We start from the raw sequence: 1,153,433 nt of genomic DNA on the forward strand, positions 1-1,153,433 counted from the left end.
CCCTGAGTGACCAGACCTATTGGGATCCAGGAAGTGGGCGGGCAAAGCCCGCCCACTGCTAAAGGATCCTCCCCAGCCTAAGGGGGGGGTCCACAGGACCTGGAGACCAAAAAATTACAGGGGACAACTAATAAAAGAACAGGGACAGGAGTGAGGTCAAAGGGTCAAACGAAGCGAACCAGACGGGGACACCGAGCAGAGAACCCCGGACAGCGCCCACAGCTCCTCGAAGGCGTCAAGGGAGCCAGTGGATGCCGCCCAGAGGAACTCTGCCCGGATACGTGAAAGAACGGAGGACCTGAAATACACCCCACAGTCACAGGAAACTCCATCGGTCAACCTCCTCACTCTGGTTTTATAGATGGCCAGTTTTGCTAGGGCCAGAAGGAGGTTGACCAGGAGGTCCCGCGACTTTGTGGGGCGATGGATAGGGAGTGCATAAATAAAAAGGTGAGGGGAAAAGTGCAACCAAAATCTTAACAAAATATCCGTGAGGAGCCGGAATAGGGGCTGCAGCCTGGCGCACTCCAGGTAAACATGCGCCAGGGTCTCCCTCACGCCGCAAAAGGGGCAGGTGTCTGGGATAGGGGTAAACCGCGCCAAGTACACGCCCGTGCTCACGGCTCCATGAAGGAGTCGCCAACTGATGTCCCCGGTGGGCTTTGGGATCAGAGCAGAATAAAGGCTGGCCCACCGGGGCTCCTCACCCTCCAGAGGTGGCAGAAGGTCCCGCCACTTCGTATCGGGGTGGGACGCGAGGGTGAGGACATGAAGAACATGGAGCACGAGCGTGTATAGATGTTTCCTTGGCGCGGTCCGGAACAGAACCGGCTGCAGATGGTGCAGCCGGCTCATGGCGAATGGACGGGGAGGGGGCCGGTTGGGTCCATGGGGCAGGGGACCGATAAAGTCTGGAGGGCTCGGAGTAGAGGGTGGGCGGGACGTGCCCTCTCGCAGGACCCGGTCGAGATAGTCCCGAGCAGCGGGCGGCAAAGCAGCCCTCACCTCCTGAAGTACGCGCCGGGGAGTACAAGGTCTGGAGAGCCCCATGCGCTGAGCGAGCGTCAGGGGATCCAGCCAGTCTCCCCGGTCGTAGTCCAGGAGGTCTCCGACTTTGGTGACTTCTGCTAGGACCAACCTCTGGCGCACCATGGGGGACTCCGCCACCTGCACACGAAGCTGGGGGTTGTATAGCAGGGGCTCCGCGAGGAGATCTGCCCCCACGGTGGCCGCCACAGACCTGGTCACTGAAAACAGTTTCCAGGTCCTGGTAGAAGACCGGCAGCTCGGAGAGGCCTCACGGAAGACCTCTCGGATGGAGACAAAGGAGCTGCCGGTCATATCTGAGCCCTCGGAAGCGGCGCAGGAAGGCGTGCGCCAATACGCTCCATGCCGGACTACCTGCACCATAAAGGAGCCTCTGCAGGGCCTGGAGGCGGAAGACGTGGATCTGAGCCTGCAGACACTTCAGGCCCTGCCCTCCCTCCTCCAGGGGTAGATGGAGAACCCCCGCAGAGACCCAGTGCAGTCCTGACCAAAAGAACTCCAGAATCAACGTCCGGAGGGTGGTCAGGAAGCCCGGGGCCGGGACCAGGGTGTTGAGCCGGCACCAGAGCATGGACAGGACTAGTTGATTGAGCACCAGTGCTCTCCCTCGAAGGGAGAGACACCGGAGTAGTCCTGTCCATTTCCGGAGCCGCTCCGACACTCTGCCCTCTAAACCTAGCCAGTTCTCCGGCGGAGACGGATGCGTGGCAGAAAGGTAAACGCCGAGATAGAGCAGCGGACCCGCGCTCCACCGGATGGCCTGAAGCGCGGGTGGGAGGGAGCTCGCCTGCCACCCGTCCCCTACCACCAGGCCAGAGCTCTTGACCCAATTAACCCGGGCGGAGGAGGCCGCCGAATAGATGGTCTGGCAAGCCTCCACCCGCACCAGGTCCCCCGGGTCCTGGACCACGAGGAGCACGTCGTCAGCGTACGCCGACAGGACCAGCCGCAGCTCCGGCTCCCGCAGCACCAACCCCGCCAACCTCCTACGGAGGAGACAGAGGAAGGGCTCGATCGCCAGAGCATACAGCTGGCCCGAGAGGGGGCACCCTTGACGTACTCCTCGCCCAAAGCTGACCGGTTCGGTCAGGGTCCAGTTGAGCCTGACCAAACACTCTGCGGAGGCGTACAGCACCTGGAGAAAACCCACAAACTGGGGCCTGAAGCCAAACGCTCGCAGAGTGCCCAGGAGATACCCGTGGTCCTCCCTGTCTAACGCCTTCTCCTGATCCAGGGACAGGAGGGCGAATGACAGACCATCCCTACACCCGAGTTCCAAGAGGTCCCGGACCAGATACAAGTGGTCGAAGATGGTGCGGCCCGGGACGGTGTAGGTCTGGTCTGGGTGGATCACGTCCACCAACACTGACCCTAGCCGCAGTGAGATGGCCTTTGCTACAATTTTATAGTCCGTGCTGAGGAGCGAGATGGGACGCCAATTCCGTAAATCGCGGAGGTCCCCCTTCTTCGGCAATAAGGTCAGCACGGCTCGCCTGCACGAAAGAGGGAGGACCCCGCCCTGCAAGGACTCGGCCCAGACGGTGACAAGGTCCGCGCCGAGGACGTCCCAAAACACGCGGTAGAACTCCACGGTCAGCCCGTCCATGCCTGGAGATTTATTGGTGGGCATGCGGCGGAGGGCTTCCGAGAACTCGGCCAGAGTGAGAGGCAGCTCCAGCCGGTCTCGGTCGCCCGCGCTGACCGTCGGGAGTTCATCCCAGAGCATTCTGCAAGCGTTAGGATCGGTCGGATCCGGGGAGAAAAGGCCTGCATAGAAGGCCGTGGCCCTCCTGCACATTTCCGCCGGATCCGTGAGGGGGGTGCCGTCCTCTGCTAGAAGGCAGGTGACGTGCTTTTTAGCCCCCGTCTTTTTCTCCAAGGCGTAGAAGAAGCGGGAACCGCGATCCATCTCCCGAAGGAGGCGGATGCGGGATCGAACAAAGGCACCTCGGGCCCGATGGTCCTCGAGGGTCCGCAGCTCTTCCCGCTTCTCCCGGCACGCTCCGCAGAGGGATGGATCACTGGGGCTGGCAGCCAGACGCCTCTCCAGCTCTAAGACCTCCCGTTCCAACTGCCCTATCACTGCATCCCTCCGTCGGCTGGCGCCCCGGGTGTAATCACGGCAGAAGAGCCGGGCGCGCACCTTCCCCAGGTCCCACCACCGTCGCGCCGAGGGAAAGGCACGCTGCTGCCCTCGCCAGGCTAGCCAGAACTCCCGGAAGGACATCACGAAGCCCACATCCTCCAACAAGCTATTATTAAAGTGCCAATAGGCCGGCCCCGGCCTCTCTGCGCAGAGAGAGGCTGTCACGGTGGCTAGATGGTGATCTGAAAAAGGGGCCGGCCGAATGCTGGAGGAGTGGGCCCAGGAAAGATGGAAGCGTGACATATAGATGCGGTCCAACCGGGAGTGGTACGACCGATTGACCTCCACCCGGACAAAAGTGAATGTCGAAACGTCATCCGGGTGGTGGTCGCGCCAGACGTCCACCAGGGAGTGATGTTCGACGATCTCCCGGAGGACGTCCGCGGTGGCCTGGTGCTGCTCGGTCCCCGAGCGGTCCCGTTCCTCAAGGGTGGCGTTAAAGTCCCCACCTAGGACCAGGCACTCGCGAGGATCCAAGGTGCCGAGGAAGGCGGACGCCTGCTGATAAAAACACAACCTCTCCGGGCCCAATGTCGGGGCGTAAACGTTGACGAGATTAACTACAAGCCCCTCCATGCGGACCCGGAGGTGCAGCAGGCGGCCCGGCACAGCCTCGGTGACCCCCAGCACCTCGGGCCGTAGGTCGGGGGAGAACAGGGTCGCCACTCCAGCCGTACGAACTGTGAGGTGGCTAAAATAGACCCTGTCCCCCCACTCCAGCCGCCAGCTAGCTTCAGCGGCCGGATCCTTATGGGTCTCCTGCAGGAAAATCACAGAGTACCCCCCCCTCCCGAAGGAAGGAGAGCACTTGCCTCCTGCGGAGACCCATCCTACAGCCCCGGGTGTTTAATGTTGCGAAGATGATCGGTGCTATGAGGAGGGCTGGGGGGGGATCCTCGCTAGCAAAGACACCCACGGCATCCGTCGGGCCGCGCAACAATCCATGACCTACCCCATAAGCGATTAAGGAGTCACGGAAGAGGCGGACCCGTTGGTAGGCCGCGGCGGCCTGCCTCCCGGTCCTCTTACCCTCCCCCATGAGGACCCTCGCGGCCCGGAGGATCTGATGGAAATCCCCCCATCGCTGGAATGCAAGCTGTACCTTGTTGCGGGAGCCACGGACGTCCTCAAGGAAGTCCCGTAGCTCCTCTCTCAGCGTATGGGGGGGTGGGGTTATTGATCTATGGCTATCCCCCAGCGGGGCCCCTGTCACAGCCCCGTGGCCCACCGAGATGGGCAAGCAGGGGGCAGACCCTCGACGTGGTGTCCGATGGGCTGGCGCCACGTGGCTCGCCTCAGACCCTGGCTCAATGGGGGGGCGGCGGAGGGAAAATAGCAGCCCCTGGTAGGTCGGGACAGAGAAAAACAAAGGCCGCTCCTTGGGGGTTATCCTCTGGGATATGGAAGGAGACAACCCCAGGGGCGGCAATAGCATCATGGGAAGTGGAGGGGACAGGGACGGTGACAAGGGCAGGGTCGGAGTCAGGAATAGGGACAGGGGAAGGGGCGATAATGGGATCGGGGGCCTCAGCAGCCAGGCCACTGGGTGGAGAGGGTGGCACCCCACAAAGGGGCTCAGGGATTTGCAGGGAGGGAGGTGGGCCCTTGGCGATGCCGGACTCGTGCTCCAAGGCAGATGGTAAGGCCACGGCATCCGTAGGTGGAGAATCAACGATGGGGCCCCCACCCGAAAAGGAGGTCGGCTGTCCCTCAGCCATGAGGGAGTCCCCTGGTGACTCGGGTCCCGGTTGCGTGGCACTGGCCGTCGCCTTAAGAGGCTCGGCGGCCGCTAGCAGGGTGCCATCTGCAGCTGGGATGGTAGAAGAGTCCAGGGGCTCCTCGGAGGCGGGAGTGGAAGCAGTGGGTAAGGGGATGGAATACGGGGAAAGAGGGCCGAGGCGAGGTCGCTCAGTTCGAGGCCCGCTGGCAGAGGGTCGTCCTCCCCCTGGGTAACCGGGGTCAGACCCAGGGCCTCGATCTTCTCATAAATGGAAGGGAGATCACCTTCCACCACCCCAGGGCTCTCCCCTCCTGCACCCGAAGCGACGCTCGCCTTGGTGCGTGCAGGGGCTTCAGATTGTAAGGGGGCGAGAGGGGCTCCATCAGGGGTTTCCATAGGAAGGGACACCAGAGGGGGGGTAGTGATTTCCTCCGATGCTGCCACGTCTTCCCTAGCCGGCAATGGTGGACAAAACCCACCCGGGGGCAAAGCGGAAGGCTCAGCATCGGTTCCCCCCTTCCCGGTCTTCCGGGGGGCTACCGCATCAGATGGAAGGAGCGGAGCTCGAGCCTTCTGCTTGCCCCGCTTCCCCTGTGCTAAGGACCAGCCCTCCATGGCATCATCTGGGGGCTGGCTAACAGGAGTTGGGTCAGGGAGCAAGAGCGAAGGCTTAGGGACTTGGGGAGGCAATGGTGGGGCAGCATGTAGGAGGGAGGATTCTCTCTGGGGCATGCCCTCTTCTATGCCCGGCGATATCCCTACCTCACCCTCCTCCACAGGCCCCGCCAGATCGCAGGCGGCAGAGGCGGGGCCTTCTCGCTCGTCTGGGCGCACTGGGGGAGATACCCCTTGGGCCCGAGCGGGAGCATTGGTGGACCGGAAAGGAGGAGGGGCGGCTTTGGGCGCCGGGCAGCTAGGGGCGCCAGCGATGACGGGGCCGGCGCCCTGCCGGGACTCGGGGGTCCCGGATGTCCCTCCGTGCCGGGCCAAAGGGCAGTCCCTCCGGACGTGTTCCATTGCCCGGCAGATGTAGCACCGGGCCTCCCCCGTTGAATAATGTACCCGGTAGCGGGCCCCCTGGTAGGGGACCAAGAAGGACCCCTCGAGCGCCTCACTGTCACGTGCCGTCGGCGGCAGTTGTAACTGTACCTGCCGGCGGAAGGAGAGGACGTGACGGAGGGCGGGGTCTTTACAACCCAATGGGAGAGGGCTGACCACAGAGATCGGCCTCCCCAGGGTAGAGAGGGCGGGTAACAAGGCAGCATTTGGAAGGAAGGGAGGGACAGAAGTCAGGACCAGTCGGGCGCCCAGGTCTTCTAACGGCTCCAGGGGGACATACACACCCCCCACTGCCAGGCCCTTCTCCACCGCCTCCTGGGCAGCGGCCTCCGATGCTAGGAAGAAGACGACCTTTCCGTACATCTTGGAGGCTGCCACAATGGCCGTGGGCCCCACCACCCTCGCCAACGCCCGCACGTAGGTCTCCACGTGGGGCGAGGCAGGTACCAGGAGGCAACGGACGCCGTGCTTCCTGGTCAAGGTGGGGAAGGGGCCCCGGCCGCTATAGATGGTAGCAGAGGCGGTGGATGGGGGAGATGACGTAGCGGCAGGCGGGGGGGCCGCCGCCACCTGGGCGTATGCCCTGGGAGCTGGGGGTGGGACACCCATAGAGCTGGTGGAGGGAACAGCAGGGAGGGACGCCGCGGCTTGTTGCGGGGCCGCGGCAGTGGGGGCACCCCCTGCTATGGAGGGCCTGGCTTTTTTAGCGGGGCCTTTACCCTTCTTTGTGCCCTGGCCCTTCCTGCCGACTGGGGGGACTCCCCCAGAGTCAGAGGGGGCAAGGGACATGGCAGCAGCGGAGTTCACCTCGGTACCCACCGCTGCCGGCGCTCCTGCAGGGGTGGTAGTAGGTGGCTCAGCAGCGGCGGTTGAGGTAGAGGCTAGAGGGGGGATGATGGTGGGGCGGGTGGAGGAGGGGCAGTAGGGTCTGCCCGAGGGGTCTCACTCTCCTCGTCCCCTGCCATAATGAGGACTGGGGGAGAGCAAACACTGGAGGGGGGGTAGGGAAAGGGGAAGCAGGTCGACCACTCCTCCCCGCTAGGCTGTAGGCAGGGGAGGAGGGCGCCAAAAAAAGTGGGGGGTGGATGGGGGGGGCTATCAAGGGCTAGGGGTCAGTCACCGACTCAGGGAAGGTTTCCGGCTCCTCTTGTTGCACCAAGGAAGAGAGGATATAACAGCATTGGGGGGGGGGGGTGCAGTGAGATAGATCAAACTAAAACGGAGAGGGACACAAGCGCATAGGAGGGGACATGGGCGTACGAGGGGAGGCGCTAATCAGGGCAAGGGGACCGCAGGGGGAAGGGAACAACCAGGCGGGAAAAGGGGCAGAGGAACCATGGGGCTAGCTTCGGAGGTTGGGGCAGGTCAAACAAAGGCTGCAGAGGGAAAGGGCGGGGCAGGCAAACAAACTGGAGCTAGTGAGGGGCTGGGGCAAGGGGGAGGGGCAAAAAGCAGCAAGGGGCAAATGGGTAGGCAGCAGGGGCAAAGCTGGGGGCTTGTTGCAGGGGGGAGGGAGTCAGTCAAAAGGGGGGTACGTGCACCCACGTGCGCTTGCAACAAAAAAGAAAGTCCTTGCAAGCTGGCTGCTGCGTCAGGCCCAATGGTGGCAACAGGGTGTGGCAAGCCTTGGGGAGCAGCTGAGTCCCAGAGGTAGGAGCCCAAGGCAGATGGTGAATAGCCAGTGGGGGTGGTGGAGGGGGCAACGATGATGGTGGTGGTGGGGACAGGGGGGGGGGGGACACAGATGGATCAGGGGGCAGGCTCCACGTCACACCCCCTGTGTCGCCACAAACACAGTCTAGATCCTCACCACAAGAGCACAGTTCAAAAGTTACTCAGTCCGGGAGGGCCCCCTCCACAGTGGTCTGTAGAATTCCTACGCGCTCCCCCACTGGCAGATGGTCCTCTTCCTCTCCTCAGGGCTCCAACAGCTCCCCAGCAGCAAATGCAGCAGCTCCAGGCGGCAGTCTAGTGGCCAGCAGGAAGGACCCTTCTTAGGTGGAGATGGTGGTGGCATCCTCAGCAGCAGGAGCAATGGTTGGGGTCTCTCCCTCCCCTCCTCTGGGGAGTGGGCCAGCAGCCCCCCCCCCCAAGGGGCTGTAGCTGGAGCAGTAGCACCCAAGGGTGTGGGTGGGTCTAGCAGCTAGTCAGCCAGCAAGCAGGTAGCAGAGAAGAAGAAGAAGAAGGAGGAGGAGGAGGAGGAGCAGCCTTCTCCCTCCCTCCAGGACAGAGGGCTACAGGAGAGTGATCTATGATTCCCAGGTCAGACAGGGTTTCTGTTCCCTGAGTGACCAGAGCAGGGGCTGCACTAGAGTAATCAGGAACCTGCTAGAACCAGTTAAGGCAGGCAGGCTAATTAGGACACCTGGAGCCAATTAAGAAGAAGCTGCTAGAATCAATTAAGGCAGGCTAATCAGGGCACCTGTGTTTTAAAAAGGAGCTCACTTCAGTTTGTGGTGTGTGTGTGAGGAGCTGGGAGTAAGAGGTGTAACTCTTACTCCCAGAGTTACAGCAGAGTGAGAGGGTGTGCTGCTGGAGAACTGAGGAGCACAAGCGTTATCAGACCCCAGGAGGAAGGTCCTGTGGTGAGAATAAGGAAGGTGTTTGGAGGAGGCCATGGGGAAGTAGCCCAGGGAGTTGTAGCTGTTACAGGAGGCACTATAAACAGCTGCAGTCCACAGGGCCCTGGGCTGGAACCCGGAATAGAGGGTGGGCCCAGGTTCCCCCCAAACCTCCCAATTGACCTGGAATGTAGGTTCTTTCAGAGGGGAAGGTCTCTGGGCTGTTCCCCAACCCACATGGTGAATCTCTGAGGCAAGAAAATCCGCCAATAAGGGCAGGAACCACCAAGATAGAGGAGGAACTTTGTCACAGTAGCAACTCTGGAAGTGAAACGTCGGCTGCCAACAGCTGCTGCCATTAGAGTCCCTGGGCTGGAACCCAGAGTAGAGGGCAGGCCTGGGTTCCCCCCCAACCCGCCACCACAGAAACACCTCCTGGGAGGGGAAGACAGGCCTCTGTCAGCACAGGAGGCTAAACTGTTCTGGAATAAGCCCATAGGGACAACAGAGACTGTGGGAATTCTCTCACCAACCTCCTTGCTGTCTTATGATGAAAAGGGCTCAGTAGAATGTAACTCTGGCCTTAGAGAGAGAAGGGCTACATGGAGGGTTGCAGTGAGCCTCTGAGGCTAGCATAAGCCACCTGGAAGCACGGGGCCCACAGGGACAGGGTCGGAGCTCTGCCACAGTACCTATCTCCCTCCAGCTCAAATCTGCATATTTTGTTGCTACTTCATATTCTATTAGTGCTTAAAGAGCCAACACTGCTATGGGAAAAGGTACTGGATTCTATTCTGCCCTAACACATGTTAACTATGGTATGTCTATGCTATAGGCACATTCTTAAATATCTTTCTAAAAGAATGCTATAGCACAAACAGATTTTATGGGCTTGAGGCAGAAGTTGTCTGTGACAAATAGAAGGCCAAACTAGAAGATCACAATGATCTATTTTGGCCTTAAAATCTCCAAATCTCTGAAATACCTTCTTTAATTGGGGTCCAGTTCAAGAGTACAACATCCTATATATCTAGGTTGTTTTTACTGCTCATTATCAAGGGATCTGAGCACATCCCAACAAAACTTTACCCCCCTCCTCCCAATCACAATAGGCTAATGGTTTAACTATCTCATCTTTCTCCCTATTTTCCCCCAAGTCAGTAGGGGCAGTTTTTAAAAAATGTTAAAGCACTACAAGAGTTGTAGCATTGTAATGTAAACTCTTGCTACAGTGACAAAAAGGTTGTTTCCCACCATTGCCATAGCAAATCTACCTCCTTAGTAGCGAGGTTATCCTAAGTTTTAGGTGAATACCAGGCCTAAGTTCTGATCTAGAGGTATACACACAGCACCCTCTAAGGAGTTAGCTGATATTGCCTGGAGAATTACTTTTTGTAATAATAATGTACTCTGACAGTTCCCCCCAGGAACAATGAAGCGATCAATCTACAGACTGAAGCCCATAAGAGCGGGAGATGGCCCTGTACGTGGACAGGCCCTAGGCTTTGGAACTCATTACCAGAGGAGATTGGAATAACCACTAATCTCACTCCCTTCAAAACAAAGTGTAAAACTCAGTTCTTCAATTTAGCTCTCCCACGGACATCTCAAAACAACAGAGAGGAGAAGGAAGAAAGAGGCAAAGAAAGAGAGAAGAGTATGAGGGAAGGAAAGAGAAAAGAATGAAGAATTTTTTTAAAAAAATTGCCCCTACTGACTTGGGGAAAATAGGGAGAAAGATGAGATAGTTAAACCATTAGCCTATTGTGATTTTTTTCTAATATTCTGTTGGGAAGTGCTCAAATCCCATGATAATGAGCAGTAAAAAGAATCTAGATATATGGGGTGTACTCTTGAATTGGACCCCAGAGATTTGGAGATTTTAAGGCCAAAAGAGATTATTGTAATCTTCTAGTTTGGCCTTCTATATAGCACAGACCAAGTAGCACCAGCTAATGTCTGCCTCAAGCCCATAACTTCTGTTTGCACTATAGCATACTTTTTAGAAAAGAAATTTAAGAATGTGCCTCACTTTAATCACAGTTAGTCTCATCTTGTTTCAATGGGACCTATATGTTGAAAGTTAAGCATGTGTTTAAGCATCTTGGCTGAACTGAGATCTTATATCTTAAAAACACCTTCCCAATACACCTCTACCCCAATATAACGCTGTCCTTGGGAGCCAAAAAATCTTACCGCGTTATGGGTGAAACCGTGTTATATCGAACTTGCTTTGATCTGCCGGAATGCGCAGCCCCATCCCCCCGGAGCACTGCTTTACCGCGTTATATTTGAATTCGTGTTATATCGTGTCACGTTATATTGGGGTAGAGGTATACCTCTTCTGGATTGGGGAGACGATGCACAACAAGAACAAAAACAGCTTCACTTTCAGATTCTCAATTGTGTCAGTAAGTCAGTTTCAATAAACACACCCAAAACAATGAAAAAATATTTCTATCAATAACTGAAATTTACAGATAAGGCAAAGTAAGAAAAACAATAACATTTAAACATTTACTACACATACCAGTAGTCAACCATCTGTCTTATGAGGCCTTAGTAGGGCTAAAGTCTTTCCAACCCTTCCCCAAGACAACCCTCCTTTGGAGAGAAGGTGACATGACCAGGATGATGGCAGTCAGACCTAGTGGTCAGAGCAGGAGTTGGAAGTCAGGTACCAGCAGGTCAGAGTCCACAACAGGTCAGAGGGAAAACTGAGGTTCAGGTATCATTAGGCAGGCAGGGTCAGGTTACCAGGAGACTGGGGTCAGGCACCAGGTTACAGACAGCAATCAAAGAGCACAGTCAAGGACAAACCAGGGTCAGAAGCTGGAACCTAAGGTTTACTACAAGCAGGGTCTGGAGCAGAAGCAGGAAGACAGTCTGTTGTTGCACGAACAGCACCCTTTCATGGCTTCCTGGTTTAAATACTGGAACTGGTCAACAGTTGGCTTCAAGGGGCCACCACTCAGGTCCTGCTGGCTGGTGCTTCCTGCCAAGCACAGCCTCACAGGGTCCTCCAGTGGCAATGTGAAGGTAGCAGCAGCCCAGAACCGCCAAGTTCCAGCCCTGTAGGGCCACACAGAAGATCCTATCCGTTTGCTGGATCAGAAAGAAGACCCTGAGCCAACTCAAGCTCATCTTTTTATACCAAAAGCCCTGCCTTTGTCTCTAGTCCCTGGAAAACCAATGTTGGACCTAAGTGCAAACTGCTCCAGGAGGGCAATACCTCTCCAGAATTGTTCAGTCTCAGTGACTCACCTTAATCATCCCCCTCCCCATTCTTAGTTCCTGTAACAGCTGTGATAATCCTCCCCTTTGGAGAAGAACACAATTATATATGAACCATTCATAAATTTAATACAATGGCCCCCAAAGACAGTGCAGAGGATTGCAATATCTGCCTTCACTAATTTACGGCAACAAAATATTCATCACATAGTGGCTGAATTTGTGGCTCCCAATAAAGTCAATGGCAAAAGTCCATTGCTTTCAACATGGACCGAATTTCATCCGGTGTGTTAAGTAGAGCCTCCCTTACCTTCTATTTCATTTATACAGAACTTATCTGACAAAGTCATGAATTGGAATCTCATTTAGGGAGAATTGTTTGTATGTTCAAACCATCTGGACTATCAGAATTCCCTGAAAATGGCATGTGGTTATATAATTATTTATGGACTGTATCTCAACGTGCAGTGGGGAGGCCAATTAAGATTTGAACAAATAACCTAAGTTTTGCCATTTCCTAACTTCTGAGTGCTAGATTTTGCAACCTTAATTTTCTTTTAATGTAGATTTTTGGATGAAATACTATATATGAATTAATGGGGTCTAGAACCCTCTTCATTTGAAATCCCCTGATAGTGTCTAGCTAGAACCAGTTCACACACCCTTATGAGTTCAAATTATAATAATAATAAAACTACAAGGGAACATGTTACTATGTTGTTATACAATTTTTGAAACTGGCACTTTGCAATTTTTTTTTGCAGCTGCATTAAAAATGATCACTAACAAACTAGAGTACATTTGAATCCTTCTTGAGATTTGCAACTTGAAGTGGAATTAATTGATCAATCATTGCCTTTTTCCATGGATCTAAAAGTTGTCTGTCCTTTGAAAATCTTAAATTTAATTGAAAGTACTATATTTTGCAATTGTTTACTTCATAAAAGGAAGTCCTTTATGCCTCTGACTATCTTTTAGGAAACAGATAACACATAGAGGGTATACTGAATAATGTAATATATGTAACACTGTAATTAAACTTAGTTAATTTATTATTTTATTTTAATAATGCACTTCCTTTCAAATGTTTGACCACATTGGAGATAAGATCTCCTACTATACTGATAGGCAGATGTAGATACATATGTATAGATATCTATTTTTAAGGCTGGAATTGAAGTCTCTGACAGGATAAAAGCTTTTTCCTTAGGGATTGCAGTGTTGAGAATGATTCTGCACATGTCAGACAGCAATCCCAGAAGTGAGTCTTTTATCCTGTCAAGTAGACTGTAGCATGGAAGTTTACAGTATGCTGGGCTGGTCAGCCATAAACACTGTATACAAGTTGGATTTAGATCACATCAGTTGATATCAATTTACTTCCAGAAAGCAAGACATCAAGCAGAAAGCAAAGACACAGAGATGGTCTTTTGAACAACTTGAAATAGTCAGTATAGGATGAAATAGGATTGTAAATGTATTTGCATGCACATGTAATGAAGGGGTTTATTCAGGAGGAATACTCAGCATCTTTCTTTGCTACAGAAGCCACAACTATTTACTGACAAGATTTTGGCACTGAGATTTGCAAAAGAAACAGTATAGGGTCAACTCATTTTAGGGTGTTTCTTGTGGCATGGTTGTCAGCCACATAAATAATGCTCCTTGTTACTGTCTCATTCTCTCTTCAAGTCAAAATGATCAAACCAGGCCTGGGTGGTTAAAGAAAATATCTTTAAAATATTAACAGTAGCCCTGCTCTAGAACCAATTAACTGAATAACTGGTGTGAAGCTTCCCAATCACTAACTCACTGGAAACTTTGAACCCAGGTCAAATTCCAGAAAATTTGTTTTTTACATCGTTTTTAGTCTTTTCCATACCATGGTGAGAAGGGAATTATTTAATTGAAGTTTAAGTAACTTTTTCCTGTTTTATTCTGACTCTTTTTTGCAATTATGGAGTAGATTTGAGTCTCGATACTGCATAATAAAATCAGTAGAACCACTTAGCATAATAACTTTTACATATTAATGCTCTCATTAATCTCTCCCCCATCTTGTTTGTAGGATCATGAAGTGAGGTTTGCCCCACAGCTCTGGAATAGGCAGGAGTGAAAATTAAAGCTACGAGTCTGACCCGACATTTCCACTGCTGCTTCCAGAATGCCAGTATTTCAGTTCTAAGGTAGACATTCTATCACTGGAAATTCACAGAAAGAGGCTGCATAAAGCACTCATTAATATTAGGCAATGACATTCCTGCATACCATAGAGAATGTACTAGATAAAAAAATGTTTCCACCTGTCTCTATGACACTCTAAAGTCTATTTTTTAACTTATGAAGAACAAATTAAATCAATAACAGCTAAATTTATTATTGTTGTTGTTTTTTATTATTATAGTAATACACTTACGACCGAGGCCTTATTTTGCTTGGCATTGCACAAACACAATCTTTGGGGACTGATAAGCACCTCCAACACAAAGTAGACTAGTGGACTGGAGAATCACCCCCTTTTTGAATAAGAGATTTTTTGCTTTGTCTGGATATTTACTAGCTTTATTCTGCTAATTTTCATTATATATTTAGTCTGAGTGTAATCCATTGGAATAGGTCCTACGAGATAAATCCCATGATGGAATGCAATCAGGAGGGTCAGCTAGCTCAGCAAAAACTATTTATACTTGGTTTCAAAGAGCATTGTAGCATCTTAGTTGACCTCTCTGTTCCTACTGAAAAAATATGGGGGGTGAGGAGGAATTTTTTACCCCACAGCTGTTTGACTGTGGTAAGTAATGATCCGTACATTATTACCTTCTTAAAAGCCCAGTATAAGGAATAGTCTCATTTATATTTTATATTTTGGATCTCATAATTATTTCTGAGGTTTAGAAGGAAAAATTTCCCTGAGATTAGAGTTGTCTTGTTCCATAAGGAATGAAATCTTAGTTTCCATTTATTCCTAGAATAAGCCTATTCCATCCTACTATGATCTTCTCCACATAGTTAAAATGGTCTTCTATTATTTTGTGTTTTATCTTATATAATAATTATATTGGGGGGGAAATCTGAGATCAGAATTCTGTTGTAGTTCATCAGATATCAAGTGGGTCAGAGTCTGATGGGGCAAGCTAAAGGAAAATTTATGGGCCTGATTCTCAGTTATGCCATTCTGCATTTGGGACAGAGACACTCTTTGTACTCTGCGCAGGGACCTACCTGGTCCCGGGTGTAAATTAGTATAGCTGCTCCATCTTATGCTCTTCTTCCCACAGCCCCTTATGAACCCTGGGACACAGAGAGTAGCCATAATGTGGTGAACTCCAACCACACCCCCAACATGTCCTCTTCCCTAAACCAGGGCTGGGAGTAATACCTGTGTAAAATATAAGAGCGGCCATACTGGGTCAGACCAAAAGTCCATCTAGCCCAGTATCCTGTCTTCTGACAGTGGCCAATGCCAGGTGCCACAGAGGGAATGAACAGAACAGTGATCCATCCCCTGTTGCCCATTCCCAGCTTCTGGAAAACAGAGGCTTGGGACACCATCCCCGTCTATCCTGGCCACTGATGGACCTATCCTCCATGAATCTATCTAGTTGTTATTTGAACCCTGTTATAGTCTTGGCCTTCACAACATCCTCTGGAAAAGAGTTCCACAGGTTGACTGTGCATTGTGTGAAAAAATATTTCCTTTTGTTTGTTTTAAACCTGCTGCCTATTAATTTCATTTGGTGACCCCGAGTTCTTGTGTTATGAGAAGGAGTAAATAACACTTCCTTATTTACTTTCTCCACACCAGTCATGATTTTATAGACCTCAGTCAGATCCCCGCTTTAGTCATCCCTTTTCCATGCTGAAAAGTCCCAGTCTTATTAATTTCTCCTCATACGGAAGCAGTTCCATACCACTAATTATTTTCCAATTCCAATATATCTTTTTTGAGATGGGGCGACACATGAGAACACAGTATTCAAGATGTGGGAGTACCATGCATTTATATAGGGGAAATATGATATTTTTTTTGTTTTATTAGCTATCTCTTTCTTAATGATTCCCAACGTTCTGTTTGCTTTTTTGACTCCCGCTGCACATTGAGTGGATATTTTCAGAGAACTATCCACAATGACTCCAAGATCTTTCTTGAGTGGTAACAGCTAATTTAGACCCCATCATTTTTTTTATTATAGTTGGGATTATGTTTTCCAATTACTTTGCATTTATCAACATTGAATTTCGTCTGCCATTTTATTGCCCAGGCACCCAGTTTTGAGAGATCCCTTTGTAGCTCTTGGCAGTGTGCCTGGGACTTAACTACCTTGAGAAGTTTTGTATCATCTGCAAATTTTGCCACCTTACTGCTTACCCCTTTTTCAAGATCATTTATAAATATGTTGAATAGGACTGGTCCCAGTACAAACCCGTGGTGGACACCACTATTTACCTCTCTCCATTCTGAAAACTGACCATTTATTCCTACCCTTTGTTTCCTATCTCTTAACCAGTTGCCAATCCATGAGAGGACCTTCTCTCTTATCCCATAACAGCTTACTGTGCTTAAAAGCCTTTGTTGAGGGACCTTGTCAAAGGCTTTCTGAAAATCTAAGTACACTATATCCACTGGGACCCCCTTGTCCACATGCTTGTTGACCCCCTCAAAGAATTCTAGTAGATTGGTAAGGCATGCTTTTCCTTTACAAAAAACATGTTGACTCTTCTACAACAAATTATGTTCATCTATGTGTCTGACAATTTTGTTCTTTACTATAGTTTCAACCAGTTTGCCTGGTACTGAAGTCAGGCTTACCTGCCTGTAATTGCTGGGATCACCTCTGAGGCCCTTTTTAAAAAATGGCGTCACATTAGCTATCCTCCAGTCATTTGGTACAGAAGCTGATTTAAATGATAGGTTACAGACTACAGTTAGTAGTTCTGTAATTTCACATTTGAGTTCCTTCAGAACTCTTGGGTGAGTATCATCTGGTCCTGGTGACTTATTACTGCTTAGTTTATCATTTTGTTCCAAAATCTTTTCTAATGACACCTCAATCTGGGACAGTTCCTCAGAACTGTCACCTAAAAAGAATGGCTCAGGTTTGGAATCTCCCTCACATCCTCAGCTGTGAAGACAGATGCAAAGAAATCATTTAGTTTCTCCGCAATGGCCTTATTGTCCTTGAGTGCCCCTTTAGCATCTTGATTGTCCAGTGGCGCTGCTGCTTGTTATGTACTTAAAAATTTTTTTGCTATTACTGTTTGAGTCTTTGGCTAGCTGTTCTTCAAATTCTTTTTTGGCCTTCCTAATTATATTTTTATACTTACTTCAGAACCATTATGTCCATTCTACACTGGCTGGTGAGACACAATAGGTGTTCTCAGAAGCTACTGCCACCCACTTTATGGCCCTTTTATCTTGCCCATGGTGTCAATGGGCCATGGTATAACTGAGTTTTGGATGCTATGAGTTGAAACTTGCTTTAGGACTTTTCCAGCTGCTAGGCAGGTTTTTCCTGCAACAGAGGAGGATGGCCTTTAGTGACTTACCACTCTCTGTGAGTAGATGCAGGCAGCAGGTGCCATGTCAGCTCATAATCTGTAGATGTGCAGTCACTTGTATGGAGCCACCTATACCTACAATAGTGAACTTGTTTCTACCAAAAGTGCTGTTTTCTTGAACTGTTGCAATACAGGTTAGAATTAGGTCAGTTAAACTGCACCAGGAATGTGCATTAAATCTGTCTCGTAGTTTCATCAAAAACTACACTAACTAAGTAAGTGTGTAAGGGCTTGTCTATACTTACCGCGCTGGTTCGGCGGCAGGCAATCGAACTTCTGGGTTCGATTTATCGCGTCTAGTCTGGACGCGATAAATTGAACTCAGAAGTGCTCCCCGTCGACTCCGGTAATCCTGCTCGCCGCGAGGAGTACGCGGAGTCGACGGGGGAGCCTGCCTGCCGGGTCTGGACGGCGGTAAGTTCGAACTAAGGTACGTCGACTTCAGCTACGTTATTCACGTAGCTGAAGTTGCGTACCTTAGTTCGATTTGGGGGTTTAGTGTAGACCAAGCCTTAGTGAAACTTTTTGAGGCTAAGCTTTGGTGACTATAAATAAAAGAGAGAAAAAGAAAACTGAATGAGAAGTACATCTCATGCTGGCTTTAAGCCTAAGACTAATGAAGGGAAAGAAGAATGTGCCTGTGTGACCAATAATTCAAAAGAGGCAACCCTAATTTAGCCCAAAGCAGTGGAATATGAACAGCAGATTATGTTTACAACCAAAGAACAAATGGTAGCTTAGTGATGTGTTATGTTGTCTTCATTATTCAGGAAGATGATTTTAATAAAAGCCATATAATCAATGTGTCGGACTGCAGAGTGCAGAAACAAAAACAGAAGGGCACGGAAGAGGAGGACAGAATGAGTGCAGGGCTAATGGCAGAGACAGCTCAGAATATAGGATTCAACTCCTGTCAGGTATTCTGCTTCAAAGAATTATAGGTGGATAACATGAGCACAGCTCTGGATCATGACTGGCTGAAGAAAAATATCTAGTAACAATCCATTACAAGAGAAGAAGTGACTAATGCTGACTCAGCAGTGCTGTTCTAGTGGGATAAGAAAAGAAGTATGTGAAGTTAATTGTTTATATGAATAGCACATAAGTGAAAAAATGGAACTAAAGAGCACTTAACTTATTCTTGTTCCTTCATTCTGAGCAAAAATAGCAGCTGGGCTTATGGCTATGAGCATTTAACCAGAGACAGAAGCTAACAGCTATTTTGCCCCTCCAGAGACTCTTACAATAATGCTGTGAGCTGAAAGGATGTCTTCCTACTGTGCACATTCTAGAGCCACACTTTGCACAATCAGCTGTCATCAGATGCTTTAGTCACAGTGAATATCAAACACATTGATGGGGGTTATTCAAGCAGCAATTTTTTATGATATTCTATTGGTAAATTCACATATAGTACAGTATACTGTCAATATGTAGGATCATATGATGCCAATAATTTAAGGATTTCAGCTTTCTTCTATAACAAATGACCATAATAGGAGAATTTACATATCTCAAAGGTTTCATAGCCAAACAAGCAGTCAGTACATGCTGTTGCTTTTTAAGACTGAAGTTCAATTCCTACACTAGCTAATTGGTTCCAGTTTGAATTAAAACAATTTTAGGTAGCAATGGATGTGCAGTGGAACTAGTCTGCAGAGCAGTTGATACCAAGTGTAGGTGGAAAAAAAAAAGAAGTAAGAAACAGAGCTATCTAATACTGCTGGGTTAGTCACAACATGCACTTCTGAATCAATAGCTGCCATTGATGGGGCTCTGCTGGAGAGAAGTTTGCCGCAGTGTTTTAGCGTACCATTACCAATTGGTTTTAGTGATGACACTGGTGATGAGAAGATAAAATATAGAGTGAAACTAGGCTAGTGTGAGAGAGGTAACCAAATAATGCAAGGGGATTAGAAAACTGTATTCATATACAGTCCATTGCATCCACAATATGAAATCCTCTGCAGCCTAAACACCAATTTCAATAGCACAGATTTGCTTCTTAAACAACTACATTTCCACAGAGCTATATCCATTTTTTAAAGTTCAGTAATATTTTCTGAGGATGGGATACATAAAGGTATTTAGGCACTTAATTTCACTGAATGGAAGTAAGACACCTAATTAACTTTGTGAATTCCACTCTGTTTAATAACATAATAGCAGCAAAACCTATATACAGAACAATAACACACTATGAAAAGAAAACACCATATATGTATATATTATATATACCTCCATATTCATATGTCTGCATCTCTAATCTACATAATTAGTTTAATCATATGCTCAGTTCCTTTCATCCACAAAAGACACAAACAATTTTATAAACATATACAAAGTCTGGGTTTATTCCTGCCTCTGCTTCCCTGAGCTATGCTTTCCGTGTGTGGATAGGTCAGTGTGCATGTGAAGTATTCCTAACGCTAAGACTATTGAAAAGTCATGAGTCAGGCCTCCCAAAATCATACAATCTTAAAAATAATCGATTATTGGCTCTTTTATTTGCCATTTGATTTTTGAGCAAGTAGGCATCATAGTTTCAAGCTTTACTTTGCAACTATAAGGGTGAGAAACATACTTTCTTTTTTTAATGAATACTGAAATGATCATGCAATTAGCTCACTCCACCAGCTGGGGCTTTAATAAAAAAACATTCAATATTATGAGACTCATGACAAAACCACTGTAAGCAATGTGTGTGTGTGTGTGTGTATGAAAGAGAGAGAGGAGGGAGTGGAGTCAAAATCACTACATAGTGAGCTTCACATACCTTTGGTGATACCTGGCAAGAGAATTGCTGCTGCTCTGACAAATAATAAATAGCAGCTATGGGATATAGGGTGCCTAACTTTGCACAATACCCTGAACACCATACTGCCTGGATGTTATGGAGTGCTTTCTGCAACAGAGACAGAATCTCTTTCCTAGTGTTCTCAAATACTACATTACAATTCTGCTTTGCCAATGTTTGGATATGCTGGGTTAATGGATTCATAGATTTTTTTTTAAGACCAGAAGGAACCATTAGATCATCGCCTCTGACCTCTTGAATAACACAGACCTCAGAACTGCCCAGAATTAATTTCTGTTTAAACTAGAACATATCTTTTAGAAAAACATCTAATATTGATTTAAAAATCCCCAGTGATGGAGAATCCACCATAACCCTGGGCAAGTTGTTCCAGCAGTAATTACCCTCACTGTTAAAAATTTAAACCTTATTTCCAGTCTAAATTTGTCTTGCTTAGTTTTCCAAGCATTGGATCATGTTACACGTTTGTCTGCTAATTTGAAGAACCCTCTGTTGTCAAATTTCTGGAGATACTTATAGATTGTGATCTGCCCCAAAGATATTTATAAGTGACCCTTTAACCTGCTCTTTGATAAGCTAAATGATTGAGCTCCATGAGTCTCTCATTATAAGGCATGCTTTTCAGTCTTTTAATCATTCTCATGGCTCTTCTCTGAATCCTCTCCAATTTATCAACATCCCTCTTGAATTGTTGACACCAGAATTGGACAGAGTATTCCTATAGTGATCACATCACTGCCAAACACAATATAACTTCTCTACTCCACTCAATATTACCCTATTTATACAGCTGGTAAATACATTAGCCACAGTATTGCACTGGGAACTCATGTTCAGCTGATGATCCACCATGACCCACGTGGTCTTCATAGTCTCTGCTTCCCACGGTACAGTCCACCAGCCAGTAAGTATGGCCTGATTTCCTTGTTCCTAAATGTATGACTTTGTTTGGTCATATTGAAACATATATTGTTTGCTTGTACCCAGCTTACTAAGCCACCCCAGATCACTCATTATCAGTGACCTGTCTTCATCATTACTTACCCATTCTCTCAATCTTTGTGTAATCTGCAAACATTATCAGTAATGATTTTATGTTTTCTTCCACATCTTTGATAAAAATGTTAAATAGGATAGGGTGCAGAACTGATGGGAATGGAGTGAAAAGCTCCCTTGCCCTTATCTCCCAAAATATATGCGTGTGACACAGGGCAGGCTCTGGCTCTATATTTTCAGGAACTGCCAACTCAGTCTTGCCAGTGAAATACAGCCATCGCTATGGCAGAATGTGACCGCATTTTAACAATGCACAGAAATACTACACAACATTTCTGGAGAAAAAAACATGTAGGAAAAATGCTTTCTCATTTTAATATACAATGCCTGTTTTATATGCACCAAAGAGATTTTCTTTGTTGGAGGGAATCATCCTAGATTAGTTAAATTCAAACTGTTTCTGCCAAAAAAAATTCTCCTTCGTTTTTCAATAAATTCAAGAGGACAAATTCACGGTGCATTTTTTCAGTGGCTTATTTCCCACAATTTCTGAAAGAAAACAGTGAGAAATGGAGTAGCTTTTCTACAATGTGATCAATAAATTATCTGTCAAAACAAATTCTCTTTCAGATGTTTCACAAAAGCCCTAGTTAAAGGAATTACAAAGCATTCTGGCTTAAATGTTTATTTAAAAAAAAACGTTGCAAAGCAAACTGAAGGCTTCATACAATAGTAAAACTTACATCTCAGAGAGGGCCTTGTGAGGTGGCCAGAGAAAAGACATTGACTGGTTTCAGACAGAGAATCTTCTCTCTTTATATCATTATAATCTATCTCTTTAGAAGCCCTCGTCTCTATTAACCTCTCTTATTGTAAATCAGGATCTCACACAGGTGAGAAAGGAAAGAATATGAATGCCTCAAAATACCACTGATATGTTAAGGAAAAAGGCAATGGATGATTTAGAAATCAACTGCAGCCATCCTAGTCATGGACCAGGACAAAGTGCTCATAGACTCATAGACTTTAAGGTCAGAAGGGACCATTATGATCATCTGGTCTGACCCCCTGCATGCTGCAGGCCACAAAACCGTCCCTACCCTTCCCTTGACTCTGCTGATGAAGTCCCCAAATCCTGTGTCTTGGTGACTTCAATTGGCAGAGAACCCTCCTGCTAGCAATCCCTGCCCCATGCTGCGGATAAAGGCGAAAAACCTCCAGGGCCTCAGCCAATCTACCCTGGAGGAAAATTCCTTCCCGACCCCAAATATGGCGATCAGTAAAACCCCGAGCATGTAGGCAAGAGTCTCCAGCCTGACCCTTGTTAGCCATTATACTATTTACCTGCCATAGCACGGTATTCCTTTGGCTAAAATAATGTTTTTCCATTAAATCATTCCCTCCATAAACTTATCTAGCTTAATCTTAAAACCAGACAGGTCCTTTGCCCCCACCATTTCCCTCGGAAGGCCGTTCCAATATTTCACCCCTCTGACGGTCAGAAACCTTTGTCTAATTTCAAGCCTAAATTTCCCCACTGCCAGTTTATATCCATTCGTTCTCGTGTCCACATTATTACTAAGCTGGAATAATTCCTCTCCCTCCCTGGTATTTATCCCTCTGATATATTTAAAGAGAGCAATCATATCCCCCCTCAGCCTTCGTTTTGTCAGACTAAACAACCCGAGCCCCTCTAGTCTCCTTTCATACGACAGGTTTTCCATTCCTCTGATCATCCTAGTGGCCCTTCTCTGCACCCGTTCCAATTTGAGTTCATCTTTTTTAAACATGGGAGACCAGAACTGCACACAGTACTCCAAATGAGGTCTCACCAGCGCCTTGTACAACGGAAGCAGCACCTCCTTATCCCTACTAGATATACCTCGCCTAATGCATCCCAAGACCGCATTGGCTTTTTTCACCGCCACGTCACATTGTCGACTCATAGTCATCCTCTGGTCTACAAGAACCCCTAGGTCCTTCTCCTCTTCCGTTACTTCTAACCAATGCGTCCCCAGCTTGTAACTAAAATTGTTGTTAGTCATCCCTAAATGCATCACCTTACACTTTTCACTATTAAATTTCATCCTATTTCTGATACTCCAATTCACAAGCTCATTCAAGTCTCCCTGCAGAATATCCCTATCCTCCTGCAAATTGGCAACGCCTCCCACCTTCGTATCATCCGCAAACTTTATCAGTCCACTCCTGCAATCGGTTCCGAGGTCAGTTATAAATAGATTAAATAAAATGGGTCCCAAAACCGAACCCTGAGGAACTCCACTGGTAACCTCCCTCCAACCTGACAGTTCACCCTTCAATATGACCCGCTGCATTCTGCCCATTAACCAATTCCTTATCCACCTCTGGATTTTCATATTGATCCCCATCTTTTCTAGCTTAACCAATAATTCCTCATGGGGTACAGTATCAAACGCTTTACTGAAATCCAGGTATATTAGGTCCACCGCATTTCCCTTATCTAATAAGTCCGTTACTTTCTCGAAGAAGGAGATCAGATTCGTTTGGCACGATCTGCCCTTCGTAAAACCATGTTGTAATTTATCGCACTTGCCATTAACCTCAAGGTCCTCAACTAGTTTCTCTTTCAGAATTTTCTCCAGCACCTTGCACACTACAGATGTTAAACTAACAGGCCTGTAGTTACCCGGATCACTTTTTTTCCTTTTCTTGAAAATAGGAACCACATTAGCTATTCTCCAGTCTAACGGAACCACCCCCGAGTTTACAGATTCATTAAATATTATCGCTAATGGGCCTGCTATTTCTCGCGCTAATTCCTTCAATATTCTCGGATGAAGATCGTCCGGTCCTCCCGACTTAGCCCCATTAAGGCGTTCGAGCTTTGTTTCTACCTCGGATACGGTAATCCCCCATTCTGTTTGCCCCTCTGTCACGGTGCTAGTATCCCTAATACCTTCATTGGCCTCATTAAACACCGATGCAAAATATTCGTTAAGATATTGCGCCATGCCTAGATTATCTTTAATCTCCTCTCCGGCTATAGTCTTCAGCGGTCCTACTTCTTTCTTCCTTTGCTTTCTTCCTATTTATATGGCTGTAAAACCTCTTACTATTGCTTTTAATTCCCCTCGCTAGGTCCAACTCTACATGGCTTTTGGCCTTTCTCACTCTATCTCTACATTCTCTGACTTCACTAAGGTAAGTTTCCTTACTGATCCCTCCCCTCTTCCACTCTTTGTATGCTTTCTGTTTCTTCCTAATCGCCCCTTTGAGTCGGTCGCTCATCCAGCTCGGTCTAAAGTGCTGTACAAACAAAGAAGGAAAAGACAGAACTTCCCCCAAAGAACTTACAAAGTATAAGAGACGAGGCAACAGATGGATACAGCTGACAATGAGACAAAACAAGACAGAGAGAGGGTGGGAAAAGGGATAGAACACACAAGGAGAGTGAACAATGGGATGGTAACAAATGTCCATGTTAGTTCCATGATTTATTTATTTTGGATGGGTTTACTTAGCAAGGGATCAGCTAAATGGAAAGAAAGGGGAAGAGAAAGGGAGTGTGGGGGACAGGGGCAGAGAAGTAGGTGTGGTGTGAAGCTGAGATGAAGTGACTGTCAAGGGAGGAAGAGGACTGGAGCAAACAGCCAGTCCTCACAGGACAGAGAAAGTCTGAGTCTGTTCAGTTTTTACTGGAATGTGCAGATATCCCTGCTTTTGCTACTCCTGTTCCTAGCTGCTGGAGTGGCAAGTAGGAGGGGAGGTACCGCCTGGGCCCAGGGGCCTCCAAAGTATATGCGGGGAACCTCCCATGCACAGTTCTGGGTCCAGGAGAAAGGTGTGGGGAGAAGTGGCCCCAAGTGGGCTCCATTTTACCCTCTCCCTCCAGTGCATCAGTCCCTACTTTGGGTGCCTCTGAGCCTACTCACTGGAGTCTCTGGCAGGCTGCTCTTCCCAGTATCATCCCTCTATAACAGGGAATTAGTGAGCAAGATAATGCTGCTAATGCTAATTCTTTCTGAGGCATACCAGAAGGTAGGATGAGCTCTCTCATACAAGATTCCACCAGGTCTTCTTCAGTCACCTCTCCTGTTCAAAGTATATTTATGTCTATCAAGGCAGTTGGTGAGGTGATGAGAGCTATGGAACATCCAATGTCCAGCTGACACCCAGCTCTATGTATCATCATACCGATAATTTGCCTCAGATCGTTTATTTTGCAATGGCAAATCCCAATTTTATCCCAACAATTTCAAATATGAAATGGGCTATTTAGATCTTTTATCAGGGGACCTCACAGGACAAGAATGACCCAAACCAATCCAAAGCATTTTCTTCTTACATCTGACTCACGTCTCATGGAATTTTTTCCTGCCATTTAAACAAAATCAGGTCAATTTATTCACTATTTTTACATTAGAAAATATGTGCCCAATTTTAAGGGAATCTGGGCAACAGGGAGGCTCAATTTTAATATTCTTTGCAGCCTATTGGACTCATTTCTCTATTCCTATTGCATCAGTGTAACTTTCATAGTTGCATTACTTGCAACTGTGCCATCAGCAGCATTCACAGCCATGGTGCAGCTGAAAATCCTGAGATTTTGTAGGCAGCTCTGAGAACTTGAGAAATCTCACAAAATCTGTCTTGGGCCAAAAGCCTGAGGTAAGGTAAAGATGTTTGGAACAGGTATAACTATGATAAAATAGGAAAAATCATGAAGATTTAGATTTTGTTTTCCAGTTTATCAAAAGGTGTCTCTCTCTTCATTTCCAGCTTCAATTTCTTCACAATTTTCCACTGTCTATCTGACTGCTGATGTAACGTTTCATTTGTGATGGTTGCCCTTGTATGAGGCCCACATCAATTTTGCTCTGTTAATAGCTGAACATGATTCTATGCATGTAGACTCTCTTTTTTTATCTCCTATGGAAACTAATCGCTTTATTCTGCCCAGTCGCCTGAAGACCTCTAATGAGAGTTTTGCCTAAGTAAGAACTGAAGAATCAAGCCCTGAGCAGAGCCTGAAAGAATTGGCCCAGGACCTGCATAGATGATCTGTGGCTTTTGAATTTACAGTAAGTTTTCATCAGTCCAGTACAAAGTGCTGGTGCCAGGCTGTCTATGTGTTTTAAATAAATAAATAATGCTGATTTTAATATTTGCCATATATCTACATTTTTAATTTTGTTCATGTGCATGCATAGACAACAGTAATATCTTTGGCCAGCTGCATAAATAGATACATAATTTTCAGTGCCACATGACACTTCTGTTCTTGTTCACATGGTCCCTGCACAGTGTGCTAGAAATGCAGCCCTTAATATTTTGTAGCATCCATATTTTAATTTGGCTACTTTTGACTTCAGAATAGATGCAAACAATAATGGGCACCAACTTTAGTGAAAAAAGAAAGTCAGAAACATATACAAGATTTTCTGAGTCTTTTTTACTTACACCATTTAATTTACAAAGTAAAATTAAAAAATAACTTTATAAATTCAGATAATTCTGTTTCTTTTTCTGGCATGAGGAGAAGTTTTATTTTGTTAAATTATTTAGGTGGTACATTTTATTAGTTTCAGAATCTTTCTTATGGGACAGAGCCTAAGCTGTAAATTGCCATAGCTTTATTGGTTTCAGCTGAGCTAAGTTAACTTATACCAGCTGAGGAACTGGCACATTATATATTTTTTTAACAAATCAATTCTGGTGATTGGCTGAAAACAGCTTGTATATCTATTATCTTGAACATCTTTATCGTCATCTTAAAAATAAATGAGGGAAAATTGAATTATTTTCCTTATTCAGTGTATGATATAAAACAGTGTGCCATATTGAAAATTAAAGTGTTATGTAATTGCATATAAGAGATCATTTCTAAAATATTTTATATGATTACAAAAGCTTATTATCTTTGACAATGTTTTTGTAAAAGCTGTGAAAAACTACAGATTACATCTAAAAATTATATTTCTACATTTTAACAACTACACTAGTATTGTTTTACAACTACAATACAACTGTATCTGCTTTTTGTGACTAGATCGTTTTATGCATATAAATATTGCTATGATGGAGGTTGGAGATAGAAGCTGGCAGGCATGGTAGATGCCCTTCATTCAGGATAAATGTAAACAGTTAAGCTTCTTTTTCAGTAGGATAGCGGAAACAACAGGAGCCACTACCCACAACACAGGCCACATCCCAGGCCACTGAAAAACTGATCTTTGTGGGTATGGGTTTGGCTAGGGCGTGAATACAGAGAAGGGGGGCAGGGTCAGCAGCAAGCTGAGTGGATCAGAAAAGTGAGACGAGAGCCAGAGAAGCTCTTGGAATGTGGCCTAACAAAAAAACTAAGAGCGACACCTTTTTGGACAGAGTGCTACCTGGAAAGGCAAGCTTGGCACTATGATCAGGGAAACTGCTTCCAGTTTAACACCTCTGTGTTCAGGGAAACAGGACTTTATGAACATTCTTTGTAAGTAAACAGCACTACATCAAAGGAACATGTGACTAAATAAAATAAATAAATAGAGATATCCTATCTCCTAGAACGGACCTTGAAAGGTCATTGAGTTCAGCCCCCTGCCTTCACTAGCAGGACCAAGTACCAATTTTGCCCCAGATCCCTAGGTGGCCCCCTCAAGGATTGAGCTCACAACCCTGGGTTTAGGAGGGCAATGCTCAAACCACTGAGCTATCCCTCCCTCCTAAATGCTATCATCAGTTTCTCCTCCTAATGGAAACAACCCACAAGGCCCTGAATATTGGTTCAGGCTAAAAAGGGGTAAACAATACATAAAGAAGTGAAGTCATTTTTACATGAAAATCAATATTTTTGCATACATTGGCCAAAGCATTCAAAAAGCTATTGTAAGATCACACCAGTAAAGGGGCTCTTACAGCCAAGATTGGATAAAGTTATAAGCACTATATGCACATGCCTAGGACCTTAGCTCTTCGAGTCATGGGATCAGGTCATAAATATCATAACCTAGGTCTTGAACCCAGGCCTAGGAGTCTTTAGATAACCACTCCATACTAGCCCTCACCCAATGTCTACTGAAGCCTACTGGCCTGAGAAGCTTGTAGAACTATAGCCTCAGCCAAGGCACCACCCATGGGAGCCCTAATTGGAGGATTGCCAGGCTCCACTGAGTGGTCCAACCATGCTATTTAAGCCAGAAGGAGGCACAGGAATTTGGTTTGAGCAAGAATGTGAGTTATGTTCTGGCTACAGTGGAGCCTGCTTCTTGAATCCAGCTCTGCTCTTTCCCTTTTTTCTGTTCCCAGTGGGGTCCTGCTCCATACTTGATCCTTATCTCTCCTCTCCTCTCCTCCAGTACCTGCCCTTACACCTTGCTGCCAATCATCAGTTACCAGTCCTGGCTCTGACCCCAGCCTCTAATATCTGACCCTGACTCAGGCTTCACCCTGGGCTTTGGCATCTGACGTTGGCTCTGATAGAATCACAGGAGTAGAAGGGACCTCCAGAGGTTTTCTATCTCAGTCTCCTGCACTCAAGGCAGGACTAATTAATATCTAGACCATCCCTGACAGGCATTTGTCTAGCCTGATCTTAAAGATCTCCACTGATGGAGATTCTACAGCTGATCTTCAGCTTCAATTCCTGGTTCTGGCTCTGGTAGCTAAATCTGGTAATTGGCATTTGACACTTGGACTGACCCTTGGCTTTGTCGTCCCCCCAATGCCTGTTCCACCCACTAGACCTGATTCCTGCGCTGCCTACCAGGCCAGACTGCCTATATCCTGCTCCATAACAAGTTTCATTTTTTAAAAATGTTTTAGTTCTCACTGTTGTGAAGAAAAGATTGAAAATGTACCTGGTGCGGTGATATCTGCCTCACTCTGCAGACATGTTGACAAAATAACTGAAGTCTGAACGGTCTTATTAATCTAAATGGAGTATTATCTCTGTTTTACTAAGGTAGCTGTATGACTCCCATTACCACAGTATCTGAGTGCCTCATAATCTTTAATGTAGTTATTCTCACAACAACCCTGTGAGGTAGGGAAGTAGTATTCCCATTTTATAGAAAGGGAACTGAAGCACTGACTTAAGTACTTGCTGAGCATCATGCATGATGTCTGTGGCAGAGCAGAAAGTTAACACTGGGTTTCCCAAGTCCTAGACTTAGTACCTTAATCACTGGAACATCCTTCTTCTCCCAGACTCACTGGTTTGCGGAGAGGCACTGACGTGGCTACCATACAGGTCTCTGTGAAAGGAGAAGAGTGCTGTCCAGACCACCCACTCAAACAGATATATCTCAGCTGATGAGGGAAGTACTAGCAAATCCTCTTCTGAAATTCCTGCCTCTCTGGGGTGGGGGAGAGAGACTATAAGGGGACTATAACCTTTGTTAGGTGATAGTGACCATTACACATACGTATTAGCTCAGTCCATTTTATAGAAGAAGCTTTCCCATAGCATCTCATCTGAAAGAATTAAAAGCTTCCCTTTCATTTACTATCTTTTAGGAAAGGAAATATTTCTTCACACAATGCACAGTCAACCTGTGGAACTCTTTGACAGAGGATGTTGTGAAGACCAAGACTATAACAGGGTTCAAAAAAGAACTAGATAAGTTCATGGAGGATAGGTCTATCAATGGCTATTAGCCAACATGGGAAGGGATGGTGTCTCTAGCCTCTGTTTGCCAGAGGCTGGGAATGGGCGACAGGGAATGGATCACTTGATGATTACCTGTTCTGTTCATTCCCTCTGTGGCACTTGGCATTGGCCACTGGGGGAAGACAGGATACTGGGCTAGATGGACCTTCGGTCTGACCCAGTATGGCCATTCTTATGTTCTTTTACTTACATGAGATGCAGACATCAATATAATTCTTAATATCACATTTTTAAAGGTAGTAATTTATAGATAGGCACAGCAGAAGCAAAATGGCCACCTCGTTGCTAAAATACTTTTCCAGGAATACCATGAATTAGTTGAGGGTTCACATTCCTTTAGCAAATACAGGTATAAAAGCTTGAGCCTCTGGCCATGCAAAGATGGGCTCCTATTGCAAAGAAGTTACCCAGGGAGAGCATCATTATCAGTGGTCATCCTGGGAAACAATCTACTTCAACAACAACATGATAAGGTACCTTTGTGACAGTCATTACTACACTGTAATTACTCCAAATAAATACAATCACAACTGTTCTCTTCCCCAATAATAACTCCTTTGAAAAGTTCCTTTAATATTCAAACATCTATAAAAGTAAAAGAGTTAAAAATATCCCTCTTTTCTCTTTATACTTCTCATGGAGTGGTAAGACCTTCTGTAATGAGGTGTTCATGCCACACCAGCCCTAACAAGGTTAAGGTGGCTCAGAAGGGGTCAATTAACCTTATAGGTCACACCTGAGGAAGAGAAGCTTGATTGATAGGCACTAATTGAAGATGAAATCCAGCCTGCTCCTGCTGGGCTTATATAAAGCCAGGAAGTTTGGAACATAGAGTCTACAACTCTGTTCTGCACAGAGAGAAGTGGATAGGAGGAAATGTAGGATGGGGATCAAAGCAAAACCCCTTAGATCCTGTCTCGGAAAGAAGGGGTTTCTCCAGAGGATTTGTGGGAAAGACAGGATACAAAAGGCAGAGTTGTACTGAAGAAGTTATGATAACAGTTAAACTAAGTTAGAAGACTGTGATTTGGCCCCAGTATCTATCACCTTGTAGAATAAAATCCTTCACACCCCCACCCAGCACCCCAGGTAAATAAAACTTAACCCAAGCATAAGATACAAACACAGAGTTATTTATTTGGGAAAAGTGAACACACTTAAGGGGGAGAAACAATAAACAGAGCAAAACAGCATAGTGGTGGGAACTGGTTGGGCCTGAAGCCCAATGCCGAACTAACCCTTAGCAAACTATGGGCATCCCTAAATAGTCCTCTTTATACTTGAAGGATGATGGTGATGACCGGCAAGTGGACAGCAGACAGTTGACTGGGAACCTAGTCCCTGCAGTGGTTGTCGAGCTTCGGACCTTCTACTGCTTCAAGATGGAGTTTGCAGGAGGAACACAGAACCTTGCTGAGATGGAGCAGATAGTATGGCTCAGGATCCTCCTGGATGGTTTGTAGGTAAGTGATGCTGATGATGTTGACTCTCGAAGTGCGTGCAAAGTAGTGGGTTTACATATATAACCTCTATGGCATGAAAGTTCTGTAGAGAAGGGCTATTGTGACTGTGTAAGCAGGAGGGCCTGGATTCCCTTACCAGTCACTGGGAAAGTGGCACAGACTGGGAATTACAGAAGAGTGCTTCAGACCTCACATGGGCAGATGGCCTTATAGATTCATAGATTCTAGGACTGGAAGGGACCTCGAGAGGTCATCGAGTCCAGTCCCCTGCCCGCATGGCAGGACCAAATACTGTCTAGACCATCCCTGATAGACATTTATCTAACCTACTCTTAAATATCTCCAGAGATGGAGATTCCACAACCTCCCTAGGCAATTTATTCCAGTGTTTAACCACCCTGACAGTTAGGAACTTTTTCCTAATGTCCAACCTAGACCTCCCTTGCTGCAGTTTAAACCCATTGCTTCTTGTTCTATCCTTAGAGGCTAAGGTGAACAAGTTTTCCCCCTCCTCCTTATGACACCCTTTTAAATACCTGAAAACTGCTATCATGTCACCTCTCAGTCTTCTCTTTTCCAAACTAAACAAACCCAATTCTTTCAGCCTTCCTTCATAGGTCATGTTCTCAAGACCTTTAATCATTCTTGTTGCTCTTCTCTGGACCCTTTCCAATTTCTCCACATCTTTTTTGAAATGCGGTGCCCAGAACTGCACACAATACTCCAGCTGAGGCCTAACCAGAGCAGAGTAGAGTGGAAGAATGACTTCTCGTGTCTTGCTCACAACACACCTGTTAATACGTCCCAGAATCATGTCTGCTTTTTTTTGCAACAGCATCACACTGTTGACTCATATTTAGCTTGTGGTCCACTATAACCCCTAGATCCCTTTCTGCTGTACTCCTTCCTAGGCAGTCTCTTCCCATTCTGTATGTGTGAAACTGATTTTTTCTTCCTAAGTGGAGCACTTTGCATTTGTCTTTGTTAAACTTCATCCTGTTTACCTCAGCCCATTTCTCCAATTTGTCCAGATCATTTTGAATTATGACCCTGTCCTCCAAAGCAGTTGCAATCCCTCCCAGTTTGGTATCATCCGCAAACTTAATAAGCATACTTTCTATGCCAATATCTAAGTTGTTGATGAAGATATTGAACAGAGCTGGTCCCAAAACAGACCCCTGCGGTACCCCACTTGTTATGCCTTTCCAGCAGGATTGGGAACCATTAATAACAACTCTCTGAGTACGGTTATCCAGCCAGTTATGCACCCACCTTATAGTAGCCCCATCTAAATTGTATTTGCCTAGTTTATCAATAAGAATATCATGCGAGACCGTATCAAATGCCTTACTAAAGTCTAGGTATACCACATCCACAGCTTCACCCTTATCCACAAGGCTCGTTATCCTATCAAAGAAAGCTATCAGATTGGTTTGACATGATTTGTTCTTCACAAATCCATGCTGGCTGTTCCCTATCACCTTACCACCTTCCAAGTGTTTTCAGATGATTTCCTTAATTACTTGCTCCATTATCTTCTCTGGCACAGAAGTTAAACTAACTGGTCTGTAGTTTCCTGGGTTGTTTTTATTTCCCTTTTTATAGATGGGCACTATATTTGCTCTTTTCCAGTCTTCTGGAATCTCTCCCATCTCCCATGATTTTCCAAAGATAATAGCTAGAGGCTCAGATACCTCCTCTATTAGCTCCTTGAGTATTCTAGGATGCATTTCATCAGGCCCTGGTGACTTGCAGGCATCTAACTTTTCTAAGTGATTTTTAATTTGTTCTTTTTTTTTATTTTATCTGCTAAACCTACCCCCTTCCCATTAGCATTCACTATGTTAGGCATTCCTTCAGACTTCTCGGTGAAGACCAAAACAAAGAAGTCATTAAGCATCTCTGCCATTTCCAAGGTTCCTGTTACTGTTTCTCCCTCTTCACTAAGCAGTGGGCCTACCATGTCTTTGGTCTTCCTCTTGAATATGAATATGTGCCTTGTGGGACATTGTTACATTGGAAGGGGAAAACTATATATAGTGACCACGGCAGAGGGCTGAGTTCTGGAGAATGAGAAGGGCTGCTGGGGGGAGTACACAATGTAAGGGGGGCTAGGCCCACTGAGAGCTGATTTTCCCACTACTACCACCACCACTCCAGACCTAAAGGTGAGTGAACTCCATTACACCTTCATGTTTCAAAATTCCTTCAGCTCATACCCAAATAGAACAAAAATTCTGCTGGTCACCAACAAAAATAGAATTACACATACATATCAATTCATAGAGGCATTCTATATGGGTAGAGACTTGTGCTTCTCTCTACATACACCTTTGCCACCCCATCCAGTCCCCTTCAAAGGACAATAAAAAATGCCCTGCTAGTTGATTAGAGGCTGCTATTCTCACAACAGTGTTCAATGCACAGTATGTAATGCAGTATGTGCAGAGAGCTGAAACTGGATAGTTCCAGTCTGGGGAGACAGGGATCCAGCATGGACATATTCAAGATTACTCCCTCTCCCTGTAGCTTTCAGCTAGGGTGGACAATCGTGGTTGCCTCCAAGCCTCCTCTGCTTTTGGGCTGGGTTAGAGAGGCTGGGGAGAGAGATGATGGAAGTGATAATACCAGCTCTGGCACTTCCTCTGATGCCTAACAGCTGTGGAGAGGAGACAGGAGGTCTGCTCAGCAACTCTAGGCTCAGTCAGCAAGGGAGACCAAAGAGCGCTTTCGTCCTAAAACCAAGCCACCTCCTCACGTGCCTGAACCAGGCAAGGGGAGAGGTAACAGACCTCAGTCAGCCCCCTCTCCATGGGAAGAAAGGTACTTATGTTCATAGAGGCCTTGCTCCTCTGGGGAGAGAGGCAAAGGAGGGAAACAGCCAGTGGCCAAGTAAGGGGCCTGCAAAGAACCCCTGGCATGGAAAGAGGGATTGGGGCATGGTTGGTGGCAAAGAGTTCCTAGGAGTCAACCAGACAGAGATTCTGATGTGCTCCACTGTTGCAGTCTGTCAGTGCTATGGCTTCACCAATATTTTAAGACTTGGGTTAGGATCCTGGGAGACTGGCCCATTCAGGATATTCATAGGGTGATATTTTAATATTTTAAAATTGGACTCTTAGCTGAGGGAATCAGCTGAAAGGTTCTTAGCACATGGAAAACTAAATCTTACTGAAAGATGAGAAGGTGTAAGTGCAAATCAAGGTGCTAGTGCCGCAGTTTCTCTCAGTTCCTGAGGACTGAAAAACAACACTTTTTAATTGCAGAAGAGAATTGGGTGGCTTAAACTATTAACGTTCTTCTACTTCCTTTTCCATAGGTATCAGAGTTAAAATCAGTTTTAAAAGCAGAAAAAATATAATGGGTTGGAAATAGCATATTCTGGCTTGCTATTAACTATACTGCTAGAAGTAAAGATGAAATCTATTAGCCCACTCACATAATATATACAAGTGTTTTTTATAATATTATAATATGGTGAAGAGAAATCAGAATATGCAGAGGAACATAACAAAATGAACACTGTTTAATCTTGGGCTCTCTCTTATACCTGAGTTTGATCGTTTCTGATTTTAATTATCTTGCAAAGAATTACCTCTGGTTTTGATGATTTTGAAAAATATTATGGCTTTAGAATAGATTTAATATCTCCTTAGATGATATTTCTTCCTGTGATAGGGAGAAACATGAAGACAAAGAATAGGAGGAAAGTTGCTTTTACTGATCACATTATGAGTGTTTCAAGTAACGTTAAAATTTTACTGTACACAACTCTGAAAATCCTGTTATAGTAAAATCAAGCACTGAAATTTTCAGTGTCCAACTTTAATTTTAAAAATTCAGTTTATACAGAACATAAAAATGTGAAATGAATTGTATTAATGCATCTACATGTTCTTTTTACAAATCAGTATGCATTTTAGGATTCAAAGATTAAGGGAAACTCGTTATGATCCCTAGTGGACATCTCTGCACTTCCTACAGTCATCACCAATTTAAGCATAATTTGTTTTCGTTGTCTAAAAGAGGTGCCAGGATTAAGACCTGATCCTGCAAACCCTTACTCAGATGAGTATCACTCATTTGGAAAGGATATATATATATATATATATATATTAGGACTGTCGATTAATCACAATTAACTCATGTGATTAATTCAAAAAATTAATCAAGATTAAAAAATTGTGAGTGATCACATTTTTAATTGCATTGTTAAACAATAGAACACCATTTCAAATTCATTAAATATTTTTGGATGTTTGACTACATTTTCAAATATATTGATTTCAATTACAGCACAGAATACAAAGTGCACAGTGCTTACTTTATATTTAATTACAAATATTTGCACAGTAAAAATGAGAAACTAAAGAAACCATATTTTTAAATTCACCTCATACAAGTATTAGACTGCAATTGTAACCCCCACACCTCCTGGGTGTGGTGTTCTGTCCCATCTGGTGGCACCAAGACCACTTAGAGAGATAAAATGAGTCTGCTCTACAGCCTTAGCTAACAACCAGCTGGCTTTTAGCTCATGCAGTAGAGGCTTATGCACAGAGCTCCCTGGTTCGATCCTGCCTGTCGACAACCAGGGTCTGTCAGTGTTACACAATCTCTTTATTGTGAAAGTGCAACATACAAATGTAGATTGTTTGTTTGTTTGTTTGTTTGTTACATAACTGCATTCAAAAACAAAACACTTACAATGTCACCAGAAAGTGAGAACAGGTGTTTCCATGGGACTTTTGTAGCCAGCATTGCAAGGTATTTATTTGCCAGATATGATAAACATTCATATGCCCCTTCATGCTTTGGTCACCATTCCAGAGGACATGCTTCCATGCTGCTGATGCTCATTTTTAAAAAAATGTATTAATTAAATTTGTGACTGAACTCCTTTGGGGAGATCTGTATGCCTCTGGCTCTTTTTTTACCTGCATTCTGCCCTATATTTCATGTTATAGCAGTCTCAGATGATGACTCAGCACATGTTCATTTTAAGAACACTTTCACTGCTGATTTGACAAAACACAAAAAAAGTACCAATGTGAGATTTCTAAAGATAGCTACAGCACTCAGTCCAAGGTTTAAGAATCTGAAGTGCCTTCCAAAATCTGTGGAGCATGCTTTCAGAAGTTTTAAAAGAGCAACACTCCAATGTGGAAACTACAGAACCCGAACCACCAAAAAAGAGAATCAACCTTCTGCTGGTGCATCAAATGATGAAAATGAACATGCATCAATCCACACTGCCTTGGATTGTTATCGAGCAGAACCAATCATCAGCATGGACGCATGTCCTCTGGAATTAGGGTGACCAGATGTCTTGATTTTATAGGGACAGTCACGATATTTGGGGCTGTTTCTTACATAGGCTCCTATTACCCCCACCCCCATCCCAATTTTTCACACTTGCTCTCTGGTCACCCTATCTGGAATGGTGGTTGAATAATGAAGGAACATATGAATCTTTAGCACATCTGGCACGTAAATATCTTGTGATGCCGGCTACAACAGTGCCATGCGAACACCTGTTCTCACTTTCAGGTGACATTGTGAACAAGAAGTGGGCAGCATTATCTCCTACAAATATAAAAACTTGTTTTGAGTGATTGGCTGAACAACGAATAGGACTGAGTGGACTTGCAGGCTCTAAAGTTTTACATTGTTTTATTTTTGATTGCAATTATTTTTTGTACATAATTCTACATTTGTAAGTTCAACTTTCGTAATAGAGATTGCACTACAGCACTTGTATTAGATTAATTGAAAAATACTATTTATTTTGTTTTTTACAGTGCAAATATTTGTAATAAAAAATAAATATAAAGTGAGCACTGTACACTTTGTATTCTGTTATAATTGAAATCAATATATTTGAAAATGTGAAAAACACCCAAAAATATTTAAATAAATGTTGTTCTATTGTTTAACAGTGTGATTCATTTTTTTAATTGCATGACAGCCCTAATATATATTTCATATTTATTTGTATGTTCATAATAAAGGTTAACCAAACTTTGAACAGTTGAATTTACTGGCCTATATATCACAGAGAGACAGAGAAGGAATATGGAGTGATGTCATTCTCCATCCCATTAGCACTTTCCTCTTCAGTTATCTTTCATTGTGCACGGGGGATAAAAGGCACCAGTATTAAGGAAGCAGTGTCTGTGCACCAAGGGACCAGCACTTGAAAGACTCGTCACACTATTGCTACCATATTGTGCCTAGAAGCTGAGGCTGCAGGGCCAGGAGGACCCATCATGCACCAATGCTAGGCACAAAGATACTGTCCATCCTCTTCAGCCATTTGTTGACCTCCTGCACACAAGACCCTTCCTCCCCACATAGGCCCTGCTCAACAGCTTATGCATCCTTGGCTCATGCTGTCTCTGGGTGCCTTTCAACATGCCTGCAAGCCATCGTGCCCCCTGTAACCTAGCCTACCTCCCTCACTCACCAAGGGTGTGCTCAGAGCACAGCAGGTGAGTCAAGGATAAGGTCAACTGGAAAACTTTAATGGAAATGAAATTTTGTATAAAAATAACAAACGTATCCAGACATGTTTGTTCTTGATCTGTGTCCAAATTGTGCATGAAGTTGGGGTGCGGGGTAGGCTGGGAGCCTCAAAAAATCAAAACAAAAAAACCCATCCCTCATGGAGCTGAGTAGTTCCATTGGTTAATCTGATTTTCACCAAGGTTTTGATGCATAAAGGGGAATAATGTTTGTTGTTCCTAGGGGATAGTGCACTAGACTGGAACTCCAGCTACTTAGGTTCTATTCCTGACTCTGCTGCATGACCTTGGGCAAATCACTTCACATTCTTGTGCCTCAGTTTCCCTGTGGGAAAATGTTTTCCTCTTTTTGCAAAGGGTTTGAGAGGTCCAACACAAAGCTGTTTATTTTCATTATATACGGATATTCTCAAAACATGCTGCAAGCTCAGTACTTGCTTAAGTGCTTTGCTGAAAAGGGGCCTAAGGTCCTGATAGAAAGCCCATTAAAGTCAGTGAAAAGACTCCAATTAATTTCTGTGGACTCTGGATCAGCACCCAAGTTTGAGTCTTAACACCTCATTAAGTCTGGAGTTCCTACTAATGCCTCAATATTACATCTGTAGACTGTAATACATGAAAGGGATTGGGAACAAATGTGAAACTGTGTGGGTCAATATATAAACCTGCCTTTCTTCAGTATATATTTATGTAGAGCTGATAGATTATTGTTCATCTACTTACAGTGCTTTAAGTGTTCTGGGCACTTTACAGAACAAATAGAAAGATGTGTTCTTGGCCCTTGAGGCACTTACAGTCTAATGTTAAATGTGACACAATGAGTAGAATAACAAACAGGGAGGGGTGGAGAGTAGGAAAAGAATTACTGCAATCAGATCATGTGATTGCTTGGTTTAGGCAAATGGACATCTCAGTATTTTAATTACAAGTTTCATTTTTATGGCTTTTTAAATAGCTTTGTTCCAATGGGCAAAAAGATGACTTATGCGAGTAAGGCAATGCAGGCTTGTCTCCTTGGAAAAGAAGTGGTGCAGGTCAGGATTGCAGAGAAGTCAACTGTATGGTGAGTGCCATTATTATTCCTGGATTTAGTGTGCATTATCAGGACTAGTGCTCTTTTTTCCTTAAAAATGAATGGCTACAAATACCAAACTATCTGTCACAGATAACCTTATCCTAACACACTTCATATTTAAACCTGGGCGGATCACTCATAAAAAAGTAAATAAAGGGCCAGGTGCTGTTAAGTTTTTGAAGAAAGCTGAATTTCAATAAATTAACTCCTCTGTTTTCTTCTTTGATCATAAAAACTCTACTTTTCTAATCAGTGCTATTGATTATCTACTTTCTCTTACTTCTGAGCGACAAGCAAGAGCCTGTGAAAACCTATTACAATATAATAAAAACAATCTTCATTGTTCTATTTTTACTGCTTGTGAAAGGTGTTGGCTTGGCAACCCTGAAGAGTGAAGTCCTCTCTCTACTATTAATTGACACGTATAGCATGGACTGTGACACTGCAGTTTTCCTCCTATTGCCACATGAAAGTAAGGGAAATCCTTGCCTGTAGTTCAGCCCTCTGAAACTGGCATCTAGTTCTAGTTGAGGCAATGACGTGATTTAGGCATTTACCCTCTCAGCGTTGGATTGAAACTACCAGTGTATTTCAGTTACACCTCCAAACAGATCACTATTCTAGATTAGAATTGAACTGATGACCTAATGATTCTATATCCTGTTAAAACCCTTTGAACAAGCGAATACCCCTATGCTATATGCTTTAATGATCATTAGCTAGAAGCTGAAAATAGTTTCTGTGTGTGAACATTTGTCTGCCTTAAGGTGTTTAAGAAATTCTTAGAATGATTAAGAATCTGAGAGGAACAGAGAAACTGCATAGTGTTTCCTTTATAAATGTTACAGCAGAGTATCTCACAGAGATTAAGCAAAATGGCTTCATTCCAAACTTCATTGCTTAGTGCTGGAGGGAGATACTTTTGTTCTAAAACTCGATTATGCCCTCAGATATGTGTAGCACTGAAGAGAGGAATAATTTATGCATTTGAAGGGCTAGCAGCAGCCTCCATGATGAACTGTTGTTCCTCAGGGATACTGCAAGAAGTGGTGTATTGTGCCAGATACACATAATGCATCTGCTCTGAAAGATTTCCCAAACTAAGGAATGGACTTGAACAAAAGTTACTGTTTCTTCCTAAACACAAATTATTTATATGTAGTATCTAACACGCATACAAGGGGAGAATTTCTTGAGTGTAAGTTATTCTGGACCTTCGAGGAATAAACAATGCGTATGAGCCTCTGAGAGAAGATAATGTTGTTCCATGTGATTTTACATATATTTCAACAAATTCAGAGATCCAAATGGAAAAACTCTAGCATTTAGGGACATAAGTGCTGTAGTGAGAATTGCTCATTTCTATATGTAAATATTTTTCCATCTGACAGATGTAAGATGTTTTGATTGAATTTATCCGTAGATTATTTTTAAAGCAAGTTACCAACATAACATAGAAATATTACTCTTTCAGAAATAGAAAGCACTCATACAAAATAAAGTTTTGTCAGACTGCAGCATATGAAATGCCTGATAGTGAAGTGTAAGAAATATCCAACTGTGTCTTGTTGGTTGTGGTATACCATAGGTCAGACAGCATGTCACAACCAAAACATTAAAATGTTACAATCCTGTTTCACTGGTAGGTAGGCTACAAAATTCTGCCATCTATACTAAAAAAATGATGCATTATGTAGTGTTGACAAACTGTGGTGTTGGACTATAGGTGCTGCCTCTATTATGGGCTTCTTACCAGAAAGGAGAAAGTTGGTTATTTTTAGAGGAAGGTGGAGGAAAGATTTTTATTTTAAATTGGATTTTTTAATTTAAATTAAACCTTTCTTTTTGAAAATAACCTTATTTAAAATTAAAAATGAAATTATGATATCTGATATTGAGGCCTAAATTTACAATAATATATTAAAATTTAAATATAATAAATTCAAGCAGTACATGTTTGCTGCTGAAGTTTTAAAGAAAGTCAAAACCACTGAACTGGTGGAAGTCATTAGCTAAGCAACTAGAACCAGAATTTGTTGATGCGCTAAACCAGCGGGTTGACAGCAGTAGCCTCTTCTGCAAGTGCAGAGAGAATATATTTTTTTTCATTTTGGTTTATTCAAATAGTTCAGTTCAATGACAAATTCATTCAAAGTTCATAAGTGGATTGGGAATTGAAAAAAGCAGGAAAGCTTGTTTTCTTTTTCCAATCTATGAATAAAAATTAGTTGTAAGAAGATGAGATCTACTAGTTCTAACATCTTGAAGGATCTGGTAACCAGAAACAATTGGTTGAGTTCACTAACTATAGAAAATACTTTCTTCATTTAATAAATCAGTTTTTATCAATAGCATGTTTTAATAATTTTTTTCTTATATTCATGTTTAAGATAGTTTTATTTAATTAACAAAAGAAATTTTAAAATGCTGTTTTTGTGCATTTGTAATTGAATTTCAATTTCCATCTAAATGCAACTTGACACAAACCATGAGTAAAAAATTAATCATCTAGCAAATAATTAATTCTTTACCATTTCCTAACATAAAAATGAAGAATCTGAATACATGTATATAAATAGTGTTTCTTTCTGGTTACTAAAGAAGCACCAAGTTTAGTGTAAAGGCTATATTTAGTTGAAATGCAAATCAACATGTTTTAATGCTTACTAACCAATCAAAATCAATCTTTCTTAATGAAATTATCTTTGAAGTACAAATGCAAAACAAAATTAAAATCAAGCATTTAAATCAGGATATCCTGCTTGCTAATTTAAATCATGATTAAAAATGGAGATTTATATAACTTTGATTTAAATCAATTCACCCTGCTTGTTACAGTCAGGATATAAGAAATGAAATAAGAGCTATTACCTTCAGTCTCTGCTTGACACCTCCTCTGGTTTTTGAGCTTTCCTCCTTCTCTAGATAACTGCTTTCTTCACCATGTCAGCAACACCTCTTGAGCACTGGTTTCCTATGTCCATACTGTTGTCTGAACACTTGAGGACAGTACCCTGCCTCCACTCAAACATTTCTGAATCTAGAGGTGCTTTTTCTTTCTCTCCAAAAATGGCTTAGAATAATTATCCCAAAGCAAACCAGGAATCCCAAAATTATCTTGCATATAACAAGATTTACCTAAGAAACTAGCAAACACAGAGATAATCAGAGTAAATCAAAGGTAAGCAGTGTAAGCTAAAGTGTAGCTAATGTTTTTTAATCAACTGTTGGAGGACTTCCTATATATGTTCATGTATATAAAATACAGGATATGAAATATGCATGATCACTCTTGTTGGCCAACTTGATTTGACTCTGTAGTTTCAGCCAATTTTTTTGTTTGAATATATAATGGAAATCATGGAGATCTATGCACCAATGTTCTGAGATATGTGCGCTAAATAAATAGTGAAGAATCTTATTCTGGTTTGAGTCTGGTGCCTGATCCACCTCCCACTGAAGTTAATGGAAAGACTCCCATCGACTTCAGTGGGAACTAAGGTTACTGCCTATCCAGGCTTCCCATGATCATTCCTTTTTTTGAGGTATTTGCTCTGCTCAGTGCACGCTGCCAGTTGTCCAGTTTAATGGGCTCAGGATGATTCTGGAATCAGATGTCACTTTTTTTGTACCTCAGAGGAGGTAACCCTCGTGGGAGCTGAATTGTAGATGTAAAAATAAGTAAAAGAACCATATGTAGGTATATGCATGTCTTACACATTCACTATATTCCCCCAAAAGATGGAAACTACTGTTTACTGATCATTTCCCCAAGAGGGCAGTGTACAGTGCCAGTTTTGCTGCACTCACTCTTGTGGTGAGGGATGCACCTGCTTTTTGGCAGTACACATTTTGTAGAACATAGAGAACAGAATGAAGCTCTTACAATATATTGATCTCTGTAGCAATCAATACAGCACTATTTGTAAAATGCACTAATAACATAATGCATGTGTACAAAATGTTTATTTAAAAAAAATTAAATATTGCAAGCATGCCATTAGAGAGTGAGACATCTAACCAAACATTAGTTTGTGAGAAAGTGTACTCCTGACTCTTGAGGTATTATGAATTTTATAATCATTACTACGAATGTATAACTTTGCATGCCACCTTCCTGAGATTAAAAAAGACAAGGTCCCTGTCTTCAAAAGCTATAGTCCAAATGTCATTATTGTAAAAAAAAAAATAATAATAATTCTTGATAAAATAGGCTCAGGGTGACCAATCGAGTAAATGCCCAGTTTATCTCCAAGAGAAATGATCTAATCCGTGCTCCAGAAAATCCTAATGTGGGGTAGGATTTCTTAACCATAATTTACTGAATTTAATATAATTAATTATAAACGAAGGTTTGAAGTTATTCAACCTAATTATTTATTTGTGGTTACCTATAATTTTTTTCAGAGTATTGATTGGAGATCAGTAAACAGTGTTCATAGGAAGCTATAAATATCCAGGAATCCATGTACAATACATTGTGTAATAAGGAAAAAAAGTTTGAGTACCTTATATTCTCGAACAACCGACATGTTGCACTTTACAGAACTGAAGATGTGAATGGTGTTTGTTTAAAAAACCAAGCTCCTAATACATAGTAACACAAGGTAGAGTATAGTAATATTTTTCACTTAGTACTCTTTGATACCTCCCCATTTAAAAAATGGTGAAACCGCGGCATGAACATAGCTGTGGTTTTCTCGTGTCTAAGATCACACAGAAGATCATTATTAGAGCAGTTTCCATGTCTGCTGACCCCTAGTCACATTCCCTATCCATTGGACTGTTTGACTCCCTTTATAAACACTTGAATTACTGAATTAATCTTAGTGCAAGGATACATCTTGCTTCACAGAAAGGGATGGCATTATTTCTGCTTGCTATTTAAAAATAATATATTCCAAAGCCTGTGCTACATAACCATGTTTTGACTCTGACTAACACAATCCTTGCTATGTTTTGTAGCTTAATTTGAAAGCTAGACATTAATATTTTATAATTTTTTTCAGAATTGGAAGATGCCTATTAACATACAGCATAGCACACAGAGGATTATACTTAGGAATAAAAATGAACCTGAACCTCAAACTGTATTAAGCATGCCCCCACCTAAAATGGCTAGATCAGAAAGAATTCAGAAATGAACCACCTTCCTTCTTGCCAGGTTTGAAATAGGCCCTATATAGGGGATGTAGCAGGTGACCATTTGCAAGTAGTCATCTGGAGAGTTGTAGGGAGGTGTGAACATATGGAGAGTACCTAGCAAAGAGTACACAATGCAGTTTTCATAAGCTAACACTGTCACCAAAGATTTGGATTTTGAGGCTAGGAAAAGGGGAGGAAAAAAAAGATGGGGGATGATATTGTTGAATGGAAGAAAGGAAAAGGGAAACCCAAAAGTTTGGATAAGCATTTGACCTTATCCAAAACAAATGTCCAAACCTTCTGAAGTTTATTCATCACTAATTCAATCAAAACTTTGTCATTACTTTCTAGGCAATTTCTTGTCAGTCTGTCTTATTGTATTACTCATGCTGCAGTACGCAGGGAAATGTAAAATCTTCCAGAATGGCAGGAATGGAAAAGACAAACTCTAGGCTACACACTGAGATATTGTGCACCTGTATTCTGTAATTTTTTTTAGAATTAGCATTGTACTTGTATGCTATTCCAATTCAGGAGACTACAAATGGATAAAATGTCTATAAATGCACCATCTTTATTGGCTTATATAAAAAGTAAACCTGTGGCTAATTGCGGGAAAGTCAGCACTAGTCTCATTCTCTAGAAAACTTCTTTGCCACCTCATCTGTCAAACCAAATGGTAAGCACAATCGAAACAACCTTCAGGAACCAACTTAATTACTTAGCTCCTCTTTGCTCTATTTCTCTTAATAAATTTCCCCATCCATTTAATGGGGATGAAAATTTCTATTTCACAGGAGAATTCTGAAGATAAATCAATTGGTGTTTGTGAAACACACAGGTATACCATGAAAAATGCTTTAGAAAAGCCTATGAGGAAATTAATTCAATATTCAGTTCAGGGTTTGGATGACGTGCAGTAAATAAAGCATGGGGCCACCCATTAAATGGTGAGGATGAAAAAAGGTATTGACTAGCCGAGTCATTCTTTTCATTATAAGAGGCAGAGCTCCTGTAGAAAGAACATAGACACTAATTACATAATCACATACTATTACAATGAATATTCACAAGAAGGCAGAATTAAGATTTCAGGAGAAACCTTCAAGTGTGCATTTCCTAACACTTGACTGACTTTGCAACCTACATAACTTTATTTTAAGATAGTTTTGGTATGTAATATCAAACTAAAACTTACTTTAAATATCCATTCAAGGGACCATTTTTATCAGATGTTTTATATAGTCTAATAAAGGTAGACTAGAATTATATTTGATAATTTTAGGAATTTGATATTTTAGGAATGTCTTTTAAGAGAGGAAGTGACCTAGTTAAGACAGGTCTCTTGCCCAATTTCAGTCTAAAGAATAAATAGTTATGTGCAAATTTTATCAAAGCAAAGATAACTTCAAATGACTATTTCTATAGGTCATACAGTAACTTGTTTAGTGTCCAGTTTTCCAGTCCTCTATTTAGACATACCTTTCATTCACCTTATCTTTGCAAATTGCAGTTCTATTTTGATTAAGTATATATCCAGATTAATTGTGAATGTACCATAAAGTCACACACAGTCTGTTCTAAGTGTCCTTTGCCTGTTTTTGCCTCATCTCTATAGTTGATTCTAGAAGATATGGGCTATGCCCCATAGTTGGAATGTGGCCCAGCCACCTGAGTTTCACGTTATGTTGACCTTGAAGAACAGCAGACTGAAAAATAAGCCCTTATTGAAGTAAAATATATTATATGCTTGGAACTATTAAATATGTCTATGATGAAAAAACTGCATAGATCTTCAAGAAAATGAAGTGTATATATATAACTGTAGAATATGTACAATAGGAGAGGGCAATAGTACAAGAATATGCCTGTTCAGAATCTAATTTAAAAAGAAGGCCCCAAAAAGATTGAAAGTAGGAAAACAGAAATCATATGGACAGTCTTATTTTTAAAAACCTGCAAGTGGCAGTCAGAGTGCAGGGGAAAAAATGAGTTTGATCAAATCAAGATCCTGGTGGGGAGGAATTTGAATTTTTTTTTAAATCTAATTTTGATTCTATTTACAGCTTAATGTCCCATGAGAACCTCAGCACACTGAATCCTTTAGAAAAAGAAAGGAAATTACTAGAGTAATAAACGAAGAGGTATTGTTCTGCTAAAACTACTGTCCATTTCATATTAAAAATAAGATCAACAATTATACAAAAACATGCATTTTACCAATAAAATCAAGTGAACGGTATCAGCCCCTGTGTTGAAATTTGCAAGCAATTTTTTTTAAAATGTGAAGGAAATAGCAGTAGCTCTGCTGTGACATTCAATACATTTGCTTATTTAAAGATCTCCCCTACATGGGGTAAAATATCCAGCGAGGAAACTGCAAGGAGGTCCTTGTATCCTAAATGATCCAGCGTGATTATATCTGCTCGCAATTTCCGAATGATAAAAAAGGGACAAATACATTAAAATGCCGGCAGGCTAATGCACAGAGTGGATGGGGAGAGCAGGCTTTAAGACCCAGGGGTTGTATTTGTCGAGAAAGGAAATGTTGCTTTTTGACAGATGAGAGAAATCCCCCTCAGTGTTGGCCATGAGAGGAGAGAAGTGAAGTCAGTCACCTGGTGGTGAAGGACAGTAAAACAGGAAAGAAGGTGGAAAAAAATCTCTTTTCCTCCTTTCTCTCTCTTTTCTGCAAAGAGATCCACCTCCTATTTTCCTCTAAACTCTTTTAGCATAACCTTCAAAGGAGACCATTCCCTACAGACTTTATTATCTTTATTTTTTATTGAGAAAATACCTTTAGCAGCAAAACATTTTGGAGTCTATGCAGGACTTTGGGGGGGTGGGGGTATCTTTCCGGTGAAATTGATCATTGCTAATGTCTTGGGCTCATAGGTGCTAAATTAGCTACCAGAATAACGGAGACAGGCTTTCATGATACACTCTTCTCTTCAATTTGAACACATTTGCCTGAAATTTGCTGCAGGATGCTGTCCAGTGAAGCAGTTTTTTTCCTTGGGATGCAGCAATTCGCTGGTTTCTAAGCTTATTGCAGACGAAGAAGTAATCTTAAACTGAGTGGATTTTTTTGAGGGGGGGGGGGGGCTTCTCTCCTCCTTTCATTGACACGGGATTTACCGGGGAAAGATCACCTGTCGCTATAATCCGTAAAGGAGTAAAAAAGTGAATTGTTATTTTATTTATTTATTTTTAACCGGTGGAGGAGGCGTGATCACGGAGAATGAGACTGAGGGGAGCTGCCAGGGTTTGGAGGACAAGGCTGAGTTTAGGCTGGAAACTGAGAGTCTAGATTTTTGTTTTGTTTTGTTTTTAATTTTGGCACAACTTCCTTGGTTCGCCTCCCTCCGTGTCCGTTAGTTTCATTCTATGGACAGATCCACAAACCTGGACATTGAGGAGCTCAAGGTACGTGATGCTCCGGGTGTTTTATTCTCTCCTCCCCTCTCCTGCCTTGCTTCTGGCTCTGCTAGAGGAGTTGGAGGCGCTTCGGGTGCCGGTGAGTGGGGATGGGGAGAGTGGGAATGGAGGCACACAGCAGTCCTTTGAGAAAGGGGGGGGGGAATCAGATTGTACAGTCGGGCTCCGCTTCTTCCCCTCTGCCTTGATAATAATAGCCCCTGTCCTCTCGTCAGTTACATCAGCACTTTGGGCACAGAGACAGAGCGCAGTGTGTCCATTAATCTCACCCTGGGAAGCAGCAGCAGATTTTCCCAGCGGCTGCTGATTTTCCGGTAGAAGTTCGCTCTAAAGGCCCCCTCCCTCTCCCAGCCTGGGCATCTCCGGCTAAAATCTTTATTTTTAGATATGCAAGCACCCTATAAAGCATGCCTTGGAGCGGTAGGGTGGCTTGCGCCTTTTCTGCTAGATTTTGATCTTCGTGATCCCGTGGTTTCCCCAATCGCAGATCCTACACTGTGTCTATCAAAAAGATTTAGCCAAAAACACCAAAAACCGAGCTATAGAGACACATAGGGCTCTGGGAAGAGCTCAGGAAAACGAAACCACAAAGCGTGGAGGACACGGAGGAGGCTTGGCTGGGATGCAGATTGCAGAAGTAGTGAATGCTTAACAAAGCATTAGCTCGGTGGCCTTTTCGAGCAGCACAACTTTACATGAGGACTGTGTCGTGTCAAGATTTTGCTCCCCATCCCATTTTGCTCCCTCGCTGTTGGAGAACATGCCTGAGATCCCAGCATGCCCCTTAGAACCAGTGAAGCTCTGCCTTCGCCTGCGGTTGGGATCAGCCCCCCGCCCTCCGAGAGAGCAGAACGGGGGTGACATAAACAGGGGGACAGGAGCGAAATCTGGGGTGAGGTGGAAGATGAGCGAGGGAGAGGAGAAAAATAATGGAAAAAACAATCAAAAGCAGGAAATAGAGGGACAAAAAACGGGAGAGGTTTCGGGGCTCTTCAGAGGTCTTCTCCCTGGGGTGTGTAGTGGGGATGTGGAGGTTAAAGAGAAGACAGCCTGAGAGAAAATGGGGAAGGGCAGGAGAGGGACCACCATACCATTAGGTAGATTTAAACACCATTGCACAGTTAGGGAAACAATAGCGGGGGAGAGTGGGGTCCCCCCGCTTCACTTAATCTAGCAACATCCCGAAAGCTAAACTGCGGAGTTCGCCCCTCATTTAGTAGCGAGGTTCAACTCTGCCAAGTATCGAAGAGCTTCTGTGGGCATCTTTGCCTTAAGACTCGCCGAATCTGAACGTACTTGTGAATATTTTCTCTCTCTCCAAGCCTTGCTTGTAACAATATAAAAACCCTCCTAAAAGACAAACACAACATGTTGTTGTTTTAAGTGCCAGGCTTCATGACTGCTAAACTGGTGAAACACACGCCTGTTTGAAAGTCACTGAGCAGTAGGTAGTAGAGCGCATTTTTCCCTGAACCGAGCCTGCTAAGAGGGACCCTTTGGTGAACCATCTGCCTTCTCAGCCTTTTCAGGAGTTTAGTTAGAGCTCAGTTTAATTTTAGGACAATGGTAGAAGACACGGGATGAGCCATGCAGTCAAGTCCCTGTGGGAAAGTTCAGTTTAAAGTGATTGAAAAAGCGCCTCTGGATATTGTATGAATCCTAAAAATGGGTCGCACTTCGTGGGAATTGCTACTGCTTGGAGACTGCCAGATGTTTCACCACTGCAAGGGTGTTCTTCTGGCAATCTACTTTGCAATTAAGGCCAGTGTTGCAGGGATTATACAGTGGGCAACCTTGAGAAAAGCAGTATGGATGGAAGGTGATCCCCAGTGTTACTTTCCGTTGGTTGGTTTAAAGAGATCATCAGCAGTTTTGGGAAAAATTCCCCTTCCCATTCTTCCACAAGAATAAGATATGCAAAAACACTGTCTCCCTGAAGCTGATACCCCTAGAGTTGCGATACCTATTTTCACTTAGCCTCCTTGGCACTCCTTCCATGCTTTCCCCACTCTCAGGCTCATTGGTTCATTTTACTTGTCTGAACAACTTTAGTAAAAAGCTTGTGGTGGGGAAGGCTCTCAAACTTTAAGTGATGCACTAAGCAGTGGAAAGATCCTTTTGCCTAGAGCATGGGATTTGTTGCTGTGCATGAATTACCAGTGGGGGGGAGGGGTTCATATGGGGGTGGCTAGTAATCCAAATTCAGCCCTGATGTAACTACACTAAAGTCAGTGGGATGGATTTTCCCCAGTGAGATAGATCCTCTCTCCTGCTATGCTCCCTTTAGTACCACTCCAGTGATGCAAAGGAGGCTTAAAAGATTTCATGGACATCTTGGGATTCCCCTGCGTCAGCCATTGTTCCACCAGTCCAGAGATGTAGACAAAGCTCTATTGAACTCCAACAATTCCTATCTGAGTAAACTGTCTCCATTGTAGCCAGACAGAGTAAAGAGCAGCCCTGATGCTGCTCTAAGTTAAGCAAAGGCTGAATTAATTCCTTTCCAGCTTTGGGATCAGGGAGGACCAAAGGTGGCATAAACTATCTTTGTGGTTCCAGCTCATCTCCCTCAGGTCCAGGCTGAACCCAACCAAAGGATCTAGCTCCATATGTTTAGACATCAGCCAACTGTGCTCTCTGGAGCTCTAGCAATCTCCTCTGAGGTGTTACTCTGAGGGCTGACATAGAATCATAGAATATCAGGGTTGGAAGGGACCTCAGGAGATCAAATGTGTTCCTAATCCAAGACCTTGCAACTACTTTTCCCAGGAAATTTAGAAATAGGGGGGGACAGTGGTTTAATGCAAGATAGCAGATTTTTATTTTAGCACCAAGTTTATTTTATCTAGTACTGTATATAAAATGAATTTAGGAAATCACAAAACTAAACTCTGATTAATACTATACATCAGGTGTGCTTGTGGTGGTGGTAATGTAGTTGCCATACATTATACAACAGATAAAGATTCTGATAAACTGAGGTCAGACACTGAATGTCAATTTGAAATATGTATGCTCTTGATTATGATTGCTATGAATTCTGTATCCATTTAGAAAGGTCAGTTTTTGTGCAAAACTGAACCAAAATTTGTGTGCAAGACCTGCTAATGAGGATAGGTATGACTTTCACTTTATTAGTCTGTGCACGAATTCCTGATGAAACAGATCAGTACTGGGGAGAGAGAGAGAGTACTCATCCAGAGATTTTTGGACTGCTCTGCTTTTCCTTTTGATCTGTCTCATCTTCTGTCTCAGATGGCATCTGTGAACTTTCCTCTGACTTTTAATTCACAACCCTGTGGTATTTTCTTTTAAAGTAGTTCCATCACAAAAATGAACTCAATTATGGTTATTTTCTTTGAATGTTTGCACTGCATCCTTAGTTTTAGTGTTTTGAGCTGTTTCTATTATTTAAAGTGTGTGTAGATATGTATATAGATATGTCTAACTAACATATACAGTACATACAGGTAGTGTATATGTGAGCATATATTTCTATAGGTCTTTGGCTCGTATGTAGTAATATATGTATGTTATTCCTCTGTATACATTAACTCTTACACATCAAGAACTGATGTTAAACTATTTGTTTTACTTCACATGAAAATAGTGTAGTTTGGATTTATAAACAGTACAGAGGCTTTCAAGTTTCCTGGATTACAATAATTTGTTTGTCACCTTAACACTAAATAGCTAGTTACAGATTTTGTCCTTCACATTTTTCTGGCTGTTTGGTATACAGCTCTTACAGCATATTTTACAACCTTTCCTCTTATGTTAATTTAGTCATCAGAATGTGTCTACGCACTCGGATAATAGGGATAGCATTTTATACAGTCCATAAAGCATCCTTGATATTTTTCTAAAAGAAAGTTGCCTAGTAAATTTAAAGTATTGTAAAAGTGGTATTGTTTACATACTGTAATAACTTGTTTTCAATCCAGTGCTTTCTACCTGAAGTTGCTGTTTGTATGCTAAATTAGAATTTCCCATTAGAATCCCAAAATGTTTATTTCTAGAAATGTGTTTGTTGGTCTTGTGATTATTGCCACTTAATATGAAAGAACCATTAAAATACAGTACACTATGTCTGAATCACATTGAAAACCTATCCACGCCATTTGACAATAATTATCCTTCAAGTCTGTTATAGTTTCATATTTCCAGGTGAAATAAAAATACCAAACTTAACTGTATGAAACTGGACAAAGATGATGATCTGTGATGATAATACCATCCAGTGCATAATAGATTCTTCATTAGGAAAATACTTCATATGTCATGAAGAAACTGAGACAAAGAATCCAAAAGAATTTGAACAAGAGGTTGATTCAACAATATTGTGGTTTTAAACTACACAGTCTTTTAGATCACTTCACAATTTAAATCAAACAGGAAAGCTAAAACTCAGAACAATTCTGAATTTTTTTTAATAAGATAGAGCCAAGGAAAGTCATGCTTAGTATGGTGTAGGAGGATTTTTGATGAGTGTAAGTAGGTGGTTATATTTCTGTTATAAATTAGTCATTCCATAATGAAAAATAGTACTCTCTAACAAATGACATATTTTTAGCACACTCTACTCCATTTATTCATTCTTCTGCTTAAGAGAAGGACATCTTCATGTGGCTACTGAGTTATGTCTTCTCTTGTGAACAGCTCTTTCTTCCCCCTCTATTCCAACCCCCCTGGCTCCCCATCTCTTAGGCAGGGTCTATCATCAACAGTAGATAAAGGCACTTAACTTTTGAAGTCCACATTCAGAAAATGTAGTCTTGAAACTATTCCTAATTAAAGGTTGAGTTGAAATGGTTTTAAAGTACTAGGCATATTATTTCTCTTCTTGTCCCCTCTGTGGGGGTTCCCCTCAGTCTCCAAATACTTCTAGAAATTGGATATTTGGTCAGTGAGGCTGGAAAGAAATATATGCATAGTATATAATGTCATATGACCCAGAAAAAAAGGTCAAGACAACAGCAATGCTCCCAGTACACATTTTGGAAATCACTGGTCCACTGTCATTACTAAGAAGCTGCAATAGCATCTAGCTATGCATGTCTGCAATATACATTACAGCTTTGCTGAGCTCCATATTTTTCCAGTTGAAAATATATCAATACCTGAAACTCTAGTTAAAAGGAAAACAGCTCTCACTTCCTCTCGTTTTCAGTACATGTTCAGTTCTCATCTAATGATGCATCATATACATATTTTGCATGATTTTTAAAAAAAGGATTTATAAGGTCAGTAGTATTATTTTTGAAGTTCTTCTGCAATAGAAGAGATTGCCTAGGGTGACCAGATAGCAAGTATGAAAAATCGGGACGGGGGTGGGGGTAAAAGGCTTCTATATAAGAAAAAGCCTCAAATATCAGGACTATCTCTATAAAATCGGAACATCTGGTCACCCTAAGATTGCCTTGAGACAATCTCTTAAACTATTGTGTTTACAAGTAGAATTGGCTTATTTCTTACAGAGCTAAAATTCAGACTTATGGAGAATCCATTTCCCACCCTATATCCTTTCAATGATCAGATTGCCTAGGGAATGAGTGTATTTTGGGATTCAAGTATTATTTTGCTTGGCACAGCCCTTGACCTTTTTGAAGGTTAGTGTTGCCTATACTAGCTGCCAGTGGTGCCAGGAACAAGGTTATCTGGGAAGCATTATGTCACACGTGTTATGAACAAGGCTCTGCCTCCTGTGAAAACCTTGCACTAGGTGCAATTTTATGTGAATCTGTGTCTCACAGAGCTATTTCTAAATCCAAGAGGAAACCTACTGTCCCAAGGACAAATAAGGATTCAAAACATGAAAAAGGCATTAAGTTACAAGTAGTTACCATAAAACTACTTTTCTCTCTTTGAAGTTGACGTGTCAAAGTCTTTCCGTAGTTAATAATTGTATTTTATTTTTTATTCTTTTAATTTAAAAGAAATCTGAAGGCAACTGGTTACAAATAATATATTTTGTCTTTACTTTCATTTCTGGTAGTCTGGAAGAAAGTTTGAAGCTTAGGTTTTCAAAGACCTATCAATCATTCTGTTGTGTCTCCAATCATTCCAGACATATTCAATGGTATTCTAGTATGGTGTTGTAGGGCCGCAGGCTGGAATTACTTTGCAGTCCAAGAATGAAAGATTAGTATTTATCTACTAAGTCATCAAATCTTTAAGATATAACATCTTAGAGCAAGTAAACTCCTTATTACATACACACAACAGTTTTTTGTGAAGAAGGGAACTGTACAATAACAACAAGGAGTCTGATGGCACCTTAAAGACTAACAGATTTATTTGGGCATAAGCTTTCGTGGATAAAAACCTCACTTCTTCGGATGCATAGAGTGAAAGTTACAGATGCAGGCATTATATACTGACACATGGAGAGCAGGGAGTTACTTCGCAAGTGGAGAACCAGTGTTGACAGGGCCAATTCAATCAGGGTGGATGTAGTCCACTCCCAATAATAGATGAGGAGGTGTCAATTCCAGGAGGGGAAAAGCTGCTTCTGTAATGAGCCAGCCACTCCCAGTCCTATTCAAGCCCAGATTAATGGTGTTGAATTTGCAAATGAATTTTAGTTCTGCTGTTTCTCTTTGAAGACTGTTTCTGAAGTTTTTTTGCTCAATGATAGTGACTTTTAAATCTGTAATAGAATGACCAGGGAGATTTGAAGTGTTCACTTACTGGCTTATGTATGTTACCATTCCTGATGTCCGATTTGTGTCCATTTATTCTTTTGCGGAGGGACTGTCCGGTTTGGCCAATGTACATGGCAGAGGGGCATTGCTGGCACATGATGGCATATATAACATTAGTGGATGTGCAGGTGAATGAGCCCTTGATGGTGTGGCTGATGTGGTTGGGTCCTCTGATGGTGTCGCCAGAGTAGACATGGGGACAGAGTAGGCAATGAGGTTTGCTACAGGGATTGGTTCCTGGGTTGGTGTTTCTGTGGTGTGGTGTGTAGTTGCTGGTGAGTATTTGCTTCAGGTTGGGGGGTTGTCTGTAAGCAAGAACTGGCCTGCCTCCCAAGGTCTGTGACAGTGAGGGATCATTTTCCAGGATAGGTTGTAGATCGTGGATAATGCGCTGGAGAGGTTTTAGCTGGCGGCTGTATGTGATGGCCAGTGGTGTTCTGTTATTGTCTTTGTTGGGCCTGTCCTGTAGTAGGTGATTTCTGGGTACTTGCTCTGTCAATCTGTTTCCTCACTTCCCCAGGTGGGTATTGTAGTTTTACGAATGCTTGATAAAGATCTTGTAGGTGTTTGTCTCTGTCTGAGGGGTTGGAGCAAATTCGGTTGTGTCTTAGGGCTTGGCTGTAGACAATGGATCGTGTGATGTGTCTTGGATGGAAGCTGGAGGCATGTAGGTACGTATAGCAGTCAGTAGGTTTCCGGTATAGGGTGGTGTTTATGTGACCATCACTTATTTGCACTATAGTGTCCAGGAAGTGGATCTCTTGTGTGGACTGGTCCAGGCTGAGGTTGATGGTGGGGTGGAAATTGTTGAAGTCCAGGTGGAATTCTTCAAAGGCCTCCTTTCCATGGGTCCATATGATGAAGATGTCATCAATGTAGCGCAAGTAGAGGAGGGGCACTAGGGGACGAGAGCTGAGGAAGCGTTGTTCTAAGTCAGCCATAAAAATGTTGACATACTGTGGGGCCATGCGGGTACCCATAGCAGTGCCACTGACTTGAAGGTATAAGTTGTCCCCAAATCTGAAGTGGTTGTGGGCGAGGACAAAGTCACAAAGCTCAGCCACCAGGCTTGCTGTGGCCTCATCAGGGATACTGTTCCTGACAGCTTGTAGTCCATCCTCATGTGGAATATTGGTGCAAAGTGCTTCTACATCCATGGTGGCCAGGATGGTGTTTTCAGGAAGAACACCAATGCATTGTAATTTCCTCAGGAAGTTGGTGGTGTCTCGAAAATAGCTGAGAGTGCTAGTAGCGTAGGGTCTGAGGAGAGAGTCCAAATAGCCAGATAATCCTGCTGTAAGAGTGCCAGTGCCTGAGATGATGGGGCGTCCAGGGTTTCCGGGTTTATGGATCTTGGGTAGCAGATAGAATACCCCTGGTCAGGGTTCTGGGGGTGTGTCCATGTAGATTTGTTCCCGTACTGTAGCTGGGAATTTCTTGAGCAGATGGTGTAGTTTCTTTTGGTATTCCTCAGTGGGATCAGAGGATAGTGGCCTGTAGAATGTGGTCTTGGAGAGTTGCCTGGCAGCCTCCTGTTCATAATCCGACCTGTTCATTATGACTACAGCACTTCCTTTGTCAGCCCCTTTGATGATAATGTCAGAGTTGTTTCTGAGGCTGTGGATGGCATTGCGTTCTGTACGGCTGAGGTTATGGGACAAGTGATGTTGTTTGTCCACTATTTCAGCCTGTGCACGTCTGCGGAAGCACTTTATGTAGAGGTCCAGGAACAGGAGGCTGCCTGGCAACTCTCCAAAACTTTTAAAAAGAAGAAGCTTCATCTGGGCATCAGCTTTTTCATCTTTGTAACAGGATAATATTTCCCTGTATTACAGAGGTATTGTGAGATTTAACTCCTTCATGTGTGTAAAGAAAATTTAATGCTCTGTTGGAACAGTACTAAATAAGTGCAAAATATTCTTATATTGTTCTTAAAGAAAACCTGAGTTCATCTTTAAATTAGCAGCACTAAAATAAACAACTTTTTGTTAATATAGTACAGTCATACCAACAGTGACACATCACCAGGACTTCTAAAAATCAGTGCCACAAGCAGTAGATTACCCCAGGCAGAAAAGTCTGGCCCTTTGCCATCTTATTTTGTTTCATCAGTCCTCCTTCAGTTCATCCATGCATCAAGGTGCAGAATTAATAGGCTCCACATTCCTACTCCTCACAACTTTGAGGACAGACAAATGATTAACTAAAGCTTGCACTGCTGAAAAATCATTTAGAGGGATACTTTATTTCCAGTCCACAAGTAGGAAATAATGTACATTTAATAAATGTACATGTATAAAGAGAAAGATCATGCAGAAACAGTACCATGTAGTAAACATACAATTTTGACTTTGTACTTTGTAAACAGAGTGTGTGTTGTTGTATAATTGAGTATAAAAATGCACTAGATGGGGTTGCTCCATTAGGCATGTCTGCATCTTTAAGGCTCCATGTATTTCGGATTCGTATGTGAAAATATTTTGCATGCATCCTAGTTTTTATGGTGACTTTAGTTTACAAATACTAATGTACAAATGGTTAGGAATTTTGAGTAGGAATCAAAGAAAGAAAAACTAAAATTCACATTGAATGCAGTTTGACATATAGCAGCACAGCAACTTTTTGTTGGATAATTTTTATTCACTGAAATCTTTATGTGCATTGCCCCTAAAAGTTACTGCTTAAAGAGCACAATTATATTGTGTGCAAAACAATTGCTGATAAAAGTATTGTAGTACATTGGTAACTATAACTGACATAAAGAGGCCTTTCTATAAGGTGCCAAATAGCTGATGACAATACAGATAGAGAACCTATTCTAGAAAGATGTTCAGGATCACTGAAAGTATCTCTCCAGCTAAGGCCAGACCCAGAAGCAGAAGAGGCTTGCCCTGCCTGTTAACTCATCACTTCCCCAAACATTGGCTCAACTTAAAGGCAACAAAATAGCAATTTGTTCTATGTATGCTGGTAGTTCACAATCAGAACTAAACCAGTCAAATCAATAGGAGTTTTGATGCCTGATAAATTGATAGGACTCTATACTTAGAGCAACAGAGATGACAAAAGGTACAAACCAATTTAAAATGCCAAGTTACCAGCTGCTTCACGCATAATCAAGGATGAGTGGGACTCACTTGAAGTGAGCCACACAGTTGGGGGCGCTGATCACTGCCTTGCCTCCAGTGGCATTTGATTTCAGTCACTGCACTGGGAAAGGGTGTCTAGTGTTAATCCTTAAGCATAATGTAAATCAATAGTAAACACCAATCTCTTTTGGTCACTGTAGTTAAAACCGTGTTCGGTCCTTAGGACTCCTGATTCAGCAAAGTGCTTAAGAGCATGCTTGACTCATTTCAATGGGGCTTAGTCATGTGATTAAATGCTTTGTTGAATCAGGTCACTGATTAAAAGCCCCAACATATACAGTTGAAATGAACAAGCGGGGGGGGGGAGGGGTAAGATGTGTTGCTACCAATCTCTATGTGTGAGATAGATTGTCATTGTGGAAGTGCAAAATGGAGGTTCTGGATTTGTAATATATTTATCCTGAGGTGGATTGTGCAGCTCCTGTATATTTAGGTGTTATGTGATAACCACAGCATTTCTAGCAAAAAATAAGTAGGTGAATGGAAACCATCATAAAGAAGATAGGTTTAGATAGGATTATGGTGGGGATAATAGGGGTAGTGAATCATCCTTGCCACAAAATGAAGAGTCTTGTAAGAGGTTTACCAAAGTTAACTAAGGTGAAAGTCAGTCACTTAATGAAGAATTTCTGGGCTCATTTATTTCCAAGTTAGTTTACTCAATGTAAAAAGTAGTCCTGAGTGGTTATAGACCAATAGGTGCCCCTCTCCCATCCCTCAACACAAATGAACTCTCAAAACAAAACCGTGAAACTGAACACCTTCTAACTTTGGGAAAGTTCAGGCCATACATAAATAATACATTTGTGACTTAGGGCATGGCTACACTTGCAGATGTAGGGCACTGTGAGTTAAACCCGCCTTCGTAGAGCGCAGTAGGGAAAGCGCTGCAGTCTGTCCACACTGACAGCTGCAAGCACACTGGCGTGGCCACATTTGCACTTGCAGCGGCATTGGGAATGGTGCATTATTGGCAGCTATCCCAGCATGCAAATGACTGTAACATGCTTTTCAAATGGGGGGTGGGGTGGAGTGTGACAGGGAGTATGTTGTGTGTATGTTGGGTGAGAAAGAGTGGGTTTTTGGGGTGCTGAGAGTGTGTCAGCATGCTGTCTTGTAAGTTCAGACCCCCTTTCCCCCCTGCCTCTCTCTCATTTACTGTTTGCTTTTTCTCGGAGCTGATAAGCAGCCGGCTTCTCCAAAACAGAGCTTTGAAAGGGCATTTCCGCATTCCTGCAGCTGATTTCACAAAAATGACAAGAGTGGCCACTTGACTTAAGGGGATTATGGGACATTTCCGGAGGCTGATCACAACGCAGTAACGCAACACCTTGTTCACACTGGCATCGCGGCGCTCCAGCGGGGGTGCAACAAACATTATTCCACTCACTGAGGTGGAGTACCAGCAGCGCTGTAGCTGCGGAGCCAGAGCGCTCTATGTGCCTTGCCAGTGTGGACGGGGAGTGAGGTAGGACGCCCGGAGCTGCTTTATTGCGCTGTAACTCGCAAATGTATCCAAGGCCTTAGGTCCCTCTTAGTTCTGAGTGCCTGATTAGTTACCAACATATAATAAAATACTTATTGATTACCTTATTCAGAGTTCCCAATTTTTCATCTAGACCATCCTACCTTATATTTGATAAAAGGTTAATCTTAGCTAGTTCTGACATAATCCCCCTCCCTGAATTTGCTAATATTTTGAGACACAAGTAGGCCCCAGAAAACTGCATTGTGAATTATTTTTTAAAATATATTACTTGTTATGTATGTTTTCTATTAACCATAAATATTTAAATCTTCCTAAATATAATGTATTGTTCTTCAAGCTTTCCATTGACCAATAAGAGTACCAAACAGGGTCACATGTTATTAGCTGATGGGAAATTATATGTAGGCGTGTCTTGGTATTGGTGATAAGTTTCTTTTGGTCTTAGAGAATGACATTTACTATTTCAAAGCTAACTCCATTTTAGATATATCGCTGAAATAGTCTCCATACCATTTCCCAGTGAATTCAGCAGTCAAGCAGATATAAAAAGAATGCAAAAAAATTGTCTCTCACGTAAACTCATGTTCCCACTTAATCTTAATGCAGCAAAAATTATCCTATTTCAGTGTGTTTTATTTGATTTTCAAGAAAAGTTGTGAAAAGAGTACCATTTTTCAAATGAGCAATAAGCCAACTGGATTCAGAGTGTTAACCGTGTTAGTCTGTATCAGCAAAAACACTGAGGGGTCCTTGTAGCACCTTGGAGACTAACAAATTTATTTGGGCATAAGCTTTTGTGAGCTAGAACCCACTTCATTGGATGCATGAAGTGAAAAATACAGGAGCAGGTATAAATACATGAAAGGATGGGGGTTGCTTTACCAAGTGTGAGATCAGTCTAACGAGATAAATCAACAGCAGGATACCAATGGAGGAAAAATAACTTTTGAAGTGGTAAGAGAGTGGTCCATTACAGACAGTTGACAAGAAGGTGTGGTAACAGTAGGGAGAAATTAGTATTGGGGAAATTAAGTTTGTAATGACCCAACCACTCCCAGTCTTTATTCAGGCCTAATCTGATGTATTCAGTTTGCAAATTAATTCCAGTTCTGCAGCTTCATGTTGGAGTCTGTTTTTGAAGTTTTTTGGTTGAAGAATTGCCACTTTTAGGTCTGTTATTGAGTGACCAGAGAGACTGAAGTGTTCTCCTACTGGTTGTTGAATGTTATGATTCCTGATGTCAGATTTGTGTCCATTTATTCTTTTGCATAGAGACTGTCCGGTTTGGCCAATGTACATGGCAGAGGGGCATTGCTGGCACATGATGGCATATATCACATTGGTAGATATGCAGGTGAATGAGCCCCGGATGGTATGGCTGATGTGGTTAGGTCCTATGATGGTGTCCCTTGAATGGATATGTGGACAGAGTTGGCACCGGGGTTTGTTGCCGGGTTTGGTACTGGGTTGGTGTTTTTGTTGTGTGGTGTGTAGTTGCTGGTGAGTATTTGCTTTAGGTTGGGGCGCTGTCTGTAGGCGAGGACTGGCCTGTCTCCCAAGGTCTGTGAGAGTGAGAGATCGTCCTTCAGGATAGGTTTTAGTTGGGGGCTGTAGGTGACGGCTAGTGGCAACTGGTGTCTCCTATATTCACAGTACGAGCATCAGCCTTCTCCTTTCTGTAAGCTTATTTTTTCAGGGAGTTTTGGTGCTATTTTTAGAGCTGATCTTACAGCTTGCTTTCTTTTTCCCCCAACTCATTATGAGGCACAAGTGAATATGTGATTGGAAAATGATCTATTTGCCCAGCACAGACCTCTGACTAGTTAAGCTCCGTATTTCATTCAGTATTAATTTAGATGAGGCAGATAATATTCACTGTTCATGTAAATATGTCATCTACTCAGTCTACCGAGACTACTTGCACTATTGCTTAATAGAATTATGGGAATATGAGCAGTGTCACTGTGTCCCATGGTAAAATTTCCATCATACAGCTGACAGTCATAATACAAAAGGCACTCTTTGCCAAGGTGCTGTCTGTCTTATTGAACTTGGACTTTTCTGGGCCTTGATCAATGAATAGTGTCTGTGAGGCAGTAAACAGCAGCATAATAAACAGAACAAGGAGTTACGGCCTAGGAGAGCTGAACTGAAGTCGAGCTCATGATGTCTCTGGGATTATAGAGTATATTGACTGAAATGTATTGTAGTTGAGGGCATATGCTGTTGCATCAGAATTACAACACTAGTGTTTTGTAATAGACACACACACAGCTTTAGAACAGTCAAGTGGAATCTAAAGTTTTAAAGTCTGAAGGATCATCTGAGTGGCTCAAAGTGGAACATTGCATTTAAAAAACAGCCAATTATAAACTGAGCTTCAGACAAAGTAACTAAAACAAGCTGGTCCTCTAGTCAGCCAGACTATAAATCATGCTGACACTTCATTTTTTCTCTCTCGTGAGTATGACATCGAGACACCCTAATTATTGATAGATGAAGCAGTGATTGCATTAGTATAGATTTTAGTAACGCTTATTAAATACAATATGCTCAGTTGTCGGCGCTTTGCACCAATATTACAATTTGTATTGCTAAGGAGAGGAGTATGTGTGTTAATGATGAGAAAAGGTTAGTTTATTTTTCACAATACAGGGTACACAACCAAAGTCACTATTAGGAAGATCTATAGAAGCTTCTCAAAGTTAATTTGTAGAATTCTTTTGTGGTATAGAAGGTGACTGAAGGAGGAGAATCAGAGACTCCCAGAAGTCAAATTATGAGTTTGCTATTAACATATATAATTATCTTCGGTGCTGCTATGATAGTGTAAGAATGAAGTATTATCACTGAGCTGATACGTTATATGCATTACTTTCAGTTCTATGTTTGGGGCCCAATCCTGCATTGTTTGTGCACTGCAAGTGCCCATGGAGGTCAATGGATTGGGCTCTCTCCCTTAGCATTCACTCTTCTATATTCTACTGGATATCATCTTAGCCACAGCCAAGCCTCTTCTACTAAACAGATATACTATTCTCTACCGTCTAACGTCAAATTGCTTTTTTTGTTACCACAACTTTTAATAAAGAGCTAGCGGAAGTAACAGAGGCTAGCAATTTTGGAGATGGACCAGTAGTGCTGATAGCTTAAGTCTGTTCTTAAATCTATTTATTTATTTTCTTTTTTGTCTTTCTGTGGTGCTGCATATTTTACTTAAAATAAAAATTCAGCTCAAATGCATCATTCTCAAACTATATCTATGATTTAGTATGTAAATAATACAATTTATTTAAATTTTAAACTATAGAGATTTTTTGCAATTTTATTAAATTGCAAAGAGTTCTTTATGTAGCCATAAGAGACCACATTCCCCATACTCAAATGAGTTGTTGAAGCTGAAGTCAATGAATGTGGAAAACGATGAAGCAGAAGGGAGACAGTATAGCGGAAAAAAACAACTTATAGAACATAAAAATAACTCTGAATCCATTATGTTACCTTGCATGTTTCGCTTAGTTGGCTTTTGGGCCCCCTCAGCTTGTAAATTAAACATATTGGGCTTGATCCTCTGGTGTGTTCCAATGATGCAGAGCAGTTTAACCAACCACCTAAATGTTCCTTCTGTATCAGGGAATCATTTGGTGACATAGAAACAGTAGTGGCTTCCACAGTAACTCTTCTCCCTGCCCCCGGCATAGGAATGTGGCTGGGGTGTCCCTACACCCTGACAATCCCCACCTGGCAAAATGGCCCCTTGGGGCCGTGGGTAACTGGGCATACGTCTTGAGAGTTCTCCAATTTATACTGGGGGCTGGGCCAAGCCCCCATCTGGCTCTACAGATTGAGGGAATCATAAAGTTGATCTAAAAGTACCTTTGCTCCTTTTTCTCCAGTTCTGTACATCTCAGCCAGGCTGTCAGCTGTGCATCAGTTAGTATATTACCACAACATTTCTCCCTAGGAGTCTGGCATGCGACGGATTATGGGCATATGTTTGGACTAACTGCTTGCTTGCTTCAGAAGTTTAGAGTGGTTGTATTTTTCTAATTGGTAGATATGTTTTAGAATTACTTAAATATGTTCTTCTAATCCTTGTAACCTACAAAAAACCGGGAAAGTTTCATTATAAACGCAACATGTTGTACATGAAAAAACGAGATACCTATTTCTGTCTCATAAAAAGCCCCAATCCCCCTACATTTCCACAAATGGACATGAGCTTTTTTTTGTATTTGACACCAGAAAATGTAGAGCAAAATCTTTTTGCGTTGAGAGAGAATTAATCTGTACACAAAATCAGATTAGAACTGTAACCTTAAACTGTAAAAATGGAGCAAGGAAACAGAAACTTTTTAAACAATCAGTTATTTCTTCACACAACAATTACTTCTGCTGTCAGCAGGAATAACATTTACTACTATTTTAATCAAATATATTCTTCTAAAATAGTGTGAGCTGCAAGTAAATGAGACCATACCTTCTAAGGACCCCATCTCCTCCCACTCCAGAATTAGAGATTTATGTCCTAAACACAATGCTCAGAAGCAGCTGAAAAATATTGATTAGACCTAAGAGGAGCCTGTACACTATACATAGGAAATCCTGCTTATCTCCTTTATAAACTGGTGGCATCACCCACAATAGTCCCAATTCAGCTTCATTTGTACAACTCTTATTGAGCCCAGTGGGAGATTATATATGAATGAAAGCTGAACTGGGCCCAATGGGTATGATTTCACACCCATGTAACACAGATTTCAGTAGAGCTAATCTTTTTATACTGGTGTAAGTGATATCAGAATTGAGCCCAGTGTATAACACAGAGGAATCCCATTTTCTCTAAACAAGACATCTTCTGTTCATATTGTCTTAGGGTCTCTACTTTTTTGTGTGTGTGTGGGGGGAATCCACAAATTAGTCGTCTGCCCTCTTGTATTTCTTGCATGTGTCTATTTTAAAATACCGAGGAGTCAATTGAATACAACCCTTCTATTTTTGAGAAAAAAGTACCACTTGGAAATTGTAATGGATCCCTCATGTACAAGCTATGACAGAAGTTCAAAATACAGTTTGCTTTTATTGATGCCTTCATCTGAAAAACAAACAAAAGAAACCCCAAAGTTGTAACTTTTCACAAGCCAGGGCTAAGAATGAGAGGCTAGTACTGTGCGCCACATATAAATCAGGTGATACTAACAGATTTTCAATACTTACAGTTAATAATATCATTAGTAGCTCCTGAAAGAGCCTTGGCTGCCTAAAGGCAACTTAATTTTAAATACTGAGAGAAGTCAATCAGTATGTGCCTAAAAATATGCACTTGGGGATGTGGTTTGCATAAATTACAGCCTTGTTTTTCAGTATACCCAATGAGGCTCTTTGCCTCTAGTTCCTGGGAGGAGGAAGAACAAGGGATGCTGGGGGGAAAGAAAGGGTACAAGGGACATTCCCTCCTCTTTCACTCCTTTGAAAAGAGACCAGTCATTATTGCCAGCTTCCTATTCTAGTTTTAAGGTGTCTCATAGGTGATTGCAATGACTCATTGAAGAAAGAAAAGGTAAATGACAGCTTCACCATGTAAATTGGCTTTGGCATGTATGGTGAAGTCATAGGCAGACTAATTTTCCCATTTTTGCACTCTACATTGTCAGAGCTCATAGGCTTCTAACATTTAAAATGGCCAAGGGTAAAGTGGAAAGGAAAAAAATATATATTGATGTTCGTGAAATCATCTAGGTGCTTTCAGGTGTTGTACTCTGAGTAAATGGATATTTTTGACAAAGTGCCAACAATTTTGGCAAGGGTATGCTGAGGAATAAATCTAAGGAATTTATTTGACTGTTGTGGGCTTTAAATGTATTTTCATTTGTGTTTGAAGAAACCCAAACAGCCTTGGAGATGCAGTAAATAATCATCTGCACTTGTTCTTTGTTTGCAATGCAAGGTAATAAATAAATAATAAAATAAATAAAATAAACTCATATTACCTCAGATGTCATGATCAATTTCATTATTCGAGGTAATGTACACATAGATCTGTAGAGAATGCATTTTTAAGCCAGGACAATAAGGATAACTGAAAAGGTATCACTAATCTCTTGGTCAGTTTTTATTCTCCTAAAGAAAAGAACATTGTATCATTTGAACACTGTGTGGAAAAAAGATGCTTTTAGTTATTCTTTGAAACCTCAAAAAAGTATATTAAAGAGCCTGATTTGTAGGTGTGATTTAGAATGTACATACTTTAAGAAACCTGTTGTTTTATCTGGGGGCTTACATTCTCAAACCTGAAGTTGGTCTAACTGAAAAGCCAAACAAAAGTCCATTACTAATTGTTATTACTTGGCCTGATCACTCCAGCCCATGGAAATACCATTGCGGAAGAGAACAGATAGAGCCAGGAAAGACCACAAGATCTCCTTCGGTGAGTTTCTTCAATTCTTCCATCTGTGGAATGGGTTTCCTCTCCCTACAGAAGCAGCAGAATAGCTGGTCTTCAGTACCAGTGGATCTTGGATTTCCTGGAGTAACAAAGCCATCCACGATGAAGACCATTCATCTCTGAGTTGGCTTCTGGACTGCCTGCCTCTTTCCTTGGCCTCTGCCAGTGTAGTATCTAGGATTACTCCAGTCAGCCGTTGATCTTAAAAGTTAATACAACATGATTCTGTACTATTTTTTTAGGGGATTTAGCGTTTGCTGTTGGGAGAGATGACTGCCTCCCATCCCACTGCATGGAGGGCAAGATTCAGACAGGGTCTCTGCTCCATGCTCACATGTAAGGGGGAAATGACTCCAAGCTAGGCGCTTTACAAACATGTTAGAAGAGAGGATCCTGCCTTGAAGAGCTTACACTTGTCGTGGAAAAAGTCACCCACGCATTGATTTTAGTTCACAGACTCAAGCCTGAGGCCAGTTTATTGCAATACATACCAACGTGTTGGGGGTTGCAGTCAGAAACCACACCCCTGATCACAGCTCGCAGGCTGCTTTTATTCGTACAAACCGCAAACACAGTACAAATTATACGTCATTTACGAAGAAAAAAGAATTGGGGTCTGTTCCCTTTCTCGGTACCCTCCTCATTATTTTTCCAAGAATTGGGTGCATATTGGGTGGGGGGGCTTCTCGAGAAGTCTGATGCAGTCAAAACTTGGCACCAGCTAGGGTACATTCTCGGAAGAGTGCATGGTACCTTCCGGGGCGTTATGGTCAGTGTATCGGGGAGTGGTTGACAGGATGCCCAAAGAAGGAGCGTGATTAGTCAAGTATCAGAGGGGTAGCCGTGTTAGTCTGAATCTGTAAAAAGCAACAGAGGGTCCTGTGGCACCTTTAAGACTAACAGAAGTATTGGGAGCATAAGCTTTCGTGGGTAAGAACCTCACTTCTTTAGATGCAAGTAATGGAAATCTCCAGAGGCAGGAATAAATCAGTATGGAGATAACGAGGTTAGTTCAATCAGGGAGGGTGAGGTACTCTGCTAGCAGTTGAGGTGTGAACACCAAGGGAGGAGAAACTGCTTCTGTAGTTGGATAGCCATTCACAGTCTTTGTTTAATCCTGACCTGATGGTGTCAAATTTGCAAATGAACTGGAGCTCAGCAGTTTCTCTTTGGAGTCTGGTCCTGAAGTTTTTTTGCTGTAAGATGGCTACCTTTACATCTGCTATTGTGTGGCCAGGGAGGGTGAAGTGTTCTCCTACAGGTTTTTGTATATTTGATATATATGTTGGTGTTCACACCTCTGTTGCTTTTTACGTGATTAGTCAGTTTGCATTTAGCTAGAAATTTGGGGAGGTCACAGAGCACCCAGGAGAGAACCATGATTGTCTACCTTGCATTTAGCTGGAATCACGGGGGGAGAGGGGGGTCACAGATCACCCAAAGGAGAAGCTGCATTTAGTCAGTTTACATTCAGCTAAAGTTACCTATTGCTTCACACAAGTGGTTATTATATTTTATCAGCCGTGAACATATTTCATTAGTGCTGCTCCTGGGGTTTTTTATTCTTTCCCTCCTTGCCCCCTCCTCTCCCCCCCCCCCCCCCGGTCATGACCCTTGACTGAGTTGGGCAGGAGGCTGTGTCACTTAGCCTAGTTCAGGCTTGTGGCCTGCAGGGCGGGCCTATATGATGAGTCTTCGCCGATATTCTGATCGGTGCAAGAGAGGCCAGCCAGGCCTATTCCCCCCCACACTCTACATGGATGAAAAGAGAAGTAGGCTGGGGTGCAGTACAAGATATTTTTTCTCTTCCTATTGTTCCTTTTTTGTAATCTTTATTTTGCACTTGACTATTTTGTCCACTGTAAGTTCTCTTTTTTGCCATTTTAGTTTTCCAATTCATGTCCATTTACCTTTTGACAGTCAGTTGGTAGCCCTTGCTATTTTTGTTGAACCTATGTCTGAGTTTTTTTCTGTATTTTTAACTGTCTTTTATTTTGTAACCCTTTTCTAATATGTGTACGTATATGCATCTATAACTATAATGCTTATATATATATATGCATTTATCTGCTTAATTATTTCCTATATGTAGGTTTTTTTAAACTTTATTATTTTTATATCGGATTTGTTTATTTTATCCCTCGTAGTATTGAGATATTCACCTCTACTTGTTTCGGATCCAATCTTGTGTACGCTCATCGGAACAGTGTCATTATTTTAAGTGACATGCATGGGAAATTAAGATCTATTGGTGAATATGAAACTTTAAGATTTGATATAGATATATAAGATAAACCAGTAGAAATAGACTGAATAAATCCTTAGAGTAGAAGGAATATTAATACATGTGGATGGAAGAAGAAGAATTGGAATTATGCATTTTGCATTTGCCATTTTAGTGTGACCTTATAACTGTCTATTCCGCTTTTATTCTGTACACATAACTGTCATTAATGACAATGAAAGTTCATCATGTGGAATGAGGGCAATATATGGGCCTAATTACTGTAACTGTCTGACAAAGTGCATTGCATAGTGAAGAGAAAAACAACAAATGACAAGTAACAAAAAATTATAAGACCTTCCCAATATTGGGCCAGGACTCCCCTTCCCTTGGTAATACCCGTGGAAGTTAATCTCCTTAAGGAATCATTGAGATTCCCCACCCCACAAAAAAAATAATAATTTTGTCTTGGGGCAGGGTCTGTCCACTGCAGGAAAGGATATGGGAGCTGTCCCCAAACACTGCAGTCCTTATAGCGGATGACTATCCAGTATTGTAAACCCAGGTCTGTGGGACCCAGGCTTGTGGACCTGAAGTTTACAAGCCCACGCTTGAGCATCCCCACTGCATTTTAAACCTGTCCTGTAATTGCTAGACCAGGACAAAAAAGTTAGAGCCAGCCCTGCAAGTCACGTCTACAATAGTGTGTGCAGTATGGATGTCTTAGCACAGCTGAGACATCCATACTGCACACACTATTGCAGACATTGTGACTTGCAGGGCTAGCTCCAGCTTTTTTGCCGCCTCCAGACTGGGAGTTGGTGCAGAAAAGAGCCACAGAAAAGATTTGAGGGATGTAGAAAATGCCTTATAGTGAGAGATTTCAAGACCTCAATATGTTTAGTTTATCAACAAAGATTGAGAGGTGACTTGATTACGGTGTTGAAGTACCTTCATGAGGAGGAAATACCAGGGCTAAATACTAAAGGGCTCTTTAATCTTTCAGAGAAAGGCAAAAGCCAGAAAAATTCAAATGAGAAATTAGGCACAGATTTCTAAGAGTGAGGGTGATTAACTGTTGGAACAAATAGTCAAGGGAAGTGGTGGATTCTCTTGGAGTCTTCAAATCAAGACTGGGTGCCTTTCTAGAAGATATGCTGTAATCAAAAATTATACTTTAGTCAACACACAAGTTATTGGGCTCACTACAGGAGTAAATGGGAGGAAATTAATGGCTTCTGATATACAGGAGATCAGACAAGATGATATAATGCTTCCTTCTGGCCTTAAACTCTATGAATCTATAATAATTATAAGGTCTGACTCTAAATAGTAACTTATGGTTACATGAAAAGCTGTGGGAAGTGCATGGCCCCATGTTCAAAAGCCTGTGTGTGTAGTTAGCTGACAGTCTCACCCTTTATTGGCACATGTTTTGGGTCAAGTTGCATATTTATCTCATTTTTCAAAAAAGGTTTTGCTTTTTGCAAGTAATGTGGCCTTCCCAAACTCATATCAGTTTAGGGAACCTCAAAATCACCTGTGTATATTTGGAATATACATACAGCCATATATGAATTTTGGATCTAATCCTGCATTCTTTGTGCTTCTAAAATTCCCATTGACTTCAACTGAAAAGTTAGATGGACAAGGAATGCAAGAGCAAAATTCATAGTGGACTACTTTATCAAAAATACATCATTGCTTGCATTTAAAAAAAAATGGGTCTCCTAGAATCAAATGAAATAAATATTTTCAAATGTGATAAGTATTCTAGTCAGAAATACAGAGAACACTATTTTCTGCTTGAAAACATTTTCTAGGACTTGCCACATATTTCTCAATAAAAAATACAATGCACTATAGTGATTTATTCATTCATTTATTGTGTGAAGCATTGAACTAACCTAAAGTAAAACAGTGATCTCAGGAACACAGGTGAGCATTCCTTTGTATTTTTACAAATGGGAATTTGTCTTCCAGTGATCTGGTAAGACTCTGTTTTCTTCTAACAAAACAAAGACTTTAAACTATAGTAACTGCTAACCCCTGCAGTATAGCTATTGTTAGGCTTCAGTTAAATGTAGGTGCTAATATCTCCGCCTTGTCTGGAGGGGCATATGAGACTGATTTTGGGACATATTTATTTGAATCAGTCTGTTTACTTTGCCATTTCCCCTACTTTTCCAGCATATTGAATTCCATAGTTACTTATGGGCCTGGAGAATTATTGAAGGCCACTGAAATCCAGAACCCATGGATTTTTCTCAGCCTCTTAAATTATGGTAAATGACCTTTATTAAACACATTTAAAAATTAAAATTTTAATAATGTTGAATTATTAATTTTTTATCTGAGTAATATTAAAACATATTTTATACTTTATTGATTGAGGCAAATCTAAATTTAAAAATCAGCAGCAGTGGTACTATATTGTCTATTAGACCCATATTGTAAGATTTTTGTAATTTTGGGTAAAAAAATTGCTTGTATATCTTCTGGTGGAAAATATTTAAAATAAAATAGCTTTATTCTTAATTATATCAGTTACTATAGACATTTCACTAATGATAAAATTCAAAAGAAAGAATTGTTATACAAGCCAGCCTTAATTTTTCATAGAGAAGAGAGATCTGACCATATCATTTTTTTAGTTTGTCACTTCAATGTAGGTCTTATCTAAAACCAAATAATGACATGTATCCAGTCACTTTGTAAGAGATACGCAGTTCGCTTTTAAAGGCAGAATCCTGTAATTCTTTTTCAGTCCTTCATCAGTAAAATAGGAGTGCAGGATTTGGTACAAAGAATTTAGGAAATAAGGGTTTGATCCCAAAGGGTACTAAATACCTGCAATTGCCATTAACTTAAAGGGGACCTACTTCCTCTTTAGACAGCTGGGGATCTGTTATCTAGGGTACATTACTGCTCTTGGCCAAATTCCTGAAGCCAGTAGAGGAAGGATAACGTGTCAAGTGCATATCTATGGATATTCCCCAATTATGTTTCTTTTGGCTACTTTAACTGTTTGTATTCCCAGAAATTTCAGTTAATCACTTTTTCCTAAGCATTTGAAATGTAGCATTGTTGCATTTAGAGTAGGCCACTTTTACATTTTATAAACTTTGATGTTTCATCAACATTGGTAATGTTATTCACACAGACTAGTTCTAACTAATAGTCACCAGTTTGCCTTATTCTTTAATACTGAATTTGACCCATATCTGAACACATTAGGTTTTACTGGACAAAAAAGAAATGTAAAAGGTTATTTTGACAGAGGGATGTGTACATTCACAGAACCACAATACTCAGTTAAAACTGAACAATCAACTCTATAAATGCATCTTTTTCTTTTTCTTCTTGAAATGTAGGGATTTCCACTTTAATAGTTTTCTGAAATAAGCACATGGTGATGTCCATGACTTTTATATCCAGCACAATGTAAAATTCCTTCCCTCTTACAGGCTTTTGGTGCTATCTCACAACACAAGTATATGATTAATTAATCTTTTTTTACCAAAGAAATTTTACTTCAGTACTGTACATATCTTCCAAATCCATTGTCTCACTTTCAAAGAAAACCAGATTAAGACATTTAGTGTTGTCTAGCATTAGGTTATAAGTTGCATTTTTCCTCTATATTAAAGTAACCTGATCCATTAATCCTTATGCAAAATGTAAATGTTTATATTCAACAATTATGACCAAGTATCTCACAATATAATCTGATTTATTATTCAATTAAATTTAGCCTTTTATATTTCTTGTTATATAGAAACTGGCACTGCTTTTAAATCAAGACATAGGTTCTTGAAGATGCCACTAGGGAAAAATAACACTTTCTGTATTGGTTATAAAGCTGTAAGTAAATGTTGTTCCCTTAATAGAAATCTGAGGTTTTTATCTATTGTTTTGTGTGATGTACCTATTGTATATTTTTTTCATATACAGTTGTTTTATTGACAGTTAGATTAAGTGCCATTTCACACACCAGTATCCAAATCTTATAGTTAATGTAATCATGTTTGCATTGTGCACCAAGAAGATAGAGCTGGAACAGAAATGAAAATCTAGACAGAGAAATAGGAAAAAATGTACACAATGTTTGTAATGCCATAGAGAGTCAGGAGAGAAGCATATAAAATTGAAAAAGGGTGAGGCATTTTTTCACTTCAAATTGCGAGTGGTTCTCCTAGAGAAGTAGAGATAAAGCGAAACTGTCAGTTTAAAAAGTGTCCTTTATATTATAATGAGACCTATTTGGGATTCCTCATTGAGACAAACCTTCCATGGAAACTAGTTTTAATCTCAGTTACAGTAGAGGAAAATTCTTCACTGGTGGGACTCTGAATTTACACTATTGCAAATGAGAGCAGAATTTGATGCAGTAAAAATTTTGTCCAAATAAAGAATGCAGAATAAGGGTCTCATTCTACAAAGTGATGTGCTACCTTAGCTCCCATTGACTTAAACTACAGTTGACATATTTAACTCATAAGAAATGTTCAGCACAAATGTTCAGGATTGGTAGGTTTATAAATGGGACTTTCTCACCTACGTGAACTGTCTGATATTGTCTTTACCAATAGGGTGAATACTTAAATTGCCACCTAACCTTCCATACCGCATTGGAAAAAGCTTATTCAGGGACACGGTTTCTTCTCCATCTCTTGAGTCTCTTTAAATCCAGATTGGATAGTTCTCTCTCTTTTTAAATATGCCCTAGCTCAACACATATGAGCTTAATGCAGGAATTGCTGGGTGAAATTCTTGGTCTATGTTCTGCAGGAGGACAGACTAAATGATCATAATAGATCTTTCTGGCTTTAAAAACTGTTAAGCTATTTATCTATTGTCAGAAACTGAAAAGCTTTAGATTCTCCCTACCATCCCCAATCCACTCAGTTTCTAACTTTTATCACTCCTTCCTATACATCTCTAAACCTACCCATCCAAAATCTTCATCCAAGCCCTATGTCCCATCTTGACTACTTCATCTTCCTTTCTGGCCTTGAGAAATGTAACCTTGCCCTCCTCAAGTCAATTCAAAACATGTTTATTAAGAACATTGCTTTGGCTTGCTGCTTTGACTACATCACACCACTCTGCATTTCTCTCCTGCATCAAAAACAAGGTACTTGTTGTACCTTTAAATCAATATGCCATCAAGCAGTTGACTCATGCCTGCTATATGAATGAGTCAAACACCTTTGCACTGTTTCCTATGCTGCTCCTTTTACCTCTATAAAAATTGGTAAGGGCACTGCAGTATCTTCTTTCAAGTCCCCCCCTTAATTTACCTCTGACATAATACCTATAAAACACAGAGCTAAGCAGGTAGAACACTGTAATAATCATTTCACTGCTACCTTGTTGACCCTATCTCTCTGTTTCTTCTCTGTGCTTTTTATAGCCATTACAGCACTACCAGGGGGCTGTGGCTATAAGGTATAAGAACCAGAGAAATCGAGGCCAAAAGTCTCAGGCCAAAAGTCACACCATTCTGCCCACCATTCTTATCAATATTGCTACAAAATCCAAATCGCAGATGATTTGAATTTATTTCTATCAGCCAAATTATTTCTCACATGAAAAGTGTCTTGAAAGCACCAATGTATCTGAGTGGCTTGAAAAAAATTAGAGCACAAATTGAATCATCTAATCTTTTACTGTGGGGCAGAATAATTTCTTCCAACACTCCATTGCAATGTTGCCTGATTTAATTCCATTTTAAATACAGGTTATAAATGTTCCTTTTGCAAGAAAAAAAATGGAGAATGCACTTTCAAATTTGACAATTCAGTATGCTCAAAATTCTTAGTTTATGATTTTTGAGCAAAGACATCTGAAGTAGGGTGAACATACAGGCTCAGATTATCCTTTGTAATGCATAGTGTGGAGGAGAGTGCAGAAGAAATACCAGTGCCAAGAATGCAAGGATGTAAGAGAGGGGATTCAAAGCATATATGGTGTATCTCATTCTCCCACCACTGGCATGACAATGGTATGCAGGAGTTGCAACAGCCAGCATACTTCCTTTTGTAACTGGTGGGTCACAGAGTAAAACACTGCAGAAGCTATAATGGTTCTCTTAGAGAGCTGAGGAGAAGTGCATAGTCATAAACTGGGAAATCAATGGCACATGATCACTCACTTGGGTTTTCTCTCTCTGACTACCAAGGGTGGGAGAGATGGTTGCATATAATGAGTGCCACTGTTGTGGATGTGGATACATGAGGTTGGGCCAAAATTCTCTATACATAATTGGCCACTGCATTTTAAAGGCCATACTCCCTATTCCTTCCATGAGGCTGTTTATCCCATAAGGGACAATGCATTGAGTCTGCACCCTTTCATATATATTTTCCCCTTGTGCAGCAGAAGATGCTCTGCAGCTAAAAGTTATCTTTCTTTGACCTAGGACATTTGCTTAAACCAGTGGTAATGATCTGAGGGGTTATGCAGAGTTACAGATGCTGCAGAAAGCCTTAGAATGTGTTTTGCTCTGAATCAGACTTGACATGTTCAACGGAGAAACATTTTTCGTTATAAGTGGCTCATTATCATGAGCTCTCTGCTTCCTTTGGCCACTTAAGTGTGATTCACTAGGTAGTTTAAAATCTGATCAGCTGCTGTGTTGTTGTTTTTTCTTCTTGTTCCAAGAACAGACTGGTGTATTCTCCTTCTGCAGTTGCAGATATTAAACCAGGCTTTGATATCCTGTGTCCAACTTACAGACTAGAGTCTGGGTATTTTTTGTAAGAAATATTTTCTCCTCTATTGGAGGTAACTCCACATTTTTATAATCTCCTAGGCTCTTTTAGGTGACCTATAATTCTGTCTTCTACCTTGTCTAATTGGAAGCATAACCCAGGATCCTGGCCAAGTAGAGCCCATTTTCACAAATTCATGACAGGGATGAACTTCCTAAGTATCATGGAGGCATCAGTAGTGACTCTGTAGTTGAGTTTTTCATTAAAGTAGGAATAAGACCCCTGTGTTCCAAAGTTTGGTGACGGAATTTAGACCCGGTCTACACTGGGGGGTTGGGGGGGAGGGATCGATCTAAGTTACGCAACTTCAGCTATGTGAATAACATAGCTGAAGTTGACGTACTTGGATCGACTTACCGTGGTGTCTTCACCACGGTGAGTTGACTGCTGCCACTCCCCCGTCGACTCTGCCTGTGCCTGTCACTGAGCAGGAGTACAGGAGTCGACGGGAGAGGGCTTGGGGGTCGATTTATTGCGTCTAGTCTAGACCTGATAAATTGATCCCCGCTGGATCGATCGCTGCCCGCCAATCGGGCCGGTCGTGAAGACATACCTTTAGTTCCTAAATTTACTACTGTTACTGTTCAGAGTACAATTGGATTTTCTGTGACATTATTTGGATAAAATAGTTACTAAATCAGTTTTGAAATTTATCCCTGACAGGCTTGCTGTTTTTTGTTTTTATTTTTTTCGGCGGTGGAAGAGGTACCTGTTGTTAAATAATCACCACAGTCACCACAAACTCTGAACTGCATAAACATACACACCTCATCATTAATCAAGGGGGGCGGGATAGCTCAGTGGTTTGAGCAGTGGCCTGTTAAACCCAGGGTTGTGAGCTCAATCCTTGAGGGGGCCATTTAGGGATCTGGGGCAAAAATCTGTCTGGGGATTGGTCCTGCTTTGAGCAGTTGGACTAGATGACCTCCTGAGGTCCCTTCCAACCCTGATATTCTATGACTCAAACACAGGGTGTGCTGGCAATTTTAAAACCCAACAGAAAAATACTTTTCATAATCTCCATATTTGTCAATCATTTTGATTTACACCAAGAAAAGCCATTTGATATCTCAATGCTCTTCTGTCCCTGGTTCCCAGTGCCTCATGCTACAAAGCTTCCTGACCCTGGAGAGGCAAGTTTGACAGCAGTGAACCTTGCTTTGAAGCTAACATACACCTTGGTTCTCTGGCTCCCTGCTCTTCTGCAAGTCCTCAGCTCAGTCCTTAGCTGTTACCTGACTGGCTAATCTGTCTCCAGGCAGGTCATCTAGACAGACAGCCTTAGATTTGTGAATGCTTTTGCCTGTGTATGTGATTCTACAATAGGGTCTAAACTCATTCCAAATCCTTGACTGACATCCTGTTGGGTTATTAGAATATCAGGAGCCTCACACCAAAAGACGAACAAGGCAGGTATTCTGTGACCATCCCTGAGCAGTTTGGATTTGGTGTCAAACAGTTCACTGACTGTATAACGCATGAAGAGTTGTGGAGTTTCTATGGCCCACAGAGACAAAGCAGAATATACTTTTTAGAAACCATAATTCCAAAGGAAAGGAACATAGTTTTCTTTTGGTATTTATCCAGAAAAGCAAAGTGTAGAATTAAAATGACTGATGTGATTAACTTTTTGAGGTTCTCTGTCCAAATCTAGAAATTATTTCTGTAAATGTTTACTAACTCAAGCCAAGAATATTAATAGGAAGAAATGAATACCATCCATTTTCTCCATGGGGATGTGTATTAAATATTAGAGATGAACAAACTGTTTTTTGCCTAATTTAGAAACCATGTATATACCATGTGTTTGTACAGTGCTTAGCACAGTGGATCCTGGTCAAGACTGGAGCTCCTTGGCACTATGGTAATACAAATAAATAGTAGGTTTGAGAGTGACTTTCAGTGGGTTCGCATTCACTTAGGGAATAGAGAAAATAGAAGGGATATAGAGAGAAAAAAACAGATGAAAAATAAATAACTGTCACAGGTGCAAGCTATATATCTCACTGAAGGGGGTGTGGGAAGTCTTTGTCTGGCTTCAGTGATAGCATGAGATTCTCAGTAGTCAGGAACATATTTTCAAAAATTCAGTAATCCGGGGGGAGGGAAGGGAGGGTGGAAAAAATGTATAGTGATTTAAATTTGAGGTGGGGAAAAAAGCTTCATGATCTTAAACTAGTTTAGTGAATCCTTTGGAGCCAAAGTATAAGTTGCAAGGTTCACAAACCCCTAAATTTCCCATCCATATTAAACATACATTAAATGGCCAGCCAATTAAAAATTGTCCACTCTGGCACTATTTGTTGTTAATGTAGGTACTTCTAGTTCATCAGCTGAATTTTAAGTCAGTAACATTATTGGCAAAGGAGGACAAAAAGCTTTTTAGTTAGATTGCTTACATGTAATATATTAACTCTTGGATTTGGCAGTTGACTTAGATTATTACTATTTTCAGCGTGCGATACAATTAGTTTTCTGTGTCTAATGGTACTGAAACCTGAGTTGTGTGTACTTACATATTTTTTGCTTCATATGGCCATTTGTGGGACAATTCATTATCATGCCTTTTGTTTGTTTAGACATCCCTATTCTAAATCTATGTGGACAGAAAATGTCTTCTTATGAGATATGTTAAGAGCATTGACCTAAGTTTTCAAAAGTGACTAGGATTGCAAAGTGCTTCTATTTCTCGGTTCCCAACTTGAGAAATTCTAAAGGAGCTAGATTTTCATGGGATGGGTGCCCATCTTAAATTGGGTACTCCAAAATTGTGGTATCCCAAATAAAGTCATTCAAAGAACTCAGACTCTAACTTGCTCTCACTGAAGTCCAATCAAAACTTCTAACGTCTTCAATGGGAGCAGGGTTGTCCCCTAAATTGATATAATATTGGGTTCAGGGTTCCTTCTTAGACAGTAGTAACTTGGGGATTAAAGACTTTATAAGCTTGTACTTATTGAGCTTCTTGCTCTTTCTTCCATCATAGCGCTGGAAGGCTGAGTTTGGCCTCCAAAACCTGCAGATACCTCTGAAATCTTCATGGACCATACTGGAATCAGTGGAGACCCTTTGCATAGAAGCCCTGTGACTAAGAACTACCTCCTTGTCCTTCAACCCATCAGTAGCACAGTTTTAAATGCATTGATGCTGCCAGAGGTGGCTTGACTGCTGCTTTCCCCCTGCATGAATAGTTTGACACATTAATGCTTAGGTATCCAACTGGGTGAAATGACAGCTGTGTGAAGAGGAATTTTGAGGAAATGGTATGTATCTGAGATGAAAAATCTTACTTCAGAAGGGTTCAAACAGCTGCAGGGCCATAGATTAATAGCATATATGGCCAGAAGGGAGCATTAGATCATCTAGTCTGACCGTCTGAGTATCACAGGCCATAGAATTTCGTTCAGTTACCCTGTATTGAGCCCAATACCTTGTATTTTACTGACACAACCTTGCAGAAAGGCATCCAGTCTTGATCTGAAAACATCAAGCAATGGAGAATCCACCACTTCCCTTGATAGTTTGGTCCAATAGTTCATCATCCTTACTGTTAACATTTCTAATTTGATTTTGTTTGGCTTCAGCTTCCAGCCATTTGTTCTTGTTATGGCTTTTTCTGCTAGATCTCTTTAGTTTCTGGTATTTTCTCCATGTGAAGGTATCTCTCTACAGTGTGATCAAGTCACTTCTCAGTTTACTTTTTGATAAAGAGCTCCATCTGTTTATTTTAGGACTCTCTTTGTAAGGCATTTCCCCCAGCCCTCTAATAATTTTTGTGGCTCTTTTGTGTCCCATCTCCAATTTTTCAACATCATTTTTTTTTTAAATGTGGACACCAGTGCTAGATGTAGTATTCCAATATCAGTCTCACTAAGGCTTATAAAGAACTAAATCACCTCCCTGCAAACTGCTTTCCTGTTTATACATCCAAGGATCATATTAATCTCTTTTTGCCACAACATCAGCTGGGAGCTCATATTAAGTTGCTTGCCCACTATGGCCCTTAAATCCTTTTCAGAGTCACTGCTTCTCAGGATACAGTCCTCCATTCTGTAGGTATGGCCTGCAGCCCTTGTTCCTAGATGTATAACATTACATTTATCTGTATTAAATTTAATTTAATACTCTTGCTCTGCACCTCTGACTCCCCACCCATTGTTTATAGTGCAGAATAGGCTTGCATAGCCAAGCACAATAAGGAGGTCATTAATAGATAACAGCTGGGCTATAAATTGTCAAGTGGCTTCCTTTGATGTTGCATGAAAAGTAAGAACTGCTTAGGTAGTCAGCAGATAGCTACCTACTTGCTCAGCTTCTGAACCACATGGCAAAAGCAATAATTTAGAACTCAGAGTTTTTACAACTAAAGATATGTCTACACTTTGACCTGAGGGTGTGATTCCCAGTTCATGGAGACATACCTAAGAGGACTGGTTGACTAATGGGCAAGAGTTGCAGAACATAGACTTGGTAATTCTCATTGTATTGACTGAGATAAACAAAACGCTATTCCTGAAAAGCCTTTGCTACTTTTTCAGAGAATAACTGTGGCCTTCTCCTGGGGGGGGAGGGGGGAGGGGCGGGGGAAGGGAAGGGAGAATGTTAACATCCCAGATAAGACAAGGTAGTTTGCAGTTATTGAATCAGTTAGGAGGTCAAGTTGAAGACTGGGGTGGAGTGTAGGGTATGTAGTGAAAACTATAAAATGACTTGTCTCTACTAGGATTTTACGTTGTGTTTGTTACCTGGAGGTAGTTAACTTTAAACATGCCTTTCTTCCTTTGTGAAGAAATAGCCTACAAGTCTAACATGGGCTAGAATTAGAACATTATCAATAAACAAGTTGCGCCTCCAGAGTACAGGAGACAGTTCCATTGTCTGGCATTAACTTCTAGATGAGAAAAGCCTGACTACAATCTGACCTGCACACAACTAAATGCATAACTTGTTTATTCAATCTCCAACAATAAGCTGTTAGTGCACACAATTTTATTGTGTATGAGCTATAGCATGCTGCTGGATGGTTATTCTTTTCTCAATTGTTCTGAATTATTGCAATAGGCTTTTTTTGTATTTAAATCAAAATAAACAAACAATAAAAACTATAATCCAGTCACTACTAGACACCAGGAAGGGGGAGAGAAGCACTCTTCGTGTTTCTTTTTTTAAATTCTGGGGAGATGATTATATACTCCATTGATAAGTGCCATATAAAAACTTAAACAGAATCCAGACTTTCCCGAATGCTTGAATAACAGGAAAATACAACGCTACCTAGGACAACAATGAGAAACTAAAAGGTTGAGATGCAGAAATATGAGCCTCAATAGAAAACAAGAAATTGAATATATACAAATACAGTAAATATATACTGCAGCTTACTCAGTAATGCAGATTCTGAATAGCTCAAATTTATATGTACCTCTGTTTTTCATAGCATTTCTGAAAAGATGAAAATGTGAATTTTCACTGTTCATAATGAATTTGCATTCTTTCATTCTAAATCTTTGCAGCATACCATCACATTTATCATTCATCCATCTGTTTAGCTGCCTTTACTATAATATCTTATTTGCTAGAATAATTGCAGATATTGAAAACTGTATGATTTAATAGTATTATGAAGAAACTGTATTATTGCTGCATATGCATATATAGAATATGCTGCATATGGCAATATATAGATATATAAAAGTATAAAATCGTACTTCCATTTTTAACCTCCTTGGTGGTATGTGACTGCATCTTGCCACATGAATGACATACTTGGGGCCCATTGAAATCAATGGGATATTTTCCTTTGGGTACAATGGGTGCTGGATCCAGCCTTTACAGGGTCAGATATTATATAATTGTCCTGTATTTACAATTTAAGTGCTTTTTTCCCTCTGCAAATACAAATGGATGTTTAAGCTGCTCATATCAGGAACTGTGTTCTTGGTTTTGGTATCAAATTTGGATCCTGACCGATGTGATTTCTGTCCTCTTTTCCTCTCATCTTTATCAGGAGGACTATGTGCCCCTGCAAGTTTTAAGGTCAATATTGCAGTCTATTGAGGATTATTGAGACAGATTTCCTCAAAGTATATTGTTCTAACTTGAACAGTAAAATATATATAAAATTGGAATATCTTAAGTTACCAACTACCAATATTTACTGTATCTTTATTTGGTGGGAAGTAGCACTTCTAAATTTGTATTCCTACCCCCCAAAAGTTGATCAAATTATCCCCTGAAATTGCTCATAAAAATGGAAGGAGAAACTTTTTAAAAGGAAAAAAAAACCTGTTTTTCTTTACTAACTGTATTATTGGATCCTAGTAAATATGCTGCAAGATTTCTGCAGGTAATGTAGAAATGTTGCCTTCTAGGGAGAAGGTAGCTGATTATAGAATTATGTCAGAAATAAGAAATGATGACCACAGTAATTACTGTACAGTATCCTGCTGGTATCTCAGTTTAAATCAATGTCTGGCTCATGGACATTATTTCCCATCATACTGATAGAAGTAAGGAATTGAATTTTGTCCTTTGTGAAGCATAGGACAGATTTTTAAATGCTTTGCCTAGCTTGGAAGAAGTTTATTAAAAATTCTAGCACATACTACTAACTCCAAGGACTCCTTCCCATGTACTTCATGTAGAAAAGGTTCATATCAGGAGATACATTTGGTTTGAAGGGGATCTCCAATTGGCACTGCTTGGTTATAGGATTATTGTAAAAGGGATAATGTGGTTGAACTGTTGATGGCTAAATTAAGGAACTGCAAAAAGAAAATTAAATTTAGAAATAAAACTGATAATTATAAAAGAATTCATACAAAGAAACACAGGGTATTTAAAAACCATTATTATGGAGAGGGCTAAGTGCATTAATTGGCTACATTTTTAACTAGCTTTAGATAGGACTATTTATTTTATTCAAAAGGAAATCATCCCGCTGCTCACTACACTTGAACTTACACTGCTACAGTACTTGAAATACAACAGATCCTGTTCTTAAGGCATTATAGTAGAAAAGTAATCATAGCTTCCCACAAAATATCTGCATAAAATCCACAATATGTAAAGTATCTGTGTAAATTTAAAATCATAGTTAGCTGAACACTGTGCAATTGACGGCATTAGGGTCCATGATATCTGATACAAATATTTGAAATCAGAGGGCTTGACTGATTCAGGCTTATTCAAGTTTTAGGCATTATGAATGTTTGTGGTCTTTGTTCATAATTGTACATTTATTGGCTCAGTGGTCTCTGATAATTTATAATTGCTAATTGCTAACCAGGTGGCATAGGATTGTAATGAACCACTTTGTTCAGTGAAGCAAGTACTTTTCAAATAGGGCTGCCTTTTTACATTTTTCTTTGATGCCTTTATAAAAAGTCAAAAACGACTACTGTACTTTGTTTTTTATGCTGTCCTTTTAATGGTTAATATATTTTCCATGACACTGCTTAGGAAGTACCATGCACATAAATGTATTTTAAATTAAGTCTCTGTGAATCAAAAATAAAAAATAATAAAAAAACCCCATGAATGGTTCCTAAAAGTTTTCCTTAGAACCAAAACCTTGGATCCAAGTTCTCCCACACCTTGGAAATGTTCAGAAGCAGATTCTCAGTTATTTCCCAGGCTTGCAGTGACACTAAACTATATTATATTTTATATTATAACATAGCTGAACCATGGAGGGAAGTTTGGATCTGGATTTACAACCAGATTCTGTTTTTTTTTTTTTGTGGTTCTGATTTACCTCTATTTCCTAATCTTTACAAAAGTTAAAAACCGAATTAGGTGACTACTCATACAAGCAATGGGTACTGAGTGGAGAAAAAGAACAACACTGCTGTTCATAGAAACAGTATAGTCTGTCTTATTGTAACTTAAATTCTGTTCAGATCTCATGGTGCACTTCAGCTCTAATGTTCTGCTACTCCTACATGACAGACTTCATGCTAATATCTATAGAAGTTGCTTATATAGCTAGAGAATTGATGGAAGATCTGCAGTACAGCAATAAGCAGAATTTTGTTTCCTAACATCCATGTGAAATGGCTGAGTTCCCATCCACCTTTCAACATATTGTGTACATGTACAGACACAGTTTTCCTTTATTCTTAATTTAAAACCAAACAAAACAGTTAGAGTTTGCTTCTGTGCTGGCTGTATTTATGATTTTTCTGCAAGATCTCACCTCAGGCTCCTCTTTTGCCTTTAAGACTTCCAATCTTGTATCATCCTGAATTGGACCTTGTTTAACTGCTAGATCAGTGAGCAAAATAGCCCTGCCTATTTGTGCAGGGTCCTAGAATCTAAATTCTATAACAGACCTCATCCAGAAAACACTACCGGGCATAATGCTTGTAATCAAGAATGGTCCCATTGAAGTCAATGGTGCTGGGACCCAATGGAAATGAATGAAACTACTCACAGTAGTGAGCACTATTTCTGGTAATGTTTTCAGGATTGGCTACTAACAGAAGGCTTACTGTTTCCTAATCCTTCTATTAACTAGTAGGGGGATGAAGGAAGGGGAAGATGGGGCAGAACCATGGTCCCATCTCTACTCCAGTCCTTTTGGAGAGCTTGCATCCCCTGATGAAAAAGGAGAGAGATCTCTGCTTGGCAACAGAGGGAGGTATGTGAGAGAGTTTAGAAAACTCTCAGGGTGCATTGATTGGTCTACTTTTAAGTAGGTAGATCTGGTGTGGGTTTCTACTAGCTTTGCTTATCACCTATACCAGCACTACATCTTTTTAGAGTTTTAATTAAAATGTACTACAATAAACAGCGGAGTTATAGTAAAGCAATATCAAATATTGTCCTGAAGTGAAGAGTATGATCATATAGATAGATAGATATATAGAGAGAGACCCCGCCCAACAAATTTACAGTCCATTTTGGTCAATTTCATGGCCACAGGATTTAAAATTTTTCATGATTTCAGCTATTTAAATCTAAAATGTCACAGTCTTTTAATTGTAGGTGTCCTGACCCAAAAAGCAGTTGTGGGGGGAGGGGGGGCACAAGGTCATTGTAGGGGGGATTGCAGTACTGTTATCCTTACTTCTGCTCTGTTGCTGGCAGCGCTGTCTTCAGAGCTGGGCAGCTGGAGAGTGGAGGCTGCTGGCTGGGAGTCCAGCTCTGATAGCAGAACTGCCACCAGCAGCAGTGCAGAAGTAAGGATGGCATGGTATGGTATTGCCACCTTTAGTTCTGCACTGCTGCTGGCAGGGCACCCCCTTCAGAGCCAGCCGCTCAGCGAAAAAGTGCTGCTCTCCACCCACCCAGCTCTGAAGGCAGCACATTGGCTCTATCCTAATTAGAGTTCCTAGTTACATATTAGCATGCTCATAGACTCATAGACTCTCAGGTCAGAAGGGACCATTATGATCATCTAGTCTGACCTCCCGCATGATGCGGGCCACAAAAGCTGACCCACCCACTCTTGGAAGAATTCTCTCCCTTGACTCAGCTGTTGAAGTCCCCAAATCATGATTTAAAGACTTCAAATCGTTGAGAATCCTCCAGCAAGCAACCCCTGCCCCATGCTGCGGAGGAAGGCGAAAAACCTCCAGGGCCTCTGCCAATCTACCCTGGAGGAAAATTCCTTCCCGACCCCAAATATGGCGATCAGCTGAACCCTGAGCATGCAGGCAAGATTCTCTAGCCAGACCCTCTGGAAAAAGTTCTCTGTAGTAACTTTTAATATCCCATCATTGACCATTGTTACTAATTACCAGCGATGGCACGTTATTGACCTATTGACTAAAATCACTTTATCCCATCAAACCATCCCCTCCATAAACTTATCAAGCTTAATCTTAAAGCCAGAGAGGTCTTTCGCCCCTAATGTTTCCCTCGGAAGGCTGTTCCAAAACATCACCCCTCTGATGGTTAGAAACCTTCGTCTAATTTCAAGCCTAAACTTCCCGACAGCCAGTTTATATCCATTTGTTCTCGTGTCTACATTAGTGCTGAAGAGAATTAGGCAGTTTGAACACAATGGAGTCTCACAAAAGACACAGTATGTAATTGATATTTGCTACTTAAGTTAGGGTTGAAAATAAAAATTAATCAGCACTGCAAGAGAAGAGAGGTAGTTCAGCTTTGTTTAAGCAGACAGTTTCTTCATCTTTTTACCTTATTTCCATACATAAAATACAATATTGTCACAGTGTGCTCCCTCCTCTACCTCAGGTGCTGTACTGCCTGGACTGTTTGCGTGGTCTTATTCACAGCATAGAGTCCATTTCTTTCCCTCATGAGTACCTTTAATCTTTAGATCCCAGCATTGCAGAACATAGCACAGGCATGTGTCAGGAGGAGCCTGGAACCCAGCTTTCTCTACTGTACCTAGCTCTCTGAGTTCCCCCTCCTCCTGTTTCTTCCCCAATTATGTATCTTCCCCATATTGAACTAATTACTTCATTAGCCCAACCATTGCCCCCAAAGGTCAAGAATTTTCACCATTACAGGTTAATTGATTCCAATTAAGCCCATTCACTTCTCCTGTAAGCAATTACTTAAGTGAACAGAGTGTTACAGCTAGCACTCTACCCCTTTAGTTCATTTGAGAGCTTTAATTGCCCCCCTGGGGGGATGTTCTTCCTCCCCATCTGAGCCCTACCCTCCTTCATAGAATCATAGGACTGGAAGAGACCTCCAGAGGTCCCAGTCCTCTGCACTCATGGCAGGACTAAGTATTATCTAGACCATCCCTGACGGGTGTTTGTCTAACCATTGATGGAGATTCCCCAACCCATGTAAGCAATTTATTCCAGTGCTTAACCACCCTAACAGGAAGTTTTTCCTAATGTCTAACCTAAATCTCCCTTGCTGCAATTTAAACCCATTGCTTCTTGTCCTATCCTCAGAGATTAAGAATAAGAATTTTTCTCCCTCCTTCTTGTAACAACCTTTTATGTACTTCAAAATGGTTATCCTATACCTCTCAGTCTTCTCTTTTCCAGATTCAACAAACCCAATCTTCCCTCATAGATCACGTTTTCTAGACATTTAATCATTTTTGTTGCTCTTCCCCAGACTTTCTCCAATTTGTCCACAACTTTCCTAAAAGGTGGTGCCAAGAACTGGACAGAATACTCCAGTTGAGGTCTAATCAGCGCAGAGTAGAGCGGAAGAATTATTTTTCGTGTCTTGCTTACAACACTCCTGCTAATACATCCCAGAATGAGATTTGCTTTTTTTCCCAACAGTGTTACACTGTTTACTCATATTTAGCTTGTGGTCCACTATGACCCCCAGATCCCTTTCTGCAGTACTCCTTCCTAGGCAGTCATTTCCCATTTTGTATGTGTGCAGCTGATTATTCCTTCCTAAGTGGAGTACTTTGCATTTGTCCTTATTGAATTTCATCCTATTTACTTCAGACCATTTCTCCAGTTTTTTCAGATCATTTTGAATTATAATCCTATCCTCCAAAACACTTGCAACTCCTCTCAGGTTGGTATTATTCACACACTTTATAAGCATAGTCTCTACGCCATTATCTAAATAACTGATGAAGATATTGAACAGAACCGGACCCAGAACCGATCCCTGCAGGACCCCACTCATTATGCCCTTTCAGGATGACTGTGAACCATTGATAACTACACTCTGGGAATGATTTTCCAACCAGTTATGTATCCACCTTATAATAAATCCATCTAGGTTGCATTTCCCTAGTTTGTTTATGAGATGGTCATGAGAGACAGTATCAAAAGCTTTACTAAAGTCAAGATATACCATGTTTACCGCTTTCCCTCTATCCACAAGGCTTGTTACGCTGTCAAAGAAAGCTATCAGGAAGGTTTGACACGATTTGTTTTTGACAAATCCATGCTGACTGTTACTTATCACCTTATTAGCTTCTAGATGTTTGCAAATTGATTGCTTAATTATTTGCTCCATTATCTTTCCAGGTACAGAAGTTAAGCTAACTGGTTTGTAATTCCCCTGGTTGTCCTTATTTCCCTTTTTATAGATTGGCACTATATTTGCCCTTTTCCAGGCTTCTGGAATCTCTCCTGTCTTCAATGATTTTTCAAAGATAATCGCTAATGGCTCAGATATCTCCTCAGTCAGCTCCTTGAGTATTCTAGGATGCATTTCATCAGGCCCAGGTGACTTGAAGACATCTAACTTGTCTAAGTAATTTTTAACATGTTCTTTCCCTATTTTAGCCTTTGATCCTACCTCATTTTCACTGGCATTCACTATGTTAGACATCCAATCACCACCAAACTTCTTGGTGAAAACTAAAACAAAGAAGTCATTAAGCACTCTGTCATTTCCACCTTTTCTGTTATTTCCCCTCCCCTCCATTGAGTAACAGGCCTACCCTGTCCTTGGTCTTCCTCTTGCTTCTAATGTATTTGTAGAATGTTTTCTTGTGACCCTTTATGCCTCTAGCTAGTTTGATCTCTTTTTGTGCCTTGGCCTTTCTAATTTTGTCCCTACATACTTGTGTTATTTGTTTATATTCATCCTTTGTAATTTGACCTAGTTTCCACTTTTTGTAGGACTCTTTTTTAATTTTTAGATTATTGAAGATCTCCTGGTTAAGCCAGGGTGGTCTCTTGACATACTTCTGATCTTTCCTATGCAGTGGGATAGTTTTCTCTTGTGCCCTAAATAATGTCTTTCTGAAAAACTGCCAACTGTCTTCATTTGCTTTTCCCCTTAGACTTGCTTCTCATGGGATCTTACCTACCAACTCCCTGAGTTTGCTAAAGTCTGCCTTCTTGAAATCCATTGTCTTCATTTTGCTGCTCTCCCTCCTACCATTCCTTAGACTCATGAACTCTACCATTTCATGATCACATTCACCTAATCTGCCTTTGACTTTCCAATTCTCAAACAGTTCCTCCCTATTTGTGAAAATCAAATCTAGAACAGCCTCTCCCCTAGTAGCTTTCTCCACCTTCTGAAATAAAAAATTGTCTCCAGTACATTCCAAGAACTTGTTGGATAATCTGTGCCCTGCTGTGTTATTTTGCCAACAGATGTCTGGGTAGTTGAAGTTCCCCATCACCACCATGCAGCTCCTCAAACTTCTCCTCCCCCACCCTTTCTGGGGTGGGGTTGGAGCTCCTTTCTTGGAAAGTCCACTTCCACACACTCCTCTGTTAACTTTACAGCAGCCTCCAGTGACTCCAGCTTGTGCCTTCAGTTCCAAACTTTCACAGTGTTGGGAAGACTCTTTGTGAATTGCTCCAGAATAATTGAGTCCATTATGGCCTCTGTGTCCTGTTTTTTTCTGGCCTCTGTTTTTTTTTTCTGATTGCCACAGTCTGATAGTTTTGTGTGAATTCCTGGGGATGCATCCCACTATTCCATCTGGTTGCCCTAAATTGTTGGTGGTGTTTCTCTGCCAGCAGGCCCACTTTATCCAAAGCAGGGGCCTTCGGTGTGTTATAGTCCTTGTCTTGGTGCTTGCGTAGAGTCATATAAGCCACCTGGTCCTCACCGCTCAGGTAAGGGTCTAGTTGCACCACCCATACTCCTTTGTCCCATCCAGCACTCATAGCCACCTGCTGAAACATTATCAGAAGAGTGTCAGGGTCATACCCTGGGGCCATCTTACATAGTCCCAGGCATACCACCCAATGCCCAGGTCCCTCATTGGCACTCACCAGTCTCCAAGAGCTGCTGATATACCTGGGAATGTTCCTTGCTGAACTGCTGTAAGACCCCTTACTATTTTGCCTGTCAGCCCAGAAGTGTTTGTCTCTCTGCTTGCTGGGACTTCTGCATCTCTTGTTGCTGTTCAATAAGCCACCACAGCATCTCATCCATCATGCGTGGATCCCCTATCCTAGTGCAGTTTTCCACTCAAGACTACTACTCTAGACTGGAAGGGTTAAGATTCTGAACAAGACCACATGTCTCACAGGGTGCTTCCTCAGGTACCTGGTGTACCATGTTGCCTGGCCCGTTTGCATGGTCTCTCATTCACAACATACACACTGTCTTTTTCTCCAATGTGTACATTTAATATTTTGATTCCAAACACTGCAGAACACAGCACAGGCATGTGTCAGGAGAAGCCTACCACCCAGTTTTCTCTACCACACCCGGCTTGCTTTCTGAGCTTATTTCTTGTTGCTGCAAATTATATATCTTCCCCTTATTGAACTAATATCTTCATTAGCCCAACCACTGCCCCAAGTATCAACAATCCCCACCACTACAGGTTAGTTGATTCCAGCTAAGCCTGTAATCTTCTCCATTATGCAATTATTTAAGTGACTAAGGTACTACAGCTAGCACTCTGTCATAAATACATACAAAGACAAGGTGGGGTGAGGTAATATCTTTTATTGGATATGTTAATTACTTATGCTAAACAATCTATTCCAACTTGTATTTAGCTGTGATACTCTGAATACGTTTCCCAGACCTGAAGAAGAGCTCTGTGTAAGCTTGAACGTTTGTCTCTTTCCCCAACAGAAGATGGTCCGGGAAAAGATATTACCCCAAACATCTTGTGTCTCCAATATCCTGGGACTGAGACAGTTACAACAACACTGCATACATAAATACATGTGATCATTCTATACTATTTCCATATGTACATATGGCTTATACATGTTTACATACAATGTATGTTACAAGAATATTTTGTATTACATGCAAAAAAGTGTTCTGAAGGCTGCAAAGTCCTGAACTGAAATATAAGGAAATGTCTGTGCAACCTTAATTTGGCCACCTGGAGCATATGCACTCAGATAGTCTTTAATTACATGATCAGGGCCGTATATAGCATGCAGGTCTAATGTGTAGTAGCAAAGCATAACCCATGAGACAGAAAAATCTATTCTACTGCTTAGAAAGAAAATTATTCCTTGGGCAAGGAGTCTCTGGTTTTGGGTTCAAATTTTTGAAATCAGTGCTTTTTATGGATAGGATTCCTTGATGGTTCATGCCATTTTCTTGTAGACGCTCAGGTTATGTTATAGATTGTTATGTCAAGAAGCTATCTTGCTTGGCTATTTCGTTTGTCCTGGCAATAAGTACAAATCTCTCTAAAGTTTTATATGAATGATAACTTTGAAATTCATATTTTTGTTGCTGTCTTTTCTGTGAATATAGGAACTGCTGTTATATTGTGATAGTTTTCCCCAGGCAAAATTTTAAGTGCAAAGTCTGTTGATATGCTGATGATTCACATAATGAAGCTTCATATTTGTGCATATATAAAATGCACAGCTATAATATGCTGCTTGTTTCCTTTTTTAAAAAAAGTATGGATTAATATTTAAAATCTGTAAAACAAATGTTTGTGATTTTGTAAGTGAGTTAAATATATTCTGGCAACTTAGCTATCTTTTAGTTCAGTGCTAATGTTTTAAGGGTGAACTGGTTCTAGAGAATGGAAAACTTATTGTAAAAAAAGTGGCTCCATGATTGTTTATCATTATTATTAACTTGTATTTCAGTAGCTCCCAAATCATTGTAGGTGTTGTGTACAGATATAGGAAGATCCAGTCTTTGCTCTGATGAGGTCATAAGAAGGGCAAGGCAGAGATAACAGTTGGGGAACAGGTATTAAAAACAATCAGCTTAAAAAGTAAATCAGCTGTTGCCAACTATGTCTCACTTATGGTCATAATGAAGGGAAACATGAGGGGGGAAAAATCAGGAGTCCTTGAAAAAAATAAAGAAAAAATGGTATTTTAAGTTTTATAAGAATGTTAATTTAAGCCTCAAAATTCTAATGGCCACTTAATAAGAAATAAACACTGCTTGGTAAGCTTCCTTTGAGGCAAAATGGCTTATAACTGAAATCCACCAGTTTTAGATACTAGTGTAGACCGGACACCTAACTCAAACTAAGCTTCTGAAACTAAGGTGGGTTCTTAAGACTGGAGTAAGCTGCTCAAGCTAGGATTAACTCCTGAGGTGACCTAATGTCCCAGGCTGAAGCAATCTCCTTGAAACACGCCTCACTCCATTGTGGAATGAGCTCCTTAGAACTCTCAGTATTCTGAGCTCCAAAACCATACAGATGTCAGGTCTAGAAACCAGCTTTGTAGTCTGTTTACCTTGTAGCCCTACACCTGACATGTTCTGACCAATTAGCACCTTCCACCTGATCCAAAATGAAGTCTCCCCCAGCTGAAAAGAAAATTCCAGGAACATGTTGCCCCAAGGTAAAAATACCTAACTCACTTTTCTTTCAAGATAAGGGCAATTAAAAGGAAGAACAAGAAAACAATCCTTCAGTGTAGACCCTACCGTTTGTTTCTCTTTTCCTATCTTTCCTTAGGACTCATAAAGGAATTTTAATACAAATAACATAGACTGCCCATTTACCCTTTCACAACCCCCGTGGACAACACATTATGATGGCCTGCTCCATCACAGTGCACTTCTACCTGGTCATTAATACTTGAGTTCTGAGCATGGGATCTCCTTTCCTCCCTTTAAAATGCCATAAATTTTATGGCCCATATCATGCAATTCATTTTTTTTTAATCAGAGCTATCCCTAGACTTCAATGGCTCTAAACATCACATTAAAATCAGTTGATAGCCAGTGCAGATCATGGACCACATGTGTATTGTGGTCTCTTCCTGAAACACTATTTAGCAAGCAAGCAGCTGCATTTATACTAATGGTGGTTTCTGAATGTGTGTCTGGAAACTGTACTGTTTTGTTGAGCCCTTTCCAAAACTAGTCAGCTTCCTTATTTAGCAATCTAATCAATTTCAGCAACACAGGCAGTATCTTGACCTCTGATATGAAACAAATATTGACCTTTATCTAGAAAAGATATCTACTGCCAGACTGGCTGACTTCTCAATGCATGGAAACATGATTGTGTAATAGATCATATCTAGTCTTAAATAAGATGCATTAATTCTAGCTTGCCTCAGTGGACCAGTATTAGCGCATGTGCACACACACACACACACACACACGCAAAATCCTCCTGTACAGTGATACACAAAATGATGTGCCGCCAATTCATAGGTCTCCCTATGGCATGATTCAAGACCCAGGAAAGGCTGTTTTACACGAAGCCCCTATAGAGTACTTGAGATATATCATGTTAACGAGCTTGGTTAACAGATAATCATTTATGAAGAGAGATTATAACACTGCTAGTCAGAGGATTGAAACTTAATTCCTCAAGAAAATCATGAAATGTTATTTTATTGTTTGAGTCTCAACAGTGTGCATACACTGTACAAGACACAACGCAGACATTCCTTTTCTGGGTTGTTTAGAGTATAAAACAACAAAGATGAAGATATGTACTGAAGACCAGAAGGATTCACTTTTAGATTTTTTTTACTATATATGCATCACTTGGTGTGGGCAGAGTAGAAGAAAGTCTTAAGACGGAACTTGAATCCAGAGAGGGAGGTGATGGGAGTGAAATATTTGCATATGGAACCACATGGGAAAGGGCACAAGTGGGAGGAGATGAATAAGGCACTTATGTGATACTGATTGTCACGCTGAAGTAGTCAAAGCCTTATGGTAAGAAATTAGATCAGAGAAGTAGGCTGGAACAGATTTGTAGGTGCGACAATAAGTATAAACTTTGTTAAGGAGAAGGAGGAGTCAGTGGAGGGATTTAAAGGGTGATGGTGGTTCAGTGGTGGGCAGCAAAGCACAATATTTGTTGAGCTATTAGGCTTAACATGTTACACAATCTAATATTACTGTAAGAGGTAAAGAGAAATAAAACTTAGATTTATAGTATATTTACCTTGTTGGACATCTTTCAATTTAACAATTTTAAATCTTTTATACTAACTATTTAATATACGTATTAGATTAAATGTCAAAGGTATTTATAAAGCTGAGGAGTTGGATAAGGATATAACTAATGGCAAGCAAAAGAGAAATGGAGGTGGGTTACTGTTACGCACCTCCAGGACAGGAGGAGAGTGAGAATGAAAAATTACTAAACGAACTGTAGAGGAGTTGGAAACTACAGGATATTTCATGAAACCTTCTGGGTGATGAATACAGCTGAACATGCATGGGTCACCAAAAAGCTTATTAAATTATGTAGAGGACACAATTTCATTGTCAAGAAAGCCAAGAATTAATGGTGTTTTATATGAATAATTCTCATTTCAGATATACTGAAGTATGTAGAGCCATCTTTCTTTGCCTTTTAAAGAGGGAAATCTTGTATTGGGTAAAATGTAAGGGCCTGTGGGGTACAGGAGATCAGATTAGATGATTTAATGGTCCCGTTTGACTTTATCTCAAAAAAAATTCCTTCCTATTGGTATGGTTGGGATGCAGCTCCTCTAGAACTTAATCTCTGACTAGATTCTGAGTTTAAGTCAAACGGGGTACTTGGTGCAAATGATCTCTTGAATTGATCATATTATGAAAAAAATAAGGCCTAATTTTTAAAGTGACAAGTGATTTGGGGTATCTTCATTTGAGGATACCTTAAAAGGATCCTGATTGTTAGAGGGTGGGGGGTGAGCACCTCTGAAAAATCAGATCCTTTATGGTATCCCCAGCTGAGCAACCAAATCACTGCTCAGTTTTGAAGATGTTTGTCAAGCGAATAAAAATATCCCCCACATTGAAGGTACTTGATTTCACAAAATCCAAATTTAGAGAACTAAAAAATTCAGGCAGGACACATTAAAGCATATGAGCCTAGAGCATATTTAAATATTCCATAACACACTTACCAATGCACTGAAAAAAGGGAAATGCAAAGGGAAAGAAACAGCAAATGTGACAGGGAGGGTTTGCATCATAGAAAAGAGAAGGATAAAAAAAAAATTGTTAGATCAATGTAGGAGGATTTGTTCCAATGGTATTCTGTTCAAAGATCTTACAGCAAAATAAATAAATAAATAAATAAATACATCCTGGATTGGACAAGAAGCAAGAATAGGACACCAGAATATACAGAAGCTTGTAAAGAAAATATAAGCGCAGCAAACCAGAATGGGGAGCTAATACTTGCTAAAAGAGAAGGACATTTACAAGGACATTTGGATGAAATGAAATGCAAGAGAAAATAGCCCCATTAATAAATGAAGAGGGGAGACCAAACTAGTAATGTTGCTGGAATTGCAGAACTACTGAACTGCTTTTTAACTCCATATTCCTTAACAAGAAACAGAAACCAAAAGGATTTAGGACAACTAAGAAGAAATGAAGACCATGTCAAGACAGCTTTTGATTTAAAAGAAACTGTTAAGACAATACTTGGGAGAAACTGAATATACAAATCAGCAATTCTGGTCATTATGCACCACTGAACTGCCTGCAGTTATTTCTGAAAATGGAGTACTGAGGAGGCACCCAGTGGAATAAAATATGTTACTGATCAAAAGCATGATCCTAGCAATTATAGTAATGTCCAAGAATTCTAACTTCAGGTCTGAGTAAAATATTGAAACAAATATTGCATCTATTAACATCCAAAGATGACTGACCAATAAATAGAGGAATATAAAGCATAAATAATGCCAAACATGATTATTTTTAAAACATCATAATTAAAAATTTAAGCTGACAAGGGGAATGCAGTAGATGTAACATATCTGGACTCTAAAGTATTTGTTATATCAGGACTTCAATAAAGCAATGACCAACAAGGTTTCACTTGAATAATTAATTTAAATCGGCTTGGATGTCAGCACCGTCTCCTGGATTGAAAACTGCCTGAAGGAGCATAAATAAAAGGTAATGATAAACAGCAGTGTTCATTGAGTTGTGAAGCAAAGGAGTTGGGTGTAATAGGATGTCACTGAGATCTGTTTTAGGTCTGATCTTTTTTAACATCTTAATTAATGATGAGAAAATGAGGTAAACAGCATGTTAATGAGTTTCACAGCTAATACTAAACTGGGAGGTGTGACAAACATCAGAGAGGTCAGATAAATAATTCAAAGGGACTAAAGTTAGAAATGGAGACAACCTAGGGTTACCATTCGTCCGGATTTACCCGGACATGTCCTCCTTTTTCTGCTAAAAATAGCGTCCGGGGGGAATTTGTAAAGCACTCACAATGTCCGGGATTTCCCCCTCCCCCGGCAGAGCAGAGCAGAGCGAGCGGCTGGGAGGGCTGCAGGAAAGTCCCGGGCTGGACTCCGGAGCAGCTTCCTCCTCCCACCCTGCATTCTGAGCCTGCAGCTCCTCCTCCTGCAGCCCGGTCCGGCAGCACCGTGCAGGGCCAGGGACCGGGTTTTGTTGTGCTGGGGAGCACAGCCACGTGTCCGGCTGGCACAGAGCCCAACACCCTGTTCTGAGCAGCAGGGTAAGGGGGCCAGGGAGGTTCTGGAGGGGGCAGTCAAGAAACGGGGGGGGGGCTTTTTGGGGGGAGTGGAGAAAGTTTTGGGCAGTCAGGGTACAGGTAGGGGGTAGGGTCCTGGGGGGCAGTTGGGGGGGGTCTTAGGAGGGGGCAGTTAGGGGACAAGGAACAGGGAGTCTTAGGTAGGGGGTGGGGTTCTGGAGGGCAGTTAGGAGCAGGGGTCCCAGGAGGGGGCAGTCAGGGGACAGGGAGCAGAGGGGTTTAGATGGGCTGGGAGTTCTGGGGGGGAGCTGTCAGGGGGCAGGAGTGGGGAGAGGGATCGGAGCAGTCAGGGGACAGGGAGCAGAGGGGTTTAGATGGGTTGGGAGTTCTGGGGGGGGGGCTGTCAGGGGGTGGGGAGTGGTTGGATGGGGCGTGGGAGTCCCAGGGGTCTGTCTGGGGGTGGGGGTGTGGATAAGGGTTGGAGCAGTCAGGGGACAAGAGGCAAGGAGGCTTAGATAGGGAGTGGAGTCCTGGGGGGCAGTTAGGGGCAGGGGTCCCAGGAGGGGGCAGTCAGGGGACAAGGAACGGGGGGAGGGTTGGGGGTTCTGGGGGGGCGGGAAGTGGGAGGGGCAGGGGCGGGGCTAGGGCGGGGCTCCTCCCGTCCTCTTTTTTGCTTGTTGAAATATGGTAACCCTAAGACAACCTGTATTCAACCTGGGAAAACATTAAACTGAAACATCTGGGGGAAAATAACTACAATCACAGATAATTACGGCTTACTTAGGCCTTAGAAACTTAGCCCTATTGTTGTGTTCCTGAGAAGCCTCTTGTGCACCAATCCCATTCAACAGGCCATGGTGTAATGGGATGGCAATCCCTATACTCTCCTGAGCTCAGGGATTGCAGTAGTGCCTGCTTTAAACATTAAGCTGATTTAGGCCTTGGCTACACTTGCAGCTGTACAGCGCTGTGACGTAAACCTGTCTTCGTACAGCTGAGTAGGGAAAAGCGCTGGACTCTGTCCACACTGACAGCTGCCAGCACAGTGGCGTGGCCACACTTGCAACATTTGCAGCTGTGTTGGGAGCGGTGCATTATGGGCAGCTATCCCAGCATTCATGTGGCTGCAACATGCTTTTCAAAATGGGAGGGGGTGGGGTGGATTGTGACAGGGAGTGTGGGGGGAGAGAGAGTGCTTTTTGGAGCATGTCAGCTCTCTATTTTGCAAGTTCCGAACTCCCAGCCCCCTGCTCATTCATTTACTCACTCAAAGCAAGCTGCAAACTGTTTGCTTTTCTCTGTGGTAGGAGCTTTGAAACCAGCACTTCCGCATTCCTGCAGCCGGTCACAACAATGGAGAGGATTGGCCACTTGACAAGGTGATTAGTACAGGGCTGCAAGCATTTACACTCACACCCGTGAGTTGTAGCCACTCCGCTGCAGCTGTTATTCCTCTCGGAGATGTTGAGTACCTGCAGCAGTGTACCCAGGGATATACAGCGCTGTAAGTGCCCTGCTAGTGTGGACAGGGAGTGAGTTACAGCGCTGGGGGAAGCTTTGCAACGCTGTAACTTCCAAGTGTAGCCAAGGCCTTAGAATCCTCCCCTTGAGTGTGAAGTGGGGGAGTGACAGCATGTCCAAATCTCCTCCTGGCTTTCTTTTCAGTGACTTACTATGTGGATCCAACAGTCTCTGCTTACAGGGTTTGCAATTGTGAGCTTTTTGCATGTCCTGTGACAGAGTAGGAAGCTTCTTATTCACCACCACAGGGGCAGATCAGTGTCCCTTATAACATATTCCTTGATGAGACAAATATAATGATGGCAATCCCCCTTAAAGGACTTAGTGCTATACATTCCATCAGGCAGAGAAGAGACTATTCTGTTTCAGGCAGTCACTTGTGAGAAATGCAGACCTTGCAAACTCTTGTGAGTAAATCCAACATTTTCAAGGAATGCAGCGTGGTTTGGCTCCCCTCTGCTGCTATCAGGGAGTGCAGATTTTACCCCCTGTGCTGGTGGGGCACTGCTCTCCAGGAGATTCACATCAGAGAAAGGGCAGGGTGATGTTTACATCAATATTCTCCTCCGAGGTTGCCTGTACAGAAAAGCAGCTTTAGGTTGTGGCTCCATAGGAGCCCCAGCAATTGAGGCTGATAATGCTATCTCCCTGGCCACACACCACTTCCTTACTTCCTGGTACCTTTCCTTCTTGTCAACATCAGCAACTTTTGGACTCTGCATCCAGGTGCATTTGCCACTGATGGAGGGCTCTGCACCCTAGATTATACCAGCATAAATCACTGAAACCAGGGTTGAATCTAGTCCAAAATATCAAAATAGGGGCAATCAGGAGAGAGAAAAAGAGAATGGTGGGTGATCACTTGAAAAGAATGTTCTATCTGTGGATAAAGCTTAATGGGTTTTCAGGATCAAACTGAACTCATGTAGTTCCATCTACTGTCAGGGCTTCATTTCTCTGAAGAATGAACCTGACAGCTGATTTTTAATATAAAAATTGCTTATGATCTAATTTTGAAAGAAAAGAGATTTTACAAATTTGAGTGGGTATACCAATTGGCTCCTGGACATTATTTTGGACTTGCTGTTCTGGAGAATAAATCCTTCTGTTTAATGTTGTTTCAGATAAGCAATACTCAACTGTGTGTTTATTATCTGAAAGCCTCAGAAGCAGCAGGAGAGGGAGGAATTACAAGTTTAGTTATAGTCCTGAGTTGATAGGATTTAAATGAAAAAAATATGAATATTTGCACATCTTTTTAATTGTTTTAAATAAAAACAATGTACAAAAAAGGGATGGGAAGGGATTTCTTTCTTTAGAAATGCAATATTAGCATATTTTTCCATAATCTTTGCTGCTATTTTTACGTGTGTCTATTGTAAGATGTGATTAATTAATGCAATATTTTGTGCTATTGACCAAGATGTTTCTAAGCGTGACTGGCAATATCAGCTGAGCGGTGGATTTCAGGACTGGATCTGTCATTTCTGTCAACAGTTGTATGATTGTGAAAGGGAGATGATCATGATGAGGTCAATCAATAAAGAAGACAGAAATAAAATACAGCACTGGATCTCTTAGTTATAGTCTATATTGGCCAATGGGAGCTGCAGGAAGCGGCACGGGCTGAGGGACGTACTGGCCGCCGCTTCCAGCAGCTCCCTTTGGCCTGGAGCAGTGAACTGCGGCCGGTGGGAGCCGCGATCGGCCGGACCTGCGGACGCGGCAGGTAAACAAACCGGCCCGGCCCGCCAGGGGCTTTCCCTACACAAGTGGCATCCCAAGTTTTGGAAACACTGGGCTAGGGTGTCAAATTTTATTGTCAAATTCCACATGCAATTTCCATGCTTCTGTATTTTAAATGTTAATCTATTCTACTGTTGAACTAGCTGATAATGCTAAATCCTGCTTCTGCCCTATAAATTTTAAAATAGGCAACATTTTGACCTTTTTAACATTGTTGGGTCTCTGAAGTACTGTTTTATTGTGTTTAGAATCCTGTACTCATTATGTTGAACAGGTGAAAACTCACAATTGTCTGATTTAATGACTCCCAATGTCTTGTTCAGATCTGATGATAATCATAGCCATTTTCTCAGAGTGGCATTGATTCCCAGTACCATTTATCAAGTGTATGAGTGGGGAAGGTATCAGTTAGTTCAGACCTGGGACAGTTTGGTCTTAGGTAAACAGTCTGGGTTATTCTTGAACAAAAGTATTTGTATTGCCAAAATGGAAAGCACCTTGAATTATATATTTGGTGTCTAAAGTTACATATAAGCAATGCTGCAGTTTAGAACTTCTACAAGCATTGTAAATCTATACTGAGATATCTAAACAAACAGATGCCTGATTTTTTCAGAGATACTGAGTACCCACAATTCAAAGTGAAGTAAGGTGAAGCACATCTAGAAATCAAATCTTTTAAAGTATTTTAGGTGCTTATCTTTTGGCACCCGCATCTAATAATTTTGTCCATATTTTTATTTCCACTGCACCCAATCTCTTCTTGACTAAGGCTTGAAAATGTTAATGGTTGCTTTTGTGCATAGTCTGTCTGTCGCAATATTGTTTTAGACAAACAAGTGAAATACCTCTCCCCCTTTTTTTCAATTTTAGAGAAAATAAGGGAGGTTTCTCCTTATTCTTAAACCTGCTTGAAAGTGGGATTTAAGATCAATGTACTGTGAGTAGTCAGTGAAGGAATATTATTCACAAAGAAATTAACTATAACTGACATTGAAGCTCTGCTAAATTTCATAGGTTGGTGTTTTCTTATTAAATTATTCGGCTGGTGCCTTTACTCTGTGTAACTTGTACTACCAAACTTACAGTTCAATAAGTCTTTGTCATTTTTTTACCCAGGAGACATATGATGCATAACATTTCAGCTCAGGGAATTTTAACCACCTGATCACAAATAAGTCATCTGTGTGCTGACACTGCTCCCTGCATCTGCTGGAGTAGCATCAGATATCCAGAGGAGGGCACTTGTGGCCCTCCAGTCAGTATGTTCAACTAAAGCACTGTAACTATACTGCAAACTTAGTTTTAGGGGAAAAGAGACTTTAGAGAGCCTTATCTAAATTGAGCCAAAGTACTACTAAGCAATCATGGGCTATACATGATATCAGCAAGGAGATTAGCTTGCAGGTTCCTGCAATTAATTGGCATATTTGTCACACGAATTGCTATAAAAATAGAGAAACAGACATCTTTTGAAGGCTTTCAGAGCTGCAGCTGTTGGCTTCACAAGTCTACTACTTGTACTGTGAAGGCCAAAAGCATTCCTGTTCAAAATTCAGGCCAACCTATTAGAGTTGGTAAATATTTAGAAAATAACTTGTCCAGTCCCCTAAATGTTTTAATAAGATACTGAATCTTTTTTGACAAGGTGACTTTGTTTTCTTCATGTGTTTGTGAAAATGCAAACAGAAGAATTATGGAATGTCACCTTTTATTTAACATACTGGTAATTCTATAGCCATAGACTCAGATAAAAAGCCAGATTAAATATAAAAATGAAAACCAAGCTGCTTGAGAAATTGTTTAACTGTTAGTTTGTCTTAAAAGTGAGTTATTTAGCCAGTGAAACCAAGCAGCCTTCAACTGAAAAATATAGATACAGTGTCTTCTGAGGAAAATAATTATTAATCAATGTACATTATGTGAAATGCAACAAACAAATGAGTTCCTGCCCTGACATTTTATATATTCTAAAGGTGCAAACAAATTTGGTGAAATAGTCCATTCTGAGACACCACTAGAACTGGTCTGCTCAACAGCACAAATGCGTGATGTATAGTAAATTGGAAATTATATATATGCAGACTAAAAAGAACTAGAGATTAGAAAAGTGAACCTTCATTTTAAGCTTTTTCTCAAACAATGTAAGCATTAGAGCAGGAAGAGCATTCTCAAGATATCTACCTTATGAACAATTAAATTCCATTGTATCCAATATGTGAAATAAATTTGCTCCCAGAAATTTTTCCCACTTAACTAGATATTCCTTATTAATAACATCCATGAAAGTCCCTCAATTGAAGAGCTTAGACCTTGCACATCTGTGCAAAAGGCTTCTCCAGGGATCACTGAAGCTTTAACACCTCTTCTCACTGCTTTACAGAAATTAAGAGGACCCAATCTTTTCAAACAAAGGTAAAGCTGAAAGGGACCTTAATAAGTCATCAAGTGCAGTCCTCTGTGCTGAGATAGGACCAAACAAATCTTGTCAGGTGTTTGTCCAACCTGTTCTTTAAAATATTCAATGATGGGGATTGCACTACCTCCCTTGGAAGCCTATGCCAGGATTTAACTATCCTTATTGTTAAAAAGATTTTTCCTAATATCTAACCTAAATCTCCCTTGCTGCAGATTAAGCCCATTACCTCTTGTCCTAGCTCCACAATCTTCATGTTTATAACATCTCTTAACAGATTTGAAGACTATGATCTGGTTTCCCCTCCACTCAGCCTTCTTTTTTCAAGACTAAGCATGCCCAGTTTTTTAACCTTTCCTCATAGGTCAGGTTTTCTAAATCTCTTATAACTTTTGTTGCTATTCTCTGGACTCTCTCCAGTTTGTCCACATCTTTCCTGAAGTGTGGCACCAAGAACCGCACACAGTTCTCCAGCTGAGGCCTCACCAGTGCCAAATAGAGCAGGACAATTACGTCCCATGTCTTCCATATGACACACTTGTTAGTACATCCCAGAATTATATTAGCCTTTTTTCGCAACTGCATTCCGTAGCTGACTCATTCAATTTGTGATCCAGTATAACCCCTGATTGCTTTCAGCAGTACTACCACCTAGCCAGTTATTCTTCCTTGTGTAATTGTGCATTTTATTTTTCCTTCCTACGTGTAGTACTTTGCACTTGTCTCTATAGAGCTTTATCTTGTGATTTCAGACCACTTCTCCAATTTGTTAAGGTTGTTTTAATTTTAATCCTGTCTTCCAGAGTGCTTGCAACCCCTTCCAGCTCGGTGTCATCCACAAATTTTATAAGCATATGCTCCACGCCAATGAAAATATTGAATAGTACTGGACCCAGGATAACCTTTCTGAGATTCTACAAGATACAGCCCCACCAGTTTGACAGTGAACCATTGATAACTACTCTTTGAGTTCAGTCTTCAATCAATTTTTCACCCACCATATAGTAATTTCATCTAGATCACACTTCCCTAGTTTGCTTATGAGAATGTCATGTGGAACTGGGTTAAAAGACGGACTAAAATCAAGATATATCATGTCTACTGCTTCTTTCCTATCCACTAGGCAAGCAACCCTGTCAAAGAAGAAAATTAGATTTTTTTGGCATGTTTTGTTCTTGACAAATCTATTACTTATAAACCTGTTAATCTCTAGGTGCTTACAAACTGATGAGATTTAGTACTTTGTATAACACAGAATAAATTGTATTTTGTTAATTTTGGGGTGCAGTGTGTTTATTAGAAATGCATTCGTTGCATGCACTATATACATGGAGATGTTGGAATGCTGCTGTCAAAATAATAAACTAAACTATTCAGATATTTGTTTCCTTTCCATCAGTAAATGTCGTTTTTTGGGGAATTTTTTGTTAAGTAATTAACAGACTATTAGTACTATAGTTTCCCTAAAATATTTGAATGTATTAGAAAATAGAATAAAACTAACTACAATTTGTAAAGTAATATTTGAGCACAAACAAATTTATTCCAACTAGCCCTCTATACCACAATATTCACCAATGCTTCAATAACTTCTTGTTAAGTAAAGTTGATGACCTACATTGTGATGTCAGGGTCACCTTTCCTAAATCAGAAAAAAAGCTGCAGAGTAACATTATTCTACATCCAGTTACAAAACTGATCTCCTAATTTCCTTTTCCCTTCTAAAATTGTTATGCTTTTCAGTTTGCATTGGTATGATAAAGACAAATGGGATTTTTTTTTAATTAACAGCCATCTTTATACAGTATCTGTGGTTGAGATGATTCCAAATGTAGGGCATTGGTATGCATCCTCAACAGTGAATAAGAACAACTAATTTAAAAAAAAAACACATGCATTATGTTAAAATCCATCAGTAATGGTGAAAAATGATTTACAGGGAATATTACCAATACCGGAGAATAGAGAGCAAATTAAAAACTAGAAGATCTTCAGCTGATTATTGTAGATTATTGTAGCTCCACTGAAGTGAATGCGGAGCCCTGCTAATATTCACCAGCTGAATTTCTAATTCCTGAGGTTCAAATTCTGAAATTAGTTCTAGACAAGCAGAATTTGGCCCATCGGGATTCTGGAGAACATAAACATGTATAAAGTATAATGATAAAGTTACAGGAAAGGAGTTCTGAAAGTTTAAGAACTCAGGCATATGTTTAAAAAGATAGTCTTAATATGGAACCAATATTCTGCTCTAATAATAGTACATGCTATCTTTTAGATTAGTAAAGAATATTTTCCTGACTGTGAAAAGAAGTTATACTGTTTGTAGTATACTTTAAGACCCATGAAAGGAACCAATCTATAGTCTATAAAATATCTCAGATTTCTCCAATATAGGTCTGCTGTTCCACCAAATCTTACTCAACCTCCTGTTCTCTCTCAAATATTATTATTATCATTATTTAATAATATTGTATACAGCATAAAGTCTAAAGTCCCATAATTTATATTGGGCATATTCTGGCTGCACTGGCTCAGACACCTCATCCTTGATGACATTTTGCTACACCAGAATGGCAGGTACAGATTTATCCTAGATAAAATAATAGGCCAGATTTTCAAAAGTGCAAACACAAAAGGTGAAATCCTCACTCAATTAAAGTCAATGGGAGTTTTGCCACTAACTTCAGTGGGGCTAGTATTTCACCCAAACCATGTGTATATTCTCTGCGTGTAAACACAAATATAGGTATGGACATGAGCAAATCAGGGACTGGACATGCACATCAAAATGGAAATCAAATGTGTTTTGTGCTATAAACCTGTGAAAATCTAGTTTAGTATATTTTTGAAAATGCAAATGATTTGAAGATATTAGCAGGAGTACACAATATAATTAAGTTGGTAGTCCCTTTACTACTCTGGCAATGAAACTTCTTCACGGAAGTGGAGGTCTCAGAGTGCTAAATTCAGTGGGACTCTTTACATGATTAATGGCTACTGGATTAGGTCCTTTTTTGCACTTTAGCTAAAGAATTGTAACATTGATTATGTGTTTATTCTCGATGTTGTTGAAAAATGTTAAATAACTCAAGAAGATTATAAAGAAAAAGAATGGTCTTGTAATTAATAAAAGTTTTCCATTCAAAAAAGGATATTAGTTAATCTTGTGTCATTTAAAAGAAAGCAAACATTTAAAATGTTATAGAAGCTCTTTCCAGCTGAAAATACTAACCAAAACATCATTTATTCTTCAAGATGTTCTTAGAGACATTCATTACGGTAGTAACAATTACATGACTGACTTCGTGGGATAAGCATGAGTTTGGTTCTTGGCGATGTGTATAACGAACAGAGCGGGTACTAATTATTATAACCCATAGTTCTGGATATTCTTCAGCTTGTTAGATGAATTTCTTTTACTGGAAAATTGCTTTCTTCAGCACAGGAACTTTTTGTTGTTGTTGATCCAAAAGATAGTCAAAACAAATTAAACAGCATCCAAAGAATACTTACTGAGTCTGTAGCTAAAGGAATTTTCCTTTTATTAAAATGAAAACAGAAATTTTACCAAAATATTAACATAACCATACAATATATGTAACTCATAATCTGTCTCTATAATCTATATTGCATAACACACACAGTCACACACACAAAACCCATTGTACAGATCCATTGCCAGTGGCTATAAAAAATATAACATGTAATTTTGGTCCAAATTACTTTTTCCTGTTCCTAAAATTGCTTATGCTCTTTATGTCAAATTCAAGCAATAGAATAATTAAGTAAATTATGTTTAATCCCTCTGGAGGGGACACAGCCAATGGAGTTTCTGTAACAAATCTGAGTCATTATTTATAAAGCTTGCAAATAAAGAACAAACAACTCAATGTCAAAAAATACTCTATTTTAAAATGAATGTAATTGTTGCTCATTAGAGACATGTACAAAATGTAATGAGGAAGTCATGTGAATTAGTTACATACAAAGTAAACATTCTTCAAATCAATACATGCTGTGCCATCTGGAATGAAACATGTCATTTGCCATCTTCTTAGCATAATTTTGTGGTATAATTTCAGTATTAACATTTTCTTCTTTGAGGTAGAAGTCTTCTAACTTCTCCTCCGTACGCACTGTCACTAGTTACTCCTGTCTCTGACAAGGATGTTTTTCCCTCTCCACATCCCACCCTATAACTCCTCCTGTCTTTTGATCTCCTCTGTCATTCCCATCTACCCTCTTTTCCTCCTAATCCTGCTTCACAAGTTTGTTTCCTTCAATTCAGACACAAAACTGACCATGTTTTCCACTGTCCTTGAGAAAAAAATCTCTCATCCTTAACACTTTGTATCTCCCTCCTATCCTTCCCCTCTAAACTCTCCCAGAGAGTGGCCTGTTCTTCCACCTAGAATGCCTCTCATTTAATTATCTCTTTGACCCACTACCCACCGACCTTTTCAAACTGGCTTTCACTCCACCAAAATAGGTGTCACCAAACTCACTTTTGAATGAATAGTAAGTCTAGCTATGGCTTCTTCACCATCGTGTTCCTTGACCTGTCTTTGGTTCTTGACACTATTGATGACTACACCTTCTCTTCTGTATGTCCAAGGCACCATTCTCTTTTGCTTCTCCACTCACCTCTGTGACTGGAATCCCTTTTCTCTCTTCTACTAATCTAGTAGTTTGGGAATAAAGGTTCCCTCGTGGCTGCATAATGCAAGTAGAGGAATTTTACCTGGAATCCAATATAAAGCTTGGATTTCTTAACTTTGAGCTCAGGTATTGCTTCAGAAAGTTATAACAATCTTTGTTCTGTTAAATGTCCTTTTGGCCAAGCAGGTTAATGTTGTGTGGTTGTCTAGCTTTCTCAATGTGAAATGTAAGGGTAAATGATGTTCCCTTTATCACACCATTAAGTATTCTGGATATAAATGCCTAGTTAATATACACATTCCTTTGTCTTCAGGCGAGTATCTATTTGTTACATAAAGCACATAACTCTTCCACAGCAACTCTCTGGGTTATGAAGGTGACATACTGGCTGATTGTTTTGTGTGTTCTGTGAATGATAGCAAATCGAGTATTCATTTTTATTAGCTGTTTCTAGAGGCAAAATGTATGGATTTGATTTGAGAATGCTGAACAGTTTGAGTAGGTGTGAATCATAATGGCATTCCCTTGGCCTTTGGTGTGGAGTAGGGTTGGATTTAAAAAATACACTGCTTTATCTTTTTTTTTTTCTTTTAATATTTCTTCCCAAGTTTCAGATATCAAGATAATTATTTTTGGTTGGCATGTAAGAAGTGTATAACGAAATTTGGCCCACAGTTTTGGAGCACAGCCAGATGATATTTTACCATACAACTGAAAAAAAAACAAAAAAAAAACCTTGTACAAATGACTATCCAAAAAATTCTGTTTAGAGAAGGCTTACCCTACATGACATCTCCAGTTTTAATTCAATTATCTCACTGTCTCTTTTCAGTACATATGCTGATAAGGTTCAGGAATCCATTATCCTGCAGAGATAATAGTTTTAAACTAAGGATTGTGTGGTATGTTGCCTTGAGACATACACAGTATCAGTTACCATATATTTAAAGATGAAAACATGATATAATAACCAATGCACTATCTTGTCAAAATGGAATAAATTTAAAACTAGATTTCTAATTTATCTGAATGCAGTTATATACTTTGAGTGCCAAACATGATTATTTTCATTACATATCAATGTAGAGATAAAGATGTCAGACTGGTAAAGAAGAACCATCAAATTATCCAATCATAACATTTTTGTGATGGATTCCAAACTGAACGTATACTACTTCAGTGTTTTATGGCAAATCCTAATGCAAATGTAAACTGTGATGCCAACATTTTCAATCTTGGGTACCTAAAGTTAGTCATTTAAATCCATGTTTAAGCACCTAAATAAGGCCATATCTACACTTATCAATAGATTGGCCTGCTGCAATCTATGCAGCGGTGATGATTTAGTGCAGGGATCTGAAATTCAAATGACCACGAGGGCCACATGAGGACTAGTACATTGACCCGAGGGCCGCATCACTGACACACACTCCCTGCTGCCCCCGGCCCTGCCCCCACTCCACCCCTTCCATGAGGCCCCGCCCCTGCCCTGTCTCTTCCTCCCTTCCAACCGTTTCCCCAAAGTCCCCACCCCAACTCTGCCCCCTCCCTGCCCCTATTCCAACCCCTTCCCCAAATCCCCACCCCTGCCCCGCCTCTTCTCTGCCTCCTCCCCTGAGCACGCAGCTCCCCACTCCTCCCCCCTCCCTCCTGGAAAGTGCCAAGCACTGCCAAACAGCTGTTTGGCGGTGGGACGTGTCTGGAGGTAGGCAGAGGAGCGGGGACACGGCATGCTGGGGGGGGGAGGGGGAAGGTGGGGGCAGGAGCTTGGTGGCCGCAGGAAATAATTTGGATGGGGGGTGGCTTGTGGAGCTTGGCGGGCTGCAGCAAATAACCCCACAGGGCACATGCGGCCCGCGGGCTGTGTGTTTGAGACCCCTGATTTAACGGGTCTGGTGACATCGATCACAGAGCATGCTCTAGTCAACTCTGGTACTCCACCTCCCCAAGAAGAGTAAGGGAAGTTGGTGGGAGAGCAGCTCTTGATGACATACTGCAGTATAGACACCACGGTAAGCTGACCTAAGCTACGTCGACTTAAGTTACGTTATTCACGTAACTGAAGTAACGTAATGAGGGTCGTCTTGCCGCAGTAGTGTAGACCAGCCCTAAGTGACCTCATTTTCAAAAGTGTTTGAGCCCTTGCAGCTTCCACTGCATTCAGTAGAAAATTCTACCCTAGCTTTAGGCACTCATTTTTTAGAAATCTAGGACTTCAAATGATGCACTGTAAATAGAATGTATTCCATCTTTTAATAGAAGAAGCCTGTAAACAAGAAATTTCAATCCAGTACACTACACAAAAAAATGAAAAAGAAATAAAATTTCGTAGTGATACTTCTTAATCGATGATAACTTGAAATATATTATTGACAAACATAGCAGGGAATATAAAGGCAACATTATAATGTAATTAACATGTTTCATACTCATGCTGTTTGTGGCATTCATAGGTTGTGTCTGCCTTGACATCAAGATGAGGGCCATGATAAGTCAACATTTTTCAAAATTCAAAATGAAAAATTGCCTCATTTCCAGAGGCATAGTCCTGGAAACTCCCCCTGAAGTTAACATCAATGTAGCTTTTCAAGTACCTCTGAGAGTGCGGGGGAAGAGATGGCTCACAGAAATATACAAAAATCCCACAGGATTGAAATTGACAGCATGTAACCCTGGTTGATAAGACTACCTGCAAATTACCCAGTCACAACAAAGATTACATTTATATTCTACAGTTACAATTGTTAATATTTGGGGTGTATGTTCACACTGAAAAGCTGCTTACTGCTCTTAATAGAAAAGAGTGCATTAGTAGAAGTTGAACAAAGTTGGTGACTCAAGATGATTCTTGTTCTCACGTTATTAATATTACATACATATCTAACAATTCCTTATGTATATCACAATAGGTTTAAAACTAACTCTTCAGAATTAGAATGGTTTCCTGTAGTTAAGCTTTAGTCTAATGATTTTATAGCCTTTCTCTAGCCTATATACTTGTTCAAGTGTTTTTTTTTCTTGAAATAAAGAAAACAAAAACAAAAAAAGTTAATCAAATAGAGCCAAATTGTTCAGACTGCAGGAGCCTTTTGGCAGTTTGATTTTTTTTTTTTTATTCAAGCATACATTTTTTACTTCAGGTGAGACCAAAAATGCCAGGGACCTTGGTTGGTCAATTATGTTTATTTAAATATTGCTTATCCATGCTCACCACTAGATGATGCAAGAGCACTTCAAATATCACCATTAAACATACCCTGTGGGATGTTTATTAACAAGAATTGTATGCATAAATGTGAAACTACTTGTTTACATTCTGGAGTTGATCAGGAATCATTACAAATATAGGTAGAAAAGAGCTTCTTTATCAATCAGTGTACTAGTATGAAAAAATACTTTATTCCTTATTCATTGTATACAGAAATATTTCTTCAATATGTGGTAAATAAGATCAAATAGCTACCACAGTCCATTCCAGAGGTGTCTGCATATCAGTGGTGAGTGAAGTAATTCCTGCATGCAAGTTATTTTCACTATGCCTGGATGAATCACTCAACAATAAGCATGACACATCATTTGGAGTCTTAGTTTTATGTATTTACTAATAGTAATATTTATTGTATGATGCAATAATATACAGTCTATCTCTCTCCCTGTGTCACACAGCTTGTGGCAATCCATGGAATGGATGCTAAATCCCCCTCATTATAATGTGGGGGAGGGGCAGGATGTCTTCTACAGTATAAGGATCTGGGGTTCTGGAATGCTCTCTGATCTCTGGACTGAAATATCCTGGATTTGCTGGCTTTCAGGGTGTGGGGCAGAATTTATTTGTTTCACCTTTCCTTTGAGGAGAATTAGCGGAGAGTCAAGGATTAACAAATGTGCTGGGGTGTTAATTGTATTTAGAGCTGCTGCACGGTAGACGGAGTGAGATGATTTAACTTTATATTTGACTTGTTACTTTAAGTAATTGGCAAGGTGCTGTGAGTGCTTTTTCATGCTTCTAAATAGATGTCTTTTTTTTATCATTGTCATATAATACTAGCATACATATTTATAGCACTGTCTATTCTGAAAGGGTCTAAAATATGTTACCAACATTTTTTTCCCCATTGCTCTGTGCAAGTGAAGAAGAAGAACAAGATAGGCAGGATGGAATTGTTCCAGCTGCATATATGGTGCAGGAGTCATGCTGCAGAGACTTGGGGTACTCAAGGCTGTCTGGTATTAGAAGAACAAACTGCTGCATGTATTTTTGCCTTTTTAAAAAAGGAGCAGTAGGGACTCCTAAGAACTATACCTCATGTTCCACACTGCAGTATAGTTGTTCAGGGGTTAGTAATGCCTCCTGCCAGGCTATGTTTCTTTGAGCCCAGGATGTGCCTCGGTGTTGAAAATGGGCCCATCTCCTAATGCTTTGCTGTGTGCTAAGTAGGTACTTGTCCCATTGCTATGTAGCTGTACTTCCCCTCAGTATGCCCGCAAAATAGGGAGCATCTGGTCCTTTATATACAGTACAGAAATCACTTCATCCACTGCTAAAATGTCATCACCTTTGGGATGACTGCAGTTTAAGAGTACATAGAATTGCTGTATAAAAACAAAGGCTCTCAAGAAGAATGGAATGATCAATTTGGGAAAATGTAGAAAAGCTGAATGTAATTACCCAACCTTAAATTTTAGCCACAATACCAAGACAAACACCCCAACCTTCAAAATAACAATGGAACTATTAAAGACCATAGGTAGTCAGGATCTCTTTTCAGAGACTAATCTGAAAGACAATACCTCCACCTGCACACACTCCTTAACACCCTGATTAGTCATTGTTTTATGCTGTCCCAGAAGGGAGAGGAATACCTGTTAAATCTCTCCCAGGGGATGAGAAATCTTTCATCCAAGTACTATCCAGACCTACCTCTGTTTAGTGTGCAAGATCAGATGGGAGTTAGAATTGCTGCAGACAGTTACCACAGCAGTTAGGTAAAAAAAGTAATTGTTTACTACATAATTAACGAATGCCAACATGTTAATATGTCCCTGGTACAAGATGTCTCACATGGTGCATATATGTTTGAATTTGAAGAATGCTTCAGCAGAAGTCATGTTTCAAGTTCTATCAATATCACAGTTGGGCAACCTTGGAAATGTCAGTAAGATTGGTTAAGGACTACATTTTCAAAAGGCCAGCCTCTCTTTTGTGGGCGTATTTGAATAGTAGGCATAAATCTCCATAACTGTGGCTTCTAACAGTTAAAAGCACAAGTACAGCAGCTTGCACCAAGATTTTATTGTGTAAGCAAAAAAAAATTGACACAAATTTTACAGGTGCAAATTATACTCATGGAAACAATGGCCAGAATTCAAGTCTTTTGAAAATATTTACCTTAAACATATAAAACCCCCTAAATACTGTTGTGTGACCATTACAGGATAAAACTATAGCAGGTGAGCCTTAAATATCAGCAAATTAAGTGTTAGGACCCCACTCTTGTGCAGCTTGCATAAGATGTGAAGTCTGCAAAAGTTGACCAGTGCAGTTTATAGGAACAGGGCCAAAGGAGCTTAAAAAAACAAAGAAACAGTTCATTGCAGCCACTTCCATCCTCTTCCAGCAGGAAAAATGTCCCAATCATTTTTTTCCTTCTGACTTCTTTCTAGGTGTGTGGAGCCCCATTGAGCCATAGATATCATAAATCGAGCCCTGTCATGGATAACATTTCATGATCTGTCCAATTAATTTCTTGAGCTATGGTTGGATCAGCAATTCTGGAATTATCTAGATTCCTCAGTTATTTGACCTCTTTCACTCCAGTTTCATACTTGAGTGTAGCACAAAGATTATTCTGGTATCATTGGTCAATCAGTGTATAATAGTCTACTGGCAGGTGACAAACCCAGGCTTATGCTTTTTACTTCTTTTGGCTTCCTTGGATACAACTGACTACTGAAGTGTTGCTGACATGCCCGTAAACCTTGGTAGGTATAAATGGAATTGCCTTTGATTAACACTGTTAATCTTGCCATGAGAAGAGTAAGTGGGTGTAGTAATGGGCACTTACCCTTATACCTTGAAGGATTTAACATGCAAGGTGTCAATTCTGCTATCCTTTCTGGTCAATATGTATGAGGCGAATAGGAAAGATGAAGGGATAGCCTGAGGTGTAGAGAGGCATGTGAAACCTTTACTTTGCCATTTCCTGGCTTTGGGCTTACCCAGGTGTCTTTAATGTTCTATTATATAACGTAAAGAAGGGAACAAAAAAAATCCACTGTGATCACACAGATTTGCAACATTGATTTTGCAAATGTAAATCCCATAATCTGGAATTCCTGGGCTAGACACCACTGGAACACTCTGTTCCAAATACTTTTGGAGGCCTGCAGGAGGGAGCCCTTCTCCTGCTCACTTAGGTGCTCCCTGAGGGAAAGGTCCCATTTTTTTGCACCCTAGAAAGTTCTCAAGAAAGAGCCCTTACCTTGCTCACCTTAATAGCTCTGCAGCTGGGAAATCTGAAAGGCAAAGGTAAGCAAAACAGTAGTTCAGATATTGAAATTTCAGTAACGTTTTTCCACAAAAGAATCAGCAATGTATTTTTTTTAATGTTGGAGGTGATCTTACTCACATTGTCTAATGATGAATTGTCAAATTACAAGGTGAATATTTCTGTCCTTTTTGTAATCTGCATAAATAAGTGCCAATCATTACAAAAAACATCCAAAGAAAACATCCCTTGCATTATACTTTTGTTTGAAAATTAGCAGGCCCATTAATAAATCACTACTTATTTGTTGCAGTTTATCACAGCATATAAAAAGGAGCCCATCTGCTGTTCACCAAAACCAACTGATGCTTCCAGAAATCTCCTGGAAACCTCCAACCCTCATGCAACCAGCAACCCTCCATCTTCCTCATAAACAATCACCTCCAGCAGGCCCCAACCTCTTCAGCCATCCAGGCAAATATAATAGCTTTGCAGCATGCCCTGAAGCAAACCTTTTCATTTTGCAGATTTTCAATTTGAAAATACAATGGTTATGGAACAATAAAGAACTCTGTTTTTTTCCCTGAACATTTTGTAACACACATACAAAAGTAAATACATAATAACTAAGTGCTCTAGAGTTGGTGGTCTCACTATACAGACGCTCTCCGACTTACGCAAGCATTCTGTTCCGGAACGCTACGCGTAAGTCAAATTTTGTGTAAGTCGGAAACGTATACCTGACAATTACGCCTCTCCTTTCCCCCCACAAAAAAAAGCTTACAGAACTTATGAACCCTTTTCCGTAAATCCAGATTTCCGTAAATGGGGTTTGCGTAACCTGGGGAGCGTCTGTACAGATATAATCAGGTAGTGTATTGGTTTGTAGGGAAAGATAAAGATTTAATACATCAAATACATAACCAATCTTTTTCCATTCTTTCCTAGCTTTAGGCGTGAAACCATTTAAAACAATCAATACATCTATTTAGAATGCAGAAGGTAAAGAGCCCACAGGCCTAGAGATATTTGAAAGTGTCAGTTTTAAAATTATGCACACATAGGTTTTGATATGAAAATTCTAAATCAAGTTTTATGAAAGTTAAATTTCAGTATATGAATTTCCTCCATGATGTATGAACTTCCTTCAGTATAATTTTCTAAATGTAATAATCACAGAGATAACAGTGGGAACTTCTTTAGTCTGAATCCAGCTATTTTCTATTTGGATAATCTTTTTTGTCAGGGGCACTAAATGGGAAAAAAGAGAATAGAGTTGCTATGAATGTATTAAGGCTATTAGAGAGGGAACAGGAAGATGTGAGTGAGCGTAAGGGACAAGTGATTAAACTAAAATGAAGGGTGGGAGAAGAAGGATTTTCTGATAAGGATAGAATGGAAGTATTTGACAGGGACACAAAAGGAGACATATTACTAACGACAGAGCTAGTTGAGAATGAAATTGAGCTGGAATCATAAGCTAAAAATATACTGACCTAGTTTCTTTCATGCATGTAAATATTCTAATAGAAATTAAAGGGAGGCTTTTCAATGTGCCAATTTTTAACAAAATTCTACTACTTTTGGAAACCTTTGTCATCTAAGACTTATTTTGTCTAGCTTAATAAAATTTGTGCTGCTGTTTTCCCAGGCGGTGCTGTATTTTTGGAACAACATATGATTTTAAAAAGGTTGAGTACTAAAGGGTGAATGAGAAAATGCATGTCAGAGAAAGGTATCAGATTATAATTTATTTCACAGTGTAATTTTCCAACAGACTGCCTTCTAGTCAAACAGAAGTGAATTGTGTGAAAATGTCTGCTTTGTAATTTAGAAAGCCCATGTCAAGAGCAAGATCTCAGGTTTTTCTCAGCAAAATGTACTTGACTTCATTTGGAGTCTACCCATCCAGCTTTCCAAATCCAGAAGTACAGCAGCAGGCAGGGGCGGCTCTATGTATTTTGCCGCCCCAAGCACAGCAGTCAGGCAGCCTTCGGCGGCGTGCCTGCAGAAGGTCCGCTGGTCCCGCGCCTTCGGCATACCCACCGCCAAATTGCCACCAAAACCGCGGGACCGGCAGACCTCCCGCAGGCATTCCATGGAAGGCAGCCTGAGTGCCGCTCTTATGGCGACCGGGAGGCCGCCCCCCGCAGCTTGCCACCCAAGGCACGCGCTTGATGCTCTGGTGCCTGGAGCCGCCCCTGGCAGCAGGTATATTATTATTAGTATTTATTAAAAGATGTATCTGTAAAACTCTTTGGAGGTGATCTGCAGACCTGTCACATGGGAGTCATGTCTTGACATGTTATGGAAAGTATTCCTTTGAGTAGGGTCTTCCCAATCTTGTTCTGTTAATGTTTAGTTTTGCTATATGCAGAACTGGTAGTACGTTCTATAGCTAAAGTATGAAACTGGCAGACCAGGTGCCAGTTAATGACAAGGCCCCTAGGCCTCATTGGACCCTGACAAATACATAGCTGGAAACCAGTCTGGCTTACTGGGCTAGTATAGTTAAAATAAACATTATTGTTATAAGAATGTGTTTAGTGTTTAGACTTTATGAAATGCTTGTAGGATGCTGCATGTAGTAATCTCATTTATAACATCTGTACCCCATGTTGTAAGGTTATATTGAGTTTTTGCATTGTAAGCCTCTGTAACTTTATAATTCACCAAACAGGAAAGGATCATTAATTAATGTAGAAATGGTACCTTCCTACAAATGTGTTAGGTCCTGCCCACCAAGAAGTGTTAGGGGGAAAGATTACATTTTGGAAACACATATTGTCTCAGATGTTCAGCTACTCATAGCTCTCACAAAGGAAACTCATAGTTAATATTTCTATATGGCTTAATATATATTTTCCTTCTATAATATGGTTACACAATAGGCTCAGACATTTCACAGGTTAAAGTTTTAAAATGTTTTATTTTCTATGGAACAAATCCTAGTCCAAATGAACTCAGTGACAACAAGAATCCTATTGATTTGAATAAGAGCAGCACTTTACTCGACAGGATTTTTTTTTCTTTTGTAACCTACTGGATAGAAACCTCAGGTTTGTAAAGAACCCCCTAAATTACTAGGAGTCCAGCTACTATCTGCTGTTTTCTGAGTGAGAGTGAATGTTACTATGACATCTTGCTGGAGACAGGTGGAATTGGTGCAAGTGACTTGGCTATTGATCGTGGGTAAAGAAAGGAATTGATAAATCTGTACTCGCAACAAATGTCATTGAGAACATTGAGGGTCTTCAGATGACACAAATGAATCAAAATGACTGTAGAGTAAAAGATACCATCACAATTGCCTAAGGAAGGCTTTGGCAAAGTAGGCAATTATTTCTCAAAAGTCATGTCTGTGCCTTGCCAAAGCCAATCATGCTCTCATGTTGCTAAAGGACTCATGTCAGGTTACAGCTGCACATTTTTGAAATGCTTGAGGAAAGAGTGGGCAGTGCTATTAAATCTGTTTCTATGACAAATGACTCGCTTGGATAATGCATGGAAGGTGCTGCAGTTGAAGTAGAGAATCATCCTGTTGCTCATGTATAAGGAAGTATACTATTTTTTTCATCCAGCAAGTTAATTCAGCATGTTTCAAAAACAGTTCAGATTCTCCTATGATCATTAGAATATAATGAAACCTTTCAGGAAGACTCTTAGCAGCATTGATTACTTATATATAGTGTAAACAGGTGTTAAGTAATCACCCTCCACAAATCCTCACCCCGAGTTCTGCCAGTCTACTTCATTTTCTTTGTTCAAGACTCCTGCTATCTTAGTGCCAAACTGACAAATTTTTTTACGACTAAACTTGTTTTCACTTTGCAACATACTCCCTAACTGAAATTAGGTCTCCAGAAATTAAACCATTAATGCATTAGTCCATTGTGCCATCTTACCCTATAGACAACTTTGTTTATAAAGAAATACCCACTTAACCCACAGGTTAAAAAAAAAAAAGTTAAAAATTCTTGATAAATGTACAGTGATTTCCTTGGTTTGTGGGGAAATCATGAGCTAATTCTAACTCTAACACTTATGAGTTAAGGGAACTGAGTTGTTGAAAATGTTGAGGCCTTCCAAATGATGGTGCTGGGGCAGTCGGGGAGGATTAGTGGTCTCACAAAGCTTAAGATGTAGTTGTAGTTTACTGTTAATGGATTCATTGTATGATACATCAGGAAGCATTGGCAGCAGAAAAGCTGAAACCCAGCAGTAATGATATATTGGAATCAACTTTGAAAATTTTATAATTCATTAATTTGAGTCGTAATCACTTTGGCTGTCACAATGTGGGTGAAGACGTTATCTGATTCTTTTCCATTATGCTGGGTCTTGGACAGTATTCAGGTAAATCAGAAGCATAGGTATGGGTTGATTCCCCTCCCCTCCACTTCTGGGAAAGGCACCTCTGGGTGCCATACTGTTTAGTGGAACTGTCCTAGCTCTCAATGTGTCTGACTGCTGCGTTTGATTAGTTCAGTGTACTGAATTATTATCTGGGAATTAAGCAAGGCAGTGAATGGCTGCTTGAAAAGTCTTGATTTTTACAGGAATCAGCTTAGTTTAGGAAGGACTGAAGCTTTCAACCTAGTTGGTGATTTTTGTTGTACATACAGACTTTCAGTTTACTGGAAAAAGATAACATTTTGTTTCATTTGTCAGCTATTCATTTACAATGTAATGACTACTGCAGGGAAGAACTTGAAACTTAGAGCTATGGCTAGGTACATTTTGCTGATAACACACTTGCACTGAATAGGTAGAAAACAAAACACATTTAAGTTGCCAGCTGATGAGCATCTTTGGCTGAATTAGTTCTGTTTAGCAGAGGAGAAGAGTTTTGGCTAAACATGAGAACATCAGCTCTCTGTTTACCAAAAAGCCTTAAGGGTTATTATGCCTTTGCTGCTTGCAAACAGCATTAATATGAAATAGTACTTACTCTTAATTGGCTCAGTTGTGAACCCTCCAGTGCACCCATGCAGGGGAGTAAGTGGAGGTAAGGAGGCTCCTTACTAACCTAGATAGGCTTCACCCACGTAGTGGGCGCCTGTGCAGGGATGAGAAAGCAGCCACCACTGGGCTGCTATTCCGCCATTCTATGCAGGTGAGAGGCTGGAGCCCAATTCACCAGCCAGGGCACCAGAGCCAATACAGAGGGGGAAGTAATCTACTGAGGAAAAGAACTGGCACAGATGACATCCCCTCAAGCTCGCACCTGAGCAAGGGAGAATCAGGAAAAAGGTTGTGTGGTTTTGAGTGTCACACAGTCGTGTCCCTGATCTATTCGCGGGACAATCACAATTACTCAATCACAATCCAGCTCACTGAAAGTACTAAGACAAGTATGTATAAAGGTTCCTTATTTCCAGGGACTTGCAACACAGTGTAAGGAAATGAACATTAGAATATAGAAGTTTTCTATATATAGAAACCTGCAAGCTCACATTTTGTAATGGATGAATGAAAAATGATAATGTGACTTAGGTTTTGTACCTTTTGAGAATACACCAAGACCATTTCCATTCATTCTTTTAATGTTCCAATGGAATCAGTTATTTAAAAAAAAAAACCAATTTCCTTTCGTTGTTTGCAGCATTGTGCTAAGCAATGAGAATCTCTTAAAAGTGAAATTGCATAAAAACTGACAAGGGCGAAACTGAGCATGTTTAAGTCAATTGTATTTGAAGGTCACACCATCCAGATGAGTCAGCAATGTCCAAGTTGACTACTTTAACGCACACACTCACTCAACGCTATTGGCTTTGCTGACAGTCCTGCCCCACAGGAGGTAAATTTATCTTCATTGTCCACACTGAGAGAAATGCAAAATAAATAAGGTATTGACATTTTTTGTTTTAGTAATCTAGGGTTATTAATTCTAAATTATTGTAGGTAAGGGCAGTTACTTACAGTAAATAATATATTTATATTAACCATTAGCAAATGTTCTGAATTGTTTTAATTTGTTTACTGTATATGTATTCACAAAAGCTTATTTCACTTTTGAGAAGTTATAATTTAAGATCCAATGGACTTGGGTCAAATATTTTTTCATGGATGTGCTGTAAACAAGATTTGCTTTAACTTCCCTCTGCATTTTTGAGATGTATGTATTGCAGTGAGTGTCCTACTGACCAAGGAAGGAAATAAATGGCAAAAGAACCATCCAATATCTTAGTATCTTCCAGGGATACTATGCTCTTCTTCAGATAACAAAATAATTACTGGTTGCCCCTAATGTTAGTTGTTTCCAATGTTTAGATTTTCTGTCCATAACTTGTTGAACATGTTGACAGTTAAGGCTTCAGCTTAACTAAAATATACTAGTAAATCCAAACATCAAATGATAGGTAGCACAACAAAAAGAAAGAACCGACACTTGGAGTAGCAACTCCAACACAATTCTGAATGAAATAAAACTTGTGTACATCTGTCACTTATCTAATACTCAAGTACATCACTAGCATATTTCAACTCAAAAAATTCCTAATAAAATGTATTGTAACATGATTTTGAAAAACCCAAAAAATTACATGTTCACATTTTAAGGGGGGGAATAAACCATTTTGTTTGTTCACTTATAAGACCAGAGGCTGATCAACTGTTAAAAAATTAAGTGACACAGCACTGAACTCTTTACTTTCATTGAAGTTATGACCATGTCTCCATCAGAACAATCTCACCAAAGCCTTGAAAAATGTAGCACTAAAAGCACGTATTTGTCATACATGACAGCCAGCAATTTGCAAGCAGTTTCTAAATGACATTTTGCATATTAAAGCTCTAGTCTGTCATTTAGGGTTCCCCTTTGCTGCACATTACACCAGAACAGCTTCAAGCAGGTCTGTGCAAAGTATTTTAAATATTTTGTCCTACTTAATGAAAGCAATTCTAATATACAATTCCAATATATAATATTCGAATATAATTCTAATCTAGCCAAAAGGCCGAGAAGCAATCTTTTTAATCAAACAATCTTCTTTTTAATCACACTATTAGAAGCTTTTGGATTGAGCTGTTTGTTCCAACAAAACACACTACCTATAAGACACGATTGTTTATTCTACAAGTGTGTACTACTTTATTTATGATGCAAGACAACAAATAATTCCTGTTTTCTGTTAAATGTCTGCAGTTTTAGCTAAATTTTAGACATAAATGACTACATTTGTAGTATAAGAAATGCAGTAGGTATTCTACAGCTGGTACAATGATTCCTTAGCATCATAAGTATCCAGATGCTTACATGGAAACAGCTTTTTTAAGGCTCCTCTCTTGCCATTTTGAAGCAAATGAATATTCATGTTCTTTATGTAAATGTGGTTTCTCCCATCTTTTCACTGCATGACATAATTGTACTGTATATAACCATACACAATCTGTTCTTTTCCAAGTACATGTCTTTTACTGATGAGATTAGATGATTTGGAAATATTTCAATAGAGGAAAATATATTAATACACCTATATAATTTCTGAAGAGTAGGCAATTGAACTGAGGTTACTGCTACTCATTGGCTACAAACTGCACAAAGTGTATGCTAAAAATTATATTGTACTTATTGCCCTGCTATCTTCACTCCTGCCCAATTGCTTGTTTTCATCCATCTGTTATGTATTGTCTCTTAGATTGTACAATATGGGGGACCTGGTTCAGTCTGTTTTTACAGTGCATTGCACAATGGGATTCCAACCTGATTGAGGCCCTCAAGTATTAAGACATTTAAATGATAAATACTAATAATTAAAATAACTACCCTGAGAACTTTTGAAATACTTGAACTTATGTCCACAATCAAAATGTAGATTACAGTTAGATATCTGATTGGAGTGTGTATTAGTTGACACAATCTTACTGTAACTATTGTTTTAGAAGCAAGCTTAACACATCCAGCTTATTGTTCACCTTGCATTGTATTTTAGCTTTTTAAAATTGATGCTACAACACAACTTGTAATAATCAGGTACTTAAGCACCTACTATCTCCTGAATCTAATATTTGTTTTAGAATTAGTTTATGAAAGCTTTTATTGTAAGAAAAAGTGATGGAATTTTGAAGATGCACTTTCTTAATTCACAGTGTGTCTAAAATAAGAGTGTTGAATATATACCATGATGAAGGCTACCTTTAGATTTTTATTTAGGGTCTGTGGGCTGAGACTACAAAAATCAGAGCTACATCCTATCCTTTTTGCCACTGTGGAACTTCCACTGATGTCAATGGCAAAGACAGCAAGTAGAATATGATTATTTGGTAGTAAGTTAAAGTTAATTTGCCAGTTACCTATTGCATTCAGCATCAGTCAGTAGACACGATAATTCAGTCCACTGTTTGGATCATCACTATTTCTGCACTTTGTCTCTCCAGTTAGCTCCTTTCCTGTGTTGGTCATTTGTCTTTGCCCTCTTTCCCCATATTTGGATCTCCAGTCAATTCTCTATTTCTCCTGTCACATTTCTCTCTTCAGTTAATACTTTTCTCTTTCATACCTTTGTCTTTTCTATAATTCCTGCCCCAATCCTGTTTTACTGCTTTTTAGTCATTCTACATATTGGTGCTTTTTGGCACTATGCTTTTGGTCTCTACAAAGCAGCAAAAATGTCTCACACAAGGAACGAGCAGAAGGGACAAGATTATTTTTCCTCAAGGCCCTTTCCATGTGCAAAGTGTGTCTAAATTGAAAGAAAGAGGAACTCATTGGGAGTAGCCAGTTCAACACTGTGAAATTGGCTCTATATATTCTACTTAAGGAGTGTGCATGCCTAGGAATTATTCGATCATGCAATGGGATCATGGTGGATAGGGTTGGCTCCATGGGAGGAGGACTTGAAAAATTGTTGTCCTGACTTATACAAAACTGCTAAAGATACCTCTGGAATAAGGCTAGCTCAGAGATAAATTTGGGTTGATTAGTGTTGGATGAGTGTCCTTAAAGATTGTTGTGGAAGCAGAGCCCAATTCAAAAAGGACAAACAATGGGGTGAGAAGTTGGTAAATCCTTTCTATTTGGTGTGTACATCCATGACACTTATTTGTGTGGGAGGAGTGAGGGGCAAAGTTGTAGCAGGACAAGTAACCACAGGAGGATATAGGATAAAATGCTCCGTCTCACACTTATTTACACCCAGGTTGCTTTTCTCGCAACAATCCTGCCCTTGAAACACTGAGGGATGTGATTCATTATTACCCAAATCTTGTGTAGTCATTTCCACCAGTGCAAAATGGATACAAAACACTATAAAATCAGAATGGGGCAATATTTTATATCTACTTTGTACTGGTGGAAATGACCACACGTTTAAGATACTCATTTTGACATTGTAATGTGTAAATTACACCATCATTTACTTTACCCTGGTAATGTTTTTGTGTTTTATATATGTTTCCATGACAATAAAATGACCACCTTTTGTATTCTTAATATGTTGTCAACAGTCAGCAGAGCACAAGTCACTCCATTCATGCCACTATGCAGTCAAAAACAACAAGGAGTCTGGTGGCACCTTAAAGACTAACAGATTTATTTGGGCATAAGCTTTCGTGAGTAAAAACCTCACTTCTTCGGATGCATCCGAAGAAGTGAGGTTTTTACTCACGAAAGCTTATGCCCAAATAAATCTGTAAGTCTTTAAGGTGCCACCAGACTCCTTGTTGTTTTTGTAGATACAGACTAACACAGCTACCCCCTGATACTATGCAGTCAGTAACTTGGTTCAGTTGCAACAGAGGAAGCTTAGACCACCTACTGTTGATGATAGAGGAAGTTGTCCAGATTCCCTTTCAGATAATTTGCATATCCCAGGGCAATTTTTATTTTAATGTACCAGTCTCTTAATCAAACTTGTAGCCAGGGGTGAAAGTAAGTCCAGTGACTTACCGGTACGCTGGGGCCAGCTCTGACCCCCGGAAGGGGCGGGGCCTAGGGCAGAAGGGGCGTGGTTGAGGGAGTCAGAGCCAGCCCCAGCCCACTCTGTAAGGTAAGTGCCCCCCCCCCCCCGGATAGCAGCAGCAGCCCGGGGCTCTGGGGGCTATTTAATGGGCCCAGGGCTCCCCTGCTTCTATCACCCGGCCCTGTAAATAGCCGCAGGAGCCCTGAGGAAGCGGCGGGGCTCCCGCGGCTATTTAAAAGACCAGGGCAGCAGAGGCAGCTGGAGCCCCCGGGCCCCTTTAAATAGCCCCTGGACCCCCCCGCTACCCCTGGGATCTGGGTGCTATTTAAAGGGCCCGCAGCTCCCCTGCTTCTACCACCCTGGCTCTTTAAATAGCCGCCGGAGCCCTGGACTAGTGGCGGTGGGGCTCCGGCGGCTATTTAAAGGGCCAGGGTGGTAGAAGCATTGGGAGCCCCGAACTTTTTAATAGCCCCCAGAGCCCCACAGCCCTATCCCAGGGCTCCAGCAGTGGGGCTCTGATGGCAATTTAAAGGGCCTGGGGCTCAAGCCCCTGCTGGGAGCCCCAGGCCCTTTAAATTGCCTCCTGGGGAAGCTGGGCTGCCCCGGTATGGCAAACTGGCTCTTGCCGGTACGCCGTACCAGCTTACTTTCACCTCTGCTTGTTGCTCTTGAATAGTTACTCCATTGTGGCAGTCAGGGAAAAGCTACATAACTTCCTCAAAATTACCTCTAAAATGTGTTTGTAATGAAGAAAAAGTAAGAAAAGTCAGTAAAAAAGACAAAATATTAATCATATAAATAGTATATCTTGTGCATATGTATTGAAGGAGCATTTTATGTAACTATTACAATGTACTGTAAAAGTTCAGAAGTTATTTAGATTAAAATTTGAGGCTGAATCCTGTTTTAGTTTATAACTATTTGATTATGCACGCTTCTGTGGTAGTATCTGGGTGACTTATTTACAAGGCAGTATTATCCCCATTCCGGGGTATGTAGTGAGATTTAGGAATTTGATAGTAAATAAATGGCACACCCCAGGAGTTCCTAGCAAGTATTTATTTGTTGTGCTTGAAGTAATAATAAAAAGTTTAGCAGTGAACTAGAAAAGTAAGAAGTTAAATTATACTTTGTGGTCTGGCTAGAGAGCAACAATAAATTTTAAATGGCTTCCCATTTTCAGTTCATTTTTCATATGTGACTATCCACAGACCTTTTTAGTTATAATATAAAGTTACAGAACAAACTGACATTGGCTGGTGGGTGTTCCTGAACATATCCAGGATATGATAGCAAAACACCCCCCAGTGTAGGGTTTCTATTAAGGATACACAATATAACACAAGAATTAGGGGTCACCAAATGAAATTAATAGGCAGCAGGTTTAAAACAAATAAAAGGAAATATTTCTTCAAACAATGCACAGTCAACCTCAGGAGCTCCTTGCCAGAGGACGTTGTGAAGGCCAAGACCATAACAGGGTTCAAAAAGGAACTAGATAAATTCATGGAGGATAGGTCCATCAATGGCTATTAGCCAGAATGGGCAGGAATGGTGTTCCTAGCCTCTGTTTGCCAGAAGCTGGGAATGAGTGACAGGGGATGGATCACTTGATGATTACCTGTTCTGTTCATTCCTTCTGGGGCACCTGGCACTGGCCACTGTCGGAAGACAGGATACTGGGTTAGATGGACCTTTGGACTGACCCAGTAGGGCCGTTCTTATGGTCGAGGGGTAGCAGAGATATGGCAGGGCCACACCATGCAACACTGCAGATATTCTGTGCAGTTCTGTGATCCATAAGGCATCCTGAGGAGAATGCTGTAACTTTGGCAGACCCTCAGGGCTACCTAAGCTATGCTGGGGGCTGTTCTAGTTGTTCTCCACCCCGCCCCTCTGAACAGCTCAAGATCAGCCCCTCTGTACTCAGGACTGTAAATCAGCAATGATTATTGTTCTCCCTCCAGCTCCGCTGAGCCCCAACATAAATATATTTCAAAAACTTCTCCTCCTTCGCTTTCTGCTCTCCCCCACACCTTTTTTTTTTTTTTTGCTCTGCTTGGCTGCCTCTCCCTTTTCATTCCCCCTTTACTGCCGTCTCCTTATTGCAAAATTATTTTCTTCCCATTAAATTGAATTTTAAATCTGGATGCAGTAAGTAGATCAGTGGAACTAGTTTCCTAACTGCAAGGTCTACAGTAAGGCAACTGTAGTGAGAAAGACTGCACTTTGAAGTAAAAGATTAACATAGCAAAGCACAGAAACACCTTACTGCCATGTGTGTATATGGAGATGAAACCTAGCTGTGTCAAGGAGTTTTGGGACATCTGATAATGACAATGTTTTGGACTTAGAGGGAAATCAGATATTTAAGTGCATCAAATTTTCCTCCAAGCTCAAAGGGTTATCAGGATTTATTAAAGTTCTTAAAGATCTAACTTCGCAAGGTGGGAATAATATGGTCTCACACATATTTAAAAAACGAAATGAGAAAACTTTGAGTTCTGAACATATTAGAAATAGGTTTGTACCTGCAACCCAAGCACTTGTTCTTTTCTGTTCAGAAAGGAACAGTTCCAGAACTTGATGAAGGTTTTCCTAGAATAACTTTTCCTTTAACTGGTCAGATCCCAGGTGGTTTCTATTAAGGATATACAAATTTTGTAGGAAAATGTTCACAGAATTTCCCCCCAAACTCTCAACTCCAGGCTTGAAATCCTTAAGAATACCAGAGTTGATCAGCAATCTTTTCTGGTCACTAGAACATCACCATTCCTTCAAGCAAATTGTCTCAACTATGAGTAGGAGCCTGAATCACTAATGTGCTGTTTATTGAACTGTGCCTGCATACCTGTGTTCTGAGCCTCATTAAATAATCTTGTGAAAACTAAATTATCAATCAACTCAGATCAGAACAATGTGCCCTTTGTCCAAGGAGTAGACACAAAAGACCAGCTATCTCCCAAGGACTTCAGCATCCAAGATATAATGTTTATGATTAGCTGCTTGTCAATCTGGAATTTTTGTTACATCTGTGATTCCTAAATGTAAAATGGGGCACTGCAGTGCAAGAATTTCCTTCCTCTACCTCAGTCAATAGCATAGAAAAAATACTTTAATGAATCCTACTACTTAACCTCAGGTGAGAGTGAATACTTGAGAGTACTGCAGAGACCTGAGGATAGCTAAATGTTTGGTAGTGGATATATCGCCCAAACTTGTAATAGAAAATTTATTTTTAAATGTCACCTGTGGGTGTATAATTTATAATTTATGTGTGAGGACAGAAGAGATATAATGGTTATGAATCCTGCTCCTAATGTCTTCTAAATATATATACATCTGAGAAAAAACATGCTTTGCATCCTAAACTGCGCCTGTGTTAATTGCTGTATCCAAAAAAGGCTGTGCAATGCTACATACAGACTGGTTACATTTGCTTTTTTTCCCCCTAGCATATCATACTTGATTATTATGCATGCAAATAAGAAATGTTTCTAAAAATCTACATAGAGGAAACACCGGAGTCTCCATCTGCTCTCACCCTGGAACAGGAATAGATGGTAGAGCTGGAGCTTATGTGGGGTAGTGCTCAGAGATGCAGCCCAGTGGCAGTGTTTAAGCTGACACATCTTTTCTTTTAAGGCCTCGGCTCAAAGCAGTTCCTGCGGCATCCTCTGAACTAGTGTCCTGGTTGCACAACCCAACCTGACGTCAGGGCTGGAGCATAGGTGGCCTGGCCTAGGGGTTAGTGTCAGGTGCAGGTGGAGGGCCCAGGAATCATGAGCCAACTACCAGGAATCAGGCGGGGTTGGAATGCCAGAAGATCAGGATCAAGCGACAAAACAGACGACAGGTGTCCTGTGTCAGGCTGGCTTAGAATCAGAAGGCAGGAGACCAGCAGTCCATTGTAGAGTGAAATCCAGTTGTAAAGACAATTTCCTGTTTCCTCTTCTGGCTTAAATAGGGGCTGCAACCTAATCAGAAGCCCTGGAGATTGCCCAATCAGCACGTTGGGATGGGGCTTGTGCTGCAGTTGTGCTTCTTGGATCCCAGTCCCAGTAGTTGTCTGTGAGCTGTTGGGTGGAGGATCAGCGTGTGCTGACTTTCAGGAACTCCACAGACTTGTGTTCAAGAGCCACAGGGCCTGACACCTGCCTCCTGTTCTTGTCTGATAATAGCAGGAAAGAAACAGGGCCCTACGGTACATTCATCTTTCAAATATTCATCTTTCAAATATTACCTAAGTGCAAATTTCTCTTTTTGCAGATGGGGGAAGCTAGTGGTAGAGGGAGAAGGATAATTTTCAAAATTAAATTTAAACGGAATAAATCTGCTCTGAATCAGGAGGCCCAGCATTATTCAGATATGAAGAGGAGTCAGGGAATTGGGAGGAGCTGGTTGAGGAACAGAAAAAAAATGTGAAGGCAGACATGGTCTTCTGGATAACGAATTCGGAGGGCAGCAGCAAATCAGAATACAGAAAAGATGTGAATTTGCTATATACACACACATACCGCCAATTCAAAACACCGACTTGTTGCTCCATTAGTCCCTGTTTTCTAGGCATCTGTATTTTCTCACTTTTATGCATTTTGTTCACCATTTATGAGCTTATTGCTACTCCCCTTGGCCTAACAATGTTGTTGGAATGCACAGGAAGGGAGCAGCAGACTGTGCTACACAGAGCTGTGGCTTTTGTTTGCATACACTTGGACCACTTGGCACTTTGCTGTGAAATCTGAAAATGCGTATGCATCCACTTTATGCAGGGATGCTGGAGTGAGAGTACGATTGCTAGAACTGCACAATTTGCAGAAAATAATCTTTTATGCCCTTTTTACAGGTTTATCTGTATACTTAAACTCAGATATGCAGGAGTTATCCCTTTATAAAAACAAAGCAACAAAACAGAGCTAAGCTTCTTAAAGTCAGTTTTTATTTGGCACAAAGCAATTGCTCCTACTATCAGGAGAAATAAAATGTCTGACTTGTGGAAATCCTAAATAATATAGTGTATTCTTCAAAAAGGCAGCATAAATTACATAAAATGAGACCACACCTCCTAATAAGCCATCCTTCCCATTTGGTAGTGCAGATGCTTAAGCAATAAGTACATTGCTAAGTAGATATTACTCTGCGTAATATTCAGTGTTGCACAACATTTACAATAAACATTAAACCTAAATTTTTTCCATAACTCAGGGTAAAACCTGTTTACTTCCTTTAGAAAATAGAAAATGAGTGTTTATCAGACAAATAACTTGAAGATACATTTTGATAGCAGTGTTTAGACCAATTCAGAATTATATGATGCATACTATTAAGACTGCCTTTCAGAATGTTAAGATAAGACTGGTAGCCTTGTTAGAAAAGTACTTTTTATCAATAATTTCTATGATGGAGATACTGTGGGGATATTTGATTCTGAAACAGGAACTATATTAATAACTTCTCACTTGACATACTTTGTTTATATACACTTATAAGTGAATTTTTATATATACTGAAGACATATTTTTTACAAGTAGGCATTGAACAGTAGACTAATGTTTTCAAAACCACTTTTCTCCTGCAATGGGGTAGAAGAAAAAGCTTACAATAATGCAGCTAAAAGGAGGAAAACAGGAAAACAAGGTTTTGTTTATACTTGCAAAGCAGAGCACATACATTCAACATTGTTTCCTTAACAGCTCAGGGCAAAAGATAACTTTAATTCAATATAGGGCCCAACTTTTACCTCACTTCCACTGTGATAGCATTGAGTTACACTGGATTTACAGTATAAATGAGATTGGAATCAGGATAATAGTTAATACTATTTTTTTCATTTCTCTACAAACATCAAAAACACTGAAGCTTTGGAGAAATTGGAGATCTCTTTTATAGGTGGTTTCCTTGATTAGGAAAGTAAACAAGATTGCTTAATGCAAGTCCACCCTGTATTTAATTTTCTTTAATTGATTATATGTGATTCATGTTGACTGAACATGACTTAGTTAATATCTTGAAAAAAGTTAGTGATGTTCATAGTCTTTTGTTCTTTTCAGAAGCTTTAGGGTTTTGTTATTTCTGTCTTAGTTGAAAATACTGGGTTTGCTGTGGTCCCAAGTACCCCCTGGAAGAACCTAGAAAACTCTAAGGGCTTTGCTACCTGTTTATTGGTTGAGATAAATGGTAAAGGGCCTGATTCAGATCTGATACAGTTCTATCTGCTGACACCAGCTCTGAATTTAGCTCACATTTTTTGTTGTGATACAGTACTTCCAACTTAGTACTAAATTACATATAACTGTCAATAGGTGACATGAAGTTTAGAAGGGAATTGAAGCAGGAGCCTAGGTATTAATATAATCCAAGTATCCAAGCATCATAAAAAGTTGAGCTTTTAAGAGTCCATAGAGCAGGAGGAATGAGAAGTGGGTCTGTTAAAGGACATGCCTTTGGAACTTTAGCATTCACGAAGGAATTGTCAATATGATCCATGAGGAGTATTAAAAATCCTAAAGTCCTGTTTCAGTTTTAGCAATAATGAACCCAAAAGAATAGATAATGGAGTTGTTGGCATGCAGCTTACTTTTTCTTGGAGGTTATGTTGTGTGTAAGGTTTTTGTTTGTTTTTCAGGGATGTTGGCCAGGACAGGAAATAGGAATAGTGAATATTGTTCCAAATGTTTATACACAAAGTGTTCTACAAGAGAAAGCAGGGTTTGCCTTCCCCTTTACTCCTGCAGAGCTGCCTGTAGCTATCCCTGATGGGTCTACAAATCTATGCAATTTTTTTTTTAAAAAGATACCTGTCTTGCAGCGTGGAGGTGCAGAAGTCAGGGGGTTGGTGGTGGACAAGGAGGTGTGAACAGAAGGCTTGGGACATTTGTGGAAGAAAAGAAAGTGTCCACTTCTCCTTGTTTCTTTCTTCAACCAAGCAACACCTTATTTTTAATTCATTCCTGTAATTCATAGCCATAAAGTTTAAGGCCACAAGGGACCACTAGGTCATCTAGTCTGACCATCTGCCTATCACAAGCTACACACACCATCCACACACTATAGCCAACAACCATAATTAGACCAAAACTCACAGGAGAGTAGATTATGTACCAGGCAGAGAATAGGAGGGACCCAGGTACACCAATTCCTGAGGCCCTTGCAATGTCAAGGCATTGAATTTAGAGGTGTATACCTAGGGCTTGTCTTCACTACCGGAGTAACTCGACCTAAGTTGCACTATTCTAGCTACGTGAATAACGTAGCCGGAGTCAAAGTACCTTAGGTTGACTTACACCGGTGTCTTCACTGTGCTGCGTTGACAGGAGATGCGTCTGGTCAACTTACCTTACTCTTCTTTGAGAGTTGGAGTACTGGAGTTGACTGGAGACCGCTCTGCTGTTGATTTAGTTGGTCTTCACTAGACCCACTAAATTGCCTGATGCATCAATTGCAGCAGCATTGATCTCTCTGGTTGTGAAGACAAGCCCCCAGATAAGCCTGGCAAGTGACCCACACACCACAGAGGAAGGTGAAAATCCCCCAAGGTCACTGCCAATCTGATTTGAGCTAAAATTCCTTCCCAACCTCACATATGGCAATCAGTTAGATCCTAAGCATAAGCGCAAGAACCAGCCACCCAAGCACCTGTGAGAGACAATGCTTAGTGACATTTCAGAGCCCTAGCCCACACCATCCAATGTTCCATCTCCAGTCATGGCCAAGCCTGAAGTTAAAGAGGTAGGAGATTAGACAAACCCAAACAGAATACATTTGGGTGGGGATCCTTTCAGGACCCCTGCAAGTGGCTCACTGAAACCCTAAAGCATGAGCTTTTATGAACTTGAGATAAACTGAAAGTGAGCCCCAGGGCTGCTGAGCCCTATCCCTACCATCACAAGCAACTCCATCATACAATCACACTTACAAATTTTGTCCAGCTCTCTTAAAACTAATTAAGTGGCTTACCCCATAGCTTGCATTGCATGGCTGATCCAAAATGTCTGGATGGTTAGAAACCTTCTAATTTCCATTCTGAATTTGTTCCTGGCTAATTTATACCCATTTGTTCTTGTGCCGACATTGTCCTTTCACTTAAATCCCTCTTCTTCCTCCCTGGTATTTATCCCCCTGATACATTTCTAGAGAGCAATCATATCCCCCTTCAGCCTTCTTTTTGCTAGGCTAAACAAGCTCTTCCAGTCTTCTCTCATAAGACAGGCCCTCCATTCCCCTGATCATGCCAGTAGCTCTTCTTTGCACCTATTCCAGTTTAACTTAATCTTGCCTGAACGTGGATGACCAGAATTGTACCTACTATTCCAAGGGAAGTCTTACCAGTGCCTTGTACAATGGCATTAATGCTTCTCTATCTCTGCTGGAAATTCCTTGTCTAATACATCCTAGAAATGTATTTGCCTTTTTCACCGTTGCATCACATTGGTGGCTCATGGGCATCCTGTGATCAGCCCACACATCCAGGAGTCTCTCCTCCTCTGTTACTCCCAACTGATAAGCCCTCAACCTTCTAGCAAAAATTCTTATTACACCCTAAGTGCATAGCCTTGCACTATGTACTATTGAATTTCACCCTATTTCTGGCACTCCAGTCTTCAGGGTCATCCAGCTCTTCCTGTATAATATTCTGATTCTCCTCTGTATTGACAATGCCTGCCAATGTTGTATTATCAGTAAACTTCATTAACACACTCCTGTGCCAACATCATTAATAAAAATATTGATTAAGAATGGTCCCAAAATGATCCCTGAGGAGCTTCCCTAATAATCTCCCTTCAGTCCAATAGTCTCCTTTCAGCACAGCCCATTGCCTTCTCCGCCTTTAGCCAGTTCTTTATCCACTTTACAATTCTTGTACTAATCCCCATCTTCTCTAATTTAACTAAAATTTCCCATGTGTACTAAGTCAAATGCTTTACTGAAGTATATTAAATCTTCCCTTATTTAAAAAATCCATTATTTTCTCAAAGAAGGAAAACAGATTATTCCAGCATGATCTGTCTTTGGTAACCCATGTTGCATTACATCCCCTTTACCATTCACTTACATGAATTTCATTATTCTTTCCTTCACAATTTGTTCCAAAGCCTTGAATAGTATTGAGTTCAGACTAACAGGTCTTTAATTGCCCAGATCACTTTTATCCCCCTTTCATAAGTATTAGTATGGGTCACATTCTGGGGTGCAATCCAGACCAATGAAGGTTTATCACTGCCGGTGCTATAGTCATATGTGCTTCAAATGGCTCTGCTTCTGTGGTTCTCTTGGCTGGATGCTCCCACCATACAACCCTGCACTGAGTGTTTGTGGGTTAAGCAGCTGTGATCAAGCAATTGCAATTCTAACAGCCTGCTTGTTACAGCCACACTCTGGTTACACCTTACAAAACAACCCTAACACACTCCCAGTCCCAAATTTTCACAAAACCGCGTGCTCTGCAATGTCCAGTCTTCTCCTTGACCTTGCAAAGAGAGTGAAGGTTCGTTTGTTCCTTTAAAGATACAATATCCAGTGTATATATATACTCCTGAAGATTATCCCCCAGAGTAAAGTTCATCTGAGCTGTGAGGAAGATGACATGGAATCTCCTTGTGAAGGACGTTCCACACTGAATTCTTCCACTGCTAGTGTTTGCTAAAATGCAAATGTATCTGTTTCCTGCAATCTCCTCCCCTGCTAACTTGATGATGCTGTTTACCTTCGATGTAATTTGCTACTCCTGGAGGGAATTCTGAGCAGAAAAATTAAAAATTGTGCACACAATATTTTAAAATTCTGCATATTTTATTTGTCAAAATCACAGTAATAATCATGCCAGTTTCATTATTTTGCTAATTTATTTCATAATATTTGTCAGCAACAAAACAAAACAAAAAAATCCCCAAGGAGTAGAGAGTTAAAGAAACCCCTACAACAACCCAATTTCTGTTTCTCTACCCCCTGTCTCCCTGCCACGGGGCAGACACCAGCACCCCCTCACCCATCAAGAACCCAGCTGGGCAACCAGACACTCGCACCCCCTCCCTCCCAGAGCCCAGCAAGGGGGACAGATACCCACATCCCCAGAGCCCAGCCACAGGGCGTCCCCCAGCCCAGACACTTGCACTCCCTCCCTGACAGAGCCCAGGTATCCAGAGGGAGGAACAGCCTGAGGCTAGTCCCAGGCTTCTATGGAGTTTCCTGCACACTGTCTCCTTTCTTCCTAATGTGCCAGGACAGCAGCTGCCAGGAACCTCCCAGCTCCTTCTTCTCCTCCTCTCCCCCCATCAGTGTCTTCTATTTGCAAGTTGGGGAGCTGGGCTCTGCTGGGTCCACCAGCCATTTGTGGTTGCCAGCAGCTCTGCAGAGCCAATTTTACAGGAAAAAAGGAAATTCAGCACAGAACATTAATTCTTCACAAATTCTGCATTGTGCAGTGGTGCAGAATTCTCACAGGAGTAATTTGCATTTCCATTGTCTCTTAATGTACCTGGAGGTGCCTTGCAGGTGGCAGAACTACATTCCTTTGTCTAGGGTAGAGAAAGTTAGCCCTGCCAGGCAGACACACAATTTCCAATGTTTATAATTTTGAATTTGTTCTCCATATATTCACCACACAATTATAAATTATCATTATGTGATTAGCTTTCTATAGATTTCTTACATGACTGATTTTAGATACAGATTATGACATTAGTGAGTTGGGGTACACTGAACTGGTCAGGCCAACTGAAACTCATTCCCAGATACCAGTGAGGCCCTTGCCCTCTTGCACAGGGATGCAGTTAGGGTCACACTATTACACAAGCTATTCTCCAGTCATATGGTGCAACCCCTGAATAGATGGATGTATTAAAAATCCTTGCTACCAGACTAGAAATCTCATATGCCAGTTCTTTCAGTATTCTGGGTTTGAAATTATCCTGTACCGCTGATTTCAATGTATTAAACCCTTTATGTATTTCTTCCACCTCAGATGTGTTATTTCCATGTATAGACGCTAATTTCCATAAGCCATACTGCCTTCATGTGCATGTTCCATATTATTGTCTTTACTGAAAACTAAGGCAAAGTATTCATTTAGCTTTTGGGCCCAACCTAGATAATCTTTAATCTTCTTCCCATCCTCACTCCATAGCAGCCCAACCTCATCCTTCCTTATGCTCTCTTTATTTATATAACTAATGCTCCTCTTACTAATTTTAATTTCCGTGGCAAATGCTAATTCAAATGGACTTTTAGCAATTCCTACAGTTTCTAACCTCCAATATATAGCTCTCTTTGCTGATCAACTCCTTTTTCATTCCCTACAGGCTCTCTGCTTACTCCTAATAACCTTTTTGAGGTGGCTATTCATTCAATTCAGTCTGGAGCCTTTCCTACACAATTTTTCCCTTGCAGGTGTCATGTCTCTGTCTATGATTCCCAAATCTACCTTTGAGTCCCTATCACCAACTTCTTGCCTTTGTTCCTTTTTGCATGCCCAACTACTATCTCAAGCTTCAGTAGAATTACAGCAAAGATGATTTGACATAAAATGTACCAAGAGTGAATTTAGTATTTTCTTCCCAAGTCCTCCCTTCCCTTTTCACAGCACCAGAATCCTTCCTATCCTACTAGCTCATAGCCTGGGGTTCTCTTTATCTCAAGTGTCTCCTTCCCTCCCCATATTCATGCCTTTATCAAATTTTAAATAATGGTCCAGTTCTTCAATGCAGCTATGCTGATTTATACCAGCTGGCTCAATATTTGTAACGCACTTTGAACATGAAAAGGGCTAAACAAGTGCTAAGTATTTTTACTTATTGTCTCTTCATCCTCTATGATATCTCTAAAATGTACCCTTTCCTTATGATTTCCAAGGCCAAACTTATTCCATGTTCTGGTCCAATGGTTCTTAACCTTTTTCTATCTCACTGCAGAATTCACCAGCAGGTCCTTGACAAGATCCATATACAACTGCAATCTAGCTACTGTAAGCTCCTTTCACCACTCCATCAATACTGCAGTTTCTTTTTCTCTTGAGTCTCCAATCTTTCCCTCTTCTGGATGCCTCTGGAAAAGCAGCATCAAAATTATATCTTCCTTTCACATTCTGATCACGTTTCTCATGCCATCTTGAATCCCTGCACTGGGTTCCTATTGTCTTCAGCATAATGTTAATGATTCTCCTGTGCATCTTCAAATTTCCAACTCCACATCATCATAGACACTGGCCTTTTTCCCCACTGTTTTCATTCCCTTTGTACCTTCTTTCTCACCTCACCTGGCATCTGGAACAGGCTTCTATTTAATGTAAAACAAGTTACCTTAAGCCACCTTTCTCTCTGAAACCATCTGTTCTGAGGTGCATTCTGAGGAGATAATGGTAATTATATAATGTTGTTCAATTGTGAAGGAAGTTCTGTAAACAATTGATGATGTTACATAAATTTTTATTATTAATAAAAATGAATAGTCACCTTTGTGACACCGTACCCCATATTCTTCATAGTGATATTAGTATGATATAATTATATCATAATTACAATTAGGGCTGTCAAGCGATTAAAAAAATTAATTGTGATTAATCACACTGTTAATAATAGAATACCATTTATTTAAATTTTTTGGATGTTTTCTACATTTTCAAATATATTGATTTCAATTACAACACAGAATACAAAGTGTACAGTACTCACTTTATACTTATTTTTGATTACAATTGTTTCCATTGTAAAAAACAAAAGAAATACTATTTTTCAGTTCCCCCATTACAAGTACTGTAGTGTAATCTCTCTTTATTGTGAAAATTGAACTTACAAAAAAACCTGCATTCAAAAATAAAACAATATAAAATTTTAGAGCCTGCAAGTCCACTCAGTCCTACTTCTTGTTCAGTCAATCGCTCAGAGAAACAACTTTGTTTACATTTGCAGGAGATAATGCTACCTACTTCTTGTTTACAATGTAACCTGAAAGTGAGAACAGGCGTTCGCATGGCACTGTTGTAATCGGCATCACAAGATATTTACATGTCAGATGCACTAAAGATTTATATGTCTCTTGATGCTTCAACCACCATTCTAGGGGACATGCATCCATGCTGATGATGGGTTCTGCTCAACAATCCAAAGCAGTGTGGACCAACACATGTTCATTTTCATTATCTGAGTCAGATGCCACCAGCAGAAGGTTGATTTTCTTTTTTGGTGAGTCAGGTTCTGTAGTTTCCGCGTTGGAGTGTTGCTCTGAAAGCATGCTCTACACCTCATCCCTCTAAGATTTTGAAAGGCACTACAGATTCTTAGACCTTGGGTCGAGTGCTGTAGCATCTTTAGAAATCTCACATTGGTACCTTTTTATGTGTTTTGTGAAATCTGCAGCGAAAGTGTTCTTAAAATGAACATGTGTTGGGTCGTCATCTGAGACTGCTATAACATGAAATATATGGCAGAATGTGGGTAAAACAGAGCAGGGAACATTCAATTCTCCCCCAATGAGTTCAGTCACAAATGTAATTAACACATTTTTTTTAATGATCATCAGCATGGAAGCATGTCCTCTGGAATGGTTGCTGAAGTATGAAGAGGCATACAAATGTTTTACATATCTGGCACATAAATACCTTGTAATGCCAGCTACAATAGTGCCATGCAAATGCCTCTTCTCACTTTCTGGTGACATTGTAAATTAGATGAGGGCAGCATTATCTCCTGTAAATGTAAACAAACTTGTTTGTCTTAGCGATTGGCTGAACAAGATGTAGGACTGAGTGGACTTATAGGCTCTGAAGTTTTACATTGTTTTCTTTTTGAGTGCAGTTATGTAACAAAACAATTCTACATTTGTAAGTTGTACTTTTACAACAAAGAGATTGCATTACAGTTGAGGTGATTTGAGAAATACTATTTCTTTTGTTTATCATTTTTACAGTGCAAATATTTGTAATAAAAATAATATACACTTTGACTTAAATTAAAACACAGAATATATAATATATAATTATAAAAATGTAGGAAAAACATCCAAAAATAGTTAATAAATTGCAATTGGTATTCTGTGGTTTAACAGTGTGATTAAAACTGCAATTAATCGTGATTAATTTTTGAGTTAATTGCGTGAGTTAACTGTGATTAATTGACAATCCTAATTATAATATATTTTTATGCAAGATAAGGCATGTGAGATAGCATTGAAAAGGTTCTGATTTGATGAATATGATTATCCTATTTGTATGCATGTATCATTTTGTATCTGAAGTTAGCAATATTGACTATGTATCTGTATTTCAAATGTGTTAATACTGGGGAACACCCAATAGATAAGATGCTTTCAGCCTAGACAGTGGGTGGGGAAGGGCCATTAGTAAGAACAATAGCCCTTAGGAGAAGCTTATCTGCCACCTGGGAAGCCTTCCTGAGGATGCCGCAGACAGACTCCACATAATGGCTGCTGTGACACTACAGGGTCATGTGACCACAGTCACCTGGATTTGGACTCCATCTTGGGATGTCAGTATTTTTTCACTGACTGGCGTGGGAACCAAGCTGTGAAACATAGTGCTCCCACCATATGCAAAATCTATATAAGGCAGCGGAGTGACATCATCCGGGGTTCTTCACTGACTCCCCACCCAAGAAGACTCGTGGAAACACCTAAGGATCAAATACTGAACTGGGGGAAGTACTGGACCCAGGCTAAACAGATTTTTAGCCTGTGAATGGAACACCTGGGGATTCCAAGCTGTAAGCAAGTGCAGCTTGCCCCTTCAGAATCTGTAGCCTTATTGTATCATCACTTCGGTTATGAATAGCAGATTCTCACCCTATCTATTTAGTATATTAAGCTTAGTTTGCATTTTTAGTTTATTTGCTAGGTAATCTGCTTTGATCTGTTTACTAAAATAAATAATAAAGTGAGAAAAATAATATGATAGCTCTTTCTACAACAGCTGTTCAGAGAGTGTTCTTGATCCCACTTGATCTGAAGAAGTATATATAGAAAAATATTAAGTCAGGAAAGAAGGAAACTAGATAAGTCTTTTCAAGACGTATAAAGAATAATGCATGACCCTGATAACATAGTCATCTTGCAACTTAATAATATATTTAGGATTGATTGATCTCCTAATATTTCCCTTTGTGTCTAATTTTTGAAAGTTATAGAAAAAATTGATTTTTTGTTAATATAAATTTACTTTTTCTTTGCTTTGGTCTAAGATGGATCAAAAAATTCAGATCAATCAGTTCTGACCTTAAATTAATAGCAATGCCAGAGTCCAAGACTGTTTAACATGTAATTGCATAAAAAAAAAACTATGTATGTGATTTCATGTTACATTAAAGAATAATTTTAAAAAATGTAAATGCTGCATAAACTCCCCCAATGTTATTCCTTAGGAGTTTGCCAGCAACGCCTCATTTTGCTGTTTTGTTACTTTATGTGATGTTGCATAATTTGGTTTAGTTTTAAAGCAATCACATTTCAGATTGAAAACATGAACATGCTATCATAAAAATATTGCTAGTTTATATGAAATTGTCACTGTAGTTAAGACTGGCTTTCCATTTTACGTCTGATATGGGATCCACCTTTAGCATTCCCCCAACATTTCTGTTCAGCTCCCACAATGGCATGTGTGGTCTGTGCTCAATACACATTTTCTTAAATGAATCTGAGATTATTTGAGTTATTTTTTAAGATATGTACCTTCAACAACAAAAAAGTGGTGTGCTTGCATTGTGAATTCTTGCAATTTCTTTTTGGCCATATGTTGGCTGCAAATCATATTGTCCAAGAAACTTTAACTGAGGTTATTTTTGTGAAATGCAGCACACAAGACCAGGTTGAAGACAGTAAAGAGTTCTAGAGAGGTGAATCAGGAATGTTGGCTGCCATATCAGAAAACTACAAATTTCCTAAAGATTTGTTGGCCTGTATGAGATGATTAGGGGAAAGAACAGATTAAAGAATATTTAGATAAATTGAATGTATTCAAAGAGGCAGGGGCTGATAAAATTCAATGTAGGATACTTAAGGAACTAGCTGAAACAATGTTGGAACCCTTAGCAATTATCTCAGAGAACTTATGGAGGACTGGTGAGGTCCCAGAGGACTGGAGAAGGGCAAACATAGTACCTGACTTTTAGAAAGGGGAACAAAGAGGACCTGGGAAATTGTAGACCACTTAGCCTAACTTCAATACCTGGCAATGTACTGGAACAAGTTAAACAATCAATTTGTAAGTACCTAGAGGATAATAGGGTTATAAGGAATAGCCAGCATGGATTTATCAAGAACAAATCATGCCAAATAAACCTAATTTCCTTCTTTGACAGGGTTGCTGGCTTGACGGATGGTGGGATGAAGTAGATGTGATATATCTTGATTTTCATCAGGCTTCTGACACAATGCCACATGACATTCTCATAAGCAAACTAGGGAAATGTGTTTAGAAGAAATTACTATATGGTGGGTGCGCAAATGGTTGAAAAACTGTACTCAGAGTAGTTATCAGTGGCTCACTGGCACACCGGGAGGGTGTATTTAATGAGGTCAGTCCTGGGGCACTTAATATTTAATATTTGCATTAATGATTTTTATAATGGAGTATGCTTATAAAATTTGCAGATGAAACCAAGGTGGGAGGGATTGCAAGCACTTTGAATGACAGGATTAGAATTCAAAATGACCTTAACAAATTGGAGAACTAGTCTGATTTCAGCAAGGTGAAATTCAATAAAGACAAGTGAAAAATGCTTCACTTAGGAAGGAAAAATCAAATGCACAACTACAAAATGGGGAATAACTAGCTAGGCTGTAGTACTTGAAGAGGTTCTGGTGGCTACAGTAGATCACAAATTGAATATGAGTAAGCTATGTGATGCAGTTATGAAAGGCTAATATCATTCTGGGGTGTATTAACAGAAATCTTGTTAGAAAGACATGGGCAGTTATTGTTCCGCTCTACTCAGCACTGGTGAGACCTGAGCTGGAGTACTGTCTCAAATTCTGGGCACTAAATTTTAGGAAAGAGATATGAACAAATTGAAGAGAGTCCAGAGCAGAGCAACAAAACTGATAAAAGGTTTAGAAAACCTGACTGGTGAAGAAAGGTTTAAAAAACAACCTGGGCATGTTTAGCCTTGAGCAAAGAACATGATAAGTCTTCAGATATGTTAAAGGCTGTTATAAAGAGGACTGACCAATTATTCTCCATGTCCACTGAAGGTAGGACAAGAAGTAATGGACTAAATCAGCAGCAAGGAGATTAAGGTTAGATATTAGGAAAACAGTTTTAAACTATAAGGATAGTTAAGCTCTGGAATCAGCTTTCAAGGGAAGTTATGGAATCCCCATCTCGGGAGGATTTTAAGAACAGGTTAGACAAACACTTGTCAGTGATGGTCTAGGTTTATTTGGTCCTGCCTCAGCTCAGGGGGCTGGACTTGATGACTTCTTGAGGTCCCTTCCAGCCATACATTTCTAGGATTCTTACGGTATGTCTACACTGCAAGTGAAAGTGTGATCGAAGCATGGGTAGATTCAGTCTAGCTAGCATGAATAACACTAGCAGTGTACACATGGCAGCGCGGTCTTCAGAGTCAGCTGGCCGCTCCACTGTAACCCTCCAGGGAGCCTGGGTATGTAACCTAGTTGCTAGTCTGCGGTGAATCCTGTGCCACTATGTCTTCATTATTTTTGCTCCTTGAACTTCTTACCTGGTGCCCAAGACCTTGAGTTACTGGTTCAACTTTGGTGATTTGGTTGGGCTACAGGGCATTAGGTGCTTAATGTATTGACTCAACTTTAGGTGATTGGAGTGCAACAAGAAAGTTCCATAACTACCATTGGTGATACACAGGAGAGGAGCTCCTCTCCTGAGGAGGAGTGTGGGAGAGTGTGTGCTGGTCAGTACAGGAGTTTGTTGAAGTGGACTTGAAGACTTGGTCCGTTTGGACAAGGAAGGATAACTAGAAACATTATCATTGTTGGGATGACCTGAGTTATGCTTTTCCATTATTTAAAAAGATTTGGTTTCTTAAGTTTAACCTTAATTCTGAATATCTTGGTTTACAAGTACTCTCTCTCTACAGCTATAATCTTCTTGTAATTTTTTTAACCCTGAAGTTACAGATATGTTCTTGCAACCTTAACTCTATCTTAAAGAAGGTTCTCAGCAGTATATAATAAGCCCAACTTCTTTGTAGCTTCTCCATCCAGGGCTGTTTGCTCAGCTCAGGATAAAGCAGCTTGGTCTTAGATAGCATGATCTGAACATTCCCTATACTGATAATAGAGAATACTCTATTGCTGAGGTAACTTTATTTATCTAAGATAACTGAAAATATAAGTGCTCCACCATATACTGAAAGGCAGGCAGCATGTCCTAGTAACAGTGACTAGCTGTTTCTAACTAGATTCAGGAATATGGTATGTTCCAAAACCTGGCCCATAATTACCAGGATTAAACATTTGCATATTGCATTAATGTGGCATAGGTATTTCTAATATGCATTAAGGCATCTTAAACTGGGTATTCTTTTTTTTTTCTGGAAATGTATTAAAACTGATGACTGAAAACAATAATCCTGATAAGGTATTATATTTGCTAATGCAATTACGTTTTTAAGCATTAATCCTTTTAGGTTTCCAGTCATGCTGAAAACCGGTTAATAATACTTCATGTTTTGACTATTTGGTCAGGGACAGGACTGAGGAGTTAAATGTGGAAGGTAAAGCCCAGGATACTTGATAGTTTGTGTGTTCATGAAATAACTGAAGACCAAAGAATAGGTCATTAATGCCTATATTGTAAAATTTTTATTTAAAAAAAAAGTTTAAATAACTATGATTAAAGGCCGGTTTTCTTCTTAGCTTACAATTTTACTAGCAGCTTTAAAATGTTTAAAGTGAATTGAATACCCATGAAAAAGTGCCATAGTAGCAGCCATGGAGCTGTAGGCCTTTATCCATAGAACAACTATAGCATGAGAAACAGTAACACAAGTTGACCTGTGCTGTCCTGACATCATTTCTCTTTTTTCTTCTGGAGTGATATTTATGGGGCAAGAGGAGTGAGGGGTTGAGAGGCTGATACAGCTGTCTATTCAGAGACTTATCCGGCACATGTTTAATTCAATTGTAATCTTTCCATTTATTTAATGGGCCTTTAATCTTTAGCCTCCCTATTGTTAAGAGAGCTAACTGCGCTGTGAACATCTCTCCATTAAGAGTTGAAGTGATAGACCAGAATTGTCTGATTAATACAAAGTGATTCACAAATATTTTCACAGTAAAACACATGAATTCAGTTTAGTGTTAGTGGGGTCAGACTCTGCTCTCTTCCCAAGTTTTCAGATGGCCACTGAATATTGATAACATGTTCACGAATTTTGGCACAAATATTATTCATTCTAATATTGGGAGCTGAGCAGTGTTTGCTATTTGTCATTCATGATTATTACTCTCCTAATCAATCAGCAGAAATAAATAACATATAACACAGGTGACCAGCAAAATAAATAGCAAGTAAGTAGTCAGTGACCAGTTAACCAACAACCCACAAACTAATATTTGCTTGAACAAAAACTATTTATTGAATATTTATGAGTAATTAATACATTATATCAGAGGGGTAGCCGTGTTAGTCTGAATCTGTAAAAAGCAACAGAGGGTCCTGTGGCACCTTTGAAACTAACAGAAGACTAACTTCTTGCATCTGAAGAAGTGAGGTTCTTACCCACGAAAGCTTATGCTCCCAGTACTTCTGTTAGTCTCAAAGGTGCCACAGGACCCTCTGTTGCTTTTTACAGGACCCTCTGTTGCTTAATACATTATAGAAACCAGGACTGGTTTGCAAATGATTCATGAATGATAAAAAGGGTTAAATTCAAACTGAGTATTATTCCTAATGAAAACTCTGAGCAGCTCGAAGTGAGACCATCAATTTGTTTCAAGTCCCTTCATTTCATGTAGGTCATTGGCCAGCAACCAGATAGTTATGACTTTGTACTCAGCTGAGTTAGATTTAAACAGGTCACCTACAGATGAAAAGACGTGTATATCATCACCAATCCCAACTGTCATCCATTTCCCCAGCTCTTCTTAGAATTTTTGTTTGTCATCATTCTGAATATTTTAATTGTTCTTTTAGGAACTTTTTAATCACTCAGAAAGTTTCATTAACAGGATACTTATATATAAAGTGCCAATATGTCCCTCCAGTGCACTAAATGAGGAAGGGGTCCTGAGGAAAAAATAGTTTGCCACTATGTAATTAGAGAGCATATCATAATATTTAAACAAGGAGGCTGCTTTAAGATAGGCCAGACAAACTTGATTATGTCATTTCCTAAATTGTGACCATTTTCTTTGCTTTTAATGTTCTTTTAATGGAACTTTTTATGTATAATTATATATAAAGTGCTAAGTTCTCTGCACTATACAAGATGCAAAGACATAGCCCCTGCACAAAGAAATCCAAATAATGGGCATTGCATGTAAATAACATCCATAAACTTCATGAAATATTAAGTAAAACTTCATAAAAGATGGCTACTATATATTATTCATTTATTGTAACCACATTTTCCATCTCTCATTCACATGGATTTCATTGTTGAGTATAAAAACAACTTAAGGACCCTAATGGAGGTTTCTTTCCTTGTTTGAAAATATATAATTCACTCATGTGCATTGGGACAGCATAAAGCATATGTCCCACATAAGTGTGATTTAAGTGGTTTTGTAGGCTTCTAATCTAATTCTTTTTTGCACATTTGGAAGCTGAAAATCCAATCATTATATCCAAATAGCTAAATAAGGTAGTTCCCTAGCTTGTGAAAAGGTGTTTAAATATTCTTTCAAATCTTCAATCAATAAATTAGTGTTTTTCATCTAATACATTTTCAGGTGTTTTTTTTTTTTTATTTCTTTGATGGTTGGGGGGTAGTTCTAGTTGTTGATTGAGGGGTGCTGGTAGTGTTAAAGGGTGCAGATTTAAAGTTACCAGAGAGACTTTACATTTCATCTTAAAAGCCTCTGTGCACATTGAGGCAAGCATAAATAAACCGTGCACAATTCCATCCTCGTCAGTCAAGAAAGAAAACTTACTTAATTATCCTTGCCCACATAATGGAAAGTTCTCTTTCTGGCCATCTGGCATGCAACCGCCTCAGTGTCTTTCGCTGTGCAGCCTTTCCCTGAACACTTGATAGACTTGAATCCTGGTTGTTCAGGACAGTATATAAAGATACTAAACCCTTCTCACAAGAAAAACACTTGTGTGCTTGGAACTGTATGCCAAGTCTGTCACATGCTTTAGCTGCAAGCCATGTCTGTTATACCTGGTACTGATTTTCAACAGCCTCAGATGTATCACAGTGCATCAATGCAGGGCAGCCTATTTCATCAGAATCAGAGCAGACTATAGGTAATTTTCTTTTATAGTATTAGCAAATTAAAATTCTTGCAATGTTTTTGGACACCATACCATAACAGTAATTTGCTTTATGCTATATCTAAGCATATTTTAGACTGTGCAATAGATAAGTTATTTAAGGTTCATTTCCATGTTTGTTTAAACCTCATTTATTACTCATTTACTATATCCATGTCCCCTGGATGTTTTTACTCCTCATTAGCCACAGATAACTCCATTAAGCTTTGACCAACATTGGAAAGGAAGAATCTAGATGGTGAATGTTCAGTGTGTGCCACCGTACAGTGACACTTAAACAGATTAAAATTACTGAGGCATTCAGTAATGACAGTTTTATGCCAGAAGGTTATATTTGCTGGTTCATTATAGTTAAAATTATGCAAAACTAAATTGGAAGCACCTTAACCTGTACCCTCTTCTCAGTGTGATAAACATTTAACCCACACAGAGAAGCTCTTAAGATAAAAAGGCTGTGCTTTTAAAAGTACAAGAATTATAAACTTTAGTCACCAATTTTCTAAAATCTTTTTAAAATCCAAATCAGACTATAAACTAACATGTTGTACTCTTATGTCTCTCTGGCTAATTGCCTTTCTAATACTTTACCAGGTGGCAAATAAAATAGTTGGCATTTTAATTTAAATTAAATTACTTTTACATTTAAACGTATTATGTAATTGTTTAGCAGGCAGCTAAAACTGATATCTTACAAAGTACTTGGCCTGCAAAATTCTGAAAGCTTGAATAAAATCTTTCAAAAACAACGAGGAGTCCGGTGACACCTTAGAGGCTAACAGATTTTTTTGGGCATAAGCTTTCGTGGGTAAAAAACCACTTCTTCAGATGCACCCCTTTGATAAATAAAATCTTTCATTATTTAATGTTCTCATCTGTATGTTGCATTACCAATGAGGGCTGACTTTCTGAACCCTTAGTCTGCTGTAAATGTTTGCCAGGGAGAAAAGTGGGATCAAGGGAACAGAAGGAACAGGGAAACAGAGGGTATGTCCAGACTACCCGCCGAATCGGCGGGTAGTAATCGATCTATCAGGGATCGATATATTGCATCTTGTCTAGACGTGATATATTGATCCCCAAACACGCTCCCTTTCGATTCTGGATCTCTACCAGGGTGAGCGGCAGTAGCGGAGTCAACGGGGGAGCCGCGGCCGTCGATCCCGCACCATGAGGACCCGAGGTAAGTTGAAATAAGATATGTCAACTTCAGCTACGCTATTCCCGTAGCTGAAGTTGCGTATCTTACATTGACCCCTCCCTCCAGTGTAGACCAGCCCAGAGGGAAATTAAAAAGCAAAATAAAAATTATAGTATTGTGACATTCAGTATGATGTCATGACTTACATAAAGTAGCAGTCTTGGACTTAAGATCCCATTCATCTATATAATAAATGTGGACGTCTCTGCTATGACAAGGAAGTCTGGTACTGCCACACCAAATGGCCTATCTGTTAGGACTGAGATAGGAAAATGTCCAAAACTAATTCAACAGGAGAAACTGAGGTATGTGTACATTTGGATGCACCAAAGTGCTGTGTTGTCACTCCCCTATGTGGATGCTGTGGGCAGGAACTGAGAGTTCTCAAGTTCACACAAATGTAGTCCAAAGAGGAGTCCATTAATGCAAATAAGAACCTTTTCCCCAATGAGCTAGCATGAGTATAAATAGTAGTTTTGTCATGGCAGCACAGGCAGCGATGGAGACATGGCTTTAGCTGTGCCAAGTACAAACCCACCTGAAACCACTAGCATGAGTATGTGTACATGAGCAGGGAGATCAGACCCCTCACTCATAGTGTAGACATAACCTAGATCTTTCAGACTCTGTTTACTTAAGTAAATTTTCATACTGAAATTCAGCCATATTTTTAACATAGCTATAAAAATATGGCTCATCTTTTCAAAGCTACACACAAATTGCATGCATAGACCTGGGCACTCCTAGTTTACACAGAGAAATACCCACCATGCTAGGTTTTATGTGTATGCGCTATTGCGTACCTAATTTTTAAAAACCTGGCCGACGATCTCATGGCACAGTGTTTGTGAAAAGTAAATGCCATTTAAGCATATAATCAGCTGTGTGGGAACCGGCAAAAAAAGCAATTTTTAGATTACATTAGTATTAAGCTTTAATAAGTAGAACTTGCATGAAAGTTTGGTTTCTAATTGGTTGGTGTTAGAAGCATGAATCACCCCTGTTGCTGGTTTAAATAAAGTCAAGCTGGGACTCCTGATCTGGAGTGCTAAAGTTATGGTTGGCTGAAGAAAGCAAGGCAGTAGAGAAAAACAATCCCTGTGTATATTCAAGATTAGTTAAATTAGAGGACTAGAACAGCACATAGCATTCTGTCCTATTCAGACTAGCAGATGAGATTTAAACTAGGAGCAGATAAGGAATCAATTAAGACTTATGTTCTTTTGTTCATGCCCAGGACACCTATATGCAGAAATCAAAAGAAAATAATTATTCTAAGATATTTCAACAGCTGAAATTAGAGCAGGCCTCAAAATATGGAGTCTTCCTACTTAATTTTCTTTACAAAACAGGAATTTTGAAAATAGCTAACCTTTAAGTGGTAAAGACTCTTCTGTCATCAATTATATGAACCATAAATGTAATTCCATTATAATGGATGTAATGTAGCAACTCCAGTAATTGCATTACCATGAAGAAATTTTAGCCTTGAAATATTTAAAAGCTAATTACGGAATGCCACAGAGAATAAACTGGAATTCTTTCTGTTGTGGTAATATCTGAATGACCACTAACTATGCCTTCTGTAAAGATGCTTATGTAAATGATAAATCTAAATATTTCTATTTAAATCCCAACATAATTTTTGCATACTGCCCACCTGCACCCCTACTGGCGCAACCTTGCCTACTGTCATTTAGCAGGGATGGCCCCCAAGGGAAGGTCAAAAATTGTTTCCACTGTTAGCATTGACCTGTTGTGAGGTCAGTTGTGGTGAAGTTGCACTTACCTGTTCTGCCATGGAGCTCCTCTTCTGGTAGACTTTCTGGGGAAGACACTGTGGAGGGAGGGTCTTTGTCAGCAGATATGAGTGCAAACCCAGGAATACATCAGGCTCCTAATTTTGAAAGAGAAACACACAAAAGTATGAATCTGCTTAGCCGTGTGCAATTCTAAGATGGGGTGATAATAGACTGCTACACTTAGAGTTTGAAGAAAAAAAGCTGCATATTCAGAATCTGATCCTTTTTCTACAGTGATTTAAATTAGAAAACAGCCCCATATAATAACTTCAGAGGAAGTTTGAGCTTTTAAACAAATATTACCTTTATTCACTTCAAATTCAACAGGCAGAAAGAAATATGTTACAATGTAAATGCATTCTGGACATGTACTCTACTTTAAACAAGGACTAAAATACATGTTTATTCTGCACCTTTATTTTCCCTTTAGGAGTTAATTAAAGGAAGATGGCATTTCAACACAATGATCAATATCTGAAAGCTCTGGAATGCTCAGCTCTGGTGTGGCTACATATATCAGAACTGACCCATAGGGTTTTCTTTTGCCCTGCCAGTATCAAGTTGTTGGGGGCTGTGTAGATACATTGCACCAGTTGCAGAAGGCCTTCTGTCTGCCCTGGACAGAGGCAGGTAGAATGCTCTCATGGGTTCTGGGGCAACTTCACTTAGAAGTAGTTCTTGTATCTCTTTCTAGAAGTGCAGCGTGCACGTTCCCATCATCATCCTCAGATCAAAAACTGGTCTATAAGAAGGTAGATCCTTGCCCATGCCTTGATCCCTGCCCCATGGAATACTGTGCCACAAACAGTGCAATTACTCCTCTGCATCTTGAACCTGTGGAAGCAGAGAAAGAACTGACAGGAAGAGGATTGCAATGCATGACAGTTTGTTAGCAAGAGTCAGGCTAACTGTAACCCTAATAACGTGAGATTTGTAGAAATGAGGAATGTGTGAGGCGAGTGGGAAAGAACTGTGTGAGAAGTTGTTGTGACCTTGTGTAGATAATATGGAATGTAGACTAAGAGTCTACATTAGTGAGCAAAACAAGGTATCAGAATGATCTATGTATAAACAAAATGCAGCTGTTGCTCACTATTGTCTGTAACAAAAGGTATAAATGCTTGCTGTAATTGTTTACCTGTTGAGAGACCTGTTTAGCTCTCTCCCTCTATGCAATTGATAGAGAGAAAATAAAGTATCTGACTTGCTGTACCCAAACAAAAAGTGAGAACTCTGTTATTCTCCTATAAACCAAAGATATAGAACCACCAATATTCTTTCTGTCTCTATGAAAGAGGGTTCCCTTTCACCTCCTCTTCTGTATACACACACAGGGGCAGCCAGAATCAGTTATACATAGTGTTTCAATTTGGCTACAGAGGATATCTGTTTCATTTTATAATTCTGATGTTACTAATTGATTCAGATGTGGTTAATTTCTTTTAGAAGAACAAATGAATGGACAGCAGAGTCACAATTAAAACTATCCTAATCTATTTTTATTTACATATAAGCTACAATTTTTGCACGCAGACTTGGGACAGAATGGATTTCAACAGAGAAACTACAGAACCCAAAACTAGATTGCACACAGAGGCTAACACTTGTCTTCTCACCATGTGTCCTTGATGCAGTCCATTTGGTCTTTCTCCACACAGCTCAGTTTCTTTTTTCTTGTAATCTTTAGCTTTCAATGCAGAAGACCCACAAGATCTCATTTAAGACAATACGAATTTTGCAAGTGACTTCAAAGGGGACAGGAATAGGCCCTTTGTTGTAACAGCCCCAAACACATTAAGACTCTTCAGTCTATTAATTTTCTTCTTTTTCTTGTTGTTTTATGGGCTATTTTGTGGTGTCAGACACTGCATGTCTAATGAGAGCCCATGTGAAGTATCTAGCTCCTAGAGTCAGAATTTCAAGTTAGGGTTACTTTGTCACCTTAAGAGAGTCTATTTAGGAGCCTATTTATCTCCCTTAAATGTTTATGGCATTGTAAATGACCTCTTCCCTTAAATAACCGTATAGTACATCCACATTCACAAGGACATGCTACTTTTGCCAGTTGAAGAATATAATTCACTAAAGACTTTATTTGTACACTATGTTTATATTAGCTGCAAAACATAAATTAATATACCATAAGGTTGTACAGTTAGGCACTCAGTTGTGAATGCCAAAAATTAAGAGTGAATGTTCAACTGTGCCTCTTTGCCATTATGCATATGCATTACTATACAATGTTTAATTGTGTGGATACATACTAAGGGGGTAAACCAATATAATATCCCTTTTTACAAATTTCCAGCTTGAATACACATACATCAAGCCTAACATGATCATATGCTTGCAGATTGCATCGTAATATACATGTGTAATGGGGCTGATTTTAGGTTGTCCATTTGAGTGTTTACCTGTGACACTTACTATTTAATGTAACATGGAAGATTTTTTTAATTTAATTTCCTAAAGTTTTAATGGATTAAAGAAACATCATAACAAATAGGCAACAACCGAATAAGAGCCTGACAATGCTTACTATTCCCATTAATAAACTGAAATACTAAAACCGACTAACTGGTGCATAGAAACCAGATTTGTTAGTGTCAGTTTAAAATTTCAGTTTTAGACTGCGTTTCTATGCCAGTGCATTTGATACGCTTCTGAGGGCCTGTTCCTAAGCCCACTGAAGTCTGTGAAAATGTCCCTTTGATTGCACAGCCCTGGATCAGGCCCTAGGTGTGTAATTCAAGAAATCATCTATGCCTCCTGCCCCTTGGCAAAACCTCCAACTTTATTGTTGTCGCCTCAGATTCTGCACTTTGTGTATTTATTTGTAACTAGAACAAAAAATCAATCTAAGGTCTTACAGTTCTAAACATCTTAAAAGAATCTAAGGCTTTAATTCTGTTTAAATAGCTTACACTGCTTAAATAGCAGAGGACTGTTTTCTGTTGAAAGTACAATATTAAAAAAGAAAAGAAAAGTAGGGCTAGATCCTAAACTGAGATCCATTTAGACACAGGCATGCCCGGGAGCTTCCACAGTCAGCCTGCTGCCCAGACTGAAGGGGGGAGAGAACCTCCCTTCCCCAGTCTTTGTGATTCAGAGGGAATATCAAGTGGAATGTAAGAAAAGCTTGAGCCCTGTGGGAAAAACAGTGTAAAATACTACAGACTAAGGATATGATCCAAAGCCCATTGAAATCAGTAGGAGTCTTTCTGTTGACTTCAGTGGGCTTTAGGTCAGGTCCTAGCATGCTGTACATTTTTTGCTGCTTTTGCCTCCATGATCCGGGTATCCCTTGAGAAGGGTTTGTGGGACAGCAAGTGTGGTGTTCAGTTATCAGTAAGTGCCTAAGGAGCTTTGCAAGAACTCTGTTTTAGTCCGTGTTTGGTTCCAATTGGCTGTGCATAAGAGCTTCACAGTACCTCACCCAGACACTCTGACTGGGACGCTCAGCCCTTAAAGGGACACAGACCCAAATACCAGCAATAAAAGAATCCCAGGGACAACACAGATTCTACTGTTTTTGCTGTTTTCCCCCAAATACTCCCTGTCAAGCAAAGATGGATCATGGAAAACATTTATACCAAAGGTGAGAAGCTCAGAAAATTGTGTGTGAGGAAAATAAGGTTTTAGAATGCAAAGTTTATGAAAACCATTAAAAGAGGACTCCTTTAATATCTGGAAAATATCAATAGTATGAATTATACCCCACCGTCCCCTCAATAAACAAATCCGTTTTCACACTAACATGGTTTGTGTTTAAAACTGGCCAGTATATTTGTGAATTATTTGTATTCCACAAAACAGAACAGATTTAATCTTGGGTCTTTAGATTGTGACCACCTTCACTATTCTTTTCCTTCAAAGAGCTGTGCTGCTCTGGATTTTGCTCTTGTTCCATTAAACAGATTTAATGTAGCAGTGATATACAGGTACTGTGAAAAAGCACTTAACTGCTGTAGTGAGATATCATTTTCAATGAGACAAAGAAATACAAATGTAAAAGGATACAATGTATTCTGTGACAAAGATACAATGTAAAGCAGCCAGCTGCACAGACTTATCTGTCTTGCTGTTAAGAGTTTCCAAAATGTATTGGAAATCCAGGATCTCTGAGTGTTAAGATAGAACAGCAGATAAATGTAACTAGCAAGAGTGCTCTAATAGGTGGTATTTGGACCCCAATATGGACTCCACAATAGAGATGGGTGATATTATTTTTGGCCAAAAATGCTGATTCAGGGTGACCAAAACTATTTGCAAATTCAAATACATTTTGGATAATAGCTTTGGTCAAAAAACAAACAAAAAAACAAAACAAAACAAAATCCATGCACACATAAATGTCAAAATGGTTCATTTTGGCAATTCCAAGATGAGACATTTCAACTTTTCATTTCAGAAAGACATTGTTTTTGAATTTCCCTAAATTTTAATTTAAAAAAATGTTTAAAAAAACCTGAAAATGAAACAGAAACCTGAAATCTGAAAGAGTTTGGTCTTTTTTCTTCCAAGAAAGTTGAAAAAAATGTTTGTTATATTAAAAAAATCCCAAATACCATTTGGGGAGGGGGGAAGGGAGGGGATGAGGATTGGCCACTGAACTGAAAAATCAGCTATTTGCCCATCACTGCTTCATTATATTGATGTGTTTGACACTCATTATGGAAATATATGCAGTGATCACTATGAAAAAGGTCAAAGTTAAACAACAGTTACCTCATAATAGTGTACATCTGAGATACCACAGCTGTTTCCTATTCTAAGTATAAGAAAATACACTTGTGTCTCAGGCAGCACTGCATGCCAACTGTTGTCATTTTTAGATTAAGAAAAAAAAGAAGAAAATAAACTATGTGAGAGAACAAAATGTGTGTGTGTGTGTCTTTTGCAACAGCTTTCAGCCTCTCTGAGAACTAAACTGCTGCTGTCTCTCAACACAGGCAAAGTTATTAACAATATAACAGCCTGATTCAAAGCCTATGAAAATCAACTAGAATCTTCAGTGGATGCTGGATCAGACCCTAAATAAACAGTATGCAGAAAACAAAGGCATTATGGTTTAATGGCTAAATATACAAATTGGTAATTGTTGGCTTTTAATAATGACCACTGTAGGTAACTTCTATACAGCACAGATATTAGCACTGGATGCTGTGATGTTTTGTTTTGAAAAGGTGATAAGGAGAAAAGTTTGAAAAGATCAGTGAATACTAGGAAAGAATGCTAAGCACCACAGCACAACACATGTTTGCATTTCTCTGAAACTAATATAATTTCACTTTGTGCTTAAATTGACATAGTAAAGAAGAATAAACTACCAGATCTAGAAGGATATTTGCTATGAGCAGTAGATTTAGTGAATGTGAACTGAAATTTAGTTGGGCTTTAGTCTGTCACATCATGGCTAGTTTGCAAAGGTCAAAAATTCTATGTAAATTGCTTGCACCAGATGCCAATTTTTTTTCTTTAAATTTTGTCAGAAAAGATGAGAATCATTAAACTGTGTAACATGCTAGATTGTGTCAAACTCCTAATGTGTTTTTTTAAAATCACCCTAGAAATATGTCTTCAGTGGCACCTGTTCTGAATAAAAACAATCCCACCAAATCTGAATACAGAGAAAAGAAGAAAAAAGAAACTTGTAAACATAAGCAAAGCCTTTGCTTTCTTGGACAAATTAACAACTTTTTCACTAAATACCTAAAAATTATGATATAGGGACCTGTAAAATAAGAATAGATGTAGCAGTAGGATTATGTTGCCTATCGCTGTCAGGATGGAGACAAATACATGTTTCAGATATAGTTTAATTTGTAACCTGTAAAATGTCCTGTTTTGAGAAAAAGGGGCTGTGATGGGGTGTCCACCCCATACAAGGTGTGAAGGGGTTAAGGTCACTAGGTGGGCCAATTAACTGCACAGGCTGCACCTGAAGGAGGAGCCAGGGAGCAGGGATTAATAAAACAAGGCTCAGCTGGCCAGAAAAAGGAGGGGGCTGTATAAAGGCCAGAAGCTGAGAGCAGATATGGGACAAGGGTAGTGTGGTGGGCTGGCAAATGGGGAGAAGAAGAAGAAGAAGAAGAAGAAGAAGAAGAAGAAGAAGAAGAAGAAGAAGAAGAAGAAGAAGAAGAAGAAGAAGAAGAAGAAGAAGAAGAAGAAGAAGAAGAAGAAGAAGAAGAAGAAAAAGAAAAGCTGTATGGTGCAGACCTTGGTTGCTGATTAGGTGGTTCCTGAGCTAGATCCTGTAGTAAAGAGTTGACCTGGGTTCCCTTATCAGCCACTGGGAAGTGGCACAGACCAAGTAGTGGGAAGTAGATTTCCCCCACAAAAGACTGTGATATTCTGTTTTGCTGAGCTGGTATGCTGTTAAAACTGCATCACCAATTCACAATAGGTGATTCTTGTAGAGCTACATTATAGCAGGAATACTTTTGAAATTGCTTGAGGAATAGGTAATTGACAGTAAGGTGTACTGCTGGGAAAATGGAAAGCCAAAGGTTATAGTATAGGCCCCAGAGTAAATGAAAACTATAGACCAAGTATGTCATAGAGCCTGAAGTGGCTGAGACAAATGAAATCAGTGGGAGCTAGGTGACTTTGGAAACCCACCTTGAGGCCTAAAAACCTTTAAAAGTCTGGCCCCAAGTGCCTGATCCAATCTGGGTTACATAATGTCTGAGTACAACACTTGACTCTTCTGCAGATTTTTTGTATGACCAGGTAAGTCATTTAATTGCTTTCTGTGCCACCATTTCTCCTGTAAAATAGAAGTCGTTTCCTATCTGAAAGGGTTGTTTTAAAAATAAATTGTCATGTTTGTCAGAGGTTCAGATTCTACAGTGATAGATAGACCATATAATTATCTAGACATCAGATGTAGTATCTATTCATCTGCCTTCCCTACCAAAGAAGACTGCATGTGGAAATGTCAATCTTCAGTGTAAAGAGAACAAAAGACCTACTTCATTGGGGGAGCAGGCCTACAACTGACTTTTTATGAAAAAGTAACTAGAGTGGGAGGCAGAATAACTTACTGTACAGTATTACAGCATATCACTACTTTTTCTGCCCCAAGAGATTCATACACTAAGCTGCTTTCATTTCTTACCATTCTTCCCTCACCCCCTGCATTTCTTTGCTTGAAAACTGGAAGGTGCTTTTACAATCTTTGCAGGTTGAAGATATTGGGTAATATAGGGATTTGGTAACAGAACTCAAATGTGGAAACAGCTTAGCAACATTCTTCAGAAAGATGTCTGGGCATATCTGACTAGCAAACTCAAATGCATTTTTGTTTTGAGTAACCATAGTGGAGTTAAAGCTTATGAAAGCATTAATTTTGCTACACGGCTCAAGAGAGAAGACTATTAGCTGAACAACTTTTTCATTATGATACTATTAATGTAATAGTCTCTTACAAGCTTAAAAATAGTCATTTTCCCTATCGTTTTCTTTAAAAGGCTGCTCATTTGACTTTTTTTAAAAGAGTGCTAAAGTAAAAAACACTTCCTTGATTATATTACTATTAATAATCATGTTTATTGTGGTTGAGCCTAAGGGCTGACCAAAAATAGGGCCCCGTTGTGCTAGGCAGTGTACAGACAGAGTAGTTGATAGACCCTGCCCTGAAGAGCTTACAGTCTAGCCCAGGGGTTGGCAACCTGTGGCACATGCGCCAAAGGCGGCATGCAAGCTGATTTTTAGTGGCACTCTGCTGCCAGCTGGGGTCCCAGCTGCCGGCCCTGCTCAGCCCGCTGCTGGCCTGGATGGGCAGAACCCTGGGCCGGCAGCGGACTGAGCGGGACCAGCAGCCGAGACCACGCCTGGCAGAGGCCAGTGGACAGAACCCCAGACCCTGCCAGCCGGGGTCCCAAATGCTGGCCCTACTCAGCCCGCTGATGGTCTGGGGTTCCATCCATGGGGCCCCTGTAAATGCAAAATGTATTACTGGCACGCGAAATCTTAAACTAATGAAGACTTGGCACAGCACTTCTCAAAAGTTGCCAACCCCTGGATAGCCACAACAGACACGGGGTGAGGAGAGGGAAGTCATAAACAGAGTTGAACAATATAATGGCAGCAAACAGTATTAGCTCCATGATTTCTTTTTGGGGGGACAGGGAGTATTGAGGATGGGATAAGCACATTTTTCCCATTTAGAATGGAGAGAGAGATTGGAGGAAAGGAGGGAAGGTGGAGAAGAGGGTAAGAGGGGCAGGTGTGGAGTGAAACTAAGATGCAGAGACTGAGGGAGCAGGACAGGGAGGATTGGAACAGCCAGCCAATCAGCACAGGTAAGTGAAAGTTGGTCAAATCTGTAGAGTTCTCAGAAAATGCGAAGGTCTTTGTTTGGGGCAGTTGCAGAAGCAGCCAAGTAGTCTGGAGTCTGTGGTTAGTTCCTCCCAGCTCTGTTTTTCCTCTAGAGCACAAAGCAGACATCAGCTGGGTTTTAGTTTCCTCAGAGTCAGAGGGGATCTTTCCTGCAGTCCAGGGGATGGTGTGGGCCCAGCTGTGTCCCACTTTAATTACTGCCCCTCAGTGCAATGCACCGTGGCTTAGCTATTTCAGCTGCTTCTGCAGCTGCTCCTACCAGCTAGACTCTCTGGCTTGTTGATGGATGCTGTTGCTTTTGGAATATTTCATGTTTCTTATGTTTTGTGGAAATTACTTTTGAAATTTTCTGCAGCCGTGTATGACTGTGCATCAATATAGTTTGGGGCAAAATCTTTAAACATCTAAGATTTAGGAGCTTAAATTCCATTTTCAGAAGTGACTTAGGCATTTATGTATCTTGCTTATGCACACCTATACACCCAGTGTACAGGTCATACTGATGCCACTTCTTTCTTTACCTGCTTGGAGATGTTTTAATAAAATACAAACAAAAAGAAATTGGAGTGGTGGAAAACTGCTTGCAGGGTGGCAAGGACTGTAAACCAAGCTACTTTCTCTTAGTTATCAGACCTCCCATCACACATCTGAGTATAGATTTAACTTTTCCTTACTGTAGCTAGTCTAATAATTTTGTTCATGTGTGTGTATATTAAAAAAAGCTAAAATTCACAATATTTACCATTTTGATTAGCACTATTGCTCATGTTCCTAGCCCTGATTGGAAGACCTATTTGATACGTGGCTAAATTGCTGAGTTCTGCAAATTACTAGCCAGAAAAAGCCTATCAAGGCCTTGGTACTAAGCCTTTGAGGGCATGTGGGCAGCTGCCATTAATACTGTAGAGTAGCTCATAATGGAGGCTACACGTAGTGATTATTCTTCCCCTTAGAACAGCATGATGCTTGAGCTGTTCTAAACTGGGGAGCAGGACTTAAACTTTCTTCCAGACTCACTGACTATCTTCACTGAGGGGAACAGTGAATCTACCTGGCCTAAGCTATAGGATACAGGTAACTGCAGAAAGATTGAACTGATACTAGATAAAATGTTGGCAAATGCTTAAGCACGAACTTGCCTGGACAACACATGTGAAGAGACAACCACGATTTCTAATGATTAGAGAATAATTGACATATTGATAAGACCTTTTCTATCGGCCTGTGGCTAGCTACACCCAGTGAACAGCATCAGCACAGAAGGCCTCTATGCCAAGCACAGAAGCCAGCTCTGCACTCCCATCTCCAGTCCCCAGTGAAGGGATGGGGCAGGACCAGGCCAGAGGTGGGAAGAGGCAGATAAAGGGCAGCAGTTGTGCCCCCAGGCAGTTCCCCACTAGTGCAAGCCTTTATAGGGATTACTACTTCTGGAAATGCAAGTTAGGACCAGGGCTTTGGAATGGAGCCTGGAGCTGGAGCAGTGGAGCAGCTCCGGAGCAGTGGAGCTGCGGGTTTTTGCCTGGAGCTGGAGCGGAGCCAGAGCACAGCTCCAAAGCCATAGTTAGGACAAACCTTCCATGCGCTCAGAGCTGTACCAACCCTTTCAGCCAAGTAACAGAGGGGTAGCCATGTTAGTCTGGATCTGTAAAAAGCAACAGAGTCCTGTGGCACCTTTAAGACTAACAGATGTATTGAAGCATAAGCTTTTGTGGGTGAATACCCACTTCATCAGATGCATGCCAAGGATCAGGAAGATGCAAACTGGCTCACCTCAGTCACTGTACTGCCAGGGATGAATTTCCCTGTCTGTGATCTAGAACTGAACACTATCAAAGTGAAGTTTTGGTTCCATCCCATGTCTTATGTTAATGGGTTTCCAAATAAAATGATTCTAAAAATCTGTTGTGGAGGAGATTCTATGCTTCTCTGTGGAATCTTGTTGGTTAAATAGATTCCTCAAAGTAGAAACTAGCTTTTAAAAAAAATTTAAAATTCAACTAGGAGGTATTTTCCAGCACAAAATAAAATCCCAGATGTCTAGAGATCAGTGAAGTCTGCTTAGTGATCTCCTCTAGCCATCTTAATCCAAACACCACAGACCAACTGTCTTGTTCTACCGTGAGTCTAGAAGAGTCCAGAGATGATTATATTGTAAACAGCCACATAAGAGATATAGGACATTATACAATTCTGAAGAAAAATATCTTTTAACAAAAAAGAGTGAATCACCTCATGTAGCTTTCAGTAATGTTTTTGACAGCCTTCTCACAATTAAGGATCAATGTATAGGGTGCCTGATAGGGCATTAGGGTCAACATTTTCCACCAACAATAATGGAAGCTGAGTGTGCAAATTCTTAGGGACTTCACCACAAATGCACCTTGTCTAGCTTCTGAACTAAGTTATATGCACTACCAGGTTAAGCTGGATATCCGACTAGTTCCAGAGGGGCTTTTGTCAATATACCTAGAACACATCCTTTAAAGCTTATTTCATATGCTCTCTAATAGGGTGGATTCTGCTTCCTTTGGAAGTCTGACCTATAGCTGGTGGTTTTATCTAATCTCCTATGTTTTCTGGATCACAACTACATGCAGGCAAACCTGTTAGTGGAAATTCAACTTTATAGAAAAATGTTCACTATAGTGAACATTCTTACTATGAGGTCTGATAGTGCTCTTCAACTTTTATTTTCTATCAGCAGCATAAAAAACACTAAGTAGAAATATTTTGAAGAGTGGAAGCAAAATGACAAGCTCTCAATTCTGTTAATATATAAATATTTTCAGAGTAACTTACTAAATTGATCTTGAATTGACTTTTTGATCACAACTACTGTTCTGTAAAATTTCTGGTCATGTTCTATTTTTTTATATCTTATGCTTGAAATTAGTAGTAATTTCCATGACACTTTTTGAAGACATTTTCACTAACACAATCTGGGTGATATATATATTTTTCAATTCTTCTACATATTTTGGGGTTTTGTTTAGTGCTTTTATATTTTCCCCATACTGTCAACCATATTTTGTAATTTTGAATTCTGAAGGGAAGACAGAGGGATAGAGCAACATATCTAGATAAACAAGCATTTATATTGTACATATGCATCCCAGATGTAGTGGAGACAGAAGTGCTCTAGAGCATAATCTGGATGCATGTTCCTGCAGAAGTGACATGGTCCTCTGTAATTGAGGAGTTGACTTTAAATGGCAGTATTCAGCAACTAGAAGTTTCTTACTGAAATCCTAGATGGTCTGGGAAAGATGACAAGTAGTAGTCTGCCTCACAGTGAAGCAGAGTGCAGCCAACAAAGCTTCTGCAGTTTTTTTTTTTTTTTAAAACCAGCTCATAGCAAGCACACACAATGTAAGTGTTCCTTTAAAGAAAATGGGGCAAAATCAATTTTGCTCACAATCCTGATGGGTTAGGCTCAGCCAATCAGAAAACTGGAACACACAAGTTGTGTTCAATTGTAACCAACCAAGCCAAATACAAAAAAATATGAACTGCAACTTTTTAAGTTATCCAAATAGCCAAAATGTTCACATAGATTACTCATCCATAAATCCTGGACCCATTGAAATCAATGGGAATTTTGAGATAGATTTCAGTGGGGTCAGAATTTCACCCCTAACTTTTAAAGTTTCTTCCATTTCATGAGCTTGAAAATAAGCAACTTTTGTTTAAAAACATTTTGGTTATGAATGTTTCATGTCTATTAGCAATATGTTTCTTTAATCACCATATTGTAGCATGCCTTTGAAGGACTGACATAATTTTTAAATGCTCATTTAATCATGTTGCTCATAAGCTATCTTCACTCCTGAACAATTAAGGTGAGCATATTTAACTGCAGTCTCGAGTATATATTACAACCTTGGTTTGCCATAAACAGTTCACCTGTCTGAGTTAGTCATGTGATTTCTAATAGTTTTTGTTCTGTTGCTCTCCTAGTTGGTAAACAGCTGTTGTAAAATGGAAGAACAACAGTAGAGGACAAGAGAAGCTCCAGCTTATTTAGCGAAGAAAATACCCTTGTTTTCATTCCTATACAATGAGACTTAAATTTTGGTTACTTTTCAGGCCCACAGGATTGCCTGGAAACTTAGGATTTTTATGGCTGCAGGTGCAGCTGTGGGAAACTCGCCACAGAGTAAGAAAGATTAGAAAAATGAGTTCTGGGCAGTCAGATGGCAAAATATCCTTACGCCATTTATGATAGTTTTGGAGATATTACAATTACTTCACAAGTAATGCAGCCTTTGGGGCACATTTGCTTAACCTTTAAATGCTTTTTTTCCCTTTCCTGTGAAGCATCAGGCAAAGACCTCTGCTGGAGACCAGTTTGAGAGACTGATGGTCTGATCTCAAATGGTAAATAATATATTACTATGCTTTTCAATTGTATAAGCCTTGTGCAAAACAAACACATACTGAAGCAATGATGGCATAAAAATAAAGTAAAATGAACAACATTTGACCACAGTTTAGCAAAACATCAGACTGCACATCAGAAGGTTAGCTATAAAAACAAGGTGGTATTCATTTTGTGAAGAATTGTGGTTTTCTACCCCTTATGGTGTATATAATTACATAAAACATAGCAAAACATGCACTATTGATAAAATAAATAAAATAGGCTTAGGCAAAATATGAGCCAGAAAATCATAAAGAGAAGCTGTACATAAACAGGGTTGGAAGCTAGTAATGTTCAGTCATATGTTGACTGTGGGCATGTAACATGGATTGTAAGTAGGGCTGGTCAGTAATCTTCTAGACAATGTTGATTTAATCAAAACCAAACCTTGTGGGAACAGACCAGTTCCAATTAAACTTTCATTGTAAAATCTTAAATCCAGGATTAATTTTATGCTCAAAACAAAGAGCAAAAGAGAGCTTTCTCAGGCCCAGGACAAAATTGTGGAGTAAAGGGGGAGTGGGAGAGACCAATGAACATCAAAATAGCCAACAGCCTGGTAGTCAGGTCAATCACCTAGGATACGTATGCTCAAGTCCATGGCCTGAATACTTTAATGACACGGGTACTGGCTTTTCTGGGGTTTCAGTCTCCTGCTGGAGTTGTTCTACTTCTCTATAAATTAAACACTAGGGCAGAGAGCAAGAGAGAATGACACTGTATGGCAGGGTCTATTACTGTGTCTGAAGTGGGACCCTTGTCTTGTTGGGGCCTCTAGGCACCAATGTAATACAAATAATAGTTTTAAAGTGGCTAGACTTTCACAACTTTGACAGCTCATCTTTAAAATGTTATGAGATCCTATTCTTCCACAGAATCTATGGTGAACGTCAGACCACATGTATCTCATGTCAGTGAGTGTCTGCTTACATATTAGCTTAAAACAAACTGAACAACCATAATAGTTTCTAAGATTTAAAGTAGGGCTGTCAATTAATTGTAGTTAAATCTCAATTAATTCAAATTAATCATAATTAAAAATTAATTGTGATTAATCACATTGTTAAATGAGAGACTACCAAATGAAATTTATTAAATATTTTTGGATTTTTTTCTACATTTTCAAATATATTGATTTCAGTTACAATGCAGAACATCAAGTGTACACTGCTCGCTTTATATTTTTGATTACAAATATTTGCACAGTACAAACGAACAAAAGAAATAGTATTTTTCAATTCACCTCATACAAGTACTATAGTGCAATTTATGGTGAGAGTGCAACTTACATAATAAAAAAAAATATATTTGTAACTGTGCTCAAAACAAATCAATGCAAAACTTTAGGGCCTACAAGTCCACTCAGTCCTATTTCTTGTTCTGCCAATCACTAAGATAAACAAGTTTGTTTACATTTATGGGAGAAAGTGCTGCCCACTTATTATTTACAATGTCACCAGAAAGTGAGAACAGGTGTTCGCATGGGACTTTTGTAGCTGGCATTGCAGGGTATTTATGTGCCAGATATGCTAAACATTCATATACCCCTTCATGCTTTAGCCACCATTCAGAGGACATGCTTCCATGCTGATGCTTGTGTGTGTTTTTTTTTTTTTTTTTTAAGAATGCGTTAATTAAATTTGTCTGAACTCCTTGGGGGAGAATTATGTCTCCGGCTCTATTTTATTGCATTCTGCCACATATTTAATGTTACAGTAGTCTCGGATGATGGCCCAGCAAATGTTCTTCATTTTAAATACACTTGCACTGCAGATTTGGCAAAATGCAAAGAAGGTACCAATGTGAGATTTCTAAAGATCGCTACAGCACTTGACCCAAGGTTTAAGAATCTGAAGTGCCTTTCAAAATCTGAGAGGGATAAGGTGTAGAGCATGCTTTCAGAAGTCTTAAAGCAACACTCTGAGGTGGAAACTACAGAACTGAACCATCAAAAAAGAAAATCAACCTTCTGCTGGTGACATCTGACTCGCATAATGAAAATGAATGTGTGTTGGTCTGCACTGCTTTGGGTTGTTGAGCAGAAACTGTTATCAGCCTGGACATGTCTTCTGGAATGGTGGATGAAGCATGAAGGGACACATGAATCTTTAGTGCATCTGGCATGTAAATACCTTGCAACGCCAGCTACAACAGTGCCATGCAAACACCTGGTCTCACTTTCAGGTGACATTGTGAACAAGAAGCAGGCAGCATGATCTCCTGCAAATGTAAACAAACTTGTTTATCTGAGTGATTGGCTGAACAAGAAATAGGACAGAGTGGGCTTGTAGGCTCTAAAGTTTGACATTTTGTTTTTTAATGCAGTTTTTTGTACATAATTCTACATTTGTAAGTTCAACTTTCATGATAAAGAGATTGCACTATAATGCTAGTATTGGGTCAATTGAAAAATACCATGCTCTTTGTATTGTTGAAATCAATATATTTGAAAAGGTAGAAAACATCCAAAAATATTTAAATGGTATTCTATTATTATTTAACAGTGTGATTAATCACAATCTTTTTAAATTGCTCGACAACCCTAATTTAAAGACCATTTGCCATTTTGGATATTGTATGTTACTACTTCCTCAGATTCTATTTAGAATGCCCCATTTTTTTTGGAATGTGTAAAAGTCACTTGTTTGAAATAATTTGTAGTTTGTTATATGACTATATATCATGGTATAAGTGTTTTGGCTTAGTGTTTTTTATTCTCTTCTCCATAACTATCTATATTGTATTGGTAGATATTTTGAAAAGTGATTTACTACTCACTTTGCTGTCATCCTCTCATGCCTGTTATAGCAAATACAATGCAAATATCAGGAATACATTTCTTACTAATATTGCCATTTCAATACTTAAACAAAATCCTATTTGTCCTTTAACTGATTAGTCCTATTTCTGACATCTCAGTCTTATAATTTTCAATCCCAGCCAACTTCTCTAATATCTACCTGCCATGTCTAGCTGTGTTTGTTTTCCCTAAATTATTGACTAGACTCGAACATCATTTTAGGGTTCATGAAAATGATGGCTCTTAGGAGAAATATTTTGCGTAGAGAGAAATTCCCATAAAACTCTGGCCAATCTATTTAACTGTAAGTGCATCATTCTTGCTATTCAACTGCTATGTTTCCACTCAGCAGAGAATGACAGCTTGATGCCAAATTGTTAAACATTTTGGAAGTTTGTGAAACAAACAGCAGTCTGTTAGGAATGGATAGAGAAGACTAAATTCTTTTCACATGGTACTAACACAGTCTTAAATTCAAACCTCCGGAGGTGCAAGGTGAGAACATGATTGGTTTATGTAACCTTATTCCTCTGTAGTTGTATTCTTTTGTCAGGATTGGTTAGTTGCAAGACTGTAAAAGTGGGTAACGGATGGCTGAATCAAAACTCACCCTCCCATGAAACCATCAGAAGCTAAATAACAGCCAAATACAATCTAACCTTACTCTGATTTATTTAATAATAGATTTCCAGTTTAATGTTCTCAATACTAACCTTAGCTCTGCACACATCTTGGACCTAAAATAGACTCTTAAAAGGTGTGATTGTATGGAGCTGTGTTTAATGCTGAGTCTTGTAGTCTTGGGTTTCTGCCTCAAAGAAGTCACTTAATAAAGGTAAACCATTTAAAGGATCTATTACTAGTTTGAAATAGAATAGTTCAATTTCCTTGATAGCTTTTTAGAATGGATTTCTGATTCATGAATAGAGCTTCAGGATAACATCTGATGTCAGTGAACTTAAACTTTAAAAACACACCTGTACACTTGTTTCATCTGGATGTCAGTGGTCTATTGTTGCCTGTTGCAACGACCTCATCCTTTGGGGGTGGATCCAGTGACGTTGTGGGCATTCTAGACTGAAACAAGGGCAGTTGCTCACGTCCCTAGATAACTGACCAGTTCCTTGGAATATTGGTATCTGTGCAGTGAAATTGTTTGTGGTTTTTTTGACCGACTCGTTTTAATTTCCAAGGCTTTTAACATTTCTCTCTTATACAAGATATTCATTTAGGCATTTATATAAATCAGAGCCATGATCAAACAGAACCAAATATCTTACTAGACCCGAGCTTGGCAATGTCCTGTTGTACCCAGCATGCTATTTTACCTTCAGCCTCAGGCAAAGAGGTGTGCTCTAGCCCCTATGTTCATTAGTGTCTCTTTAGAGCAGGGGTAGGCAACCTATGGCACTCGTGCCGAAGGCGGCACACAAGCTGATTTTCAATGGCACTCACACTGCCTGGGTCCTGGCCACCAGTCCAGGGGGCTCGGCATTTTAATTTAATTTTAAATGAAGTTTCTTAAACATTTTAAAAACCTTATTTACTTTAATATATAACTAAACTATTGTATGTATAGACTTATAGAAAGATCTTCTAAAAATGTTAAAATTTATTACTGGCACGCAAAACCTTAAATTAGAGTGAATAAATGAAGACTCTGCACACCACTTCTGAAAGGTTGCCAACCCCTGCTTTAGAGGCTTGCCCACTCTGCCCCCTCCCCATCTTATTCAGGTGTAAGCTGTCTTAGCTTATCCTCTGAGTGTGTTTCTTCCCACTTAAGCTTGTCTGTTCTCCTTTGAGAAGTCTGATCTGGGATATAAGTGAATGGCTTCAGGTATTGTTGTATAAGAACTCTCAATCAGAAATTTGACTGCTATCTCTATAGGACACTAGAGCTGTCTCACAGAGAGCAGACAACCCCTGGAGTTGCAAATAAACATTTTCAGAATTGGAAACTGAAATATTTCAGTTTTTTATTAAGACTATATGGGATCTTGTATTAACACCTAGTTTTGCTTGGTGTTATGGATTCATATAGAATAAATCTTCAGAAAAACCCTGTTAAACTTTCGTTACAAAATTGGTAAACTTCATGATCATCCCCACTAGAACAAAAAGCTTCCCCCTCAGGTGCCTTTTATTCAGTCGGGATTTGGCACGAAGGGCCTGCCCTGAACGCTCAACTTTTCAGGAAATGGACAGCTGGCTCTTTCCCAAGCTCTTCAGAGACTTGCTAGCTTCTCCAACATCAACTTCACTTTATCTTGGTGCCAGGTACTGGCCTACCTGTCCTACCTTTATGAAGCAGCGGGTCTCAGAAATACTCCTCTAGTCCTACTACTTATCAAGGCAATTTGTTATATAGTATTTATTGTATTGAATCTCTAGTTTCACTGAAGTAAATGGGGAAAGCCCGATAGTGCTCCCTGGTGCTATAACCCTACACTTGAGTAAAGTGCTTTGGTAATTACCAGGGGCAAGGCCACAGGATCGTTTCCTGCTCACGCTGCTGAGGAAATGGCAGTGTGTGGGGGGGACGGAGTGTTGACCATTTCTCAAGTGCTTAGAAGATGGCCAGTTGATTGCCCCTGAAAATATTGGAAAGTTGGAGACTAGAAAGCTTTATCAATGAGTCTCAAGAAGACACCTACCCTAAACATAAAGGGAAGAACTAGAGTGCTGTTCAGTGTTGGGCAGTTGAAGTGATGAGGGTGAAGGGAGGGGTCCTGGATTACCTCAAATCTTTGAGATTTGGAATTGCATTGAAATTTTGTTTGAGGTGTGTGTATTTTTTGTTTCAATATGAACAGTTTGCACAGACCTACTGTGATAGACCCAGACCAGTTGGGAACAGCAGAGTAGCAGAAGGAAGATATACTGGCCACTGGATAAGAAGTTTGCTGTTCCCTGAGTGACCAGAGCAGGGGGCTGCTCCAGGCTAATAGACCACCTGACTCCAATTAAACTGCTAAGAGTCAGGTGAGGCAGTTAAGCACCTGTCTCTAATTAAGGCCCCTCTGATGCTATAAAAGGGCTCACTCCAGTCAAGCCAGGGGGAGCTAGAGGAGAGGAAGTGTGTGTGAGGAACTGGGAGCAAGAGGTGTGCAAGAAGCTGAGAGTGAGTAGGCGTACTCCTGGAGGACGGAGAAGTACAAGCGTTATCAGACATCAGGAGGAAGGTCCGGTGGTGAGGACAAAGAAGGTGTTGGGAGGAGGCCATGGGGAAGTAGCCCAGGGATGTAGGTGTCGTGCAACTGTACCAGGAGGCACTCTAAACAGCTGCAGTCCACAGGGCCCTGGGCTGGAACCCGGAGTAGAGGGCGGGCCCAGGTTTCCCCCCATATCTCCCAACTCCTGATCAAAAACAGGAGGAATTGACCTGGACTATAGCTTCTGCCAGAGGGGAAGGTCTCTGGACTGTTTCCTGACCTACAGGGTGAATCTGTGAAGGGAGCAAATCTGCCAATAAAAGCAGGACCCACCAAGGTAGAGGAGGAACTTTGTCACACTACCTACTAATCTGTTTAATTAGCTAGGTACTTACAGTTCTCACCAACATAGTATCTGAGTACTTCTTGTGAAGAACTGGGTTTTGAGTATTTTACCATTAGTAGAACATAAACTTTTATTGAACATGCCACATAGCACCAGATTGATTTAGCTCAAGTCTTTAAATCATGATTTGAACTCAGCTAGAGGTGTTAGGTCTATTACAGGAGTGGGTGAGTGAGATTCTGCAGCCTGCAGTGTACAGGAGGTCAGACTAGATTATCATGATTGTCTCTTCTGGCCTTAGTCTCTAAGATCTTCTGACCAGTACCATGAATACACTGCTGGTATAAAATCCAGCAGAAAAAATAATAAAGTGACATATTTTACCACAATTTAAATCATGTTATGTTTTGTCACTTTTACATTTTTGTGAGCCAAACATCACACACTCACTGTGATATGCATTTTGTGATAAATGTGACTAAACATCACTTGGATCAGATACTAGCTGTGCAAGTGGGCAGGGACCACTTAACTACCAGTTTGGCAGGTAAACATATGTCTGGGTCTGCAAATAACAGTGTGGTTGTTGCACAGTGGCAGAGCCTTTATAGCATATATGCCTAGCCTAATTACTAGATGTTCAAAAACCATGCAACTAACAAAGATGTCTAATAAATATTTCACATTCACTGTCACAGAACTATATATGCACATAAAAGTGGAAATATTATTTTAAATGCCATCAAACACTAGCTCAACAATAAAAAGAGCAGTCAAAGTAAAATGGCCCATAAGACTTCTTTAAAAAGAAAAAAAAAACATGTAATGTAGCATATCTGGCTAGCATCAAAAGAACCAAATCTGTGCTGTAATTCTCTTCCAACTGAGTGAAAAGCTGTCAGGAATCCATCTAGCAACATAAGATGTAAGCAGATGAAGAAAGTGCTATGCTTATTTACTGACTCAAGTCTATACAAATCATATACAACATACTAATCTTCCATAGTAACTGAGAGATCAAGCATTTTCTTTCAGATATTGAACATATGTCTTGGCTTCTTTTGAATATTGCTTTCTGATCAACTAAAAGACTTAACTTCTCTTGCACACACAGCTTGCCTCAAATATTTACACAATCACTTACTCTGCCAGTCAGAAGTACCAAATTATCCAGCTAGACCTTGATTCAATGAATTACTTCAAGCGTGTGTCTAATTTTAAGCATGTACGTAGTCCTGTTAAAGTCAATGGAATGAAGCATGACTTAGACACATAATTAAATACACTGCTGAAATGGACCCTTTAGTAAAGAATGGTGCAACAAAATGTCCATTCCTAACAGGAGTCCCTGGACAGCCTAGAAAGAAAACCAGACATATCTGATTAGTTTAAATGTCAAAGAAATGCATGTCAATTGTGATTCTAAGTAAAATCCTACTTAAGTCATCTTGTGTTAATGGGGTCTGATGAAGGTATATTGGGTTCCACTCTAGGCTTTGGAGAGAGTGTGCTGTAGGGGGCACAGACTCTTTTGCCCCTTCTTTCCAAGTTTGACCTCTTTCTGCCCCATTCATGTCCATGCCTCTTCCCCACCCCAGCTCCACATACCAGTCCCAGTCTCCACTAATCAGGTTTCTCATCCCAGTCTCCTTACCCTGCAAGTCCCAATCTCCCCTTGCTCCTCATCTGACCTCAGTCTCCCTCCACTTCCTTCCCTGGCCCCTAGTCCTAGGCTCTAGCCAATCAAACTAACTCCCACCCCCATATCTCCCAGTCCCTCTCTCCTCTTCTAGCTGCCAGTACCAATTTGCTTCTTGTCCTAGTATGATCCTCCTGCCTTCCCCAGTGAATCCATCTAACCTCCTCTCTATTCAAATCAGATTGATTACTCCTTCATATTGCCTGGGCCTGGTAGGGGGGTAATTGAGAACACAGGAGTGTCAGGCTCCCTGCTCTCCGTTTCAGTGCCAGACCCAGCTAGGGTGACCAGATTGCAAGAGTGAAATATCAGGACACATTGGGTGAGCAGGGAGGATGACACGACAGACACAGGTACACAGCCCCGACTAGAGCCATGAGAGGGCGCACACAGCCCTAGGAAGCTGCAAGAGGGGTTGAACGGCCCCTGCTGCAGCGAACACCACAAGCCCTGGGGCAAGGACTCATGGCCCCAGCTCTAGCCCCCAGCAGAAGCCACAGGACCAGGGGCACAAGACTCCGGCTCCAGCCCCCGGCTGAAGCCACAGGACAGAGGTGCAGGATCCTGGTTTCAAAGCCAGATCCAGTTGCAGGGCAGGGGAGCGTTCTAGCTCTGGTTCCAGCCACGGTCACAGAGGGGAGGCCCCCAATCCTGCCTTCAGCCCCAGCTTCAGCCACTGCCAGCTGAAGGAAACTACGTCACAGAGGTCTGCAATCAGTGAGTGTAAATTATAGACTTAGTCGTAATACTTATTTAAACATGCAGATTTATTTGTACACTAAACAAACAACAAGATAAAGGGCCGGGTTTTTTATTCATTCAATAAATTAACTTCCCAATTTGCAGACCTCTTAGATATGCCAGAAGTCTAGTACTTCTTGGATGACTTTACCATAGTCATGACTTGCTTCTGGGCAATCACGAAGCTGTAGAAGTCCTTGCAATTCACCTGGAAATTCCTTTTGACAAGGGTTTCACTCCACATCAAGTCTATGCTGCTTCGATTCTGGACATCAGTCCGTGCACCTCTCATGATTGAAAATACACGCTCTGAGTATGCGTTGCTTACTGGTATACTGAGCACGTGTGACACCAGCTTTGTCATGTTCAGGAATTCAGTGCTACTGTCCTTGTTTCTCAGCACTTGAGACCAGAGTTCCCCAACTGAATAGTTTCCAGGCTCCAACTTGGAGTTGATGTCTGTGATGATACAGTATTCATAATAGAGCTGATCAAAATCCACTGTTTTCTGAAGGTTTTCAGCTGTCACGGCCGCAGACAGATCCTTGTATTCAAATACCCTATTAACTTTGATGTTCAAGCACTGGGTATTGAACAAGTAACCAGTTGTTGAAAAATCAAACCATTTCTCCAAATATAGGATCGACACATCATAAAATTTCATGAAGTCTTTCTGGAGGCATGCAGCAGTGACAGGCAGCATCTCAGTTAATGCATTTTCAACTTTGGAGCCAAAGAATTTGTCATTTTTCCGTTGCTGAAGTTTAATTCTCAGCGTATTCATTATGGCATACACTTCGCAAACTGTCATACTCTCATTTTCCAAACAGCGCACAGTATCGTTGAAGATTTCAGGACATTCTGGAGGAAAAACAGACTAACTTCAACTTTGCTAGGTCCCTCACTTTGTTCACCATTTTCCCTGTCCGAGAACAGCATCCATAGAAATTTTGGGCACTTCTCACTGCCCAGAGAAACAAAAAGTAACACTTAACAGCCTGCCACATATTTACAATCCCATTTGCAGCTGGGCAAAGATTCAACCAGCGCATCGGAACATGGTGCAGTAAAGTGGCATACTCCATATCCACAAAGTCAAACATATCCTTCAATGCTGCTACTCTCTTAGCAGAACTGCTAAAATGATTGAATGTCTTAATCACCAGAGTCTCAATGTCAACTTGTAGGGTATTGCTAGCATGTTTCACGGCATTGTGCACAACATGGGCAGGGCAGTTTACTGGCAAGATATTTTCATTTTGTTTTTTTAAATTCTGGTACACTGTCGCTTTCCATAATTCAAGTTTGCATTATCAATACAGTAGGCAGACACTTTGTTTAGGTCTAGTTTGTGTGTCGCAAGTTTTTCAAGTAATGTGTTGCTTATTGCCTCTGCAGTCTCTTTGCTTCGCTCATAGAAGTCTAACAGTTTATCTTGGACCCCATGTTCAAGTGTCCAGTATCTCAGTGATAAGGGGAAAGTTTTCACATTGCCCTTGTTAGATGCATCAGTGGCAACTGAGAAATAGGGACCATCTGGCTTGCTGAGGTCTTTTAAAAATTCTGTTGAGAGCGGTGAGCACATTTTTGATCAATGCCTCCACTTTAGTCCGGCCACAGCTGACGTGCTTCGCAATCGTTGAATCTGGATACAAGGTAGGCGCCAGTTTAAGTTCACAGTCACATGAGCGATAGGAGTGTTGATGGATTTGAGTGTGTGGTAAACTTGAGTTAGCTCAGGAACGATAATCCTTGTTATTGAAGGATTCATTTGGCTTGCTGAAAAAATGTGAGACCGGGGTATTGCTCTTGTGAGTCTGGGTGTTTTTGTCCATGATTTTTTGATTCAGCATGTTGCTTAACATCAGGCTCACCGCCATGGCAAATGCTAAATTCCTTCCTGCATACTTTACAAAAGGCTTTTGAATCACACTCATAGGATTTCCGAATCCAGGTGTAAGTGGCTTCCCATTCTGTCCTGTATCTTTTTTGTTTTCTGTTAGTTGGCTCCTCCCTTGCCGTTGCCATTTCGGGTGGGGGTTTTGGCTGAAGACCATTAGCCACTGAAAAGAACTGCGCAGTCTCTGTGCTTCTTATGTGTTATGTGCCCACTGTAGTTTGTCCTACGGTATGGACTGTGGTTCAGAACTGTAAACTACATATCCCTACCGTAAATTTGCGTTACACCGGAAAACAACCTGAAAAACCAAAATTGCCAGTAGATAACCAATGACAATCGGGTTTAATGGGACATTCCCAATAAACTAATTTTCTATTTCACTATCAAATATTAAATTTCACCTGAATATCGGGACAAATAGTGTCCCGATTGTACATTGAGCAGATGTACGCTGCCAGGTGCAATCCCTGCTTGCTAATGTGGGCAAGTGAACTGGGCAGCAGCTTAGCAGTGCTCAGCCCCGGCCTGCCCTGGGTAGAATCAGCATGTGCAGAGGCAGATGCCTCCTTTCCTTGTCTCTGCCATGAGCAAGGTGGACCAGTCTGCACACGCTCTGCTGGGGAGGAGGATGAAGCCTCTGACGCTTACCTCGGGGACCTGCCAGCCGCTTCCTGGGAGCCGCTTCAAGTAAGTACTGCTGGGACCCACCCCTGCATTCCCTACCCCTGCCTTCAGTTGAGGAGGTGATCAGCAGGAAGGGCGGGGCTGGCCAGGGGCAATGGAGCATGCATGGAATGGCCAGAGGTGCACTGGTCCGCCTGGCCCTGTGCTACCAGCATGCTACCATCCTGTTGGGGGTGGACCCATGCTGCGCCACAAGGCTCCCCTTCCCAGTGCCCCCTGGATCCATTATGCCTTGCACGCCCTGAACCCACTATGCCTAGAGCTCCTCAACAACAAATGCACAGTGTTGTGCACACCACCACCCCTACCCAGTGCCCCCATAGCCCCACCACAGCTGCCCAGCACCCCACACAGAACCCCCCACTTGCTAGTTTCCCAATACACACAGATTTCCCCTCCCTCCCAGTGCCCTTCCCCACAACCCCACCACCACAACTACACGATGCCCCACACAGACCCTCACTGCCCAGTGCCCTGACACACACAGATCGCCCCCACTGCCTAGCACCCCAAAACATACAAACCTCTCCCACTGCCCAGCGCCCTCCACACCCTCACTGACCAGCACCCCCCACACACACCTCCTAGATACTCACCATCACACCCTGCCCCCTTCCCTGGCTGCATTCACCGGCCCTGCCCTGCTGGGAGGTCTCTGGTTCCTAGGGTGAGAGCGGCAAGGGGAGTCTTCAGATTCTCCACGTGCTGCGCCCACCACAAGCACGAGCTCCATGGCTGGTGGCTCCCATTGGCCAGGAAAGGCACCAATGGGAGCTGCTGGAGCCACAAAGTGGGGCTTGCAGGCGCTGTCAGCATACAGAGGCCCCCCCCCCCAAGAGCCAGAGGTGGGGAGTCCCAGGGGCGCTTGCCTGGGGCAGCTCCCGTCCCGGGAAGCATACAGCAGGCAGGTCCCTCTGGCTCCTAGGATCGCGGGTCGGGTCAAGGGGGGGGCTCTCTGCCCGTTGCCAGCGCCTACAAGCCCCGCCCCTGCAGCACGCGGCAGAGAACTCGCCCCCTCTGTGCCTAGGGCTGCACTGCAGGCTCCTGCCAGTGGGCAGGTGCCGGGAGCTGCCTCAGGAAGAAGTGGTGAGCGGCGCCGGTGGCAGCCTACGGTCCTTCTCCGCCAGATGGTCCCAATATCAGGACAAAATGTGTCCTGACCGATGTAAGGTTGGGACACAGGACAAGTCCCCTAAAATCAGAACTGTCCCAATAATATCAGGACGTCTGGCCACCTTAGACCCAGCACTCCCACAGCAGACTAGAGCTGCAATTATAGGAAAAGTCTTGCTCAGCCCTGGATTGTAGTATGTCCAGTACAGACAGATTCTTTGGGGAATGTAGCTGCTAAAACAGAAGAAGTCTTTGAGCATCGCCTGTGATATTTTTTAAAAAGGCTTATCACTTGTCCAAATTTGGGAGATTTTCACAGGCCAAAGGTCAGATCCCTGATACAAAGAATACTCCTTTACTGAATTTTACTTTCCTGCTCCAAAGCATGCGTGGGCTAAAATGGTTCAAAAATTTACCAGAATTTTTTGACATTAGCATACCAACATTTTCTCGTACTTTCATTCTCAGAAATGGCTGAATCTTTCTGGCTGAAATCTGCGCCCCCCCCTTTCCCTCCCCCTCCAAAAAAGCCTGAGGTAGATAACTGGTGTAGAAAATTTCAGCCCAAATGGTTAAAGCCTACCTAGTTTCCTGCCAGGTCATGCTACCACTTCTCTAGCAGCTTGCCTGGTGAGCTGACTGGACTCCCAGCAGCCCACAAGGGAGCCTGGGAGCCCAATGACCTTCGTTCCCAGGCAGCCTGCCTTGGAGACTGCCAGAGAGCTGGAACCTCCACTCCATAGCAGCATGCCTGGACAGCTCATCAGGTTACATATGCATATCTCTTTACTCATAAATAAAAGTAGCTGTTCACTCTTATACAAAGATAATGATTCTATCTACTGTAATGTTACTTTTAGCGCTCCTTTGCTTAGAACTGAGCTTCTGTTAACAGTATACGTCTCACTTTCAAGGTTCCATGTTTTAGTGACTCGGAGTCATATTTTACTAAAACCTAGCTGGAAAGCGACCAGCTTGAATGCAGTGATTCTAATCCCTAATTATTTAATATGTTGTTGGTAATAGAGAAGATGTTTACAGAATTCAGTCCCCGATCCTGCAAAAACTTGCTCATACACTTAACTGTACATACAGCGAATAATTTCATTGACCAAAATGGACTACTTGCATTAACTTTGTGCAATCAAGTGTTTTAATCTGTGCATGATTGGAGCCAAAGTCCCTAAGCAGCAGTCAAGCTCTGAAAACTTTACCAAGTGTGGCTATGAACAACAAAATGTCTAAAGGCAAAATGTGATAAATCCCTGAATATTTTTATAGTGTCACAGTTATGTCATCTCCCACTGGATAAAAAGTTGGGATCACATAGACTCTTGCCTTTGGGATCACTTGAAATATTCTCAGTTCTCTCTCTGATTACAATATGGTCTTTTCAGCTTTTATTCTAGTCTGGATTTGTATCTGTTTATTTATTTTAGGAGAAAGCCCCCCTGATCACCTGTTAGAGTGTTAGAGTCCCTACATGATTCCAGAAACTCCTTTGTTCTGCCTCCTTGCTAAAACCAGAAGTTCCAGCTCCACAACTACAAGTTGTGGGAAACCTCAAACAACCTTCTAATTTTGTGTGTAAAGTGTTTTTTTTTTTTTTTTTTTTTTTTTGCAGATGAACATGGGTTATAAAATATAACACATTTACAGTGAAATCGGAAGGTTTTTTGAGACCCCTGCTTTCAATCTTTGAGGCCCTCATCCTGCAGCTCTTTGCACAGAATGTGTGGCACTAGGGGCAGGCATCTTCCTCTTTGGAACAAGCTGCAGGACTGGGGCCTAAGTGGGCACTTCCAGTGCTATTGACAATATCCAGGCACGTTTTAGTAGCTGATATTTGGCTTCTCCCTGGTTACCAACAAAACAAAGATCAAATTAACACAAAGAAAAGACCAAAAAAAAAGGTGCATATGATTCTACAGATGGCTAGTCATTTTCAGTGACTGCCAAAGTTATGGGAACATTTATCTTGCTATCTAACCTGAATTTTTTTTTAAAAGTTCATTTTAAATTTTTTCCCCTGGAACTAGTTTAAAAATCTTTTAGTCAACTTCTGAAGAGTGACAAAGAATTCATGAAGCAAGCTGCAGTTATCCTTCCACTTCCATACCCCATGAACATGCAGCCAGGGACTATTTAAATGTCATGTTTACCATTTAATATTACAGAGAAAGAAAAGAGGAATAAAATAAATGGGAGGGGCAGCAGAGTGTGTGTGTGAGGGGGAGAATATGGGGGATAAAAGAGAGGAGGACAACCAATTATAAAGTTCTCCTGGAACTATTTTTCTTGGTAGATGGAAGAAAAAATCTCTTCCTAAAGATACATTTTCTTGTTGGTGGGGATGGAGGAGAGGGGAATATTTAATGACAAATTATCAGTATCATGTCTGGAAATTTTTAAAATGTGTACAGACTTACTGCATGTATCATACATACTTTCACTATGTATGCTTACCAAGTAACTGCTGCTTACTTGGGTAAAGCAAAAACAATAACCCATGGGCTATATAGGGGAGAGGCAAAGTCAGTGAAATTCTCCTTGTCAGTTTCCTCAACTTTTCTATTGTGGAGAAGAGCAGGATTTGCTCTCATGTGGAAGAATTAGAGTTGGCCTGCAAAGCCCCGTAATGGGGTTTACAGACCCCACACTAAGGTTAAGAGTAAAGGAGCAGTATTAGGCTAAGAAGTCTCCGCCCTGCAGCAGCTGTAAAGAATGCTTCAAATGGCAGATCTACTTAGAAAGGATTCTGACAGTCAAGCAGGGTGTATTTTGGGAGGATTAATACACTTAAATTGAGGGGGTTGGGGATGGAGCTAATCTCCACTCCAGAATACTGAAAGAACTAGCACATGAAATTGCAAATCTGGTGGCAAATATTTTAAACAAGTCTATCAAATTGGACTTGGTACCAGATGACTGGAAAATAGCAAAAGCAGTGACTGTATCTAAGAAAGATGGGGTGCGAAGTGATCCAGGCAGCTATGGATCAGTTAGTCTGGACTCAATAGTGTGCAAGATTTTAGAACAAATTTTTAAGGAAGGAATAAAGACATGGAAGCAAACAGAAAATGGGATAAAATGCAGCATGGGTTTACCAAAGTTAAATTATGCTAAACTAACCTTATATCTTGCTTTGATAGCATATATTTTAAAGATAGAGGAAATGCTAGATCTAATCTATCTGGACTTCAATAAAACACTTGATATGGTATCACATGAGTAATTATTATTTAGGGTGAAGAAGATGGGGATTAGTGCAAGAACTGTAAGGTGAGTAAGAAACTGAGTAAAGAGGAGATAACAATGGGTTGTGTTGAAAAGAGAATTGTGGGGCTGAAGGGAACTTACTAAAGTTTCTCAAACGTTGGTCTTGGGACCAATCATATGTTCATTAATGACCTTTGCATAAAAAGGAGCATGCTAGTGAAATTTGATGATGATGAACACAGGAGCATCAGAATATTGTACTGGAAGAAATGAATGACCTTTAGTACGGAAGTAATAGGAATGGGATGATTTGTAATAGTACAAAGTGCAAGGTAATGCATCTAGGGTCTAATAAGAATTTCTGCCATAAACTGGAAAATCATAGCAGTTGAAAACAATAGAGGAGGAACAAAATTAAAAGAAGGTTTCTAACTATCGGAGGAATGAGGTTCTGGAACAACCTCCAACAAGAGTAATGGGGGGTGGGGAAAACAGCCTAGCTAGTTTTAAGATTGAGCTTGATAAAGTTAAGAATGAGATTACATGATGGGGTTGCCTCTGATAGAAGCGACTGGCCTCACTGACCTAGGAGGTCTCTTCCAGTCCTATGTCCATATGGATATCTGGAAGCCAGGGACACTTAGGGTTACATGCTGCTTTCATCAACAGAACTCTAGCAGGCAAAAGAACAAAGAAGCAGGACACAGCATTAGCTATAGATCAAAGCATGTAGCTTGCTTAAAAGGCAGTATATAGAGGTGTATATAGTAATATAACCATTACATGCGCCTCTATCCTCTATATACCAGTAATTATTTGCTGTTCATTTTTAAATTAGTGTCTTAGATTTCACAGTTTACCTCTCACCTTTACATCAATGTTAACATTTGATGATGACATTTAGCTCATTGCTGTCAATGTGTTGAATTTTGCACCATATGGTCTGTAATTCATGGGTGGGTTTTTTTCCTCCTGGGCAGATCCTTCTGTATATATGCTTAGTGTTTTAAGCTTAGATTTTTGGAAACCAATACAAATGTTATATAAAAATAAAATGAATTTAAGCCTAGAACATTCAGCACTAAATGTAAAATTCTTAACACACCCCTACCTCTGACATACTTCAGTATACTATAGAATCTTGAGAAATATTCTACACAACCTGGATCACACTTAAGGTACACACTGCATCTGGGAGTGAGCCTCCCAGCCCGGGGCCACAGACTCAGGCTTGCACTCTAAAAATAAATATGTAGGCCTTGCGACTCAGGTCGGAGCTTGGACTCTGAAGCTTTGGGGAAGCGGGGTCTGTGAGACCCAGGGAAGCCCAGCCACAATGTCAAAGCACCATCTATGCAGCTATTTTTAGTGCTAGCATGAATCTGTAAGAGCAGTGAAGCAGGGCTGGCTCCAGGCACCAGCGCAGCAAGCAGGTGCTTGGGGTGACCAATGGAAAGGGGCGGCATGTCCAGCTCTTCAGTGGTGGGTCCCTCAGTCCCTCTCGGAGGGAAGGACCCGCTGCCGAATTGCCGCTGAAGAATGAAGCGACGGGGTAGAGCCGCCGCCGATCATTTGGGGCGGCAAAAATGCTGGAGCCGGCCCTGCAGTGAAGGCATGCCCTGAGAGGCCAAAAATCTGTTTAAACATTTAAACCCGTATCTATTACCTTTAATGTTATTGATTATGGTACTTTATATAAGTTCATCCCCACTGGGGCAAATTCAGCCCATATGGACTTTTTTCACAACTACTTTGGTTTCAGTACTGTTCAAACTTCTAATTCTATCACACTGACTTTTTATCCCAGTGTAACTACATTATAATCAGTGAATATACTTGATTTACACTGTAAGTAAAAGAAGAATCAGGCCTATAGCCTCCTACAGTAGGGATGTAAACAAAATAAAATTCATTAATATTTGTCAGTTTTATAGGCACTACATTGTTAAAACCTAATCATGCTTTTCAAGCAAGAGAATCTGAGTTCTCTCTCTCTGCTGTCACTTTAAACTTCCATGTGCTTGGTAGGGTGCAGCATAGTGACAACCCACAAGTTCAGGAGTTAATGACATTTATTGTAGAATTATTTAGTTCAGCGTCTGTGAACAGCCATTTTAACTCCATAGGCCTCATCAGAATGAATCATATATTCTGCAGTGGAAAAACAAATTGTTTCATTCAGTGATTGTTCTTTTGCAGGATCAAATCTGAGTCTAGCAATTCTCTTAATATAAAAGGAAACTATGTTTATCCAACTGTATGTGCTACCAGTTTACTCTGTAAAGTGTTGCAGGTTGCCAGTTGGTGCAGGCAATGAAAGGTAATAATAACAATTAATAAATAGTTAACTATTATACTAGTACCAGTAAAGATTCTGAATCAGCAACATTTTAGAAGATTTCAGAACTGTAGCTCAGTTAAAGACTGTGATACACTATATATTTAGCCAGACCTTTGAAACATCACTAGATTTATTTGCAGTGAGAATCAATACAGAGAAGAAACATTTTTAGCTGCTCTCGCTTTTTTAGAATATGGTCTTGTGCCAAGTATCCAAGTTCTTATTTGAATGTAAATGTCATTCCTGAATGCACTAAAAATCATCACCTTAGACAGAATCTAGCAATTTTGCAAAATAGCATGTAGCACAATATTCCATTACACATACCCCCCCCCCCCCCCAAATTGTCTGATTTCACCTTGTACTGTGCAATACAAGTAGGTACCAATAAGGGGCCAGCTGGGTTACATCAATGTAGATCCCATTGGCTTCACTACACCAATGCCAGTTTACATCAACTGAGGATCTGTCCTAAGGATAATTTTGACTATCATTCAGCAGATATTTTCAGATCTCTATACAATGCTACAAAATCGACTAGAAATAATAATAGCAAGGAGTAGCATGAAATTATACTCTTTGCTTACAAGCAAAAGGTCAAATACTCTCTTAATTGATATACATAAATACTAGTAGTACTGATGGGAATAATATAAATGTAATTAAGGGAGTATACACCAAATAAACTAAAGATAAATGGGTTTATTTGATGACATTACTAATTTATTGTGTTGCTTCATTTTCCTGACCTGTTGTGTAATGTTGCTGTCTGGTATTGAACAGCTGCTACATTTCAACCCAGAGACTGGGGATTGCAATGAGTCTGGGGTAAAATGTTTGCATGTTGGTGGCCATATCATTTTCTCCATTAGGCTTAGAGGGTATGTCACCAAATTATTGCCTGGTGGGCCATGAAGGACCTGACCACCACAGAAATAATAATAATTAATAAAAAAGCTGGGAGAGAAGGGAGCCTGAGATAAAGTAGTCATACATATCAAAGGTATATCAATACTTTATCATAATCTACATCCGAAGATCTGGTTTACACAGGGGTTTAGTCCATACTAAGTTAAGATAGGTTTCAGAGTAGCAGCCGTGTTAGTCTGTATCCGCAAAAAGAAGAACAGGAGTACTTGTGGCACCTTAGAGACTAACAAATTTATTAGAGCATAAGCTTTCGTGGACTACAGCCCACTTCTTCGGATGCATATAGAATGGAACATATATTGAGGAGATATATATACACACATACAGAGAGCATAAACAGGTGGGAGTTGTCTTACCAACTCTGAGAGGCCAATTAATTAAGAGAAAAAAAACTTTTGAAGTGATAATCAAGCTAGCCCAGTACAGACAGTTTGATAAGAAGTGTGAGAATACTTACAAGGGGAGATAGATTCAATGTTTGAGAGCTGCTGAGCTAGAATTGATATGCAAACTAGACACAATCAACTCCAGTTTGAATAAGGACTGGGAATGGCTGAGCCATTACAAACATTGAATCTATCTCCCCTTGTAAGTATTCTCACACTTCTTATCAAACTGTCTGTACTGGGCTAGCTTGATTATCACTTCAAAAGTTTTTTTTCTCTTAATTAATTGGCCTCTCAGAGTTGGTAAGACAACTCCCACCTGTTTATGCTCTCTGTATGTGTGTATATATATCTCCTCAATATATGTTCCATTCTATATGCATCCGAAGAAGTGGGCTGTAGTCCACGAAAGCTTATGCTCTAATAAATTTGTTAGTCTCTAAGGTGCCACAAGTACTCCTGTTCTTCTTTTTAAGTTAAGATAGTGCTGCTTGAAAATGTCTGTGTACATGACACAGACCCTTAAAACACCCTAACTCCCTACTTGGTGTGAATTCTCTTTCAACAAATACTAAGTGCGAATTGAGTTAGCACAGACTATTGTTCATGTGCACACAATGCTAATGCACAATGCTTTGGAAGTCCTCCAACTGCTATACCACGCTGTTTTGCAGGTATCCGTGACAGACCTGCCTATTTTTTTTGTGTGCCCTCCATTGCTCTGGGATCGATTGGCTGAATATCCCCACCTCCATTTAAAAACTGGTGCAGACTTAAGATGGGCCCATTTGCTCCGGATTCAAATATATCGGCAATACAGTGATATTTCTGCAGCAGCCTTCCAACAGATGCCACAAGTAGTCATTTGGAGCTGTGGTGCGATCCTTGACTTCCTCACCATCTGGGGAGAAGTGATGGTGCAAGCAGCTCTTGTGACCAGCCATTGCAATAAGAAATATTTCAAGGATATTGCACAGCAGATGGCCGAGAAGGGTCATAGCCAGGACCCCTTCCCATGCTGTATAAAGAGTAAACAACTAAGAAATGTATGAAAAACGAGGGATGACAGAAAATCCAGTAGTGTCCATTTCACTTCCTCATTTTGAGGCGGTGGACAGGATTTGTTGCCAGCACATAACTGCAGAACCCAGTGCCCTTGTGGACAGTGGTACCATTGCTGCTGCCATCAACAACCTCTGAGGACAAGCAAGAGGCAGAGGAGGATAAGGATGTGGACTACAGGGGAGAAATTATCCCCAAGTAAACGGGATCCCTTTGGAACCTGGGACACTAAGGGCAGACATGTAGGAAGCCAACCTGATTCCAAGCTCAGGACACAGGAGTAAGATCTTATCATTCCTATCAAGAGTACCTCAGCATGTACATATCTATCTTTACAATTTACAGTATTATTATTCTGTACTACTATGCAAAGTTCTGTGCCTGGTGCCCATGGCGGCTGCCATTTTTGGTGGATGTGAGTTAGGAGCCTTTCTGAATCTCTAGCCCCTCCAACCCTTGTCAAACACTGTGTCTGCCTCCTGCTTCTTTCTGCCTCTGAAATGTTTTAAAAATTGCAGTTGGACCAGATGGGCAATAGGCTTTTAGCTTCAACTGAAGTTCTGCTTATCAGCTGTTTACAAACCCATGCCACAGTGGTCACATTGAATCATAGAAATGTAGGGCTGGAAAGGATGTCTAAGTCATCAAATCCAGCCCCCTGCGCTGTGTCAGGACCAAGAAAGCATACACAATTCCTGACAGGTGTTTGTCCAACCTGTTCTTAACAATGTTCAACAACGGGGATTCCACAGCCTCCCTTGCAAGTCTATTCCAGAGCTTAACTTTAGTTACATTTTCACAGCTAGAACTTTTTCCTTATATCTAAACTAAATCTGCCTTGCTGCCAATTAATCCCATTACTTCTTGTCTTACCTTCAGTGGACATGGAGAACAATTGATCACACTCCTCTTTATAATATATTTGAAGACTGTCCTTGGCTCCCCCCGCAGTCTCCGATTCTCAGACTAAACATGCCCAGTTGTTTTAACCTTCCTCACTGGTCAGATTTTCTAAACCTTTTAAATGTTTTGATGCCCTCCTCTGGACTCTCTCCAATTTTTCCATATCTTTCCCAAAGTGTGGCACCCAGAACTTGGACATAGTAGTCCAGTTGAGGCCTCACCAGTGCTGGGTTGAGTGGAACAATTACTTCCTGTGTTTCACATATGACACTCCTTTTAATAGCTAGAGTGATATTAGACTTTTTCACAGCTGCCACTTATTGTTGACTCATTCAACTTGTGATGCACTATAAGTCCCAGACCTCTTTCAGCAGTCCTAGTACCACCTAGCCAGTTATGCCCCATTTTGTATTTGTACATTTCCCCAGTTCTCCAGTATTCCTCACATAAAGACCCCCAAAGTTTCCTGCAGTGATTGGGGGGCCAGTCTCCTTACAGCATACCCAAACTCTGCAAGTAGAACACCCCTTTTATTTCAGGGTTTCCTGGTCTCACCTGTTTTTCATCATCGACCACATCTGTGTCCACTTATCCCCTCTTCTGTCCCCCTCACTCTTGGAATCACTGTTTTTAGCCATTTTCTCTCTTGCTGCATTTTTTGGAAGCCGAGAGAAAGTATTACTCTTTAGATAAAGCACCAAATAATATTTTCTTTCCACTAATTAGTCACTACATATAATTCTTTGGTGTTGTAATCTTAGAACAATAATTTTGTTTCATCTCTAGTCTAGAAACATCTCTGAAGCATCACCCAATACATTTTTCCCTTCTCCAAAGGGACTAATCACTCAGTTGTACAATTCTAATTGTTTTGGCCAAGAAATGAGTGTTTGTAGAGACAAAATGGACTTTTCTTGAAAGATGGAGAATGTCATTCAAGCTCAGTAAATAGTCTGATGAATTATTTGGTGGATGATTTTCACCTCTTTCCTGTTTGCACAATGTCCATTAAGAGATCAGTTTGTTCATTATTCAAAATTATTTGACAAAAGGTTTTGCAAATTTTCTTTTCTCTATAGCTTGCCATTTCCACTTCAAATTGTTAGATTGCATTGCTTATTATTAATCACATAAGGCACATCATGTCTTGTCTGTTCTGTGACTAGATGAGTATAACACAGTAAGTTAAGTAGTGGGAGGGATGGGGGGGGGCAAGAGGAACTAGTATGTGACTTATGTAATCAGTTTCTTAGTACACATGTTTGTGGTAAGCAAATTTAAATTGACCTTCTCCTGAGTATTTGGTTGTATTAGATGAACAATTAGATTTCCATGATCATTTGTAAAATTAAATCAGATAAATGTTCTGAGAAAGTGAACATAAAAAGGGCAGGAACATTGCCAAAGTGAATTCATTTAAAAATTCAAATAGATATTCACATAAACTGCCAAGCTTGGAGTGTAATTCTGTACCTTTTTGGATTACCTTGCGGTTAGATGACAAAATGGGGCTGACAGGAAGGCAGTAGAATGCTGACAGTAGAGAAATTCTGGTCCTCCCTAAAGTATGGAACAGGAACAAAATAGATTAGAAATTTCTATGCAGCTACTTGATGCAGCGTGCAGCTGGGAGAAGGGAGTTGCTTCTAATCTCTGTCTGAAATCCTGCTAGTGAAGGGAATATGTTTAGCGCTGAGGTGCTCTCTATATAGCCAACTTTATGTCCACTCCTGTCATGTGTGATGTAGCCAAAGTGGTCAATTTAATGAAGTGAGGCTGTACGAAGTCTTCATGATTTGGCACAGGATGATCTGTTTTTGATGGTCACCGGATAGTTTTCAGAGATGGTTAGTGATGGTGCAGTGTAAGTGCTGTTATTATCGGTATGCAGGGAGTGCATCATAGCAAGCAAGGATTTAGGTGGAACAAAGGAATCAGGTGTTATGATTTTTGAGCAAGGTGTTTTTACTTGAGGTCCCCCTTTTTTTTTTTTTGTAAGGGCAACAAGGGAATCTCATTTGCCATTAAATAAACAAACAACTGCAGTGTGCTTCCTACTATACAGATTACATTTTACGGTATTATTATTATTATCCTGTGGCATATAGTGATATCTCTGTGAATGTTTTAATATAACAGCATCAGTGATATGATGTGGGTATGTGTTGGTTGGGGGGAATGATGGGTTGCAAAGGACTGTTGCTTGGGAGACACACATTCTTGATTCTAGCATCAGTAACACCCCTTCATTCACGTGAGGGCTGAAGAACCTCTTTCTGAGTGTATACAATGTCTGGAGTGGAAAAGATGGAGTGGCTGAATTCATGCACATGTGCCCATTTAGAACCTGATCCAGTACCCATTTAATTCAATGGGAACCTTTCTATTGGCTTTTAATGGGTTTTGGATCAGGAGCTAGAGCAAAATGCCCTGTTTATCCGGACAGTTTCTCCAGCCTCCAGAGGAAATCTTGCTGTTCTGGTATTTCAGTACAATCTATATTTTGTCATTGGTAGATCACAGTGGAGAAGTCAATTTTGCACATCACATATTTGTCCTGCAGTCAGAATCTTTTACCCTTTTTTGGACAGAAATCTGACTGCTAACCAGGAGCAGCTTCAAAAGCATCTATTGGCATGTAAAATTTTGTATCTTAAGCATTTGTTACCTGCTAGAGGAGGTTCAACACATCTCTAGCAAGTAGCATTTTGTTAGCAATCTTATGTTACCTTAAACACAAGGAAAGTGTTCAGTAGCTGTCAGCTTGGTAAAAGTGGATGTTTTTATCTACTGTGCATGTAACTGAAGGACTCCCCCAGCCCCACCCCACTGTCTGTGTGCATGGTATTTCTACTATCCTTCATTTACTGTTAGTCCACTTTCCAGTCTCACCATGGATTCAGGTCACACTACATGTTTAGTGAACTGTCATTGTATTTATGTGCTGATGACAATGTGGTAAAGATATGAGGTGAGTGTAGTTTTTCTGTCTGAGGAGCTAATGAGGAGAGTGTGAACTAGAGTCTGCTCTAGACCCCTTTTGTCTTGGTTCCAATGTGACTATTCCTCCTGCCTTTATCTATGCTCAGGTTAGGGCAGCTCTAGTGCTGCTTTATTTTATACTTCCCCTTATGGCGGCTTTTTGCCACAGCAACATAACTATTTTTGTCCAAGCATCCAGTTCATACTCATTTTCTTTTTGAGCACACCACCTTTACATGTCTCTATTGGCACTTCTGTTTTGTGGCACAACTAGACTTGTGCAAAATAAATATTGCTTTTCTTCATATGCTATGCTCTCCTCCCTTGTATATCCCTCTCTCATCATTGCCTTCTGCACATCTCTCCATTGACTCACAGCACAGGAGAGGATCTGGCTCATAATCTTCCTGACTGTATAAATTTCTTTTGCTGCTGGATGGAAAAAAAATCCTGGATGGCAAAACATATTGAAATGATGCCTAGTTTTATGATAGCTTCTGTTAAAAAAGGAAGTAAATTACTGTAAACTCATAACACCACTTAAAATTCATTTTATGACTCATCAATCCCAAAGTCTTAATAGATAAAAATAACAGAGGTTGAAATTGAAAAGTGAAGAAAATTTAGCTGCAGTCATTGAGACTTTCCTTATGCCTTATCCTCCTATTTTACTGCACAGAACTTTAGTTCTTTTTTTCCCCTCCCCCAGCAGGCATGGATGTTCAAGGACAATTTCCTTTTTAACTTTATCTGTGAAAAGCAAACATTATCTCGGTTGCTAGGAGACAACTATTTGTTTCTCTAATGAGAGATCACTTTACCTGGTTTTGGTAAGTTGCTCCAGTTATATATTTTTGCTGTTACATTTATTATCCAGAGATTTAAAACATGTATAGGCTTTTGTGTAACCTTACAAATCCATAACTTTAAGCTTAAAGAAAACAACAATTTTTAACAAGAATTTCAGTAACTGTTAATTGTTCAGACTTGTTTACTTTTTTAGATCTATGCACAAAGAACATTTCAGTCAGATGATGGTGTGTTTTGGGAAAAAATCAAGAAAGATGGATATGTGTCTTTGTATTGTTACTTTACTTCATGCATGAGCAACCCCACAAACCTGAGGCATGCATGTGTTTTATTTCCTTTGATATACTTCTGTATCAAAGATCATAATGTAGGAACCAACCATATGGGAGATTGAGGTTTAAGACTTGCATCTAGTCTCTTATTCCTTGGGCTCTGTACAGTGTGCTAAGCTCCTGGATAAGTGATGAATGCCTGTCTAATTAAATATTGTCCAGAGTTAAAAAGATCGGCTGGTGGACTGTGAATCTCATCTTGTCCTTTTCAGGCAGGAGGGTTGTCAGACCATGTTTTACTGAGGTTGCATTTGAATGTGTATTTTATTAAAAGGGCTTAAAAGAGAATATTTAGGATCTGCAGTTCTCTTTTAGGAACATGGAAAAATCCTCGCCCCTAACCAGAATGTAGCAAGGGACTTTGCATTCCTTTAGTGCTATGTTTTGATATTCTGTTTGCATGTTTAACCCTATTGGTTCAAGGCAAGCACTCTATTTTTACTTTTTATTCTTTTGTTTTACTAACTGGTTTTGTAGTACTTCAGCAAATGATTTGTTATAGCTGCAAGCATATCAATTTTGATGTATCAGTACATCTTATGGTATGCTTGTAAAACCACCTGTCACATTCAAGAAGGGATGTCAGTGCTATAAGACTAGCTACCTCTGGTTTTGCATGATAATCAAAAGATGTGTTAACTGCCAGCATTGCCAGATCAAAGTAATCTAAAAACGGACCCTTTATATCGGATACCGGTATGAATAATATAGCTATGCATTACAGATGCCAGGGTTTTTGAAGATTTTCAAAGTATATAACATACAGTTGCACATCTTTCATCTATTGTTCATAATGGGACAGGTAACAGATGGTACTTGGTCTATGAAGCTTTTTATGTTCATTACATGAGACATTACTAGCTTCGTAAAATTATCTCACTTTTGTTTGCTCAATCTTGCTGACTAATTACCTCATTTCGTAATAAAGTTCAAAACTTTATAATTATCACCCTGATGATTTCCTGCTGATGGGCCAGAACTGCAGCTGATGTAAATCAGTGTAGCTTCATTTGCCTTACTTTGCTTTGCTATTACTTATATATTTTGCTTTGGTTCTTGCAAATAGCATTCTATTAAATTTACAATAGTGTATCATATTGTACACAGAAATTCATCAGACTAGATGGTTTTGTAGTTAGGTGGCCAAATACAATAACTGGTCTTACATTGCCACTGAATGAAGTCAATGAAAAAACACCTACTTTGACCCTATATGTTCCACTTAAAGTGGCATAACTTTGGTAATGGAGATGTGAGGATCCACAGTGCTTGACCGTGGGTTTGGTAATCCCTGAGTAACTGCCGCATCCACACCACCACCCAACAGCTCTTGCAGAGTACTTGTCAATGGGCTGAGAGTCTTGTGGGACCAAGCACCACAGGATGTACTGCCCACTAACTGGCAGTGCTCTCAGGGTCCCTGATTGGTCCAGGAATACTACTTAAGCCTGGAAGGGACATCTAGAAGTTGTCTGCACCTAAATGCATCCCAGCTGACTGCTTCACAGACCATGCTCCTTTGTGCTGCCCTGGTTCCTGACTTCCTGACCCTGGTTCTGACCCTCAGCCCTGGATTCCAGTTCTGGCTCTCACCCTCAGCACTGGCCCTACCCACTAGCCCTGACTTTGGCTCCACCTATTAGTTCTGACTGCCTACACCCTGGCCACGACAGAGGCTTTGAAGCACCCTTTCTAAATAGTCAATACCTGAAATACAATGTTAAAACAGGAATAAACTCTTACTTCTGGTAGCAAAAAATACTGGATTCAGTATGGATGTTGTGTGCCAGCTACAATATATTAATATTTATTATTTTTATAGTGTCTGCAGGTACGCTTGGAGCTTCACATGCATAACACAAGGCAGGTCTGTCTGAAGAGCTTGTGGTCTTAAAGAACTGGGAGGGCCATATGAAAAAGGGCCATGTTATTCCATAGAAATAAAGTGATAGTTGAAGTTTGGTTCCTCTTGTAAGATTGACAGATTTTTGTTAACTTAAAAAGACATTGGTTTACTCCAGCAGATGTTTTGTATTTGTGGCAGCATGGTGGCATTTTGTTTAGTAAATTGCAAAGATAAACAAGGTGGCTGAGGTACCCAATAAAAGAGATTCTCTCACCCACCTTCTCTTTCTAATGTCCTGGGATCAACACTGCTAGAACAACAGCCAATAGGAAGATAAACAAAACATGGAACATAATAAATGTTTTCTCTTCTGTAGAGCTTGAGGGTTTGTGGAGCGGAGCAGTGTAGTGTAAAAGTTTTGGGTAATATCTTTTTCAATAGGCCCATGATCCTTATAGTGGTGTCTACGGTCCATGTTTTGAAACCAGATAAAACAGTAGCGTGCAGCCCTAGATTAAAGAATTTTGGTCCTGTGCACTATGGAAATTGGTCCTCCAAACACTGCCACTCAAATTTGGCCTGATCACCTAAACCTTTGATTTATGTGTTCCCAATTAGTAATTTTTTTTTTAATGGAGATATCCCATCTCCTAGAACTGGAAGGGACCTTGAAAGGTCATCAAGTCCAGCCCCCTGCCTTCACTAGCAGGACCAAGTACTGATTTTTGCCCCAGATCCCTAAGTGGCCCCCACTAGGATTGAACTCACAACCCTGGGTTTAGCAGGCCAATGCTCAAAGCACTGGGACTAAAACCACACTGGATTTTTTAAGGTTCAAGCATCTAGGGCAGTTACAGAGAATTTAATTTAGTGGTGGTATGTGAATGACTCAGTAAGTGATACAATTTAAAACTTTGCTTCACTAACTTTTATATTAAATAAACAAGCATTACAATATAAAAGGCTGCATTTATACTCGTGTTCTAAGATGAAATTAATGAGCATAAAATGAAGAGAATGTGTATAATTCTATTTCTAATGGTGCTTTGATAGTGGATGGGCATACCTAATCTAAAATTAACATGCGACCATTTTATAATCAATTTTATAAATTGATTAATCAGCATTAAATCCACCTTTTTTACCAGGATTAAATATTTTTTACTTTGTCACAGGATATTTAACACTAAGTATTGTGTTAATTAATGTCTGCATAAATGCTATACCAATAACTATCAATATAGACAGCATTTTCCAAAACGTTAACATTTTATCTAAAATATTAATTTATATCTAACTTGCCTCTGAATTGTCTCACTTTACTTTACTCATATTTGACAAGGCCTCACTCAGCAACCCCTGGCTCAGCTCTCTACTCCCATCCCAGGCTAGGGCAGCTCCAGAGATCTGGCTGGCCAGTAGGTCTCATCACCTGTCCTGCACTCCCTCGGTGTAGGCTAAACCACACAAGGTTGCAGTTTCACTCACTAAAATTTGTATTGGCCACCCCTCCTGAGATGGGGGTTCTGTTCAAGTGCAGATTGGTTAATTCGGGCCTGGCCGTGTGTATATATAGTCAGACCCTTGTGTTTACTGACTACGCAGAGCATCTATTATTTGGACCCCATTGTACCTGTGTGGTTCCTTCATACTAAGTTTGTTGTGTAAATAGCAAAAGTCACAACAGCTGGGATGAGAAAATAAGAGGCAAAACAGTAGAGGAATCTCCTGATAGGAATTACCAGCACAAGTGTTCAAAAAAGGATAGTCATGTCTAGTGTTTGTAGTAGCAAACTGTGAGTCAAAAGAAATACAGCTGACTTGCTCTGTGACCTTGGGCAAGTGTCTGTACTTCAGTTCAGTCATTTGTGAATAACACTGCTCTACAGCCAAAATGCTTCTGAAATAAATGTAGTCAAACTTTACTAATTCTGGGTCACTGAGAACGAAAATGATGCTTACAATTGTTGATTGGCTCTAGTTTTCAAGATATGCTATTGGGTCAGTATATACGACCCTTGACTTGGGAATGGCGGAGGATAAGTGAGTTATAAAGGGAAGGGATTTAAATTTAAACCAGAAATGACTAAAATACATCTTTGACTGGATCTATGAATAAATCTATGACTGGGTTTGGACAGTACTTGCTTTTTAGGCAAAACAATGAATGATGCAATCTGAAGCTGGTATTGCATCATACATAATATGAATTGCATCATGTTATTCCTAGAAGTCATGGATGATGCAATCATAATGAAGCTTACATCACTCTGCTGAACAAATTGCCCTATATCAGCTCTAGAAATCATACAGTGTCGTGCTCTCTTATTTGTCAGTGTTTTTGCAAAGGGACACATTTCTGTTTAGCCAAAGTAAGCAGAGATGCCTCGTGCTTGTGTGAACAGTGCAGATAACTTCTGCTATGTTTGTGGTGAAGTGACTTTTGCATCACAAAAGCGCAGTATAACCACTATGGTTAAGAAAGCCTATCACCTTTATTTTGGCTGCAAAATTGGAGATCAGGACAAGAGGTGGGCCCCACACATATGCTGCAACACTTGTGCAACAAATCTTCGCCAGTAGTTGAGCAGGAAAAGGAAATCTATGCCTTTTGCAGTGCCAATGATTTGGAGAGAGCCAACAGATCATACCAGCAATTGTTACTTCTGCATGGTGCTGCCAGATGGGAAAGGTGTGTCAAAGAAGAAAAAGTGGACTGTGCATTATCCAAACATTCCATCAGCTATACACCCAGTACCCCACGGAGAAGGACTGCAGGTTCCTGATGCACCAGAATCATTCTCACTTGAGTCAGACGAGGAAGAGGAAGAGGATGAAACTTCTGGTCCTGAACCATCAATGTCACAGGACCCACATTTTCTCCCATCCTCCTCCTCTAAACCATACCTCATAACACAAGGTGAACTGAATGACCTGGTCAGGGATTTGGAACTACCCAAGAGTAAGGAAGAGCTGTTGGGCTCCAGACTACAGCAGTGGAATCTCCTGGCAGGTGATGTTAGGGTTTCCATGTTCCGTGACCGTCAAAAGGATCTTGTCCCATTCTACTTCATGTAGCCTGCAACGATATCGATGGTGTGATGGCAGCCCTCAACATAATTCACGATCCAGATGAGTGGAGACTGTTCATTGATTCATCGAAGACGAGTCTTAAAGCTGTTTTACTGCATAATGGCAATGTTTTGCCATCAATTCCAGTTGGTCATGCAGTCCATATGAAGGAAACCTATGACAACATGAAATAACTTTTGAGGTGCATAAACTATGACCTACATCAGTGGCAGCTTTGTGGCGATTTGAAGGTTGTTGCTCTCTTGCTTGGTCTGCAGATTGGATACACAAAGTACTGCTGTTTTCTCTGCGAATGGGCTAGTCGTGCAAGAGATTCCCACTACATCAAGAAAGATTGGCCCCTCCGACAGTCATTGGAGCCTGGGAGGAAAAGTGTTCAGCATCCACCACTTGTCGAATCAAGGAAGATTTTGTTACCACCCTTACACATCAAGCTGGGTGTGAGGAAGAACTTTGTCAAGGCCATTGACAAAACACAAGCAGCTTTCAAGTACCTCGGTGGAAAATTTCCAAGGTTAAGTGAAGCTAAGATAAAGGAAGGTGCCTTTGTTGGTACTCAGATTCGTGAACTTCTTTGAGATGACGCATTTGACCATGCACTGCGTGGCAAGGAAAAGACGGCATGGAAAGCCTTCCAGTTAGTGGCAATACATTTTCTCGGAAACAACAAGGCAGACAACTACAGGTTGTTGGTGGAAAGCCTCCTCAAGGCATACAAAAGCCTTGGTTGCAACATGTCACTAAAGATACATTTTTTTGCATTCTCATCTAGATTTTTTTCCACCGAACTGCGGAGCAGTGAGCGATGAGCACGGCGAGCGATTTCACCAGGACATTGCAACAATGGAGAAACGCTATCAGGGCAAATGGAGCCCATCAATGCTTGCAGACTATTGCTGGACAGTGACAAGAAATGCTCCATTTAATGAATACAAGAGACAAGCCAAGAAGCGCCGAGTAGACACTGAATAGGACTAAACTATGTACATAATAGTTTTTTGCCTTTTCTTTCATAATCAATTTTATTTATATAACCCTTTTGCTGATTTTTAAAGGGTTACATAAACAGGACAAGTGAAATATTATCATGTAAAGCAACCATAAACACATGAAAAGACCTAGGTTTACAATTTATGATTAAAACTCTACTATCTACACAATATACATCGACATAAAATGTAAAAACTTAAATATCTTAGAAACAGTAGCTAATCAGTTGTTTTAATTGTCATATTTGAATTCAGCACATCAAAATACATAATAAATAGCACATTTTATCTCTGAAGCAGACGACTTCTCAAAAATTGTAGACCAGTGTAATAGTAATCTTACTGAGCTCCCAGTTCAGCAACATTCTTATGCTTAAAGGAAAGTATGTACTTATGACTAATCCCATTGACTTCAAAAAGGCACACACAAAAGTACAGTCCTGAATCAGGATCTGGGTGCTGAGAGGTTCTGAGTGCCTTTGACACTTTGCAGGATCAGGCTCTATTCTACTGTCTTTTTTTCCTGCTGTTTCTGCTTTAATTTCTCTCTCTTTCTGGTGTGCTGGAGGTCAACAATCACCTCAGCAGATATATGAACATATATCTGTCCCACCACATTGAGGATTGACTTCTATTCCTCAGCACCCATTCATAACCCTGAGGTGTGATTAATTAGACCATTTAATACTAACATGCACAGACATTTTCTTTTTTGTTTTTATTTAAAAATAAAATAAGAAAATTAAAATTAAATCAGAGCAGTGTTACTGTTAAATATTTAATTGCTAAAAGACAGGGAAAGAAAAAAATTGGATTCTCAATGTAGCATTAATTCACTCATATTTTGCATATTTTATATTGACCTCTTCTTGAGCATATCTCAGGGCTATTACCCAATCTTCAACCTTGATGATCTGTACTGCTTTTGAAACTGTTGATCATTCTCTCCATCTCCAAATCCTGTACTTCCTTTGCATTCTTGATGTTATCCTCTACTGTTGCTCCTCCTATTTCTCCACCTATTCATTTAGTGTCCCACTCAGTGAATCCTCCTTTCTCCCACTCTCTGGGGGCCTTACAGGACTCCATCCTTGGCCCAATCCATTTCTCCCTCTGTACCATTGATCATCCACTCTCATAGGTTCAACTACTGGGCTTGTACTAACATTTTGCAGATCCACCTTGCCATTCATGACTTATATTAAATCTCTTGTATCAGCTTCTCTCTGACATTTTCTTCTGGATGTCCTGCTGGCAGCTTACACTTAATATGGCCAAAATGAATTTCTGATCTTTCCTACCAAATATTCCTGTTTCCCATCAATCTTGGTCACTGGACAACTCTGTGCTCAGACCCATAGGTTGACCTCTTGCTCAGACCCATAGGTTGGAGACATCACTGATGCTTCTCTGGTTCACACATCCATGCAGAGTCCAAACATTAACACCATTTTCCAGTATATCATTTTGAATATCAAATATTTCCTTAGTATTGACCCAGATAATACCTTTTATTCAGACCTTCATCATTTCCTGTCTTGACTGCTGTGACTTTCTCCTCCTTGGAATCCTTGAAAAACACATTGCTCCCCTATGATCCACTCAAAATGCAATATTGACATCATCTTTGCATATAACTCTGTCCATGTTATCCCCTGTATGAATCCTTCTACTGGCTCTCCATTTTTTACTGAATCATATTTAAGAATCCTGTTCTCATCTTCAGGGCTCTTCACAATTTCCCCTCACCTTACTTAACTGCCATTGTCTCATATTTCTGCCAAATATGCCAGCTGTAAAAGCCCATTTGTCTGCTTATCCCACAAATATCTGTGCTTTCCTCCATGCTACCCTTTATATAAGGATATCCTTCCCTGAATTAAACCACAAGACCACCGCCTTTTTATCTCTCAAAACTCACTTTGCTATGCTGTAATCAGCCAACCAATGATGGTTAGGTTGCAAAACAGTCAGAGAATGTGATTTTACTGATTTAATTTCAAAGATTTCAGGAGATTTGGAACTATCAAGTGCACAATTGTGATGCTATATAACCGCTTGAACTTATGTTCACAACTCTTGTCTTCCCTTTTCCCTTCCCTCCTCTTATTTGTTTGTCATTTTCTTGTATCTTGTTTCAAATTGTGAGGTAAATTCTTCACAGCAGGGACTGTTGCCTGTATGTTCCTATGGCACAGAATGTAGTAGAACTTTGATCCAAAACAGGCCCTTCTGGTGCCACCACAGTACAAAAAATGTCAATGGGTTGTATTCTGATCTCACTTTGATCAATATAAATCTGAAATAACTCAACAGGGGGTTGATTTTGTCTGTGTATGTGTTCAAATGCATATCATTCTATGGCATTTAGAAAAGTGGCTTTCTCTCAGTGATTTAGTAATTCTTTGTTTTGATGAAGAGATTTCAAGTACATACTCTAGATAACCCCTGATTTTGTTTACCTTGTCTCTTTAAGCAGCATCCTTTATTGCATCTGATGGAAAAGTTAACAGCTGTGGAAAAATAGCGCTTATAATGTTTTATTTCCCAAGAAGATGTTTGTTGTATTTATCACAAGAAGGATGTAATTTGTTATGAAGAAATAGTCCGTGGGTCTGAATAAAAGGCTTAACACTGCATCCAAAATTCCCTCATTATCTTTGGTAGGAAACTGGAAATATTATATTGTTTATAGACAGCTGTTGTCCAATTTTATTCCAAATTATTGCTTACGTCTCAAGTATCTATGCTTGTACATTTTGTACAGCAGCTCCTGGTTATGCATTTGTCAAAGGTACAGTACTGTACCTGGGTTGAATATCTTAGACTTCAGTTGATTAAAAAGATGTCATGCCACACAAAAGAAGGAATAAACTGGGAGATGTTTCTTTTCTTCCTGTTTTGAAAGGAATTGGCACGACAACCATAGTGTTTAATAGCATAATTCTTGGAAGTATAATGATGCGTTACATTTCAGTGGTTCAGAAAATAATAGAACGCTGATGCTGCTGATTAACACCGTCTCATATTAACAACATCTAATTAACTTTCATTTGAAGCTTTTCAGCTGGATTATATGATCTTTGCATAAATTTCAGCTCAATAAAAATGGGGCCTGTGTGTTATTCTTTTTTGCCCTTTAATTTCTATTAGTAGTAATAAATATGTTTGCTGAGAGGGGGTGCTTATTTTGTATAATATCCTGGTGCCATCACTTGCCTGGTTTTTTTTGTGTGTGTTTTTTGTTTTTATTCAGATGTGCTAATAGGAGGTTTGGCATAAAAGTAGCTGGCAGCTTGCATTTTTATTGGGAAGGTTTCAGCAATTCGTTAGTATAACCCAAAACAGATGTAAAGGATTTGCTAAATATTAGAACAAGAATAAATTTTTTACCACACTCTAAATCGAAATATGGTAATGGAACACAGAGCTAAACAGCTTCATTAGAACAGTGAAACACTGAAACACATCAGTCTCTAGATTGCAGTTATGCAAAAGTAGGTTCCCTAGCATGACAGTTTTGAACATGTGGAAATATTTGCACTTGTAATGCATTTTCTTATTAAACATATACTTAAAGTTAATGGGAATTGTGCTTACTTTGATAGGAGAATATTACTTTGCATATACCAGAAAGCACAAGATTTTTGTGGTTTGGGAGGAGGTATTTTGTACGGATTTTTTCTTAACACTTTTCTGTGTTTTGGTTCTGCTCAGTGCTTTATGATGTGTGTGGGTCTAATTTTCTAATTTTGGTTAGAAGAACCAAAAGAAAATTGATTCAAGAAAAATATAGTTCGTGCATTTGGAATTTAACTTTATGAATATAGAAGACTGAGGATTTGTTTAATTTGTATAAACAAATTTTTATCCTCTGTTTGGGACTTTTCCCCTACATAATTATCCATGGGCTTTTACTATATTAGACGGTGCTTGTGTGTGCCAGTCTATAGCGGTACAAGTGATGAATTACAGAAAGATCACAAATATGACAAAATACACCCTAGCTGTGAAATTTTGGCACTATGGAAGTCAATGACAAAATTCTCATTGATTTCAATAGTAACAAGATTTCACCCCGAGTTTGCAGGTAATTGTCCATAGAAGGGTTGATTGAATATTGATAGGTAAGATGCTTGACCATCTGCACTTCAAGCAAAGTTCTGTCCTCAGTTATATGGTGGATCTTGACTACTTACATATGCAAAGCTATTAGCATGATCAATAAAAGGGAAAGCTACACGTGTAGAAAGAGAGGACACTGGAGCTGAGATCTGCCCTGGGGATCAGAGAGCAGAATTTTGCTTTATGCAACCATACTAATGGCTAATGACTTCTATTCTTCACTTCAATGGCTTAAGGGAGAGCAATAAAAACTTCTGACACATCCCATTTCTTCAATCTGTAGATCACATCCATCTATTTAAAAAAAAAATTAGTATGTTTCTTTAATCAAGTGTTTGAGGCAGCATATGCTAAGATCAGTGGGCTAAATGAGTTACTATGCTTAAAACTTTTCACATACAATTTTGGGGACTACTTTATCACAGAGACCTGTCACACGTAGCCAGGCCATATGTTAAATTGCATCTTAACACATCAGTGTCTTTTTAACAAATTGTTATACATAACAGACTGAGTCTTCTTGGCTATACGTACTCACTGAAACAACAAGGAGTCCGGTGGCACCTTAAAAACTAACAGATTTATTTGGGCATAAGCTTTCGTGGGAAAAAAACCTCGCTTCTTCAGTTGCATCTGAAGAAGTGGTTTTTTACCCATGAAAGCTTATGCCCAAATAAATCTGTTAGTCTTTAAGGTGCCACCAGACTCCTTGTTGTTTTTGTGGATTCAGACTAACACAGCTACCTCCTGATACTTACTCACTGAGTAATCCCACCAATTTCAAGATGAGTACTTGCCTGACAAAGCAGCTCAGGATTTGTTCCCGAATCTGTCTGATTGTAACAAACTAGGAAAAGTAGATGCTGGCAATGATATTGAGGAGAAGGTGGATAGAATATTACAGACCAAGCCTTGATATTTTTTGTTTTGAATAACCTGTATCATTACAGTTAGTCTGACTATATGTCATTGTAACAGCTCTGCTGTTCCTCTGCAATAGGTGGCCCAGTGGTGGCAAGAAAACTCATTTAGGAAGTATTTTAAAGAGAGAATGAAGGAAGGAAGAGAAGGATAAAATTGAGATGAAAAATGGAATGCAAAGGAAAACAAGGTATAAGGTGAAAATTCTACAGAAAGAAAAGCTACAACATAAGGAAATGGAATAGAAAGTAAGGGGGGTGGGATGAAGAGGAAGAAAGACAAAATTTAAACCATGATAAATCACTTTAACTACAAGTTCTACGAGGAAAGTATCATCCTGAAGATATTTTCAGCAAGGTCTTTTGAGATTCACTAATTCCTCAGCAATGTCAATTCAGGTGTATCTTAGTACCATTGTCGAAATAAAATAAATGGTATTCTTAACTTTATTGTCACTCAAAAGGGAAAAAAAGATTACATTTCTATATTTTGTAAAAATGATTGATGTAGCATAAAGTTCAAAATAAACACTTTCCTTGACAGCCTACCTTTTGGTGTTTTTAGAGAAAAGTATGCATTTGATTAGGAAAGGAATATAGTTTTATAGTAGAACATATAGAAGAACATATAGAACAGGCTATCATTGATTAATACAAAATTCCTGTACAGTAAAAATGTTTTCCTTACAAAAATAATCTAATTACAGTATAACTTTTTTTATTGCCTTAGACTAATAGTATTCTTCAGTAAGAATGAATTGCTGAGTTGCAAAAATCACATCAATTATTTAATCTATAAACATTGGACTAGGAAGATATTAAAAGTATGGAAATAGGTGTCTATCACACTATAAAAGAAATATGAATGATGCCATAGATCCATGTTGTTAAATATAAATTTGACACAAATGCACAGTTGATTCAAGATACAAAGTAACTGTCCTAGCTGATTCCACTGTCTGATATGGTGGATAAATGTCACACTTGTCATCCTGATTTTAAGGCAATATTCCACATTTTACCTTGGAATTATAATTCACTCAGCTATTACTATTTCCATCCCCTTTAACTTCTAAGTATTTCAGTTCTCTAGGCCATGACATGCTCAACAAGTCCTTTCTTTGGGATAAGAATCAGGACCATCAGTGTTGAGACCCCAAAACTCCTACCCTGAGCTTGCATTTAAGGACAGCGAGGGTTAAGCTCTCTAACAGCTACTGTAATTGTCTCAGCCATAGAAATGTCAATAGATATGAATAAATTATTCCCTTTTCCCATCTGTAGATTAACCTCAAAATCCACCTGTGCAAGGTCTGCCATTATCTGCCTACAGTCCAGAGACTGTTCTCATGGTTGGTGTTCTTTGATGATGATAATAAGAGGCCAACAAGGCTACAATACCACTGTAAACAGAGTATAATGATGGCATTTAAATATTGAGTGTTCCCACTGGAATAGCATTTCCACATTTCCTTAGAAAATTTAGTTGTACCCTTCCTTGTCCATAGGAAACTTTTTTTGGAAGAGTTACCAGGCCTTAGAATTGTTCACTTCTCTTTATAGCCAGAAGAAAATCCTCTGCTTGGAATACAGCCTTACACCCACCTTTTCTCAAATGCAAACTGGACATCTTTTCCATTGTTCCTTCAGGTACTGACTTGCTTGACAACTATGTGGTATGATCTAACGTAATGACCAATAGTTAGTTTTGTCATGATGTAAAGTTGGACTTCCCATGGTTTTGACCTACTTTCCTGCCTGTCCGTATAATCTGGAGAGGCTGCACATCTTTTTATCTTTTTTTTTTCAGCTACTTTTTCATACTATTTTATACCCCCAGTCATTTTCCTTTTATCTTCTTTCTCCCTCCCTTCACTACTGCATTTCTGGCACATTGTAGTCTTTTCCCTTCCAGTTGCTAGAGTGCTAACTACCTTATCAAGTGGTCCATTCTCTGTGGAAGACCTATGGCATCAACTGCAATTGGGGATGTAATTGAAGCTTTTCAGTCTTGTCCCTCTGTGGTCCATTTTACCATTACGCTGTAGTGATGATTTAGTAGCCATTGCAGCTACATCAGCCCCTCGACCTGCCATTCTTTGGGCATTATTCTGCACCAAAGGAAGTTGGAAGTGTAAATCTTTTACTACCTTCCCTAAAATAGAGTGAGCAGTCAAGGCAGCATTTTGAGTCTCTGCACAGTGCAAAAGAAAGTGTTAAGTGAAAGAAATCTATTATTTCATAGCAGCTGTAATTATCACTCTCCAGATCTGGTTTTCTTTCATAATTCTTATGGAGAAAATGCATGGTACCATCTACTGGAACCTCCAATATTGCATTATAACTATTTAATATATTATCTTCTTTCATTGTCAGTTATTGTATGGTAGAAATACTGATCATCATTTCCCTAGAGCTCACTACAAATTCCATCTACAGTTCACTATAGTTGCCATGAACACAGTAAAACAAATGCATTACGCAGAGTACAACTTTAATGTTACAGTTAATCAATGGACAGTTTGGGATCTATTTTCCACTCGGTTTGGATGGAAAATTGTCTCTTGAATGATTGTAGATATGTGAATTCAGTGTATCCTTTAAAAAAAATTGTGGGGCATTAATAGTACTTTGAAGATGGAGTGAGGGAAATATGTCAGGTGCCACTTTAAATGGAGGTGCTACAGAATCTCTTTCCTATAAACAATTGTGCAGATGCTGTGTAAACTTGCTGCTTTAGTTAAACATACTATACATGACAAAGGCAATAATTTTTACATTTCCCTGTGTGTGCTGTTAACAGTAACAGTTTCTGTGTATTTACTGCCTGGAGCCACAAGATTTATATTTTACTGAATAATATCCACCCCACTGGGTGAAAAGTTCTGCTTCCTAATTTAAACTTCATGCAAAGAAAATTCCTATGAGTTCAGAATGAATGTAAAGTAATATGTTTACAGAATGGTTAGGCAATAGTTTAAATTTATTTTTCCCTTCTGAAATCACTCTCAATGTAGACTTGTGTTCAGCCACAGGGAAATTAAGTTTCACTTGCTCTGTCCTTTCTGAAATGGGCATTCACTGAAATAGATCAAAGCTGGAAGCATAGATTAACTCAGCCTAGGAAATGGCTACATCTTTTGTTACTGTTAGTTTGTAGTTCTATACATTTCAGCAGCTTAAGCTGCAAAGTTTAATCCAAATTCAAACTGTTTGTACATAGTATTTATGGATTTTTTCTTCCATAATCTATCTTTGTTTGTTTTTCCCTCTGCCTATGTGTTATCCCATCCCCAAATCAGGTTTATTCTTTCTGACCCCATGTTTCTCACAGCATCTCCCAAGTGGAATACAAACCCACTATTGGTGCTCAAATTAAACTTTTGACCCACAAAGTGTGTTTACCCATGTCTTGGAATTTGGTTCAGTCATGGCCCTTAACTGCACATTATGTTTCATTAGGCAGTTGAGAATGCTACAAAAGGTTCATAATCAATACTAGAGATTAATTTAAATTAAAAATCTGGTATCTAAACACCCCTAACATCTTGCCAGCCTAGCTTTTGGAGCAATGGGAGTTGTAATTGGTCTCTTTTAGATAGAAAAAAGCTTTTTGCTTACTTACCCTCTAAAGTTTAAAATATGGCAACATTTCACTACCTCTAACTAGTTTTGTAAATCCTGATCTTTTGGGGCAAGGAGACCAGATTATTGAAATACAAGATGTGGCCAATCTAAAGTCTCAGGTGGTAGAATCAAAGACAAGATTCAGACTAGCAGAAAAATCAAGAGACAAAATTATGTAGAAATTTAATAGAGAAAGAAGAAATATATCTTGAAGTAATAAATACATACGTAGTCACATTTAGCACAGGGTTGTAAGCTGACTAATGAGAAAATGTTAGATAAAGTGGATTTTATGTTGAGAGAAAGCTGCCCCAAAGAATCCAAGGATTTTCCCAGGTCCAGGGGGATCTTGGGGATGATAAAAAGTCTGCATAATCTATCTCTGCACCACCTGAACCTGATCATTTTTGTGAGCATGTCACGAGCAAAAGTGTGCAGTGCAGAATTCAGAGCACCCTGACATATGCTTCTCCAATGCAGCTTCTGGTGTGGGCTTAGAACAACCCTGACTGAGAGAGAAGAAAGTTGACTTAGTGTTCAGCTGTGCCAACTGTAGGACAGAGGCCTAGAGCTCTGTAGAAAGAATGGTATGGGGCCTGAATTTAAAAGATGATAAAATGGCACTAACATTTTATTTGAGTGGCAGCTAGGAAGAGTGGGATGGAATGTCTCATGACCACAATCATCAGAGAAGGAGAAGTTGGTAGGATGTCCTAAACAACTCCACTAATTTTGAAGTTGCTAGGGTCTAATATGCAAAGCTGACTATCAGATGGAGGTTTCATTGAGTACAGGCATAAACTCAGCATGCCACTATTTGTTGTAAAATATAGTATCTGAAGAGACATAAGTGAGAAGGTGTTGAAACTGATTGGATCTTTATGCCCAGCGGTGAGGACATAAAGAGGAGGAATAGACAAATTTAAGAATATCTGAACACTGGAGATTCTTGACGAATGAGGAGTTCTATTCCTGCTGGAAATTTTGCAGAGCAGGAATGGCATAGGACACAAGCTGGAATATGGTCTGATAAAGAAACAAATGTAATTTTGATTGCATATGGATGAGAAATGAATGAGAAATTATTCTTCAGAAGAATAAACAAGCAGTACGGCAGAGATGATGATTTTGATTTTGCTGTAAACTTGCAGCTGTATAGCACTTCTTATCTAGAAAGAGCCCCAAGCACGCTACAAACTTAAATTGATATACAAACTATACAGACAGCATTTAATATTTTGCTGGATTAAAAAAAAAATTCTATTGACTGACTTCAGTGGGAAAAAGATTTGGCCCTTTCAGAGCAAACTATGCCCCCTCTCTTCTCCCTCCCCTTCCAAATACTTTAAATTCTGAGGCAAAAGTTTTCCAGCTAATATTCTTAAAAATGCTACAGTCAAATAAATACTGTTTCATTGAATTTTCTTTTTTTATATTGCTTATTTGAAGTGCCTCCCAACAGGAGAAGCAAGGAACCATTTATCACTCATTCATATGCTAATCAATTCAGGAAAATCTTCTAAATGTATTTGAAATTAAACTGGGATAAAATGCAGTTGAAATTGGAAGAGTTCTCTCTCTCTCTCCCTCCCTCCCCCCCTTAATAGGAAATTGGTTACTATAATGCAAACTCAAACCTGGAACATTAAATGGTGCTTTGAAAAGATTTTATACTGCTGGTTTGTGCATAAGAGTTAATATCCCTTTTGATTTGGCCTTTAAACAAATAATTCTGTTAATAAAGTTTGTGTGGCGCTCTGCAAAATTAAACTATTTTATTTTATGTATATTTTTTTATTTCATTTATTTAGGCTTTTTGCCATTTTGCTTTGGATGCAATGAAATGTGATTTTTTTTTTCTTTTATACATGGTGAAGAGTGAATATTATGGGACAAAGGATAGTAGGCAATGACATTAGATAATTCTTATTTATTTTATTGTTAGCACTTGTAGCAAAGCCTATAGTTAAGGTTGCCACCAGTGCCCACCAACAATAGTAGGGCTGCTGGTAGGAAGCTGCCTTCTCCCTCCTACCACATACCTACCCTGTTGATGATTACATTTTCAAAGTGAAAAATTGAGACTTTGGGGGTGTCACAGAGAAGCATTTTGGTGGCAGATAATGGAGATGGGAGGGGAGGATTTTCAGAATAAAAACCTGACACCTGACAGAACAGGGGGTGGGAGAAATGCTCTGTGACCCTTTCACTGTTCTTTACAAATTTTTTACTTTCATTTACCAGTTGAGTCCATTCCCCCTCTGCACATAGTTCCATAAATCCATTCCATCCCTGTCTCCATCCCAATTCAGAATCTCCCCAAATCCCCTCATCTCTCTCTAACCAGTATCTATCTGCTCAATACATCCCCCAGCCCACATACCATGCCCCAAAATAAAGCTAAAATTCTTGAGCCCTGTATGAGGAGAGTGAATTTCACCCTCAAAGAACAACATCAACACAAACTTATTAATAACATGTATTAAAATGCCATGTGAAATCTGTGTCCAGCTAATCATTCTAAACATTAGTATTTTCTACGTGTAAAGGTTCTGTTGAAGTAAGAGGCTTTTCATTACCTATAATATTTTTGTGATTTGTTTGTATAAAAGTCTGAAGAACCAATTTGGAAGTTTTGTTTGTTTGTAAATATCAAGATGACAGATTTATCTGAACAAACTCATAAATAGGCCATTTAAAGAGTAGAATATTCCCCACTGTATTTCAGCTTGTTTGACTTGCAGATGTCAGTGTAGTCTATTGGGGAAGCTATTCTTGTGACATGTTTTCATAACTAGTTTTCACAGAAACCTTTTGTATGCTATTCTGTCTGTGACTATATTTAAATTTATGCATAGGCAAACCAATAAAACATCTAAAGTCTATCTGCTGAATCCATTTTCTTACATTCATTTGCATTTTAGGAAAAACTAAAGATTTTTTTAAAGCAAGTTGATTTTTAAATGCATAATTAATACATCCAGAAAAATGAACTATTCTGAAAACATCTTATAATAGTTATTACCATTACTTACAATTATGATGTTCTATTAGACAAATGTCCTTTACCAGTTCTATGATCAACAGTGACAAAACTAGGGTTACCATATTTTGTGCCTCCAAAAGGAGGACACTCCACGGGGCCCCAGCCCCGCCCCGGCCCCGCCCCAACTCCGCCCCTTCCCCAAAGTCTCCGCCCCCTCCCCTGCTTCCCGCGAACATTTGATTCGCGGGAAGCCTGAAGCAGGTAAGGGGGGGTGTGACCGGTCCCCGGCCCCGCACTGCCGGCCCGTCCCCTGAGTCCCCGGCCCGGCCCCGCACCACCGGCCCGAGCCCCGGGCCTGGCCTGTCCCGTCCCCCGAGCCCCCGGCCCATCCCCCGAACCCCCAGCACCGCTCCGCTGGCCCGGCACCTCTCCGCCGGCCCATCCCCCCGGCCCCGCCCCGCACCACTCCGCCAGCCCGGCCCCCGAGCCGCCGGCCCGGCCCCCGAGCCCCCGTCCCGTCCCCCGAGCCCCCGGCCCGGCCCGTCCCCCGAGCCCCCGGCACCGCTCCGCTGGCCTGGCACTGCTCCGCCGGCCCATCCCCCGAGCCCCCGGCCCCACCCCGCCCCGCTCTGCCGGCCCGGCCCCCGAGCCCCCGGCACCACTCCGCCGGCCCATCCCCCGAGCCCCCGGCCCCGCCCTGCCCCGCTCTGCCGGCCCGGCCCCCGAGCCCCCGGCCCGGCACCGCTCCGCCGGCCCGGCCCCCCAGCCCGGCCCGGCACCGCTCCGCCGGCCCATCCCCCGAGCCCCCGAGCCCCCGGCCCGGCACCGCACCGCCGGCCCAGCCCGATTTTCCCGGACATGATTTTCCTTCAAGAAGAAGGGAGAGGGGAGAATAAACCTACGGTCCCTACAGGGACAAAAAATTGCTTTTCATATGCAATTTTTGGCATATTTTACTACTGCTTTACTGTGTTTAAAGAATCTTATTCCTGTAGTGCCAGTCAAAACATATAAGGATGTTGGTGCTCATTTTCATATTATATTATATGTTTATACATACAAAATGTGTCTGATGTACTTTACGCACTCTCACCAATTCAGTTCAGTCCATGCATTTACGTACATTTTGGCAAAGATCAAGTTATTAGTTTAATAACTAAAACGTCGTCTTTTGGAGAAAGTCTCAATATTTATTTAATCTCAAACTACTATGATGGGTTTTACTTTTTCTAAAAAAAAAATCTGCCTCATTTAAACTTTCCTTACTAATTTCAGCTTCAAATGCTAACACCAGCCGATCAAAAGCAAATTTTCTTCATGTTAGTTAGTAAAAAGATGTGTTGAAATCCTGCATAATAATCTGATAGTTAGCAAACATGGAAACCAGCTGCTTCATGCATATGATATTTGCAGCACATCTTTACCATCAGAAAAATACACTCTATTAAAGTCTCTAAGTTAACATAACATGATATGATACAAAGTATATGTCAGTGACTTCTAGCTGAGAAAAAGATTAGCATATCTCCTACTGGTCTGGCCTGCAAATGATGTTTTTCTTTAGCTCACCTGGTAGAATTGCTATTGCTGCCTGTGGTTCATGATTAGGCTGACTTGATTCTTGGCTTCATTGATATGAAAGTCACACATTTTGAATTAAGCAATGGGACAGAGAACTATGCTGATTAACTATTAAGTCTTATTTGTGTGTTGACCACCAGTTGGCTAACCCAGCATGTGATGGGAACACTAGAAATGTTAGTCATGTTGGAGCATGCCCACTCAGCAGCAAATCTGCACCTGAGAACGTTGTCTGACTGAAGCATCCACAATTACTTTTTCATTAGCAACAGGGGACTTGGTAGAAACCTTCTTGTAACTCACAATACAATTGTATGGCATATATCCAAGAAAATGTCACATGTATGGTCCCTAACATACCACTAAGATGCCATTGCCAATAGTACTTCCCAGACTAACTGCTACCATTTGTAGTGCTCACAAGGTAAGGACGACTTAGCTCAATAAAATACAAGAAAAATCACGTGTTACAGATCGGGGTCCAATTCTGCTTCTGTTTTGAGTTTCCTTTTGGACCTCCTTGTCTGTAGTCTGGTGGGAGATTATCTCTCTCTCTCTCTACTGACCAGACCTGGAGTTTTTCATTACTAAAGATTTATGCTGTTCAGTAGAATCCTAATGGCAAAAAGATGTGGCAATTTAGTTTGAAACCAAAATGCAGAAATTAATGAGTTTCTTACTTGAGTGACATCCAGTATACAATTCTTTGACATCAACTTATAGATCCCAGAGATACATGATAGGCAACTACTTCTTGTCTACAAGTTTCTTGCCTGTAGAGGCTCACAGGGTTCGGTATTGTCACCTACCTTGTTTAACATAAAATCATAGAAATGTAGGACTGGAAGGGACCTCGAGAGGTCATCTAGTCCGGCATCCTGTGCTGAGGCAAGACCAAATATATCCCAGATATCCATGTAAGAAAATTAGGGGAAAGTTTAAGATGCTGCAATCTATAATGCCACACATACAAGGATTTCTCATTCTACATATGTTTTCTCTTCCATGACACAATATGATCTCTCAGATATCTAAATGTTTAAGTCAGCTGAGATTATAGATGAAGGGTAGCTGGTTTAATATGTCTATTGGAAAGATAGATAAGAATAATCTATAGGAATCTTAGAAGATATATATTTGATTTTTTAAATAAGTCTAAGCAGAGAGAGCCCCTTGAAAGAGCTGAAGTAATCTGCGGCCCTATGGTGCAGTAGTTAGAGTATAGGACTGTGAATTAGTAGCCATTAGTTCTACTGCAACTTTAATATAGTCTTTCTGTTGGTAAGTTACTTAATTGCCCACTATATTACTCCTCCCCTTATTATCACATCTATAAAATTAAATGTCACTTTCTGAATTATTTAGAAGGACTTCAGTGAGATGTGCTATGTGAGTAAAAATACCATATTCATTTCACTAAATAGGAGAGTTCTGTGTTAATAAGAAAGCATTGAGAAATATCCAAAATTTTTAATCAAGTTTAGCTTGTCACAAAATGAAATGACTAAGTAATTTACGTGATCAAATAACTTTCCCCACATTTTGCCTGCATATCTATACTTGAGTATTGTACAGATTCTACTCTCCTTCTACCCATGGGTATTCAAAATGACAAAGGTAAATTCTGTCAAGACAGGGCAGGTTAGTAAACCAATTAGGAATTCTTAAAATGAGTCATTAATCCAGGTCTTCATGAAAACTAGGAAGCTTTGGTCACCAATTGCCCACGGAGGTAAACAATGCATGCATGAGTGGAGTTGTGGATTTATTCTAGTATCCATTTCAGGCAGATATTTAGAATCAACTGACTATCACTTCTGTGCTGTAGCATTTTTCTGTGCAGCTTGAGGATGCTTTTAGTCATGTTGCCGTGGAATAAGGCATGCAACATAAATTCAGGGCAGCTGAATACAAACACTTGATGTGACCCAGAGCTGAAATCACACCTACAGACACCTTATCCAGAATGGACTTCAACCAGCCCAAGTTAATCAGATCCAAATGTGAATGGGCAGATACAAGTGGAATAAATGAGTGTTCCCAGTGTCTGTGAACCAGCATGTGACTATCTTGATGGCTGATCACCCTTACTATTTGTGTACAGTTTTGATACATATCTGTATGTACTATCCACCTATTTTACAGGTCGAGTTCCTTGGCTGTGAATCAGTATGCCTAAGCAAAACAGCTGCACTTTTCACCTGGCCTGGGTCTTGGCTGACCTTGCTTACTTTTTACCTTCTCATAGAAAAGGCTGATTAGATTGCTCATAGAATGCCCCAGTGCCTCCTAAAATTAGGAGAGGGAGAGTACAATAGGACAAAATGAAGAGCTGTTTTGATAGCATGATCATCATTCGCAACAAACTGCTAGAATAATTGTAATGGACTAGCCATAAAGGAAACCATGTATGAGTGTAATTGAATCCTTTAACGAAGGGACATAGACAGTATCTTTATTCTGGTGAAGAATAGGGGTCATTGTATTTTTGTGCCAGCTCCCTGTACATAAACAATAAATCATTCTGTAAGGTTCACAAGGTTTATGACTTCCTAGATGGGTTGGTGAAAGAATACATTCTTCCATAAACTCGGTACACTGGATACTGGCAAACACCTTAGAAAATAAAGAACTATGTGACCCTCCAGCATTTATCACTGCTTTTGTCTGTTTTAGTTACAGTTAACCAAATATACACAGTTCCACCTTTTATGAGAAAAAATACTTTTTGTGTTTCCTTTGTTACCCAGCAATGACTTTTCTACAGTATGAATAACTAAAGTAATTCAGGGAAAAGTATATAGAGAAAACTGTACATATAACAGGTATATATTATAGCAGTATGTCCCTCCCCGTAGCAATGTCTCTATGGAAATCCCTTTTTGCATGTTGTACCCTTTTACTTTATTCATGCACAGCTTCATTTTATGCAGTCAGCAAAGTTAATGTATGATGGGGGGTGAACCTGATTCTATCTCTGGGCCAGATCCTCAGCCAATGTAAATGGGCATAGCTCCATTATCTAATTAAGCAAAGACAAATGCAACAGCTTAACTTTGTGAAACCTCTGTGTTTCTTTTTTGTATGCGTGTAGCTGATTTTTACCAGTGGAGCCTGTGGCCTGTTGTTTTGAGATCTCAACTATGAAAAGAGAGAATCCGGGAGACATTCTCAAAGTCAAGCTGGGCTGCATTGCACTTCCTTTTTCTTTATTTAATTGGTACTATGGAGCACAAATTCTTTATGGAGTTTAGCAATGCTATCAAAGGGAATTACAGCACTTATCCATAATTGTGGTATAAAGCCGTCTTAATAAAATCAAGCTAAATATATGGGTAATGACCCTACTGTGATTTATACTTTAACAAATATTCATAGTTATGAAGGTTAATGGCCTGCTAACACTTGAAGTGAAGCTCTTTATTCACAGGCAGAAAATAAGTAAAATAAAAACTATGGGGCCCATAGGGAAATTCTCATCCCTCAAGACATAATGTGTAAGACAAGGAACATAAAAAGAAAGAAAATGAATACTCTAATAAAAGGAACTTACATTATCAAATGCTTAACAGATAATACAACCATAAAATTAAACTGACTATGCAACAGTTAATATGGAACCTGTAATTGTGGCGAAATTATCAAAACAGATTGAAATAAGAGACTAGTAACTCTACGTATGAACAGGAAAAATATGGTGACAAGGAATATTGCTGCATTCAGAGGCAAGGATCCTCAATGCATTCTGAAGCTTTAGATAAGAATCTAAACATTTTGATCTGCTGATTAATGATCACTGTCATAACTATAAAGGGAAGGGTAATAGCTGTCCTGTGTACAGTACTATAAAACCCCTCCTGGCCAGAGACTCCAAAATCCTTTTCCCTGTAAAGGGTTAAAAAGCTCAGGTAACCTGGCTGGCATCTGACCTAAAGGACCAATAAGGGGACAAGATACTTTCAAATCTTGGGGGGGGGGGGGGGGGAAGGCTGTTGTTTGTGTTCTTTGTTTGGGAGTGTGTTCGTTCTCGGGACTGAGAGGGACCAGACATCAATCCAGGTTCTCCACATCTTTCTAAACAAGTCTCTCCTATTTCAAACTTGTAAGTAAATAGCCAGGCAAGGCGTGTTAGTTTTCCTTTGTTTTCTCAACTTGTAAATGTACCTTTTACTAGAGTGTTTATCTTTGTTTGCTGTACTTTGAACCTAAGACTAGAGGGGAGTCCTCTGAGCTCTTTAAGTTTGATTACCCTGTAAGGTTAATTTCCATACTGATTTTACAGAGATGATTTTTACCTTTTTCTTTAATTAAAAGCCTTCTTTTTAAGAACCTGATTGATTTTTCCTTGTTTTAAGATCCAAGGGGTTTGGATCTTGATTCACCAGGAGTTGGTGGGAGGAAGGAGGGGGGATGGTTAATTTCTCCCTGTTGTAGATCCCAGGGGGGTTGGAACTGTATTCACCAGGAGTTGGTGGGAGGAAGGAGGGGGAATGGTTAATTTCTCCTTGTTTTAAGATCCAAGGGGTTTGGATTTGTATTCACCAGGGATTTGGTGAAGGTTTTTCAAGGTTTCCCAGGAATGGAATCCATTGAAATGGTGGCAGCCGAACCAGAGCTAAGCTGGTAGTTAAGCTTAGAAGTTTTCATGCAGGCCCCTACATTTGTACCCTAAAGTTCAAAGTGGGGATCCAGCCTTGACAATCACAATTTCTTCAGTTTAGAAGATCATTCTTTTTCAGTATGACATATAATATTTTGTCAGTTAAAGGATTTAAACTTGGATTGGATGGATGGGGGGTGAGTGATGAAATAAGACACACCTTTGAGCTCAAGGGCATGTCATGTGACCATGGGAAAGAGTCAGTTCTTCTAAACACTAAACAAAAGCTTTATTAGAATAAGGCACATAATGTTATCCGTAAGCCTATGCTATCTCTGCTTCTATTTCGAGCTTCTGAAAGGAACCTTTCCCAGTCCCATCCTGCCTCTCTTTCTTCTACCATTTTAATGAAACAGTATGCAAATTCAGTGCAAGGAAGTGGCAACCAGCATTTACCACCTACTGATGGCCCTGTTTTGTGGCCTACTTGAAAGGAACATGCAATGGACAGATGAGCGCCACACAACAAAACTAGAATTGATTGACTTTAATTGGCACATTGGATATGTTGGCTAGCATCTGAGTTGGCAAGAAGACTCTTGTCTCACCCCTACAGGTGTCCTCTCTGGCCTTAGTTACTCTCGGCTTTCCAACTAAAACTTCTCACTACTGCTACCACTGGTAGCAACATCAGGAACAGGTAAGTGCACACAATGCATTTTTAACAATTGTGTTGTCTTGACCTGCACTAGTATACTTTAATACAAATGGTCATCTGTACCATTTCCCCCCCCCCCCCCCCCGAGAAACTAGTTTCAGAAGCTGTATGATATGTGGACAGAGTGCCCAATGTGTCTTGTGTGTGAAAGATGGAGTCTCACTGTATAATGAAAGAAGACATAGTTCAATAAAACAAGGATTAAAACTATTTGAAAAGCTTGGGGTTCCGTTTTTTTCTGTAGTTCTCACTTTCAAATTCATTTCATTCTCAGCCTTTATAGCTTTTATTTTCTTTGTTTCTAAGTTACATGACTTTTTTGGCAGCAGTCAATCCAAATGAGAATTTATTGCAATAACTGTGTGAGCTCTGTAATGAAAGGTTGTGATAGATTTGTGATGGGTTGATTAGTTTGGTAGTAATCAGTTAAAATGGACATTACCTTCAGGGAATAGGGGCCAACTGCAGCTAATTAATCCGCCTGCCTAAGCACTGTATTGCATGGTACTTGTTGGTTGCTGTTGTTAGGAACAGTAGAATCATTTAAAGTCCTGCTGCTAATGGAGAAAAAAAATACACAGGTCTTACTTTATGGCTGCTAAGTGACAGCCCACATCAGGGGTGATACCAATATGTAGCAGCAGGAATCCTGAGATCTTCTGGTTTACTATGCTAAAATGCTTCTGCATGCTGTTAGAGTACATGCTGGCGTGAGCTCTGTCATACTGTTGTAAGGTTCAACATGTGCTTTTTGCTGAGCTGGCCTAAGGTACATTGGCTAGTACAAGGACTATGAGCACACCCTGTCAAATGAGTATAATGCTGATGCTCCTGGACTTGGAAGGTCCATCTCAATACTGCCCTGTACTTTCTGTAGTCATTTACATTAATGGAAAATGCTATCATTTTGATTTGGTAGTGTTTCATATCCACTTTGTGCTCACTTTATATTGGGGTTAATGACTGCACAAGCAGCAGCATAATGATGAATTGGGTCCTAAATCCTTGTACCCATGGAGAGCAAAGTTTGGATTATACGATCCATTGCCTACAGCCAAGCCCTAAGGTACAACGAATTTGCTCCAACCCCTCAGACAGAGACAAACACCTACAAGATCTTTATCAAGCATTCGTAAAACTACAATACCCACCTGGGGAAGTGAGGAAACAGATTGACAGAGCAAGACGAGTACCCAGAAATCACCTACTACAGGACAGGCCTAACAAGGACAATAACAGAACACCACTGGCCATCACATACAGCCCCCAGCTAAAACCTCTCCAGCGCATTATCCACGATCTACAACCTATCTGAAAATGATCCCTCACTCTCACAGACCTTGGGAGGCAGGCCAGTCCTCGCTTACAGACAACCTCCCAACCTGAAGCAAATACTCACCAGCAACTACACACCACACCACAGAAACACCAACCCAGGAACCAATCCCTGTAGCAAACCTCGTTGCCTACTCTGTCCCCATATCTACTCTGGCGACACCATCAGAGGACCCAATCACATCAGCCATACCATCAAGGGCTCATTCACCTGCACATCCACTAATGTTATATATGCCATCATGTGCCAGCAATGCCCCTCTGCCATGTACATTGGCCAAACCGGACAGTCCCTCCGCAAAAGAATAAATGGACACAATTCAGACTTCAGGAATGGTAACATACATAAGCTAGTAAGTGAACACTTCAATCTCCCTGGTCATTCTATTACAGATTTAAAAGTCATTATCATTGAGCAAAAAAACTTCAGAAACAGACTTCAAAGAGAAACAGCAGAACTAAAATTCAGTTGCAAATTTAACACCATTAATCTGGGCTTGAATAGGGACTGGGAGTGGCTGGCTCATTACAGAAGCAGCTTTTCCTCTCCTGGAATTGACACCTCCTCATCTATTATTGGGAGTGGACTACCTCCACCCTGATTGAATTGGCCCTGTCAACACTGGTTCTCCACTTGCGAAGTAACTCCCTGCTCTCCATGTGTCAGTATATAATGCCTGCATCTGTAACTTTCACTCTATGCATCTGAAGAAGTGAGGTTTTTACCCACGAAAGCTTATGCCCAAATAAATCTGTTAGTTGTTAAGATGCCACCAGACTCCTTGTTGTTTTTGTAGATACAGACTAACACGGCTACCCCCTGATGTTTGGATTTTGGTTGCCCTCTGGACTAGGGTGCAAGGCAGGTAGGTTCAGGAGGCTCTTTGGGCCTTTTTGTTGTTGTTGCACCCATGCAGGATTGTCATAACTATAAAGGGAAGGGTAACAGCTGTCCTGTGTACAGTACTTTAAAATTCCTCCTGGCCAGAGACTCCAAAATCCTTTTCCCTGTAAAGGGTTAAGAAGCTCAGGTAACCTGGCTGGCATCTGACCCAAAGGACCAATAAGGGGACAAGATACTTTCAAATCTTCGGGGGCGGGAAGGCTTTTGTTCGTGCTCTTTGTTTGGGTTGTTCGTTCGCTTTTGGGACTGAGAGGGACCAGACATCAATCCAGGTTCTCCCCATCTTTCTAAACAAGTCTCTCCTATTTCAAACTTGTAAGTAAATAGCCAGGCAAGGCGTGTTAGTTTTCCTTTGTTTTCTCAACTTGTAAATGTACCTTTTACTAGAGTGTTTATCTTTGTTTGCTGTACTTTGAACCTAAGACTAGAGGGGAGTCCTCTGAGCTCTTTAAGTTTGATTACCCTGTAAAGTTATTTTCCATACTGATTTTACAGAGATGGTTTTTACCTTTTTCTTTAATTAAAAACCTTCTTTTTAAGAACCTGATTGATTTTTCCTTGTTTTAGATCCATTCACCAGGAGTTGGTGGGAGGCAGGAGGGGAATGGTTAATTTCTCCTTGTTTTAAGATCCAAGGGGTTTGGATCTGTATTCAGCAGGGAATTGGTGAAAGGTTTCTCAAGGCTTCCCAGGGAAGGAAATCCATTGGGATGGTGGCAGCGGACCAGACCTAAGCTGGTAGTTAAGCTTAGAAGTCTTCATGCAGGCCCCCACATTTTGTACCCTAAAGTTCAAAGTGGGGATACCGCCTTGACAAGGTTCAACTGCAATATACCCCCAACCTCCCACAATGTCATTTGCTAACAGTTAAGGTTCCTAAGTGCAGTTCTAAAGAACATGCACCTCTACACACATCGCAAAAATATGACAGCCAGCATCAACTGTCTTTAATTTTATGGCACCAATTGCATAGAGAATTGAGCATTATCCTCAAAACAAACTACAACTTTATTTTTGAAATAATTGGCTTCTTAACATAAGAATGGCCATATTGGGTCAGACCAAAGGTCCATCTAGCCCAGTATCCTGTCTTCTTTCAGAGGCCAATGCCAGATGAGGGAATGAACAGAACAGGTACTTATCAAATGATCCATTCCCTGTCGCTCATTCCCAGCTTCTGGCAAACAGAGGTTAGGGATACCATCCCTGCCCATTCTGGCTAATAGCCATTGATGGACCTATCTTCCACTAATTTATCTAGTTCTATTTGAACCCTGTTATAGTCTTGGACTTCACAATATCTTCTGGCAAAGAATTCCACAGGTTGACTGTGCATTGTGTGAAGAATGCTTGGTTCATGGAGTTGAGCAAAATGAGGGGAAAATCCCCCAAAAGCCCTAGTATCCTGTTTATTTCTCAAGTTAAGAATATCACAATGCCATATCACCTGCTCCGTCAGGTGTGTGTCCTGCTGGGCATTAAGAACCGTGCACCATCCGCAGATGGACAGACTCATTGAGTGCTTTGACAGAACTTTAAAGGACATGCTGAGGAAGTTCCCGCCACAAGAATTATGGCAGTGGGACCAGCTGATCCCACTGTTGTTGCTAGCTATCCAAGAGGTACCCCAGTCATCCACCAAATTCTCTTTCCTTGAACTCCTGTATGGCCCGAAATCCTGCAGGGTACTGGATCTAATGAGAGAGATCTGGGAACACACCCCATCAGCCTCAGAGCTTCTACAATATGTTCTACGATTGCAGGACTGACTTGCTCAGGCTGGGGCCCTCGTGCAGGAGAATCTCCAGACGGCCCAAGGGACCCAGAAGTGATACTATAACCAGGGGGCTCGGGATCGAAACTTTGATCCCAGCGACGAAGTGCTCCTTCTCCCCTCGGAAGAGTCAAAACTCCTCATCCGATGGCAGAGACCTTACAAATGGTTCGGTGAGTTGCGCTGGTCACATACGAAATCGACAAACCAGACCAAAGAAGGAAAAAGCAGGTTTATCATGTGAACCTTTCAAGCCCTGGCATGCCCATGAAGGACTCCTGGTCACCCTTCATCCTACTAAGCTAGCCTTAGGTCCCCAGATCTCTGACATGGCCAAGACTGAGTAGCCCCAACTGGGGGACATCCTCTCAACAGAATAACAGAAACAGGCTTGTTGACTGTAGAATGAGTTACATATGACTTTCACTGTGCTCCCAGGCCAAACTAATGTCATACAGCACATCATCCAGATGAACCATGGGGAGGTGGTTTGAGAGACCACTCGCCCGCTCCCATGACAGACACAGGAAATCATCAAAAAAGGAAGTCCAAGTGATGATGAAGCTGGGAGTTGTAGAGCGATTGCAGAGTGAAAGGCATAGTCCCGTCGTGCTGGTTCTGAAGCCCAATGGGACCCTCTGATTTTGCACAGATTTTCAAAGGGTAAATGCAATCTCAAAATTCGATGCATATCCGATGCCCAGAATCAATGAGCTCCTTGATCGTCTCGGGACAGTCAAATATATCACGACACTTGACCTTACAAAAGGGTACTGGCAGATCTCCTTGGACCTGAGCTCCAGGGAGAAAACCGCATTTGCCACCCCAAGCAGGTTATATCATTTCACTCGGATGCCCTTTGTCCTCCATTGAGCTCAGGTAACCTTCCAGCACCTGATGGACTGCCTCCTGAATTCCCATATAGAGTATGTAATGGCCTACTTGGACAATGTAATGATCTACTGCCATCAGTGGGATGAACATTTAAATCAGGTGGCGTTGTCTTCTGGATCCTACGAGGGGCCAGACTCACTGACAATCCCCCAAAATGTCAAATCAGCTGGCAAGAGACTACATACCTGGGATATACACTTGGCTGAGGTCTCATCCTCCCCTTCATAGGGAAGGCCCTGGTGCTACAGGCCTGCCTGTCTCCAATGACAAAGCAACAAGTACGACAGTTCCTAGGCCTGGCTGGGTACTACTGATGGTTCGTGCCCCAATTTGCATTGATCACGGTACCCTTCATGGCACAGCCCCCGCTGAGTATGCTGGTCGACTGAGTGCGAAAATGCCATCCAGAACCTTAAGAAAAGTCTATGCCGGGAGCCCGTCTTATTCAGCCCTGACTTGAAACAGGAGTTTCTGGTGCAGACAGGTGCTTCGGAGGTGAGGCTTGGGGCAGTTCTCTCCCAGGAGGTAGACAGAGAAGAGGATCCTATCTTCTATCTTAGCCACAAGCTCTTCCCCCGCAATTGTAAGTATTCCGTCATCGAGAAGGAGGCCCTTGCCATCAAGTGGGCGATCAACACACTCAGACATTATTTTCTGAAATGAATAGAGCTACGCTTACTTTAAAACAGATGAGAATTTAGCCTAAAAATATTTCCACATATTTGAATTCTTGGCTTCTGAGATACGATTACTTAGTATGCATCGCCCAAGAGTATATTGAGATATTCCAAGGCTTATTGGTGATGTGTAAGATGCTTATAGCCATCAGGAATCTTAAAGATTTATTGACTAGGTGGTGGCTTTCTTGGGAATTTTGAATAAGTCTCTTTTCCTTTTCAAGTCTAGAGAAAATATTTTTCAGAGGACATTTGCTAACTACTTGGTCAGTAATCCATGTCTTCCACAGGGTTCATGAATATGGCAGCTAGCTAGCTTTTTTGGTAGATATTTTCATGTAATTAACATCCTCAGGCACCAACTTGTGAAAGTAAATTTCCTATTGTTGGCAAACTAGGACAAGGCCCCGGAGCAGCACAGAAAAACTAATATTAAATCATGAATGCATAATTAAAAATGTTTCAAGAATCAGTTCTACAAATAATTATTCAGGCAGGTCGAAAGTATATGACAGATATGGCAGTAACTCAGGATTTATTAATGGTACCTCTGTCTAATGCTGTTAGAATTATAGACTCATAGAATATTAGGGTTGGAAGAGACCTCAGGAGGTCATCTAGTCCAATCCCCTGCTCAAAGCAGAACCAACACCAACTAAATCATCCCAGCCAGGGCTTTGTCAAGTCGGGCCTTAAATACCTCTAAGGATGGAGATTCCACCACCTCCCTAGGTAACCCATTCCGTTATCTCATCATTGTTGTCTTCGCATTTTTTAAAAATAGAAAACTACATTTTGTGTGTGTGTATGTATACACACACAATGTTTTGTACACGTAAAACATCAATAGTACACTTATGTGGGAGCAGACATAACTTTCCAACAGCTGTCGAAGAATAACAAAACTACTATGCACTTAAATCAAAACCCAAATACACCTGGAAATTATAAAGTAGGGATAATGTCATCTCTTTAAACATGCAGTTCTAATTGTTAACCTTTCCAAACTCTAATAGCATTTATTTAAATATTTGAATGTAGAGGTCTGCAGGTACCTCAAGCCCAACCCCGTGCCCTTCATGTACTGGAAGCAAATTAGTTCCTTGGATGAAGAGAGAAGGTTTGTTCCTTTTTAAGATGTCTTTTGTATCATGGTAAAACTGGACAAAGTCCGTTCTCATCTTCTATTTGAGCTTCTGTGTATTCCTATTACCAAACACGTCATGTCTTGTAGAGCTATTCTTTCCTGAAGTCTCGGCGCTGAAACCATAGCTACTGGTAGCAGCTGATCATACATTTCATTTTTTCCTAACATCCGTCTCCTACCAACTTCATTTTCTTCCTAAATTAATTGCATTAGACCCTCCATCCACTTTGGTTTCATTCCACTTCCTCAGCAATTACTTTACATCTCACTTGAACTTTAAATTGGTACTCTACACTTACTATTTTCTAGCTTCTTTAAATCAAAATCGTAGATCATGAATGTTCCCTTAGTCCTCTCCTTTCAAGACCTTTCTATCATTCAACTATCTCCCCTTAAGGCAAATTACTTCTTATGTACCCTAATGTGCTAAGATTTTGTATTTACAGTAGACAAGCATGCCTGTGCTAAGTGGCTGTGTGGACTCTGGCTATCATGCATGAAAAAAATCCATTGTGCCTTTTGATCTACTCCCATTTCAAAGTGGGGTAGATCAAAGTGCTCTACAGAATTTTTCATGCACAGTAGCAGGGTCTGTACAGTCAGGCTAACACCCTGTAGATTTATATCCCTGCTTGCTGCATGCTAACTGTTTATATAGTTAAGCTCTCAGTCTGCTGATTTTGATAAATGGTATTTCAGGTTTTTAGATTAATTTCCTAATTCCCTTCTTCTATTGCTTGGAGTCTTCCTTCCTTCCTTTCAGGATATTGTTTTTCTGTTTTGATACTCAGTGTCACATCTTTCATGTTATTTAGGAACAACGTAAACCCCACCTCCTCTTTTTAAAATGTACAAATTTTCATTTTAAATATCGAGCAATAGAGTGTTAATATACTCACAGGTTGGAGATGGGTCTTCTTTTGGAATTATTTACAATGAAATTTATAAACCATAAACCATACAAGGAATTAAAGTTTACAGACCATAAATCTAAGGTATGATGGAATCATTAAGGGTGCCAGAGTCAGGCTATTACTTTCCATGAGGATTCCAATAGGAGTCCTGTTGAAGTCAGCTGGACGAGGGTACTAGTTGAGTGCTGTAAAGGAGTCAGACTTGGGCCCTACAGGGATCCATATGGCACTAATTGTCAATAAATATATTGTGATACAATAGTCATCATGAACAGGACTTGAAAAATGTACCAGAGTAAGCATAGCCATCATGAAACATAACTTCATCTCCACACACCATGCTATTTAAAGGAAAACATCCCTCTTAGTTCTGTTTTACCTCCTTTTTATTCCTGGCTTCCATCCCCATTTTCTTTAATTTCCTCCTTCAGCATGGTGTTTTCAACCAGGGTTGTTTTCAATGCCTGTTTCCTCTCTTCTTTCTTGCTCACTTTTATCCTTTATCTCTTTCCCCACCCTCGACAATATGTTCTTTACCCTATATTCTCTTTCTCTTATTTATTCCCCAACTCTCTCTCACTATCTCTTTTCTGTCATGCAAATACCTTACTTCTCTCTTCTAAATTACCATATTGTTCTCTTCCTCCCACCCATCCTCATGCACACTCCTCCTTCCACTTCCATGATCTAGCATCAGAGTCTTAATAGTTAGAGGACTTTATTTCCAGAAAGCTAAATTAAGAGAAGGGTCCTCACTGTTCCAGGCTAACACCCAGCTGAAAATCCAGCTTCAATCTCTATCAAACTCGGCTGCTGGGCAGTGCAAGAGTGCAAACCTTCTAAGTGATTTTAATTTAAATCAGTGAAATGCTTTCTTCTAAAGTGTGCAGGCAGACTGTCCCAAGTCTTGGCCCTTTTCATTGCTGCTACTCTCTACTATCCACAAGGTTTTGAAATTGACCAAAGCAACCAAGTTAATTTCACATGTGGTATTCCAAAGAGAGTATTGTTCCTGGATCCTTCCTAAGGGTTCCAACTATTGAAGTTCAAATTTGTCTAAGTGTAAAGTCTCCCCCTAGGCCAATCAATCTCATTTTAGTAGGAAGAGGAGAGCATTTGCCAATTTATACTCTTCCACACCAACTTCTTCTTCTTCTGTCCCTTGAATCTCCTGGGAACTAAGAAGGAGGTTGTGGTACATGATAGGTCATCCATCCTCTGTACTTTTGAGTCATTGCACTCTGTAAATAGCTGCAGTGCCTACATCTGGTGGTGATAATTCTTTCCAAAGTAGCCACATGTGAAATTGACTTGGTTGCTTTGGTCAATTTCAAAACCTTGTGGATAGTAGAGAGTAGCAGCAATGAAAAGGGCCAAGACTTGGGACAGTCTGCCTGCACACTTTAGAAGAAAGCATTTCACTGATTTAAATTCAAATCACTTAGAAGGTTTTTCTTGCTACTGAAGGGTCTAGAAACTTTTTTTTTTAAGTCAAAGCATAGATTCTTCACAAGTTAATGGCAACTTACCCAGGAAAGAGCCCTACTTGTGCTAGGCCATTGAGGTTAAAAAAAAAATCTGCACTCAGTTGGAGTGCTAACATATCAGAAGTAATGTCTCTTCTCTACTATAGAATTGATCATTCGTAGTATGTTTTTTTTTGTTCCTAACCATTATTACAAAACCATTTTCTTTTTTGTTTTTCCAATATCAAATATCTCTGTGCTTCTTAGGTGCTGTATTAGTTTGTTTATCTTATCATTCCTAGTTTGGAATTCTAAGGCTTTGTTCTTTCTCTCAAAAGAATTCAATGAACTTCAGTAGTTGTGAAAATAAGTCTGATAATACTCTCCAGGGGAATGATAAGTACAGGCAGATATTCAGCATGTTTCCCATCTTGAATCTCTCTCAAATCAGCATCCTTTTTGCTCCTGTCCTGAGAATTTCCTAGGTGAAGAATACCATATATGCCCTAGGTTTTTTGAATTGGGACCACAATCAAGATTAGCTTGTGATTCCCCACACATTTCACTTGGGACCACTCCGTTTTCAGTACAGGCATCCTCTCTTCTTTTTCCCCCTCTTCAAAAAATAAATCAACTCCCTCCATATCTAGTGTTTCATTTCACAGCTACCAGACAAGATGAATTTGCAAGGATTTTCTACTAAAAAATTGTTGACATATGAAATAGGATCTTTGCATTCAACCTCTTTTTAGGTTAATTTTATTCACTCTTTTTTGCCTGCAAGTGTCTGTTTAATGTGGAGGGAGTGGATCAAGAGAAGAAATCTTTATTTATAGAGGAAACAACTAATTAAACCATGGAATAGAAACCACAAAACAAACTCAGCACTTGCTACTGACTGTCCTGTAGCTCCTTATCTGATCATGACTATTAATGTTAATTCTTCTCAGTTATGCATTTCCTATTGCCTTTTAAAAGCACCGGCTTTCTAAGAACCTATTACACTCTACTTTCTCTTTTCTGTAACTGTCTTAAATTGTTTCACCTCATCCATGCTACTAAACCTCTCCTCCTCCAGGGACTTGATGATATGCTGTTACCAAGTGATGTCAGATTGTTGTTGCATCTTGTTCTTTAATCTTGATTTTTTTTTAAACCCTGCATTAAATCATACATTGGTTTTTGACATCTGACTCTCTTGGTTTAATTCTTATCCTATTTATACAATTATAGAATTGTAGGACTGGATATCTAGTCCAATTCCCTGCAATCCTGGCAGGACTATGTATTCTCTAGATCAACCCTCAGTGTTTGTTTAGCCTGCTCTTAAAAATCTTCAATGATGGGGATTCCACAACAATTCCCTACCAATTTATTCCAGTGCTTAACCACCCTGACAGTTAGGAAGTATTTCCTAATGTCCAACCTAAATTTCCCTTGATGCAATTTAAGCCAATTGCGTCTTGTCCTATCCTCAGAGGTTAAGGAGAACAATTTTTCTCCCTCCTCCTCCTAACAACCTTTTATGTACTTGCAAACTGTTATGTCCCCCTGTCTTATCTTCTCCAATCTTCCCTCATTGGTCATGTTTTCTAGACCTTTAATCCTTTCTTTTGCTCTTTTCTGGACTTTCTCCAATTTGACCCCATCTTTCCTAAAATGTGGTGCCCAGAATTGGACACAATTCTCCAGTTGAGGCCTAATCAATGCGGAGTAGAGTGGAAGAATTACTTCTCGTGTCTTGCTTACAACACTCCTGCTAATACATCCCAGAATTATGTTTGCTTTTTTGCAACAGTGTTACATTGTTCACTCATATTTAGCTTGTGATCCACTATGACCCCCAGATCCCTTTCTTCAGTACTCTTTCCTAGGCAGTCATTTCCCATTTTGTATGTGTGTAACTCATTGTTCCTTCCTAATTGGAGTACTTTGCATTTGTCCTTATTGAATTTCATCCTGTTTACTTCAGACCATACCCCCAGCAGCCAGTGACAGAGCCTTCTCCTCCTCCTCCTCCAATTTTTCATCCAATTGGCAGTGGATGCAGTTCTAGACCCAGATCTCTGATTAAGTTAAAGTTTTCTTTCTACTTTCAGCTTGTTCAATGTTAACTATCACTTCCATCATGATGAAATGATGGGTGATTACCCATTTTGTGTTATGTGCAACATGTATTACCTGCCTCTGGCCAGATGGGATATTTGTGCATGTGGTGCAAGCAATTCAGAGACAGAGTACGGGCTCTGGGTGCCAGAGTGTCTGAATTGGAGGAGCAAAGAAAGACAGAAGTACATAGAGGAGAATTTTAAGGACATAGTGGAGCATCCCCACCTGCTGTCCAATAGACACTGTGTTGTTAAGGAGGATGAAAGTATTGGGACAAGACAGCATAAAACTGGAGTAGATGATGGAGAAATTGTCTCATAGTTGGGAGCCACCTTCCAGATTATTGTGTTGTTGACCGGTTCTTTTTCCCGCTACCCAGAATGCACAGATTCACAGACTCTTGAAATGAAGAACTATATTGTTTATTTTAGGTTTCAGTGAGCAATCAGTCCAGTGAGCAATCAGGGTTAAATGCAAACTCTCATATATTCAGGTGCTTGCCTTAAACACATTATACAGTATATAATAACTTCATAACAAATGCTGTTCTGCCTAACACTAAGATTAGTTTGCTGACTAAGTTGTTTACCTGATTGAACTGTTGACCCAGTTGTTCACCTGATCAGGTTGCTGACTCTGCTTTTCACCTGGCAGTTCTTTCCTTGCCAGACAAACAGGCATCTTTTGCTGTGTCCCACCATCTAAAATATATATTCTACATATCATATTCTACTGTCATGATATCCTCTTGCACAGAGGATATCCCTCTGGGGGGATAATCCCAGTTATTAGGAAGAGTCAGGCAATAGTAGTAGGAGATTTGATTATTAGAAGCATAGTTAGGTTTGTGATGACTGGAAGAACCACATGGTGAATTGCCTGCCAGCCAGATGCAAAGGTAGTGGATCTCATGAGACGTCTATATAGTCTCATAGGTAGGGCTGGGAAGGAGCCAGTGATCATGGTACATGTGCATGATAATAAGATAGGGAAAGGTAGGAGAGAGGGCCTGGAGGCCAAATCTTGACTGCTAAGAGATTAAAGTTTGGGACTACTATGGTAGTATTCTCTTAAATGCTTCCAGTTCCTCAAGAAAGACAAACTGGGCCAGAAAGACAAGCAGAACTGCAAAGTCTCAATGAATGGATGTAGCTATGATGTAGGGAATAGGGATTATGGTTTATTAGGAACTGCGGAACGAGTAACCTGTAAAGGAGGAATGGGATCAACCTTAACTAAAATGGAACCAGATTGCTGAATATAAAATTAAAAAGGTTGTAGAGGTAATTTTAAACTAAGGGCTGGGTGGAGGGGAGGGGAAGCTGGAGGTGCAGAGGATCACATGCTTCAGGCAGAGACATTCTGTGGGGAGGAATTTATTAAACAGGGAAACTATATCCTAGTATAGAGGATAGGAAAAAAGTTGATCAAGTACAGGTACGATCTAGTTAGGAGCACTCAAATGTAAAAGAATCTCCTTAAAACATAACACATGAAGGCACACAACAAAATACTGACAAAATGTACAACATAATGAAATGCTTATATACAACTACTAGAGGTTTAAATACTAAGGTGGGTGAACTAGAGTGCCTAGCATTAAATGAGGATATTGATATAATAGGCACTGTGGAAACTTGGCAGAATGAGGATAATTAATAGTACACAGTAATACCAGGGTATAAAATATATAGGAATGACAGAGTAGGGTCATGCTGGTGGGGGAATGGCACTATATATATGAACATGAGAGAGAGAACATGAACACACCAAATACTGTAAACATCTTAAATGAATAAAATTATACTATAGAATCTCTATGGATATAAATTCCATGCTTGAATAATAAGACTATGGCAGTAAAACTATACTACCAACTACCTGACCAGGATGGCGACAGTGAAATGCTATGGGAGATTAAAGAGGCTCAAAAGCAAAAATGCAATAATAGGTGTCTTCAACTATCCTCTTATTGACTGGATAAATATCACCTCAGAGCATGATGCAGAGAAAATTTCTAGACAAAAAATGCATGCTTCTTGAAGCAGCTAGTTATGAAACCTACAAGGAGAGAGGCAAGTCTTGATTTAGTCCTAAGTGGAGCACAGGGTCTGGTCCAAGACATAACTATAGCAGAACCACCTGGGAATAGTGACTATTATATAAATTAAAATTAGCATCCTTGAGTGGGGGAAATCTATGTATTAAAAACCCCACAACAATAGCATGTAACTTAAAAAGGGAAACTACACAAGAATGAAGATTCTAGTTAGTCCAAGGGTAAAATACCTACAAGCAGAATGGACACTACTTAAAAACACCATAAGAGAGACTCAGACTAAATGTATATGATTGCTCTCTATAAATATATCAGAGGGATAAATACCAGGGAGGGAGAGGAATTATTTAAGCTCAGTACCAATGTGGACACAAGAACATATGGATATAAACTGGCTATCAGGAAGTTTAGACTTGAAATTAGATGAAGGTTTCTAACCATCAGAGGAGTGAAGTTCTGGAACAGCTTTCCAAGGGGAGCAGTGGGGGCAAAAGACAAATCTGGCTTCAAGATTAAGCTAGATAAGTTTATGGAGGGGATGGTATGATGGGATAGCCTAATTTTGGCAATTAATTGATCTTTGATTATTAGCGGTAAAATATGCCCAAGAGCCTGTGATGGGATGTTAGATGGGGTGGGAATCTGAGTTACTACAGATAATTCTTTCCTCGGTGTCTGGCTGGTGAGTCTTGCCCACGTGCTCAGGGTTTAGCTGATTGCCATATCTGGGGTTGGGAAGGAATTTTTCTCCAGGGCAGATTGGCAGAGGCCCTGGGGAGTTTCTGCCTTCCTCTGCAGCGTGGGGCACGAGTCACTTGCTGGAGGTTTCTCTGCACCGATTTGAGGACTTCAGTAGCTCAGACATAGGTTAGGGGTTTGTTACAGAAGTGGGTGGGTGAGATTCTGTGCCTTGCGTTGTGCAGGAGGTCAGACTAGACGATCATGAGGGTCTGACCTTTCTGACCTTAAAGTCTATGACTCTATGTATACCACAAATTAAAAAAAAGATAGCAGGAAGACCAAAAAATGCCACCATGGTTAAACAGCAGAGTAATGGAGGCCATTAGAAGCAAAAAGGCATTCTTTACAATTTGGAAATCAAACCCTAATGCAGAAAATAGGAAGGTGCACAAACTCAGGCAGGTTAGGTGCAGAAGTATAAGGTGGCAGGCCAAGAAAGACTTTGAGAAGCAACTTGCTCAAAATGCAAAAATTAATAAACAACATTTTTAAGTACATCAGAAGCAGGAAAACTGCCAAATAGGCAGTGGGTCCAATAAGAGAGAAAAGTATTAAAGGACCAGTCGAGGAAGACAAAGTCATTGCAGAGAAACTAAATGAATTCTTTGCATCAGGCAGAGGATGTGGGGGAGATACCCACATCAGAGCTATTCTTTTTGGGTGACAAACCTGAAGTATCAGAGGAGTAGCCGTGTTAGTCTGGATCTGTAAAAAGCAGAGTCCTGTGGCACCTTTTAAGACTAACAGATGAATCGGGGCATAAGCTTTCGTGGGTGAATACCCACTTTGTCAGACGCAGATCTGAAGTATTGTCACAAACTGAAGTGTCAATAGAGGAGGATTTAGAACAAATTGGTAAACTAAATAGTAATAAGTCACCAGAACCAGATGGTATTCACCCAAGAGTTCGGAAGGAACTCAAATATGAAATTGCAGAACTACTAACTGAAGTATGTAACCTAGCACTGAAATCAGCCTCTGGCCCAGATGACTGGACAGTAGGTAACATAATGCTGATTTTTAAAAAGGACTCCAAAGGCAATGTTGGCAATTACAGATGGATGAGCCTAAATTCAGTAGCAAGCAAATGTGTTCAAACTATAGTGAAGAACACAATTATCAGACAGATAAACATGATTTGTTGGGAAATTCAACATTGGTAAGACATGATGTTCTTTAACAAAAGCAATCTACTAGAATTCTTTGTGCTAGTCAACAAGCATAGGCGAAGGGTGATACAGTCATTATAGTGTAGTTGGATTTTCAGAAAGCCATTGCAAGGTCCCTCACTGAAGGCTCTTAAGGAAATAAAGTAGCTATGGGATAAGAGGGAAGGTCCTCTCATGGAACAGCAACTGATTGAAAGATAGGAATCAAGGGAGAGAAGTGAACAGTGGGGTCCCCCAAGAATCTGTACATGGAACTGTGCTTTTCAACATATTAAAGATCTGGAAAGGAGGCTGAAAAATCAAGTGACAAAGTTTGCAGACAATGCAAAATTATTCAGGATAATAGAGTCCAATGGAGATGGGAGGAGTTAGCGGGATCTCACAAAATTGGATGACTGGGCAACAAAATGGCAGATGGAATTTAACACCAATAAGAGTATAAAATAATATAAACTGAAAAGAGTAATCCCAAGTATACATAAAAATTATGGGGTCTAAATTGCCTATTACACATCCAAGAAAAAAATCTTGGAGTGACCATTGATAGTTCTCTGAAAACTTCCACTCAAGGCGCAGTCGTGGTCCAAAAAGCTAAGTAAGTTAGGATCTATTAGGAAAGGGATAGAAAATAAGACAAAATATCATAATGCAATTATATAAATCCATGGTGCACCCACACCTTGAATACTGTATCTACTACTGCCCACCTCATCTTAAAAGAAGACGTGGCAGAACTGGAAAAAGTTCAGACAAGGGCAATAAAGATGATCAAGCGTATGGAACAGGTTCCATGGAATGAGAGACTAAAAGAAGATTTGGGCTTTTGAACCTACAAAAAAGATGCCTAAGGGAGAATATGATAGAGGTCTATAAAATCATGAATGGAAAAAGTGAACAGAGAGGTGGTGTTTACCCTTTCACACAATACAAAAACAAAAGGTTACCTGATGAAAATAATAGATAGCAGTTTTAATACAAACAAGCGGAAGTTATTTTTCATAGAACACACAACTAACCTGTTGAATTTGTTGCCAGAGGATGTTATAAAGGTCAAAAGTATAACTGGGTTCAACAGACAATTGGATATGTTCATGGAGAATATGTCCATGAATGGCTATTAGCCAAGATGGTCAGGGATGAAACCTCATGCTCAGGGAGAGTCAGCAATGAAAAACTGAGGTGGATCACACCACAATTGGCCTTCTGTATACTCCCCCTGAAGCTCTGGTACTGGTCACTGTCTGAGATGGAATATTGGACAAGATGGACCATGGTCTGACCCAATGTGGCAGCTCTTCTGATTTTATTATACCAATTTTCCTATTCCACTTGATTCTTTTGAACCTTTTTTTTTTTCTTGTTAGCCTTTGGATTTTCCCCAATTTTCCTCTGTTTAAACATTTGCAGATCTAAAGTTCTTTCACTAGGTAACAAGTGCATTTTTGAACACTGCTCTGTTAACTGTTTGGCTACAGATTTTTTTCAGCTATTACATAATGCAGAATTGTAAGCATTTCACACTTGGTTTGTTTTCAATTCAACTGATTACTGTTTCTGTAATTAACTGATTGGTTCATTATCTTTAATCCTTCAACAGAAACTTTAAATATTCACCTATATCCCTTCACTTTTAAATCCCATTACTTTTTTTAAAAAAGCCTTTTTCCCTACTTGATTTACATGGGTAATGGATGCTACAGATAAGTATGTATTTTTAAAGCAAGTAAAGAAGTCCCTTATTTTATTAGTCCTACTGTGAGAAATCAGCTTCTAAATTCTTTAATCTAATGCAAACTATAACAGGCTCATATCACCACATAATGCCTTTTGCCTTAGCCGTCCATCCTTTACATATCCTTATTGTCTTTTTACTTTACTAACTGTAGGATGTCTTTGCTGTCACCCTTCTACTATTATGAGGATAAGAATATCAAAAGTTCATACATCTCACCTGTAACAAGTTTCAGCTTGACAGAAATGTTGGTCCTCCAGTAAATCACGTAGCAATGTGTCACTCATTTTTTAAATATTATATACAGCACCAGTAGTTCTCATATTGTACTTCATTCTATATAATACTTTGTAGCAAAGAGATTCTACAGTGGACAAAGTCTCTAAACCCAACCTGCCAGGCATTTTTCCAGGTAGCAGCTACAAGTGTTTTGATTTTGTTCTAGTGTCGGGTCGTTCCTGTGAGCCCCCTCATGGCTTGAAGTCATGCTGCAGTCCTCTTGCCATCAATTTTCCCTCTCTTCAGGGATCTTCAACTAAACTCACAACAGACCAATCTCACAGGCTCTTCCAGCAAGGCTTTATTTATTTTACAAAATAACAAATCAAAAATGAAAAGTAGCATTAGGTAGTTACCCTGCTGACCTTACTCTCTGCCCTCAGGGATATCTCTGTTGGGATTCCCTCTGAGATCTTTTCTACTCGGTTTATCCAGAACACCTTATCCAGTTCCGGGAGAACAATTCATCCAGTTCTCTGGGATTAAAAAAACAAACAAACAAAAAAACCCAACACATTTCAGTTCCAGGTTTTGTCACTCAGATATCTTTACTTGGCATACAGCAAAGCTACAGTGGGTTAATCGGACTCAATTGTAGGGGGTGGGTATAGTTACACAGAAAACTCTCTTCCTTTACATACATTTACACATTAAATTGTATCACATATTTTGGGATTGGCTTGGTTACTTTGCAGGAACTAATACCTGTGCAGCATGTTCTGGCCACATACAACCTGATCTTTACATTCCAGGTTTATCTTGTTCATTGTAGCACCAGGGTGTTTCTGCTTATATTAGCTAGCACAGACATCCTGACTCCAGCATACAGCTTGTTAAGCCCCTATTTACAATTTACCCTTCCATTTGCCTCCCCAATCATGCCCAAGAAGAAATGAGGCCAGATACTTATGTCTAACCAGGCCTACAATCTCCTCCAAAGCTACTGCTGGGCTTCCTGCTTCTGCAGTTCCTACAACTCTCTCAGCACCCCTTGTTTCCATTCTCTGCTACCTTTTATAGGAAATCAGGTGATCCCTGTTCAGGTGTACCTCCTTAGTAATCTTGGTTGTCTGGATCCAGGCCTCTGGCCCTTAGAGAGGTAAGCCACCCTGTTAATGTTCTCCAGCTTTTTTATTCTAAAGACTTTTAAAAATAGTACCATCGATCCTTGATAGTCCATGGACGGATGAAAACCACTGCTATATACTAAGAAAAATATCCACATTATCTCTCTCATCTTTAAATGTATTGATTTTTGTATAGCAGGAATCATAAACAAAAATTAATCTCTCTCTCTCTCTCTCTCTCTCTCTCTCTCTCTATATATATATATCACCCCTTTTTATCTGAGTGTCCACTCAAGGTACAAGGCCCTGAGGGTGTTCCAGTTGGGAGTGGAAATTGATGGGGGAGTCAGGCACTTCCTGTGATGCATTCTTGTTCAGATCCAAGGAATGTACAAAGTTTGTAGGAAGAACCAAAAACAAAAATATAGTTTCTTTGCTCATCGGCCCAAGCATCTTTTGTCAGTACCAGACTCAGAAGCTCCCTCTAAAACTTTCAGGGTTGTACACTGTTCTTCTCCAGGCTCTCTCTGTCTCTCTCTCAGTAGATCTTGCCTCGGTTTCTCTGTTCATGTGTCTCTCTGTGTGCGCTCAATTTCTGTCTGCATTTCCGATTGACACACAGAAGCACACCTGGTCAAGCAATAGACAGTTGAACCTTCCACACATGTTGCTAGTTACTGGGCCGACTCCACTATGCCTTGTTTTAGATGGGGCTCTTTAACTGTTAAAGTTATCTTAACGGAAGGGCATGTTCACTCCCATCGGTTTCAAAGAGGTTTTAACACAAACCATAAAAATACAAAATTATTATTAAAATTGTCTACCTGTATCTATGTATTTACAGACCCATATTGAACACATACATAATACTGAGTGAATAGCAATGACCATATTTTGTGCTATATTGTATTATCAGGAATAAATTATACTCCTCAGCAAATTGTTCTTCCATCACTACTATTCTTTTAATATCTGTTCATTTATGTAATACCGCTGCATGGCATCAGCAAGTTTACAGATGTGACAGGCAAAAAAGATTGCTGGTTAGAGCACATTTATGTAAATATGGAAGATGTGGTTATGTCATTTACTAAAATTCTGGCAGATTTGTCAGGGTGATACATGCAAGGAATGAGAAGGCAGTTCTCATAACTTTTCAAATGATCACTTTCAGTATTTGCATTTCAAATAGGATGTTTTCGGGGATTTTAAAAATACTCTTTGTTCTTACATTGACAGAGAGCAAAATAAAATAGAGACGTTCTAATTTTATTAAGTTTTTCTGTGTCCCTACATTTAAATAGCTTCATTTCATTCAATTAAATCTAGCAGAAGATTAGATCATAATATGGAATAATTTATTTATTTTTATTTTTTTTCTAAATTGAGAACAATGTTAAAATCTTAGTTATTTGAGAAATAAAACAAACCTGCTCATCTACTATGATTACTTTCCTCACATATTTCAAGAAGCAGAAGTTGTTCATGCTGACATGTGCTGCACATTAGAGTCCCAGGCATATGCACTGGCAAAGCCAAAAAGTTGCCCTTACTCTAGAATGGTAAACAAACTATTCAAATTTCCTTATGAAATAAATGAAAAGGCAATTCAATATCTTGCTTTTTTAGAGGGTATCCCCTGGGGGACTCTTTAAATAAAAATGAACTTCACTGAAATACTAACAATCTCCTGAGTTAGCATTCATAATCCATAAACCCAAGTGCTTTGGGGGGACCAGAATATAATGCACTCTATCACATCAAGGCTTGTCTATCACTACGTATAAGCTAATTTTGTTTTTAAATTTCATTCCATTGTAATTGTTCATTAGGGGCTAGACTGTTGGACTGCGCACCTGCACAGGGGAGTAAAAACACCTTTACGCTGCTGTGCAGGCTACCTGGACTCGGTAAAGCAATGCATGCCTCCCAGCCTATATACTACCCCATCTTCGTGTTGTTCCCAAAGTAAAAACTAGCTCTTGCTTTGTCTGTAGTATCTTCTGCGTGGTTTTAATGAGGGAAAAACAAACCAAAAAACCTCACAAGCTCTTTCACATCTTAGCATACGCTTTTCTGAAGAAAATCCCATTATGGGTTTCCCTGATTTTAAAAATTCCACCACATTCTCCAAGCTGAAGGGTGAAGGAAATAGGAAGTGTTATTGAAAGATATATATATTAACTGATTTTACAACACAACACACATTAACTGTACTTCAATTTACAGTGTGTACCAAGAGTTATTGATCTTCAAGGTGTAATAGTGAATTTAAATTTGCTTTCCATGGTAATATCTATTAATGCTAAAATGTCTTGATACTGTACTAACATCTATTATTGGTAGTCAAATCCATCACTTACTTCCTTAGAAGAGAAATGTGTAACCATTTCTTCAATATCAGGGGGTAGCTGTGTTAGTCTATATCTACAAAAACAACAAGGAGTCTGGTGGCACCAAATCTGTTAGTCTTTAAGGTGCCACCAGACTCCTTGTCATTTCTTCAGTGCGTTTATTTGAGATTATCTTTGGAAATGTTACCGTAAACTGAATAGATGAATGAAAAATGTGCATTTGTTAAATGAAATCCAGGCCCTCATAGATATAATAGTGGTCACTGTCATGACATGCACCATCATCAAGCAGGAAAATAATCCAAAGCACAGCAGTGCAATGGCAAATGAATCACCCAGATGGCAGTAATGACAAATGTAGGGCTAAACATAAGGGCTAAGATTTACCTTTCTTAGGAGTGTGATGGAGAAGGCTGTGGTGAGACAGCTTAATTCTGTATCCCAAGGTTACACTAGTGTCGCTGGTTGGTGATCTCTCCCTTGCGCTGTGTTGAAGTAATGTGCCCACGCTGATTCTGTTGGATCTGGCAGCACTGACTAGCAGGTTTGGTTGACCTATCCACAGATCTGAGTAGGAATAGATGGCATCACTTTTGAGTGGTTCCATTCTTTTTCTGTCTGGGTGATCTCAGCAGGTGATTTGGGGATAATTACTCAACTAAGATGAGGGATTTCTGTGGCAAGGTTCTATTCTGTCACCCTTCAGGCTCAACAAATATGTAAGGTCAGTGGGGGGTGGGATTATAGTGAAATGATGATGGCTGGGATGTTATGTTTGTGTCAATGACACATCTCGATAGTTACACATACAAAAAAAGCTTATTTTCACTGGCACAGGAAGGTTATAAACTCAGGGTCTGTTCTCACTAAAGTCAGTGGGACGGATTCTCCTATGGGTTTGCAGGATCAGGCCCATTGCTATGTAATTAAAACTGAAGAATTGTGCGGTATTTGAAAAAAATATATATTTTGGAAGTAGATATGGAAATGAAGTAATTCATAACCCTTTGTTTTGCTCCTCATTCATGATTGCTGAGTCTGTTTAAAATTCTTTAAGGCATCCAAATTTCATGTTTGACTGATTTAATAAGGCTGGATTTATCATGTATAGGGATCAGTGCAAATATTTAATAAATATAGACTTAATTCCACAAACCCTTATTCACACAAGTATCCTCCACTTACATGAGCAGTCCGAATAGGACCACTTGCATTAATAAGGACTAGAAGCAAGAGGAAGGGTTTCCAGGATCATGTCCTATTCTATTTTTTGTCTCATTATATGCTTACAATAAATTTCAGTAATATACTACTGCATCATTAAGATTTCAAATTGCACATAATGCTTTGTTTTTATAGTTTCAACATATAAAAATTTAAAATGTCATTAGAAAAGTCATAAAATTCATGTCATCATTATACATATGGTTCCCTCTCACAGGGAATTCCTGAGAGAGGATGGCTGAGCAGAAAAGAAGTTTCTCTCCCAACCCAGCACAATGGAAGGGAGACATCTTTTCCTTGGGCACTTGAAACCATGTGGCATCCTCCCTCCACCTGCAAAGTAGACTTGGCCCTCACTGTAGTTCTTTTCCCAGGCAGAGCGTGAAGCTGGCAAAGCAGCTGCAGAAACAACTAGAGCAAGGATTAATGGACATTAATAACAATTTCTTACAGCTTTGACTGGACTTTCTCTGATCAGTACTGAATGACTGTTTGCTCAACCTCTTTCCAATATTTACATTACAGTCTGTTCATCACAGTTTCATTCCACACCTGTCCTTCATATGCTCTCTTTACTCCTTTCCCTTGTCTTGATTTTCCATTTAGCAAAGGCTTTCCTAATGATACTTGCCCCTGTCTCCCCCCATCACTTCATGTGGAACAAATATGACTGTCTGGAAGGACTACATCTCCTATGATGCACTGCAGACATTGGGCTACTAGGATGCACTGTGGCAGTTCAACAAGAGGAGAAACCACAGTGCATCATGAGAGATGTATTCCAGGCAAAGACCATGTCCCATAGGGTGGAATGGTTGCATGAGGCACCTGCTATACAACTACCACTGGGTACTGTAGTAGCTCAGATGGGTACAAATTAATGATGAGCTGACCCCAAATGTTTTGATTTGGTTCAATATATCAAAATGTCTTTATCTGGCCTGGCCCAAACCAAAATGGCATCTTTCCATTCTATTTTACTGATGAAAATTAGACGTTTTCAGTTTTTTCAGAAAACACATTTTCAGTCAAAAATATCTTTTTAATAGACAATTCCTAACCAGCTCTAGTCTGGGGGCACAGAGGGACTTCAGGGAATGCAGGATTTGTTTTGTCTAAGTCATCCACGACAGATGGCTATCCAGCCTCCTTTTGAAAGCCTCCAGCAAAGAAGCTTCCACAACCTCCTTAGGCAGTCTGTTCCACTGACCTACTGTTCATACAGTTAGGAATTTTTTTCCTGAGATTTAATCTAAATTTGCTATGCTGTAGTTTGACCACATTGCCTCTTGTCCTACCCTCTGTGGCAAGAGAGAACAGTTTTTTCCCCATATTTCTATGGCTGCCTTTCAAGTATTTGAAGACCGCTATCATGTCCCCCCTTAAGCCCTTCATTTCCAAACTACACATACCCAGTTCCTTCAGCCTTTGCTCATATGACTTGCATTCCATCTCTTTGATCATCTTGATCGCTCACCTCTGGATACTAAAAGGAGCAGCCTAGGTAACAAAATGGAGAAATTGGAGCTCTTGGTCCGAGAATTGAAACCGGATATTGAAGGAATAACTGAAACGTGGTGGAACGGCAGTCACGACTGGAATACAGGTATGGAAGGGTATGCGCTGTTTAGGAAAGACCGGAACAAAGGTAAAGGTGTGGGGGGGTGGCACTGTATGTCAATAATGAGATAAGCTGTAAAGAAATAATAGTTGATGGAATAGATAACACGGAGTCCATCTGGGCAATACTCACACTGGGTAAAAGAACTACTAGAGCCTCTCCAGGGATAGTGCTTGGGGTGTGCTATAGACCGCCGGGATCGACCCAAGATATGGATAAAGAACTATTTAATGTGTTTAGGGAAGTAAATACTAATAGGAACTGTGTAGTTATGGGGGACTTTAACTTCCCGGATATAGATTGGGGAACAAACGCTAGTAGCAATAATAGGGCTCAGATGTTCCTAGATGTGCTTGCTGATCAATTCCTTCATCAAGTGGTAGCTGAACCAACGAGGGGGGACGCCATTTTGGATTTGATTTTGGTGAGTAGTGAGGACCTCATTGAGGAAGTGGTTGCAGGGGACAACTTGGGCTCCAGTGATCATGAGCTAATTCGGTTTAAACTAAATGTAAGGAGTAACAGAATTAAATCAAAGACTAATTTTAAAAAGGCTAATTTTAACAAATTAAGAGGACTGGTAAGGGAAGTGGATTGGGCAAACGTATTAATGGATCTAAAGGCAGATGATGCCTGGGATTACTTTAAGTTAAAGCTGCATGAGCTGTCGGAGGCCTGTATCCCGAAAAAGGAAAAAAGATTAGTAAGCAAGAGATTTAGACCGAGCTGGATGAGCGACCATCTCAAAGGGGCGATTAGGAAAAAACAGAAAGCATACAAAGAGTGGAAGAGGGGAGAGATCAGTAAGGAAACTTACCTTAGTGAAGTCAGAGCATGTAGAGATAGAGTGAGAAAGGCCAAAAGCCGTGTAGAGTTGGACCTTGCGAGGGGAATTACAAGCAATAGTAAGAGATTTTACAGCCATATAAATAGGAAGAAAGCAAAGAAAGAAGAAGTGGGACCGCTGAAGACTATAGCTGGAGAGGAGATTAAGGATAATCTAGGCATGGCACAATATCTCAATGAATATTTTGCATCGGTGTTTAATGAGGCCAATGAAGGGATTAGGAATACAAGCAGCGTGACAGAGGGGGATACAGGAGGGGGGATTACCGTATCCGAGGTAGAAACCAAACTTGAACACCTTAATGGGGCTAAATCAGGCGGACCGGATGATCTTCATCTGAGAATATTGAAGGAATTGACGCGGGAAATAGCAGGCCCCTTAGCGATAATTTTTAATGAATCTGTAAACTTGGGGGTGGTTCCGTTAGACTGGAGAATAGCTAATGTGGTTCCTATTTTCAAGAAAGGGAAAAAAAGTGACCCGGGTAACTACAGGCCTGTTAGTTTAACATCTGTAGTGTGCAAGGTCCTGGAGAAAATTCTGAAAGAGAAAGTAGTTGAGGACCTTGAGGTTAATGGCAATTGCGACAAATTACAACATGGTTTTACGAAGGGCAGATCGTGCCAAACCAATCTGATCTCCTTCTTCGAGAAAGTAACGGACTTATTAGATAAGGGAAATGCGGTGGACCTAATATACCTTGATTTCAGTAAAGCGTTTGATACTGTACCACATGAGGAATTATTGGTTAAACTGGAAAAGATGGGGATCGATATGAAAATCCAGAGGTGGATAAGGAACTGGTTAATGGGGAGAATGCAGTGGGTCGTATTGAAGGGTGAACTGTCAGGTTGGAGGGAGGTCACCAGTGGAGTTCCTCAAGGTTCGGTTTTGGGACCCATTTTATTTAATCTATTTATTACTGACCTCGGAACCGATTGTAGGAGTGGGCTGATAAAGTTTGCGGATGACACAAAGCTGGGAGGCGTTGCCAATTCGGAGGAGGATAGGGATATTCTGCAGGGAGACTTGAATGACCTTGTGAATTGGAGTATCAGACATAGGATGAAATTTAATAGTGAAAAGTGTAAGGTGATGCATTTATGGATGACTAACTACAATTTTAGTTACAAGCTGGGGGCGCATCGGTTAGAAGTAACCGAGGAGGAGAAAGACCTCGGGGTCCTTGTAGACCGCAGGATGACTATGAGTCGACAATGTGACGTGGCAGTGAAAAAAGCCAATGCGGTCTTGGGATGCATTAGGCGAGGTATATCTAGTAGGGATAAGGAGGTGCTGCTTCCGTTGTATAAGGCGCTGGTGAGACCTCATTTGGAGTACTGTGTGCAGTTCTGGTCTCCCATGTTTAAAAAAGATGAACTCAAACTGGAACGGGTACAGAGAAGGGCCACTAGGATGATCAGAGGAATGGAAAACCTGTCGTATGAAAGGAGACTAGAGGAGCTCGGGTTGTTTAGTCTGACCAAACGAAGGCTGAGGGGGGATATGCTTGCTCTCTTTAAATATATCAGAGGGATAAATACCAGGGAGGGAGAGGAATTATTCCAGCTCAGTACTAATGTGGACACGAGAACAAATGGATATAAACTGGCCATGGGGAAGTTTAGGCTTGAAATTAGACGAAGGTTTCTGACCGTCAGAGGGGTGAAATATTGGAACGGCCTTCCGAGGGAAATGGTGGGGGCAAAGGACCTGTCTGGTTTTAAGATTAAGCTAGATAAGTTTATGGAGGGAATGATTTAATGGAAAAACATTATTTTAGCCAAAGGAATACCGTGCTATGGCAGGTAAATAGTATAATGGCTAACAAGGGTCAGGCTGGAGACTCTTGCCTACATGCTCGGGGTTTTACTGATCGCCATATTTGGGGTCGGGAAGGAATTTTCCTCCAGGGTAGATTGGCAGAGGCCCTGGAGGTTTTTCGCCTTCCTCCGCAGCATGGGGCAGGGATCGCTAGCAGGAGGATTCTCTGCCAATTGAAGTCTCTAAGCCACAGGATTTGGGGACTTCAACAGCAGAGTCAAGGGAAAGGGTAGGGATGGCTTTGTGGCCTGCAGCATGCAGGGGGTCAGACCAGATGATCATAATGGTCCCTTCTGACCTTAAACTCTATGAGTCTGAGTCTATGAGTCTTTCCAGTTTTGCTACATCCTTTCTATATATTGGTGATCAAAACTGGACACAGAACTCCAGCGGAAGCCTAACCAGTGCTGAGTAGAACAGTACTATCGCCTACTGTGACTTGCATGCTATGCCTCTGTGAATGCAACATAAAATTGCATTTGCTTTTTTTGCAACAGCATCACATTGCTGACTCATGTTGAGGTTGTGATCCACCACAACTCTCAGATCCTTCTCAACAGGGCTGCTGCCAAGCCAGTTATCTCCCATTCTGTATTTGTGCATTTGGTGTTTACTCTCTAAATGTAGCACGTTACATTTGTGATTTCATTTTGTTGTCTATAGCCCAGTTCTCCAGTTTCTAATACACAAATCTCAAGTAGCAAATAGTGAATAATCAGCACTGCCAAAAATTGTTTGCCGTCAAACAATATAGTTAAAATGTATTGAATATTTTCACATACATAATAAAAAAACACCCTGCTTTTTGATTTTCCATAAGCAAAGATGCTAAGTTTGCTAAACAAATTGTTCATTATTTTTTTATTATTATTTTATTTTATTTATTATGTATTGCTCCTATTTGTTCATGGTATTACAGTAGTGCCCACAAGCCTATTCAGGTATTAAGGTCTCTTTGTATAGCACCCAGCATATAATTAAGAATAGCTCCTGTCCAAAAATAATAATAATAAAAAAATCTAAGTTATGAAGAGGGAGATGAAACAAATAAATATGGGAGGATAATAGAACAGTTACACGAGGATTTATTCAGCTCTAGCTATAAGGATCTTTGCCTTTTTAAAATGTCATAAATCTGCTAAGTGGCCTTTATTAAGAAGCGATCTGTTAGCTCCACTATATTTTGAAGGGAGTCCATATTAATGAGAGCGAAGAATTATTAATACTTAGGATAATAGAGCAGAATTAATTTGAAGAATTGTTCTTGTTTTTATTAGTTACTAATATCGCAAAAGCAGGGTGTTAAATGCTTAAAGTTACGGACAGAGATAAGTGAACAATTGTTTTTTTTCCTAATTAAAAAAGAAATCACACATTGTTTTGAGTTCATCCAAAACAACAATTATTTGTTTTTTCTCATTGATCAAAAAACAGAAAAAATGTTTTTACCCTTTTGTTAAACATAGCAACATTTTAAAATGAAAAATATTGAAATGAAAAGTCAAAACATTTCAATTTGAAAATGTTGACACAAAATGTTTCCAGTTTCTTGGGATTTGCTTTTTTTCCGCTTTTTTTGGTTGAAACAATTGGCTGAAATCTATCTGAATCTAACAGTTTTTTCAGCTAAATAAATTATTTGTCCCCCTCCCCCTCAAAAAATTAAAGAAATGACCAGCACTAGTAATGGAATATCATGTACTCAACTGAAGCATCTTGTGGAGTGAGCTGGCCTAGTCATTTAACTCAGGATGGCCCACCTCACAGTGTACAAAGTAAACAAAAGATTCTTTCATTGACTCAAACTAAAAGGTACGGTCAGAGGGACTTGCTTCCTCCCCTCCCCATAATTCTTTCCTATTCAAAGTGGAAGCATAAATACATCCATTCCCCCCAGGGTTTCAAACTCTATTGCAACTTGTTGGAGAAAATGCAAGATTTTTTTTTTTATTCCTTCAGCCTGAATGTATAAATTATTGAGTTAATCCATGGTCTTAGGTCTTATTTATTATTCCTTCCATGTATTCTATAACAACCTCTTCTTTGATTTTACTCTTTGTAGCCATCATGCTGATTGAACAGCAGTTTTGTTTTCTTGGAAATAAATGTGTTCTGCTGAAAAGGGCTCTAGTTGTTAAAGTGCAAGAATTACAACAAGGCAGTTGTTGTAATTGTTCAATTAAAAAAGTCCTCATTACATGATAAAAAAATCTAGTACATGCTGGAAATAAATTTACTACCAAGGATTCCAGAATGGGATATTTAAATATTTTTGTATACTTTCATGAATTTAAATTGTCACTTGCTTTTTCTGTCAGCTGAAGCAGAAATTATCCACCTGATAAAATTTAAACATCCATGTGATTTTAGAGTTAGACTTAGTATGAACATTAGCACTTTGCTAAACAGTCTGACATGGAAAAGTGCAGGGTTGATCTTATCTGGAGACCTATGGCACATTTATTTTCAATAAACATTTTTAACAATGAAACCCTTAAATATTGGGAAAATGCTTGACAATTTCATGATATAGAAATTCCTTTGATTATATTTTATTTTTAGCTCCATGCACAGTTTGTTAGTTGGTCCTCACTTGTGAGCTGATCTAATGTGCATTGGCACTTGCAGCTGTAGTAAATGCATACACAAATCTGGGTATATGATTGCACACACATTATTGCAAATTAAAAATCTGGTCCTTAGCTATCAGTTATCACTTTCAGTGTGCGTACAGATATTCACCAGTCTACTCTATTAGCGGAAATTGCTAGAGGGCCTTTTACAAAGTGAGAACTGCACAGCAGTATTGAATAGGAAATACAGAATTAAGAATCTCTCAAGGCCTAAGGACTTTGTCCTCAGCAGTTGCTTAATGTAGCTTAAATTGTATAATGGGGGCGAGAGAGGGAATCCATTTTGTGTAATAAAAATGAAACAAGTGTTTATTTTTCTTGTTAATGTTTATTGCAGTATTGGTGTGGTTTTGGTATTACACATTCATTTAAATATTAATGTAAGCATCTGCTCAGCTCCATGTAAGAAATGTTATGTGAGGCAACAAGGAGGTGAGGTACTTTCTTTCTGTTATTGCAGTGATCCCATGTTCCCTCAGGGAGATAGGGGTAAAGGAAGGAGCGGACTTTTAGAAAGAAGAGAGTGACAGGAATTTATCAAAATGGTATGAATGGCATAAAGTAACTTTGATGTTAAAACAAAAATGCAAACTCAGAATTAATAAAGATGAAAATTTTATCAAGTAGGAAAATATAAAATTTTCTGTCCCAAAAAACTGTTGGGGTAGAAGTGCTGCATTCAGGAGCTTGTCTTTCTAAAATAGGTAAAGTTCTAAAGTTTTATTTCATGTCAGGCCACCTCTGCTTCTGGCTCCTGATTGGGAGCAAGACAAAGAATATGCTGTATGAAGGCTGTTCATGAGTCCTGAAGTTTCAGATCTGAATTAGGAGTCATGTGAGCCTGTTAAATAATGGATTCAGTAGCTAAAGATTTTGAAACCTTTACAACATGTTTTGAGTGGAAGCAGAAGTGTGGCAGATACAGTGAAAGAAAAAACAACAACAGTGAGTTGGGCATTATGGGAGAAAGCTAACAGCCAAGGAGAAAAAGAAAACAACATTTTTCTAAGGAGTCAGAAAATTCAGGGAGGGGATTTAAAACTGTCAAAAAATGAAAACAAATTGGAGAAGTTAATACATTTGCTACTTGTCATGGGATATTCTCTTTTTTTTTTATTCCCTTCCCCAAGAGGATGCAGAAAGGTGGGTTTGTTAGCTGTTAGGTAGCTAATGTAAGAAGCAGGCAATAGTTAATGCAGTTAAGTATAGTCGGCACTACTAAAGGGGATATACATGAAAAATAAAGAGTTAGCTCCCCAAATCAAAATAGCTACTACTACTGATATGACAGCAGTTCATGTTGAATGAGAAATGTGGATAACCTAACCAAGTAGTGATAAGACACTAATTATGTTTTAGATCCATAAATGAAACAAGGCATGTCACTGGTATCATTCCTGTGAAATATAATTGCAAAGAGAAACAAAGCTTTTTCAATGTCAGTAACATGAAAAGGGGGAAAAGAAACCCTTTCAGATTTTCATCCAAATGGCACTCAGAGGCCCCAAACTTTATCTAGAGAGGAATTAAATATTCCTTCCTTGCACCACAAAATAAACTTCCACTTACTATTTCAAACAGATTTGAAAGCACAGAAGAATGAGGATAATGAAGTGAAAGAAGGAAAGGCATAGGGTGTAATGAGAACCTATTTTCCAGATTCATGTTACACTGGTCTGTTTGGGTCCCACTGAAATCTGTAACAAACTCTGACCTACTTCAGTAACAGATTTGAGGAATAAGGGCTCTAACTATTAGATTATCAAAGAGATATAGTGAACAGGATTACATAAATACTCTAAATTTGTGTACAATTTAAGACTATATAAATCTTAAATCTGAAGGCACAATAGATCTGTTCATATTCATATACAACACGATAATAGAATCATAGGATGGGAAGAGGCCTCAAGAGCTCACCTAGTCGAGTGCCCTGCAATCATGGCAGGACTATATTATCTAGAATATTCCTGACAGGTGTTTGTCTAACCTGCTCTTAAAAATCTCCAGTGATGGAGATTCCACAACCTCCCTAGGCAATTGATTCCAGTGCTTACTCACCCTGACAAGTAGGAAGCTTTTCCTAATGTCCAACTGAAACCTCCCTTGCTGCAATTTAACCCCGTTGCTGCTGGTCCTATCCTCAGAGGTTTAAAAGAACAATTTTTCTCCCTCCTCCTTGTAACAACCTTTTATGTACTTGAAAATTGTTATCATGACCACTCTGTCTTCTCTTTTTCGGACTAAACCAACCCAATTTTTTTCAATCTTCCCTCATAGGTCATGGTTTTCTAGACCTTTAATCATTTTTGTTGCTCTTCTTTGCAATTTTTTTTTCCAATTTGTCCATATCATTCCTGAAATATGGTGTCCAGAACTGGACACAATACTCCAGTTGAGGCCTAATCAGCGCAGAGTAGAGCGGAAGAATTACTTCTCGTGTCTTACTTACAACACTCCTGCTAATACATCCCAGAATGATGTTTGCTTTTTTTGCAACAGTGTCACACTGTTGACTCATATTTAGCTTATGGTCCACTATAACCCCCAGATCCCTTTCCACAGTATTCTTTCCTAGGCAGTCATTTCCCATTTTGCATGTGTGCAACTGATTGTTCCTTCCTAAAAGGAGTACTTTGCATTTTTCTTTATTGAATTTCATCCTATTTATTTCAGACCATTTCTCCAGTTTGTTCAGATCATTTTGAATTTTAATCCTATCCTTCAAAGCACTTGCAACCCCTCCCAGCTTGGTATCATTCACAAACTTTATAAGTGTACTCTCTATACCACTATCTAAATTATTGATGAAGATATTGAACACAACTGGACCCAGCACTGATCCCTGCAGGACCCCACATATTATGTTATTCCAGCATGACTGTGAACCACTGATAACTACTCTCTGGGAACGGTTTTTCAACCAGTTTTGCACCCACCTTATAGGAGCTCCAGCTAGGTTGCATTTCCCTAGTTTGTTTATGAGAAGGTCATGTGAGACAGTATCAAAAGCTTTACTAAAGTCAAGATATATCTCGTCTGCCGTTTCCCGCCATCCACAAAGCATGTTACCCTGTCAAAGAAAGCTATCGGGTTGGCGTGACATGATTTGTTCTTGACAAATCCATGTTGCCTGTCACTTATCACCTTATTATCTTCTAGATGTTTGCAAATTGCTTAATTATTTGCTCCATTATCTTTCCGGGTACAGAAGTTAATCTGACTGGTCTGTAATAAGGACTGGCCCCCGAGTTGTCCTTATTTCCCTTTTTATCAATTGGCACTATATTTGCCCTTTTCAGGTCATCTGGAATCTATCCCATCTTCCATGACTTTTCAAAGATGATCACTAATGGCTCAGATATCTCCTCAGTGAGTACCTTGAGTATTCTAGGATGCATTTCATCTCGCCCTGGTGACTTGAAGACATCTAACTTGTCTAAGTAATTTTTAACTTGTTCTTTTCCTATTTTAGCCTCTGATCCTACCTCATTTTCACTGACATTCACTATGTTAGATGTACAATCACTACCAACCTTTGTGGTGAAAACTGAAACAAAGAAGTGATTAAGCACCTTTGCCATTGCCACATTTTCTGTTATTATTTTGCCTCCCGCCCCCATTGACTAACAGGCCTACCCTGTCCTTGGTCTTCCTCTTGTTTCTAATGTATTTGTAGAATGTTTTCTTGTTATCCTTTATGTCTCTAGCTAGTTTGATCTCGTTTTGTGCCTTGGCCTTTCTGATTGTGTTCCTTCATACTTGTGTTATTTGTTTATATTCATCCTTTGTAATTTGACCTAGTTTCCACTTTTTATAGGACTCTGTTTTGATTTTTAGATCATTTGATTTTTAGATCATCCTAGTTAAGCCAGGGTGGTTTCATGCCATACCTTCTATCTTTCCGATGCAGTAGGATAGTTTACTCTTGTGCCCTAAATAATGTCTCTTTGAAAAATTGCCAGCTTTCTTCAATTGTTTTTCCCCTTAGACTTGCTTGCCATGGGATCTTACCTACCAACTCCCTGAGTTTGCTAAAGTCTGCCTTATTGAAATCCATTGACTTTATTTTGCTGTTCTCCCTCCTACCATTCCTTAGAATCATGAACTCTACCATTTCATGATCACTTTCACCCAAACTGCCTTCCATTTTCAAATTCTCAACCAGTTCCTCCCTATTTGTCAAAATCAAATCTAGAACAGCCTCTCCCCTAGTAGCTTTCTCCACTTCTGAAATAAAAAATTGTCTCCAGTACATTCCAAGAACTTGTTGGATAATCTGTGCCGTACTGTGTTATTTTCGCAACAGATGTCCCCCATCACCACCAAGTCCTGTGCTTTGGACAATTTTGTTAGTAGTTTAAAAAAAGCCTCATCCACCTCTTCTTCCTGGTTAAGTGATCTGTAGTAGACCCTACCATGACATCACCCGTGTTTTTTACCCTTTTTATCCTTACCCAGAGACTTTCAACAAGTCTGTCTCCTATTTCCATCTCATCCTCAGTCCAAGTGTATACATTTTTAATATAAAAGGCAACACCTCTTCCTTTTTTTCCTGCCTGTCCTTCCTGATCAAGCACTACTCTTCTTCTATACCAATATTCCAGCCATGCGTATTAGCCCACCAAGTCTCTGTGATGCCAACTATGTCACAGTTGTGTTTATTTACTAGCATTTCAAGTTCTTCCTGCCTATTCCCCATACTTCTTGCATTAGTATACAGTCATCTAAAATACTGATTTGATTCTCCCCCCCAGTTCTGTCTTGTCTTTCTTTTATCCCTGCTATAACAGCCCATGCTCCCCCCAAATTCCAACCCTTCTCCCATGTCTCCATGTTTTTGACTTACCTGTGGGCTTTGGTCACCTGCCTCCCTTTAAATCTAGTTTAAAGCCCTCCTCACTGGGTTAGCCAGTCTGTATCCAAATATGCTCTTCTCCTTCCCTGATAGGTGGACCCCATTTCTGCTTAGCAGTCCTTCTTCCTGGAACAGCATCCTATGGTCAAGGAAGCCGAAGCCATATTGTTGACACCTTTATGTCTACCTCTTTCTTTAATAAACACAATAGAAGATGTTTACAGTTTTTATTAGAATGTGAACATTGTGTGAAAACAGCTGTTCCTCCTGTATTTCTCAACCATTGTTGGTTTTGATGTTCCAACAATAAAATGTATACCCGTGTTTTTCAGTTTAAGCTATAATCAGTACAACAGATCCTCCTGGGAGGAAAATTGAATTAATTTAACCACTGTAAGTGTTACAAACCTGCAAATTATGAACTGAAAATGAAACCTGAATTAAATCATACACATGTATCCTATTTCATTAGCTGTGGTTTCCTTCTTCTTCGGGGAGGGAATATTGCAGTTCCTACTGGTTTCAGTTACTCTTACCAGCCCACTAACTTTTAGTCCTTGCTACATAATGCTTCTTAGCTGTGTAAAAACATCTTCTTTAGGTTGCTATAATTATCCTCCTCTGCACAGGATTTGACCAGTAAGGCAAGTTTCTTTGACCAGATAAGCTTAAAGGAGGCTAACTATGCACTTTGCTTCTGGAACAGCTATATTGACCTTATGTTCTTTCTGTGTGACTGATAGAAAAAGGCTTCAGTTGATGATGGTCTTGTTCTCTCAATGTCCAGCTGTGACAGCCATAGTTAGCTACAGGCTAAATCAAAGCCTAGAGAAACATAAGCTGTGTAGCTTCTGAAATCCTCTAATTTTGCAATATCTACCAGTGATACTATAGTTGTTGCAGCAGATTCTAGGCATCTACAAACCTCCAGCATGCTGTCAAATTTCTAAAGGTGTTATATTTTGTGTGTGTGTGTGTGTGTGTACACACACACAAAAGCAATAGGGTTGCTGCATCAAATGTTGCCTGCTGGGAAGTGATACTTATGACTTGTCCAACCTTTAGGTTTTTGCTCACTAGTCAGAGGCTGAAAGAAACATAAACTGCATTCTATTTTTTTCTTCACTAGTCTCAAGAAGTTAGTAGTACGCATAAGAACTTAATTCAGCTCAGATTTCTTTTCACCATCATTCTTCCAGCAGTATTTTCCCCCTTTATCATAATTACCTGGGTGTTGCAATGATACAGTTTGGTGGGGAAAAAAGGCAAATGCACCACAGTTTAAAATCCAAACTAATGAGCATCTTTGCTTGAAATTCGAAGGGTTGAAAGTACTGCCAAATTATTGTTTAGAATGTAATGGAGATCTGGTTAGATGAACTACAAATGAGTCTCAAGAATGGCCAAAGTTTAAAGATGAAAACTTTGTCAAAATGTTCCATAGGAAAAAATAATGGGTGTCTTAATGGGATACTGTAAGGAAGAGTTTAAGGGCTGCTAAACAGGATTGGGGCAATTTATAAATCAAATTTCTCTGTGTTGGAAGTCTGCACAGCCAGTGGAATCGAACACCATACAAACTTTTTAAAAATAGGGATTGAGATGTGACATGTACACTTCATATTGAAAGCATAACACACTTCATGCAAAACTTTCAGCTATTTGTTGGAAAATGTGGGGTATGATGCTAAGCTCCTTTTTAAAATGTAGAACTGAAAATGTGATCTTCTTTGTCTCTGATGTCCTATGGATGTTCCAGTTTTATTGTACCCTGATGTCTACAGTGGCACGCATGAATGCCTAATTTCAATATTTCAGTATTTATTAATTATATAATTCCATTGCTTATAAGATCCTTTATAGCTTCCTTATTATAAAATTGATAATTAGGTTCTAAGTTGATCTGTTCCAGTCATTTGGTTAACGTTATCTCCAGATACATACATCTTGTGTCATATTTTTAATTCTGGGTCTGACTCTAAAGAAGAAATCTGACCTCCTTTGTCGTGGAGGGCTCAAATAATCTAAATGCAAACCTATTTGTCTCATTTGTGCAGGATTTTAAGTGTAACTTCTGTGAAAATACTAAAGAAGTAAAGGGCAAAATTCATTCCTTGTTCAACTCCGTTGACTGAAAACAACAGAAGCCACAGCAGGGAGGGGGACAGAATAATTGACCAGAGTAGCCCTGTAGCTTCTAGAACAGGAAAGAAAGGTAAATAAACCACATACTAATAGTCCATAATTCCTCTTTAGTTAAGCTGACCTGGGTCCCTAAGAATTCTTTCATCGACCTAGCTACTGCCTCTTGGGAGGGTGGCTTACCTATGCTAGTGGTGCCCCAACTTTTCCTGTCATGGTCCCCCCCTTAGTAGTAATGGAATCTCTATGTGCCCTTGCTCCATTGCTGCACAACCAAGGCTTCCTCCGCAGCAGAGCTTGGGCTGAAGGCAGAGCTATGGACAGAATGGAGATGGGGGAGCAGCTGGGGCTAGAGGTGGAGCTGGGGTTGGGACCACAGCAGATTGGGGGTGGAGCAGGGAGCGGGATGGAACTGCAGCTGGTGATGGAGTTGGTCTGGGGGCAGAGAGAGGCTTGGCGGTGTTGCTTCCCCAACCCCTAGGGGGCAGGCATGGGCCCCACCATGTGCCCCCCAAATGTTCCTCAGGGGGTGCACCCCACACTTTAGGGACCACTGACCTACGCTGATGGGAGCATAGGTAATTTCTACACTGAAGTGCTACAGTGGCACAGCTATGCCACTTTAGCATTTTAATTGTAGACAGTCCTTATACTGTATGCTTTCTTGGCATGTCTCATTGGAAAGACAGTAATTCCAACAGCATAATGTCCCTGAACACACTGCAGAGTTATTGATTTAGTATCACTGAAGATGGAAATCTTCCCACCAAATTATCAACACTATGGTACTGCATCCCCATGGAATTTTTCTTGGCAAGGTTCCAGTCCTGCTTTATCTTATGGCCTTATATGCCTTTGTGTCATGTTGGTACTGGTACAAAATAACATATCACAATATATTTTGAAATAATTATTTAATGTAGATCCTTTTAACGCATATCAACATATAAGTTGCAATTTCCAATTATATAACCTGAAGAAGAGTAAAATGATCATAATAAAGGTAAAATGAGTTTCAAGTAACATCAAGTCTTTGCTATTTCTTATTGTAAGGATGTTTTTTGCTGTTGCATTTGAAAAGTTAAAGGAAGCTTGGAATATTCAGAATGCCTGAGAGTTTTATCCTGGCATTGTATTCAGAAGGATCAGTTTGAACACCTTCTAAATGTATTGATCAGGTCTGAACCTCCTTGTGTAAAAGTTGCTGAGAAATCGCAAATCTGTCATGTATATTGTTAGTTCACACTTTCAATCTAGAGCAGGGGTCGGCCACCTTTCAGAAGTGGTGTGCTGAGTCTTCATTTATTCACACTAATTTAAGGTTTCGAGTGCCAGTAATACATTTTAATATTTTAGGTCTCTTTCTATAAGTCTATAATATATAACTAAACTATTGTTGTATGTAAAGTAAATAAGGTTGTTAAAATATTTAAGAAACTTCATTTAAAATTAAATTAAAATGCAAAGCCCCATGGACCACAGGCCAGGACCCAGGCAGTGTGAGTGCCACTGAAAATCAGCTCACGAGCTGCCTTTGGCATGCGTGCTATAGGTTGCCTACCCCGATCTATAGGGTCAGTTCTAAAACTCAGTATTCATTTTCATGTTTTAAAAATTGAAAATTCCTGTTTGGTGGTATTAATGAGTGGTGTTAATGGATGTCCTATGAACTGCCTGGGCAAGCTGAACAATCTTAATTTCTCACTAAAAGTAAGCCTGCCTGAATGAGTAGCAGCATTTTAATTCCTGTGGTGTTCCCTAGTGGGATCTGCTTATCTCTAATTTAGCCAGCCCCCAAAAGACTGAAGCTGACTAAAGTTCTATTTGGATTAAAGCTGTAAAAACAGAAATTAAGAGGATTGAAACACTTTTTTAGCTTGGTTCCATGTTAATTTGACAACTTGGCTGGTAAAGAGAGTCAGAGGATACAAGTCTACAGAGGAATACAAAACAAAGTTGAGTAAATCTTAAAGTAAACAATCAGAAGCTTACTATGACTTTGCAACATCAAATAGAATAGGCTCACTCTGGTTTTGTAGTTTGCATTATACAGTAGACTGCAAATCTATAGGGCTAATTCCATATCTATAATAAGCCCTGAGAGCTGCAGAGGGACGGAGACTGATCTATTGGACTGAGTATGGAACTGGGAGTTGAGTTGTGATATGGTCAATACACCATCATACCCAGAGAACATGGAGCAAACCCTTCAGTAGCACTCAATATAAGACTCAAGTGACAAGCAAGGAAAGTACATGTTCTTTGGAGATTCTGTTTGAAACAGTGACATGGGAATCTTCTGCCTTCTCTGATTCATCTGTGACAGATATTGCAATGACATGCAATATCTGTGGGAACCATATCGTAGTAAGTTTATGTATCACTGTGGGCCAAGGTTTGTATGTTACACCAGCATGAAGGGTTATCATGGCTCATCCAGGACCCACAAACTGTGTGCATGTGGGGATCTTTGCGGGGTGGGGGGATGGATTGATTCAGGTGAATTACTCAGGTTGTAATAACCTCCAGAGAGGTACCATCAACTGGGGATGGTTCAAGCTGAGTTTTCCAGTGACCAACAGCAAAAGAATGGGCTTTTGATATCAAAAGGCTGTGTTTAATCTTACTAAGGGCCTTCCTTCTTATCCAGCAAATGGACAGGATCTTTTGTTCAAGAAGGGCCCCAACCCTGGCGGAAGGATTGGAAAGACTTTGGCCTACTAGGGCCCCATAGTACTGATGGGTGACCTCTGGTAAGCCTTCAGCATGCATATAGGAACTATTGTTGATTTTTATTATGTTCTCTCTGTAAAGCTTTTACCGTAACATTAAATGTACTTGCCCATGGAGGGTGTTGGTAATTGGTATATATTGCTATAGCCCCTGAAGATAGAGTTAATCATAGGTGCTGGACCCCAGTCTGACCTGCTGGGAAATCACAGTCAGGTACAGAGGGACTGCAAACTAAGCCCCTGGTCTAAAAGGATAGAGATGCATGTCTCAGCCACAAAAGAAGTGACAGCTGGGAGGCATAAAATCTTAAGTGAGTGCCCTCAAAAATACTCTGTCTCTCTCTGTGTGTGTGTGTGTGTGTGTGTGTGTGTGTGTCAAATGTCTAATTAACCCTGAAAATGTGACATCATCCTTCACATCTTCCAAGATCTGTGTATCCTCTGTGTACAGATTTCCCAAGTACAGGGGGGGTTCAGCTGCTTCAGTGCAACCTTTCCCCACATCTAGAACCTGTAGAGGCTTCTCTGCAAGTTCAGGCTCTATGTTTGGGGAGAGGGTGAAGACCAGGCTGCTAGGTGAAGGAATGGATGATGTGGAAGAGGGACTAGATGGATACCTATTGTTGCCATCTTTGGTTCCAAAGGTTCCCTTGCTGTCCCAGGCTGTATTATCTTTTCTGTAGAGCTTCCTCATTGTGCCTCCTGGTCAGGTGGACAGTTCCTGCGCTCAGGCCATGCTTCCAAGGAGTGGTGGGGTTAGGGGCTGCTGGGAAACATAGAATGTCCATTCAGAGGGTCCTGGCCTGCCATGGAGCCCCTGTAAACATCGGATTTTTTGGGAGAGTGAGCTGGTATGAGGGATTGTGGATCACAAACTTGGGTCACTCACACCCCAGATAGTCCTCAGACTGCAACCACCACCAAGCAGCTTGCTGATTCCAGCAGGAAGTGTGGGATGGTGGACCCTCCCTCACCAGAGACACTGCTCACAAAGCTCCTGATTGGAGGAGATGTCTGGCCTCTCTGATGGGATAAGGCTTGCTATTTAAACCAGAAGAAACCACAGAAAGTTGTCTGAGCAACTAGGTAGGTCCCTGGTAGGCTGCCTGCTACATTGGACCCTACCTTCTCACCTGACACCTGAGCCCTTTGCTGCCCTGCCTTGTTCCAGATGTATTGGAAAGAAAAATAGCAATGTTTACTGCAGATATATTTTTAGAATACCTGATTATCTAGGGAAGCCCCAAAACAGTAAGTTTTGAACCTTTCAAGGAATAGTTCACAATCAGTTTAGGCTTAAAATTTACCTTCATATTCTAGTATTTTTTAAATTTGTCATTGCTCTCAGATTAAATGTAAAAAAAATGTTTGTGTGACTCTACAATATTTTACACTGTTGCAGAGCCAATCAATCAACATAGTAAGCAGACATAAACTGTGTTTTAGAGATGTGCTGCCATCATTTTATGGTACTGACGGCTGCACAGAAGAGATCAAGTCATGTTGACCTCTCGCTTTCAAAAACTGATAAAAAGGAATCCGTGTCTGCCTAGACAACAGTGGTATGAGGGTGCAAGTTATTCTTATATATTCTAAGAGGATGTTTAAAAGAATGTTGAATGGAAAATAAAGAAACTAAAAACAGTGAATGAAAATTGTTTTGGAAAGAACTTCATACTGTGTCTTTTAGGAAATCATTCCTTTAAATATACTATTCTCGGATTTTTCATCTTTCCATGATGTACCATATCAAGTTACAATTAATCACATTGGCACAATTACAGTTAAACCTATGACACAGACTATCACCGTTTATCCTAAATAAATCAGTCAGCTACTAAGTGTAAAGTACGTGTTCCGAGGTTGTTGTTTTTAATAGTAGGAAAGGGCTTCAGAGATAAAAATATTTTAAATTTCTCTTTGTATTCATAGCAAACTCTAATACTCACAGTTTCCCCCTGAGATGTAGAATATTCATTAACCTTTATGGGTAGCACATCATTCCCATAGATACTTTTTGTCCTGTGTTGATGCCTGAATTTGGCATTTCACCATGTGATTATTCACCATGAAATGTCATGCTCATTAGTAGAGGTACAGCCCAGAGTCAGAATTCGTAAATGAAGGCAGAGAACCTGTAAATTTGGATTAAATGTCCATGTCCAAATGACTCTGATGAAAGAGAATTTCAGTACAATTGTATAACAAATTTGTCATGACCAAGGCCCTAGTCAGATGTTGGACAAAATGGCTGCAACAAAAGATCTTTGGCAAGATTACATGGATCCACTGTTGTAAATACAAGTCTAAAAATACAGGTCAGAGATGGCTAATTTTAGTGCAGGGATTTCTAAACCACGTGTGCTTAATAATGACACAGGAGCAAATTTAAGGATAAGAGTCCAGGGAGCAAATTTACTGTGGCCTCCCTATTAGTAGGGCCCACAGTGAGTTTTCACTGAGACATCTGCAAGGAAAATAATATGGCCTCTTCACTGGCTGTGGTCTCATTCTCTCATTCTCTCCATTCCCCCCCCCCCCCTCAACTTCATTCAGTACACTGTAGCCAAAGTTATCTTCCTTGATCACTATTCTGGTCATTTCAATTCACCTATTCAAGCCCTTCTGCCCCACTGGATTGCTGTTAAACTCTCACCTTTGCTTCAAGGCTCTGTGTAGTGTCACAATTCCCCGTATTTCATCTGTTGGCCTATACTATACTCCCTAGGAACTATTTACTTATTTTTTATTTAGGTAAATGTTCCCATCTATTAATCTGCCTCCATTATATTCTCACATCATCCTTTCTCCATCACACCAAATACCCTCTCTCTGCTCCTTCCTAAAATTCACTTTTTTCTTTTAAGTTGCAGATTGGGAAGGGAGCGTTGCAAGGCAAAAGAGAGGCAGCCTTCCCTACAAGGAACTCTCTACTAATTTTTCTTGGCTTCCTGGAGTGCCAGGATACCTAGAAGCAGTGGAGGACTATAGGGACTCTTGGATGTGAGGCTTTGAGTATGAGAGACAGGGTGAATAAAATGAGCTGAAGCTGTGGGCTGGCTAGGAAGAAGCCCAAGCAGTAATGTAAAAGATCAAATTGCTATAGAACTTAGAGCAACCATTAACTCATGTACATTAATTATATTTCCATTACCAAGGGAAAACATAATATACCATTCTTAACAAATTTTGTTCTTTCCAGTTTGTTTATGTGAACTTCCACTCTCCCTATAAAGTTGATAAATGATGATCTGGGAAGAGATTTGCTCGGTAGCACTTCTTGGGCAAATTTTCCTGGTGGATCTTTGGAGCACACTACCATATATCTTAACTAATGAATCTGATAGAAAGTCTGACAGTCCAATCAAGAAAGTGCTCCTGATTAGAAAGAATATGAAATTTAATTGTATAAATATGAATACAAATATGAAGCTCAATATATAAAGATTTTGCCTTTGAAAGAAAATAAGACAAGTTAAACATCTTGCACTTATTTAAGAAATGAAATGATATATTATCATATATTATCATCCAATAATCCATACAAATTCTGGGGATATGGAAATTTGATTCTTCTCCATTATTATGGCTCACTGGAGTGCAGCCTTTCAGACACCAGCTAGCCAATTCTATCTGTGGATGCCCTCTCCTCAGTTTAAAGATGGGTATGCCATCACATTTCATTGAGAGGTAAATGACAGAAATAATTGCCTCTCCAGAGCATATGCCAATCAGCACTTCCAGCTGTGTGGCATCTATACCTATTCTTCCCTCTACACCTGTAGCAATGTTCCTCTTCCTGTGTGCTAAGCAATCTCACACTCTTTCAAATCTCTCCACAAAGCTCACTTTCTCTGGCTAGCCTTTCACTGTTAATCTTAACTCCTGAGGTGTTCTACTCATGCTCTCAGGACTGGCTGTACTATGCTGGAACTGGCTGCACCAGCAGAGATAGGGTTGAAAACAAAATGGAACTATCAAGATTTAATAAATATAAATAAACATAGAAATATATCACATTTTAATTATTTTAAAACCATCTTCCTATGCCCAACCCCTTAATACATATGCATCATTCTCTGTTTCTTGCTGCTGCACAACTGTAATACTGAGGTCAGGAACTGCTCTTTTTCTGCATCCCCTATGGTGCAGGACACCCAAAAGGAATGGGTAGGAACTGGGTTACTAACCAATGGCCAGCAGAGATGTGTGAGCCTGCAGAGGGATACTACGTCTTCTGCAGGATAGTGGCAATAGACATGCACAGAAGTGGGAGTGGCAAATGGAATTTTGGGAAACAGAATTCCATCCCAATCTCACGGTGGAGTGGGTGGCTTTACACAACTCTCAATGCAGGATGGTCCCTTAGTGGCACCTTTGTAGCCAGAATAAAGTGGGTAAGCACTGATATAAGGAGGCTTGAGGCCTGGCACTGGTATCCACACCATTCTATCCTTTTTTTCTCCATATAATTTCCATTCCATACCTCTTTGTTGTATAGAAAGTGTTTTGTTTCAGTAACTCTGCTTTTAAGCACATAGTTCACAGACGAATCTTCGTAATTATCCTCTTCCACCATTGTAGAGATGGTGTACGCCAGTTCAGCAGCAGCAGCATGCCCATTCCCCTGCTCAGGATGGGAATGTATGACCAGAGTGCTTTGCTATGCTCTACCACCATTCCACCAGGGTATCTCAAGGATTTCAGATACAGTAACTCCTCACTTAAATCGTCCTGGTTAACATTGTTTCGTTCTTACATTGCTGATCAATTAGAGAACATGCTTGTTTAAAGTTGGGCAATGCTCCCTTGTAACATTGTTTGGCAGCTTCCTGCTTTGTCCACTGCTTGCAGGAAGAGCAGCCTGTTGCAGCTAGATGGTGGGGGCTTGGAACCAGGGTGGACCAGCAGCCCCCCTATCAGCTCCCCTCTCCCCTAAGTTCCCTGTGCGGCAGCCACCCAGCAGGCTATCAATTGCCAGCATTCCGCTGTTCCTCCCCCCACTGCCATGTGCTGCTCCTGCCCTCTGCCTTGGAGCTGCTCCCCAGAGCTTCACAATCATCATTGCTGTGTACAGTATTAAATTGTTTGTTTAAAACGTACTGTGTGTGTGTGTGTGTGTGTGTGTGTGTGTGTATATATATATATATATATATATTGTTTTTTGTCTGGTGAAAAAATTTTCCCTGGAAGCTAACCCCCCCATTTACATTAATTCTTATGGGGAAGTTGGATTCACTTAACATCATTTCGCTTAAAGTCGCATTTTTCAGGAACATAACTACAACGTTAAGCAAGGAGTTACTGTATAGCATTGGGACAGGTAAGTACAGTTGTGGTCTGCTCTCAAGTTTCTTTGAGAGAGATTTTACAAATGTGGGCTATCTTTTTTAGCTATAGTGAATGGAAAAAAAGTAATTTCCATGGCAACCTCATTTACAGCATGATAAATAGGCAGCAGTACATTGAAAATCTAGACGTGCTGGTTAAAGTGTAATCATAAAATGGACAGAAGGTTCATAGTTTTTCACCAGAATAAATTTTAGTGGTTTTGCTTAATTTTTGAGTTATACAAGAAAATCGCCTTCCAGTCTTTTCAAAATTCAGTACAGCTTTCTGAACAGAAGTATATGTAAGAAGCAAGTGGAATGACTGGAATGCCTTAAGGGCTGACGATTCTCCTTAATGGGAGTGTTATACCACACTTCAGTGTTTATTTTTTGCATAGAGTACTTTATGTGTGCACTAGTTGTATGCTCTGTCAATATATACTAATTGAAACCTGTACCTGATCTATACATAGACAAACAAGCATGATGCACTGTATGACTCTTTGATATTTTGCTCCCATATACCAATTCTCTATCATATATGCATTGAAGGTTATTCTGCTGTGGGTTACATATGTGCAAACATAGTGGGGCAAATTTGCTCTTAAACTAGTGTTCACAGTGGAATAACTCCAGATTTTGAGTGTAACTGATAGCAAAAATTAGCCCATTGTCTTCAGTGGGATTTGCACCAGTGTAATTAACACCACAACTATGGCATGCTGAGAATTGGCTGCATGGAACTGATGGATGAATTTGATTCAGTTCTGAAAATACTGAAGGTACTATGGGAAAGCTGAAAAATCACATAGAGCTACAAATAGACTTTGTTTCCATTTAAAATCTTTGCTTTTTCAGTGTGCAAACACTTCTTTCTGTACCTTGCTCAAACATTTTCCTTGCGCATTATAATGGCAGGACTCAGTGTGTCTGAGTATAGCCCTGTAAAGACTTGAAGACATATTAATACGTATACTTTCTTTAGATATATATCTCCTGTTGCAAGGGCTCTTTAGATAGTATTTCTAATCTGTTCCTTATCCTTTTCTTTTTCTCTTTAAAGCCTACCTTTGTTGTTGTTTTGTTGTTTGCGGCTGTTCTGTTAAGGCACAAGCCTGTGAACTGAAAATATCATACCCTTGGTGAAAAGTCAAATAACTAGCTATAGCTTGTAGTAAGCTTTAACAAAATACTGATTTCTTTTTCAGGACATTATCCTTTTTGGTATGAATGGTGCACCTTTAAAGACACATAAACAGCCTAGGAAATGGGGAGTCATGAATTTTTCCCACAGTACTAAAGATAAGATCTATAACTTATTAGAGAAGGAGCTAGATGTTAATTGTTAAGGCATTATGTTCTTGTCTGGTACAGCAAATGTATTATTTTCCTTCTCTTATCTTCACTTCTCTCGCATGTTTTATTTATGTCAGTTTTAGATATGCTACCTTTTTGTGTCAAGGTTAAGGACATAAGTAGTTCAGTCTCATGACAGTTGACCTTCCTTTTTGTGTGGGCACTTTGGATTTCCCAGTGTAATATTTTAATTGAAATGGCATTGATGGTTGAGCTCTGGGCTCAATCTATTTAGGTTAACAAAGAGATGGTTAAGAAGTGACTCGATTACAGTCTACAAATACCTACATTGGGAACAAATATTTAATAATGGGCTCTTCAATCTAACAGAGACAGGAATAGTATGATCCAGTGGCTGGAAGTTGAAGCTAGAGAAATTTAGAGTAATTAACCAGTGCTTTACTCAGGATCATGGTAGATGCCCCATCAAAGACAACTTTTAAATCAAGATAGAGTATTTTTCTAAAAGATCTTTGCTAGGAATTATTTTTGGGGAAGGTCTATGGGGCAGTGCTATACAGGAGGTCAGGCTAGAGATGATCACAATGGTCCTTTTGGCTTTAGAATCTATGGACTAGGTCAGCACTGATGAGCTTATAAATTCTGTTACTTTTGTAAATGTTTGTAGGACATGCTCATTCTCTGCCTCTTGCTGCATGTAACTTGTTTGATAATCAGTTACCAGAAATATTCAACCCAAATCCTATAATTTTAAACAGCAGGTTCCAGCTGAGACAATACAAAAGGAGCATGTGTATAATTCATATCAAAGGCCCTTTCCATCTTCTCTTACTATTGGCATTACTCCCAATTTTAAGATTGTGCTCCCTGAGTAGACTTTGGCTGATTGAAAGATACGCTCTACCAGAGATGTGACACACATGCTCAGGATGACCAGACATTATGCTGTAACTTGTGAATCCCGAGACCTCTTTGCTGAATCAGTACATTGTATTTGGGTTTTCTTAAATTTTTGATACCTGAAGATACCTTAGCTTCTCTTCTGATGATGCATGCAAATCATAAGATCTTTTTGACCCATGATGTGTTGTAAGTGTACTGTGCTACTGAAGTTTGATTTCTCCATTTTTTTTCTACTTAAACTGAACCCAAACCCAAACCCAAAATCTGGATCCGAACTCCTTTGAATTTGGGGTAAGTTTACATTCACAGCTCAGGTTTTCTGCTAGTCCCTACTTCAGTAAGGGCCATGTTTTGTCTAACAAACACCTTTCATTTTGTATTTTCATTATAATATCTATTAAACCAAGAGCTTTAGAAATAGAAAAGGAATTGATGAAAACCTGTAAACAAAATTGAAATTATTCTGGCATGAAATCCAAACAGAAAGCAGTCATAATTATAGTAACTATAAAAATCTCCAGACATACTAAACCTGCTAAATGTGTGTGTTGAGGAATATTATTCCTGTACTGATACTTTTTAAAATTTGCTGATTCTAATTTTGCAGTGATGCTGTTTTAAATTACAGTTAGAATTGTTTTCTAGTATCCTAGCCCTCAAAATTCTCAAAGACTATTGATAAGAGGGGAAGACTGGTGGATGAATCCGGAAAAATATGTGTATGTAGCAGATGAAAAATTGTATCTAGGCACAGAACTATTACTGTGCTTGAGTATATTTATATTTTATGAACACTTAGCTTTTCTTTATCTGTGAATTTTATGTAAAATTGCTCATCTGTTAACATATCTGATATTTCTGCAGTTACTTAATAATTGCTTTATTAGCAGCTTTTGTAGTCAAATTTTAAAAAGGTTAGGTTTGGCTTTGTCTATATGAAATTGGGTTGGATATCTCCTGATAAACTCAGAAGGCTTCCATTACTCACAGATTCCAGTAAACCCGGAAGAAAATGTGAAATAACCTTTCTCAAGGTTTTGCTGTACTTCCAGTTCCAGTTGATCTCTGGAAGTGCAGAGTTATTTGATGATGAAAATCACAGGGAAAAAGTTAACCTGATTTTTCAAATGTCACAATGTGTTTACCTTTATTTTAAATTTTGCAGAAACATCTGAGTGGAGTTTTGATTTTCTCTGAACCATTTCATCCTTCTGTAGTTTTCAACTTATTTTGCCTCCTTTGTTAAATATGTTTTAAGTGCACATGAAGACATCAAGCTGAATAAGAGGTGCATGACTTAAATTCTTGCACAGATACAATTTTTCCAGTTGTTGAAAATGTTCATAAAATCAGTTCAGTTCTTCCACTTGGTAGCCCCAGATATCTGAAGGTTTCTCTTTTATCATTATATTGATGCTTAGTTGAACTTTACATCTTTTCAATGATGTGTTGAATTTGAAATGAACCTTGATACAGCACTGGAGCATAAGCCTTGACCATTTCAACTGCAGACTTGTTGGAGTAAATAATTGGTTGAAAGTTTATCCATGCAATATGAGTTCACTATACAAGTCTATATAATACCAATAAGAATCTTTTTATACATGTAACGCTGCTTGGGATTAAGTTAATCCATCATTAGTACAGTATGCTAACAGTGTGTTTTATAGCACTTTGATTGTAATAAGCATGTTACTCTTGTCTCTTTATTCCTCCATTGGTGTTTTTCTTTTTTGATGCTGTACTTAGTGTTGGCTTCTGTCTGGGAGGTTGGAGTCAGAAGTTCTGCAGAACATTTAACTGTGGAAAATGTAACTGTGTCTGTCTTTCACCTGTTTTACCCAGGAAAAAGTGTTCAAAAAGCAAACTCTCCCTGCACTGCAAGGTTTGAAGGGCATTATTAAATAATCAATTAGCCTTGAGGATCCTCCTAGTTTAGCAAAGCTTTTGAAGAACTGAAGCCAAATGCCCTAGAAGTAAAAACACTTCTTACTCATTGATATCAGACTCTTTGATTGCACCCCATAGTTTTAGTATAAAAAGTGTTTAATGATTTTTATAAAGAGATATTACGGTGTCTTTATTTTAGAGTCAGCTTGATTTTTAGAAGCAATGAGCATCCACAACTCCTAATGAAGTCAGCAGGAACTGCGAGGATTTTGTAGCTCTGGAAATCAGTCTCTAATCCTTTAGTGAAAATATTTTACATAGCAAACATATTTAAAACAGATACATGCAACTGTATAATTTGTCAGATTCTGATAAAGAGGTAGTTACCCAAAAGTCTGCACACAGCAGACTGAGTTAAGTGGTGTAATAATGGAACATATTAATCCCTCATAAAAGATTCAGAGAAACTACCACAGGGATAAATCTGGCTCAATATGTTTTGTGGAACATATAGAAATACACAGAGTAGCAGAAAATATATTCTCTGCATGAGAAGTTACAATATATTTAGAAATAGATAGCTTAGGAGGAAATTTCGCTGGGATTCTTCCATTCAAACAAATCACTTTGAAGTACCTGCATTTCTGTACCTGTGTTTAACAGATTCTATGCAATTCTTCTTATTTATTCTTTTTTTTAAAGTCTGCACGTTCACTCTGAAAATGGCTATGTAAAAAGGCACTTTCTTAATCAACAGTTCTGCCATCTTTGTGTGTTCAGAGTCATAACTGCTGACTGTCAGGACAAAAATTAGCTTTTACTGCTTTTCACTCCTATTAGCCCTATAGAGCCAATGCAGCTAGAGAAAGGAAGCAGTTCCTTCCTGTGAACTAATAGTACCATTTACTACGTTCCTCTAGGAAAACACATTGAAGGAGTTGCGCTGTTGTCTCTGAGGGTAAAATTTGAAGACACTAGGATTTCACAGCTGTAACTGTGGACCCAATTTGGCCTGCAAAGCTTTTATTACTGGTTGTGATGTGCTTTTCTTTCAGATCTCAGGGTGAGCATGCAGGCAATTACTTCTCTGTTGAGCACATTTGGCAAAGAATTCAGTGACAAGAAATAAGCATGGAACCCATGAAGACACTTTAGATTTTTTTTACCGAATAGAATCACACTTGCAGCACTGACAGTGTGCTTAGCACTGTACAAATATTAATACAGCATATATATGTGTGTGTGTGTATATATACACACTATATACATGTCTTTCAAATTGCAAGATGTTTGTTTTATATAGTAATTTATATATAATATATATATATATAAACAAACATCTTGCAATTTGAAAGACATGTATATAGGAGATAGGAAATCCAGAGAACCATATATTTTTAATTGTTATGAAATCATGTTTTGATGGCATCACAGAAAAAGGGAATAAAGGAGAGGGGATGCTGGCTTGGCAAACTGGAATTGATCATTTATTCCATGCATAGAAGGCCGCATGTGAAAAGGTACAGAGATGAGTGGTAGAAAGAAATACTAGCACAGCATAATCAAAAATGAAAGCATAGTATTTAAAAATCTACTTAAGTCAGATTTGCACAAAACAGGTTCAGAAAAATAATAATAGTAAAGCATTCACTTTATCATCTTTAAATCCTTCCTTAAAACCCCACTTTGGGTGATGTCTGCCAGTTCTTTGTGTTTGTCATTGGTCAGGCAGGTAGTGAGCCGAGACCTTTGCCTTTCTGCCTAACTATTTTTTTTATTAGATTTTATATGCATCATCCTAACCCATTCCCAGTTTGTTTTATCAACCTGTTGTGTCCTCTCTGATACGTAAACTCTCTGGAGTAGGGACTGACTGTCTGTGCCTTATTATTGCCTGAAGTATTTCTATAATCCCTATCTGCACAGCAGTTAAAAAGTTAAAAACATTACTTTACTCCTGCTGTCAGTTTAAAAAGCAATGGAGCAAAAAATGTAGATAAGACTTTTGCTTCCTGTCCTAAATGTCAGCTTTTTATTTTATTCTGTGTATTTACGGAACTAAAAAGCCGGCACATACGTTTTGAGTTAGTTAGAACTTAGCAGAAAGATGCTACGGTCAATTTTTTACATGGCTCAATTCTGAGACTGTTACCTAGAGACACATTTCAGAAATCATCCTCAGTCTTGTTTTAGGACCATGCAAAAAACTCTCCAAGTTCCTGGCATAAATCAATCTGATAGGAATGTTATCACAAAAAAACAGATTATAAGGGAGCACATGCTGATATTCCTGCAAGCACTAAAGCCTTCCCACCAAGCACAAACCCCTTAGTCTTGGTTGCAAGATAAAAAATGATATTAATACTTTACGTAGACTGGTCGAGTTTTGCAATATTGATATATGTGAATTTGCCCCAGGTGGGAATTTGCCAGTTTCACAGAGAAATGTTTCCTTTTTCATAGTGGAATGAGGTTTTGTGAAAAATTTGATGTAAAAAATGAAAAATGTTTTGCTGGTTTTGCACTTGTACCAAGGGGCTTTTTCTCTGATTTTATTGGCAGTTCATATTTTACACAGCTCCAATCCAATGCGAGACTGCATTGCCTTTCTTCTTAAAGGGACAGGAGCTTAATATTCTTGACATTTCCTCTGGCAGCGCACTAGCATAAATTTTAGACTTGAAGTAATAGTATCCTCTGAAAGAAGAGAGGCAGTTCCCAACACATCAGCTGTATCTCTTGGGTATGTGGGTTGGGGAGAGTTCAGGAAAGAACAAGAATAGCTGTGGAAAGATGAGCACAATCAGATAGATTTTTCAGCTCCATAGTAACCACGTATAATCATTCTGACAAGTGGTTCAAAAGAGTTTAGGAAATGTAACTATCATCTGGGTAATTAGATAAAATGAATACAGAAGGAAAAAAAGTGAGGGCTCATTTTAATCAGAACTGACAATGGGATCCTCTCATGAAAATATCTGTGGCTTCTTATCAACCATTCCGACCTAGTGGCAGGCAGATCCAGACCAACATGGCCTGAGAGGAAATGTGGAATTGCCTACAGGGAGCACCAGTTTCTTAGGCCTCTGCTCCCACCCTAGGCAGGAGACTCCTGCTGCGCTCTTTTACTCCAAAAGTCTCCCAGTGTTCTTATCTTTTCCATCTTCCTATTTTTTTAAGGAAATGTCTCACTCTTAGCAATAAATGAGAAAAACTACAGGACAGTGGCTTGCACTGTTGCTCTGTTTGCACAGCAGTAGTACTGGCTCTGGTGGTAGCTTGACTTTTACTCACCATGTCTGTAACAGTAATTTTTTTGTTTTCTGAATAGTACGTTTTTTCAGATCATATTATTGGCATGTCACCTACCATGTCATATAAAGTATGATAAGCTACTAGGACATTGCAAAGGAGGATAAAGATAATATTTCTAACAGGGGTCCCCATTCTACCTTTGGGGCAGGGAAATACTGTGTTGGAACTCATCAGGGACAATGTAAGATTGCACCATGGTCCTTGTACATCAGCATAGCTGTCATAACTCCCTCTAAGGAATACTTCCAAGAGGAGGAATTCCCTTTGCCTGGCACACAGCCAACCCTGATGATAGTGTCAGAAGGGGCATTCCATAGGGTGGACTTGTGCCTTGGTTATTCTTCACCACTGCAATGATTGTGTGATCCCTGCAGCCACTGAATTGGAGGAGGTGCAAACTGCTTCTCAGGGGTCCCTAGGCTGGCAGCTGTGCCAGTGCAGGAATGAATTGGGCCCATTGAGTTTCCTACTCAACTGATGGGGTTGTCTTCCTTTGTTTTGTTGCCCAGCCTCACTGGATACTGCTGGACCCTGGAGAGCTATTCTACTGGGATTATCTGGCTCAAGGTTTTCGGAATAAAATTCATGAGAGGATTCCTGCAGAAAAATGTAATTCCTTCATTGAGGAGGGTTTTTTATTATTATTATTTCCATGAGACAAATTTCCCATTTGACTGGAACAAATTACGTAGCTCTTATTTTATAATACAGATGGAGGAAACTCCAGGGCCATCATCCAGGGTGGAATTCAATTCCCATCTTTTCTATTATGCAAATGTTAAACAGAGATATTACCCTCTTTGGGACTGGCTGCACATACTGAATCTAGCTGCAGTACAGTACAAATGAAACGGCTAATACATTTTCTGTAGGATTTCTGGGAGGAGAAATTAGAATCTTTTTAGAAAATACAACATCCTTAAAATGGCACATCATTACCCAAAAGTGCAGTCATAACTAATACTAATATATATTATACATGGGGAAATCTCACTCTTTCCCCTCATTCTCACTTTTTATTTTTAATACTTTAAGACAAAATTGTACAATTTACTACATATAAGATGTGGATTTCTGACACATTATTTTCTGCAACCAAAGTCTGGAAATACATTAGTGGGTCACGACAGTACTTACTGGAATCTCTTACAAAACCTGTACAATATTGTATTATACATTCTTTAAGTATATGTATGTGGGGGAAATGATGCTGATTTTAATCCAGGATTCTTGAAGCAGCCCACTCATCAGCAGAAGTGCTGATAACACAGCGTGCATAACTTAGTTAAATAAAGCCTCCTAGGTGCTAGCTGAAGAAAAAAAAAATAGGCATATGGTTGTAAATACATGGCTATGATTTTGTGAGAATGGATCTTTTAAAATCTAAATAAATTAAAAAAAAAACCAAAACCAACAACAACTCTCCAATCCATAATACAAATCTTTGATGTTTCCCAAATATCAGCAATTTCCAGAGAGTGATATCAGGCCCATAGAGTGGATTCATAAATATTCTATTTGAACACTTAAATATCTAAACCTTTGCACTCTTGATTGTGTTTCCTTACTCTTGTCTCACTATATCCAGTTGCATTAATCTAGCTATTTTAACCATCTACTCACCCAACTTGCCTATTTTAATTTTATCAATCAGAAAAAAGTGAGTTTGTAATGGGACTAAACCTTCAGTGAAGTGCTCTCTTGTACATTTGTACTTGGTTTCCAGAACGATTACGAAAACACCTTAAGTATATTTTATTTTTTCATCCAAAATATGGCATATCATCTGAATTTGCAGGTATAGAATTTCCTTCCCTGATTGTGGAAAACTTGCTTTTATTTGCATTTTTTGTTGATAAAGGAACATTTTCCAATCCCTTCTCTGGATTCCAATGATGTCTGCTTGAGTTTGATCAACACAGATACAGCCAGTGGCATAGGGCTTATACTGATTCTGTGCTGAACTTGAATCATTACTACTAATGTTAAATCCAAGATATTAAACTACTCACTGTTTATATAGCTTGGGTTTTTATTATTTTTTTTCTTAGTGAAGGATAGAGATCTCTTTTATGAAATAAAGACTAGTGGAATTGAGTGATTATGGGAGACTTTAACTTCCCAGCTATTGATTGGAGGACAAATACTACTAATAATAGTAGGACCCAAATTTTCCTGGATGTGATAGCTGACAGATTTCTTCACAAAATAGTCACCGAACCTACAAGAGGTGATGCTATTTTAGATTTGGTACTGGTGACTGGTGAGCACTTCATAGAAAAACTGTTTGTAGGGATCAACCTTGGTTCAAGTGATCATGAGCTAAATAAGTTGAGTAAATGTTTAAATGGAAGTTTAAACTAAATAGAAGGATAAACAAAAATAGATCTGCAATTAGGGCCCTTGATTTCAAAAGGGCAAACTTTAAAAAATTAAGGAAAGTAGTTAGGGAAGCGGACTGCAATGAAGGACTCAAGGATCTAAATGTGGAGGAGGGTTGGAATTACTTTGTCAAAGTTGCAGAAACTATCTGAAGCCAGAATCCCAAGCCAGGGGAAAAAATCATAGGGAAAGGTTGCAGACCAAGCTGGATGAACAGGTTATTAAGGGAACACCTACAAGAAATGGAAGATGAGCTGGATCAGTAAGGAAAGCTACTTCTTAGAGGTCAGAAAGTGTAGGGAAATAGCAACAGAGAGTCCTGTGCATCCGACGAAGTGGGCATTCACCCACGAAAGCTTATGCTCCAATACATCTGTTAGTCTTAAAGGTGCCACAGGACACTCTGTTGCTTTTTACAGATCCAGACTAACACGGCTACTCCTCTGATACTGTAGGGAAATAGTGAGAACTACCAAAAACTAAGCAGAGTTGGACCTTGCAAAAGAAATTAAAACCAATAGTAAAAGGTTCTCTAGCCATATAAATAACAAGAAAACAAAGAAGTGGGAGCCCCAAGCCAGCCCAGGCCATGCCGGGCCAGGCCAAGCCACGCAGCCGGCCTCAGCCATGCCGAGCCAAGCTGTCGGCCCCAGCCAGCCTCCCCCGTGCTACTGCACAGCCGAGTGAGCCGCCTGACTCACCCACTCACCGCTGGCTCGCTGGGTTCCTCTTCACTCCCCTATGCCCCAGGAGGAGGGATGCAGGGAGCAGCAGCAGGCAGGCAGCAGCAGATGGTGGGGGACTCGGGGAAGGGGCAGGGCCACCACGGCCCAGGTGTACAGCGGTGGGTCAGCAGCCTATTATACACGCTGCCCATGTATATGAAGTAGAAATTACCATATCCAAGGTGGAAGTCAAACATCTTAAAGAGAATAAATCGGGGAAAGGGGTGAATAATCTTCATCCAAGTATATTGAAGGAACTGGCACATGAAATTGTAAGACCCATAGCAAGGATTTTTAATGAATCTGTGAACTCGGGGGTTGTACTCTTTGACTGCGGATTGTTTATATAGTACCTATTTTTAATAAATGGGGGGAAAAAGTAATTCAGGAAAGTTCAGGCCTGTAAATTTGACCTCAATTCTATGCAGGGTCTTGGAAGACATTTTGAAAGAGAAAGTAGTTAAGGAAATGGAGGTAAATGGTAATTGGGATAAAATACAACATGATTTTACAAAAGATAGATTGTGCCAAACCAATTTGAACTTCTTTTTAGACAAAGGAAATACAGTAGATCTAGTCTACCTGGATTTCAGTAAGGCATTTGATACAATTCCACATGGGAAATTATTAGTTAAATTGGAGGAGATAGGGATTAATATGAGAACTAAAAGGTGGATAAGGAACTGGTTAAATGGGAGACTACAATGAGTCATACTGAAAGGTGAACTGTCAGGCTGGAGGGAGGTTACTAGTGGAGATCCTCAGGGATCAGTCTTAGGGCCAATCTTATTTAAAATATTTATTAATGACCTTGACACAAAAAGGTGGTGTGTGCAAATAAAATTTGTGGATGACACAGATTTGGGAAGTGTTGCCAATATGGAGGAGGACCAGAATATCATACAAGAAGATCTGGATGACTGAAAGCTGGAGTAATAGAAATGGGATAAAATGTAATAGTCCAAAGTGCAAGGTCATGCACTTAGGGATTAACAACAATAAGAATTTTTGCTATAAGCTGGAGATATATCTGTTGGAAACAACAGAGGAGGAGAAAGACCTGGGTGTATTGCTTGATTACAGGATGACTATGTGATGCAGCTGTGAAAAAGGCTAATGCAGTCTTAGGATGCATAAGGCAAGGTATTTCCAGTAGAGATAGGGAAGTATTAGTACCATTATAAAAGGCACTAGTGAGACCTCATCTGGAATACTGTGTGCAGTTCTGGTTTCCCATGTTGAAGAAAGATAAAATTCAAACTGGAACAGGTGCAGAGAAGGGCTACTAGGATGATACAAGGAATGGAAAACCTACCTTATGAGAGGAAACTCAAAAAGCTTATCTTGTTTAGTCTGACCAAAAGAAGGCTCAGTGGAAATATGATTTCTCTCTATAAAATACATCAGAGGGATAAATATCAGGGAGAGGGAGGAGTTGTTTAAGTTAAGCACCAATGTTGACACAAGAACAAATGGATATAAACTGACCATCAACAAGTTTCATCTTGAAATTAGATGAAGGTTCCGAATCCTCAGAAGAATGAAGTTTTCCAAGGGGATCAGTCGGGGCAAAAAACCTAACTGGCTTTAAGACTGAGCTTGATAAGTTTATGGAGGGGATGGTACAATGAGACTGCCTACAATGGCTTGTTGCTGATCTGCAACTGCTAGTAGCAAATATCCCTAGTGGGGGAGGGCTCTGAGTTACTTCAGAAAATTCTTTCCCGGGGTCTGCCTTTTGGGTCTTACCAAAATGTTCAAGGTCCAACTGATCACCCTATTTGGGGTCAGGAAGGAATTTCCCCTTAGCTCTGATTGGCAGAGACCTTGGTTTTTCTTTTCTTTTTCTTTTTGTCTTCTTCTGCAGCATGGGGCAGGGTCACTTGCTAGCCTAAACTTGAATAAATGGTAGATTCTCTATAATTTGAAGTCTTTAAACCATGATTTGAGGACTTCACTAACTCAGCCAAAGCTTATGGGTCTATTACAGGAGTGAGTGAGCAAGGTTCTGTAACCTGCAATGTTCAGGAGGTCAGACTAGATGATCATGATGGTCCTTTCTGGCCTTAAAGTCTGAGTTGTTGATAAGGACTTGGCAATCTTTGTCATATACTTTAAACTCTGCTCTGAGCATGATTAGTCAATATGGTGGTAAAAACACCAGTGGCTGGTCTGTGCTAGAGCTCCCACATGACTGGTGGGAGAATGTAAGAAAAATGTTAGAATGGAGAAGGCCTTAGTAATGTAAAATGCAACCTAATGTGTTATGTTAAATTGTTTTAGGCTGATGTGTTCACAGAGCAATAATGAATCTTCTGATATTCATCTAGTATTGGAGTTTAGATGCCTTATTAAAACAAACTTGGGATAGTTCATTTAACCTTCCTACAAATCTATATAAATTCTTGCAGGTAAAAACTGACAGCCAAGTCTGAAGTTTAACAAGATATTGGCATGTCTGAAGTTATGCCATTCCTTGAGTTCTGGAAGACTGCCCAACAGTGCCTAATATATTTTAAATAGTTACATAACATGGACCACATTCTAACCTCTTTTATGCCAGATGCCGCTATCATTAAATATTATGGATCAGATTATACAATACCTGAGATGAGAACTTGCCTTGTTATTGGTTTGAAGGGACATTCTTCCATCAACACTGAGAATAGCCCTTATCCCTGTCACTTGCTACTTGGTAAGTTTTCAGAATGCCATACGAGCCCCTTTTTTGCATAAACAGGCTATAAAATATTGACATCAGCATCTAACCTGGAAGTCTGATCTCTAATCTATCCCAATCAGGGAATCCCCATTGGATTCAGGTGTAGTGACAGGGAGCCTTATAATTCCCTTTATTTAATTTAGCTCTTAACATTAGGAGAATCAAATCTGGTCTATGGAACATAAAGCCTTCCTTTATAACAATGATATATTGTAATTTCTTATTGACATTTAAAGATCTCTGCCTGAATTTCTGTCCTTGGTTGAAATGTTGAAGCTAATTCAGAGGTTTTGCATATGTCAAGAAGTAGCATTTTTAGTGTTTCTGAATGTTTTTCAATACACCATTCAGGATTTAGTGTAGTGAGAATAGAGCAGCCTGGGAATTTTTTGAGTAAACGTCTTTTTGACACAAAATGCTGATTCATCAAAGCCAAAAGTTTTCACAGGAAAGGGGTGGTTTCAGAAAACTTTTTGACTCAAAAATATTTTGAAACATAGTTTTGAAATTGTCAATATGTTTCATTCTGAATTTTTAATGCAAAAAATTAAGTTTTCTGGTTCAAAATTACTTTGTTTTAAAAAATAAGCTATTTAGAGTAAAAAAAAATTGAAATTGAAACAAAATGTTTCAGTTGACATCATTTTTAAAAAATATTTTTGGTTCACAAAATTTTTGAAGATTTTGACTTTTTTTATTCCAATTCAGGATGGGCAAATCTTCAAAATCTCAGATTGTCACGGGACAGGAAGTCCTCTCCTGCCCAGCTGTAGTCCAAGCACCTTCCATGACTATTCAGTCCAGAGTAACGTTAAGCAATTACATTTAATTGCTCTGCAATCTGGAGAGTCAGGGAGAACTACAATCTCTGTCTGCATCCAGGAATCTCAGCATTCCCTTTATATTCATTACAGCAGAGTCCTGTGCCCAGCTCTCTCTCAGGGGTAGGAGGGTCTCTACAAAAAGGTGTAAGGGCTCTTGACTAATAAGATCATGAGAAGGTGCTTTAGGGAGGAAATCACTTTATGGATCTCACACCAGAGGTTTCCACCACATTATCCATCCCCTAGTCTGACATCATCTTAGCTCTGCAGTGGCTCTGGCTGCTGCTGCCCACATGGTCCCATTGGTCCTTTGGAGCCATGCTACCAGGAACTCCTCACAAGTGTTGCTATTCCTGCATCCCCTGGAAAGGAAATGACTGAAAAGACCATATGGCATTAAACTGTATTACAGTTTCTGCCTAAACTCTTTAAGGCCAGGGAAACAAGTCAATCCCCCACCCTATCCTGTCTCCACTTCTCTCCAACCACACATGGTTTCCAGGGTGGTCAGGGCAGTGGGAGAGCAAATGTTCTTTTGGCTGGGGGAGATCTTCATGTGGAAGTTCCCTCCTCCCCCCTCCCTCTCCATGTGAACATCTCCACCCCTTGATTGAATGTTTAACGGCTAAGTGGGAGGGACAGACAAGAAGGTTTGGCGGTAACAACAAGTAAAAGGAATTAACACGGGAAGCAACATTCTTCAAAAAACCTTTACGGAATTAGAAGTGATTTTTCCCTGTTTGTTTGACACTGGACTGAGCCTTTTCTCACTCACCTGATTATGTTGCACCATTATTTTATGCATATGGAAGTACAGCAGCTGGAAGAAACATAAAGCCTAACATATAAATCCCTTGACTAAAGCATTAAAAGTCAGCTCAACTGTTGGTTTGCTATAGCTGTAACACAAGCCAACAAGGTTCGTTTGTTTCATGTTGCTGTGGAATCCATGCATTCTTCCAGATCTTTGACTTTTCCTATAAAACCCACAGCACTCCACCGACTCATCTGCATGAGAAAGCAAAGTGTGATATTGTATCCTGCTTCCATCATATTCCAAGTACCAGAAATAACTATACTCTGGGATGTTTCTTTCCTTGCCATTCTTTGTTACCCTTTACATGTACCTTATTGGGTAATCTCCATGGGTGTTTTTGCCTAGCTACATGTACATAGCTCCCTAGTGTAAATGGGAGTTAAGCATTTGCAGTAAAAGGAGAATAGACAATGATTGAGCTCTACATTAGTGATTGGTGAACCACCAGATGTTCACAGAGTGAATTTTATTTGAATAAACACATAATATTTTGTTTCCACTTATTAAGTGTGCAAAATTGGGCTAGAAATCCCCCACATGTACAGTGTTCAGAAATTACTCTTTGGAGTCTGGTGGTTCTTATAATGAGATATGCACAGTCCAGACTGGAGACATAGTACCAGTCCCATAACTTAGACAAGTAACAAATAAGGATAAAAATGTATTTGCATCTCTGTAATTTTAAGGGGAATTTTTCAAAGAAATAGAGGTGAGTTCGGCCTATTGAAAGTCATTAGGGGTTGGGCACCTACTCTCTCGTGCCTTAGAAAATATTAAATAATCTTAAATGTCAACTATCCCCACCTGCCCTTCTGCATTGCATAATTATCTCAGTATTTCAGAGACTCCAAAAAGTTTCAATTCAAGTTAGTTTCTAAAGGTTAATGAATATTTAGAGAGTGGAGTCTTATTAAATCCAGATAGATTCTCCCATCCTTTTGTAACATCGTGCCATCATCCTATCCTAATGTATGTCATGCAAGAAGGATTTTTTTTTTCAGTTGATAAGATTTATTTTGCTTTAGCTAATAACAAGGCTTCATTTTCCATCAATACATATCCAGTTGTTAGTTGGAATAAGCACAATGATGGAAAATGAGACCCGTTTAAAAGTACTGCCTGGTTGATAATCCCATTTGCAGTCTCTCCTCCAGAGGATAAGAAAATCACAATTTACTCAAAGACTTAAAGGTTAAATTGCATTTTTCATCTTAGTGGGCTCAGATTTTCCCATTTTGGTGTGACATCATCTTTATTTTTCCTCTAAGGCTTGATAATCTCCAGACACAGGCCAGTGCAGTTAAGACTGAGCTCAGGAGAATGAGGAAAATGATTTTGTTTGAAAACAATATTTTATTTACAATAGAAGAAATGCATGCCTCTTGTATTGAGTGTGAGCTGCAGAAATCTGTGAAATTACAACCAAACATTCAAGCCTATTCTCTTTCTTCTGGCATTCTTTAAAAGCCTGTCTGGGAATTTAAGACAAGTGCCCCTGTGAGATCAATAACCGCTCCCTTAGGGAATGTAAAAACTGACAGCATCATCAATGTGAAAGGCCTCGATAGCTTCAGAGACAATGAAGACATGTTCATTGTGACCTGAAGCAAAGACTCTCAACAAGTGAACCTTGGAGAATCATTGTCCATTTCTTTTGGAAACTGTCACCAAAGGGACACTGATGTGTTCTTTTTCAATGTAATGAAAAATGAAAGTTATTCTTTTCCTTTGAGGCTATATCATTGACGGTCAATTACCTTTTCAAGAATGGAAATTAAATTTTCAAAGATGAACGCATATACTTCAAAAGACAACTGAGGGGAGTGATAAGGGAAATTCATTTCATTAAAGGTGGCCAATAGTTTATTAAATAAATTCCTGCAGTCGCTTCGCCTTTGAAACAGAGATACATCTGGACATATTGTTTTTAATATAATGAAATCTGTATGCGATGAACAGTGTGAATTTCTCACATCTCCCTTTATGCATGCATTACTTCTCTCTTTTAATAACTTTGATTCTATTCATTTAGGAACTGTGTGAAACCTCAAAGCATACCGAGCTTGAATTTGGCTTCATTCTGAAATACCACTCTGATTTTAAAGCTGCTCTCTCCTTACTCTAAGTTTCACGCAATCCTGTTTGTAAACATTACGTTCTTTAAAAGATTATACCCTATAATCAGACAGAAAACTCATCCAAGTTTTCTATCTGTCACTGTTTATGATGAAACCATGTGTCATGCGGCTTTGTACTCACTGCTAGGGGTGCCTACTACCTGGGGATTAGATCCACTCAGGTCTGATACCTCCTTCTGCTGCACACTGCATGCCCTGCCATTTTTCCTCTCGCTCCCTTTGACTCAGGGTACTCTGTCTTCGTGGCTTGGCCCTCCAGCCAGGTCTTTATAGTCTCCCCTTCTGGGGTATCAGAGTCTTTCCATACTAACAGTCCCAAATAGTCTTCTCATACACTGTCCTGATGGTTTATGCCACTTTGTTACCCACACAATTTAGGGCTCCTATTCCCTACTCTCCCTACGCCTGGGGTTCCAATGTCCCAGTATGGGTTAGTGGGACTTTTTCCCAGTGAAAGAGCCTTCACACAGTGAATATTCTTAAACATATCCATGTATTTATTAACCAAATAATCAGCAGAATACGCATACAAAGCATCTAATGCTCACCACTCCCAATAAAGCAGATGGATGTCTCCTGACATCATATCTGGGCCTCTGGTTTCTGCAAAATATGGTTGTGCAGGGGTTAAGAGTTCTGGCAGCTTTGGTCTTCAGCTGTTTCCTGGAGTTCCAGTGAGCTTTCTTTTGATCCTCATTATATAGTTGAAATGCGTTTTTTTTCTTATCTGTGCCTTAAACAATCATTTTACTTAAAGCATGACTATACAATAAATTTACACACTTATGACCCTTAATGAGCTAAAACAATTTTCTTGGCAACAGCAAAACCTTATAATTTCTACTTATCAGCAAAAGCATCTTTTAACAAGAAATGCACACAGGCACTCAGTAAGAAACTTGCAAGATTAGCTTGTCCATACTCCTCCTATTCCCATGAATCTGTGATTTCACTGCATCTCTTCCTGTTAGTAATGCTGCAGCTGCAGCAGGTATTTTTTCTATCTGCTCCGGATGAATTTTCCTGACTCTATAATTTTTGTTTCCAACATATGGTAGCTGAGCATACAAGATGGCTGAGGGTTATGCTAACTCCATACACAAGATGGCTGTGATTCATGTCAAGTCCAGGCCTCTCATTACAACTCCCCCGGTGGCTGGTAGGGGAACCCAGGCCTGTTCACTACTCAGCTTCCAGTCCAGGGACTCTATATTTGGCAACTGTGGTCTGCTTTCCCTCAGACCCTGCTGCTCTTTCCCTGGACTCCTTCCTACAGCTTCTGGCTTCCCACCCTGCTTCCTGGTTCTACCAACTCAAACTCCTACTCCCAGGGAGTGACTACAAACTACTCCTTCTAGCCCCTTTTTGTTGCCAGCTTCCTGGCTTTAGTCTACCCCCATTTGTTCCTTCTCTGCTGGGCACTGTCATCATTCAGGGAATTACTTAGGCCATTTCATTCCCTTCAACTGTGGCTTAGCTCATTAGCTGGCCCCTTCTCAGCCTCATTAACCCTTCCCAGGCTGGTGTTGGGTGATCCCCATCACACCATGCATGATGTTATAGTTGTCACAGTATCCCAATAATATAATATAGCTACCACAGACCAGCGGGGGGAAAAAACCATAGATCAGTGCCTGCCTACCTACCAATACAAAATAAACACTGCCTACCGTCCAATAAAAAAACAAACAAAAACAAATTCTGTTTTTGATGTGGGTTATGTCAGCTAGGTGTTGTCCATTGCTACTCAGAGTAAAGCCAACTCTCTCCTGTATTGTAAGTCTGGCTTTTTATCACATTTTGATTACATGGGATTCATTTTTACTCAATGTCCTGGAAAAGAACAGAATTATGTGCTGTGACCAAATACATTGCTTCAACTATGAAGAGCATGCAAGAAGACTAGATATCATCAGTGCTCTTAGCTATTGTTACATGTAATCAGCTCACTTTTGTTGAAATCACTGGCAAATACAGTATCTGATTGCAAACATTCTGTCCCTTTAATTTGTAGTTTTTCCTCAAGCTTGCATTATTTGCCTGGTCTCATTGAAGTCTTCTTAGGCTGGTGAATGTCACTGCCTTTGAATTCTGCTTTGATTCACTGGATGTGATGAATGTTTCATGAATTCTCAGTACAAGCCATTTTATGGCTTGCTATACCTATTATTAGGTGTTTTTTGTTTTCTTTTTTTATATACAAATGTGACTTCTGGACTAAACACAGTGAAATCCAATTCTGCATATTGGAAACCTGCATGTCATAACTTTAGGCATTGGTCTTGTAACAAAAGCTGATGCAGGAATAATTAAAATTGATGCAGTACAGTATGTCTTTCCTTTGTTATGTTTTTTATTATAGTGCAATACTGAAATATAATTCATTTACAATTCATGAAATACAAATAATAATGCAATATACCCCACAAATGCTTTCTACTCTTCACCCCCTCACATTGTATTTATCCTTATGTCATGTGTGAAATGTTTTTCTGCAAATGCTCCAATGCTGCTGTGATTTATCAAGTGCTAATTATTTCAAAGTGCTATGCCAAGAAAGCAAAATCTGTGCTTTTTAGTTTATTAAGAGACTTCTGATTATCTTGGGCTCCAAAAGAGTAAATATTTTTCCTTAAGGAATTCAATATATTTGAACTTGTTGCCAGTACTCGTCACAGTATACTCTGGGCACAGTCCTCAGGACCAGTGTTGGGTTGCTAAAGCTGCTTTCTGTAGCCAGCAAAGACGTGTGTTCTTAAGCAGTAGACAACAGACATTTAGTTATTGGGATCAAATTTAAACTTGTTGTAATTTAATGGAACTTTCATACACTTAGATGGGACTAACCTGCTTATGCTACAGTAGAATTTGACTTTTAGTCTAGAATGAGAACTTGGATTGTCACAAGACTCTTACTGGACCAGAAGGAGAATAGTGCTTGCCAGTCAAGCTCTGAAAAACCTGAGAGGCAAGTAGGTTGAGTGCAGAAGGCAACATTGGAGCAAGCAAGTTATGATTTTTAAAGCAATGATGACTGAGGACAAAATAAGGAGGACTCCTCTGGAGAAGTAGTGGAACAGAATACCAAGTTGCCATAAGAGACTGAGGGTTGCTGTGGAACAGGATTGACCTATAGCTGAGGACCACAACATAGACATGCTTAACAGCTTAAAGGATTATCTCTGAGCAAGAACGCCAGGGGCTGGGAAATTCATTGTAATTTACAGGGAGGCTTATCTGAGAACATTGATCAGATCAAGCTGGGCTTATAATGAAGAACCAGTGCTGGGGACATACTGCTGCAGCAGCACTACCTTTACAAAGAGCTGGCATAGCATCAGAGAGTAGGTGGACCAGCACAGTGCTGCTATGACTTTGTGAATAACATTCACATTTTTTAAAGCACTATTAAAAAGAGAGTTCAGAAAAGATTTGGGAGGAATGAGATGTAGGAGAATAAGGGAGATGAAAATAAGCTAATAAAGACAAATATTTTTACTGTCATGATTCTAAGTGTACAATGACTTCCTAAACTCCCTTTAATTTGCGTAACAGCCATTGTAAAGCACAGGCACAAGATAAACACTGGAAAGCAAAGCTAAATACCAGATGGATTTTTCATCCTGTTCCAACCTCCACCTCATCAAATATGGGAAAGTGGGGGAGAGGAAAGAAGTGAATATGGACTGAACCATTAAACAAGGCTTTTAATTTTCCATCTCAAAATTATTCTTCCTTTTCTTTCCTCTTTTTTCAAGTAAAGTTAAGCCTCCAAGAAAACTTGGCATACACAGGCGCTGACTTCCCCTCTACCCCGATGGTGCTCGACCCCCTTTGACCCAGACCCCACCCCCACTCCACCTCTTCCCCCAAGTCCCCGCCCCTGCCCTGCCTCTTCCCCGCTTCTTTCTGCCTCCTCCCCCGACCATGCCCCATCTCTGCTCTTCCCCCTCCCTCCCAGAGCCAACCTGCATGCCATGAAACATCTGTTTGCAGTGGGCGGGAGGTGCTGGAAGGGAGGGGAGGAGTGATCAGCAGGGCAATGAGCTGCGCCAGCAGGGTGACCAGATGTCCCGATTTTATAGGGACAGTCCCGATTTTTGGGTCTTTTTCTTATATAGGCTCCTATTACCTCCCACCCCCGTCCCAATTTTTCACACTTGCTGTCTGGTCACCCTAAGTTGCAGAGAGGCACTGGGGGGGGGCAAAGGGGGAGCTTGGTTGCCGGTGGGTGCTAAGCACCCACTAATTTTTCTCTGTGGGTGCTCCAGTCCTGGAGCACCCACAGAGTCAGTGCCTATGTTGTCATATTTGTTTTTTGACCTACATTCTCTGCACATCTCACTGGTCTCAGTTCTGCCTCCAGGTATTTAGCTACACCCCCCTTTGAGTTGTGTGACATACTCTTCACTTCCTCACCCTCATGTCCCACCCTGACACCCAGTAGCAGGACCTTCTACTGCCTGTGGAGGGTGAGGACCCCTGTTGTGCCAGTCTGTATTCCATCCTGGTCTCATAGCCCACCGGGGATACTAATTGATGGCTCCTTCATGGAGCCATGAGTATGGGCATGTATCTTGCGTATTTCACCCCACACACATACACTTGCCCCTTTTGTAGCATTTGGGAGACCCTGGCACACATTTCCATTGAGTGTGCCAGGTTTCAACCACTTTTATGGCTCCTGCAGAACTTTCTCCTTAGGTTCTGGCTGCACTTTTCCCCACACCTCCTGATTTACACTCACCCCACCCATGGCCCCACGAAATTGCGAGACCTCCTCCTCCTGTCTCTGACCCAGGTGGCTGTCCATCCTACTAGGAGGAGGCTGTTGGATGGGTAGGTGCTCTCCGATTGTGGGGCCTATTTCCGCTCCTCCCTCAGGTCATGTCTCTGGGCAGAATTCCTCTGGGCCATGTCCACTGGCATGCCTGGATGCCGTCGAGGAGCATTGGGTACTGCCCAGGGTTCTCTGCTAGGTGTTCTCCTCTGGCTCCCTGCTTCTGACCCTATGAACTCACTCCTGTCCCTGTATTTCATTAGTTGTCCCCCGACCTCTTGTGAGCCCTGTGGCTCCTTCCCTTAGGCTGGGGGAGAGGCCTTTAGATGTGGGTGGGCTCACGCCCTCTCTCTTCCCCCCCCCCCCCGAACTCAATAGGTACAACCCCCTTTGACCTAGATTATTACTGTCTTTAGTGAGCAGAATAGGGGAGTAAGAGGAAGTAAGGTCCATCTTCCTTCCTTTCCTGGTCTTGCTCAGATTGTGACTCTGGCAATAGGGAGGAAAGCAGGAGCTCCCAGGCTGCCACTTCCACTGTGAGCAAGAGGGTGGAAAAGGGAGATGCATAAGAGAACCCCTGGCTTGACCTACCCATATTAGGTATCCAGGAAAATGTTCAGTGTGGAGAATGCTGAACCATGAAAAAGGGTGAAGAAATGTACTCCCTTCCCAGAGCAAGAGGGATCTGGGAGGAATTCTGACTGAGTCACAGTTCATCCTCTGCTCACTGGGGCAGTGAAGCTATGTGCTCTCTCTGACCCAGGGTAGCTTGTAAAGTTACAGTGTGTCCCAGTGTCTGAGGTGGGAGCATATACTGTAGTGTATATAATGGCAGAATTAGGCCCTTTGCCTTTAAGCTGTACCCTACCTAAAAGTTTACAGAATAGCCTCTGAACTCCTCTTTGTCTGAGCACTGCTTTCTTTTGGCTCTTGATAAATACAAGGTGATAGGCATTTGAGAGCCATCTGGCATAACTGAAAGATGTGCTTCTCCATCTGCAACACCAACAATTGGTGCATTTCATGCTAAATAAGTAGGTAATTTATTATCCGAATGTTCAAGTCTTTGAAGACATCACTTGTTGTTTAGCTAATTAAAATCAAGTTCATAATTTTCACTCTGTTTCCATTTGTTTTGTAACAATTCATTCAAGTAATTGACAAGTGTCACTAATATAGAAATAAGCTCCTGACATGGTTCTGGAGTAAAAAAGGAAATAGTTGTAAACATAGTCAATTTGCTTGATGAGACATTACAATTTTATTTATTAGTAAGGGCTTGTCTACATTACCCGCTGGATCAACAGGCAGCGATCGATCCAGTGGGGGTCGATTTATTGCGTCTAGCGCTCTCCCCGTCAACTTCGATACTCCACCAGGGCGAGAGGCACAGACAGAGTCGATGGGAGAGCGTCAGCCGTCGACTTACTGCAGTGAAGACATCGCGGTAAGCAGATCTAAGTACGTCGACTTCAGCTACGTTAGTTACATAGCTGAAGTTACGTAACTTAGATCCACGCCTGCCTCCCTCAAGTGTAGACCAGGCCTAAACTTGTGCAGTGAACTTTTGAATACTGAACTACTAGTCATTCAGTACATTTATAATGGTGAAGTGGTATATAGGGGTAAGACAAACGTTGTGTGAGTGAGCTAGACCTGGAAAGTGGTCTTTCCATTTACACATTTTGTCCTCCAAATACAAATCCTAGGAGCTTATAGTTTTATATCAAAATGTTTGGAGTATATGTTTGTAAACTCTGTGGGGTTTGGTTTGCATGGATTACCCGAATTGAACCATATATGTTTGACTCTCAGGGGTTAAATTACACCTACTGGTTTACTGCTGATTGTTCAGAACTTGAACTAGGGGAACTTCCCACCTACTCTTACTATTTTGAAATTTCTGCTTCCAGACTTGACCAGAAATAAGATATAGAGGCACGTGAGATTGATGACAAATTAAACTAAATTTTGAATGTCAAACATATGGAGCGAGTTTGGTTCAGGAGAAGGGGGAAGATTCAGGTCCATTTCTATTTTAGCAGGGTTCAGGCTTTAATTTGAATAATTATGATCAAATATTTTTTTCTCCTGTATATAACCAAGCTTGTGTATACATTTTTGGATTAGTTCCATGGTGTACTGTATACTGCTTAGCATTTCCCTTCTAATATGTTTTTGATGTCAGATTTGAGCTGGCTCACAACAAATTTCATTTAAAGTGACAACATTTTTAGTGTCTCCTCTAAAAAATATTTGGTTAAGTTTTCCTCAAGCTAGAACAGAATTTTGGGGTGAGGATAATTTAATTTTACCCAGACTACTCCTAACTTTGAAATGAATAAACAGAGTTGCTGAATCAAAACTAACAATAACCAAATGATATTTTAATGGGAGTTCCATGCATGGTGGGCTTGATGGGTCAGTTACTTAATACCAAACCTATGTGAATCTGTTTGATTATACGGAGTCAGATATCTGGCTAGCATTTACTTTTTTCTTAAATGAGGACAACTTTCTTGTTTGTTTAGGGGTCAATTTTGGCAAAAATATTGAGAAAAAAACATATTTTGGCCATCTTGTCTGAAAGCAAATTTTTTTTCATTTTTTCCTTTAATTTTGTTTGTGTGAAAACCAAAACCAATTTTCGCAGATGGAACTTTACTATTTTGGCTTCTGACTACAGCTTTACTGAGTCAACCATATTCCCTGTCTCTTTTATGGGGGCAATAAGAGTAGGGATTGTATTGTTCTTGTCCCACCATCCATTTCCTCCTTATTTCACCAACAACCTCTCTTCCTATATTCCTGCTCTGTTCTTTGGCTTTCCCCTCTAATCCTTCACCTTACTATTATACCACAATATTTTGTCTGCCAAATTGGTTCAGTATTTTGGCTGAATGGATGGTTGTGCACTTACTGTTTGAATATTTTACATATTAATATGATGAAGAATTTGCCTACAGTTATTCATCAGTTTCCTCTCACCTGGGTACTTGTCACCTCAGGATGGGATGCAGAGATAAAATTTCTAGATACCATTAATCACTGCTTCTTGGTGCAGTGAGTCCTGGAAGCCACAAGGGGAGAGGCAATTCTTGATATTGTCCTAAGTGGCATATAGTATCTGGTTCAAAAGATGTATAGTTAAATCTCTCAGTAATAGAAACCATGTTATAATTAAATTTAACTTCCTTGGGGGGATACCAAAGAAACACACCACAGTAGCATTTGACCTCAAAAAGAGGAACTACACAAAATAAGGAAGCTAATTAAACAGAAAGTAAAAACCATCACAAAAGTTAAATGCCTGAAAACTGCATGGACACATTTTAAAAACACTGTAACTGAGGCTCAAATTAAATGAATTCCCTCATATTAAACAAACAAACAAACAAACAAAAAACAGTAAGAGGACCAGAAATTTTCACCATGGCTAAACAGCACAGTAATGAAGGCTGTTGATGCAAAAAGGCATCATTTAAAAATTGAAAGTCAAATCCTACTGAGGAAAATAGGAAGGAACATAAATGCTGGCAAATCAAGTGTAAAAGTATAATTAGGCAGGCCAAAAAAAGAATTTGAAGAGCAACTAACAAAAGACACAAAAATCAGCAGAGGGGGGGGGGGAAAGCAAATACATCAGAAGCAGGAATCCTACTAAACAGTCAATGGGGCCACTGGACAATTGAGGTGCTAACTGAGCACTCAAGGAAGACAAGGCTGTTGCAGAGAAGCTGGTGAGGGAAGTTCCCACATCTTAGTCATTCTTTCTGGGTGACAAATCAAAGGAACGGTCCCAGACTGAGGTGTCAATAGAGGAGGTTTGGAAAAAATTGATAAATTAAACAGTAATAAGTAACCAAGACCAGATGGAATTCACTGATGAAATTGCAAAACTATTAACTATGATATGTAACCTATTGCTTAAATCTGCCTCCATGCCAGATGACTGGAGGATAGCTAATGTACCACCAATTTAAAAAAAAAAAAGCCCAAGAGATGATCCTGGCAATTACAGGCCAGTAACCCTAACTTTAGTACCAGGCAAATTGGTTGAAACTATCAGACATATATTGGGGAAGAATCAACATGGCTTTTGTAAAGGGAAATCATGTTTCACCAATCTATTAGAATTCTTTGAGGAGGTCAAAAATATGTTGACAAGGGTGATCCAGTGGATATAGTATACTTGGACTTCAGAAAGTCTTTGACAAGTTCCCTCACCAAAGGCTCTTAAGTAAAGTAAGCAGTCATGTGATATATGTGGAGATTTTCTCATGGATCAGTAACTAAAGACAGAAAACAAAAGGTAGAAAAATGCTCAGTTTTCACAATAATGAGAAGTAAATAGGGGAGTGAACCAAGAATCTCTACTGGGACAAGTGTTGTTCAACATATTCACACTTTATCTGGAAAAAAAGGGGTAAACAGAGAGGTGGCAAAGTTTGCATCTGATACCAAATTATTCAAAATAATTAAGTCAAATGCTGATTGTGAAGCATTATAGAGGGCTCTCACAAGACTGGGTGACTGGATCACAAAATGGCAGATAAAATTCAGTGTTGATAAACACAAAGTGATGCACATTACATACAAAATGATGGAGTATAAATTAGCTGTTTTCACTCCAGAAAGAGATCTTGGAGAGATTGTGGACAGTTCTCTGAAAACATCTGCTCAATATGTAGCAGTGGTCAAAAAAGCTAACAGAATTTTAGGAACCATAGGAAATGGATAGCCAATAAGACAATAAATCAGGGCTTTAGAGCGGAGCCCAGAGCTGGAGTGCAGAGCAGCTCTGGAGCAGTGGAGCTGCAGGTTTTTGCCTGGAGCTGGAGCAGAGCCGTAGCACAGCTCCAAAGCCCTGCAATAAATATCATATACATCTATGGTATGCCTATACCTTGAATACTGTGTACAATTCTGGTCACCTCATCTCAAAAAAGATATATGAATTGGAAAAAAAATACAGAGAAGGGCAATAAAATGATTAGGGTTAAGGTTAAGATTCTATCTGAGGAAAGATTAAAAAGACTGGGACTGTTCAGCTTAGAAAAGAGTTGATTGGGGAAGATATGATAGAGGTCTATAAAATCATGACTGGTGTGGAGAAAGTGAATAAGGAAATGTCATTTACTCCTTCACATAACACAAGGACCAGGGGTCACCCTATGAAATTAATAGGCAACAGGTTTAAAACAAACATACAGAGGTACTTCTTCACACAACACAGTCAAGCTGTGGAACTTCTTCTCATGGGATGCTGTGAAGGCCAAAAGTATAAGTGAGTTAAAAAAAGAATTAGATAAATTCATGAAGGGTAGGTCCATCAATGGCTATTACCCAAGATGATCAGGGGTGCAAACCCATGCTCTGGGTCTCCCTAAACCTGTGACTGCCAGAAGCTGGTACTGGATGACAGGGTATAGATCCCGCAGTAACTGCCCTCATCTGTTCATTCCCTCTGAAGCATCTGTGTTAGAAGACTGTATACTGGGCTAGATGGGCCATTGGCCTGACACAGTAAATCCAAAAGAGCCTTTGGTTTCAGATGCAAAGTACATAGGAAGATGGGACAATGTCCATCCCACTAGAACCAATAGACTTTTCATTCATATGTTTTTCCTATTGACATATCCCTTAAAGCTTCTGTCGTGAGCTCGTCAGGAAAATTCCAACAAAACATGTTTTACAGTGGTAATTTGTTGATGCATCAAAATGAAAATGTTTCATGGAAATTGTTCAGTTTCAACTAACTACTGAAGAATTCCCCAGTGGGGAGATGTGATTGCTTTCTAGCCTCTCCATGCGGCAAGAGCAGTGCAAAGGGGCTGACTACAGCCCAGAATTGGGCAGAATTAATGGTTGAAGAAAATACTCTCTCTTCACTTTCACATTCCAAGTTGAGTTTTCCAGTCTAACAGTTAAGAGGGGAAAAAAATTGTAAACCAATCACATTTGATCTGGAAATCATTGTGAAGCAATAACACAGAACCCAACAATGTCATGGTTACAGGCAAATTTCAGAGAAGGGCAGCACTTTAAATCTCAGTGAATTTGGTCTCTATCTCTCTTCCATTATTTTTCTTTTTTCTTCTTATATTGCAAGGTGTCGTTCTCATTACTGGCTTTTTTACTCTTATGACTTCTCCTTGTAGGTCTTTATCTGAACAATCCTGTGATATAGTTCTGTATATGTGAATTCCTGAATATTTTTTCTTATAGTCCAGCTAGTTTCTTTTGGCATACTGTAATACCATCAAACATCAATACTGCAGACCATGCAAACCTATGTCCTAAACAATCAGAAAGCACTGAATTCAAGCCATATCAAAAATATAATCAGATATGTCTTTATCTGATTATTTAGATTTAAAAAGCATACCTAGAAGAATGCCTCTCCTGGACCATAGGCACCCTTGCAGTCACTTAAAAATAGAATTAAGTAAGTGCTCCTCTCATTATTGAATGCAATGAACTCCAACTTTTGAATAACATGTCTCAGTCTAGGATTAAAATTTACCAAAAATCTGGGGATCAGGGATGTCTCAGATGTTTGAGTTGTATGTTGAAGACTATATTTCTTTAAATGCCAAGAGTTTAATCCACAATATGGTTATTGGTGACAGATTCTGCAGTCATTAGAGTGAAACTCCCCTTGTCATTTAGTTAAAATACTTAGTATATTTCCTGACAGTTAACAAGATATTTCACAGTGTTCAGTGCAATTAAACTAGCTTATTGGCCAATGACATGTATGGTTTGGGTTTTAGACCTAGTTTTGTATTTGTATTTATATTTAGCATGTCCCCCCTTCCCATCATCCTCTACAGATTCACTTTTAAACTGAAGTCAACATTTTTGAAATAAAGTTTTTTAAAAGGGGGGTTGGTTGCCACCTTCATGTGCGTTTTGTGCAGGGCCAGCCCTGGAACCACCTCTATGTTAGTTTTCATAACTCCTGTTGTGTTGTGCTGTGCTGTAGTGTGTTGAATCGCCTGAGTAACTCAACATGGAATCCAAATCTGTTTAAGGTTTGTCAGTCTGCCTACACACTGGTGTCTATTGGAAGGATTGTCATTGTGACTCTCAATCAATGTGTGTTATCATATTGCCTTTCATTAGCTTTCTCCTACAGAGGAACTAAGCCCTGAGGAGTGGAAGAGGAGGGAACTGGGCAGGAGAGACGGAGAGGAAGAGGAACAAGAAGATGGGGGAGATAAAAGCAGAGGAAATTAAATCTTTTTTGTTCTTTTTTTGGTGAAGTCACACCGCTAACAAACATAGTTTTTGTGTTTGCCAATTAAACATTAGTTTATGGCTGTTTTGGAAGAAGAACTTTGTCCTCTGACACATTTTCTTCATGAAAAATGCAATTAAAATATGATCTACAAGGATTTGCTGGTAGAAAAGGCTAGAGAGCAATTATGTCACAAACCCTATTCAGCACAGCCTCCTGGACAATTGACTTGCAGGACCAAGTATCATTATGCCTAATTATACTATAAGGCATGACAGTGTGGCTGACTATAATAAGACAATCTTCACTCCTGGGGCACTGAGATGTGCCTCTGTAGAGTGCTAAAAAGGCAGGTTGTGGAGAACATTGTCCTTTGTAACTAGAAGATGAAATTTAAAGTACTGAATAGCAGCTTCAGCTGAAAGGTGTGATTTTCATAGTGCACTGCATGCAAATAAACCTCCCTTCAGAAATCTTAACCAATAAGAATCCTTTCTTACTTCCTGCACTGTCTGCCATAATTATTATTGAATTGTGCTCCCCCATGGTAATGTTACATGATTTACATCAGACCTAAATCACAGCTACAAAACAGACTACTGCATGTCATAGCTTAACAACCTTCAAGAGCTTTCTTCCCTGCTTATAACTAAGGTCCTTTTCCTAGTCATAGATAAGCAGAGAACAAAACACTTTAAATAAAGAGTTTTTTCCCCCCTTTAAAAGGAAATTAGTAGAATTGGTTGGAAAACCTTTTTTCCGCTGAAAATTTTGAATTTTTGGCAATTATTTGAAAACAAAAATATTTTGGACTCCTCTTTTGTTGAGGAGAGGTGATGTGTCATGACAGTCTCATATCCACAGACTTTTTCTTATGTGTGATGAAGAGAATAATAAATCAGTTAGTTTTTCATATGTTGCCAGATACCAGAATACTCCAAGGTATGCTAGAGCAAGTCAGAAAACTTCTGACTACATTTTTTTATCAGAAATTGCTGATTTGTCAAAATTGAGAAGTTTCGTGGAGATGGCTACATTTTGATAAAGTTCTGACAGAACCCTGCCTGCCAGGAAGGTTTTGAAACTGGTTTCCTGCCAGCTCATCCAGTCAGCTCCTCAGCAGCCTACCTGGTTGGCTGATGGAAAGCCTGGAAGCCCTTAGAACATCACCACCCAGGCCTCCAGGCTTATGGGTCCTTGGCAGCTTGCCTGGTGAGCACACATGGACCCAGGAGTCTGGAGATTGGTAGCTCCAGGGAAGCCTACCATGCAGAGTGCCTTGGAGCCAGGGACCTTGTTCCCTTTTATGGAGAATTTTGAGATTTTTTTTTTGTATTCATTCAAAATTGGAATGAACCCAGATTTCAAAATATTAAAATCTTCCACAAAATGGAATTACCTTTCTTCACCCATCTGTAACCCATATGCTGCTTTTCAATAGTGATATTGTCTTCAGTGGAACTACTAATGAAGTCATCTACTATTCAACATGAGCAAGAGTGGCGGTATCTGCCCCTTTGTGGAACCAATGGTTTTATTAGTACCATATGGTCTCATGTTGGCACATATTAGTGCAGTGTATTGTAGTGGAAATACCATTTGTAGGTATTGCAGAACTCAGGGAAGATGTAGAAACATAGCTTTAAAGGGACCACTCCTGAAGTCCTTACTCAACCATTACTCAGGCAAAGTCCTACTGATTCCAGTATGAATTTTGCCTGAATAGAGCCCCCTAGGTATGGGCATGTCAGAAACTTTGATAGGCCTAATGGACAAAGCCATGGCAGTCAGGTCTAGGGGTTGGAGCCACAGGTCAGAGCCAGAATCAGGAGTCCAGAGCAGGGTTGGAGCGAGGCCAAAGAGCGAGCAAGGCTGGAACAGGACTAGGAACAGGGTTGGAGCAAGAGCATGGCTGGGGCAGGCTAAGGCTTGGGGAGTCTGTTGCCACTGTCAGGCAGGAAAGAATTCCAAGCCCTGGACTGATGTTGAGCAGACGGAGCTGCTGTTCCTCATATGAAACTTATATACCTGCCCTGAGAGTAGGGTGACCAGATGTCTCAGGGACAGTCACAATTTTTGAATCTTTTTCTTATATAGGCTTCTATTACCCCCCGCCCCCTGTCCCGATTTTTCACATTTGCTGTCTGGTCACCCTACCTGAGAGTCACCAGACCAGTTCCTGGCTTGTGGATTGGCTGGAGCCTAGCACAGAAGTGACTCATCACCTTTCGGGACCCTAGATTTGCTCTGGAACAATACCTGCAGTGTAAAAAATGAAATTGTTTTAGCACATGTTGTTATCTTAAGGTTTTTCTTTCTGTTCAATGATACAATGTTTCTTTTCTGGAAACTCTCTTCAGAGCAGGGGCTGTCTTTTATTTCCAGTTTTGATGTTGAAAAATATATAAAACCAGACATTTCACATAATTTTGGTGCTTGTATTTGACCATATTCATTTTTCAGCTAGGCATGGGTCCACTCAAAGTTGAGTAGAGGTTTATACCATAGAGTTTAATGACTCTTTAATGACTCTTTTGACAGACATGTTCTGAGTGTAAAATTTGTAATGAAGCCTTGAAAAGAGGTGAATTTTAGCTCTCCTGGTGAAAAATATGCACAGCTATGGTTACAATAATATTCTGATTTTTTTTCAGTACAGTCTCCCTCCATAACAACATTACAAAAGTGACGGAATTGTTATTAAAGACAAGTTAATTTTCAAATATACATGTAACTGCATTAATTTTCAGACAGCTAGTAAATCAGGTAGGGCCGTCTTTTTAATTTTGCTTTTGCAACTTGTTGCTCAGCTCCATAATATTGAGTTCACCATTGTGGTCTGATTTTCTCTGGATGAAGTCAAAGGCCTGGTCCACACTAACCCCCCACTTCGAACTAAGGTACTTCGAATTCAGCTACGTTATTAACGTAGCTGAATTCGAAGTACCTTAGTTCGAACTTACCGCGGATCCAGACGCAGCAGGCAGGCTCCCCCGTCAATGCCACGTACTCCTCTCGCCGAGCTGGAGTACCGGCGTCGACGGCGAGCACTTCCGGGATCGATCCCAGAAGATCGATTGCTTACCGCTGGACCCGGAGGTAAGTGTAGACCTACCCAAAGTATTGTTTTTTGGGAAGTAATGTTAAGATAATTACCATCATCGCCTCTTATTCTTTCATTGAACAATATGCAGATTTTCAACCGTTTTCTTAAATGGATTTTGAGAACTTTGAGTTTTCTGTTGGATCTATATTCTTTTTTAACATATTGATATGTCAAGATATGTTAATTATTTGTTTTTATGTTTGGTAAATTGTCTTGATGCATGAAACCGAGCAGAAATGATTAAACAAATGGTACAGTATGTAGTGATATAAAATAACAAAACATGATTGTTACTTAAAAATACTTGCAAAATATCTTGTTGAGGTACATGAAGAAAACTGTATTGCTTTGTACTTGTATCCTGTGTGCGCAGATTGCCTTATCTCTAATCACCACCACTGGTCCTAATAGGAGGTGGCCTTCTTAGAACTCCAACAATGTATCAGGTGCATTGTAATTTGGCAGCAACCTTCATAGAGTCCCTTTGCATTTCAAAATCACTGCTGTGTTACTGAGCAAATTCTGCCTGTCAGAACCAAAAGGGAAAAAATTCTCTATGGGCTTCTGTGATAATGCAGATACAACCCATGCCATATGTTTCCATTCAGTATTTTTGATAACTTTTCAGAGTTGGCTTCAGTTAGTCTGTGTTGATAAAAAGACTCAGTGGTTAGCAGGGGTGTCTTGAGATTGAGAGGCCAGGAGTTCACTCTCCAACCAGAGCTTATTTTAAGCTGAGCGAAGTATTAAATGAGTGTATTCTGGCAAGCCAAATTCTGTCTGGGAGCAAGAAAAACATGTGCTGATAGTTCTTATCGCTTTGTTCATTTCTAACTTATATGGTTGCTGTTAAGCCTAAGGGGAAGGTGGTCATTGTCTGGCTTGATCAGACCTGAAATCTGAGCAATCAGTTGATCCTAAAGTACAGCCCATTTGATAGAAATGAAATCCATCTCTTCAGTAGCATTTCCTTTTGGTTATTTTTAACAAACACAGTATGTTAGCAGCTCTCCAGTGCATTTCATTCTCCAGTTATATACAAATATAAATCAATAGATGTATCTTAGAATAGAAGCCTCCCTGGAATGGTGAGAAGTGTTTTTAATCTAACAAGTTATTAAAAACAATCTCTCCTTTGTGTTCCAATGTAACCATACCATTTTTGTAAGGTGTTGGATGTGTGAGGCAGTTTAATAAAAACACAGGCATAGTTAAAAGGTTGTACTTTCGGCCTGTTTTTTAAAGAAATCCACAAATTGAAATGAATGCCACTGTCATAATGTTGGGCTTCTGATCTGTTAATTTATATTACAGGGTCAGGCAATAATGATGCAGCAGCAAATATAAACCAGTAAAATAGCTCTATAGACTATTCTTGGTAACTATAACAAGCTTTTCTTAATACCATGTGACAGAAGATTAATCCGAGTTATTTGACTTCAAGGCTTGAATGTATATGACTTAACTATGATGCCAACCCCTTACATCTATACAACTAGATTTACTTTGAATTTCTATTTTTTCTCCTGATATTTTATCTTTCTGATTCAGCTACTGGTGCCCAGATAATCCTACAGATCCAAACACTGTCATGTTAGAAGCGATTTATGATGGATGATGATGCATGGGGCAAATTCTTAAAAGGTTAACGCAAACTGCTTTGGTGACTAGAATATTATTTAATCTGTTATATTCCATCTTTTCATGATAAATCTGTGCCTTGTTATCAGGACGTGAGAGAATCACCAAGTCACCTGCTCCTCAGATCAGAAGGTGATTGTGGCTTTGAGTAGATATTAAGCAGCCACAGCACTGCCTGGTCAGAAAGAGCAAGTGTACTAGCCTTTTTACCTCAAAAGCGCCTTGGTTCTATTCCACCATAGGTCTCAACACACATGAGTTTGGTCTTGATCTGTTCCCAGAGGACATCACTGCACTTCACAACTAAAATACTTTGTCACATAATGTGTCACAGTTCAGCACAATTATTAGTGTCTGCTCAGAAGGATCCAGAACTGGAGTAGCCAAAACAAAGCAGGTGAGCCTTAAAGTGCAACTTGGAGCTGTGGATGGAAGCTTGTGTGACATCCGCATGCATTATGTCTAGTTGTAGACAAGAATGTTCATTTCTACTTTCTAGAATTAAGTTGTAGTTGTTTTTTTAAAAAAACTCAGTTTGGCAATTTATTTAAATAGTAATATCGAGTTAAAATCATGGTAAAATGAAGGCAAGGCCTCCCTGAGTAAAAAGAAACACATGGTGGTGCAGCTACCATCATTCTTTTATTTCTTTGAATAATTGATGTGTGAATAGGCTGTATCCACTGAAGAAAGAACAAATAAGTACATCTGATGGGAGATACTGTGGTTTCAGAGGTATAAAAACAAACCTACGCTACAGTCAAATCAGCCCATGATTAGACCTAAAGGTCATGACCTGAAGTGAGAGAACCATTTTTTTAATTTTATTTTAAATTGACTATCTCAGATAAATACATTCCATTTTTAGGGCCCATTTGGAGGCACAAGGTCAGTAGGGGGAATGAATCAAATCCACAAAGTGTGAAATGATATAGGTTGGCCTTGGTAAAAGAATTTTGGCAGGATCTTTAGCTGCAGCCAATCACTGCTCAGAACAGCTGAAGACGGGGTGCACTTGTACCCTTAGCATTCCCTTCCACCAATTCCTGGGGCTGTCTGTCTGCTAAAATGTCCTCTCGTGTAAAATAGAGTGGCCTTTAGGCCATCGCTACATGTAGAGACAATATATCTCACCTAAGTATCAAATTAAAATAGTAGACTTTTAAAAAAACATAGTATAGTGCTGTGGCCAAAAGGGCTAATGTGATCCTTGAATGCATAAACAAGGGGAATTCAAGTAGGATTACAGAGGTGATTTTACCTTTGTATTTGCCACAGGTGCGACCACTATTGGATTATGGTGTTCATCTTAGTACCCAAAATTCAAGAAGGATGTTGATATTTCAATACTATGAAGTCAGTAAGGTCTGAGGTCACACATTGGATAGTGAGGAGAAAACAAAATATTCAGTAACTGTTCATTCAATGAGCAATATCCATCCCGTGCACAGAATAAGGCCAGGGGTTCTGTGGGGGGGGGGGAAAGTGTGTGTTCATGTAAGTAATGACTATCATAAAACATATGAAGGGGGGGGGGAGGGATTAAGGTTACACAAGCATCCTTTATTCTGGCATTTCCTAACTTTTGAATGCTTGGCTTTGAAATGTGAATAATGTTCTTTTGGTATAGTATTTTGTGTGTAAATTCCTTGGATTTTTATTAAGCAAACTGAAAGAAAAATCCAAATTCCATCATGTGGAATCATATTGATTCACACATGGGTCTTCAGCAAGGTTAGAATTTTTGATCCACTATACAGACCTTTACCAATTGATTGAACAGAGTATATGATAGCAGTAGTAGGTTGTCATCCTCTGTGTGCTAGCAACTACAGGGAAATAAGGCACATATTTTGTCAGTGGGTTTCACAGCCATTTTCTGATAGAAGAGAAATGTTGAGAATCCCTTGTTCCATTCCAGGATCTAAGGGAAGTGTGATCTAGTATTCACAGACCATTCTGCCCATTCTTCAAACTAAGCCTCTTTTTTGCCCCTCCCCCCAATTGCTTTCATCCCAGTCTCCCTCCCCATCTTTAGCTGACAATATATTCAATTCTGCTCCTGGGCCCAGTCCCTCAGCCTCAACTCCCTCCAGCTTCCTGTCCCATTACCTCCCTCCCTGTCAGCTCCAGAACCCAGTTCTCTGCTCAATTCCACATCTCAGTCTCAGAATATCCAAAAATATCCACTGGTTCCTCATCCCAGTCCTCCAACTCAATTCCACCTTCTAGAACCTACTACCACACTCTAACTCCTCATCACAGTCCCTCACCCTCATCTGGCTCCTCATTCCTGCCCCCCCTCCCATTGGCTCCACATCACAGTTCCAGTTCTCCATTCCTTCCCTTCCCCTAGCTCCTTGACTCAATCCGCTCATGACCTCCATGGCTCTAGATCCAAGTCCCTCCCATTTGGGTCCATGTCCCCATTCCTTGGCTTACCCTCTGATTACAGTTCCCACTCCTTGTACCAACTGTACCACCCCACCTCTACTCAGTTCCTCCTCCCACTCCCCTACTCTCCCCCTACCCCCAACCCCCCTTCCTCATCCCTTATCCAAGATCTTAAAATGGAACCTGTCAGGCAACATTAATTATAGGCAGCACTGTCTATGCCATCTATAATATAGATATTTGCAATTACTGTATTGTAAATCTTCTGGTAGGAGGACTTTATTTTATAAATGGAATTCACTGCTGCAAAGCCTTTAACACAACTTAAGCACTTATGGTGAGATTCTGTAGGGAAGATGGAGGAGGGGAGGTGGTATAGGAATTGGTCAGGGGAAGTGCCATAAGATCAGGGACACCGTGTAGGAGGTACAGAGGGATTGCAGCTACATTCCAATTTCTAGTCTGGAGTAATGGCTGAAGAGGCTATTTCTTCTCTGAAGATTCAGCCCTGTCTAACCTTATAGGGCAGACCCATGTTATTACATTCACAGTGGTGCTGTACTGGCCTATGTGCTGGGAGGGATTTCTAGTGGGATAGCCCATGATTCTTAGAGGTGCATGCAACTGGGCTTTTCTATCAATTCATTCTCAGGGTGTTCTCAGTCTCTCTTTTCCCTCCGCCATCCCAGCATGGAGCTGCTGTTTGTGGCAGTGACATGAAAACAATACTTGATATAAATAACTTCCTAGTTTATTAATGCAAACATTTCTGAAGGTGAAAGCCAACAGCAAGAACTTTTAATGAGAACATCATTGTGATTTGCAGGCTGAATTCCTTAAAGCAATGCATAGTGTACCCGACTGACTTCTCTGCTTTTTCCATTTCTTTCTTTTCTAATAAACATAAGTGTCATTTTGGGACTATACTGATTTCACACCACAGCTTTACCATAAAGCTGGTCTCACCTTCTGGCCAACTGGCAGCACAGGAGGAGGATTTTTTGGATGGCATCTTTGGAAGTGCAGCAGAAACTGAGCAGGCAAATGTGGGGTTAAAACATTGATCCCGTGTAGGTAATGTCAGTACAGAAGGACATAGACAAGAAAATACATTCCAGATGGAATTGTGGGATCGCATCAGAGGTCTAGCAGCACCCTGGCTTGACTAGCCTGAGTTCTTATTGCAAAGAAGGCAGGTTGTCAGCCCAGACTGAAGTGAATCTAAACTCAAACCTATACAATTTTGGGGTCTTTTTCTTATATAGGCTCCTATTACCCCCCTGTCCTGATTTTTCAGACTTGCTGTCTGGTCACCCTATTTAAACCTGACTCTAACTTTCCAATACATCTTCTGCAGCTTTGTTCTCATTTGATGGTCTTTCTTTCACCCTCCCTACCTTGCAGACTCTGACAGTAGTTTTCAGATACTTCTATAAAAGGATCTGTCCCATGTAATTGTGAGCTCATTTCCTGATACATTGTACATACACTATTAGCCCACTTAAAAAATGCTAGGTTATTCACAATTATTATTCTAAGTTTCCTGTAGGTATTTTTTGCACATCTGTAGTTAGGCCAACCTCTCTTTCAAAAATATCAATTAATTGGGTCATTCTGGCATAATCTCTCTCTGGTTGTTCCAATTAATGGATGCTGCATTGTGTGATTTTTCTTTTTCACCCCTCTGAGAGCACACTAAAAAGAGGAAACTAATTTGATTTTTAGTGTGGGTTTTACATGACTTCTTTGAACTTCAAATTAGCTTCTGACAGTTCTTTGCATTTCTTGATCTCAGGGCTAAAAAAATAAAGCATGCTGACTTTTCAGCCAATTCTGGGCCATATTAATTGAAGCAAGTTCAGAATTGTGTAACTTATACCCTACCTGTACAGTAATGCCCTTTGTACCCCAAGAGAGCACCACCCCACCCCTAGTAACCACCATCTTTTTGTGAAGAGTCTGTCAGAGGGGGACAACTTTAACTTCCAGAGAAAGCTACATAAGGAGGTGCCTGGGCAGAAGCCAATGCTGCTTTAACACTGAATAAATGCCCTGCACAACTGTCCTGGCTATACTACCTTCCCAGCCAATGCTGGCTATTTCTTGCATTGCACTGATTCTTTGATTCCGCTCTCCAATGCAAGGGGAAGTTGTGGCTGCTTTTCATTTCCACAATATGCTGACTGGCAGATCTGTCACAGCATGAGCCTTCTGCCAGGATTTCTGCCAGTGGAAACAATTTTAGAACCTAGACGATAATGCAACATAATGAGTGTTTATATCAAACTTTACAAAACAGTAGCTCCAAAATAATACCCCCAAACACCCCTTTCATCTTCATCCATTTCAGTGTTACATATCCCACATCAGCACACTCCAATCCTGCCATCTAGAATCCATACCTTAAACAGCAATATTTTAACTGATTAGCAAAGAGCTTCTGACTCACGAATTTGCGCAAATCAGTGCTACAAGGGAGTTATGGTCATGCTTAACATGAGAGAAATGTGTGAGTCTCTTTGACCATAGCTACTAGATATAGTGGAATGCTTTGACTGAGAACCCAGAATATTCCCATGCTTTGCAATGTGCATCTTGCTATTTAAATGAATCTCCTCATTTAGGAGAGCATTCATATTCAGGACAGAACTTAAAGCATGTGCATATTGCCCATTTAAGTGCAATAGGACTTGAGCATATGCTTAACGATAAGCATAAATTTAAGTGGTCTTCTTCACCAGGACCTTTTTATTTTATTGCTTGTAACTTCACTGAAGAGGTTCTTCATTTAAGATAGTGTCAAACTCGGGGGTGGAGGGAATTGTTCTATGTTTTCTCTGACAATTACTTATTTTTCACTATCTAAAATCTGTCTCTGCAGTATCCAGTATGTGGTCTACCTTTCTGCTACTAGCAACTTGCATCTCTGCTGCTGTTTTATAAACAATGTGGGCAGTAACTAAACTCCCCATAGAGCTTCTCTAGGGAGATCAAACATACAGATGTGATTTCTGAACAATGACCAGTGTGAGAGAGCTAACCATTCTGACACTGACCAGTATTTAAAACAAAGAAAAATGATGCTTTGGAATAGATATTTGCTATGTAAATAAATGTGGCTAATTTTTGAAGTATGTGATTTACCTCTCAGAGTAAATACTCTATATATTTTCAATATACTGCAGTATATTATATAATGAAATAATGTCTTTTCATACAACTGATGTTGGAGACCAGAAGGTCTTTCAATATGAGACCCATCTTGATATTTATTGAGACATATTTATCGTTACTTATTTGCAACCTCATACTCTTTCACTACCCAGTACTTTATTTGTCCCATAGTCACATGGATGGAACCAGCTGTGATTATAATAAGAGCTGATTATAAACTTCACCCAAAATTAGAACCAAATGCATTAAACTTTCAGTTGCAATTTATTTTAAAACAATATTTCCCTAAACCTGATTTTCACTGGAAGCAGGAATTTCCAAATGCCATGAGAGTATTTTCATGAATATTAGTACTTCTAAGCCGAAAGCAGACAATGTAGATCCGAGATTATTTTTATATGTTAAACAATTTGGAATCTGCTGAAAGGTTATTTATTGGTTTATAATTATTTGTGAAGCAGCAGGAGGTGTTTAATTCAGATTCATCTGGAGAGGTGGACAAGAGTTTGGATTCTTATTTTATTTATAGTGGTTATGCATTCCTACTGTCTTCCTTCTGAGTTTTGAATTCTGAATTAGATGACCTTTGTGAGCACTCTGGGGTGGTGACAAACTTTTAAGGAGACAACATTTTAAGTGTCAGCTACTGGAGAGAATATTATTATTTTTCCTTGTTTTATGCAAGCCAGTTATATTTATCATACTTTTTCTATACTTATATTTCACAGCTATTGTATCATTGCTCAGAGGTTTTAATGTATTCCATGAAACTATAGTTCTTAGTCTTTCTGTGAAATAGAGGTCACAATTCTAGGCTACTTGAAGCAAAACTTGGCCTTAAACCAAGCAGAAACCACCACTTGGGAATTCACGGTAGCTAACCTATTGTTTGAAAGGCGGAAGTTCTTTTAAAATGCAAGGACTTAGGATAGGGATACTTTTGGACTACAAATGACTTCCTTTCGTCTTAGAAAGAAGAGCCAGAATCTGGCATAAGCTCTGTAGTGTTTTGATGGAAACCTTGTCACCTGATTGGGGATTTTTACTTTGATTGCAATAAGAGAACCAAAAGAATGCCACCATGCCTAAACACTAGAGTAATAGAGGTTGTTACAGGCAAAAAAGCATCCTTTAAAATGTAGAAGTTAGATCCTATTGAGGATAATAGGATAACAAACTCTGGCAGGTTAAGTGTAAAAGTAATAGAAGGGAGGCGAAGGAAAAATTTGATAAGCAACTTGCTAAGGACACAAAAACTAAAAGTAAGGTGTTTTTTTTTTTAAGTACATCAGAAGCAGAAAACATGACCAATAGACAGTGGGGCCACTAGATGACAAAACTGTTGAAAGAACACTCAAGCAAACAAGGCTATTGCAGAGAAGCTAAATGAACTCTTCGCCTCACTCTTAACTACAGAGGATGTGGGGGAGATATTCACATCTCCCAGTCCTTTTGGGTGAAAAATCTGAAGTAGTGTCCCACACTGATGTGTCGGTAGAAGAGGTTTTGGAACAAATTGATAAATTGAACAACAGTAAGTCACCAGGACCAGAGGGCATTCACCCAAGAGTTCTGAAGGAATGCAAATATGAAATTGCAGAACTACTAATTGTAGTATCTAACCTATCGCTGAAACAAGCCTCTGTACCAGATGACTGGAAGATAGGTAATGTAACGCTGATTTTTAAAATGGACTCCAGAGGCAATCCTGGCAATTACAGGCTGGTAAACCTAATTCAGTACCAGGCAAATTGATATAAACTATAGTGAAGAATAAAATTATCAAACATAGATAAACATAGGTTTTGGGGGGCAGAAACAACATGGCTTTTGTAAAGGGAAGTCTGCTAGAAATCTTTGAGTGTGTCAAGAAGCACAATCCAGTTAATATAGCAAACTTGGATTTTCAGAAAACCTTTGACAAAAGCTTACCAAAGGCTCTGAAGGAGATTCTGTAGTACAGTTTCTTTCATTTAATTTTTTTACCTTATTTGACTCTATCATTTCTTTAACATATCCCACCCCCCACTCCCAGTGTGACCTACTCTGTCATCTATGTATATTTTGTACCCTGGTATTACTGTGTCCCATTGATTATCCTCATTCCACCAACTTTCCTCTATGCTATTATATCAATATCCTCATTTAATGCCAGACACTCTAGTTCAACTATCTTAGCGTTTAGACTTCAAGCATTTATATATAAACATTTGTATATTTTGTTAATATTTAGACTTCATATGTTATGTTTAAATGGAACTCTTTTATCTGACTGTTCCTTGCTAGCGCCTACCTCTACTTTACCAACTGCTTTCCTATACTCTTTACTAGGATATTATATTTCCTAAGTTAGCTTGTTTATTTTGATTCACACAACAACAAATAGACTGAGCACCTACCCATGATTCTAGGCACCCACCACTTGCCACCTTCATAATTCTACTCCTTCACCAAAAGCCAGGAAGAATAAATGGACTTTACAGCATTATCAAGAGAATTGGTGTACTCTTGATAAAGGGGAATGCAGGGCTGCTGGAACAATTTGTATAGTGGGGGTGCTGCGAGCCATTGAACCAAATCGTAAACCTTGTGTATGATGGAAACCACTTCAAACCAGGGGGTGTGGCAGAACTCCCAGCACCCTTAGTTCCAGCACCTATGGGGGAATGAGTTCTGGAGTTCAGGGCAGCCTCACAGAACATGACTGGCCAAAAGCCCTCTGTCAAGGCTGGATCCCCACTTTGAACTTTAGGGTACAAATGTAGGGGCCTGCATGAAAAACTTCTAAGCTTAACTACCAGCTTAGCTCTGGTTCGGCTGCCACCATTTCAATGGATTCCCTTCCTGGGAAGCCTTGAAAAACCTTCACCAAATCCCTGGTGAAAACAAATCCAAACCCCTTGGATCTTAAAACAAGGGGAAATTAACCATTCCCCTCCTTCCTCCCACCAACTCCTGGTGAATCAGTTCCAACCCCCCTGGGATCTACAACAGGGAGAAATTAACCATCCCCCCTCCTTCCTCCCACCAACTCCTGGTGAATCAAGTTCCAACCCCCCTGGGATCTACAACAGGGAGAAATTAACCATCCCCCCTCCTTCCTCCCACCAACTCCTGGTGAATCAAGATCCAAACCCCTTTGGATCTAAAACAAGGAAAAATCAATCAGGTTCTTAAAAAGAAGGTTTTTAATTAAAGAAAAAGGTAAAAATCATCTCTGTAAAATCAGTATGGAAATTAACCTTACAGGGTAATCAAACTTAAAGAGCTCAGAGGACTCCCCTCTAGTCTCAGGTTCAAAGTACAGCAAACAAAGATAAACACTCTAGTAAAAGGTACATTTACAAGCTGAGAAAAACAAAGGAAAACTAACATGCCTTGCCTGGCTATTTACTTAAAGTTTGAAATAGGAGAGACTTGTTTAGAAAGATGTGGAGAACCTGTATTGATGTCTGGTCCCTCTCAGTCCCGAGAACGAACACACTCCCAAACAGAGAACACAAACAAAAGCCTTCCCCCTCCCAAGATTTGAACGTATCTTGTCCCCTTATTGGTCCTTTAGGTCAGATGCCAGCCAGGTTACCTGAGCTTCTTAACCCTTTACAGGGAAAAGGATTTTGGAGTCTCTGGCCAGGAGGGGTTTTATAGTACTGTACACAGGACAGCTGTTACCCTTCCCTTTATAGTTATGACACCCTCTCTCTCCTATATTGAGAGAGTTCCAGCTCTGCTGACCACAAAGTAGGTAATATGGCACAGGGAAAAAAGGGATGTGTCAAGTAGAAAAGTCTAAGGTCATTTAGGGCTTTATAGGTCAAAAACAAACACTTAGGCAGCTAGAGCAGATCATATGTTTTAACCCATGTATTATGTGATCATAATTTGATATATTTTAACAGGCAGGCTGCTAAAACTCTGCACCAACTTGAGTTTCTGGCTGGATTTAAGATGTTATTGCAGGATGTTTAAAAGCAGAAATCCTTTGCTACATCCTCCTCCTGTATTTCAATACTCCCTGAAATGGAAAGAAAACATAATAAGGCTATTGAACTTAGGAACAAAAAATTGTTTTTGCCTGAAACCTAGTATGAGTTGTCAATGCCCCAGCAAAATGTTTTCAAAAGTTTGGCAGAAGTCCACTGGGAGTTCTTTTCATCAGAAGTGAGTAAAAAAACAAACATTTTGTGGGTTTAGGTCAATATTTGCTCACATCAGGTGGAAAAAAGCCTAAATAGCTTTGCCTGAAACTCTGTGCTGGAATTCCTCACAGACAACTATTTCCTTTGACTTTCTTTAAAGTTCGAAAAGCAATTGCAAAACTAGGCGCATAGATATCAAGGTACATCAGGTAACTGAAACTTCTACAGAGACAGCTCATGGGAGAAAATTGGTCCAGTTACTTGAATGAATTATCACTTACTGCATAACATATTTCTGTATTGAGATAACTAGTCTAAATTCCCTCCTCCCAAACTCAAAGAACTCCCAAGTTAAATGAAGTATAATCTGGGGGAGGGCTGAATAAATTGTTGGATTCAAAAGTCTTGCAATGATATCTCAGCTGTGCTCTTGCCTCTCTACTGCTGCTCCCTCGTCCCATTGCCTGCAAGAGCTCCTAACTTGATGTCCTCCCCTGATTTTCAGCACTCCTCACTCCTACCCTCCTCTGCCAAAGAGAAAAAGAAGTATGGAATTTTCACTTCTCTGTCCACGTAACCTTTACTCTGACCTTGTACCAATATCCATATTCTACCTCCCCATCAACAACTTTTTTGCATCTAAACTTCATCCTGCCATAACCCAATACATCTTCAACATTTCCACAAAACTTCAACTCTCAGGTTGTAAATACAGATCTAAAAACATTACATATAAGTCATCCACTCAAACATAAGGCTTCCTCTGCATTAATTGCCAACATATGAACATCAAGAAATATTGACAACTTACCTTCGAAATATTACTGAACAATATTGTAATGATCAGTATAGATAGCTCTTCCACCAATAAATGGTGCTATATTTTTGTCTTGGAGTTAAGTTATGTTATATCTGATGGGGGGATGGAGGAGGACTGGTGGGAAATTAAGTCCTGCCTGTGTCTGTGGGAGTTGTTAACTTGCAGTATTCCAATAAATCCTTTGAATTCTATAAAAGAGTATTACAATATCACCATCAATTCTTTACTCCACTTTGTTCAATATATTCAAAACAAACATGATTAGCACTTATATAGCCGTGTATGCATTCACGATTTCATATTTACATATTCACTATATCATCACTTATTAACCCACAAAAGACCTGTAAGGTAGATAAATAGTAGTATCTTCATTTTAGAGACTGGGAAACTCAAACAGATGAAGTAACTTGTCCAAGGCCACACAAGTGAAAGAGCTGGAATTAGAATGTAGAATTTACTGACTCTATACCCTGTGCTTCAGACCAGGCTGCTTCTGGACATCTCAGTCTGTCCCATTCATTTCTCCAAAGTATATTTAAATGTTTTTTCACCTTCTGATACAACTCAGATTTGTCATAGACTCTTAGGTCCTTTGGAAAGACAGTTATGATGAATATAATATACAACATATCTTTGACACTTGTATCTATGGGTAAATAATACACGTATGAGGAGAAGGAAGAGAAGATGGAGTCAGAGTTAAGGTTGTCTATGGAGCCTTAATTATAAATGGCCAGATTGAAATATTTAAAATTTTTTAGCTTTAACTTAAAATTTTCCAACACACAAATGTAGAGGGGGGAGAAGGGGTTAAAGTGGAGCTGGGGTTTTTTGGCTACTTTGTTTCTCCAAACACTTGCATCCTCTGCTCCCAGTGCCCTATTCATATGCATATACTTACTGTGATCTCATAAAGGGAAATACCCATGTCCTCTCTCTGTTTGTACAGCACTTCTGATTATAAATTTATTTATTTATTGAGCACAAAGTTTGTCTGGAAATTAAGGGCAACAGGAATATATATTTTGAGATAGTTAATCACACAACACTTATTATTATTAATGAAGGGCATGAAGAAATATTCTTATAGGACACATTTTCTTAGCAGTTTCAATGTCTGAGGGTTTGTCAAGTGCCATGCTACTTTCAAACTTCAATAAGCTTGCCAGATAATTGTGGGAGTTACATTAAATGAGCATGACTCACTTAGAACTATGACAATAAGAGATACTGCTAAGTTAAATTGTTAAATCTCTTGTAAGATAAACTATATATCCTGATAGGTAGTGTGAGCATGCAGGAGCGATTTATTGACACTGCCTTTTCGTCTCTAGTCACGTATTTATACTGTAATGGTTATTAATTTCACAATTTTTCTCTTGCTTTGGCTGTAGCTTTTGGATACTGCTCTGTCTTGCAACAAGCTGAATTTTACCAATTTCAAACCTTGATGCTCCTTAATTTATTAAAACTGGAAATTCAAAATGAATGAAGGCCTTGAAGTAACTTCACTAGCAAAACAAATTGAAATCTTTTCTGAGTCATTTTCAGTTTTTTTGCCTCTTAGCCTTGGTGCTGCTGTCCAAAAACATTAAAATGTCTCTGTTTGACATTTTATTTGACTAGAACTCTAGTATATTCAATCAGATAAGCTAAAACCAGTCTATGTTATACAGTGATTGCATGCGTAGGCATCTAAAAAATGTAGTGAAGAAATTGTATGTTTATATCAGTCAGTGTCTAGCCTGTCTGAAAACAGTATGTTGTATTAAGAAAGAGAGAAGACGTTGGCTACACTGGTGGCGGCTTCCAGTTGATCTAGTTCTGTCTTTTCCAGGACTTTTTTTTGGGGGGTGATCTGATAATACTTTGCGGCCCCAAATGCATCGCCTATTTTGATATGCTAAACATCAGAACTTTTTTCTCCTACAACACTTGAAAATACCTTGTTCACTTTCCTTTGAATGAATCTCCATTTCATTTATTTTCTGATTTTATTCCTCCCACTCACAACTCTCCATATTCTCTTGTCTCTGGCTTTCCCTCCACATCTGAATATAATTCAGTTCCCATCCTGCCTCCCTGGTATTCTAATCTCTCCGTGGCCTTAAATGCTATCTCTGATTTCATATCCACCTATGCTCCTGCCTCTTCATTGTCATCTAACTTTCTGTTTCACCCTGATTTTCAGTAATTTTGCAGCCTTGCTTGACTGAAAAACTCTCTTCCCTCCACACCAGAAAGCCATTTTTCCCTTAAAACTTGAATGAAAACCTTCTTGTTTGCTTTGACTTATGATTCATTCCAAGTTTTTCTCTTCCTTAATTAAGGCATCCCTCCTTCCTACTGTATTCCACTTACATATTACAGCATCCTTCTAGTTTCCTTGCTACGTTGTGGTGCAGACAGGAGCAAGGCCACAGCCAGAATTAATGGGACCAAGAACAAAACATTGAGCAGAGCCAACCACCAGCAGCCCTGAGATCATTCTCTATGGCCCTGTCCCTTCCTCCCAAAGTGTTCATTTCCCCCTTGCCTCTACCTCCCACGCATGTTTGTATTCTTCCTCTTATGCACCCACCTTTCTCCTCCACCTCACGTTGTGAAGAAACCTTTGGGGGCTTGTGGTCCTGTTGAGGAGCTACTGCATGGGCGGTGCATGAGCCCCCCTTCAGGGAGGCTAGCCACTCTGCCCCCTGCCCACGGCTGAAGGAGCTCTGGCCAAACTGCCCCGGGCCGCCAGCCACCCCCAGCACCAGCCCAGCACCTGACCCAGCAACGGGCTGCTGGCCACCCCCAGCTTCGGACCCAGTGCCGGGCTGCTGGCCTCTGGCCAGAGCTGCACTCCCACCAGCTGGGGCACTGGCTTGGGGGAGAGGGTGGGATATGGGCGGGGCCACGACTTGGTTTAGGGGAGATTTAGCCTCCCCTGGCCTATTATACCCGCTGCCCATGAGCTGCTGCCTGCAGGAGCTGTGGGATTTTAAAAGGGAGCCCACAATAGCAGTGATTGCTAGCTGTGCAGGGAGCAAATCAGCCTTCCTGCTGCAGCAGCTGTTCTATTCTGTATAGGTTCTTTCACCACACTCATCACTGTAGTATTTGAGTGCCTTCCAGTCATTCATTAAGTGGCATAAGTAACATCTGGCATGCGTGGTTTATGGTTTCTCTCATCCTGTCCTGCGGGAGAATTGTATGTGCATTGGAATGGTTTTATTTGGTGAAGATTTTTCTTTTGTTGGTTTATATGTTTCTTCTGTGCACACTGCTCTGTATTTACCTTAGAGAAGACAGGTTAAAGAAGTGCAGGGTACTTGGAGCGGAAGTTGGTGATGTTTGGATAAGTCCATAGTTCCAGTGGGAATTCATCCCACAGTGTCAGACACACCCCCAGGAAAGTTCTATCTTCCAAACAGACTCTAATTGTAGATAGGTTTCAGTGGTAGCCATGTTAATCTGTATCAGCAAAAAAAATGAGGAGTCCTTGTGGCACTTTAGAGACTAACAAATTTATTTGGGCATAAGCTTTTGTGGGCTAGAACCGACTTCATCAGATTGGGTTCTAGCCCATGAAAGTTTATGCCCAAATAAATTTGTTAGTCTCTAAGGTGCCACAAGGACTCCTTGTTCTAATTGTAGAAAGTTCCATTGGGCCAGAGGAGCAGAGTTGTTGACCATGGTCTTTTAGATAACCTGGGTGCAGGCCATTGAGTCCCTTGACCATAAGGATTGAAACCTAGAACTTGATTTGAAATCCTGTGGGAAGCTAGGATAGCATTATATTGCATTTTGTATAGAGTCCCACCCCCATTTTACTCTTTTGCCCAATCAAAGGTTTATTAAGGCAGAAAGCAGCAACATGAATAATAGAGTGTGTAATAGATGCAGATTAAATTGATTTGTGCTGTAATTTACTGCAAGTATACTTAGAAATGGTCACTCATTTATTTTAATTAAATAGATACAGAACAATATCCTTTCTGCAAACTGTTATGACAGAAATGAAATTAACTCTCTAATAGCAACCTTATGGGGCGATGAATTGACATTTCATTTTGATTTGTTTGTGAGTCACAACAATAGATTTTCAATTTTAATACAAGATTTAGAATAAATAAAGGAAGCACAGCTTCCATTCACTAAAAAAGAGAAGCTTTTCAATAAAAGTGTTAAAATTATTCAATTATTGAGGGATGACAGGGAGTACTGAAATACTACATATAGAGCCAGATTCCATGTTTGGCTCTGGTTGCTTTATACCATTCTGACACAAAGTAGCCATAAACACAATGTAACTGACCAGTTATACCAGGCTTACAGATGCCTTGCTTCATTCATTGGAGCAATGCAAAGCAGTCAAATGTAATGGTGAATCTGGTTCATAAAGTAGAAACCATAGTAGGAGGTAACGGTGTATGGATATATAAAGCCAACTTTCCAAGCCTCCTGAGGTCTGATGAAGAACCACAAACACTGAAAATTTACAACTGGCACTTGTATATTTAGACTTCTAGCAAAACAATTCAATTTTGCCACATTAATGTGCGGATATTTGTTGCTAACAAGTGACAGCTGTCCAGAAGAGCATTAACTTACTATCAGTTTTCTCTACTTTAATTTTCCAAGATAACCAAAGTATTATGTACCCTATCCTATCTCCAGACCATACCACCTAACTTTTGAAGTTTGTAGTTACTTTATTGCTTTTCTTCCTGGGACCATTTTGTGTTGTAAGTTGATATGGTGTATAACACAGGTCATCTCAGGAGATCCATATGTATATCTCCTTTACTCATCACAGACAAATGAGTGACTGCTGTGGTAACCGCAAGATATGGTAACTCTTCTCTACAGATTCAAGTTCCGTACATGGAGAGAAGTTAGGGCCTGTTTGAGTCAGGCATGGCTATTAAGCAGGACTGGGTTGAAGGATAGCTGTATTTCCCTCCCTACCAGTCCATCAGATTACAGGGCCACAAAATGCCACACCTGCCATGTGTACCTAGAGGAAGGATTCTCTGAAAATTTATCCTTTGGGGCCTGCTGTGCCTCATTGCCTTTCTTCCTCCATGCTCGCTGCTCATCACAGACAAATGAGTGACTGCTGTGGTAACCGCAAGATATGGTAACTCTTCTCTACAGATTCAAGTTCCGTACATGGAGAGAAGTTAGGGCCTGTTTGAGTCAGGCATGGCTATTAAGCAGGACTGGGTTGAAGGATAGCTGTATTTCCCTCCCTACCAGTCCATCAGATTACAGGGCCACAAAATGCCACACCTGCCATGTGTACCTAGAGGAAGGATTCTCTGAAAATTTATCCTTTGGGGCCTGCTGTGCCTCATTGCCTTTCTTCCTCCATGCTCGCTGCTCATTCTGTGGGTTTCCAGCCAACATGGAGCTGTCAGTAGTGTACAGGATGAGGGGAAAGAGAGCAGGGATGCCACCTCTGAGGTACAAAATATCAGGACATCCAGGATGGTCCAGAACCCATAAAACTGGACAGCTGGTAGTATGTACCGAGCACACTTACAGATTTCCCAGGAGAGCTACCTCAGGAAAGAATGGTTCTCAGATAACATGGACAGATGGCAATGCTAGAAGAAGGCAACTGGCTGCGCCAGTTCTAGTGGTGCACAGCTGAAGAACTGAGCAGAGTCATAAAGGGAAGAGGCAAGGGCTCAGAGTTGGACTGAAGTGAGCAGAGGATGCAACTGCCAACCATTAGGCAAGGGCAGAATAGTGAGGGGTTAACATGAGTGAGTAAACTCAAATTCTTTTGATACGGCTGCTCCAGGCTCCATAATGCTTTTCCTATCCACCATAAAACAACAAGGACTTGGGCTCCCTCTCCCCAAATAAAAACTCTGATAATTAACTATAGAAAGCTAGATATATTAGTCACCTCTTTACAAAAATATCAATTTCCAATTAACTTTCAATAAAGAACTTGACAAAAAAACACATCAATGGCTATGATTCTCCACTGCCTTGCCCCTTATAGCCTGCAGTGTGGGTACAGAGACCTCTGAACCTCTGTCTTCTGGTGCATCTTTCTAAACTATGCATCATTTCTACATCTCTGCAGAACAACAAAGAATGCTCCATTACAGTATCCACTCTGTTTTTGCTATCTAGACTTTTTTTTCCCTTTTACCTGACTCAGTTCAGAATAAAACAGAGAGAACGTACAATATTATATAATTCATCTGACTGGCTTACAATAAGAAACAAAAAAATATATAACTTGTTTAAAAAAAACCCTCACAAATTGTGTGAATTATTCAAGTCATTTACATGCAGCCAAAATTTACAGAAATGTGTTATACTCATTGCATTATCAGTGTGTCAGGAATTGTGCTTTTGTAAATAGAAAATAAATACTAGCTTGGCATTTAAATAAATGAACTATTTTCAATGACAATCAACATTGTAAAACGGGTGAATGGTTTGGAACTATACTGTATACTCATTACTATATTTTACATATTCCACATAAATCATAAATACTTCAGTTTCAGGGGTAATGTATTGGTGTACTGTTAGCAAGGTATGATGCTTAACATGGCTTATTTATGGTGATAAGAATTCAATAGATTCTGACAGCATTTATTTGTGTTACACTAACTGTAAATTCTGGATTATTCTGGCCTTTAGATTCTAGCAAGCTTTCCTCAGCTCTTGCCTTTTATGGGTTGATAATTTGGTACTGTGATGTTTAGTAGAGTTTTGTTCCTGATTTGGGGAAAATGCTGCTGTTTTAAAATCTAAATTATGTAATGATGAGTATGGTGTGGCCTTACACATGCTTCTAATACTCATTATAGTTAGACTGATGTGTGATGGGAAGCTGAAAGAATGATTCTTCCAAATTATACACACTTAGGTTCCTTCATTATTGAAGAGAAGAGAGAAGGAGACAAAGAACTGAAAGCAGAAGTTATGGGCTTTTAACAGCAGACTTTAATTTTCTCTAGTCACATTGATGCCAAGTTGTTGTGTGTATGCACAGTCATGGTTGCAAACATTGCAGCCAGACATTTAATGACCTCAGTGGCAGTATTTTTGCACAGTTTGAGCTGCAAAATATTTGATCACATACATTGTGCATCTAATTTGAATAATTGTTAATTCCAAATTCCCGGCCCGGGCTTTTGAGAACTCAGAAGTTCAGTGTCCTGTAATACACAATATTTCTTATCTCTATCGAATGCTTTTATAATACCTGTCTCTCATTTTCTGATCCCACTCAACTTAATCACTCACAAACAATTTAAGGGCAGTTTAGGTTGGACATTAGGAAAAACTTTCTGTCAGCGTGGTTAAGCACTGGAATAAACTGCCTAGGGAAGTTGTAGAATCTCCATCATAAGAGATTTTTAAGAGCAGGTTAGACAAACACCTGTCAGGGATGGTCTAGATAATACTTAGTCCTGCCTTGAATGCAGGGGACTTGATGACCTCTGAAAGTCCCTTCCAGTTCTATGCCTGAGTACTTGGTCACAGTTGCGGAAGCCATGGTCAGTTACCCTTTCTGGTCTTGTTTATGTAGCTACTTTATTGCCAGCTCTCAGGCCAGAGATTTTGGAAACCAGTAAAGCAGTTCCTGCCATTACTAAATTATTAACTATATCCAATATAGAATAATATTTACTGTAGCAATCCAAGTGTGAAAACCACCTCCTAGTAAACAGCCAGACTGTGGGCAGAGGAGTGAGCCTGGAAGTCTGATGACAGAGAGAGTAGCTTATCCTATTCTTCAGTAACAGACTCTTGTGAGTTATAGTCTTGCCAGGTTCTCTCCCACCCACGCCTTCTCTCCACTGGCATATCCATGCTGGCTATTGATATGGATGAGCTGTCTTGCCCATTAGTCTCTAGCTCATTCCTGTGGTGATCTTTTTGGTAGCTACAGTGCCAATATCTTCACTCTGTCCCCATCAGCAGCTCAGCTCACCTTTCTTCCATAGAGGTTGAAAAGGTCTTGTTCCCTGATACCTCTAAACAGGGACCATGCAGATGATGAATGGATTCTTCTGTTGGCCCTGTCACTCTTTCCCCTGCCCTTCCTCTTTGTTCTCCTTCCCTCTGTCCTGTTCTCTCATTCACTGCATTGATTCCTACCTTCTTCCTTCACTTATCCACAAACAAAATTCTAACATGGCTGCTATGCTATTTCTGCTTCTGCCCAAATACATTTTGTATTATAACTACATTATTTTTGACAACAAGCCCCAAATTCATTCTCTCTTCCATGTTCATATGAACAAAATTGTGCTTTTCACAATTCTACAAGCAAATACAAGAGGGAGGGTATTATGGCAAAGTGAAATTAAATTTGTTGAAATATTCACAAGTCACCCAGTTCTAGTTCTGTCAGAGGTATAAAAATGACCCTGTTTATATACTGTGTACCCTATTCCATTGCCTATGGTAAAAGTGTTCTTCCCACCACTACTCAATTTCCTTTTTCCTCTTAGAGTTACTAACTTCTATTCAGGTCTTGTCTGAGATCTCTTCAGCCCAATTTCTAGATTTGCAGAGTTTCGGATAGGTAACATGTCACATTTGTGGGTGCAGAGTTGAACCAAATTTCCTTTCCTCATTAGTAGGATAGTTCCATAGAATAACAATGTCACTGAAATATTACTGACACAGACCACCTGCTCACTTCGCTCAGTTGAGTTTCATGAAACTTTCTAAACTCTTGGAATTATTTTAGAACAATTTTTGTCTTGTCTTCTCCTCATATCCCTTCCCAAGTAGCCTGGATTTCAGCACCAGAAGCCACACTTTCCTGTCTTGTCTGTTTATTATAGAATCATAGAATCATAGAATATCAGAGTTGGAAGGGACCTCAAGAGGTCATCTAGTCCAACCCCCTGCTCAAAGCAGGACCAATTCCCAACTAAATCATCCAAGCCAGGGCTTTGTCAAGCCGGGCCTTAAAAACCTCCAAGGAAGGAGACTCCACCACCTCCCTAGGTAACGCATTCCAGTGCTTCACCACCCTCCTAGTGAAATAGTGTTTCCTAATATCCAACCTGGACTTCCCGCACTGCAACTTGAGACCATTGCTCCTTGTTCTGTCATCTGCCACCACTAAGAACAGCCGAGCTCCGTCCTCTTTGGAACCCCCCTTCAGGTAGTTGAAGGCTGCTATCAAATCCCCCCTCATTCTTCTCTTCTGGAGACTAAACAATCCCAGTTCCCTCAGCCTCTCCTCATAAGTCATATGCTCCAGACCCCTAATCATTTTCGTTGCCCTCCACTGGACTCTTCCCAATTTTTCCACATCCTTCTTGTAGTGTGGGGCCCAAAACTGGACACAGTATTCCAGATGAGGCCTTACCAATGTCGACTAAAGGGAAACAATCACGTTCCTCGATCTGCTGGCAATGCCCCTACTTATACAGCCCAAAATGCCGTTAGCCTTCTTGGCAACAAGAGCACACTGTTGACTCATATCCAGCTTCTCGTCCACTGTGACCCCTAGGTCTTTTTCTGCAGAACTGCTACCTAGCCATTCGGTCCCTAGTCTGTAGCAGTGCATGGGATTCTTCCGTCCTAAGTGATGGACTCTGCACTTGTCCTTGTTGAACCTCATCAGGTTTTTTTTGGCCCAATCCTCTAATTTGTCTAGGTCCCTCTATATCCGATCCCTACCCTCTAGTGTATCTACCACCCCTCCTAGTTTAGTGTCATCTGCAAACTTGCTGAGAGTGCAGTCCACACCATCCTCCAGATCATTAATAAGATATTAAACAAAACCGGCCCCAGGACCGACCCTTGGGGCACTCCGCTTGAAACCGGCTGCCAACTAGACATGGAGCCATTGATCACTACCCGTTGAGCCCGACGATCTAGCCAGCTTTCTATCCACCTTACAGTCCATTCATCCAGCCCATACTTCTTTAACTTGGCGGCAAGAATACTGTGGTAAACCGTATCAAAAGCTTTGCTAAAGTCAAGGAATAACACATCCACTGCTTTCCCCTCATCCACAGAGCCACTTATCTCATCATAGAAGGCAATTAGGTTAGTCAGGCAAGACTTCCCCTTGGTGAATCCATGCTGACTGTTCCTGATCACTTTCCTCTCCTCGAAGTGTTTCATAATTGATTCCTTGAGGACCTGCTCCATGATTTTTCCAGGGACTGAGGTGAGGCTGACTGGCCTGTAGTTCCCCGGATCCTCCTCCTTCCCTTTTTTAAAGATGGGCACTACATTAGCCTTTTTCCAGTCATCCGGGACCTCCCCCAATCGCCATGAGTTTTCAAAAATAATGGCTAATGGCTCTGCAAACTCATCCGCCAACTCCTTTAGCACCCTCGGATGAAGCGCATCCGACCCCATGGACTTGTGCTCGTCCAGTTTTTCTAAATAGTCCCGAACCACTTCTTTCGCCACAGAGGGCTGGTCACCTTCTCCCCATATTGTGCTGCCCAGTGCAGCAGTCTGGGAGCTGACCTTGTTCGTGAAGACAGAGGCAAAAAAAGCATTGAGTACATTAGCTTTTTCCACATCCTTGTTCACTAGGTTGCCTCCCTCATTCAATAAGGGGCCCACACTTTCCTTGACTTTCTTCTTGTTGCTAACATACCTGAAGAAACCCTTCTTGTTACTCTTAACATCTCTTGCTAGCTGCAACTCCAAGTGTGATTTGGCCTTCCTGATTTCACTCCTGCATGCCTGAGCAATATTTTTATACTCCTCCCTGGTCATTTGTCCAATCTTCCACTTCTTGTAAGCTTCTTTTTTTGTGTTTAAGATCAGCAAGGATTTCACTGTTTAGCCAAGCTGGTCACCTGCCATATTTACTATTCTTTCTACACATCGGGATGGTTTGTTCCTGCAACCGCAATAAGGATTCTTTAAAATACAGCCAGCTCTCCTGGACCCCTTTGCCCTTCATGTTATTCTCCCAGGGGATCCTGCCCAGCTGTTCCCTGAGGGAGTCAAAGTCTGCTTTTCTGAAGTCCAGGGTCCGTATTCTGCTGCTCTCCTTTCTTCCTTGTGTCAGGATCCTGAACTCAACCATCTCATGGTCACTGACTCCCAGGTTCCCATCCACTTTTGCTTCCCCTACTAATTCTTCCCTGTTTGTGAGCAGCAGGTCAAGAAAAGCTCTGCCCCTAGTTGGTTCCTCCAGCACTTGCACCAGGAAATTGTCCCCTACACTTTCCAAAAACGTCCTGAATTGTCTGTGCACCGCTGTATTGCTCTCCCAGCAGATATCAGGGTGATTAAAGTCTCCCATGAGAACCAGGGCCTCCGATCTAGCAACTTCTGCTAGTTGCCAGAAGAAAGCCTCGTCCACCTCATCCCCCTGGTCTGGTGGTCTATAGCAGACTCCAACCACGACATCACCCTTGTTGCTCACACTTCTCAACTTTATCCAGAGACTCTCAGGTTTTTCTGCAGTTTCATACCGGAGCTCTGAGTAGTCATACTCCTCTCTTACATACAACGCAACTCCCCCACCTTTTCTGCCCTGCCTGTCCTTCCTGAACAGTTTATATCCATCCATGACAGTACTCCAGTCATGTGAGTTATCCCACCAAGTCTCTGTTATTCCAATCACATCATAGTTCCCTGACTGTGCCAGGACTTCCAGTTCTCCCGGCTTGTTCCCAGGCTTCTTGCATTTGTGTATAGGCACTTAAGATAACTCATCGATCGTCCCTCTTTCTCAGCATGAGACAGGAGTCCTCCCCTCTTGTGCTCTCCTGCTTGTGCTTCCTCCCAGGATCCCATTTCCCCACTTACCTCTGTGTAACTCAGTGGAGCTCCTGGTGTGAGTAAAAGTCAGAAGGGCTTGGAAAGCTCAACAATTGCTTCTCCAATGATGGCTCAGGTTGTCAATTTTTAATAAAGGTGCTCACAATACTAGAATTTGTTTTTGAAATAATTGTTTAAGATGGCACACTTGCTACCTTGCTGAGAACTTTTCAGCTAAGTTGCAGCCCAATCTGCATTAAAGCAGTCATAGCAGCTAATGAAAACAGGACAGCAGAAAGAGGATATATGTTAGCTGGTATCACAGAATGATATCTGTGCCTATAAATATCTGAGCTTTAAATACAAATCATCATGGCTGCTTTATTCAGTGCTATAATTCGTAATTTGGTGTTATCATTCAGGGAGAGAACAGAAGGTTCTAGAATATGCAATGAGGGAGAGGACAGAGCAAGCATGGGAGAACCTGGGACTGTTAATAATACTGTGTTGAAAGTATTAGAGATAGGGATGCCTGGAAACAATGCCTCTAAATCATAGTAAGTAGAGGTTTTTTTCCACCCCCCAGGTGTTAACCTTTTACAGCAGAGAAACTGGATTTGCATGGAAATACACTGTAGTTACCATATGAGGAACTCAGTCTTCAGATTGGTTTGGTTTGAATAAAGTTTAAGGTTATACAGTAATCATTATATACTGTAAACCAGGGCCCAAGAGCAGCATAAAAAGAGGAGACAGGAAAGCATGGCCTCTGGTGTGGAAATGCAAGCTGCTTGGGGAGGGATGTGAGAAGATGGGACAAAAATTGTGCTAAAAATAATGCTAAAATCTTTCCAAGAGTTTTCAGAGTTTCACTAACCTGAAACCATGAGGGTCTTTTCATCTTTGGGGGTGGGGGGGGGGAGGGGCAGTGTGCTAAATATTAGGGACCAAATTGATTCCTGCCATAAGCAGCTGTGACTTATTGTGTAAGCAGGTACAAATTCACAGAATTGCACCTATTTGCCCCATTTGCAGAATATAACCACCATTTCAGATCCTGGCCTGATTTTGTTTAAACCTACAGGTACTCTGCTGAGTGTCTACTAATATTTGCCGCTGTTGTAAACAATAGCTGGGATTCAGCAAGGATGATATAATTTTCAAGATAAGTTTATTATGATTCATATAGATGAGTGTTAGGCTTGGGGGTTATAAATGATCCTTTGGACTGTTTTGTTTTGTTTTCAGATCATTCTGATTAGAGGATTGAATATGAAACTCATATTTTACTAGACAGATCCAGAGAGTTCTGGTGCACTGGCTGTCTAGCAAATATTACAATTTTATGACCTTAAGTGAATCAACCAAAGACTATGATAACCCACCTCAATCCAATGCTTATTCCTTATTGGTTGGCAACTGCATTTTAATACAGCAGAAAGCACAAATGGCATATTTTTTTCAGACTGAAATTACATCATTATTTACATGTTATCATTTTGATATCTTCTCCTAGAAGTAATAAGTTTAAACCTGTGCTGTGCATTCTAATAATAATGGTAGCACTCTGTAAGGGAACCCATTTGCATTATTGTAATGCAAAGCACAGCTTTGAGTTCATTATTGTTTAATTTTAAAACAGAATGTCCTGAAGAGCTCTAATTTTCTAGTAGTTCAGAACTGTTCATTGGAACCTATCACTGCAGCTTCACAGGGATTACTAATGGTTGGACCTAAAAGCCAGAGTAATCATATACATAAAATTCTGCTAAACTGCAGTGAACTGCAAATACTGCCACATATGTTGAATTGTATTCAAAGTTAGCATGTTTGCTTTAAGCCTTAGAGGGCATGGGTACCTAGAATCTGGAAGCGAGCCTCCCAGCCCTGGAGGACAAACTTGCACTATTGGGCCAAACATAGCTGTGTAAACATTGCAATTCAGGCTAGAGCTCTGGCTCTCAACCCACCCCTCTCAACCCACCCCTTTCTCAGGGTTCTAATCAGACTGTTTACATAGTACATGGGGAAGGGGAAACTGCAATACAAAAGGCAACTTATTTATTTATTTAGGGCCACCACTACTTTCATTTCAGCTCTAGTAGCATTAAAAGATTATTGCAAATCGCACAACAGCTTTCAGAATAAGCTGCCCGTTACATCTGAATTTCCCCATTCTTTCAAGTGTGGCCTAGAGGGAGCTATAATCCATTGGCCTACAAGGGATATTGAGGAAGGAAACAAGTTCACGTTTCCTTTGTATGGACCAAATAAAGAAAGCTCTGCAAATAGCAGAATTTTCATTTCACTTGGCAATTCCAAACTTAAAAAAAAAAATCATTTTGGGTCAAACAAAAAAAGATTTTTTTCAAAATGTTTGTCAAATTGAAAAGTCAAAAATAATAATTTGACGTCAAACAAATGTTTTATTCCACTTGAAACATTCTATTTCAATTTCAAACATTTTGAATTTAATAAAATGAAAGCTAATTTGAAATACATTTTTCAGCATGAAATGACTTTTTAAACATTTCATTTTGAATAAAATGTTTCAACCTTTTCTTGGATTTTTTCTTCAAACAAAAACATTTAATGAATTCAAGTTGGTTATGCCAAAATGTTTTGGTTTGATTAATCTGCATTTTTTTCACAGAAAACCCTTTTGACTGAAAGGTTTAACCCAGCTTAAACAATTACTGAAATGGGGTCAAGGAAATATGCCCCCTTTATTGTTTGTTTCAAGGAGTCCCCAACCTTTAACCTTTGAAGTCATTCAGTCTGTTTAACCATCGTAGACATTTTGGCTCATGATTTATTAAAGGTACAAGAACCATATATGTTCCCCAATTAAGAACTAAATTTTATCCATTATATCTAGTCAACTTGCATGGGTGTACTAAGGGTAAAAGTTGGCCTAACATGTAAAATGCCTCTATCACAATTTGAAATTCTTTAAATTGGATTCTTTAAAAAATCCAAAACAAAAGAAACCAAACACTTTGTTTAATTTTTCTACTTTAAGCTTGAAAAAGTAAAGTCCCTTAATGACCTGCCTTTCTGGGTGTGGTATATTACTAGTGTCCATGAAATGAAATATTGTTCAATATAGTGGTGTCTGCCAACATTTTTTATCTATTCCATATCTATTCCAATATTTTTTATGAAGAGAATTTCAGTAAGAAGTCGTTAACAAATCTTCATTTCTAAGAACATGCTAATGAATGAAACATTAAGAATGACCTTGTGTTTTTAATTTCATATAATTAAATGGAGATTTATTGGAAAGAGAAAATAACATAACAGCGCTGATCCCTGGAAGAAGCAAGTCCAATGTTTTAACAGAAATTCTCAAGAATGTGCATCAGGTTTTCCTAAAACTGTTCACAGTATTAGAACTTCTAGTCCTACGGTGTCCCTGAAAATGCAGACCGCTGATGGCTGTGTGATCTTTCATGTCTTTTTAGTGTGTGTATATTTATTTATTTATTTATTTTGGATAACTAAATAGCCAGAGACACCATAGTATCTGAGCACCTCAAAATCTTTTATGTATTTATTTTTACAATACCCTGGTGAGTTAGGGAAATACTACTATCCCTATTTTTGTGATGGGAATTGAGGCACAAAGAATCTAAGGCCTTGGCTACACTTGGCAATTCACAGCGCTGCCGCAGCAGCGCTGCCATGGCGCTGTGAAGCGTGAGTGTAGTTGCGCTGCGAGAGCTCTCTCGCAGCACTGTATGTACTCCACCTCTCCGAGGGGAGTAGGTTGCAGCGCTGCGAGCGAGTGTGCAGCGCTGCAGGCGCTGATTACACTGGCGCTTTACAGCACTGCACTCGCTGCGCTTGGGCTGGGGCGTGTTTTCACACCCCTGAGCGCAGCAAGTTGCAGCGCTGTACAACGCCAGTGTAGCCAAGGCCTAAGCGACTTGCAGAAGGTCACATTGGAAGCCTGGAGCAGAGGAGGGACTTGAACCCAAGGGTAGTGTGCTAACTACTGGGCCAGCCTTCCTCTCACATTAATGTGCAGCACATGCTATTTCATCTCTGAAATAGGGTATCATGATTATCTTTATTTATACTTAAAATGTGCATTGCTTGCAAAGGGTTTCAGAATTATGATTCTCTCTCTCTGTATATAAATATATATATATATTAGCACCAGGGTTGAGAAAATGAATAGAATGAAATAACAAATGATAGACATTAAACTGGAATTAGAAAGAAAGAGATTGTGCCTAGAAATAAGATGGTTGAACAGTCTTGACATTTCAAAACATTTTCTACTATACGCTCTTTGAATTGCCACACATGCTTAATATTAGGCCTTAGTCTCTTCTATGTTAAGTTAGTTTTGATAAGAAGTATTTGTATAATTCATGTGCTTATCTAAAGGTACTAGGATAGTTACTAATATTTTGTAAATATCTTCAGTATGTTATCCAGTTATGATAGTTTGGAATTGGATACAGAGAATGTATTTCTCTCTAAGGGAAAAGACTGAAAGATACAGTAGGGTTACACAAATACTAAATATTGCTAATTATGTTTCATGCAGCATTTTGGGCAAGTTTGTGTCACTATTTGTACAGTTGTATTTGGCAGTGGTGAAACATGCCGCTGCCTCACCTCTCCATCCTCCTCACCTGGAACAGCTTCCCCTCCTTCACCACATAAACTTCAAGCTTCCTGTCCTCTCTTTCCAGTCTCTTCACAGCTTTATATCTCTCTGCTCATCTGAGCCTCTTATGCCTCCTCTACTCTGCCAAAGATGCCACCGTAATTCATCCGTGTCTGAGCTTGTCACAAATATCCTTTTTCTACCCCACCCCTTCTGTATGGACTATACAATAACTGATCTATAAAAGCCACTCCCCTCTCTTCCTTTAATTCCCATGTCAAGACCTACCTTTGTGATGATGCCCATAAGAAATAGTGAGGACTAGGTCCAGAGACAGATGGGGTAATTCACACCATGTCTATTTACTATAACTGTTCAAAATGCAAAAGTATTTATGTACACATTTGTTTGTATGCCTCCCTCTGTTATCTCACTCCTCACATTGCACTACATGGGTCTTCTCACAGAGCGCAGAGTTAATCACGTGCTTATGTCTTCGTAGAATTGGAGACTAAGATTGTAATCCCCTGGGCCAGGAACCATGTACTTAATATGTGATTGTATAGCACCCAGGAAAATGAGGTTGCAATCTCAGTTGAGATTCTGGGTGCTGTCATATGAATATTAAATGGTACTGTAGGCTGGTTTGGTTTTAGACGTTTTTTTTTTTAATTGATGATCTGCCAATATTCCATTGGCACTTTCATTATATTATACAGGACAAAACCACCTGCTGAACAAATAGTTCTATGTGATTATTGTCGTTTGTGTTATTTAAAAAGCAAACTACTTTGTTTATGCAAAAAATAAACAAACAAAAAACACACCCTTACATTAAACCAGACAGGTTTTCAAAATGCTTGCCAGGAAGTGCTAAAGTTAAGGTTGCCTAGACAACCTTAATTTCATCTCTTTGTATGTATTCATGACAATAGTCTTTAATTACATATTCAATGCAATTAACTTCAGTTTTTAATTGCATTCAGTAGATAGTGCATAATGAGTGAGGTGCAGACACTGTATGGTGATAAAAATAATTCAACAGCTGACTCATTTGCTGACCAGATTCTTGTTTGCAGAAACTGTAGTACGTGAGCATTGTTCTTTTAAAAAAAAAAAAGTCACTAACTGTTATGGGGTTTGTATACCCCACTAGCATGGAAACGGATATGGAGCTGCTTTGGGCTGGAGCAGACTCATTCTGCCCCACCTGCAAATCATGCCAGGATTGGAGGAGGAATTAAAAAGTGGGAACTCCACTCAGATTGGGGGGGAACCCTGGGAAGGGAGCAGATGGTTGAGCTTCTGCAGCCCTGGAGAGAGGACTGACAGCCTACAGAGCCCCTGCCTTCCCCCTGAGTTCAAGGGGGAAATAACTGAGGCTTGCACTGGAACCCAGCAAATTCTGAATTTGACATTGTTGTTCCCAGGGTCCCTCTGAAATAAGAGAGGCCAATATCCTGGAGGGAGCTGCATACCTTTCCTTTGCTTAACCCTTTTGCTCATTGTGGGCTGTTAGGTGGCATCACTGGGGACACAGAGGGGGACGAGACAATCAGGAGGCCCCTGCTGGAAGGTGAGTGGCAGCCTGCTAGAAAGATTCCCTTTAGCACCTGCTGGGATAGACGTGGAATAATTGGATGCACGTGTGTACACTCCCCACATAGCCTAAAGGGGGCACCGTACCATGGACAGATTTGAGACACTGCCTCGTATTGTTTGTCGGTTTTGTCTAAATAGGGTGTAAAGTCCTTGAGATAACACCTGTCTCTTTGTGTATGTACAGCCCTCAGCATAATGACAGCCTGATCATGATGGGAGCTTCTGGGCATAAAAGGAATGTAAAATAATAACAATTCTCAATTCAAGGTACTTTAGGATGTGTGTAAATTTAAGCCTTTCAGTATTCCAATAGGCATCAGTGAGAGTGGGACCACAAAAATGTGTAAATTTAAGCCTTTCAGTATTCCAATAGGCATCAGTGGGAGTGGGACCACAAAAATGTTTAAACTTACACATGTTTAAGAACCTTGATGACTCAGTAAATGTTATAAAAGAGTGTAACACAAAAAATTTACACAAAGGGTCAGATGTAGGTTGCACATGGAATTTCGATGTTAGCATTTCCTGATGACTGAGTTCTTCATTTAGCGAGCAATTTACTGTTACCATAGTTTATGGTTTGGAATATATATACAATAATTATTCCAAACCAATATATATGTATATATTCTACATGCCAATTTACATTTAAATTGGCTACAATGAATAAAATAAATTATATGCAAAATACATAAATAAATTATATGCAAGAACAGAATAATTAAATAAATTAACAAATTATGGAAATGTTCAGTTAACTGAATGAAAGTTATATAAATGACCACATTAAGTAAATTAGATATTGACCAGTGATGGCTGGGTTGGTCAAGTATTTCAGCCCTAATCTGTGTTGTAATGGAAAATAGAAGCATAAAGTGCTAAGCAAACTAAATATATAAAACCAAAAAAAAAAAATAAAGTGGACTTAAAGGGTGGAAATGGCAGACCTAATATTAAATCCTGGCCAGACTCTAGGAGCTAAAACCCTAGTACACGAAAATGTCTATCACTGATGACCTCTATTTCTTTGGTCAACTGCTTTTGACAGAGTAATCTGTTATGTAAAGCACGTGCTGCTTCACTTCCAGTCCAATTAGGTTAAAATTCATAAAAATCTTCTTTATTATGCCAGTCTCACTATAACTAAGTGACTAAAGGCCAGACACTACCTCTCTTTCTAATAAAGAGCCCGTATAACATGTTATTTTAGTCTTCTTGGCTGCTTAGACATTGCATATCAGAGAGATAAGTGGGTGAGATAATCTCTTTCACCAAACTTCTGTTGGTGAGAGAGACAAACTTTTGATCTTACACAGAGCTCTTCATCAGGTCATTGCCTATGTCTGATATCTCAGATTAACTAATCCCATTTTATATGGTTGTATTATTTCATATGGATTAAGAATCCAGCCATAGTGGGTTTACAAACATTTTACTTAAAACATAATGCTCTGTTTGAACTGTAGCAAAGACATAATTTTTAAAAAAGCTGTCCTTTCCCTCATGGATAGATGTCAATACATTTTGTAAAATAAGGTCATATACATTTATGAAACAAGAACAGATTTTTCAGCTTCTCCTCAAATAAGAATTATTATCTTGATTCACCTAGTAAATCTGTCAAATGAAAACATATATATCAAACACTATTAATATGGAATTAAGATCTGAAGTGAAATCAGGCAGTTACCTTGTATCTATTCCCTTCTCTCAAGCCCCAGTCAAGTTCCTGGTATATTAGTACTATTCTTGTAAGCAACAGGCCAGATGATGTTTATTTTTCAGATCCAAGGTCCTATAATGAGATTTTGAGTGAAAAGGAAAAACATATTATTCCCCAGTGTTTGAGCAAAACAGCAACCATACCTCCCCAAAAAATAATCCAAACCAAAAAACTTTAAATTCTTATGCTATTAATTTTTTGTGGGTGAAGGAGAATTTTACCCAGTTGGCCTACCAAGACAAATAACAATTTTCTCAGTGATTGGTATTCTAAAAGGTTCACAAATGCACATATTTGCTGGCGGTGGTATCACCAGGGCAAACTAGGGACTATCAACCTGAATCCTTACTCTATTACACCAGTCAATAAAATACACAAACCTACGTTCAAGTGATTGAGACATAATTTGATTTTTGTACAAACAGAATATAATCCCAACCAGGTATGCGTGGAGAAAAAAAAAATTCTGAGAATCTCTCTTATGCCTTTATTATTAACTTCTAACAAATCCTTGAACATTGGGGAAGCTCCAGATGATTGGAAAAAAGTAAACGGTGCACCAATATTTTAAAAGGTTATATGGGATGACCCAGATAACTATAAACCGTCAGACTGCAACTGATCCCAGGCAAACTCATGGAAAGGCTCATATGGGATGCAATCAGCAAAGGATGGTAGCATAACTAATGCCAGTCAACATGGTGTTAGGGAAAATAGGTCTTGTGAAACAAATATGATATCATTTTTATGAGATTCTAAGTTTGGCTGATACATGTAGCTGTTGTCGGTGACTGGAACTTGGGCACTCATGCCAAGTAGGAGTTAGGAATCAGAGCTCAAGGGCAGAGCCAGAGTCCAGGTGCCAGAGCCAAGGATCAGTGCTAATGTCAGAGGTCAGGAATCAGAAGCAAAGGTCAGTACCATGTTACTTGGAGTGGGCCAAGACAGGGAAAGAGTAGGAACAAAGCTATAAGCAAGCAGATACTAGCATGCAATAGACAGAAGCATGGAATAGACAGATCCTATGAGAAGACACTGAAGTGCTGCTGGGCTTGAGCTGATCAGCTGCACTCATTAGGTTGCCTGGAGACTGACTCTGCTCAGGCCCTGCTTCCAGACTGACTCCGCTGCAAGCCCCAATTCCTGACCGCTGTGTTGATATAATGTACTTGGACTTATGTAAGGCAGTTGACTTAGACCTGTATAACATTCTGAATAAAAAGACTAGCATGATACAAAATCAATGTAGCCCATATTGAATGGATTAAAATTGGTTAACAGAGATCTCAAGAAGTAATTGTAAATGGTGAATCATCCTACTGAGATGTTTAACTTTCCAGTGGGGTCCATCAAGGACCAGTTTTTGACCCAGTGTTTGTCAATGGTTCTATTAATGATCTGTCTGGAAGAAAATATAAAATAATTACAGTAAAAGTTGAAAGCGACAGACAAATAGTTGTGGAGGTAAATAATTATGGTAAGAGGTCAGTGATACAGACCAAACTGGATCATTTGGTAGTGTGGGCTCCATTTGTACCATGCTTAACACAATGGGGTCTCTGTCCATGATTGAGGCTCCTAAGCCCTATGATAATACTTGAATACTGTGTCCAGTTCTGATGTCCACATTTCAAAAAAGATATTGCAAAAATGGAAAGGATTCAGAAAATTACAAGAATGGCAGCTCTGGAAAACCTGCCTTACAAGGAAAGAATTTAGAAGCTCCATCTATTTAATTTATCAAAGAGAAAGTTAAAGGAATGATTTTGATCAGTCTTAAGAGTACATGGCGAGGAGATTTCCGATAGTAGATACACGTAGTTCTTTTTTCTAGCAAACAAAGGCATAATGAGATATAATGGTTGTAAACAGAAACTAGACAAATTCAGACTAGAAAGAAGGTGCATTTTTTTAACATTTAGAGTAATTAACCAAAAATAAAATTTACCTAGAGATAACTTACCTTTTGTTTTTTTTAAATCAAGACTTGGGACCTCAAACAGAAGTTAGGGGCTTGTTATGCAGAAAACAGACCAGATGATCCTTTCTGACCTTAAATTATATGAAGAAAAAGAAGGGAGAAAATCTACTAATAAAAACAAACAACCCCCCACCTCCAAACAAACAAACAAACAAACAAAAAAGAAAAAGCACCAACAAAAGAATCCCCATTGTACTGGAGGGTGGAGTGAGATGCTACAGATCTAAATCAGTTGCTTTTTACTAGATTGTAAACCTGTTAATATTGGCATTTAATACTTTTTCATTGTCAGGAGGAGAAAATAGGACAATATCAGGCATGTTACATGTTTCTGATATTTGGAAATGCTAAGAGAAAGAGAGAGACATGGTGGGTGATGTAATATATTTTACTGGATCAAATTCTGTTGATGAGAGACAAGCTTTTGGGTTTACAAAGAGCTCATCGGGTCTTCTTCAGAGCTCTGTGAAAGCTCGAAAGCTTGTCTCTCTCACCAGCAGAAGCTGGTCCAATAGAAAATATTACCTCACCCACCTTGTGTCTCTAATATTCTGGGACCAAAATGGCTATAGCAACACTACATACAACACTGTAATACTCATCCTTCTTGTAGAATTGTGGTTTGGTGGTATATGCTGACAAGTAATTGGGCTAATGACAATGAAAAGGAGTGATTAATCCTTAATAACATTAAGGACCCTTATTACTTAATCCTCAATAACATAATAACTATTTATAGATGTGTGATGAGAGATTCATTGTATGTAAGAAGATCAGTAGTGAGTGATGAAGGATTCTATGCAGTGGCTAGACACTACTGTTCATTTCCAGACTTTAACAGGTTGTTTTCTGAAGTTGCAAATTTTTTATTTTTAAAGAAGTTTAAATTTGGGGGGTTTATTAGTTGGATTCCCTTAAAATACACTTGCAGGTTCCTTTATAATGAAGTTCCTTTTCTGTTTGTGACATAACCTTTCATTCCTGAAGTCAGCTGTGGAATTCCCTCTTAAGAGCAGATTCCTTTCCCAAGCAAGCTTAGGTAAAGAAACTGGCATGTGATATGTGCACTGCAAATGGATCATCAGCGGCCCATATACAGGGCAATTATAACTATCTGAAACATTGTTTCAGCTTGTATAGGTTAACAAGCAAGTATATAGATTTTAAGAGTATGAATTGCTTTGCATTTGTTTCTCATAAAATGAATTGTACACTTACAACTAAGTAATGATATTAATCTTCCTCACAGCAGACTCAGCAGTATTTAGTGCCCAGTTACCCCCTTCTCTGTTCATCTCTGCAATTGATTGTTAGACTAGAACAAGTAGTATACTATTAGCATTTCAATTCTTATGAGTGATAAGATATCATTTATCTTCTTAACAGCTTGTTCAGTGGAAAAGATGGGACAATGCAATGGACATATGATGTTACAGAATGCCTTGAAATGTGTGTTATGACTTCCATCACTCACTGACTCATTGTTAAATTGCTTGGCTGTAATGTGGAAAACCTTCTGTACATGAGATGGTGATCTTTAGTTTTCCATTACCAAATGTCAGCTTGCTTTCAGTTAAGTGACCAGCCCGGTAACCTCTTTCAGGGTTATATTCTTTTCTGTTGCCAGTTATTTCTGATGAGTAAATAAAATATTAGGTGTTTCATAGCAAATTTGTAATGATGATAATAACTAAGGGTGGGTAAGTAAATTTTGTGCCTATGCTGGTAAATTCCTTTGACAATTTTACATGATTGTAATACCCCAATCTCTTAGGCTTTTATATTGTGCTAAGGACACAGCAACTCTGCAGTGCTCATTCTAAAATATTGTATCACAGTGACATTAATTATGTGCCCAAACTCAGAACTTCTATGAGAAAACAATGGGCAAAATCTTCAGACTTGTGTAGCTAAAGTTGGGTATTTAAATATGGACTTACATGCCCAAATTTAGCCATCCCAATTTGAAAATTTAAAATCAATTTCTTTTTAATTTTATCTGTTTAGGAAAATATGTGGATGTGCCCGTGCATTTCAATAAACTCCATGAGCAATGTGTTTAAAAAAAACCAATGAGCATCATTCTCTTTTCTCTTCATGTTAAAGATATGTAGTAACTTTGTGGAATCACTGCAGCCAAGTTACAGTAGGAATGGTTCATATAATGGGAAATACTTGTTGGCTGTCGAGAGTGAAAATAGAGGTGTACAATTACTGCTGTGCTGGACTGTTTGTTCTAAACAGAATACACAAACACCTAATATTTAGTTTAACACTTCCAAGGATGAGTGAAGCTAAAGTGATTTTTAAATTGTACTGAAACTACCTGTTTGGCGATGACCTCAAGTTTAATATCTCATTGAAAGGAATAACATCTTTAACAAGGCTGCACAGCCTTCTATTGTTACACTGTAGCACCAGCACTGGGTATGAGTTGAACTACATTAGGGGATTTGACACCACCCTTTTTGACCTACACTTGAAAGTGAAACCAATTGACTAGTAATACATACACTTATCACTTGACTTTCTTTATTAGTTCACTTAAGTAGATCATGAGCTATTGTGGGGAAAAAAGTTTAAATATAAGACATTACTGAATTTTTATATTTGCAGTGTTGTAGGTGTGTTGGTCCCAAGATAGTAAAGATAAAAGATGGGTAATATCTCTTATTGATGTGAAATTGGTCCAATCCAAGATATTATTTCATCCACCTGGTCTCTCTGAAGTTTTATGTGGAATTTTTCAACCTGTAAAAATTTGGGGTCAATGACAGCATGAGACTAGTTGGTATTGAATTGCTCCCGCCTTTGAAGAGAGAAAATTAGTGTGGTAATATTAAATGTTATCAGTGAGGAGAACATTATACTTTCCAAGGTTAATTTTGTCACAGACTTCTCATTTTGAATGACAGTAACACTGTAAATATCATAAAACTTTCTTGCGAAATTTTCAATAGATGCACAATAAAAGTGGTCTCTCAATAAAAGCTAGCAAACACAGTGAACCGCCATGTAAAATAAATAGACAGAGGGTATATCCGCAAGGCAACTAGACACCCATGGTTGGCCTATGTCACCTGAATCAGGCTTGTAGGGCTTGGACTGCGGGGCTGTTTCATTTCTGTGTACACATCTGGGTTTGTGTTGAAACCGGGCTCAAGAGCCCTGTGAGATAGGAGGGTCCTAGAGCCCAATCTCCAGTCTGAGCCCAGAAGTTTACACAGCAATTAAACAACTGCACAGACTGAGCCCCACAAGTCCAAGTCAGCCGCAGGTGTCTAGTTGCTGTGTAGACATACCCTTAAATACAAGTAAATGTATAAATATTTGTTATTCACTTGCTGTATTGGGAAGGCTAAACACTGGTAGATATGCAGATCTACTGTCAGAATGACATTAGTATTAGAGCTGGGAGAATAATGGATGGTTGATTTGCTGGCAATTTAAAACATTGGAAAAGTTTTTTGTTTTGGGTCAAACCAAACCCCAAAATTTTCAAGACGTTTCAGCAAATTGAAAAATTAAAAAAACTTTGGGTTGACATGAAACATTTCATTTTAACATTACCAAAATGTTTCATTTAGATTTTCAGGCATTTTGACAAAAGCAAAGGAAAGGACAATTAAGTTCATAGAACAATTGGAGGAGGCAGTGTCTCTCTTATGACTTTTAGCCCAGCATTTAAGGCACTTACTTGAGGTGTGGGAGACCCAAATTCAATTCTCCTCTCTGCCTCATATGGAAAGGGGTTTATACCTGAGGCTGCAACTTTGCAGCTATGGGCTATTCTACCATTGTTATTCATCGTGGCAATTCATAGTCCTTCATGATGAAAATAGATAGTCATTGGTCCAGGAAAAGAGTGAAATGACTGTATATCCTGTATATCGTTAGGGCACTCACATAGGATGTGTGAGAGAACCAAGTTGTAAGTCCCTTTTCCAATGATTATTTATTTATAAAAAGTGGAATAGCTTGAGGAGGAGAGATTCAGATAGCCCCATCTCAGAACATCCCAAAATCCAATAGCGAGGGCATTCCTGCATCGAGGAAAACCACAGTTAAAGTTTCTTCTCCACATCAGACAGAGAGGAGAAATTAAAGGCAGGTGTCCCACAGCCCAGGTAAGATTAAAACTTAAAAGATAGGTAGGTGGTACCTCATCCAACTGTTTTGTGACTCTAGTCCTCCTTTCCTTTGTTTTGTCTAAATGCCTGAAAGACAAAAAAATTCCTTTTTCATATTGAAATGAAATGTTTTGTTTCAACATTACCAAAATGTTTTGATTTTTTCAGTTTAATTGAAACTATTCAGTGAACTTGACATAAATTCATAATAGTTTTGGTCAACCGGATATTGCATTTTTCGATGAATAAACTGTCGGAAAAATTTCACACACCTCTAGTTACTATGCAATAACAAAGGTCCGGAAACAATGTGAAACATTCAACAGTCCCTACCCTGGGTAGAGATGGTTCTCAAGTCTTCCTCTACTGCCTGAAAAATTCTAAGATGCCCACACTCCTCTAGTAGTTTGTCCTTTTATAGTGTGACTAGTGCAGATAGCATTTAGCAATCCTTTGCAAATGAATCTGCACTCACTCCATTTTGTGCAGGAGTTCCCTATGCCCAGGGAGAGGGATGTGTTGGTGGATGTTTGATTATGCAGATATTCTTGTTCTTTTCTTCATAGCAAGCCACACTGGCTGTAATGCTATCTCAGTCCTGTTCTCATTCTTGTTGTTGTTTGTTTTTCATTGTATCTTTCATAAGAAGAATAAGGTTGTTAGCATGGAGGAGAACACTGTGCTATGGCCAGAGGAAAATCAAGAGTGATTATTGTCTATTGAGATGTGATTGGAGACATAACAGCAGGATGTTCTTCAAGAATTTTGCTGAGCTTAGGATATGAGAGAGGGAATAATAAGATAGTGTCAGGATCAGTGGAGCGTTTTATAATGCATGGGTGGACAGTGCTAAATTTAGGGGAGGGGTAAGGTACAAGAATTCTTGATAATCACAATATAGGAGCAAGAACAGGGAGACCAGGCCAATAGGGAGAAGAAAGGATGTTTTCTTAAGACTAAGCAACAAAGAGTTCTGTGGCACCTTATAGACTAACAGATGTATTGGAGCATAAGCTTTCTTGGGTGAATATTCACTTTGTCAGACGCAAGCTTATGCTCCAATACATCTGTTAGTCTATAAGGTGCCACAGGACTCTTTGTTGCTTTTTACAGATCCAGACTAACATGGCTACCCCTCTGATTCTTAAGAATAAGTAATGTCAATTTTTTTCCTGGGGGAACAACATAAAGAAGAAACTGTCAGTGGGGAGGAATGAATGGAAGTCTTGGGGAAAAGAAGATACTGTTATAGAGGTATCTGTATAGTGTCCAAGATATCCAGATCTCCGGGTGAACCTGGGCATTGTCCTACTGATTTTTGAGATACTGATTTGTGAATTTAAGGGTCTGTAGACCCAAGTAAACTTTGCAGTACGGGTGTGACAGATATACCTTCTCTGTTCCATTTAAATATTTTGTATACGTCCACTTATAATTATAGTTTTGTATTCTGTACCAATCCTTACATTCAGCACAGTGACCATGGTTGCACCAGAAATTAACAATAACCAGAAAGATGCATTTTTGAGAGTTTTAAGTTGAACTGGATTGATCTCATTAATGCAGAGTTACTTAATATAAAGGGTCTAAATCTTTGATAGTGGAATCTATGTTAAATTAACTGAACAATTCTGTTTTCTGAACTATTGTACTGTACGTTCAATTATTTCCAAGTATCATTTCTGGGGTAAAAATATAAACATTCAGTTTTATATTTCAATTCTTTTTTTCAAATGCATCTTGACAGTATGTAATTGCATTCTGAACAGTTTGAAAGAGTGGGGTATGACTATATCAAGTCATTGAAGCAAAGCTGCTCAGCATAAATTTACATGTGAAAAACTTATATCATTCATCCTAATATTTAATTCTTCATTTTTCCCTCACAACTGTTGAAAACTTACATAGCTGGTTGGAGACAATGTAAGCAGAGTTAATCCCAAAATGAAGGTCATGGCTTTCTTACTTATAACTTAAAAATGAGAAGAATGAGATGTCACAACTGATTGGTGATGTATAGAGCCATTTACCTCTAGGTCATTATTGTGACTTCAACCTGGGTCAGAAACGGCTGAAAAATCATTACCATCTGATAAGAATTTTCTGACGTGTGTGAAATAAATTGATGATTTCAGCCCAGTTCGCTGTCTGGACAGGTGCCCACATCACAATTGTCACTAATTTGCCTTCCTGTTGGTAATCTCAGCAGTAAGACCAAAAACCAAATTAGCATAAGGAATTAACTCTGCTCTGCATCTAAAATGTGTTCCTCTGGATCAGGGTTGATAATGAAAATCTGGTTTAAAAATATTTTAATAAATTGACAGACACTAGACAGAGTACCACCAGTAACCTAATGAAGATCTACCCCAGCATTCTTGCTTTGGGGTGTGTGTCTTGTCCTATTTAGATTGTAAGTTTTTCAAGGTGCGGGGAACATGACTTCCCAAAGTGGAAGACTGGGAGTGGAGGGGGGAGTAAATGACAGAACAGGAGGCATATGGCTTTAACAAAACACAGAGTCATAATCTTAGAGTTTAAGGTCAGAAGGGACCACCAGATCTTCTAGTCTGATGTCATGTATATCACTGGCCACCAGCACCACCCAGCACCCACACACTAAACCCAACAACCCAAATTAGACCGAAGTACTACAGTCCTCTTCAAAAAGAATTACATTAATGCAAACTAGGAATTTTTTTGTTTGTGCCCACAACATCCATGGGGGGGAGTTACAATGCAGCACTTTGGTGTGCACTGCTATTCACAACCCCATATTCCAAAAAGCAGGGGGAGTCTAGACATAACCTAAGACTGTTGTGGGAGCCTTGATTTTAAACTTCATGGGCCATGAATTTTAAAAATGGAAGCCTAAAGTTAGGTTAATAAATTCAAATTCAGGTTCCTTAATGAAGGAGGAGCTGTTTGCATAATGGGACCCCAATCCTTATTGGGGACTCTCAGTGCTATTGTAATATACATATTAAATAGTAATAATAGCATAATATTAATGGTCACTTATTTTTTATTGGTTCAGTATTGTATTCAATAATGCAGCCTTTAACATACATAAATAAAAGATTATTATTGTTCTCCTAGTAGACTGAACACATTGCTTTTTCTTTGCTCCTTGTTTAAGGTGTCTATATGAAAAAGATGCAGCCTAGAGGTTTGAACACACACTTCAGATTTCGGAATGCTGCTTTCTAATCCCATCTCTTACCGTGACTCCTTTGTGATCCATGCCCTTGGACAAATTACCTAACCTCTTTATGCATCTGGCTCTCTGTGTATAAAATCACTGTTGTTGTGAGGATTCAATAGATATTTGTAAAGCCCTTTGAAGATGCAGAGTCCTATCTAAGTGCTAACTTCAATGTAATGAGCACTCTTGATACAGTTGGAAGGACACTGTTTTCTAATGTTATCCATGTATAATCAGTATTTTTCTAACAGTAATTAGTAACAAATATTTATACAATGCTATCCATTCATACAGCACTTTGCAAACATCGATAGGACATGTTCCCTGCCTTGAAAAACTTATGATCTAAATAAGACAAGATGAACAATCCAATATCAGTGGTGAAGAAAAAGGGAAGTTGATGTATACTTAGGACTGCTCACCACATTTAATCTTTACTAATTAAATTCCAAATTTACCAAGATGGATAAACTGCTAGCTTATTATCAGAAAAATGTCTGTCTTTTCTTCTCCAGTATTATAAGAAGTCATAAAGATTTGTATCTTTTCATGGCTCTGTGTTCTCGGATAAAAGCAGAAGATGCTAAAGTCCCATTCCAGAAAGGTGCTGAGAGCCACTGATTTCAGGAACAAGCCCTAGATTAGGAGGTAATGTCAGTGCTTAATTTGTAATGAAATAGGTGCTGACGCTCATGCAATTTTTCACATTCATAACTAATGCAGCAAGCCCAGAGGTTCTGAGGTGATGAACTGTCAAGCCTAGAGTGCTAGGGCTCAGCCCTGGCAAACCCTGGCACAAATTAACCACTGGGTAATGTACAGTATGAAAAACTACAAAAGACCTTATGCTAGGAAGGAAGATGACCTTACATTTTTTTTGACAAAGACGCTACAATAATTATGCACAGTGCTTCATTTTCATTAATGTTTGGGGACATGTATCAAGAGTGGTTCACCAGAGACATGTAAGTGTGGACTTCTGGAGATCATCACGTTCAAACATTAGATTCTCTAGCAATCTGCATTCAATGTTTGTTTTGTTTTAAAAAGGCGGGGAGGCAGTGAAAATAAAATAGTATGTATGGTGAATATGCCATCTTTCAGTTACTTATATAACATTTATGGTAAAAATAAAAATTCTTCAAAAATTGTCAAAGGCTCTTGTCCTTATAGAGAAGAAAGTCCGTGGCAAGTTTGAATTTTAAAATCAAACCCATTTTGGATCTACCAGAGCACAAAATAGCATCTTCAGTCTTTGAAAGGTACACACATTTATTATATGCTCATGTTAATTTAAAACGGACTCAAGCTATTTTGTGAAAATTTTAAAAAACGATTCAACACCTCTGGTTGGAGAAAAAAGATGAGAAACTGAAACCAGAAAGGAAATTTTTGGGGGGGGACAAGTTATTAAGGAGTGAAAATAGGGTTTACAATGGGATGGTTTCAACTTAGATTTAAAGGTTTTGTGATATCCCTTTCTGCTACTGGCCTTAAACTCTTAGGAAGATAAGCTCTTAAATTACATTTTTAAACAGCTGTATACAATATATTTTCTGAGGATTTAATACACTATCTTCTGATTTTTGGAAATGCATTACTAGGTCACCTGGAAGGTAATATATTTTCTTGCATAATTGTATTTCTTCCTCTCCCAACCTGCTTATGAGAACACAAGAATGACCATACTGGGTCAGACCAAACATCCATCTAGCCCAATATCTTGTCTTCCAACAGTGGCCAGTGCCAGGTGCTTCAGAGGGAATTAACAGAACAGGTAATCAAGTGATCCATCCCCTGTCACCCATTCCCAGCTTCTGGAGAACAGAAGCTAGAGACACCATCCCTGCCCATCCTGGCTAATAGTCATTGATGGACATATCCTCCAGGAACTTATCTAGTTCTTTTTTGAACCCTGTTATAGTCTTGGCCTTCACAACATCTTCTGGCAAAGAGTTCCATAGGTTGACTGTGCGTTGTATGAAGAAATATTTCTTTTTTGTCTGCTACCTATTAATTTCATTTGGCGACCCCTAGTTCTTGTGTTATGAGGAGTAAATAACACTTCCGTATTTAATTTCTCCATGCCTGCAATGATTTTATAGACTCTATCATATCCCCCTTGGTTGTCTCTTTTCCAAGCTGATAAGTCCCAGTCTTATTAATCTCTCCTCATATGGAAGCTGTTCCTTACCCCTAATAATTTTTGTTGCCATTTTCTGTACCTTTTCCAATTCCAATATATCTTTTTTGAGATGGGGTGACCACATCTGCACAGAGTATTCAAAATGTGGGCGTACCATGGATTTATATAGAGGCAATATATTTTCTACTTAATATCTATCCCTTTCCTAATGATTCCCAGCATTCTGTTTGCTTTTTTGAGTGTCACTGCACATTGAGTGGATGTTTTCAGAGAACTATCCATAATGATGCCAAGATCTCTTGAGTGGTAACAGCTAATTTAGATCCCATCATTTTATATGTGTAGTTGGGATTATGTTTTCCAATGTGCATTACTTTGCATTTATCACCATTGAATTTCATCTGCTATTTTGTTGCCAAGTCACCCAATTTTGTGAGGTTCCTTTGTTACTCTTCATGGTCTGCTTTGGACTTAACTATCTTGAGTAGTTTTGTATCATCTGCAAATGTTGCCTCCTCGCTCTTTACCCCCTGTTTTCCAGATAATTTATTAATATGTTGGACAGTTCTGGACATGGTTTTATATCCTGGTGTGTGTAAGTGAGGTATAATATCAGAATATAAATGGTGACTATGGATCTTTTTTCATAATGTTTAGGAAAAACTATATGAAGGGCTTCACTATGTTAGTGGTTATTGTAAACTGGTTATATTTTTTTGTATGTAGAAGTTACTGAACTGATATCTACATGTTTGTACAGATGTATTTTAGTTTATATATATATAAAATTTAATTTCAGTACATGTCCCAAGCACATGTGGGAGCAAGGAACATGTTGGTGGCTGTCCTCCTACCTCACTTATCTAGTTTTCCACTCTGTCACGCCATAAAACATACTTTTAGTGAATTTTGAGATAATTGCAATTTTATGTTTGCTGCTTAATAGTTTTATGTGGACTAGATATTTTACTTCCATGCAGGTATTGTTTTTTATTTAGTATTTTTAAGTAAATCATGGTTCTCTTTTCAAGAGGATATAAAGTGAATTTTAAAAAATGGTTTCCCACCAATGGAGGTGGCCCTTCCAGCCCCCCAGGAATGAGCTCCCAGGGAATGAGGGGGGAGTAGCCTGTTATGTTACATAGGATACACAGAGAGGAGCTACACCAAACTTTCCTACTTCGTACACCATCTAATTAACTCTAGAGTTGCCAACTTTCTAATCGCACAAAACTGAACTGAGCTGAACACCCTTGCCCTGTCCAGCAGCTTCGCCAAGGCCCAGTCCCTGACCCCCAGTCACTGCATCACCCCTCCCTCTGTCACTCACTTTCCCCCACCCTAATTCACTTTCGCTGTGGTATGGGTTGGGGTGCAGGAGTGGGTGAGGGCTCTGGGGTGGGTCAGAAATGAGGGGTTCAGGGCATGGGAGGTGGCTCCAGGCTGGGGAGGAGGTTGGGGCATAGAAGGGGTTGTGGGGTATGGGCTCTGGGAGGGAGTTTGGGTGCGGGCTTGGGTTAGGGTGCAGGAGGGGTATGGGATGCGGGCTCTGGGAGGGAGTTTGGGTGTGGGAGGGGGCTCAGGGCTATGGCAGGAGGTTGGGGTGCGGGGTCCATCTGGGCAGCGCTTACCTCAGGTGGCTCCCAGTCCATGGCACAGTTGGGCTAATGCAGGCTCCCTGCCTGCCCTGACTCTGTGTGGCTCCTAGGCGCAGGGGCATCCAGGCAGCTCTGTGCAGTGCACGCTGCTGCGCCCCCCGCAGCTCCCATTGGCCATGATTCCCAGGCAATGGGAGCTGCGCAGCAGGTGATCGGGGCGGGGGCAGAACATGAAGCTTCCCTGATAGCCCCTGTGCCTAGCCACTTCTGGGAGCTGCGGGGAGCCAGGGCAGGCAGGAAGGTTGCCTTAGCACCGCTGCACTGCTGACCAGACTTTTAATGGCCCAGTGGTGCTGACAGGAGCCACCAAGGTCCCTTTTCAACTGGCATTCCGGTCTAAAACCGGATGCCTGGCAACACCTCCACCAGCATTGTGAAAAAAGGGGCATGTCAGAGGCAGGAGAGGCCAGAATAGGGGAAAAGGCAGAGCTCACCCCATCCTTGGCTGCCATGTGTTTCTTGGAGATTCTATAATAATTGATTTGGAAGTTTTCAAAACAACAGAGAATCAGACCTGGTGGATTCAAGGATGAATGAATTTAATCTGTGTATTATCCCATACAGGGCTGGTCTTAGACCAAATGGCGCCCCAGGTGAGGAGCACCCACCCCCCAATTTGTTAAATTTTGAATACCTTATTCTTTATTGCATTTATAGCCCATTTCATGACTTTGATGCATAATTTGCATGCATGATTTATCCCTGTCATTTAAGATGACAAATTTGCTAACAACAAAAACAGCTCCCCGAGCCCAGTGGCCGCCAAGCCCAGCACCCCAGGTGGTCGCTTGGGTTGCCTGTCCCTAAATTCGGCCCTGATCCTATAACACTATAAAGATCACAGAAAGTTTATAGGGAGGTTTCTAACTCCCTACAAAGGGAGAATGAGCATGGAGTCTTTTAAATATATTATCATTTTCTTTTAGGGATGTGTGGAGGTAATTTGGGAACTGATCAGAATAACAACATATTAAAAAATTGTATCAGCATAAGAGGCTCTTATGAAAAATCAACTGTCAACTTTTGTTGGTTGCATTATAATGCTACATATCTCATTTGTTTCATTCTGGGTTTATGCCATACTGGGATTTGTTGGTTTTCTTTAGAACGAAAATGATGCTTTGTCAAATACTTTGCAGCAGCTCCATTTCCCAAAGGTTTGATGGGGTTGTCATCCTTTCCACTTGAACAAAATATCTATAATTACATACTGTAATTTTGTGGCTACTTGAATTCACACTGATTCTAATTAGATGTAATGACGCTAATTGCTGTGTGAAAGTGGACAACAAACTGTGAGGGGAAAAAAGGCAATAATTTAACGAGATAACACCTAGGCAGTAGAGTGTAGGGATGGGCAAACTCTGTTCTTCATTTTGGACCCCCTCGAATGTCATGGACTTGAGCTCCAACCATTTGCATTGTACTTAAGAGACTATAGAGTTTCCTTTGAAGTAGCAATACTTACCAGATGAAGATCAGCCAAATGTGTCTGTCCCAAGCTAGCTCCCAGTAGAAACAGGGAGAGGGAAAGTGGAGCACTATTTGGGTTCCCACATGCTGTAAATCTGCAAGAATGGAGCTTGTGGCATGAAGGAAACCCACAGACTGCTTTCCTTCCTCCTGTATCCTTAGCCCCTTGTTGCTCCAAGTGGAAATCTCCCCTTCAACCTCAACTTGATTCAGTTACAGGAATAAAAAGTTTGCACTTCATATCTTGCAAAATAGCCCCAGAGGTTCACAGACCCCCCAAACTTTGCTATTTCACCCATCTTTTGATGTGTTTTAGGGGTTCTAGTTCTGGCTTTGACACTGACCTTCCATTTAACATTCGACATATCGTTTCACCCCACTTGCACCTCAGTTTCCCCGTTGGAAAATGAAGGTAATAATGTGCTGCTTGCTTGTGTCACAAGGTGGTGTGAAGTTTAATCAATCATTATCTGCAGAGCTTTTTGACATCCAGCTATGGAAGGCAATATAAGTGCTAAATATTATTCTGTCAATTAGGTCTAGACATTGAAGGATTATACCACACTTGTGAAGTTCTTGCTTTTTGTATCAAATACTAATATTTTTCCAAATGTACTTTTTGTTGTGTAGGTTATATTGACTAACAATATATGTGTGCACAACACAATCCTTTAAACAGACAAGAAGTTTGGTACTCTGGCAGGCATTTGTAAAAGGGAAGGTTAGTGCATCTCTGTCCAAAATAATAATAATAACTAACTGTGTTTCCTTCTTTTAAAGAGAGGTACGTCCTCTTGGTTGCTAATATCGGTGGGTTATTTGGAAGAGCAGATATATGCAACCCTCCCCATAACACATCTTTATCAAGCAACAATCCTTCAGTCATATTCTTTAATAACAGGTTATGAATTATTTATTATACAGTGCCACCTAATGTTTTCCTGCTCGATTTACTTTTCCTGTACTAAATGACTATGTGCCTCTTACACTTCTCATTATGGCCAGACAGTTGGCTGGAACCTAAAAACTATAAATATTACAAATGTTTTTGTGCCCAAGGTTCATATATTTTGCAGACAATTATATCTGCATGCCCAAGTGCTATGATTTGTTTACCTTAATACATAAACCTTCAGTATGGAATACACCTACAATGGAAAATAGTTTCCATTACAGCAGCTAAAGTTCGAAATAAATATTCTGGACCAGAGTCTCCTGTGCAGCTGATCTGGATGGAGCAAAGGTCAGGGATGTATGTGCTCATTTAAAACTCACCTATCCTACCTCCTGATTCTGCTTTATGAAGGACTGGTCTCCCTGAGCTGCTTCAGCTGGCCCTTCAGGGGCCAGAGGTATCTTAACCATGACTCTGATTCTGACCACATCTCCTTTTTCCTGATACACCAGAAGCAGGGAAACTGAGTGGTATAAGAGCACCTACATAAGCTGCTGCAGAATCCCCTATGTGCTGGGCTGATCTTCTCTAGTTTTAAAGGCTTCGCAAACAGACTGGGGTTCTGGAGCAAAGCAGTACCATCACCGGAGAGAATCTAGCCCTCTAATAGATGCAGGGTGAGTTTGTTTTGTGCATATTTGTTTGTGCTCAAAAATCTTCTGTTACTTTGAAAGATATTTGTAGCTAATACGGTGATGACTGTAGCAATCAAGAAATGTTAGTGCTTTAGGGTGAGATTCTGACTCAGGCTGCATACCCATAAGAGTAAGAGAGAATAATAACATCCTACTACTTTTCTCCCGGGGGTAACCCGACTTTAATCAGCTGCACACCCTTTTGCCTTCCCCTGGGTGATGTCTCAGTTGCACTAGGGAGCACCAGGGATATTAAACTACTGCTGGTGTAGGTGATCAGTAAATTATTCCTCCCTTGGGGCAAATAGAGAGCAGAAGGGGAATTGTCTCTGTGAACCACAGTTCCCTCTTTGGCACAGCAGTGTGCTGCTTATTAAGTGTTGTGTCCTACAAATAGTCTAGTCTTTTTATGCTTTAGTGTATGTGGGGCGGGAGGAGGAGACACTGCCCTCCCATATGTTCTGTACTGCGTTATGAACTCCTTTTATTTTTTTTAATCACAATGTACCGTTGCTTTGACAGAATGGATTACCTCCTCTGGTGGTTTGGAAATGTCCCACCCCATGCAGTTAATCATTTTTGACATATTCCTCTTTGATATTTTAATGTGCCCTTAAACCAGTGGTTGACTTACGGTCCGGCATCATTTACAATGTATACCAATATTTGTTATAACATTCTAGTGGCTTTATTCAAGATGAGTTGACAGACTTCCAAGACCTGGTAGCTCTGACCTGATTCATAAGTGATTAATTGGCCTTCAGTGCTTGTGAGCTGTAACTGTGTCACAAAGGCTATAGATCTGTCACTTTGATACACAAGGTAATCAAGTTCTGTAATAGACTCTCCATGCATGTTAATAACTTAGTAAATCTAAGCAAGAAATCATAAAAGATGGTTTACACAGCTGTACTGCAGAATAACTGGGTCAGAGTTTTCATAAAAAACACAGCAAATCTTTCTGCCTTAGGGTTTTGAAATAGAAACAAGACCCGGCTGAAGCTATAGCTCAGCCGTCAGTGCTCAATTGTTATGAATATCTTCCACACTGGGAACTAAATAGAAGAAATAAATTTAGAATAAAATATGAGGAAATTAATGAATGAAGCTACACAATTCTAAATGATAATAGAATGTAACTACGATACTTTGCATTTGTTTCAAATATATACATTTTATTTAGGAAAATGAGTCATTCCTTCATGAAATGCATATGTAGGAATAAAACACATCTTTTGACTTCACATTTATCAATATTTGGTTGAAATGTCAGTCATGAGAAGGATAAAGCTAAACTTCAAGCGAAGCAGTAGCTTTGTACTTCCTGTGCTATGCACTGTACTAGAAGCAGACTCCTGAATTTTGATAAGTCATTTGTGAATACAAATTATTTCCAACAATTTCACTACCTGTCTAAAATGTCATGTTAGATGAAAGCAATTAAATGAAAGGGAATATATATGTAGATTGCAAAATTATGCCCTGACTTTTACCATGTGGGAGTCATATTACGTGAAAAAGAAAAACCGATGTCATGTAGGGGTGTGAATATGGCTTATAGAGAGTGGATGTGTATGCTAAAACACAAAAGTGTCCTTTCTACTGTTCACACTGTGTCTTCAAATCCCAAATTTACATTTGATTATTCTTTATTCATTAAAATACTCTTTGGTTAGATACCCTTATGTTTTCACGGTATAAGCTCAAAGTAGTAAAGGGAAAGAGCTCCGCACTTCAGCTGTGTGTTTGCCCATCATTCCTCTCCTTCGCCAAACAATCAGTTTATTTTATTTCTTTTAGTACTAGTACATTCACAGTAACTGATCAGTCAAATTGGCCCTCAAGGGATTTTTATTATTGATTTTATTTAGTCTTAAAACCCCAGTCTATAATGGTGGGACTCTTGCACAACACATAATTAGCCTGTGAATCTCATTGATACAAGTTATTATTGGGGCCAAGACCTTAGTAGGATTACAAAGGATTAGCCACATGCATAATGAGATCCTCCACATAGTTATATTAGCCAGGATTTTAAAAAAAGCTAAGGAGTTTTTAAGCAGGGGAAACAGACATTGTTAGGGGGCAAAGGTAGGATGACCAGATGAGGGAAAGGAAAAATTGGGACACATGGGGGGGGGAGTAGCGCAAAAAAAAAGCCAAGTCAGTCCCTGCCAGCAGAGCAAAAAAAAAAAAAAAGAAAAGAAAAGTGCTGCCGGCAGATATCGGGACAATTTGCGTCCTGACCCAAGATCGGTCGGGACACGGGACACACCCCAAAATATCGGGACGATCCCAATTTTATCGGGACATCTGGTCATCCTAGGCAAAGGGGACTGATTTCCAAGTAAACATTGAGTTAAATAGGGAAAAATTGGATAAACAATGGTTACTGGTGGGAGACATGCATCCACAAACTAATTTTTGGGTGCTACAAAGTCCTAACCTTTTGGCTTCTTGATTTGCAGAAACCAGAAATCTTAAGGCGAAATCCAGCTCCTTTCAGCAAAGATGTCTTGGAAGGGTAAACCAGTTTCTAGGGTTAGCAGGAAAAAACAGTCAGTAAATTCTGCAAAAGGAGGCTTGAGGGGACTACAAATCTCAGCAGAGATTCTCTTCTTTGAGTCCCTCCCAGTGTGGCCCCTGTATGCTGCGAGAACAGCATACAGAATTATAAAGGAAATCCTAGTGGTCAGGGAAGGATTTCTCCAGCACCAGGGCTGCTTAGGATTAATTTAAGCAGCCCTTATTTCAGAGGCAGGAAAGGGCAAGTTGGCAGTAAGAAGGTGGTCCCCACAGTGCTCAGCTCTGAGGAGACAATGGGCTGCTGCAGAGCAGCCAATAGGCAGCTATGGAAAGGCCAGCATAAATTAAAGTTGCCAGCTGCTCTGATTTACACTGGGGGCCATTGTGGCCCAGAATCTGGGCAGTTAAAGGTGGCTTAAGTCCACTTTCCTTCTCTCCCCTTGGCTGAATGTTGTGTGTTGTAGTCCTTGGAGCCCAGCACAGAAACTCTCCCTGTCCCCAGTCTTCTGAACATTCACAAGCATACATGCTCTTTGTAAGTTTACTCGCATTCCCTAAGATACTTTGGGAGCCAATAACTCCCATATTTCCTTATTTAGACCTCATTTATGCATTTTAAACTCATAACTAAAAATCTTATCAAAGGCCCATAACTCTACTAAACTATAGTTTTCACAATACTTTCTGAAATACACAACCATATTTTTTAATAATTATGAAAGTGTTCTTCTCTTAGAAATTCTTGGTATCCAGATGAATGATTCTCTCTCAGGAATAGACTAAATAAAGGAGCTGACAAATAACAAAGCCAATTAGCCCAGATACCTAATCGTCCATTTGGATTAATGTCTCTGCAGCTCAATTTGTTTGGTACCATTTTCATTAACAACAAATAGTAAGTGTGGTTTTATGTGAAAGTCAATATTTAGCACAGCTAAAAACAAACAGTAGAGTAAAAATGGCTTTTAAGAGACAACTAATTGCTTGAAATATCACATTATACCCTCTAGTCAGAGAGGTGATCTGATAAACTTATGTCTCAGCTCTGCACATCTTTGCATACAGAACTCTAATAGAAATCGATATTATTTCTGCACATGGATTTGGGCCCTTATATTGTAACAAGGGACAGGAATGAATAATAATTTACTATTATTTAATGTGTGGGGAAATAGACTGATTAGAGAGGACACTACATGGTTAGACTTCAGTAAAGAAGAGTTTGAATAATTATTGGGTAGAGGAAACCTAGAAAGATAGTAGGGGAAAGTGACACAATCAAATTAAAAATCATACCGCTTTATGCATTCTTAACTTACTGCAGTGGATGCACTTACAAAGTTAATTCCAATGTAAGAGGTATTACTTACTGGTTCCAATGATATTCCTCATTTAAAATATAGGGAATATTGCTGCAGCTGGTTATACTCTGAAATCAGAATAAACCTTTTGTTATATTTTAACAAGTAACATGTAGGAATTTCATACTTGAAAGATTGAAGAAACATTTATTTTTTATTTTTGTTTGTTTTCTTTATGTAGTTAGTATCACTTTGTGAAAAGTCAACTCTACATTTTTCTGTCTGATCCGTCAGCTAATTTTGCCTGTTTGTGTGGGCCATTCACAAAGCAAACATATAAAAAAAAAACAGGAAAAATTGATTTTTTAAACAAATTGGCAGTATAGAATGTGACGTGTTTTAATTGACTAGATTTCGGGTTGATGGTGGTTTTGTACTTACTTTGCATAGGTAAGGTGTAAGGCAGTGGAAAATCAGATCCATTCGGTAAGCAAAGTATTATTCCTATTTTATAAATTGGTACGACAGTGCACAAGGTCTGATGTTGAGTTTGTGGCAGAGCAGTAGAAGAACCCAGGAATCTTGACCAGCAGAGTTCTGCTCAAGCCACTAGCCCACATTCTGTATAATCACACTGTGTGTAATTTTACTGTCTTGGATTTAAGCAATAAGATTTTATGAATGGCAGTAGATTTGTTCTTGTCAAATATAAATATTTTTGCACAAAATCAGACATGCAGAAGTGTGGAACAGACTTTCATGCCTAATGTGATGCTGCTTTATGTGGTCATGTGAAAGTTTTGATTATAAATTGTTTATGGTAATTATGCAATAGCAATCAAGTCTAAACTGTGACATTAGTCATTCTGTTACTTTGCATAATCACCTTGATAGGAAAGTTGCACTATACCATAAAGATTTTATTTTTGCTTTGGGATATAGTGTAAATGCTTTTTAGGCCCACATCTGCTGTCCTTACTCAAGTAAAACTCCCTTTCACTTTAATTAGTTTTGCCTGAGCAGCAATTGCAAGATCTGCCCATTTATATTTTAATAACTTTCTTGCAGGAGATGGATGCCCCATATTCTCTCCTGGTAACTGGCTATCAGGCAGCTTGAGTCTAAAACACTTGCTTCTTCTCTCTATACATGAAACGAAAATGCAGACAGTTGCTTGCCCAAAAAGTTTACAGTCTACATGTAGAGCTTGTTGAAACACTTTTGACAAAAACTTTTTTCTTTCGAAAAATGCTGCTTTGTGAAAATCAGAACATTTAACTAAAATTTCTTTGTTTTAACTAACATGTTTCTCTGGTCCAGAATGGAATTGGTGGTGTGAGAGAGATTATGACACTCACCTGGGATGTGGCAGAGACCAGTTCAGACCCTTATTCTGTGTGATACATACCAGGGACTTAAACGTAGATCTTCTACATCCTAGGCAACTGCCCTAACTACTGGGTTACAGAGTCAGTCTCTCACTCTTAGGAAACATTTCCTTATTTATACAAAGTGAAACAGATTCAACTGGAGAGATCACATGAGACCACACCCCTATAGTCCAGTGATTAGGACATTAGGATGTGAAGGAGCCAAGTTCAAGTTTGTGGCCCATTCAGGTGGAGCAGGGACTTGTACCTTGGTCTCCCACATCCTAAGTGTATACCCTTACCACTGGGGTGAGTTGCTTGTTTTTCATGAAAAAATGTGGAAAGGTTTCATTTTTGTTCTACCTTTGAACACCTATTTTTCAAAACCTAATTTTTTCTCCACAAAATGGAATTGTTGTTTTCCAGCCAACCCTATCTAAAAGGGGATACAGAGAAGACAGGATACTATGGGAAACTCAGGAGAGGGTATAAAGGGGGTAGATATTAATTGATTTTATAAAAGAAAACAAAACAAAACCCACCCACCGTACTTACTCCTTAGTTCTAAAAATGGCTTTCCTTCTGATTTCTTTCACTCCTTAAACGTGGCAGAATGGATGGTATAGCAATGTGATACAGCACAGTGTGACAAATAAAATGTGATACTTGACTTTAGTCTCAGGTTGTACCTCTACCCAGAGCTGGTTATAATTCCTAGGAAGGCAGCATGCTTCATTAGCAACCGAGACTACACATCACACCTAGTTCTAATCTCCACTTCATTTTACAGAAGAATTCAAAGTCCTGCTTCTGTTTTACAAGTACTGGGACCTAGATAAGTCTCCCTTATCCTCCATAGTCACCAGTTAAACTCCACAAACACAATTCAACTGGATACACCCAGGTTTGGAGTGGCTGATACTGGGAACAAAGTCAACTCACTGATGAGGGTGTGGCTGAGGAACTTCTTTCCAGAAGACATGTCAGCCCAATGATGTTTAGGTAAAGGTGTAAAACACCCCTTTTTGATTATAGCTTCTCCCAGAATTATTGCTCTGGGAGGAGGAGGGAGGGAATAAATAAATAACTTCACCATTTATGGTTATATAGCTAAACACATCTATCTTGGAATAATGGATAAAGGAAAAACACCTTTTAGTCGTGGGATTTTGTAGTCTTTAATTCTGTCCAGCATTTAGACCCTATTACAACAAAATACTTCCAGCATACACTTAACCATAAGTATGTGAGTAGTCCCATTGAAAGCCTGTGCTCAAGCGCATTGCTGTATTGGGATTTAAATACCATGTTGATGGGCATTATATAAAACTTAGGTAGAAAATGTGACAGAATATGTGTGTACAATATATTTTAAAGTCTTTCCTGAGATTTTACTCTCTCCCCCCCCCCACCAAATAGTAACTGTTACTATTGCTTTTAATAGTAAAATGTTCTGCCATCTGCATACTTTTTGTTACTAGTTAATGCAAAATGAACTTTATTACACCCTGAACCAACTGTTTTTCAATGTTATTATACAGTGGGTGATGCACATTAAGTCATTGACTTAGCGAGAGCTTCTGTATATCTTTAAATCAGCCGGTGAGTTCTTCTACAGAAATGACAGCTGACCCTAAGTATAAGTATATCTCCTGAGAGTAGAAATCCTTCTGTGAGTACTGTTTTGTCTCAATTTTGTTCATGATTTAAAGAGGGAAATAAGAGGCATAATAAGTCTGAAACATCCCATTAGATGTAAGACCAAATGCACAAAAAAGTGTGATTCTTTTCTTTCTCTTAAATCCAATTGAGAAACAATTCACATTCAATAACGCTGGCAGATTTCATACGTAGAAAAGAAATGCAATTTTAATTTAGCCTATAATTAAACAGAAGCGCCTGTTATTAACCATGTCAGTCTGATTGCTTTTCTGACTGCAGTTTTCAATTAGGCATAATCTGTTCTATTCATGTGCCAAGGAGGGGAGGTGGGGAAGATTTTTGTTAGCAAATTATGAACTTGAGCAGGCACTTACAAGAAAACACATCTTGCAGGGCTATTTGAATTTGTATTAAAGAGATTTTTATAGATTTAAATAAATGTAGCTAACTTGATTAAAGGTGCACTCCCTGAAATATCATGTTCACAGTGCTTTATACTTCTGTTTTATATTTGATAATAGTTTATTAACTTCTCATCATATGGATATTTAAAAAATATTGTAGTGCTTGCCTTCTCCCGTGTTTAATGCTTTTTAATAAATAATTCTAAATGGGAAGCCATTCTATAACACTAAACACCAAAATACCCCCCAGTGGGAAAGTGAAGTTTATTTTAAAAGGAAGAGGAAGAAGCTTTTTAGCATCTGTAAAACATTCTTTTCATTTCACAAAATAAAAACAACCTTTACTGTGTTCAAAGAAGGTAGATCATAATACCTTGGACTTATACCATCCCTTTCTCTTTTGTTTATGGATGGGAGGATAGACTGGAGAATCCTTGTCTGAAAAGCCAGGAAGGGGAATGTGAAGTCTCTGTATCTCAGAGCCTCATAGACTGTAAGGCCAGAAGGGACCATCATGGTCATCTAGTCTGACCTCCTGCACATTGCAGGCCACAGACCCTCCTGTAATAGATCTTCTACCTTCATGTTTCCCTTCCCTTCACTAATATCTCTTCAGAGTTGGGACTGCATGCGGTGCAGTGGGAGGGGCAGGTGAGTTTTTCATATATTGTTGGCCTGGTCATGCTGCAGGTATTCCTCATTATGGCTTGAGTCAGTATTACTGGTCATACCTTCTATCATGCCTTCAAAGGAAGACTCCAGGGGAAGTAGGCAATGGAACCTTGCCATCAAGCATACTAATTAGAGACTAAGGGCTTGGTTCACTGTTGCACTGTTTCCCAGGTGCTGGCACTGTCACAGCTAGGAGGTCATAAAGCCAGTGGACATGACAACAAGGAGTGGACTGGAGGAAGGGAGTATGGGAGCACAGAGTCTCACTATGGGTATCTGAGCAAGGACCTCAGGATTTGACCCTATGACAGAAATTTCTCTCCTTCTCCCTCCAACCCAAAATCTTTCTACTTTTATTTTAGTTAAAGAAAGGTTGAATGGGAATTTTAAACCAGCTTCTTACTGAAGTCAGGGGGCTTCTCCAGGAGCAGCTAAACACTGCACCTGGGCTGCTGGTTTGCCTGTGTAGCATGTTACTTCTTTGAAATGACTTCTTAGAGAAATCAATCCTTCCCCCCACCTACCCGCCCCCCCCCCCCAGAAACCTTGCCACAGTGATCAGAAACACCTGAGAGGCATCTTTTTTACCCTCACCCCAAAGTATCAAGCTTTCTAAGCAGCAAATGGATTTGTGGACCACCACCTACATTCAACTCACTTGTTCTTGGAAAGACTAAAATGTACACTATTGTGAAAAGTACAATATTCCCCCAACAGTTTTTGTGACAGCTACCTGAAATGGTTGTTGGGTGTCACACTGCTACTGAAAGAGAAGCAGGGCTCCTCTAGAGTAAGAGGGGGAGAAAAATGACACACGATTCTATGTAATCTTAAAAGGAAGAAAGTCTTTGGAAAAAATATTATCAACTATATTCAGATTAGTAGGGAAAATGCTTTTAGGACCTTCACCCTAGTGTGTTCTCTTATCCTTCTTCAAACTGTTTTTCATGGTACATTGATACATTGCATACCCCTCTTAGCAAAAACTTTTTAAATATTTAAAATTCAAAATTAATGAACTGTAATAACAATAAGCCCTGTCTGGGTGTGCACTACTAAACTTCTTCCCCAGACTGTTGAATCCACTTGGCCCTTGGATTCTGGTATCCGAGAACACCCAGCACACCCACCCCTAGCTTATCGTAATTCATTGCTCTATTGCATTGCTTGCAGCTTGTGAAAGAAATAGGGGCACAAAGGAACTGTAGGGAGCCATGCCACCTGAACTCACAGTACTGTCTCTTCTTAGATTATTACAGTCTGTTGCACTCAAAAGATTACAGTTCCATCCTTCCTGTAAGACTAGAAATCACAATGGCACAAGTGACAACACTTTCCCCCCCCCCCCCCCCCCCCAGATATCCTTGTACAGCAAAGAGCTTCTTCGCTTTTGCTAGTGAAGGGAGGTATGAGTGACCTTTCAGCACTGATTTGCCCTACCTTTCTAGAACATGAGATAAAACTTGCAGGAGTCCATTGGAAAGAGCATAGGACTGGAGAGAAGCTTTATAATCTTTGTTGAGATAAAATAGAAGGAACACATAGGAATAGAGACATTACATATTTTGAGAGGTGTCCAGCTCTCTTGAGTGGCTCATGACCATGAGTGCCTACCTCAGGTCAGATTGTCAAAAACAGGACAGACACCACAAACAGGGGGTATATTCTATAATTAGATCTCACCAAGCCAGTAACAAATGTGAACTCCTGGATCACTATAACAGTTTTATGATGGAGTCAGAGACAGTCCCCTTAGACTCTTCAGTCCGTCTTGCCACCCCACACAAGCTGGACTTAATGATGATTGGTCACTTACACCAAAAATCACAAAATATTCAGATTGCTTCCAGTCCCAAAAGACCAGTCGCTTACCCCAGATCAATTGGTACCCTAGATCTCACACCACAGACAACGGCTGTAGCCAATCCTATAAACTATCTAGAGGTTTATTAACTAGGAAAAAAGAAATAAGAGTTATTTACAGGTTAAAGCAAGAAAACATATATACACAAATGAGTGGCAATCTAAATCCTAAGAGTGACATAACTGTAGTTATCTCTCAATTCAAGATGTCTCTCATGGCAAACCCAGGGATAATCCCAGTTGATCACTCACTTCAATTTAGAGTCTCTGGCCCTGTGAGAGTTCAAACAGCAAAGAGATAAAAAATCTTTATGTCAACTATTTGTATTTCCCTCTTCCAGCATTCAAACCCATGGGACAAGGTTCTATGCATGTACTTCTTCATGGGTGGAAGAGCTAATTAACAATGGCTACACTGGTGCTGTACAGCGCTGCAACTTCCTGTGCTCAGGGGTGTGAAAAAACACTCCCCTGAGCGCAGCGAGTACAGCGCTGTAAAGCTCCAGTGTAATCAGTGCCTGCTCGCTCACAGCGCTGCAAGCTACTCCCCTCAGAGAAGTGGCGTTCATACAGCACTGCGAGAGCTCTCTCGCAGCACTGGGAGCGCGACTACACTCGCGGCAGAGCTGCAAAGTCCCGAGTGTAGCCAAGGCCTTTGTCTTATAGTTGCCCACTTAATTTTTGATAGTCCATCTGGATGGGTGTGGTGGACGATTCTTGTCCCTGGGTTCACAAGTTCAGAGCAAGCATTTTCAAAGTTATAAAGCAAAATGTACATATTTCCTTATAGCATGGAATACAGATATTACAAGTGAGTTTTTTGCATGCAGCAACTTACATGCATTTCATTGAGTCTAAATACTAAATACATTCTTATGAGCCTAATACCTGTTTTGAACAAAAATAAGATACAAAAAATAAGGTGAGCTGGCTTGGTTTCCAGCTATGAGTTTATTGGTTCTTAGCTAATGCCTGCAGCCTTGGCAGAGTTGGCACTTAGTTTACCAGCATCACATAGGAATAGGGGAGACACCACACATTTTGAGATATGTCACTCTAGACTTCAACAAAATAAGTCTCCATGTCTGATAAAGTAAATTAGTAATTTAAATGCAACTGCTAGGCTCTGATCCATGCCTGGAACTCCTTGGTGCTACCACAGTACAAATAATAACGTCATACAAAGTTTAGTTGAGACATGCTGAATGAAAGTAAGGAAATTCAAGTTCCTGCAGCACCCTTAATTCTATCCCTTACCCATTTACATTACAGTAGAGACTTATGCTCAGAACTTCAAGCCCTTAACCCACTTAGTTTAAGCTTGTGATTTAGGGAATGTTTACGTAGGGACAAAAGACCTTCGGCTGGCCTGGGTCAGCTGACTCAGGCTGCAGAGCTAAAAATGGCTGTGTAGCATTCTGGCTTGGGCTGGAGCCCAAGCTCTGAGACCAAGCACCCTTGCAGGGTTCCAGAGCTCGGGCATGAGCCTGAATGGCTACTCAGACATTTTTCAGCCCTGGAGCCCAAGCCCTGACATAGGCCAGCCGTAGGTTTTTTTATCCCTGTGTAGAAGTACTCTTATTAATCACAAACTGTGTTTCATTAATAATAAATGCTGCAGGAGGCAGACTGCTCTAGAGAAGAGATCTTTATAAAACATGCTGAGTGATGCATCAGTTTGTACTAAAATCTTTTGGGGGCACTAAGGACGAGGCTAGACTTAAATTGTCTCTAGTGGCTTGTGGTCTCATCATAATACCACTACAGGGTAGCCATCAGTATACAGGTGGACCTGCTTTACCCCAGATACCAAGCCAAAGGTTTTTTTTTTTTTTCCGTATATGTGCATACACTTGTTCAGTTTCTCACTGAGCTCTCCTTCCAGACATCTGGCACTCTTGAACACATTCCCACAATTTTTAAGATTGTTCCCATTGTTCATGAGAACAATTCTCAGCCTCCATATGCTGCACATATGAAGTGCTATACCCCCATCAGACCTATAGACTGAATAGCTTTAGTCACCATTACCATAATCTTCAACCGGTTTCTTTTCTTGTTTTACAGGTTTGTTAATGTGAGAGTGCATTTTTCTGCTGGCTGCCTTGTGCTATCATTGTACATTTCTATAGAGCAGCTACTCTGTATAATGATCATGGCTGGATGACTGTGAATTGCCACTGTGAATAGTCAGTGGGCCAGAGTATGAGTGGGAAAATAAATCTATAGCCTGGTGGTGAGAGCTCCATGTTCAAGTCCCTGCTCTAATAATTATTTATACAAAGTGGAACAGCTTCACCAGGACAGACTGAGAAAGTCCCACGCCTCACTTGGGTCTCCTGCAATATTGGAGACCCAAGTTCAAATTCTTTCCCCACATCAGAGAGAAGATGACTTGAACCTGGTTTTCCCATATTCTAGCAAAGGCCCTAACCACTGGGCTACAAGTTATAAGGAAGGCAGCAGTAGCAGCACTCCCACTAGCTCCTCTTCTGGTTATTGTGTGAAGATAGCCCTTTAAAACTGTCCCCCAAAAAATGTTTTGGGTCTAACAACATACATAGTTTGATCTGAAAGAATTTTTTTTCAATTTGGTGATTTCCCCCCCCCCCCATTTTTGGATTTGGTTCAACTTAAATGTATTTTTTTTCTTTTTTTGGAACTGCCAGAGCACTGAAAGAAATCAATTATTTGCCGAGCTTTAGCGAAGAGTGGAGCTAAGGCTAAGGATGGATTTAGTTGAAGTTACTTTTGGTGACAAAGTCAAACCTCAGAAAGGGGAGTAACTTTTGACTTTATACATGTAGTATGTTGTTGAGACAGGGTGAGGACTCTACCAGTTTACACTGTAAAGGAGTCAGGTCAGAAGATTAGTACCTGAAAGATTATCATCTTGCACCATGTATTGCCTTCTCAATATTTACTACCATGTGTAAAGAAGAAAGGCATAATATCTTATTCTTAAAGTGCTCTGAAAAAGTCTGGTGGGAGGTTATTATGATCTGGGATCAACAACTTTGTTAAGGCAAATGTCCCTCAGTGACCAGATGGATTTTTTTGTTGGGTCTGTGAACTTACGTTTCCCCATCCCACTTTAGCACTGAATTCTCAACACAGCTGCAGGAATAAAGAACATTCTCTTTAGTCTTTGACAAGTTACAGTACTTAACCTCTTGTCTGTTTTCCTGCTTCTCAGTAGGTGGATCGTTGGAAGCAACTGTGTTTGCTTCTCCAGCACTTCTAGTTCAAGTTGAAATTTGTCCTTGTTTTTAAAATGATTAGCTCTGATCTCCCTCGAGTACCCTTGTTGCTTCCTGCGCTCCTCATTGCTCCCTGTCTTTCTGTCCACGCAGTCTCTCCATTGCTGGTCTGAGGCTTTTTCTCCAACTCTTGCCATAACCTGGGAGTCATTCTGCATTTCTCCTGCTCATCAACGCTCCACTGGTTTTCAATTCTCCTCTGTAACAATCTCTTCTACCCTCTCTCACACACTTTCTGTGATATCCTAGGAGCTTTTTAAAAAATCCTTACACAACAGTAAAGAACAGTTGACTTACCATTTACCTCTCTGAGTAGACTACTGGACTGTTCACTGCTGCACTTGGGTTCTCACTGAGGTGTAAACTCACTGTAACTCTAGAAATATCTAGGGATGAGAGGGGGGAATATCCCTGCTGGATAGAGCGGGTTGCTGGTCAAAAATAAAGAGATTAGGACTGTGACCTAGCTTTGAGGAATGGCTACAACTTTCTCCCTCTTCTCCTCAAGGTTACGGGTCCTGGGTTCACCTATAAGGATGCCTGGGGCCTCCACCTAAGTAAACCCCTCCAAGTACAGAAAGCACAGAGGGGTTGTCCTTTGGGAAAATATTTCACCCCAATCTCATATAGAGGAGTGTCAGTCAGAGCACATAAATATAGAATAGCTATTACAAGTTCCAGAGTAATCAAAGTGGGGCTTCATTAGTTATGGGGAGCTCAGGATAGGGGACAAAAAAACAATATATAAATTCTACCCCTCCCAGCATATACAGCCATATCCTGTGGTCCCTCCCAGCACCTGCATAGACAAATAGAGAGTTTAGGCTCAGCCTTTGATCGGTGGTGCAGTGCTGAAATTGGTGGCCAGCTTAAAACACAATATCAAAATAAACTAATAGGTGGTACGATCATCCTGGTCTGGATTCAAATGTGCCATTAGGCTGGCTCTCACCTCAGCTTCCTGTATTTCTGGTCTCTGCTGAGATGACACTGCCCAATGTCCCAGAAATCCGAAAGGACTCAAATTCTTCCCTTACATAGGTCCTCACTGTGACGCTTCTCCCTCTTCTCCACTACAAATACAGCCAAAACCAAAAAAAATTGTCTCTGAGTTTTGACTTATGACTGGTTTTGGTAGTGTTGCTAGCCAGCTCCGTTTCTAGCCTGAACCCTAGACAATCTGGGAAAAGGATCCTGAGCCTCTGTAGCCATTGTTGCTGTAGTCCAGGGTGAGCCCCCAAGAGGCTCAGTGTGGTATTTGAGGCACACCCTCTCTAAATGGGCTGCAAAAATTTAAAGTCCAGCTTTACTGGAATACCTTTAGTTTTTTCCTCTATTTAAACTGTTTCCATGTTGCTCCTGCTAATTTCCACCAATTACCTAGATCCTTTGGGATAGAATGCTTCCCTGCAACATAGCCTTCTTCCCAACCACTTGTCTATGTACCACAAATCCAGAGCACTTTACAATATTTTCAGAATCAAAAATAACTCTAACCTGTAAACATTTTTTTAAGTAGCCATGGCCTCACAATTGGAGACAGCTTGCAATGTTGCCAGTGGTGTGCTAGAGAGTCCCAGAAAGATTCTTGCAGACAGGATTGTTTTCTGAAGCAAGAAAAAAATTAACTCTGTTAAGTTTAGTGCCAACCATTTACTGCATTGGCATTGATTTTTGACATGCAGGGGATAAAATACTGACTTGCCACTTGTATGAAGAAGTGACAGAACGCTTCCAAATACATTCAGACCCATTTCAGACAAAATGCTACTTGAACCTTTTTTTTAAAATGGATTTAACTTTAGCCTGTATTTAACCTGATTAACATCTCTTTCTGGCATGAATAAGAGATATTAAGAAGTACATTTTTCTTTTGGCAGTTGGCAAACCATATCATAGAAGCTGCAGAAAACTCATCTCCATTCTCTGCCTGTCCTAGTCATCTTTAAATCATGACTCATACTCTACAAAATGAGATAGCTCGGATTTATTTCAGTGTTCTCATGATAGCCACATGTACAATCACAGAAATTGAAGATTTTGGCCTTTTGGGGCATGTTAAAAGATATGTAAATCTTATTCACACCTCAGCCGTAGTGCCTGGGTGGGAATTTAAATTTCCAAACACAACAAAAGCAGCACAGTTATGAACTGCAAAGGGATTTATATGTTGCTTTTTTATAAATGACCCCTTTTAACTTCTTCTTAGCTGAATTTAAAATATTACTTGGCAAATATTTTATCCCTACTGTGATCACTTAACTATCAGTTAAAAGTTGCTCTTTAAAATGTTGCTGCAGTTGTGTTTTTTTATTTTCATTTACACCAACTGAATGTACACAGAATATTTAATCTTTGTCACACTGGTAACATTGATTCTTCACACAAATACTTGTAAAAAAATTGCTTGACACAAGAATATGAATTACTTCAGGAAATGTTGTTATGCATCAGTGGATGAATATTCAATGCTTTTTCACATTTGTAAATAGGAAGTGGAGGAGTATTCTCATATTTTATTTGTATTCAAACAACTGCTATTCTGAAAAAAAATTATTTGATCAACTACTAAAAACAGAGAGCCCTGAGCAGCAGATACCTTCTGTTTTATCTTGTTTAGGCATTGGTGTTTCCCTAATTTATTATCTTCTCAAAGATAATCAACAATTTTTATGTATGTATTTATTTATTGGAAGCTCTGCCTGGGATTCTCTCAAGCACAAAATTGTTTAAAGTTATTATTTAGTATTCATGCAAATACTAAAAAGGGGCATTGACACATTTGTATTAGTGTAATATCATTAAATACATAAGAAAGGAACTGAAATCCTTTCCAGCAAATATAATTGAGTGCTTTTGACAAAAATAAATTAACACTTTATGCAAAGTTTTAAAATGTATTCTATTACCAAGCTATTTCTTTATAGGTAAGCCTCCAACGTTGTGTACATACATCATGCAGTTAATGTCTAAATACCAGTAATTGTGCCACAGAATTGCCCAACAATTGATCACAAGTGTAAAACTGGAGTCCAGTTTGAGGCACTTTCAAATTGTTGCCATATAGGGCTCAGTCCTGTTATTTGACATGTAGTTATGTCATGTGCATCACCAATTTCCTTGTAAACCCAACTATGACATTATATATATCTGTACCCTTGACTAGTGTTAGATCTAGAGCCCATCAGAGAAACTTCAATGGAATCATATTCTATCAGAATAGGCCGTTATGTTGTAATGCTGTTTGATTTCATGAGAATTCAGAAGAAAACTGGGAAATAAGTTCTGACGATGTTGAACTGTCTTGGTTCTTTATTTTTAGAAGAAATCTTAGCATGTGTTTGATTTTGTATTATAATAAAAGTCTAAACCAAAATGAAATGTTTCAATTGATCCCAAATGATTTTTTTAATGTTCCTTCACAGAGAATTAAGACATTTTCAGTATTCACTCCAATTTTGAATAAAGACATATTTTGAAAACTCAAAAAACCTTTAAGAAACAGAACTTCTGTCCTTTTTACAGTTTTATTTAGAACATTTAATATTCTGAATGCTGAATATTTGAAACAAAACATACAGTATGAAGTTATCCAGGACAGCAGAGCTGTAGCATCGTTAAGTTTGTAATTATACACAGTAAAAATCAAACTCAAATCTTTTGTCTAACTGGCAAAATCCTATAATCAATTATTTAAGATACAAAAGTGTGCATTTGCATTGTATTTACTCCATTAATTAGCGAAATTTTATAGAAACTGCTGTGCATGAACATTTTTGATGAGAATTACACCTGTGCAGAACTCATTTAATATTTTCACAGATGAATCATCTGGTAGTCTGAATGCAGAAGGTTTATTACATTATGAGTCAGATGCATAAACTTTAGGTTCATGCTTCATAACCTGTGAAATATCAATATGGCAACAATTTATTCTGGTCAACCACTGAAACACGTTGGATATTATTTAATAGCATTTTGATCAGAAAATAGATACTCTCATATTTATTTTGCAGGCAATACTGTATGAACAGGAGATGGCAAAGCCCATATGTGGGCAGGCAAAGCCCTGGGCTTGTGGTCAGGAGTCACACCAAGGGGTAAGATGGAGTTGCAGCCAGAAGTCAGAGCTGAAGTTAATAACTAGGGTCAGGATCTGGGAGCAGAAACAAGGAGTGGGAACAAGGTAAGGAGGCAGGAACGTGATCTTAGAGGTTGGGATCATCAACAGGCCTAGCAACTAGTTGCTCAGACAAGTGGTGTGGTAGGGAACAGGAAGCTTTGGTCACCTCCAAGCATAGTCAGCAGTTGGCTGCTAGTCAGCTGATCCATCTGAGTCAGCGGATGTAGCCCTTGTTTGCGGTATCATCTGCAGTTTCCATATGTAGCCTTCCAGCGCAGAAGTGCAAAGAATAAGGCTCCTGCTCAGCAACCCCACTGCCTAGGTTGGAGACAGGAGATACAGAGCATCAGCATGTAAACTGTACAAGTACACAGGGATTAAAACTAAGTCCTTTCTTTTCAAAACCTGGCTTATAAAAATTAGAACAAAAGTTGAATTAAAATGGCAATTTACAAAGAAAGATGATAGTGCAAGCACATGTTGGACAAACTAATGTCCAATTTACTGCTGGGATAACATAGTACAGTTATTTAAGATAAATATACTAAGACTATGTAAGATTAATTAACAGTACAATTTACAAACAAAATTGTCTGAATCTTAATATACATTCCCAGACACCAACTGCAATAAGATGGAGTTAGGGCTGAGAGAATACTTGTCAGTAATTTAAGGCAAAATACATTTCAGGTATGTCATGATTATCTCAAAACTGAGCATTATCTACCAGGAAATTCAGAATGAAAGTTAAACTTGAAAGAAATCCAGACATATTAATGTAGAAAATGTACAACTAAGACAGCCAAACAGCCTTAACTCTGTCCTGTTGTGATACTATTCAATAACCATATAATTATGATTAAGGCATTTTAAGTGGTTGTGGTTTGGAGAGATTAGATTTTTAAAATATCTTTTTGTTTGTTTGTTTGTTTGTTTTTCCACATATCACTAGAGTAGCGTAAGAGAAGAGAAAGCTTTTTGTGCATCCTGTGAGGTCCTCTCAAAATCTGGCCCTTATTTTTAAAACCACTCTGAGGGATTGATCCTGCACACTTTATTCAGGCCAGATCCTATGTTCTCCAGAGGGTCAGAGTAAAGACTGTATGTTCAAGCTCCAATGTGCCTCATAAAACATAAACTTTTCCAAAATATTACAGTTTAGGAGATGTATTTCTCCCAATTAGTCAACTTGACTAAAATGTACATCGTTTTATATCCAATCATCAGTGGCTATAAAGTCTTTTACATCAGCTCAACTGTGTAAAATTATTTTTCCTGAACTTAAATTTGTATTAAGGGGGTACAATAAAACTTCTGATGAACTGAACAGCTGCAGTAAAAAGCTTGATAAGAAGTAAAAAAAAAAAAAAAAAAAAAAATAAAACCAACATTTTAGGGCCAGGGGAATTTTCATTGAACTTTAAAGGCTTACCCATCACAAATAAGAGATCCCAACTATAATTAAATACTGTGGGAAGAGATAAAGGGGATCTTTTAATATGCACATGAGGAGATGAAACAGAACTTGGGGAGAAACACTTAGCATAGAGGGAAAACTGTCTAGAAATGCCACCCACCTGCTTCAGCGGTTGGGGGAACTTGATGGGGCCCATGGTGAAAGGGAGCAGTCCCAGAAGCAAGGGAGGGAGACACATGCTGAGGGACAACAGGTAGCTCCTACCATGTGTTGAGAGGTTAGGTTAGTATGGTCAGCAATGCTTTCAAGTCAGGTTTGGTGGGGAGCTGCAGACCCAGCCCATGTGGACAAGTCTAGAAAGAAAGTGAATAGGGAGGTCACTGGGATATTCCTGGAGACAAAGGGTTCAGTGATACAATGTAGGCACATCTGTTACAATCTGCCTGAGTTTTTCAGGGATGATGGCTTATATCTGTCCGATGGAGGTGCTGACATATGGCTATGAAAGGTGATGGAATAGTTTGGGAAGAAGTTTTGATATCAGGCATTATAGTTGGGTGAGGTGGAACCAAGCTATTTACTGGCACCCCTTGTAGCTGGCTTTCAGTGCAGTTAAAATGATACAATGAACAGTTCCCAGAGGTAAAAGGCTAGGATTTTGGTGACGGGCCTTGGGCTCATGTGACAGGCCTTTGCAGACCTAAGTCAGATCTTGTGGCCATCGCAGGCTGAGGTCCCCACATTCTGCGCTCTCTGTTACCCCTCACAAACGGAGGGGACTAGGACTTGGAGTGAGCTAAATCCTGAGGTAGGCTGAGTTGAGCCTACCCTGAGTTACAGATTATATGGTAAGAGCCCTGTAACTTCCACACTGGAACTAATTAAATGCCTGGTACAGGAGAGTATGGGCGTTGGGTGAGTAGCTCCCCTGCCCTGTGTTAAAGTTTAATAAAAGTTGTGGCCTGCCGCTTAACTCTATGCATGTGTCTGTCCTCATTTCACTGTCGAATCTGCATCAAGCTATTGAGTTGAGCTTTTCAGAAGTCAGGACTAGTGCATGTGCCAGGTCTCACACTGTAAGGAAGATTTTAAAACAACGGTGTATTATTAGCAGGCTATTGTGACAGTGAAAGCTATGTTTGTATCTTTTTATAGTTTATTGCTTAACATTTCTATAAAGTGTTATATATCTGCATGGCTTTTTGTTACCCTTTCTTTGAAGAGCTTACAACATAGGCTTGGAAGGATTCAATTTTTATTGGTAAATGTTAGAAAACACCGATTTCACCTTACACAAACAAACCGATGAAAAAACATTTCCATCAATAATAATAGAAATTTACAGATAGGCAAAATAAGAAAATGCTCCTTGAGAACTTATAAGAGTTTGATTTAAGGATATTAACTTTGTATATTTTTAAATGTTATGTTGACAATTTGCATTTTAATGGTTATACTACTTTAACTTTCTGAATTGCAATATCTACTGTCATTAAATAATTGTCAATAAATGTCTGACCTGCCCTTCACATTGTGTGACCTGCCCTATAATTCCCCATAGTTGTAAACATTTAAATTGATTAAAAATGGAAAAAAAATACTTAAAAAAATAAACATTGATATTATAAAAAAAATTGAATTCTGCCAATCCTAAATGTAGTACATAAATAAACTGCATTTATTTTGCATCTTTTTCCTCTCCTATACTGTACCGCTAATCCATCTCTTTCCAGTACTCCAGTTGAAATAGCTCAACATCTGTCAAAGATGCTTTTTCTTAAAAACAAACAACAAGAACAAAAAAGCCTCCCTCCCACCCTCCTCCACTCCCTCAGTGAGGCTCATATAAAATTAAGTATGACTGATTTTACTTAGATTATAAGATCTTTGGGACAGAGACCATTTTTATTCTGTGTTTGTACAGTGCCTGACACAATGGGGACCTGGACTACTACTTGTGGCTCTTAGGTGCTGTTGTAATACAAATAAATAAATAATAATTAATAATATACTGTTTTGAACTCCAGGAGCAGAACAACTTTGCCCTGCAGCAGTGACATTTTATGGTCCAATATTTTTTGATTTACTAGGCCAAAAGGATGTACTGTTATCTATTGGATACCAGGGCTTCCAGGCTTTCCAAAGATCCATTTCAACCACAGCTGTTCTTGAGATACTAGACTTTAAAATTGTGACACACAGGTTATATGAAATGCAATTATTTTAAATGTTTAAAGACTCTTAAAGGCAATTATAGTCACATTTATTTCATTACTTGGCCTGTACTTTTTGACCCATGGCACTACTACATGTGCTTAAATCAACTGTTTGTGCCACATTGCAGGCAAGCAAAGGAGTACTGTCACAGAGATTTCAATATTTGATGCAGCACAGCAACTAATTTAATGTGCCTTTTGTGGTAACTAAGACAACCTGTCTTTCCATGCAGTTGAATATAAAATTTACAACTACATTTTTTTTAATAAAAATTTCCACATTTTCTAAAATAGCATAAGCAAAATATGGAGAGGTGTGATATACACAAGTGAAATTCACCCCTGTGCAGAAGGCCAATACAAGACCCAGGAACAACTTAAGCGCCTGTTGAGCAGTGCATAAGCCTCATGCTTCTCTCTTGCTCAAGGGTAAATTTCAACCCTCGTAACAATGTGGCCATCCCAGACTGGTGACAATTTTATACCACACCATATTATCACATTGTATACCATTTGTATTATGGAGGGGTTGGACATGGTTCTATAGTTAGGATGTATTGAGAATTGCATTTACAGTGTGGCTGAAATACAGTACCTCTGTATTATACTTAAATGATTGAATTTTGGCACAATAGCTTTTCATAGAAAAACTGGATTTTCTTTATATTTCTTTAGTAAAATACTAACTTTGGCTGAAGAAACATTTAAAAATGCTTCCTTTTTGAAATGTTGCCTTGATTTTTCTCATATATTTTTAGCTTCCTCTGGCTAAACAATAATGGTTGTCACAAACTTCAAATTTCACAGGCTCACCTCAGACATAAAAACGTCTGAAATAGACTATATAGCTTTTCAATTTATGCAGGATAACCACATTGAGCTATGCTGAGATTAGCCAATGATACTGTTAAATTCCATAAACTACTTCTATTTTTGGATGTTGCCAGACTGCTTTCTTCCAGATACATACCTCACCGGCATATTGAGGAGACAGGGTTGCAGACTAGACAAAAGAGGATAAAGGGAGATGAGCCCTGGAGAGAGATGGGACTTGGGGTTGTGGATAAGCCTCACTTTTTCCTCATGCTTCTTGCCCACATCCTCGCTCATCCTTCGTGGGCCCTCAGGTCCTCCCTTCCTCCATACACCTTCTATATGTCAGCTCATGAGTGGCTCCCTTTGATGAGTATGAGTGGGACTGATGGAAAAAGGGATAAATGAGGATATGGGGGAGGCAGGCAGAGTGCCTGAGATTTTGGGAAGCAAGGAGTAGGGGATTAAAAGCATATGCTGGGGGGATGTTAGGACCAAGATATTGATGTCTGGGGGACTGGGGTCTGTGCATAGTCCAGTAGCAGCACAGTCCAAGACCTTTTCATGAAGCCATCCCTTCTGTAGCCCATTTGACATTTTTCCTTGGTAACAGTTCATATGAATAATACTTGTAATATGTGAAATCATCCTTTTCTAATCATGCCACTTATTTGGAAACAAAGGTTGCATATTTTGTGAGGAGATATAGGAAGGAGTCATCTGGTATGGGTGGTTCATTTAGGTGAGGTATTCTGGAGAAGGCAGAATCATAGTTGTAGGATGTGAGGGCTTAACTAGACAATTCCTGGCTATTTTTTATAGCGATGTTTGTGGTACAGGAGCTTAAGACACCTAAACCTTTGTAATGACCCTTTTGTTTGGGGAAATACATATTTGTGTGAGCACAGGGCTGAATTCTCCAGGCCGAGTAAAGACAATCAAGGAGTCTGTTGCAACTCCCCAATCCTGCACACCCCAACCCCAGCATAAGTTAGAGATGCTCTAATTTACAACAAAGGTGTAAGGCTCCTAAAGGTATGCCTGCACTGCACAGTAAGACTGGGCTCTGGCCCAAGTTCCCCTTCCATCCACACACAAATCAGACTGAGTCAGACGTGCAAGCACTCAGGACCCAGGTCCTAGGACCCTGCTCTGGTGGTGGTGGTGGGGGGGGAGAGAGAGAGGGGTTGCAGTTAATCTTAAATCTGGTATTTCCTAACTTTTGAGTGCTTGACTTCTCAACCTTAATTATGTTATTTTAACAAAGTTTATTTATGTGTAATATAGATACATTCACAACAAGTTCCCATATGGTCAATGCTGAGCTGCATGCAGTGCTTAAATACTTCATTGCTTCGTAATTATAGAACCTCTGAAATATCTTGTATTTGAGAGATGGACATCAGTCATCTTGAGTGCTTCTTGAACTCCTTTGATACCCACTTCAGCTATCTCCAATGCGTCCACAGTTCTACATTCTTTTTAATTTTCTCCAAACTCTCATACCTCAAGTCACAGCTCTTTATTGCTGCTATGTGTTGCTCAGGCCTCTTTACTATTTTAAGGTCATCCAAATATGTGTAACATTATGTTCTTTCATCCGGCTCTGATTATGTGCTGTCAGCTAAAACATTTTCATTGTCCAAATGACTGTCCTGATCATCCAAATATTTTCCAAGACTTCCTTGATTCTCCTCCAGCCCACTCTGCTATTTCTTTATCCCCATTTATCCCTCAGTGACATTACACAGCCCACAAGCCACCTGACAAACTCTCTCATTGACACCCTATCTTTAATACTTCTACCCCGCATAAACCCATCCATTACCTCCCTTTGTTACTCTCTCAAGTCTTCCTCTCTACCCCTCCTCCACTAAGAAAAGTCAATGTGAAGAGCTTCAAAATATAAATATTAATGATGGGGGTGAAAGGGGAGAGAACAGGTGCAATATACTGCTGTATACATCAGTCAATGTTATCATTTCACCCTCCGACTTCCCAAGTGAAAATTTTCTGGCATTTCCTGGGCTAATACTTCCTCAGCTTTTGAAAGCTCATCATCCATGATATGTCTGCTCAGCTATCTCCCTATTCAGCCCACCACCAGTGGCCAAGTACATAAGTATTTCTGTGGCTTCATGAACACACCATTATGCTGCAGAATTTTTATTGCTTTGATTGCTTTGTTATTAGCTGATCCTTCTTTTCCCTTACAGAGGAAATGTAGCATGTATTGAGAAAGGAATAAAATAATGCTCAGTGGAAGCAAAGATGATTGGAAAGGTAAAAGTAATATAGTACATTACTATGTTCATAGCATAGGTGAGGCATCAGAGTGTAAATTTAGTATCTTTCTTACCAAAAATTAGAGATTATATTAGTCCAGCGAGTTCAGGGTTGTTCTAGAGACAGTAATTAGCTGGAGGTGACTGACTACACTGCTCTTAAAGCACTTCATACAGTTTTAAGGCTAGCCGTACTTTGGAGCATGCATGCTCCTGAGGATATTTGAAGTAGCATGGTACTGGGTAAGAAGGGAGATTGGTGTAAAAAGCTGCACAGGCAAGTGCATTCCTCTTGCCTGCACGCTGTAGGCAGTGTGATATTTCCTGAGCTGTACTCAATCTATATATTTTTTAATAAAAATTAAAAACTGACACAAGGAGATTGGAAGGACACTATGAAGGGGGAAAAGGAATACATTTAATGTGTATTAAAGATCAACTTTATTTAATCTGAGGCTACAAACACTATTATGAATTATTCAGAGTTGCATGGTGTCTGTGACAGAGTGCTAGGCAAGAACACCTGAGCCAGACCTCTCCTCACAGCAGCTCAAATCAAACAATACAGAAAAGCTGATTAAACAGAGCTGTGCCTAATTTGTGAGTGGAGGAGAGCTGGAAGGCTAATTAAGCCATTAGGCAGAGGCTACAAATAGGCACAAGAGGCACTAGACGTGATAGGGAGATTGCCCTTCTCTGCTTTGCTTGTTGCAGGCTTCTCAGGACTGTTGGAGCAGAGATGTATGAAGGTGATGGGGACACATATTGTAAATAAATTATACAAGATGTTTTACCAGAACAAGGGTCTCTGAGTTGTCTGTGGACTAGAGCAGAGGTAGGAGCCAGAGGGCCCTATTACAGTATCACTAGTATTGTTTGGGTACCTTAACTTTTCATTTTTCATACTTTAACATGTTTCCATTCCATACGGCTAAATGCAGTGTTTACATTCCATACGGCTAAATGTAGTATTGCGTCTGATGAAGTGGGCATTCACCCACGAAAGCTTATGCTCCAATACTTCTGTTAGTCTTAAAGGTGCCACAGGACCCTCTGTTGCTTTTTACAGATTCAGACTAACACGGCTACCCCTCTGATACTTTAACATGTTTGAATATCTTTTTTAATTGAACCTAGCTTTGAATTTTCTGGGTTTGCAATGCTTAGTTTGGAGATAATTACAACATTGTGATAATGTGTTGGGTTTGTTTTACCTTAAATTACACATACAATCTCTCAAACTTAACTCCATCTTAATGTAGATTTTTTTTTTTTTTCTTCTGGGAATTCTCTAGAAACTAAACCAGAATAGATGTGTGTTCCTGCAAGAATCTGCAATCCAAACACATTGGAGGGGTCTCTTTACTAGTGGTTACACTCATATAATCCAAAGTCGCTGAAATATTGCTTGATTTCTTCCATTTGTTCAAAATTTTGTAGAACTTTTCACCTTAATGTGGTGCTCAGATACCAGTGTGATAAGAATCCGAAATGGGACAAAATAGAGCCAGATTTGGTAACCTTCAAGAATTACAGCCAAACTGGCCTTTTCTCTCAGGCTTTTTCAGGCAATGTAGAAAAAGTTAGGTGGAGGCTGTAAGGCAGATCAGATTTTAGTAGTTTTATGTGAGGTATTTATATTTGATTAAGGTCTGTGTTTTGGCTGTATGTAATATACCTAGATTTTTTGCAAGGGTGTGTGAAATTTAAACAAAAACAATAATAAGCAAAGTCCAAATCTTAGCCCTGGTTTGACCTCCAGTCCAAAGACTAAAGCTACGTCCTCACTACGCAGGGCGGGAGAGGGAGGGGGTCGATTTAATATATGCAAATTAAGCTACGCGAATAGCATAGCTGAATTAGACATATCGGAGCCGACTTACCCCGCTGTGAGGACGGCGGCGCAAATTGACCTCTGTGGCTCCCCCATCGACGGCGCTTACTCCTACCTCCCCTGGTGGAGTACAAGCGTCGATTCGGGGATCAAATGTCGCGTCCCGACGAGACGCGACAATTCGATCCCCGAGAGATCAATTTCTACCCGCCGATTCAGGTGGGTAGTGTAGACATAACCTAAGCCTTAGCCTAAATCTAACCTGGATTTGAACATAACCTGTTAGCTCAGTCTACTTTGTGCCTAATTCACTGATTTGGTCACTTGATCTTAATTTCCTCCATTTTCAAAGACTTCATCAAGGCAATTTGATTGAAGGTAAGTAATATTCAAAATGTTTATTTAAAATCCCACATTACTTGATTGAGCTCTTCAACCACCTTTGCATGTTGATATGACTGTTCTTGGCAAAAAGTGGCATACCACTAACTAATCTAGGGCAGTTTATTTTATTTTTTAAGGTATCTCTGTATTTGTCATTAATATTGTTTATAATAGATATCTTTTAGTAGAACTCAGGCTTGACAAAATAACCTTGTCATGCTCCTTTGTGACTGGCTATCAATGCCACAATGCATTTAGATACTGTTTCATACTGTAAATTTATCTCTATTTACTTTGCTCTGACTTTCTGATCTGCATCTGCTTTCATGATTGCTGATCCTGTCATTGTGTCAAAATCTTTTCATGGTACACAAATATTAAACACAGTACTTGTTCATCTTCCCATTCTCTGCTTCAGAGCCCGAAGATAGTTCAGAATAGAGACTTTTCAAAATGTTGCTTGTTTCTTAGTGTTGATTGAAACTCCAAGTCCGTCTCCAGAAGAGAGAAAATATGTAAGACCTATTGGTAGATAAGTCTTCTCTTTCTATAGCTTTTAAGGTTCCTTTGGTCTTTTGGTGTAACAGTTTCATGGTAGTTGTTGCATCCCTGGGGTGCTGTGCGTCCCTCAGGCAGAGGTTGAAAAGTTATGTACGTTCTTCTCCTTCTCCTTTTTTACTATATAACTGCAAAAAAAAAAAATCTCCTGGGATCTTTTCTTTTTCTGAAAGTTGAATGTGTGCTCCATTTTGGGCTTGAGGATTTTAAAAAGTCTTTTTAAAAATAAATTCTGCAATTATGTACCAAAACTGTACAACTGAAAGAGCAGTCAGAAACTGAACACTATAGGAATGAGGCTATATCTCAGGGTATCGTATATTATTTTTTGAACTATTTCTGTCTCTGATTCATGAGTGACCTTAACACTAAGGACAGAGACCAAGGAAACCAATATAGGTGGTTTTATCATTAAGACAAGGGCTGAAGATCAAGAGACCTGCTTGTGCCTCAGGCTTTCTGTATAATGTTGGCTAAGTCTCTACATGAGATTCTTCACCTATAAAGTAAGGATTACACTGCTAAGTGCCTGTTTTGCTCCTATGTGGTTGGTGGAACTCAGGTGTTAGCTACACCAGCAGACAGTGCAGCTTGCCAATTCAGTAGACCTCGATGTCATTCATGAAGAAAGAGGATAGGCTCAGTTTGGTGAAGGCGCTCAACCAGGTTTATTGTCAAAGTGCAGTCCTAGTACCCTGTCCCAACAGTAACAGCACACTAACCCTTGTATGCCCACAACAAGGTACCAGCTCAATTAATATAACAAAGCTGTCCCCTAGGCCAAGCAAATATGCCCCTCCTGTGGCTATTCTTTTTACACATTGCTACAAACAAGTTATGTATTGTACCCTCTAGTTAGAACAAAACATTCTCCTCCATTATCCGGCCATCCAATCCTTATCTTTACAAAGGGTTGGTGTGTTCTTGTACCATGTTCTTTGGACTGTGTTTACACAGTTACTTAAGAAGTCTGAATGTTCTTGTACAGAGCCGGCTCCATGTTTTTTGCTGGTCCAAGCAACCCCCCCAAAAAAGTCAGAGTGCTGCTGCCAAAGTGCGCCCCTCCTCCTCCCCCCCCAAAAGACCGGAGTGTTGCCTCCAAAGAGCCGCACCAAGAACATGCTTGGAACGCTGGTGCCTAGAGCTGGCCCTGTTCTTGTACCATCCTCTTCCATCAGGAATGTGCTTACTTGATTACCTGATACCTAGATGTTCCAACAAAGCCTACTTTGATTCACAGCCTTTGGCTTAGACTGTTAGCCATGCCTAGGGCTTCAGTAAGGCTTACAGATATTTCCCATAATCTTCAGATAGATGGTGCAATGTAAGTGTAAATTATTATATACCATATGGAAGGAAAATAGTACTTAAATGAAATAGGTCAGACATTGCAGCATTCCTTTTCATTTAAATGAAACAACAAAAACAAAACATACATATGGAATGGAATTGTAGGTGATTTCCAGAAATGATCTGTTTGTAGATAAATTCTCACCTAACATCCCAATATCAGCTGAGAAGTAACTGAATTGAAACAAATCATGGTAAGCTAGAATGGCTTAGTTGTTGCAGTAGACACTTCCTTTTGATTGCATCTAATTTGCTACCTGTTAACACTTTCAATTTTTACATTAATAAACTAATCTACTTCGCAAAGCAATGACTGTCAGTGTGGTATAAATAGCTAGCAAGGGAGATGATTCAGGTGTTGCAGAATGGAACTGAGCTGGGAACATTGCCTTACTTGCTTTTTAGAATAGTACTGTATTTTTGCCAACCTCCTATCACAGGAGTGCTGACACTGATGCATTTCTAGTACTTATTGATTTGGATGGAACAAGAGGCCATTGGGAACATATCTATAGATAGAATCCAGTGTTTCTAAAAGTAAGACTCAGTCTATGTGCCTAGTGTGATGTTGCACCCCATAATACTTTATAGAAATATGCTTGAGTGTAAATGTGACATAACTGGAATATGTTTTATGCTAGATATGTCATGTAACATATCTTTGCAAAGGTTATGATCTACTGAATATATTCATCCTATTTGTATACATGTATCATTTTTTATATCTGAAGTTATGAGTGTTGGCTCTATGCTTGTATTTAAAGTGTTTGCTGTAGGAAGCACATAAGGCAGATTTGGTCAACATAATGTGAAGGGGTTATTCAAGTAATTGGGAGTACTTAACTAACAATGGATGTTGGGAGACACCAATCCACATCTGAGCTTTCCTGGGAACATTCAAACTAACATGTAAACAAAAACCTGAATCATCCATAAACATGTGACTTAACCCAGGTGGCTAGAAACTCCGTCTTGTGGCTGTGATGTTGCACAAGAGAGAATATAAAAGGCCCTGGAAACACCTCCATTTGTCTTCAGCTGGCTCAAAAGATAGCCTCTCCACCTCCAAAGAGATGCCTGAAAGAAACTGGAACAAAGGACAGTAACTATGGGGGTGTGAGTGATTGATTGCTGGACCAAGACTAGGAAAGAGTCTAGTCTGTCAAAGTAGCTTATTGGAACATCTCTGAGGGTGAGATTTACCTGCATTTAGTTTCCTACTGTATTAGTCTGACTTGTGTATTTTGTTTTATTTTGCTTGGTAATTTACTTTATTTGGAACCACTGTCGGAGAAACAGTTCTCACTCTTTTTTTGGGGTGCAGCAAATCAGATACTTAAATCTTACTTCGTATACTTTTTGCTTATTAATTGACCCAGAGCAAATAATTAATACCTGGCGGAGCTGTGCATATCTTTCTGTCAGTGTTATAGAGAGTGAAGAATTTGACTTTACCCTGTATAAGCTTTATACAGAGTAAAACGGATTTATTTGGGGGTTTGGATCCCATTGGGAATTGGGTATCTGGGTGCTAGAGACAGGAGCACTTTCTAAGCTGTTTTAAGTCTGCAGCTTTTGGGGGATGTGGTTCAGACATGGGTCTGAGTTTGCAGCAGGCTAGCATGTCTGGCTCAACAAGACAGGGTACTGAAGTCATAAGCTGCCAGGGAAAACAGGCTCAGAAGTAGTCTCAGCACATCAGGTGGCAGTCCCAAGGGGGTTTCTGTGACCCAACCCGTCACACCTAGATTTTCCATGAAAAGTGTGTTCCACTGAAAATGGAGAACTGTTGACCACTGGGAAAAGCTCATGAGTGCAGGAACCACATTCTCTGTTATGCTCAGGAGAATTTGGGTACAGTGTGGTAATGGGGCTTGCCAAGGAACTATTTCTGGGGCCACTCCAGAATCCACTCTTCTATCATATAACATGGATTCAGTTATATTCACCATTGAATAGAAAGATAAAGCACTAATGAGTAGAAATAACCATTGTAGCAAAACTTAGCCGTTTATAAATATGAAACCACTGGTATATAACAAATATTTAAATTTAAACCTTACATCATTACAAATATTTACTTTGTCACTATAGCAAAGAAAAGTAAACTTGCAGATCCCTTTTGTGAAGAAGAGGTGTATATTAGCACTCAGCTTCCAAAGCTATGACAGCACCTCTGGGTGAGCTAGAGAATGGTCCTGGTATCACGGAAAATTTTCCTGGCTTCTATACTACCCCAGTGAAAGTAGATAGCAAAAGAATGAGTCCCTGTCTGATCTTGAGGACTCTTCTTTCTCTCACATGTTTGTAACCCTGATAAGGCTGGGCCCAGGATCCCCGGGAGGCTTAATCTCCCAGTTTCATCAGTGGTCTCTCAGGACGGAGGCTAGGGTATTCCCACTCTGGAGTACTCTCTCCTCACTGGCCACTTCTCTGACTCCAATCCCTACTATTGAGTTTAAACCACATACAATTTATTAAACAACTGTAAACTAGGGGAAAAACTGAAAAGGTTAAATGATCAAGGAACCTGCATTATAGGTATGGGGAATATTGTAAACAATAGTCTCCTAGGCCTCCTTTCCAGCACCTGGATACTCTCCGGTCTTATCCATGGTATCACACCTGCTCTGTGGGTGGCTACACACCTTCAGTCTCTAGGTGGTTGGACCTGTATCCCCAGTATCAGCCCTCAATTTGTATGTATAATTGGGATGATGTTTTCCAATGTGCATGACTTTGCATTTATCAACACTGAATTTTCTGTCATTTTGTTGTCCAGTTGTCATGTTTTGTGAGATCCCTTTATAATTTTTAGTCTGCTTTGGACTTAACTATCTTGAAGAACTTTGTATTGTCTGCTAACTTTGCCCACCTCATTATTTACCCCATTTACCAGATCATTTATGAATATGTTGAACAACACTGGTCCCAATTCAGATCCTTGGGGGACCCCACTATTTAGCTCTCTCCACTGTGAAAAGTGGCTATTTATTCCTATTCCTTGTTCTTTGAACCAGTTACTGATCCATGAGGGGATCTTCCCTCTTTTCCCGTGACTGCCTACTTTGCTTATAGCCTTTGGTGAGGGACCTTGTGCACCTGGACTTTCAGAAAGCCTTTGACTATGTCCACTGGATCACCCTTGTCCACGTATTTGTTGACATCCTCAAGAATTATAATTGAGACATGATTTCCCGTTACAAAAGTTGTTGACTCTTCCACAACATAGTGTTCATGTATGTGTCTAATTCTATTCTTTACTGTAGTTTCAACCAATTTGCCTGGTACTGAAGTTAGGCTTATTGGCCTGCAGTTGCCAGGATCAGATCTAGAGCCTTTTTTAAAAAATGAAATAATATTAGCTATCCTCCAGTCATCTGGTACACAGGGTGATTCAAGCAATAGGTTACATACCACAGTTAGGAGTTCTGTAATTTCATATGAGTTCCTTCAGAACTCTTGGTAAATACAATCTGTTCCTTGTGACTATTACTGTTAAATTAAACAGTAATTGATAAATTAATTTCTTTCAAAACTTCATCTACTGAGAACTTCATCTGGGGCAGTTCCTCAGATTTGTCTCATAAAAAGAATGGCTCAGGACTGGGGATCTCCCTCTCATCCTCTGCAGTGAAGATCGATGCAAAGAATGCATTTAGCTTCTCTTCAATGGTCTTATCTTCCTTGAGTGCTCCTTTAGCACCTTCATCATCCAATGGCTCCACTGATTGTTTCACGGGCTTGATACTCCTGATGTACTTAAAACTTATTTTGCTGTGAGTTTTTGTTTTGCTAGTAATTTAAATTATGTTTTGGTCTGCCTAATTATACTTTACACTTGACTTGCCAGAGTTTATGCTCCTTTCTATTTTCCTCAGTGGTATTTACCTTCCAGTTTTTAAAGGATGTATTTTTGTATCTTATCACCTCTTTTTACTATGTTTAGCCATGATGGCATTTTTGGTCCTTACTGTTTTTATTATTTTTATTTATTTATTATTAGGGTATTCATTTTGGTTTTTAAAAATCCATGCAACTTGCAGGCATTTCACTCTTGTGACTGTTTCATTTAATTTCCATTTAACTAGCTTCCTCATTTTTTGTGGTGTTCCCCTTTTTGAAGTTAAATGCTAGTGTGGTGGCTTTCTTTGGTATAACTCCCATTCCAAAGATGTTACTTCCTTATGTAATTAAATTTATTTGTAGACCATTTGGGGAGGCCATGTTATGCCTTCACCTGGTGCTGACAGAATGGGCCCTGTGCCACTAGCTATTCACATAGCAAAAATCTAGGGTTGGCCCCAACTGAGTTAATAAAGATAAACTGTTTGGTACCAATATTCAGGAGTACAGGGCACTATTGTTTCTTTTCGCTAAATGAACTTTTCACTGGTCAAATTTGAGAATTTTATTCTCCAAATATGGCACTGAATTAAGGCTTGTCTACACAAACACTTCATTCACAGCAAGATGGGGTGTAAATCTATCCCATGCTAGTCCCCCATATGTCTACATGGTCACTACTGCTGTGAACTAAGTGTCATAGAGCAGTTTAATCTATGCTGCTTTGAAAAAGGAATAGATTAAAGCACATTAGCAAACTTTTTAGTGCACAACAGTACATTTCACTTAGTGCGTGGCAGGCTAGTGTGGGGTGGATTTACACCCCAGCTTGCCACCAACAACGTATTTTTGGAGACCAGCCCTGAGACTTGCTATTTTTCCGAGCTACTGATTTTGAAATTTGGGGTCGCTATACCTAGCGGTCAGGCAAGTTGAAGTGCAGTCCAGACCAGTGGTCAGAGTTCACACACGAGGTCTGATAACCAGGAACTCTAATTCAAGTGGAAGATGCAGCAAGGCAGGGTCCAAGCAGCACCTAGCAGGCAATAGCTTGTTGTTCATAGGAGGCCAGAAAGGAAGCAGGAAGTTAATAGGTGGTCACCAGCCAATCAGGGTCAAGACTGTGTGGCCAATCAGGGAGCAGGTCATGGAACACTGGAACCTGGCCTACCCGTCTGTGAATTGCCTTGTAATAGGATGAGCTGATGTGGTGTGATGGCCAAAGCTGCTTCCCAAGAACCCAGCTGACCTGGGTTTGAGACTAGGGTTTGACAAGGGTCCTGACAGGTGTAACCTTGCTGGTGGCTACTCTGTATTCTTTGGTTCACATTGACTCAGATTTGAATATCTAAAGAGTCTCTTACAGTACTGTGCCACATATACAAGTCATTTCTTTTTCTTGATTTCCCATTTTTGCTATACTATATTTCATGTATGAGTCCTTGTTCAATTTTACTTTTAAAAATTATCCTTTTTAGCCATACCTTTTTATTCTTTTATATCATTTCTGATCTCTCCCTTAACCTTTTTTCTATTTGTGTATTAATATGTATGTTATTTAAAGAGGAAACTTTTGCTTCATGGATATGTTTTTCTAAGTGCAATAGGAATTTAGTGACCATTTTAAATGGCTCTGGAAAAGCATGAACATGTGGCTAGAAAGGTGTTAGACCCAACTTGTTTTTGTTTTGCTTTCTCTTTGCTTGTTCAATACAAGTTTTATATATTCGGGTCTTGATTCTGCTCTCCCTAAGTAGGCCACGCTCCTGTTGAAATGAACAAACTGGGGCTTTGGAGTCGGTAAAGTTTGTTTGTTTGTTTTGTTTTTGTTTTTTAATCCTTTCTCATCCCTTTTCATGTCTCGTCTTGCTAAATTACTCATATATTCTTTAGTATTTTGATTCTCTCATATTTTGCGTTGTCCTTCTGTGGTGTGCTTTCTTTTACAATCAAAATAACAAAGTTGACAATGTTATCTACAGCCTCAAGAACTTGAAAGATTTCAGCTCCTTGTACCACAGTAGAAATTTCAGTTTCAGGTCATGATTCTGTAGTTTGCAAGTGCTGTGGGATTTTTCATATTCCCATTTACATCCAATTATATCCAAATCTTTGTATGTCCAGCGGATGGTTATTACACTTAGTGAGATAAGGAAACAGTGATAAAAAAAAATCAAGTAAAACCCTCTTTTAAATCATGTACACTATATACTATGATTTTTTTTTTCTTTGCTATAGTAGCTTATATTGATGTATTGAAAACCAATGGAATGTGAGCCTGCTCTCTGTACTTTTGAATAACTGCATGCTTTGTTGTAAAGCAATCTTTCCTTTTTACAGAGTTAAAGCCCAAGTATTGATTTTTCTTTTTCCCTCTTAAGATCTAAAAATCAACTGTAAGGTATCCAAGACACCAATCTGTTTACTGCTATCACTATTAAGCTTTTGCATTTGTCTGTGTTTTGCATACTCCTAGCTAATAATCATTTCCAAACTTTAGTGGGATTTAAAGCACTGATGGTTTGACTAATTAATGAAATCTATTTCATTCCATGTCTGTCTTTGCACATTTTTCTCTAATGAAGACCATGAAGTCACTTTCTGACTGATAAATGCACAACTTTAGTGCTATCTATCGTGTTTTGATTTTTTTTACTTGGAATATCATTTAATTTCTGCACCTTTTTCCACCCTAGTTATTTTATTGAATCAACCATAATCCTTTGGAGATTCTCAGTCCATTACATTTTGTGCATATACAGTAACTTAACTTGAACTTAATATTTGGGGGGAAGATTCTATCTCACAGCTGTTCTACACCAATGCAAGTCCACTGACTTCAAAAAAAGTTATTTCTGGTATACACCAGGGTATAGATCAGAATTGGACACAGTTGTTCAGTTGATTTTTTTTTTTTAAATAGAAGTACCAATTTTAATATTGTTTGTGAACTCTTCAGTTGAGTGATTATTATTAATTATTATTATTTATTATTTTGGTATTTGAAGGCTGAGTATAATCAGAGTGGAAACAGGTTGCTGTCAAAGAAAACTAATGAGACTTGGTGGGATTATTTAAACTGGGAGCTTGGAAAAAAGATGCTGAGGGGCATTCAATTTGGACACATCTGTAAAGGAAAGCAATAATACAAAGGTATCTGTCTAGTAAAGAACAAAACAAACTAGAACAGAACTGAAGGTTGAGATCATATGGCTAAATGATGGAAAATACAGGGTGTCAGAATAAAGTATTTTAAATCAAACTAGGCTCCTGGACGAAGATAAAAACTATAGGTGTCTGTTTCAGCGCAAGATGTTTTAAAAGAAAACAGATATGAACTAGAAATCCTGGCAACGGAAGAGGACCTTGACATAACAGGCATTACTGAAACATGATTGAATGATTAAAAAATTGGGATGCTGTATTACCTCTCTCTAAACCTTTAGATAAAGGACAGAGTAGGTTCATGCATAGGTGGTTCAGTAATGTTATACTGTTCCCAAAATAACCTATGGGATCTACACAGCTAACATTTATAACATGGAAATGCAACTTTAGTGGATTTAATAGTGAAAGATTGTAAACTTTGGCATATAAAAGGTAAGATGGAAAATGGAAGGGCTAAAATGTTTTGAGAGAAAATAGCCAAAGAAATAATATTTTAAGTGTTTCTGCAGTAGAGACACATCCAAAGATCCCTTGTTCCCCTGGACTACCACGGAGTAAAGACTGCAATTGTGGAGGATAAAGACACTGCAGAGAAGCTAAATGAGGGCTTTTCATCATTATTCCCCATGGCGGATATTGGGGAGATGTGTTTATTGGTTGTACTCTTTTCAGACAATGAAGATGAGTTGGTAAAAAAAGGCAGAACAAAAAAATAATAAATTAAAGGTCATCTGGTGTAACAGATCAGACAGTACATATCAAAGAGTTCTGAAGAACTTAAGTGTGAATTGGCTGAGCTACTAACAAAGCTATGTAGTCTCATTAAAATTGGTTACGATACCAAAAGATCAGAGGGGAGCACATGTTGTACCTAAGTGTGTAGAGGAATGTCAACACTGCAAGTGAAGGCGTAATTGGAGATCTATCTGTGCTAGCCTTAATCTAGATAGCACAGGTCACAATAGTAGTGAAGATGTGGTGGCATGGTCTTCAGCACAGGCTAGCCACCCGACTACTAGCTCACTTGGGAATGTACTCAGGTACTCAAGTTGCTACTATTGTTACCTGTGCTTGCTAGATTAAAACTAGCACAGGTATGCCTACCCATGTTATAATTATACCTTCATTTTCAGTGTAGACACAAAAAGGCATTAGGAGCAATCCTTAGAATTACAGATCAGTGAGCCTTACTTTAGTATCAAAAAATGGGTTGAAACAGTATTAAAACATAATCAGGGAACAGATGAACATATGATATGATAAAGACAAACTGACATGATTTTGTAAAAGAAATCATGCCTCTAATTCACAAGAATTTTGTGAACATGGCAGCAATCTAGAGTCTGAAGGAGAACCAAAATATATATCCTATATAAAAAATCATTTTGATTAAACCCCTCATGAGTGACTCTTAAGGAACCTAAGTCACATCTTTTCTGAATACCATTCAGCTATGTCTTCTACACTCGGATTTGCCTTTAACAAACATTTATTACATTGCATGCAAAGGAAATCATCATCTCACAGCATTAGAATGGAATTTTAGCTCACAGCTGTATCTTTGGTGGGCTCTCCCTCAAAGGCTCCCATGCCAATTTGATAGTATTTAGTGACCTCTTGTTTGGGATGCAAACTTAAAGTGCATTTCTGACACAAGAGGTTTTAATTCCTCGCTTGAGTATTACCAGCAGCAGAACATCTCAAGGCTAGTGCTGGTCAGATGTATCAGCATCAGGAACAGACTATGGAGGCACTCTTATGAGAAATCAGGAACTGAAATATTTCTAGCTTCTATAGGCTGATCTATCAGATAGAAAACACTCTGCACAAGGACAGGCATTGTCAGGGTATACAGTTCAAATATGGAATTTCTTTATGCTTGTAGTTGAGAGTAAATTTCAAATGTGCTTTTATTGAAATGTTGCCCACATATTAGTCTGCATCACTTTATTCCTTTCATTCATAAGAGGGAGAAAGTACAGTTCTCCAGTTGAAGTGTTTTGCATAGGCAGAAAAAAAAATGTAGGTTTCTAAGTTTGTGAGTTAGCTGTTTAATGTGAACATACCTGCACTTCAGTGATAATTTTCTGAGCTCTGTTTTTGGCGTGTGTATGTGGTGGTGTGTGTGGTGTTTTTTTTTTTTTAAGTTAGAACAGAGTTTGGGCATATAAATGAGCTGAAGTTTCTTTTCTACCTTAAGTTATGGCTGGCAACATTTCCTATAAAAAGAACATTACTAAAATTAAATAATTACACGTGCATAGGTGAGCTACAAAACATTTCCTAAGTGATAACAGAATGAGAGCAGATTGAGTATTAGCACAACCTTGACTTTATTGACCAATGGTTCAACTTCATCTCCCTCTTAAATAAAACATGAACCAAATTTAAGAATGAGGGTCCCAAAACAATCCAGATATATAGCTTCTGGTTGAATTCTGTGCCAAATACACCCAACCGTTAGGCTTTCTGATCTCCCTATGATTGATATTACATCCTTTCATGCATTATCTGGAAGTTGGAATGTAGCCTGGCCTCCAAAAAATTGGTAGTTTGGATGCTAATGCAGCCTTGGAGAAATTAGATTTTCTATAAAGCTTTAGTAGCATTGAAGATAAATACAGAGGGTAATAAGCAGCATAATGATCTTAGAATGTGAAGCTTCATCCTATCTAATGTCCCAGAAGACTAATGTAATTTCAGAGGAAAAAGGTACTAAGATGCATCATTTATCTTTCTCTCCCATGCCTGTGCTATCAACTGAGATGTAGTACATTAACATGTGAATGGAATTTTTTGTCAATCAAGAGAGAGATAAAGAGGGATAGCTTTGAAGACATACAAGGAAACAGAGGTATGTAGACTCAGTTATGTTACAGAGTGAAACACATTTAATATATTAAAACCTTTGAGTTTGAATTACAAATAGAAAGCTGAAAACACATTTCTTATTTACTATATTCCAATCGTACTGACTTTTTTCATATCCTTTTACTTTATGAATTACCATTTTATATAGGTCAGTTTAGGAACAAAATTGCAGAGTTCTGAGGTTATTATAGTATACAAAAATCTTAAGTCTTTATGGAGTCATTTTGAAAATTTTAAATATTTACATCTGTGATGTCATTTCAAAGTTAATTGAATTCTGGCATTACCCTAATTAAAGAATTTAAGGGCTTTGTGTTTTTTTTATCCTATCAAGTTTACTGTATTTCTGGAAGCAAATATTTATGGAATTCTTATTTATTGACCTGTCACTCTCAACATTCTGCATAAACTGCACAAATCTATTCCCTTTTTAGTCGTATTATTTTAAGTTAAATATCACAAAACCCAATATGCAGCACTCATCAGGGGAAATGGTGGAACTTACTTTCCACAGAGTTTGTCTTTACAATGGTGGTTTCCTAAATTTTATCAGACGTACTTTATAGGTTCTACATACTGAAAGATCAGATACCAAAAATGTAACAGCAAAATTGGTCAAGATATGTTCATCTCTTTAAAGAATGGGCAAGCTTAGATCTATAGTATAGTCATTAAGAAGTAAAACCTTAAAAAAAAAAAAAAAGCTGTTAAGAGTGTGACTGAGTCAACCTGAGTTTTCATTCTTGCGCTATTACAATCTCAAGAAGGATACAATAACCATATATTTTCAGTTCAAGCAGCTCATGTTCAGATTTAAGAAAGTATAAGGAAGAATTCATAGTGTTTCAGCATTAAGCTTTAACTCTTATCTGAAGATTGCCTGGCTAACTACCTGAACATTAGTCTGCAAAACTGATCTGGAAATCTTGAGTCAGTCAGTTCCTAGAATATACCAGATTCTTCTATTTCCAGTGAAAGACAATAGACAATAGTTGCACATGTGGATTCCTGCTAAAATACTGCAAAGTGGGTGGGGAAGATAAATAATGAGAAATTGTTATATTCTTTGGGACCTCAAAGAATTGATACAGTGGTAGAGTGCATATAGCAAGATAAAATCTTGCTGTTCCTACTGCTAGTAAGAGGTGAGTTGAAAAGTTATTTAATAAAATTAAAAGTTTAAATCAATTAGTGAATACACTTTGGCAGGGGTTGTAGGCAGTAAAATGGAAGTGTTTATCTTATTACTGTGTCATAATATTTTCCGATTTTCATGATGTTATATTATGGTACTATAAATCTAATTCAGTAAAGTAACTACTGGTATTTTCCTTTTTAGTGGCAATACTATAAAGAAGTGGATAACATCACCTGCTAACGTAGTTCAGTGAATGAAACTCCTCCTCCCATTAGTTTATATTTTAGACTAAGAAGGAACTGGAACAAGAGAGAACACACTTCAGGCACAGGGCTATTCACTACACTAGGAGTATTGTAACTTCACTGTTAATACTGGAGCACTTAGAAACCCTAGTCATGGACCAGGACCCCATTGTGTTAGGCACAGTACAAATACAGAACAAATAAACTCCTGTCCCAAAGAGCTTACAGTCTAAGTTATAGATCATGATTTATACATATAGACACAGCTAAGTGGGGGAGTAAAGTAAATTATGGCTGTATCTACATAGCAATGTAAGCATAGGGTAAATGGGACTCTAGTTAGCTGACTGTGTCAGGGAAACCTGGGCTAGAGCATCTACATTACATTTTAATCCTAGATTAAGAATTTTCTGACCCATGCTTCGGCATCCACCCTGCAGTGCATGGACTCAAGTCAAAGTAACCATATCCCAGAGTGCCTAGTGCCCTCCCCCCAATGTTGACATTCTAGCCCTAGGAACATGTTGCACAGTGGGAAAACTCTGTCTACCCTCTTTCCTAACTGGGGTGGTGCTATTGATGGGACTTGGGTGCCCATAAAGAGCACCTGAGTACATGAACAGCATAATTAGCTCCTCTTGTGACTGTCTCAGGAGAATGACTGCAGTTTGAGAAGGCCTTACATTGAACTGCCATCTGCTCTGAGAATTGGGCTCTCCAGATTTAGGCTGAGTCATATTGGAAGGGAAATACCCACATGCACCAGAGGATAATTAGGACATCAGTCTCCAGGGCTGTCAAAGTATTAAAATGAAACTTTGCAATTCTTAAGGGGCTGTTCAGTGAAGGTGTGTTTAGTTTTGTCTGTTTTGAAGTTTGACATAAAATGAAGGTATCGGATGAGACACACACCCCAGCCTGGCTGCTGCTAGCTGGGGAGAGATGAAATGCATTCCCAGGGCTTGGAGCGCAGTGTGCTCCAGCGATCCCTTATTCCTGCCCCTGTTGCACCTCAGGAGGCAGAGATGAGGGATTTTCAGTAGGCTTCAGGGAAGCTTTGTGGCTAGCTCCCTCTCTCTGCCCTAACTGTGTATGAGGCCTGGGTGTACCTGCACACACAGGCCCAGGGAGAGCAGTGGGAGCCCAGGAGCAGAGCAGGGGCCAAGCACTGCCCTGCAGGGAAGGGAAGCAGTCAGGGGAGGGATGACTCCTGCCTATCAACTTTTTGCTCCCTACTCCAGGCAAGCTCCATGCAGAAGCAAGGGGGATCTGGAGCCATCATTGTGGGAGCAGCAGGAAGGAGGAGTGTGCTCAGTCAGACAGTAATGGTGGTTCTGGCACATTGCACTGGCTGCCTGAGGCATTGCTCCTCTGCTGCCATGAACTGTGGGCTACAGTTGAAGGACTTCCAGGACCTGAGTTAAGCTGGGGCCACGTGCGCGCACACAGGAAACCAATGGGGCTACGTCCCAACTTAACACAGGCTCACATCCTCCAGCCCTGCAGGGTCCTAGAATCCTGGATCCAAGTCCTAGTTTAGCAAATTTGCAGTGTGGATGCAAAGGGGAGGGGTTGGCTTGCCCCTGGGCTTAAATTGGTGTGTAGACATACCCACTGACAATATTAGTCATGATTTCATATAAGTAGCCTTTCTGCTATCAAGAGTTTCATAGGCATCATGGCAAGGAAAGTATTGAGGAGGGCTTTGAAGGTGGATGGTTATGGGCATTGGTCTTACAACTGTGGGGGGCAGCATGGGAGAAAGCACAAAGGTATCTGAAAATTCCACAAGTGAACAGTGGAGGTTGACATAATGGGCCAATCAGAGGCCAATCAGAGGCAAGCATTGACAGCAAATAAAAGATAAGGGGCTCTCATTCTTGAGTCTCAAACATGCTGTATCAGCCAACCACGTTTTGGGTGGCCTGATCTAAAGGCCATCAAAGTCAATAGTCCCCTTCACTTCAATGGGTCTTGGATAAGGTGGTTAGTGCAGTAGTCTGTTTCGCTTGCAGATGCTTTTATGGCTTTGTCCACAGTTGAATGAAAAAGAAAATCCCAATTTCAGGCCTTGGTGGGTAAAAGCAAAGATATAGGAAATTTTACAATTCTCATGTATGCTTTTGGGGTTTGCTTGCAGAGCTCCCTTCCCCCCTCCTCTTCCCCCCCCCCTTTAAGTTCATGCAACCCAAATATCTCCAAACAAAACTTAATCAAAACCACCAAGTGTTGCCAGTTCTAGGGTTATAAAACCATGTGGAACCCTTAGTTTTACAAAGTTTTTACCTTAAACCCAGAACTTGGTCTAAGCTTTTTGAACAATTTGCAAAGTTTGAACAATTTGGAAATGTTTGAATGAATCTTGCTCAAGTTTGGGGTTTTAATAAAAGGCTTGCACAGCTCTAGACCAAAGCCTTTAATATTTGTCTATAGCCATGGGGGCAAATCTGAAGAAGTGCTGAACTTCTTGTCCAAAGAATTTACAGCTGCTCAACTCCAATCAGGATTTTTCTTCACATAATGAATGTTGTTCTGCCAAAAATGAAGTAGGTTTGTAGACTAGAGTTACCTGCTGCTAAGTGGTGGTGTATCCAAATGCAGTCACCTCTGTTCTGGCTATTAGATGCATTTTTCCATTCGCTTTCATGTCTGAAGTTTAGTGAAGGAAAGATGTACCAATTTGGCTAGAAATGACCCAGACAATTAAAAACAATAGTTATTTGGGGAATCATCATTAGTTTGAAAACAAGGGAAACATTACTGAGAATTCATATCAAACTCTGCCCAGGAGGAAGAGCATTTCTGTTTCTGGGGATTGCTACAATAAGGGTTTTTTCTTTTGTTCATGTAGGTAAATTGGACCAAAACCTAGTTCAGTTGTGACCATCTTATTAATTTCTATATACTCCTAGGAAACTGAAGGAAATGGTTTAAGAAAGTCCATTTAGAAGTGATGTACTTAAAACGTGTCTGTACTGTCTATTGATTCTTCAGCTATATCTACCCTGCAGTTGGGAGTGGAGACACACACTCACCCTGCTTTAGCTAGAGCACCAAAAATAGCAGCACAGCTAGAATAGCATGGGCTTGCAGCCTGACTATGCACCCAGAGGTGGTTTGTATTCAGCTAGCCCTAGCTGCCACCCATGCTATCCTGGCTACTCCGCTATTTTTAACATGCTAGCATGGGTACATGTCTGTTTACACATGCTGGAAAGCATACTCCCAGCTGCAGTGAAGACACAGTATTTGAGACAATTCTCTTTGTTTACAGCAGGGTGAGTCCTGTATAAGAGGATGAACCATAGCCCATTGAAATCAGAGAGCAACTTTCGATTTATAGCAGTGGCCTTTGGATCAGGCCATAACTCCTTTAAATTCAATAACCCCACTCCAAATGTATAGCTGAAAACAGAATCTGATCCTTTTTACACTTTGTAAACTGCAAAAAAAGCTAAAATTCATAATACACCAGTGGGACAAATTCACAAAAGCTTTAAGAGGAAATGTATGGGATTAATGAATCACTAAAGTACATACTCTGTTAGGAAACGAGACTGTGTAGTTTCTCATGATAAACTGCAGGAAAATATTAAGTGAAAAATAAAGCCTTTCAGGAACTGGGTTTTAAGAATGCTATTAGCATCTTACCATCATGTGAATACAGGACAAGAAACAGTAACAGTTAAGATATTAAGTATGATGCATTAAATATCTCTTCCTGAGAAGTCCCTAGGCCTTAGAGAATCATTGCTAGTTAATGTCACACAATGGGACTGTTAATGGACTTCTGAAATGTTATTGAGCAAAATGCCATTTAATTGCACAAGGAAATAGCAAACTGTAAAAATGTTCAGCTTCATAACAAGAAATCTTTTTTTAAGAAAATAAAGATTTTTTTTTTAATTTTATTTTAAGTATGAAGCACATGCCAGCTAGATTATGTGTCTTCAATGAGAATAAACGGACATGCAAGTCCCTCCCTCTCCCCAGTGCAGGTGCAGTCTTAATTGAGATGTACTGATATACCAAAATGAAATGAACTATCTTACTGGATTTAAATGAATGTGCTGTTAAAATATGTGCAGGCATGTTCTTATAGAATTAACTAGTCTCAAGTGTTGGTTTTAATTTGTCATATTGCTCAAAACATCCATTAAGAGTCTGTGTGAAATACAGAAATTATTGGGAGCTCTTTTTTCTAAATTTATTTTTCTTGCATTCAAGATAAACCAAATGAGGAACAATTACAGGAGAATCAATGTACCACTGCCTATCATGCTAACTAATTTTGTCTCATTGTTTCCTTCTACTTCTGTCTGTATCTACCTCTTGTATTGTACTTAGATTTTAATTTCTTTGTTCTGGGTTTGTACAGAGCCTAGCACAATGGAGGCCTGGCTGTTGACTTTGGCTCCAAGGCTATATGGTAGTACAAATAAATAATGTTATCAGATAATACAAGTAAAACACTGTGGTTTAAAAAAAAAAAAAAAAAAAACTTTGTAGCCATGAACAATTGTGTTTTACAAATTAATACTTAACAAACATCTATATTATATATTCTATAACAAAACAATAACATTGTAAATGATAAATCTGTGCCTCCTATTCATCTAACTGCCAAATACTTAAACCGTTTGGGGTGACTGATATGAATACAACTCTATAGCTAGAAATTGAGTATGATTTAAAAAAAATGGTGGCCTAATTCTGCTTACACTGAAGTCAAGGGAAGTTTTACCACAGGCTTCAGTAGAAGCAGAGAGAGGTCAAAACAACTGTTGAAAAATGCACCGTAAAGTGGTGGTTGGTCAATCAATTTATCAGTTAATAAAGTTCTTGAGTATTTATAGATGCATGTGTCACAAGGTCCACTCACTGCTAGTGGCACCGCCTGCAGGCCATCCTGAGGATTAGCTCCAGCCAGATGTTGAGCCCTCTCCTGGCAGCGTCTCTTCTGTTATCCTCTTGCCCTGCGGACCCCTCTTGCTCCAGGAACTGCAACCTCCACTTCACGACTGAGGCCTCCAGCTGGGTCACCATGTATGTTCCCACTTCCTGGGTATCAATGTCCCTCTTGACAGCTGGGCTCAGGCAGTCTTCCTACTCACTGCTCCACCAGTGCAAATTTATCAGTAGCCAATAAGGGGACCTGGGCCCACCCTTTATTCCAAGTCCCTGTTTAGGGGCCCCTCTCATCGCCAGCCAAGGTTTGACCTACCCCTTACCTCACTGCTTTTCCCCATAGCTATGCTTGCCTCTCTGCCTCTTCCCTTTGGGGCTTGCCAAAGGAGTGACTGAAGACTTCTTCCCTCCAGCGCCAGCTTCCTGGCTTATATAGGCCCCAGATGTTCCCATCTTAAATCCCTGCTTCCTGTCTCCTTCTCCAGGTTCAGCCTGGGCACTTAATTGGCCCGCTTAACCATCTCAACCCGTCCAGGCCTTGTGTGGGGCAAACACGATCACAGCATGTTGGTATTGATCCAGTGTGTAAGCATATTCTGTCTCTCTAGATCATTGCTGGGCCGCCTGTGGGCCACAGGCGGCTCATCAGGGTAATCTGATTGCAGGCTGTGAGACATTTTGCTGACATTGACCATCCACAGGCATGCCCCCCCCCCCCTCCCCGCAGCTCCCAGTGGCCGCAGTTTGCCATTCCTGGCAAATGGGAGCTACGGGAATCAGTGGCCAGCATATCCCTGCGGCCTGCAGCTCCTATTGATCAGGAATGGTGAACCGCGGCCACTGGGAGCTGCAGGGGACAGTGCCTATGAACAGTCAACATTAGCAAAATGTCTTGTGGCCCACAATCTGATTACCCTGATGGGCTGCATGTGGCCCGCAGATGCTTATATGGCCCCATCACCAGAGTATCTATGCTTCCTACACACATTAATGAATTTAGCCTCAAAATGCCCCAGTGAAGTAGGAAAGTATTATTCCTATTTCACAGATGGGGACTGAGACACAAAGCAATTAAGTGATTTATCCAAGGTCACATTGGAAATCCATGAATTAAAAACTTGTACTGGGTTTCAGGAAACCCGGATCCAGTACCTCATCCAGAAAATCATCCTACCTGATTAAGAGGAGGATTTTTAAGAACTTTAGTCTATGTAAAACTTTGCAGTATACACTTGCAAGTGTTTCTCAAATTACTCTACAAATTCTAAAAATTGGAGCATATTTTGATTAGGCCACACTGTTTCTTTCTCCTAATTGGTTCTTCCCCAGCTATGGAGTGTAAGGTGGCTAACTTTACATAAACATAGGAATCCTGAGACAGTAAATTAAATTTAAGTCAGAGAAGTTCAAAATTTAATAGTTATTATCTGGAAAAGGTCTCCAAAGGTTGACAGTCCTTCGGCAGCCCATCTTTTAAAGTTAATATCTTCCTGTCCTGAAGGAAAATCTGATAGATGAATGCCTGGAAATTGTGATTTTTTTTCTTCCCTTCAATACGGGCAGAGTGGTCCCTAAGAAAAGGAGATGTTCAGTTTCCTGAAGGAGAAAAGTATCTTCGGCTTCAGTCACATTGGAAAGAATAAAAGCAGAGTTTCTTTCCATGCCATGTAAAAGTGAAGAATATTTTATGTAGTTCTTCTTTCTAAAAAGTATTTAGAAACTCTGATAAGACATGTAGTGAAGGACATTGATCAATGTTTATCAGGTTGTCAGCAAACATAATTGCAAGTTATGCCATCCTTTTGAAGTCTTTATGTAAGAGAGAGTAAAGGAGCTGCAGACTGACCTTTTTTATTAGTAGAGTTGAGTTAATTTTGTATCCCCAGGTATTTGAATACTTCTGACACACTGTAGGTATGGAAAAGTAATTAGTGTCTCACTGAATGGGTGACTAAGTGCATTATTGCTTCTGGCTTGGTCGTAGTTGCACAAACAACAGATATGTATGTGGGCCTCTAAGATTTCTATTGAATGGAGGCTTGCATTCCACTGAGGAAAAAATAGATTGTCAGCTGTGGAAAAAAGAAATGTTATATTGTTGATCACAGACTATGATGCCCTGCGTCTCTGTGGAATCTGATAACTACTGCAAGCAGTTAAAAAAATAGAGAAAAGGAACAAAGTGACAAAGGATGCATTTGCCTTGAGTGACACTTTAAGGAAAAAGGCTCTGATCAAGACACATTAAAATAAGACTGTGCATATAGTTCTTGTTAAACTGATGTTCAAAATTCAGTTTCTCCAGTACTACAAAAAGATTGTTCCAATGAACCTTATCAAACCCCTTCTGTGCCTCTAATGATAGAAGGCTGCTTTCATTCAGTTGTTTAACATGATGATGGTTTCTTTTTTTGCTGAATATTTATGCTTCTCCCTGGATTAAAGTCAGATTGGTTAGTGTGAATTAGGCTAGATATAATCAGTTTGCTAAGACATTTGCAAGTGTATTATTATCATGATGTTGATCAGGCTTCTGGATTTTTATCTTTTTCTCCTGAGTACAGTTATACAGGAATCCAAATATTGAACAATTTTTCCTGATCAATAGAGACTGAACATTGGCAGCACTAGAAGCTTCTGAAAAAAGATTTATAAGGTTTACTGTTAAAGCCATCCAATCCTGGAAACATGTCATTTGAAATGTCCCTTACAGCATTTTGAACTTCCTCAGTTAAAATCTATACTTCACACTGTACTCTCTGGTCTTTGGTAATCTGTAGGATTTTTCAGTTCTCAAACAAACACACAAAACTGCCTGTGTATTTGTGTTTGTAGAAAGAGTTCCTGAAGGTGCATAAAGTTCTTTTTTTCTTTTAAAAAAATCTTGTTGCCTGTCTAATTTTATTTCATTATAGTTGTAGGTATAACTGTCAGATTGGGATATTTTGGAGCTCATACAGCTGATTTTATTTCCAAAATTTTAAAATTTCGGGTAAATGAGGCAGCTGCTTGTCCCCTAGATGAGATACCTTCAAGTGGCAAGTGAATTTCTCTAGCTTCATGGGAAGCACAGTGATCAGCTGAAAGAGGATTTTAGTTTCTTTTCTAAGATCACACATTCTCTCTTTTGTGTTTGTCATATAGGTAATAGTCAATCGACTAGCATATTGCCTCCCACAAAACCTGTGGTGAATCGGTCTGATGCTTATTTATTTCAAAATAGTCTATAAATGTTCATTAATAAATTGAACACACAAATGCTTCTCTTTTCAGCATAGGAGAGAGAAATTTCCATCTTGAGGTAATGTCTTGAACATACTATTTTTCAAGACACACATCCATTTGTGCACCTATTTTAGGGCTTGTCTACATAAGAATTTATTCCGGAATATATACTCCGGATTAACTACTTGGGTGGGCACACTTATTCTGGAATAAGCGTGTCCACAAAGGGAGTTAATCAGGAGCAGCTATGCTTAAAATTTAAATCCTACCTTAATCCAAATTAATTTTTCTGTGTAAACAGGCCATAGGAGTGAAAGATTTTTAGCTGTTTCAGCTTTATCATAGAAGATTAGGCTTGGAAGAGACCTCAGGAGCTCACCTAGTCCAACTCTCAGCTCAAAGCAGGACCAGCCCCAACTATATCATCCCAGCCAGGGCTTTGTCAAACCGGGCCTTAAAAACCTCGAAGGATGGAGATTCCACCATCTCCCTAGGTAACCCAGTGCTTCACCACCCTCCCAGTGAAATAAATTTCCCTAATATCCAACCTAGACCTCCCTCACTACATCTTGAGATCATTGCTGCTTATTCTGCCATCTGCCACCACTGAGAACAGCCTAGCTCCATACTCTTTGGAACCCACATTCATGTAGTTGAAGGCTGCTCTCAAATCCCTCCTCACTCTTTTCTTCTGCAGACTAAATAAGCCCAGTTCCCTCAGCCTCTCCTCATAAGTCATGTGCCCCAGCCCCCGAATCATTTTCGTTGTCCTCCGTGGGACTCTCTCCAATTTGTCCACATCCTTTCTGTAGTGGGGGCCCCAAAATTGGACACAATATTCCAGATGTGGCCTCACCAGTGTCGAATAGAGGAGAATAATCACTTCCCTCGATCTGCTGGCAATGCTCCTACTAATGCAGCCCAGTATGCCGTTAGCCTTCTTAGCAACAAGGGCACACTTACTCATATCCAGCTCCTCGTCCACTGTAATCCCCAGGTCCTTTTCTGCCAAACTGCTGCTTAGCCTGTCAATCCCCAGCCTGTAGCAGTGTATGGGATTCTTCCATCCTAAGTGCAAGACTCTGCACTTGTCCTTGTTGAACCTCATCAGATTTCTTTTGGCTCCATCCTCCAATTTGTCTAGGTCACTCTGGACCCTATCCCTACACCCTGGAGTATCTACCTCTTCCCCACAGCTTAGTGTCATCCATGAACTTGCTGAGAGTATGATCCATCCCATCATCCAGATCATTAATGAAGATGTTGGGGGTGGAGGGAAACAGCCCCAGGGGGCACTCTGCTTGATATTGGCTGCCAACTAGACATCGAGCTGTTGATCACTACATGTTGAGCCCAATACCAGGTAAGAAATCACAACATTTGGAGTGGAAAATGAAGTCCTTAAGTAATTTGTGTTTAGAAGCTTCCAGGCATTGACTAAGCAGTGTTCCATGAGGACGGAACTTAGATTTTTTTTTTTTTTTTTTTAGTCTAGAAATTTGTAGACTTTTTTCAAAGTGGAGGTTTAATGCTACATTAAGTCTACTTCAGGAGAGAGTTTTCTGTTTGGAAGGTAGGAGTAATTGGTAAATACGTCTGATAGAAAATTAAGAAATTCATCATGACCGAACTATATATACCCCAGGTAGTAAGTTTATTGCAAGATATTTGTGGGAGAAAGCAAGAGGAGACATCATTTCTCATTTGCAATGACTGTTACTACAAAGGGCAAGGCTTAATGTATTAACATAGTTACTCCCCTTTTTGTAGCATAGAAGGCAGAAAATACTTGACCCAACCATTTCCCTCCTCCTCTCCCTCCCCCAATTTAGTATCTTCACAGATATCTACTTAGATATGTTTCCTGGTTAGGGAATATCCACCATTTATTTCATTTAAAAAGGAGAGGATTTTCATAGGTTTTAGTGGATGGGTAATGTCTTTTCTACAGTATGTACAGAATTCTTAAAACTACAGAAGAGATGGGAAATCACATTATATTTAATGTCTGTAACAAAACAATTTTTGTCTAAATAGGCTACTCTCTCTCTAATGTTACTGTGATGTACCCTCCACTGATGAACTATTGAAAAAGCAATCGGTTGCAGACTGAATAATTAAATAAAATATCTATATTTAACATGTCTCAAACACAGCAAAACCTATTCGAATACCCTGCTAAGGGCAAAATGAATAGACTGATTATTAAATCATCATGGTTAAAACTAGAACAAAGATCCAGTCATCAGAGTTATCATGGAACCAATAATTACCCAGGCAGTAATGCTTTCCTATTGGATTCTGTTAAGTATAATTAATCTAAGCAAGATGACATAGATGGTATACTCTCTCCTCTTACTGGATCCTAATTGTAAGAGATGGATCTCCTTTCAAGAGCTATGAATTTTATTGATATTAATTTAGACCATTCAATGCTTCATTTTAATTATATCGACTGAACCTTGTAAATTGGATGTGTGAGTGAGGGTAGGAACTGAAGTTGTAACCCTGGGTAGCAGACTTAGATGTAAGTATCAGTAGTTGGGACCCTGAAGAAAGAAAAGGTATTGTAACTCTACTGAGGGTATTGGATCTAGTTTCAGGAAAATAATAGAAATAGTTTTCCCCTAAATTAAACTATAGACTGCTTTCAGTCGTGAACTCCAAAGGTTGATTGTCATTACATTCTAAATTATGATGCTGCTCATTGATTAACGCATTATTGTAGAAACTAAGCACATACCATAAACTAGTAAAAAAACATTTTTAAATATTTTTCATTTGGCAAATAGAACTGCCATGTTAAATGCCAGCATTGCTTTCTCTCTCTCACACACACACACACTCTCTCTCTCTCTCTCTAAGATTATTTCTTTTCAGTTCAGTTTTTTCTGCTCTTGTGTCTATGAAATCCTTAGTGCTTCTACAAGATGGTTAAACATAAAGATTTGTGCTCCTTTAAGATCTTCAGGGTTGCTGAATGTAGGATAATATACCTAATGCTTTGCTATCTGAGAAGTTGCTTTACTATATTGAATGCAGTTCTGTCACTGGAAAAGTGATAGTTTCTGCCTCTTTGAGTAAAATCTCTTTGCCATGGCAGTCTTTAAAATGGATTGCTTGTATTTAAAGTTATGTAGGGAGAAAATTACAGGGTGGAAGTGAAGGCCACCTTTTGTAGGTATATTTGGCACCCTATGAGTTCTCTATTTTTAATCTATTCTCTTTTGCTAGTAGTTTAGAGATCTGTACAGGAAAAAATGCATTAAAGTGGGGCACTCTACTTTAGGGAGAACCATAAGTTGTATATATCCGATGATGGTTTTCTACGAGTTGCAGACAAGTATTCAATATTGTATGAACTTAGCAGCTGCTGCTACTCTTAAGTCTCAGCAGCCACTTGATCTTGAAATCTGTCTAGCCTTTCAGTTATTTGGGGCAAATCAGATTCTCAGCTGATTTAAGTTGTCATACCTCTATTGACTTCAATAGAACTATGATAGTTTGTACAAGCTGAGAATCTGCCTTCAGTGATTTTTGAAAACGTACTCTCTAATTTGCTGTGGTCAAACTTTAGGTAATATTTTGTATGATCCTGATGGTCAGAGTGCCAGGTTTTGCAGACTGCACAGTTCTGCTATTGTGAATATCTTTCTTATTTTGGAGCTACCAGTTTTCATGTCAATTTTTAAATTTTCTCTCCTAGTGCTCAGAAAGGATTCCATAGAAGTCTGGGAATCTAATTCTGTGATATAATCAGTTGTGGAACCAAATTTAGATTCTAGATGTTCTAAATCATTGGTTTTCAACCTTTTTTCATTTGTGGACCCATAAAGGTCCCATAAAGGTGCACAGACCTCTTGGGAAATCTTAGACATCGTCTACGTTTGAAAATGATGGTTGAAAACCACTGTTTTAAATGAATAAATCTAAGGCTGTGTGTCAGCTACTCTGAGTCTGCAGAGAACCCATGCACATTTGCTGTGGCAATTATTTCCACACTGGAAGTTCACAGGTGACACAGAGAAGAGATGTGAACAGGTGCTTTACCCAACCTGCTCCAATGCACATTCCACTTACTGTGTAGCATCAAAATCCACACTCCTTTCCTGGGGTTTGTCTTTATTAACAAAGAAACCAGTAAGCGTAATGTTTACTAGGACTGCTCAACTCCAGACACAACCCTGTTCATCTCAGACTTGCCTTTTTTACTCTTGAATTCGCTTTACCACTCTAACATCTAGGTGGGGGTTAAAGAACATCCTGCCTCAATGAATCTACTTACCCCTTTTCCAGCAGGATCTACTCCTAATAAGTGAGTGGTTTCTGGCAAACACTGGCAGCCTGATCTAGGATTCACAAAGTTACAAACTACTGTGGGGGAGGGCAGTGGGCCAGTATCTGGCTTCAAGCTGTTCACAAGCTACCTTGGCCCTGCTCAACAAGTTGGAGCAAATAATGCTTTCCGTTAGCTCCACTATGTTGCAAGACAATTGCAGCTAAGCAAAGTTGTTTTACATCAGCTCAGTGACTATAGGCATAGATGTTTTAGACAATCTTTGGATGAGAGGGAGCGTTGCAGCATCCCATGAATCAAGTTGGCACTAAGGAGCTTTTTTTACAGTGCAAATTGATATATCTTGGCAGATACTCAAACATTGACTGCCTCATCCACATAGCAAGGATCTTCCCATATGGGAGGGACTCTAGAGGAAATAATTCAGACAGGAAGTGATGAATGTATCTGTATGTTCTTGTGTCTCTGAGAAAAAAGGGTTAATGTGACCACACTGGAAGCAGTGGCAGCAGGTGAGCTGCCTCTATCCTCTCTTCCAGGAAGAAAAATACATGATTTGATGAACTAGTGCTTGGTGTAATTTTCCAGAGATGGTGACTGTGGCAACCCGTGAACTAAGACTGGGAATTCATGTGACAGTACTCATTGCTATGAGTGCAAACAGAAACAAGAGAGAAGGGGCAAGGGTAAAGAGGGGATATGAGAATGGGTAGCTCTCCCTGGTTAGCTAGAAGGGAGCACAGTGACATGAAGTCCCACACCTAACTGGGATTTTGACCAGCCTCTCCTTCAAAAAAATTGATTTGGTCACCACCAGATGTGAACAGCTGGGACAAGGCTGCTGGTCTTGAGATCCCCATATACCGCTGGACACATTCTGAGGGCACAGGTTTGCAAAAAGGGGCTGTCCATTTTCTGTGGGATGTGGGATTTTGATGGGGCCTGGACGTGTGTGTGTGTGTGTGTGTGAGAGAGAGAGAACACAAAATAAAAGGGAGAGAGAACATGGACAAACACGGAACCCCGCCCTCCTCCGAAAAGAATGCAGCTGGGAGATGGAACAAAAATTCAATAAACAAGGGAAGAGCAGAAGACCAGATATGACACATGGCAAGAGAAAAAACATGTTTCTTTGCCTATGTGCTCTTATGTATATTACTACCTGCATAGACTCCAGTTAGGATCAGGCCCCACTGCATTAGGTGCGCTGCAGACATGGTGAGATTCTCAAAAAGCTCAAAATCTAAATAGTCGTAGCGGTATTCCTCAAGTAAGTGATATTTTTTTTTAAACATGTTGATTTTGTTGACTTGGTCTTTTACCTTTTCAGGAGTATGTAAACAACAGTTTTGCCTAGAACACCAACCTACCCAAGGCAAGCACTGCTCATGCTTTGTTTGTTTGTTCAGAACTAATTCCTATATGCATTACCTTTTGCACCAACTAGTCTTACTATCCTATTTGCTCCTACCTTCCTTATTTGTGGCCAGTGTCTTTTAGTTTTGAACCCCTTAGAAATATAAATAACGAAGTCAATAAAGATCCTTTCATTTTATTTATTTATTTATTTATTTCAATGGTCTATGCAGCAATTTAAATTGACCCATATTTTATCCATTTTTTCCTTTCCTTTTTGTCTGGTGATTAATGCCACAATCCTTGGTGTCTAATCTTTGTACATTTTGTTTTTTGTTCAAATAGTACCTAATAACTGAAGTCCATAGAAAGAAGTTTGGGATTTCTTTTGGATTTTAGTGACAATGCTAACATTGGATGGCTAAGGATTATTTGAATGTATTCTGATACTCCAATAAAAGGGAAGCATGAGGCACCAGAATAACTTTTGCAATTGAACCCAGCACTCTTAGCAATTTCATTAGTTCTAATTATAGCTAATTTATTTAAATTCCCATGAAAATAACTTAATAGTCTGGAAACTATTATTGTGCTTAGTTAATTACTTTTTAGTAAAAATGAGCAACTGGGGGCCAGTGTAATAGTGCAGCAAACAAATACATTAGTCACTTAGACTTGCTATTGCCGAAAACAATGGCCTGAGTCTCAGTACTGCTGGTCCAGTGACTAATTAGTTCTTTCAGCTAAGGAATAAAATCATGTTTTGGAACCTTTATGCTGGCATTTCCTCTCTGGGAGGAAGAATATAAAGATCAACCAAGGACACCTCAGTTTAGAAAAAGCAAAATAGGGGTTGGATGTGCTGGCAAAACAGGGTTTGGATCCTACAGTTTGACTGATCGTGTGAGTAAGAGTTGTTAAAACCAATGAGTCTTACTGAATCTGGGATTTGTGTAAAACCATCTTAACTGAAGGCAAAGTGATCTCTTGGATGAGTAAGGGTTTGCAGGAATGGCAACAGGAAAGTCTAGTAAGTACTCTCTGCTTTCATCAGTAGATTTTTATCCTGAAAGAGGATATAGGGGGCTCATTGGCATGAGGTTCACTTGATTAGTAGAGGGAAGTTTGGGGGCGGGAAATGAAGTGACCTTTTCATACAATAAGAAATGATATCTTGCAGGGGGAGTAAAAGTGACTCTTATTAAGTAGCATTTTTAAAAGTGATTAACTATTTTTTTGCATTTTGTCAGTTGTCACTAATTACCTGTAAGAACCTTGAAAATCCAGTAGCACTTCCTTTCCCATTGGTCTAATTCTGTTTTACTTGGAAAAAACTGGTTTCCCCTTTCCCTATCCTACTAATTATACTGAGGAGTGCAAGCTAAGGGCCTCAATTTAGAAACGTTACTCCCATGAGTAGCCCTTAAGCCTGCTCGTAAGTAAAGGCAACCTATAAGGTGATGTGCAAACTGACCAGCTGGGGAAGGAAAAATAAGTGTCTGCTACAGAGCACTTCACATCACCTAGCTTTAGTTCCAAAAACAAAACTCACCTCAAAGTACTGGGTAATAAGTAGAGCTAGGCAATGTTTTTCAGGTGGATAGTTTAATTGAAAGACTGGTTTGGTTGACTCAAAACTATTCAGGAATTTGACATTAATTCATTGGATAGTTTCTCACACATCCCCCTTTTTCCCCCCTCCCCCAAACTGGGGAACTTTGGCATAATTCAAAATATGGAAAAGGGGATAGCACCCTTATAACCATTTAGCCCAGTGGCTAGAGCACTCACCTGGGATGTGGGAGACAAAATCAGTTCCCTGATTTGGGGAAGGGATTTGAAGTGCAATGACTAGTCATTGTAATTATAAATGACTATGAATTGCCACTATGGATGACAATAGTTATTGTGCCAGGCAAGGGGAGAGAGAGTGACTCTAAAGCTCTCCTGGGTCTCAGTTGATAGGGCACTCACCTATCAACTGAGACCCAAGTTCCTTCTCCAAATTATCTGAAGAGGAGACCTTGAAGATCTGTTCCAGAATATCTCATAATGCGGTGACTATGAAACTCTCCTGAAATGTGGCAGACACTAGTTCATAAATCATTCTTCAGTCAAGCAGAGGAGGGAATGAAACCCAGGTCTCCCACATCCCAGTTGAGTGCTCTAACCACTGGGCTAAAAGTTAAGGAAGACAGCACTGCCTCTTTCTCCAAGTTCTTTTTTGGGGTCAGGGACAATTAAATGAATTCATGTCAAATTCATAATAGCATCGAGTTGACCAAAAGTACTAGTTTGGGAAAAAAACGTTGTCCAAAAAGTGTCCTTTTCTGAGTAAGAGGTGAGTCTGTTTAAATATAAAGGAAATTCCAAATTGATAAATTCTGTGCTAACTACCTGATGATGCTCTTTAAAATTAAAATTAACTGGTTTAGGACAAAGGATATGGTTGGAGGGGCTGATTCTGCTCTGTAACACCATTCTAGTTGAGTAGCTATTGAACTGAATATAGTATTTACTGGTGTGTAAGGAAAATTAACGTCCGCTGCTCAATCTCAATACATTCTGATTGTCTCCTACAAGGTGCTAAGCCCCAAAATAAGCAGGAATATTTGAATCTACGTAGTAGGAAAGAGTTACTTCAGTTAGTTAAACTCCCCACAGACTGTTTAAAAAGAATGATAGAAGCTGTCCATCAGGACTTTGGCAAAACAATGTGTCTTATCCTAGTGTTAAATAAATGCTCTACCAAGGGCAAAATACTGGAAAAGTGGCTGAAACATCCTACAGGTAAAACCGTACAGTAGAAAGCAGACAGATATGCTTTCATCTTGTCACCTAACAGTAATCAAGAAGAGGAAAGTTATCTCCTTTAGTCTTTCACATCAGAAAATGGAGCTGCTCTTTGGCCTATGTGCTAATTGACTGCCATGCAGTAATTGGATGGAAGATTGAGATTGAACACCTGGGACTAGCTCTTTTCTCTTTTCTTCTCCCCATCAGTTATGATAATGTGGAGGCTTCTTTGTCCAATATTCTCTAACTTTGAAATGATCTGTCTGAATATTTTTACATTTTTCTTCCAAAACCATTACCTAAGTGTCAGGCAATATAAACCAGACTCTAGGTATTACAATTGTCTCAGTGAGTTACAAGTAGTCTGGCATCAGAGTCTATTTATGTCCCCCAAAGCTGCTTTTAGCTTTTGAGTTGAAATATATTTTCATTTCTATATTTCTCAAATAGTGAGGGTTGCTAGGTTGGGGCTCTTGTCTGGTTGTTTGTTAAAGTTCATTAAATTTCTATATGGCCATTGCTAAGCTATCCCAACATGAGGGAAACCAGGGATGGGTATTTCACAATTAACTATTTTTAACTCAGAACATCATTTTAAAAGTTTTTTTTTTATTTTGCTAAATTTAAGAGATTGGTTAAGCAATAAAGGAAGTATACAAGTAATACATAGCACATGCACTAAATAGGTTGAATAGATTGAAGTGAACAGAAAATGTGTTATCAAAATAAACATCCATATTTATGTAATTTCAGATCCAGTATTTATTTATGTGGATAAAAATATGAAAAGGATCAGAAATGTTAAACAGGTCAGTTTCTAAAAAAAACCCATCAAACTTAGATAATGACTCATTGCCAATCTCCGCCATTACTCAGTTAGTTGACTCTGCTCATACACCTTGTTAGCGAAGAGCCTGTGTAAATGGATAGCCTTGTTGTCTGAACTTTTGGGCAAACAGGGAACAATGTCCAGAGATGAACACCCCTCAATGAAAACACAGTTGGCCCAAGTGCCCCCAGTACTATAAATGGCCACCATATAGGAGAGAGGGCTTCAGGGCTGCCCTGCAAGCGGTGCCTCAATTCTGTTTCCACTCTTGGTTCCTCAATAAATTCAAAAAGAGTCTTGTACAACTCCTGTAGGAAGACCCGCCCCCCCCTTTAGGATCGGGTTTATTAACTTAAAATTCAAAAATAAATACTGGTTTTCCCTCCAGTATTAAATTGGGCACTGCTCCAAAATCCACAGGTGTCTCAGGTCTTTCTTTTCTAGAAGGTTACTCTTGGCCCTTTCTAGCTAGGGCAACTTCTCTGGTCTTAGGGTCTTCCCTGCAGGAGCCTTTCTCACTCAGCACTCTAGCTACAGTTTCCTGAGCTCCCCCCTGGCTTCCTGCTGCCCTTTAGAGGGCAACAGCTGATCTCTCAGGTGTGCCTCTTTAGCAATAGTAATCAGGGGCAAGCCCCACCCTGTTAGCAACAGATGTGTACATAACAATATCTTGTTTTTAACTGCAAGTGCAGGGAGGAGAAGCAACCGCATAGGACCTCTGTACATATCCTATTCAGTGTAACAGACAGTGAGAGGAAAGAAAGTAGAAGCAGACAGCTGTTTAGGCAAAGAAAATCGATAACCATGTATGTAAGACAGCTCTACAAGGATACCCAACTGATGTTTATTTTATAATTCGCTTTAAAAAAAAAAAACTTTAGCTCTGCACATTGTTGGCCTATGTTAACGAATCTTCTTCTTCTTTGCCTTGTCCTCCCTCGCCTGCTCTTTCTCATTTAGTACTGGGTTTGACTAGCATAGACACACTCCTAAGCACTGGGTATTATGTAAACTATACCCATCCCAGGAAAATCCCTAAAAGTCATTGTGCCTCAGACATCCCTTTTGGGCGCAAGTACTTCGTGTTTCCCCTTTTGCTTGGGGAGGGGGAGGGAGTGAGGGGAAGAGAGGGGAAGCAATTTGCTCCTAGACTCTACTAGCAAATAATTACAATTCCCTCCCATTCCTGCACTGATGGGTGTGTTGGCTCTACCCATTACCCAACACTCCCCTCCCCTCTATTCCAGGATGCATCTGCTGACCCCGCATATCTGGCTGTGTGGTCCAAGCAGCCAAATCCGGATAATAGTATTATTTCCCTTTACTCCCCTGCACTGTCATGTCAAGTCAGAGTGCAGCCCTTAGTGCAAAAGCTACTCTGAGCACCTGAAATCACAGATTATTTCACTTTTTTTTGTGCATGTGCAAAGTTGAGCTCAGGCTTTGACCTCTGTTATTGCTAATTCAGCTGCTTTGTCATTGATTTATCCGAGTCTCATATTTGTCTCAGTGACTGGTTCTTTTTTCCTTGTTAGAGAGGACAATATCCAGAATCATCTCATCTTGGTTGCCTTTTGACTTTTTTCTGATTTAAGAATTGGTTTTCAGTACATTTCAGAAATGAGATGATTGGTGTTTTTGCAGCAAACTCTGGTATTCAAAGTCCAAGAATAAGAAGCTCTGGAAGCTTGTCACTGTTTAGCTGCTTTATCAGTTTCTTTGCCGTGGTTTGGAGGTCTTCATTTACTGTATTTAAATAAGCTTAGAAAGCTTTTTTTTATTATTTTTTTATTTTTTAGCAGCTGTGCAGTACCACTCATCATAAGTGCTAAACAACCTCTGGCCACATTTCTTATTTGGGTGTGTTGTTCCCATTATTATCACTAAAGAAAGGAGTTTCATAGGTCCCTGGACTTTGAAAAGCTCTACAGAGCAAGAAAAGCACAAAGAAATAGTTGGTATATCCTGAATGTCACTGTTAATATACAGGGAGAAAAGGTGGGGCTGTCTGTTTTGCTTGTTTAAACACTAACCCGATGTATAAATGAAACTGATTACTCTAAATGAGGTAATTCTGGTAACACAAAATACATTACATTTATAAAGACCAATGAAATAAAATGAGTCATCAAAAACAATTCAGACACCAGACTGTAGATAAATAATTTGTAGTGAATTTTCATTTATTAACTCTGAGCACTACTTCAAGCAATTATAAAGCATTATTACAATTGTTTTAAACTTATAAACATGCTCTATAGAGAGTTGCACATCAATGCAAAATACTTTGTTAATCAATCAAATTATGTATTATAAAAAAAAACTACAACAAAAAAGCCTGCTTAATATATTTTGGCTGAATTTTTTTGAAACTACCAAAATCAGAAAAAAGTATAGTTTAAAACATAAATAATTGGCCAGATTGTGGCCTAATAATGGTCCCAGGTAGGGAATTAAGGAGGCAGAAAGAGTCCCCCTTATACCTGTGTGACACATGATGCAGGTAGCTGGAACAGCACTGAAGACTGTCTCATCTGACTTTAAGAATGAGATGGTGATTCTGTGTGTGCTCTTGTGGCGAAGTCATAATTTCACCCCATACTAATGTATTAATAATTCTAAGTCTTTGCAATTCTACTTCAGCCAAGGATGTCAAAATGCTTTAGAAATTCATGAAGTAAGCCTCACAACACATCTGTATTACCCTGTTTTAGAGATGAAGAAACTGAGACACAAGGAGGTTAAGATGAAAATTTTCACAAGGATTTACCCAGTGTTACACAGGTATGATGTGGCAGAGACCGATCCCAACACCTTGTAGACCTGGTGCTCAAACGATGTCATCTTATTTTCCTTTGCTATCAAAACAAGCAAAACTCATCCACATGGCAAGGGCTCAAATTTTTTTTTTTTTTTTTAGAGAGAGAGAGAGAGAGAGAGGGTGTAAGCCTCCTTTTAGTGGTTTGCATGCAACTTCTCTCCTGGAATCGGCTGAATGTCTGGGCTAGTAAGGCATCCTGCAAAACATCTTTTTGGCTGATTTAGATTTTAGAGAGCATTCAGATTTTAACATTACAACTCTTAGTTGCCACTGCATCCTTAATTCAGTTTTAATCAGACATTTCCCTTGGTCCAAGATCAGTCTACAAATCCTCTTTTTGTCTCATCAGGAGTTGTCTGATAGGTGAGACATTTTACTATGGAGAAACATTTGCAAAATCTTGTTTTTGTTTCTTTTGGAGGGCTTGTTTGCTGTTTTTTGCCACCACCCTACCCCACTAAGAGTGTGTGTGTGTGTGTGTGTGTGTGTGTGTGCTTGTTTTTATTTATTTATTTATTTTATTCAAAGAGCAACTTGGCACTTGTATCGTGGCTTATGTTTTCCAAGTGTTGGAAAATACTCATTAATTTACTATTGTAGAGCAAGGTTATGCCTGGTTCCTTTGCAGGTGCACAAAGATGGGGAAGAGGCACAAAAAGGCATAAGGATCAGAGGGCTAGACACAGTAAAAGTCCTTGAACTCAGAATGCACAAGGACTACAGGCAATTGCTGTCTAACTTGGGTAGTGAGGTACAGGCTGCAGGAAAAGCAGATATGAACAAGTGTGGCAGATAGAGGATACTTCCTAGGCCTGGTTGAAAATCTTCTGTCAAACTTTTTTGACAGAAAATTGTGTTTCTGACTAAATGAAAATTCTTACAGAAGGTATCTGGTTTCCTGGACAATTTTTTTTGTAGGAAAAAAAACAATGAAAATATATATTCGGTTTTTAAATGTTTGGATTTTCTGTTGAAAATTTAGGAGAGGTGTATTCTCATTTTAATAAAAATGTTCTATAGGAAGAAAACGTTCTGATTTTCTTTGTGCAATTTCAAGTGAAAAGCAACATTGCGATCATTGCACTGTTTGCAGCATGGAGTTTGTGGCCTAACAGCAATGAAGTGGGTTTTAGCCCACGAAAGCTTGTGCCCAAATAAATTTGTTGGTCTCTAAGGTGCCACAAGTACTCCTTGTTCTTTTTGCTGATACAGACTAACACGGCTGCTACTCTGAAATCTGTAAGAGTTGTGACTGTAAGTGGCAGGTTGGCATGAGTTACTGTAGAAATATTAAGTATAGTAATTTAGGGCCATGCACAGGTTGAATTGTCACTGACAACTGGAAATGCTGTGCATACCTGGCTTGGAATATCAGGCTCTTGGTCAGCAAATGTTCAGTGGCTTTATGTGAGAATCTGAGACTGTGTGCACATTTTAGTAAATAAATAAACCTCACCTCCCTCAAATATTATGTCACCAAGAACTTGAGTTTCCACTGGGTTATTAAAATCTCTATCCATGTTGAAAACTTCAGAATACTTCTTCAGTACATAATGTTTCTATAACTGTATTTCAGAGACTGTTTGCTTTGGTGGGGAAATACATTCTTCAAAGACTGACTTACAGTCAAAATGAGTTGGGGCATTTGCTTCCTGGACCTTTTTTAAAAAAATCCTAATTTTAAAGATTTTCACATAATTATGGATGAGGGATTTTGATATAACTTGAGAGATTCTTCCTTTGCTGATTAGTATGTATAGTACTCTGGGGGTTTTCTCCTTCAAAGCAGACCTGCCTTAGATCTTTAATCTAGCTTTTTTTCATTATCAGCCATTCGCCTGAGCTTCTTTACTTAGCAACAGTCCATCAATAGCTACTGTATAGGAAGGATGCGGTCAGGCAATATACAAGGGTTTAATGGTACCACACTATTTTCCTATTCTTGTTTTGTTCATGGACATCTTTAGGTGTCTTCATGATCTCAATGAAGCTCCCTTCAACTATGTTGCTTACCTTGGAGTTTGCTTTGGCCCACCACTGCTTGGCTTTGTCTTTGCCCTCTGTAGTCTTTCATATTCTGAACTGCCGCCAAGCATTTCGAATCGGTTCTGCTCATTCACCAAAATACCACCTCTGTGCAGGCCAGAGTAGCTCCCTAAAGTTTGTAATAGTTATTTTTAAGCATTTTAAAGTGTAAACAATACATATATATATCTGAGCTCTCTAGGGAGAAATGGAAACTGTCACTTAACATGAATGACCTGGTACATAGATCAAAAGAGTAAGGAAAACAAGAGAAAATTGCTGGGAAATAGAATGTAAATTGTGTGTAATTTATTTATTATCCAGAACTTCAATGATTTTGAAGGAGCTCTAATCCTGATAGGTATTTGTTACAAGGTGTAAAAGTGTTCTGGCACGTTAGAGGTTCTTGTCTATCACATGACTGATCTGGGCAGGGTTATAAAAGGAAAAGGGTGGATGTGTCCTCTCTTCTTCCAGCTGGCAAGACCTTGATTGGTGGTTATCCGGTAGCTTGAGTTGGTTTGGTCTGGGTTTAGGGTTTTGATTTTGGAAGTAGTCAGCCCTAAGAAAGGCATGTGAAGTGATCAGTAGTGGGGACTTTCATTTTTATTTTTCCAGCTATTGGTAAGAGAAAGGGGTGAGATACAATGTGCTATGGGTGAGAGGACTACGTACAGGATCAAATCCTGGGAACAGAGCTTTGAGTATATGGGGTGTGCACTGAATAGGCTTAATGAGAGAGGAAGCAATTCTTTCTTTGGACAATAGAGTGGAAGAACCCCCTATTTTTCAACAAACTGAAGTGGGACACTTAGGGAATATTTACACTGCAGTTAGACACTCACGGCTGGCCAATGCCAGCTGACTCGGACTTGCAGGGCTCAGGCTGTGGGGCTGTCTAATTGCAGTGTAGACTGTCAGGCTTGGGCTGCAGCCTGAGTTCTGGGACCCTCCGACCTCAGAGGATCGTAGAGCTTGGGCTCCAGACCAAGCCAGAATCTCTACACCGCAACTAAACAGCCCCTGAGCCCAAGCCCAATGAGCCCAAGTCAGTTAGCATGAGCCACCTGTGGGTTTTTAATTGCAGTGTAGACATAGCATCAGTCTTAACCATTACTGAATGGCAACCTCTTTGAGAGATGGAAGGAATCTTGTAGCATCAAAATATGGCATTTTATTCAGACTTGTACTGGGAAGGTCATAGTGGTATAATAGTAATCTAGTCTTTTTTTTAAAATTGGAGAGGCTAGTTTTATCACCATATCTGACTTTATTCTGTTTCAGAAAAAGAGCAAATGTGTTAAGACAGCTGTCAACACTCCTGTCTTTATTTGATTCAATAGTAAATATTGGCTTTTTAGCATCTATAAATAAAACCTGGCCTTACAATGTGCTTGCAAATTACCTTTGAAGACTCTATTTCATCTTTGATGGAAATGACATAAAGTCCAGTGCAGTCAGTGGAGTTTTGCTTACTTATATTAGGCATGAAGTGTGATCCTGAGTATGTAAGTTACCCAACAGGTGATACTCAGCCTATTCTGATTAGAATGTAAACACTGAGTCCTGGGCTATGCCATGGTCTCTTGCAATGCATTTCAATCTAGAGTGACCCAGATTGAAAAAATAAGACTGTCAAGTGAAAACAGCCACAGAATATCTGTCATGAACAGTGATTGATTATCAGCCTTGGAAAAGCCTGGTGAAGAATACAGAACGTATTTGTTGTTCAGGATGGCATAAGCTAATTAAACTATTTATACAGTACATGGCATTACACTGTAGTGAAGAAGTGATATTTCATACTTGATTCTGTTTTATGTCTACCTTTGTTTAGAAACATACTGTACCTATATAGAATTTAATCAGTTTATCATGGGGAAAGAGTTGGTTTGAAGCAAAAAAAATTCAAAAAAAAATTAATTTCCAAATGTTTCAACATTTCAAAAAGGAAGTTCCATTTATGTTGAAATGAATTTAAAAAAATTAAGTTCTCATATTAAAGTGTATTAAAAAAGGTCAAACTCAAAACAAAACATTCTGATGGACCCAATCTGATTTTCTTCTCAGATTTTCAATTTGCAATAATTCTTGACGTTTTGAACTTTGTCCCAATTTGGGAATGAGAGAACTTTTCAATATCTGAAAAATTCTCATGGTCCACCTCTACTGAGGCCAGTGATCTTAACCTAAGATCCGAATATTTATTTAAAAAAAAAAAGTCAAAGCATGATAGAACCTAAAATTAAGATTTAAAGAAGCCCAAAGAGGAATTGTCCAGGCAGCATATGGCTGGACAGAGCTGGATGAAAACAGACATCATTATCAATGGGTAAATGATCCAAAGAAAGGCTGACTGAAGAACATATGCTATAGCTGCTATCACCGGCCTTAGACCAAATGGTGCCCCAGGTGGGGGCATCTTTGGCGCTTGCCTCCCCTTCCATTTGTTAAACTTTTAAATACCTTATTTTTATTGCATTTGTAGCCTGTTTCATGATGTTGCACAATTTGCATGCATGATTTATCCCTGTCATATAAGATGATAGATTTACAGATTCTAGCATTCAAATTTATCTTTATTTATGCCATATATAAGTAAATATGATATACCTGAAACATGTTACTTCAAACATTCTATTTTCCCTTTTGTCACTTACAACAAATACAGCACCCCAAGCCCAGTGCCCCTCAAGCCCTGCACTCTAGGCAGTTGCTTGCCCCTAATTCCTGCCATGGCTGTCAGTGACATAGATACTATATTTGAAATCTAAACAAACCTAGTTAATGAATGAAGCCAACAGAAAACCATTTAGAATTCCTAACAATCCCACCCATTTTTGGCTTGAGCCATTGCCCCTTTCCTTGCTGATGCTGTATGGATAAATTGCTGTACATTTTACTGATTTATCTAATGTTATTTTTATTGCCTGATTTTCCCACACAGTAAAGTCTGCCTCTTCATTGCTGTATACTGTACAATATTCAAAACACAATGTTATTACTTTGTGCACCCAGGTGCCTGCATTTTAAATATACACTCCAGTATATACACTTGGCACAAAGTCACTTACACACTACTGTGTGGTACCTGTTTTGTATATCATTTGTGTGGACATGGTGTACAAGATACCCAAGGAAATTCATATTACAATCTACTGGAGAAGGCTACAGGGATTCTTCTGTTGCTTAAATAAGGGGAGGGAATATAGACAGTGAACCTCATAAATCCTTGAGCTTTCTATGCCTTCCTCATAGGGCATGAATGCTGGATGTTTCTCTGTGTACTTTGCTATGTACCACTTGTTATCTTAAATGTAGTGTCTGGCTTATTTGAGGGATTCTGGCTCTGGTCCTCAGCATATGAACACTGACTTCACTAGAAAACAGAGATACCATAGAAGGAAATAGCGATGTTTGATTGAAAGCCAAAAAAAATAAGAAAACAACCTGCATATCCTATTGGATAGAAATGAATAAATACATTGATGAAAGACCCCATCTCACTGCTTATGGAAAAAGCATACATGGCTAGTAGGATTTTCCAAACAGGTACACAGTGCATTGTTCACAGGCACTCTGCCACACATTGCAAATGCAAAGCAGTATTTTATTTTCATTCTAATTATTTCCATGTGTATAGATGTAGGAAAGCAGCTATGGCATTTTACAAACTGAGGATTCCAATACAATAATGAACAGCTTGTTATCAACTGGCAGTTGTTCTGCCTTAGCTTGCAATTCCTAGTCTCATTCAGCCAGCTGAGAATCTTTTTTGTTAAATGTAAGTACCTCTTAGTCTTCTGCTGCTTCAATAATGTGTTACTCCCTAAAGTTACCATCTCTGAAATTTAATTATCTGTTAATTAAATCACACAGGAGTTTGTTAGATTAAACAGGAGCCTATGTTCCTAAAAGGTATGCTGTAATTTAAAAAAAAAATGGGTCAGATGAGATGCAGTATTAAACAAGAGTGAACGTAGCAATGAAAGTCATTAAGTATGTATGTAAATGTTTGGTAGAGTGTGGTATAACCTTGTTAACAGACCACATATGTATCAAACCTGCAATAAAACCAGTATTTCCTGAAACACAGCTCTCCTCTGAGAGCCCCAAAGCACTAGGAGGAACAAATTAGCATACCAAAATCCTACAAAATTCCACGATGGAATATCACCATCTGAAGTAGATTTACTTTTTCACCGAAATTGGTAAATTAAATGCATTTGCAATTTTCTCCTTTTTTCCTTTTCAGATACAGCTGCCTTAAAATCTATCAAATCCTAGCTACTTAGTGGAGTTTTTTCCATTGGATTGCCCTGTTATTGATCCATGAAATGGTACAGTCACATATATCAAAGTGACTAGGCACTCTTTTGCTTAGACAATGCTGCAAGCACCTCACCAATACCATGAACCTTTTACTTCTCAACGGAGGAGCTGAGTCCATTTAGGAAATATGTCTGGCATAGCAAATCAATATGCTGCAATAGTAGTTATTTTCATCTATAAAGATTTTTTTTTATTATGAAGCCTTAAAGTATACATAGACTGATAGTCTCAACTAGCCTGCATAATAGGAAGGCATAGACATAATGGAGCTGAAGTGCTGTGACTTTTAATAGATACTGTTATGTAATCTAAGGATCTCAATGAACTAAAAAAGTGAGGAAGAGGAGGGAGACCAAAGAGGTCAACAATCCAACTAAAATTCCCAGTTAGTCAATGTTGCTAAGGTAAGCGAAACCAGAAGGGTTTATTCAGTAATGAGTGAGAAACAGGCCAACTGCATGCATTATTGTCATGCATAAATAGCTTCTGACTTTTACAGTAGTCTAGGACTGGATATCAGATAAATTCAAAATAATAGAAAGGCAGGATGAGTGGCATGAGATAAAGCAAAGAATTAATCCAGTCTTGGGTTGTATAGAATTGTGAATGTGTTGGAATATGATGGCCTTCTTTACCAACAATAAAGAAAGTTGAATGAATCTGCATTTGTAATAATGTGAAATTATTGTTCTGAGAGAGACTGATCTCTGGAGAGGTGGGGCATGAATGTTAGTGAGGTTTGATATTTAAGAGATTAACTCTTCCCAAAATGTATTGTGACAGATGGAATACAGCCTGTTTTATGGGGATTGTACTTGCTGCATCAATATTGATCATTTTAATATTTTTTTCTACCACTGCTTCTAAAAGGAAAATTTCTATTTTTATTTAAGTGAAACACTGATAACTACTCCCTGGGAATGGTTTTCCAACCAATTGTATACCCACCTTATAGTAGCTCCATCTAGATTGTATTTCCGTAGTTTGAGGAGGTCATGCAAGACCGTATCAAAAGCCTTACTAATGTCAAGATATACCGCATCTATCGCTTCCCCCTGCTCCCCCCCAGCCACGAGGCTTGTTACCCTGTAAAGACAGCTGTTAGGTTGATTTGACACAATTTGTTCTTGACAAATCCATTCTGACTGTTACTTATTATCTTCTAGGTATTTGGCAATAGATTGCTTAATTATTTGCACCATTATCTTTCCAGGTACTAAAGTTAAGATGACTGGTCTGTAATTCTGCAGGTTGTCCTTATTCCCCTTTTTCTAGATTGGCACTAAATTTGCCCTTTTCCAGTACTCTGGAATCTTTCCCATCTTCCATGATTTTTCAAAGATAATCAATATTGGCTCAGATATCTCCTCAGTCAGCTCCTTGAGTATTCTAGGATGTATTTCATCAAGCCCTGGAGACTTGATCTAACTCGTCTAAGTAACTTTTAACTTGTTCTTTCCCTATTTTAGCTTCTGATCCTACCTCATTTTCACTGGCATTTACTATGTTAGATGTCCAATCCCTACTAAACTTTTTGCTGAAAACTGAAACAAACAAAAGTCATTTAGCACTTTTGCCATTTCCACCTTTTCTGTTATTGTTTCCCCCCCTCTTTGAGTAATGGGCCTACCATGTCCTTGGTCGTCTTCTTGCTTCTAATGTATTCATAGACTGTTTTCTTGCTATCCTTTATGTCTCTAGTTGAATCTCATTTTGTGCCTTAGCCTTTCTAAATTTTCCCTACATACTTGTCTGATTTGTTTATATTCATCCTTTGTATTTTGACCTAGTTTCCACTTTTTGTAAGACTTTCTTTTGAGTGTCAGATGATTGAAGATCTCTTGGTTAAGCTGAGGTGGTCTCTTGCCATGCTTATCTTTCCTACACAGTGGGATAGTTTGCTCCTGTGCCCTTAATAATGTGTCTCTGAAAAACTGCCAAATCTTTGTCCCTGTTTTTCCATGGTTTTTCTCTTCTACAGGAGTACCTTATTTCCACTAGTCTTGCCTCTGATTTTTCTTTGACTAGAAAGCTTTTCTCACCATCTTCATCCCAGTTAATTCCAGGTCTCTGATCAGGCAGAAAGTGCTACTTGAGTGCCCCTTAGCTGCAAATTATATTCTGGACTTGATTTCTTTCACCTTAAGTCCTGTTGACCTCACCTTATTTTACAAGTACTCCAGTTGAAACCAGTGGGGTCTTATGTCTCAACATGATTGAAGATGGCAGAGTCAGGTCCTCTTAGAATAGGAGAGATATATTTTAAAGAGACAGAAATGCTGGAGGTCTAGTATAGTTTCAGAACCAATGTGCAATGTCAGAAACAATGACATGAATTCTGATCAGTTAACCAATGTAAATCTCACCAATTTTTTTAAAAATTGTTAATCAGATAATGTATCATCTTTATCCCCAGTTTTAAGCTTACTCTTGGCCATACTTTAAGTGTCAGTTTTGTCTACACTTTTCAGATGTCACCAGCCCCCACTTGAAGAACAGATGAGCAGTTTTAAACTTTTTTTATTGGAAACATGCAAATATTTTTATTCAAAACAAATTTAGATAATTTCAATGTTAAGGTATCGTAGAGAAATGTCTTTAAGTGTTCCCAGCACTGTCAAGAAACCAGCACTATAGACATGCCAATATTAATGCATCTTTTTTCTGTCCACCTCATGAGCATTAAAGTAATTATACAATACCTGTCTTCCTACTCATTTCATTATCTCCCATTTTGAAATTCATCCAAAGGCTTGAATGTAATCTTAAAGATTTCATAAGTTTCTATTTCCATAAAATATAATCAAACTGTATGACATCTGATCAGAATAAGATATTTTAGGATTAGGAAATAAATGTAATGTGTAATCACAGGGTCCTGCGTAATTCATAGCCATTCACAGACAAAATGCCATATTTAAATTATACCACAATTTTGACAAAAATGACTGCATTCAGTAGAGAAAATTAAAAGCTAACGCTTAAATCTCTTAATTCATTCCACTGGAGTTCTTTGTATTCTTTTTTAAATGAAACCAAACTTGCGTGGAAGACCATGAAAAGCTTATTTTAACCTGATCGTGGGATGGTATTGACTAGAACTGAGCCTCAAAAAGTTGTGGCTCAAATAATAAATTGAGTTCATGCTACTTTTGTGAATATTTTCACAAATGAGTTTACTGAGAAGAATTTGCAGAAACAGCAAATTTGAAGTGAATATTTATGGAAAATTCACCCAGAGATTTAGCAACAAACACATTTTTATAAATGAAATGAATCATAAATTACATAACAAAATATAACCGCTCCCAAAATTATCTTTAGTCTCTGGAAAATTCAGAACTCCCCTGTATGAGACTACAATGCCTAAACTGAACTTCACTGAAGCTAATGAAAAGGCTCACATTAACTTCAATTGTCAGTGGACTTTGAATCAGTGTCATAATCTCAAGGAAGTGGACCAAATTCGATTTAATCACGCATTCGCTATTTTCATGATTTATTTCTTTCCAAGTTTTTTAAAAAGGCATCACATCTTTTACAGATGAACTTTTCCTTTTCCTATGTGGCTTGTTTATAAAAATTAAATTTTGGATTTATTTATCATACCTTGAAGTCCACTTGTGGCTGAAACTGTTGTCTCTACTATAATTACAAGTGACACCTAGCATGACTATGCCTAAAAAAAATTAAAGTTTTCTCTACTTTGTTTTTCAAGTTTATCTCATTCATGTGATAGAACTTTCTGTACAGTGAGGTTACTGTTTCTTCTGTGTGCCCAGTAAGTTAGCAAGTTTCTCTTTTTGCTGAAGACCTCTTCTGACTAAGGGTATATTTTCATTAGCGCTAGAGGAGTAATTTCCAGCTCAGATTGATATACCCACACTAGAAGCGGAAGTGTAGCCAGGGCAGCACAAGAAGTGGGACGGACTAGCTATGGAAGTACATATCTTGGTGGCTATCTTGTCCTGCTGCTTGCACCTCTGTGGCTACACTTCTCTTTTTAGTCTGCTAGCTTGATTAGACTTAGCACTGGTATGTCTACTTGAGCTTGAAATTCTCTTCTATATCGATTTTTATACCATGCTCATTACTGTATTATCAGAGTGCCTTCCAGTAGTGTATTAAGCAGTGTCACTAACATCTGTCTTGTGTGTTCTCTCATCCTCTCTCCAGATAGCCAGAGGGAGGAGCATCTTGTTTGGATGGTGTGGTTGTTTTTGTTTTAATGTGACTATACCTACTGCTATGTGTTAGAGAATGCAAGATCAAAGAAATGTGCTTTGCACTTGGAACAGAAAGTGAAAGTTTGTGATGATCCTTAGCTCTTGGGGGAGTTCATTCCACAGTTTTAGGAACTTGGAAAATCACGGGAACCCACAAAGCCTGCATTCAGTGCCTAGGATTTCTATATAATGAGTGGGGATAGACAGATGCTTCAGACTGTGATCCACAAAACACAGCACTCTAGGTAGCTCCACTCCTAAGCTAGCAGATGCCAGTGAAAGGGATGTGTCTTTTTCAATCTCTCATGTTGAAGTTGTTCCATTTCATATAAATACTTAAACAGCTATTGGAGCACAGGGACTGGACCCGACCCAGGGGAGTACCTTCAACTATTAGGTTATAGATTTCAGAGTAGCAGCTGTGTTAGTCTGTATCCGCAAAAAGAACAGGAGTACTTGTGGCACCTTAGAGACTAACAAATTTATTAGAGCATAAGCTTTCGTGGACTACAGCCCACTTCTTCGGATGCATATAGAGTGGAATAAATATTGAGGAGATATATATACACACATACAGAGAGCATAAACAGGTGGGAGTTGTCTTACCAACTCTGAGAGGCCAATTAAGTAAGAGAAAAAAAAACTTTTGAAGTGATAGTCAAGATAGCCCAGTACAGACAGTTTGATATGAAGTGTGAGAATACTTACAAGGGGAGATAGATTCAATGTTTGTAATGGCTCAGCCATTCCCAGTCCTTATTCAATCCTGAGTTGATTGTGTCTAGTTGCATATCAATTCCAGCTCAGTAGTCTCTCGTTGGAGTCTGTTTTTGAAGTTTTTCTGTTGTAATATAGCCACCCGCAGGTCTGTCATTGAATGACCAGACAGGTTAAAGTGTTCTCCCACTGGTTTTTGAGTATTATGATTCCTGATGTCAGATTTGTGTCCGTTAATTCTTTTGCGTAGAGACTGTCCGGTTTGACCAATGTACATGGCAGGGGGCATTGCTGGCACATGATGGCATATATCACATTGGTAGATGTGCAGGTGAACGAGCCCCTGATGGTATGGCTGATGTGATTAGGTCCTATGATGATGTCACTTGAATAGATATGTGGACAGAGTTGGCATCGGGCTTTGTTACAAGGATAGGTTCCTGGGTCAGTGGTTTTGTTCAGTGATGTGTGGTTGCTGGTGAGTATTTGCTTTAGGTTGGGGGGTTGTCTGTAAGCGAGGACAGGTCTGTCTCCCAAGATCTGTGAGAGTAAAGGATCATCTTTCAGGATAGGTTGTAGATCTCTGATGATGCGCTGGAGAGGTTTTAGTTGGGGGCTGAAGGTGACAGCTAGTGGTGTTCTGTTATTAGGTTATAGGGTCATTCTCACCCTGTCTTAGTGAGTATTCAAGTATTTAAACAAAGTGGAACAGCTTCAACAGGAGTGACTGAGGGAGCCGCACATCAGAATATTCCATGCTTCAGTGGTTAGAGCACCCTTCTGTTCATATCCTTTCTCCCAATTGGAGAGAGTGGAAAATTGAACATGGGGATTCCACATCCTGGGTGAGTGCCCTAACCACTGGGCTAAAAGTTGTAAGGGAGCCACCGCTACCACTACTGACTCCTTCTACAGATTTTGCATAGGCCCTTATTCAGTAGGTATGCTCAGTGCATACCTACCAGATTAGGCCTGATAGGCACCTTCACCTGGTTTGAAGATCCTGCTGTGGTTTACACATGTAGACATCTGGATGCCTAGAGTGAGGTTTTGTGTGCATACACAGTGGCAGAAATTTAGGTGCCTAGAGGACTCATATGGTGAACATTTAGGTGCCAAGGGATTTTAGTCACCTACTGGATGAGTTAACAACCAAGCATGGGTTTTGAGGATCTTGGTAGCATGTAAATTTTGGACTTGGGCACCTAAGTCCCCAGTGTTGGTACCTAGGTTCTTTTGTGGATCTGGGTCTAAGTCACTTGCCCATAGTCACACAGGAGGTCTGTGGCAATACAGAAATTGAACCCAAATCTCTCACGTTCCAAACTAGGGCCCTAACCATTGGACTACCTTTCCTCTGCTCTTCTGTTGATGTTTGTAATCACAAAGAAAAGCATTTATAAAATATATTTTAAAGATTTAAAATTTAAGTCTCAGTATGATCTTATTGAGTATTCTTTCAGAAAATGGAACTTTTAATAATCAATTTGATAGTGTCCCTTTTAAAGTGCCTGTCACTACACAAAATGTGGTTTCATTTGCAGTGGTCTGTACCTTGTTGTTGCAAATTTCTGATCACAAGAAAAAAGTACTACAGCTTTCCCTTCATCTCATTTGTCCAAACCACATGCATCCTCTTCAGTGACCTTTCCCACCCCCCACCCACCCCTTGAACCATGTTGCTGTCTGCCATCTCAGATTCTTAGATAGAAAAATGAAGTAAATATAATCTAAAGTAATTAGATTAGTATTAATTACCAATTAATAATTATATTTAACTGTGTTCAGATATTACCTAAATTGTGCTGGGCACTGCCCAGAAAATGTTTCAGTTCAGAAGAAAAGCAGCATATGAAAGGGGGGTGGGGAGTATTCAATCAAAATAAATATACTTATTATATATAGTATGTACACTTTTGTGCAAATAAATAAAATGCCAATTAAATCCAACTGCTCCTTAACCTGTCCTTTATAAATTGGTTTGTTTCTTTTGTTTTGCTTGATGCTACAAAGATAGATTCTAACCTCTATTATGTGGCTTGTATTGTCATATAAGACCAAATAAAATCTGTTTTTGTTGATGCCAATATAGTAGCAGATCTTTTGGAGATGAATAATATGCCATCTAACAAAAATTCTAAGTAGGCTCACTCTGGTTCAAGTTCTCTCCACCTTAACATAGTTTTGTAATGGAATATTTCATGGAATATGCCTTATGAAATCAGTATGTTCTATGGAACATAGCACATGAATAGATAGCCTCGTGCTGAGAGATCCTAATTCTAGAGTGGATAATTTAGTAGTGTAAATATCAAGTTTAATCTGCATTTCCAAGATTAGATTTCAATCTTAGTGAAATACTCATTGTTCCAAGGTAGATACACTGAGTGCTATTACTACATCAGGATCATTCAGATGCCTTAAAATTGAGGTCCTGTCTATTTCGCATGGGCAGTAAAGCAGGAAACTTTTGCAGGAGAACAGTCGCCCCTTCTGTCTAGAAAAAAATCTTCCCCTCACTGTTGTATGTTTTTCTTTAAACCATTCTGCATAACCCTGGAAGTGGCTGCATTTCAGTAAACTAGTGGTCCCTATATGCATACATTTCATAAAATGCTTTGTGATCCTTTGGGATGAAAGACATTCTCCAAATATTAAAGTAAAATGTTAATTGATGGTTACCATCAACCTTCCTCTTGCTCTACCACCAAATGAGAGCCAGTCATGTGACCCCAGCACCACTTCCATTGCCCAATGGGAGTGGTGGTAGGTGGGACATGCCCAGAATCTGGGGCCAGACTCAGCATATGATTTCCCTCTGGCCCTCCACACCCTGCAGTACAAGTAAGGGGTGGGGAAAAAGGGGGAAGAGAGAATCAGCAGCCTCCTGCTGATGATGATGAAGAGGAGGGAAGGAATGGGGAAGGGAAGGAGAGGAGAAAAGAGGAATGGGGTGTACCTCACTTAGTTTCCAGGAGCTGAGATGTCTTTCCCCGTTCCCCTATCTCAGAGGGTGTTTCCACTGCTGCCATCCCCATCAAAGCCATACCTCAACTATTAAAGTGATCATTTGTTATACTGCCATAAATACAACCTTGAGTTAGTGATTTAAAAAAAAATGTAATTTACTTTTCGAATAGTCCTGTCTACTAAATAAGATGTATTGGTAATGCCATTAATCAAAAAGTATTGTATATTTAACATAAAATACAGCAGGGGGATCTATATCCTGTGGACAAAATGCAACATTTTAATTTTGTACTCATTGAGTATTCTATATATGTAGTTGGAGCAGGGAAGAGAATGTTAGGCAATGTTCTGTATAACTATATACTCCCCTTCTTTCTGCACCTCAGTTTAACTCTTTGTTGAACTACAGGCCAGTGTTCTGTCTTTTCTGAAGGCATTAGAGAATTAAACTTCAGAGCTATTGTATGCAAAACCCTGATAAATGCATGTTAATTCCTAGTCAGTTTTCAGAGTACTGTACACTTTCTTAATTAAGCAATATGAAATGCACACAATACACATTGTAAATAGTAAAACATAAATATTTGGAATACTATGAACAGCTTTTAAACAAAAGCTATTAGACAATAAATCTACTAGTGTTCCTTATACAGACTCCTCCCCCCCCTTGTTGCTGTTACAAACATTCAGATATAAGGTTTCAACACAACAATTTTCTATACTTTAGCACAGACATCAAAACACAATGCTTCTGATCCTCTCGGAGGTGATTTTTGTAGTGTGAGCATACTATGGAGTGTGTGTCCCCTCCCCCCCCCCCCCCCGGGATTCTTCAAAGCTTGAGAAATGGCAGCCTCTTGGTCCTTGCAAACACTTCATAACTCCATCAGCAAATAGTCTGGGGATCTCCACAGCCAGCAGCCCTTGGGTTAATAGTTGATTGGTCCTCTCAGTTGCTGGTGAAACAGAAATCTGTACCCTGTATCTAAAGTGGGAGAGGGATTGAGATCAGTATATGAAATATCCATTCCCTGGATCTCTAAGGTTCTCACTGTATAAGGCATTATTTCATTTCCATAAGCCCAACCAACGGCTTGTCTACACTGCCCTGCAATTCAGATTACTGCACACTGCTGTTCACACACATGTAACGTGCGGCACTGTAACTCCCCCAGGTGGACACTTTAGGAGCAAACTAAATGGTTCTTAGTTCATATTAATGTATTCCAGTAGGAACTGATTTTTCAGAAAATGAGGAATTATATAATTTAAAAATAGATGGTTTCCTTATGAAAGCTGAGAATTTATTTTAAAGTACCTGGGATGTTATATTTAGCAAAATAACAATTAAACACTTGCAGAGCATATATATGTAATGTAATGGATTGCAGTTGTTACAGCAGGAGTTTGACTATTACATGGGAAGTGTGTATGCAACATAAATATGTAACCAGGGAGACACTTTTCATAGAACTAATTGAGCAGTATCCGAATAAGGCAATAACTGTGGAGACTTAATTTTGGCAGCTGGTTTTCAAATGCTATAACACAGCTTTTATTCCAGTTCCTGAAGTAATTATACTCAATTGCTATTTGAAAGGGGATTTCCAGTAGCAAAAACTTCATATGCCCTAATGGTGGGTGGCATCTGAATATCTTGTGTTTGACATATTATTGTTACAATCTTTTTCACTCATGTATTGAGAAAAGAAAACCTAAGATGAACTCCTGGCCCCATTTGAAGTCCGTGGGAGTTTGCCATTGATTTCACCCCTAGTACTGAAGTTAGCATATCCAGAGAAGATTTTTTTTGTAATAAACAGTAAATGGTAGTAGTCAAATGGATAACTAAACAAACAGGTTTACATGATAGATGATTGTTGTTGTTTTAACTGTGCCATTTGGTTATGTTGTGCCCAGGTGTCTCAGAAGCTGTAAGGTAGAGGCTTTGCCATTTTAGAAGCAAAAGTACCACTGCATCCTTAGCTAAAACAACCACTACCACCACAACCTAGCTACCAGCAAAATAAGGCTGAAATGATCAAAGCAGTGTAGATAACTCATCGTAAAAGGCTTTTGATTGTGACATTTTCTCCAGATTTTCATAAAGGATATACAGTTGGTAAGAATGCACAACAAACTTTACTCCTTATTTCATATTTTGAGATCTAGTTGGGCAACCTAAATTCAAGCTTTTTTAGATCAATGTTAGTCAGTTCTGTAGACTTCACTACTTAGTCTTCAACGGAGTCACTATCTTCTCTGAAAACTCCATCCACTCAGCTCCTGGGTTGTTGACCATTTTGTCATAGCTTGATGTACACCTATTTAATCACAGAAATGAATTTGAAGCAGTAATTTTTCTTTAGGGGATTCACATTCATGCAGCTGGCACTAACCAAGTGACCATTTAAGCAAAACAAACTGCTATGCCCACCTTCTTTTCCTTGATGCCCTCTGTATCTGTTCCGCATTTTCCAACAAAATTGGTGTAATACAGCAGATGGGGATTCTCTTTAATTGTGCTTCTGTTGTATTAATGGTTATCGATTGCCTAGATCTGGAAGAACTGAGTAATTACACAGTTGAACAATATAAATAAGAGCAGGTGCAACTGTAAATAGTCCCTGATTAACATTTTCATTTTAAATGTTATAACAGATTTCTGTAGGCAAATTACTCCCACTGGTAAGGTGTACTTTTTTATAATATAATTCACTATATCTAGTACTTAATTATGCCAGCAATAACAAAGACCCTTACTGTGCCAAAAATCTCAAAATATATTGGTCCTTACTATCAAAATAACTGCAGTAAAACAAATGAATTGTTGTTGGAAACCTTCCTTGTGGAGCACAAATGTAAATTATAGCTTTCAATGCTATGCTTGTTTGTCATGTATGATATTAAAAAAGGAAGGTTGACATAGAGGGATAAATCCCAGTGTTGAATGTAAATATAATACTGTGCTTAATGCATATAGCTTTCAACATGAAGCATTGTTACATGCCCTCTATGGTATGGAAATTCTAAATGAAATAAAATAGCTTAATGTTCTAGTTTGGAAGACTGCTAAAGGACAAGGGTTAAGAGTTGTCTAGATTGCATGCAATGAAACATGGTATTTTTTGCAAATTAAGAAGAAATTGTGATTTATTATATGAGAGCTGGGGTGAATAAACATGGAGCACCTTTATTCAGGAAATTAAGTAACAAAATAAATGGTAAATTAGAGCATTCGGTGTTGCCATTGTTCCAGGACTAAATATTACTACTGTTTCTGGAAGCTAGTCTGGAGGAGTCTCTGGAAATCAGGGAAGATCAGGCTTCAGAATCTTACTCAGACATGAAAAATCTGGAGGAGTTGTGATGCAAGAGTTGAGGGAAAGAGCTATACAGAAAGAAGATAGGAACAATTTAGAGAGCGGAGGAAATCCAGTGGAGTTGTAGAGGGACTGATGAAAGCATTGATATGAGAAGCAAGAGCAAGGAGGCAAGGGGCACAACTGAAGCTGAAAGAGATCTATTGAAGAAATCCTTTGTTTATAGAGAAGGAGGAATTTATTGATGGCTTCAGAAGTGGCAAGAAGAGGAGACAAAGAAAGAGATTTGAGAATGGACCAAAGAGAGGCAGTAGGCTTTCAGGCCACATTGAAGTTGTTGTGCATTTATTTAATCTTCAGAAGAATGCAGCCATCTCAAAGCACTTAAAAGAAGTTTATAGGTACTGTAAGTATGAAATCAAGTCAGGAACAGATAGCACTAATCTCCAGTGCTCTTGGTGGTAGTTTATGATTAAATCTGAGTCTTATCCCTTAAAAAAGAATGGTTGAAATGGTCAGCTGGCCTTTACAATAGGGTGTGAGTTTTGAGGAACACCATCTCCAGATGTCAGCAGTTAAAGTAGAATTCATGAAGGTGAATCATGTGCTAAAGTAAATTAGTGGTACAAAATTATGGGTATTAGTGTTACATGTATTAAGTGCTGACAACGTGTAAAGACAAACTGTTCAGCTGATACTGTAGAGATGGGGGGGAACAAGAGTGTTAAGCCAAAAAGGATGAAGTTGGAGTAATTATGATGTGGTGATCACCAAATGGATGGTATAGAGGGAAGTTTTGAGAGAGATGTCTAGATATAGATTTGTGAGGAAAGAAACATTCAGAGGTGGGCACAGTCTGGGTTTGTGTGGATAATGACAGAAGTTGGATGAAATTTTGAGTACCTCTGGGAGCTGCTGGTGCAGTGTTCCCCTCCTGAAGTATGACTTAGAGAGCCACAGGACAGCTTGTCCAACATAGCATTTATTGTTAGGAAAGGTGGGGCTTCCCAGAGAGCTCAAATGGATGAGAAATCTATATCAAACAACAGCTGCAATGGCCAGTTGCTAGATCCACCACTGTTGTTCCAAAGGGATTTCAAACTGGGTACAGCTTGGGTTGGTGAGGGACATGGAGGAATCAAAGATTCCCAAGTTGCAAGTCAAGAACGAGAGAGAGGAATAGGACTGTAAGAATGCAAACTGTTAAAGAGCCAGGGAAAGGCTACTATTGTAGACTTAACAAATGTATGTGGAGAATGGAAAATACGGGATCACACATTCAGGAAGAAATTGTTGCTGTTGCTGTGGATAGTAAAAAAAAAAAACCTACTCCCCATCTGTCTTTCTATGGAAGTTGGTTAAAGAGAACAAAAAAACCCAAATAAGTTTTGGAATAGTTTGGTGGGATCACTCCATTTCCCAACACTTACCCCTGTGCCATCCATCTGTAGCCCTCTTTCTCATAGGCTTCACTTAAGTGATTTCTACAATTGTGAAATTGCTGGGCAGATGTCCATCTAGAACTGCCCAATGCTACTTACTATGCCTGTAGTCAAGTAGTGGACAGCAATGTAAAGTAGTTCTTCAGCACTTCAGAGCCTCTCATCCACTGTTTGCCTGGAAATTTTGGATCCTGAGCTCAGTTCTTTAGTGTATCTCTGGCATGGTGTCAAGGCTGTATCCCCACTTTGAACTTTAGGGTACAAATGTAGGGGCCTGCATGAAAACTTCTAAGCTTAACTATCAGCTTAGCTTTGGTCCCGCTGCCACCATTCCCAATGGATTCCCTTCCTGGGAAGCCTTGAGAAACCTTCACCAATTCCCTGGTGAATACAGATCCAAACCCCTTGGATCTTAAAACAAGGAGAAATTAACCATTCCCCTCCTTCCTCCCACCAACTCCTGGTGAATACAGATCCAACCCCCTTGGATCTAAAACAAGGAAAAATCAATCAGGTTCTTAAAAAGAAGGCTTTTAATTAAAGAAAAAGATAAAAATCATCTCTGTAAAATCAGTATGGAAAATAACCTTACAGGGTAATCAAACTTAAAGAGCTCAGAGGACTCCCCTCTAGTCTTAGGTTCAAAGTACAGCAAACAAAGGTAAACACTCTAGTAAAAGGTACATTTACAGGTTGAGAAAACAAAGGAAAACTAAGACGCCTTGCCTGGCTATTTACTTACAAGTTTGAAATAGGAGAGATTTGTTTAGAAAGATGTGGAGAACCTGGATTGATGTCTGGTCCCTCTCAGTCCCGAGAGCGAACGCACTCACAAACAAAGATCACAAACAAAAGCCTTCCCCCCCCCCAAGATTTGAAAGTATCTTGTCCCCTTATTGGTCCTTTGGTCAGATGCCAGCCAGGTTACCTGAGCTTCTTAACCCTTTACAGGGAAAAGGATTTTGGAGTCTCTGGCCAGGAGGGATTTTATAGTACTGTACACAGGACAGCTGTTACCCTTCCCTTCATAGTTATGACACATGGTTACAAAGCTGAATTTTTTGAAAGTCAGAGGAAAAGGAGGAGACACTAGCTAAAGGGTGACCTCTCTGGGGTGAATGGGATACTTAAACTGAGTATCTGAGAGAGACTAGAAATCACAGTAGATACATAGTGTGTGAGAAGTAAAGAATATGGACACTAAAATTTCCAGTGAAAAGACTAGGAAAAATAGCTGAGTGGTAAATAATGAATGAAAAATAGTTAATGGGTGGAAGTAGCTAATAGACTAATAAAGTTGAAGAGTAGTGGAAGGAGAAAGAGGTACTCGAAGGCAGAGCAGATATAGTGGAGACACATTAAATTCACACATATTTAAGCCTTAGAGAAAGCTGTACTGCTCTGGGCATTACTTAATGTATCATCTAAAGTCCTTTCCACATGAGAATGGTATTTCATTTGTAACTTTCAACTTTTAGACGTGCAGGATGAGAATGGAGCCAAATCTGCAGTCATAGATAGGATCAACACAAATAAAGGAAAGCATCACAAGAATAATCAAAACCTGGCACTCGCTGATTTTTTTTAGTGTCTTGGGTTTTGTTTTGTTTTTTTACTTGTTATATTTTGGTTTTCCCTAACTTTTGTGTGTCCAGATGCAGGAATTCTGCAATTTTACATCATTATGAATTATAATGTTTCTTTAATTTTGTCAAGAATTTTTAGTCATGTTTTTGGTTTTGATGGAAACAAGCATATTACTACAAAATCAAATATAATATATATAGTATTCTGAATAGTAGCTTTGTTTTCATGAAAACAAATACCACTATAAAATTGTTTACAAAACTGAATGTATGAGCATGTACTGTAAATTCTATAAATTCATATCCGTCTCCAGGACTATAGTTTTAGGTACTATAGAAAAGCTTGTATATAAAGTAGCAACATAGGATATCATTTCTTCGTACTGCAGTGTATAATTTTCAAAAATGTTCAGTGTTGGCCTAACAAAGCTTTCTTTAAAGCTCCTACTCATGAATAGGCAGAACTAGGATTTCAGGATGTAACACTGTAAACTGTCTTAAGTTCAGAATAAGGTGCAATTGTATAGGTGGTTCCAAGCACTAATTAACTGAAATAGTTAAAGAATTGCAATTTACCTATTAAAATAGGGAAGCAAGATTTTGTGCACCCAAAATTACACTTTTGTCTTAATTAAAATAAAGTCCCACTCCTTCAGTGGGAAAAGTTAAGTATGCAGATAAGTCTTTTTGCAGGATGGGGTCTTATGTGTTCCTGCTGGATCAACAACATATCCAAAAGATCAGATTTTCAGAAAATCAAAGGAAATGGTTTTGTCCTCTGGGTTATTAACATAATTGTCTCCTATTAGCTTTATGCTCATTTGGTTTAATTAGACAACTTCTAATAGCTCTTTTCCATGAATTCAAACAAGCCCTGGCTTCTGTAGCCAAAGTGAAATCAGCAATAGGTGAAAACCAATTTTTACCAAAGTGAAATTTAAAATATTAATTACATAAAGAATAACTAAAGTTTAAACTCTTTAGCTAGTATAGTTTTTCAGCCATAGATCTCTGAAACAACTTTTTCTTCTGAGTGACTGGAAAAAAACCTGCCTGTTTCTTATGCCTTAATAAAGGATAAAGATATTTTGTTTCTCATTGTGCTCAGTACATATGAGAATTTGTTTCCAAAGTGATTTCAAATTCAGATCACTCCTTAGTAATTTGATTTGTTGAAAAAGAGGTCATAATATCAAATTGTTTTATCTATTGTAAATCATAGTTACACATGCCAATGCTCTGATTAAATTTGGATGTGCAATTAGATGTTTAATGTTCACTATGCCATTGTACACTTAAATATATGACCACGAGAACAGGCCCACCCAGGTTAGTTAGTGCACACTTGTTTAGGCATGCAGTTGTTTCTATGTGACATACCCAGTGTAAGTGCAATTATAAACCTGTTTATATGTACCTGTCTTTTTTTTTTTTTTTTAATATATGTAACTTGCAAAACTGCTGCATCTTCTGAAAAGTTTAACCAAATTTCTGGTCAAACAGTCCTTGAACACACACAACTCCCCCAGGTTTCAGGATTAGATGTTTAAAATATACCATCCACTGTAAAAATTGTAACAATGGGCTTCTCCAAAAATGTTCCACCCCAACTGTTTGATACATGTGATGTTCCATAATAAAATATTTTTTTTTGGATTGCAATATATATTTTTCAGTCTGTACTCTTCAACACAATCTACAATTCATCAATCTTTCTACGTCCTGGTCCTCTCAGCTCACCATGACTCACTTTCCCAGGTACCTCTTGGAGGTTCCTGTTAGTTCCCTTATCTGCAGGGCCGGCTCCAGGCACCAGCTTAACAAGCAGGTGCTTGGGGTGACCAAGGGAGAGGGGCGGTACCTGCGGCAATTCAGGGGCGGCAGGTCCCTCACTCCCTCTAGGAGCGAAGGACCTGCCGCTGAACTGCCGCCACCGATCACTGCTTTTTTTTTTTTTCTTTTCCAATTGCCACCGCCGATCCTGATCGCGGCTTTTTTTTTTTTTTTTTTTTTTGCTTGGGGCGGCATCTTCTGGGTGCTTGGCAGAAGATGCTGTACTACGACTGCTAGCCATCATCGTCAAGACGGTTCAATAGGACTGCCAGCAGAACTGAGTCTCCAGGAGACAAAACATGTCTGCCCAGGTGCCTCTGATTGAACTCACTGAGGAATACAATGATGATGGATACCAGTCATACTGCACCGTCTACTGCCAAAAGGCAATTCGCTGCTGCTGTGTAGCAATGCAGTACCATGTCTGCCAGCACCCAGATGACATATGGTGACGGTGAGCTGAGCTGAGCGGGCTCCATGCTTGCCGTGGTATGTTGTCTGCACAGGTAACCCAGGTAAAAAGGCATGAATCGATTGTCTGCCGTTGCTGTGATGGAGGGGGAGGGGCCTGACGACATGTACCCAGAACCCCCCGCAACACTGTTTTTGCATCATTCAGGCATTGGGATCTCAACCCAGAATTCCAATGGGCGGCGGAGACTGCAGGATCTGTGGGATAGCTACCCACAGTGCAACGCTCCAGAAGTTGAGGCTAGCCTCAGTACTGTGGACGCGGTCCGCCGACTTAATGCACTTAGAGCATTTTATGTGGGGACACACACAATCGACTGTATAAAACCGATTTCCATAAAACCGGCTTCTATAAATTCGATCTAATTTCATAGTGTAGACATACCCTGAGTTTGATGCCTAGGTGCCCTATACAATGAATGGGAGAGACAGGTACCTCAGATGAGTCCAAAAAAGCCAGTGTGCTGGGCAGGGAGCCACTTATGGTAGGCAATGGGAGATGCCAATGAGAGGGGTTGGGGTGTCTGTCTTTGCTAGCAATCCACAATTGGGAACCTCTCCCCAAGAGTCAGGCAAAGGTTATGTCTTGTGAGAGTGACTTAGGCAGGCAGCTAATGTCATACAAAAGGACTGGAGGAGGTGGTGCCCATCCTGCAACTTTTAGCCCAGGGCTTAGAACACCCACAGAGGAAGGAAGGATTTGAGCAGGGGTCTCACATCTCTCAGAAGGAGATGACTCTAACCACTGAGCCATAAGATATTCTGATGTAGGCAGCGCTCACGTCATGTCAGAGTACTGTTATGGCACATATTTTAGGAGCAGGAACACTAATACAGTACTTTTGCCAGTCCCAGGCAAAGCAGTTCCGTTCCTTCCCTGGCTGTAATGCTGGGCCCAGGCAGGGGGTGCTTGGGAGCAGGTCACCTGGGGATGCTGTCGCTGGGGCCATGTAGGGTAACATATCGGGGGGGGGGGGGGCGGGCAGGCAGAGCCACCTGGTGTCTGGGGTGCAGCTACAGCAGGAGTTGGGTGATGTTGGGGCTGGATAGAGAGGCCACACAGATAGTGAATCCCCTAGTGGGAAGCAGGAGCCAGGCATAGGTGGGTGGGGGATGCAGGAAAAGCATCTGTGGGGAGTCACCATTGCTCACCTGGGCCTCCTCCAGGTGCCCCACTGCCCCTATCTTCCTCCCAGATACCTCATTACTGTCTGATCCTTAGGACTCCAGCATAGGATGTGGGGCTCCCTCAGTACCCCTGTCATTACAACAGGGGGACTGGATCCTGGGTCTCCCACTTCTAGTTGGGTACCCTAACCACTGGATTAGTCATTCTCACTCTCATTCTCTCCCAATACTCTTTAAGTAGTTATTCACAGTGGAAGAGCTTCAACAAGAGAAACTGAGGGAACCCCATATCAGAATATCTCTTGAGAGGTGGAAGAACCTCTTTGAATGCTTTCTCCCACTCAGGTAGAGGGGGATAATTGAAGCTGGGTCTCCTACATCCCAGCTGAGTGTTCCAATCACTGGGCTGCAAGTTATAAGGTGGTCACCACCAACACCACCTTCTTTCAGACAGATTTTTCATGGGACCTGATCCAATAGGTGGCCTGTGAGCACGCCTTTTAGATCAGGCTCCCAATGTGAGATAGACAGGTGAACTGCTGTTTTCCCCAGTTTGTGAATCACACTGAGATTTATGATCCAGGAGCACAGAGTGAGGCAGCAGTGAATATGCTCAGAAGCAGAAACTTAGGTGCCGAGGTACCTTTTTCCCTCTGAAAATTTAGACACCGAGTGAGGTCAGGTGGCTACATGGTTTGATGGGAGTTTTTTGTGGATCACAATGGAACCTAAAATTGGTACATAAGTGCCTAAACCCAAGACTTAGGAATGTAAATTGTTTTGACTGTAGTCCTGGGTCCCTTATGGTTAATGTCACATGGTAACACTGGTCCTATAAGAGGGAAAAGGGCAGTGCACCTCTGACTGCTTAGCTGATCCACTTGAGCTTAAAAGAGGGCACCACGGCCCTAAAGGGGTGAAACTGAAATGGTTAGGGGAGTGAGTCAGGTTGCCAAAGCCCAGGTGGGGTCTCTGATGGAAACTGTAGATTGGGGGAAGGCTGAAGATGGAAGAGCAGCAGAGGGGTGGAAAGGGGTGATGGATGGCAGTGGAGAGGCTTACCTATTGATCCTACATGGTGAAGAGCTGGGGCCAAGGAGACAGTGGAAATGGCCTGCCTGTCTGAGATGAGGGGTTAATTGACATGGGGTGGTTGTGGATACTTTCTGGGTGAGGATGAAGTCCCAGGAGAGAGGCTGGGGGTTGTGGTTCCTATGGGGATGAGTGGGATTGCAGTCCATCTGGTGGGGCTGAGGTGTCTGTCCTGGTAAAGGGACCAGAGAGGACTGACAAAGAGCCCAGGTGGGGTGAAAGATGTTGGAGTGTTGTGTGTGGAAGGACTAGAAGGCTTGGGATTTTAACGTCTATGTGCATTGGGCTATTAAAAAAGGACTGTGTTTAGGACTTCTGTTGTGGATTATCTGCACTGTATTAGTAATAAATGGACCCTGAGGAGGTTATTTAGGGAGTCAAGAAAGCTTGCATGAAGGAACTGGGGACAGTGAAGGTGGGAAACTGAAGTGGACATGCCTGTTCTGCCACAGTCTGTTGCTGGAGAGTACTCCAGGTGAGGCTGCCCCATGACAGTTATTTAGATGGACAGGCTTCCCTTGACTATTGGGACTTCCACTAGGTAGACTCTGGTGTAGGCATGTTTCTACTGAATGGTTGGGAAGTCAGGGTAAAACAGATTATACTGAGCTCAAAGCTGCAGGCATAAGGATTTGGGGGAGTTTGAGGTAATTTGTTTGGGGTTTTTTTGGTGGGGGGAGAAACCTTCAACTTCTGATTAATTTCTCATCATAAATATGTGGAAGTTTCTCTAACTTCCTAATTGCCTGTTGCAGAAGTGGAGCCCAGCTGAATTTTCCTTCCAATCTGAGCAATCTGTTCATTGGTTTATATTTTCAAAGTTGTCTTTGCAAGGAAGACCTTGATTTTTCTTAAAATAAATAAATAAACAAAATAAAAATTTAAAAAAGGCTGCCGTGACTACTTTTTGTGAATCCCAAAGGCCTGCCAGTTCTGGCCACAAAAGGTTTGTGCAATTCCCAAAGCTCTCAAGAGCCTCTCCAGCAATTCAGGAGTGATGCTGCATAAAACAAATCTGAGGGAATAAATCAGCTGATGAATGAAAGACAAAAATCACTGTTTAGTAAGATGTTATGATTAGAGATCCTAAAATTTGTGGTGTCTTTTCTTTGAAAAATAACTTCCACAATGTGTATCTTATTATGTGGTTGAGTATAAATATAAATTTTTTCTTGATTTGTGTTTTAAATGTATTTTACATCTTGGGCGAAATCAGAGTCTGACAAAAGCATGGTGTGAGTAAAATACAAGCAGAATTTAAATGTTTGCAGTAATAAATCCAAGTAATGTAATCCACTCACCTGAAGAATTAAAAAATGCCACACTCTGTATAATACACATCACATCACCAAGTGGCATCATTTCCCCCCCTCTGCTCGTACACCTAGTTTTAGTGTCCTCCATCTCTGCATTTAGATCTTTCCTTCAACTCACCCCTTTCACACTGTCTGCCATTACTAATTGTCATAGTTCAGGCAGGTGCACCTGTATTTTCCTCCTCATGATCCAGCAAGGGCACCCACTCTCTTAGGCCTCTAGCTCCTCAGCTGTCCTCTCTCTCCCTCCCAACTGGGGTATTTCCAGGCTTCACAGTTCCCTGCCTACACTGGGAATCCCTCAAAAGGCAGACTGATTCAACAGGCCTGCTTTGCCTTCTATTCAGAGTTGGTGAGCTACGTATGCAGTCATATACTTAGACTGTAAGCTCTTTGGCCAGAGACTGTCCTCATTTTGTGTTCGGTGCATAGCACAGTGGGGTCCTGATCCATGATTGGGGATTCTAAGTACTAGTGCAGTACAAATAATAATTATGCTGGTTTTATTATTCATGTATAAAATATAACCACCACCAACAAAACCCACATAACAACCCAGAACCTAAGGAAACAAGTAAGCATTCAGGGGTGGGGGTGGGGGGGAGAGAGTGCTATTTGCAGATTCAAAATAAATTTGTCAGTGTAAGCCATTTTGATGGTCAAATTCAAGGCCCTGTATAACTACAGCAAGAGTCACAAAGACTTATTATGAGATGCCTAATTTTAGGTCTGTTCAAAGGATTCATTTTCGTTCCTAAGGAAACAATGTTCAAGAAACTCAAGGAGTCACAGTGAGACTTGACTTGCAGTCTTATGTTAAGGTTTTAATGCTAAGGCTGAGATAGAAATGCTATTACATTTGTGCCACTCCATCAGACTTCTAGCATAGGACCACAATTTTCAGAGAGCGTCTCAACTTTCCTTAGCTTTTACATTTGGCAATTTCTTTTATATGGATAAACTTGTCTCTGTCATTTGTTTCTCTTTAGCAGGGCTGGCTCCAGCTTTTTTGCCGCCCCAAGCAGCAAAAAAAAAAGAGAGAGCCCTGATCGGCGGCAACTCAGCCGCGCCGCTAAATTCTTCAGCGGCAGTTCGGCAGTGGGTCCTTCACTCCGAGAGGGACTGAGGGACCCACTGCCAAAGACCCAGACATTCCACCCCAAGCACCTGCTTCCTTCACTGGTGCATGGAGCCGGCCCTACTCTTTAGTAATACATCATGCAGTATATTACCTTTTTAGTAACGAATCATATGTGGCTAAAATTGTCTGTTTTCTGTGGTCTTCATATTTTATTCCTTAACTAGGAATATTTAAATTTTGTGTGCCAGCATTTATTACAACTGTTGTCATTCTCCAGATCCATCCTGCATTTTTTTTAAGGAAAAAGTCAGTTCTCAATTAAATGTTATTCCTAGAATGCTTCATCTCAAAGACTAACATTTAATTTTTAACTTCCATTATTTTAGTTCTAATTTTATCTTGCCGGAAAAAAAGGAGAAGAATTCAAAGGTTCCTCAACAGAGAAGAGTTAAATCATCTTTTTTTCCCTTCCCCTCCAATAGAATTGCTACTTGTATATTATTATTTTGCTATTCTTTTAGAATTGGATTGTTGTAAAAGGATATACCACCATGTAAGGCTAGAGAGGAACCTTCCTGGACCAGCACTACTGTTCCAAATATTCCTCTAAAATATGAGACAGGAAATGTAATCTCAGGGACGCAGTTGAGGGTTTACCAAGAAGCCTACACTGCTGGTGATCCTACCTTGGGGCCGGAATCCAGATTACCATAAGCAGGGTGGGCTGGAACTCTTCGTCCTGACTGAGGAAGGATCAGGCTCCTCCTCCAACAAGTCTGTCTTTTTCTCAGGAAAGTAAAGCAAGCTGGAAAATGTAGTCCAGCAGGCAGACATGGTACTAGTCCTAGACTGGGGAAAGGCATTCTGGGAAACCAGTAATGTGTATATATAAACCCTACTTTCTACAGATGAAGAAATCTCTGGAGTGAGTCAGATTATGCTGTTGGTCTCTCCTGGAAGTGAAATGCAAGTAAACAATCTTTCTGATTTTTTTTTGTTTATTTTGATATTTTGTAATGATTATGGGGCAGGCGCAACGGAGGAATGTTTGAATTATTAATCCATAGGCGCTGTAGGCGCTCAATGAAATATAGAATGAATAAATCACTTTTAGGAGCTAAGATGTCATTTTTGTTGCAGGAGTTCTATTTTTCTTTTAAAGCTAGAGAGAGAGAAGGTCATGATCTCCCATAAAGAGGGGTTTGTTGAAATAAAACCTAGCAAGGAAATCTTTCTTTTAGCAGGTCATCTATTCCTAGGATGATTTAAAAACCTTTAGCAAGAGACAAAGGGAATGCAAAATACAATGGTGGACTGAAGTTCGTTCCCCCCCTTTTCTTCCCCCTCCCCCTCCACCCCCACCCCCCCCGGTGAATGAAGAGCTTTTCTAAACTCAAAAATGTGAATGGAGTTCTTATCATGCCAGTCACAGATTTTCTACACCATGCACAACTAAAAAACTGTCCAAGGTTGGGAGTAACTTTTCTTTATAGAAGGGAGGTGATGTATAGGGACACCCTTTAAAGGGTCTCCATCAATTTAAATATCACATCTGTCTGAAAATTTTGTCCTTATTGTACAAGTACCGTAAAGATTGGTATAACTAAAAATACTAAAAACGCTTTTTCATTACACATTTGGCAGTCAGTTTCACTGTTTTGTTCATGAGGCACATTAGAACTGGTTGAAAAATGGTATTCTGATGTCTGAAGACTGCGTGGCAGGGAACCATTGGCTTTTTTCTATGTCCTCTTTAGTTGTATGAATCAATGATAGTTACAGGACCCTCACTTCCAAAGAATGGTGATCTGTCATGAAAAGAAGTATAGAGTGCTTTGATGGGGATGCTGTACCCCAGCAAGGGGTAGAAAAGGTTAATCAATGTCCTAGAAAGAGGAGCCCTCAGGATGTAACAAGACTATGTGAAACCTGTTAGTCATGGAAGGAGGAGTAGATTGTTAAACTTGTTAAAAGAGCTTCTGAAAGGAGTATTGGGTACTTTTATGCCTTGGTGAGCCTCACTTGATGTGGGGTGGCCCCTATGGCCAGGGCCCAGTGGGCTTCAGCAAAGGCTACATTTGGACTTATTGAAATGAGTAAGTGGTTAGGACTATGGCTTCTTCTTTAAGAAAGATGTTCCTCTAATAAGAGCTCAGGACAAGCCAAAACACAAAGTGTGTGGACATACGCTTAATTATGATTTGTGTATGTTATCTGTAGCTCTGTCCATCTCCATTTCCTCCAAATTAAGCTACTATCTGCTGCTACTTTTTATTTTTATAAAGATTCACTAATTAAAACTACTGTGGAATGAACTATATTTTTCCATCTAGTAGTTCAGTGAATACACTGGAAAGCAATATATAATTTACTTTCTAAATCCTTGTGATTTAACATTTTCTGCATTTGAAATGACTCATTCAGAGTGATACCTCCAAGCATTTAGTGACAGTAACTGAACTATGAATCAAGATTTTAAAATTTGAAAGATCTACTGTTATTTTTATACTATATGTAACTCTATCTTGCTTAATTCATGGGGTTTGCTTTTACATAATTTCAAATGCCTCTGCATATTGCTGCATGTCTAAACTGATATCTAGCATTTATAAATCCACTAAAATGCAAATATAATTCTGTTAGGAGCAGGCTCCTCATGGTGGTAGTTTTGACAGTGATGTATTTTAGAATTACCTAGTCCATCCCAGTTATTTCATAAAATAATGGTAGGCAAAGGGAGTTTGTAACCTTAGTTCATTAGGCAACAAAACAATGAATTAAGAAAATAGAATTTCACATTGCTCAACAGCATGTAGGTTTTGATTAATAGTTTAAATAGTTTTGAATTTCAAAATAAGTATAAAAGTCCCCACATATCCTCGAACATGCAGAAGTCACCCCTTGACACAGAGCTATACTCCAGAATATAAGCTCTCATTTAAAAATTTTTCGTAGGCCTTGGCTACACTTGAGAGTTACAGCGCAATAAAGCCGCCCACAGCACTGTAACTCACTCCCCGTCCACACTGGCAAGGCACATACAGCGCTGTATCTCCGTGGCTACAGCGCTGCAGGTACTCCACCTCCCCGAGAGGATTAACAGCTGGTGTGGAGTGGCTGAGACACTGGTGCTGCAGTGTAAATGGGGAGTAACCTTATTACGCAGTGATTGACCTCCGGAAACTCCCCATAGTCCTTTTAAGTGAAGCTTCCTCTCTTGTTCCTCTCCTTGTTTTGTTGTGAACTCCGGACACTCCGGGAGCTGCTTATCAAAAAAACAAACACAGCTACTGTTTGCTTTGAATGAGTAGAGGCAGGCAGGGGGGCTCCTTTGGAACGCCCACAGCTAATGTTTGCTTGAAGAGAGAGGTGGCGCATGGAGGGGAGTGGGGGGATCCGTTTCAGTGAGCGGCTGCTTATCTGGTCTGTGAGAGGAAAAAAAACAAACAGCTGCTGTTTGCTTTCAGTGAGTGAGACGGGTGGAGGAGGAAGGGGGTCGGAACTTGCAAGGCAGGGTGCTGACACAGTGTCCGCACTCCAAAAATCCCCTCTCTCTCCCCATGTTCCCTGTCACACTCCACCCCACCCCTTTTGAAAAGCACATTGCAGCCACTTGAACGCTGGGATAGCTGCCATAATGCACCGCTCCCAGTGCCGCTGTAAATGTGGCCACGACAATACGCTGGCAGCTGTCAGTGTGGACAGACTGCAGTGCTTTCCCTACTCAGCTGTATGAAGACAGGTTTAACAAACAGTGCTGTACAGCTGCAAGTGTAGCCATACCCTTAGTCCTTATGGTTTTGAAGAAAACTTTCCAGACATGAGTCAGCTGTGACTGAAGTGGTGCTGTCTGGCCTGAAACAATAGTTCAGGATGGTATAACTGCCCTATTCATCTCCATGAGGTGTTGACATGAAGACCCAATGATAACTTCTCAACTTTTGTGCACTATTTCAGTACTGACCACTTCACTACAATACAATGTTTTTTTTGCTAATGTATTTATCCATTATTTTGGAATGCAGTGACAGATACTCGGATGGATGCACTTAGTTGTTTAGTGGGGCAACTAGGATATCAAAGCACTGCCCCTTCTCAGATTGTAACCTCCACTTCTGCCCACAATGGGAAGAAGGTGTAATACTCTCCCAGTGGCAAAAACCTTAACTGACTCCTTCTGTGCCTAAAACCTGGATTGCCTCTTCCACCTTCAGAAGAGCCAAAAGCACCACAGCACTGCTACCAATACTTCCAACTCTGTTTCCTAGCACAGTCTAGCTATACTTAGTCAGTACAACTTTTTTCTTTTTAGGATATGGGCAGTGTGGGGCAGCATAAATGAGTTCCTCTTAATATCACAGTAACAGAAGTGAGTGTTAATCTAGTGAATTAAGTATGAAAATAACTCTTTCAGTCTTTATTTTTGTGCAGCATTTCTGCCCTGCTGCTCTAAAGAACTAGTGAAGTTACTGGGGCCATGGTTCAGCTTTTATGTCCAGTATGTCACAGAGTACACCGGGCACTAGACATAGGACTTGCAGAAATTACTTTCTTTATGCTGAGAGAATAATCTTTTTGACTGCAGTATTATTGTGGGACAAGGAGTTGTCATTCAGTAGGACCTGAAATCTTCTGTTTTACCAGCCTACATAATTAGATAATAGTAAGAATAATTGTTTGATCTGGTGGATATAGCATAAATCTCTGATTAGAAACAGATGTGTACACAGTTAGAGCCATGATGGCTGACTCTTGTGTTGCAGAAAAAAAGAACAGAAACATAGTAACACAAGATTCAACATAACCCACTGCTTAAGAAACAATACTTGCAAATTCACATAAACGTTCAATATTCCGCTCAGTATATTCAGATATATCACATCTATCGTCCCCATCCCCTCACTCACCAAAATGGGCACAACACCCAGATGTACTTGTAACTGGGCCTTGGGTTATTCCCCCCGCACAAACCAAGTCTTTGGTAGCTTGCATTTTCTTTCTGAATAGTGTCTGCCAATATTTCAACACTTACCTTAGAAGGGGGTGTTTGCAGCAAAGTCTGACTTAGGTGATGTAGGTTGTTCAGGACACTTGCTTTCCAGTCTACATTATTGGTTATTGTTTCAAGCTGGGGCACTGATGTCGAAACAACTGGCAGCAGGGGAATTTTACTTCTTTTGTCAGCCATGGAAATACCCCTGAATCTCACAACTGATCAATGTGGCTGTGCCAAAAACTATTGCGTGCCATTTGTAGAGTATAGGACAAGGGACCTTTCTGCACACTAACTGGGTCCCCAATAATCATGTGCCATCATTGTTTGACCCACTTTTAGCTGGTCCCTCTCATCATAGCTTGCCTTATTTGATGACTTCTGACTTCTAGACCTAGATTTGGCTTTAAGTCCAAGCATGATCCGAGACTTCAGCCAATAAACAGTGTTGCAGGTGTTTAATTCATCGTGCCATGCATTTCAGTATGCTAGCAAGAAGCATGCTAGCTGCTGATGGAATGACTCCTTCTTATCTGTCATGTATTGTAGGGCTTGCTTAAAGTTTGTACCAACCATTCAGCCAAGCCATTTGTGGCTGGGTGGTATGGTACCAAGGTGATATATCTAATACCATTTTAATTCATGAACTTCCAACATTTCTAAACTAAAGAGTTGTTCTGGCAGTCTAGTTCTTGCAAACAAACTTAAGTTTTTCTACTGTCCATGCAGCTGTGGTGGTTTTCATGCAAAAATCTTCCGGACATTTGGGATGGGTATCTGCCACTACTAGATATAGCATTCCCAAAAATGGTCCTGCAAAATCAATATGCAGATGTTGCTAGGGAGTTGATGGCCAGTCTGAAAGGTACAATAGTACTGGCTTAGGCACATGCTATTATCTTTCGGCATCCCAAACTTTCCTTAGCAAGCTGTTCTCTTTGATGATCAATGCCTGGCCACCATACAAAACTTCTGGCTACTGTCTTCATTTTTACTACCCCTAGGTGTTCCTCTAAGACTCTTGTGTGCAGTTTACTAGGTATAATATGATACATCCTTGATATATGGTAAGCTCACCTCTGTATGTGTAAAAGCATGCCAGATCAGGACTGTCAGTATATTTCCAGGCCTTCAGAATGGCTTCATAAACCTGAGCTAGTGTGTAATCCCTCTTGGTTTTTTGCTTGATCAAACTAAGTCACTGGGGCATCCTCAATTTGACACAAGGTGATACATTCAATAGATTTAGGGTATTTCTACACTACGAAACTAGGTCGAATTTATAGAAGGTGGTTTTTTAGAAATTGTTTTTATACAGTCAATTGTGTGTCCCCACACAAAATACTCTAAGTGCATTAAGTCGGCGGATTGCGTCCACAGTAGCAAGGCTAGCATCGCCTTCTGGAGCATTGCACTGTGGGTAGCTATCCCGCAGTATCCGCCGCCCATTGGAATTCTGGGTTGAGATCCCAATGCCTGTGGGGCAAAATAGTGTCGCGTTTGGTTCTGGGTACATGTAGTCAGGCCCCACCCTCCCTCCATGAAAGTAACGGCAGACAATCATTTTGCGCCTTTTTTCCTGTGTTACCTGTGCAGACGACATACCACAGCAAGCATGGAGCCCGCTCAGCTCACCGTCACCGTACTTCTCCTGGGTGCTGGCAGACATGGTACTGTATTGCTACATAGCAGCAGCTCATTGCCTTTTGGCAGCAGACGGTGCATTACGATTGGTAGCTGTCATCATCATACTCCTGGGTGCTCTTTTAGCTGACCTCGGTGAGGTCGGTCAGGGGCGCCTGGGCAGACGTGGGAGTGACTCAGCCAGGTCATTTCCTTTTCAAGTTTCGTCTCCTAGAAACTCAGTCCTGCCAGCAGTCGTACTGCACCATCTTCTGGTAAGAATCCAGGAGGTGACGATGGCTAGCAATCATAATGCAGCATTTTCTGCCGAGCACCCAGGAGATGACGATGGCTAGCAGTCATACTGCACCAACTGCTGCCAGCCTAAGATGTATAGGATAGATGGAGTGGATCAAAACAAGAAATAGACCAGATTTGTTTTGTATTCATTTGCTCCCCCGCCCTCCTTCCCTCCGTGAAATCAACGGCCTGCTAAACCCAGGGTTTTGAGTTCAATCCTTGAGGGGGCCAATCTGTGTGACAGTTGTTGATGCAAAGTCACCCCACTTTGTTGATTTTAATTCCCTGTAAGCCATGTCGTCAGTCGCCCCTCCCTCCGTCACAGCCATGGCAGACAATCGTTTCGCGCCTCTTTTCAGCACAGGTGCCATAGCACTGTGAACATGGAGCCCGCTCAGATCACCACAGCAATTATGAGCACTGTAAACACCACGTGCATTATCCAGCAGGATATGCAGAACCAGAACCTGCAAAAGTGAAACCAGGCAAGGAGGCGACGGCAGCGCGGTGACGAGAGTGAGGACATGAACATAGACTCCTCACAAAGTACGGGTCCCGGCAATGTGCACATCATGGTGTTAATTGGGCAGGTTCGTGGCGTGGAACGCCGATTCTGGGCCCGGGAAACAAGCACAGGCTGGGCAATGTAATCGTTAAACACGCTTGCTTTTAAACTATGTATAATAGTTACAAAGGTACACTCACCAGAGGCCCCTTCTCCGCCTTCAGTGTCTGGGAGCCCTCCTTGGGTGGGTTTGGGGGGGTACTGGCTCCAGGTCCACGGTGAGAAATAGATCCTGGCTGTTGGGGAAAAAAGTTTCTCCGCTTCCTTGCTGTGAGCTATCTCCAACCTCCTCATCTTCCTTGTCCCCAAAACCCGCTTCCGTGTTGCGTTCTACTCCATTGACTGAGTCAAAGCACCGGGTTGGGGGTGGCTGCACCCCCTAGAATGGCATGCAGATCATCATAGAAGCGGCATGTTTGGGGCTGTGACCCGGAGCGGCCGTTTACCCCTCTGGTTTTTTGGTAGGTTTGCCTGAGCTCCTTAATTTTCACGTGGCACTGCTGCGAGTCCCTCTTATAGCCTCTGTCCTTCATGGCCTTGGAGATCCCTTCCCCCCCCCCCCCAAGTGTTTTGGCATTTAGTTTACTAGAACGGAGTTCAGCTAGCACGGATTCATCTCCCCATACAGCAATCAGATCCCATAGCTCCCATTCGGTCCATGCTGGAGCTCTTTTGCAATTCTGGGACTCCATGGTCACCTCTGCTGATGAGCTCTGCATGGTCAACTGTGATGATCAGCTTGCCATGCTGGTCAAACAGGAAATGAAAGTCAAAAGTTCGCGGGACTTTTCCTGTCTACCTGGCCAGTGCATCTGAGTTGAGAGCGCTTTCCAGAGCGGTCACAATGGAGCACTCTGGGATAGCTCCCGGACGCCAACACCATCGAATTGCGTCCACACTACCCCAAATTTGACCCAGCAAGGCCGATTACTCAACCTGTGATGAGGGGATTAGCGTTGAAAAGAAATCAATTTTAAGATCCCTTTAAGTCGAAAAAAAGGGCTTCGTCGTGTGGACGGGTGCAGGGTTAAATCGAAGTAATGCTACTAAATTTGACCTAAAATCGTAGTGTAGACCAGCCCTTAGTCTCTATTACAAGTTGCCCTTCAGCTAGCATAGGTAGGGGAAAGAGCATATGCTCCTGTTCTTTTAAATTTGATGTCATAGATGTAACCAGCTTGGAAGAGAGCCCAGAGTTGCATACATGCTGCTGTTGTCACAGAAACTCCCTTTCTCCGGTAAAGTGGTTGCTGGTCAGTGATAAGTGTGAATTTCCTCACACTCAGTACCAGACTTAAAACCTCCTTGTCTATTTGTGCAGAGTTATGTTCTGCCACTGAGAGAGATCAGGAGGCAAATGCTATTGGTCTCACTGCCATCTGCCATGCTGTGTGATAGAACTGCGAGGAAGCATCACATGCTAAATTTATGAGCAAGGAATGATTAAGGTGTGTAAGCACATTGTCTGATGTGGGCAACTGTTCTGCTTCTGGTAAAGTGTTTTTTGTTTTTTTTCCCCTTCTCCCGCTCCCCTCCCCCCACTCACCTGACCTACCCACTTTTGACCATACTGCAGTGAACAGTTCAGTGAATGCAATACAGTTACTAGGTTTAGTAAAAATTATCTATAGTAATCAACAAATTCAAGAAATAATCTAAAATTGCAACACATCCTATGGCAGTGGATTTTGCAGTACTGCTATAATCATCTCCTGAGAATTATGTAGGCCTTTTGCATTAATAACATGTCCAGCTATTGAGTCCTTGGAAAAAAGTCTCATTTTACATGCTTGGCTATAACCCGTATTCTTGTAGACATTCTAATATCCTTTACGACATTTCCAGATGTTCTTCCTCATTTCCATTGGTCACCAAAATGTCCTCCAAATAACAATGTGTTCTCAGAATACCTTGCAAAACGTGGCCCATTGCCATAGAGCAGCAGCTGAAGCTATATCAAATGTTAGCATGTTTTACTGGTACAGACTCATTTGTATGTTGATTGCAGGGTATGACTTAGATTCTTCTTCAACTTCCATCTGTAGGTAGCCCTGCGACAATTCAATTTTGCGTAATTGTTGCCCCCCCCACCTGCTGCTGTAACAAAAATGTCTTCAGTTCGAGGTGGGGGTACATTTCAACTTTCAGCAAAGGGTTTATGGTCACCTTAAAATCTCCACACACCCTTACCGCATCACTTTTTTTTTTTAATTCAATTGGAATAATAGGTGTTCTCCACTCGCTCCGGGCCACGGTCAAAAGTATACTCTCTTCCAAATGTTCCAGTTCAGCGTCTGCCTTTGAGTAGATACTGTTAACTTTGCAAAACTTGGGCTGCACCTCCACAGCTGGGATTATTTTAGCCTTCCTGTGTTTGAGTTCCTATATCCTCCTTGAATACTCGAGTGCCTGACTTAGTATGCTTCCAGCTGTTGTTCAACTGTTGTAATAGGGTCTACTGCAAGTGACTGCAGCATCTTTATAGATTTCCAGTGCAGAGGAAAATGTGTAACCATTCATGGCCCCACTGGCTCATCCCTATGAACGACATAAAAGTCTAATCAGTGCTTACTGTTATATTCAGTATTCACTTGCATCACTACAATTGGCACTATCTTTTCTCCTGTACATGATTTAGCCACATCAGTGTCTGTTTGATATTTTTAAAAAAATTTCTCGTATTCCAAACAGCAAATAACAGACACTGCAGATCATGTATCCAATTCCATTTTTTATCATTTTTTCCACCACCTAGGGTGTCAACCAAATTGCTGGCTTGACATTTTTGCTCACACTGTATATATCTAGGCTGGCTTCTCCACTCTTGCATTCTGTCACTACTGCCTCTGTCCACAGAGTGTAAATTGATATTTCTTTTTCTAGACCCTGATTGGCCTCTTCCTGATTTTGCTTAGTGTGACAAACTGCTTGGATATGACCTTTTTATTACAGCTTCTGAAATATGCATCTTTAAATTGACAATCAGAAGGCTCATGGAACCCTTTTTGCACAACAATACCATGTCTATCTGCTGAGTGGACCAGCTTTTGCCTTGGGTTACTGATAGTAGATGCATTTCTACATCTGTTTTAGCTCCGGTATGCAATTCTGTTGCATCACTTGACGCAGTGTCCATTGCTACTCCAATTTCTACTGTGTGCTTAAAAGTAAGATTTTCTTTAGTTAAGAGCTTCTTCTATGTGCTTTTATTAAGCAATTCACACATAAGTCTGTCTCTTAGGGCCTTGCTAAGCTCATCCTTAAAAGCACTGTATTCTGATAATCTTTTTAACTCTGTTGCAAAGAAGGAAATAGATTCACCTTCAAGTTGATTCTTCTTATGAAACATGAAGCTGTCTGCTATAATTGGGCCTGGGTGCGAAGTGCTCTTGAACAATTTGCACCATCTCTTTAAATATTTTTCTTGCTGGCTTCTCTGGGGTCATCAGACTGCATAGGAAACTCTGCTTTTCCCCCATCACACTTGGTAATGCTGTTATGTGGTTTTCTGGGGGAATCTCATTCACTTCAAAATACTGCTCTAGTCTGTCTCTATATATGTGGGCTACTCCTCTATAGCACTTTGAAGGTCTCCATTGTTACAGTATAGGCTGCCACTTCACCTTGCTGTTGTTAGTTTAGTAGTTTGGAGTAGTCACTTTTAGCAGACATCTCTCCTTTCTCCCTTAATCTATCAATGTTGTAGACTGTCTTGCTACTCTGGTGCATAGAAGGTTCTTTGAATCCTTTTCTCCAATTGTAGTGTATGGTGGATATAGCACAAGTCCCTGAAACAGACTTGTACATATGGTTGGAACCATGATGGCTGCCTCTTATATTGCAGAGAGAAGGAAGAAAAATATAGTAGGCACTATATAACCGATTCAACATAAGCAACTGCTTAAGAAACTATTACTACAAATTCACTTAAACAGATCCAGCACTGCTCAATACATTCCAATAAATCACAGTAATGTGCATGTGTATTTACCTTCAAATTTAGGCGTTGGAGTTTTTTACATATGGTTTAAGATAACACACGTCGTGTAGCATCGCTCTGTCTACTAATGTATGGATCTCCATACTATCCCTAATGGTAGACGCTTCTAAAGATCAGGTAACAAAGTAAAATAGTCATTGTTTTTGAGGTGTCAATGGGAAAATTAGTCATACTCCATTATAGGGAAAGGATTCTTTAATGAATGCACACTGGGTGGGCTTCAGAGTTGCCAAATATCATGATGATAGATGGATTTTATTAAAGCCCTAGCTCCTACAAGCATGTGATTGTGAGAAAATGTCCTTTTTTCATTATAAAAGAGGTAAATTTCTTGCCATCAAACTGACAAACGAAATCCTGCAAATGTGAAGTGAGTTACACAAAAAGCTCAAAAAGAGGATAATAAAAATACTTAATTTATTTTTTGTAATAATCGCATAGATTTTATTTTTTGTGTGGCTTGAGTGACTTTAAAAAAAATAATGCTTGGCCTTGGCAATACTGTGTTAAGAATCTTTACATGCCTAGGATATGATGAAGGCAGAATTCCTTCCTTCTTAATTAGGTCAGCTATAGCGTAGGAGGGCTGTCAAATATAGGATAAACAATTGTTTGCATAGCATAGAATCATAGAAGATTAGGCTTGGAAGAGACCTCAGGAGGTCATCTAGTCCAACCCCCTGCTCAAAGCGGTACCAACTTCAACTAAATCATCCCACCCAGGGCTTTGTCAAGCTGGGCCATACCCTCTAAGGATGGAGATTCCATCACCTCCCTAGGTAACCCATTCCAATGCTTCACCATCCTCCTAGTGAAAGATTTTTCCTAATATCCAACCTAGACCTCCCGCACTGTAACTTGAAACCATTGCTTCTTGTTCTGTCATCTGACACCAGCCTAGCTCCATCCTCTTTGGAACCCCCCTTCAGGTAGTTGAAGGCTGCTCTCAAATCCTCCCATACTCTTCTCTTCTGCAGACTAACTAAGATCAGTTCCCTCAGTTTCTCCTTGTAAGTCATGTGCCCCAGCTCCCTAATTTCCGTTGCCCTCTCCAATTTGTCCACATCCTTTCGGGGGGGGGGGGGGGAGGGGGGCGGGCAAAACTGGACACAGTATTCCAAATGTGGCCCCACCAGTGCCGAATATAGGGGAATAATCACTTGCATTGATCTGCTGGTAGTACTTCTACTAGGGCAGCCCAATATGCTGTTAGCCTTCTTGGCAACAACATTGTTGACTCATATCCAGCTTCTAGTACACTGTAATCCCCAGGTCCTTTTCTGCAGAACTGCTGTTTACCCAGCCAGCCAGCTTGTATCAGTGCATGGGATTCTTCCTTCCTACGTGCAGGGCTCTGCACTTATCCTTGTTGAACCTCATCAGATTTCTTTTGACCCAATCCTCCAATTTGTCTAGGTCACTCTGGCCCCTATCCCTACTGCCCAGCGTATCTACCTCTTCCCCCAGCTTAGTAGTTCATGGATCTAAGTAAATACTTTAAAGTGACTGAAAGTACATCCATATAAATTACTCACTATATTGTTTTTAGGCTAATATAATTTAAATGAACAATTCGTTCATGAACATGTTTATAATTATATCTGACCAAGTCTCAGAAGTAGGTAGCTGTTTTTTATGCGCTTGGTAAACTATGCTGTAGCTATTGTCCTGGTAAATTGATTTTCGAAATAGTATAGTTGCTGAAAGAGGTGACCCTTTTCTAAGCTCAAATAGAGGGCATTTAATTATTTTTACATTAGAACTAAGATTCTGCAATACTAAGCAAACAGTGTCTAGTATATTCTGTAGCACTCCCATATTGGATTTATTATTAATAATCTTAGAGTATATTTCCATGGAACATGCAAAGCTAGTATTATCTGAACAAACTCAATAGCTGACACCACCGGAATCCTTATAATACCAGCCAGATGATGCTAGACTTAATTTATAACGAGTGCTATAGCAGAGTGATTAAACACAGCCCTTTTCTGCTCTTTTTAAAGCCAGACACTGATACCTCTAATTCAATTCTCTGTCTACAGTGGGCTTTGAAAGTAAAAATATATAATCCTTGTCCCTCTACAAGCAGTGTAACTTTATGTATTTGTTCTCTGTAGAGTGCATGTTGATATTTTAGGTTTATCTAAAGGAAAATTCAGCAGATAAACTCAACAGTTTTGTGTTATATGTTGCAATGTTGGAAAGTAATTCATACAATGTATTTCTGATTCTATTTCTGTGGGATGGAATGTATGTAAAGTAAAAATGGCTGTAAAGGATTGTTATCACAAACCACCACAAAAGTACGCCGAAAAAAAGAAAAGAAACCCTTACATTAGTTCATAGCAAAGGCCACATATTAAAGGCCTGACTCGATCATTCTCAAATCCTATGCTGTTATAGAATTATTAAACTGAAAAGCCATCAGGTATGTTTGTTGCCTCCAAAACTGTTCTTTCTACCTATATGGGCATATGTTAAGCATCAAATCCTTATTTACAGGGATATCTTGAAGTGATCAAAGTGTTCTGCTCTCTGAGTTCTTCCTGAATAAAGACTAAGAAAGGGGAAAGAAGGCCTATATACCTCTCTTCACACTTTATGAAAAGAAGCCAAAGATTGAAATAATGCAGAGTATGAACTTTTATCCACTCTCTAGTCATGTCACAGGAGCTATAATGCATATTGGTCAAGGCCATGTGGGAAAAGGGCAGAGTTTTGGGAAGAGGCACTTAGTGTGCAACTTAGTAAGCACAAAACAGTGTAAATTACAAAAACCAAGAAGAGCAGTAATTCCCTCTCTGTGGTTCTAACAGATCATGGGAGTGGGGCTGGTGGCTGCCACTCAATGTCAGCACTCGTACAAGCAATGCTACCAGCGGGTGTGGGTGCAGAAGTGCATACACGCAGAGACTTCACTTAAGATTAATTGGATCTGCCCTTAGTATTCCAACAGATCATGTGGCTGCATTGTAAATCATATCAATCATTGCTATGGCCCCTTCTGGCTCTGCACAACTATTGGTCTGGCAGAGGGAATGACACAGCAGATGGATCTGTCAGGCGGCTGCCGCTTTCTTCCCATGCTGTTTTAGGCATGAAGTAGAGCATATGGCCTTACATGATGTCCGCATCAACACAGAGAGAATACAGAAAAGCTTTGGGGGATGCAAATGTTCCTTGTGCAGCCAGGCTAGGGCCCTGATTTTACTCTACTGCTACAAGGCAGATCAGAGCCAAGCATGCATGATCTTGCCAAGAAAAAAAGTATTGCCAGTCTACTGTTTCCTCTCTAGCTATCACTTTGGGACCACTTGCATATGTGCTGATGTTGATAGTAGCTCAGGCTAACAAACTGATGATTCGCTACAGTATTGATAGTACAAATGGCATTGACTGAAGTTTGAAGCCAACACAAGACTTCTGTTACCATTCAGATACAGAAAGCAGAGATACAGACATGCACATTGGCATCATGGACGCTTCTTTCTTTAAAAGCAGTACTAGGATGCATACCAAAGTCGTGATTATCAACATGTGATGGATTCTCTTTTGGGGGATATTTCACTAAGGAATAGAATACATGTTGATTAGAGTAAGTGCTCTTCTAATTTCCCAGTAGATTGGCTGATAAGATCTCCCAACAAGGTGTTTCCCTTATTAAGAAACATAAAGTGAGAGGATACATTTTACTTCAGAAATTACATCTGTCTCTGCTTTTGATTTTGAAAGCCCGTTAAAAGCTTAACATACTGTATTCTGTTCTATATAGGTTCTTATCTCACTCATTACTACAGTATCTGAATGCTTTCCTGTAGCCTATTATACAACATAACTAATATTTTTCACATTTGGTTTGTTCTCTCTTCCTAAACCTCTTTCCAGGGGAAGAATTGTATGTGCAGTGTAGGGTTTTGGTACATTTTTTTTTTTAATGTGCACTCTGTGGATATGTTAAAGAAGGCAAAGTCAAAGTGCAGCTTCCCTTGGAATAGAAGGTGATGAGACTTCTGATGGTCCTTAGCTTCTGTAAGAGTACATTCCCCAGTCTTGACCAGTCCCCAGGAAAGCTTTGTATCCCCCACACTAACTTTACCCTATTGTAGAAATTTCCATTGTGCCTGAGGAGAGGAGTCATTAACCATGGTCCTCCTCCCAGAGTTTTAGGCAATGTGTTCGGTAGCCATGGTCCAGGCCATTGAGTGCCTTGAAAGTAAGGACAGAGACCTTCAGCTTGACCTAATATTCTATAGGAAGCCAGTGTAGAGAGGGAAGAACAGGTCTGATGTATGTGCAGTACCTTCTTTGTATACCAGCAGAGCACATACCTAGGGCCTTCACTCAAATCCTCTCCAAGGGTCCAACTGATAAAATGTCAGACTGGATGGAATCCATGTCTCCGCTCTTGAGGGAAAGTTATAGTTGTAGAAAACTCTACGTGGCTGCCTCAGATGAGGTCCTTTCTCATTTTCTTGCGCTTGAGCTGCTCGGGTGTCAATGGCTGCAAAGCCTGGTAATACTTCTCTGCTAGGGCCAGAATTTGTCCTTAGTTTGAAAATGGCTATTATACCACTGTGACATACTAGGGTACAATCCAGACTGAGCAGATGTCACCTCTGCTCTCTAAGCTGGGGTCCTCTTTACACTGCTTTGCTGCTGTAGCCTCCAGCCTGGACTGCTCCAACATGTAAGTCACTCACAACTATGTCTCTGTGTGTGTGTGCTGCAGCCAGCCACACCAGGGCCCTTACCAACCTTGGTTATATAGCAGGGTGACCTCAACCAATTCCAGTCTTATATTTTCCCTGAAAATGTACATCCTGTACTGCTCACCCCTCTCCTGGACAATAAAAATTTATAAAAAGTCTGTTTTGTTTTAGTAGAAATAATATACACATAACTTGCCACCCCAAATGGAGTTTTTTAGACACTTCAATTAAAAGACACTGGATTAGATAAAATGCTAAAACAAATTTATTAACTACAAAGATTTTAAGTGAGTCCAAGTAATGAGGCATAAAAGTCAGAAATGGTTACAAGTAAAATAACGATACAACTCAACTCGTGCCTAGCTTAACAAACTATGCTAAATTCAAATCAAAGGTTTTTCACCACATGCTCTCAGGAGTCTTATGGACCAAACTTCTTAGGTGAGGACCCTTCCCCACATCCAACGCTGCTTCCTTTGTCCTTCAGGTACCATGAATGTAGTGGACAGGGAGAGAAATAATGGTGCCTTGGGGTGTTTGTCCTTTCCTTTCCCTCTTGAAAAAAACATTTCCAGCTGGGTACCAGGAGACAAGAAGTCTATATGGAAGGATGTTCCTGTTGCTTTTCCTAATCGTTTGGGGTTTCCTTTGTCTCTTCTTCCTGCTTGATGACTGTTTACTGCTTAAATACAAATTTAAAAAAGCACACATTTCTTTGAGACAGATTTATTTGCCAACCTCAGTTTGGAACATGTGTTAACACTATACGGTGGAATCTTGTAACTTCACATACAGTGGTCCCACATATCTTTTATCAGGCCATAACTTGATTTGCTGGTCATTAATCAGATGATACCTCATAAAACATACTTTGTACAAGTATTATATTATTTTAAGGTGTGAACACCCGGGAACATTTTGTTATACCCACCAACTAATTACTAAAACATACTTCCTAAGGTTTAACACCATATGAGTGATAGACATACATGTCTCTATTTTTACATATTTCTTAATCTTCATTAATGTTTATTACAAATATAGTTAACCTTCCATAATTACTTAAATTACAATAGTTTTATATCTTATTATCTTGCTTTTATCTAATAGTGTCTGCCCCTAAGCACTGTCTGTACAGTAATGTATGACTATTTTATTAATATTGAAACATGCTTTATGATGAACACTTAAAGCAATTCTTGGTACCTGAATGCTCTGAGTCTAGTCCAGTACTGTCTGCTGCTTTCATCAGAGTATATTTCACTGCCTATTGAAGACTTATTTTATTATCAATACCCCTATTATTCAAGAAGACCCTTATTTTTCATTTTGTCTTTATGGCGAGAACCCAGCTCTGAAGCTGCTACTTTATAAATTGTGACATGATTTCATCTCTGTATCTACATAAGACACCATGGGCTAGATTCACAAAGAAACTTAGGTGTGGTGAGGCTGAGTGTCACCATGTCCAATTTCTAGGTGCCTAGAATATCATTGGGAGTCTGAACGCCTGAGTTCAGCATCTACGCTCCCCAAACAATGAATGGGGAGAAACAGGTGCCTCAGAATGGGATTCATTCAGGGGTGAAAGTAACTTAAAGGACTTACCGGTACTCTGGAGCCCTTAGGAGGGGGCAGGGCCTCAATCGGAAGGGGCAGGTCTTTAAATCCCTGGGCACTTTAAATCAAGATTTAAAGGGGCTGGGGCTGTGGTAGCAGCAGCTGGGAGCCCCGGGCCCTTTAAATCACCCTCGGGGCTACCAGCTGCAGAGGCGGCTGGGAGCCCCGGGGGTGATTTAAAGGGCCCGGGGTTCCAGCTACTGCTACCACAGTGGAGCCCGGGCACTTTAAATCTCTGTTGGAGGGGGCCTCTGCCTCTGGCAGAGCTTTAAAGTGCCCAGGGCTCCACTGCAGTAGCAGCAGGCATGAGCCCCTGGTCCTTTAACTCACCACCAGAGCCCCGCCGCCGCTACCCCGGGGCTCTGGCAGTGCAGCACAGGTGGCGATTTAAAGAGCCCCAGAAGGTAGCGGCAGTGGGAGCCCCGAGCCCTTTAAATCGCCACCCGAGCCGCGCTGCCAGAGCCCCGGGGTAGCAGTGGCAGCCAGGTGCTCGGGCGGTGATTTAAAGGGCCCGGGGCTCCAGCTGTGGCTACCACCCCAGGCCCTTTAAATCGTCCCCAGAGTCCTGCTGCCAGAGCCCTGGGGTAGCCCCTGCCCCAGGGCTCCGGGGACGATTTAAAGGGCCCGGGGCGGTAGCAGCTACCGGAGTCCCAGACCTTTTTAAATAGTCCCAGAGCCCTGCTGCTGGAGCCCTGGGGAGGTGGCGGTGGGGCTCTGGCGGCGATTTAAAGGGCCAGGGGCTACCCCAGGGCTCTGGCAGCAGGGCTCCGGGGACGATTTAAAGGGCCCAGGGCAGTAGCTGCGGCAGGTGCCCCCGGGCCCTTTAAATCGCTGCCCAAGCCCCACAACCACTTTCCCAAGGCTCTGGCAGCAGGGCTCTGGTGGCAATTTAAAGGGCCCAGGGCTCCAGCCTCTGCGGGAGTGCCAGGCCCTTTAAATTGCCACCAGGGGAAGCTGATCCACCCCTGTATGGCACACCGGCTTGCTTTCACCTCTGGATTCACTTAAATTAGCCCCTCTATTGGAAGTGGGGGGCCTAAACCTGGGCTTCAGAGGAGTACCTCTCTCACCTGGAAACCCCCTCCTAGTGTTAGATACCTACACTGTTTAAAAAAAAAACTAGGGAAGGATGAGCAGGAGCTTCCTTATAGCTCTTAGGCCAGTGGTTGGGGTACTCAACTGTGATGTGAGAACCCCCCAGTTCATGTTCCCTCACTACCTCTCATGTTGATGCGCTAGCCACTAGGCTATGGGATATCTTGATGTGAGGGCTCCCTCAGTGTCTCTTGTTGCACTGTAAACAAATAATGAAAGAATAGTAGGGCCAAAGAGAGCAAGCATTACAACTACTGTGGTGGGCAACCTGCAGCCCGTGGGCTGCACGTGGCCCATCAGGGTAATCCACTGGCAGGCTGCGAGACTGGTTTTTTTACATTGGCCGCCCGCAGCTCCCAGTGGCCAGGAACGGCGAACCACCTGACAGACCGCAAGTTGCCCTCCACTGCTTTAAGTCTTTTTGTTCTGAACATATGCATTTCAGGTTCCAAGGGGTGAGAAGTCACTTCCTAGGTTTGTACAGGACTAGAACATTCATATATCTTGTCATTTTCCTTTGGAACATTCCAACATTAGCCTGTGAGAGTAACTCCCTACATGTTGCTATGGTGTAAAACTCTTGTATACACTGATCCTGACAGTTTTCCTATTTTCTAAAGCCAAAGCTAACTTCAGCTAATACAGGGTGTTATGGGATACTTGACATAGAATAGAATTGTCAGGAGAGTATAATAACTTCCCAAAACTTATGTTAGGAATAATATTAATATATGTTCAGCTTACGCTAATTAAAAATCCTTCTTAGCCACTCTTGGAAAGGATATTTCATCACTGTAAAATGTAAATATATCATTCTGATTCTTATGGAATACAGAACAGAAACATTTAGTGAATACTTCTGCATCATGATTGACAATTCTACCATCCTTATTAAGTATCACACCTGTACCATTGTTAGAATTTTGTTTGATATTATATTTAAATAATTTTAAATGTAATATCTTTTTGTAAACCTAATGGTTATTTTTTTATTACTGATACTTTTAGCTTCCCTTTTCAGTTGCCTGCAACATCTGTCTGCTGACTTGCAATCTTTGCTATGAGTTTCTCCATATTTTCATGTATTTCTTTTACTTTATGAGAGTAGATTTTTTTTGTTTTTTGGCTGTGAGGTTCATCTAATAAAACATTCATAAATTCCCAATTATTATTATTTTGTTTAAATATTTCCTCCCACTCAGTTTTGCTCATAATTGTTTGTTTTCATCTTTGGGAAATGGGTCTTTTAAAAGTGTGTGTGTGTATATTTATTTATTTATTTATTTATTTATTTATTTATTACTGGACAGCACATAATTAACTTCAGTTGCTATCACTTGCACCATCCATTTTTTAGTTCCATGAGCTGTTCATTTTTATTGGACAGAATAGAAGTCTAACATAGAATTACCTGGAACTGGTTTCAAATGATTGAATCATTTACTTCAGAGCAGAACCCTGAAGTGTTAGTTATAGAAAAAGTAGTAGATGTTAGAACATTTTAAAATGATTGAATCCTGATTATCCACATTTTAACTCTCATGCTTCCTTGCGATATACACATGTAGCTCCCAGTAAAATGTGTATTTTGTTTCCTGTTTCTTCTCTTCATCCATATTTCTCCCATTCTAGCTAGATGGGCTAGGGTTGATCTATAACAGTGGGGTACTGAATACTACCTCATCTAAAGGGTTCTTAGACCAAAGGTATTTTTAGGTTTGCTTGTGGTTCTCACAAAACATTAATAGCAGTCATATAATTTTGCCCTCACTACTGAACTTGTAGGAGCAATCCTACTGCCACTATTTCAAGAGTGGGGAGAAAACTTTTAGTCGTGACTGATCAAAACCTATGGAAGTTCAGTAGAAAAATGTTTGGATCAGGCGCGCTTTTTTTTTTTTTTTTTTTATGATCCCGGCTACTATTGTATTTCTTGAGGGATTTTTCAACAGCAAATGGCATCTGGCACTGAGGACAAAAGCATATGATCAGTAGTATTTTAAAGCTACGATAATGGATAGAGCCAAATGGTCAGTTCTCAACTTTTGTGAAATGAAACTTCTTGAAGTTTCAACTGGAAAAAAGGTGGGAAATGAACTGCTAAAAGAAGCACATCCCACTCTCTCTGTAAAAATGTTATTTGGAGAAAGTTAGCAAGACAGCAGGAGTTTAGCGGATGGTTTTAAAATCCATCTACATTTAAGAAGTTCACCGCTATTAAATTCCCTCCTACTGTACAGAAAAGTGCCACTTGGAAAATGCTTTCAGGACAGCAGGAGCTAGAGTATGTATTAGCCCATCTACTGTAAGTTTAAAATGTTGGACACACAATTCTTAACCACTATATGTAGAAATAGAAGTTGAAAAATGTCTTTAGATCAGCAGTAGTTATGCGAGTTAAAATAAAAGTACAGGTAGCTTCCTTCTGGCCACTTCTGCACACCCTGGTTCCTCTTGAAAAGAATAAAGTGGGGATTGATAAGAAATGTGTAGCAGCCCTTGGCTAAGAAGATGTTTTGAGTTAACTTTTCAACTTCTAGATTTGCACCAGAGAGACCCACTGCACTCTAGGGGAATCCCCTTTTTGAAGAGGGCAGGGTCTATTTCGACCCCTACCTGCCTTTTGGAATTATATTGGGAGGGCCAGCTTTTAGTTTGATACTGAAACTATATTGGAACCCGGTGGATAGAAGGTGCTGAGTGGAAATGCTGAATCAGAACATGCCCCAGCCACCCTGGCTAACATTCTAACATAGACCATCACCTTCAGCCATCCACATTTTAAATCATCATAGAATCATAGAATATCAGGGTTTGAAGGGACCTCAGGAGGTCATCTAGTCCAACCCCCTGCTCAAAGCAGGACCAATCCCCAATCTGTTATGGTGACCTATGAAATATTACTTGAAAAATGTGCTCTCATTTGAAATCCAGTAAGCCAAATTTGCCATTTTACTTAACTCCAGTGACTTTAATTGGATGAGAATAACGAGAAAAATAAAGTAATAGCAAAAATTAATCAAATTAGCACAATGAATGGATCTGTTCACAAGCTACAACCAGCTCCACTGAATCCTTACTTTGCATCTCCAAACAATTTCATCTGAAGTGCTTGTAATTGGCAAGATTTTTGAATTTTGCCAGTACAGACTATCCAGACTTTAAAGGTACAGTCAATAGACAGTACCCACAGTTTAAAGTTCTACACAACCACATTTCTCCTCTTCATTGTGAAGTTAGAAATTTAGTATGTAATACTAGTCCCACTGTAGTTAATGAGAGTTTTACCATTTACTTCAGTGGGGTCAAGATTCCCCCCCCCCCATCCAGTTTTTCTGGAGTTCTACAATATTGTTGTGGTATGAAGTGCCTTTCAGGAAGCTCATCCAGTTCCTCATGTATGTTTTAAGATCCATTTTCTATAATAGTATTTTCATCTTGAGATTATATCTGTATTCATGTTATTTTTGGAAAGGTCAGCAGGTCGGAATGGGGGAGAAGATCAGCTTTAAAATATGATGGTTCCCTACAAGTCCCCTAGTATAAGGGAAGCTGCAGACATATCTCACAATGTTAACCACTTCTCTTGGCATGCATACATTGGTCCCTTGGCACTAGTTTATGTTGGCTGAAGCTGTGTAAACCAGAGAGCCTCATATTGACTTCACTGAAGATTATATTCCCATCCCAACCCATGGCTTTGTGGTGCCTATGTTTAAACATAAATGAATATTACACTGTACGAATTGTTGCCCAATTAAGCTGACATTCCATTCTGTGAAAGTATGGGAAAAGATTATTGAAAAGCTTCTGCATGGAATAGTTGACATTTGGAAGGCTCAGTATGGATTAACACCAGCGATCAGCACAACTGATACTATATTTGCACTATGAATCTTCATGGAGAAGCTCAGAGAAAAGAGACCGCAACTGGGCATGGTCTATGTGGACCTGGAGAAGGCGTATCAACAGAACTAGTTTGGTGGCGTATTTGACAGAGGTATGCAAGATGTCCTTCTGATCCACTGACAATTTAGCCAAATCTAAATGGGGCTACAGTAGAGAATTCCCACTAAATGTTGGCCTGCACTGGGGTTAGCCTTCACTGCTTTTGTGTTTGTGGTTATCATGTATGTGATAAGTGAGGATATATAAAACCTTCAAACATGCTGTTCTCTGACTTAGTGATATATGTGGAAGACTGGGGCACCCTCAAACCAAATTTGAACAGTGGTAACATAGTTTTGAACAAGCTGGAATTAGTGAATGTTGGTAAGACCTAGGCTATGATAACAGAGAGTAGGCTCCATAATACAGGATATCACAAGCTGAGATATTGGAAGAGTGAAAGAAATATCTAGGATCAGCGGTTGCTGACAATGGTGCCCTTCTGAGTGATGCCCAGCATCACACTAAAGCTGTTGGGTGCATACGGTGGGAGCTGACTCCAATTGTTTGTGATGAAAGATGCCAATAATGGCTTATTTAAAAAAAATAGTGTGTATAAAATTGCAGGTTGACCCATCCAAATGTACAGAACAGAGTCTTGGCCAGTCATTAGGAAAGAAATCAGTATGCTCTCCACCAGGGAAAGATGATGTTGAGATGATCAAATGGTTGGACGCTCCCTGAGGGGAAATGAAATGAGGCAGGAAAGGGCCTAATGCAGATGGCTCCAATTGAAGTTGAGGGAGGCTACGTTGGTATGGGCACATCCAGTGGAGACATGGGAGCTATATTGGGAGGATGGCTCTTGTAGTGACTGTGGATGGAAGACAACCCAGGGGGAGATCAAGGCCTCGGTATATGGTCCGAATATCAGCAGACCTGAGGCCAATCTGCAGGAAAGCATGGTGTTTGAGTTTTGGAAGAAGGCTATAAAAGTCTCCACCACCGAATAAGAAAGGGACAAGAATGATGAAGAACCCCTACAGTGTATTAATGGCTTACGTTTTTTTAACCTATCTCTGTAGTTGCATATCTAATCAGTTTGGGGTACAACACTTCTGTGTTTTGGTAATTTGGAAACAAAAAGCTTTGGTACCTTTGAACACTCCAATTAAAATATACTGTTTTTGGAATGAAAATGATGTTCCTAAAAGGTGCTGGTTTCATAGTTCTGAATACTAGTGACTTCTTTTTGTCTGAATAACAGGTCTATCAAGGGGAACAGTTATGCAAGTTTCCCAAATAATCATGCTAATATACTTCCATCATCAGCTTTGAGCTATTGATATAGGTTAGCTATGCAAGCATGTATTCCCATTCTCTTCCTCCCTGTCCCCTTTTCTTCTATTGTCTGTTATAGCCACTTATTGTGCTCTTGATTTAGATTAGATTGTATGTTCTTTGAAGTAACTACTCTGTCATCTTATATGTTTGTACAACATCTATTACAATTACCAAAATACATGTAACTTATAATGGCCTGGAAGAACCACTTGTGGAAATAAGTTCAGCCCATATATCTGAATTCTGGGCTTCTTTGCTCAGAGACCCAAAAGAGTAGTGATTTATTTTTATTATTACTATGTGGAATCTTGCCCATTTAAAAATGTGTTAGGAACTAGACCACATTCAATCCGAAGTGATTTATAGGCAAAAGGCACCATGTTCCATTACTATTCCAGTAAACACTTACTTAGTATAATTACCACTGATAAGTAATTCTGTTGACCAGGAAATAATTGTTATTCAGTATATGCAGTACTTTATTGGCTTTTCATATTTTTTCCCCACTATATCTTAAACAAGGTATTTTAAAGATTTTTTCAGATTTCTTCAGTTTAAAAGGACAAAAGCTAGGGCTGATAAAATTGTTTTGCTCTATTAAAGGCATAATCAGTGCCATAACAAACTGAACAAAGGAGCCAAGATTGGAAACAGTTTTACTGCTGTACCAAAATACCTGCATGAAAAGTGTGTGTGTGTGTGTGTTTTTAACTGGAATACACCATATTATAAAATGTATTGGCATTAAACTAAATTATACTTATAGTCTTGAAAGGGAATCGGTTACCTAACTTTTTATTGTAAAGTTAATTAATGCTGGCAGTCAATGTTTTTGTTTATTTGTGTACTACAAACAGTGCACTCATTGCTATACAGTACAGAAAAAGGCAAGAAGCTTACATTCTAAAATTCTTTGTGTAGACCTATACGGCCACATTCTACCACCTATACCCTTCCAATGTGTATATACATACACACACTCCTCCCACTCCTATCCTGCTGTCTGCAGCAGGATGGAGCAGCAACACAATTGCTCTGCATGTGCTATTCGAGCTCTGAAAGTCCCCAGTGCTCTTGTGTTCCTGCTCAGCAATGCAGTATTGGCCAATGGATCCATTGGTTTCCCCTGTTTTCCTCACCCTGCTCTTGTCTGCTACCAAACAGTGTTGCACAGGAAGCCCCTCTTAGCAGGCACCTCAAATCATGTTCATTTGTGCGGTGCAGCTGCACTGGTATAACTTGCCTCTGTGTAGGAGGCAGCAGAATTTGGCCCATAATGGACTAAGTAATCAGCAGATGTATTTCTGCACAGTATCATAATTATTTTAACTAAACCTCTTCTTTGCCTACCAATATTCATTTCATTGGAAGATAGGCTATGCAGTGGTATTATGTTTTTAAGGAAGGATTTGAGGGAGCCGCAGCAAGAGAGCAAGTGAGTTCCAGTAGGGGAAGAAAGTAGAACAATGAAGGTGATAATGGAAAAGTAAGTGTTTTGTTTGTTTTTTAGTGGCAGGGAGGTTTGGGTGAAGCAGAGAAAAGGAGAGGGAAAGCAAGTTGAAATGAGAGCAGAGATGAAGGCAGGAATAGACATTTAGAGTACAAACGTAATTGAAAGAGAAAGGAGAAGACAAAATAGGAGAGATAAGACACTGCTAACAAAGTTCCAACAAAGATTGCTAGTTTCACCCTGTTGATGAACTGTTTGGGTTTCTTAGGAGAGCCTATTGATTTCCAGCCCAAATGAACAAATTGGTTTGGATAAGTCTGGGAAAGAATCTGAAAAGCATGCAAACTTGAATGTCTTGATCACCCCTCTTTAGTTGAGTTACTGAGCTTGCTTAGTGATGGCTGGAAAGGAATTTGAAATGAGGCCTTGAAAGGTGATGAGCTCTAGTGTGAATCCGTTTTCCTGCCTATTTGCAAGTCCTTTTGTCCATCATGTAATCTTGAAAGTTGAAGTTTTCAGAAATAATAAAAAAATGCCTTGATTAGATATTGTGATTATGGTATACTACTACATAATGTGTCTCTTTGGTATAAAGGATACTCTGAGATTTACTAAACACAGTACACTGTACGAAAAGGCAAATTTTGTCTCCTCTCTTGCTGTTTCAGAAGGCTCCAGACACAGTCTGCATGACTGTGGGTATGGCCATGTTTAGGGAACCTGCATAGGTGACTTCGATCCCTGGGTGATGCAGAACAGGGATTGATGGGCAAAATGGTGCCAGCACATAGATTGTTATGTGGCTCCACTGGTTGTTGGCATCCATGAAACAGGGATGCAGAACAGAAGGGACTTGGGCTCTACAACCACCTTGCATCCTGGAAGCCTGAGAGGAATGTCCTTTCTCTACACTTCAACCTTCATGAAATCCACCCAGTGCAATGCCTGGCTACTCCATCTTGTCATAGGGTGGGTGGGGAAGCATTTAGCCCTAAAATACAGAGTTACAGAAAAGTCATCTGAAACTGATTACCTCCTAAACTAGATTGTTGGCAATTAGTATTATTAATTTATAGCCTGTAAATTTATTTTGTAATTAAGTACACTGAAAAACGTGGATCATAATATTTCAAATAGGTAAAGGAACCAAACAGTGAATGAAGAGCTGCCAGCTTTTAATTATGCAAATGAGGAGCAGTGTGGAAGAACAATGTAGTAATCTTTCTGTGCTTGGAATTGCAAATCTTTCTCTGTGCTTGTGTTCAGAACAAACAAAGCTAGGTTTTTATGTATACTTTGGTTTAGGTACTTGTAGTGAGTGAGCCTGGTGGATCAGAAATGCCGCTAATGTTAAAGTCTCTGAGCTTTATACAAAGCGAGTATATAGTGTGGGCTTAGTCCAAATAATAAGCACTGAAATATTTCTGCCAATATATTTCCTAGAGAGGGCTCACATTATTTTATGTTGTGGTACTATTGCTCCCTGGCGCTATAGGCAATGGAGGTCTTTGGCAGCTCTCACAATTTATCCTCATCTCTTTCTGTTATGTACATATTTTTCCCATTAATGGTAATTCACATTATATTGCATTGCCCAAGAAAATTTTCTATTAATATTTCATGACTTATTACTTGATATTTTATTAACTGTTTTCATTTTTATAGTTTTCTGTTTCTGTTGTGGATCCTAAGTGGATTTCTGAACAGTGACTCTTCTGTCCCACATCTGGTGGATCATTGTAGACCAGGTATTCCAATACCCTATTAGCTCTGGGGTCGCCACTTTCTCTTTTTCCCCATGTGTAGTCACCAGCTTGGTGCCTTTGCCCTTGGCAAGGTGCCTGGCACTCTGGCATTGTCAGCAATGGGACTCCATCCATGGATTGATGAGCAAGGAGCTCTAAAAGAGCAAGCTGAGTTGTTCTGTTCCCATGTCACCTTCAAAATGTGTCTTAGTTTGAGTGATTATGCAAAGTGATGGTACTCTTACATCTTGAATACTGCATGCAATTCTTGTCACCCCATCAAAAAAATACATTAGAATTGGAAAAGGTACAGAGAATGGCAACAGAAATGATTAAGGATATGGAACAGTTTCCGATTGAGGAGATATTAAAAAGACTGACTTATCAGCTTGGAAAAGAGATGACTAAGGAGGGATATGGTAGAGGTCTATAAACTCATGAATTATGTGGAGAAAGTTAATAAGGAAGTGCTATTTACTGTTTCACATAACACAAGAATCAGGGGTCACCCAATGAAATTAATAGGCAGTGGGCTTAAAACAACCAAAAGGAAGTAATTCTTCACACAGTGCACATTAAATCTGTGGGACTTGTGGCCAGGGGAAATTGTGAATGCTAAAACTACAATGGGGTTCAAAAAAGAATTAGATAAGTACAAGGAGGATATGTGCATCAAAGGCTATTAGCCAAGATGGTCAGGGTTGCAACTCCTCGCTCTGGGTGTCCCTTGCCTCTGCTTGCTGGAAGCTAGGAATGGGTCACAGGGAATGGATCACTGAATGATTGCCTCTTCTGTTCATTCCCTCTGAAGTACCTGGCATTGGTCGTTGGAAGACAGAATACTGGGCTAGATGGACTATTGGTCTCAGCCAGCATGGCCAGTCTTGAGCTTCTGGCTGGAAGTACATTTTCAAAATGTGTATAAAACTGAATAACAATATGATGACAATGGAACTAGACAGTAAATGAGCTGCATATGGTTTATGGGACTGTACAGGAAATAAGCAGAGAGTTGTCATCAAGGCAAATGCTAATTGAGGTGCACAAGCCAAGCAAACCAAGTTGTGCTCTGGGGAGTTTTCTAGGCACTGGGGAAGAGAAGTAAGCTCCCTCTTTGCATGCCCCCAGACATGCTACAATGGACTTTGTAACACCTGAGCGTACCCACCCATGTACATATATTTGTGTGTGTGGCGGTAGTAGGGAGACAGCCAGTGGATCTGTGCAGTTGTGAATGCTTCCTACTGCTAACTCTTCTCCTCCACAACCTTGCACCTTGCTGAGCAGTGTCCTCCCATGGAGCCAGCACAGGGGTGAAGATCCACTCTGCACGGGGTCCCAGAATTTAGCCTTCTACCCCTAGCCTGGAACTAAGGTGACCAGACAGCAAGTGTGAAAAATCAGGACCGGGGTGGGGGGTAATAGGACCCTATATAAGAAAAAGACCGAAAAATCGGGACTGTCCCTATAAAGTCGGGACATCTGGTCACCCTACCTGGAACCTTATTTGTTCTGCTACATTGTGAGTGGTATGGAGGATCCTCAGAGGGCAGAATTTTCTCCAATGAATATTTTGCAAACTCTTTGTTTGTTTTTAGGTATTAGGGAGGAACTATGGTGGTACATATTCTAGCATGTCATATGGAAATTAAAGGCTAATGCTAATAATTGTAGAGAAGAAAAAGCTTGCTAATATAGCCTATCCATAGGCACTGTGATGGGGTGAGATCTGCCAGAACTTGGAAATATTACTCCTGACAGGCAGTGTTCACAAACATATCATCAAAATGTAAACAACACAATGACCTTTATTTTTGCAATGTCATTTCCAGAGATGCCACTTCTTGGGTAGTGACAGAATACAGCTAATGACAGGTGAACCTCAAAAAGATGGTTTTGTTTGTTTCATGAATATCCAAAAAGCTTAGATTAAATACACAAGTCTGGATGCCTGTCTAAAAAATGAACTGCTTTGGCCTACTCCACTAGACTGGAAATACCATGAAAGCTTTATTATATATTTTCGCTCCTCTTGTCTTGCCTAGAAACAGTTGCATGAAAATAGGAAAGGAAAGTTTTTCCAATTTCTTTCAACCTTTAAGGTAAGTGAATTCTGGGTCATTTTAAGTTTTAGGCAAAAGTTTGGGGTAATTCTTAATTTATATAAACCTCGTTTTCCTACCCTTAGTTTGTAATTGATGCAGTAATAATAAATTGCTCTATTCAAGTTTCAGTGGCTAGCAGGAGGACATGTAATTTAAGAGAAGTATAAAATGGTAAATAAAAGATTATAGTCTCTAAAAAATTAACGAGGCATGATAGCAATACAAATTCAACCTATAAAGAAAAGGAGAACTTGTTTTAAAAATATGTGGAAGTAAATGTCTATTGTATACAGTAAGAAATGCATCAAAAGAAACCACAGACTTAGGATCAAATGGAAAACTGTTTGGGGGAAAATTTGAAATAGTGCATTTATAAAACCTTGATTTATACTTATTTAAGCAAGTATAATCTAATGCATGATTCGCACGCTGTAGTTCGAAAAGTAAAAGTGTTTGTTGAAAATATTCTGAATTCTACAACTTGTAACTTCAGTAATATAGCTCTCTTACTTTTCAAACTTTCCTAAATTGTTTTCTTTTTAGTCAGAAAAGCTGTTAATCCATACTTCTTCAAATCTGTGTATATTTAGGATTCAACTCCGTTTACTCAATTATCTTATAAATGAACAAGAATAAATTCTTTCTGAACTAGTAGAAAGAAAAAGTGGCACTGTATGTGATTGGAAAGGTAACTTCCCCGTCCCCTGCCATTTTAATTCCAGTAAGGTTTCACATTAGATTTCTCCTGGCCTTTGAGTGGTCAAAGAAACTTAATTCCTTTTTGGAATAGAAATGAGTTGACATTCTTTCCAGAATGCTTTTTCCTAATCTCTCTTAATTTAGTATGGTTCTGTCTCGCCTCTGCCTTGCACCTTGTCTAGTTGTATATGCCAATACAAAGTGGGTGTAAACCACTACCAGATCAGAATATTTTACATTGATTTCCTACAGGTGCAAATGATTATGCAAGGTACAAGATGCTAGACAATTTGACCATCTACTCCTGTAGTTCTTTTTGAGCTTGAATAAAGATGGATTAAAGACCAAAAGCAGCAGTGCTGCTTAATTACAATCAGCTTTACTTTCAGAACTCTTACCAAATAAAGCACAGGGTTTAAAGTTTCCTGCAAAACTGATTCTTTGGCTTAACGTTGCACAGACACACTTTTCCTTGTTGCACTAGACGACTATGGGTGCCTTAACTTCACACAGGATGCACTAATCTCGTCACATTATGGCACTCATTTATCCAGGTGGCTAGATGCCTGGTAAAAAACAATGTTCAGCTGCAATTGTTCAGAGTGGAGAATTCAAAGTGATCTCAGAAACAACCAGAGTACGTGAAAAGAAACACTGAAAGACGATCTTTATAACAATGCAGCCATGTATATGTCAGTGAGTAATCCACCCAAGTCCTGGGTTGGTGTACAGTAGTTATTTACCTGAATACCTGCATTTATGTCCCACATCATAGCCGTGACCTGAGCGCCTCTCATTGATGTATTGTATTCTCTTCAGAACCCTGGGAAGGGGTTGGGGCCATATCATCTTATTTTACACTTTGAAATTGAGTCATTGTGGGGGGGGGGTGAAATCTGAGCCTCCATTAAGCCAAGGGGAGTTTTGCCATTGACATCAATGGGGCCAGGAATGAACCCAGAGAGATTTTGACTAATGCAAGGTCACACAGGTAGTCTGTAACAGAGCTGGGATGTATGAGCATTTCCTGAGTAGCCACAAGATCCTTCTTTCTCCCTTCACATCCTAAATTACATGGCTTATTTTAATAAACTAATTAGTTTAATTTTTTTACCACTTTGGCCACAACAGACCCTATAAGCTCCATGCCATAAAAATATAGCCATTCTTAATATACTGTTCCAAAAATTAGTACTTCAATAGTAGCAAGCGACAAAAAGTGGGAGACCTACTTACTAAAGGGTGGAGACTAGGGAAAAAACATTTTATAGTTGTATTTGTAGGGACTGATCTAAACCCATAAAAATAAATTGAAAGACTCCCACTGATTTCCGAGGACTTTGGACGTGGTTCATATTCTTGAACAATATTAAAGAGACTTCTTAAGAGTACTGAATATAGGGTCAAAATGTTCACATTTCAGTATTGTTTTTCTAGTTTTTCTTCATCCAGTGTTGGACATTGTAAAAATATACAGTATTACACAAATAAAGTAGTAGAATGAAGCAGTTTATTAACCACTTTTTATACTGAGGTTTAAAAACAAGACAGTAACGGATAAGTAATTATGCAAAATGTACCTATTGTGTGCAATATTATGTACTTGATGCATGTGTGAAACTTGAGTTAACATTAACTCAAGCTATATGTGCAGCACATTGAAGGGAGAATAGGCTGTTTTATTGTGAGTTCTCTTGTGTGACTGTTATTTTATATACCGTGCACTGCACAGCTGTTGACCTTTTTCCATCAGCATTTCTTGTAGTGCATTAACTAAATAGCCAAATAAATTTAAAAACATATTTTCTGTCTCAACTATCTTTCGCCATTGTAAAATAGCGAAAGATAGTTGAGACAGAAAATGTTTTTAAATTTATCCCCATAAAAAGTGATAATACAACAATTAGCACATTAGTGTGTGCATGTATACATGTATAATTTAATTTGTTTACTATACAAGGTGCTTATATCATTTCCCATCAATGGTATTTGTGCTGCACTTTGCTTTGTACTACTTGATTCTTCAATGCATACTGGGAATATGCCTTGTTTAAAGGTTCATTCAACATAATAGCATAATGTAGTCTTAATTTTTACTTCAGTTGTTTATGAATATGACCTGGTTCATGAATGAGAACTATGTGGAATACACCACCACCAAAACATATTCTGTTAAGTTTGTTAAAAAGTATATAAGCATTTGCTCCTATTCTTCAAAGGAATTGGAGCCCAGAATTCCTTGCTGTGGACAACATTAAACTGCTCTGCACAGTCTCTGCTGTCTTGATAAATCTTTCATGCTTTAGAATAATGTTTGCATCTGTTTCCATGTTCTTTCTTTCTCCCATCTGTTCTATACATATAATTTATCTTTATAGAGCTTTCCCCCCCTCTAATTGCTACACTCTTTCAATCTGCTGTATTTACTTTTTCATTTAACTGCATTTACTGCCCTTCTGTTACTAGAGGCCTTCTTCATCAAATATTTCATGTATCAAACCAGTTTGAATCCATTAAGGGCCTGACTCCTTCCACAGTCAAGTTTCATTAAAGTAAATAGCATGTTACTTCTACCAGCCTTCCTTGGGATTTTTGTGGGGAGCAGCTTTCATTTACAAACGGGCTTGTACAGAAACTGCTGAAGTGATGCATTGTATACTGTAATCCTGATCAACTGCCTACTCTGTCAGCACAACCCACTTATGGCCTCTTAAAGCTCCCTGGTATGAAAGTGACTGACCTGGGGGCTATTGTACTTAGCACTGTGCGTTCACTGCCACATGCCTGTGTCAAAGGATATTATTAGCACAAAAATGAACTTGACACTTCAGCTTTCCAAGATATCTTCTTTGGGATTTCTTGGCAGGACAAGTTCATTTGAAAGTGTTACAGGATATTATATCTCCTTAATTTTTCATACAACTCTTGCCATGTCAAGCTATATAAATTGGTTTTTTTGCTTTTGTCTACAAGGTCTCAGAGCTAGTCCTGAATTATTTATATTGGCAGCCATCAACACAATCTGATAGAAACAGTTGTGTTAATACTAAGCTCTGGACAGACAGGTTGAGTCTGGTAATTGGAAAGAGGAATTTGCCATGTTGATAGCTCATGCAGCCATGAAGAAACACACATGCTGTATTGTACAGAATACTGATACATTTGCAAGAAAGAGGTCAGCTTTGATTTGTCATTTAGGATTGTCAGCAGAATTCCAGGGGGTGAAATGCTATAGGACTGGAAAGATTAAGTGTAAAATTGTTTTTATTTTATTCACATTCTTAAAGTTTCATGAAATACATTTACAGTGAATGTTATACGTTCTACCTCTCTGCTCCTTCTGTGAGGCTGGTTAGCAGCAGCAGGCTTGTTCTTGAGCTACCACTGCCAAGGCACTGGCACTACTTAGAAGCTGGCTGGTGCAGCATTGGTGATTGTGCTATGATTGCCTGTTGCTGTGGCAGGGCAGCAGCTGTGAAAATGAAAAGAGATATAATGGGTGAATAATTAGCTCTTCTTTGGTTTCTTGAGTAGAGTACAGCATTGCTTAGGTCAGAGCTCTTTGGGGGAGAAGACTTCCTATCCTTGGCCATGCAATGTACCTTGTGTTCACCTTCTGCTCCAGCATAGTGACAGTAGATGGTAATCGAGCAGAAGTTAAGAAGTGAAGCTGCGGCCCCCTCTAATGGAGACTTGAGTTCCTCAGTGGACAAGTTGCACTTAGATGTGCTGACCAGGAGCAATGGTCAAAGAAGTCCTTCAAAGCAAGATTCTTGGACATCATTTAGGAAGGCTTTGAGTGAGAGGAGGAAGCTGTTGAAGCAGCAAGTGGAAAAAAGAATCATCCAGTACTGGAGAGACTACTAGCCTTTTATATATGCAGAGGAGAACTTGGGTTTGGATTTGAAGGATCCTTTAGTTCTCATCTAACGTTGTTTTAAATATGCAGGCAAATACCAAGTGTTAGAAACATAATGTGGAGATATTCCCCAATTGTTAGTGTCGTTATTGGGATGCGCAATGTGCTACCAATAAAGACTGTGGATGCTTGTAAATAAAACAGTTTTTTGCCTGCTTCTCTCAAATTTGCATTCTTGAATTTCTCATCTGTTTGAAGCTAAGCTGAAGTGTAAGCTTTTTTATGAAAAAGTACAGCACAGATTAATTTTTTAAAGCTCATTTGTTAGTTCTAAGACCCAAAACAACTTTAAGACTATTAAAGAAAGATATAAAACTACTAGGGCTGTCGATTAATCGCAGTTAACTCATGCAATTAACTCAAAATTAACAGTGATTAAAAAAATTAATCACGTTTAATCACATCGGTAAACAATAGAATACCAATTGAAATGTGTTAAATATTTTTGTATGTTTTTCTACACTTTCAAAAATATTTATTACAACACAGAATACAAAGTGTACAGTGCTTACTTTATTTTTATTACAAATATTTACACTGTAAAAATGATAAAAGGATTAGTATTTTTCAAGTCACCTTATACAAGTACTGTAGACTCATAGACTCATAGATTTTAAGGTCAGAAGGGACCATTGTGATCATCTAGTCTGACCTCCTGCCCATTGCAGGCCACAGAACTTTACCCACCCTGTAATAGACCTGTAACCTCTGGCTGAGTTATTGAAGTCCTCAAATCATGGTTTAAAGACTTCAAGGTACAGAGAATCCACCATTTACATTAGTTTAAACCTGCAAGTAACCCATGCCTCATGCTGCAGAGGAAGGTGAAAAAACCTCCAGGTGTCTGCCAATCTGACCGGGGGGGAAAATTCCTTCCTGACCTCAAATATGGTGATCAAGTGGCCATTGTAATATAAATCAATAATACCCCAGCTACTTTTTCTACTTTTATAGTGGAGAGAAAAAAAAAGCAAGGAACTGGAAAGTGAGAGTCTGAATTTGCACTCATACGTAGAACAGGTGGAGGGGAGGGTGTGTGAAAAGAGAGAGAGAGAGAATGCACGCATGCGTGAGTTAACATAATAGAAGAAAGGTCAGAGCCTTCTCAGCCCAAGCTGTGCAGGAGTCCATGAATACAAGTTACTTCTATTAATAAATAGCAAAAATCAACAGTGAAGCCCCATATTTAGAGGTAAAAAACCCCTTTCCTGCTAGCATAACTATCAGGACCTGTTGTGTTTACCCAAACACTAGTGCAATCTCTTTATCATGAAAGTGTAACTTACAAATGTAGATTTTTTTGTTGTTGTTGTTATGTAACTTTAGCGCCCTCGTGACCGAGATGGAGTCTGCTCTGCAGGCAGCTCTGGCCAAGAGAAGGCGTGCGCGGGAATGCAGCAGGAGAAATTCCTTCCACCCCAGGGGCACCTGTTCCAAACCCCCCAAAGTGAACACACACACCCACAGGAAAAGTACAGTGGATATAACAAGGGAAATATTTATTTACAGACGGATGAGAGGAGAAAAACAACAAGGGGAAATATAGGGGGAGCAGTAAGACAGGGCTGCATCCAAGCGAAGGCCCCACAGGCCCACTGGTAGCACAGTCTGGAAGGGCAGACACTGAGCAATGTGTGTCTGCACACAGAGTTCAGAAGTCCTGAGCAAAGTTCCAGTCCAGTGATGAGTCTTGGGTTCTCCTGGTGGTCTTCGGCACCAGTGAACTTTCCCCCAGCAAACCCCTCCAGTGCCCTCTTCTGCCGCTCTCTGCAAAGCCACACAGAGCGACCACCTCCCCACTTAACTAGCTAGCAACCTCCCTCCTTGTCCCCAATGCAGAGTCACAAGCCCCAGTACTCACAGCCCCATGCAGCTCTGGGCAGCAGTGATACTGGGTCCAGCTCCGGCCTGTCCTTCTCGGGCAATTTCTCCCTGGCACAGTGCTCCTCCTAGCTCCTGTCCTGGGGTGTCCCCGATCGGCCCTGTCCTTCCGAGGCTTCAGGCAGGTTCTCTGCTGCTTCACTTTTTTCCAGGGCCTGCAGGATGCCTCTCCCTCTCCCTGGAGCTCCAGCGCTGCCCCCTGGACTTTCCCTCCTTTTTTCTTACTCTCCCCCTCCCCCTTAGGAAAAAGATTTAAAGGGCCATGCTCTCTAAACCCCAAAGGGGTTACAGTTACATTACTGCACTCAAAAACAAAACAGTGTAAAACTTGAGAGTCTACAAATCCACTCAGTCCTACTTCTTGTTCAGCCAACTGCTAAGACAAATAAGTTTGTTTACATTTATGGGAGATACCTCTGACTGCTTCTTATTTATAATGTCACCTGAAAGTGAAAACAGGCATTCACATGGCACTTTTGCCAGATATGCTAAACATTCATATACCTCTTCATGCTTCGGCCACCATTCCAGAGAACATGCTTCCATGCTGATGATGCTCGTTTAAAAAAAAAAAAGTGTTAATTAAATTTGTGACTGAACTCCTTGGGGGAGAATTGTATGTCTCCTATTGTGTTTTACCCACATTTTGCCATATATTTCATGTTATAGCAGTCTCAGATGATGACTCTGAACATCTTCATTTTAAGAACACTTACACAACAGATTTGACAAAGCACAAAGAAGGTACCAACATGAGATTTCTAAGGATAGATACAGCACTTGACCGAAAGTTTAAGAATCTGAAGTGCCTTTCCAAAATCTGAGAGGGACGAGATGTGGATCATGCTTTCAGATGTCTTAAAAGAATAACACTCTGAGGCGGAAACTAGAGAACTGAACCACCAAAAAAGAAAATCAACCTTCTGCTGGTGGCATGTGACTCACGATGATGAAAATGAACATGCGTCGGTCCCCTCTGCTTTGGATTGTTATCAAGCAGAACCCATCATCAGCATGGATGCATGTCTTCTGAAATGGTGGTTGAAGCATGAAGGGACATATGAATCTTTAGCGCATCTGGCACGTAAATACCTTGCGATGCTGGCTACAACAGTGTCATGCGAACACCTGTTCTCACTTTCAGGTGACATTGTTTACAATTTGCAGGAGATATTGCTGCCCACGTCTTGTTTACAAACTTGTTTGTCTGAGTGATTGGCTAAAGTAGGACTGAGTAGACTTGTAGGTTCTAAAGTTTTACATTGTTTTGTTTTTGAGTGCAGTAATGTAAGAAGGAAAAATCTACATTTAAAAGTTACACTTTCACGATAAAGGGATTGCACTACAGTACTTGTATGAGGTGACTTGAAAAATAGTATTTCTTTGGTTTTTTACAGTGCAACTATTTGTAATACAAAATAAATATAAAGTAACCACCGTACACTTTGTATTCTGTTGTAATTAAAATCAATGTATTTGAAAATGTAGAAAACACCCAAAAATATTTAAATAAATGGTAGTCTATTATTTAACCATGCGGTTAATCACGACTAACTTTTTTTAATCACTTGACAGCCCTAAAAACTACTTTTACCTGGGAAATTATTGAAAGACACACTCCATGCAGGATTTTCTATTAATATGAATCTTTCAAAATTTAAGTCTCTCTCTCTCTCTCTCTCTCTCTCTCTCTCTCTCTCATTCAAATATGCAGCTTGTTTTTAGATTTTAAAATATCACCTCATCAGGTAGAATGATAGTAACTGTCTTCTATTAAGCCAAATTTAAGTAGCTAACTTATTTTTTTAAAGCGGGGGGGGGAGGGGCAGGATTTTAGGGAATCTGTAGTGAACATAGTGTCATGGAATTAATCCTATAAAGAAAACTTAAATGGCTGGTTAGCATTTTTTTACAAGTAAGTAAATAAATTAAGCAAGGGATATGTGAAAGATCATATTCTCAAGTACCTTAGAGTATGTCTACACTGCAATTAGACATCTGTGGCTGGCCTATGCCAGATGACTCAGGCTCGCAGGGCTCAGGCTAAGGGGCTGTTTAATTGCAGTGTAGCTGTTCGGGTGTGGTCTGCAAACTGGGCTCTAGGAACCTATGGGAGGGTCCCAGAGCTCAGCCTGCAGCCCAAGCCCAAATGTCTATACCACAATTAAACAGCCCCTGAGCCCAAATCATCTGGCATGGGGCAGCCACAGATGTCTAATTGCAATGTAGACATAGCCATAATGTTGCAGAAGTTATATCAGGAGTCACCACAGAGGCACCTGTATATTTTCTAAAGCAAGGTATTCTGACTGGGAATTAACTACTGAAAGGAGCACTGTAGAGATCTGAAAGCAATGGGATTGTTTTCTTTTCAGCTACTGACACTCATCAGGCTTGCTTGTTGTTTCAAAATGACATAAACCAAAAACTCCAAGCAAACCTCCAAGTTTTTCCCCTATCGGCAGTAGTTGTGGTATAATCCAAGGCCCCAAATAATGGGAATCTTTCTAGTGCTAAAGAGCACACATACGGCATTGGCAATAGAGCTCAAGAATTTCATCTCAGGCTGCTGATTCTCTGAGAAAAGCTGTAACAATCTCCCTTAACATAAGGTGAGTGAGAAGACACAGTAGCCATTCGATATCAGGACACCAATTCATTACATTAGCCAGGATGGGCAGGGACGGTTTCCTTAGCCTCTGTTTGCCAGAATCTGGGAATGGGTGACAGGGGATGGATCACTTGGTGATTACCTGTTCTGCTCATTCCCTCTGTAGCACCTGGCATTGGCTACCGTTGGAAGACAGGATACTGGGCTAGATGGAGCTTTGGTCTGACCCAGTATGGCCGTTCTTGTATTGGAAGACACCCTATGCATTTGAATTCTTCTGTGGAGGGTTTGTGGCCTATAACACTCCTCAACTTCTGCTTCATAATTTAGGGATTAGGTGTTTAATCCCATTCCCTAGTATCTGTCTATGGGGTGGGGAGGAGGCATCAGCTATTCATTGGTAACTCTCTCAATATTGTATTGGAGCCATTGCAATGCTTAAGGTTGAGTTCTGTTTTACACTTAAAGCAGGAGTTTACCTTTTTATTTTGTGTGAAAAATGAAGTGCATCTGTCCTAAATTTTCAACAATTTGAGTAAAGTTTGAATTTTGAGAAGCTTCTATAAAACGCTTTAGTTACTTTCCAAATCCTACTCAAACATTGGCCCACTAAAAAAGTTTACATGTGAAATCTGATGACTTTCCATGTCCAGCTGACACTAAAGCAACAGATGTAGAAATTTAAAAAATATGTCTACAATAATGGTTGGCTTGCTAAGTTTATGTGACTATTTGATTAATTAGCAAAACAAAAATCAAAAAACATTATTTGACACAACTGAATCCTAACATGTTCCAGTTATTCTACAGAGTACAAGATTTATAACTACAAGGATTCTCTCTGAACTAATAGCTGCTGATTTGTCAAGGACCAGGACCCTCAGGCCTTGAACATTTAGTCAGTCCTGTACTTTGCTGAGCAATTCTACTATGGCAAAGATCCTAGTCATTGTAGTTGTTGCTTTTGTTGAAGATGAAGACTTGTCTGAACTGGTTAAAGAGTTTCATGAACAGAATGTTCAACAAAGTACTCATTTGCTTTTGTTGAATATTCTGATAACTGTTAAATTGTTCAGCTGGCTCAAGAACTGCATCCTCTCCTCTGAGACAGTAGAAATTTTGAAATATAAAATATTTTCATCAAATTGCTTTTTATTTCAAAAAATGATTTTAAAGATATTTTTGAAAAAAAAAAGTTTTTTAGCATAAAGGCCATTTATGAAAAGTGACTTTCATTTGAAAAATGTCAACCTGTTCCTGAATCAGCTGAATGGTAGAGCTGAGCTCTTGAACAAGTTGAATACTTCAATGAAGAACAGAATCTCCATCATAGCAATTTCTCCTTTCCTGCAGAACAGGATCTTGGCAGACCTTGTTGACAGTTGGGGTTGAACAACCCATACTAGGTGTGTCTCTTTGGGATAGAGGCAGATTGACAACCATGGCTCCCTACAGATCTTGAGAAATGAAAGGGAACTAATCATTCCTCCTCCTGAATACATGGCAAAAGAGGGAAAAGATACAGGTCACCAGGCGTTCTACAGGAGAATTTTAAAAGTAATGGGATTTGTTGGCTAGGAAAGAGCAGCTGTGAGAAGATGGAAGGAAGGAGATTTTTTATTTCCAATTATGCAAACCCATAAGGTGGGGCCAAGTTTGCAATTGTTTTGTTGAACCTGGCTGAAGTTTCTTGTTGACAATGAAACCGAACAGTAGGTGCATTTCTCCCAGGTGGTAACTATTACAAAAAAATCATCAAATACTGTCAGTCACTTGAAGTTTTGACTTGTTCAAGAGAGAGAGAGAAAGCTCTGACAGTTGAGACACAATTCTAATAAGAACTGGTTGTCAGTTATCCAGGCCCTCTGTGGAGTCTCATTGATGTGGAAGTACATATGAATAGATGATTTTTTTAGGTATTTGTTTTAGTGACCGCTGGATGCCCCAGTTACTGGAGATTTCCAGTAGGACTAATACTTTTTTGAACATACATCTGACAATCAAATGCCATTTCTGACATTCTTAGAATAACATACACGTATGAATAAATACAACAGGCCACTTGAAAGTGTTTTTATTTTAGCTATTCTTTAGAATTGAAATAATGCTCATTTGCAATTTCATTTTTTCTAACAATTTCATAGTTCTCAATATATAGTTACTATTAATTACAAATGCATCAATTAACTTTAATTTTTGCCATTAGAAATATATTACTTATCCTTGGAAAAATATAAACTAAGGCTGCTGAAATATTATCTTCTGCTACATACATGGTGATTATGTATCAAATATTAAATAGAAAGAAGCAGTAATAAATTGCATATAACTAAATGCTTATGTAGGCTGCAAATTATTAAAATTTTAATTTTTCAAATTCAAAATCTTCATAGTAAATTGTGCCTGTGATCTGCATCTATGTTCTCCATGTCACTGAACATTCTCAAATGGCAAATTGCTTGGCAGAGCTACCTGGAATTACCTTGCAAAAGCAGTGAGATATGGAAGATGGACCGAGTTCTCCTTTTGCCATTCTGTGAGATCACTCGATCATGGAATGCACTGTTTATGGAGATGTTTCCAAAGCAGACACCAGTGCCTGGGATACTTTTAAAAATGCTGTCCCCAAACATACAGTCTTTAATAATGCATACCTGATTTCTTGAAGCACAGTTTCTTTCATATATGATCTGATTACTAGTGTGAATTCATCATTGTTGTCTGTTGGCTTTCAGTATGATCTGTTCAGCAAATGCTTAGAAGTCTATTATATCATCAGAACAGTTTGCACCAAAATTAAATGGATCCATCACTCATGAAACCATACATCCTTGTTCTGTATTCAGATGACTGAAGTATAAAGAACTAAAAAGCAGAAATATTGGCATCGTAGTGCTTAAGTTTCTTTTCAAAGTACACATAGTTCATAGGATAATGGGGATGCAGGATCCATGTGCATTATTTTCTCAGATTAATTCTTCAAATAGCTCAAGTATACCAACAACCTCTGTAATGGGATTTAGTGATGTATTATTGGATTTCTCACTCATTACCATGCAACTCAAAGTCCCATTTAAAAATATATATATATTTTTCTTTCGCACTTCTCTCTGGTCCTCTTCTTAATTCATTCACTCTCCCAGAATGGGAGTGATGGACATTTTGCCATAAATTCGCAGAACAAACTGAGATACTTATCTCAAACTTAAATAGTGGCAAACCCACGGTTACTGTGAAAATATAAATTGTGGGGAGAAGAGGAGCCGCATGGTGTTCCAGAATTTCCTGCAGTGTGAATAACCACACATTGGCCATGCTTTTCAGGTAAGTGTTTCACAGTCTATGTTGCATAACTGAAAACACAGCAGCATCTGGCCTTTTCGGTAGAACAATTGGTTCATCGTGAAAGTCTCTCTCCATCAAAAGTTAGGCAGTTTTAACTGAGAACCACTGTAGGGTCTAACTTTTCTTCCCTGACTCTTATCAGGGATTTACAAATGAATCTCCAGATACTCATTTATAGCATCTGTGACTCTGAGAACATTTTCATTGTTATTTTGCCATGTACTCTTTTACAAACAGATTGAAACTTGAAGACACTAAAACACAACAACTAACTTTCTAAATAACATTCAATCAAAACAGTGATTTGTTTTCTGTAATCTTTCCTTCATAGTCTCTCAAATGGTAAAAAAACATACTTTAAATTAATGTGTTATTGGAAGTAATAGTAGTCTGTTCATAAACAGTGTTTGAATTTAGCCACCATGCTAGATTTAAACCATTTAAATTTGAAATTTATTGTCATGACATGAATTTTTAGAATGCTCAGCAAAACATTCAAAGATTATTTTTGAAATTCAGTAATCTCATATAAATACAGAAGGTTATAGAAAGAAGGCAAGTTTCAACATCTATTTAATTGTTGCAGCCTAACCTGAGTAGCAATTAGCTATGTAACATCTTGAGCTCACCCTTAATGATTGGTATATTCTACTGTACGTGTTTCATTATGTGCATTTTGACACTGAAGAGTTTGAGACAATTACATAAGACCTTTGTATACAGTACTTCCATCATATTCATAATAGCCATGAACAAAAGCCTTAAATCTAAATGGATTGTTATCCTATTTTTTTAAGTTAATAGGACTAACAATAAAATTGCTGAGAATTCAGCAGAGACCTAGAATTTTGGAGATTTAGGCCATGTGCAAGATTAATTTAGAGGGGGGTGAGTAAAAAAGAGATTGTAGTGGATTGTGGGGCATGTTTCCCTGTTGCACAAATTGTCCTTATATTTCAGTCCTCCTAATAAAGTGTACAATATTGTATAGCATGCAAGCGTAAGATTTAGCTTTTCAGTGTGTGCTGACGAGACACTAATCTGTAAAACTGTGAGGGAGAAAGGGGTTTGAAAACACTCAGCTTGTCATTGGACAGACCTTATGAGCTGGGGTTTGCTGTTGCACGTTGAGAACAGAAGGCATAGGTGAAATACTGACCTTATTGAAATCAATGGCACAATTCTCATTGGCTTCAGGGGGCCGGGATTTCATCACATATCTTTATAACTAACTCAGTGGAGTTCAAGGTTCCCATAGGGAAAGTCAGTCCCAACCCCAAATGATACGTAATATGCTTGCTTCTGCCACATTGCTCTCTATGCTTGGCAGAATGCAAAATTAAGTAACACATTCCCATATATTTGCCACTGTATTTGCACAGTACCTTTGTGTCCAAGACCTAAACAATACAAAGACGAGCTGTTGCTGCTAAGAGTCATGTTAGCTAACATGCAGATTCCATTTGGAATCTGGCAAGCCTATGCAAATTTAACTTTTAAATCTTAACATTCAAAGACCCCCTGCCACCCCCAACACCCAGCTCTCCCTTGCCCCCCCCCCCCCCCCCCATATTCCCATTACTCTCCTGACAATCATTCTCCCACTTTATGGAACACTAAAAAAGTTCCAATGGCTTCTTTCAATGATCAAAAGGAGGAATGGTGGTTCAGGCTCAATTCTTAGCCAAAATGTAACTGAACTACTCATTTTTCTTGAGGCAGCACATTTATTTTTAGTCCCAGCTGGATTACCATGAAAAAGCCCTTTTTTAGTGCCCATTGAATTGGATTCAAGCTGAAACATGAAATGAAGAAAACATTATCTGAACACTTCAGAATGGTTCTAAAAATAGCGGAAGAAGAATTTTTAAATCTGAACAAATTTGCCCACTTGTGAACTGTCTATTATGAGTTTATGTATATGAATGAACATGCACACTGTCTTCCTATAAAACATTCAGAGATGTGTTATTCCAAAGGACAGGATTTTTTTCCATTTAAAATGGTCAAGAGGGTCCTGGTTGGTTGGTTTTAAACCAGGGGATCCACAATTCCTTGCTATGTTATAATCAGACTCTTCTAATTTGGCTCAGATCAGTAGCTCAAAGAGCTCTTTAACCTTGAGTTTCCCTTCCTTACCTTTGCCTATCATCTAATGGACTATGAATGTTAAAGATGACATTTTAACTGAGAGCTTCTACAAGACACATAAGATGCTCCTTGGACCATTTTCCTAGTAAATTGCTCGTTTCCTGAACTGGTATTCTTTTTGTCCTTTGTTCCTATGATTGCAGTAGCACTTTCATAATGAAGGATCCTGTCAGATTCTCCATTCCACACTTAGTTTTGGGGAGGTTAATGACTCTGCTGTTCTAATTCAAATTAGGCTGGAACTTCATGTTGAAGAACCCTTTGCCTACATACTTACACTTTATTCAATGATCTACAACCTATCCTGGAAAACAATCCCTCACTCTCACAGACCTTAGGAGGCAGGCCAATCCTCACTTACAGACAGCCCTCCAACTTGAAGCAAATACTCACCAACAACTACCCACCACACCACAGAAACACTAACCCAGGAACCAATTCCTGTAACAAACCCTGTTGCCAACTCTGTGTCCATATCTACTCTAGCGACACCATCATAGGACCCAACCACATGAGCCACACCATCAGGGGCTCATTCATCTGCACATCTAATAATGTGATATATGCCATCATGTGCCAGCAAGGCCCCTCTGCCATGTACATTGGCCAAACCGGATAGTCTCTATGTAAAAGAATAAATGGACACACATCAGACATCAGGAATGGTAACATACAAAAGCCAGTAGGAGAACACTTCAATCTCCCTGGACGTTCTATAACACATTTAAAAGTAGCCATCCTTCAACAAAAAAACTTCAAAAACAGACTTCAAAGAGAAACTGCAGAGCTACAATTCATTTGAAAATTTAACACCATTACTTTGGCCTTGAATAGGAACTGGGAGTGGATGGCTAACTACAAAAGCAATTTTCCTTCTTTTGTAGGGTGACCAGATCACCAAAGACAAATATCGGGACGCGGGGGGGGGGGGGGGGGTGATGTGGTGGGGGGGGCGTGGGGGGGGGTGACGTGGGGGGGGCGTGGCGGGGGGCGGGGCAAAAAAAAAAAAAAAAAAAAAACTTCCTCCGCAAGTGCTGGAGGGAGGCCCGGGAGACTCAGGGGAAGCGCGGGGCCGGGGTGAGTAACAGTCCGGCCTGGCCCTGAGCAGGCAGGACTCAGTCGGGCGGTAGGGAGAGGAGGGGGGCGGCCCGCGGGGCCAGGAGGCGGCTGTTCTCCCCCCCCGGGCAGCGGGACTCGGGAGCAGCCGCTGCTGCAGCTCCCACTGCCGCGGGGGCAGGAAGCGGCCATGGCGCTTGGCGCCCGCGGCTCTGGCGCCCCCGAAGCCCCCGAGCCCGGGCCTGCTGCGGGAACCCAGCAGCGCGCACGCTGCGCCCAGCCCCTGGCCAGTGTCTGGGCTGCTGCCCAGCTGGTGCTATCCTGCGGCGGCCCCGGAGTGGGGGCAGCAGGCCCCAGCCCCCCCGTCCCGCAGGGGAACGAACGGGGCTGGGCGGCCGATGCCTCCACCCCGGGGCCGCCGCGGGATAGCACCAGCTGGGCAGCCCAGACGTGCCTAGCCAGGGGCTGGGCCCAGCGTACGCGCTGCTGCAGGCCCCGGCTCGGGAGGTTCGGGGGCGCCAGAGCCGCCGAGCGCCATGGCCGCTTCCTCCCCCGTCGCCTGGCCCCGCGGGTCGCCCCCCTCCTCTCCCACCACCCAACTGAGTCCTGCCTGCACTGGGCCAGGCCGGACTGTTACTCACCCCGGCCCCGCGCTGCCTCTGAGTCTCCCGGGCCTCCCTCCAGCGCTTGTGGAGGGAGGGGGAATGGTGAGCCCGGGGAAGAGGCGGGGATTCGGGGAGGGAGCCAATCGGGGGAGGAGGGGGCGGAGTCGGGGCGGGGGGGGGGGGCGCGAGCACTTCCGGGCTCGAGGCTCGGGGCATTTCCTTGTTTGTCCGGTTGTCCCGACCGCATGTCGGTCGGGACGCGGGACAAACAAGGGAATATCGGGACGGTCCCGATAAAATCGGGACGTCTGGTCACCCTATTCTTTTGCTATTGACACCACTCATCAGTTATTGGGAGTGGACCACATCCACCCTGATTGAATTGGCCCTGTCAACACTGGTTCTCCAGTTGTAAGGTAACTTCCCTTCTCTTCATGTGTTAGTATATTTACACCTGCATCTCTAACTTTCACTCCATGCATCTGAAGAAGTATTGTTTGTTTGTTTTTTTAACCGACGAAAGCTTACGCCCAAATAAATCCCGTAGCCTTTAAGGTGCCACCAGACTCCTCATTGTTTTTGTGGATACAGACTATCATGGCTACCCCTCTGCAACTTGATTTGAATGAGTTTGGCTAGTTTGATTTTTAAAAAAATCTCGCCACATTTAAGCCTTTTCTGTCCTGCAGTCAAATATGAATTAACTGAAATCTGAGAAATGAAATGTTGCAAATAGATTCCTTCTCTGTTGTCCGAGACAATGTAATGACAATGAAAATGTTTTGCTCTTTTATTTTCCATAACAATATAGAAGATTTTTCAAAGGCAGAAATTACTTCCAACTCCCATTGACTTTCAATGGGTGTTGGGCCTCTAACAGTCCTCTTCCCTTTGAAAATCTCCTCCCCAAACTAATTTTTTGGAAAGTATTTTAAACATAATTTAAACAAGGAAAGGAAATATATTAAAAACTAATGGTGCCAATTGGGCCCTGATTCTTCTAAGATTTACATATGCTTAACTGTACGCACACGTTCAGTGGGGTCCATACAACTATTTGCAGTGTGTAAAATTCAGTTCATTTGTAAATATTTACAGGATCAGGGCCTGATTTTATTTTTTTAATTGCCCTAGATATTATAGGGATCTCTGAATAGTGCAGGACCTTAATCTAGAGTATAAAGGGTATGCAATAAGAGGCTATTTTGTCTTAATTTTATTTAATGTAGGCTTACATCAAATTGTTGAGGAGGTTATACTGCAAGTTTTGGGGGGCAGAGGAATTGTGTTTCTGTGAGATTCTTTCTGTTTTATTGGGGCAGTGGGTGGTGTCCAGGTCTGCATGCCAACCTATGATTTTTCCCTTTGGGAACAAAATATTCAAATTTTTTCTTCATACTTTTTAATTTTTGTCCCCTTCAAATTTCTCTCTCCTATCCTAGAATGTGTAAACATTCATTTATCATCTAGTCCTCTATGCAAGACTGCTCTTAGAAAAATAATAATTGACGTAGATGATTTTCTTATTGATTGTTACATTGAGTCACTGTTTCACTTGTTTTATCTTTTATTGTCTTCACTATTTGGGATATTTATATTCTGAGTGCTTTCATAATGAGAACAGTTGGCTTGCATCTGGGTGTCAACTATTGCATTAATAATATTTTTCTCTGTCTAGCTGATCATGATTATTCTGTTTCCTTAAATGGATTTGTAGCTTTTAGGAAATTGGATAGGAGTTGATACTTGACCTCATCCGCTACTAATAGAAATAATTTCATTGGGCATGTTAAGTCATGTCATTTATTTTTCTGGTTTTGGAGACAACTGACATTGAAATGTTGGCAATTTTTATATTTAGTTAAATTATCCACTACCAAGTATTGGATAGTTTGCAATTATATTCAAGGAGGGGGAACTGATTAACATTGCTAGCAAAGAAATTACAATTATTTTAGGCTTTAGCAAATAGTATTTTTCAGCTTGTACATGATTAAGAAACTTGATGGATTTTTTTCATTGCTGAGTATGGATGTGATGTTCATTTTATTGAAAATCTTCCTGTCTTTTAAATCTTGCATCTATAAAGTCAAAAATATGAGGAATCTAATCTGGAATCCTCATTTTTCACTTGACAATGCTATGTTTTTATAATTAAATATCTAAGCCTAAGTGACCTCCAACTTGTGTGAAAACCTAGTGAAGAGATGTAACTATATCCTGTGGTTAGACTGAACTTTTCATTTTTTTCCTCAAAGAGGCAAATATTTGTATTGACACAGGGATTTTGGGAAATACCTATTAGCATTAGTGGGTTTATACACCTACATCTTAAATCCTAAGGACACCCCAAAAGCTGGTTTTCATTGTCATCCAGAATGAGTTGTAGGTTTCTGATAGTCACCTATAGCTTATTTTAGTTCTCTGTATAGTCAGTGTGATTATGCCATTTCTTGCCAGATGTTAGTCTTCCTTATGTATGTTTTGTTGCTAATTTATGACTGCTGATTGTGCTTTTAAATCCTGATATGTCCCCTTATCTTAGGACAAATAGCCTTCACATGAAATTAAAGGTTGCTTCTAAAACCACCTTACTCCCATAATTAATCATAATCTGTCTTTTTTTTAAAGTTTCTTTCTATCATCTATACTTGCTAAATGTTTCTACAATAGCCTATTAATATTTTTCCAAGTATTATGGAATGTAATTACTTGAAGAATTCTTTGTATGTTATGGATGTGTTATAGTGTAGGACCTGATTCAGGAATGCTTTTTAGTCCAGTTGTCTTAAATGCTTAATACCCATAGATCTTAACGCTCAGTACATACTTAAATACTGCTCTGAAGAGGGATGCTTTTTTGACTCAGAACTGTAGTTAGTTGCCAGATAGAGTGGATATTGATTAGCACATTCGAGTCTCCATAATACTGAAGATACATCTATAGCAACTAATGAAACCTGGACATTTTCTCCAATAATAGAAATCCAATTGTTGTCTCTTTAACAATAAAACAATTTAAAAGCTGAAGCTGTCCCTTAAAATATTCTCTTTCCAATACTGTTAAATCCAAATCATCATGGATCATTCTAATGCTATTCTAACAAAGAAAATGCATATCTATGATTTAAAAGAGCATAAATATATTATTTATAGAGTAGTATGTTCATCTCATAGTAATGGCCACTTAAAGTTCTTTTGATAGGTTTGCTTACATATACACAGTAATTGCTCTAAGCTTTGGAGAGATCTGAATGCTTTTATTCAATTTAGCAAAGAAACAAAGACGTGCATTCAACATTTGTTGGCGGAGGAAGAAGGAAATATTTCTGTGGCAGGTTGTTGCAAAAAATGCTGGCAATTTCAAACTGCTCAAAAATTTTGAATAATATACTAAGTACCGGTGGAGGTGAAATAGTTGGTACAAGTGAGGTGGTCAAAAGTGCATGATAAATGCAGTTTATTACATTGCTTTGTAATTCATATTACCACCACACATACGTATGTGTGTGTGTGAGAATATATAGGAATTGGTATGAATACTTATAAAGGGAGGTTGGGTTCTTCTCAGGATCTACTTTTATGGATTCCCTGCCGTCAGATGCTATATGAGCTCTAGTGACTCACTGTGGAAGGTGCAGCCCATTTAACATGCCCTAGATATAAGGGTGGTGGAATGGGCTCTCTATAGAAGAAGCTAGGGTTTGGGCTGAGCAGTTCAAAGATTAAAACAACCAAAATGAGGGAGAATGTTTGTGCTGGACTTTAGTTTGTTTAATTTGTGTTAACATGTTAATCAAAGAAAAACTCTGGGAAAGTGAGGAGGGTGAGTTTGCAGCAGGCACACAGAGAAGTTAGATAAAAACATGGATTCTCTCGCTGGAAGGTTGTTCTGAATTCTATGAAATAAAATTTAAAAAGATACAAATGAACCCAAAAACAGAGAGAGAAAACAGGTTGCTCCCTAAGGCAGTGGGGAACTGCTCACCCCACCTTGTTTTAAGGTCAAATATCATGTCACATTTTAATCCTCTTTTTTATAGTTTGGCTTCCCTGACTGTTGCACTATAAGACATATTTTCCAATTCTTTAAACTTTCTCGTGGCCCTTCCTTCTCTGAACCCTTTCCAAGAAGGATGTTGATAAACTGAAGTATGGATACCCAAACTGGACAGAGTATTGCAGCAGCAGTCACACCAGTACCAAATACAGAGAACTTCTCTCTTTTTACTTGCTATTCCCCCATTTATATATCCAGGAATTGCATTGGCCCTTCTGGCCACAGAATCTCACGGGGGGCTAATGTCAGCTGATTATCCATAGTAACCTCTAACTCTTTTTCAGAGTCACTGCTTGCCAAGATAGGCCCATCTCTTGCAAGTATGGCCTACAGATCTTGTTCTTAGTTACACACTTTAATACAGCGAAACATAGTCGTGTTGTTTGCTTGAATGTGGCTTTCTAAGCTATCCAGATCTCAGTCTATCAATGACTGGTCCTCTTCATTATTTACCTACCTCCTTAATCTTTGTATCATCTGCAAACTTTATTGGTAATGGTTTTGTTTTATTTTTCAGGTCATTGATAAAAACATCAAATAGTGTAGGGCCAAGAACCCTTGTGGGATCCAATAGAAGCAAACCTGTTTGACACTGATTCCCTATTTACAATTGCATTTTGAGACCGGTCAGCAAATATTAAGCTATTTCATGTGTGCCATGTTAATTTTGTATTATTCTAGTTTCTTAATCAAAATGAACAGTCAAAGTCAAATGTCTTACAGAAGCGTAAGGGATTGTCTATATGGCCCTGCTGTCTGGCCTATGGGGGTGTAAGCTGCAGTACCTGCTAAAGTGTTGTGCTGTAACTGCCCTGGGTAGTCCCTGCTAGCACGAACTATAAAATACCTAATTCATGTCCACATTGTCCAATGGAAAGTAGATTCCACTGAAACCTTCTGCACTACACCACATTATCATACTAGTATCCCTTTTGAAGATGGTTTATGAATCGTCCCAAGAAATTATTTTCCATTTATTTTTCACTATCTTAATCTCTAAATATTTTGGGAAAACATTATATAATCATGTTCAGATCTAAAACTTCAGTTGTTAATAGTTGTTCCTTTCTGTAGTAGATTTAATATCTTCATTGGCAGAGAAAGCAGTTTAGTCTCCTAGCTGATGTTCAATATCTAGATCTGCCCAGGTTTGAATAGACTCGAATTACTATGCAAATTAGACACAATTAACTTAGGCCTAAACAGTGACTGGGAATGGTTGGGTCATTACACTAATTGAATTTTTTTCCCCCCATGTTAAGTTCTCCTCACACCTTCTATGGGTCATCTCGATTATAACTTCAAAGTTTTTTCTTCTGCTGCTACTGATATCTCATCTCAATTGATTGGCCTCTTACAATTGGTATGTGTACTTCCACCTTTTCATGTTCTCTGTATGTATAAATATCTTCTGTCTGTGTGTTCCACTCTATGCATCTGAAGAAGTGAGCTGCAGCCCACGAAAGCTTATGCTGAAATAAATTTGTTAGTCTCTAAGGTACCACAAAAACAACAAGGAGTCTGGTGGCACCTTAAAGACTAACAGATTTATTTGGGCATAAGCTTTCGTGAGTTAAAACCTCACTTCTTCGGATGCATAGAGTGAAAGTTACAGATGCAGGCATTATATACTGACACATGGAGAGCAGGGAGTTACTTCACAAGTGGAGAACCAGTGTTGACTCCATGTGTCAGTATATAATGCCTGCATCTGTAACTTTCACTCTATGCATCCGAAGAAGTGAGGTTTTAACTCACGAAAGCTAAGGTACCACAAGTACTCCTGTTCTTTTTTTGGTTCACCACTCTATCTCCTAGTCTGCTACTGATAAAGACAAGTTTGTTGAAGTCTAGTGGACAGTGAGTGCTAATTCACATTTGATTTTTATAGCTTGGATCTTCATCGGCCACAGCTTACCAACATGGTGCTCAGATTAATAGTTTTACTTATTTTTATCTGTTTTCCAGTAAATAGCAGTGTTCAGGAGGAGAGGGCTGTGTATGAGTGTGGTTAGCTGACTTCTTAGCAGCATGCCATGTGTCCATTCGTAACTTCTGTTAAGATCAAAATCAAAATATGAAGAGGTTATCCAGCTATGTGAACATGAATTTAAAATGGCTGAACTATAGTGACACCTCTATTATACTGGGAATCCTTTCATTGTAAGAGTAATTCATGTAGGGTGAAATTTACCCCATAGAGAAACAGCACAAGTTAGGGCTTCAAAATACGGTTTTAATGGGTATCCAATGGTGAACTGTGGCATGGGGTGAATTTTGCCCATAGTGCACGTGCTTAAATGGGTATTTGAACATGCTTGGTAGTTGATTCTTGCTGAAGGTCTCAATCAGAATTTAGCTCCCTGCCTGTTAACTTAGAGACAGGGCTCAAATTTTAATACATTTCCCTCTTAACTTTATTCTGTCGCATATCCATTTAGTCTAATGGATGGCAATAATTCCTAATACTGTCCCAAATAAGTAGAGAGTTAATGTGGAGTGCCAAGGATCTATGGTGATTTTTTTTTTTATGGAAGTGCTGATGAACAGTGGTGAAATTTTAAACTCTGGCCTTTTACAGAAGTTTTTAAAATGATGATTTAAAAAGAAATACACACATAATGCATTGAATATAATATTTCCTCTTGATGTTTTATTCAGTTGAGTTTTGTATTAAATTTAGTCTCAAGATTTTTTTAAAAATTCACTGTTTTTACAAAAGGAACACCTAGTTAATTGGGAACCAATTCGTTTAGTTTGGGAAAGAGAAGACTGAGAGGTGACATGATAGCAGTTTTCAGGTATCTAAAAGGGTGTCATAAGGAGAAGGGAGAAAACTTGTTCGCCTTAGCCTCTAAGGATAGAACAAGAAGCAATGGGCTTAAACTGCAGCAAGGGAGGTTTAGGTTGGAAAAAGTTCCTAACTGTCAGGGTGGTTAAGCACGGGAATAAACTGCCTAGGGAGGTTGTGGAATCTCCATCTCTGGAGATATTTAAGAGTAGGTTAGATAAATGTCTATCAGGAATGGTCTAGACAGTATTTGGTCCTGCCATGAGGGCAGGGGACTGGACTTGATGACCTCCCGAGGTCCCTTCCAGTCCTAGAATCTATGAATCTATGACAGGTTTCAGAGTAGCAGCCGTGTTAGTCTGTATCCGCAAAGAGAACAGGAGTACTTGTGGCACCTTAGAGACTAACAAATTTATTAGAGCATAAGCTTTCGTGGACTACAGCCCACTTCTTTGGATGCATCCGAAGAAGTGGGCTGTAGTCCACGAAAGCTTATGCTCTAATAAATTTATTAGTCTCTAAGGTGCCACAAGTACTCCTGTTCTTTTTATGAATCTATGAATCACTTGTCCATTATAGTGTAATTTTTTTAGCTTTCACTACTGTATTCAAGAACTATAATCTCTCTCTCCTCTCTTCTCCTTCATACCAGGAACCCATTCCTTCTATATAACTCCAGACTCCAAATTTAATCTACTGCCTTTCCCCCCCTAACACTTAGCCTCCCACTGTGAAGAGAACCAAGATAAAAGGCAAACTCTTGAGTTTTTGTAGTGGGAGCTGCAGCGGTTAGGTGCACATATAGGGGCACCTACATGAATGTATTGGGAGAGGAGGGGAGCAAGGTTTTTATAACACAGGGCAGGATTTGGCCTAAATGGTTTGTTTGAAAATGGTTTCCCTTATGGACATCTCAGAGAACATTAATAATAATAAACTGATAGTCATTTGTATTTTTTGCAAAGTGTTCAGATCGCTAATTTGCATAAAAGAGGAGGTAGGAAAAATAATCAGTTACTTTAATTTTTGCTTTCAAGAACACCTCGTAGCATCTAACTGCATACACTATGTTACATCTGTCTGATGCAGCATGAACATGGGGCATAAATTAAAACAGTGTGTCATAACTAATGCTGACAAGTCATTTGGTTATCAAATACAATGCAACATAATTCAGGCAGTGATCTGGTTAGGGAAATATACCGCCACTCCTGTCCAAATCTGCAAATGAATAGAAAAGGCTAATGCAAACAGCAAGACCTAACATCCAGAATTTATGGAACCTTAATGATATAAAAACAGTGTAATCGCTACATACAAACCCTATTCTATTCTGGAATCCCCTTTCAAAACAATACAGAAAAACAGTCAAATTTAACAGTAGCTCTTAGAAAGCATACAGCCATATCATGGCTCACAATTAAGATACGTCTGGACAAAATATAAAAAAATATGAGCTGTGGAATAAATCATTGCACAAATCCTACAAACTCAGGAATGGTTTAAAAAAAAAAGATGGATCTTAGACAATCTATTACTCTTGACATATAAAAGAACAAAAATTGACACATGCAAACTCACCCCTAAATTATAACAGCATTCAGTGATTCTGACCTTGGGAAATAAGACTCTACTAGGCATTTTAAATGCCTACTCAGTTATAATGATATAATATCACTCTCTAAAAATAGACGCTTATCTGTCTTGTCTGCCCACTTCTTTCTGATTTATTGACTTTCTATTACTAGTAAAAGGAGGGACTGTTAAGTTCCTTGTGTTCTTTCTGTTTATGTAACTTATTGTGTAATTGCATATATGTTCTATTGACCTAACCATTTATTCAGTTCTGTAACTGTCCCTTTTGAACACAAACGGGTATTTAACAGAAAAATCTAGTGTTTCAAAGCAGTCAGGGTGTTTCTGATTAAAAGCTAGTATCACTTTTATTACACTGTCTACAATTTTTGAGAAGTCGTCTGCTTCAGAGATAAAATGTGCTATTTATTATGCATTTTGATGTGCTGAATTCAAATATGACAATTAAAACAACTGATTGGCTACTGTTTCTAAGATATTTAAGTTTTTACATTTTATGTCGATGTATATTGTGTAGATAGTAGAGTTTTAATCATAAATTGTAAACCTAGGTTTTTTCATGTGTTTATGGTTGCATTACATGATAATATTTCACCTGTCCTGTTTATGTAACTGTTTAAAAATCAGCAAAGGGTTATATAAATAAAATGTATTATGAAACAAAAGGCAAAAAACTATTATGTACATAGTTTAGTCCTATTCAGTGTCGACTCGGCGCTTCTTGGCTTGTCTCTTGTATTCATTAAATGGAGCATCTCTTGTCACTGTCCAGCAATAGTCTGCAAGCATTGATGGGCTCCATTTGCCCTGATAGCGTTTCTCCATTGTTGCAATGTCCTGGTGAAATCGCTCGCCGTGCTCGTCCCTCACTGCTCCGCAGTTCGGTGGAAAAAAATCTAGATGAGAGTGCAAAAAAATGTATCTTTAGTGACATGTTGCAACCAAGGCTTTTGTATGCCTTGAGGAGGCTTTCCACCAACAACCTGTAGTTGTCTGCCTTGTTGTTTCCGAGAAAATGTATTGCCACTAACTGGAAGGCTTTCCATGCCGTCTTTTCCTTGCCACGCAGTGCATGGTCAAATGCATCATCTCAAAGAAGTTCACGAATCTGAGTACCAACAAAGGCACCTTCCTTTATCTTAGCTTCACTTAACCTTGGAAATTTTCCACGGAGGTACTTGAAAGCTGCTGGTGTTTTGTCAATGGCCTTGACAAAGTTCTTCCTCACACCCAGCTTGATGTGTAAGGGTGGTAACAAAATCTTCCTTGATTCGACAAGTGGTGGATGCTGAACACTTTTCCTCCCAGGCTCCAATGACTGTCGGAGGGGCCAATCTTTCTTGATGTAGTGGGAATCTCTTGCACGACTAGCCCATTCGCAGAGAAAACAGCAGTACTTTGTGTATCCAGTCTGCAGACCAAGCAAGAGAGCAACAACCTTCAAATCGCCACAAAGCTGCCACTGATGTTGGTCATCATTTATGCACCTCAAAAGTTGTTTCATGTTGTCATAGGTTTCCTTCATATGGACTGCATGACCAACTGGAATTGGTGGCAAAACATTGCCATTATGCAGTAAAACAGCTTTAAGACTCGTCTTCGATGAATCAGTGAACAGTCTCCACTCATCTGGAACGTGAACGATGTTGAGGGCTGCCATCACACCATCGATGTTGTTGCAGGCTACAAGATCACCTTCCATGAAGAAGAATGGGACAAGATCCTTTTGATGGTCACAGAACATGGAAACCCTAATATCACCTGCCAGGAGATTCCACTGCTGTAGTCTGGAGCCCAACAGCTCTGCCTTACACTTGGATAGTTCCAAATCCCTGACAAGGTCATTCAGCTCCCCTTGTGTTATGAGGTGTGGTTCAGAGGAGGACGATGGGAGAAAATGTGGGTCCTGTGACATTGATGGTTCAGGACCAGAAGTTTCATCCTAAAAAAAAGTAAAAAAAAAATTAATGGAGATATCCTATCTCTTAGAACTGGAAAGGACCTTGAAAGGTCATTGAGTCCAGCCCCCTGCCTTCACTAGCAGGACCAAGTACTAATTTTGCCCCAGATCCCTAAGTGGCCCCTTCAAGGACTGAACTCACAACCCTGGGTTTAGCAGGCCAATGTTCAAACTACTGAACTATCCCTCCCCTTCCTTTCCTTGTCTGACTCAAGTGAGAATGATTCTGGTGCATCAGGAACCGGCAGTCCTTCTCCATCAGGTACTGGGCGTATAGCTGATGGAATGTTTGGATAATGCACAGTCCACTTTTTCTTCTTTGACACACCTTTCCCAACTGGAGGCACCATGCAGAAGTAACAATTGCTGGTATGATCTGTTGGTTCTCTCCAAATCATTGGCACTGCAAAAGGCATAGATTTCCTTTTCCTGTTCAACCACTGGCGAAGATTTGTTGCACAAGTGTTGCAGCATATGTCTGGGGCCCACTTCTTGTCCTGATCTCCAATTTTGCAGCCAAAATAAAGGTGATAGGCTTTCTTAACCATAGTGGTTATACTGCGCTTTTGTGATGCAAAAGTCACTTCACCACAAACGTAGCAGAAGTTATCTGCACTGTTCACACAAGTACGAGGCATCTCTGCTCACTTTGGCTAAACAGAAATGTGTCCCTTTGCAAAATCAAATACTGACAAATAAGAGAGCACGACACTGTATGATTTCTAGAGCTGATATAGGGCAATTTGGTCAGCAGAGTGATTTAAGCTTTGTTATGATTGCATCATCCATGACTTCTAGGAATAACATGATGCAATTCATATCATGTATGATGCAATACCAGCTTCAGATTGCATCATTCATTGTTTTGCCTAAAAAGCAAGTACTGTCCAAACCCAGTCATAGATTTATTCATAGATCCAGTCAAAGATGTATTTTAGTTATTTCTGGTTTAAATTGAGATCCCTTCCCTTTATAACTCACTTATCCTCCGCTATTCCCAAGTCAAGGGTCGTATATACTGACCCAATAGCATATCTTGAAAACTAGAGCCAATCAACAATTTTAAGCATCATTTTTGTTCTCAGTGACCCAGAATTAGTAAAGTTTGACTACATTTATTTCAGAAGCATTTTGGCTGTAGAGCAGTGTTATCAGATAAATGGAGTGAAGTTGCACCCCTGATTTAGTATCTGAACTATCTCTGATCTGAGAAGTGAAGTGTCCATATGTACCAGAAAGAAAAATGCTTTTGAAATGTGTGACTCCATTGTGCAACCAAATTTTCATGACGGGAGCAGGACTGACTTCAGTGGAGCTACCCAGGGGCACAGTCAATTGCAGAATCAGGGTATTCTTCCTTTCTCTTACACTGCTGCAGAGTATGCGAAGAACTTGGATACCCGGTCATAAGGACGGTACGAGAACCGGTGTAGAATAGGATGGTCTGGAAATAGAGAGCATTTTAATTTTTTAAAAATCATCCCTCATTGTTAAAATTTGTATCTAATGCTTCATGCTTTTGCATTCCTTAATGCAGAATAACTTTTAAATTAATGCAGAGACACTTTTATATTAAGCTAAATGCAGCACAATGCTGTTTAGATTTTTTCTCATAAACTTGTATTCTTGGTAATGCCCATGTACCACATATTTGAAAGATCCAGAGAATAATGGAACCTATTTTATTTTATGCCCAACAGCATATAAAATTTAATTAATAATTCAGTTTTATTTTAAAATAGCCTAAATTCAATTTAGCTCAGTAACATTTTTCTTCACTAGCCTTTTATTTTCTCACTGGAGGATAAAATAAACTCAGATGAACATAAGTGACATTCTATTATTACAAAAATAGGGGTTTTTTTGTCAGAATAGAGAACTACTTCCCTCCTATAAATAATAAATTTGATAAATGTGATACTTTTATGAAGGCCCGATCCTGCAATGTGGAAGTTGAGATAACATCATGGAGGATCACGTTCTCATAAACACTTGCAGCTGGTGCCCAAATGGTGGGGCTGGGGCTGGGGCTGGCAATTAGATTCTTACTCCCAGATTGTTTCTAAAAAAATATTTGTACCAAATAAAATCAGTCAGCCAGCTAATTAATTCGGGGCTCTTCTACCTCCTCCAATCAATACATTCTGCCCCTCCTTTCCCTTAGCTCCTCTGCTGTAACTCCTAAAACTGCTCCTGAAAATGAACAGGCAACCCACCTCTGCAGTGCTCCCTGGGGACTCCTACACCAGCCACCAACTGTAAGCCAGGGGAAGGTGGGGGATGGAGGGAAGATTTGGTGTATATTAGGGCTGTTGCAGCCCTAACTTTCACTGGTTCCAGGTCACTCTGAATCAGGAAGCTGCAACTGCTACATGTGGACCTCCCCTCCTCTCCATCCAAGCTCAGAAAGAACCCTTGGACCTGGTTTTCTTAAGTGCTGGGCACCTAAAATTTTAATTGAAGTCTGTGGCAGCTGTGGGTGTCCAGGCTAAAGGCATCAAAAATTGGGCACCCAGAAAGTGAGGCACACAGAATAAGAGGGCATTTCTGAGCATGTAGATATTACTACAAGGGTGTCTGAGAGAATCCTCTAAATAGTTTAGGAAGTGCTTTGGGGACCTTATGGAGAGACAGTCCTATGGTAAATACAAGATATTAGTAGCTTTAATTTTCTGATCAATTTTGTGCAAAATGTGAGTGTTTAACACTGACAATTTTGAATAAAATTAGCTACAGAACTTATGCAACAATTATAGTAATTCAATAAGAATGTGGTTACTGTACATGTAGTTCAGTATTTGAGATCAGCAGCAAGAAGGGTTGCCAGCTCTGGAGAATTGGCCTGGACTCTTCAGGAATTAAAGATTAATCTTTAATTAGATTATGTCATCTGATTAAATCTCCAGGAATACATCCAACCAAAACTGGCAATCCTAGCAGCAAGCCATTGGCCATGAGCACTGAATAAATATCTAAGCTAACAAACAAGTGCAGTCAGCTAAGACTGTGATATTACTTGTATAATCATTGTGTTGGGAGATTCTACTATGAATTAGAAACATACTGAGGATGTAGCGGGCCACAAATAACAAACTGGCCTGCTTTGGAAACTTTCATGTTGGACATGCTTTTTTCAGAAAACATACCTTTAACACTGATTTTAAAAACTGCCGTGGTTTCACTAACTAATGTGAAACAAACATTTGTGGCACAGACCAGATTTGAAAGTCCTTAGAAACTGTTTCCTCATACTGTGGTGTTTCAAATGAGACTATAGAAGTGGTATTTGTCAGTTTTTGTTGCACTGTAACCTGGGATTTAGAGGATTTCAGAAATATTTTTGGAATCTTATTGTACACTGTAATAATCACAACAGTGTAGTGCTCCAAAAGCAAATTCTAGAGCAGCATAAATATCTGCACCATTCTCACTGTCTGTAAGCAAAGGCAGCCGCACAGTACTTGGTTATTCCTTTTAAATTCACAACACCTTTCTGTCAGTCAGTGGAAACATTCTGAAGGCATGGTTCTGTGTCTCTTGTAACAGGAACAGCTTTTCTTTTGTTTGTAGCCAGAACAGATTCCCTCTTCCCAGAAATAAACTACCTTTGTTTCTCTCCAGTATCATTATTGGGATTTTATAGCCACACATGACACTCCTTATGATACAATAGTTGAAATATAAATGTAGTGCATTTTTTTGTTGGAGGAACATATATGGTAGAATGATTAGTGCGGGTGTTCTACTATTTATAACTGTGCAGTTGTGTTTTGTGTTCTGGAAGCTGTTCACCCCATCCCACCCCAGCCCTCCCCTCCCCTTCCCTTTATTGGTGAGGATTCTACAGGTTAAGATCAATATTGCTGTCTGACAATTTGATCAGTCGCTTTATTGCATTACCCAGTATATTTTGCTGGAGCTCACAGCTTGAATAGCTAATTGAAATTGGCTGTCAATTTGTGCACCACTCGAGTGGTGCACTGTGTATAGCTTCAGCTGAATCTGCATGCCTATAAAATGTACAATATCTTCATGTTGCATTGGTATTGACATAATGGCTATTTGGAAAAGGGTTATTTTGAATCAGGAGATGTACATTATTTGCTGTGTTTTGTTAAGATAATCAGCCTAATAAAACAGAAAACTGGAATCCTCTTATTCCAAGTTTAGGTAGCTGTGACAACACACTTAGGTTTAACATCTTAGCAAGTCTTTCACTCTTCAGTTGAAAGGAAGCGTCTGCCACCAACAGCATTATTAGCATTCATAAATTAGAATTAAGGCATGAAATATCTTTGTATAGATATTTATATTTGTTTTGACCATTTTATGAACAAAGCTCAAGCATGAAACCTTGACTAACAAACCTTGTCTAAAATCTTCCTTAGAAAGGAATTTACAGGCATTGAAAAAGCTTACTCATATGTTCGGAGAGAATAAAATTCCTAAATGACAAAATGTCACCATCTTGGCATAGAACTAGTCCTCATCTCAGAAGTCACCTCAGAAAAATGATGGTTGCTGACCTAGTGATGTAAACTGGCCCATTAGAAACTGAAATAAAGTTTTGCAATGAATTTCCTTTAAGACAAATTCTACCTTCAGTTGTACACACCCAGCTCCCCTTGAAACCGTGTTTAACTCTCATGGGTCTCATGAGATTGTATCCACAGCAGCTTGGTTACTATAGCAGGAATGACCACTTCTTTCCAAACTCAGAGCATGAGGAGAGGGCAGAGCATAGAATTTATATTCCAACACAATTTGCCTCTCCATCACTGAAGAGCAGTATTTCTATATTTTCTGACACCGCATCAGTAGAACTTGATTTCAAATTCTCACTATTTCAGCAAAAGATATATAGTCATTCAAGGTAAATAATCATAGAATCATAGGGTTAGAAGGGACTGAAAGGGTCATCTAATCTAACCCCCTGTTGAGATGGAGGATCTGTTGTCTAAACCATCCAAGACAGATGGCTTTTCAGCCTCTTTTTGAAAACCTCAGGGAAGGAGCTTCCACAGTTTTCCCTAGGCAGTTTCTTCCAATGTCCTACTGTTTTTACAGTTAGGAAGTTTTTCCTAATATTTAATCTAAATCTGATATGCTGTAGTTTTAATCCACTGCTTCTTGCCCTGCCCTCTCTGATAAGAGACATTTTTCTCCATCTTTTTGATGGCAGCCTTTCAAGTATTTGAAGACTGCTGTCATGTCCCCCCCTTAATCTCTTCTCCAAACTAAACATACCCAGTTCCTTCAGCCTTTGCTCATATGGCTTGCATTCCATCGCTTTGATCATCTTTGTCATTTGCATCTGGAACAAATCTAAGGAATTCTAAGATAGTGAACACCTGCTTTCATGAGATGTGAAAAAGCGCTCTGTATAAGCACAACAGAAGTTAGTACAATAAAGTTAGTTTCCTCACCCACCCAGTCTTTTAATGTAAATATTTTATATCCTCTTGTTGCATTTCTTGCTACGTCCTTCTCTTTAGTATGTCAGTTATACCAGCTAAGCTTCCTCAGAAGTGATGTGCAAATTACATATCACTAAGTGTAATTGAGTCTAAGGGCTTGTCTAAATGAACACTTTAGTTTGCCACAAGCAAGGATGCAAATCTACAGTAGCCTGCTGCAGACAAGTGTCCATATGGACCCTGCTGCTGCACACAAACTTCTATAGAATGCTTTGAAACAGGAGTAGATTAAAGTGCACTTGAAAACTTTTGGTGTACAGTGGGAGGGTCTGCAGAGACACTTGGTGTGCAGCAGGTTAAGTGCAAGATTCATTTACACTCCAGCTTGCTGTGAACGAAATAGTTGTATAGACAAGTTCTAAGATGGTGTAAAGTAAATACAGAAGTGGCCAGAATGAGGTGAGCAAGACTTTTGCTGGGTGAAATTCATCCCAGTGAAGAAGGCTTGCAAAAGGCATGTGCACTAAAATGTCTCTTGTGATAGGAAAGGGTCAGATTTTGGCAGTTCCGTGCTCTTGGTAGCCTAAGACGGTTTCAAATTTAATATCCAATATAGTAAAAAAAAAACCTACTTCATAAATAAGAGAATCAAGGTACAGTTACCATGGGACTTGGGAATGACCGTGACAATTCAAGACTTTTCTACTCTTAAAACAATTTTATGTTCATGTAACTGCTTACCTCAACTGAGTTACACCAGCATAAAACTAGCATAAAGGTACAGAATCAATCCCCCTTGACTTCTGTATGTTTAAATCCTCAAATATAATGCTGCGTTAACATATTTACTGCCTAGATTTTTAATTACTGTAGCAGTCAGAATATCAATTGCTGACAATTATTTATAATCATATAAATGTCAGGAGTATTATTTTAGAACAATAGCAATAAACTCAGTGCTGGAGATAATAAATTTCATTTTAGTTTCCTTAGATCCTTTAAATTCCCTTGCTGTGTTTCAAGACTCATAATTCCAAAAGGATTGATAATACTCTCTTTCAGGCTTTACCCTTAAGCTAAAATGAAAGGAAATAAATTCCTATCCAGTCATAGAATACTGAAGATATTGCAACTGCAGTTCACACACAACACTAAGCTTTATAGATCTAAAAATGATCAGTGCAATATTCACATTCTGACACAGGACCGGCATTGTGCTTTAAGAAAATGGTGTATTGCAAAACACACACTTGCAGATGCATAATATTTACCTGTTGCAATTATCTGGCCCAGATATGCCAACACATTGATACATTTTCCTAGAAAATGTGCAGAAGCCAGGGCTCTGGAGAATATATATGTGGTGGGGGTTGTTATGCGTGGGGGTCTGGGGTGGCAGCAGAGTGTATTGCTGGGGTTGGGGGACAGGTTGGGTGGTCTGGGACAGGCAGAAGGAAGATTCTGGCATTTAGCCACAGCTATGGGTAAGCCACACCATCCCAAAAAGGCTGGGGGAAGGATTATGCTTTGTCATGTACTTGGTGCACATGGAACTGTGCAAGCTCTACCATCCTATAGCTCCAGCCATCTCCACCAACCAATCTGTAGAGTGAGGTCATGGCCTCTTGCTTCATTCCACCCCCCACCCTCACTCCTTTGGAGAGATGGGCATCCCCCCCAGAGGTGTAAAAGAATAAGCAGTACTGTGATCCCTTAAGCTAGGGACCCATGGGTGGAGATGCAGAAGACTACTTGCACTCACTTGTGTATTCACATTGAGTACTAGGGATAATGTGGCTGTTCGCTCTTTCAATCTTTCTTCATAGATCAGTCTTTCCACATTCATATTTATTTCTTTTTTTTCTGAACTCCATCCAACTTTCCTACATCTTTCTAGTAATGAGGTACCAGACATGCAGTAATCTGGGGCTGTTTTCCCAGAACCATATAGACAGGGAATTTTGCTTGTCCAGTCAGTGATGTAATGCCTTTCAATATGCTGTTGAATATTTTTCACTGTCACATCCCCTGCACACTCCTGCCTCACTTGCTGACCACTAACACTCCTACCTCCCTTTCAAAATTACTTCTTTACAGTGATGGTCCTCCCATTGAATAACTGATTGTCTTTTTTAATTTTCTTGCAGATGGATTTGCTGGTATTTTACAAGGCAAATATTTGTTTTTAAAGTATGTTTGTGTATTTGTAGCCTTAAGGTCCCTTTGTATCTTTTTTTCTCAATTGTATTTGTGGAATTAATTAATGTGAAATTTACTCCTTCTCTCAGCCCTTTAATGAAAAACTGAAATAAAATCATACCCAGCACTTCACCATCCATCAGATATGTCTTCCACCAATTCAATATAATGTTTCTTATTACTATCCTTCAGTCAGCTTTACATCTATGTGACAGTGTTCATAGCCAATCTAACATGAATCATTTTTGTAATACAATTGAGGCAGAATATGACATGCTTATAGCCATGCTGCTTATTGTTCATTTTTCCATTTGTTCACTTCATATTTGTTCTATTATCTGACTAGGGATTGAAATTACACTTAGAAATAGAGCTGGGAGAATGATTTATGTTGAATTATTTGAATTTTACCTCTTATACTGATCACAAATTATCTGTGAACACATCTTGATTTTGTTGGCAGACAATTCTCAAAGAAAAAGATTAAAGAATTACTTGATAATTATTTACCTCATTATACTCCCCATTTCTTAATCAGTGGTTCAATAAATTTGGTATTTAATTCATTTAACTCCCTAGGTTGCATATTCTCCAGACTTGATTTGTATTTGTTCACATTTTTAAGCATTCTCTTACCTGTCTTCGCAATAGCTATATTACATGGTCTTTCAAGGCTATAATTTGGAGAAAAGCAGGTAGTAGGAAAGATACCAAATACATTACCCATTTGAACTTATATAATCATATAAGATATTTGGGGTGTGTGTGTGTGTGTGTGTGTGTGTGTGTATATATATATATATACACACATGCATGTATAAATAGGTCATGGTATAAATATCTAGATAGAAAATCCATGCCATGGCTATCACACTGCTGAGTCACAATGCTTTTTTGTTGCCTCCTACCACCCCTTTCCCTGCATTCATATGTTGTGTACATGTCTGATGTTGTTTAGACTGAAGCTGTCTTGTTTTTATTAATCTACAAAGCTCTACTAGCACACTGATGATATGAAACTAATATTGAGTTTAGGAAAGCAATATAGGTTAAATTAAAAGTGATCTTTCACTGGGTTTTGAATAACTTTGATCTGTTTTTAAAGTAATTCATTCTATTCTATATATTCTTATACCTCATGCATCACTGTAGTATCTGAGAACCTTCCAGTAGTGCATTAAACAAGGTGACTAACCCCTGCCACATGTTTGCTCTTCCATCCTATCTCCAGGGGAAGAAATGTGCAATGGAGAGTTCTGGATTTTTTAAAAATACGTAAGTGTAAATACACAAGCACATGCATGTGTGCATACTGATAGAACTATATATTGATGATGTTAAAGAAGGGAAGATCAAAGAAATGAATCATGCACTTAGAGTAGAAGATGCTGAGGCTTGTGTTAGTCCTTAGTTCCTGTGGGAGTTCATTCCACAGTCTTGGGCCAGCTCTTGAGAAAGCTCTGTATCCTGCTTTACCTTTATTGTAGAGTTCCATTGTGCCAGATGAGCAGAATTCTCACCCATGGTCTTCATCTAAAAGCTTTAGCTGATCTTTTAAATACTCTGGGCCGAGGCCCATGAGCATCTTGAAGCTGAGGACTCAGAGCTTGAACTTGATTTGATATTCAATGGGAAGCCAGTGTAATGAGCAGAGTGGAGGTCTGATGTGTTCACAGTAGCCAGTGTTGCGGAGGAGACTTACTGCAGCGTTCTGTACCAGTAGGAGTTTTCCTAAGTGCTAAAGTCTTCATGCCCAGGTGTGTTGCATTGCAGTAGGACAGTCAAGGGGTGATACACTTGATCCTTGATTTAAAAAGAAGCTATTTAATATTTAGTTGTGCAGAAAATTTATTATTGGAAAATGCATGTGGTTTATAAAAGTGTGATAAAGGAATGTTTTAAATATGTAGAAACTGCGTTATTGCAAATTGACTTCATGTATTGATACTGTAAGAAAAAGGACCTGATACTTCTGAACATTTAAAATTAGAACTTTGTTTTAATAAATTAGGTTTATTTTATTAAAAATTGGGTGAAAGTCATAAACTGTAGTACAACCAAGTACAGAAACAGATATTAAAAGCCATGTACAAAAATATATATTAAAATGTTTATCAGCTTAAGTAAAATGCCAGGTTCTCATAAATTATACAGTGGAAGATTGGTTCTTCCATATTAAATTATTTTTTCCAGAAGTTAATTTGGAGATTGTATACAATTCAGGACCATTATTTCCTTTAAAAGAGAGTCATAAATGGGTATATCCCAGGCAAGTAATATAGGATATTAAGCTTACAAGTTTTCTATACTGCAGGATGTAGTTTGCCCATAGAGTGTTAAAAATTTTAGATGAGATAATGAAAGCATTATGTTTAAAGATTCAAAATCCAGATAAATCTAGCTAACAGACATTTTCTTCTATGTTGAACACTGAGAACTTATCAGACAAGCTCAGTTCAGTTGTTCGTATCTCAGATTTTCATCGAAGTTGAAATAAGCCGGTGTCCTCTTAGCATAGTAATTGCTCAGAAAAATGGTCTGTTTCAGTGAAGGTATCTGCAAACTTTAAAAATGAGCCAAATTAGAAAAGAGATGGAATTGGTCAACTAAGTTAAATCTTTTGCGTAAAATCTTGGCCCTACTGAAGTTATTGGGAGTTCTGCCATTGACTTCAATAGAACCAATCCTTCAGCCTTTTTATTTTATTTTATTTTATTTTATTTTGGGGAATAGGAGGAAAAATTCTGGGCAAAACTTACCTCTGCTGAGCCAAAAAAGTTCCATGAATTCCCTAGGCTGTGTAGAAATGAGAGTTGCTCCCTATTCTGAAGTGCATGTAGCTAGTGGCCATTCAGCTTCAGGCCCAGGCTAGAGACTGAGAGGAGCCTCTTTTCTCCCAGCTTGATCACAAAAGTTTCTTGTGTCTGTGTGGGGCAAAAAGGGATAGGATGTATCTCCCTTTTTCAATATCTTCTGGGTATAAAAGAGGTGGCTTCCATCCACTGATCACAGACTGCAGGGGACCTCTCTCCATCAAACTGTGTCCTGCTTCCACTTTTTTTCAGATCAGGGAGAGCACAATATGCATAGCCTGAGGCTCATTTAAGCTTCTACTCTAGGTGAAGAATAGTTAGAGTAGAACCTGCACCTGTGTTAAATTGTTAAGGGATTCAGTGAGTCGCCCATGCCAAGAGCTTGGTTCCCACACATGGTGATTGTTCAGCTATACTGAAAGAAGGAGAGGAAAGACATTACATATGGTTTTAATCAGTCCACAACTTGATTAGATATCTGGGACTACCCAGCAGATAAGTGTACAGTGTAGGTAACCCCAAGTTCATTCAATAACTTTTTGGGGGGCTTCTGCCACCCTCTCCTCTTCTTCCATCCAGGTCCCCCAGCCAACCCGTTGCTGGGACCTTACCATCCACCCCCCTTGTAGGAGGGTTAAAGTGGGCTATAAGAAAGAGGTGTGTGCACCCTGCCATAGCAGTCATAGGAGTCCCCACCTCCTCCTTCTCCTCCACCCCCACCCCCACTCCTTTAACCAACACCTCCTTTAAGTCCTTTACCAAGCCATTTATCCTGTCACTGCATACCTTCCCAATGAAGTATCTACACCGGACATCTGTCCATTTATATAATGAATTGCGACATCTAGCCTACCTCTCTTCATGAGACTCTTGAACAGAGCCCTCCTTAAGCTGCTGTGGGAAAGGCAAAAAAAACCCAAATCCACCAGGGCCAATCTGGAGGGAAGGGAAAAATTCCTTTCCAGCCCCACTAAAAAGGGGCGGCTAGCGCAATGCCCACAGCAGGTCTTAACCAAACCAAATCGTACAGATACAGAAAATTTGTTAGTCTCTAAGGTGCCACAAGTACTCCTGTTCTTATTTTAACCAAACCTGGTATTTCATCACTTAAAGGGGAGGGATGGTGCTCCCTTAGCCTACTCCATGTGAAAGGAGGCTTCACCGCATGGGCTGCCTCTTTAAAACAGTGTGCCTCTTGTCCCCTTTTGCAGCAGTCTGCCTCTCTCTCGCCTCCCTAGCCATAAAGCACTATTCTCTTTCTTCAGCCAGCCAAATTCCCCCTTCTCTCTTCTCCCCCCGCCCATGACTTGAGGAGGTCATAGACAGTAAAGATGTAAAATGACCAGCTGAGCCTTTCTAACTCTCTGGCAGGAGTTCAGGGAATGAGTGGACTTTCTGTGGCTTTCTACCGTCAGGCTCAACTTTCAACTTAGTGTTTGTTGTTTCCTCAGAGTCACAATTGCCAGGCCAGTTCTGAGAAGGCAGCTGGCTGCAAGTCCTCTCTTATCAAGGGCAGGGTTTGAGACCTGCATTGGACCTCTCTGTTTCTTTCTGTTGTACAGCAAGATTTTTGTTTCCTGGCGGGTCCTTTTTGAAGACTTAATTCTATAGACTATTTCTCTCTAAGAAGTAGTGGGTTCTTCTTTTTATACGCTAGCCTTTTGCACCATTGTTTGGCAAATTTATTACCTAGGCACAGTTGTTGTTTCCTTTCCTATTTAACAAAGTAAGAGGGCTTTTAAAGGCTTCCCAGTTAGTCAAGGCAAAGATGCTATTCTGGGAACTTTTTGATCCAAGAAGCCCATATTTGGCATGCTCAGTACCTTGCCTACTTCTCCTCCAGTTCTTGGGGAGGAGAAACAATAAAGTAAAATATTCCTGGTATCCATGCAGAGGAACCTGAGGAGGTTGACTGGAAGAGCATCTCTGGAGGACAGTGAATAGCATTTGGTACAAATAAGGGAAACAAACAAAAGATCAGAGAAAATGAAAGTCTGAAGACAAAAGGGGACCATAAAGGCATGGAGAAAACACAATTAGGGATTTGTTAATACAGAGTTAAATGAAAAATGATGAGTGAAAGTTTTAATGCACTTAAGCAGGGGTGCTGGACCAATTTGTATAGTGGGAGTGCTGAGAGCCATTGAACTAAACTGTAAACCCTATATATGATGCCAACTACTTCAAGCCTAGGGCTGAGGCAGCATGCCCAGTTCCAGCACCTATGTGCCTACGTGACTTAGGATCCTCAGCACCTACATCAGTTTTGAAAATGGAACTTAGGCTCAAGTATCTTTTGAAAATCAGTTTTAGGCTCCTAAGTCACTTTGGGTGCTTTTGACAATTTTAACTCTTGAATTTATTTTTTGAAAGAACATGCAAAAAAGTTAAGGATGAAAAGTTTAAAGAAATAGAAATGTGGAAACACTTAAGGTTCAAGGAGTACTGCGAACAGGTTAGAACAGTCAGAAAGATTACTACAGTGAGATTTACATAACACAAGCAAGAGGATACCATTCCACATTCCCTTGGCAACACACGTGCAAGATCACAGATAGCAATTGTCAACTTAAGTTTTTATAAATACCAGTTTACATTCATCACAATGCTAAGGTCAGTTTGTAAGAGATAATTAAATCTTTATGTACATGACTGCTACAAAGGCTAGCATGAAATGCACAATGAGACATTGATTACAGGATTAAAAATTTCATGGCCTGTGTATAAAAATAAATATTTCATTACTGTGAAGCCACATCTGTTAATTATGAAAATCTATACATCACAAAAAGCATTGCATCCATCAATAGCAAGGAGAAAGAAGAAGCTTCATTCTAGGGAGAAAAAGAACAGATGATTAGAGAATCATACCCATGTATCATATAAAATTAAAAAATGAAAATTTTGAATGTGGATTCCTAGTGGTTACACAAACAACTCAAACTGTTCTCTCTGAGTTTATGATGTAACCTGAATCCACTTAATAGATTTATAGCCTCATAATACACAATTGCACATTCTGTATTTATTTTCTGTACGTAATTGTTGATCTAACTATAGCCTGCATGGGAAAAAGTAGTATTTTCAGGGTACTTTAAATATACTACACATACTTAAAACTTTAGTACAACTACAGTAGCTCAAACCAGAATGTTAGCATTTTTCCTGCTGCAATGTATACCTTATTGGTGGTGGTGGGGGGGGGGGTTTACAAATTATATAGCTCTCAAATCAGTTCAGGGACTCATTGTGCAAGGTGCTATAAAAAGAAAGGTTGAGATGCAGCATTTTTTTATTCCTGTTATGTGAACAGATTTTCCTGTGATTAAAAAATTCTGACCTTTTGAGCTCCTATACTACAAAGCACTCAACTGAAGTGAGTTGGGGCTCTTTTTGAAAGCAGGTGTTGGCTCACACGTAGTACCTTCCAGGATCTGGACCTTCATTTGCATGATATTATTAAAACATAACCTGCCTTATGAAAAGTGGTATTATAAATTTCAATTTGGATGGTTCCAGAATGCTCCCCAACTTTAATAATCTACTTCTGAAAGTGCAGATAAATCTTTGTCATGCTGTATTTGAGGTAGTCATTGACAGAGATCACTGTCAAATTAAAGGCTCAATTCTGAATGCCTCCTGCAAGGTGTTGTCTTCAACACTTATTAGCATCACAGGAGATACATAGCAACATACAAAATTAAGCCCTGAATTGGAACATAAATATCATTCCCTCCTCATACTAGACTCCAGTGGCTCAATCTGTTTAGTTTTTTAAAAAATGCACTATGCTGGAGTTCAGACTAGATGATCTCAGTGGTCCTTTCTGGACTTAGAATCTATACTAGGCAATTAAAGGTTTTTAATTGATGAAAATGTACCTGGGAGATACAGAAAGTGAATTGGTATTGGAGACTGAGACGGAGGCGGTACTGCATTGTTTCTGTAATCCTATTGCATCTGAGTTTCTTTGTATAATGGTAGATATATATATCTACCATTATACAGAGAAACTGTATAGTGTATATTCTCAGGATAGAGTGACTCCCTCTTTAAAAATTTCAATATTTTTTGAACAGTTACCATTAGTGTGACCAGATGTCTTGATTTTATAGGGACAGTTCCAATTTTTGGGTCTTTTTCTTATACAGGTTCTTATTACCTCCGTCCCGATTTTTCACATTTGCAGTCTGGTCACCCTAGTTACCATATTGTGGTATGTGAAATGCCATTCTTATTTCATATTGTAACTGTAGTATCTCAGAACAGAGTATGGCATACATTGACTTTGTAGTGATTGGACAGGCTCAGGCTTTCTGCTGTGGTATCAGACTAGTAAGTGTTTGCAGGTATTGGTTCAGATTGACTTTGTCCAACAAGAGACTGTAACTAAGAAAAGAAGAGTTATCTTTAAAAGATAAAGACCAGATTATCAGCTAGTGTAAATTTCCCTAGCTCCACTGAAGTTGATGGAGCCACACCAGTTTACAGCAATTGGGGATGTGTCCCTGTAAGGGACTGTCATTTGGGGCCTTCATTTAGAAATCTGATTACACTGGTAATTTAGCTGAGAAGTGCATGTTTTACTTGGGAAGCAGTAATTTTGGGTCACTTTATTATGCAGCATGAGTGTTACATAACAAAGTGATATCACTTGATCTAATTCTTAGTACAGGAATTCAAACTGATTTATGTATACTTCTCTCCTTTGAAAAAATCAAAGCAGCTAGGAACAGTGAACTTTCTAGTCTCACTACTACCATTAATCACTACATGCCAAGTTCTTCCCTGATGTAACACTCCTGATGTAACTTATAGCTTACACCAGGGCTAAATTTGGCCTTTATCTATAAGATCTTCTGATTACTCAACCACTGCTGGTATTTACATAAGCTGAAGAAATTGCTTCATCAGAGCACCTGATTTGTCTTGTCACCTTTTATATCAACGTCTCTTACTTTGGTGTAGTATTTTCACTTACCTGGTGAGGCGGGGGGGGAGAGCCCTGAGGGGACAGTGTCAGGTGGGGAGTTTGATTAGACCTGGAGCCAGCTACTCTGAGGTAAGAAAGCTGAGACAAGCTGTAGAAATGCATTAAAAGTGGGATCTTGGTGTCTGTCCCAGGATGCTATAGTTCCTGCACAAACACAAAGGCCATCCCAATCCTTGCCCCACGTCATTAACAGTCTAATATGAAACACAATGCAACTGGTGAGTGTGACAAGCTAGAAAAGTCCCTTCTCTCCTGTCTTCCACTCTGTATCAACCATACAGGTGTGAGCAATTGGAAGATTGTAATATTTTAGCACCTATGTATTTATAAATAATAAAAAATATCTTAGTTTTCCTCATTATTTGTTCTTCTATTTTCACTTAAAATGTTCCTTCCTTCTATGCTATTTTCACTCTTATTTTTCATGGTTTTTGATCTCTCCTCCTCATACCCAGTTCTCTTGTTTCTCCAGTTTCCTTCAAATGCTCCTCCAAGTTCATGCATGTGTAACCCAGGCTTACTCAGTGTTGCTGGACTTGTTTTTGAGTCTGCTTTTGCCTTTGAGTTAACTGAGGTGGGTCTTTTAGTTCAGACTTTTAAATCCAGAGGTCCTGTCTTAGACGCTTGGCCAACAAGCCAGGGGATGGTGGGGCAGCATTACACATGCACCAGCTCAGGGGAAACACCATGCATAAGTTTACTTAGCTCATGCACCAGCCCCCATTGCCCATTCTGTTCCCGTTGACCTGAGGGAAGGGGTCTTTGGATTTCCTCTCTCTCCTCTGCCTGTGCACTGAGTGACTGCACAATCTCTTCCACTGTGCTCTGAGGTTTCAGACTTTAACTGAGGCAGTCATTAATTCTGTAAACAAGGGGAATAAAAAGACAGAACATGGTCTTCTTCCTTACCACCGTCCCATACTGCTTAGTTCTCTTCTCTCTCCCTACCCCCTTCCTCCTGTAGTCCCCCTGGGCTCTCCCACCTTGTTTCCAGGTCATTTCCCTCCTTTCTTGATGTCCTCTTTCCCCAAACCAATGGGTTCTCACTGCTTTTATCCTCATCCAGATCTCACCTACCCCCAACTCTAAATTGGGTTTCTCTAAATTCTTCCCCTTGAGGAGTCTGCCATTCTTAACTCTACTTTCCCTCCTGAATCCTATTCTAGAACTATTCTCATGGCAACACTGCTCAATTAGTCATGTTGCCAAGGCCTTCCCTGGCTGCAACTTTCACCAGAAGCCTCCTGAAAGAGGGGAATTCAGCATAAAAGAAAATACCGCCACACTTCTGCCCCTGAAGTGGAAAATTATCCTTTTGCTTGTGGATCCGAAGAGGCATGATTTCTCTCCCTCCCCCCCCCCGACCATTTTTTATTTTAATTTTGCATTGTGCATAAAGATATGTTGATAGGGCACAATATGTTTGAAGGATGATTATTAAAGAAAAGTCTGGCAAGTCACACCCTCTAACTGAAAGCCATTGCTTTGCTTTAATTTCTTGAATTTCTTGCTGCTTCTACTGAGTTTTTAAATTCCTTAGAAAACCAGAATCAATTAAATTGAAACACACTGGATATTTTTGGTCTTAAACTTTCTTTAAGATTTTAATGTATTGAGGCAGATGGTATGAGACAAAGCATAGAGATGACTAAGCTTTTGTGTTCAAAGAGTTTTGCATGTACAGGAAAAACATGGAATTATTCTGGTTATTAAAAGTGTAACTTAGAAAAACAGATAACTATGAAACTTCAAGTTTGCAAAGTATTTGAGTCCCTGCATTTAAGAGTATAACTCAATGAAGTACAGAGCATTATTGTTCAGTAACTTTTCAATGCATTGAATCTCCATCTTCAGTGGGAAAAAAAAATTATGATCCTGTAATTATCACATGATTCATTCTCGTGAGTATGCCATGAATTTGACTGTATGACAAACATAATGAAATATGTTAAATACACAGCAGCAGTAAATGTTCCCTATAAGTTATAATGCTAAGAGCAAGCAACATCTAGCTTATGTCCATTTTTACTATTTAGTCTCTTTCCTTCTGATGTGATAACTTTTATTGGAAAACAATATTTAAGGTAGAAGCATTTATTGTCTTCTCATGTAGACAGTTGTTCCAATAACTATTTAGTAGTGCTGGCATCACAGGGAGAAAACTGTATATCTCATCTGCTTGTCCTGCCTGTGGCTGTAATGAAGTCTCTGTAGTAATCTAATTGTATCGACTTAGCAGGAAAGTGGAATTCTAATTGACAACATAAAGCCTAGCAAATTGCACTATCACAAGAGACATGCTGACTTAAGCCCAGTTGACACTGATGTGAAAAGTATTTTTCTGTGGCTAAGAAGAAAATTCAGATGCAGTTCAATAACTTCCAAACATGTAAATTATCCAGTCAACTTAGTAGACTGTTTTTAGGTGGGATCTTTAACTCCAGTCTTGCATTCCTTCCATACTTGCATCCCTTGTGATTATTTTAAAAGGAGTTTGGGGTATTCCAGGACTGTAGGGGATGATCCTGGTTTCTAAGCAGAAGTGAGAAAAGCAATTCAAGGCCCATGAATTGCTTTTCTCACTTCTGCTTAGAGAGTGATATCTGTTCCTCCACTTTTGCACGTGGAGAGGACTGAGATCCAGCCCTTTTGGGTGGGGAGAAGTACCCTGCTTTGGGTGAGCTGGAGAAGATTTTATATTGTGAATCCTAACTGATATCTTATTAATCACTGATATGGACACATTTTAAAATCTAAATTACATATATAATAAAATCTCACCCCCACCCCTATCTGAAGCATGGAAAGAGTGTAGGAAAGGGGAAACCCATGATGTTATAGAGTTGTAGCTCAGCCATGAAAAAGCTATTCCTCATCCCTGTGGCAAGCTTACATCAGCTCCTGCTGCTGGTACTTAAGGAACATTGAGCTGACATCTGGATCCTGACCCAATAGCCATAGCTAAGGAATGCAAACAAGCTAAAGATCTCCATCAGCACTGATTCAAGCAACAGTCTCACTTTTCTGTTTTAATTTTTAAGAAAACAATGGAACAAAGCAGCTCCTATAGAATATCTAAGTAACATTTTCTTGCTTTCCTTTCCAGATAGAAATCATGATAAAATAAGCTCAGAACACAAGCAATGTATATAACTGCTTATCTGATATGTGGTAAGGTTTAGGACAGAAAGAAGGTCAGAGGAAAAATTGATTAAAATAAGTTAATATTTTGTTTGACAAAGCTTGAGATCTGCTTTAAACTGAAATTGCATTTATAGCCTTTTGACTGAGAATTCCTCTAAGTCGGTGATTCTCTGGGCCAATGATGTTGCTAGATAGAAAAGCCATCATATGAGAGAGAAATTATAGAGCATCCCTTACTATTTGCTCAAAAGGTCTCCTGGGAGCTTGAAAAACAAATTATGTTTTCATTATTCATCTGGCCTCCTGACTGAAGCTCTTTGGCAAAACACAGCGTTCAGGGTTCAGGAAATGTAGAGGTCAGGCTAAAAGCTAGAATGTCAAGGTGAAAGGCTACATAACGCCCAAGCCTGCAGTTCAAGGAAACCAGTCTAAGCCCCAAACTAAACTCAATAGAATGAATGACAAGTCATCCTTGGTCCCAAAACAAAGGTGATATATCTCCTTCTGCAAACCCTGAAAGGACCAAATTCTCCAAATGCACACTTTGTCGTGAAATCGATCCCCATTGAAATCAGTGACAAAGCAACCATTGACTTCAATAGTGTCATGATAGTTAATTTTTTCAATACTCTTTATGATATGAGTCAATTTTGAAAATGCCTTTTTTCCTAGTAGGTATAGTAGATGCACTTTTAAAAATTAAATTTGGTCTGAAATAATTGACTGGTTGCATAGATATTCCCTCCCTTTAAAATAGGGAATTCCACTATAACCAGATGTTGAAATGTTCAAGCCAGATGAAAGTTTTAAGACCACTTATGTTGTTTATTATTTGTATTCCATAGCACCTAGTCATGGACCAAGACCCCACTGTGCTAAATGCTGAAACACAATAAAATGAGTACCTCTCCGAAGAGCTTTCAATTTGAGTATAAGACAAGAGACAATAGATGGATACAGATCGATGGGGAAGTAACAGGAAACAATGGGACCATATTGGTCAATATGAAAGGTAGTGGTAATGGCACACCAGGAGCCTAACTTGTCAAGTTTATTGTAGGCATCATGGCAAAGGAGAAATTTAAGGAGGATTTGAAAGAGAACAATTACACTGAGTGAGTGTCATTTTCCCCTTAAATTATGAAAAGAAAAACCCATGAGCTCTGAAAAATTCAGGTTTTTCATATTTATTTTGCTTTGCTTCCTGACTTTTCACAAGCATGCATTGATTTGCTTGCATTTTTAAATACTCTTGTGATGTTATCTATTTTCTATAATAACACTTGGATTCCCTACTGTTTTGGGGGGATGTTTATGTGCCTGAATAATTCCAAAATATTAATAAGAAATTCACTTGCTTACTGGTGTGAATAAGAGAATTGGACTGCTACGAGGTTGATATGCAAGAAAAAGTAATTCTGAAATATACATGCACCAGTCAACTATTAGAAAACATCAGGAGTATGGTCTCTATCTTCGCTGAAGGACCCTCAGATACTAGAAGCAGCAGATGCATAGTCTGAGAGATAGGAGCGATTTTGGGGAGTGTGCATGCACCATCTGTCAGAACAGAGGTTTTGTGGAGTTTCTCTGTCCAACAGAACATGGACATCTGCTACTCACCTCTACTTGGTGTTGCCCTCACAGGCCAAAGATGCAAATGTGGCAAAGGCTACTGCAAACTGAGGGATTTCTCCTCTTCAACCCTTGTAGAGTTCCCATCTACCAAACCTGGCTAACTGGACTTAGAATAGGAAAGAGACTGTGGCCCTCAAGAATGAAATGGCTCTAAGAGAGAAGATAGAGGATATAGAACTTCATTATTCATAGGAGATCCAACCTTTGACACAATGTATAGGAGATAACTAGTCAGAAGATTTTGCTAAGTTGCTGCCAGTGCTTGCAAATCTTGAAGTATATGGGAAAGAGCCCATTTAAACTTCCCAGAAGTCCGAGACATAGAAAGGGAAGCAGTTCAAACCCAATTTCCTCCATAGGACTCTCATGTAGCAGAGCTTTAAATGCCATACACTACAGTGTGTGGAGCAGCATTTGCAGAGTTTATGTGGAAGAGCAGTCTCTGTCCCATTGCACAGTGGGGATTTGGGGAAGAGTTGGTAAATCCACTGCTAGGTTAATCCACCAAATTCCCTCCCCCCCACACACACACCTTGTAATAGACAAGTGGCATGGAGGCTACCCTAGCTGATGTCTGTTGGCAAGGAATTGCATGGGGAGAAGGATCCCTTCTACCACAGCGTCAGAAGAACACCCTAGGTCTCAGCCTGTTTCCACTATGCAGTGGGGCATTTGCACTATGCAGTGGGGCAGGAATTTGACCTTAGGTAGTTCACAGCTCTTCATTGTTTCAGGCTGACAGTACAAAAGCATTATGGTAGTACACAGGAGTGAGAAAATGCAACTAGTTAGAAAATTGCTATAATCAAAGTTAAACAGTAAAGTCCAATTTCATTACCAAACTGAGTGCAATGAAAAAGTAAACAATACCACTAATAAAGAATAATTTTGATTTAAATATTTGAGCATTTTAAATAATCCACAATGGGGATTACACTCAGTACTAAGCTCTATGCCCTGTAGTAAGGCATTGTAGTATCAGACCATTAACCTGCTGCAAGTAAAATAGTGTTTTTCTATATCGATAATATAATTTAAATATAGTGTACCTTTTAATAAGGACAGGGCATGTATGAGCTAACACTTTTTATTCTTACCAACAGAATGTCAATACCAATTCCCTTGTGCTTAGGTCTAATTAGTCTTTATATATAATATAAAATGTGTGGTTAAAGTCTGTTTTTGATGATACCAAGGGAAGCTATTTTCCCTTCCTGTATTTAATTGTTTAAGAAAGCAATGTTCACTACCCTCTCAATCTAGTGCTGCCTGTTCTGTCATAGGTGATAGTCACTGGCCAGTATTATGATCCTGATTACCAGAAATTATATTAACATTCTAGAAGTTCCTTAGAGAAGTCTAAGCCCTTGGGTGACAAAGGAAACATAAGTTAGCATGCACTACGCAAACTGGAAGTGACTGCAAGAGCTTTGCATATAGCTGTTTCATTTAAAATCTTTCTGAGTAAATTAATTTATGTTGCATGTAAAGCCTTTTACAAGAGATACAAGAGTAAGGCTAGCCACTGATTATACCATTAATAATTCTCTTCATATAACCCACCCCACCAAAAAAAAATTCATTTTTGATCTTATCCAATAATGATTTCAGACAGTTTAGAATGTATATATTTTATGCTTTACAGTCTTCAGCGTAAGAAATTATTGTTGTGCTATGCAGCATCTACTGCTGTGTGAGACACACGTTACACTACACATGGTAGATTGCCAGCTAAAGACTGTAAAGAAAACCTAAAGTAATATTTCATCTGTATGGGTTTTTTTTTAATGTCACATGTTGTACAAATTGGAAAAAGAGTGAGTAACTTGCTGACATGTTGCACACAAAAGAGAGCTGCCCACAGCCTGGGCTGCCTGGCTAGAGGGCATGTTACTGTCAGGGTGAGTGAGGAAAGCCAGCTGGTTCTGGTAAATTACCTGTCTAATGTCCTGAAAGCATTCTGCTGAGCTGCTATGGCTGGTTAAGAGCAGATTGTTTTTGCTTTTCTCTTTCACACTAAATGCCGATGTGGGCACGTTCATCTTAGTAGCTATATTTTCTCTTCTTGGTTCATTGTCTGCTTTGGTAGACAAAACCACACAAAAATCTGTTCCATTACAGGTCACCTGATTGCTTGGAGGTCCCTTGTCAGCCTATATCATTGTTTGGTTTGACTACTGTCATATTTTATATATGCTTTTTATTCCTTTATAACATTTTTCATTCAGTGCTTGAATAAAGAGAGATTACTTGAAGGTCACTGAGATTAAATCTTAAATGCTCAATATCTGTAAGCAGCGTACTGTGGTTTGTTAAAATCCTAATAATACAGGTAGCAAAACTCACTCAATTTTTGCATATCTATTTTATTATCTCTATAGGCGTATGTGGCATACTTAATTTGATTTGCAAGATTAGGTTCTGAATTATCACAGCTTGTGAAAGTAGCAAATATGGGTGTGGAAATAGATTTTTACTTGATAATGGATTTCAAAAAATCATTTGTGGATTAAAGTAAACATTTTGAAGCTTACATGTGTTTTAAAGATATTGATTATCCTGTATGAGGCCTAAAAGCGTCAATAAAGCTAGCTAGTGATTTTAGAAGACTCAGTAAATACTCTGCAAATTATTAGACATTTAGTAAATGTACTACAATGGAATTCTGCAATGATACCCATTAATATTGCAAATGTTCCACTAGACAAAAAGGTAAAAACAAAATACTGAGTTGGCACAAAATGGTCACACTGAATCAACAAATTCTTCCCTTGTGATATAACCGTTATTAAAAGTGATGATATAGGTATATTTTTTCCACCTATGTTGAGGATATGTCTATACTTAGTTCTTGTCATTAAAAGTTCACAATCCCTAAAATTCCTCCTTCAATTCTATCAGAAAGTTTTTTTTTTAAGTTTTAAACAGAAACCTATTAAACAATAATTCTGTACTTTATAAAAAAGAAATGCATACAAGTTTAAATGTCAGAACATCTGAAGGTAAAGGTTTAAAAAGTTTGATAGTCAGAAAATAAGGCCATTGTACGGCAATCTCAAAACCTTAAGTCTGGAAATAGTTGTGGTTTCAAAACCAACCTGAACTCTGCTCCTTTTTGCTTTCAGGGACTTTATCTGTTAGTGAACAATAATTTGTCTCCCCTAAAGTAGGAGTATGAGACCTTGGTTAATAATTCGGAGCAGGAAAGGTATAGATTAATTAAGTCACTGGAAAAGTTGAAAGAAGAACTCATGGGCTGCTGGTTTGTAGTTCAGTGCATCTTCAGCTAGGCTGCAGGAATATTCTTTTTGGAAGAGTCTGTGTCCATCTCTGTCTCCGTCTCATAATCTCTTCTTCTCTACTTCCCTCACTCCTAGCTACCTGCTCTCAGAGCTGTGGAGTGGAGGGAAAAACTGGAGTAGCAGAGAAAGTCCCTGTCCCAGCAGTAATCATCATAAGTGGAGGGAAGGCTGGATGAAACTGGAGTACTGCATCCAGTTTTGGTCCCCCCACTACAGAAGGGATGTGGACAAATTGGAGAGAGTCCAGTGGAGGGCAACGAAAATGATTAGGGGACTGGGGCACATGATTTACAAGGAGAGGCTGAGGGAACTGGGATTATTTAGTCTGGAGAAAAGAAGAGTGAGGGGGGATTTGATAGCAGCCTTCAACTACCTGAAGGGGAGTTCCAAAGAGGATAGAGCTAGGCTGTTCTCGGTGGTGGCAGATGATAGAACAAGAAGCAATAGTCTCAAGTTGCAGTGGGGGAGGCATAGGTGCCGACTCTGTGGGTGCTCGGAGGCTGGAGCACCCACAGGGAAAAGTAGGTGCTCTGCACCCACCGGCAGCCAAGCTCCCCGCCCCACCTCGCCTCAGTCTCCTCCCCTGAGCGCGCTGCATCCCCGCTCCTCCCCCCTCCCTCCCAGTGCTTGCCGTTGCCTAACAGCTATAGCAAGCTTTAGGAGGGAGTGGGGAGGAGTGGGAACGTGGCGTGCTCAGGGGAAGAGGTGGGGTCTGGGCGTGGATTTGAGGAAGGAGTTGAATAGAGGCAGGGAGGGGTTGGAGTTGGGGCGGGGACTTTGGAGAAGGGATTGGGAGGGGGCGAGGCGGGGTGGAGTCAGGGCAGGGCTAGGGAGAGAGGGTAGTCGAGCACCCACTGGCGCCATTAGAAGTCGGCGTCTATAGGGGGAGGTCTAGGTTGGATATTAGGAAACACTATTTCACTAGGAGGGTGGTGAAGCACTGGAATGAGTTACCTAGGTAGAATCTCCATTATTAGAAGTTTTTAAGGCTTGACAAAGCCTTGGCTGGGATGATTTAGTTGGTGTTGGTCTGCTTTGAGCAGGGGATTGGACTAGATGACCTCCTGAGGTCTCTTTAACCCTAATATTCGATGAAACAGGAAGCAGCAGGTGAACTGCCAAAATTTTGCTGTTGAGGGCTATGTATGTCTTAATGGGTCCTCTGCAGTGACTGGCCCCCACCACCATAGTTTGAGCTTCACACTGCCAGCTGCGGAATCAGGAATCCAAGTACAGGGATCTCATCCCCACATCACAGGGTATTACATTTGAAACTTTTTCCTTTTTCCCTGTCCTCTCCCATTCTTTAAAACAACAAAAAGGCCGCTTTATATAACCTGAGCACTGTTTAAAAAAAATAGTATTTTTCAATTCACCTCATACAAGTCCACTCAGTCCTACTTCTTGTTCAGCCAATCACTAAGATGTTTATTTACATTAACTGGAGATAATGATGTCCACTTCTTGTTTACAGTGTTGCCTGAAAGTGAGAACAGGCGTTCAGATGGCACAGTTGTAGATGGTGTTACAAGGCATTGATGTGCCAGGTATGCTAAACATTCATGTGCCCCTTCCTGTTTCGACTTGTAGGCTCTAAAGTTTTACATTGTTTTGTTTTGAGTGTAGTTATGTAAAAACAAAGTAATTCTACATTTGTAAGTTGCACTTTAACAATATAAAGATTGCACTACAGTTTGAGGTGAATTGAAAAATACTATTTTTTATCTTTTTACAGTGCAAATATTTGTAATAAAATAACATAAAGCGAGCACTGTACATTTTTATTGTGTTGTAATTGAAATCCATATATTTGAAAATATAGAAAAACATCAAAATATTAATTTTAAATGTTATTCTGTTTCAGTTTAATACTTCAATTTGTTACAACTATTTTAATCTCATGATTAATTGCGATTTTTAAAAAATAATTGGACAGCCATTTTTATTATACACCCTTTGGGGCCCTTTCTGAATTTATTTGCCATCTTCGTAGTAACTCAATAGTACAACCTATTTTACTGTTAAATTGAATCCCAAAATCTCCTTAAATGTCATTTTCATTCATCAATCTGTATCCACAACTTGCCTTCTGATTTTTTACGTATTCCAAATTCATCAGATTGCTTATTACAAATCTATTGACCATTTCATAGAACACTGCCCTAATATATTTAATTATCTTTATTACACCATTAATGTTCATAAGGTCTCAGCAGAGAAATAAAAATGAAGTCCCTTTTTGGAAGAATTGACAGTCTAAGCTCCGATCCTACAATTGGATCAGTGAGGCACCCTTTAGTGGGACTCTGCAGGGTTGTAAAGTCTACCTGCACTCATCTGATTGCAGGATCAGGATCTACGTTAAGCCTTCTGAAGATGGTCTGCTAGGTAAGGCATTTCTAAGTTTGCTGTGCAAGCCAAAATTTTATTTTTTGTGGAAACTGCATTTTCTGTCAAAAATAACTTCAATGGAAGATTTCCAAGCAGCTGTAATTGAAACATTACTTTTAGAGGCATAAAAGATTCCAAAGGAATACCAAAGTATTATGTTACGGTGCAGAGCCAAGGAAGAGGAAGTATTTAAATCATAGAATCATAAAATATCAGGGTTGGAAGGGACCTCAGGAGGTCAACTAGTCCAACCCCCTGCTCAAAGCAGGACTAATTCCCAACTAAATCATCCCAGCCAGGGCTTTGTCAAGCCTAACCTTAAAAACCTCTAAGGAAGGAGATTTCACCACCTCCCTAGGTAACCCATTCCAGTGCTTCAGCACCCTCCTAGTGAAAAAGTTTTTCCTAATATCCAACCTAAACCTCCCCAACTGCAACTTGAGACCATTACTCCTTGTTCTGTCATCAGGTACCACTGAGAACAGTCTAGATCCATCCTCTTTGGACCCCCCTTTCAGGTAGTTGAAAGCAGCTATCAAATCCCCCCTCATTCTTCTCTTCTGCAGACTAAACAATCCCAGTTCCCTCAGCTTCTCCTCATAAGTCATATGCTCCAGCCCCCTAATCATTTTTGTTGCCCTCCGCTGGACTCTTCCCAATTTTTCCACATCCTTCTTGTAGTGCGGGGCCCAAAACTGGACACAGTACTCCAGATGAGGCCTCACCAATGTCGAATAGAGTAGAATGATCACGTCCCTCGATCTGCTGACAATGCCCCTACTTATACAGCCCAAAATGCCATTAGCCTTCTTGGCAACAAGGGCACACTATTGACTCATATCCAGCTTCTTGTCCACTGTAACCCCTAGGTCCTTTTCTGCAGAACTGCTTCTGCCATTCGGTCCCTAGTCTGTAACAGTACATGGGATTCTTCTGTCCTAAGTGCAGGACTCTGGACTTGTCCTTGTTGAATCTCATCAGGTTTCTTTTGGCCCAGTCCTCTAATTTGTCTAATCAGGATCTGGACAAGTTTTGAGTACAGGTTTGGGGGTGAAACCCAGACTCTGTTTCAACTGTGCTCAGACTGTGTGAGCTCTTCTCATGATATTTTGGCTCAAAAAGGTAGGAGTCTTGAATGATCAATAAATAAATCCATTTCCCTCCACTCCCTATTTTCCCCCGCCCCCCAAAAAACCAACAACACAAAAATCACTTTCTCACTTGAAATGATAAAAATAAAAATGTATACGGAAAGCTGTCCATCCTATGATCTGAATGAGGCAGGAATCCTGACTTGGGGGCAGGAGGGGGAAGAGGATGTGATAAGTAATTAACAACTGTGTTATAATCCATATACACAAGAGGAGGCCAAATCAAGATTTTATGGACAACCTGAGTTCCAACAGTGCCTAATTTTTGAGAGCTTGACTTTACAACCTTAAATCTTTTAACCTAGCTCTATTGTGATAATATATATTTGCAGGTCACAAGGTAAAGAGTGAGGGATGGGGAGAGTGCACCCAAATAATTCAAGGATGAGTCAGGAATTGTTATGATTATGACTCAGTAAATATACAGGAATTCAGCAGCTGGAAAGAATATGGTTGACTAATCCTTTGTGAAGAAGGGAAAAACTACAGCTGCCTACCCCTCGATTCATGGATTGTCAGGAAAATAAGGCTGGCCACAGCTGTGGTAAATTATGTCATCCGGCCAGGGCATAAGAGGAACGTGCTTTGAGGCCTCTTAGCTAACCTGCACTAGGAAGTTCTCTAGGTGTTGAGAGAAGTGTGTTAGTTGAAGGAACCCCCATTGGTGAAGTTTGACTATAAGAAGCAATCATGTGATTAAGACCAAGGGGCAAAGGGAAGCTCTCCTTGCTCTTTAAAAGAAAAGAAAAAACAAAGCAAAACAAAAATCGTCTCAATCCTTCATGATTGTGAGACTTATGTTTTTCAGAACTCTTTATAACATGCATAATTCTGTCGCTTACCTGTTTTGTTACAATTGTATATATGCCTTCTAACATTCACTGCTGTGATACATACATTTTAAGGTGATTTGGAAGTGAAGAACTTGCAGCAACTGTGAAAGAATAGGAGTTAAAGAAAAGACAGGCTTTCACTGACTAAACTTCTCCATAACAGGTTCACAAAGTGAATCAAATTCCAAGTCACCATTGGAGTCTCTGCCTTTCACAATGCTGGAGGAAGAAGTTGTGATTGTAATGTCACACAATTAATATCTCTGCTCATAAGAAGTGATGGGTAAACCTCAGTGTTTTGAGTTGGATAAGTATCCACTTATTCAGCAGCTTATCCAAATGTGTTTGGTCTTGAACTCATGAGAACAGACTTGCTAGTGAAATTTGAGACTTGTTTGATCCTTCAAGCAGATCTACGTTGGTTCTTACTTTTGTGTGGATCAGTTCACCCATCTTTACTCATAAGATATCTTAAAAGTTGCCCTGTTAATTGTACCAGGAAATGAACATTGTTTTTAAATGTAAAATTAGTAATTTTCTCTGATGTATTTTGTTATGGGTTGGATGAATGGATCTACCTACACATTCACTCAATGGCTTACCCTTTTTTTATTCCTGTAAAGTTCAAAATCTATAATCTCATCATTTTATGGTCACATTAGAAATAGTATTTTTAGAACACAAATTGCCTTCATTTAATTTTAAGTCGCATATAAAAACTGAGGCATTTTTCTGTTGAAAGAGAGAGGCAAGTTTGAACATTGAATAGGATCATAAATGACAGAAAAAAATAGAGGATGTAAAAATGGAAGAAGATTTCTGTATTTACTTCTACAGTTATTAAAGCAAAAGATTAGAAGTTAATGTAGTGAATGCATGTGCCCTGACATTCTGAGTCAGTTTCCTAAATTGGCATATGTTGAGAATAATTTTAGTCTAAAATGTAGACTAAAATTATTCTAATACAAAATTTGTGTTTTGTAATTTTTTTTATGTCCAGTCTACTGCTTGGGCTAAGTGAATTATCTGTTTTTGTTGACCATGTCTTTGTATTTTCCCTTTTATATAGTTATGAAGAATCAAAACCACTCAGACTGGCAGTAAAAATGATAGACATTCTTTGATAGGGCAGGGTTTTGGGGTTTTTTTGCGCTATTATTGGTAGAGGGAGTTTGGGATGTGGGGGAGGGGTAACCTTTACATGAACAGCTCTGACACCTCATTGATTTGTAATAGAACCTTGACTCCTGGGACATATATGGGATCTAAAGACTATGCCTTTTGGTAGACTAGTGACAATCCATTTTGATTTGGTAGTGTTATAAAGGTTTAAAGTATGGTCTTTGTGTAACCCACACACCACCTGAATGTGGTGTTCTGTCCCCTCTAATGGCACCGAGACCACTTAAAGAGAGAGATTAATGAGTCTTCTCCCCAAACCTTAGCTAACAGCCATATGGCTTTTAGCTCATGCATTTGCCTCCAGAGGTCCCAGATTTGATCCTGTCCACTGATGACCAGGGTCTGTTGGCGTTACAAGTGGGGGCTCGTCCGGGATTTCAACTGGGAAGTCTTGGAAGCTTGGGACACGCTTCTTCAGCTAGGGGAAGTATGTAACCCACATACCTCTGGTGTGGTGTTCTGTCCCATATAGTGGCACCAAGACCACTTATAGTTTAATGAGTCTGCTATACAGCCTTAGCTAAGAGGCATATGACTTTTAGCTCATGCAGTAGAAGCTCATGCATTTAGCTTCACAGGTTCCAGGTTCAATCCTACCTCATTCACCATGTATTGTCCAACCTGAGCACTGAATGATGGAAGGGTCCTGAAGAAAAATTCTGAACAAATAATTAAACACTATAGTAACTCTTATGCCAAAAGGGACAGACTTAAGGTTGCCTGGGAAAGTTTGGCACTTATTGACTGAGTGATTTATTTTGTAACCTTGATGTTCTTAAAATGCATGCTTTTCTATGGAATACAATATATGTAAGATGATGCATACTGTGACAGACCCAGACCAGTGGGGTACAGGCGTCTGGTAGAGGGCAAATATACTGGTCACTGGATGAGTAGTTTTCTGTTCCCTGAGTGACCAGAGCAGGGGCTGCATTAGAGTAATCAGGAAGCTTCTAGAGTCAATTAAGGCAGGCTAATCAGGGCATCTGGGTTTTAAAAAGGAGCTCACTTCAGTTTCTGGTGTGAGTGTGAGGAGCTGGGAGCAAGAGGCGCAAGGAGCTGAGAGTGAGAGGGTGTGCTGCTGGAGGACTGAGGAGCACAAGTGTTATCAGACACCAGGAGGAAGGTCCTGTGGTGAGAATAAGGAAGGTGTTTGGAGGAGGCCATGGGGAAGTAGCCCAGGGAGTTGTAGCTGTCATGCAGCTATTACAGGAGGCACTATAGACAGCTGTAGTCCACAGGGCTCTGGATTGTAACCCGGAGTAGAGGGCGGGCCTGGGTTCCCCCCAAACCTCCCAATTGACCTGGACTGTGGGTTCTCCCAGAGGGGAAGGTCTCTGGGCTGTTCCCCAACCCACATGGTGAATCTCTGAGGCAAGAAAATCCGCCAATAAGCGCAGGACCCACCAAGATAGAGGAGGAACTTTGTCACAATACCTGATAAAACAGTGAGAATGTCACTTGTAAAATTTTGTTCTAAGCCAAAGCATGACACTATTTTTCTTTTTCCATATGAATGACTTACCTTTCAAAAATGACTTTCTGTGACACACTCATCTATGAAGAAGCCAATAAAACTGTATTTGAGCCAAGCACATATGGTCTATTTTCTTTTCTACATTTTTTTTCCTCCTAGTTTCCCATATTTTCCACATACTACTGAAACTTGTAGCCTGACTTAGTTATAATCACATCTGTTCCTCCATTAGTCACTTTATAATCCATGATAATAAGAAAAAGAATGCTTTATATCAAAGAGCAGCAAATAGCTAAAAATCACATGGGTACTAAAAGCCTAGCTCAAACAAATTGGTATAGTTGAATTTGGCTCAATGCATTTTTTTTTCTTTAACACAGTTCAGTGGCTGTAATATGATGTTTTTGGAAACCTATTCAGATAATCTTCATAGAATAAAATCTATCAAATGATGATTTTTCATTTTCTTACATTTATTTTGTCTCCCCCCCCGCCCCCAGATGACACGAGAACAGTATATACTGGCAACACAGCAGAATAGCCTGCCAAGGATTGAAAATCCGCAACTTTATCCAGTGGGAATTTATGGATGGCGAAAGAGGTGCTTATACTTCTTTGTCCTTCTGCTGTTGGTTACCATGATTGTTAACTTAGCAATGACAATATGGATTTTGAAGGTTATGAATTTCACAGTGGTAAGTACCACCATGGTTTTACATCTCTTGATCTTCATGTTAATAGCTTGTCCTTTTTTCAGTGCACATTCATTTATTCTTTAATGTGAAAGTTATTTTTAATGAGAGATTCTACTAAACTATCAGCATACACATTGCACATACACTATGGAACATTATAGATGAATTGCTTAATTAAAAATGGAAGGTTATAATTTTTTGGTTTGTTTATTGATACTGGAAATTAGGAAAAATGACTTGTCAGTTTACATCATGTGAATCTGGAGAATGGGCATTTTAACAACTAATTGGCTTTATTATTCATGTTAATATGTCAAGGTGGTGGTTGTTTTTTTTTTTATGGATCATCTCACTCTACTGTATTACAACATATCACTCTACTGTAGGAAGACTTAGTGACTTCCTTGTCTCTGTAAATCTATGGAACTGCTTATGTATATATAAATATTTTAAATGTGTTTACAGACTTTGCTTGAGATGATGCAACATTCTTATTCAGATGATAAGCCAAATTCAGGGGATGCTAAAGGATATTTAAATCAGTTATAAAGATGTATTTAAAATGCATAAGAATTCCTCTGCTTGTCTTGATGATACATTGTACCATACTGAAGCCAGGGCAGAAAAGGCCATACTGGTGAAATATTCGAAACAAAAACCTTTGTTCCTGGGACTTATTTGGCTTTCAGGACTACAGCCTACCACAGAACTACCTAATTTAGAATTTTAAGTATTGGAAAACTAAAATACCTTAATTACAGCTGTACAAAAATGAAATGTCAAAACACTGTTCTTTCTATGCCTAATGTAAAATGATCAGTGGAACTGGAGTCATGAGTCATAGGGGGCATGTTCCTTGGAGGAACCGCTGTTGATGGGAAACCAAGGGAACGGGGAAGGAGGGGAATTATGTTGGAAGCCACTCAGCCAGTTGGACACAGGGTTTATAAAGTTCCAGTTGTTCAATTCTTTGCAAATAAAATCTGGTGGCAAAGTCTGATCAGGGAGCAGCTGGCAGAATGAGTCATGTAACTTGGTCTGGATTTTGCAGACACAAACCTAGTCCAGTGATGTGCCTGGTGGAAGGAGGAGTTTGAGCTGTACACAGACCTGGCCATGCAGGAGGACAGCAACAACAGGAAATTAAAACTATTAGTTTACCTTATTGGGGAACAAGGCAGAGAGATCTGCACCGCTGTGAACCACACTGCCTCAAGCCCCCCAGCAATCTTAGGAGCCCCAGGGACTTATTGCTCCCCAAAGCAGGACAAAACTGTGGAGTGACACAGGCTTTTCACTAGAGAACATTCTAAAGTGGAGGGATAGACTCCACGTTACTGCCTTACAAACACTAGCTGCTACATGCAATGTTTGAGTCTTGACAGACTCCCTAATTTGGGACAGGATAGTCTGTGGCACTTGGGATCATCCTCTCTAGGAGCACCTGCTCTGGGAAGGCAATCTCACATTAAACAGATGCTTAGGCATGTGGCATGTAGTGGAAGCCTTGAGGGGAAAGATGAAATCCCTAGAAAGTGCATCACATCCCCAGAACTACATGTGGGGTGAGGCAACAGGAAAGGAAAGCAGTTGGCTTCCATAAACATAGCAAGATGTTTTTCCTGTGTGAGACATCATGAGCAGGTAAAGGAGAAGGTGCCCCAAAGTAGGACAGCATTACAAGGAATGTGGCAAGGTTGAACCATCTTGTGCAAGAGGGGAGATATGATTGCTCTCTTTAAATATATCAGAGGGATAGATACCATGGAGGGAGAGAAATTATTTAAGCTCAGTACCAATGTGGACACAAGAACAAATGGATATAAACTGGCCATCAGGAAATTTAGACTTGAAATTAGATGAAGGTTTCTAACCATCAGAGGAGTGAAGTTCTGGAATAGCCTTCCAAGGGGAGCAGTGGAGGCAAAAGACATATCTGGCTTCAAGACTAAGCTTGATACGTTTGTGGAGGGGATGGTATGATAGGATCGCCTAATTTTGGCAATTAATTGATCTTTGACTGTTACCGGTAAATATGCCCAATGACCTGTGATGGGACACTAGATAGGGTGGGATCTGAGTTACTACAGAGAATTATTTCCTGGGTGTCTGGCTGGTGAGTCTCTCCCACATGCTCAGGGTTTAGCTGATTGCCATATCTGGGGTCGGGAAGGAATTTTCCTCCAGGGCAGATTGGCAGAGGCCCTTGGTTTTTTTCACCTTCCTCTGCAGTGTGGGGCATGGGTCACTTGCTGGAGGATTCTCTGCACCTTGAAGTCTTTAAACCACAAGTTGAGGACTTCAATAGCTCAGACATAGATCAGGGGTTTGTTACAGGAGTGGGTGGGTGAGATCCTGTGGCCTGTGTTGTGCAGGAGGTCAGACTAGATGATCATATGGTCCTTTCTGACCTTAAAGTCTATGGGCAGAGGAAGGTCTTGGAAAGATTGTCAGATTTGTACAAGAGGGGGATGGCACATCAGACAGCGGTGGTAACATGGTGAGACTCTCCTGGGCTCTGAGAGAATATCAGTTCAAGCTGTCAGGACAAGAAAGTAACAAGGGATGGTACCATCCTCCATGCATGGAACCATATTAATAGGAACTCGCCTTTTGTGATTTCAGCTGAATACTGAGGCCTCCTGCACAGTGATTTCTTGGGATGAGTTGGACTTGAACACACCCATTACAAAGAGCAGTCACAATGTAAAATGAGAACACAGTGGAACCCAAAGGAAAATGTGACCTCATAGTAACTAATCTGAGAAGTAACAGATGGTACCAACTGAAGTTTGCGGTGGTGGATGGTAAGCACCCCAGACCTCACTTGGGAATACAGCCATACAAATCATGGATCCGATCCGGTAGTAAATATGCAAACAGAGAGACTATGGCACTATGTAGTCCAGTGGGCCAAGGAGTTCAAAAATGTGTAGCCCAGGAGTATTATAGGGCCTCTAGAGGATAGTGCAGCCTAGTGGTGGTAAAGATGTCATCAGGTATGTTGTTCATCTGCATAGACCCAAAGCCACTGAAACCGGCATTGAAAATATCACTGCCCACAATAGATGAAATCTTGCTAGAACTTTCCTAATCCAGAATCTGTATGGTCTGTGATGTAATGAATGGGTTTTGACCCATAAGCCTGGTTAAAGAGTCAGTATGCTGACTACCTGTGCAACATTATTTGGTCGCGACAGATAGCTATGCATGCTGATGAATATAAGCCCAGTGCCAGAGGTGTTCCAGAGAAGACTCATCAAGTGCTGTAAGAAAAAAATTGCAGATGATATCCTCATTGTAGGTGAAAGAAGCCATGATACAGAAGCTGAATGAGACCCATGACAGGAAATGACAAGTTTTTCTACAGCGATGCAGGGACAGGAACATAAAACTGAATGCAGATAAAATGTGACTCAAACAGCATGAGGTGACATACATTGAACATCTGCTCACATCAGAGGGATGGAGAGCTGATCCCATCAAAATGAAGACAATCAGACATTCCAGCTCTAGCAGATCTGAAAGGGGTACATAGGTGCTGGAATTACGGGTGCTGAGTGTACTGCACCCCCTGGCTTCAAGTGGTTTTCATCATATACAGGATTTACAGTTTGGTTCAATGGCTCTCAGCACCCCTTATACAATTTGTTCCAGCACTCCTGAAGGGGTACAGCACTTTATAGGAATGATATATTTTCTGTCCACACTTCTCTGCAATAGAGGAACCCATATGTCAGCTCCTGTACAAGTGTCTGTCAGCTCACAAGGCAGGATGTTGAGAGGGACTGGGCAGGTCCCTAACAGTAACCATTTGACATGCTGAAACAAATGATAATGGATGCCCCTGTCCTGAAGTACTACCAGCCAGGAGAGACACTGCCACTCCAGTGTGATGCATCAGAGGATTGGGTGTCGCTCTTTTGCAGAAGCAGCCAGCAGACCCCTGTCAGAGACTGAACAAAATAGAAAAAGAGCTTCTGGCTATGATTTTGGAGTGGGGGTGGGTTCCATCAGTACACCTATAGCCAATAATAGTGCAGTAAGCTTAGACACCCCTAGAAACAATATAGAAAAAATGTCAAAGCCCCTTCTTGCAACATATGTTGGTGCAGCTCCAACACTACCAGGGAGATCAGATGTTGTATCCATATGTACCCAGCATCAGCGAGCTGGAGGAAGGGGATCAGGACATTGAATCCATGCTGCACTGTCTCCTGGTCTCAACACTGAAGCTGATGGAAATCAGAGGCTATGGAAAAGCCCAATTGCAAGCAGACAAAAGAATGATAAGAGTAGGATGGCCAGAAGACAAAAGCCAAGGTTCTGGTAGGAGCAGAACCATATTTTCAAATTAAAGATTAGTTGAGTGTTCAGGATAGAATCATATTTTGAGGACAGGAAGTTGTCTCCACCTCATTCCATAAGCATGTTGTGCAAAACATGCAGGCCTCACACCTTGGCATTGACAGCTGTCTTAGACAGGCTTGAGAGTATATTTACCAGCCAGGAATGAATACACATCTCTGCTCCTTGATACCAGGGTGTGATGCCTGCTGGTCATGTGATAACCACCAGCAGAAAGAGACTGTTACCACATGATCTGCCCACCAATGAATGGAGGCCTGCTGCAACCAGAAGGATGGAGAATCCACCAAGAGGAGATGGCCAACAATCCATGAAAGCAGGCAATATTGTATAGCAGGTTAGCAAAGAACCTACTGACCCCAAAGACGAATGCTCCTCACAACTCATAAGCCTACTCCTTCTGGTTTCTCTCTGTTGGCTAGATCCTCACAGGAGGAACTGGCTCTAGAGCCTCTGTCATTCACCTGTTGAGAAGACCAAACTATCTCAAAAACTATGCAACCACATGAGTCTATAGTAAAGATGAAACTCCAGCTTAGCTGTGTGCTAAAAACCTCTGGCAGAAGAGACAGAACCTGGAGTCTGGGTATCAATTATTTGTTTTTAATTTTATATTAAAATGTTTGTAAAACAGGGACGATATATCCTGGTCAGTGAAACTGAAGTGTCACAGGAGGAATAGGGAATGCAGGGAGTTAGGTTAAAGGACAACTCAGCCACATGGAGAGAGAAGTCCACAGGCTTTAATAAAGTTCCTCTTGTTTAACTTACCTTGCATTCAGCTTCACTCTTTGGGAATAAAACATCTAGAAGCTTTACTGGAAAGTTAATAATTTGTAATAGAATATAGAATCAAATCTCACATTTAGTGTGCAATGGAAATCTATCTGTTTCAGTGCTTCTGCTTACTATTTAGCAGATTGAAGCCTTTGGTTTAGTAGTTTTAGCAGTATGCATGTGGCTAATATAATTAAATGAATGGGAGCTTAATGATTTCACTAAGATAACATCTGAAGTGTAATACACTTTATACCTAAATGCAGTCTTTCATGACTATGCTGGATATTGTAGTTCAAAAATCACTTAGTTAATGTGGATTTTTAACAGTCCTGAAATATTACAAATCCAATTAGATTATATTTAGTTGACACATGTGAATTCATCTTTAATCCTCCTGTTAAGAGTAAAAATAATTTTATATTTTTCACCAGTCCTTACTCTTGTATTCAAGTAATCAATTGTTAATAGCATAAGAAGAAAAAAAATCACCCCACCATGACATTAAAAAGCAGAAAATAATGTGCAATTTGTGCAGGTAACGTTACTGATCTACCAGCATTATATTTCACTTTCATTATTGAATTTGCTGTCCCATAAATGCAAACTCATATCTGTTAACATTTCTTATTTGAACAAGCTGGATGTGTTATTGTTATCAAAAGATTCTGTACCAAGGTAGACTGGAAAGATCATTTTATTTTATGGTGGTTCCATTAGTATATCATTTTTACCAGCATTTGTATATAGTACATCATTGTTGACACTGGATTATTAACCTTTATTCTTCACATGGTGGATGTGTAATAGCTTTGTTTGGTGATATATATTATTTTGGGACTGATTAGTTTCTCACTCCAAACATTTATATATATTCATGACATATCATCTGGTTAGCCTGTTACAGAAAACAGGGTTTATAGATGTAAATCTTGACTGTGGTTTATGATCTTCTAATTCTGAATGACTGTTCCTTCTCAAATTTGTATATTTTATAGTTTGCAAATATTTTTATTAACAGTGTGTTAGTCGTAGTATTTCAAATGCAGTGATAATACATAATTTAAGAAATATCATAAATCTTAATATCGCACTTATCCATGTGATGAGAGCTTGACAGGGAATGGGTTCCTATCAGTAAAGAATCTGGTTGAACACTGTGTTCACAGTTAAACCCCCACATGAAATCCCTTTGTATCAAACACTGTGAAGTCGGTGACAGAAAATCCTCCCAAAAAATTGTTGAGAACATTCTAATTTGTAAATCTGAAAAAAAATCTATTCTATTCATGGGCAGTCATGAGCAAAATAAGACTACATTTTTCAGATAAATTATATGTTCTGACATGTTAGCTCAGCACTATTAGCTCCAATCTTGTCTATTTAAATTTTCTAGCATATTAGTATTTCGCTGGTTTTGGAGGGGTAGCCATGTTAGTCCGTCTCAGGAAAAACAGCGAGGAGTCCTTGTGGCACCTTAGAGACTAACACATTTATTTGGGCATAAGCTTTCATGGGCTATAACCCACTTCATCGGATGCACGGAGTGAAAAAAAGTAGGCAGGTATAAATATACAGCACATGAAAAGATGAGAGTTGCCTTACCAAGTGGGGGGTTAGTGCTAACAAAGCCAATTCAAATAGGGTGGATGTGGCCCATTCCCAACAGTTGACAAGAAGGTGTGAGTATCAACAGAGGCAAAATTATTTTTTGTAGTTACCCAGCCACTCCCAGTCTTTATTCAGGCCTAATTTGATGGTGTCAAGTTTGCAAATTAATTCCAGTTCTGAAGTTTCTCATTGAAGTCTGTTTTTGAAGTTTTTTGTTGAAGCATGCTATATTTAAGTCTGTTATTAAGTGTTCGGGGAGATTGAAGTGCTCTCCCACTGGTTTTTGATTGACTTAGTTCTTTTTAAAGCATCTTTTAAATGACCAAGTTAATGTATACATGTAATTTTTATTAATATTGATGAAAAATATGCCTGTGCATCAATGTAACCAAAATTTGCTGGATGATTTTCAAGGTTAAAAAAATAAACAGTTGTAATGGTAAAATCCATGCTGGCTAGACTTTAACGGGCATAGCAGAAGTAGCTATGATGTTAAACTAAGAATGGGACATGATTTATTCATGTTGACTTAAGCTTAAGATCTAAAGAATTACATATGCGTCTGTTGAGAGGAATGAGAATTGAGGAATTGACTTGGAGATCTGATTACCAAACTGGAACACGTAGCTGAGTTAACATACATATTAGTGTTGTTTAGGTACAATGTATACACTATATAATCTATGGTTTGTTAAAAGCAGAAATTAATCCCTTTCTTTGTCTAGATAAACAACTTTGAACTTTTCAAAGTTTAAATTGTGACATATCTGCCTCTGAGTTTCTTTACAATTACTTTTTTAGAAGACAGTGAGTGACCAACACATAGTAATAATTACTGGGTCAGAAATACAGCAATGTTGGCTTTGAATTAACAAGTCACCTCCCATTTTTAAAAGAATAATGTAACCGTGTGTGTGTGCATGTAAATCTGTTACAGTTCTGTGTTGGAACATCTCTTTAGCTAAAGCTGTAGCAGCTTGTGCTTTTAGCTCTGGAGGTCCCCACGTCAATTCCTTGTGTTGGCAGAGACAGTGGCTGTCACACTAAGTTGAAGCTTAGATCCTGCCAGGAAAGGCCTCTAAGGAAATGAAAGAAGAGCTATAAAAAGTCTCAGATAAAGGGACAAAGCTGGAGAAAAGCTGACCAAAGAAAGTAAAGGGTCCTTCCTATATAACTGAAGGCATTCACAGAAAAGTAGGAATACTCTTTTTTTTTAAAGTATGTGTACTGCTATAATTATGAATATATTATCTGGATACTATCCTGTAGATATTTCCTGATTTTGAATTATATAGTACATATGTATTTTAAGTGTTGGTGATAGTGAAAAACATTTAGCCTATTTTTACATTTTCACGTCTTTATAGCAGATCTCTCATAACATTGAGACTTAGCTTTTCCATTTTAATTTTAATATTGAAATTGCCCTTCATTCCATGTTGCAGTCTTGATGATTGTGTAACATCTTCAAGTGATGACCTTCAAAACCTAAGAGGAGCTGTGTTTTAGTACAATGTGTTCTTCTTAGACAGTCTGGAACTTTCAGAAATGTTAACATTGTAGCTGACCTAGAGAAATTATGGATACCATCATCTTTGGTGATATTTTTGCTCTAAACTTGTCACAGTTTAATGGATTCTAGTGAGTGCTCCCCTGGGCTACCCACTAGGACTGCTGTGAAGGGAATCCAAGCTCTGTGCTGTGAATCCCCTGGGAGAAGGTAAACAGCAGTCTGAAACCTCAGCAGTCTGCAACATCATTCCTTCCTTGGTCCCTCTAGCACATTTTCTGGACACTGATTCTCAGTCTGTTGCAACTTCTCAGAAATGAGTCTCCTCAGCACATCTGCCCTCTGCCTTAGGACCAGGAGTCCACCCAAAAGGTGCGAACCTTCTAGTTACAATGTAACTCTCTCAAGAGCGCACACTAGCCATGACACAGTCAATACATACACTCACGCTCTCACTCACACTCTCTCTTTGTACAGTCTAACATCTTTATGCTCTTTTATCCTTATCATGTAAAGCACAAGAGAGTACAGATCAAACAAAACAAACATCTGAAAATACAATGCTCCTCACTTGCTATCTCAATGTTCCATTGTGAGACCTGGGGGAAACAAGTGGGTCCCGGGGTGTCCCTTACCTCATGCAGGCTGTTACAGGGTAGCTGGTGTCTATCCTTCATGGAGCCTCTTCCTAGCTTCAGTTTTGATACTTGATAATAGTTTCATTCAATATTGTCACATCTATATGTTAAAGAATATATATATACAGCATAACACACTATCTAAAACATGAAATTTACTTAATCTCCCTTCAGAGCCCATTAATAGGGCTTTGTGGAGGAAAATGAACTATAAGGAGGGAGAACAAGCCATAGGGCTTCAGTGTAATTCCTGCACTAATGTTTCACCAGCCAGTAGTCCAAGAGCTCTTGTGTGGGTTTCCGAGCCCTTTGGATCAGCATAAAGAGACAACCACTACCCCGCCCTCCACCTTCTTCTAACACTCTCCCTTATCAGGTTCTGCCTTCCAGCCTCTGCCCATGTTTCCCATGGGGTTTATGTGGTATAATGTGCCTTGGGTGTGCTTTTCTCAAGGAGTGAATTTCACCCTACTACTCTGAATCTACCAAAAAATAAGCCCAAAGAATTTGTTGGAATACATTTTAAAGTGTGTTGAGGATTTATGTGTATAAATATGCATCACATAATGCAACTTCCTTCTAAATCCATCAGTCATGTCCTAGGATCACGATGATCTGCAGCAACTTATAATAGCGGTAGTACAAATGTATACAGCTTCAGGCCTTAGGCTCTCTGGTAGGACTATCCACAAGAGTTTCAGTACAGTCGGTCAGAAATGTTTAGGCAAAACAGTGGGTTTTTTTGTTTGGGTTTTTTGGGTTGGGGCGGGGGGCAGTTCTCAGAAAATGCTGATTCATATACCCAAAACATTTCCCACAAAAAGTGTGATTTTTGACAAAACACTTGCTGGGAAGGTTTCTTAGTTCCAGAATAAATTTCTGCTGTTAATGAACGGGAAGGATGGTCACCTCATTATAGTCAATAGTCCACTGGTTATGGCACACACCTAAGCTGCAGGAGACATTTGATAACTAGATTCAAGTCCCCACTCTGCCTGATTCGGAGTTAAGATTTGAGCCCAGGTCTTCAACAAGCCAAGTGAATGCTCTAACCACAAGGCTATTGGCTATACTCTGCGCTGGGTGGCTCTCAATTTCCTGTGATGGAGCTATTCCATTTTGTATAATTAAATTACCAGAGCAGAGGGATTCCCCCACTCCAGATCAGTGTCATAACCACTGGGCAATAGTCAGTCTCTCCCTATTTTGATGAATATTTAATTATTTATGCAAAGTGGAACAGCTCTAACAGAAGATCCTGAGAGAGACCTACCCCAAAGTAGCCAGTAGCCTGATGGTTGAGGCAGGTATATGGGTTGGGGGAGATCAGGGTTTAAGTCTCTTATCTGAATCAGGCAGAGCTATGATTTCAACCCTAGTTCTCCCTTATCTCCTCCATCTCGGGTGAGTGCCATAACACTGGCACCACCTCTCTCTCACACACATTCTTTATGAAAATGTTTTAAAGTCCTTTGTTTCATCCCAAAGAGGAGTGGGAATTGTTTTGATATTGTTGAAATTCTTGCAGGACAGCAAAACTGTTTCCTACTCCGCCCTAGTTGACAGTTGTGCAACCACCAAATGTTTTCACATTGGCCAGCAGCTAGCTCCTGTGGGGGTGATGTTTGCCTATGCACTTTCAATCTTGTCTCAATTCCAACCAGAGTTCAAGAAGCGAAAGGCTTTGTCTATTTTACTAATAGTTCCCCCCCATAATCTAATTTTCAGATATTCCATTCCCATCTCTGCAGTTATTTGCAGTTTACAATAAAACATTGGCAATTTTTGACTGCTGTGATGAGGACAGTGTTTGCTTGCATGGTGGAGCTTTAACTCTTATTCATTGCAGTAGTCATGCCTATAGCAAGAACAAAAGGTATCATCATTTGTGAAGAGATGTTTAATGTTTACCAACTTCTGCCATGTTATCTTCACACATTCATACTATTACTTTCAGCCCCTTCATCATTATGGAGTTGCACAACTTGAAGTGTAACTAAATGTTAAAAAGTGAAGCAATATGTTTTTTTTTATTTTATTTTTTTATGGGTGATGTTTTGATAAAGTATCATGGATGCTGTTAGCATGCAGAATCCTCCAGAAATGCTGGATACCTTACCAAGCCAGCCAAGCAATAAAGACTGTTTTAGCCATTGCAATATAAGGGGACTCAGATTTTTTGGGGTCCCAGTCCAGTAAGGGATTAGGTTACTGTTTGTCTAATAACCCTGGGTGTCTAGTGGTTCTGCATCTTTGGTCCAGAGCTCTGACCCTAGGAGCCCACAAGCCTCACCCTGGCTTTGCCCAACCTGCTTACCTCTTGCAGGCTGAGCTTTAATACCGTTCCAGCCTTGAATTTTCCCCCAAATCCAACCTCTCTCACTGGACCCTCACAGAGGAAGTGTTAGGTTCACTGCCTTTACAGAAACAGTAAAACACTTCAACCTGTCAGCTTTCTAGTAGCACACACTTTTTACTGAACTTACACAGCACGGATGATTTATAATGAAAACCAAACAAGTTAGTTAACTACAGAGCATGGATTAACTGGTATCTAGTAAAAGAGATAAAGGTTACAAGCAAATAAAAGTGGAAAATATACATCTAATCGTTTAAAACTTAATCTAGCAAGATAGTCATTTGTTCAAGATGGTTTCTCTCCCTCAGTCTTCTTTCCAGCCTTTTGCTGGTCAGCCTGGCTATGACCCATCCAAGATCAAATCACTTGGTTTCTTTGTCTCCTAAAGTGAAGGATAAAGATGGAGTCTCTCTCCCTTTATATCCCTAAAGAGATGCTTTTTTCTTACAAGCTAGGAAGGATTACTGCAGATTCACTTTCCTGCGTCTCTCTGGGGTGCAGGAGCCATGTTAATTCTCTGTTCTCGAGTTCCAATCAGGATAACCCTTGCCAGATTAGCTTGATGGCTTTCTTTACTGCTAATATATAAATTGAGGTAAACCCATATTCCTTTGTCTAAAACAGACCTATTTATCATATTTACCTAGACTAGGCTGTCTGCTCTTAATCATGTTCTAGTAATATCATACAGAGGAAATTAATAACTTTGCATATAATATTAACACATGCATTTTGCAATTGTATTAATAACCAACACGTTGTTAGCTTTCATATACCTCACAAATCATATTTTCTGCAAATATTATTGCAGTAGTATATAAGGTGTGAAAACAGGGATGTGTAAAGTCAGACTCCACCAAACAATTAAAAAAGGCGCTAAAGCAGAGTTCATTAAAAATCCCTCTGCAGTCCTATTCAGCATTTTCATGATTGAAACAGGCCAAGTAAAACCTTGTGCAGCAAGGAAAGCTATTTTTAATTGAACATAAATCTAGCTGCAAGCATAAAATGAGGATAAACAGCTTTTTTGATTTTCCTGGCTGGGATATTTTCCTTCATATTCACAATTGAACATACACTGGTTGTTGGCTGCCAAGACTTAAGTCTATCTATTTGGACAGCATGATGCCAATTTACCAGTTGATTGGATGCTTGCCCTAGGACATACATGCCAACTAGGCATAGGTTTAAATGGGCACCATGCATAATAATTCAGATGCACTTAACTTTTGCAATAATGCTATCCTCAAGTCTTTCACTCAGGCACTTGCATCAGCATCCTGTGCCTACACTTCAACACATCTGAGGATGTTTGTATGTCAAGCATAATACCTCAGTAGTAGAGGAAATGATCTCATGCTATCAGTCATTTATAGCAACCAACAATTATTTTCAGTGTAAGGCAACAGCTAGTTTGCGTTGTGGTTTCAAAATATAGGTTCTAGCCTATGGATGTACCTTATAGCTCTCAACTAAATACCATCTGGAGACAAATTGGGCTCATTGGATTCACTCCTTTGCAGTTCAAAGATCAGGTTGCGTACTTGTCTTGAGGAACAGGGAACTTGCCAAAAGAATTCTGTATGAAAAACATCTTTTCATGTGTGCCTAAGAGAACAAAATACTCCACATTTGTTGGTCCTGCTTCTCTGTTTAAGGAACAGTTCAAGATAATATTTGACCTGCAGCCTAGTGCTGGGAGATACTCTAAAGGTTTGGTTTAGATAGGCATCCAGCTTTTAGATGTATATCTTAATAATCCGAACAGTTATAATTCTACAAAATTTTACTGGAAGTCTCACAAGAACAAGATTTTCTGAGAGATTCCTGGTACTTTTTTTCCCTTTGAGTCAGAAAACACGAGAACATAGTCTCTGTTGTGATGTACTGGAGTTTATGCCAGAAAGTGCAGAGGATTACAAAAGCATCATTAAATGCTCTTTTCAGGTTGCTGATAGGTTCATTCAATTTACCAATGAGCTAAAGATTTGCAATATAATCCCAATCAAGAGTCTACACTACCAGAAGTTGCAATCTCCACTTGTGACATTGCTTCTATCCAGTATTTGTTGCTCAGTTGTAAAGGCATTCTACTCATGTAAATTTAGTTTGTAAGCTCTTTAGGGCAGAAGCTGTATTCCTATATGATTATACAGTGGTCAGTACAGTGCACCTTGATCCTGACTAAAGCCTGATGGCTATTTTTAGTAGTAAATAATGGGGGGGGAGAGAGAGAGAGAGAGGTAGGACAATGTTGTATAAAAGGAGTTGTTTCTAAATAGAATGCATCACAAAAATCTTTGAAAAGCACCAAATGCTTTTTCGGTTTCTCAGTGGCTGGAACTGGATTCACATTTGGTGCTGTTTACTGTTCAGCATTAGGAAAATCCTTCATCATTTCTTCAAAGTATCAGCCTTCAGTTCATTTTACTGGTATAGAACTAGAAGCAATTGTGTTCAGTGCTTTAATCAAAAGCTTGACTATGGTAGCAAATCACCTCTGAATTACCAATGCATAAGTAATTAATTTTCTTGCAAAAATAAAATGTACTACTGTCTTGTTTTTCTCCACATGTATCACAGTCTTAGGGGGAGCATCTCTGCTTCAGATGTAACATTGTTTTGACCACCCAGATCTATTTATTTTGTGTTTGATCCAGTAATCTCTGTATCATCAATTCTGCTGGTTTGATGGCTTGTCTGGGTGATAGACAGCATCTCAATCTGTGTTAGCTCAACTCGTTTCTAAATAAGGAACATGATCAAATAGTTCAGGAGGAATAGTGGCATTACTTAATAGAAACATCAAAAGTCTTCAATATGCATATGTTAAATGCCAGATAATCAGTCCAAATCATTCATAATTTTCAAAGTTACTGGGGATGTGCTGACCACTACTCAAAAATAATGTAGATGGTTGGCAAACAAAGGCTATTCTTTATGAAAGAAGTACTTCTCTATTGGTGACTGTACTTTTACTAAAGAGTGTATTTTTATCCACTCGAAAAGCATAAGTTTCATAGCTCATTCACTTACCAACAAGTGCTCTCTTTTAGATTGTAAATGGTTCCTTATGCACATATACAAAGCTTGATGTCCCAACAGTGGTGACTGTTTAGACTCAAGAAAACACAATGACTTAAAACTGATACACCTGCCCTCACTAGTGAGATGTTTCTGAAAAATCAGAATATTGATTAAGGGAAAACTATATCTTTAACTTTTATCAGTTTCGTTTATAGTACTCCAACCCCAGTTATATCTAACATGGAGGTAAGCAGCCTCACACACTATGACAAATCAGTTGGCTTTATGCAAGGTTCCAACACTTGCTAATAGGAAGGGTCAGTAGAAGAACTTTGCTACACTGTTAAACTCAACAATTCATTCCAAGCTGTCATTTGTATTTCCTGATCCTCTTTATTACCTTTTGTCTCAGAGTCCAAACCCTAGCGATGGTGGTGAATGTTCTGTGAAGCTGCTGTTGCTCTCTGGTTGGTTTGGAGTAAAATGATCAAGAATGAACGGATTTACATATTTATGTGTCTATAGTACAGAGTAGTTCTTCTCAAATACAACTTTATTAATGTAATGAACAAAAGCTTTCTCGTAGACTTGCTTTTTCTGTTTTTTGTCTGTAGAATCTCCCTAGATAGTTCTGTACCTCTTTTCCTGCACTTGAAGGAGCAAAGCATGTTTCCCTTGTATTTTGGTCAGTGCCGAGTATGTCTAGATTCATTTGTGATGGTTACTGCACATAGCCCTTGTCAGGGTTCCCTCCCCACTCTGAACTCTGGGGTACAGATGTGGGGACCCGCATGAAAGACCCCCTAAGCTTATATTCTACCAGCTTAGGTTAAAAACTTCCCCAAGGCACAAATTCCTTGCCCTGGAATGGTATTGCTGCCACCACGAAGTGAGTTAAACAAAGATTCAGGAAAAGGACCACTTGAAGTTCCTGTTTCCCTAAAATATTCCTCCAAGCCCCTTAACCCCCTTTCCTGGGGAGGCTTGAGAATAATATACCAACCAAATAGGTAACCAAGGTGAGCACAGACCAGATCCTTGGGTTTTTAGGACACTAAAAACCCAATCAGTTTCTTTAGAAAAGAACTTTATTATAAAGAAAAAAAGTAAGAAGCACCTCTGTAAAATCAGGATGGAAGGTAATTTTACAGGGTAATAAGATTTAAAACACAGAGGATTCACCTCTAGGCAAAACTTTAAAGTTACAAAAAAACAGGAATAAACCTCCCTCTTAGCATAGGAAAAATTCACAAGCTGAAACAAAAGGTAATCTAACACATTTCCTTGCTATTACTTACTATTTCTGTAATATTAGATGTATCATTTCAGTAGGAGCAGGATTACTTGCTTGGTCTCTCTCTCTGTCTGAGACATAGTTTGGAACACATTGCAGAACATAGTTATTATACTTTGCTTTAAATAGTGCATGGAATATTTCTTCTATCTGTATTCCTGTAGCAAAGCCATCAGCCCAGTCCTGTTCCAATAGAAGCTAATAGCAGTATTTATATTGACTTCAGAGGGAGCAAGATCAAGTTGCATGTGATCTACCCCTGTATACTCTCATATGATGTATTTACATTCCTGAGTCAGTACGGTTGCAAGCCCTGAAAGACACAGCATACACCAGTGCATCCACGTAACTGAGACATTAGGAAGCCTATGTATATTATACTGGAAAGACATAAAACAAGCCTATGTATATTATACTGGAAAAACACATTTAAAAAGACCAGTGTTTATAAAGACGTTATTATACACATCTATTTTCCATATTTAAAATAATTGTATGTTGTTCTCGTTTGGCCACATATAAATCTAAAACCAAAATGGAAGGTCTCATTTTTCTGACTTTAGACTAATCTTTAGAAATATACATGCAGCTCTGTTTAACTTCAGTGGGAACCATGATCATAAGCATCTAAGGAGATAATTAGTCCTATTTTTACTTTGCACTACAGAGTTGAAGTATCTGGAAAATTGGTGAATAATTTTAGCAAGTACACCTCTACCCCGATATAACGTGACCCGATATAACACGAATTTGGATATAACGCGGTAAAGCAGTGCTCCAGTGGGGCAGGGCTGCACACTCCAGCGGATCAAAGCAAGTTCAATATAACGTGGTTTCACCTATAACGCGGTAAGATTTTTTTGGCTCCCAAGGACAGCGTTATATAGGGGTAGAGGTGTATCTGAGAATATAGCTTAAATGTGATTAGCAGTCTATGGAATGAATTTAAGACGTGCTTTGTAAAATTTGATTGACACAATATCTGAAGAATTCAAACGTTTTCTTTTTGGTTGCAAGGAATAAGAAAGTATGTGTGTGTGTGGGGGGGGGGGTGCACACGCACGCATGCAATTAAGGACTGTTTCTCCCAAAAGATTGTTTGCATGAGGACCGAAATGTTTATGCAAACATTCCATATGGGCATAGGGATGTGCCCATTCAAAGAAGCTTGCAGGATTAGGGCCTAAGGTATGTCAAATACCTTGTAATAGGATGTGCGTGTCATTTTTGAAAACATGATGTCCAAGTGTAACCCACTGATGAAGTGTGTATTACAAGTATCCCTTTGTGCCTAATCTGCAGAGGATACAAATCAGTTACAGCCTTAGCTAGAGAGACTTGGCTCTTTAGCTCCAGCAGTAGCAACTGATGGTTTTAGCTCTAGAAATCCCCAGTTCAATCCATGATGTTTTGGCCAAGACAGTGGCCTTTGCACAAAATTTGAGGAAGTTACAAATGTAAGACACCTCTTCTAAAATTCAGTGGAAATTCTGTCAGTATTTTTCATTAAACAAAGCATGGAAAGGAGATAAAAATCAAAATATTCATAGTATTGGCTCAAAAGGGAACAGTAATTTCAGATAGTGCTGTGAGGCTGATGAGAAGGAAGTTGACATACATGAGGGATAAATTTGATAAATGGAGTTCAGTGTTCATCACAAAAAGCACCTCCAAACCATTAAAGCATTTGAGTGAGTAAGCAGTATTCACAAGAAGTCCTATTCTGAGCCAGTAAATCATTGTGTATATTAAACTTTGGCAAATATCTCATAAAACATTCTTCAAATATTTGCATGAATAAAAAAATGACTTAACATTAGTTCTGTCCTTGACCTTTCTTTATGTTCCTTTTCTATTAGTATTTTAGAAAATACGCTTACTGGCAGGAATGTTTGTGGAAACAGTGATTTAAAGGAATATTGGATAATTTTGAGGTCTTAAATGTGAATGCTCAACCCTGAAAACAAATGCTAATAGTTACACTTGTCCTACTGGGGAACAGAAACAATACCATCTTACTCAGTTAACCAGTCACAATTAACCACAAAGCTTGAATAGTAAACTGTTCAAAATTCCCTGGGTCCTCTTCTCTCCATAACGCACCCCCCCCCCTCCCCCGCCCCACTCCTTTGTAAAGAAAGGTACTTGGTTTCCCCTTCTCCAGTCCTCTGGGGCCTCGCCTGTCCTCCATGAGCTCTTGAAGATAATCTCTAAATAGTTCTGAAGTTGTTTCAATTAGTTCCTTGGGTACCTAGGGTGCATTTTATCAGGTTCATTCAAGTCGGGCCCTGCTGACTTGAATACATCTAATTTATCTAAATATTCCTTAACATGTTCTTTCCCTATTTTGGCTTGTGTCCCTTGCGGCTTGTTAATGTTAAATTGCATTAAGTATCTGGTCAGATTTTACTTTTTCACGGAAAATTGAAGCAAAATAGGTATTAAACAACTTAGCCTTCTTGATGTCATTGGTTATTAGAACTTTATTTTATCTCCCTTGCTAGGTGTAACTCATTTTGTGCCTTAGCCTTTATGATTTCATCTCTACATGCTTCTGCTTTTCTTTTTACTCATCCATATCAATTTGTCAGTGTTTCAACTTTTTATAGGATTCCTTTTTTGATTTTCATCTTATTAAAGAGTTCCAGATGGAGCCATAGTGGCATCTTACTATTTTTCCTATCTTTCTCTTTCATCAGGATAGTTTGCAGTTGTGCCTATAATATTATCTCTTTGAGAAACTGCTAGCTCTCCTGAACTGCTTTTTCGTTTAGATTTTTCTTCCCAGGGGACTTTACCTACAAGTTCTCTGACTTTGTTAAAGGCTGCAGGTTTTTTTTCAGTCCATTGTCCTTCTGAAGCTGTTCTCGCTCCCCACTTTCCTCATAGTCATGAAATAAGTCATCTCATTATCACTGTCACCCAAATTGCCTTCAAATTTGCAACCAATTCTTCCCTGCTAGTTAGAATTAAGTCTAAAGTGGCTGCCCGCCTAGTTATTTTCTCCACCTTCTGAAACAATAAGTTGTCCCAAATACTTTCCAACTGGTGCTGGTGCCAGGCCGTTTTCCTCCCGTTGCAGGTTCTTCCTCAGATTGCCTGCAAGTTAAGTGGGGGTGGGTGGGAGGGGGAGACTCTGCCTCTCTGCCTTCCTCTTTTGGTGAACTCCCTTAGTCTCCCAGCTGCCTTCATCTCATGGACTATAAGGTCAGAAGTGACCATTATGATCATCTAGTCTGACCTCCTGACCAACACAGGCCACAGCATCTCACCCACCCACTCCTGTAACAAACCCCTATCCTATGCCTGAGTTCTTGAAGTCCTCAAATCGTGGTTTAAAGACCTCAAAGTGCAGAGAATCCTCCAGCAAGTGAACCGTGCCCCACGCTGCAGAGGAAAGCGAAAAACCTCCAGGGCCTCTGCCAATCTGCCCTGGGGGAAAATTCCTTCCCAACCCCAAATATGGCGATCAGTTTATGTACAGGCGTGACTACCTGCCCTTTCCTGGTTACTATACGCGGCCAGTCCGCATCCACATCCAGTAGTTAAAATAAATAAATAAATAAACTAATAATTTAAATTGAAATTTCATCCATTAATAAGTATTTATTATATAGTTAAAACCATTCTATTGAAGGGCAGATATTAAATAACACTAAATATGTTAATGTTCAAAACAATATTAAAAATTTGAAAATTTAGAGCATGGAAACCAAAATAGCTAAAATTTAGTTTTGGCAAGATACACGGAATGGAAACTCCGGGATCTTTACCTGTCACTGAATATAGCCATCATACCAATAGTGGAATATAAAACAAGTCTACATATACTCTCCTTAAAATTTTTACTTCTGTCCATTCCCAATAATTGTAACAAATCATTATTACCTTCACTCCACTTGCCACGCGCCCCAAGCACAAAACCAAAGAAGTGGATATTTTTACCTCCCGTTAAGTTTTTAATTTCTTCCTCTAACTCAAGATAATAAGCCACCTTCTCACTGTGGGCTTGTTCCAAACTTCCGGCATTATCCTCCCATCGCACTGTAACATCAACCACCACTGCTGTATCTCCTTTTATAAATATAATATCCGGCTTTCTTAACTCACCCTTACTATTTCTCAAATGGGGCTCTATCATTGCCTTCCACCCTAATTTACCAACCTTATCCACAACTGCAGACACTACTCTTTTATGCCTTTTTATCCTAGCATTCTTAGTCTTATAACATTGTCCTGAGATATGGGGAACAGTCTCCCGCACTTTACCGCACCATCTACAAAGAGCATTCACACCTCCTCTTCCTCTTGCTAATGTCTCCCTAGTAGGATAAATATTTGCCCTAAGCTGCAATGCTGCGATATACGCTGACGATTTAACTTTACTAGAGTTTCTAAAAATCGAATTACTAATTAAATCATTTTTAAAATATTTTATCCCTATTCCCTGACATCTCAGTTCCGACCATCTTAAAAATTCCTCTTCCCTCCATTTCTTGGGATGAAATGTTACTGCACTAAATGACAATATTTTATCCACAAGATTTTCTCCTGCATATAGATAAGATAGGTCCATCCAATCATCTCTCGAGACAATATGTCTCCTCCATTTACGAATTAACATATTTGGGATTTGCACACTAAACTTAGTGAGAGCTAAACCACCATCCCTACCTCTAGAATAAAATATCCCATCTGTGGTACACTGAGGTAAATGTAAAATCTCTTTAACTATTTTTCTAACTAACACATCAAGATCGTCTAAAAGATTAAAAGGGGGTTCTATTAAAAGAAGATTATAAAATAGCTTCGGTAAGATGTATGTCTGTAAAATTAATATTTTTTGGGCCGGTTTTAATGGGGCCTTAATTAAATTCTCACTCCAATCTTTCAATTTTTCTTTAAGTACCGGTCCCCCTACACCTATCCAGGGATCTATTCTAGCCCCTAAATATTTTTCAAAATCCCCTGGTTGAACATATTCAATCTTCTCTGACCCTATCTGCCAATTATCCTTAGGATTAACTACATAGGTTTTATGTTTAGTTAAAATATGAAAGCCTTTCGTTTTCTTCACATTAACAGAGAGATTAGTATTTTTACAAAACTCCTCTAAGATACCCAAATTTTTGATCATTCCTTTATATGAGCTACTTAAAATTGCCACATCATCGGCAAAAGCCAATGACGTGACACTATTACCCTTAACATAAAAAACACTTCCTTCTACTTCTAATCTAGTTTAAAGGGGATCCATAGCAATATTAAACAAAATTGGGGACAATGGGTCACCCTGCTTGACCCCCCTCCTAATTAAAATAGACTCAGTAGCTTCATCACCCACCCATACCCTAGTTGTGCAATTATCATAAAGGTCCCTAATAATATCTATAAAATGTTCATCTATACCAAATCTTCTCAACCCGGCTATTATATGTCCGTGTCCCACAGAATCAAATGCTTTAGCCAGATCTACGAACACTATTGCAATTTCATTCCCATTTCGTTTAGCCCCTTTAATCAAATTATCTAATATAGCAATATTTTCCTCACACCCAGGGGCGGATATAAACCCTTTTTGTCTACTACATATCTTAACTGTTTCCACCAGTCTTTTTGCTAATATTTTGGTATAGATTCTAATCCAAACTGACCCAATTGTCAATGGTCTCCAAGATGTTAACTTCTTCATTTCCTCCTCATCTTGTGTCTTTGGTATTAAAATCGTTCTATTTTTCTTAAATTCATCTGGTACCTGTCTATTTAGAAACCATATATTAAAAATTTTTGTAAGTATTAAGGAGTCTAAATTAAAAATATCCCACAAATTGCTCACTTTTACTTTATCTGGGCCAGGAGCACTATCTTTTCTTATTTCTGTTAAAGCTATTCTAATCTCATCCACAGAGATCGGACTCATTAATATATCATTATCCGCATTCTCTGTGGATGATGGCCACCCTATCATATTACCATGTCCAATTGTTCCCAAAATATTTACATAGTATTCCTCAATTTCTTTCATAGGGATAGCACACTTAGCCTTATCTGGCTCTCCCATTATAATGCGAGTCAATCTTCTTCTATCCTTATCAAATAATTGTTGATAGAATTTATACTTAGCTTTCTTTGTAGCATATCTCCTAATTGCATTAAATTGCTTCCTTCTCCCCTCCTTTCTAATCTTCCCTTTTCCTTTATTCCTCAACTCTATTTGACTTTCATTTCTAGGGTCCTGTCCCTCTACTAATGAATAACATAATTTTTCCAACATTGCCCATCCGAGAGCTTTTGTTAAATCCTCCTTTAATAATCCTTCAATTTCCCCTAAACTATTTATTATTTCTCTTCCCTCCCTACTTTGTTTTCCCCGTTTACATATTTTCTCCACTAAATCCACTTCTGGATGTCCTTTTAGTGGGAAAAATCTCTCGCGGGGGCGGAATTTCTAATATATTTACTCTAATGTCCTCTACCTCAGTCACTTCCTCCCTATCTCCTGTTACCACTAACTTCTTCTTTGCTAATTCTCGTCTTTTATCTGATATTTGTTTATTCGTTTTGGTCCTCATCTCGCTCTCAATACATTTATTTATATTCCTTTTCCCAATATATTTCCTTTCCAACTGTATAAGCTGCGCAACCTCATCTTTAGTCCATATACGAGATCTAGTCGATCCCTCTTTGATCTTACTTTTAGCAGCCATATCTTCTTTTCTTTGCTCATTCCTCACAGCAGGGTGTCTATGTCTACAGTGTTGGCTCAATCCAGATCTAGTATGAAAACCAAGCCCACAGACCGAGTACATATGGCTCTTCATTGGGGTATCCGCCTTCTTGGGTATGCACTTGGGGTAGTGGCAAGCTATATTATGATATTGAGAAGATTTTCCACATTTACTACATACAACTCGTATGGCTTTACTTTTATGAACCACATTAATGTGTTTGGCCCATTTACCAAATGTTGGTAATATCTGGGGACATATTGGACAATTAAAACTATCAACGGGATACTCTAAATAAAAAACCCCATCCTTCCACGAACTACTTTCTAATATATTTATATTACTACCAATACTGTTAAGATCCTTATTATGATCCCTATTAAAATCAGTACTTGATTCCCTAACATATGGATCATCAAATGTACTTAAATACTTAAAATCTGGATTAAAACTGTCCATAGTTAAATCATTAAAAGTGTCCCTTGTAAAAACCATCGGTAAGATAGATAAAATCTCCTCACCATGATCATCACAAACATTCTCCTCTACCTCCTCTCCATGCTCCACTGGGAGGACTTGATTCTCACTCTCATTCTCATGAGACTTCATTATAGTCCTCACCATTTTATCCATTGGTCCAGCGACCCTGATCACACCCCTAATATATTTAACACTGTCAGCCGGGGCATCAAAGCCAACAGCGGGGGCGTTATTAACCCGGTCCAGCGCCAATCCGGTATAAAAATATAAATTACTTTTTTCCATAGCTAAAAGATTTACCCTTCTCAGGGGGAAATTAACCCTTTCCAGGGGGGAACTAACCCGCACCTGGGGGAAACTTACCCTTTCCAGGGGGAAACTAACCCGTGCCTGGGGGAGACTACCCTTACCAGGGGGAATCTAACCCTTACCAGGGGGAGTCAACCCGTACCTGGGGGAGGCTACCCTTACCAGGGGGGCATCCATGTGGCACCATATGGGGCTGCCCAACCCCGTCCCACACCCCACTGAATGTGGGATGTGGGTTCGTCCTCCGCAATCCGCCTGGCTATCCAAGCCAGTTACCGACTCTCACCACGAGGAGGTAGCGGTTGGACTTGCAATCCAGAGGCTTTCCTCAAAGAGGGGTCCCAAACAGCATAATGTCGAGCTCTAATGGGCGTGTGAGAAAAGGCTCAGATCTTGGTAGGGGTTGCCCCTATTGACCGGGCTCACGCCCACCCCCACCTCACCGATAACCCATTCTCTCACTACCCTCAGGCAATGTTTCCGTCCAAGCCCGACAGCTGAGAGGGTCCAGAGACTCATGGAGAGCCATTAAGAGAGCCAAGACTCTCTTGAGCATGTGGGCAAGACTCACCAGCCAGCACCCAGGAAAGAATTCTCGGTAGTAACTCAGATCCCACCCCATCTGGATGTGGAATGTGGCAAAATCACCAAATATTTCAAAAAGGATTAAAATGGCAATAAGAATTCTTTCATCACGTATATGAATTAAATATTTCTATGGACTTCATGGAAACTCTGACTAAAGCTCCATTTTATCCCATGGGTCTGGCAGTTGGCATTTGCTGTGAATGCTTGAAGCTTGTATGTTTCTACACAGCTAGAGACTATAAAAAGTAAAAACAAGTAAACCAACAAAACCAGAATATGAATGATGTTTCTTGAGACAACACAGAAACACAGAAATTGCTGAAGCATCATAGAGCACAAGCCAACATGATTACACAAGTCAAAAGCCTCAGATTGTAAAGTTGGCCAACTTTTCCTGAAAAAATAGTCTAATGCATCTTCCCTGGTCACTTGTGAAGTGAAGAAAGAAAAAATAACTTTCATTGCAGTTGGCAATGTGTTGCAGGCTAGTTCCGTGACATCAGAGTTCTTCATGCTAATAAAACACCCAAGCGTGCATTATCCCTCAAACTGTGTAGTGCAAATTTCCTTTTTTCTTTGCCCTCTAGTTAAACACAATGAATTATTTTAGTTAGTTGGGGTTTATTGCACCTAAGAGAAAATAAATCCGGTCTTTTTTCAGTGACATTCATAATAATGAAATATGTATTTTTTATGTTGCACAGAATTGTCTTTTTAATTGTTCCTCCTTTTCTCTAGTACAAGTGGATAAGTTGTTTTTGTATGTAATACATACTAGAAAATTACTAATAAAGTATTCCAGAACCAAAAGACTTCATTAGAGAAACAAGATACTATACTCCTCTATGACATTATTTGCAAAACTCAGCCACTTAAAAGTAACAAACTGCCCACATAATGTTTTTTTAATCAAGTCCAAAGAAATGCATATTTTATTGCCACACAGCTTTATGCTTAACCAATTAATTACTATTACTACTAATAACAATTCCTGGCTCTTGTATAATGTTTTTCATCAGTAAATTTCCACAAGTAGTTTTATTTTGAGTTTGGTTTCTCAGAGTATGTCTACACAGCCAGTGGCAGCAAGCAACTCCATCCCCCACCTGGGTCAACCAACTTGGGTTAGTGGAGCTTGCAATAGCACACTAAAAAAAGCTGTATAGGCAGAGCTTTGAACTTGTCTCGGACTGGAGCTCAGGCTTTGAAGCCCACCTGTGACACTCCCCTCTGGTGTTATCCAGACCGGTGATCTGCTAGGTCACTCCAATCCTTAACTCTGGGAACCAGCCTTACCGTGCTCTGCTGTGAGAACCCCCACTCCTGGGCTGTCCAGGCACAGCCTCTGGAATGCAAGCTACTCCTTGTATTGTGCAACCGAATGACACCTGCCAATACTTCCGATCCCAGACAGCCCTAGGAACCTCTGTCTTGCAGTGTCCAGTTATGCCTGCTGGACACTGCAAGCTTATACAGAATCATGGAGGATTAGGGTTGGAAGAGACCTCAGGAGGTCATTTAGTCCAATCCCCTGCTCAAAGCAGGACCAACACTAACTAAATCATCCCAGCCAGGGCTTTGTCAAGCCTGGCCTTAAAAACTTCTAAGAATGGAGATTCTAACACCTCCCTAGGTAACCCATTCCAGTGCTTCACACCCTCCTAGAGAAATAGTGTTTCCTAATATCCAACCTCCCCCACTGCAAGTTGAGAACATTGCTCCTTGTTCTGTCATCTGCCACCACTGAGAACACCGAGCTCCATCCTCTTTGGAACCTCCCTTCAGGTAGTTGAAAGCTGCTATCAAATTCCCTCCCCCCCCACACACACACACCACACACACACACACACACACACACAATCTTGTTTTCTGCAAACTAAACAAGCCCAGTTCCCTCAGCCTCTCCTCGTAAGTCATGTGCCCCAGTCCCCTGATCATTTTTTGTTGCCCTCCACTGGACTGTCTCCAATTTGTCCACATCCTTTCTGTAGTGGGGATTCCAAAACTGGATGCAGTACTCCAGATGTGGCCTCACTAATGCTGAATAGAGGGGAATAATCATGTCCCTCGATCTGCTGGCAAAGGCAGCCCAATATGCCGTTAGCCTTCTTGGCAACAAGGGCACACTGCTGATTTGTATTCAGCTTCTCATCCACTGTAATCCCAGGTCCTTTTCTGCAGAACTGCTGCTTAGCCAGTTGGTCCCCAGCCTGTAGCGGTGCATGGGATTCTTTTGTCCTATGTGCAGGAGTCTGCACTTGTCCTTGTTGAACTTCATCAGATTTCTTTTGTCCCAATCGTCCAATTTGTCTACATCACTCTGGAACCTATCCCCTACCCTCCAGTGTATCTATCTCTCCCCCCCCAGCTTAGTGTCCTCTGCGAACTTGCTGAGGGTGCAATCCAGCCCATCATCCAGATCATTAATAAAGATGTTGAACAAAACCAGCCCCAGGACCGACCCCTGAGGCACTCCGCTTGATACAGGTTGCCAACTAGACATCGAGCCATTGATCACTACCCATTGACAGTCTAGCCTGCTTTCTATCCACCTTATAGTCCATTCAGCCAATCCATATTCTTTTAACTTGCTGGCAAGAATACTGTGGGAGACCGTATCAAAAGCTTTGCTAAAGTCAAGATGTATCACATCCACCGCTTTCCCCATATCCACAGAGCCAGTTTTCTCATCATAGAAGGCAATCAAGTTGGTCAGGCATGACTTGCCCCTGGTGAATCCATGTAGACTGTTCCTGATCACCTTCCTCTCCTCCAAGTGCTTCAGAATGGTTTCCTTGAGGACCCGCTCCATGATTTTTCCAGGGACTGATGAGAGGCTGATTGGTCTGTAGTTCCCTGGGTTCTCCTTCTTTCCTTTTTAAAAGATGGGTGCTATATTTGCCTTTCTCCAATCGTTCAGAACCTTCCCCAATCACCACGAGTTTTCAGAGATAATGGCCAATGGCTCTGTAGTCACATCAGCCAATTCCCTCAGCACCCTCGGATGCAGTAGATCTGGACCCATGGACTTGCACATGTCCAGCTTTTCTAAATAGTCCTTAACTTGTTCTTTCACCACTGAGGGCTGCTCACCACCTCCCCATACTGTGTTGCCCAGGACAGCAGTGTGGGGGCTGACCTTGTCTGTGAAGACTGAGGCAAAGAAAGCATTGAGTACTTCAGCTTTTTCCACATCATCTGTCACTAGGTTGCCTCCTCCATTCATTAAGGGTCCCACACTTTCCCTGACCTTTTTATTGTTGCTAACATACCTGTAGAAACCCTTCTTGTTACCCTTCACATCCCTTGATAGCTGCAACTTCAGTTGTGTTTTGGCCTTCCTGATTACACCCCTGCATGCTCAAGTAATATTTCTATACTCCTCCCTAGTCATCTGTCCAAGTTTCCACTTCTTGTAAACTTCCTTTTTGTATTTAAGCTCACCGAAGATTACACTGTTAAGCCAAGCTGGTCACCTGCCATATTTGCTATTCTTTCTGCACATTGGGATGGTTTGTTCCTGAGCCCTCAATAAGACTTTTTTAAAATACAGCCAGCTTTCCTGGACTCCTTTTCCCCCTCATATTAGCCTCCCAGGGGATCCTGCCCATCAGTTCCCTAAGGGAGTCAAAGTCTGCTTTTCTGAAGTACCAGGCTTGTTATCCCTAGGGGAGTCTCTGACATGCTTCAAACCAAATGCACTGCTTTAGGTAGAGTAAACAAACAGATTTATTAACTACAAAGATAGATTTTAAGTGATTATAAGTCTAAGCATAACAAGTCAGATTTGGTCAAATGAAATAAAAGCAAAACACATTCTAAGCTGACCTTAACACTTTCAATGCCGTTACAAACTTAGATGCTTCTCACCACAGGCTGTCTGGTTGCTCTTCAGCCAGGCTCTCCCCTTTGATCAGCACTTCAGTCACTTGGTGTGGTGTCAGTAGATGTAAGTGGAAGAGAGAGGAAGAGGATGGCAAATGTCTCTCCCTTTTATCATGTTCTTTATTCCCTCTTGGCTTTGTCCCACCCCCTTCAGAATCAAGTGAGCATTACCTCATCGCAGTCCAAAACTGACCAAAGGAAGGGGGTGACTCACTCAAGAGTCCAACAAATCCTTTGTTGTTGCCTAGGCCAGTGTCCTTTGTTCTTGTGAGTCTGGGCTGGGTTTGTCCCATACATGCCCTGATGAGATGTGAACTGCCCCTCTGTTCTTGGAGAGTTTTTGCCTGGGTTTGCTTTAAGCCATGAGGACACATTCTCAGCCTCATAACTATATACATAAAATTACAGCCTATAACATTACTATAACTAACGATAATGCTCAGTAGATCATGAGCTTTCCGAAGACACCCGACATGACAAACTTTGCATTAGATACCACACAATCATATTATAAGGATGAACATGAGGGAACACCCAGCACCCCCGAGGTACAGAACATTACACCACATCCCTCCTTATTCTTCAGAGTCTGAGCTCCAGTCCAAGCTGCAACTTCAAACACTGTCTACATAGCTGTTTTTTAGAGTGGTAGAATGAGCTCTGCTAACCCAAGTCTGTTCACCTGTGCTTGGAGGCTTGCCACTGACGGCTGTGTAGACATACCCTAAGAGACCGGCTTGGCTAGTGACACATTGCCCCTTACTATGATCTAGAAGGACAGAGTCATCAATAAAGAGAAAAGTGATTACAGCACCATTTCAAGAGCATCCCAGGGAAAGAACTGTGGCTCTGAAACCCGTAATTTCTTTCCTGTTTCCACCATGCTTTTGAGGGATAATAATTTGCTGCTGACTTACACCCATGATGCTGGCCTGGCTCTGTAGGCTTGTACATTGCAGTGGCAGAACTAGTGCTCTACTCATTTCCTGAACAGCTGCTTTACGGGGGGCAGCAAGTACAGCTGATGCATAGTCATAGTTTGTGATTCTGTGCCCAGACTAAAGGGCTGAGCTGTCCACACAGGCATCTGGAGCAGGAAAGTCTTACTTTTGGCCTGTCCACCCATGCAGAAGTATAGAGACAGTTTTGCCCTAAATATTTCATTTTAACTTTTACTGCTGTGGGGCGGGGGGGGGGGGAGGGATATTAGCATTCATCTATTTATCAAGAGGCAATAACATTATAGGTAAAGTATATCTGGTTTTTTTTAAGAATAATTTAAATTTAGTTTAAAAACAAACACTTATAACCTAATCAATTTAAGATGAATTATGCCTGCATATGGGCTTGCATTTGAGGCTGGTGTGTGTGGTTTCTTCAGAAGGGTTTGTACAGCATGTTTATATTTTAAAATTACTACTAAGACTATTTGGAGTCATAGTAAGGTGGTTGTGTTGTAGTGAAATATGTATGTCTTGATGCTTGATTTAAAATGCTTGGTTTTTGTATGTGGGCAGTTTAAACTTTTGATGTCCTTAATTTTTCACTATCTTGCTTTAGGTGTTTTGAGGTTTGTAAATGATTTGAGGAGGCAATAAGTATTTTATCACCACATAGCAACTGGTTTGGGGAGTTGTTTGGCTGTATAATTTTCCAGGGTGTAGCTTTTTCGTTTGTTTCATGTAAGAAAAAATAAAATACCTGTTAAAAATAATTTTAAAAAGTTAATAAAAGCAAGAAGTGTCTTGAAATTATTAAATTAAAGGTATGAATGGAATGGACCAAGCTAAAAGTGAATGAAAATCAACAACCATATTCCAACAATAGCCTCAAAATTTTTGAGGAAAGATCCTATCAGATAAAATGCTACTACCTTTCCAGAATGAGTAAAATTTTCACATACTTAGAAATCATTTTGATTGCAAGAACAAATAACCTGTAACTTCCATTCCATTCGGGTGTTTTCTTCTTCAGTTCCTGTGCTTATAGATGGTCTTACTGCCAGTCCAATGTTGTTGTTGTTGTTGTTGTTTTAATGTAGCTATGGTAATGTTATCTTTTCCCCAAGGGCGAATGTCACACTTATCATTGTGAGGTCTACTTGGCTACCTCCTGCACAGTAAAAATTTAGCAGTTTGTATTTTTGACAATTGACAGATAGGTTCAGATGATTGACCAGAGTGGGAGAGGGCAGCAAGAGAGAGAAGCCAAATCTACATATTGAGTTGTCTACTTTATTGTAAAATGCTGGGAAAAAAATAAAAACCTTAAATTTTACAGCACCGATTCTCTTCATACAATTTATAGATGATAAAAGACTACATTAAATTCATACATCTCCTCCTCCCCCTTCCCTGCCCCCACTGGTTATAGTGAAGAACTCTCAAAAAAGGAACCCTGAATGAGTGTGTGGGACATCCTAAAATGTGTGCAGAGGGGATCTTCTGCATATAGAGGTTGGGTTATCAACAATTTCTACTTAATCTTCATCTGACCCACACAGAGGCCTCTCTCCAGAGTGAGGGGAAGTGTCGGTGATCCACATGTACCATCCCCCTGCACCCCAATCTCACAGAGATGCAAAAAAGGCTAAATAACCTCAGGCTGTATTTTTTTTTTCTGGTGCTGTGGAACATCTCCCCCCATACCCGTTTTAAGGGGATTCACGGACCAGCACACAGCTGGAGAAGCCCTTGTTATCCTGGTTCTACTGGGGGCTGTCTCCATGGGGGACTCTGACTAGGTTATGAAGGAGAGCTACAGGGCCCAGGAATACAGAAACACAGCATCCATGGGAGAATCCCTCTAGGTCTGCAGGTTGTGTAAGGCTATACCTTTTACTCATTATGTTGTGGGAGGCAAATCTTGTACACATGCTGCTTAAAATAATCTGGGCAAACTTCTCCCCAACCCCTACCCTTGTGTTTTACTGCAGGAGTGTAGTCTATTTTATAATAGCCTCCATGGAGAAATAAATATCCCGTAATGAAATGGTTATCTGAGTTTTTGACTAAATGTCAAAAGACTATTGTACTCCTCTTGTAAGATTTAATAAAGCTATAATCTCCAGTTCACTCAAGTTTAATAAACCATTTACTTTCAAGAAAATAAAATTGGATAACAGATGAAGATTTTTATTAAAGGGAAAAAAGACCATGAATGCCATTTCTAATGGGAAATATTTATGGATTTCTGATTCATGGTGTGTGTGAACAAAAAACGACTTCAGATGCCCTAAGGTCCAGGTTAGAATTGAATCACTTATGTAAAGCAACTGTACAGTGAAACATGTAATGAGATTTTTTTTTTATTGAAGCTGTTTAAAGAATGTTTCTTAACTTTTTGCCTTATTTCCAAAGGTGAAAATCAGTATGAATTATGGCATATTCAGATTAATAACAGTATAATCTCATCAGAAATAGTCTCACCAACTGTTAGTATACACTCACAAGGAATTTAAAAAAGTCAAATTGAGTAATCAAGGCACATAAATATTTCACAATATTATGCCCTACTTGTTTGAAATATTACTCAAGCATACAATTTCAGAGTTTGATAATAAGCATATAATGTGCAACTGTTTATTAACAGAAATAAAAAGATCTTCTCAAATATTAATTGCTATCGCATGTAGTGCATTTAATTAGTAACAGAGAAACTTCTGAGAAATTCTCTATTGAAGACCTGATAACTACATTAGAAAACAGAATATTTATCAACATGTAGTGTGCTCTGCTGAAAATGATAAGAATTTTATACAGGAACATTTGATTATGTGTTTCTAATTGAGGAAGGGGGGAAATGTGTGTTGAGTAGTTCATGGAGTTGACATTTCTGGTTCCTTCATACGGTGCATTTTGGTTTTTGTGTTGAAGATAGGCATGGCTGAATATGGGCAAATTCTAGTTTCAAGTTTGCAGCAACTATCTTGTTTTTTACAAAAATGAATTAGACAAATTTTGACATTTTTTTATTGTGTAAAAATGTTAGCTCTGTGGTTCTTGCATTTGTCACTTTTTGGAGTCACTGAGTATCAATTGATGATTACCTGTTCTGTTCATTCTCTCTGAAGCACTTGGCATTGGCCACTGTCAGAAGACAGGATACTGGGCTAGATGGACCTTTGGTCTGATCCAGTATGGCAGTCCTTCTGTTGTTATATAGCAGTGTTAATTGGATTGTAAACTATTTGGGAGCTGGACCGTCATTTCATTTGGTTTATGTAGTGTCTGATGCAATTAAGCCCCAATCCCTGATGAAAAGTAAATACATGGTGAAAACATCTGGAGACCAACAAGTGTTGGATCATCCAGAACTGCAGCACAAGTCTCTGGCAAACACCATCCTGTTTCCTGTGCAATATCTGTGCATAAGCAATGTGTTTGTGTGCTGAAAGAAGGGTCAGATACTTTAGTTCCAGATCACAATTTAGCTTGGGAGAAATTTTGTTTTTCCTATGTAGAAAAGAGAAATACCTCACAAAATTATTCAGTAACCTGCTGAGTATCAGTGTAGCACAGCAGGACAGAGCTAAATTGAAATCTTATCAAACTAAATATTGGATTTGGAGACAAAAATCAAAACTATCAGCAATGCCAGTATGGTTTAATTTACAGATCATGTCCAAGCTTGAGTCATTGAATGGTCCAAACATTTCAAGATAAATTCTAGATATTAACATTGATGGATTAAAACAATACTGAAGGTGTGAGAGCTGCTAAATTATAGGTGCTGTTGACTAGATATTTTCTGTTTGGGTTTTGAAATATTTTATTTTTCCATTCAACTTTTTAAACTTTAGTTTCTCATGTTTGTTTTACTAAGTTCTGGAACTGATTTAAGTTACGATTTTACATAAAATACCTGTGCTGAAAAGCACCCAACTCATCCATTATTTCCACCTGAGCCATTGGCTGTGGCTCTGGATGATCAGTTTTTGGTCTCCAGGTAGCTTGTTACAGTAATGTGGATCTAGCATTTGTCAAGCTGTACATGATACAGTTGTTAGGATATTATGACTTTGGATATATTATTTTTTACAGTCATGTCAACCTTACAAGATCAACAGATTTTTTTTCAAGCAAAGGAGAGTTTTTCACTCAATAACCCTGACTGAAGTAACAGGTAGTATACATGATCTGTCAGATTACTAGAACTATCTACATTTTTCTTTACATACCTTTATTAAAGTTATATGGTTACACTTATTCTATGTGCCTCACAGTTCTTTAAAGGAATTGTGAATAAAATTAGTGATGGGCAACATTAAACAGTTTGTGGGTCTGGTTTGGAATTTCGGATTTCTAGTCAAATTTTATCTAAACAGTTTGAAACTCTGGAGTTTGCAAGATTTTGAGGGAGAGGCATTCTGAAGGGAGAGGCAGTATTTCCTGCTTCTGTATTGGCTTTCAGATATGCTGCAAGAATAATGCTTCTCAAGATATTTAACACTTGTTGGTTCCAGATCAGAAAGGAAATGTAAGTGCAATGACTTCTCAGTTCAAAAACAAACCATGTTGTCCTAACTCAAATATCTTGAACGTCAGAGATTTAGTTTAGGTTCATTTGATGTGTTAGGTGAAGGTTTCAGGTCTGATTTCTCAACTGGTTCACTTATCTCTAAATACAATACTGAATACATTTTCTTCACAAAGGGTTAAAGGTATCAGTAAGTAACTTGTTGGAGGCTCTCTACTGATAATAGATGCATTGGCTTCAATGGGACTATTCATATGCTTACACTTAGAACTATGCTTAACTACCTTGCTCAATTGGGGCCTGAGCGAGAGAACAAGTTTTTATTGTCAGAATGGATAGAATTTAATTAAACAAAACAATATTAAACTTAATTACATTTATATCAAGAAATAGGGTTTTGTTGTGTCCAAATTGACTGTTCCTGATATTTTAAAGTCATTATGTTCATTAGATCAGGACTCTGGAATACTATGAAATGATAGCATGGTAAGACTGTAGTATTTGGTGTTTGGGAGTGTATAGAATTGCCTTTGTACTGTAGCTCTTTATGATCTGATAAGTAAATAAGTAAGTTGACTATTTGATCTGCATGCTGTCCTTTTGGATTGACTATTACGACTCCCTTCTGTGTAGACTCCCCAGGCAGCATATCCAGAATAGTGAAACCTCATACTTCCATACACATGTGCTGTCACTCCCAGCCTCATTTCTATTCTTCACAAATCACATCTCTGCTTTCTCCCCATTCATGTAGGGGCAGAACACTAAGGCTAGGCCATCCCAACTCCCATGTGTGTTACTGTTCTGTATGTGTGGAGGAGAACAGGTGGCACTACTCCCTCTGTATGTGAGTGGGTGAGGAATAGGCAGAGGAGGAATGAGCCCTGGTTCTACCTCCACCCCTGTGTAACAGCGTGTAGAGGTGAGCCAACACAGGTTGCCTGGGTAAATGGATACCTTTTATTATTTCCATTTACTTTCTGAATTATAATGTTTTCCTTGTGCTGTGCCTGTGGTGACGCAGCCATGTGCTGTCTAGAGCTGATCAGGAACTTTGACAAAACATTTTTTTTTTTTTTTTTGCTGAAAATGCCCATTTATCAAAACCTAAACTGTTCACAGGAACAGGCTGGTTCTGATTAATTTCCTGACTTGAATGTTGGGGGAAAAAACTTTTAGAATTGTAATAACATCCTGTCAAAATATTTGAAACATTTTTTTAATCTACTTTCCTTTTTAAAATTTAACTATAGGGTAAATTAAGTTGTTTTTTTTAAAGGTTAAAGGCAAAAGCAAAATAAATCGTTTCAAAATTGTCAAAACAAAGCATTTTGATTCAAACGTTTTTTTTTTTTTTGGTTTCTTGGTTTAAGAAATGTTTAAGATTTTACTTTTCACCCTGATTCAGAATAGAAAACTTTTTTTGAAATCTAATATATGGTGGGCACTACCAAAAAAACAAATACATATTTTCAGAAGGGAAAAAGAAAATTGTAAAGTTTCCACATAGTTAGCATTAACCCTCATTAAATACCAGTGTGTTTCTTGTAAACTGAATAAATACATTTTGAGATTACAATTTTTTTTCAAATGCTACATGTTGAACATTTTATCAAGTGTCTACTTTTTTCTTCATGTCTTTTTATCTGTCCAATGAAGATGCTAACATCACAGAATTTGAAACATGGATACACTGTGACTTGGCCCATGGCAGGTGCAGTATTCAAATTCAGAAAGAGTAAAATGTTAATGAAATTTGCCATTATTTGAAAACTAGAAACAGTTCTTTGTAATAGAAGCTGTACCAGGAATGGCAATTTCCTGCAATATCCTGAACAAACATTGTTGAATTAAGTTAAACTTTATTGAATTAAGTTTAATATCTCTGGAGTCCATTGTGTTAAAGGAATGGTTTATGTATCCTTATGAACCAGGATTGTGTATATTTCAATAGGGGTATTTAGGCAAATTCACTCAGGTTTTAACACCTCCGGAGAAGCACCACCATCTCCAGAGACCAGCATGTACTTGTTCAAATGGGTACTCCAGAGACCGATGCACATGAATGATTTTGAATAAGTAGCCTAAGTTTAAACTAATGTAGAGCCTTCTTTCTGATCCAAGAAACAGACAAGACTTTCTATCTAATGGGGACCCAATCCTTCCTGGGAAGGTTTGGAAGGAGTTGGCCCAGTCTGTGTGCTTGTTCTGAGCTAATAGTTGTTATGAATGTGTGGCCACAGAAAACAACCCTTGGTGGGGTTTGAAGCTGCTGTTGGAGTCAGGGAATTCTCTGGTAAGACTGTTAGTTTTTTTTTTCTTTTCTTTTCTTGTTTTAATGTGTTTCCTCTCTAATGCCTTAAGAACAAATCTCTTACCACTTAGAAAGAGCTGCGTGGTAACGTAACTGTGGCAATTACACTGTGTACCATCTTTGAGGAGAAAGTAAAGCAGGCCTGCTTAGGCAGTTTGACATTGCTGCACAGCCTGGAAATACCCCAGTCAGGACAGAGAGACAAACACAAGTTTCTACCCAAGAGAGAGAACACTGCTGAGAAGCCAGAAGCCCAAGAATGGGTGATGGTGCTAGACCAGGAAGGGGGAATACAGGTGCAGATCCCCCTGAACAGTGACAGAAGCAGATGATGAAAAGAAGCAGCTGAATTCAATCAGTGGCCAAAGCAAAGATACTGGGATGATGTACTGTGTGTACACTATGTGATCTAGTTGACAGATGATTTCCTTAAGCCTTACAAACATCCTGAAAATACGTTGCTTGTAGACAGATTCTTTCCATAAGAGTTTCAAAACTACTAAGACAAAATAAATGTTTTCTGGCGATTATTGGGGGGTGGGGGGCATCTTAGCTCATTCCTTTAATTTAATAACCTGGTGACCCTGCTTTTCTTTGCATTTGATAAAAATAACGGGAGAGATTTTTCAAAGGCAAAGATTGCATTTCCTTCCCATTTCCTTTCAATATGAGTTAGGTACCTAATTTACATCTTTGAAAAATCTCCCCTGATGTGCATATTTTTGTTATTGGGGCATTTTAAGAGTGGTTTTCAACTATTCATTTCCAAGTTTTGAAGTATTTTGCCTTTGTAAACCATTTGATATCTAAATACCTCATTGTCTATCTGAATTTTTAAATTTTGTTTTTAGTTTTGGATCCCTATTAATATGAGCACCACACCATTCTAGATATGAATTTAGTATCAAGCTTATGTTAATTCATTTTCTGAAAATATCCAAAAACATTTTTAAAAAAGTGCTTGCTTCTGACTTGAAAATTACAATGTATTGAAAGCATAAGGGATTTAGCATTTGAGGGAACCATTTAAATTTCATTAATGGAAGGTGTATTTTTCCAAACGTTCCAACACTCTGCTGTTACCCATTAGATTCATGGGTCAGTATTAACCCCCCTCCCCTCTCCCCAAAAAAGTCAGATATGCCAGTAAACCAGCAATCTGCCAGGAAATATCAAATTGTCCCAAGTGCATGAGCCATCAATGCTGTTCAGATCCTAAAATAATGAGATGAGAGCATGATCTGAACTCTAAAATGTTTTTATATAACATTACAGACATTGCCTTTAACAGGAAGTACTGTTTCCTAGAGTAGAATAATAATTCAAAGGAGTTTTGTGAGTGTTAATTAATTAATGTCTATACTGTGCTTTGAATATGTAAAGTTGTCATAAACATACAGTTAAGGGTTAATTCCCCTTTTACCTGTAAAGGATTAAGAAGCTCACATAACCTAGCTGACACCTCACCAGAAGGACCAATAGGGGGACAAGATACTTTAAAATCTGAAAGGGGGAAAAAGTCTTTTGTCTGTGCTGTGTGACTATTTAGAGAAGGAATGTGTTAGACTACTTTTATTTTCTTGTTTGTGGGTTCTTTTCCAAATAAGAGGGAAGATAAATTTGGGTTCTTTGTGTAACTTTAAAGTTTTGCCCAGAGGGAAACCCTCTGTGTTTTGAATCTGATTGTCTGTGATAATGATTATCTTTCATTATAATCTTACAGAGGTACTCCTGTCACCTTTTTTTCTTTAATTAAATTTCTTCTTATAAGAACCTGATTGATTTTTCATTGTTTTAAGATCCAACGGTTTTGGATCTGTGTTCACCAGGACTAACTGGTGAGGGGGATTCTCAAGTCTACTCAGGAAAAGGGACGTAGAGGTTTGGGGGAGGAATCATTCTCAAGTCCGCCCAGGAAAGGGGGTTAGGGACTTGGGAGATATTTGGGGGAAGGCAGAGTTCCAAGTGGCTTTCCCTAAATATTTGGTTAATGCTTGGTGGTGGCAGCGTACTGTTAACCTAAGCTGGTAAAAATAAACGTAGGGGGTCTTTCATGAGGGTCCCCACATCTGTACCCTAAAGTTCAGAGTGGGGAGGGAACCTTGACAAAGGTGTTACACAAATGGTGAGTGGTGGTGGTGTTATAACTGAACTAGAGAGATTTTTTGTGTGTGTCATTTGACGATGAAAGAACACAGCATGAATTGAGAATGAGGATATGTGACTGCTCAGTGGAACAACAAATCACTAGCTGGCTATGGCATTTTTGCTTACAAGGGCCTGATTCTGATCTCACATCTCTAACTCCCCCTAATTTAAGCAGGATGAGATCAGAATCAGGCCCATGGGGTGTAAAACATCTAGGGTTTGCAGGATTCAGGCACTAAAGACAGATTTTAAACACAGACAAAAGCTAATAACCCAAGAATTGAACAATGTGGGTTGTATTATATCCTGATTTGACTTTAGGAAATAAGAATTTATCCTTTTCAGAGATTTTACGCATTGGAATGATTAAACATTTATTTATATCTGCTACCTGAGTTTGATGTTTTCATGAGACCTGCTACTTTCAAAGGAAAGCTTTCTTGATCTAGAACATTGCAATTAACTGGTTATTTCTACTTTCAGTCTTTTTCCCATTTATTAAATTGCAAATACAATATTTAGTATTGTTTGTAGGCATGTGCTTTTATTAAAAAAGAAAATATCTTTCACTATTAAAAAAAAATCCTAAACCTAGGAGAAATCCATTACACTATGTTGGCCGGAGGCTACGGGTATTCTAATTCAATATATATTTTCCTTCATTCTGAGAATGTCTTTTGGTATCTAGGATAACTTTTTAATTATAATTTGAGTGGACATACGAAGGAATACAATGGAGAATACATTGCTAATAAAGTAAAGGACACAATTTGACAAATTGTGGAGTGACAGCTAAATATATATCAATTAAATTCTTCCCAAATTCAAGATCGTGGCTCCTCCCTTCTTCTTAACAAAGAAGCAGGTAGGGACTTCCCAGTTTTCAAAATCTATCTAGAATTCCTTTGGTCCCAATATGTGTCATTTACATTTATAATAAAATATAAATATTCTAAAATCAGGTATTATATTGCCTGAAATCTTGAATGAAGACTTAGCTTAAATTGACTTTGATAAGGAAGATTGTGTAGACTGACATCTGTTTGAAAGACAGTAAACAAACGCTAAGAATCAGTTATGTGCTGGACTGGAAGAGAAGTATGTATTAGGATACTGGAAACATCCGTGTTGGGTCCCATAAAATGTAATGTCCTTATTAATAGCCTGAGAGATGGTTTAACAACACATGGCATTTGCAGATAAAATTAAACTGGGAGAAAATTATACACAGCATAATAAAAGGACTTGGAGAGCTTAGAAATATAGACAGGAAATGACAAAATGAGTTTCATCTTGAAAATTTTGGGGAAAATGAAAACAGCTACTCAATGAGAGAGAAACTTAAGAAGTGGTCTTGTTGAAAGAAATCGCAGGGTGGTAGTGAACAGCAAATTAGATATTAATACTCTGTGTGATATGACCACTATAAGGCCAATGCAATTTAGGGCAGCATATGCAAAGGAATTGGATTGTGGAGTAGGAAGGTAATCTTTTCTGTACAGCTCTGGTGAGGCCATACTTTGAATATCGTGTTTGGTTCTAGGCACCAAATGCTGAAAAGACAATGGAGAATAAAATAAATATATATACATGATCATGAGCTGGCTGATGGAATTAATTGAGGAAACAATATTAAGACCTAAGGCCTCAGTCCTAAAAATACTTATAATGTGACAGATGCTAGTCTGCCTAATGTTGACTAATGCACTACCAGAAGTGGCTCAGATACTACAGTGATGAATGTTGTATATGAATTTATATGGAGTAGAATAGAATAGCAGAACTACTCCTGTACATGACAATGGGACTATTCATGTGTAAAGCTTGGCATCTACATGTTTGACGTATGGGGGCCTAAATATTTATAGCTTGGTTTGGTAAAGATTAAAGGGAATATAATAGTTAATATTCATGTTTGAAGGGGTAAATAATGGGTTCCGTTTAGATCATTAAATAATGAGATGTCAAATAGTTAAGCTCAGTTGGGTTTATTAAAGTAGATTGTTCTAACCAAAAAAAGATCAGCACAATATAGAAAAGCTGTACTCACCAATACAAGGCTCAATGGTTGCTAGCTTAGACTGGTTTCATAGGTTTTTATGGACTAGTTATTTATTACTTTCTACAAGTTGAAGTTAATTGCATAGTGAATATTATCCAGTCACCAGCAAATGTCATATTCCATTATGCCCTACGTTTCCAGCATAACAATTTAACCGACTTAACAACAAAGCTCAGTGAGTTTAAAAAAAAATGTCTGCACCAATTATTTCATTTTGTCTTTTGTGGCTTGGAACATTTTATGCATTGTCCAGTGATATGTTAATATCACATTGTGGTTACGCACAGGCAAGGGGAATCATGTTCCCTCCTATATTTCCAGTCTATTTGCCCTTTCGTGTGGTTTTAGTTACAATTTTATTAGCCAATCACAAGAATAAAAACAACCTTAAAATGTGTTTTGAAATTGGATCATGCTTGTCGATATATTTTCACTCTATAAGCAATATAAAATCCACCAACTAGTAATTCTTCTTTGTCTCTCTTAGCATAGCTTTCACAAGTCCTTATAATACTCTCATTTGCTAACAGTTTCTTACCATAGCTACGAGGGATACCTGGAGTTATAGGCCCATATGGTAACACAGTGTTTGAACATCAAGAAAAGAAAGGACTTACTTAACATGGTAAAGAGGTTGTAGTGAGAAGCAGTATAGTGAAATTAAGAAAAGGGGGGAAATATGCTTATTAGAAAAAAGCTTCCTGAGAAAAAGATCTGTCTGTGAAATAATACCCCAAAGTAAGCAAACCAAGCTCCATTGTTTGGGCCACTTAAAGCTAAAGTGGAGAGAGCACTAGAGAATATATTGCAAGGAAGAATCCTGGAGGAAAGATTGTTTTGGGTTTAAGGCAGGGTTTGGTTTCCAGTTGAGCTGGCAGGGAAACCATTTTCCTATCCAATGAACAATTGAGATTTTTCTTCATTTGGATGAAACCAGGCTTCCTCTCCTCCACTAAACAGAGAGAGATCAGCATAGCCAATAGTCCAGTGCTTAGGGCACATATTGGATTTGGAAAAGGGACTTGAACATGTTTCCCACATTCCACTTGAGAACCTTAACCCCCAGGCTATTGGTTGTTCTGGGGTGGATCTCTCTCAATCTCTCTTGTTGGATCTGTTCTGCTTTGTATAACTAATTACACTGTTCTACAGCCAAAATGCTTCTGAAATAAATGTAGTCAAACTTTACTAATTCTGGGTCACTGAGAGCGAAAATGATGCTTAAAATTGTTGATTGGCTCTAGTTTTCAAGATATGCTATTGGGTCAGTATATATGACCCTTGACTTGGGAATGGCGGAGGATAAGTGAGTTATAAAGGAAAGAGATCTCAATTTAAACCAGAAATGACTAAAATACATCTTTGACTGAATCTATGAATAAATCTATGACTGGGTTTGGACAGTACTTGCTTTTTAGGCAAAACAATGAATGATGCAATCTGAAGCTGGTATTGCGTCATACATGATATGAATTGCATCATGTTATTCCTAGAAGTCATGGATGATGCAATCATAACGAAGCTTACATCACTCTGCTGAACAAATTGCCTTATATCAGTTCTAGAAATCATACAGTGTTGTGCTCTCCTATTTGTCAGGGTTTGATTTTGCAAAGGGACACATTTCTGTTTAGCCAAAGTGAGCAGAGATGCCTCGTACTTGTGTGAACACTGCAGATAACTTCTGCTATGTTTGTGGTGAAGTGACTTTTGCATCACAAAAGCGCAGTATAACCACTATGGTTAAGAAAGTCAATCACCTTTATTTTGGCTGCAAAATTGGAGATCAGGACACTTGTGCAAACAATCTTCACCAGTGGTTGAACAGGAAAAGGAAATCTATGCCTTTTGCAGTGCCAATGATTTGGAGACAACCAACAGATCATACCAGCAATTGTTACTTCTGCATGGTGCCTCCAGTTGGGAAAGGTGTGTCAAAGAAGAAAAAGTGGACTGTGCATTATCCAAACATTCCATCAGCTATACGCCCAGTACCCCACAGAGAAGGACTGCCGGTGACTGCTGCACCAGAATCATTCTCACTTGAGTCAGACGAGGAAGAGGAAGAGGATGAAACTTCTGGTCCTGAACCATCAATGTTACAGGACCCACATTTTCTCCCATCCTCCTCCTCTGAACCACACCTCATAACACAAGGTAAACTGAATGACCTTGTCAGGGATTTGGAACTACCCAAGAGTAAGGCAGAGCTGTTGGGCTCCAGACTACAGCAGTGGAATCTCCTGGCAGGTGATATTAGAGTTTCCATGTTTAGTGACCGTCAAAAGGATCTTGTCCCATTCTTCTTTATGAAAGGTGATCTTGTAGCCTGCAATGACATCGATGGTGTGATGGCAGCCCTCAATATCGTTCACGATCCAGATGAGTGGAGACTGTTCATTGATTCATCGAAGACGAGTCTTAAAGCTGTTTTACTGCATAATGGCAATGTTTTGCCACCAATTCCAGTTGGTCATGCAGTCCATATGAAGGAAACCTATGACAACATGAAACAACTTTTGAGGTGCATAAACTATGACCAACATCAGTGGCAGCTTTGTGGCGATTTGAAGGTTGTTGCTCTCTTGCTTGGTCTGCAGACTGGATACACAAAGTACTGCTGTTTTCTCTGCGAATGGGATAGTCGTGCAAGAGATTCCCACTACATCAAGAAAGACTGGCCACTCCGACAGTCATTGGAGCCTGGGAGGAAAAGTGTTCAGCATCCACCACTTGTCGAATCAAGGAAAATTTTGTTACCACCCTTACACATCAAGCTGGGTCTGATGAAGAACTTTGTCAAGGCCATTGACAAAACACAAGCAGCTTTCAAGTACCTCCGTGGAAAATTTCCAAGGTTAAGTGAAGCTAAGATAAAGGAAGCTGTCTTTGTTGGTCCTCAGATTCATGAACTTTTTTGAGATGATGCATTTGACCATGCACCTCGTGGCAAGGAAAAGATGGCATGGAAAGCCTTCCAGTTAGTGGCAATAAATTTTCTCGGAAACAACAAGGCAGACAACTACAGGTTGTTGGTGGAAAACCTCCTGAAGGCATACAAAAGCCTTGGTTGCAACATGTCACTAAAGATACATTTTTTGCACTCTCATCTAGATTTTTTTCCACCCAACTGTGGAGCAGTGAGCGACGAGCACAGCGAGAGATTTCACCAGGACATTGCAATAATGGAGAAACACTATCAGGGCAAATGGAGCCCATCAATGCTTGCAGACTATTGCTGGACAGTGACAAGAGATGCTCCATTTAATGAATACAAGAGACAAGCCAAGAAGCGCCAAGTAGACACTGAATAGGACTAAACTATGTACATAATAGTTTAGTGCCTTTTGTTTCATAATCAATTTTATTTATATAACCCTTTTGCTGATTTTTAAAGTGTTACATAAACAGGACAGATGAACTATTATCATGTAAAGCAACCATAAACACATGAAAAGACCTAGGTTTACAATTTATGATTAAAACTCTACTATCTACACAATATACATAGACATAAAATGTAAAAACTTAAATATCTTAGAAACAGTAGCCAATCAGTTGTTTTAATTGTCATATTTGAATTCATCACATCAAAATACAAAATAAATAGCACATTTTATCTCTGAAGTAGACGACTTCTCAAAAATTGTAGACCAGTGTTATTCATTGGGTCAGAGAGAGAGAGAGAGAGAGAGAGACTGACTATGTATCCTGGTGATTATAGCACTACATGGGATATGGTATACCCCAGTTGAAGTCCCTACATCTCTGACAAAAAAGTGTTCTATCGAAAAATACCCAACTGGCGCTAGTTTCCAGTACAAATACAGATCTGTTTAAACAGTCTTATTTGGCTGTCTGCAAATGCTAATGCTTAATGATTTCACAATGGTGTTGAGGATAAATCCACTGATGTATGTAAGGTGCTTTAATGTTGGCATAATGAACTCCATATAAGTACATAGATTGCTAGAATTCTCTAGGATTCTAGTCCACTGGGGAAGTGGATTAGATAATCCCACAAATCATTTCCATTTCCGCTATCTATTGTTGCATGACAACTCAGAAGCAATGATCCACTGAATGGAAAAAAAATATATATTGGAAATGTCTTGATTATTATATACTCAAGGAGTACTAATTTTAAAAAATGTGTAAATGTTTCTTTTAATAACTCTCCTGTTTTTTTTGGCCATTGCCCTTGCACAAAGTTTTAAAAAGTTCAAACAGAGGATGTTTGCTCAGGGGTGAAATGGAGGCAAAGGTTAATTCTGGTTGTTCAGAGTAAATGGTGTAATTTGGATTTAAAAATCAATGAGCGTTGGTTGGTTTGCAACAGGTACTTGAGGGTTAGTTGTATTGAATGTTCTTATAGCATCACACAACAAAAATAAAATACCTAAACTGTACATGCATAACTTTTTAATTACATGTCTGAATGTATCATTGGCTGTAATTAAATAGGTTTAGTGAGGGAGCAAAAGGAAAAAGCTGTTTTTTATATTTTATACATTAATTATGAAGTCATCAGTTGATGCTTTTTAAAAAAAATGCATGTTAATTTTTGTACATCAGGGCTTAATTCTGAATTGTTAGGTGGTTGAAGATAGATACATTTTGAGTAGGATCTCTATTTTTTTTAAAGCACCTGCCATCTTGGCTCTTCACTCAATCCTAACAATTATTATTTCTTGTCTATGGTTTTGGAAAGGAAACAACAAGAGGAACAGGAAAGTACACGAGGAAAACCCACATAGGGGATGAGCAATAGAAATACGGTGGGGGGGGGAAGTGATAGAAAAGAAGTAATTAAAGAGAAGTCAAGAGCCCGATTGTACTTATTATTCTGTCTTAATTTAGGGTTTAGTCTCATAATCACATAAGTCTGTGAGTGATTTTATGCACACAAGTAGCCCGACTGAAATGTTCATAGGGTGGGCCATTAGAAAGGTTCCGTTTTTCTTACTGAATATAATGGTTCATTGCACCTTTGTGATATATGACTGAACTCACTGGAAATAACTTCATAACTCTGGTCAAACTGGTTCAAGTTTCTCCACAAGAGCTGCTTACTTGAACTGGTTTTATTGTCAGTTATAAAGAAAAGTTATTGTGTGAATTTCAGGTTAAAAAATCTAAACATTTATTAAAAAAATCAATATCATATTTTTGTGTTCTTAATTTGAGCCTTTGGAGCTGGTAATAGTGCTATAGCCTTTATGTATGTTATTGGAGAAACATGAAGGGTATGGTGCATCAGATTTTATTATTTAAATGTTTAACTATTTATTGAAATATTTTAACTTGCTGTGTGTGCCTTGAGTACCTTGAAGATGTCCCTTTATTACTCTACCAACTAATGAATGCCTATAAATTTTATGTTCATTTAGAAATGCATTTGGCCTCAAATCACAGCTATCTTAGAGCAAGACAAATGCATCTTACTGACAGATCAGGGCAGAGTTTATTGGATCTGACAACCCTGTGTTCTTTGCAGGGAAAATTTCATGAAAAGTTAAGAACAGATGCTGAACAATATGGCACATCTAATTTCATGCTGCTCATGCATGCTAGCCTCTAGCATTCTTGATGAGGTCAGAAGATTAGTGAAATTTCAGATGTCAGGAACAGTGGCCATGTAGGTATATGGCTCAAATCAGGTGTACTAAAGCAAAGTAGGTAAGGGCTTCTCCCATGTGTCTTACTTGCCCTTCAGCATATGTCTGTATGACCATCTGTAAAAGAACCTAAGCTCAACAGAGCACAGTTGAAATTATACTTGTTGCATAATTTTGCTGCTTTCTAAGATACAGTCTCTGTATTTGATATCTTTCCTTTTACATTTCTTGTTGGGTTTTACTCCATGTATTTTTAATCTGCCTTTAGCTAACTCCACATCTTACTCCTTCTCATAACACAAGAACTAGGGGTCACCAAATGAAATTAATAGGCAGCAGGTTTAACACAAACAAAAGGAAGTATTTCTTCACACAATGCACAGTCAACCTGTGGAACTCTTTACCAGAGGATGTTGTGAAGACCAAGATCATATCAGGGTTCAAAAAAGAACTAGATAAATTCATGGAGGATAGGTCCATCAACAGCTATTAGCCTGGATGGGCAGGGTGGTATCCCTAGCCTCTGTTTGCCAGAATTTGGAAATGGGTGACAGGAGATGGATCACTTGATGATTGCCTGTTCGTTTCCTCTGGGATACCTGGCGTAGGATGTTGGGCTGGATGGACGTTTGGTCTGACCCAGTATGGCCGTTCTTATGGATTCATCATGGATAGCTCAATAAATTGTCTCTTTAATGTGCAGCTACAGTTAAATAAAATATGCTGCTTTGGTGCATTATGAATGGTAAAAAAAATAAAAAAATCTGCATTCATGTCATTCACTTCACCTTAAGGAAGCTGTAACAAAGATGAATAAGAGAAGGGCAGCAAAGGTGGCTACAGGCACAGAAAGAATTGCATATGATAAGAGATTACAAAAGGTAGGATTATTTATCCTTGGAAGGCTGAAAAAAGTTAGAAGGGCCTTGATTGGGTTAAAAGTATTAAGGGCATAGTTTAAACTGCTCACCTTTTTCTTTACAAAAGGATAAGGATATCCTTATGTAATTAAAAGGAAATAAATTTGGAATAACCAAAAAAGAAATACTGTTTTATACAGCACCTGGTCACCAAATAAAACTCACTACTGTAGAAAGCCAAATCATGTGCTATCTGATATTTTTTTCAAAGATCGCTAATTTCCTGACTGCTGACCCCATTTGTGGCTAGTCACTTTAAAATGATAAAAGTAATCTGGTGGTGTGCTTTCAAAAGTAAGCTGATTACCTTTGAGGGACTGGAGAGAATTACTTCCTCCATTTATTGTATTGCACAATTGCCTACATAAGTCTCCACTGAAATGTTGTCTTTTGCCCAGTAAATGTTACCATGGAGGTGTTCTGTATGTAATAACTTTATGTGCAGATAGTAACAGTATTGCTATATTGAGCATTCAAAAATGACTCAGGTCGCAAAAAATTATGACATTAAAATACATTTTGAGGGTTTTATATGTGCCTGCTGACTTTTGAGCCTCTAGGGTTCATTTTTTCAGGGTTATCTCTGCAACAATAAGGGCTAGTAACTTTATTTCAATGAAAGCTGATGGAATCACAAGATTCCAGGTACTGGAGCTTTAAGAAAAATACCCAGCATCTTAAGACTTGTGACAATATCAGGAAAGTTGTGGTAATCTCACAAGATATTACTAACACTATAGATGTCTTATTAGGAAATGGGAGGGGGAGATCTTCACTTTCTTCTGAATCATCAGATATTGGCCAATGTCAGAGGCCAAGATAACAGAACATATGTACCAGTGGCCTGATCCAGTATGGAAAAACTTATCTTCCTAAAACATGTTCCAATTTCCTTTGATCTTGCTGGAGCTCAGAGTAGAATCTTGGTCTTGGACATGATTGTAAAGTGTCAGTGCTTTAAACTACTCCAAGTTATACATGGAATATGATGCTTAGAACTTAGCCTATATTGGACCAATGTACTTTCTGCATATTGTTGTCCTAAAATCAAACCAGCCAGTGGTGAGGAGCTGCCAGGTGCAGAAAGACTTTGGCAGGAAACCTTGATACCAAGATGATTAAAGATCCCTGGGAGAATTGCCAAGAGCAGAGTTCTGAGTGTTTTATATTTCAAAGCTTTGATGTACCTGAAGGGTAGGCCATGTTGGAAGCGGATGCTGATTGTTGATAACTTGAAGGAAAACTGGAATAGTGTTACTGTGGGCCATAAGGAGGTGTTGCAGAGGCTGACTTTGGCACAATGCATTGTACTTGTGGTTTGTTTGTTTTGTTTAAGCAGGATGTAAACCTAATTATATGAGTGATTTCAAAATTCAAGAAATTGAGCTAACTCATTACTATATTCTCCCTTCAAATACTGTAGCAACTGGTGCTGCCAGCAACAAAAATTTCCAGACTTTAAATGGGGGTTATAAGAAAACATAATTTGTTAGTCACAGCATCTATTTAAAGTGAAACAGATTTGTATTTCTCCTTTGGATCATGCACCGATCTGGACCCCCAGTGAGCCAAAGACTCCCTAGGTTATCTAGCAGAACAGGGTGAGAACATTTAGCGCTGATCAAATATAAGCAGCCCTTCTTTCCTTCAAACAAGCCACGTGCACAGCCATTGTGCTTCCATTGTTGGCAATCTAAAAAAATTGTCAAGTTTGATTCCACAGCTATACTTTTTTGAGTGTCAGATAGTGACTTACTCTGACAGGCCTTTTTTCCCTGAGTAAATCTATCCATAACTCTGTTTAGCAGTACTAGGTATTAAACTCACATAGGGAAAAAAGATTGCAATGAGAGAATGCAAAATTGTAGTAGTGAGGAGAGTAGAAAGAATGGAATATAGGATTGAAAGAGTCCTCGTAGAATCACTGTGGCCACCTGTATTCTGGTCTGGAAACCATTTTTCTTAGGTAATCAGGGAATCAATGTATTGAAGTGATACATGAAGAAATTAAACTGTGACTAAGGGCTTTCAGAACCCTTTGAGAACTCAAAGCAGTGGTAACTGAACTGTTTCTCTCCCGGCAGTTTCAAGAATAAATCAATGGAGGCACAGCTTCTCCGTCTGATAAATGATTGATACAAACAAGAGTGCTTTCACCTGAAAGGTCTCAAGCAGGCGTGTGTACACACACATGCGCACACACGTACGTACGTACATGCACGCTCTGTAGCACTACGTTCAGAGCATTCCAAACATTTATATTTACCCAAAAATGTCTGAAATGGTTTTGAGGAATCAACTGCCAGGATTCTGGGGGCCCTCCTTCCATCTAGCTGCTGAAGAACTTAAGTGTCAGATCCTTGCCCTCCCAAAAAGCTTCCTTGTATAGCTCCAAACCACACTTTGTAACTAAACTTATAATAAATTTTCTCCAGACAAAGCACATGACTCATAATAGCCCCTAATAGGCTAACAATTTTCCTAGCAACAGACAATTCATTATTTTCCTTATCAGCAAAGCATTTCTACTCATAACAATAACATGTATATATCAGAGGCACCCAAAACTAGCATCAGATGTCCAAATATTCCTTCAATTTTAGACTAGCGGAATTGCAAACATGCAGCTGCACATCTTGCTGCTCAGGGCCTAAGATAATTATTTCTAGCTATGCAGTGTTTGGTTTTCAGCTAGTCATGGCTGAACACACAAGATGGCTGACTGCAATATTGCCAAATTCTGGGTTACAAAACAATGTGAAAACATTTAATGGTGCTAGATGTCTTGAAATATTAATATATGTTTACAATTACTTGGTAAACTGCAGAGAAATGGCAATCTGAGAACCTGTATTACTTGGCTCAGACAGATTACAGCATGAAAAGGTCGACAACTTTCAAGGATAAACTCCCTTCAAAATACCCAAGTCTGAATCTGTGCTTTTGAGTCATATTTCTATCTATTGGCTGTTATTATTTAATGTCTAATAGACAAGCATTTTATCTCTTTGTGTGAGACGAGTGGGTGTAGGCTAACCCAGGAAGATAATAAATAAATTAATGGAGATATCCCATGTCCTAGAACTGGAAGTGACCTTGAAAGGTCATTGAGTCCAGCCCCCTGCCTTCACTAGCAGGACCAAGTACTGATTTTGCCCCAGATCCCCAAGTGGCCCCCTCAAGGATTGAACTCACAACCCTGGGTTTAGCAGGCCAATGCTCAAACCACTGAGCTATCCGTTCCCCCCTGACATAATGGCAGCATGAACTCTGAGTTGTCGGGTGTGTTTGGTTACTTTACCAAGAGATCATTTTAAACTCTATGCAATTATGCAGAGCACAGTCTAGGATGTACAATATCAGAGAACTGAATAATCTTTGAAAACTCGTGGTGATCGGGGGAGGTCCCAAATGATTGGGAAAGGCAAATATAGTGCCCATCTTTAAAAAAGGGAAGAAGTAGAATCCAGGGAACTACAGACTGGTCAGCTTCACCTCAGTTCCTCGAAAAATCATGGAGCGGGTCCTCAAGGAATCCATTTTGAAGCACTTGGAGGAGAGGAGGGTGATCAGGAACAGTCAACATGGATTCACCAAGGGCGAGTCATGCTTGACCAACCTGATTGCCTTCTATGATGAGATAACTGGCTCTGTGGATATGGGGAAAGCAGTGGATGTGATATACCTTGACTTTAGCAAAGCTTTTGATACGGTCTCCCACAGTAATCTTGCCAGTAAGTTAAATATGTATGGATTGGATGAATGGACTATGAGGTGGATAGAAATCTGGCTAGATCGTCATGCTCAATGGATAGTAATCAATGGCTCAAAGTCTAGTTGGCAGTCGGTATTAAGCGAAGTGTCCCAGGAGGTGGTCCTGGGGCCGGGTTTGTTCAACATCTTCATTAATGATCTGGATGATGTGATGGATTGCACCCTCAGCAACTTTGTGGATGACACTAAGCTGGGGGGAGAGTAGATACACTGGAGGGTAGGGATAGGGTCCAGAGTGACCTAGACAAATTGGATGATTGGGGCAAAAGAAATCTGATGAGGTTCAGAAAGGACAAGTGCAGAGTCCTGCACTTAGGACAGAAGAATCCCATGCACTGCTACAGGCAGGGGACCGACTGGCTAAACAGCAGTTCTGCAGAAAAGGACCTGGGGATTACAGTGGACTAGAAGCTGGATATTAGTCAACAGTGTGCCCTTGTTACCAAGAAGGCTTATGGCATATTGGGCTGCATTAGTAAGAGCATTGCTAGCAGATTGAGGGAAGTGATTATTCCTCTTTATTTGGCACTGGTGAGGTCACATCTGGAATATTGCATCAGGTTTTGTGATCCTCCCCCCCCCCCCCACTACAGAAAGGATTTGGACAAACTGGAGAGTCCAGCAGTGGTCAACAAAAATGATTAGGGGGCTGGTGCACATGACTTATGAGGAGAGGCTGAAGGGATAGGGCTTATTTAGTCTGCAGAAGAGAAGAGTGAGGGGGGATTTGATAGCAGCCTTCAACTACCTGAAGGGGGGTTCCGAAGAGAATGGAGCTCGGCTGCTCTCAGTGGTGGCAGATGACAGAACAAGGAGTAATGGTTTCAAGTTGCAGTGAGGGAGGTCTAGGTTGGATATTAGGAAAAACTATTTCACTAGGAGGGTGGTGAAGCACTGGAATGGGTTATCTAGGGAGATGATGGAATCTCCATCCTTAGAGGTTTTTAAAGCCTGGCTTGACAAAGCCCTGGCTGGGATGATTTAGTTGGGGTTGGTCCTGCTTTGAGTAGCGGGTTGAACTAGATGACCTCCTGAGGTCTCTTCCAACCCTAATCTTCTATGATTTTATGAATCTTAATTCCACAATATTTTCCACCAGGGTTTGTAACATCTCTGTACTTATTTCTGCATAGAAATTCCTCATTGTGGATCCTCAACCTGTAATGGGCTCTGCTCTTTCTAATGAGATTTTATTACCTGGAAGATTGTTTTTGTAGTTTTTAGTCATTGCTTTTTCAATTAATCTGCATGTAGTGACTCTCAGTTCATGACTGTAATCCTCTATAAACTCAAAATTAGGGGAAAGTTACTAGTAATTTTTAGTATTTAGCCAAAAACTCCTGGTATAATCTGAGTTTACTTTTTCTGTTTGCATCATATTTCCAACCAATCCTCAATGCACCTGCATTCTGAAACATAATCATGAAATAGTCTATACGTATACTGTGGCACAAAACCCACTAATTTTCTACATTCTGTTCTTGTTTGGAAGGTGATGTGACTTTATTTTCTTCAAGTGCGCAATACTGCCGCTAACTGCTGTATGTTGGTTTTCAGAAGATAGCAATTCATGTTTCAGTTCCATTTGTCTTTTGCTATATTTAAGACTGTTACTTGTACTATCTATTACAACAATCAGAATCTTTCTTCTGCGGACTGCCCAGAGCTACAAAAGGATCTCTCAAAACTGGGTGACTGGGCAACAAAATGGCAGATGAAATTCAATGTTGATAAATGCAAAATAATACAAATTGGAAAACATCCCAACTATACATATAAAATGATGGGTTTCAGAGTAGCAGCCATGTTAGTCTGTATCCGCAAAAAGAACAGGAGTACTTGTGGCACCTTAGAGACTAACACATTTATTAGAGCATAAGCTTTGGTGGACTACATCCGAAGAAGTGGGCTGTAGTCCATGAAAGCTTATGCTCTAATAAATTTGTTAGTCTCTAAGGTGCCACAAGTACTCCTGTTCTTTTTATAAAATGATGGTGTCTAGAGTGGCTGTTACCACCCAAGAAAGAGATCTTGGAGTCAGTGTATAGTTCTCTGAAAACATCCACTCAATGTGCAGCAGTAGTCAAAAAAGCAAACAGAATGTTGGGAATCATTAAGAAAGGGATAGATAATAAGACAGAAAATATTATATTGCCTCTATATAAATCTGTGGTACGCCCACATCTTAAATACTGCATCCAGATGTGGGCACCCCATCTCAAAAAAGATATATCGGAATTGGAAAAGGTTCAGAAAAGAGCAACAAAAATTATTAGGGGTATGGAGGAGAGATTAATAAGACTGGGACTTTTCAGTTTGGAGAAGAGAAGACTAAGGGGGGATATGATAGAGGTCTGGCATGGAGAAAGTAAATAAGGAAGTGTTATTTACTCCTTCTTATAACTCAAGAACTAGGGGTCACCAAATGAAATTAATAGGCAGAAGGTCCAAAACAAAAAAGTGTTTTTTCACACAACACTGTCAACCTGTGGAACTCCTTGCCAGATGATGTTGTGAAGGCCAAGACTATAACAGGGTTCAAAAAAGAACTAGATTAGTTCCTGGAGGATAGGTCCATCAATAGCTATTAGCCAGGATGGACAGGGATGGTGTGCCTAACCCAGGGGTCGCAACCTTTGCGGGAAGCCACGGCCAGCACATCCCTGTGGCCCACACCACTTCCCGCAGCTCCCACTGGCTGGGAATGGCTAACTGCGGATGCTGGAAGCTGCAGGGGGTCGTGCCTGCGGATGGTCAAGGTAAACAAAATGTCTCGTGGCCCTAGGGTGACCAGATCGCAAGAGTGAAATATCAGGACACATTGGGCGAGCGGGGGGGGGGGGCAGACGATGATGACAGACACAGGTGCACACAGCCATGAGGGGGGGCCCTAGCAAGCTGCGAGAGGGGTTGTACGGCCCTGCTGCAGCCCGCACCACAAGACACAGGGCAAGGACTCATGGCCCCAGCTCCAGCCCCCAGTAGAAGCCATGGGGCCAGGGGCACAGGGCTCCGGCTCCAGCCCCCGCCTGAAGCTGCAGGACAGGGGCGCAGGATCCTGGTTGCAAAGTCAGATCCAGTTGCAGGCCAGGGGAGTGACGGGTCCCGGTTCTAGCCGCAGTCACAGAGGGGAGGCCCCCAGTTCTGCCTTCAGCCCCAGCTTCAGCCACTGACAGCTGAAGCAAACTACATCACAAAGGTCTGGAATCAGAGAGTCTAAATTATAGACTTAATCATAATACATATTTAAACAAACAGATTTATTTGAACACTAAACAAAGAACAGGGGTAAAGGGCCGGGTTTTTTATTCAGTCAATACATCAACTTCCCAATTTGCATCTCTCTCAGATATGCCAGAAATCTAGTACTTTTTGGCTGACTTTGCCATAGCCATAACTTGCTTCTGGGCAATCACAAAGCTGTAGAAGTCCTTGCAACTCATCTGGAAATTCATTTTGACAAGGGTTTCACTCCGCACCAAGTCTATGCTGCTTCGATTCCGGACATCAGTCCATGCACCTTTCATGATTGAAAATGCACACTCAGAGTATGCATTGCTTACGGGTATACTGAGCACGTATGACACCAGCTTTGCCATGTTCGGGAATTCAGTGCTACTGTCCTTGTTTCTCAGCAGTTGAGACCAGAGTTCCCCAACTGAATAGTTTCCAGGCTCCAACTTGGAGTTGATGTCTTTGATGATACAGTACTCATCATAGAGCTGATCAAGATCCACTGTTTTCTGAAGGTTTACAGCTGTCACGGCTGCAGACAGATCCTTGAATTCGAATACCCTATTAACTTTGATGTTCAAGCACTGGGTATTGAACAAGTAGCCAGCTGTTGAAAAATCAAACCATTTCTCCAAATATAGGATCGACACATTGTAAAAGTTCAGGAAGTCTTTCTGGAGACATGCAGCTGTGACAGGCAGCATCTCAGTTAATGCACTTTCAACTTTGGAGCCAAAGAATTTGTCATTTTTCCGTTGCTGAAGTTTAATTCTCAGAGAATTCATTATGGCATACAGTTCACATGCTGTTATACTCTCATTTTCCAAACAGAGCACAGTATCATTGAAGATTTTCAGGACATTCTGGAGGAAAAACAGATGAACCTCAACTTTGCTAGGCCCCTCACCTTGTTCACCATTTTCCCTGTCCGAGAACAGCATCCATAGAAATTTTGGGCACTTCTCACTGCCTAGAGAAACAAAGTAGGACTTAACAGCCTGCCACGTATTTACAAGCCTGTTTACAGCTGGGAAAAGATTCAACCAGCGTGTCGGAACATGGCGCAGTAAAGTGGCATACTCCATATCCACAAAGTCAAACATATCCTTCAGTGCTGCTACTCTCTTAGCAGAACTGCTGAAATGATTGAACATCTTAATCACCAGAGTCTCAATGTCAACTTGTAGGGTATTGCTACCATGTTTCACGGCATTGTGCACAATATGGGCAGGGCAGTTTGCTGGCAAGATATTTTCATTTTGTTTTTTTAAATTCTGGTACACTGAATGTCGCTTTCCATAATTCACATTTGCATTATCAGCACAGTAGGAAGACACTTTGTTTAGGTCTAGTTTGTGTGTCGCAAGTTTTTCAAGTAACGTGTTGCTTATTGCCTCTGCGGTCTTTTCGCTTTGCTCATAGAAGTCTAACAGTTTATTTTGGACCCCATGTTCAGGTGTCCAGTATCTCAGTGATAAGGGGAAAGTTTTCACATTGCCCTTGTTAGATGCGTCTGTGGCAACTGAGAAATAGGGACCATCTGGCTTGCGGAGGTCTTTTAAAAATTCGGTTGAGAGCGGTGACAGCACATTTTTGAGCAATGCCTCCGCTTTAGTCCGGCCACAGCTGATATGCTTTGCAATCATTGAATCTGGATAGAAGGTAGGTGTCAGTTTAAGTTCACAGTCACACGAGCGATAGGAGTGTTGATGGACTACTGTGTGGTAAACTTGAGTTAGCTCAACAGTGATAACCTTGTTATTGAAGGATTCATTTGGCTTGCTGAAAAAATGTGAGACCATGGTATTGCTCTTGTGAGTCTGGGTGTTTTGTCCATGATTTTTTGATTCAGCATGATGCTTAACATCAGACTCACCGCCATGGCAAATGGTAAATTCCTTCCTGCATGTTTTACAAAAGGCTTTTGAATCACACACATAGGATTTCCGAATCCAGGTGTAAGTGGCTTCCCATTCTGTCCTGTATCTGCACTGTCTCTTTTGTTTTTTGGTAGTTGGCTCCTCCCTTGCCGTTGCCATTTCAGGTGGGGTTTTCGGCTGAAGACCGTTAGCCAGATAGCTAGCCACTGAAAAGGACTGCGCAGTCTCTGTGCTTCTTACGTGTTCTTACGTGCCCACTGTAGTTTGTCCTACGGTATGCACTGTGGTTCAGAACTGTACACTACCGTAAATTTGCGTTACACCGGAAAACAACCTGAAAAACCAAAAATGCTAGTAGATAACCAATCACAATCAGGTTTAATGGGACATTCCCAATCAATTAATTTTCTATTTCACTACCAAATGTAAAATTTTACCTGAATATCGGGACAATGGCATCCCGAATGTACATCAAGCAGATGCCTGCTTCAATATACAGTATTATATTTTGTTGCACCTGTTGTGACAAAGTGGGAATGTTCTTAATGTTTTCTCTGAATACTGTGTGGGTGCCTCAGTTTCCCATGCAAGGTGCCAATGGAAGGTGTTGGGGACAAAGAGATCAGATGGCCTCCTTGTCCGGAAGAGACACACAGGCCAGAGGAGGGAGTGTCAGTTTGGAGCTGGCTGGGGAAATGGGGAGAGGCCCAGAACTTGGGTCTGGGCTTTCCACCCCCCCACCCCCCCACAAAGATGGACCTGACTGAGGGGTCCTGTTTTCTGTACCTACAAGCTCTGTTTTAGACCGTGTTCCTGTCGTCTAATAAACCTTCTGTTTTACTGGCTGGCTGAGAGTCACGTCTGACTGCAGAGTTGGAGTGCAGGGACCTCTGGCTGCCCCAGGACCTGCCTGGGCGGACCCGCTGCGGGAAGCGCATGGTGTGGAAGGGGATGCTGAATGCTCCGAGGTCAGACCCAGGAAGGTGTAAGCTTCTTGCCCTGGAGACAGTATGCTCAGAGAGAGGAGGCTCCCCCAGAGTCCTGATTGGCTTTGAAGGAGTGGTTCCAAAGCATCCCAGCATCCTCTTCCACACCATGCGCTTCCTGGAAGTCCGCACAGGCACTGACACTCCCTGCTCTGGCCTTTGTCTCTTTTCCAGGCATTAGGAGGCCACCTGATCTCTTTGTTCTCCAACAACTTCAGTTGGCATCTTGCAGGAGAGCGGCCCAGGCCATCGGTTGCCCGGAGGCAGGGTTTTGGCCATTCTCTGTGCAGCTGGCATCACACTGGCCCTCTAGGGCTTTACAACAATCATACCCCCTTATCCCAACATCTGGATCCTTAAGAACTGCATAGGGGAAACTGAGGCACCCACACAGTATTCAGAGAAAACATTAAGAACATTCCCACTTTGTAACACCTGTATATAACTAGTTATATACTTTAAAGGGTGTAAAATAATCAAGTATTGTGCTAAACACAATGATACTCCAAACGGACCACCAACTTTAAGTTGCATGTTTTTCCCCTCAGATAAGGGCTCTGGGGTGGGCTGGGGTGTGGCCACCCCCCAAATCCTGCCGCCCTAGGCGACCGCCTAGTGGAAGCGCCGGCCCTGCATGTGTGGCCTCCCCTGCTCCTGCCCCTCACCATAGCCTCACTGGGGATGGGGCTGCCCCTTGCCCAGTGTGGGGCAGGAGTGGGGACTGCAGGGTGGTGGCTGTGGTGCGGGGGGGGTGTCACAAAATTCACCCAAGCCCCAGCTGCTCAGGACTAGGAAGCCCCCCTCCCCCATCTCCCCTCTGGTGGGTGGGTGGGTGCTGGGGTGGAGGGGGCTGCCATCACATGTGGCTTCCTTCCTCCCCTGCTGCAGCCTGTTGCCCCTCACTGGGGGTGGGGGGTGGGGATGCTCCTTGCCCAACGTTGAGCAGGAGTGGGGGCTGAGGGGGTGGTGGGTGGATCACAGGGTCAAACACTCACCAAAGCCCCAGCAGCTGCTCAGGTGAGTGAGATCCACTCCAGATGTCCGTCTCCTGGCAAGAAGTCCCCTTGGCGTCTCCTCCAGGTGGTTGCCGGGGGAGGGGAGGGGGGCTGCCAAACACATGTGTGCCTCCTCCCCCATCCCCCCTTCCCTCTCCCCCTCCTGCTGCTCTTGTGTGATAGCCCTTAGGCAGAAGCAGCCGCAGCCAACAGCAAAGCAGAAGCAAGCAAGGGAGAGGCACTGGGCTCTTTTCTTTCAGGCAGGGAAGCTCTGGGGTGGGGGAAAGGACTTGGGGGGTGGCCTACAGGGGCCGGGGCCCGCTCCAGGCAGGGCCAAGGGAGAAACCCAGCTCCAAATAATATTGGTGGAGCACAGCCCCCAGCCTTGAATATTCCTGGTGCTCGGGCACCACGAGCCCATATAACCTGCCGCCCCTGCCCCCAAGCGGGGCAGATTGGCAAGAGCAAGAGAGGTAAGGGCTGGGCTCACCCCGTTTCCTAAAGCCTTGCAGCCCCCAGCTGGGAGGTAGCGGGGGTGTCCCCTAGCCCACCCCGCTCCCTTCTCCGCAGCTGTTCAGAATCGGAGTCACTTCGCCCACTCCCTCCCTGGGAGTCCCCCCTTTGGCCTCCAGGTTTCACACCTGCTTGGCCATTCCTCCACTGGGTAGCCATGCAAAATTTAGGGGAAACTGAGGCACACAGGATTCATTGAAAACTTGAGAACATTTGTCACAACTTGAGCCTCCCTCCCCCCAACCCTGCTGGACAGTCGCCCTCGTTAGCTTATTTCTTTCCTCCCCTATTTTTTATTTTATTTTCACCCCCCCTCCCAATCACTCAATGTCCCCACCCCCCACTGGCACCTTCCTCCACAAGAGAGGAGCTGCTTCCCAGCGGGCTGGGGGGGTGTAGGTACTACTATGCTTAGCCCCCTCTGAAAGAATGTGGCTCCCTGCCCCCATGCTCACCAGGCCAGCGGCCCCCTGCATCAGCAGAGCAGAACAGCGACTCTACAAAAGCCCCCCCAGCACCCCACGCTCTTGCTGCCTCCCGGCAGATCCCCCCCCACACACACACATACAGCCAACTAGCCACAGCAAAAGCAGCCGGAGTAAGTTGATTGCTTACCACGAGGCTGGAGCAGCAGCATGCAGCAAGCAAACATCCAGCAGGCAGAGGCAGGTCCCGCTCTGGCTCCTAGCCTGGAGGGTCGCGTGGCTAGGGGTCGGGTCAAGTCGAGGCAAGCACGGGAACTCAGTCTCTCTGCGTCTACAAGCCACGCCCCCCCAGCATGCAGCCCCAGCCGTGCTGTGGAAAATTCCTCCCTGCTGCCTCACTCTGTGTGCCTGGGGCTGCTGCTGGATTCTTTAGGTTCCTGCCGGCCGGCAGGCGGACACCAGCTGAGAGCTCAGCTGTGCAGCGCTGCCCCAGGGCCGGGGAAGAACACGTGGGTGGCGCCGGCTTGCCGCGGGCCCCGGATATCGGGACAAACTGCCGTCCCGACCAAGGTAAGGTCGGGACGCGGGACAAGTCCCCTAAAATCGGGACTGTCCCGTCAAAATCGGGACGTCTGGTCACCCTACGTGGCCCGCCAGCAGATTACCCTGATGGGCCATGTGCTGAAGGTTTCCGACCCCTGCCCTAGCCTCTGTTTGCCAGAAGCTGAGAATGAGCGACAGGGGATGGATCACTTGATGATTACTTGTTCTGTTCATTCCTTCTGGGGCACCTGGCACTGGCCACTGTCAGAAGACAAAATACTGGACTAGATGGGCTTTTGGTCTGACTCCATGTGGCTGTTCATATGTTCTTTCAGTCACAAAAGGAATATTTCTCTTGGAATTGTTGTTTTTACTATTCTTGATTATTATGTATTATGGTATCACAGCCCTCCCACCTCCACCACCAGAAAAACAAATTTTGGGCCCAGTGTGCTAGGTATTATATGTATATGCAAGAAGAGGACAAATTATAATCTTAGAAGTATTACCACCTTTATATTAAAGTTAGGGAACTGAAGCTAATTGGAGCGTTGCATAACCTTCTACTCATACATAAGGACTTACCAAATTCACAATCCATTTTGGTCAATTTCATGGTCATGGGATTTTAAAAATTGTAAATTTCATGATTTCAATATTTAATTCTGAAATTTCATGCTGTTGTACTGTACGGGTCCTGACCCCAAAAGAGGGTTGTGGAGGTGGGGTCACAACGTTACCATAGGGGGGTTGCAGTATTGTCACCCTTACTTCTGCTGGTGGTGGCAGTGCTGCCTTCACCTGGCTGCTGGCCAGGAGCCAAGTTCTGAAGGCACCGCTGCCAGCAGCAGCCCAGAAGTAAGGATGGTATGGTATGGTATTGCTACCCTTACTTCTGCGCTGCTGCCTTCAGAGCTGGTTCCTCAGCCAGCAGCCGCCACTTTCCGGCTGCCCAGCCTGAAGGCAGCACAGAAGAAAAGATGGCAATACCACAGCACCCCCACAATAACCATGCAACCCCCCCACAATCCTCTTTTGGGTCAGGACCCCCACTTTGAGAAATGCTGGTCTGCCCTGTGACATAGTATAGGGTAAAAGTACACCAAAGACCAGATTTCATGGGAGACCAGATTTCATGGTCCGTAATGCATTTTTCACGGCCGTGAATTTGGTAGGGCCCTGGTCATAAGGCATATACCCTAAAATAAAACCGTCTCCTTGCTAGCATGTTCCCAAATAGGCCGATCTAAATAGGATTACTTCTTTTATCACATTTTCATGGACATATACGTATCATTCGTCTGTGTCCACAGAATGGGGCTGTTGAATTGTGATGTAGACATTCCAGCTTGTGCTGGCACCCAGGCTCTTGGACCCTTCAAGGTAGGAGGGTCCCAGACCTCTGGCTGCAGCGAGCCAAAATGTCTACACTGCAATTAAGCAGCCCCTGAGCCTGAGACAGTCCAGATGCATGTGTCTAATTGCAGTGTAGACATATCCTATTTGGCCACTCTCCTGGGCATTGGTGCTGTCTGGTCACAATCCCATTCATATACACCAGAAATTCCAAGCATGACTTCAGTATGTAAGGGAATATGGATCGTCTTGTAATTAAAACCCAGGGTTGTTTGTCAAGAGATTCTTAGATTCTTTTTCCAACTTTACTACATAGACTTTTTTGGGTAAGTCGCATAGACTCCTAACTCGGCTCCTATTGGAGTCTGAAGGTATTTCTAAACTGCAGACACCCCTGGCTGGTAAGTACCAACTGACTCAGACTAGGGGGCTGTTTAATTGCAGTGTAGGGCTCTGGCTGCAGCCCAAACTATGGCATCCTCCTACCTTGCAGGTCCAAGAGCCCTGGCTCCAGCCTGAGCCCAAACATCTACACTGCAATTAAAAATCCCCTTAGCTCAAGCCCAAGATGGCTGGCATGGGCCAGCTGCAGGTTTTTAATTGCAGTCTGGACATACCTTCAGTCTTTCCGTTCACTTCAATGGGAGTTGAGTCAGGTACTGAATCACTTACGACCTCTGAAATTAAGAGAGCTGATTTTTAATCTCCGGTTATACACCAGGTTTAAAGCAATACTGACTTCAATGATGTTGCTTCTGAATTACCTCACTCTAACTTGTGTCAGCATTAGTTCCAAGATGTGTCAGTGAGATATTTAGATGAGTGTTTTGCAGGCTAGCTTGATTTATTACAGTAACAAATTTAAAAAGTAAGAATTTATTTGAAGTTGAATGTTTTTAATTAAGCTAAAGTATTTGCATTTACAATAATTTATTAAAGCTTGTATTTATCACAGTGGCTAGTGAATGGTAAATAACCCATATGCAAATGAACACTGTAAAATTCAAATGAAAAAATAATCTCATGTATGAGAATGAATTGAGAGAAAAGAGCTTAAAAAATTCTAGAAATAAGATAAGGCCATTTTGCCCATTTGTTTTCCTCACTTCTATTTTCCTAAGACTGCACATAAGCCTTATTCTGTGTACAAAATAACAAAATTAAAAGCTTTTTAATATAAGCAGAAACTTGTAGCTACTGTTAAGAAGATTAAAGAAGATTTTTAAAATTTGTGGGAGACTGTGACAAAGTGCATTTTTGAAAAGCAGGCCAACAAAGTTTTGCATTTGAAATGAAATTCTAAAACTGTTCAACATCATCAATGTATCAGAGGGGTAGCTGTGTTAGTCTGAATCTGTAAAAAGCAACAGAGGGTCCTGTGGCACCTTTGAGACTAACAGAAGTATTGGGAGCATAAGCTTTCGTGGGTAAGAACCTCACTTCATCAAGACCTCTTGCATCTGAAGAAGTGAGGTTCTTACCCACGAAAGCTTATGCTCCCAATACTTCTGTTAGTCTCAAAGGTGCCACAGGACCCTCTGTTGCTTTTTACATCATCAATGTGTTTATCTTCTAGAATGAACTAGGAGTAGTTCTGAATCTACAAACTCTCACTAACATCTCACGTTAAAAATTCCTTCAGCTTTTTCAGCCAAGCCTGTAATAAATCTATAGTTTGTGTTTTGTAGAAACTATTCTTTATTTGACCTTGTTCTTGCTTTCTTATTCTGAAATTGTGAGGTGTTATTTATTGAACAATATTTCTATGCATCTGCTAAGGAGTCCTTTAACCTCAGGTCAGAAAAACAAGCACCCAAATGCAATCTTCTGTCTGCAGCTTTTACAAGATGGAAGAATTTTTACAACACTACCTACCTACTTGCTGTTATTTACAGGATATACTTGTCAAGAAATGCTATTTTGGAGTAAATCTTGAGAACACATACATTATTCAATATTTAACTGTCAGGAATAGCATACCTCTTATTTACCCACTTTGCTAGTGCAAAGGTGTCATTAAAACATGATGATTTTTAAGTGCTAAAGTTCTAGAGGAACGTGAGCAATTCAGTAGACACAATAGATACCTCTAATGCTGTACTAGATACGTTTTAGCCCATACATTATTGTATACTAATACTGCTTTGTACTTGTTAGCTCTTTCATCCAAAGATTTTAAAACACTTCTGCCTATTTTAATAGATGAGGAAGCTATTATTAGGAAAGTCAATATTTCTTAGTCTTTCTCAGAGCTGAGACTCAAACCTGGGTTTCTTGAGTGTCACTGCTGTTCTCTAATCAATGAGTTATGCAACCTTTCTGATATACTGATCACATAGAACTGTTTTTAGCCTCTATGTGATTTTGAAGAGATCTGTGCTAATGCAACTATATTTTTTTCTCATTGTTTATTGATGTTTACCAGTTCAGCTCATGTCTTTACCTATTTATTTTCTTCAGTATCCTCAAAGTAGTGTATTAATTGCTTAAAGTCATATACCCTGAGAGCTGTGATCCTGTTTAATTTCACAAACAAACCCAAGTTAGTCTGGGTTACCTGAGGAAAAGCAAAATTAGGAAGTAAAATGTGCTGAGCATTCAGTAGGTGGAACTCTTTCCTTTGGCTAGGTGTTGAATGCTTCTGGAGATATTGGGGTTTTGTATAAGAGTGAAAGCAGAAGTCCTGATTTCCTATGGTAATTAAGATCCTAAGGCACTTTTTATAAGAATTGGAGTGATAAGCTTTGTTTTTGCTGAATTGCAAATCAGGAAATTCTATTCTGCTTAATTTAGGATCAGATTTTTAAAAGTATTTAAGCACCTCATTCATTTGAAAATTAGATATGGATGCCTAGTAAGATTTTTCAAAGGCTCGAGGGTGCCTAGCTCTCAATTAGAGTTAAGCAGCTAGGCACTTTTGAAAATCCTACTAGGCCCCTATCTGCACTAGAAGTACCTAAATTCCTTAAAATAGGAAGGGTCAGGTTTTTAAGGATGTTACACAGAGTTGCTGTGTTGCTAACAGTTGCCAGATTCCCATCAGAAGTAGCTGCATTCTGGGGTACATCTACGCTGCAATGTAAGGTGTAATTGTAGCACAGGTAGGCATAGATTTAAAGGCTACCTTTAATCTAGCTAGTGTGAGTAATAGCAGTGGAGATATGGCAGAATGGGCTAGCACAGTCTGGCAAATAGCCCATGCTGAAGCCCACACTGCAGTTCAGTATAACTATTCACAGGTATAGCTTTGCAGGATTGGGGCCATACTTCTAAGCTTTTGGGTCAATCAAGCTGTTAGTTTATACGTTCTTTTTTTGTTTGTAAAGCACCATTCACATTTATGGTACTATATTAAAAACTAATAAATGGAACTTGATGAAATGTGAGGAAGATTGTACAAAATAGAAAGGCAGCTATGATGAAATATTGGGATCCCCTCACCTGTCGCCTGCTGCACAAATTCTCCAGAGAGAGGGAGCATTTACAAGCAGCACTGGGGACAAGTCTGAGAACAGCAGCTCAGTGTTACATGTTCTTTCTCCCATGAATTAGTTAATACTTCTTGAAACAGTATTAAGTCCCTCTCTCTAGCCATGATCCATACCCACTGAAGTAAAGGAGAATGTTTCCAATGGACTTTGGATCAGAGGTTATAGCCTCAGTTTAGGATCATAGCCGGAGTTCAGCTACAGACCATCAACTCATGGCAGCTCAGCAAGAAAGCTGGTTGTGCTGCAAGCAATGGGTGGGAGGACCTTGCGTGGGGAATACTAAGACACTCCCCTTCATATGTCTGTCTAGGAATCTTAAGTCCTTGCAGGTCCTAAACTTTGCTCACTTGAAATGACTCCCTGTGTTCCATCCACTTTGCAGGATGGATACAGGATGTTAGTCTGCAAACCACTCTCAGCAGCTAGACAACTCTCAGATAAATGCTTTCCTTCTGTTTAATTTTTATGCAGAGAGACTTGGAGGCCCTAACTTCTAGAAGGAATCTGATTGGCTGATGGAGTTACATAGGCCAGGATACAGTAACTATAAATTATAAAAAAAAAAGCATACATTTTATAAAACTACTTCAAGATGAGCATTTATATGAGCTTTTCATATTTACTCAGTGGTTGAATGCATTTGTTTGGAGGCCTGCATACCTCACATTGTATCATGGTGTATGAGTAGTCATTGGATGTGCAGACAGTTGTATGCACTATTACTTCAGTCAGTCTCAGTTTCATTAAAATACAGTCATGTTATGTTGGTTTTGGTGTCTAAAATAGGATTGTTCAACCAACCAACATGCTACAATAACTCTCCGTATTTTATTGTAAGAAAACCTAGTATAACACACAAACTTAACAAATAGAGGCAAGCAAATACAGTAGTCATCAAATCTAATGTGACTGGATCTTCCAGGGCAGGGTTGCTTGGATTGGGGTGGCAGGCTTTTGTGAGGTTGGAAGAAGAGTAGAAGAGACAGTATGACCACTCCTCCCATTATAAATTCTATGCATTTATCTCACTTTTTCCTCTAGGCTCATCTGTCTCTTTATGGTTCAATCTTCTCTCTCATATTTCTCTCAAGAAACTCAGTCTGTGTCTTTCTTAGCAAAAATAGGATTCATAATTCTCCATCAGTAATAGGAATGGCAAAGGCTCTAGTGTAGATATGGCTCAGGCATTTTATAATTGTGTTATCTAAAGCTAAGCATGACAGTGACTGTTTGACAGAGGAATTGTCCTACCACAATCAAATCAAATGATAGAAAACTGAATGTTTTCTCTGCGCTAGATGAGACTACCAAGATAAATGAGAGATTTTGCACCACCTACAGACTGGTAATCAGTTCAGGAAATTCATATAATAGCTTGAGATTAGTGAGAAATTCCTTGGGCAACAAAATGTAGATTCTTTAATTTCATTTCTTCCTTTCTGAAATTAGGCAGTACAAGTGCAATCTGTTTGGGAACAAGTTGTGATGTGACTACACATGCCTAAATAATTAAGTGCATGATGGAGTGGTACACTGGGTTCCTTCTAAACTGTGCTGATATATTTCAATGCTAATGAGTAACATTTTGTGTCTGCTGACCTACTGAGGAATTACTCAAAATTTTAATCAAGAAAATTATTCTTTCAAATTAGACACTTCTGAATAATTACCAACAAGTTTATTAAAGTATTTTTCATACCCTTGTCAGATAACAAAAAGTAGTTTAAATTATTTTTACAGAAGATTCGGGCTCTTGTTACTCAGGTCAAAAAAGTACAAACGGTTGCACTTTAAAGGGTTATACATTATTTTAAATATTCAGTTGTTCCCACGATGACACTACTAAAATTCATAATCTGTCAGTCACAAAAAGGAGAAAATGTTACTTTTCTCAAATCATGGGTCAACATTTCCTTAAACAAAGATGTTTGAATAGTGTCCCAATCTACAAGAACTATAAAAGTACTCAATATGTACAATTTTAAATAGAATATAAGTATGAAATGTAAGGATCCAAACCTACAAGGTGCTGAGAGTTCTGCAAAGCACTTTGTAGTCCCCACTGACTGCTAACTACTAACTTTGTACTCCCCTTCTTCTAGGTAAAAGGTTGAGATATATTAATGTGTGAAAGAGAGAATCCACATGTATGCACACTTGTATATTTGTGTTTGCATAAAAATGTTTTGGAAAATATCTTCCTCTGACTTGATGACCTTCATCGATCGGTCTTTCAGCCCTTGTATAGATGAAGCTGATCACAACACGTCTTCCATTCTTCTCGTATCCTGGCCTTCCTTCATGTGCGGCCATGTCTTTTCACGATAAAATCTTCCCATCTCTTTTGAGTTGGCCGAGTGGTCGTTTCAGTTCCCATGGGTACCACTTGGCGACAGCAGTAGTCCATCAACTATAGCCTCACTATATGCCCAGCCCATCACATTTTACTATGCCTCCTCTCAACAACGACATCCTGCACTCCAATCTGGTGTCTGATCACTGGGAACTCCGTTGCAGATTGTAATTCCCAGAATTCTTCTTTCCATTGCCCTCTCTGTGACAGACAGTTGCTGCTTCTTTGTCTTCATCAGTGCCCATGTTTCACTGCCATACAACATTGCTGGCAGTACTGTTGAGTTGAAGAGGCTGACGCATGTTGCCTTGTTGATTTTTCCTTGGAGGACATCCTTGATAGAACTGAATGTGCACCATCCTGCTTTCTTTCTTCACGAGAGTTCACCTTCCTGATTGTGGCACATGTTAATTTCTTGGCCCAAATAGACACATTGCTCAACTACTATTTTTCCTCCCTTGATTGTTATTTTTGACAAGGTATCAAACCGCATAAATTTTGTTTTGGAGCAGTTAATTTTCAGTCCAACTTGATTGCTTTTTGTGTTGAGTTCTCGCAGCATTTTCTGTAGTTTGATAGTATTTTCGGAGATCAACACAATATTGTCTGTGAATCTGATGGTTTAACTGCTCTCCATTGATGATGATTCCACCCTTCCAATTCATCTGCCTCATTACCATTTCGTGGCAGGCTTTCAAGAGTTTCGATGAAACCGTGTCACCTTGTTTCACACCTTTAACTGGGTTGCGAAAGGGGATATCAAATAAAGTTGTATCTGTAGTGCAGTCAGAATTTGCTACCTTTAATAGTTTGATATAGTTTGTGTCAATGCCCTGCTCTGTAAGATCACTGCATTTATTTCTACACTGTTGAATGCTTTTTCATAGTCGACAAAGGCAATACATAAAGGGAATTTGTATTCCCTTGAGCATTCCAATAGCTGGTTTATAGTGAAAATATGGTCCATTGTACTGAAATTCCTTCGAAAGCCTGCCTGCTCTCTCGGCTCTCTCGTCCAGACTCTGAGAGACTCGTTTTGTTGTTAACTGTGAGAGCAGGCATATTGGATGATAGTTCTTTAGATCTTCACGATTGCCCTTCTTGTACAGAAGAATGGTGTTGGACTCCTTCCAGCTAGATGGTATCTTCTGCATTTCCAAGTAATGGTTAAACCTCTGAGCAAGGGTTTTCTAGAGGTCTTGGCCTCCAGCTCTTATCTTTCAATGGTCAGTCCATCTGTACCTGGGGCTTTTCCTTCCTTCATTTGATGAACTGCATGTTGAACTTCGCTGACAAGAACTGGGAATACATGCTCATTGGTCTGTTGAAGTGTTGGTACTGGCACATTTATCTGAGACGCAAAAAGTTCAGTGTAGAAATCTTTGACAGAACAGGGATGGAAGCATTCTGCAATTACGGATTTTTTTTTTATCCCTGTTCTTCAGTGCCATTAATGTTGACCTGTATAGTGTCAATTCCCTTTTGCATTTTTTGAGGCTTCTGAGATCTTCAGCCATCTTTAAGAGCCTTTCATTTTGGTACTTCTCAAAGTCTTCCTTTAGTTGTCGTCTTATCAACTTGCAGATGAGGGAGTACTCAAATTTGTCACCATCATTTCACTTCATATTCCTCCACCTCTCTAGCAAGTTCTGTGTTTCCTCCGAGATTCTTCCCTTCACTCTTTTCGGTCTGTCTTTCTTGGCTAATTTCTTGCATTGTCTCAATTTATCAGTGAAGTTTTTATAATCCTCATCACAGTTATCTATAAGACTCGAATATGCCTTGGAAGTGTTCACTTTCAAGATTGCCTCGTAAATATTTTTGACCACTGTCTCTGATTTGCCATCTGTAGCGTTTTCTCTCCACCTTTTGGTTGAAGTTGAGCCGTGCTCTAAGCAAGCGATGGTCACTACTGGAGTTAAATGATGGTATTACTGAGATGTCTTTTACAATGTGCCACTTATTGATCAGAATATAGTCAATCTAGTTCTTGTTCTTTGCATGGGGTGCGATCCATGTCCACCTCTTGGCCATCTTCTTAAACCAGGTGTTACCAATGAACTTTTCTTTAATCTCCGCCAGAGTTGCCAGTCATTCTCCTTATGGATTCTGTTAGCTGACGCCATGCCTTCCAATACACTTTTCACCTTCTTTCTCTTTTCCAACTTTGGCATTAAAATCTCCCATTGCGATCATATATGTGGATTTTTGAGCGAGGGTTTCCTCAAGCTCCTGATAGAATTCTTCCACATCATCATCTTCACTTATGCATGTGGGAGCATAGATCTGAATAATCTTGAAGGTGCTGCTCTTGTTCAGTTGGAGGTGTAGCACTCTGATGTGTGATGACTTGAATTTGCAGGAGATGATTTTTGAAAACCATTCCTTGTTGATGATTAAGCCAATTCCTCCAACGGTTCTCACACCTTCTTTTCCCAACATGATGGTACTTTCATCTCTCCACTTCACTTCCATCTCCTTTCTTCATCATGTTTCACAGAGACCAAGGATTCACAAGCTGTCCTTGTCTTCTCCTCCATTATATGGTTGATTGAATAGTCTCTTGTAATTTCCTGCAGTTATTGGTGCACACTGAGAGGGCAGTCCTTTTTCTGGCCTCTGAAATTCTTAACAGCCTTTTATCAACTGAACTCACCACCACCATCACAGGAAGGATCGAGGAGCACACAAGGAGTTGGGGCCTGTTTATTCATGTTGTGTTAGCCTCTGACTAAAAGTATTTTACTTCAGAAATAACCACTTTTTCATCAATCAAGGAATAGAGGTGCATTATTTTCACTACATCTGAGCATATCCAGATATGGCTCTCAACCTTTCAGGACTACTGTACCCCTTTCAAGAGTCTGTTTTGTCTTGTGTACCCCAAGTTTCACCTCACTTAAAAACTACTTGCTTACATAATCAGACACAAATACAGATATGTCACAGCATGCTATTACTGAAAAATTGCTTACTTTCTCATTTTTTGCCATATAATTATAAAATAAATCAATTGGAATATAAATATTGTATTTACGTTTCAGTGTATAGTATATAGAAAGGGATAAACAAGTCATTGTATGAAATTTAGTTTGTGCTGACTTCACTAGTGTTTTTTATGTAGCCTGTTGTAAAATTAGGCAAATATCTAGATGAGTCGATGTACCCCCTAGAAGATGTCTGCATATCCCCAGGGGTACATGTACCCCTGTTTGAGAACCACTGCAATAAAAGATACTAGCTCACCCACTCTCTCTTTCTTTCCTTAAGATATTCAATTTCAAATACTTCTTTTTTTTAGATATTTATTTTGGTCAGTGGGGTCTAAGACAGACCAGATATAGATAGATGCATTTTTATTTAGAAACACCCACATGTACAGCCTCATGGGTTTTCTGCAGCATGACATATGACGTTTTCTGATGTGACACATGATCTTGGTTTAGGTGTCTGTTGCCTATTGTGCCATTTTGTTTTTAATTTGGTCATTTTTGGAAACTAAGTCTTATTTAATGAGACAAAACATACGTGTATGTGTGTGTGTGTGCGTGTGTGTGTAAGAGAGAGAGAGAGAGATGTGGTTATCCTCCACTTCAATTTAGGTACAACGTAGTCCCATGAGCAGTCAGTGATGTATCAAGCATGGTCAGGGGACTGAACTGAAGTCTCTAGTGGGTGTCCGGAAGGAGTGGAAAAGGAGTCTATTTTGTAGGAGGTAGTAGGATCAGATCTGTGTGTATCTAAGTATGGATGGCTGCAGTGGTTGTAGGAGAAGGGAGATATCAGGAATCTGACCCGGAGAGGATCCTGCTCAGCTCTGAGTCTGTTAGGCATTGATTATGGAAGCCAGACAGGGATTTAGTCTGGAGCCTAAGAGCAACAAAATCTGGTAGCATAAGTTATAGATTCCTTGCTACCATATTGCATTATGATACACCAACAGAAACCTATCCACACAAATATATATTGTAGTGCTATCTCTCATAACAAATTACTGGATTCTTTGCACATGATGATAGGTTTTAATGTTTTGTCTAAACATTACAAAGCCAGTTCCATGTAGATTTCTAGAACTTTGTTTCTGAAGCTTTGCCAAAACTCATTTTGAACTCAAAAATATACATCCCTCTGGAATTTTCACTTGTATTTTCTCCATGAAAGATATTAATGAATAGACGTTCTCTTTCAGGTAATGTGTAATTGTAGTTCTGTCTTGTTACTAGACTCCTGTCTTTAAGTTAAGTGGAGGCAGGCAGGAGAAGGGGAGAGGACTTTAATTATAGACCAAATCCTTTTACTCACTCAACAATGCAGTGGGAGTTTTGCTTCCTTAAGGCCTGAACAAGGACTGTAAGATTTTACCCCAAAACTTGGCTATAGCTCTAGATTTGCTCTTTTTCAGTTTTGCAGACTATAAATTTTGTTGCAATTCTTTTCTAGTACTGAAGCATTAATCTCAAATTAAATAATCATAAAGAATGATGCAAAACGCAGGAAAATAATCAGTGCCTTAGAGGCAACTAATGCTGTTGTCCGTGTTAGGCAGATCTCTACAGCCACCATGACAGTATTGCAGCCAAAGAAAGATGTGTCTTTTCAGTAACATTGTCTCTAACTTCCTCTTCACACCCTGAATGTCTGATAATCCATCTCTCATGTGGCACCTGGCATGATTAATTGAAAGTTGTGCACTTGAAACCCAACAAAAAACTTGATAGCCTACATGGGTGAAAAGCATTTTCAATTAGTGGCATCTGCTGTGCCTGAGCAACAGCTCACTGGAAAATGTAATGCCATTCAGCTAATGAATACATGCTTCATATCTGAAAATTATTCATCTTTTGTTGCAGTGGTTGTCACCTTCCTTCCCCCAGCTTCATGCATGGCATGGGGAATCTATCTAATACTTAAAACAGGAGAATGGGATTCAGGAGTCATGGGGTGAAATCTTATCCCAATGACTTCAGTGTAGCCAGGATTTTGCCCATGGGGTTTATTCTTCATTGGCTCATTGTGTGAAGGTGGACAAGTTAATTACAACGGGTCTTTGCAAAGGCTTCGAGGCTCACTGAAATCAGTGAGAATAGTGTTTGCTCTGAACATCTGAAAACTAGACACATTTATTTTTCTGTGCCTCAGTTTAGCCATCAGTAAAATGGTTATAGTAATACTTTCCTTACAGAAAGATTCTGAGGTTTAAACATTGAGAGCCTCAGCTGAAATGTGCTCTGTAAGTGCAAAATGTCACAAACAGCAAGTGGTTAAATGACAGCTGCATGATGAAAAATATTAATCCCCTTGAACTCACAACTCACAAACCTTAACTGTTGTGATGATATACAAGAGAGCCTCATCAGTAGAGATGAATGAATTTTTTTGGATGAATCTTTTTATGCAGATTTGGGTTGACAAATATTTCATGAATTCACATTGGATTTCCCAAATTGTTTTGGTTGAAACAAAATTCTGAAAAATTGAAACATTTTGTTTTGACACTTTTGAAATGAAATGTTTCAAATTATTTTTTGTTTAGAATTTAACTTCAATTAGTTTTCCTTTTTTTTTTTTTCTCCTTTCTTTTTTTTAAACTCTCTGAAATTAAATGCTTTCTCTCAGGCAGAACAAAACCAAAACATTTCCCTTGACCAGAAACTTTTAATTATTTGGATTTGGCCACTGAACTGAAAAATCAGTTATTTGCGGGGAGAATTATGTGCTTACTGTAACATTTTGTTTAATTTGGAGGATTTATTTTCAAATGTACACATTGCTATGTTTTTTGATACAAGGAGTTAACACTTAACAAGTAAAGAATATGATTAGTATAAATTTTACTCAGAAGTAAACGCTCACTCTTCACATACAGAAAATATAGACTGAGATTTCCTTACAACTTGAACATGCTCAGAATAGCTCTCAAACCCCATGAGACAATGCTTAAAAGAATAGTGCTGCTTTCATGAAACCACATCGTCTTTACACATGAGAACTATAAATGGCAGATGATATTTTAGAAATAGACTGCTTTGAAAGGGCATGCTTCCAATGCCATTAAAGAAGAATAGTGTTTGAAACATATGAAATTCACCCCTGGAAATGTTTACTATTAGAATGGTAGATTTAGTATGCTTTTGAGGTTTTAAATAAATGGTCATTTTAATGAGGAAATATAAACTGTAATTTTTACTATACAATACACACACACTGTATGCTTAAATATTTCAAGTGCTGTTATGATTTTTATAGATTGGGGACAATTCTTGTAATTACATCTGATAATTTACGGGCCCTTTGACAAATCAAGATTTTGTCATTCTCCATATGCATTAAACTTGGAACTCTTCCTGAAATGTCTTGATGATCTGTTGATGAAATCTGCCAAGCATTCATAAATTGTATACGAATATTAATCAAAATTCATCAGGCTATAAATTCCAATGCAATTGGATTACTATCTGTATTCTATTAAGTCAAACTAAGCAATATTTTTATTTTGCTTAAACTTCAAATACTTATTTTCCACTGGCAACTTTTATTTAATTATTCCTTAATTTTTCATCTAGGACTGAAGAGGGGGGTAGGTTATATTTTTTGTACATGTGTCTGTATCGCATATTATGTATTGTATACTAATTGGACCTTGAGTTTATCATCTAGGTCTTTATACCAGTGTATCTCTGACTTCAGTGTAGTTCCTTCTTTTCATACCAGTGTAACTAAAAGGAGATTCAGGTCAATAGTCTCTCTGTATGCTTTGGGAATTTTATTAATATAGCAGAGATTAAATTAATGAATTACTGACCACCAAAGCATTCTTCTCCACGGGGCAGTGCTTTCTACCATATTTTAAAATATAGTTCTGTGGCACCTTGACAGCAGCAAATGACTCAAACTCTCCAACTCCACTTGATAGACTACATTTTCTCATCATATTAGTGTTCCCCTGCCCCCTCAAAGGCAATTTCAGGCCTAAATCAAAGCCCTGGACAGATGTTTTGTTCATTCCTGATTGTAATGGAAGTATAGTCAAAGGGGAAATAATCACCTATACACTCTCAGAAGAGTTAATTACTTTCAGGAGCAAATTGGCCCCCTGGTTATGAACATGACAGTACACCTATTGTAATAATCAGGAAGCAGAACATCAGGTTTTCAGAGCAATAGCACTCAAACATAAGCAAGGATGTGGATGTTTAATTTAAATACTAGTTTTGCAATCTGCTTTAAAAGTCTGTTTTCTGTTTGTGATCTCCAGCTACTCCTAGCTGAATCAGACTTTGAGGATGTTGACATATGGAAAGCTATACTGTGGGTGTAGAGTGTCAGAGATTTAGAGTTGCTAAACACATGAGATTAAACTTCATGTACAGAAGAATCGTTGGTTCCTGTTCAATTCCATGACAGCTAAGCCTTGGAAGTCCTGCTCAGGCTTTTAGGACAAAGTGGCATAAAATTGATATAATGTTGTTGTGAATAAAACATGAAGCACCTTCTCAGCTCCCTCTTATAGGTTTATTTTATTGGCAATGAGATGTACAGCAACATGAATCCTACATCTAGGAGACTGTATCATATTCACAAGTAGCAAAAGACCTTGTGGGTTTTTTTTTTTCCTAATACAACTTTGGAGTATATAAATTATTTCACTTAAATTGTTCAAACACTGTTAATATGTATAATATTTGATACAGTAAAAGTAGATACTATACAAATGCAGAAAACTGTTGCTTTCTCTTGTGAATTTTATTGGTAGTCCTGCAACTTTTGGTGTTTTCCTTAAAGTACTAACTGCTGGAATCACTCTTACATAAGAATATTATTTCATTAAAAAAAAAAAAAAGTTTCTAACCTTTGTAGTTGCAGAGAAAACTTGAAATGTGAATCAAGTACACACTAAAGTCTGAAAGCTCAAAAGTCCAATAAAAATAACCCAACATTTATTTATTTTATTTAATATCATAATTGGCTTAAAAATCTGTGTTTTTTCTGGGGGGTGGGCAGGATGGGGAAGAGGAGGAGACGCATGATTTTTTGACCACTTGGGGTAGGCATGTTTTGGGAATTGGCTGCCTTAGTTTATTAATAAGATACTGTTCTGCATCAAGTCTACATATAAAATTATGCTGGAACTTTTATTTATATAATATATATTCTTGGCCTGGGGTAAAGGAGGGGCAGGGATGGAGTCTCAGGGACCAGTGAATGTCAGTTTTTAAGATTAACCAAACAGCTCTTTCAAAGCATAGTACATTTACAATATTTAAAGACAAAAGTATACAGAGAAAACATGAAAGAAAAAAATGATCGAAATGCATACTTAAATGTTACCAGTAACCCTCATCAGTCCTGTGGAAATACTGGCAGGTTCCAGTTCATCCAATCCTTCCATAGAGGGTGGCTTTCCCTTAGACAAAAGTCATGTCAGTTTGTTGAAACAAAAAGAAGGCCCCTGTGTCAGTTCAAACTGGCTTTTTATACCCAAACTCCTGCTTTGTCTACCAGCATCCTGAAAAATACAACCAGTCGCTGTCCCTTTACCCAGCCCTTTGAGGCTTGGCCCACTGAGGATCTGCATAACCAGATTTGGGATTTTGCAGGGAACACGACCTCCTCTCCATCCTCCCCCCCGCAAGTGTGGAACGAACACACACACACACAGGGCTGTGAATGTATGAATCTGTATCATCTGGCCCATCTCAATATCATGTTGTTTGAAGTTTTCATGCATTGAAGCCCGGCTCAAACATACAAATAACATTTATAATGTTAAATACAGTAGGTTTTCTGTATGCCTGTGTTCATCATATCTGTCACAAATAATACTTAAAAAACATAAACCTAACATAAAATGTCAATTGCTTATAACCAATCTAATAACAAACCTTGCTAACAGTTAGTATAAGGTACCCTTCACTGTCGCCTGGACCTCCAGGGCTCCCCTGATACTTCAACACTAGTGCTGTCAGAAATTGGCTAGTTCAGTTGTTCTGATTTTAAAAGTCCTATGCAAGATTAAAGATGAGGACAGAACTGGAAGATTAAAGTAACTTAGTTCAAGCAAGTATAGCTATGGAAGCAATATAAAAAGAACAAAATTATTAATGTGTCTTAGCAAGAAACTTCTGAAACTGAATACATTTCAGTAATTTGTTTCTATATTTTTCCTCTCTAGATGTTTAATTTTCTTGGATGAGTCATTTTTTTCATACAAACTTGAAGTGGAGGACTAGGTTAGAGATGAAAGCAGGTATTTAATGTAGTCTATTTTTATACCGCTTTTCTATCTGATAACCTGGTGCAACATTTTAGATTACAAATGGGTGTCCTGGGGAAGCCCATCAGTATTATGTTTTAATAGCTGAGCTTACAGAGCACAACTGAATGGATCATGGATCATAACTGCACTTTAAATAGTGGTCTACATGCCAATGAATTCTCAGAAAGCTAACAAAAATTGTGGAGTAACCGATTTGTTATAATGATAAAATGATAGTCTTATGCATGAGTTCCATTAGAATTGTACAATAAATCCTAAGAACTACAGATGTATCATAAGGTTCTAGGTGAGCGGTCCATGTAGTTAATGATGGTGGACACCATAAAATTAGTACAGTCTGTATTCAGAATACAAAGAGATCATGTTAAGTGAATAGTTTAGTCACATCTTAAAACTGGTTACTACTTTAGTTTTAAATACCTAAAAACAGAAGTCTATCAATTATACATTAAAAGGGCTGATAATGGATATTCTTTGGTAATGTCTCTTCAAGATGACTAATACTTACAGGAGTTTAGAAGAATTATCTGGTGTTGCTCAGAAGAGTTTGGGGTAAAATAAGAACTTGCCCCAAATACTCCAACAAAATTTGAATCCATCCCAACTGGAAAATTTATGGGGCTTGGTTACGATCTTTTTTCACTTGAAAACCTCAGCCCATACTCTGGTTTTCATCTGAAATAGTAATCTAATGAGGGAGGTTATTCTTGATGTATTTCTAACCCAGTTAAAAGCAAGGATGTACTAGTAATCTCACATGAAGGTCTATTTTTCAGAGATTTCCAGACCAAAGGTTCTGAAAAGGTCAATTGAGCCTCAGATGAGGATCTGAACTTTTGGACACTTATCCCAAGTGAACCAGCAAGCCTTTAATGCTTGCCTATTAGTAATTTCTGGCAGTTCCCATATATCAGATAATGGGGAAGGAAAATACTGTGGAACAGCAGTTGCAAACCTTTCTAGCAGTAATATGAAAAAATAATTTCTGTAAGTGTAACTGACGATATTTAGAATATAAAAAAGATGTGAATAACTTAACAGTATGTAAGAACTCCTGATGTTGAAGGTGAGAAATAGGATAATTAATTATTATTAATGATCTGGAGGATGGTGTGGACTGCACTCTCAGCAAGTTTGCAGATGACACTAAACTAGGAGGCGTGGTAGATACACTAGAGGGTAGGGATCGGATACAGAGGGACCTAGACAAATTAGAGGATTGGGCAGAAAAAAACCTGATGAGGTTCAACAAGGACAAGTGCAGAGTCCTGCACTTAGGACGGAAGAATCCCATGCACTGCTACAGACTAGGGACCGAATGGCTAGGTAGCAGTTCTGCTGAAAAGGACCTAGGGGTCACAGTGGACGAGAAGCTGGATATGAGTCAACAGTGTGCTCTTGTTGCCAAGAAGGCTAACGGCATTTTGGGCTGTATAAGTAGGGGCATTGCCAGCAGATTGAGGAACGTGATCGTTCCCCTTTATTCGACATTGGTGAGGCCTCATCTGGAATACTGTGTCCAGTTTTGGGCCCCACACTACAAGAAGGATGTGGAAAAATTGGAAAGAGTCCAGCGGAGGGCAACAAAAATGATTAGGGGTCTGGAGCACATGACTTATGAGGAGAGGCTGAGAGAACTGGGATTGTTTAGTCTCCAGAAGAGAAGAATGAGGGGGGATTTGATAGCAGCCTTCAACTACCTGAAGGGGGGTTCCAAAGAGGATGGAGCTCGGCTGTTCTCAGTGGTGGCAGATGACAGAACAAGGAGCAATGGTCTCAAGTTGCGGTGGGGGAGGTCCAGGTTGGATATCAGGAAAAACTATTTCACTAGGAGGGTGGTGAAACACTGGAATGCGTTACCTAGGGAGGTGGTGGAGTCTCCTTCCTTGGAGGTTTTTAAGGCCCGGCTTGACAAAGCCCTGGCTGGGATGATTTAGCTGGGAATTGGTCCTGCTTTGAGCAGGGGGTTGGACTAGATGACCTCTTGAGGTCCCTTCCAACTCTGATATTCTATGATTCTATGATTCTATGATTCTATGATAATAAACGTATCTGATGCATTTTACCATTTATTAATTATCAATTGTGAAGCACAGGAGTGTGGTCACTGGTATCCGATCCTTACTTTGAAGTTTCATCTTTGAAATACAGCCCTGAAGATGGATAACAGTGAGCCAGGATGCTATGAGAGAGTCTGGTTGTATATATTGTGACAGGGTCAGGCCAGATGGATACAGGAGAGTGTTAGAAGGCAGATATTAGTCCCAGATTAAGTAGATCCCTTTTCCCTGGGTAAGGTAACAGGGGCAGTTCTAGAACAAGCAGGAACTTGCTGGAACCAATTAAGGCAGGCAGGCTAATTAGGACACCTGGAGCCAATTGCAAAGAAACTGCTAGATTCAATTAGGACAGGCTGGCTAATCAGGACACCTGAGTTTAAAGGAGGAGCTGGGAGCAAGAGGCACTAGGAGCTGAGGGTGGGAAGGCGTATTGCTGGAGGATTGAAGAGTACAAGCATTATTAGACACCAGGAGAAAGGTCCTGTGGTGAGGATAAAGAAGGTGTTGGGAGGAGGCCATGGGGAAGTAGCCCAGGGAGTTGTAGCTGACGTGCAGCTGTTCCAGGAGGCACTATAGACCGCTGCAGTCCACAGGGCCCTGAGCTGGAATCTGGAGTAGAGGGCGGGCCTGGGTTCCCCCCAAACCTGCCAACTCCTGATCAGACACAGGAGGAATTGACCTGAACTATGGGCTCTACAAGAGGGGAAGGTCTCTGGGCTGTTCCCTGACCCACATGATGAATCTCTGAGGCAAACAAATCGGCCAATAAGCACAGGACTCACCAAGATAGAGGAGGAACTTTGTCACAATATATTTTTAACTGACCCTTTCTGTGAAAGATGGCTTTCTCTTTAGACATTTTGTTTCCATACTGCACAAGATTTATTTTAGATTATTTTAGAGACACCCACCTTGTTTCTCTAATAGCCTGGGACCAACACTGTATATGTTATTATTTTAAGCTATTAAGTCAGGTGAATTATAAATTCAATTAGAAAATATTTCCTTTGGTTTTAAAAAAATCAGACATACCATACTACTTGAACAACTCCACAATCAGAAAACTTGGAGTGACTTGTCTTGTATTGAAGTGAAAATGTACTTTCAGCTTATTCTTTACTGAGTAGGTAATGATCGTATTTCAGGGCAAACTTTGTGTGGTGAAGGCAGTTGTGAGGAATTCTTTGTAAATGGATTTCCAATTAGCTGTTAAGGTGACACCACATTCAATAACATTACACTGAGGAAATTAATTCTAAATCATCGCCACATTTAAAAAAAAAATGGTTAATGGCCATTTTAATAAGGTACTTTGTGTTTAACACATACATGTATAAATAATATGCAGGTGTGATTAAGCTTTAAAACAGCTTGTATCCCACACTGTGGAAATGGCTTAAAGAATTTTATTAGTATTCTAGTCTATATTTGCCTTGTGATGTCTCCTTAGAGGCATCTGAGAAATAGAACATTCACAGTTATAAAAATATGTATTACAAAACCTCCTTCCAAGATTGGTTGAGGAGGAATAAGGCGGGAGAGACTTCCTAGCTGTCTCATCCCCAACGTATTTATCTTTATCCATACAGCTTCTGTAGATGCGTTTGAACTGCAGTTGAATTGTATGCCAGTCCCCCTTAAGTAGGTCATCCAGTTCTTCCTTGAGGCTGTCTTCTCTGCCATCCATGCACTGGAGCTCAATCATTGGCAATCCCTCAAAGTCTAGGATGATCTCTTTCACGGGTTTTATTTTTCATGGGTCCGTTGGTGACTGAGGAGTCCGATCCTTGAGCCACAGGCTCATTAGCAGACATTGCAGGTGGTATTGGAAGACAGGGTTGGGCCTGAATAGCAGTTGTCTTTCCTTTCTTTTCTGGCATTTTTCTGTGAGCAAGGCAATTTTCCTCAAAAGTGGACATTCCATCCCTGACAAGTCTTCACCAGTTATCCCTATCCTGGGGTGCTGTCTCTGAGTGTGTAGTGTCGATGCCACATCTCTTGATGTGTATCTTTAAAGGGTTTCTTTTGGCCTCCCCATTTCCTTTCTCCTTTCGTGAGTTGGGTGTACAGCAGTTGTTTTGGTAAGCATATATCAGGCATGTGCACAGAGTGCCCGCTCCACCTCACCTGGTGCTGAATAATCAGAACCTCAACACTTTAGATGTTGGCCTCTGTGAGGACACTGACATTGGTACAACAATCCTCCCACTTTATGTAGAGGATCTTCTGAAGAAAGTGCTGGTGCTGGCATTCCAGGTTTTTCAGGTGTTTTCTATAGGCTACCCAAGTCTCTCATAGAGGAGAGTTGGGATTACCACCATTTTATAAACTAGAAGTCTAGTATGTGTTCTGATGTTGTGATTGTTGAACACCCAGTGAGACAGTCTATCAAAGGCAAGGCTGGCACAGCAGATTCTGTGCTGAATCTTGACATTTATGTTTGCCCTCTGTGAGAGATGGCAAAGTATTATACATTTTCCAGTTCTTCTTTGTCAATGTAGATGTTCAGAGTTAGCTCTAGGCTTTTGTAAGCTTCAGAGAAGCAATTAAGAGCTGTTTGAAGATCCTCCTTTGAGTGTGCAACTACAGCACAATCATCTGCATACTGGACTTCGGTTATTGTTGCCGATATTACTTTAGTTCTGGCACATAGACTAGAAATGTTGAAGAGATTGCCATCAATCCGACATTGGATGCCAGTGCCCTGTGGTAGATGGTCTTGGGTTAATGTTTTTATAGATGCAAAGAAAATGGAGAAAAGGGTGGGTGCCAGTACACAACCTTGTTTTACACCAGTTCAGATGACAAAGGACTCAGAGGTAGAGCCAGGAGGAGGCACAGGATGGAGGCAGTCATCTTGTGGAGAAGTCTTACAATGGTGATAAATTTGCTTGGGCCGTCAAACTTTGACATGACTTTCCACAGAGCTGCACGGTTGACAGTCGAAGGCTTTGGTCAGATCGATAAAGGCCATACACAGTTCCTGGTGGTAGTGGTGACATTTTTCCTGGATTTACTTGGCTGCAAAAATCATGTTGGTGGTGCCTCATGATGGTCTGAAGCCGCACTGGGACTCTGGAAGTACTTCCTCTGCAAGAGGGAGCAGGCGATTCAGTAAGATTCTAGCAAGAATCCTCCCAGCGATGGAGAGGAAGGCAGTGCCTTGATAATTGCCACAGTTGGCCCTGTCTCCCTTTTTGAAAAAGGTGACGATGTAAGCATTATGTAAATCAGCAAGGATTTCTTTGGTGTGCCAGATTTTGAGGAGCAGCAAATGGGGCTTGTTAGTCAGTGTTTCTCCCCCAACTTTCAGTACTTCAGCTGGTATGCCATCAGGACCTGGTGCTTTATTGTTTTTCATTTGTTTAATTGCTTTGCAGACCTCCTCAGGTGTTGGTGGGTTGGCAAGTTTCACAGATTGGGTGCTGAGGGATGGAGTTGATAGTGTTGTCAGTCACAATCAATTCTCAATTTAGAAGCTTTTGGTAGCGTTCCTTCCAGTGTTCTTTGATGGATTCATTATCTTTAAGAAGGGTACAACCATCTTCAGATCTGAGTTGTGAGGCCACATGAGCTTGGTCTGTACAGCGTCTTTGTCTCACAAAAACAAATCCTCATGTCTATCAGCGAATGTTTGGATTTCTTTTGCTTTGTCCTCCCACCATTTGTTTTTGATTTCTTGGATCCTCCTTTGACCTTCAGTTTTGAGCTAATGGAAAGAGCTCTGCTTTTGACTGGATAGTGTTTGGTTTTGCCAGTTGCAGAAAGCTTTTCTCTTCTGGTCCAAAAGGGCTTTAATCTCAGTGGTGGTGTTGTCAAACTGGTCCTGATGATGGCGGTAGTAAGGCCAATGGATTCCTCGCAAGCCTCATGGATGGTCTGTGTTAGGGCTTCCCAGTCTTCTTTGACACCTGTGTTGTCATTTCCAGGTGTGCATATGGTCAGTTCTTCCCTGAGGAGAGCTTGGAAGTTCTCTTGGTGCACTAAGGATTGAAGTCTTTGGATGTTGTGGTGTTGTCTGTGTGATTTGGATTGCTTTCTATGTTTTGGTGCAATGCTTTCATTTGCGTGCTTGTGAATAGTTCAATGTGGGGGAGCTGTTGCTCACCAGCAGCCACATAAATCTTGGCGAAAGAGTCACCTGTGTCCAGTCTCAAGGAGGGTCCAAGAGGACCCTTCATTATAGCCTTCTTCCACCTTTTCAGCAGTTGAGAGGAGATCTTGTTTCTTCTGCCTGTTCTTCCGTTGATGTCTTGTACTGGTTTGTGTTGGACTGCACTTTGTCTGGTATCTCGCCTTCAACCTTACCACCATAGGTGACCCTACCAGGAGTACAGATGCCCTGACGGTATCATTTTTAGGGTCTTAAGTATATGCAAGCTTCTGCACCACGTCTTGGTGGAAGCCATGGAACTCAGTATGATATACTTGAATCTAAATTACTTTCCGTCATTGAATTTCTGAATTAGAAAATAAACTGGGATCAGTTGGGATCTGCCAAAACTACGAAGTTATAATTCTAGAATAGGGAAAGTTCTTATCAAGGAGAACTCACTATTATATTCTAAGATTGAAATGCTGGAAAATAACATTGAGTATTGAACATAAGTGTTGCTAGAAACTCTGGAATGGGTTGATCTACAGACTATCAGATCTTCACTATTGAAAGTAATACTTGATAGTAAAAAATTGATCTTCCCCCATGTTTTATTATTACTAGTACTGAGCTCTAATGTTCCTCTTCTCATCCATAGACCTCAGAGCACTTTACAAAGGTCGGCATCACTATTCCCACTGTACAGGATGGGGGAAACAGGAAGGTTAAGCGACTTGCCAAAGGTCGTACTGCAGGCCAGTGGCAGAGCCACTAATCAGTTGTCTGAATCCTGCTCTAGTGACTAAACACAGACTAAACAAACAGTGCTTCATACTAGAGCTGGCTGGGAATTTTTTGACAGTTTGTTGTTGTTGGGGAGAAATGTTAGTTTGTCAATAACCAAAACTTTTCATGGGAAAAGGTGGGTTTGGGAAAACTTTGAAATTGTCAGAAGTTTCATTTTCACCTTTTCTAAATGTAAAATTTTGCTTTTCCAGATTGAAATGGTGTTCTGTTTTGAAATGTAAGCTAATTATAGTGGGACAACAGGCAAAAGCGAATGAAAATGTTTTGAGATTAATTAAAGGTGTTTATTAACCAGAACTTTTTTTTTTTTTTTGGTTTGTGAAATTTTAGATTTTCACTTTTTCTGATTGGGAGAGAATTTTTTTCTATTCTATACATCAGTAATGTTTGTAGGTTAGAAAGATGGTTTCCCGCTCAGCTCTTCCTCATACCACTGAATAATAATAATAATAATAATAAATCTGAAGTACTCTAGATTAATATTCCCAAACATGCATTTTACCAGGCCACTACTGTAGTACTTTTTAATAGGATAAGACCCTATTAGCCAACCAGCAAACCATCTATGTTTATCGGGCGTTTGCTTCAGGATGAAGCACATAGGGTACAGTCAATAGGGTCTGTGACTTGTGTGCTGGGTTCCCCAGGGTGCAAGCTGGAATGGGGGTATGGCTGAGCCCTCTGGCTTATCATCGTGTGATGTTGTGACACATTGTAAATGTCTCCAGGTACTGCACTTACATAGACATCCACAGGCAGAGACACACCCAACTGAGTTACAGGAATGCTTTTGACAGCTACTCATGAACCAGCAATAGAGAGGGCTCCTGCCAACTCCCTCAGCCTAGGACCCCAACTGTACCATCCTGCCCTGGTCAGAAGCTTGGCCAGTGTAAGTTTATTACCCGCAGTTACAAAGGAAAGTGGATATTCACCAGCCCTTGAAACCTGAGCAGATTTCCCAAGCACTCCCACCAAAATGTATTGTTTTAGGCAAAATATAGACAGATGTACTAACTACAGAAAGATAGATAGATTTTAAGTGATTATAAGTATTAAGTGTACAGATACAAATTGGTTTGTATAAAATTCGTCTGAGTTCTATAAACTAGACAGGATTTGAATCAAGCAGTGTCTCACCCTGATAGATAATACAAGCAGGTTACAGATCTTCCATACACAGGCTGGGACTTTCCTTCATCCTAAAACCACCTCCCCATTCAGCCTTTGTCCTCCAGATGTGTTTCCAGGTGTTGAGTTGTAGGGGGAAGAGAGGCCAAGTGATGTCACTTTCCCTCTCTTAGTTTCTTCCAGCTTTCTGGGAAGAGTGTTTGCTATGACAGTCTCCATTATCTACATGCTATCTCTGAGAAGTCTTCATTGTATACAGTTCCTGGGATAGTCCTTGGGAGTATGGATTCCTTTAATGGGCCATCAGCAGTGTCTGGCTCCTCCATTATTGCACCTGAAATGTTCCCAACCTTTCAACATATTTAAGTAACATACACATAGCAAAACTTTATAACTTCCCATCCAAGGATAGCACATATAATCCAACAGGATACTAATGTTCAACAGATCAAGATTTTTACAGTGATACCTCACATCAAATATTTTTGTGCAAGACGTATCATAATTATAGGCCAGTGGTGAATATAGGGGTTCCAGGGTGCTGCTTTGAAGCACAGTGTTCCACAACTTGTCAATCAACTTGTCATGAGTAGAATGGGTTTTAGACTTGGAAAAACTCCACCCAACCAGATTGAAGGCAGTAATAATCACATTTCAAATATGTAAATAGAATACTGCTTTACTGTTCCCTTTTGTGGGTTATTTTGCTGCTATAGTGTCCTTGTCCGTTTCCATAGCAGTGAACGCACATAACTGACTTAATGAATATAAGCTATTTTTTACACAAGGTAAATGAACAGAATATACATTGCTGGCAGAATTCAAATCCTCACCATGTCTGAAAATGAACAGCACCCACAGTTTTTTGGTAATGAGTTGCACTGATTGGTTTTTATTGCAACCAGACCTGACCTTTTCAAACCTATCTGCATTTCATGGTGACACATTAGAGAGATTAAAACGTTGTTCTAGGGGGAAAAAAGACCGTGATAAGAGAATGCAAAAATACTGTATTGTCTAATAATGTTAGTGAATTTCTAGTGGGCATTTGAAGAATTGTTTTTTTTTTAGTGTGAATTGGAAAGTAAAGTAGTTTCACGTTAGTATTTAAAAATATTATCATTATACGAAATCGAATGAGAGAGAGAGAATTTTGCAGTGTTATTAGTATAATAATCTAGGGCTTGGTTCTGCCTGGTGTGTATATGGTGAGGGAAGAGGGATTATGTGCATGCATGCACAAATAAATAACTTCCCCCTCCTGTCCCTGTGTTCCCCTTATAGAGCTTATATAAGGGCAGATAGAATTCTAATCCCTGTTCTTTCCTTACTCCTCTGTGGAGCACAACACATCTCAAGGAGGCAGAGAATGGTGGGAAAAAGATGGTCTTGTGGCTTGCCTTGGAAGCAAGCTACCTGAAGCCTCTGCACAAGAGATGTGGTAAAGCACTCTCTCAGTGAATCAGAATGCTTCCTGGTGTTCCCTCTGTCATTGTGCTTCTACATAGTTCTTACTAAGGGCTATACCAAAGTATGTAATCCAGTCATTAATTAGGATAATATCACAAAGTGGATTTTAAACTGTAGATTCAGGTACTAGCTAAACCTTAAATATATTGGAGCCTTACCTCAATTACACAGGTGTGCATCCAGGCATCACAAACTCAGGGTGTCCTTTCCTACATATTACAAAAAAACTACCTACTGTGACAGACCCAGACCAGTGGGGTACAGGAGTCTGGTAGAGGGCAAATATACTGGTCACTAGATGAGTAGTTTTCTATTCTCTGAGTGACCAGAGCAGGGGCTGTACTAGAGTAATCAGGAACCTGCTAGAACCAGTTAAGGCAGGCAGGCTAATTAGGACACCTGGAGCCAATTAAGAAGAAGCTGCTAGAATCAATTAAGGTAGGCTAATCAGGGCACCTGGATTTTAAAAAGGAGCTCACTTCAGTTTGTGGTGCGAGTGTGAGGAGCTGGGAGCAAGAGGTGCAAGGAGCTGAGAGGGTGTGCTGCTGGAGGACTGAGGAGCACAAGTGTTATCAGACACCAGGAGGAAGGTCCTGTGGTGAGAATAAGGAAGGTGTTTGGAGGAGGCCATGGGGAAGTAGCCCAGGGAGTTGTAGCTGTCATGCAGCTGTTACAGGAGGCACTATAGACAGCTGCAGTCCACAGGGCCCTAGGCTGGAACCCGGAGTAGAGGGCGGGCCTGGGTTCCCCCTAAACCTCCCAGTTGACCTGGACTGTGGGTTCTTCCAGAGGGGAAGGTCTCTGGGCTGTTCCCCAACCCACATGGTGAATCTCTGAGGCAAAAAATCCGCCAATAAGTGCAGGACCCACCAAGATAGAGGAGGAACTTTGTCACACTACCTTCAGAGAGCTTTAAGGTTGCCAAGTCAAGCACTCAACAGTTAGGAAATGCCAGAATTCAGGAGCCAGTGCAATCCTTGGTTGGTCCCCTTCTGCATAACCAGGATGATACAGATTTTATTTCCATGATCACATCTTATTTCTCCATAGGACCCTTACATCATTCAATAAATAGGGTGGTGATCAGTGAAGGGGGGAGCTGTTTAACTTTGCCCTCATAATTCAAAGTTTAGCCTCATGTCTTATTTACTGCACACCTTCCAAACAAGGACATTTTCTCATAGGTGTATTTATGGCACTAATTGGTCTTATATAAAGCATCATACAAACAGCAAGAATTACAGGGGGTGAATTTTTATGTCCTGTGATATACTGGAGAGCTAAGTAATGTATTATTATGGTCCCTTCTGGTCTTACAAGCTAAACTTGTTAACAACAAGAGCAAGTAAAACTTCACCACATCCCTGCAAACTGCTCTGCCAGCCGCTTAGCAATATAGCTTCAGGCTCCCCCACTATTTAACACAGCACTCAGTGATCTCAGCTCTTAATAACTTTAGCTCTTTTGTGATTTCAGCTCATAGTAAGGGAGCCCCAGTACTGTTGCACCATTGGCCCAAAGTGAATTCATCTCAGCAGCCTGTAACTAGATTCCTAATGGAATCAAAGTTAGCTCTGACATTCAACAGTGGAGAGAGGAGATGGTGCAATTGGTGTTTTGAGCTCTCAAAGGGGACCCATACCATCAGGTACAAATACCTGTCCCCGTCCTCTCTCAATTCACTGGGTTGTGGAACCCATGTCCCTTGTCTAGCGAGTGCTACTTAGGTGATGGTGAGACACTCTGTCATAAAACAGTTTCATTGTCCTTGATTCACATAATCAGGGTAACAACACTTTATTCCTCCTGCCCCAATAACAGAGAAACTGGGGATCCCACCCCATCCAAAGTAACCACTATCAGTTGCTGTTGTCTCATGCCAGGCGGGTGGGTGTGCCTATGCAAACAAGATCAGCCCCTGGAGTTCTTTTCCACACTCGGCATAATTCACCACCAGATGTCAGGGTAGAGCTCATCCTGACTCTGCTTACATATTAATCTATCTTAAAAATACCCCTGTTAGGTAAAGAGATTCTTCAGGTATTAATAATCGCAATTTCCAAATGGAGAAAAGAAAGGCGTTTTTGCTCAGTGTTTAATAGTGTGTGTGAAGTAACTTAAGCTAGTGAGTGACTTTCAGACACAACATAAGGTCAAGTTAGCCGGCTTCAGCTTTGTCATGTAATTTAATATAACACAAAATATAGCAAAAGCTTAACTGTTCCAGTAAAGATGCTTCTGATTTGCTCTCTCTCACACACAAACACTGTTGAGAGTAAGGGAGGGTGAGTGGATCACAGATGCAATGTTCTAGATTGATCCTGCCTGTACTTCGTCATTGCTATAAATTGAAGGTGAAATGTTTATGGTTTTGTGCAATACACAGTATCCAAATCCTTTTTGCCTAGTGGTGCCTTCAAAGACAAGCTGACTAGTCCATTGCCACTGCAATTTAGAGAGAGATGGCTCAGCTCATTTTAGAGCATGTAATGTGAAGAGACAAATGCTTTTATATCTATAGTACCTCAGGCAAAAGTGTTTCCAGTACATCCTCTCATGCCCCAAATTTTGCACTTTGTGCCTGAGAACTTGATCTTCCAATATATTTACAGATTGCATCAGGAAAGGTGACACTGAGTTGTGACGCCTGCCTGCCTGCTGTCCTCAAGGCTTATTATGCTCACAATTTTTTGCTTTATGCATCTCATTTCTGTGACAACATTCTGCTCTATTTTGAGGTTATGAATCCAAGAGCTCAAGGTTATGTTGTTGTTTTTTCTCAACTTACCTTTCAAAGCAGATGTTAGTTCATTTGTATCCCTTTGAGGGCCTAAACTGCCCCAGGTGTCTTTCCTGTGATAGTGAACAAGGTGTATTTTACAGTTTTGGTTCACAATTCTTTCCATAGTAAGGCTAGTGGGCTAGATCCAATTCAGCAAAAACAAAATGTCAAAGATGAGAAGAAAAAGTATTGAACTAAAGCTATGGAGAAGAGAGAGGGTAAGATTAAAATTAAGGAGAAGAATAAAAAAGTTAAGTATGAACAAAATAAAAGGCCAGTCCGAGGGGAAAGAGAAGGTCAAACCTGAAGCCATAAGGAAGAAAAAGGCCAAGGGTAAAAATGTTCTAAACTGCTTAAATCCCATTTTCTAAAATGACTTCCACAGTTAGGAATCTGTGTCACTGGAAGTCAGTGGGACTTAAGTTTCTATGTCATTCAGGAGTGTTTGAGAATTTTATTCCAAGACCACAGTGTCCAGAGTCCTCAAAGGATGGTGGGGGGAGGGGGAGTAACTGGCTTGATGGACTCAGAGTACCACCTGACACTAGTGCATGAGCTGCTCTAGGAGGCAGAGTTGGAACCCACAAGAGGTCTTGGCCATATCCTTTATCCATAATTCCCCTACAGGTGTGTGTCTAACTAATAGTTGGGGTATCACACACATTATTGTAGATATAGTACCTAGAGTCCCCAAATAAGGCGAGAACCCCACGGCTGTATAAACATGTAGTAAAAACAGTCACTGCCCTGGAGAAATTTACAAACTAAACAGACAAGATAGGTGAATGGCAGTTGGAAGGGGAAGGAATGCCATACACAACACAGCGATGTGCAGGAGTTGTCGAGATAGGTCTGGATGGTCTCAGCTCTTTTAAATTCATTTCATTATGTCTTCTTACTTCTATAGATAATATCACTGGTGAGGATGGAAGGTGAAAAAGATGAGTTAATAAGAGTAGGGGTAGGGGAAGGAAGGAAATATTAAGAGGGAAAGGAAGAGAGAATGGAGGGATATAGAGAAGTCAGAGTGTGGCTGCAGCAGATAAATTATGAGGGAGGAGGATGGGAAGAAAGTTGGATCCAATTATGGTGCAGAAAGGAGAAAAAATTCAGAGTCAAAGCAGAAGAAAATAGAGTTCAGTTATGACATTTGTGTTGGAAGGCTGCTGTGCTTGGTGTTGCCTCCACTTTTGCTGGGGGAGTTGGTGGTAGTCTCCCAGGTCAAACTCCACCTGGAGAGATTCCTCATCTCTAAAAACCATTTTTAACCTCCTGATAGTCTTGGATAATGAAGGACTCAGCATATGGATTCAGAGCTATTGACCATGATGTTGGCAGCATGGAGGTAAGGTTCTTTGGCAATTCCAGGAATCATTGGGGAAGTGAGTGTCTCCTGCTCTAGCAGAAAGGTAGAATGGGCCAGTTAGGAAATCACTACTAAGTTTTTGTAAAGCACTCTAAGATCCTAATTCTTACAGTGCTTTTGAAGGTAAGTATTCTAATGGGTGGGTAAAAAGTGCAAAGATTAGCTGATTTATGTAACACGAAGTCAATGGCTCAGTTGGGAAAATAACCCTGGAGTCCAAATTCCTTCTAGATTTCTTATGTAACTGCTATGCAACACTCCTCTCTGGCTGGCAATCTGGAAGTGCTAACACTTATAATAGTTGCTTCAGGCTAAAGCATCTGGCCAGTAGCTGAAACTAAGGCCTTGTTTACATTGGGGTTTCAGTTGCTGGTTTAGCTGCATTAATGTAACTCCCTAGTGTAGACTCAATTTGCATTGGTGGTGTTCACTTGGTTTTATTTGTCTGGACATGAAGCACTAGTGTAAGTTGTGCCTACACTAAACAGTTGCATAGTGCAACTACAATAGTGGCTGAAATCCCAGTGTACACAAGGGTTAAATCCAGGTAACTATTGTCTAGAACACATAGATGAAACACTTTAAATATGTCACAGCAAACCATACGTGGTTCAGACTTCAGGATGAATAAAAAGTTCTTGTGTTAATGTTGGATGAACACAAATGGGTAGAACAAATGTTTAATCTGGAATGAATGAACCTAATGGAACTAATTTTGTCATCATACAAACACTGAATGCAGCAAATCATTTGCTGTATCAACCTACTGAGAGTCATCAGTCTACAACGAGGTCACTAAAGATCAAATAAAATATTCAGGACTGTAACTGTATAACATTAGCCTTTGTTTGAACTGAACAAATCCTGGCTGACTCCGGGATCACTTTGTATATAAGCTGACAATTCAGCTATGTATCCTAGTAACTCTTTTTATCAAAATTAATGGAACAAACATAAATTTCATTCTCTCAACAACTTGTACATCACTAAAGACTAGTGAAGGAGTCTGACACAAAATATATATTTTTTCATGAGTTTGGTCTTTGGAATTAAAATACAACACACATTTAATGAGGAATTTTCGTTAAGTACTGGCTAGTCACTGGCAATAAGGGACCATATGTATTGTTACTGTGTATAGATAATTCTCTGCAATTTTTCATATTGATTGAGACATTATAAATTTGAGCTGGCTGAAAGCTTAAAAATAAATAAATCTAGACTATCACTCTGCTCTGATGTTTCTCTATCTTGCTTTTAACAAATGTCTTTGATATAGAATATGCAAACAATTCTGACAAGCTACTTGTATAGCCAGTTCATTTCCCCCCTTTTTTGTGATTCATATCAGTTTTAAATCTGACATAGTAAAAGGTTAATGTAATGTTAGAGTATTGGCTGATAAATTATTAACTGACATTCTGTTTTATCAATTCACATTTTTCAAATCTTATGCAAATGAATGTGGCAGTTAAGCATGGACAAAACATAGGTGTTGCAGTTATGGTATGAGCGAGAGTTAGGGGATATAGAGATCTACCTGTTTACAGTTGACTAAAAGTACGCTAATGTTTGCATAGTGGAACACACAATGAACCACTTTTTAGCACTTTAGTTGGGTAGGCAGAACGTTTTACCCACAACACCTCCAAGCCTTTCAGTTGCAGCTACCTTGTGAAAGCTTGCAGAATCTGTTCATCCTATTTCTGTATAATACTTTAGAATATCAGGGTTGGAAGGGACCTCAGGAGATCCTGTAGTCCCACCCCCTGCTCAAAGCAGGACCAATCCCCAGACAGATTTTTGCCCCAGATCCCTAAATGGTCCCCTTGTTAGTTTAATTGATGCATACAACATCTAATCTGTATTTAAGTCTTCTCACATAGTTAAGTATACAGAGTACTTAAATCCACATAGACTGACATGTCATGGGTAAGTGACAGTAAAGGGTTTACCCTGACCTCCCTTCTAGGCAATCACAACAAAAAGAGAGGTCTTTTGGCTACTGCCTAGAAGGAAAGCCAGGGCATAGAATGTTGCACAAGACCCCAGTGAAATGAAGTGGCCTGGGAACCTTGCAGAAAAGACTTGGCAAAGATTGTTCATAGCTTGTCCTATTATAATGGTTAGGCTAATTAAATGATGGCTTTTTTCTTCCAGAGGAATAGGTTTTTCTTTCATTAGTGGCATGCTAAGATGGAAGTGCCATATTTTCTTGAAAATGATGCAGTAAAAAATAGCTTGCCATGACAGCGCTCAGGGGGTATTTTACCATTTCATATTGCTTGCGGTGAGAAATTACACATAAGCATTAAAAAAATAAGTGAACTGGAGAAGGAAATTGAAAATGAGTTTAGCCCAAATATTTGTGCTGAATCCTGCTCCAGTCACTGCTCTCCTTAGGCAGTGGGGAAGCATTCAGCATGGAATTTGACTTAACTTTTAAAAAATGTTTTGACTATATGAAATACTCATGGTATTTCCTAGATTGTCCTCTTTTTATAGAGCCCAGTATGTGCTATGCACTTTCCAAACACTTAAGGATGGTCAGTGTTGTGAAGAGTTCATGATCTAAGGTACACACTAGAATACCTGGCAATGGATGGGCTTCCAACATGTATATAGTCTTATCTGTTTTCTCCATAGTATTACAATACAGTATTCTGTGACATCAAACACCATGCATTGCATGGCTTATAATAACACTCCTGCATTTTGTGACTTCACATTCTAGAATATTTTTAGTGAGCCAAGAAATAATTAGTTGAAACTTTATTTCTATGCAGAATACTTGCCACAGCCTAGGGTCAGTGAAGCTTTTACACAATATATGCATAACTCAATCCATTTTTGCTGTGTGCCATATTTTTTTTAAAGTGATCAATTTTTTTTAAACGTAATCAGCAGCTTAGGTTCATTTTATTGCAGTTTTTGTATGAGGATTCTTGTTGCTTTTATCTTTGTCTATCCTTTATAGTCACTACACAGCTCCTAAAAATCACTGCATGTAATGCATGTAACTATTTCATACATACACTAATATGTTCTTCACCCACAGTGATTTTACACAAATATCAGCTCTGATCTTATTTGACTATTAAACTCTGTATAAACAGGTGTATTTCTTCAAAATCAACTGACAGAAGGCTATTCCAGAATGCTGGGGGAGTTTATGTGGTTAACACACTTTATTATGAATTCATCAGGTGTTTGCAGTGATACTTGTCAAACTGAATTAATTTCATAGTGATATGGATGCTACAAGTGTATTCGAAGGAATTCTACTGTAATTAAACATTTGTAAGTAGACATTAAAATGACATTCTGTTATTTTAACAGTGCATTGTTAGCACTTCACAATTAAATCCCATTACTTTAAATATCTACATTTTAATTTATAATTGAGCCAAATACATTTATTTATAACCATTGCTATGACGGTGTTTTATTGAATAATAAAACAGGCAGTGTGAAGGTTTAATAGCATCCTGGCAGCCTCTTTGCATTTTGCTTTTCTTTCTAAAATTAAATAATTTGAATAGGCCACAAGTTAAGTTGTTCAAACTGTTTGGTTAATGCATACACACAATTACCAGGCAAAACATGGGTAACTAGGTGCACAAATGTCCATAATTAGTCATTTGCTCATGCAGTTTCCCATTTGCTAGTACACCTTGTGCGTGCAGTTATTTACCTAATTGATACAGCTAATCAAAAAAGGTGAAAACTTATGATTTTTTTCAAAAAGTCAAACTTTGACATTTGAAAATTTTCAACCACCTTATAGTTAGTCAAAAAAACAGGCAGAAGACTCTGAAAACTTCAACGCTTTTTCTGATTCCCCTCCCCACAAATTTTGACAAGCTTTAACTTGTTTAAAACTCAAGCCAAATGTTTTGTGTTTAAAAAAAACTAAATATACACTTCAACTTTAGTGATTATTAAACAGTGTGTAACAATGTAAACAGCTATAAAACATAATATGCCAGATATATTCTGTTACACTTAACTCTATAAATATCTCTTAATGTCCACCACTTGGCACTGAGGGTACACAGTCTGGGGGCTTGCCAAGATAACGCAATTAGGAAAAATGTTTCCCACCCAATTCTATCTTGTGTATGTTTGAGATTTCCAAAATCTTCCCATTCTGCATCTTGAGGAAACCTCCCCCCCTTCTTTCCCATTATCTTTCATTGGGGATATAAGTACATACTTAAGATTTTTCCTGAACAGAGCCCTTAATGATATTTCCCACCAAAACATTTCTCTATCTTCCTTTTATACAAGTGCTTAATTTTAAGCATATGACTATATCTGTTGAAGAAAGTAGCTTTAATGGGAATTCTCACATGCTTAAAGTTCAGCATTTGCTTAGGTGTTTTGCTGGACTAGGGCCAGAAGTCCTTCTTTGAGGCCTTGATCCTAAGGTAAAGTACAAATTACTTTCACGTCTGAAATTTGTGAGGGTGGAATAAAGGAAGATAGAGAAATGTTTTGGTGGGAAAAATCATAAAGGCCCCAGTTCAGGAAAAATCTGAAGTGCATGCTGAAGTACGGCCAGAATACTCAGAACCTTGTATTACTGAGCCCCAAATTATTTCAGACATTTCCAATTAATTTACCAGTGCCCTGCTGAAAGCGAAGTGCCCATGTATAAAATCTGATCTGAATATTGTACAGTTAAGATCAGAAAGCCTCTTAAAAAATGTTATCCATTCGGTTATACATTATTTCACTGTTTTATACATCCCCTTAAGAATCCTGTGTGTACATTTAATGAATCTCTGAAATCAAGGTATTTCTCTAATCTTACAGGACATTTTCATTTTTAGCGTTCTATTTAGCAGAAGAAGAAAAGCTGGAACAACTGTAAGGTCAGATGGATCCAACTTTTGTACATGGCCACACTATTCAGTGGGGAATTTTAACATCGATCTCAGAAAACATTAACTATTTCCATACAGGGCATACTGACCTGAGAGAAAATTTCTATAATGTTCAGTTTTTATTCTCATGGACAAATCTGTCAGAGTCAGACCAAACATTTTTCTGTGGTCAAATATTGATTGGCTAAAGCTGTGTTCAAAAATTTCAACATTAATTCACTTACAGTTTGGATTATCTCCTGGATTGCCTCCTGATTTCCTTCTAGTTCTTTATACCAAGGTTGCCAAATCTTTCATTGTTATGTTTGCTTTACACAGTTCAGATAAATAACAAGAAGTACTTGTGGCACCTTAGAGACTAACAAATTTATTTGGGCAAAGTTCAGCTAGTTAAGGAATTAATTTGTTTCTACTGTTTGAGCCCATGCAGAAATGAAGTAAAAACAGACCAGGAAGGAACAAACCTTGGTTCTATAAAGATCTTGGATTCCCTTTCACATTCTTCAGATAACACTGGTCTACAATTTTTGAGAAGTCGTCTGCTTCAGAGATAAAATGTGCTATTTATTATGTATTTTGATGTGCTGAATTCAAATATGACAAAACAACTGGCTACTGTTTCTAAGATATTTAAGTTTTTACATTTTATGGCTATGTATATTGTGTAGATAGTAGAGTTTTAATCATAAATTGTAAACCTAGGTCTTGTCTTGTGTTTATGGTTGCTTTACATGATATTTCACCTGTCCTGTTTATGTAACACTTTAAAAACCAGCAAAAGGGTTATATAAATAAAATGTATTATGAAACAAAAGGGGCAAACTATTATGTACATAATTTAGTCCTATTCAGTGTCTACTCGGTGTCTACTCGGTGCTTCTTGGCTTGTCTCTTGTATTCATTAAATGGAGCATCTCTTGTCACTGTCCAGCAATAGTCTGCAAGCATTGATGGGCTCCATTTGCCCCGATAGCGTTTCTCCATTGTTGCAGTGTCCTGGTGAAATCGCTCACCGTGCTCGTCGCTCACTGCTCCGCAGTTCGGTGGAAAAAAATCTAGATGAGAGTGCAAAAAATGTATCGTTAGTGACGTGTTGCAACCAAGGCTTTTGTATGCCTTGAGGAGGTTTTCCACCAACAACCTGTAGTTGTCTGTCTTGTTGTTTCCGTAAAATTTATTGCCACTAACTGGAAGGCTTTCCATGCCGTTTTTTCCTTGCCACACAGTGCATGGTCAAATGCATCATCTCAAAGAAGTTCACGAATCTGAGGACCAACAAAGACACCTTCCTTTATCTTAGCTTCACTTAACCTTGGAAATTTTCCACGGAGGTACTTGAAAGCTACTTGTGTTTTGTTAGTGGCCTTGACAAAGTCCTTCATCAGACCCAGCTTGATGTGTAAGGGTGGTAACAAAATCTTCCTTGATTCAACAAGTGGTGGATGCTGAACACTTTTCCTCCCAGGATCCAATGACTGTCGGAGTGGCCAATCTTTCTTGATGTAGTGGGAATCTCTTGCACGACTAGCCCATTCGCAGAGAAAACAGCAGTACTTTGTGTATCCAGTCTGCAGACCAAGCAAGAGAGCAACAACCTTCAAATAGCCACAAAGCTGCCACTGATGTTGGTCATAGTTTATGCACCTCAAAAGTTGTTTCATGTTGTCATAGGTTTCCTTCATGTGGACTGCATGACCAACTGGAATTGGTGGCAAAACATTGCCATTATGCAGTAAAACAGCTTAAGACTTGTCTTCGATGAATCAATGAACCGTCTCCACTCATCTGGATCGTGAACGATGTTGAGGGCTGCCATCACACCATCGATGTTGTTGCAGGCTACAAGATCACCTTCCATGCAGAAGAATGGGACAGGATCCTTTTGACGGTCACGGAACATGGAAACCCTAACATCACCTGCCAGGAGATTCCACTGCTGTAGTCTGGAGCCCAACAGCTCTGCCTTACTCTTGGGTAGTTCCAAATCCCTGACAAGGTCAATCAGTTCACCTTGTGTTATGAGGTGTGGTTCAGAGGAGGAGGATGGGAGAAAATGTGGGTCCTGTGACATTGATGGTTCAGGACCAGAAGTTTCATCCTCTTCCTCTTCCTCATCTGACTCAAGTGAGAATGATTCTGGTGCAACAGGAACCGGCAGTCCTTCTCTGTGGGGTACTGGGCGTATAGCTGATGTAATGTTTGGATAATGCACAGTCCACTTTTTCTTCTTTGACACACCTTTCCCAACTGGAGGCACCATGCAGAAGTAACAATTGCTGCTATGATCTGTTGGCTCTCTCCAAATCATTGGCACTGCAAAAGGCATAGATTTCCTTTTCCTGTTCAACCACTGGCGAAGATTTGTTGCACAAGTGTTGCAGCATATGTGTGGGGCCCACCTCTTGTCCTGATCTCCAATTTTGCAGCCAAAATAAAGGTGATAGGCTTTCTTAACCATAGTGGTTATACTGCGCTTTTGTGATGCAAAAGTCACTTCACCACAAACATAGCAGAAGTTATCTGCAGTGTTCACACAAGTACGAGGCATCTCTGCTCACTTGGGCTAAACAGAAATGTGTCCCTTTGCAAAATCAAATACTGACAAATAAGAGAGCACGACACTGTATGATTTCTAGAGCTGATATAGGGCAATTTGGTCAGCAGAGTGATGTAAGCTTCGTCATGATGATTGCATCATCCATGACTTCTAGGAATAACATGATGCAATTCATATCATGTATGACGCAATACCAGCTTCAGATTGCATCATTCATTGTTTTGCCTAAAAAGCAAGTACTGTCCAAACCCAGTCATAGATTTATTCATAGATCCAGTCAAAGATGTATTTTAGTCATTTCTGGTTTAAATTGAGATCCCTTCCCTTTATAACTCACTTATCCTCTGCCATTCCCAAGTCAAGGATCGTATATACTGACCCAGTAGCATACCTTGAAAACTAGGGCCAATCAACAATTTTAAGCATCATTTTCGTTCTCTGTGACCCAGAATTAATAAAGTTTGACTACATTTATTTCAGAAGCATTTTGGCTGTCGAGCAGTGTAATACCTGCACATGGTAACTCTCCTACTTTTTCCCCAACCTGTAGACTTTCCTCTGAGGGCTGGACTGGTGGGCAGTAAAGGCCAGTATATAGTTAAGAGGTTACGTAACTATCTCCCCATTAGTCTCTTTTCCTCTTACCCAACTCCAGTTTGTCATGCCTTCCTTTCGTCCCAATCTCAAAAATCACTCTGTCATTCTCTTCTAACCTGTCCCTTCAATCTCTTGCTCCTAGGTTCTTGTACTGTGTACATCAACATGGTATCTAAGTTTTTTTTTATGAAGAATCTAATAGTCTTATTGCCTTGTCTCTATTATACTCACATCTTCGCTCCCTCCTTCCACTCATCTTCTATGAACTTGCTATCGGTCCCTTTATATAAGATACATCTACACTAACCCTACGTGCTGCTACCAGCAGTGTGATGTATAGTTACATGCCCCAGTGAAAAGCAGGCTGCAGTGTAGCTACACCTGTCAATGAAAGGGTCTGGCAGGAGGGAGACATCAGGGGAAGACTCTGGCAGGTCTCCCCTGGCAGAGTCTTTCCCTGCTGCTGGAGTCTTTAACTGTATTGGGGAAAATAGGAAAGACTCCAGTAGTGGGGAAGCAGATGGAGCCTTTCCCTGCTGTCTCTCTCTACTGGAGCCTTTCCCTGCTTTTCCATGGCCATGGGCACACTCTGGCATGGGGAGGCAGTGGGATACTACGCAGCTAAAAGTAGCAGTGTAGATGGGGTGTGTGCACCAGTTGGGCCTGCAGAGAGCTATGTAAGGTATATGCTTTACACTGCTATTTATACACTGCATGACCCTCTAGCATAGGTATGTAATTTACATACTGCTGTAAGGAGTGTGCAATAGAGACGTACCCATAATCTTACTAATATTTTTTGTTTAAAAACCCTTCTCTTTTGTCACTCCTATAATTTAGAACAGACTCAGTTATCTGTCTCATCAGTTTTTCATCTTCTCCAAAATCTCTTTTCTCCCTTCTCAGCAACTCTTAATTTCAGCCTTCCTCTATTTGCTCTTAGTTAAGAGATTTGTGATATTTGTCTAAAGCATTACTGGGGACAGTTACTGTGAAGGATGCTATCTAGCTATTCATTTCTGAAGGGGGAGACTGTATTAGTTAAAAGTTGCCCAAAGTCAACAAATGTTTTGCAAGTGCTCCATTAAGGTTCACAATACTGTTTTGCAGATGCCAAAATTACAGATGACACAGAAAATGTCCACACTTTACTGAATCATGAATGATTTTTGAGAGTTGACAACAAACATACTGATCTAGTTCTGAAAATTCATTCTACATTTTTCTGTTGAAGATGACAAAACACCCAGCCTGTATCAATTCTGGGCTCCAAGTTTAAACATGATATTCAAACATTAGACAATATATAGAGGAGGGCAGCAAGGTTTATTTGGGGATTAGGATTGTTTTATAAGGCAAAGTTGGTGGAACTGACTGTTCATTCTGAAAATGAAGTTAATTAAAAGCTCCCTACTCACACAGCTTATAGTTATGTGAAGCTAACAAACAAGAACCTGTTCAAGCTCCATGAAGAGGAAATGTAATGGGCATAATACATTATTAGGGTTCTCATTTACGGAAGAACAGATTTAAATTAGGAATTTTGTTTTCTTACAACCATTTAAAAAAAATGGCCAGATATTTGTTTTCTTACAAAACTAGCTTGGTGGTAGAATTGAGAAGTGCACTTTTTTTTAAGCAAGGAGGGAGATTTGATTAACATGTATAATGCTAATGACAAGGTACAAATATTATACTATGCACTATCTAAAGAACCTCACGCTAACAGGAACATTAGATATGCCGTCCTGGATCAGATTAGTGGTCCGTCTTGTCAGTACCTTGTCAGTGACAGTGGCCAGGACCAGGTGTTTCAGAGGAAAATGTAAGAAACCCAATAGCAAGCAGTTATGGGGAAAGAAAAGTTTCCTCCTAACTCCCAATGTTAGAAGCTGGCTTATGCCCTGAAACATGAGGGGCCACTAGGTCTTGCATATCCCTTCCATACTGACCCCCTACCTTTTGCAGGATCATCACCCAGTACTTTTTTAAAGCTTGTAAGTTTTACTGTTTGAGGAGCTTTCCTGTATTACATATCTATGGGCTCATTACTTTCTCTACTCCTCTTGGTGCTAAAATAAACAAAATCAGACTTCATGTTGTGTAATCCTGAGCTGTTCAATTTTAAAAACATAGTGGGAGAACAATTATTGATGAGTGACCTATGCACTGAGTTATTGGCTATTCTGAAGTGGGCTGGTCTTTTTTTCAAAGTCTGTTTGGTCCTAGTACTGAATAGAGAAATCTGAGATTTGAAAGTTTTATTTTGTTTTAGGGCAGTCAGATCTATTGATATCCAAAAATCAGATGGAACAAGGCCAGAATAATCCTCATAACTCTTTAGTGTTTGGGGAAATTTTGACTGTCAGACCTACTGCACATGTCCAGTCAGCCTCCTCTCCATCTTCCATCTTATCTGGACATATAATCCCAAAATCACAGGCAGATACTGCACCCAGCCCAGGAGTTGTCATGACTTGACTACATGCTTCACTTGAAACATGTTGGCCTAGCATTTAGCTCTCTTATGCTCCACATTGGAGCAATAGCTGTGTCACTCTCTGGTTTAGTCATGCCATGTCTTCTCACACCCAATGATATCCAAGTTCCTCAAAAGGCTTCTATATATTTATCTACCAGTTAAAAGCTCCAATTCCCACATGGGCTCTCAACATCTTCCTCCTAAAGCTCAGAAAATCTGAGTGGATCATGTGATATATTTCCTTCCATTGATCAGATGACTCACTAACTTCACTCTACGACAGCATAAGCAACTTCTTGTACCTACTTCAGGAATGTGCCAATATCTGAGATCTGCAAGCAGGAACATTGAATAATCCACTGACCTTTGTCAAACATTATGACCTTGACTTAGCAACTTGATCAGGTGCCAAGTTTGTGAGAGCAGTGCTTCAATCATAATTTGACTAATGCATCTGAAACATCTCATTTCCGTCATAGGATACTGCTTGCCAATCACCTATAATGGGATCCACATACGAAGAAAGAACAGTTATTTCCATACAGCAACTGTTTCTTCGTGATGCCTTACTCAGTGCGGATCCCATGGCCTGGCTTCCATTCCTACTTTGAGCGCTCAGCAACATGAGCTTCAAATTGTGAGGTAGCTGAGGGACGGTTGCAGCTGCTCTGCCCTTTGTGCCCTCACACAGGAGTGCAAGGAGCTCAGGGGACATACACAACCCCACTTGACCCTGTTGTTCAAAAAGACTCAGATCTCATCTTCATGAGGCATGTGCTCACCTATGGTGGAATCCACACTGACTACAATATCTCATAGAACCACAGTTATTGTAGGGTAAGTAACTTATCTTTTTCAAATGACTTATCCTAAACAGTCTTGTTCTTTAAAAATACTTTGGATCGATTCTGCTTTTCAGATTATTTTAGATTTTGTTTTCCTCTCACACTCACCCTGCCTGATACGTGTGTGTGTGTTAAATATAGCTGTTTTGTATATTTTCTGGCAAAAGGTTTTTGATTCAACTTTTCTGTGACTTTGACACCTGTGAGATGACGTGTGAGCTGAGGACAGCCTTATATAACTTATTGTTAAAAATCAATTTCCCTGTTTTACAATATACAACTCAGTTGTGATGAGTTCTGTAGTATTAACCAAGAAAATCACTTTATGAAGTAATAAAGTCAGTTTCTTCTAAGTCTCTTTGGGTAAATTTTATATCATTTTTATATTTGAAAAGAGGAAGAATGCTTATTTTAAAGTATCTGCAAAATAAGGGAATAGCTATTGTGGCTATATTCTAAAATCTTTTGTACAACATTGGTTTTTTCCTTCAAGAATGAAGTTGATTAGTATAGACACAAAAAAAAGAAAACTAAGCCCCTGTCATTGTTAGCACAGCTAAACTATACCAAGCAGCTTAATGAGCTTTAAGTTGACAGCATAATATGCCAAACCTAAACATTATTAGAACTGATATGGAGAACCAAATTCCAACTGTGCAGGCTAGTCTGTAGAGGGCTGTAGCTGTGATGACAAAGTAGTGGGTGCACTAAGCTCATTTTGGAAAAAAAAGTTGTATGACTTGATTACCTTTTTCACGTGCCGTTCCATTTTAATGCTGATGTGGACCAGACTTTGGAAAACATTTTTCAAGTGTGCTGCTGTGGCAAATTACTTCACTGGTGTAACACACTAGAGAATCACCAATCTCTATGAAGACAGTGATCAGGTGCAATATGCCATAGGTTACCCGTTGATTTTGCTTACTGGAATTTTAATGTATGTGGAACATCAGAATTATTGGTAGAACTCTGAAAAATATTCACTGAATTTCAAAACCACTTGATCTGATCCTGAGATAGGAGGTTCAACTCATTCAGACCTCCGCCCATGATCACAAAAATGTCTTTAACACAAGAGTATTGGAAGCTACTTTAGGAACCATTCCTAAATTTCAGAATGAAGGAAAATTTTAAATCCTTAGTGAAACTGACTACTGCCTGTATGCATTTAAGCCATTGAAAGCCACCACTCTACTTAGGAGGACAAAATAATCTCAAGATGGATATCCGTACACTGAGCATCATGATGTTGACAACAGAGCTTAGAATGTCTGGAAGCTCAAATTATATTAAGGGATTGCATAAAATAATGCAAGGAAGCTCTATGAATTACCAAGTAGCTTCAATACCTATATACCAGACCCACTCATTGGGATTCAGACACAGAAACTACAGATCTTCAGCCATTTTCAGTCACATGAAAGAAGGTAATTGTGCCCAGTTTGTCAATACATTTAGAAACAAATTCTAGAAAGAATGGTGACTTTCAATAGTTTAAATACACACAGTAGATAGGTCTCTATCTACTCAGTATGACTGAGACCAGGACTTGAACCTGTGTGTCTCATATCCCAGGTGCGTGCCTTAACAATGAGGCTATTGTGGGATTGGGACGAAGGGGGTGGTATGCTCTCATTTTAACCAGAAATTCCATCATGACTTGAGAAACATTTCCTGATGAAAGTTTGATCAAAACTGGGACATGCCTGAAAAAAGGTTGGGTTTCAACAAAATAGCATTTTAAAAAAACATTGCCAAAATTCCTGACCACCTCTGGTTACACCAGATATCAGACTAGATGATCATAACAATCCCTTTAAATTATGAAATATTAAACTTATATTTTGTAGGTAGCACCAGTTTTACCTTTTTCATTTCCAGAGTTTTTAATATAAAAATGTAGCACAGCTGTGGACTTCTACAAATCTTAAAAAAAAAAAAAACCATCAAACAGTGATGCAATTTGGGGGATAGTTTAAACCCACTACACATACAATGAAAGTTACTTGAAATATTAGCGTGTATTATTTTTCAGTTTTAACATCAAACAAAGTTTTAAAGTCTTAAAATGTTTAGTATGCCTTGCTCTTTATCTCATTGCATTTAATACGTATTATAGCATTATTTAATTATGTATATTTTTCAACACATTATCATAATCCAAATCCACTACAAAGAAAATTCTTCAAGTAAGCTAGTCACATGTACATTTACAAATATTAATACTGGAGATAAGACACTGGTTTAAGCAAACTTTAGGTACCTTAGAAAGCTACAGTGTTTGGAAGTCTCGAGTTATTTGGGTAGAGCTTAATTGTGAACCACCTTACATTGCCATGCACGAGGGTAGCAGCACTGGGTGGATTGAACCTTCTGCAGGTGTGCTACTTCCCCTACCATTCATGTGGGCAAGTAGGGGTGAGGAGTGGCGGGAGCCTGGGCTCCACCCCACCCAATTTGCCACGCAGTGCAGCCTAGCTGGCGCACTGCAGGAAGCAATCTGGGCCACATATAGAAACCAGGTACCAGAGTGTGGCTGTTAAATTCTAGTGCACACCCTGTCCCTGAGGCAGTGCAGGAACATACTGCCCCTTATGGAGAGCTTGTGGCAAAACCATAATCGTGTCCATAATTTACAATCTGTGACAGTAATAACTGGGTTTTGCTGCTGAAGAGCACTCTTTACCAAGTACCTTCTGCTAAAGAGGTGGTTGTGTCAAGGAGCTAGCTGCATGCTGTTTTCCACATTGTGTATCAGTGAATAATCACACAGCATGCCTGTGAATATTCATAACAGCACCATTTTCTGTCTGCTTTTAGATGATGCCAATGTGACACTGAAGGAGAATAAATGAAAAACTCTGTTAAGTCCTTAATAAAAAACTAGGCTTACGACATGTGAGTGATTACGTTTCCCTTTATTTTCCTCTAAAACCACTGCAACAAGCCCTTGCTGTGTATCCTGAAGTTCCAATTAGATTAAAAGAGAAGGCTGTTGTCTCTGGATGTTTTCAGAATTCAGTACCAGACTTTACTATTAGTCTGTTCATCCCTGACTATGGCATCTAAATATGATAAACATTTGAAAAGCAAAGTTAAATATGACTACTGTATGATTCCTGGACCTAGAACTCGGTATTAATAGAATAGGACCAATAGAGTAGCCTATTACATGGAAATTTTGCACTTTGGTTGTTTTTGGTGATTGATTACAACTTACATATTGATTACTTTTCATGCTATTTGCAATGAGAATACTAACAGCAACAGAAAGGCAGATGACATATTGAGTGCTGTAGTTTACCTTTGCTCTTTTATTTAGGGCAGCCTTTAAGTTCTAAGGCATTAGTATCTGATGTGTGATTTGAATACTAAAAATAGCTATTGATAGCTTAACAGGGAGCCCCTAGCAGCTAGCACTTTTAAAGTATTCAGTAATTCATCTGAAAATTATTGCATTTTGGAGATGCTTATGCCAAACGTTGAAGTCTGTGCTTTTGCATATGGAAAGCCATTTTCTGACTGACAGACCTACTACCGATGAAATTGGTACAAGTGGTTAATTTCAGTTAGGCTTGCCTTCTGATATAGAAAAGTGACTGTTGTGCAGTCCTTTGCATCCTAGTTAATGTGCCCCAGCTTTACAGCCGATACCAGCGGTCACTGACAAGATGCGTTTGGCAGCAATAGACTCCAGATGGTGAACTCAGAAATCTGTCTTTTTGCAGCAGCATCTGGATCTGTGCTGGCATTCTCATTGATCTCTATTTAGCCCCCTGTGCTCATTTTTCTATTTGAAATTGTCATGGCTATTAAACTGCCTATGGAGATGGTTCTTTTTGGAAGTCGTTTTCTTTTCAGTCACAATTTGTTCACTCATCGTTCTTTCTATCTATCTTCTTCACAACATTTAAAAAAGTGAGGCAGAAGTGGTAAAATATGAAACATATTTTTATTGGTACAAATTATGTTTCAAATGGGGGACATCTGCTCTAGAAGGATTACATTTAAAATAATTCCACTTATTGCCCTAACAGACTGGGCTAATAACACAGGGTATGGTTGCTCTTTCCTTATTAAAAACCTGGGGACTAAGGGGAAGAAAAACTCTGCAGTATTCCCCATATTGTCTGTCTGTTGTTCCATACAGAACAGGCCCTGGGACGTCAGTGGAGCCAGGATTTCCCCCCAAATCTTTCTGACAACTCAGAAAACAGATTAATAAGTTAACAAAGCTAAATTGAGTTCCTCAGGTTCCCAGTTCCAGGGCACCCCCTGTGACAGTAGCTGAGTGTTGCTGAGTTGGAGCTCTGAATTCCTAAGTCTTTGAATTATGAAGCAATCTTTCCCATGCCTCTGTCTACATTATGTAGAAGTAGCTGACTTGTTTATATGTATCCCTGGAGTGTTACTTTATAATTAACTGCAGAGGAAGTCAAAGCACAAATATCTTTGTTTCTGAACCTATTATAACTTTTATAGCTTCATTTATCAGCTAAAAACTTCTCACTTTTAAGTGTGATTTGCCTGTGAATCCTGTCTTTGACAACAGCTCTCTGAAAAACTGCAAAACATTTCAATTAATAAACATGGCAAACTCTAATCCAACAGTTTTTGCCTATTGAAAGCTCATTATATTTGTGCATCCTAAAAAGATAGAAAAATAGTTCATGTTAATATTACACTTCAAAGTAAATTATCTGAGGCCCTCATTCTATGTATTGTGCTGACTCAAATGTCCCTTGAGTCAGCACAACGCAAGAGAAAAAAGGAGCTTTCATTTTCCCACAAGATTATATCTTAGTCTTATACCGACCATTAGAGATTCCTTAAAATTATTGCAAATTAATAGAGAGGGCTTGTATAAATTGATACTGAAATAACATTAAATGCTTCATAGACTTCAGAAAACCAGAGTAAAAATATAGCTATTTAAAAGTAAATAAGTCCCTGGAGATAGTATTTTATGGCCACTACTAATCTGAAGAATTAACCTAAAACACAGAATCATATGGAATAGCTGCTTTATATTCTTTAATAGGCTAACGCAGTGTTATTTAAGACACAGTTTTCATGAAATGACCCACTTTTATATTAATGGCTTCCTGCCACATATAATTGATGGCATGCTTTCCCAGATATCTATGTGGTGTTCTTGCTTAGCATTTATTCAAAGCAAGAGGAAATAATGCACAATTTGCATACTTATTTTGGGTAATACTCATGGAAACTATGAAAAGGAGAAAACCGAAAATGCATAAAAGTTGCCTTTTCCTATTATAATATTTCAAGATCTTCAAGAAATTGACTAACTTTCTATAGTTCCCTAAGGAGGTGCTAGTTTAAGGACTGCAAGACTGTCCCATTTTTTTTTAAATAGTCCTCTGACTTCAATGGAAATTTCAGATAGGATTGAGACCCTAAAAGACAAATTCCCAACATGACATTAATTACCAAGGTTGCATTTCTGAGTACGTGAGTGACCATAGTTATATTCCATTTTAAACAGGCAGCATTTATGAAAGCATAAGAGATATTTAAGAGGGAACCATGCAAAATGCTCCAGGTGGTCCAAAGGTGGCCCCATCTTTCACCCTTCCCTGCAATGGAATGAAATGCTGAGATGGTTGCAGACACAAAGGTAGCTTCCCGCAGCTCCCATTGGCTGGGAATGGTGAACCGCGGCCACTGGGAGCTGCGAGCGGCCATACCTGAGGACGGTCGATGTAAACGAACAGCCTTGCGGCCTGGCAGTGAATTACCCTGGTGGGCTACAGGTTGTCGACCACTGCCCTAGACCCTAAGAACATCTACTTTTTTTTACCTGGACTAATCAAAAAAGAGAAACGGAGGAGGTGTCACTGGTGACATGCAATTACCAAAAATAGCACAGAGCCTTCTTTCATATGTAGGTATGGCTACACAACAAAGAAAAACCCACTGCTGGCCTGTGCCAGCCTACTCAGGCTCATGGGGCTTGGGCTGCAGGGCTGTTTCTTTGCTGTGTAGACTTCTGAGCTCAGGCTGGAGTCCAAGCTCTTGGACCCACAGAGGCCACCCCTGAGGCAGACTCTGTGATAAAGGACAAATGTGTGAATATGCCATGAAGTTTGATAGTGTCCTTCAAAAAGAAACCCACCCACATATTTTAGAATGTGTGTGTTCATGAACTCCATTTTTCAGGCTTAATTTCCCCCCCTAATTCATCACTTTTAAACTTTTTTTTCTTTTGATTTTTAAATGTTAAGAAGGAGACACTTCTAGGATCAGATTGCAAGAATGCACTCAATACATAATGTGGTATAATGGCATGTACTTCTCACATCTTGCAACTTCACAATCCCTTTACAGCATTTCCCAATTTCAGCCAGTCAGCACACAAAGGCTTCTACTGTATCCCATATATTATGTGTATTTGTTTTTTCCCAAGAAAAACTGAAGGTAGTCCTCAATTAGATCATATATTTCGGATCCGAGAAAGCAAATGTTCTAGTGCTGGAAGTAATTGTTCTGTAAATACTTAAGTAACATTAATATGACTTGGCAATAGAAAACCAGTGCAATTGTTTTATATTATCATAGAATCATAGAATCCTAGAATATCAGAGTTGGAAGGGACCTCAAGAGGTCATCTAGTCCAACCCCCTGCTCAAAGCAGGACCAATTCCCAGCTAAATCATCCCAGCCAGGGCTTTGTCAAGCTGGGCCTTAAAAACCTCCAAGGAAGGAGACTCCACCACCTCCCTAGGTAACGCATTCCAGTGTTTCACCACCCTCCTAGTGAAATAGTTTTTCCTGATATCCAACCTGGACCTCCCCCACCGCAACTTGAGACCATTGCTCCTTGTTCTGTCCTCTGCCACCACTGAGAACAGCCGAGCTCCATCCTCTTTGGAACTCCCCTTCAGGTAGTTGAAGGCTGCTATCAAATCCCCCCTCATTCTTCTCTTCTGGAGACTAAACAATCCCAGTTCTCTCAGCCTCTCCTCATAAGTCATGTGCTCCAGACCCCTAATCATTTTTGTTGCCCTCCGCTGGACTCTTTCCAATTTTTCCACATCCTTCTTGTAGTGTGGGGCCCAAAACTGGACACAGTATTCCAGATGAGGCCTCACCAATGTCGAATAAAGGGGAACGATCACGTTCCTCGATCTGCTGGCAATGCCCCTACTTATACAGCCCAAAATGCCGTTAGCCTTCTTGGCAACAAGAGCACACTGTTGACTCATATCCAGCTTCTCGTCCACTGTGACCCCTAGGTCCTTTTCAGCAGAACTGCTACCTAGCCATTCGGTCCCTAGTCTGTAGCAGTGCATGGGATTCTTCCGTCCTAAGTGCAGGACTCTGCACTTGTCCTTGTTGAACCTCATCAGTTTTTTTTCTGCCCAATCCTCTAATTTGTCTAGGTCCCTCTGTATCCGATCCCTACCCTCTAGTGTATCTACCACGCCTCCTAGTTTAGTGTCATCTGCAAACTTGCTGAGAGTGCAGTCCACACCATCCTCCAGATCATTAATAAAGATATTAAACAAAACCGGCCCCAGGACCGACCCTTGGGGCACTCCACTTGAAACCGGCTGCCAACTAGACATGGAGCCATTGATCACTACCCGTTGAGCCCGACGATCTAGCCAGCTTTCTATCCACCTTACAGTCCATTCATCCAGCCCATACTTCTTTAACTTGGTGGCAAGAATACTGTGGGAGACAGTATCAAAAGCTTTGCTAAAGTCAAGAAATAACACATCCACTGCTTTCCCCTCATCCACAGAGCCAGTTATCTCATCATAGAAGGCAATTAGGTTAGTCAGGCACGACTTCCCCTTCGTGAATCCATGCTGACTGTTCCTGATCACTTTCCTTTCCTCTAAATGTTTCATAATTGATTCCTTGAGGACCTGCTCCATAATTTTTCCAGGGACTGAGGTGAGGCTGACTGGCCTGTAGTTCCCCGGATCCTCCTTCTTCCCTTTTTTAAAGATGGGCACTACATTAGCCTTTTTCCAGTCATCTGGGACCTCCCCCGATCGCCATGAGTTTTATGAAGCATTCCTAAAGAGTTGCTAATAAAGCCATGCATTTATGATCATACAGAGCAACACCATTCCTTTATTGATCATTAGAATAAACTCTACATATAAATATTGTAGATACTACACAATGCACTGATCACAAAATACCCCTAGACAATGGTGAGCTGGAGCCGGTTCGCAAGAACCGGTTGCTACATTTGCCGGGTGGGCAAACTCCGGTCCGCAGGCCACATCCGGCCCACGAGACCGTCTTGTCTGGCCCGCCTGAGTTCCCAGGTGGGGAGGCTCCCCTGCCCCCCCCCCCCTTGCAGAGCCACAGTGCACCGTGCCGCCGGCACCAGCGCTCTGGGCACCTCTGCAGCTCCTGCCACTTTGAGCAGTATGGTAAGGGGACCGGGGCTGGGAGGAGAAGTTGGATAAGGGGCAGGGAGCGGTAGGAGGGGGCAAAGGTTCTGGGGGGACGGTCAGGGGACCAGGAATGGGGGAGTTGGGTAGGCGTGCGAGTTCCATGGGTCTGTCGGGGTGGTGGTGGATGGGGTCGGGGCAGTCAGGGGACAGGGAGCGGGGCGAGTTGGGTAGGGGGTGGAGTCCTGGAGGGCAGTTAAGGTGGGAAGTCTCGGGAGGGGGGTGGTCAGGGGACAAGGAGCTGGGTGTTGATGGGTTGCGGGTTCTGAGGGGGGCAGTTGGGGGCAGGAAGTGGGTTGGGGTTGGATAGGTGGGGGGGGGAGACAGGAATGTGGGGCTTGTACTCACCACGCGGTTTCCTACCGGGTCTTCGGCAACACTTTGGCGGCGGGGTGGGGGGTCTTCACTTGCTCCGGGTGAAGGACACACCACCGAAATGCTGCCGAAAACCCAGAGCGAGTGAAGGGGCCCGCCGCTGCAGCCAAAGTGCCACCAAGGACCCAGTAGGGAACTGGTTATTAGGATTTTGGGAGCTCATCACTGCCCCTAGACAGACTAAGAGTCAGAAAAAAGGAAAGGTAACAGTTAAATTAAATATTGAGAAAGGAAAACAAAGTCCAGGCAACTGTATTTCTATCTCTACTTCAAGAGCACAATTAATCAGACTTCTCTGTATTGCACTTTAAATCCCAGAAAAGAAACACTTCACCAAACACAAGAATGACCTCCATTTTCAACTTTGTTTCTTCTTTAACACAGTACACACTTGCTGTTCCGACTTGAAAGGAATTCAGCATTTCTTTGTAGCATATTTGCAATATATTGTTGCCTTGTAAATTTTAGCCATTTAGACAGGCTTCATCAGCAGAACTTTTATAGTTAGGCAAAAAAGGGATTAAGCAACTTTTCAGTCAGACAAGAACATAGGTAACAGCTGAATGTGAAATTCATTTTCGTTTCTCCATCCTGCATTGTGAAGGCTTTCCTCTGTCAATTAAGTAGTTTGCTGTGATTTCAGCACATACAAATATGCCTTGCTTAAAATGTGTATGTACAACTTTTGTCAGTGAGGTCATTCATTTGCATTCACTGGTTGTCCAGTTTAACTGGGGTGGGGGAATTTTGGCAAAAACACTGAACAAAGTGCAATCATTTTAATTATCTGTGAGGCTTGTTTGAAACAAAGTCTCAGCCCTTTATTTTTTCCAAGAAAATGAGTGGATTATCCTAAGAGCCATGTTTGTATTGATTTTGTTTTTCTACTGATGCTTAAACCTTTTTTATTTAACTTTTGTGTCATAATAGAATAATACACACAGAAATGGAGCTCAGCTGTTTAAAATTCTTAGAGGGGTACAGAACCTATTTAGAATGAATATCCATAGCTGCTGGTATTTAAAAACCTCTTCCAAAGGAGTTATCAGCATTAACAGGATTCACTTCCTACTATGTTTAAATTAAATTCAGCATCACAGAAATTCTGGTGGTAAAAGTAACCATGTTGCAAAGATTTCTGTATGTCTGAAGATGGGGATTCATACAAAATATTTTGCTACAAACATTGGTTTTAGACGATTAGGGGTTTTCTCTGTTTCCAATCATAGAATCTGACCTCCTGTCACTATAGAAAACAGTCAGTTACAGAGATTTCACCTGGAAATACATAGGTATTTTGATTTTATTCACTTGCTATGGATACAGTTACTAGCCAGTAAATTATCTGCAATATTTGTTAGAAACCCTGTGTGTGTGTGTGTATATATATATATAGAGATCTAAAAGTAGTTTGCACCTGATTTAAATGTACGTGGGGGACATAACCAAATAACTATTGACTGAGGAGAAAACAAGAATAATTAATATGAAAGGGAAGCTAGAATGGCATGAAACTATTTAAATGTATGAGAAGTCTCTCAATGAGTTGTGCTGACTAAAATGTCAATACAGATTTTAGTAGTTTTGAATCTGAATAGGCAGTTTGAACCAGTTTTTTTTCCCCCACGTACCGAAGAGGACAAACTAAAGTTTGATCTGATAGCCATCTCTGTTTTAACAGCTCCTCTGTGATTCAGTGCACAATTGGGGCCTTAAATGGTAAAAATTAATAACTTACCTGACTGCAACATTTTACCTTATTGTAGTGGGACAAATCCTTTTCCTGCTTTGTCATATTAGCATTATAAAATCAGCATATACTTTCTACCACTGTTGATATAGTCACCTGACTTTGCTGTTTTTAGTAAATATGCCAGATTTTTGCCCTGTATAATTCTATTGCTGTCAACAGGATTGCCTAGGTAACTGAACGGAGGGCTTGTCTACCCTTACATTTTATAGTGCTCTAACTTGCTGGCTCAGGCCTTGGCTACACTGGCAATTCACAGCGCTGCACTTGCTGCGCTCAGAGGTGTGAAAAAACGCCCCCCCTGAGCGCAGCGAGTGCAGCGCTGTAAAGCGCCAGTGTAATCAGCGCATGCAGCGCTGCACGCTCTCTCGCAGCACTGCAAGCTATTCCCCTCGGAGAGGTGGAGTACTTCCAGTACTGCAAGAGAGCTCTCACACCGCTGGCGGCAGCGCTGTGAATCCGCAAGTGTAGCCAAGGCCTCAGGGATGTGAAAAATCATCCCCCTGAGCGCAGCAAGTCTGAGTGCTTTAAAGTGCTAGTGTAGACTGGCTCCAGGCACTGGGAGCTATGCTCCCAGCACTCAGAGCTAATCCCCTCATGGAGGTGAATTACCAGGAGTGCTGAGAGAGCTCTCTCCCAGTGCCTGCGCGTGACCACATTTGCAGTGCTTTGAAGTTTCCAGTGTAGACATACCCTGAGACTTTAGCCACAGTTTAGGCTTGGCTACACTTGCAAGTTAGAGCTGGGGCTCCTTTAATGTGCTCTAACTCCCGATGTGTTCACTGTATAGAGCGCCTGGACTCTGCAGCTGGAGCACTCCTGGTAATCCCCCTCCACGAAAACCATAACGTTTGCTGTGCCCCAGCTGAAATGCCCGGGCATCAGTGTGAACGAGGTGTTGCATTACTGCGCTGTGATTGACCTCTGGAAATGTGCCATAATCCCCTGAGGTCAAGTGGCCACTCTTGTCATTGTTTTGGAATCGGCTGCAGGAATCCCCTTTCAAAGCTCCGTTTCTGACAGGCAGCATGCTTATTTGTTCTGGAACAAAGCAACCATTACTGTGGAATGCTGCTTGGGGGTGTGTGTGTGTGTGTGTGAGGTTGGGGGGGGGGGAGTCTGCTGATGTCTGAACTTACAAGACAGCATGCTGACACACTCTCAGCACCCCAAAAACCCACTCTCTCCCCCCCACATACACACAACACACACTCTGTCACACTTCACCCCATCCACCCCATTTGAAAAGCTATCACAATGCACTGCTCTTTGTGGCATTGCAAGAGGTGCTAATGTGGCCACGCCAGTGCGTTTGCAGCTGACAGTGTAAACACAGGGCAGCATTTTCCCTGCTGCGGTCTCCGAAGGCTTGTTTAACTCCGAGCGCTCTACATCTGCAAGTGTAGCCAGGCCCTTTTTCATCTTGTAGCGCTTCAGTGTAGACACTATGCTGATGGGAGGGGGTTCTCCTGTCAGCATTAGATAATTCATGTCTCTAAAAGGCAGTAGATAGGTTGACAGAATTCTTCTGTTGACCTAGTGCTATCTACCACGGGAATTAGGTTGGAATAGCTACCTCTCGCAAGGCTGTGGATTTTTCACACTCCTGAGAGATGGAGATATGCTGATGTAAGTTCCCAGTGTAGACCATCCCACCGAAAGATAGAAGGAGCAGAAAGTGAGAGACAGCCTGAACTAGCAGCTGGTAGCACAACCCTGCAGAAAAAACCCTAGTGTGCTTTTTTTTTTTGGAGGGGAGGGGGATGACTGGCTGAAAAACGTTTGATGTGAGCAAGGAAACTGTTTCCTGTTATTTGAAACAGGTCTTTGAAAACAAACAAGGTTCCATCAAAGATATCAGACTCTATTATCAATTTATCCTCCCAACTGGAATAACCTATGACTTTGGCTAGCAGTTCAGATCAAAAGGGGTAACACCATTTTCCCCCTTTTGCGCTAAGTTCAATAGCCATAACACAAGAAATTATAAAGGTAGTTCTAGGTATACAAGGAGAACAGAAGGGAGGCTGTTGCATTGCCCTTTTGTTGATAAGGAGTTGATTTGAGGTCTCTGTTCTGAGTCATCTTCCTATTGGAAGAAAAATTGCTGAAAGGCATTTTCTATGGGAATTTATTTGTGTACAAAATAGACACGTTTACCTGTTTATAAAGCTACACACTGGCAATTACATTTGCTGAGGTCTGTGACAAGAAACGGCTTCCTTCTCTCACTCTTCCTCAATTCTTTTAGCTTGTTGTTTGCTCTCTTGTCTGTGTCCTGTGAAACCTTTTAGCTCAAAATCACTAGCCTCTGACAGCACAGAGTTTCTGTTCCCAGAAGTAAGCAAGGGCTAGTTTGCTGGGCACGATTAGTAAGCCTTCTTTTGTGTACTGTTCTTCAAACACAGCCCTTAGGCAGGCTTGAGATTGGATCTGGCTACTCTCCTAGTCCCCTTCCAATAAATTCAGTGCACTGTGTGGGTTAAACACTGACTATCCAGGTATGGTAGTTGTAGCTAGCCCTCAAAGCATCTGTAATAGGGTGTCCAATACAAGACCTGAAGGGGTTAAGGTGGCTAGGTGGGCCAAATAACTGCCTAGGCTCCACCTGGAGAAGGAGGCCTAATTAGAGATGAAGCTCAGCTGCGCAGGAACAGAAGGTACCTGTATAAAGCTCAGTAGTGGGGGAGAGGGGGTACAGAGATAGCGAGGCAGGATGCAATCATCTCAGGGTAAGGGAAAGCAAGGTAGGTAGCAGTCCAGGGATGCAGCTGGAAGGTTTTGGACTGTACAGACTTTGACTTCTTGTGGTAGGGTCCCTGGGCTGGAATCTAGTGCAGAGGGTGGGCCTGGGTTCTCCACCCATCACTGAGGAAGTGTCACCATTAAGAGGCAGTGAGAGGGAAGACTGGCTAGGACAGAGGGTTCTGAGACACTTTGCTACATGCATTCCTCACCCTCCCACCCAAAGGGGAAAAATTCAGTGACCTGGACCAAGCCACAAAGCAGGAATAGCTAAGTTCCAAGAGAGGGAGACAGATGGATGGAATGACCAACCACAGGAAGGGGCATCAGACTGGCAGAGCTAATCCCCAGATGTGGCTAGAAGAAGAATCTCCAGCAGCAAGTAAAGCACATCCTGTGACAGGGTTCTTTGGGGGCAGGCCCTCTATTACTTCTCCATTTCAGTGGAGACTTGCAAATTGAGTATTTATATTCTTATTTATAAACTGTTAAGTCAGTAAGCTGTGAATATTGATTACTGTACAAAACTTGATAATTTCAGTTACTCCTGTAACCCTTGTCCCTTCCCTCTGTATATCTTGTCCATCTGGTGTATCTTACATAAGCCAAAATTGTGGGCACTATGAAGGAGAGACTATATACCTGTCATCTGTACAGACTTATCACAATGAGGTTCTGATCCTTGGTTGGGTCCTTAGGGCACTACTATAACAAAAATAAATGATTCATAGGTTATTATAAGCAGAGCTGGGCAAAAATTTTCAGCTGAATAGTTAATTCACTAAAAATTTTGGTTGACCTGTAACTATTCACATTCATTGAATAGTGTCAGCCAAAACAAACAAAGTGTCCCTTATGAGCTTTAGCCGAGTAGTTCGAGCATTCAACTGGGAGGTGAGAGGCGTGGGTTAAATTCCCTGTTCCAATGGCTATTTAATTATTTATACAGAGTAGAGCAGCTTCAACAGGAGAGACTGAAATAGACTTGCCTCAGAATAGCCCATCCTTGCAATTTGGGAGACCCAAATAGTTAAAATCCCTTCTCTACACTAGGAGGAATTTAGCCTACATCTTCCACATCTTAGTTGAGTGCCATAACCACTAGGTTGCAGATTGTAAGGGAGGATGCTATCACCACTTCCTCTTTTGCCAAATTTCTTTTGCAGCTTTTGGATTTGGCTTGACTTGATTTTTGGAACTGTCAGTGAACCAAAAATTTCAGTTACTCACCAACCTCTAATTATATGTCCAGAAGGGATGATTGTGATCTTGTAGTCTGACCTCCTACATAACAAAGGTCATAGGAGTTCCTGAATTAGTTTTATCTAGAGAATCTCTTTTAGGAAAGCATCCCATCTTGATTTAAAATTTTCCAGTGGTGGAGAATCCACCCCAATTCTTGGTAATCACCCTCACTGTTAAATATTTGCCCTTTATTTATAGTCTGAATTTGCCTAGCTTAAATTTAAAAGTCTCTTCAATCTAGCAGATACAATAAGATTCAATGGCTGGAAGTTTGTTTCCTATTTATGGACTGTAATCAAGTCAACTCTTCAATATTGCAGCTGGGTGGAATTTTTTAAGTGAATAGTAAATTTGCATTAAAATAGTTTTGGTGCCCTCCAAAATACATTTGAATATGAATCAAATTCTGCAAATAGTTTTGGGGTAAAAAACAAAACCCAAACACACACGCACGCACGCACACCAAACTTACACCCTGAAAACAAATTTTGGAAATGTCACAACCTTTTATTTTGAAAATGTTGAAATGAACCATTTCATATCTACATTTTCCAATTGAATTGTCAATTTGAATCAAAGTTTCATTTAGAAACATTTTGTTTTGACCATTTTTTCTGCCCGGTGTTTCATTTTGGTGGGGCAGGGAGAATCAGTTTTGGTTCCAAACTAAGTATTTTTGCTTCAGCCAGCTATTGCTCCAGTTCTAATTACGGAGGTAATATAACTCCTCTACTCCATTTTTACATCCAAGGATCATGCCTGCCTTTCTGGCAGTGTCACATTGAGAGAACATGTTAAGATGACTATCCATCATGGCCCCAAAGCCTTTTTTGGAGGCGCTCCTTACCAGAATAAAAGGTTTCAGAGTAGCAGCCGTGTTAGTCTGTATCCGCAAAAAGAAGAACAGGAGGACAGGAGGACTTGTGGCACCTTAGAGACTAACAAATTTATTAGAGCATAAGCTTTCGTGTGGGCTGTAGTCCACGAAAGCTTATGCTCTAATAAATTTGTTAGTCTCTAAGGTGCCACAAGTCCTCCTGTTCTTCTTCTTACCAGAATAGAATCTCCCAATCTGTAAGTATAGCCTATATTCTTTGTTCCTAAATGGATAACTTTATATTTGGCCATATTAATGCACATTATTTGTTTGAGCAATCCAGATAGCTATATGTCAATGACCTGTCCTGGGTATTATTTACCACTCCCCCAATCTATTTTCTGCAAATTTTTATCAGTGATTGTGTCTTTTTCTAGGTCATTGACAAAGATTTTAAATAGATTAGGGCCAAGAGCTGACCCCTGCAGGGCCCCACCAGAAACAGACCTGTTCAGTGATGATATATTTCAAAATATAGTAATATATCAGCCAGTTTTTAATCCATTTAATATGTGTCACAGGGTGCACTCAGTGCTGGTGGTGCCTCCTCCTGGCCATCCTTGGAATTAACTCAACCATGCTCTGGGTTTTCCAGCCCAAGCTCCCTTCTTTCAGGAAGTGACTGCAGACTGCTCCCCTGTACCTCTTTCTGCTCTCAGCTACTGGGCTTTATACAGGCCCCTCCTGTTCCTACCCAACTGAGCCTCATTTAATCAACCCCTGCTCCCTGGCTTCTCTTCCTGGTGCAGCTTTGGGAGTTAATTGGCCTACCTGGCCACCTTAACCCTTTCCAGCCTTGTGTGTGGTGGACATTCCATCACAATGTGCTATGTTTATTTTGTGTCATTCTAGTTTTTTAATCAAAATGGTGTACAGTACCAAGGCAAATGCTTCACAGAAGTCTATTACATGAACACTATTACCTTTTATCAATCAAACTTGTAATCTCAAAAAAAAAATCAAATCAGTCTGACAGGATCTATTTTCCATAAATTCATGTTGATTGGCATTAATTGTATTAAGTTCTTTAATAGTATCCTGTGTCAATCATTCCATTGTTTTGCCCAGGATCTATGACAGTTATCTGGGTTGTCCCATATATCTTTAGCTTTCTTACAGTCTTCCTGAACTTCTGCAGTGTTCCAAGACTTAGTGAAAATCAGTGTTAACGGTCTAGACAGGTCCTCAACTAACTCTTTAAATAACCTCCCAAGTTAGCGGTGCTTATTACTAACACTAGACATGTTAAATTAACTGCTGTTTAACATCCTTCTGAGCTACCGTTGGCATCTATCATCATCAAATGATATGAATACATCATCTTCCTTTTCCCAAATATAAAAGACATTTATCTAATGTTTCTGCCTTTTCTGCATTATTAATGAATATTCTACCATTTACAATGGATTGTTAAGATTCCTTTTGTTCGTAATAGCCTTTAAAAAACAAACAAACCCTCCTTATTAGCCTTACCTCTGCTGGCCATGATGTCTCCTTGTGTCCTTTGGCTTACTGCATTAATTTTGCTGTAATTCCTAACTTTGGACTTTTATTCACTATCATATATGTGTGTGTATGGGGAAGAAAGGGACATTTGATAGTACTGAATAAAAGTGTGTGTATATATATATAGTTGCTTTTACTTTCTCTCTCATGCAGGCTGGTTTCTTAACCAGTGTGGCCTTCTTCCTAGATTCTGAGATTTTTGAGCATCTAGTAAAATATTCTTAAACAGTTCCCAATTATCATTCACACTGTTGTTAATATTCTTTCTTCCAACTGATTTGGCTCATTGTATTCATTTTTATGAAACTGCCATGTTAAAGTAGTAAGTATGCTATTACTGGTATGGACTTCATTCTATTTGCACTTTCTGTTTGCACATCACAAGTGTAGTCAAGTCATGATCACTTGTACCCAAACTACCACAATATTTTTAGTTCTGTGATCAGTTGCTCTTAATTGGTCAAGATGAGATCTAAGATAGAGTTCCTTCATGTTGGATGCAACACTGAGTAGGAAGTTGTCATTTCTAATTTTCTAAATCGTGACAGTGTTTTAGTACTGGCAACATGAAATCTCCATCATATGTCACTCAAATTGAAATCCCCCATGATAATTCATAGAATCATAGAATCTCAGGGTTGGAAGGGACCTCAGGAGGTCATCTAGTCCAACTCCCTGCTCAAAGCAGGACCAATCCCCAACTAAATCATCCCAGCCAGGGCTTTGTCAAGCCTGACCTTAAAAACCTCTAAGGAAGGAGATTCCACCACCTCCCTAAGTAACCCATTCCAGTGCTTCACCACCCTCCCAGTGAAATTTTTTCCCTAATAGCCAATCTAAACCTCCCCCACCGCAAATTTAGACCATTACTCCTTTTTCTGTCCTCTGGCACCACTGAGAGCAGTGTAGATCCATCCTCTTTGGAACCTCCATTCAGGTAGTGGAAAGTAGCTATCAAATCCCCCCTCATTCTTCTCTTCTACAGACTAAATTATCCCAGCGCTCTCAGCCTCTCCTCATTAGTCATTTGCTCCAACCCTAATCTAATCATTTTTGTTGCCCTCCGCTGGACTCTTTCCAGTTTTTCCACATCCTTCTTGTAGTGTGGGGCCCAAAACTGGACAGATGAGGCCTCACCAATGCCAAATAGAGGGGAATGATCAAGTCTCTCAATCTGCTGGCAATGCTTCTACTTATATACCTCAAAATGTTGCTAGTCTTCTTGGCAACAAGAGCACACTGTTGAACCATATCCATCTTCTCGTCCACTGTAACCCCTAGGTTCTTTTCTGCAGAACTGCTGCCTAGCCACTCGGTCCCTAGTCTGCAGCAGTGCATGGGATTCTTCTGTCCTAAGTGCAGGACTCTGCACTTATCCTTGTTGAACCTCATTTCTTTTGCCCCAATCCTCCAATTTGCCTACATCAGTATGGAACCTATCCCCTACCCTCCAGTGTATCTATCTCTCTCCCTAGCTTAGTGTCATCTGCAAACTTGCTGAAGGTGCAATCCAGCCCATCATCCAGATCATTAATAAAGATGTTGAACAAAACTGGCCCCAGGACTGACCCTTGGGGCATTCCGCTTGATACTGGCTGACAACTAGACATGGAGCCATTGATCACTACCCATGGAGCCCGATCTAGCCAGCTTTCTGTCCATGTTGTAGTCCATTCATCCAGCTCATACTACTTTAACTTGCTGGCAAGAACACTGTGGGAGACAGTATCAAAAGCTTTGTTAAGTCAAGGAATAACACGTCCACTGCTTTCCCCTCATCTACAGAGCCAGTTATCTCATCATAGAAGGCAATTAGGTTAGTCAGGCATGACTTGCCCTTGGTGAATCCAGGCTGACTGTTCCTGATCACTTTCCTCTCCTCTAAGTGCTTCAAAATTGATTCCTTGAGGACCTGCTCTGATTTTTCCAGGGACTGAGGTGAGGATGACTGGCTTGTAGTTTCCCAGATCCTCCTTCTTCCCTTTTTTTAAAGATGGGCAGTACATTAGCCTTTTTCCAGTCATCTGGGACCTCCCCCGATCGCCATGGCCAATGGCTCTGCAATCATATCCACCACTCCTTTAGCACCCTTGGATGCAGTGCATCCGGCCCCATGGACTTGTGCTCATCCAGCTTTTCTAAATAGTCCTGAACCACTTCTTTCTCCACAGAGGGCTGGTCATGTCCTCCCCATACTGTGCTGCCCAGTGCAGTAGTCTGTGAGATGACCTTCTTCGTGAAGACAGAGGCCAAAAAAGCATTGAGTACATTAGCTTTTTCCAAATCCTCTGTCACTAGTTTGCCTCCTCAATTCAGTAAGGGGCCCACACTTTCCCTGGCCACCTTCTTGTTGCTAACATACCTATAGAAACCGTTCTTGTTACTCTTAACATATCTTGCTTGCTGCAACTCCAAATGTGATTTGGCCTTCCTGATTTCATTCTGGCATGCCTGAGCAATATTTTTATACTCCTCCCTGGTCATTTGTCCAATCTTCCACTTCTTGTAAGCTTCTTTTTTGTGTTTAAGATCAGCCAGGATTTCACTGTTAAGCCAAGCTGGTTGCTTGCCATATTTACTATTCTTGCTACACATCGGGATGGTTTATTCCTGCAACCTCAATAAGGATGTTTTTTTTTAAATAGAGCCAGCTCTCCTTGACTCCTTTCCCCCTCATGTTATTCTCCGAGGGGTTCCTACCCATTTGTTCCCTGAGGGAGTCATAGTCTGCTTTTCTGAAGTCCAGGGTCCGTATTCTGCTGTTCTCCTTTCTTCCTTATATCAGGACCCTGAACTCGACCATCTCATGGTCACTGCCTCCCAGGTTCCCATCCACTTTTGCTTCCCCTACTAATTCTTCCCTGTTTGTGAGCAGCAGGTCAAGAAGAGCTCTGCCCCTAGTTAGTTCTTCCAGCACTTGCACCAGGAAATTGTTCCCTACACTTTCCAAAAACTTCCTGGATTGTCTGTGCACTGCTGTATTGTTCTCCCAGCAGATATCGGGGTGATTGAAGTCCCCCATGAGATCCAGGGCCTGTGATCTAGTAACTGCTGTTAGTTGCCTGAAGAAAGCCTTGTCCACTTCATCCCCCCGGTCTGGTGGTCTATAGCGGACTCCCACCACAACATCGTGATTAGACAGTCTCTACCTGGGCCTTTTTCCTTCCATATGGAGGATGGACGAGAACACCACTTGTGCCTCAAACTCCTTTATCCTTCTTCCCAGAGCCATGTAGTCTGCAGTGATCTTGGCAGTATCATTGGTGTGCACATGGAGAAGCAGGAAGGGGTAGTGATCCAAGGGATTGAGGAGTCTCATCAGTCTCTCCATCACATCGTGAATCCTAGCTCTTGGCAAGCAACACACTTCTCAGTTTTCCCAGTCGAGATGGCAGATAGAGGACTCAGTCTTCCTTAGGAAGGAATCCCTGACCACCACCACCCGCCTCTTTCGCTTGGAAGTGGTGGTCATGGAACCCCCATCCCTAGGACAGTGCATCTCATGCCTTCCAAACAGTGGAGTCTCCTCCTGCTCCCTTCCCTCAGATGTATCGTCTAGTCCACTCTGTATTAGTACCAGTGGAGAGAACATGGAAACAGTTGCTCACCTGTTTCTGCATTGCTGGTACATGGATGCGCCTCTTTCTTCTTCGGGGGTCACATGCTGCCAAGCTTCTTCACTGTCCTTCTGTCCCCACTGCGCAGCCTGCTCTAATGCTTCCGACTGTTGTGCCCGCAGAAGCATATCCTGACATCTGTCCAGGAAATGGTCATTTTCTCTTATGCAACACAGGGTTGCTATTTGTTTCTCCTGTCTTTGAACCTTCTTTTCCAATATGGAGACCAGCTTGCACTTTGTACAAAGTCGCCTCTGTCCTGTGGAAGAAAGACAAACATGGCACATCCTGTGCAGGTCACAACAGCTGATTGCTCATCATCTATATTACCTTCCTTCTAAGAGCTGCCTCAGCTTTTGCCATAACTACTCAGAGAAGCCTAAGCCTGCAAGATGAATGCCTCGGGGGGCTCTCTCCAGTCAAACTCCCTCTGTTCACCGCTCAGCTGGTTTGCAACTGGCTGCCTTTTTATAACAATCAAGCCCACCTGGAACAAAGCACTCCCAATTCATACTTTTCAAACAATCAAGCACACTGTATTGAGGTTGCAGGAACAAACCATCCCGATGTGTAGAAAGAATAGTAAATATGGCAGGCGACCAGCTTGGCTAAACAGTGAAATCCTTGCTGATCTTAAACGCAAAAAAGAAGCTTACAAGAAGTGGAAGACTGGACAAATGACCAGGGAGGAGTATAAAAATATTGCTCAGGCATGCAGGAGTGAAATCAGGAAGGCCAAATCACACTTGGAGTTGCAGTTAGCAAGAGATGTTAAGAGTAACAAGAAGGGTTTCTACAGGTATGTTAGCAAGAAGAAGAAAATCAAGGAAAGTGTGGGCCCCTTACTGAACGAGGGAGGCAACCTAGTGACCGAGGATGTGGAAAAAGCTAATGTACTCAATGATTTTTTTGCCTCTGTCTTCACGCACAAGGTCAGCTCCCAGATTGCTGCACTGGGTAGTACAGCATGGGGAGAAGGTGATCAGCTCTCTGTGGAGAAAGAAGTGGTTCGGGACTATTTAGAAAAACTGGACGTGCACAAGTCCATGGGGCCGGATGCGCTACATCCGAGGGTGCTAAAGGAGTTGGCGGGTGAGATTGCAGAGCCATTAGCCATTATTTTTGAAAACTCATGGCGATCAGGGGAGGTCCCAGATGACTGGAAAAAGGCTAATGTAGTGCCCATCTTTAAAAAAGGGAAGAAGGAGGATCCGGGGAACTACAGGCCAGTCAGCCTCACCTCAGTCCCTGGACAAATCATGGAGCAGGTCCTCAAGGAATCAATTATGAAACATTTAGAGGAGAGGAAAGTGATCAGAAACAGTCAGCATAGATTCACGAAGGGGAAGTCGTGCCTGACTAACCTAATTGCCTTCTATGATGAGATAACTGGCTCTGTGGATGAGGGGAAAGCAGTGGATGTGTTATTCCTTGACTTTAGCAAAGCTTTTGATACGGTCTCCCACAGTATTCTTGCCACCAAGTTAAAGAAGTATGGGCTGGATGAATGGACTGTAAGGTGGATAGAAAGCTGGCTAGATCGTCGGGCTCAACGGGTAGTGATCAATGGCTCCATGTCTAGTAGGCAGCCGGTTTCAAGCGGAGTGCCCCAAGGGTCGGTCCTGGGGCCGGTTTTGTTTAATATCTTTATTAATGAGCTGGAGGATGGTGTGGACTGCACTCTCAGCAAGTTTGCAGATGACACTAAACTAGGAGGCGTGGTAGATACACTAGAGGGTAGAGATCGGATACAGAGAGACCTAGACAAATTAGAGGATTGGGCCGAAAAAAACCTGATGAGGTTCAACAAGGACAAGTGCAGAGTGCTGCACTTAGGACGGAATAATCCCCTGCACTGCTACAGACTAGGGACCGAATGGCTAGGTAGCAGTTCTGCAGAAAAGGACCTAGGCGTCACAGTGGACGAGAAGCTGGATATGAGTCAACAGTGTGCTCTTGTTGCCAAGAAGGCTAACGGCATTTTGGGCTGTATAAGTAGGGGCATTGCCAGCAGATCGAGGAACGTGATCGTTCCCCTTTATTCGACATTGGTGAGGCCTCATCTGTGTCCAGTTTTGGTCCCCACACTACAAGAAGGATGTAGAAAAATTGGAAAGAATCCAACGGAGGGCAACAAAAATGATTAGGGGTCTGGAGCACATGACTTATAAGGAGAGGCTGAGGAAACTGGGATTGTTTAGTCTCCAGAAGAGAAGAATGAGGGGGGATTTGATAGCAGCCTTCAACTACCTGAAGGGGGGTTCCAAAGAGGATGGAGCTCGGCTGTTCTCAGTGGTGGCAGATGACAGAACAAGGAGCAATGGTCTCAAGTTGCAGTGGGGGAGGTCCAGGTTGGATATCAGGAAAAACTATTTCACTAGGAGGGTGGTGAAACACTGGAATGCGTTACCTAGGGAGGTGGTGGAGTCTCCTTCCTTGGAGGTTTTTAAGGCCCGGCTTGACAAAGCCCTGGCTGGGATGATTTAGCTGGGAATTGGTCCTGCTTTGAGCAGGGGGTTGGACTAGATGACCTCTTGAGGTCCCTTCCAACTCTGATATTCTATGACTGTCCCAACAACAGACACTGATACTCACCAACACAGCCCCCCAATGCTGCACTTAGCGTACCTCCTCTCGGATAGATCTATGCATTATAGAAAGGTACCTAAAGAGACAGTCATTCTGTTTTCTAGTGTGATTTAGTGGTCTATAGCAGACATCAACTTGTACCCCATCTTCTATTTTATCTGTTTAGAACATAATCCATAAGCATTAAAGATCATTTGCTTCCAAGTTGTCAGTGACTTGGAAACAAGACATGCCATTTTTGACATTGAATGTCACTCCTCCCTCCTCTATTGCCCACTCAATCCTTTCTAAATAGTTTACAACCATTGATTTTTACATTCCACTTAGAGCTGCAATTAGAGCACAATTTCATTTTGTGGCAGCTTTCAAGGTTTCAAAACTTATTTTTGTCACTCATTTGGAATTAAAACAAAACCTTTCAAGTTCTTTTGCAAATGTGTATCCATCATGTTCTCCCCTGTAGCTTGCAGGCAAAGGCCCTAGGTTGGGATGTGATAGATGCAGATTCAAGTTTCTGCTGTGCCTAGTTCAAACAGAGCTGTTTTTTTTTTTGTTTTTTTGTTTTTTTTGTTTTTTAAACTCCCATCCCTTCACATCAGATTGACCAGGGATTTGAACCTGGGTTTCCCATATGGAGCTGGCCTGGGATAACTACCCAGCTATTTTGTGCATGCTCTTGTATTGTATTGGTCTCTTTCTTCTCTGTACCCCTACCCCAAAACCTTCCTGTAATGATATTGGGGTTCATTAAATAACAAACCTATGAATGAGAAAGGAATAAAACTTTAATAAAACAAACCGAAGAGCATCTCTGGTGAACTGCTTCACAGAGCCATGTGCCTCCAGAGCACATCTCCAAATACCCACACTCACAATACAGTCCCTGATGAGGGAGCATCTCCAAATAACAATCTTTCATAAACGTCTCTACACTTCCCAATGAGAGTTTTGTGGAAATTGATGTCTCTGCAAAACTCTTCAACTTCAGTGAAGTTGCTAAAAATGCTAAAAATTTTGCTAAAAATTAATTTAAGCAAAAATGTTCCGACCAGCTCTAGCTTCAGTCATGTAAGTCTTCCCACCAGACAGCATGCATTTTATTAACACCTTTTCCATAGCAATATATTCTCATTTTAATACACAGACAATTAATAAGCTGGGTTTCGAGGTGCATTTTGTTACCAAAATGGCCTTAACACACTAGTGAGTCAGGCATAAGATTCTTTTTCTAGTTGTACCAGCCAGATTAATTTTGTTTCACCTGAGATTGATTCCAAAATTTAATATTTGAAATATTCAGCACATTAGCAAACTTTAAGAAGGACCTAGTGTACATGTCCAAAATCCATCCATGTTCTTCCTCGGACTGAATTTTGGGATATGGAAAACAGAAATGTCAAAATCCTTAGCTAAAGTGGTCTTTGTTGGTTTGTCTCTGTGTATATAAATAAACCCATGAACAAGCAAGATTCCAATATAAGCAACTGGAAAAAAAATCTAAAATCTTGGTTTGTGGATACTTCATGAGCTGTTCATTGAAAATATTATTTGAAATTCAATCTGTTAATTTTAATTGGATACCTATGTCACATGGTACATTTCTGATACCTGGTTGGATGATTGCTATAGTTACCACAAGCATGTCATGGACTCTGGAGTAAAAAGGGACATGATTCATGCAAGCACAAAGGGGAGATGAGGTTCTCCACAAGAACATCTCTATAAGAGTTTGAGAATTCCTGTCTTGTAGAATTAAATAAAAAAAACCCTAACTTTTATATGTAACAGGGAATTGTATTCCTTCTACACAGTGGTGCAAAAAATATAGAAAGAATAGAATTCTATTAAATTATGTAAAACCTTAATAAATTTCTAGAGTCCTAATGGTATTTCATCCTAATTAAATTCTACAGGACTTCTTCATAAGAGTTAATTGCCTTGCAGTATTAATCACTGAAAGAACACACTGAGGGTACAAAGGCTATTATATTTATTGAAAATAACGAAGGAATATTTGTGGAATAACTTTTCTTCAATACTTGCTCAACTCATAGGAAACAAAGAGTAGGAATAAATGGTCAGTTTTCAGCATGGAGAGAGGAAAATAGTGGTGTCCCCCAGGGATCCGTACTTGGTCCAGTCCTATTTAACATTCATAAACAATCTGGAAAAAGGGGTAAACAGTGAGGTGGCAAAATTTGCAGATGATAGAAAACTACTCAAGATAGTTAAGTCCCAGGCAGACAGTGAAGAGCTACAAAAGGATCTCACAAAACTGGGTGACTGGGCAACAATATGGCGGATGAAATTCAATGTTGATAAATGCAAAGTACTGCACATTGGAAAACATCCTAACTATACTGTGACAGGTTGGGACTCACCACCTGGCGCCTCCTACTGATTGTCTCTGAGAATTAGCTCTGTCCAGTGGAGCGCCCCCTCCTGGTGGTTTCCCATCCGCACTTAGGACGGAAGAATCCCATGCACTGCTACAGACTAGGGACTGAATGGCTAGGTAGCAGTTCTGCAGAAAAGGACCTAGGGGTCACAGTGGATGAGAAGCTGGATATGAGTCAACAGTGTGCTCTTGTTGCCAAGAAGGCTAACGGCATTTTGGGCTGTATAAGTAGGGGCATTGCCAGCAGATCGAGGAACGTGATCGTTCCCCTTTATTTGACATTGGTGAGGCCTCATCTGGAATACTGTAGCCCCCTCTAACTTGGGGGTTGGGCAGATACCCCACTACATATACATATACAATGATGGGGTCTAAATTAGCTGTTACCACTCAAGAAAGAGATCTTGGCGTCATTGTGGATAGTTCTCTGAAATCATCCACTCAGTGTGCAGCGGCAGTCAAGAAAGCGAACAGAATGTTGGGAATCATCAAGAAAGGGATAGATAATAAGACAGAAAACATCATATTACCTCTATATAAATCCATTGCACACCCACACTTTGAATACTGCTTGCAGATGTGGTCGCCCCATCTCAAAAAAGATATATTGGAATTGGAAAAGGGCAACAAAAATGATTAGGGGTAAGAACAGCTTCCGTATGAGAAGAGATTAATAAGACTGGGACTTTTCAGCTTGGAAAAGAGGCAACTAAGGGCGGATATATATGATAGAGGTCTATAAATCATGAGTGATATAGAGAAAGTAAATAAGGAAGTGTTATTTACTCTTTCTCATAATACAAGAACGAGGGGCCACCAAATTAAATTAAATAGGTAGGAGGTTTAAAACAAACACAAGAAAGTATTTTTTTCATGCAACGCACTGTCAACCTCTGGAACTCCTTGCCAAAGGATGTTGTGAAGGCCAATACTATAACGAGGTTCAAAAGGGAGCTAGATAGATTCATGGAGGATAGGTTGATCAATAGCAATTAGCCAGGATGGGCAGGAATGGTGTCCCTAGCTCTGTTTGCCAGAAACTGGAATTCGGTGACAGGGCATGGGTCACTTGATGATAACTTGTCTGTTCATTCCCTTTGGGGGTACCTGCCATTGGCCACTGTCATAGGACAGGATACTGGGCTTGATGGACCTTTGGTATGACCCAGTATGGCAGTTCTTACGTTCTTACGTCTAGAAATCAGGCTGGAACAAATTATTTCTCTTATCTTAAACTGCCTTGGGCCCTGATCCAGTATTATGATCCACGCAGACAGACTGCTGAACCCTCATAGAACTGCTTTGATCTCCGTAATCCCACACTGCTCACAAAGCAGGATCAGGGCCTCAGTTCATATAACACTAATTTGAAATTTACATTAGAATTTGGAAGTTACAAAATTCATCTACTTGAGATTCAAGCAAAATGAAGTTTTTAAATTCTCTTTTGCCTGTCTCTGTGTTTCCAGTATCTGTAAAACAGATTAAATCTGCTAAAAAAATAATTTTCTCCGGAGTACCATTGGTGGGATTAAGCTTTACATATTTGCAGCCTTTGTCTCTGACTTTGATCTTTACCTCGTCCTCTTGGCTTCAAGCCTTGTGTGTGTGTGTGTGTTCTCTGGTCATCTTTAATGTTAATTTTCTGTTTTCCTGGTCTATCTTGTCAGTTGTTTTCTGTAAATCCTCCTTGTTCAATGCTATGCAGTCAATATTGTCTGCAAATCAAAGTTTTCACTGTTTTCTCACATAACATGCCTCCTCCTATTTCGTTGCTTACAGTAACAAGTATAGCACCTTCCAGTACCAAGTTGAACAAATCTGGCAATAGTGTGAATCCTTGTCTCACTCTCCTGTGGTTGTCCTGAACCATTCTGTCAGTTTCTTCTTATTTACCACGCTGCACCCATCAAGTTGCTCTCGATGTTTTCTATCAGTTTGATCATTTTCTCAGGGCTGGTATACATTCTGAAAACATGCCATAACTTTTTCTGCCAAAATGTTATCAAAAACTTGTTTGAAATCTAAAGTTGTTGTAGCAGGTTCAGTTGTATTCTGGAATAGTTCTCCAATGTGAGTCTTATCACAAATAGCTGGTCTATTGTACTTCACCTGGTGTAAATCTGGCCTATGACTCTGCAAGTCCTGCTTCGACATGCCTCTTTAGTCTCCTCTGCAATGTCTTGGTGAATGCTTTCCCTGGCACATCCAATATGCTGATTCCTCTGCAGTTCTTGCACTCACTCATGTCTCCTTTGTTATAGACTTGTATTATCATTGCTTTCCCCTAGTCACTCATCACTTGCTTTTGTTTGTAAATCTTATTGAATAGTTTATGCATTACCTTTACCACCTATTTGCAAAATGTCTGTGGTTTGTTGTCACTTCCTGGATCTTTTTCTTTTTCAAACTTTTTATCGAGACCTTTACTATTTCCTCTGAGAATTCCGGAATCTGCTCTCCATCAGCTTCTCCAGGACTAATTCATCAATGTGTGCTGCACATTGTACAGCTCTTCAAAGTATTCTATGTATCACTTATTCTTTGCTTGTTTGTCCTCAATTATTTCCTCTTGCTTCTCTTTCACTGCTGATATTTTCAACTCCATGTGTCCCACTAAGTTCTCTTAACTTGCAATATAAGCCTCCTTTCTCTTCATCTTGTCTTCTGTATCTTTACATTGTTTGCTTATCCAGCTGTTTCTCTTTGCTTTCTGTTTTATCTGTCTTGTCAACCATCTTACTCAGTTCTTAATCTTGCATCTTCTTTTTTTATTCTCCTTCAGCTGCCTGTCTCTTAGCTGCAGCACTTTATCTGTTATCTGCTTTGTAGCCCAACACTTGTTCAGCCACTCTCTCAATGCCATTATTTTCAATCTTCCATTTCTCTTCAACTTTCATTTCTTCCTTCACCAGGGACTTGATGGTTTTCTGCATAGCTTCTTTGTATTCTTTCCTGATGTCTGGTCTTTTCAGTTTATCCGGGTGAGATCTTCATTCTTGACACTTTTTTAGTCACTCTGTCTCAACCTCATTGACTTCAGCAATAACTCATGATCTGATCCAATATCAGCCACAAATGGTCTACATAACAACACATTTGTTTTCCATCTTCAGTTCACAGACACAAAAGTCTATCATGTTCATTTGCCCATCAGGTGATATTCATGTCTACTTCCTCTATGGTTTTCTTTGTTGCAATAGCATGTTTGTTATCACCAGGTTGTTACTTAGGCAGAAGTTCAGTTTAGGCAAAGCTAGAGGTGACTAGTTACAACTGCATATCTTGATCTAAGCAAACAGTCTTCTGCCAGCAAGTGTTGTGAGGCTGCTTCTAGTGTCCTGTTCAGTAACATTTTTTAGATCTCATTGTATTATGCAACTCATGATCAGTGTTTCACAACTTCCTCTAAAAGTTCCTTTTTGTCCTTGACTTCTCTTCCGTGTTTATATTGTTTATCAGATTTTGTTGTTGAGGTGTTAAGTTGTCATTATCATCTGACTTCTAATCAAACATCTTTGTAACATTGCATTTGTAATATCCTATATTGTAATTGTGAACAAAATTTAGCATTGAGACAGGATTTCAACATAATTGCATTTCTACCAATCCCCATTGTGAATTCCAGTTTATCCAGTGTTTAAATGATGAGACTTAATTGTTCCCCCAAATTGAAGGAAATACCTTCCAAATTCAGTATTTCTTTCAGATGTCCTTTTGGTCTAGTCACTGAAAGCTGTTTCACTAGAATACCCAATTAACAGCATCTACAGTAGGTATTGTCTGGTATCTTCTCAGAACAACAGTCATATCCCAGCTGTGACTGGCTCTTTTGCCTAAGTTTTATTAGTATGTTAATATCCCCTTCATCTCAGGCAGCTTCTTTGTTTTCAGACTGAATGGTCACATTAACATATTTCTTTCAGCCATAAGGTTAAATTTGTTATTCTTCTGCAATTTATATCAGCAATCAATTTTAGATTATCATACTAGATCAGGGTGGATAAACTTTTTGGCCTGAGGGCCGCATCTGGGTATAGAAATTGTATGGCGGGCCATGAATGCTCACGAAATTGGGATTGGGGTGTGGGAGGGGGTGAGGACTCTGGCTGGGTGTGTGGGCTCTGGGGTGATAATGAGAGGTTTAGGGTATAGGAGGGTGCTGGAATCAAGGGGTTCGGAGGGTGGGAGAGGGATCAGGGCTGGGGCAGGGGGTTGGGGCACGGGGGCTGGGGGGAGTGGCTCACAGGTGCAGGCTCTGGATGGTGCTTACCTCAAGCGGCTCATGGAAGCAGTGGCATGTCCCTCCCTCCACCTCCTATGCAGAGATGCAGCCAGGCGGCTCTGCTGTGCATTGCTGTGTCCCCAGGCACCACCCCTGCAGCTCTCATTGCCTGTGATTTCCAGCCAATGGGAGCTCTGGGGGCAGCACTTAGGGTGGGGGCAGTGTGTGGAGTGGAGCCCCCTGGCTGCCCCTACACATTAGAGCTGGAGGAGGGGCCATGCCGCTGTTTCTGGGAGCCTCGCATAGTGGCCCCCGACCCCGGTCCCCAACTGGAGCACTAGAGCGGGGCAAGCCCCAGACCCTGCTCCCCAGCGGGAGCTTGAGGGCCGGATTGAAGTGGCTGGTAGGCCGCATCTGGCTCATGGGCCGTAGTTTGCCCATCCCTGTACTCAGGGGCGGATTTACCATGAAACATACTGTGCCCTGGCACGGGGCCCCCTAATGACGGGGCCCCCGGGCTGAGCACTCAGGCAGCCCAATCCATGGTGAGGACTGTGGGGGCAGAAGCTGTAGGGGGCAGGAGAGCAGGGAGGGAGAGCAGGGAGGGGAGGCTCAGGGGAGCGGACAGGAGGTATGGGTGGTGACGAGTGCTGCGAACGTGGGACGGAGGATGCAGGAGGAGTACAGGGCGTCCGTGCAGCCGGCCGGAGAGAAGCGGCACTTTGAAGGGGAAACCAGTGCTTCTCTCCGGCTGTGTGGCTGCCCCCTGTTCCTCCAGAGTCTTCCGGCCCACGTTCCTGCCACTCACTGCTGCCTGGTGATCGGTGGCTGGGCACAGCCCACGCGGCGGGCGGGGGTGTGTGGCCTGGGGATGGGGCTGGCTGCTGGAACTGGCACAGAGCCCACAGGAGGGGGTGCCGACCAGGGCAGGCAAGCAGAGGTGAGCGTGCGGAGGCAGCAGGGCACTCAGATGGCCGCTAATGGAACTGTGCCCCACCCTCACCTTCAGGTGGGTGTTCAGTACTGTTCTCGTTCACCCCTGCTAGTGCAGCCCAAGAAAGCAGAATGCAGCTCTTCATGCAGGTAAATGTTTGAACATAAGAAAATACCTAATGTGGGAAGGACACAACAAAAGTCATTGATTCCATCCTTGGCAGTGCAGAACAGGGGCTGCTGGCTCCACAGCCTGACCTATTTGGAGTTTCTCCAGAGAACAGAGTGCATCCTTCCTACGACTAAACTGATTGTCTTAGGGCTTGTCTGCACTGGCACTTTACAGCGCTGCAACTTTCTCGCTCACGGGGGTGAAAAAGACCCCCCTGAGCGCAGGAAGTTTCAGCACTGTAAAGCTCCAGTGTAGACAGTGCACCAGTGCTGGTAGCTATGCCCCTCGTGGGTTTTTTAGAGCACTGGGAGAGCTTTCTCCCAGCGCTCTGCCGCGACTACACAAGCTGTAGTTTTGCTAGAAACAATTGAAAGTGCTTCTTTACAAAATATTACTTATGATGATTTAATTGATGATTTTGTGTGTGTGTAAAAAAAAAAAAAAAGCTATCTGAATAATTTTTTTTTTAATTGAATGTTTCTTCAGAGGAAGTTAACTTTTATTTTTCCATTCATGCATCATCTATACTTTATTTTTACACATTTTTCATGTTAGCATAATGCAAATACAAGCTTTCATCTAGACCAGAAGTTCTCAAACTGTGGTCTGAGAACTCCATTCAGGTGGATCGAGGAAAGGTTATTGTGGGTTTTTTTATAAAGCGCTCTTATCCAAAGCACTTTACAATAGGTAGCTAACGGTACAAACAATATTTGGAAAGATCATTAAGTGGTCCGCTGAGACCCTCAGCACTTTTCAAGTGGTCTGTGGGGAAAAAAAAGTTAGATTACAAAAACAATCAAGGTACCTCACTTTATTTTCCTTTACTTCCTATTACTTATAGGAGGAGGAGGAAGGGGAAAAAATGAAAAACGGTGGTGGGGGAGATAAAAGAGAGTGTTTTTTTTTTCTTGGCTGGGTCCCGTGAGGGGGCCCCAAAAATGAAGCTCAGCAGAGGGCCCCACTAACTCTAAATCCGCTACTTCCTGTACTACATTCATAGTGGAAAACAGAGGAATGATTGATAGGGGATCTCAGTTTCTATTCCTGACTGCCATGGATTTTCTGTGAGCTAGGTCAAATCATTTAGGGCCAGACTGTGCTTGCTGCTTTGTAAAGAATAAAAAATTCCAGTCCTTGTGTTCCCTCAAGTGGGAAAAATACTAGTTGTATTACTTGCAACCTAGATGTGGTTCAGATACAGACTGCATCACACAGAGGAAATTGATTAGAACTGAAATTTACTGGAAAAATTATTCGAAATAGCTAATTCCGTATAAACCCCTGTGTGAAACTACTTCTTTTGGAATAAGAGTCCCTCCTCCCTCCACACCCAATTTAACTTAATCCATTTCCAAGTGGATTAAACTATATAAGATTTTTTTTTTCTGGTTCCAGAAAGCTATGTGGGTACACTTTCCAAGTATCGACATGTCCTAAGCCCCTTTGTAAATTCCAGTAATATATATTTTAAAACATATGTTCTACTGTGGAAACCTAATTCTTGTTTTACTTATCTTTGGGCCCTCCCTTGAAGTAGTGATTAACTCTGTTGAAATCAGTGATGTAAAACCAGGGTAACTGAGATCAGATTCAAGTCCTTCTAGCTTTTATTTTCTCCCCATGCTTTTTGTTCATTTATGCATGCACAGTACTCTTTTTTTCAAAGCACTGTGTCTATCAGTTCAGTATTGAAATTCTATTTAAAAATTCAGCTCTGGAAATGCTATGCAATTTTGATGGGTCTTACTTTCAGCAAAAGAAAATGTTATTTACTAGCAGGTTTAGCATGACAGAAAGCAAACTGTTAAATCCCTGAATCCTGAGGGTTAATGGTATTAATTTGGCTGTGGGGCCACAGTAATGCATGCTATCTTTTTGTACCATATGAAAGGAAATCTCTTATTTTATTTATTTTTAAATCTGAATGAAATTGCAGATGAAATATTAGTCTATTATAGCCTTTGGTAGAAATGTTTTCAAATGAATCTTTTACATGTCTTCCAGTTCAGTGTTATAAACTGCGGTGGAAGTGAATTATATTTTTGTACTGCCTGGGCCTGTCCTGATGCGCGCGCGCGCGCACACACACACACACACAAATGTGATTATTAAAAAAAAAAAAGCTATTTTAATAGGGCTGTCAATTAATCACAGTTAACTCATGCAATTAACTCAAAAAATTAATTGTGATTAATCGCACTTATAACAATAGAATATCAATTGAAATTTATTAAATATTTTTGGATGTTTTTCTATATTTTCAATATTAATTTCAATAACAACACAGAATATAAAGTGCACAGTGCTCACTTTATATTATTTTTATTACAAATATATGCACTGTAAAAATGGTTTTAAAAAATAGTATTTTTCAGTTCACCTCATACGAGTACTGAAGTGCAATCTCTTTATTGTGAAAGTGTAACTTACGAATGCAGATTTTTTTTTTTGGTTACATAACTGCACTCAAAAACAAAACAGTGTAAAACTTTAGCACCTACAAGTCCACTCAGTCCTACTTCTTCTTCTGTCGATAGCTAAGATAAACAAGTTTGTTTAAATTGATGGGAGATATTGCTGTTTGCTTCTTATTTACAATGTCATCTGAAAGCGAGAACAGGCATTCACCATGGCACTTTTGTAGCCGGCGTTGCAAGGTATTTACATGCCAGATATGCTAAACATTCATATGCCCCTTCATGCTTTGGCCACCATTCCAGAGGACATGCTTCCATGCTGATGAAGCTCATTACAAAAATAATGCGTCAATTACATTTGTGACTGTACTCCTTGGGGGGAGAATTGTATGTCTCCTGTTCTCTTTTACCGGCATTCTGCATATATTTCATGTTATAGCAGTCTAGGGTTATGACCCAGCACATGTTTGTTTTAAGAACACTTTCACTACAGATTTAACAAAATGCAAAGAAGGTACCGATGTGAGATGTCTAAAAATAGCTACAGGACTCAACCCCAGGTTTAAGAATCTGAAGTGCCATCCAAAATCTGAGGTGCGAGGTGTGGAGCATGCTTTCAGAAGTCTTAAAAGAGCAACACTCCGATGCGGAAACTACAGAACCGGAACAACCAAAAAAGAAAATCAACCTTCTGCTGGTGGCATCGGACTCAGATGATGAAAATGAACATGCATCAGTCTGCACTGCTTTGGATCATTATCAAACAGAATCCATGGAATGGTGGTTGAAGCATGAAAGGACGTATTAATCTTTAGCGCATCTGAAACATAAATATCTTGCAACGCCAGCTACAACAGTGCCATGAGAATACCTGTTCTCACTTTTAGGTGACATTGTAAACAAGAAGCAGGCAGCATTATCTCCTGCAAATTGTAACCAACCTTGTTTGTCTGAGTGATTGACTCACCAAGAAGTAGGACTGAGTGGACTAGCAGGATCTAAAGTTTAACATTGTTTTTTTTAATGCAGTTTTTTGTACATAATTCTACATTTGTAAGTTCAACATTCATGATAGAGATTGCACTACAGTACTTGTATGAGGTGAATTGAAAAATATTTTTAAAGTGCAAATATTTGTAATAAAAAAATAATATAAAGTGAGCACTGTGCACTTTGTATTCTGTTGTAATTGAAATTAATATATCTGAAAATGTAGTAAGCATCCAATTTTTTAAAAATAAATGGTATTCTATTGTTTAACAGCGTGATTAATTGCGATTAATTTTTTAATCTTGCGATTAATTGTGATTTTTTTTAATTGCTTGACAGCCCTAATTTTTAACTCGTTTTGGTCAATGGAAGAAAAATTTGCGAAGGGGAAAACTTCAGCAATAGTCTGGAATAAAATTTGTTTTATATCTTGCTCCTACAAATATCCGACATTGTACCAATGGAAATGTAAAATGTTTCAATAAGGACTGAGTAATTCAGGATTGTAGTCTTATAACAACATGAAGAGTTGGTAAAACTGTCTGACCAATTACGTTTGTTGGCTGATTAGAAGAAGGTGGAGTTCTTAAGGGGTTAAAAGGCAATGACTCAGTGTGGTTACTAGCTATAGATAGCTGGTTGGGGTGAGCCTCTTGGACGTGTGTGTGTGTGTTGTATTTTGACCTACATCAGCTGCTATTAAGTTTGACTGCACATAATAATTTAAATTGCACACTGGACAATTACCTGTAATTAAACCCTGGTACTACTTCCATGGCTGATTTGATTTTTAAAACTGTTTGGTTAGCTAAGGCAAAGCCTCTGGTAGGGCTAGAAAGAACCCCCTGAAACTACATAAGCAATAGTAGATGACCAGTGTAAGGTGTTATATACTTCTATTTATTTCATGAGAACTTTGTCCACTCCCGCTCCCGTTTTTTATTCCAATAGTATTTCTTAAATGGAAGCGGAGCTTGGTAGCTGTGGAGAAAAGCTTCTGAATGTTTGAGTGCTGCTGAAGTTAGGCAAAATGAATTTAGTATTTCCATCTTCCATGAATGGACAGGGTGGAACCGAAACTGTGAAGAATCCAAAATTGTCCAACAGGAGGGGGGAGAGGAGAGAGAGAGATTATATTTTGTAGTTATAAGGAAGCATAGTGAGGAATGCGATTTGTTTGAAAGCTATAGAAGTGGATGGATGAGTAGTCAGTCAATTTTATTAAATTGACTGATATGTCTGTGTATGGTTTTTTGTTTTGTACTCACAGTGTAAAACAGCAACATCCATATAAATTAAAGTATCAGTCAGAACATAAAAGTACTCATTGACACACTGCTAGAAGGGCAAAAATTACCACCAATTTGATTACTAGAAAATATTGAGAAAAAACAAACACATTATTTTTTTGAGCTGCTGATAAAAATTCATTTTACACTCGAGGTAAAATCCAGCATGCTCTTAGAAGCTGGACAATTTTACAATCCCAAAGATGAGGTGGATCTTTGAACACTCCAGATTTACATGGACAAAAACTAAGGGCATGTCTATGCTTAAGATGCTACAGAAGCACCACTGTAACACATCAGCATAGACACTATCTGCACTGATGGGAGGGGTTCTAGCTAGATGAATGGGAAAACTCTTCTGTCAACCTAATGCTGTCTACATAAGAATTTAGGTTAGCTTAACTACATTAGCTGGGTCAATCTAATTTTCTAATGTAGACCAGCCCTAAAATATGAAGGAACTTTTTCCATAGCCAAGGACAGCAGTTTCTATGGTTTGGAATCTTAACAGAGTATATGCCTTATGTAAATAAAGATTTGATAACTCATTCAAAAATATATGCTATTTTCAAAGTAGAAAACCAAAAGGCAAACTTGGAATCATGAATCATAGCCAGATTTTCTTGTTTGGAAATATCTGTCACTCTCTGAGTAGTTGATTTAAAGATATTGATAATAAGTGAGTAAAAGCAAAAGCAAACCTAGCTATAATAAATGTGGGGGGTCTTATACCATGGAAATAAGAAGTACATCCATTGTTCCTTCATCCCCTGAAGGCAATCTATAATTGCGAAGAGTACGGATTTTAGCTCAAAATTTAAGAAAAAGCAACACAAGCTCTACTACTTACTGAAACATCCACATTGGCATGTAAAAAATGACACGGGGTAGAATTTGGAAGAATTAAGTCTGTTCAAAATACTTTGAGGAATCTCTAAGGCTAAAATTTGGCCCCTAAACCAAAGTTCAGCCCTGTAGGTATCTGCAATATTTTTGCATTCAAAATTCGTAGCATTGAGGCTACTCTGTTCCCACCATATGAGCAGGTGAAACAGAAAAGAGCTAAGGTTATTTTGTTTTAAGACTTTATAATAAGGGGACCAGTGGCCTGAATAATGAAACTTTATCCCTAAATAAGTATAAGCAGAAAATTGGTCTACAAGGTAGCCTTCTATCTACTCAATTTGCAGAGGATTCTTCCAAAAAAGTCATGACTTTGGTCTTGTAGCTGAGAACCAGATCTTAAGCATTATGGTAAGAGGGAAAACAAGAAAATGACTGGTGGTAGCCTTTTGGAATGAGCAATAGAACAACCATATCATTGGCATATAACAATATTATGATAGATCTACCCTTATCTTGTGGCAGATAGAAATTATCTTTCTTTTAAAATATCCACCACATCATTAATATATACATTAAAGAGGTGCTAGAAGGCATTTCTGGTGTACTGCCTAGAAATAGGGGAAATATTTGTTCATTCTCCATTAACTTTCAGTTCTTACCCTATCCATATCACCCTGGTGTAGAACCTCCAAAATTCTTAGATCGATACCCATCCTTGTTAATTTCACCCAAAATTTGTCAGTTAATAAAATCAATTGCTATCTTTAGATCTATGAAAGCAGCCTACAATCTAGTACCCTTAACCACAGTATATTTATAAATCAGACAGGATAAAATAAAACAATGAAGTATCTCCCCCAGCCCTAAAGCTGGACTGCTCTTCTTTGTTTTATATTTAGCCTCTAAAGCCCATATGTCAAGTTTAGATGGTAAAAATCTGGATTAAATTGAGCAGTCAGAAGAGGTTACTCAAGATTGGACTATGGTGTGTGGACAGAACTTTTTCTGCAGTCATGCACAATGAATGACTTTAGGAGGCCTTACAAACTGCATTTACAATGGCTAAGGTCTGAAATGATGACAGCATGAATGACCAGTGCTTGGCTCTCCTCCTGCTCTTTAATGATATAGCAAAGGCAGTTTATCTGACAATAAATGGAGTTACTGAGAACAGCCAGTGAGCTGTAATAAAGAGCTTCGTTACAAAGGGTAGGTCTACACATACCCGGTAGTTCGGCGGCGAGCGAGCGAACTTCTGGGTTCGACTTATCGCGTCTTGTCTGGACGCGATAAGTCGAACCCAGAAGTGCTCGCCGTCGACTGCGGTACTCCAGCTAGACGAGAGGAGTACCGCGGAGTCGACGGGGGAGCCTGCCTGCCGCGTGTGGACCGAGGTAAGTTCGAACTAAGGTACTTCGAACTTCAGCTATGTTATTCACGTAGCTGAAGTTGCGTACCTTAGTTCGAATTAGGGGGTTAGTGTAGACCTGGCCAAAGAGGTTAAAAAGAGCTCAGAAGAAGGCCATGGATGAGCTAGAGATGCAACTCTGGGTATTTCTCTTGTTAAACAAGAAGATTTCCAATCCATCTTAGTGATGTTCAATTGAGGAAGGTTAAGTAAGGTTGTTGTTGACATGTTTGAAAGCCTTGATGGCTGCCATGAATTAACAATACCATGGAGGAGAAGAAAGAGGCAAAGACTTCATAGCATAGGACAGAGAAATTGGGTAGATAAAATATTGAATGGTACTGTAAAGCATGGGGAAAATCCTGTGCCTTGGAGGTTGCTGAATGATAAAGTGGTTCTCTATGGATCACAGGAAGGTCTGGTAGAGGACTAGGTGGTCCTTCCAGGACACTGTGTTGAGCAATAAAGAACTTTTTCCCCACATCCATTTTTCCCCACTCTTTATTTTACTTGATGCTGGAATTCCTTATCATGAAAGAAGACTTGCAAGGCTGAATCTGAGTCCTTTCTAGAAAGTTTGAGAGTTTCTGAAAGAATGGTGTCATCGTTTTCTGTAATATAAGTATGAAACTGGGGTTGGAGCAAAATAGAATTCCAAAGAATAAGATTGTTATCAGAGTTGTTGATGTAAGCTGTTCAAATGAAGAATAGATAGTGTGGGCTGGGTTTTTCAGAGTGTTGCTGAATTTAATCAGGGAATGTGCATACTGAGTCTGAGATTAGTCACTAAGTGATAAAGCATGGTAGAGATAGTTAATTATCAAGTCAAGGAAGTGGGTGAATCATTGAGGAAGTCAGAGTTATGTTTAGGAGGACGGTACTTAACTAAAAAATTTAGATTTGGGGGAGCAGCAGTTGAAGTGCTAGATGTATGAAGGTGGTAACAAAGTGGATATAATATGGCAAGATTTAAGAAAAGTCCTTATCTACAAGTCTCCATCCTTTGCCCACTAATCCTCATCTCCCTTTCTCTAGGTGACAACATCTGCTCTCATGTTAACTACCATCTCTATGCCAATGAGTCCCAAATGTATGTGTTCCCCATCATCCAACACCAGCTCTGTATCTGATATGACTTCTTAGATACCTTATTGCCATCTTAAATTTGACTTCAAAAACTTAACTCCTTGTCTTTTCTCTAAAGCCTCCCTTCTTTCTCTGTTGCCACTGACAGTTCCTGTCACTCAAGTCCATGATCTTGTCTCCTCTTCCTCATTGATGATGTTGCTGACCAGGTCATGGACAGTCAGACCTAATGGTGATGGTAAGAGTTCGGCCTACACATTAAAGATGGCTCTAGGGTGGGCAGAGTCACAGAAACAAGCCAAGTACCAGAGGAGCAAATTCCAGAGCTGGGGGTGGAGTTGTAAGCCAGAGTCAGCCAGGGATCAGTACTGGAGAGACAGAAGCCAAATGCCAGAATCAGAGGGCTAACCAAAGTCATGAGGCAGAGGTGGGGGCCAAAGCCAGAAGCCTGAAGCCAGAGGAGAGCAGGGACTGGAAGCAGGCTGGAGCAAGGGCTAGAATGAGCAGGGACTGGAACAAGGGCAAGCACAGCTGCAGGTGTAGTAGGTATTGAGCTGCTGCTGATCTGCTGTGGGGCCCAGGCTTATAAGTAGGATTGAGCATAGAGAGTGGATTCATACTTTGTGGAAGAAGGCGCAAAGTTACACTATACATCACACATGAGCTATCAATGGCAAAATCAAATATAAAACCATAAAAATGTTTTGTTTGGTCAACAACTTCCCTCTTATCCTCCTAGTGACAAATAAAATTGAACAATTGATTAGAATGTTTTTCCTAGTTAACAAAACTTTCCTGTACAACAGAATATCAAAACTTTAGAGATGGATTTTTCCATAACTTAGTGCTATAGAAATTGCAGAAGTTATTCAGCTGTGCTTTGTCTGCAGCTTGTTTTAAGGGGTGCTAGTGCTGCAAGTAAGCCCGTAAACAATTGTTTGTATCAAGTTGTGCTTGTTTCCTGAGAAAAAGGATGGCATTTGAGGTGTCTACAACTTGATGACAGAATTTACCAGCAGATAGATTCATAACTGCTGAAGTCATTTTAGTTTGCTCCTCAAAAGGCACTGGAACTTAAATTGTACCAGCTTTGGGCTGTTTAAGGCATTGCTTTTAGTTGCCTCACTAGTCACAGGCTCACAGCAGTGTTGCAAGAGATGTGGTTTTCCTGGCCAGCTAAGTCAGGCTCTACGTAGACAGAAGGAAAAAGATAGAAGAAACAAGGCGGAGGAAGGAAAATGGCACATGAAGGATGAGGGGAGAATAAGAACCAATGTCTCACACCAGATGCTGTTCAGGGTTTTTGGTGGAGATGGTGATCTCATATTGTTGTGTATTTGGTTGTAGTGGTAATAGAATCTTGTGTTGCTATGGCAACTGAGTTAGATTATTAGGGGATAGTCCAGCCAGTTTGGCTGGCTGTTGGTTAGTTCTGTGTGTAGCAGTAAATGGCTGCTCCAAGGTTTACAGCTCTCTGTGTCTCCAGTGATTTCTTCCTAAAACTGTTGCCCCCAAGAATATAACAATGTGGCGACAAGGATGGGATATCTGTGCTGCCCCAGCAACAGAAGGAAGTAGAAGTTAAGGTACGAAAACAAACCTTGTTTGCTGCTGGAAGGGGGTGAGAACTGGCTTGTTTGCACTACTTGTTCGAACTGAAACTAAAATCATGGCTACACTTACAGGGCCACTGGAATCTTTTGAGGAGACTGTAGTGCAATGGCATGTATATACTGAGCATTTTGAGCTTTTTGTTATTGCAAATGACATTACAGAAGAGAAGAAGGTGCCAATATTCTTAAGTGTTGTAGGGGCTAAGACCTACTCCCTGCTACGCAGCTTACAACACTGTTAAGTCAGAGACTAAATCTTACAGTGACATTGTGGAAATCCTGGGGTGCCATTTTTCTCCAAAACCACTGGTAATTGCTGAAAGCTATAGGTTCCGCAAAAGAGACCAGAAAGAAGATGAAACAGTTTTACAATTTGTCGCAACTTTGAGAAAGCTTTCAGAACACTGTGAATTTAAGGAGATGTTAAATGATGCCCTACGTGACAGGTTAGTGTGTGGCCTGTACAGTGAGGCTATATGGAAGTGCCTATTGACAGCGGCTCAGCTTACCTTACAGAAGGCCATTGATATTGCTGTGTCCATGGAACTGGCTACAAAGGAGGCACAATCCATCGGTGCATCCCCTAGGGTGCATAAGGTGTCACAAGAACGTACCCACAAAACTGTGGGGAGTCAGGAATGTTACCGCTGTGGTAAGCCGGGTTACCCTGCATCAGAATGCTGGTGTAAGGACCTGGTGTATCGACACTGTGGCAAAAAGGGACACATTGTGTGCCTGTAAACAAAATAAAAAGAGGCCTGTGGTCTGGCAGACCAAAAAGGGAAATCTGCATATCCTAGAGCAGACCTAGGATGACCAAGGAGATACCTCCTCACAAGAAGAAGAGCCACTCCACGTTTTGTCTTTGGCAGAGGGCTCCCATGAATACTGGGTAACTCCGTTGTTGGATGGCAAACCTATACGCATGGAACTGGACACCAGTGCAGCTGTTTCGCTGGTCTCAGAGACAATGTATAAAGAAAAGCTACAGCATCTTCCGCTTAAAGAAACAAAAATAGTGCTGAAGACATATACGGGAGAAGCTGTGCCCATGTTGGGCACTACTGATGTTAAGGTGGAACTCAATGGACAGACTGATAAATTGCCACTGTTTGTGGTGACAGGTAATTACCCAGCCTTGATGGATAGGGCTTGTCTTAGGAAGATTCAGCTGAATTGGGCAGAAGTGCACCAAGTGACTAAAGAAGAAACCGATCTGACCACTATACTAAGGAAACATGCTGCTGTTTTTGGAGAGGATCAGGGAAGTATGAAGGGAATCACTGTGACATTGAACATTAAACCTGACAGTCAACCAAAATATCTGAAAGCCAAGAACTGTGCCATATGCCATCAGGCCGAAAGTTGAAGTGGACTTGGAGCACCTGGTCACAAATGGAGTCCTAATACCAGTTACCCATAGCCCATGGGCAACTCCAATTGTTCCAATAGTGAAGAAAGGTAGCTCCCTCCGGATTTGCAGTGATTTTAAAGTCACTGTCAACCTAGTGTTATGTGCAGAGCAATACCCGCTTCCCCGCATCTATGACCTCTTCGCAGGCCTGGCTGGGGGACAAAAGTTCAGTAAGATGGATCTGAGTCAAGCGTATTTACAGATGCAGGTTGATGAAAAGTCCCAAGAGCTGTTGACTATTGTGATGCATAAGGGGCTTTATCGATATTGTCGCCTATCCTTCGGAATAACATCTGCTCCCGCCCTGTTCCAGAGGGCTATGACCAGATCTTGTGTGGCTTGCCAGGAGTCCAGTGCTATCTGGATGACATCCTGGTCACTGGAAGGAATGAGGAGGATCACCTAAAGAATTTAGAGACTACCCTACAAAGACTGGAAGAGTATGGACTGCGAGTCTGCAAAGACAAGTGTTAATTCTTCCAGCCCTCTGTTGAATATTTGGGACACATCATTGATGCTGCAGGTCTTCGTAAGGCCCCTGCCAAAGTTAAGGCTATTGTAGAGGCTCCCCCTCCTCGAAATGTTAGCCAGCTTCACTCGTTTCTAGGACTATTGAACTATTATGGAAAGTTCATCTCACAGTTAGCCACACTGCTAAAACCACTTCATGAACTCCTTGGGCAGAACAAGGCCTGGAAGTGGACTGAAGCCTGTGATGTTGCATTTAACAAAGCTAAGGATGCATTGCTAAATTCTGAAGTTCTGATGCACTTTGATCCATCCTTACCCCTACAGTTGGCCTGCGATGCGTCCCCTTATAGAGTGGGAGCAGTCATGTCACACATTATGCCTTCGGGAGAAGAGAGACCTATTGCTTTATCTTCACGCATTCTAATCAAAGCAGAAACTAACTATGCCCAAACTGAACGTGAAGCATTGGGAATCGTTTTGGGAATTCGGAAGTTTCATCAGTACCTGTTCGGACGGAAGTTTACTCTTCTCACAGACCATCGACCCCGACTTCAATTTTTGGATCCCACACCAGCATTCCTCCATTAGCCGCTAGTCGTATGCAATGGTGGGCATTGTTGCTTTCCGCGCACACGTATGAAATCAAATATCGGAAATCCACTCTGCACAGCAATGCGGATGGTCTCTCCAGGTTGCCTTTGCCAGTCAACCGTCGAGATATTGCCCAGAAGGAAATCTTTTACTTTGAACGGTAGAGAATACACCCATCACCCCATTCAGGTAAAGAAGGCAACTCGAGTTGACCCAGTATTGTCCCAGGTTATGGACCTGGTGATGCATGGAACATCTCAACGAACCTCTCTGGTCTCACCCAACCTTGTTATTAACATGTCCAGGAGGACGGAGTTATCAATCCAGTTTTGTTGGTTGTTGTGGGGGAGATGTCTTTATCCCACCACCATTGAGATCACAGATGTTAGAACAGCTCCGTTCCGGTCACTGTGGAATTGTGCGCATGAAGGAAATTGCACGGAGCTATTTTTGGTGGCCTGGATTGGATAGTGCTATTGAAGAGAAGCAAGAGCTTGTATGTCATGTCAAGGTGTGAGGAATGCACCCCAGTGGGCACCCCTACAGCCATGGGACTGGCCTGAAAACCCGTGGCAACGTATTCACATTGACTTTGCTGGCCCCCTTGAAGGAAGCATGTTCTTGGTGGTGGTAGATGCCCATTCTAAATGGCCCAAAGTCTCTCTAATGCAGTCCACTACAGCAGAGAGTACTGTTCAACAACTACGAGGACTCTTTAGTCGTTTCGGTCTGCCAGTACAACTTGTGAGTGACAACGGACCGCAGTTCGTCTCTCAGGAGTTTCAAAAGTTTATGAAGGCAAATGGGATACACCACATCACTTCAGCACCATATCATCCATCCACCAATGGATTAACTGAAAGATTTGTGCAGACAATGAAACAAGTTTTGAAATCGGCAAGGGGACAATTATCCATTCAAAAGCATCTGGACACCTTCTTACTATCCTACAGAAACACACCTCATGCTACGACCAAGGCATCCCCGGCCTTTCTAATGATGGGATGACAGCTGCGCACTTGCTTTGATCTGCTGAAACCTTCTGAACCCCGACAAATTGTGCAACGTCAGCAGCAAGATCAAGTCATCAGGCGTGCACCCAGAGCAAAAGACCGAACCTTTAGCCCGGGACAGCCGGTTTTGGCTCGGAATTATACTTCTGGAGCTAAATGGGTCCCTGCTACTGTCATCGCTCAAACGGGACCTGTTTCCTATGCAGTCCGGACTGCAGAGGATCTCACCTGGCGGCAACATGTAGATCAGCTGCTGCCAGGTCATTCCAGTCCTCAGGACACATCTTCAGTTGAGTTGCCTGGCTTCACCACGTCCAGCGAGACACCGAATCAAGAGTCACCTGTTCCTGACTTCCCTCCCCCCCATTACTGCCAGCAGCAGAGATACCCCTCTGCCCGGCACAAGCTGATACCCCATCCTCACCCCTTCGCCCTACGAATCCTGAGCCCATTGTCAGGCCCGCACCCAAGGCACTTTCGGATGCAACACCACCATAAGTCCGCCGTAATCCACCTAGAGACAGAAGGCCTCCTCGTTGGCTGGATCTTTAGCTAGGGTGAACCCATGGTTACGGGGCAAAATAATCCCCGGGGTTTAGCCGGGAATGGAGGCAGTCTACCCTCCTTCTCTAGTTAGTGTTTGTTTTATTTTGGGGACATTCTTATTAAGGGGGGAGGAATATATTGTGTATTTGGTTGTCGTGGTAATAGAATCTTGTGTTGCTATGGCAACTGAGTTAGATTATTAGGGGATAGCCCAGCCAGTTTGGCTGGCTGTTGGTTAGTTCTGTGTGTAGCAATAAATGGCCGCTCCAAGGTTTACAGCTCTCTGTGTCTCCAGTGATTTCTTCCTAAAACGGTTGCCCCCAAGAATATAACACATATGACATCCTCTCTCTGGCCTTGTATGGTTAGGACTCCTTACAGAATCAAGATGATGAATGCTGAACAATATCATGGTGGAGCCCAGGAGATGGAGGGCATGGCAGCTGTGATGGTAAAGTTCACTCCTTCAAGTTCACTTTTCTCTACTATTTTGATACCCCTCCCTGAAGTCTCTTTTAAGGACCACAAAAGTGGGCAATGAGGGGAATAGTCCATCCCCCTCATTATTTGGTTCACTCATTAGGCCTAGTATCAGAGGGGTAGCCGTGTTCGTCTGAATCTTTAAAAAGCAACAGAGGGTCCTGTGGCACCTTTAAGACTAACAGAAGTATTGGAGCATAAGCTTTCGTGGGTGAATGCCCACTTCATCCGATGCAAGTAATGGAAATTTCCAGAGGCAGGTATAAATCAGTATGGAGATAACAAGGTTAGTTCAGTCAGGGAGGGTGAGGTGCTCTGCTAGCAGTTGAGGTGTGAACACCATGGGAGGAGACACTGCTTCTGTAGTTGGAAAGCCATTCACTGTCTTTGTTTAATCCTGATCTGATGGTGTCAAATTTGCAAATGAACTGGAGCTCAGCAGTTTCTCTTTGGAGTCTGGTCCTGAAGTTTTTTTGCTGTAAGATGGCTACCTTAACATCTGCTATTGTGTGGCCAGGGAGGTTGAAGTGTTCTCCTACAGGTTTTTGTATATTGCTATTCCTGATATCTGACTTGTGTCCATTTATCCTCTTGCGTAGTGACTGTCCAGTTTGGCCAATGTACATAGCAGAGGGGCATTGCTGGCACATGATGGCATATATAACATTGGTGGATGTGCAGGTGAATGAGCCGGTGATCTTGTAGCTGATCTGGTTAGGTCCTGTGATGGTGTTGCTGGTGTAGATATGTGGGCAGAGTTGGCATCGAGGTTTGTTGCATGGGTTGGTTTCTGAGTTAGAGTTGTTATGGTGCGGTGCGTGGTTGCTGGTGAGAATATGCTTAAGGTTGGCAGGTTGTCTGTGGGCGAGGACTGGCCTGCCTCCCAAGGTCTGTGAAAGTGAGGGATCATTGTCCAGGATGGGTTGTAGATCACTGATGATGCGTTGGAGAGGTTGAAGCTGAGGACTGTAGGTGATGGCCAGTGGAGTTCTGTTGGTTTCTTTTTTGGGCCTGTCTTGTAGCAGGAGGCTTCTGGGTACACGTCTGGCTCTGTTGATTTGTTCTTTATTTCCTTGTGTGGGTATCATAGTTTTGAGAATGCTTGGTGAAGATCTTGTAGGTGTTGGAGCGGATGCGGTTGTACCTCAGCGCTTGGCTGTAGACGATTGATCATGTAGTGTGTCCGGGGTGGAAGCTGGAGGCATGAAGGTAGGCGTAGTGGTCGGTGGGTTTTCGATATAGGGTGGTGTTAACGTGGCCATCGCTTATTTGTACTGTGGTGTCTAGGAAGTGGACCTCCCGTGTAGATTGGTACAGACTGAGGTTGATGGTGGGGTGGAAGCTGTTGAAATCATGGTGGAATTCTTCCAGGGTCTCCTTCCCACGGGTCCAGATGATGAAGATGTCATCAATGTAGCGTAGGTAGAGAAGGGGCGTGAGTGGACGAGAGCTGAGGAATACTTCTGTTAGTCTTAAAGGTGCCACAGGACCCTCTGTTGCTTTCATTAGGCCTAATTTCTGACCCCAATTTTGGTCCACTAATTTCTGCTTCCATTTTCGTCTTGTTCACCAGTCATGATGTCAGCACAGTCTTGGGTTGGTATCTTATCAGTAGATGCATATGGAGGAATTCAGTCTTTATCTTCCTTTTTTATCTTTCCCCCCTAAATAATTTTAGGGAAGGGATTGAGTTGAATTTTTGTTACCCTGGACAACTTCAAGTACCTCCCTCTGCACAACATGTCTCCTGACCCGGAAGAAGTGCCAGTACTTCTGAATCACTCTTGAGTTATTTTCGGTTAACACTTACCCTCCTTACCTTGCCCCTGTAGGCACCCCAACATAACACAGTAGCTAACTAGTCTTGATTGGTATGTCTGATTCTATTCCCACTGAAGTTAATGGCAGAACTTCCATAGGCTTCAATGGGAGCAGGATGGGAAGAAACTTCCATTTAAGATTTTACCCTGGTCATTTATAGGAAGTATTTTTTCCCTTACAGGATTAAAATAATTTCTTAGAATTAGGCAGATAATGCTATATTTAAGTTAGATCGTCTATTTTCAAGAACTATGGTAATTTAATTTTCTATTTAAATATGTCCAGTCACTTGATGAAAAGAACTTACAAGAAATACAGATGCTATAAATCATGTAAAATGAGACCCCATTGACTTATTTTTTCAGAATTAGCTAAATTTTAGTCTCATTGGGTCTGGTCTTGCAGCATTTGTTCATGCAAAGCTCCCATAGAAAATATTAGAGAAAGGTTGCCTCAATAAAGATTACAGGATTAAAGCAATAGCATTTTATTTCTGAAAGCAAATGTACTATTGAATTTGAGCTAAATATTAACACCTTACAATTTATTTAAGACTTGTCCATTACACCTAGACATTCCATACTTCACCAACTAAATTAGGAAATCAGCAAGTACTACATCCTATAGAACCAAGTTGTTAGTATGTGCCAGCCTCCCAGTGTCTGTCTTTTAGGGTCACTGGCTACCACAATCCCCCGTGCTTTATAATATTTGTGCCATATAATTTTATTAAATCAATTTATAAAAAGCCCAAGTGTTAAGATTTATTTTTCCAAAACTTCAAGAACCATACTAACATTTTCTGAAGCATTATCAAATGAACTCAAGAAGACATAAAAAGTGATTAATTTGAAGCATTTTGCTATTTATAAGTATCATTCTCTGTGGGGAAAAAATGTAATTTCAGCTTATAATTTTTATTATATTTATAATTATTATTATTAGATTGCAGAATGCACTAGAATCTGTCTTGATTCTCCTTAACATAGCTTTTTAATTATAATTTAATAACAGATGTAATGACAAGTTTACATAGAAAAGTATATATTTATTTTTGTAACCATGATCACATTTATTGAGGTGAAATTTATTTTCATTTCCTGAAGTATTTAAAAATATTTATTTTAATGCCCCCTACCTACCCCCCTGCCATCATCTCACACAGTCACACCTGCAGTCAAATATCACAGCTGCAAAGGCTGGTATGTTCATTAAAATGCCTGAGCCAAGGTTTTAAAAATGGATACTTATAAAGTTAAGGGCCTAAATCCCTAGTTATATGCCTGTATAACTGGCCTGATTTTCAAACTGCTGAGTATCTAGCAGCTCTTCAATGAGAGCTGCTGCGTGGTTATACTTTTGAAAGTCCATTTTAAAGAAAAATTGTGACCTGTTTTCATGCTGTATTGATTGTCTTGAATTACCTGCAGTCAAAGAACCATAACTAAAAATTATATCATGTTTTAACATCCTGAATATAATGGTCCAAACTCTGTGATTAAGGATGGAGCCAATTTCCAATATAAATCCTACTTTTAGCTTCCCTATAACTTCAGTGAGGACAATTAATCTGAAAACAATTAGATTTTACTCTGAAGGCCAAAAAGGCTGTAGAATTTTTTTGTAAAGATTTTGTGAAGAAAATTCATCAAACTTTTTTTGAGTTACATGAGTCATTAAACATTACTCTGATTCGAAATTTGGAATAGTGGATAAAGATGCTTTGCATTCTTCTTCCTAAAAAATGTTTTGTTACTCCCCCCCAAAACTTTTCGTATAGTTAAATATCCTATACAATTGTTAGACAGACAGATGAAGATCTATTTTCTTGACTCACCTGAGTAGTCTGACTAGGTGTGTCTCTTTAGAATCAACAATTTAGCAAAAAAAAAGCTAAATGGCATTTTGAGGCGAGACACCTAGAGGGAGGGACAAACAACATAGGAAATAAACCACCTTGAAACCACCTTCACCTAAGGAAGATCTGTGGGAAATATTTGTGTGCACAGACAAGGTTTTGGACAAAATCCTATGCAGAGGGTGAGAGGAAGAGGGGACTGCATGGGTAGGTTGTTGGGAGACTAAAGGATAGACTACAATGAGTCTGTAAGGTGAAACTGTCAGGCTAGAGGGAGGTTACTAGTGGAGATACTCAGGGATCAGTCTTGGGACCAATCTTATTTAACAATTTTATTACTGTCCTTGGCACAAAAAGTGGGTGTGTGCTAATAAAATTTGCAGATGACAGAAAGTTGGGAGGTATTGCCAATGTGGAGGAGGACCAGAATATCATACAAAAAGATCTGGATGACCTTGTAAACTGGAGTAATAGGAATGGGATTAAATTTAATAGTGCAAAGTGCAAGGTCATGCACTTAGAGTCTAATAAGAATTTTTGCTATAAGTTGGGGACTTATCAGTTGGAAGCGACAGAGAAGGAGAAAGACCTGTGTGTATTGGTTGATCACAGGATGACTATGAGCCACCAATGTGATGCAGCCATGAAAAAGGCTAATGCAGTCCTAGGATGCATCAGGTGAGGTAAGACTGAGCTTGATAAATTTATGGAGGAGATGGTAGGATGGGACTGCCTACAATGTTATGTGGCCCATCAGTGACTGCCAGTAGGAAAAATTCTCAATGGTCAGAGATGGGACACCAGATAGGGGAGGCTCTGAGTTACTACAGATAATTCTTTCCCAGGGTCTGCCTGGTGGGTCTCAGGCTGTAATTGATTGCCATATTTGCGGTCGGGAAGGAATTTTCCCCTTGGTCAGAATGGTAGAGACCCCAGGGTTTTTTGCCTTCTTCTGCAAAATGGGGCATGGATCACTTGCAGGTTTAAAATAGTGTAAATGGTGACATCTCTGTAACTTAAAATCTTTAAACCATGATTTGAGGACTTCAGTAACTCAGGCAGAGCTTAGGGGTCTATTTCAGGAGAAGGTGAGGGAGGTTCTCTGGCCTGCAAAGTGCGAAAGGTCAGAAGGGATCATCATGATCATCTAAAGTCTACGAGGAGGGACTGTTTGGAAATTAATGGTTTAATTTTAACACTTCCTACTTTACATACATTTAAATATGGTTAATATTATTGTATAAGTTAATGAATGTTTTAAATGACTTTATAAAATTCAGCATTATAATTTGAAATAGTGATGTGTGGTTTATGATATCTGCATGAACCCTTGGATGCTTTGTAAAGTCTATGCAGTACAAATAGAGAGTGGGAAAATACAGGAAACAAAGAAATTCTAAGCTCTTCTGGATGGAGGAAGCAAGGGGGATCCAAAGGGCCTCTAGAACTGAAAAGTTTCCTGGAGTACATGATGCCATGAAGAGCTAGGGAGCTGGTTACCCTGCAGAACTGCAAAGCTCTGTCCGTGCAATGTGAAACAAAGGTAGCTGTGCCCTTGCAGAGATGCTGACATCCACATGGAGGGAGAGGTGGGGAGGGAATTTGGAGCACTACTGAGCTCCTTATACCTATCTAAAACTAAAATAGCAGACAGAGGAAAAGGAAGATACTACAAGAAGCTTGAGGAGTTCCTAAACTCTGCATTTGCTCCATTGTATAGAGAAATTAACAAGCAAATCATTAAGGATTTGTAAATAAGGTTGTGAGTTAATATTAAAGATGCAGTAGAATTCCTGACACTATCTTTTTGGTCACAAGAAAACTGATTGAGGTAAGGTGATATAAAATGAAAATAAGCAGATTAGGGACTGGAATATGGAGCAATCTGGATAGGGTTATGTTTGGAATAACATCCTTCAGTATAGTTGGCAAAAGATATTAATTATACATAGTCATATCAGTCAAGAAAGTCAGACTAAGTGTGAATTATATATTATTGATACCCATTTACACTGTGTATAGTATGCTGTAGACATTTATATTTTTGTAACACTAATTTTTTTTTCTGCTGGTTTTTTTTTTCTGCATTTTATTAAAAATGTATATATTTCCTTTAAACATTAAAGAGGAAACATTAAAAATTAACTTAAGAGACTAGTGACCATGTTGTTCAAGCTTCAGGCAACTAATGTAAATGGAACTTAAAAAGTAATTGCTTTCAGATGGAAAGTACTTTATCTGATGTTTTGCTATATATCATATTCTATAGCAGCTTTGGGAGAATGTTGCAATATTTTTAACTGAAAACCTCTCTTCTCTTATGACAACATTAAGGGAATCATAGTTAGAGCCACTAGTAATGAAGTGCTATATCTGTCACAAAACAGAATCAAGGCTGAAAGCAAAATATTGCATTATGGTTTTTAAAAGCTTCTTTGAAGAAAGTAAAAAAAAATTGTTTCTGTTTAGGGTCAAAATGTGCCCTCATGCAGGTGAACATAGAAAAAAGGAATACAAGGGCAGAGCTTTCTTACCTTATGTAGGCCAAGACCATGGCTTTGTTCAGGAGTTGGTGCCGGTACTAAAGCTTTGTCTACACAAAGAAATGAAAGATAAAATTTTTGTCATTCAGAGGTGTTAAAAAAACACCTCCCCGAAAGACAAAAGTTTTGTCAACAACAAGCGCCGGTGTGAACAGTGCTTTGAGCACTCTCCTGTCAACAATGCTAATGCTGTTTGTTGGGGGTGGAAGTTATTTGTCCGCAGGAGAGTTCTCTCTCCTGCTGACAAACAGTAGCTACGCTGCACCCCTTTTAGTGGCACGGCTGTAGCAGCACAGCCTTGTTGCTAAAAGCTGCATAGTGTAGACATAGCCTAAACTAAACCCCTTGAAGTGTAGCCATGGGCAAGATGCTTTGCATACCTGGGATTTCCAGAAGACAATTCTGCCTCCCTGAGATAAAATGCTTCCTGGTGCTTCCCCTAAGGCTGTGTCTTTCTGCACCATGACAAAGCAAGGCTGATCTACAGTCATGCTCAAACCCATCATTTTTACTCCTATTGGGTCTTCGTTAGAATACATATTTATGTGGCAACAATAACTTATCTTTTTTGAGATTACAAGTTAGGTTGATAAAGTGATCAATAGCGTTGATGTAATATATTTAGATTTTTTTGTAAGGCATTTGACTTGGTAGCACATGACATTTAGATTAAGAAACTAGAACTATACAAAATCAACATGGCACACATTCAATGCATTCAAAACTGGATATCTGATATGTCTCAAAGTAATTGAAAATGGGGAATCATCAAGCTGGTGTGTTTCTAGTGGGATCCCACGGGTCCTTTGCTCAATGCTATTTAATATTTTTATCAATGATATTGAAGAACACATAAAAACATTACTGGTAAAGTATGCTGATTACAAAAGAGGACAGGGAACTGGATTGCTTGGTAAGCTGTGTGCAAGCAAACAATATGTTTTAATATAGCCAAATATATATGTTTCCCTCTGGGAACAAAGAATGTAGGCAATACCTAAAGAATGGGAAGCAGTAACTTTGAAAAAGACTTGGGGGTCATAGTGGATAATCAGCTGAACATGAGCTCCTAGTGTGATACTGTGGCTAAAAGTGCTAATGCAATCCTTGGATGTGTAAACAAGGGTATTTCAAGTAGGAGTGGGAAGGTTATTTTATCTCTGTAATTGGCACTGGTGCAGCCACTTCTGACATACTGTGTCCAGTTCTGGTGCCCACAAATCATGAAGGATTTTGATGATTTGGAAAGGGTTCAGACAATGATTAAATGGAAAAGATGCCTTATAGTGAGAAACTCAGGGAACTCAATCTATATAGCTTAACAAAGAGAAGGTTAAGGAGGGATTTGATTACAGTCTATAAGTATCTACATGAGGAACAGAAATTCAGTAATAGAGGAAGAATAGTCTATCAGCAGACAAAGGTATGACAAGATCCAATGGCTGGAAGTTGAAGCTAGACAAATATAGACAAGAAGAAAGGCATAAATTTTTAACAATGAGGATAATTGACCATTGGAACAACTTACTAGGGTTATCATGAATTCTCTATCACTGGCACTTTTTAAAGCAAGGTTGGATGTTTATTTTTCTGACATATATGTCCTAGCTATAGTACTTGAAGCAGTAATTAATTCAGGAAAGTACTATATATGTCAAAGGCTGCATAAGTGCAAAGTACTATTATGATTATTAATAGGGGTATGTCTACACTACGAAATTAGGCCGAATTTATAGAAGTCTTTTTTTAGAAATCGTTTTTATACAGTCGATTTGTGTGTGTCCCCACACAAAATGCTCTAAGTGCATTAAGTCAGCGGACTGCATCCACAGTACCGGGACTAGCATCGACTTCCGGAGCGTTGCACTGTGGGTAGCTGTAGGTAGCTATCCCACAGTTCCCGTAGTCTCTGCCACCCATTGGAATTCTGGGTTGAGATCCCAATGCCTGATGGGGCAAAAACAGTGTCGTGGGTCATTCTGGGTACGTGTCGTTAGGCCCCCACTCCCTCCCTCCCTTCCTTCCTTGAAAGCAACGTCAGACAATCGTTTTGTGCCTTTTTTCAGCCCAGACGCCATAGCACTGGGATCATGGAGCCCGCTCAGTTCACCGCGGCAATTATGAGCACTATAAGCACCACGCACATTATCCTAGAGTATATACAGAACCAGAATCTGCCAAAGCAAAACCAGGCGAGGAGGCAACAGCAGCGCGGTGACGAGAGTGATGAGGAAATAGACATGAACATAGACTTCTCACAAAGTATGGGCCCCGGCAATGTGCACATCATGGTGTTAATGGGGCAGGTTCATGCCGTGGAACGCCAATTCTGGGCCCGGGAAACAGGCACAGACTGGTGGGACCACATAGTGTTGCAGGTCTGGGACGATTCCCAGTGGCTGCGAAACTTTCACATGCGTAAGGGCACTTTCATGGAACTTTGTGATTTGCTTTCCCCTTCCCTGAAGCACCAGAATACCAAGATGAGAGCAGCCCTCACAGTTGAGAAGCGAGCGGCGATAGCCCTGTGGAAGCTTGCAATGCCAGACAGCTACCGGTCAGTTGGGCATCAATTTGGAGTGGGCAAATCTACTGTAGGAGCTGCTGTGATCCAAGTCGCCAAAGCAATCAAAGGTTTCAGAGTAACAGCCGTGTTAGTCTGTATCCGCAAAAAGAAGAACAGGAGTACTTGTGGCACCTTAGAGACTAACAAATTTATTAGAGCATAAGCTTTCATGGACTACAGCCCACTTCTTCGGATGCATATCATATGCATATGATATGCATCCGAAGAAGTGGGCTGTAGTCCACGAAAGCTTATGCTCTAATAAATTTGTTAGTCTCTAAGGTGCCACAAGTACTCCTGTTCTTCTTAAAGCAATCAAAGAGCTGCTGATATCAAGGGTAGTGACTCTGGGAAATGTGCAGGTCATAGTGGATGGCTTTGCTGCAATGGCATTTCCTAACTGTGGTGGGGCGATAGACGGAACCCATATCCCTATCTTGGCACCAGAGCACCAAGCCAGTGAGTACATAAACTGAAAGGGGTACTTTTCAATGCTGCTGCTGCTGCAAGCACTGGTGGATCACAAGGGACGTTTCACCAACATAAACATGGGATGGCCGGGAAAGGTACATGACGCTCGCGTCTTCAGGAACTCTGGTCTGTTTCAAAAGCTGCAGGAAGGGACTTTCTTCCCAGACCAGAAAATAACCGTTGGGGATGTTGAAATGGCTATAGTTATCCTTGGGGACCCAGCCTACCCCTTAATGCCATGGCTCATGAAGCCGTACACAGGCAGTCTGGACAGTAGTCAGGACCTGTTCAACTATAGGCCGAGCAAGTGCAGAATGGTGGTAGAATGTGCATTTGGATGTTTACAAGCACGCTGGTGCAGTTTACTGACTCGGATAGACCTCAGTGAAACCAATATTCCCATTGTTATTACTGCTTGCTGTGCGCTCCACAATATCTATGAGAGTAAGGGGGAGTCATTCATGGCGGGGTAGGAGGTTGAGGCAAATCGCCTGGCCACTGATTACGTGCAGCCAGACACCAGGGTGGTTAGAAGATCACAGGGCACGGTGCAGGGCGCGGTGCGCATCAGAGAAGCTTTGAAAACCAGTTTCATGACTGGCCAGGCTACGGTGTGAAAGTTCTGTTTGTTTCTCCTTGATGCCTCCCCCCCCTTGGTTCACTCTACTTCCCTCTAAGCTAGCCACCCTCCCCTCCCCCCTTTGATCACCACTTGCAGAGGCAATAAAGTCATTGTTACTTCACATTCATGCATTCTTTATTAATTCATCACACAAATAGGGGGATAATTGCCAAGGTAGCCCGGGAGAGGTGAGGGAGGAGGGAAGTGCCGGGTTGGGTGGGGGAGGAGGGAAGGACAAGGACACACTGCACTTTAAAACTTTAAAACTTATTGAAGGCCAGCCTTCTCTTGCTTGGGCAATCCTCTGGGGTGGAGTGGCTGGGTGGCCAAAGGCCCCCCAACCACGTTCTTGAGTTTCTGAGTGAGGAGGGCTGTTGGTTACACAGGGGCTGTAGCGGTGGTCTGTGCTCCTGCTGCCTTTCCTGCAGCTCAACCATACGCTGGAGCATATCCGTTTGATGCTCCAGCAGCCGGAGCATCGACTCTTGCCTTCTGTCAGCAAGCTGACACCACCTATCCTCTTCAGCCTGCCACTTACTCTCTTCAGACCATCATTCAGCCCACCACCTCTCCTCGCGTTCATATTGTGTTTTTCTGCACTCTGACATTGTCTGCCTCCAGGCATTCTGCTGTGCTCTGTCAGTGTGGGAGGACAGCAGCAGCTCAGAGAACATCTCATCCCGTTGAATTCCGTCCACACTACACCAAATTCAACCCAGCAAGGCTGATTTCAGCGTTAATCCCCCTCGTTGGAGGTGGAGTAAAGAAATTGATTTAAAGAGCCCTTTAAGTCGCAAAAAAAGGGCTTCGTCGTGTGGACGGGTCCAGGCTTAAATCGAGGTAACGCTGCTAAATTCGACCTAAAATTATAGTGTAGACCAGGCCTAGGAAGAGGTTAATACAAGAAGTCAGCATCAACTGGGTAACAAAATGGTTATCTTGAATTCAGTACCTGGTGTCTGTATCATAGGGAATAAAATGTTGTGTGTTATATACTTTATGGTGATGACCTGATTCAAGGTGATATCTTGTAGAATAGTATCAGCACCATTCAGTTCCTATTATAACTTTAGTTTAGGTTTCAGAATGAACTAAAAAATCTATCATCTTCTTAACATCAAAGTTTAAACAGATTTTCATAAGAGGTTTACTACATTTTTTTTAAGCCCAGGAATGCAAATTATTCCTTGTTATAGTTGCAACAGTTATTGAAGAAGAATGTACTATTCATTTTCTAAAAAATATAAAAGTGATGTAACTAATGATATCACATAAACTCATTGATTGACGGAACATTTTAAATAATAATCCTAACAGCTGTAACTTTTATCTTTTATTAAATAAGATCTTCCTCTTGACAGTATTTTAGTAATATTCCTTTCAAAAAGCTATGTTAAGAGAACTGGTTAAGTTTTTTCAAAATTTCAAAAAGGCAACAGTTAAATTTGCTTGTGCAACCTTAAATCTGCATTTGTATTATGACACTGTCTTTATTTACCTAATTGCACAACACTGCAAGCTTCTATACTACTATAATCTTCTATAACATGAGAACACGTGTAGCTTCTTAGTATTTTTTCATTATTACAAATTTGAAACTATTTTCATCTTCATAATATTTTAATACCTCTGTATTCATTCGTTTTGCATATAAAATAGCTGAGGTTATTTCAATAATTTTGTCAGTACCCATATATGATACATTGTCATCTTTAATTCCTGTTTAGGGGATTCATTTAACAGTTCCTAGATGTGTGTCACGGGCTTTCTGGTGTGCAGTTCAGAGACTGATGTAGTTAAGCTGTGATCTTAGGTCACTTATAGATGGCAATACATTTTAAATATTGTTTTGTTGATTAACTAAAATATATTAGGGAAATATAGTTTAGTTTGTCATTTTGTATATATGACTGCTTTGGACACTGGCATATCCAGAGTAGTATACAGTACTACATGCTGTTACCCACTTGTATCTAAAGTGATAAAAAGATTGGCTGATTAAATATTGTACTATTTGACAAACATAATGAAACCAGGTACTCAAAGGCTGTTCTGTTGTATTCTGATTTATTCAGAGTCTAATGTTAAGCCCATCAACATGCTGAGTGTCTTGCAATGTGACTAGCAATTTCTTCATTTCTCTGCATGCCTCCCAGAGGAAAACTCTGGATGCTTTTTATTTTATGGTGTGCTATATTTTATTTGAAAAGATTTCAGCTAGCCCTACAGAAGTGAGCTTTGCATTCTTGGACAGGCTTCTCAGAAATCTGTCTTCCTTCACAAATGACCTTTACCCTTGTGGTAGATAATGCCATTGTGCCATAGCAGTACATTTGACCATAGCAATCATGATCTCCGAGCATGAGGCAATCCTTTAGCTATTTTGGTTCAAAAGTGTGAAGTGCCTTGAAAATAATAACTGAGACTTAGAACTTGACACAGTGAGCTGTTGGAAGACAGTGTAGTGAAGACAAGTCAGATGTTCTCATAGATTTGTAAGGCCTGTTATGATCATCTAGTCTGACCTCCTGCATAGCATACAGCCCTAGAATGAAGAGAAGTATTAGATACTTTCTCCCCCAGATCACAAGGAAATTGAGTGGCTGCACAAGGTCACTTCAGGTGGAACTGGGAAGAGAACCCAGGTCTCCAATATGGAAAGCCCAGGCACTATCCTTGTGGGTCAAGAATGCAGGCCTGCAAAACTGCCAGGTAGCTGACAGCTCCAGCAGCTATAGTCAGTTTGCACTCCACTACCCATGATCCTTTTTGGTCACAGACCATGGGAAGTCCCGTCTCAAGGGGCCTGACAGTCAGCAGTTCCAATGGCTCCTGATTGGCTCGCCACCCTATAAACCAAATGGCTGTTCCAGGAAGTGTCCAGGCAACAGCATGGATTCTTTGTAGCTGCCATGACCACTATTCCTTGTGAACTCCTGGCTTCAACCTCAGCTTGATTTGGACTTTGTCTTCAGACTCTGAAGCCTCACTCAGATTCTGACCCTTGGTATTAATCCTGGCCTAGAACCTGACTACACACTTCTCTGCTACCCCCTGCCTCAGATTTGCCCCTACTCTGACTCTTGACTGCCTGTGTTGGGATCCAGAAATATAGGCAATAGAATTTCACCCAGTAATTCCTGTAATTCAGTAACTTCTGGTTGAATTATAGAACAATGTGTAGAGAAAAAAATGCAATCTTGATTTAAAGACTTCAAGTCATAGAGAATCCACCTCTTTGTTGCTGAGTTATTCCAACAGTTAATTACTCTCCCCCTTTAAAATGTTCACCTTATTTTCAGTTTGAATTTGTCTAGTTTAGTTTCAATTCCCAGCCACTGGAGACTGCTATTGGTAGCCTGGGTTGCTGAGGTGGAGCACTGCACTCTATACTATTTGTCGATTGCTCAGTGTTGATTTTTTTTTTTTAAGCTACTCAGGAGAAGCCGGGTCATCGTAGTGTAATGCAATCTTCTGGACAATCAGAGAGAGAAAAACACAATCCTCATAGGTGCTGTTGTGTGCGAACTACTCATTGCCACTGAGGGATCCAGAAGAACTCTGAAACTGTGGACTGGCTTGACCAGTTGCAGCTAAGTCTTCAGCTGGAAGAGCTTGTACCATAGCTATACTCATTACAAAGTGTCTTCATCTGGTTCATGGCTTAACTCCTTTCTTGCTGGGGTTTGACATCAACCAGCTCTTCTTCATCGATGTGTTGATCTCAGCCAAACACTTAATTAGCTGGGCGACCGTGATATTTTCATAAAGTATGAGGGACAGACAGAGCTGTGTGTCCTCTCCTTACCATTGACATTTGAGTAATTTAAGTGACATCAGTAATCCTAGTAGTCACGTATAGATGAGGAATAGCACTGGAAAAAGAAGTGATCCACATAAGATGCTAAAGGTGAGGGGACTGATGGAGAATATGCAGTTTCTTGAGTAGTCATTTAAATCTGTGCAAAGTGGTTATAAAATGCTATCAGATAAGAATCCGTGTTTTATATCCACTTTGAACAGACATAAACAATTTAACAATGTTCCAGGTAGTGGAGAATCAGGGTCATTATCTGTACATGCGTATGGAGCCAGACAGCATATATTGCCTGCTTTGTTTACTGCCCTGCTCTACTGTACTTCTGCCTTCAGCATAACTGGAATCTCTGAAATCAGACCTCATTGACATGGTTACATATGGTTCACTCTGGTTTATGTCTCCAAGGAGCCATAAGTGCAGGTGTGTTTATAGCATTTAACTAAGTGTTACTTGAATCTTCCCCACCCACTGAAACAAAGACACAGCTTAAGGCTCATGTTATAAGGTTACCTAGATTTGATGGGGTGCTAGGGTACATTTTACCCTATGCACTTTTTTCCAGGAAAGGGGATAAATTGGCACACAATACCCATTTCTATGTTTAGGGCCTAAGTGTACTTAGGAAAGTAAACAAAATAGAGTAATAGTGTGATTCTTAAGTCTTTTGAATACCTTCTTGCTTAAATATGTATATATATTATTTTAAACTTGCTAGCTTTAAAATATATTTCTAGATTATAATTGCTGTTAAAAATGTTAAATTTAATATACACCTTGCTGAGTAGACTATTTTTTTAAATTATGCATCCGATTATTTAAACTGAGAAACTTTTCTAGAATATTTAAACTTTAACCCTGACACCTGGCCTACTGTACCAGCCAGGCTGACTTTCATTTTTGCAGGCCGTATCCATCAAGGTTTAAAATGTCAAATAGCTTACAAAACCCAGCCATTTCTAATTAAAATCATGTCATCCTTACGTTCTATACAGAGAATTCTGATGCCTTGTCACCTTGGTCCTGAAAGGATTTTTTTTTTTTTGATTGTCGGTAGAGATGCAAGTGCGATGCGTTATATTCTGTAAGAAAGTTACACTATAGTTTGTGGTAATTACTGATTAAAATTAATGGCACTTGAAAAATGGGACTATATCAAATGAGAGATTTATCATTTAGATGCTCACTGTAAACATCTACCTTTTAATGCAGAGTTTGTGGATTTACCTAATGAATAAGTGGTGATTCATTTACACTGAACTATACAAAGCAGCGTCCAAAATCATTTCTGCTAAATTTATCTGATTCAAAGGGTTTAAACTGGAAAGGTACCTGTTTTGAAGTTTTATGGCACTTTAAATTTCAAAAGATATGTATCAAAGGCAACTTTGTATTCCTGTTTTACATTTTAAGGATAAGTTGGCTTTGCCCTATAAATAATTAATATCACAAAGAATTTAAAATATGAAATGACAAATAGCATTTGGCAGTAATAATGTATTGGTCTGGAGCTAAGCATATATTATTTTAACAGCCGAACATTGACAGTCATAGTGGTATAAATTGCAGCCTCTCACCCCCCCCCCCCCCCCGACTTGATTGATTATTATGGAAAGTGAAAGCTCAAACTACATGGTCTCGTCACATAGGTGCTTCTGGTCTGTCAATATGTTTAAAAGATAGGAACTGCCATACTGCCTCAGAATAGCAGTCCACCTAGTCCCATAACCTGTGAAACATCAATTATGGAAATACCAGCCTGATAAGTATCCTTCTAAGCCCTTTTAGTGAATGACTGGCTTGTGCCCTGAAGCATGGGTATTTAATTATATATTTCAGAGTGGTAGCCGTGTTAGTCTGTGTCAGCAAAAAGAACGAGGAGTACTTGTGACACCTTAGAGACTAACAAAATTATTTGGGCTTAAGCTTTCATGGGCTATTGCCCACTTCATCAGATGCATGCAGTGGAAAATACTGTATTTTCCACTGCATGCATCTGATGAAGTGGGCAATAGCCCATGAAAGCTTATGCCCAAATAATTTTGTTAGCCTCTAAGGTGCCACAAGTACTCCTCGTTCTTTTATACACACACACACACACACACACAGAGCTCGTTCCAAACCAACGAGCCATGTTGGGAATTTCCCTTTTGGATCATATCCCAAATGAAATGATTAGAGAACGCAGCGGTGTGAAAGATATTGTCATGGAAAGCAGATCTTATAAGTTACGATGGGCGGGCCACATAGCACAGTTCACGGACAATAGGTGGACCGCAATCATTACTGAGTGGTACCCGCGAGAACAGAAAAGACCTACCTGGTCGGCCTCGAAGAAGATGGGAAGATGACATTATTAAACATTTCAGACGAACATGGAGAAGAAAGGCAAGAATGCGAGAAGAATGGTGGATGCGTTGTGATTGGCACAGTCTTAACGACAGCTGAAGACCCATTGATCCAGGTGATACACACACACACACACACACACACACACACACACACACACACACAGAACATGAAAAAATGGGTGTTGCCATACCAACTCTAACGAGACTAATCAATTAAGGTGGGCTGTTATCAGCAGGAGGAAAAAAAAACATTTGTAGTGATAATCAGGATGGCCCACTTCAAACAGTTGACAAGAAGATGTGAGTAACAGTAGGGGGAAATTAGCATGGTGAAATAGTTTTTACTTTGTGTAATGACCCATCCACTCCCAGTCCTTATTCAAGCCTAATTTAATGGTGTCCAGTTTGCAAATTAATTCCAGTTCTGCAGTTTCTCGTTGGAGTCTGTTTTTGAAGTTTTTTTGTTAAAGAATTGTGACTTTTACGTCTAATTCACTGACCAGAGAGCATGAATGGGAAGACAAGCCTAAGCAGGAGGACAGTGCACCAGTGAGCTTGTCATCGTCCTCTCTGGATGAAATTGTGATACTGGCTTCCCCTCCATGCCTGGGTGACCCTAAGGACTTTCAGAACTTGGTGTACAGTGTGGCAGAGGTCTTGCAAATTCCCCTGGAACAGGGTCCAGGAGGTTCTGCACAGGCTGCTGGACATCTTGCACAGCTTGGGCCTGAGCAGGGTAGTGCTGAAAATTTATGAGGCCATCCCTGAGCTGTCCAAGATGCTCTGGCAGGCATCAGCCACCATAGCACCATTGTTGAAGTTGGCAGGAAAGAGGTATTTTGTTCCACAAAGGAGTCAAAATACTTTTTCTTTCACCTGGTCCCCAGCTGTTAATTATCATCTTATTTTCTATATGCTTACACATTGATTATTTTCTTCATTATCTTTCTGGGTACCATAGTTAAACTGACTGGTCTGTAATTCCCTGTGTTGTCCTTATTCCCCTTTTTTTATAGATAGGTACTATATTTACCCTTTTCCAGTCTTCTGTGATCTCCCCCATTCTCCATAAGTTCTCAAAGATAATTGCTAATGGCTCAGAGATTTCTTCATCCAGTTCCTCATATATTCTAGGATGTATTTCGTCAGAACCTGCCACTTGAAGATATGAAACTTATCTACATAATTCTCATCTTGTTCTTTCCTTTGTCATTTGACCTAGTTTCCACTTCTTGTGGAACTCTTTTTGAGTTTCAGGTCATTGAAGATCTCTTGGGTAACCCAGGGTCGTCTCTTCCCACATTTCCTATCTTTCCTATGCATTGGAACTTTTTGCTATTGTGTCCTTAATAATGTCTCTTTAAAAAATTGCCAACTCTCTTAAACCTATTTCCCCCCTTAGACTTGCTTCCCATGCAGTCTTGCCTACCAGCTCTCTTAGTTTGCTAAGTCTGCCTTCTTGAAGTCCATTGTCTTTATTCTGCTGTTTTCTGTCCAACCATTCCTTATGCATGCATGAATCCCCACTGAAGTTACTGACATGCAAGGGTGAACCGACTGGGTTCTCCTTGCAGGGCTAGCACCTTAGTTTCCTTAATTTCTTCTTGTAAGGGACTTTATCTAATGCCAAGTCCACACTGCCACTTACTGCAGTATAATTTACGTTGCTCAGGGGTGGGAATAAGCTAGCATAGCTACAACCTCTTGTAGAGATGGTTTTATTATGCTGATGGGAGAGCTCTCTCCCATCTGCACAGAGCATCGTCACCAGATGCAATACTGATGCAGCTGTGCTGATGTAGCGCTTCTTGTGTAGACTAGCCCAAAGGCTTTTGAAAGTCCAAATGTCAGATAATTCTCCCATATCTGTGGTTGGCTTGTTTGTTTGGTGATGTATTATATTTAAGTAAGTGTAATACAGGTTCCTATGGCGGGGTCTGAAAGCAGGGTCTTTCCATATTACCATTATAATCCCTTTATTTTCAGGATTTTATTACTTTACTATTATTTCTTTCAGGATGAAATTTTTATGTTCATTGTGCAAAATCATGTTGATTTGATAGATGGAGTGGTTGCATGTTGGACAGCGATCTGCATTTTAAACAGCACTAAATATGATTTTTCACTATAGCTGGAGCCATTACAGTCTATCTATTTTTAAAACATTAGCCACTGTTACACATTATACACACACAATAATCCACTTTTTAAAAAAATTCCTAAATCCTTATTTATAATGGTCCAAATTATTCATCAACTAATATTTATAAATTTTTCTATAGAACTTTTTAATTTTACAAAAAATAAATTAATTCTTAGGGTACATCTACACTGCATTAAAGTATTTGGCTGGCCTCTGTCACCTGACTCCGTCTCATGGGGCTTGGACTGCGGGGCAATAAAATTGCAGTGTAGACATTTGAGCTCAGGCTGGGGCCTGGACTCTGGGCCACTGCAAGATGCTCAAAAAACTATACTGCAATTTTATAGCCCCGTGAGCCCATGTCAGCTGACTCAGAGGCCAGCCAAATACTTTATTGCAGCGAAGGCATACCCTGAAAACTTCTAGGAGAGACTTTTAATTGTTTTTCCTTTTTCTACAGTACTCTGCACCATGAAAAAGAAAAATATAAAGAACAATAACATCAAGAAAATGTTGCTTGGGAAAAAAAAATATTATAAGGTGCTTTGTCCTTAAGTCATGTTGTAAAACCTAGAAGACTGTATGGTCTTGCTTGCAATATCTACACTGTATAGGTTAAAAAAAATGGATACTAGGAAATGCCATTCTGGATCATACCAGTAGTCTATCTAGTCCAAGGGTGGACAAACTATGGACCACAGGCCAGATCTGGCCCATCAGGGCTTTGGATCCGGCCCACGGATTGCCACCCCCCCTTGGTTCCCCAGGCCATGCGGCTCCCAGAAGCGACTGGCACCACATCCCTGTTGCCCTTGCGGCCGGGGGGGGGGGAGCAGAGGGCTCCGCGTGCTGCCCTTGCCTGCAGGCACCGCCCCTCCACAGCTCCCATTGGCTGAGAATGGGGAACCACGACCAATCGGAGCTTCGGGGGAGGTACTTGCAGGGACTGCAGGAACGTGGTGCCGGCAGCTTCTGGGAGCAGCGTGGGGCCAGGGCATGCAGGGAGTTTGCCTTAGCCCTGCTGTGTGCCACCACCACCCCGGAGCCGCTCAAGGTAAGCAGCGCCGAGCCGGAGCCCGCACCCCTCCTACACCCCAGCCCCTTCCCCTGAGCCCGTCCTGCACCCCGCACTTTTCCTGCACCCCAACCCCCTGCCCTGAGCCCCCTCATACACCTCACACCCGTTCTTCCCAGCCCCTTGTCCTGAGCCCCTTCCTGCACACTGCACCCCCTCCGACACCCTGCATAATGTCAGGTAGTCAAACTACGCATTGTCATTTTAAACGTTATTAATTAACTACAAAACGCTCTTAAAATTGGTGCTTCTGGGAATGGTACTGCAAAATTTCCTAAAGCTGCTTGACCTACCATCCTTTGTTAGATCACTCAGAGAAGTACCGTCTTTTTGGTAACGGTGTCTGAAAATATTGATAAAGATAAATAAAATAGGTATGATGTGAAGGTGGAACTTCCTCGAGTTATGTAAACTTGCTCCCTTAGTTCCTTATAACAGGTCAGTGCAAATTTTTGGTACTGTATATTGACAGCCAAGCAGGATGATTACTTAGTACTTAATCACCTCAGCAGTGATTTTTTTGCTGTTTGAATAGATCAACAGGAAAAAGGTGTACTTAGATCCCGGCTCTTTGAGCTCTGGTCAAGTGAAAAATTCTCTAAATTATATAAATAGTAGATCATTGTCATAAATAGATAGTTAAGGGTTAATACCTCTTTTACCTGTAAAGGGTTAAGAAGTTCACTTAGCCTAGCTGACACCTGACCAGAGGAACCAATGGGGGGACAAAATGTTTCAAAAGGAAGGAGGGAAGTTCCCTTTGTCTGGGTCAGTTTCAGTTTTGGGCAGAGTGGAAAAGATCAAGGAATCCGCTCTTATCAGAGTAGTGAGTATTAGAAAAGGAATAAATAGGTTTTGTTTATTTTCTTTTTGCAACTTGTCTTGGCATTAGGGGAATAATCAAATTGGGAATTCTTTTGTGTAACTAAGTTTTGCCCAGGGGCACATCCTCTGTGTTTTGAATCTGTTGTCTGTGAGAGTAGCTGGTATGATAATCTCTCCCAAAGGTTTGTCTTTCACCTTTCTTTTCTTTAATTAAAAGCCTTCTTTTTAAGAACCTGATTGATTTTTCCCTGTTTTTAAGATCCAATGGGATTGGGTCTGGACTCACCAGGAATTGGTGGGGGAAAGGAGAGGGGATGGTTAAATTCTCCTTGTGTTAAGATCCAAGGATTTGGATCGGTGTTCACCAGGAAATTGGTGAAGAAGTCTCTCAAGGCTACCCAGGGAAAGGAGTTAGAAGTTGGGAGTGGTGGCAGCAGGACCAGATCTAAGTTGGTAATTGAGCTTAGGGATTGACATGCAGGTCCCCATATCTGTACTCTAAAGTTCAGAGTGGGGGTGAAACCTATGACAACCATAACTGGTATTTTAAAGTAAGCAGCTGAAAGACAAGTTTATTTCAGGCATTCTGATGTCCTTTCAAACAGTATCTCAGTTAGTGTGCGGTTTGTTCAGCATTTGTATGGCATTTAATCCTACAGTTGAACCAGCTCTTAAATATCCAAAATGTCAATGAACTAGGTAAGCAAGAGTCCCCGCACAGAAATTCTTTAGAGGCACTTTTGACTGCATGCCACATTTCATATTCTATTAGCTAGAGACTGTAATAACAACAGCAGATGACTTCTCAATTTCAGTAGATGAAAGGCAGTGGATCTCTACTGGCAAGAATAAATGTATTTGTCTGATAGAACTAAATGTTTTATACATGCATTTCAGAGAGTGACAAAAATGATGAAATTGACTGTGCAAAAATAATACTGAAAAAAATATTGATTCATGAGTAACTATATATTTTTATTTTAAAACATAATATATTCTTTATATGACCCCAACAAAGTACAAAGGAACAAATGTGCTGAGAGAGAGAATTAATTTAGATAGAATTAAAATGCTGCATCATTTTTTTAACACAGCCTTAAATCCAGTGTTGCTGTGGATCCCCCTGTGTTGTTACATGAGTAAATTCCTTGGAAAACATGGAAATGAAGTGATTGAGCTGGCTACATACTTTTCAGGATTCAGAAATTTGTGCCAGCACATCCTCCATATTAAGAAAGGTCAATAAGTTAAAACAGTGTGCCCAAAGTTTAATACCTAAATCCAAGCACCTTAGCAAATTGACCAATGTTAATTTTCAGAGGTGTTGAACATTAATTGCTCCCACAAAAGTAAATTGCCCCACACCGCCTGTTTAAATGGCTATGTATGGATTAAGGTTGCTAATTTTAGGCACTTAGTTCTAAAAATTTTGACCTGAAGTTGTCTAAGCTCATAGTTGCTGGAAAGAGGGGTGCTGGGGTGGGGTGGCTGCCACAGCCCCTGGCTTGAAGTGGTTTCCAGCATATACTGAGTTTACAGTTTGGTTCAATGGCTCTCAGCACCCCCTCTATACACATTTTTCTAGTGCCCCTGTCTCACTCCCCCACGCCCCCAAAATCCACCACAGCAATGAGTCTCAGAGCTTGGGTTTAGACTTGAGCTCATGGGGCTTGTGTTATGGTGCTAAAAATAACCATGTAGATTTTTTGGGTTGGACTGGAGCTCATGGCTTGAAGCCCACCTATGTCCCAGGGCATTGGAGCCCAAGTTCTAGCCCAAGTCAGAACAGCTATGTGGCTAAATTTATCATCCTAATGCGGGCCCAAATTTCTAGACCCAGGATCTGAGACTTGCTGACACGTTTTTGTTTTTGCAGTGTAGACATACCCTACGAGGCTAGTTTTTAAAGGTGCTTAAGCACCTAAAGTTGCAGACAAGTGCCTAGATGCCTAGTGTGTTAGTCAAAAGCATGTACTTCCCACAAGGAATTTAAATACCTTTAAAAATCATTCCTATATTTATAAACACAGCCCTGACCAAGGTCTCTCTGAAAACATAAGTAATCCTAGAAAATATCATCCAACTGGACCAAATACTGCTTTCATTTGTATCCATTTAACTATGGTTTTATGGATATATATGAAAGCAGAAATTAGCCTTAGGCCTGGTCTACACTAGGCGTTTATGTCGAAGTTAGCGCCGTTAAATCGAATTAACCCTGCACCCGTCCACACTGCGATGCTATTTAGTTCGACATAGAGGTCTCTTTAATTCGACTTCTGTACTCCTCCCCGACGAGGGGAATAGCGCTAAATTCGACATGGCCATGTCGAATTAGGCTAGGTGTGGATGGAAATCGACGCTAATAGCTCCGGGAGCTATCCCACAGTGCACCACTCTGTTGACGCTCTGGACAGCAGTGCGAGCTCGGATGCTCTGACCAGCCACACAGGAAAAGCCCCGGGAAAATTTGAATTTGAATTCCTTTTCCTGTCTGGCCAGTTTGAATCTCATTTCCTGTCTGGACATCGTGGCGAGCACAGCAGCACTGGCAACGATGCAGAGCTCTCCAGCAGTGATGGCCGTGCAGTCTGGGAATAGAAAGAGAGCCCCAGCATGGACTGATCATGAAGTCTTGGATCTCATCGCTGTGTGGGGCGATGAGTCCGTGCTTTCCGAGCTGCGATCCAAAAGAAGGAATGCAAAGATCTACGAGAAGATCTCTAAAGACATGGCAGAGAGAGGATACAGCCGGGATGCAACGCAGTGCCGCGTGAAAATCAAGGAGCTGAGACAAGGCTACCAGAAGACCAAAGAGGCAAACGGACGCTCCGGTTCCCATCCCCAGACATCCCGTTTCTACGAGGCACTGCATTCCATCCTCGGTGCTGCCGCCACCACTACCCCACCAGTGACCGTGGACTCTGAGGATGGGATACTGTCCACGGCCGGTTCCTCGGACATGTTAGGGGACGGGGAAGATGAGGAAGGAGATGAGGAGGGCGAGGCAGTCGGCAGCTCTCACAACGCTGATTTCCCCGACAGCCAGGATCTCTTCATCACCCTTACAGAGATCCCCTACGAAGCGTCCCCAGCCGTTACCCCGGACACAGAATCTGGTGAAGGATCAGCCAGTAAGTGTTGTAAACATCTAAACATTTATTTTTAACAAAACAGGAATATTAACAATTAAAAGAATGGGTTGTTCATGATTAGTGTGCCCTAGGCGCTTAACGGTTTAGTAAGGGGCAGTGCAAGTTTTGAAAACAAATCTAGCAATGTCCGGTTTTCAGTGATTGTCCTGCACAAGCCGCTCTACTGTTTATTCCATGCTACTGCAGCTACAGTAAAATGCGGTCTATGTGTCCGGGGATAGAGCAGTAATCCTCCTGGGACATCTCGATGAAGCTCTCCTGGAGGTAACTTGAAAGCCGTTGCATGAGGTTCTTGGGGAGAGCGGCCTTATTGGGTCCTCCGAAGTACGACACGTTGCCGCGCCACGAGATTATCAAGTACTCGGGGATCATTGCTCTGCACAGCAGGGCGGCATACGGCCCTGGTCTTTGGAGGCTTTCCCGGAGCATTCTCTCTTTGTCGCTCTCGGAGATCCTCATCAGGGTGATGTCGGCCATGGTGACCTGCTTTTAATTAGGTAGGGGAATGTTAGTGTTGGGACTGCTTTCCCGTTCCTTTACAGAACTGTAACCGCTGGTTTGCAGCCACGCGGTGGAGGCGGGAGAGGGGCAGCCGAAAGGGATCGTTCCCGGGGACAGCCGCGAGGGGGTGGGACAGGGGCAGAGTTCCCGCTTGCCGGATTGCTGGCAGCAGGGACTGACATTGATTTAAATGTGAAATGAGGCCAGTGGTAATATAAAAGTTTTAAACTGCCACAAGTGTACGGCTTACCATGTCTGCCTGCAACAGAAATTCCGTTGTGCTGCCTCGCTTCTCAAATGTGCTGTTCAAGACCCCAGGCACTGAATGCGAAGGCCGAGAATTCGACCTTGTGCTGAGTGCGCATGTGAAAGGTGCTGTGCATGGTCTTGTTCACAGAGAAAGACTATGTTCTTTGTTCACAACTACATTTATCTTTCTGAGGAATTCACTCCCTTTTTCGCATTTCCACAGCCCCGTCTGCGACTGTCTCACAACCTAGCCTGGAATCACACTCCCAGAGGCTAGCGCGGATTAGGCGTAGGAAGAAGAGGACACGGGAGGACATGTTCTCTGAGCTTATGGCCTCTTCCCAAGCCCAGGCAGCACAGCAGACCCAGTGGCGGGAGAACTTGACCCGAATGCACCAAGCCAACATGGATCGGGAGGAGAGGTGGCGGCAGGAAGACCAGCAGGCGACTCAAACGCTGCTTGGACTACTGAGGGAGCAAACGGACACGCTCCGGCGCCTTGTGGATGTTCTGCAGGAACGGAGGCAGGAGGACAGAGCCCCGCTGCAGTCCATCTCTAACCGCCCTCCCCCGCCACCAAGTCCCATACCCACCTCACCCAAAGTGCAAAGAAGGAGAGGCGGCAGAGTCCCTGCTAAGTCTCACTCCACCCCTGCAGAGAGCTCTAGTAGCAGAAGGCTCTCATTTCCCAAAATTTGAAAAGTTCTTTCCTTCCCGCCTGACACAAGCCCACGTCCAAGTTTCACCTCCCAATGCCATGTGTAGTTGATAATAAAAAATTCGTTTCTGTTAACTACTGTTTCAATCATGTTCTTTTGGAGGAGGAGGGGAAAGGGGGTTGGTAATTGGACAGGACAGTCTCCTTTGGCAGGGTACATAGTCGGGGGCAGGCACAGCAGCAGGGCACATACACAGTGCAGTGATGCAGTGACTAGTTACCCCGGTTAGTCTGGGAGGTTGTTTTGATGTAATGTTGGGGGGGGGGGTTGCTCTGTGACTTTGTGGCGGGGGAGGGCAGTTACAGATCTTAAGCGCCGGTCCTTAGGCAGGATCACAGAGCCACACAGCATGGGATCTGTAACCGTCCTCCCCCTGCCACAAAGTCAAATAGACCCCCCATACACACAGTCCCGATCAGGAGGGTTGACAGGCTCCGTTGAAACAAGCATCCCACCACAGCGGAGCCTGTCAATCCTTGAGTTTAGAAGCTGCATTCGCGTCACAACACTACACCCGCCCCGCACCACAGTCTGCATCCCAGTTTTAAAAAATTCCCGCGAAAACAGTATTAAAGAAAACGGTGTGCTTTAACAAAGTAGAACTATTTTTATTTCGACACGTGTGTTGGAGGGGGGGTGAAGGGGGTATGTAACTGGATAGGATAGTCAACATTACCTGGGTAAAGAAACGGGGGCAGGTTTAGCTTCTCAGTACACAAACTATAAAGTCACAGGTTACCCTGCTCACTCAGGAACTTTGCTTTCAAAGCCTCCCGGATGCACAGCGCTTCCCGCTGGTCTCTTCTAATCGCCCGGCTGTCTGGCTGTGAGTAATCACCAGCCAGGCTATTTTCCTCAACCTCCCACCCCGCCATAAAGGTCTCCCCCTTGCTCTCACAGAGATTGTGGAGCACACAGCAAGCTGCTATAACAATGGGGATATTGGTTTCGCTGAGATCACAGCGAGTCAGTAAGCTTCTCCATCTCCCCTTGAGACGGCCAAAAGCACACTCCACCACCATTCTGCACTTGCTCAGCCGGTAGTTGAAGAGTTCTTTTTCAGTGTCCAGGGCGCCAGTATAGGGCTTCATGAGCCAGGGCATTAGCGGGTAGGCTGGGTCCCCGAGGATGACTATAGGCATCTCCACATCCCCAACAGTTATTTTGTGGTCCGGGAAGTAAATACCTTGTTGCAGCCGTCTAAACAGACCAGAGTTCCTGAAAACACGAGCGTCATGAACCTTGCCCGGCCATCCCACGTAGATGTTGGTAAAACGTCCCCTGTGGTCCACCAGTGCTTGCAGCACCATGGAAAAGTATCCCTTTCGGTTAATGTACTGGGTGGCCTGGTGGTCCGGTGCCAGGATAGGGATGTGAGTTCCATCTATGGCCCCACCGCAGTTTGGGAATCCCATCGCTGCGAAGCCATCTATGATCGCCTCCACGTTTCCCAGGGTCACTACCTTTGGCAGCAGTACATCAACGATTGCCTTCGCTACTTGCATCACAACAACCCCCACGGTAGATTTGCCCACCCCAAACTGGTTCGCGACTGACCGGTAGCTGTCTGGCGTTGCAAGCTTCCAGAGGGCTATGGCCACTCGCTTCTGTACACTCAGTGCAGCTCGCAACCGGGTGTCACTGCGCTTCAGGGCAGGGGACAGCAACTCACAAAGTTCCAGGAAAGTTCCCTTCCGCATGCGAAAGTTTCGCAGCCACTGGGATTCATCCCAGACCTGCAGCACTATGCGGTCCCACCACTCAGTGCTTGTTTCCCGTGCCCAGAATCGCCGTTCCACGGCATCAACATGACCCATTGCCACTGTGATGTCCTCGGCGCTGGGTCGCCTGCTTTCTGACAGGTCTGTGCTACTCTCAGACTTCAGGACATCACCGCGGTGCCGTAGCCTCCTCGCCTGACTTTTCTGCATCTGCCTCAGGGAAACCTTTATGATAAGCTGCGAGACGTTGAGAGCGGCCACAACTGCAGCGATGGTCGCAGCGGGCTCCATGCTCGGAGTACAGTGGCGTCCGCGCTGTCAATGACTGGAAAAGCGCGCGAACTGTTTTCCCGCCGGCGCTTTCAGGGAGGGAGGGCGGGAGTGATGGACGGATGACGACAGTTTCCCAAAAGCACCCTCGACTCATTTTGTTACCCAGAAGGCATTGCCGGCTACACCCAGAATTCCAATGGGCAGAGGGGACTGCGGGAACTGTGGGATAGCTGACCACAGTGCACCGCTTCGAATGTCGACGCTATCACCGTTAGTGTGGATGCACAAATTCGAATTACTGTCCTTAGTGTGGACACACACGTTCGACTTTGCAATATCGATTACAAAAATTCGATGCAAGTAAAATCGAACTACTCTCGTAGTGTAGACAAGGCCTTAGTCAAGTTAAAAAATCCTGCATAAAAGATGCTCTTTTTGGTTATGGAGACCACAACAGCTTGTAGGCATTTGCAGTTGAATTAGAGCTCATGTGAATTTTCACACTACAGTCATCCCATTTTCTGACCAGATTTAGTGCTGATTTGAAAAAAAAATCAAATTTTGACATTTGGACTAAAAAGTAATCAAAATTTAACTCGGAATGAAAGGGACAAATTAATCACAAATAGTTGATGACAATAGAGAGAGCTTGGCATCCTGCTTAGGCTCTATGAAGAGACTGAATTGGTATTTCAGTTTCTGAGTTGAGCAGAAAGGCAGAGGTTAATCTTAAATGACACAGCTTCTCTTTTTCCTTTGTATAGGATCAAAAGCAGAACAGAACAGGGAAGTGTCCGCGCAGATGATAAAAATTAATGGCTACTTTGGAAAGAAAATAAGGATAGAACTCATTAGAGCTGCTAACGATGCTATGTAGAGATGCTTAACAGAAATATCCCCTCCAGCTCAATAAGAGACGCGGGGGGGGGCAATTCTAAAGGATGGAAAAGTGGGCAGCCCTAGTAGCCTGACACAAGATTAAGCTCTAGCTTAATAAGGGGGACCTGATGGGATGCTAAGCCAGAATGTGGTTTAAAAAAGCCCCGGAGTAAGGTAAAAGTGATTGTATAGGCCCTACAGAAATTTCCATTTAAATGGGTTTTCTGCTGTTTACCTGTTCTATACATTTGAAAGAGAAGGCCCTGATCTAGTCTTCTGTGTTAAAATATAAGTTACAGTGACTCCATCAATTTCCTTCTCTTTATATATATATGACTACTGTTACAAATAGCACCTCAGATGACTATAACTTAGAGAGTAGAGAAATTTTTTTCTGTTTTCAGTCTGCTATATTTGTGTATTTGGCAGCACTTTGTGTACTGTCAATCTCACAGTTTATCTTCTAAAGTCAGTCAGTCAATTTCCTCCTGTCTTGTTTGTGAGGTTTTCAGACACAACAGTGTGAAGAGGGAGAACCTTTTTTTATTAAAAAATGAAAATATTATTGTAAAAACCCAACATTTTGAAGCAGGATCTTTTAGTTGTCCATGTAGTATGTGTGGAGGGAGACATCTCTGATGTTCAGACTACTGTTTTTATTGATTGGGTTCTTTAAACCTATATAACTGAAAGGTGCTTTTTGAACACTATCCGACACATTTCCTGTATTTATTTTTTTCATAATAGGGTTTACTGAAGAATTTTTCTTTTGGGGAAGGTAAACTTAGCTCAATATCATAAGAGTAGTCTTTTATTTGTATTGCAGTAGAACCTATAGGTCAGGGTCCAATTGTGTTAGACGCTGTGCAAACATACAACAGAGACAGACCCTACCCCAAGTAATTTATGATCTAAGTATATATTATATACCTATAGAGCAGGTCTTCCATCAGTTGTATCTGTTCTTATTTCTGATACATGTTGGAAGGATTTAAAACTATACTGTAACATGTACAAATTCAAAATATAATCTTAAAAAAACCTGGAAAATTTAAGACAAGTTTTGCTTTACTAGTTAAAAATGAATTACAAGATGTTATATGTTATGAAGAAGTAATTGCTCTAATTCTGTTGGTCTAACTTATAAATCTCCATGACTGTATTTTAAAGAATCCTACTCATTTTAAAATGTTTTATTTATGAATCAGTTTAAATTTTAATGAACGGTTTTTATACAAGTAAAATGAACTACATTATTCTGGAAGCCTCAAACCATTATGCTTTCCAAAGATATAGCAGAACACATAGCTTTGTCATGTAAAGAGGATAAATAGTAATTTGAAACCTTTAGCTTTGACTTCCAAGTAAAAAGTAAACTTTTTTCCTTACAAGCAAAAGTTAACACTCTTAAAAGAAACCCATCAAAACACCATTTAAAATAAATCACTGTAGATTATTTTTCTCAAACATTTGTATTAAACATTTGTCTATTTTAGTCCATGTAACAACTGAAAAATTGTGGATTTTGTGAAGACTTATTTAAGATACCATATGTTTTAAAGATTTCTAATTGTATAATGGAGGATGTATACAATTATAATTTTTAAATAGAAAACTCATTTTTTGTGTATGTATAATGTAGACAACAGAAATTTCAGAGTTCTTACTCAGGCAGAGTGGTGTGTGTTTTGTTTTTCTTTTTTTTTTTTTGTTCCCATAAAGTTCCATCATGCATATAAGCATTTTAATGTTATCCTTATAGTGGTGTAGGTGGATTACTGCATTCCTAATTATGGATGAGAGATGTGACTCAGGAGAAATTAAGAACCAGTTTGAACTAAAACTCTTTGACGATAACTTCATTTCCAATTCCCAAGTAGTTCTTTATTTCCTATTTCTTGTTGAGTCCAGGGTTTGATTATAGTATTTCCAGTCTGAATTGAAATAAGAAATAACAGTCGCTCAAGATGTTTGGTCTTATGAGATTTTCTTCTCAATTTTGCAACTTGACTCAGAAACAGATATTTGTTAGGGCTTTCCAAATATTGCTAGAATGCTATGAACTTTCTGGTGGTGATCTTGCAAATTCTCCTTTTGGACTGAAACTTCCCATCTCATGTTTTGGAGTAGCTCATAGGTAATTTTCAGTCACTTGTAACTTTTCAAATTTTGAACCATGTTCCTTCAAACACAAAGACAATTATCTTAGTTGCAGACTAAATGCATGGCAAGAGTAAAGTTTAAAAATATAAGTGAGTGTAAGAGTCAGTAGTGTAACACTGTTGCAAAAAACCGAAACATCATTCTTGGATGTATTAGCAAGAGTGTTGTAAGCAAGATGCGAGAAATAATTCTACTCTACTCTGCGCTGAACGGGAGTATAGTGTTCAGTATAGTGGCCTGAATGAGAGTATAGTGTTCAGTTCGGTGTGCCACATTTTGGGAAAGCTGTGTAAAAAATGGAGAAAGTCCAGAGAAAAGCAACAAGAATGATTAAAGGCATAGAAAACATGACCTATGAGGGAAGATTGAAAAAATTGGGTTCGTTTAGTCCAGAGAATAGAAGACTGAGAGGTGACATAATAGTTTTCAAGTACATAAAAAGTAGTTACAAGGAGGAGGGAGAAAAATTTTTCTCCTTGACCTCTGAGTGTAGGACAAGAAGCAATGGGTTTAAATTGCAGCAAGGGAGGTTTAGGTTGGACATTAGGAAAAAACTTCCTAACTGCCAGAGTCATTAAACATTGGAATAAATTGTGGAATCTTCCTCATTGGAGATTTTTAAGAGCAGGTCAGACAAACGTGTCAGGGATGGTCTAGATAATAAGTCTTGCCATGAGTGCAGGGGACTGGATTAGATGACCTCTTGAGGTTCCTTCCAATCCTATGATTCTATGAGTCAGTGGACAGCAAAAATAGTATTTATACTATATTTTGGACATAGAAGCCTGTGCAACTTGTGTGTGTGTGTGCGCACACGCACACACACACACACAGCTCATCTGAATTATTTCAAACTCTGTCCACAGAAAATACCTTTTGAATGAAAGTAAGCATGAGAAATTCCTGCCCAAAGGGAACACTTTTTTAAAAAAATTGAAAGTTAAAGTGAAATGATGAGAGGGTTAGAACGTCTCTTTCAACCTGTGTTTAGGTTGCACAATCTGTAGCATTGTCACTAACTCTGGCAGAAGAACTAGGAGGTCTGCAACCAGGGTCAGATTTAGGGGCAGGTGTTAGCGTGAATAAATACAGATTTACAGATCCCAGTATGCAAATTCATCATCTTTTATGACCAGGATAAATAATGCATGCAAATCATGCATCAAAGTCCTGAAGTGGGCTACAAATATAATAAAAAATAAGGTATTCAAAAGTTTAACAAATGGGATTGGGGGTCAACAAAGACGCTCCTTGCCTGGGGGCGCCATTTGGTTTAGGGCCCTGACTGCACCTTAGGAAGTTAATAGTTATCTCAAAGAGTAAATTTGTTCTTCTTTGAAATCTCATTTACCTGATGAAGGATTGGTGTGGGAATTTTATAGTGTGTGAAGTTTATTATGTAAGAAATTATCTTCAGGCGTGTTCTGACACTAATGTAACTATAGTTTAAAAAAAATCTGTTTTGGGGGAAAAGAAGCTGAAGTCTTGGTATATGCAGTGAATTTTGAGAAAGAGCATGTGAGGACAGTAAAACACCACCAAGCCTACAGCCAGAAATTGTTGTTCTATACCCTCTTTCGGGACAACTGCATCCAAACAGAATTGCCACTCTATCTATAATAGGAGGTAATGAGTAACAAATGAATTTCTATTTGGAAAGGTGACTTTGGTAGGAAAGCAGCTGGGTGTAGAAAGGTAGGAGATACCAGGAGAAGCTTGTTCTTTGCTATCTAGACCAGTGGTTCTCAAACTTGATTGACCACACACCAACTTCTTTGGGTCTGGAGTAGTTTACAGCCCCCACCCCCACCCCACCACCACACAAGTACATATGCCAATAAAAAAAAAAATACACAACTTTGATTAAATATTAAACAGCAAGACATTGATTCAAACAGACCCAATGATCCATTGTAATAAGACCAAGAGCAAAATTGCAATTGTGGTTGATACTTACTATTAAATGTGCACACTGCGTTGTAGCAAATGGAATAATGTACATTAATGGCAATGACATTGTATAATGCCATGCAAGCTTCACAGAAATCTGTCAAAATGCAGAGCACCATCTAGAGGCAAATGCCTAGCATCTGAGGACCTGATATGTCTGGAGGAATCAGTTTTGCTAGTTATTCATTGTTGTGGGTAAAATGTGCAGAGTCAGGTTTTTTTGTTTCCTTTTTGTTCCCTCCGCCTCCAAAGTATCTCACACACCCGCCCCCCTTCCCCCCCCCCCCAATTTGAGAACCTCTGATCTAGACAAATACCAGTTCTTATGAATAGATGGCCTTAAATTGAATCCATCCTGAGCACTGAATGAAGCAGAAGACCTGTGGCAAAAATAGAATGTGATCATATAATTAAAGACTGTATCATAATACATATGCACAGGCATCCTTAATTCTGGCATTTTCTAACTTTTGAGTATTTGTTTTAATTTGCACCCTAAATAACATTCTTTAAGATGAATGTTTGGTGTGTAATTTCCTAGGGGTTTGCTGCTGTTTTATAGTGGTTTTGTTTTTAGGAAAAAGTAAAAACAAATTCTATGTTAGATACAACTGCAACAACACCTAACCATCAGTCCTCATCATCAGGGTTTGAACTCGCAGCATAGACTTTTAGCAGTTGAACTACAGGACTAGCTGTATTAACAGTTAACGGGAGATCTGTTATCCTGGAGGGTGGATGGACCACTGATACCATACACTAGATGTGAAGGATGGGAGAAGCCTGGCCTGACTTTCTCTCCATGCTCCTCTTCTTCCAGAAGATGGGGACTTCTTGCCCTTTGTGGTGACCCCAGAGGCAAAATGAGACATGAGGCCATGTGCCTGGTCTGAGAGAGGGATGTGAGGATGCCTTTCCTCCCCAACCACCACTACAGCTGCTCCAGCAGTTCCCAGGTATTTACAGTGCACTGCAGGTAGTGCATTGGTGGTGCTGATTCTTTGGCAATGGTGTGTGGGCTTGGTTTTTTAGAACGCTTATGTTCAGTTCTTATTTTAAAAAGCTGTCAGTGTTTTCCTGAGAAACTCAAATAGCAGGGAAATGGCAATTTTTAATAGTTTGCAACTCAGCTAGCCTGAATGTGGCAAACAATGCACTGCTCTAGCTCCAGCAGCTTTCTTCCTGCTAAATTTCAAAGACCTCCTCAAACAATTAGTGTCTCAAAAACTATTCTAGAACAATTAAGATTGAGAACAACCTCTTGCTGTTTGCAAAAGCTTCATCACAATACTAACAATGTAAGCTGTTTTTTTTTCTCCAAAGACTGCTTCCACACCAAAAAACAAACTTTGTAAGACTACATATAACAGTGCCACCTGGTGATTCCCACCACAACAATGCAGTAAATGAAATCTGCAAATAAACAGGATTTGCAATGTTCATGTCTACTTATAGGCTATGGTTAGGTATTACCATCATTTTACAGATTGATCTGAGACACAGGCACATAGAAAGCCGAATTTTGGTCTCAGCTGCACAAATATAATACTTGAATAAATCAATGCAGTTATACCAATGTAAATCTGGAGTAACTGAGGACAGAATTTGTCTCAGAAGTTAAATTACTTGCCTGTGCAAGGATAATACGATTTAATGGATTTCACTTGGGTCTGGATCCAGGAAATCTGGATTCCATTCCAAGTTCTGATACACGCTTTTTGTGTGACCTTGGCCATAGCTCACTTCTTCTATGTGTGAATTGAAGGGAAAGTTTACCTACTTCATGATTAAATGTTGTTAATTCTGCATGACTAAAAAAATATTAGTGCTAGTCCTTTTAGAGGATGGCAGTGTAACTTAGGAACCACCTATCTCCCCATCTTAAATTCCCGCTGAGAGATACCATCACCATACATTTTCACACTTGTACATTTTCAACCAGAAGTAGCATTTTAAATGTCTCATGCAAATAATCCATTGCATTTCCTAATGCTTCTTTGTTTGCTACTTGGTGCTTTGTGGAGTTTTTCTAACAAAAATAGCATGAGTATCGTTGCTCTGTTTTTATTTGTGCCACACTGGATGTTTGCAACATACTTCACATAGCAAATAGTGAGACAAACCTCTTCCCAAAAGGGCTTGGTTTACAATCTAGAATTTAGATATATGTGGCATGACAAGTGAGAGAGCAAATGAGGGAAGTAAGGATAGTTTTAGGTAAATAAAACCACATGGTAAGTCAAGGATCATATACACTTCATGATGGTTTATTTTATTTTTTTCTGTATATTTTTTTCTGTATTTTCAAGGATATGTTATGATGAAAAATGTATTACCAACTGACCTCTTAGATTTAAGGCCCTCTGTTTGCAGTTTTACTGTGGTTTGTTTGTTGCAGGGTGGGGGAGTATCAAAAATGTCCTGGGTTTTACAAAAGCTGCTATTTGGTTTTTACTAATAATTTTTTTCACCCCAATATTGGACCACTCAAGTACGTGATTATGTTAAGAAAACCCAATACATTACAGTAGGTAGATGTGTAGATTTTAATAAGTTAGTCTAAGTGTAAATGTGATGCTGTTAAAGTAAGACAGTGTAGTGGGAAACACACCTGTGCATGCATGCACGTGCATACATCCCATTAACTTTCTGTTCTTGAAATAAACTGCAGCATTAAACTGCTTTTACTTTCAATGCACTTACCTTTCTCTGTTTGTTGGTTTCTTTCTGTCTTCTTGTACCCTGATACTGCCCCAGAAAATTGAGGTTATTTTTTCTTTCTTGGAGATTCTCACCCATGTTTAATGTTTTTATAATAAACACTGGTAAATTCCGGGGAAATTTTAAACAAAATTAAAAACTTAAAATGAAGGGCCTTGTTTTGTACTGTAGTAGAAAGGGCCCTTAGAAATTGCTGATGATACAATAAGATATTGTTTCTGTAACTTACTCTTATTTTTACTTTGAGAAGCACAAAAATATGTATTCCTTTTACTCATTTTATTACACACCATTTAAAGTTTTATCATATTAAATGTGAACTAAAGCAACACATTCACCCCCTCCCCACTTATTTCTAGTGAATTGTGATGAGCAAGGACTATCATTAAAAAGCCATTAATTTTGACATATGATGATGCCAGCATACTATTAATCTAATAAAAACAGAATATATGTTTCAAACCTACATGATAAATTTAGCTAGTACAGTAGAACTGTAAAACAGATGTTCCTGCCAGAAATTATTAATTGTTAGAGCTGAAATTCTTAAGACTTACTGTAATATTTAAAAAATAAATTTGTATTTGACACGTACCACATATCTACTGTGGAGATGACTAATGCATTTACAATAATTGTGTGCTAGGTTTCATTATTATAGCTGCTTTTCTGTAATTTCTTAAATACATAAACTGGATTCTAATCTCTGATCTGTAGCCCACATCAATTCTTAACTCAGACGCTGCATGTAAAAGCAAATCAGAACTGCAGTTCAGAAATGCAGCAAGACAGAGTGAACATCTGAGATTATAAAAGACAGGAACAGTTAGGATTATGGGTTTTTTAATGTACAGCAATTTTTTCATAGTAGTGGAAACAATTCCCAGATTGATAATATAATTTGTATAGCTATAGACTCTCTAGAATATATTCTAATCCAATTTTGATTTCTGACAGCAAACTATTTATTGTCTGGTATGATAGTATTTATTACTTTGGCTGGTTTTAATTTGGCTTTGAATGTGATTCAGTTATTTGTATTAATTCATTCTGTAAACTTCCAAAGGCCTTCCTGAAATATACCATGGTTTTGTAAAATAACTGAAATGAAGAGATACATTTGAAACAAGGATATTTCCGTTTTATGTAGTAAGCATTTCAAAGAGAGCCTACAGATATAGTAGAGGATTAGAATCTCATAGTATTGAAGTCCTGTAGTCATATCTGTCAGTTATGGTTTCCAGACTTTTGTAACTAAAAAGACACTGAAACTTCAAAAATGCATTCAGGATGCCATCTTCATTCTCATAATTATATCTTCAGGCACTCTACAATAAACAGTGCAATACAAGGAGTGCTTGGCTAAGATTTCTGTGAGGTTTGGTATTAATTCCATGGTTTTAAAAAAAAAAATCTTACTTTCTAATTATTAATCAAATGATGTATACTGAAGATTTTGATTATAGTGGTTCTAAATATCCACTTGCAAAACAAATTGCAAAATAATATTATTCTGTGGTTGGTTGGTTGGTTGGTTTATCTTTTTGGATACATTTCATGTTTGGGTTGAGATCACCATTTAGAAGTTGTAGGGGTAGAAGGTGGTGACAAACAAAAAGTAGTCTGAAGCTGATGAACAAAAAATTAGGTGATTTAGGATTAGGTGATTGAGGATTCATTATTGAAAACAGAAAGACATTCTCTGTCAAACTACTAGTTGTGGATTTTAATGTTGTGCTCAGGAGACAAGTGCTTTCTTTCTGCATAATTTTGTGTTTTGCAGGGTAGAACTTCTATCTAGTTTCTATTCATTTCTATCAACAATGTTTTAATTATATTTCCTTTCCCCCTTTTTGTAATGATCCTTTGAGGGCTTTCTTTAGGGCTGAGACAGTTTGTGATACACAAAGGAAGGTCGATTTTTAATAAGTATGAGTAATAATGGTTCAAATAAGATGAAGACTGACAACTTTTTCCCCAATGGTTGAACAAATCTAAATCTTTTTTTCAGATTTGAAAAAAGTTAATTTTCACCTGCCTCCTAAACAGCTGTATTCTGTGGACATGTCCATGGCTGCATCAAAAGGTATACATGACCTAGCTTTGGTCAAGTTAGCTTGCTTAAAATAGCAGTGAGATAAATGCAGAAATTTAAGTGTGTATATTTATGTAGTTTATGGGAAAAGGAAGAAATAGATAGTAATCAATTTATAAATTAGAAGTTATAACATGTAGAAAATTGATAAGGGAAGCCATGGATCGGCGAGGACAGAGGGAGATAAAATCCATGGCAGGTAGGCTAATGGCAATAGGAAGGCATTTTTAAATATTAGAAATAAATGAAATCCTAGCAATGGCATAGACCATTGCTAGATGCAGATGGTTAAGCGGTTAATAATGATGCAGAAACGTCTGAAGTGCTGAAAAAAAAATTTCTCATCTGTATTTGGAATGAAGCAGGATGAGATATTTGAATCACATGAGAATGAAAAAGTTCCTTCTGGACCATTAGTAAACAAGGATGTTAAACACATTCTAGAGATAAACATTTTTATAATCACCAGACCCAGGCAACTTGCACCCGAAAGTTCTAAAGAGTTGGCTAAGGAAATCTCTGGCTCACTGATTTTAATTTCTAATAAATCTTGGAGTAGTGAATAATCCCAGAAGATTGATATGCCAGTATTCAAAAATATGAAGCAGGGTGACTGGGTACCTATAGGCTTGTTAGTCTGACACCGGTACTACACAAAGTGATAAAAAGCTAATATGGGATTCAATTCATAAAGAGTCAAAGGATAGAAAATAATTTAATGCCAGTCAACATAGTTTTATAGAAGTAGGTCTTGTTAAACCTAATTTTGTTCTTTCAGATTACAAATTTGGTTGATAAAAGTAACTGTGTAATATAACTTGGTGCTTGTTTACAAGGGGAAGTGAGTGCACAGGAAGTTTGAATTCGAGATAATTAGCAACTCTGCACTAACTCCCCATTTGGACACTCTTACTATGAACTACAAGGGCTCTTGGGTGGTTTCCCTTAGAAAACTTTAAAAAGTATTCATCTAAAGTCATTTGTGGTGTGCAGTAAGGCAGTTCACTCAGGGGGTCAATGTGGGATAGTTACTGCATTGTAAATTCAGGCCCTAGCTTCCTGCACACTCACTTCCCTGCGTAGATAAGCCCTTAAACCTTTGTAAGGCATCTGACTAAGTACTACATGACATTCTGATTAAAAAAAATTAACACTATTGAACAGCAATAAAACACTTGTTAGATTAAGAACTGGCTAATTGGTAGATCTCAAAATATAGGTGTTAATAGGGAATTCTCATCTAAGAGGAGGGTTCCACAGGGATTGGTGGTAGGCCCAATGCTACTAATTGTTTTTGTCAATGATCTGGAAATAAATACAAAATCATTGCTGAAAAAAATTGTGGATGTCACAAAGATTGGTTGAGTGGTAAATATTTATGATGACAGGGCAGTCATACAAAGCAATCTGGCTCTCTTGGTAAGCTGGGCCCGTGCAGACAAAATAAATATTAACAGATCCAGATGGAGAGTTATAATTCTGGAAGAAGGAATGCAGGCAATACCTACAGAATAGGGGACTGTATCCTGGAAAATAGTGACTCAAAGGATTTAGGAGTCATAGTGGACAAACAATTGAACATGAGCTCACAGTGCAATACTGTGACAACCAGGACGGATGTGATCCTTGGATTTATAAATAGGGGAGTAATGAGTCGGAGTAGGATGATCATATGTTTATCTCACAGATGGACAGGTACAGAGGTAAATACTGGAATATTGCATATAATTATGGTGCCCGCAATTAAAATAGGATGATGGAAAAACTAGAAAGGGTGCAGAAAAGAGCCATAAAAATTATTTGAGGGCTAGAGCTCAATCTGTTTAGTTTAGCAAAAAGATTGAAAGATTACATTATTACAGTGTGTAAATACCTTGCCAGGGTGGGAATGCATGGTACTAAAAGCCTCTTTAATCTAATGGAGAAAGGCATAATAAGAACCAGTGGTTGAAAGCTGAAACCAGACAAATTCTAATAAGTCACAATTTTTGAAGAGTGAGGATGATTAACCATGGGAACCAACTATCAAGAGAAATGGTAGAGTCTCCACCTCTTGTTGTTTCCAAATCAAGACTGGATGCCTTTCTGTATATGCTGTAGTCAAACTCAAGTTGTTAAGCTCAATACAGTGGCAACTGGGTGAAATTTAATGGCTTGTGATATACAGAAGGTCAGACAACATGATCTAATGGTCCTATCTGGCATTAAACAGTGTGAATCTATGAAAAGTCACTTAAGGCACTTTTGAAAACAGTGTGCTTTTATACAGCTTGGAATAAGTTTTAAATGTGAATAAATGGAAAGTACCTATATGACTGAATTTTGTTGTAAGAAAACACAAAGAGATAAATTTTGTGATGGCTTACACGTAGACAATTCCAAGGATTGAAAAACACATTGAAATATTTCAAAGTATGGCTCCCATAAAGGACAGATAAGATTTTAGAATTCCTGGCTCCAGTGAAATCCAGGGCAAAACTCCCATTTACTTTCTTAAGAGTGAAATCCTGACTCCAAATTCTGATCCAAAGCCCGTTCAAGTCATTGGGAGCCTTTCAATGGATTTTTAATCCTGCCTATATAATTCAAATTCAAGTGTTTCTCTGTAAAAATCTGCATTTTATGTTCACTTTAAAAATATATATATATACAAGTAATGTGGTGATTAAGAAATCAAATCAAGAAAAAATACTTTTTTACTCATACTAATATCAGTAGTATCCATGTTTCTATTAAAGAGAGAGAAACAACACAGTACAGCAAAAAGATGTTTTATAATGTAAAACATACTTAAACTTTTGGATGCAGTATTTTCTCTTCTCCTGAAGTAATTTGCAATTGGATACAGTTAATTGAAGTGTAAAAACTCACAGATGAAAATATACTAGATAGTGTTCCTTTTTAACATTTAGTGCTTATCTTTCCCTTTGTATAAAAAAAGTCTTGCTGTTAGTTACCAGCTGCCATATGTCTAACTATGACATGATCTTAATACACTTTTATCATCCCAGTATGTGTCCCCCATCTGACATGCTTTTCCACATCAACAGATACCTTAATTTTTAGAGCATACATGCTGCTAGAGTACCAACAACCAGATTTGTACTCTACGGGGCTTGGCTTAAGTTTTCTGCTAAGAAGATGTAATCAAACAGATCTTTCGCTCTGGAATCCAACAAAAGTGCTGACAAAAAGACAGACTGCTAAAATAATCCTGTATTTAACATAATTGTTATCATATGTTTGTTTTTAGAATTACAGAACGTTAGAAATGCACATATCTAAGCATTACATTTACTTAGATTATAAAATTCTGCAGATTCAAAGGACCAGGAATCGAGCATAGTCATACGCTAGAAAAAACATCTTCAGCAGCAGAAGTTCAGGGTAGAAGATGGCCACCCAAATTCTGTCTTCTATAAGTTGTGGAAATATCACAAAGGGTCTGTAAACCAGTATCAGCTAGAATTTAAATACATGTCAACATTGCTTTTTCAGCACATTAGTGCACTCCGCTTTGGGGGGATAGGGTTTCCTGTTTCAAGATACCAGAAAGTATTTGGTCCAAAACACAAAATAAAAAACTCCTAGTCTCAATAAAAGTCTGGATGAATAGAGAGGTATTGCAATGTTTCCTGAAGAGCAACACATTTGGACTCTCCCTGTTAAATCAAGGAGGAGAGTGAATTCCATGGCCCTCATCTGCCACCAGCCTCAAAAAAACAAATCCGGGCAATCCTGACTCAGAAGTTTTATCTGATTTTAGTTGTTATATTATAACACAGAGGGGTAATTTTCTTTTATTTACAGAGGATCAAAAGCTTTGCATGTTAAAACCAACAACTTTAATTGTCCTGGAAACTAATTGGAAGTCCGTACAGTTTATGGAGCACTCTTGTAGTGTGCTCCCTGAAAGAAGCATTGCTATATACACAGGCAGCTGCTTTCTGCACTAATTAAACTCTTGAGTGATCTGCAGGTGTATCCCAGCCCAGTGAGTCTGGAAGTAACAAACAGACAAGTTGCAGACACCACTGATTTGGTCAACTTTATATATACTGTCTACACACATGCATGTTACATATCTAGATTGTCAGGTGCATTTTGAACCTTATATTCATAGAGGAATTTTACAAATGACTGCTTCTTGGATGCCATTTTAGGAACCTTTGCCTCCAACCTTAGATCCAGTTCAATGCTCTCTTTCTGCAGTTTTCACAGATTTACTGTTGTCGTATCTATCAAAGATTTTGATTACAAAATTAACTTGGTCAACTCCTTTTAGGACCTGCTTCAGAAATACTCCACAGCCAAATCATCTAATTTGTATTCAGCCATCGTTTGTGTGACAGCCATGGCATCTGTGATGTACACTATAATTTCTTTGTTGCATACCTTTGTTCATGGATTCTTTCAGATGGAGCTTCTAGCTGGTGCCCGAATTCATCTTAGTCTGTTCTTTTCATTGTCCTGGGAGCACAGAAGAGGGGCACAGGTCCTATTGGGCGACCAAGAAAAGTTGCCATTGAAACATCATCTCTGCATCTTGCTAAGGACAGGGCTCTGTGGAAACAATTTCTGAACTGATAGCTACTGTGTTTGTCCCTCCCTTGCCAGACTTAAATTTGGTGGTGTTGGCCATGTTAGCAAATGTTTCGATGTCAGATTTCTTGAGTGAGCTGAAGAAGCTACATATGCCTTCAAAATCAACTGTTGTCAGAGTAGCAGCCGTGTTAGTCTGTATCCACAAAAAGAACAGGAGTACTTGTGGCACCTTAGAGACTAACAAATTTATTAGAGCATAAGCTTTCGTAGTCCACGAAAGCTTATGCTCTAATAAATTTGTTAGTCTCTAAGGTGCCACAAGTACTCCTGTTCTTTTAGCAGAATCAACTGTGCACCAAAATTTCCTGTTTTCAGTAGCATCTTGTGTACATCTGATATTATATGCAGTCCACTAGATGTGTTGATAAGCACCTCTGAATGTGATTCAGGGTCAAGTGGGTTTGTCATAACGTTTATGAAATGCTTGGTAAAAGCTGTAACATGCTTTTGATCCCTTGCCTCTGCACTGAATAGGAGTGGGGTGATGATGATAAAATCCTCAACTCTCTCTCTCTCTTATAGGTTTTGCATGTTCACTCAGGACATTTTGTGAGGGTCCATCTGACAGGGGCTGACTTCTTCTTGTCAGTCCTACAATCCCACTGCTGCTCATTGAGTCTTAACTATAGAAGCAGGTGAACATGATGCTTTCATATCAGATTGAGTCTGATTTCTTTCCTAGATTCAGTATAGTTCTGACATATGCCAAATTCAACTTGTTTGTGTATTTTGGAAAGCAACCCCTCTGATAGGGTATAGGTGGCACATCATCTAAACTAGAAAGCTTATCCAGTAGCCACCAATACAATTAATCTTTCCTGGCTTCTGCTGCTGGCATGACACTAGGCCTCATATTCTTCATAGAGATGATATTGGGATATGATTATGGCATAACTATGATGTACTTTATGCAAGATGGGTCATGTGAGATATCATTAAAAAGGTTGTGATTTACTGAATGATTATCCTATTTGTATGCATGTATCATTTGGTATCTGAAGTTAGGAATATTGTCTATGCATCAATTACAAATGTGTTTACATCTGGGAATGCCCACCAGGCAGAATGCAATCAGTCTAGATGGCTGTCTGGAAAGTACCATTAGGGAGAACGATAGGACTTAGAAGATGCTAATCTCCCACTGGGGAGCCTTCCTTAGGATGCTACAAATAGCCTCTGGTTCATGGCTGCTATGACACTATGGGATCATGCGACCAAGTCACCTGGTACTGGACTCCTTCATAGAATACCAGTGTTTTTCCATTGAAAGGTGTGGGAACTAAAGAGAGGAGACACAGGTTACCACCATATGCAAAAGCTATTTAAGGAAGGGGAGTGACATAATCTTGGTTCTCCTTCACTGACTTCCCACCCAAAGGAGACGTTTGGAAACACCTGAGAAACAAGGACTGAACTGGGAGAAAAGGGCTGAAGCCAGGCTACAGGGATTTCTTGCCTGTGGAAGGTATACCTGGGGTTTTAAGCTGCAAGTGCAGCTTGCCTTCAAGAATCTCTGCAAATTGCCTAAACCAACAATTAGGGGGCAAATTGGCTACTCATATTCAATTTCTTTAGTATATTAAGCTTAGACTGTGTTTTTGTTTATTTGCTCAGTGATCTGCTTTGATTTGTTTGCTATCATTTATATTCACTTAAAATCTATCTTTTGTAGTTAATAACGTTATTTTTGTTTTCTCTGAAAAAAACAATGTGTGGCAATCCTAACTGGGGGCAGAAAGCTGTTGCATATCTTCCTCCACATTGAGAGAGGGAGTGAATGTCATGAGATTACGCTGTACAGTTCCCTGTGCAGCACAAGATGGTATAATTTTGGGTTTACCCTTCCAAGGGGTGTGTGCACTTCAGAAACTGGGCAGTTTCTTAGATGAGCCTTCCCATGCAGAGCTGATCTCAGTATCTGTATGGAGCTGCAGCTGGGTGTGTCCCTACCTGTATGTGTGCTGGAAGGAGCTTGAGAGCCTGTCACAGCAGTACAGTATAAAGGGAGCCCAGGCTGGTGGGTCAGGCGGGCTCAGTGGTACCCCAGTTCCAAGTGGCACCCTGGAAGGAGTCCATCACACCACCAGTACAATTAATCTCTCCTGGCTTCTGCCGCCAGCATCACAGAATTATGTCCAGCACTGCATTCTTTTGATTTTGAAAAATAACATTTTTCAGTTTTTGTGAAGAGTCTTTTTCTCTTTGTTCTTTTCTCTTTAAGAGGCTTGTATCCTCCATGTCTTCATATATGTAACTTCCTGTGGAGGTAAAATTCCCGAAGTATATTGTTAGGATTACCACCACTACTTCCACCATTTTCATTTTGTACAGACATACAGATTTGTGTGAAATTAGATCCATATGTTAATATCAAATTGCCATTTTTGTTTAGTGAGCACTTTGATTAAAGCTGTATATTGTCTAACACTAATTCTGACATAAGTGTCACTGAATTAAAAAGCTAATTTCTAGAATAGTTCAAAGGCTACTACTGCATGCATAGGTAATTACAAATTAAAACCTTCCACCAGACAAACTAGATGCTACACTGTATGTACAAAAGCATGCAAATGGAAAAGCATTACATTAGGATTTCACATATATTTATATCAACCCTCACATTATAAGCACTCAGTCATCTGCTATTGATGCATAACCTTCAGTGAGAGACTAATCTGGTCAGCAAATTTCCATAAAAAATATTGAAAACTATTATCACTTGTGAGATACTTTAACAATTAAGAATGTGATGTTAAAACATTTAATTTTACTGTATTGCAAAATGTTGATTTTTCCCACATGCTAAACAGTTTAATCATTTCTTTAAAATACAAAAAAAAAATTGCACATACAATTTTTTTTTTTTCATACGTAGTTGTTTTATAGCTTTGACCAAAAACCACAACCTTAAGAGTGTGGAAATCAGCTTAAATAGGAAAAACTATAGTCATAATCATGTTGCAGCATTTCTGGAACTGTGCAAAAAATATTTGCATTTTGGGTACCCTCTTGCCTACACACTTCTAGCACCACTTTCCAGCTCCACGTCATCCCTACTCTAAATGTACATAAAATAAGTTTTCAAATGAGAAATGATGTGGGTGTTTATAAGATGGATACATTAAACTCCAAAAAGATGGCCCTTTTGGGGGGGGAACTGCTGTACACCCATACATGTATAGGTATGGATGACGGAGAGAAGATCTGCCACAGGGGAAAATGGTGGCCAGGTCTACATGAAAAGTAGCATTCTTGGCCAAGAATGCTTATCAAGACTTCCAAAAACAGGGCATGGTCCAGCAAGACCCCCAATGGTAATAGAGCATTGGAAAATTCCTCTGCCAAGAGGAGAGAAATTGATTTTGGTTGTTTACCTGTCCATACAGCATCAAGTGTGTTTTATATAGACTGATCATAAGAAAGGTAACCTGACTCTTGGATAGTAGAAAAGCTGACAATCTGCATCGTCTGGGTCAGAGCTGGGCGACATTGGCATATTGATGGCCGTAAACATAGCCTCCACTTCTTGCTGAGGTGGAGTAATTATGCCAACGGGAGAGTGCTCTCCCATTGGCATAGCGCATCTTCACCAGATGTGCTATAGTGGCACAGCTGTGCCGATATAGCGCTGTACTATAGATTTCTTCAGTGTTTTGCTAGGAGGTAGCAAAACAGCACAAGTCGTACTTATTTTAACCGGGTACCAATCTGGCATTTAATGGCAGCCTGCCTTTTTAGATATCTGTATCTTCAATAAGTTTTAATAGCAGATCTTCCAAATATTAATAGTTTTATTTTCTCTGTGCTTTGTGATATTGTTTTGAGAATCTTTGGGAAGATTGCATAAACTCCGATGTTCTGAGGGACTAATAATAATTGAACATTTTACATTCTCATTACAGAAATACAAAAGATAAAGAGTTTAGATGAAGTAACATATTTAAAAGTGAGCATGGTAGTCAAATTGTCCTGTCTTTTGGAGAAATATCTTTTCTGCTTGACACAACCATTTATTTGAATGTCTGGGCAGCTAGCCAAAATGTTGTAATATCACTGGTAGCATTTTTGTTACAAACGTTGGATCTAATTTACAAGGAATTACATTTATTATGTGGATGAGTTGTTGGATGCCCTCTCTGCGTGTAATTTTCAGGGCCTTTTTCAAAGTGACAAGTTAGAGGAATAGCTTAAAATATATTTAGGCTTTTATCTATATAAATATATTTCTTGTATCTAACTTTTTCATTAATAAAAATAGCATTCTACAGTTTAAATGTAGAAACTCTTATTTTAATATATACTTTTCCATTTATCTTACAAAGTAATAGTAAAGTTACTAAATTTACAATTACCCCTTGACAATCTTTTTGTACTCTTTTAACACAATCAATATCGCAATAGTATATTAGTCATTTATTATTTGGCCATTCAAACAGGAAAAAAAAGCAGCACAATACAGGTGAAAAGTTACTTATTTAAATGTCCTGCAATGAAAAAGATCACAGCAATGCAGAGCATCATTCTCCACATCTGATGTATCATTTTTTTTCCTTTTTGAAGCAGCTGTAAGTGGTCGTTATGCACTTTGTTTTACAACCATAGGTAACAAGCACAAGACATACAGTTAGAACAGACGGATGTTTTGGTTCCAGATGGCTTACAGAAAGTTTTTTTTTCCCCCTTCTGCCCTCAACTAACTTTCACTTTTACTGTCTAGCTACCGTATCTGCCTTAAATCCTGGTTTTGCTAAATGCACTTCAATTTAAATGTATCACTGGAAAGAGAGAGCATCTGTAGTGAGACTTGTTTAATCCGCTTTTGAAATCTTGTGCTATCAACACAATAATTTGTTCCTGTGCTATCATACACATTGCAAGTGATTATTCTGAAAATTTGCTTGCCTCCTGCAGTGTCTGACAATAGAGCAGGGTGACTATATACTTGTCATTTCCACTGGAGCTCAAATATATTTGACCCACTGCATACATGTGTAGCCCCCTGTCTTGATCACTGGCCCAGTATGAGGTTGTTCAAGATAGGGAAAGCCCACCTTGCAACATTTTTACACAACTTTGGGAAACTGGGCCTGAGGCTCCTTTGTGTGTTCTATGTTGTGTATCAGTGTGTGTTCATCTCAGACCAGACCCACTCAGACAAACCACCAGGAATAAGGCTTTATTCTGTAAAGAACATAGAACAGGGTTACAGTCCCGTAGCCTCCTCTCTGCTAGCCTGCTACGTGCTCCCAGCTCACTCAGTGCTGAGACCTCCTGCTGGGAGAGCAGAGGGTACATTGTACAACACAAGCCCCCTTACAAACATGTTCTAACTCCCACAATAACTGAACCCCAAAACAAGCAAGCCCATGTCCTCCTTTGTATCAGTTAAACTCCTCTCAGGATGCTCTTTAAGCCCTTTTTGGTTCTACCTGTAAAGAACATAGAACGGGATTACAGTCCAGCAGCCTCCTCTCTGCTTGCCCGCTGTGTGCTCCCAGCTCAGTCAGTGCTGACACCACCTGCCGGGGGGCCAGTGGGCACATCATGGCAGGAACCAGGACGTTTTCCCAACATGCTGCAGTTTGTAATCCACAACTTGTAGTTCCCAGGGCTACTGTTGAACAGGGCCAGCTCCAGGATTTTGGCCGCCCCAAGCAGCCAAACAAAACAACAACAACAACAAAGCCGCAATCGCGATCTTCAGCGGCAATTCGGTGGGAGGTCCTTCGCTCCGAGCAGGAGTGAGGTACCGTCCACCGAATTGCCACCAAACAGCTGGACGTGCCGCCCCTCTCCGAAGTGGCCGCCCCAAGCACCTGTTTGGTAAGCTGGTGTCTGGAGCCGGCCCTGCTGTTGAAGCACACTGGACCTTGGGCTACACATGCAACTAGGTCCTCATCCATTGCTCAATGGAAAGACTCCCGTTGACTTGAAAGGGCTTTGCCTCAGGCCTCTATTTATGATGTGTGTTTGGAGGGTATTTTGTTTTTGTTTTTGTTTTCCTTAAATACCTGATAGGATAGCTTTGGAGCACCTTTTTCTTGTGTTTTTTTTTTCCCCTCCCTCTCCCTTCCTGCATTAGTCTTGCCAAATTTTGGAATCTTTGTTGATTACTAATCCTCTGTTCCCAACACAATAAAATTAAAATCCATCCAAGACCCAACTGGCTTGCCAAAGCAGATCTTTCACAGTAATTGATGACTAGCAGGACACGGTAGCACCATCTGGTGTCAACAGAGCATCTTTTTCGTAATCACTAATGGTAGTCAGACAGACACTTGTAATGTGGAATGTACATAGTGATGACAAATTTTGTGGCAATTTCAGAGTACTTGCAAATAAAAAAAATTATAAGTATTTAATACACAAACACACACACAAATTGCCAGCTGTTAAGAATCTCTTGTTTCTGCTGATGCATACACATAACTTTGAAAATATTTGTGTTTTTTTTTCTTCAAAATATGTCTAAGTCTTGAAAAATATTCATGAAAGCAGGAATTTTAGATGAGAAGTTAGAGTGAAATGGATTTTTATTCTAACTTTTTATATTTATTTTCGAATAAAATTGTTCAGTACTGAATACTCAGCTCGAGTTTCAATAGGTGCCATCTTAAATGTAAAATAAATCCTCAGGTCTATTTTAAAATATATTTTGATGGAGAAAACTTAACTTGAAAGCACATGTTGCAGATAACAAAACTGGACTAGCATAGTGTAAACATTTTTTATTAAGGATTATTTTACTGCCCTGAAGTTCTCTGCATCCTTATTTTTTTTAAATGTTGTATTGAATTCTGGTTATAAATACTTTTCAAAGTGCTAAAATGAAATTCTAATCAGGGTGGGGTACAGATAATGGATTTAATGTGTATGTGAAAGTTGGGGTGGGGAAGGAAAGGATGTTTGGGGGGGGGGGGCGTTCTGGAGATTTTTGTCAGGAGGGGTGCAGAGAAAAAGGATTGCCTGGCTTTTTAACCCTCACTTTTCATCAGCCAAGCAACCTCATTATCTTCTTCTCTATCACCCTGTCCATTTTCAAAGTATAAAACAGGACATGTTCTGGTAAATGGGAGGTTGAGAGTGTGAGAATCCTATTTACCTATCTGTGTCCTCTGTACCGTCTTCCCCTTGTATCAATCTTTGTAGTGTTTTCTATCCTGTATCTGCTAGCCCAGCAAGCACATGCTCCCCCCCCAAAAAAAAACCCTCCTCCGAGTCTTACCTTATTGCTTGATTATTGCTTTTCTCTTTGTCTCTCTACTCTGTTCCTCCTGGGTGTCTGGCCTTATGTTCTATTTATATCATCTTCCTTTTTCTCCTCATGACAAGCAGTACTGGCTTTTCAGAGGGGTCTTGTAATCTCAGTTCCCTCACCCCTTATTTTTTTCCCTTGCAGAATAAGTGTAAACAAAAGCTTGGCTCCAGAGGAATCATTTTAAGGGGGAAAATGTTGCACCCACTTATAAGGACCTCATCTAAGGAAGCAGTTTGATACTAAAGAATACTGCTGCTGCTCTGGGGTGATAACTTCATAGTGAAAGGAGAGCTAATTTCAATAATATGTGTTTTGTCTTACTACTTTTGAGTTGTTGATGGTATTTGCAGTTTTGGTATGCTGGCTAGCTGAAAACAAATTGCAGGTCTCTCCCCCAAAAAGGTACTCCTCTCCTCCCTTTTAAAGTGTCTGTTTTGGATCCTGGCTCTGCCACATTCACTCATGGATCTGCTCACTTCTTCTCTCTACCATCTTCCCCTTTTTCTACTCTTGCTCTCAATCCCTAGTTCCTTTCCACATACTCTGCTACTCTCTGTCATGTCGAGAAGATATACATTAATGCAGTTAAGATGCTTATTTTCAAATTATACCTTCAATATTTTTCTCTCCAACACTCCTCTCCATCCAAATCTCTCTCCATCATTGTCTACTCTCACCCATTCTTACCCTCTTGTTCCTTATGCCCCTTCTTTTTTTCTTCTCTTTCCTTTATACTCTTCCCTCTGTCCTTTAACTCACTCACTTGGTCTTCTGGGAATGTGTGCAAAGGGTTCAAGTGAATGAATGGATCACAGAGTGAACCTGAAAATGTGGGATTTCTAGTATACTTAATCCAGCTGCAGATTCTCACACGGATATCCTCCATGCTCTTTACTTTGTGTACTGCAACAATAAATGAGGCTCATTCTAAGCACTCTAATATAATCCATTTTTATTGCTATACACTCAAATAATAGAGTCATTAAAGCTAGGAATAGAAACTTTGAACTCTTTCAATCCAATAAAAATGTTGCCATTGTTTCACTGCTGGTAGAACAACATAAATTGTATCATATTCATGACACTATTATAGCAAAACATCTGTGTGGTTTATAAGCCAACAAAGTATACATACATTTTGCTCATCAATAAAATGTACAATAAATGTTGAAGTTGACATAATAAATAAATATAATGATATATTTGTATTCAAGGACAGGCTTAGGACAAACTCCAATGCTCATTGCAGCAAAAGGAACAATGATGGAAAATGATTCTGTACAACTTGTCTATGTAACCTTTAAAAATCTTCCTTCATTGACAACATTCTCATTTGATCTTATCTGTTTCAAGACTGGGGAAAAGTCATATGGGAAAATATCAAGTTTTGATTTGTTATAAACTTTTATTTGCAAAGCTAGACTGCCAGCATTCTCTTTTTCTTTTTTGGTAAATTTATTTATGGTATTAGCATAAAGAAATAAATAGTCCATAAGTAAGATAATACAGAGCTAAGTAATCCAAAGTAAAGCATTGTTAACTTGAAATACATTGTATTCATCTGTGAACAATAAGGGTAAAGGATTTGAATCCTAACCTACTCACTTCCTCTTTGCCTAGCTTTGATTTTTTTTTTTTTACTGTACCATTTAACTCTACTCATTTATTTTAAAGACTATCTTCACAAAGCTAGTCTAATTTGGTTTTATGTGAAGTCCTCTTCCGTGATGAGCGGGACTAGATTAATCTCTACAACCTGTGAGCAGATAGGCAGCCCCATACATGGAGGTTTTGGCCATTGGATCCATGTGAGCTCAGCTCCAATAACACTTGCTCCATCTACACACATTTGGACTCTGTGTGGGGTCCCCTTTATTGCCCAGGGGAGCTGTGAAGGACTTTCTTTGGGGCCAACCCATTGGCTACTCACATCCACATAGCCATGCTGCAGAACTTAATTAGAAAAGTTTCATTCATTCAAGTCCAGAAGGGAGCACTGTGATAATCTATTTTGCATCCGAATGAGTGAGGTTTTTACTCACGAAAGCTTATGCCCAAATAAATCTGTTAGTCTTTAAGGTGCCACCAGACTCCTTGTTATTTTTGTAGATACAGACTAACACGGCTACCCCCTGATACTTGTGATAATCTAGTTTGATCTCTTCTATAAAACATGCCATAGAACTTCTCTGAAATAATTTGTTTGCACTAGAGCATACATTTTAGGGGGAAAACTCCAATCTTAATTTAAAAATTTCCAGTGAAGGAGAAGAGGGCCCTGCATGGGCCCTCTTTGCTTGGGTGAATTTCATTCCATTAGAGTTTTAAAAAATTATTTGGAAAATGAGGAACAAACAGGGAACCACTAATTAGAAATCTGGCTATGCAATATACATAACATTCAGTTAACAAAATTCCCCATTGTGTGTGTTCATATGATGCAGTGTGAGGGGGTAGAAAAGTTCACAATTGTATTCAAATCAAATATGAACTTGCAGAAAATACCATCTTCTGCATACTGTTACTAGTCCTCTTGTAAAATTTTCATAATACTTTATTCAAAACCAAGAAATTGGCCACTGTACACCAATACACAATACCATTATCCATCTACCAAAGGCACTCATGAACATTTATGTAGACTGGGGGAGGCATCACAGAAATATAAGTATAATTAGCATCTTCAAAATGTTAATACACCATGTAGTATTTCTTTATGGAAAAAGAAATCACTATGGTGTCTCAGATATGGTTGTACAGTAAATATTGTTAAATATTGACTTTTTAATTATGAGAATTGTACTCTTATTGTACAGCAGCTTGTGAAGAAGACACAACCCGAGTTCATCTGTACTGAACTGCAGTATCATTCCAGGATATAAAACCTGGTCATGGTATCAGACTTGAACTCATAACATTACTTGAAGGTGTTATATTGAAAACATTTGATATGTGGTTTTAAGCTACAAAGGTTTTTTTTTCTCTCTCTGCAGCTCTCTTTGGCCTAAAGTCCAGGAAAGTATGTGATAAGTAATTTCATTGACTGACTTCAAAGGGCTTACGTAAACACTTAGTCAGGTACTAACGTACCTTCCTGAAGTGGGGCTCTGTCAGTAAAAGCGCCGCAGCGGGTGGTGCCTTTTTTTTTTTTTTGATGCTCCCCCTGTTCCTTCCACCTGGCTACACCACTGCCTATAAGTCACAAAGTTTGCTTCTCTTAGAGCAAACGAGACTTTTTTTTCATTAGTAGATACGCTGTTTCCTTGATGAAGTACATTACATGTACTTCAACAGAAAGCAATAAGTTTCAAGAAAAACAAGATTAAGTGTGTGTTACTACAAATAATGTCACAATGGAAAATTATTATTTTAAATAATCATTTAAAAGTTAGGGGAAAAGTGTTATATCAAACTTGACAAATGCAGAATTTTCCTTCCCACAGGGTAATCAATTTAATATGTATTTATGTTAATTGATAATCCTTAATATTCCACTATAACCAATGTAAGTCCTTCAGGTAACCACCTAAATATATTAAAAGGTCAATTCCATTAATATTATTTAGGAAGTTGTAATGTTTTTTATCAATGCTTCTAATCAACTAAATTATTTTTTCTTCGACCACGTCCCCCCCCCCCCCACTCCCTAAATTTTGGAAATCCCTGCAGACTTGATATTGTCAACCTTACCTACAGTAAGTAATACCCAACTATACCAATAGTCTAAGGAAAAACAATGGGACTAGTCATCGAGTGACTTACTACCCAGTGTGAGTAAGGGTAGCTGAATTGGGCCCTGTGTGACTCAGTCTTTTATGTGCACATAATTAAGATATGTTTTAATTTCAAAGTGTGAGTTCAGTTCTTAAGAATGGTTCCAGTGGGGTAGTTCAGTCTCCATGCCTGTTCAGTCCTTGGTTCTCAGTAAAAGTGAATAATTTAATTCTTCTGTCTTTCAGTAGTGTGATGTCCACTCCTTAATTTGAGGGATATAAAACATAAGGCAAAGTATGACTGAAATATATATTAGCGAGTTAGTTGAAAAATGGCTATTGAAACTGTTTTTTGATTGGAAATTGGGTTTTCAATTAAATGATTTTTTTATAAGTGTCTGTTTTCTGCAGAAAATTTGTTGTTTTTTGTCCTAAAACAAATGACTGAAAACAGGAATATTTCAATTTGAAATGGTGTCCCGTGAGAGTTATAGTTTGGTTCCCTTGTGTCTCTATTCTCTTCTATGGGCTGGGTTGTCAGGCCAAACTACATCTCCCATGATACACCATGGCCAAGGACTTCCATGATACACTACCTCCCCGTTCTAAGAGGTATTTTTGTAGAAAAAGTGAAATGTTCCCTCGCAAATAAAATTCATTTTTCAACCAGCTTTAGTGTGGTGTTTAGACTCCACCTCTATAAATATAGACCTGAAAATGGAAAACTGATATAAACTGATGTAAGCTGATCACTAGAGTTCAAAGACTCAAACAGATGGGTTCCAGTTTTGCACCATGAAATTGAAGAGAATCTGAAGATCCCCACAGATGGACAAAAACTCTCTCGCACTTTTTGTGTAAAATTACTAAGTTAATTACAGGGTGTCCCCTGACCCCAAACAATCATTTCATTACTGTTCTTCAGAATGATTAGGCCAGATGTCAGCCTAGCTGTGTGATAATGATGGGCAATGGGGAGTAAAACAGAAATTGTTTTGTAGACCCTTCCAGAAATACTAAAGATGGCTCTGCATCTATTCTAAGACTTTAATTATGTTACTTTCATGCACATATAGCGTGTGCCCCTAAAGTTGATTTGATTACTTTTTTATTACGTAATTTATTACCAGAATAATTCCACTGGAAATACAACTAGTAATATCAATAGCTAATGGTAAAAATGTGAAATCATTTTGAATGTTGTTTACTGTACTAATGTGTTAGGCAACAGAAATCAATTTTGGTATTTATTTTTGTTAGTCTCTAGATGTTTTGTTTTATTCTTTTTTTAAAAAATACATCAAGTGACAGCTTAGCTAAAATAAACAGTAAGACTAAAAGAGTGCAATTAAATTTTCAGCAGGATTGAATAACTTTTTAAAAACTGTTTTCATGCTGATGTGGCTGAACTTTTCCTAGTTTCTGTATCTTCCAGAAGTGATAATAGTTTATGGAATCTGGAAAAAAACTAAAAAATAAAAGAGATTCTCAGTTGATGCCTATCAAACTAGTGCCAGTGAAGCAATGCTGATGTATACCAATTAAGGATCTGACCATTTACTAAAAAGAGGTTTTACACTACTCAATAACAGTGACAGATGCAGCATAAGTATCTCAATATAACAGAATAAGGCAAATGCACTTCATGATGGGGGGAAAACCCTGCATTGTATAAATAAATCCTGTTAGCGATTTCATACAATGTCATCTAGTCCATTCCCCTGCACTCATGGCAGGACTGGGTACTGTCTAATCCATCCCTGACAGGTGTTTGTCTAGTCTGCTCTTAAAAATCTCCAATAATGGAGATTTCACAACCTCCCTAGGCAATTTATTCCAGTGCTTAGCCACCCTAATAGTTAGGAAGTTTTTCCCAATGTCCAACCTAAACCTCCCTAGCTGCAATTTAAGCCCATTGCTTCTTGTCCTATCTTCAGTGGTTAAGAGTAACAATTATTCGCCCTCCTCCTTGTAACAATCTTTTATGTACATGAAAACTGTTATTGTGTCCCCTCTCAGTCATCTCTTTTTCCAGACTAAACAAAAGCAGTTTTTTCAATCTTCCCTCATAGGTCATGTTTTCTAGACCTTTAATCATTTTTGTTGCTCTTCTCTAGACTTTCTCCAACTTTTCCATATTTTTCCTGAAATGTGGTGCCAAGAACTGGACACAATACTCCAATTGAGGCCTAATCAGCATGGAGTAGAGCAGAAGAATTACTTCTCGTGTCTTGCTTATAACACTCCTGCTAATACATCCCAGAATGATGTTCACTTTCTCTTGTAAAGTGTTACACTGTTGACTCATATTTAGCTTGTGGTCCACTATGACCCCAAGACCCCCTTTCACAGTACTCCTTCCTAGGCAGTCATTTCCCATTTTGTATCTGTGCAACTGATTGTTCCTTCCTATGTGGAGTACTTTGTATTTGTCCTTATTGAATTTTATCCTATTTACTTCAGACCATTTCTCCAGTTTGTCCTGATCATTTTGAATTTTAATCCTATCCTCCAAAGCACCTGCACCCCCTCCCAGCTTAGTATCACCTGCAAACTTTATAAGTGTACTCTGTCATTATCTAAATCATTCATGAAGATATTGAACAGAACCAGACCGAGAACTGATCCCTGTGGGACTCCACTTGTTATGCCCTTACAGCATGACTGTGAACCACTGATAACTACTCTCCATCTAGCTCCATTTAGGTAGCATTTCCTTAGTTTGTTTATGAGAAGGTCATGCGAGACAGTATCAAAAGCTTTACTAATGTGTAGATATACCACGTCTACCACTTCCCCCCCATCCACAAGGCTTGTTACCCTGTTAAAGAAAGCTATCAGGTTGGTTTGACATGATTTGTTCTTGACGAATCCATGTTGACTGTTAATTAACACCTTATTATCTTTTAGATGTTTGCAAATTGATTGCTTAATTATTTGCTCCATTATCTTTCCGAGTACTGAAGTTAAGCTGACTGGTCTGTAATTCCCTGGGTTGTCCTTATTTCCATTTTTATAGATTGGCACTATATTTGCCCTTTTCCAGTCTTCTGGAATCTCTCCTGTCTTCCATGACTTTTCAAAAAGATAATCGCTAATGGCTCAGATATCTACTCAGTGAGTACCTTGATCTAGGATGCATTTCATCAGGCCCTGGGAACTTGAAGACATCTAACTTGTCTAAGAAATTTTTAACTTGTTCTTTCTCTCTTTTAGCCTCTGATCCTACCTCATTTTCACTGACCTTCACTATGTTAGATGTCCAATCACCACCAACCTTCGTGGTGAAAACCAAAACACAGAAGTCATTAAGCACCTCTGCCATTTCCACCTTTTCTATTATTGTTTTTTCCCTCTCATTCAGTAATGGGCCTACTCTCTCCTTAATCTTCCTTCTAATGTATTTGTAGAATGTTTTCTTGTTACCCTTTTTGTCTCTAGCTAGTTTGATCTTGTTTTGTGCCTTGGCCTTTCTAAGTTTGTCCCTTCAGACTTGTGTTATTTGTTTGTTTATCCTTTGTAATTTGACCTAGTTTCCACTTTTTGTACAATTCTTTTTTGAGTTTTAGATCACTGACGATTTCCTGGTTAAGCCAAGGTGGTCTCTTGCCATACTTCCTAGCTTTCCTACACAATGGGATTGTTTGGACTTGCTTCCGATGGGATCTTACCTCCCAACTCACTGAGTTAGCTAGAGTCTGGCTTCTTGAAATCCATTGTCTTTATTTTGCTGTTCTCCCTCCTACCATTCCTTAGAATCATGAACTCTATCATTTCATGATCACTTTCACCCAAGCTGCCTTCTACTTTCAAATTCTCAACCGTTCCTCCCTATTTGTAAAAAATAAAATCTAGAACTGCCTGTCCCCTAATAGTTTTTTCACCTTCTGAAATAAAAATATTGTCTCCAATACGTTCCAAGAACTTGTTGGATAATCTGTGCCCTGCTATGTTATTTTTCCCAACAGATTTCTGAGTCGTTGAAGTCCCCCATAACCACCAAGTCCTGTGCTTTGGATGATTTTTAGTTGTTTAAAAAAGTCTCATCCACCTCTTCTTCCTGGTGAGGTGGTCTATAGTAGACTCTTAACATGACATCACCCCTGTTTTTTATCCCTTTTAAACTGACCCATAGATTTTCAACAAGTCTGTCTCCTATTTCCATCTCAACCTCAGTCAAGTGTATATATTGTTAATATATAAGGCTACACTTCCTCACTTTTTTCCTTGCCTATCCTTCCTGAGCAAGCAGTACCCTTCTATCCAATATTCCAGTCATACGTATTATCCCACCAAGTCTCTGTGATGCCAGCTATGTCATAGTTGTGTTTATTTACTAGCATTTTGAGTTCTTCCTGCTTATCCCCATACTTCTTGCATTAGTATACAGACATCTAAAATACTGATTTGATTTGTACTGTATATTGTTTAGAAAAATACATGCTGAGGAGTCAGAGCAGTATTCAGGATGTGGTGTATGTAAACATTATGCCATTAATTCTGATAGGGAAAATACCCACAAAAGGAGGGTCTAAACTGGGCATAGTCTAACTCAGTGGCTCTCAACCTTTCCAGACTTCTGTATCCCTTTCAGGAGTCTGATTTGTCTTGTGTACCCCCAAGTTTCATCTCACTTAAAAACTACTTGCTTACAAAATCAGACATACAAATACAAAAATGTCACAACACATTATTTATTGAAAAATTACTTACTTTCTCATTTTACCATATAATTATAAAATAAATCAATTGGAATATAAATATTATACTTACATTTCAGTGTATAGTATATAGAGCAGTATAAACAAGTAATTGTCTGTGTGAAATTTTAGTTTGTACTGAATTCGCTAGTGCTTTTTATGTAGCCTGTTGTAAAACTAGCCAAATATCTAGACAAGTTGATGTAACCCAGAAGATCTCTGTTTACCCCTAGGGGTAAAAGTACCCATGGTCTAACTCCTATTAAATTCAGTGGGGTTCTCTTTATTTTCACTGACTTCAGTGAATGCTGGACTGGACCCCTGTTACACGGGCTACATAATTAAGTAAATGAACACTTCAGAATAGGTCCAAGTAGATTCTTACACTGGATTAGGCTGTGACTAAATGACTTTCCCTGGTTAATAGGTGACACATACCTGCACCAGAGGGAAAGAATTATCCATTAAAGATGAACAAATGTTATCGTTGGCCTCACCTTGTTCCAGGGGTTAGTAATCTACTATTGACAGTAGCTGGAAGGAGATTAACATTCATCCACATACACTCACAAGTGCATTTGAGGAGTAGTGACAAAGCTCCATCCACTCCCTGCCCAGGGGAGTAGTGCATGTGCAGCACATGCTTGCTCCTCTGGGTGGATCCAAGGTCCAGGAAGGTTGCACAGGGTTAAGTGTGGAAGAGGGTGGATTTTGTGACAGATATTACAATGGCATGCAATAACTTTGGGGACCAGATTGTACTAAGTTTATGTATCACTGTGGGCCAGGGATTGTATGCAACTCCAGAGGGTGGATTATTGCAGCTTCTCCAGGAACTGTCTGTGTGGGGGAGAGGGGGGTGGTGATGAGAGGGGGTGATTAAGATGACTCAATTAGATTGTAAAAGCCTCCAGAAAGGTATTGCCCCCTGGGGAAGCTTGCATGTACTGGGTCAGACTGGGTTTCCAGAAACCAACAGGCAAATCAAGTACTTTTTTTGGCTATAAAAAGGCTGGGTTTAAACTGACTCAGGACCTTCCTTCTGACCCAGCAAACAGACAAGACCTTCTGTCCAAAGAGGGCCCCAACCCTTGTGGAAAGGCTGGAAAGACTGTGGCCTGCTAAAATGTGCAGTAACATGTAAATACTGGCAATACGCTATTCATAGCCCGTGGAGAGAAAGCAAAGCACAGGAACTAGCCTTTTGGTAGACTGGTTTGCTGGGATATCAGTGTTAGGAAGGGATCTATGCAATATTAACCCTACCCTGGTCAGAAGGGAATCGGCAAGGGTCCCTAGAGACTGATTATAGCTGGAGACCTGATTCCTGACTGGGCACTCCTGGAATGGACTATGGGGCGGCCGTGGGGGAGGAGAGGGAACATGCCTCTGGGGCACGTGTCACTGGACACTGTCAGAAGACCGGGTACTTTGGTCTGACCCAGTATGGCCGTTCTTATGTACAGGTACAGTTACCCTGCTTTTGCAACATGTCTACACAATCAAGGTCATGATCTGGCTTATTATGGCTATGATTTGCTCTATTTCCCCCACTTAATTGAAATATAAAACTTTGTTTTTAGTGTTTGGGGAGTGCTGGTACTCAGCTTCTGCTAGAAAAAAAGTTGGGTTTTGTTGTTTTTAGCATTGTCTAGACCAGTGGTGGGCAACCTGCAGCCCACAGGTTGCCCACCACTGGTCTAGATGGATGTACAAAACTTTCAAAGAACATCTCATATTCCAGTACAAAGGTTTTTATTAATCTTGCCTATCTCTTAGATACTCTGAAATATATATTTCCTTTGTCTTGCAAAGCAGCAAATGCAAAATGCAATGATAAAAGGCAGAGAGAGAGGCCTATCAGCCTGAAAGAATAAACAGCCAGTTTTTGTTTCTATAACTAGGCCTACTCTGGAAAAAGACCACACAACATAAAAGTATAGTTACAATAATTCAAGCTTGCTCAGAAAATAGACTGTTATAGAAAATCTTAAAATAGGTAACAGCTGAATAAATAATGAATTTTAAGATCCGTGGCCAAACTTTTCAAACGGGGGGGGACACATTCATAATTAGATACCTGTATAAAATGCTTTGACTATAAGAGCACCCACAGCTCCCACTAGTTGCAGTGTGAATTGTAGATGCTCAGCAGCTTTGAAAATTGTCATGATTTTTTTTATCTGCCTAAAACTTTAGGCATCCACATTTGGACAGTGGATATTTTCTCTTTGGTTGATTTTATGTATTTTACTTGCTATTTTATTATATATATTAATGAAACAGTTTTTCTTGAATGTTCTTTTAAACAGCATTAAAGCCACTAGACAATATGTTTCTTATACATTATCATGGTTAAAACCATATTGTCTTATAAAATGAAATTCAGCTATCCCATAGTTTGATCTGGACTAAATTTTGTGATTACAGTCATCTAAATTCCGTGATTCTTATTTAAAAGTTTAATCATATTGGTTGGTCTGCCTCTACTTCTAAGGCAATGCAGCTATGCATAACTGTACTATGGGCTTAGAAGCAATGTCTCCATCTAGCTTTATACAAATAGTAAATATTCCATCAAATTGTATATTTGTAATCAAATTTTGATTATTTCCACATTAAAAACATAATTCTTATTCTTATGGATCATCCTTTAAAATAAAAGAAACATTTTATGACTGGTACTAAATGCATAAACCAAGTGTTTCTGGTACAATAATTCATAGTTAAATGTTAATTATGGTAGTAATTAGATAATTAGTTTTCATACTTGACACCCCATTAATATGAATGGGCAAACTTCACACCTCACTTAGAGGTATTGTTTGTATTTTAGGCTACAGATTCAACAAAACTGCTATAATTTACCTAACTATTTTTATTGTCAAGGCTACTTTACTTCAGCAGCTAGACAATGAACCCTGAACTTTGTCTTTTTAAAAAAATCTACATTCTGAAGGTTACAATCTATAGTCAGCAAATGTTGTCACAATTTTTTCTCCAACTCCATTCTGGATCCCCTCTAATTTGACTTCACTCCACTACAAGCTCTCACCAAAGTTTCTAATTAACTCTTCCAGGCTAAAATTTATAGCTTGCTCTCCATCTATTTTCTCCTGAACATTCCTTCATTATCTTACAGTGAGTCCTCCTTCCCTCACCTGTTCCCTGGAGGGATCCAACTTTCCCTTGTGTTTCTGTGGATGATCTATTTCACATTTACATAGCTTCAAGAACTGTTTGCAGTTGTTGACTCTCAAATCTAACTTTCCACTTTTTTTCCCATCAGTCCAATACTGTATTTTACATCTCTCTCTCATCTTCCTTTTGGATATCTTTCTGTCATATAATATCAGGGTTGGAAGGGACCTCAGGAGATCATCTAATCCAACCCCCTGCTCAAAGCAGGACCAATCCCCAGACACATTTTTGCCCCCAATCCCTAAATGGCCCCCTCAAGGATTGAACTCACAACCCTAGGTTTAGCAGGCTAATGCTCAAACCACTCAGCTATCCCTCTGAGCTAAATCTTAAGCGTCTTTGGCCAACAGTGTTAATCGTTCTTTTTTTTTTTTCTCCTTTCAAACCATCTCTGCTCACCTCACTGTCTGTCACTGTTGACAGCCTCATCCTCCCCACCATGCAGGCCTGTAGGTGATTACCCTTTCCTCTTTTCTTTGCACATTCATGCTATACCCAAATGTTGCCACTTTTTCCTCTCTAACATTTCTAAAATCCAAACTTTGCTTTCTGACCACACTACAAAAACTTTCCTCCCAGTGCTCATCGTTTCATATCTTTACTACTGCAGTCTACTCTTTTTGCTCTGACCCCCCCTGATACCCTCATCCCCCACCTCCAGACCACAGACAGTACAGCTTCTAATATCATTTTACCTTGTCCTTAACTTCAACCTTGTCAACCCCCTCTTTGTATTTCTCCATTGGCTTGTCTCTCGCCTTATCAAATTCAATGTTCTTATCCCCACCTTCAATGAAATTCAACAACTCTGCCCCTCCCTATTTATCTGCTTATGTGTGTCAATAGTTTACTCAACATTCTAGCCCTAACCACCTCTTTTTCCCCCTCCTTTCAGTAGTCTTTCTATTTCTTTCAACATCACCCCTTCTGCACAAAACACACTCTGAGGTAGTTCATAAGTTTACTTTTTTCACCTTAAAATTCCTCTGAATATCTGCTTCTGTCAAAATACTTGTAATAAATTGCTGACTAATACCTAGTTGTTAAATAGAAGGCCAGTGGATATGGCTAGTACCTTTCTAAGGTATTCTGCTCTCTCCCCTCTTGCCCCCCCCCCTTTGTATGTTGCTTGTTTTCTTAGACTGCAAGCTCTTTGAGGTAGAAACTGCCTTGTTATATACTTGGAAAGCAACCAGGGCTGCCCAGAGGATTCAGGGGGCCTGGGGCAAAGCAATTTTGGGGGCCCCTTCCATAAAGAAATTGCAATACCATAGAATACTATATTCTCGTGGGGGCCACTGCGGGGCTCAGGGCAAATTGTCCCACTTGCCCCCCCTCCCCCTCTGAGCAGCCCTGAAAGCAACTACTACATTATTAATAATAGGAGCTTATAGAGACCCCCTAAATCCTTGCAATTCATGGATTTCCTTGTTCACTGATTCCCTATTGTCCTTACTCAAATATGCCAAATAACTGATGTTTGTATTTTATTTTTATGATAAAAATTAAAACCATCATATAAAACCTGAGTTACGAGATTTACTAACTTTTTTTCCATGCAAGTCAAATGTTGGACCAATTAACTTTGTATAGTCTGTTTTAAAAGGAACTAAATGACTGGTGTATCTGTATTACCATTGATCTTCTGCACTTTTGTTTATCATATATCTAGACAGAATCCATGGTAGGTTCGCTTGGTCATTTCCTTAATGTTTTTAAAAACCATTTTCCATCCATTGTACATAAAGTAAAATACAGGATCAATTAAGGCAGACGGCTAGGTTTTACTGACTCCTTTTAACTCCATTAGCAGTGCTTAAGCTTCCCTACATTTAACAAAGCATTTTTAAATAACCTTCTGACTTGGAAAGCACGAGTCATAGCTCACTCATGTTGTTTGCTTTGTGTAATGGTGTGAATAAAATGGCTTATCTAACAAAAGTAAAGAATATTAACCTGGAATTATAAAAGTTTTTGTTGCTTGAAGGATTGCCAATACAGTGACAAAAAATGAATTAAATCAGTGTTTGCCCTTAGAAAGACCTTTTCGCTTGTTTTTAACCTTTAAGATTCATTTTAGATATTCAATCATATACACTAAACCCATTTAACAATTCCTTTAAGAGCATCTGTGCTCACTTACTTACAGCTCCAGACTTTAAAAATTCCTGAATGTTGGTATTAAAAGCTTGATTGACTCCATGAACTGATTATTCACTTTGTTGCATTTTCAAGAGCAGAAACATTTGTCATAATAGAGAAAAATGTCTTCAAAGCGTCTCAATCCCATTTCATAGGCTCCAGTAAATTAGACTTCCTTTCCTTCCCAACAACTTTCAATAAAATTGTAACTTAGGACTTTATTCACCTTGACATAGTCATTCAAATGCAGCAAAATTATTGCAAGATCATCTCAGTGGCAGCATATAATAAAGGTTTTGTTTCCCTATTTCTGAGATTTAATATTCTTTCTTTTTTGAATTTCCGGTGTAGAACTGAGATGTGGTGTAGAAAAATCACTAAGCCAACAACATCAGAATATTACTGACAGTGGTGTTAGCAGTAAGAAAAAACAAGTCTAGTTAGGCGCTGGGTGTTGAAGTGTCAGAGGGAGCTGGGGTCAACATCAGAGAATGGAAAAAGGGGGCCTCTGATAGGTTTTTTTTTGGTTTTGTTTGTTTGTTTGTTTTTTTAAGATGGTACAGACAGAAGGGGAAAACTATAATATTTTTAAAGATCATCTTACATTTTTTATGCAGTGCTGTTATATCCATGTTGGTCCCGGGATATGAGACAAAGTGGGTGAGGTAAATCTTTTACTGGACCAACTTCTGTTGGTGAAAGGGACATTATTTCAACCTACACAGAGCTCTTCTTCAGGTCTGGAAAAGGTAATCAGTTTGTCACAGCTAAATACAATCTGTTCCACTTTGTATTTAGCTGTGATACTCTGATTACCTTTCCTAGACCTGAAGAAGAGCTCTGTGTAGCTCAAAAGTTAGTCTCTTTCACCAACCAACATTGGTCCAGTAAAAGATATTAACTTACCCTTCTTTTGTTTCTATGTGTTGAAGCGAATTTAACTGTCCCACAGAACAAAAGATTATCGGACTGAGGCTTCATGCTCCCAATACAGTGAAGAGTGTGAATGGAGAGAAGTAATTCTGCCAAGCAAGAAAAATTGGTAATCAATTTCCATGCCTGCCAAACATGCTGATTTGTTTGACTCTCACTACTGTGTTGCTATGTTGTTTGATAAAACCCACCTAGTGAAATTTGAGAGCATGAAAGTGGGATACCGGGAGTATAAATCAACCAATATTGCTGCAGTCAGTGATTTAGTATTTCTTTTGAATTTTGAATCAAATCTTGATTCAATATATTGTGTTGGTCTTTGAGGTGGTGCAGATAGAAATGGCACCTAATCTAAAATTCTGAAGACAAGTACTAGAAAATTATGTCCTTGGGAAGTGAGTTGTATTCCTCCTTTTCCTTGGGTGGCATTACGACTTGTTTTTGACTAATGGCTAAGCTGTCTGTGTATAAATGTAGCCTTGGATATATTTCAAAATCTAATGTCAAGCCCCTTAAATCCTTGACCACTTCAGAGTTTAATCTACACAAACCTCATTTTTTTTTTAAATTTTATTTTCTTCAAGAGTCAGCTCTGAAAGACCAAATTTTTAATCCAACGGGTCACTTACTTTGTACAGAAGTACATCTAAGGTGGATATGATTTTTTTTACACCAGTTAACATAAAAATAATAGCTTCATATTATGCTAGTAAATTAGATTAATGAAAGGCTTCGTGTCATTTCTCTGACAAGGTAAATAATAAAATCTCAGGAGGACTCCTGTAAATAAAGTGATGCAGCAGACCATACATCTTACTGATTAACTCTAAAGTTGACTAGTTGTGTAATGTGTTTTAGTGCCTTTTAAAATGTTTTACGTTGCACAAAGGGGATTTACTCTAGTGGTCTCTCAAAGTTATTTATTTGCATTTTTCAGACTGATTCCTATTACTTTCCATATAATGAATAATTTTGCTAGATAGTACCAACTAACCATCTATGTCTTTATGACTGTAATAATAAACACCATGGCTTACGTGATGCTTCCCTGACACCAAGGTGGGTGGAGATTGAAAACTATACATCCCTATCACTTCAACTAAAGGAGTATTTATTTCAGCTCTTAGCAGTACCGGGCAAATGACATATAAGAGTTGCTCTGACTGTACCCAGTATAGGACAATGGTATTCATACATATACAACCTAATTTTATTTTTAAATGGACGTTGAGTCACCAGCTTCTTTCCCATTGGATATCCTGTCTCTCTTCCCAAATGGGCTGTCTCTAGAAGTGACTTACACACTTTCATCTCCACTGTATATTACTCATGGCTAGCTGGCTGCTTCGTGCCCTTTCTGCGCTCCAGAGTGAAGTGTTCTAATCCACCCTCCCAAATCTTATCTTTGAGAACAGTAATATAAATTGGCTGAGTCCTAATCTTTTCTCTACAGCTTCCACAAAATATTTTCATTAGAGTGGATATTTCATATTGGCTTTCACTTTACCCTCATTCCCCCCTCCTCTTCCCCGCCCCCACACCCTCCACTCAGCTCACACTCTGTTCAGAAGTAGTGGGAACCAAAATCTTCATTTTATCTTCCTGGTGCTGCTCTTGCCACATATTTCAATCTGAGACCAAGTGCATCTGTTTTTCTTAACTGTGTGATATAGACTGAGGGGGCAGGACTGCCCAGGGTCAGGTTGATAACCTCACCAGAGAGCCTGGCTGCTGCCAGAATTTACCAGGGTTGAGGCAGCCAATAGAGGTAGACCCCGGCCAACACCAAAAGATTGTCTCAAAGCCTAGCTTCTGATGCAAGCTGCCTCAAGTGCAAACAAACAGACAAACAAACAAACAAAACAGAACTCTGAGCTGATCATTTTGTCCGGAACTAGATTTTATTTTAAAATGAAAAGTCTCCAATTTACAAACAAGGGGGCTGATTATACAAATCCTTTCTGCTAGAAGCAGTAATCCCCTTGAAATCAACAATTGTCTGATCAACTGCTTGCACTGTTGAACTAGTATGATTTCCATAAATCATAAAAGGTGTAATAATGGATCTCATATTGACTTCCAAAACTGAAGCAATGATTTGAAATCACACTGTATACTCTTACCGTATATGAAATATTATATTTCAAATGTCAAGAGAAAAGATTAATTTTATCTGAAGATTTATTTTATCTTGCATCTGAAGAAGTGAGGTTCTTACCCACGAAAGCTTATGCTCCCAATACTTCTGTTAGTCTTAAAGGTGCCACAGGACCCTCTGTTGCTCTTGATTAATTTTATGTGACCTTACACCTTTTTATTGGGCTCACTCTCCTCCAGGTACCAACAACCATTGAAATGGCTGCAGTTTTTGAATTTAAGGTTTGATAAAATGAAAATAACATACCATGGAGCATGAATGGGAACAAAATGACCCAAGAGTTCACATTCAACAGTAACATTGGAAATAAACTATCTTTATATGCTATGCAGTAGACAGACCTCTGATCCCAGACCAAAGTTTTCACAGGTAAAATCAGACAACAGTAAATATGTAATAATTACTTATTTTTCATTTCTCCTCTCCCCCCAGCATATTGCCTGAGAGTTTTTCAAGTATTTAAAATGAGAAATTACAACAACACTATCCTCCTTTCTCAATTCTAGTCCAGGGCATGCATTAGGCATAGCACTCAAGCATTTGCCTCTTCCCTCACATACTTCTATAGGTCATCTGGATTCTTATGCATACAGCAGGGCTACAGGGACTGAGAAGGATTTTCCTGAAATTGCTACTCCCAGACACCAGTATATGGCACTGGGCACTGGCACTGAGGGCAGGCAGACTGTGTGACTGCTGAAGGTGGACAGGCTTTCCCCAGTTAACCCCAAGTCTTCTGCCCTTTCCTCAAACAAGCCCTTATACTCTAATCCCACAGTCTGCTCCTGACTTCCTTCAATACTATGGTCCCCCCTGGCTTCTCCAGGCTCCCAGGACCCCTGGGTTCCCCCAACACCCGTGCTGGCCCTGGATCCACCTTCTTTCTCCCTCTGATTCTGCCAACTGCAAGAGAGAGGCTTCTGCCTGCACCTACTTCCCACTGCTTATGAGCAGCCTGAGGGGAAAATAAGTGGTTATCTCTAATTTGTGTGAGAGATCACATATGGACAAAATTTAGCAGCTATTCCAGTCTATAGGAGAAAAAGAGTGAGAGAAAACAATCTTACTGGAGGAATCCCAGGTCCATCTTACACACAGGAATATAAGGTCTGTGTTAATTCTTATCTCTTTGGATACTGATTTCTATAGTCTAGGTCTAGCATTTGTGTATATTCTGCCTCACACATTCAGGAGCCCTCCTCAGGTCTGGTTTCCTGTAGCACATAGAGAAAGCATTTAATTACAGAATCTTGCAGTAGATCTATTTAACAACACAGTTAGTGAATTTAAAAATAAGGTAGAGAAAGGCCTTAACTGTCTACAAGTAATAAAATTGAATTTGTCAAGTACCACAGCTTGGCAAGAAAATAGGAATCACATTCAATTCAATCTAAGATGATTCATTACATACATTAGACTCCAGACAAGGCATCTGGAGGTTTCAAGGAGATGATGCATGCCTTGTAGTGGTGCCAAAGCATACCGTTGGTGTGCACTAAGTACCAAACAATAAAGGGTCATGTTTGGAATAATACTTTACTCAAGTCTTAATATTACATAGTGATGCTAATGTTATGAACCTTTGGGTTCAATCAAGAAATGTACTAGCAGTACTATGCCTGGTGTGCAGTTGGTAAAACTCACATTTACTATATTAAGATAATGTGTTACATTAGGATAAAATTGAATCATACAAGCAGGTAATATTATTGACTAATAGTTGAATGATAGCCTGGAAAGTTTAAAATATGACCAATTATTTAGAGAGGGAGAGAAGATGAATAGCTCAAACAAAATAACTTATGGCCCTTATTGCACATGGGTGCAAATAAATTTGAGATATCCATTCTTTTCTTGAATTTCCTTTATTCATTCTATACTGAATCTCATTTTTTCCCATGTCTTTGTAGCCCTTTTGTCCTCTATGCATATTAGAATAATTGATTCTTTCCCCCTCCTATAGCAATTGTAGTTTAAAACAAATTCTTGAACTTTTAATGTTCAAAGAGGCCTTAAGTGCTTTAGCCCTCTTGGACTAAGAACACACCTAAGTCACGGGCAAACTGCTAAAATGTTTGAGCATCACTGTGGTATAGTAAAACAAAACTCCTTATTTCTTTAAAAGCAAAAAGAAAGCAGATGTAAAAAGTAACATGAAGCACTATCAAGGTATGAAATGAAGCATACAACACTTCATATTTCTATAGTCTTTAATACTGAGGCCTTATAATCTTGAACTTTAGAGCATGCGACTTCAGATGTGCAATGGATGTTGAACCCCACAATACCATTTTGTACAACTTTTTAGTGTAGGACCTTGCTTTAATGTTAATTTCTCCATTTAACATTTTGCTAGGTTTCTTTGGGTGGGGAGCACAGTTCATAGCCTGAGTTTGTAGATGTGTGATATTCTTCAATATATAAATGGGTACAAAAGGCAACATGCAATGCTAAAATTTATTCTGACATTCAGTAGAAGCATGGACATAGGGTGGAAGTTGGTACAAGATAAAGGTCTTGAGCAATGAAATACTGGGGGAAAAAAATAATATTTTGTTCAGCATCACTTAGTGCAAGCCAGACTCTGCGTATAAAGATTAGGAATGCTGGCCACGAACGAGAGATAATAGAGAATATCTGATATAGTCTAGATGCTATCATTCTCATAGGGCTTGTCTCCACTTACTGAAGGATCAATACGCTGTGCCGATTGGTCTCCTGTCAACTCCGAGAAGCATAAGGTAAGTCGATGGGAGAGTTTCTCCCGTCGACCCAGTGCGGTGTAGACACCACAGTAAGTCAACCTAAGGTATGTCGACTCCAGCTACATTATTCACATAGCTGGAGTTGCATAACTTAGTCCTGTGGTGTAGACCTGCCCTTAGTAAATTTTGTTTGTGGATGTTAACTGAATTCTTATCCCTGAAATATTTGTGTTATAAATTCAATTGAGGCATTTGGTTTGTATGTCTGTTAAAGGGACAACCTAAATCTGAAATTTAGTCAACTAGAGTTAAGTTAGTTTCAGGTACAACACCTATGGGTTAAGTCCTCCTGCTCTTGTATGTGGGATTTGCACTTTTTCTTATGTATTAAAATGTTTAGTGTGATCTGAAGATATTTTTTCCAGTTTGGCCACCAAACTGAAAAGTCAGTTATTTGCTCAGCTCTGATTGTGGTAACTATTATAAGGGCCATGGTATTGGGGTAGGAACTGGGATGTGGGGGGTGGGCTGAGCTCAGATTGAGCACTTCCCAAATCACAGCCCACATTTTGCACCTATGGAAAGGGAAGATTTGAGGAGTGTCAGTTGGGGGCCAAATCACAGGGGATATGGGGGAAAGTAATTAAAGTCTCCATCTTTCCACTGATGGCCAGGAAGCAAATAAAGAGAATCAGATTGGATAGATAGCTTTTCACAACTGGTATAATAAAATTATGACCTTTTGTTAAACTAGAACCAACTGTATGGTATTTTTAATTTCCTCATTAGTGGCCTTGTGGTCAATGTTTCTTTTTTTTTTTTTGGTGGAATCATACCAGAAGTCTGGTGGGTCACTTACCTTTTAATTTCAAGTGCTAAAACTATTAAATAACAATGGAATTACCTAAATTAAGAGGCGTCCTCTGGCTGACTGCCTCTATATGACTCTTATTTGATAATCTTCTAGATTTCTAAATCCCAGATAAGATTTACATGGTTTACATTCTCTGGAAAAAAATCCCAGATAAGATTTACATGGTTTATATTCTCTGGAAAAAAAAAAAAAAACACTTGAATAGCAAGCTGGGGGAGAAAGGGGAGAATTAGTGTTCTTTGGAATCCTTGTAGAAACTAAGATTTGTAGTTTGTTTCTGGAAAATCCAAAGGCCTCAAAAGCTCACAGCCACAGCTGAGGATAACACAGCTCAGATCAGGAGGCAAGAAAGGTCACCTCAGCACTCCCCTGTTCCCGGGGCAGCTCTGCACCACACCAATCCTTCAGGATAATCTAAAGCAACCTGAGTGCTACTTGATCTTGCACAAGGGATTGTGAACAGCTCAAACAGGCCTATATGTAGCTGTGGAACAGCAGAGTTTAGGGTTACCTTAGATGTGGATTCTACACCAGCCATAAAGAGATTATTACACTCTACACCCCAGGGGAGAACCCTGTAACCCTCATATTCATCATTTGTATACAGTTGTGATATTGCATAAAAAGAATGCCTTGTAATGTATCATAGGAAAGGTTATGATCTGCTGAAACCCACTGTTTCATCTAAATATGTATATCATTAATTCATATGAAGTTATAAGAATTGTGTTGTGTGATTGTCACTAAAATATGCTGTGGGTATGGTAAACACCCAGATACTAGCTCCCCAAAGACAATAACTAGAGGAATAACCAATGCTCAGGCGGGTGTCGAATAACCATCAACAGCCATTGTCCAGCAAGGGAGCTACAATTCAGTGACTCACTTGCACAAGGCTATAGCCAGGGCAAGTGCTCAACCTTGCCTGGTGACCTAGCAATGTCCGCCCGACATGCCTGGACTTATGTTCTCCAAGCACATGGACTAAGTGTATAAAACAGGACACAGTGGACCGACCCATGCTTCATCCTTTCTCTTCTCCCCCACCTATGCTGAAGGCAACGAGAACACTGGAGTTGAAGAGACTGGTCCCTGAGCAAAGAGGAAAAAGCTTGCATATGAAAAACTCTAATCAACCTGCAATATCCAGTGGGGTGAGAAAAACTGCTTAATTTAGCTGTTGACCAGTCTAACGGGGCTGAGAGTTTAGACTGTGTGCTTATTTTATTTTATTTTGGTAACCACTCTGACTCTTTACCTATCACAGATTTTAAGTGATTATATCTTTTAAATCAATAAACTTATTCTAGAGTTTATCCTTACCAGTGAGTTTGACTGAAGTGCTTGGTAAATCTGCTCAGGTTACAAAGGCTGGTGTATATCCACTTTCCATTAATGAAGTGGATTAATAAATTAATCATCAATTAATAAACTTGCATTGCTCAAGAAAGGGTTCTGAGCAGCTCAAGATGGTATATTCCTAGGGTACAAGCAGGGCCGGCTCCAGGGTTTTGGCCGCCCCAAGCAGCCAAACAAACAAACAAAAAAGCCACGATCGCGATCTGTGGCGGCAATTCGGCGGGAGGTCCTTCGCTCCGAGCAGAAATTAGGGACTGTCTGCCGAATTGTGGCCAAACAGCTGGACGTGCCGCCCCTCTCCGAAGTGGCCGCCCCAAGCACCTGCTTGGTAAGCTGGTGCCTGGAGCCGGCCCTGGGTACAAGCCTGGGAGCTATGGGTATTTGGCTGGTGTCTTTATCTGTGTGATTCATGAGTGACTCTGGGAGCATTCATGCAAAATGCAAAGTAAGGGTTCATATTCAAGTGGAATCTGGGTATTAAGTAAGTCTTGGGCTTGAGGAGAAAAACCCTCAGGTCCATCTACAGAAGCTGCTGTGTAGCATGCCTGCAGCCATTGCAATCTAGTATATGGGAAGTGGTTGATGTGCTCATGTGGGATTTTAGCCTAGTTGGATTGCTGTTGTGTGTTGCCTCACTGGTTATGCCCCAACATTCTACATAATCATTCTGTGTCCTCCTGTGGAGAGCCCTGCAGAGTATTCCCCCATGGACAGTGGGGTGCCGAGCCTGAGGCACCTTTCTTACTGTGTCATGTCGTCAGCAGCTGGGGACACTTGTGCCATGCATATTTTTTTGTTTCTGTGGTCCTAGTAGGTCCTCATAAGTGGACACAGGATCTGGGCTTTGTTATATAATTACATATTTATGACAATATTTTTTTCTTTTATTCAAATAGGTACCGTGTGTCTATTTGAAAAGCCTGATGAAAAACATGCAGAGTACACTGATTTAGCAGCCATCTTTTGAAGCTTCCTGTCTCCACTAATTATTACTTTCAGCCCAGTTCTGTTCCCAATGAAACCACTGGGAATTTTGCCATAACTAAGCAGGAGCAGGCTCTTTCAATTGTATTATCATAAACAAAATTGTATTTAAACAACAACTTTTTTTTATTCTTTTGCCATTCTTTGATTGTACTCCAATTTAGTTTCAAAGAAAATAAAAGGGAAAATAAAGCACTCGTGCTCAGAACTTTCAGGCCAATGTTTATCCCAGCTAATATTTCACAACCCTAGTTCCTGAGCTATGTTTTAGTGACTGCTGCTTTTGCACAAACCACTGTACAGTGGCAATGCTGCTCCGTAGCTGCTTATCCATCCTCTGGGTCTGGAGTAGCCTCCCTGCCCCACTGAAGAGATGCTAGTGAGGCATGGATAATGCATTCTTATAAAATTAGAGCTGGTGAAGCTGTCCTCAATTCTCCAGTGAGTGGTAGCATGCTGCATGGGCTCCCCAGATCCTGACCTGGGCTTTGCTCAGTGGAATAGTATTAGTTTTGCTACAGAATTACAAAGAAGAAAGCAGGATTTGTCATCAACACAGGTGTAAAATGCCTCTTTTCATATCAGATAGAATGTTAAATATAGGTCCTTTGTAACCATCTTTATTTTTACTCAAAACTGCTATGTGTCTGGAATTTCCAGGAGGCTTCAAAAACCTTCATTCTCCTGCTACTGCAGACCCAGCAAAGACTTTGACTAGTAATTTTAAAAGTAATGTTTATCTTCAAGGTAGTGAACCTACTGGATGACTATTTGTTAATTTTAAAAAATATTTTTGAAGCTTTTGAAAAGTTGAATAAGTTTTTAATCCACAAGTGTATGAAAAGTTTGATCTCTCAGATCAGTTTCAGAGAGTCCCTTTCACCTTACTTCCCTCTTCCATATTCTTTGCAATCACTGCTTCTAGACTTTGGGCTGAATGGTTTTTATTTCTTCACAGTGGTCACTTACAAAAGTGAAATATTTTTGTTGTTGTTTGTAGGATGGAATGGGGAATCTGAGAGTCACCAAAAAAGGAATTCGACTTGAAGGCATATCTGAATTTCTACTTCCATTGTACGTGAAAGAAATACATTCCCGAAAGGTAGGAGCTTGACATCTTTTGAGTTTATTTACAGATAATTCAAATTAATTTCTTCAGCCTGAAAATGTAGGATAGGATTTCTGCACCCTCTAAACTGGCATTCAATGCAGGCTTGCTTTGAGAATACCTTAAGAGAAAGCACTGTAGAGAACTGAAAGGCTCATAAGTGCCAAAGATGAGATTTAATCTGAGAAGTGGATATTCATTGTTATCTGAAACATTCTGTTCCTGTGCTATTACTTATAAAGTGCCATCATCCCTCATCTACGTGGGAAAACAAAATATGTACATTAATCTTCAGGAGAGAAAGCTCAGCACTGTGAATGGAACATTTGATTCTTCCAATTTGATGTGAACCCAGCACACAAGTTCTGCAAAATGCAATGAAAAGAATGAATAGTTTCATATATACTCAAGTAGCTCCACCTGAGTACCTTCTAGCTTCAGCTAGTTTAATTTTTTTCATTAGGTACAGGGAATTTTATTAAAACTGGATAATGTACACTAGGATGGAGATTTTTTCAAAGCAAACCATTTGTAATATTGCTAAAAATGTAATTGTTTTATCACTTAACAGCAGGCCATTATAGAAAAAATCATTAAATCAAGACATTATATATTCAAAAGTTCAACGCAGCTCATTTCAACTGAGTCATGCTGGGTTGTAGCTCGCCTAGATATATTAAAAATAAAAAAAAATGCAGTACTTGAATTCTATTAAGTTCTCGCTGCTATACAAATGCTATCAGAGAGGAATGTTAAAATATGTTTTAGTCAATGAGGTACAGAGAATTTTAATATGCATAGTGCAAATGTTGACAGGAATGAAGAGCTATTAAAAATGTTTTTCCACTATTAAATCTCCCTCAGAAAAGTCTTTGACCTCAACAGGCAGTAGAGACAATCATGTATGCATGAAAATGTATCATGAGAACTACAGGCTACAATAAGTTTAAAATCTTAATTTATAAGTGGTTCCTTGATATTTTTCCTTCATTATTATATTTTTTGTGTAGTAGAGAGAACCTGAAAAATGGGACCTGGTACAAAAGTCCTGTTATGAGGCCTGACACCTGAACTAGAGTGGTAGTTAGGCCCTGTAATATAAAGCAAAGCTAGCAAAAGTCAGGGCTGTGAGCAGAAGTCAGACTCTGCTTGCATTCAAGCTCACAGAAACTGGCAAAAACAGGGCTGATATTGCAAAAACAGACACATTCCTAAGAAGTATGAGGCACTCAGGAAAGCACATTCCAGAAGGGTGATACCAGAACACACAGATACCAAGTATGGTACAAACACACTCTCTGAAGATGCCTGATTCTCCCTCCCCCACCCTATTTAAATATAAGGTCAGGATGTCAGCATGATGAATAGAGATGTTTTGATTGAACCCATGTATAAGCTACATCTAACTAACTACATCAGAGAGGCAATAGGTAACCTGTTTGTATCAGTGTATGAAGAGAGGTCTCGGAGGAAGAGTCTTTGGCCAGCCGAGGGGGGAATGGAAAGTCCCACCATTTACTGAGCTGTGACCATTGTCACAGGCATACATGTGCTAGTGTAACTGTAGACATTAACCCGGGGAGCTAGGGCTGTGCTTTGTCAACAATAAACCTGACCGTGTGCCGTCGCTACTAAATGGGTCTGTGGTTATTGGGTGGTTCTATCAAGGTCTGCTGTGTTTGCTATCTGCACATAGCTGGGACAGCACAACTCAGAAACACAAATGCAGCGAACATCTGCCAACATTTAGTTCTTAAAAAAATCAGTTAAAGGAGACAGAGCAGTTAATTGTCCATTTCATCTGTAAGACAAAAAAACTGGTGAAGATTTAGAGTCGTGAGTTTTTGCCTGCCAACTGAAATATCATGTAACACTTTATCAGTCTGTGTATATGTCAAAATAGTCATTGTGTTTTGATCACTTTATCTGATAGATAATCATCTTTGACTTTTCTATTCACAATCAGTTTGTTCCCTTAAGACTTGCCTTTTGAAAAATATTCCTTATGAAAGGTTTGCTAAAAATAGGAAAAGGTAATTAATGTAACATCTATAAGCAAACCTTCAGTAACAAGGTAGCTGAATATATTTAGAAATGCAAATATCATTGCTTTGATTTAGATCATGATACAACCAGAAGATTAAGCTCACAAAAATGACCTCTATATATTTTATTAGCCATCTCTACCAAGAATAGGCATTTAAGGTCACATTCTGCCCTCTAATACATGAACGTGCAACTATGGCTGGAATTTGTCCCCTCAAATAATTTTTTTCAAAGTGTCATGCTATAGAAAAGTACAAAGACCCTCTCAAAATAATCTTCCTAAGAATCTCATGTACATCTTCGTAACTCGATGCTCCTTGATATGCTAATTTAGCTTTAGATTTTTTATTATTTCCAGAAGTAACAAAGTAAATCACTAATATTTTAAGGGTGATACTGCGGCCTAATGTAGGAAATATAAGATTTGTTTTAAAAACTGCAGAATACTTAATGAACATTTTCAAATAAAGCTAAAAAAATAAACTCAAGTATTCCTAAGAAGCATCCATGTCCCAACCCAGCCAATAGGAACTTTATAAATGCTGTGTTTATGGAAGTTTTGCAAATTCCCCAGACTCGATAATCCTTGTAACTACACTGAGGGAAACACAGCTCCTTCCCAGTGGTCACAGAATGCCAGATTAAGTATGCCATGACAGTTCCTTCCCATGGGTGATGTCTGTGATTCCGTCTATCCCATCTGCTATGTGTGATAATCAGGCTTATAGGAATTATGTTACTGTATTTATCCACCAAGCACTTAAGCAGGTGTGACTTTGCTCAGACAGGTAGAATTGGGAAAGGTATAGAGAAGGGCATTAAAACTTATTAGGATATGGAACATCTTCCATATGAATAGAGATTAAAAGGACTAGAACTGTTCATCTTAGAAAAGAGACAGCGAAGGTGGGGGGTATAATAGAGGCCTATATAATTATGAATGGTGTGGAGAACATGAATATGGAAGTGTTATTTAGTCCTTTACATAATACAAGAAGCAGGGGTCACCCAATGAAATTAGTAGTCAGCAAGTTTAAAACAAACATAAGGAAATACTTTTCTACACAATGCATAGTCATCCTGTGGAACTTGTTGCCAAGGGATGTTGTGAAGGCCAAAAGTATAACTGGGTCAAAAAAAAATTTAGATAAGTCTATAGGGGATAGGTCCATCAAGGGATATTAGCCAAGAGGGTCAGGGACACAATCCCATGTTCTGGGTATCCCTAAATCTCTGACTATTAGAAGGTGCGTCTGGACAATGTGATGGATCACTAAATAATTGCCTGTTCTGTTCATTTCCTCTGAAGCATCTAGCACTGATTACTGTCAGAAGATAGCATAATGATGGACCACTGAAATGACCCAGTATGGCCATTCTTATGTGAAGTAGCCCAGTTGAAATCAATGGGAGACATCCTGGCTGCATTGAAGTCAAAGGGAGTTCTACCATTAATTTCAAATGGGGCCAATGCTGCTGCTCACATAAGCAAAGTTAAGCATATGCTTAAGTCCTATGGAAGATTGGTGTGCCAAGAAGACTAGATAGTCTCCCAGAGGACTACCAGGAGGAGAAATAGGCAAAATATAAAATGGCGGCTGTGGGGCTGGAGGAAGGTAGGCCTGGGAGTAAGTCCTGTTAAAAATAGAAAAAAAGGGGAAGAGAATACTTGTAGCTGCATTGTTTGAAAGGGGGTTTGGGGCACTCGTTCAGTCACAGTGCCTATATTCTGGACTAGTACTTACTTAACACTCCCTAATACTGATATAGAATGTAGACTGATTAGAGTCCTAAGACTGTAGTAACCATTGTGGGATGTAAAAATATGGATGGGGGGAGGGGGAGTGAAAGATGCTTCTGGAGCTCTGCTAAAGCTGGAAATGCATGGGGTTTTTTTAGTTCTGCTATTAGCTGCTGAAGAATATTTGCATTATTTTGGGATCTTACTGTCAGGCTGACCTTTCACCTGGAGATGCAGAACCAGCAGGCTTGATTGTCTGGGCCACAAATATAGTAAATGCCACCATTTGAAAGTAATAAATTGGGATGTATTTTTTGATGGCAGGAAGAGAGGGAAACACAATTTAAATCTGTTGAACTACATTGTATCAGGAGAAAAAAGAATGGGGAGTACTTGTGGCACCTTAGAGACTAACAAATTTATTTGAGCATGTTGGCTTTTTTGGGGAGTCGGGTGGGGAAATAGAGACTGTTACTTCCATAGGGAGGGTTAACATGCGAGTCTCATACACTCATTTTCTTTCTGGTATGCATAGATTTCTGACCTTTTTGACAGCAGCAAGTGGTTATTTACAGAGAAAATCAAATTGCCATTGTAGTAAACTAGTAAGGTTAATAAAAAGGAAAACAATAAACACATTCTCACAGCATCAACTTCCTAATGTTCTTTATAACATAGACTTTATTTGTGTTACATTGCAGGAATCTGTCTTGAAAATGTTCCCCAACCTTAAATTTCTTAATATCTTCCATTATTGGCAATCGTTTCTGATACTTGAAAAGTAGAAGTAACTGTGATTCATAAACAATACTTGATATTCAAACTGAGATAATATAGGTTCTGTTATTACCACTTATTTTCTTTCCTTCCTTTTGATTAACTTTCTATTTAGATGAGATAAGAAATCTTATCTGGTATTTTCCAGATTTAATAATATTCAGCTCCTATAATAAACTAACATCAAATTCAGATAGTATTGTGTAAACATAATATTGTCTTAGGTGCTAAGTTATAGCACAAATGTAAGCAACTGATTGGACACTCATCCCAGATCCCCTAGGGGATTTATTCTTTAAACCATATATGTGAATTTCTGTTTCCCCTTGAAATAGGCTTTGCACATGCAAATAAAGAAAATACTTTAAGAATACTTGTTTTTTTTTTTCACCTTAGCCATCTTTTGAAAGGAGCACACCTGAAATTATGCACTTGGGAAATTACAAGGTTACTCACTTGCATCTTCCTTGTGATTTAATCCATAAGTGTCACAGCTTGCTTGAAAAAAATGCTGTGCATCTGTTATATTAAGAATACAAAACATTAAAATGTGAGAAGGATAATAAAGCAGCAGAATGAGGTTCACCTTTTCCTGGAGATAGTATAAACCCATGGTGAAATAATAATATTAATGTAAGTATTGTACATCAGGGAGTAAAAGATGCAACTGAATCTGAGGACTTTACATGCTCTTTTTTGTTTCTGATTTATTTTCCATGCTACTGAAAATGGAACCCATAAAAGGTCTGATATACAAATATCTTCTCTTTGATCAAGTTTGCCATTTTCCCATTAAAAGAAGGTAGACAGTGAAATGCAGTTGGTTGATTGTTAGTACTTGAGCTGAGACAATTATAGATCAGAAAATATTTTTGCACAACTGCTATGTTTCCCCTGCACAGAGGAGGGAGGCTGTAGAGAGGTCACATGGGGAACTCGGCACAAACCTGGGGGCACTATAAAGCCCCCAGGTTTCACTGTTTCTCTCCATATCTAAGGCAAGGCAGAATTGAGCTCCAGAGAGGCCAGGGAACTTCCAGTGTTGGAACCATGTCTATTAATTCCCTGACCAAAATCCACTGCAGATGATTTGCTTGGTTTTTGTACAAATTCCAAATCCTCTACTCTATATCTTGTAATTACTTAATTCAGAAACATTTGTATAACAAGATTCTAGGATTGTCCCTCTGTGTGTCACTCTGAAGCCTAGAATGTCTGTTGAGTTGGTGTGAAGTGATGAAAACAGCTACAAGAATATTTGAGAGCTCTTCTTATTTAGAATATCACCAGATTCAATCATCACTGGGATTCATGCTCTGTAACTGTTCAATGTTTAAGTTCCTGGTCATTTTTAACTTTTTGTCATTTTAGGAGTTCACCCATATGACAAATGGATTTTCACCTAGTGAAAAATTAATATGAAAAGCAAATGCTAACCATTTTTAAAAGCCCATTTGGAGATTTGAAATATTGATGCTAGGAATTTGGCTTTCTCAAATGTTTACGCTTAGCAAATAGTGAGGAATTAGTCTTCCTCAAGCGATGTCCTATTCTTCACCATGGTAAAGTAGTAGCACTAGTTAGTTATGCAAAATTTTGCTTCCCAGAAATGTAAACAAAATATTCATATTTGCTTTGGCTGTAGAAATTATGTAACTGATAAGCTCTTTGTAAGGTGCAATTTGCCCAGCACCAGTGACTGATAGGACTGGTGCTGTCCCCTCTGATGTACCCACTCCCTGGTAGAATCAGTTTAAAAACTCATTGTAGGAACTGTGTGTGTGTCACAGTTTGGGTCAACTGCACCTGTCTTCCTCCTCTGTGGTTCCTTGAGGGCACCCACAGTAGGCTCCTAGCTCTTCAGCTGTCATGTCTCCACCCAAGAGACTTGTGTCTCTCTACCATCTGACAGGGGGTTTTCCAGGCAGCACAGGTTTCTGGCTATACTGTGATATTCCTAGCAAGCCAGACTGCTTGAACAGGCCAACATCTGTACTTGGATTTCTCTTTGAAGGCAATCCCCAGATAATTGTCCACCGTTATTAGTTACTACTCAGCTCCTTCTAAGCAAGCACATTTATTATTAAGGTAAAAGTATTGCAGAGAAAACACTTTAAAAACAATAAAAGAACCTACACATCTGCTAATAAGCTTACCAGAGATTACCCCCAACTCCAACAAGAGCTCTGACAGGAGTCAGTGCTTCAGATTTCACAAAGGGGCTTTTCCTGTAGTTACAAATTCATAACAGCCTTAGCTCAGACCAAGCACGCCCATGAATAGATTAGCCTTTTCTTTATACCACTTGGGCCTTTGATGTTATGATCCTGGGATCAGGTAATCAATAGACAATGGTCTATTGATTACCTAATCCCAGAGCATAGCTTCAAAAGGCTGACTTTTTGCTTTCACCTCCACCTAGAGATTCCCTGCTATTTGTCCAAAACTCCATTCTTGTCTGGCCCATTGTTCAGTATAGTCCTTTGAAGTTCATAACATTTCCCAGGGTTCACATTCCATCTTTCCCCTAGAGATGTTACATACAGTTCTATTCCACATTAATACATACATTTTGCATTTATTACAATGGCCACCAAAGATATGTAAACTTAATTCAGTGCATTTTTTCATGGATATTGCCATATCTGTCATCTTGTGGACCTTGATACCTGAAGAAAGGAAAGTTTTGGGGAAGCATGGAAACAATATTCTATTCAAAACATCTAGATTTTGAAATATACATATTTCATTTGTTTGAACTGATATCTGATTCTTAAACCCTAACCGCAGCTAATCCAATCTTTTTCTTGTTTTTTAGCCTGAGAAAGTTACTTTATTTATCTAGCTATAAGATTCTGAAAGACTGTAAGAAGTTCATTACCACAGACAAAGTCCCTTGTGCATCAGCTCTGCTCTTGACATTTTTTCCCATAAACTTCTTTAACTGACTTAGTACCCCTGGGACTTTGTGCAATAACTTCCAGTATACTAGAGGCATTATGACTGTGGTACTGAACTAGTGAAAGAAAATATGCTGTGAACCTTTCATACAGAATCATCTTCTTCTTCTTAGATAGCCTGAACTTTGGGATACTTCAAGCTCCATTATGTGTCTGTTTTTCTCTTTAGGTGTAGAGAATTGTTGTTATAATTGTATACATTATGTCTCCTAACTCCTGTCAAAATGTTTGGAAGCTATTCATTATAATACAACCAATTTAACAAACATTAAAGAAATAAAATAAAATACTGCACTCTAAAAAAGCTTAACAATAAAGCTGGAAATGGGAAAAGAAAAGAGATGAGGGATGATACTAATGGTTCCAACTCAGCTCCCTATGGCGTCTGTGACAAAACCCCATTCCAATAAGGCCAACAGTTGTCAAACTAATCATCAATCTTTTGAACTTAAATTTTAGAGTAAAAAGATTGTAATTTTTTTTTTAATTGTTAAGAGAAGTTGTGAGATGAAATTCGTGGGGAGTTCTACAGCCTAGGGCACACCACAGTAGTAGATTCCTGCTTGCTTATTGATTGAAGTCATGATAATGAGAATCTTAAATGGTTGCTGGTGTCTGAATACAGATGTGCAAGGTCTCAAATATAGAGGGACAGATTCTCTGCCTCATTCTGGTCTAATGAAACCATTAATAAATTCCCTGATGGAGAGTTCCATGCAAAGGGATGTCAAATGGTTACAGGGGGACTGGGCCCAGACCATCAAGGGCCTTGTGTTTTTGTTTTGTCTTTTACTTTACTTCTTGCCAGTGGGCTTGGACTGAAGCTGCTAGTCTGAGCTGCTGCCATTGCCACGGTGTCCATACTACTATTTTTAACATGCTAGCTCAAGCTGATCTATCATGAATATGTCTGCCTGCTCTGGGATGTACAGTTTGACTCTCGCCCCCTTGTTCTGTTTTGCTTGTTTGCTTTTCCAGTCAAATTCCTCCTCTTCCCTTGAACCATAAAACTGGGTCTATAAACTTTCTACTGTAGCAAGCAAATATGCCAATATGAATGTTTGAAGGAATATGTGAAGACAATCTTTACTGGCTGGAACTTGCAGAATGGTTGGAAAAGGGTCGTACAAGTGGCAAAGGTATGCAATTCAATCAGGGTGAATGTGGCCCATTCCCAACAGTTGACAAGAAGGTGAGAGTATCAACAGAGGGAAAATTACTTTTTATAGTGACCCAGCTACTGTCAGTCTTTATTCAGGCCTAATTGATGGTGTCAAGTTTGCAAATTAATTCCAGTTCTGCAGTTTCTTTATCATTGAAGTATATTTTTGAAGTTTTTTTCTTGAAGAATGGCCGCTTTTAAGTCTGTTATTGAGTGTCCAGGGAGATTGAAGTGCTCTCCTACTGGTTTTTGAATGTTACAATTCTTGATGTCACATAATCACCACCCTATACCGGAAGCCTACTAACCACTATACTTGCCTACATGCCTCCAGCTTCCATCCAGACCACATCACATGATCCATTGTCTACAGCCAAGCCCTAAGATACAACCGCGTTTGCTCCAATCCCTCAGACAGACAAACACCTACAGGATCTCTTTCAAGCATTCTTAAAACTACAATACCCACCTGGGGAAGTGAAGAAACTGATTGACAGAGCCAGAAGGGTACCCAGAAGTCACCTACTACAGGACAGGCCCAACAAAGAAAGTAATAGAACGCCCCAAGCCATCACCTACATCCCCCAACTAAAACTTCTCCAGCGCATCATCAAGGATCTACAACTTATCCTGAAGGACGATCCCTCACTATCACAGATCTTGGGAGACAGGCCAGTCCTCGCTTACAGACAGCCTCCCAACCTGAAGTAAATACTCCCCAGAAACTGCACACCACACAACAGAAACACTAACCCAGGAACCAATCCCTGCAACAAACCTTGTTGCTAACTTTGTCCGCATATCTATTCAAGGTACACCATTATAGTACCTAACCACATCAGCCACACCATCAGGGGCTCATTCACCTGCACATCTATCAATGTGATATATGCCATCATGTGCCAGCAATGCCCCTCTGCCATGTACATTGACCAAACCGGACAGTATCTATGTAAAAGAATAAATGGACACAAATCAGACATCAAGAATTGTAACATTCAAAAACCAGTAGCAAAAACCAGTCTCCCTGGGCACTCAATAACAGACTTAAAAGTGACTATTCTTCAAGAAAAAAACTTCAAAAACAGACTTCAACGAGAGAGAGAGACTGCAGAACTGGAATTAATTTGCAAACTTGATACCATCAAATTAGGCCTGAATAAAGACTGGAAGTGGCTGGGTCACTACAAAAAGCAATTTCCCCTCATTGATACTCACACCTTCTTGTCAACTGTTGGGAATGGGCCATAGAATCAGGCCCTGATTGAATTGGTCTCGTTAGCCCTACAAAAAGTAATTTTCCCTCTGTTGATGGTCACCCCATCTTGTCAACTGTTGAGAATGGACCACATCCACCCTGATTGAATTGGCCTCATTAGCACTGCACCCCCCCCACACACACTTGGTAAGGCAACTCCCATCATTTTCATGTGCTGTATATTTATACCTGCCTACTGTATTTTTCAATCCATGCATCTGATGAAGTGGGTTATAGCCCATGAAAGCTTATGCCCAAATAAATTTGTTAGTCTCTAAGGTGCCACAAGGACTCCATGTTGTTGTTATAGCTATGATTATACATTTGGTTCATTGTGGGAAACAAAACTATGACAATTGAGCTAGTATGGCTGCTGCAGCATGGTGTTGAAAATATAATTCAGCAGGTAAATCAATACATATCTTTCATCTCATGTGTTGCCCACTCACTGAAATAGTTTTCTCCAAGTTGTTCTAAATTTTGGAATTGTTCAAAGATTGTATATCCTGTTTTACTCTTCTTCTAGACCCTGGGATGTGTTGAAATATCATATTAGCATTACAATAAAATGACAAAGCGTGACAAGATAGTAAGCAAGGATAGAGGCAATCCATCCACTATGAAATCAGATTGTGTTCTTGATGCTTTAGAGGTGATCAAGGCTTCACACAATCTGACACCAGAAACTGATAGCTTGCCAGTGAACATTTCAGAGTTTTCATTTCATGTGCTGAAGATGTGGTGTACATCTTATTGAAAAATTAACTTTGTTAGCAAAAAATTGCCTAGTCCAAATCTTGATGTAACAATGGCTTGTGGTTTATATGGTGTTCTTTGAGATTCTTAGTTTAGTGTTTATATTTTATGACACGCTTGTAGGATGCTGCATATATTAATCAAACTTATAACATCTGTACCCCATGTTATAAGGTTATGTATTGAGTGTTTGCATTGTAAACCTCTGTCACTTTATAACTCACATGAAGGAAGCACTAACTAATGTAAAATGCTGGCTTCCTACAGAATATTAGGTCATGCCTACCAAGAAGGTCCATTGAAACCAAATGGGCCATTGTGAAACATCAAAAAACAAAAACTTTAATTACTCCCTCACATGGAGCTGTGAACTTGTCCCATCAGCTTGAACTCTGGGGGGAGGGAATAAAAGTGCCCAACAAGAGGAAACTGGAACTCATAGGGGCAAGGATTACTAAGCATAAGCAAAAGATCCGTAGTGCTAGGCCTGTGTTAGCCCTAAAGGACATATACAGCTTGCTTATTATAGAACCTTTTACCACCTTTTAAGCCCTAAGACTGTAGCTCATATATGTATCTATGTTTACCTGTTTTAACCTTGTAAATAACTTGTGTCTTTTTCTTAGTTAGTTAATTTATTATAGGATTGGCTACAAGCATTGTCTTTGATGTGAGATCTAAAGTGCAATTGACCAGGGGTAAGTGACTGGTCCTATGGGACAAGGAGTAACCTGGGTATTGTTGTGATTTTTCGTGTAAGGGACCATCTATCACAAAGACACGTTTGCCTAGGTGGCAAGATAACCAGAATACCCAATGTGACTGACTGTCACTCCATGGTTAGGCCTGAAGAGTTCATACTTGGTTAGTAAAATCTAGGTATAGAATTCACAGTCAGCTTGGGATTTGTGCCCTACTTCTTAAGTCTGTCCTGAGGTTGGCACTCACTCTGGTGCCACTCCAGATTGCTAGACAGGAGTTTTTCAGCAAGCTAAAATGAACTAAGACCCATCTAAGAACATCCACGGGGAAGGAAGGGTTAATCAATTTGGCATTTTTATTTCTATCGAGAACTCGAAAGCAAGATGGATAGACTGGGAGTAGCTAATTAGTAAGATTGCTTTAGAGAGTGTTAGGATGGTCCCTTTGTAAAAGTACTTAGTGGTGACTGCACGATTTTGCGTGGCGGGGGGGCAGGGGACCCAGATTTGAGGTTTCAAGCTGGGCCCAGAACACCCTTGGCACAACACTGTATTCAGCCAGCATACCTAGATCCTAAGCCCACCCTTTAACTCACAGCACAGAGAGTAGAAAGGGATAGGAAGGAGAAGTGATGAAAGGGAGTATAGCAAACAGTTCAATGGAGAGCAGCTGCCATGTTCCCTAACTGCCCCTTCCTGAATCCAAAGTCCAATTGAAAACCAATCTACTGCTGTATATTCAGCCAATGTAAAGAAAAGAGGGCAAGTATTGTATAATGATGTCAGTTGTATGGGTAAAATCCTGCATCCTGAACTAGCTGCAAGTGATGAAGGAGCCATACTATAATCTGTTACAGAAAGGGAATTACACTAATGGAATCTTGTGATCCCATAAGCATATGTTGTAGTTGTAAAATGTTCACAAGCATAAATAGATGTAGCCTATATAAATTGAACTAGTGGGAAAAAAAATCAAAATACATCCAACAAATAAGTGGACTAAGAATTTTTGGCATCACTGTTGACCACATCTTTTTCGTGGAAATCGATCTCTGAATTATTTACCCAGCAGCAAATCTTCTGTTTTCCTAGGCTCAAGGGACAAGGCTGCTCTGTTTTCAGATGGCCTATCTATAACGGAGACTGCACTTTCTGGCTATGTAGATTCAGTAATATATAGTTCCATATCAGCAGCATCTATTCAAACCATTTTATGAAATTGTCACCAAGAGATCCCATATGTATGTTGAACAAGAAGGGAAATATGATTGATCCTTGTGCACTGCAAATCAAATCCCTTGGCAATGATAAGTTTTTTTCCCATTATTGCCAACTGACTCTTCAATCCATAATATGACTGGAACCACTGGAGGGAAATTCAGGCCACACAGCAGCATCCCTTAATCTCTGAAGCAGCAACCCATAGTCAATTGTGTCAAAAGCTGCCAAAAGGTCTGTCTGGAACAGAACAGCCAAATGATCCTCCCCTAAACAGGTTTAATTATGGTTTTAAATTATTTTCTTTCCATTAAATGGCTTTCTGTTCTCATAATTTGCATTAATCTAGCAAGTAACCATCAAATAATGATAATTAAAATAGCATCAAACAGATCAATTGTTGATATGCAAATAACTCCTAATAGATTTAACTAATTTGAGACAATGCTTCAAGATTTCTGAATTCAAATATTATAGTTTGCCGAAGGTGTGCTATCAGTGTAGAAGTTTATTAGTTTTAAATATAGTGCAAGTGTAACCGGCAACTCCCCCAAATTCTTTAATCCTGAGTAGCTATTTACCACTCACCATACGATGTTGCCTGAAGCATTAAGGAAGCCCAAATTTGCACGCCTGTAATGCAGTCTCCCTGCCTGTCTCGGAGAGAGAGAATGTTTTCCTTTATTCTATAATCCATTGCTTCATATGCTGTCTTTTCTGTCCAGCTAATAGGGTCAAAAGAGTGCCCTCTGTTCCTGGATCATGTGCTTTCAAGAGATTGCCCTAAGAGCACACATGATTTTATAACACAATAAAAGATTATTAGGAAAAATATAGTTTAAAAGGCACACAATCAAGAAATGTGATAAAATGGAATATGTGTACAACATATTATTAATATCATGCATTTTTGTACTCCGAGTAGAACACCTAATTAGGTTCAAAATCTATATTTTTTATTTTAAAACACCTAGTATGCTTTTGGAGGGAGTCGGGGAAATGTTTCTTGGAAATTCAGGTTCATGTGAAAGCTAAACTTCCTTAGAGATTCCATCCACTCAAGATTTTTCACTCAAGCCTTGTGTTCCCTGCATGAAACAGGGTAGAAAGAATGTTGCCCACTCACACATGAGGCATTGTTAGCAGAGGCTAGCATACAATAGGCTCCTTCCACCATCCATCCCACCCTACCATACTTGTATCATCCTCTTATGTTCAGCTCAAAAGGGGATAAGATCAGATTCACTCTTTGGAAAGCTAGGCCAGAAGCTCATCTTTAGAAGGTTGGCATTTAGGCATCCTGTCGCCTTCAACACCTGCTCATCATTGGAGTTATTTCTTAGTCCTCTCCCCAACAGGAGGTTTTCTTTGGAAAGATTGGACTGAGTTCCTCTTCTTCTTCCTGTCAGCAGAAGGTTGGGTTTGGCAAGTTCTGATTATTGCTGATTTTTGTGCCCAATAGCAACATCCATATCGCAAACCAAACTTCTGTAGTTTCTCCAGACTCTAATACACAGAGAATTCATAATTTAAAGCATAAACAGGAAATACTGGAGTATGCTTCAGCCACTTTTAGGTGTGCTTCTTGCTGATTTCTGGTGTTTCTTAAGTACTATTTGCTATACCTCCTTTGTCTTTGGGCCCCATGATGGTTAATTTGAATACTACTACTCAATGTAGCAGAGGTTTTAGAGGGAAATATTGACTCCACCTTAGGTAGGTGAAAGAGAGTATATGTTCAGTTACTAGCTGGAGATCTTTCAGAAGCTGTTTCTGGCCTTATAGTGATATCTGTTGTTGCCCTTGGTGAACTTCAGTTTTCCTTCCACATATAAGCTCATATTTTGCATAGAGTCAAATTCTTAACTGGCTCCATAGACTGTAACAGTATTTCTACTTGTAAAAGAAGTGAGACAGTTTTGATGACTATGACTGAGAGTTAACCACATTGAAAGAGTGCATATATGATGTGACTATTTGAGGGGAAATTCTGCCCTTAATATATGTTCAAAACTCCCACTGATGTAAGTGGAAGCTGCACTTGTTTGTCAGAGTAGCATTTGGCTGTCTATAACTCTGCAGTCAAGAAGAGAAAATTTCTGCTTATAATGTTGCTTTGATAAATTCAACAAATACATGATTCATTTAGTGTTCCTAGAAGTTACAAGGCTGTTAGCTTCTTAATCATGGCTTATCTTTTGGAAGGTATTTGATTATTGTTCTTGTGATTATATTACAGTAGCATGGTTACTGAAATTGATTGCCCCAAAAAGATTTATTACTTGGATGGGATAAAATATATTTTTAATTAAAACGTAACTAGAAATGAAAAATATTGGCTTATTTCCAGTCTGGGTTATCAAAAACCATTTGTATTAGTATTATAATGATGTTGTTTGTGTTATTTACCAGTTGCACAGTACATGCCTGGAAGGTGTCCATAATTTTCTCTAATGTTCTGCAAGAGCTATCTTTTTATTTAGTGGGCTTTTTTCCCAAGTATATTCTCATGTATACATGCAGGGCCAGATTCTCTGCTGCTTCCTCTCCATCCCAGACATGCCATTTGTGCTGGGGGACCTAGGAGACTATTTTGGTATAGCTCTGTGACATCTACAGGCATTGAGGATTCTTATATGCTGGGGAATTGTCAAAGGGGAGGGAGGGTCTAGTCTATGCTATTTTTGCATCGCCTGAGCAGCACAAAGGGAACACCAAATCCACCCCTCATTGTTTTCAGTGTAAAGTACAATGTCTATTTTTATGACTAAATTCTCCCTTCCTGTGTAGTGTGATAAAATCTAAAATGCTCCCCAATTCCTAATGCTGAAATCTACTTGCCTTTATGATTATTTGCCTGTTGATGAGGATAAAGTTGACGTTGTGGAATAAAGAGCCCCGTTTCATTGTTGCTCTCAGAATGATGGCGTTCCAATGTACTGAGAGTCTGGTGTCAGTTTATTGTCTATGAACATGACAATGTTGTCTTAATCACAAGCTTTGCCAAGGGACCAGTCACAATTGTTTTTGCTGGTAGTCAGTGTAGTGACTGCCATTCTGGAATTCAGTTGGCTGTTCTGCATTCTCCAAAGGCACTCAAGGGCACCTAAGGACACATTGATTCACGACGGTGTCCTTGATTTACTTTACTTCACTGAAACTAGTTTGGGGTCATCCGGTTGTAAAACTGTATTTTGAACACATTATTATTATTATTATTATTACTATTATTATTTATTTTTAAAATCAGCCTGGTACTCTTTTTATTATTTAATTGATTTATTGTTTATTGAAGCAGATGTCTGACTTTTGTACTGAAAATTCTGAGCTAATATTACTCATGCTTTTAGTTTTAGATGATGACAATGCCCCTGACTAATCATCAGTGGTTTAAATCCACCCTCTCTTGAACCAAGCCTGAGTAGCTGGCCTTGGCGTGGTGATAATTTCTGAGGATGTGTGGGGGGAGGGAGGGGTAGAATTCTTCTCCAAGTCATGAAGTGCCAGCAACCTCTTTGCCTAAAATAAATTTAAAAAAAAATAAATTAATGGAGATATCCTATCTCCTAGAACTGGAAGGGACCTTGAAAGGTCATCGAGTCCAGCCACCTGCTTTCACTAACAGGACCAAGTACTGATTTTGCCCCAGATCCCTAAGTGGCCCCCTCAAGGATTGATCTTACAACCCTGGGTTTAGCAGGCCAGTGCTCAAACCACTGAGCTATCCCTCCCCTTTTTTCAGAAGCCCTGGTTCCATCAAGTGTAAATGCTGGTTCAACAGTACAATTTTTCAATTCAGTAATGATCTTTTCATCTATCTGATCCTTCAGATAGTTCATCCAGAGTTGTACTTGTTATTTTTAATTTAAGTGTGAGGCTTTTTAGGGAAGGAGGTGAGGATGAGTTTTCTCAGGGCAAGTTGTATTAAATGAAATCTTCAGCTCAACAACAGTTAAGAAAAATTTCCAGTGGCCATTGCCGAAAATATCAGTCTGGGAGGTTACCACTTGATTGGCTGGAGACCAGCATTTATTGTCCAGCTTCAGTATAAATTTCGTTCTTATCTTCTAGTCATTGCATCTCCTCTGACAGTGAAGGGGAATGAAGGCCTCTTTGCCATCATATTCCAGATGTTGTAGTTTTGCCCTCCTTAGTATTTAGTTTTGTCCACATTTCTTAATCATGTAACTGTTAATGTATGTCGTATTATCATTTAATTCAGCTGTGGATCTGAGCACTCAGTGTGCGCTCTATAGTAAGCAGTCTTCAGTGAGGCCAGTTTATTATTCTACATCTCTCTAGTTGATAAATCTGTGTCCTTCAGTTGCATGATATGGGAGAAGCCTTGATACAATCTCGTCTTATAATTTTGCATGGAGTGCTAAGTATCATTGTGGTGGGGCTGTGGGGGATTTGAGTGTTTGTTTGAATTGCTGGCTAAACGTTGGTTATTAGCATTTGGCTCTTCCTATCACCATAACTCATTGTGTAGTGCCCTCAATAAATAATAAAACCCTAGCTCTTATATAGCACTTTTCATTAGTGCAATGGCAAAATAGGACTGGAGTCAATAAATTTTGGTTATAATTAGTTAATTCATGGGAGGGAGGAAAATAAAACCACAAACAGAAGTTGAACACACATAACTTCAACTTCTGTCTGTATAGTGTTCATTCATCATAAAAAGATTGAGTTTTTGTTCAAAGTTTCAAAATATAAAAAGTTAATGAATGTAATTCTCCACTCTATTATACTAGTTTTATGTCAGTACAATCCTGCTGAAGTTTATGGAATTAGACTGGCATAGAACCTATATATCAAAGTGAAGAATCAAGCCCCATATTCCTGTTTCCTTCTGTTGATGAGACAAATGGAGCTTCTTAAGACTGTACACTATAGGTACATAAAATGTCTTTGAAGATTAATTTAGGTTTTAAAGTATGCATTTATTATTTACAGACTACAAAAAGTCCCATAACAAGAACATGACAACCTTTATGCATTAGACAAAGAAAAGATGCTAGAGTCATTTCACAGGAAACCCCTACCCATGTGAGAACTTGAAAAACTAGAGAGAATTGAGATACAATCTTACATTTTCTCTTTTTATAATGGAAAGAGAAAAAGAAGTTTTTATTGTATTGCACACTTGCATTAGATCCACAGATCGCACTGGGATATTCCAGAAGAATCCTCTGTTAGAATGTAAATCTCTAGTTACTAACCAATTACAGATACATTGCCCTTCCAAAAATACTTCTGGGACTCCAGATAACTCAATATATTTATATTTAAAAATGTTGATATACAAATTGCTTCTTAATGCAAAGAAACTCTGGTCCTTCATATCCACTATTCCCAGTTAGGCAAACCTGAGAACTGAAAGTTTAATGATGAGATATAAAAAGAGAGAAAAAATGATAGAAGTAAAAGAAAAGAACACAAAAGAAAAATAATGAAAACATTGCTCTTGTAACTGTTCGGAGTTACAGTTATCTCTAAGGTGGTAGTAAAGACAAATCTCTGTCTGAGTCATATCCTATACTGCTACAAAGCCATTGATTGGAATAAAAAGCCCCCCATAAATTCAAAGGTAGAACAAACTTCTAAGTTCAGCTTAAGAAGGAAAGGGGGTTCATAAAATATTAATTCTGAGACAGATTAAATTAGTTTGACATTTTGAAGTTTGAGCTTGGTAAAATGCAGGCTTCTTCATTTACAAAACTCAGTTTTTATTCATTGTCCATGATTTCGCTAATCTTCAATTCATGTCAAATTTACAATTGAACAGCACTGTATAGTGGTATAGGCATAATTTGTCAGAGCAAGTTCTCTTTGATGTTGTAACTTTGCTTTCAATATACCTTGTATTTTTCATAATCTTTTTCACTATCTTTTCATGTAAATCATTTATAATCAATACATCTAAAAAGTCAAGCTGCCAGATCATTAATATCTACTGAAATAAACATCAGTCAAAACATGAAAGTATGTTTGGGATTGTAAAGAATTTGTGAATGTTCAAACACGAGTCTCAGCACAATCTTGTTGTTTTCATTTAATCTTCTCTAAAATCATATCTTATTTCTAGGGATTGATGAACCATCTTAGATAAAATAAAAATCATCCTGTATCTTTACTCAACGCTCGGGTTGAACCTTTATTGTGTTTGACTAACTTTCTCCCTATTGTTTTTGTCTGCACTCCTGGATTCCAGCAGCAAGCAGAAATGCTGAAAGGCTGCTCTCACAATATTTTTGGACAGACAGAGGAAGGAAAAATGTCTATGAAATACTGTGGTCTCCCAAATTCCATAGTATTCTTAAGCCCAATCAATGGGAGTAGAAGGAGTTAAGGTTTTAGCGCTTCAGGCATCCTGTAGATCAAGTTGGAGGCTGCCCCAAACACAATGCCTTCCTAAAATGTCCTTCTGCAGTACATGCAGTGTAATTGTAGCCATATAGCTCCCCAGATATTAGAGAGACAGAGCTTTGTGTGGCTCAGAAACTTCTCTCACTAACAAAAGTTGGTCCAATAAAAGATATTTCCTTACCCACTTTTTCTTCTGCAGAACAGTTAGACACTCCCCACCCAATACAGGACTTTGCCTAATCATAAAATTTAGCCCTATATGAGAAAATATCTCCCATAACTGTATCATCTAGCTCTTCTCTGAACAAATCACTTGTTCCTGTACTATAGGTGATTAGTGCAACCTCCTCTTATTTTTATTTATAATATTGTATCCTTCCATCTTTGAGATTACTTTTCTTATTTTCTCTATCCTCAAAGACTCTGAATGCCATACTGATTTCCATCACCTTTAGCTTTTCCTGCATCAGACTTTGTAACATTTTTTTCGTTGTTCACCTGTTCCACGTTAACACATTTCCAGTGTAACTAATTTCAGCTCTAGTCAGTTCACTCACTGTGTTTGCATTCAACTAGCAATATTTGGAATGACCTGGGCTAGGTTAAGGACTTGGGGCCTTCCAAAAACATTTCAACCTTTATACCAGACATGCCTGTTTAATTCCATATTGTATGGAATAAATCAAGTTAGGATGACCATCTGGTTCCCTAAGTACGTGGTCATCAGCTATGGAATTTTCAGTTTTGACAATACCTGGTTCAATATTTTGCTGTATCCCAAAATAGTTTCCCATCTCTCTAGTAATGGGACTTTTACATATTTTGTGCCTGCAGCCCTCTTTCCCAGCAAAACTGCTTAGTATACAAATTTTCAAATATAGGAAGCTGCAGCAATACTAGTACTAACTAAATTCCAAACTTCTTTCTTCCACAGCGAAAAGGAAATTATCTGTGTTGTATCAAAGATAGTTGCGTTAATCTGTAAAGTATGTCGAGTATTGTGATACGATGGTCCAAATTGCAAAGGTTGTTTTTGGCTAAATACAGAATGTGCTTCTTAAAATCAGAGACTATATTTTCCACCCTCAGTATTTTCTCCTACTGCAATTAGTATAGGGAAAATATCACCAGCCTTTACTACACATAGATCCTAAAAATATTGTTCACTCAATACCTCCTTAACACAGGCTTTCAAAATGTCTTCCCGTAATAATCATCCTTTAAAGGTGTAAAATGGAGAGTCACAACTCTTCAAGGATGAGCTCTCTCCTTGAGCATTATGCACTTAAACTTTATTGTTTGTATTTGACTTCAGTGGTAAACTTTATAGAGCAGGGACTTTGTTGGTATGGCTTTCTCTATGGTATGGCTATACAGAACCAAGAACTGTGCTTACTAAATAATATATTTCCATTTAGCAAGCACTACTGATTTTTCTTGTTTAACACATGTACCATGTAAAGGAGAATTTCTAAGCAAATGTTAACATTTCTGCACTAAGCAGCTTTGAGCTTAATTCTTTTGAGAATATTTGGGGAGAAACATGGTTTTCCGAGAACAATAACGATGTAATTTCTGTGATTGTGCTGCATTCAATAGTGATAAGAACAAATAATATTAACCTTAAATTAAATGCTTGCTAGCACATTCAGCATCACTAGGGTTGCCAGGTGTCTGGGTTTCAACCAGAACACCCGGTGGAAAAGGGACCTTGGCAGCTCTGGTCAGCACCACTGACCAGTCCATTAAAAGTCCGGTTGGTGCAGGGTTGGCAGGCTCCCTACCTGGCTCCGCATGGCTCCCCAGAAACAGTGACATGGAGGAACTGCCATGGGGGCTCTGTGCGCTGCCCCTGCTCCAAGTGCCAGCTCCCATGGCCAATTAGATCTGCGGGGGCAGCACCTGCAGGTGAAGGCATCGCACAGCCGCCTGGTCATGCTTCTGCCTAGGAGCAAAGGGACATGTTTCCACTTTCGGGGAGATACTCAAGATGAGCACCACCTGGAACCTGCTCCCTGCACCCCCTCATTCTCCCCAACCCCCGTCCCTGAGTCCAAAGTCCCTCATCCTCCCCAAACCCCTCCTGCACTCCGAACCCCTCGGCCTCACCCTGGAGCCTTCTCCTGCACCCCAAACCCCTCATCCCCAGAGCCCTCCCTCCCTCCCACACCCCAACCCCCTGCCTCAGCCCAGAGCCCCCACTCACACTCTGAGCCCCTCATTTCTGGCCCCAGCCCAGAGACCACACCCCCAGCCTCAGCCTGGAGCCCTCTCCTGCACCCTAAACCCCTCATTTCTGGCTAAAGCCCTCACACTAGCCCGGTGAAAATAAGCAAGTGAGTGAGGGTGATGGAAAGCAAGCATCAGATGGAGGGGGGAATGGAGTGAGCGGGGGAAGGGGACTCAAAGAAGGGGCGAGGCAAGGGTGTTTGGTTTTGTGCAATTAGAAAGTTGGCAACCCTAAGTGTTGCCTGGAGCCAGCTTGCAGAAACCAAATGATTTTGAACTCTGTTCTGTTCTACGTAGAGACACAGACAAGACATTGCTTTGAAAATGAGTGTAAAACACATTTATTATAAGTATATTTTAAAAATGAATTTGAAAAATTGCATCAGTAAATTAATTAATTAATTATATTATATTATATTATAAAATATATTAAATAAATATAAATTATTAATTATAGCTTATTCTATTCAGTAACAAACACCCTTCCACACTTGATTTTTTAGGGTTCTCTGAGGACAAGATTTATAACAGTTTGAGACTGAATCTACTTCCAGTACTTTAAGCTGTGTTCCTTGTGTCTGACTTTGGAACTGGTCATGCAGTCCTTATTCAAGCATAATTTAGTGATGGATGCCATTGAAATGCATTTAATAATATGACACTAGATCAAATGCCAAGAATGTGTTAGGGTGGGGCTGTGAGTTGTAAGTGTCTCCAGGGCAGATCCTCAGAGTGTATTTTTCTCAGTACCAATCAATTCTTACTAGCTTAATATTAAAGTCAATCTTTTACATGTACATTTGTATATCTTTGCTTTTTCAGTGTATTATTTGTTATGTCCCATAGCATTGGGACTAGGAGAGTAAGCTTTCAGAGAAAGTCAAGTGGAAATTATTTAAATAAACAAAATCAAAAGAACTGGTACTATGAAAAATTACTGTTGCATATCCGTGATTGAAGCCATAAGTGAGCTGGGATAAAGAAAACTCATAGGGAAAGCAAAAGTTTTATAAGGAGACAGCTGAGCAAATTATCACATTTGTCCTGGAAATGATCATTAGAGTGTTAGCATTAGTTTCATAAGATGAACATCTGTGCATTTACTCTGAAGTTGGCAGGTTCTCTTGAGCTAGAGAAGCTACAGAACTCGTTCATATCCGCTGACTTGGATTTGTTTTTTTCTGCAAAGCAAGCGCAGATAGTTGTTTGCAGGATTGCACCTTACAGTATACTGTTACTAAAGTCATTGGACTGATACATGATAGAGAGTGCTCTGTGCAGTAGCAACAAGCTACAAGAAGGAAAACAAAAGAAAATGTTATTTTACTGAAGTCCGGCATGAGAGTCTGGAGTGAACAAAAAGGCTTTAACTAAATGGATCAGAAAATCCATGAAGGAAGAATTAGTTGTATTTTGAGTTTTGACTCTTACTGACTTTCATGTTGGCACGTGATTGATTACCTGTTTCTCTTTAAATCCATGGATTACCTTTCTTTTCTATTGATTTCTGTGGAATCAAATTAACTCCAGAACTCTAGAGGAAAAGAGTCCCTAATATTTGGGTCACCACCTTTGATAAACTTGTAAACATTCTAGAATGTTAACTAGTCCCCCTGATTAGCTGAGCCAGAAAACTGACACAGCTAGTTAATCAGTTTTCTAGAGCAGCAACCATGTACCCTAGATTCATGAGTCTCGTGGGAAAATTGCACATTCTACAATTAAATTAAATCCATTTTGAGAAATATTTTAATAAAAACCACACCACACCAAAGATGCAGGCACAGATTATGTTCACAAGGTATTAGATATACCACATTTGTATCCCCCACTACAATACAGTAAGAGATATAACAACAGAGGATAAATTACACAGATTCTGCACAAGTCACACAACCAACCCTTCGTCTCTGACTCTGAACATGATGTATGGCTCTGTTCTTCTGGGCCACAATATGCTCCACATTTGTTTTCTCAGCTGTATTGTTTAGATCAGGGGAGGGCAAACTATGAGCTGTGGGCCAGATTGGGCTCGGGAGGGCTTTCAATCCAGCCCACGGGATTGTCAGCCCTGTGGTGTGGCGGGGCTAAGGCAGGCCCCCTGTCTGCCCTGGCTGCGTGCCGCTCCCAGAAGTGGCCAGCACAGTGTCCCTGCAGCCCTTGGGGCAGGGGGGAAAGGGGGACAGACTGCTCTGGACACTGCCCTCGCCTGCAGGCACTGCCCCCCACAGCTCCCATTGGCTGGGAACGGGGAACTGTGGCCAATGGGAGCTTCAGGAGTGGTACCCACAGGTGAGGGCAGCACATGGCGGAGTCCCCAGTGCCCTCCATCCCCCACCTCCAGGAGCCACTGCTGGACATGCTGGCCACTTCTGGGAGCAGCTTGGGGCCAGGGCAGGCAGGCACTTTTTACTACAATGTGAAATATGCTGGTCGTTTTCTTCCCTCAAGTCTTGTCACCACCCCACCTGCCAACAAACACATACATACATTCCCTCCATCCAACAAGAATTGTTTTGGAGACTCCTCTCTAAAAATAGCCATCATAAAAGAAAAGAGCATGCCTCTGTATCTAAAATTTTAAAGGATCATTGTCATACTAGAATGCAGGAGGGATGGGCCTACATCCCCTGAGCTGGCGACCATCTGTGCAACACTTAATACTAATAATCATAATAATCTTCCTACTTACATAGCACCTTACCTCTTCAGAGCACTTGAGAAACATTCACTAATTAGCCTTTACTACACTCCTGTACAATAAGTATTATTCTCATATCATGCCTGGGGAAATCGATCAGAGTTTAAGTAAACTGTCCAGGACTGCAGAGCTTATTTTTTTAAAAAGACAAGTCAACATTTGAGCTGGCAGCAGAGAGACATGCTTGGGAGAAGTTAACACATTTATGATGAAGCAAAACTAGCACCTGAGAATCTCTCTGAAGGTGAAAATTTCTGAAGTAGAAAAGTTAATGCAAAGTCACTATTTATTCTGGAATAAATAAGGAGCCTTGGGTTTTGACCACTAACAGTACATTGGCTCCTTAAAATTCTTAATTATATAAGACTATCGAGGATCCCTTCTTCTTATTTGGAATCACATTACAGTTGTCTATACAGATAATCAGCTATGTAAAAGTATTTGTATGGTTCTCTGTATATTGCCACAGGGATACCATTCTTTTGCAGTTCGGCTTTGTCTTGCTGAAGAAGTGCTATACATTTCATCCTTTTTTTCTTTTCTTTTCTTAGCCTACGGCCTGAAAAGCATTCAATATCTAGTGCATGTTTAAAATGGGCCCTTTAAAGTTTATTTTACAGCTTGTTCTTGAAGAAGGTCTCAGGGTCAAAATGTCTTTGGAAACTTTTTCATTTTCAATGTACTCTCAAGATAATCCTTTTGCTCCACTTCATGCTCTGTGCTAGACACAGCCAACTTCTCTGTGATTTGTGATTTTATTGTTGAAAAGTATTGGTTATACTGCTCAATTGAAAGCAGTGGACTTGACTGCCCATACCCAGCATACACCTGTGTTTTTAAGGTGTTTGGCTTTGCAAATTTTAACCAAATATCAGTGAATGTATTGCAAGTACCATAGGCAATTTTATATTTTATGTATTTATTTTTCTTTCAATTTATAGCACACAATAGGTGCCTGTTTAGGCTCTAGGTAATGTCACGAATTAAAAATATGGTCACATAAAAAATAAAAATACTTTGAACCAGCAGCTAAACTTCTCTCCAAAACCAGAAAAAATAAGATGAAACCCAACAGCATGTCTCCCAACCCCTTATTACAAACACCAGTTTTTATTATGATCCTTCAGCCTCAGGCAGTGATAGGCTGGTCAACCAATTCACATTATTTTAGACCAAGGTGAGGAAGTACATTTTATGGTTTGTCTACACAGCAGCTAGGAGGTGTGATTCCCAGCTTGGGTAGACATACCTGTGAAAGCTCTGCTCAAACTAGTGCACTAAAAATATCTGTGTGGCTGGGGCAGTAGAGGCAGTGGCTTGGGCTAGCCACCTGAGTATGTACTTAAGGGGATAGAGAGGACAGTACTCAGACAACTAACCCAAGCGGCTCCCTGTGCTGCCACAGCCACACTGGCATTTTTAGTGCACTAGTTTGAGCAGAGTTTTCACATGCACATCTACCCAAGCTGGCAATCACACTTCTCAGCGGCTGTGTAAAGTAAAAGGAAGGGCCCCTCAAGAAGAACTTTCTGCCACCAAAATCCTCTTGATTTATTCCAAGACAGTTCCAGATCTAGCACCTTCTCTGATCGTTGGTTTGGCAGCATGGTGGAGCATAAAGTATTCTCTCAAGTAGGCACATCCACACCATTTAGGGACCTATGCAATAGATTAAAAAAAAAAAAAAAAAAACCTTAACTCTCCCAGAAATCTTAAGGGTGCCAGTGTTGTGAACAGCCGTATTCTACAGCTTCAGATACCAGGTTGATTTAAGTCATGTTTCTTTGTAATGCTCATTGCAGTAATCTACTCCTGAGGTGGTAAAGGCATGAATGACAATGGCAGTGTCTGCAATAGAAAGAAAAATCTCACAAGATCCTGCTTCAGACACAGATGGAAAAAAGGCCTTCCTAGAAACTGTTTTATATGGACTAACTATAGCTGAAGATCCAATACCTCTCCCCAGAACACAAATTCTCCTACCACATTGTGGATATGCATATTAAGATAATTGTGTTTTGAAAGTAATTAAAACTAATAATTTTATACAAAGCAGGAAAAATTAGTTGACTGAGATGAGCATTGCACAATATTTTCATTATACTTAAAATTATTAAAAGTAACCTACCTTGGTTCTGTCTTTTGAAAATTAAAACTCCGTTTTTACATAGACCCTAGACGGTAGCTGAGCATTGATGGCCCAATACCAAAATTCCTCATATATGAGCTAGCAGAACCTCTTCTAGAAGCACCAGGATACATCTTTTCCCCTGTCCTTCACTTTTGTGCTAAGATGGGCACAGATGTTAGGACACTGGCATGTAAGATTCAGGAGACTTGGGTTCAATTCACTGCTCTACCCACAGTCTTCCTCAGTAACATTGGGTAGGTCACTTGGTCTCTGTACCTCAGTTCCTCATCTGTAAAATGGGGATGTTTTCAGGAGAAATACATTGAGTGTGAGGCACTCAGACACTATGCCAATGGGTGCCATGAGTAGATCATATGGAACAAGTTTGCAATGCTGATGATATAGAAGTAAGCATAAGACATGCGCTGAAACCATCAACAAATTTTCAGCACCTAGAGTTGCTATTTATTTTTGTTTCCAAGATCTAAAGGATCAGGTTTACATAGCATCATTTTAGCTCATGCTTCTCTTATATGATATTTCCTATGTATTTTGAAATTGACATGCTATTAATTGCTCATGAGAAGTCATACCTTTTTCCTAACCAAAACCATGACAAGTAAAGTCCAGCACTATTGCTCTACTAAGCACTGTTGTTAATGAGACTACAAGTGAAATGTTCCCATTAAAAATATGAAACTGCTAATGATGTTGCTTCTGACTGGGGAAGAAGGGCAAACAGTATTGTGATGGATTGTTGCCAGAAAATGTCTCCATCCTTTGAGGCGCCACTGGAGCAGTAGTGCTAATAGCAGTGGTAGTGCAGATGAAAGCAAGCAGACTTCCTAGTAATGTAAGAAAAATCAGAAGATTCGTCTCAGCCTGTCCCACTTAAATGCTTCATTCCCCAATAGTACAAATAGTTTTTTTCACTTGGCTTGAATACATTTATAGTGTAGTAAACAGAGTGCTTGCTGTTTCTTGTACAGACACGGAAATGTGAATTAGAGACAACATTACTACACTCTTCAACTTTATCACAAGCCTGTTGTTTCCTTTAGCATCCATTTCTATATTGTACTCTTCGATAGCAAACTTGGCACTAGGCCTAAATATGCAAGGTGCCAAGTGCCTCCTGAGAAATGCTGAGTACCCTCAAGCACCATTGACTTCACTGTAGCTACAGGATGCTCAGCACCTCTCAAGAGGCGCTGAACAACTTTTTGGGTAGCTGATGGGGCTCCAGTTCTACTGCCTCCACTGATCATAGCTTTGGCAGGAAGGCAAAGACAGAGAGAGAGGCAGTCTTATAAGAAGGCATGTTCTGAGAGCCTGAAGTTCAGCGGTACTATGTACACACAGCTACCATCGACTTCAATTGGAGACGGAGTTGTGAGTGCCCAAAGCATCTGAAAAACAATGTTAATTTTTAAGCATTTTTTAAAATTATCAATTTAAATTTTCACAGTTGCACACAATCGTGGGTGGTTATTTTATTGATTTGTTTTATCAATTTGATGAATTATGGCGTGTTAGACAATGGGGGGGTCAGACTTTTGTTTAATGACAGTAGACGTTGAGACGGTTAAATGATCACTGTTAAAACACAAATTGTCATATGAGATTTTAAAATATACAAAGAAAATATCATTTAAATCAAACTCTAATAAGTTCTCAATAGCATTTTTCTTTCTTTTCCTATCTGTAAATGTAGATGATTATTAATGGAAATATTTGTTTGTCAGTTTATTTGTGTAAGGTGAAATTAACGTTTACTGACATTTACCGATAAGTAGGCTTGGAAGGATTCGATTTTTTTTTAAGATGTCCAAGGTATGTTCATAGGCTGTATTTTAATATGTACTTTACAGATCATTCCTGAAGAAGGCCTCTGAAAACAGAGGCTTATGGTAAAATAAGTTAAATATGGAGATTTTGGCAGAAATAATTAGAGAGCTCCTGATATGCAGTTAATGTAGGTCACCACCAGTGTGAGGTTTTTTTTCAAGCACTGGAATCATTTCATTCCTTTGTTCTTTAAAAACTTAATACAATCCAGTTGCAGAATGGATGATGGTTAGTCATTTGCAGTAAAAATATGGCAGAAATTATTCAGCCAGTAGGGTAGGGCAAGGTCCAGAAAATTGTCTTAACATTTTTTTATCACAATGAAAAGATGGCACAATGAAATGTCACATAGGCATTTCAGACAGCTATTGCTCTGGATGAAATAGGTTCAACACTGTTCTTATGTTAAAATGAGATTGGGCCATCCAGTGCCAAAAGTATCTTATCACTGATGCCACAGTATCCCTGCTGATGCAGGTGTACGTGACGCAAAACTATCTATCTATCTATCTATCTATCTATCTATCTATCTATCTATCTATCTATCTATAATTATTACTAGCTAGTGACTTGTAGGCTGTCTTGGGTTAGGGACAAATGAGTGTTTGTTTCAGATAAGCCTATAAACATAACACAGTACAAAAGGTTCCTGTGACTGTTTATGACATTTAATTTCACTGCCAGTCTGGATTTTACTGTGAAAAATTGGCATTCATAAGTCCCATGTGACTTTCTCTTTCCCAAAGCATATGGTGGGGCCAGTGTATTGAGTGGCCCTCTTACAGCAATTCATAAAATTTTTGTGATAGATTCTGCTTTAGCTATTTATGTTCCCGGCTACACTCTTATTGTCAGTTAAATCTTATTCTTGTGTACTTTTGCCATTGTATTTTTATATGATTGTTTCTGCTTTTATCTAAGATCCGCAGTTATTTTCCCCCATATCAGTTATACATAGCAAGGGGCAGTTTTAAAAAAAGGGGATTAGACAAAAAGCCAGATTGATCATTGAGTTACTCCATTTTTATCATCAGTATAATTCCATTTATTTCAGTTCAGTTACGCGGTTTAAAGCTAGAGTGATGCAGTGGTGTATCAGGCTAAAAGTTTACCTAACCATAGATGTGAACAAGATTAGAGATGCCATTAGGAATCATTGACACATACCTGCTTGATTGCACTTATGGTAAATATAGAGATTCTGGTCTTGCTTCCAGTGGTCGTTGGGAGTTTTGCAATTACCTCTCTAGGAGCAACATTGAGACTATACATAGGCCTCATGAATTACAGAACAGTACTGTTGCTCAGATGGTGCCTGCATCTGGAAGGCTTCCACAATATACTCTCAATTTAAGATTTTACAGTAGTTTTTTGTTTTACACATATTGCCTCTCTTGCCTGGGGTGCTTGACTCAGGATTGGATGTACTGGTTTTGATACAGTAAAAACTGACCTGAACCTGTGCCCACAAATAGAAGTGATTCCAAACTGAGCCTTTTGTGAGATTTAAAATACCTTGGTTGACTTTTTTAATCAATGTATTTTCATTCTGGGCATTTCCTGACTCTGGCCAGGACCAGAAGAACCAAAATACTTCAGGAAATGTGCTTCTCCTGCACTATTTCCTCCAAATCAGAAGACAAAAGTACCTGAAATCTTACAAGAATACCTGTTCTCATGAGGTTTTCAGCTGTTTTGGCTGATTCAGTAGGTTCTCATAAGTATAGGAAGAGAGATGGCCTTATGGTTAAAGCATAGGAATAAGCGTCAAAGATATTACTTCTATTTTTGATTCTGACATAAACTTTCTGATTGACTTTGAAAACTTAATTTCTTTGACTCAGTTTCCTCATCTATAAAATGAGCTTAATATCCTACATCATAGGGTAGGTGTGAGGTTAAATACCTTATTGTTTCTAGAGCTCCTTGAGAACCTCAGATGGAAGATACCATAGTTGTGCTAAAAGTGTTACTGTGTTCATTGACAATTCCACTGAACAAAAGAATTGCCCTGCCAGATCATGCTAATGGTGATTCTACTCTTGCACACTGCCAGAGACAGGAAAACATACAAGATGCTTGAGTGAAAGTCGCTAAAATCCCCATAATGGTAATTATTAAATAACTTTCCTAACATCTGTCAGTTAGTGATTGGCTCATGCCTTAATATATGAAGATTTATATGACTTATTTTAAAATGTTTAATATAATAAAAATGTGGGTGTTCTGTGGGTGTTGATAATCTCAAATCATTCTCTGAAGCCTGTAAACTTTTTTGAGTCAATATATATTATGAAAATGAGTTCCACAGGATAATTATTCTTTTCTTTAAAAATATTTATTTTAAAATTTGTTAGCTTTCAATTTCATGAGCTGTCCCCTTGTTCCTGTATTATGAGAGAGAGTAAATTGGAGTCCAAATTTATTTTCTTTATACTATTCATGATAGCAACTGCCACTAGATCCACTGAAGTCAATAGCAAAACTCTCAGTGACTTCCATCAGAGCTGGTTCAGGGCCAATTTGAATCCAAGCCTTGCTGCAGAAATTTCCTCCTTTTAGTCCTTAGAATATGTTAATTTATATATTGATGAGAGAATTTATAGTTCAAAATGTGTATTATTATGGTATGAATGGGGAATCCATACCATTTTGCCATTCACAAAATGGTTGCTGACTTTATGTAGGAGAAGGGGAAATGGGCAAATGAGTTTTGCATCAGTAACTGCCAATTAATGTAGCAGAAGCCACAAAATGGAATATTCATGCCCCAGGATAATGTTGCCTCATATTATCTTGGAAAACAGTGTGAAGTCAATCCTGTGGTTTGTAGCACACTGATTATATCAGTGCCTGCATGGAGTGTAGAAATGTATACCTTAGGATGCAAAAAATGAAGTTGAGGAATTTTAAACAGACTTTCACATACAGATAAGGGGCAGATTGCTATCTTTAGAACTAAAATGTCTCTGAGTAGACAAATATTTCAGAGAATGTTACAAAGAACACAACGAACTTAGTTGGCATACTGTACTAACAACAAAGGAACCAGAACAGCAAACCTTCATGCAGTGCTAGGAATAAATGCAAGGCCGGCTCCAGCTTTTTTGCCGCCCCAAGCAGCGGGAAAAAAAAAGAGAAAAAAGAAGAACCCAATTGAGCTGCCACCGAAGTGCCGCACAAGAGGAAGAGAGGGACCGAAGGATCCGCCACCGGACGTGCCGCCCCAATAATGGACGGAGTGCCGCCCCTTTCTATTCACTGCCCCAGGCACCTGCTTCCTTCGCTGGTGCCTGGAGCCGGCCCTGAATAAATGGATCTAGAATTGGTGTAGATTTGGGGAGGGCAGAGAAGAGAGGGGAAACAGAAGGGAGGACACGCACACTTGAACAAAAAAATTGCTGCAGTACTTCAGGCTCTTGAACCTATGGCAAATGTATTTAAAACCCATAGGGCCTTTTTTAGTATACCTGCATAAGAACGACTTTTGAGGGATCCAAAACACAAATAACTGAGAAGTTTAATTTCAAAAGCACCTATGTGATTTAGGAGCACAAGCCCCACTGAAATCAAGTGTGGCTCCTAAACCCCATAGGCCTTTGAAAATCTGCCCAAAGTTTTCACAAATTAGAGTGACATATTACTTATTGCTTTGGGAAAAGTGTGTGTGTGTGTGTGTGAGGGCGCAGAGTCAAACACTTGGAAGTTAGGAATTGCCAGAATTAAGGTTGCCTGTGTTAGTTTAATTTGGCCATTTTGTATGTATGCATTATGATAGTCTTTAATTGCATGATCATATACTATTTTCCACGGCTTCCCCTCCTCACACCTCTTTCAGTTCACAGGATGGATGGTGCTCAATTCATGAACAGCTATTCAGTATTTTATTTTCTCCCTTTTCTTCAATGCATGGTTCCATGAATTACTTCCTGCATACTGTTCAAACTCTGATCTGAATACAGAATTATTATTTTCCTCATGAGCTTTCCTATGGAACACATCACTATTGTATCTGAGTGCTTCACAAGCGTTCATTAATTTATTTGAAGTGGTATGTGGAATTATCCCCATTTTACGGATGGGAAACTGAGGCACACTCAAATGTCCACTGATTTTAGTTGTCCCCTGTCCTGGGGCTTCATTTGCTCAACCTGCTGCTGCTGTTGTGGTGGTTGATGTCTGAGACCCTCTTGGGCAGAACAGCAGATTCGTTGCCTCCTATCCCTTCTGAGATTTGGAGAAGGTGCCGCCTTCCTCTGTAGTACATATCCATCTGGGGATAACAACTTCATATGACCACGTGGTTACCTCTTGTGATACCATTACTGATTGTGACCTTTGTTTACCATTATAGAGCCTCACAATGTCATTTTCATGAAATGGTGGCAGCTTCCATGACCCCAAATGATATTCATATTTTTGAGACTAACAAATTTATTTGAGCATAAGCTTTCGTAGGCTAAAACCCACTTCATTGGATGCATGGAGTGAAAAATACAATAAGAAGAATATATATTATAGCAGACGAAAAGATGGGAGTTGCCTTACCAAGTGGGGGGTCAGTGCTAACAAGCCAATTCAATTAAGGTGGAAGTGGCCTATTCTCAACAGTTGACAAGAAGGGGTGAATATCAACAGAGGGAAAATTCCTTTTGTGGTGCTAACAAAGCCAATGCAGTCAAGGTGGCCCATTTCCAAAAGGTATGAGTATCAGCAGAGGGAAAATTACTTTTTGTAGTGACCCAGCCACTCCCAGTCTTTATTCAGGCCTAATTTGATGGCGTCCAGTTTGCAAATTAATTCTAGTTCTGCAGTTTCTCGTTGGAGTCTGTTTTTGAATATATATTTTGAAGAATTGCCACTTTTAAGTCTGTTATTGAGTGTCCGGGGCGATTGACGTGTTCTCCAACTGGTTTTTGAATGTTACAGTTCTTGCTGTCTGATTTGTGTCCATTTATTCTTTTGTGTAGAGACTGTCTGGTTTGACCAATGTACATGGCAGAGGGGCATTGCTGGCACACGATGATGGCATATATCACATTGGTAGATGTGCAGGTGAACGAGCCCTGGATGGTGTGGCTGATGTGGTTAGCTTCTATGATGGTGTCCCTTGAATAGATATGTGAACAGAGTTGGCAATGGGTTTGTTGCAGGGATTGGTTTCTGGGTCAGTGTTTTTGTTGTGTGGTGTGTAGTTGCTGGTGAGTATTTGCTTCAGCTTGGGGGGCTGTCTGTAAGCGAGGACTGGCCTGTCTCCCAAGATCTGTGAGAATTAGGGATTGTCCTTCAGGATGGGTTGTAGATCCTTGATGATGCGCTGGAGAGGTTTTAGTTGGGGGCTGTAGGTGATGGCTTGGGGCGTTCTATTACTTTCTTTGTTGGGCATGTCCTCTAGTAGGTGACTTCTGGGTACCCTTCTGGCTCTGAAGTGGGTTTTAGCCCATGAAAGCTTATGCCCAAATAAATGTGTTAGCCTCTAAGGTGCCACAAGGACTCCTCATTGTTTTTGCTGATACAGACTAACACGGCTACCATGCTGAAACCTGATTCATATTTTTGTGTTCCTTTATCTATTTCTTTATATTGCAATTCTCCACTGACTGTGACATCAGTTCATAACAATGTTGTTATTCCGGTTTTCAGTTTTTTGTTGACCAAAATATCAGCAGGTGCCATTCTGTAATGTAACAGTACTAAATGTAGATCAGAGTCTTATTTGGCATTCTTTTTCAGTAAGCTCCTTACTATTTTGACATGGTTTTCTATCTTCCCATTGGATTGGGAATAATGGGGATTAGCAGTTACATGTCTAAACCTCACTTCACTGCAAAAAGTTTAAACTCATGCCCATAAAATTGTGACCCATAGTCAGACATTACTATGTCAGAAATATCATATATAGCAAAAATAGAATTAACATATACAATGACCTGTTTAGGTGAAGAATCTCATAAGGCTATCTCAGGGAAATGAGAATAATAGTATAGGACAAGTACATATGTTTTTTCCACCCAGTGTGAACAAATCGATACTTACTTTGCTCGAGGGTGAGGGGGGCAATTTTTCCTTTGCCAACAGTATCGGCTTTTTATCTTGACTTGGTCTGTATTGTTGGCATATACAAGCCTTAACAGCTTCCGTGATGTTGCTGATCATTTGATGCCAGTATCAAATGTCTCTAGACCTTCTCTTAGATTTTTCAGACCTTAAATGACTTTCATGTATCCTTATTAACGTGTCATCTTACTATAACACTTAAGGAATCACCCTCCTAGTGCCTTTAAATAAAGTCCCATCAAGTACGGAGAGCTCTCCCTTAAACTGATAAGAGGGGCCGGGAATATGGTGTCCAGGACATCTTTTGCTAATACCCTTAATGACTTTCTGCAGTGTCTAATTCCTGAGCAGTAGCTCTAGCAATCACAGTCCACCTTTCCAGAGAGTTTCAACTCTGGTGGGGTTTTTGACTGCTCCATTCTTCCACTTAGTTCCGTTTTTACTCTTGGTGCCATGTGATGTTCAGTGATCAGTCCATGCTTAGGGTGCTTACAAGAGATTTGCTTTATTCTGTGTCTGGCTCCAGTTGGCTGTACATAATCATCCTGTCCAGGCTGTCTGGGAAGCTCAGCCCTTAAGGGCACAATATCACACACTTCTCCTCCAGCTGTTCTTGTCAGTCCTGTCTCCCTTCCTTCTACTTGTGCTTTTCCCAGTCAGTCTCAATCTCCCCTTCCTGGCTCCAAATTCCAGTCTCTTCATCCAACTCTCCCCACCACCAGCACCTGGCTCCTAGCCCACCTAGTTCTAGTCTTAAGGCTAAATTCTGGTTTTACATACAAGTATGCATTTTTTACTAACTTTAAATGGAGCTGTGTATTTTCTGCCTCAGAAGCCAGAACTGGTCTCTCAGAGAGAAAACCATGTAAGAATATTTTTGGAAGCTTTAATCCAAAATGCTCCCTGCTTTACTTTTCCTGTACTCTTCACTTCAGATTGTTCCATCTCTTCTTCTTCCTTTCTTTTCTTCTCTTCCTCCTCCTCTCTGTGGTGGCCTTCAATTTTTTTGTTTTGTTTTGTTGAACATTTTTAAAGTGGATTTGAAAGTGCACAGTAGAGATTTTCAGCCCACCCTTTCCTAGCTATGTTCAGATAATGTCAACATTTATAACTATCTACAGGCAATTTGGATATCTTGTGTTCACATCCTTCGCAGAAATTCATTCTCCCACAGGATGGGATTTCAGAACATTTCTGATCAACATTAGCTGATACATTGATGTCATTTTGACTCACACTGAAGACTGTATTTACTTGACAATAAAACTAAGATCATAATCTTTTGGGGGGATCTGTTCTTTGCCAAAGTTGGAAGTGAAAAGTTTACTACAATTTTAATTATAACTCATTTATCTGGCCGCTTCACAGAAACTAAACAAGAATGTATGATGACTGAGATGATGTGTGTATTGTATATCAGTTGTAGTTTTTAAAATAGCCACCTAAAACTCACTACCTAAACTAAGACCACAATTCTCAGAAACCTAGAAAACTATGCATTGACTCAATACCACAGAAAATATTTAAGTACACCAAGTCAGATATAATCATGCAGAGAATTGAAATATGCCTTCCTTTTGCTCCCTAGGTATAGGAACTAACAATAAGTATGTAAATTAGGGTTGCAACTTTTTTGAGAAGTTTCTTTTCAGATTCTGTTAAAAATGTACATGAAATTGATCATTTGGAGACTATTTTGTTTTTTCATAAACAGAGAAGGATATTTGTGTAATTTTCTTAATGCTCTTCATCATTTCTTTTGTTCTTCCCTCTCTTCAATCACCCCAGCCCCATTCTCTTTTATCATTCCAGTGTCAATCTGAGTCAGAAGTCAACCAAAGTTTTCTTTTTTTATAGCTACAGTATTTAGTGAAGCAAGTTGTGAAGCAAGTTATTGGTCTCAGAGAAGTTTTTATTGGACATTTGTCCAGATCACAAAACTACTATCACAATTGTCACAGTTGTTTCTAATCTTAACAGTGAAGACAAAGATTGAAAGGCATCATAACTACACTCTCTCCAAAAAACACTCTCTAGGTCAGAGTTTAGATGCATTGATCCTGATATTTGATAGGACCTTTTTCACCACGGGAGTAACACAAAGTAACCTTAGAGATACCCTCAGTAGGCAGCTCAGGATTTTCCCTGAAAAGCCCATATGTTTATCTGACTTTGTTGTAGGAGGTGAGTTTGGCAAACCCCAGAATTGGCAAGATGGAAAACAGGCTAAAAAGTTGGCTTCGAATCACTTTTGCTTTTCCTCTTTGCTCCAGTTCAGTTAGAAACTTAGCTTAAAAGTGGGGCAGAATACAATTGTGTCTCTTCTGTGAATAAATAATCCTGCAAACCAAGTCCTCTGAGTTCAAGGCCATACTCTAATTACAGTTGGTATGGCAATTTCCACCTTTTCATGTTCTCTGTATGTATATATATATATATCTTCTTACTATATGTTCAGTTCTATGCATCTGATGAAGTGAGCTGTAGCCCACGAAAACGTATGCTCAAATAAATGTGTTAGTCTCTAAGGTGCCACAAGTACTTCTGTTCTTCTCCCTCTTTTTTCTCTCCTGCTGTTATATTTTTTTTAATTCATTCTTCTTGAACAACTACAAAGAGAGTTATATAGTTTTGCTGTAAGAGCCAGGACATCAATTCTATATCCCCTTTTTCATGAACATTTGTTTCATTAATAATATATGGGAAAAAGAAGGGACATGTACTTTGTCTATATCCTGTTCTGATCACCATAGTATCTAATTGCCAGTTACTGGCAGATTATTGAATACTTTTAGCATGATCATGTTTACTGGGGGTGAGGGGATTCAGCATCAATAACAGACTTACAACTTTTAGAAATGTGCTGATTGCCTGGAGGAGGCAGTTTTCTGAATCCACCTTCCTGAAACTTCATGCTGTTACTCCCCAAGAGGAGCGAGCCTTTTTTGGTCTGATTTAACAAAGAAAGCTGATTTATCACTGCTTCTTCAGCTCCAGGCTACTGAGGGATTGCAACATGCAACTACACTCTCTACAGTTGTTTGTGTTCCACATTTCCAGTGTTGCAGGAGAGATAATGAGTGCAATTGCCTGTTGGATTCCACTAATATATTTTGAAGGAAAATGAAGGGGCATGTTATTTGGAAATGGTGTAAAAATGTTTGTGTTTGTTTTGGTAGCTTTTTCTCCTCCAAAATCAGATTTAAAATAAGCACTTATACTCTATCTTTACATATACCAGAAATATAACTTTCTTAATGTTCAGAGGTTTGGTTTGGATAAACTAGGACTTAGATTTGGGCCAGGGGAGGAGTTGTAGAACTCTACACATGTTCTTCTTTCACTCTATGCATCCGAAGAAGTGAGGTTTTTACTCACGAAAGCTTATGCCCAAATAAATCTGTTAGTCTTTAAGGTGCCACCAGACTCCTTGATGTTCTTCTGACGAGCCCAAACTCTGTATTCCACAGCTACAGTGATCATCAGTTGAATGGTTATTGTTGACAACCTGATTTTCAAAAGAATGTTGTCAGCCTTTGATACTTTGCCCTCTAATAATTGTGAACAAAATTTTGTAGGTTCTAAGATGTCTGTTTTTTTAAAATGAACCTGAAAATTGGAGTCCTATCCTGAAAATTGGGCCCTTAAATTGTCATTATGAGCACAGGGATGTACCATAGATGCCTTGGCTCTTCTAGCAAAGCTATATTATTCTTTCCCTGTGACTGTTCAAGAAGAATAAATACAATTATTGATATGAATGTGTGCAATTGATATCTTCAAACATTTTTGTCTGTCCATAAGTCAGTAAAAAGCCAATCTGGCAAGGTGATGGACCCCCTCATCAAACCCTGACTTTAATGGAAGTTGATATCGCTCAGCATTTGCCAGGATCAAGCCCTAAAACAAGGCTCATCTGCAATACTTTACATTCACTAGATTCCCCTTGCAACCACAGAGGCTATAAAAATGGGATTATTTGTTGCTTTCAAATAAAATATTAAACTAGAGGAGATGGGACTGCTAGTGAATTGACTGCATCATACAACACCAGCTTACTGGGTCAGTTCACTCTCAAAAGTGCTTTATGACTCAAACTTCCAGGAAGCTTCAACCAGACTCCTCCTGCTCATCTCAAACCACACATGCATCACATGTTCTTGCTGCAAGAATTCCTAATCCCCTTGCTAGATGCATACAATTTTCTGTGGGTTTTATTTTTTAACATAGTTGATCTTTCTGTGCTCTGACAATTTTTCATCACTGTCTATGGTTCCAGTATTGATGCCTTTATTGCACATTGTATGTTTTAACTATCTCATATAGGTCTCATAGTAAGAAGCAACCCTGCATCTCTTTGTTGGTGATATCTGTCAGGACTCAGGGCCCGAAGCAGAGCCAGTCTCCAGACAACATAACAAGTACAGCGGGCCTGTAGTAGACTGCCTGGGTGGCTGTGCTGCCTATGGAAGAGTTAGCAGACTGGCTCTTAAGCCCAGAAGCAGCTGTAGCGGTTCAGCAGCTACTCAAAGTATTTGCCCATTGCTGTGTGTTTGTAGCCCTAGCCTAGACCTAGCCCTGTCCCTGCTTTGCCTTGCCTCTCTCCAGGTAACCCAGCTTTGACCCTTGGCCGATTTTGTCTCTGACCCTTGGCTCAGGCATCTGGTCTCTGACTCTGCTTCTGACCCTGGTTTCCTAGTCCTGGTTACTGATGCCTGTTCTAACCTATAGGCATGACCACATACATCCTGGTCACTGATAACATCCTGCTGAAGACTTAATCACCTCAAAAGCCTATTGAACCACTGCTGCAGCAGCCATTTAGCAAAGTAGTATGTGATGCAGCTTAGATACAGTATATTAAAATAGGGGAAAGTGTTTAAACTTGAACAATGCACTTTGAATATTTTACTTTATTTTTGCAAAAGATACATGGTAAAAGATCCTCTGCTGTTCCCAAACTGCATACAATGTAGCTGGGTAGATGCACCTGTTCTAATGTGTCAAACTGCTAGACTATTTGCAGAGTGTAAATGTGTGTCATATCTTGCTTTTCTTTTCTAAATAATGTATAATTAAATGTGTGCAGTGTTTACAAAGAGCTTGTATCTGAGGCAGGGCAGAGTGTTGGATCCCAAGCAAGGTCTGCTCTCTGAATGAATAAGTGAAAGCTCCTTGACCCCATGTCAGTCTAGTCCCTAAAATCTTGATTCACTATATCAGGAAGGTGCATGTGCATGTTATAAATTCTAAGCTGGTATCAGATAGGGACCCTAGAAATAAAAACAGAACTTACCACTTTTTCTCACCTCCTTTTCTACTCAATTGCATGCTTTAAATCATCTTATATTTTACCTACGCACTATTTACTCCCTAAAACTTTGTCCCAGTAAATACCATTGGCCTTCAAAATAAATGACCTAGATGAAATATTTATGTAAACTAGCTGGTATTTAAAAATATCTGTGCAAACCTAATAATAAAATTCTGGATGTTAAGAGTTTTCAGATGCCTATAATCTAGATAGGTATTTTTTTATTAATTTAAATGAAATAAGAAATGGTTATAACAAATTTTTACTGTGCTAAACTTGGTAATTTAAGTTTAGTAAATTGTTATATGCTTTCTTTTAATGAAAATTAAATAAATTGAAGAGAAAAAAATCTAAAACACATTTATAAATAAATTTGGATTAAACTTTAAGGCTAAAAGGAAAACAGTGGGAAAAAAAGACACTACATTAGGTAATTTTAAAATAAATAACACACAGACATGACTCCAAAGATCTTGATAGACTTTCCCTCTAAGCATACTTCCTACATGTAATATCAGTAGAGAGATTGGCCATCTGCCTGTGGTTGCTTGTTAGTTATTTTCAGACTTGTTTGGAAAGTAACCAGGCCTTGTCTTTGTATAGGGGTTGGCAAATCTGAGATATAAAATTAAATCTCTTAACATGTTGAGTAGTTTAATGCAATTTAGGAGACTGGAATAATGGGAAAGACAGTTCTGGGAAGTGATTCAACAATAAAACCTGTAATCTATGCCCTGTCATCATCATCTAATAATGATAATAATAATATTTAGCTCTGATGTTGCAGGATTATTCGTGCTTTAATTATTTGTTTAATAATGTGTAATGCCTATTTTGCTTCAGTGTTCCATAAAAAGATAACTGGTGACCAGATGCTGAACACAATATTAACAACAAGGGGGGGAGGAACATAAACCAAAAACAGGGAAAGAACAGGTTAAAGAATATTTAGATAAGTTAGATGTATTCAAGTCAGCAGGGCTTGACAAAATTTGTCCTAGAGTACTTAAAGAACAATCTTGGAATTCTTATCAATTATCTTTGAAAAGTCAAGGAGGATAGATGAGGTCCCAGAGAACTGGAGAAGGGCTAGTACCTGTCTTTAAAAGGGGGGGGGGGAGAAGAGGACCAAGGGAACTATAGACCGATCAGCCTAACTTTGATACCTGGAAAGATACTGGAACAAGTGATTTAAACAATTTGTAAGTTCCTAGAGCAGTGGTGAGGAACCTGCAGCCTGTGGGCTGCACGCGGTCCATCAGGGTAATATGCTGGCGGGCTGACAGTTTGTTTGCATTGACTGTCCACAGGCATGGCCGCCTGCAGCTCCCACTGGCCGTGGTTCACCGTTCCCAGCCAATGGGAGCTGCAGGAAGCTGTGTGGGCCATGCCCACCACTGTCCTAGAGGATAATACGGAATAACCAGCATGGATTTGTCAAGAACAAATCATGTCAAATCAACCTAATTTCCTTCTTTAACAGTTTTACTGGCCTAGTGGATGGAGGGAAGCAGTAGACGTGATATATCTTGATTAGAGTAAGGCTTTTGACTTATCTAGCAGACAAAGATAGAACACAATCCAATGGCTGGAAGTTGAGGGTAGACAAATTCAAATTGGGGGGAAAAAGGTGTACTATTTTAACATTAAGAGTAATTAACTATTGGAACAACTTACCAAGGGCTGTAGTGGATTCTTACAATTACTTACAATTTTTAAAACAAGATTGGATGTTTTTCTATAAAATATGGGCTAGAAAATATTTCAGAGAAATTTTATGGACTAAATTATACAGGAGGTCAAACTAGATGATCACAATGTGACCTTCTGGCCTTGGAATCTATGCATCTATTACATTTTCATAAGCAAACTAGGGAAGTATGGTTTATATAAAACTACTATAAGATGGATACACAACTGGTTGACAGACTGAACTCAAAGAGTAGTTATCAATGGTTTGGTGTTAAACTGGTGGGATGGCGTAGGTGGGTGTGTTCCACCAGGAGATTAGTCCTGGGTTTGGACCTAGTCAATATTTTCATCAATGACTTGCATAATAGAGTGAAGAATATGCTTATAAAATTTGTGGATGACACCAAGATGGTGGGGCAGGGTTTGCAAGCACTTGGAAGCACAGGATTAGAATTCAAAATGACTGACAAATTAGATAAATGGTCTGAAATTGAACAAGATGAAATTCAATACAAACAAGTGCAAAGTACTATTCTTGGGAAGGAAAAATCAAACGCACAACTACAACTACATGCCCAAGCAATGCCTCCCATATCTGCAAGGCTGTCTTTAGTAGTATAGGGTCCCAGAGCCAGAGCTGGGAAAGGCTCCAGCAGCAGGCAAAGGCTCTGGCAGTGAGGATGCAGTGAGGAAAGACTCTGGCAATTCCCTGCTGCCAGAGTCTTTCACAGCTGCATGTAGCTATGCACCTCAATGTGGATGCTGCCAGCTTTTCACTGCAGCATGTAGCTGCATGTACCTGAGATGCCACCAGTGTAGACAAGGCCTAAATGATGTGTGAGATAGGGTATTAATTATCACTCTCATAATATCAGCCAAGGTATTATGGTACCTCTCTTGATGACATCACTATAACAGTGTTATTGGTTTATTGCAAAGAATGAAATCATCATATATAATATTATAAAATGATCAGTGAACTCTAGTGGAGCTGTATCAAATGAATAATTTTTGGATGTGCAGGTGATAGATTTAACATGCATGAGATCTTTTAAAATAAGGGTCAGTCAGCATTTCCATTATACAGTAAACTTATTTTCTGCTTCAATTTGCTCTGTATCGAAGCTTAACAATTTATCTCTCGTCTCAGGAGTGATTTCTTTTTGTACAAAGCTGCTAATTTTAAAGAATTGTATCAATCAGTTTAAGTTGTAAATGTGTTCGCAGTTCCTACTGCTTTCTCTATAGGTAATGTTGAAGTCCACTCTTCCCTCCCCGAACCTTGAATTTGTTTATAGATATTTGAGATGTACCCTATCATATCTCAGGGCATGTGATGGGGTGGGCTCCCGGTACTGGCCCTGTGAGGGTTGAATTAGGTCAGACAGGCCCAATCCACCAATTAAGCAGCAATCAGTTAAAAATTTAGGCCATGAGGAGGCTGCTAATTGGAAGCAAACTCATGTAAATGAGCAGGCTTACACAGAGCCAAGAAAAACAAATTGGTTGAGGTAACATCTTTTATTGGACCAACTTCTCTTGGTGAGAGAGACAAACTTTTAACCACACAGAACTGCTCTTCAGATCTGATAAAGGAACTCCCAAAGTCACAGCAAAATGCAAGTTTTAGAACAGATTGTTTAGCATAAGTAGTTAGCACATATTGTAAGGGACCATTCAAGGTGGCCTGTTAACATCTCTGCAGACATAGGACAAAAAGAGGGGGATGGTAGGTTACCGGTGGTTGTAATAAAACAAAAATCCAGTATCACTGTTCAGTCCATGGTTTTTAGTGTCTAGCAGAATGATTAATTTAAGCTCCCAGGCTCACCTTTTGAAGATGTTGCACAGGGTTCCTTTGAGGATTAGGGCTGCGGTGTCAGATATAGAGTGATCACTTTGTGAAAGTAAAAACAACGAGGACTCCTTGTGGTACCTTAGAGACTAACAAATGTATTTGGGCATAGGCTTTCGTGGGCTATAACCTACTTGATCAGATGCATGGAGTGAAAAATACAGTAGGTAGGTATAAATAAATAGCACATGAAAAGATGGGAGTTGCCTTACTAAGTGGGGGGGGGGGCGGTCAGTGCTAACAAGGCCAATTCAATCAGGGTGGATGTGGCCCATTCCCAACAGTTGACAAGAAGGGGTGAATATCAACAGAGGGAAAATTACTTTTTTGTACTGACCCAGCCACTCTGTCTTTATTCAGGCCTAATATGACGGTGTCAAGTTTGCAAATTAATTCCAGTTCTGCATTTTCTAGTTGAAGTCTGTTTTTTTGTTGAAGAATGGCCACTTTTAAGTCTATTATTGAGTGTCCAGGGAGATTGAAGTGCTCTCCTACTGTTTTTTTAATGTTACAGTTTTGATGTCTGATTTGTGTCCATTTATGCTTTTGCATAGAGACTGTTCAGTTTGGCCAATGTACATGACAGAGGGGCATTGCTAGCACATGATGGCATATATCACACTGGTAGATGTGCTTTTGTTTTTTTATCATTTTCCTGTGTCAGTCTGAGAGCATAGTGATTGTCTGGTTTCATTCACATACTTGTTATTGGGTTGCCCACATGTTGAGATAGGAATGTGTAGGATCTGTAGATTGTGAAAGGTGTATTGTGGTGGTGTTGATCATTGTGGCAGTGGAGATATGTCTGCAGGCTTTGCATCTGATGTCCTGGCAAGGTCTGGTGCTGCTTTGAGTTGGTGTCCTGGTCTGTGGTCTCACCAACAGAAGTTGGTCTAATAAAAGATATTACCTCACCCACCTTGTGTCTCTAATATCATGGGACTGACACAGCTATAACTACACGGCATAAAGCCCAGAGACTGGTTGTAGGGTTAAGAGTGACAGTCACTCTCCATGAGGTAAGATAGAGGGAAGGGGGGATAGGAGTCCCGGAGACCTAGAAGACCCTTGGGGAGAGGGGTCGGACTAGGAAGAGTGGAAGCAAGGTAGGAAGTAGCTCAAAGATGAGAATAGTAAGGTTAGGGAAGATGCAGACCTTGACTGCTTCGTAAAGGGCCCTGGACTGAAACCCAGAGTACAAGGCAGGCCTGAGTTCCCCTACCAACCATTGCCAAGTGGGACTGCCAAGAGCAATGAATTAGCAGATTTCCTGAGTCATGGGAGAAGTAACAGACTCGGAGCAGTGGGAATGAGCACTATTGAATGCTGATAGTCTGGAGAGACTTGGAAAGTGTCCCCCAAACTCCAGAAGGGAAACCATGACGTGACCTGCCAGAGGGCTGAGTAACAAAGTAGCTGCACTACAATTCTGTGAGCAAGAGGAGAGTGGTGGAGAGAGTGAGTGGGGGAACGGGCTGTGCAACTGTTTAAGGGGGCGCCAAACCAGGGGAAGCTAATCCCCTGAAGGGGTGGAGTGCCCTGTGATAGGATGCATATAAAATTTTAACAAAAACATAATCTTTGCCTCTTTTCCAAGAAAGAAGAAAATAGACACTCCTGAAAGTTATGAAAGATGTAGAAACTACTGGGTTGAGGTTCTGTGGCCTTTGTCAAGCTAGAGGTCAGATTAGGCAGTCATAATGGTCTCTTCTTGTCTTAAAAGTTATGAAAACAGGAATATGACCCCGCCATCCCTTAAGCAAATGTTTGAAAAAAGAAATGAGACCTACATTGTGTCCTAAATATCAGTGGACTCTGGCTTTGTCAGACCAGTGGCTGAAACTATTTCCCTCCAGTAATAAAGCTTGGCCTACAGATGTGTAAAACTACAGTATTTTTGTCTTAAGTACCTCAACTGACTTCAATTGCTGTAATGGTTCATAGGGAGAGAGGTGTTCTCTCAGATAATTGGGCCCCAAACCATATAAGACTTCCTATCTCTATGTCAACACTTTGAATAGCATCTAGAAGGGAAGAAGAAGCCAATGGAAAATTAGAATTATCCTCTTTGCAGCTTCCCATCTTTAGTATTATCCTCAACCTGCCACTGTCATTTATGAATGATTCTCAGCTGTACGCCCTTGTAGAACAAATGGCAATAATTCACCAATGAAGTCATAAAGACATAGATTACTTTAGCAAAGTCTGGATCTGAAATAATAGGTCATAAATGCTGAGCTGGAAGCAGATGAAAAAGACTGCTCTTTGCTGCTGGAATCCAAAATGGTACCAATGGCTAACAGGGCTCCAGGAGTACCCTAAACTGTGACTCTTGGACAAAGGATGGAGAAGCCTTCTCAGTGATAGAGATAGAAATCTGTAATCACCAAATACTTTTCTCAGATGACTGGAACTCTGCTCACACATCCAGCCTTAGAGCCAGACTGAATGGGAGCAAGGAAATCTGAGGACTGCAAATTAAAAAAGAAAAAAAAATCTGTACCATTATTAGTTTATAGACAAATGCAGTAATCATAAGGATTCCAAATGAGTCTTTAAAGTACAATATATATGCTGTGAATGAATATTAAGGGCAAATACACAAATGCAAAGGTGATGTATTTTTATCGGCCAGGATTATATGAAACCTGTCTAGGGGGAAGATGGAATGTGAGACCTGGAAATTATTATGAATTTCAAAGAACTGTATTGTAGCCTATAGGATTAACCTGATTGCTTGGTATATATCTATATCTATCTATCTATCTATCTATCTATATCTATATCTATATCTATATCTATATCTATCTATATCTATATCTATATATCTATATATATATCTTTTCTTATAGTTTAAGTATTTGGTTTATTGTAATAGGTTTATAGATTTATATTAAAAGTAAGTTTGGCTCTAATGCAAGAGACCTACATGCCACATCCTGTATGTTATGCTAAAGCAAAGTTAGCATATCTATATTGGGCCCTATAAAAGAGGTGACACACCTCGATAGAGTATTTCATTCTTACTGACTCCATTTCTATTCTTTCTTCTTCTATTTCTCTCTATCTATCTATTCTATCGATCTACGATGGCTACTACTATTAGTAGGCTGTACTTGTTCTTCTTAAACTTTAAGTTTCAAAGGAACTAGGCTAAGCTTGCTTTCCCTAAGTTTTTTTCTTTGTTTATTAGGTTTTGATTTTAAGTTTAAGTTAGTCAAGTAAACCCTAAGTTCACTTTAATAGCTCATAGCATTAGTTTCTTCTAAGCACTGCGTTCCTCACTCAAGGATAGAGAAACCTGAACCGCAAGGCTGTTCCTCTGTCTCTTTCCACCAGGTTATCAAGGAAGGGTGTGAGTATATTAACCAAAGCTTTGTTGCATATAATACTATATTAGCATATGTATCTTTTGAATAGCAGTAATGCAATTGTAACTTTGTAACTCTGGGTATTTTACCATTTACTTACTATTCTTGATTTTAATAAAAAGTCTTTAAGACTATATCTGTCTCAGTGTGAACTTCCTGTCATACTTCCGAGGGTCCTTTGTAAATTCTGTGGAGCCTGATTCAGGACAAGAACTTTTATCTTCTGATCAAACAGATCGGTGAGCCTAAAATCCATACTAATTAATATTGATTATAATAATAATTATTAATATTAATAAATTAAAATTAAATACATTAATGAATTAAATTCCCATATTATCCAAATTAATATTATTAGTACACCCTAAATCAGGCTACAGTATTCAACAATGTGCCCGACAACAATAGACTTTTGGGATAAACCGTATCAAGTGATTTTTGCCTGAGGAATCTTAAAGGAGGTGACTCCAAATCCTCCATCTCCAGTTAGGCAAAACCACAGCCTTTTCAAGCGATACCTTGAGAAGAGGACCATTTTTTGCTAATTACCTGTTTTCAGAGTGAAAGGCCCAAGCTGTATAAAGAAAAGACTAACCTATTCATGGTTGTTCTGATTTTGAACTAAGGGTGTTATGAAATTGTAACCATAGGAAAAAAAACCCTTTCTGGGATTTAAAAGACTGTCTCCTACCAGAGTCCCTGCTGGAGTTGGGGGATGGTGGGGTAGGGGGGAATATGTGATAAACATTTTAGCATATATGTAGATTCTTCTTTTTATTTAATGTTTTCTCTCTAAAGCTTTTCCCTTTAGAATAAATGTGCTTGCTTATAAAAAGCTGTGTGGTAACTTGTGACTATTTGTCAAGTAACAGGGGGTAGCCGTGTTAGTCTGCATCTACAAAAACAACAAGGAGTCTTGTGGCACCTTAAAGACTAACAGATTTATTTGGGCATAAGCTTTCGTGGGTAAAAACCTCACCACGAAAGCTTATGCCCAAATAAATCTGTTAGTCTTTAAGGTGCCACCAGACTCCTTGTTGTTTTTGTGACTATTTGGCGGTCTACCTTGTGCATAGCTTTTGGAGAGAAAGTATAACAGATGCTGCTGGCCTGTTTAGGCAATCTGGCTTGCTGGGAATATCACAGTGTAGGTGGAGAACTGTGCAGCCTGGAAAAAAATGGGTCGGGGGAGGAAGGTGGGAGAGAGAGCCATCTAACCAAGAGAAATGCGCCCAGGAGCCTAGAGTGGGTGCCCTGGTTGCACCATGTAGAGGGAATACATGTGCAGTTGCCCTGAACTGTGACAATGGTTCCAAAGAATCAATGGATAAGTGAGTCAGTTACAAAGCAAGCATTTGGGATTCAAAGTATCAAAATATATTTTAGTAAAGTAAAAACCAAGAGCTTAAAAAAATCGAAACAGTTACTTTTGGAACCCATTTTTACTGTAAACAAATCCAAAACTAAGGTTGATATCTAACACACACATTGTATGACCGCATTTCAGGAGAGTCTCAGTTCATGACACCATAAAACAAAGGATGGGCCTCAATGCCTACACATAAAATGGTGAAATTGAACTCCTAGTTCCATTACTTTTGCTGTTTAGTCAGATTCTTAATACCATTATATCATAGTTTAGGTATGTGAGTGCAGTGTTCTAATTCTAGTGTGCTAGCTCTAGGCAAGAATATACACAATCCCATGCATTAGAAATGAGGAACATATATATATTTAATGTCCTATTTTATTGTGTGATTATACCAACTGAATAATGAAACAAGAAATATGAAAGCTAAAATAAACATAGGAGTGATCAAAATTGATTTAATAATATATGTTCTTTTCAAGCTTCTCCTTTTTTAATGAAAAGTAAACTATGTTGGACAAGAAATAAATATCTAGTTTAACTTTTCTTGATGACTCAGATATTAAAGATTAAATTTATGGGTTTTATAGATCCAAAGTTTTGTGTCTTCAAAAAAAAAAAAAAAAAAAAAAAAAAAAAAGCTGACAGCTGGCCTTGTGATAAAGGCTAGCCTTGCATTATGAAAGAGTGCTTGGAAGTGATTTATTGGCCAAGGTAATTTTCTACTAGATTATAGCAATTAGAATAAATATGAATTGTCAGTATGCCAGCCACTTTTTCTTGACCTTTTGAAAGCCATGTGCAAATAGGCTTATAGGACAGTTGGAGCAAAGGCAGCTCAGGGACATAGGTATGTAACATGATTCATGTCATCTCACCTCACCTGATGAAAATGAATTTAGTAACTTTAAAATAATTATGCAAGCATTAGCTCTTTGGAAGAATGGCACTTGATAACTGCTAGCAGCATGCCCAACAGTTAAAAACAGCAGTTAAAACAGATGTCTTATTTACTTTCCAGGATGACCCATTTTCATGTGTTTGGAGGGGTAGGGATAGTGAAAATAATGTATTTTAATCAAGGCAGAATGAATGCTGAATAGTTAATAATTAGATTTTGTAGAAGAACTCAAATCAATTAGGGCAAAATCCTATGTCCTTAATTAGCCAGTCTCCCCGCACTCTCCCAGGTAAAGCCATCCATTGAAGTCAATGGGAGTTTTACCTGAGTAAGGGCTGTAGGATGTGCTAGTTGTTGTTTTAGAGGATATTTTTATAATAATTCAATTGGATAACTATTTAATATAACACAAAAAGTAACCTCACTAGGTTAGTCAGTCGGTATCCAAATGTGCTCTTCCCCTTCCTCAATAGGTGGACCCCATCTCTGCTTAGCAGTCCTTCTTCCTGGAACAGCATCCCATGGTCAAGAAAGCCAAAGTTCTTCTGGTGACACAATCTTCACAGCCAGGCATTCACATCTAGGATGCATCTGTGTCTGCCTGGCCCCATACCCTTGACTGGAAGGATCAAAGAGAACACCACCTGGCTCCAAACTCCTTCATCCTTACTCCCAGAGCTCTGTAGTCACTTCAGATCTGCTGAGGGTCATACCTCACAGCATCATTAGTGCCCATCATGGGGTAGTAGTCAGAGGGCTGGATGACCTTCGACAATCCCTCCATAACGTCTCGGATATGGTCCCCTGGGGCAGACAGCATACCTCCCGGGATGGCATATCATGGCAACAGATGGGTGCCTCCGTCCCCCTCACAAGAGAATCACCAACCACCACTAACCTACATTTCCTCCTGGGAGTGGTGGCTGTGATCCTCCCAGCCTTGGGGCTACATGGCTTCTCTTGCTCCACCTTTGGGGGTGATTCCTTATCTCTTGTTGCCAGAGCAGCATATTGATTTTCCATCACCTTGGTGGGTGGGTTGGGAATAGGGGTGGAGCACTGCCTGCTGCGATAAGTAACCAGCAGCCAGTGTCCTCCCTGTGATAGAGCTATATCGTCCTCCCCAGTGGTGTGACAGCAGTCCTCTGTAGCTGGATAGCTTCCTCGACCTTGGATGTCTCCATATGAATACTAAGTAATTTTTAACTTGTTCTTTCCCTATTTTAGCCTCTGATCCAACCTCATTTTCACTTGCATTCACTATGTTAGATGTCCAATCACCACCAACCTTCTTGGTGGAAACTGATAGGATAAGTTCATGGAGGATACATCCATCAGTGGCTATTAGCCAGGATGGGCAGGTATGGTGTCCCGAGCATTTGTTTGCCAGAAGCTGAGAATGGGCAACAGGGGATGGATCACTTGATTATTACCTGTTCTGTTTATTCCCTCTGGGGCACCTGGCATTGGCCACTGTCGGAAGACAGGATACTGGGTTAGATGGACCTTTGGTCTGACCCAGTAGGGCCGTTATTATGTTCTTAAAGGACTGAAGTTTTATATAAACAAAAAAATTTAGATTTTTTTCAGATCCTCCTAGTTAAGATTTCTTTGGTGTATTGTTGCATTATGTGTTCAAATGTGTGATGTTCTTCTGTACTTTTGTTTATAAATCATGCACTCAAAAATAAAATCTTCTTTCTCAGAGATAAGTAGCATCCATTTCTATTGCTCTGGAAAGAGCAGCTTAAACTCTAAACTGGAAGAAGACAAAAATAAACAAAGGGCAACATCACTAAAGTAAATCTTATGTCTGCATCTTTAATTATCATTGTAAAATGATTTTAAAAATACCATAAATACTGGCAAATGTGAATGTGTACCACAGCCGCCTATTAGAATTGACCTCGTCAGTTGTATTTCTAAGGTACTTATGTGTCCCTAATTACCATCATATCTGAGATAATTTTATAGTACTGCGTGAGCTGTACCTTTAACCTCTCTGTCTCTTTTCAGGCATCCTTTGAAGCAACAGGGCATGCACATTCACTTATTTCAGGGTTGAATCCCATGATTCACCCCACTTTTAGACTGGATCTCCAGTCTACAGCACCTCTTTGTACCAGCCATGATTACTCTGAAAGCCTGACTGTGTCTGGTCACTTGTACAGATTCTTTTTGAGGGCTCTGTCCAACAGGAGATAGTGACTCAGAACAACTTTTTCAAAATACAGTATTTATATATCCATAGCAACATAGCAGTCAAAGAAGAGTAGAAACAACAAAAGGCCTACACCATATTGTCTCACTTAAAGTATAACTTTACCCTCAAGACATACACAGCCGAACTTCTCCCCACTATCTCCAAGCTTCGAGGAACCAAAGTTTCACCTGCTTTCCTGTGGATGATACCTCTCCCGCCTCTGTTCATCAGGGCTGTCCTTTCAACAGTTCCAAATTCCTGAAGTCCCTCCTCCCTGTACCAAGCCAACTTGGTCAGAGGTAAAATTTCAAAGGCCTTGACCCTGTATTGTCAAAAAAGTACAGTAAAGTCAACCCAGTGGCTGGGTTACCTAAAATAGTTGTCTGCCTTCCTTGGGGCATGAGGAGAGCTCCTTCAGGAGATGGCTCTTTGATCCCATGTACCAAAGAGCATAATAAGAATCAAATAAACAGAGGTACACATAGTCATAAAAATAATACTGATATCTTCTATATTCTTCACAGTGCTTCACCAGCTTTTTTCATGTGTTTATCCTCCTAACATCCCTGTGAGGTAGGTAAATGCTGTTATCCCCATTTTACAGATGGGAAGCTGAGGCACAGAGAGACTTTCAGAATGTCACTTCCCCAAGGTCATATAAGAAGCTTGCAGAGGAGCAGGCAAGCAGCTTCCAACTTAGTTTGTCATATGCATGTACTACTTCTCAATTCCAAATGGTAGTGGCCTATGATTTTGGACAAGAATCTGAGTTCTGTCTCTGCTGCTTCTTTTAAGTTCCAAGTAACCATGGAATGCAGCCAAGTGACAATGTAAAATCCTAGTTTGTCATGGATATTTTTCGGTATTAATGCAAAAAATCATGTAAGCTTTGGCCTATAACATTTGGCAGAATTTTTTACAATCATAGCTTTTAAAATATATTTCATTCTATAGGTTTGCTATTCTGCTTGAGGTCCTATTTGCTTCTGAAAGTTTGAAGAATTCATATTCTACAATCTTTCACATACTTAATAATTTGATTTTAGAAAAGTTTCTTCATTGTTTGGAGGTGATGCCTTTATAGGTATAGCTGGAATAATTCTGAGGCGATTTTTAGCTTGGAATGCAATGTGAAGAGCAGATACAGATGGATAGATCATTGTAATATACAAATCCTGAGAGACAATTTGGCAGTAGTGCAGATACAAGTAGAAGTATCTTACCTATAGATCCCTGGGTACACTCAAGGCCAGTGTTATTGAATCTTCATAAAGGAAACTGACATCTCTAGCACTAGCTCTTTTTCAATTACTGGTAATTTCCTTTTGGAATTGTGATGTACTATTTCTAAAGCAGCACACAATGCCTTCTGGTTAGTCAACCATATTCATATATTTTTTTCAGCTGCTGACTGGTTGACTTATGCACTTTTATCACTAATGTCAGTACATCTACAGTTAATATTTCTTCTCCCTTCTTTTAAAAAGAATAAAATATACTGCAGTTATACTTGTCTATGAACTGGTGGAAAAGACATTAGGGCACATTATCCAGTTAAAAAACTCCACCAGCTGGTGACTGGATTTGTTGTGTAGAAGTTCATCTTATTACTAATGAAATTTAAAGCAAGACCCCAGTAGTCTGTAGTCATTAGCTCAACCAGGCAAGATAGCTTTTTTTAAAGGTAGTTTTGGCTGTACAATTAGTTTATACGATTCACTGAATTCTGATTTAATATGGACAAAGGTCACTAAGAAATCAACAGACTCTACCATAGAAAGCAAAATAGACTGAGTGAAATGTCACAGACTTCCCTTTATTAGTGTTCAAGAGCCACATACCTCAGTGTAAATTGTTAATTAAATTTTTGGTGAAGGTCAAGCTGGGGATTCATTTAAATGCACCTGATGTAAGATTTTACGGGGATTCAGGTTTCACCCAACAAATTGATTTTTATTGCAGGGTCAGTGGGAGAGTGCTGGAACCCTTCTGTTATAACCTGGTTATTTTTCCTCTAGATCATATAAACCTTACAGCCCTTCTCATTTTGTTACAACACTTGTAATGTGTTTAGTCCTAGTGAATTATGGCTTTGGAACAGCCTCCAGATATCATGAATCACAGGTAATATAGTGGAATGAATGAATCCAAATAAACCTCTTCATTCATAAAGCAGTACCTGTAAACATTTTATACAAAGCATTAGAGAAAATAAAGAGTGAGACAATACAATGGAAGATGGAGATGTTTCAACACTAAAAGGACAGAATGGCACATACCATGTTTTTTTAATCAATTCTTGATTGAGACTCATGCATTTCTTTCACAAAAGCAAAGTTAAAATAAAGTAAGTGTTTTATTAAGTTGAGATGGGTTAAGGGAAGTATCTAAATGTTAGATATCCATCATCCTCCCCTCTGGAAACCTGAGTCTAAATCCACCTACATTTAAACCCTTGATTTGGTCCTGCCATGTGGGCAGGGGACTGGACTCGATGACCTCACGAGGTCCCTTCCAGTCCTAGAATCTATGAATCTATGAATCAGGTGACAAGAGAAAAAATGAGTAGGCCCTGGTGCACTGGGTAGGGGAAAACTTGCAGAAGGGGAAAAGCATTTTCAATTGAAGATGCATAACTCTGGAATTTAGTCTCCATGTTAATCTGCCAGAAACTACATTTCCTGACCTTCATCACAATGCCAGGCCCATCTGTTCATTCAGGTCCTTATCTGATGTTACGTTGGTTGAGAGATTCCTCATGTCAAAAGAACTGGTTAGATAAGCACTTGGGAATGGTGTTCTTTAGTTTCTCTTTATCGTGAATATTGGAAATCATCTGTTTGGGAAACAGTTATTAGCAGTATGTTATGGTGTTTATTTAAATTATGGGCCACATTTTCAAAGGCCTCAACCCAGCTTCTAATTTTGTACTTGCAGTTTTCTGCCATCAGTCGGCTATGGGTACAAAACCACAGGCCAAAAACTACAGGCTAATTTTGAAAATTTGACCTTTGATTTTGAGCAGTAGATGTTCATGTGCCCAGAGACTTGGAGAGTGGCTATGTAATTTTATAAACAAAATAAACATGATTTTGACGATCTGTTCTCTCCAAATCCATATACTGTATTCCTATATCAAGCTGAAAACACAGTTGGTGTCAGTCTCATGAGATATTCACAGCTGGAATAATACAGGTTTTTGAAGGTAAGAATTGAAATATATTGTTTTTGTTCAACACTTCCTTCAGTATAATGTCAAACCAATGCTGTTAGGACTTCAGTTTCATAATTCATTCTGATATAATTTACAAGGAAGAAAAATATTAATAGGCTTTTCTATGGCTTTTGTTTTTTGCACATCAGTTTGATTTTGTCTTAGTATTTAACAAAACCTAGAGCTAATTTTTCATAGTAGCCTACTAAAACCTAAAGGCCATTAATTGAGTCAGGTTAGAATTATTTCAAACTAAAATTTTTCTTCTACCCTTCACGGAGTATATATATCTGAAGAATCAGAAAGATCTGAACCAGAAAAATTTTAGTGTTAAGGTACAGTTTTAGGAAAGCACTATACAAAAGAAACATTGGTGCTTGACTTATAAAATGCTTTGGTTGAAGCTGAACTATTTGTTGACCACTATAGAAGGAGCAAGTATTTCAAAGCAGTTAGAACTCATTTTTTCTAGGAAATGCAATCGTGTCTAATCACTGTTTTTAATAACTGTGACTTGTTCTTGACTGCAATGACAAGTGAGCATTGTGTCACCTCAATTAATTGTTAAAAATCATATTAAAACATGATTAAACTTCCTTCTATGCCACAGAATTACTTTGGTATAATTACATTGCTCAGGGGTGTGAATAATGCATACCTCTGAGCGATGTAGTTATACCGACCTAAGCACTAGTGTAGACAGCGCTAAGTTGGCAGAAGAGCTTCTCCCACTGACATAGCTACAACCTCTCACAGAGGTGGATGAACTATGCCGACAGGAGAGCTCTATCCCTTCGGTGTAGAGCATCTTCATTGAAGTGCTACAGTGGTGCAGCTCCATCCGTGCAGCGTTTTAAGTGTAGACCTGCCCTTAATGAAGACAAGAACTTACAGGTATTATACACCTCTCCCCTGATATAACGCTGTCCTCGGGAGCCAAAAAATCTTACCGCGTTATAAGTGAAACCACGTTATATTGAACTTGCTTTGATCCGCCAGAGTGCGCAGCCCTGCCCCTCCCCCGGAGCACTGCTTTACCGTGTTATATCCGAATTTGTGTTATATCGGGTCGCGTTATATCGGGGCAGAGGTGTAGTTGTTTTGATGGCATCAGGACCTTATCAGAATGTACTGTGGAGCTTTTCTGTTGCCAGCTTTCTTGTCACCTTTTACCATCTGAAGTCAGAATAATTTCCAGGCTAAACTCATAATTGTTTTCACATTAATAATAAAAATATTGGACATTAACTCCTTTCATCCAGAGATCCCAAACTTTAGATACCGATTACAAAAATATCCACAATCACTGCACCATTCACTGAAATGTAGCTCCCACTGGTGTGGAAGATGTTAGATTCAGTCTATACAGTGCAAAGTTGCAATCTATAATGGTTTTAAAGAGCAGACAATAAAGAGAATGATTTAATTTGTAATGGGCGGGCAAAAGGAAGGATTTTTAGGTAAGCAGTGTGTAATTCATTACTCCATGGAAACGCAGGCAGAAAAAAAATGGAGCTAAACAATATTCTTGAAAAAAGTGCAATTAGATTTTTTTAAATGACAAGTTGTTAGGACCTCTAGTGGTGTGTGTGTGTGAGTGTGTTTTCTCTTCCACTTCCACACCTTCCCCCCTCCCCCCCCCCCCCTCCCCAAGTCAACGTCCAGATAGCTGGAAATGGTTGTCCTATCATTTCAGGATGTTAGTACAATACTGCAGCAAAATGTGTGGAGTGGAGAAGGAAATGGAAAACTCAAATTTAATATTTATACCACTTTATTAGGACTCTCTCTAAAAGTTAAAAATGTTGTGAACAACTGGCAAAGAAATTGGCTTTGGGAAATGTCACATAAAATATTTAACAGGCCATTTTTTGACTAGAAAGGCCATTTAGCTGTATTATGAGAATCAGTGACACAATCTGAGTTCAAATAGCTTTGCTATGCAATAAAATAGAATCTCTCATAGTCAGGGGGCTAACCATCTACATAATCCCCTGCAGCAAACAAAAGAAATATGCTCATCGGGGGACGAATTTGAGCACAGCCTTATTTTAGGAATGAAAAGGACAGAAATTCACACAAGACTCCCACTGACTAAAATGAATGTTGTACATTACTATCTGGAGGCAGAATGAGCTCCTTAGAGCGATTTTAGCTGGTTATTCTATTTTAAGTATTTAAAGCACCCGAAATTGCTTTAAATCCTTAAAATGGTATAAAGGCCTGTGACAAATAGGGTCACTACCTAGTGCCCAGTGAACCAAAGGTAAATTTGGGCTCAACTTCACTCACCTCACCATTTGCTCAGGAGTAAGACTATAACTTCCAGGAAGGTGAGCTCTATGCTAGCAGTGCTTTACCAGTGTAGGAATACTGTTATATTATATTGGCCTAATTCACACCTTCCACTGGGGAACCCTGAGTGTTTGTCATTATCTTTACAATCACCATGAGTGGCTGTCTTCCTGATGGTTCCCAAGGCAGGCAGGCCAGGATACAGCTATTATAATGTGTTACACTGATGCCCACTGTGGCTCATGCATACTTATGAAGGTTTCAACCCCTTTTCCTATTTGAACTTCCACACCCCACTACTTTGGGGTGCCGCATTTTTCATAGGCTCGTTTATTAACACCCCATATATTTATTAACACTGACATCATTCATTCACCATAACTTGTGGTTAGCACGTTGCTCATACCCAACGTCTGCAAAAATCCCCAAAATACTCTACTCAGCTTTAACTGGTACACTGAAGTACATATGTACTAAATATCAACAGTTGAAACAGTCATAGGAATAGATGTTTTATCTTGTGACCATGGGTCATGCATAAGTTAGGCTACCATGAATACCCTATCTTTAGGTGAAAGGCCTTGTTTAACTAAGCTAAATATATTATAGGCCTGCGACTTGGAGGCACCCTGTGTTACAACATTAAGCAATACTTATGTTTCACCTCTATATCCTAAATCTATCTGATATTGTTTATCATAACTGGGTTTCAGGACCCCTCCCCCAGCTGTTACTATTTCTTGTTAATTTCCTTCTGAAGTCTCCACAGCTCTTTATTAGCATTTGAGTCAGTATGCTAACATTCTGTTGTTTTATACACAATATTCAGGGGTCCACCAGGGAGATAAATGTCTCCTTCCACTTGTCTGGAGAAGTTTGTCTCAGAATTTGCTGCCTTTGAGTGACCTGCATTTAACTACAGGGCCTAGAGAACATAATTTTTAGCATATATAAATAACTCCTCACAGTTTCCATACATACATCACACAGTTATGATGATGACAGTGTGACACAGGCCTTCAGTAAGGACCTTACATGACCCTCTTTGGTGAACACAAGAGATCCTCAAATCCCTGTGTACTCTTGTGCCCTCTGCCAATTGGCATCAAGAGGTTCTTGGGTCACAACTATGCCAAAAAGCATTTTCAGATGCTTATAACTTAATATTCAAAACCAAAGGTTCTAGTTTTCAATGAGGACTTTTTATGTGACAAGCTTGAACTGTCTAAGTTCAGCCATTTTAGTTTTCTTTACACAGAAACTAGAGGTCAGAATATGAAATGGTGTATTTTTAACATTGCTTTGTAACTTAAAAATAGATGGTAAATTTACTCAATTTTTAATTTGACCAAGAGTATGTGTTTGTTTTGTGAGACCAGGCATTTAAATTTCAGCCCCACGAGAAACCCTTTTGGACAGATTATTAATAAAGTTATAATCAAATCTGAAGAGTTATAATGGAAGCTTAAAAATAGTAGTTGCTAATGACAACTACTGTAACATTCAGAAAGGAAGATGTTTGATCACCCTTTCCTCTCATTAGATCTTGTCCAGATGACAAGAACTTTACAAGGAATAAAAACTCCACATATATACCACACCAAAGCCAGTGATACATCAGTTGCAGGCATTGTAAGGCAAATTTTCGAAAGCAGACTCCGAAAATTTAGATTTTAGTTCACAAGTTGCACTGTAATCTTGTAGCCAAAAAGAATCCAACAGTTTGATTTCTTAGAACTACAATAATTCTAGACTTTTTTTAGAACTCTCTTATGTTATGAGTTCTATTGACTGAAGGAATAATAGCTTATTGGGGATTTTCTATGCTAGTCTACTCTGATTATAGACAGTAGAAAGCTACAAGCCACAGGACTACATTTGTTGAAGTCACTAAGGCTACGTCTACACTTGTAGCTAGGTGACTGGCAGCATGGACTAGCCACCCAGAGTACGTACCCACATGGCCTGGGAGGATTTGTACTGAGGACAGGTTGCCCATGCTGACACTGCCCATGCTAGCCCAGTTACAGTGTTATTTTTAGCATGCTAGCTTAATGAGAGCTACTGCAAATATGGCTATTCAAACTTGAAATCCCTAGCTCCAAGTGTAGATGTAGCCTAAAGTGAAAGTGAGAGATTTTCTTCAAATATCTGTAACTGAGCACTTCCTAAAATGTTGTGCACCAAAGTGTTAGACAATTACCAAAGCAGAATTAAATAATTAGCAGTTAGATGGTAGAAGAAGAGGAGACATCCCTAATGATTTCATTTGGAAAAGATCTACAGTATTCAAAGTTTGCAATTATCTGCAACTAAAGAGTAGAGGCCAATGCCATAGTCACTGAAAAATAATATCCCCCCCCACCCCTCCCAAAGGATGTGTCCTGTGCTCTCTCCCTAAACTATAATCATTTCTGTAGAATCTGTTCCTTTATTTTGACCTTCTAAACAGAGCTGGTGACTTTTCTTTATCTGTGACTGTCAAGTCTCATGGCAAACTGCCTTTGTGTTAGAAATGTATTGAAACGCTGAGTCATGTCCTAGAGTAGAGGTGGTACTGAATATCTCCTCTCCACAGATGACAAATTTTAGAGGAAGACCATTTAACAAATTCTGATACCAGCTAATTTGTGTCTTACTGATGACTAAGCTGCTTGTTAAAGATTTTACAAGGTTAAAGAATGTGCAGAAGCAGAGTATAAGTACATTCTTTTCAAACACACTTATGATTGTTAGTTTGTCAGAACTATGGGTGACAATCTGATGCGTGGAGGGGATTTCATTTTGGCAAATTTGGCTATTCCTTTCCTCCTAATTTATACAATACACCTCTACCCCAATATAACATGACCCAATATAACACAAATTTGGATATAATGCGGTAAAGCAATGCTCCGGGGGAAAAGAGGGGGGCACTGTGCACTCCGGTAGATCAAAGCAAGTTCGATATAACATGGTTTCACCTATAATGCAGTAAGATTTTTGACTCCCGAGAACAGTGTTATATCGAGGTAGAGGTGTATATTGCAATTTTCATGTTGATGCTTCAAGTCTGACAAAGCAAATAGGGCTGCAAAAGATACATACTGATTTTCATTTGAAAGGGGCAAAGCAAGGGCATTCCCAGAGCTGAATCCATGTTCTTGATGGTCAAGAGTAAAGCTGGATGATGCGACATCTGTCATTGTTAGGACAAATGCAAAACTCCTAGATCCTATGCTGTCATGATCAAGACACAGAAATTTTTTTTACAATTTATCCCGTAACCAAGAGATGATTTACTTTACCTTTCAAATTATTATGATTTATTATTTGTGTGACAATGGCACCTACAGGCCTCATTTAAGTACCATAAAACTCATCAGAGCCCCATTGCACCAGGTTCTATACAAACATAATCCCTGCCTCCGACTACAATTGTGGTTCATGAAAACATGCAAGAATTGGATGAAATAAGCAAATATGTGGGTGTAGAGGGAGGGAGAGCAACAATAATGTGGATAATTTTGTATATTTCAATGGGGCCGTTCATAGTTGATTGGAGATATGTAAACTGCGTATTTAACACGGGAACAATAGATGGAACCAGCATTACAGAAAGCATTGCCAAGAGAGAAATAATTAAGATGTAACAATAACTGATTCTTCACGGCTTGTGATCCAAACCTCAAAAAGTGTTATCAGGAAGCCTCAGCATTGTAGAAACAAATACAGTTATGTATAGTTAACAAAAATTAGATAGAACAATCTCCGGTTTGTTGTTCGAGTAACTGATAATTTTAGTAGAGTTACTTAAATCATATAAGATTTTGTGGTTTTCAGCTTTATTTAGTATTCCATTAAGTTCAGAGCACACTAAAAATAGAATTCCATAAATAAACCTTCTTATTAAAAGACAAACTTTCCCTGCATCTTATTTCTTAACTTCCCTCTCCAACTTTCCTCCAGATCTCTGTACCCTTTATTGTCCTTACAATTTGTGGGGTTTTGCAATATATATATATATATATATATATATATATACATATATATATATATATATATACATATATATATATATATATATATACATATATATATATATATATATATATTGCAGTTTATGATTATCCAAGTCCTTAGAACTAATATCTGACTATAAGTCTTTGAAAAGTGCCAACAGGCAAATTATAGAGAAATAGACACAGGAGAGCTATCTATCCAGGCTTTTTTAGGGCATCCCACACCAGGGTATCTGAGTGCATTAAAATGATTAAAAATGTAGATAAGGTCTCTGTATCTCGCTCATTCTTTCATTCTGTAAGCTTTAAAAAATGTGATTTTTGGTGATTTGGTCAAAGAGGTGGGCTTTACAGTTTTTCAGTAGGTGCTGAGGGCCATGATAATTCCAATCTCTTGGAATTAGTTTCCACAGACACAGGCCAGTTGCTGAGAAAGCTCACCTCTATGCCCTGTGTAGGTTGACCTCATTCTTGAGGTTGTCCGTTCAGTTGTTCCAGTGGAACACAGCTGTTGTGGCGAGTTATGGTCATGCAGAGGGAAGAGGTCCCTCAAGTAATTCAGAATCTGATGTATACACCAATGTTTTACTTCTGGGGGAAGGATCAGATTAAGGCAATCAGTGAGAGGCTGTAAATACATACACCAACACACACACACACACACACACACATCTGTTTGAAGGGGACTCTTCTCCCAGACAGGCAGGGCAGCAGCATTCCTCCAGCATGCCACCTGAACAGGGACTCCCCTTCTCTCAAGATAAGCAGCAGAGATTTCCCTCTCCTGCCTGTGGACACAAGGATAGCAGCAGGTTGCCCTCAAGTCCTTCCATCATCATCTGGGGTATAGCTGTGTCACTGATGAAGCAAGATCACTTCACTCTGCTGTTGTTGCTAGACAGTCCTCTGCTGGGGTGGTGCTTTGAAGCCCAACAGAGCAGTGGGTCTTGGCGCTAACAGCCCATGCATGTGCTGAGAAGTTATCACATCATTTAGAACTATTATGTCAGTCTTTGTTCAGCCCCAGGAAGATAGAAGTGCATGGGCTAAAAAATTATGTTTAGGGGAAAAAAAAGTTGTCATTCTGATGTAATCACGTGACTCCAGGAGTTGGAGCCCTAGTTACAGGCCGATAGGGTATATGCCTTCACCTGGCCATGATTGGGGTTTATAAGAAGCTTTCCCTGTATGCATGTTATCCAATAATCTGTGTACAGGGTTTGGACTTCTGAAGCAGCTGGTACTGGTTACAGTATAGCACACTGGACTAGATGAGTCCCATGTCTGATCCACTTTATCAATTTCTATGTCACTGTGGCCAATCCCATAAATGGCTTTGAAAATTCAGACTGAAACTTTGAACTTGAGCCAGTAAAGAGAGAGAGGCCCTGGACTGATGTGCTCTTGGCAGCGTATGTTGCTGAATAAGCCAGCTGCTGTTTTCTGCACCAATTGGAGCCTTACAAAGATTATGGTTTCAATCCTGTTTATCATACCTTGTAGTAGTCAATACTGTAGGTCATGAATCACTATAGCCAAGTCTAAATCTCACAGGAGGGGATCTTGTGTCCTAGTCAAACATATGTAAAAAAGGGGCAAAGTGACCTGGAATGAGAGAGGTGATTAGGAGCTAGTCCAACACGAATAACTAACTCTTACAAATACGTTCTTTTACAATGTCCTTTAGTGCATAAGTATAATTTCTGTTAGATAGCTAAATGTCTTGTCTCTTTTACACTATTAATTGAGACCCTTCGGTTTGCCCTGTGTTTCAATATCAAATCATTTGTGCAATTAAAAATAAATATATGGAGATATACCTATCTGATAGAACTAGAAGGGACCTTGAAAGGTCATTGAGTCCAGCCCCCTGCCTTCACTAGCAGGACCAAGTACTGATTTTGTCCCAGATCCCTAAGTGGCCCCCTCAAGGGTTGAACTCACAACCCTGGGTTTAGCAGGCTAATGCTCAAACCACTGTGCTATCCCCCCCCAAATCAAAAACTATTGGTTTTGTTTGCTGATAATGTAGTCTTCATCTTCAAAGTTCACTCGTGTAGACAAGTCATATAAAAGAGCTCTTTGTTCCTTCCTCAACTATCTGGGAAACCAGGTAAAATTTGCATCACATTGAAAATCTGACACTACATGTGGGCATGAGATATCTTTAGTAAGTGGATTTTAGAGGTCAAATCATAAAAATTATGACTACTTTAACTAGTGTGTTTTATAAAAATGTCTACTAACTGATTTTTTCTGCTTGCTATGCAATTGGTGATAATTACACAGATAATCAGCCTGGCCACTGGGGAATGAATGAATTGACCTAGGGTTGGTTTGAATACTTATCCAAACCTCTTGAGTCTGAAAAGTTGGCATGAAAAAGGAAAATAATTTTCAATAACAATTAACTGGACTACTTCAGATCTCAAGAACACTTCCTTTGGGAAAAAGTTCAAGGTGTTCCTTATTGTTTGTTTTAAAAACTAAAGTTGAACTATGCCAGATTGTTTTCTACAGAAAAAAATAATGAGGCTGTCTGGTGCGGCTCACAACCATGATTGCCAACCTCAGGACAGACTGCCAAAAAGGAGGGCAGAAACAGTAAACTGATTGTATGTTATATTATTAGCTTTCACCAAGCCAGTAACAAGTGTGAACTCCTAAAGCACTATAACAGTCTTACTATGGACTCAGACAGTTCCATTGTATATTCCAGTCTACCTTGCCATCCAGACAAGCTGGAATTAGTGATAGTCATTTTACACCAAAAATCACACCATCATTCAGGTTACTCCCAGTCCCAAAGAACCAGTCACTTACCCCCAGGTCAGCTGTACTCAGATTTCAAACCAAAGACAACAGCTGTAGCCATTCCTATAATAAACTAAGTAAAGATTTATTAACTAGGAAAAGGAATGAGAGTTATTTACAAGGTTAAAACAGGAAACATATACACACACAAATGAGTTATAGACATAGAATCATAGAATCATCAGACTGGAAGGGACCTTGAGAGGTCATCTAGTTCAGTCCCCTGCACTCATGGCAGGACTAAGTATTATCTAGATTTAAAAAGATAATATAAGCTTTTATGAAAAACAGCTCTGTTAGGGCTATCCCATGCAAAGCAGCATGGGAAACTCTTGCTTATGTTTTGGAATCTTTGCCCCTCAGAGGCCAGACAGCATAAAGAGAACCCAATTCCTTCTGGTCTGAGATTTGTATCCCCCTCTCCCTAGAGTCCAAGTTAATGGGATGAGTTCGTCTGCTCGTAACCCCTGCATGTATGGGTGGTCGGAACAATTGACAGTCTTTCGTTCCCAATTGCCCAGTTGGATTCAATAGTCCTTACTGATGGGCAGGAGATAACATCTTCTGTAGGAACCCAGCATCTTGCAATAGGTGAAGTTTTTTTCCCCGTTTGGTGAATTAGAGTTTCAGAACAAACATTTTACAGTTGCAGAGCAAACACTTAAGTATTACCTTATAGCATGGAATACAGATACTATAAGTAGGCTTAGTACAGCATCCTACTAGCATTCCATAAAGTCTAAACACATTCATATAGTACTAACATCTATTTTAACTATACTAACCCACAGGTGAGCAAGACTGGTTTCCAATTATGCATTTGTCAGTGTTCAGTGAGGCTTGGGGCCTTGCCATGAGCTGGGACCAGGTCAGAGTCCAACATGCTAGGTACCTAAATAAGTGGCCTGATTCCTCCTCAGCATTTATGTAGGTCCTAACTTTGGCACCAGAGTAGGAAAAAATTGGCTAACGAATCTGTTTTAATCAAGTGATGTCTACAATGCAGAAATGAGGCACACAGTCAATAAACATGCTAGGGTGTACGAGAACCACCACCTCTGTTAGAGTCAGAATTGTGCAACTGGGTTTCATACATCCATACAGCTGGCAACTATTGTAGAGGATCTAGTGTTATGGGCTGTAATTTTGGAAACAGAAGTATGAGTCAGCATGAAATGTCAAGTGGTTCTAGTTTGCAGCAGAGGCACAAATCTGAAGATCTAACTGTGTTAACTTTGTTAATATGTTTATTATAGGCAGCATGAACACCTCTAGTTAATGTTCACATTGTATATCACTTTCCGTTATAACCTTCTTATTTTAGTGGGTTAAAACTCTGCCTTTAACTATTTGGGGTAACATTTTTTATGCTTGAGAGCAGATCCTCAACTCATGTAAATTGTCATAGACTCTCTGTCTTCACAGACTTATGACAATTTATGGCAGCTTTGCATCTACCCCTTGGTGACAGCTTCTGGATTTATTTGTTTATTTGAAGTATAAGGGGAAATGGTTCACCAAGGTTTCTTCAAAACTATGCCTCTGGATTTCTTGATTTCTTTCAACCTACTAGTTCATCTATGAACTTTCAACGTTCACTTTCTTCAGTAAGTTTATGTGGAGGCAAAGCCTTTTAATCACCCAGTTCTGCTAAGACTGTTAAAAGTCTGCAGGCCTCAATAAGTCTCTGGAAATTCCTTTAATCTGATGGTTCTTCAAAGACTTGAAATAATCTGTATGTGACATTTGTATTCATTTTACAGTGAGTACATTATTCTCAATGTATTTATTGTTGGGAGGGGGTTTGAGATTGTGTTTAAAGCAAATCTTTGCCCTAGTACCAGGGAATCCAACCTATTCTAAGTGAAACCAGAGACTTAGCAACTATATATATATAGTTATATATATATATATAAACGTATGGGAATGATGGATGGAAAGGCTGTTTTATGTGTGGCAGGACTGGGTGTTTATGATGGAGGAAGTATAGAAGGGGAAAAATTCCTTGCTCTGCTACTGTATCAGCAAGGCCCATTTCTTTTTTAACCAACATTTTCCTACATTTTACAAAACCTATTTGGTTTTTACCAATTATCACCCAAATTTTAGACCACTCAAGTACATGAAAATACTGAGTACTTTAAAACAAATCCAATACATTGATAATAATCAATTAGTGTTTGTTAATAATCAATTAGTGTAAATGTGAGACTGTCTGTTAAAATAAAGCCCGATGGAAGAAACGTGTGTGTGTGAGCATTATTGTCAATCCCATGCCCATCACATTACCAGCTTTACAGATAGTGTGGATAGTTATCAACATTCAAAGCAAATACAAGTTAGTGAACTATTTTTCTTGTTAAAGTGGGACAAAAATGAAAAACTGTCCAATTGCATTTCAGAATATGAGTATTAATAAATAAATAAATAAATAAATAAAACAGTACAAGAGTAAGGTTGAATGTTTGCACTGCAAATGTGCCATGGAAGTGGACACCTGGGCTGACTGGATTAAAGAACATTTGGAAACCAAATTATATTTGAGGCTGAAAGAAGATAATAAAAATAAAAGCAAACATACATTGGAAGCAACATCCACACAACACAGCAGAAAAACAGAGCTCTGCATTATGTGGTAAATTGATTTTACCATGTGTTAGCTTTTCACAACTTGCTGATGGTCCTTTGGGGGATTTTGTGCTGAATTTTTGCCTGGCTGCAAAATCCCCAACAAAGTCAATCAACCTGTCCAAGCAATACTTAGAGGAGAATGATGTTGCCCCGAACAACAAAATTTAAGTGAGACTGGCTGGGAATGGTTAGGTGTTTGTTTGTTTGTTTTTGGATGAATCATCAATGGATTGACTGACAGTGGCAATTTTTGTTGTTTTTTTGGCTTTTTTTGTGGAAAAGCCTGTACTTATTTTGGGAGATTTGGAGATTGTAATTTTAGCAAATAGTCACACAGTTGCATCCTGTGTCAGTAAATCTATGTGAAGATGAACTTACCTGGTAGGATGTGGCATCAGTGAATTCTGATTTAGCCGCTTACTGCACACAGAATGTAATGCTGAATGAAAAATCTGAATTACTTTGTCTTGCCCAGCTCATCTAATGCACATTGCAAGGGGTATTCTAGAAATGGCTAATTTAAAGACATTCATAACTGAACATGAGGTTTTCAAGCATTCCAGGAAAATGAAAAACATCTTCTGTGATGTCTGTGAAGAGATCAAATTGGAATGCAGTCTTCCACTTCTTGTACCGACAAGATGGTTTAGTCTGTCCTTAGCTGCACAGAATTGTCAGAAGGTCTGGGGTGTCCTAATGCACCTTCTAGATCATAAAGAGTTCAGCAGCACAAAAGCTGAAATGCTGATCAATAAAGCAGCTACTGAAACTAGGTAAATCCTTTGCACAAAACTTGAATTTCTGATTGAAACCCTTCGGCCATTGTATGAAGCGCAGAAAAAATTGGAATCCTGTTCTACAACAGACTCTGTGTTGTCTAACACAGAGGTGTATGTCATTCTGGTCAACAAGGTCTCTGCAGTATTTTGTCACAAAAAAAACTGGGGAGATTCTGGAACAAAAGCCCAAATCTTTTCATACCCATTTTGCCAGTCAGTGAGCAGTATATAGTTGGAAAGTTTTTCCAAAGTTTTCACAAAGAGCTGTCAAAGAAGTGGGAAGCTACTGTCTCTCATAATATGTCCCCTGAAACTTTTAACAGTGAATCATAGTTCTGAAAAGTCACTGTGTTTGTTTGACCTCAATTGCAAAAGAGTGGCCTGTACTAAAGAAGCTTTAAAGATTACTTGTGTATAATTTTCCTCTTTGTGACTCCTAATGAAGAAAGTGCACAAAGTGAATTCCATCTGTACACGGTAATGTCTCCACCAGACAGTGGCAACATCACTCCATTTGAATTTTGGAAAATCCACTGCACCGACTTTCAAAATTTGAGCCTACTTTTCGCACCCTCAGTGTCCCACCTAACTCAGCTAATTCAGAGAGAATCTTTTTAAAATTTGTCTGACTCCAAGGGTGCAGGAGAACAAGCTTTGGAATAGACACTTTGAAAAAACTGCTGTAAGCCTTTGCTACCTAGGACTTCTGGATTTTATAAAAAGCCCCTTATATTAAACATAAGTTAAAAAGAGAAGTATTCTTTTTAATAAACCATATACTGAACTACATTAACTTCTGTTTGTTACAATATCTTGAGGCTCCAGTTGGTTCGGGTACGCATCTATGTATTATGCAGCTAAATATAGCATATGAAACAAACCATCATGGCATTAAACAGCTTTTACTCTCAATATTCTGACTTCTCTATTTGTTGCTTTTTTTAATGTTCTTCCTGTCCCCTGATATTTACCCAGAAAACTGATTTCACACCAATTTTCAGCCATTTTTTAAATGTTTGTAACATACATTGATAATTCACAGGATTTTTTCAGCTAAATAAAAACTGAAAACAAAGGGCCTTGTATATCAGTCCAATCCGTTGTAAAATCAGCCAGACATGAGTAATTTCTAGTCTGTCGGACTATGTGCAAATGTCAAAAAGTTTTTCCAAACCTAACAGACTATTCTGACATTTCTAACTAGACAATGAATAACTTCAAAAACATATATCCTGATTCTAGATTTTGCTAAACGCTCATGAATAAACCCATTTTTAGGCCATAATATTGAGACATGGTACTTCAAAAAGTGTTCAGTGTATTTGCTGTATATTATTTATCCCATCATTTTTCAGCTCTCCTCCCTTAGAAATTGCTTGTCTAATTTACCTCAGAGTTGGTCAAACATTTCTGTGGTGCACAGAAATGACTCAGTCAAAGTTAGAAACAGAAATTTCTTGAGGTACAAAGTGGGGTTCTGGTCATAACTGGACTGTGAAAAGGTGGCTTCATTGCTCTGACAAGTAACTGGAGCTACAGGGTTTTGTTTAAAATTAAGGGACTTCAAAACCCTCCAGTTCTGTAGACTGAAACTTTGGATTTTTGAAGGTAGTCTAGGTTTCCCAGCATACAAATTCCTGCCCTCATTTTAGTAATATTCGGATAGTACACAGGAACATCAGCCAGCAAAGATTACAAAATACTCTTGGAAGAACATTAATTTTAATTAAGTTCATCTTGCTCCACAGGGAAAGATAAAGGAATTTTAATTTCCCCCAATGTTCCTATATTGTATTTATAACTAGATTCAAATTTAATGAATCTCTTTAAGTTATTTCTGTGTATACCTAAATGGGTTCACCTGTCGCCTGCCTAGGTATATTCCAATTGCAAGATTAATCCAGGTAACAGCCTGATTACAGTGGCATCAGATGATATATCTAGTTTGTCTTTAATATAATACAACAAAATAAAAAATTTCAGGGATTGTAGTTTGTGGTCTATAATGGTTGTATCATCTGCATGCTTCAACTTCTTAAACTCCTTCTCATCTCCCCCTTTCAATCCCTTTGATTTTATTATTTAACATCACTATTGCTAAGGGCTTTATGCAAAAATTAAAGGAGAGAAGGGCATTCCTGTCATGTTCCTTTTAAATAATTGCATTATAGACTCTGGTATGGCTTCAATATCCATTTACCAAATTTCTTTCAAATGTCAATTTTTACCTAGTGTTACAGAAAGAAATCCAAGTATTTTTCACTAATGATGAAAGATATATCTTTCATCAAGTATGTTCTATTTAAGAGCCCACCTATGACTCTGTGAAGAAGTTGGTGCTGAATTAGTAAAATCAAAGACATTTCCATGACAACGTTTTATGTGTCAGAAATTCAGGATTCACTACAGGCTCCAGAGCAGAAAAGAGGATTGAGGTGAAAATTACTTATATTGACACACATACCTTCATTAACTATTGGGGGGAAATGCAGGATGATACTGGTTACGTCTCATAAATTCATTTGCTTTTTGCATGAAGTTTGTCCCAGTGTAAAAGTTTTTTTTTCAGTGGTTTGTGGGATCCACAGTGAAAGTAAAAAAGGAGAGGACTGTCTATCACACAGTTCTTTCTCCAATGTGGGAGATTCCTAGGGGTTAAAAAAATGCTGACTGTCCAGTTCATTCATATATTTTTATATATACTATATATAAAAAGTTCTTATGTGTACTTAACATTTTTATGGGTTTCAGCTTGGTATGTTAAACCAGATTGTGACAGTAATTATTGGTCCATATTGGAGAACTGTGTATTGCTTAAGGTATCTCCAGGATGCTGTGTATCTCAGGAAGACACAGTGAGTGCCCCAGCATTGAGAACACAGCTGTTTTGCCACCTATTAGGAGGGTGTAGTAAGGACTCCCCTTCAGGGCTGGCCAGCTGTTAGCAGATGTAAGAGAAGGACCATGTCACAGACTGCTCCTTGTTCCTCCCTCTCTGTTCAGATACTTTGTATCCCAAGTTGTGCTAGCAAGGTACTCAGGAGTGGGCAGTGATGGCAGTTATGGCTGGGACTGTATTTGTGGGGAGAAGGACATGCCCTCCCACCTGTTTCCCTGAATATATTCAAGTGAACTCAGTGCCAAGAAATAATTTAAGTGTAATAAAGAAAATGGTTCCTTTTCCAACATCTAAATGGGAATCAAACCGGAAAAAACTTTTTAACATTACTGTTCTCTTACATACAGTGCAACTGCTCCACCTTTTCTCTCCCACCAGTCCTTCCTTAACAGTTTATACCCATCCATGACAGTGCACCAGTCATGTGAGTTATCCCACCGAGTCTCGGTTATTCCAATCACGTCATAGTTCCCCGACTGTGCCAGGACTTCAATTCTTCCTGCTCATTTCCCAGGCTTCTTGCATTTGTGTTCAGGCACCTAAGATTACTAGCCGATTGTCCTCCTTTCTCAATATGAATCAGGAGGCCTCCCCTGTTGCACCCTCCTCCTTGTGTTTCCTCCTGGTATCCCACTTACATCTTGGCTTAGGTCACCATCCCCCAATGAACCTAGTTTAAAGCCCTCCTCATTAGGTTAGCAAGCCTGCCTGTGAAGATGCTCTTCCCTCTCTTCGTTAGGTGGATCCCATCTCTTCCTAGCAATCCTTCTTCCTGGAACAATATCCCCTGGATGAAGAATCCAAAGCCCTCTCTCTGACACCACCTACGTAACCACGTATTTATCTCCACTATTCAATGGTCCCTACCAGGGCCTTTTCCTTCAACAGGGAGGATGGATGAGAACACAACTTGCGCCTCACACTCCTTTTATCCTTCTTCCCAGAACCACGTAGTCTGCAGTGATCTGCTCAAGGTCATTCTTGGCAGTATCATTGGTGCCCGCGTGGAGAAGTAGGAAGGGGCTTGTTCAATCTCGGCAGACAGGCCATCACATCCTGATCATGCCAAGGGATGCATCAGCAACAAAATTCTAGCTCCAGGCAAGCAGCACACTTCTCATGTCTCCCAGTCTGGATGGCAAATGGATGACTCCGTCCCCCGTAGAAGGGAGTCCCTGACCACCACCACCTGTCTCCTCCTCTTGGGAGTGATGGTCGTGGAACCCCCATCCCTAGGACAATGCATCCCATGCCTTCCAGTTGATGGGGTCTCCTTCTGATCCCTTCCCTCAGAAAATTCTACCAAATCATTCTCCACCTGTGCAGAGAGCCTAAAAGTGGTTTCTTATCTCTATCTGCATTGGGGGTACATGGATTTTCCTCTTTCTTCTTCTGGAGATCATATGCTGCCAATTTTCTTCCCTGTTCTGCACTGCCCTCTCTGATTCTTCAGCATGCTGTGCCTTCAGTACCAAATGCTAACTTCTAATCAGAAAGTCTTCATTTTCTCTGATTCAATGCAGGGTTGATACTTGGGTCTCTAGTCCTTTAACCTTCTCTTCCAATATGGAGACCAGCTTGCACTTCGCACAGATGAAGTTGCCTCTGTCCTTTGGGAGAAAGACAAACATGGCCCATCCTGTGCAGGTTACAACAGCTGATCGCTCACTATCCATAATATCTTCCTTCTAAGAGCCTCTTCAGATGGTGTACTTACTGCTTACAGAATCCCGAAAGGCAAAAGCACTCTGTGGGAACTCCCCACAGGTGAACTTCCAGGCAAACTCCCTCTGTTGGCCAGTCCTCGGTTCGCATCTGGCTGCCTTTTTATAAGGCTGCTGGCTCAAAACCTTCCCTCCCATCAACCACTCAAGGCCCACCTGGAACAAAGTACTCCCAATTCACACTTTTCGAGCAAACAACCACATGCCAAACAGTCACACTTAAGAGTTTCTATCCTAGGTTTTCATTTACAATCAGAGCACTAGTTCAACAAACCTGAGGAACAGAAAGCATGTGATAATCAAGTTAGTTATTCTCCTAAGTGAGAAAAGAAAATAAAAACCCTTTGGATGAGAATGCAAAGATCTCTAAGGCCTTGTCTACACTACGAGAGTAGTTCGATTTTACTTGCATCGAATTTTTGTAATCGATATTGCAAAGTCGAACGTGTGTGTCCACACTAAGGACAGTAATTCGACTTTGTGCGTCCACACTAACGGTGATAGCGTCGACATTCGAAGCGGTGCACTGTGGTCAGCTATCCCACAGTTCCCGCAGTCCCCTCTGCCCATTGGAATTCTGGGTGTAGCCGGCAATGCCTTCTGGGTAACAAAATGAGTCGAGGGTGCTTTTGGGAAACTGTCGTCATCCGTCCATCACTCCCGCCCTCCCTCCCTGAAAGCGCCGGCGGGAAAATAGTTCGCGCGCTTTTCCAGTCATTGACAGCGCGGACGCCACTGTACTCCGAGCATGGAGCCCGCTGCGACCATCGCTGCAGTTGTGGCCGCTCTCAACGTCTCGCAGCTTATCATAAAGGTTTCCCTGAGGCAGATGCAGAAAAGTCAGGCAAGGAGGCTACGGCACCGCGGTGATGTCCTGAAGTCTGAGAGTAGCACAGACCTGTCAGAAAGCAGGCGACCCAGCGCCGAGGACATCACAGTGGCAATGGGTCATGTTGATGCCGTGGAACGGCGATTCTGGGCACGGGAGACAAGCACTGAGTGGTGGGACCGCATAGTGCTGCAGGTCTGGGATGAATCCCAGTGGCTGCGAAACTTTCGCATGCGGAAGGGAACTTTCCGGGAACTTTGTGAGTTGCTGTCCCCTGCCCTGAAGCGCAGTGACACCCGGTTGCGAGCTGCACTGAGTGTACAGAAGCGAGTGGCCATAGCCCTGTGGAAGCTTGCAACGCCAGACAGCTACCGGTCAGTCGCGAACCAGTTTGGGGTGGGCAAATCTACCGTGGGGGTTGTTGTGATGCAAGTAGCGAAGGCAATCGTTGATGTACTGCTGCCAAAGGTAGTGACCCTGGGAAACGTGGAGGCGATCATAGATGGCTTCGCAGCGATGGGATTCCCAAACTGCGGTAGGGCCATAGATGGAACTCACATCCCTATCCTGGCACCGGACCACCAGGCCACCCAGTACATTAACCGAAAGGGATACTTTTCCATGGTGCTGCAAGCACTGGTGGACCACAGGGGACGTTTTACCAACATCTACGTGGGATGGCCGGGCAAGGTTCATGACGCTCGTGTTTTCAGGAACTCTGGTCTGTTTAGACGGCTGCAACAAGGTATTTACTTCCCGGACCACAAAATAACTGTTGGGGATGTGGAGATGCCTATAGTCATCCTCGGGGACCCAGCCTACCCGCTAATGCCCTGGCTCATGAAGCCCTATACTGGCGCCCTGGACACTGAAAAAGAACTCTTCAACTACCGGCTGAGCAAGTGCAGAATGGTGGTGGAGTGTGCTTTTGGCCGTCTCAAGGGGAGATGGAGAAGCTTACTGACTCGCTGTGATCTCAGCGAAACCAATATCCCCATTGTTATAGCAGCTTGCTGTGTGCTCCACAATCTCTGTGAGAGCAAGGGGGAGACCTTTATGGCGGGGTGGGAGGTTGAGGAAAATAGCCTGGCTGGTGATTACTCACAGCCAGACAGCCGGGCGATTAGAAGAGACCAGCGGGAAGCGCTGTGCATCCGGGAGGCTTTGAAAGCAAAGTTCCTGAGTGAGCAGGGTAACCTGTGATTTTATAGTTTGTGTACTGAGAAGCTAAACCTGCCCCCGTTTCTTTACCCAGGTAATGTTGACTATCCTATCCAGTTACATACCCCCTTCACCCCCCCTCCAACACACGTGTCGAAATAAAAATAGTTCTACTTTGTTAAAGCACACCGTTTTCTTTAATACTGTTTTAGCGGGAATTTTTTAAAACTGGGACGCAGACTGTGGTGCGGGGCGGGTCTAGTGTTGTGATGCGAATGCAGCTTCTAAACTCAAGGATTGACAGGCTCCGCTGCGGTGGGATGCTTGTTTCAACGGAGCCTGTCACCCCTCCTGATCGGGACTGTGTGTATGGGAGGTCTATTTGACTTTGTGGCAGGGGGAGGACGGTTACAGATCCCATGCTGTGTGGCTCTGTGATCCTGTCTAAGGACCGGCGCTTAAGATCTGTAACTGCCCTCCCCCGCCACAAAGTCACAGAGCAACCCACCCCCCCCAACATTACATCAAAACAACCTCCCAGACTAACCGGGGCAACTAGTCACTGCATCACTGCACTGTGTATGTGCCCTGCTGCTGTGCCTGCCCCCGACTATGTACCCTGCCAAAGGAGACTGTCCTGTCCAATTTCCAACCCCCTTTCCCCTCCTCCTCCAAAAGAACATGATTGAAACAGTAGTTAACAGAAACGAATTTTTTATTATCAACTACACATGGCATTGGGAGGTGAAACTTGGACGTGGGCTTGTGTCAGGCGGGAAGGAAAGAACTTTTCAAATTTTGGGAAATGAGAGCCTTCTGCTACTAGAGCTCTCTGCAGGGGTGGAGTGAGAGTTAGCAGGGACTCTGCCGCCTCTCCTTCTTTGCACTTTGGGTGAGGTGGGTATGGGACTTGGTGGCGGGGGAGGGCGGTTAGAGATGGACTGCAGCGGGGCTCTGTCCTCCTGCCTCCGTTCCTGCAGAACATCCACAAGGCGCCGGAGCGTGTCCGTTTGCTCCCTCAGTAGTCCAAGCAGCGTTTGAGTCGCCTGCTGGTCTTCCTGCCGCCACCTCTCCTCCCGATCCATGTTGGCTTGGTGCATTCGGGTCAAGTTCTCCCGCCACTGGGTCTGCTGTGCTGCCTGGGCTTGGGAAGAGGCCATAAGCTCAGAGAACATGTCCTCCCGTGTCCTCTTCTTCCTACGCCTAATCCGCGCTAGCCTCTGGGAGTGTGATTCCAGGCTAGGTTGTGAGACAGTCGCAGACGGGGCTGTGGAAATGGGAAAAAGGGAGTGAATTCCTCTGAAAGATAAATGTAGTTGTGAACAAAGAACATAGTCTTTCTCTGTGAACAAGACCATGCACAGCACCTTTCACATGCGCACTCAGCACAAGGTCGAATTCTCGGCCTTCGCATTCTGTGCCTGGGGTCTTGAACAGCACATTTGAGAAGCGAGGCAGCACAACGGAATTTCTGTTGCAGGCAGACATGGTAAGCCGTACACTTGTGGCAGTTTAAAACTTTTATATTACCACTGGCCTCATTTCACATTTAAATCAATGTCAGTCCCTGCTGCCAGCAATCCGGCAAGCGGGAACTCTGCCCTTGTCCCACCCCCTCGCGGCTGTCCCCGGGAATGATCCCTTTCGGCTGCCCCTCTCCCGCCTCCACCGCGTGGCTGCAAACCAGCGGTGACAGTTCTGTAAAGGAACGGGAAAGCAGTCCCAACACTAACATTCCCCTACCTAATTAAAAGCAGGTCACCATGGCCGACATCACCCTGATGAGGATCTCCGAGAGCGACAAAGAGAGAATGCTCCGGGAAAGCCTCCAAAGACCAGGGCCGTATGCCGCCCTGCTGTGCAGAGCAATGATCCCCGAGTACCTGATAATCTCGTGGCGCGGCAACGTGTCGTACTTCGGAGGACCCAATAAGGCCGCTCTCCCCAAGAACCTCATGCAACGGCTTTCAAGTTACCTCCAGGAGAGCTTCATCGAGATGTCCCAGGAGGATTACTGCTCTATCCCCGCACATATAGACCGCATTTTACTGTAGCTGCAGTAGCAGGGAATACACAGTAGAGCGGCTTGTGCAGGACAATCACTGAAAACTGGACATTGCTAGATTTCTTTTCAAAACTTGCACTGCCCCTTACTAAACCGTTAAGCGCCTAGGGCACACTAATCATGAACAACCCATTCTTTTAATTGTTAATATTCCTGTTTTGTTAAAAATAAATGTTTAGATGTTTACAACACTTACTGGCTGATCCTTCACCAGATTCTGTGTCCGGGGTAATGGCTGGGGACGCTTCGTAGGGGATCTCTGTAAGGGTGATGAAGAGATCCTGGCTGTCGGGGAAATCAGCGTTGTGAGAGCTGCCAACTGCCTCGCCCTCCTCATCTCCTTCCTCATCTTCCCCGTCCCCTAACATGTCTGAGGAACCGGCCGTGGACAGTATCCCATCCTCAGAGTCCACGGTCACTGGTGGGGTAGTGGTGGCGGCAGCACCGAGGATGGAATGCAGTGCCTCGTAGAAACGGGATGTCTGGGGATGGGATCCGGAGCGTCCGTTTGCCTCTTTGGTCTTCTGGTAGCCTTGTCTCAGCTCCTTGATTTTCACGCGGCACTGCGTTGCATCCCGGCTGTATCCTCTCTCTGCCATGTCTTTAGAGATCTTCTCGTAGATCTTTGCATTCCTTCTTTTGGATCGCAGCTCGGAAAGCACGGACTCATCGCCCCACACAGCGATGAGATCCAAGACTTCACGATCAGTCCATGCTGGGGCTCTCTTTCTATTCCCAGACTGCACGGCCATCACTGCTGGAGAGCTCTGCATCGTTGCCAGTGCTGCTGTGCTCGCCACGATGTCCAGACAGGAAATGAGATTCAAACTGGCCAGACAGGAAAAGGAATTCAAATTCAAATTTTCCCGGGGCTTTTCCTGTGTGGCTGGTCAGAGCATCCGAGCTCGCACTGCTGTCCAGAGCGTCAACAGAGTGGTGCACTGTGGGATAGCTCCCGGAGCTATTAGCGTCGATTTCCATCCACACCTAGCCTAATTCGACATGGCCATGTCGAATTTAGCGCTACTCCCCTCGTCGGGGAGGAGTACAGAAGTCGAATTAAAGAGACCTCTATGTCGAACTAAATAGCATCGCAGTGTGGACGGGTGCAGGGTTAATTCGATTTAACGGCGCTAACTTCGACATAAACGCCTAGTGTAGACCAGGCCTGAGATAGCTACTCAGTTTCAGTAAACTGCTGAATCTAAAGATTTAGTTCAGCAGGCAAAGGTAGACATGATAATAGCCTCTCTTGATAAGGATATGGTTATTCTGGGTGAGAAGGGTCTCTTTCGAAAAATTGACTAGCAGCAGAGTAAATGACTCTTTCAAGATACATTTTGAAGCTTCAGATGTGTATTACAACCTCTTTTGCCAGAGAGGCAGTTGCCTGTGCTAATGATCTTCAAAGGTCCATAGGGGACATGAAAATAAAATCAGTGCTGAGAAAAATATCCATAGCAGCTGCTTTTGTTGCTGAGGCATCCCTTGGTCTGATCATATTCTCTGCTCAAATGGTTGCTCTGAACACAGTGTCTCCGATAGTTATGGTTCCGCACCTGGAAAGAAAATAGACAAGCCAAGCAAGCTCTTAGTCAGGGAAATACATAAGATTGCTGTAGGGTCCAGTGAAAGACAAAACACACTTACTGTTTTAGAAACTAGGTCAAAATAATTTCAGACCTTTCTACAGACCGAGTACCATTTTAGGATTAAAAATCACTGGAAACACAATCCAGAAGAGATTTTTATGATAAAGGAACGCCCTGTGCCAGAAGAAAAAGGCGATGGGGTATGCAAGATTGAAGTACAGCTACAATTCATCATTCAAGTAAAATAAGTCCAAATGTGACTTTCTTAGTCATTTCCCCATCTTCTCAACAATGATGAGGAGTTAGTGGGGAGGAGATGATCCCTCTTTCTGGAAAAGAGTGACCACAAGCAGCTGTTTTTTTAATTTATTTTCTTAATTTTTTTTTAGTTAGAATAACAAAAGAACCCATAATCAAGCTCCTCGTGACTTACAATCATTTAAATTCACAAACTAAATATGCAGTTCAGGCAACTCACCCTTCATGCCAAAGCAGCAGCTGATAATCAAATGCTAACCACCATGTACCTTAATACTTCTTCAAAAGCTGGATGAGACAAACGGACCCTGCAGTATGCCCTGGAAGTTGCAAATTCAGGCTGTATTATACATGGGGTTGAATGAGAACAAAGAATGTCCTGCCTACTCTCTATTGTATCAACTCTATTATATCAAGAAAGGATCTAGCATCAATGGCTCAGCTGAGTGTAACTGTGATAGTGTTTCACAGGAAAAGAGGTGGTCTCTTAGGTAGGCTCATCCCAGGTAATTTAAAGCTTATTAGGTCAAAACCTGATCTTGCCATATGCACAATCAAGGTTTTAGACCAAATAGGTTCATATAAGTTCAGATAAATTGCAGGACTGGATGGCTCTTGGAATTGGTTATTTGATACAAAAATTTTACTTTAGTCACAGTTCTGGGTTAGGTTGTTAATAGAGCTGTGCAGAGGATGGACATTCTGGTTCATGAAGGATTTCAAAATTTGGCTTACTTCAGAATCAGAACAAAACTGAATTTCTGAAGTTAATTTTTTTTATTTTTTATGTTATATTATAAAGTTAGAAAACAAAAACAAAAGCCATTTCAAAACAAAAAATCAAAATGTTTCATCCCCAAAAATGTTAAAATTGGATGTTTCAACATAATTGAAACTTTTTCCACCAGTTTTCTTCTGAAATAAAATCTGGTATAATTGACCCAATTTAATGAAGTTTCTATTTCAATGGAACTGAATATTCCAACAGAATATGGTTTTGTCAGTTTCTTCAACCAGCTCTACTTGTTAATGTATCATCTCATGGCTGTTCAATGTAATAGATAAATACAACAATAATCTCAGGCCATTGTCTATATCACTGTCAAACTTGTTAGCAAGCACTGCTCTGTATAGACTTTAGTGGTCTGCATTAAAAGTTCCCTAGTGCACTTTAATGTAATACTGTTTGAAATCACAAACCAATACCTTTAAAAACAGAATTTTTAGCTAACATGCAAGCATGCTTATCTAAATCAAATCAGTCCAAACCATACCTCTGAACTGTAGAGGTGCTGTTCAAACGGATCCATAAACTCATTGATTTTGAGTAGGATTATGATGTTTGTTTTAAATTTTCCATTATAAATCTAATTTTAAAAATATGCATGACTGGCTTCCTGTAGCAATATTCTTTGTGCCATATCTGAATATGGTGTCATTGATCCATTTATTTATGCCAAATTTTGTGGATTTAAAATAACATACAGCACACCCTTGCTATAATTCCCTTCATTATAATTAATGTTTAGCTATGATGAACACAGACCCTGGATCCCAACTACAGTACTATAATGTTGTTGTTTTTTTTTTTTAAAAAAGGGGGTGGGAGGAAGAGGATGTTGCATATGGGTGCACAGTTTTTATCCAGCCTGTCATGTGGCTAAGAGCTGAGCTGACACTCTCGACCCACTCCACTGGCAGGAGCCAACAGTAGGGTTACCATATTTCAGCAAGCAAAAAAGAGGATGGGAGGAGCCCCATCCTAGCCCCGCCCCTGTCCTGCCCTAGCGCCGCCCCTGCCCCACCCACTTCCCACCCCCCTCAGAACCCCCAACCCTCCCCCCCGCTCCTTGTCCCCTGACTGCCCTCTCCTGGGATCCCTGCCCCTAACTGCCCCCCAGGACTTTACCCCCTACCTAAGCCTCCCTGTTACTTATCCCCTAACTGCCCCCTCCTAAGACCCCCCCCAAATGCCCCCCAGGACCCTACCCCCTACCTGTACCCTGACTGCCCAAAACCTTATCCACACACACCCCAGAAAGCCCCCCCGATCTCCCGACCCCCCCGTCTCTTGACTGCCCCCTCCAGAACCTCCCTGCCCCTTCTCCGACCCCCTGGCCCCCTTGTTGTTGGCCTTTTTTCACCTAACGTCTTGGTGAACTTGCTCAGGAACTGCCTGAGCCTCTTGGCAGCAGCGGGGGAGGAGCTCCAGACTGCCAGAGCCGATCTGCGATGCAGGGAGGGAGGGAGGGAGTGAGTGAGTGAGTGAGCTCTGCTGCAGGGGGAGGAGGGATTCCCTCTCGCTGTCGGAGCCCCATGTAAGTGGCACCATCCGGCTGCCCTGTTAGCCGCGGGTGCTCTGCATGGGGGGAAGGGGGGAGAAGTCCGGACATTAACAAATTCCCCCCGAACGCTATTTTTAGTTCAAAAATCCGGACATGTCCGGGGGAATCCGGATGAATGGTAACCCTAGCCAACAGGCCTCATTATGATTGGTTTTTTTGCTATAACGTACCCCTGGCTATAATGAACAAATGGCCTGGATCCCAATAGGTTTGTTATAGCAAGGGTATATTGCATGTCTTTTTTTTTTTAATTTATTTCCCTCCCCTGTTATATGAAAAGCCCATGTAAACAATTGGACAAACTAAGTAGTGGAAATAGCGGAACTGATCCTACACAAGGTCATGTCAAATGCACAAAGCTAACAAGCTATAAAAAGAAAATCCCCTCTAATCTCAGGCACTATTTGTAATAAGTGTAGGGAAAATAATTCATTGTGATTGTTAACTTAGTGATGTCCTCTGTAACCTTTCTACACTTCTGTTTTCATCAGTCCAGAAATAGGAATAACACTTACTCCGCCAAAGGCTTAATATCATTTATAATCTTACTTTACAAACACCTAAGGGTACTGTATGAAAAATAGGTGGATTTTGTTATATGGTAAAGGTTAAGATAAAATGCAACATTTTTATTATTTTTAGTTCATAAATTGTATCATCCAAACGTGATCCTCAGAGAATAAAACATTATTTCTAGAGCATGATTTCATATCTCATCTCTAAAAATAGAGGCTGTGCAGTAAGATTTTCATTTTTAAGATTTTTGTTCTTTGTATATATTTACATGAATTTTGATGTAAAATAAGAATATAATGTTTTGGCAAGACCCTATCATCATATGTATGGGGTTATTTTTACAGTTCTAACTGAATTCTACCTCTACATCTTTTTTTTCTCTCATTTGCTTGTCTTATACATGTTTACCAGGATAGCCCACTGGTCTTACAGTCTGACAGGAACGTAACAGTGAATGCAAGAAATCACATGGGACAGTTAACTGGACAACTGACTGTAGGTGAGTGTTCTTCTTTAAAGAAGATTATATGTATTATTCAAGTCTCATGAATAATATTTTTATTCAGTGATGTAAAATATTTATTGCAAAAGCTCTGATAATCATACTGAAGAATAACATTATGTTGGACCTGATTCAACACTCATTGGAGTCAATGGAAAGTAGAGCCAGTATAAAAAAAAAGAGAGAGAGAAAATGGCTTTTTCATTCATCAAAATATTTTTCTTTCTTTTTTTTTTTTTTGTCACAAACAAATATTTCAGCAGATGGTTTTGCACAAAATGAAATTTTTCTGGCTTCTTTCAATTTTTTTCATGGAAAGTAATTATCATTTTTCTAGCAGAAAAACTTCCATCTCTTCAATGAGCATTGAATTGGTCCCCCTAGCCCGGGTCCTGAATTCAGTCCTGGACAGATTGGATTGCACAATCCGAGTAACAGAATGCAGGGCTGCCCAGAGGGTTCAGGGAGCCTGGGGCAAAGCAATTTCAGGGGTCCCTTCCATAAAAAAGTTGCAATACTATAGTAACATGTATTTGGAAATGTAAAAAATAACCAGTGAAATACATTCAAAAATTAATTTTTAATAATTTGAAAATACACGAAATACATCATTTAAAAACATGAAATGTTTTAATGACGTATAAATTTGCAATATGGGCTGTCACTGGGTGATGATGATGGTTGGTGCCAATGGGCTGTCGCTGCCTCGGGGTGGCGCTACTGTTGCCCAGAGCTGGGTGGGGAGTTGGGCTCTGGGTCGGGGGTGCCTGGCTCAGAGGGGCTGGGCTCAGAGCTGGGGGTCAGGGCTTTGGGGGGATGGGGTCGGGGGGGTGTCCAGTTCAGAGGGGGCTGGGCTCAGAAGTGGGGGTCAGAGCTGTGGGGGGGAGGTGCCCGGTTCAGAGGGGCTGGGCTCGGAGGTCAGGGCAGTGGAGGATGGGGTCGGGGGGTGCCCAGCTCAGAGGGGCTGGGCTCAGAGCTGGGGGTCGAGGTGTGCCCGGCTCAGAGGGGCTTACCATGCCGCCTCCCCCCTCTGCCAGAGCTTCAGCGAGCCGCGTCCAGGAGCTCCTTCCGCTTGGCCTACCAGAGCTAGCAGCCCTGCCCCCTTACCACACAGCTCCAAGTGAGAGGACCTCAGGCCCCGCCCGAACCACGCTGCTGCAGCGCTGTCCGGGGCTGCTCCTGGACGCGGCGTACTGAGTCGCCGGGGGATGGAGGAAGGCAAAGGCGGGGCCGGGGCCGGGGCTAGGGGGGAGCCTCTGACATTCTCGTGGGGACCCCTGAGGGGCCCGGGGCCTGGGGGAAATTGCCCCACTTGCCCCCTCCTCTGGGCGGCCCTGACAGAATGTAAACAGTGTAAACCTATTTGAAATTCTTTTCCAGATAGCAAAATGTTGTCTGTGTTGTCAGGACATAATTGTACTGTAATCAGTATAATATGGAACAGATTTCCAGTCATTAATGAAAATGTATGTGATATATCTTTATTTTACAATTGAAGTACAAAATATAAGAGCTAAAAATTCCAAATGAAATTAAAATTCGAAGTGGTCTAATGTTACTAACTTCCTAATGTTACTAATGTGGTACATTTTATTTTGATTTCCTTTTACTTTATCCCGCTTTTATTAAGTCTACTATTTTCTAATATTTAACTATATCATAAGTATGATTTACTAAACATTAAAGCATATCTCTATTACTAATAAGGCTGTATATTTTAGTGGCGAGCACATGACTCTCATTCATGGCCTTGAGAGTACTGATGAAAAAGATCAATACTGAGGTACCCTTTAAAATAATTAAATGTTCCAGACAGAGGATATATTACAGGGGTGGGTAAACAATGGCCCGTGGGCCAGATCCAGTCCATCAGGGCTTTGGATCTGTCCCGCAGGATTGCCACCCCCATGGTGCCGCGCCGCTCCCGGAAGCATCCGGCACCATGTCTGGCCTGGGGGGGCAAGAGGGCTCTGTGCACTGCCCTCGCCTGCAGGCACTGACCCCGCCCCCAGCTCCCATTGCCTGGGAACAGGGAACCGCAGCCAATTGGAACTTCAGTGGAGGTACCCGCAGGAGGGCAGCACGCGGAGCACTCTGCTCCCCGCCCCCTCCTGCAGGGATGTGGAGCCAGCTGTTTCCAGCAGCAGGTTGGGGCCAGGGCAGGCAGGGAGCCTGCCTCAGCCCCACTGCACACTGCTGCCACCCTGGAGCCACTCCAAGTAAGTGGCGTCGGGCCGGAGCCCACACCCCAAACCCCTCCTGCATCCCGCACCCCAACCCCCTGTCCTGAGCCCCCTGCCGCAACCCAACCCCCTGCCCTGAGCCCCTTCCTGCACCCCCTCCCACACCCTGCACTCCCTCCCGCACCCCAACCCCCTGCCCCAGCCCTACATTCATGGCCCTGCATGCAATTTCCCCAGCCAGGTGTGGCCCTCGGGCCAAAAAGTTTGCCCACTCCTGATATATTAGAAGGAAAGTAAATGTATACTGGCTGGGAAACCAAAAGTTTATTGGTTTTCCTTTAACAATAGTTCTGACTTTTTTGATATTGTTGCCTTAAAAATCTCTTGATCTTGTCTATCACAAATCTTGCCATGGGGAGGGTAGAAGAAAAACAAAAACCTCTACACTCTGTTAGTAATTGCTATATAGTGTTAGTGTTGTTATTAACAGTTTTAATAGATTGTTCTACTATACAGGATGCTGTAGCAAAAAGTTTTTCATGAAAGTAATATTTCTGTCTAGGGTTTATATCATTGATGTTATCATAAAATATTGCTGTCATCTTGTCTATGTGGTAAACCTTTTGGATAAAAGAATCTTGTGTTCCCCAGGGAAAGGATATTAAAAAGGGATTTTTTAAATAAAGAACTCTTCTGTCTCATGTTATGAAACCTAAGATGTATTCAACCTGGAGAATCAACATACTATATATTCTATGGGGAAAGGATATGTCCAAATGAATGTTGTCATATTCTTTATAAATTCAAGAAGAAATAACACAAAATACTGAGTAATGTTAAACTATTCAGAATGTTGTATTTATAACTTTATAGATGTTTTTACTAGAGGTTGGGAATTTTTCAACAAAATATTTTTTCTTGGAACAAGCTATTTGGTTAAAACCAAAATTTTTTGCAGTAACATTATCTGCAAATTCTACAATTTTTTATTGCTCAGCTTTATTGCTTATGAGTAAGGCTACGATTTAGTTATGAGTATTTTTAGTAAAAGTCATGGACAGGTCACAAGCAATAAACAAATTCACGGACCATGACCTGTCCATGACTTTTACTAAAAATACTCATGACTAAATCTTAGGGGGGGATGGTACTGGGGGGCAGCAACCTGGGGGGATGGAGCCAGCAGCACCAGCTGCTGGGGGCCGTCAGGAATCAGCTGCTCTGACCACCCTGGGACCACTGCTCAAGCAGTCCCCAGGGCCAGGCACACAGGGACACCCAAGTAGCTGGTTGCAGAGCTGCTCCAGCAGCAGCCGGTGTGGCTGTCCCCGAAGCCATCTGAGCAGCTGGCCCCAGAACCAGCTGCCTGGGCAGCCCTGGGGTCAGCCACATTGGCTGCTGCAGAAGTCCCGGAAATTCACCAAATCCATGACTTCTGTGACTGATGTGGAGTCCTACTTATGAAAGCAAAATGCTGCCTCTTCCCCATTTCATTGAAAGCAAAGCACACATTACCTTTCAGTTAGTAGTTTTGCATTCCTAAGAAAACGGTTAAGCTAACATTTCAGAGGTGAAAAAATAGCCATTCAGAAATACAGTTATGTCAGTTTCTTCTCTCCACCCAAAAACATCCATATGTAAGTCCTAACAATTTTTAAAATTAAGAAGGGCATTTTTTATCTTTTTTTTGTTAGATGAAAGATACTATAAAATATCTGCATTTAATAGCTATAATCCTGACTTGGCAATTTATCACATGTAATGCAGTGTGCAGGGATGGCTCCAGGCACCAGCGCACAAACACGTGCCTGGGGCAGCAAGCCGTGGGGGCGGCCTGCCGGTCGCTGTGAGGGTGGCAGTCAGGGAGCCTTCGGCGGCATGCCTGAGGGAGGTCCGCCGGTCCCGCGGATTCGGCGGCAAGTACGCCGAAGCCGCAGGACCGGCGGACCTCCCGCAGGCATGCCACAAAATCCGCGTTACCAGCAGACCTCCCGCAGGTGCGCCGCCGAAAGTCGCCTGACTGCTATGCTTGGGGTGGCAAAATACATAGAGCTGCCCATGGCAGTGTATTAGATTATATTTACATTAAATAAATCAGTGTTGTAGTTATATCCTACTCCAATGATAAGGCTTTCTGTTACAAAGCTCTGGTAGCAGGCTTCTGTATCTTCTTGGAGTCCTCATCTTAAATGCATCATTTTTACAAAACTTCAGTATGTTTGTCTCCAAAGATATTTCCAGTAGATTATCACATTCAGTTTCCACTCTCTTTCCATAGTAGATATTATTTTAGTTCCTGCAAGAAAAGTGGTTAAACATCTCTTGGGATGAAAAGCAGCCATTAGTAAATTATTTCCTCCTTTGAGCAATTCTACATACTACTTTAATATTTGAACTATGCATTTGGTATCCACAAATGTACTTTTAAATAGCACAAAATAATTAATAATAATAATAACCTACCAGTGATTGCCCATTGTATTATACAACAAAACCACAAGATATAGAGAAAAAATTGAAGTGTGGGGTTGTGAGTAAGGATAAAGTTAGAGTAGTAATGAGGAATGTTTTCATTTATTAGCTTTACTTCAGAATAACAGAACTTCCCCATACTGCAAAGATATAGGCATGTAATGGAAATGTTTAATGTGTAGTTAGATAAGAAACTTTGATATTCTACTGTTCATGAGCACCAACAGAAAAACGAATATGGGATCCGCTCTATGCCAAGTCTGAGCCATGGCTTTGACTCTCTCAAATCATCAGCCTTCCACAGAACTCTAAAGCAATCAGTGTTTAATGGGATTTGGAATCTGTGCCTTGAAGAAGGACTCTAACACTTCGCTTTTCTCACAGTGATATTTTTTCATTTTATAAATGATACCTGCTGTTCTCAATATGCTTCAAGAATAGGTACTAACCTGGACTACTCAGGCATGGAATAGAAAAGTTTTTGGTAAAACAAGTCAACCTCTCATTAAAAAATGAGAATTAAAGAAACAGACTTTATAAACACTAATGCTTATAAGGAAAACCACCTAACATTATGAAAGCCCAATGGTTCTATTTAGTGTTAGGCCATTAACTATCATATGTTGTTTCTGAACAAGGAGAGGACTGAAATTTGTTTTAGGTATTTCATGTGTTGTGATTACTATTTCTGAAGTTCGTTCTCAAGGAGATGCTCCAGCTTCTAAGCAGTCAGGAGACCTCTCTTCCTGCTGTATGTCTGTTTTGTCTGATGACTGAGAAAAATTATCTACCTTTTTCAGGAGGGAGGGCTAAGAGATGTGGGGGCAGGGATTTTTTGACAGATATTCATATTATTAATCAGTAATTCCTGTAAAAGTCTGGTTTCATTTTCCTTTAATTCCATAGATTGAGCAATGTTGCTCCTATTACATGCATTCTTTATGATCTGCTACTTCATATATTCAAGAATCCTCAGATAGTTTTACAGTTAGTTTCTTTGTAAATTCTAGCTTTTATGACTTACTACTTTTTGCCTTCATGTGGAGTTAAGACTGTTGCTTCAGGCCTGTAGAAACTACACTTGTTTGGGAGTATCTTTCACAGAAACCCATCACCTCTGCTGATTATTCTAAATGACCATGGGAAAAAGATGTGCAAAAGTAACCAGACTTTTTATCAGATACAGATGAGAAGAAATTAAACTATCTGTTTTAGCCACTTCGTACTTGCCAGTGCCTGTTGCTTCTAGCAGATATATTATTAAAATGTTCTGCTTCAGCTGTTATTGTTAAAAGGTGGGGTTTCTGTGACACTCATTTACATCTGCAGCCGTGAATCTGGTACTCTGGTTGGTGATACCATTTTTTGTCAAGTCAATACAACATTGCAAAAGTGTGTGTGTGTGACCTGATCTGCTTAGACACGTTGTATTTGAGTTTAATATTATAAATACTTAAATAGCCCTAAAGAAAACATTTGTTGTTGTTTTAGTCATTAATGTGAACACCTGGGAACTGTTTAATTGGTCTACAGCTGGTGCAGATTAAATCAAGAGAGTGGAATGTTCCTAACTATAAGTGTCATTTACATTTTGTCCCATTTATCTTTTTCTCTCTATTTTTTTGGTGAAATCTATGGAGTGAGTAGCCTGATATTTTTCAGAAATCCTGAGCACTAACACCTTTTATTGCTGATAATACAAGTTGTGGATGTTCTTTTATTTATGAACATCAGGCCACAGGATTCAGAGAAATTAATAGTGGCCTAAAATGGAAAATGAATTGAATTGTCAATTCATCTTAAAAGTGGAACAAATAGAAAAGAATGTTGGTTTGTGAACGTTACAAAATCTGAAATGCTCCTGTAAGAGTATAAGAGGAATGTGGTGCATACAATGTTATTGAGAATCTCAAGAACAAGACTTTTCGTGGCTGATTCTCTACTACTTCACTTTGTATTTACACATGTAGAAAACAGGTGTAAAATGCTACCAAATCAGAACAGTAGCATTTTACACCCACTTTACACATATATAAATGCCTACACAAGGGGCCACACTGTGGATAATCTGGACCCAGATCTTGACATCCAAATTGCTGCACTGGTCAAACTTTAGGAGAATACACACTTTTCATCTGAGATATTTGGAAAAGTGTCCATGCTAGACTAGAAACGTCTGAAGAGCAGGGCTTAAATTCAGCCAGGGCTATCTGGAGCAGAGTGACAGTAAATATTGTCGAACCCGCAGAAACCCCAGCAAGCCCCATGGGGCTAATGCCCCAAGCCCCACAGTGCCCCGCAGGTCTCTAGGAAATAATCAATACTTAAATGACAATTTAAGCCCTTCTGAAGATCTTCAAATGGAAGATTAATCTAGCTACCATTTTCTGTTTTAAAGAAAAGAAAAAAGTAAGGTATGATCATTCAGGAAGATGGAAGACCCTGAATAAAACTGTTAATAAATGAGGTACTCAATTCCATGAGAGACTCAGGATGATGAAGTATATTCAGTAGAGGAGGGTAATAAAGTACATCATGAAGACATTTTGGAGCACATCCCAATCTACAAGGAGTGAAGGTGGAAAGTATGAACAATGGCGACAGGTAGCACTGGAGAATTCAATTATATATATTTAAATATAAAGTCATGGCTCTGAGTCATTATAATAACAAGGCCATGTCTGTTATCAGTGTGCAGTGCTAGCTGTCTTGATGCTAACGCTGAAAAATTACAAAGGGAGAAAGTCACAGGAACATCAGCTCTCTGTGTTAGTATCACTATGGATTGTGCTAAACAGCCAGGCAAATAGTAGAATCTGAAGCAGCATATGTTGTGTTTGTGCATGTTACTGAAATGATATTTATGTTTTTAGTAATAAAAACCTTGGACAGATAATATGGAGCCTTCATTTTGTGTAATGAAATCCTAATTTTAGTTGAAGGGTCTCTTTAGGAACATCACAATAATGCAAAGATTATTTTAATGTCAATGATTGAGCAGCATAGGCAAGTAGGACAGGTGCAGAATAACAGTTGGATAAGGGAAAAAAATTTACCTCCAGAAATAATACATTTTTCATCATGTAGTCATTACATGGGTAATGCTGAAAGATGCATTTTGTTTTAGCCATTTTTTTAAAAATGAGTGCCTGATTAGGATCTTAACTTCATATTTAGGCACCTATATCAGTGGCCTAATTTGTAAAAACACTGAGCACTTAGCTGTTCCCATTGATCTCAATGAGAACAGCTGAATGCTCATTGCTTTTGAAAATTAGGCCCCTTATTTAGGTGTCTAAATGGACTTTGGAGTCTAACCTTTAGGCACCCATTTTTTAAAATATTGGACCTAGACCTATTTCTGAATCCCTTCTGGCTTTATTTAAAACAAACAAACATAAGCAACCTCTTGGTCTAAACATTTTCATGTTTGACTGCAGACCAGAATTTAAAAAAAAAATAATTTAATTTGAAAGTTTTAAAGAGCTGAGATTTCAAAATTCAAGGTTCATAGAAGGGAAAAAAACTGATTTCAACTACACCTTCTAACTAAAAAATGTTCAACCTTTTTAGAAGAGTTGGTAATTCAGAAATGGTTTATATTTATGCCTTTAAACTTTGCTAGCACTTAGCATTGGTGTGTAATTCATAAGTAAATTTTTGAAATCATAGGACAAAAAACAAAAGTTCCAATGGCAAAAATCTTCATTAATTCCCAGGAAGAATTAAGAATTTATACATGAAAAATGTCAAGAAATTATCATTCAAGGTGCCCACATAAACTGAACTCTACCCTTTCCTCCATTTACACAAGATTTGCAACACCCATTAATGTCTTCGTACTATCTCTATTAGTTTGCCATGTGTTCCTACCTACCCTACATAAATACACAAAGACTGGGTTTGTCTACACAGGAATTTATTGTTCAGCAAGATAGCATGTGAATTGGCAGAATGCTAGCTACTATGCATTAACTCCCCATGAGGATGCTCTTTTTAAGTACCTTTGTTTAGTGTACTTTAAAGCATATTTAATCTAAAGTGCACAAAGATGCTTTTAGTGAGTAGTAAGAGTATCCACCTTGTTGGGATTCCCTCCGAGACTTCTTTCCACTCAGCTTCTCAAGAACTCATTTTGACTCCAGCTTTCGTCACTCAGGTATCTCTATTGGCATACATCAATGCTAAGGTGATCAAATTTATCAATCATCAAGTTAATTTTAAGGTTTAATCCCTCAATGTTTGCAGAATTCCATAGAGAGACCTCAACTCCCAGGCTACCCAGTATAGTTGCCACAGAGTCCCTTCTGACTGTACGGTTTCTATAGAGCATCATATTTAAATGATTCTATGGTAGAGGTACATATTTTGGGCTGGGGTGTTGCATATTATTTATTATTCACCACCAAAACAGCTGGGTTCTATTTACATACAAGCCAACCAATTGGGCCTACTAAAGTAAAATTGTTTTGCCTTAGAAAAAACCCAGACTTGTTTATATACCACAATGTTCCATAGTCTTGTTTAAAAGCCCCAGACTCATTTTTATGCCACCACATTCCTGGAATGTATTATAAACCCATAAACTCTCAAATCATACAGCCCTTTCTCCAGTTGTGCATTTTGGCCCACAGATACCACTCAAACACACCTCTGGTAGTTCTCCAACTGCTGCCAATACTACCCCTGTATCTGAACAAGACAAATTTCCTAGAAAGATAGTTTGATTTTGTTTAGTTCCAGATGGTGGCTTGTATATATTTTCCCCTCCATTCTTATGGTGCAATTGGATCTTTTGTACTTCTGAGGTGGCCTTGGAACTGAGGAATCCTCAATTGGAGTGTTTCTAAAACTTGGAACCAATGCCATCCTCCACATCAGAACACACAACGTTGTAAGCTTCCATGACTTCATCGTTGCAAATCCATAAGACAAAAAGGGAAGAAACCATTTCTCACCTCTTTCTTTACTTACTTTCATGAGCTTTGACTTGGCTTCCCTGAACCCAACTCTGATCTCCACTTCTCAGGTCTACTAAGCATACGGCGGGGCAAGTCGATCCAATATCACTCATGGAACATATCCTTTCGGAAAGAGTGGTAGGGAGCCTGGATCATGACTATATATCCTACTTGATGATCGGTCAGGTCTCCTTTGGCATCGAATCACACCTTGGTCTTCTGTGCTTCCACCTCATTAATTGCCACACTCTTCTTTCCATAGTCTTATTAAAATAGTTTTATTTTTCCTAATTTGCACCATGTGAGTTACTCTGGTAACTCCCTGAATCCTCACTTGCTTTGGCTCTTCTGACAAATGCCCTGTCATAGGCCAGGTCTACACTACCCCCCTAATTCGAACTAAGGTACGCAACTTCAGCTACGTGAATAACGTAGCTGAAGTTCGAAGTACCTTAGTTCGAACTTACCTTGGTCCACACTCGGCAGGCAGGCTCCCCCGTCGACTCCGCGGTACTCCTCTCGCCGAGCTGGAGTACCGCAGTCGACGGCGAGCACTTCCGGGTTCGACTTATCGCGTCCAGACTAGACGCGATAAGTCGAACCCAGAAGTTCGATCGCTCGCCGCCGAACTACCGGGTAAGTGTAGCCAAGGCCATAGTTATTGCTGCCCAGCTGTTTAGTAACATTTCCTTTACCACCCCCACTATAGTGTTTTTTTTTAATCATGGGTAGTCGCCAGTGATACTGTGAAAGGGGCTCTACAAAAGACAGCTGTGGTGCAGGGGTCTGGTAGCCCTATTGGGAAGCTCACTGGGCTCCCCCCTCCAGCAGAGCTTTTAATCTCTTCACTTCTTACTCCAATTTCTTTTTGTTAAGCTGCCAGAAAGGGGACTTGGGCTCAGTGTGGCAATGCCTAATGTTAGGCACCCTGCCACCTGAATCAGAGCCTTGAGTTAAGCACCCAGGCTCCCTATACAATGCATGGAGAGAGTTAGGAGCTGTGGCCTAAGCCGCATCCTCAAGCGCCTTAGGTGCCTATCTTCACTCAGGATTCACAGCTGTGAACCTCTCCTAGAGTTAAGTGCCTAGGTCCTTTCGCACAAGAAAACAAGGTATAACTTTTATAGCTTATAATGTTTAGACCTGTGGTTGTAGCACTTACCTAGGATATGGGTGACCTGGGTTCACTTCCTCCCACTACTTGATGTGGAGAGAATCTGAATCCATATCTCAGGAGAATATCCTAACCACTGAGCTATGGGATATTCTAAAGTGGATCTCTCAATGTCTCACGTTGAAACCACTCCACTTTGGGTAAATAATTAAAAAGCTATTGGACCAGGGACGTGAACTGGAGTGAGTGCCCTAACCACTGAGATATAGATTCATTCTCACTATTACTCTGGCCCAATGAGTATTTAATTATTTATACAATATAGAATGACTTCAAAGGGAGAGATTCAATTGAGAGATGGAGAGGTGTGGGTTCAAATCCCTGCTCCATAACAAGCAAAGGTGGGAATTGAACCCAGATCTCCCACATTCTTCGTGAGTGCTATAAGGACAGGGCTAAAAGGTGAAGCAGGCACTACCATCATCTCCTACAATAGTTATTTTTTTTGTACATGGCCTAAGCTGTTAGGTAGCCTCTGAGAATGCCCATCACATCAGGCCCCATAGGCAGCATTAAGAAGTTTCTCTAGACTCAACTTTCAACTACTTGTTGATTTTAAAGTAATATCTAGACAGCTAAGATTAAACTTGTTATACATATACAGTTATTTACAGAAATTTTTACTCAGGAATATACTTTCTAAGAAGCAACTAGCTTAAGATAACCAACTCATCATTGAGATAAGACTTTTTGCTGCTTCTCAGTTGAACTGGCATGGAGGTAGGTTCTCCAGCTCAGCTTCACAGTTGCAATGATGGTTTTCTTGAAATAGAGAGAAACTTTATAAAAAAAGAAAAGAAAAGAAAAGAAAAGTGTTAATAAGATGCTTGTCAGTGACAAAATTTTTGTTATGAGATAGGGAGTGCCCTCAGTGTCCAGCCAACAGGCCATTCTCCATATCTTTCATCAGAATGTTTCACTTCAGAAAGTGATGTTGAACACAGTAAGCCTATTTTATATAATTTCTGTTAGGTAATGTGCTTTAGATATCTTTTTGGCAAACTTGATGTGGGCCAGTCAGAAGGTAACACACGCTTTCAGTGAAGACTGAAATGTCCAACTAGAATATAAATTGTGTCCCTTCTTATCTTCTGTATTAGAAACTGTTTGCATGATTGGAATCGTGATTAGTAGAGTGTCAGCGTGTTCCCAGGTAGCATGAAGAAGGAGGAAAAGGAAATGTCTTGTCTAGCAGACTATAGCAATTCATTAGAAAGGAAACTGCATTTCCTTAAACCTGCTAGCTGACATGGAACTCTGCGTTATAGTTGGATTCAACTGTAGATGTCCTAGTTAGTGAATAAAAAGTCACTAATGGTTCAGTACAGTACAGGGGTGTTAGTGTTTAATCATTAATCCCTTGCCATCTGTCTTAATGGTGCTAACCCTCATGCTCTGTCAGCCAATACAGATAGCATAACTGCTGCTCAGAAATGTTTAAAGTAGGAATAGTTGGTTTGGTTATGTAGCAGATGGATCCAGAAGTGGGGGCAGAGGGAAAGCAGACACTATTCAAAGGAATTTTAATATGTTTTCAGTGGTTTGGCGTACATCTTCAAAAGATGGTGTTAATTCTCAGTCTTTAACTTCATTAACTACTAATACTTGATTGAACTGCTAAGGCAGGTGCTGTGCATTTGTCATGACATTCACAAAGCTGCTGCTGGGTGCTAAGCACAATTAAATTACCTATAGCATCTGGCCCTTTAACAGTCCCTGACAGGACATTCAGATTTTATTTTTACTCCTTTTTTCCTTCTGACATTCAGACAGCTCATTAATTTTGGAGACAATATGCCATTCTATATATGAACGGTTTAGGAGAAAGGCATAAAAAAGGGCAAGCAAATTTAATGCTATTTTGTAACTTTATTCTATTAAATCCAGAAATTTAATACTATTTAAAAAAAAACCCTAGTAAGAAGCCATCACGTCTTTCTAGCATGTTTCTTGACTTCACCATTTTTCCTCCTCTAGGGGAAAAAAAGCTACTGTACACTATAAGATCTTAAAATGATAGCGAAGAGACATATTGTTAAGAAAATGAGGTGTAGGAATACATGGTTGCAGAAACTAGATTTAAATGATCTTGATAAATTGAACAACTGGGCTAAAGTCAATTAAAGGTGAGTTGATAAGGGTAGTGCTAAAAGACTTCATTAGAGAAGAAATAATCAAATATATTCTGGCTACACATTAGTATTGCAGAGGAGGATCTGAGGTTTATAGTGGATAATAAATGAAGTATGGGCCAACACAATACTATTGCAAAAAAGGCAAATACTAACCTGGATTTTACTAATACAAGTATCATGTATAAAACAAGTCAGGTTGTAAACCTGTACTGCATCCAAGCCTAAATTCAATTACTGTGTTCATGTTAAAAAAAAAAAAAAAAAAAAGACTTGAGGAGGTTCAAAGTGGAGCAACAAAAATAAGATTTGGAAATAAGACCTGCAGATAACTGAGCTGAGAAATGTCTGAGAGAAACATACTGGGGACCCACTTCTCACCCATTTCCAGCCCCTCTACAGTAAAAGGGGGCCTTAAAATTCCCAATTCCATCCAAGAGAGAATTCTCCCATGCAGGACCCAAGGAAAACTGTCTGTGACTTATTCTATGGACCCCTTGTAAGCCCTGATGTAAGGAGTACGTTGGGAACTTGATTGGGCACATAGTGCTGGGGAGATTCCAGGCAGTACTGCTGCCACCTAGGACAGCCCTACAAGTCTACTGTAACTTAGACAGCTCCTCAGGGCCACTGCAGCTTCCAGAGAAAAATAGAATCTGGAGGGCACAAAGAAGAACAGGAGGACTTGTGGCACCTTAGAGACTAACAAATTTATTAGAGCATAAGCTTTCGTGGACTACAGCCCACTTCTTCGGATGCATATAGAATGGAACATATATTGAGGAGATATATATACACACACATACAGAGAGCATAAACAGGTGGGAGTTGTCTTACCACCTCTGAGAGGCCAATTAATTAAGAGAAAAAAAACTTTTGAAGTGATAATCAAGCTAGCCCAGTACAGACAGTGGCTTGAAGCCATCTTGAATCCGTCTCTCCCTGTACTTTTCTTCTTAGAGGTGGAGCACAGAATCTTGCCCCCTCTGTGGGTGCATAATACATTTGGTTATGCTTGTGTTCCTGTGGGCATTGTCTACCTATAGGGGCTGGTCCATTTCACACCTCCAACCAGCATCAGGCAGTAGAGCTGGCTGTGCTCTGAGTGGAGCATACGTTACACCTATGGCAAGGGTGGCAGAGCTGCCACTGTATGTGTGCTTTCAGGGAGTCCCCAGGAGGAAATTCTGCATTAGTCAGCTGGAATTCTTCTGGGGGCTCGCACTTCACCCAGTCCCAGCCATTTGGATGTAGTGGACAGATTCTAGATTTAATTATGTATATTTATGGAAAAGTGAATTTATGAAGAGGACAGAAATAGAATAATTGTGGATCTAAACTTGATCACTCATCTATTAGAGATGATTTGATAAGAATATTATTATTTATTTGGTATAGTATGAAAGAAGGGTTTAATGAAAAGCAAAGAGAAATAACAAAATAAAGCTGGCCACAACCCTTGGACTGGATAACACACTAGATGACCCTTTCCGCTAAAATGATTCAGTTGTTCCATCTCCATTCAATCTGCATCTGTAAAATGAGAAGTGAACTCATAGCCTATGGGAGGTGAGTGGTTTATTTAAGCCACTTTTGCGTCCTTCTGACCTTTGGCTATTATGGAGGCTGAAGAGACCCACCGTGTAACTTAGATGGCCCTGGGGGGGGCGCATCAAAGTTAGGGCCAGCTCCCCAGGCTGCCCTGAGAGCCACAGTGCTGCCTGGAATCTCCAGAGATTTGCCCCCAGTATGCACCTCTCAACCTAAGTCCCACCCCATACATCAGGGTTATGATGGGGTCCTCAGAAGGCAGCATTTCAGCTGTCTTCAGCATCTCCACAGGGGGAATCTGCACTCAGCTAGATATGGAGCTCTTAGGACCCCTTTAGGTCTCTCTGCCCTTTTACATGGCATAAAAGGGCCAGAGCATGTGTGAATATCTGCCTCCCAGACCTCAAATAAGGCCAATTGTGGGGATTTCTAATGTGAACATCCTAGCCACAAAACTGAAATGAGATCGTTAAACTCATTTCACATAAGCCTTTAAAAATCAACAGGCCTATGATATAGAGAGGAAAGCACTCTCACATTGCTATTTAACTGAGCCAAACAAGTCCATTTCATGTTTTTTTCCTAATATATTTTTAGATTCATAGATTCTGAGGCCAGCAGGGAGCACTGTGATCATTTAATCTGACCTCCTGTATAATAACACAGGCAACAGAACTTCCCCAAAATAATTCCTAGAGCAGATCTTTTAGAAAAATTTCCAATCTTAATTTAAACGTTGTCAGTGATGGAGAATTCATCACGACCCTTGGTAAACTGTTCCAATGGTTAATTACTCTCACTGTCAAAAATGTACACCTTATTTCCACTCTAAATTTATCTATCTTTGACTTAGAACCATTGGATCATGTACCTTTCTCTGCTAGATTGAGAAGCCCCTTATTAGATATTTGCCTGTATAGATGCTTATATATAAATTAAGATTGGATATTTTTAGGCCTGTTGATTTTTAAAGGCTGTGTGATGCTGTGGCAAAAACAGCTAATGAATCCTTGTATGCATAAATAGGGGGATCTTGAGTAGGAGTAGAGAGATTATTGCACCTCTATATAGGTCACTCATGTGACCACTGCTGGGATACTGTGTCCAGTTCTGGTGTCCACAATTCAAGAATGAGGTAGATAAATTAGAGGTGGTTTGGTGAAGAGACACAAGAATGATGAAAGGATTGGAAATCATACTTTATAGTGTTAGACTCAAAGAGCTCAATCTATGCATCTTTAGATTGATCAGTTAGCCAGTTTTTAATGTGTGCTGGGAAATTTTATATTCTATTTTTTAATCAAAATGTTGTGTGGTACCAAGTAAAGTGCCTTACAGAAGTCTAAGTATATTTTGTCAACACTATTTCCTTTATCAACCAAACTTGTAACCTCATCAAAAAAAGATATCAAGTTAGTTTCATAGGATCTGTTTTCCATATACCCATATTGATTTGCATTACTTACATTACCCTCCGTTAATACTTTATTAATTAAGTCCTTATCAGCTGCTCCATTATCTTGCTCCAGGATCGATAACAGGCTGACAATTACTTATAATTACTAAGGTCATCCCATTTACCCTTTTTAAAAACTGGCACAACTTTAGCTTTCTTACAGACTTTTGGGACTTTTATGTGCTCCAAGACTTATTGAAAACTGGCATTAACAATCCAGTGAGCTCCTCAGCTAGATCTTTTAAAACTCCCCGAGTTTGCATGCTTTGAGGCCATGATAGACACAACCCCGAGGGCACATATAGATAAGGTTCCTGTTTTATTAAAACACATACCTCAACAATTTCAACAGAGATCCCATCAGGAAGGATGCTGGATCAAGCTGCCCTTTTTGTGGTTGCACAACATCCCTCCCTTCCTGACTCAGTCATGCCAAGGCTGTGCATAGGCCCACTTATGGCCTGCTGGCTTGGTTACTTTTAGCAATAAGCAGTTGTCGTTTGGGCATTTTTCTGCTCTGCCAAGATTTCCCCATACACACCCTCCCCCTACAAATTTGAGAGCCCACTCCATTTCTCCACCCACTTCCCATCAACCTCCAGAGCCACCTACTGGCAGGAGTTCCAACTACCTGAGCAGATGGAGAGAGAACTTGGATTCATAGAGGGCTTCTATGGAAAGGATGGGAATTCTGCATATATGCATTCTCTGTACTCTCTAACTATGCTGCACCTACTGACTGTAGATCCCTGATCATAGTCCTCTGGACTAATAGTCCTGATGTGCATCTGGTACAAGCTATTGTAGTTGAGCCTTGCTTTCATGTTACCTCCATAACTCCTCACTTGAAACTTCAACCTTAATTGAATGTATGCAACTGAGAACAATACTGTATTGACTCAAACAAAATAGAAAAAAATGTGCTTCTGTAGCTATCTATACAAGACCAAATTTGAGAGGAAAAATTGGGTAGTGCCTTAACAAGACCAGATACAGAAAATTTTGTCATGTTATGTACTTTAAAAAAAAAAAAAACTAACAGACCTAGTCATTTAAATTTAACATATAAACTTAATTTAAGAGAACCTCTTCATGGGCCAGTTCATATGTAAAATATAGGAACAAATTGCTGTTAATCATCTTTTATTTATGCATAAGAAAATATAACACTCAAAACACTTGTTTTCATGGAAATCTGAATATATTGGCATCTTCATATGAATTGGGGAACACATTTTAAATTGAATGTAAGGGGTATGGAATTAGTATGAATTCTTCATTTGCTTTATTGCAGGGGTTCTCAAACTGGGGGTCAGGACCCCCTACGGGGTTGCAAGGTTATTACATGGGGGGGGGTCATGAGCTGTCAGCTTCCACCCCAAATCCTGCTTTGCCTCTAGCACTTATAATGGTATTAAATATATTAACAAGTATTTTTAATTTATAAGGAGGGGGTCGCACTCAGACTTGCTATGTGAAAGGGATCACTAGTACAAAAGTTTGAGAACCACTTCTTTATTGCCTTTGCATTCATTGAAAAATATGGAAGCTCTCTAGTGGCTGAAATAATATAATCCCTGAAGTTCCTATGAATATTAAACAAAATCTCTGTAGTTTAGCACATACTTTATCTGCCTTTATATTCAAAAATATTGAGTTTAAATCCTGTGGGAGTTGAGTCTTTATTAAAAATGCTTTAGCTCTTTTATCCTCTTAGTCTCAAAAGCATCCATAAATTTTCAAATCTTTATCAAGAAATATCCTGTATTTAATAAATATTTAAACAGCCTGTTTTTATTGAAGAAACAAAACACTGTAAATTAAGTGTGAATTTCATTACATTTTGCATACACAGAGATCATGAGCTCTCAATAATTCACTTTGAACTGTGGGCCTTTGTGATGAACTGGAAGATATCTATTACTTTTTATGAATATGATGCATGCCTCCCTATGTTTGTTGATGGTGGGTTACTAGCTATGGAGTTAGATCAAAAGGAGTTATTAAAGGAACCAAGCAGGAAAGGTAAAACAATGGCTTCTGTGAATCGGGTATAGAATGGGTATATTGTAATTTAAAGGAGCCATTGCAGTGAGCACGCTGATGCTTTGTATTATTGATGCTTTTCAGGCACCTCAGTTTCAATTCATGCACTGGTGCTTCGAGGATGGATTAAAAATGTACTGTAGGTGTCTGGAAGCAGAGCAGAACATACAGCAATGAAAGTGCTAGCTTTATTCTCTTGCACAGCTTTGAATTTCTTTTATAGTTGCTGATAGCAGTGGGAGTGGATGGTTTTTACTGCCAAAAAAGAAAGAATAATGCAGAGTGTGAGTTCCTTGGAGAAAGACATATCTTTAAAGTTCCATGCACATTTTTGTGCTATGTGAATAATAAACAATTGCAACACTAAATACAAAAGGAAACCACACAATGCAAAGTTTCTGACAAACCTAAATCCAAGGGAATTCAGAGTTTTGTCTTTCATTCTGGTCCACATAATAAAAAAAATACTTAGCACTTTTCATCTGTAGACTTCAGAGCTTTATGCACATGGTAAGTATCATTATCCTTATTATGATCTCTTTTGTGTGGAAAGCAGAAAAACATGAAAGAGTGAAATCTAAAAAAAATTATGCAGGAAATAGGTGCTCAAAAGTGACCATCATTCATCACAATCTGACGCACGACTCTGTGTGTCATGATGCACCACATGCATAGTCACAAAAGTCTGTTGTGAAGGTCTGCAGACTGCACATGTCTTGTCAAGGCTGGCATGAGACAAGAGAGCATCTAACAATCCAGAGCATCTAAGAATCTGATGAACTATACCAACAGAAAGAACAGGAGTACTTGTGGCACCTTAGAGACTAACAAATTGATTAGAACATAAGCTTTCGTGGACTACATCCGAAGAAGTGGGCTGTAGTCCACGAAAGCTTATGCTCTAATCAATTTGTTAGTCTCTAAGGTGCCACAAGTACTCCTGTTCTTTTTGCAGATACAGACTAACACGGCTGCTACTCTAAAACCTATACCAACAGAGAGATCAGCAAAAGCAGGCTAATGTCTGATGGTAAGATTTGTGCAGAATGTACATTCTGCAGCAACAAGCTTCCTAGGAATGCCAAGGAAAAAGGCATCTCTATACTAAATTACATTAGTTTTTCAGGAGAGCACATCTTTTATGCATGCAATTATGAGTTTTACCTTCCCTGAAGTACTGTTTGCAGTTCCTTTACGAACTTGATGTAATGTAATATAGCTCTGTATTTGGTAGGGTATTATATCACTTATCCAAATTTGGGAGATTGCCATGCATATTCTCCAGTAAATTCGACTTCATCTAATCCATTTCTGATGGTTACTGTCTTGGCTGATACCAAGGAATGAACCAGGGACAGCTAGAACTAAAAGCAGAAATTGTTACAGCTTGAGCTAAGTTTTCTAGTTGAAATCTAGAACAGACCCATGTCTTCCATGGATTGGGTACAGAATGGGAAATATAATCTTCACTGATCATTGAGTTGCATAACATGTCTAAGTGCCTCCAAAACATTTTTTCCATAGTGTAACATATACTCAAAGCACATTTCTTTTATTGTAGAAGAAGTGGAATTCACTTTTGTAATGACATTTGTGGAGTAACCGATTTCTAGGAGTATTTTGATATAGTATGAAAGTAAAGAGCCACAAATGTCAATGGTTTAAAATATCTCACAAGTTTCCTGGTGGTGGTAATAATTTCTGCTACAGATGGTTAGCTTGTTAAGCATTCTGCATGAAAACTGTACTGTTTGTAATACACAAAGTTTTACATGTGAGTCATTAAAAGCTGGGCTATTACTTGTAATAGATATCTTTCCCCCTCATCTTTACCAAAACACTATTCTCCTTTTCCCAGACCTGAAAGTAGTTCTATATCCAACCCATCTGTCTTGATGCCCTCTGCCTGTATAGTTGTGCCTAGGAAAGTAAATATAGGGTCTGACTTGGTACAGATATGACAATTTCTTGCATGTCCTTGGGAGAACTTTTTGAATTAAGTTTAAGTATTTTTGGTGTCCATTGTTTTAAATGCAAAGTTTATGTATCATTATGTGTGGTTCCTGTATAAGTTTGCTCATGTCCAACATGAGTAAAGACCTATGCCTACACTTAAGAATATAAGAACGTCCATACCGGGCCAGACCATCTAGCCCATCCTGTCTTCTGACAGTGGCCAGTGACAGATTCTTGAGGGAGTGAACAGAGCAGTGCAATATTGAGTGATCCATCCCCTGTAATTCAGCCTCAGCTTCTAAAGTTGGAAGTTTAGGGACACCTCAACAGATGTTTTCAGAGAACTACCCACAGTTACTTCAAGATCTTTCTTGAGTGGTAGCAGCTAATTTTGACCCCATCATTTTGAATATATACTTGGGATTATTTTTTCTAATGTGCATTACTTTGCACTTATCAACATTGTATTTCATCTATCTTTTTTTGCCCAGTCATCAGTTTAGTGAGAGCGCTTTGTAACTCATCGCATTTTGCTTTGGACTTAACTATCTTAAGTAATGTAGTAACTTCTGCAAATGTTGTCACCTCACTATTCACCCCCTTTCCATATCATTTATGAATATGTTGAACAGCACAGGTCCCAGTACAGATCATTGGGGGACCCCATTATTTATCTCTCTCCATTGTGAAAAATAACCATATATTCCAAACCTTTGTTTCCTTTAACCTATCTTTTAACCAACTACTGATCTGTGAAAGGAACTTCCCTTTTATCCCATGACTCCTTCCTTTGCTCAATAGCCTTTACTGAGGAACCTTGTCAAAGACTTTCTGAAAGTCCAACATGACAAAGTTCCTCCTCTATCTTGGTGGGTCCTGCACTTATTGGCAGATTTTCTTGCCACCGAGATTCACCATGTGGGTTGGGGAACAGCCCAGAGACCTTCCCCTCTGGAAGAACCCAGAGTCCAGGTCAATTAGGAGGTTTGGGGGGAACCCGGGCCTGCCCTCTACTCTGGGTTCCAGCCCAGGGCCCTGTGGACTGCAGCTGTCTATAGTGCCTCCTTTAACAGCTGCAACTGACAGCTACAACTCCCTGGGCTACTTCCCCATGGCCTCCTCCAAACACCTTTTTTATTCTCACCACAGGAATTTCCTCCTGGTGTCTGATAACACTTGTGTTCCTCAGTCCTCCAGCAGCACGCCCTCTGACTCTCAGCTCCTTGCGCCTCTTGCTCCCAGCTCCTCACACTCACACCACAAACTGAAGTGAGCTCCTTTTAAAACCCAGGTGCCTTGATTAGCCCGCCTTAATTGATTCTAGCAGCTTCTTCTCAATTGGCTTCAGGTGTCTTAATTAGCCTGCCTGCCTTAACTGGTTCTAGCAGGTTCCTGATTACTCTAGTGCAGCCCCTTCTCTGGTCACTCAGGAAACAGAAAACTACTCATCCAGTGACCAGTATATTTGCCCTCTACCAGACTGCTTTACTCCACTGGTCTGGGTCTGTCACACCAAGTATACTGTATTTGCTAGATCACCCTTGTCCACATCCAAAGAATTCTAATAGATTGGTGATGTATGACTTCCCTTTACAAAAGCTGTGTATATATACAAAAGCTGTGTTGACTCTTCCTCAACATACCATGTTTATCTATGTGTCTGATAATTCTATTCTATTCTGTACTGTTGTTTCAACCAATGTGCCTGGTACTGAAGTTAGACTTACTGGCCTGTAATTGCTAGGATCACTTCTGAAGCCTTTAAAAAATGGTGTTACATTAACTACCCTCCAGTTATATGATATAGAGGCTGATTAAAATAATATGTTATATACCACAGTTAGTAGTTTTGCCATTTCATATTTGAATTCCTTCAGAACTCTTGAGTGAATACCATCTGTTCCTGGTGACTTATTACTATTTAATGTATCAATTTGTTCCAAAACCACCTCTACTGACACTTCAGTCTGGGATAGTTTCTCAGATTTGTTCCGTACAAAGAATAGTGAAAACTGATGCAGAGAATTCATTTAGCTTCTCTGCAATGGCTTTATCTTCTTTGGGTGCTCCTTTAGCACATCAATCAGCGAGTGATCCCATTGACTGTTTGGCAGGTTTCCTGCTTCTCATATACTTCAATATTTTTTGTTAGTTGTTGTGGTATTTAGCTAGTTGCTAATCAAATTCTTTCTTGGTCGGCCTTCTTATATTTTTACTTCACATGCCAGAGTTTATACTTTTTTTGTTTTACACATGTTGAACTTAATTAGATTTCCCTAGTGCAAGCAAGACTGAAGGACTGATAACAGATAAAAGTATTCATAGTTGTTTATAGCCTGATCTTATGTGGTACGCATTCAGTAAATCCATAATCTTTGGGAGTGTAGAGTGTGACCACGCTGCAGAATCAGTTCTATTCTTATGCCTATCTCTGCGAGATTAAATCTGGGGACTATCTCATTTAGTACAGAGGAATCTTGGGTGTTTTAGGCCCAAATTAATTTAAGCAAGGTAACCAGCTTTTTTGCAGTCCCACTATCCAGGATGGTGGAGAAATAAGCTGTTCATGCTCAAATTTCTAGTAGATTGTGGGAGAAGGAGGTTAGTGATCCAACTAGCTAATCTCAACAAAGAAGATTGATGTACAGGTGAGCCAGTCATTTGTCCTGTGAAGACTTCAGAAATGAGGATAATAGGGGGCTATTTAACCTTTTTTTTGCCAGACACCCTGCCTTAAAAATCCAAGTGGGAGTGGAGGAACTTCAGCACCAAGTTGGATCAGGCCCTTAAATGGGATTTGAGGGACATGTGCACCTCACAGTTCAGAAGCTGCATGAGAAGTAAGTGGGCACTTTCACATACACACACACACAGGATCCTCAATGCAGTAAAAGAAAACAAAGCCACTTTAGAGCTGTTGAACCTTGCCATCTTGGTTTTATAGTGCTTAGGGATTACAAACCGGCAGGTTCAGTTCTTAGAGGTTCATATCTGTTATGGTTAGCATGTGTTTGTCGTGCCACTGGGAGTGAATGCCTCTCTGGAAGCACTCTGCCCTTTGTAGGATTAAGCCTCAGTTAATGGGATATGAGGGTTCTGAGAGACTCTCGGGATCTGGTCATTATTACGTGGTTATAAAGAGCACTTCAGAAACCTGTTCACTTCTTTCACTACACAGAGTAAATAAAACTTGTAGCAAAACCTGATGATCACAGTCATAATGTTAAAAATAAAGCAAAAACATGACATGGAGGTGGAATCGGATACATTCTGCATAAGAGGCACTTTTACAACAGGGCAAATATAGCACTAATTTCAAAGGAAGAGAGCTGCACCTATATTACTATAAATCTTCTGTACTGATATTCTAACTATAATTCTAGCTTCTATATAGTGTAAATATAATATCACTCTAGTGGGGTAATCACCTTTCCAAGAGCTTAATCTTTTCTTTTTTTTTTAACTTGGCCCTGAATATTAAGAACCTCATCAGAAAATCCTAATTCAAAATTGGCTGTTAGGGCTTTTATATCTCTGATTGGATTCCGGTTTTTGATGATGGCCATTTATATGTTGAACTGATGACTGCAGCATTATGTAAGCAGGTGCATTCCTCGCTGTACAATATCTACTAGCTTCAACAGAGCTGGGAGGCTGGTATGTGAACTCTGATGACAACTGCAGTGGAGTTTAGAATACCACCCCTATAATCCTTTGCATGTGTATCTTGAGGGGATAGTCTAGGCCTAAATTAGGAATCTAAATATATAAATGTAACTAAATGGGGATCAATGAGAAAACCTAGGAGTGTCATAGAAATAACATTGCACAAGAAGGCTGAAGGATTTCTTACTGTTGGTCAACGGAACATAACTTGTCATTTATCACTCTCACTTGGAAAACTAAAGCTCTGTTTCATTGCTAATGATGAGTGAAATAAGAGGATACAATTAAAAAAAGAGAGAATTTATACTGAAGTATGAGAAGAAAAAGAGATTGCATTCTAAATATAGTAGATAGGACTTTGATATCTGCTATTTGTCTAAAACAAGTTCCGCATGCTCTAGTCGGGACATTCTCTTAGGATTTTGATATCTTTTAACTGTAAGGCACTAGGTGCCCTAAGATATTTAGGAATTTTTCTTTCATAACATCAAGTTCCAAACAAGTGATGAGACAAAAGTGTTTGTGTGTGTGTTTGCTTTTTTAAGTTATCAAATTATGAAAGTACTGTATGACAGGACTAAAAAATCAACCTGGAAAAAATAGCTTTTCCACAAAGTAAATTTGTTTGCTTGTTTGTGTTGGCAGAATATGTCAGTGCTTATTTTTTGTTCTTACTGGCACAAAACTGAAAATTATACAGATAAAATTTAAGAAACCTTTCTGAATTGACATTTCAAGATCTCCGAATTTTAGTTAATTCTTAATTTTTGCTTTTCCTTCCACTGTCAATTAAATAAATTATATATACTATTTATTTTTGTTATTTTTAAATCCTATCCTAATAGACAATACTGGGATAATCATTTATACTATGAAACTATTGAAAGATTTTATAATACAAAGTGTTCTACAACCGACAAAAATATTGAAACCAAAATATCGTTCAAAACTTGAGGTACTGTATGTGCTTCAGGGATTCAAAATGAAGTATTGATTATTTATCTTTTCATTTCAGTTTTCTTAGATTAAGTGTCTTATTTCTCAATTCCAGGAGCTGATGCTGTGGAGGCCCAGTGTAAGAGATTTGAAGTGAGGGCAAGTGAAGGTGAAAAGGTGCTGTTTTCTGCAGATGAAGATGAGATCATCATTGGAGCTGACAGACTCAAAGTAACAGGTAGAGTAACAATCAGGTCTCTAAGCAATATTTGTTTGTATTTTTAATAACCCTGGTGATAATTTTACTTAATGAACTTGTATCTCTCAAACTTTCATAAACTCTTTTCCCCATGTCAATGAATGGGTGTATAGGGACAGATTCTTAGCATTAGCAGGGAGTGCTTGAGCTGTTCAGAATAATCTAGGATGAGCAACCAACAGGTGCTGCATAATGTCATGTATGAAAGACATTTTCTAATGCTCAGAATAGGATGACCAGATAGAAAGTGTGAAAAATCAGGACAGGAGGTGGAGGGTAATAGAGGCCTATATAAGAAAAAGCCCTAAATATCAGGACTGTCCCTCTAAAATTGGGACACCTGGTCACCTTAGCTCAGAATGAATGTCTTTGTGACCAGAGTTGAACTTAGAATGATGTTTATATGACCACAAACTGTATATGTTTCATTTGTAACAGGGATGATTTTATATGTCATCATTAATAAAGCATTGATTTATGGTACATGTGCCATTTTGAAAGGTTTTACTTACATAATGCCCCCTCCTAATTGTGTAAGAGCTGCCATTACATAGTATGTTTTGCAGTTCTTCTGTCATGAAAATGTCAAATCTAATTTCTGTATGGCCAAGTAGTACTCCACTAAAGCAGGCTCACCTTGAATTTGAGAAGGGGAAACCTATTTCTGAGCTGAACCTTAGTCTGGTTAATAGAAGAATTAGAAAGAATTCTCACTTGGGAGGCAAATTACCCAGTTTTGGGCAAATCTGTAAGACATGTCAGTGTAAAATAGATTACCACTAAAGCATCTTTATGCATTCCTGAACATCAATACCTAGAAGGTGCATCAATGCATTATTATATACTTGATTGTAGTGCTTGGTGAGCCTTATAAGGCTCAAATAAGCTAGGTTTAGTTTAGATAAGTATCTAAACTTTCAATACTTACAAAAGCCTTATCTGAACTAGAGCTGGGTCTGAATTATGAAGTTCTAATCCAGAGTCAGATACAAATCTGAACTTCCCCACAATTCAAGTATGTTTGGACTCAGAGTACCAGGTCAGTCCACATTTAAGAGAAGCTTGAATTACAAAGTTCAGATTATGATTCCACTTCTCTAAAATTCAATGGGATAGTTCTGTTTTGAGCCCATATTTAAGTGGAGCTATCTGAACCTCTTTTGTCTGTAAAGTTAAACTGTAAATCCCTTGCAACAATAGGCTTTTTGTGAGATTTTAGAAACTACTACTTCTTTACAGCCAGGCCAGATATATCAAACTGGTTTTCTCATACTATTCTACTACTTCTACTTCCAGTCCAGACTGGATCCAGGAAATCCAGAGGCACAGCCTGGGGGATGGAGGGGGGAGTTAACCAAACTTTCTTTTTAAGTATCAACAAAGATGTCTGTTTACAACAATATTGATTAATAGGTAAAGAATTATTTTTTTATTCACTCCTGTTCTTCCATTCCTACCTGATCTCTACTTATTTTTCACAGCCCACACTTTTCTTCTCATGCTGGTACTTCATAATCAAAGGTGTTCACAGTAGACAATTTAGAAATGCCGTCCAGTGAAGTAGCATTAATTCCATCTGTTTACAAGAATGGGGGGATGGGGGAGGGGTTCTTTATTGCTTCAGAGGAGCTCTTCACAGATAGAAGTTTTAGGAGACTTTTATCACAATAGAGGAGACATCGGAAGAACATTAGAAGAAAAAGGCAGAATCATCCTGGAGCCCCACTGGGATCCAATATCCCAGTCAGATTATTAAATATTCAGATATTCAATCTTACACAATTGACACAAGCTTTCAAAGCAGCTATTAAAAGTGAACAAAAGAAAACACATCTGACAAAGGACATAGAAGTGCTAGAGTTGTCACCATTAGGGAAACTAATTATGTACTGTAGATGTGATACATCTTTTGAAAGACTTTGAAAAGCAATTTATTGTATAAGTGAACCTTAACTTCAGTTTATATGGCTACATTTTCAAAGTGGCTGAGTCTAAGCAGCTCCCATTGACTTCAATAAGACCAGTACGGAAAATCAGGCCAATAAAATTGTTCCTTGTGACAAAGGATTTTTTCCTTAATTCATGAAAGAAACCAAAATGAATATAGCTAATATTAAGCAAAAAAACAAGTATAGTTTTTTTTTAAATACTGAAGATTTTACCTTACTCACAAAGGCCAGGAAAATTTGAGTTAATGCTGCTTTGACACCTTTAGCTGAGTTTCAGGGATTACTGTATATATATGGTCCTGTATCACAGGATCTCATGATATTAGAGTGAATTGAAGTAGCTATGGCCTAACGTTTATCTGTGTATACAGTGGCTGCTAAGTGCAAACTAAGCCCTGATTCTGTAGTCACTTATGCACAGGCTTAGCTTTACTCATGTGAACAGTCCCACTGAGTTTAATGGGAACTACTCACGTGAGTAAAGCTGAGCATGCGTGTAAGTGTCTGCAGGGTGAGGGCCCAAGAGAATACTGCATATACCTTGGTAATGCTATCTACTGGTACTTTACACAATAGAAAAGTTCTCAAGTTTCACTGCTTTATGAACTAAGGGCTAGATTGATAAACATACTCATCAGCTCCGATTGTTTTCAGCAGGAACTGCTGAGTGCTAAGTACATTTGAAAAGCTGTCCCTAGGTATGCAGATGGATCTTCTCTGGAACACAGGTGCAGATTCACTAACTGATCATAGTGAATGAATTTATAAAGCAATATAGGGGTGTGCAAATGCTGGAGACAACCTGGGTAAATTTTGGCCTGTTTGTTTTTATTTTTGGAACAATCTTTTTGATTTGTGGGAGTTTGGATATATTGGAGATTGCTAGAGCAGGGTGAAATTTTTCGAAAGCATAGTTTATTTGCTAAATAAATGCAGTTTAGTCAACCTGAAACTATTTGTGATTTTGACACAAATTTGCTGAACATTTTGGGCCATGAAAAAAAAGGGATAGATTCACAAAATGGCTGGAGAGGAGGTGCCCACCTTATAACTAGGTTAGAACATTCACCTAGGATGTGGGAACCCCTGGAATTTGAACCAACATCTCCCTACTTCCAGGTGAGTGCCCTAAACAACAGATTATAGGCTATTCCGGGCTCTATACATTCAACAGAAGAGACCGAAAGCAACTCAGCTTATGTAAATGATTATATATTCTTTGGAGGAGGGACTTGAACCTGGACTTCTCATCTCTTAGGTGAGTGCCCTAGCCACCATACTATGGCGTGTCTGTCTGTCCGTCCATCCATCTGCTCAGCCCCTCCCCCCGGACAATTCAGCTATTTTATATAAAGTGGAAGAACTTCTGCAGCAGAACTTGAGAACTCAACCCAAGAATAATATATAGCCTGCTGATTAAGGCATTCACCCTGAAGGAAGGAGGCCTACCCTCCCTCTTTGGAGGAGGGATTTGAATCCAAGTCTCACCTAGCCCTTTAAAAATGCTTGGAAACAAAACATTTCAGGTTGAACAACATGCATTTTTTGGCCCAAAACAAATGTTTTTTGATTCACTGAATTTTTGGATTTGGTTTGGTCTGAACTGATTTTTTTTTCTCAGAGCTGTCAGTGAAATGAAAAATCAATTATTCTCCAAGCTGTGGAGATGAATGGTAATTGTACAGTACTAGTCATTGATGGAAAGTGTTAGTAGGGCATTTTCTAATGCAGCAGAGTCCTTGCTGTTGCTATGGTGTAGTTTAGCATCCAAGTTATTTACTGATGACCGAGATTTTCTGCTTATGTTTTTTAGCTTGAGGTGAGTATTCTTGGGCTTTTTGCTTTCTTTGGCTGGTATATCTTGGCTGGGTGTAGCACCAAACTCCAGACCTTAAAGTGCTGCTATTTACTAAATATATTATCTCTAGTTCCCATTGCCTCCTGTGCCCTACCTTTCCAATGTAAGGACAGAGCTGTGCGAAATATACATTGAAGTGTAAAACTGGTTAAAAATTGTGTATGTATAGATAGGTGATTGCATTTATTTGCAAACTTAAAAACTCACCTATTCCTGTTAGAAAAAAATCATTAAGGGTACTACACTGTACACAGAATCTTCCCATTTTCAGATGTTAATGCATGAGTTTTTAAGAGAAATTGGGCCCATTTTCAATTTAAAAAATACTTTGCACCAGAACATGCAGCAGTTTGTATTTTCACTTTTTTTAGTTTAAAAAAAAAAAAAGCCATTTTATAAACATTTCACAAAAAGCAAAATGTGTGCATGGAAATCAGATAAAATGAAGCGAAGCCTATATATATATAAAATGATGAGGCCTAAATTAGCTGTTATCATTGTGACAGACCCAGTCCAGTGGGGTAAAGGAGTCTGGTCCTATTGGGATCAGGAAGTGGGCGGGCAAAGCCCGCCCACTGCTAAAGGATCCCCCCCCTAGCCGAAGAGGGGGTCCACAGGACCTGGAGACCAGAAAATTACGGGGGACAACTAATAAAGGAACAGGGCTAGGAGTGAGGTCAAAGGGTCAAATGAAGGGAACCAGATAGGGACACCGAGCAGAGAACCCCAGAAAGCGCCCACTGCTCCTCAAAGGCGTCAAGGAAGCCAGTGGACCCCGCCCAGAGGAACTCTGCCCGGATACGTGAAAGAACGGAGGACCTGAAATACACCCCACAGTCACAGGAGACTCCATCGGCCAACCTCCTCACTTCGTGAAGGAGCCGCAAACTGATGTCCCCGGTGGGCTTCGGGATCAGAGCAGAATAAAGGTTGGCCCACCGGGGCTCCTCACCCTCCAGAGGTGGCAGAAGGTCCCGCCACTTCGAATCAGGGCGGGACGCGAGGGTGAGGACATGAAGAACATGGAGCACGAGCATGTATAGATGTTTCCTTGGTGCGGTCCGGAACAGAACCGGCTGCAGATTGTGCAGCCGGCTCATGTCGAATGGACGGGGAGGGGGCCGGTTGGGTCCACAGGGCAGGGGCCCGATGAAAAAATCTGAAGAGCTCGGAGTGGAGGGTGGACAGGGTGTGCCCTCTCGCAGGACCCGGTCGAGATAGTCCCGAGCAGCGGGCGGCAAAGTGGCCCTCACCTCCTGAAGTATGCTCTGGGGAGTACGAGGTCTGGAGAGCCCCATGTGCTGAGCGAGCATCAGGGGATCCAGCCAGTGTCCCCGGTCGTAGTCCAGGAGGTCTCTGACTTTGGTAACTTCTGCCAGGACCAACCTCTGGCGCACCATGGGGGACTCCGCCACTTGCACACGAAGCTGGGGGTTGTGTAGCAGGGGCTCCGCGAGGAGATCTGCCCCCACGGTGAGATCTGCCCCCACGGTGGCCGCCACGGACCTGGTCACTGAGAACAGTTTCCAGGTCCGGAGGAGGTCCTGGTAGAAGACGGGCAGCCCGGAGAGGCCTTGCGGAAGACCTCTCGGGTGGAGACAAAGGAGCTGCCGGTCATATCGGAGCCCTCGGAAGTGGCGCAGGAAGGCGTGTGTCAAGACGCTTCACGCTGGACTACCTGCACCATAAAGGAGCCTCTGCAGGGCCTGGAGGCGGAAGACATGGACCTGAGCGTGCAGACACTTCAGGCCCTGCCCTCCCTCCTCCAGGGGTAGATGGAGAACCCCCGCAGAAACCCAGTGCAGTCCTGATCAAAAGAACTCCAGAATTGACATCCGGAGGTTGGCCAGGAAACCTGGGGCCAGGACCAGGGTGTTGAGCCGGTATCAGAGCATGGACAGGACTAGTTGATTGAGCACCAGTGCTCTCCCTCGAAGGGAGAGACACCGGAGCAGTCCTGTCCATTTCTGGAGCTGCTCTGACACCCTGCCCTCTAAACCTAGCCAGTTCACCGGCGGAGACGGATGCGTGGCAGAAAGGTAAACGCCGAGATAGAGCAGCGGACCCATGCTCCACCGGATGGCCTGAAGCGCAGGTGGGAGGGAGCTTGCCTGCTACCACCAGGCCAGAGCTCTTGACCCAGTTGACCCGGGTGGAGGAGGCCGCCGAATAGATGGTCTGGCAAGCCTCCACCCGCACCAAGTCGCCCGGGTCCTGTACCTCGAGGAGCACATAGTCAGCGTACGCCGACAGGACCAGCCGCAGCTCCGGCTCCCGCAGCACCAACCCTGTCAACCTCCTACGGAGGAGACAGAGGAAGGGCTTGATCGCTAGAGAATACAGCTGGCCCAAGAGGGGGCACCTTTGACGTATTCCTCACCCGAAGCTGACTGGTTTGGTCAGGGTCCAGTTGAGCCTGACCAAACACTCTGCGGAGGTGTACAGCACCTGGAGAAAACCCACAAACTGGGGCCCAAAGCCAAACGCAGAGTGCCCAGATACCCGTGGTCCACCCTGTCAAACGCCTTGTCCTGATCCAGGGACAGGAGGCGAACGACAGACCATCCCTACATCCGAGTTCCAAAAGGTCCCGGACCAGATACAAGTTGTCGAAGATGGTGCGGCCCGGGATGGTGTAGGTCTGGTCTGGGTGGATCACGTCCGCCAGCACGGACCCTAGCTGCAGCGAGATGGCCTTCGCTACAACTTTATAGTCCGTGCTGAGGAGCGAGATGGGACGCCAATTCCGTAAATCGCGGATGTCCCCCTTCTTCGGCAATAAGGCGAGCACAGCTCTCCTGCACGAAAGAGGGAGACCCCGCCCTGCAAGGACTCGGCCCAGATGGTGACAAGGTCCGGGCACGGGAACGTCCCAAAACACGCGGTAGCACTCCACGGTCAGCCCGTCCATACCCGGAGATTTATTGGTGGGTATGCGGCGGAGGGCTTCTGAGAACTCGGCCAGAGTGAGAAGCAGCTCCAGCCGGTCTCGGTCGCCTGCGCTGACCATTGGGAGTTCATCCCAGAGCATTCTGCAAGTGTTAGGATCAGTCGGATCCGGGGAGGAAAGGCCTGTGTAGAAGGCCCTGGCCCTCCCGCACATCTCCGCCGGATCCGTGAAGGGGGTGCCATCCCCTCCTAGAAGGCAGGTGACATGCTCCTTGGCCCCCCTCTTTTTCTCCAGGGTGTAGAAGAAGCGGGAGCCGCGATCCATCTCCCGAAGGAGGCGGATGCGGGGTCGAACAAAGGCACCTCGGGCCCGATGGTCCTCGAGGGTCCAGAGTTCCTCCCACTTCTCCTGGCATGCTCCGCAGAGGGATGGATCACCGGGGCTGGTGGCCAGACGCCTCTGCAGCTCTAAGACCTCCCGTTCCAACTGCCCTATCGCCGCATCCCTCCGTCGGCTGGCGCCCCGGGTGTAGCGACAGCAGAAGAGCCAGGCGCACACCTTCCCCAGGTCCCACCACCGCTGCGCCGAGGGAAAGGCACGCCGCTGCCCTTGCCAGGCCAGCCAGAACTCTCGGAAGGACGCCACGAAGCCCACATCCTCCAACAAGCTATTATTAAAGTGCCAATAGGCCGGCCCCGGCCTCTCCGCGCAGAGAGAGGCTGTCATGGTGGCTAGATGGTGATCTGAAAAAGGGGCTGGCCGGACGCTGGAGGAGTGGGCCCGTGAAAGATGGAAGCGTGACAAATAGATGCAGTCCAACCGGGAGTGGCGCGACCGATGGACCTCCACCCGGACAAAAGTGAATGTCGAAACGTCATCCGGGTGATGGTCGCGCCAGACGTCCACCAGGGAGTGATGTTCTACAATCTCCCGGAGGACATCCGCGGTAGCCGGGTGCTGCTTGGTCCCCAAGCGGTCCCGTTTTTCGAGGGTGGCGTTAAAGTCCCTGCCCAGGACCAGGCACTCGCGAGGATCCAAGGTGCCGAGGAAGGCGGACGCCTGCTTATAAAAACGCAATCTCTCCGGGCCCAATGTCGGGGCATAAACGTTGACAAGATTGACCACAAGCCCCTCCATGCGGACCCAGAGATGCAGCAGGCGGCCCGGCACAGCCTCGGTGACCCCCAGCACCTCGGGCCGTAGGTCGGGGGAGAAGAGGGTCGCCAATCCAGCCGTACGAACTGTGAGGTGGCTAAAGTAGACCCTGTCCCCGCACTCCAGCCACCAGCTAGTTTCAGTGGCCGGATCCGTATGGGTCTCCTGCAGGAAAATCACAGAGTACCCCCCCTCCCGAAGGAAGGAGAGCACCTGGCTCCTGCGGAGACCCATCCTACAGCCCCGGCTGTTTAATGTTGCGAAGATGATCGGTGCCATAAGGAAGGCTGGGGGGGATCCTCGCCGGCAGAGACGCCCATGGCCTCCGTCGGGCCGCGCAACAATCCGTGACCTACCCCATAAGCGATTAAGGAGTCACGGAAGAGGCGGACCCATTGGTAAGCCGCGGCGACCTGCCTCCCTGTCCTCTTACCCTCCCCCATGAGGGCCCTTGTGGCCCGGAGGATCTGATGGAAATCCCCCCATCGCTGGAGTGCAAGCTGTACCTTGTGGAGCTCGAGCCTTCCGCTTGCTCCGCTTCCCCTGTGCTAAGGACCAGCCCTCTATGGCATCATCTGGGAGCTGGCTAACAGGGGTTGGGGCAGGGAGCAAGGGCAATGGCTCAGGGAAGCAGGGAGGTAAAGGTGGGGCAGCATGTAGGAAGGAAGAATCCCCTTGGGGCGGGCTCTCTGCTATGCCCGGCAGTATCCCTACCTCATCCTCCTCCACAGGCCCCGCCAGATAGCAGGCAGCAGAGGAGGGGCCCTCCCGCTCGTCTGGGCGCACTGGGGGAGATACCCCTTGGGCCCGAGCAGGAGCATTGGTGGGCCGGAAGGAGGAGGGGTGGCTTCGGGCACCTGGCAGCCAGGGGCGGCGGCGATGACGGGGCCGGTGCCCTGCCGGGGCTCGGGGGTCCTGGATGCCCCTCCGTGCCGGGCCAAGGGGCAGTCCCTCCGGATGTGCCCCATCGCCCGGCAGAGGTAGCACCAGGCCTCCCCTGTCGAATAATGCACCCGGTAGCGGGCCCCCTGGTAGGAGACCAAGAAGGACCCCTCAAGCACCTCTCCATCACACGCCGGTGGCGGCAGTTGTAACTGTACCTGCCAGCAAAACGAAAGGACATGACGGAGGGCGGGGTCTTTGCAGCCCAATGGGAGAGGGCTGACCACAGAGATCGGCCTCCCCAGGGCAGAGAGGGCGGGTAACAGGGCGGCATTAGGAAGGAAAGAAGGGACAGGTCAGGACCAGTCGGACGCCCAGGTCTTCTAGCGGCTCCAGGGGAACGAACACCCCCCACCACCACCAGGCCCTTCTCTACCGCCTCCTGGGCGGCGGCCTCTGATGCTAGGAAGAAAACGACCTTTCTGTACATCTTGGAGGCTGCCACAATGGCCGTGGGCCCTACCACCCTCGCCAATGCCCGCACGTAGGTCTCCACTTGGGGAGAGGCGGGTACCAGGAGGCAACGGACGCCGTGCTTCCTGGTCAAGGTGGGGAAGGGGCCCGGCCGCTATAGATGGTAGCAGAGGCAGTGGTCAGTTGAGATGATGATGCAGTGGCAGGCGGGGGGGTCGCCCCCACCTGGGCGTATGCCCCAGGGGCTGGAAGAGGGACACCCACAGAGCTGGTCGAGGGAACAGCGGGGAGGGACGCCGCGGCCGGTGGCAGGGCCGCGGCAGTGAGGGCAGCCCCCGCCATGGAGGGCCTGGCCTTTTTGGTGGGGCCTTTACCTTTCTTTGTGCCCTGACCCTTCCTGCCGGCTGGGGGGGCTCCCCAGAGTCAGAGGGGGCGAGGGACATGGCAGCAGCGGAGGTCACCTCATTACCCTCCACTGCCGGCGCTCCAGCAGGGGCGGTAGCAGGTGGCTCGGCAGCGGCGGTTGAGGTAGAGCCTAGGGGGGGACGATGGTGGGGCGGGTGGAGGAGGGGCAGCAGGGTCTGCCCGAGGGATCCCATTTGCCTCATCCCCTGCCATAATGAGGACGGGGGGAGGACAAACACCGGAGGGGGGCAGGGAAAGGGGAAGCAGGTCGACCACTCCTCCCCGCTAGGCTGCAGGCAAGGGGGGAGGGCGCCAAAAAAGGAGGTGGGCTGGATGGGGGGGCTATCAAGGGCTAGGGGTCAGTCACCGACTCGGGGAGGGTTTCCGGCTCCTCTAGTCGCACCAAGGAAGGGGGACATAACAGCATTGGGAGGTACAGTGAGACAGGTTCAAACTAAAATGGGGAGGGGCACAAGCGCATGGGAGGGGACATGGGCGCACAAGGGGAGGGGCTAATCAGGGCAAGGGGGCTGCAGGGGGAAGGGAACAACCAGGCTGGGAGTGGAGCAGGGGAACCACGGGGCTAGCTTCCGAGGCTGGGGTGGGTCAAACAGAGAAAGGCTGCAGAGGGCAAAGGCGGGGCAGGCAAACAAACGGGAGCTAGTGAGGGGCTGGGGCAAGGGAGAGGGGCAAAAGGCTGCAAGGGGCAAATGGGTAGGCAGCAGGGGCAAAGCTGGGGGCTTGCTGCAGGGGGGAGGGGATTAGTCCAAAAGGGGGGGCACGTGCATCCACGTGTCCTTGTAACAAAAAGAAAGTCTTTTTAGGTTGGCTGCTACTTCAGGCCCAATGGTAGCAACAGAGCGTGGCAAGCCTAGGTGAGCAGCTGAGTCCCAGAGGCAGGAGCTCGAGGCAGATGGTATGTAGCCGGTGGGAGTGGTGGAGGGGGCAACAATGATGGTGGTGGTGGGGGTTGGGGGGGAGACATAGATGGACCAGGGGGCAGGCTCCATGCCACAGCCCCTGTGTCCCCACAAACACAGTCTAGACCTCCACCACAAGAGCACAGTTCAAAAGTTACTCAGTCCATGAGGGCCCCCTCCACGGTGGTCTGTAGAATTCCTATGCACTCCCCCACTGGCAGATGGTCATCTTCTTCTCCTCCTCCTCGGGGCTCCAGCAGCAAACACAGCAGCTTTAGGTGGCAGTCTGGTGGCCAGCAGGAAGGACCCCACTCAGGTGGTGGTGGTGGCGGGGTGGTGTCCACAGCAGCACGAGCAATGGCTGGGGTCCCTCCCTCCCCTCCTCTGGGGAGTGGGCCAGCAGGCCCCCCCCCCAAGGGACTGTAGCTGGAGCAGCAGCAACCAAGGGTGCGGGGCTCTAGCAGCCAGCCAGCAAGCAGGTAACAGAGAAGGGGGGGCGGGGTCTGGCTCAGCCAGGGGAGTAGCTGGAGCAGCAAGAGCAGCAGTTGTAGGGAGAGCCCAGAGCCTAGTAGCAGGAGCAGCCCCCTACCTCCCTCCCTCCAGGCCAGAGGGCTACAGGAGAGTGATCTATGGGAGAGATCTATTAGGGCTGGTCCACACTAACCCCCCACTTCGAACTAAGATACGCAACTTCAGCTACGTGAATAACGTAGCTGAAGTCGAAGTATCTTAGTTTGAACTTACCACGGGTCCACACACGGCAGGCAGGCTCCCCCGTCGACTCCGCGTACTCCTCTTGCGGAGCAGGAGTACCAGCGTCGACGGCGAGCACTTCCGGGATCGATCACAGAAAATCAATTGTTTACCGCCGGACCCGGAAGTAAGTATAGACGTACCCTTAGCCTCAGATTAAGCAGGTTTTCTGTTCCCTGAGTGACCAGAGCAGGGGCTGCACTTGAGTAATCAGGAACCCGCTAGAACCAGTTAAGGCAGGCAGGCTAATTATGACACCTGGAGCCAATTAAGAAGAAGCTGCTAGAATCAATTAAGGTAGGCTAATCAGGGCACCTGGATTTTAAAAAGGAGCTCACTTCAGTTTGTGGTGCGAGTGTGAGGAGCTGGGAGCAAGAGGTGCAAGGAGCTGAGAGAGAGAGGGTGTGCTGCTGGAGGACTGAGGAGCACAAGCGTTATCAGACACCAGGAGGAAGGTCCTGTGGTGAGAATAAGGAAGGTGTTTGGAGGAGGCCATGGGGAAGTAGCCCAGGGAGTTGTAGCTGTCATGCAGCTGTTACAGGAGGCACTATAGACAGCTGCAGTCCACAGGGCCCTTGGCTGGAACCCAGAGTAGAGGGCGGGCCCGGGTTCCCCCCAAACCTCCCAATTGACCTGGACTGTGCGTTCTTCCAGAGGGGAAGTTCTCTGGGCTGTTCCCCAACCCACATGGTGAATCTCTGAGGCAAGAAAATCCGCCAATAAGCGCAGGACCCACCAAGATAGAGGAGGAACTTTGTCACATCATTCAAGAACAAGATTTTGCAGTTTCTCTGAAAACATCCATTCCATGTGCAATGGCAGTCAAAAAAGCTAACCAAATGTTAGGAACTATTAGGAAAGGGATACGTCATAAGATAGAAAATATCATAGTGTCACTGTAATCCATGATATACCCAGACCTTGAATAGTGTGTGCAGTTCTGGTCTTCCCATCTCAATACAGGCATATTAGAATTGGAAAAGATACAGATAAGGGCAACAAAAATGATTAGAGGTATGGAGCAGCTAACATATGAGGTGAGATTAAAATGACTGGGATTGTTCAATTAAGAAAAGAGATGATTAAAAGGGGGTATCAAATCATGAATGGTGTGGAGAAACTAGGGGTCACCTGGTGTGGAGAACTAGGGGTCACCTGATGATGACGATAATCAGCATGTTTAAAACAAACCGAAGGAATTACTTCTTCACACAATTCACAGTCAACCTGTGAAACTCATTGTCAGGGAATGTTATGAAGGCCAAAAGTACAACTGCGTTTCAAAAAGAATTAGGTAAGTTCATGGGAGATAGGTCCATCAATGCACATTAGCCAAGATGGTCAGAGATGCAACTCCGTGCTCTGGGTGTCCTTAAGCCTCTGACTGTAAGGAGCTGGTTGGGACTGGATGACAGGGGATGGATCATTCAATGATTGCCTTTTCTGTTCATTCCCTGTGAAGCATCTGGCACCAGCTACTGTCAGGAGGCCGGATATTGGGATAGATGGACCATTGGTCTGACCCAATATGGGTATCCTTATGTTCTTAAGATCATTCTTTTACAGTTACTTCCTGACTAGCCTCATTAAACTGATGTTAATGGCCCAGAAATTTAGGGTCCTATAATGTAAGTAGGATGAAACACTGACTAGAATCCAAAAGCTTTTGCTGTAAAAACTCTGGGTACCCTTTTATGTTAACTCTTCAATCAGCTTATAAGAAAACAAAAATATCCATTATTGGGATTTTAAAATATCAATTTAATTACCTTCTCTAAATGGGTTACACAAAAATCCCTGATTTCCAAACTTCTAGATTCCCTGAAAAGAAAATGGAGCATGTGCTATGCTGCAGCCAAACATCAAAGCTGTAGCAAGTCGGACAAGCTTCATTACACACTGCAGACCAAAACTGAGACTATTGATCCAGGAATGTCAATTAGAGAAGAACTAAATAGTTTGTACCAACTGTACGAATCTTCACGTAGACTCACGGAAAGAACTAAAATCTTGCCAAAAGAAAAAAATATATATTTTCTTCATATCACAGGTCTTTGAGTTCTGACCAAGGATTGTGTTCTACTTTTAATTTTTTCAGAAAAACCTGGTGACGTGATAAGTCTCTGTGGGTTGCATCAGTCAATTTACATTACACTATATGACATGATATGACTGATGAAACCTGGCAAGGTGTCACAGTGCCAAGCATCAGATGGAAATTGGAAGAAAAAAAGTATTTTTCTCAAGACAACACTTTCATAACCACAGTGCCTTGGGGTGGTATGTAGGGAAGAAGATGAGGGGAAAGCAGGACTTTGAAAAGCATGACTAAACAAACAGTGAACAGAAACAGAACAATATTTCTGGATGGAAAATCTGAAGTTTTCAAGTTACAGTAATTCAGGATTGATATTACAGTGTAAACCAGATTTTGTTTTCCTACTTAACTGTGGCCTAGAGGTCTCTCTCAGGAATCTCCACTTTATGAATGAACCCACTACATAGTCAGCAACTTTTGTCAAGATTCTTCTGAGGGCTACATCTCTGATGAATTGCAGAAAGCCCCAGAGCCAAACTCTGTTTCTTCTTCTCCCTCTGGATACTCAGGAAACATTGGTGCAACACAGCTTACAAAGCAACATAGCCAATTTCTGTCTTTAGAGATCTTGAAATATTAAGCATGAAGTAGAAGCTACAACACTTGTGACACTTTTATTTGTCTATCTAGAATGCAAGGAATCTTATTTTGTGCAAGAAAAGTGTGGCAGCACACTGGTGAAACCAGCCATTGAGAAAATGAATATACATACTTTCAGGACTAGCAAGACCTGGAGGCAGAAGCTGTATTTTTGTTTCCAGAAAAAAATAGTTATAGATTTCCCCATTAAGGAGCTTCATAGCTAACCTTGAAATTTTATAAATATTATATTAAAAGGTGAGCATAGGAGTTCCCAGTTATTTTGCCACTAAAAATAATGGAGTCACCATAGCCATTGACACTTTACCTTATGAGAACCTCACTAAATAATGAAAATAATTTACACCCACATTGCGGAGGTGCCAAAGTTTAATTTAAAAATCTTGATGATATAGGGTTTGCTGATATCATTTATAGAACTTCTATTTCTCTCTCATTCCACCACCATTTTCCGTTTGTCTTTAAATTGTGTTAGTTCTTTCCTACTTTATCACACAAAGGGAGAAAAAGACTGTTCATGTTCTGAAAGCTTGCATTCTTGTAACAAGCTTAAAACTTCACATCTTCCTTTTTTATTTTAAATTGTAGAACATCAGCCAGACAGGGAAGTTACTTCAAAGAATTGTCTTTAGGGAGCTGATGGATAAACAAAATGTATAAAGCTACACATCCAAAGGTCTCCCACATGTCAGTTCTCAGGCTGAATCAAACCGCTTTGTAAACATTGTGTATGGAGATGCCTTAGTGGTTCTGTACTTAAGGATGGGTTTAGTTTTTCCCCTAAAGTACGGTGTAAATCTCCTAATTAAGAATTATAATTCACAGAAATGAAGGTTTTGACAGGACAATATTTATTTTCTAGGTCTTTTTCACAGTCTTTAGGACCTTCTTTTCAGAGTTCTGAAACATTTAAAATCACTCCTTTTCAAATTTTCTACGGAGACTTGCCACCTTTCTGGGGACCCCTAAAACATAACAGTCTTGAAGTTACTCCTTCAAAATTTCACACAGGTCTTCACATTATGAAAAGTACAACATGGGATTAAAAAAAAGAATTCATAATAAATCATTCAGCCTCTGATTTCTCAGTCATAACTTATATTTCACTACAGTGTGTGACAGAACATCGAACCTTTGTGGAGGACTCCTGTTGCCAGCCTTAACACATCCCAGGGAGGCTGCAGAGGAAGAGGGGGAGTGTGGATATTGCCAAGGGGCTGGGAAGTAGGGCTGAGCAGTAGAGCTCCCAGCTGACTCCATGTACCCAGTTGTTACCCCAAGAACAGATTCAGGGGTCCCAGGGCAGCCCTCCTATTGCATACATCCAGGTTCTCAAGATGTTGAGCTATCAATCTGTTCCTGCAAGGTGAAAGGAGGGGATCTGTCCTAGTAGAATTGCCAGGGTTTACCAAGGATCTCCCTATGCCCTTCCAGAAACTCCTCCAAACAGACTAGATCTGTTCACACCTGGGAGGAAACGGATACAACCCAGGCAGTACTTTTCCAAAACAACGTATTTTCTTTATTTAGTGTAACCAGCCTTTCCTAAAACAATTAATCTAAACCCATATTAAAACAAACATAAATCCCTTAGCACAGGTATATAAGTTAAAGTTATATATATGGTCTTATGCCTAAAACCATACTGTCATACAGCTGGAATGGCTTAAGTGACTATGTTCTGCACATGGTGATCAGTCATATGTAGGACACTAACAGCAATCTTAATAAACTAAACTTTATGCATATAGAACAAGGTAACATTCATAACACAAACACATGTCTTTATTATCCCAAGCATATACATTTATTAACCTTATTTCTATTCTATATCCTATACTATGGCTGACGTGCTTACTCTCCGTAGATCCTTCTGCTTTATCTCAGAATCCTTTTCTGCTCTGTCCCAGCAGCCTGCTGCTGCTGTCACCCTGCAATTGCTTCTTTCTTCAGGTCTTCTTCCTTGCTGGTCTTTGCTTTTGTAGGTTTCTCTGATCTTCTCCTGCTCCTACCTGATTGACTTTTGTCTGCCTGCTCTCTGCCTTATATACAGTTTTTGGCTTGTTCTGATCGGTTATTTTTCATCTATCATTAGCATACCAATCCTCTAATCACCTTTAGACCTTCTCTGTTTGGTCCATACTTATAGCTCAGTGACAACTGCTAAATCTTGCTGTCAATCAAAGCTGTTACACAACAAGTTTTAAGTATTATGGGATGTTATTATTATGGTATGCTGACCGTCACCTAGTTTGGGACTGAGTATGCCTGTATGATCCCTCCCTACAGTTTTGGAGTCACCTTTACCTGACCTCAGTCCACACCCTGCCTACCAACCTCTTAGTCATAGGCTGAACTGCTTGGAAATGCCAAGTCACTGTCCTTGGCTGTGCGCCCACATTGTGTGCACACTTACAATTAACAAACTTTTAAACTATAAACAGTTACCTTATTTCTTTAATAAATAGCCTGACAGGGTCAGGCCAGATGGCTACAGGAGAGTGATCGAAGGTAGATATATTAGCCCCAGATTAAGCAGGTCTCTTTTCCCTGGGTAAGATAATGGGCTGTTCTAGAACAATCAGGAAGTTGCTGGAACCAATTAAGGCAGGCTAATTAGGACACCTGGTTTTAAAAAGGACCTCACTTCAGTTAGTGCGGCACGTGGAAGGAGCTGGGTGCAAGAAGCTGAGAGTGAATAGGCGTACTGCTGTAGGATTGTGAAGTGCAAGCGTTACCAGACATGAGGAGGAAGGTCCTGTGGTGAGGATAAAGAAGGAGTTGGGAGGAGGCCATGGGGAAGTAGCCCAGGGAGTTGTAGCTGTCATGCAGCTGTTACAAGAGACACTATAGACAGTTGCAATCCACAGGGCCCTGGGCTGGAACTCAGAATAGAGCATGGGCCTGGGTTTCCCCCATCCCCATCAACTCCCTATTTGAGACAAGAGGAGGTGACCAGGACTGTGGGCCCCACCAGAGGGGAAGGTCCCTGGCCTATCCCCCGACCTACTAGGTGGGTCAGCAGAGACTGCGGGGATTGTTCTCCTCCCTTTCTCCATGCTGGCCAGTGATGAGGTTAGCTGAGTGAATGGCAGGTTTGAGCCACTAGCAAAAGTGGCCAAACTGAGGGCTGCCAGGAATCTCTGAGGCGAGCAAATCTGCCAATAAGTGCAGGACCCACCAAGGCAGAGGAGGAACTTTGTTACAACTGGTGTTAGAAGTGGGATTTGGTATGCACAGCGCGGTGGAAGAAGGAGGGTGATATTTTAAAAAAAAAAGGTGTGGGGGGTTCCACCACAATGGATGACGTAGTGCAGGCACTGATACAAGCCACGGCTGCCCAGCACGAGGCTACCCGTTTCCAGGCAGCCGCCCAATGGGAGGCAGTGTGGTTGCAGCAAGAGACTAATCGCCTTCTGATGGACCAGGCTGCTTAAGGCCGTGCTATGTTGCGGGAACTGGTAAACCAGATAAAGACCCTTACAGAGCTGAACCATGGCCATGATGGGATGCAGCTCATATGGTCCAGCAATTGGCTGCAGAAAATGATGCAGGAGGATGATGTAGAAGCATATCTCCTGGCCTTTGAGAGGACAGCCCTATGGGAGGCTTGGCCTCAAGATCAGTGGTCTGGCATCCTCACTCCATTCCTGTGTGGGGAGGCCCAGAAGGCCTACCATGATATGTCTGAAAAGGCTGCGGTAGACTACCCCCAGCTGAAAGCAGAGATCCTGGCCAGATCTGGGGTAACAACCGCAGTGCGGGCCCAGCAGTATCATGAGTGGACCTTCAGCCCCTCTCTTTTTCCACCTGGGCCCTCCTGGTACCCAGTTGCCCAAGCTCTGGGGCTTGGTGCTGCTAGTTTAACACAGGGTGCCTCTTCCTTAATTGGTTGGGTCAGCTTCCTTGCCGTCCTTCGCCTCTCTACCAGTGTGACAACCTTGTCATAGGTGGAGGGTTCGTTCTGGCTTACCCAGGTGCGAAGGTCTGGTGGTAGTCCTCTCATGTACCGGTCGATGACCAGAACCTCTAGTATCTCCTTTGGACACTAGGACTTGGTTTGTAACCACTTTAGTGAGAGATGGATAAGGTCATATAATTGGGACTGTAGGGTTTTGTTTTCCTGGTACCTCCACTGGAGGCTACAAAGAATCGGATCACTGAGGGGGAAGAGGATAGTGTCATAAGATTGCCCAAAACAAGAGACCAGGGAATGCCTAGGGCACCATACAGATGTTATGCCTGTGGGGAGTGGGTACACTTAGCTGCACAGTGTCCCAATGCCAAGGAGCCTATGCAGTGTAACCTGGGGACTGGGCAGACCCATGCTCCCTAATCCACCTGGTGGGGGTCGCACTAACCCTGCATATGTACACCAGACCAGTAAAACTAAATGGAGCAGAGACCATGGCACTGGTTGATTCGGGGAGTGCGATCGTGCTTATTTCAGGGAAGCTTGTGAAGCGTAATCATCTGCTACAGGCAAAGCACACAGGGGTGACATGCGTCCATGAGACAGTTAGTTACTACCACACCATCCCAGTAAAAATTTAAATCCAGGGGAACACCACTGAGGTAGCAGCAGGTGTAGTCCCTAAACTCCCATACCCGGTACTCATAGGGAGGGATTTCCCAGGATTTGGAGACTTACTCCCAGTAGGGGGATTGGAGAAGGGGGGAAACCTTGAAGTTAGTGAGGCATCCACAGTAAACTGTCAACCCCCAATCTTCTCTGAAATATCCCCAGATTTGTTCTCTATTCACAGGCAGGGTAGAAAGATGAAAAGGGAAAGAAGGGCAGCTAAGGCCTTGGGGACCTTGATCCTGGCCCAGGGACAGAGGGTTGCCCTTGTGGGCAGGCAGACCAGGGTAGCTGGAAAGGAGGCTGCCCAGGAGGAGGAAGCGCCCAAGCCTGATCCCCACCCTAATGTCTCTGAACCAAGAGAGGCAACAGAGACTGGCCCCCTAGAGCTCGGGCAGATTAGCCCTGGGAGAGAAAATTTTGGATGGGACCAAGCTGAAGACCCAAGGTATGACAACATTAGGAAGGAGGTGACAGAAATAGATGGGGTCCCTGTGGAAGGGAAACCTAGGGACCAGGACCCTATTTCATAATGAAAAAGAATCTCTTGTACTGGGTTGTACCAGTACAGGGGCAGAAGGCACAGCAGCTTCTAGTACCTCAAAAACATTAGAACACTGTATTAAGCCTTGCCCATAGTCATCTTTTTGGGGGGCATTTGCGGGGTAGAAAAGACCCTGGCACGGGTCCTACGATGGTTCTTCAGGCCCAGAGTACATGAAGTGCAGAGGTACTCTGCCTCCTGCCTGGAGTGTCAGCTGTACAGTCCCCATCCTCACTTGAGGGCACCTTTAGTGCCCCTTCCCATCATAGAGGTCCCCTTCCAGTGAATAACCATGGACCTAGTGGGACCCCTGGAGAAGACGGCCCGGGGCCACCAATATATACTACTCATTCTGGATTATGCTACTCACTACCCAGAAGCTATCCCCCTGCGGAACACGGCCTCTAAAACGATAGCCAAAGAGCTGGTGGGGATCTTTGCCTGAGTGGGGCTACCAAAGGAGATATTAACAGACCAAGGAACCCCATTTATGTCGAAGCTAATGAAGGACCTCTGTACACTGCTTCATATACATACCCTGAGAACTTCAGTCTATCATCCGCAGACTGATGGACTGGTAGAAAAGTTTAACTGAACCCTCAAGGTTATGATAAGGAAGGTGGTAAGTCGGGACGGGACACCCTATTACCTTACCTTATGTTCGTCATCCGGGAGGTACCTCAGGCCTCAACTGGGTTTTCCCCTTTTGAACTATTATATGGGCACCACCCCTGTGGCATATTAGATATTGCCAAAGAGATCTGGGAAGAGGAACCCAATGAGGGGAGAAGTATAATTGAACATGTATTGCAGATGTGAGACCGGTTTACCCAGGTCACCCCATTGTATGGGAACATTTGGAAAAGGCGCAGGAGGACCAGCGAACCCATTACAATCGCCAGGCAAAAGTCCAACAATTCCAACCAGAGGATCGGGTGATGGTGTTGGTACCCACGGCAGAAAGCAAGCTTTTGGCCCAATGGCAGGGGCCCTATGAGGTGTTTGAACCTGTGGGGGAAGTAACCTACAAGGTGCAGCAGCCAGGATGCTGGAAACAAGAACAGATCTATCACATTAACCTCTTAAAGCCTTGGCACCAGCAAGAGGCATGTGTAGTGGTCCAAGAGACCCCTATCCAAGGGAAATAACCTGCAGGAGCAGATCAGGATATCCACTGATCTGACACCGAACCAGAAGAAGGAGGTAACTGAGATGATCAACCGACACCAGGACGTGTTTTCAACCAAACCAGGCCGGACCACCGAAGCATATCACCACATTATCACAGACCCTGGGGTAAAGGTAACTTTAAGGCTCTACCGAGTACCAGTGGCAAAAAGGGAGGAGATCAAGGCAGAGGTAAAAAGGATGTTGGAGCTGAGAGTCATCAAAGAGTCCCACATGTAATGGTCGAGCCCGATTATGTTGGTACCCAAACCTGATGGCACCACCGGGTTTTGTAATGACTTTTGCCAGCTGAACAAGATATCCAAATTCGATGCATACCCCATGTCATAGGTTTCACCCCCACTCTGAACTTTAGGGTACAGATGTGGGGACTGCATGAGAACCCCTAAGCTTAATTACCAGCTTAGATCTGTATGCTGCCACCACCAAATCATTTAAACAACTGTTTGAGTCATTTGGGAACTCTGTCTCCCTCCCCCCCCAAAAAAATATCTCCCTCCCAAGTACTATAACCCTTCCCTGGGTAGCCTTGAGAGACTTCTCCACCAATTTCCTGGTGAACACTGATCCAAACCCCTTGGATTTTAAAACAAGGAAAAATCAATCAGGTTCTTAAAAAGAAGACTTTTAATTAAGGAAGAGGGGTGAAAGGAATACCTCTGGCATGTAAGCTACTCTCACAGACAACAGATTCAAAACACAGAGGATGTTCTCCTGGGAAAAAACCTTAGTTACACATAAAAAAAAAACCACCCAATTTGTTTATCCCTCTAATGCAAAAAGACAAAGTCACAAAAGGAAATAAACATAAGCTAATTCATTCCTTCTCTAATACTCATTACCCTGGTTGATTCCTGGATCTTTTCACTCCGGCACAAAACTTAATGAAGAGACCAAAGGAAGAACTTCCCTCTTTCCTCTTGAAACATCTTGCCCTCCTGCCCCCCCCCCCCTTGGTTCCTCTGGTCAGGTGTCAGCTAGGCTATGTGAACTTCTTAACCCTTTACAGGTAAAAGAGGAATTAATCCTTAACTGTTTATGACACCCCATAACTCATATCAATAAGTTAGTTGACCGCCTGGGTAATGCCTGATTTTTGACCACCCTTGATTTAACAAAGGGATACTGGCAGATTCCCCATGCCAAAGAGGCGAAAGAAAAGACAGCATTCTCTACACCAGAGGGTCTGTTTCAATATACTTTTTCTTCCTTTTGGACCGCACGGGGCACCTGCCACCTTCCAGCATCTTATGGACAAGCTCCTGTGGCCCCATACCAGTTATGCAGCTGCATACCTGGACGACGTGATTATTCATACCCCCGACTGGGAGACCCACTTAGAAAAGGTGGAAGCAGTTCTGGACATGCTAAGATGGGCTGGCCTCACAGCCAACCCTGTCAAGTGTGCTCTAGGGCTAGCTGAGGCTAAATACCTTGGCTACATTGTAGGAAGGGGCATGGTCAAGCCCCAACTGAACTGGAGGCCATCCAAAATTGGCCCCGGCCAAATCGGAAAAAACAAGTCCGGGCATTCCTGGGTGTGGTGGGGTACTACTGGCGATTTATTCCCCATTTCGCCACCAGAGCAAGTCCCCTGACAGACCTGATAAAACCCCGGGGTCCAGACGTGGTGAAGTGGACAGACGCTGCAGAGAAAACATTTACGGATCTACGAATCGCCCTCTGCAGTAACCCTGTGCTCATAGCCCCGGACTTCAACACAGAGTTTATTCTACAAACAGATGCATCTGAAGCAGGATTAGGAGCTATCCTATCACAGATGGTCAGAGACAAAGACCACCCGATCCTCTACCTCAGCAGGAAACTCCTCCCGAGAGAGCAGAAGTATGCAGTGGTTGAGAGAGAGTGTCTTGCTGTGAAATGGACCATGGAAACACTTCGGTATTACCTATTGGGACGACAGTTTACCCTTGTCACCGACCATGCACCCGTCCAGTGGATGCAGTGAAATAAAGAGAAGAATGCAAGGGTGACCAGATGGTTCCTGTCCCTACAACCTTTCCAATTCACCATACAACACCGGGCCAGAAGCCACCATGGCAACGCAGATGGCTTGTCACGGGTACACTGCCTGACGTCTCAAGTTGCCCCAACCCCATGGTGTTGAGTGGGGGGGAGGATATGTGACAGGGTCAGGCCAGATGGCTACAGGAGAGTGATCGAAGGCAGATATATTAGCCCCAGATTAAGCAGGTCTCTTTTCCCTGGGTAAGATAATGGGCTGTTCCAGAACAATCAGGAGGTTGCTGGAACCAATTAAGGCAGGCTAATTAGGACCCTTGGAGCCAATTAAGAAGCTACCAGACTCAATTAGGACAGGCAGGCTAATCAGGGCACCTGGTTTTAAAAAGGACCTCACTTCAGTTAGTGTGGTGCGTGGGAGGAGCTGGGAGCAAGAGATGCAAGAAGCTGAGAGTGAATAGGCGTACTGCTGGAGGACTGCGAAGTACAAGCATTACCAGACATCAGGAGGCAGGTCCTGTGGTGAGGATAAAGAAGGAGTTGGGAGGAGGCCATGGGGAAGTAGCCCAGGGAGTTGTAGCTGTCATGCAGCTGTTACAAGAGACACTATAGACAGTTGCAATCCACAGGGCCCTGGGCCTGGGTTCCCCCCACCCCCCTCAACTCTCTATTTGAGACAAGAGGAGGTGACCAGGACTGTGGTCCCCACCAGAGGGGAAGGTCCCTGGCCTATCCCCCGACCAACTAGGTGGGCCAGCAGAGACTATGGGGATTGTTCTCCTCCTTTTCCCCATGCTAGCCAGTGATGAGGTTAGCTGAGTGAACAGCAGGTTTGAGCCACTAGCAAAAGTGGCCAAACTGAGGGTTGCTGTGAATCTCTAAGGTCAGCAAATCTGCCAATAAGCGCAGGACCCGCCAAGGCAGAGGAGGAACTTTGTCACAATACTTATTTGCAAACTTATTAATCTTAATGTTATGGTCTAATGCTGCCACCCCATTTCTTACCAATTTAATTAATTTTATTTCAGTTTTCCCCTCTTTTCAGTTAATGGTGGCAGAGCAATGTTTTCCAGTGCTATGCTTGCAAACAAGATAGAGCAGCTCAAAATCCTTCCATATCACTGTTACATACCCTTTGCAGTCCTTCTGCAGAACTCAAGTCCTTGACCTCAATGGGTATCCGGGATGTATAATTGTGTGGGCCCTTTCCCTATCTTCCACCTTCTCTGAATCCCAATCCAAAGTGAAAAGATGCTTTTCTTCCCCCTTTATTGTTAATTAATTAATAATTAGAATGTTTATTAATAACATGTTGTTAGTTGTGCAGGAAAGTGTGACAAACCTAGAAAATGCATGAGTGTAATGCAATATGCATGACATTTGACAGGTCTGTATACAAATGTGATGTATGTTGACTCATGCTCAAATGCACACCTGTCACCATTTCTTTCAGCAAGCACAGTAAGAAACCCAGCTTTCAATATTTATTCAGAAGACTCTACTGTAAGGGATTTTGCTGCTTTCTCTATGAAGCCACTCCATGAGTGTTAATATAGTTTGTTCCAAGTTTAAAGCCATATTTGGCCTGCAGGTTGTTGAGTATTTAAAAATCTCTGTTATTGAAATCCTATTTAGTTATTGTGTAAGCCACCTTAAACAAAGAGGCAAATTTTTGTTTGTCCTGGTGCTACATTTTATGGAGCAATCTAGTAAAAATGGAGTAATTGGACAAAATGACATATTTTTGGCTTCCGTGCATTTCCAGCAAAGCAGTTTGTGTACATGAGGGAATTTCATTCCAAAGGTCATACATACACTTAGAAAAGGAGTGCTCCTATCAGTAAGCTTTTTATGCTTTCTGCAAATTATACTAAACGTTTCATGTTTTTGACAAGAAACTCATGGATGTTTGTCTTTCTATGAATTATGGGAAAATGAGTTTTCATCTGAGTCTCAATCCTTAGCATATTCTTCTGTCATGTGTTTTAATTCACAACTAGCTTCCCCTCAACCCCTCCACAAATGATAAAAACAACTAGAGCAACTTGATGTGTTTTAGGTGTGTTCAACAACTTTTAAAATATGAGCTAAGTCTTTGCGCACATAGCGTTTTAAACTAATGTGTGTAAAATATGGGTGAGGAAAAGATTAACTTGCAAATTAAGCTGCCCAAGTCTAGCAGTAACAGCTACATTTTCAATTGTCAGGCTTCAATCAAGTATTTGAGAGAAACCATCTTTTGTCCTACAATCAGATCAAGTTGTGTTTTACAGCTGCAGGAAATGGTCAAATTGTAACTAATTTTAATACAAAGTCCATTCTAAATTAGCTGGTGACTTAAAATATTGGCTGGCAAAAATAACTACCTTGGAACAACCTGAACTATTGTAACTGGGGCTGTTTTATTTACTTGCTTGGTTTGTTTATGGTTGTCACTCCAGTGCTGCAGTAGTTAATTGTATGTTCTGCGTATAGCAGTGTGTTTGCCTTGATTCCCCAGGTCTTTCTGAAAGAAATGGGGTTTTATGAATGATGATTGAGTATTTTATCAATAATTTCTCCTGTTTTTTTTTTTAAAGTGGATGAATAAGAGCGTGTCAATCAATGCATTTAATGAAGTTGTGGTAGGTGGTGGTTTAAAAAATTAACTGCCTCCATTATATTTGAGGCATGTAACTCTTTAGGACCATGGATTTCATGGCTGTACACTGTTTGAGTTGATCTAATTTGCTGACAATCCTTTTATTTGTTCCCATATTTCAAACATGTTACTTTGTCCCATGACTGGAGTTTGACAAGATGAATAGCAGAGGTGTTTGGGTTGATGAAAAAATAGTTAAACATTTTGGAGGCGATTTTGTCCTCCTGGGTGTCTTTAGGAGAAAATATACAGTTAAATAAAAAGGCACAAGGATAGAGAGGAAGAGAAGGCAGGTTTAGCAGAAACACTTTCAGATTATTGCAGGGCATGCATAGGTCAAATGTACTTTGATACCAGGGTAGTGTTAGATAAAAAGATCTATTAGCAATCACAAATATCTCTTTTATTATAATAGATAACATATTCTTGTGAATATTGGTCCAATCCTATTCCCATTGAAGTAGTGAGAGTTTTGCCATTGACTTCAGTGGAGAAAGGATCAAGGTTTGATGTGTAGCTCAGATGCTAATAAATGCCCCCACCCTTATATTTTAATTATCATTCAAAATGAACATTCAGGAGAGAATATAGACCTCTTAGTTTTAATTTTAAGACTGTAATGTAGGACTGGAGGTAATTGAAATAATATAGAAAGGGCTGCTAGAATAATTAAAAATAAGATAATAAAGTAGAAATGTGGTTTAAGGCTATACAAAGGAAATATGACAGAAATATGTGGAAATTAGGAATATTTGTGAATTACAAATTAGGTTGTAAGAATATAAGTAAAACTTTTATAACAAGTACTGAAATATAGAGGAAAATAAATGATTATTTGATATATGTGGTTTTGAGAGCAGAAAATATATATATATTGTGTTTTCAAAGGCTGACTAGGAATTTCAGTATCAATATGAGAGAGGATCTTGGATTTGCCAGGCCCAGTAGAAGCATCATCATTCAAGGTAAATGCATTTTGGAGGGAGAACTGATGCAGAGTAGGGAAAGCACTTAATAACATTCACCTGGCTTACTCAGCTAAATTGTAGGTGGCACTGTCAAAATTGCTATGTTTGATGTGGTTGTAAAAAAATAAAAATGCCAAATAGAGACTGAGCAAAATGTAAGTACATATGCCAAATTAGTGGACTCCTATTGAACCCAGCTCTCTATCCATAGCAAAAAAGCAAAAGTTCAGTTATGACATAATATGGCGATGCTTGTTTGGTAAATAATATTTATCTATACCCCAAAATTGTGTTTTTATGTATAGGATATCTGAGATGGTGTTTTGGAATGTCAGGGGGAGCAGACAGTTTCAGCCCCTTCCCAAAATAACAAGGCCTGTGATTGAAAGCCATTAGACTTGAATGAATCTAGCTGCCAAACAAGAGAATGACCATCACAGGGGCATTCTCTCAGATGGTTGGCTGACTAGGGGTTTTTCTACACTACCACTTTTGTCGGTAAAACTTTTGTCAGTCAGTGGTGTGAGAAAACACACCCCTGACCAACATAAGTTTCACCAACAGAAGAGCTAGTGTGGACCATGTTATGTTGGCAGGACAGGCTCATTGGGTTGGTTTAATTATGCCGGCAAGAGAGCGATCTCCTGCCGGCAAAGAGTGGCTACATGGGAAACCTTACAGCAGCGCAGCTGTAGCGGTACAGCTGTGCCGCTGTAAGGTCCATAGTATAAATATAGCCTAGGAAAAACCAGTCTGAGGCTAATGGAAGGCTTCACACCTACATCCTGTAATAAACCCATTCAGTAGTGTGTTACCTGGACTCAGGAACACACATAGAGGACAGACCTTTGATAATTTGAAGTTTCCTGACATGAGAAGGGGGAACAGACATGGTATATATTCTCTGGAAAACAAATTGGAATGAGGCTGGATCCCAAGAGATTCCCTTGGCTTCCAAAAAGAATGTAAGCTGGTTTGGTTATTTTCTTGTAACACAAGGGGAAAGCCCATCTGTGACAGACTCATAATAATTTATTAATATTGTGTGTTGGTGTGGTTACCATGGGTTTTCTGTATGACTACAATGATTTAACTAAGCAAGAGTTTGAAAAAACAGGTAGGAAGGAAAAGAATGGCTCAAAATAAGCCAACCCATAGCAAACGCTTGAGTTGTTAATGGACAATGCCAGAATCAGTGGCTTTAGGGCTGTGTCTTGATCTCCTGCTAAGTCTACAGGACTTGTTTAGGGAACTTTAGGGTGGTTTAAAAGGGACTCTCTCTCAAAAGATGGGTGGCAGTTGTTCGTGGGGAACCAGACTGTCTCAGCCATCCACTGGGGTATCTGAAGAAGTTAGGCCCTCCTTAGGGTACCATTAGAAGAAACCTTAAGTACAATAGTCATGCATGTAGACTGTAGTTTTAAAAATCTTTTTTTCCTCTGATGCTTTGTTCCTACTGCAAAATAAGGAATATTTTTGTGTTAAGGAGACTTTCTGATACTGTATACCTCAGAACAGAGACTCCCAAAGGGAGGAACTGCAGTTATCCAACCTCATTCAGACCTACTGTGTGAGAACAGTGGATACACAGGGTTCTGTACCTCAGAACCTGGTCTAGAACTGGGAGAGTTGTGGAATTCTGCCCCCAAACAGGCAAAGGCACAAGACTTGATGCCTGAAGAAGTCATGTGCCCTCAGAGAGACCAGAAAAGAGACAAAGGTGTTGCTAGTCCTATAACCATGACACTATCTAACTCAGCTTGTAGCGAAGCATGCAATTAGATGAGACTAAATATGGATATGGACTGTTTAATTTGAAACCATTTTCTCCAATGCTTTGTTCAGTTTGCTAATAACCATGCTTGTTTTAAGAAGGCTATTGGTCACTATATCAATGCTCAGAGACTCCCAAGTGGAGTACCAATCAGATCTGAATGGTAATAAGAAATTGACATAGATGAAGTACCATATATACTCGTTCATTAGCCTGTTCGTTTATAAGCTGGACCCCCCCCCCCAAGATGGATAAGTAAAAATAGCAAAAACTGTATGACCCTTTCATAAGCTGACCCTATATTTCAGGGGTTTGAAAACTTTGGTTCCCAGCCCATGAGGGTAAGCTGCTGGCGGGTTGGGACGTTTTGTTTACCTGGAGCGTCTGCAGGCATGGAGCCCCTCAGCTCCCTGTGTCCGCAGTTCGCTGTTCCCAGCCAATGGGAGCTGCAGGAAGTGGCGCAAACATGCCTGCAGATGCTCCGGGTAAACAATGTATTAGACATTCAATTCAATGATTCCATAAAGTTAAAAATCATCAAATTTTGGTGCAGATCCATTTATAAGCCGACCCCCGCTCTTTGATGCATCACTTTTTTACCAAAAATATTCAGTTTATGAACAAGTATATACGGTATTGTACCCTGATCCTGGGCTGAGAGTGGGAGACTTGCAAAATTTCACCCCAAGACAGGTAAGGGCATGAGGCCTAAACACCTGAGGGGATGTATTCAGAGACATCAGAAAGCGGGAAAGCTGGCTCCATAACCATGACATCAGTACAAAAAATCTATATTAAGAGAATGATAAATATGCACAGTTAAGCACCCAAAAGTTGGGAAATGCTAATGTTACAGTTGCACTCTTTTTGTGTTTGCATTATTATGGGTTGTTAGTTACATGAACATATGTGGCTTGATTATCTCATGTGCCTGAGCTCTTCTCAGTACAGAACAGCTTTCTCACTGCAACGAAAGATGATGGAAAACTGATATTTGAAAGGCATATATCCCTAAATGGTAGATGTGCTTTTTGGTGGTCTAGTAAAATTCATTTTTGCTTTGGCCAAGTTTAAAGTTTAAAAAGTGCTTTCTACATCCACACTTGGGTTTTTGTTTAGTTTAGTGTTTTGTTAAATGAGATAGAGCCAACCCCCCCGAAGCAGCTTGCATGGACCAAAAACCTGGCTCATTGTTTTAACCTGCCAGGGTGTTTTCACCTTTCAGGGTGTCTCCTAAAGCTCCTACTTTTGTGGTAATAAAAATATTGAGAGGTTAGAAAATATTATCCTAGTAATAGAAAAAAGGTCACATTTTAAATCCTGTTTTCTAGATTTTCAAAGCTGTGCACCTGACTTGTGATGTTCATACATTTATATCTGAGCATATATCTGGACTTACATATACTCATATGGTATTACACACATGTAAAATGGGCAGACACAAAAATATGCATGCATTTTTTTGGAAATCTTGTTCACTATTTGGATCTAATGCCTTATTGAGGATGAGTTTAAAAATGGAGACCAGGGGCTAGATTCTCTGGTCATATAAGCATGGTGTGGAGGCGGCATGTCAGAGGCCAGAGGCAGACACCCAGCTGCTCTAACTTCCATTGGTTCTGAGTGGCATTGTATCAGGAAGTCACAACTGGCCCCTTGTGAAGTTAGGACACGGTGGGTAATTGAGCCTGTTTGGTAAACTGAGATGGGCCTGGACCAAAGAATCATATATCTTAATACACTTTGGAGTTTTTAAATCTAAACTTGGGTAGGGATCCAGATTTTGCAGTGGAGAACTACCTCTTTAATGGGCTGACCAAAACTTCATATCCAGACACCCCCACGCTTTAGACATTTTTAAATAAAGATTTAAATTTTGCAGATCAAGCCCACCTCTATTTTTAAGATACAGCTGCTAACAAAGAGGAAGGGTAAATCATAGAAGAACTTCATTGCTTCTGTTTGTTACTGAATATTTGGTTGTGATTAATTTATGCATGGAAACACAATCCAAGTGATGAAGAAAGGTCAGACTGAAGAGACTGTAGAATATGGGTTCAATGATAAGGATGTATGGATTTGAATGTTATCCATACAAAGAGGATGCTACAGGCCAAAGTATATCACTACATCCCAAGGTGGAACTAGGGGTGGAGGAGTGAGGAGATAAAAAAACCTTGGAATTCTTTGAGTCCTTGGAATAATAGAGAGGACAATAAAAAACATATTTAACAAATACCACAAGCACTTTCTTTTTTACTCTTTTTACTCTTTTTTTCCAAAGTGTATCCAATGACACCCAGTTAGTGTGAGCTGTATCAAAGTATTGTGGTGAATGTTATTTTACGTCATCAAGCGCCATATATTAACATTAATAATACACTTTTTGAATCCTATTTGAAGTCAGCACATAACATCTTTATCCACACTTTAAGGCAAAACCGATATTGCACATTCATTCTGTGTAAAGCAATGTATTCAGTGACCATATCTGGTACTGTTAGGTTATGTGGAAACTGTATTGAATATTGTGTGTAGTTCTGGTCACCCCGTATCAAAAAAAAGATGTATTCGAATTTTGAAAAGTACAGAGATAATGATTAGGGATATGGAACTGCTTCCATACAAGGAGAGATTAAAAAGATTGGAACTGTTTGTCTTAAAAAAGAGATGATGACTAAGGGGGATATGACAGAGGACTATAAAATAATGATGAAGGGTGTGGAGAAAGTGAATAAGGAAGTGTTATTTACCCCTTTGCATAACACAAGAACCAGGGGTCACCTGACAAAATTAATTGTCAGCAGGTTTAAATCAAACAAAAAGAAGCACTTCACACCATGCACAGCCAACCTCTGGAACTCAATGCCATGAGATGTTGTGAAGACTAAAAGTATAACTGCATTTCAAAAAGAGTTAGGTAGGTTCATGGAGGATATCCATCAATGGATATTAGCCAAAATGGTCAGGGATGCAACCCAATCTTCTGGATGTCCCTAAACCTCCAACCACCAGAAGCTGGTGCTGGATGAGAGGGGATGGATCACTTGATAAATTGCCATGTCCTGCTCAATTTCTCTGAGGCATCTGGCATTGGTCATTGTCAGAACACAGGATATTGGGCTAGATTGACCATTGGTCTGATGCAGTACGGGCATTCTTATGTTTGTATGTGCAGTGTTTGCAATGACTACATAATAATGCCACTAAATTTGCAATGGACTGGATGACCTTGCCCGTGCATTCAAGTGGGAAATGACAAACAAAATTAATTTGGACATTTAAGGAGATATTTTAAATTGTTGGGGAAAAAAATATGCAAACAGAATATTGGAACCTTTCTCCTATTGATTAAGCAGATGCTTCTGTCCTCAAAATCTAACTAGAGATGGGGGGTTGCTATCTTTTAAATATCTGAATATGTTATTTTGCAGGGAGTTAAACTTGGTTTTATTTGTTATAGCTTTCTCATTTTTTAACTTGGACACTCAGAATAAAATACAGGCCCCAATGAAATCAGTGGGGAGAAAAAATAATTCATAACGTGTGTGTGTATGTCTGAGTTTGAAAAGTAGAAAAATTAAGTAGCCAGCAAAGGAAGGTTGTGATGTATGTAAAACAGACTTTGTGAACATAATATTTGAATAATGTGACCACAAAGTATTCTCTGCTAGGGAGATATGTGAATCTGTGGCCATCAAAATTTGAAACCAACATCTACACTGATGGGGATGTTAGTTTTGCAGCATCAAGGGCTTCACTATTCTAAGCACAAAGCAGCAGAGTGCAGGTAAAGCTGTGAAAGATATTGTTTGTTCAAGAAATTTCTTTGGTGCTATGCATCTCAAACCTTATTGGTAGCAGATTCCTGTGAGCTAAGAATACTTTCACCCAAGGAAAGGCACTCCAGAAAAATATTAAATTACTTGGCCTGAAGCTTTCTGCCTCCATTGTAAATTTAAATGTCTGTTTGGGTGGAGGATAATGATGGGTTTACATTTCAATTTGACAGCAGTAAATTCAACACACTTATACACAAGCATCATGAGTCATCCTTTTGACTCTTAAAACACATAATCAACATATATGAGCCTTATATTTGCATTAAAAGTATATAATGTAAATGTATGTGTATGATTTCACTTGGTATTCAGCATACACAATAGTACATGTACACAGATAAAGACTGACAGTTGTAAATGAGCATCAGTGCATATCAATTCCAAAGGGAAAAGTAGCAAAAATGAACTTTGAAATACATAGAAAAGGCAAAGGAAATGTGATAATGATTGTTTCACCGAAGGAGATTCAAATATAGAGAAGACCTGTAGACTGACAAAACTCTAGATCCAATAGATGCAGCCCAAAAATGGCCCGGGGGGGGGGGGGGGGAATGGAAAGAAGACTATATAGCAGATGCATTTAAAAAGTCTTTCAAAATGATAGATATATAGAAGAGTAACAGCAATAAAATATTCTAAAAGGTTGTAGGAAAGACCCTGAAATCTCATCATCAGCGAAGAGAAGCAAACAAAAGAAATGTCCGTCATGTAAAATAAAGGAGCTCCTAGAAAGATATGATTTAATTAAGGACAGTCAACATGGTTTTACCAGCAAACAGGAAGAGATAATTCCTAACAAATCTGGTGGATATATTTTGAGGAACTGTGACAAATGTTGCTTGACATGTGATTTCCCTTGAGAATCCTGATAGAAGGCTAGATTGCAGATGCACATACTTGTGCAGAGGAAATAGAACAAGAAAAATACAGGCTCTAAAATATTCCACTCACAATGCATCTGTAGAACCTGTAGAATACCATCCAGTAAGTCTACAAGTGAGAAGAATGCTGATTGAACTGCAGGTGAAAGGATAGCAAGCCCGAGTTCTTTGTCAAGTGAACAGCTCAGTACTGAAGTTCATATATTGTAGGAGATGAATATGAGACAGTGCATTATGATTCCATCCCAGGTTTTGGCTTTTCAGTACTGTTCTGAGCATAGAGGTTGGAACAAAAAGGACCCTTATAAGATGAGAGATCAGTTAGCATTTTACCTCTAGTCACAAACTGGTTCAGGTAAGTTTAAAAAAAAAAATCCTTCTCTTTGATCCTATATGAGAGAACAGTGTGCTACTTTCTATAGCTCTCAGTAGCCTGAACAAATCACTCTTCTTACCTGATAGAATGCTTAACTCTCAGTCTCTGCTTGTTAAACAAATCTTTTTTTCCTTCTCTAATGATATTTGATTCTACTAATTTACTTGATTTTATTTTAGATATTATATATAGTTTTGTGATTCTTGTATCTTAGTTTTTGAAAGCTAATTTTAATTGTTTTGTAAATGTTAACCTGCTTTATGTGCTTAAACATGTTTTACGCTATTTTGAGCTTTGGAAATGTATTATGTCATCAGTCTATTCAGACACCAAAGGAATGCTGAGTCACAAATCCAGGTGTGACAGGAAAGAACAAGATTTTGTTACTATTAGAACCAAGGATACTTATGAATAGGAGTATTTCAGGATGAGGAGAGGAGGTAAATGGAGTGCAACTATGGTGACCAGATAGCAAGTGTGAAAAATCGGGACAGGGGGTGGGGGGTAATAGGAGCCTATATAGGAAAAAGCCCCAAATATCGGGACTGTCCCTATAAAATCGGGACATCTGGTCACCCTAAGTGCAACTATCGTTGTCCAATTTATATATCACAACTTGAATGGAGAATTTGGAATTAGTATATTATGGAATCATAGAGTTGTAGGACTGGAAGGGACCTTGAGAGGTCATCTAGTCCAGTCCCCTGCACTCATGGCAGGACTAAGTATTATCTAGACCATCCCTGACAGGTATTTGTCTAACTCTTAAAAATCTGATGTTTTTTTTTTTTAAAATGAAGAGCTATTTTTAAAGTAAAATAGACTTCAGAATATCTTCACTAGACTTACACAATTTAACTGTGAAGGTCATTTGGAAGATGCACTGTACTAGCATTCTTATTCCATATACAGCAGTACCAGATCAGCAGGTCTAGAAATTCCCAAAGTTTGAACTTTGTCTGCTTTGCGCACTATTTCAGCAGGGTATTATTTGGAGTTCCCTTCATTGCTAGTGTTGTTTGCAATCTGTAAAAATAGCTAGACATAACACAATGCTTAGTATAAACAAGAAGATCTCAGCATAGCAAACAAGAACAAACAGTATGTGCATGGGTGTGTGCGTGTGGATGAATGTGTCTATATGTTTCTGTCCATCATCTGGGCCTATCTCATCTAATAAATTCCCTGCTGTTGCAGAGGCTTCAGATATTGGTGGAACCTCTGTCTCCTCTGTTCTTTGCCTGTAGCACACAATAGTTGAGCCTCCTGAGAACTGAAATGCTATAGTCCAATGCTAGTTATTGGTCCTAACACAGGGATAACTGGGTGAAATTTAATGATATACAGGAGATCAGACTGAATGATCTAATGGTCTCTTCTGGCCTTAAGCTCTATGAAATCTATCTATCTGTGTCACTAATGAAATCAGCACCTTCTCTACCGGCTACGAAGTCTTCTGAGTGAGGTACACATGGAAGTGTTTTGATGTGTTGCAGTAGACTTTATTTTATATATTTTAGAATGAAAAAGAAATAATGATTGTATCTAAATTACTTTATCCTTTTTTGTTTCAGATTTGGATTTTTTAAAGGAACCTAAATGAAGTGAAGTGCCTTAACACTTATTAATTTTTCAATGGCATTTGGGCAGCCAACTCGAGCAAGCTCCTTGGAAAATCCAAGATTCAAAGTTTGCATGAGGTTGCTTAAATTAATATGAATTAATAAAATGATTTTAGAGCAGACATTCATCAATAGAAAAAAGAGCAAACATTAGGCAAGAAATATCAATTATAAAAGATAGATTGAGTGACACATAGTTTACCCAATCTTAAACTTTTTACTCTCTCATTATTTAGGGCTTAATTGTAGCCTTGCCATGAGCCTTGAAGAAATCTGCCTCCCATCTTCCCCCTTGTTCTCGGAGATGGAATGTCCAGTTCTAGGCCAATACCTGGTGTAGTGCTTATCCACAGGCAGTGCTGGCACAGCTATGTTGGTCAATGTGTTGGTTCTTCTCATCCCCCTCCCACCACTTTTCTGTACCCATGTGTCTGGGTAGGCAAGGTAGCAGCTCACAGAGTCTGGAGCCCTCCCTGCACAGCTACCCACACTACTCTCCTGTGTAGACTTTCCACGAAGGAGCCCCTTACACCCTCTAACTCTTCTGCATTGCTGGATAAGCCCAGCCACAATTTGCCCCTTCATGAATGATTTGCAGTTCTTTTTCTTTATCCCAAATCATAGGAACATTTTCCACCCACTTTTTTCCAGAGTTAAACATGCAGTATTTGTAGAATAACTCTCTCATTTAAAAAGAAAAGGTCAAACACAGAAATAGCAGCAGCCCAGAGACAGAGCACAAGAAAGAGCATTTTGTGGATTATTGTATCAGGTCTCTGCATTTGAAAGGTAACATTTAAAAAAAAATGTGATATGCAAAATATTCATACAGGTTAAGGAAGTGGGTGAATAGCCTTTATCCACGGGATCATGGGATCATGGGCACAGACATTTGGAGGCTCTGGGGCACTTCGCTTCCATCAGGTCCAAGGGAACAGTCATGCTCTGTTGCTATGGCAATGTTGGTGATGGCAGGTTAATGTCATATGGGAGGAGTGACCTCCTCTGAGCATAGGAGCTGTCCTGAGGCTTACAAATCAAGCAAATATTGGAAGGGCTTTGTATGTGCATTTTGGATCACTGATGTTCCTGACAGTATCTGATATGTACATGCAATATCAAATTTGGTCCCAAAGGTCTTGCTGTATTATTATAACAACACGTTTTTATTTTGATCCTACCGTTCGTAATATTGAAGATACTGCATGAAATCATTCAACTACAACACATTAAAATATACGACCCAGTCTAAAGAAAGAAACAGTTCTTAAAGATGCCATGTAAAAGGCATTGGCAAATAAATGTTAAGTATCTCTGAAAAGACAATAGGTAACATTTTCAACAGTGCCTAAGTGGCTTAGGAGCCTTACATTTCATGTGGTTTTGTGAGTTTGGCACTTTTGCAAGTGGGAGTTAGGCTTCCAAGTTTTTGGTGTTTTCAAAATCTTATCTTACAAAGAGAACTTATAAACAAGTCTTCTATATTATCATTTATGTACTTTAAATACTAAGATATTTTAGGGCCTGATCCAAGGCTCATTGAAGTCCATTGACTTCATTGCTTAGAACACTTGGGTTTTCTAGATTTGGGTTAAGATCCTCAATCCTGCTCCGGCCTCTTTATGCTGTGTAAAAAGATGAGAACAGCATATAGGGGCCCTAAAAACCCAGATTCTGCCTGACAGAGGATTCCCACTGTGGAGGCAGCTGCAAGCTAGTCTTCCAAGGATATCCTTGTGAGCACCAGCAAAGGTGCACACACCAGCACTGAGGCTGGGCAGGAGGGGTGTGTCAGGTGCAGGGCTACAGTTGGAAAATGTGAGAGGGTGCCACAAAAATAACTTGGAGGGTGGAAAGAATGCCTTACAGGGAGAGACTCAAAGAGCTCTCACTCATAAGTTTATATTAAAAAAAAAAAAAAAAAAAAAAAAAGACTGAGAGGTAACTTGATTATGGGCAGAAAATACCAGGTACTAAGGGGCTCTTCAATCTAGAAGAAAAAGGCAAAACAAGAAACAATAGCTGGAAGTTAAAGTCAAATAAATTCAAATTAAAAGCAAGGTACACATTCTTAACAGTGGGGGTGATTAACCACTGGAACAAACTACTAAGGGAGGTGTTCAATTCTCTGTCTCTTGATATCTTCAAATCAAGGCTTTAATGCCTTTCTGGAAGATATGTTCTAGACAAATGCTAGTTATTGGGCTCACTGCAGGGGTAACTGGGTGGAATTCTATGGCCTGTGAAATACATGAGGTCTGTCCTAGCTAATGTAGTGGTACCTTCTGGCCTTAAAAATCTGTGAATCTATGAATATCATCAGAGTCCAACATATATCTAACAGCAATAAAGCTAACAAATGTTTTATTTTCCTCACCAGAACCCCTAAAGATTGTTGCTTATTTCAGTTTGTGAAGTGTCCATGAAAAAACTGTTTTTTCTTGTTTGTTTTTGAAATTATTCACTAAATAATGTCAGTGAATAATTAATAGTCTGTCTTGGTCATGAATACTTTGTTATGCCTTGTTGGTGTTTGAAATCTGAGCTGTTTTGACATAGATCACAAGTATGTTTGTTTAATTAATGAACAAGTCTAATTATTGAAATCATGTTTCCAGTGCAAAACTTGTAATTACAAAATCCATTTTCAACATATTTTGCCATATTTGCTTTAGAAACATTATTATAGCAGACATTTGAGCCAGTAAAGTCATTCTCTGGAAATTTTGCTGAAAGCTAACACAAAACATACATATTTATTTTAATAGTTACGAAGCCTTATTTATGGAAGGGCTGATCTTGCACTATTAAAGTCATTGGGGGGTTGTGATTAACTTCAATGGGAGCAGGATTGGCCCCTAAATGAATAAACTAAATTGATTGTAATATTGAAGGTCACCAAAGTACTGCACTTTGGCTGGTCTAATAGAAGATTTATGGTATGGTTCACTTCTCTGTGATTTCTCAGAAATAATTGTTAGTGGTACAATATTTTAAATTGCAAATCCTTTATCCTCAAGGATGCATTTCATTTGTTTTGTTAATTTGAGTATATTCAGATTTTCTAAGAAGTACCTTACCCATTCTTTGTGTTTGGTCCTCCAAGTTGCTGAGCATTCTGCCCTGATTTTCCAAGGCACTTAAGCATATGCTTCATTTAAACATGCAAGTAGTCCCACTGAAGTCAAAGCACATGCTGAAATGCATTGAAGGATCGTGGCCAGAGTACTCTAATGTTGTGGATCTAAGAGTACACACAAATAAAGGTACCCGTTCCTGATTACATCTTGGGACACTGAAGCATCTATAGTTAAAATGATTGAAAATCAAAGATCATTCCCAGTTAGCACTATATGGTTATCCCCTTGTTCTAGTGAGTAAAGAATGAAAAGTGTTTGTTTTGGCCTTTCTTTTTTTCTACTATGTACATGTGCCCTTTGCATATCATATTTCCCATACCTGTGTTGATGGAAGATAGTTATTTTTGTGTACATTTTCCAGTTAGACTTCTGATTAAGTGACAATTACTAGGTGTGCAGTAGTATTAGTGTGGAAATGGGGAGATTCATTTGTCTAGATATTCTGACTTGTGTCTGTGTCACCTACCGCCAGCGCAGAAAAGTTGAATTTTGTGGAATGTACGTTATAGCATGTTTCTAGAAGTGAATGAGCTTCAGATGTGGCTGAAGTTGTTGTATATTGTAGTTTGTTAATCAGTTTGGAAAGCACTTTGCAATAATTCTAGATAATAGGCACTGCAAAGTATAAAGCAAAGGGCAAAAAAATCACCTTTTAGATCTTTAAAGTGGGTCTCAACTCCATCAATTCTGCTCTCCCTATTCATGTGTGTAACTATCACTAATCTCAAGTAGAGAGCTTTCCCACCAAGCCATTATTATTGCACAACAAATGTTATGTAGGAAGTGTGACAGAGTGATGGCAAAATGAAGAGTACATCATCCTAAGCTGTAACTAGCAGTAGAACTATTTCATGCAAAATATGTTGTACCTGCTTTTAATCACACACAAAATCTATCTTCTTGCAAAGCAAACATTTATGGAGGTTGAAGCTGTAGACCCAGTATACTGTAAGTCTCATAAGCTACTGGGTTTACAGCTCGACTTCTATAAAGCAAAAATGTATAGAGGTTGAAGCTGTAGACCCAGTAGCTTATGAGACTTACAGTATACATGAATACAATGGTCCAAGACAGACTGAAGGTGGCCAAAATCAACCATGTGGAATCCAAGAGGTGACAGGATGCAAGACCCTTTTGACAAATGCTTTTCCTTGCTTTTATGGTCATCAGAAAGAGGTGAGGTTTGAATTTACATTTGAAAAGATTTATATCAATATCACTTTCTTTACTCATTAAAGTCAAAGAGCGACATCTCTTTTAAAATAGTCATTTTCATATCAAACTGGCTGCATTATATCCACTATTTTCTCACAGCATGGAATGGAGAAAACCCAATAGTGAAAGCATACTGTGCAGTAAGAGTATTTATCAATGAGTGTGTTTCATGTTTAAGTTCTCAGGCTTGCTTTTAGTTTTCTTGGTATTGTAATTTTTGTCCCTTTACCATCACTTCTGCCTTGGCTTCCCTGATTTGACTTAAATTTGAGATGAAAGCAAAGAGAGCAGTTTCTCTTTCTGAAAATATGGATTTAGTAGGAATAGATTTTCTATAGTAGGTTTCTTGTGACAGCAAAAGTAACATTAATTTAAAAGTTTTTTTGTTTTTAAAAAGCATTGAGTCCTGCTGAAAAAGATAAAACGCTGATTAGTAAGTACATTTAGGTCAGTCTCTTTACTGGTTATCTATTTACTTCCCAGTTGCATTCTAAGCTATTAATGATCTTTAAAACTCTGGATCGTCTGGGACATCCTCTCACCTTGTACCATGCTGCAACACTTAAAAACCTGGGAATGTTTTTGCTGATGTTCTGAGGGTAGATTGCTTCATGGACGTCAACAGGACATACTCAAATAAGAGCCTTAGTGGTTTGGCAGAGCCTGAGTTTGGTGAAAATCAGAGCACAATATAAGACTCGTTTGTTTTGTTTAGCAGTTGGTTAACTGATTTTGTTTATTACATTTGAATATTTATGTAACATTTGGTCTTCCAAGACTTGCTGGCAACAGTTCTAACAGCATCTCCTTCTCTGGGGAGTGGCACAATTTTTGTAATTGAATCTCCTTATAGTTACAATGTTATGTGCTATAAAAATCATAAAATAGAAATCAACACCACTTTTAAAATGGCACAAAAAGGAGAAAAGGAAAAAAAGTAGTCGGTGATTCTGTTTCTTCACAAAATAACTCTTAAAACATTTGAAGGAGAGTTTTGTAAACACATACAAATTTCATTTGGCAAGCAAGCTCTTTAAAGTTACTGTAATGATACAGTGCAATATGCTGCAGAAGCTACTCCTTTACTGCTGTAAACATGATCACCTTCCTTGATGAATAAAGGTCACATACAGGCTCTTCCTAATATTCTGGCTGACATGGCCATTTCTGGTTCCCATCACTGCAGTTGCTTTAAAAAATACACCTGCTTCCACTTTGTTGCTAAATTAAAAGGCTTGTTTCACAGTTGTGCTGAACTGGAGTTGGGAATATTTTAAAGTGACAAAATTACTGTTCTACATTTTACCGTTTCCCTCACAGCTGCAGAATTTCCATTTTAAACTACAGTTACGACATGTCTAAATAAGTCATTTTCCCTTTTGCATTGTAGTAATGACAGGTTTGAATGTGCTGCATTCAACTGTGCAATTTAGTTCCAGTGCACAAAGACAGAACATTTATGAAGAGCATAACTACAAAGGCAGTCAGAGTACGTAATAATCTAGAGAATTAATGGTAATATCAAAATAGAAATTTCTTAACAATCTTCTGAAGAACTGATACTATAGCTTTTATTTATTCCATTTTTTGCATAAAATCTATGACTTTCAGTAATCTAAGTTGCTAATATTTTTGTTCCAATTTAGCCTATTAGGCAGCAAAGCAAGTAATATTCAGCAAAACAAGCATCTTCATTGTGTTAGGGAGGAAATTTAAGGACTTCTCTCATCTTTTTTATTTCTTCTTGTACTATGAGGTATTTGAAAGCATTGTGGAGTGACATTTTGAAAAAAAAAATCATGTACCTAATACCCTGTTTTTATGCAACGGTCTTCCCAGAATTTGTATGTGTATTACTGCCCTCTACTGATGAAATATCATCAGTGTTCGATTATGTGGCAACACTACACTAGCTATAGTAATAACATTTCTACAGTGGCTTCATCCTGCAGTGCTATAAACCCAAATACTACTGTTTCATTAGTAATAAGTACTCCAGCAGACTCCAACTACTACACCAGCACATAGGTTTCAGAGATAATCTTTAATAATTATAAATTAGGGAACAGAAGTACTCTGCTATTCTGACAGCAGCTTCTTTTGCAAGAGATTCATCAACACTTGAGAGGCTTTTTCTCTCAAGTCCTTCACAGTCCCTGTTTACTATGAGGCTCACTTTAGAACTAGGTAAGAAGAATGCTTGTTTGTCTCTACCAAAGCTTTCTGGGTTGGATCTCATTATCCAAGTTTGACTGTTTCAGAGGTTAAACTTCTAAATTGCAGGGTCTAATTTTGACTTGTGTTGGCAAAGCTTCAGGAATTGCATTTTGAAAGGAGAAATAAGTATTTCACACTGATCCTGGCAATGGTTTCTATATTTCAAAGCCTTTAAATAGACACTTACTAACCTTTACAGAGGTCTTAAACCCTCAATACTAGCAGTATTTATCTCCTTATAAGTTTGTGCTCAACCCTCACTTTCCATGATCTTCCGTCAACAAGCATCATGCCAGTCATGATCTCATTGTTCATGAAACTCCAGATACAGCCTGAATTGCAAAGACTTGGCTAGGTGCAAACTCTGTGCTAACTCTCCTAGTCCCCCACCTCAGACTGAGATCAGCCAAGAGAACAGCAATTGTCTTCTCTTTCACCCTCATGCAAAAAGGAAATCCCCAGGAAATAAAAAAATTCTAGCATTTGCAAGAAACACTTTTCACATCTGACTGCCTTTTTTTATCCCTTCCAGGTGGATTATTGCAATGTAATTTGTTTGGCCTTGAAAACTTCACCCTTCAAAACACTAAAACTGGAGCTAAATGCTGTAGTGGCATGTCTCCTCGGAAACTGTTTCCCAAGGTCACAGAGGTCCTGTACTCTACTCCTTCCACTGGCTTCTTATAGAAATTCACATCAAGTTTAGACTCACTCCTTAATTTCAGGGCTTTAAATGGTCCGATCCTAGTATTCCTTAAAGATTGCCACAGTCTCCAGGACCCCCACCTCCCATGATTTAGAACACTGACTCTCAAAAACATTGGATCTATCTAACTTTTAAACGTCAGGCTTATGTGAGGGAGACAGGGTTTCCTCCAGGTCAAGGCCAAGATTGTGGAATTCACTCAGCACAACCTGTGAATGACCACAAACCTCACTACATTCACTTCCAAATCATTTATTTGACCTCCCTTTCCCATAAAGGAACACGTCAATTTCACAGATTAGATAAACAGACAAAAATCAAAAACATCCACAAATACACATCAATATAACTTCACCCTCTGGAGGGAAGAATGAAGAGGAAAGATGTTTGTTTTTGACATGCAGATAGCATGGTGATTGGTTCAGTATGAGAATATAGATAAATAGAATTGTAAACAGAATAAAATTTGTTCAGCATGATGCCTATTTATACTATTTAAGTAAAGCCACCATGGAGAATGAGATGCATTATTACTTTAGATGTGCTGAAACTGAAAAGAGAAGGCAGGTATGCATATTCACATTATTACAACTATGAAAAAATAACGCATTCAAAATAAATCGAATATGTAGTTCAAGTCTCTGGACAACTGGCATTAAAATTCTCCATAATTACTGTAGTAGAATTTATTGTCAGAGAGAGAACTGAAAATGACATGTCCGTAGAGCTAAATGATAAGTATCAACTCTGAGCTTTCACTTGGGAATCTTAAAACAATCATTAAACCTTTATCTAAGATTATGAGTATTTCCCACCTACTCATAACTGTTAAAATAAATAAAAAAGATAAGTAATTGCATATTCACGTGTAATCTTGCCCAATGCACATTTCTTCTGAGTTCAGGAGACAGCCACCCTAGCACAGTGTATGATCTTACTGCAAAACATATCAAGAAGAACATAGCAACACAAGCCTATATGTCACTTTAAATAGCATCAATCAGCTATAAAATAAAAGGTAACTTAGGCTTGGTCTACACTAAACCCCCAAATCGAACTAAGGTACGCAACTTCAGCTACGTGAATAACGTAGCTGAAGTCGACGTACCTTAGTTCGAACTTACCGCCGTCCAGACCCGGCAGGCAGGCTCCCCCGTCGACTCCGCGTACTCCTCGTGGCGAGCAGGATTACCGGAGTCGACGGGGAGCACTTCTGAGTTCGATTTATCGCGTCCAGACAAGACGCGATAAATCGAACCCAGAAGTTCGATTGCCTGCCGCCGAACCAGCACGGTAAGTATAGACAAGCCCTTAGATAATTTCAAAAACATCTGAAATCTAGGTGTCTAAAGCTAGGTTTCTAAGTCCCTATTTAGACACGTAAATCAGTGGGTTGATTTTTCCAAAGGGCTAAGCACCTAGCAACTTCTGATCACTTGCTGCGTGCTCAGTATTTTTGAAAGTCAAGCCATATATTTAGATCCCTAAATGTGGATTTAAGAGTATAACTTTAGGCACTTATTTAAAAAAAAAATTGGCCATGTTCTCCTTCTCCAGGGCCCTATGCAGCAGACCAGATAGAGTCTACCTGGGTCATACAGATACATATTTCACCTATATGACCTTTTCAGAATGGTCAGACAAGAGGAAACTGGAGAAACAAAAGCACTTGCTGCACAGTATCAAAACTGTATAGTAGTCTTGGAATACACTTCCTTCCTAGTCGCCCAATCCATGTCCCAGTACCATCTTTGCTATCACTGCCATCCACCACAAATTGGGCTAAATACTGCACAGTTGTTATTGTAGTTCCACTTGTGTGACATTAACAGAGAGGAGGGAGAATGAAAAGGTGTACGGCATAGGTTTCTTTGTTTTTGAAAATGAGGTCCTGCCTCTGATCAAGTGTGAGTGCTTCATTTATTTTGTGGTTAGAGAGGAGCCTTCTTTCCATCAACCTTCTGATTATGATGAAGAATGAAATTGGGGCTTGAAGTGCCCTGTTAGCTCAAACTATATCGGGTCCTTCTGGAATATGACAGCTATGAAGAGTGATTTGGGTCACCTAAGGCCTTCGAATTTTTTCCCCAGTGATGGAGTGTTAGGCAGCCAGAGAAGAATCCATGCGCTGCTAGAAATTTAGGGGAGGCAGCAACCACACCAAGTACTCCCCAGATGTCATTCCAGTCCTGAGATCCCAGCTGCAGGACAGTCTCTCAGTAGTGTGGGTGGCCACATAAAGCCCTACATGGGTTTATATGACTGTCATTGAATGGGAATTTCCCAATATTCTTTACTGGCATGCACTCACATGCTGTGTGTGACTGTGTGTATAGTATTGTTATTTAAATCCTCATAGAATATTATATTCATTTGTAGATATTTTTGATAGAGTGTGTACTTATTCATTAAGGATTTTAATGTATTTTGGATAACGTGTTAACCTTAACAATACAGTATCAGTTCTTTAAGACTAATCTGAAATGCATAACCATAGACAATGCTGGTGTAATCCTAAATCCTGACATTACTCTGCAATGATTGCTGTTGAAAAGACAGATAGGGCCAAATTCTGCTCTTGCATTAGTATAAACCAAGAACAGTTTGCGTCAGTGTAAGTGAATTTGGGCTACAACATTTATTTAAGAAAAGAAACTGAGGTCTTTTTCTGGAGTTGCTTCATTTGAATTCTAAAGGTAGGGTGTAAGTAACCATATATCCGGGTCTTTAAACTTTTCAGGAAGACTGTACCAATTCAAGCAGAAAATATCTTACTTAATCATTTTTATTTTTCTATATATCCATATGCTACATATCCTAGGGGAATGATTTAATATGAAAATGATTTTTAAAAATCCTGTGTTTAGTAAATTCTTACAGATTTTTTTTTAACTTCACTCATGGTTAATAGAAATATTAAATGTGAGTATGATTTTTAAAAAGCTTTATTTAAAAACCTTGATTTGATAGTATTATTTCTGTGCCCATTTTAGATGGATAGTGTGATGGGGCAAGGCCAGATGGCTACAGTAAAGTAGTGAGGAACAGGTATGTTAGCCCCAGGCTAAACAAATCCCTGGTACCATGGTAACCAAATGGCAGTTGCTCCAGGTTAATCAAGACACCTGGGGCCAATTAAGATCCTTCTAGAAGGCAGTGGAGATAGCTACATTGATTGGGACACCTGAAGCCAATCAAGGGCTGTCTGGAACTAGTTAAAAGCCTCCCAGTTAGTCAGTGAGGTGCGCGTGTGAGGAGCTGGGAGCAAGAGGCTCAAGGAGCTGAGAGGGTGTGCTGCTGGAGGACTGAGGAGTACAAGCATTATCAGACACCAGGAGGAAGGTCCTGTGGTGAGGATAAAGAAGGTGTTGGAAGAGGCCATGGGGAAGTAGCCCAGGGAGTTGTAGCTGTCATGCAGCTGTTACAGGAGGCACTATAGACAGCTGCAATCCACAGGGCCCTGGGCTGGAAACCGGAGTAGAGGGCAGGCCCGGGTTCTCCCCAAACCTCCCAACTCCTGATCAGACACAGGAGGAGTTGACCCAGATTGTGGGTTCCACCAGAGGGGAAGATCACTGAGGTGACCAAATCTGCCAATAACACTGGTCTACAATTTTTGAGAAGTCATCTGCTTTAGAGATAAAATGAGCCATCTATTATGTATTTTGATGTGCTGAATTCAAATATGACAATTAAAACAACTGATTGGCTACTGTTTCTAAGATATTTAAGTTTTTACATTTTGTGGCTATGTATATTGTGTAGATAGTAGAGTTTTAATCAAATTGTAAACCTAGGTCTTTTCATGTGTTTATGGTTGCTTTACATGGTAATATTTCACCTGTCCTGTTTATGTAACACTTTAAAAATCAACAAAAGGGTTATATAAATAAAATTTATTATGAAACAAAAGGCAAAACACTATTATGTACATAATTTAGTCCTATTCAGTGTCTACTCGGCGCTTCTTGGCTTGTCTCTTGTATTCATTAAATGGAGCATCTCTTGTCACTGTCCAGCAACAGTCTGCAAGCATTGATGGGCTCCATTTGCCCCGATAGTGTTTCTCCATTGTTGCAATGTCCTGGTGAAATCGCTCGCCGTGCTCGTCGCTCACTGCTCCGCAGTTCGGTGGAAAAAAATCTAGATGAGAGTGCAAAAAAATGTATCTTTACTGACATGTTGCAACCAAGGCTTTTGTATGCCTTGAGGTTTTCCACCAACAACCTGTAGTTGTCTGCCTTGTTGTTTCCGAGAAAATTTATTGCCACTAACTGGAAGGCTTTCCATGCCGTTTTTTCCTTGCCACGCAGTGCATGGTCAAATGCATCATCTCAAAAAAGTTCACGAATCTGAGGACCAACAAAGACACCTTCCTTTATCTTAGCTTCACTTAACCTTGGAAATTTTCCACGGAGGTACTTGAAAGCTGCTTGTGTTTTGTCAATGGCCTTGACAAAGTTCTTCAGCAGACCCAGCTTGATGTGTAAGGGTGGTAACAAAATCTTCCTTGATTCGACAAGTGGTGGATGTTGAACACTTTTCCTCCCAGGCTCCAATGACTGTCGGAGTGGCCAATCTTTCTTGATGTAGTGGGAATCTCTTGCACGACTATCCCATTCGCAGAGAAAACAGCAGTACTTTGTGTATCAGTCTGCAGACCAAGTAAGAGAGCAACAACCTTCAAATTGCCACAAAGCTGCCACTGATGTTGGTCACAGTTTATGCACCTCAAAAGTTGTTTCATGTTGTCATAGGTTTCCTTCATATGGACTGCATGAGCAACTGGAATTGATGGCAAAACATTGCCATACTTCAGTAAAACAGCTTTAAGACTCGTCTTCGATGAATCAATGAACAGTCTCCACTCATCTGGATCGTGAATGATGTTGAGGGCTGCCATCACACCATCGATGTTGTTGCAGGCTACAAGATCACCTTCCATGACGCAGAATGGGACAAGATCCTTTTGACGGTCATGGAAACCCTAACATCACCTGCCAGGAGATTCCACTGCTGTAGTCTGGAGCCCAACAGCTCTGCCTTACTCTTGGGTAGTTCCAAATCCCTGACAAGGTCAATCAGTTCACCTTGTGTTATGAGGTGTGGTTCAGAAGAGGAGGATGGAAGAAAATGTGGGTCCTGTGACATTGATGGTTCAGGACCAGAAGTTTCATCCTCTTCCTCTTCCTCATCTGACTCAAGTGAGAATGATTCTGGTGCAACAGGAACCGGCGGTCCTTCTCCGTGGGGTACTAGGCGTATAGCTGACGGAATGTTTGGATAATGCACAGTCCACTTTTTCTTCTTTGACACACCTTTCCCAACTGGAGGCACCATGCAGAAGTAACAATTGCTGCTATGATCTGTTGGCTCTCTCCAAATCATTGGCACTGCAAAAGGCATAGATTTCCTTTTCCTGTTCAATCACTGGCGAAGATTTGTTGCACAAGTGTTGCAGCGTATGTGTGGGGCCCACCTCTTGTCCTGATCTCAAATTTTGCAGCCGAAATAAAGGTGATAGGCTTTCTTAACCATAGTGGTTACACTGCGCTTTTGTGATGCAAAAGTCACTTCACCACAAACGTAGCAGAAGTTATCTGCACTGTTCACACAAGTACGAGGCATCTCTGCTCACTTAGGCTAAACAGAAATGTGTCCCTTTGCAAAATCAAACACTGACAAATAAGAGAGCACGACACTGTATGATTTCTAGAGCTGATATAGGGCAATTTGTTCAGCAGAGTGATGTAAGCTTCGTTATGATTGCATCATCCATGACTTCTAGGAATAACATGATGCAATTCATATCATGTATGACGCAATACCAGCTTCAGATTGCATCATTAATTGTTTTGCCTAAAAAGCAAGTACTGTCCAAACCCAGTCATAAATTTATTCATAGATCCAGTCAAAGATGTATTTTAGTCATTTCTGGTTTAAATTGAGATCCCTTCCCTTTATAACTCACTTATCCTCTGCCATTCCCAAGTCAAGGGTCGAATATACTGAACCAATAGCATAGATTGAAAACTAGAGCCAATCAACAATTTTAAGTATCATTTTCGTTCTCAGTGACCCAGAATTAGTAAAGTTTGACTACATTTATTTCAGAAGCATTTTGGCTGTCGAGCAGTGTAATACAGGAAAACACACAATGTCCAATAAGTTCTTGCAGTGCATTAGAGGCAGCTTACTTTTTCATAAAGTGAAGGAAGTAACTATGGGGACAGCCATTTTGGACTTGATTTTGACCAACAAGGAAGAATTGGTTGCGGATCTGAAGGTGGAAAGCAATTTAGGTCAAAGTGATCATGAAATCTTATTTCATGATTCTGAGGAAAGGTAAGCATGAGAGCAGCAGAATATGGACAGTGGACTTCAAAAATGGACTTTAACAAACTCAGAGAACTGGTAGGTAATATCCGCTGGGCAGAGAATCTAAGGGATAAAGGAGTGCAGGAGAGCTGGTAGTTTCTCAAGGAAACAATATTAAAGACACAACTGCAAACTATCTCAGGGCATGTCTACACTTACCGGTAGATTGGCACTGCTGCAATCAATGCAGTGAGTGTCTATTTAGACGGTCTGGTGAAGACATGCTAAATAGATGGGAGAGCACTCTCCCATCAATTTGTGTACTTCACCTCCCTGAGAAGTGTAAAGGAAGTCGACGGGAGATGCTCTCCCATCGACACAGCTCAGTGTAGCCACCGTGGTAAGTGGATCTAACTATGTCAACTTCAGTTACGTTATTCATATAACTGAAGTTGCGTACGTTAGATCGATTTACCACAGTAGTGTATACCAGCCCTCAGTGTAAAGAAAATAAAGGAAGAATAGTAAGAAGGTAATATGGCTGCTCTTTAAAAACCTGAATATCAAAAAGGAATCCTACAAGAAGTAGAAACATGGACAAATTTGCTAAGGAGTACAAAAGAATAGCAAAAATGTGTAGGGACAAAATGAGTTACATCTAGCAAGAGACATGCATGTCAATAAGAAGAGGGTCTTTAAATACATTAGAAGCAAGAGAAAGATAAAGTAAAGTTTATGTCCTCTACTTAGTGGGAAAGGGGAATTAAGATGATTGAGCTGTTTAATACCTATTTTTTTTAGTCTTCACTAAAAACTGGTGAAAGAATATTCAGATAAGTGGATGTATTAAAATCACCAGGACCTGATTAAATTCATCCTAGTATACTTAAGCAACTAACTGAAGCAATCTCTGAAGCATGAACAAGTATTTTTTGAGAACTCATGACGGATGGGCGAGGTCCCAGAGACCTGAAGAAAAGCAAACAGTACCTCACGTTAAAAAGGGAAACAGAGTACCTGGGGAATTATAGACCACTTAGCCTAACTTTCATATCTGTAAAGGTACTGGAACAAATTATTAAACCATCATTTTGTACGGACCTAGAGGATTATAGGGTAATAAGAAATCGACAGCATGGATCGGTCAAGAATAAATCATACCAAACCAACCTAATTTTTTTCTTTAACAGGATTATTAGCCTGGTGGATAGGGAAAGTAGTAGATATAATGTATCTTGGTTTTAGTAAGACTTTTGACACAATTCCACATGACATTCTCATAAGCAAACTAGAGAAATGTAGTCCAGATGAAATTACTGTAAGGTCGGTGCACAACTATTTGAAAGACCGTACTCAAATAGCAGTTATCAATGGGCTGCAGTCAAACTTGGAGGATAGATCTAGTGTCCTGTATTAAATATTTTCATTAATGACTTGGACAGTGGAGTGGAGAGCATGCTTATAAAATTTGGAGATGACACCATGCTGGGAGGGGCTATGAGCACTTTAGAGAACAAGATTAGAATTCAAAATGGGCTTGACAAATTTGAGAATTGGTCTGAAATCAACAAGATGAAATTCAATAAAGATAAGTGTGAAGTATTACACTTAAGGAAAAATCAAATGCACAACTACACAAATGGAATAACAGGTTAGGTGGTAGTACTGTTGAAAAGAATATGGGGTTATAGTGGATCAGAAATTTAGAGAGTCAACAACATGATGCAGTTGTGAAAAATGGAAATATTCTGAAGTCTTATTATAATTATATATAATTCTGAAGTTCTTATTAACAGGAGTGTCAGATGTGAGACATGGGAGGTAATTGTCCAATTGTACTTGGTATTGGTGAGGCCTCAGCTGGAGTACTGTGTTCAATTCTGGGTACCACACTTTCGGAAAGATATGGACAAATTGGAGAGAGTCCAGAGGACAGCAACAAAAATGATAAAGTTTAGAAAACATGACCTCTATGGAAAGATTTAAAAAAACTGGGCACGTTTAGTCTTGAGGGGGGAAAAGAACAGAAGAGAGACCTAATAACAGCCTTTAAATATGTTAAGAACTATTATAAAGAGGAGAGTGATCAAATGTTCTCTATGTCCACTGGAGAGAGGACAAGAAGTAAATGCATTAATCTGCAGCAAGGGAGATTTAGGTTGGATGTCAGGAAAATCTTTGTAACTATAATGGTAGTTAAACTCTAGAATAGACTTCTAAGACAGGTTGTAGAATCCACATCACTGGAGATTTAAAAACAGGTTGGACAAACATCTGTCAGTGATGGTTCAGGTTTATTTGGTCCTGCCTCATAGCAAGGGGTGGACTTAATGACCTCGCTCATGGTTTATCATTAATAGGAGAAAATAGTATCAAATATGGATCAGTCCAGGCATAATGAAAGCCCCTAATGATAATACGCCTGCATCAGGGTCATGTGACCAGTAAAACTTAAATTTAGACATTTAAATTTTGGCCACTTAGGGGGTTATACTGTCTACTGGCCAGGAGTCTGAGGAATCACCACAACCTTATTTGTATAAAATGGTGCAGTTTAACTAATTTTTACTAGGCAAGTGCAACCTTTAGAAACTGCTGGTTCCAGCATGCAGACTTGATCCAAGGAGGCTGGCTGAATTTTGTGCTAGATCCTGTATTAAAATAAAGGCAGTGGTGACACTTTCTGTAGGGCTGTACAAGCTGCATTTGGTCCACAAGCTGCACTTTACTTTTGCCTTAAACTCATAATAAAAATAGCTCACTTTTTTCTTTTCTTTTTTTAAATACTAAGTCAAATGAATATGTTCTTAAATGATGCCTTGATGTACTGTTTCTGATTGGTTGCATATTCCTGTGTTTGATGTAGCATTAATCAAGCCTTCACAGGTTATAGTCCATAGGAGAATGCCTGATCCTATGGAGAGAGTGACAAATAAGGTTAACTCTCAAAACATAGTACAAAAATTATTAAGCTTTTCTATCTCAATTAAACCTTTTAGAGCATAAAGCCTGTAATTTCAAGGTCCTTGCAATGGCAAAGCAATCCTGATTAATTACTCCTATTTCTCTTTGAAAGTTAGACTGTGGATACTTTTACTTGTTACAAATCCTTTGAATTAAATGTCAAGCTTCCACCATAATGAAGATTTTACAGCCTTTCCTTTAAACTCAATAGGACAAACTGGTATTACATCCTAATATATACATGAAACTAGCATTTCATAAACTTCTCTTACCAGTGGAAGTGGTGGATTCTCCATCTTTTGATGCCTTCAGATCAAGATTGGATACCTTTCTGAAAGTTATGTTTTGGTCAAACAGAAATTATTGGGCTTAATACAGGGATAACACGATGAAATGTATTGGTCCCCTCTGACATTAAACTTGGGAAATTTATTTTTCCTTGTATGTGCCAGTTTCTTACATTATCTGTAAATATCTATGAATCAAAACAGCCCTTTTTAGGGATCTCCTCTAATTTGGGAGAGCTAAAAAAGTAAAGGACAAGTCTCACCTTTTTTAAAGTAAGTTTCTAACTCTCTTCCTTAAGAGGATAGTTATTAGACTGTAACTGATGCATTGATCACTAGGACTGAAAATTTGTCACTGGTACCTAAATATCACAAGTTATTCTGACTTTCCTTACAGTCTCTGACAAGATTGTGACAAGGCTGGCCGTTGTGGTCTGGAAAACCATTGCCATGTGTCCTTTAGTATTTTCAGAGAGCCTAGAACAAGTTCACAGCTGTAGGGGATGGCACTCTTCAGGGCATCACAACCTCCCTTCCTATTCTAGGAGAATCCACTACTGTCCAATTAAGCCATCTTTCTGTATGCTCTGTGGTGCAAAAGAAGTGGAAAGCAGGCAGGACAGTGCCAGTATCTGGCCCTTTATTCAAAATGAATAATTTAACCAGCTTTCAGGTTCCTGTTTTCCAGGTGTAATCCTGCATTCTTTTTGCACACAAAATCCACAGTCTTCTTGGTCTAACCTTTGTCCCATCTCTATGGGGTCAGCTCTTTGAGTCATTATCCATTCCAGTCTGTCTTGAAGCAGTTCCTTGGAAACTCTGCAGCTAATCTAGTCCTTTTGTATGACCTCTATTCATCTAGTTTGGGTTCTTCCAACCCTTCTTTCACCCTCCATTTCTAAGTTTAATAACTTATTTTCCTATATATTCTTCCAATCTTCTTTTCACGTGCCCAAAACATTTAAGCTTGGATTCCCTCAGCTTCTCTGATTGATACCATCTTCACTAATTTCTTCATTCCAAACATAGTCTATCCTTGTAACCCCAAGCGTTCATCTTCCCATTTTCATCTCCTGTCTCTTCCTCAGTGTCCAGAATTTGGGGCCAGACAAAAGTGCGGCCTAATTACCATCTTGTAGATTTTAGTTTTTAATTTTATAGGTATTCTGCTATGACAGATCACTCTACTCACTTCGTTCTATTTGGTCCATCTTTCCTGTTCTGCTTATAAATTCATCATGGAGTTCACCATTATCTTATACTATCATACTTAAACTTCCGTACCTTCAGTATTGACTGGCCTTCCAAGACTTAGTCTCATGTCTTCCTGAAAGATATCAAGAAATCTACAGACTATATACTCTTATATATTTCTTCTGATTTTCATGCAATATGTACCTCTGTGGCTCTAAATCTTCTTCCACAACCTCTTTGCTCTCCCCCACAAACACTACATCATCTGCAAAAAGAATGCACCAGGGTGCCATCCTGGATGTTTTCTGTAAGTACATCAAACACTAACATGAAGAAAAAGGGGCTTACTGCCAAGCCTTGATGTATACAAACTTTTGCTATTAAGTGTTCAGTTTCTCCATGTGACCTTTTAACTGTGGTAACAGCATACTCATGCATGTCCTGGATTAATCTGATATAGTCTTCGGGTATCTGTTTCATTGTCATACAGCATCAGATGACTTGTCTCAGGACATGGTCATATGAGGTTTCAGGATCAATGAATGTTATGTACAGGGGTCTCCTGTTTTGCTATATTTTTCCACAAGCAATCCTAATACAGAGACAGCATCCATTGTTCACTTGCCTGACACAAATCCAAACTGATTGTCACTGATCTTTATTTCTCCTCATAGTCTCTTATCAATAACTTTCTCCCAGATCTTCATTGTGTGGCTCATGAGTTTAATGCTGCGATAGTTACCACATTCTTGTTTGTCTTTTTTTCTTTTAAATATTGGTACTAATGTGCATTTTCTCCACAAATCAGTCATCTTCTCAGGCTTCATCATGAAATTAAACAGTTGTGCCAATATATTCATGATTACTTGCACTTCCATACTTCTGCTGGTAAGCCATCAGGTCAAGAACTTATTTATTTTTTGTATTGATCAATGCTTCTGCAACAACTTCTTCTAGAACTAATTGTTCTATCTCACTCAATTTACTACTTACTGATTTGCAGCTTTTGGAGAATGACAAGTTTCATTAATACATCTGGCAATATAAAATTGCTGTTTGGTAGTGGAGGATATTATCTCATTCATGTGTTCCTGGAGAAAAGCTGTTGGTTGATTTAGGCATAACCAGCAAACTATGGCTCATTAGTTCTCAAAAGAAGTTTAGTGGCATTCAGTGCCTTACTAATAGGCTAGCAATTAAAGGGCCAGATCCTGCATTATTGATTTCTGTGTGAATATTGTATAAGAACCAGATTAAAGAACAGTGACGTAATTACTTTTAAAGGTTTATGAATGAAAATAATCTGGTTCTTATACAATATTCACACAGAAATCAATAATGCAGGATCTGGCCCTTTAATTGCTAGCCTATTAGTAAGGCACTGAATGCCACTAAACTTCTTTTGAGAACTAATGAGCCATAGTTTGCTGGTTATGCCTAAATCAACCAACAGCTTTTCTCCAGGAACACATGAATGAGATAATATCCTCCACTACCAAACAGCAATTTTATATTGCCAGATGTATTAATGAAACTTGTCATTCTCCAAAAGCTGCAAATCAGTAAGTAGTAAATTGAGCAGAAGTAAGTATTTACTTAGACTTAGACCAGTCAGTCTAAGCATACATTTTCAGTTTCCATAGTTTCAGGGGAATACAATTTGGGAATGCATGACTAGATCTTGCTTGTACTGAATTAGGATTAATATGATTTGTGCTGTGCTCTCTGTCAGAGAAATGTCTTTTAAAAACCTGCCATCTCTATGGGATTTCTTTCCTTACCTCCATTCTGCCTCAGGTTGGTTTAACTTCTTTCAGTGTTTCTGTGTAGATTATCCCTATTGTCCATTGGGCTGTCTGGGGGCAGGGAGATGCTTTTTTCTAAATGAAGTCTGTTGTGTTATTAACTCATTCTCTTCCAGAGCTGGTGTTGAAAGTAATTTCACTCATACTTGTGATTTTGCTTTTACTTCCTTTGCACCTTACTCAGTGCCCTCTCTATTTTGTTTCCTCTGAAATGTTCACTTTTTATTGGTATGCATTCTCCATCATGTTCCATTGAATTCAGTACCCTAACTACATCACTTTGCAGTATACTTGAAAGGGCTAAAAGGTTCTAGTTTTTTATATGGATTAATCTCTGCCGAGATTTTCATTCTCAGTGTAAATCTTGCTTACCATTCTATAAGTTTATGGAAGTGAAATTGTAGTCTATCTTGGATTTTCATTAGATTTGCATCTCTTTCCAGAGATATCCATTCCTGTCAAGTTTCAGTCACTGAGAGACAAAATAATCCTTATTTTGAATTAACTTTAGGAAATTTTAAAAGGACCTCCCTTACCCTGATGAAGAGCTTTTCTCTGTGTGTCATTCTCATAGTTTTTTGAACTCAGTCATTCATATTGTCAGTTCTTGTGAGCCTTGGGTACCAGATAAAGCAGCTTTCACAATCCATTAAAAGAAGACACATATTTTACCTCTGACTAAAACAAGTAGCACTAAAATATCCTTTGGTTTATTCTTGAGGACAAATCTTCAGAATATAAGAAATAAAGGGTATGTTTCTTCCTATTTATCCCAATTTGTCTTCAGAAAACCAATCAGACTTTTATATTATAGATATGATTTATGATAAAGCATGTAATATTCATAGGCACACACATTTCTAATGTAATGTTATAGTAAAGGGTGGAGATAGGAGCTTAATCTCCCATCAATGACCAGAGGGGATTTACATATAGTTCCTATAATAATAATAATTAATTAATAATAATAGGAGTTATCCACCGAACATTCCCCACACACGTGGATGAGAGAAAAGATACCTAAAACATGATAGCAATACAATACATCCCTTAGTCACTCCCCTCTTCTTTTTAGCTTCTGGTAATAAGGTATTTGTAGTTGTTATGCTAGTTCTTTGAGTTTTTCTTAATCTTGGTGTTTTATCATGGGAGGGATATCAATAGATTTTGAGGGATTGATCTTTTTCACCTCTCTTGCTAAAAACAAGATAATATATATGTGAACACATTTCTTCTTCCACAAGGAAGTAAGGAATATGTACTTGTATTTCCCTGGTGAGCAGAATGACACATTTCTTAAGATCAAGAACTTGTTATAAAACTAGTTATACTTACATTTCTTCTCTTTCTCTCAAAAAAGTAATGTGCGATTATGTTCCTGAAGGTAAAGGAAAACATATCTGTCTTTGAACATTAGTTGTGTCTTTAAGGATTCTATTTAGTCCGCAGTACTAAAATTTAAAATCTGCTTGGTTTAGTTGTCTTCATGTTAAAGCTCTCTGATTGTGTAATGGATTTGCCATGTGTATTATGGGGGGGGGACAATCTCAATTCATAAGCAAAAGTACGTGAAAAATTATGAATGTTGCCTTTGAGCCAGTTATGGCCCATATTCTATTCTTGTTCTTTGCACAGAATTGTCTGTGATAGTTTGGCACACACAATAGAATGTGAGTAGAGTATGGCCCTTGGTATGGAGATGTTTGTTCAAGTTTCCCCCAAGCACCTCAATCTTGACTTCCCACCACCTCTGCTACTATAATTTTGGGTCTCCCATAAGTAGAGACTGATGGTTGTTCTAAATTGTGCACAATTTTCTGATGAGTTCAAGTCTTGTTCCCACCTTCACAGCTGCGGAAGGCCCCTTGGATGTGAAATGTGTTCAGCTTTGCTGGCCAGGATGTGGGGAGGAGCTGAGGATATGTAGGAAGCACCCTCTTTGTGGCAAGGAATCCAGCTCCACAAGATTTCCATTCATGGCACTACATGTGGAAGCAGGATTTGGGTTTTGAGAGCAGGGCAGCATAAGGGTGTAGCTAGAGAAGTTATCACTATACAGATGCTCCAGTCCGTCTCTTCCCCTCATCCCTGTCTGACAGTATTAGGCTTGCAAAGGCTACTCCAAACAGAGTAGATTCCATAATGCAGCATTGTTCATGTTCTGTGGTGTTGGAGGAAGATTTCTCCCTCTCCCTTCCTGTAGATCTCTACAGTGGTCAGCTGGGTTTGGTGGTTCGGAGTGGATTTCCCCCATAAATTATTTTTTGTAACATTTAAAAATAGCAGTTGCAATGAATCTACCAAACTGGTTTTCACTGTGACCTAAATAATGATTTACATCATTTACATCTCTGGAGATGAAAGCCTAGAGCTTTAATCCACACTGAAGTCTGTGCTGCTGTGGCTACACGGTCAGTACCCAAACTAGCAAGATTAACGCTAACTCAGGTATATCGATATCTGCTGCTATTACAGCCCATTAGACCTCCCTAAGTCCCCTCTCTCTGTTAACCACAGTAACATCAACCATTTCAGAAAAAAAACTCCTGGGCAAGCAGCTTTTGGAAGAAGAATAACTACCATCATTTTTAGCCAAGGAAATCAACACCATCCTTCAGTTTTAACTGAGGCTTCAAGTTGAGGACATTTTCCCTCTATCATTGCAAAATGTTACAATAATATAACATCCCAATTCAGTGCTCTTTGTCCTTTAATCTGCTGGCTAGAGCTGTTTTCTTAATCTTATCATCATAACTTAGTTCAGCAAAGTGTTTAAAATATTGTTACATCTAGAGTGATGTATCTCTACAATTATTTAATAAGATTTGTAAAAAGCTATGTTTATGTATATACAAAAAAGTGGTAGTCAAAAATAAAGGGGAAAGAGAGCTTACAGGCACATGGCTGTTGATTTAGTAACAATGATAGAAAATTTGTAGAGAGAATGGGTAACAAAAATAAAATATGGCTCTAATACAAAGGCAATAAACACAAATAGATATCAGTATATTCTCAAAAAAGGCCTAATCTTCTGAATGCTTAACAATATAGGTTTGGTACTGCTATCTACTAAAATACATAAAGTTAGTCATATAAATGGCTGTTATATGTGTTCTATCCTTGTGTCTCAGAGTAAAGAATAATATCAGTTTTATGGAACTTTTGTCTGAAAACCAAAAAACTTTTGTTTCTCAGTTTTTAAATGAAAATGTCAAAATGTTTCCATGGAAAGTAGATTCTTTTTGTGAAAAATTTCATTTAATAAAACCCCATTTTTCATCAAAACTCAGTTTTAACTGAAAATGATAAATGGTAAAATAGCCTTATTCATTAAGCTTTGTATAAGCATCTGAAATTATAGATGCTTATATAAATTGAAGCTTCAGAACTATTCACTTTATTCTGTATGCCTCAGTTTTTGGGGGCTCAGCAACACACACCAGGGTGTCTCCTGTTGGACATCCAAAAATGACACTTTCAGAATTACTGTCCATTTCAGAAATGTTGTCATCAGTAATTAGTGAGCCAATGTCTCCTGGCAAGGGAATGTAAGTCGTAAAAAGGGTAAAGAGATTCAAAATAGTTGGTATCTTCAGAAGAATAAGGGAGCTGTGCATTTTCAAAACCTTTGAAGACCAGGTACAAGATATCTCAAGGTAGACACACAAAATCTGAGGCACACAAAATTACTAGACACTTCTGAAAGTTTGACCATAGTTTTTTGTTATTCAAACTTATGTTCTTTATCTTTTTAAAAATTGTGACCTTTAACATGATTTCTCCAAAAGTGTTGAGATGGATACGCTGATGGGCACACCAGTGCTGGAAAGTTTGGACTTCCATTATTTATGTTAATGTTTTTCTATGGATATATAGATGACTTCAGTTTCTAGTATTCTCAATACAGATTTTGGCATAAGCAATAACATTTTCTTTAACGCAAAAAATAAATGTTTGAATCTGAAGAAAGCGTATTGATAATAAGATGCAGAAGCATAAACAAATGAATCAACCAAGTATTTTGTCCTAGAATGGTGATTGATCATTCTAGAATTGAATGTGTTTTTGTTTTCTAGTATAATTGTACTGTATTTTATTTGTTTTTATTTTAGGCACAGAAGGGGCAGTGTTTGGGCACTCTGTGGAGACACCCCATATCAGAGCAGAACCTTCCCAAGACCTCAAGTAGGTGTTTGTTAAAAGAGTTGTTTAAAATTTATTTTTTCCCAACACCAATTAAGAAATCTTGATTTTTATTTTTTATTAAGTAATCAATATCATTTAGGCCATTCATTTATATATATTCTATTGGGCTGTTCCTGGTATATCTAAAACACCCACAGAGTTCACAACAGACGATACCACAGTCAGAGAAAAATATCCTGTATCACAAATGATATGCACACCCCTTTACTTTTTATAATGTAACTTTCTCCAGTGCCAAACTAATCTAAATCATCGAGTTTGGGGTTCGTACATACACTATACCTTTTTGAACAGCCTTTTTAAAAAAAAATAGTCCAGTTTAATACAGTCCTGTCTAGCCGTGTGAAGCCCAGATCTTGTTTGTTTATGAGCTATTGCTGGAGATAAAAGCCAAAATGTCAACAGAAAGTAAACAGCCTCAGGTTTGTCCTTCATACAATACTTCTGTGGGTTTTTTAAAGGGTGTTTTTTGTTTTCTTCGGGAATTCATTTTTAAGTAAGCCAGTCTACCTCTCAAACTGTATTCATAGTCATTCTGAGATGGTTGTATGTGTATATGGATATGTATGCATAAGTAAATTGTAAAAGGACAAAATCTAGAGTTTACTAAAGTGTCTATAAGACCAAGAAAAAGATAATTTAGAATGACTTGCCAATGGAGGCCTTTTCATAAAGTTTGTGTTATTTCAGTGGTAGGTATTAATAATTTACACTAAATGATGGAGAGATGAAATTTAAATGTGAAACAATCATACTAGAATCTAAGGATTTTTTGTGATCTTTCCTAGCTTTACTTACTTCAGAGTTTACTGCAACTCTTTCATGGTTTCTGCACATTATAAACCCTTCTCGCTATCCTGCCTAGCAACATTTACAGTGCCAAGCTGTTCACTGGCTTCCAGAAGGAGGTTAGATGAGGCCCCCTCCATGCATTTTAAAGAACTATCAACCTAACATTGATTTCAGGGAGGCTCCACATAGCCATACAGCATGCAGGATTGGGGCCTTTATTTTTCCCCCCTCTCTCAGAAAATGGGAGGGTCTGACCAAAATTGAGCATTTAAACAGAACATTTTAAACTTTAATGTAAGGCTTTTGGGGGGGGGCTCCAAAGAGTGCAACACTCTTTCCCCCCCCCCGCCGCCCTCCTGCCAAAGGCTGTATTCTGTTATTAAAAGTAGTTGTTGTCTACAACCAGGTGGCAAGATTACTAACAGTGAGGAGGGCAGCAGAGACAGAAGAGAAAACACAAGTTGCTGTTGTTTCAAAAAGGCACAACCAGCAGCAAAAGTCTCATGTGAGCAGGGCTGGCACAACCCATTAGGTGACCTAGGCGGTCGCCTAGGACGCTAACATTTGGGGGGCAGTGACCACGGCGGCCAGATGTTCGGCCGCCCCGTCGTCGGCGGTATTTTGGGGGCGGGACCTTCTGCCGCCTAGGTCGGCAAAAAAGCTGGCGGCACTCCTGCATGTGAGGGAGAAGTGGTACTTTTGCCACCCTAAAGCATATGGAGGATAGAAGCAGATGTACTTTGTCAGCAGGCAGTATTCTGGATGTGATTTTAAGGGTTCATTTGAGTAGGGCTGTAATCTCCCTGATGCTTCTGTGTATGCAAATTGCACTATCCTTTATTTGCCATCACATTCCATTGCAAACTCACATCTAAATTGCAGTCTATTACCAACCCTAGTTCTCTTTTGGCATTTCTCTTTTCCATGCTTCTCCTTCCCACTGAATATCTGCCAAACTAAGCATTCCCTTAAATCATTTGTTATCACATGTGTTGCAATTAATGGGAATTCCTCAAAAGCCTTCAATCAGCCTTCCCCTCTTCTTCTAACATCAGATTGATTTAGAGACAACACAAAGAAAGACGATTCAGCACCAATCATCATCAAATAAGACATTTATGAAACTGAAATAACTCCACATAACATTTTAGGCTAACAGCATTAATTTACAATTAAATTATTTTATTCTTCATTTATTGAATATGTATTATGCTCTGCCAGCTACCCCCAAATGTTTACTGCTATGTATTCATTAGGGTTCAGGGTTATTGCATTTGAAACCTCTGAAGTCATCTAAACAAAATCAAGTTATCAACCTCTGGAATTAGGATTTTATTAAAGCTGACAATATATTTTAGTCTAGCACAGAAGATACTGGACAATTTACTAAATAATGACCTGGTATATGCAGCAGAATCTGCCACTGAAACTAGAAGGAAAATTATGACCATGTTTACTAGAGATGAGACTGAACTACAAAATTGGATGTGAACCCAGATTTTGACACCCTCTAAATTAAGTTTTTTTGTGTTTTTTTTTTTGTGTTTTTTTTTCAAATCTGACAGTTTGGCTCAGCTCATTATAGACAAAAGGGCGGGTTGCAGAATTCTGGAGTTTGGTTCATACTCTAAACAGTGTCGTCCCCCCCCAAAAAATGTAAGGGTGTTCAGACTTTGGCCCATCTCTAATATTTGCTATTAAAATGTTCTTTTTAAAAATCATACACAATGCAGCTTTAAAACAACTGCATATTTGTCCCCTCTTCTGTGGTGTTTTTTTCCTTACATTTTTTCCTAATCTAGCCAGCCAGCTTTTGCTAGCAAAATGTTTTCCTACAATCCTTTGTGAAAGCTGATAAACCCCTTTAGATCAAGTCCATTGCCCAAAATATAATTGAATCTGACTTTCATTAGCTGAAACATGCAGAATAAAAGAACCGTGCTTTAGAATGAGCAAAATGAATTACATGTTAATAATTAAATCTCCAGATTTCCGTTGATATCTTTTCTCACAAGAATGCTGTGAAGGAACTAAACTGCCAAGATTATAGCCCCAAAATATTGGCTTTAATGATAATAATGCATTAAAACACGGTGCACTAATGGGTAATATCTATGCACAAAAGAGTCAGCCAGTGGTTGTATGCTGATAGCTATGCCCTGAATCACCTTCTTAATAAGGGGGTAAATTACTTTGTTGTTGTTTCCTACCTCTGGGGAGAACTAGAAGATCAAATTTAATAGCTTTTTTTTTTCTTCTATGTCAAGACTAGTATACCATTGACTATTAGCTAATCCTGAAAGCTAGTGCTGGGCATAATGAGATGGAAATTGATCAAGCAGCAAGAAACAGATAAAGCCTGTAAGATCTCATTTTGACTCTGATCAGTATTGAAGATATACAAATCCCACAGAATGGTTTTATGTTTTCCACAAAGCTACAGCCACATGACATCTCTAAGAGCCTTTGTCTAAAAGGCTGCAGTAGGTAGCATGCTAACATATTAGCGTGTCCTTTCTGTAAAAGCTTGAGGCCAGAGAAGGGGTGACACAGTTTTGTCATTGAAATGATCGAGGTTGAGAGAAGCTAGGCTGAGAAGCTATCTGAAGTTGGTAGGAGAGGTGTGATCTTCTGTTCATGCACTTTATCCAGAAAAAGCTAACAAACCAATCTTCGACACAAGGGAGAAGATGCTATAGCCTGAGACAATCCAAGTCCCTGCTTTTTTTTTTTTTTTTTTTTTTTTTTTTTGGTAGAACGTTAATGGCTATAAATTATTGCCAGTCTCTTGAGCTATGACCAGATGGATTTTAGTGATCTTCTCATTCTCTGACTTTTTTCACAAATTGGTTTCATTCCCAAGTTGATCTTGCCTTCAGATATTCTGTATTTAAACTGATATGTTTTTGTGTTGATACAAATCCATTTTTCTAATTGTATCTCTAATTGGTGAGAATAACTTCTTCCTTATCTTTATACTTACAGAGGGGAGGGTGTGTGTGTGTGCGCACCATCACCATGTCCATCTGTATGCTCCATTTTCCCTGGTTAGTATGACAGGCACCTGTTAGTTCTGACCTTTTTTAAGATTGACAAAGAGCTTCCATTATATGCCCCTGTTTTTATATGCTTGCATTTTTCAAAAACAGTCACCTCTTGGATTGATATTTAGGACCCTTAGTCTAAGCGCAGAGATGACTATTCTTTGAAAAAATATGGCCCAAATCCTTTCTGCTGTTTTAAAAGATCAAAGAGTAAGAAATATACCCTCTTCAAATATTAAAAAAACACCCTACTTTTTTGTCACAGGCCTTTAATAGAAACAGCTAACACATGAAATGCAGTATAAACATAGTCCTCACTTAAACACTAATGTTCTAAGCTATTGAAAAATCACTTCTGAGCATGCTCAGTGACAATTAAGTAAACCTGTTAGCAGAGCCAATTGAAACCCGATCCTCTTTAAGGTCACTGCACTTCATGATTCTCCTCTCTGGCCTGACTAGGAGGTTTGAGACATTAGCTGCTACTCTGAGTGCTGTTGTGTCTCAAAGCTCAACTGTGCAAGGTACTGAGCACTTTGGTTCCAATCCAACAAAGTATTGTCCAGCTATACCAAAAGAAGGGCAGGAGACAATTGATATGGATTTAATAAGATCACAACTTTGTTATTAGATATCTGGGACTACTGGCAGATAGGTGTATAGTGCAGGCAACTCCATGTTCATTCAAATAACTACTCAAGGCTTCCACCAGCCCCCCTTCATTTTCCATCCTGCCAGCCCATGGCTTGGACCCTACCATCCACCCACATTGTAGCAGTGTTAAGGTGAGCTATAAGAAAGGGGGTTGGCTTTGTGCCATACCAATCATAGGAGCCTCGATTCCCCCACCCCCATTCCATTATTTTAACCAGCACCTCTTTGTAAGTCCTTTACCAGGCCATTTATCTGATCACTGGATGCCTTCCCTATGGAGTACCTACACCGGACATCTGCCCCACACTTACAAAATGAGTTGCAACATACAGCCTAACCCCCTTTCCTCCTCACCATAATAAGTCCTCCCTAATACCCGCTGTGGGGAAAGCAAAAAAAAAACCCCACTCCACCTAGCCCAATCTGGTGGTGAGGGAAAATTCCATCCCTCCCACCCACCCACCCTAAAAAAGGAGCAACTAGCACAATGCCCATAGCAGGTCCTAACCAAATCTGATATTTGCCACCTTGAGGGGAGGAAGGGTGGGGCTACCTTCCTTGCTGCCTGGAGAAAGGGATTCTAATGTCAGAGCTTGCACCTTTCAAAACCTTGCTCCCTTACCTTCTCAGGGGATGAGTCAGTGTTGCCAAGCTGACCCCCCCCCCCTCACATTTTTGCAGCAGTTTCTGACCTCCTTCCCCCACCCCCACCCGTAAAACACTGCTACCTTCCTCTGGTGTGGTGTGGTCATTTAAGCACATGGTTGAAGTTAAGCATATCTTTGAAAAGTCATGGAAGACGGGAGAGATTCCAGAAGACTGGAAAAGGGGAAATATAGTGCCCATCTATAAAAAGGGAAATAAGGGCAACCTGGGGAGTTATAGATCAGTCAGCTTAACTTCTGTACCCAGAAAGATAATGGAGCAAATAATTAAGCAATCAATTTGCAAACATCTAGACGCTAATAAGGTGATAAGTAACAGTCAGCATGGATTTGTCAAAAACAAATTGTGTCAAACCTTCCTGATAGCTTTCTTTGAAAGGGTAACAAGCCTTGTGGATAGGGGGAAATGGTAGACAAGATATATCTTGACTTTAGTAAAGCTTTTGATACTCTCTCTCATGACCATCTCATAAACAAACTAGGGAAATCCAACCTAGATGGAGCTCCTATAAGGTGGGTGCAAAACTGGTTGGAAAACTGTTCCCAGGGAGTAGTCATCAGTGGTTCACAGTCATGCTGGAAGGGCATAATGAGTGGGGTCCCGCAGGGATCAGTTCTGGGTCTGGTTCTGTTCAATATCTTCATCAGTGATTTAGATAATGGCACAGAGAGTTAACTTATAAAGTTTGTGGATGATAGCAAGCTGGGAGGGGTTGCAACTCCTTTGGAGTATAGGATTAAAATTCAAAATGATCTGGGCAAACTGGAGAAATGATTTGAAGTAAATAGGATGAAATTCAATAAGGACAAATGCAAAGTACTCCATTTAGAAAGGAACAATTAGTTGCACACATACAAAATGGGAAATGACTGCCAAGGAAGGAGTACTGTGGTAAGGGATCTGGGGGTCACAGTGGACCACAATCTAAATATGAGTCAATGGTGTAACACTGTTGCAAAAAAAAGGCGAACATTATTCTGGGATGTATTAGCAGGATTGTTGTAAGCAAGACACAAGAAGTAATTCTTCCACTCTACTCTGCGCTGATTAGATCTCAACTGGAGTATTGTGTCCAATTCTGGGTGCCAGATTTCAGGAAACGTGGAAAAATTGGAGAAAGTCTAGAGAAGAGCAACACAAATGATTAAAAGTCTAGAAAATATAACATATGAGGGAAGGTTGAAAAAATTGGGTTTGTTTAGTCTGGAAAAGAGAAGACTGAGGGGGGACATAACAGTTATCAAGTACATAAAGGTTGTTACAAGGAGGAGGGAATTCTTCTTAACCTCTTAGGATAGGACAAGAAGCAATGGGCTTAAATTGCAGCAAGGGAGGTTTAAAATGGACATTAGGAAAATCTTCCTAACTATTAGGGTGGCTAAGCACTGGAATAAATTGCCTAGGGAGGTTGTGGAATCTCTATCATTGGAGATTTTTACGAGCAGGTTAGACAAACACCTGTCAGAAATGGTCTAGATAACACTTAGTCCTGCCATGGGTGCAAGATACTAGATTAGAAAAAACAATGAGGAGTCCTTGTGGGACCTTAGAGGCTAACAAATTTATTTGAGGATAAGCTTTTGTGGGCTATAATCCACTTCAGCAGATGCGTGGAGTGAAAAAAAGTAGGCAGGTATAAATATACACACATGAAAAGATGAAAGTTGCCTTACCAAGTGAGGGGTCAGTGCTAATGAGGCCAATTCAATTAGGGTGGATGTGGCCCATTCCCAGCAGGATTCCACATCCACCCTAATTGAATTGGCCTCATTAGCACTGACCCCTCACTTGGTAAGGCAACTCCCATCTTTGCATGTGCTATGAGATAGATAGATAGATAGATATAGATATACAGCTTACTGTATTTTTCACTTCATGCATCCGATGAAGTGGGTTTTAGCCCACAAAAGCTTATGCCCAAATAAATTTGTTAGACTCTAAGGTGCCACAAGGATTCCTCGTTGTTTTTGCTGATACAGACTAACACGGCTACCCCTCTGAAAACAGACTAGATTAGATGACCTGTCGAAATCCCTTCTAGTCCTATGATTCTGTGATAAGCCCATTGATTTCATTGGAACTATTCCTTTTCTTGAGTCAAGGACATGCTTGAGTATTTTTTTGGAGCAGAGCCTTAGTGCTCAGCATCTTACAGAATCAAGCTGTCTTGGCGGGGGGGGGGACAGCAAAATTCTCCAAAAGAACTGTATTAACTTCAGGAGGAAATCATGGGTGCAAAAACACTTCTAACCTGTTCCTAAAATCCTCCAATGATGGAGATTCCATAACCTCCCTAGGTAATTTGTTCCAGTGCTTAACTACCCATTCAGCTAGGAAGTTTTGCCTCCTATCTAACCTAAATTTCCCTTGCTGCAATTTAAGCCCATTACTTCTTGTCCTGTACTCACTGCATAAAGAGAACAATTTATCCTCCTCCTCTTTACAACGTTTTATGTACTTGAAGGCTATTATCAGGTCCCCACTCAGTCTTTTCTTCTCTAGACTAAACAAACCCAAATTTTCAATCTTTACTCAAAGGTCGTGTTTTCTAGGCCCTTAATCATTTTTGTTGCTCTCCTCTGGATGTTCTCCAATTTGTCCACATCTTTGCTGAAGAACTCCAGTTGAGGCCTTATCAGTGTTGAGTAGAGTGGAAGAATTACTTTTGTCTTGCTTACGGCACACCTACTAATACATCCCAGAACAATGTTTGTTTTTGTTTGGTTGGTTTTTGTTTTTTTGCAACAGCATTACTTTGTTGACTCACATTTAGTTTGGGATCCACTATCAATGTACTCTCTATGCCATTATCCAAATCATTTATGAAGATATGGAATGGAAACAGATCCCAAGACAGATCCCTGTGGGATTCCACTCAATATGTCCTTCCAGCTTGACTGTGAACCATTGATAACTATTCTCTGAGCATGGTTTTCTAACCAGTTGTGAAACCATCTTTTAGTTGGCTTGTCTAAGCTATATTTGTCTAGTTTGCTTATGAGAAGGTCATATGAGATACTATCAAAAGCATTACTGCTCCCCCTCTATCCACAAAGCCTATTACCCTATCAAAGAAGGATATTGGTTTGGACTGATATAATTTGTTCTTGATAAATCATGTTGACTGTTACTTATCACCTTATTATTTTCTACATGCACAATAATTGATTGATTTGTTCCATTATCTTTCCAGGTACCATAGTTAAGATGACTAATATATAATTACCTGGGTTGTCCTTATTCCCCTTTTTATAGATGGGTACTATATTTGCCCTTTCCTCTGCGATCTCTCCTTTCCTCCAGGAGTTCTTAAAGATAATTGCCAATGGCTCAAATATCTCTTCAACCAGTTCCTTAAGTATTCTAGAATGTATTTCATCGGGCCCTTCCAGCTTGAAGACATCTAACTTGGCTAAATTATTCTTAATTTTGTTTTCCCCTATTTTAGCCCCAGATCCTACCCCATTTACACTGATGTTAATTGTATTAGTCTTTTGATCGCTGTTAACCTCTTTGGTGAACACCGAAGCAAAAAATGCATTTAACATTGCAGCTATTGCTGTGTTCTCTGTTATTGTCATTACCACCTCATTGAATAATAGGCCTACCCTGTCCTTGGTCTTCCTTTTGCTTCTAATGTATTTGTAAAATGTTTCCTTCTTACCTTTAATGTCCCTAGATAGTTTAACCTCATTTTGTGCCTTAGCCTTTCTAATTTTGTCTCTACATGCTTGTGGTGGTGTTTTTTTATATTCCTCCTTCATAATTTGGCCTAGTTTCACTTTTTTTATGAATGAAGCATTTCAATTGATTTGCAACTATTCTATTTTTATTTATTTTACAGCAAATTTTGAAATTGTTGGTTTTCGCTCCACTGGGGAAATTTCAAAATTTTGAAATCATTTGTAAAACAGATTTTCCATCCTCCACTCAGCTGTAGAATATGAAACTGTTAGAACCACAGATAGAGATCTTTTACTTAATCTGTAATAGCTTATGATTTTTAGCACGGAAAATCTCCAGTTCATTCCCCAGTATATTAGCCAACATGGCGGCTTGCACACAAAAGATGAAAAAAAGCTTTTGCTGCTGATTTTTCTGAATTAGTTCATCTATGGTATCCCTGTAAAGACTTAAAGAAATACCCCTATACCTTGCAACCAGACTTTGCCTCTCTCAGTTAAAGCACACAAGATATTTTTTTAAAAGATCTTGTTCTGTTTCACATTCTCACTTGGCAAAGTAATGTTTTCATTTTCTAATGTCTGATGTGTTAGCTTTGTGCAAGCAAGTATGCTGAATCATTCTACTGTCAGTTTCATTTAAGTCCTACTGAACCTTAGGTGGTCAATACAGAATGTTGTAATGATGAGGTTTTCAAGTACTAACATGTTAGATATTAAAAAGCAAAAACAAAAAATAACTTTTTTGTATGAAAAATAAGATGACAATACATTCAAAAAGGTTTTTGAAAACTATCAAGCAGTTGCCAGGCTTTCTTGGGTAAAGGACACACAATTGACCTACAATTAAAATCATTTAAAAGCTTCTGTTTTCCCCCTGCCCAACTCTCACCCCTGGATCTATCATCAACTATTATAAATCTATTGTAAATAAGTTTCTGTTGTAAATTTAGATTCCATATTAATAGCTGTTTCATTTACTCTACTAACATTGACTCTTAGCTGCACCCCTTAAAATGCCCAACATTCACTCAACTTTCTTGGTTGTTTCCACCCTCCTCCAATGTTCCAAGGTGGGTTATTGTTTTGGCTTTGTTTTTATACTTCCTTGTCTTTTGGGTTGTTTCCCTGTATTCTCATAAATCCTTAGACATTCTGGGGATGCCCTTGCTCACTCTATAATATATAGATTCACACACTAGACCTCTTTAACTTTCCTCAGACCTCCTGGTCATTCCTGAAGCTTCACTACACTTGACGGGTGCTGTCAATTTAATGCTGTTGCCCTCTCCAACACTTCTCCAGACTTCCTTGTTGCCTATTAGCCAGGATGGGTAAGGAATGGTGTCCCTAGCCTCTGTTTGTCAGAGGGTGGTGATGGATGGCAGGAGAGAGATCACTTGATCATTACCTGTTAGGTTCACTTCCTCTGGGGCACCTGGCATTGGCCACCGTTGGTAGACAGGATACTGGGCTGGATGGACCTTTGATCTGACCCAGCATGGCCATTCTTATGTTCTCTTCACTAATTCTCTAGTACTTGTAATAAATAAAGATAATGACAATTTCAGAGCCTCTCCTATTCCATTTTATGTCTATCTCTTCCTCTTCTAACTTTCTTTTGGGATCTCAGAAGAGATCGTGCAACTTGGCCTTTGAAGAAGTGATTTTCCTCCCAACCTCTATAGGTCTATTAATATTCAAGTATTCAGTTACTACGATAATGCAGATCCACTATAATGAAGTAATGGAGTTTGCAGTGCAATTAGTATTCAGCTTTTAGTACAGTGAGTTGATTTCTGGGTTAATGAGTGCTTTAGGAACTATAAAGGTGACAATGACTTGTCCTACAGCCAATGATATTGGTTAGATATGAAGGTGGACATAACAGCAAATGGTACAGTGACTGCCTTACTGTCCTGATACTCAGTCACAAAGGTTTCATCTTTATTTAAATGTGTTGTCAATGACCTGTAAAGTTAAATGTGGAAAGTATAAGTGAAAAATTCATATTTACTGGTTTTCAGGAAGGGGTCCCCACTATTTCCATAGGAAATCCACTTTGCTCCTTTCATGAGGTCACAACACCTAGGTCCAGATTTTGCCCTTGAATGTATGTCAGGCTGCCACTGAAATCAAAGGGAGTGGCATGTGTGCATCTGAGGACAGATTTCAGCTTTTAGAATAGAGCTGATGATCAGTGCATAGAATTAGGATTCTATGAGTCTGGCACATAGATGTATATTTCTTTTCCTTTTAATTCCATTAACAGAATTGATTAGATCCTGGAGTTACTGCCTTCCAGTGGTTACAAACAATTATTTTAAATTTCATGTACAGATTTGAAACTGGTGTCCAACAGGGTCCAGGAAAATTGACCTTCAAGGCAATGTACTAGGTTAAATAAATCAAGAAAATATTTTTTCAGTACATTTGTTCAATAACATTTTACATATTTTTTTTAAAGTGGGTGTATTCAACTATAATAAATATTATAAATAATAGCATAAATAATGGGAATAAAGTGAAAATAATCATTTTAATTACCAAGCACCCTGACTCCCACAGCCAAAGCACATAGGCCAATAAATTACTTTATCATAATAATAATGATAAAAAAATATTTATGTGAAACCAGCTCATGAATGCATGCAAGTTCTAGGGTGAGCCATGAGTTGTGCAGAGGCAACATCTCTGCTTGTCTGTGTTGATTAGTGCCCCTTTAATATATTTTGTCTCTCTCCTTTGATATAATTTGTACTTCCTGATCATTTTCTTTTTAGTGTATTGTTATTTATCAGAATTAAAGTGCACTTCTACCTAATAATGTCACAGTTGAAAAAAGTATTTTTCAATATATAAGGTGACTCTTGGAAATTTAGGGACCCCAAGTCACCCTGCCCAGCTGGACACATACATCGGTGGGAGAGGGGGTGCTGTAAGAAAAGGGAGAGGCTGCTGCTTCTGCTTGAAAGACCCATGCAAGGGATTCCCGCACCAAAGAACTGGTAATTCTTGGGTGGGCCTAATATAGAACATTCTTCCAGAGCAAAAAGAAACAAGGCACAATTGTAAGGGCCTGCTGTCCTGCCTGGAGAGACAGGAAATGGCCTCTGTCCCTATTCCAGGTGTGAGTAGGTGAATTATAAATCAGAGATGCCTGGGTACAGCCCTCGCCTTTTCTCCCCTCCCACTGTGTGGCAGATAAAAGAGACGCAGGGTGAGGAGTAGCTAATGTGTAGAATGAGGCACCCCAGCAATAGTGGGCAAAGTAGTGCTGTAACTCATTCACTGAGGTCTCTGCTATGTTTCTCTGCCAGCTTTTAGTGAGATGGGTGCTCTCCCACTGATCCCCACATCTCAGGTCTGCTACATGTTTTTTCAGATATTGTCTTTCCCTGTCCTCCCCCCTCAACTGTGTCTTTTATGGGAGGAATGTCACTCTCCCTGAAAGACGGCCAGTTTTTCTGGGATTGTGGAAAAGGGCACATGTGCTTCTTCCCAGTCCCTTTGCTAATTGCCCCATCTATTGTCTCTCCCATCTCTTGGAAGAGTATGACATAGATTGGGGTATTTTTTAGGGGAATTAATGGGGAATGGGCCACAGGTGTGCTCATTACATCCTTTAGACATCTTTTCCTACAGAGGGAAGAGGTTCTCACGTTGATTTTGCCACCCCCATTCTAGAGAAACTCCCCCATGCATTGTCTCCTCCTTCTCTATCTCACCTCCAGGAGAACCACAGAAGTTATGCTGCCTGGGGGATGTTCCGCAGTTGAGACAGCAAGGTCTGAAGTTGTCCTCTATTTGGCAGATCATGTTGCTATCTAATGTATATTACTCTCAAAAGACAGATGGTCAAACTCTGTGCTAACTTGCAATCCTATTCAATTCAATTAGATTGAATAAGGGGTGTAAATCAGTGTTGAATATGACCACAGTGTCATTGGAATTTGTCTGCAGTCCTCCTGAAGTTCTCATATCTCACTGTTTCTTTATCCTTTGCTTCTACTTCCCTTTCCTTACTTTCTGCTTTTTGTTTTCCTAATGATTCTCTGTCATGATGCATGACATTGTCACTGTAACCTAGGATGTCAAACATATGCCAGACTAATTTCTCAATGCCAGCATGTCACAGAATATGTGTAACTGTGATCAGCCAAGAGTCTTATTTTGATCTTCAATCTGTGACATTAAAATAAAGTTTGGATCTTATAGGCTACATTCATTTGCTCCTGCTGACAGAACATGGTGAAAATTTTATCCAGTCACTGAATACTTGCCTGGCACTTTTTTGTATCTTTATTGAGTTGTTGATTCAGCTGCCAATCTAAGACAATTTTACTGCCCACAAGCACCAGCGGATACATCACATGGTTGACACACTTCTCTCAATATGCCAAAATCTTCATAATGGGTACCTAATAGACAAGATAGATTTTTCTTTTCTTTTTGTTGGTGTATCTTTACTCTTGTAATACTATAGAAGTCCATAAAATAATACTAACTGAAAAAGAATCTGGATAAGGGGAAATGGATGCCCTTCTTCATGTGTGTTTTCTGGTTAGCAGCGCATTTTTAAATACTCCTGTTCCTTTTTAGCAGACTTAGCCTACAATGCTAAGTTTTACTAGCTACTTGCACATGCTAGAGGGAAAGGACTCCAGTGATACCATGGGAAGAGAAATTAGAGGCCCTATCTATACAGATTGAAATTTGGTTTGGTTGTTCTACTGAATATTGTGGGCTGGATTTTCTGCTCAAGGGGCACAAAGCAAACTGAAGTCTATCAGATTCCCACAGGAGAATTCTCCCTGTGTTGGGCAAATCTCTGCTGATGTAAAGCCAGTTGATATAACCCTATACCAGCTTCCCTACCAACTCTGTGTAAGGGGGAGGACAGAGACATGTAAGTGGTGGACTGGCGATGAGACAGACATGGAAAGGGTTAGAGTGGAGCAGAGGCCCCTATGCCTGATCCTCCACTGAGGTAAACTCCAATAGACAAGTTAGATTAGGCTCCCTAGTGCTCTGTATTCCACTGAGTGGCTGAAGATCAAGGAGCCACAACCAGCTCACTGTGAATCAGGGCCTATATGTTTTCTGAGCAGATGAGGAGGAGAAACAATGAAGCAAAACAAGGCCCCCTAACATTTTTTTTCAACCGAGGTTACCTTGAAATTGCATGAGATGGAAAAACTCAGGTACTGACCCCTTACCCATCATATGGTATTCTTGGCCAAATTCCGAGGTGAGTAATTAAATTATGCCTTCCTAAATTGTTCCTTGTAGCTGAAGTATAATGCTACTGTGGACAGATGACCCATTTCACCCCAAAACGGTTGGCCTTCAGAAGCGGCAAAGTGATCCTCTGTTTGTAATAGTGTCTGAGGATCCCTCTGGGTGAAAGGTTTAATGTAAATGTAAGATTGGTAACATCATGAATCTGCTCGTTGCCCAGTACACAGTGTTTGTGTAATTCAATTCACTAGTGGACCATCAACCAGTCTTCTCAGATCCAGCACAATGGAATATCATAAATGTAAGGTTCATGTATCATTTCAATTTAGTGTCACGTGTCATTTGAACTTTGAACCGAAATATTGAGATTGGTTTAGTCTGGATAGCTGTTCTGTCTGGAATTGGCATATTACATTTTTAAAGATCCTTGTTTTAAAAGCATACTTCTCTTTCCTGCTACATTAAGGTGTCTGTCTAATAACAGAGGTAGTATAAAGTTTTCTGCTCTTTGAGATCTGCTTGTTGTCTTGGGTAGAAAAAAATGAAATCATGTGACTAGGAATCACTCACAGAAGTAAATGGCACTCTGACAGGCCATTAGTAAATTTGAAAGGAAAGCAGATTTTTGCTACAGTATTCAGAAGAGACCTTTGCTGCCCTTTAAATTATGCATTTTTAGAGACATGAATATGGTATCATGCAATGTTGCAATAGGTTTATGGCAAAGATAAAAGCTTTTAGAAAAAAGGACTGAGACAAACAAGTGTTGTTCTACATCATGGGTCTGAGTATCCCCTGGCAACACCTACTGAGGAAAAAATCTCTCTAAACATATAGGCTTTTACTTTTCTATTTGATAGTTTCAGGTCACACAGCCCCTAAGATTCTTTCCAGATGTATAATAAGTAAAAGAATAATAAAAATACAGAAGTAACTGTAAAAAGATAAAAAAAAAATCATTTGTACTAGTAGATAGCTTTTTAAAACTACACTGCAAATCATCTCAACAATTCATCTATACATCACATTGCTGAAATTAATAATTTCAATTAACTGCTTACATTCTTTTGTTTTCTGAAAATGCTCAAATTTCTTTCAACTGTGCACAGAAATACAATATTAATAGCTTCTTCAGGAATTCACTGTTCAGATCTTTTAGATTCATGCAATCAATCACTTACCAGTTTCATAAAACTGGTGGAAAATTGACTAATCGTGTTGAAACTAGAGTAGACAATTCTGAACTGCACTGTGGCACGTTTATTGCAAATAATTGTTAGTGATCCTATAGAAAAGATTACAGTGCTGTGAAAGATATTACCCAACACAGATCAGCGTATGCAACACTATACCTTCTACTGGAAAACTTCCAGGCAAAATCAATAGTGGTTTAGATTTTCTGAAGCCAGCCAATGTGGAATTGTTAATGTCATCCATTTAGCGCAAGACATATAACAGAGGGCAGTTATATCCTCCTGACTAAGAGATGATAAAGGTAACTCAGGAGGTATAGAGATTATAGAAAATAAAGATCTAAATAACATTACACACACTGAAATATACTGAGTAGTAAAATAAATAGTAATAAACAGTAGTAAAATTGAATTATGCCAATAGTTAACATTTTTTAAAAGCTCACTCTATAACATTAATAAAATATCTAAATGGATAATATGTATATTTCTGCAATCAGATATGCACAGACCAACATTTGTGTGTTTGTGGATCAGACTGCTAAACTGTGGCCTAAATTTCCTATGAAAACAATTTAGATTGGCTGCTGGTTACTGCAGGTGAATGCAATTTGATGCTCAAAAAAGAGACATGTCAAAAGTGTAGAATAAAATTATGATAATTACAAAATATATATTATATATACAGGTCTCTGTTCTTGATATACAAGAATGGTAAAAGAATGAGACTGATGATAAACAAATAGAATATATAACTACATATTAGAGATTTTTGTTTATTTATATGACAACATCATGAAGATTTACATTCTTTTGCATTGGTAAAAGTAGCCACAAAATCTTTTATAGCACCTATCTAGTTAAACAAATAAAAAAAGAATAAAGAGAATTCACTACAGAATACAAAAGTTAGATACTTTACAGTTGCCTTTATGTATAATAGCAATAATATAATTACCCCCAAAATGATGAATGAAAGGATCAATCATGTTTTTCAAACCTAAAGGATGGGTCCTTTTAAAGAGAGTGTATTTTTCATAGTGATTCCCATTAACTGTCATTTTTAACAATTTGATGTTTTAAGCTTCCTTCCTTCCTTTAGAGGTTTCTTTTCCTTTACCTCCATTTCCTATTATTTGTTCCTTTATGCGCTTTATGTTGGTGATAACCATAATTAATAATCAGGACTACTTGCTGCTTCATTTTTCATGACAAAATCATTCAGAACAAAGAATGTTACATGTGTCTTCAAAAAAGCTCTCTTTCCCATTCTTTAACAGAAGATAATGTGTTCATGTTTTGCATTTGCCATTAAACACCGGTATCTAAAATGCTTAGTACCTGATCATTTCATATCTGAAGAACATATTTAAGTTATATTTTGTACTTTTAAATAATTGCTTTCAGATTTATTCCCATTGAGTGCTGGTGACATCCAGCAGTCAGAAATATTTTACAGATGCTATCTTCATGACATTCAACTCATGCCTCATCTCCATTATCCCTGATGGAATGTGGTATTTTTGGCTTCAGGAAGATAATCCATGACTACTATCTCCTGCCTGCAAAATAAATAAATAAATAAATAAAACATTACAATACGCCTAAACCCAGTTGTCTATGCTACTTAATAGCTATTTCAGTTGACTTTAGCTGGCAAATCCTTTATATCAAACAATTCCTTTCTTCATCCCCTTATAAATACATTTTGTTATACTTCTGGGTGATTATGAACTACTACTCAGGGATCAAACTGAAGGAAAATGCAGAGGAACAAACCACTTCAGCCACTTTTCTTCCAGCTATCTATCTAGGTGATGAACTGGCTCTCGTTGTGATAGTATCTGAGCACCTCATGATTATTAATGGATTTCATCTTCATAGCACCCATGTGAGATTAGGCAGTACTATCCTCATTTTACAAATGGAGAACTGAGCTACTGTGTAGATTAAGTGATTTGTTCAAGTTTGCTCATTCTAAATAAGATCACATGATAAGTCTTTGGCTGATCCAGGAATTGAATCCATGCCACTTGAATCCCAGTGCAGGGCCTTGTCCACTAGACCATCTGTCCTTTTAAGCCCTGCATGTGAGTACCATCACCACAAATCCTCACCACTACAACTCTCAGTAGCAGAGAAGAGTGGAGAACTGTGAACTAGCAATGCAGAGAGAGCTCACCCCTTGGCTTTGAGTGGTCCAGGATCTTGAGAACGGAGAGTGTGAGGAAAAGAAGAGAGAGAGAATGGGGAACTAGTGGATGGACAAAAAGAGAAATGTGGTAATTGCAATGAGAAGTAATACCGAGAATATGGCAGATATTGTGGGGTTGAAGAGGTCAGTGAGCAGTTTGCAGAAGGGGGTGAAATGTGTTCAGAAAGCAGAGTAATATAGGCTGAGGGCCTAATCGATCTCTCACTCCTCAATCGCCTCCTCATCCCCAAGCAAGTGAGTAGCTCCAGTGCAGTTAGTAGTAGTTATTTAGATGTTGTGAAGGAAGAAGAGGTCCAACAGAATTGAAACTATTGTTAAAAAAATTCAAAGGAAACATTTCAATTTGGATTTTGTTTAAATGTACATCTGGCATTGCATACACAGGTTAGACATTGCTTTTCAGCAGTCACAATAGAAAGCAGCATATTTGTACTAACGACAATTCAGTCTCGGAGCAACTGTCAACTAAATTAGGCCTCAGTTCAAGGAAGCGTCCCTAAGCAGTACAGCAAACATGCATAAATCCCATTGCTTAAAGTTAAGCACATACTTAAGTACTTTCTTGAACAATGATGGGCTTAAGTGCATGCTTAGGTGATTTCTTGAATCGGAGTCACAAAGAATAATAAATAAACCACTCATGCAACAATTCACTTTTCATTTTCTTTGTCTTGACAATGGATTTTCATCAGCACATGCTGTTTATATGAGGATTGGGTTTTTTATTAATGGATACTTTTCTTTTTCAGACTTGAGTCTCCAACTAGATCTTTGATAATGGAAGCTCCCAGGGGAGTACAAGTTAGTGCAGCTGCAGGAGATTTAAAGGCAACGTGTAGGAAAGAACTGCACTTGCAGTCCACGGAAGGGGAGGTAAGCTCAGTCTGCAATGAAATACTATGCAGTTCTGTCCATCAAAAAAAGTAAATAATATAAAGAAACTATTTAACTGATACTGTATGTAAGAATCAGGGGTATACGGTAAGAAATTATCTGTAGCTGCCTGAATTTAAAAATGGATTTACTCCAGCCTGGCTCATGAATTATTCTTTGTTTGCTTTCTAAAAAAACATGTGAATGGTTAAATTTTGTTCACACCATTTCTCTTAGGAAAAAGAATGTTAACAAAATACAGATGTGAGTATTTGCCCTAGAAATAGCATGGCATAGAATGCTGCTTAACATAGCAGCAGAGGACAAGTTTCCCCAAATCCATCACCAGAGTCCTGGTACAGAGGCAGGTATGAGCTAGGATTTTGCACATATACACAATTACGTTGTGTGAATGTGCACAGAGAGAGTTAAATTGAAAATTTGGACCCAATCAATGAATCTTAAATTTGGAATGATATCTTGACAAAGCCTGAGAAAGGAAGAGGTGTTATATTTTCTAACTTTCCCCAATTCAGTTTCACTGCTCTCTCTCCTTAAATTGTTGTTTCCTCTCTGAGAGATTGAAAGTTTTAGTTCAATGATATACCACACCATCCATGTGATATTTCAGTGATCAGTTCAGTATGAATAGATTTTTGGGGCGGGACTCTCCACTTGTGTGGTCATTTATACCTGTGCAAAGTGGGTATAAAATGCGACCAGAGCAAAATGAGAATCAGATCCTTGGTTTTGTTGCAACTCAGTTAATGTGTGATAGTGGTGACTGGAAGATTACTGGAATGAGAAGGAATCTTTTAATTTTCTTACCTAAAATTAAAATACACCTCTACTCCGATATAACACTGTCCTCGGGAATCAAAATATCTTACCGTGTTATAGGTGAAACCGTGTTATATCGAACTTGCTTTGATCCACCGGAGTGCGCACCCCTGGCCCACCAGAGCGCTGCTTTACCACATTATATCTGAATTCGTGTTATATTGGGTCGCGTTATATCGGGGTAGAGGTGTAATATTAAGAAATCTTGGACAATAGCCTCTCGAGAGCTCAGTTCCCAACTAGACAATTCAGTGAAGTGGCTAGATTTTCAAATTGTTCTTAGTGGGAATTGCTGGGTTCTAAGTACTTTTGAAAATCTGGCCACTTCATTTAGGTACCTGAGAACTTAAGCTCTTTTGAAAATCTGTCTCCTTGTGTTTATATATCACAGCTTCCCCAAAGAATCCCAAATGTTTCACAAACTATACAAAATGCGTATAACAGCTTTGAAATATACCCACATCTGTGGTGATGGGTAGCCACCAACCATTGCACAGCATAGTGTATTACAATACATACAGGAATGTTGTGGCCAAGGACTCTGGGTCAGAGCTCTACTTTTATGACAATTTTCAAGGGATTTTTAATTTCCATGCAGCATACTTAAAGCACAATGATAATTTTTCTGGCACTAAGCCTAGATTCTCCACTCTTGTTCTGTGCCTCCTTTTCAATTTTTCTCCAAAACCCACTTCTTCCCACAATCCCTTAAGAAGTTACTCTCATACTAGTGCAACCCTCAGAAAATCTCATTTAAAGAGAAGGAACTTATATGATGCATTTCAAATGACACAAGGAAAACAGCTGTTTTAGAGCAAAACTAAACCTTTAGGCTCAACATTCTGCAAAGGACAGCATGTAGCCAAAGGGACACCCTAAAGGTATGTCACAGTAACCATTTCTCCCATGATTCCCCCTAGCTGTGGGGTACCTAAGCTACTTCACTCTTTGGGGGCATAGCTTATTTCCCCATGTATATGCTTCTTCCACTATTTCCACTGGTCATTGTGTCTGGGTGGAGGGAGTGAATTTGTGGCTCTGGCTACTCCCCATCCACTCCTCACCCATTCTTAGCACCTTCTCATCCACTTTCTTACAGTGGAGAATACAGGTTGTGCAGTTCTTCTCTCACATCAGCAGCTGAGGGGGAGGAGAGGGCAAAAATAATGTGTCCTATGTGGCCATGTTAGGATTAGTGATAATCTAGATTTTATTTCTACTAGCCTCCAACCTCCCTCACCCTTGCCCAGTCTAACATGTCCTTGAGTCATGTTACATTTTCCACGTAGTACCTGTGTCTTACTTTTGCTCTACCTTTAATGGCATTTCTCATGTACTAATGTAATACTCAAACTTTTTTTAAACTGTTAGCTCTTTGAGGCAGTGAGTGTGTCTTTAATTTCTCTGTTCAGCACTATGCACATCTATGGTGCTTTTACAAATGTTTTATTATAATAATAATCATAGGTGCTGACTCCAGGGCTGGCGCACCCATGGTTAAAAAATAGTGGGTGCTTAGCACCTACCAGCAACCAGCTCCCCACCTCCCCACCAGCGCCTTCCACCTGCCAGCGGCCTCACCGATCAACTCCTCCCCATCCCTCCCAGCAGCTCCTGCCCACCGTGATCGGCTGTTCTGCGGCATGCTGGAGGCACTGGGGGGAGGGGAAGGAGTGGAGATAGGGCATGCTCAGGGGAGGGGGCAGAACAGGGGTGGGAAGAGGTGGGACGGGGTCTGGGGCAGAGTGGGGGTTGAGCACTCCTGGGTCAAGGAGGAAGGTGGCACCTGTGATAATTGTGAACCAACAGTTGTGAGGATAACCTCTAGCCCATGGGTTGATGAGGGATTTTGTCATGTACTCTGACTGCTATTTGCCTTCCATTCTTCTGAAGTACTGTTCTCTCATTTCCATGTAAGGTATTTTTGTAAATGACATTAAATGACCTAGTTTAGCCTAGATACTTTGGTAATGAGCACCTAAGGACAGTTAAATTGATTAGATTCTTTATCCAAAATTCAGATTCACTTAAGTGTTCAAACTTAACTGCCTCTAGATGTCATGGAGTTGTAGCAAGATTGACAAAACTATTCAGGTGATAAAAGAAGGCTCCATTCTCAGATAAGGGTTGCAGATATTTTACTCCTAACACAAGTCTCTGTTTAGAATGTTAATAAATTATCTCAACACAAACCTGACAGGTTCTTGGCTGAACACCAAATTGGAGCATTTGTTAAATTCTTAAACTGACATGAAAAGCATAGAAACCAAAACTCTATACACATCTGGGATTTCCCAGGTGGTTGATTCCATAATGATTTGTTAATTCATTAATAGTTGTCATGAAACATTACTTTCCTGCCCACCACCTACCAGACAAGCACCACCCCTAATAGATAGTTATCATAGCCAAAATTATTTTATATGCTTATGATACTTTGTTTAATTCTTCTAATGCTGGTAACTTTTGTGTTCAGCAAAGAAACATCCATGGATCTGCCCCTAAATAAACACAGGAATTCCATACTGGATCATACCAAGGTCCATCATATCTGGTATCCTCTCTCCAACATTGGCCTGTACAAAATGCTTCAGTGAAAGATGCAAGCAATCTGCATAGGCAAATAATTTGTTATTCCCCGCCCCCCCCTTGACTCATCCTGATCTCTAACAGAGATTGCTTTAAGCATTGAAGCATGAAGATTAATATCCCTTCCACAACATTTTTGTTACCATTAATTATGATAACTGTGGATATTCTTGAGCTCCATACGAATGTTCAATTCCTGTCTCCACTGCAACTTCATGTGGTATAGCAAATGATGTGAGGAGGTGGCAGGGGGGTTGCTGGATGTAGAGATAGCAGGTATCTTACGCTCTTTCCACTCCCCTCTTCCCTCATCCCCTACAAAAAGTCCAAATGTCCTTATAATGCAAGGTTCTGGGAAACAGATAGCTCAAGAGATTGGTAGCAGGCTACCACACTGGGTTCTTGTGGGTCAGCATTTCATCTGTCATCCGGGTCAGTGGTGATAGCAAATAGTACTGACTAACTGATGGTAGGTAGGGAACCTATGAGTAATGATCTGGCAGACTTAATTCAGTTCCTAAGGGACAGATTTCCACATCAGAACACCTGTATCACAGTTGCTGGAACGCATGTCCCCGTGTGCTTTTTGTCACCTATAAATGATAGTACCAGAAGCACTAGAATGCCATTCCGGTTCCCAGCAGATAACCCAAAGACTTACTGAGCATGAAGACTAAATTATCTTTTCATCCCAAAAGTGGTCCTTCTAGCATATGTTTTGGTTGAGCAGTCTGGAAGAGCATGACTGTTGATGCCCATTTTGTATTTTTCTGTGGACACAAAGGGGACTTCAGTGTTCAAGGCTAGCAGTCCAGCACCATTCATAGATTCATAGATTCTAGGACTGGAAGGGACCTCGAGAGGTCATCAAGTCCAGTCCCCTGCCCTCATGGCAGGACCAAATACTGTCTAGACCATCCCTGATAGACATTTATCTAACCTATTCTTAAATATCTCCAGAGATGGAGATTCCACAACATCCCTAGGCAATTTATTCCAGTGTTTAACCACCCTGACAGTTAGGAACTTTTTCCTAATGTCCAACCTAGACCTCCCTTGTTGCAGTTTAAGCCCATTGCTTCTTGCTCTATCCTTAGAGGCTAAGGTGAACAAGTTTTCTCCCTCCTCCTTATCCCTTTTAGATACCTGAAAACTGCTATCATGTCCCTCTCAGTCTTCTTTTCCAAACTAAACAAACTCAATTCTTTCAGCCTTCCTTTATAGGTCATGCTCTCAAGACCTTTAATCATTCTTGCTCTTCTCTGGACTCTCTCCAATTTCTCCACATCTTTCATGAAATGCGGTGCCCAGAACTGGACACAATACTCCAGTTGAGGCCTAACCAGCGCAGAGTAGAGCGGAAGAATGACTTCTCGTGTCTTGCTCACAACTCACCTGTTAATGCAGCCCAGAATCATGTTTGCTTTTTTTGCAACAGCATCACACTGCTGACTCATATTTAGCTTGTGGTTCAGTATAACTCCTAGATTCCTTTCTGCCGTACTCCTTCCTAGACAGTCTCTTCCCATTCTGTATGTGTGAAACTGATTGTTCCTTCCTAAGTGGAGCACTTTGCATTTGTCTTTGTTAAACTTCATCCTATTTACTTCAGACCATTTCTCCAATTTGTCCAGATCATTTTGAATTATGACCCTGTCCTCCAAAGTATTTGCAATCCCTCCCAGTTTGGTATCATCTGCAAACTTAATAAGCGTACTTTCTATGCCAATATCTAAATCGTTAATGAAGATATTGAACAGAGCCGATCCCAAAACAGACCCCTGCATAACCCCACTTGTTATGCCTTTCCAACAGGATTGGAAACCATTAACAACAACTCTCTGAGTATGGTTATCCAGCCAATTATGCACCCACCTTATAGTAGCCCCATCTAAATGGTATTTGCCTAGTTTATCGATAAGAATATCATGTGAGACCATATCAAATGCCTTACTAAAGTCTAGGTATACCACATCCACTGCTTGTCCCTTATCCACAAGACTCGTTATCCTATCAAAGAAAGCTATCAGATTGGTTAGACATGATTTGTTCTTTACAAATCTGTGCTGGCTATTCCCTATCATCTTACCACCTTCCAAGTGTTTGCAGATGATTTCCTTAATTACTTGCTTCATTAACTTCCCTGGCACAGAAGTTAAGCTAACTGGTCTGTAGTTTCCTGGGTTGTTTTTATTTCCCTTTTTATAGATGGGCACTATATTTGCCCTTTTCCAGTCTTCTGGAATCTCTCCCGTCTCCCATGATTTTCCAAAGATAATAGCTAGAGGCTCAGATACCTCCTCTATTAGCTCCTTGAGTATTCTACAATGCATTTCATTAGGCCATGGTGACTTGCAGGCATCTAACTTTTCTAAGTGATTTTTAACTTGTTCTTTTTTTATTTTATCTGCTAAACCTACCCCCTTCCCATTAGTATTCACTATGTTAGGCATTCCTTCAGACTTCTCGGTGAAGACCGAAACAAAGAAGTCATTAAGCATCTCTGCCATTTCCAAGTTTCCTGTTACTGTTTCTCCCTCTTCACTGAGCAGTGGGCCTACCCTGTCTTTGATCTTCCTCTTGCTTCTAATGTATTGATTCATGTGCACTAAGTTGTATTAGAAATTGGCAAAGCAAGTAAGTGGAGAAAAATTACATGAGAGAATTTCAATCACAGAGATTAATACAATTAAAAATTATTCCTAATAAATAGTTTACAATCTATTTCCTTGTTAACTTAGTAATGACTCTAGAGTTTATCATTATTGTTCTATTAGTATATCACATTCGTAAGTGCAATCAGACACATTTTAAAAGTAATCTTTGCCCTTCTGTAATAAACAGAGCCTTTGTCAATCAGTCTTTGTGCACATGGTGTTTGCCGTATTTGAGACTAGAGGTTTTATACTAGAAAATAGTTATTTTGTTTTGTTCACATACTGCCTAATCAAATTGAACTTTATAAGGTTTGGAGACATTTACTTATTCTGTAAATCACTTGAGATAAATGTATTGAATCTGTATTTTCTTTCTGTAGAAAATATTACAAGAAAGGAATTGTCTAGCACTTGGAATACATTTGTTATAACCATATTAGCAGAACATTATGAATTTACCATGGATTAAGCCATGAAAGATAGACTTCCCTTTTATTTAAGAAAAAATTTAAAGTTTTGTGGGTTTTTTTTTAAGAATAAAACTGTTTACCAAATACTTTTCCTCCAGTTCTATTTTTTGTACAGTATAATCCTTAGCCTCCCACAGCACAAACTGAAAGTCTTTGCAAGCATTCTGCCTTCTGCTGTCTGATCCATTTTCTTTTTATTTACTTCAGTATTATAATAATCCTTTTATCTGTATTATAAATAATAATGCATGATCCCAGATTGAATACTGGAGGCTGTAATTTAGTCTTAGGTTCTGCTGCCCTTTATAAAGCACTTGAGCTGCACCCTTGTGATTCAAGGCATCAGCAGAATCCTTTGATTCAATTACAGCTTGGCATTTAATTGTGAACTATGTATTACTCTATAAATAAACCATAGCCAATGGTTTAAAGCAGCAATCATTTACACATAAAATGGAATCAGAAACTCTGGGCATTAAAAGATCTTATCAGCTCACATAAGTGGTAAAAAGAACATTCCATCATTGCAAATGCATCCCCCTGGCTGCTAGTTGACTATTACTTCCACATATAAACACAATAGAAAAGTTCAAAGATGTTCAGATCACTTCTGAATAATGCTATTCGCATCCTGTAGCTACTAGCTTTTGGTACTCCTGCAAATATATAAAAGTTCATTGAGTTGTACCAAAAAATTACCAGTATATAACAGTAACAAGTTTAAAGGATTATTTGATGCTGGCAACTCAGTGGTCCAAAATATGACTTGCCTAGCCCAGCTCTTATGAAACCTAATTCTGATTCTCCTATTTACCCAAACTGCTCCCATGTAACAGACTCTGAACTTTAGCAGCATCACATTGGCTAACAAAGGCCAAGTGTAATCAAGAAAAAGAGACTCTTGGTCTACACAGCTGCTGGGACAAGTCTTGCAGCCTGGGTCAATAGAGTTGTGTTAGCAGGGCTCATGCTAGAAAGTCCACTAAAAATAGCAAAGTGGACATTCCAGGTTGGGCTGGACTTCGGACTCTGAAGTCTGAGGGGTAGGGGTGGGCTTCAGAGCCAAGCTCTAGCCCAAACCAGAACATCAAAGTAATGTCTACACAGCTATTTTTAGCATGCTAACCCTAGCCCTGATAGTGCAAATCTGTTGACCCAGACTGCAAAACTCACTCCCGGCAGCTGTGTAAACCACCCTCTGAGACTACTCATATATGCGAACATATCCATCTTTATTGTCACCTTGTCCCCCCACTCCATCCCCCTTTGGTTGTTTATCCACCTTCTGTGCCTAGTTATTATAATCCTAGACTGCAGGATCTCTTGGGCAGAGGATTGTCTTTGGTTTTTTTTATTTATACATTGCCTAGCATAATGGGGCCCAATCCCTGTCTCGGGCCTCTAACTACTACCATAATAATAAATAATAATGACATTACAAATTATGCTAAATATTAGGATATATTTCCTAAATATCTCACTGTGAGACTGTTGACTATCATCCCCAAGGAAGTGGTTGAAACACCATTATTTGTATCTTTTCAAACCTTACAAAAGAGTTGACAGTACACTTTTCTCCTGATCTTCTGTGGCTTTTTGTCCTTAATATCTTTGGGCTTCTGTGACTTATTCATCAAAATAAATATCATTCAATAAAAGAATTATAATTATTGGGTCAAACTCCAATTTTAGTTACACTTGTGAAAATTCCATTGAAGTAAACAGAGTCACTCCAGATTTATATCTGTGTAACTGAGATCAGAATTCACTGTAGTCATCTAAATATTTATATGGCTCTATATTATCTGGTCCAGTAAGTTTGGAAAGAAGTCTGAGCTACCTGATCTGTTGACAGTGAAGGCTATGACTACAGCTGGCTGGAAAAATTCGAGTGAAATGTTTTTTGTTTTGTTTTTTTGGAATTTCCTGATTCATCAAAATCAAAACATTTTTGCGGAGAGGGTTTATTTCTGATGGAGTTCCAACAGAACTAAGCCTGTCAGGCAGGTTTCCTACCAGCCTACCTAATAGCAGCTTCCAGGCTCCCAACTCCTTGACAGCCACCTGGTGGGCTGATAGGGAGCCTGGAAGCCCCAGTTCTTAAGGTTCATGGCTCCTCAGCATACAGGGTTCCAGGAAACAGCCCATGTGGTGGTTTGCTTTGGAGCAGGGAATGCTTGGCTTTCAGAGTCCACAGCTCTGGAGCGAGTCACCAGGCAGTCTACCCCAGAGCTAGTGCTCCATTTCCTTTTGCAGAGAATTTTGAAATTTGTGGATTTTGTTCTGCATTGGAACAAATCCAGCCTTTGAAATTTCTAAGTCCTCCTTGAAATTGAATGACTTTTGTTTGCCTGGCTCTAGTGTTGCCAGAGTAGAAATGACTGTTTGAAGGCAACTATAATTTCAGGGATGAAATAATGCCTGAAGTGAATTCATTAAAAATTAGTGATAAACAGAATCGGGAGAACAAATAAGCAGTAGACAGCTATTCTATTGGATCACCCTTCATATTCTATTGGATCACCCTTCAAAATAATGCTTAACAATTGTATTCTGTTTTTCATCTTAAGATCACTGTAAATTTTAACTAATTATGTGTCACCTCTGTTAGGTAGGAATGTAATCAGTGGAGCTGGTGAGGAACTTTTCAATGAAACCTTTTTTCCATCAAAAAATGCCAATTGGTTGAAACCAAAACAAAACCAAACTTCAAAATCATCAGACTAGCCCATTTTGACATTTTCAAAATGAAAAGTTCTGATATTTGCTTCCAAACAACTTTTCATTTAACATTTAAGTTAATGAATAGTAAAAAAAAATGTTAAATTAAAAAGATCGAAGTGGAAACAAAATGGTTCAAAATTATCAAAACAAAATTGACTGATCCAATCTGAATATTTTTTCAATTACTAATTCATGAAAATTCTTGAGATTTTGACTTTCAGGCCAGGATTTTTTTTTCAAAATCTTTAAAATTCTTGCTGTATTGGAAAAAATTTTTTGACAAGCTCTAATAGTTCTTTGAAGGAATGGGCTGTGTGGGAATAGAATGTTAAAGGGCAACAGTTTGGGTGCTAAACTTGCATTTTCAAACATACCTACATGTGAAAACTGCACTGATGGGAGCCTAGTGACCCAATTTGTGAAAACAACCATCTGTGCTTACAAAACAATAACATATGCAAACTAATGCACAGAAGAGACCCAACCCTGGGCCAAATCCTCAGTTGGTGTAAATCAGCATAGATCCATTGTACTCGGTAGAGATTGTGAGAACAAAACAGATTAGGTTTCTAGGTGAATTGGCTGATATCCACCAGAGATTTTCAATAATTCTGGCTCAAGTTGTTTATTGAGAGAAAGATGACTTAATATCCTTTTAATAAATTGTTATTAAAGTTAATCAACAAACAACAAATAAATCAAAACTTACCACTAAGGCTAAACTACTGTAAACTAACCAAGGGTTCAACAATTAAGTTAAACTGAGGTCAAAATAATAGCAAATAGACAAGTTAACAGCAATATTGAAATTAAGCAATACATTTAGTCAAATCATCAAATTAATACAGCAGATGATCTATCCGTATAAGTCCTAAAAGATGAATCTAAGGAGGTAGCTCGCTGTCTATTGAGTAACAGACTCCACTTAGAGAATTTCCCTATGGTAACAAAATCAGCTTAGCTCAGAGCCGCACAGAGGTGGGGGGCAAGTGAGGCAATTTGCCCCAGGCCCTGGGCCCTGCAGGGGCCCCCACGAGAGTTTTTCAGGGCTCCTGGAAAGGGGTCCTTCACTTGCTCCGGTGGCCCTGGAAAACTCTTGCGGAGCCCGGGCTCTCGAAGCTTCTTCCGCTCCGGGTCTTCGGGGGCAATTCGGCGGCAGGGGGTCCTTCCGCCCCGGGACCCACCACCACAGTGCCCCGAAGACCCATTGTGGGGGGTCCTTCCACTCCAGGACCCACCGCCGAAGTGCCCCGATGACCCGTGGCAGGGGGTCGTTCCGCTTCGGGACCCGCCACCGAAGACCCCAGGCCCCCTGAATCCTCTGGGCGGCCCTGGCTTAGCTAGCTGAATATTTTAATACTAAAATCAAATTATTGTTTACCACTAAATTACATCCTCAGAGACAAATGAAGCTTCCACCTTAGATCTCACTATTATGTATAGTGGCTAATCTGTTTCATCTCCCCTGCCTCCACCAAACACATAACAGACGTTAACAAAACACTAGGATAAACAAAGTTGAGCAGCTCTCACTGAACAGATTATAGCTAACAGCTTAGTTTCGCTGGTCTCTTTCACAGAAGGGGAACACACATTCAGTGCTTTTACAAGGCAGAGTTTAGGGCTATTTAGATTTGGGGGGTTATTCATTAGCACTTTCCCATGTGGTTTGTACAGGGGAATCCTCAGCCAGGAAACTACAGGTGGTTTGGAAACTTAACACCGCAAAAAATCTGCCCCACAGTATTGACTGTGATCCCTTGACCTTTGTGGTATTATATGTTTGGCCCCCAGGCTGGAAACTGCTGATCTAGGGGGTCAGTCACAATCTCAAATGCTGATGGATTGCAAGGTGAATCTTACTGTTTATAATTACAAAAGACCCTGGGTGGAGAGTGGGCTATATTGGTGTCTTTAAGACACCTTTGCACCTTCCTGACCCTAGGCATGCCCCATAGGACTTCCAAGGGAGTCCTTGGAAGGGAGCTTTACAGCTGTTTTCTACTGTTCATGTGCTGGGAGAATCCTTATGGCATTGAGGAGCCAGAGCTGCAGTGAGAATCTCACAGCATATCCCTTCAGCTCTCTCTGAGTCCTTACTTCAACAAAAGGGCTCAGCTGGAGTATTGTGTCCAGTTCTGGGCACCGCATTTCAAGAAAGATGTGGAGAAATTGGAAAGGGTCCAGAGAAGAGCAACAAGAATGATTAAAGGTCTTGAGAACATGACCTATGAAGAAAGGCTGAAAGAATTGGGTTTGTTTAGTTTGGAAAAGAGAAGACTGAGAGGGGACATGATAGCAGTTTTCAGGTATTTAAAAGGGTGTCATAAGGAGGAGGGAGAAAACTTGTTCACCTTAGCCTCTAAGGATAGAACAAGAAGCAATGGGTTTAAACTGCAGCAAGGGAGGTCTAGGTTGGACATTAGGAAAAAGTTCCTAACTGTCAGGGTGGTTAAACACTGGAATAAATTGCCTAGGGAGGTTGTGGAATCTCCATCTCTGGAGATATTTAAGAGTAGGTTAGATAAATGTCTATCAGGGATGGTCTAGACAGTATTTGGTCCTGCCATGCGGGCAGGGGACTGGACTCTATGACCTCTCGAGGTCCCCTCCAGTCCTAGAATCTATGAATCTATGAATCTATAAAATTCTGAAAATTGATGTCAACAGGAATTTTGCCAAAGTGGGGATTATAATAGCTGGGGAATTTGGCTCAGAACAGTTTTGAAACCCTTTGTTTTGTTTTTTATTTAGACTATTAAAATATTTTGTTTTAATGTAATAGCTTTTTTCATATTGTTTTTCTGTCTAGTCAAATATCTTGTATGCTTCCACTGGAAATTGTCCTTTTTTCTCTGTGCATGTCATGTCATGCCTGGCTCTGGCCAAGATATGATTTGTGAACTACTGTAAATAAAAACTTACCTGTGGTACATAATTTTCAAAGGGAAAGCATTTAACTAACATCCAGAGCTAATGTAAGAAAGCACTTTGTCACAGTATTGCTACTGAACATGAAAAAATCAAAGAATTTCATAATCTTTTTGCCCAAATCCTAGGAGACTCAACATAATTTTACCGTAAACACATCCCTGCTAGTAGTTCTAACTCTTTTAAACATTTCTCATAGCTAGAGTATGCTCTTTTATGAATTCCCATTGAGGTTTGGATCTTTTTTTATCAAAAGGTTCACTTTGCTTTGAGTTCTTCCTTATGAAGATCATTATATCACAAGGCTGTCTTGTCAGACAATAATGTAGTATTGCCCTGTCTTCTGTTACCACTCCATTTGCATGATGTCATATTGCATTGCCAAATGTATGCCTCATAGCAATTAATCACAGGAAGAAAACAAAAATGCAGCTTTTTATATTGTAACAAAACCAAAATCAAGTTGTCACAGCATCGCAGTGTGAAACCTGAAGTAGAAATTAAAGTTAAGCAACATTCCAAATCTTCAGATGACTAGAAAAAATAATTGCAGCAGATTCTCTTCTGACTTACACCAGGGTAATTCCATTGAAGTTCCCATCTACAGCAGTACAACACACCTACATTGACATTCTGCACAACTATAGCTACAATGATATAAAAAAGACCATTATAGATTCATAGATTATAAATCCAGAAGTCTAGATTATAAGGACATGGAATTCCCTAAATTAATTCCTGTTTGAACTAGAGCATATTATTTAGAAAAACATCTTGATTTAAAAATTTCCAGTGATAGAGAACGTACCACAGTCCTGGTGAAGTTGCACTACTGATTAATTACCCTCACTGTTAAACATTTATACTTTATTTCTAGTCTGAAATTTGTCTAGGTTCAACTTCAGTCATTTGATTTTGTTATACCTTTGCCTGCTAGAATGAATACCCCTGTATTGTGGGTACTTTAGATTGTAATTGTCACCCTTTCATCGTCTTTTTGATAAATTTAATAACTTATGCTCCTTTAAGGAATGTTTTCCAATCCTTTAATGATTTTCATGCCTCTTCTCTGAACATTCCAATTTATCAAAGTCCTTCTTGAATTATGGACAGCAGAACTGGACACGGTATTCCAGCAGCAGTCACACCAGTGCCAAATACAGAGGCAATATCATCTCTTGTAGCAGGGTTGCCATTTATTGACCACCCACTTTTAGCCAGAGGTGACTCTGCAGCATGCTCACTCTGTTTCCCCTATTCAGGGCCACTTAGGAACTCCTCGGAGTATTTCTTTGGACTACCCCTCACCACCACATGGGGCTGGGTTAATGCAGTGCACAGTGGTCCTCAATGTTTCCAAAATAAATACAATAGTTCAAACTCATCTCAGGTTCTTCTTCTGCATACGGAGCTCTTATTCTACCCCAGACTGTTCTTTATGGACCCGTGATGCTGTCCTTCCTAGCAGGAGCTCAGCCTACTGGCTCTGGCATCCTTCCCCCTGTCACGGCACTCTCTGTTCTGAGGGATAAGGCAGCATATATACAGCCCTCTTTTGGATACATTCCTGTCTAGGTGTTCAGGAGAGAGGGGAGCCTTGCCCCCATCCTTCTGTACAGGATCCTGGTCCAGGGGCCTTAAAGGGACAATGTCCTGGTTTTTCCCATCCATCTACTAATTCATCAGGACTGTTTCCTGTCTGCCTGCAACAAGACCATTTTTAAGTTTATTCCAACATTCCTGGAGCCAGGTTTTCTGGTCCCCTCTAGTCTGAAAGGGTCAGTTTACTCTGTGACACATCTCTAGTCCTATTCAATATTCCCCTGTTTATACAGGGAAGGATCATATTAGTTCTTTTGACCACAGCATTGCACTAGGATCACATGTTCAGTTGATTATCTATTGTGACCCTCAAGTCTTTCTTAGGGTCCTTGCTTCCCAGAATAGAGTCCCATGTCCTATGAGTATATTGAAACGCATATTGTTGTTTGCTTCCAGTTTACCCAGTAATCTGGGTCTGGTCTGTCCTCTTCAATGTTTACTAATACCTCCCAGTCTTTGTGTTATCTACAAACTTTTATCAATAATGATTTTATGTTTTTCTCCAGGTCATTGATAAAAATGTTAAATAGTGCAGGGCCAAAAACCAATCCTGGTGACTCCCCAGTAGAAACACACCCACTCAATGACGAGTTCCCATTTACACTTGCATTTTGAGACCAATTGGGTAGCCAGCTTTTAATCCATTCAGTGTATGCTATGTTGATTTTTATATTGTTCTAGTTTCTTGATCAAAGTGTTGTGCGGTACCAAGTCAAACATTATTACCTTTATCAGCAAAATTTGTAATCTCATTCAAAAAGTATATCAAGTTAGTTTGGCAAAATATGTTTTCTACAAACCCATGTTGATTTTCATTAATTATATTACCCTCCTTTAATTCTTTATTAATCAAGTCCCTTGACAGGTATTTCATTATTTTGCTGGGAGTAATGTCAGTCTGACAAGCCTATAACTACCCAGGTTATCCTGTTGACCCTTTCTTGGCTCTTGGAAGACAGCACACCATCCTGTTGTCTTTTTGCCTCTTGCAGAATGTTCTTTCCATTCTTCTTAGTATGGAATCTCCAACAAGGGTCATCTGTCTTCCTTGGACAGTTGGGGATCTCTTTGTGGGCACACTTGATTGCCTTGTGGGTTACGATATGTCCCATACAGCAATGTATTCCATTCCTCCCACCAGGAACTTCAGAGTTTTTCTGCAGTTTTCTCACTGACAATATAACAGTAGGATACGTCTAGCTGTGTAGAATTCCTCTTGGTTTTCTTTCTGATAAATCATAGCCTGCCCATCATCATCCACTTTCGTTAGGGGGTTAGTGGTGCTTTCCCATGGCTTCTCTATTTGCAGCTGGTGTTGAATATAAAAGAATGTTTGCCTACTGAATTGAGGAGCAGCATATATGCTATGCCATTATGCATTCTATATATTTGCTGTCTATAATGCGGTAGATAACATATTAAAGCACTGAGAAGAAACAACTGAGGAGAGTTGGCAGTTTTTCAAAGGGACACTATTAAGGGCCCAAAAGCAAGCTATTCCACTGGTTAGGAAAGATACAAAATGTGGCAAAAGACCACCTTGGCTTAACCACGAGATCTTGCATGATCAAAAAAATAAAAAGGAGTCATATAAAAAATGGAAACTGGGACAGATTACAAAGGATGAATATAGGCAAACAATGCAGGGGCAAGATTAGAAAGGCAAGACACAAAATGAACTCAAACTAGCTACAGGAATAAAGGGAAACAAGACGACTTTTTATCAATACATTAGAAGCAAGAGGAAGACCAAAGACAGGGTAGGCCCACTGCTTAGTGAAGAGGGAGAAACAGTAACAGGAAACTTGGAAATGGCAGAGATGCTTAATGACTTCTTTGTTTCGGTCTTCACCGAGAAGTCTGAAGGAATGCCTAACATAGTGAATGCTAATGGGAAGGGGGTAGGTTTAGCAGATAAAATAAAAAAAGAACAAGTTAAAAATCACTTAGAAAAGTTAGATGCCTGCAAGTCACCATGGCCTGATGAAATGCATCTTAGAATACTCAAGGAGCTAATAGAGGAGGTATCTGAGCCTCTAGCTGTCATCTTTGGAAAATCATGGGAGACGGGAGAGATTCCAGAAGACTGGAAAAGGGCAAATATAGTGCCCATCTATAAAAAGGGAAATAAAAACAACCCAGGAAACTACAGATCAGTTAGTTTAACTTCTGTGCCAGGGAAGATAATGGAGCAAGTAATTAAGGAAATCATCTGCAAACACTTGGAAGGTGGTAAGGTGATAGGGGACAGCCAGCATGGATTTGTAAAGAACAAATCATGTCAAACCAATCTGATAGCTTTCTTTGATAGGATAACGAGTCTTGTGGATAAGGGAGAAGCTGTGGATGTGGTATACCTAGATTTTAGTAAGGCATTTTATACAGTCTCGCATGATATTCTTATCGATAAACTAGGCAAATACCATTTAGATGGGGCTACTATAAGGTGGGTGCATAACTGGCTGGATAACCGTACTCAGAGAGTTGTTATTAATGGTTCCCAATCCTGCTGGAAAGGCATAACGAGTGGGGTTCCGCAGGGGTCTGTTTTGGGGCCAGCTCTGTTCAATATCTTCATTAACGACTTAGATATTGGCATAGAAAGTACGCTTATTAAGTTTGCAGATGATACCAAACTGGGAGGGATTGCAACTACTTTGGAGGACAGGGTCATAATTCAAAATGATCTGGACAAATTGGAGAAATGGTCTGAAGTAAACAGGATGAAGTTTAACAAATACAAATGCAAAGTGTTCCACTTAGGAAGAAAAAATCAGTTTCACACATACAGAATGGGAAGAGACTGTCTAGGAAGGAGTACGGCAGAAAGGGATCTAGGGGTTATAGAGGACCACAAGCTAAATATGAGTCAACAGTGTGATGCTGTTGCAAAAAAAGCAAACATGATTCTGGGATGTATTAACAGGTGTGTTGTGAGCAAGACACGAGAAGTCATTCTTCCGCTCTACTCGCCTCTGGTTAGGCCTCAGCTGGAGTATTGTTTGCAGTTCTGGGCACCGCATTTCAAGAAAGATGTGGAGAAATTGGAACGGGTCCAGAGAAGAGCAACAAGAATGATTAAAGGTCTTGAGAACATGACCTATGAAGGAAGGCTGATGGAATTGGGTTTTTTTAGTTTGGAAAAGAGAAGACTGAGAGGGGACATGATAGCAATTTTCAGGTATCTAAAAGGGTGTCATAAGGAGGAGGGAGAAAACTTGTTCACCTTAGCCTCTAAGGATAAAACAAGAAGCAATGGGCTTAAACTGCAGCAAGGGAGGTCTAGGTTGGACATTAGGAAAAAGTCTGGAATAAATTGTCTAGGGAGGTTGTGGAATCTCCATCTCTGGAGATATTTAAGAGTAGGTTAGATAAATGTCTATCAGGGATGGTCTAGACATGAGGGCAGGGGACTGGACTCAATGACCTCTCGAGGTCCCTTCCAGTCCTAGAATCTATGCAAGTATTTCAGGATCCCCACCACCTCATAAGTCTCATAGTGCTATCTCAAGGGCTTGTATCCACATTGAAACACCTTCTGGTATTTAGAGTTTCCAGTGTTGCACCTAGGGCAATGGCTGATCTTGCTTTAGCTTGGTGTGGAACTTCCTCACTCAAACTATCTTCCTCAGTTCATCCCTAATTAATTAAAAAAAAAACCCAAACACCTAAAAGCTCACTTTTTCCAGATGTTTTTTCTCTATCAGTCTGTCCCTCTGAAGAACTTACCTTTTTATTATTTTATTCATCTGTTTTTATCTAGATTCATTATACTGTGGTTAATTTATTTACCACCCTGAGCAATTTGCCAGATGGCTGAAATACTTTCTAAACATTATAAAACTATTTATAAACAAATTCATGATCACATTATCCTTTCCAAACTGGCCAGCCTGAGAACATTTAGTGTTGTTTTGGATGAGAGAAAGTAAAAAGGACATTTCTGACTGAGATACAATGTTCAGAAATCAAATGGTTATAGTTTGATTGTGCTCTTAACAAGACTTTAACCTTAAACCTTTTTAATCTGATTTCAAATCCAGTAAGCACATTATCTAGTGTTTGTGAACACATATGATTATTTAACTAATATGTGTATGTAGTTATTGTTAAGACTATACAGTTTAGCATATTTCACAACAAATTTTCTGCTACTAAAAGTAATACATGAGGGAATGACCTTTAATAGCACTTCACACTTATTAAAATACAAATTGTTCGAGGTAGGGAGATGCTACTACATGGAATGAATGAATTTCTATCATAAAAGATACAAGAGAAAAATCAACCTGTTTAGGAAATATTCTCAGAAAGCTTTTGTACGGGCAGCCACTTACGGTTGAATAAATGTCTTGGGTGAGGAGTTAAGAGGTATTTGCATAGATTGTAATTATGTGCACTAATGTGTGTTCAAAAGCAATACCAGTAGAAATGTATGTTGTTTAGATATTCATATTAATCTCTCAGGTGCACATTAGAATAAAGTTTAAAATATTTTATATAAAGGATGGAAAAGGAAATTAAATTCAGTTTTGTTTATTTTTCCCCCTCTGCAGATATTTTTAAATGCAGATATAATCCGACTGGGAAATCTACCAATGGGTTCCTTTTCATCTTCCCCATCTAGTTCCTCAACTCCTCGACAGACTATCTATGAGCTCTGCGTTTGTCCCAATGGTAAACTGTACCTTTCCCCGGCAGGAGCAGGCTCTACTTGTCAATCCACTAGCAACATCTGTTTGTGGAGCTGAAATGACTCCGGTTTCTCCTCACACCAGAATAGCCTTTTGTTACTGTCCCTCTGCTTCACAGTTCTGCTCGGTTTCCCTTATGACAAGTTTGAAGCTTCAAATGGCCTGCAGAGCAACTTCTTCCAGTGTAAGCAGGAATACAACGCTGCCTTCTCTTGTGGCTCATGTTACCACTCAACGTAGAGATGGGAGTGAGATATTCAAAAATAAATGTAATCTTCATCAGGAAACCTGGATCATAATATCATCTTTTGTCCAAAAGGGAGAATAACACAGGTGCCTTTGCTACGTGAAGTGAAGCACATAGTTTTAGTTTTATGCAGGACCTGGATATGAACTGCACACATATATACAGTACTTATACAAATTTGCCCAGAATCCAATCGTGAGATGAATAGGTAACCCCTGTATGATAATTAACTTTACTGTCTGAAAGCACAATTTTCCATTCATCTTTTTGGATGTACACTTTTATCCCTGAATTTTAAAATTTTGAAGCATTGTGTGATGCTTGCTTTACTAAACAATTAAAATTCAGTACATGGTTTTTAACAAAAAAAAAAAAAAAAAAAGACAGAATCCCTCTGAGTTTTGTTTCTTTAAAACAAATGTGTTGTTACTCTGTCTCCTAAGTCTAGGGTTTTGTATGTTTAGGTAAATTTTGCAAGCACTCAGCAATATTAAATTTCCAGAGTTCAAAACACATCAACTCTTGTTTTGTCAGATCTGAATAGCCTTACACAGTTATTAGTGGGTTATTGCACATGAAGTGATTGCTTTAAGTAAAACATTCAGTTCTGGAAAAGAACAGGATAAAGAGGGAAATACTGATGATATGAAGCTGTCTGATCAAATAGGTATTTTTCAGAAGACCTTTATGATTGGCAAAAAAAGACACACTCTTCAAAGGTATATCTTGTCCATTTTATAGCATTTATAGCTTGTCTATCCGCTGCCATTTGAACATAATACAAACACATAATACTAATGTAATGCATAACACCAAGAAGCAATTCATTTACAACTGGAATGGCACCCTCAGATTTATTATCCTTTTTTCTTTTGTCATCTGCTATTAAGGTTTTTAAAGTGATAGCATTAAAAATCCATGAGCAAATATGAAATGACATAGAATATTAACAAGTACATTGACATTGTGTTGACTCCACCAGGTCTGTGTTTAGATAAAGCTATCATAGTTCCCCTCAGCTTTCCATAGTAACTCTCTTTTTGACTAGCTTGACCTGGGAACTTAGTTCTCTTCCATTTTTCATTACCTTTTTTTTTTTTAGTAATTGAGCTCCTGCAAAAGACACTTTGGTATGTTGTTGATAAATTTGTCTCACTGCTGCTTAACAAGAGTATCTTGAAACTTGCAGAATCCAGGAATGTAAAACAGATAAAAAATGTTTCCTATTGTGGGAAGATGACTTGATAACAATAAGGTAAGTGTGCTTTTAAATATTATCTTTTCAGTTATCCCACCCAGCTCATAGTTTTAGCTGTGTCTAACTATAAGAACACCAATGCAATGACTAGCTCTCAAATTAACTCTGAAGTCAGGGAAAGTAGTATTAGAGGGGTAGAAAATAAAAAGTGAAACTTGGCAACCATAAAAATGTGATTAATTTTCTATTTTAGTGTCATCTATAGGGTTTATTTTGTTCACTACAGGTGACATTCACCCTTATGCAGAAGACCAGCACAAGGTCTGTACACTGCTTCACAGGTACTTGGCCTTGTTCTAGTCTTATGTGTAGGGATGAATTGCACTGAAAAGGAAGAACTATCCCCTCTGCTACTACATAGTCAAACAAGGATTTTAATTAGACTACTTCATTTGCTCAGATTCTTCAGCTGTTAACTATTGAGTTAAAGTATTTGTTTTGAGACTTTAATTCCTTGTCTTTAATAAAGAAAAATATTTCTGTTATTAGTCATTTGTTTTCCTTTTTCTATAAGCTCATTCTCTGCAATACAAGAAATAAAGAATTGTAGCATTGCAAGAAAACTGTAGGAACTGTCAATGTATACTTGACCTTCAAACAACCTTATGAGGAAAGAGATATCTTTCATTTGGGCACATAGCTAACAGAATGTATGTGTAAAACTCATCAGGACAAATGATATTCCAGGGAGAGGAGGACACCACTGAATGAGTGTGTGTGTCTGAGCTCATACATTCCATCACCTGTGCCCAAGTGTGTATGCTGGTAATTTAAAAGATGGGCAAAAATTGCAGAGAATCATTGATTCAGTGAATTTAACCTTTTGTGCTGTTCTCAAAGTGTTTGTGAACAGACTGAATATTTCTTTACTGTTTAAAGTGCATTGCAGAATGTTTGTGCAAACAATGTCAGCCTGTGGGAACCGCTTGCAATAGTTTGCTGAGTATTCCCTTGAGTATTCTCCATTCATGATATTTGAACTGTATGACTGGTCACCTGAATCATATGGTAGAGTTTTGGTTCCCTGGCTGAATGACCTAACTTGTATAAACTACTTCTACTTCTGCGTGAACTGAAATTCATTACATTGCAAAAACAAATTGAATTATGTGATGAGATTAATTTTGGCTACAAGACTGAATTCATTTTCCACTAGCATTTGTATGTTCAGTGTTGCCAACTCTTGCCAATGTTAATGTGAGTCTTGTGAAATTAGACATTTTACTTTAAACCCCAGCTCATGGAAACAAGTGAATATGTAAGAATCTCAGCATTCATTTAAAAAAAAAGTAAGTTTCTAGCTCTCAAGGTTATGGAGAAAAGCTTAAAAATGTGACCCATTTTTTTTTTAAAGGCAGAAGGAAAATAACAAGAATGGCGTAAATTTTTTTTCCTATCTCATGATTTTTGTGGCCTGACTCATGAATTTTGAATGTTTGAGTTGGCAGTACTGAAAACCTTATTTACAAGTTCCTAAAATGCTTTAAATTAATGTTTCTCCCTGTTTCCCAGTTCAACTGGTGATAATGCTAAAAAAAATGCAAAGTTGCACATACCCATGTATTTAGTTTTCGATGAAGGGCAAGTGGATGCTCTCAGCAAATAGATCACACAGAAACAGGGAGTGATATCACTACATTTCAACTATTGATTTTATGAAGTTGAGGTGTAAATTAAAGGAGTCCACATGTTCAAAACCGAAGGATGTTTTTTATTGCTGTCCTTGCCACCTGTCACCTTGCTGCCTTGCCTAGTCTCTTGGTGTCTTAAATGTTTTTATGGCCATTTATACTAGCTACCATTTTGCTCATGATAAAGCAACTGCAACCCTTTACCCAATTAGTTTGCTTGACTGGCTGAATGTTCCGATACCCCTCTTTAGAAAAGGTATGAGCCTTCTTGTCATGGCTAAGGCAACACCTTCCCAATTTCCAGGTCATTGCATTGTGACAGATGTAGGGCAGGGGTGAGAGTCCCAAAAGCATTTTTAAACCTTTTTTCTTTTAAATTAGTAAATGTCCAATTTGGAAAATAATACCTGGGGCTAAAAAAAAATCCTCCAAGGTGCTTTATAATATATGAATACATGTATCACATACTGCCTCTTTTTATTAGCCTGTTAGCTTGGGCACTACTGAAGTGGTTTTATAGTTGGCTGACCCCCTCAGAATTGCTCATATGGCCACAATGAAATATAAAAAAGACCTTGTTAGCTACATGTATTAATATATATTATAGTATAATATGTTGTAAAAATGTCCCTGTTATAATAGAAAAGGATACTGTCTCTTTCTTGTTTAAAAAAAAAATAAAAAAAATTGAATGACCTCTTTGAGCACTGTTACCTGTATGGTTTTGTACTGCAGTTCATTCACTGGTTAAATGTTAAAGACCAAAGACTGACACTTCTAATAGTATGACAGGATGCTTCCACTTATTCTGTTGGAAGGAAGAGAGGAGAAGTTGTAATTACAACATGAAATGGTAATGTACTTTTGCTCTGTGCAGCATTTTGAGCTGTAGATTTTTTTTTTCCAGAGGGATAGTGTGTCAGTGTTGTCCAATTACATTGTTTTTTAGACATAACCATATCTTTCACTGATTATGAGATCATGAAAAGAGGAAAGAATGTGTATTCCAAAATGTGCCAAAAAGTTGCTTACTTCAACTGAATTTATAATTTACATTGTTTTGCTTGCACAGTGGTTTAACTGGATAACACAATTCACTTTAGACCAATTTAGAAACAGAGGGCTATTTAGTATGGATTGAAGAAAGAGCCATAGGGACTGAAAGAAGTTGATGATGGATGTTAAGGATATTCAGCTGTAATAACTTGTGATATTTTTAGGGTTTCTAAATCATTGCCTACATGTTAACAAAATAAAAGCCAAACTTAGAATATTGGAGTTATCAGCTGATTCACTGTAATGCAGATGCAAACTGGGTAAGAATTTGAGTGTTGTATTGTTTAAAACCATACTTCAAAAAAGGTCTGCTAACCATTTTTTGTTTTGTTTTGTAACTATCATGTTAATGTTTTTTCTTGTGTGTATAGATATATAAAAAGATGAAAATATTTTCTTAAACATACTATGCAATGTTTGTAAAATTGCAATATTACCAAAATTACAAAAGCTGTGCTTTTGTACTCTCTTGCTGTATGTAAAACAAATCTTTTTCTATTTAAATGGATTGTTTGTCCTATAAATTGTAGATAACATATTTAGTCAAAAGCAGTATACTGTATATTCAAGATTTTTTTGTTTGGTTTGTTTTTTTAGTGATATATAACAGCAAGGTTTTGGAAGTTGGAAATTACTTTTGTTGAAAAGGTGGAAGTTCTGCAGCATGTAATTAACACATAGAATTTACAATATGTACTGTACTTTGTATTTGGTCTTAGTATTTTCATCTGGTGCTACTGTATAACCACAATGTGATAGATTAAATAGGAAAACAATGAACAGAATTCATTCAGGATGATCAGATGTCACCGGGAGACTAGAAATGTTAGTACTGAAGAGAAACCAGTTTTTTGTGAGTAGCACATTTCCTATCTATTTTGTCTAAATTTGCAATTTGGTAATAATTTTTCTTGGTTCAATCTAATTTTCTTAACTACATACAAAACAGAGACTGCTAGAGATTGTTTTGAATTTTTTTTTTAAACCACCACCAACACATTTAGATTGACTACTTTGCAGACATTCCAACCTGCAAAATGCATGGATTTTATTTTCATGCCAAGCTCGGAGAAGTTAAAACTAAGAGCATGATTCTAATTTATACAAAGGCCACTTTGCACCACTCTTTTGAAGAAAAGGATCCTTAAAGTCAACATAAATTATATTTGTACCTACTTAGACCCCCTTAACCTTAGAGCTGGTTGGAAATGTTTTAGGTGAAATGTTTTTTAATTTAAAAGTCCTGTGGTGTTGAAAGCACGACTATTTGTGAAAATGGGTCAGTTTCAACGAATCTCCCAGCTAAAAATATTCTTGAAAAAAGTATTTTTAAGATGTTTCATTTAAATGCTTTTGAAACAAAAAAAATCAGTTTTTCCAGTTTTACTTTTTGTTTCAAAATTTAAGTTAATTAGACTGAAAAAAAGTTAAAAGAGAGAAAAGCAGGTTGAAATTTAAATGAAATATTTCAAAATGATCAGAGCAAAATTTTTCAATGGACTTGAACAAAACAATAGTTTGGCTTTTCAGTTCACACAAATGTTTGAGATTTTGATTTTTTGTCCCAATCTAGGACAAGAAAAAATGATGAACTCTTGAAAATATTATCTGGATGGAAAACCATTTCCACTTTACACTGTCAGAGTGGTGTAAAGTGGCCTTAATGTAAGTGTGAATCAGGCCTGTGTTGACTAATTCAAAAATACCAATGCAGTATTCAATAAAACAAAAATATTCTGACCCATTCTATGCAGGTTTGAATTAGTCATTCCCATCCCACTAAACCTGTATAAGTAAGTATAATTTTATATACTCTTCTAATTTTAAGAGCGAATCTACACAGACCACCAACCCATGAAAATTGAACTGATCATTAGAAACTGTTTTGTCTAAAATAAGAACTCACCTGAAACTTTGCTTAGGCCTTGAGCTGAACCCAAATTACATGTTTTTGACATTTTGTTTTTTTTAAATCACCACGCATCTGCACAGTTTGTGCCTTGGGCCAGGACTGGAAGGGAAAGTGCTGGACTACCCTGAAGAAATCATGTACTCTATATCTGGTCAGACCACATCAGGAAGTACCAGATATAGAATCACAGAACTGGAAGGGACCTCAAGAGCTCATCTAGTCCAGTCTCCTGCACTCAAGGCAGGACTAAGTATTATCTAGACCATCCCTGACAGGTGTTTGTCCAACCTACTCTTAAAAATCCCCAGTGATGGAGATTCCACAACCCCCCTAAGCAACTTATTCCAGTGCTTAACCACTTTGACAGTTAGGAAGTTTTTCCCAATGTCAACCTAAACTCTGTTGCTGCAATTTAAGCCCATTGCTGCTTGTCCTATCCTCAGAGGTTAAGAAGAAAAAAATTTCTCCCTCCTCCTTGCAACAACCGTTCATGTACCACAACTAAGCTTGTTCCACATAAATGAGACAGAAACCATTATTAGACCAATAAGATTATGAGAAGCAGCCAAACTTTAGATGCTTCTCTGAGCATCTGACCCTTTTGAGGCTGTACCTCAGAAAAGAGGTAAATAGGCTTTAGAAGCTGTTTTCAGAGAAAAAACAATGGGCCTTTTTTCTGGCCATGCTACAATTGGCACAGGACCTCAGGTGGGGAGCAAAGGTCTCTTTACATCACATATACAACTCCTTGATTCTGGGACCAGCTCAGATTCTGGCATAAACCAGCAGCATTAAACAATATTAGATGTAAATTAGAGTTACTATTTCAGCTGCCAGAGATAGCCAAAGTACAGTTACTGCACTGGGTGTGCCCCCTATGCTGTCAGCTATGTTGGGAGGAGGGTTAGAATATTTTCCACCACTTGGAGAGTTCCCCATGCCAGGGAGTCTGGCCCAGTGAAACACTTCTAAGTTTTCTGTTTTGTGATGTGTGCACTTTTCCTGCTAAATCAAATGTATCTTTGATAGTCTCATCCTAAGTACTATAGTAATTCACTAGAAGGCAAATCCTCACCCTGCATTCCATAGGTCTAGGTAGCCCCCATATGTGAGAACAGGTGCACTTAGTCACAAGATTTCACCAATGTTTTAGGGCCAAATATGAGTTAGTGGGAGGTGTATCTTAGTGAGTATTGCCGGGCCAGGAAACTTTATTCTGTCAAAAAAGATAATTGTTTGATCAGTGGAAATGACTGGTATATACATTCAGGAAAATAAAAATACAGGAAAGTGTCAAAATTAGTTCAACCTATTGTAGGGAGAGTTTTGGGATTATCCAGCTCCCCATAATGTTTTCTACTTAAAATGCCTTTAAAAAAAATCACGAAAAAAGATTTAAAGAAAAGTATCAAAGAAATAAATAACAAAATATTCTATATTATTAACAGTATATATCTGCATTGTATACAAGTATAATAGAGAAGTTACTAGTGTGCTAATAATTTATGCTTCTATATTGTATTAATAACTTTATTACAAACCTAAATTTAGCCAGTACTGCTTACAATATTAAATAACAGCAAACAAAATATTATTTCTTTGATACAGCATTCTGTATCAAACAAGGAAGAATTAGTAGGGGAAGAAAAAGTGGATGGGAAGCTGGGAGGCAGACACCAGGAGAGGGTCGAGTTCAGGATCCTGACACAAGGAAGAAAGGAGAGCAGCAGAATATGGACCCCGGACTTCAAAAAAGCAGACTTTGACTCCCTCAGGGAACTGATGGGCAGGATCACCTGGGAGAATAACATGAGGGGTAAAGGAGTCCAGGAGAGTTGGCTGCATTTTAAAGAATCCTTATTGAGGTTGAAGGAACAAACCATCCCCATATATAGAAAGAATAGTAAATATGGCAGGCGACCAGCTTGGCTTAACAGTGAAATCCTTGCTGATCTTAAACACAAAAAAGAAGCTTACAAGAAGTGGAAGCTTGGACAAATGACCAGGGAGGAGTATAAAAATATTGCTCAGGCATGCAGGAGTGAAATCAGGAAGGCCAAATCACACTTGGAGTTGCAGCTAGCAAGGGATGTTAAGAGTAACAAGAAGGGTTTCTTCAGGTATGTTAGCAACAAGAAGAAGGTCAAAGAAAGTGTGGGACCCTTACTGAATGGGGGAGGCAAACTAGTGACAGAGGGTGTGGAAAAAGCTTTTTTTGTGTCTGTTTTCACGAACAAGGTCAGCTCTCGGACTACTGCACTGGGCAGCACAGTATGGGGAGAAGGTGATCAGCCCTCTGTGGAGAAAGAAGTGGTTCAGGACTATTTAGAAAAGCTGGATGAGTACAAGTCCATGGGGTCGAATACACTGCATCCAAGGGTGCTAAAGGAGTTGGCAGATGTGATTGCAGATCCATTGTCCATTATCTTTGAAAACTCCTGGTGATTGGGAGTGGTCCTGGATGACTGGGAAAAAGCTAATGTAGTGCCCACCTTTAAAAAAGGGAAGAAGGAGGATCCGGGAAACTACAGGCCAGTCAGCCTCACCTCAGTCCCTGGAAAAATCATGGAGCAGGTCCTCAAGGAATCAATTTTGATGCACTTAGTGGAGAGGAAAGTGATCAGGAACAGTCAGCATGGATTCACCAAGGGCAAATCATGCCTGACTAACATAATTACCGTCTATGATGAGATAACTGGCTCTGTGGATAAGGGGAAAGCAGTGGATGTGTTATTCCTTGACTTTAGCAAAGCTTTTGATATGGTCTCCCACAATATTTTTGCCAGTAAGTTAAAGAAGCATGGACTGGATCAATGGACTATAAGGTGGATAGAAAGCTGGCTAGATCATCAGGCTCAACGGGTAGTGATCAATGGCTCCATGTCTAGTTGGCAGCCAGTATCAAGTGGAGTGCCCCAAGGGTCGGTCCTGGGGCCGGTTTTGTTCAATATCTTCATTAATGATCTGGAGGATGGCATAGATTGCACCCTCAGCAAGTTTGCAGATGACACTAAACTGGGAGGAGTGATAGATACGCTGGAGGGTAGGGATAGGATACAGAGGGACCTAGACAAATTAGAGGATTGGGCCAAAAGAAATCTGATGAGGTTCAACAAGGACAAGTGCAGAGTCCTGCTCTTAGGACAGAAGAATCCCATGCATTTTTATAGATTAGGGACTGAGTGGCTAGGCAGCAGTTCCGCAGAAAAGGACCTAGGGGTTACAGTGGACGAGAAGCTGTATCTGGGTCAACAGTGTGCCCTTGTTGCCAAGAAGGCTAACGGCATATTGGGCTGTATAAGTAGAAGCATTGCCAGCAGATTGAGGGACGTGATCATTCCCCTCTATTTGGCATTGGTGAGGCCTCACCTGGAGTACTGTGTCCAGTTTTGGGCTCCACACTACAAGAAGGATGTGGAAAAATTGGGAAAAGAGTCCGCAGAAGGCAACAAAAATGATTAGGGGGCTGGAGCACATAACCTATGAGCAGAGGCTGCGGGAACTGGGATTATTTAGTCTGCAGAAGAGAAGAATGAGGGGGGATTTGATAGCTGCTTTCAACTACATGAAAGGGGGTTCCAAAGAGGATGGATCTAGACTGTTCTCAGTGGTACCAGTGGACAGAACAAGGAGTAATGGTCTCAAGTTACAGTGGGGGAGGTTTAGTTTGGATATTAGGAAAAGCTTTTTCACTAGGAGAGTGGTGAAGCACTGGAATGGGTTACCTAGGGAGGTGGTGGAATCTCCTTCCTTAGAGGTTTTTAAGGTCAGGCTTGACAAAGCCCTGGCTGGGATGATTTAGTTGGGGATTGGTCCTGCTTTGAGCAGGGGGTTGGACTGGATGACCTCCTGAGGTCCCTTCCAACCCTGATATTCTATGATTCACATATCCCATATAAATTAAGGTTCTTCCGTTGCAGTGATTTCTTCTGTACTTTTCAGTATTTTGTAGTGCTTCTTTGAGATCTGCTGCTGAAAAGTGCTATATAAGAGCCAGATATTATTATTATTATTATTATTTATTTTATTATTGTTATTTATTTATTATTATTATTCTCAGAATAGCTCAGATACTTATTTGGATTCCATTGACAAATATTCCAGAGTATGTAAGGAAGGAATGCCAAAGGCAGACTGACAAGGCCTAGTAGAAACATTGCCATAAAGGTAGATAGTCAAGATTCTATCAGCTGCTGTGCCCATCAAAATATTTGATACCACTGGCAAAATTCACTTCTGGCCATGACACTGTCACTGAAGTTGTGCCTGCTTGTCCCAGAAGTGACTCAGATCTTATATATTGAAAGAATAGGGAGCAGATATTGACCATTTTATTTAATTTTTGGAGGGCAGTAATTATTCTCAGACAGTACATCAAAAGTGGCTCTCCCAAGTGTGCACAATATTAATGCAGCTGAAAACGTGCTTATTTCTTTCATGGATGAAAATAGTCATTCTGCTGCCCTATAGGGCAATTATTAACCCTGAGGAAACAGCCAGAGAGCTGATAGGGGAGTGCAGTCATACAATATATAAATCAAGTCTAGTCTCTCTCTCTGACTCTTCTTGGGAAACATCCACAGAAAGGGTCATACACAGAATCCTAGAAATAAATGTGCTTCTCAAATAATGAGGGTGAGCTCTAGGTATGTGTGTGTGTGACAAATAGAAATAAAATAAGCTCAGATCACTAAGGCTCAAGCCAAAGTCTATTGAAATCAATGGGAGTCGTTCTGTTGACTTCATAAACTCTGGATCAGGTTCAAAACTTATATTGCACATTCAATACAAGTTTAATCAAATCACACCATTAAATATACTATTTCTAACATATACAATTAACATTAGTATATTTCCACTCCTACTTCTAACAGCTTGTGAAACTTGGGTCCCAGCTTATTAGCACACATTAATCTGGTTGTGCTGTGTTCCCTGATGTGTCAAAATGCAGCATTAGCAGATGAATTTAAGACCAGTCAGACCATGAAACCATCAACAGAAATAGTATACGTCTGTTGGCACTGCACTGCAAACTGCATCCCCTTCATTCTTTTGTCCGGCTTGTGCGGGCCCATTATTTAAAAGGTGCACTTGGGTTGAGGCTTGAGAATCCCTCCTCCTGGCAGAAAAGTGTTTGTGGAAACCACTTGTCTGAAGTCTCCAGTCAGTTCTAAGGAGGCTCAGTGGACTAATGTCATCCATAATATGGGCTCATGTGCTCCTTTCTCCTACCTAGTGTGTGAAGGACAATAAAATGACCCCTCCTCCCACCCCCCCACAATCAGGACTAGGGCTTGGCTTCCATGACATGATCTACCTTGTTTCCAGACACAGCAGAACCCTTTCTGTGAATCTAGCATGGTGTTCTGGGAGAGGGAGAAACCTACTGGCAGCCACCGGACATGATAGGTGCCTCTGCAGCCTACAGATTTTTCCCAGGGGAAGTCCTTTATGCTAGTATCACTCTTGGAGGGAAGTGGAGGGATAGCTTGATATGCAGGCCTGGGGACTGGGGTATTGATTATACAGCTCCAGATGGAGCCAGGTGGTTTGTGAAGAAGGAATTGTCTTATGTGGAAGGGCCCAAGGTCTGTGGATTCTGCTTAGACTTCCCCGCAGATCTATGGTGTCTGCTGGTTTTACCAGTTGTGCCTCCTTCCCTATCTCAGTTTCCCAAACTTCTGCGGGTTCTCCCTCTCTCCAGACTAGAGGTGAATGTTTCACCCTCTTCCAGGTTCTGCTGTGGGAGGTGCAATCGCATCTGGGCCTAGTTTGAAACACCGATGTAAAGGATGTGTGAATGTAAAGAAGGGAAAGGAAGCCAATGAGTGAAAAAAGCAGAGGAAAAAAAAAAGAAGTGGAGAAGGGGAAGAGCCTAGAAAAAAAAAAAGATGAGAAGATGTCATTTAGAGAAATTAGGGTAATAAATTCCCCCTTTACATTTCTGTTTGCCTCACCAGACATGTTTTAAAACGTGGAAAGAAGAGACAAACCTTCAGGAGACTGTTGACTTGCTAGTCTCTTGTGGGTTTAGATATGTATTAGTGATAGCAAATGGAGGGTATGGGTTATTTTACAGGTTACTATAGTGTTTGCTATGCCAAGCCCTTCCTGGTGACTTCTGAGTTTTTCTGTCTCTGATAGTAGCAACAGGAGAAAAGGATCAGGTAAGGAGCAAGACTGAAAATTATTTGTATGCACACAAAGCCCAAGGACTTCCAGTGGGGTTTCAGGCGCACCAAGGAATGCAAGTTCAGACCCATTACACTAGGTAAATGGAAAAAAGCCAGAGAGCCAGTTGGGAAATAGGGAGATATCCAGTGCATCTATGTATGGTTAGGTTTAACACTCATGGGTTTTAAAAAAGAAAACAGTACCAACCTATCATACGTTTCTTGTATCTCTCTCCATTAGACATAATTTTTTTTAAAAAATCAGTTTCTGGCATCAAAACATTTTGAGTTTGCCTGTGGTCATCTTCACAGCACCCAGAAAAATTATAAACGAAAACAGTCTTATATAAAAATGACAGTAGAAAAATAGTTGTCAAATAATGAGTTTAACAAATAACAGCAACTTTTTTATGTTTTGCAATGTAGCCCTAGCACATATGAAAAGGTAACAGTGAAAGTATAAAAGAAATATCTTTCCATCAAATAAATTTAATTTCAAAATCCTTAAAAACCATGTTAAATTATATGGGACCACTCTCCCTGCTGTTATCTTAGTTTCAACAGTTACTCGTGTGAGGGAACAGGCTACATCTGTAGCTGTGATTTAGGTGGTCCACAGTCTACATAAGGTCATTCACACAAATCTTTTATGATTAATATGTCCCATCGTACAAGTTCTCTAGGTAAATCTGCACATTAGATGTACAATAGACCTGCCAAAATTCTGATGCTGAATGTGGACTGTTTGTACCTCCAGTTTCCTTTGGGGAAGTCAAGGACACTGTGCAAGTTCTTTCTGAAGGACAGTGAAAATTAACATTTTTTTTCATGTATGTTAGCATATTTTTAATGAGCAAAGCACCACATGAGTAACCAGTTTACTAGAGTCACTCTATAATATATCTTGATTTGATTATTTACCTCCAGGTTCCAAAATCTTGCATGGATCGATTCTAAGATTGGTTTTATATTTTTGTTTATCTATAGTACATTATATACTTTTTAGGAGATTTAAATTATATACCTACACCACAACACTTTCTTAATGGCCATATGTTGCTGATAACTGAAAGGGAAAAATACATTTAAATCATATTGTCTCTCATTTTTCAGGTATGATTTCAGTTGATTTAGGTAATATTCCTATCTAGTTTTAGGAAATGTAACAAACCTTTAATCAAATTTGCCACTGTACAGTTTGTGTGTCAAGCATCACTTTAGTTAGACTATTGTGATATCTAAGTATTTACATTCCAAGACAAAAATTTCTAAATGGTGTATTATTCCCTTTTAGAAAAGAAAAGTTGTTTATTACTAGAATTACAGGGGAAAAAGTATATAAATGTATTACCATGTTGTGAAGTACGAAAAGCTATGTTATATCAATTTTTAAATAAATGTGAATAAAAATCTTTAATATGAACCATTGCTAAGTGTGCAACCTCAAATTATTTAACCACTCTGGTGACCTGTTATTTGAAATGAATCTGGGAAGATATACAGTATTGTAAATGTGGTCTTTATATTTTCTTGTGTTATGAGTTGCTTCTTCAATCTTGTAGAAGTTTTGATTATATCTCCTGGAAGGGAGAGAAGTTTTTTTCTTTACAGAACCCCTATATTTTTTGCTGTATTCTTTCATACCGTGTCAATTTATTCTTTGGGTACATTCATACATTATCAATTTATTCTTTGAGTGTTCATTGTGCATGTAGTAGTATTCCTTTACTTAATACTTAGGCTAGGATCCATCAAAACACTTGAGCATGTGCTTAAATTTAATCACGAGTAATCCCATTGAAGATAACATGATGTAGTTAAAGTTAAAATCATGCTTAAGAATTTTGCTGGCACAGAGTCTTGATGAACTAAAGCAATATAATGGAAAGCATTGAATGGCCATGATTTACTACAAGGGAACTGAGGTGAATGGAAATTGCAGATTGGTCTCTAATGTCCTAGTCTTATCTACTTGATTAGAGTAGTAAACCACTAATTGGAGGATCTATTCCTCACCATTTCTCTTGGTATATCTGTGATTTCTCTGCACAGCTGCCTGCATCAAATCAAAAAGCACCAAAGGAGGTATTTGATTATTATTGGGATTACATTGCATCCACTACATGCTAGTTGCTTTCTGCACATAAGAAACCAACTCTGGCCACATATGAGCATCTCAGTGTGCTTTGGTTAGCTGTATATTTAAGTGTGGATTCCATCAATTACTAGAGTGAATCCACAGCCATTGGCCATATAAAGTGATGTATACACACTTACGCAGATCTTAACATTATCTATATACTTGAAACTTGTTCAGCAACAAGGAAATAGCCTTTTGCCAGCATGTAGTGGGCAGTGGCAGCTTGATTTCACAGCATATCTGCCTCAGCACAGTTTGCTTTCACTGATGGTCTTGTACAAAAATTGTCTGCACATCCATTGTGGAAGGTACTACTGCACAGTCGCAGGCAGTGAGCACCGTAACTCCACTAATATGAGTTAAATCAGTTTCAGTCTTCAAAAGATGGAACTAGTGGATCTGGCTGCTGTATATTACCAGCTGTTCCATGACACTGGAATCCTGGAGGGGGATTTTAAAAAAGCAAGCAAGAAACTGGTTTGTAAATGGTGACAAGACCCTAAATTGTATCACTGCCCTATTTATTCTCCCAGGGTCAGAGGAGAACTCAAACAAATGGAGAATGGAATTTTCCTTACACTTGTCATCATAATTTTTTTGGAAGAAGAAGAAAAAAGGAAACATTTGCATTTCCAGTGGTGCAGGGAAGGATCTCCAGATAAAATGCATAGGAAATATCATTCAAAAATGGCTCGTCCTTGTGAAAATATGAACTCAATAATATTGACATTTGGTGATGAGACAAAGATTTGGTGATCAATTCCATGAACCAGCCAGTGTATATATCACACATGCTGTGGGAACCACATCAACCTAACATTTCAGAAAATATTCGGTGTTTCCATCTCAGAGTAGTCTGCTCATGCATACTGATTTCTTACCTTTTGTTTTTCCTTTGGAACATCTGCCTCCTTTTTCATGCACTGATTGGTCTGTTGTGAATACCCATACTGTAAAACTTCCATGACAATGGTACATAACAATGGCTCCCCAAACAAGTTATTTTTGCTTCTTCATTGCTAAGAAGAATTTTTCCTGATTGCAAACACCAGGCACAGTTAAAACTGATTGAGTCCCAATGTTTTCTTAAAAAGAACAGGAGTACTTGTGGCACCTTAGAGACTAACAAATTTATTAGAGCATAAGCTTTCCTGGACTACAGCCCACTTCTTCGGATGCATATAGAGTGGACTAAATATTGAGGATATATATATACACACATACAGAGAGCATGAACAGGTGGGAGTTGTCTTACCAACTCTGAGAGGCCACGAAAGCTTATGCTCTAATAAATTTGTTAGTCTCTAAGGTGCCACAAGTACTCCTGTTCTTTTTGCGGATACAGACTAACATGGCTGCTACTCTGAAACCTGTCAATGTTTTCTTACAGTCTTAGTGACACTTCCATAGAAGCTTGAAGATGTTGTAGAAATGCTGGGTGAAAATAATTCCTCATTTCATAAGCACAAGTCAAAGACCTTATCATCATTCCTGACCAAATGATCCTAGGCTAAATCATCCTCTTCACTGGATAAATTATCCTTTTCTGGTCATTGTGGCTTCTGGGGGGGAGGGTAGGCAGGGCAGCCTCTGAAAGACATGGATGCTGAGGCTTTTCTAAACCCCAGGGTTCTCAAGGCATTCATACAAAGAACCCGTGTTCTTCCAGCACTTTCCTCTCTTGCACAGCTCATGCAAGATCTAGGCTACTTCTAGTTCTTCACTGACATGTTCCTGCCCTTTCCAAAGGAATCCTGCTTTAATTTTCTGCTAGAAATTCTTCAGATTTCCCGAAGAGAACACTGTTTCCTATGATGACTGTTCCCCATTTCTATCTCTCAGCAGTATACCTCTTCCCCTCAGAAAAGACCTTCAAGATGCCAGCCTCAGCATTCCTCAGTTTTAGAAGGAGAGGTGACACAGCCTTATTCACTCTTGTTTTCCTTTCCCTGATGTTCTGAAGACAATTTAATTGGATTTTCCCCTCAGTGACCTGCCCTATATCCCTTTGCCTCTTCATCTCAAATCCAAGTACATAAGTAAGAGTAATCATAAGTTTAGCCACTTCCATGAAGAGAAATGACCATTCTTAAAGAAGCAGTCAACTCCGGGTTGTTGCTTTGTTTACTGGTCCAGTCTATAGGAAAATATCTAATTGCCAAACTTGTAAAACATTTTCAATTCTCAAAATTGTGAAGATTTCAAAGAATAAGTTTATCATTTTTATACAGGTGTTTTGTTCTGTTCATGTGTCTTGAATTTGAAGTTGAGTTTTCTCTGAAGAAATAAATTAGTGAAAGCCATTAGAAAATGTACTAGATTAGTCAGAAAACGAGCACTGTATGATGTCTCAGGAGGGTGGGGGGGTCTGACGTCTATTTTCCTCTAATGTGTCCCATTCCCTAAAAACAGATCATTCCAACACTCAATTTATTATCACTGGAAGTGATATAGACGTACACATTTTCCTCACAAGAGAAATTGCTCAGAAGCAAAGAGAAACAGATTTCCCCCCAGACATACTAAGCTGACCTGCTAAAAGAAGCAGTTGTAAATAGTGTCCCACTTTGGTGTGGCATTGTTTCTGTGCTTGAAAATGCTTGAAATTATGCTCTCTCATATTTAGAGTGGATTTTATCATACGACTGAAGATTGTATAATATATCTCACTGTTTAACTAGCCTTCTGTTTGCAGTACAAGATAGTTCAGTATTTATCTCTCCTGTTAAAGGATATTAAATTGTTAGAGGTTTGAGCTGTAAAGTGGGATATAATATGTTGCTTCAGGGGGGGGGGAAACCCCTACTTGTTTTCTCCCATCAAATAAATTCTACCTTAGAGGTCATTTGTGCATTTTATACTATTAGCTAAGTACTGATTTTAACTGTGTCATTTTCACTGGCTGAGATAAGTCTAAGATGCCACGTAGCCTGTAATGTTGCTGTTTAGCCTTGATTAACAGTGGTATTTAGTAAAAATGTGCTTTGCATTTTGTAATTCAAAATAATAGTATCTGCAGTGAGGATAAAGAACAGTTTTCTTTAACACTCAAGACATAACTGGTGACTAATATTTAGCTAATAATAGGGGGGAAATAGTAACATGTTAGAAATGATAAATTATCCTAAAAAACTTCAAGCACTGCAATATTTCTGAAAGGAAAAAAATGTCATGTTCCATTATTATACACTCTATTATAGGAGATCCATGGGGAATATAATAAAAACATTTTGGTTACTGCATTGTATGATGTTTTAGTATCAAATATTCTTGACGACTTTGCTGTCTGTGTTGTTACTATTAGAATTAACAGGGAATGTTGATGTGTGGCTTACCACAGAAATTCCAGTCATGGAGTTAGCCTCTGCTGTAGCTATATTACAGGAGAAAGGAGGTAACCACATTGAAGAATTTGTTGAAATATTTAAACCAATTTGTTGCTGTGGGTTGTTCCATTAACTAATCACAGGTGGACTAGAACCACAACTCCTTCAAAAACCCAGTCTCAGCTGTGATATTCCATTTAGGAGGAGAAATTGAAGATAGGTATTTTCTTTGATGTGATCTTTTTTATTTACAAATAATATACAAAGTCCTGTTTCTTGGAAAACAGGGGGAAATAAACATCAGGAGAGTGGTTCTTTATATACAGAGTCATATGCCATGCTTGTCCAGTCTGTGACTGTCTGTCTCTCTCTGGGCAGGTCTACACTGCCGCTTAAGTTGATCTAACTTGCGTTGTCTGGAGTGTGAAAAAGTAACCTAAGAACTGTCCACATCTGCACTATATCAGCGGGAGATGCTCTCCTGCCGACATAGTTTCTGCCTCTCATGGAGGTGGAGTAATTATGCCAACAGGAAAGCGCTCTCCCACTGGCATAGAGTGTCTTCACCTGTTGTGCTTCAGTGGTGCAGCTGCACCGATGTAGTGCTTCTAGTGTAGCCCTGCCCTTAGTCTGCTGTCTCCTGCTGCTTTTATATCCACGCACCCACCACACCCCTCTGGACAAATAGTACTCAATGAAACCTTTGGCCCAGGCTGTTCACATTTCTGGGCAACCTTTGTTTTAGGCAGAGACACTTGCCTATGTTTTGGGTTTGGAGACTACTACTATTTCAGTCACCTCTTTACTCTCATCCTGAATGAAAGGCAGCAGTTACCCCCAACCTGAAACAACAAGGTTTAACCCAACCTATGTTACTCAATCACTTATCCATCAGGCATGAATAAATATGTCTTTACTTAACCCAGTGCAGTGTCCTTCCATTTCTAACCATTAAAGACTCTTAGGATGCTGTAATTTTTAACATTCTACCAATGTCATTTTTTCTCTCTGGGATACCCAGGTACTCCTCAGTGCTCAATATCAAATGCCATAGCTGCTCTTTACCACAATGAGGGAACAATAATATAACAGGCCAATGAGTGGATGATATGCCCTTTTGGTTCTTTTCAGGCTATAATATTTATAATTTTCTCAATGATGTAACAATAAATCACAACTTTTATAGAACTATCATGTACAAAATAATGATTTTGACAAAATACAGTACTGTATTTACAATATTGAATTTGCACCCATTATTACTTAGCTATTTTCCATTTTTTCGTTATGTTTCCTCCAGCGTCTAGCTGATCAATACAGTTGTTTTTGAGATTTCCTAATGTCAGAGTGAAAACTTGCATTTTACCTATATGTTGATCAAATACAGTTTTATAGGTAAGCTGACCAGGTGAAAAACTCAATAAATAATAGTATGTGTTTTCCTTGAGGGCCCGGAAATATTGAAAGTTCAACTGTGGGATCTGTTCAGCTGTCCCTGATGATTTCAAGCTGGTGATTGTGTCTTACAATATTACAACATTAATCATGTTAATGCACCACGGAAACAGCCATTTCAACTTTATTGAATCCTCCTTATTTTACTTTAACTTACACCTCAGTCGGAGCTAATTCTGGCAGTTGTTATTGTTTGCTTATTGTCTGCTTTTTAATTTTGCTTGTCCTTGTTTTGTTACAGTGTTTCTTGTAATGAATATACTTTAAATACATGGGTTCTCAAATATATTTGATTGTGCCCACCTTCTTTGGGTCTGTAGTACTTTATGCCCTCCCTTCCCATCACACAAGTACATATACCAATTAAAAACAAACAAACATGCAATTCTCACTAAAACAGCAAAGTATTGTTTCAAACAGAGCCAACGATCCATTGTAATAAAAGCAAAAGCAAAACTTTTATGGTGGTTGATGCTTACAATTAAATGTGCAAACTGCATTGTAGCAAATGTGTTAATGTACAGATGGCAATAATTTGTATAATATTATGCAAACTTAATGAAAATCCATCAAAGTGCACAGCGCCATCTGAGGACCCGATATGTCTGGAGGAATCAGCTTTGCTAATTATTCATTGCTGTCGGTAAAATGTACTCAGTAAGTATTTTTCCTAAACCTTCTCAAGTCTTCCCTCCCCAGGATACATTCCATGCCCTCCCACCCCCCGTGGGCCTGCCCCCCAATTTGAGAACCTCTGATGTATAAGAGAAATAGAACTATATGGAAAAGCTGAAACATTGCCAAAGCTGCTCAAATCACTTAAAGCTAACAAGCTAAAGGACTGGATGACTGAAGGGACTCACCATGGCATATGGGGTCTTTCACTGTTATAATATGGATTTGAATCTACATTGGTGCAATAGTGACTAACAATGCTCAATGACGTATGAGAAATTAATTGGTTGTACCTATCTAGTTACCTGTGGACAAGTAGCCACATTAAAACAACAAGAACACACAGCAAATCATCGATCAGAATCAGCGTAATTGATCCAGTTATTGAGAAGCCTCAGTCAAGAGGAACAGGATTGAGTGAGCATACAACTTGTATTGACCTCTGATCTCCACAGGTGGTCCCCTCAAGTCAAGATAGAGCACATTCCATTTTTAATGTACCGCCTCCTAATGCACATGAGTAACTTTACATTACATGAGTAATTTCATTGAAGTTAATCAGAGGCTTCATTTGCTATGGGAGAAGTGGAGGTGTTGCACACCCAGACCTTGGTTTGCCAACCCCTTTTCTTAGGTCTAGATGCACCATTATGGCTTCTACTTTTTTGTCCCCTTCCACTCCTGACTTTTCAGGATATAGTATAATCATATGCTGACACAACTTTGCCCACCCCGATTTTTTCTCAAACGATGCCTCTGAAGTCAATTGGATTACTTCCATGATTAAAGCTACCCACACATTTAGTTTGCAGGACTAGTCCCTGAGGATCCAATCTGTGCTCATAAATGCATAAAGTTAAACAAGTATATAAGGCCTGGTTTGTGCTAGAAAATTAAGTCAGCACAACTATGTCACTCAAGGGTGTGAAAAATCCACATCCCTGAGCAGTGTAGTTAAGCCGACCTAAGTCCCTATGACTTCCAGCAGTAGATTGATGGAAGAATTCTTGGGAAAGTGGATTATCTAATCAAACAGGAGAGCCCCTCCTGTCAGCCTAGGTAGCGTCTAAACTAAAGCTCCACAGAAGGGCGATTGCAACAGCATTGCTGTAGCATTTTAAGTGTAGCCAAGTCCTAAGTGTTTGTAGGATAATGACATAAATCTGTACTGCCTATAATATGAAAGTCACCCCACTGTATTGGTCTTAAATAATGCCCTGTGCACCATTTAAAGGCCTAAGTGGAACTTAAATAGAGTATTTGACCTAATACATGAGTCCATCTATGCTGGGGGAGACCCCTTTAGACTTTTCAAAGTAGCCCCTGTAATAAGCATTATTATTTTATTTTTTAAGTAAAATATGAATTTAGTATTTTTTCCAGAAAGTTGAATCATCTCAAAATATTTATGGAGAGAATTTAATGTTTCTGCTGCGATTGATCCGGTACCTGTCCAGGGAGCTAAAGGTCACTTTTGACCATCGTAAGCTAATAGGCCTTTGTTTTTCAGTTTGGAATCTAAAGTCTTCTTGCGCTAGATGAAAAACAGAATTGAAATGCTTTCACATACCCAAATTCAGGGTGTTGCAGGTTGCTCCAGTTAGGAGGAGAAATTGATGATAGGTATTTCCTTGATGCAATCTTGTTTATCTACCAATAATGTACACAGTCCTGTTTTCTTAAACAGAGCAGGAACCAAACAGCAGGAGAGAACCAAGCATCTTTAGCCAACAGCAGACCCAGATGCCCCATCTCTAAGCTTCTCTCGGGGTCACACATGATGCTTGTCCATGCTATCTGTCTCTTTCTTTGTGTGCGTGTAGGCTCCTGCTTCTCTTGGACTATGTCTACACTTGGAGCAGAGGCTGTGATTCCCAGCTTCAGTATACATACTTATGCCACCTCTTGTCAAGCTAGCATGATAAAAATAGAAGTATGCCTGCAGTTGCATGGACTGTGGTGAGTGGCACCATGGACTAGCTGCTCTGAGTACAAACCCACCGGCACTCTGTGGGCATATACTCAGGTGGTTGCCCATGCTGTTCATGCAAGTGCAGCCATACTGCTATTTTTAGCATACTAGCGCAATAAGAGTTAGTGCGAGTATGTCCACTGAAGCTGGGTCTCACAACCATAGCTCTAAGCGTAGGTATAGCTATGCACAAACTCATGCATGCACTCACAAAGGCCAGCCAACCAGAGAAGAAGTAGGGTGTGCGTGAATGAGTGAAAACATAACAGAAAATGAAATAGTATTTGTACTGAATCCAGTTATGATTATCAAAAATTTGCTGAGTCCTCTCCGATTTAGTCCATTAAGAAGCTAATAATAAGCAAAAAAATGTTTGGTTCCATTCCATAAAAAGACAAAGGTTTATGATGGACAGCTCCTTTCCCCCCCTCTTTCATAACTGATTCCTCTATCCCTGTGGCCTAACTGATTTTTATTCTTTTCCTTATAGTGTCAGCATAGTATTATGAACAATATTAATGGTTCCAGTTTCATCTTTATGTATAGCTTTTGCCTATCAAGTAATTTGTGACTCCAGTCAATACCTTTAATTTGGGATCCTACAATACTCTGAAAAAATATCTTTCAAATATATCTGTAAATTCATACTAGGATTATGGATTTAAAAAAAAATATATTTACTGGAGTACATCATTCTGTTAAAAGGAGCTAAACCTGGTTACTTATATTTGTTAAATGACTAGGGAAAGACCATAACTAAACTTATCTGACCTTCCTGTGAATGTGAGCCTATACTTAAATAAAGAAAAAAGAGCATGGTGTAATATCAGCTTCTGTGTAATCTGATTTCTTTAGGGAATGTTTCTATGTATATTTTCAATAATTATGAAGTGTGGCTGTTGAGAATAAAACAGATACAGAGATGTCAGCTAATATAATGCTCAAGTGACGTGAATTGTCTGAAGAGTATGTACATGTCTAATTGTCTACAGTCCACAGCACAACAGCTGCCACTTGTAGCAGAGGCATCATCTGATTAATGACACTCTTCAATGAGTTGATAGGCTTTTCTGGTGCAACTGATTGTATATGATACCATTTGGCATAGCAAAATATCTTTAATGGATACTTTTATTGTTCACTGAATGCTGGGATACTTTAGCTAATCAGTCATAGATGGCAAAATATATAGCTGTCAGCCAAGACCCTTCCTAAAGCTGGCTTAGTTAGTGGGCTTTCTAAAATGAATTGGTGTTTTAATGAACCCGTGTCGAAATGGCAGAAAAATCACCAAGGGCTGGATTCACAAAGACACTTGGGGGCAGTGATGCTCAGCATCACCACTCCGAACTTTTCAGCACCTAGAAAATCACTAGGCTTCACGAAGCCTGAGTCTGGCACTTTGTCTGCATACTTAATAAACAACTTCAACAGGCGAGACTGAGGGAGCCCCATATCAGAATATTCCATAACGCAGCGGTTAGGGCACTCACCTGAGATGTGGTAGATGCCTGTTCAAATCCCTTCTTCCGCTTCAGGGGGAATTGAACCCAGAGGTCTCCCTCATCCAAGGTGAGTACCCTAACCATTGGGATAAAAGTTATAAGGAAGGTAATCCTCTTCCCCTGTCCCCTAGCATTTTGTGTAAACTATAGGACCCGATCTGGTAGGTGAGCTCAGAGCTCGCATATTGGATTGGTCCCTGCAGGCAAATTAGGGAAGGAATGGCTATCTTTCCCCTAATCATGCATTGCTCTGGGGCTGAGGCTTCCGGATGCCTGGGATGAGGCTTCAGTGCATTGCTCAGAGGCAGAAACATAGTCTTCTAGGGAACATTCACCACAACACCAATTTAGGCACCTATGGGATTTGTAGGCAACTGAGGGGTGGTTTGTGAATCCCTGTGGAACCTGATTCTGGGCATAGAAGTGGATAGAAACTGGCATCTTTGTTGACAATCTCAGCAGACAATCTTAGAAAAGAGAATGAAGTCCCTTCTAATCTCTAAATGTGTTCCCTCCAGAATATGGATGAAGCCTACTGTAAATAGGAGGTGGTTGTGAGGAATGTGAAATTGCCACTACCTGTGCCTCACCTCACCTGATTTATTAATTAAGTCCTGAATACTGAAAGGAGTTCTGCATGGAAGTATCCCAACATCTGTGCAAAGGTCACTGCAGAACCAGGGTCTAGGCAACATCTTCATTTTTCAGGCCGAGTACAACACTTTTCTAAAGAAAAAGGAGATGACTTCAGCAAGATTATTCAGGAAATGGTGACTCCTACTGAGCTTGTGAAGACTACAATACTGGTATTAAGTCTAACAATCCTGGGACTGCATTTATAAATGTATTGTGTGTCTAAGAAAATAACACATTTATTATTATTTTTATTTATTATTTTTGTTAATATTTGCATCAGGGTAACAGCCAGAGGCCTTGATCAGGATTTATCCAAATAGTAGCTGGCATTGTACAAAAAATGGTAGATACAGTCCCTTCCCTGCAGACAGGAAGAATGGTGGTACTGTCAAGTGACAGAGAATGGGACAGTTGCAATGATTTATGGAGGAAAGATCAAGAGTTCATGTTAAATTTAAATTAGCAGGTGATGTTTGTGACAGGCTGGGATCTGCAATTGGCACAGAGGTAGGCAGGTCAGTAAATCTGTGTAGACTGAAGAAAGGATGTCTTTGTTATCCTGCTCTTCTTCTTTCATCTCTCCTTTTCTTCTTTTCCATGCCTTTCTTTTTATCCACTTTTGTCCTCCCTTTGACCTTCCATTCTCTCTTCAACTGCTCTTTGCAACAATATGAAGAGACAGAAGGCTTCACCCATAGTAGATGGTATTTTGCACAGATAGTTTTGAACCGGTTGTCTAGCCAGCTAGTTGTTGGTTTAGTAACAAAGCCATTCTGCAACTTAGCATATATTCTTTGTTATGAAGAGAAATCCAACGACTTTCCTTCCTTATCTTATTTCTGCTGTTTTGTTCCAAATCCCTCTGTGCTTAGAGGCCCCAAAAATGCCATGCCAAAACTGATTGACAAATAAGCCTACTCCATAGATGCTCATTTAGAAATTGCAGCTGGATTCAGGACCAGATTGAGTTTTGCAACTCTGGCCTCTTTTTACTCACGTAGGATTTCTATCAGAAGTTTTGTGAAATCATAGTTTGTGCTATCCATATTTCAGTACACAATCTCAATTGCCTTCCTGTCACTCTTTGAGTTGTGACACATCCTGGCATCATGAAGGGGGGGGGGTCTCCTTTATGAATTACATCTGCCAAGAATTTTGGGGGTTCTACTTAGTGTGTGTAGATATGGCATGTGGTTGGGTTTGAGTCTTTTTTGGAAGATAGGGAAGTGAGACTTATTGACAATTATGTAATAGCAAATCCTATTTCAAGGGTAAAACTGGATTACATGGGATGACATACATGGTTGATTTGTTATATATTGTTTCATAAGAATTTGTGGGAAATTATTCAGTCAGGTTGGCCCAATTTACTGCATTCCATCCATCCTTATAAAATACATTTTGAGAGGGCAGTATCAGAGGTGAAGAAGACCTCAGAGTGCTTAACAATTACCAATAAAGGCCAGGAACCATGACCAATGGCAGCTGTGGGGGCGGTGCCTGCGGACAGGGTAGTGTGCAGACTGCCTGGCTGCGCTTCTGCGTAGAAGCTGCAGAAGGGAATGCCGCTGCTTCTGGGAGCCACTTGAGGTAAGCGCCACCCTGAGTCTCCCTCCGTGCTCCAACCCGCTGCTCCAGCCCTGATCCTCCTCCCGCCCTCCAAACTCATTGATCCCAGCACAGAGCACCTTCCTGCACCCCAAATCTCTCATCCCCAGCCTTACCCCACAGCCTGCATCCCCAGTCGGAGCCTGCACCCCTTCCCACACCCCAACCCTCTGCCCCAGACCTGATCCCCCTCCCACCCTCTGAACCCCTCGGTCCCAGCCCAGAGCATCCTCCTGCACTCCTAACTCCTCATCCCCAGCCCCACCCCAGAGCCCTCATCCCCTCTCGTGCCCCAACTCCTATTTTGTGAGCATTCGTGGCCCACCATACAATTTCTATTCCCAGAATGGTCCTCGAGCCAAAAAGTTTGCTCACCCCAATTTAGAGTATTATATACCAATATTGTGTCCAGTATCTGCCTGCTCCTCCATCCCGTAGGAAGGCCTTTAGTAAGAGCCTAACATAGTCAGCTGGATCTGTACCCCACTAGCTAGCTAACTAAAGACCATGCTTCCAGCACTTATAAACCAGTTACTGAGATATTAAAGCATGTGAAGTTTGGAACCAGGTAAAGAAAAGTGACTATTTATTGTGTTCTCTTTCTTTTTGGGTAAGGGAATAGAGCAGTAGAAAAGGAAGGACAAGCAAAGAAGCATATGCTAAACACAACAAGAAATAGTTAGAAGAGTTATGTGCCAAGCACTGCTTATTTGCTGCAGAAAAAATTGCAGATGGGTAGAAAGCCCTACTTGTAGAATATGACAAGCAACACAGAGGGCAACTGAATACCTTGAGTGTGCCTAATAACTCTGGGAACCTGTTTCATACCACCACAGTGTGACAATCCTGGAGCTGGGCAAGGCCAGGGTACAGCCCCCATAAACTGGAAGTAGCAGAAAAAGAAAAAGAACAGAGGATGGCAGAAATTACAGCCAAGGACCATAAGAATTCACCAGAGCTGGAAAAAGTGTCCCTAGCCTCTGTTTACCAGAAGCTTGGAGTGGACAACAGGGGATGAATCACTCAATGGTTGCCTGTTCTGTTTATTTCCTCTGAATCACCTGGTATTGGCCACTGTCAGAAGACAGGATACTGGACTAGATGAACCATTGGTCTGACTCAGTATGGCCATTCTTATGTTCTAAGAAGCTGCATATAACCGAGCCATGGAGCTGGAGGAGTGAAAGCATGAGGAAAGGGATCATGAGTGCAGGATGCTGGAGATGTGGACCCTTGGTCAGCAGACAGTCCACCCCAAGGATCACGCAGCTGGGATGAACTCTGCCCAGTCAGTAGAAGTCAGATTGTATTGAGGAGTACATCACCACTTGCAAAAGAATATGTGAACTGCACAAAATTCCTAAAGAACACAAAGTATCCATATTAATTCCCAAACTATCTGGTAAAGCTTTACAAATATTTAAGGATATGGACAAGGGGGGACATTGATTTATGAAAAGTTTAAGAAAACTGTTAAGAAGGGTTTCAGCTCAGCCAGAGGTGTATTGATTGAGGTTTAGAAATCTTAACAAGCATGATAAAAATGAGTCCTGGGGAGTTGTGTTTATAAAATGTGTGATTTGATGAAAAATGGATAAGGGGTAAAGATGCAAAGGACTATAATAGGTTATTTCACCTCTTTGCCCAAGGACATTTCTTGAGACAATGCACTGAGGAAGTCAGGGCGGCAGCTGGCGATCAGTTCCCAGCATCTGCGCAAGAAGCAGCTGATATCATTGACTCCAATGTACAGATTAGATCATTCATTGTGTTCAGACCCCAGAGGGAAGGGCAGAAGCCTGGTGTAAAAGGGTGAGAATCTACTTTATTAGCTGGAAAGGTAACTATTAATAACTGTAGGCCCTAGTTCATGTTTTATTATTTTGTTTTACATGTAACCACTTGTTTCCATAACTCACACTTGTTTCTATTTGAACCTCTATTTTTTCATAAATAAATTTTCTTTTGTTTTACTATAATTGAACTCAAGTGCTGTGTATGATACAGGAGCAGTGGTCTAAGGTAAAACCAGCTTAACCCCATTACCTGCAAATGTAGAGAAAGTATCTAATTTGTTACGCTCCACACCTGGGAGGTGAGGGATTAATTGCCTCATGGCTAGAGGAGGCAGCACTAGACTGTATAAGGAGCTAAGTAAGCTCAGTTTAAAGGGGAGGAACCTCAGGAAAGGTCCCCCTACAGAGACTGGAGCAAGGCCTAGTATTTTAAGACTAGCTGTGGACAGAAAATAAAGCTGCAGAAATAAGGTTAACTTCTGTGATGGGGCCCTAGAGTGGAGAGAATCCCTGAGCTAGAGTCTATGAGAATTAGATAGAAGCCCAGTCTGGGTGAAGGACCTTTTTTGGTTTAAAGCTGAACCCCAAAAGGGGATTGAATTGCTGTGTCACTTGGCAAGAGGGCCAAGCCACATAAGACAAAGTACAACAGTCTGGAGAAGGGACCAGCTGGGACTGACCATTGTGGCCCAGGAAGTGGCCACCAGATGGAGTGTGAGAAGCAAACTTCCCTGCAATGCTGTGTCCTGGCAGAAGGGGATGTCCTAGAGGTAAGGATGTGCATACACTGGGCTACACTGTTCTTTTGGGAATAGAAGATCTGGAATTTCTCTGAGAATCCTGTAGTCAGTGGCTAGACACCACACAAGGACATTTTGAAGGGAGTTGGGGCATGGGACACATCTATTTTCAACCTGCAGAGTAAAAGCAGTTCTGATTTAGACCAGAGAAGAGTGCTTGAGTGGTTACAACAACCAGCTGGCACAGGCAAGACTCCCTCAAGCTGGAGGCAGGTGGTACAAAGCTGACTCATAGCCTTGGGTACCCCCAAAAGGCTCACAGGAAGCAATGTAGGAAAGAAGGGAGACAAGATCCAAGAGAGATTAATTGACTTTTGTGAGGGCATTTCAAATTACAGACATCAGCAGGGAATTCAGCAAACTGAGCCAAGTGAGGAATACAAGTAAAAAAGCAAAGAGGAAGGTCTGAATGCAGAAAGAACAGAAAGGAAATACTGGAGCCATACATAAAAATATTAGAAAAAGAAGATTATATTACTGGTTTGGGGAGGGGAGTAGGGTTAGGAGGCTGGGGAAAAGGAGTTCTGTCCTAGCTGTGCTGGACATTAGGAGCCCCAACCCCAGATTATTTATGGGATCACTTCTTCTAAATCCACTTCTGGGAGCAGGTGCAGAGGATTGGAAATGACTGAAGAATCATGACCTGCATGGTACCAGTTAGTTCTCAGATGTGTTAACTTGTGATCTAATTAAACCATATCCCTTGAGTACTCTGTCTTTCTGTGTGTTCAGAACAAAGAATTTGTGCTCCAGAGCATGCTAATCTCTTGTAGCACAGGTAAAATGTTGAACTTCAGGACTCTGTATGTATATGGAACATATCATGATGTGGTGTGGTATAATGTTTTTATCAGCATGAGTTTGGGAAGATCACATTACACATAAGTGAAATTGCCCCCCAAATAAGTGCTGACAAAGTCTCACTATCATATATTCTGTATATGCCACTAAGCTACAGAGAGAGTTTTAAAAAAATATTGAAGCTGGGTTTTTTTGGTAATCTCCCAGTCTGAAAAGACAAATCCCAGCCCTGCATCTGTTGACGGGACCAGCAAAACTCCCACTGTCATCCATATGTAGAGAATCAAGCCTCATGATTTCAACCATATGGAGCTTCGTGTGAATTATGAAAACCTCTAAAAAAGACCTACAATAGTTTTCTGTACCTAAAAATGTCGAGATTTTATAATCTGTTTTCTCAAGATCTTCCAGGGCTAGAAGCAAATGTTGTGGATGCCATTAAGAAAGTGGGAAATCCTACATTCCAGTCCTAATTTCCGGTTTGTAGATCTGCAGAGTTATGGGCTACTTGACGCTATCATGACATGTTTCGGTGGAGAATAGCTGTTACTTCTGTACAACTGAAGCTTGACCATCTTGGGGCTCAGGCTGAGTAATTTTAAGGGAAGAATTCCTCATTTGTGAGGTGGGGTAAGATGGAGGAAAAATTTCTAGGGAAGTTTGGTTTTTGTTACAATCTATTTTGATTGTTAGAAGCTGTTACAGTGGTTTGGGATGTTAGAATAAGTCCAGATAGATGAATTAGTGGATGGTGAGAAAAAGGTCCATGATAAATTCATTTATCATATGGCTCAGTAATTCATCATGTGAATTTCCTTGTAACACCTACATATTATCTCCACACAGGTAGCAGATATACATGTATAATTTGTAGGGAGATTTGGTTCCTGTGGGAGAAAAGATGCCATATAGTAAAAAATGTAAGTTGCTTGTTCTTGTTAATGTCATTTTTCTTATTTTTTTTAACCTGATGAAATCCTGCATGTTTTGTATCCTGAAAATAAGATACCTTAACAGTCAGCAGGTTCTTCACTTAGGACTGCACTTTGCTAACTCATTTGGTTTGCTTTACTTTGTTTTTAATCAAACAACGACAAGCATGCAAAATACAGAGATTCAACAAACTAATTAATAAGAGATAAGATGAAACTAAAGATTTGGGGGGGGGGGGTTAATAAGAGAATTAATTAAAGGAAGCGTTATCAGTTGCTCACAGAGTTGGTTGCAACTTGACATTCTTGGCTTCCAAGGGAATTCAAGCTACATCAATCAAATCAGTTGTCACTTCAGTGAGTTAGGCAAAAGAGTGGATGATTCCTGATATGACTGCAATTCCCACTTCCATGAATTATATCCTCACAGAGAAATTCTGGCTGATACTTTCACAACAACGGGGCATTAGGGCCATCACATGGGGCTTGTCTATACTGAGACATTGTCGACAAAACTTTTGTCTTTCATGGGTACTTAAAAAAGCCCCACCGTGAAAGACAAAAGTTTTGCAGATGCAAGTGGCAGTGTGAACACACTCCTGCCAACAAAGCTAATGCTGCTCGCGGGGCTGGAAGTATTTTGTCAGCAAAAGAGCCGTCAAAATACCGACAGAGCGTTTACACACGCTGACTTTTAGCAACAAGCACAGCCTTGTCGCTAAAAGCTGCATAGTGTAGACAAGCCCAAAGTAACAAGGCAACAGCAAAAGTGTTAAATAACTATTTCTTTACTTTATGGAGAGCCACAGGAGGTGCTTTCCTCCTTGTATACCATAAGCACTCTGCATTACTCAGGATAGCCAATCAAATTCTGAAGTGGTTTTTGTATATCCCTGAACTGATAAATGGCATGGATTATTTGTTTACCGAATTAGTCACTCATTACAGTGAGATGTTGTACTGACACGGAGTGGCCTCCCACTGAGCCAGAGAGGGAGGGACCATTCTGTGAACCCTGGTGGGCAGAGCCAGGCTGTGCTCGCCCCTCCCACCAGAAATCAGGGGGTGGAATAGGAAGTATAAAGGGTAGGGCCTGGAGCTCAGTTGGGTTGCAGCCACCGAAGAAGACAGACGCCTCCTGCCTACTCTTGAGCTGGGAGACTGCAACAGACTCCCACTGAGCTGAGGACTGGCCAGGGCTGTTGGAGCCACTCAGTGACAAAGGTATCAAGGAGTTGCTGGGACTGCCACTGGCCTTCTACACAGATGAACCAGAGGACCCCCTACAGATCCAGGTACAACCTGAGGGGAAGGCCCGGGGGCAGCCAATCCTTGCCTGGCTGTGTCACTACTGGAGACTGGTCAGTGTGTTGTGGCTGGATTCCCCCTGACCCAGACTGAGATCTCCAGTCCCATCTGGATCACCCTGAATATAAACATTGGACTAATTCTGAAAGAATTCTTTGCAACTACAAAGCTCACCATCTCTACTATGCCCCTCTGCCACGTACATTGGCCAAACCAGACAGTCTCTACGCAAAAGAATTAATGGACACAAATCTGACATCAGGAATCATAATACTCAAAAACCAGTGGGAGAACATTTTAACCTGTCTGGTCATTCAATGGCAGACCTGCGGGTGGCTATTTTACAACAGAAAAGCTTCAAAAACAGACTCCAACGAGAAACTGCTGAACTCGAATTGATATGCAAATTAGACACAATCAATTTAGGTTTGAATAAAGACTGGGAATGGCTGAGCCATTATAAACATTGAATCTCTCTCCCCATGTAAGTACTCTCACACTTCTTATCAACCTGTCTGTACTGGGCTATCTTGATTATCACTTCAAAAGTTTTTTTTCTCTTACTTAATTGGCCTGTCAGAGTTGGTAAGACAACTCCCACCTGTTCATGCTCTCTGTATGTGTGTATATATATTTCCTCAATATATGTTCCATTCTATGCATCCGAAGAAGTGGGATGTAGCCCACGAAAGCTTATGCTCAAATAAATTTGTTAGTCTCTAAGGTGTCACAAGTACTCCTGTTCTTTTTGCGGATACAAACTAACACGGCTGCTACTCTGAAACCTGTCATCTCTACTATGAAACTGATCTCACAAACTACATCTGTATGTCTACTGATCTTTTAACCAATACTCTCTCTCTCTTCTTTTTAAATAAATTTTAGTTTAGTTAATAAGAATTGGCTGTAAGTGTGTATTTGGGCAAGATCTAAAATATTCATTAACTTGGGAGGTAATGGGTCTGATCCTTTTGGATTGATAGAACTTTCTTATATGATTAATAAGATTTTCATTAATCGTCATCATATTTGACTTGGGAGTCTGGGTGCCATAAGGGAACAGTGTTTTGGCTTCTGTGCCTCCAGTAAGGTATTGTGGAAGCAATTTTCTGCTGGCTTGGTAAATCTAAATATTGGAATATCCACCAGTTTTGGGGATTATCTGCCCTATTACTTGCAGTTTCCCCTAATTAAGTAACCTCAGTGTGGCCCCCCAGGGACCTCGGTCACAGGGCCTTTGTACCTACTACTCATGGGAATGATACCCTGGCATCTGACCTTCCAGAGCCTTCTAGAAGCTGTATCTGTTGGGGCTCCATAAGCACACCCTTGTGGTGTCAAATGTCTGGCACTAAAGGTTGCAAAAGCCCTCAAACCTCTTATTCCTCCTTTTTCATGGCAGGGAATACAGAAAACTTCGCTGTTGACTGGATGTGCAGGTGTGTACACTGCAGACTTATTTCTGAGTGCCTTTCACCTCAATATTTTCATATAGTTTTTTATAGTGCAAGTTAAGTTTTTCCTCCCTTTCATAGGACTTTATACAATTTTCTTCAGTCACCATATCTATTGCACTTGGAGCTCTTGACGGTTCAACTCAGTGCCAGAGCCATGTCTCAGGCAGAGTCTAAAACAGGCTTGAAAAGATGTTTCTTCTGCACACTTATCTTCCGGGATTCAGATGCATGTGTGTCATGGCTACAGGACTAGCTGAACCTCTATCCATTTTCTGGTCTCCCTCATTGCAACTGCTCAAGTGCCAATCCCATGCCTTTACCTCTCCTGTGGTGGAAGTATGCAGTTCTGTCTTAGCTAGACCAGGCCCTCGGCTACAGTACCCTTTGTATCAACCGTGCTCACCCAGCAGGTCCAAATAAGTTCCAACACCTGCAGTACTTCCCTTTGGGAGTCTATAACCAGCGGTATCCCATGATCAGACAGCCTTCTTAGACAGAAAATATTGTTTATTTTGCAGTAGGAGCAAAACTTTTAGAGAAAAGGGGTTTTTAACACAACTAAATGTCTCTCTCTCTATATATTTCTCTTTCCTATAGCCCTACCATCCATTAATTGTGATTTACGTAGGTTTAGCACCTCCAGACACCTCAATGAGTGCTTGTTTCTCAGTCTGATTCCTCCAAACAACTATCACCTTTTGAGAGAACATCTTTTTTAAACCCGACTATAATTCTCTAGCACTTCTGTGTTCCTGGACTTTGACCCCTCTGGTCAAAACCTGTGCTGTAGGCTCATCAGGAGACTGGAACACAGTCCTCTGAGCCAATGGTCCTGGCATTGTCCATTAGCAACTCTTCTGAGGGGTGGCTTAAACAGAGCCATTCTTTTCCTTCCTGCCTGTTTTCTTATACAGCCCTCTATTGAATTAACCTAATATATTCATAGAGTAAACATCCCAATTACAAGGCCAACATACAGTATTCATAAATCAATACAGAACAGCTCCAAATTTGTCACAGCATGCTAGATGTCTTTTGTCTCAGGAAGGCACATTCACCATCACAATGCTCAGTGTCCTGGGCATTCACCTCTCCGGCCCATTGAGCGAGGCAGGTCGTACAGGCCTACCTGACAGGAGAAGCCACACAATCAGTAATAAGAAACCCTTCACTCTTAGTCTTTAACTCACTGTGTTTCCATCCCATCCTTCTGCTCCCACATTTTGCTTATATTTTTTTCTGTGTAATGTGCAATTTTGAGGGTAAGTTTTTGAGGACGGCTTTTTTATTTATCTGTAAAGCCCTGTGCCCACCTATGGTGCTGTATAAATAAGAAGCTATATGGCTTAACTGAAATTACTAGCTTACATGACAATTTTTGTTTGTTTGTTTGGTGAGAAACTCTAAGCTGTAAGGACAAACTAAGAGAGGAAACAAGGGCTTTTGATGGCTGCAGAGAAGCCTCAGATTTTTGGATGCTTTAAACTGTTAATCGCTCCTAGCATGGAGCAGAATAAATAGCAAGATGTCACTTGAAAATTATTGGGAGAATTTATTGGGGCATTCAAAAGGTCCCTTTTGGTCAGTGAAGTGGGACACTAAGAATGAAATCATCAAGCTCTATTACCTCATGTTTGGCTGGCAGAATGCTAGGGCAATCGGAGAGAACAGCCTGTTGGATGAAGTGATTGACAGCACTGTTTAACAAGTGTCAACAAGTTGGAGAATTTCTGTGTCTTGCAACCACTCAAAAGTGAGAACATTGAACAAACTTGGATGAAGCTAAAGAGCAAATAAAATAGAAGAGAGAGCTCAGAGATGGAGTTTTGGACAAGCAACGATTGATCAGGAGGTGAATAAGGTTGTGTGTAGAAACCTGCTGCTAACAGTGAAATCAGACCATTTAATTAGATCATTTTAGTAGTTCTTTTCTGAAAGTAAGACAAGTTAATATGATATACCCTTTGTGGCTGCAGGTCGAAATGCTCCAAAAAATGGCTATGTCTATACCAGTACTTTTGTTGGTAAAACTTTTGTCAGTCAGGGGTGTGAAAAAAAATACATCCCTGACCGACATAAGTTTCACTGACAAAACTGCCAGTCTGGACAAGTGCTATGTCGGCGGAAGATGCTCTCCTACCAACATAGTTACCACTGCTCATTGGGAGTGGTTTTATTATGCTGGCATGAGAGCTCTCTCCCATAGACATAGAGCACCTACATGGGAGAGCTTACAGCGGCGCAGCTGCAGCAGTACTGCTGTGCCACTGTAAGGTCTGTAGTGTAGAGACAGCCTAAGTCTCAAAGATACTAATCCACATTATGCCATATGATAGAAACTCCCAATTATGCAATGCTTACGGATGTTTTATCTGGGCTTTTCCCCTTCAGCATCTATAGTCCTTTGTCTAAAATTTTGCCTCCCTCTAAGACTAGATAGCTTTCCCAGCAAAATTTTCCTTTTGCAGCCATTGCATATACTCCACAGTCAGTTTTGATTCTTGGCCACAAACCCCTCAACTTTGCTGGCAAATGTAAGCCACCTCCCTAAATGACATAAGCCTTGCCCCAGTATAATTCTACCAGCACAATGCCTGTGTAGATGCAGAAGTACCTGTTCCAGTATAGTAATCCTCCAGCAAGAAGCCCACGGTGCTTCAGCAGTCACTGCTCTGACTGTATTTTTGAACTGTGTTGCCTGAAGATCAGTGACCAGAACCCCACCCCACCCTCTTTTAAAATCCACAATGTGTTTTGGAAATGTTTCTTTCACTGATACCTGTGCAAGTCTGACTCCAGCTCCAAGTCACCCTTGTGATGCTGCATGGTGCAGGAGAGAGGTCCTAGATTTCTGCAACCTGTGTGATGAAGAACATGTGCATGTACAACAACGGAATTCCCACTGGAATAATAATGTGTACACGCACATCACAAAGGCCGTGGAGAACCTGGGGCACAGCATGGAGGAGGGCCGATGCTAGGCTAAGGGGAAAGATCTACGGCAGGCTTACCAGAAGAAAAAGGAGAACAACTTCCAATCTGATGTAGTCCCCAAGACCTGCTCATGCCATATTAAGTAGAGATCCACCCCCAACAGTGATAGTGACACTGCAAACTAAAGAGGAGGACACCAGAGAACTGGCAACCCAGGAGGAGATAACTAAGAATGATGATTCAGATAGCGCTGGGCCAACTGTCAGCCAGGAGCTCTTTGAGACCCAGCCAATCAATGCCAGATGCAGGGGATTCTGATAGGTGCAGTTAAAGAGGACTTCCTTATTAATGCAGGCCATTTTAGGGCCCCCAAAACCTCTCTGTCCTACTGCCCCCCAAACTGGTGACTGCTCCTATGGGAACAAAGGAATTCTATTTTAACAGCATGAAATGGTTGTACTAAGCAGTAGTGTGAAAAAGGGGAGAGGGGGTAAGGTAATGATGTCCTGATTTTATAGAAACAGTCCTGATATTCGGGGCTTTGTCTTATATTTGTCTATTACTGCCCACCCTCTGTCCCAATTTTTCACACTTGCTATGTGGTCACCCTAGGGGCGGGGACAGTCAAAACACATTCCCAAATACATCCTTTCACAGAAAATGCTTGTTTTTTAACCATTAGAAAACCAAACTGTGATGGAAACTTCCGACCACTTCCACTGATTTGAAAGTGCATGTATGTGCATGATTTATTGTATGCACAGTGAAACCAGAGACTGAAAGGAGAGACTTAGGGTATGTCTACCCTGCAATTGGAAGCAATTATTCCAGCCTGGGTAGAGAGACTTGCATTAGCAGGGCTTGTGCTAGCACGCTAAAAATAGCAGTGTGGCCATTGCTGTATGGGCAGACTCTGGCTAGCCACCCGAGTTTGGACCCAGAAGGTTGAAGACATGACAACACCAGGAGCCTTCACTTAAGTGAAGGACCTACTGTAAAAGACCATGACTGTCCAAGGACTCAGCTCCCACAGAGTCTCTGGAGTAAATGTGAGTACTGGAAACCCTTGGGGATGGGGTGATGAGGGACTGTACTTTCAGAGGGAAGGAGCCCTGCCAAAACCTTGCCTAACCATTAGGCAGCATGGTTGGTGATTGTGATCCCTCATACAGCTGGCCAGCTCCTAGGACTGCCTGTCTACTTAATGGATAGGCTATCGGGCTGCCCAACTTTCTGGGCTGCCTGCCTGGTGGGTGTGTGGAAAGTAGGCAGCACAGCTCCTGGGCTACCCAGAGAGCCCAGTGACCAGCTCCTCAGCTAGTTGGCTCCCTGAGCTGCCTAGCTTCCAGAATCCCCACGCAATCGGCTAAGTGGTCGGAAGCTGGCCAGAAATTTTCACATCATCCTACTTAAAAGAAACTCATAATTTGAAATATGCTTATTTTACTAGTTGTCTGGACATTTAGACTGACCTTTAGTCTTTAGAGACATGGTTACAGTCTCTGGAAAAGTTCTGGGATCTTCCATGAGTATAATAAATGGAAGTGCAACAGACTTTAGTTTTATGTTAACTTTTATAAAAATGAAAACATTTTGCCAAGGCAGCTCATTGGATCTGGGCTTTTTGTTTTTATGGCTATCATATGAACAACAGTCAGATCCAGAACAACTGATGCTGAAAATTACAGTTTTAGTTTTAACCTTCAACCCTATTTCCAGTGGGAGGCAAGCTTTACAATTCAGGTGACAAAACACAGCTTGCTACTAGTGAAAATATCTTTTGCTTATGGCAGGACTGATAAAACTGTTCCAAGTAAAAAGAGGATTTTTCTGCCTAATAGTACAAAGGGTGATTTTGCATATTTTGCTTTCTACAATTCTAGTGGTAATATAATGAAGAAGACTAAACAAGTCACCTGCATTCATGATGACTCATGCAAAAAAGAGTGTAATTATTAAACCATTTAAATGTTATGTAGATAGCAAGGATAAAATTTGGTATATTTGAAAAAGAGGCAGTTTATATTCCATTAATATATTGTCTCCTGTCTTGTATGAATTCAGTATTCTGAATGTAATTTACATTGGCATATAGATGAGCGTATACTGTAAATACATATGGAGATACTGAACAGCTGTTTACATATGCACACAGAGGACCAGATCCTCAACTGGTGTCATTGGTATTGCTCCACTGAAATCTGAGCAAATGGCCCTGTAGAATGTTTTATATGAACCTCTACATCTGTTGTTATTTCAAGATATTTTCCAATTCTATTTTTGGCAAACACTTTCCCCACTCTATCCCACACCCCAATTTGCTAATTAATAATATTTTGCAAAATAAATGCACTTATGTGACAGGAGGCTGGGCTTACCACCCAGTGGTTGTCATTGGGCCCTCAATTTCCCCCTCTCGGTCTCTGGTGCCTCCTGTTGGCAACTCCTCCAGTACTGGGATGGCCTGCCTTTTGGTGGGTGGTGACTCAGCCCTCCTGCTGGGTCACGGATTTAGCTCAACCTCCTTTTTGGGGCAACAGTGTCCAATGAATTGCAAAGGGCCCTGCATCCTTATGAAGGGAAGGGCCCTTAGTCTATCTCCAGGTCCCTGTAGGTGGTTTGTCCTTGCCATGAGACTTTCAGCATCTCTATCTTCTCTTTACTCATGAGATTTATGTCCCTATATGGCAAAGGTGTTTGGCAGGGGACCCTGGGCCCTCCCACTCCACTAGGCTCTGCCCAGGGCCCTATGAGAGTCACCCAATGTCAGGGACCAGGATATGCTTCAAGGCTCCCTCCCTGGGCCACTTCCTACCATCCAGCCCCCTCCACAGACTCAAAATCCAATTTAAAATAGCAAAGGCACTGTAGAATTTACACCGAGTAATCTGGGCTGTGTCTCCAGACATGAGATTATTCTAATTTTGTATGTAGCATCTAGAAACTACAGTGATAAGCACGTTAGAAATTAAGGTAGATAAATATGTAGAAAGATAATAAAGGTGCTGGTAATTAAAACTGTATTCATTTGTAATGGTTTGCTTATGTGAGCACACTGAAAGGTACCAGTTTATTACCCATCTGTAAAATGGAGATAACACTTTTATTCTGCTCTTTGTCTGTTTAGTCTGTACAGTGCCTAGCACAACAGGGTCCTGATCTCAATCTGAGCCTGTAGATGTACTGTAATACTGAATTTTAATTATTATTATTTACTATTCCCTTGGTTCTCATTTAACTGAGGGCTTGTCTACATTGTGTGTTAGTCCCGTTTCAAATAGTACTGTTAGTGCACACAAAGGAACTTCTAGTGCATGCCTACAGGGTCCACATGGACCAATTAGTGTGCAACACACTAGTGCAAGCTGGAATTTACACCCCTCTAATGTGGACTAACATACCATGTAATCAACCCTGAATATCCTCTTAAATTGTTGTTTTGCATCAACCTTGCATGCGTTTCTCAATTCACTCTTCTCTTTTTGCTGAGAAAGATACTGTAGTTCAGAGTAAATTATGAATTACTCCCATTACTTCACAGCAATTAATTCATTTATTTATTTTCACATCATCTTCTTAATTGTATTATGGAAGTGGCTAGAAACACTAAATGAGATTACAGTCCCATTGTGCTTCCAAAATGTGGAATTGAGGCAAAAAGAGAGAGAGGCCCAAATTCTGCAAAGCCCTTAAGTGTATGCTTAACTTTTAAACCTATGATTCAGTCCTATAAATTTCAGTGCCAGATATTTTTTTCCAGATCTAATGACTAAAGTGAAAATATTGTTTAAAAAAAACACAACCACCAATATAAACAGCTGGTATTGAAATGTTTTGATACCTTGATTTTCTGTGATTAATTTCAATGGAACTTCAGCAGTTGCTTAAGAGCTTTTCTTCATAGAGATGCTTATAAGCACAAGCTTTATCAAGGTCTGAGTGATTTGCTCAAGGTTATGCAAAAAGTCTGTGAACGAGATGGGACTTAAACTTAGATTGCCTGCATCCTAATCTAGTGCCTTAACCACAGGGCCATCCTTCCCCTGTTATTTGTCCAGCTATGGCATTTTATGGAACTTTATAAACTTTCAATGTATTTCATAAACATTTTCAGAATGTTGAGACTCTTGCTTCTGGAGTGTGCATTTCATTTAAGAAACTGGGAGGTTTCCTTAAGATTCTGGGGGAATTCCTTAACTTTTGCAGCAAATATTGTCACAAAATGAAAATTTTTATTTTAACCACTCTACAGTGAAATTATATTCTAAATATTAAGACTAGCATTCTTTACTAGTTGATTTGTCTTTAATATTTTTTACCATTATCTAAGCTATTGTTAGCAACTATTTTCTGTTAGTGTATAGTTAGGAGCCAGATTCTGATTTGATTTATATTGTTGTAATTGTGGGATAATATCATTAATTTAAGTGGAATTATATCAGGTTTAGACACAAATTTGTATATTTGGGATGAGAATCTAGTCCATTATGTTTAATCATCAAACGATGTTTGTACAGGACCTAGCACAAAAGAGCTCCAAAATGATTATGGTGTCTACATGCCACCAGAAAATAAATACTAGATAATAATCAATGATCCTGAAGCTGCAAAGGCTGACATAAGACAATGCTTTTATTTATCCTAATATGTTTACTGTACTGTTACTCATAAATGGCAATTGTACAAATAACTTGGGAATCAAAGTTGATAATTAATCAAACATTTTAAACTGAAGGTTGCAAATGCTCAAATGCTTGTCCACACCTTTTTCCACTTACATGTTGCCTGTGTAATTGTGGAGCATACACAATTATACAAAAATATGACAACTAAAGATATAATATTCATCAGATATAGTATTTTACTTATTAAATTAGAAATACTTCTTAGATACGATGTTTGGGGGTCCATGAATGAGTGTTTCAATAGGCTGATCCTCACAGAAAGGCTAGATTTCCTCTCCGATGTACATTCTGTTAGAGCGATACTGCTAAGACCACAGTCTCATTAGGCTTCTTCTCAGGAGAGTGGTGGGGGAATCATTTGGCAAGGATTGACTGTGTCATGTTCAACATCAATAAAAGTATAGCCTTCTAATGATCAGGGAATTACTGGATACTATAACACAACATGGAAACATGGAAAGGAACTTTAGTGAGACAACTGAGTCTATGGAAGTACCACTGAGCAAGGGGGCACGCTTCTGTTCATAGATTTTCCCCTTATTAAATCAGAACGATCTGTAAGAAGCTTTACCAGTAGGCATCTTTGCCTAAGAAGATTTGGTAGCACTCATCATCCACTGCAGTGCTGCAAGTGCTTTGCACATTGCTTTCCACATTTCTGAGGAACTTGGCCCTAAACTCAGCATAGCCAGCAGCAGGAAGATCACCCCACTGTTAGGGGATCTTTTGGTGTCCAGTATGGTAGATCCTACATGGAAGCCCTTCCCTTCTGCTGACATAGTGGCTATGGGCAAAGGGATATGGCACAGGTGCCCTGTTGGGCCCTGGTTGCCAAGTTACAGAAGGAAACTAGACTGGTACACATGTGCAGGATCAGGGAATGGAAAGGCAACAGTTACACCCTCTTCCTGAGCCTGCTGATATTTTAAAGAAGTGTGTTTGGAGTGACAAATCTTTTTTAGATGCACTGCCTCATGGCTTGCTCTCTAGTTACTTGTAATACAGAGCCACAATCCTGGCTTCCATTACATAATCAACTATAATGGCTTCAAGGCTACTAAAATACTGAAGCCCAATAATTCCACGAGAATACATGTGTGCAAAAAGCTTGACTGGGAGTTTCAAGTGTGTGTCTCTCAAGAAGATCAGATTTTAAATGCTTTAAAAAAGGCTCCATAAGGTTTTTGTATGCATATGTCAAAAAAGAATCCATTATGTATGTATTAATACATGCAAACACTCTGGTTCTCACAGTGTGCCTTGTCTTTCTGTGCTGGCCTTCTAGATTATAAAATCTTTAGGGAGTGTCATCTTAACTAAACCTTGCAAGTTATTTTGCAATTACTAATTCTTGTTGTGACGTTGTGCAGTCTATGGTTTTATAAAAATATGATAATAAGTGAATATAATGTAACTGGGATACGCTTCATGCAAAAGGTCTCTTGTAAGATATCATTACAAAGCTTATAATCTACGGAGTGTGATCATCCTATTTGTATAAATGTACCACTCTTGTATCTGAAACTAGAAATATAAAATATAACTCCGAGGGCCTATTGTAATTATGTGAAGTGTGGGCCATTAATGGTGGTTTGGAATCTTGATGACTCCCATTAACCAGGACCATTGTCTGCAGATGGCTGTGTTTTACCTGTGAGTCTTCCTGTATACCTGTGTGCTGGCAAGTGGGTAATGAAGTCTTGCAGTGACATGTGATCATGTCACCTGAACTGGAATCCATCTTTAACCTGGTGCTTTTCCAGTGAGGGGGGGTGGAAACCCAGAGGGACAAAGGGTTCCCGCCTTATGCAAAAGATATATAAAGGGGTGGGAACAGAACAAAGGGAGAGAGAGGAGAGCCATCATGAAGAATCCCCTAGCTACCATCTAAGCTGGAACAAGAGCTGTACCAGGGGAAAGAATTGTGCCCAGGCCTGGAAGGTGTCCAGTCTAAGGAAAAAACTTACTGAAGCATCTCTAAGGGTGAGATTATCTGTATTTAGTTTGCTTAGACATAGATTTGCGCATTTTATTTTATTTTGCTTGATGACTTACTTTGTTCTGTCTGTTACTACTTGAAACCACTTAAATCCTACTTTCTGTATTTAATAAAATCACTTTTTCCTTATTAATTAATTCAGAGTATGTATTAATACCTGGGGGAGCAAACAACTATGCATATCTCTATCAGTGTTATAGAGGGCGAACAATTTATGAGTTTACCCTGCATAAGCTTTATACAGGGTAAAATGGATTTATTTGGGTTTAGACCCCATTGGGAGTTGGGCATCTGAGGGCTAAAGACAAGCACACTTCTGTGAGCTGTTTTCAGGTAAACCTGCAGCTTTGGGGCAAGTAATTCAAACCCTGGGTCTGTGTTGGAGCAGACGGGAGTGTCTGGCTCAGCAAGACAGGGTGCTGGAGTCCTGAGCTGGCAGGGAAAACAGGAGCAGGGGTAGTCTTTGCACATCAGGTGGCAGCTCCCAAGGGGGTTTCTGTGATCCAACCCATCACACTGGTCTAATAAATAATAGTAAAATGACATAGTTAATAGATTTCTGGGAAGAATCTAGAGAAATTAAGAGTACGGGGAAAATGAGATAAAATATAACATAACTTTGAAAGCCATACAGGGAACCTAAGGTTGCATTGTCAACAGTATCCTCAAGGAGGTAAAGAGTGAGTGAGAAGGAGAGAGAGAGAGAGAGAGAGAGAGAGAGAGAGAGAAATCTCTTGCTTTAGAAATCTTTTCAAAACCAGACAAACAACTTTGCACTATGTAGTGAAGCTAGTGCTGCAATTTATGACAGTTCATCATTTCAGGAATTTTAGCCTTTTTAAAGCACACCATAATACTACTGTTTTCTTTGGATTAACAAAGACATTATTTGTCACAGAAGACTTTAATCTCTTGTACACACTGTTCTTTGCAAAGCAGAGTTGTTTAAACTTTAACAAAAAATAGGTTAGAATGGGTTCAACAAATCCAATTAATTCACTGTTTCATCAGCAACTTGAAAATTAAAGGGGACACAGAAATAATTTAGGTTCTTAGAACCTTGTTTTCCTATTTTTTTTCTCCATGGTAAAACTGACTCTACTTCTGACATTGAATAGTAAGTTCATATATCACAAATTTACCCACTACATTTTGAAATCTTTTTTCATTAAGAATATAATAATGTTCATATCTTCATTAGATCTATTTAGCCACACAGATTATAATGAACTAAAGTCCTTCCTATCTAATTTAAGCAATTTTTTCCTCATTGAATCATTAACCATTGTCTTTGGGGAGTTTGCTAAATAATCATTGAAAGTTAAGGCCTCTGAACACTTTGTACTAGCTGTTTATATTGGCTGTGGTACTTCTACAATAGTTTGCACTTAAATCAGACAGAGATGGATTAAGGAATGAGCACTATATATCCTGTCCTGAAGCCCCCCTTCCTGGAGTCCTGTGCTTACATCAGAATCTCAGCTTTAGATTCTGAGCAGAAGCAGCAAGCCTCTTCATGGCTGTGGAAAAAGCTTGAAAGTATGACCCAAGTGTAATTGATGCACTAATGTCTACCTGTGTCTGCCAAGAGCCTGGAACAATAGCTCTGAGATGTGTAAACTGTACTGTGCATTTCAATGGGGATTAACTTCATGCCCCACTGTTCTGTGTGGCAGGTTGAGCAGCATGTGGTGGGCTCAGTCTACACACTCTTTCTTCTGGGTACTGGCCCCCACTCCCTGCTGCTATCTTTCCTAAGTAGAGATGGGGAGGGGAATCCCTGAGACCACCTTGCTGTTCCTGAAGGTAGAAAGAGTGGGCTAGCACCACTACTCCAAGTAAAGGACAGGGCAATAGTAAATGGGGTGGAGCCATGGGGGACCCATGTTGTGCTGTGCCTACAGCCCCAGATTCCCATAATCTGTCCTGAGACCAGAAGAAAAAAAAATTTTTCTTCAAAAGATTCAAATGTGAATGTGGTCTGTGGAAATGTGACAGGAGCTAGTAGGCAGAGAAATCATTACCTATGAAGAAGATACAAATTGATACAGCAAACACATTTCAAATTACGGATATTAATACTGTTTCTGTATCAGAGGGGTAGCCATGTTAGTCTGAATCTGTAAAAAGCAACAGAGGGTCCTGTGGCACCCTTAAGACTAACAGAAGTATTGGGAGCATAAGCTTTTGTGGGTAAGAACCTCACTTCTTCAGATGCAAGTCCATCGAAATACTGTTTCTGTTACTAGTAAAGGAAGGATATACTATAATGGGATAGTATCTTACGTAAGAAAGAATTACCTATTTTATATTTTTAGGTGCTTCCTTTTTTCACCACACTGAATGTGGTAACACTACCTCCAGGAATATTTCACTCATACTGGGGGGTTGGAGGGAGGTCATTTAAAAATGTTCTGAGGCTCTTTTAAAGCTGATTCCCTCCACTACAATCTTTACATCAAAGGGGATAGGAAATCTGGAAATATATTTGTAAGTGTCCTTGGAAAAACAATGTATCATTGTTATTATTTTCTGTTATGGATATGGTACCACCAACATCTATAATATAGTAGAACCTCAAAGTTACGAACACCTCGGGAATGGAGGTTGTTCATAAATCTGAAATGTTTGTAACTTTGAACAAAATTTTATGGTTGTTCTTTCAAAAGTTTAGAACTGAACGTTGACTAAATTCAGTTTTGAAACTTGACTATGCACAAGAAAAATGCTGTTTTCCCTTTAGTTTTTTTAGTCATTTACGTTTAACACAGTAGTGTACTGTATTTGCTTCCTCCACTCTCCCCCCCCTTTTTTTGTCTCTGTTGCTGCTTGATTGCATTCTTCAGGTTCCAAATGAGATGTGTGGTTGACTGGTCAGTTCTTAACTCTGGTGTTCATAATTCTGAGGTTCTAATGTACAGTACTGTCCATTGCTGAGTTTGGGGGTACCCCAATTCCACAATCATCTACTGGTGTAGACAATTTTTACAAACTGCATCCTTGAGAAAATGTTTCTATTTATTTGATCAGGAATCAGAAGATTTATCCTGAAGTTTTCTTCCCCCTCCCCCCCCGAACCCCCGAAACCTTTTGCCCCTTATATGCCTACATAGGAGCTAAACGCAGCCACAGTCCTTGTCCTCAGTTCAGTACAAAGACTGTGTCAGGCTAGTAGTGCTAGCAACCCTGAGGGGAACAGGAGAAGTAGGTGGTGTGCATCCTTGACTACTCTGTGTTGGCCAGTTGCAAAGAGAATATTATACTACCTTGTTAATGGGAAGCACAGCAGTCATGATCTCCCTGTGCGCTGGGAAGTGCCATTGACTAATCCCTCCTGGAGCTCTAACTGAGGTCCTCATCTCCCTTCCACCTCCCCCAACTCCGAAGCAGTGCTATTAAGGAATAATCCAGCTCTAGGTCTCTACAGTAGTGCTTAATTTACTTGTGTTAAGTATACCTTGCCCTCTGTCTCTCATCACTTTACAGTCCCTTGGCACCTTCTTCAGTTTTCCCTCCTCCTCTGATGCTCACGTATCAGCATACTGCATAGGTATGCTTGGCTAATAAACCAGGACTCAGATTGTTGGTGAGGTGCAAACAGATAGGGAATGTATTGAATATAAACAACTAAAACAAAAGCCTTTTGAGTGTTTATTATCCCTCAAGAACTTGATAAGACTTTGTTTCCAGGCTATATTAGAACCTATGCTCGACCTTCCCCATCTCCTCATTGTAGAAGTTATGCCAGTTTGGTGCTTAAGACCCTTGGGGAGCTACTAATTAATTGTCCACATGTACCTCTCTTAATTAATCCCATCTGATGGTACTTCTACCCAAAGGCAGCAGCTTCCAGCTAGTGGCTGTTTTTCAGCTCATCTGAGTGGGAGGAGGATTATTATTATTTATTTGCACTGGGGTAATGTCTAGAGGGTTTGGCCCAACTGTGCTAGGCTCTGTACAAACATAACTAAAAGAGGGTGTTCCAGCCCCAAAGAGACAAGGCTGTTGCTTCTCCTCAGGCAGAAAGCCATTTTTGATAGTGAAAAAGAGTGCAAGTGTGAGGAGTGGGGGTAGGTAAAACAGAAAAAGCTAATAAGGGTAAAGCCGAAAAAAAGGACACTGCAGTGATGTTAAAAAACAACAGAGAAGAGGAATAAGAGGTATGTTGTATTCATATCACATTCTTTCACCCATACTTATACTGGGAAAAATCCCCAGAGCAGAAGGGACTCTCCCCTCCTACCGTCCTGCTCCCCACCCCCTGTAGATTAGAAGAAGGGAAAGAAATAGTGTTCACAAAGAAAGGTATTCTCACTATTCTCTTTTTTGCTTAGGAAAGCCTGAGAGAGCATTTTCTGAAAGTAGAAATTGCAAGCTTCCCTATTTATTTAGATTATAGGCACAGCTGGAAGCAACACAGATGGGCAATCTTTACTAACTCTTTCTATTATCTTTGTTTTTCACTTCTTCCTAACTTTGCAAAACTTCTAACACTTTGGGCTAAAATTGTTTCACTGCCTCTAGCTGAAGTGCATTTGTTTGGTGGGAGGGGAGGGGAAGTTTTAGCAAAAAAGTGTTCAGCCATTTCTGAGAATGAGGATAGAGGAAAATAAGCAGATGTGCCCGTGTTAAAAAAACAAAACAAACAAAACCCCCATTTCTTTGAAGAGTTCTAGCATCTCAGAAAGTTGTACAAGTAACTCAAAATCTTTTGCTGTACTTATGAAAATACACTCAGCTTTGTCTGAGTTATGAGTCTTCTGAAAATCACCATTTGCATATGCTCAGAGCTTTTTAGAGGTTTGCTGCTAACACCTCTGAGCTCCTGACAAGGGTAGGAATGATGCAACTGCCCCTGTAAAAACAGACTGAGCACTCTCCATCCTCTCTCTGGATTGTGGGAGGAGTTTCTCCTAGCAAGTTCCTCTCCTCTTTGGATGCTGTGGTAAGAGTTCCCCTTACTCTTTGAATCTACTTCAGATCACTGAGTGAAGAAGCGTTGAGCTGGTTGCCAAGAGGAGGCATGTGTTTTAGTTTCTTCCACTGACTGGTGTTAATAATTCTGTGCCTTTCACAGCCCTTATTATTAAGCAAAGCTTCATATCTCTATGTTAAGAGGCATGGAAGTACCATTCACCTTATTTTACAGATGAGGTAACTGAGATGGTGCTCAAGGTTACTTCTGGCAGAGCAGAGAATACTAAGCAGGGGCCAGGTTCTGTGCTGTGCCTCCTTCTCCTGCCCATGATGTTGTTCGTTCCCAGGCCACTCCTTGAATACCATTGATGGCAAATAGAGCTTTCACATAGCTTCTCATATCAGCTACTGGTTTAAACATGCACACCAATGTGCCTTGTGGATCAGATGGCAGGATGCAGCTATGAATGTCCCACCTTTGAAAAAATTATGTTCATGTTTTGTATCAAAAGACCATTGCAAGTGAAATTCTGTGATTCAGTAAGCTCTGCTTTAAGGTCCTACTACATTCTACTAACTTCTGGCTGTATTGGATTTATTCTAGGGATGCTCTTCCTCTAATGGCCTGTAAATAAAAATTCTACCTTCCATTGTGTAGAGCTGGTCTCAGCCTTATCCACATGACGTGCACACACAACAGTAATGGTGCTTCCTAGACATTGGAGCAATCTTCCAGGTTTTTTTATTCAAATACACATTGTACAGTAGGAGCATGTTGCAGCTCAGAAGAAATTGTGGATTGCCTTTTCCTTCAGTGCATACGTCACTGAAATTAAATTTAGCACTTAACAAGAATTATGAACAATGCTCAACATATTCCTTCTGGCTCAGATTGTGATCCTAAGGTGATCCAAATTCACAGGCTATGTAGTCTGAGTGCCAAAAATATTCAGGACCTGAAAACCCACAGCAAAAAGATACCTGTCACAAGGGGAGGGAAAGAATTCTGCAAATAGCAGCATTCCTGGAAAAACAGGGCTCTCTGAATCACATGATTTGCAGAACCTGACAATGCAGAGGAAACAGTTACAGAAGAAAGACACAGCCACATCAGGGAACTAGGAGGATAAGAGATGGCAAAGAGATGAGACTCTGATGAGAGAGATCAAAAATGTGAGCAACTGGGAAATAACAAAGCCTCTTGTTAGTGAGGCACCATAGCTGGCTTGAGATAATTTTAATTTGATGCTGCCTCATGAAATATGCATAGTGAGCCAACCTGTTCTGATTTACTCCCTGTACAATCATTGATTTCAGTGGAACTGTACTTGGATTAAGGCAGAGGGAAACTTTGTTGAATATGGTTAAATAACGTTTATTTTAAATGCTTCATTTTTAAATCTATACCTTAGTGTTCAGTATGAAATGCTACTTATGAAATGGGTGGCTAAATGTCTGTCCAAGATGTTTAGGCAGCATATTTGTGTCAGGAACTGACTCTTTATGTGTTTGTACTGTGAGTAGGACAATGTGGAGTCCTGATCAACACTGGAGCCTCTAGGCTCTGCCAAAATACAAGCAATAGTGTGAGGTGGGCAGGGAGGAGGAGATAAGAAAGAATGCTTGACCATGAATTACCTATCACTGGGAATTCTGTATTGCATATGATATTTAATGTATTCTATAATGACCTCGTGTTGCTAGTCTTTTTTAATTTTTATTAAAGATTCATTTATCTTCAGTAGCTAAACAAAATCTGAAGTCTGATCAACGTTGCATAAGATTTATCTGCTCTCAGTAGCTTCAATGAAAAAAAAGAATGTGTGCTTTAGGGTAACAAAAACTCATTTTGTTGAATTTTCATGGTGACCCAGTGGTGAAGGTTCCTGTAGGGCATTATTCTTTCTTTTTCTTGTTTTATTTGTTCATAATAGAGATGGAGGGAAATGATGCATTACTGCTTTGCATAGACAGAAGCATACTGAGTCAGCAAGGTAAGACATTTCAGGAAATGGATTTACTAAATTCTACTAGCTGATTGAACTTCATCTTATTTTATCTCCCATGCCACCCAAAAATGGGAGAAGGGGTCAACAGAGTCCGACTCGCAAAAAATGGACAAAATAAAAGGAAGAAAGATGTTGAGCATAATCAATAAGGACACCGAATTAATGTCTTGCCAATTAAGAAACTAAGACAAAGAAGGTTCTAGCAATTAGTCCTTCTGTCTGTTAACCTAAATTCATCTGACTCAAAGTCAGAAGAGATGTATTTGATCAGCTGGTGATTTCAAGCAACAATAACAAACCTTCTATTTCTAACCCTCTATTTCTAATGCGTCAACCATGTTTTTAAAAAGTTTTCTGGGATCTGGAGAGCGGAAAATAGTGTTAAATATGATAATATATGTAAGCAATTTATCAGTTCAAAGCATTTTTTTTCTGTTGACAAGATTATTTTGAGGAATTCTGACTAAGGCAATGTAACTTCAACTAGGAAGCTATTTCCATGGGTAAAGTGAATCAGCATTCCTGAAGGGAAACAATAACCACAGGGTCTTAACAGTATCAGAGTAAATTATGGGGACAATGTTTCTTTAATTAGAGGAAGTTACTGAAAGAAAAAGGCTTATATCACTGAGTTGCTGTGTAGTCCTGTCTACAGTTCTAAGAGCACAGATTAATTCTACCATAGGTCAGTAACTGGCTGTCAATCCTTTTAACAGTTTCATGAAGGAATGTTCTGTGCCGTGTGTCACGGTTTCAGAGAGAACTGCTCCTGTATGCCCCCTTTGTGGTCCCTCAAGGACACCCTCTTAGGGTTTCAGGTTCCCCACTGTCAACTCTTGGGCAGAGACATGCATGTCTCTCAATACTGACTGGGGGTTTTAAAGGTGCACAGCTCACTGCCACACACTGTGATATCCTTTCTCTGTGAGATCAATGACTAGTGTGTAGCAACAGTCACAAGTTACCATGCAGCTCTTCCAAAGCAAGGTACAGTTATGCTTGGAGCAAAAGCATTATAGAGAAAACACAAATCTCTCCCCCACCACCACCCCAAAAAAAACCCTACAATAAATGACTCGCTGTGCATGTTAAAACTTACCAGAGGTCACGCCAGCCCAGCACAGGGCTCTAGCAGGTGTCAGGCTTTAAAATCCCTCATCTGGATTTGCTCTCTTGATTATCAGTTAATGTCAGGTTGTACATCATGAAAAAGAACCACCTCGGGACAGTTCAACCATTTCTTTATCCAGTTTGGGCCTTTGATCTCTGGCCTCCTGTAACAAGTCAATAACCCGCTCTTCAGGGAAAGCTTCAAAGTCTTGGTTCTTGCATAACCAAGGTTGAGGAATTTGCATTCATAGAATCATAGGATCATAGAATATCAGAGTTGGAAGGGACCTCAGGAGGTCATCTAGTCCAACTCCCTGCTCAAAGCAGGACCAATTGCCAACTAAATCATTCCCAGCCAGGGCTTTGTCAAGCCTGACCTTAAAAACCTCTAAGGAAGGAGATTCCACCACCTCCCTAGGTAACCCATTCCAGTGCTTCACCACCCTTCTAGTGAAAAGGTTTTTCCTAATATCCAACCTAAACCTCCCCAACTGCAACTTGAGACCATTACTCGTTGTTCTGTCATCAGGTACCACTGAGAACAGTCTAGATCCATCCTCTTTGGAACCCCCTTTCAGGTAGTTGAAAGCAGCTATCAAATCCCCCCTCATTCTTCTCTTCTGCAGACTAAACAATCCCAGTTCCCTCAGACTCTCCTCATAAGTCATGTGCTCCAGCCCCCTAATCATTTTTGTTGCCCTCCACTGGACTCTTTCCAATTTTTCCACATCCTTCTTGTAGTGTGAGGCCCAAAACTGGACACAGTACTCCAGATGAGGCCTCACCAATGTCGAATAGAGGAGAATGATCACGTCGCTCGATCTGCTGGCAATGCCCCTACTTATACAACCCAAAATGCCGTTAGCCTTCTTGGCAACAAGGGCACACTGTTGACTCATATCCAGCTTCTCGTCCACTGTAACCCCTAGGTCCTTTTCTGCAGAACTGCTTCCTAGCCATTCGGTCCCTAGTCTGTAACAGTGAATGGGAGCGACCCTTGGGGCACTGCACTTGAAACCGGCTGCCAACTAACCGTTGAGCCCGACGATCTAGCCAGCTTTGCTAAAGTCAAGGAATAACACATCCATCGCTTTCCCCTCATCCACACAGCCAGTTATCTCCTCATGGAAGGCAATTAGGTTAGTCAGGCATGACTTGCCCTTGGTGAATCCATGCTGACTGTTCCTGATCAATTTCCTCTCCTCTAAGTGCTTCAGAATTGATTCCTTGAAGACCTGCTCCATGATTTTTCCAGGGACTGAGGTGAGGCTGACTGGCCTGTAGTTCCCTGGATCCTCCTTCTTCCCTTTTTTAAAGATGGGCACTACATTAGCCTTTTTCCAGTCATCCAGGCATTACTCACCCCCTAGTGATTCCAGATTCCACAGGAAACCCACCTCCCCAGTGACCCAGGAACACACAAATACACATCACCAGTATTGATACAATGGGCTGTGAATATTCTTTAGCTCATACTGTCTGGGCCATCTCAGTGTAATGGCTTTTTGAGGTTTTCATGTTCTGAACATAAAATACACTGTGGTGGTCACCAGAGATGCTGAATGTGGTTGTAATATCTGCCACACCTGGCTAGTTTGGGAAAATTCAATTTGGTCACTGGTGAAAGTTTGATAGCACCCAAGGTTCAACCAACTAATGAAACTGATGAATTGTATATTCCTCAGAGTGAAACAGAGGCACATGACCATTGATAAAGTTAATTAATTGGAGTATGAGTAAATATTTGTGCATTCCTGGCTCATCTATTCAGACCGTCTCCCTTCCACTACAGGATTGTTGCCAAACATTTTCTGGTACTTTTCCCAATCTGCTTTAAGAACTGAACATGCAACTTTTTTTTGTCCTATACTGCTTCTTTATATTTTAAAAAGACAGTTTGTATTTTTTGCTTGTTTTATTTTACATTATTTTACATTACATTGTCTTCACTTTCCTCTCTTTACAGGAGGACCCTGGCATGATCATTGAAGGACCTGAGCAGTGATCTCAGATGAAGTAGGAACTTTAGATAAAGTTCTATTTCCTCAAAATTGAGAAATCAGGGAGAGCTAGAGTTCAGGTTTAAAACCTTGTTTGGCTTCACTGTTTCTGTTCCCTGAAGATCTTGCCAAAGTCCTTCAGCAAAGAGGAGAAAATGAAAACCTGAGAGTTCCAATGTAACAATCAAGCACAATGACTTTTTCTTTAAGCTGCGACAGGCTTCACCTATCTTCAGAAGCATTAGGCAGCATTCTGGGGGTTTTCCTTTGTGATTCACCTTTAAGTGTTTCCAACTGATAGGGCTTTTGTCACTTCTCTTGGAAGACTTGCACGAGGAATAGTCTCTCAACTTTCCCCCTTAAGGAGTTCTTTCTAATATGTGTCCTAAATTTGTTCATTCTTAATTGCATCCCATTATTCCTAATTACTATATACCCCCCATGTATTACTATATATAAATTCTTGGTGGCTTTAACCTCCATATATTTATAGACTGTTACCATGTCTCCTCCTATTCTTGTAATGCCTTAGCCAAAACTACCCATCTGATTCTTTTAATCATTTTTCATAACCAAGTTCCTCTAGAACCCTGCTCATTTTTGTTGCTTTTCTCTGCACTCCATCCAATTCATATGAAACTCTGGTAATAGGATGATGAGAATTGAATGAAATATTCCATGTATAGTTTAACAAGAGCCATATAGAAATAGAAATATCATTATCAAGGAACTGACTGTTGATTTACTGTATTAAGGAGTACTGAGAGGAGCCAAAGCTGTGAATATCAAAATGAGATGACATATGCATATAATGTATGTCACATTAATGTGTATCTAAGCACATAAGAAGAGAGAAAGTATAACCTAAATCTATAAGTGACTGACTCCTGAGAGCATTTATAGTGATGTCATCCAAAAAATAACTTCAAGATCTCTGATCTTTGTATGGCAACATCAATGTTTCTCATGGAAAATAACCAAATGACTTCTAAGTGGAAGTAAATGAAAGGGTTTTTATTGTAAAATTATGATAGAAAAGAAACATTTTGCTTTTGCTTTTGTCAGTATTTAGTAAATGTTTTAGGGCAAGCTTGTGGCATGCTTACTCTTCCATCATGATGAAAGTTAAGCATTGGCAGAGCTGTAAGAACAGTTCAATTCAATTTGCAAGCACCAGTATAGAACAGTAGTCACATAAATGTTGATGGATATCTATTCATGTGAAAGTAAACGTTAATATTCAGATGTTTTAGCTGAATGCTAAATATTATGATTAATCTGTTATATTACGATAGGGACACCTGATGCCAAAGGTAAAATGTAACCTCAAAACCAACTATTCCTTTGGTCAAAACCATCCCTGATGTAATGCCATAGAAGTCAATCAGTTAAACCACAAACATATCTTGCTGATTATTTTAAGATAGTGCTAACCAAATTTACTATATGATCTGCAGGTGGGTCCTGGCAACAGGAAGACATATGGGTTTGTGCTGGTTATGATGGTATAAGCGAGCCACAACCATACCTCCACCAGGCAGCTTAATGTAAAGAAGAAAAAACAGGCCATGCTGGCTTGAAAGTGGGTATGGCCTGGGTATCCCTTTGCTGTCTATGAAGTTCTTTGTGGAAACTAAAGCTGCCCTCCATCTAGTGTGAATTCCTACCACCTTACTCCTCCACCCCAAAGTGCAAGAGACTAGTTTGGTGAAGACAGATAGAATTTGCACCACAATATGGAAGTAGCGATGAATGGGATCCTATATTTTCTTAGGGCTAAATTCTGTTTCCCTTTTCCTCCTTATGCAGATAAAATTCCTCCTGATGTCACTGAGAACTTTGCCTGAGTAAGGACTGCAGGATTTGGCCCTTTATAATTAGGGTATTTATTTCAACAGTGAATTTATATTAAATTACAGTAGAGGCAAAGCTTAGCTGTGATCAGCATATGAAGCTCCTGATTTAGCTTTTAAATTTGATTTGGGCTACTAGTGATATACAGCTATGATATGTTTTCCTTTTTATTTTTAACAATAGTTTGAGTGTTCCAAAAGCTCTCTGCTTGGTTTCCCAAAGGAAATTGCAGGTGCTTAGATACTATGGTGAATAGCTCAGTGTAAATACTGTATTGAAAGCTTATCAAAGCACCTACTACAATTGTTCACACAGTCACTGAGTGTGTGCATGCTGAGGAAAATTGTCTTCTGAAGCCCAAATTGAGAGCTGATCATCAGCAATTTCAGGGATCTTAAAATGGTATGATATTGCTTCTTGGTATTATAGGTATAGGTTACACATGAAAGCCCAGCTCAAATGCTGTATCTCAAATTGAAATCCTTTATTCCCTTTATTTCCAAACCTTCTCTCTCATCAGTTACCTCCCCCCTCCCACAAGTCAAATAGGAAAAAGCTCACAGATAAATCTGCTGGTATTTTGCTACCCAATAACTGTAAAATTATAAAAAGTAGATTGTTTCAAAAATAGAGATATGGAAAAGAATAGCTCAGTGATGTAAATTCCATACATTACATAAAGAAACAAAAAAAATCTACTTAAAGATTTTATATTTTAGAAGAAATATTCCACTTTAAAGACTATCGTAGATAACTTTCTATTCAGCCGGCCCAAACTACTCTTTTTAGCCATGTGAGTAGTGTCATTGATTGATGGCTGGTTACTTGTATGAGCAATATTTGGCATGTTTTGGTTCTTACCAAACTGTTAAAATTGCTATTTCATTGATTTATTTCATTTATTATTCTCGTGATATGACACTTTATATTGAGTCAATGAAGAGCTTATATTTACCTTAAACCTTTCTCATCTTATCATTTTAAATGTTTATTCCTCTAATCAGCCTTAGCAATCAATTTTTTAATTCTGTCTCTGAAAGAAGAAACCTGTGTGATTTCCATACATAAACTCATTCCTCCCGTAACTTCTCTGGGTCAGTTTCATTAGGGTGCTTTAGCAATCTCCAAAATGCACTGTACTCTGCTGCCACAGACTGCAATGTTGTTCAAAGTAGGTGTGTGTGTGTGTGTGTGTGTGTGTGTCTGTGTGTGTGTGTGTGATTTATTTCACAGTCTTATAGTTTTCTTTGATCTTTGCATAATATAAACCCTGCATGTCTTTTTTTTAAGTATCATTCTCTCATCAGATGCAAAGTCATCTTTTTCAACAGCTTCTGTATTCAAACAGTTGAGTAGCAAATAGCTGTGCCGTTATCAAGTTGCCCATGAATGTTTAGGACTACCATAAAAAGTGTTGTGACATTTTTCTGTCTCTTATTAAATCCCTAAGCTACTGTATTATCACATTGCCAAAGGACACAGACATATTAGCATTGTCCACTTTATCTGTGCCTGGGCTCTTGTATTTCTGTACTTCTTTGTTAACTCACTTCCTCTCCCCCCCCCCAAAAAAAAGATTAATGTGTGTCTAAATATACCCTTTTATATATAAACACACAAATATGTTTATATTGAATGTGAAAACTCAGGGGACAGGAGATGAAAATAGTGATGTTAACTCAGCTATGATACCTACCTTGTAGGTATTTATAGTGTGCATTTAACAACAAATATTTATAGTAGTTCTCACATAAAACACAACAACATGGGATAGCAATATGTGTACTATGTTGCCAGCTTAATATTACTATCAAACCCCTATGTTTTATATTTTTATTTCCTGACCTTAGCGTGCTGGGGGGCCAGACTCTGATTTCCTTATTCTTTGTGAATAGAAACTATGTAACAAGTAGTCCCCTTTAAGCCAATGGAATTACTTATGTAATAAGGTAATATTCAGTGTAAGAAGGTCAAAAACACTTTTTGGTTTCAATTATGTCAGCATTAATTTCTGCATCCATGAGGCACCCTGGCAGCTCAAGTGGGAGTCCCATGATGCTCTGCAGCATCTCAGTACAGAGATAGACCACAAGATATCATGGGAAATGTAGTCCAGCCCAGAAGCAGGGCTCATAGCAGACAATAGGGCTATAAGAGACTTGGAACTACAACTCCAATGAGGCAACATGGTTGCTCAGGTAGATGTAACAGTAACATGACCCAAAACTGAATGTTTTGACATTTCTGAATCAACATTTTTTAGAACTTATCAAAACTTTTAATAGATTAAAATTTTAACCTTTTTGTCTAAAATGTGACAAAAATAAATGTCAAAATATCAGAATTACCCCTGGTATGAAAATTCTGTTTTCCAGTCAGTTCTTCACTCTAAATGATAATAAAGTGATCATCCTGTGGCTCAAAATTTGCAACCTTAGTGCAACATTAACATAAGATTTTTGGGTGCTAATTTTCTATTCTCCCTTCCTCTCCTCTGCAAAGCTTAGCACATCTTTCTGTCTATCTGGTCAACACTGAGCACAGTGTAAATGTTTCAATATATTTTAATTTAGTTGAAGAACAAGTGAAGATGGTGATCCAACATCCTAGTCCAGTCCATCAAAAGAAGGAAAATGAATGTTCTCTTATTGATTTATAGATACAAGGTCTGTATTATTCCTTATTTTTGTCATGGAATAGCTCATATGTAGAAGGGCCTACTTCTTCCACTGAGCAAATGGAAATCAATAGGCCAAATTAATCCCTGAAGCAATTCATTTCATTTCAGTTCAGTTCAGTTAAAACAGGGATGAATTTGGCCCAACGAACTGGCCATGTGCAGAGATTTTCAGTGTATAACTGACTGTTCTGCCCCCTCACTCTTTCTAATCTTTTGCTTTTTAATGGATTCCTGATTTTAGTATTCAAATGTTGGATGTGTGGATTTCACTATCCCATTGGAGTTGCTTCACTTTAGCAGCAGAAATGAGTTTTCTGTCTACAAGCAGGGGATGAAAGATTCAGAAAAGTGTATTCTGTATTTTTTCTTCCTTTTCTAATTGCTTCTTGATAACAAATCTTCAGTGATTATTCTGTTTTCATGGATTTGGTTCCTGAGCCTGAACAAGAAACCTAATGACTTTAGCTCTGGCTAATGCTCTTTAAAATGAATCTAAAACTTTGTTCCTTTGCGTCTGCCTCTATTGCTAACTTCAGTGGCACAATGGATTCAAGGAGATAATGATTTGTGTTAGTTGATACTCGTATGTCCCATAATTAGAAAGAAAAGCAATGGAATATGAGTCACACTTGTGTGATGTCAATACAACAGACAATCTGTCTAAAAAACATGCAGACTATCTTTCAAGAAAAGATCATTGTATATTTTTTCCTTCAGACTCAATTAGACATTTATGGATAAGTCAGAACATTTATTCCTATGTTATATGGGGAACCTGTGACTTAGACTTTCAAAAAGCATTAAAGCTAATTTCCCTTGATGAAGAATCAGTTGTGTCAAGTGACAGAAAAAGTAATTAAACATGTTCAATCCATAGCTAACTCCTCTCTTTGCCAACAAACTAAATAGCTAACCAGCTGTAAGGATCACAACAATAACTAGATTTTATGAATAATGGGAAACTAGGACCACATAATTTGTCCCAATAGACGAGGCATGCTATTGACTTCCATATGACCAAACTGTGTATAATGATTCAAATTTACAGCTTCACTAGTACCTCTGTCCTGTTGAATACTAATTAAAGCATAAATATTGCACTCTGTGCTGCAAGATGACACTGTCTCCACCTAACTAGATTGTCTGCAAAAAATGATGAATGAAAGAAATGCAGTGAGTTAAATGAAACATTGATATGGAAAAACAAAAGACCTAGTTATACAAAATTAATGAAATTTTTTTAAAAAATGTTATTGACTACAGATTTGTTTGTTGTGAGAAGGAAAGCTGCATATCAAGATCTTTAGAAGGATACTTGGTAAGATGACTATAAAGCCCTCATTCCTCTAGATTTACATATTGGGCTAAAACATCTCAGAGTACATAGTCTCTAAGTTTAATCACTCATCCAAGCCTCTAACTTTTTTTAAAAATGTCTCCATTACTGTCTTTCAATGGTATTGCTCCATTGAGAACCATCACAGCCACACACCGGAAAATCTATGGTACATACATCCCTTCCCTAGTGTCCCTAGGGAATGTAGCACAGATAGGAAAAAACTTAGCAAGCTCCAACACTAGAGGTGCAGTGGTGAAATGTTGAGCAACACAGAAGTACCATAGAGCAGTGGTTCTCACAGTTTTCAGAAATACCATCCCCAATTTCAAAATAGAGCTATTGCATGACTCATTGATATGAATAAACAAACAGTAGTCTAGATGTGTGTGTAGCTAAATAAATAAAGCTAATGTCTGAAATCTTTGTCCATATCATCCTTTCTTCTGCTTATCTTGCTACCTGAAACTGGAACACACATCAATTTATTTCTAGTCGAAACATTTCCTTTTAAAAGTCCATAGCAGCCAGTAGCACCATTTTCCCTCTAATAGCAGAAGGCATTTTTCATTTCTATTTAATGCTAAATAACAGTGTGTTGGTTTCCAAAAAACAGAAATGGATTAAGTAAGAATTTGGATCTGCTTCTCCTAGGGAAATGTTCACTTGGTTTGTGTTTATCTTCAGCAGGTTTACTGCCTTAGGACCAAGTTGTGCTTGAAGTCCATGACACTAACCCCATGCTTGACTTTCATAGTAAGTATTTGCTGTATTAGGGCCACATTGCACCACGAGTGTGGATGTGACTATGCACAGGGCTAAATAAGGCAAATAAGTAAGAGTCCTTGACCCAAGAGAAGTTACAGTGTAAAGGTATGAATGGATATAATGCAGCAAAACAGGGAGTTTATGGTTTTTATATCTGGTTTACTTCACGAAGACGATGGGATTCCAGAGGTTTTTGAAGGAGGCGAGTGAGGGCATGTGGCACACATTAAGGAGCCTTGGGCAGCAGAGAGAAGCTTGGGCAGACCAGAATGATGTGTAGGAGATGAGAGCAGAGATGTAGGCAGGAGCCAGAACTGTTCAGTGCCTTCAATATGAGGACATGAAGCTTAACTTTGATGCAGAAAAGTGAAAGCGAGTGAAAACTTCAAAAGAAGGAGATATGGTCAGAGAGGCAAAGAATTATATATATTTCTTTGTTTTCCCCTTTCCCCTCTTACCCACACCTCTTGAATTTCAGCCTGTGTTCAGCACAGAGAATCTTTGTTAGTTAATAAAAATAGCGCTGTCAGTCAATTTATCTGACAGTTGCCATCCTGATTTATAGAAACCTTAAATCTTTGCTGTTTCTGTACCATATATATTAGCACCAGTAAAGGGTATAGGATTTCTTAACTCAAAGTCTCAGAGTACAGCAGGGGTTAGAAGCTCTTGACATTTCCTGCAGGCTGTGTTGCCAACACTACATAGAGCACAGACACAAGACTAAATACAATGGTGAAGGTAACAATACAGGGAGTTTTAAAAAATGAAAATCTTCATTGCCTTGGGGGAGACACAATCAACAGTTTCTCTTATTTTTTTATTTCTGTAAGAACAGAGCAGAACTTCTAAGCTGTGTTGACATCACCCTTTCTGTCCTGATTCTCAGATGACTGTCCCTTTCTTTGTTTATTTACTTGGGACCAGACTGCGCCTTCCCCTTTTGTGTGTTCACATGGCCTTCGGAGCTCAAGTTATAGTAAACAGAATTCTATCTGTGGACAAGCAGCCATTGCTGGTAGAGAAGTTCTGGGAGTCATTCTGTATCTCTCCTTACTAAGGGCTGCACCCAAATGGCATAATCTATCTATTAAATATTTGGATTTATATAACTGAAGGCTCCAATCATCTTTGCCATGTATCACAAATGCGGTTGTTCCAAAATAAGCAAAGTAAACACAGCTCCCCCAACCAGGAAGGGGAAACAAAACATACCCCAACCACAATATCAGATTTCAGAGCACCACTTTCAGTCCCCATTTTGCACCCAAAAATTATTCAGAAAGGCATTTGCTTTGCTGTGTGCCCTAAGGGTCAATATATGGGGGCTATTTTAGACCAACGTAAAGAATAATTTCCATAGTTTGGACCCCTTTGCATGCTCTGAGCAGCTTCTTCTGTGTAAATCAATGTGGCTTCAGTTTGTGTGTCATTGCCCTGTCTAAGTGTGGGTTGCAGTGCTATAAGAGGCTACCTCTTTCCCCCAAAATAGGCAAGTCCTCAGCCAGGAAACAGAGACCATTATTTTACCAGAATTCTCATATGTCACTCTAATATTACACACTAACCCTGAAGGCCTGATGAATCCTGTGGGAAGGGAGACCATGTAGGAGTGCAGAGGCAGTTACTGGTGAAAGTAGCTGTGAGAATAGGAGTTTTCCAAGAGAAGGCAACAGTCATATGAACCTCCTGAGTCTTATCTGAGTAAATCCCTGCTCCCATAAATTGCTAAATAATTCCCCATTTGACACATAATTAAGTGCAGCTCTGATGAATAAATCAGGGATCTTTATGCATAATGCATGTCTAATATGCTGAGTAGTATACAGGGACCGTAGTTATCCCTTAGCATGTTTTCAATGTTTTCTAAACCCCTATTAATATTTCTAAATATTTCATAGTGTTTGGTATCCATCTGACGTTCCATTTTGATGGTATGATACTGGGGCAACACTAAGGTGAGCAAAGAATCTCACTTTTTGTCCAGTTTCTATCCAGATAATCTTGATACACTGTTAATCTAATCCAACCAATATCTAGGAGAGATTCTGATTCTGTTAGCATTATAAGATTTTACCTGCCTTATCAGATGCTTTCTAGTTCAGTGTGACTTGCACATTCCCACGAATACCCTTATATTCCTTCTTCGATATGGTATTCTATATCTCTTGTGCTAAAGTGTTGTTTAGCATTTTTTGCAACCCATTCCCAGAGGAATTTAGTGGGAAGTGAAGTGATCCCTCAGAATGGTTTCTAACACATATAGTGCAGAATGCATAGGGATTCTCAAGAATCTAAGGAACTATACATTTCTAATTTTGTATTTTCAAGTCTTCTTAACTTTATTTAAAAATGAATAAAAACTTCTGGATTGTAGCTACTCTTCAAATGTATGAATTATTTTTAATTAACAAGTGAATGATGGAATTCTTCATTAAAATAGATTGTAGATATAAAACTATCAATATACAGTCTGGATTGAACACTAGTGGAGAATAATTAAGATCCTATTTGACTACATATGTCAGGGCTTGAAAAAAATGTTCCTGACAGCTACTATAGGCAGAAGAACAGACCTATTAGCCTGGGTCCAATATAAAAGTGTTTACACCATGCTCCCACAGACACTGTGTAAATACACTGCATTGGTTAAAAAAAAAAAAACGCAGTATGGCCCAAGTTCTTGGCTTTTTGATACTGATGTTTGCTGGGCTTCTTACTAAGACACTGCCACTAGATTCTAATGGGGGCCCTTCACCCATCATCTCCACTAATACACATCTGATAAACTAAAGTTCTCCCTCCTCAGCACCCAATCAATTACGTTTTACTTCTATTTCTCTAATTTCTCCCTGCTCCACTAGCCTACTTTCCTATTCACTCAGCCCAAGTCCCTCAGCCACTCATCTTCGAGTCTCACCCTGTTAATTCTCAAAAGTCCCTCAGTTTTAAGGACATCAGTCATTCATATTCTACATATATTTGATGTCATCTCATTTATATTGCTTAAAAATATATATTCCTCAGAACTAAAGGACCATAAGAATGAGGTATTAGAGGTATGATTCATATAAACAGGAATCATAGCAGTGTAGGACTGAAAGCGACCTCAAGAGGTCTTCTAGTCTAGTCCCCTGCATCCAAGGCAGGACTAAGTATTATCTAGACCATTCCTGACTGGTCTTTCTCTAACCTGCTCTTAAAATCTCCAGTGATATAGATTTCACAACCTCCCTAGCCAATTTATTCCAGTGCTTAACTATCCTGACAGGAAGTTTTTCCTAATATCCAACCTAGATTGCCCTTGCTACAATTTAAGTCCAATGCTTTGTGTCCTATCCTCAGCAATTAAGGAGAACAATTTTTCTCTCTTCTCCTTGTAACCTTTTATGTACTTGAACACTGTTATCATGTCCCCCTCAGTCTTCTCTTCTCCACATCAAACAAACCCATTTTTTTCAATCTTCCCTCATAGGTCTTCCCTCATTGTTTTCTAGACCTTTAATCATTTTTTGTTGCTCTTCTCTGGACTCTCTCCAATTTTTCCACATCTTTCCTGAAATGTGGCACTGAGAACTGGACACAATACTCCAGTTGCGGCCTAATCAGCATGGACTAGAGCGGAAGAATAACTTCTTGTTTCTTCCTTACAATACTTCTGATAATATATCTCAAAATAATATTTGCTTTTTTTGTGACAATGTTACAATGTTGACTCATTTAGCTTGTGATCCACTGTGATCCCCAGATCCCTTTCCGCATTACTGCTACCTAAGCAGTCATTTCCCATTTTGTGTGCAACTGATTGTTCCTTCCTAAGCAGAGTATTTTGCATTTGTCCTTATTGAATTCATCCTATTTACTTCAGACCGTTTCTCCAGTTTGTCTGGATCACTTTGAATTTTAATCCTATCCTCCAAAGCACTTCCAGCTTAGTATCGTCCGCAAACTTTAAGTGTTCTCTCTGTGCCATTATCTAAGTCACTGATAAAGATATTGAACAAAACCAGATCCAGAACTGATCCCTGTGAGACCCCACTTGATATGTCCTTCCATCTTAACTGTGAACCACTGATAACTACTCTCTGGGAATGGTTTTCCAACCAGTTTTGCACCTACCTTATAGTAGCTAGGTTGTATTTCCCTAATTTGTTTAGGAGACTGTCATTCAAGACAGTATCAAAAGCCTTACTAAAGTCAGGATGTACCATATCTACCTCTTTGCACCCATCCAAGGGGAAAGGAAAGAGTCCTTCATGATCTTAAGTTTCCTGCATGAATAATTTTGTGCCCTGAATTTGTGTCTTTGATGCATATTGTATCCCACCTTTTGGCCTTTGTGGGCTGAGGGGAATGGTTATTTTCATTCTTTCACCCAATGTGCAAGATCAGAGTTTATAGGTTGCAAGAAACCTCTTGCAGGAGGTAAAATGCCAGAAAGATTTTAAAGCCCTGACACATGCCACTGGAAGGAAAAATAATTAGGACATAGTTTCCTTATTACACCTCTCAATAATAATCATAGCATGTCTGCCAATATACAGAATAAGAATATTGGGGTTGAGATCTGCCCTGTGTAGTTGAGAAGAATTTTGCCCTTATTGCAGACATTTTTCTTTTTGACAATTTCACCCCTGCCTCCTTTTTGAGTCTGAGTTTATTGGTTGTTAAATGTTGAGGTGGTGTATATACTTGGGCAGTTTTAAACAAAACAGATGCTGAGACCTGCCAATATGCTCAATGTTCAAACAAGATGTTTTTCCTGCTCCAGTAACTACTAAAGATAAACTGCTCTATGATCAATAAAGCAGAATGAAAATCAGCTTCAGATAGTGCCCAAAGGGTCCAGCTTTGATAATACAGTACTATACAACTGTAAATGTATTTTTCTTAGTTCTTTTCTTTTCTATTTTACAACATACAGTGAGCATAATGACAGTGAAAACAGTGGTACCCACCTGGCTAGCCCTAGACACCCACCCAAGTTACCCACCTGGCTAGCCCTAGACACTGTTGAATTTTCAGAAATAGCAAACCCCCCCAAATTGTATCTTTGCTTAGACTATTAAAACAGTGTGTTAGTCACAGCAGCAAGATAAGTGATGTAAGAGATGAAATGTGGTTGTAGAGAACACACACTGTTTAGGAATAGTTTTTAACTCTGACCTAGCAGGAATAATATGTCAAGTACAAAATGTTCTACCAAGCAAATAATTTCTATTGGTTTTTGTTTGTTTGTTTGTTTTCTTTTAAGAACGGATAACCCTCTGCTGCCTCCAGCCTCTATTAGGTCCTTTTCTAAATGGGGGAGGTGAGCTTTGCCCCCTCCTAGGTGTTACATTTGCATGCCTAGTTAGCTCTTCCCAGTCTTCAGGGAGTGCTGCATGGGCCCACTTTCCATTTGCAGCTTTTTCAAGGACCAGGCTATAAGCCTGTACTTCTCTTCCACCTACCCCTAAGGCACTCCTGCATAAATTCATCTATATATAGTGTACTAATTGTGGATCATGTCCATGGTAGAATGAAGAAATAATCTAGAAAACATGGGATTACAGAAGCATTTTGTGGTTCACTAGAAATTCCTGACAAAGATGATGAATGGGACAAGAACACCATCTGTTCTATACCCCTCCCTACCCATCAAGTATTAGATGGATTAAAGGGGAGCTGGTTTACTTGTTATCCCTCACAAAAAGAAGCAGTTTAAGTCAGACTGCCACAGGTTTCAAATTATGACTAGAAAGTTTATTGAAGACTTGACATGAATATTTCTCACACATTTCTGGAGCTTCCAGAGCCTGCTAATTATCACTTTGGAAGAACGAGCCTTCTTTCATACATAAACCCAACCCTTTTTCAATAGTGATGTTTCGATTCAGCTGTAAGATTTATTGGGCAAATTTTAAGGGCTTCCCTCTTGTGTGGATTATCCTATTTTTATCGCCAAACCCCACATTTGTGCACACAAAGCAAAAAGTTCAGTGTGAAGTTACTTGACTTGTGAGGAATTAAAATGGTTATCTGAGTGTGCAAACAGCACACACACACACACACACACACACACACACACACACACACACACACAAAGGAAGCACTTGAACTACATGGCCACTATATTTATCAACATGTTGAACTCTAAGCAATAGAATTTTTGCAGAATGCTCTTGCCTTCAGTTTGAGATTGCCAATAAGCCTTTCATTTATGAATTTGGTCTTTCTGGTGATCTGAGGAAAAACTATTATCTTGTACTCAGGTTTGCTTTTAGAATGTGTCTATTAACAAACTTGTTGGGTCAGTGGATTCAACAGATACAACCTATAGGTCATCTGCATGCAGTGACAGCGATCCTCCACTTGGGACTATGCTTTTGTTGTTGATTGTATGTGGAAGGTTACCAGCCCTCTGGCAAGAAAATTTTTGCAGCTGTAGAATGTTACTATGGTAATAGACAGGAGTATAAAACCAGAAGATAGTTAGTGATTAATGCTAATTTTGATGCTCAGCATTTTTTTTATATATCTACTGGGGCATTATGGACAAAACAAGGAAGGAAGATGTGCTTCCTTGAGGAGTATGGCTACCTAGAGGAAACCGAGAAATAATTATTCTACTGCATATTCTAGCTACTTAGTGTAGATTAATTAGACAAAATCTGTAAACTTTTGACCTACATCAAACCACTTTATTTTGAAGAAAAGACTTTGTCGAAGTGATTTGCTGTGTCAAGTGAAACAGAAGCTTCAGGGAAATCTTGTTTTTTCACAGAATGAAGTATTATATATTGTAAAATTATTTGCTTGGTAGAACATTTTGTACTTGACATATTATTCCTGCTAGGTCAGAGTTAAAAACTATTCCTAAACAGTGTGTGTTCTCTAGCAACCACATTCCATCTCTTACATCACTTACCTTGCTGCTGTGACTAACACACTGTTTTAATAGTCTAAATTTTTAAGTATTTTCTTTTTCTTTTTGATTATATTAAATATAAAGGAAAATTGTCTATTCTAAACAGTCTTTAAAGTATCTGTAATGTGTCAGCATCCCCTTCAGGCAATGAAGCTGTGTATCTCTCCCTGGGAATGACCATTTTAATGATACATCCCCACTGGCTGGTCAGGTTGATAATGCAGATTAGGATTGAGAAAATCACCTGCAGTATTTTGAAAACACTGGAAATTGATACTGTTCATCAACTTGAGCTGTTTTAGGGTGATTTCATCAGAATTTCAGTGGTTAATTTAATAGCTGACTTTAAACATCAGCAAATGCACCAATTTTGTATTTTATTTTAAAATGATCTTGCCAAACAAAAGGTTTGAAACGCTCTGATCCTCCTTTAAAAATTCCCCATAAAGATTCCTTCTCTTTGGGGAAGTGACCACTGGAGCATATCTCAGAATTTTCAAGACAGCAATGTTGGGTTGAGTCATTTGCCCTTCTTTCTTCCTGCAGGATTCTGAGGGTATAAATAGGAGTGGTTCCAATTGCTCTCCAGTTCTTAAAGACCATTGAGGATATGTCTCCCCAGCACATTAAGCCCAAGCTCTGAGAAGCTTAAGCCCCCATTCATCCACACAGAGGTTAGTCTGACTCAGGCCAGGAGTCCTTCTAGACTTGGGCCCCTGGACCTCGAATCCCACTGTGCTTCAGGTCAAACCCAGGCATTTTAGAGTATGGACAAAATTCAAGTCCAGATTGCCAGATTCAAGTCTGGATAACCCGCCAACACTATTCCACAATCCCCTGGGTCTATTTCACAATCCTTCAATTCCAAAACTTGCCACTTGCTTCCCATGAACTGGAAGCAAACTTTTGGTTCAAATGCAACTGCTCGATATTTAACCCTTCATTTCCACATGGATTGCTTAACTGGAAACGCAGTAATGCTCACGCATATTAGCTGTGGTCAAGTGTAAGACCTCCTGCATCGGGTACACTGCTAGCTGACCAGAGGAACATAAGAGGATTCTGGTTAACGTCTTGTGTGAAGTGAACAAGACATTCAACTTCAGCGAGAGCACAAGCAATGATCATGTCTACAAAGCTACATATGAGTGGCTGGCAGCTTTGGGGATTGACCGGAGAGTAGAATAGTACAGACAGCAAATCAAGCAGATGAAGGCAGAGTACTGCAGAGTCAAGGATACTAATGGCACCTCTGGGAACTCCCCATCTTCCAGCTTTTTTCACAAGAAATTTGGCTGGGTAGAGAACTGTAGGGAGCACTAAACCCATGTGGTGCATGACAATCTGCTGAGCAGGGATGGCTGGGCACAGGTAGAGGAGAGCCAACCACTGGTTGGAAGGCAAGAAGTGATTCTGGAGCCAAAGCCACTGAAGCAGCTACAGCATCTCTAGGGTCCATAGTCAAAGGAGCTATTCGGGGATGGACTTGGGGTTGCAGCCCTCCGTAGAACCAGCATCAGAACAAATACTGGTAAGTCTCTGCTGCTATGTTGTTTTTATTAATATATGGATGGGAGAGATTAAAGTTATTAAAACAAGTTGGGGTTTTGATGTGCTTCCCTTCAGGACAGAACTCAAGCCATTCCCCTAGTGCCGCTCCTTCCACCTAATGCCACGTGGGATTAAAATTAACACTGCAAAATGAAAAAGTTAAACAAGAAGTTATGAAAATTTTACTAGTTACTCACTGATTGTTATAATTATGGATTGGGGCTCCACAATTAACAGCCTCATGCAACCCTGCCATCCAGGGCCGGCTCTAACTTTTTTGCTGCCCCAAGCAGCAAAAAAAAGTGCCAGCCCCCGCCGAGCGCCGCTCCGCGCCACCCCCCCCAGCACTGCCCCGCCCCCCCAGCACTGCGCCCCGCGCTGCCCCCCCACCGAGCGCCGCGCCGCCAGAATCCCACCCCGAGCGCCGTGCTGCCGGAGCGCCCCCCCCCCCCCCCCGCGGAATGCCGCACCGCGCTCCCCCCGCCGCCCCTTACCAGGTGCCGCCCCAAGTATGAGCTTGGTTGCCTGGTGTCTGGAGCCGGCCCTGCTCCCATCTAATATAATGCACCTTATAAATTGCTCATGCCCACACTGTCCCAGACTGCCTATGAACTGAGTACCCAAAAACCTGACTGTTGTGAGTTCATAGCTAGCTTTATTATGAGTCCAAATTGCAGCAGAGGATGGCAGTGTTAAGGATGCTGTACTCCATCTCCAAGCTAAATCAGCATCTGTTTGATATTTACAATGAATTTTCACCCAGTACTGACTGGAGACAAAAGTTAACTACTCATGGAGTAGGAACTCCAAACAGTCTGTTAGGTTTCAGGGCAGGGCATGCTTATTAGGGTTGCTACTGTAACTTGCAAGCCTTCTCCATTGCAAGATGTGATGGTTAGTCGCTAGATGTCTAAATATCTCCTTAGTATGCACAGATGGCTGACCACTGCTGGCCTGGAACAGAAGTTCAAGTTTCTAATAGGGAACTTCCAGAATATCATTGTTCTCCAGAGGTTGCCCTGCCTGAGAGAACTGAAAAACTCTTAATAAGTTCCCTATCCTTTGACCAAGAAAAACTGAAGGGGATATAAAAATAATTTCAACTGAATTTTGTATGTGTATCTTACCATGTCTGCTGGTTTCCAGTGTTACACTGAAGCAGAAGGCTTTTTTTGTGTCAGTAGAATAGAATAAAATATCTTTTGACCTTACATTAAAGCAACCCATTTCATAGGGTGGGAAATATAATTTACCTTCTCAGGGCAAACACACAGCACCAGGAACCTGGGGGCATGGAACAACCTACTCTGAGGAAACAGAGTCCAAGATAAGCTGATGGGAGAACTGCTAGATCATCAGATTGAGTTCCAAAAGGATAAAGATGCACACAGCATGGAAAGAAAGACAGGGGCTGCACCGTCGAAGAAGAAACTGGTGGATGGATTCAGGGGGCATGACTGCAGGTTGAGGTAGGAAGACAGAGCAGCCGAAGGAGCAGTTTGAGTGATTACTTGCACTCATGGCTAGCAGACACAGGCTCCAGTGCCAGCTCCTGCTCTAACCCCATGGACTAATCCCCTCCATGTTATTGTGCTCTGCAGAGTGTGTAGCCTTTGGATAATTCAGGGAGCACCTGGACCATATAACAGACAATGAACCCTAGCACATGGAATGGACAAATGTACCCTTTGCATTCATCCACCGCAGTCCAGTCTCAGTCCACATGTGCAAAATATTCCTGAAAGGCCACAGAGAACAGAAGGACAGGAAACACCCAGGAATAGTTGGACATGTCTGTGACAGGTTCGGTCACAGAGACCCCCTTGGCACTGTCATGCTGAAGTTACCTCTGAGCCCATTTTCCCTGCCAGTTTGGGACTCCAGAACCCTGCCTTGTTGAACCAGACATGCTAGCCTACTGCAACACAGACTCAGCTCTGGGCCACGCCCCCAAAGCTGCAGACTTTAACTGAAAACTGCAAGTGGGTCACCTATCTCCAGCACCCAGACACCCAGCTCCCAATGGGATCCAAACCCCAAATAAATCTGTTTTACCCTGTATAAAGCTTATACAGCTTATACAAGGTAAACTCAATAATTGTTCGCCCTCTATATCACTGATAGAGAGATATGCACAGCTGTTTGCTCCCCCAGGTATTAATCACTTTTTATTAAGAATAAAAAGTAAGATTTAAGTGGTTTCAAGTAATAACAGACAGAATAAAGTAAGTCACCAAGCAAAATAAAGCAAAAACACTTAAGTCTAAGCCTAATACATTAAGAAACTGAATACAGATAATATCTTACCCTCAGAGATGTTCCAATAAGCTTCTTTCACAGACTAGACTCCTTCCTAGTCTGGGCCCAATCCTTTCCCCTGGTACAATCCTTGTTAGTTCCAGCAGACATCTTAGGTGTAAAGCAGGTGTTTTCTCATGACTGGAAGCCCCCTTTTTTCTCCTTCCACCCCTTTTATAGCTTTGGCACAAGGCGGGAATTTTTTGTCTCTCTGGATCCCCACTGCTCCTTCTAAATGAAAAAGCACCAGGTTTAAGATGGATTCCAGATGGATCAGGTGACATGTTTGCATGTCCGGTGAGACCCCAGCCTCCATTCTTCCAGGGCTGGCCTGCACGTACCCAGGAATATTTGCAAGTAAACAGAGCCATTTACAACCAATTGTCTTAGTCAATGGGAGCCATCAAGATTCTAAACCACCATTAATGGCCCACACTTTGCATAATTACAATAGGACCTCAGAGTTATACTTCATATTTCTAGCTTCAGATACAAGAATTATACATGCATACAAATAGGAGGAATATATTCAGTAGGTTATAATCTTTGTTATGATACCTTACAAGAGACCTTTTGCATAAAGAATGTTCCAGTTACATCATATTTACACTTATAAGCATATGTCCATAAAACATATGGAGTACAACATCACAATGTCACAGCTGGCATTTCGGTATCCTCCTCTGAGAGGTGCGTTTGGCAATTTAAAAAACCTGCCACCAAAATGTAGATTAAGTCCAAAGCTGAATGTGAAGAGTTACAAAAGGATTTCATAAACCTGGGTGACTGGGTGACAAAATGGCAGATGAAATTCAGTGGTGATACATGCAAAGTAATGAAGACTGGAAAAAATAATTCCAACTATACATACAAAATGATAGGTTCTAAATCAACTGCGATCACTCAAGAAAGAGATCTTGGAGTCATCACAGAGAGTTCTCTGAAAACATCTGTTCAGTGTGCAGCACCAGTCAAAAAAACTAATAGGACCACTAGGAAGAGGATAGATAGTAAGACAGAAAATATCATAATGCCACTATATAAATCCATGATACACACGCCGCTTGAATGCTGTGTGCAGTTCTGGTTGAATGAACTGGAAAAAGTACAGAAAAGGGCAACAAAAATTATTAGGGGTATGGAACAGTTTGCATATGAGGAGAGGTTAAAAAGACTGGGACTGGTCAGCTTAGAAAAGAGATGAGTAAGGGGGATATGACAGAGGTCTATACAGTTATGAATGCTCTGGAGAAAGTGAATAAGGAAATATATTTATCCCTTCACATTGCCTAAGAACCAGGCGGTCTCCCAATGAAATAAATAGGCAGCAAGTTTTAAAAAACAAAAGGAAGTACTTATTCATGCCACACACAGGCAACCTGTGGGACTCATGAAGGCTAAAAGTATAACTGGGTTCAAAAAATAATTAGATGTGTTTATAGGGGATAGGTCCATCAATGGCTATTAGCCAAGATAGTCAAGGACACAACCTCATACACTGGGTGCCCTAAACCTCTAACTTCTAGAAGCTGAACTGGATGACTGGGGATGGATTACTCGATAATTGCCCTGTTCTGTTCATTTCCTCTGAAGCATTTTGCATTGGCCACTGTCAGAAGACAAAATACTGGGCTAGATGGACCATTGGTCTGACCCAGTATTGCCATTCTTATGTTATTGTTCACCGGTGTCTCACAGATGCTGTGCCTGTGTTCCAAAATTGAAATATTTTTCCCACTGGAGTGGAATCCATTTTTGGCTCTGTCTGCTGGGAGCATGTTGACACAAAATAGCTCCTCTGGATGTGTTTTTGTGGGATAAAACCACCCAAAACTCTTCTAGTCAATTCCTGCAGGAAGGCCAGACAAGTTCTCCCACAATCTACTATTAAACAAATCCCAAAGCAGATTCAGCTGGTGAGAGTGCTAAGAATCCTGGGATATGATAGTAAAGGCCTACAGAAGCTGATGTTCTGACTCAGTCTGCATGCTACAGACTGGAAGTGCCAACATGGCTGTAAAGCCCAGCTTTCCATCGCAATGTGGATACTCAAGTGAAGGCTTAGAAACACCATTTCTACAGATGCAGGTCACGCAGACTCTTCCTGACTGCAGGTGGGCCAGAAGTCTTCCTTAAAGTACTCTTTTGTCCTGCTTCTGTAGCTCATTAAATATATTGAGCTCCAAGTAGGAGGTTTAATGAAACAGGCTTGAAAAATGCCTATTTTTACGTTAGTCTATCCGTCACATGCATGGAGGTATATTATTTGTGTAAAACCAATCTCATATCCTATGCTTTGTTTTTTTCTACAGCACTGAAGGTATGCCTGATGGCCATAACCACTGTTCTCAGATTTCAGGGCACATGTCCAGCCATGCCTAGATAACTGGTTGAACAGAGCAGAAAAGTGAGCACATTGTTCTAATCCTGGAGGTTTGCATAAACAAGAAGTCTCCATTCATTCCCCTGAAAAAATAAGATTAATTGAAGTCATTGCAGACTCCACAGCTGCAAAAGCTATTTTACCAAAGGACTGGTCTCATGGTCCTATGGGAAAGCAGATCTCAATTAATCTGATGAGCTTTAGAAGGAAGAATGGGGGCAGGAAGGGAGAATACCTTCAAGAAGATTTCTGGCCCATTTAAAGTCCAAAAGGGTTCTCCAGCTGGAGCCAAGGGGTAGGCCTTGGAGACACATACAATTCCTCTTATGGGTGTCAGTTTAAATCTGAAGTCTCCAATTCTAATTTTCCTTTTGACTAAAACACTCAATATAGCATTGTTTTAAATATGAGGAAAACACTTGCGGAACTCTACATAAGTAAACACCAATACTGATAATATGGCCTTTTTCTCCCACTGCCTCATGTAGAATACCAACGCCACATGGGGTGCGAAAGGCTCAATGAGAGCCTGTGGCTGTAATCAGATTTACCCACTACATCTGCAGAAGGTGTCAAGGCTGGAGAGAAAAGTTAGAAGTGCTAAACTTGGCTCGTTTAAGCTCTGACCAGGAAGAGGAGCAGGTCTCTGATCCTCATTAAGTGAGAGAAGCCTGGCTGGAGTCATGGAGTCATGTAGGACTCCTGCCAGACAGAAATCTCCTCTGAAACAGGGAGCCCAAGGCAGGTGGGAAAGAGCAGCAGGAAGTGAGTCCAACCAAGACTCTGCATGGCAGTGGATGGGCCTACAGGGAGCTTCCCTGCAAGAAGTCAGGTGCTTCCCTGTAAAGGGAGTGGAAAAAACTCCCCTCTAGCAGAACCATCTGGATAGCAGAAAGGACTAAGATGCTTAGAGAGAGCGGAACTGATACTTTGGGAGGCCAGGAAGAAGCTGAGGCAAAAACCCAAGACAGGGGAAGGTAGCAAGTGGTCCAGGGAGCAGTAAGAGGTCTGTGTAGTCAGGCATGGCCTGCCTGTGCAAGGGCCCCTGGATCAGAACCCAGTGAAGAGGCAGGGCCTGTCTTCCCTATCAACCCACCAAAGAGGTGAAGTGGAAATCCTCCTGTCAAGGGGCAAAGAATACTAACTACCCCCCATACCTCAAATACCAGGGGTTAAGGACTAATGAGTCTGACCCTGACTGAAGGTTCAATGTGAAGTTAACAGATTATTATTTTTTACACTATTGCTACCTTACAGTCACAAGAAGCAGCAGCCCACCGCAGGGCTGGAATTGCTGTCAGCAGGCCATGCTAAAGGATACACCATGCCTTGACACTAGGGGGTGCACCAGCTGGTGAGTTGCTTGCTTAAGCTAACCATTTTCCCAGTGCATTCAGATGGTGAGGCTGACTCCTGTATCCCTGTTTAACATACAATGAAAACAGAAGCTTTGTGTTTGTTTATTCAGCTTTTATTATACATAGATACATAATTAATGATTTCCTCGTCTCCTTAGTTATGTAGAATGTATCTTTTATATTTCAGTGGAATTTTCACTTTAAAGTCGATGCACACATGATCTAAAATTGTGATTGAATTAATCAATTCAGTCATTAGTTACATTAGAATAGCTTTTTGAGACTAGAAAATTATCCAGTCTAGCATACAACTGATGGGGCTATGAACAGAAAATAAATTCCTTCTCAGCAAGGTGTAGTCATTAGAGCTTTGTGAAATCCACTAGTTTCAGTTCAGAGCTTTGGTGAACCAATAATGGCATGTTGGTTTCCCTGTACCTGCAGTCCCTTTAATTGCTTGGACGGGGGGTTCACATGAGCCATAAGACATCAAGTCAAAGCCTGAGAAGTTCAGTGGATTCATTACAAGACTACTGAGTTTTATCATTCCTTAGAGCTTGTCTAGATAAACAGTTTGTTCCTGGCAAAGTGGGATGTAAGCTTACCTCATATTAGCTGTCCATATGGATGCGGCTGCCATGCACTAAACGTTCCCAAGTACTCCTTATTCTCCCTAATCTTCTCCCACTTTCAATGTGAAGTAAACAAAAGTTCACTAGGAAACCTTTAATGGGTCCGTCAGTGAGGGATAGATTTACACCTCAATATGCCATGCACTGTTTCTCTAGATTAAGCCCCTAATCTTATACAACTCCACTTCTAAAGTACCCCTGAAAAGAAGTGTTCTGTGGATCATGATGGGCAGGCAAGATAGCTTTTTCAACAGCCTATGTCAGGAAATGTTTCTACTGGTGGGAGAAGAAAGGGTTTCAGGAACCCTGCTGTTGAGACCCCTGTTATATGGTGGTTAAGGGTCCCCAGACAGCCCAAGTATTCTGAGACTGAAACCTGCAGAGTCTTATCTCGTTTCAAGGTTCAGTTAGAAAATTGTGTTATATCCGTAGTAAAAGCCTCCTGGAGACTTACAATAGTAGGTCTTTAGTTAAAGTGTTATTACAAAAATCCAGAATTTTGAGTGGGGAATAGCTAAAATTAGGCATTCCTTGTAGACATTGTTCAAAAGGAACATTAAAATCCACAGTTAGGGTATGTTTGGGATTTTGGATTTTAATATGGACCATCATAACCATTGGACTTCAAAGCCCAGATCCATATCTAGGTTTAGATTTCTCAAATCCTGAAAGTTCAGGGATGTTGTTCTGATCCAGAGTGTTCATCTTTCTAGTAATGTAATATTTTTTCTTCATTATAGGTAAGAATATGTTTTAGTCATGGGTATTTTTAGTAAAGGTGATGAACAGGTCATGGACGATAAACAAAAAATCAGGGCCCCGTGACCTGTCCATCACTTTTACTAAAAATACCTGTGACTAAATCTTACCTGCTGGGAGGAGGGGGCGCTCCTGAAGACTGCTTCTGGGGAGGGAGGAGTAGCAGCATGGGGTGACACTTCTGCTGGGGGGGGAGTGGCCCAGGGCCTCCTGCCGCTGCTGGATGGCCCGGAGCCCCCCGCCGCTGGTCTGGGGAACAGCCCATGGCCACAAACAGATGATTGGTCAGATCCACAATATCCTGGAAATGCGGCTCCCTGTAATACTTCAATTACAGGGAGCAGCAGTTATGGCAAGAGGGCCCCCCAGACTCATGGGAAGTCTGTAAATTGAGGGGAAGGGCACGTAACAGTTAATCAGCTCCGCTCATCCCTCTTCGCTGGACACTGGGAGAAAAAAGCCCCTCCCCTAAGCACACTCCCACATGCCCTTATGGCACAAGGAGGGGTTCAGCTCCAGTATATCATAGAATATAAGGGTTGGAAGGGACTTCAGGAGGACATCTAGTCCAACCCCCTGCTCAAAGCAGGACCAATTGCCAACTGAAACATCCCAGCCAGGGCTTTGTCAAGCCTGACCTTAAAAACCTCTAAGGAAGGAGATTCCACCACCTCCCTAGGTAACCCATTCCAGTGCTTCACCACCCTCCTAGTGAAAAAGTTTTTCCTAATATCCAACCTAAACCTTCCCAACTGCAACTTGAGACCATTGCTCCTTGTTCTGTCATCAGGTACCACTGAGAACAGTCTACATCCAACCTCTTTGGAACCCCCTTTCAGGTAGTTGAAAGCAGCTATCAAATCCCCCCTCATTCTTCTCTTCTGGAGACTAAACAATCCCAGTTCCCTCAGCCTCTCCTCATAAGTCATGTGCTCCAGTCCCCTAATCATTTTTGTTGCCCTCTGCTGGACTCATTCCAATTTTTCAGAATACTTCTTGTAGTGTGGGGCCCAAAACTGGACACAGTACTCCAGATGAGGCCTCACCAATCTCGAATAGAGGGGAATGATCACATCCCTCGATCTGCTGGCAATGCCCCTACTTATACAGCCCAAAATGCCGTTAGCCTTCTTGGCAACAAGGGCACACTGTTGACTTGTATCCAGCTTCTCGTCCACTGTAACCCCTAGGACCTTTTCTGCAGAACTGCTTCCTAGCCATTCGGTCCCTAGTCTGTAACAGTGCATGGGATTCTTACGTCCTAAGTGCAGGACTCTGCACTTGTCCTTGTTGAACCTCATCAGGTTTGTTTTGACCCAATCCTCTAATTTGTCTAGGTCCCTCTGTATCCTATCCCTACCCTCCAGTGTATCTACCACTCCTCCCAGTTTAGTGTCATCTGCAAACTTGCTGAGAGTGCAGTCCACGCCATCCTCCAGATCATTAATGAAGATATTGAACAAAACCAACCCCAGGACCGACCCTTGGGGCACTCCGCTTGAAACCGGCTGCCAACTAGACATGGAGCCATTGATCACTACCCATTGAGCCTGATGATCTAGCCAGCTTTCTATCCACCTTATAGTCCATTCATCCAGCCCATACTTTTTTAACTTGCTGGCAAGAATACTGTGGGAGACCGTATCAAAAGCTTTGCTAAAGTCAAGGAATAACACATCTACTGCTTTCCCCTCATCCACAGAGTCAGTTATCTCCTCATAGAAGGCAATTAGGTTAGTCAGGCATGACTTGCCCTTGGTGAATCCATGCTGACTGTTCCTGATCACTTTCCTCTCCTCTAAGTGCTTCAGAATTGATTCCTTGAGGACCTGCTCCATGATTTTTTCCAGGGACTGAAGTGAGGCTGACTGGCCTGTAGTTCCCCAGATCCTCCTTCTTCCCTTTTTTAAAGATGGGCACTACATTAGCTTTTTTCCAGTCATCCGGGACCTCCCCCGATTGCCATGAGTTTTCAAAGATAATGGCCAATGGCTCTGCAATCACATCCGCCAACTCCTTTAGCATCCTCGGATGCAGCGCATCCGGCCCCATGGACTTGTGCTCATCCAGTTTTTCTAAATAGTCCCGAACCACTTCTTTCTCCACAGAGGGCTGGTCACCTTCTCTCCATACTGTGCTGCCCAGTGCAGCAGTCTGGGAGCTGACCTTGTTCGTGAAGACAGAAGCAAAAAAATCATTGAGTACATTAGCTTTTTCCACATCCTCTGTTACTAGGTTGCCGCCCTCATTCAGTAAGGGGCCCACACTTTCCTTGACTTTCTTCTTGTGGCTAACATACCTGAAGAAACCCTTCTTGTTACTCTTAACATCTCATGCTAGCTGCAACTCCAAGTGTGATTTGGCCTTCCTGATTTCACTCCTGCATGCCTGAGCAATATTTTTATACTCCTCCCTGGTCATTTGTCCAATCTTCCACTTCTTGTAAGCTTCTTTTTTGCCTTTAAGGTCGGCAAGGATTTCACTGTTAAGCCAAGCTGGTCGCCTGCCATATTTACTGTTCTTTCTACATATTGGGATGTTTTTTTCCTGCAACCTCAATAAGGATTTTAAAGAATCCTTTTAAAATACAGCCAGCTCTCCTGGACTCCTTTCCCCCTCATGTTATTCTCCCAGGTGATCCTGCCCATCAGTTCCCTGAGGGAGTCAAAGTCTGCTTTTCTGAAGTCCAGGGTCCGTATTCTGCTGCTCTCCTTTCTTCCTTGTGTCAGGATCCTGAACTCGACCATCTCATGGTCACTGCCTTCCAGGTTCCCATCCGCTTTTGCTTCCCCTACTAATTCTTCCCAGTTTGTGAGCAGCAGGTCTAGAAGAGCTCTGCCCCTAGTTGGTTCCTCCAGCACTTGCAACAGGAAATTGTCCCCTACACTTTCCAAAAACTTCCTGGATTGCTGTGGACCACTGTATTGCTCTCCCAGCAGATATCAGGGTGATTAAAGTCTCCCCTGAGAACCAGGGCTTGCAATCTAGTCACTTCTGCTATTTGCCGGAAGAAAGCCTCGTCCACCTCATCCCCTGGTCTGGTGGTCTATAGCAGACTCCCACCATGACATCACCCTTGTTGCTCACACTTCTAAACTTAATCCAGAGACTCTCTGTTTTTTCTGCAGTTTCTTACCGGAGCTCTGAGCAGTCATACTCCTCTCTTACATACAATGCAACTCCCCTGCCTTTTCTGCCCTGCCTGTCCTTCCTGAACAGTTTATATCCATCCATGACAGTACTTCAGTCATGTCAGTTATCCCACCAAGTCTCTGTTATTCCAATGACATCATAGTTCCTTGACTGTGCCAGGACTTCCAGTTCTCCCTGCTTGTTTCCCAGGCTTCTTGCATTTGTGTATAGGCACTTAAGATAACTCGCTGATTGTCCCGCTTTCTCAGTTTGAGATAGGAGTCCTCCCCTCTTGCACTCTCCTGCTCGTGCTTCCTCCAGGTATCCCATTTCCCCACTTACCTCAGGGCTTTGGTCTCCTTCCCCCGGAGAACCTAGTTTAAAGCCCTCCTCATTAGGTTAGCCAGCCTGCTTGCAAAGATGCTCTTCCCTCTCTCCGTTAGGTGGAGCCCATCTCTGCCTAGCACTCCTCCTTCTTGGAACACCATCCCATGGTCGAAGAATCCAAAGCCTTCTCTCCGACACCACCTACGTAGCCATTTGTTGACTTCCACAATTCGATGGTCTCTAGCCAGGCCTTTTCCCTGCACAGGGAGGATGGACGAGAACACCACTTGCGCCTCAAACTCCTTTATCCTTCTTCCCAGAGCCACATAGTCTGCAGTGATCTGCTCAAGGTCATTCTTGGCAGTATCATTGGTGCCCACGTGGAGAAGCAGGAAGGGGTAGCGATCTGAGGGCTTGATGAGTCTCGGCAGTCTCTCCGTCACATCGTGAATCCTAGCTCCTGGCAAGCAGCAGATCTCTCAGTTTTCTCGGTCAGGGCGGCAGATAGATATCTGGGACCCATGGTCTTCCATCTCTCTGCTGAGACAGGTAGGTTCATTCACAACTATAGTCCTTGCATTTCACAACTCTGTATCTAAAGTAAGGGTGATTTTGGTGATCTTGATTCACTGCTTTTAGTCGTCACCAGCAATGTACATTTCTTAGGTCTCATTTACTCATCAGTAAGGCTACAATTTAGTCATGGAGGTCATGGCAGTCACAGATTCCGTGGCTTTACTGGACATCTGTGACTTTTTGAGGGTTGAAACCAGAGCCATGTGCCCCTGCCCCACGGCTTATGGTGGGAGCTGCAACCAGGGCTGTGTGCCCCACCTTGCCCCACAGTGGGGGTTGTAACTGGAGCCATGGGCCCTTGCCCTGCGGCTTCCGGTGGGGACTGCAGGCAGGACCAGCCCTACCCCACGGCTTCCACAGGGGGCTGCAACCGGGGCCGGGCACCCCTGTCCTGCTTGTATAGCTATTTTTAGTAAAAGTCATGCACAGGTCATGGGCTCCATGAATTTTTGTTTGTTGCCCATGACCTGTCCATGACTCTTACTAAAAAATAATCATGACAAAATCTTAGCCTTAGTCATGAGCTGCTATTCGCCACTTCTGCAGAAAAACCCTCCAAATACAGTATAAAGCAATGATATTTTCCCCGAGAAATACTTAACTGCTGCTTTTGTCATTGTGATATGAATGAGGCAAGTTCATTTAAAAATGAGATATACAATAGCAAGTAATGAAATCAGGCATGAAAAAGACATCACATGGTCGACCTGATTACAGGATGGCTTTCTGCAATGGACAGTAAGTGCCAGACATATCTATTTTGTACCATTTAACCAACTGTGGCTGACAAAACAACAGCTGTTGGTTGAAGAATCTGAACAGCTACCATTCATAGCAAGAACTTGTAAACTGTTTGTGTCAAAACCTTTACTCACTCAAAAATTCATACAATGGGAATGGAGGAAAGTTCACATTCAAGCTGGGGCAGAGAAAAGCTTCTGGTTGCAAAGATATTTAATGTTGTGGAGCCAGATTATACTTCTACCCTTATTCATATGGAATAGTAATTTGTTCCATGAGTCTTGCCATTGATTTCAGTGGGACTGCTAGCAAAGAAAGCTTCTGCTCATTATGAGTAAGGTTGGCAGAATCTGCTCCCCCTCCCTTCCATGCAATTACTGAACATGTAACATTACTTTAACAAACTATTTTCAAATGTATCATTCAGATGATATAAAATAGAGTGAGAAACTTAGGTAAACTTTAACTCCAAATACACATTACTGAATATGAATGTTAATGTTTTCTAGAAAAAATATATTTTATTAGAGCAGAGACAATTGTTTCTAACTGATATCAAAATGTACTTTGCCAATTCTCCTTTTCAATATGCATAATAATGTCTATTCACTCTAATGGGAGCTATGCATAGTTGAAGATTTATTCACCAGAGTAAACCCAAAGACTGTCCCAGTCAGTATTTTAGGTTTCCAAAAGATCCAGTGGCCTTCTAGTCTTCCCATATGCTCTGTGTGTACACATGTTTGTGTGTGAGGTAGATTAAGGCAGTTCAGGGCCCCTGACATACCACAACAGGAGTGATGGGGGGCTACCCTGACACTTCATTTGCCCAGAACTCCATTTGGAGTGGCGCTGGCTAAGAGTTCCCTCCCCACCCCATGAAGTATAGGGGCTGGACCCATGGCACTCTTCTCCTCCTGCCACACTCAAAGTAGAGGGTCATGGAGTTAAACCCTATTGTTTAACAGTATGGTGCAGTTTACACTTTTCAGAGTTATTGTCCCAGGCTGCCTGCAAATGCAGGCTAGCATTGCTGTACCAGTTATACTCAGGTCACATTTTCAAGCTTTTTTTCACAACCATGAAGGCTACCGACATTTAGCATCCACTTAAAAAAAAAAAAAGATTCTGATGTAATCTTATGACCTCAAGCACAGATCTCTAGTGCATTTACCTTAATCCAGCCCTGACTGTTGTTATCATCCCCCTGTGGCAGCCAAAACACCTATTGAGGTTTTTTTCCTTCCAGTAGAAGTTGAGTTGATAAACAGACAGGATTAACTTTCCCCCACCATGCTCCTAGCAAATATGCCATTATGACAAGTAAATGCAGAAGATCTCATTAGGATGGATGCTTCATGGCAGGGAACTGACTAATGTAGCATTTTCCATTCAGAGTTTTGAAATTGAGGAGCTGTTCAATTAAAAGCCTGAATCATGTCATTCCATTGAAAGGCAATATTTTTTTCTTTAGTAAAGTAAACAGAATCTGAGCTGCATCAACCTGTCTGCTTTTCATAATATGCATATTTTCTCAACATCCAAAGAGAATATTATTTCTGGATCAATTTATATTGTACACATTACAGCATCAGTTGTATCCATATTAACAAGATTACTATATGTCTTTCAATCCAACAGTTTTTGATGAAGCCGGAGTCCTTGCTACAGAGGTGCCAGCCTCCCCTGGAGCTGGATACAACCACATCCACAAAATACTTTCAATTTCTATTTTCTTACACACTCTTTATAGCCTATTCACGTGCAACCCAGTTATTGGATGAGACGAAAATCATTACACACTATGCTCCACCATATGTAGTTCCCAAATGTGGTGTCATGTCTTCTGAGGGCAGAGTTGCAAATTTCAGAATGTCTGTCTCTTCTGGCAATAGTTTGTCTTGTCTCTGTCGGTGGATAGGCTTGTGTATCCATCCTCCACTGAGTGGCTTACGAATGGTGTCATTTTAATAGGTGAGGGAACTGGTGCCATCTATTAGAAGCTCTTCCCTCTTCACTCCATGAGGCTGGGTGGTTTGGATTGTCAGCTATCTCCAGTCCCTCTTCCTCAGGGACCCTCACTGTAGAGTTCATGTTTGCCCCTTTACTGAGTCAATATTGTGCTAGCTGCCCTGGTAAAGGTCTCTTTCTCTAGCAATTAAATTCCACTCAGTACACTTCTGATGTTCTTTCTTATGATACAAGGCCTTTCCTAGTGTCAGCATGTTTCTCACTTTCTGTTTTTTGGCTTAAAAATCAGAGAACATACCACAATTGGCTACCACTGTATGCAGTCCACCTGCACGGTTGGCTACTTTCTGTAAAACACATCTTTTCACAGTTTCAGATAGCCCACCTTGGTCCAGAAAACCTTAATCAAAACTCTTTGAAGCTATGTTGTTCTAGAAGTCTCCTTCTACAACAGAAAGGGTGATATGTTTTCATCTTCGGTGTCCACTATTCATGACTCAAACAGTTCCTTGTCTTCCCTATTGAGTATAGGTGAGCACTCAAACTTGATTGGGGCCATGTGCGCGCACACACATACACACACACACACACACACACACACACACCCTTCTGTCTGGAGCTGCACTTTTCTGACAGATTTTAATCTACAGTAAAGGAGGGCTCATGAGAAGCTGCTGACCTAAGGTGTGATCTGTCAACAACTTCAACAACCTCCTGGAGGTATTCCCTTTAGTGCTCCTACCCCTCTGCTTGTGCAAATTCTGCCCACCCACCATAAAAATCCAAAGAGAACTAATCCATAAAAAGGAGTTGTGAATCAGTTAGTTATTGAACACTTAGCATGCCTTTCACAAAAGCAAGGAAACCAAACATTAAACCACCTAACACGCATACCCTCTACTCCTCCACTCAAAAGCACATACCTTACTATTACCACAAAATACAAACCTCAAATTTAACTGTGTGCCATAGAGATGCCAACCTTCCATCACCCCCTTTAACCACTCTTTTAGGCCCAACCCCATATCAATTAACTTTTTGCAGTTATTGTTTTCCGTTTTTAGTATCCTACATACAGATGGCCACTATGGTAAGATGAAATAATAATAGTTTGCCATTGAGTTTTTCCCCTTTCCCAATGTGTATAACCAATTTTTTCTCTTTCCACCCCCTTCCGCCCCAAATCTCTGTAGTGTGTCCTTAGGTTTGGCTCTGAAATCAGGCATGTTTCCTTATTCCTAGTTCCCTTTAGTTTCCGCATCAATCACTATATCATCCACTATGTCTTACAAACCCAGCATACTTGATTCTACCTCTATCAAATTCGAACCCAGCTCTGTAATTGCTTCTCCAGTCTCTTCACAGCACTATAGGCTCAGGACTATCTGCACTCAATCTGAGGGTGTCTCCTCCTGCTGGAAAGCTAGGTAGACACATAGACTCATATCTGTAAAGGTCCTAGAGTCATACGCTGGTGGTTCTATTCATAGGTACCAATTAGCTTTCTGCCTGACCTGACTCTGCTACTCCTGGGTTAGCATTATGTCCACCATGTAATCTAGGTCACCAAAGGATTACTGAAGGGACAATCCAATGTCACCACCTGAGCAAGTTCCCTGATTAAGCTGGGAGTTCGCCCACTGGACTCTCCTACACAGGCCAGCGACCAATTTTGATACAACTAACAGTTTCACAACTCTGCCTTTCTTCCCATCACACTGTTTTTGTAACTGCTATCAAGTCTTCTTTCATAGAGTTGGATCCACTTACTGTCACCTGGCACCTGCAGATTTGAACCACCCAGGCCACCTATGAACTAGTCCAGTCCCCCCTGTTCCATTGTTTCTCCAAAAAGTATCTAATAAGTGCCCCTCCTCCAAACCACTCACTCTAGCTTTGCAAAATCCAAAATTCCTCTGATTTGATATGAAAGATCTCCATCTGCCTCTTTTCCCCATATCGGACAGTGAGCACCTCAGACAGGGACTCATAATTATGGTGCTTATCCATGTTGACTGAGGTGGCCAAATGTGCCATCTTTGCTTTTTGAGCACCCAATCAATTTACTTGTTATTTCAAATTGCATCAAGAAAATTTCTCTCCCAGTCTCCTTCCTTGTGATTAAATATAAGTGCTTTTGCTGATCCTGACTACTTCTCCTACCATTCAAGTGTGACTCATTCCTGCCCCGGATTCCCCACACAATTCTCTGGACTCCTCAGTTGGCTGGAGAACTCCATTTATTCACTAGGCACTTTCAGCAGAGAGTCTCTATGTGTTGGCTTCCTCTCCAGTTCTCTCTGCCTACTTGCAACCCAGCCCTCTCTCTTGGGTTTTCCTAGGCACACACATGGTCACTGTTTGGTATAATCTTTGGTGGCATGAGTTTAGTTCAGCACTATCCCCTCAATCTGACACTAATGAAGAATTGGTGTGGGTGGGCTGAATGAATGAGGCAGGATCATGTTTCTTTAAATCTGCTTTAATGGAAGCAGAACCTCTCTGCAGAAGTGTCTGTTTCTCCTAGGGCTGCCTGCAGACAGAATCACATAAAACTTGTCATTTTCCATTCCCTTATATGATCCCTTTATATCTGCCACCATGCAACCCACATAGTGGAAAAAATCCATCACAAGATGATTTACTGCATCTAATTCCTTATATGCAGTATGGCACGATGATTTACTGCATCTAATTCCTTATATGCTGTATGGCAAGCCATGTAACTGGCATTTCTGGAATGATGGTGTGAGTTTTCAAAATGTCTGCTTTGTACATTAATCCCAGGTCACTGTGAACTTTCCTGTCATGTTCTACATATACTGCAACAGAAAAGCATCCCTCTTACATATTTTACCACCTTTGTGTATACACAACTAATCATCCCATTCCCATTGGCATGCAAATACATTTTCTCATACGAGAGTGACTCGGATTTTCCTGAGAATGCTGTCCTTGAATTCGCCTATATAAGCTTGTTGTGTTACAGAAATGTCGTTTCTCTATTAATTCTTATTGCAGATTTTCACATTATCTAATGCTCCCTAATAGTTTCAGTTGGCTTTTGACACTGATTTTTGTACATTCTGGGATGACTTTAAAATTAAAGATTTATTTTGTACCATTTCCTCACCCTGCACCTCATGACAGCAACAATTTTTCATTAGCCTTCTGGTTAGTATGAGTCTACAGAGTGTGAGCGTACAGATTTAACTATGATAGCAAGCCTTTGGCTTCTCTGCCCTAAAGCACAGAAAAACCTTGCATTTGCAATGTAGCCTTTGTCCTTTCTACCCTTCATTCTACCAGGATACATTTTTAAATCCTGATTACTACATCGTTAAACCATATGTTGTCACCAAATTATTAGAGTCTCATTACATATAGATCTCCCAATTTAACAGCTGTTATGCATTTTGCATCAAATCCCGCTCCTTTTATTAACTTCTCTTGAACATTCACATTTCTGATATTACTATAGAGCCTACTTATTTGGCATGTATTTTTAGAATGGCTGTGAAAGCTGTTTCAGCGTTTGTTGATTAAGAGTCTATTTGTCTTCTTCAAATGTAATTTCCTAAATATAGCAAATAGGTATCAAATGTTTTTATTTGTTTCTTATGAAAACCTATTATTAAGAAAGTCTATCTTGTGTTAAATGATACTAGAAAAGTAGTAGTTCCGTCTTACAACTGAAGCTATGGTATAATACATGTGAAAGAAGATTGACAGTCAAGCGGCAGTAAGCTGCTAATTAGTACACAGTTAAACAGTATGAAAAACTGAGGTCTCTGGCTGAAGCATTTTTGAAAAGTATTCTGCTAGTTCACATATGTTGTGCTAAGTGCCGGTGAATAATTGCAGGTGGTTGAGTGCTTCCATGCATGGATTACTAGTTTTCCTCTCCCATGGACATTTTCAAGATGGCAGGGAGGAGAAAGGAACCTCTTCCAAATCATGAGAAAAAGTTGAAATTGCAAATTTCTTTTAACCAAATACCTGAAAAAAATAGTTTGCATCAAGACATTGTTTTGATCATTTCTAAGTTTTACTTCATTCAACCATTTAGTAAAACACAAGCTAAAAGCGGTTGAAATTGGAGTAACACTTAGAAATTAGAAACTCTCTCTCTCTCTCTCTCTCTGACTAGTGTGGCAGGTGATTAAGAGGGATTGCTACACTCTTTCAGGGCTAGTGATGGCCATCAATCCATATGTGTGAATGATGATGTATCATTATCTATTATATCTATGTAATTAGGTTTTGCCATAGCTCACAGTAGGCTAAGAACTTTCCAAAGAGCAAACTAGTAACAGCCCCTTCCCCAAGAAGTTCACAGTCTAAGACTAGACTGTTGTTAATTCTCACATGCTTTTTTAAAATCTTCTTAAGTATAATGAGTGATGAGCACCCCAGTTCTCAAGTGGCTATGTATGGGCACAGCAGTAGTCCTGCATGCAAACACGTGCAGAGGCTATCTCTACCTCCCTGCAGGTAGAGCCCAGGGCTAGATGATAGGATTAGGATACACACTTAGGGTGAGACTGCAACAGGGCACATGCTCTAGAATGCAGTTTATGAAAGCTGAGGGATAGTTACACATATTTGTCAGTTGCCATATTTGTGTATGTGTTAATGGAGTTTAGAGTTCACTCCAGGGAATATAATATGCCAGAGTGAGCTCATGTTTCCATGGTGTAATGTTTCCCATGTCTAAAAGGAGAGCCCGGGAGAATCATGGAAGATATAGTCCAACCAAGAAGCCCAGGCAACAGAGAATGGAAGCTTGAGGTATCCAAACTAAAACTGTGGAGGCAATGCAACAGTATTTTTAAATTGATTTCTTGTTTCTGTTTTCAGATGAAATTTGTTGGTATTTAAATCTCTGCCAAAAATTGAAATTTTCCATGGAAAATGTCAATGAAAAATTATTTATCTTCACCAAACTTTTTTTTGGGGGGGAGAGACATTTTTTGGCCAGCTCCATTTCTTAGTTTTCAGTTCTGTTTTCTAACCCTCCACTCTTTCCTAATGATATGGGAAAGGGTTTGCATGATTGGAATTTGTGTGAGGCAACTGAGTGTGAATTGAGGGTTCCATTTGATTGAGTACTTCAGTTTCCATGGGGCAACTTCAACTTTCCGCCAGTGGTCAACAGATAGTTGAGTACTATTTAAAAACTCTGTTTAAGCACTCTATTCACTTTTTCCTATATACAATTATATATTCCTATACTGCCTTCATGATGCTGGTATCTGAAATGCCTTCTAAAAATAAACATAAATATCCTAAACCAAACCCAGAATTAAACATACTGTATCAGTCTTCTTACATCATATTAATAACTTTGGGATTTAAGTGTTGCCAACCTTCATGACTTTATTCTGAGTCTCATGATATTTGATAAGGGCACAGTTTGTAGTCTATAAACACCTTATCTAGAATAATGTTTTGTTTTTAGTTTCATAAACTACTTTGACCACACACATTTACACAACATTTTATATAGAGCAAAAAGACTCTTGAATATTATAAAATAAGGCAATATTTATACATTTATATTATACATTGTCATGCATAATTTATTTTAAAGAAATTAGAGCACAAATGTTGTATATTCAAGTGTTTTGTTTCTAAACCCTATTCCTCATCCTTTTTTTCTACCAGTCAGCTGAGAACTGATTAGTTTCTCAATCCCACTTCAAAATTTTAACTACTTCTTGGGAGATATGGAAAGCTCAAATAAATTATCATTTCTCATTACCTTTCAATCATGTTCCAACAACCATTCAGACACCTAGAATAGCAATCTTTGTCCTATCCGATGGTGGAGGTGATCCCTTCTCTCCATTACAGCTCTTCACATCCAGCCTTGAAGATGGGGATATAACTCCTTTTTTTTTTAACTGCTGTACAAGTCATCTAGCATGAGTAGATGATGGGTGACACTAGGAGCTTCATCATTGATTTAAATGGGTTCAGTATAAAGCCCAGTGTCTTACCACTGAAGACCCAGCAGATACATTTGCAAATACGTACTCATCCTCTTACAGCTCTAGCCTATTATAACAATCTAGACTTGGAAGGTTTCTATTGATGGTGCATATAGTGTGTCAGGCCATAGCACTACTCATTGCATTAAATTTAAATTTTAATATCTTGTGTGGTATTTAAATGTTTAATAATCTGAAACATTTGTGTCAGAGGGAAAAAAAGTCAAACTGACCACATTTATCAGACTAAAAGTCTAGCATGAAATATTCTGCTTCATTGGCTGCTGTTGACTCTGCACCTTAATTTGACAGGGAAGGCAGGTGAATGATCTGCTCAGACACTTGTGTCACTGAATAAATGAGCTTAGCTGAAAATAAATGTGCTAAGAGAAAGTAAAAAATACTTGCTTTTCAGTTTATGGAAGCTGTGTGAAACTCTACAGATTTGGTGATTAAATACAAATCTTTTCTTTTTGTTTAATCTGTGTGGGCTCACACCCCATACTATTGCTTTTGGTTTGGGATTTGAATGTATTCAAAGTAAAATTGAGGCAAAACAGGTGAGTTTTGCCCATTTTCAGGTTGAAACCAAGCAAAACCACTAAATAAGATTTAAGACCAGAAGGGACCATTTGGTTAGCTAATCTGATCTCCTGCATGATACGAGCCATAACCTCTGGTTGAACTAGAGGATATCTTTCACAAAGGCATCCAGTCTTGATTTAAAATCTTCAAGTGATGGAAAAAATCCACCAGATCCATTTTTAAGCTTTTTAAATGGTTAATTGCCTCACTGTTTAAAAAGTGCATTTTATTTCCAATTTAAATTTCTCTAGCTTCAATTTCCAGATATTGGATCTTGTTATGTACTTCTCTAAGTTAGCGAGCTCTATAGTATCATATTTTCTCTCTACTAGGGAATTTATAGACCATGGGAAAATCCACTTCTTAACCTTGTCTTTGACAAATGAAATACAATGAGCTTATTAAGTCTCATTGTAAGCCAGGTTTTCTAGACCTTGAATCATTTTAGCAGGTCTTTTCTGAACCCTCTCCAATGTCATAGTTTTCACAGAAAATCATAAATATCAACCTTCCACCTGAAACATGGCCTACAGTCACTTCCTTATTGAATTACAATTATGAACAAATGCTTTTTAGACCATTATAAAAACTGACAGGCAAAGAAGGATGTTGGAATTGGAAGGAAAAAGAATACTGTTATGATTTAAAGGAACTGGTTGCTATCGTGACTTGTATACACTTTTCAAATCCATCAGTGGCATAGAGATTGTTTAAAATGATTGTTGTGGTTGACCTTGCATGTGTGGATGTTTGAACAAAAGATGTATCACCATGAAGATGAACAAGTTTGAATAAAATAAGAACCAGCCTGAATTGTTGCACATCTGTTGGGCTCAACTCAAAACTCTGCTAAAGATGGAGAAAATTCACTATTTTTCCTTATTTTCATGCCACTTTCAATTCCTGATTCTGATTGAGGCCAGGAGCAGAAGTAGCAAGCTATCAATACCATGAAAGAGGTTATTCTTGTGGGTCCAAGTTCAGGCCCAGGCTGTGCATAGATATATGCCAAAAAAATGAAACCAGGAGAGGAAACTTTAGGTACAACACTTGCATTCCACTTCTGGAATTCCTAAAGCTTGAATAACAGAAAGGAGCATTGTAGAGTTCAAGACCATGGCTGATACATTTTAGACCATGTGACTCTTGAGTCAGTCTGACCACATCTTGCAAAGATTACACCTGCCCCCCAATAGGAAAAATCTGCACTAGGGCAGTATATGGGCCAGATCCATTTGGAATGACTGAGTGTAAAATAGCATACCTGCCCTATAGCATCATCTTCTGGCAAAACATGGTTCAGCAGCATCATGTCTCAATTTTCCTTTTTGGACTCATGAGAAACTCCATACAGGCTTTTCTCTGTCAGTAATACCCTGATTTATTGTCATAAACTGATCCAATGAAAAAACAGTCCTCAGGGTTCCAATTCCATCCTTCCCAGCCCTACTTGGCTGAACCCATTTTCTACTCCAACTCTCTGACTGTGTCTCTCCCAGCTTCCCAGGAATCTTTCCTTATCTCCCTGGGCTGAGAGAGGGCAGCACTGAAGCCTCAAACTCACCTGCAGGCACCTCCCCAGCTTTTTGCTTTTTTCTTTTTTTTTAAATGGTGAAGCCGCTTTGACTGATAATCTATAACCATCACCAACCACAGTTCCTCAATATTAGCAGTTTATATTCTCTCATTTTGCACCTTGTCTTTCAGATAACATAACACCACCTTTTTAATACCCCATTTCCCCAATGTTTTTACTGAATACATAACATGATTTTTGTTACCTTAAGATGTTTAAATTCCTCAGAAAGCTTTTCCGTTCTTTATCAAAGGTGATCAATTGTTTCTTCCTTCTTGAAACATGCACACAGTCCATCTTTGTGTCTACTTGAAAAATATTTTTGTTTAAGCCACAATGGCCAGTTAGTACTCTAAACAAAATCACTTCATTAGTCCTGAAGTATGTTGTTATCCTCAACTCTAGGGCACAATTCAAAATATCTTCTTCCTCTCTTTTCATGAATCCAAATTTTTTGCCATTCCTTTTTTAATTCTTTTTACAAGGTTTTTGAATTCCTGTTTGCTCAAGGATATTTCTTTGTCAATCCTTCCATTTCTTACAGTGTTTTAGATGCTTTGTTCACCATTTTTCCCATTATCCCTATATGCTCTGAGATCCAAACTAATGCTACATGTATACCTATCTGTAGTACTTGAGTTATTAGAAATATAATTGCATTGATTAAATCTCTTCTACATACTGAGACCACCTTTTTATCACCATAAAACCTGAGGTTAAATTAAAAAATAAAAATGACTGCTGCTGCTGGGTGCACATCCCAGAGCCAATTTAATGCTAGCCTCGTTGCTACTAGTTCGGCTCTCATGAAAACTTCATAATCAGATATTCTTTTGGGTGCACTAATTCCTAATTTTAGCATACAGTATGCTGTCCCCACTCTTCCTGTTTTTTTTTTCCTTTTTTGAATCCTTCTGTGTATATTTGACAAAACCAACTCCACTTTTCCTCTATATAATGGTACACTTCATTTATAATACTTACCATCTCTTTTTTACCCTTAAGTTTATAAAATAAATCTAAATCCACTATTGAACATGTGACTTTCTATCCATAACTAACAGTTTCCCATGACTAAAAGTTTTGACTTCATTCAGTTTTACCTTGTCTTTCAACTCCGGCATCCACTCTTCAACTCAAATGGCATATGGAGTTCTACTGTGTGCTTAAGTTCTTCTATCAGATTCCCAACAATCCTCATATATTTATTTGGTACTTTCATCATTGCAATTCCCATTAACTTTGGCCTGGAAAGTTAAGTCCAGTAGTTTTATTTGTAGTTTAACTGGCATTTCTGTAGCACACATATAGGTGTTGTAATAAATGCACCACATGCAATTCATAGTGTGTGGGCTTGTATTAATTTAAGTTCTGATTTTGATGCTGGCCTGAAAGCTTGGCAGCCATAGTCAATAACTGGTCTATTTAAGGCTCTGTGCAAAGTCAGCGGTTTTTCCTTATCTGCCCCCCAATTAGTACCTTCAGGACTTTTAAGCAAGTTAATCCTTCCTGTACATTTATCTTAAACAAAATCTATATGATCTTTCCAAAGTAATTTAATATCAAATATTACTCCTAAGAATTTAAACCTTTTAACTATATATCTATTTGTCCTACATACAGATACAGTTTACATTCCTTTGTAATTTTCCTTTTTGTAAAGATCAGTCCTTTGATTTTGGCAATGGAAACATTGAAACCCCAGCATTTCCTCTGTCAGAGGTCTCTTGTAACACTTTGATTTTCTTTTCTGCCACCTCAACAATCTTGCTCCTAACCCACAGAGCACAATCATCTGCAAATAGAATGACACCTACCCCAGCACTTATTTGTTCTGGGAAATCATTTATCATAATATTAAATAAGGTTGGGCTGATAAAAATGATACACCAGAGAGAAGTGTTAACATTATATATATTCAACATAATATTCCCAACTCTGACCTGTGTGGTCCTTTTACTCAAAAATTCTCTAGTCCACCCATATTTCTTTTCCTTATCCCTAGTCCATCTACACTGTACAACTAGCCTTCCCTCCATGGCATGTCATACACGTTTTCAACATCTAGACCCACAGCTATCATAAAATCTTTGCGCCTTTTACTTCTATGTATTTTGATTTCTAATTTAACAACGTAATCAATGATGCATCTTTGTCTCCTAAAACCACCCTGTTCCTTGTCTATAATCCCATTGTTTGCCAAATAGACAACCAATCTGCCATTCACCATTCACTCCATAATTTTACCCAGACAGCATATAAAGGCAATTGGTCTATAAGCATTCACTTCATGGATAATTTGCCTGGTTTTCGTATAGGTATTACTACTGCATGTTTCTACCCTACCGATATCCTATAGTGTTATATAATTTCAAAAGAACCCTCAAATTGCTTTCAGAGAGCTATTTAAACACTATTACATAGATTATCTTTACCTGGGGGGTGTATTCTTGCTGATATCAATAGCTTTTCTCAAGTTCTCACATGCAAAATTATTCGGTGTATTATCTTCATGTTTACCTCAACTACATATAGATCATGGCTGTCTTCAATGAATAGTCTTTTAATATGATGGAAAACTTCATCATTACTCACCCCTTGAAAAGCTTCTGCTAAAACTGTTGGTTTCTTATCAGAACTTCTAACTATGTTGTCAGTCCCAATGAGGCCTGGGTTATGACTACTATTAGTCTGAATTCCATCCATTCTTCTAATTTGCCTGTGTATTTCTCATGTCTTGGTATCTTTATTTACCTGCCTGCAATGCTTCCTCCAACTCTTTTTTTTTTTTTTTTGAGGGGGGGAGGGAGTAAAATAATTCTTTTTGCTATTTCCTTAATACTTTTATATCTTCACTATTCATTGTATTTTTCACTTTTTATAGGCTTTGTTCCTTTCATTCACTGCCATTTTGCACTCCTCATTCCACCCTGAAAGTGAGTTTTCATTTTGGGGTACTTTAATATCTTAGATATGGCTAGAGTAGCTGCTGCTATTAATCCCTTTATTACACTATTACAGAAATGCTCTGTCATGATTATTCAAAAATTCACCACATTTACTGGTAAATAGCTCCCAGTTATCTTTCTTAAAATTTCAGGTGGTAATTTTCCATTACCTTCAACCTTATCTTGCCCTTGAAAGGTAATAATTATACAGAAATTATTGCTCCCCATTCCTTTGTCCTAATAGATTTCCCATTTGCAATTCCTTGCAATAACTTATATTATAATTCCCAATTCTAAGCAGGAAAAACTACCATCTGCTGCATTAAATCTAGTTGGGGTACTATCATTTAAAAACTTTGGATTATTTTCATCCTTGAACTTTTCTAAGCTTGTACAATTTTTATCAGTTAGCTTACTTCCTTACTAATTGTCTCACTTAGTTAATGACTATTTAGGTCTTTTAGCTTCTTCACTATTTCTTATAGCTCTGAGATTTCTAATTTCCCACACAGGTTATAGATATTATAAATCCTTAAAGAAATATTTCTCTTCTGCATTGGGAACTCAGCACCACTGTATTCTAGGTTTACTTCTTCATTCTTTAATACTATGCAGTTTAATATTTCCCTCATGCAAGTACAAACACCTCCTCCTCTTCCTAGTTCTCAGTCTTGCCTAAAGGACATTTTAAATGCAGGGCTTTTTTTTATTCAACCATGTTTGCTGGATACTTATATCTGCTTTAATTTTCATTTCCAGCATATTTTCTTTTAGTTCTTGATCATGTGCGATCAAACTTCCAGCAAAAAATTGTGATCCACATACTAATCATATTTCACCATTAACCTCATGCAAAATTGTATGAATACAGGCCACTGACAAATTGCTAATATACAAGTATTTTTCCTTTGCCCTTGCTATATAATTTTCATTTTTTTCTGATTTGTTTTCCCAGTTTGTGATGTACAATTTATCACTTCTATCATAAATGCAATAAACCTTTCTTTTTTCATTACTAATATATCATAGTGTTTATCATGTTCTTTGTAGAATGAGGCTGTGTCTGCAGTTCCCTTTTTCCTATACTGATTGTCTTTTACTTCTCTGCCTGATGCTTTGAGAGTCTCCTTAAAGCTTCCGCATAAGATATATTGTTAACAATTTTTGGGTTTTGTATCTCTTTAGCTTGTCTTGCTATAATACGCCATCTATATGCTGGACTATGACTCCCACCACAGTTACTACATTTGACCTCTGTCCTTTCTGTATAATTTTCGTAGAAATGCTCCCTCCCACATTAACTGCAACTCATTTTCCCTTTACAAACAATTGTTACATGTCCATTGGCACTTTTAATACCTTAGGGGAAGGGGAATATATGGTTTAGTTCTGAACCTCTGAAACCCTGATGTTACTTTCTCAGGTAGAATCCCTCCCTTAAATGTAATCCTCACTGCTGTTGATGGCTTGCTTTTTCCTCCTTGTATACGAATTAGTCACTTATTTGCTAACACTTTATATTCTCCGGTGCTTTTGATGATCTCGTCATTGGTCAGTTCTCATGGCAATCCATATATAACCCCCTTCATTTCAGTCAAATAACTTTGTAGCTGGCATTTATTTTAACTTTCCGTAGCATCTTAGTTTTTAGCAGTTTATCAGCTTGCTGTTTGTTTTCACTGTCAACTAAAAAAATCCTCATCTCACAGCTTCCTGGCTGTTTATCCCCTTTAATCCGGTCAGCCACTATCACAGGGTTAAAGTCACCTAATCTTATTTCTTTGGCTAGGGATCTTACAATTATAACACTTTGGTTTATTTCCTTCCTCATCTTTTTGTATTTTTGCTGATATCACAACAGCATCTGATTCTGCTTCTACTCTTTCCCTCCCCCCCTAATTTGTATCCATTCTCCCTGTCTAATAGATGCAACTTTATTTGGGGTCAGAAAATCTTCCATCTCTTCCAACCCTCCCCACCTTCTTCTTCCTGTTTCCCTCTTTATAAGGCCCTGGTGCCTTCCTATAAGTCTATTTGGACAGCCAGTAATCACTGGACCCTTCTCCCTCTTAAAGAGGACAGTCACCTTTTGACACTGGGACATCCCAGGAGTTAGGGATTTTTAGCTTCACCTTTAAATTTAAAGTAGGAAAAAGTATTCTACTATAAATGTATGTGCCATGAGAGAATAATTACAACACATGTCTGCAACTCCCTTCGTTTCAAAGACAAAGCTTCATCTTATTTTCATTTGAAAACTTGTTATCCATATGAACCAGACTGAAAATCCCATGTTTGTCTCTAACACTGAGTACACTCATTCAAAATAACTTCAAATATATAACAATAAATAGGAAAAAGTTAATATAATCAAAGATGCAACAATAAAATAACACTAATTTAAATATTGCCTCTAATAGTTTGTAGCTATTACTCCTGCAATACTCTGTAATACATGGAATTTATATACAGAAATCCAAATAATCTCTTTATGTTCTGTATAATGTTGGAACAGACCATCTTTTTTCTTTTTTAGCAAAGAAATAGTAGCACACAGGGGGAAACCACAAAGTGGATCTACAGCAAAGCCTTCTGTCTGGCATCAAACTGTACGTACAATCTGCTAACAAGCAGCAAAATGAAGAAGAGGCCTAAAGGTCACCTCTGAGCTCAGCTTTCTACTCTTCAAGGAATGGTCCTGTGGGAACCCACCAGATCTCAAAAGAAAGCCAATTCTCGACAGTTCAAGGTGTCAGGTTAAAAAGGAATACAAATATGAAAGTTGGATAAGAGTTCTAAAATTCTGCAGGAGTTGTAAGAGCAGCATAGAAGCTATACAGAAAAATGGTAAACAGAAAACTTTCAGATTGCAAATAAATAGGAAAGCTTGATATGTTGTATAAAGCAGAAATCATAGATTGTAGAGAGGTATAGAAAGTGCATGCTGTCGTCACTAACTATACCTGTAATAGCCACACCTTGCATCTGGAAGTTATACCGTATAGTTTTATTTTGTATAGCAACTTGCATGCAAGTCTTAGCCTAGCATTGGGTACCATGAAATAGTACATACCATGTAGTATAAATTACATTGATTTAAAAACATTGTGTGGTGGATAAATTAATGCATATAATTCTGAGACCAATGACACAAGGAGAGAAAAATATATGCTTTAAGCAGAGATTTCAAAAGATCTCCCTACAGGGCAGAGAGATATCAGAAGGCTGGTCCTGGTAACAGAATTTGCAAGGGAAAAAGCTCTCACACCAACACTATGGAAACAGAAACAATTTAAAATTGGATACTGTTTCCTGTCGCTTCTTTCTGTAGTTTGGTAATGGAATGGATACTTTTTAAAGAAAAGGCAGAATCCGGATGAACAAAGTATTTCAAATATAAAACAAAGCTTCTATCAGTTTCATAAGAGTCTCTTTACTTATTTGGCTTTGATTTCTTCTTAAGTGGAACATTGGATTTTGTGAATGGTGAAGGTGCATTTTGTTTTAAATTAAGGCACTAAATGTACTGGTAGTTTTCACACAGCCTGTCTGGCTATCTCTTCTGAGCTTTCTGCAAGTTTCTGTGGCATTGTGAATTTAGAGGTGCACCAGAATGAAGTTTACACTCAAGACCCCATGTGATTTGGAGAAAGCTGCAAGGCAGTCAGAGGCTGCTAGACCTATTGAGATCCCATGTTTAATTTTCTGAGACATCAACATAGGTTCAGTGTCATGTTGGGAGAAAGAGAGGTGTAAATATCTGCACCTTAAAAAGTTTAGGTGCTGTTCAGTCTTTAATGGTATTGGGGCTGCACAGGGGTTTATGGGAGCTCAGGACAAAATCTGAAATTGAGCCCGCCCCCCCCCCTCCCATTCCAAAATACTACTTCTGATGTAGCACAGGGTTGGAGAGCGAGCCCATACCACACTCACTCTGCAGTGGCATTTTGGCTCTTGCCTTATGGTGCTGGGCATGGCTTCCCACTCCACGTCCCATGACAGATTTGGCCCAGACATGCCCCTATTGTGATGGGGACCTACCAGGCCAAATTTCAGTGAGTGTTGCTGCAACCCTGCACACCCATTCACAACACTACTTGATTTAGTGGCCCTCTCAAATGGGGGACCAGGGGCAAAAGCCCCTCCCCTCTGGCATCTCTGGGTGGTTCTGGTTCACAAAGAACCAAGTAAATGAAACAGCCATAATGACTGCATAAGAAATAGAGGAGGAGAATCAATCCTACATAAATGTTCAATGGTAATATCAGTAGGGGACCAAAATATTTCCAAGGCTGTGAGATTTAAAAAAAAACAGGTAAAACTTACTGTTACAAGTGAAAAGAGAAGCACTAACTGTAAAAGTGTTAATTGATGAAGTCTAGCTATATATTTGTATTAAAATATTTTCAAATTCTACAGGAGACAGCTTCTACTTGCCTGCTAGAGGAAAAACAAATGACTGTAAATTATTTTGTGCTGATTTTCTTTTAAATCCATAAATATAGCAAGAAATATGTGGGTCAATTTATGCAGCACCTCATTTCAATATGTACCATACTGCAGCAAGATGTAATGTTTTTCTGTTGCTACAATATGTTCTCATGGTAAGCAAATATTATAGTACACAATAAAATAAATGCTGATTTTTGTTTGGTCCATTGTAGATAAATAACTAGCAGGTGAACCGCCTCAGAGTGTGATAGTTTCATATTTCATAAATAAAGCAAAGTCAGCTATGGTCAGTACTTGGATTTGAAACCTCCCAAAGGTGCTTCAAAAGCTGTATTGGTTATTCAACATATGTAACTCTTCCTTCTGAGTCAGTATACTCCCAACACACCCACATGATGTTAGCGGAGCACTCTGTTGCTTGAAATACTTGATTATTTGTATAACCATAGCACTGAGGAGCTGCAGTCATGGACTGGGACCACATTGTGCTAGGTGCTGTACAAACACAGAAGAAAAGGCGCATCCCTTCTCCAAATAACTTAAAATGTAAGAATAAGACAAGAGATGGATAGAGACAGACTGATCAGTACAGGGAAACAATGGGTATGTCTACACTTCACACTAAGCCTGGGCTCTGACTCAGGTTTGAGCCCAAGCCTCACTTCCATCCACACACAGATAAGTCTGGGTCAGATCAGCAAACACTCAGGAGCAGTGTCCTAGGACTCTGCTAGGGGCTGGATTAGAGTCTGAGTCCAGCTGGGACTCTGGTCCAAGTTCTGTCATTTTTCTGTTTGGACACAGGTTGAGCCACAGACTAAAGTCATGAGGTCTGTGTAGTGTAATAGTGGATGCATTAGCATGACAGTGAGACCTGGGTCCAGCAACTGTAAACCTGGGTTTACAATGCAGTGCGGATGCTCAAGCACAGGCTTGGAAAGGCTAAAGCCACAAGCCTGGGTCCCACAGACTAGGGCTTAATGTGCAGTGTAGACATAGCCCACGAGATAATATTGTCCAAATAATAAAACAAACACATGGAGGAAGAGGTAGAACACACAAGCAGAGTGAACAAAGAGATAGCAGCAAACATTTTTATTCCATTATTTGGGGTGCGGGGGAGGGAGGTAGAGCTGGTTGCTTAGAAGGTCAACTAAATGGAAAAAGGGAACAGAGTGGCATGGGCAGGTGGAAGAGGCAGGTGTGGAGTGAAGCTGAGGTAAAGAGACTGATGAATAGGGGGGTTTGGTGTGCAAAGCTGTGCTGTATTTGTGATATCTCACTCTCCAAGAAGGCTGATGGGGAAAGATGGACTGAATATAGGGAGTGACATTGTTCTGAGTTAGGGACTTCCCCACTGCTGAGCAGATCTTCAAATCCTGCCTACTAAGCTAGTTGAATTTTTCATTTTTTCTCCTTAAGCAGCTGACTAGCGTGGCATTTGAATATGTAGCACAGTAAGTTTAAGTGGTGGTCTGGGCATTCCCCTTCAATGCCTAAAGACAGTACTTATAAACCTAGTTAGACAAATGAAATATAGTTCCAAGCGTTTTAGCAAGAGTTACTTTAAAGATTTTTTTTAGTCAGTTTAAATGATAAAAATCAGAGGTGTTATTTTTTAAATAGGATATTAGAAGACTTTTGATCCCCTGAGAACAGAATTTAATCAGATTGAGGCAAGATAGCTGTGATGGACAGAGTTATTTATTTAGTGGCAGCAAGGCTTTTCATCTTTGGAAAATGTTGCATATTCTCTTAGTATTAGAATAGTACAGCACTGAACTTTCTAACAGTGTCAGTATGTGCCAGAAAAGTGATTTCATCAAACAGGAGCATTCTGTATTGTAGACTGAGCCTAACAAACTTAGATTTACAGAGTCCTAATCAAAAATCCTATTCACTGGCTTTTTAGTATGGTAGATTTACCATTTTCTTTTCATTTCTACAGTGAATTTATTACTTGTAAAGGTTATGAGATTTGGTAACACTGTAAAATGTATATTTCTCTTTATGCACAGATCACTGACAATAGACCAAGCTTTCCCTAAATTGCCCCACCACTGTGTATCAAGTCTGTTCAGGCACTAGCTCAATCTCTATGCCCATTCAATACTTGTTCTTTCTGATGAGACTGACAGATACTATGGTGAATGGTGTACTCAATAGATATTGATAGAATTCTTATTTAGACCTTGGTGAGATCTTTGGGGCAGGTACTGTCTGCATTTTGTGTCTTGTATAATGCTGAGCACATTGTCTGGTTACTTAACACATTAGTTTGCCTTGGATTTTTTTTAGTGGTTTCAAACAGTTGAGAACATCACTTCTTGTTATATAGGCCTCTGAACAGTCATCAGATTTATTCATTGGATTCAGACTAGTGACTTAGAGACAAAAGGCTTTATCCTCAGTTACTAATCCTCTGAACTCCCCTATAATATGTTTACTTTTACATTTAAAATAACAATAATAAATAATACAGGAGTTGCCTATTGCAGACATATGGAATACATGAAGCTACACAAATTCAGAGTGGAAATAAGGTGTATATTTTTAATGGTGAGAGTAATTACCATTTACTTGGAACAATTTACCAAGGGTTGGGGTGGCTTCACCATCACTGACCATTTTTAAATCAAGATGGGAGGTTTTAATAAAATATGTGTTCTAGGTATTATTTTGTGGAAATTCAATGGCCTGTATTATACAGGAGATCGGATTAGATCATCACAATGGTCCCTTCTGACCTTAGAAGCTATGAATCTGTAAAAGTGTCTTTGTTGAGTACTGGCTGGCCATGTGTTTGGCACTGTACAAAGCACAAATGAAGATTTGGTCTTGAAGATCTTGCACTATAAACTAATTAGGCTCCGAATCCAGAGGGTAGTCCAGAAGATGAAGCTATCTTAAAGCTCGAGTTTTAACATTTTATTTGGTGGAATGGATGGTTGTCTGTATCTTAATAACATGGGCAGGCTCTTTGGAAGAAGTTAGTTTTTAGGAGGTTTTTTGAAGAAAGAGTGTGCTGTGATGGAAAGAGTACCAGAAGTTTCATGGAAGAGCTAGCACAAAGAGAAAAATGGAATGAGATTCATTGGTTGAGTACAAGGGACAAGAAGAGTAATGAGGAATAAGATAGAGATGCAGCAGGGGTGGAGTTGTTCAAAGAATAAAAGCTCATCTTAGTTCAGCATAATGTGAAAGGAAGTCAATTTAATCAGTAGAAGAGAGGAGTGACTTGGTCTGAGAAGTAGGTAAGGAAGAAGATTTTTTGCTATTGATCTTTGAATAGACAGCATGGGAACTAGAGACCAGAGAGGGAACATTGCAGTAGTCAATGTGATACATAACCAAGGCAGATAAGAATTTTTGCTGTCGGGACAGAAAAGAAGGCTTAAATTTTTGAGGTTTTATAGAGAAAGAATTAACAGGATTTGGTAACAGCTTGTTTTAAAAAGTTACTATGGCTTTAGTCCTGATTTACACTGCAGTAACAGCAGAAAATCAGAACCACTATTTCTGTCTAAAGTGATTGAGAGGTTAGTGGCTTCTTAATTGCTCTCCAACATGAAAAAATATAATCTATTGAAACCATTTCAATCTGTTTTTGTCAGCTGCAAACTACTGAACCTGTTCAAATGCGAATTTTAATTAACATGTTTTATTGAGGTCACCCAGAGCATCTAATTCTTTTGCTCCTCAGAGACAATGGCCCCTTGTTGTTATAAATCAATCTGTTGCCCTTGGGAACTTTAGTTGTGAACTCAGCTTGAGTCCTATTTCTCTACTGCTTCTTGTATCTGTATTTCTCATTTGGTATCAGATATCCCTGCTAAATTGTGCCCTTTACCGGGGTGAAATTAATAAACCATTTTTGTATAAGGGTAAGATGGAGTCATTGTTGTTCTCTGATTTGCTCAAGCTGTTTAGGCTGTCAGGCACTGAAATCTGAGAAACAAATGATAATAGAATATTTTACTGAGAATCACCATGTTTTCTGGATCTCTATTTCTTTGGTTACCAAGAAGTGTTTTTTTCAACATAGTATGTGTATTGAATTCTGTACATAGTTCTGTCCCTGAAGGATTTTTTATAGGATGAACACAAGTATAATGGCTCCCAGCCCAGGACCAAGAATTATTTTGATTCATTTGACTCCCTGTATGTTACACAAAAATATATCCCTAAAAATTTTGTTATGTTACTCCTTGCTTGTGACTACAATGAAATATTTAGCTGTAACAAATTATTTCATGTTAAAAAAATAATTTTAAAATAATCTCTGGACTTACTGCCTTCATTTCTTACTAAGCATGACTTCCCTAATATTGATTTGGAGTAGGTCTGTCAATTAATCGCAGTGGACTCAAGCGATTAACTCAAAACAAATTAACTATATTTTAAAAATGGTCACAATTAATCCTAGTTTTAATCACAGTGTTAAACACTAATAGAATACCAATTTACATTTATTATAAAGCCCCCCACCCACAGGTAACATGGAGCAGGGAGAGTATGGCATTCCTGGGCTATGTGCAGGGCGGGGGGGAGGGTCACTAGGCAGAGGAGACACATGGGTGGTTATGTGTCCTCCCCTTTAGATTCATAGAATCATAGAATCATAGAATATCAGAGTTGGAAGGGACCTCAAGAGGTCATCTAGTCCAACCCCCTGCTCAAAGCAGGACCAATTCCCAGCTAAATCATCCCAGCCAGGGCTTTGTCAAGCCGGGCCTTAAAAACCTCCAAGGAAGGAGACTTCACCACCTCCCTAGGTAACGCATTCCAGTGTTTCACCACCCTTCTAGTGAAATAGTTTTTCCTGATATCCAACCTGGACCTCCCCCACTGCAACTTGAGACCATTGCTCCTTGTTCTGTCATCTGTCACCACTGAGAACAGCTGAGCTCCATCCTCTTTGGAACCCCCCTTCAGGTAGTTGAAGGCTGCTATCAAATCCCCCCTCATTCTTCTCTTCTGGAGACTAAACAATCCCAGTTCCCTCAGCCTCTCCTCATAAGTCATGTGCTCCAGACCCCTAATCATTTTTGTTGCCCTCCGCTGGACTCTTTCCAATTTTTCCACATCCTTCTTGTAGTGTGGGGCCCAAAACTGGACACAGTATTCCAGATGAGGCCTCACCAATGTTGAATAAAGGGGAACGATCACGTTCCTCGATCTGCTGGCAATGCCCCTACTTATACAGCCCAAAATGCCGTTAGCCTTCTTGGCAACAAGAGCACACTGTTGACTCATATCCAGCTTCTCGTCCACTGTGACCCCTAGGTCCTTTTCTGCAGAACTGCTACCTAGCCATTCGGTCCCTAGTCTGTAGCAGTGCATGGGATTCTTCCGTCCTAAGTGCAGGACTCTGCACTTGTCCTTGTTGAACCTCATCAGGTTTTTTTCGGCCCAATCCTCTAATTTGTCTAGATTGAGCCCCCTCAGCATGGGAAGGCATGAGTCATCCATGGTTGTCAGTGCTGAGGGGAGGAAAGTGATTGAACTCTACTCTAGTTCTATCGACACCCACAACCAGCAGTTGGATGTTCCTGCTAAAATGGGCATCACTGAACATGCTGATTAAATCAATGGGGCCACTCACACCTCTCTCAAAGATATCATATCAGGCCTCTCTCTTGAGACTCAGGGCAGGTCTACACTTAAAATGCTGCATCGGCACAGCTACACTTTGCTGCTGTCACACTTTAATGAAGACACTTTACCCTGATGAGAGCGAGTCTCCCATTGGTGTAGTTCATCCAACTCCCCAACAGGTGGCAGCTCTTCCACTGATAAAGATTTTTCACACCTCTGAGCGATGTAGTTATGCTGATATAGGTCCGTAGCGTAGACCAGACCTCACTAAGACATGATATCCTCAGGATCCTATCTGAAAGATTTACTTTGCAGTAACAAGGGCTAGAAACTTAAAATTAAAGCTTAAATTCTGCAGTACATGATGGAAAAGTGCTGCTGTAGGTCAATGTAAACACTGTTCCCCTTTCAGTCTGATCCCAAGTACTCTGCAGCTCCTTGCTGTGGGGCTTTTTTATGAATTTTCCACAGTGGTTTGGCCCTTCTCGTGGTTAGGTTGACTAAGCAAAGCCAACATCTGTTATCTTCTGGAGCTTTAGCAAGATAGAAGACCCCCAGATCTTTTTTGTCTGATCAGAACTATAGTTGTTCTTAATAGGAAGAAGCCCCTGTATTATTGATTACAGAGGTACATTTTGTACAACAGCAGCAACTCTCCTTCACAGACTTTAGTCTAGTACACATTTATTATTAACCCCCTTTGAACTGTACATATACCAGTCTATCTTTTTCTCCTATCTGAATTTATCTGATCAATCCCATATATATAATGTGTATGGGGGTGGAGGGGCAAGGGTGTTTGGGGATCACTTCTTTGTGCTTGTGCCATTGGAACAACACGTGGTTTTATTATATTATTTTTTATTATTTCGTTACTATTGTTTACATTGCAGTGTACTAGTTGTACCCCAGGTAGAGATGGTATTTTACCTATTTCACTGAATGGGTATGTAAGGTGTGAGGTTAAGTGGTCTGACTGAAGCCCATGCAACATGTCAATAGTAGAACATAGATGAAAACAAAAGAATTTCAGATTTTTTTTACGTGTTTTCAATCCACTAGATCCTGATATACCCATTCATGTATCAAGTAAACCAAGAAAACAAAATCCAGTTACTTGAAGAAGCAGAGTAAGAGGATACTAATTATAAGTGTTCAGAGTACTATAGTTGAAGTCACTTAAGTGTTTCCATTAAAAAGAATCTTTTATATACATATGCTTCTTTGAATCAGCCATACAGTCATTGTGATGGGGGACCAAATATGAAAATGCTAATGTTGTGTCTGCAGAAAAACGGAGTTAGAACTTGATTTGAAAAGGGTGAATTGAATCATAACAACTCTTTTCTTAATATATATATACTGAAATGCCTTTATGCCTCCACCTTCCTCTGCATTTCCTTATTTATCCAATCTTACCACATCACCTTCCTGCTCAAGCTGCAAGTATAAAAGAGATAATTTTCTTATATATATTTCTTCAAAATCTCTACCTAAAAATGTTTGAATATATTATTTGCAGACTTATCAAATTTGAGGGCTGTATGTGTCAAAGACATATGCATAAATTAACATACTATTGGCCCATTATTATTCTCTAGTGCTTTAGTGTACAGTTTGCTGGAATATGTTTTGCAGGCAAGCTTCCAAAAGCAGCAGAATAATATTAATGTAATTTAAAGTCTGTTACCTTTTTGAGTCCTAGCAATATATATTTCAGTAGCTAGTAATTCACGACTTTCATTTCATGGTTAAAAACCAGAACAATGTCTGACCTTCTGCTACAGTACTTAATGTCGTTATGGATACACTAGTTTGATTTGGCCAGGCCATACCCATGTGCATTTAGTGGCTTGTCAATAGAAGTTATGCAATGAAAGGATAAAATGTCAGCCCTTTCAGCACTACAAGAAAAGCTTTCTTACTAAGGGTCAGGGACTAGAATAATGTGTCACTCAGATTGAAAGCCTCTTGCAAGCAAAAAAAAATTACCATTTTGAGCTCAGGGTTATAAGGAAAGAAAGATTTCATACTGTTTAAAATATGTTTTACATTGAGTCTAAACAAGTCCACATGGCGAGAGGGGTTTGTTGGTGAGGTTTCACCAGAAATCAAGGGCAGCACTGAATGTGGAGGGTAGAAGGAATTCAAACAGATCAATGTATGCAAAAGAAGCACACAGACATTCATAAATCTGTGGGTAACATTTTTATAAATCTGGCTTGCAAACATGGAAAAATACATCATGTTGCCAATACATTATAGTTGATTTTGCAAAAGCACTAGAGTAGTTTGGTATTGAAGCATTGCACAAAGTTAAATAGCACATAAAGAATAAATTGCAATTATTATTAAATGAAGGAGCTAGAAATTCTGTTGTTTACTATGTGTCACTGACCAACTGCGGTAGACTTGCAGAATGACAACTCAGGACAAGTGGAGGTAAAAAGCATAAACAAGTTATCAACACCCGAAAGGCAAATTGAACATAGTATATAGTTCCCCAAAACTCAAAAAGCACTGATATTGTTAGAACCAAATTCCCCAATGGAGCAAGCAAGCACAACTTAGTTGAAGTTGATGGAGTTGCACCTGCTCATGCAAGCAAAGCATTTAATCCTATGACTTCAGTTCCTGAGACCAGAGCGTACATGACCACCATCCTGTGGGTCTGTAAATTAGCCACAGCTGGCCTAGCTGGGGCCTAATAGCTTCCAATTTTCAGGAAATAGCTGACACATTCAGTTTCTTTCTCTCTCACACTCTCTCTAAATCAAGCTGGCACAAGGGAGCAATTGCAATTCTTTTTCTCCTATCAAATATGACAGCCTTTACCACCAAGAGCTGGAAAAAAGGAAGGAAAAAATTGAACTGAGGCTTTCTCCTTTCTTTGAAAGATGCTACTCTTTGTCCCTAAGTTTAACTGAGAAGCAGCCTCAGTGCAACTATCCAATTAGCTCCTGAAATAGGTAAATAAGAAGAGACAACTAGTTTTCATTCTGTTCTGGAGAATAATTAAACAGCCAATACTCTACAAGCACACAGAATAACTTACACCTTTCACATTTATTATTGATATTACAGAAGGGCCTAGAGGCCCCAACTGAGACCAGTGCCCTCTACTACTCAGCAGAGGTAGGCAGCGTTCCAACACATAATGAGAGAAAGTCCCTTCCCTGAAGAGCTTATATCTTAAATAGGCAAGTCAACAGACAGGAGGGGAAACAGACACAGAGAAGTGATGTGACTTGGTCAAGGACACACAACAGGTAAGTGGCAGATATGGGAATAAAACCCAGGGGTCTTGAATCCCAATCTAGTGCCCTATCCACTGAACCACGCTACCTCTCCGTAAATCATACATACTACATTTCTTTATATGCACCTGATGGAATTCCTAATGCGGAGAAGGAACTAATTGCTACTGTCGTTCCTGAGCAGGAACACAAGAAATGTGGCACAAACTACTTTTAGATGGAAGAAGCAAAGAAATAGCTCGTCTTCAATATTGATGGGGAAACGATTCCCCAGATACAGTTAAATATAAAGAAAATTAATTTAAATATCTTACCCTGTCTACGCCCTAGCAAGACAGCAAATGGAGTCTGCAATGTCCAATAAAGTAAGTCAGGAAATTAAAAACTAATACCCATGGCATAACTTTAACACATTTTTGTTATAAAAGTGCCAGTAAAGACTTCTTTATTGCACTTACAGAAACTAGACTAGCCTCTGTTTAAACTTCCCATGAACTCATGAGCATGCATCACCAAGTATGACAATAAGGAAATCAATTTGTTTGCAAATTACCCATTTTAAACAATAGACACAAGAAAGTCTCTGTCCAGTTCTTATTTTCCTTGATATTAATGTCAGGAAACCAAAGCATGGATGGTCTTAACACTGAAGATAGGCAGCAAGAAGCAGATCTTGGACGTGTTGCAGTAGCATTTGTCAAAAGCCTAGATGTGAGAGGTGAAGTCAAATGAAAATGATCCCCAAAATTGTGAGTTTAAGTGGCATGGAGAATGGTGGCATTTATCACACGACAAAGCCGTTGACTTTAAATGGATCTGGATGAATAACCTCACCAGAATTGAACAAGACACACTACAGCAGAAACTTTGCATAGTAATATTATCAACACTAATGACTCATAATTAAATATTGTTTGTTTTGAACTTGATCCTACCCTGAGAACCAACCACACAATGGGACCGCTAACTTTAGTAAGGCTGCACATAGGGAAATGTGTACAGGGGTGTCTGCCTACTTGGTTCTCTGTGTGAGATCACAGACATGGTTGTCTCCTGCTTTACTAAACAAATCAGTTATCAAGCTCTGGCTGAATGTATGGATTATTAACTAAAATAATAGTTACAGGAAATAATAACACTGCTCTACAGCCAAAATGCTTCTGAAATAAATGTAGTCAAACTTTACTAATTCTGGATCACTGAGAACAAAAATGATGCTTAAAATTGTTGATTGGCTCTAGTTTTCAAGATATGCTATTGGGTCAGTATATACGACCTTTGACTTGGGAATGGCGGAGGATAAGTGAGTTATAAAGGGAAGGGATCTCAGTTTAAACCAGAAATGACTAAAATACATCGTTGACTGGATCTATGAATAAATCTATGACTGGGTTTGGACAGTACTTACTTTTTAGGCAAAACAATGAATGATGCAATCTGAAGCTGGTATTGCGCCATACATGATATGAATTGCATCATGTTATTCCTAGAAGTCATGGATGATGCAATCATAACGAAGCTTACATCACTCTGCTGAACAAATTGCCCTATATCAGCTCTAGAAATCATACAGTGTCATGCTCTCTTATTTGTCAGTGTTTGATTTTGCAAAGGGACACATTTCTGTTTAGCCAAAGTGAGCAGAGATGCCTCGTACTTGTGTGAACAGTGCAGATAACTTCTGCTACGTTTGTGGTGAAGTGACTTTTGCATCGCAAAAGCGCAGTATAACCACTATGGTTAAGAAAGCCTATCACCTTTATTTTGGCTGCAAAATTGGAGATCAGGACAAGAGGTGGGCCCCACACATATGCTGCAACACTTGTGCAACAAATCTTTGCCAGTGGTTGAACAGGAAAAGGAAATCTATGCCTTTTGCAGTGCCAATGATTTGGAGAGAGCCAACAGATCATACCAGCAATTGTTACTTCTGCATTGTGCCTCCAGTTGGGAAAGGTGTGTCAAAGAAGAAAAACTGTGCATTATTCAAACATTCCATTAGCTATACGCCCAGTACCCCACGGAGAAGGACTGCCAGTTCCTGATGCACCAGAATCATTCTCACTTGAGTCAGATGAGGAAGAGGATGAAACTTCTGGTCCTGAACTATCAATGTCACAGGACCCACATTTTCTCCCATCTTCCTCCTCTGAACCACACCTCATAACACAAGGTGACCTGAATGACCTTGTCAGGGATTTGGAACTACCCAAAAGTAAGGCAGAGCTGTTGGGCTCCAGACTACAGCAGTGGAATCTCCTGGCAGGTGATGTTAGGGTTTCCATGTTCCATAACAGTCAAAGGGATCTTGTCCCATTCTTCTCCATGGAAGGTGATATTGTAGCCTGCAACAACATCGAAGGTGTGATGGCAGCCCTCAACATCGTTCACGATCCAGATGAGTGAAGACTGTTCATTGATTCATCGAAGATGAGTCTTAAAGCTGTTTTACTGCATAATGGCAATGTTTTGCCATCATTTCCAGTTGGTCATGCAGTCCATATAAAGGAAACCTATGACAACATGAAACAACTTTTGAGGTGCATAAACTATGACCAACATCAGTGGCAGCTTTGTGGCGATTTGAAGGTTGTTGCTCTCTTGCTTGTTCTGCAGACTCGATACACAAAGTACTGCTGTTTTCTCTGCGAATGGGCTAGTCGTGCAAGAGATTCCCACTACATCAAGAAAGATTGGCCACTCCGACAATCATTGGAGCCTGGGAGGAAAAGTGTTCAGCATCCACCACTTGTGGAATCAAGGAAGATTTTGTTACCACCCTTACACATCAAGCTGGGTCTGATGAAGAACTTTGTCAAGGCCATAGACAAAACACAAGCAGCTTTCAAGTACCTCCGTGGAAAATTTCCAAGGTTAAGTGAAGCTAAGATAAAGGAAGGTGTCTTTGTTGGTCCTCAGATTCGTGAACTTCTTCGAGATGATGCATTTGACCATGCACTGTGTGGCAAAGAAAAGACGGCATGGAAAGCCTTCCAGTTAGTGGCAGTAAGTTTTCTCGGAAACAACAAGGCAGACAACTACAGGTTGTTGGTGGAAAACCTCCTGAAGGCATACAAAAGCCTTGGTTGCAACATGTCACTAAAGATACATTTTTTGCACTATTATCTAGATTTTTTTTCACCAAACTGCAGAGCAGTGAGTGACATGCACGGCGAGCGATTTCACCAGGACATTGCAACAATGGAGAAACGCTCTCAGGGCGAATGGAGCCCATCAATGCTTGCAGACTATTGCTGGACAGTGACAAGAGATGCTCCATTTAATGAATACAAGAGACAAGCCAAGAAGCGCCGAGTAGACACTGAATAGGACTAAACTATGTACATAATAGTTTTTTGCTTTTTGTTTCATAATAAATTTTATTTATATAACCCTTTTGCTGATTTTTAAAGTGTTACATAAACAGGACAGGTGAAATATTATCATGTAAAGCAACCATAAACACATGAAAAGACCTAGGTTTACAATTTATGATTAAAACTCTACTATCTACACAATATACATAGCCATAAAATGTAAAAACTTAAATATCTTAGAAACAGTAGCCAGTTGTTTTAATTGTCATATTTGAATTCAACACATCAAAATACATAATAAATAGCACATTTTATCTCTGAAGCAGATGACTTCTCAAAAATTGTAGACCAGTGTAATGCTAGGTAACGATCCTATGACTATAATAAAATGTTATGAATTAGTACGGAATGCTCAGAATTTATCAAGAAGTTATAATCCATGTAATAAAGTAAATAGACAACAATTCAAATGTTACCACATAGTAGTAATCTTATCTAATGTTCTATTCTGGAAAGATGATTTTTATAAGCGGTGCCAAAACAAAGTATCCGTTAATACAGGACTTTGTTAAATCCCAATCAAACTGTATATAACAGAAAATAACAGTTCCAACAAAATTAATTTTACAGTTAGAAGAAAATTTGAATAGCTTTTAATTAGTTAAACATCAGTTAATCAAAACCCTTTTCACAATTAATGATTATCATAGTCAACCTTTGCACGTGTGCAAACATGCTTCAATATTTATTGTGTGTTCTATCCAAAAAAATAAAAATAAAATGTTAATATTATGCAATTGAATTCTCAGATCACAAAATGCAAAGTTAAGGTTGTATCTGTGGATTTGGTAATCCAGTCTGAATTTCTTGAATCTCTTTTCCCATGGTCCCATCCTTGTCATTTTAATGTCTCTCTCTCTCTGTCTGGAGAAGAAGCAATATTTGTGGAGTGCAGAGTTTCTTGTTTTATTTTCAGAGCCCTGTCAAATATTTCTCTGAGCCAGCATCAGCCTCCTGCTGACTTATACCCAGATCTGGGCTATATTCTATGGGTTCTGTGCAGGCAGCTAACTCTCACCAAACACTTTATCTAGTAAATTTGGGGTTTCTTTGGGCTGGCTTTAACGAGGGTGCCTTCTGTAAGTATTAATCTGCATTTCTTCTTATTACAGAAAGGTGGTTTTGCCCAGGGTTTCATTTTAATAATGGGGCGAAAGTGGTGACTCTTAAACTCACCCTTATACTTTTCTTTTGTTACATGTTTTTGTATACACTCATCCAGGGTTTGGCTTATATGGGACTTACTTCATGGGCACTTATTTCAAACCTTTAGGCTCCATTTGTTTAAACTCCTGACTGTCTAGGTCATATTTTTGGTGGTCAGGACTTCAGTCAGGAGAATGGGGGTGTGGTGGGTGGCTGCCCCACACAGGCAGAAGAAGCAGCCTTGGGGACATTGCGGAGAGCCCAGCCAATTAGAAGAAGGCTCAGTGGAGCAGCCAATCAGGGCTAGGCTGGCCTATATAGGAAAGGCTGCTGAGAAGAACAGAGGCAGTCTCTCCCTGGAGGCCAAGGAAGGAGGACTGGCTGCCCGCCCGCCCTGTAGGAGGGTTGAGAGAGACAGCACCACAGACAGAGCAGTGCTGGGCAGGGTCAGGGGAGCAAGAGGGAGCTCCAGCCTGACAGCTGCCAGACTGAGATCCTGATACAAGGGCGGAGAAGGTGCTAGGGCTGCAGGGAAGTGGCCCAGGGAAATAGATAGTGGAGTATAAGGAGGGGCAGTACATGGCTGACGGCTATAGGGTCCCTGAGCCGGTATCCAGAGTAATGGGTGGGCCCTGGTTCACCCCCTCTTTGCCTCCCCCCCACTTGCCACTGAGGGGAGTGGCCAATGTATGGACTGCTGTTTGCCACTGAGGCAAGTGGCTGGACTGAGGACTGTCAGGTCCCCCAGAAGGGAGGAGAGAACCAAGTGGGGAACAGCCAGAGGGCTGTGTCCAGAAGAAGATGCCACAGTCCAGGGAGCAACGTAGGTCCTAGAGATGGAGGCAAGAATGATGACGGGCGAGACACCACTAGACAAGGGCACTCCAGTGAAATGAGAGCTAATTCCCAGGACAACCAGCAGGAGGCACTCTGGTGGTAAGTCACACCCCGTTACAGGGTGACATGGGAGCTTTCTATTCCTCTCATAATCTTCACATTACTCTAGATAGGGCTATGTTTTGCCATGTTTGCCATGTTTCTTGTTTCCTGTATTTGATCTGAAATATTTTATCTTTGTCTGCTCTTGTTCTAAATTCCAGTTGTTCTGAGGAATACAAATGTTTCTCCGTGGATGTTAAAATGACTGTAAACTCTAATTAGACCAAACCAAGATTTTTTTTAATCAGTTCCAGGCATTGCTTGTTTGTCTCTTCCTGAACCTAAGACTAGCTTTGGCTGCCTTCTGCCATTCTTTCTCATTGGTTTTGGGACTCCATCATCCAGCAAGCCTTCTCAACAGTGGGTAAAGTAACCCTAGAAGAATCTATACATATGCCACTAGTAGGCAGACCAGAAAGGGTAGAGATTTCCATAGATAAAAGCTGCAAAACTTCTATGTGGTCATCCTGGCATACAATTGTGTTCCACTAAAGAAGGGATATTTTTGCTTTGAATGAGATTGCCTTTAGTAGAAAGGTACACCAACCTTCAATATCAAGTAATCCTTCTCTCCCTCCTGCTTGTTAGCGCAGTATAATGGGAGGATAGCAAAGAGGATAGATGTATGACAAGTGAAAATTACTTAGCAACAATTCAGCTGTCATAGTCTCCTCCTGATCTTCACCCTACTTCTCCTCCCTTGGCTTGTACCATCAGCTTTGGAACTTATCTAACTAGAGAGAGTGAGTATAGCTTCATTCTGTAAATTGTAGGTCTGGGTGACTACATTTTTCTTACCTCTTGCTTCTTGAGAGATGGTGTCATAATTCACTTTATGCTTGTATCTTTCTGGCAGGAAATTTACATTACATACCCCAAAGGTAGGTGCAAGCAGTGTATCTTGGAAGTTACTTGGTTTGAATATTCTAGGTAATGCAATCCACACTCAGATGCACAAAAGATTAATAGGAAAAGAACTGGCCACAGAAGTAATGTACATTTTGGAAGCATATTAGTGTGAATTTCAGCCGTTCTAATGTCATCCTAAACAGACCGCATCTTAGTGACAACATGAGCTTAATTTCCAAAACACTTATCATTAAACATCTCAGCTAATCAACAGGAGCCCCATAAATAGTCCATAAAATGCTTTTCTTATGTAATTTAGATTAGTACATGAAATCTTTATCTACAGTATCATAATGACCTTATTCCTGATAAACCTACAAAAGCAGTTCAGTATGATGTTAATAAGAGTGACAGTTGTTTCCGCAAATAAAAAATGTAACAGCATTGTACCTTCAAAATTACTGAAATAATTGCTGTTTCTAAAATATGCATAAAATCTACTTTGTGAGCATTTGTAATTTTCGCAGTAATGCAATTCAGTTTAAATGATAGGACTCATCCATGTTTTATAGTACTCTGATACACTTTATAGCTCTTGTAGAATGTACTCATATCTGGCTGACCACACAACAGATTGCAAAATCCTCTTTTAATGTAATGAGTTCCATGAACTTAACTGGTTTCTATCAATACAAAAGATACATAAAGACAATGCAAAATATTTTTCTCCTTTTTTTCAATTTGCTTCTAACTATAAGGCACTTACAGAATTTTAAAATGAGAGGAATACATTGTAACAGAATGTGCTATTAAACAGTAACTTCCTCAGAGGTGGTCCGTTTTACTTTCTATTTTAATGACTTTCTGGCTCTGCTGCTAGTGGTCTGGCTAATAATTATATGCTTGCTAAAGGAGTACTCTGAAATGAATTTTGACCTTTCATAAAAGTATATTTGGCAAAATGATGTTACAAGAAGCAAACCTAATTAAAATAAAAATATCTGTCCTAGCCAGTATTACTGTTAAAGGATGCTCCACAAAGTGGCCAGAAAATATGAGAGTATTTTTTAACCGAAAAGAAAAATAATATTTACTGGGATTGTAAAATAACAAATGGCACCTTTTTGTCTAAAAGATTTCATAAAATTACACTGTGAAATGTTTTTTCTCATACTTGTCTTAGATGAAATCTAAAAGGCTGCAGACTGTGTGCTAGTATATTGTAGTTAGTGAGTATCTGGAGCATGTCTATTTTAAAGTGTGCACTAGTAGTAAAACAGAGGAGCTCAGAGAGAAATTAGTACCGTAAACTGATTTTTTTCCCCCAACTCATTGAGGCCTTGCTTGAGAGTCAGACTAAGATCACAAGTGAAAATAGGTCATCCTTTTTTCTTCAGAATAAAATCATGTATTTCATATGGTAATTCAGCATTGTTTGTCAGTGTTGCCCCAGAGACTTTTAAGTCTAGAACGTCAGTTGTGCCACAAGTCAGGATTTGGGTGCATTGGCAGATGTGTAAGGAAAGCTTTCTCAGAACCTGGCTTTACCCTTACATATCTGACTATTATCTTACTTATTCATTCTTATAATTTTAAACTGAAACTCAGAATAATTTGTTTCAAAGTAATCCAATGGATGATTTTTTTTTAAATAAACTCAGCTCAGCTGAGCATGGGTTTGCTCCAGATGTTCATAAACCTTTAAGAACCAGGGGTTGGTTTTCCAGTTTGTGATGAAATTGAGGGTGAAGAAATTTTTTGCAGGGTTGGAGGCTGTGCTTCATTTATTTCACGCAGTTCTATTATTGGTTACCTGGGCCCAATCCTGGGGTGTGACATGCTCCCTGATGTCATTAGGAGCAAAAGATACTCAGCCTTTGCTGTATTGGCATCTCACAGGATTTGGGCCTGTTATTGAGTGAGATAAATAGTTGCTCTGTATTTTAATAAAGGAATAAGAAGTAGAGCTATAATCTGTGCTGGCAATGTCTAGTCCCCTCCCTCCTGTGTGTTTACAGTCTAATGTTGTTTGCTGTTTGGTATAAGCTAGTAAAAAAGGAAAAGTATGTTGTGTTCCAAGCCGTCTGTAATAAGCAGTTGTCAACTGGATAGATCATCTCTACCACATTATGCTAATGAAGGCTATGAGTGAATATAGGTTACTGCCTGCTTTGATGACTTCTTAATGTGATTTGTGCTATAAGTGTTTCTTATTTCATTAATCTCAATTCCAAGGTATTCATTTTGTGATATCTTACTCTCTACCACTTTCTCTATCCCTTTGGGAGGTTTAGGTTACTTGCAGAGATGCTTTCTTCTGTTGTTGGTTACACTGAGTTGACTTTTTCTGTTGTGAAATTAGTTAATGGAGTCCAGAAGTCCTTATTTATAGATTCTTTTTCCTTTACACATCAGCAATAAATTAAAATGTCAAATTTCAGTCATTGTAAAATATCCATTTTATCTGACAGAAACGTTCTATTACTATGATACAGAATAGGGACAGGTAACAGGGGAATCCAAAATTATAATGGGTTTAATAGCTGGAATGCATCCCTTTGTATTTATTGGCTAATGGTTTGACGTGACTTCTTAGCCCCATTAGCAGCTATTAACTTTCTTTTTCTGGCTTTTTAACTTGCTTTTAATTTAAGTTGGAAATTTTTGAATTGTGAATCTTCCTGATGTGGTTCAGGTTTATAGCTAAAGAAAAAGTTTAAAAGCTAGAGCAATGACTGACCTGTTGGATATTGAGGGATAACATTATGGTTTTTTTTTCTTTACTGTATGATAGAATGTCCGCAAATAAAAAACATACAACTCACAAGCAATGTAAGATTCTAAGAGCGCTGCTGAGCCATAGGAATTGCCATATTATGCATAACAATGTATAAAACTTTTCTTTTTAATTGTTTCTCTTTCTGATGGTTGGCAACAATACAGATTTTTGTTTTAACCAGATTTCATAACTACAAAATAATTATTAGGAAGGTTCAAAAGGCACAAGTGATATTTTCCATCTCCCTTTCCTGAGTAAGACAAATTTAGAAGGGGTCTGGCTCCAGTAGGCCTTTTTAGTTAGCACTGTGGACTGTAAAGGTGAACAGAATGTAGTCAGATATGTGCTGTATGCAGATGTATGCTCGGCACTTAAACCCTGCAGGATGAATTTGCAGTTTGGACAGTAGACTGAGAATCTGGAGCTCCCAGCAACAGGGCCGGCTCCAGGCACCAGCATTCCAAGCAGGTGCTTGGGGTGGCTATCTGCAAGGGGCGGCAGTCCGTGTGTTTTTGCTGCCCCAAGCAGCGCGCCAAATTGCCGCCGCAGATGGCGGAGGCAGTCCGTGTGCCTTTAGGGCGGCACACACGTTTCCGCGGTGGCGGCAATTCGGCGGCAGCTTCTATGTTCAGCTGCCCGCGGCGGCAATTTGGGGGCTTCTGTCTTCCGGCTGAAGACAGAAGCTGCTGTCGAATTGCCGCCGCCACAGAAATGCACGTGCTGCCCTAACGGCACACGGACTGCCCCTGGCGTCCACGGCGGCAATTCGGCACACTGCTTGGGGCGGCAAAAACAGTAGAGCCGGCCCTGCCCAGCAATCATTGTTTTGGACTGTACATATTGGGTTCCCCAGCCTAAGGGGAGGATCCACAGGGCCTGGAACTCAAATAATTACGGGGGACAACTAATGTAAAAACAGGGACAGGAGTGTGGTCAAAGGGTCAAAAGAAGAGAACCAGACGGGGACACCGAGCAGAGAACCCCGGACAGCGCCCACTGCTCCTCAAAGGCGTCAAGGGAGCCAGTGGACGCCGCCCAGAGGAACTCTGCCCGGATACGTGAACGGACAGAGGATCGGAAACAGGCCCCACAGTCACAGGAACCTCCATGTTTTGGACTGTAGCGGGGTGAATGCCCGCTCCAGCCCTGAAGGGGTTGGAAAAGCCCTGCAGAGGGCTGGGGCTATGTAAAGGGGCAAAACCCTGGCTGATTGGGGAAGTGGCTGCAGTTGGGGCCACGCCCCAAACTGAGCCACTCAGCCTTATAAGAAGGCCAGGGTAGCCAGCGCTGAGCAGTCTCCCTCTGACAGGAGAGAGAGAGACAGGCCTGGCTGCCGGGAGCTCACCGGGGACCTAGAGTAAGGCAGGGCTGGGGAAAGGCCTTGGAGGGCTGGGAAGCCCTAGGCCAGCAATTCCCCAGGCTGCAGGGCCTGGTCCCAGGTCCATATAGGTATTGGGGTTGCAGAGGGGCAACCTGAGGGTGGGTAAAGACAGCCAGTCCAAACCCCTTGTTGCTGGTGATGATTGGCTGATAGACTGGTGGGGGTTCCCCTGGGTGGGGAGACCCAGAGAAAGAGTGGGGTACTGCCAGGGGGGCAGCACCTAAGCCAAGGGCACCGGGGTCCGGGAGGGACACAGGGGCCGACAGGCAGATCACCGGCCTGCAGAGGGCATTCCAGAGGCTGGTGAGCTAATTCCCGGTATGACCAGCAGGAGGTGCCGCAGGAGCGAGTCCACGCCTGATTACATGGACCTTTTCGTGACAGTTGATGTCAGACAGCTGGCTGCCAAGGTAAGTGAACTTTGATGTTTGAATGATGCAAAAAAAATAAAAACTTCCCCCGTGCAAACAGATATATTAAGAACCAGATATTAGCATGATGAATTTTGAACTGAGATGGACAAAGAAGTACCCAACATAGCTGGCATTCAGTATGAAAGTGAAAATGTTTGGCCTACAGTTTTATGCAAAAGTTGTGAGAGTTTGTGTTCTTCGTCAAAAGTCACACTCTTTGGAGAGAAATTTTTTGCAAAATATGCTTATCATTTTTACCATGCTTACCATGAGGAGGATGTGACACTGGCAGACCAGATGCCAGCCCATGCCAAGGCCCCAGTCCTTACTGAACACTTACAAATGCATAGCTGGAAACCAGTCTGGCTTGCCGGTGGGCTAGCATTATCAAAATAGATAAGAGATGTTAAGTTGTTAAGAATGTGTTTAGACTTTATAAAATGCTTGTAGGATGCTGCATGTATTAATCTCATTTAGAACCTCTATAGCCCATGGTATAAAGTTCTATTGAGATTTGCGTTGTATATCTCTGTAATTATATAACTCACCAAACAGGAAAAGAAGGATTAATTAGGATAACATGCTCACCCTGCATACAAGTATGGCCCATTGGAGGCAACTGAGTTATTGTAGCATCAAAGGACAGAGGCCCTGCTGACTGCATTCCTAACTCCTTCCAGGAAGAAGAGACCTACACATGAACTCATCCAATCCGTTTTGAACTCTGGACAGGAGGGGATACAAATCCCTGACAAGGAGAAACTGAATCTCTCATGTGATTAACTCAAAAAAATTAATCGTGGTCAAAAAATTGATCACGATTAATCACACTTATAACAATAGAATACCAATTGAAATTTATTAAATATTTTTGGATGTTTTTCTACATTTTCTATAGTGATTTCAATTACAACACAGAATACAAAGTATAGTGCTCCTTTTATATTATTATTTTTATTACAAATATATGCACTGTAAAAATGATAAACAGAAAAAGAAATAGTATTTTTCAATTCACCTCATACAAGTAGTGAAGTGCAATCTTTTTATCATGAAAGATGAACTTATGCAGAATTTTTTTTTTTGGTTACATAACTGCACTCAAAAACAAAACAGCCGACAAGTCCACACAGTCCTACTTCTTATTCTGCCAATCGCTAAGACAAACAAGTTTGTTTACATTGACGGGAGATACTGCTGCCTGCTTCTTATTTACAATGTCACCTGAAAGTGAGAACAGGCATTCACGTGGCACTTTTGTAGCTGCCATTGCAAGGTATTTACATGCCAGATATACTAAACATTCATATGCTCCTTCATGTTTCAGCCACCATTCTAGAGGACATGCTTCCATGCTGATGATGCTCATTAAAAAAATAATGCGTCAATTAAATGTATAACTGTACTCCTTGGGTGGAGAGTCTCCTGCTCTGTTTTACCCTCAGTCTGCATTTATTTCATGTTATAGCAGTCTTGGATGATGACCCAGCACATGTTCATTTTAAGAATGCTTTCACAGCAGATTTGACAAAACACAAAGAAGGTACTGACGTGAAATTTCTAAAAATAGCTACAGCACTCGACCCAAGGTTTAAGAATGTGAAGTGCCGTCCAAAATCTGAAAGGGATGAGGTGTGGAGCATGCTTTTAGAAGTCTTAAAAGAACAACACTCTGTTGCGGAAACTACAGAACCCAAACCACCAAAAAAGAAAATCAACCTTCTGCTGGTGACATCTGACTCAGATGATGAAAATGAACATGCATCAGTCCGCACTGCTTTGGATTATCAGCAGAACCCATCATCAGCATGTCCTCTGGAATGTTGGTTGAAGCATGAAGGGACATGAATCTTTAGCGCATCTGGCATGTAAATATCTTGCAACACCAGCTACAGCAGTGCCATGCGAATGCCTGTTTTCACTTTCAAGTGACATTATAAACAAGAAGCAGGCAGCATTATCTCCTGCAAATTGTAACCAATCTTGTTTGTCTGAGTGATTGGATGACCAAGAAGTAGGACTGAGTGGATTGTAGGCTTTAAAGTTTTTCACTGTTTTGTTTCTGAATGCAGGATTTTTTGGACATAATTTTTGGACATAATTCTACATTTATAAGGTCAACTTTCATGATAAAGAGATTGCACTACAGTACTTGTATGAGGTTTTTTTTACAGTGCAAATATTTGTAATCAAAAATAAAGTGAACTCTGTACACTTTGTCAAGTATCAGAGGGGTAGCTGTGTTAGTCTGAATCTGTAAAAAAGCAACAGAGGGTCCTGTGGCATCACAGGACCCTCTGTTGCTCTGTACACTTTGTATTGTGTTGTAATTGAAACGAATATATTTGAAAATATAGTAAACATCCAAAAATATTTAAAATAAATGGTATTCTTTTGTTGTTTAGCAGTGTGATTAATTTTTTTAATCGCTTGACCGCCCTACTTTGGGAGTTTACATTTATTATTGGGTTGGTGAAAACTAATTATAGGACATACACCCCAGTTTGGGTTCTGCCCTGTTTTTTGACCATCGGCCTTGAGTTTGGTATTCTCATTCGTGAGCCATTCTAGACAGCGTGTCAGAGGCCTCATAACACATAATGACCAATGGGCTACACACCCAGCTCAAGTTATTGTGCACCTACATTTATGCACACTTCATACTTTTATTCATGCAAGAGGTCTTTATTTTAAAATAGAAAGAGGCTTGATAGGAAACTTTTTTAGGCAATGTTTTATGTCTAAGTCAAAAGTAAAGGGTAATTTTCTTCATTGGCACCATATCTGCTTTACACGTTTTTTTTACCTGTCACAATAAGTTACCACTTAATAGTTGAGAAGGAAAATATATTCCATTCAATTCATTTTCCAATGTAATTGTTTTTATTTTTGTAATACTTCAGGAAAAAGTCTACTTAGAAACTGTTCTCTTTAAAATGAATGTAGAATCACTTCATCAGTAGTAGTTCAAGTTATGAGAATTTTTTCCAAGTTGTTTTAGAATTAACAAGATTAGAAAAGATGTCAAACTATCCAGGATGATAAATCATAGCAAATGCAAACAAATAAACCACATAATAATGGAATTAATCTGACAAGCCATCGTCAAATTATTAACCATTTACAATTAGGAGCTTTGCTAATTAGAGTATAATCTGATTCACAAACTATTTAAATATATAGTTAGGATGAATTTTTTATGCACTACTCAGTCTATGAAATATTCGTGACATTAAATGAGCATACTGACAGAGATATTTAGGAGTGAATGGAAACTTACATGCACAAACAGAGTGACTGCCCTTAAATTTTTTCCAGTGTTGTCTCTGCAACTAATAATGTTACTGCAGTATTCAGTGTATTTCCTATGCTTGATGCACTAAATACTGTAGTAATGTTATTTAGTTATAAAATCAATTAGGAAGTTTTTAAGGATGACATTAATATAGGAATACTATAACATTGCACTTCATTGTATGGGTAAAACTCAAAAGATACAGTGGTTTTATTAAACGTAAAAAGTTCATCTACATCTATGAAACTTATTAAAACCCCTTTGAACTGGAAATAGAGTGGAATTGGGAAATACAGCGATATGCAGATACATTACTGGGAGAGGTTGCCCTTGGCCATGAAAAGCATTTTTTCTCAGTAAACAAAATAAAGGGTACATTCAAAAACGTGGGTAAATTATTCTGAAGGCTAAAGAAGTTTCTATACTTTATTATGGACAAGGCAAGGTATTGGAGCATCTGAAGAGCTAGAAATTCTACCTATGGACTTCTCTGCTTAGCCATGCATGATGTCAGAACAAAGTCTATTTCTCAGGAGGAAGGTAGGCAAAATTCAAATTATACTGTTAATGCATTTCTGAAAATGAAAATTTCCTTAGTATCTTTTTCCAATGTTGATAAATGCAAAGTAATGCACATTGGAAAACATAATCCCAACAATACCTATAAAATGATGGGGTCTACATTAGCTGTTACTACTCAAGAAAGATCTTGGACTCATTGTGGGTAGTTTTCTGAAAACATCCACTCAATGTGCAGCATCAGTAAAAAAAAAGTGAACAAAATGCTGGTAATCATTAAGAAAGGAATAGATAATAAGACAGAAAATATCATACTGCCTCTATATAAATCCATGGTATGCCCACATCTTGAATACTGCATGCAGATGTGGTCATCCCATCTCAAAAAGATGTATTGCAATTGGAAAAGGTTCAGAAAAGGGCAACAAAAATGATTAGGGGGATGGAACAGCTTCCGTATGAAGAGAGATTAATAAGACTGGGACTTTTCAGCTTGGAAAAGAGACAACTAAGGGGGGGATCTGCGGTCTATAAAATCATGACTGGTGTGGAGAAAGTAAATAAGGCAGTGTTATTTACTCGTTCTCATAACACGAGAACTAGGGGTCACCAAATGAAATTAATAGGAATCAGGTTTAAAACAAACAAAAAAAAGGAAGTATTTCTTCATACAACACACAGTCAACATGTGGAACTCTTTGCCAGAGGATGTTGTATGAAGGCCAAGACTATAACAGGGTTCAAAAAAGAATTAGATACATTCATGGAGGATGGGTCCATCAATGGCTATTAGACCGGATTGGCAGGGATGGTGTCTCTAGCCCCTGTTTGCAAGAAGCTGGAAATGGGCGACAAGGAATGGATCACTTGATGATTATCTGTTCTGTTCATTCCCTCAGGGGCACCTGGCATTGGCTACTGTTGGAAGACAGGATACTGGGGTAGATGGACCTTTAGCCTGACCCAATATGGCTGTTCTTATGTTCTTCTTAGGGCTGTCGATTATTTGCAGTTAACTCATGTGATTAACTAAAAAAAATTAATCATGATTACAAAAATTAATTGCACTGTTTAACAATAGAATACCAATTTCAATTTATTAAATATTTGGATGTTTTTGTACATTTTCAAATATATTGATTTCTATTACAACACAAAATACAAAGTGTGCAGTGCTTACTTTACATTATTTTTATTACATTATATTATTTTATTATATTTTGAGTGCAGTTATTTTTTTGTACATAATTCTACATTTGTATGTTCAATTTTCATGAGAAATATTGGACTACATTATTTGTTTTAGGTTAAATGAAAAATACCATTTCTTTTGGTTTTTACTGTGCGAATATTTATAATAAAAATAAGAATATAAAGTGAGCACGGCACACTTTGTATTCTGTGTGGTAATTGAAATTAATATATTTGAAAATGTGGAAAACATCCAGAAATATTTAAATAAATGGTATTCTATTATTCTTTAACAATGCATTTAATCGTGCGATTAATCGCGATTAATTTTTTTTAATCACTTGACAGCCCTAGTTCTTACGTTTCTAATAATCTGACAACTGGTTTGTTATGGTGAAATATGAGACTGGTTTGCAGATTAGGGGTCTGTAACAGGGCAAGGAGACCTTGGGCCAGTTAGCCCTGTTCCACTATACCTGTGCAGGGTCTGGGACTTAAAAGGAGGAAATCCCAGTAGTTGAGTGCAGGATCGGGAGGAGAATAGATAGGCTGCTGTTACATGTGGGACAAGAAGCTGGGCTTGAGCTAGCCTGACAGAGCCTGGGAAGCCAGAGAAATCAGGAGGCTGGGGAGCAAAAAGATGGAATGCCTGGGCCATAAGAAAGCTGGTGAGGCAGATGAGGTCTACAGTCTGCCAGAGGCTACTGGCAGGAGGCTAGGTCTGACCTTCTTGAATGGGCTGACTGGAACCCAGGAGCTAGCAGTTATACCTTGAGCCAGATCACTGCTGTTGGGAGAACGCCTGTAAGAAAGGGGGCTGAATGAGCCAAATGGTCTCCTGTTGTGATGTTGTTCTTGGACTTGGACGAAGGGACTCTGTTACCCCAAAAGGGGCTGAATGTTTTAAAGCAGTTTGGCCAGAGGCCATGTCAACTAGACAGCAGGAGGAGGTTGAAATTCAGTATGGAGAAACTGAGACAGAACTGTCACAAAGCCAGGTCTTGCCATGAGCAGGTGCTCTCAGAGAGTGAGTAATGTAACAGGGTCATTGATGTATCAGTACCCAGGATGAATTGATAGGAACCAGTCTGTCTAGAGCTCTCTCTGGTATAACTTGTGGGGGATGAGGGAGGTATTGCGTTTTTAAATAGTTGGATTTGTATGCGTTTTGAGAGTCCTGAGGAGAGAGAGAGAGAGGCCCAGGGCAGTTGCTTCTTAGGACAAGGGAGTAGTGATGTTTTACCTTCTACAAAAGGAAATTGCCTATGTGCACTCTGTTATCACTGCTATTAAAGTATGCAAGACTTGTGTACATTCAGTAAATAGGTATTTTCTTAGCGTAATGTGTTTGACTCTGCATCACCAATTTCTGCTACAAATGGAAAACTGATCTACGTGGCTCCAAAATCTGCTTCTGTTTGCCAAAGGGGTAGCAAACTTAATGACCCAGATCTTCTCCAGTGGAGTGAGTGTTTGCCCTACTCTGGTGGGGCAAAGGGGTTGTAGACTGGCCAGATCTACTCAGGTGAGCTTTCTCTTGCCTTGGGAGTTCCTACCTGGTGTGCAGCTTGTCCCTAAAGCACTCCTCAAGTTTAGATGCTGTTTCAGGGATTGTTGCGGATAGAGGGGACTTTGCCATAGCATACTGTGCTACCTCCCAGCCGAGGAATAAACAAACTGTCCTCTCTCAGGTTTCAGAGTAGCAGCCATGTTAGTCTATATCCGCAAAAAGAACAGGAGTACTTGTGGCACCTTAGAGACTAACAAATTTATTAGAGCATAAGCTTTCGTGGACTACAGCCCACTTCTTCGGATGCATATAGAGTGGAATAAATATTGAGGAGATATATATACACACATACAGAGAGCATGAACAGGTGGGAGTTGTCTTACCAACTCTGAGAGGCCAATTAAGTTAGAGAAAAAAAATAGTATATAGTCCATCATTTCCTCCACTTGCTCCTTGCTGGCCAGGATGGACTCTGCAAGCACTTCCATTTGCTCTCAGGTCTCCTGCTTCAACATTTCACTGCTTCCTTCTATATTTGTTTTCAAGGTTTACCTGTGTCACTCTCTACCTCAGGATGGTGTATCACAAGCTGTCCTTGGCTGCCTTCACTGCAAAAAAGGTAATTATTTATTTATGAAACCATGAGATAACTAATGCATGTTAGCTATCCCAGTGTAAAATCCTAGTGGAGACAAGGCTCTCTAGTTTTTACCTCCAGAAAAACTAGACAAGGTCAAGCACGGGCAGGGACATAGTGATGACCTCTCCCAGTTGCCTCATGTTAAACAGTATGAGGACCTTTTCTCCACTAGGATTTTACACTGGGATAGCTAACACATGTTAGTTATTCCACAATAAAACAGTGAAGACAAAGCCTCAGTATTACAATACTTCTATATAACTTCCCAGCTAACTACCTCCTCTCCGAAGTACTGGGAGCATAAGCTTTCGTGGGTAAGAACCTCACTTCTTCAGATGCAAGAAGTGAGGTTCTTACCCACGAAAGCTTATGCTCCCAGTACTTCTGTTAGTCTCTAAGGTGCCACAGGACCCTCTGTTGCTTTTTACAGATTCAGACTAACACGGCTACCCCTCTGATACTTACCTCCTCTCCCTTACCCCAAAAATGAAAAGGCACAACAATGACAAACCAAATTTGGAATATCTAGATGAAGCCATTCTGGGAGATGTCCAGAACCATAAAAGGTTAAAATGTCAAAAGTGAGCTCCATGTACATTTTTTTCAAACTCACCAATTTTAAAGTTTCTTTTCTGATTTTACCGGACTTCTCAAACCATATCTTGTGATGACACATAGCCTGAGAAATTTCAAGAAGATCAGTTTCTTTTAGGGGAATTTTAAGGTTGGAGGTTTAAAAATCCAGCTTAAATGAGAAGTTAGCTTCAGTTTTAACTGTGGAACAGATATTGCTGTCCTATAATAAAGAGAATGGCCTGATCAGTAGGCACAGCATGCATCTGTGCAAATATTCCAGGAAGAATTGAAAAATTGAACTTAAATGTATTTGGTTTGTAGCAATTCAATAATTTCTCAGCTCTGTCATAAGGCTTTTCATCTGCTGCTTCCAAAGTGCTTTACAAAGGGGGAGACTGCGGCACTGACTGTTCAGGTGACCTGCCCTATGTCTCACTCTGACAGCAAGTCATAGCAGAGTCAGGACTAGAATTCCCTTGCACCCTGAAAGCATACATACAGGAAAGCATTTTACCCACCACTCAAGTGAATTTCAAAATGCAGCAGAGATTTTAAATATTTATGTACATTAAATGTGTTTGGGAAAATATTCCTCTCTCCGTTTAAATTATTTCTAGATGCCATGCAATTATTGACTCTGATAATAAAATGGCAATCACAGAATTCAATGGATGAGATCACATCTGTGTGAAAGTTATGGCTGACTGCTATTTTTCTATCCTTATTTTTCTTTCAGCCCCCAAGGCACCTTTCTTTAACAAACCATTAAGTTTCACAGTATGTTGGAAGATTTTGGCATCCATCTGCTTATGATTATAAAACAGATTGTATCTATTTCAATCTACAGATAAGGTAAACTGCATCTAAAACAATTTTCATTCATTACCCATCATATAATAGCAAAATTACACCTATTGGAAGAAGAAATAATTCAAAAGGCAATTCTGGGAAATACTACTGAGGAATCATGTTTCAGTTCCTATTCCTCCTATTTCCTCATACTGACAACTTTAAAATTTGAAACACTAGAAGGTGCCTTTACCGTAAATAAACAGACAGCATCCATATTGCCAAATAACAAGAGAGACATTGTGTGTTTTAGTGAACACGAGGAACATAACACATTGAAGAACTTTGTGAAATAAGACCTACTAAATTTTACAGCAACCTTCCATCACTTATTGTTTATTGTTGTGCACCTTTAATCTGAGTGTCTAATTAACTAAGAAACTTCTAGTTCTGAGTATTGCTATCAAGCCTGATCAAGAGCCAGAGTGAAAGGGCTAAGTTTACAGGGCTGGCCTTACCATGAGGCGAACTGAGGCGGCCGCCTCAGGTGCCAGACTAGGGATGGGTGGACATTAGGACCCAGAGTGTAGAAAATTGTCTGCTGCTGGTGCATATGTATTCTCTCTGCTCTAGATGCACAGAGATGGTGGAGTGCTGTGCTGGAGGAAGGAGGGCACAAAAGACATAACAGGCAGGCAGGAGAAAAGGTGACAGGGAATAACAGAAAGCAGCAGGAGCTGCAGGGAGAGAGAGGAGGAGGAGCCTCTTATGTACCTCTCTAGCACCCCCCAGGAGACTGGACTGATTAACATCAGCTTCTCAGGGAGCTTCCTGCTGCTTCCCTGAACCCACTTGAGGAGAACAGGCAGTCAACTGAAGTAGTAGGAGCCAGGTAGGCCCTTAAGATGCTGATGCCTTCCCTCACTCAGGCCCTGCTACCAGCCTGCTTATTTGTCCCCTTCAATTGAGTGTTGAGAGCCACTATTGCTGGCACAGAACAGCAGTCATGAGTGAAAGAAGAAAACACCCCTTTGGGGCAGCATTCAGAACAAAGAAAGCAAAGGAAGCTTTTCTATCTAAGCAGGAAGGAGCTCTCCTGAGATACATAGACACAAATGTTCACGGTGAGCCTTCCGTCCCCAGTGAGGATATGAGTGGTGAGGAGATCTTTCAGTTAGTCAGAGTGCAGGTGACCTGGCAGCTATTGCAGCATCCATATCTACCTCTCAAATGGATGTAATCATGCACATTCCTGAAGAAAAGTGTAGATCAGAGAAGAGTGTGGTGGAGGCACAAGAAACAACTGCTGCCAAGTTTAGTTACTTAAATCTAGATGATCTAGGACTGTGGACCCACTTGAGCAGTAGCCTGAGGGACTTTCTTGTACTGCATGGGCCACGGCAAATGAAAAACTTCATGTTCTCCAAAGACAATGAAAATAGAAGTTTCCATCCAACACATTACTGAAATCCCCAATGGTGACAAAGTGGAGAGGCCATGGCTTATGTACTCAAAAACCCAGAATGCTGCATACTGTTTTTGTTGCAAACTCTTCCAGTCTAATGTTCCAGCCACCTTGGGTTCTACAGGAACAAAGAACTGGAAAAATCTGCTAGAAATCTGGCATGCTATGAGAAGGCAGATATCACCAGAAAGCATTCCATAAGTGGAAAGAGCTTGAGATGAGACTAAGGTTAAAGGCAACCATAGATGATCAGCATCAAGAGAAGATTACATCAGAGTCTCTTTACTGGCAAAATGTTCTGAAAAAGCTCATTGCCATTTTGAGAATGCTTGCTACCCAAAACCTAGCACTGTGTGGCACTTCAGATCAGCTGTATGTTTCAAACAATGGAAACTTCCTTAAAATTGTGGTGCTGATGGCAGAGTTTGATGCTGTACTCCAGGAGCATCTAAGAAGAGTCACCACCCAAGAAATGTACACACACCACTACCTTGGAAAAACAATTCAAAATGAGATCATACAGTTACTGGCAACAAAAGTCAAACAGAAGATTGTGGCAGATCTGAAGTCAGCAAGATATTACTCTGTTATTCTGGACTGCACACTTGACATCAGCCATACGCAGGGCCGGCTCCAGGCACGAGTGCAGCAAGCAAGTACTTGGGGCAGCCAACAGAAAGGGGCTTTTCGGCAGCAATTCGGTGGTGGGTCCCTCTTGGAGAGAAGGACCTGCTGCCGAATTGCCACCAAAGAATGAAGCGGCAGCGGTAGAGCTGCCACCGAAGTGCCGCCGATCGCAGTTTTTTGTTTTGTTTTTTTTTCCTTCGCCGCTTGAGGCAGTAAAAACGCTGGAGCCAGTCCTGGCCATATGGAACAGATGACTTTAATGGTGCATTTTGTAACAACAACAGAACCTAGTGAAAATGTCCCTGAAATGGTGACTGTCAGAGCATTTTCTAGAATTTATTGACATTGATGATACTTCAGGAGCTGGTATGACAAATGTGCTTCTTAAAAAGCTGGAAGAAACAGGAAGTGCAATAGCTGACATGAGAGGAAAGAACAGAGGAGGGCTACGATAATGGTGCCAACATGAGAGGAAAGAACAGAGGAGTGCAGACATGGATCCGAGAGTTAAACCCTTGAGCTTTTTTTGTCCCATGCAGTTCTCATTCATTGAACTTGGTGGTCAGTGATGCAGCATCAGCTTCTAGTGAGGCTGCTGAATTTTTTAATGTAATTCAAAACATCTATGTATTGTTCTCTGCATCAGCTCATCGATGGCAAATTTGAAGCAAATCTGGGGGTGGGAGGAATCCTCTGTGCCAGTTGAGAACTCAGACCATGTTAGGAAGTGTCCTTTGAATTTTTTTTCTGGAAAATGCGGCTTCCACCAAATCAATTTTTTCCATAGCAAAATGTCAGTTGAACTGAATTTTTATTTTTAGGGAAAGTCTAAATTAAATTTCCTGTTTTGGGTGGACCCAAATTAAAACATTTTGATCTGTTAAATTATGTGGTGGTTTAATTTGTCTTCTGGTTTTTGACTCTTTAATATGCACTCAGTTCACTTTTTCAATCTTTTCTCTGGAATCTTCAGAGGTAGAAACTTATTTTAAAAAAAATAAAAATGGTGATTCTCACTTCATCACAGGATTCCAGGAGCTAGGCTTTAAGGAAAATACCAAATATCACAAGATTCATGATAAAATTTGTACCAGTTGGTAATACTGGGTCAGTTAGATATTTCTTGATGTCTGTCTGAGCTCCTGTAGTGCCTCATGGGAGTTGCAGTATATGTACCTCATATCCCATTCTATCCTATGCATCACAGTCTCCTCTCTCTGGCTGTGACACCAAAGTGCATCATGGAAGTCCCATGGCTGTAGTGCATTATGAGAGATGTAGTCCAGCCAGGGAGACCAACCAATATAGGAGAATAGAAACATGGGGAAATCTGAACTACAACTTCCATGAGTCACCTTGGCTGCTCAGGCAGATGTAATTTAATGTCAAATTGACTCAAAATGAAATATTTCTGAACTGAAAATTTTCAGAACTTTCTGCCACATGAAGAAGTCTGTCCTAATGTTAGCAAAAACAATGAGGAGTCCTTGTAGCACCTTAGAGACTAACAAATGTATTTGGGCACAAGCTTTTGTTGGCTAAAACCCACTTCATCAGATGCATAGAATGAAAAATATAGTAAGCAGTACATATATTACAGCATGTGAAAAGATGGGAGTCGCCTTACCAAGTGGGAAGACAACTGTTGAAATAGCAGGATTTTCTGCAGGATGGAAATTCCCATTTTTGATCAGTTCTACTGAGAATGTACAGATATCTGGCTTGCTGTTGTCAGGAGAGGAGAATTATGGTCCTCTCACTGGTTCCTACATCAGTTTTTAGTAATGTGGATTCATTCTGAGAACAGACCCCAGCTTTAGCTCCTAACATACATATATACTCTTCGCAGTGCCTTCCAGAGAGGCAGTAAAAAGTTACATCTATTGTCTGCACTGGGATGCAGAGTTACATTGCATGTATTCTCTGCCTCTCCATCAATGCAGCAGAAACACAGCATTCCCACTGCTTTTCATTCTCACACACATTAACTAGCTCCTCCATTACGCTCCATGACTATACAGCAGGATTCTGCTATTTTCCTCCATTTTATTCATCATGAACAGAATAGATCATGATTATTTTGTCATTCTCCATTAATCTGATTTTTAAAGTACAATTCTACTCTGAAAAGTGACTGTAAAAAGTGGGGTTTCATAATCATTGTCTCACTGATTTCTATATCAAATTTGCTCAGGATGTGAGTAAGAAGATGTTTTTTCTAACTGGCAGCCCCACAGATTTACACTGGACTGTATAGGTTCTTTACATCCTGTAATAGAAGTTTTGTCCTCATTTACATCTGTGTATCCCTGTTGTCTTCATTCTGCTATCAGGGACACCTCTAAAAACCCATTTACCTCACAGAGGTTGCTGTATCAGCAGCTCCATCCAGTTTCAACTAATCTAACTCCAGCACAAGCATCTCCCTCTCATCATTCCTGTGGCAAGATCACAGAGGGTCAGTCTTTTAAATGTATAAATTCCAAGGTATCTGAACCTCTGTCGACACCCTAAACTCCCTTATGCTAGTTAGGGACACTCCCACTAGTCAGGAGAGACCAGCCCATCTCAAGAACTAATGGGGACATATACTACTTGCAATCTTCAAAGGAGTCCTATGTTACAATTTCGGCAGTCCATCTCTGGTCCTACTTATGACTCATTCAGTGATCATTTTAACAACTTGGCCTTCAGAATATAGATCTTATATCAGTGTACAACAGAATTGTTCTTTTCCTCTTTTTTTCTTTATATGTTCAAAGTGTTGTGGATCTAATTCTATCAATACCTTCTCTTTTAAAGTCTGTTTCTGGCACTTCCTGATATAAGGCTTTCAAAATGTTTAATCCCCACATTTTTTCTTTGCATGTTAGACACACTTTTTACTATAGCAACACCCACCTCTGTGTAAAATCCACAAAATTGACTGATAAGCAACACTGAATAGTGAAGAAAAATGATTGTACTGCATTAACTTTCTTAATTTTTTTGTTAAGTTAATGCTGTCAGATGGAGACATATGGAATTTTATATACTTTTATTTATATAGTTTTTATATATAAATTAATAAAAAATAGATATTTTTGTCAGACTGAAAACCAGTAGGTGAATATGAATGAAACTAAAAGCATGGAGCAGACCCTAAGTAAACAGAAATGTGGTAAACAAATATTTTTGCAATCTATTCTGTTCTATTTATTTATAATTCAAATGTGTAGTGAAATGGTTTTGTGGTGCAGCATTAAAGTGTTGGTACAACATGGATTCCTAATCTTCTCCCTCCTCCCCCCCATAAAATCCGTGGCCCACTTTGAATAGATTCTGGACAAGAAGCACAATATTACATTGCAATGAAAATGTATCATAAAAGTTGTCTCTCTCTATATATATATTACTCTACTGATTTCTTTATATCATATGTAATTGTCATAGAGTAACAGATTTGCATCCACTGGGTTTAGCAGTACAATAGTTCATCTGTGATGTGGTATGTCTTAATTCAGCTTGATATAAAATCTTATAATGCAGTTGTTTATGATAGAATATTCTTGCTGTTGGTAACATCGGTTGTTTACAAAGGGCTTCCCAAACCCTTTTAACACTCATATTTTATCATCAGGCTTACAGCTGTTTCTGAGCTCTTGAAAACTCAGTCAGACATTTCTCCCACTAGTTCATGGAGCCTGTGGGTAGTGCCGACCATAGAAGAAATATATTCAACTATAACAGAAGAAATATTTTGTTTCTCCAACAATAAACAGGCACATCTGTAATTATTAATATCCCTCTCTTCTGGTCACCAGACAAATATACTACATTATCAAGACATAGTGCTGTAATTTCACAGAAAATAAATTATTACGTTAACAAAAACACTCTCTAGAAAACCGAATCTTAGCACAACATGGACTAGGTCAGATTTCGTAAGGCTAAAAGATGGTCAAATAGCAGGATTTTTATATAGAGGACTCAGGGAAACAAATACATACTAGCAGAGTAAACACAGAATTATAATAAGTATACATAAGCAATTCAGCTAAATGCTCATAGTTCACAAGGAGTCTTCCCCTATAAACTTTTAAATGGTTTAATAAAGCTAATAAATGATGCTTTAATGTCTCCTTGTGAAGGCCAAAACGTCTGAAATGATGCATGCATTTCATGCACAGAGGGTCAAATCCTATTCACCTTACTCATATGAGTAGACTTTTCTAAATCAATGGGATTTCTCCTTTAAGCAAACCAAACTGGATTTGGACCATAGTTTATAGATATTAGCATAGAATAGAAATATGGTATAAATATATACCCTATAAAATGTGGGTTGATGTATCTTGTTATTTCCATGGTTTGTGCAGGTACTTCCTCTATGCTCCTGTGAAAAATATAACACTTTAGTGGCTAATCCTAATTGCTGTTGAGCACCCTCAGCACTGACAGACATGAGAGTAAGATGGACCCAGCATCTTGTAGATAATAAATATCACCCACAAGTCACAACTATCCACCCAATAAGGCACCCTCACTGAATGTAGATTAGAGCTCAGTTCTCAGGTTTGTAGCCATGATATATAGTGGTCAGTCCTGCAAAAGTTGACCAAATACCTCTTTTGAATATCAGTGTGACAAAGAATCTCCTTTCATGTTTCTATTACCTTCTGCCAAGTAATCCCTCTACTATAGTTGTTGAAGAGTATCATGCTTCTTTTGATATATCTCTTCAGGTAGTTAACCTTGGCAGATACCCTTAGAATCATTATCACTTATTCACCAATTCCATTGGTGTGTCAGCATGAGAGGTCAGCGCTGGAGAAAATGTGCTAGGAGGCGGGATGTCACTTTTTTACTTGTTCTGTTTAAGTGTAGGTGGAGGACAAAGGTAGGTCCGTTGAAAGCATCAGGGATTTAAATTCATCAGTGTAATCATCTGTAGCCCTCTTGTTGGTGTCTTTAAAGGCAACAAACAAATGTCAGTTCCAGAACTGAAGCTCTAAGAATAGTTAATATGTATCTCGTGCAATTTCCCCAATAGGCTATGAGGTTTTTGGTCATTGGTCAAATGGACAAACAGTTTTTTTCACTGAGGTCTATTTCCCTCCCTGGTTGTCCCTCCTGCACTCTCTCACACACTCTGTCCATTTTTCTTTTTCAACAACAGTAGAACTGAGATAATTGACTTAATAAATTGTTACTGGCTTTGTTGCTGGGTCACCAGCTATCCGTAAATAAACAAGCATTAATAACTGACTGGAAAAGTCAATAAAAATGTACATGTCTGTGAAAACACATTTAGAAACACATTTTTCCTTACTCAGGATATGTCTACACTGCAAAGAAAAACCCGCGGCACCAAGTCTCAGAGCCCAGGTCAATTGACTCAGACTCTCAGGGCTCAGGTTGCAGGGAAAACCAGCACTCTTGATACTCAAGCTGGAGTCTGGTCTCTGAGACCATTTCAGGGCCTGGGCTCCAGCCTGAGCACAAATGTCTACATTGCTATTTTTAGCCCCACAGTCCAAGTCCATTGACCCAGACTCTCAGGCTCGGCACTGTGGGTTTTTCTTTGCAGTGTAACCATACATTTCCAGGCAATGAGAACTCTTTACAAATAATCTGGAATGTTCGAGAGATGGTGTGATCACTTCTGATCCGTGGCCAATGATGTTGCCATAAAGCAGAGTGCATCTTTTGGTAGACATTAAAACAATGTAATTCTTCACCAAATTTTACCTTATTTCACACGTTTTATACTCACTAGAGGTAAAGCTCATCACCCTGGATTCCTCCTCGAATATCAAATACTGTGTTTTGAAGTCAGTGGTGTTAGCCTATTCACTGTCCACTTCCCTCCACAATAGTATTAATAGGGGTATAAGAGAGAGGGAAGGGACTCTAAGGTCCATATAGGCCAAATCTGTTCTGGCTGTCGGGTAGCAGCATGAAACATAGGACATTTGGGGGACTGTAATCTGGAGGGACTGATATGAAGTATAGCCCAGCAACCTTGTGACTGTGGGCTGGAACTATAGAAGACAAGCTTCTTACTCAGCCTACAGAGCTCAGGAAGCAGATAGACTTGATGTGATATCTTACAGTGAGATGAGTGGGAAGATAGCCAGGAGGGTCTCTGAGGAAGCTTTAAGAAAAGAAGACGGAAAAATTTACCCCAGAAAGAGGTAAACCAAGTGAAAGAAAAAGCCCAGAATAACAAAAAAGTAATGGTGTGTAGGCTGGGTGGTTAGAAGTTGCATGGTACAAAAGCTGTTAAACTTTCACACACCTAGGCAATTTTTTTTCACTCCTCACCTGTCAAACTTTTCACACCCTAGCTGTAAAATTCTGTTCACAATCTTTAGCAATGATTGATTATGGGGTAAAGCTAAGATGGTGTGACATAGGCCCTGCATCCCCTGACCATGTACTATGGGGCACAGGAAGGACTTCTGATGGTAGCACCTCCTCTTTCCTTTACCAGTGTTGAGACATGTCTAGAAATCAAGTGTTTGTTTTTACTTCTGGAGTGACTTCATCTGTGGCCTGCCAATGTTCCTCTCCATCAGTTGGTCTCAATCGAGTCCTCTGTATATGCCTAATAGGGAGAATAAGCTAACTGATGTGGCTTTATGGGCAGTGGGCCCCCGTGCCCTAAACCAACCAGATAGGGTATCAAGGCCAGAAATTTAGCCTCTAGTGCTTAGCCATTCACTGTTGAGTAGCATTGCCCCAGAAACCCACAAAGCACTCAAGGTTTGAAAGAGCCACCTTGTTTAAAGAGTCCATTTTCAGAAACCATGGAAATGCAGAAAGGAAACATGGACTCTTTTACCACCCCCATGAGAACTACAGGATTCATTTTAGCTCCAGTGCTTGGGCACCGGCAAAGAAAGTGCTACATCAGTGATTGTTCGGAAAAGGTGGGGGAGGTTGAGGGGAGCCTTCTGGTCCAGCTGCTGCTGGAGAGTCCAAAATCCTACCAGGAGACCTGAGCAACTGTGATGCCATCTGAAGAGCAGGGTGCCCACCCATTGTCTGAACCCAAAAAGGGGGAGGCCTCATATGAGGCTGGGGAGTCTCCTCAAAAGATTTGAAGTATGGAGCTGAGTCACAGGGGGATAGGGTATAAGATATCAAGGTGGCTGGGTTGAAGGAACCAACCATAGCTGCATAAATCTAAATCAGGTGTTTTCTGTTATTCTTTTCTGAAAATCTCTCGACAGCTGGATGAGGCCTTTCTGGAGACCCGCCAGAGAACCTGGACAGCATTAGATCAGACGACACAGATGAAACAAGCCCAAGTTGGTTTTACCCATCACCGAGACAAGTTGTTCAAGAGAAAGCCAAGAGTGAAGAGGAGGCTATATGGCTTTAAGGAGGTCATTAGGCATGGAGCTATCTGAGCCTGTGTCACACAAAGACTGTAAAACAGTTATGAGGTCTTGTGATGGGGTGTCCACCGCACACATGACTGGAAGGGGTTAAGGTGTCCAGGCAGGCCTATTAACTGAAAAAGATGCACCTGGAGGAAGAGCCAGGGAGCAGGAATTGATTGCAAGCAGGAACAGGTGGGGACTATAAATCCAGGAATCTGGTGATAGACAGGGTCTGCTGCTGGGAAAAGACAGTCACTTCCTTGGAAGAGAGAGGATTTGGAGCTGGTAAACTCAGACAAAATGGGGGAACCAAGAGTTGTAGGACGCAGTCCAGGGAAGGAGCAGTGAGGGCTGGGAGAGTAAAGTCAAGAACTGCTGGCTTGAGAGTACTTGGACTGGAACCTGGAGGAGAAGCTGGGCCTGGGTTCCCTTACCAGCCACCGTGGATGTGGTATAGACCGGTGGGGCAGACAGGAAGACTGCTTGGGTCACTGTGGAAGTGACAGAGAAGAAGGACTGTATTCCAGATGGGGAGACCTAGCCAGAGGGCTGATTCACGAAGAGGATGCTGCAGTTCTGAGAAAGGGGATGAGAGAGGAGCTGCAGACCCGAGAGTGAGAGACAGTGTGACGGCATGCAATCAGAGGAAGGGGCATTGACCTCAAGAGCTAATCCTCAGAATAACCACAAAGAGGCGCCAGACAAGCGGTGATGGAGCACCCCATGACAGGTCTATTGTACATATTTCAGTTCATGGTATCCTTAAGCACTGTTTTAAGGACAAGCTTTCTGAAGGTTGCCAGGGGTGTGTTATAGATGTGCCATGCCAGTGGCATCATGACAGTGTAAACTGTACTTCAGAGAATATAAACTGCAAATTCCAGGCCCTTTGTGAGGACCTATATAAGTAAATCTTATTAAATACTATTATTGCCTTAGGTTTTTTCAATGCAATGTTTGTGCTTAATCCAAGAAGATTTAGCTCAAGGTGTGACCTTGGTAAGTGATGACCATTGTGCTCGAGACCCAGATGGTGTTTTAAACAAAATTTACCAAACTGAAGGGTAATTGCTTAATGGTTTATACTGACCGCCTGCTCCGGACAAGAAGTTACAAAACCCTGTTTAAGAAAAAGACTGTAAGAAATCTAAAAGGATTAAGTTAGATTATGATGAGGGCACAAACAGATATTGTAAAATAAAATATATTTAAAAAAACGAGTTAAACCAAATATGACTCAAAACAATGTGGCTTTGTTAGGATTCAGTGGGTTTACTTTGGTTGGCCTTTATATTATCCAAAAAAAACATTTGCTTATTAACACGGGCCTCATCCCTTTCAAGTTAATGGGAGTTTTTTCATTGCCTTTGTTGAGCTTTGGATCAGGCCTACCATTTCCTCTTACTTCCACCAGGCCACCAAGAAAATCATTTGACTTTGTAAGTGAAAAATAATCATCTATGTAAATGGCCTTGCAATAGCTGAACAATAATAGTAGTGAAATTCTAAAAATGAACACACTATCTGACTGGAAACCAGTATTGGTATTTCTAAAACAAGTAAAGTACTTTGACTATCTAATCTTGCATAGATCTCTGATGGCAGAGTTTTGGAGCATTAGTAGCCTTGTAGCAAGGAGTGTGGCCTCCCTCAGAGAGTGACAAGGAGGGACCACAACGTCCCATGGTAGGCTGAATGAGGAGAGCCAGGTCCGCCCTGCCGGAAGCAGAAGCGTGGGATAGAAAGGGTACGTACAAAAGGCGGGCCCTGCAGCTCAGTTGGGCTGCAGCCACCACAGGAAACGGATGCATCCCACCTGCTGCTGGAGCCTGTAGAGGAGTTGCCGGGGCTGCAGCCTGAGGACTGGCCAGATCTCCCCGGGCTGCCAGCCAACCAAGACACTGAGGAGCTACTGGGGCTTCCACCTGCAGACTGGCCACAGCTCCCCAAGACGATAGACACGGGGAATACGAAGCAGCCCAGGGAAACTAGGCAACAGTCTGGTTGGGATCTGGCCTGATACAAGGTCAGCGTGTTGTGGGTGGATTCCTGCTGACCCAGTAGCAGACCACTCCACCATTGTTAGGGGCCTGGGCTGGGACGCAGTTGAATTGGGCGGGCCCACGTCCCCCCTGACACCACACTCCTGGGGTGGCAGTACTCCCCCTCCTTAGGCCAGGAGGCCTGTGCTCCTCGGACACCCCTACCTGAGCCCCATAGACTGTTATTGGTGCTCACCCTTACCTGAGCCTCTAGACTCCCTTGGTGCTTACCCTTACCTGGAGCTCATAGACTGCTTAGCTGCTCTGCCCTGATTGCTGGCCAGAGCCTACTCATTGCTTTGCTGCCCTACTCTTGCTGAGGGCCTGGGGCTCAAGGACTACTTAATCGCTCTATCCTGATTGTAGGTTAGAGCATGTGAACTGTTTGCTGCCCCGCCCTGACTGAGGGCCTGGGGCTCATACGCTGCCTATCCGGAGGACCAAAGCACTAGGTGTGGCTAATTCCCCCCTTTGAGCTCACCTTTTCGGGTACACAACAGCATGGTCTCCCTCAGAGACTGACTGGGAGGGATGGCCATGCAGCCTACAAGCCTGTTTATGAGATGCTCCAGGCAAATGATAAACAAGGATTTACTTAAATCAATACAGGAAAACACAAATATATGTTTCAGGTACTTGGCATCACTAAGCGACTAAAAGTGATTTAATTTTGGATAACTTTTTCAAATGAAAATAGACCACATTTTCTAAGTGAGGAATTCAGTTATTGAAGATATGACAGATGCTTTAATAAACCTCTGAACCCATTGTAACTGGAGAAAGCAGAATGTTATGGGCCACAAAATTAATAGAAAAGGTGAAAAATGTAACAGATGTTAGGAATCACATGATCTGTTTGGCCTTTCCATTATTACAAGAGAAACAATATTTAGTTCTCCCTTTTATACATAACTAATTAATAAGGCAATGGATAAAATCCTAAATATTTTTATTCACACTTGGAGTAATTGTGTGTATCTATTAAGTGGAATCCTGTGCTATAACACCAAATTCTAGCTCCAAACTGCATCATGCATACCAAAACTGAGGATACCTGTATGAGTAGGTTCAAATTCTTCTCTCAGAACATCCATGATAGTCCATTGACTTTAGGAGTTGCACTCGTAATGCATTTGGTTCAGTATCTTCAGTTCTGTTCTGGTGTATGCACTGTCAATTTTGAAAATGCATTACAAAGGCAATTTTTGAATGCTGTTTTAACTGTTCTGTATTGGTAATTAAAAGCTTAGCTCTCTAAGAGGGTGGGACACACAAGTGAGGGTTTCTTGTTTGGTTTGGGTTTTTGATTTGCATTGCTGGTCAAGGTCTCTAGAGAAATTGGGAATCATTCTGTCCTTTTAACTAAATTGCAATCACTTTGGAAAAACTCAGTGGGTGGCATATACAGTATAACCAGTGATCATTTCATTACATAATTGGTACATTCAATAATATTGTATCTACTGAATAAATTCCTTGTATATTCAAAGGAATTAATCCAATAGATGGGTGGGCAAACAAATTTTGACTAATTTTACACCCACTCAAATACTAGTTTGAAAACATAATTTGTTTGAGCATTTTTGCAAAACTGAGAAGAGAAGGGGCAGAAAGAAAAATACAGAGTATAAAAAAATAGTAGGAAGAGGAATAGAGAAAAAAATCTTGAAATAAGCATATGTGGAATGTGAGCACCTATTGATTACAACATAAGCTTCTTTTTTTCCACTCTCTCTCTCTTTAATATGTATCATAGACTTCTTTAGCTAGCAATTTTTTTTAATAATGAATAGAAATGGTGTGGAGAAAATTAATAGGAAAAAAGATTGCAAACTCAAATTGGCTTCAGATGTTTGCAAAACTATGAAAGCCACATGGTTCACTTATCCCTAGCTAAATAATCCACACTGAATCTCTCCACAATTTTAAAAAACGTAGTGTATGATTAATATTGCACAGTTTGGAGTAGTGGTGGAGGGGCTTTCAATGTTCTCATAGTTAATTTGTTCATCCACTTAGATTATTTTATTCTCTAAAAATTGCATGTTCCCCAATCCACTTGTCCTTAGTGTTTTGTGACAGCTGTTCTCCAAAAGGATGCAATTTCATTACAAAGGTGACTAGGCACTTTTAAGTCAAATAAGGAGACATTGCCTTTTTCTCTTCTGACCATCATTCCACTGGATTTGCTTCTGATTAGGGCTCGATCCACCTATTGGAATCAAAGATAAAGGGAAGAAGAAAATGGTAGTTAGATCAGGCCTTTGCACTTGTGTGAGAGGAGAATCTTCTCCAATTTCCCCACTTGAGGAGCTTACAATCAAAATATTATTGTTTGTCCCATGCCCAGAGTCACCCTCTGCATCTTTCAGGATGGATATGTAACCAGAGCATACAGTATAGCACTACTAAGAAGCAGAAGAGGGATGGGCACCAGCACATAACAGAAGCAAATGATTAAGCACATGGTGACGTACAGCATGCATCTTTTTGTTCTGTGCGTCTTTCCCCCTGCCCTTTTTGCTTTATTGTACACACACACTTTCACTCATCCTCCCCCTCATCATTTAAAGTGAGGGGGTGCAGGCGTTACCTTCCAACAGGTCTTTCATTTGATGCAGATCGGCAGGTTGATTACTCAGACACTGCCTCCCTCTCTTTCTGGATAATCATTGGGTGTCCTATATGGCATAAACCTCGACTAGTTTCTGCTGTTATTTGGTTTCTGAGGCCACCCTGGCCTGTTCTCTTGCTCTGGAATTGTAGGAGGGAAAGACAAGTAAGGATTTTTTCCCAGAACTGCAACTGGCAGGTGTGATACATTGCCTTCTTGGCTGGGACCTGGTGCCATTTTGTTCCATTTAATAGCATGTAGAGATTTTCCTGACTCTCTTGCTTCTCTAGTATCCTGCCAATATTCTGCTTCTGAAATCCCAGTATACAATTTAAAAATAAGTGTTTGGATAATTTTTTTCTTCCAGTTGTTAGATCAGTATTAAAGCAGAGTACTTACACTGGGCTCTCAGGTTATGACTCATTTATATAACAAGATGGCTCCTCCACTATAGAGGCTCAGAAGGCAGATTATTAAACTGTTGTTGTTAAAACATTACACTGACTATTCATGCTGAGAAATTAGAAAGATGGTCACAGGCAAATAGGTACAGTTTTCATGTAAATACTATTAGAAAATATGGTGTAGAATGTTCACTTTAAAAAGCTTTAATATAAATTTATATGGCAAATGATTCAAGCCAATGCAAACTGACTTGCAGACCTCTGATTCTGCTACCTTCTGTGTTCAGATGAGAGACTGAATATAGAATGAAGGTCACAGGAAACTTACTAATCCCAGCTACTGACAACAGATAAAACATTATCATTAGATAACATAAATCTTGTTTATAGAAGAAAATCCATTCATGTCTTCCCACGCACACACCAACCCACCTCAGTTTGTTTTTCCCTTGCACTACCCTTGCATTTGACAAATGAGAACTGTGTGACCCTGAAAGCTTCTGTATTTATATTGCATTCTTGAAAATAAAAAATTATCTCAACACCTAATTCATCTATCTGTTTTTCAGTGATCAATCTGTCTACAAGCCACTTTAGCATTCACTTTTAAACTCAAGCACTACCATAAATATTCTCAGATAATCCCAGTAATAGGCTTCTGCCATCCATTCAAACACCTGTAGCATCCAGGTCATTTCTTTTATAGATCCTCTCTCCTTTTAGATATCCTGTGTTTCTTCCCAGATATTAAACTCCTTCCTTAATTAAACAACCTACTATTTTCCATTGTCAATACATTGCTTCAGCACTGAATTAAGCTAACATGTCATTGGAAGCAGGACAGGCAAAATATTTGCTGCTCTTGGATATAACTAAAATGTCGTTAAGTATGACCCATCTCCAATTGGCTTCAATGTTGCAGCATCAACCCCTTGGTGTTTACGGTTCCCTTCCACCCACAGAGGAAGGGAGACTCAACTAGGTAGAAATAAGTAGGCAGTGACAGAAAAGGAGGTGCAGTTCCTCTGTTAACATTAAAGTCGCTCCTTACAGCATTATCACTACTTCTCTCTCTCTCTCTCTCTCCTGGGGGGGGGTGTGTCTCTGTTCCGTTGGCAAAAGCAGAGAAACCAATGGGAGCACAGCTTCTCAGGGAACCATGATGCCAGGTGAGAGGGAAGCTTTCGGGCAGCACTATGGTGAGGCATGCCTTCTATGGCATTAGTACTTACGTTCCATGGGACTGAGGAGATTTGTCTACCTGCCTCCACCATAACTCCCCAACTCCATCTTTCTGAAGGAGACTGTAGCTGGAAACTCCCCAATGAGTTTCTCACGCTTTGGATTTTGCTATTGGATTCAAGTCCTGAGTAGAGCTGGGGAAAATATTTTGGCTAAAACTTTTGTCACTTTAATCAAAACAATGATTTTGGGGGGTTAAATTCTCAAGGGGACTTAGGCCCCATTCAGTGGGAGCAGAAGGAGGTGAGGGTGATGCTCCCCACTCCTTTTACCCAAAAGCCTCACCTGAGACATGGGAGACATGGGTTCTAATCACTGTCCTGGAGCAGGGACTTGAACCCAGCTCTCCTGGTGAGTGTCCTGATCACCAGGCTATTGGCTATTATGGGGTTGGTCTTGCTCAGTCTCTCCTGTTGTTCCATCTTGTACAAAATACTTGAATAGTCATTGGAGCAAGGACTGGAATAAAGGTGAGTCCCCTAATCACCAGTCTATAGTCTCTCTCTCTGGCCCAATTGAATATTTAATTATCGATATGAAAAGGAACAGCTGCAAGAGGAGAGAATGAGAGAGCCCCAGCCCAAAACAGCAGATAGTCTGGTGTGTAGGGTCCTCCCTTGGGTGTGAGGAGTGCTGCGTTCAATGTCTGCTTCAGACTGGGGTTTGAATCTGGGTTTCCTACAGCCTACAAAAGTGCTCTAATCATTGTGCTATGGGATGCGAGAGGGTAAGGCACAGGTGGTATCAGCACCTCTTCCATTTTGTGAATGGCACTTTTGTGAATGTGGACCTTGATTTCCAAATTCCCTTTGATTTTTTTTTTATTAAGCTATGGTTAAAAATGCCCCAAAGCAAAATGTTTAATTTTGGACCAAACTAAACATTTTGTTTGATCCAAACACAATTAGGAGTGGGGGCAGGGTTGATTTGCGAAAAATATCAGATTCGGGTTAACCCAAAACAATTTTTTTTCCTGAACTGCCGCTAAACTGAAAAATCAGTTATTTGCACTGCTCTAGTCCTGAGAGCCCAGGTATAAAATTATCAGTTGTACACAAGTTGTTTGTTGTTGTTTTGATCTGTGGCAAAATTTGCATAACTGGAAAAATAAATACATGGGGTAATTGAATAATAAAAGAAATAAGAAAGGATTTTTAATGTTTCACAAATGTAACGTATCTTGGAAATGTGTATTAGTCTGATTTGTAGATGTGTGTATTCGATTTGCACTATAATAGCATTTGGGGAGAGGGCATGTGATGCCTGAAATCCAGCACCCTTTTGCCTAGTCAGGGAATGGATTCTCCCCCTATTTTTCTCAGCTGTACCTCACTTTGAGCTATATCATTTTAGAAAACATTTATCTCCATCCCACCCACTGAATTTTTAAGAGGGACTTAGACTGCTAAGACAATTATTAGCCTATGAAACAGTTGTGCAAGTTTTCATGAGAAAGTCTTTGGGTGAAGCAAATTTGCCATCTCCCTAAATTCATTGCCTACCTTAAAAACTATTCCTGCATGTAGAGTAGGTCAAAAATCAGAATTACTATCCCTAGGAAATTCTGATGTTTTGAAAATTTGTTTTGCTATTTTGAATTGTCATCCTGATTCAGGAGAAAATTATTTTGCAGACTGGAAATTTGCAAAAATTTCCAATTCAGAAATGTCTAATTATTTCTTTTCAACATTCTGTGTCCTCCTGAGCTGCTGAGTTGTAGTCCAGCCAGGGAGCCTGGCCCAGAGAGGAGAAGAGGGTATGAAGCACCCAAACTACAAACTCCCATGAGGCACTGTAGGAACTCAAGCTGTCATACAGAGAGCCAAGAAGGAAACCATTTTCCTGTCACATTAACATTTTTGACCTTTCAGTTTTTTCTTTATTCCACACTGGAACAACACTGAGATATTCTCTCCCCCCGCACACATGCACACACACAATCCAGAGTAGTCAATAACCCAGTAGTTGGAGCACTCACCTGGGATGTGGAAGACCAGACAGAGGAGGTACTTAAATCTGGGTCTCTCAAATCCCAGGTGAGTGCCTTAGCCACTGGGCTATTGGTTATTCTGGCATAGGGATTGGTCTCGCTTTTATTTTGACTCACTCATGTTTATATTTTTATTTGCATGGAACTGATACAGAATGAAACATTTTGTTTCAATTTTCCCAACAGAAATCTGAAAAAAAATCTGTAATATTGATATGTTTGAAATTTTCATTTTTTTTTATTATTATTTTTTGTGGAGACTGCGTTTTTCATTGTGGGGGAAACCCTATTTCTTTAGCCATCTCCAAAATAAGTTTCTGATAAATATTTCCAAAAATTCATGGAAGTGAGAAATTCCTGTTTGTCATTTTCATTTCTGTTTTTTAAGATTTCAGCGAGATTAACAATGTAAGGGGCAGGGCAAAGCAGAGGCCCCTCAGCCACAAGGGGGCCTAAGGAGTCAGACAACTCTTCTACAGTTGTCTGGTTAGCAGTTTTTGAGTTGTGTGTGAATCTTTAGTAACATATAAACTAAAGTAGCCTTAGGTGAAGAGCTGTGTTTACTTTGCTTCCAAATCAAAAGGGTATTGTCTGAGTGTTACTTATGTGAGTTTTTGTTCGATAGCATTCAGTCTTGCCTTCTCTCTTAAAGTTGTATTACAAATACTTCAGTTTCGTAGGTGGTGAGATTTGTCATCATCACCACATCTTGGCTCTTGTCTGCTGCTTTCTTCCTGTTTTGCGATTGTTTTATGAGGATTGTGCAGCACGCCATTCATCTTTTGTCAAATTTAAATATGTCATTATTTTTGGATATTAGATTTCTCTCCCTCACATATAAAACCTCCCAGGGGAGATCAATGGTTTTTGGACAAAAATGCTGTTCTTTTATGGCTCACTTGTAGCCACAGGCTGCAAAATAGGGGACTGTGAGCATGCGCTACCCCAGTGGGGGCTGCTGCAGGTGTGTCTCAGGCAGGAATACTATTCCAGGAGATGAAGGGGGGGGGAGTGTGTTACTGCTGCACCATCCTCTCTTGGGCAAGTAGTCGCCATCTTTATGCACAGCAGGGTATGTTTGCTAGACGTAGTCGCACTCTGCCCTTTGCCCCAACCTCTCTGGGATGACTAGACTAGTAACTTTTTGTACTCAGATCTCAAGGACTGCCAGTATGTCCTGCCCCTATATGGGTATGGAGTGGACAGAGATTCTTTGTGTTCTTCCCCACTCCTCCACCTCCACCTTGCACGTCCATTCATGGGTGGGCACAATCAAGTCCTTAATGTTGTTGTGTAACAGCTGAATTACTTGTGCAACTCTTTCTTTTAATACATAAAGCCCCCGCTCTAAAATCCATATTCAGAACTTTCTCCTTGGCTTGAATTCAGTCCTCTTGAGATCAAAGCTGAACTTGGCCCCTTAAATCAGAATTAAACAATGAATCAGATTCTCAAATTGAATTGCTTATGCAAGGAGGGCTTAAAATGCTGCCAACTTACTTCTTCACTTGGCTATAATATGAGCTGTAATCCAGCCTCTTTCTGTTACTCTGGAGGTGTAAAGCAGCTAGATCTTTTTATCTGGGGATTCCCCTGGCATGGTAGCTCCTAATTTACTAAATTCCTGCAATCACCGGCTGGTGGATGGTCACATAGAGCTATTACCAGCAAGCATATTTTTAGAATAACCCTAGAGTAAGACGGGTAGGACCAGTGTAGAATTGGCCCCATGAGTAGAGATCCACAATCACTTTCTTTGCAGCTCTCTCATCAGTTACACCCAGTTAAAAATGCAACCTACTTGTACTGGTGGTATAATTTTACACTCATGTTGCACATGACTTTATTAGGTGCTAGACACTGAAGGCCCATTATGTGAACTTTTCAGTATCTAAAACTCTTTAGAGGGATTAGATGTCTTTTCTACAGTCTGGTTCCCTGGTCAGGAAAGTTTTAATAGCTTTTTTGTGTGAACATTAGTGTGTTTAAGGTTGGTGAATAACTTTATTGTTCTCTTTCCAGTATTTGAAAAGCCTAATTCCAGTAATTGAAATGCCTGACTAACCTAATTGCCTTCTATGACAAGATAACTGGCTCTGTGGATGAGGGGAAAGTGGTGGACGTGTTATTTCTTGACTTTAGCAAAGCTTTTGATACAGTCTCCCACAGTATTCTTACAAACAAATTAAAGAAGTATGGGCTGGATGAATGGAGTATAAGGTGGATAGAAAGCTGGCTATATCATCAGGCTCAACGGGTAGTGATCAATGGCTCCACGTCTAGTTGGCAGCCAGTATCAAACAGAGTGCCCCAAGGGTCAGTCCTGGGGCCGGTTTTGTTTAATATCTTCATTAATGATCTGGAGGATGGCGTGGACTGCAGCCTCAGCAAGTTTGCAGATGACACTAAACTGGGAGGAGTGGTAGATATGCTGGAGGTTAGGGATAGGATACAGAGGGACCTAGACAAATTAGAGGATTGGGCCAAAAGAAATCTGATGAGGTTCAACAAGGATAAGTGCAGAGTCCTGCACTTAGGACGGAAGAATCCCATGCACTGCTACAGACTAGGGATCGAGTGGCTAGGCAGCAGTTCTGCAGAAAAGGACCTAGAGGTTACAGTGGATGAGAAGCTGGATATGAGTCAACAGTGTGCCCTTGTTGTCAAGAAGACTAATGGTATTTGGGGCTGTATAAGTAGGGGCATTGCCAGCAGATCGAGGGACGTGATCATTCCCCTCTATTCGAAATTGGTGAGGCCTCATCTGGAGTACTGTGTCCAGTTTTGGGCCCCACACTACAAGAAGGATGTGGAAAAATTGGAAAGAGTCCAGCAGAGGTCAATAAAAATGATTAGGGGTCTGGAGCACATGATTTATGAGGAGAGGCTGAGGGAACTGGGATTGTTTAGTCTGCAGAAGAGAAGAATGAGGGGGGATTTAATAGCTGCTTTCAACTACCTGAAAGGGGGTTCCAAAGAGAATGGATCTAGACTGTTCTCAGTGGTAGCACATGACAGAACAAGGAGTAATGGTCTCAAGTTGCAGTTGGGGAGGTTTAGGTTGGATAGTAGGAGAAACTTTTTCACTGGGAGGGTGGTGAATGGTTTATTTAGGGAGGTGGTGGAATCTCCTTCCTTAGCGGTTTTTAAGGTCAGGCTTGACAAAGCCCTGTCTGGGATAATTTAGTTGGGAATTGGTCCTGCTTTGAGCAGGGGGTTGGACTAGATGACCTCCTGAGGTCCCTTCCAACCCTGATATTATGTGATTCTATTATTCTAATTTGGCTATGTATAGGCACATAAAATGTGACTAAAAATATGTGGGGTCTGATTCTTTAGACTTCACTCAGGCAAAACATCTATTGACACCAGTTGGAATTGTAACAGAGAGAGGCCTTTAAAAAGTGGATGCAACTAATTCAACGATTGTTGAGGTTGGTTGATTACTTGGGCTATGTATAAGCAGAAGCCTGTAAGAGTCCTGGGGGAAGGTAGGACTTAATAAAGATTTTCCTGATTATAGAACAGGGTGAGAGAGACCTGCTGGGAGCTGACAGGAACATCATCTGGGTACTAGCATGATCTCTAAGGGTAAGTCTCCACTTCAATTAAAAACCTACAGCTGGCCCACGCTAGCTGACTCGGGCTTGTGGGGATTGGGCTAAGGGTCTGTTTCGTTGTGATGTAGACATTCAGGCTTGGACTAGAGCCTGAACTCTGGGACCCTCCAACCTTACAGAGTCCTAGTTGCCGTGCTCCAAACTGAGCCCAAGCACCTACACTGCAACTAAACAACCTTTTAGCCTGAGTCCCATGAGCCTGAGTCAGCTGGCACAGGCCAGTCATGGGTGTCTAATTGCAATGTAAACATATCTTTGGAAAAGAAACTCTTGCAGATGATGTGCTAAGGTAAGATGGATCCTGGGGAAGCAGTATGCATATTGGTGCAAATCAGAGAGATGAGGTTGAGGATGGCCCACTATGATTGTCACTTAGGAAGGTGGTGATATGAAAACTTTGATCCCCTTTAAGAAAGGGTTGAAGGGACTGCTGAATCTAATGGAGGACTTTAGGGATCATGCTGTTTTGTTGAGCCCTCAAAAGGGATGGACTGCAAAAGAAGTTTAGCCACAGGGCTAAACCAAGACTCACCTGTCATCTGGGGAGACAATAGATCAACCAGAAGAGGGAACTATGATACAGATATAAGACTAATGCTGACTGGGTAAGGCAACCCTGTTACATGATGTTGCCTAAGTCCCTCACATTTAAGGTGTGGTGGTTATTTTTGTTGTTGTTACTGTCCTAGGTGTGTCACATAAATTGAGAAATGTCATGATATATTGTGACAGTCCTGCTTTAAGACTTCTAACATCTTGGGGCTAAATTGAATAAAAAGTTTAGCTTTTTAAATGTTGCACAAAGTTCTGTTTTGTTTTCAAACATGTCTATTGTGTATTGTATATATTATGGCAGGTGGCATCACAACACTCAGAGTGCTAAGTTTCTCTTAGCATGCAAGCACAGTGAGTCTTGGGAAGATATGCTGTATGTTGTCTTCAGTTTTGGTATGCAAGGGTCAGGGGAGAGGAAGCAATGAGAGCAGCAGGAAAATTTGATTTCTGTCTTCATATCAATTCGTAAGGCTGAGTTGGTCCATGGGAACTGGGCATTGGTTTGGGGTTGAGATTTCTGAAAGAAGGGATTGCCTGCATGCTCTTGGTGGCCACCTCTGTTCTAGGACTGGTTTAAATAAGACAAGTTACCCTTAATGTATACCCAGACTCTCTGTCACTGATTTCACTTGCACTAGGAAGTAGACCTGCAAAGTCCCAGACAACTGTTGGCACTTAGAATGGCAACAATGTAGGATCCTACACAATGCCAGAAAATCTCTGCACTATGCTATACATTCTTGTGCATGTTCTAAAACTGCATAATCCCAAAACAGTGTGGAGTTTGTTTTTATACTCTTTTTCCCCCCCACTTCCAGTATCTAGATGCAGTAATATCCTATGAAAAAGAACCTTATGAAATAGGTCAGTTCCTCTAAAAAACGTTAAACCCTTCAGTCAAGTTCCCTAAAGTAACGGCTTTTTGTATCAATAGCCTTCTAGGAATGTTCTCATGTTTGAAATATACAACTCAGAAATGTATAAAATATAAAAAATGTATTCTGTTCACTCATGTTTTAAAATAATGTGTAATTTATCAGTGTTTCCTCAAAAGTATGATGACGAACAGAGTTCTGCTTATAGCCTTCTTGCTGTAAGAAAATGTGCTTGCTTTAGTGTTGTACAGCAAGAACATCTATTTTATCAAAAGTGCTCATTATGTCAAAGAAAATGATAGAGGAAAGTAAACTGTGCTGAGGTTTGAGAAGTGATGGTGAGTGGCAGCCAGTGAGCATCAGGGAACACAGTAAGAACACTCTGTATCTTGCAATTGATTCTGCTGCACCCACAGCAGGAGGAACTAAAAGGGAATAAAAATAAACTGAAACATGAAGGCAACTTTGATGTTATCTGGAGTTCTTACCACCTTTGGATCAGTACTATCATTTAATGGACATTTCCCACTGGCTAAAAAGGCTTAAAATTGCTAATATTTCTGCTCGGGCATTTGTAATGTCTACAGTACACATTTTTCTGTAAGTCACCATGTAACATATAGCCCTGGTCTTTAATGACAGAGAGCTGCTAACATTTAATAGTTAGCATTTCTGTGAGGTTGGGTGAGTTTATTTCTAGACAGTTTAAGACACTGTTTAAAAATATTTTTTTTTAAAGTCTTCCTTGATAAATAGAGCGATTTTTAAAAAATCCACACACACCCCGTCCCCAACCATCCTAGTATTTTTAGGGCATACAGGCTTGCTTAAACAAGGATTTTCAAAGGTGAAAACTGACTCTCCTTCTTGAGGTAGTCCCACTAGCTAAGGCCCTTTGGAGATGGAAGTTGATAGTGCTGCGTCCCAGTTATATCTATTCTGTAGGTGAACAGAGGATCTCACTCTCCTATCAATTGTGTGCTTCTTACAAGCCTTAATTTTAGGTTTTCTTTTTAATAAAGATACAGTGCAATTTTGGTGAACCTAGTATTTGTTTTGTTTGTTGTTTTTAAGAACTGTGGGCCCAATCTTTGGTATAATAGATTCCATGGTGTGAAACCCACAGCAGCACAGCTGGGATCTCTGTTGGCTGAAACAAGCATGCATCAGCTTAATGGAGGAACTTTCCACTTCGGGTTACATGTCTGGAGCTATTCAGATCCTCTTTCCTTTGCCCTCTAAAGACAAGGCAGTATGGCTCGTGGGGTCTGGAGGAACTTCATATCCCTAACCTCACAGCAAAGGATGGGCTCTTTTATGAGTGAACTAGCAGCCAGGGAAGAGATTAACAGTGTGTATGTGTGATGGGTGTTAACCTCACACAAGGCTTGAACTGGTCAAATAAGTCAATTAATCTTACAGGCTGCATCTGGAGGAAAGATAGAGACTGGTAAGACCAAATGGCTGATGAAGCCTAGCTGGGGGAGGAGCTGGGATAGGCGTATAAAGAGATGAAGTTGCTGGTAGGAACAAGGCTGCCGGGAGAAGCTCTGCAGTCACTCCCTAGAGAGAAGTGGAGTTGGTACAACAAGAAGTTCTAGCGGGAGAGTAAGCCCTGGGACTGTGCCTTGCACTACAGACTCTGGCAGGAAGCTGAGAGGGGTGAAGTAGCTATGGGGAGTGGAGGAAGCTTCAGTGGTAAGCCCAGAGGTGGTCACAAGAAAGAGAACAGAGGTAGGAAAGAGCCAAGGGAAACAGCAACAGGGTTAGAGCTTGAGCAGACCGTGGTTGCTGGGTATAGGGTTCCTGGGCTGGAATCTGTAGTAACAGATGGGTGCAGGTTCCCCTACTGGTCACTGGGAAAGTGGCACAGACTTTAAAGTGGATCAGAAGACTGCCTGAGATTGAAGATAGACAGTTTGCCCAATGGGACTTTCATACCCCAGAAGGGGAGGACTATAGTGCTCTGGCTGGAGGGTTGAGTCATGAGGAGGGAGCACCCTGGGTCCAGAGAGAGAAAGACATGCACTATGAGGTGAACAAGCAACTGGCGGAGGGAGGGGGGGGCATTAGATTGGATGTGAGCTGATCCCCAGACCTAGCCACAAGGTGGGGAGCATACCCCATTACAGTATGTCACACACAGCTATCTTCCTGGCTGTCAGTCTGAAGAAGAAATCAGCCAAGGAGACATGAAAGGGAGCATATTCAAAACAGAGAAACTTTGTTAAACGTTTCAGGTTAATGAACATCAATATTTTCAATGGGAAAAAAATAACACTTTGAGAATGTTCATTATAAATCAATGCTCATGCTTGAAAATGCCAATTCAAACAATTTCTTTCAATACACCTGATGAGAAAAATCAAAATGTTATTAAAATCAACAGTTTTCTGTGGAAAACTTCTTAATGAAACCACATTTCCCAAGAGGAAAAAACTTGTTTTAGTCTAAATGTTTTGATCAGCTCTAAAATAAACCTTAGCCTGCAACTATGGCTATGGTACAAAAACTTCAAATCCTTAGAAAGCAAAAAAATCCACACAACTTTTTTTTTCTCCATCCCACCCTTTGGATATTCCTTAGGATTGTCTAGAACCATCGCTCTGGTTCTTTGCCAATTGATACTGAGCTTTTTCTTAGACCTGTGGTGATGCCTGGCATTTATAATTTGAGTGTTCATATAGCACCTTTAATCTGAGAATCTCTTCACCCTTAACAGTTCTGTCTCTTACAGTCTGGTGGTTTAGGCAAGTAAATACAGTACTATCCTATTATGTAAATATGTGAATTGAGACATAGATTTAGCCAAGGTTGCACAGACTCAGTTCAGCTGAGCTACTTAAATACTTTTGTTCACATGCCTTGGGGTGGAGGGGGAAAGAAAATGCAGACACAATTTTAAAAAAAAATATGTATTAGAGAACACAGCTCCTCTTTCACCATTGCTCATCTATGGTCTTTCTCTCTTGTCCATTTCTACTTCACACCAATGTGATTATGCAGTGTTATTTATATCCAGGTTAATGTGATTCTGGAAGGTTATGATTGGTATAAATGATTTATGAATGAAATCATTACAGGATTAATGTACTCTAGCAATAGGTGATATAAGACTTCGTGCATCTCTCTCATGAGGAAATGTAAACTATTCAATCTGGAGGCTACAGAATGCCACCTCATTCTGATAATTGACCTAGTACTGCTACTCCAGTCTCTTATCAGTTGAAATTGAGCTTCTTCTTGAATTCTGATAATCTAGATTGTGATATGAGTCTACTAAGAGAGAAGAAAAAAATGTAGATGGCAGCAACAATATATAGCAATGCAGAAGTAGCAGACGCCAGACTTAATCTATGTATTTTCTCCTTCCGTTAGCTCATGTGTGAATGATGTTGTGTCTTGACTACTGAAGGCTAACATGAAAAAGATTTGGTTTGGATAAGCATTAAGATTTCAAAAGTTCAGATCCTTCTGTAAAAATGAGCTGGAAAGTGTGTGTGTGAACTGGAAAGTGTGTGTCTCTGTGTACATATTTTCCTACACATTTTTTGTACATCCTTTCAGTTCCTCCTGTTCCTGCTAGTTGCTAGCTGCTTTAAAGTGATTAATTTTCTTTCAAGGTAATCCCTGAGTGCTGCATCTGCTGGCAAAATCTAAGATTACACCTTTGCTGTAGGTGCATTATAGTAAAGAGGTTGACATGATTTAAACCAATTGTGCCTTGTAGGACCACACTGGGTGTTCCCTGGCTAGGGAACTTTGGGCTCTTAAAGTGTGACCCATATGTAGAGTTGCGGAAAACAAAAATGTTAGACAATAGATTTGCTGTCGTTATAAAACAAAAGCCCAGCAGTTTATTTAAAAAAAAAAAGGGGGGGGGGGAATTGAGCCTTTAAATCACAGTATGAGAAAACACTGCACTTAACCATTTATAGTGAATAGCTTCCTTTTTTAGTCTTCAATATTGTGAACTTGCTTTTACTTGCAATATTTTGTTACAATATAGTACCAAATAAGGCTTTCCCAAACACCACATACATATTTATCTCATGACCCAGGGCAAAAAATCTGTGCTCTAAGAACTTTGTAAACCAAGCATTCGGAGTGACTGTTTCCCTTCTTGGTAATGAAATACATTTCACCCACAATAGTTGTATAAACAGACAGTCATTATGCTCTTGAATGAACTCACACAGAAAAATGATAGGACAAAAACACCATATTGCTTGGGGGTGAACGGTTTTGGGTTTGTTTTTTTTCAGTCCTCATCAAATCTACACACCACCATCAAAAGACAAACCTATGAGCTTAAATTCATAACTTTGCTAGGCACTAAAAATCATGGACTGAATAAAGACACTGGATTTATGCCTTATTACAACAATCTGTAACCCACTAAGGGCTTGTCTACATTACCAGCTGGATTGACGGGCAGCGATCGATCCAGCAGGGGGCGCAGGCAGAGTCGACGGGGGAGCATCAGCCATCGACTTACCACAGTGAAGACACTGCGGTAAGTAGATCTAAGTACGTCGACTTCAGCTACTTTATTCATGTAGCTGAAGTTGCATAACTTAAATAGATTTCCCCGCCTCCCCCAGTGTAGGCCAGGCCTAAGAGCTCATCTGCTCCCACCAACTGCCTCTTTCCCTTCTCCTTTCCTTCCCCTCCCTCTTATGGCTGGAGGGGTGTTAACAGTACACTGCACCTTGAATGATACCTTGAAATATATGTTAACTTAACTACTTATGTTAATCTGCTCCTGTATTTAGCTGTGACACCCTAAGTACCTTTCCCAGACCTGAGGAAGAGCTCTGTGTAAGCTCAAAAGCTTGTCTCTCTCTCCAACAGAAGTTGGTTCAATAGAAGATAATTCCTTACCCACTACGTAAAAACTATTATATGTTACTGTGCAGTCCTGAAAAATATTTTTGAAGTTCCAGGGTTTAGTTAACCAACAGCTAAATAGGTCAGAGCATGTAAGTAGCCTTAGCAGAATTCAATTTTTACTTTTTTATATTTTAATGGATAATAATGTTGAATTTTTTATTTTAAATTTTCACAGTTGTGGGAAATTATGGGGCAGGTCAGAGTGATGGGTAGTCTGTCCCTTAGGGGTAGTGGGGCCTTATGGTCATCTTGCCCCATCACGTGGCATGGCCCTTTAAGAGACTGAACGGTCTTATTATATATACACAAAAACCTGGGAGACACTGCGAGTCGGGAGGCAGTCCTGGGAGTAAGAAGTGTTTGGGAGGAAATCCCATTACTGTTTCTTTAAGAGCCATAGGCCAGGAGGCTTGCAGAGAAGGCGGGGAAAGTTTCCCCTCCCACCCAACCAATTGGGGATGAGCTGGGAGAAGAGGACTAGCATCAGTGTTGCCTCCTCCATCATAGCAGATCAGACAACCGGAGTTACCAGCAGGGAATAGCTGGCCTGTTGAGCTGCCTGAAGCCTAATTAAGGAAAAGGGGGCCGGCTGGGGGAGAAGCTGGTAAGGCCCCCACAGCTGGTTAATCCACAACTCAGCTCCAGAGAGGAAAGCTGGGGAGACTCCTCGGTGAGGAGAAAGTGTGGAACTAACTAATACAGCTCAGTTCCAAAGAGGAGAGCTAGGGATTCCTGCTTACGGACTGACAAGGAGTAACCCCAAGAAGGAACCAGGATGGGATCCTGGATCAGAGACTGTCTTCAGGTGCAGGAAAGAAGTGTCCCAAAGGAAGAGACCAGAGACTGCTAACTGGACTAAGCCCAAGGCAACAAATATCCTTGGTTATATCTGAGTGAGCCTCTACTTGTGACTAATAATTGTGTCATTAATAACTGACACCCTTAGAAGGGAAGTGCTCTTTGATTATCAGCAAGTCCAGAGAGACCTTTTTAACCTGGGTGAAGGGAGTGAGGGAGGGCTCACCTGTGGTGCCATGTCTGACCAAAACGAGGCACGCTGGGGTGACATCCATACCATCACACTCCGACAGTAGTTATTTAATGACAGTAGACATATAGATTCAAAAAGTTCAACCTTGATAACTGTTAAAACACACATTGTCAGCATCACATGTCAAAATACACTAAGTAAATATCCTTAAATCTGACTTGAATACATTTTCAAGCAGTCAAAGAAAGAAAAATGCTATCTGTCAACTTTGATTATCATTAATGGAAATATTTTTTGTCAGTTTGTGTGTGTGAGATGAAATCACCATTTACCAGCACTTAATGATTTTTTTAAAAAAACCTAATCCTTCCAAGCTGACATCATTATTTTCTCATTATTATGAATTAAGTAGTTACACAAATGTGGCTAGACGCAACTTGGAGCCCCAGCCATGGACCAGAAACGCACAGTGCTAGTTGTGTACAAAAACAGAACAACGAGAAATTTTCTTCCCTAAGGAGTTTACAACCTAAGTATAAGACGAGACTGCAGGTGGATATAGACAGATGGGGAAACAAAAGCAATCAATGAGCCCACATTGGTAAGCATGACAAGTAAACTATAGTTAACTAATTATCTTTTGAGAGGATTATTTAACAAAAGTGATGCAATCGCTATAAATAGTGCTGCATGGATAACTGAAAGGTATACACAAATAGCTCTATACGTGCAACATAGAATTTACAGACACAACATAGCGACACAACAGGGTTACATACTTTCACCTCCAAAAAGCTTTTTAAGACAGGTTTGACATATATATATGTGTGTGTCAAATAAAATATCCCTAATTTGGATTCATCCACACTAGAAAACTACCATACAATTTGAGGTATAGATTTAGTATAACTGACAGTGTTTGGTCAGTTATGGTTCCTTACTAAAATAATAATTGTGGATGTGTTGGCAGAGCTGTGTAGTGACATCTGCACTGCTCATTCAATCTCTCAGGTTCATGTTCCCTAAAACTAGACAATAATAAGCCAACTATAATACTGATCTTTATAGAATATAATAGACGGTGATAACCTTTATCAGGAGTTTTTAAATGATTTTCTAGACTTTAGCAGAGAATTACATTAGCTATGGAAAGCAATGGGAGCTTTCCAAAAGCTACAGAAAGGATTTAAGCCTGCAATAGAGAATGTCTTCTTTAGCAATCATCTGGTAAAACCTTTTTTTTTTTTTTTAAAGCAAATCAATAAATATAGGGCTCTATATAAACTACACTCAAAAGCTATTTGGGCCCTGAGTCAGCAAAGATGCCGGAGTGTAGTGCACATGCTTAGTGCTTTGTGATTAAGTTGACATTATTCAAGCTTAAAGTTAAGCATGTGCTTAAATCCCATGAAATCAATTTGTCTTCAACACATACTTGAAACTAAGCACATGGTGAAATAGTTTGCTGAAATGGAGATTAAGTTTCTATAGAACCTTATTGTCATGATAACAATTATAACAGGGTCATACTGTAGTTTGGGAATAAGATTGAGTAATCTGACAGTATAGAGCAGGGGTGGGTAAAATACAGTCCGTGTGCCGGATCCGGCCCATCTAACATTTCTGTCCGGCCTCCCTGGCTCTTTAGCTGCCCCTCGCGATCTCCAGGCTGCTAAAAGTCCCACGGTGTGGCGGGGCGCTCAGGCAGGCTGCCCGCCTGCTGTGGCCCCACGCTGATCCCGGAAGCAGCCGGCTGCTGATGGCATGTCTCTGCGTGCCCCTGGCGGGGGGAGGGAGGAAGGAAGGTGCCTCCTTGTGCTGCCCCTGCCCCCAGCACCATCCTCACAGCTCCAGTTGGCTGGAAACCAGCCAATGGGATCTGTGGGGGTGCTGCTTGAGGGCACGGGCAGCACACAGAGACCTGCTGCCCTCCTTCCCCCTAAGGGGCATGCAGAGATATGCCAGCGGAGGTGGCATGCTCAGCTGGACAGTTGCTATGTGAGCGCTCCATGCTAAGCAAACAGAAAATTAAGTTTCAAAAATTTGCTGGGCATGAAAGGGGGAGGGGCTTGTATCTGTGTACCTAGCAGAAGGGCAGCAGAGTTCAAAATGGTGGCCAGAGTGGTCACAGTAGGACATTGTGGGACACCTCCTAGAGGCCACTAAAATCAGTCTAAGTAATGCAGTCTCTACAGTGACACTGTGTCACCCTGACTACATCGACCTAAATATTACACTTCTCACAGAGGTGGAGTTAAGTTGGCGTAGCGGGCAAATTACACTGGTCTACAATTTTTGTGAAGTTGTCTGCTTCAGAGATAAAATGTACTATTTATTATGTATTTTGATGTGCTGAATTCAAATATGACAATTAAAACAACTGATTGGCTACTGTTTCTAAGATCTTTAAGTTTTTACATTTTATGTCGATGTATATTGTGTAGATAGTAGGGTTTTAATCATAAATTGTAAACCTAGGTCTTTTCATGTGTTTATGGTTGCTTTACATGATAATATTTCACCTGTCCTGTTTATGTAACACTTTAAAAATCAGCAAAAGGGTTATATAAATAAAATTTATTATGACACAAAAGGCAAAAAACTATTATGTACATAGTTTAGTCCTATTCAGTGTCTACTAGGCACTTCTTGGCTTGTCTCTTGTATTCATTAAACGGAGCATCTCTTGTCACTGTCCAGCAATAGTCTGCACTCATTGATGGGCTCCATTTGCCCTGATAGCGTTTCTCCATTGTTGCAATGTCCTGGTGAAATCGCTCGCCGTGCTCGTCGCTCACTGCTCCGCAGTTTGGTGGAAAAAAATCTAGATGAGAGTGCAAAAAATGTATCTTTAGTGACATGTTGCAACCAAGGCTTTTGTATGCCTTGAGGAGGTTTTCCACCAACAACCTGTAGTTGTCTGCCTTGTTGTTTCCGAGAAAATTTATTGCCACTAACTGGAAGACTTTCCATGCAGTCTTTTCCTTGCCACGCAGTGCATGGTCAAATGCATCATCTCAAAGAAGTTCACGAATCTGAGGACCAACAAAGACACCTTCCTTTATCTTAGCTTCACTTAACCTTAGAAATTTTCCACGGAGGTACATGAAAGCTGCTTATGTTTTGTCAGTGACCTTGACAAAGTTCTTCATCAGACCCAGCTTGATGTGTAAGGGTGGTAACAAAATCTTCCTTGATTCGACAAGTGGTGGATGCTGAACACGTTTCCTCCCAGGCTCCAGTGACTGTCGGAGTGGCCAATCTTTCTTGATGTAGTGGGACTCTCTTGCACGACTATCCCATTCGCAGAGAAAACAGCAGTACTTTGTGTATCCAGTCTGCAGACCAAGCAAGAGAGCAACAACCTTCAAATCGCCACAAAGCTGCCACTGATGTTGGTCATAGTTCAGGGGTCGGCAACGTTGGCACACGGCTCGCCAGGGTAAGCACCCTGGCAGGCCGGGCCAGTTTTATTTACTTGCTGACGCGGCAGATTCAGCCGATCGCGGCCCCCCCTAGCCGCCGTTCGCCGTCCTGTGCCAATGCGGGCGGCAAGAAGCTGCGGCCAGCACTTCTCTTGTCCGCGCCGCTTCTCGCCACCCCCATTGGCCCAGGATGGCGAACCGCGGCCAGTGGGGGCTGCGATCGGCCGAACCTGCCGCGTCACCAGGTAAATAATCTGGCCCGGCCCACCAGGGTGCTTACCCTGGCTAGCCGCGTGCCAACATAGCTGATCCCTGTCATAGTTTATGCACCTCAAAAGTTGTTTCATGTTGTCATAGGTTTCCTTCATATGGACTGCATGACCAACTGGAATTGATGGCAAAATATTGCCATTATGCAGTAAAACTCGTCTTCGATGAATCAATGAACAGTCTCCACTCATCTGGATCGTGAACGATGTTGAGGGCTGCCATCACACCATCGATGTTGTTGCAGGCTACAAGATCACCTTCCATGCAGAAGAATGGGACAAGCTCCTTTTGACGGTCATGGAACATGGAAATCCTAACATCACCTGCCAGGAGACTCCATTGCTGTAGTCTGGAGCCCAACAGCTCTGCCTTACTTTTGGGTAGTTCCAAATCCCTGACAAGGTCATTCAGTTCACCTTGTGTTATGAGATGTGGTTCAGAGGAGGAGGATGGGAGAAAATGTGGGTCCTGTGACATTGATGGTTCAGGACCAGAAGTTTCATCCTCTTCCTCTTTCTCGTCTGACTCAGTCCTTCTCCGTGGGGTACTGGGCGTATAGCTGATGGAATGTTTGGATAATGCACAGTCCACTTTTTCTTCTTTGACACACCTTTCCCAACTGGAGGCACCATGCAGAAGTAACAATTGCTGGTCTGATCTGTTGGCTCGCTCCAAATCTTTGGCACTGCAAAAGGCATAGATTTCCTTTTCCTGTTCAACCACTGGTGAAGATTTGTTGCACAAGTGTTGCAGCATATATGTGGGGCCCACGTCTTGTCCTGATCTCCAATTTTGCAGCCAAAATAAAGCTGATAGGCTTTCTTAACCATAGTGGTTATACTGCGCTTTTGTGATGCAAAAGTCACTTCACCACAAACATAGCAGAAATTATTTGCACTGTTCACACCAGTACGAGGCATATCTGCTCACTTTGGCTAAACAGAAATGTGTCCCTTTGCAAAATCAAACCCTGACAAATAAGAGAGCACGACACTGTATGATTTCTAGAGCTGATATAGGGCAATTTGTTCAGCAGAGTGATGTAAGCTTCGTTATGATTGCATCATCCATGATTTCTAGGAATAACATGATGCAATTCATATCATGTATGACGCAATACCAGCTTCAGATTGCATCATTCATTGTTTTGCCTAAAAAGCAAGTACTGTCCAAACCCAGTCATAAATTTATTCATAGATCCAGTCAAAGATGTATTTTAGTCATTTCTGGTTTAAATTGAGATCCCTTCCCTTTATAACTCACTTATCCTCCGCCATTGCCAAGTCAAGGGTCGTATATACTGACCCAGTAGCATATCTTGAAAACTAGAGCCAATCAACAATTTTAAGCATCATTTTCGTTCTCAGTGACCCAGAATTAGTAAAGTTTGACTACATTTATTTCAGAAGCATTTTGGCTGTAGAACAGTGTTACATCAGTGACATTTTACTATAGATCCTTACAGAATTAGGTAGATGTAAGCTGCCTTGTGTCAACCTAACTGTATAGTGTAGACCAGGCCTCAGTGTCTGTTACACCTGTAAAATATGTACATATATTCATGCATAGGTAACAACACATAGAAAATAGGAACTTGAACCCCTTTGTACACAAGTGCAAGCTTGATGTGTGTAATCAATTGTGAACATCCACAATCTGTGGACACAGTTTGGGCAATAAGGGTTGAGAACGTAATCATATTTCAGGCAAATCTATTTTGTCAAAGCTAACCTGGTTTGGGTGAACAACATTTTACACACAAAAAAGAGAGAGGAGGTATTTGCCCTGTCTTGGTAGCATTTCACATCCACTTTGCACTGTTGTAAATTACTATATAAATTGCAGGCTAATGGGGAACTACACCCTTTCTCTGATAGCCCTTAAGCAGGGATGCAATGTAGAAGATCTTTCAAAATGCCAGACATGCAACTGAGGCTAACATGCAACTGAAACTGACGTAATTGGTGTTACTTTTGGATTTGAGCTAACTTTTTTATACATAAACAATGAAGATGGCTTAAGCAAAGAAAGCAAATCTTACACAATTTTCTAGGCAAAGAGGATAGGGAGGTGGGGTTGTCTAGATGATCACTGTGTATTTGAAGCAGCTACACAATTATGGTCTTGTCTAGATAATAGACAAAAGTGCTTTCTTTGTTAGCCTGAGTTAACTAACATGATTTGAACCATCCCTTTGCAACTCTTAAAGATACCACTTATCACCTTTTTAATCATGTTAGCTGTTCACATTGAAAAGATCTGCAAATATCATTTTTAAGATTCTAGGGTTTAATCTCTTTACAGGCTGGCTCAAATTATGACCTAGTCATTGATCCTGCTCAAAAAGTTATATGTTCCATAAGGACTGAATTTGGTCAAGTATGTGTAGAAAAGCTGCATCTACCCACGTTTGAACATATACCTCACTCTTGTTGAGAACATGAGGCAACGTGAAATCTGGGAAGCTGGAGCTGAGACTTCTGGGGTTACCTATGAGTGATTTGAGACAAATTAGGCAGGTGGGTTTGTGTTGATCGCTAAATTCAGCAAAAAGAGCACATTTTACATTAAATGGTTTGGTTTTTTGTGGTTATAAATAAAACTTAACATTGTTTCTGCAAAACACACAAATAATCTGTGAGCTAGAAAGATATAGTGTTGAGAAGGATTATGGAGTATGGTGCCAAATTTGTATTGTGATGTCCCATGTTGGATTACAACAGTCAGATTGAATTAGTCAACAGGAAAGATGCAATCCAAAGGGAAATATTTAAGTGATATATGGAAAAAAAGCACTTTTTTCCAAAAGTATTTTTCTTAGAACAGTGCTGTCCTTAACAGAAGTATCAGCTACACATGCCAAAAACTCTTGGCTTTTGTGTTTCCAACCAGGATCTGTCTAAGTAAATAATAGTTCGGGCCAGAAACATGGCATTTAGCACAGTACATAAACATCTAAGCCCAGAAAGGGAAAACATCCCATGCACTGCAGAGTGCAAATGTCAAGTATCAGAGGGGTAGCCGTGTTAGTCTGAATCTGTAAAAAGCAACAGAGGGTCCTGTGGCACCTTTAAGACTAACAGAAGTATTGGAGCATAAGATTTCATGGGTGAATGCCCACTTCATCAGACGCAAGTAATGGAAATTTCCAGAGGCAGGTATAAATCAGTATGGAGATAACAAGGTTAGTTCAATCAGGGAGGGTGAGGTGCTCTGCTAGCAGTTGAGGTGTGAACACCAAGGGAGGAGAAACTGCTTCTGTAGTTGGATAGCCATTCACAGTCTTTGTTTAATCCTGATCTGATGGTGTCAAATTTGCAAATGAACTGGAGCTCAGCGGTTTCTCTTTGAAGTCTGGTCCTGAAGTTTTTTTGCTGTAAGATGGCTACCTTTACATCTGCTATTGTGTGGCCAGGGAGGTTGAAGTGTTCTGCTACAGGTTTTTGTATATTGCCATTCCTGATATCTGATTTGTGTCCATTTATCCTGTTGTGTAGTGACTGTCCAGTTAGGCCAATATACATAGCAGAGGGGCATTGCTGGCACATGATGGCATAGATAACATTGGTGAACGTGCAGGTGAATGAGCTGGTGATGTTGTAGCTGATCTGGTTAGGTTCTGTGATGGTGTTGCCGGTGTAGATATGTGGGCAGAGCTGGCATCGAGGTTTGTTGCATGGGTTGGTTCCTGAGTTAGAGTTGTTATGGTGCGGTGCGTGGTTGCTGGTGAGAATATGCTTAAGGTTGGTGGGTTGTCTGTGGGCGAGGACTGGCCTGCCTCCCAAGGACTGTGAAAGTGAGGGATCATTGTCCAGGATGGGTTGTAGATCACGGATGACGCGTTGGAGAGGTTTAAGCTGAGGACTGTAGGTGATGGCCAGTGGAGTTCTGTTGGTTTCTTTTTTGGGCCTGTCTTGTAGCAGGAGGCTTCTGGGTACACGTCTGGCTCTGTTGATTTGTTTCTTTATTTCCTTGTGTGGGTATCGTAGTTTTGAGAATGCTTGGTGAAGATCTTGTAGGTGTTGGTCTCTGTCTGAGGGGTTGGAGCAGATGCGGTTGTACCTCAGCGCTTGGCTGTAGACGATGGATCGTGTGATGTATCCGGGGTGGAAGCTGGAGGCATGAAAGTAGGCGTAGCAGTCGGTGCAAATGTGTGACTTTGGAAGTTGAGGATGGTGTTGTCCTACTGCGACATCCTAACTGATTAGTTTGTAGCATGAAATTGATATAGGGTTGAAAGAAAATACACACTATTGTCAGCACAAGTGCTGTGATATCTACTTATTAAGACGCAGTCATAGTGGGGGAGGCAGTGGAAATTCATGAAGAAAAAGATGGGAAATGGAAGCTTATGAGGGTCAGTGCCTAGATTAGAGGCCTAGAGGAGCTGTTGGATATAAAAATAGAATGTAAAAAGCCTGTACTATAGGTGTAAAAATTAACTTCAGGCATTTGGTTAGTTGTCTCTGGTAAAAGCAGACTGAAATATTATAGTGTCTTCTGCACATCTTTAATTTCTCCAGTACCAAGAGTTTGAATTTAGAAAAGAGGAATTTTGTGTAAGAAGACTACAACTTCAAGGTCTAGAATAAAGTAAAAAATAAAACTGTTACTGGACCAAAGAGATTTCAAGCTGTACATCTACAAATTATCCATATATCCATTCTTTTTCAGTTTCAGCACTACTCATCAACATCAAGACATGGCATAGTCTTCTTTCATCTTAATGAGTGAAATCCTGGCCCCGTTGAAATTTGTAGGAATTTTGCTGTTGGACCCAGTGGACCCAGAAGTCACCCTAAATCTGTAAACTGGGCGATGCATCTTATCAAGTTCCTCATTGATTATGGAATGTTACTTCCCACCTAGATCTCCTATATGCAGGAAATGTCAATATTCCTTTTGTACTACAATGGTTGCCACCTTAAAAAAGCTTGTAATATTATTAAAAAAGAAAACTGTGCTCCAGAGTACAGAATCATGGGTACTTTGTATTGCAGGTATATGCTTTAGCATCACAGAGGTCTCTAAATCACTTGGTTACTATATTGTTATAAATGAACAGTAAAAGGCTTTTACCTGTCACACAGTGGAAATGTAGGTGTTTAATCCCGCTGTGGATCTAATAATTACAATGGGTGTTTTTTTACTTCTAACACAGGTCATGGTAATCATTACACATCAATGTATAAAGTTATGGTGAGGTGTTGGTGTTCTGGAGCATTGTCAGGATCAGTATTAGTTCAAATCTTATTTAAATTTTTCCTTAATAATCTGGAAGAGGAAGAAATAGCACCTCTAGTTGCATTGTTAAAAGATACTAAACTGATAAATGTTGGGAGATCCAGTGGATATGCAGAAACAAAAAAATAGAGCGTGCCATTTGGGGCAGAGACCTCACATTCTATTTATATGTGAAAGGTGAACATTTATAGAGCTATATGAACAGCCATAAAGAAATAATCCCAGAGAGCCCAAAGCAGTTAGAAATATGGGATGAAGGAACAAAATGAGATGGACAAATACAAAGTAAGGCCCTGATTCTGCAAAAATGAAAGCATGTATTTAACTTTAAGCACATGACAGGGCGGCCCTGGCTCTTTGAAACTAGAGAGATGGGAGGTGGAAATAAACCAAACGAAATATTTTCTGGGAGAGAGGCACTGTAAGCAGTCACAAAGAGGAGCTTACAGTAAGGATGATAGTAACCAACACATCTGATATGAGCTTGCAATTCAGTGAGATAGAAACTATGGCCTGGGTGGCAGACACATCAGAGAGCAGAGAGGTGATAGTCCATCTCCAAGCAGCTCTGTTGAATACAGTCAGTTCCTGGCCCCTTATTACAAGCAAGATGCAGGAGCCAATTCAAAGAACAGCAAAAGTTTACAGGGGACAAGAAGCATGGATTTAGAAGGGAAAAAATCAAAAGATCTGAATGTGTACAGCTTAGTTCAACGATGACTGAAATGGAGCACAGTAATTGTCTACAAGTACTATACCTGAAATGTGTAAACTTCAAAGAGATGGTAACAAAGTTATATCATTTGAAACAATAGGATGAGGCTAAAGGTAAATTTATACTGATTTAAAGAAGTATTTTCTAATGGTGCAATCTACTTGTCTCAAACAGTCTTGAAAAAGAGTGGTAAAAGCCTTTAATTTGAGATTTTTAAAACTGGGACCTGAATAAAGTAATAGAAAATATATTGTAGAGATCAATCTTCCTCGCAATGGGATAAATGACCTCCATGTCTTTCCAGCTCTATTTTCCATGATTCCATCCCTTCAGCTTACAGTTGGAACAACAATCAGTAGTGTTAACTTCTCATAGATTGTGAATAGTTTTACTTTCCACCTTAGTTTCCTAAGTGTATTCTAGTCCCATGTGCTGTTTACTCTTTACATCTTGCCCGTTCCCAAGGCATATGGGATTGGAACAAAAAAGGCAAAACAAAAAAGAAATCAAGCTGGTTTTACATTCTGCATCAGCACTTCTGGGCTCCCCCAGACACTGCATGCAATACACTTTTCCAACTGGTACTTATTTGTGAAATACTTTATATTGATACCTGTTTGTCATACAAAAGTCATAGAAGGATTATCCTGTAAATAAACTGCTGTTAAAACATACCATAAAACTGAACAGTCCTCATGAGCTTTTTTTAGGACGTCATCTTAGACAAACTTTCATTTCTGTGAAATCCCTTAAGAGCATTAAAAATAGTACTAACATTCATACACCATATGTTGTATCTTAATTTAACTTCTTCCATTTTTATGCCCATCTTTTCTCAATGCTTTTAATGCTATGGTGACTAATTTTATAGCCTAAAAGAAAAATCCACTATAAAATTACTGCAGCCTGAAACAATCAAAAGAAACAATTTCAAGGATGGCCTCTAAAATTGCGGTTGAGAAATTAAGCATTCAGCAAAGGCATTTGCACATGGAAATCAGGTAATTGTGCAACTACCTAGTTTTCAGGTACAAATGTGTAGTTTGCAAATGCTAATAGGTAAGCCTTTCAAATCGTCATGCCTCACTTTAGAGGTTTTGGTTGACTGCTTGAAATCTGAGCCCACAACATTTAAGTTCAGCAAAGTACAACCAAATGCAAGTACTTAGGAACATACAATGCTAGGCTATACCTACAGGATGGGGAGATTGTATTCTGGAGAGGAGTGACTCTGAGAGGATTTAGGATTCATTGTAGATAAGCAGCTAAGCATGAGCTTCCAGGGCTAAGGTAATCCTGCGTTGAGGTATACAAACCCTACATTGGCCAGGAAATGGTTAATGAGCTGTTGTGAGCTCAGTCAGCACCACCCTGCTACACCTGCCAGAAGTGTCAGGGTAGGAGGAAGGAGTTAAAAGGGGAGAGCACAGCTCAATTACAGGCTGACTGTGAAACAGAGCAGAATCTCCAGCTATTAGTTAGTGAGAGAGGCTGGGCTGGGGCCAGGAATGGCTTGAGAGACTGCTGCCTGCTAGAGGCTCCCTGAGTGAAGGTAGGCTTTATGTGGGACTACTGTTTGGCTTATCCCAGTGATTTACCTGCCAAGTCCACTGCAGTTGGTGACTTGCATAAAGGGGGCAACACTGCCCAAGAAACTGAAGTTTTAAAATAGCTATGTATGTATGATATATAACAGAAACATCCTCCTTCTCTTTTAGCTAACAAAAAGTGCAAAGGGGACACTTTGGAAGCTGACTTACTGAAGGTGCATATAGATCACCTAGATCAATATGCAATAAATTAACAGTTTATTAGGTACAACTTATAAACTACCAAAAAGCTTCTGTATGGAATAGATTAACAGTATTTTATATACAGTCTAAATTTTTCCTCTAAAGGCTGTCCGTATTGATTTCCATGTTGGAGCTTAATAGTTCAGGATGGAATGTTATTATTTTGAAAATATACTTAGCAGACATATATATCAACGGAAACTGTAAAGGCACCATTATTTGTTTTCACATGCATCTATGAGGGACCATAGAGTATTATTTGCTGCACTGAATACTCCGGGAGAGCATCTCATGTATAAGGAACAGCACAGAATATGGTATGGGGACATGTATGACAGAAGGATAGGAAGGGGTCATGTAGGCTGGCATCACTGGCAAAGCAATGGGAATGGCAGTTTGTGGAACACTAAAGGAGACCAGGTCAGAGCAGCATCACTGTGTGGTATTTCTCACTAGTTTTTTTTTTTTTAGTATTTTTCTTTCTTTTTATGTACTGTTTGTCAGTCTCTCTCTCTCAAGGGCATAGACTACGGTGGAGCAAAAGAAGCAGATCTGAGGGAAATGAAGTGGGGTGATGTGACTTGGTGGCTGGACCTACAGAACTTGATGTGATTTGGTGGTTGGAGTTTGCAGAAGAGGAAAGGTGCAAACTGCCCTTTGACTGAGAGAACCTGGCATTGGTGAATACTTTTTCCATCCTAGAGTGGAGTGAAAAATGACAGACCCCAAAGAAAGGTCTATAGATCAGGAAAATAGACTCTGAAAGCTGGGATTTTCATTTGGACTTTTGTTGTTCCTGAAAAAGTGGAGTTTTTTGTGTTTTGTTTTGTTTTCTGTAGGTCTAAACTACCCAGCCAATGAGATAGGAAACCCTGGCTGTGGCTATATGTCCACAGATGGGAGTTGGGCCACTGCTACAGAGTCTCTTTGATTAGTCCTTTAACAAAATTATATCCTCTCTGTGCCACATAAAAATTTGAGACCATTTGCCTATGAGCAAAATTAAGTTAAATCAACCCAACATTTTAACTCTTGAAAAAACCTGAAGTGATATAGGGCACTTTTCTACATGGGCAGCTATATAGTGTTCTATGCAGTGTTACTTTAAAGGAATGAAGCAACCACAGCCCATGACCTTCTGGGATCAAAGCTAACAAATTCCTGCTGCTACTAAGAATAATACTGCCTAGCTTTTATAAGATATTTATGAGTATATCTCAAAGAGCTTTACAAAAGGAGGTAAGTATCATTATCCCCATTTTACAGATACAGGGGAGGGTGAGGGAGAGGATGGATGAGGCACAGGAAAGTGAAGTCAGCTAGCAGGCCAGTGGTCAAGTCAGGAATAGAATCCAGGTCTCCTGAATGCCAATGCAGTGCTCTATCCATTAGGCCCTACTGCTTCCTAAATGATGAATAAAGCTCTGTAGTGTAGCATCTGGAAGTGTCTGTGAGTATTGTTGTTCAGCAGCACAGAGACAATATATATAATATATATCTTTGGAGAGTAGTGGAGCAGGATGATTGGTGTTATAAATATGGATAAATAAATAACATTAAAAATCAGGAAACCTGTATCATCCAGTTTAGTGCATTATGCCAGATCTCTGTTGGCAACCAGCTAAAAAGTGTTAAATTACCGCACATCCAGGCATCTTTCCATGAACCTTAAATGAACAATTTAGCACCACTTGTTGATGTGCTGTAAGTATTTTAGTAAATAACAATTGAGAAACATTCCACTATCTGTGTAAAGCTCTCTATTCTGACATAATGCAGAAGGCTTTTGAAATTAGATTTTACAGCTATATTAAACCCTAATTTACAATACATATGTTAAAGTATTCAAATAAAATGTTATAATTTAATCTGCCTTTGAGCTTTTAATGTCTGATTAGATGATTTTCTACATAATTTAATCCTTGAGCAGAATATCAAAACTCAGCCTGTCCCCTCAACCTGATCTTCTCCCAATTCCTGGCCCCATAGCTTTTTCCGACCCCTCCTTCCTTATCTTTAACTGCTCTATCACTCTCTTCTCTGATTCCTTTTCCCTCTAGCTTCATTCTACATAAAATGCAAGATTCCCTATCTTGGAAAATCCTTCATTCAAGTCCTCCTTCTCAAAATACTTGTATGTTGTCTGTTCCTATAAGCTTAGACTTCCTCTTTTCCTCTTCATTGACTCCTGTCTCACTGAGCTCCTCCTAGGTGAACCTAGCGATATTGTACTTTTCACTCAACATTCTTCTTGATCTGTCTGCTCTCTCTGACACAGGTACTCACTCATTCTTCTCCACTCTTGACTCCTGCAACTCTGTACTCTTCTAGTTCTCCGCCTACTCAGCCTCTCCCACTCTGTCCTGTTACCATAGGGTAACCAGACAGCAAGTGTGAAAAATCGGGACAGGGGTGGGGGGTAATAGGAGCCTATATAAGAAAAAGCCCCAAATATCAGGACTGTCCCTATAACATCGGGACATCTGGTCACCCTAGTCATACATCTCCTTTTGGCTGCACTGCCACCAACTCTGAACTCATTCCAAATATAAACTTCTTTCCTCTAATTCCTCTCTACTATCTTTGTTCTCTCTTACCATTTACAATTCTACAGTCTTCAGTTCCCAGGCCCACGTTTTGAGCCACCTTATCTAAATTCCTGAAGTGTCTTCCTGTCTGATACCACCCAAATCCATCCTTTTCTTGTGGTCTAGGCTTCTAAAATTCTTGCCCATGGCTTGGTCACTTTTCATCCTGATTACTGTAACCTTCTCCTATCTCTCTGCTTCCCTCTGTCTCTTCCCATAATTTTGCTTTGCCCCTTCATTCATGCTGCCCCCTATTCTTGAGATATTCACCTCCTGTCCACCAAGCATTCCACCTCATTCCCCTTTGAAACCTATTTCTTCCAGGTGTCCTTTCTGCTGTACCTTGTTGTCTTTCCAGCAATATCACTATATTCTTCTTTTATTTCACTGTCCTGTTAATCACCTTGTATTTTAGGTCTCAATCTGGCAAACATTTGCACAGCTCTTAACTTTACTCACATCAATAGTCCCAAACAAGGCTGGCTCTGGTGTTCGTTGGTTTTCAGTAATATATCATTTTCTTCTTTCACATTTCTTCTTGTGGTGCCACTGAGTGATAAGTACCTCTCTTCTTTTTGGCTGTTTTCAATAATTTCTGGTTTGTCATTAGGACAGTTAATTAGGAGCCAGTGTCTGGGGAAATGCAACTTAGAGCCAAAATAAAAAATCCTTTATGGGCTTCAATGGCCATAACAGCTTCTGATTTGATTCAAACAGAAGCAAATGAAAGGGAATAGAGTTGGGGTTCTGAACCAGTCCTACACTTCTCCCCTCTCCAGGGAATGGCAGTAGATATCATGCAGCCCCATCACCTCCACCAGTATCTTAATTTTTGAAAAAAGTCTTCATGCAGTAAATGGTGACTGACATTTTGATTCCAACCTTCTTCAGTCCTCCAGCATTTCTAGTATCAAGTGTTCCCAACCACTTATTCAAGAATTCTTTATCTACTTAACCAGTAAATAGTCCCAAATCTATATTTTATTATAATAGTTATAATTTCACATGCTAGTTAACAGAGCAGACAAGACAAATAAATTACTTCTTAAAGCTCTGTTTTAAAGCCCTCTTGTGCAAGGCAAACATAAAGGTGGACATGATTCCTGGCCCAAAGACTTTTTATGAACTGAGAAAAATAGCGTGAATTGGTTTGTCTGACCTCTTGCTAGGATGCCTACAGTATAAGTGGACTGTGTACTTATTTTATAGTTGCTAATTTGTTGTGTTTGCTAGTACTGGAGTCTCTCTCTAGTACTTTCTAGTGGTGGGTGTTTTCTTTTCAAGCTATTTTCTTAAAAACAAATGAATCTCAAAAGTTCCACTGATATCAACAGTTCTTCGCAAACTGGAGATTAATAATTTTACAAAATAAAAATTTCTCATGTTATGCTGTTCTGCAAATGAGACCCTCTGTACCATATTTATTCTTCACTCAAAACCTAAATAACAATCCAGATCTTGCATTTTAGGGAGCAAGCCACCATGCTACTTATGATAGTTACTTGCTATGGCTTGAGTCAGCCCTTCTTGTGGTGACATTTAGCAAATTCATGGCTGATGCCACAGTAGAGGCTCTCTAAATTCCACACAACAACAACTCACAATGAGACACCATTATCTGACAGTAATTTTGATTGCACTTTAAAGTCAACAGCTACTGGGCTTTGCCAGCTATGATTGCTGTGCATCTTCTATTGAATTCCAGGAAACTTATTTTTATCAGTCATCATTGATGTAGAAAATTATGTCCCCATGATGTCCCTTTTACCATAGTTCTACAAAATGCAATCACTTTATGGCAGAGTGCTTGAGAAGCCTATTTTCACCCTAACATTAATCATGTGGTTTGGTGAACTTCTCGCGTGTCTGGTAAGACTAGATCAGTAAGATGGCCTGTCAAAAGCTTTCTGCTTAATGTTCTTTACAATCCCATGCTAGCCTCCAAGGCTGCCGTTGAGGATTAAGATCAGTCCTGCTTTGCATTTACTCATCTTTCCTTAGGTTATCTCTGAACATCTGTTCTCCCAGTTTTGTCATGTAAACACTTGTATCTGATTTCTGGATCAGACAAAAGTGATAGGCAAAGTTATATAGTTGAGTCTCTAATAGAAAATCACCAATAGCATAAAGTATGAAATGTGTTACATGTAGTTAATATGGTGTCAAAACAGTGTCGTTCTGACAGTGCATCTCTTTCCCAATGCCCTTGAGGAAGATAAAAGTTTAAGCTTATGACTTTATATTTTTAGACATCATACAGAGAGTCTGATTTGTGTAAGGTAATAGTGTTCCTTGACACTATATATTGATACCATCTTATTTGGAGTCTTGTTTTGCATGGATTTTTATATCCTATACTGTTAGGATTATCAGATCTGCTGTGTCCTCTTAAGCAGCAAAGAGGTTCAGCAATAGCTTGTCTTTGTGCTGTTATTCAGGTACAGACGCTCCACGGGTTACGCAAACCTAACTTACGCAAATCCGCACTTATGGAAAAAGTTCTGTAAGCTAGAAAGTTGTTTGCGTAATGGTCGGGTATACGTTCCCAACTTACGCAAAATTCAAGTTACGCAAGGCGTTCCGGAACGGAACACTTGCGTAAGTTGGGGAGCATCCGTATTATATTCTCTACAGCAACTTTGGGCCTTCTTCACACTTCTCCTTGATCTTCTGTAGGCTGGGGTAGATGCTATGGGGTATGAAGACAGAGTTCCACCTGTGTTGCTTTTTGAGTAACTCCTTAGACTTGGTTCATGTCAATGATTGAGTTTCACACTGAGGGTATGTCTACATTTAAAATGTTACAGCGGCACAGCTTCACTATAGACACTCCCTAGGTCAACATTGGCATAGGTAATCCACCTCCCCAGAGGCAGTAGCTAGGTCAATAAAAGAATTCTTCCGTTGACCTTGTCTTTACTGGGTCAGTGTAGCTACATCAGCATAGCTACATCTCTCAGAGATGTGGATTTTTCACACCCCTGAGAGACTTAGCTATACCCATTTAAGTTCTTAGCATAGACCAGGCCTTAAATCATAATGCTTATGTTACAATAATGGCCAAGGGAGACAGTCTGGAGTGGGGCCCCATTATGCTGAGTACTCTACAAAGTTACAGAAAAGCACAATCATGAAAAACCTGATACCCTGAACCTTACAATCTTAGGCCACATTTATATGTACAGCACTGCAATGGGTACAGATGTAGCACTGCAGTACATCTGGTGAAGTTGCTCTATGCTGATGGTAAAGCACTCTCCTGTCAGCATAAAAAAATCACTTCCGCAAAAAAGCAGAAGTTATGTCTCCGCAAGGAGCAAAAGATCTCTCGCCGACATAGTGCTGTACACACGAGCACTTATATTGGTGTAACTTAAGTCGCTTAGGGAGAATGGAATATTCACTCCCCTGAGCACCATAAGTTTTGCCGACATAGCCTGTAGTGCAGACATAGCCTCAGTTTTTCTGTTGAGGTCATTAAGATGCTGATCCAAATACCAATCTGACTTCATTGGTAAATTAGTGTTGGAGCAAAATGTTTTAGTCAATTTTTGACCATTAGTTTGCATCAACATTGTCTAGAAATTGTTTTTTCTCAACAATTAAATGAAAGTCTCATAAAAAACGAAGTGGCTTTATCACAGAAGATCTGCACTTTCCAAACATGACATTGTGTGGCTAATCTTCCACAGGCAAACAGCTATAAAGGAAAATATATGATGAGGGAAATTATCTGGTAAGCAGGGCTGGGCAGATGCCTGTAATTTGCTTTCTTGAGTGTCCCAATTCCCATCACCAAAAATTGAATTCAGAGAGAGTGGGGGAGAGGGAGCTAAGGTGGTCAGATAACACTAATTCTGAAAACGAGAAGTTGCTAAATATCTAGTGTAGATTTTATTTAATGGCAAAGTCATATCCCAATCTAACCAGGTGCATAGAAGAGTCTTCTTTTATTCAGCCATTTTCTGTAGGTTTTATTAACTCTGTCAGTTGTACTCTACCATGGCTAACAGCTCTCAGAGAGGGAAATTCTGGTGGGGATTATTATAACCATACAGCTGTAACTTGGCAGATAAAAAAGGTCACTGTGAAAAGGTAAATAATCCCTCTGACTGGTGTGGGGCTAAATCACAGATGTATTGTGCTGTTTTCTAATATAAAAACATGCTCTTAAAACATGTTCTTAATTAGGTAGAATACCATGGGACAGCTGAAAATACTCCTACTGCAAAGCACAGACAAAACACATGCACATAGTAATTTATTAATGAAACTTGATGATTGAGCCAGTGTTGTAGACAAGAACAAAAAAATCCATTTTCTGTTTATGGTTCTTTTCCCCCTCTAAGTGTTCAGTTTTATAAAAAAAATGATAATGGAATACATAATTGTCTATATACTTTGAATTTATATAAAAAAAATGTTTGCTGCCTGAGTGGCATACTTCATTGCATGGTACAACACTTCTCCATTGAATTTCATCATCACCAAGGCAGACTCTGCCCTCTTACTTACATGGAGTAGTATTTCACTCCTAGAGTTCTCCCATTGACTTTGGAATCTGTCCAGAACACCTTGTTCTAAAGACAGTTTTAATGAATGGGTTTCCATTAACCAATATTAGCTGTATCATAGTTTTGATTTTTAGTTAGTGAAAGTAGAAGAAACTTCAACAATATTTCATATTTAATGGGCTATATGTGAAACCACCAATTTTCCCTTCTGGAATTCATGTCATTTTTCTGCTTCGGTTGAACCTCTTTACTGTGTAATTTGATCCAAAGCACTGTGATAACTTAGGGATAAACAACAGAGGTTCTGATTTGCTCTGTTCAGGTATAGTTTCCTCAGAGTCTAATATGCACACACATTTTGTTCAGACATCCCCAGAAAAGCTGACCAGTAAGATTCCTTTTTGGCAAATCTTCTAAATCATGATGAAGGCATTTCAAAAAGATTGAGAAATCCAAATAAGTAAGCACCCAGAAAGTCCAAACTGTAATCAAATTAAGAAGAAAGGGACTCATACCACAAAATTTCCACCTGGATCTGAATTTCCAGCAACCCAAAGTTTGGGAGCATGTACATCTCTAACTTTAGTTCATCCCTATCTCGTATCCAAGTGTCTCAGATATCTGATCATAAAACTTAATTCTGACCCACAAGGCATACTTACATATGCTTTCAACATTTAACTCTTCACTGATACATGTGGGTCTCTGACTGCATAAAGTATCCAGTATAATTAGTGATTTTCAACATGGCACATCAGGAGGAAGAAACTTTTCAAACTTTGCAATAAACGGAAGGGAAAATCTAGCAGCATAATGACATGGGATACTTCAGTTACATGACCAAAATCTCCTGTGCAGATAATAAATTCTTTTGGTTATACCTTACCGTAGTTCTAGTCTCCTTTTAAAGTCTGATTTACACTGCCTGCTATGTAAGAAGATCAAACAAAATGACTGAATTTCAGTAATTCATTCTAGGAATTGAAACTTTGCAAACTGTAATTTGTAGGGTTAAAAACCAATATTTGTAGTCACTCCGATTGAAAGGCAAAATAACCCTAATCATTATATTGTTAAGCTCTTCTAATAACCTGATAGGTAGATGAGTGTCTCTCTCTCTCTCTTTTTCTCTAGGGATTGTGGGAACTTTTGAGAGGCTGTGTTTGGTATGTGCTGTGTGCACTTTCTGTTGGTCTGTATCTGTTTTTGTTTATTTGCTGTTTCTTTGTTTTTAGGGGTGTTGTTGCTTTGTCCCTTTTCTTAGGGTCGGATGGGGGTGGGAGGGACTTCTTCATAGGGTCCACTTCTGATGGCTTTAGCAGTTTGACCGACAAGCATGGGATTTGGTGTGTGCCGGCTGTCTCCTGTACTGTGTAGGATGTGTTGCTGAGTGTAGGTTAGGTTATTGGCTGTGTATAAAATCTGCCTCTCAAATGAGAAATCTATAGTAATTTTCGCAGCCCAGGAGCAGTTTGTGAATCTTTTTGGTACAAGAGGGATTCTGGGTCAAGGAGTCTTTTTGTTCTAGTTTTCCCCTTGTTTACTCCTGGCACTAAAGTAGTTTTTCTAATGCCCCACCCACCCCAACCCCCTTTCTTTCACAACGAGATGCTAGAGTCTGATCTCTCCGATTATGGGAAGGTAGTTTCTGCAGTTAGGATGGTTCCATTAGGCTGCAAGAACCCAAATGTGAGGCATGTTATGTCATTCCAGCACCAGGTTCCTGTGGTTTTAAATAACCCTGAACAGCCCTTGAACCTGGTTTTAAAATACCACATAGATTGGGTGGATTATACAGTATTTGCTACCTCTGAAAGTATGAAATGATTCTTGTTTGACGCTGGTCATTTGAAGGCTTTCTGCCCACATACCGCCGGGTCTAGGATCCCTGGTAAAAATGTGGGAGCCCAGAATAGCAGAAGGGGGCTGGGACATCAAGAGACCAGCAGCAGACAGAGCATCCACGTCAGCAGATTCTATTCCCCCCCCCTTTCCTTATGTGGTCTGTTGTTGTTCAGGAAGCAGCCCCCACACCTAGTGGGACCCTCTGTTGCAACCCATCACTTGTGCCTGGACAGAAACAAGTCCTGGGGGCCGAAAAGCACTCCCTGGTAGAGGGAGCAGAGACCAGTTCTAGAGATGGAGTGTGAATGACAGAAAGACAAGGTGGATTTATGTTGGACTATTTCTAAAAAGTCAAAGACTTTGGAGGCCTCTGAGCTGCTGGCAGTGGCTGAGGTTACCATTACATTGGGTGTTAGCTCCATGTATAGAGCTCCCAGTGGGGCTCTGTCTCCCCCAGGCATGGTGGTCCTCAAGCCAGAGACAACCCATGCCTGCCTAGAGTCTGGGGGGAGCACAGTGAGGGCAGTGGCTTCAGCAGATGTTACTGAGCAGGCTCAGTCCATGTGAACATGCTTAATATAAGCCAAGCAGCAAACTAGGGGGCCTGTTTCTCCCCCCCATGTAGCACCTCTGCCTCAAGCCACCGATCCTGCATGCCAGTGATGCCACTAGGTCCCAGCCGGGAGCTGCACTGCCTACTGCTCTTGGGAAAACAGATATGCCGGCTGCTTCCACTGAATCTCTCTCCTTCATGAACAGGGCTGCCCAGAGTGTGTGTGTGTGTGGGGGGCAAGTGGGGCAATTTTCCCCGGGCCCCACAGGGGCCCCCACGAGAATATAGTATTCTATAGTATTGCAACTTTTTTTATGGAAGGGGGCCCCCAAAATTGCTTTGCCCCAGGCCCCCTGAATCCTCTGGGCAGCCCTGTTCATGAATGACACAAATGTTACAATAGCAGCTCAATGTTCTTCTGAGCTGGTGGATTCTGCGGGAGATGAAGAGCATAGTGATAACTCCTCATGGGTTCCTACTCTCCCAGCCAATGAGTTGAATAGGAAAGGTTGGTACGGTGAGAAGGAGATAGTGACTTTTTGGATAGCACTAAAGGGAAGCAGGGAGTTGAAGTGGAGGCCTAGTTCCCTGATTTGCAGTGCTTTGTTCTCTGGCCTTGTCTTAAGAAAGACTTTGCTTGGTTGCAGAAAATATTTCTTTCTCAGCAAGCCGTTTAACAAGGGGAGGAAGCATGTGAAGATTATTCAAGATATGGAGACCTCCCCATAGTTCCTTTTTTTTTTTTTTTAAGAACATCTACCTTCCATTGTTTCTCTCTGCATCGTGCCTCTCTCCTAGTCTCTATGATGCTGTTCTCTAAATGTTAGTGTATACCAGGATGTTCATAAAAGAGCTTTAACTCTGAATTTCTCAGACAAAAATGGGCTAATGTTGTCCTTTTGCAAGACACTCTCTGACCCTGATAATCAGGGGACTGGTTGAAGGAATGGAAAGGGTAAACCTTCTTGAACCATGGGTCCAGAGTCACTGCTGGGATAACTTTTCTGTTTTTCTGGGGCACAGGGGCACAAATCCTCTATGTGAAGAAGATTGTGCAGGGCCGGCTCATCCAGTTGGAGATATGTAGTGGCACTGTTTTTAACTTTTTTATGCCACCACACTGGGGTAAGACCATGTCTCCTTTTTGCAGACCCTTGACCATGCCTTGCTTGGCTGTGGCCCCGATACTCTTATTCTCCTGGGAGAGGACTTCATTTGCACTGTAGATTGTTTTAGACAGGAACCATGTGGAGCCACACCTTCCATGAGCCAAGGAACTATATTTTTTCCTGCAGACCTTTGTGTTAGTAGATGTTTGGAGGTTCTCTCACGCCTCTCATAGGGAGTACTCTTGACTGAAGGCTACTCCCAACCACATCTCAGGGGCTAAATCGGATTGCTTTTATACCAGGAAGGCCATTGTGAATGTTTGTTTGGTCCTCCTTGTCTTCCACTCATTTGTCTGATCATCATTATCGCTATGTCACTATAGCCTATGTTGGCAAAACTTATGTCATTCAGGGGTGCGAATATACACTCTTCTGAGCGACGTAAGTTACACTGATATAAGCTTTCGGGTGTACAGCACTGTCGGCGGAAGAGCTTCTCCTGCCGACATAGCTTATGCCACTTGCAGAGGTTGTTTTTTTATGCTGATGGCAAAGCTCTCTCTCGTCGGCATAGCACGTCTTCACCAGACATGCTGCAGCAGCGCAGCTCTATTAGTACAGCTGCGCCCCTGCAGCACTATACGTATAGAAATGGCCTATGTCTCTGTCAATGTGTCTCTCCCTCTTCCTGCCTGTGATTCCCATTGGTGCTTTGATTCCAAATTTTTACAGGGCTTTAATTTCACCGAGATGTTTGTTGTGTTTTGGGAGCATTGGTGGCAGCATGAACCCCTATATGAGTCCCTGAGACAATGGTGGGTTTCAGAAAGGTCCATATCCACCTGTTCTGCCAGCAGCATACCCAGGCTGCCACATAGTCCTTATATCAGGCCATGAGTGCCCAGGACATCTTGGACCTTCATGGGAACTTTGATATGGAAAATCCAGTGCATATTCACCAAACCTTAAGTAAGAAGTACTGGCTCCTGAGGTGCTTGTTGGGAGAGAGGGGGCAAGAAGCCATGGTTTGAGTCCATTTTACTCAGCTGCAGGAAGCTGACGCTCCCACAAGGTTCTTATTTGAGTTGAGGAAAAAAAACTATGGACCATTGGCAGATTTTTTTTTTTTTTTTTAACTTCCTACTATCGGATGGTCATCTAACAGCTGACCCTGCTGTGACCCAGAAAGCAGCTGGTTTTTTTCACAGTACTCTGTTTTCACCAGAAGCCCTTGATGTGCTAGCAGTGGAGGATCTGTACCAAGGGTTACCACATCTGAATGGTGAGGAACAGTGAATCATAGAAGATTAGGTTTGGAAGAGACCTCGGGAGGTCATCTAGTCGAACCCCCTGCTCAAAACAGGACCAGCCCCAACTAAATCATCCCAGCCAGGGTTTTGTCAAGCTGGGCCTTAAAAACCTCTAAGGATGGAGATTCCATCATCTCCCTAGGTAACCCGTTCCACTGCTTCACCACCCTCCTAGTGAAATAATTTTTCCTAATATCCAACCTAGACCTCCCCCACTGCAACTTGAGAACATTGCTCCTTATTATGTCATCTGCTACCACTGAAAATAGCCGAGCTCCATCCTCTTTGGAACCCCCCTTCAGGTAATTGAAGGCTGCTATCAAATCCCCCCTCACTCTTCTCTTCTGCAGACTAAATAAGCCCAGTGCCCTCAGTCTCTCCTCATAAGTCATGTGCTCCAGCCCCCTAATCATTTTCGTTGCCCTCCACAGGACTCTCTCCAATTTGTCCACATCCTTTCTGTAGTAGGGGACCCAAAACTGGATGCAATACTCCAGATGTGGCCTCACCAGTGCCAAATAGAGAGAAATAATCACTTCCCTTGATCTGCTGGCAATGCTCCTGCTAATGCAGCCCAATATGCCGTTAGCCTTCTTGGCAATAAGGGCACAGTGGTGTCAGGATGCCCTGCTGTTGTTGCAGGAGCTCTCTGTTGCAGTCCAGCAACTCTCTGCAGGCAAAGCCCTGGGCATTGATCAGCTTCCATCTGAATTCTATAAGCCTTTCTGGCATTTCATTGGTCCTGGCATTTTTTTGGTGGAGGTGGAGTGTATCAAGGAGAAAGAGCTGCCCCTCAGTTGCCACAGGTCAATGATTACCTCACTGCACAAAAACAGAGGTCCTTTGTGACTTATGGAACTAGAGATCTATTTCTCCTCTCTTCTCATTATAAGATTTTATCCAGGTCCTTAGCTAACTGCCTGAAGGACTATCTGGATTCTTTGGTACATCCTGATCAAGCATATTGTATTTCTAACAGCTGTATTTTTCATAATTTGTTTTAATTTGTGGTGTTTTTACTGTTGTAATCTGGATGTGGGGCTTATTTCAGTGGACCAGTAGAAGGCCTTTGATAGAGTTAACCATAGTTATATTTTTATAAACATTAGAAGCTTTTGGGATTGGGCCAGAGTTCTCTTCATATATTTCTTTATTTTACCAGAACGTTTTTAGTGTCTTAAAGATTAATGGGGGTCTTAGCCACTGCTTCCCTGTTTGCAGAGACATTCATCATGGGTGTCCTCTGTCTGGGAAGTTTTATCCTCTGAGTTTGGAGGTATTTCTGCACTCCTTAGATGCTGTCTGACTGGTCTTTCTATGCTGGATGCTTTCCTGATAGGCCTAAACTGATGATATCTCAGTTTTTATCACATTGGATGGTCACTTGCAGACACTCAGCACTTGTTTAAAATTGTATGAACAGGTGTCTTCTGCTTGCACTAACTGAGCTAAGACCAATTTGGTCTTAGTAGGCTCTTGGTAGTGTAGAGGTCCCCCTTTGCTGCCCCCAACAATTTCTGTGGGGTATCTCTGGGATTAAGGTATTAGGGGGGTCAGATCTAAACAATAAATGTTAAGGAACTAGGAAGGGGCTGAGGAGAAAGTAAAGGGCTGCTTGCAGAAATGGCACTGGCTTCTTCCTGGACTCTCCTTTCACGGACCGGTTTCAATTGCCAACAACCACGTGGCCTCGATGCTGTGGCAGCAACTAGTGTGTCTGGACCCTTCCCTGACATTTTGGACTGCATACAGAGGCATATTAAAAAAAAAAAAAAAAAAAAAAAAAAAAGTTAATAGTTACCACTGGTTGTGCCCTGTTTTGCTGTTCCTACCATTAAATGAGGGGGAGCCAAAGGCTCATTGATTAGGCAGCAGGGTGGCAGTCTTTCACCTCTAGTCTGTTCAGCAGTGGCTGTACTCTGATTCCCCTGGCTAACTTTTTGCTGGGTCAGACAACCTGTACAGTATGCATGCACAAGCTTCAATTTAGATACATTTTGCTGTTTACACTATTTTTGTCATCATGTTTTCATGTCCCCTCACTCCTGTTTTTCTGAGTATAAGGCCTTTCAGGATTACATTTTGTGTATTTTATTATATTAACTAGCTTCCTCGTATCTAAATCTTCCAACATAATAACAAAACATCATCTGTGTCCTGTCAGCTGTGAACATTATTTAAACAATGCTCACTTCAGGTAAAATCTAGGCCAAAGCCTGGCACAAGTATTACCTATTTAAACTCATCCATTATTAATAATTATAAACAATTACATTAAATTAACCAAACCCTTATTTTTACCATTCAACAATTCTTCATCTTTATATTGTAATATAATTTAGTATGTGTGTAGCATGTATACAACCCTGATTTAATCATTAACCTTTATTTTTTTTATCTTAATAGGAAAGTTATGGAAAACACAATGACCTTTAATGTCAACATGTCTTATACTCCAAATTCTTCAGAGGACTTTAAGTAAAAGTTCTAGCATCATGCTTGTAAATTATTAAAAGCCTTGTCAGTAATTTTGCCTTTAGTGCTTTTATTTTAGTTTATGGCCTTGGTATTCTATTGCTTCCCAACAGCAGTCATTATTTTAAAAATCAACATTTATCGCAAAGGTGTCTGAGTTGCTGTAATTTTTCTATAATTAGAAATAAAAATAACAGTAACTGATACCTGTGTTAACTTTTCAAGAGTGACAACTGCATAGAGCTTTTCTTCTTCAAAGTACTTTACGGACATTAACTAGTTAATCCTCTGAACATGCCTGTAACGATCTTGGGGTTCATTAAATAACAAACCAATGAATGAGAAATAAATTCATAAAAGAAACTGGAGAGCATCTCTCATGAACTGCTGTTCACACAATCATACAGTGTTTCCAACCCCTACCTCCTGGGCACATCTCCAAATTCCTATGTTCATAATACTGTCTTTTATGAGGGAGCCTCTCTAAATTATAATCTTCTTCAAACATATCTACAACCCCCATCAGTTAATTTGATAAGTATTTTACAAATGGGAAAACTGAGTTGGAGCATTTGAGTGACTTGCCATTAACTACAGAGGGAGGCATAGTTTATGAAGGTATGCTTTTAAGGGAATAAAATCTATATTACAAAAAAGTTGAATGTTTGTTAAATTTACAGGTATAGAATATTCAGACTCTCTATAATAAATCTAGTGGCACCTTGAATTCCCTGATTTGGGTAATAGCTCTAAAGTATTTTGAAAATTTTGAGTTTTAAAGGTGAACTTTAATGCTGAGAATTGGTAGGGTCCCCAAATTATTAACCTAACACATGCAAAAATTTTAAATGATAAACATTTTAAAAGCAGCAAGGAGTCCTGTGGCACCTTATAGACTAACATTTTAAAGATGCAGTGAACTTTTTTATGCCTGCCAGTATCTGAGAGTAAGGTTCCATTCAGGGAACTGCATTCCCTCTACTCTTTAAATATCAGTTCTGTTATCAACTATAACCGAAAAAACAAAGAGTTCTGAAATATTAAATAATTTCCAATGATTTTGCATTAAATGTATTTAGTAATTTTAAGTCTTCATGTGTATTTTGCTAAGGATTGGTCTTAAATGGTTTCTGTATTTTTTTAAGTCATTCTAGTCACCTTTTTAGCATGCAAACATTACAGTTAGATGTACAGTCATCCGGACAGGAAAGAATTCAATGATTGCTCATCCTTTGCCTCTGAAATATCACTTCATTTTGTTGCAGTAAGAACTTGAGACATGTTACATAGGGCAAATTAATTGTAACATCTGTATACTAACTATCAAGCTCAAATGCAGGATAAGCTAAAATCATCTCTAAAAGCACCTTTTTAAATAAGCACTTATATGTGAGGAAGGCAAGACTTCACCCAAAAGCTACAGCAAAAGAGAAAAACACTTGAAATATGAATCTTTGTTAGCAAACACACTTAACATAGTCTGGCCTAGAGTTTAGGAAGCATTCACCCAAGTTATCAATTCAGAAGCAGAAGTATAGGTACAAAGGCTCAACAAAACCACAATGACAGGAAGACTTGCAGCCTTTGGCAAAATCACCCTCTTCTACAAGATAAAAAGCTAAGTCACTATTCTTTCAAAAGAGACCCTCTGATTCTTCACTTTCAGTGTCCTGGGGCAGCCTCAGAGCTGCCTTCTACTTAACAAGAAATCAAGACTGTAATGCCCCCAAGCCGTTACTCCTCCATACTGACCAAACTGGAGAGGAACAAAAAGAAAAAGAATCTTTGCAACTTCACACAGCAACATCTGGATGGGATGCTGAAATTTCTTTCAATTTTTAGCCATTCTGGTGATTGAACATGTGATAAATAGAGCTCCTCCTCTTAGGTCAAAGCTGTTAGTAGTACCTTTTGTGTATCTGTGAAGATTACAACTCCTTGTGTTTTAGAAGCATTTTATCAAGGTAAATTCTATACACATTGTTTCTCCAGAGAAATTGATAAGAAACTTTTAATTTCTTTAAACGGGCAATTTTAGAATAGCAAATTAATTTGCTAAGAGGATAATTGATATCCAGTGCAGTAGTCATCTTTGGAATAGACTTTGATCTTCGTCAGCCATAAACATTTTGGGAAGACCATTTAAAATCTTATAATAGTGGCATTTTTCAGACATAATTCAAGTTATTTGTTTCCTCAGAACTGAAAAGACAGCCTTTCTTCTAATATGATAACATTAGTACATCTTTTAGATTGAAAAAAAAACAACAAACAGTGCTTTCTAACATTTATTTAAAACTGACCTCTCTGTTTTTTATATGCACACCCAGAAATTATTAAGGAGTCCATATTTAAAAGAACAGTCACAGGAGATCTAAGGATCAGCAACATAGAGCAGAACATCATCCATGAAAAGAGAAAGTTTAAACTGTTGCTTGCTTATTTCTATATCATCTGTATGCTGTCTGTAGCCAGTATTTACTTTCCCTTAACAAGAGAGGATAACAACTTACGTAGGCATATTTTGGAGTTAGACTGCCATCTGCTGTACCTTTTAGGTTGAGTTTGAATTTAAATTTTGTATAGACAGTAATACAAGCTGCAGCTCTTTAAATTCATGAATTTAGGAATAATTGATTTGTACACAGAGAGCAAATGTCCACACTTTGCAAACTGTTTTTGAAGACAAATAAAAGTCACTCTCTAGACGGCTTGTCATATGCATGTCTGCAATATTGTGATTCCCAAAAGAAAGTACTGAATCTACTGAATAACCTTCCCCTGATGCAATACAAAATAGTGACAATTCACTTGTCTTTTAAGACCAGCATGCAGAAACTATATATAAAATCATCTATTATTCAGAACAATTTACTTTAGCAGCCACAAAGCTCTGCATTATGATATTGCAAGAACTTTGCCCAGGAGCACCTACCAGCAGTTATTGAAGACTGGATATATTGTATATTATAAACAGCCACTGGTTTTGAGGGCAGTGTTACTCAAAGCATAAGTGCAATCATTATATATTCAGCACCTTGCAGAAGCATGACCATAATTAGCTCAAAAAGTAGAGCTCTTTTTTTGGTTTGCAGGCTCACATATCTGATCTCCCTATAGGTTCCAACTCATTGCAATATCCAACATGCCCTGCTCTGATAATACTATACCTCACAGTAACCTATTGCAGACTGGAGTTGGCCAATAGGGTCCCAGATATATCTGAAACCCTGAAACAAGTACATTTTTGGGGAAAGTAATAATAAATATAGGCTTACCAAATCCTTCCCCCATCCTATCACTTGCTGGCTCCAGTCTGCTGTGGAGTTCTGTGGTGGGTATAAAGTCATCAGAATAGGTATGCTAAGACTAATATTTTAGATCTGATTGTGATCTCACACTGGTGTACATCCAGAGTAACTTCACTACAGGCAAAAGAATTGCACCCACTTAAAAGCAGTGTGCAGGAGAGATGAGAATCAGTCAACTTGGACTGCAAATTTGTATCAGCTTTAAAGTAATATTGTTAGCATGTGGAGACAATCCTCATGAAATGAAATAAATAGTCTTAGATAAATAATTAACTCATTTATCTCCTATTCACAGAAGACAATTCTAGGACTTTGGAAGAACTGCACCATGCCAGTGCAGTATAAATCACAATCAGACCCAATGTCTTTCTTTCAGTTTCTAGAGCCTCCCTATCTGCAAATGATCAGTTTAGCATGTTTTTTTCTTTTTACCAGTTCTTATTAACTCAGAACATACATGGTAGTGCTTGGTTAGAATACTACCAGCCTTTATTTCCTTTAACAGGAGTCATGAACACTGTGAGATCAGATTTTCTAGTCTATTAACAGGAAATATTTGATTGTCTCTGGAATATTGGTGGACCCAGACATTTTGTAGTGTTGTATTATTCTGACATATGGGAGAAATCCGTAATTCTCATGATTTCAACTCTCGGGACAGTGAACTGAAAGAAATCATTATCTCAATTACACTGGTCAGTGGAGTTACTCTCCACTACAGAATCCATTTCTGGATATGTGATTTAGAGCCAGTAAATATTACCACCCTAGTTAAAAGAACATAAACCAGTCCTGCTTACATCTCAATGTGTGTATTGAAAGAATGTGAGAAATAGGTTTCTAGATGCCACAGTAGCATACTGGTTCAGTACAGAGTCAAGAAAAGGATAGTGGAAAATCAAAAAGCTCATATTAGGGGGAAAAATAGATCTGAAGACACTAATTGCCTAGCCTACAGTTAGGTTCATTTCTCATAAGCCTCAAGCTGTTGATACCCGCATTATGAACAGATGAACAGCTTGGTCTACATTCTACTCTATGAGCAGATGGAACATATTTAATATGATTGATTGAGAGGGGTATGTTGACAGTGTTACAGGTACTACTGGGAGGCTAAACCTGCAATCAACCTCTGTTACTTTCCCCAGACTATAATCCCCTCTTTGGCAATTTCTCCCTTTCCTTCTTTTCACTTTTTCTTCTCTTCTCTTTGCCTGTTTTCTTTCCTAACATTCTAGAGTTGTCCTGGGACCAGATGGGTGAAAATTCATGACTTCACACAGTCTACCTAGCATTTTACTGGAACTTCAAATTCCAAGGACATAAGTTTAGCTCCTTTTTCAACAGTTCTTTGTCTATAATACATGTAACCTGAAATGCCAGCTTGCATGGATTTTCTCTTTGGCTACCAGATATTGGCAGAGTACCTTTGTCTGTAATCAGTTGGTTAAGTTGTCTGGAGGAAGTGGATTATTTGGTAGAAGTAGGTAGCAAGTAATTGACTGTCTGCACTTCTGTACTCTTTGATTTAAAGACCATGTGCTTAGGATGGAAAGTCAACAAATCATTCCAAAATACATACAAGGATTTAATTGTAGTAATTAATTCATCTATACAACTCAGTGTACTTTTAAATAGCTTCTTGACTGAAAATAAATGCCTCATCCATCTTAAATATAACAGCCTGAAAGAACAAGTAAAGTCAATAGAAAAATAAATTGCATTACAGAGAGCTCAGACAAATATATTAGACAAATAGACTCTTCCAACTCGACACATATTAAAATTATAAAGTATTTAGGAAGTAGATGCAGCAGCAACATGAACAAATAATCATGCAATAGTCATGCACATAAACTTACTGACATGTAAATGGAAAGGAAAACAAGAGAAACTGAACAATATTTATGAAAACTCTTTTATTAGGAAGGGCTCCCTCCTAAATAATCATGTGGTTCTTTAATGTGAACCCTAGCAGCTTTGGTTTTTTTGTCACAGGAAGAGTAAATGATTCATATGGAATTTTTTTTTAAAGACAAGAAAAGTGAGGTAAGAGAGAGAGAAACTCTATGAAAATAAGTGAACAATGTATATTGTACTAGGAATGCACATGCACACATAGCCTTTATGCCACTGCACCCTTGCATATTGGCTTTTAGCCAAAGCCTGACAGGTGATCATGGTGATATTAGTCAGATAACTATATCACAATTGCCCCCCCCACCATAATTTAAATGCAACAATGTATAGATGGAGGCATAGATGGAGGGCACTGTTCCAATATCAGTTACACGCTTGCCCATTTCTGTTTTATGTGACTGTAGAAGCATGTAATTTGCATGATACTACTGTGCCTTTTTGACAGATGCATTTAAGGTAATCTAGAAGAGGTTAAACTCTTGTTCCAGGCTTTGTCATAAAATGGAGGTACACCTCTCCCATGTTAAAGGAACAACCTAAATAAACCTCTATAGCTGGCATTATTTGTTTGATCTCCATAAATAAGTATTTAAATGTAAGGGGAATTCTGAGATGCTCTCTTAGAATGATGTCATGAAAGAGAAGCTCTGAGGGATTTCATATTCAAAACCCTGGATTTTTGTGCAAATCTGGCTTCTCCTTTTTCTGCTGATGTGAGAACTGCTGCTGCTTTTAACATCTGGTGTTGTCTTAATATCTAGGGAAATTCTTAGGAGCCAAGGAGAATGAAGAGACATTTTCTGCCTCAAGAAATAGAAGTGCCGGTACAGACAGCTGGCTGCTGAGATTCCTATGTTGTTCTGAAAAAAAATACACATCAAAGTAGAACTCCATTTTCTGATTCTGAGGTTGATGAAGTTCAGACTTTAGACATTAGGGTTTTAAATTAACTTCAGAAAGTTCAGGAATTCACAATATTCTTGACTATTAGCACTGAACATCATTGACAATACCTCAGTCTTTTTTCTCTCTTTTTTTTTTTTGAGTTCATCCTACAGGAAAATCTGTTTGTTTGATCCTGTAAGTCCTGCTAGTATAGTGGAAGGATTTTGGTTGTTGAGCTTTATATTCCTTTATGTCACAAAATTTGGAATACAGATCTAATGGGCCCTATTATTCCCTATCTCTGCAGCAGACATTTGCTGTAGCAGCATGCCAGTAGGTTACAAATATGCCTTGCAGGGACTACAAAAGTCTCACTAGCGCACAAATTTTCATTTATGATTGTGATACCAGAATGGTTGATGGTGATGGTGCTCAGGGTAATAGTGAAAGCTGTAATGCAGCAGATCAACCTGAGCCCAGAGAAAAGTCCTGGAGTTTTGAAACCACTTTTGAAGATAACTCAGAGCTGTTAGCCTGCTAGGAGTGAAATTGGATGCACTAGGGCATTTATTTGGCTTTGGAATATGAGCAAAGGAAGAATTTTGCCATTAGAAAATAAAAAAATCAATGCGAGAAGCAGCAGCCTTATTTGTTATAACCCAGGAGTGATGGTGAATGATGACGGATGAAAGAACAGATGAAAACTTTTTTTAGTTATGCCTAAGGGTGGATAGCTGCAGCCTTTATTTTATTTGTTCTGCTGGACCTACACCAATGCACTGAAATGGATTCTGAAATTATTATCCATTAATCAGATCATTAGCCAAAACAAAAAAAAATGAATAAATAATACAGTAAGACAGACAACCTAGCTTGACTTGGAACTGAGCACTTTACTAAAAGCCAAAAAACCCTACCCCTAAATTAAGTAATACATTAGTAATGGAGTAGTGAAAATTCAAGGCCAGAGATCATACATAAAAGGAATGTTAGAAATGAAAAAGACCAAGTGGTAACATAGTTTTGAGCAGTTTGGACTTAGAGTGAATGCTGGTAAGACCGAGGCTATGGTGATTGAGAAAGGAGGACTCACCATGAAGGCAGGGAGTCTAGAAGAGAGATATAATTTAAATACCTAGGATCAATGGTTGCTGAGAAAAGTGCCCTCCTGTGTGATGGCCTGTATTTTACTAACGCTGCTTGGTGCAAAGGGTGGGAGCTGACCCCAGTTCTTTGTGACAAGAAGATATCAATAAAGCTAGATGGTAGTGCTTAAAACTGTTGTTTGACCATCCTAATATACAGAATAGAGACTTGACCAGCCACTAGACAAGAAGTCAATATGCTCTCCATTATAGAAATGAAGATGTTGAGATGGTCAAAGGATTGGACACTCTGTGATAGGAAAAGAAATGAGGTTGTCAGGGACCTAATGTGGGTTGCTCCAGTTGAAGACAAGTTGAGGGAGGCTAATGGATGTCAATATGGGCATATCCAGTGGAGACCAGAAATCTGTAGTGGAAGGATGACTCTTGCAATGATCATGGATGAAAGATGACCAAGGGACAGACCAAAGACATGGTACATGGACCTCCAAGAGACCAATCTGCATGACAAGCAGCAGCTCCTCCAGCCACCCCCTGGGCCGCCCACCCACCTCTGCTTTTGCTGCCTTCGGAACTGCTGCTCAGGTGGTCCCAGGGCCAGCCACACCGGTCACTGCTTGGACTGTTCCCGGGTCTAGCTGCCTGGGGCTGTGCAAGCAGCGACTGGTGCGGCTGGCCCAGGGGCCACCCACCCACTTCTGCTCCAGCCACTCCCAGGGCCAGCCACACGAGCGGCTGCTCGGGCAGTCCCCAAGGCCAGCTCCAGGTTGGCCCCAGGGCCACTCCAGCAGCACTGCTGTGGCTGGCTGCAGAGCTGCTCCAGCTGTGGCTGGTGTGGCTGTCTCCAGGACTAGCAGCCCTGGGGTCAGCCACACCAGCCACTGAAGAAGTCACAGAGGTCACGGAAAGTCACAGAATCTGTGACTTCCGAGATCTCCATGACAGACACGGAGCCCTAGTCATTAGTGATTCCCTAAACCTACTTCCAGAACTTAAATTAACCAGCAAAAATGCACCTATTTATCATTGTACAGATACACCCAAAGGAACAAGAACCTTCTATCTACCCATGTAAGAATTTAGTAACTCTACAATTGGGAAAAAGGAGAGAAAATGGTTAATTGATAGGGAATCTTGGGGTTTAGATTCTCATCTGCAAGGCTGCTAGCATAGGACAACATCTTTTGGACAATTTCTATAGAATTTAAGAGTGATAACCTTTCTATAGGTTTCAGAGTGGTAGCTTTGTTAGTCTGTATCAGCAAAAACAACGAGGAGTACTTGTGGCACCTGAGAGACTAACAAATTTATTTGGGCATAAGCTTTTGTGGGCTAAAACCCACTTCATCAGATGCATCCTTCTTTAGATTCTTAAACCATAGCCAGGATACTTCTTAATTAGATTCTGTAGAAAGTATATCCTTCGGTATTAAGGACCCATTAGAAGAAAGCACTTAAGCACATGCTTAAGTCCATCCATGCTCAGGACAGCACTTTAGCTTGTGCTTAAGTACTGCACTGAATAGTGGTGCCTTCAAGGCTTAAATTTCTAGAGGAGCACATACCCAGCTACACCCCTTCATGGGTGCAACATATTCAATCCCTGTAGACTTGGCCAGCCCTTCAGAGCAACAGCACTTGTATTTTCCCCTCGTGACCCAGCAAGGGAACCCTCTCTAGGCTCTCAGTTCCTCAGTGATCACCTTTTCTGGAAGGAGACACATGTCTCTCTCCAATCTGATGGGTTTTATTTTGCTGGATGCACAGTTCCCTGCCTACACTATGAGTTCTTTAGCAAGCCAGATGCCCTAAACGGCCAGCATCTGCACTTGGCTTTCTCTCCAGAAGCTTCAAACAGCGTAATTGCCCCTGTGAGTTACCACACAGCCCTTTCTAAGTATTGCTAAAATGAAAGCCTTACAGAGAAAACATATTTAAAATGTTTAAAAAATTCTTTACACCCATGCTAAAAAATTCCACAAAGATCACCCCAACTCCAACAAGGGCTCTGGTAAGATTCAGTTCTACAAACACCAGAGTGGGTTTTGTGGTTACAAGTTCATGACAGCTTTTTCTCAGAACAAGACCATATATGTATTAGTCTTTCCTTTACACAGTTGGGGTCTTCACCTAATCATGGTGTCTGACTATGTCAGTCAGTCAGACAATGGTTCTCTCCTCAGGGTATAGTCTCAAAAGATAGAGGTGGGAATTTTCATTTACTTCCCCACAGGTATTTCATAGCAAACACAGTTAACTTTGTTCCAAAAGTTCCTTCTTGTCTGGAACACTGTTTAAATTAGTTCTCTGAAGCTCATAACACTTCCCAGGGTTTACATTAGCCCAGGAAAGACAATCCCACAGTAATACATAAACTTTGCATTTATAATGCAATGAATTCCAAAGCTATTTAAACTTAATTCAGTAAGGTCTCCAAAAGATATTGCAGGAAATTGCTATATCTATCACACATGTGCCTGCATGGTTCTTATGTGGAGTAACTGCAAATTTACCCAGCTCTTATGGAGGCTCTGCAAGGGAAGGAGAAGATTTCTTACTCCATTCCCGCTCCACCAAATTGTCCAGATGCAAATACTGTTTGAATGCAGAAATCTGAGTTTGAGAGAATTAAAATAAAAGAACCTGATTTGGTCTAATTTACACCAATGTAGCTCAGTAGTCCCACTAAAGCCATGAGTTACACAAGAATCAGACTCATAGATGCAAAAACCTGTGCAAGCAGGTTTTGAGGCACCTTTAAACAATGCAACCCCTACTCTCTAGGTAGAGTATTGGCCAAAGCATTAACTATTTTCCAGATAATTTTTTGTTTTGGTTTGGTTTTTAAATCCTGTTTCAGTTATTGGAGTAGCTGATGTAGGTTGCCATCACATTTTTTTTCAAACACAATAAATAATAAACCAATCTTTTTTTCAAAACATTTGCTCCCTAGCAAACACCTTCTAGTTTGTCTATAATTATCCTGTGCAAGTGTGTAAATCTCTGCCTGGAATTCATTTTTTCCACCTAAGTTCAAAGCTACAAAATAAGGTTTGTTATAGACTCTATAATATAGAGACCTGGACATAACTTAAAAGCCAAAATGGTCCAAACATCACTATCAAAATGGATCAAAACATGATGATTTCTAAAATATAGCAATAAAATACCAATGCTTTTAGGAAAATATAGAAATGGGGGGAAATAATTTGCTAGCAACTGCTGAGGTTTGCAAGAAAATCTTAAAAGTGAGCAATCTGGAAAAAAATGCAGGGTGTTATTCTGATTTCATTTGCATCACTCCTACACCAATACTCCATTAATTTCAAAGGAGGTGCTCCTGATTTGAAGCTGTTTAGTGAGAGCAAACTCAGGCCTGAACACATTTATGGAAAATTTATAAAACTTGTTCAGTTCTCAGGATCCATTTGTAATACAAATTCATGTTGCTTTAAATTGCTTGCTTTTAACATCTATTTTTAATGCCTCGTACGTAACCTCCTAATATTTTTTTAGCTTCCTTCTTTTTGTACGCAATGGATAACATCTAAAGCGTCTTTCAAAATACAGTTTTCTGAGTTAGATTTAAATTTTTTAAGTGAGTAATTCAGTAAGCAACAGGCTTTAATTGACATTAAATAAATGTTATGTTTTTTTCCTCATCATGTAATAGATTGGAAGAAAGAGGTTATTTTGCACTCAATCTTGTAGCTTTTACTTGGACAAAATTCTCTACTGACTTCAAGAAAAGTTTTGCCTGAGTAAGAAATGCAAGTCAGGACAAAATTTTGAGCTTTGATTTGCACCTTTTTGATTCCTCTGAGTAACCCTTACTCATGTGAGTGTTCCCTCTTACTTCAATGGGACAATTTATGCTGGTGTGATGGCTCTACAAAGCAGGGGACTACAACTCCCATCAGCCCCCTCCCCACTGCACTTCCCTTTCACCTGGCCAGGTAAGAAGAAAGGTCCTGACTCCTGAACCGGAAGTGGCCAGGGTCTGCAGAAAGCTGAAGCAGGTGCGTGCAGCAGCCAACCTCAGGTAAATAGGGAGCTGAAGAGAAGGTGGGGGCAGGAAACAAATGCAGAACTGTGTGTGGATACCCGATGTTGCAGCTGGGTGCAGATCTGTGTAGGACTTATGGGGGAGCAGCAGCACTTGGCAGAGGGCCCCTCCAGGGAGAGAGACTGATTGAGCCTGCCATGTAAGCTCCTATTTGTTTGGAATAGAAACTGTACTGGAGAGGGCACCCCAAATACTGGGCCTGAAAAGCCCTGATTCCAGCGACCCAAACAAGGACCATTGTTGCTCACTTTGAACTGTCACTGTTTGAGCCTCTCAATCTAAAATATTTGCAACATTTACTTTTCCTGCCAGCTTTAGTAAAAATCTTTCCCTTAGCCATGTGTCTGAGTGGTTATTGGGACATCCCACCGCTTGCTCCTGAAACACATATAGTGCTTGATACTGAGACTGGGTACTCTGAGCTACTGGTGCCCTATGGGTTAGGGATACAGAGTAATCCCATAATGACTTGGGTAATGATACTCACAGGAATAAAGTTTAAAGGATCAGGTCCTTACTTGATTTACATTTTATGAACTAGAATTCTGTAGTTTTTGGATTTCACTCATGAGAGAGCTGGATCAAAAAAAAGAAGAGCAAATTGCATTGCTTTCCTTGTTCTTATGTATATGAAATGACAATAGACTATGCAGAATGTCACTGGTTCATGGTAAATCTATCTCAGTACATGTGTCTTTTGGGGCAGGGATGTGAAAAGAATCCCTTTTTGTGCATGCTGAATCCAATTTACCTATTTTGAAAATATTTTCTCATTCTTGTTGGAATAAGAGACCATTGGTACTTGAAGTTAAATAGCTATCTCCAATAATGGTACATATTGCTCATCTGGGATCCCTGTATCAAATGAGCTGCTGTTCAGTTGTAGAAATGTATTTCCTAAATTTTCATAAAGCAACATTTCTTTTTATTATTGGCCATGTTCAGTTTACATATCTGAGATATAATACCTTTCCTACCTAGCTTTCCAGTAACAAAAAAAATCAATTGCAGTTTATTTTGGGTTTTTTGTTTTTTATTTTTTAAAAAAATATTGTGTTTTTTAAAATAACATGACTTCACTAAAGCACTCCCTTTTACATGCCTGCTGCTTACAGGATAAGCAGTGCTCCTCAGAGTGTTCCTGGAAGTGTTCCTCACAGGGATAATATACTCAGTCTCCAAATGACTGAGGGCTGATCTTGTGTTTTACCAACTCCAACTAGCTTGCTCATAAACAGATGTGCCATGGCCCTACAAGTCTTGGAAGAGACAGGAGTTAGGGGAGGAGGACAGAAGTGGAAGGGCAACACAGGCAGAAGGGTTTATAACCAGGAGGTCATTCCAGAACCTGGGATTGAACACATTACTGCTGAGTGTCAGCATTGCCTTGCTCGCTAGCACATAGCTGAGAAACCCACTGCCAAATGGGGTGTCTCCATCACCCTCTAGTGATAGGTCCACATTGAAGAAAACAGCACTCTATTGCTACCAGTTACTCCATTAGATCTACAGCATGGTCCTTTACCACTTGAGCTAAAGATCCCAGTTCTGCTGATGTCCCATGTGAGGGATCAATATGGTTCTATATGATTGATCGGTTTTTTTTTAAGTAGGAAATTACATCCTAAAGAACATTAAGGATTCATATACAAGCACTCAATAGTTAAGAAATGCCAGAATTAAGGTTGCTCATACAGCATTAATTTGGCCTCTTTTTGGGTATGCATTCTGATAGTCTTTGATTACATGATCACACTTTTTTCCCCATGGGACCTCTCAGGGCCTGAACTCTGGGGTACAGATGTGGGGACCTGCATGAAAGACCCCCTAAGCTTATTTCTACCAGCTTAGGTTAAAAACTTCCCCAAGGCACAAATCCTTCCTTGTCCTTGGAGGAGTACTGCTGCCACCACCAAGTGAATTAGACAAAGATTCTGGAAAAGGACCATTTGGAGTTCCTGTTTCCCCAAAATATCTCCCCAAGTCCCTTTACCCCCTTTCTTGGGGAGGCTTGAGAATAATCTACCAGCCAGATAGGTAAACAAGGTGAGCACAGACCAGACCCTGAGGTTTTTAGGACACTAAAAACCAATCCAATTCTGAAAAAAAAACCAGAACTTTATTATAAAGAAAAAAAGTAAAAGAAGCACCTCTGTAAAATCAGGATGGAAGATAATTTTACAGGATAATAAGATTTAAAACACAGAGGGTTCCCCTCTAGGCAAAACTTCAAAGTTACAAAAACAGGGATAAACCTCCCTCTTAGCACAGGGAAAATTCACAAGCTAAAACACAAAAGATAAGCTAACACATTTCCTTGCTATTACTTACTATTTCAGTAATATTAGATGTATCATTTCAGTAGGAGAAGGATTACTTGCTTGGTCTCTCTCTTTGTTCCGGAGAGAGCACCCACACAGAGCACAAAGCAAAAACCTTCCCCCTTAGATTTGAAAGTATCTTCTCCCCTTATCGGTCCTTTTGGTCAGGTGCCAATCAGGTTATTTGAGCTTCTTAATCCTTTACAGGTAAAGGAGGGATTTTATGCTCCCCTTAGCTCTACGTTTGTGACAAGACTCCTGCCTCATTCAATGCACAGGACAAACTGTGCTCTGAGAATGAACCAGGATTTCATATTGAATGAAGCTGTTGTCTGTAGGAACCCTGACTTGTCTGTTGCACTAGTTAGAAGGTGTGCAGTGAATGAGGCAGGGACTGCAGGAAGAGAAAAGAGGGTCTCAAGGGTAAATCATTTTAGTACCACCCTGGTGAATTGGATTGTATCCCTGCTTCTGCCACAGAATTCCCATGGGAGTCTGGGCAAATCACTTAAACCAAATCTTTTCACAGGTGGCCACTCATTTTGTGTTCTTTATTTTCTAGGTGTCCAACTTGAAAGCCTGGGGTTGATCTGCAGGGGTGCTGAGCACCACAAGTGCAACTGAAGTCAATGGGAGCTGTGTTTTTAACATATGAAATGCTATTTAATTATTTGAAAAATCAGGTCCTATGTGCTTCAAATTGGGCACTTTTCATATTTTTGGATTTAATCTCTGCGTCTCAGTTATCCATTTAAAAAATGATATTTGGCCCACACCTCACTTATTGTTCTGAAGATAAATGCATTAATGTTTCTAAAGACTTAGGAACTAAACTGAGACCAGCATAGGCAAGCTCATGAGGAAATTAATAATTCTGTATTTAATGCAGGGTTTGAATAGTGTGCAGTAAATAAACCACGAACCACACCTTCAATGATAAGGCTATAAAGAAATAATGTAACTATACAGGACACTGAATGAGGCAGGGATTCTGTGGGGAAAAATAGTATGTGATCATGTAATTAAAGACTGTATCCTAATGCATATGCACAAGGAGGCCAAATGAAGCTTTTTATAGATACAAAAGGCCAGAATTAAGGTTATATTTTGACTGCTTGAATTTTAAACCTGAACATGCTTTTAACATGGATTTTTAGATGTTTACTCATTCCTATATATATTCTGAGGACAAATAGAAGCTATCTAGTGGTTTATATTTTATTTTCTCTTCACTTTCATTTTTCTATTATATTAATCCATAGCACCTTTTAAGCTCTACTTGTGACCAACATATTAACAAAGTAATTGGATATATACTAGTATTTACCTTAGTCTGGCAAAGAGTAGTTAACATTTTGGGAGGATCCTTAGCCAAAAAAAAAAAAAAGTTGTACAGACACAGTGAAATCAAGTAACATTTTTTCAGTCCATCATTGTCCAACCATATTAGACAGGACTTCAGTCACAAAAGACATATTAGGAAAATTTAGCAACTCAAGGCTCTCCCAACGTTCTTACTTCTGCCCAGTTCAAGCCTCTTGTCCTGAATATTATGGTTGGTGGTTGATGGACTGAATAAAGTTATTTGATTTTTGCTGTCTCTGCATGTTTTTGACTCACTAGTTTTTCTTTGAGGACAGTTCCTCCCAAAGTATCAGCTACTCTTTGCCATGCCAAGGTAAAATATTAATCCATACACTGTTTGCTTTATTTTATTTCTTGTCCACATATTAAAGTTTCTGACAAACTCACTGTATACTAGCCCTTAAGTGTCTGATTTTCAGTTTGGCTGCGTGCGAGTTTTGTATACATTTGCATGCCTCTAACTTTCTAAATTCTACCTTTGATCATTATTATCTCATTCCTATAACATCTTCTTTTAATGACTCAGCAGCACTGGTGTGCTGTATGTTGGTTTGAGTTGGATGAAGGCTTAGAGATGAATGAATTCTAAAACAACTGTTACCAGCTGTAACCTCTTCAACAACTAAAAGTCTGAGAAATAACCAGAGAAATAGGAATAATTAAGATTAAGGAATTAAAAAGCTGCCGATTTGCTACCTAGCGTTGTCCATATGCCATGCACTGCTCCTCTAGACATTGGGGAAAAGAAATTGTGAAAGATGAGGAAGGGAACCCAATCTGGCGCCTTTATCTCTTGCTTGAAGAGCTGCCATGCTTAATGTGTGTGAAGCCTGTCAGAACTTCTCATAAACAATGTAGCTTTATACAATTTCACAATTTCACTTATTATGCAAGTGTTTCTTGTAAAACAATTGATTTCTTTAAAAAAAAACTAATTTTAAAACATTAACCTATCAGTACTTTTATGTTTAATATTTTAATAGACTATTAATGCACAATTTGAATGTTATAAAATCTATTTACAGTGTTCATTGTAGAAAAGACAAAAAGAAAAATGTCATTAAATTCAGGAGCAGTAAATGGCCCTCTTTAATTACCTTAATTTTGGAAGGCAAGTCATTAGAATATGCTTTATTTTCTGTACGGATCTTTACACATATAAAATGCAGTGAAAAACTTTAATTTGATTTTCTTTACTCTATCTCCAGGGAGTCCTACATCTCTCACAGCAGCTTGCAGGCCCTCTGATAATATACAAGTTTCTTAATGTTTTGCCAGTCATTGCCAGCATGTCGGTTTTCTTTTACCTTCTGTGTTCTTTTCAAAGCAATCCACCCTCTTTCCAGAGGCAGATTAGAGGTTTGTGGGGCCCTGAGCCATAGCAAGTGGGGGCTCCTCCCCATCCCTTCTGCCTGCATTCCCTCTCCATCCCCCCACTCCTGCCGAGGAGCGGGGTTGGGGTATAGGGGCTTCCCCACCCGGCACTCCTGTGCCCTAACCCTGCTCCCCACTGGGCAGGCGGGTGAAGCAGCTCATGGCGCAGTCCCGCCCATTTTTCCAGGGGGCCCCCAATTGGCTGGCGCCCCTGGGCACAGGGTCCATTGGCCCAGTAGCTAATCTGCCACTGCCTCTTTCATTACCTGTCACTTCCTTGTCCAATGTGCTGAGCTCAGCCACCAAGTTTTCAAACCTCTCTTTTGAGTGGTCACAGAATTTTACATTTTACATCTACAATATTACATTTCTGCTAATAATTGCTTACCAAGAGTATCCTTTCTCTCTGTGTTGTCTGTGCCATTTGGATGATGGGTCTCAAGCATGATCAGAAGACTGATATGTAACAATATGTGTCAATAAAAGAGAACATGCTCATTGGGACAAAGAAGGAGCATTGGAGAAGAAAAGTACATTCTGTTTTTAAGACACTGGACTTACTCCCTCCAGTTATTATTCGGGCCATAAGGCTGGAACCCTGAGAGAAGGAGGAAGCTAAGCTTCCCTTATTTTCTGACTTGTTCGTTTTTTTCAGGAATAAGCAAGAAGTAGGTCCAATGACATCTGTCCCTACCTCAGAGAGACATAGTGTGGCATAAGCTTCTCCCACTGAAAGAGTCAGGGAGGGGAGAACTAGCTATTAATTTCCTTTTAGCAGGGACTGGGAAGAGTCTGAGGCCCTATATAACACAAGGCCTTCTACCTCTTAAGGAGGTCTAGAGAAGGCAGCACTGAGGAAGTGTTGTTTCAAGGACCTAGGACAGTATAACCTGTTGGTAATAGTCACGTAGGGACTTACCTGTCTGGAAAAGGTTATTGATGCTTTTAAGTAGACAACTTTGGGGACCCAAAAGGACTTCGATCACTAAATACTCTGGATTCCAGGTGATGATGGTTTATATTAGTAAATATAGAGTTAGGACTGAAAGACCTACGGGCCCATTGTCCTGGGTACTGTAAAATACAGGAAAGCGACAATTCCTGCTCTGAAGGGCTTACAATCTAAAATAACTGGATATGGCCTTGTCTATATGGAGAGTGAATGTGTGGCTAGCTGCAGTGTAAATCTACCATGCACTGCCATGCACAAACTGGCCATGTCGACCCCACAACCATGCACTGAAAGTTCTGTAGTGCACTTTGATCTACTAGCGGAATCAACATGGGCAGTTAGCTTTATCAGTCACAGCTTATCAATCTAAATACTGTGATGATGGCAAATAATGAATTCTCTCTAAGTTGAAGTCTTTAAATCATGATTTGAGGACTGCAGTAACTCAGTCAGAGGTGAGGGGGCATATTACAGGAGTGGGTGGGTAAGATTCTGTGGCCTGAAATGCACAGGAAATCAGACTAGATGATCATGATGGTCCCTTCTGCCCTTAAGGTCTATGAGTCTTTGATTAGGGAGTACTAAGGATTTGTCTACATCGGCGTTTTAAAGCAGATTAAACTGAGTTAATCTGGTTTGAAAACAGTTGCGTGCCCATGATGCAATCCATCACTGCGCATTATCTCTGCATTTGCCATGACCCCTCAAGTTCTCTTGCCAAGAACACTAGGTTTGCTGTGAATTGAATTAGTGCGGTCTATTGTTCGTGTGGACGCAATTGCTGTGCACCACTTTTTCATGCTTCCAGTGGCTTTTCCACAGTTCTTTGCAAGTTGATGTTACTGACCTGTCTCTTTACCAGTCTGATCTCCCCTGCAGTGGGATCAAGTTCCCAAGTTGCCCCCTTCCCCTTGAAAATCTGGCATGGAGTCAGCATTTGCCCATTTGTTCCTGCATCCCAGTGTATCAGCATTCATGCAATACAACTGCAATAGCACTTTAAAAACCCCACAACATCCCTCATTCAGCTGCTTGGGGCTATGCTAAGATCCTGAATTATTGCCAGCTGGGGAGAAGCATCAGGGCAGGAAGCTTTTAGGGCCAGAGACCAGAATAAAGACCTTTTTTTGGACAATGCAAAGCAGATGTCTGTGAGGGGCCAAGACCCGGATGCCGACAAGGGCCAAAAAAAAAATCAAGCAGCTCAGGGCAAATGAGGGACAAAAAGAGACAATATAGCAGGGGACATGTGACCTGTCCTTTATATGATGAACTGGACAGGATCCTACACAATGATAGAACAAACTATCCAAGACACCCCACACCCTCTGCCCCACTGAGGACAACCACCAAGGCCCCCCCAGAGGATGAGCTGGAGGATGTTGGAGAGGAGCTGTCCCCTGAGAGCCAAGATATTTTTGGGACACAGGATCCTGATACTGGCCAGCTGGAAAGCCAGCCCCAGTCCTGCCCTGTTGCAATGTACTCCAATTCCTGCCATGTGTCAGCCAACCCAGAGTCCCAACCAGAAACACAGGTTGTTACAAAAAGAGGCAGATCCCCTGGAGGGAACTTCGGCATGTAAGTACCTATCCTTAACATTTATTATTTATTAGTGTTGTGCCATACTGTTGTTCTGCTCCCCGGTGCCCCATGGCCACAGCCATTAGATGCATGTGAGCTAGGAGCCCTTCTGGGTATCCAGCCCCTGTCTTCTTCCTGTCACTCTGCCTTTCAAACAGCAAATGCACACTTGACCTCCATTCTGCAACAACTCACATGATAGCACTCAAGTTGCACCAATAGCGTGCACACAGGACACATGTTCCATTTTCAATTTGCATTGTGTGAAAACATAGTTCTGGTTGCGGCAAACTGAGGGAGTAGAGTTCTCGGGGGTAATCCCATAGCATGCAATGATGAGCCATAATTTACCTACCTGTATTTTAAATTATTTTTATTATGAAACAATGGTAATAAAGCCAAAAATAAAGTTTGAATTGAACCAGTGGATAAATATCAATATTTTTTTATTTAAAAATACATTTACCAAAATAATCTATAGACTAACCAACAAAAAGCAAATCTTTAAATAAAACAATAGTGAAAACCAAATGGATAGTGCAACAATGCAAACAGTGCAAACATAACAAGGTGGGGAGAAGTTAAATTTACAGGCATGTATAGGTTTTCCCTCTGCCTCTCCTTGTATACAGAGTTACCGGGGCTGAGTGCGATGGCTCAATGTTTTCTGGTGCATTGTAGGGCTCAAAAGTGCTGGGCATCCAGGTGCCCATGTTCTCAGTGGGAGATGTTGGACCTGAGAGAGGAATGGCCTCTGGAACAAGTGTTGCCTTGGTAAAGCAGGGAGGAGTTGCTGCTGGTCCCAGTAGCCAGGATTGTTTAGGAACTGGAGGATCTAATTGGGTCCCTGTGAGGGGGTGGTCTACCCTGTATGGGCAGTACTGCCTACTGGTCAGTCCACTTCACTACCTGTCATGAATATTTAAGAGTTGAAAGGACTGATTATAGATATAAGGACATGGGAGATATTGGGAGAGAGGAAGTAGTCCCAGTAGTAAGTGGGGTTTGAAGAAAACCCTGGTACTATTTCTTGAAGGGTGAGGAGCCTGGCAGAGAGGGTAGGGCAAGGCTCCCTTTTCTCCCAACCAATTGGGGATGAGCTGGGAGAAGGGACCAGCATAAATGCTGCCTCCGCCTTCATAGCAGGGCAAATGCCTGCAGACACTGACAAGAATAAGAAGGCTCCTGCAGAGCCCAGAGTTAGCAGGCAGCAGACAGTGGCAGAAGAAGGCTGCCAAATCTTCTGAGCCCGGGGACTAAGTGGAGCCAGCTGAAGGAGACAAATTGCAACCCAGCTCCAGGAGAGAAGGAGAAGACAGGCTGAGAGAGAAATTTCAACCCAACGCCAAGAGAAATGCTGGGGACTCCTAAGAAGGAAAGGGACAATAATTGCTTGAACTACCCAAGTTTCGGAGAAAGGGCAGGGCTTCTGCCATAAGGAGAGACATAAAGACTGAGAAGATAACCCTGAAGGGACTGGTAACATGATCTCCTAGGAGAGCTGCATTTCTTTTTCCCTCTGGATCGCTGGGTACAGCCTCCACCTCTCAGTCAGTCTGGTTTTCCTCTGGGACTCTGCCATGAGTTCTCCAAACATCTCATCTCCAGTCTCCTCTTTCACACACTCTGCTTGGTCAGCCTGTTAGCAGTAGATAGAGGCCCTAACCTTGACATTCTGGCAAGTACAGTGGCTATTGGAATATGGAAAAAATAGTCATTTATTGTTCATATTTCAGACAGGCCATGATAGTAATCTTTTAATATGCATATATGACTTGACTTCCCTGAGACTCTTCCCATTCTTGAGGGAACCTCAGAGATGGTAAGGGGCCTGCATGTGAGGAGGTGCTGGGTGCATTGGTATTTCTGTCTGCTGTTTGTGCAGTTATACTGTTGGGAATAGGGGAGGTTGGAATTATGTTTCCATTTTGGTTTTGCAGTTTTGTCTGTGTGCTGGAGGCACTTCTGTGGTGTTGGAGGCTTAAGGGGAAGCTGTTGGGATGGGGAGGGGGACATTGAGAGCTGAGATGGATAGTAACCTTCTCTGCATCCCCTTTAGGCTGTCCTGACTCTTGATGACTGAGGTGGGAGTCTAAGAGGCAGAGAATGGCCTCATCCAAAAAAGGTAAAGGTTAGACCAACAAGATATGCTGTGAAGTTATTCACCAGGATATGGCCCCCAGAATTATTGCAGGAGTAGAAGCAGCTTGCAAGCTATGGTAGGTGGATGGGCACGTTGCTGTTCCTTATAATGTGTGAAATAAAATCAAGCCATTCCTCAATCTTAAGTTCTGTTATGTCTCCCCATGCAGAGAAAAATAGGGTTCTGCAACGATTGTCAACTAGAATGTGTGTTTTTCAGGGCATTTAAACCTCAGCAGGGAGAAATTCTGTTTGTACCTTTACCCGGCATATAATGTCCATGTATGCCTCATGTAAACTATGAACACCAATGTGACAATGCGGTTCTGGCGGAACCCAACTGAGAGTGCCAACTCAGGACAAATTGCTCAAATAGGGCAGCTACAGCCCAAGGCCGGGGTTTTTCCACCTCTAAGGCAAACCAAACCAGCCAGACTAAGACTTCGGTCTCACCCCACTGGCTAACCGCAAGTCTCGCAAGCAATCTCCTAAGACACTCCAGTTTCCCAGTATTACCACCAGTGCCACACGTTATGGGGACAAATGGTTATAAAAACCAATATCCCAGTAAAAGAAAAAGGTTCTCCTGATCCCAAAGGACCAAGCCCCAGACCCAGGTCAATATATAAGTCAGACCTTACCCACAAATCACGCTACTGCCAATCCTTTAGAATCTAAAATCTAAAGGTTTATTCATAAAAGGAAAAAGATAGAGATGAGAGTTAGAATTGGTTAAATGGAATCAATTACATACAGTAATGGCACAGTTCTTGGTTCAGGCTTGCAGCAGCGATGGAATAAGCTGCAGGTTCAAATCAAGTCTCTGGAATACATCCCCAGCTGGGATGGGTCCTCAGTCCTTTGTTCAGAGCTTCAGTTTGTAGCAAAGCCCCTCCAGAGGTAAGAAGCAGGATTGAAGACAAGATGGAGATCAGGCATCAGCCTTATATAGTCTTTTCCAGGTGTAAGATCACCTCTTTGTTCTTACTGTGGAAAATTACAGCAAAACTTTGCTGAGGTACAAGGCGTATCTGCCTTCTCTCAATGGGTCCATTGTATAGCTGATGGTCCTTAATGGGCCATCAAGCAGGCTAGGCAGAGCTAATCTCAGCTTGTCTGGGATGTCACCCAGAAGCATAGCATAAGTTTGCCATACAGACAGTATAGAGCCAATATTCATAACTTCGACTACAAAACTGATACATACATATAGACAGCATAATCATAACCAGTAAACCATCACCTTGTCCTAGACACCCCATTTGACCCCCTTTATACAAGATTTGGGTGCCACTACAGGACCTTGGTTGCAACAATGATCTATATGGTCCCAGTTTATGTCAATAACGTCACAACCAACCAAACTTATTTTCCTGTAACCACTGTCTCAATGAACTGTTCCATTTTGCATGAATGAATTTTTTCTCTGTATTTGAATGTGCTGTGGGAGTGGGGTGGGGCAGGGTGGGGTAGGGGTTTCGGCTGCACCATATTTCTAGCTGCCATTTTGAATGGGCAAACGGGATGGTGTGGGAAGGTTCACCAGGTAGGACAGATGAGGGAAGTGAAAATGAAAACAAGCAGATGGGGAAGTGTCCTTCATGTTATGGGTCTTGAAAACTGTCATAGTTGTGGTTGTAGCACGAGACAGAGGCCGATTGCCCTGGTGCAGCAAGGTGGACACATTTAGAGAGCTATGTGGGATTTTTCCATTACTTAGGAAAAGGCTTCAGAAAGCTTGAGATTCAGTGCCTTAAATATTTGTATAGACTGATCATTAATTCATACTGATAAGTTATGTAAAGGAATAACTTCTGTATGTTTTTGCACAATATACCAGTCAAAGTGGTAAAACAGTTGCACAGAAACTGCCTGCTTTTATCTACTTCAGTGCTATTCAAGTGGGAATTGGCACAGCAACAGAGCAATTACTTGTTCATGCTGCAGGCACTGAGGCCTGGTTATATAGAGTTGTCCATCATCTCTGATGTGAGTGACACAGCACCATCTCTTTAGTTGTCTAGACCATACAGACATAAAAATGTGTCTTGTAATTTGCATACCATATCAATTATTTAAAGAACTGGAAGATATGTGTAAGTTAGTTAAGAATCTATTTATTTTAAAAAATAGAGCAATGTTAAACATTTTTAGCATGATTCAAATTTCTAGCCAGCAAATATTATAGCTCTAAAAAGCAAAGAAATCACAGGAGAGTCAAGATGATATAGGTGTAGGAAGGAAGTCATTGCTTTCAGATAAAGAGGGACTGGGGTGGGGCATATAAAAAGTGAAGATGCTTTTAACAGCTTGTCCAAACTTTTTCAATGTATTTTTAATTGGATGGCATTTTTAAAAAATGTACAGTCTCTCTGTATAGTGATACACAAACTTTAAATTAAAAAATACTTAGGCATAACAGAGTAACACTATAAACATTCTACTACGGTTCAGCAGATGTTTATATAACAAACAAGAGAGAGGGATCAATAAATGTTTCAGACAGATATTGGTCCATGTAGCTTGTTCCCCATGGTATGTATAGTAGCAGGGTTTTTTTTAATCAGGTTTATGAATATTTTACAGTGGAATATGTGACTGCTTCAAATCATTCTATAGTTGTAAGTATTCATACAAATTCCTAATTCTGTCATTGGTAGATTAGCTTAGATTCTACATGCATTTATTTCTTTATTTTACTTTATTTGATCTTTCTATTCTGAAGGCTTATTAAACACAAATACTATAGAGAAACAAGACACATTGGAAAATCCAGATGATAATGTTATTTTTAAGTGTGTGTATTTATGAACTGACAGCAGATTTAATGCAGCATCCTTATCTATGCACCTGTTTAAATAATGTGCCACAAGTTTGTGCACATATTTTATGTTCTTAGGAGTGGAATCACTTTACATGTTCCAATGGAGATTTTATTTTAATAGGTCCTGTGATCCACAAAATTACCACAAGATGTCCCTGTTTGTTCAGTTTTCTCATTGTACAAGATGTTAGACTAAAACAATGAAGAGTCGTTGTGGCACCTTAGAGACTAACAAATTTATTTGGGCATAAGCTTTCATGGGCTAGAACCCACTTCATCAGATGCATGGAGTGGAAAATACAGGAGCAGGTATAAATACATGAAAGGATGGGAGTTGCCTTACCAAGTGTAAGGTCAGTCTAATGAGACAATTCTACTAAGGGAGGAAAAATAACTTTTGAAGTGATAATGAGAGTGGCCCATTTCAGACAGTTGACAAGAAGGTGTGAGTAACAGTAGGGGGAAATAAGTATTGGGGAAATTAGGTTTAGGTTTTGTAATGACCCAACCACTCCCAGTCTTTATTCAGGCCTAATCTGATGGTGTCCAGTTTACAAATTAATTCCAGTTCTGCAGTTTCACATTGCAGTCAGTTTTTGAAGTTTTTTTGTTGAAGAATTTCCACTTTTAGGTCTGCTATTGAGTGACCAGAGCGGTTGAAGTGTTTTCCTACTGATTTTTTGAATGTTATGATTCCTGATTTGTGTCCATTTATCTTTTGCCTAGAGACTGTCCGGTTTGGCCAATGTACATGGCAGAGGGGCATTGCTGGCACAATGTTGGACTACTGTGTTGATTGAAGGGCCGAATAACACAAGGTTAATGAATCCCAAATTTGACCGGCTTGTTTTTCCTTCCTTTTTCATATATCTGTACCCATGAAATTCTTTGGCCAGATTCCCATTTCATACTTATGGGAGAATTACATGCAGAATTATATTTCCTTAGTTATATTTCTGTTCCCATCACATGGTGTGACACAGCCTACTTCTAGGCTATGGGAGCAGCATGTGTTGCAGAAGGTATTTCAGAACCACTCTCCACAAAGTAGCAATGATACAACATATATAATCAGTGTTTGGCACTGATTTGGAAGGTTTCTTACATATGTTTTAAATATACTGTTTTAGCTTGAAGCATTTTTCTTCATCAAAGCATAACTTTGGTAGATATATGCTACCATAGCGTGATAAGTCTAAATCAGCAGCTAAAAGGTTAATTGCTTCTAAAAATGAATACTTATTAACTAAGCATAAGTCTGTATGAGCATCTGTTGAATAAAAATGCCTGAGAACAAACACTTTGTGCCTATTTAATTAGCCTAAGTCTGGTGTGTCCAGAGACAGAATTGTGCTAAGAAATTGCTAGAAAGAGGTATGTTGGCTTCTCAGCTGGTTAGACTGCTGTTTTGATTGTTCACTCTTCAGAATCTCCTTTGCAGGTTTAGTAAAGGTTATGGTATTTTCTGAAGGAATTAAAAGAGGGTACTTAGTATTTTTTTTTCCAATCCATGAACTTCTATAGTGATCTTGCTAACAGAAAATTATAGCCTTTCATTAGAACAAATTAAATTACATTTTATGGTGCACTACACGTCTCCCAATCGCTCATATTCAGACAAAATAAAATTGCCAGCTTTTTAGTATCATCCATTTTCTTTCCCTCCTCTCGGTCTTTATTGGAGAAAATATATTTTTTAAAAATATATAATTTGGCCAGTTTCTCAGCTGATTTAGGTCAGTGGAGCGACACTGACTTAAATGGAGCAACACTGATTTACATCTGCTGAAAATCTGGCTCTGTTCTGTAATAAAATGTGTGTATTTCCCCAAAGCTCTTTCCACAGCAAAGCCTTTTCCATGTTCTACAGTATGTGGCTGTGTACCAGGATTTGGGATGATTTTGTTAGCCTGGAATAAGGACAAATTACAGACCTGCTCCTGCGCCAACCGAAATCAGCGGCAAATTTCCCATTGACTTCGTCAGGAGCTGAATCTATCCACTCTATAGAAACAAGATTCCCCTTTTCTCTTATTTTAAAAATAGCTATATTTATATACAATATCGTTATTGAATCAATGAGTATTTATACTCATTACCATTTTATCTGAGCAAAGTGCTGACTTGAAAAATTTATAATAAATAAAAACTGTACATTCATATTATTGTTTGGAAGTCACTGAGCACATAGTAGGTACTACCAGACTATACAAAGAGAAAAGATCCCTGCCCTGAAGAGCTTACAGTATGCTCTTGCTGACACTGCATGTTGACAAGTATTGTTTTTAATACTTCTTGACTGATAAAATGGTTTAAAAAAAAGTGTGAGAGATCAGTAACAGGTACATGATTTAACTTGCAGTGTCTGGATTAATATTGCTGGGGAAAAGTGTATTTGGAAGGAAAACTAATACAAATTCTATAGGTTTTACTCATGTTGTACACTTGAGGGTGCTATAACTTAAATGGTGATTTTAATCTTACAATCTTTCCATAAGTGAAGTGATCTAGATAATAATTTCCAGAGATTGAATTCCTCTTCCTTACTGGATTCTTCCATAACTTTGTACTCATATAGTTGCTTAACGGAGATGCTCTTCTTTAATACTGTGTTTGGCAAAGAAGTAGGACTATGAACAAGATTTTCAATTATTAGTTATTCAATGATGTAGCACTGTAAGTATACATGTGCTAACACATAGCTAGACAAGGTCCCTGACCAGTGTAATAATTGTGTGACACAGGAGTGCTGGTAAGACAGTGAATTTTATTTCTTGGACCCAGTCACCTGACACAGCTCAGGATTACAAAAGCTCACTATCACATGGCAGGAGTCAGTCCCCGCTGACCCCCTTAACAGTGTTACCCTTAGAAATTAAAAACAATCTAAAAGAAGAAGCATAATACTGTTCGCAAGCAGACCCATAGTAAAAGAAATGACTGCCACAAGTGGCTTACAGTCTAAGGCTAAGATTTTCAACACTGGGGGTAAAATCCTGTCCCCAAGGAATTCAATGGCAAAACTCTCATTGACTTCAGTGGGAACAGGATTACATCCTGGGTGCCTAAAGCTAGGCTCCTAAATCGACCTAAATAATTGGTATGACTTTTCAAAGGTCCAGGGCATCCAGAAGCTCTCATTCAAGTCAAAACATATTCATGCTTCTTGAATATGAGAGATTTTACCCACACACACAACTGGGAGAACCCAGAGTAGGATTTCAAGGTGGAAGTGAATGAGGTGGATTCAGTAATTGAAGCATGTTAAGTCAAAAATAGAAACTAAACTTAAAGATCTGGATAAGAGGGGCGGGGTGGTCCTGGTTCTCCTTGCAGGCTAAGGGAATGTATAGGGAAATATGTAATCTGGATCTAAGCCATCAGTCCGGAAACAGCTAGCCTAGAACAAGGTAGGTGAGGTTGCCTCTTTTCCTTATGGAGCAGCCTGCTTTGTCTCTCTGTGTTTGGGGGTTCTCGTCTGTTATCATTCTGAATTCTAAGAAATGAAGGAATGTTGCACTGAACTTTGCCAGCAAGAATATTTTATGTTTTTTTTATCCAACTTCTCTGTGTGTATGCCATGAACATAACAATTAACAGTAAGGAAAACAATTTCAAAAGAGATTTTGGGACAGATTTTTGAAGGTGTTTAGGCACCTAATTCCCATTGATTTCTTTCATTTTGGTGATAAGTACTTACAAGCCCAACTGAAGACAATGGGAGCTGGATGTGTCTACCACTTCTAAAAATCAGGCCATTTGAAGCACAAGTCTCACTGAAATTAAAAAATTTAAATCACTTTAAAATGGAACCTCAGAATTTTTGAAAATTTGAAAATTTCACCCTTAATATTTTCCCATCTAACCTACATATTTGAAGGTTTTAAGATACAAATCCCACAGGATTGCTTTGAATCCTTAGGTCTTCATAGAAACTAAACTACAATCTACAAAAAAGAAAAGTAGGTAAGAAATGAATCTGATAACTAAAAAGCAATAATCCATCAGATTGTAATATAACAGGTAGGAATTTAGCCTCCGATTCAACACACATTTATACTTTACACAGTAATAATCAAACAGGGGAGACATGAAAAGGCAGTAGCCCTTTAAAGCATCACCTTAAAAAGTATGAAGTGGGACCTATGAGAAGCTATAAAAGGCCAGCAAACAATATTTATGATTCTAAATTCTTTGGAGCAGAACCCAAGTCTTCCTTTATGTTTTGAACAACACTACAACACTGAGGGTGCTATCAGTTCTTAAATAATGAATAATAGCTTAAACAATTAATCAAAACAATACACCCTCCTGGGTATTCCCCACCCACTCATTTTTATGGAGGCCACCATGGTCTCTCAAAGAAATATATCAAAATCCCAGAATTACATGAAACTCATTTTTCCTTTTCGCTCCTATGAAGTAACAGATTTTGTTTTTCAGTTCAGGATCTTCAGGAGCCTAATGACATAGCCCTGTTGGACAACATAGGTGTGATAAATGAAGGAGAGGGCGGTAGCTCCTTTTTATGGATACCCAGCCAGCCAGTAGCCATAAAATCCCTCTTAGTGGCTGTTCTCTAATTTCTCTACCTGTAAAGGGTTAAAAAGTCTCACTGCTATGCATAGGTAAAAGGAAGTGAGTGGCCACCTGGCCAAAAGAGCCAATGGGAAGGCTAGAACTTTTTAAAATTGAAACAAACTCCCCTTTTGTCTGTCTTGTTGTTCTCCAGGGAGAGGAGGACAGGACAGAGCTATGCTGTAAAAGCTTGGACCAGGTATGAAAAATCCTCGGTATCATACCTAGAAACTACTCATTTGAAACCCCAGTTATGTAAGTAGATCAGGAAATGTCTAGGAAGACACTATTAGGTTTATCTCTTTTTATCTCTGTGCTAACCCCAGGTGCTTTTGTTTTGCTTGTAACCTTTAAGCTGGACCTCAAGAAAGCTATTCTTGATGCTTAATCCTTGTAGTTACTCTTTTAAAATTTAGCAATAGCCTGAGTCTCCAGATATTTTTTTCTTTCTTTTCTTTTTTAAATAAATTTACCTTTTTTTAAGAACAGGATTGGATTTCTGTGTCTTAAGAGATTTGTGCACATGTTGTTTAATTAGCAGGTGGCAACAGCTGATTTCCTTTTGTTTTCTTTCTCAGCTCTTCCCCGGGCTTTGTCTTTCCATCTGATGCTTTCCTTTGAAGAATTTTTTTTCTATCTCCCAGTATCACCTTATTCCAATTAGTATTTTTTCTACTTCATGTCTTGTAATGAAAAGCAGAGATAGATGATGTCATTGAAATGGAGCTGCTCTGTAATAATTTTTGAATATTGTATATTGACCTGGTTCTTGGGAGGTTTGCTGTATGACTCTAATTTAATAAAAGAGCTTTAAGGAAAAAACAAACAGGAAGGGAACAAACTGACTCAGATAAGCCACTTCACTGCAAACACTTGAGGTTTGTTCAGTGGCAAGACCATTATAGGAAAAGGCCTGGGAAGCAGAAGATCAAAAGGACTATAGCAGTTTAAAAAGAGACTCTCAGAGGGTGGGAGACATTCAGGGAGCTATCTGGTAGATGTTTGGGAGAACCAGACTGACACACAGACACCTGATAGAGATATCTGAAGAAAAGTTGGGCCTGCCTAGCTTACCATCAGGTGATGGTAAGAATCTAGGTAAGCTAGACATGCATGCAGACTATTTTAAAATCCTTTTTTCTCTATACACATTTTTCTTATTGTTAAAATAAACAATACTTTGGTTTTAAGAAGGCTGTCTTGTCATTGTATACACCACTGGTCAGACTCCCAAGGAGAAGAACCTCCGGTGCCAGACCCAGTAAGACCTGCTGGGTAAACACGGCTGGTACACGGGGTATCATAGCCCAGAGCCCAGTCTAAGAGTGAGAGAACTGCAAATTCCATCCTAGGAGAGGTAAAGGCACAAGGACCTGACACCAGAGTTGATGCAGTCAAAGGAGCCAGAAGGGAGCCACAGGTGCAGCTAGCCCTGTAACTGTGATGCATGGAAAGATAGATAAGGAATAGATGAGGTACTGGAGTATGTGTTCCATTCTTCCAAGGTGAATGACAAAAAAAGAAGAAGAAAGTGAGTGGGTGCGGATATTTAAATGAATGATGTCTCTCTGGCCCTCTGTGTTGTCCCCACACTGACCTCTAAGGGGTTAATAGAGCCCTAGGGAGGCTGCACAGGAGGCAGTCAATTAGAGAAGGGCTGAGAGGAGTAGGCCCATATAAGAAGAGCTGAAGGGCAGAGCAGGGTCAATTACTCCCTGGAGCACAAAGAGGGAGGACTGGGTGCCTGGCAGGCAGATGGAAGCTAGCACCCTGGACAGAGCAGTGCTGCTAGCAGGGACCGGGGGAGCAAGGGAGAGCTCCTGACTGGCTGCTGGAATTTGCAGGCTGAGGCCCTGAGGCAAGGGTGAAGAGGGTGCTGGAGCCACAGGGAAGTGGCCAGACAACTGGCTGCAGTTGCCACTGGGGAAGAGGTGGGACAGTTGGATTGCAGCACTCACCTCCTTAAGGGGGGGAGCACAGATTGCGATGTGGCTGGAGGGCTGTGTCATGAAGAGGACACTGCGGTCCTTGGAGTGATGTGGGTCCAGGAGAAGAAGTGACAGTGGACAAAGCACCATCAGGAGAGGGCATATCGACCTGCAGAGCTAATCCCCAAGAGGACAAGCAGGAGGGCCCAGCATGGTGAGTGGAGCCCCATTACATCCTCCATGCTTCCTGGTAGGTAATTGCATATTGTTCAGTGCTCTAGAAGGGAGAAGAGGTTTTAGCCTTATGCCAGTATATTCAATATCACAAAAGTCAAACTATGTGGCAGACAATAGATAGTGTATTCGTGTTTTGTGAGTTGAAAAAGTAAATGCTACTCAAAAATAGAAAGTTAAACTCAACAGATGAAGAGCCTGGAAAATGTAATTGATTAAATAAAATCTTTTTATAACCTTTTGCTGCTGAACTATAAAGCTTCTGCTAACAATGCTAGTCATTTTGTTGATATGTTTAACAAACTGTGGAATGACTCTGTTCCACCCTATACACGCAAGTCCCATGCCTTCTGTGACTCATGATAGCCTCACTTGTACAACTGGCTTTATTGTTCTTCAGATCTGGACAGTATGTAATGATGTGGACTGAAATGTGAGGAACAAGCATCCTACTGTTACAAGAGAAGAAAAATAACAAAACCATGTTTTTTCCAAACCTATTGATGCCCTAGGTTTTGGTGGTGATTGTTTTTTTGGGGGGGTTGGGTTTTTTCTTTTTTTTTTTTTTTTTTAAGGTACAATATAACAAGTACACTTTTTTTGTCAATATCTATTCCTTTCTTCTTCATCTGTGATCTATCATGTTCAGAAACATGTCCATGGTACATGTAAGTATGGTATTTTACCTGCCTCTAAATTAATCTATAGTTTTTGTCCTTTTTCCCACCATCAGCTTCATATGGGTGGACACTTATGTCTGTGGGGAGCTCCACTGAAGATAACAGTGCTCCACTCAAGCACAGGGTGCAGCTGTATGCAGCATCTTGCAGGACTGGGGCCTTATTTTGCATCTTTAAGATCATCATCTTTAAAAACTGCTGCATGTAGAGTACAATAGCATGATCATCCATTTTGTTAAATGACTTTTTCAGGAAGGACTCAAGGGCAGACATTGTCTCGTTTCAGTTTAAACCGGGAGCAGGTAAATGGATGGCTTTTCCCAGTCAGGGCAGACTCTCAGGCATAGTTGTCTTTGGGATGGGGATTGAGGTGAGTAGACAGAAAAGGAGAAACTAAAAGGAGGAATCTAAGTATTCTCCTTTCTTTTTTTTCTTAAACCTAAAGAAAAATAAATATTGTGGGTACATTATGGTAGATTAATCTTCATAGAATGTGGATTTTGAGGGAATCATCAGTAATGTTGTTGTTTAACTATGTTAGCTTTCATATCGTGCCTCTGTTTCTTTCGCTCCTTCTAATATGAAGAATTATTAGTTTTGGTTGAAGGTGTCAGCATTTATATACCTTTTACGAAGACTGATGAGCTTCCTGTTAATATCAGAAGCTTAACTGACTGATATGTGCTTTGCATTGTTAAAAAAAATGAAGGTATAAGAGTCACATTAAACTAACATGTCCATAGGAACATTGTCAATCTCAGAAATCACTCTATGGTAGCTTTTGTATAATACTGATGTTTTAATGTCAACCATTGTACCTACCTAATAGGAATGTTGTGAGGATTAAATTAATCAAGTGTGTTGAGAATGAAAACCATACTCCAAATGCTAACTATGACAGTGGTATAAGCAGGTATTAGGGCAAAATTATTCAAGGTAATATAGGAACACCTGAGTTTGATTCCCAGGTATTGTTTTGACACTGTATGTAAAAATGTTATTATCGTTGTCATAATGTCTCTTTTCAGGGAAACTGAAACAGTGTTTTGAAGCTTATCCCAGTGTTTTGATATTAATTATTATGCTCTGTGTAGAGAATGTAGGTTCAACCATTTGCCTTAACCACTGTACACAGAGTATAATATCTTTAATGGGATAACACTATTTTGAGTGCCCCCTCTTAAGACGAATCTATGTTATAAAAATTCCATCAGAAGATTACTGATATCCTATTGAAATACATTAGCAGTGTGAGCAAAGTGGCAGGCCATCATCTGAGTCTTGCAGGGCTGATCTTAGAAAAAGACAAATATCATGAAGAAAAATGAAGAGGGCTTATTTTCCTTTTTGAAAAGCAGCAGAACTCATTACACCTGGATCCTATTAAACTGTGCAATGTTATTGTGCAGGCTGTTTTCATTAATATTCAAAATAAATAATATATTTTGCATTTTATCAAATGAGGAGGTTGTTTGTTGTAGAAAACTGAAAAAGTGACCTAATAGGAATAGAGGGGAGGATGCACATAGCAACAAGACATAAGACAAAAATAAACAGATTCCAACAGCTGAGTACTCTGGGAAATCATCACAACAGTATTCCCTTTTTGTCTAAAACAAGCTCCTTTTCTCTTCAAGGGTAAAATGTGCAGCACTGCTAAATACTTGGAGGCAGCCAGAATGATTATCTTCACAAATGTTCACATAAAACATTTGTTGACAAGGAATGTAAGTTTTAAGATGTGCTAAGTGAAGCAATTAATACTATGTAATAGTTCTTGGATATTTATCTAAAGCTTTAGATATGTTCAAATTCTTTTCAGGTTATGTGGCAAAGCTAGAGTTTAAAAACAAATATCCCAAGCATTAGCTTCTTTTTATTTTTGGGACCACAAACCTTGGCAGTTTCTGCTCAAGGAAGACTTTAGAATATGTTAGGATGTCCTTACCTATTCTCTCTAAAAGAGATGCTTCCAAATCAGGACTGGGGCTAAAGGACACAACAAGAGAGCTAAGACTGCTATTATGAATGACCGTGGAAACATAAGCACCACTATCCACACACCAACCACCAAACTGTAACTATGCTGTCCTCGTCTCTTTTAACAACTTTTATTTAAAAAACAAACAGGAACTGTGCAATAGCTTCATGCTTCTCCTTACGTTTTCAAAAAGATTTGAAGCACTCAAAACTAAGTAGTATGATATATTAAACTTTGTCTAACATTCAAAATGTTGTGAAAAACTATTGAAATTGAGGCATGATATGTGCATGCAAATACCATCTGGCAGCAATGCCTCCCTTGGGGAATGAAAGAAATGTACAGCACTATGTGAAAATAAATTTGGAATATACATCCCTAAATAGAAGGGCAAAATAAAAAAATAAAATAAAAAGCAGCTGAATGGACAAAGTCCAGATGTATGTTCACAGCGTAAGCCTCTGAGCCACTTATAATTAGAAAATCAAAGAAAACCTAAATGCAGGACAAACATATGCTGAATCAAACTTTATCATCTAAACACAAATATTTATATTACTTTCTGCACATTTTCTTGCTTTTTTTCCCCTTGGTGCTGTCTATCCTGTACCCCTTGTCCCCTGTAATCTGTGATTTTTTTTTTAAAAAATTGTATTTATTTATTCATCTAATTGCAACTGCTGCTTGTTGTAGGATTCTGCTACAAAATCCTAAACTTACACTTCAAGAAAGCTTGGCCTGTTCTCTTATTACATTGCGGTAAATCAGGAGTAACTCCTAAGGAATAAAACTGGTGTGAGTGAGAGAAGAATCAGGATCTATATTTCTAGTTCAATTTCCCTAGTGACGTGGTGTGAAACAAAACCAGAAAAACATTAATCATCCTAAAATGAAAGCCTTGCAAGTATATTGGTATTACTTACTCATTAAATTTACAACAATGAGAACACTGACAATTGCATCTGAAAAGCCCAATCCTATTCTCAGAGGTCGTCTTCTTGCAATGAGAAACTTCCTATTGATTTTATTTAATATGAGATTATTTCTCTACTGCAAGGAAGCTTCCAAATTATAGGCCTTATTGCCTCTTCCCCTGGGGAAAATCCATTGGAGAGAGTTAAATCCCCATGATCTTCTCCCATATTCTTTCAGGGGGTGTGGTCTTCCCTCCCTGGAACATGCAGTAAGTCTGGCCCCTAAACTCTGCAAATCCATTCAAATCTGTAAGAGTCCAGGGCTATCTGCCCAGAGACTCTCTGGCTCGGAGGCCCTCGTGAGCCACCTCATTCTCCTGAAATCACAGCTCACACTGCTAGGGTTCCCCTAGGACCAGATGCCCCTGTGATCCCCTTCTACCAGAGTTCCTCACTTAGGAGGGAGCTCAGCAGAAAGGTAATACAATTTCTAGCTGAATTACATTTCCATGGGGTAGGTGGGAGAAATGACCAGTGTTCCACTGACCTTGCTCCCATTCTCCCCCTATCACTTGAGAGCTCCCCTCGCAGGCATCCTTGACAGCCTAGGAAGCACACTGTATGGAAGAGTGAGATTGACATGGGGAGGATTCCTTCCACACACAGATCTCGTGGGCAGTTAAGCCCCATATCATTATTAGAATTGGATGGGAGCCAAACATTCCACAACTTGGCCAAAAAATACAAAATTAAATTATCAGTGAAACTGAGTTTAAAAAAAAAATTGTTTGAGGTCAATCAAAATAGTTTGTTTTTGATAAAACTAAAATATTTCATTCCATTTTGCCTTTAAGAAGTTTAATTTCAAAACACATGCTTTTTAAATGAAAAACTGAAATGCTCCTTTCCAGTATTGTGACCATCAAAATGCTTCATTTTGGTTTGTGTTTTTAAGGAAATTTCACTGAAATCAACATGTTCCTGTGAAACACGTTGATTTTTTGCATGGAAAACTGTTCCATTGCAAACTTTCCAGCAAGCGCTAATCATTCTCTTGTTCTGAAGACAAAGATGGGTTTTGTTTTACATGTTTCTATTAATTATGATTTATTTGTATTGCAGTAACGATCACGGCTCCATTATGCTAGGCACTGTATAGGCACACAGAGGCTCCTCTCCCCCAGAGAGCATGTAATTTAAATAGACAAGGCAGAGAAAGCATAGGAGAAAGGAAGTACTATTACACCCATTTGAATCATGAGAAACTGATTTTATGCAGATTTAGGGCCAGATTTTTAAAGTATTTAGTTGTTTAAAGATGCTGATAGGCATCTACTGCAATTTTCAAAAGCACCCATATATTGTATACGTTCGTCTACTTAACCTAGGGACTGTCTTAAACACTGAATTTGTTATGTGTGTGCAAAGGCAAAATTGTAAATATGAATTATATATGTATTTCTACCACTTATTGCAATTAATCTTTAAAAAATATATTTCTTTAAATAAACTATTTTTGTATAAATAAACCATTCACTGCAATAACTATAAATGTTTGTTTATAATAAAATGGCAAAGTAAGGTTTATATGAAATAAATGAATAGATACTTTTGTTATTTCTAGAAACATTTTTTTTCTTTTTTAAATATTACACCTGGGAACCTCTCAAACATTTTCCCACTATCTCTGACTTCTTCCTTTGAGTGTGAGCACTGCTGAAAAGAAGTCTAGTAATAAATGAAATTTCCCTTTTGGCCTTACTATGAAATAAAGAACAAATTTCATATTTGCTGCAAGATTATTTTTGTGTGACATCTACTTTTCACGTATGGCACAAATATACTGTTGAAGCTTGTTTCTCTTCTCCACTGTTTCACAAATTCACCAAAACAACTAATTTCTTTTCGTTCAGATTTATATAGATTATTTTTACTTCATGTTGCTAGTAGCACTCTCCTTATAACCTTCAAAATACAGTGCTAGATACCATAAAACAGGTATACATTCTAATTGTGCACTTTTGAAAACTAGCCATTAACCTCTCTTATACCTGTAATTACTCCTTTAATACATAGTCCAAAACTTCTAGTACACATAATGAAGCAAATTTTTCACTGACATACACCCAGTATAACCCTACTGAAGTGAATGGGGATGCAGGGATATAGATTAGTGTAGAATTTTGTCCAGTTTTGTGGTCCCTTGTGTCTTCTGCCTAAGACCACTGTTTCCTTTATGTACCCTGGAATCTTCCTTTTCTTTCAGTGGAGACATCTTTGCTTCTAAACCTATACTCTGGTTTCTCTTTTCTCCAGTCACAAAATAATCACCTCTATACTATGCCTGATATTTGCCTACTTGGTAAGTGAGCATCCTGTGACAGCTTTCCAATCTACATGGAGGCAATTTATGTTCCTGCCAAGCTACCTGCTAGTGGCGTTTCTTTTGTTTGTTAGTTTTCTTCCCACATGTAAAATTAGCAATTTCCTGACATGACTAAGGCATCGCATATGCACCATCAGAAACATAATTTTACAGACATGTTAGTTCCCAGGCAGAAAAGTATATGCCAAATATGAAATTGCTATTTCCAGTGTTTTGGTACCTTGTTAATCACAAGGAAATAATGACAATTGTGTACTGTACATTCTTTCCGCTAATATTAGTGGAAGCCAGACTGGTGCTATAGGACTATATACAGGTTGCTGGGGTCAGAGCTGCTGAACCAGGGCTGTCTAACACACACAGGCACTCTGTCTCAGGGCATGACCTGCATGCTGGTTGTGAGTGACCCAGGTTGGGAACTACAACAGCAAATCATTGTGAGGCACCCATGGTTGTGGGGCTGGTGGAGACACAACCCTTCACTGGTCTGGATTGCACCCTAGCACGTGACGGGATGTAACCAGGGAAAAAGGAGAGTAGTCCATGTATCTCTACATTGTATCAACCCGCTGCTGCTGGATGGCCCCAGCACAAAACTTGCTTAAACCACCTTTGTACCTCTTCCAGTCTTGCACCAAGCAAAGCTGAGAATCTGATCTTCAGCACACTTCCAGCAGAGAATAAATGCATTGTACAAGCATCTGATAAAGGATTTGTCTCCACTTGAAAGTAAATGCAGCATAAGGTAGGGTGTGAATTTAAAGTGCAGCAGCTGTTCTTGAATAATTCCATGAATGGACACTCCATTCCAGAACAAGGGTACCCTGTTACAGTTTAAATTAATCCACCTTCCACCATTAGTGGAATAGAGAGGGGAATATTTTATAGCAAACCTGTAGCATCAAAACTCTAAAGCAAGCTGGGAAACTATGCCAAAGGCTATATATCCTGGGTGCCTCATTGAATTCAGGCTGCAACTCTGGAAACAGTGTTAATCAGACGTTGTATGTGGCATTCAGAGTGGCATTTGTGACAAATGACCAGATTGCATTTGCCAGTCAACCAAATGGTTGGTTTGTCACACACTAAAGCATTGTATATGATATGCTGACTGCATAAAACAAGAAAACATAATTCCAGGGTAGCTTTGAAATTTAACTCTTGTGACTGTTCTGTGACTAATATGTTGGGAAGGGGGAGGAGAAAAGTACATAAGGGCAAGAATTAAAAATCTAGACCTCCACACTACTAACCCCCAGACCCTCAGCCCTCCTTAAATGAGTGGACTTTGCAGAATGCCCTAGAACAGACTAATTCAGGCTATTTCCAACCAAGGGCTTGGAGAATGAATTCCAAAGGCTAGTGTCCCTCCTGGAGAGCACCCTGCAAGCAGACTCCTCTCTTAGGTCCCAGTTCAGTGAGTTCTGTAAATTAAGCATGTGAATAGTCCCATTGAAATCAACAAGATTACCTACATGCTGAAGTTTAGATATGTGCTTACATACCTTGCTGAATCAGGGCTTTATATACCAGCTTCAGTAACCTTTGCTGGTTTCAACTGTGGTAGGATCACACAGGCAGACAGATGATTTCTAAGGCAGGTTGGTTCAAAACCATTTAGGGGCTTACAGGCCAGAATCAACTCCTTTAGTACCACCAAAGTACCTGGCCTGTAAAGCCCTAAATGGCTTGGCTACAGCTTGTCTAAGAGACTGCCTCTCTTAATACATGCTGTGAAATTTATTTGTTTTAAATCCCCCCCACACACACACGCGCACACCGCAAACTGCTTGAAGGCAAAAAGATTCCTTCTCTTCTCAAAGTTACATTTCTGTGCATCTATGAAAAGGAAAAAAAAGCTTCCTGCAAAAAACTAAAATTTAACTCTTGGACCTACATATGGAAAATAATGCACAATGAGTACTGGGAATTGTGAATACTCTTCCCAAGCAGAACTTTTGCAAATATTTTTCAGTATGTTTTAATATCAAATCCCATGTGTTTTAATCCCATAAAAAGGGATTAAAAACATGTACAGATTAATCTACAATGATATTTACATGAGAAAAATCAGTTAAAAGCTTAATAGAGTGGTCCAAAAAGAATTGGATTTTTTTTTAAATGTAATCTAATACAGACTACTCAAAAACATCCGTAGACCCTATAACATTGCCTTCTGTAGTTAATTATTTCCAGAAATTTCTACTCTGAATTTGTCTAGCTTCAATTTCAAATTATTGGATCGTGTTATACTTTTGTCTGCAAAATTAAAGAGCTCTCTACAAGCAGAAATTCCCCCTCCCCCGTGGTTACAAGACTGTGATCAAGTCACCTCTTGGATAAACTAAATAGATTAAGCTTCTTCAGCCTGTCACTGTTAGGTGGGTTTTCTAGACTGTCACAGGATGGCTGGCCCCTTTAAATAAAGAGGATCCAGCCCCTTCACCCCCACCAAATCAGCTGGTCCCAGTTTGGCCAGTTAAGAAGTTGGGGAAAGCACCTGGAGATCAGGGAGAATCAGAGAAGTAAGAGGTTTCAGTGGGAAAGCTAAATAGCAACAGAGGAGTTTGCCAGTTGATCTTGCCAAGCTGAAGAACAGTTAGGGAGTTGCCTGTTGGCTTCTAATCTAGACCTGAGAACTGGGGAGGGCTGAAGGCAGATGACTAGTGGATGGGTTTAGCTGCTGATTCCTCCATGCTAGAGAGGGCTAAGAGCCTACCTGCTGGCCTGTTTGAAATGAGTGGTAAATGGAATAGGGGGAGTAATGGGAGCTCCCGTGGTGAGGATGAGCTCCCAGTGGAGAGGCTGGGGATGGAAGGGGGTGTTTCATGCTGGGAAGAGTAGGATTGCACTCCAGCTGGAAAGACTGAAGTGGTTGTCCTGGAAGAAGGACAGAAGAGGACCGAAGACGATCTGTAGAGGAAGATGCTGGAGTGTGGTATGTGCTATGTTGATGGACTAGCTGGCTTGGGATTTTTAAGATGTATATGCAGTAGGGTTGATTAATGGACTATGTTCTGGGGCTTTTATTACAGATTATTTGTACTATTTTTTTTAAATAAATTCTTCCCCTCCCCCTCCCCCTCCCAGAGATGTATTATTGTGTCAAGAGAGTCAGTTGTGGAGTCCTTAGGAGCCTGAGAGGAACAGCGAGATGGTAGTCCTGGCATTAGGGCACCCAGCCACAGAGAGCACTGGAGGATCATGGGGAGATCTTCACATACACTTTGAATCATTATTGTAGCTCCCTTCTAAACCCTTCTCAATGTATCAACATCTTTTCTTTATGTATGGACACCAGCAATGGTCACACTCCTCCTCCTCCTCTGCCCTGCCATGCTTCCTGCAGAAACAGTGTAGGCACCTAATGCCAATAAAGGGCTTTCCACTGAGAATCCCAAACAAACGGAAGTGCCCATCTACAACCCAGACTTAAGTGGGTGGGGCTTGGCACCTCCTGTTGGCGAGTTTGGATGAGGAGCTGCCAACATGCTGGCTCTTATGAATCCCATTCTAAAGGCAACTATGTCTCCTCTGACTGCCTAGGCTTTGTGAATCCCAGTGATCTTTGAGACACCTAAAAGTTAGGTTTGGCAATACACAGTGTCACCACCCGAAGTTTCTTTGTGAATTTAGCTCTAAATGCCAAGCAGAAACCACTAAACAAACCAACAAGACTGCCTAGCCTAAATCTGGAATAAAGATCTGATATGTGACTAGTGCTTCTATTCTCCTTCTGTTATGCTAATTTCTGCTGAAACTGGGAGGGAAGCTCAGAGCAAAGCAGAGTTCTCTGCTCCAAATGTCACTAGCAGAGCTCTGAGATACCACACAGGAGACAGGAAACTCAGGAAGGATTATAATGTCTTGAAGTAATTCTACCACTATCAAAGGGGAAATATGTGGAGTAACTTGCTCAGTTCTTCATGAGAAAGAAAGAAAAGAAAAGAATTTGGCATTACCTGTAAGGTGAAATATATGCCAGTGGTTTTGGCCTTGGCCACACTTGCAGATGTACAGCACTGTGAGTTAAACCTGACTTTGTGCAGCTGAGTAGGGAAAGTACTGCAGTCTGTCCACACTGACAGCTGCCCAGCGCACTGTCATGACCACATTTCGGCAATTGCAGCGCTATTGGGAGTGGTGCGTTATGGGCAGCTATCCCACAGAGCACCTCTTCCCATTCTGGCGCCGTGGGTTGTGGGAAGGAGGCATAGGTGCGGGGCATTCTGGGTCCTGTCCCAACACCCCATGATGCATCGCTTCGCATCCCAGAAATCCCTTTGTTTCCATCCACCTTTGGCGCCATCTTTCAACAGTTTCTGTGCAGTGCGATTTGTCTGCGGGAAATGGAGCCCGAACTGCTGAGGCGTATGCTGACGAGTCTCGCCAGCATCTCACGTTTGGCTGTCGAACTATTCCTTAAGATCCAAAGTGACAGTGAGAGTGAGGAGTCCGACAATGCTATCGAGCTGCATAATGTGTACGACACAAAATTGCTTGTGGCATTCACGGACATGCTCAGCACTGTGGAACGCCGCTTCTGGGCTCAGGAAACAAGCACCGTGTGGTGGGATCACACCATCATGGAAGTCTGGGATGACGAGCAGTGGCTGCAGAACTTTCGGATGAGAAAAGCCACTTTCATGGGACTGTGTGAGGAGCTTGCCCCCACCCTGCGGCGCAAGGACACGAGATTGAGAGCTGCCCTACCACTGGAGAAGCGGGTGGCCATTGCAATCTGGAAGCTGGCAACTCCAGACAGCTACCGGTCGGTCGCAAACCAGTTTGGAGTGGGAAAGTCGACCATTGGAATCGTGTTGATGCAAGTTTGCAAGGCCATTAATCGCATCCTACTCGGAAGAACTGTGACTCTGGGTAACGTGCAGGAAATAGTGGATGGCTTTGCACAAATGGAGTTCCCTAACTGGTGATAGATGGGACGCACATTCCTATTCTGGCACCACCCCACCTAGGATCCAAGTACGTTAATCGGAAGGGGTATTTCTCTATGGTTCTCCAGGCGCTTGTGGATCACCGTGGGCATTTCATTGACATTAACACAGGCTGGCCCGGAAAGGTGCATGACGCACGCATCTTTTGGAACACTTGGCTGTTCAGGAAGATGCAGGCCAGGACTTTTTTCCCAGAGCGGAAGATCACAGTAGGGGAAGTTGAAATGCCCATTGTGATCCTTGGAGATCCCGCTTACCCGTTAATGCCGTGGCTCATGAAACCCTACACAGGGAGCCTTGACAGCAGCAAGGAACGGTTCATCTACAGGCTGAGCCGGTGCCAAATGACTGTGGAGTGTGCCTTTGGCCGTTTAAAGGCCCGCTGGCGATCTCTGTATGGGAAGCTGGACTTGGCCGAAAGCAGCATCCCCGCAGTTATATCCGTGTGCTGTGCCCTCCATAATATTTGTGAAGGGAAGGGTGAAAGCTTCACTCAGGCATGGACCTCTGAGGTTCAACACCTGGAGGCTGAATTTGCACAGCCAGAGAGCAGGGCTATTACAGGGGCCCAGTGCAGGGCTGCAAGGATTAGGGATGCCATGAGGGAGCAATTTGAGGCTGAAAACCAGCAGTGATATCTGGTGCCCTGCACGGGAGTGAAGTGCAGTAGTTCCAATCTTTAGGAATCAGTGTTTGCTAAGCAGACAAGCAGACTTGCAGTGCCTGCTTATTTCCTGGGCTAAGGAGTCTTTTACTTTATGCAATAATAAAGAATGTTTTCAAAGCCAAAGAATCCATTTATTGAAAAGAAAAAAAAATTATTTATTGAAAAGAAACAAGGGGGTGGAGTGGGGAAAGGTACAATCACAGATTCGCGTATGTCTTGTCTGGTGTACGGTGCAGTGAGTGCTGCACTTCAGGATAGCTATACTGCATGGTGGTGGGGGTTGAGTGCAGAGGGTAAGGGTCGTGGTTTCCAGGGCTGGGTGGTGAAGACACTGGTGCCTGAGGCAGCGGGTGGCGTGAAGAACATGGAAGTTGGGGAAAGTGGGTTGGAGGTGACAGTGGGGCACAACAGAAAGAGTTTTGGGACAAGGGCTGTGGGGGGGGGGGTTGCGTTTGTGGTACTGCTCCTCTTTCTGCATGGCTACCAGCTCCTGGATAGCATCTGCTTGGCGCTCCAGGATGCTGATGAGCCTATCAGTGCTTTGCTGCCGGTGCGCGGTGCTTTGCCGCCAGTGCACTGCGTTTTCCTGGCGGATCCTGCTTTCTCTCTCCCTCCAGTTCTGTGCTTTCTCATTCTCTTTAATAGATTGCTGCATCACTTCTTGCAGCATGTCTTCTTTGCTTTTTCGCAGTCTCTTCCTGAGTCTTTGCAGTCTCTGAGCAGGCGATAAGAGGGACGGCTGAGGTCTCAAGGTTGATGCAGCTGTATAGGCAAAATGCAACATTTAACAGAGGAAGCATTGTTTATACCAGACAGAGTAATGATTCCCCCCGCACTTAAGGAGTAGAAAACATACAGGGTCTACACAATAGCATAATTTTCCCAACCGAAACAGAGCACACATATCCCACGGGAGCCTCAAAATGGTGAGTAAGGGGGACTGATTGTTTCAGGGTTGCACTGTCCTCTGGGTTTCTGTGCCTTGGGGAGAGCCAGCAGCTTCAGGGGGCACCTACACTGAACACTGTCCCAACATTTTCCACCGGAGTTCGTCCTGGACGATATCTCACTGCTGAGGGTGACCTGGGAAGCAAGGGAGGGTCTTCTACTGCAATGTGGCTTCCGCCCTGGCCCATATGCAGCTTGCCTGTGTGCAGCAATGGTCCCCCCGCCACTCGCGGCACAGTGGCGCGGACACGTTAGCCTGGCTGGGACAAGGACCACGGTGGCTCTCTCGATAAACCTGCACAAGCGCATTGCACATGTTCTGGATGAGACATTCAAGGAGATTACCGAGGCCGATTACCGCGATGTGATAAACCACATCAATGCACTATTCCACATCTAGGCATGCATGCCTAACCCTCCTCTCCCAAAGAGCCCGAACCGAAAAAATTCCTTCCCAGAAAAAAAAACGCTTACCAGGAACCTGCTCTTCTGTTTATCCTCCACCAAGTACCTGCAACTGGCTACCTTCCTCCTGGCTCGAGAAGAGCTCCTGGCTGCATGGCTCCAGGGATTCCAGGGTGTCTCCATCCGGCCCACCACCATCATTCCCGTTTTCCTCCTCCTCCTCTTCCTCCCCCCCCCCCCGCCTCTGAAGTGTCCATGGTGGTGCTCGGAGTGGAGGTGGGGTTAACCCCAAGTATTGCATCCAGCTCTTTGTAGAATCGGCAGGTCACGGAGGGAACACCCGAGCGGCCGTTTGCATTGCGGGCTTTGCGGTAGTCACTCCGCAGCTCCTTCACTTTAATCCTGCACTGCAGGGCGTCCCGGTCATGGCCCCTTTCCATCATGTCCTTTGATACCTTCCCGAAGGTATCATAATTTCTACGGCTGGAGCGCAGCTGGGACTGTACAGTTTCCTCCCCCCAAACACTGATGAAGTCCAGCAACTTGCCATTGCTCCATGCTGGGGCTCGCTTGGTGCGTGGAGGCATGGTCACCTGGAAAGATTTGCTGATAGCACTCCACACCACACCGGGCTGAGCAAACAGGAAGGGGATTTTTAAAATTCCGGAGGAATGTAAAGGGTGGGTCACATGGTTGGTTACCTGAGGCCAGGGCAGTAGAGTTTGAACTGATGACCAGAGTGGCTAGAACAGGCATTGTGGGATACTGCCGAATAATTCTGGAGGCCATTCACAGCACATTGGGCGGCCACACTGGTGCCGCAGCGCTGCAGCGGCAGTGCAATACTCGCTATTCCTCTCGGAGAGGTGGAGTACATGCAGCGCTGCAACCACGGAGATACAGCACTGCAAATGCCTTGCCAGTGTGGACGGGGAGTGAGTTACAGCGCTGGGGGCGGCTTTATAGCACTGTAACTCGCAAGTGTAGCCAAGTGTAGTCTTAGAGCAGGAGACAGGGAATAAACAGTTCTACGTCTATTCCCAACTCTGCCACCAAATCAGTGTGCAACTGTCAGCTTGTCATTTAACTTATCTGGGCTTCAGTTTCTCAATCAGTAAAAAGGACAATATTCACCTACCTCACAAGGTTATTGTGCAAATTAATGGGTGAAATCCTGGCCCCATTGAAATCAATAGTGAAACTCCCTTTGACTACAGTGGGGCCAGGATTTCTCCCAATATCTTCAAACAATTTTGAATTTCTGATATGGAAGACTGTGTACTGCTATCAAGTATTATGATATGTCATGATTGTAAGCATAATGTAGCTCTAAGGCTATGAATACAAAAAAACCCAAATGCTTTGCTTTCAAAAAATGAACAATGTGCTCTTAGCTCTGATTCTGTTAACTTTTTTGCCCCCACCTCTGCATATAACAGTGTAACTGTTCTGAACGAGTCTGTCAATAATATGTGCTTAAACAACGAGGATTCCTTTTTTTCTCTTTTTGTTAGGCTTGAAGTTCCACCCCTACCTGGCTGACTTCAACCTGACTCTATTTTACCTCCATGCTGACTTTCCAAATAGTTGGTGACCCTACAAAGAGGGTCTGCAAAGCCAGTGGCTATGTGCCCTCCTGACTATGGGAACCTACCTCAACTTTCATTTAAGTGGGGTTTTATTTAGCAAGATTACCTTGAAAATACAAAGTGATTGCTCAGTTTGAAAATTTGTCACTGACTTTTTCCAAAAGATCATATTAGTCCCAGACCTACCCCGTACAGCTGCACTGGACTGGTTTCTGAAATCCATGGCGAAGGTCCCTTAAACAACTTTTAAAATGCTGACAACCATGCACAGACCCAGCGTACACAGCGGGACTGCACTTCTCCTGCAGCAAGAGGCTAGCAACTTGAAAATGCCCCTTCATTTTATGTAAAATTTCAAGCTTAATTTTCTTACCATAATTTTTTGTGTGGCAAGTCAAGCACTCAAAAGTTAGGTATTGCCTCTATTCAGGTGGACTGTGTAACCTTATGGTGCCCTTTGAGAGTGTGCATTATTATAATCTGTAATGGCATGAATACATACTATTTTTTTCCACAGGACCGCTGCCTCATTCAGTACACAGGACGGGCTGTACTCAGGGAGGGCAGCTATTCAATATTTTCTTTTATTCTCATTGTTCGGGGTGTGACCCTAGCCCTTATTTACTACATACTATTCAAACTCCGCTCTGACTATAGAATTGTTAAATTTCTCATCAGTTTTTCTCTAGGGTGAATACATCACACACATTAATGAACTTATTTTCACAGCACATCTGTGAGGTGGTATTATCCCCATTTTACACTAAGAACTAAGGCACATAGTTTCACAAGTATCCACTGACTTTGGATGCCCAATGTGAGAAACCTGGAGTCCAATTTTTCAGAGTAGCACTTTATATGTTCAAAGCACAGCTCCTCTTAACTTCAGCTGCAGCTGTGAGTGCTCTGCAAATCAGACCCAAACATCTCAAGTTGGACACCCAGAAAATGAAGAACACACATGTAGGGATCACCCATACAAAGGTTTGGTTTAAATGTCTTGCCCAGCATCAGGTAGAATTCGATTCTCCACCATGACATTCAACGTCCTTTACCATAAAACCATCCTTTCTCTTCCTGCAGTTCCCTGCTCCACTCACTACACACCTTCCAATTTCTGGAACAAGTGAGGCAGGAGTCAGACCACAGCATCCTTCACAAAAAAGAAGCTGGAGCGGGGTAGGGTGCTCTGTGAGTGTGGGGCCTGTTTCTACTCCCCTATCAATCACACCTCTGGGCAGTGTCCACTGACTTCCGGTCACCTTTGAGGAGCAGTGGGTGTGGTTGGGGATTCTGCTTGGTATACCCCACAGGATCCTTGATTTTTTTTAAATTAAACTGTTGACTTCAATCCTGCTCCTGTTTTTTCATGTATTGTCCCCAGAAATCAATTGTGGCATCGGCTTAGTGGTTCCTCCTTAGTTGAAAGGGAGGGCCATGACCTGCCTGCCCCAGTACTACAAATGGTACAGAACCTCATCCATGTCCATCCTATGGATTATGTGAAACAGGGGTCCTGTGGAAAAAAATACATTATCATGTAGTCAAACACTATATACAAATAAATACAAACACGGGGTCAATGTAGGGCTGCACTATCAACCTTAATTCAGGCATTACCTAACTCTTGAGCACTGGCCTCTGCAACCTTAATGTTTTAACATACTTTTGTGTGTAATTTTTGGAGGGAGGGGGATGTTTTAAGCAAGCTGAAAAAACAGAAAAGTAACCATGTCATCATATTGACACTCATGTAGGTCAAAAGCAGGGTGGGTGCCCAGGCCACTGTCACTTGAGCTAACATAGCAATAGTAAGTTGTCATTCTCTGGGGACAGACCATTGGGAGGAATGAGACACACTTAACCAGTAGGTTTCACAGATATTTGCTGATAGCAGAAGAAAGTTGGGATTTGGAAATCTTGATTTCCACTCCAGGTTCTGATGGGGAGTGTGCTGTAGTGATTGGAGACTTTTCTAGTCCTGTTCCCTCCTTTCCGCCCCCCCCCCCCCCATCCTCTTCAGGCTGATTAACCTGTTGCTGTCCAAATCCTGTCTCTTCACACTGGTTCCTCATCCCAGTCTTTGTCTCCCTGTCCACTCCCACTACCTCCCAGTCTCCTCCCTAGGATCTCTGTCCCAGGCTACTCCCGCTGTTCCTCCCCCACCCCAGGTGATTGTCTCTTCTGTATTTCAGTCAGGTTCATTTCTTCTCCATGCTGAATGGATGTCAATAGGGGACACTGAGAGCCCAGGGAAGACAGATTCCCTGCTCTCATTTCTGATGTCCAGTACTACAATAACCCCCTACCAGCCACAAGCAGAAATTTCAGGGAAAGTCCTGCTCAGCCCCTGCAGGCCTGGGATGTAGCACGCTCAGTGGAGATGAAAAAAACAACAAGGAGTCCTTGTGGCACCTTAGAGACTGACAAATTTATTTGGGCATAAGTTTTCGTGGGATATAACCCACTTCATCAGATGCATGGAGTGGAAACTACAGTAAGCAGGTATAAATGTACAGTTGGCAGGCGATTCGGTATATTTACCTGTCTACTGTAGTTTCCACTACATGCATCTGATGAAGTGGGTTATATCCCACGAAAGCTTATGCCCAAATAAATTTGTCAGTCTCTAAGGTGCCACAAGGACTCCTTGTTGTTTTACTGATACAGACTCACATGGCTACCCCTCTCAAATCAGTGCAGGTGGAATCTTAGGAGAATTTAGCTGCCAAACACCCTGCTGAACATCTTTGAACTGTTTTCTTTTTGTTGTTGTTGTTGGGTTTTGGGGGGGGGAGGAGGGACTTTGAGGTTTATAATTTGGGCAAATATGAGTGAGTTTTCCGAGGAATAGCAAAAGGTACACTCCTGGCACCAGTGTGATGCCCTGCCAAATTCCAAGCCCCTTCTCCAAAGTGCAGAGGTTGTAAGAATTTTTTTTTAACATGCGCAAAATAATGCATTCCCTCCCCCCCCCCCAAAAAAACCTTGTTTCAGAAATGGATTAACCATTTTTTTGCTGAAAATTACTGAATAAATTTAATCCGAGTCAAACAACTGGTCTGGGAAACTTCAAACCAAACAATTACAAATTTGACAAAGTAATCAGCAACTGAAAATAGGGTCTTATAATGGAAATGCAACCTTAACTATAAGCTACTGGATCCACTTACAATGAGTTGGTTAAGTCTGGAGTTACCCTAATGAATCATTTCACTATTCATCCCCTAGGTCATGCCCTACAGTGGAGGTGCATCAATTAGATTTTGATAGGGGAGAGGTGCTGTTTTAGAGGGTGAACCCAAAACGTACAGTCTTTCTCTGATCTTGTATATCGTTGTATTGTAAAACCTAGAGATAATATGTTGTCTTAGCATTTTCAATCTTCATTTGGTTAGAGGGCTATTTTGGGGCTTGAGAGACCAGGGTTAAATTCCCTGGTCTGTTACAAGCTTCCTGTGTGACCTTCGGCAAGTTACTTAGTCTTTCTGTGACTCAGTTCCTTGTCTGTAAAATGGGGATTATAGAATACTTCTCTACCTCTCAGGGGCGATTAGATTAAGTATATTAAATACTGTGAGGTACTCATATACTATAGTAATAGGGGCCATATAAGTACCTAAAATAGAACTTAAAAGTCAGAAACAGCATGGTGTTTTAGCATCATTTTGTGTTGTGTGCAACGATTGGGAGAGGGATGCTTAATGTTAATAGGCAAGAACTAGTTCACAGGCAGAGCATTATGTGCTGGAATGCAAAATGACATAAAGGCAGGAGTCATGTCTTATAATTAACATGAATATTTGCACCAGCAAAGTAGTTATTTTGAATTAACCTAATACAGTCAGAGTTGGAAATGAATGGGTAAAAGTATTTCTCTTTTCACCAAAGGAGTCTTACCCTAATGCTTCATGATCAGAAAGTGGTATTTACTGTAATACAGTATT

At 40.2% G+C, this 1,153,433-nt stretch overlaps 4 protein-coding genes across 6 annotated transcripts; 2 read left to right on the forward strand and 2 right to left on the reverse strand.

The window, feature by feature from the left end:
* Nucleotides 1-42,185: 42,185 nt before the first annotated feature.
* On the forward strand, nt 42,186-938,049 carry SGCZ (sarcoglycan zeta). Of its 2 annotated transcripts, XM_005282086.4 has the most exons (8): nt 42,186-47,417; nt 506,515-506,709; nt 723,920-724,021; nt 804,224-804,311; nt 828,963-829,085; nt 887,450-887,522; nt 905,781-905,904; nt 924,274-938,049. In XM_005282086.4, exons 1-8 carry the CDS (start codon nt 47,379-47,381, stop codon nt 924,466-924,468), a joined length of 939 nt encoding a protein of 312 aa, XP_005282143.1. In that variant the 5' UTR covers nt 42,186-47,378; the 3' UTR covers nt 924,469-938,049. The 2 variants fall into 2 exon arrangements, with proteins under 2 accessions (XP_005282143.1, XP_065452895.1); XM_065596823.1 differs by lacking the exons at nt 42,186-47,417; nt 506,515-506,709 and adding an exon at nt 721,581-721,730.
* On the reverse strand, nt 559,674-564,937 carry LOC135983710 (uncharacterized). Of its 2 annotated transcripts, none has more exons than XM_065596819.1 (2): nt 564,821-564,937; nt 559,674-562,045 (listed from the first exon to the last, which is right to left on the reverse strand). In XM_065596819.1, the coding sequence occupies exon 2, from the start codon at nt 561,868-561,870 to the stop codon at nt 559,960-559,962; it is 1,911 nt and encodes a 636-aa protein (XP_065452891.1). In that variant the 5' UTR covers nt 561,871-562,045; nt 564,821-564,937; the 3' UTR covers nt 559,674-559,959. The 2 variants fall into 2 exon arrangements, with proteins under 2 accessions (XP_065452891.1, XP_065452892.1); XM_065596820.1 differs by lacking the exon at nt 564,821-564,937 and adding an exon at nt 563,693-564,750.
* On the forward strand, nt 674,419-676,465 carry LOC135983712 (uncharacterized). Its single transcript, XM_065596822.1, has 2 exons — nt 674,419-674,995; nt 675,990-676,465. Exons 1-2 carry the CDS (start codon nt 674,419-674,421, stop codon nt 676,463-676,465), a joined length of 1,053 nt encoding a protein of 350 aa, XP_065452894.1.
* On the reverse strand, nt 797,737-800,281 carry LOC135983711 (uncharacterized). The gene is made up of 2 exons (XM_065596821.1): nt 799,298-800,281; nt 797,737-798,303 (listed from the first exon to the last, which is right to left on the reverse strand). The coding sequence occupies exons 1-2, from the start codon at nt 799,872-799,874 to the stop codon at nt 797,828-797,830; spliced, it is 1,053 nt and encodes a 350-aa protein (XP_065452893.1). The 5' UTR covers nt 799,875-800,281; the 3' UTR covers nt 797,737-797,827.
* Nucleotides 938,050-1,153,433: the final 215,384 nt, after the last annotated feature.

Source organism: Chrysemys picta, chromosome 5 (genome assembly GCF_011386835.1).
Source record: "Chrysemys picta bellii isolate R12L10 chromosome 5, ASM1138683v2, whole genome shotgun sequence".
Classification (NCBI taxonomy): Eukaryota; Metazoa; Chordata; order Testudines; family Emydidae; genus Chrysemys; species Chrysemys picta.

Excerpts from the sequence above, each read along its gene's own strand:
- SGCZ (XM_005282086.4), top strand. The coding sequence starts at position 47,379 with ATGGACAGATCCACAAACCTGGACATTGAGGAGCTCAAG. Across the intron at positions 47,418-506,514 it reads TGGACATTGAGGAGCTCAAG|ATGACACGAGAACAGTATAT; the intron begins GTACGTGATGCT and ends CCCCGCCCCCAG. Across the intron at positions 506,710-723,919 it reads AGGTTATGAATTTCACAGTG|GATGGAATGGGGAATCTGAG; the intron begins GTAAGTACCACC and ends TGTTGTTTGTAG.
- LOC135983710 (XM_065596819.1), bottom strand. The coding sequence starts at position 561,870 with ATGGCAACGGCAAGGGAGGAGCCAACTACCAAAAAACAAAAGAGACAG.
- LOC135983712 (XM_065596822.1), top strand. The coding sequence starts at position 674,419 with ATGCAGAGCTCTCCAGCAGTGATGGCCGTGCAGTCTGGGAATAGAAAG. Across the intron at positions 674,996-675,989 it reads ATCTGGTGAAGGATCAGCCA|CCCCGTCTGCGACTGTCTCA; the intron begins GTAAGTGTTGTA and ends GCATTTCCACAG.
- LOC135983711 (XM_065596821.1), bottom strand. The coding sequence starts at position 799,874 with ATGCAGAGCTCTCCAGCAGTGATGGCCGTGCAGTCTGGGAATAGAAAG. Across the intron at positions 798,304-799,297 it reads ATCTGGTGAAGGATCAGCCA|CCCCGTCTGCGACTGTCTCA; the intron begins GTAAGTGTTGTA and ends CCATTTCCACAG.